The sequence below is a fragment of the Sparassis crispa genome (genome assembly GCF_003851025.1).
Source record: "Sparassis crispa DNA, contig_000005F, whole genome shotgun sequence".
Lineage (NCBI taxonomy): Eukaryota > Fungi > Basidiomycota > Agaricomycetes > Polyporales > Sparassidaceae > Sparassis > Sparassis crispa.
In genome coordinates this window covers 763,977-1,735,650 of record NW_020939752.1, presented here as the reverse complement: position 1 = coordinate 1,735,650, position 971,674 = coordinate 763,977, and the positions used below count along the sequence as shown (strand labels likewise).

At 49.9% G+C, this 971,674-nt stretch overlaps 294 protein-coding genes and 1 non-coding gene across 295 annotated transcripts; 136 read left to right on the top strand and 159 right to left on the bottom strand.

The window, feature by feature from the left end:
• Nucleotides 1–4,299: 4,299 nt before the first annotated feature.
• Nucleotides 4,300–5,906, top strand: SCP_0605760 (Aspyridones efflux protein; the record flags this gene model as incomplete). Its single annotated transcript, XM_027759709.1, has 6 exons — nucleotides 4,300–4,605; nucleotides 4,661–4,824; nucleotides 4,890–4,978; nucleotides 5,034–5,258; nucleotides 5,318–5,663; nucleotides 5,747–5,906. 6 exons carry the CDS (start codon nucleotides 4,300–4,302, stop codon nucleotides 5,904–5,906), a joined length of 1,290 nt encoding a protein of 429 aa, XP_027615510.1.
• Nucleotides 5,907–8,094: 2,188 nt separating this feature from the next.
• Nucleotides 8,095–12,633, bottom strand: SCP_0605750 (Retrovirus-related Pol polyprotein from transposon TNT 1-94; the record flags this gene model as incomplete). Its single annotated transcript, XM_027759708.1, has 1 exon — nucleotides 8,095–12,633. The coding sequence occupies one exon, from the start codon at nucleotides 12,631–12,633 to the stop codon at nucleotides 8,095–8,097; it is 4,539 nt and encodes a 1,512-aa protein (XP_027615509.1).
• Nucleotides 12,634–15,083: 2,450 nt separating this feature from the next.
• Nucleotides 15,084–15,545, top strand: SCP_0605740 (hypothetical protein; the record flags this gene model as incomplete). Its single annotated transcript, XM_027759707.1, has 2 exons — nucleotides 15,084–15,099; nucleotides 15,157–15,545. The coding sequence occupies 2 exons, from the start codon at nucleotides 15,084–15,086 to the stop codon at nucleotides 15,543–15,545; spliced, it is 405 nt and encodes a 134-aa protein (XP_027615508.1).
• A 1,522-nt stretch (nucleotides 15,546–17,067) lies between these two features.
• On the top strand, nucleotides 17,068–20,010 carry SCP_0605730 (predicted protein; the record flags this gene model as incomplete). The annotated part of the gene is made up of 6 exons (XM_027759706.1): nucleotides 17,068–17,412; nucleotides 17,468–18,527; nucleotides 18,577–18,759; nucleotides 18,815–19,002; nucleotides 19,053–19,752; nucleotides 19,814–20,010. 6 exons carry the CDS (start codon nucleotides 17,068–17,070, stop codon nucleotides 20,008–20,010), a joined length of 2,673 nt encoding a protein of 890 aa, XP_027615507.1.
• A 602-nt stretch (nucleotides 20,011–20,612) lies between these two features.
• SCP_0605720 (Delta(12) fatty acid desaturase) lies at nucleotides 20,613–23,883 on the bottom strand (the record flags this gene model as incomplete). Its single annotated transcript, XM_027759705.1, has 10 exons — nucleotides 20,613–20,701; nucleotides 22,290–22,415; nucleotides 22,472–22,662; nucleotides 22,718–22,877; nucleotides 22,934–22,987; nucleotides 23,042–23,279; nucleotides 23,328–23,381; nucleotides 23,435–23,486; nucleotides 23,536–23,748; nucleotides 23,795–23,883. 10 exons carry the CDS (start codon nucleotides 23,881–23,883, stop codon nucleotides 20,613–20,615), a joined length of 1,266 nt encoding a protein of 421 aa, XP_027615506.1.
• Nucleotides 23,884–25,456: 1,573 nt separating this feature from the next.
• Nucleotides 25,457–27,213, top strand: SCP_0605710 (Delta(12) fatty acid desaturase; the record flags this gene model as incomplete). The annotated part of the gene is made up of 10 exons (XM_027759704.1): nucleotides 25,457–25,578; nucleotides 25,626–25,838; nucleotides 25,887–25,938; nucleotides 25,990–26,043; nucleotides 26,098–26,338; nucleotides 26,395–26,448; nucleotides 26,505–26,664; nucleotides 26,721–26,911; nucleotides 26,962–27,087; nucleotides 27,137–27,213. The coding sequence occupies 10 exons, from the start codon at nucleotides 25,457–25,459 to the stop codon at nucleotides 27,211–27,213; spliced, it is 1,290 nt and encodes a 429-aa protein (XP_027615505.1).
• Nucleotides 27,214–30,275: 3,062 nt separating this feature from the next.
• Nucleotides 30,276–34,233, bottom strand: SCP_0605700 (acetyl-CoA synthetase-like protein; the record flags this gene model as incomplete). Its single annotated transcript, XM_027759703.1, has 13 exons — nucleotides 30,276–30,479; nucleotides 30,550–30,786; nucleotides 30,839–30,997; nucleotides 31,052–31,315; nucleotides 31,367–31,895; nucleotides 31,953–32,114; nucleotides 32,178–32,339; nucleotides 32,397–32,571; nucleotides 32,631–32,668; nucleotides 32,734–32,843; nucleotides 32,917–33,174; nucleotides 33,229–33,282; nucleotides 33,343–34,233. The coding sequence occupies 13 exons, from the start codon at nucleotides 34,231–34,233 to the stop codon at nucleotides 30,276–30,278; spliced, it is 3,243 nt and encodes a 1,080-aa protein (XP_027615504.1).
• Nucleotides 34,234–35,844: 1,611 nt separating this feature from the next.
• SCP_0605690 (hypothetical protein) lies at nucleotides 35,845–37,912 on the top strand (the record flags this gene model as incomplete). The annotated part of the gene is made up of 19 exons (XM_027759702.1): nucleotides 35,845–35,960; nucleotides 36,012–36,104; nucleotides 36,165–36,263; nucleotides 36,325–36,334; nucleotides 36,386–36,403; nucleotides 36,460–36,485; nucleotides 36,536–36,561; nucleotides 36,619–36,653; nucleotides 36,704–36,728; nucleotides 36,781–36,792; nucleotides 36,849–36,864; nucleotides 36,926–36,974; nucleotides 37,047–37,147; nucleotides 37,198–37,257; nucleotides 37,322–37,349; nucleotides 37,400–37,457; nucleotides 37,511–37,535; nucleotides 37,588–37,705; nucleotides 37,763–37,912. 19 exons carry the CDS (start codon nucleotides 35,845–35,847, stop codon nucleotides 37,910–37,912), a joined length of 1,065 nt encoding a protein of 354 aa, XP_027615503.1.
• A 380-nt stretch (nucleotides 37,913–38,292) lies between these two features.
• SCP_0605680 (Aspyridones efflux protein) lies at nucleotides 38,293–39,807 on the top strand (the record flags this gene model as incomplete). The annotated part of the gene is made up of 9 exons (XM_027759701.1): nucleotides 38,293–38,300; nucleotides 38,359–38,722; nucleotides 38,780–38,880; nucleotides 38,931–39,088; nucleotides 39,151–39,374; nucleotides 39,432–39,471; nucleotides 39,520–39,581; nucleotides 39,644–39,718; nucleotides 39,772–39,807. 9 exons carry the CDS (start codon nucleotides 38,293–38,295, stop codon nucleotides 39,805–39,807), a joined length of 1,068 nt encoding a protein of 355 aa, XP_027615502.1.
• A 2,885-nt stretch (nucleotides 39,808–42,692) lies between these two features.
• Nucleotides 42,693–45,398, bottom strand: SCP_0605670 (hypothetical protein; the record flags this gene model as incomplete). Its single annotated transcript, XM_027759700.1, has 5 exons — nucleotides 42,693–43,529; nucleotides 43,581–43,762; nucleotides 43,822–44,004; nucleotides 44,058–45,087; nucleotides 45,141–45,398. The coding sequence occupies 5 exons, from the start codon at nucleotides 45,396–45,398 to the stop codon at nucleotides 42,693–42,695; spliced, it is 2,490 nt and encodes an 829-aa protein (XP_027615501.1).
• Nucleotides 45,399–46,197: 799 nt separating this feature from the next.
• On the bottom strand, nucleotides 46,198–46,564 carry SCP_0605660 (hypothetical protein; the record flags this gene model as incomplete). Its single annotated transcript, XM_027759699.1, has 3 exons — nucleotides 46,198–46,201; nucleotides 46,264–46,400; nucleotides 46,502–46,564. 3 exons carry the CDS (start codon nucleotides 46,562–46,564, stop codon nucleotides 46,198–46,200), a joined length of 204 nt encoding a protein of 67 aa, XP_027615500.1.
• A 681-nt stretch (nucleotides 46,565–47,245) lies between these two features.
• SCP_0605650 (predicted protein) lies at nucleotides 47,246–50,005 on the bottom strand (the record flags this gene model as incomplete). The annotated part of the gene is made up of 5 exons (XM_027759698.1): nucleotides 47,246–48,046; nucleotides 48,103–48,284; nucleotides 48,345–48,527; nucleotides 48,579–49,629; nucleotides 49,679–50,005. The coding sequence occupies 5 exons, from the start codon at nucleotides 50,003–50,005 to the stop codon at nucleotides 47,246–47,248; spliced, it is 2,544 nt and encodes an 847-aa protein (XP_027615499.1).
• A 2,277-nt stretch (nucleotides 50,006–52,282) lies between these two features.
• SCP_0605640 (hypothetical protein) lies at nucleotides 52,283–52,498 on the bottom strand (the record flags this gene model as incomplete). Its single annotated transcript, XM_027759697.1, has 1 exon — nucleotides 52,283–52,498. The coding sequence occupies one exon, from the start codon at nucleotides 52,496–52,498 to the stop codon at nucleotides 52,283–52,285; it is 216 nt and encodes a 71-aa protein (XP_027615498.1).
• Nucleotides 52,499–54,228: 1,730 nt separating this feature from the next.
• Nucleotides 54,229–56,934, top strand: SCP_0605630 (predicted protein; the record flags this gene model as incomplete). The annotated part of the gene is made up of 5 exons (XM_027759696.1): nucleotides 54,229–54,486; nucleotides 54,540–55,569; nucleotides 55,623–55,805; nucleotides 55,865–56,046; nucleotides 56,098–56,934. 5 exons carry the CDS (start codon nucleotides 54,229–54,231, stop codon nucleotides 56,932–56,934), a joined length of 2,490 nt encoding a protein of 829 aa, XP_027615497.1.
• A 2,133-nt stretch (nucleotides 56,935–59,067) lies between these two features.
• Nucleotides 59,068–63,507, top strand: SCP_0605620 (hypothetical protein; the record flags this gene model as incomplete). The annotated part of the gene is made up of 1 exon (XM_027759695.1): nucleotides 59,068–63,507. One exon carries the CDS (start codon nucleotides 59,068–59,070, stop codon nucleotides 63,505–63,507), a length of 4,440 nt encoding a protein of 1,479 aa, XP_027615496.1.
• Nucleotides 63,508–64,808: 1,301 nt separating this feature from the next.
• On the top strand, nucleotides 64,809–67,523 carry SCP_0605610 (predicted protein; the record flags this gene model as incomplete). Its single annotated transcript, XM_027759694.1, has 5 exons — nucleotides 64,809–65,072; nucleotides 65,126–66,155; nucleotides 66,209–66,391; nucleotides 66,451–66,635; nucleotides 66,687–67,523. 5 exons carry the CDS (start codon nucleotides 64,809–64,811, stop codon nucleotides 67,521–67,523), a joined length of 2,499 nt encoding a protein of 832 aa, XP_027615495.1.
• A 2,682-nt stretch (nucleotides 67,524–70,205) lies between these two features.
• Nucleotides 70,206–71,351, top strand: SCP_0605600 (hypothetical protein; the record flags this gene model as incomplete). The annotated part of the gene is made up of 6 exons (XM_027759693.1): nucleotides 70,206–70,263; nucleotides 70,334–70,461; nucleotides 70,521–70,546; nucleotides 70,628–70,640; nucleotides 70,695–70,771; nucleotides 70,829–71,351. The coding sequence occupies 6 exons, from the start codon at nucleotides 70,206–70,208 to the stop codon at nucleotides 71,349–71,351; spliced, it is 825 nt and encodes a 274-aa protein (XP_027615494.1).
• Nucleotides 71,352–74,020: 2,669 nt separating this feature from the next.
• Nucleotides 74,021–76,878, top strand: SCP_0605590 (Cytochrome P450 52A3-B; the record flags this gene model as incomplete). The annotated part of the gene is made up of 14 exons (XM_027759692.1): nucleotides 74,021–74,453; nucleotides 74,507–74,579; nucleotides 74,640–74,716; nucleotides 74,788–74,846; nucleotides 74,974–75,370; nucleotides 75,426–75,481; nucleotides 75,538–75,694; nucleotides 75,754–75,778; nucleotides 75,833–75,847; nucleotides 75,900–75,974; nucleotides 76,038–76,093; nucleotides 76,162–76,277; nucleotides 76,482–76,661; nucleotides 76,804–76,878. The coding sequence occupies 14 exons, from the start codon at nucleotides 74,021–74,023 to the stop codon at nucleotides 76,876–76,878; spliced, it is 1,794 nt and encodes a 597-aa protein (XP_027615493.1).
• A 456-nt stretch (nucleotides 76,879–77,334) lies between these two features.
• SCP_0605580 (Probable inactive dehydrogenase) lies at nucleotides 77,335–78,475 on the bottom strand (the record flags this gene model as incomplete). The annotated part of the gene is made up of 4 exons (XM_027759691.1): nucleotides 77,335–77,612; nucleotides 77,670–77,933; nucleotides 77,984–78,124; nucleotides 78,187–78,475. 4 exons carry the CDS (start codon nucleotides 78,473–78,475, stop codon nucleotides 77,335–77,337), a joined length of 972 nt encoding a protein of 323 aa, XP_027615492.1.
• Nucleotides 78,476–79,351: 876 nt separating this feature from the next.
• SCP_0605570 (predicted protein) lies at nucleotides 79,352–81,921 on the bottom strand (the record flags this gene model as incomplete). The annotated part of the gene is made up of 5 exons (XM_027759690.1): nucleotides 79,352–79,987; nucleotides 80,041–80,228; nucleotides 80,283–80,465; nucleotides 80,519–81,599; nucleotides 81,649–81,921. 5 exons carry the CDS (start codon nucleotides 81,919–81,921, stop codon nucleotides 79,352–79,354), a joined length of 2,361 nt encoding a protein of 786 aa, XP_027615491.1.
• Nucleotides 81,922–82,863: 942 nt separating this feature from the next.
• Nucleotides 82,864–85,548, bottom strand: SCP_0605560 (Cytochrome P450 52E2; the record flags this gene model as incomplete). The annotated part of the gene is made up of 17 exons (XM_027759689.1): nucleotides 82,864–82,908; nucleotides 82,974–83,153; nucleotides 83,208–83,323; nucleotides 83,377–83,432; nucleotides 83,502–83,576; nucleotides 83,628–83,642; nucleotides 83,697–83,721; nucleotides 83,782–83,938; nucleotides 83,989–84,044; nucleotides 84,098–84,488; nucleotides 84,545–84,603; nucleotides 84,658–84,734; nucleotides 84,792–84,804; nucleotides 84,865–84,924; nucleotides 84,981–85,017; nucleotides 85,066–85,166; nucleotides 85,230–85,548. The coding sequence occupies 17 exons, from the start codon at nucleotides 85,546–85,548 to the stop codon at nucleotides 82,864–82,866; spliced, it is 1,782 nt and encodes a 593-aa protein (XP_027615490.1).
• Nucleotides 85,549–95,762: 10,214 nt separating this feature from the next.
• On the top strand, nucleotides 95,763–96,746 carry SCP_0605550 (hypothetical protein; the record flags this gene model as incomplete). The annotated part of the gene is made up of 1 exon (XM_027759688.1): nucleotides 95,763–96,746. The coding sequence occupies one exon, from the start codon at nucleotides 95,763–95,765 to the stop codon at nucleotides 96,744–96,746; it is 984 nt and encodes a 327-aa protein (XP_027615489.1).
• A 227-nt stretch (nucleotides 96,747–96,973) lies between these two features.
• On the top strand, nucleotides 96,974–100,609 carry SCP_0605540 (Transposon Tf2-6 polyprotein; the record flags this gene model as incomplete). The annotated part of the gene is made up of 1 exon (XM_027759687.1): nucleotides 96,974–100,609. The coding sequence occupies one exon, from the start codon at nucleotides 96,974–96,976 to the stop codon at nucleotides 100,607–100,609; it is 3,636 nt and encodes a 1,211-aa protein (XP_027615488.1).
• Nucleotides 100,610–100,965: 356 nt separating this feature from the next.
• On the top strand, nucleotides 100,966–101,709 carry SCP_0605530 (hypothetical protein; the record flags this gene model as incomplete). Its single annotated transcript, XM_027759686.1, has 1 exon — nucleotides 100,966–101,709. One exon carries the CDS (start codon nucleotides 100,966–100,968, stop codon nucleotides 101,707–101,709), a length of 744 nt encoding a protein of 247 aa, XP_027615487.1.
• A 5,700-nt stretch (nucleotides 101,710–107,409) lies between these two features.
• Nucleotides 107,410–109,490, top strand: SCP_0605520 (hypothetical protein; the record flags this gene model as incomplete). The annotated part of the gene is made up of 19 exons (XM_027759685.1): nucleotides 107,410–107,471; nucleotides 107,522–107,600; nucleotides 107,671–107,684; nucleotides 107,738–107,836; nucleotides 107,888–107,897; nucleotides 107,957–107,974; nucleotides 108,028–108,053; nucleotides 108,104–108,129; nucleotides 108,185–108,219; nucleotides 108,273–108,297; nucleotides 108,359–108,370; nucleotides 108,424–108,482; nucleotides 108,542–108,645; nucleotides 108,700–108,709; nucleotides 108,766–108,843; nucleotides 108,910–108,967; nucleotides 109,028–109,052; nucleotides 109,105–109,300; nucleotides 109,416–109,490. 19 exons carry the CDS (start codon nucleotides 107,410–107,412, stop codon nucleotides 109,488–109,490), a joined length of 1,011 nt encoding a protein of 336 aa, XP_027615486.1.
• Nucleotides 109,491–111,833: 2,343 nt separating this feature from the next.
• Nucleotides 111,834–113,695, bottom strand: SCP_0605510 (Uncharacterized transporter; the record flags this gene model as incomplete). The annotated part of the gene is made up of 8 exons (XM_027759684.1): nucleotides 111,834–111,846; nucleotides 111,904–112,515; nucleotides 112,566–112,726; nucleotides 112,775–112,837; nucleotides 112,895–112,925; nucleotides 112,981–113,300; nucleotides 113,363–113,442; nucleotides 113,494–113,695. The coding sequence occupies 8 exons, from the start codon at nucleotides 113,693–113,695 to the stop codon at nucleotides 111,834–111,836; spliced, it is 1,482 nt and encodes a 493-aa protein (XP_027615485.1).
• A 4,183-nt stretch (nucleotides 113,696–117,878) lies between these two features.
• On the bottom strand, nucleotides 117,879–118,337 carry SCP_0605500 (hypothetical protein; the record flags this gene model as incomplete). Its single annotated transcript, XM_027759683.1, has 2 exons — nucleotides 117,879–118,264; nucleotides 118,322–118,337. The coding sequence occupies 2 exons, from the start codon at nucleotides 118,335–118,337 to the stop codon at nucleotides 117,879–117,881; spliced, it is 402 nt and encodes a 133-aa protein (XP_027615484.1).
• Nucleotides 118,338–123,456: 5,119 nt separating this feature from the next.
• Nucleotides 123,457–123,827, bottom strand: SCP_0605490 (hypothetical protein; the record flags this gene model as incomplete). The annotated part of the gene is made up of 2 exons (XM_027759682.1): nucleotides 123,457–123,678; nucleotides 123,738–123,827. The coding sequence occupies 2 exons, from the start codon at nucleotides 123,825–123,827 to the stop codon at nucleotides 123,457–123,459; spliced, it is 312 nt and encodes a 103-aa protein (XP_027615483.1).
• Nucleotides 123,828–126,576: 2,749 nt separating this feature from the next.
• On the bottom strand, nucleotides 126,577–127,035 carry SCP_0605480 (hypothetical protein; the record flags this gene model as incomplete). The annotated part of the gene is made up of 2 exons (XM_027759681.1): nucleotides 126,577–126,959; nucleotides 127,020–127,035. The coding sequence occupies 2 exons, from the start codon at nucleotides 127,033–127,035 to the stop codon at nucleotides 126,577–126,579; spliced, it is 399 nt and encodes a 132-aa protein (XP_027615482.1).
• Nucleotides 127,036–128,732: 1,697 nt separating this feature from the next.
• On the bottom strand, nucleotides 128,733–129,196 carry SCP_0605470 (hypothetical protein; the record flags this gene model as incomplete). The annotated part of the gene is made up of 2 exons (XM_027759680.1): nucleotides 128,733–129,112; nucleotides 129,184–129,196. 2 exons carry the CDS (start codon nucleotides 129,194–129,196, stop codon nucleotides 128,733–128,735), a joined length of 393 nt encoding a protein of 130 aa, XP_027615481.1.
• Nucleotides 129,197–132,234: 3,038 nt separating this feature from the next.
• On the bottom strand, nucleotides 132,235–132,699 carry SCP_0605460 (hypothetical protein; the record flags this gene model as incomplete). The annotated part of the gene is made up of 2 exons (XM_027759679.1): nucleotides 132,235–132,620; nucleotides 132,684–132,699. The coding sequence occupies 2 exons, from the start codon at nucleotides 132,697–132,699 to the stop codon at nucleotides 132,235–132,237; spliced, it is 402 nt and encodes a 133-aa protein (XP_027615480.1).
• A 284-nt stretch (nucleotides 132,700–132,983) lies between these two features.
• SCP_0605450 (hypothetical protein) lies at nucleotides 132,984–133,196 on the top strand (the record flags this gene model as incomplete). Its single annotated transcript, XM_027759678.1, has 1 exon — nucleotides 132,984–133,196. One exon carries the CDS (start codon nucleotides 132,984–132,986, stop codon nucleotides 133,194–133,196), a length of 213 nt encoding a protein of 70 aa, XP_027615479.1.
• Nucleotides 133,197–135,460: 2,264 nt separating this feature from the next.
• Nucleotides 135,461–135,924, bottom strand: SCP_0605440 (hypothetical protein; the record flags this gene model as incomplete). Its single annotated transcript, XM_027759677.1, has 2 exons — nucleotides 135,461–135,840; nucleotides 135,912–135,924. The coding sequence occupies 2 exons, from the start codon at nucleotides 135,922–135,924 to the stop codon at nucleotides 135,461–135,463; spliced, it is 393 nt and encodes a 130-aa protein (XP_027615478.1).
• A 3,024-nt stretch (nucleotides 135,925–138,948) lies between these two features.
• SCP_0605430 (LOG family protein) lies at nucleotides 138,949–139,922 on the bottom strand (the record flags this gene model as incomplete). The annotated part of the gene is made up of 5 exons (XM_027759676.1): nucleotides 138,949–139,223; nucleotides 139,277–139,322; nucleotides 139,372–139,476; nucleotides 139,557–139,774; nucleotides 139,844–139,922. 5 exons carry the CDS (start codon nucleotides 139,920–139,922, stop codon nucleotides 138,949–138,951), a joined length of 723 nt encoding a protein of 240 aa, XP_027615477.1.
• Nucleotides 139,923–142,349: 2,427 nt separating this feature from the next.
• Nucleotides 142,350–143,578, top strand: SCP_0605420 (hypothetical protein; the record flags this gene model as incomplete). Its single annotated transcript, XM_027759675.1, has 6 exons — nucleotides 142,350–142,398; nucleotides 142,481–142,585; nucleotides 142,643–142,834; nucleotides 142,885–142,970; nucleotides 143,026–143,233; nucleotides 143,292–143,578. 6 exons carry the CDS (start codon nucleotides 142,350–142,352, stop codon nucleotides 143,576–143,578), a joined length of 927 nt encoding a protein of 308 aa, XP_027615476.1.
• Nucleotides 143,579–144,616: 1,038 nt separating this feature from the next.
• SCP_0605410 (hypothetical protein) lies at nucleotides 144,617–144,799 on the top strand (the record flags this gene model as incomplete). The annotated part of the gene is made up of 1 exon (XM_027759674.1): nucleotides 144,617–144,799. One exon carries the CDS (start codon nucleotides 144,617–144,619, stop codon nucleotides 144,797–144,799), a length of 183 nt encoding a protein of 60 aa, XP_027615475.1.
• A 50-nt stretch (nucleotides 144,800–144,849) lies between these two features.
• SCP_0605400 (predicted protein) lies at nucleotides 144,850–146,596 on the bottom strand (the record flags this gene model as incomplete). Its single annotated transcript, XM_027759673.1, has 9 exons — nucleotides 144,850–145,303; nucleotides 145,362–145,450; nucleotides 145,514–145,615; nucleotides 145,673–145,774; nucleotides 145,824–145,862; nucleotides 145,919–145,990; nucleotides 146,042–146,097; nucleotides 146,152–146,266; nucleotides 146,321–146,596. 9 exons carry the CDS (start codon nucleotides 146,594–146,596, stop codon nucleotides 144,850–144,852), a joined length of 1,305 nt encoding a protein of 434 aa, XP_027615474.1.
• Nucleotides 146,597–150,562: 3,966 nt separating this feature from the next.
• Nucleotides 150,563–151,777, bottom strand: SCP_0605390 (hypothetical protein; the record flags this gene model as incomplete). Its single annotated transcript, XM_027759672.1, has 5 exons — nucleotides 150,563–150,634; nucleotides 150,718–151,330; nucleotides 151,376–151,575; nucleotides 151,630–151,663; nucleotides 151,719–151,777. 5 exons carry the CDS (start codon nucleotides 151,775–151,777, stop codon nucleotides 150,563–150,565), a joined length of 978 nt encoding a protein of 325 aa, XP_027615473.1.
• Nucleotides 151,778–153,381: 1,604 nt separating this feature from the next.
• SCP_0605380 (DNA replication ATP-dependent helicase/nuclease dna2) lies at nucleotides 153,382–157,625 on the bottom strand (the record flags this gene model as incomplete). The annotated part of the gene is made up of 11 exons (XM_027759671.1): nucleotides 153,382–153,750; nucleotides 153,803–154,100; nucleotides 154,152–154,444; nucleotides 154,500–154,638; nucleotides 154,689–154,810; nucleotides 154,873–155,811; nucleotides 155,861–156,469; nucleotides 156,517–156,953; nucleotides 157,015–157,099; nucleotides 157,193–157,291; nucleotides 157,341–157,625. 11 exons carry the CDS (start codon nucleotides 157,623–157,625, stop codon nucleotides 153,382–153,384), a joined length of 3,675 nt encoding a protein of 1,224 aa, XP_027615472.1.
• Nucleotides 157,626–158,747: 1,122 nt separating this feature from the next.
• On the top strand, nucleotides 158,748–159,876 carry SCP_0605370 (hypothetical protein; the record flags this gene model as incomplete). Its single annotated transcript, XM_027759670.1, has 5 exons — nucleotides 158,748–158,809; nucleotides 158,865–158,898; nucleotides 158,951–159,150; nucleotides 159,208–159,808; nucleotides 159,859–159,876. The coding sequence occupies 5 exons, from the start codon at nucleotides 158,748–158,750 to the stop codon at nucleotides 159,874–159,876; spliced, it is 915 nt and encodes a 304-aa protein (XP_027615471.1).
• A 1,457-nt stretch (nucleotides 159,877–161,333) lies between these two features.
• SCP_0605360 (hypothetical protein) lies at nucleotides 161,334–162,521 on the top strand (the record flags this gene model as incomplete). Its single annotated transcript, XM_027759669.1, has 5 exons — nucleotides 161,334–161,473; nucleotides 161,530–161,563; nucleotides 161,616–161,815; nucleotides 161,877–162,462; nucleotides 162,513–162,521. 5 exons carry the CDS (start codon nucleotides 161,334–161,336, stop codon nucleotides 162,519–162,521), a joined length of 969 nt encoding a protein of 322 aa, XP_027615470.1.
• A 798-nt stretch (nucleotides 162,522–163,319) lies between these two features.
• SCP_0605350 (hypothetical protein) lies at nucleotides 163,320–163,520 on the top strand (the record flags this gene model as incomplete). Its single annotated transcript, XM_027759668.1, has 1 exon — nucleotides 163,320–163,520. The coding sequence occupies one exon, from the start codon at nucleotides 163,320–163,322 to the stop codon at nucleotides 163,518–163,520; it is 201 nt and encodes a 66-aa protein (XP_027615469.1).
• A 2,295-nt stretch (nucleotides 163,521–165,815) lies between these two features.
• On the top strand, nucleotides 165,816–167,115 carry SCP_0605340 (hypothetical protein; the record flags this gene model as incomplete). The annotated part of the gene is made up of 2 exons (XM_027759667.1): nucleotides 165,816–166,570; nucleotides 166,626–167,115. The coding sequence occupies 2 exons, from the start codon at nucleotides 165,816–165,818 to the stop codon at nucleotides 167,113–167,115; spliced, it is 1,245 nt and encodes a 414-aa protein (XP_027615468.1).
• Nucleotides 167,116–167,956: 841 nt separating this feature from the next.
• Nucleotides 167,957–170,359, top strand: SCP_0605330 (RNA-directed DNA polymerase from mobile element jockey; the record flags this gene model as incomplete). Its single annotated transcript, XM_027759666.1, has 4 exons — nucleotides 167,957–168,557; nucleotides 168,612–168,755; nucleotides 168,864–169,885; nucleotides 169,949–170,359. 4 exons carry the CDS (start codon nucleotides 167,957–167,959, stop codon nucleotides 170,357–170,359), a joined length of 2,178 nt encoding a protein of 725 aa, XP_027615467.1.
• A 65-nt stretch (nucleotides 170,360–170,424) lies between these two features.
• SCP_0605320 (hypothetical protein) lies at nucleotides 170,425–170,775 on the top strand (the record flags this gene model as incomplete). The annotated part of the gene is made up of 1 exon (XM_027759665.1): nucleotides 170,425–170,775. One exon carries the CDS (start codon nucleotides 170,425–170,427, stop codon nucleotides 170,773–170,775), a length of 351 nt encoding a protein of 116 aa, XP_027615466.1.
• Nucleotides 170,776–172,935: 2,160 nt separating this feature from the next.
• On the top strand, nucleotides 172,936–173,980 carry SCP_0605310 (hypothetical protein; the record flags this gene model as incomplete). The annotated part of the gene is made up of 4 exons (XM_027759664.1): nucleotides 172,936–173,000; nucleotides 173,053–173,086; nucleotides 173,134–173,333; nucleotides 173,392–173,980. 4 exons carry the CDS (start codon nucleotides 172,936–172,938, stop codon nucleotides 173,978–173,980), a joined length of 888 nt encoding a protein of 295 aa, XP_027615465.1.
• Nucleotides 173,981–176,612: 2,632 nt separating this feature from the next.
• Nucleotides 176,613–177,402, bottom strand: SCP_0605300 (hypothetical protein; the record flags this gene model as incomplete). Its single annotated transcript, XM_027759663.1, has 4 exons — nucleotides 176,613–176,922; nucleotides 176,970–177,175; nucleotides 177,225–177,258; nucleotides 177,320–177,402. The coding sequence occupies 4 exons, from the start codon at nucleotides 177,400–177,402 to the stop codon at nucleotides 176,613–176,615; spliced, it is 633 nt and encodes a 210-aa protein (XP_027615464.1).
• Nucleotides 177,403–177,910: 508 nt separating this feature from the next.
• Nucleotides 177,911–180,350, bottom strand: SCP_0605290 (Pumilio homology domain family member 6; the record flags this gene model as incomplete). Its single annotated transcript, XM_027759662.1, has 9 exons — nucleotides 177,911–178,323; nucleotides 178,389–178,581; nucleotides 178,646–178,784; nucleotides 178,837–178,937; nucleotides 178,995–179,079; nucleotides 179,132–179,263; nucleotides 179,314–179,639; nucleotides 179,690–180,009; nucleotides 180,068–180,350. 9 exons carry the CDS (start codon nucleotides 180,348–180,350, stop codon nucleotides 177,911–177,913), a joined length of 1,992 nt encoding a protein of 663 aa, XP_027615463.1.
• A 1,124-nt stretch (nucleotides 180,351–181,474) lies between these two features.
• SCP_0605280 (hypothetical protein) lies at nucleotides 181,475–182,215 on the bottom strand (the record flags this gene model as incomplete). The annotated part of the gene is made up of 1 exon (XM_027759661.1): nucleotides 181,475–182,215. One exon carries the CDS (start codon nucleotides 182,213–182,215, stop codon nucleotides 181,475–181,477), a length of 741 nt encoding a protein of 246 aa, XP_027615462.1.
• Nucleotides 182,216–182,257: 42 nt separating this feature from the next.
• Nucleotides 182,258–182,938, bottom strand: SCP_0605270 (hypothetical protein; the record flags this gene model as incomplete). The annotated part of the gene is made up of 1 exon (XM_027759660.1): nucleotides 182,258–182,938. One exon carries the CDS (start codon nucleotides 182,936–182,938, stop codon nucleotides 182,258–182,260), a length of 681 nt encoding a protein of 226 aa, XP_027615461.1.
• An 8,492-nt stretch (nucleotides 182,939–191,430) lies between these two features.
• SCP_0605260 (hypothetical protein) lies at nucleotides 191,431–192,351 on the bottom strand (the record flags this gene model as incomplete). Its single annotated transcript, XM_027759659.1, has 1 exon — nucleotides 191,431–192,351. One exon carries the CDS (start codon nucleotides 192,349–192,351, stop codon nucleotides 191,431–191,433), a length of 921 nt encoding a protein of 306 aa, XP_027615460.1.
• A 2,557-nt stretch (nucleotides 192,352–194,908) lies between these two features.
• On the bottom strand, nucleotides 194,909–197,431 carry SCP_0605250 (hypothetical protein; the record flags this gene model as incomplete). Its single annotated transcript, XM_027759658.1, has 10 exons — nucleotides 194,909–195,120; nucleotides 195,192–195,407; nucleotides 195,467–195,529; nucleotides 195,593–195,734; nucleotides 195,787–196,031; nucleotides 196,082–196,250; nucleotides 196,323–196,410; nucleotides 196,516–196,632; nucleotides 196,698–196,885; nucleotides 196,946–197,431. 10 exons carry the CDS (start codon nucleotides 197,429–197,431, stop codon nucleotides 194,909–194,911), a joined length of 1,926 nt encoding a protein of 641 aa, XP_027615459.1.
• A 1,170-nt stretch (nucleotides 197,432–198,601) lies between these two features.
• On the bottom strand, nucleotides 198,602–200,379 carry SCP_0605240 (hypothetical protein; the record flags this gene model as incomplete). The annotated part of the gene is made up of 7 exons (XM_027759657.1): nucleotides 198,602–198,727; nucleotides 198,784–199,118; nucleotides 199,172–199,346; nucleotides 199,449–199,536; nucleotides 199,631–199,741; nucleotides 199,808–200,013; nucleotides 200,077–200,379. The coding sequence occupies 7 exons, from the start codon at nucleotides 200,377–200,379 to the stop codon at nucleotides 198,602–198,604; spliced, it is 1,344 nt and encodes a 447-aa protein (XP_027615458.1).
• A 1,029-nt stretch (nucleotides 200,380–201,408) lies between these two features.
• On the top strand, nucleotides 201,409–202,121 carry SCP_0605230 (hypothetical protein; the record flags this gene model as incomplete). Its single annotated transcript, XM_027759656.1, has 3 exons — nucleotides 201,409–201,454; nucleotides 201,554–201,972; nucleotides 202,032–202,121. The coding sequence occupies 3 exons, from the start codon at nucleotides 201,409–201,411 to the stop codon at nucleotides 202,119–202,121; spliced, it is 555 nt and encodes a 184-aa protein (XP_027615457.1).
• Nucleotides 202,122–203,318: 1,197 nt separating this feature from the next.
• SCP_0605220 (hypothetical protein) lies at nucleotides 203,319–205,630 on the bottom strand (the record flags this gene model as incomplete). Its single annotated transcript, XM_027759655.1, has 11 exons — nucleotides 203,319–203,383; nucleotides 203,440–203,469; nucleotides 203,521–203,685; nucleotides 203,744–204,008; nucleotides 204,067–204,407; nucleotides 204,461–204,514; nucleotides 204,574–204,628; nucleotides 204,731–204,818; nucleotides 204,915–205,016; nucleotides 205,083–205,276; nucleotides 205,340–205,630. The coding sequence occupies 11 exons, from the start codon at nucleotides 205,628–205,630 to the stop codon at nucleotides 203,319–203,321; spliced, it is 1,650 nt and encodes a 549-aa protein (XP_027615456.1).
• A 261-nt stretch (nucleotides 205,631–205,891) lies between these two features.
• SCP_0605210 (hypothetical protein) lies at nucleotides 205,892–207,973 on the top strand (the record flags this gene model as incomplete). The annotated part of the gene is made up of 8 exons (XM_027759654.1): nucleotides 205,892–205,962; nucleotides 206,010–206,054; nucleotides 206,106–206,751; nucleotides 206,811–207,179; nucleotides 207,229–207,379; nucleotides 207,450–207,533; nucleotides 207,661–207,763; nucleotides 207,811–207,973. 8 exons carry the CDS (start codon nucleotides 205,892–205,894, stop codon nucleotides 207,971–207,973), a joined length of 1,632 nt encoding a protein of 543 aa, XP_027615455.1.
• Nucleotides 207,974–208,323: 350 nt separating this feature from the next.
• Nucleotides 208,324–209,589, bottom strand: SCP_0605200 (hypothetical protein; the record flags this gene model as incomplete). The annotated part of the gene is made up of 5 exons (XM_027759653.1): nucleotides 208,324–208,985; nucleotides 209,036–209,195; nucleotides 209,298–209,341; nucleotides 209,407–209,487; nucleotides 209,544–209,589. The coding sequence occupies 5 exons, from the start codon at nucleotides 209,587–209,589 to the stop codon at nucleotides 208,324–208,326; spliced, it is 993 nt and encodes a 330-aa protein (XP_027615454.1).
• Nucleotides 209,590–209,987: 398 nt separating this feature from the next.
• On the top strand, nucleotides 209,988–211,294 carry SCP_0605190 (kinase-like protein; the record flags this gene model as incomplete). Its single annotated transcript, XM_027759652.1, has 6 exons — nucleotides 209,988–210,047; nucleotides 210,104–210,299; nucleotides 210,348–210,587; nucleotides 210,645–210,723; nucleotides 210,779–210,947; nucleotides 211,001–211,294. 6 exons carry the CDS (start codon nucleotides 209,988–209,990, stop codon nucleotides 211,292–211,294), a joined length of 1,038 nt encoding a protein of 345 aa, XP_027615453.1.
• Nucleotides 211,295–212,925: 1,631 nt separating this feature from the next.
• Nucleotides 212,926–217,032, bottom strand: SCP_0605180 (Heat shock protein; the record flags this gene model as incomplete). The annotated part of the gene is made up of 22 exons (XM_027759651.1): nucleotides 212,926–213,294; nucleotides 213,351–213,510; nucleotides 213,574–213,669; nucleotides 213,725–213,819; nucleotides 213,891–213,977; nucleotides 214,036–214,179; nucleotides 214,236–214,518; nucleotides 214,568–214,749; nucleotides 214,803–214,938; nucleotides 215,001–215,149; nucleotides 215,203–215,329; nucleotides 215,385–215,487; nucleotides 215,557–215,578; nucleotides 215,638–215,786; nucleotides 215,845–215,870; nucleotides 215,929–215,969; nucleotides 216,023–216,083; nucleotides 216,142–216,317; nucleotides 216,375–216,530; nucleotides 216,585–216,689; nucleotides 216,739–216,869; nucleotides 216,921–217,032. 22 exons carry the CDS (start codon nucleotides 217,030–217,032, stop codon nucleotides 212,926–212,928), a joined length of 2,910 nt encoding a protein of 969 aa, XP_027615452.1.
• A 1,129-nt stretch (nucleotides 217,033–218,161) lies between these two features.
• Nucleotides 218,162–218,924, top strand: SCP_0605170 (Polyubiquitin; the record flags this gene model as incomplete). Its single annotated transcript, XM_027759650.1, has 3 exons — nucleotides 218,162–218,477; nucleotides 218,534–218,827; nucleotides 218,884–218,924. 3 exons carry the CDS (start codon nucleotides 218,162–218,164, stop codon nucleotides 218,922–218,924), a joined length of 651 nt encoding a protein of 216 aa, XP_027615451.1.
• Nucleotides 218,925–219,224: 300 nt separating this feature from the next.
• On the bottom strand, nucleotides 219,225–221,549 carry SCP_0605160 (Probable U3 small nucleolar RNA-associated protein; the record flags this gene model as incomplete). Its single annotated transcript, XM_027759649.1, has 8 exons — nucleotides 219,225–219,347; nucleotides 219,403–219,445; nucleotides 219,516–219,781; nucleotides 219,840–220,103; nucleotides 220,159–220,557; nucleotides 220,626–220,776; nucleotides 220,840–220,944; nucleotides 221,080–221,549. 8 exons carry the CDS (start codon nucleotides 221,547–221,549, stop codon nucleotides 219,225–219,227), a joined length of 1,821 nt encoding a protein of 606 aa, XP_027615450.1.
• A 253-nt stretch (nucleotides 221,550–221,802) lies between these two features.
• SCP_0605150 (Chromatin-remodeling complex subunit ies6) lies at nucleotides 221,803–222,642 on the top strand (the record flags this gene model as incomplete). Its single annotated transcript, XM_027759648.1, has 6 exons — nucleotides 221,803–221,894; nucleotides 221,945–222,014; nucleotides 222,063–222,285; nucleotides 222,335–222,402; nucleotides 222,456–222,527; nucleotides 222,583–222,642. The coding sequence occupies 6 exons, from the start codon at nucleotides 221,803–221,805 to the stop codon at nucleotides 222,640–222,642; spliced, it is 585 nt and encodes a 194-aa protein (XP_027615449.1).
• A 660-nt stretch (nucleotides 222,643–223,302) lies between these two features.
• SCP_0605140 (hypothetical protein) lies at nucleotides 223,303–225,514 on the top strand (the record flags this gene model as incomplete). The annotated part of the gene is made up of 12 exons (XM_027759647.1): nucleotides 223,303–223,599; nucleotides 223,661–223,848; nucleotides 223,898–223,932; nucleotides 223,985–224,042; nucleotides 224,157–224,244; nucleotides 224,362–224,524; nucleotides 224,579–224,657; nucleotides 224,729–224,912; nucleotides 224,963–225,092; nucleotides 225,156–225,227; nucleotides 225,298–225,412; nucleotides 225,481–225,514. The coding sequence occupies 12 exons, from the start codon at nucleotides 223,303–223,305 to the stop codon at nucleotides 225,512–225,514; spliced, it is 1,443 nt and encodes a 480-aa protein (XP_027615448.1).
• A 605-nt stretch (nucleotides 225,515–226,119) lies between these two features.
• SCP_0605130 (hypothetical protein) lies at nucleotides 226,120–226,634 on the top strand (the record flags this gene model as incomplete). The annotated part of the gene is made up of 2 exons (XM_027759646.1): nucleotides 226,120–226,377; nucleotides 226,434–226,634. 2 exons carry the CDS (start codon nucleotides 226,120–226,122, stop codon nucleotides 226,632–226,634), a joined length of 459 nt encoding a protein of 152 aa, XP_027615447.1.
• Nucleotides 226,635–227,126: 492 nt separating this feature from the next.
• SCP_0605120 (hypothetical protein) lies at nucleotides 227,127–235,175 on the top strand (the record flags this gene model as incomplete). The annotated part of the gene is made up of 23 exons (XM_027759645.1): nucleotides 227,127–227,298; nucleotides 227,358–227,722; nucleotides 227,773–227,905; nucleotides 227,960–228,031; nucleotides 228,087–228,266; nucleotides 228,321–228,350; nucleotides 228,405–228,615; nucleotides 228,672–228,733; nucleotides 229,216–229,502; nucleotides 230,226–230,388; nucleotides 230,442–230,670; nucleotides 230,734–230,800; nucleotides 230,848–230,983; nucleotides 233,056–233,270; nucleotides 233,325–233,512; nucleotides 233,584–233,697; nucleotides 233,750–233,837; nucleotides 233,896–234,064; nucleotides 234,125–234,507; nucleotides 234,563–234,698; nucleotides 234,752–234,823; nucleotides 234,885–235,038; nucleotides 235,100–235,175. 23 exons carry the CDS (start codon nucleotides 227,127–227,129, stop codon nucleotides 235,173–235,175), a joined length of 3,702 nt encoding a protein of 1,233 aa, XP_027615446.1.
• Nucleotides 235,176–239,921: 4,746 nt separating this feature from the next.
• Nucleotides 239,922–241,180, bottom strand: SCP_0605110 (hypothetical protein; the record flags this gene model as incomplete). The annotated part of the gene is made up of 5 exons (XM_027759644.1): nucleotides 239,922–240,105; nucleotides 240,175–240,295; nucleotides 240,352–240,459; nucleotides 240,511–240,675; nucleotides 240,751–241,180. The coding sequence occupies 5 exons, from the start codon at nucleotides 241,178–241,180 to the stop codon at nucleotides 239,922–239,924; spliced, it is 1,008 nt and encodes a 335-aa protein (XP_027615445.1).
• Nucleotides 241,181–241,729: 549 nt separating this feature from the next.
• On the bottom strand, nucleotides 241,730–242,483 carry SCP_0605100 (hypothetical protein; the record flags this gene model as incomplete). Its single annotated transcript, XM_027759643.1, has 4 exons — nucleotides 241,730–241,954; nucleotides 242,007–242,235; nucleotides 242,282–242,369; nucleotides 242,429–242,483. 4 exons carry the CDS (start codon nucleotides 242,481–242,483, stop codon nucleotides 241,730–241,732), a joined length of 597 nt encoding a protein of 198 aa, XP_027615444.1.
• A 2,043-nt stretch (nucleotides 242,484–244,526) lies between these two features.
• Nucleotides 244,527–244,831, top strand: SCP_0605090 (hypothetical protein; the record flags this gene model as incomplete). Its single annotated transcript, XM_027759642.1, has 2 exons — nucleotides 244,527–244,677; nucleotides 244,734–244,831. The coding sequence occupies 2 exons, from the start codon at nucleotides 244,527–244,529 to the stop codon at nucleotides 244,829–244,831; spliced, it is 249 nt and encodes an 82-aa protein (XP_027615443.1).
• Nucleotides 244,832–245,292: 461 nt separating this feature from the next.
• Nucleotides 245,293–248,438, top strand: SCP_0605080 (hypothetical protein; the record flags this gene model as incomplete). The annotated part of the gene is made up of 7 exons (XM_027759641.1): nucleotides 245,293–245,645; nucleotides 245,702–245,778; nucleotides 245,834–245,839; nucleotides 245,894–246,112; nucleotides 246,165–246,460; nucleotides 246,514–246,989; nucleotides 247,043–248,438. 7 exons carry the CDS (start codon nucleotides 245,293–245,295, stop codon nucleotides 248,436–248,438), a joined length of 2,823 nt encoding a protein of 940 aa, XP_027615442.1.
• Nucleotides 248,439–249,044: 606 nt separating this feature from the next.
• On the top strand, nucleotides 249,045–250,344 carry SCP_0605070 (Iron-sulfur protein; the record flags this gene model as incomplete). Its single annotated transcript, XM_027759640.1, has 6 exons — nucleotides 249,045–249,116; nucleotides 249,182–249,317; nucleotides 249,364–249,510; nucleotides 249,562–249,828; nucleotides 249,894–249,979; nucleotides 250,066–250,344. The coding sequence occupies 6 exons, from the start codon at nucleotides 249,045–249,047 to the stop codon at nucleotides 250,342–250,344; spliced, it is 987 nt and encodes a 328-aa protein (XP_027615441.1).
• Nucleotides 250,345–250,880: 536 nt separating this feature from the next.
• On the bottom strand, nucleotides 250,881–251,054 carry SCP_0605060 (hypothetical protein; the record flags this gene model as incomplete). The annotated part of the gene is made up of 1 exon (XM_027759639.1): nucleotides 250,881–251,054. The coding sequence occupies one exon, from the start codon at nucleotides 251,052–251,054 to the stop codon at nucleotides 250,881–250,883; it is 174 nt and encodes a 57-aa protein (XP_027615440.1).
• A 917-nt stretch (nucleotides 251,055–251,971) lies between these two features.
• On the bottom strand, nucleotides 251,972–254,603 carry SCP_0605050 (hypothetical protein; the record flags this gene model as incomplete). The annotated part of the gene is made up of 5 exons (XM_027759638.1): nucleotides 251,972–252,444; nucleotides 252,709–253,213; nucleotides 253,278–253,517; nucleotides 253,577–254,428; nucleotides 254,481–254,603. The coding sequence occupies 5 exons, from the start codon at nucleotides 254,601–254,603 to the stop codon at nucleotides 251,972–251,974; spliced, it is 2,193 nt and encodes a 730-aa protein (XP_027615439.1).
• A 5,840-nt stretch (nucleotides 254,604–260,443) lies between these two features.
• Nucleotides 260,444–264,784, bottom strand: SCP_0605040 (Nrap protein; the record flags this gene model as incomplete). Its single annotated transcript, XM_027759637.1, has 12 exons — nucleotides 260,444–260,563; nucleotides 260,624–260,761; nucleotides 260,819–261,022; nucleotides 261,080–262,721; nucleotides 262,772–262,896; nucleotides 262,962–263,060; nucleotides 263,117–263,172; nucleotides 263,224–263,700; nucleotides 263,753–263,930; nucleotides 263,979–264,299; nucleotides 264,382–264,681; nucleotides 264,731–264,784. 12 exons carry the CDS (start codon nucleotides 264,782–264,784, stop codon nucleotides 260,444–260,446), a joined length of 3,714 nt encoding a protein of 1,237 aa, XP_027615438.1.
• A 1,500-nt stretch (nucleotides 264,785–266,284) lies between these two features.
• SCP_0605030 (Sphingoid long-chain base transporter RSB1) lies at nucleotides 266,285–267,758 on the top strand (the record flags this gene model as incomplete). Its single annotated transcript, XM_027759636.1, has 11 exons — nucleotides 266,285–266,297; nucleotides 266,353–266,448; nucleotides 266,506–266,650; nucleotides 266,703–266,815; nucleotides 266,875–266,897; nucleotides 266,952–267,032; nucleotides 267,085–267,124; nucleotides 267,184–267,346; nucleotides 267,406–267,424; nucleotides 267,479–267,530; nucleotides 267,592–267,758. 11 exons carry the CDS (start codon nucleotides 266,285–266,287, stop codon nucleotides 267,756–267,758), a joined length of 912 nt encoding a protein of 303 aa, XP_027615437.1.
• Nucleotides 267,759–268,045: 287 nt separating this feature from the next.
• SCP_0605020 (Ubiquitin-conjugating enzyme E2-16 kDa) lies at nucleotides 268,046–269,152 on the bottom strand (the record flags this gene model as incomplete). The annotated part of the gene is made up of 6 exons (XM_027759635.1): nucleotides 268,046–268,500; nucleotides 268,553–268,564; nucleotides 268,623–268,753; nucleotides 268,808–268,840; nucleotides 268,897–269,078; nucleotides 269,132–269,152. The coding sequence occupies 6 exons, from the start codon at nucleotides 269,150–269,152 to the stop codon at nucleotides 268,046–268,048; spliced, it is 834 nt and encodes a 277-aa protein (XP_027615436.1).
• A 255-nt stretch (nucleotides 269,153–269,407) lies between these two features.
• Nucleotides 269,408–270,936, top strand: SCP_0605010 (hypothetical protein; the record flags this gene model as incomplete). Its single annotated transcript, XM_027759634.1, has 2 exons — nucleotides 269,408–269,551; nucleotides 269,599–270,936. 2 exons carry the CDS (start codon nucleotides 269,408–269,410, stop codon nucleotides 270,934–270,936), a joined length of 1,482 nt encoding a protein of 493 aa, XP_027615435.1.
• Nucleotides 270,937–271,524: 588 nt separating this feature from the next.
• On the top strand, nucleotides 271,525–276,104 carry SCP_0605000 (Glutathione transporter 1; the record flags this gene model as incomplete). Its single annotated transcript, XM_027759633.1, has 43 exons — nucleotides 271,525–271,612; nucleotides 271,664–271,768; nucleotides 271,823–271,992; nucleotides 272,056–272,169; nucleotides 272,222–272,269; nucleotides 272,326–272,380; nucleotides 272,444–272,472; nucleotides 272,530–272,568; nucleotides 272,623–272,644; nucleotides 272,693–272,827; nucleotides 272,882–272,915; nucleotides 272,968–272,980; nucleotides 273,033–273,059; nucleotides 273,114–273,133; nucleotides 273,185–273,267; nucleotides 273,324–273,368; nucleotides 273,421–273,443; nucleotides 273,497–273,528; nucleotides 273,577–273,608; nucleotides 273,664–273,751; nucleotides 273,805–273,965; nucleotides 274,026–274,038; nucleotides 274,090–274,106; nucleotides 274,162–274,253; nucleotides 274,300–274,318; nucleotides 274,377–274,416; nucleotides 274,469–274,528; nucleotides 274,582–274,588; nucleotides 274,645–274,672; nucleotides 274,725–274,798; nucleotides 274,851–274,900; nucleotides 274,950–274,967; nucleotides 275,019–275,048; nucleotides 275,097–275,124; nucleotides 275,174–275,197; nucleotides 275,247–275,296; nucleotides 275,351–275,352; nucleotides 275,402–275,495; nucleotides 275,551–275,556; nucleotides 275,607–275,737; nucleotides 275,792–275,852; nucleotides 275,905–276,036; nucleotides 276,089–276,104. 43 exons carry the CDS (start codon nucleotides 271,525–271,527, stop codon nucleotides 276,102–276,104), a joined length of 2,355 nt encoding a protein of 784 aa, XP_027615434.1.
• Nucleotides 276,105–276,941: 837 nt separating this feature from the next.
• SCP_0604990 (Protein transport protein) lies at nucleotides 276,942–278,103 on the bottom strand (the record flags this gene model as incomplete). The annotated part of the gene is made up of 5 exons (XM_027759632.1): nucleotides 276,942–277,059; nucleotides 277,121–277,179; nucleotides 277,239–277,399; nucleotides 277,455–277,653; nucleotides 277,711–278,103. The coding sequence occupies 5 exons, from the start codon at nucleotides 278,101–278,103 to the stop codon at nucleotides 276,942–276,944; spliced, it is 930 nt and encodes a 309-aa protein (XP_027615433.1).
• Nucleotides 278,104–278,288: 185 nt separating this feature from the next.
• On the top strand, nucleotides 278,289–280,286 carry SCP_0604980 (Sphingolipid C9-methyltransferase 2; the record flags this gene model as incomplete). The annotated part of the gene is made up of 11 exons (XM_027759631.1): nucleotides 278,289–278,694; nucleotides 278,746–278,901; nucleotides 278,952–278,973; nucleotides 279,028–279,136; nucleotides 279,189–279,341; nucleotides 279,393–279,494; nucleotides 279,558–279,682; nucleotides 279,744–279,944; nucleotides 280,001–280,051; nucleotides 280,110–280,226; nucleotides 280,274–280,286. The coding sequence occupies 11 exons, from the start codon at nucleotides 278,289–278,291 to the stop codon at nucleotides 280,284–280,286; spliced, it is 1,455 nt and encodes a 484-aa protein (XP_027615432.1).
• Nucleotides 280,287–281,199: 913 nt separating this feature from the next.
• On the top strand, nucleotides 281,200–282,775 carry SCP_0604970 (Putative peptide chain release factor 1; the record flags this gene model as incomplete). The annotated part of the gene is made up of 7 exons (XM_027759630.1): nucleotides 281,200–281,397; nucleotides 281,465–281,569; nucleotides 281,628–282,068; nucleotides 282,113–282,220; nucleotides 282,277–282,366; nucleotides 282,424–282,570; nucleotides 282,632–282,775. 7 exons carry the CDS (start codon nucleotides 281,200–281,202, stop codon nucleotides 282,773–282,775), a joined length of 1,233 nt encoding a protein of 410 aa, XP_027615431.1.
• Nucleotides 282,776–283,413: 638 nt separating this feature from the next.
• Nucleotides 283,414–287,152, top strand: SCP_0604960 (Calcium permeable stress-gated cation channel 1; the record flags this gene model as incomplete). Its single annotated transcript, XM_027759629.1, has 15 exons — nucleotides 283,414–283,513; nucleotides 283,571–283,702; nucleotides 283,760–283,872; nucleotides 283,924–284,010; nucleotides 284,061–284,780; nucleotides 284,835–285,177; nucleotides 285,234–285,294; nucleotides 285,345–285,485; nucleotides 285,541–285,572; nucleotides 285,621–285,710; nucleotides 285,764–285,937; nucleotides 285,992–286,298; nucleotides 286,349–286,424; nucleotides 286,479–286,519; nucleotides 286,567–287,152. The coding sequence occupies 15 exons, from the start codon at nucleotides 283,414–283,416 to the stop codon at nucleotides 287,150–287,152; spliced, it is 3,003 nt and encodes a 1,000-aa protein (XP_027615430.1).
• A 685-nt stretch (nucleotides 287,153–287,837) lies between these two features.
• On the top strand, nucleotides 287,838–291,595 carry SCP_0604950 (hypothetical protein; the record flags this gene model as incomplete). The annotated part of the gene is made up of 13 exons (XM_027759628.1): nucleotides 287,838–287,868; nucleotides 287,917–287,996; nucleotides 288,048–288,359; nucleotides 288,422–288,760; nucleotides 288,827–289,195; nucleotides 289,244–289,625; nucleotides 289,694–289,797; nucleotides 289,846–289,995; nucleotides 290,052–290,267; nucleotides 290,320–290,491; nucleotides 290,559–290,903; nucleotides 290,956–291,360; nucleotides 291,423–291,595. 13 exons carry the CDS (start codon nucleotides 287,838–287,840, stop codon nucleotides 291,593–291,595), a joined length of 3,078 nt encoding a protein of 1,025 aa, XP_027615429.1.
• Nucleotides 291,596–292,882: 1,287 nt separating this feature from the next.
• SCP_0604940 (hypothetical protein) lies at nucleotides 292,883–293,834 on the top strand (the record flags this gene model as incomplete). The annotated part of the gene is made up of 4 exons (XM_027759627.1): nucleotides 292,883–293,073; nucleotides 293,120–293,312; nucleotides 293,362–293,658; nucleotides 293,706–293,834. The coding sequence occupies 4 exons, from the start codon at nucleotides 292,883–292,885 to the stop codon at nucleotides 293,832–293,834; spliced, it is 810 nt and encodes a 269-aa protein (XP_027615428.1).
• Nucleotides 293,835–304,789: 10,955 nt separating this feature from the next.
• Nucleotides 304,790–309,304, top strand: SCP_0604930 (Manganese-transporting ATPase 4; the record flags this gene model as incomplete). Its single annotated transcript, XM_027759626.1, has 18 exons — nucleotides 304,790–305,059; nucleotides 305,110–305,562; nucleotides 305,619–305,745; nucleotides 305,800–306,009; nucleotides 306,059–306,247; nucleotides 306,309–306,443; nucleotides 306,500–306,620; nucleotides 306,671–306,834; nucleotides 306,887–307,167; nucleotides 307,226–307,351; nucleotides 307,402–307,519; nucleotides 307,577–308,100; nucleotides 308,151–308,277; nucleotides 308,327–308,523; nucleotides 308,577–308,713; nucleotides 308,768–308,876; nucleotides 308,932–309,075; nucleotides 309,128–309,304. The coding sequence occupies 18 exons, from the start codon at nucleotides 304,790–304,792 to the stop codon at nucleotides 309,302–309,304; spliced, it is 3,609 nt and encodes a 1,202-aa protein (XP_027615427.1).
• Nucleotides 309,305–334,874: 25,570 nt separating this feature from the next.
• On the bottom strand, nucleotides 334,875–338,155 carry SCP_0604920 (hypothetical protein; the record flags this gene model as incomplete). Its single annotated transcript, XM_027759625.1, has 11 exons — nucleotides 334,875–335,113; nucleotides 335,503–335,528; nucleotides 335,582–336,680; nucleotides 336,733–336,792; nucleotides 336,843–337,025; nucleotides 337,084–337,338; nucleotides 337,388–337,474; nucleotides 337,531–337,539; nucleotides 337,593–337,736; nucleotides 337,845–338,050; nucleotides 338,106–338,155. The coding sequence occupies 11 exons, from the start codon at nucleotides 338,153–338,155 to the stop codon at nucleotides 334,875–334,877; spliced, it is 2,358 nt and encodes a 785-aa protein (XP_027615426.1).
• An 880-nt stretch (nucleotides 338,156–339,035) lies between these two features.
• SCP_0604910 (hypothetical protein) lies at nucleotides 339,036–339,490 on the bottom strand (the record flags this gene model as incomplete). The annotated part of the gene is made up of 4 exons (XM_027759624.1): nucleotides 339,036–339,111; nucleotides 339,180–339,267; nucleotides 339,319–339,331; nucleotides 339,395–339,490. The coding sequence occupies 4 exons, from the start codon at nucleotides 339,488–339,490 to the stop codon at nucleotides 339,036–339,038; spliced, it is 273 nt and encodes a 90-aa protein (XP_027615425.1).
• A 768-nt stretch (nucleotides 339,491–340,258) lies between these two features.
• On the top strand, nucleotides 340,259–340,873 carry SCP_0604900 (hypothetical protein; the record flags this gene model as incomplete). Its single annotated transcript, XM_027759623.1, has 1 exon — nucleotides 340,259–340,873. The coding sequence occupies one exon, from the start codon at nucleotides 340,259–340,261 to the stop codon at nucleotides 340,871–340,873; it is 615 nt and encodes a 204-aa protein (XP_027615424.1).
• A 2,092-nt stretch (nucleotides 340,874–342,965) lies between these two features.
• Nucleotides 342,966–343,499, top strand: SCP_0604890 (hypothetical protein; the record flags this gene model as incomplete). The annotated part of the gene is made up of 2 exons (XM_027759622.1): nucleotides 342,966–343,085; nucleotides 343,134–343,499. The coding sequence occupies 2 exons, from the start codon at nucleotides 342,966–342,968 to the stop codon at nucleotides 343,497–343,499; spliced, it is 486 nt and encodes a 161-aa protein (XP_027615423.1).
• A 2,041-nt stretch (nucleotides 343,500–345,540) lies between these two features.
• SCP_0604880 (hypothetical protein) lies at nucleotides 345,541–348,651 on the top strand (the record flags this gene model as incomplete). The annotated part of the gene is made up of 21 exons (XM_027759621.1): nucleotides 345,541–345,572; nucleotides 345,627–345,689; nucleotides 345,740–345,790; nucleotides 345,838–345,924; nucleotides 345,976–346,056; nucleotides 346,107–346,172; nucleotides 346,229–346,270; nucleotides 346,320–346,379; nucleotides 346,431–346,535; nucleotides 346,591–346,665; nucleotides 346,719–346,820; nucleotides 346,876–346,965; nucleotides 347,015–347,074; nucleotides 347,133–347,177; nucleotides 347,233–347,269; nucleotides 347,332–347,336; nucleotides 347,383–347,493; nucleotides 347,548–347,637; nucleotides 347,693–348,051; nucleotides 348,109–348,270; nucleotides 348,326–348,651. The coding sequence occupies 21 exons, from the start codon at nucleotides 345,541–345,543 to the stop codon at nucleotides 348,649–348,651; spliced, it is 2,049 nt and encodes a 682-aa protein (XP_027615422.1).
• Nucleotides 348,652–356,319: 7,668 nt separating this feature from the next.
• Nucleotides 356,320–359,255, bottom strand: SCP_0604870 (hypothetical protein; the record flags this gene model as incomplete). The annotated part of the gene is made up of 22 exons (XM_027759620.1): nucleotides 356,320–356,325; nucleotides 356,394–356,470; nucleotides 356,526–356,687; nucleotides 356,745–357,103; nucleotides 357,159–357,248; nucleotides 357,303–357,413; nucleotides 357,460–357,464; nucleotides 357,527–357,563; nucleotides 357,619–357,663; nucleotides 357,722–357,781; nucleotides 357,831–357,920; nucleotides 357,976–358,077; nucleotides 358,131–358,205; nucleotides 358,261–358,365; nucleotides 358,417–358,476; nucleotides 358,526–358,567; nucleotides 358,624–358,689; nucleotides 358,740–358,820; nucleotides 358,872–358,958; nucleotides 359,006–359,056; nucleotides 359,107–359,169; nucleotides 359,224–359,255. 22 exons carry the CDS (start codon nucleotides 359,253–359,255, stop codon nucleotides 356,320–356,322), a joined length of 1,806 nt encoding a protein of 601 aa, XP_027615421.1.
• A 2,419-nt stretch (nucleotides 359,256–361,674) lies between these two features.
• SCP_0604860 (hypothetical protein) lies at nucleotides 361,675–361,830 on the bottom strand (the record flags this gene model as incomplete). Its single annotated transcript, XM_027759619.1, has 1 exon — nucleotides 361,675–361,830. The coding sequence occupies one exon, from the start codon at nucleotides 361,828–361,830 to the stop codon at nucleotides 361,675–361,677; it is 156 nt and encodes a 51-aa protein (XP_027615420.1).
• A 536-nt stretch (nucleotides 361,831–362,366) lies between these two features.
• SCP_0604850 (hypothetical protein) lies at nucleotides 362,367–362,711 on the top strand (the record flags this gene model as incomplete). Its single annotated transcript, XM_027759618.1, has 1 exon — nucleotides 362,367–362,711. The coding sequence occupies one exon, from the start codon at nucleotides 362,367–362,369 to the stop codon at nucleotides 362,709–362,711; it is 345 nt and encodes a 114-aa protein (XP_027615419.1).
• A 12,949-nt stretch (nucleotides 362,712–375,660) lies between these two features.
• SCP_0604840 (hypothetical protein) lies at nucleotides 375,661–375,888 on the bottom strand (the record flags this gene model as incomplete). Its single annotated transcript, XM_027759617.1, has 1 exon — nucleotides 375,661–375,888. One exon carries the CDS (start codon nucleotides 375,886–375,888, stop codon nucleotides 375,661–375,663), a length of 228 nt encoding a protein of 75 aa, XP_027615418.1.
• A 1,079-nt stretch (nucleotides 375,889–376,967) lies between these two features.
• SCP_0604830 (hypothetical protein) lies at nucleotides 376,968–377,422 on the top strand (the record flags this gene model as incomplete). The annotated part of the gene is made up of 4 exons (XM_027759616.1): nucleotides 376,968–377,063; nucleotides 377,127–377,139; nucleotides 377,191–377,278; nucleotides 377,347–377,422. The coding sequence occupies 4 exons, from the start codon at nucleotides 376,968–376,970 to the stop codon at nucleotides 377,420–377,422; spliced, it is 273 nt and encodes a 90-aa protein (XP_027615417.1).
• An 880-nt stretch (nucleotides 377,423–378,302) lies between these two features.
• SCP_0604820 (hypothetical protein) lies at nucleotides 378,303–392,483 on the top strand (the record flags this gene model as incomplete). Its single annotated transcript, XM_027759615.1, has 13 exons — nucleotides 378,303–378,352; nucleotides 378,408–378,613; nucleotides 378,722–378,865; nucleotides 378,919–378,927; nucleotides 378,984–379,070; nucleotides 379,120–379,374; nucleotides 379,433–379,615; nucleotides 379,666–379,725; nucleotides 379,778–380,955; nucleotides 387,262–387,921; nucleotides 388,045–388,612; nucleotides 388,858–390,009; nucleotides 390,289–392,483. The coding sequence occupies 13 exons, from the start codon at nucleotides 378,303–378,305 to the stop codon at nucleotides 392,481–392,483; spliced, it is 6,747 nt and encodes a 2,248-aa protein (XP_027615416.1).
• Nucleotides 392,484–392,902: 419 nt separating this feature from the next.
• SCP_0604810 (hypothetical protein) lies at nucleotides 392,903–393,505 on the top strand (the record flags this gene model as incomplete). The annotated part of the gene is made up of 1 exon (XM_027759614.1): nucleotides 392,903–393,505. The coding sequence occupies one exon, from the start codon at nucleotides 392,903–392,905 to the stop codon at nucleotides 393,503–393,505; it is 603 nt and encodes a 200-aa protein (XP_027615415.1).
• A 1,812-nt stretch (nucleotides 393,506–395,317) lies between these two features.
• Nucleotides 395,318–395,674, bottom strand: SCP_0604800 (hypothetical protein; the record flags this gene model as incomplete). Its single annotated transcript, XM_027759613.1, has 1 exon — nucleotides 395,318–395,674. One exon carries the CDS (start codon nucleotides 395,672–395,674, stop codon nucleotides 395,318–395,320), a length of 357 nt encoding a protein of 118 aa, XP_027615414.1.
• A 78-nt stretch (nucleotides 395,675–395,752) lies between these two features.
• SCP_0604790 (Pogo transposable element with KRAB domain) lies at nucleotides 395,753–397,365 on the bottom strand (the record flags this gene model as incomplete). The annotated part of the gene is made up of 2 exons (XM_027759612.1): nucleotides 395,753–396,491; nucleotides 396,545–397,365. 2 exons carry the CDS (start codon nucleotides 397,363–397,365, stop codon nucleotides 395,753–395,755), a joined length of 1,560 nt encoding a protein of 519 aa, XP_027615413.1.
• A 3,048-nt stretch (nucleotides 397,366–400,413) lies between these two features.
• On the bottom strand, nucleotides 400,414–404,814 carry SCP_0604780 (Linoleate 10R-lipoxygenase; the record flags this gene model as incomplete). Its single annotated transcript, XM_027759611.1, has 26 exons — nucleotides 400,414–400,522; nucleotides 400,580–400,659; nucleotides 400,711–400,738; nucleotides 400,790–400,803; nucleotides 400,858–400,965; nucleotides 401,020–401,033; nucleotides 401,087–401,381; nucleotides 401,432–401,552; nucleotides 401,604–401,689; nucleotides 401,753–401,938; nucleotides 401,993–402,348; nucleotides 402,398–402,536; nucleotides 402,593–402,640; nucleotides 402,691–402,734; nucleotides 402,795–402,828; nucleotides 402,885–403,018; nucleotides 403,072–403,106; nucleotides 403,174–403,256; nucleotides 403,309–403,473; nucleotides 403,538–403,756; nucleotides 403,813–403,922; nucleotides 403,974–404,129; nucleotides 404,180–404,455; nucleotides 404,521–404,605; nucleotides 404,657–404,719; nucleotides 404,776–404,814. 26 exons carry the CDS (start codon nucleotides 404,812–404,814, stop codon nucleotides 400,414–400,416), a joined length of 3,027 nt encoding a protein of 1,008 aa, XP_027615412.1.
• Nucleotides 404,815–405,595: 781 nt separating this feature from the next.
• On the bottom strand, nucleotides 405,596–406,415 carry SCP_0604770 (Synaptobrevin homolog ykt6; the record flags this gene model as incomplete). The annotated part of the gene is made up of 4 exons (XM_027759610.1): nucleotides 405,596–405,622; nucleotides 405,678–405,788; nucleotides 405,897–406,120; nucleotides 406,178–406,415. 4 exons carry the CDS (start codon nucleotides 406,413–406,415, stop codon nucleotides 405,596–405,598), a joined length of 600 nt encoding a protein of 199 aa, XP_027615411.1.
• Nucleotides 406,416–406,546: 131 nt separating this feature from the next.
• Nucleotides 406,547–408,782, top strand: SCP_0604760 (predicted protein; the record flags this gene model as incomplete). The annotated part of the gene is made up of 7 exons (XM_027759609.1): nucleotides 406,547–407,056; nucleotides 407,233–407,336; nucleotides 407,403–407,658; nucleotides 407,713–407,896; nucleotides 407,956–408,279; nucleotides 408,340–408,415; nucleotides 408,473–408,782. The coding sequence occupies 7 exons, from the start codon at nucleotides 406,547–406,549 to the stop codon at nucleotides 408,780–408,782; spliced, it is 1,764 nt and encodes a 587-aa protein (XP_027615410.1).
• Nucleotides 408,783–409,027: 245 nt separating this feature from the next.
• On the bottom strand, nucleotides 409,028–409,483 carry SCP_0604750 (60S ribosomal protein L38-1; the record flags this gene model as incomplete). The annotated part of the gene is made up of 4 exons (XM_027759608.1): nucleotides 409,028–409,071; nucleotides 409,127–409,270; nucleotides 409,366–409,426; nucleotides 409,481–409,483. The coding sequence occupies 4 exons, from the start codon at nucleotides 409,481–409,483 to the stop codon at nucleotides 409,028–409,030; spliced, it is 252 nt and encodes an 83-aa protein (XP_027615409.1).
• Nucleotides 409,484–409,817: 334 nt separating this feature from the next.
• Nucleotides 409,818–417,835, bottom strand: SCP_0604740 (nonmuscle myosin heavy chain b; the record flags this gene model as incomplete). Its single annotated transcript, XM_027759607.1, has 18 exons — nucleotides 409,818–409,908; nucleotides 409,962–410,041; nucleotides 410,098–410,400; nucleotides 410,453–410,997; nucleotides 411,055–411,078; nucleotides 411,140–411,400; nucleotides 411,454–411,561; nucleotides 411,620–411,694; nucleotides 411,748–411,898; nucleotides 411,946–413,385; nucleotides 413,438–414,125; nucleotides 414,176–414,795; nucleotides 414,847–416,391; nucleotides 416,441–416,544; nucleotides 416,591–417,093; nucleotides 417,146–417,330; nucleotides 417,462–417,605; nucleotides 417,659–417,835. 18 exons carry the CDS (start codon nucleotides 417,833–417,835, stop codon nucleotides 409,818–409,820), a joined length of 7,044 nt encoding a protein of 2,347 aa, XP_027615408.1.
• A 458-nt stretch (nucleotides 417,836–418,293) lies between these two features.
• On the top strand, nucleotides 418,294–419,751 carry SCP_0604730 (hypothetical protein; the record flags this gene model as incomplete). Its single annotated transcript, XM_027759606.1, has 2 exons — nucleotides 418,294–418,468; nucleotides 418,517–419,751. 2 exons carry the CDS (start codon nucleotides 418,294–418,296, stop codon nucleotides 419,749–419,751), a joined length of 1,410 nt encoding a protein of 469 aa, XP_027615407.1.
• Nucleotides 419,752–419,990: 239 nt separating this feature from the next.
• On the bottom strand, nucleotides 419,991–423,015 carry SCP_0604720 (Protein ARG5,6, mitochondrial; the record flags this gene model as incomplete). Its single annotated transcript, XM_027759605.1, has 7 exons — nucleotides 419,991–420,044; nucleotides 420,108–420,155; nucleotides 420,210–420,778; nucleotides 420,850–422,008; nucleotides 422,077–422,468; nucleotides 422,524–422,809; nucleotides 422,863–423,015. 7 exons carry the CDS (start codon nucleotides 423,013–423,015, stop codon nucleotides 419,991–419,993), a joined length of 2,661 nt encoding a protein of 886 aa, XP_027615406.1.
• A 255-nt stretch (nucleotides 423,016–423,270) lies between these two features.
• On the top strand, nucleotides 423,271–428,068 carry SCP_0604710 (hypothetical protein; the record flags this gene model as incomplete). The annotated part of the gene is made up of 11 exons (XM_027759604.1): nucleotides 423,271–423,591; nucleotides 423,656–424,478; nucleotides 424,529–424,603; nucleotides 424,663–424,761; nucleotides 424,815–425,066; nucleotides 425,117–425,203; nucleotides 425,256–426,565; nucleotides 426,614–427,402; nucleotides 427,464–427,640; nucleotides 427,692–427,760; nucleotides 427,817–428,068. The coding sequence occupies 11 exons, from the start codon at nucleotides 423,271–423,273 to the stop codon at nucleotides 428,066–428,068; spliced, it is 4,254 nt and encodes a 1,417-aa protein (XP_027615405.1).
• Nucleotides 428,069–428,519: 451 nt separating this feature from the next.
• Nucleotides 428,520–429,127, bottom strand: SCP_0604700 (Elongin-C; the record flags this gene model as incomplete). The annotated part of the gene is made up of 6 exons (XM_027759603.1): nucleotides 428,520–428,524; nucleotides 428,574–428,599; nucleotides 428,655–428,774; nucleotides 428,841–428,886; nucleotides 428,949–429,069; nucleotides 429,119–429,127. 6 exons carry the CDS (start codon nucleotides 429,125–429,127, stop codon nucleotides 428,520–428,522), a joined length of 327 nt encoding a protein of 108 aa, XP_027615404.1.
• Nucleotides 429,128–429,280: 153 nt separating this feature from the next.
• Nucleotides 429,281–430,072, top strand: SCP_0604690 (Ubiquitin-conjugating enzyme E2 13; the record flags this gene model as incomplete). Its single annotated transcript, XM_027759602.1, has 5 exons — nucleotides 429,281–429,295; nucleotides 429,358–429,369; nucleotides 429,437–429,551; nucleotides 429,628–429,794; nucleotides 429,851–430,072. 5 exons carry the CDS (start codon nucleotides 429,281–429,283, stop codon nucleotides 430,070–430,072), a joined length of 531 nt encoding a protein of 176 aa, XP_027615403.1.
• Nucleotides 430,073–430,461: 389 nt separating this feature from the next.
• Nucleotides 430,462–433,166, bottom strand: SCP_0604680 (Serine/threonine-protein phosphatase 2B catalytic subunit A1; the record flags this gene model as incomplete). The annotated part of the gene is made up of 12 exons (XM_027759601.1): nucleotides 430,462–430,870; nucleotides 430,926–431,270; nucleotides 431,324–431,458; nucleotides 431,539–431,616; nucleotides 431,672–431,760; nucleotides 431,962–432,045; nucleotides 432,095–432,240; nucleotides 432,314–432,425; nucleotides 432,518–432,616; nucleotides 432,669–432,694; nucleotides 432,762–432,975; nucleotides 433,041–433,166. The coding sequence occupies 12 exons, from the start codon at nucleotides 433,164–433,166 to the stop codon at nucleotides 430,462–430,464; spliced, it is 1,863 nt and encodes a 620-aa protein (XP_027615402.1).
• Nucleotides 433,167–433,702: 536 nt separating this feature from the next.
• SCP_0604670 (hypothetical protein) lies at nucleotides 433,703–434,526 on the bottom strand (the record flags this gene model as incomplete). Its single annotated transcript, XM_027759600.1, has 4 exons — nucleotides 433,703–433,862; nucleotides 433,922–434,007; nucleotides 434,059–434,255; nucleotides 434,313–434,526. 4 exons carry the CDS (start codon nucleotides 434,524–434,526, stop codon nucleotides 433,703–433,705), a joined length of 657 nt encoding a protein of 218 aa, XP_027615401.1.
• Nucleotides 434,527–436,007: 1,481 nt separating this feature from the next.
• On the top strand, nucleotides 436,008–437,650 carry SCP_0604660 (Protein bem46; the record flags this gene model as incomplete). Its single annotated transcript, XM_027759599.1, has 10 exons — nucleotides 436,008–436,073; nucleotides 436,136–436,172; nucleotides 436,220–436,291; nucleotides 436,351–436,514; nucleotides 436,636–436,763; nucleotides 436,821–436,855; nucleotides 436,921–436,991; nucleotides 437,051–437,116; nucleotides 437,171–437,513; nucleotides 437,565–437,650. 10 exons carry the CDS (start codon nucleotides 436,008–436,010, stop codon nucleotides 437,648–437,650), a joined length of 1,068 nt encoding a protein of 355 aa, XP_027615400.1.
• A 2,527-nt stretch (nucleotides 437,651–440,177) lies between these two features.
• SCP_0604650 (Ostreolysin A6) lies at nucleotides 440,178–440,618 on the top strand (the record flags this gene model as incomplete). Its single annotated transcript, XM_027759598.1, has 2 exons — nucleotides 440,178–440,277; nucleotides 440,335–440,618. The coding sequence occupies 2 exons, from the start codon at nucleotides 440,178–440,180 to the stop codon at nucleotides 440,616–440,618; spliced, it is 384 nt and encodes a 127-aa protein (XP_027615399.1).
• A 501-nt stretch (nucleotides 440,619–441,119) lies between these two features.
• On the top strand, nucleotides 441,120–442,730 carry SCP_0604640 (hypothetical protein; the record flags this gene model as incomplete). Its single annotated transcript, XM_027759597.1, has 5 exons — nucleotides 441,120–441,706; nucleotides 441,755–441,838; nucleotides 441,945–442,121; nucleotides 442,342–442,426; nucleotides 442,587–442,730. 5 exons carry the CDS (start codon nucleotides 441,120–441,122, stop codon nucleotides 442,728–442,730), a joined length of 1,077 nt encoding a protein of 358 aa, XP_027615398.1.
• Nucleotides 442,731–443,310: 580 nt separating this feature from the next.
• SCP_0604630 (hypothetical protein) lies at nucleotides 443,311–446,461 on the bottom strand (the record flags this gene model as incomplete). Its single annotated transcript, XM_027759596.1, has 7 exons — nucleotides 443,311–444,706; nucleotides 444,760–445,235; nucleotides 445,289–445,584; nucleotides 445,637–445,855; nucleotides 445,910–445,915; nucleotides 445,976–446,044; nucleotides 446,098–446,461. 7 exons carry the CDS (start codon nucleotides 446,459–446,461, stop codon nucleotides 443,311–443,313), a joined length of 2,826 nt encoding a protein of 941 aa, XP_027615397.1.
• Nucleotides 446,462–446,737: 276 nt separating this feature from the next.
• SCP_0604620 (hypothetical protein) lies at nucleotides 446,738–447,091 on the bottom strand (the record flags this gene model as incomplete). The annotated part of the gene is made up of 3 exons (XM_027759595.1): nucleotides 446,738–446,788; nucleotides 446,859–447,028; nucleotides 447,085–447,091. 3 exons carry the CDS (start codon nucleotides 447,089–447,091, stop codon nucleotides 446,738–446,740), a joined length of 228 nt encoding a protein of 75 aa, XP_027615396.1.
• A 1,942-nt stretch (nucleotides 447,092–449,033) lies between these two features.
• Nucleotides 449,034–449,507, top strand: SCP_0604610 (Aegerolysin Aa-Pri1; the record flags this gene model as incomplete). Its single annotated transcript, XM_027759594.1, has 2 exons — nucleotides 449,034–449,133; nucleotides 449,206–449,507. The coding sequence occupies 2 exons, from the start codon at nucleotides 449,034–449,036 to the stop codon at nucleotides 449,505–449,507; spliced, it is 402 nt and encodes a 133-aa protein (XP_027615395.1).
• A 1,138-nt stretch (nucleotides 449,508–450,645) lies between these two features.
• SCP_0604600 (hypothetical protein) lies at nucleotides 450,646–451,169 on the top strand (the record flags this gene model as incomplete). Its single annotated transcript, XM_027759593.1, has 2 exons — nucleotides 450,646–450,686; nucleotides 450,734–451,169. The coding sequence occupies 2 exons, from the start codon at nucleotides 450,646–450,648 to the stop codon at nucleotides 451,167–451,169; spliced, it is 477 nt and encodes a 158-aa protein (XP_027615394.1).
• Nucleotides 451,170–457,685: 6,516 nt separating this feature from the next.
• Nucleotides 457,686–458,369, top strand: SCP_0604590 (hypothetical protein; the record flags this gene model as incomplete). Its single annotated transcript, XM_027759592.1, has 1 exon — nucleotides 457,686–458,369. One exon carries the CDS (start codon nucleotides 457,686–457,688, stop codon nucleotides 458,367–458,369), a length of 684 nt encoding a protein of 227 aa, XP_027615393.1.
• A 2,402-nt stretch (nucleotides 458,370–460,771) lies between these two features.
• Nucleotides 460,772–461,072, bottom strand: SCP_0604580 (hypothetical protein; the record flags this gene model as incomplete). The annotated part of the gene is made up of 2 exons (XM_027759591.1): nucleotides 460,772–460,986; nucleotides 461,045–461,072. 2 exons carry the CDS (start codon nucleotides 461,070–461,072, stop codon nucleotides 460,772–460,774), a joined length of 243 nt encoding a protein of 80 aa, XP_027615392.1.
• A 1,896-nt stretch (nucleotides 461,073–462,968) lies between these two features.
• SCP_0604570 (Uncharacterized protein) lies at nucleotides 462,969–464,447 on the bottom strand (the record flags this gene model as incomplete). Its single annotated transcript, XM_027759590.1, has 11 exons — nucleotides 462,969–463,165; nucleotides 463,217–463,268; nucleotides 463,327–463,345; nucleotides 463,400–463,565; nucleotides 463,619–463,658; nucleotides 463,708–463,788; nucleotides 463,841–463,863; nucleotides 463,918–464,030; nucleotides 464,084–464,228; nucleotides 464,283–464,378; nucleotides 464,435–464,447. 11 exons carry the CDS (start codon nucleotides 464,445–464,447, stop codon nucleotides 462,969–462,971), a joined length of 945 nt encoding a protein of 314 aa, XP_027615391.1.
• Nucleotides 464,448–466,849: 2,402 nt separating this feature from the next.
• On the bottom strand, nucleotides 466,850–468,330 carry SCP_0604560 (Sphingoid long-chain base transporter RSB1; the record flags this gene model as incomplete). Its single annotated transcript, XM_027759589.1, has 11 exons — nucleotides 466,850–467,040; nucleotides 467,099–467,150; nucleotides 467,204–467,222; nucleotides 467,275–467,440; nucleotides 467,493–467,532; nucleotides 467,592–467,672; nucleotides 467,727–467,749; nucleotides 467,805–467,917; nucleotides 467,972–468,116; nucleotides 468,168–468,266; nucleotides 468,324–468,330. 11 exons carry the CDS (start codon nucleotides 468,328–468,330, stop codon nucleotides 466,850–466,852), a joined length of 936 nt encoding a protein of 311 aa, XP_027615390.1.
• Nucleotides 468,331–472,688: 4,358 nt separating this feature from the next.
• On the bottom strand, nucleotides 472,689–473,570 carry SCP_0604550 (hypothetical protein; the record flags this gene model as incomplete). The annotated part of the gene is made up of 2 exons (XM_027759588.1): nucleotides 472,689–473,285; nucleotides 473,394–473,570. 2 exons carry the CDS (start codon nucleotides 473,568–473,570, stop codon nucleotides 472,689–472,691), a joined length of 774 nt encoding a protein of 257 aa, XP_027615389.1.
• Nucleotides 473,571–476,308: 2,738 nt separating this feature from the next.
• On the bottom strand, nucleotides 476,309–478,056 carry SCP_0604540 (Alcohol dehydrogenase 1; the record flags this gene model as incomplete). The annotated part of the gene is made up of 11 exons (XM_027759587.1): nucleotides 476,309–476,366; nucleotides 476,420–476,512; nucleotides 476,642–476,670; nucleotides 476,726–476,839; nucleotides 476,908–477,053; nucleotides 477,112–477,156; nucleotides 477,217–477,310; nucleotides 477,360–477,434; nucleotides 477,486–477,544; nucleotides 477,636–477,847; nucleotides 477,911–478,056. The coding sequence occupies 11 exons, from the start codon at nucleotides 478,054–478,056 to the stop codon at nucleotides 476,309–476,311; spliced, it is 1,071 nt and encodes a 356-aa protein (XP_027615388.1).
• A 353-nt stretch (nucleotides 478,057–478,409) lies between these two features.
• On the bottom strand, nucleotides 478,410–480,637 carry SCP_0604530 (Rho1 guanine nucleotide exchange factor 1; the record flags this gene model as incomplete). The annotated part of the gene is made up of 11 exons (XM_027759586.1): nucleotides 478,410–478,768; nucleotides 478,818–478,945; nucleotides 479,009–479,106; nucleotides 479,160–479,264; nucleotides 479,322–479,486; nucleotides 479,542–479,627; nucleotides 479,682–479,759; nucleotides 479,808–480,228; nucleotides 480,286–480,344; nucleotides 480,394–480,517; nucleotides 480,566–480,637. 11 exons carry the CDS (start codon nucleotides 480,635–480,637, stop codon nucleotides 478,410–478,412), a joined length of 1,695 nt encoding a protein of 564 aa, XP_027615387.1.
• An 862-nt stretch (nucleotides 480,638–481,499) lies between these two features.
• On the bottom strand, nucleotides 481,500–484,249 carry SCP_0604520 (Probable phosphoketolase; the record flags this gene model as incomplete). The annotated part of the gene is made up of 7 exons (XM_027759585.1): nucleotides 481,500–481,796; nucleotides 481,857–482,153; nucleotides 482,210–482,762; nucleotides 482,812–483,471; nucleotides 483,521–483,673; nucleotides 483,721–484,030; nucleotides 484,084–484,249. 7 exons carry the CDS (start codon nucleotides 484,247–484,249, stop codon nucleotides 481,500–481,502), a joined length of 2,436 nt encoding a protein of 811 aa, XP_027615386.1.
• Nucleotides 484,250–485,145: 896 nt separating this feature from the next.
• On the bottom strand, nucleotides 485,146–485,851 carry SCP_0604510 (3-hydroxyanthranilate 3,4-dioxygenase 2; the record flags this gene model as incomplete). Its single annotated transcript, XM_027759584.1, has 4 exons — nucleotides 485,146–485,321; nucleotides 485,375–485,455; nucleotides 485,520–485,622; nucleotides 485,687–485,851. 4 exons carry the CDS (start codon nucleotides 485,849–485,851, stop codon nucleotides 485,146–485,148), a joined length of 525 nt encoding a protein of 174 aa, XP_027615385.1.
• A 1,615-nt stretch (nucleotides 485,852–487,466) lies between these two features.
• On the bottom strand, nucleotides 487,467–490,053 carry SCP_0604500 (P-loop containing nucleoside triphosphate hydrolase protein; the record flags this gene model as incomplete). The annotated part of the gene is made up of 11 exons (XM_027759583.1): nucleotides 487,467–487,675; nucleotides 487,746–487,830; nucleotides 487,888–488,064; nucleotides 488,142–488,285; nucleotides 488,340–488,482; nucleotides 488,534–488,853; nucleotides 488,911–489,449; nucleotides 489,509–489,607; nucleotides 489,659–489,699; nucleotides 489,754–489,874; nucleotides 489,931–490,053. The coding sequence occupies 11 exons, from the start codon at nucleotides 490,051–490,053 to the stop codon at nucleotides 487,467–487,469; spliced, it is 2,001 nt and encodes a 666-aa protein (XP_027615384.1).
• Nucleotides 490,054–490,295: 242 nt separating this feature from the next.
• On the top strand, nucleotides 490,296–490,764 carry SCP_0604490 (hypothetical protein; the record flags this gene model as incomplete). The annotated part of the gene is made up of 4 exons (XM_027759582.1): nucleotides 490,296–490,334; nucleotides 490,386–490,577; nucleotides 490,633–490,696; nucleotides 490,742–490,764. 4 exons carry the CDS (start codon nucleotides 490,296–490,298, stop codon nucleotides 490,762–490,764), a joined length of 318 nt encoding a protein of 105 aa, XP_027615383.1.
• Nucleotides 490,765–491,204: 440 nt separating this feature from the next.
• SCP_0604480 (hypothetical protein) lies at nucleotides 491,205–492,171 on the top strand (the record flags this gene model as incomplete). The annotated part of the gene is made up of 5 exons (XM_027759581.1): nucleotides 491,205–491,365; nucleotides 491,418–491,423; nucleotides 491,480–491,613; nucleotides 491,668–492,065; nucleotides 492,136–492,171. 5 exons carry the CDS (start codon nucleotides 491,205–491,207, stop codon nucleotides 492,169–492,171), a joined length of 735 nt encoding a protein of 244 aa, XP_027615382.1.
• A 472-nt stretch (nucleotides 492,172–492,643) lies between these two features.
• Nucleotides 492,644–493,167, top strand: SCP_0604470 (hypothetical protein; the record flags this gene model as incomplete). The annotated part of the gene is made up of 2 exons (XM_027759580.1): nucleotides 492,644–493,027; nucleotides 493,078–493,167. 2 exons carry the CDS (start codon nucleotides 492,644–492,646, stop codon nucleotides 493,165–493,167), a joined length of 474 nt encoding a protein of 157 aa, XP_027615381.1.
• Nucleotides 493,168–493,812: 645 nt separating this feature from the next.
• On the top strand, nucleotides 493,813–494,307 carry SCP_0604460 (hypothetical protein; the record flags this gene model as incomplete). The annotated part of the gene is made up of 1 exon (XM_027759579.1): nucleotides 493,813–494,307. The coding sequence occupies one exon, from the start codon at nucleotides 493,813–493,815 to the stop codon at nucleotides 494,305–494,307; it is 495 nt and encodes a 164-aa protein (XP_027615380.1).
• Nucleotides 494,308–495,805: 1,498 nt separating this feature from the next.
• SCP_0604450 (Alcohol dehydrogenase patD) lies at nucleotides 495,806–497,076 on the top strand (the record flags this gene model as incomplete). The annotated part of the gene is made up of 5 exons (XM_027759578.1): nucleotides 495,806–496,217; nucleotides 496,264–496,389; nucleotides 496,440–496,497; nucleotides 496,548–496,834; nucleotides 496,886–497,076. 5 exons carry the CDS (start codon nucleotides 495,806–495,808, stop codon nucleotides 497,074–497,076), a joined length of 1,074 nt encoding a protein of 357 aa, XP_027615379.1.
• A 932-nt stretch (nucleotides 497,077–498,008) lies between these two features.
• On the top strand, nucleotides 498,009–499,289 carry SCP_0604440 (Alcohol dehydrogenase patD; the record flags this gene model as incomplete). The annotated part of the gene is made up of 6 exons (XM_027759577.1): nucleotides 498,009–498,154; nucleotides 498,216–498,427; nucleotides 498,474–498,599; nucleotides 498,654–498,711; nucleotides 498,762–499,048; nucleotides 499,099–499,289. 6 exons carry the CDS (start codon nucleotides 498,009–498,011, stop codon nucleotides 499,287–499,289), a joined length of 1,020 nt encoding a protein of 339 aa, XP_027615378.1.
• Nucleotides 499,290–499,729: 440 nt separating this feature from the next.
• On the bottom strand, nucleotides 499,730–500,899 carry SCP_0604430 (hypothetical protein; the record flags this gene model as incomplete). The annotated part of the gene is made up of 3 exons (XM_027759576.1): nucleotides 499,730–499,771; nucleotides 499,824–500,691; nucleotides 500,745–500,899. 3 exons carry the CDS (start codon nucleotides 500,897–500,899, stop codon nucleotides 499,730–499,732), a joined length of 1,065 nt encoding a protein of 354 aa, XP_027615377.1.
• Nucleotides 500,900–501,449: 550 nt separating this feature from the next.
• Nucleotides 501,450–504,520, top strand: SCP_0604420 (hypothetical protein; the record flags this gene model as incomplete). Its single annotated transcript, XM_027759575.1, has 6 exons — nucleotides 501,450–501,556; nucleotides 501,605–501,686; nucleotides 501,752–502,132; nucleotides 502,185–502,217; nucleotides 502,268–503,414; nucleotides 503,466–504,520. The coding sequence occupies 6 exons, from the start codon at nucleotides 501,450–501,452 to the stop codon at nucleotides 504,518–504,520; spliced, it is 2,805 nt and encodes a 934-aa protein (XP_027615376.1).
• A 502-nt stretch (nucleotides 504,521–505,022) lies between these two features.
• Nucleotides 505,023–505,538, bottom strand: SCP_0604410 (hypothetical protein; the record flags this gene model as incomplete). Its single annotated transcript, XM_027759574.1, has 2 exons — nucleotides 505,023–505,121; nucleotides 505,194–505,538. 2 exons carry the CDS (start codon nucleotides 505,536–505,538, stop codon nucleotides 505,023–505,025), a joined length of 444 nt encoding a protein of 147 aa, XP_027615375.1.
• An 899-nt stretch (nucleotides 505,539–506,437) lies between these two features.
• SCP_0604400 (hypothetical protein) lies at nucleotides 506,438–508,037 on the bottom strand (the record flags this gene model as incomplete). The annotated part of the gene is made up of 9 exons (XM_027759573.1): nucleotides 506,438–506,507; nucleotides 506,569–506,795; nucleotides 506,853–506,886; nucleotides 506,948–507,037; nucleotides 507,086–507,251; nucleotides 507,315–507,497; nucleotides 507,550–507,568; nucleotides 507,624–507,747; nucleotides 507,802–508,037. The coding sequence occupies 9 exons, from the start codon at nucleotides 508,035–508,037 to the stop codon at nucleotides 506,438–506,440; spliced, it is 1,149 nt and encodes a 382-aa protein (XP_027615374.1).
• A 377-nt stretch (nucleotides 508,038–508,414) lies between these two features.
• On the bottom strand, nucleotides 508,415–508,797 carry SCP_0604390 (hypothetical protein; the record flags this gene model as incomplete). Its single annotated transcript, XM_027759572.1, has 3 exons — nucleotides 508,415–508,489; nucleotides 508,565–508,596; nucleotides 508,653–508,797. 3 exons carry the CDS (start codon nucleotides 508,795–508,797, stop codon nucleotides 508,415–508,417), a joined length of 252 nt encoding a protein of 83 aa, XP_027615373.1.
• A 3,919-nt stretch (nucleotides 508,798–512,716) lies between these two features.
• On the bottom strand, nucleotides 512,717–513,086 carry SCP_0604380 (hypothetical protein; the record flags this gene model as incomplete). Its single annotated transcript, XM_027759571.1, has 4 exons — nucleotides 512,717–512,749; nucleotides 512,802–512,875; nucleotides 512,927–512,986; nucleotides 513,035–513,086. 4 exons carry the CDS (start codon nucleotides 513,084–513,086, stop codon nucleotides 512,717–512,719), a joined length of 219 nt encoding a protein of 72 aa, XP_027615372.1.
• A 240-nt stretch (nucleotides 513,087–513,326) lies between these two features.
• SCP_0604370 (hypothetical protein) lies at nucleotides 513,327–514,120 on the top strand (the record flags this gene model as incomplete). The annotated part of the gene is made up of 4 exons (XM_027759570.1): nucleotides 513,327–513,380; nucleotides 513,436–513,852; nucleotides 513,910–514,015; nucleotides 514,101–514,120. 4 exons carry the CDS (start codon nucleotides 513,327–513,329, stop codon nucleotides 514,118–514,120), a joined length of 597 nt encoding a protein of 198 aa, XP_027615371.1.
• Nucleotides 514,121–521,096: 6,976 nt separating this feature from the next.
• SCP_0604360 (hypothetical protein) lies at nucleotides 521,097–523,449 on the top strand (the record flags this gene model as incomplete). The annotated part of the gene is made up of 8 exons (XM_027759569.1): nucleotides 521,097–522,172; nucleotides 522,232–522,318; nucleotides 522,374–522,528; nucleotides 522,580–522,735; nucleotides 522,785–522,970; nucleotides 523,020–523,129; nucleotides 523,181–523,294; nucleotides 523,360–523,449. 8 exons carry the CDS (start codon nucleotides 521,097–521,099, stop codon nucleotides 523,447–523,449), a joined length of 1,974 nt encoding a protein of 657 aa, XP_027615370.1.
• Nucleotides 523,450–523,644: 195 nt separating this feature from the next.
• On the top strand, nucleotides 523,645–524,015 carry SCP_0604350 (hypothetical protein; the record flags this gene model as incomplete). Its single annotated transcript, XM_027759568.1, has 2 exons — nucleotides 523,645–523,851; nucleotides 523,905–524,015. The coding sequence occupies 2 exons, from the start codon at nucleotides 523,645–523,647 to the stop codon at nucleotides 524,013–524,015; spliced, it is 318 nt and encodes a 105-aa protein (XP_027615369.1).
• Nucleotides 524,016–524,078: 63 nt separating this feature from the next.
• On the top strand, nucleotides 524,079–524,777 carry SCP_0604340 (hypothetical protein; the record flags this gene model as incomplete). Its single annotated transcript, XM_027759567.1, has 3 exons — nucleotides 524,079–524,120; nucleotides 524,169–524,310; nucleotides 524,365–524,777. The coding sequence occupies 3 exons, from the start codon at nucleotides 524,079–524,081 to the stop codon at nucleotides 524,775–524,777; spliced, it is 597 nt and encodes a 198-aa protein (XP_027615368.1).
• Nucleotides 524,778–525,392: 615 nt separating this feature from the next.
• SCP_0604330 (hypothetical protein) lies at nucleotides 525,393–526,917 on the bottom strand (the record flags this gene model as incomplete). The annotated part of the gene is made up of 6 exons (XM_027759566.1): nucleotides 525,393–525,503; nucleotides 525,557–525,826; nucleotides 525,886–526,010; nucleotides 526,237–526,369; nucleotides 526,430–526,636; nucleotides 526,687–526,917. 6 exons carry the CDS (start codon nucleotides 526,915–526,917, stop codon nucleotides 525,393–525,395), a joined length of 1,077 nt encoding a protein of 358 aa, XP_027615367.1.
• A 2,817-nt stretch (nucleotides 526,918–529,734) lies between these two features.
• On the bottom strand, nucleotides 529,735–531,296 carry SCP_0604320 (hypothetical protein; the record flags this gene model as incomplete). Its single annotated transcript, XM_027759565.1, has 5 exons — nucleotides 529,735–530,030; nucleotides 530,084–530,326; nucleotides 530,380–530,796; nucleotides 530,856–531,067; nucleotides 531,130–531,296. 5 exons carry the CDS (start codon nucleotides 531,294–531,296, stop codon nucleotides 529,735–529,737), a joined length of 1,335 nt encoding a protein of 444 aa, XP_027615366.1.
• Nucleotides 531,297–534,455: 3,159 nt separating this feature from the next.
• Nucleotides 534,456–534,740, top strand: SCP_0604310 (hypothetical protein; the record flags this gene model as incomplete). The annotated part of the gene is made up of 1 exon (XM_027759564.1): nucleotides 534,456–534,740. The coding sequence occupies one exon, from the start codon at nucleotides 534,456–534,458 to the stop codon at nucleotides 534,738–534,740; it is 285 nt and encodes a 94-aa protein (XP_027615365.1).
• Nucleotides 534,741–535,802: 1,062 nt separating this feature from the next.
• Nucleotides 535,803–536,412, bottom strand: SCP_0604300 (hypothetical protein; the record flags this gene model as incomplete). Its single annotated transcript, XM_027759563.1, has 4 exons — nucleotides 535,803–535,964; nucleotides 536,046–536,072; nucleotides 536,121–536,205; nucleotides 536,270–536,412. 4 exons carry the CDS (start codon nucleotides 536,410–536,412, stop codon nucleotides 535,803–535,805), a joined length of 417 nt encoding a protein of 138 aa, XP_027615364.1.
• Nucleotides 536,413–536,828: 416 nt separating this feature from the next.
• SCP_0604290 (40S ribosomal protein) lies at nucleotides 536,829–537,508 on the top strand (the record flags this gene model as incomplete). Its single annotated transcript, XM_027759562.1, has 4 exons — nucleotides 536,829–536,831; nucleotides 536,938–537,106; nucleotides 537,170–537,426; nucleotides 537,482–537,508. 4 exons carry the CDS (start codon nucleotides 536,829–536,831, stop codon nucleotides 537,506–537,508), a joined length of 456 nt encoding a protein of 151 aa, XP_027615363.1.
• Nucleotides 537,509–538,275: 767 nt separating this feature from the next.
• On the top strand, nucleotides 538,276–540,146 carry SCP_0604280 (glycerol-3-phosphate-1-acyltransferase; the record flags this gene model as incomplete). The annotated part of the gene is made up of 7 exons (XM_027759561.1): nucleotides 538,276–538,740; nucleotides 538,790–538,800; nucleotides 538,854–538,997; nucleotides 539,054–539,146; nucleotides 539,205–539,686; nucleotides 539,750–539,762; nucleotides 539,813–540,146. The coding sequence occupies 7 exons, from the start codon at nucleotides 538,276–538,278 to the stop codon at nucleotides 540,144–540,146; spliced, it is 1,542 nt and encodes a 513-aa protein (XP_027615362.1).
• Nucleotides 540,147–541,236: 1,090 nt separating this feature from the next.
• Nucleotides 541,237–541,888, top strand: SCP_0604270 (hypothetical protein; the record flags this gene model as incomplete). Its single annotated transcript, XM_027759560.1, has 3 exons — nucleotides 541,237–541,305; nucleotides 541,360–541,718; nucleotides 541,768–541,888. 3 exons carry the CDS (start codon nucleotides 541,237–541,239, stop codon nucleotides 541,886–541,888), a joined length of 549 nt encoding a protein of 182 aa, XP_027615361.1.
• A 753-nt stretch (nucleotides 541,889–542,641) lies between these two features.
• Nucleotides 542,642–543,535, bottom strand: SCP_0604260 (hypothetical protein; the record flags this gene model as incomplete). The annotated part of the gene is made up of 1 exon (XM_027759559.1): nucleotides 542,642–543,535. The coding sequence occupies one exon, from the start codon at nucleotides 543,533–543,535 to the stop codon at nucleotides 542,642–542,644; it is 894 nt and encodes a 297-aa protein (XP_027615360.1).
• A 133-nt stretch (nucleotides 543,536–543,668) lies between these two features.
• On the bottom strand, nucleotides 543,669–544,423 carry SCP_0604250 (hypothetical protein; the record flags this gene model as incomplete). Its single annotated transcript, XM_027759558.1, has 2 exons — nucleotides 543,669–543,767; nucleotides 543,818–544,423. The coding sequence occupies 2 exons, from the start codon at nucleotides 544,421–544,423 to the stop codon at nucleotides 543,669–543,671; spliced, it is 705 nt and encodes a 234-aa protein (XP_027615359.1).
• A 589-nt stretch (nucleotides 544,424–545,012) lies between these two features.
• SCP_0604240 (hypothetical protein) lies at nucleotides 545,013–545,930 on the bottom strand (the record flags this gene model as incomplete). The annotated part of the gene is made up of 1 exon (XM_027759557.1): nucleotides 545,013–545,930. One exon carries the CDS (start codon nucleotides 545,928–545,930, stop codon nucleotides 545,013–545,015), a length of 918 nt encoding a protein of 305 aa, XP_027615358.1.
• A 333-nt stretch (nucleotides 545,931–546,263) lies between these two features.
• Nucleotides 546,264–546,814, bottom strand: SCP_0604230 (hypothetical protein; the record flags this gene model as incomplete). Its single annotated transcript, XM_027759556.1, has 2 exons — nucleotides 546,264–546,293; nucleotides 546,593–546,814. The coding sequence occupies 2 exons, from the start codon at nucleotides 546,812–546,814 to the stop codon at nucleotides 546,264–546,266; spliced, it is 252 nt and encodes an 83-aa protein (XP_027615357.1).
• Nucleotides 546,815–547,053: 239 nt separating this feature from the next.
• On the bottom strand, nucleotides 547,054–547,812 carry SCP_0604220 (predicted protein; the record flags this gene model as incomplete). The annotated part of the gene is made up of 1 exon (XM_027759555.1): nucleotides 547,054–547,812. The coding sequence occupies one exon, from the start codon at nucleotides 547,810–547,812 to the stop codon at nucleotides 547,054–547,056; it is 759 nt and encodes a 252-aa protein (XP_027615356.1).
• A 1,879-nt stretch (nucleotides 547,813–549,691) lies between these two features.
• SCP_0604210 (hypothetical protein) lies at nucleotides 549,692–553,969 on the top strand (the record flags this gene model as incomplete). The annotated part of the gene is made up of 18 exons (XM_027759554.1): nucleotides 549,692–549,815; nucleotides 549,875–549,923; nucleotides 549,987–550,142; nucleotides 550,204–550,394; nucleotides 550,461–550,498; nucleotides 550,590–550,631; nucleotides 550,681–550,830; nucleotides 550,900–551,054; nucleotides 551,156–551,208; nucleotides 551,265–551,479; nucleotides 551,540–551,698; nucleotides 551,775–551,929; nucleotides 551,986–552,070; nucleotides 552,133–552,336; nucleotides 552,406–552,778; nucleotides 552,827–553,126; nucleotides 553,181–553,518; nucleotides 553,610–553,969. The coding sequence occupies 18 exons, from the start codon at nucleotides 549,692–549,694 to the stop codon at nucleotides 553,967–553,969; spliced, it is 3,147 nt and encodes a 1,048-aa protein (XP_027615355.1).
• Nucleotides 553,970–559,077: 5,108 nt separating this feature from the next.
• On the top strand, nucleotides 559,078–559,920 carry SCP_0604200 (hypothetical protein; the record flags this gene model as incomplete). The annotated part of the gene is made up of 4 exons (XM_027759553.1): nucleotides 559,078–559,464; nucleotides 559,527–559,586; nucleotides 559,649–559,786; nucleotides 559,843–559,920. 4 exons carry the CDS (start codon nucleotides 559,078–559,080, stop codon nucleotides 559,918–559,920), a joined length of 663 nt encoding a protein of 220 aa, XP_027615354.1.
• A 695-nt stretch (nucleotides 559,921–560,615) lies between these two features.
• On the top strand, nucleotides 560,616–561,716 carry SCP_0604190 (hypothetical protein; the record flags this gene model as incomplete). The annotated part of the gene is made up of 2 exons (XM_027759552.1): nucleotides 560,616–561,488; nucleotides 561,549–561,716. 2 exons carry the CDS (start codon nucleotides 560,616–560,618, stop codon nucleotides 561,714–561,716), a joined length of 1,041 nt encoding a protein of 346 aa, XP_027615353.1.
• Nucleotides 561,717–564,227: 2,511 nt separating this feature from the next.
• On the bottom strand, nucleotides 564,228–567,298 carry SCP_0604180 (hypothetical protein; the record flags this gene model as incomplete). The annotated part of the gene is made up of 5 exons (XM_027759551.1): nucleotides 564,228–565,418; nucleotides 565,476–566,459; nucleotides 566,564–566,761; nucleotides 566,849–567,134; nucleotides 567,192–567,298. The coding sequence occupies 5 exons, from the start codon at nucleotides 567,296–567,298 to the stop codon at nucleotides 564,228–564,230; spliced, it is 2,766 nt and encodes a 921-aa protein (XP_027615352.1).
• A 4,470-nt stretch (nucleotides 567,299–571,768) lies between these two features.
• Nucleotides 571,769–572,515, top strand: SCP_0604170 (hypothetical protein; the record flags this gene model as incomplete). The annotated part of the gene is made up of 3 exons (XM_027759550.1): nucleotides 571,769–571,872; nucleotides 571,934–572,198; nucleotides 572,252–572,515. 3 exons carry the CDS (start codon nucleotides 571,769–571,771, stop codon nucleotides 572,513–572,515), a joined length of 633 nt encoding a protein of 210 aa, XP_027615351.1.
• A 133-nt stretch (nucleotides 572,516–572,648) lies between these two features.
• On the top strand, nucleotides 572,649–573,821 carry SCP_0604160 (predicted protein; the record flags this gene model as incomplete). The annotated part of the gene is made up of 1 exon (XM_027759549.1): nucleotides 572,649–573,821. The coding sequence occupies one exon, from the start codon at nucleotides 572,649–572,651 to the stop codon at nucleotides 573,819–573,821; it is 1,173 nt and encodes a 390-aa protein (XP_027615350.1).
• A 3,235-nt stretch (nucleotides 573,822–577,056) lies between these two features.
• On the bottom strand, nucleotides 577,057–577,610 carry SCP_0604150 (Protein transport protein Sec61 subunit beta; the record flags this gene model as incomplete). Its single annotated transcript, XM_027759548.1, has 4 exons — nucleotides 577,057–577,153; nucleotides 577,236–577,352; nucleotides 577,454–577,536; nucleotides 577,608–577,610. 4 exons carry the CDS (start codon nucleotides 577,608–577,610, stop codon nucleotides 577,057–577,059), a joined length of 300 nt encoding a protein of 99 aa, XP_027615349.1.
• A 166-nt stretch (nucleotides 577,611–577,776) lies between these two features.
• SCP_0604140 (hypothetical protein) lies at nucleotides 577,777–578,676 on the top strand (the record flags this gene model as incomplete). The annotated part of the gene is made up of 5 exons (XM_027759547.1): nucleotides 577,777–577,785; nucleotides 577,839–577,911; nucleotides 577,974–578,106; nucleotides 578,158–578,545; nucleotides 578,608–578,676. The coding sequence occupies 5 exons, from the start codon at nucleotides 577,777–577,779 to the stop codon at nucleotides 578,674–578,676; spliced, it is 672 nt and encodes a 223-aa protein (XP_027615348.1).
• A 602-nt stretch (nucleotides 578,677–579,278) lies between these two features.
• Nucleotides 579,279–579,844, top strand: SCP_0604130 (hypothetical protein; the record flags this gene model as incomplete). The annotated part of the gene is made up of 2 exons (XM_027759546.1): nucleotides 579,279–579,290; nucleotides 579,341–579,844. The coding sequence occupies 2 exons, from the start codon at nucleotides 579,279–579,281 to the stop codon at nucleotides 579,842–579,844; spliced, it is 516 nt and encodes a 171-aa protein (XP_027615347.1).
• Nucleotides 579,845–580,531: 687 nt separating this feature from the next.
• Nucleotides 580,532–581,012, top strand: SCP_0604120 (hypothetical protein; the record flags this gene model as incomplete). Its single annotated transcript, XM_027759545.1, has 2 exons — nucleotides 580,532–580,578; nucleotides 580,637–581,012. The coding sequence occupies 2 exons, from the start codon at nucleotides 580,532–580,534 to the stop codon at nucleotides 581,010–581,012; spliced, it is 423 nt and encodes a 140-aa protein (XP_027615346.1).
• A 919-nt stretch (nucleotides 581,013–581,931) lies between these two features.
• Nucleotides 581,932–584,793, top strand: SCP_0604110 (hypothetical protein; the record flags this gene model as incomplete). The annotated part of the gene is made up of 10 exons (XM_027759544.1): nucleotides 581,932–582,097; nucleotides 582,147–582,202; nucleotides 582,646–582,768; nucleotides 582,871–582,939; nucleotides 583,000–583,131; nucleotides 583,184–583,251; nucleotides 583,325–583,333; nucleotides 583,534–584,110; nucleotides 584,171–584,383; nucleotides 584,443–584,793. 10 exons carry the CDS (start codon nucleotides 581,932–581,934, stop codon nucleotides 584,791–584,793), a joined length of 1,764 nt encoding a protein of 587 aa, XP_027615345.1.
• Nucleotides 584,794–585,973: 1,180 nt separating this feature from the next.
• SCP_0604100 (Mo25-like protein) lies at nucleotides 585,974–587,412 on the bottom strand (the record flags this gene model as incomplete). The annotated part of the gene is made up of 8 exons (XM_027759543.1): nucleotides 585,974–586,015; nucleotides 586,071–586,084; nucleotides 586,161–586,266; nucleotides 586,330–586,539; nucleotides 586,618–586,750; nucleotides 586,809–587,121; nucleotides 587,180–587,240; nucleotides 587,302–587,412. The coding sequence occupies 8 exons, from the start codon at nucleotides 587,410–587,412 to the stop codon at nucleotides 585,974–585,976; spliced, it is 990 nt and encodes a 329-aa protein (XP_027615344.1).
• A 1,622-nt stretch (nucleotides 587,413–589,034) lies between these two features.
• On the bottom strand, nucleotides 589,035–589,432 carry SCP_0604090 (hypothetical protein; the record flags this gene model as incomplete). Its single annotated transcript, XM_027759542.1, has 4 exons — nucleotides 589,035–589,064; nucleotides 589,116–589,244; nucleotides 589,298–589,354; nucleotides 589,430–589,432. The coding sequence occupies 4 exons, from the start codon at nucleotides 589,430–589,432 to the stop codon at nucleotides 589,035–589,037; spliced, it is 219 nt and encodes a 72-aa protein (XP_027615343.1).
• A 5,165-nt stretch (nucleotides 589,433–594,597) lies between these two features.
• SCP_0604080 (hypothetical protein) lies at nucleotides 594,598–595,889 on the bottom strand (the record flags this gene model as incomplete). Its single annotated transcript, XM_027759541.1, has 3 exons — nucleotides 594,598–594,906; nucleotides 594,971–595,105; nucleotides 595,269–595,889. The coding sequence occupies 3 exons, from the start codon at nucleotides 595,887–595,889 to the stop codon at nucleotides 594,598–594,600; spliced, it is 1,065 nt and encodes a 354-aa protein (XP_027615342.1).
• A 2,774-nt stretch (nucleotides 595,890–598,663) lies between these two features.
• Nucleotides 598,664–604,374, bottom strand: SCP_0604070 (Brefeldin A resistance protein; the record flags this gene model as incomplete). Its single annotated transcript, XM_027759540.1, has 22 exons — nucleotides 598,664–598,780; nucleotides 598,836–599,092; nucleotides 599,147–599,244; nucleotides 599,305–599,381; nucleotides 599,441–599,728; nucleotides 599,786–600,137; nucleotides 600,189–600,322; nucleotides 600,385–600,415; nucleotides 600,475–600,587; nucleotides 600,642–600,756; nucleotides 600,811–600,927; nucleotides 600,984–601,087; nucleotides 601,143–601,544; nucleotides 601,631–601,846; nucleotides 601,912–602,107; nucleotides 602,168–602,485; nucleotides 602,550–602,868; nucleotides 602,926–603,167; nucleotides 603,221–603,238; nucleotides 603,291–603,720; nucleotides 603,776–603,990; nucleotides 604,043–604,374. The coding sequence occupies 22 exons, from the start codon at nucleotides 604,372–604,374 to the stop codon at nucleotides 598,664–598,666; spliced, it is 4,491 nt and encodes a 1,496-aa protein (XP_027615341.1).
• Nucleotides 604,375–610,985: 6,611 nt separating this feature from the next.
• Nucleotides 610,986–611,617, top strand: SCP_0604060 (60S ribosomal protein; the record flags this gene model as incomplete). Its single annotated transcript, XM_027759539.1, has 4 exons — nucleotides 610,986–610,988; nucleotides 611,049–611,126; nucleotides 611,182–611,478; nucleotides 611,540–611,617. The coding sequence occupies 4 exons, from the start codon at nucleotides 610,986–610,988 to the stop codon at nucleotides 611,615–611,617; spliced, it is 456 nt and encodes a 151-aa protein (XP_027615340.1).
• A 1,061-nt stretch (nucleotides 611,618–612,678) lies between these two features.
• On the top strand, nucleotides 612,679–614,385 carry SCP_0604050 (predicted protein; the record flags this gene model as incomplete). Its single annotated transcript, XM_027759538.1, has 1 exon — nucleotides 612,679–614,385. One exon carries the CDS (start codon nucleotides 612,679–612,681, stop codon nucleotides 614,383–614,385), a length of 1,707 nt encoding a protein of 568 aa, XP_027615339.1.
• A 3,136-nt stretch (nucleotides 614,386–617,521) lies between these two features.
• Nucleotides 617,522–618,230, bottom strand: SCP_0604040 (hypothetical protein; the record flags this gene model as incomplete). The annotated part of the gene is made up of 3 exons (XM_027759537.1): nucleotides 617,522–617,721; nucleotides 617,784–618,048; nucleotides 618,105–618,230. 3 exons carry the CDS (start codon nucleotides 618,228–618,230, stop codon nucleotides 617,522–617,524), a joined length of 591 nt encoding a protein of 196 aa, XP_027615338.1.
• Nucleotides 618,231–620,365: 2,135 nt separating this feature from the next.
• On the bottom strand, nucleotides 620,366–621,386 carry SCP_0604030 (hypothetical protein; the record flags this gene model as incomplete). The annotated part of the gene is made up of 6 exons (XM_027759536.1): nucleotides 620,366–620,432; nucleotides 620,493–620,571; nucleotides 620,627–620,816; nucleotides 620,874–620,968; nucleotides 621,091–621,304; nucleotides 621,357–621,386. 6 exons carry the CDS (start codon nucleotides 621,384–621,386, stop codon nucleotides 620,366–620,368), a joined length of 675 nt encoding a protein of 224 aa, XP_027615337.1.
• Nucleotides 621,387–621,555: 169 nt separating this feature from the next.
• SCP_0604020 (hypothetical protein) lies at nucleotides 621,556–622,146 on the bottom strand (the record flags this gene model as incomplete). Its single annotated transcript, XM_027759535.1, has 3 exons — nucleotides 621,556–621,636; nucleotides 621,678–622,046; nucleotides 622,105–622,146. The coding sequence occupies 3 exons, from the start codon at nucleotides 622,144–622,146 to the stop codon at nucleotides 621,556–621,558; spliced, it is 492 nt and encodes a 163-aa protein (XP_027615336.1).
• A 19,481-nt stretch (nucleotides 622,147–641,627) lies between these two features.
• SCP_0604010 (hypothetical protein) lies at nucleotides 641,628–642,402 on the bottom strand (the record flags this gene model as incomplete). Its single annotated transcript, XM_027759534.1, has 2 exons — nucleotides 641,628–641,884; nucleotides 641,940–642,402. The coding sequence occupies 2 exons, from the start codon at nucleotides 642,400–642,402 to the stop codon at nucleotides 641,628–641,630; spliced, it is 720 nt and encodes a 239-aa protein (XP_027615335.1).
• A 222-nt stretch (nucleotides 642,403–642,624) lies between these two features.
• Nucleotides 642,625–642,981, bottom strand: SCP_0604000 (hypothetical protein; the record flags this gene model as incomplete). The annotated part of the gene is made up of 1 exon (XM_027759533.1): nucleotides 642,625–642,981. The coding sequence occupies one exon, from the start codon at nucleotides 642,979–642,981 to the stop codon at nucleotides 642,625–642,627; it is 357 nt and encodes a 118-aa protein (XP_027615334.1).
• A 3,863-nt stretch (nucleotides 642,982–646,844) lies between these two features.
• SCP_0603990 (Vacuolar protein sorting-associated protein) lies at nucleotides 646,845–649,266 on the bottom strand (the record flags this gene model as incomplete). The annotated part of the gene is made up of 11 exons (XM_027759532.1): nucleotides 646,845–647,106; nucleotides 647,163–647,321; nucleotides 647,377–647,615; nucleotides 647,672–647,830; nucleotides 647,889–648,205; nucleotides 648,255–648,413; nucleotides 648,459–648,462; nucleotides 648,519–648,746; nucleotides 648,798–648,877; nucleotides 648,926–649,121; nucleotides 649,177–649,266. 11 exons carry the CDS (start codon nucleotides 649,264–649,266, stop codon nucleotides 646,845–646,847), a joined length of 1,893 nt encoding a protein of 630 aa, XP_027615333.1.
• Nucleotides 649,267–649,744: 478 nt separating this feature from the next.
• Nucleotides 649,745–650,115, top strand: SCP_0603980 (hypothetical protein; the record flags this gene model as incomplete). Its single annotated transcript, XM_027759531.1, has 2 exons — nucleotides 649,745–649,939; nucleotides 649,996–650,115. The coding sequence occupies 2 exons, from the start codon at nucleotides 649,745–649,747 to the stop codon at nucleotides 650,113–650,115; spliced, it is 315 nt and encodes a 104-aa protein (XP_027615332.1).
• Nucleotides 650,116–650,426: 311 nt separating this feature from the next.
• SCP_0603970 (Opioid growth factor receptor-like protein) lies at nucleotides 650,427–651,224 on the bottom strand (the record flags this gene model as incomplete). The annotated part of the gene is made up of 2 exons (XM_027759530.1): nucleotides 650,427–650,782; nucleotides 651,032–651,224. The coding sequence occupies 2 exons, from the start codon at nucleotides 651,222–651,224 to the stop codon at nucleotides 650,427–650,429; spliced, it is 549 nt and encodes a 182-aa protein (XP_027615331.1).
• A 263-nt stretch (nucleotides 651,225–651,487) lies between these two features.
• On the bottom strand, nucleotides 651,488–651,750 carry SCP_0603960 (hypothetical protein; the record flags this gene model as incomplete). The annotated part of the gene is made up of 2 exons (XM_027759529.1): nucleotides 651,488–651,545; nucleotides 651,605–651,750. The coding sequence occupies 2 exons, from the start codon at nucleotides 651,748–651,750 to the stop codon at nucleotides 651,488–651,490; spliced, it is 204 nt and encodes a 67-aa protein (XP_027615330.1).
• Nucleotides 651,751–652,629: 879 nt separating this feature from the next.
• SCP_0603950 (hypothetical protein) lies at nucleotides 652,630–654,168 on the top strand (the record flags this gene model as incomplete). The annotated part of the gene is made up of 6 exons (XM_027759528.1): nucleotides 652,630–652,698; nucleotides 652,750–652,908; nucleotides 652,959–652,979; nucleotides 653,038–653,226; nucleotides 653,279–653,941; nucleotides 653,995–654,168. The coding sequence occupies 6 exons, from the start codon at nucleotides 652,630–652,632 to the stop codon at nucleotides 654,166–654,168; spliced, it is 1,275 nt and encodes a 424-aa protein (XP_027615329.1).
• Nucleotides 654,169–655,182: 1,014 nt separating this feature from the next.
• SCP_0603940 (hypothetical protein) lies at nucleotides 655,183–658,025 on the top strand (the record flags this gene model as incomplete). Its single annotated transcript, XM_027759527.1, has 5 exons — nucleotides 655,183–655,548; nucleotides 655,837–656,049; nucleotides 656,105–656,858; nucleotides 656,908–657,152; nucleotides 657,213–658,025. The coding sequence occupies 5 exons, from the start codon at nucleotides 655,183–655,185 to the stop codon at nucleotides 658,023–658,025; spliced, it is 2,391 nt and encodes a 796-aa protein (XP_027615328.1).
• Nucleotides 658,026–659,002: 977 nt separating this feature from the next.
• On the top strand, nucleotides 659,003–659,719 carry SCP_0603930 (Glucosamine 6-phosphate N-acetyltransferase; the record flags this gene model as incomplete). Its single annotated transcript, XM_027759526.1, has 4 exons — nucleotides 659,003–659,095; nucleotides 659,148–659,517; nucleotides 659,578–659,621; nucleotides 659,675–659,719. 4 exons carry the CDS (start codon nucleotides 659,003–659,005, stop codon nucleotides 659,717–659,719), a joined length of 552 nt encoding a protein of 183 aa, XP_027615327.1.
• Nucleotides 659,720–660,153: 434 nt separating this feature from the next.
• On the bottom strand, nucleotides 660,154–667,283 carry SCP_0603920 (DNA polymerase epsilon catalytic subunit A; the record flags this gene model as incomplete). Its single annotated transcript, XM_027759525.1, has 9 exons — nucleotides 660,154–660,186; nucleotides 660,244–662,634; nucleotides 662,684–665,134; nucleotides 665,192–665,377; nucleotides 665,432–665,612; nucleotides 665,668–665,984; nucleotides 666,043–666,771; nucleotides 666,821–666,946; nucleotides 666,999–667,283. 9 exons carry the CDS (start codon nucleotides 667,281–667,283, stop codon nucleotides 660,154–660,156), a joined length of 6,699 nt encoding a protein of 2,232 aa, XP_027615326.1.
• Nucleotides 667,284–668,380: 1,097 nt separating this feature from the next.
• Nucleotides 668,381–669,980, bottom strand: SCP_0603910 (hypothetical protein; the record flags this gene model as incomplete). The annotated part of the gene is made up of 8 exons (XM_027759524.1): nucleotides 668,381–668,488; nucleotides 668,535–668,714; nucleotides 668,769–668,948; nucleotides 669,000–669,314; nucleotides 669,368–669,439; nucleotides 669,491–669,571; nucleotides 669,617–669,715; nucleotides 669,786–669,980. The coding sequence occupies 8 exons, from the start codon at nucleotides 669,978–669,980 to the stop codon at nucleotides 668,381–668,383; spliced, it is 1,230 nt and encodes a 409-aa protein (XP_027615325.1).
• Nucleotides 669,981–670,119: 139 nt separating this feature from the next.
• SCP_0603900 (hypothetical protein) lies at nucleotides 670,120–670,287 on the bottom strand (the record flags this gene model as incomplete). Its single annotated transcript, XM_027759523.1, has 1 exon — nucleotides 670,120–670,287. The coding sequence occupies one exon, from the start codon at nucleotides 670,285–670,287 to the stop codon at nucleotides 670,120–670,122; it is 168 nt and encodes a 55-aa protein (XP_027615324.1).
• Nucleotides 670,288–670,924: 637 nt separating this feature from the next.
• On the bottom strand, nucleotides 670,925–671,662 carry SCP_0603890 (predicted protein; the record flags this gene model as incomplete). Its single annotated transcript, XM_027759522.1, has 3 exons — nucleotides 670,925–671,053; nucleotides 671,110–671,328; nucleotides 671,387–671,662. The coding sequence occupies 3 exons, from the start codon at nucleotides 671,660–671,662 to the stop codon at nucleotides 670,925–670,927; spliced, it is 624 nt and encodes a 207-aa protein (XP_027615323.1).
• A 971-nt stretch (nucleotides 671,663–672,633) lies between these two features.
• Nucleotides 672,634–674,148, bottom strand: SCP_0603880 (hypothetical protein; the record flags this gene model as incomplete). The annotated part of the gene is made up of 5 exons (XM_027759521.1): nucleotides 672,634–672,739; nucleotides 672,847–672,937; nucleotides 672,985–673,063; nucleotides 673,116–673,694; nucleotides 673,744–674,148. The coding sequence occupies 5 exons, from the start codon at nucleotides 674,146–674,148 to the stop codon at nucleotides 672,634–672,636; spliced, it is 1,260 nt and encodes a 419-aa protein (XP_027615322.1).
• A 458-nt stretch (nucleotides 674,149–674,606) lies between these two features.
• Nucleotides 674,607–675,528, top strand: SCP_0603870 (predicted protein; the record flags this gene model as incomplete). The annotated part of the gene is made up of 2 exons (XM_027759520.1): nucleotides 674,607–674,757; nucleotides 674,816–675,528. The coding sequence occupies 2 exons, from the start codon at nucleotides 674,607–674,609 to the stop codon at nucleotides 675,526–675,528; spliced, it is 864 nt and encodes a 287-aa protein (XP_027615321.1).
• Nucleotides 675,529–676,825: 1,297 nt separating this feature from the next.
• SCP_0603860 (hypothetical protein) lies at nucleotides 676,826–679,088 on the top strand (the record flags this gene model as incomplete). Its single annotated transcript, XM_027759519.1, has 10 exons — nucleotides 676,826–677,052; nucleotides 677,102–677,188; nucleotides 677,236–677,533; nucleotides 677,591–677,633; nucleotides 677,688–677,842; nucleotides 677,907–678,096; nucleotides 678,156–678,294; nucleotides 678,347–678,416; nucleotides 678,468–678,704; nucleotides 678,762–679,088. The coding sequence occupies 10 exons, from the start codon at nucleotides 676,826–676,828 to the stop codon at nucleotides 679,086–679,088; spliced, it is 1,773 nt and encodes a 590-aa protein (XP_027615320.1).
• Nucleotides 679,089–684,149: 5,061 nt separating this feature from the next.
• SCP_0603850 (hypothetical protein) lies at nucleotides 684,150–684,504 on the bottom strand (the record flags this gene model as incomplete). Its single annotated transcript, XM_027759518.1, has 3 exons — nucleotides 684,150–684,230; nucleotides 684,295–684,407; nucleotides 684,486–684,504. 3 exons carry the CDS (start codon nucleotides 684,502–684,504, stop codon nucleotides 684,150–684,152), a joined length of 213 nt encoding a protein of 70 aa, XP_027615319.1.
• A 1,611-nt stretch (nucleotides 684,505–686,115) lies between these two features.
• SCP_0603840 (hypothetical protein) lies at nucleotides 686,116–687,617 on the top strand (the record flags this gene model as incomplete). Its single annotated transcript, XM_027759517.1, has 5 exons — nucleotides 686,116–686,622; nucleotides 686,684–686,860; nucleotides 686,975–687,103; nucleotides 687,159–687,228; nucleotides 687,283–687,617. 5 exons carry the CDS (start codon nucleotides 686,116–686,118, stop codon nucleotides 687,615–687,617), a joined length of 1,218 nt encoding a protein of 405 aa, XP_027615318.1.
• A 2,682-nt stretch (nucleotides 687,618–690,299) lies between these two features.
• SCP_0603830 (hypothetical protein) lies at nucleotides 690,300–690,867 on the bottom strand (the record flags this gene model as incomplete). The annotated part of the gene is made up of 2 exons (XM_027759516.1): nucleotides 690,300–690,643; nucleotides 690,753–690,867. 2 exons carry the CDS (start codon nucleotides 690,865–690,867, stop codon nucleotides 690,300–690,302), a joined length of 459 nt encoding a protein of 152 aa, XP_027615317.1.
• Nucleotides 690,868–691,557: 690 nt separating this feature from the next.
• Nucleotides 691,558–692,365, top strand: SCP_0603820 (hypothetical protein; the record flags this gene model as incomplete). The annotated part of the gene is made up of 4 exons (XM_027759515.1): nucleotides 691,558–691,672; nucleotides 691,727–691,829; nucleotides 691,887–692,146; nucleotides 692,205–692,365. The coding sequence occupies 4 exons, from the start codon at nucleotides 691,558–691,560 to the stop codon at nucleotides 692,363–692,365; spliced, it is 639 nt and encodes a 212-aa protein (XP_027615316.1).
• Nucleotides 692,366–693,829: 1,464 nt separating this feature from the next.
• Nucleotides 693,830–694,612, top strand: SCP_0603810 (predicted protein; the record flags this gene model as incomplete). The annotated part of the gene is made up of 4 exons (XM_027759514.1): nucleotides 693,830–693,944; nucleotides 694,001–694,118; nucleotides 694,181–694,389; nucleotides 694,449–694,612. The coding sequence occupies 4 exons, from the start codon at nucleotides 693,830–693,832 to the stop codon at nucleotides 694,610–694,612; spliced, it is 606 nt and encodes a 201-aa protein (XP_027615315.1).
• A 431-nt stretch (nucleotides 694,613–695,043) lies between these two features.
• On the top strand, nucleotides 695,044–696,322 carry SCP_0603800 (Abhydrolase domain-containing protein; the record flags this gene model as incomplete). The annotated part of the gene is made up of 8 exons (XM_027759513.1): nucleotides 695,044–695,222; nucleotides 695,277–695,349; nucleotides 695,406–695,530; nucleotides 695,587–695,791; nucleotides 695,845–696,023; nucleotides 696,077–696,159; nucleotides 696,208–696,220; nucleotides 696,271–696,322. The coding sequence occupies 8 exons, from the start codon at nucleotides 695,044–695,046 to the stop codon at nucleotides 696,320–696,322; spliced, it is 909 nt and encodes a 302-aa protein (XP_027615314.1).
• A 640-nt stretch (nucleotides 696,323–696,962) lies between these two features.
• SCP_0603790 (hypothetical protein) lies at nucleotides 696,963–698,535 on the top strand (the record flags this gene model as incomplete). Its single annotated transcript, XM_027759512.1, has 6 exons — nucleotides 696,963–697,180; nucleotides 697,234–697,405; nucleotides 697,454–697,812; nucleotides 697,863–698,190; nucleotides 698,250–698,363; nucleotides 698,434–698,535. The coding sequence occupies 6 exons, from the start codon at nucleotides 696,963–696,965 to the stop codon at nucleotides 698,533–698,535; spliced, it is 1,293 nt and encodes a 430-aa protein (XP_027615313.1).
• Nucleotides 698,536–700,367: 1,832 nt separating this feature from the next.
• SCP_0603780 (predicted protein) lies at nucleotides 700,368–700,885 on the bottom strand (the record flags this gene model as incomplete). Its single annotated transcript, XM_027759511.1, has 3 exons — nucleotides 700,368–700,472; nucleotides 700,535–700,669; nucleotides 700,739–700,885. 3 exons carry the CDS (start codon nucleotides 700,883–700,885, stop codon nucleotides 700,368–700,370), a joined length of 387 nt encoding a protein of 128 aa, XP_027615312.1.
• A 419-nt stretch (nucleotides 700,886–701,304) lies between these two features.
• Nucleotides 701,305–705,461, bottom strand: SCP_0603770 (Benzoate 4-monooxygenase; the record flags this gene model as incomplete). The annotated part of the gene is made up of 12 exons (XM_027759510.1): nucleotides 701,305–701,376; nucleotides 701,444–701,540; nucleotides 701,596–701,991; nucleotides 702,055–702,529; nucleotides 702,586–702,615; nucleotides 702,672–703,046; nucleotides 703,115–703,321; nucleotides 704,596–704,643; nucleotides 704,700–704,722; nucleotides 704,792–705,181; nucleotides 705,234–705,298; nucleotides 705,348–705,461. The coding sequence occupies 12 exons, from the start codon at nucleotides 705,459–705,461 to the stop codon at nucleotides 701,305–701,307; spliced, it is 2,292 nt and encodes a 763-aa protein (XP_027615311.1).
• A 355-nt stretch (nucleotides 705,462–705,816) lies between these two features.
• On the bottom strand, nucleotides 705,817–706,251 carry SCP_0603760 (hypothetical protein; the record flags this gene model as incomplete). Its single annotated transcript, XM_027759509.1, has 3 exons — nucleotides 705,817–705,891; nucleotides 705,951–706,085; nucleotides 706,141–706,251. The coding sequence occupies 3 exons, from the start codon at nucleotides 706,249–706,251 to the stop codon at nucleotides 705,817–705,819; spliced, it is 321 nt and encodes a 106-aa protein (XP_027615310.1).
• A 456-nt stretch (nucleotides 706,252–706,707) lies between these two features.
• SCP_0603750 (hypothetical protein) lies at nucleotides 706,708–708,362 on the top strand (the record flags this gene model as incomplete). The annotated part of the gene is made up of 4 exons (XM_027759508.1): nucleotides 706,708–706,778; nucleotides 706,834–706,984; nucleotides 707,044–707,396; nucleotides 707,444–708,362. The coding sequence occupies 4 exons, from the start codon at nucleotides 706,708–706,710 to the stop codon at nucleotides 708,360–708,362; spliced, it is 1,494 nt and encodes a 497-aa protein (XP_027615309.1).
• A 2,830-nt stretch (nucleotides 708,363–711,192) lies between these two features.
• On the bottom strand, nucleotides 711,193–714,415 carry SCP_0603740 (hypothetical protein; the record flags this gene model as incomplete). Its single annotated transcript, XM_027759507.1, has 9 exons — nucleotides 711,193–711,827; nucleotides 711,880–711,954; nucleotides 712,004–712,208; nucleotides 712,259–712,461; nucleotides 712,516–712,814; nucleotides 712,988–713,597; nucleotides 713,707–714,033; nucleotides 714,082–714,292; nucleotides 714,341–714,415. 9 exons carry the CDS (start codon nucleotides 714,413–714,415, stop codon nucleotides 711,193–711,195), a joined length of 2,640 nt encoding a protein of 879 aa, XP_027615308.1.
• Nucleotides 714,416–714,862: 447 nt separating this feature from the next.
• Nucleotides 714,863–717,124, bottom strand: SCP_0603730 (hypothetical protein; the record flags this gene model as incomplete). The annotated part of the gene is made up of 8 exons (XM_027759506.1): nucleotides 714,863–715,130; nucleotides 715,335–715,545; nucleotides 715,594–715,913; nucleotides 715,962–716,181; nucleotides 716,234–716,607; nucleotides 716,655–716,663; nucleotides 716,732–716,928; nucleotides 716,978–717,124. The coding sequence occupies 8 exons, from the start codon at nucleotides 717,122–717,124 to the stop codon at nucleotides 714,863–714,865; spliced, it is 1,746 nt and encodes a 581-aa protein (XP_027615307.1).
• Nucleotides 717,125–719,510: 2,386 nt separating this feature from the next.
• SCP_0603720 (hypothetical protein) lies at nucleotides 719,511–720,977 on the bottom strand (the record flags this gene model as incomplete). Its single annotated transcript, XM_027759505.1, has 4 exons — nucleotides 719,511–719,894; nucleotides 720,156–720,421; nucleotides 720,475–720,849; nucleotides 720,902–720,977. The coding sequence occupies 4 exons, from the start codon at nucleotides 720,975–720,977 to the stop codon at nucleotides 719,511–719,513; spliced, it is 1,101 nt and encodes a 366-aa protein (XP_027615306.1).
• A 60-nt stretch (nucleotides 720,978–721,037) lies between these two features.
• SCP_0603710 (hypothetical protein) lies at nucleotides 721,038–722,418 on the bottom strand (the record flags this gene model as incomplete). Its single annotated transcript, XM_027759504.1, has 6 exons — nucleotides 721,038–721,115; nucleotides 721,171–721,711; nucleotides 721,784–721,870; nucleotides 721,928–722,111; nucleotides 722,169–722,319; nucleotides 722,371–722,418. 6 exons carry the CDS (start codon nucleotides 722,416–722,418, stop codon nucleotides 721,038–721,040), a joined length of 1,089 nt encoding a protein of 362 aa, XP_027615305.1.
• Nucleotides 722,419–723,442: 1,024 nt separating this feature from the next.
• On the bottom strand, nucleotides 723,443–724,114 carry SCP_0603700 (hypothetical protein; the record flags this gene model as incomplete). Its single annotated transcript, XM_027759503.1, has 1 exon — nucleotides 723,443–724,114. The coding sequence occupies one exon, from the start codon at nucleotides 724,112–724,114 to the stop codon at nucleotides 723,443–723,445; it is 672 nt and encodes a 223-aa protein (XP_027615304.1).
• A 2,674-nt stretch (nucleotides 724,115–726,788) lies between these two features.
• Nucleotides 726,789–729,111, top strand: SCP_0603690 (hypothetical protein; the record flags this gene model as incomplete). Its single annotated transcript, XM_027759502.1, has 9 exons — nucleotides 726,789–726,974; nucleotides 727,026–727,175; nucleotides 727,236–727,340; nucleotides 727,410–727,764; nucleotides 727,813–728,307; nucleotides 728,360–728,574; nucleotides 728,626–728,807; nucleotides 728,858–728,994; nucleotides 729,050–729,111. 9 exons carry the CDS (start codon nucleotides 726,789–726,791, stop codon nucleotides 729,109–729,111), a joined length of 1,887 nt encoding a protein of 628 aa, XP_027615303.1.
• Nucleotides 729,112–729,201: 90 nt separating this feature from the next.
• Nucleotides 729,202–730,506, top strand: SCP_0603680 (hypothetical protein; the record flags this gene model as incomplete). Its single annotated transcript, XM_027759501.1, has 3 exons — nucleotides 729,202–729,283; nucleotides 729,335–729,911; nucleotides 729,954–730,506. The coding sequence occupies 3 exons, from the start codon at nucleotides 729,202–729,204 to the stop codon at nucleotides 730,504–730,506; spliced, it is 1,212 nt and encodes a 403-aa protein (XP_027615302.1).
• A 1,520-nt stretch (nucleotides 730,507–732,026) lies between these two features.
• On the bottom strand, nucleotides 732,027–732,547 carry SCP_0603670 (hypothetical protein; the record flags this gene model as incomplete). The annotated part of the gene is made up of 3 exons (XM_027759500.1): nucleotides 732,027–732,161; nucleotides 732,212–732,417; nucleotides 732,466–732,547. 3 exons carry the CDS (start codon nucleotides 732,545–732,547, stop codon nucleotides 732,027–732,029), a joined length of 423 nt encoding a protein of 140 aa, XP_027615301.1.
• A 63-nt stretch (nucleotides 732,548–732,610) lies between these two features.
• Nucleotides 732,611–732,995, bottom strand: SCP_0603660 (hypothetical protein; the record flags this gene model as incomplete). Its single annotated transcript, XM_027759499.1, has 3 exons — nucleotides 732,611–732,638; nucleotides 732,689–732,884; nucleotides 732,935–732,995. The coding sequence occupies 3 exons, from the start codon at nucleotides 732,993–732,995 to the stop codon at nucleotides 732,611–732,613; spliced, it is 285 nt and encodes a 94-aa protein (XP_027615300.1).
• A 1,663-nt stretch (nucleotides 732,996–734,658) lies between these two features.
• SCP_0603650 (hypothetical protein) lies at nucleotides 734,659–734,913 on the bottom strand (the record flags this gene model as incomplete). The annotated part of the gene is made up of 1 exon (XM_027759498.1): nucleotides 734,659–734,913. The coding sequence occupies one exon, from the start codon at nucleotides 734,911–734,913 to the stop codon at nucleotides 734,659–734,661; it is 255 nt and encodes an 84-aa protein (XP_027615299.1).
• Nucleotides 734,914–737,556: 2,643 nt separating this feature from the next.
• On the bottom strand, nucleotides 737,557–738,228 carry SCP_0603640 (hypothetical protein; the record flags this gene model as incomplete). Its single annotated transcript, XM_027759497.1, has 1 exon — nucleotides 737,557–738,228. One exon carries the CDS (start codon nucleotides 738,226–738,228, stop codon nucleotides 737,557–737,559), a length of 672 nt encoding a protein of 223 aa, XP_027615298.1.
• Nucleotides 738,229–738,647: 419 nt separating this feature from the next.
• Nucleotides 738,648–739,133, bottom strand: SCP_0603630 (hypothetical protein; the record flags this gene model as incomplete). Its single annotated transcript, XM_027759496.1, has 1 exon — nucleotides 738,648–739,133. The coding sequence occupies one exon, from the start codon at nucleotides 739,131–739,133 to the stop codon at nucleotides 738,648–738,650; it is 486 nt and encodes a 161-aa protein (XP_027615297.1).
• A 975-nt stretch (nucleotides 739,134–740,108) lies between these two features.
• SCP_0603620 (hypothetical protein) lies at nucleotides 740,109–742,148 on the bottom strand (the record flags this gene model as incomplete). Its single annotated transcript, XM_027759495.1, has 1 exon — nucleotides 740,109–742,148. One exon carries the CDS (start codon nucleotides 742,146–742,148, stop codon nucleotides 740,109–740,111), a length of 2,040 nt encoding a protein of 679 aa, XP_027615296.1.
• Nucleotides 742,149–742,510: 362 nt separating this feature from the next.
• SCP_0603610 (hypothetical protein) lies at nucleotides 742,511–743,848 on the bottom strand (the record flags this gene model as incomplete). Its single annotated transcript, XM_027759494.1, has 1 exon — nucleotides 742,511–743,848. The coding sequence occupies one exon, from the start codon at nucleotides 743,846–743,848 to the stop codon at nucleotides 742,511–742,513; it is 1,338 nt and encodes a 445-aa protein (XP_027615295.1).
• A 3,177-nt stretch (nucleotides 743,849–747,025) lies between these two features.
• Nucleotides 747,026–747,241, bottom strand: SCP_0603600 (hypothetical protein; the record flags this gene model as incomplete). Its single annotated transcript, XM_027759493.1, has 1 exon — nucleotides 747,026–747,241. One exon carries the CDS (start codon nucleotides 747,239–747,241, stop codon nucleotides 747,026–747,028), a length of 216 nt encoding a protein of 71 aa, XP_027615294.1.
• A 39-nt stretch (nucleotides 747,242–747,280) lies between these two features.
• On the bottom strand, nucleotides 747,281–747,932 carry SCP_0603590 (hypothetical protein; the record flags this gene model as incomplete). The annotated part of the gene is made up of 4 exons (XM_027759492.1): nucleotides 747,281–747,377; nucleotides 747,426–747,567; nucleotides 747,614–747,796; nucleotides 747,848–747,932. 4 exons carry the CDS (start codon nucleotides 747,930–747,932, stop codon nucleotides 747,281–747,283), a joined length of 507 nt encoding a protein of 168 aa, XP_027615293.1.
• A 2,696-nt stretch (nucleotides 747,933–750,628) lies between these two features.
• On the bottom strand, nucleotides 750,629–751,287 carry SCP_0603580 (hypothetical protein; the record flags this gene model as incomplete). Its single annotated transcript, XM_027759491.1, has 4 exons — nucleotides 750,629–750,657; nucleotides 750,719–750,872; nucleotides 750,931–750,945; nucleotides 751,000–751,287. 4 exons carry the CDS (start codon nucleotides 751,285–751,287, stop codon nucleotides 750,629–750,631), a joined length of 486 nt encoding a protein of 161 aa, XP_027615292.1.
• A 4,553-nt stretch (nucleotides 751,288–755,840) lies between these two features.
• SCP_0603570 (hypothetical protein) lies at nucleotides 755,841–756,116 on the top strand (the record flags this gene model as incomplete). The annotated part of the gene is made up of 1 exon (XM_027759490.1): nucleotides 755,841–756,116. One exon carries the CDS (start codon nucleotides 755,841–755,843, stop codon nucleotides 756,114–756,116), a length of 276 nt encoding a protein of 91 aa, XP_027615291.1.
• A 412-nt stretch (nucleotides 756,117–756,528) lies between these two features.
• Nucleotides 756,529–758,274, top strand: SCP_0603560 (hypothetical protein; the record flags this gene model as incomplete). The annotated part of the gene is made up of 1 exon (XM_027759489.1): nucleotides 756,529–758,274. The coding sequence occupies one exon, from the start codon at nucleotides 756,529–756,531 to the stop codon at nucleotides 758,272–758,274; it is 1,746 nt and encodes a 581-aa protein (XP_027615290.1).
• Nucleotides 758,275–758,721: 447 nt separating this feature from the next.
• On the top strand, nucleotides 758,722–759,403 carry SCP_0603550 (hypothetical protein; the record flags this gene model as incomplete). Its single annotated transcript, XM_027759488.1, has 3 exons — nucleotides 758,722–758,898; nucleotides 758,950–759,243; nucleotides 759,293–759,403. 3 exons carry the CDS (start codon nucleotides 758,722–758,724, stop codon nucleotides 759,401–759,403), a joined length of 582 nt encoding a protein of 193 aa, XP_027615289.1.
• Nucleotides 759,404–759,599: 196 nt separating this feature from the next.
• SCP_0603540 (hypothetical protein) lies at nucleotides 759,600–759,932 on the top strand (the record flags this gene model as incomplete). Its single annotated transcript, XM_027759487.1, has 1 exon — nucleotides 759,600–759,932. One exon carries the CDS (start codon nucleotides 759,600–759,602, stop codon nucleotides 759,930–759,932), a length of 333 nt encoding a protein of 110 aa, XP_027615288.1.
• A 347-nt stretch (nucleotides 759,933–760,279) lies between these two features.
• On the top strand, nucleotides 760,280–760,989 carry SCP_0603530 (hypothetical protein; the record flags this gene model as incomplete). Its single annotated transcript, XM_027759486.1, has 4 exons — nucleotides 760,280–760,480; nucleotides 760,537–760,683; nucleotides 760,768–760,877; nucleotides 760,929–760,989. 4 exons carry the CDS (start codon nucleotides 760,280–760,282, stop codon nucleotides 760,987–760,989), a joined length of 519 nt encoding a protein of 172 aa, XP_027615287.1.
• Nucleotides 760,990–761,728: 739 nt separating this feature from the next.
• Nucleotides 761,729–762,346, bottom strand: SCP_0603520 (hypothetical protein; the record flags this gene model as incomplete). Its single annotated transcript, XM_027759485.1, has 1 exon — nucleotides 761,729–762,346. The coding sequence occupies one exon, from the start codon at nucleotides 762,344–762,346 to the stop codon at nucleotides 761,729–761,731; it is 618 nt and encodes a 205-aa protein (XP_027615286.1).
• Nucleotides 762,347–764,812: 2,466 nt separating this feature from the next.
• Nucleotides 764,813–765,508, bottom strand: SCP_0603510 (hypothetical protein; the record flags this gene model as incomplete). The annotated part of the gene is made up of 2 exons (XM_027759484.1): nucleotides 764,813–765,180; nucleotides 765,238–765,508. 2 exons carry the CDS (start codon nucleotides 765,506–765,508, stop codon nucleotides 764,813–764,815), a joined length of 639 nt encoding a protein of 212 aa, XP_027615285.1.
• A 306-nt stretch (nucleotides 765,509–765,814) lies between these two features.
• SCP_0603500 (hypothetical protein) lies at nucleotides 765,815–767,365 on the bottom strand (the record flags this gene model as incomplete). The annotated part of the gene is made up of 6 exons (XM_027759483.1): nucleotides 765,815–765,893; nucleotides 765,945–766,086; nucleotides 766,141–766,317; nucleotides 766,370–766,761; nucleotides 766,812–767,132; nucleotides 767,190–767,365. The coding sequence occupies 6 exons, from the start codon at nucleotides 767,363–767,365 to the stop codon at nucleotides 765,815–765,817; spliced, it is 1,287 nt and encodes a 428-aa protein (XP_027615284.1).
• A 4,365-nt stretch (nucleotides 767,366–771,730) lies between these two features.
• On the bottom strand, nucleotides 771,731–772,448 carry SCP_0603490 (hypothetical protein; the record flags this gene model as incomplete). Its single annotated transcript, XM_027759482.1, has 2 exons — nucleotides 771,731–771,854; nucleotides 771,904–772,448. 2 exons carry the CDS (start codon nucleotides 772,446–772,448, stop codon nucleotides 771,731–771,733), a joined length of 669 nt encoding a protein of 222 aa, XP_027615283.1.
• Nucleotides 772,449–773,083: 635 nt separating this feature from the next.
• Nucleotides 773,084–774,972, top strand: SCP_0603480 (hypothetical protein; the record flags this gene model as incomplete). Its single annotated transcript, XM_027759481.1, has 5 exons — nucleotides 773,084–773,323; nucleotides 773,372–773,757; nucleotides 773,811–773,939; nucleotides 773,990–774,096; nucleotides 774,149–774,972. 5 exons carry the CDS (start codon nucleotides 773,084–773,086, stop codon nucleotides 774,970–774,972), a joined length of 1,686 nt encoding a protein of 561 aa, XP_027615282.1.
• A 1,561-nt stretch (nucleotides 774,973–776,533) lies between these two features.
• SCP_0603470 (hypothetical protein) lies at nucleotides 776,534–777,231 on the top strand (the record flags this gene model as incomplete). The annotated part of the gene is made up of 3 exons (XM_027759480.1): nucleotides 776,534–776,587; nucleotides 776,646–776,896; nucleotides 776,952–777,231. The coding sequence occupies 3 exons, from the start codon at nucleotides 776,534–776,536 to the stop codon at nucleotides 777,229–777,231; spliced, it is 585 nt and encodes a 194-aa protein (XP_027615281.1).
• A 1,040-nt stretch (nucleotides 777,232–778,271) lies between these two features.
• On the top strand, nucleotides 778,272–781,565 carry SCP_0603460 (hypothetical protein; the record flags this gene model as incomplete). The annotated part of the gene is made up of 10 exons (XM_027759479.1): nucleotides 778,272–778,633; nucleotides 778,684–779,017; nucleotides 779,080–779,337; nucleotides 779,638–779,734; nucleotides 779,816–779,841; nucleotides 779,895–780,148; nucleotides 780,203–780,380; nucleotides 780,430–780,785; nucleotides 780,836–781,169; nucleotides 781,233–781,565. The coding sequence occupies 10 exons, from the start codon at nucleotides 778,272–778,274 to the stop codon at nucleotides 781,563–781,565; spliced, it is 2,532 nt and encodes an 843-aa protein (XP_027615280.1).
• A 550-nt stretch (nucleotides 781,566–782,115) lies between these two features.
• SCP_0603450 (hypothetical protein) lies at nucleotides 782,116–783,748 on the top strand (the record flags this gene model as incomplete). The annotated part of the gene is made up of 5 exons (XM_027759478.1): nucleotides 782,116–782,339; nucleotides 782,394–782,571; nucleotides 782,620–782,975; nucleotides 783,026–783,359; nucleotides 783,422–783,748. 5 exons carry the CDS (start codon nucleotides 782,116–782,118, stop codon nucleotides 783,746–783,748), a joined length of 1,419 nt encoding a protein of 472 aa, XP_027615279.1.
• A 657-nt stretch (nucleotides 783,749–784,405) lies between these two features.
• Nucleotides 784,406–785,426, bottom strand: SCP_0603440 (Calmodulin; the record flags this gene model as incomplete). Its single annotated transcript, XM_027759477.1, has 8 exons — nucleotides 784,406–784,423; nucleotides 784,482–784,492; nucleotides 784,550–784,630; nucleotides 784,822–785,094; nucleotides 785,190–785,222; nucleotides 785,275–785,286; nucleotides 785,346–785,352; nucleotides 785,412–785,426. 8 exons carry the CDS (start codon nucleotides 785,424–785,426, stop codon nucleotides 784,406–784,408), a joined length of 450 nt encoding a protein of 149 aa, XP_027615278.1.
• A 297-nt stretch (nucleotides 785,427–785,723) lies between these two features.
• SCP_0603430 (hypothetical protein) lies at nucleotides 785,724–787,478 on the bottom strand (the record flags this gene model as incomplete). The annotated part of the gene is made up of 3 exons (XM_027759476.1): nucleotides 785,724–786,982; nucleotides 787,037–787,121; nucleotides 787,173–787,478. 3 exons carry the CDS (start codon nucleotides 787,476–787,478, stop codon nucleotides 785,724–785,726), a joined length of 1,650 nt encoding a protein of 549 aa, XP_027615277.1.
• Nucleotides 787,479–788,943: 1,465 nt separating this feature from the next.
• SCP_0603420 (Peroxiredoxin) lies at nucleotides 788,944–790,165 on the bottom strand (the record flags this gene model as incomplete). Its single annotated transcript, XM_027759475.1, has 7 exons — nucleotides 788,944–788,989; nucleotides 789,041–789,195; nucleotides 789,256–789,377; nucleotides 789,439–789,573; nucleotides 789,633–789,687; nucleotides 789,789–789,941; nucleotides 790,001–790,165. The coding sequence occupies 7 exons, from the start codon at nucleotides 790,163–790,165 to the stop codon at nucleotides 788,944–788,946; spliced, it is 831 nt and encodes a 276-aa protein (XP_027615276.1).
• A 433-nt stretch (nucleotides 790,166–790,598) lies between these two features.
• Nucleotides 790,599–794,298, bottom strand: SCP_0603410 (hypothetical protein; the record flags this gene model as incomplete). The annotated part of the gene is made up of 12 exons (XM_027759474.1): nucleotides 790,599–790,910; nucleotides 790,970–791,078; nucleotides 791,133–791,277; nucleotides 791,332–791,939; nucleotides 791,995–792,251; nucleotides 792,308–792,376; nucleotides 792,428–792,541; nucleotides 792,594–793,213; nucleotides 793,273–793,429; nucleotides 793,483–793,602; nucleotides 793,656–793,802; nucleotides 793,855–794,298. 12 exons carry the CDS (start codon nucleotides 794,296–794,298, stop codon nucleotides 790,599–790,601), a joined length of 3,102 nt encoding a protein of 1,033 aa, XP_027615275.1.
• A 446-nt stretch (nucleotides 794,299–794,744) lies between these two features.
• Nucleotides 794,745–795,604, bottom strand: SCP_0603400 (hypothetical protein; the record flags this gene model as incomplete). The annotated part of the gene is made up of 3 exons (XM_027759473.1): nucleotides 794,745–794,859; nucleotides 794,916–795,482; nucleotides 795,537–795,604. The coding sequence occupies 3 exons, from the start codon at nucleotides 795,602–795,604 to the stop codon at nucleotides 794,745–794,747; spliced, it is 750 nt and encodes a 249-aa protein (XP_027615274.1).
• A 4,347-nt stretch (nucleotides 795,605–799,951) lies between these two features.
• On the top strand, nucleotides 799,952–801,210 carry SCP_0603390 (Transaldolase; the record flags this gene model as incomplete). The annotated part of the gene is made up of 6 exons (XM_027759472.1): nucleotides 799,952–800,021; nucleotides 800,079–800,242; nucleotides 800,294–800,608; nucleotides 800,660–800,803; nucleotides 800,860–800,974; nucleotides 801,038–801,210. The coding sequence occupies 6 exons, from the start codon at nucleotides 799,952–799,954 to the stop codon at nucleotides 801,208–801,210; spliced, it is 981 nt and encodes a 326-aa protein (XP_027615273.1).
• Nucleotides 801,211–801,364: 154 nt separating this feature from the next.
• On the bottom strand, nucleotides 801,365–801,883 carry SCP_0603380 (hypothetical protein; the record flags this gene model as incomplete). Its single annotated transcript, XM_027759471.1, has 1 exon — nucleotides 801,365–801,883. One exon carries the CDS (start codon nucleotides 801,881–801,883, stop codon nucleotides 801,365–801,367), a length of 519 nt encoding a protein of 172 aa, XP_027615272.1.
• Nucleotides 801,884–803,224: 1,341 nt separating this feature from the next.
• On the top strand, nucleotides 803,225–807,319 carry SCP_0603370 (hypothetical protein; the record flags this gene model as incomplete). Its single annotated transcript, XM_027759470.1, has 19 exons — nucleotides 803,225–803,478; nucleotides 803,534–803,600; nucleotides 803,654–803,778; nucleotides 803,829–803,900; nucleotides 803,953–804,076; nucleotides 804,138–804,426; nucleotides 804,484–804,591; nucleotides 804,646–805,365; nucleotides 805,421–805,518; nucleotides 805,579–805,645; nucleotides 805,705–805,732; nucleotides 805,785–805,841; nucleotides 805,904–805,968; nucleotides 806,030–806,154; nucleotides 806,202–806,316; nucleotides 806,370–806,728; nucleotides 806,782–806,862; nucleotides 806,925–807,158; nucleotides 807,212–807,319. The coding sequence occupies 19 exons, from the start codon at nucleotides 803,225–803,227 to the stop codon at nucleotides 807,317–807,319; spliced, it is 3,096 nt and encodes a 1,031-aa protein (XP_027615271.1).
• A 3,091-nt stretch (nucleotides 807,320–810,410) lies between these two features.
• SCP_0603360 (hypothetical protein) lies at nucleotides 810,411–812,797 on the bottom strand (the record flags this gene model as incomplete). The annotated part of the gene is made up of 5 exons (XM_027759469.1): nucleotides 810,411–810,977; nucleotides 811,042–811,494; nucleotides 811,555–812,120; nucleotides 812,170–812,629; nucleotides 812,681–812,797. The coding sequence occupies 5 exons, from the start codon at nucleotides 812,795–812,797 to the stop codon at nucleotides 810,411–810,413; spliced, it is 2,163 nt and encodes a 720-aa protein (XP_027615270.1).
• Nucleotides 812,798–813,908: 1,111 nt separating this feature from the next.
• Nucleotides 813,909–814,998, bottom strand: SCP_0603350 (hypothetical protein; the record flags this gene model as incomplete). The annotated part of the gene is made up of 3 exons (XM_027759468.1): nucleotides 813,909–814,328; nucleotides 814,381–814,491; nucleotides 814,546–814,998. The coding sequence occupies 3 exons, from the start codon at nucleotides 814,996–814,998 to the stop codon at nucleotides 813,909–813,911; spliced, it is 984 nt and encodes a 327-aa protein (XP_027615269.1).
• Nucleotides 814,999–817,010: 2,012 nt separating this feature from the next.
• Nucleotides 817,011–817,093, top strand: SCP_t0603340. Its single transcript is given in 2 exon segments — nucleotides 817,011–817,047; nucleotides 817,058–817,093. It is a non-coding gene; the product is annotated as a tRNA-Tyr (tRNA).
• A 138-nt stretch (nucleotides 817,094–817,231) lies between these two features.
• Nucleotides 817,232–818,353, top strand: SCP_0603330 (predicted protein; the record flags this gene model as incomplete). Its single annotated transcript, XM_027759467.1, has 5 exons — nucleotides 817,232–817,392; nucleotides 817,451–817,456; nucleotides 817,512–817,645; nucleotides 817,700–818,102; nucleotides 818,170–818,353. The coding sequence occupies 5 exons, from the start codon at nucleotides 817,232–817,234 to the stop codon at nucleotides 818,351–818,353; spliced, it is 888 nt and encodes a 295-aa protein (XP_027615268.1).
• A 2,630-nt stretch (nucleotides 818,354–820,983) lies between these two features.
• Nucleotides 820,984–822,046, bottom strand: SCP_0603320 (Superoxide dismutase [Mn], mitochondrial; the record flags this gene model as incomplete). Its single annotated transcript, XM_027759466.1, has 7 exons — nucleotides 820,984–821,055; nucleotides 821,115–821,150; nucleotides 821,218–821,255; nucleotides 821,311–821,436; nucleotides 821,501–821,617; nucleotides 821,689–821,851; nucleotides 821,924–822,046. The coding sequence occupies 7 exons, from the start codon at nucleotides 822,044–822,046 to the stop codon at nucleotides 820,984–820,986; spliced, it is 675 nt and encodes a 224-aa protein (XP_027615267.1).
• A 1,045-nt stretch (nucleotides 822,047–823,091) lies between these two features.
• Nucleotides 823,092–824,061, top strand: SCP_0603310 (hypothetical protein; the record flags this gene model as incomplete). The annotated part of the gene is made up of 3 exons (XM_027759465.1): nucleotides 823,092–823,832; nucleotides 823,889–823,949; nucleotides 824,048–824,061. The coding sequence occupies 3 exons, from the start codon at nucleotides 823,092–823,094 to the stop codon at nucleotides 824,059–824,061; spliced, it is 816 nt and encodes a 271-aa protein (XP_027615266.1).
• A 3,235-nt stretch (nucleotides 824,062–827,296) lies between these two features.
• Nucleotides 827,297–829,283, bottom strand: SCP_0603300 (hypothetical protein; the record flags this gene model as incomplete). The annotated part of the gene is made up of 4 exons (XM_027759464.1): nucleotides 827,297–827,656; nucleotides 827,708–827,754; nucleotides 827,815–827,988; nucleotides 829,130–829,283. The coding sequence occupies 4 exons, from the start codon at nucleotides 829,281–829,283 to the stop codon at nucleotides 827,297–827,299; spliced, it is 735 nt and encodes a 244-aa protein (XP_027615265.1).
• Nucleotides 829,284–830,647: 1,364 nt separating this feature from the next.
• SCP_0603290 (hypothetical protein) lies at nucleotides 830,648–831,737 on the top strand (the record flags this gene model as incomplete). The annotated part of the gene is made up of 2 exons (XM_027759463.1): nucleotides 830,648–830,752; nucleotides 830,808–831,737. The coding sequence occupies 2 exons, from the start codon at nucleotides 830,648–830,650 to the stop codon at nucleotides 831,735–831,737; spliced, it is 1,035 nt and encodes a 344-aa protein (XP_027615264.1).
• A 4,506-nt stretch (nucleotides 831,738–836,243) lies between these two features.
• On the bottom strand, nucleotides 836,244–836,588 carry SCP_0603280 (hypothetical protein; the record flags this gene model as incomplete). Its single annotated transcript, XM_027759462.1, has 2 exons — nucleotides 836,244–836,309; nucleotides 836,367–836,588. 2 exons carry the CDS (start codon nucleotides 836,586–836,588, stop codon nucleotides 836,244–836,246), a joined length of 288 nt encoding a protein of 95 aa, XP_027615263.1.
• Nucleotides 836,589–839,619: 3,031 nt separating this feature from the next.
• SCP_0603270 (hypothetical protein) lies at nucleotides 839,620–840,277 on the bottom strand (the record flags this gene model as incomplete). The annotated part of the gene is made up of 2 exons (XM_027759461.1): nucleotides 839,620–839,723; nucleotides 839,773–840,277. 2 exons carry the CDS (start codon nucleotides 840,275–840,277, stop codon nucleotides 839,620–839,622), a joined length of 609 nt encoding a protein of 202 aa, XP_027615262.1.
• Nucleotides 840,278–841,688: 1,411 nt separating this feature from the next.
• On the top strand, nucleotides 841,689–844,301 carry SCP_0603260 (hypothetical protein; the record flags this gene model as incomplete). The annotated part of the gene is made up of 5 exons (XM_027759460.1): nucleotides 841,689–842,371; nucleotides 842,426–843,029; nucleotides 843,087–843,319; nucleotides 843,389–843,932; nucleotides 843,987–844,301. The coding sequence occupies 5 exons, from the start codon at nucleotides 841,689–841,691 to the stop codon at nucleotides 844,299–844,301; spliced, it is 2,379 nt and encodes a 792-aa protein (XP_027615261.1).
• A 256-nt stretch (nucleotides 844,302–844,557) lies between these two features.
• Nucleotides 844,558–847,291, bottom strand: SCP_0603250 (Ubiquitin-activating enzyme E1-like; the record flags this gene model as incomplete). The annotated part of the gene is made up of 11 exons (XM_027759459.1): nucleotides 844,558–844,822; nucleotides 844,892–845,351; nucleotides 845,414–845,565; nucleotides 845,624–845,964; nucleotides 846,063–846,178; nucleotides 846,239–846,303; nucleotides 846,360–846,484; nucleotides 846,536–846,636; nucleotides 846,737–846,872; nucleotides 846,924–847,048; nucleotides 847,159–847,291. The coding sequence occupies 11 exons, from the start codon at nucleotides 847,289–847,291 to the stop codon at nucleotides 844,558–844,560; spliced, it is 2,019 nt and encodes a 672-aa protein (XP_027615260.1).
• A 523-nt stretch (nucleotides 847,292–847,814) lies between these two features.
• Nucleotides 847,815–848,500, top strand: SCP_0603240 (hypothetical protein; the record flags this gene model as incomplete). Its single annotated transcript, XM_027759458.1, has 5 exons — nucleotides 847,815–848,078; nucleotides 848,137–848,190; nucleotides 848,245–848,261; nucleotides 848,313–848,347; nucleotides 848,400–848,500. 5 exons carry the CDS (start codon nucleotides 847,815–847,817, stop codon nucleotides 848,498–848,500), a joined length of 471 nt encoding a protein of 156 aa, XP_027615259.1.
• Nucleotides 848,501–849,787: 1,287 nt separating this feature from the next.
• On the bottom strand, nucleotides 849,788–850,265 carry SCP_0603230 (hypothetical protein; the record flags this gene model as incomplete). Its single annotated transcript, XM_027759457.1, has 3 exons — nucleotides 849,788–849,849; nucleotides 849,911–849,922; nucleotides 850,001–850,265. 3 exons carry the CDS (start codon nucleotides 850,263–850,265, stop codon nucleotides 849,788–849,790), a joined length of 339 nt encoding a protein of 112 aa, XP_027615258.1.
• Nucleotides 850,266–852,340: 2,075 nt separating this feature from the next.
• Nucleotides 852,341–854,055, top strand: SCP_0603220 (hypothetical protein; the record flags this gene model as incomplete). The annotated part of the gene is made up of 5 exons (XM_027759456.1): nucleotides 852,341–852,829; nucleotides 852,876–853,073; nucleotides 853,134–853,325; nucleotides 853,386–853,643; nucleotides 853,693–854,055. The coding sequence occupies 5 exons, from the start codon at nucleotides 852,341–852,343 to the stop codon at nucleotides 854,053–854,055; spliced, it is 1,500 nt and encodes a 499-aa protein (XP_027615257.1).
• Nucleotides 854,056–854,862: 807 nt separating this feature from the next.
• SCP_0603210 (hypothetical protein) lies at nucleotides 854,863–857,135 on the bottom strand (the record flags this gene model as incomplete). The annotated part of the gene is made up of 12 exons (XM_027759455.1): nucleotides 854,863–854,919; nucleotides 854,980–855,102; nucleotides 855,151–855,366; nucleotides 855,428–855,519; nucleotides 855,565–856,000; nucleotides 856,059–856,103; nucleotides 856,150–856,157; nucleotides 856,222–856,407; nucleotides 856,464–856,619; nucleotides 856,706–856,827; nucleotides 856,879–856,965; nucleotides 857,023–857,135. The coding sequence occupies 12 exons, from the start codon at nucleotides 857,133–857,135 to the stop codon at nucleotides 854,863–854,865; spliced, it is 1,641 nt and encodes a 546-aa protein (XP_027615256.1).
• A 909-nt stretch (nucleotides 857,136–858,044) lies between these two features.
• On the bottom strand, nucleotides 858,045–858,407 carry SCP_0603200 (hypothetical protein; the record flags this gene model as incomplete). The annotated part of the gene is made up of 1 exon (XM_027759454.1): nucleotides 858,045–858,407. One exon carries the CDS (start codon nucleotides 858,405–858,407, stop codon nucleotides 858,045–858,047), a length of 363 nt encoding a protein of 120 aa, XP_027615255.1.
• A 2,072-nt stretch (nucleotides 858,408–860,479) lies between these two features.
• Nucleotides 860,480–861,100, bottom strand: SCP_0603190 (hypothetical protein; the record flags this gene model as incomplete). Its single annotated transcript, XM_027759453.1, has 3 exons — nucleotides 860,480–860,530; nucleotides 860,601–861,012; nucleotides 861,063–861,100. 3 exons carry the CDS (start codon nucleotides 861,098–861,100, stop codon nucleotides 860,480–860,482), a joined length of 501 nt encoding a protein of 166 aa, XP_027615254.1.
• Nucleotides 861,101–862,245: 1,145 nt separating this feature from the next.
• On the top strand, nucleotides 862,246–863,233 carry SCP_0603180 (V-type proton ATPase subunit E; the record flags this gene model as incomplete). The annotated part of the gene is made up of 5 exons (XM_027759452.1): nucleotides 862,246–862,299; nucleotides 862,356–862,573; nucleotides 862,628–862,942; nucleotides 863,025–863,112; nucleotides 863,171–863,233. The coding sequence occupies 5 exons, from the start codon at nucleotides 862,246–862,248 to the stop codon at nucleotides 863,231–863,233; spliced, it is 738 nt and encodes a 245-aa protein (XP_027615253.1).
• Nucleotides 863,234–863,503: 270 nt separating this feature from the next.
• Nucleotides 863,504–865,534, bottom strand: SCP_0603170 (Probable ADP-ribosylation factor-binding protein; the record flags this gene model as incomplete). The annotated part of the gene is made up of 5 exons (XM_027759451.1): nucleotides 863,504–864,291; nucleotides 864,354–864,438; nucleotides 864,498–864,776; nucleotides 864,972–865,335; nucleotides 865,389–865,534. The coding sequence occupies 5 exons, from the start codon at nucleotides 865,532–865,534 to the stop codon at nucleotides 863,504–863,506; spliced, it is 1,662 nt and encodes a 553-aa protein (XP_027615252.1).
• A 1,214-nt stretch (nucleotides 865,535–866,748) lies between these two features.
• SCP_0603160 (hypothetical protein) lies at nucleotides 866,749–868,109 on the top strand (the record flags this gene model as incomplete). The annotated part of the gene is made up of 4 exons (XM_027759450.1): nucleotides 866,749–866,777; nucleotides 866,828–867,739; nucleotides 867,794–867,802; nucleotides 868,103–868,109. 4 exons carry the CDS (start codon nucleotides 866,749–866,751, stop codon nucleotides 868,107–868,109), a joined length of 957 nt encoding a protein of 318 aa, XP_027615251.1.
• Nucleotides 868,110–873,413: 5,304 nt separating this feature from the next.
• SCP_0603150 (hypothetical protein) lies at nucleotides 873,414–873,863 on the bottom strand (the record flags this gene model as incomplete). Its single annotated transcript, XM_027759449.1, has 1 exon — nucleotides 873,414–873,863. The coding sequence occupies one exon, from the start codon at nucleotides 873,861–873,863 to the stop codon at nucleotides 873,414–873,416; it is 450 nt and encodes a 149-aa protein (XP_027615250.1).
• Nucleotides 873,864–873,959: 96 nt separating this feature from the next.
• SCP_0603140 (hypothetical protein) lies at nucleotides 873,960–874,457 on the bottom strand (the record flags this gene model as incomplete). Its single annotated transcript, XM_027759448.1, has 1 exon — nucleotides 873,960–874,457. One exon carries the CDS (start codon nucleotides 874,455–874,457, stop codon nucleotides 873,960–873,962), a length of 498 nt encoding a protein of 165 aa, XP_027615249.1.
• A 472-nt stretch (nucleotides 874,458–874,929) lies between these two features.
• SCP_0603130 (hypothetical protein) lies at nucleotides 874,930–876,054 on the bottom strand (the record flags this gene model as incomplete). Its single annotated transcript, XM_027759447.1, has 1 exon — nucleotides 874,930–876,054. The coding sequence occupies one exon, from the start codon at nucleotides 876,052–876,054 to the stop codon at nucleotides 874,930–874,932; it is 1,125 nt and encodes a 374-aa protein (XP_027615248.1).
• A 1,177-nt stretch (nucleotides 876,055–877,231) lies between these two features.
• SCP_0603120 (hypothetical protein) lies at nucleotides 877,232–878,054 on the bottom strand (the record flags this gene model as incomplete). The annotated part of the gene is made up of 3 exons (XM_027759446.1): nucleotides 877,232–877,348; nucleotides 877,397–877,425; nucleotides 877,475–878,054. The coding sequence occupies 3 exons, from the start codon at nucleotides 878,052–878,054 to the stop codon at nucleotides 877,232–877,234; spliced, it is 726 nt and encodes a 241-aa protein (XP_027615247.1).
• A 2,810-nt stretch (nucleotides 878,055–880,864) lies between these two features.
• SCP_0603110 (hypothetical protein) lies at nucleotides 880,865–881,508 on the bottom strand (the record flags this gene model as incomplete). Its single annotated transcript, XM_027759445.1, has 3 exons — nucleotides 880,865–880,889; nucleotides 880,934–881,390; nucleotides 881,496–881,508. 3 exons carry the CDS (start codon nucleotides 881,506–881,508, stop codon nucleotides 880,865–880,867), a joined length of 495 nt encoding a protein of 164 aa, XP_027615246.1.
• A 210-nt stretch (nucleotides 881,509–881,718) lies between these two features.
• On the top strand, nucleotides 881,719–883,257 carry SCP_0603100 (hypothetical protein; the record flags this gene model as incomplete). Its single annotated transcript, XM_027759444.1, has 4 exons — nucleotides 881,719–881,844; nucleotides 881,896–882,115; nucleotides 882,165–882,964; nucleotides 883,006–883,257. The coding sequence occupies 4 exons, from the start codon at nucleotides 881,719–881,721 to the stop codon at nucleotides 883,255–883,257; spliced, it is 1,398 nt and encodes a 465-aa protein (XP_027615245.1).
• Nucleotides 883,258–883,272: 15 nt separating this feature from the next.
• On the top strand, nucleotides 883,273–883,503 carry SCP_0603090 (hypothetical protein; the record flags this gene model as incomplete). Its single annotated transcript, XM_027759443.1, has 1 exon — nucleotides 883,273–883,503. One exon carries the CDS (start codon nucleotides 883,273–883,275, stop codon nucleotides 883,501–883,503), a length of 231 nt encoding a protein of 76 aa, XP_027615244.1.
• A 376-nt stretch (nucleotides 883,504–883,879) lies between these two features.
• SCP_0603080 (hypothetical protein) lies at nucleotides 883,880–893,602 on the top strand (the record flags this gene model as incomplete). Its single annotated transcript, XM_027759442.1, has 6 exons — nucleotides 883,880–884,713; nucleotides 884,763–885,054; nucleotides 885,108–885,575; nucleotides 885,638–885,825; nucleotides 888,726–889,723; nucleotides 889,849–893,602. The coding sequence occupies 6 exons, from the start codon at nucleotides 883,880–883,882 to the stop codon at nucleotides 893,600–893,602; spliced, it is 6,534 nt and encodes a 2,177-aa protein (XP_027615243.1).
• A 459-nt stretch (nucleotides 893,603–894,061) lies between these two features.
• On the top strand, nucleotides 894,062–894,866 carry SCP_0603070 (hypothetical protein; the record flags this gene model as incomplete). Its single annotated transcript, XM_027759441.1, has 2 exons — nucleotides 894,062–894,512; nucleotides 894,571–894,866. 2 exons carry the CDS (start codon nucleotides 894,062–894,064, stop codon nucleotides 894,864–894,866), a joined length of 747 nt encoding a protein of 248 aa, XP_027615242.1.
• A 2,441-nt stretch (nucleotides 894,867–897,307) lies between these two features.
• SCP_0603060 (hypothetical protein) lies at nucleotides 897,308–900,391 on the bottom strand (the record flags this gene model as incomplete). The annotated part of the gene is made up of 9 exons (XM_027759440.1): nucleotides 897,308–897,631; nucleotides 897,727–898,308; nucleotides 898,361–899,322; nucleotides 899,369–899,548; nucleotides 899,600–899,715; nucleotides 899,765–899,893; nucleotides 899,943–900,061; nucleotides 900,116–900,196; nucleotides 900,287–900,391. The coding sequence occupies 9 exons, from the start codon at nucleotides 900,389–900,391 to the stop codon at nucleotides 897,308–897,310; spliced, it is 2,598 nt and encodes an 865-aa protein (XP_027615241.1).
• An 875-nt stretch (nucleotides 900,392–901,266) lies between these two features.
• On the top strand, nucleotides 901,267–903,542 carry SCP_0603050 (hypothetical protein; the record flags this gene model as incomplete). The annotated part of the gene is made up of 8 exons (XM_027759439.1): nucleotides 901,267–901,336; nucleotides 901,391–901,602; nucleotides 901,650–901,817; nucleotides 901,868–902,416; nucleotides 902,476–902,584; nucleotides 902,671–902,761; nucleotides 903,113–903,368; nucleotides 903,417–903,542. 8 exons carry the CDS (start codon nucleotides 901,267–901,269, stop codon nucleotides 903,540–903,542), a joined length of 1,581 nt encoding a protein of 526 aa, XP_027615240.1.
• A 15-nt stretch (nucleotides 903,543–903,557) lies between these two features.
• Nucleotides 903,558–906,463, top strand: SCP_0603040 (hypothetical protein; the record flags this gene model as incomplete). The annotated part of the gene is made up of 8 exons (XM_027759438.1): nucleotides 903,558–904,235; nucleotides 904,291–904,469; nucleotides 904,515–904,635; nucleotides 904,689–904,834; nucleotides 904,887–905,278; nucleotides 905,331–905,522; nucleotides 905,572–905,683; nucleotides 905,731–906,463. The coding sequence occupies 8 exons, from the start codon at nucleotides 903,558–903,560 to the stop codon at nucleotides 906,461–906,463; spliced, it is 2,553 nt and encodes an 850-aa protein (XP_027615239.1).
• Nucleotides 906,464–907,030: 567 nt separating this feature from the next.
• On the bottom strand, nucleotides 907,031–907,399 carry SCP_0603030 (hypothetical protein; the record flags this gene model as incomplete). Its single annotated transcript, XM_027759437.1, has 1 exon — nucleotides 907,031–907,399. One exon carries the CDS (start codon nucleotides 907,397–907,399, stop codon nucleotides 907,031–907,033), a length of 369 nt encoding a protein of 122 aa, XP_027615238.1.
• Nucleotides 907,400–907,474: 75 nt separating this feature from the next.
• Nucleotides 907,475–911,169, top strand: SCP_0603020 (hypothetical protein; the record flags this gene model as incomplete). Its single annotated transcript, XM_027759436.1, has 4 exons — nucleotides 907,475–907,510; nucleotides 907,563–907,713; nucleotides 909,818–910,192; nucleotides 910,229–911,169. The coding sequence occupies 4 exons, from the start codon at nucleotides 907,475–907,477 to the stop codon at nucleotides 911,167–911,169; spliced, it is 1,503 nt and encodes a 500-aa protein (XP_027615237.1).
• A 2,836-nt stretch (nucleotides 911,170–914,005) lies between these two features.
• SCP_0603010 (hypothetical protein) lies at nucleotides 914,006–914,515 on the top strand (the record flags this gene model as incomplete). Its single annotated transcript, XM_027759435.1, has 1 exon — nucleotides 914,006–914,515. The coding sequence occupies one exon, from the start codon at nucleotides 914,006–914,008 to the stop codon at nucleotides 914,513–914,515; it is 510 nt and encodes a 169-aa protein (XP_027615236.1).
• Nucleotides 914,516–917,362: 2,847 nt separating this feature from the next.
• SCP_0603000 (hypothetical protein) lies at nucleotides 917,363–917,751 on the top strand (the record flags this gene model as incomplete). Its single annotated transcript, XM_027759434.1, has 2 exons — nucleotides 917,363–917,644; nucleotides 917,698–917,751. The coding sequence occupies 2 exons, from the start codon at nucleotides 917,363–917,365 to the stop codon at nucleotides 917,749–917,751; spliced, it is 336 nt and encodes a 111-aa protein (XP_027615235.1).
• Nucleotides 917,752–917,840: 89 nt separating this feature from the next.
• On the bottom strand, nucleotides 917,841–918,550 carry SCP_0602990 (hypothetical protein; the record flags this gene model as incomplete). Its single annotated transcript, XM_027759433.1, has 3 exons — nucleotides 917,841–918,040; nucleotides 918,104–918,368; nucleotides 918,425–918,550. The coding sequence occupies 3 exons, from the start codon at nucleotides 918,548–918,550 to the stop codon at nucleotides 917,841–917,843; spliced, it is 591 nt and encodes a 196-aa protein (XP_027615234.1).
• Nucleotides 918,551–919,595: 1,045 nt separating this feature from the next.
• Nucleotides 919,596–922,945, top strand: SCP_0602980 (hypothetical protein; the record flags this gene model as incomplete). The annotated part of the gene is made up of 4 exons (XM_027759432.1): nucleotides 919,596–920,287; nucleotides 920,354–921,295; nucleotides 921,460–922,444; nucleotides 922,505–922,945. 4 exons carry the CDS (start codon nucleotides 919,596–919,598, stop codon nucleotides 922,943–922,945), a joined length of 3,060 nt encoding a protein of 1,019 aa, XP_027615233.1.
• Nucleotides 922,946–923,102: 157 nt separating this feature from the next.
• On the top strand, nucleotides 923,103–925,175 carry SCP_0602970 (hypothetical protein; the record flags this gene model as incomplete). Its single annotated transcript, XM_027759431.1, has 2 exons — nucleotides 923,103–924,287; nucleotides 924,342–925,175. 2 exons carry the CDS (start codon nucleotides 923,103–923,105, stop codon nucleotides 925,173–925,175), a joined length of 2,019 nt encoding a protein of 672 aa, XP_027615232.1.
• A 227-nt stretch (nucleotides 925,176–925,402) lies between these two features.
• Nucleotides 925,403–926,419, bottom strand: SCP_0602960 (hypothetical protein; the record flags this gene model as incomplete). The annotated part of the gene is made up of 1 exon (XM_027759430.1): nucleotides 925,403–926,419. One exon carries the CDS (start codon nucleotides 926,417–926,419, stop codon nucleotides 925,403–925,405), a length of 1,017 nt encoding a protein of 338 aa, XP_027615231.1.
• Nucleotides 926,420–926,467: 48 nt separating this feature from the next.
• On the bottom strand, nucleotides 926,468–926,825 carry SCP_0602950 (hypothetical protein; the record flags this gene model as incomplete). Its single annotated transcript, XM_027759429.1, has 2 exons — nucleotides 926,468–926,641; nucleotides 926,703–926,825. 2 exons carry the CDS (start codon nucleotides 926,823–926,825, stop codon nucleotides 926,468–926,470), a joined length of 297 nt encoding a protein of 98 aa, XP_027615230.1.
• Nucleotides 926,826–927,080: 255 nt separating this feature from the next.
• On the bottom strand, nucleotides 927,081–927,572 carry SCP_0602940 (hypothetical protein; the record flags this gene model as incomplete). Its single annotated transcript, XM_027759428.1, has 1 exon — nucleotides 927,081–927,572. One exon carries the CDS (start codon nucleotides 927,570–927,572, stop codon nucleotides 927,081–927,083), a length of 492 nt encoding a protein of 163 aa, XP_027615229.1.
• A 12-nt stretch (nucleotides 927,573–927,584) lies between these two features.
• On the bottom strand, nucleotides 927,585–929,436 carry SCP_0602930 (hypothetical protein; the record flags this gene model as incomplete). Its single annotated transcript, XM_027759427.1, has 6 exons — nucleotides 927,585–927,796; nucleotides 927,847–928,069; nucleotides 928,123–928,235; nucleotides 928,831–928,926; nucleotides 928,990–929,254; nucleotides 929,311–929,436. 6 exons carry the CDS (start codon nucleotides 929,434–929,436, stop codon nucleotides 927,585–927,587), a joined length of 1,035 nt encoding a protein of 344 aa, XP_027615228.1.
• An 889-nt stretch (nucleotides 929,437–930,325) lies between these two features.
• Nucleotides 930,326–930,778, top strand: SCP_0602920 (hypothetical protein; the record flags this gene model as incomplete). Its single annotated transcript, XM_027759426.1, has 4 exons — nucleotides 930,326–930,387; nucleotides 930,446–930,502; nucleotides 930,556–930,622; nucleotides 930,677–930,778. 4 exons carry the CDS (start codon nucleotides 930,326–930,328, stop codon nucleotides 930,776–930,778), a joined length of 288 nt encoding a protein of 95 aa, XP_027615227.1.
• Nucleotides 930,779–932,878: 2,100 nt separating this feature from the next.
• SCP_0602910 (hypothetical protein) lies at nucleotides 932,879–934,526 on the bottom strand (the record flags this gene model as incomplete). The annotated part of the gene is made up of 10 exons (XM_027759425.1): nucleotides 932,879–932,898; nucleotides 932,953–932,980; nucleotides 933,038–933,061; nucleotides 933,307–933,346; nucleotides 933,403–933,418; nucleotides 933,478–933,489; nucleotides 933,546–933,570; nucleotides 934,093–934,209; nucleotides 934,261–934,454; nucleotides 934,514–934,526. 10 exons carry the CDS (start codon nucleotides 934,524–934,526, stop codon nucleotides 932,879–932,881), a joined length of 489 nt encoding a protein of 162 aa, XP_027615226.1.
• A 2,794-nt stretch (nucleotides 934,527–937,320) lies between these two features.
• Nucleotides 937,321–942,573, bottom strand: SCP_0602900 (Pkinase-domain-containing protein; the record flags this gene model as incomplete). The annotated part of the gene is made up of 10 exons (XM_027759424.1): nucleotides 937,321–937,401; nucleotides 937,456–937,471; nucleotides 937,532–937,539; nucleotides 937,597–937,652; nucleotides 937,785–937,972; nucleotides 938,053–938,071; nucleotides 938,639–941,632; nucleotides 941,684–941,821; nucleotides 941,881–942,369; nucleotides 942,423–942,573. 10 exons carry the CDS (start codon nucleotides 942,571–942,573, stop codon nucleotides 937,321–937,323), a joined length of 4,140 nt encoding a protein of 1,379 aa, XP_027615225.1.
• A 2,965-nt stretch (nucleotides 942,574–945,538) lies between these two features.
• On the bottom strand, nucleotides 945,539–946,114 carry SCP_0602890 (hypothetical protein; the record flags this gene model as incomplete). The annotated part of the gene is made up of 1 exon (XM_027759423.1): nucleotides 945,539–946,114. The coding sequence occupies one exon, from the start codon at nucleotides 946,112–946,114 to the stop codon at nucleotides 945,539–945,541; it is 576 nt and encodes a 191-aa protein (XP_027615224.1).
• Nucleotides 946,115–946,160: 46 nt separating this feature from the next.
• On the bottom strand, nucleotides 946,161–947,084 carry SCP_0602880 (hypothetical protein; the record flags this gene model as incomplete). The annotated part of the gene is made up of 4 exons (XM_027759422.1): nucleotides 946,161–946,275; nucleotides 946,329–946,492; nucleotides 946,554–946,924; nucleotides 947,000–947,084. 4 exons carry the CDS (start codon nucleotides 947,082–947,084, stop codon nucleotides 946,161–946,163), a joined length of 735 nt encoding a protein of 244 aa, XP_027615223.1.
• A 7,612-nt stretch (nucleotides 947,085–954,696) lies between these two features.
• On the top strand, nucleotides 954,697–955,266 carry SCP_0602870 (hypothetical protein; the record flags this gene model as incomplete). The annotated part of the gene is made up of 4 exons (XM_027759421.1): nucleotides 954,697–954,810; nucleotides 954,869–954,931; nucleotides 954,988–955,125; nucleotides 955,180–955,266. The coding sequence occupies 4 exons, from the start codon at nucleotides 954,697–954,699 to the stop codon at nucleotides 955,264–955,266; spliced, it is 402 nt and encodes a 133-aa protein (XP_027615222.1).
• Nucleotides 955,267–956,732: 1,466 nt separating this feature from the next.
• Nucleotides 956,733–958,364, bottom strand: SCP_0602860 (hypothetical protein; the record flags this gene model as incomplete). The annotated part of the gene is made up of 3 exons (XM_027759420.1): nucleotides 956,733–956,747; nucleotides 956,809–958,303; nucleotides 958,360–958,364. The coding sequence occupies 3 exons, from the start codon at nucleotides 958,362–958,364 to the stop codon at nucleotides 956,733–956,735; spliced, it is 1,515 nt and encodes a 504-aa protein (XP_027615221.1).
• A 1,620-nt stretch (nucleotides 958,365–959,984) lies between these two features.
• On the top strand, nucleotides 959,985–961,997 carry SCP_0602850 (hypothetical protein; the record flags this gene model as incomplete). Its single annotated transcript, XM_027759419.1, has 7 exons — nucleotides 959,985–960,031; nucleotides 960,082–960,222; nucleotides 960,277–960,409; nucleotides 960,471–961,016; nucleotides 961,068–961,199; nucleotides 961,248–961,755; nucleotides 961,807–961,997. The coding sequence occupies 7 exons, from the start codon at nucleotides 959,985–959,987 to the stop codon at nucleotides 961,995–961,997; spliced, it is 1,698 nt and encodes a 565-aa protein (XP_027615220.1).
• Nucleotides 961,998–963,551: 1,554 nt separating this feature from the next.
• On the bottom strand, nucleotides 963,552–964,118 carry SCP_0602840 (hypothetical protein; the record flags this gene model as incomplete). Its single annotated transcript, XM_027759418.1, has 4 exons — nucleotides 963,552–963,626; nucleotides 963,683–963,820; nucleotides 963,889–963,951; nucleotides 964,014–964,118. The coding sequence occupies 4 exons, from the start codon at nucleotides 964,116–964,118 to the stop codon at nucleotides 963,552–963,554; spliced, it is 381 nt and encodes a 126-aa protein (XP_027615219.1).
• A 2,470-nt stretch (nucleotides 964,119–966,588) lies between these two features.
• Nucleotides 966,589–968,701, bottom strand: SCP_0602830 (hypothetical protein; the record flags this gene model as incomplete). Its single annotated transcript, XM_027759417.1, has 21 exons — nucleotides 966,589–966,648; nucleotides 966,711–966,752; nucleotides 966,821–966,981; nucleotides 967,034–967,094; nucleotides 967,146–967,173; nucleotides 967,224–967,283; nucleotides 967,344–967,444; nucleotides 967,499–967,538; nucleotides 967,595–967,610; nucleotides 967,671–967,682; nucleotides 967,745–967,769; nucleotides 967,828–967,862; nucleotides 967,917–967,942; nucleotides 967,997–968,022; nucleotides 968,074–968,091; nucleotides 968,147–968,156; nucleotides 968,217–968,315; nucleotides 968,367–968,380; nucleotides 968,437–968,515; nucleotides 968,570–968,588; nucleotides 968,641–968,701. The coding sequence occupies 21 exons, from the start codon at nucleotides 968,699–968,701 to the stop codon at nucleotides 966,589–966,591; spliced, it is 993 nt and encodes a 330-aa protein (XP_027615218.1).
• Nucleotides 968,702–969,718: 1,017 nt separating this feature from the next.
• Nucleotides 969,719–970,729, bottom strand: SCP_0602820 (hypothetical protein; the record flags this gene model as incomplete). The annotated part of the gene is made up of 1 exon (XM_027759416.1): nucleotides 969,719–970,729. The coding sequence occupies one exon, from the start codon at nucleotides 970,727–970,729 to the stop codon at nucleotides 969,719–969,721; it is 1,011 nt and encodes a 336-aa protein (XP_027615217.1).
• Nucleotides 970,730–971,674: the final 945 nt, after the last annotated feature.

The following is a 971,674-nucleotide window of genomic DNA, read 5'->3' as shown; positions in this document are numbered from 1 at the left end:
AAGAACGCGGTGCATCCCCCATGAAGACCACCTCTGGGATTCAACATATCTGCAATAAGTAAAGGGAGGGCTCAGTCAGGAACACGGGCGAAGGTAGCACAAACGTCAAAATGCACCATGTTCCATTTTAAGTCTCAAGACGACGCGCGTGTAGTCCTTTCCGTCCTCGGGGCGTTGGTGGACCGATATATCCATGAATTTCGTCCTTTTCAGTATCTCGTGGCCAAAGGCTCCTTGGGTAGAGACATACGGAACCAACTCTGTGAGTCGCTCTACCATCTCTGGGAACAGATTGGTGCGCATCTCCTTAAAGTCTACCTTCCAGGTGGATGTAGGTCCACTTCTGGACAACAACGACATGGTGAACAGAAATTGATTGGGCATGAGAAGCAGAAAACTGGCACTTATACCCTCGCCCAGTTCAGCGCCTAATAACCCGTAGGGAATTCGGCCTGCACATGAATCGAACATAACTACCATTTGCAGTTTCTTTCAAGATCGCGCAGTTTCACGCCACGTATATTTGAGATGGACAAGCAGAGCTGCTAGTCCTCCAAAGGCAGTTGTCGAGAAGAGAATGCTGACCGCAGCCGCGAATTAGCATCTGGCATGCACTCAACACTAGGCAAGATCAAGAGAGGCGCAACTGAAAGTTTTTTGACCGCACCCTAAAAGTTTCGGGGACCCTGAGAACTGTGATTGCTATATATATATAGCCTTTCAGATTGGGAACATGCTGAACGGCCGCTGAGGAATTTCCAATGAACTCGGCATCTCTCAGCTTCCCGTACCACCAAAAGAATGGAAGATATGCTCCCAGATGTTATCTTCCCCTACGCTACATATTACCATTTCATGTCAGTGCGAGTAGAGCTATACAAGATGCAGTGTACTTGCATACGCCACAACTTCGGGTTCGTCGGATGCTGTTCCCACAAGTCACTTGTCGCATATCCCTTCTCGCCGTTGGGGCAAGTTCTCCACGCTTGGCTGGTGTATTGCACCCCTATGTTAGGTGTCGTGAGGGCAGACATTGAAGAGGAGAGAGATGGCTTGATACTATCTCCGACTGGGAAGTAACTGGTGCTGCCCATTGCCCAGTGCCCACCGCTTCGATCAGTAGCTTCGTATCAAGCGAGAGTCTTGACGCACAGAGCCAAAGAGATGGTACACACCAACATTTGAGCGGCAGACTGTTGCTCGTTGTCCTATATGGGAAAGCATCATGCCTGTTCAGGAATGTTTGAGACGTCAATGCAAGAAGAACCGCTGTGCCAACCTCCAAATAGCAGTGCAGCATAAAAAAGGCACAGCAGTTCCATGCCGGAGTGCGATGACCTGTCGGTGGTGCTCCAACGTAGAACGAGGATGAGAACAGGAACTAAACAAACTGCTTCGGATCTGGGCTGTAACATCATAAGAAGCATCGAAAAGACATGGCTTCTATTTCGTACCATATACTCCAGTTGCCGACTCGCACCTTCCAATCAGACTCAATTTGACCACGACGCAGTCCGTCCAATGCAACGTCGCATGGTGAACAATGTTAGTCTCAATTCCAGACGAGTCATCGCGCGGAGGCTGCCGAAAACTGAGATGTAGATCTAAAAAACCACAGCCTCCTTGCTAGAACATCTTCTGGTTTGACAGTTGGTGCATGGTAGGGATAAATATAGAAGAGGACTGTCTACACGAGATGATTCAATTAGCGCCCTACCAGCGCCCCTTGTCACGTCACACCCTGATTTCAAAATATCTCCGGGCGTCAACTGGAGGCGAGTAAGTGTAATTTTTGTTACACTGTAAGAGACTACTCGAAAGTGTAATATCAATGTAGACTTCGGCGCTAACAGCCTACGGGATCCGCCGTCGGTCGTTCTCTCCCCTCTGAACAAGCATGGACAGTCGAAAGCGGTGGTGCCCCACTTGAGTGCTCTGGCAGTCATTGTTAGACTGTCAGCACATCGTCCGCATCAGCAAACTCGCACAAGTATAGTTTGGTATGGTGCTTATGGTGACCATGGTTCGCGTGGCATCACACCAACCATACTTCACCAGACTTTCTGATCCTTCACCACGGTAGGATGCAAATGTAACAGATAGAGTTTCACATATTGCACAATACCCACTCCAACTACTGTAAGCTAAATGAATATGCTACTTGTGCAACACCCTTTGTATCATGCAAGCCTTGTTCAAGTTGAGAGTAGGACCCACATTAAGTCCACTCGCACGTGACTCTGTTGAGCGGACCAAATAAGTCGCAACACTCTGATCGATCTTATTGTTCGTACGATGCTGCGCTCGGCGGATACGCTTCATTCAAATTGTCGACAATGTGCATGTCATATGCGCCACCGTGCACTCGCTCACTTTCAACTATGTACAGTCCTGTGCCTGCAAGGCAAAGGGGAAGGAAAGGCTCGTGCCTATCAGCATTGTGTGCATGTACGTGTCGCCTTCTCCCTTTCGTTGCACGCTGACTCCCCTTCTGCATTACCGCAGTTTCCAATGGGCTCTGTGATTCTCCAGATATGCACTGACTCTAACACCCCAGAACAGGGTCCCCACTGAAGTGCTGCACCTGCATGTCCATGGATGCTGCAAGCAGTGGACATAACGAACGAGCACAGCGCCCGCAGTGCACAACCTGTCACCTTTTCCCCAGAATTCGGAAGGTGCAAGAACGCACACTCAACCCGAGGCAAGTGCCATGAGTCTCATCCGTCTCACTCAGCTGTCTCAGAATATTTAGTATTCACAGTCCTCGAGGATGGATGGGCTTGACATCACAAGGATGTGCAACAAGCACATGCATGAGTGAGGAGCACAAAGGTATGCTATCCGACTTCTCCCAAGCATCTTTCTCACACTCTGCCCCCCAGCACCTCTCGCCAAATGGAGACTGCCAAGACGGAAGCCGGGATCCGCAAGCTCATGCGCTGGGGCGGCGATGACAGCAACGATGGAGTGGGGACCACAGTGATGACAGGGTGGGCCGACATGGCGACGAGCCGGCACCAAAGAAGGTAAAAGGGTCGCGGTATGCACGAGAAGGGCAAGCGGTCCGACGAAGACGAAGACGTCGCTCAACAGCTTCCGGACCAAGCTGCAGAGCACCGCGCGATATCAAGGCCGAGGTCGCTGCTGATATTGAGGCGGCCGCGCTGGTGGGCAAGCCCACAGAGGAGGGTGCCTGAGGAAGGCATGGAGGTCAGTGATGATACAGGATTCCTGTCGCCTGGAGCAGGTGCTGTAGATTTGTTCTGTAGCTAGCAATACAATATATTTAGTGGATTCAGTTAGCAGAATTTGACCGTTAGTAAAGCAGTATGGCACCAGAATGCTTGGTCTGGTAAGTCTATGGCAATCGTATGGTGCCACGATAAGTATCGTGGAAATTCGTAGGTCAAATGTAGTGCCACGCGTGTTTGTGGTGGCGTGGCAGCCCATGGTGAGTCTGGCACCAGACGCACCAGACAAGTGCGAGTTTGCTGATGCGCGCCAAGCGGCGCCTGTGGATATGCGCTCCCAGTGAACTACTAACTCTCTAACATGCCTTTTATTGCAAATACAGCTGGTAAAACCTGTACTACGATGATTCTGACTATCTGACTCATTGCTTGCGGCGCTGGCTCTGGTTGCAGGAAGCCCTCAGCCGTGACGTGATGAGGGGCGCCAGTAGGGCGCCAATCGAATCAGACCCATCGATCATGCCCTCCTGTCTACATGGCTCGGACTACGGGGTAACCATCCATTTAATGCGGCTTTCCGCGAACTTCTACCTCAGATGTGATGGATCTCGGGCCAGGCCAATTTCAAATCCGGCGTAAGAATTTTCTCATGCAGAACTTCTGTATTGCAACTGCTCTAAATTAACTTCTTTCTCCAGGCCGGATAATCTAGTCTATTCACAAACCCAGTTTACGCATCCCACTAAGATGGCCGGAGCCCAACTGTCCTGGCCAGCAGGGAATGCTCCCCCCTACTTATGGAGTCCCATCCATTCAATCTATGAAAAAGAGTGCTCCGCCCTGGAACATCCTGTCGCAACGGCAGAACTGATCAGGGGATCACCTTGATCCTATCTTGAACGAATGCGAGTATTGACCAGGATTGGAAGGAGGAAGCCTGGCTAAGGACAAGGACCGAACAGCTCGTGGCCCAACACGCCATCTCCATGCCACTGCACTCAGCTCACTCTTGTTCGTCAGTCCCATCCCACGTCACGAAGTCCTTTACCTGTCGGCAGCACTACAAGCTCACCCTTAATGCTCGCTCATCTCCCTCTCGTCCGCCATGCCTGAAGCTGAAAAACTGGAGACAGCATCCACTCCGATGGTCAAGTCGGTCTCTGACTCTACTCTCGAAGCTCAGCTTGAGCCTCCACTCGCACCCACACCCGCACCACCGTCATTCAAAGAGGGTGGCATCCGTGGCTATCTGATAGTTCTTGGTGCATTTTCCGCTCTTTTCGCGACATTCGGCCAGATAAATTCCTTTGGCAGCTTCCAGCTGTGGTACTTAGAACATCAGCTCTCAAATTACTCCCCGTCTGATATATCATGGATCGGCTCGCTTCAACTCTGGGTGTTCTTCTTCTCTGTAGGTCGTTAACCTTCCTTCATTGTGTTAGCATCCCACCTCGTGGTACGAGCAGGGAGGAATAATTGGAAGGCTTTTCGATGCCTATGGACCGACAATTCTGCTCGCGCTCAGAACTGTGGTATACACGTTCAGTATCATGATGACCTCCCTTGCCTCGCGCTATTACCAGTTCATTCTTGCGCAAGGAATCACCTTCGGTATAGGAAGTGGTCTCATGTGCGTCAGTTACTTTTTGAAGTGTTCTGTTGTCCTTGATTGTAAACATTCATTTTACATGGTAGTTTCTATCCTGCTGTCAGTGCTGTTTCGACTCATTTCGTAAAATGGAGGGCTACCGCGGTCGGCATCGTAGTGTCGGGATCTAGCGTTGGTGAGCATCGATATGTATTCCACTGCACATCCATCTCATTAATATACAATTTCAGGCGGTATTGTTTTCCCCGCGATACTACAGCGTCTCTTCAACGAAACCAGTTTTGGCTGGTCCGTGCGTATATCTGGATTCGTCTGCCTCGCTTGTGGCATCTTCACCACCCTCACGGTGTCAAGCCGTTTGCCACGTCGAAAACCAGGACCGTGGATCGACCTCTCGTCCCTACGCGACTTCAAATTCATGCTCTTCTGTGCAAGTGCTGGAATGACGTGTTTTGGTGCATCTCGCACGCTCCAGTTATTCCATATCTGATGTCCCCGATAATGACATTGACAGATCTATTTGTCCCTTATTTCTACATCGTGCAGTATGCAGGGGCCCACGGTATTAGCCAGGCACACGGCTTCAACCTTCTCTCTATCATGAATGCAGGCAGCGCAGTAGGGCGCGTGTTCCCGGGCCTAGCTGCAGATACAGCAGGGAGATACAACCTGCTCCTCCTCTTATCATTCTCCTCGGGTTTATTTACGCTCTGGCTCTGGCTCACCCAGACGCACTTCCAGGGCCTCATCGCTTATGCAGTGATATACGGCTTCTTTTCTGGATCTAACAACTCCCTAAACATGCCATGCATCGCCCAGATCTCGCGGATTGAGAAGATTGGAACGAGGATTGGGATGGCGTAAAGTATCATGTCATTTCCGTGCGTACTGGTCCCACCTTCAAGCTGGTCCAAGATGTACTGATATCGTACCGTCCGCGCAGTGCTCTCATCGGCGCCCTGATCGCTGGTGCGCTTCTGACACGCGCGCACGGGGACTACAACACAATGATCATATGGACAGGCGTGACCCTGCTCGTGGGGAGTGCCCTGCTGTTGGTGGAGAAGCTTGTCCTCAACAGAAATCCCCTTGCCAAGGTCTAGGGCAACATGCTCCCCCATTCTCACTGCTACGAGTACGCCCCATGGTGTTATGCTGTGTCTCGCACGGTGAGGTCTTGGGAGGAGGAAACGGTGAAACCAGAAAATGTAAGAAGCGGAAAATTTTGTTCACATCTGTAGGTTAAACTCTCAGCTGTAGTTTGGTGTGTCGTCTAGACTGCGACGCAGATATGTATGGGCTCCACTTCTGCAGGAAACGGACTCAACACTTGAGCCGAATGATCACTGCGAATACCCGTCATCGCGCGAAGAATCGTGGGCCCTCACCATGCCGCCGTAGTGAGGAAGAAATTTGTTGAAAGGCAAGAAAGGTTCCGACGTGCCTCCGCTGTAATTTCGTTAGTGTTTGATAATACTGACATTTTTTTATCGTTGATGCGTACGATCATCCGCTGAAGACGCTCGCAATGATTCCGCCTTCACCATATTGTCCCTCACGCAGCCGAGGTCGAATATTTATTCTGAAGTCTTGATGGCATTCAAGGAGACAATGCGGTCACAGTGTGGGCATCCGCTTACCGAGCCTCTCGGAGCGCTTTGAAATAAGTATGTACACGAACTCTCGGAAGCCGGAAGGACCACGCGGAGGCATGCACACTTGAGATGCCTTGTCGACACTCGACGACACTTGGACCCCGAGGATGCTGGTGACTGTCTCGATGGCAGAACATGGTGACAGCTGGCGAGCGTTGCTGGACGTCTGACATGAGTTCTGAGATCTGAATGCTCAGCCAAGCAGGTTGAAACACGACAGCAGCGGTGAGCTCTGGTCGGCTTTGAGTAATTCCTATAATCTTGAATTTCGTTCTGTGCAATATCAGATGCACGGCGGGGCGCGGCTCGATAAGCACACTTGGGGGCGCGGGGCCCGACCGAACATGACCACGCCCGCAGCCCGCTACCAGCGGGTGGGCGCCAATGTGGCTCTCTTGTGGGACTGGTATCAAAACGAGTCCTAGCGTGAGGAATAAGTGCGTGGATAACCAGATACAACAAAAGAGGCTGACCGGTGCCCAGCACGATGACCTCATCGCACGGCCGACACTGCGGTTGGGATGTCAGTGTGAGTAGAGCTATACAAGATGCAGTGAACTTGCAACCCCACGCACGCTGCACTGCTTGTTAAACTGCATCCACTGCCAGTCAGAGTGGGTGGTACCCGTTGCCTTCAAGTTAGTCTCAGAAGGGATGTCATCGTCGACATCAAAGGTGGCAGTGACTGCACCTACTTCGGTGGCGCCGTAAACAGCATAGAGATGGACGCCTGAGACAAAGGGTGATGGGGGGGCAGGACTCGTGTTTGCAGGGGTGGAAGAGTGTGGAAGGCCGCCCGGAGATGAGGGGTGCATAGAGCAGCACGATTATACCTATCGTGTGAAATGGAGAGGGAGCCATAGCAGCCCAACGGAGACCGTGCTGGCACGATTCGACGAGTACGGATGTGGAGCACCACTGAAGGATGGTGGTCCGGGTGTGTGGTATGGGCATCGGGAAACCTGTGAACCCGGAAGAGTGGAGATCGAAGACAACGTCGAAGGGTGCTGGCTGCTGGCACGGGGCCGGGTAGGAGGTAAGTGCGGGGAGCGAGTGGTCCAGGGAAGCGAACGGAGCAAAGGTGTCCGAGAGCGCAGGAAGAGTGGTAAACTCAAGAGGGTTATGAGAATCGAGGAGGTCGAGATCGCGAAATGCAAGACAGCACCAGAGGGTATCGACTTTCCTGGGAATAAGTCAGCATCATTCTATATTCTTCACAACTGCAAGTCATATCCTGACGAGTTTAATTTAAAGCGACCTACCTTTGGCGCACAAAGTATGCTCTTGTGATGCTCTTTGGATCGAGGTAAATGCTGACGATATTGGCCAATAAATGTCCCCGCTGTTGAAGACTAGACACGGACTGAGTCAGTCCCTCAATCTGATGTCAATAGCAAAAGGACTCAGTTATCTACCTAGACACGGACTGAGTCAGTCCTACAGATAGATCAGCATGAGTAACTAATGTATAGTAAAGGAATGTAGCTTACCCTCAATCCGATGTCAATAGCAAAAGGACTGAGGGAAACGAAACGTGTAGCGAGCGTGTATACTACGCGAGCATCTGTGCCCGATTAGGAAACTAACTATGAAGGAGTGAGAGGACTACACGAAATTGTATCTACAACACACCCCCTCAATGGAGTGAGAGTCCTAAATCAGAAACCATTTTGGAAAATGGCTCCTTGTCCAGGGGCTTGGTGAGTCCATCAGCAATGTTTGCTGCAGTGGGACAGTGAATGACATTGAAGTTTCCATCTTGTATGCGCTCGCGGACGAAGTGGTGCTGTACGTCGATGTGTTTGGTACGTCCATGGTGACGGGTATCCTTCGCAATGTCCTTGGCAGCCATATTGTCTGTTAGGAGTGTGGTAGGGGTTCCTCCGAGAGTGAGTCCAATTTCCGTGAGGAAATGCCGGTACCACAGTGCCTGTTTCGCGCCATAAGACAAGGCCATATATTCGCTCTCAGTCGACGATGAGGCAATGGTCGTCTGGCGTTTGCTGCTCCAGGCTATTGATGAGTTGCCGAGCTGGAAAACGTATGCCGAGACGGAGCGTAGAGTGTCAACGTCGCGCACCCAGTCCGCGTCCGTATAGCCGACCAATTCGTTCGTGTCGCCTTCCTCGTCCGCAGTTCCCAATTCGAGGCGAAGGTCGCGAGTGCCCGCGAGATATCGAAGCACTCGCTTCGCGGCTTCCCAATGCCTCTTGCCGGGATTGGCATTGAACTGCGCGAGGTGCGCGCTGACAAACGCTACATCAGGCCGCGAGATGACCGAGATCCAAGTCAGGGCGCCAACAAGTTCGCGATACGGCCGATTCTTCATCTCTGCGATCTCCTCCGGTGTCGACGGTGCATCGTGAACTGAGAGGTGCAGACTGGACTCCATGGGGGTTGGTACAGGAATGCAATTCTCCATTTTGAAGCGTCTGAGAATGGTGGAGATGTACTGGCGGTGTGAGATGGAGACAGTACGTTCCTGGGGATTGTCAATGAGTTCAAAATCCATCAACCAGTTGGGATCCTCCTCCTTCATCTCAAAGATACTGTGAAGCTGCTTTCGGACAGAAGCAAGCTCCTCTGCTGAGTCTGAGAAGCTGAGGGTATTGTCAACATGGATTGCCAGGATGGAATTCGCACCGGTTTCTGTACGACGAACATAGATGGCACTATCGCAGATCAGTTGATGGAATGAGATTGTTGACAGTTGGCCATCCATGTACTCGTTCCAGAGGTGGGATGACTGCCTAAGACCATACAAGCTGAGCAGTAAGCAACAAACACGTCCAGTACCGTCGTCAAATCCGACAGGCTGCTGCATATAAATGATAACGTCAACCTTGCTGTGCAAGAACGCGCCAGTCACGTCGTCCTGTCCACGATGCCATCCATGTGCGGCGGTGAGATGTAAGATCGCCCGAAGAGATTCAAGTCGAACAGTGGGGGAAAATGTGTCATTGAAGTCTATGCCGGGAATCTGTGAAAATCCCTGTGCAACAAGTCGGGCTTTGTATCGTAGGATCTCGCCTTGTGGGCCACGCTTGATAACATATGTCCAGCGGTTGCCGATGGCTTTCCGGCCGGGTGGCAAGTCCTCGAGTACCCATGTACCACGCCTCTGCAGCATGTCGATCTCTTCGTGCATTGCTGTCCACCAGTTATCAGCCTCCGAGCACTTCGTCGCCTCACGGAAATTCATCGGCATGTCCGTGCCAAATGCTGCCATATAGGCGACTTGCGCGACGTCACCTTCGGGTGTCATTGGGACTGCGGCGTCCTCTGGTATGGGTTCTGGAGCTGTCCTCGCCTGTACCTTCATTTGTCTCCGCAGTGTGCGTGCTTCCTTGATCGCCTTGTTGTGTGTCTTCATCGCCTGTTCTTGTGCCTGCTGTTTCTCGGCAGCTTGCTTGATCCAAGATGGGCGCGTGACACGTTCTGAACGTCGGAGAGGTGCGGGAGCTGGTGGGGGCATTGGTGCTGGTGCGGGAGTGCTGGTGGGAGTGGGTGCTGATGCAGTGGATGGCTGATTTTCGGGCGGTGTAGGGATTGGCGCTGGAGCTGGTGATGCCGAAGCCTGAGGAGTTGGAGGATGTGGTGGTGATGTCGTGGAAGGTTCTCTGCCAACAGCCGTGTCAGGACTATTGCTTTGAGTGGACTTACTCGCGGTCATCCCCTCGCTCAAAGCAGGGTTTTGGTCATTGTCCTCGGGCATTGTTGGGACATTCTCGTAGACAATAACATCTCGAGATACCATAAACTTGTGCCTCAAAGGGATCCAGATCTTGTACGCCTTCTGATTAGGTGCAAAACCGCAGAAAATGCCATCAAGCGAGTGTGCATCGAGCTTCTTTCGGGATTCAGGGGGAACGCGAACATGGCAGCATGCTCCGAAAATGCGAAGGGTTGAGACATCTGGTTTCTTGCCATAGAATTTCTCGTTGGGCGTGGATTCAACCAGGGCTCTTGTAGGACTCCGATTGCAGACGAGTGATGCGTATGCATGGGCTTCAGGCCAAAAACCCCAGCTCATGTTCGCTTCTTGCAACATGCAGAGGGCGTGCTCATGTGTCGTCTGGTTATAGCACTCGGCTACGCCGTTCTGTGGTGGAGTGTGTGGAGCAGAAGTCTCGTGTTTGATCCCCTTCGATTTGAAATATGTCTGGAGGTCGTTGCCTATAAATTCGCCACCACCATCGGATCGAACGATCTTGACTTTCTTGTCAGAGAATGTCTCGAGGCGTGTGATCAAATCCTTGATCTCCGAAGTCGCATCGCTTTTGGCCTTCAGGAAAGCCTTCCATCCCTTGCGGCTGTAGTCGTCAACGACAGCGAGTGTGTAGCGATAGCCGGTGATGGATAGGTCAAATGGTCCTTGAAGATCCATGTGGAGGCGATGGAGAATGCTTGTAGCACGATTGGTGGCTTGCTTCGGAAAGGGTGCTTGGTGATGCTTCCCCTTCGCGCAGCCGTCGCATGGGCCAAGTGTCTCTACGGATTTCAGATCGAGTCCTGTGACAAGGGCGTGCTTTACCATGTATTGGAGACTGCCCTGTCCAATATGAGCAAGCCGGCGGTGCCAAAGCTCGCTATCAGATGGAGAGAGTTGGGCGGCGAATGAGATCTCAGAGGGATGGGAGGATGGAGGGGCGATTGCGCAGTCGAGTTCATATAAGTCACGTCGTCGCGCACCTTCCATGATAACCTTCCCATTCGAGTTCTGGACAGCTACCAGGCCATTCTGCTTGTGGATCGATAGTCCCTTCTGATCCATACGGCTCTCCGAGATAATATTGTCACGTGCGTCCGGGCAGTAGCATACATTTCGTAGCATGACGATGTGCTGGTCTCCGCTATGAACGTGGCATAGGATGAGGATATCACCTCTCCCGTGCACCTCAAGTTGAGGTCCTGTCTTCCGAATGCCGCCGATTGTCTTGCTCGAAGGTGTGAATGTAATGAAGGCCGATTTCGTTCTGCAGATGTGAGTGGTAGATCCGCCGTCGAGAATCCAGGTGAATCGGGAGGATGAGCCGGGTGCCGCCATGCACGAGAGATGGTCGGAGTCTTCTTTCGCCTCGTTCACTCGCTCCTTCCCCTTCGCATCCTGTTTCTCCAAATCCTTCTTCTCCTTCTTCTTACTACGTGTTCCCTTCCCCTCAGCTCCACCCCCTTTCGACCAGCAGTCCTTGATGTAGTGACCGGGCCGTTCACAATTCTTGCAGAAGGGGTCGCCTGGTTTGTATTCCTTCTTCGATCGCTTGCCGGACTGCTGCTTGGCATTGTATGCTCGCGCTGTCGATTGCTGGTTCTGTCGTATGGCATATTCTTCCTTCAGACGTCGTTCGATCTCAGAAGATGTGTAGTACTGAGAAAGGCCAGAAAATACATAGTTCCAGGATTGTGGCATAGAGATTCGGATGAAACAAGCATAGAGGTCGTCAGGGATATTTCGGGACATGAGGATGAGATCTCGCCGGTACGCTTTCATCTTCGCAATATGAAGGGTCAGATCTTCGCCATCGGCATACTTCGTCGTGATGAGACTGGTGATAAGAAGTGTCCAGTCGGTAAGGGTTTCGCCTGCGAATAGTCGTCGCACTTCTTGCCAGACCTGTGCCGCGACCGTGAGGTGGCTGATCTGCGACACGACTTCCTCGGTCATATTCGACGCGAGTATGAGTCGGACGCAGGCATTTGCGCGCTTCCAGCGTCGCGCACGCGCCTCGTCGACATCCGGATCGGGCTCGGGAACTTCTCCGGTAGCGTACTCGAAGAGTTCGATAGTGTCGAGCGTTGATTCCATCGTCGTCATCCACGATACGTAGTTCGTCGGCGTGAGCTTGTGGGGGAGCTTCGTAAGGTTCATGTGCGAAGAGTGGTCGGTATCCTTGTGCAGGGTCCAGTGCTCTGCTCCGCCTTCTCCCAAAGGCCTGTACCTCCTTCCGCCTGCGTTCGGGCTCGGCGTGGGCCGTCTCGAAGGTGCCGCGGATCCGCGTGGTGAAGACTGCGCGTACAGATTTTCTCCGCTGCGCTGCGGTCTCGCGCGCGGCCTGTGACCGCCGGTAGGCGTGCCGGGTTCATCCCAGTAGGCTCTGCGCAAAGGTGGAGGAGTCGGAGAGCGCCCGCGTGGCGACGAGCGTCCGCTCCAGGGGTTGCGTCGTTCGCCGCTCATTGCGGTCTCGCACGGGAGGTTCGGCTGGCGAGTCGAGTGCGCGTTTTAGCTGCCTCTCGGGGCTCGTAACCTGTTGAAGACTAGACACGGACTGAGTCAGTCCCTCAATCTGATGTCAATAGCAAAAGGACTCAGTTATCTACCTAGACACGGACTGAGTCAGTCCTACAGATAGATCAGCATGAGTAACTAATGTATAGTAAAGGAATGTAGCTTACCCTCAATCCGATGTCAATAGCAAAAGGACTGAGGGAAACGAAACGTGTAGTGAGCGTGTATACTACGCGAGCGTCCGTGCCCGATTAGGAAACTAACTATGAAGGAGTGAGAGGACTACACGAAATTGTATCTACAACACCCGCCGTGTGGATTAGTTACGGGATAATCTACCATTTGAGTGTCTGAGCAGGAGGAGCGCCAGTTCATCCATAATCCCGAGACGTTGATGGCGTGCAATGTGTTCATCTTGTCTGATGCAGTAGTGCCTTGTTCCAGGTTAGAAAGAACACAGAGATTAGTGGCAAAAGGATGGCGACTCGAGTCGGGCCAAGATTCGCTATTGAGAGAATAGTTCACGCACACCGAGATTGTCCTTACCGTAGGAAGACGCCACTGCGGGGGAAAGTTGCGAGTACGCGAGAGACGCAGACGTTGGGGAAGTGCGAGCGTCACCTGAGCACGAGGTGATATGGGGGAGTTATTTAGGAAGGTAGTGCAGCGGGGAAGCTGAACTGTCCAGCGCTCAGCTAGGAAAGCCGCCGAACGGGGTAGCAGACGTAAGGCAAATGGAAGACAGAAGTTCATTTCCACAGGGTTTGGGCCCAATGTACCATTTGCGTTCGATCCCTCACAAAAATCACACTCATCCTGTGGCGAGAAACGCGTTCACAACAAGTTCAGGGAACCTGAGAATCCTAGATCAGTTTGGGCCAGTACTTCTAATAATCTAATAACGAATTGGTGACCGTTTAGAAACAATTGGGATCTCCGTTCACGTGACCTGACGCGATCGGCGTTCGATCGGCGTAGACTTCAATACCTTCCGCCTTCGTGCAAGGTGCTTCGTGTGGTTTTGCTCACATATATATGCTGGTCTTAAGTGTGCCGATATATACTTTCCACGACTGTCTGTTGCATTTTCAGCACATTGGGCGAGCACTCGAGCACTGAAGCGATTGCTCTATGGCAAAGCTCTCATACTACGACTCGCACTCTGGAATACTAAGGCGCCGGTCAGGCATCATAGTGAATCATGTTCATGGGAATATTACTCCAATGATACCGTGACTGATACGATCTAGTCTCGGAGCTGCGAGCATCGTAACTGAGGTACGTGAGACATCCTCACTTTGTATTCTCTAATGGCATAAGCCGATTACCAGATACGCGCACCAATGAAGGAGCGGACCTTGCTTGACGAACCCCGTCTCATTGCGCAGACTTGCAGGGCCACGTCATCTGACTATCTTCACCGCCTGAGCCTCAGCACGTCGTATAGTCTTCGGCGAAGACGTTGCGTTTCACAAGGCGCTATGTCGACATCGCAACTATATACGGAAGGCTAGCGCCAGTCATAAATCAACATCCCATAAACCTTGTCATCTTGTGCTGTGTACAAGACCTTTCTGGTATGTCAGTTATTGTTGAATAAGCGCAGAGTGGGATAATTGTGCCTGGACATGCATGCGCTGATATGGCGCAAGACATCGTTGACTGAGGCGCTTAGAGGAATTAACGGTGGCCAACTATAGGGCCACTGCGTGGTAGAATCATAGAGGTTCGTTTAGGCGGTTCAGCCTTTCGTTCACCCTCAGTCGCACCAGCGATACCCCTTCGAGGACTGAACTGTTAATTATTCCGCTCGTGTCACGATAGCTAATCACTCGTTAGGGGTGCAGACATTGGCCGAACTGAATACTCATCAACGAGGGTCTGCACGATGCGAACCCAGACCAGCAGCAGGCGTCTCATACGACCGTGAGCGCCATATTCTGACTGTGAGTATTGAGTAGCATGTTCCATGCCTCTCTCAGCGCTCCTTTGTGAAGCCATGGAAGCCACACTTTGGCTCTGGAAAACGCCAGCATGAACCACCAATTCACATACGGCCGGAATAAGGACGAACGTGTGCTTGATTTGGTCTAACATTGGACCGGTACTAGTTATGTGTCGTGTCAGCTGGTTGTTGGTTACTAACTCATGGTAACTAAGCTAGACGGACGAAGGATATAAAAGAGGCACCGTTGAGCTCACCCCTCCAGCAATTCCCATTCGCTCTGCGTTACTTGTGAGCACATTCATCCACCGGTCATACATCTGGAAACATATTCATTGTGCGCCTTGCAGACCACCGCATCGTTCTCAAACCTTTATTTCACTCGCGAGTGTTTCTTCTTTTGACAATTCTTGTTCGGACAATGATCAATGACTTGCATAGGTAACACACTACAATGTCTGAGGCTGAAGGTAGCTTTTGCAGATTTCGTCATCATTCCAGCACATGTCCTGATAGATTCGCCGCAGTGCAGGTTCCCGCTGACGTCTTCGCTGAGGCGGCCGGCGACGCCGAGTTGGCAGCCTTCGTCAAGGAGGTGCAGACCGCTGCCGTAGATTCCAACAAGCCCTACGCATTGCGGGTAATGAGCAATGGCAAATTCCTGCAGTGGACTGTGGGGCCCTACAGGGGCGTTGCCAACGCCGCCTTCAAGAGGGGCGCTGGAAACTTCCGCGGCCACGGGACGAATGGCGAGTCCGCGGCCAAGACTGGTCGATTCACTTTGGTCCTTGCGCCCCGCACTGTGCACCTTGTTTTGACGGACGATAAAGGCGAGCTTGTGTTTGACTTCACTGCCGGGGGGTTGGAGAAGGGATTGGATGGCAGTTACGAGGGAAGGTGGTCTTACTTCGGGTGAGCTGCGTTGCCTCTCGCCGGTCCAGAAGTGCGAAGAGTTGTCCGGAATCCCTATGCCTGAGTAGCTTGTTCGATGTACTGTTATTGACTTGATGCGAATTTGTACGAATACATATGAGCGCGTTGTTGATGTTACAGCTCACGAGAATGGAAAACAGGAAGAGTCAAATTCGCAAATCTTGTTATTGGTAACTGAAACAATTGCTATGTACTTACACTGTTGTGCGACAACATAACATTCCAGAGAATCACACAATCATTCACTCCTATGATTTTGACGGTCAACGGGAGCCTATTATAGTATCTCAGAAGTGCTTGGAACCGTTTCGGGTCTTAGTTTGGGCTCTCCAGGACGACAAGGAGTCTATCCTCGGGTTCGTACTATACCGCAGCTTGCGATGGTTAGCTCACAATTTACCCCTGGAAGGCTTGGCCAACACGATGGTCAACAGTTTTGACCGATGTGCTGTCATAGACAATGGTCGTGTCATTTCTAGCGATGCCTTGAAGGTCCCCAATCAATTTGACAGGGAGTACACGAGTGACATCCACTTTTCAAATCCGGCGATTCAACAATAGGCTAGGTAGACGAAGTCGTGGAATTTGACCCGTCTAACGTGTTTCCTCACCTTTGGGACGAAGCGTGTGGGAAGTTGGAAGGATCCTACGAAGTTTAACGCGTTCTGGCGGGACTTCCTCACGACTCATGAGATTTCCGACTACGATAGAGTCTCGCGAGAGTTAGTACGGCTGACAACCACCCTACGAACTACCGTTATCAGCATCTACCTCCCAGGCCATGGATCTTGCTCCTGCAATACCGTCTTCGCGGAAGAGAAAGGCGGTTGGCACGGACCCGGAGAGAACGCCCAATTCCGCATTGCCGGACAGAAATTACATAGTGCCTACTACACGCTCTGAGGCGAAGCGGAGAGCGATCGAATACCGTGGACAGGATGTGGTAGCAGGTCTCTCAGGTCTGGCGAGACAATTTCTACGAAGCCCTCGGCGTTTGAGTAAATCAACAAATACTGGAAAGGCGAACCTCGCTCGACAGGGTCTCAATCTTAAGGTGGGCAGGTCTAGGAAGTAAACATTGCATAGGTCGGTCGTCGTTCCGTTCTTTTCTTTTTCGTGCATGTGCTATTATCCATCCCGTCTTGTGCCCTCTCCACACCGCGTTATCTGACTGCGCTGTGCTTCTCCGACAATTTGTATTCTATGTATCTTCGTTAACTTAAGTCCTGCGGACCTGCTCTTGCCACTGGCATTAAGGCTTCAGTACCTCGCCCACCTGGATATTCGAATGACTATCACTGCCTCGAAATTGCCTCACTGACTAGCTCGGATAGCTTATCTGGTCTCCATGACTCCAGGCCACGGAGAAAACTCTCATTTTCGTCTGTGCCGCGTTGACTTGCCAAGGCGCGCCACAGCGGGCGTTAATTCACGTGACCGCGTCCGTTGTTTTCCTACGGAGAGCGCGCCACACCTTCTCAGTAGCTCCCTTTTGTCCGTATACCATGCCTCACACTCGAAGATACCCTAAGGCGAGTACGACTCCCTCCACCTCCTTTGATACCCGCGACAATTCCGTCAAGAGATTTGTAGTGGCTACACCGTTGGCTCAGAACGACTTGGAGAAGATGAACGGTGGACAAGAGTGGTATCTTAATCGTGATACCGCTAAGGCACGGTACACAAAGCTTGCCGAAGATTCTAGGAAGACATTCCTGGGACCCATGCCTGTTGAGGACTTCCTTGACTTCTTACCACGGACGGATATGTCGAAGATGCCGCGTGCGGCCAAGGCATTCAAAGCCGTTCCGCTCGAAGCTAGCCAGGAGTTCCACATATACATCCCGCTAGTACGCTTCAGCTATTTGATTTTGAACGGAAGAATGCTGACAATGTGACTCACAGATAGCTGCGCTGAGCGAAAGGGGGAGGAAGAGGTCTCGGTGTCCTGGATTTGTCTTCAGGGCCACATCCACGCAGGGCACACATCATGGGAAGACCGGATCTATGAATCCAGATCTTTGCTGTTATGCCGAGGACGTCGTGGACACCGTTGCTGCCAACTCAGCCACCGCAGGATATTTAGGCTACGCCGACTTATACATTGAAGTGAAGCGGAGTCCCGCACTAGACTATTTCACAGATCCTGCCCCAGACGCAGAGCGTGCCTCGCACCATTTCGCGCTCAACATTGACGACGAGTGTAACCGTGAGCGGGGCGAACAAGCATTGGGGAAGAACGTCGCCTGTGCAGCAGAGGCATGTGCCCGCCAGCACCGCATTTTCTACTTCTCCGTCTCGCTGTCTGGATCTCATGCCCGACTGATTCGCTGGGACCGCGCCGGCGCGATTGCTTCAGAATCTTTTGACCTGCTTGACAAGCCGGAGCATCTTTGCGAATTCCTGTGGCGATATGCGCACGCATCGGATCCGGAACGCGGCTACGACCCTACGGTGAGGCCGGCAACCCGTGCGGAGGAGAATCTGTTCAAAACGGCCATCGAGCGCCATGTGAGACAGCAGCTCGATCTCGAGGACGAAGCACTAGTGGCCGCTGCGATGGAAGAACACTACCAACCAAGCACTGTGGCAGCTATCAGCGTGGTTGATGAATTTTCGCCAACGTATGCGGTGGCGAGTCGGCTGCTGGTATCTCGACCGCTGGTGTCCGCTGCTTCAATAACGGGGCGGGGAACGCGTGGATTCTGGGCTGTTCCCGCCGACGGCTCGTGCAGGGTGGTGTTCTTGAAGGATACATGGCGATTCGAAGGGGCATCTCTGACAGAAGGCGAAATTCTGGCCGACTTGCAAGACGCTGGCGTACCGAATATTCCACAACTGGTTCGCCACGGCGATGTATTGGAGCAGGTCTCCATGAGCAGTCCTGTGCATGAGGATGAAGACGGGGACAGGGACTCGATGCAGAATGAAGAGTGTGGTGATGACGAGGGCAGTGTAATCATAGGTCAGTGGATTGGCTTACAGTTGGACAACGGACTGAGTATCACCTCTAGGCGTGCTTCAATACACACAGACCGATCTATACCAAGACGAGCACTGGGTCTGCAAAGGCGGGCGCAGTGGACCGATTTATGCCCATGTACATAACAGGCTCATATCGGGCACCGCTGGATACGGGCTGCAGCGATTCGAGGGAACCCAGGAGCTGCTTCACGCCATGTTTGATGTGTATCAAGGTACGGATGGATCATTCCGTTGTCTGGATTTCGCTCATGCTCTTCTGTACCACAGCTATGCTCGGTGCCTTCACTGTAGACGAACCCGAGAGGCGTAGGTTCCATTGCGACGTCAGTCTCGGCAACGTCATTCTCTTCATGGATCCTGATTCTGGGTCCAAGATCAGGCGCGGCTACCTCATAGATTGGGAGCTCTCGTGTCTGGTGGCGGAAACGGGGGAAGCGCGTGACGATAATAGGACGGTGAGAACTATATGCATATACATCCGTAATCCGCTGACGCAGTTCAGCAGGGTACGTTACCGTTCATGTCGCGGCGCCTGCTCAAGCAGGACAATGCCACGCACACCTTCCAGGACGACATGGAGTCGATTCTGTGGGTCGTCCTGTACTGCAGCCTGGTGTGGCTGGAGCATGATCAGCCGCCACATATTGTGCTCGAGACCGTGCGCAGGCTGTTCGAGGATCACATGCTGGACAAGAACGGGAAAGTCACTGGGGGCTTCGGCAAGCTCTGCAACCAGATCGAACAGTCCTTCACAGCGAATGTCCGTTTCGCGTCCCGGGACATCCAGGAATGGCTGGACAACGTGATGCGGTTCAATGCGTGCTACTTTTTCTATCGTGCGTACGACCCTGAGTCTGCAGAGACCTGGGAAGAACCCGCGAGGTTCAAGGAGTTCTGGGGGGAGTACCTCCGTACTCACCATTTGCCGCAAGGTGACAGGATTCCGAGCCAGTTGCCTCGTACGCGCGCAGGTCACGGTGCTCTGCCATCTTCGTCCGCCGCTCGGGCATTAGCTCCACTGCCCGCTTCTGGTGTGGCCCTGCATACTCCCGTATACCAGACTGCTGCTGGAAGAAAGCGAAAGGCCGAGGGCCATCCTGTCGGTGCAGACGTACGGGAGACGAAGCGCAGGACTGTGCTGCCGCCCACGCCTAGCGCACGCTTGACGCGTGCGAGAACACGAGAGATGGCCAGAGAAGGGATAAGTGCGGTACTAGCAAGTGGCGGAGACCAGAGATCACCGAAGTCGCTTTCTCGTCATTCTAGGAGAACAAGCTACGCGTTGTAGGACAGGCGGCTCAGTATTGACTGCGCGATGGTTCCTGCGCAAGGTCTTCTTGCGCAGTCGTGCTCTGAGCACCGACGACCGGCTCTCCGCGCCCTCTACACTAGCACGCCTCGCGATGCGGTCGTCTTGGCCTGGGGACAAAGTCCTGTTTGTTGCTCTCATGAATGTATCGTAGAGATTCACATAGATGTACTTACAATTAAATAAGCTGTATCAATGCGATTCCTCGGGAGGCTTCCCGGCCGAGGTTGAAGCCTCTGTTCTCAGTGCTGAATCCGGCGGTGATGCCGAAAATGGCAGTGACCGCACTAAATTCGGCGGCGCTGCAAACATCATAGAGATAGACGCCTGCGGCGGTGAACTTGCCGTCGTTGACGGCCGGACGTGGGCTTCTCGCAGAGCTTGTTGGACGAACGGACGACCTTGAGCTGTGTGGCGGAGCCCGTGTCGGCAACAACCCTCCTACACTGTCACTAATTTTCATAGCGTGCTGGAATATTTCGACAGGCTTCTATGTGTATCGCGTGAGCGTCCAAGACCAAATCCGAGGTGAAAAGCGGTATCACCATTTTACGATCTTTCTTCGTGCCGTGGAGACTCGAAGCCCCGAACTCGATGGAATCAGAGTTATACTCTTGGGCAGAAGGCCGTGGGCGATTCTCATGATCCTCCGCGCATTCAATCTAAAAACAGCGCACGAGCGCCCGTGCGCATAGCACGATACCCGATCTGTGAGGAGAGAGTGGCATGAATGAGTTGGGGTTCACTTGGTGCACGTCAGCGATCGACGACGGAAGTATACATGCCCGCTCGCTCTGGACGTCCACCAGTCCCGCGAATACAAGACTGTCCTTGAGCAGAACGCGCTGGGAACTGCGTCAGCACGCTTGCGAACGATCCGACCTGGATTCTCACGATGAGCACAATAGAGACGGGATGCTAGAAGCGAAAGAAAGATGAGAAGTTGTATGCCACTAACACACTTGTGAAACTAGCACTCACATAGTGAGCGCGTCCTTATTGACGACGATTGTTATCAATGATCGAATGACATGGTCCGTTCTAGTGATCATTGAGCAAATCTCGTTGACGATCGGATGAAGGGAACACACCACTCGAAACCTGTTCTACCGCACCGCAAGTAGTGTATTGATGCCACTGCTACACTGAGACCGACAAGGACAGCCAAGCAGAGGCCACAGGTGACATTGAACTAAAGTAGAGAGAGATCAAAGGCTGAAATACACACAAGGGGCCCGTACTCCAGCGAAATTCACTTCAAGTTGGAAGACGATACCTTGAGAGCAAACGATACTCCTCAAGCGGGAAAAGGGCTGCAGGAAAGAGCAGCAGTAGCTTAGGTCGTTAAACCAAGAAGAATCAATACGCCATAGAGAAGGGTCAAAATCACTAAGTCCGAACGCTACAAACATCAGTAGGGGCAATCCTGGCTGAACGAGACATGATGCATCACGGGACATTCAGTCCCGTCTCCTCATTATCGAACACGTACCAGTTGTGTCCGCGGCCAATCGTGCACGGCAGAAACAACGTGTTCATCTGTTCTCTCCCTGTTACACTCGAGTCCAGTGGCATTGTATCTAGTGAGAAGCTCATTATTGTGGGCGCTGCGTACGCATATCGTCCGAGGCTATGCCCTCCTGAGATTGTAGCGAGCACAAAGGCACTCGCTCAGGCTTACTATAGCGTACCATCATCAATGTCAGCCTAGAAGGGAGAACTCGCTCTCAACATGCCTTATTTCAATAGGTCGGTGAACTCCACAGGAGCCTCACAATTGGGTCAAGCAGCAAAAGGCAGAACAATCCTTTTTGCTGTTCAAGGGAATGAATTAGATGATACGTGAAGAGGTGAGACCGCCGGAGTTGTAAATGGGCGTCAAAGCTATCGCCCTCTGAATCTAACAACACCAAACAGCCATCCCGGTCGTTCTGAGCCGCGTTTGGTTCATTCAAGTGCGACATAGCTTCCCCGGACTCACATGTGGAACTTCTTCAATAAATCCAGTACCAAATAGCTAATAGTAAGCGGCCAAACTGACCGATCGACGAGATCCCAGTAGTACGTTGCGTCATTTACAGCATTGATTTGTTTAAGGCTCTTTCTTCCATGATTGACACAAAATTTCCATGAGATCCTACCATGTTTGTAATCTCCGCTGCTGTTTCTATCATATGGACAGCATACCAGCCAAAGTATAAGTCTGTATCTACTGAGAGATGCCAGAACGAATAACGCGAAAGAAGATGAGGCATAGAATTTAGGTCAGCTAGAGAGTTCGTTGCAAGACATCATTATATGAAGCGCTTCGCGCTATTCTCGGAGAACATGCACGGATCGAAGAGCTGCCTGGCCTTTCTTGTTACGGTAGAAGAGAATGTCTCCTATACTCATTTTCAGTGCAAGTCATGCAGCGCACACAGAACTGCCCACCTTCGTCTTCGATGAACTTGCATTCATTCACATTGTGCCAGAAGGCTTCGAAAACTGGCTTGTCGGAATAGCGGTAGTGTTCTCCGATGAATGCTTGCAAATATCTTGTCGCCTCTTCTGCATGATCTGTTTCATATCCTGTTAGCCAAGCTATGCACAGCAGTGGAATGGTAAATACAGACAGAAGGGAATCTTCGGGAAGAAATGATGTACAACGTGGAAGTGAGCCACGTCGTGGAAGAAGAAACGGCCTATGTAGCCGAGAAAATTACGGTCCATAGTCGCAGCGGCACCTCGCTGAAAGTTCCATTGGGCGCGCCGGTAATGGGGCAGCTCGGGATCAGTATGATGCAGATAAGTTATCATAGCCAACCTAAAAATATTGCCTATAAGCACAGATCATACTTCACAAATGTGGTGGAACAAACCAGTGAGAAACACAAAACCAAGGGACTCCGTAGACTTTGAATGTAGTGGTGGCACCCCATGCTTCGTACGTCCGTTTGAGGATGTACATCATGAACAATATACCGAGATCAGAAATAATAATCAGGCTGCGTTGATTCTTCATGAAGAGGACACAGTTTGCTGAGGGGGCAGTCAGAATATAGCCTACCGCCATCTGCACTATCTGCCGCACTCACGGTTGAAGTGATTAGTCCACCTTGGGTAATTCTTCTGCCCAGAGATATTGCAAGCTAATACACAACGTCTGAGTGAGGAGAGTGAGAGTAATGCAGGTTCAAACATACCAAGACAAACGGGGAATGCGAGGAGTTGCTGAACAATTAGCACAGTAAGGGCGTACAACGGGGTATCTCCGAAGTAGTCTTCGTAGTCGAGCTGTTGTCCTTTCGAAGGAATACCAAGGTCGCTCCTGGTCCTCGGAACAAATAGCTGATCCCGTTCCATAGATGCATGGGCAATGTGGTGTCGATGGTGTGTAATTTTCCAGCTGAAATATGGTGTCAAAAGAATGGTATGTGCAATCTCGAGGTATGTGAGGAAACTGTCAGGAAAAAAGGAATACTGACTGACATATCCTACGATATTGCAGATATGTTTATTCCCAGACAACGCCGTATGGCCACACTTGAGACGGCGAATAAGCAGATGCAATAGTACCTTCCACAGGAACTACTCACTTCATGTCCGATGACCCAGATACCAGTGAATATGAGCCCTTGAAGCAACCAGCTATGGTAGCTTCACTACAGGGACATAAACCACAGGTCAACACACTTACTAGAGTAGCCAAGTCATGAGGCGGGCAATTTGAGCGCCCACCACAGTGAGATGCTCGACTACGTGTTCGCCTCCATAGAATGAATCGATGCGTAGTGCACTTCGCAGAAAAAACCCCGCCATAATCAGATCTCTCGCTACATAGAGGAGAACTCTCCAGGTCTGACGTGTAAAAAGATGTTGCGGTATTGCTGCCCGGATCTCGTTCAATGACCTATACACAATGCAGTACCATTGCGGGGTCGAAGTTAAACACGTACCATGGAATGGGAGTAAATGTGGGCAGAGCACCTTCAGCATAGGACTGTCGGGCTCCGGCCACCTCAGTGGAGTGTGTGGAGGATGTCATAGGTGAGTTCTGGCTTGCGTGAGTCATTTGACAGGCCACCTGTAAAGAGAGCGACATTCAAGCGCATTTAGTATACTGCCAAATCATCCCGAAGTTCTGCGTGAGAAAGGACTTACGTCTGGATGTGCTTACTCGTCCGTCTTCCATTCTGGCTCTCGATGGCACGGATGTGATTATAATCATGATGAGGGACTGTGAACTCGTGTCAGCGCTTACTTCGCGAGCCCACGCACACGCAAACCATACTGTTCTACCACCGGCCTTCGACGGCGATAAGAGAACGACGCAAGCAAGGACCCCAATAGCTATGGTAAATGCTTATCTGTTCACGTTGATTGGTTATATTGGTATCTTGTAGGTCTTTGCCGACTCATGTTGAGATTTTGCAGCGAGTGTGGAGGTAATGCCGATTCAGAAATGATTGATCCGGAGAATCATCACCCACGACATAGATGTTCGCAGTGGGAAGCCGCATTACCTGCAAGAATACTCCGAACCATACCACCTCAGGCACTTCTAAGTTCTTTCTCAGCATCTGACAAAGACATCTACAGGTGGTTTAAGACTGTCGTATCTCACCTCATAACAGAGCGAAGTCAAATTCTCTGCAACGAGGTCGATGTATACGTGACGCGACGGCGCAGTACAGCTCCGCCGTCTGGGAACAGTCGAATGTCAGCATAGGGTTCTATATGCACATCTCTAGCCCAGCATCAGCGCGGATCGAAGGGCAGCACATATCACAATTCCCCATGCCGGGTGCCCGTCTTCTGGCATGGTTTGGTCCCGGTTGGGCACTCTGTTGCGCAGTGAAACCTCCACCTTCTGGAATACATGATGCAGGGACTACTGCGCCGTTGACTCGCATTCTTTTCCAGGTGGTGCCAAGTTTACTGCTCAACATGAACATGGGCTTTCCCAGATTCTCATCAATCACGCTGTAAGATCCGGAGAGTTCAGGACGGCGAACAACTAACCTTCGACGGTAACACCGATCAGTGATCGGGGTTGTGGCTAGTCTCCCGTGGGCAGATATTCTGCTTCAACCTTCGTACCTCAGGATATCCGCCTAGGTGTGGCAATACCCGAGATATCCACCAGCTGGCTATCCCCCGATCCACCACCTAACATATCCTGGTTGGCTGTACATACCATATCTTCCTCAAGCGGGACATCCGTGTAGGAATGATCTGTGATTTTCCTTTGGCCTCCGTGAGTACCATTCATGGTTGAACTACAACTCGCAGTTTGATTGAACCTTTGTTGGCATCGGTAGGAGGTGTGTGTGCGTGATGTTATCCGCACTGCCGTGAGCGAAAGCTTGTGCCATTCTTGCTGTGACGAAATACCCGATAAGCAATCTTGCGGCTTCCTTCGCGATATTTTCACAGCAGCTCGACGACGTGATTGGGAATTCACCAGCAAAGTCAGTTCCAAGGAATCCGGAAGTTGATAGTGGTTGCAATCACCAATCAAATATATGCATCTCTCACGCATCTAAGTGGACTACCTCCGAGCCTGAATACAGATAAATCAAGCTGCAGGCTCTGTCCTCGCAAGCGGTTTACTCTTTATGCCTCTATGTGCCATCATTACCGAGGTGGTACCAATTCCACCTATGGTGCAGATACAACGCGTTGAAGCAGCCCAGTCCAATTCTGAAGATGGACTTCCGGAGTTTACACCGATGCCCTGGTGAGTAGCCTAACTCATGAACAATGCTCGTGCTCATGGACGCTCAGGTCGTTAAGCGAAATTCGTACAGCAGTGCCACAGCGTCTCTTTGTGCGCCATACGTGGAAAGGTCTCCTCTATCTATCGAGGGATCTGTTTCTGTCTGCCCTATGTTGGAATCTTGCCCTTTATAGCGACCCTTTCTTCAGGAGCCCATACGTCACTCAGTATCTGACCGTCATTGGTGCTGAGATGATGCGCTGGATTGCATGGGTGATTTAGTGAGTTGTTCGACTGTTTGTTCTGCCCACTCACTCAAAATCTGGTAGCTGGTGGTTCCAGGGCCTCATATTCACCGGCATCTGGGTTATAGGACATGAAGTGCATATCATTCCAAACACTCGGCGCGCTCTCAATGTTTCATTCTCATAGTGTGGACATGGTGCGCTTTCCGACAACAGACACGTTTGCAACCTCGTAGGATATGTAGGTTGGCACTCGGCGCTTTCTCGATTGATCACTTAGATCCCACATACATAGATCGTACATACCATCCTCTGGACACCGTACTTCAGCTGGAGGATCTCGCACCATCGGCACCATAGCAATCATGCGTCCATGGAGCGAGACGAAGTATATGTTCCCAAGACTCGAAGCGATCTAGGTATTCCCAAGGAGGGTGACCATCCTTTCGACTATGAGGACTATTTCGGTGACACCCCATTATACACGCTTTTCATGCTGATACGCCAGCAACTTCTTGCGTTCCCTGCTTATTTGAGTACGTGTGACTGATGCCTGTGGCTTCAATCCCGAGTCTGAAATGCCGAGGATTAGTCTGCAATGTATCGGGCCAAAAGCACTATCCGAGATGGACCAATCATTTTGATCGTGAGTGCTGTTACGTCGGACACCTGCAAGGACCTCATTCTGTCCTATTTTTCCAGCACAATCCATACTCTTCACCAAGAGTCAACGCAACGTCGTTCTCATCTCCAACTTCGGCATCTTGTCCATGATCTATCTCACCAAAAAGGCGTGCGATGTATGGGGAGCTTCATTTGTATTCAAATCCTATGGGATTCCTTGGCTATGCGTCACTCATTGGTATTTTTTTTTATCTTCTGGCGACGTCAAAGAGCTTTGACGAGTGCATCCTTCAGGTTTATTATGATAACCTATCTGCATCATACCGATCCAGAGCTGCCCCACTATCGGAACGCCCAATGGAATTTCCAGCGTGGGGCTGCAGCAACGGTTGATCGTGACTTCCTTGGCTGGATGGGTCGTTTCTTCCTGCACGATGTGGCCCACTTCCATGTCATTCACCACTTTTTCCCTACGATGCCCTTTTGTCAGTGCCCTCGTGTCATTTGTGCTTTTCTGAGCTCACATAAGCGATAGACCATGGATCAGAGGCTACAAAGTATTTGCGAGCATTTATCGGTGAACATTATCGCTACTCCGACAAACCAGTCTTCAAGGCCCTGTGGCACAGTTACAATGAATGCCAGTTCGTGGAAGATGAAGGTGGGTAGTTTGCTTCATACTGCCAAACATTCATCGAGCATGGATACAGGGGACGTCCTCTTCTACCGTAACAAAAAGGGGAAAGCGATTCTTCGGCCTGCCGATGTTCTACGCGATCAAGAGTAGCCTGCACCCGGAATCGTTTATTCTACTCTGTTCTATGGTTCACAATTTGGTCGATTATGCATCATGGTTCAGTTGTTTGTGTATAGTATTCTCCACATCCCAAATCACTAGACAGTTAGATTTCGTTCGTACTTGTACGCGCATGGACAAAAATGTGCCATGCCCCGTGCTATCCTACACAGAAATCGTTATAGACTGCACTTGCACTTGCACCACAATTTTGAGTGCAGGTCGTGCGGTCGAAATCTCAGGTGGTGCAGTCACCAGTCTATCTCTCTACCTTCTGCATCACTGCTCTAGGGATCTGAGTATCAGATTATCAAAATTCCGATGGAGCCGCAGATTTACTGACGAAAGCTCATAGATCACAGCCGCGAACGGCCTCACAGAACTTCTGAGATATCGGCGGTGATCTAACGATAGGTGCAGACGCCAGCGCCAGTGGCGAGCCTGAGCCGGCGCCACATTAGACTCCAAACTGTATTCTGGCATGGCAGCTGCAAAAGATGAAAGTATTTAGTAACTGACAAGGAACCGTCGGAAGCGCTTCCGCGAGGAGTCTTCCAAGGAAGCTGAGTAGCATACCCGGGTTCCGTGTCGAGCTCAGACTGAACTGGAGGCATCTGCTTCGAATTCGTAGGCTTCTGATATTCGCCCAGGAGGCCACGCCTCGATTGTTTTCTGGCCGGCTCCCGGTCAGACTTGTCAGAATCCGCGGCTGGATAGCTGTCTGCAGTTATGTGATCAACCGAGATGCTGTCGCCTTACGGCCCTTCCTTTAGACTTGAGCCTGAGACTCCAGAACAGAGAAGCGATTTCTCCTGCCAGCCGCGATGTAGGATGCGGATCATTCGGATGTCCGTGTTTGTAACGAATGTTGCTGTGAAAACGAAGCTTGCAAACATCTAGAATATCTACTACCGATAGCAGGAGTCCCCCGGGCAGAGCTGGACACAATTCCTGCAAACCTTTTTACACCAATGGTACCGCCGGTATGCGGCGAAGTACTATGCACATTTCGCTTTCTGAGTTGACTTCAGCCACCACCGAAACTCCAACTACCCCAACTCACTTCGAAATTACTGCCCACAAGGCCTGGACCACCTCGTGTCCAGGAATAAAATCGGAGAGTGGGTCAATCCGGACATTTGATCATTGGCTGAGAACGACGAAGACAAGTTAAACGCGGCCACCGCGGAATGTGGTAGCCTCCGATATTAATATCTGATTCTGGGCGATGGTGATCAACATGATTCCACCATGATGCGCCCGACGGAAGGTCGTCGTTGAGTCGACGACTGCGCTGCGCTAACCTGCGTCTAAGGCTTCGCTCTCTACGCTTTTTGCTCTTTTCTGTTATCCTAGGGAATTTCTACCTGCCAACTGTCAAGCTTTCAATTGAGTCGCTGTCACCCTATGCAATCTCACTGAGTCATCTCCGCTGTTTCCTTTGTCTCTGTCAGACTGTCTACGTATGTAACTCTTTCCGTTCACTACTCTCTCTGATCGCTGCCAGCGCGCGAGCAGCGAGCTTCTTTTCAAAGCTTGCGCTCAACGTGAGTTGTTTCGCCGCTTGGGTTTCAAATCTGCTAACGGCTGTCCAAGTCACCTCCGCTTCCTGCTCCTCCTCTGACACCACAGGTCAATGCCAAGGCAGGTCATATGGCTTGTGAGCTAGAGGCCAGTCCGAGGAGACGGCGTCTTCCTGGACCCGCCGCGGTGAGCGCTTTCTGCAGAGACTCTGACGCTTTCTGATGTTCGTGCGCAGCCGCCTGTTATCCTCAATGTACGCCATGAGAGTCTTACGTCCTCTTACTTACACACATCCGGCACAGTCAGGCGCTCAGGCATTGACGAGTATCTGTTCTACGCCGGCCCATCACAGCACTGGCACGCCCACGACCGGTGCGTCGTCCTCCACTAAACACGAACGTGCAAGCAGAACCCTTAGCGTCAAACCACCAGCCTACGATAATGCTCACTGCACCTCTTCTCGCACCTGCCGAGTTGCTGCCACGTCGTTCTGCAGCCTGACCCATCATGGGGCCTCTCCAACTCGAACTTCAGCACGAACAGAGACTTGCTGGCAGGTCACGTCTCCCGCTCCCTCCTCCCCTCCCGCCATATATCTCTTACCAATGCCGCCTTCAACTGCTTTGGCTGCACAGTCAATTGACGGTCCGTGCAGAGTTCTCGCTGGTACGCCGTTTTACAACAATCTCGCGAAGGACACCGACGCTCCGCTCGAGTGGTCCCGTATGACACGCCGCGCACGCTCCTCAATGTAAAGACCGTGGAAGGGCTCTATACCCGCCAGATCAGACAGCATCGGCAAAGATCGCAGGAGAAGCTCACACGTGCGGATACCTGCTGCTCTACCCCACAACGGTGAACCGGTGCGAAGCTCGGCGGTGCCGTCTGCATGTGAACAACCTGTCGCGGGTGCCATCGAATCCGTACCCGCCTCCGCGCACTCGTCCCGCGGTGGTGCGGGTGAATCTGACAAAGATCTTAGGTAGAGAAGGTGCAGACATCTCTTTTTGACATTCCGGAGCAGATGCATGTGGCGAAGCATCTACGAGCGTGTTCATTGAACACTAACACGCAAAATAGAGACCCACGGACTCAATGCACGTTTGGGGCCAGTTAATAAAACAAATGGAATGAATTCGAGCGAGCGACTCACTTTGCAGCTCCAAACATAGATGTCTAAATGATGATTAATAAATGTTAACCGGGCACGGCGAGGGGAAACGCGCTCAGCGGGGGAGGGACATGCCAGATTGCCAGTGCGCAACTAATGGAATTGATTGAGCGATACTTAGTCGGTCACGGTGGAGCAATAATTGGGTGTACTGGAAAGTGCCACTATGTCAGGCGGGCTTGTTACGGTGAACTAAGCGCAAACGACAACACATGTATATTGTACATAAGACCACAAAACCCATTCATTGTACGTAGCTGCCAGTGGTACATGTGAGCACATCGTCAAATTCGTATCCACAGTACAAACGCATTAACACGCAACGCGAGCATCCAGGAAGACAGTCAGTAATGCTTGATCAAGTGAGGAAGTTCTGGCCCTTCCAGAACTTCACCCATGCATGGACCTCAGCCTTTCCCAGCGCACCAAGCCTAGCCATTGTTGCACTCGCGCTCTGCGCCTTCGAGGTATCGAAGACAGGGTCATCGGCGCCCAGGCTGCTAGCCTTGGATGCCTGCCCCGCCGCCAGACTACGGAAGAACTCGAGCAGTTTGATAGCGGGCTGCACGACATAGGAAATGCGCGGTTCCAGTCAGGCTAAGATGTCGCGTGCTTCGAAGCGGAGTGCTCACCATTATCTCCAGATCCTTCGCCGATGCGTTCTGGGCGGCGTTCTCTAGTTTCTGCACCCAGTCCGAGAGAGGGACGAAGGGCAATTGCAGCCCGAGCTCTTCGTTGAGGTTATCAAACACCGAGGATGCCTCCACCGGACGAGGGTGCACGAGGTTCACAACTGCCGGCGCAGAGACGCTAAGTACTACATCCACTGTAGCTTGAGCAACTGAATCCATGGGAATCCAGTCCACCACCTGAAACCATGGTCGAGATCGTGATAGGGGACGTGAGAATAATAAAACATACCCCCGGCATCCGAGGAAGGCACCCGAGCGAAATGCTCGACTTGACAAGACTCGGCACCCACTCAGATGTGTTCCACGCGCCAGTGTCCGCGGACCCGCAGATCTGGCCAATCCGGAGGGAGGTTGTTGGAAACCCGACCTTGCGCGCATTCTCCAGGACCTGGGTATGCAGGATCATTAATCTGAAAGAATGTGCGCATTTAGATCTGCAAACCTCTTCGACCACAAACTTGGAACTTCCGTAGCCTATACCTACCGCCACCGCAGGATCACCTAGAGGTTCCTCTGGGACACGGCTGCTTTTCAATGCTTTCCACGACTGCGCGACAGTGATCGAGGATGTGAAGAAGAAACGGGCGCCGGGCACAAAAGTCGCGAGGCGCACAGACGCGGCGATATGACCCTGGAAGGACGAGAGCGATAGATTGAAGTCGACTCGCCACGCATTGTGCACGATGTCCGTCACGGACGAGCGAACCTGCAGAAACGAGGCGTGAATTAATGTCGCATTTCGGTCTAACATACGCACCTCGTCGAGCATAGCTGACTCAAGTCCAAGATCTTCCCGCATAATGTTCCCTTCCAGGAGCGTAAGCTTACTATCTGAAAGAAGCTTGACGGGTAGTAGAGCCGCCTCGAAAGCTGCACGCTGTCGCTCAGCGACTCCAATACCACGATTGAGTGCATAGACATGCTGCAGAGCAGGGTTTGCTAGGACTAACGCAAGGATGTGTGCACCAAGAGCACCAGTCGTCCCTGTTATCAGTACGACCTTACCTCTCTCTCGCTTGGCTCCAGCGGGGGTGGGTTCAGGCAGGACAGCTGTGTATTTCGCTATCAATGCCTCGATATCCGCTGCGGACTCGTCGGCAGTGGAGGTGGACGCGTTGTCATGAGAGGGGTGCACAAGAGCGACAACGGCGGCGGAAAGCTCGACAAGCGATGGGTGATTGAAGACGAAGTTGGAGTGCACGTGCAGAGCAGCCGCATTGGCTGCAGGCTCGTGAGATGAGCGTAGAGCACCAATGATGCGATTTCTCAGGAACGTAGCGCTCAGACTAGTGGATCAAATTATATGTTCGGTACGATAGGCACAAGGATATTGCGAGACATACCTGTCAAAGCCGTGTTCGAAGAGGTCGGTAGTAGGCGTAGGTGCAATCCCTCCGCTGAGCTGACTGACGTGCTCAACCATCCACGCCTGCACAACAGGTACAGTCCAGTGAGATGGAGGGACAATACCGTGAGCATCTGAGCTATCCTCGATAGTTTTGTACCTGGAGGACACACGGTTCAGAGACCTTCACGATATGGGACACTAATTGAGCGCCTTCACGCACAGTTGTTCAATCTCCGCCTCATAGAGTGTCAGGGCCTGCTTGCGCTGAACAGTGCCCTTTGCAGCACGAGGGAAGGGACGATCTGGATCCGTGAATATGATAGTCTCCTTGAAGATCTTTGCGAAAGGGGGAGCGGCGTGGTTAGCTTCTTCAACCTGCGACCTGCGACCAAAGAACACTTGATCAGTGTGCCGAGACGCCCCATGCATCGCAACTCACCAAACCACATTTCTGAACTTCGACAAAGCGTCCTCATCTCCAGGAGATACGGCAAAGCCACGTGGTTCGACAATGATGCCGGCCTGCGTGCGTCCACGACCAAATATCATTGCGCCCATAACCTTAGGGTGCGCCATGATGTGGCCCTCTTGTGCAACGGGTACAAACTTCTCGCCTACACACGAAGGATTATGAAAAGCGCCAACTAAGAACAGCTACCGGAAGGACACTAACCATTGCCGAGGACGATCAAATCATCGGCCCGTCCAGTACTGAAGCAGAAAGTACACATCAGTACACAGACGGGAGGATCAGTAAAGTAAGCACAGATACGAACATGCGCCATAGTCCAGGCTTCGTCGGATGCGGCTCCCAAATATCACCCGTAGCATAACCCCGCTCTCCACCAGACATGTTCTCGATGCTGGGCTGATGAGTAGCGCATGTCTGAAACGGTAAAAGTACCAGAAAGAATTAGCAATCGCGGTCAAATTGTCCGGCAGAAAAGTAAGGAACACACCATAAAAATTAACTCGTAGCTTCCGTCACCTTGCGGTACCCAGCGGAGATTGTACTCACTTGGAAAGGCCATCCAGGACCATTCGTTTCGAGTCTTTCCGGTCTTGACGGTGTCGGGGTGATTAGGTGAATCTTCAATGGTGTCCAAAAATCGAGTGGTGGGACCAAACTCCGTACCACCATAGGCAGCGAAAAGTTTCACACCAGCGGCAATGAGCTTGTCGCCGTTATGATTGGAGAGGGGACCTCCTGCGAAGCACTTGAAATGACAACTAAATGATCTTGCGATTAGTTGCGGGATGAACGGACGTACCACGACCTCTAGGGATGCAAGCAACTTTACATCTTCCTCATTCTGTGCCCATTCCTGTAGTATTAATCCGATCAGTGGAAGACATTGTGTGAAGTGGTGCGGTACCGTACTCGCCTCGAGAAAAGAAGGAACGGGAACGATACTGGACGACTTTGTGCGCCGGACAACGTCCAGTACGTTCTGTGTAGTAGGAACTGGAGGTGGCAAATTCAGATGGGAGCGTGGGGTGTAAAGTGCGACAGGCTGGCCCGACGCAAGTGGTGCATAGAGCTGCATGCAGACGCCCATGGTATGGAAAGGGGGAAGGGCGGGTGATGCCCAACGCAGGCCACGTGCACGCGTCTCAACCGAGTAAGGTGCAGAAGCCCAATGAAGAACGGAAAGCTGCGACTGCGGGATGGGCTTCGGGAAGCCAGTCGATCCGGAGGAATGGAGGTAGAGAACAGGCTCATGCGGCCTGGAGATAGGAGTATCTGTGCACGTGGAGTAGGGCTCAGGAGAGGAGAAGAGTCCAGCCGAGGGAGACGCGAACGAGGGGAAGATGTCCGATAGATTAGGAAGAACGTCGAATTGTAGATTATACGTTTCCGGGAGAGCCGCACGCACAGCATCAGTGAGGGAAATGAAGGGCGCATGGTGCACGATGCGATGACAATCTGTCCCTTTCAGCATCTTAACAATCGCTGCAGCGGAGTTACGGGGCGACATGGGGAACGGGACGAGGCTCGCGCGGATGAGACCGACCATCACAGCTTCGTACAGAAGTGTGTCACAGTGTATGATCAGTGCGACGACTGCGCGGTCGGGACCAGCGTGATTCGGGCGAAGAATATGTGCAACACGGTGTGTGGCATGGGCGAAGTCCTTGAAGGAGACAGAGGCACATTCAGGATCTGGAAAGATGAAGCACGGATGATCCGGGTTATGCTCGACTTGGAAGTCGAGGCAGCCTGGCACGACGGAGATGCTGCCGTCGAGTGGGGGGAGAAAGCTTGACTGAGACATGGCGGACGAGGACTGCTCTTGCATTGCGCATGCTTATTATAAGTAGCTCTATGTGTCAGTGACTTGATAGACTCACGGAGTCATCCCCGAAGGTTCTTTCTATCGTCCGCCCAGGTCGTCTGGCGTTTACGGACGAATGGACCATATTATTGTGTGCGCCCTTTGCGGCAAGCGGGAGGCTTAGAAAGTTCGTGCACGTGGCGCCATTCTACTGATCATTCATTAATGTTCAACGGCAACGCATCCGGGTCTGTGCACAAAAGATAGTTGTTCTCACTCATCCGTTCTTGCCGTAGTCGACGGACATTACTCAAGGCCGAATTCCACCACGCCGTCGTATTTCAATGACCATCACAGACCGCTTTCATCCGACGTGCGATGGGATCGTTCACGTCGACCTGTTTCCGAATTAATGTACGTTGGTGACCAGCTGCTCAGCATATGACTCAGAAGAAGGCAGCGGGAGACCGCAGCGCTTTCAGAACCTCGATATAAGGTTTGGAACCACCATGCTGGTATCCTATAAATGGAAGAGCAGGTAGTTACCACGAATGTATCAAACCTCCTTTGACATGTTATTTGCGATGGCCGAACCCCGGTCAGAACCCTTCTTGCTCTGATTCGTAGTTAGAACTGGTGAGTCTAGTAGCCCACGCTGCTCTTCCGTTTTGCTCATATCTGGATCATCTTAGAATCCCGAAGCCACTCTTGGCTTCGCGAGAGTATTCTAACTCAGGATATTTAGAGTCCTTGTGAAACGTGCAGGTTCGATTTATTGGACCGATTCCATGATAATTTTAAGGATAGATGCGATACCACCCAGTGCCGAGATACTCCAGCCAGTGCCGAGCGTCCCTTTCCCAATGGTCATTATCTTGGATTTCGGATAATGTGCAGACCCTTAAAAGATTGGTGTCAGTCTAAAGCTCTGATTCTGAGCGGCAAGCAGTGAGCGTGACAGTGCGTTGGTAAGCAACAGCTTGGTGACTCCCACGCCGTTGATGGGCCTTCTTAGGATCATCAAGAAAAAACCATGAAGGATCGTCACGATTGTCATATCTCGAACATCTGATGCTAAGGTTCGTGCCCGTTCAATTAATATCCTGTGTTAAAAACATCTAAAAAGAATGGATCATGGTCTGGGAACGCTCTCAGGGTACGAGTTCAGGTACACAACTTTGTCTCTGTTATGCTTCTTCTTCGTCCACATGTTTGCAATACCAGTATTGCAATGTGCCAGACCGGCGTCAAACAGGCTTCGCGATAGGGGCCTAGAACAGCACCTCCGCTTCTGACTCTTGCGAATCACAAGGGTAGAACCTACTGTATAGTTGCTGATTGTCTCACCGTCACTTCTTGCGATACCGCAGTTCTGCAGTCTGAAGGTGCCTGGTAACCGCGAAATCAATACGTCTCTGTATCCTCAGTAGTACGATTTCTCCTGCTTTAAGTTGTTCGGTAGGTGGTACTTGACAATAGTTGTTGTGCGAGATCACCATACTTGTTTGGGTAAGAGCAGCGCCACGATGATTCACACAGCTTAACTTTTGGACAGGTCTATCATGATGGACAGATCAGCAGTTCTGGCCTTAAATTCGACAAGCCCGAATTATGGTCATCGCAACCAACTCCACCATTACTGCCCTCATCGTTCCAGCATCCGGCATGGCCACGATTATAGAAGAGTTGCTAGAAGGCCTTCTAGTGGAGGTGTTTGTCGCTATCTTGTAAGTAACGGCTTTCCGGCTGGTGCGAACTAACGCTGAGATTCCCCTCAGTCTATATGGGATCGCAACTGCACAAGTGTACTTCTATTGGATGAACTTCGCAAATGACTCTGTGTGGATTCGTAGTACAGTTTTACTTGTTTGGTGAGATAGGTTTTCTGCTGATTAGAGTGGTGTTGGCATGATGAATTTCAATTATGCCAGGGTGCTGGAAACTGTCCACACTTGTATGTGTGTGAAGATGATTACTCAGTACACGATTGTCGACTTTGGAGACGTGCCCGCTGTCGCGCATATTATATGGTAAGTCCTAATAATTTTAAATGCATCCCTCTATCACTCACTTGTAGCCGCGACACTCTAGGAGTGCTGGAGTAAGTGTGGTGGATCCTCTGTCGATCCACGTCTGATTCACACATGTACAGGTTACAGTCATGTTAGCGGTATGTTTGTCATCGTTCTCGACACTAGGTTCTAAATTGAGACCTCATTGGTGCAGGTACTTATAGCGGCTATGGTACAGACGTGCGTTGCCTTCTCCCGCTGAAATACTCCTACTGATCTGACTCGACCAGGTTCTTCATTCACCGTATCTGGATCTGTAAGAGCCGCATTTCATGAGACCGTCGTCTCCCTTTCATTGACACTAAGATGACAGTGAGCCGACGATCTAAGTTGATTACTGCTATCCCGGTGCGCTTCTATATCTGTGCGCCGAATTATTTCTTAACTATTATTCACAGGCTGTCCTGCTGTTTGTTCGTGTTGGTGCGTCATGCGTCATTTAGCCAGGATCAAGCTATTGAGCCAATGTTTGTAGCATTCGGACTTGGTAAATTTGACCCGTTTCCGTGGAGTATTCTGATTCTTACCAATTAACGATACAAGCTACTGCTTCTCTCTTGTCCGTCCCCTCCTTTCCATTGCCGTCATTGTCACCTAGAGGAGTAATATTTGATCTTAAGGTACCGTCTTCCAACCTGGAGCGAATTTCGGAGCAATGTCGGGCCTCTTGTGCGTAGTTCAACCCGAATCTGATCGTTTGATGCTTACGGTGGTTGGTATAACCTTGTATTTCTTCCGTAGTTCACTCTCACGTGTGGCATCAGCCTTGCTGCCTTTGTTGATCTCATTATAGCAGTGGGATCGATATACTACCTATGGCACAGTAGGACAGGCTTTGAACGGTATGTTCCCCTTATTAGATTGTCGGAGAGAATTGCTCAATGGCTCCCAGAACGGACCACATTATTCGATCCTTGATTACATACCTCGTCAGCACGGGTGCACTCACCGTGTGACTGCCTATTTCCTGCACGTGTTGGGGCCTTCAAAAATTCTGACCTTTCTTTCGCTTCTAGGGCAGTATCTTTCTCCATTGTGCTTACTGTGAGAATCCAGGTTGTATCATCCACGGAACGTGCTCACACAGTATCTAGTTCGTCTTTCTCAAGAACAGTCTCCTATTCGCTGGTCTGGTGGAGGTCCAGAGCAAGCGTGCGTCTGCCCTTGCATGATAAATCGCTTTCATGAATTAATGGCATTCGCAGTGTATGCCAATTCCTTCATGGCAACGTGTGTGACTCCCTACCTTGTCTGAGCAGGCAAACTCATTCGCTATTTTCAGATTGAACGCAAGGAAGCTTAGGAGCCGTGGAGAGCACTCTGCCCAGGAATATAACTCCAATTCTATCGAGCTAGGGCCTTCGAGACGCCAAGGCACGCAGACGGACCATAAAACGATGGTACCATTCTTCACTTCGGATTCGGGAGTGTAGTGTATGGTGCTCACGCCCTCATAGAAGCCCATCGAAATCTTCCAGCATACCACGAATATCAGTGACAACACCGGAGGTGTCGTCGACGAGAGGAACTCTGTCGCGCAACTCAAGGTCGTCCGATCCTCCATCGAGCTAGGCGAGACGTATCAGAAGCCGCAGTCCCTCGTCTGACGAGTCGAACCGGGTACGCACGGATATGTATACGGGTGGTTGTAATGTGGTGGAGTATCAGTTGTCTGGCAGTTTACCTGTATATTATTGGCCTTCAAATTTCAGGAACACCGAGTTGTTGCACCTAGCTGGAGCATCTCAAAATTGGGAATGATTAGTGAAATTCCGAGAATACGACACAAAATGTATATGTGGCACGGTGGCACCGGTCCGGCAAGGATCGATCGGTGCTAGCCAATCGCGATGAGCGTTAACGCGAATGTTGAGTGCCCGACGCTGAATTGGCGGATAGTCTCCCGTAGGCAGACTACAAAATGATCCCTATGAGTGAGGGAGGGGACTCATAATTCGCGGATGCAGTCAACACTCTCTTCTGGATCATGGCAAGGTAAGTGAATTCCATCATTGCTCGGACCTCCGGTTTGACAAATTCCACCTTTCTCTAGAAGGCAGGGGCCATCCTGGCCTGGTGGCGCCCACCGGGCCTTGAGCCTCTGCTTTTCACCGCCTGGCGCCAGCTGGCATGATGACCCCCAGCCGCGCGGCTGCGTTCGACACCTCTCAGGCTTAATATCTCCTTCGGCGCACTGCCGTCATTCCCGACGACACGGATTCCGCAATCCAAGAGTTCAAACCCTCCCAGCAAATTGTTCAGTCTATAGACCCTCCACCCCACAGCACGGATTCATCTCCATATCCGACGGCGGTTTTCGAGCATGGCTCTCTGTCCTCGGAGGGCGCGTCCTCTATATGGCATATTATGCCGTTCGTTTCTACTTCACATTCGCCGGCGCCCCAACTTCGTCCAACGTCAGTTGGATTGGTTCCCTGCATGTGCCACTCACCTCTCAGTATCTTCTCTGTCAGCTTTTCCTGCTGTTCTCGGTCGGCCTTCCGGCGGGCAAGCTCTTTGATTCGGGGTACTTTCATGCCACCACCGTCTTCGGCACTGTATTCTATGTCTTCTCGTTAGCACCCACCATCTTCCTCGCTCACTTCAAACACTGATCTCCTACAGCATCTTCATGCTCTCCTTGGCCGATTTTCTCAAATGTTACTCATCCTCGCTCAGGGTGTCGGCATGGGCCTCGGCAGTGGGCTACTCCTCTGCTTTCTCTATACAGGCTCACCGCTGGAAGAGACGGCATTCGCTCGCTATGGGAATCGTGGCGACGGGTGCGCATGATGTCTCTTCGTTTCATATTCTGTAGCTATCGAAGCCCACTTGTCATCCTCAGGTTCTGGATTTGGTGGCATTATCTACCCAATCATGCTGAACCAGCTCTTTCATATTGCTGTGGGATTCGCATGGGGCGTGCGTGCTGCTGCGTTTCCTACACCCGGTCTCTTGATCATTGCTAACTGCGTTATGACCACCTGTCTCCCAACCGCCAAAGCTAGCGGACTTTCCCCCAAACCGGAGTTTCTGATGATATTCACTGACGTCGCACATGTGCTACCTGTGTTCGGGTGAGCGATTCTACTTCGGGCGCCTTCTCGTCGTTGGCTCGGCGACCAGCACCGTAATTTCCTGGTCCTATGGGGCGTGTTCTTCCCCTGTGAGTCTCCTTTAACACAGTGTGGTGCACTGCCCATTCTCCGACCAGATTTATATATACAGCTATGGATCAACGAGCAGGGGCTCTCAAGCACGTTAGGCTTCTATTCTGTACGTGCCACCTTTGAAAAATCACTGCGTTAGGATCTCAGAGCCGTTGGTCGTCCACTCAGATCTCTATCCTGAATGGGTCAATTTTTGGACGGATCATTCCGAACGTGGCTGCAGACTACGTCGGCCAGTTCAACGTACTCGTTCCAATCACCTTCTTCAGCAGCGCACTCATGTTCGTCATGTTCAGCGCGACGTCCGTCGGTACCGTCATCGTGTTCGCTGAGCCATCCTTCACGGGTTCTTCTCTGCAGCTTGTGAGTGGTGATTTTTTTATCACTTCACGCCGGTACTCGAGTGAGTCTGGTGACTATTCCTGCAGGTGGCGCTCTGTTTGCGCCCACCATCGCCACTCTGACAAGGGACATGAGTGAAATGGTGTGCGTGTCCTTTTTGTGCACGTCTCATCGTGGAACGGCGAGACCGGCGGTAAATTTGTTGCTGCAGCGTCCGACTCGGTATGGCATATTTTATCACTGTGTTTGCCATGTTGACCGGGACGCCGATCGATGGCGCGTTAGTGGGAGCCGGTACCTCTTGGTACAAGTTTATCATATTCAGCGGGGTAAATACGGCGATTTCGTGTGCGTGCCCTGAGGACATTCCGGTCTGATTTCGCGTAGGTCATCGTCCTGGCAGGCTCTGCGGTGATCTTCCTGGCTAGGTTCTTGTTGACGAAGAGGAAGGGCACGCAGTGCACGTGAGGTGCACGCATGTCGGTAGTCCGTCTTGCTACTTCAGTCTTCGGTTTTGCATCTACGTCTGCTCTGTACCATCGTCGAACTCGAACCTGGTTTTGTGATGCTGTTCAGGCCCTGATTTTCGTCTGTGCACTTGTACACATAGCACAGATGACTTCATTGGACACTTTTCTATGGGTAAATTCGCTGAGATGTGGATCCCAGATCTCAGTCGAAGGACATCCGACCGGTAAGCCCATCCTACCCCGAACCACGGCCATGTAAACGAGCGGCAGCAGCACAGTCCTGCACTTCTTCTCCAGCATGCTCGCACCGACCGGATGGCGTACGGCCTTTCGCTTTCTTCCAGCAGCGGTCACGAGGGCGGCAGTCAGAAGGGCAAACCCACGTAGCCGATGCTCAAGCGGTGGACGAGGACGGCAGGGCTTCTTTGCCTGTGGGCGTTCGAGGCAACTGGCTCGGAATTCTGTAGCTCACAGTCAATATCATCGCGGGTGACCCTGTAGACAATCTTCAGTTCCATGTAAGTGACATCTCAGATGCATCGCGACACTCGAGCGATCTTCTCATTGCTGGTCGACCAGAGGTCTCGCAGTGTAGTACCTATGAAGCACGCCAGAGTCGAAATAAATACTTTTTCCCTGAATTTCAGAGTGGGAGCAGGTAAGTCGGCGTTAGTAGATTTCAGTTTCTTGGCATTGAAAAGTAGGCTACCATCATCCTCAGCCCTGTCATCATCTCCAGGCTCCTGGCTCGACGATGCTTTGTAATTGTTGCTCAGTGCTGATCTCCATATGGTGAAGACACACGTTGCTCGTCGCTCAAATTGATCATTCTCACCAATCGGGATTCCACCAGGTTCAACCACAATGAAGTCAACCTCGTCAGTCTTTGCAGATACCTGCTTGACGGCTCCATATATCTTGATCAAAGCGGACATCTCTGTTTCTGCAATGAGTCGAAAGCCTGCTGCGAGGAAGCCGCGAGACGAGGATGTTAGTACACAGTGCATCTTCATCTTAGTTTTCTATGTTGAGGTTCTCAGCAACAAAGTACGGGCCTCATTGTGTTTCTCCCAAGACTACTTCAAGTATCGATCCATGTGGCAGATTCTTACCGGTCTTTCTGTACCTGCAGGCGACTGAGACTTTGTCAGTTGCACAGGTAAGATCTTTGGCCCTATGTAGGCATACTGCATTGTTTGCACGCATTCCAGCAGAATGCAGATCGATGGATGGTCTGAAAAACTTGCGGACAGACTGCCAGCGAAGGCGATAAGTTGACCAACCGCTCAACTTGGCAACCTAATGACTCACCTTTGTCTATCGTTTGATATCGAACGACGCACCCGGCAGATCCGATACTCGCATCCATGGTCAGTATCCTTCCTTCTGCCCTACGGCACGCCAACCAATCACACGATAATGCTGCGAGCCCGATAGAAAATCGAGTCGACCAGCAGGTTGTACAAGTTGGAGGCAGAATACAATGCGAATGGGAGGGAGGTCACCAGTAAGTAGTTAGAGCGTTGAACTCGGAGGAAGATCGTGGAGTAAACATTGGCAAGGCATTGTCGAGGACGGCGCAGGGGATGCACACGATGACGATGGGACACCCGAAGTGGGATCTGCGAAGGTCCAGTTGGAACCGATCAAAGAGGAGAACGAGTGCCCATCAATGACCATAGAAATATTATGGCTAATATATAGGAATGCAATATGTACTCACCCGTATTCTAGCACGCAGGGTGGGTTGGTCTTCCGAAATGCAACGGCTACCCAGCCGCATCAGCGTGACTCATCTCGCGTTAATCACGAGCACGTGCCAACGTGACGCTACCACTATTAATAGACTTGACCCGGCACATGTTGAAAGCATTGGCGGAGGGTCACTCTTAACGAGGGGTGTAGCTACCATTTTCTATCCGGAATGGGAAGTGGTGAAACCGAGATCTGAAAATCAAGAGGGAATACTTGAAGGTTGCTGAAGTCGGTTCCATGGGGAAGTTGAAGCGCTCATTCAAGTCACAGATGACGGGCGCCGACCACAAACAAAGCTGGGCCTCAGAATCCAGCCAAGGCAAACAACATTGATAAGTACGTTATGCAGTAATCAAAAAAATACATTTTATGCAGAACTAACTATGTAAGGATAGGATACAATACTGGAGTAGAATCAATTCAGGATGATGAGTACCAACCACGGCCACACTCCCGCGTCGAAACGGAAAGGAACAGAAGACGAGGCAATGAATGATCGGGAATGAGAATTTAAGTTACTGAATATATATCATCTACAGATTGCCAGGGACTCGTAGATAGAAGAGCACAGTCCTCTGATGCAACATAGAGAGCACGAGAAAGTACCGCGACCCAGAGGCGCGGAAAACAACCTTGTCGTACGCAAATATTCATTTCTTCGACTGGCCAACTTTGCGACCCTGTCGCGCAAGGCTCGTATTATCGACCTTCGCTGGACGAGGCCTCAAACGTCGAGGGCTCCATTGAGGCTGTATCGGCAGATCCGAGCCACCCGCTACAACGCCCTGTCCTTGGCCTTCGACCTGTCTCCGCTTCGCCATCGAGCGTGTGATAGGTCCTGTGTAATTTCCACGAGGCACTGCAGGCACTCGGGAGTTGGTCGTCCTGTCCAAATCTGCAACGATGGCGTCGGCCGCCTTTCTCTTTCGTGAAGGCAATACCACAGGTACAGGATGCGCGGTCCCGGAGGTCGATGAGGTCGACGAGAGCGTGGAGGACGACGACCGGCGCCAGGTGGTGCCGCGGGGATATAGCTTGCGTGGAAACCGATCATCGTTGGATAGCTCGTGAGTACTAAGGAAATCCTTCCAGAATTTCCCAAACATTTCAGGATTTTCCCATACCATGGCTGATTCCATGTCCTGCGGACGTTGCAAAACATGCGATGAATTGAATTTGATGACGGCATCCAGCCATTCCCGAAACACCGGGTTCGAAAAGTGAATCCTGCGAGTGAACTCCTGACTAAATTGATTGCTGAATTTGGCATCGCCACCGTTGAGAATACCATCCGAATCGATCCAGGTGCGATCAAAGAGTTGGAAGAGGATGGCAACAAGAGCGTCTCGTGATTTATCGTGCCCTAACCATAGAAGGCTGGAATATAGTACCACCCAAAGCATGGATTCCATATCGTCTTGGAACGTATGAGAGACGGACTCGGAACTTGAACTTAGAAGGCGCTGCGACATGAATTGAACGGTGCCCTATCATGAATGAGTCTCCGCATGATTGAAACATGTCGAAATAAATCTCACCGTCTTTAAACCGTCGCAAGCCTCTCCTTCCGTTATCAAACAGGAAGATTCCCAATCGATCAGATAACCGCGCCGGATGTTCTCGCCCGAGTGGGGATCCTTAGAAAGGATAATGTTACCTACACTTATGTCACGGTGTAGCCTTCTTTTTCCCGGCTCTGCGTGAAAGGCGGCCACCATGGCTTTCAACGTGTGCAAGAGAATGAGCAAAATTCTGCACTGAAGACATAGCGTTGCGCACCTTCATACGCATCGTATGTAGCATGCAGGAGCTCTTTCGTCCCTCTGAATCGCTGCAATGGATATCCAACCGTCCCCAAGACAAGTCGATAGTGTACGAGGGGAGGCGGCAATTTGTGATTTTCTCCACCTGTACACACCCAAGTAGCGTGTCTAAATCGGTCCGTCTGTGTATTCTGCAAAACTATGCCATACTTGTCAGTCGATCCAGTCGAGATAATAAGCCTGAAAGCAAACCTGTCGTTTCGTCGCGCGTGTATGTGAGATCGCTCTCACCGTCGCCCCTTCCGCTTGAAACCGGCAGCTGGTCCCAGACATCACCATGATGAACTAATCGGGGTATATTCGGCACACCAGCAGAATGGAGGTCCGCCAGGATGTTGCCCTCCTTCATATGTTCGACATTATGTCGCCATGTGTCCTTCAGGAACACTACTTCCCCTCTCGGACTACCGGCGGTGACAGCCCAGAATCCCCTTGTTCCCTTACCCGTCCACGACACAGGCGAAACCACCGGACGGGATACAAGTAATCGATGTGCCACACAGTCGGGGGAACCCTCGTCAACGACATTGATCGCCACTACGGCACCTGGCTGGTAGTGCTCCTCCATGGCGACGACCAACTCTTCATCGTCGGGATCCAGCTGGAATTTGACGTGACGTTCGATGCAATCTCTGAAGAGTTCTTCCTCCTCTCGGGTCGCAGCCTCGACGGAAACGTCATACCCGCGCTGCGAACTCGAAGCGTGGGCGTACCGCCAGAGAAACTCGCAGAGATGCTCCGGTTGGACGCGGATGTCGAAAGATTCGGAGGCGATGACCCCGCATCGATCCCACCTTAGGAATCGAGCACGAGATCCAGCCAGTGAAATCGAGAAATAGAAAGCGCGGTGTTGACGGGAACACGCTTCGGTGGCGCATGCAACATTCCTGCCGAATGCTTCTTCGGCCTCCTTACGAGCACGGTGGTCACCGGGGGTCTGAAAAAAGGCGTGTTCGGAACGGTCATCCTCAGGACCTGGATCTGTAAATGGGTCCAAGCCGGGGTGTCGCTGTACGTCGATGTACAAGTCAGCGCAGCCAAGAGGGCCAGCCGAGGTCAAGTGAGAGTCGTTAATGTCCTGTGAATAACAAGAGACGTGGGCATTCATCGAGCCTATATCCCCAAGCTCTGCACCAGACGTGGCCGTGTCTTTGAACGTGAATCCAGGACAGCGACGCTGAGATTTTCGGCTCCTCGTTCTGGTGCCATTAATTGCCGCAATCTGTGACTTCATCAGCATTTGAAACTCCAGTACACAAAACGAAACCGACCCACCAACGGTTTATAGATCTGCTGTTCCGTTCTCGCCTCTGCCGGCACCTTGTTGAAAGCATTGACGGGACGCGGCATGTTCGACATATCCGTCTCTGGTAGAAACTCTAGGAACTCGTCGACAGGCATCGGTCCAAGAATGAATCCTTGGGCTGAGTTTGCGTATTGGCGGTAGTGTCTTCGGATGTCGTGGTGGTCGAAATCCTTCTGCTGCCACACATTGTACTTCGGGTCGTTTTTTGATAGGGGTGTGGCCACCATGATGTTCTCCGCAAGGTAAAAGGTAGAAATGGGGGACGCGTAGAAGCTGGTGACGTTGTTGGAGGTCGCTGAAGTGGTGTATGTTGTAACAGTACGTGATTGTTTGGAAGTGGCGACTGCTAAACCGCGCCACGATCACGTGGACAGCCGTTGCCACAGTAGAGCGCTCGGGCATTCAATATTCAGCCCCAGTGAAAACGTCGAATTTTGAGGTCGATTCCTAGCGAATGATGGCGGAGTATTCGCTGTCCATCGATGGCATTCGATCTCAGCAGAAAAAATGAGACTGAAACGTTTGAGATTGAATGTGATCGAATGTGGTCAACCAAGCTGCGAACATTCTATAGCAATCGATGTTGTTAGACGGCCTTTCCCAGCCCTTGCTGCGAGCCGTCGAATCTCATCGAGTCTCATCGAATATGGTCTTAATGGGTGCACTACACTGTTGTACGGCGGGATCAAATACAATTTATTTATTCATTACTATAATACGAGCTGCACGAGAAATACCGGTTGAAGACCAGTACACATCCTGGAATGCCGTACTGAATCTGGTGGGGTCCACAACGCATCGCAAAAACCCTCGGAGTGCCGCCCGACATGTTCCCTTTGCTGCGAGAAAATTAGATGCTCCAACAAGCGCGGATGCAAAACCTTCATATCACAAATGTCCACCTGCTGGAGTTGACCTGATCAGCACAAGGTATCATGCAAACATCCATGTGACATACTTCAGAAATAATCAGGTCGTGAGACTGCACATGAGCCGAAGTAGGTGTGTCGCCGTCCAAGCTACACTTCAACTGCAAGTGGGATCGTGCATCAGCGCTAGTGGTAGGTGTGAAATCAAGAAGGTGGGGCGCACTGTTTAACTGCCGGAATTTCGACGCGGACTTCGTAGCATTGCCGCAGCGCTTCCCGCCCGCACTCCTCGACATCGCATTCACTCATCAGACCTGCAGCACTCGCAGCACCGGCAAGTGGGGGCCGGGCTTTCACAGTCTGCCACCTGCACTTCACCACTGGTAAACGGCGAGCTAGCTTCTATCCCCGCCAAACTCACCTATGGACGTACGTCTTACGTGGCAGGTAGAGGCACTCACCTCAAACCCAGCATAGTTATCGCGCCAGTTGTCGAGGTCTTGTTGACGTAGGAGGGTGTGCATCAAAACAGACTAGGAGGGCATAAGAAGCCAGGTCGCAGGATCCCTCGGTGGAGGCACATGCAAGACGCAAGAAGGAAGACTTAAGAGAAATGAACTTGATGGCATACTGTTCACGTGGGAAGACTTGTGGGCGCCAACTTGAAGGGAGCGGCAGAACTGGCATGGGCCCAGGAGCTACTAGGGAAAGACAGAAGGCAATGGGCTGTAGCCCAATACGACGGGATACGACAGGACGCGATGCACTGGCATATGCATGTGCCGGACAATCGTGTTCAACACGCTCATCAAAACTAGTTAGACATAGCCGCCACTCATTCGATCTAATTCGACCTCACTCGTGGGATTCGCAGGCTCATTTGATGCCACTCGACCTTAAAATTCAACGTTTTCACTGGGATTCAGCGCGTACTAGCAACCTAAGCAATCCACTCTGAAGTGCTTGATATGCCAGATTGCCAGGAAATCCAAATAGATTGGTTACTTATAACAACACCAGTACTACGAGGGAACAGAAATGGAGTAACAACATAGATAAGTTACAAAAATTGCAGTAGAAGGCGGCGTCTAGAGGTTACTTCGTCGTTTTCTCACATTCCTGCGGCGAAGGAACGGTTTTCCCGACGTAGTACACTTTGAGCACGATCAGTGGTAACCTCCTCTGTTTCTTGCACCGATTTGACTCTACTTGTCTGCACGTCGCTGTCGTGAATTGCCAGCCTTTTTGCTTGCTCTAGCTTGTGCCACAGGTCCACGGAATGCAGGAAAAGAACTGCCCTTCACAACTTGCAATTCGGTACGCATGGATTGCGCTTCTGCCCTTCCTTTTGCTCGCGTCATAGGTCCACTTGGTCCTGAGACACAGCCGCGTTTCGAACCTTGCCGCTCAGCGCCGACGGGGTCACCTTCCGCCTTTCGCTTCATTCCAGGAGTGATTAGGCTTTTAAGTGTGACATCCCTGAAAAGCGCAGTCATTGTTCTAGTGGCAGGGAGTGGCGGGGGGTTAGGTTGACCATTACGAGGCACTTGATTAGGAGGTAGCGGCCGATCAACCCTATCGTCTTCAGCCAAGTCGTTGTTAGCTATGAAATCCTTCCAGAACTTGTCGAACGCTTTAGGATCCTCCCAAACCATGGCTGACTCCACATTGTGCTGCTGGGCATTGAGGTAGGATGAATTGAACTTCATGACCGTATCCAGCCATCTCTGGATTGTCGGGTTCGAAAAGCGAATTCTGTCGGTGTACCGTTGATCATGTTGATTGACCAGCTTGCCAGCGCCACCGCTGATGCTGCCATCTTCGTCAGACAAATGCTGGTCGAAAAGGCTTTCCAAGGTGAGGAGAACACTACGTGGCGACCGATTGTGCCCCAGCCATAGGATGCTGCAATAGAGTACGACCCAGAGCATCGACTCCATGTCATCTTGAATCGTATGTGCCACACCAGGTGTCAGCGTGCGTTGTGAGATAAATTGAAAGGCGCCCTGAGGACGCTATTGAGTAGGTGCTCAGATAATCAACATGCATCACGTTAACGCACCGTTCTTCTGTAATCGCGAGGCCGGCCTTTATTGTTCACCAGACAGGACAGTTCCCAATGTATGAGGTACCCCTGCCGAATCTGACCCGTCGAATCCTTGGCGAGGATAATACTGCCCATACTTACGTCACGATGAAGCCTGCGCTTTGTTTCGTCATCCATATAGTAGGCACCTATCACAGCTTGATTCACGCAGAAGCAAATAAGGGATACTGGACGACGGAAGAGACGAGGCGACACACCTTGATATGCATCGTAGGTCCCACTAAGGAGCTCCTTTGTCCCCCGAAATTTATGCAGTCCGTAGCCCACGGTGCCTAATACTAGCCGATAATGTACCTGAGGATATGTGCGAAGCTTAGCTTGCCCATTCTTGCACGCCCAGTTTGCTGTTTCGAATCTGGGAGTCAGAGTGCGCTGAAAACCTGCAAGGACTGAGTCAGACTACGATTTGAGATGAAAGTTTGAGAACAAACCTGTCTGTTCACCTCGTTCGTCATCCACGTCCATGTCATTCGAGTCGGGGCACTGCGGAACGTCTCCGTGATGGACCAATTGTGGAATGTGTGGTACTCCACCGCCTAGCAGGTCTGCCAAGACATCTCCCTCTTTCAGCAGGCCATCCCCAGTATACCGCCACGTATCTTTCAAGTACACAACTTTGCCACAGTCTCCATCCGCGGCCACCGCCCAGTACTCGCGAGTAGCACGACTGGCCAGGGAGAGAGGCCAAACTATAGGCCGAGATACGAGCACTCGATGCTTGTTTGAATTCTCGTCGAACGTGGTGACTGCAGCCACGGTGCCGGGCTGAAAATGCTCCTCCACTCCGGCGGCCAGTTTCTTTTCCGCAGCTTTTTTCTCCTTGCCAACCAGTTGGCCTATATCCTCGAGGTCCAGCTGTAATTGAACATGGCCCGTGATGCACTTCTCAAACAATGCTTCCTCCTCTTCGGTCGCATGTTCGACGGTACAGTCGTATCCGCGTTCCGCTCCTGACGCATGCGCATATCGCCACAAGAACTCACAGAGTGCCTGTGGTTTCTTGTGCAAATCAAACGATTCCGATACCATTATGCCCCCACGGTCCCACCGGATGAGACGAGCTAATGTCCCGGATAATGACACCGAAAAGTACGACGTGCGGAACTGGCGCGCAAACGCGTCAACTGCGTATGCGATGTTCTGTCCGAGATCGTGCTTGGCCCGATCGAGCTTTCTTTCACTAGCAATGTTCAGCACGAACTTGTGTGCAGCGGGATCGCTGTTGGGTGGTGGATCTGTAAAATAATCCTGTTCCGGCCGTCCCTTCACCTCGATATACAAATCCGCGAAACTAAGATCGCCGATGGGCTCGTGAGTCGTCTTGTTAGTCTCAACCGAGTCGACGATCTCCGTGGAATAACAAACCACATCAGGCTTCACCGACCCAGGTTTTCCATGATTGGTGCCTCGTGACGAGGTATCCAGGAAAACAAACCCAGGACAGCGTTTCCGGCCATTCCGTTCGGCATTCAGCGCCGCAATCTAGAGCTTCACTCAGTAGTGCCATTCTATCGGAATGAAGTCAACATACCAGAGGTGTATAGATGTCCTTTTCCTTGTCTGCGCATTCTGGAACATCACTGAATGCGTTCCTAGCACTCGGCCGTTTTGTGGGTGCCTCTGGCAGGAAATTCAGAAAGTCCTCTATAGGCATGGGGCCTACAGTAAATTCCTCTGCTTCCTGGGAATATCGTTCGTATCTGTCATTGGCAAGCTTCGACTCGAAACCCCATTGCTGAGCGCCAGTTTCGTCCCGAGTGGTCGGTGTGGCCGCTACGACTACGTTCCGCGATGAACGATGAGGCGTAACGGGTTCGGGGAGAAATTCCTGGGAACTGGGTGGGGAGGGAGTCGCCATCTCTTAATTAGGTGGTGTTGTTCGACCCGCGAGATGGTGGACGTAAAGGAATGAATAGTGAACCAGTTGTGGCAAAGTGAGTGGCGATGAACGAGCTCGGTCACATGCCAGTAACTTAGCCGAGCTACCCGCCACAACTGCATTGTCTCTTTGCGTAATCACGCAACTGAAAAGAATGCTCATATCAGCACAGTGAGATAATAAGACGAAATACCGGCGCATGCAATCCATAAGATTCCTCATCTGAACAATGTACGGTATAGTGGCCTGAAAGTAGAGATGCGCAGAGGAAACTTACTCGTGATGCACATCTCCGGGACCTCTTCAAACTTTGTCTTAGTCAGATGATAGATACACACAGCAGAGTTACGCTCCCCACCCATTCGAAGGAAGGAGCTGGATAGAATGCCAGAGGGCGAGCTGTAAATCGCATGCATCGCTTCGCCTGTAGAAATGACGAACAGATAACCGTCGTCGTTGAAAATGTGGCACCAAGGACAGCATTGGGTATATCTAGTTTGCGATGATACAAGACCGTGCTATCTCTTCATGTATCTGGCTTGTGGAGTCTGCAACTTTTCTGCCGACTCAGCGGGCACTTCTGCTGGCAGCATCAGTGCTAAGGCCACAGTGCTAGTCGTACGATAGTGGTTAACTGTATACGTATAGTAGAAGATAACCACTCACGCAGATCGGACGGCCAGCCTTCGTCTGTTGAAGCAAAATAGGAAGACTATGGTCAACTTGCACACGTTTGCGACCGATCCAGATCAGAAAGGAGAGAAGAATGGGCGTCAAAGCTGTTGCCTTCTGAATCAAACAACTGCAAACAAATCTCGGAAACGAAACTTCCAAGCTGATACTCTGAACGTTGAAACGGCAGAATATTTTCACAGACCTGTCGACACTGAGTACTGAGTATGCATCAGCATGATAGATCTGTTCTTAGTGAGCGGTCGGAGGTGAGCCTGGAAACTGTTGGCATCGTAGGCGCTCCTTGGTAGTGCGCGGGGAAATAGGTAGGTGTAAATTACATACGCTAATTAGCAGGTGTAAATTACGGTCAATTTACTGTAAATTTCAAACAGGCCTGTGACACAGGGTAAAATAGGGTAAAATAGACTGACACTGTATGGGCTGCCATGAGTGTATGAACGGGCTATACATACAGTCAGAAAGCAGACAGAACCGAGGTGTACAAGAGAGAATTGATGACAATAAATAAGGCGACAAATCTCACCTGTCCAAATTGGGGAAGTGCATGAAGGCATGCCTCGAAGACATCACAGTTTACAGCAATAGATAGAAGAAGCCATGGATACATCAAGGATACATCAACCCCCGCTAGAAAGTGCAAAGCAATGTTTAGGTGGCCTCAGTGAACATCCTTTTGCTATTTTACACCGTAATTTATGCTACTTTAACGGCTAATTAGCGTCAAGTAGCCCAGGTGTAGGTAGGTAGGTAGGTAGGTAGATTACCGGCATTGGTCCCATTCAGGAACGCCGGGTTGTCGCACCTAGATCTCTGCTATGTACCCGTGCACAGTACACTACAGAAATCTAGGATACAACACATCCAGGACAGAAATCGCTCCGATCAATGCGTACTCATCTACACAGCTCCCAGTGCATCAAAGTTGATTTGAGGGCAAGGGAAAACCCAGTGGGAAAAACCCCGAACTCAGGGAGCTGCTTCAACAAGCGCACTGTCCCACGAAATCCATCAAGGATGCATGAGACTAAGTAGGCTCTCCAGCTGTTGTTATATGTGGAAGAAGTGTATGCTTCCTTGTGTGAAACACTTAGGATGTTGTACGCAGATGTGCCAGATGTTCTGCACCATACACAAAAAAGCAAGCGGGACATAGCTGCATGTTCACACATCAAGTGTGACACTTCCACAGGTAGCAAAGAGCGAGAGCTGCACGTCATGATTTGATGGTGTAATTTACAGTAATTTACGTAGGTAAAATAGAGGTGTTGCACTGAGCCTGGGTAATTTACCGGTCAAATAGACTGTCAGACCTATTTCCCCGCGCACTACTCCTTGGGCCAGTGCTCCTGGTCGCACGCCAGATACCGCCGGAACTTCGAATGGGCCGGTCCACTCAAGACATAATCTTTCTGCGTTTCGCAGCGGCAGAGAAGAAGCTGTCATTTACCGGGTTCACCAGAGACAGCAACGAAACAACGATTCGTTCAAATTATTGCATCAGACCACCTGTCTGATGTTTGAATGGTGGTGTGCAAAGTGCGTGTACTTATTTCCTTCCATTTACGGCTCACATGCGGTCCTGTTTGACCGTTCTGTGCAAATAAGTCTACAGCTATCCTCGATTACTCGCAAAGGAATGATGAGCGGAAGCTGGTCCGAAACTTTCGCCTCCTTCAAGAAGTTCTTGTCCTCCTCCAGGTTGTAGTAGTTGCCCTTACGACAGATACGCTCGACCTCACGAATCTGACTAGTACGAGTTGCGGTGGGGATGTACATGAAGCGGCGTCTGGATCTTGCTCAAGCCGGCGATGGAGGTAGTAACAAAGGTCTGTCGAGGTTAGCGTCCGCAAGATTTGTTCAAAAAACATACCTTCGAATAACTTAAATTTGTCGAGCGTCTTATTAAGTTTGATCGGGCCAAGGATGTCAGAGTACTTCGTAGCTATCTGAAAGACAATTTTGTCAAGTTAATATGAAGCATTTCCTCCGTGCACGTTCAATAGTCGGGCGACTGATGAGTAAAGTACCTCAGCAACACAGTTCCAAGAGACACAGCGTACACTTAAGTCCATGTGGAACATGCTGACATGCACAATCACCCGCTTGATGTCTGCCAAATCTTCGTGACGCTTGAGAATCTGCAGGGAATTACATGACCAAAGACCACCAACGACAATGAAAGCCACGCACGCGTTGCAGTAGACCGGTCCTTTCGCAAATGTTGGTATTTCTGGGACTGTCGTAGCGGGCGAATATCTCGTTCCCGAGGATCGCATCGGCGAGTTCAGGAGCGTGGCTGAGGTCATATCCAACAAACAAGTCTGGAGATGACCTTGCCCCTGCTAGTTCTCCTTAAGCGTATCATGTTCTAGGACATAAGAATATCCACCATCTAGAGACGTGCAAAGTCCAGTGATGTAATATCGGTTGGAGACACCGGGCTTACCCGCTCGACATCCACGAAAGGACCAGATTCATCATTAACAAGCTGCGCGGCGAACTCAGCACCCATCTTGGTGTTAGTTTAGACAAAAGACAAATTCCGGCTTCGTGCTCGAGGGTCTGTTGAAAGTTCAGATGGGAAAGTGGAGGAAGGGCACGAACACTGATGGGAGATCGCGCAAAAGACGATGCGGCCCAGCGATAGTCTGGATGAGGACAGCGCTGTGTGTGTGCTCGCCCTGGAAGGGACACGAGCACGCAGGCAACCTTTCCGCGCCCATATGTCGAAATCTCAAAATTCCGATGTGAGCGTCAACCAGGTCCGCCTCATGTGTGCAAGCACCCTGGAAGCTAGAGACAGCGGGAGAGGGAGGAACCGAGATGGGTGACACGAGGAAAGGCGAGGATGGGTTATATGGTCAATGTGAGAGAGGCTGAGTGTCTACAATGTCCAAGAAGCCGAAAAGCAAACGAAAAGCGAATGGTGTCGGGTGCGACTCGAAAATAGTGTCATCGGAGGCGTCGAGATTGCGTCGTGCTGGTGAACGGCCGTGCATGACCTGGTGATATCGAGGGTGACAGGTGGAACACGTATTTTTGGGCGTGCAGGTAACTTATCACAATCCTAGTCTCGATACGGCACAGCATATACGTCTGGCTTGCGAGACTATCACAATCCGACGTTGACACATTGGTGCGCACAGACCAGCGTGACTCGGAGCTTGGTGACTTCGAGGTGCAGGTGATCGTGACCGACGCGAGATGTCACGCGTCTTCTGCACCCGTGCCGAGCCACCGGCTTCTGCGCGTTCCTCGCTTCATCCTCCTCCTCCTCCTCCTCCTCCTCCTCCTCTTTAGCTGTAGAACAATACACCTTCCTTCGTGCAAAAAGGAGTGAGCAGTTACCGGGCGTCCCCTATTGTGGCAACGCTCTTGCCGTGCACGTGATCGTGGCGCAGTTGAATGGCGCCACAGCGTGTCCTGATACAGTCAAGCTTGAAGGACGTTACAACCCACCCCGCTCACCAAGTCCTACGATTCTCCCTCTCACATCAGGAAGAAGCATGGTGGCCACACCCCTATCAAAAAACGACCCGAAGTACAATGTGTGGCAGCAGAAGGATTTCGACCACCACGACATCCGAAGACACTACCGCCAATACGCAAACTCAGCCCAAGGATTCATTCTTGGACCGATGCCTGTCGACGAGTTCCTAGAGTTTCTACCAGAGACGGATATGTCGAACATGCCGCGTCCCGTCAATGCTTTCAACAAGGTGCCGGCAGAGGCGAGAACGGAACAGCAGATCTATAAACCGTTGGTGGGTCGGTTTCGTTTTGTGTACTGGAGTTTCAAATGCTGATGAAGTCACAGATTGCGGCAATTAATGGCACCAGAACGAGGAGCCGAAAATCTCAGCGTCGCTGTCCTGGATTCACGTTCAAAGACACGGCCACGTCTGGTGCAGAGCTTGGGGATATAGGCTCGATGAATGCCCACGTCTCTTGTTATTCACAGGACATTAACGACTCTCACTTGACCTCGGCTGGCCCTCTTGGCTGCGCTGACTTGTACATCGACGTACAGCGACACCCCGGCTTGGACCCATTTACAGATCCAGGTCCTGAGGATGACCGTTCCGAACACGCCTTTTTTCAGACCCCCGGTGACCACCGTGCTCGTAAGGAGGCCGAAGAAGCATTCGGCAGGAATGTTGCATGCGCCACCGAAGCGTGTTCCCGTCAACACCGCGCTTTCTATTTCTCGATTTCACTGGCTGGATCTCGTGCTCGATTCCTAAGGTGGGATCGATGCGGGGTCATCGCCTCCGAATCTTTCGACATCCGCGTCCAACCGGAGCATCTCTGCGAGTTTCTCTGGCGGTACGCCCACGCTTCGAGTTCGCAGCGCGGGTATGACGTTTCCGTCGAGGCTGCGACCCGAGAGGAGGAAGAACTCTTCAGAGATTGCATCGAACGTCACGTCAAATTCCAGCTGGATCCCGACGATGAAGAGTTGGTCGTCGCCATGGAGGAGCACTACCAGCCAGGTGCCGTAGTGGCGATCAATGTCGTTGACGAGGGTTCCCCCGACTGTGTGGCACATCGATTACTTGTATCCCGTCCGGTGGTTTCGCCTGTGTCGTGGACGGGTAAGGGAACAAGGGGATTCTGGGCTGTCACCGCCGGCAGTCCGAGAGGGGAAGTAGTGTTCCTGAAGGACACATGGCGACATAATGTCGAACATATGAAGGAGGGCAACATCCTGGCGGACCTCCATTCTGCTGGTGTGCCGAATATACCCCGATTAGTCCATCATGGTGATGTCTGGGACCAGCTGCCGGTTTCAAGCGGAAGGGGCGACGGTGAGAGCGATCTCACATACACGCGCGACGAAACGACAGGTTTGCTTTCAGGCTTATTATCTCGACTGGATCGACTGACAAGTATGGCATAGTTTTGCAGAATACACAGACGGACCGATTTAGACACGCTACTTGGGTGTGTACAGGTGGAGAAAATCACAAATTGCCGCCTCCCCTCGTACACTATCGACTTGTCTTGGGGACGGCCGGATATCCATTGCAGCGATTCAGAGGGACGAAAGAGCTCCTGCATGCTACATATGATGCATATGAAGGTGCGCAATGCTACGTCTTCTCTGTCGAATGTCGCTCATTCTCTTGCACACGCTAAAAGCCATGGTGGCCGCCTTTCATGCAGAGCCGGGAAAAAGAAGGCTACACCGTGACATAAGTGTAGGTAACATTATCCTCTCCAAGGATCCCCACTCGGGCGAGAACATCCGGCGCGGTTATCTGATCGATTGGGAATCTTCCTGTTTGGTAACAGAAGGAGAGGCTTGCGACCATTCAAGGACGGTGAGTTTGATTTTGACGTGCGTCGATTATGCGAAGGCTCATTTATGATAGGGCACCATCCAATTCATGTCGATGCGCCTTCTAAGTTCGCCCTCCGAGTCCATCTCTCATATGTTCCAAGACGATATGGAATCCATGCTTTGGGTGGTACTATATTGCTGCCTTTTATGGTTAGGGCACGACAAACCGCCAGGCACACTGGTTACCATCCTCTACCACCTCTTTGATGACACCTGGATCAATCCGGTTGGCATTATGAATGGTGGCGATGGCAAACTCACCAATCAATATCGTCAGGATTACACTGGCAAGATTCACTTCTCGAACCCGGCGTTTCGGGAATGGCTGGATGCCGTCATCAAATTCAATTCATCACATGTTTTTCAACGTCCGCAGGACCTGGAATCAGCCATGGTATGGGAAAATCCTGAAATGTTTGGGAAATTCTGGAAGGATTTCCTCAGCACTCACGAGCTATCCAACGACGATCGGTTTCCACGCAAGCTATATCCCCGCGGCACCACCTGGCGCCGGTCGTCGTCCTCCATGCTTTCATCGACCTCATCGACCTCCGGGACCGCGCATCCTGCACCTGTGGTATTGCCTTCACGAAAGAGAAAGTTGGCCGATGCCATTGCTGCAGATTTGGAAAGGACGACCAACTCCCGAGTGCCTGCAGTGCCTCGTGGAAATTACACAGGACCTATCACACGCTCGATGGCGAAGCGGAGACAGGTCGAAGGCCAAGGACAGGGTATCGCAGCGGGTGGCTCGGATCTACCGATACAGCCTCAATGGAGCCCTCGACGTGTGAGGCCTCGTCCAGCGAAGGTCTATAATACGGGCCTCGCGCGACAGGATCGCAAGGTTCGCCGGTCGAAGAAATGAATATTTGCGTCCGAGCATTCGTTCCGTTGTTTTCCGCGCGTCTGGATGACGGTACTTTCTCGTGCTCTCTATGCTGCATCAGAGGACTGTGCTCTTCTATCTACGAATTACTGGCAATCCGTACGTCATATATATTCAATAACTTAAGTTCTCATTCCTGATCACCCATCACGTCGTCCTCTGTTCCTTTCTGTTTCGTCGCGGGAGTGTTGGTACTCATCATCCTGAATTCGTTCTCCATCCGGTTGTATCCTATGCTTATATAGTCAATTCTACATAAAATGTATATTTTTTGACTACTACACAACATACATGTCAGCCTCACAATTTACGGTTACTTCTACCGTAGTTAGCGTCTCTACTCGTGACCGCGCGCCAATTGAACCAGCGCTTCAACTTACCCACTGAACCGACTTCCTTCAAGTATTGCCTCTTGGTTTTGATATCTTCGGTTTCTCGACTTCCCATTCCGCGTAGAAAACCACGGTAGCCACATCCCTCGTTAAGGATGACCCGCCGCCAATGCCTTCGACATGCGCCGGCAGAGACCTTCGTCTGCAGCGTGTGTACGCACTCAATCGTGGTACTCGAGTCGCTGGTCGCCAATAGAATATGTCCTGGAAACGATCCTGTGCGACAGTGCGTTTAAAGCGCCATCGCTCGAGTAGAAGAGCGTATTGATGTTGTACGATGATGTGAGGAATCCCTGCATGTATGTGGAAATGAATGGTACAAGTTACTGCTGCTCTCTCGTACGTCAACTATATAGAGGAACAACTCTTTCTTCCTATATACTAGAGGCTGGTGAACGAGCCTAACCTTCTCCCTATTACCATCTCTGTTACCCAGACGGATGAAGTTTGACGTCAAGGTAATGTCAAGGTACTGTTTTCCAGCCTAGAGCGAATTTCGTTTGAGTACAGGGTCTCTTGTGTGTAGTACATCCCATGTCTGACCGTTTCATGCTTACGGCAATTGGCATATTTCATCTTTAGTTTGTTCTCACGTGTAGCCTTAGCCTTGCTGCCATAGCCGATCTCATTATAGCAGCGGCATCAATATACTACCTATGGCACAGTAAGTAGGACAGGCCTTGTACGGTGTGTTCCTCTTATCGTATCATCTGAGAGAGTCGCTCAATGGTTCCCAGAGCGGACCAAATTATCCGATCATTGGTTACATACGTCGTCAACACGGGTGCGCTCACCGTGTGACTGCGTATTTCGTGCGCGTCTTGATGAGTTCAAAATTCTGACCTTTCTTCCGCTCCTAGTACAGTCTCTTCCTCCATCGTGCTCACTGAGAATCTAGGTTGGATCCCCGCGAAATGTACTCACACAGTATCTAATTCGTTCTGCTCAAGGACAGTCCCATATTCGCGGGACTGGTGGAGGTCCAGAGCAAGCTTGCGTCTGCCCTTGCATCGTCGATCACTTTCATGGACTAACAGCTTTCGCAGCGTACGCCAACTCCTTCACTACAACATGTGTGGCTCTCGAGTCTCCCTATGGTCCGGTATCATGCCACGAGCACCCAAAACTATTCGCTATTCCCAGATTACACGTGAGGAAGGTCAGCAGCTGCGGAGAGCCCTCTGCGGAGTATAACTCGAATTCTTTCGAGCTGGGGCCTTCGAGACACTAAGGCATGCAGGCGGACCATAAAACGATGGCACCATGTTGGTGTTTGTCATGTTCCATGGAGGCTGAGGAAGCCGCGCCAGGGCGCATCAGGAACGTGGAGGATAGTTGGGAAGAGTACGGGAGAGGAAATGGACTTACCATTTAAGTATACACACGTTCGTTGTCGCGTTCACGTTCGAAACAGACCCGCCCTTGTTACTTTACCGGTTACCGACCCAGTAGCTACTATATAACCGTAGGACGAGTACGCCGCCCCTCAGTGTCCGCTGCTAGACGACGGAGCACTGAGGGTGAGTCTCTTTACTTACTGCATACCCGAGTAGTACGCTGATGCCTTTGTAGTCACTCGTTTATTTATCTCTGCTTAGGTATGCACAATACACATAGTGTCCGCTGCTAGACGACGGAGCACTGAGGTCACTCGTTTATTTATCTCTGCTTAGCTCCGCTGTCGCTCGTGACCTCGTAACAGGTTATGAGCCCCGACACAATGTCGCCTGCCTCGGAATCCCTGCAATCTCACCTCAATGTCATCCCAAAGTTGGCAGCCGACGGCTCCAACTGGATCACCTACAAGGAGCGCATGTTCACCGTCATGGGCTCCCGAGGACTGTTGCGACATCTTCAAGGAACTGCTCGCCGGCCACCGGATCCACCCCCGCTCCCGATGCCATCACCTGCGCAGGCCGCGACGACCGCTTCCACAACGCCAGCCGCTACAGCGTCGACAGCCGCGACATCACGCACTGCCACGACAACAGCCCCTGTGACTACCACAGCACCTGCCGGTCAGACCCAACCTTCGATGACACCAGAGGAGTATCTGAAGATCGTTGAGGCCGCCGAGCAAAAGCTGGATGAGTATACGCAGAAGGAGTTTGCCGCGCGGCAGCAGATCTATGGTACGATTAACGACCGGCTCCTCTTGCGCGTCAAGAAGCTTGTGACTGCGGCAGAAGTCTGGATTGCGGTACAGAACGAGTACGAGAGCAAGTCCGAGATGTACTCGGGCGCTCTGCGGACTCGTCTGCAGAACACGAAGTGCGAGGAAGGTGCCGATGCACGGGCCCACCTCGACACTCTCGCGAAAATGCGCGAGGAACTGGCGTCCATGGGAGCACCAATTTCTGATGCCGACTTCACCGCACACGTTTTTGCATCACTTCCCGAGTCCTACAGTGCCCTCTTGCAGGCACTCTCTACCGCTGCACGCATCGCGAAGACTACGATCTCCGCAGATGACATCATCACCAGCATTGTCGAGGAGTATGACCGGCGGAAGGCACACCTGAAGCCTGAGTCTGCACTCTCAGCAAAGGCAGACACGCGCTCGCGCTCGCATTCCAAGAGTCGTGGACACAGTGCGAAGTCCAAGGACGCGGAGTGCTACAACTGCGGCCGAAAGGGACACTTCTCACGTGACTGCTGGCGTGAAGGCGGAGGGAAGGAAGGCCAAGGCCCAAAGGACCAGGCTTCTAAGAAGGGCGGCAGCAGCAGCTCGAATTCGAAGGGCAGGTCATCAGCAAACACGGCCGTGAGTGATGACAATCAGACTCACGCATTCACGGCTACATTCGACAGTGCCGCACTTGTCCACCATCCCGCAACGTTGCCCGATGTCGAGATCGAAGTCTATGACAGCGGTGCGACACGCCATATGACTCCCTATCGTGACTCTTTTGTTTCTTTTGAGCCGATGCCTGTGAAGCCAATCACCGCTGCGGATGGCCGTAACTTCAGTGCAATTGGCAGGGGCGCAGTTCAACTGCAAATCCCGAATGGTGAGCAGATGACGACAGTGCTTCTCGAGGACGTACTATATGCACCCGAGATTGCATTTGCGCTCATATCCATTGCGCGTGCCGACGCTGCCGGATACTCTGCCATGTTCGAGAAGGGGGAGTGCCGCATATACTCCCGCAGGCAGTCTCGGATCATAGGGCGTGTCCCGTCATTGAATGGGCTGTACAAGGTCGAGCACTCACGTCGTGCAGCACCTGTGAATGAGTCTGCATCAGTTGCTGTCGAGCCGGAGGTTGAGCGCGCCCTTATTTCATTGTCCGTGATGGACTTTCACCGTCGGATGGGACACATCTCGCCAATCATCGCTGAGCGTCTTGTGCGCGAAGGACGAGTTGAGGGTGTGCGACTCACAGACAAGGCAAACAAGGAGAAGACGTGCAACTCCTGCATCCAGGCAAAAATCACCCGCGCGACTGTCCCTAAAGAGCGTGAGAGTGACCGCACGAAGGAGCTGGGCGATCGAGTCCGCTCCGATGTCTGGGGGCCGGCTCAGACCGAAACACTTGGTGGGAAAAAGTACTTCACCTCGTTCACAGATGATGCCACTCGCTGGACGGACCTCTACTTGCTTCGTGCAAAGTCCGGCACATTCTCGGCCTACAAGTCCTATGAGGCAAAGCTGAAGAACCAAGATGGGAAGACCATCAAGGCTCTGCAGTCTGATCGAGGGGGCGAGTATCTCAGCAGAGAGTTCACCGACCACCTCACCACACACGGCACAGTCTCGCGCCTCACGGTTCATGACACACCGCAGCACAATGGCCTTGCTGAACGCATAAACAGGACCCTCCCGGAGCATGCTCGTGCAATGCTCATCGCTGCCGAACTGCCCAAGAACCTGTGGGGCGAAGCCATGATGCATGCGACGTGGCTAAAGAACCGCACATCAACTCGTGCCTTGGATGGCAAGACACCCTTTGAGGTGCGATATGGACATCTACCGGACTTAGGCGACCTTCACGAGTTTGGCGCGAAGGTCTGGGTCCGCATCGAGAATGCTGGCAAGCTTGACTCGAAAGCACGCGAAGGACGTTTTGTCGGGTACAGCACTGAGAGCAAGGGCTATCGAGTGTACTGGCCTGACAAGCGTGCTGTGTCCGTGGAGCGGAATGTGAGATTTATTGATGAAACGGTCATTGCCGATGAGGCTCAGCCCGAGGGGGTGATAGAGGCTGTCGTTCCGAGCTCGCCGTCAACACTGCATCAGCCGCAGCAGAAGCCGAAGTCACACACTGAGCCGCCAGCACCATCTTCTGTGAATCCACCTTCGATGCCGACATCTGATGCTCCCGCGCAAGAACACAAGGATGAAAATCATGCACCTGAAGCTCCCGCAGAGCGAAGCCACCGCCCCCGCAAGGCATCCGCCTACGTGAAGCGGCTAAATGATGGCTCGGGCGTCGCAGATGGACGCAAGAGCAGGCCGAAGTACCCCCAGGGCCTCCAGCCAGGTGACCTGATGGGTGCAGCTGCGGTAGAAGCTGAGGAGAGCGAGAGTGAACAAGAGGGTGATGAGCCGATCTTCGCAATGCCAGCCGCATTTGCAGTACGCGAAGGTCAAGAGCCACGATCGCTCGAAGAGGCCATGCAGAGTCCGGACTGGCCGCAATGGCAGAAGGCCATCGAGAAGGAGATGCGGAATCTTCGTGACCATCACACATATGATCTTGTTGAACCACCTGAGAATACTAATGTCGTCGGGTCGAAATTTGTCTTCAGGATCAAGCGAAATGCAAACGGCAAGATTGAGTCATACAAGGCCCGTCTTGTCGCGCAAGGCTTCTCGCAGATTCCCGGCATTGATTTCAATGACACTTTTGCACCTGTCGCCAAGCTCGCGTCGATCCGAATTATCCTTGCACTCGCCGCACGCCATGACTGGGATGTGCACCAGATGGATGTCAAGGGTGCATATCTCAATGCTGACCTCGAGGAGGAGATCTTCATGAAGCAGCCACCTGGGCAGGCCAAACGTGGGAAGGAGCACTGGGTGTGCCTCCTGCGACATGCGATCTATGGACTCAAGCAGTCTGGCCGCCAATGGTTCAAGAAGATGTGTGCTGCACTCGACGAGATGGGGCTCTCGCGCAGCCTCGTTGATCACTGCGTCTTCTACCTGGACGAAGACGACGACTCGGTTACCCTCATCATCGCACTCTCGGTTGACGACACTACGATCGCAGGCACGAACAACGCAGTACTCTGGTTCAAGACGGAAATCAGCAAGCGATTCGAGATGACCGATCTCGGCGAGATGCACTGGATACTAGGCATCGAGGTACGCCGTGATCGAGCCGCTCGAACCCTCTCACTCTCGCAGCGCGCATACATCGATGGACTTATGGCACGGTTCAATCTCGAAGATGCCAAGCCGCTGTCCACTCCCCTTGAACCTGGGGCAATCCTCAGCATCCGACAGTGCCCCTCGACACCGCGCGAGTTCGAGGACATGCGGAACGTACCGTACCGTGAGGCGATTGGCTCACTCATGTACGCGGCACTCGGGACGCGGCCAGACATCGCATTCGCGGTGACAGCGCTCTCACAGTTCATGCAGAATCCGGGACGCGCGCACTGGGAGGCCGCAAAGCGTGTCTTGCGCTACCTGAAGAGTACACGCGAAAAATGGCTGACTTACGGCTTGACACGCAATGGAGTGGAAGGATTCTCCGATGCGGATTGGGGTTCGTCAGAGCACAGGCATTCAATCTGCGGGTACGTCTTCCTCATCGACGGCGGCGCAGTCTCGTGGTCCGCGAAGAAGCAGCCGGTTGTCGCGCTCTCAAGCACAGAGGCTGAGTACATCGCACTCACGCACGCCGCGAAGGAAGCAATCTGGGTGCGCTATCTTCTCGCCGATATTCTCGACCCGGATGTCAGTAAATTCGCACTACGACTACACACGGACAACCGCTCGGCTATTGCACTCGCGAAAGACAATGCGTACCATGCCCGCACGAAACATATCGACATCCGCTACCACTTCATACGCGAGGCCGTTGACTCTGCCGCCATCTCCCTGCTCTACCGTCGCACCGAGGACATGCCCGCCGACATCTTCACGAAGAGCTTGCCGCGCGTGAAAGTCGAATATCTTACGTCACTCATGGGCCTCCATGGCACTTGAGGGGGCGTGTTGGTGTTTGTCATGTTCCATGGAGGCTGAGGAAGCCGCGCCAGGGCGCATCAGGAACGTGGAGGATAGTTGGGAAGAGTACGGGAGAGGAAATGGACTTACCATTTAAGTATACACACGTTCGTTGTCGCGTTCACGTTCGAAACAGACTCGCCCTTGTTACTTTACCGGTTACCGACCCAGTAGCTACTATATAACCGTAGGACGAGTACGCCGCCCCTCAGTGTCCGCTGCTAGACGACGGAGCACTGAGGGTGAGTCTCTTTACTTACTGCATACCCGAGTAGTACGCTGATGCCTTTGTAGTCACTCGTTTATTTATCTCTGCTTAGGTATGCACAATACACATAGTGTCCGCTGCTAGACGACGGAGCACTGAGGTCACTCGTTTATTTATCTCTGCTTAGCTCCGCTGTCGCTCGTGACCTCGTAACACACCATTCTTCGCTTCGGATTCGGTCGTGTGGTGTATGGTGCTCACGCCCTCACAGAAGCCCATCGAAATCTTCCAGCATACTACGAATATCAGTGACAACATCGGAGGTGTCGTCCATGAGACAAACTCTATTTCAGGGTCGTCCGATCCTCCATAAAGCTAGGCGAGACGTATCAGAAGCCGCAGTGCGCAACGTGTAGGCGGGCGGCACTTTGTCCCCGCTGCTCACCATCTTGCCCGTTCGCCTTCGACATTGACAAAATGGCTTTTACAGCATGTAAAGTACTACTGGTAATTGAACAGATTTTTTTAAAGACTCTGGATAGATGCTGAGATGTGCCACTTGCCAACTGCATGGTCTGTACTCAGGATTTTTGTCGGAAGGAAGCTGGCCACCTTGGCCTTCCAGAATTTTAAAACATTGAGGTTATGTGTACAACATTATATATCTACAAATTTAAAGCAATCGGACTAGAGGAACGGACTGCAGAAAATACAATGGCACTTCTGGGCACAAAGCGTCACGATGGCGCGTGTTCGTGACAAACGCGAGGTGAGTCACGCTGATTTGACGCTGATACGTCTTCCTTACTTGGCGGCTTCTGCGCGTTCCTCGCTTCATCCTCCTCCTCCTCCTCTTTAGCTGTAGAAATATACATTCGTTCGTACAAAAAGGAGTGAGCAGTTCCCGGGCGTCCCCTATTGTAGCAACGCTCTTGCCGTGCACGTGATCGTGGCGCAGTTGAACGGCGCCACAGCGTGTCTTGATACAGTCAAGCTTGAAGGACGTTACAACCCACCCCGCTCACCAGTTCCTACGATTCTAGCTCTTCTACCTCTCACATCACGAAGAAGCATGGTGGCCACACCGCTGGCAAAAAAAGACCCGAAGTACAATGTGTGGCAGCAGCCTGAGGACGATGTAGACCGCAAGGACATCAGAAGACGCTACCGCCAATACGCAGACTCAGCCCAAGGATTCATTCTTGGACCGATGCCTGTCGACGAGTTCCTAGAGTTTCTACCAGAGACGGATATGTCGAACATGCCGCGTCCCGTCAATGCTTTCAACAAGGTGCCGGCAGAGGCGAGAACGGAACAGCAGATCTATAAACCGTTGGTGGGTCGGTTTCGTTTTGTGTACTGGAGTTTCAAATGCTGATGAAGTCACAGATTGCGGCAATTAATGGCACCAGAACGAGGAGCCGAAAATCTCAGCGTCGCTGTCCTGGATTCACGTTCAAAGACACGGCCACGTCTGGTGCAGAGCTTGGGGATATAGGCTCGATGAATGCCCACGTCTCTTGTTATTCACAGGACATTAACGACTCTCACTTGACCTCGGCTGGCCCTCTTGGCTGCGCTGACTTGTACATCGACGTACAGCGACACCCCGGCTTGGACCCATTTACAGATCCAGGTCCTGAGGATGACCGTTCCGAACACGCCTTTTTTCAGACCCCCGGTGACCACCGTGCTCGTAAGGAGGCCGAAGAAGCATTCGGCAGGAATGTTGCATGCGCCACCGAAGCGTGTTCCCGTCAACACCGCGCTTTCTATTTCTCGATTTCACTGGCTGGATCTCGTGCTCGATTCCTAAGGTGGGATCGATGCGGGGTCATCGCCTCCGAATCTTTCGACATCCGCGTCCAACCGGAGCATCTCTGCGAGTTTCTCTGGCGGTACGCTCACGCTTCGAGTTCGCAGCGCGGGTATGACGTTTCCGTCGAGGCTGCGACCCGAGAGGAGGAGGAACTCTTCAGAGATTGCATCGAACGTCACGTCAAATTCCAGCTGGATCCCGACGATGAAGAGTTGGTCGTCGCCATGGAGGAGCACTACCAGCCAGGTGCCGTAGTGGCGATCAATGTCGTTGACGAGGGTTCTCCCGACTGTGTGGCACATCGATTACTTGTATCCCGTCCGGTGGTTTCGCCTGTGTCGTGGACGGGTAAGGGAACAAGGGGATTCTGGGCTGTCACCGCCGGTAGTCCGAGAGGGGAAGTAGTGTTCCTAAAGGACACATGGCGACATAATGTCGAACATATGAAGGAGGGCAACATCCTGGCGGACCTCCATTCTGCTGGTGTGCCGAATATACCCCGATTAGTCCATCATGGTGATGTCTGGGACCAGCTGCCGGTTTCAAGCGGAAGGGTTGACAGTGAGAGCGATCTCACATACACGCGCGACGAAACGACAGGTTTGCTTTCAGGGTTGTTTTCTCAACTCGATCGACTGACAAGCCCCACGTAGTCTTGCAGTATACGCAGACGGACCGGTTTAGACGCGCTGCTTGGGTGTGTACAGGTGGGGAAAATCACAAATTGCCGCCTCCCCTCGTACACTATCGACTTGTCTTGGGGACGGTTGGATATCCATTGCAGCGATTCAGAGGGACGAAAGAGCTCCTGCATGCTACATACGATGCGTATGAAGGTGCGCAACGCTACGTCTTCAGTGCAGAATTTTGCTCATTCTCTTGCACACGTTGAAAGCCATGGTGGCCGCCTTTCACGCAGAGCCGGGGAAGAGAAGGCTACACCGTGACATAAGTGTAGGTAATCTTATCCTCTCCAAGGATCCCCACTCCGGCGAGAACATCAGGCGCGGCTATCTGATCGATTGGGAATCTTCCTGCTTGGTAACGGAAGAAGGAAGTGCTTGCGACCATTCAAGGACAGTGAGTTTGATTTCGACGTGCGTCAACCATGCGGAGGCTCATTCATCATAGGGCACCATCCAATTCATGTCGATGCGCCTTCTGACGTCAGGCGAGTCTGTCTCTCATACGTTTCAGGACGACATGGAATCCATGCTTTGGGTGGTACTATATTCCAGCCTTCTATGGTTAGGGCATGATCACCCGCCAAACATGGTAGTCACTTACCTGTTCGAACTCTTTGACCACACTTGGATTAATCCGGAAGGCGTTCTCAAGGGTGGTTCCGGCAAACTTAGCAATCAAGTTGGGCAGGATTTCACTGACAGGATCCAATTTTCGAACCCGGCATTTCGGGAATGGCTGGACGCCGTCATCAAATTCAATTCGTCGCATATTGTTCCACATCTGCATGACATGGAGTCAGCGATGGTCTGGAAAAGTCCTGAACTGTTGGGGAAATTCTGGAAGGATTTCCTTAGCACTCACGACCTGTCCAACGACGATCGGTTTCCACGCAAGCTATATCCCCGCGGCACCACCTGGCGCCGGTCGTCGTCCTCCACGCTCTCATCCACCTCATCGAACTCTGGGACCACGCATCCTGCACCTGTGGCATTGCCTTCACGAAAGAGGAAGGCGGCCGACGATACTGTTGCTGCAGACTCGGAAAGGACGACCAACTCCCGAGTGCCTGCAGTGCCGCGCGGAAGTTGCACAGGACCTACCACGCGCTCGATGGCGAAGCGGAGACAGGTTGAATGCCAAGGACGGGGCGTCGCAGCGGGTGACTTTGATTCGCCGATACAGCCTCAGTGGAGCCCTCGACGTTTGAAGCCTCGTCCAGCGAAGATCGACAATACGAGCCTTGCGCGACGGGATCGCAAGGTTCGCCGGTCGCAGAAATAAACATATGCGTCCATGCAGGTCGTTGCATTGTTTTCCGCTTTTATGCGTCGCGGTACATTCTCGTGCTCTTTGTGCTGTATCACAAGGCTGTTCTTCTATCTACGAGTTCCCGCCAATCTGTATATCATATAAGTTCAATGGTTCAAATTCTGATTCCCGATAATTCGTCGCCTCATCCTCTGTTCTTTTCCATTTCAACGCTGAAGTGTGCCAAACTCCAGCTGGACTGGGCTAGCCACAAGCCCAGGCTGTGCACTGGCACACTGAGGACTACCATCGAAATACTCATGTTCCAAAAAAATAACATTGTACACTCAAGCAATAATTCAGGAATGCTACACGGCCACACGATAGTATCCCATATGCCTACATATAAAAATTACGAGGACAACTGACGTTCCAGCAAACTCCAATCACTGACATACGTGGCTCTGCGTACTCGTTTCGATTAAACGAGGGAGTGGGGCTTCTGATACGTTTCATCCAGCTCGCTGGAGGAACGGACCATCTCGAGCTTTGATCGCACCTCCTACAGTGTCGCTGATATTCATAGTGTGCTGGAAGATTTTGAGGTGCTTACCGCAGGACCGTATTCGAAGCAAAGAGTGTTACCATCAAATTATCGCCCATCTGTGCGCATGGGCGTCTTGCCTGAGCTCGACGGAATCGGAGTTATACTCCTGGGCAGAGGACCGACCGAGGCTCAAGATCTTCCTTGTATTCAATCTGGAAATATGGCATGCGCATTCGTTCTCCTGACACGATACTGCATCGCAGGGAGATCCACAGACCCAGTCTGAGCCTTCCAGGCCTTAAAACGATTAATATTTCTGCTCGAGTTGCGACATCCCCCGCCGCTTTCACAGTAAAATCGATTATCCGATTCGTAATTTACACTCCGGAAGTAAAACCTATCGCCGACTGAAACTTTGCCGGCATAACGCAGAGGGTTGTTTGGTGTTGTTAGATTTAGAGGGCGACGGCTTTGACGCCCTCTCCGGCAACTTCGGCAACTTGCCGAATCCCGAAATTGCCACCTCACCGTCACTTTTTCGCGCATCCTGATTCCTCTAGAGACATGCCACGGTGCTCTGGTCAACAGACGGCTCGGCATTTGATATCTTGGAATCGCGAGAGGACTTGTCGACGTGAAATAGCTGATGAGGCACGACGAGTCCATCTCTGTTTGCTTCATTGGTCGCACTACTGATATATAGGTTTGTTTACCAATAAAGGTGAGGAGGAGACTTGACTTCTTGCGTGTTGGTATGCTAATTCTTCTCCTCTTCAATTCAGACTGTTTGAGATTATTTGACTAGACTCATTCCAGCATTCTTTCCTGTTCGGCGCGCACTGTGGCAGCGGCTAAATTTGCTTACGGCGGTGACTTCGCTCTTGTCAAACCACACTGAGTCCTTTACGTCAACCTTGCGAAGACGGCAGTCATTTTGATCCACCACACAGGTGCTCACTGTGCTGTTGTGCAGCTACAATAGGGTGAGATTCTTCTGTTTTGCTGAGAACAAGTAGCTGCATCTCAATTTATGCATCTCTGCGAAGGGACCGCCGTTGAAGTTTGTTATACTTACAACGCGGAGACATATGGGCCACCATCACGGCTCCCGCTTACCTCACTAACATGATTGCATTCAAAGTAAATGCTCGTGCTTCTATTGGTACCGGTCCCTCTACCTATTGGCGCTCGATGGATTTGCGGTGGTAGTCCAAATGTGGCATGGCATAGTATCTGTTGCCGCAGCTCTGCGCGACATCTTCTCGGTCGCCTGCCAACGGTCTTCCTGAATGGTCTCTTTTTCATGTCGAGGGCCGAATTCTCCCTTCTAGCCTGAGATTGTTGAAACTAGGCTATGACAAATCAGAGCCCAGGCCTTCAAGCCTGCTCCAATCCTAGGAGACTGTAGATGGGAACGACAGGCATAGGTGGCACCCACACTGATGAGCTTCGCACTAGATATGACGTGCGATTGGACTCGGGTATGGCAGGGTGAGAAAAGACCAATACCTCGTTTCTACCATGCGCCACTGGCCTCGGACGCGAACTAATGCATATCTGACGATGATAAGATGCTACTGCGCATCGAGGAAAGAGCCGATATCGTTTGGGATATATGTGTTTCTCCCGACAGTACACTCAAGAATCTACGTGCGCCTTACTCCTTTGCTCCACCCGAAGTTCCCACTCTGACAATATTCCCACGCATAGGATTACTCGACATTGTCTCTTGAACTCTCCGAGTTTTCGAGCTCCTTCAGATCTACCATTGTTCGGTAGTCCATCGTGCAGGACTGGCATGATAACCTGTACCTCCAGTAGAGAGCACTGTTCGATCAGTTTCGTTTCTAAAACAGTTCATATGAATGGGTGGACTCAATGTGCTACACTCGACGTCATCCAGGCGCGCATACCCTCCTGAGTCAGGTGCGTTCGTTTGCGAACGTGCTTTGCCTTCATTGCCTTGCTATCACAGCATGCTTTACAGCTGGGAATGGGACGTTTAGCACTCCCCAGACTAGCTGCATCAAGGTGTGTTTTGTGTGTTAGAGCTGCGGCATGCCAATTGCGCAACGCCTTGCGGCTTCTGGCGACGGCAGTGGGAAAAAGGATCCATGCACGAGCCGAAGCGGACTGTGTTGTTACCACAATGGACCTCGTCCTGTCGCATGCTTGTGCTGGCGCTCATGGTTCCTCGTCTTCTCCATTATCCTGAGAAATTTCGAGGCGCGTCTTTTCATTGGTTGCTGCCACATAATCGGTGCTGCACACCGGTTGATTGAGACTGTTCCAATAGATCTTCGATGGGAGAACAGGGAGCGTTCTCACCAGGCGAAGGTGGCACGATCTACTAGTCCAAAGCGCTACTGCGGCTCTGACTTTCCTATCGGAACTTTCGTCGCCAGTTTCCTTGGCGTGGCGCCTGTGCTAGCCCCCAACGCTACCCTGCGGACAAACATATGCCAACAGTTCAAGGATAAAAGGCTGTCCTTGTCGGCATTTCTAATCGGTAAGAACTCTCGCAGTCTCTTATCTTCCAGTACTCGCTTTTGACTATGCCTTCAACTATCGACTCGTACAACGCGGCTAGCACTAGCGTTCAGGTTTGTGCCTTCAACGGCACCCTTCCAGGAACGACCTGATGGAAGTGTTCGCAGTTTGCGTGGCCACCGAATATTACTGGTGTCGAACGTATCGTTCTGTCTGCTCATGGAGACCTCCAAAGACTCCTCAGGTAAGCAGCAGTCGGGACATGTCATTACCGTTTGTGCTTGAACTGGTCCGGTTGCAGCGCATTTTTCTCCCGGTCGATCAATGTCGCACTTATATACTCGCACACTACTGTCGAGGACCCGTCTGGCGTTTCTACGTCATATCCACCGTCGCTTTCTGCACTTCCCCATCCCTCTCCCACCGCCCCTCTTGTCCAACAGCGGCAGGTGCATCTCCTGTGCGGAAGCAGCGTTGTGTGCGTCGCTACGTCTACGGTGCGTGTCACTGCTGCGGCACCTGCACAACTATTCTTCGGCCAGAAGTACGCTATCGGACAAGTCTTCCGGAAGATGGGATGCATCCCAGAATTCGAGCTCGTCGAAGCTGGCGTCGATGGCCTCGGTGGACCAGGATCCCTCTGGCGGAAGTACAAGCTGTATACCGAGGGCTTCGCGTGCGAGATTTTGGAAGTTTTTCCGAACAGAGATATGTTCGTGCGCGGAGAAGCATGGCTGAACGATAAACTTACTGCGTCTGCTTCGCCAAGATTCGAGTTTGCGAGGGAGGACATAACGTCGGAGGAAGTTATGGTCAGGAACTGAACCGTGTTGCCTGTATCCCCACATAGAGTATCCAGCTGTACATTAGAGCTTATTCCGCGCTGTCTATTCTCGTTAGATTGTGGTCTTCACTGCAGCGCTCAAGGATCCTCCGTGGATCGAACTCGCCCGGTCTCTGCTGGTCTCTGCCTCTGTTTCACCTCACCGCCCAATCCATATCTATATTGACGGTGTTGGCGCAACATCATATAATCGCCCGCGTCCTGTCAAGCCAAGAGCGCACAGATCAGACCCCTGAGGCGGAGCGCACCCACCCTAACAACACCTCGCAGTGTGTCTCAGCCCTATCTGTCGTCTTTCATCTAACCTTACTTCCCTCTGATGACGCAGCTAGAAGATAGTGAATATTTGGTGCGGCGCACTCACGCGCGACTGATATGGTGCCCGTCGTTAAATCGCCGGCGCCTTTCCCATCGCCCACCCTTCGACAGAGATTGTCTGACAGTACTCGACCACACCCCCTTACATTCGCAGGGATTCCTCGCACTATCGCATCACATTGACACGCAGGCTCCGATGCTCCTCCACTCGCGCGATGGCGCCTCAAGCTCGCTGTCGCACAGGATCGCTTCCACGACATGGTCTACGCCTTGGACGGCCATACCGTGCACCCAACGGCCTGGGCTTCGCTCTACAACTCTCCGTGCCGTCTGTGACCTGGCGGATGGTGTCAATGTTTGAGGGTGCCAAAAGGGAAGCCGCGATATTCAGCAATGCCCAAAGGACTTGGCACTAGCAATGCCGTTGCCAAACGCACGCTCAGGCGGATTTTCGCACCAGCAATATCAGTGCCAACACAGACTGATTTTTGGCTCCTCTACACAAAAAGGCTAGGCGAGAGTAATTACTTACAGTGCACAACATCAAAGACTTGCTATGCAAGCAGAGATAGTCAAAATTCTAATCTGCTGTGACTGGGTAACCCCTCCTCCAAACTACAGAGCCTATACATCCATTTCTCCACGATGGACATCCTTCGTGAAGGAGTGGATATATAGACTCTGCACTCCCGCGATTGCAATATCTCACGATGACCGAGAAGCTGCTAACTGTTGAGTATCGAGCATCTAGGGTGTCTGCTGACCGTGACGGTAGACCCCATTTCATCGATGTCTACGGGGATCGCGATACGTACTGCGCTCTCGTTCTGACCAATATCCATTACCAACGCAGCACTCAAGTGAATCCCAGGGTGGCTGACGGCGGATATCTGTTAGGTGACCTTTTGGTACATCTTTCCCCACGTCCCTCGATGAACGATTCCGAGGGATTTACGTGAGCCGTTCTACCTTCTCTGAAAGTGCTTGCATGCCAGATCTAACACTGCCACCAGCAGTTGTTTGGCGATTTCTGTTGTCGGCGGTATGTGGAATCGAACGTCGATTTCTACTCTATTTGCTTTGCGGGTACAGTATAGCCAGTTAATCGGTGTTCACAGGTTGATGCTAATGTCTCAGACTAAAGGCCAGTCCCACATGGTCCGGAACAACCGCAACTTCCATATCCTACAATATTTGGCGTAGGCCCTGTCCGTTTCCCATGACGCACCAATTGCCTCGATGTCGACGATCTGATGAAGTCCGTGCTTCATCTGCGTACCGTTCTAAACCGGCCTGCTATCGTGCTCCGCATGAATGAACATCCGTGAGTGACGCATTTTCCCTCGGGTGGCAGACAAACGTTTGACCTCTGAATGACAATGTCTGAGGGTGTATAGGTTCCTGTCGGTCCGCTTATTTTGGTCGACTTTGTCACATCTTTCAGAGTTGGCCTTGGCTCTTCTTCGTTGCCGGGTTTGACTCGTACACGATGATGTACGGGCCGCCACTGGCCCATGATACTAGTGCTGTGAGTCAAGCCTTCGACGACGGTACAGCTTCCAAACATCTCCGAGCTACGGAATTTCAGGTGTGCACTTCGATTTGGTGAGATCTACACTCAGCTCGGGCGATACTGACACGACCTTAAGCCCGTTACAGTAGGAACTGTCCGGAGTCGTTCGAAGCTGGATTGTCTGAGTCGTTTGTCAAGTACGTAGGCCATGTGCCACAATGCCTCCGCTAGTATTCCCCTCGGACTCGGGGATTGCATCATTTGATGGCTGGATACCATGGTTCTCACCACCGCTGAGCTTTATCAGTGGGCTCGATTTGCTGGATATCGCGGATCCGGACTTGTGCAGGCCGTATGCGCTTTACCTTCCACCGTCTTCGAGGGCTCATGATGGTGCTCATGGCGACAAGATGGGGAGAACACCAGGTACTTCGAGTCCGCAGCACTGTCTTCTCGACAACTCCTGGATCCCGAGATGACCGTTCCCCGGTTGGGCTGTTGAAGCTTGAAAGCTTGTTTGCAAGCAGTGAGCACATGGGTTCATGTGGTTAAGTACGTCCTGATTGCTCTTACAGCGCTCACAAATAAGTCTGTGATGGAAATTAAAATATGATCTGTGTGGTGGTGTTGCTAGATGTACTACTGTAGACGGGAGGTCGAACGGTCATGCTAGCTCCTCTAGATACGCAGTAGTACGCGGTGCTCCAAGTGAAAGGTGTGGGAGAAAGACGCTCCGGATCGAGACATCCGATGACCCCTGGACAGCTTGAGCCTTGACGCGTCTACGCCGTCTGGTTGCAGCCATCTTCCGCACCACGATGGCCCTGCCCCCAGGCATCCCCTTTCTCGTCCGTCTCCTCGTCGCCACCTTCATCCCTCTCCTCCTCGTCCTCGCATGCGCCCGCCACTTCGCTCTCCCCACCTGGCTCACTGTGCTCGCTGTGCTCCTCGGCATCCCTGCACTACCTGTGCTCTCGCACCTCCTCAGCAGGTGGCGGGTCGCCCGCGCAGCTGTACGGCACGGCGCGACGTTCCCCCCACTCTGGCATGGCTCTATCGGAGGACTCGACATCATTCGCGCGATGCTCGACTCGTTCCTCCACGGTTACCTCGGTGACTGCTTCTGGGACAAGGCCGTCGAGCTGGGGCCGACGTACGAGTTCTGGCCGCTCTGGGTGCGTGGCTACTTCACCGCGGATCCGAACGCCATCAAGTGCATACTTTCGACGGACTTCACGAGCTATGTCAAGGGTGCGTGGGTCTACGGTCGCTGTGGGCTCTATGGGCTTAGGGGTATGTCGTAGGCCCGAATTTTCACCGGCTGATGCAGTCTGTCCTCGGCGATGGCGTCTTCAACTCCGATGGGGACTTGTGGAAGTGCGCTACGCTCGTTTCGAGTGCTGACTCGATAGATTTTGACGTGGTTGTGTCTGACAGATTCCACCGCTCGATGACGCGGCCGTTCTTCAGCAAGGACAGGATCGGCCACTTCGAATTATTCGACAAGCACGCTGGTATATATGCGTTGTTTCCTCTGCTGTATGCAGGCTCATTCCTTACCCCCTTTTCCCGTTACCCCTCGCAGAAATAGCGATCTCGAAAATGAAGGAGCGTGTCCTTGCAGGTTATGCCGTCGATTTTCAGGTAATTATTACTTTTTCTAGCAGCCTGGTCTACCAGAAATATTGTTCGCGGAGAGCATATAGTAGCGGTGACTTCATGACGTCATCCATAATGAATGAACTCCCCTCCGACGCTAACATGTCCGCAGGACGTCATCAGCTGCTTCACGCTAGATGCCGGGACCGAGTTCCTCTTCGGCGCCTCCGTCGATAGCCTCCGCCCGCCGCTTCCCTATGCCCACAATGCCCGTCCACTCACGCCGGTCTCCCCGGTAGCGTCGGCCGCGACGGCGGAGTCGTTCGCTAGCGCTTTCGCGGGCGCGCAGCACGTGATCGCGTCGCGCACGCGCATTGGGTGGGTCTGGCCCCTCCTCGAGATTACCGGGGAGCGCACGGTGCCGCACATGCGCGTCGTCGACGCCTTTCTGGGTCCCATCCTCGCGGAGGCGCTCAGGAAGAAGGAGCAGCGCGCTCGGGAGGGCAAGCAACTTGACACCGACGAGGGGGAGGGGACGCTGCTGGACCATCTCGTGCAGTTCACCGACGGTGAGTGGGAGTTGCTTCTTGAGTATTTGGGACTGCGCCGAATATGCTTGGGAAGATCCTGTTGTGCTTCATGACGAGGTGCTCAATATCCTGATTGCCGGACGAGATACGGTTAGTCTCGCTGCTTATACCCAACTTGGGGCGTCTGACATTTGCGGCGCATGCAGACCGCATCCACCCTGACGACTCTTGTATACTTCCTCAGTATGCACCCCGCCGTGTTACAGCGGCTGCGTGCGGAGATCCTTCAGCATGTTGGGCCCCGCCGTCGTCCGACTTATGACGACATCCGCGAGATGAAATATCTTCGCGCTGTTCTGAATGGTCAGCTAGTTCCCTTCCCTTTTGCTATTGTGTTAGCATATTCACTGCTGGCATCTCAGAGACGATGAGGCTGTATCCCGCTGTGTAAGCGACCACCACGTCTTTCGAACAACTAACTTATGACAGCGACATGCGTAGGCCGTTGAACCTCCGGTGCGTGCGTTCATGTCGCGACAGCGGCCGCGTTAATGTCTTTGTTATACAGCAATTCTGTACGCGACACCACGATCCCAAACCCCGATCCCAATGGCAAGCCGATTTTCGTACCGGCCGGCACACCGTGAGTTCCACTATATAGTCATCTAAAATCTGAGTGTCCCCGATGACTTACGGAACGATTCAGGGTCACGTACTCGGTCTTGGTGATGCACCGCATGCCGGAGTACTGGGGACCCGACTGTGAGTAATGGCAATTTTACAACACTTTGCGATCGACCGTGGCATTGCTCATGGTTTTTTTTTGCTAGCGATGGAGTTCGATCCTGATCGCTTTCTGGACGAGCGCGTCGCGCGCTACCTCACCCCGAATCCGTTCATTTTCCTCCCGTTCAACGCTGGTCCGCGAATTTGTCTTGGGCAGCAGGTACGTCCCCCTCTGTCATTCTATACTCCCGCTTCGAACTACCGTTCTTCTCCGCCTTCTACCCTCAGTACTGTCCCCATTTCCTCTGTCTCCTCCTTCTCCTCCTTCATTGTCTTGATTCTTCTCTTATATCCCTTCGTGTCTTCTTTCCTCTCCTCTTTCCTACCTTCTTCGACCCCAGCTAACCTGTGCCCGCTCTCCAAGTATGCGTACAATGAGATGTCGTTCTTCGTGATCCGACTGCTCCAGCGCTTCTCAGCGCTCGCGTTTGCGCCCGACGCGCATCCGCCCGGGTCGCTGCCCCCGAAGGAGTGGGCGGGCTTCCCGGGGCGCAAGGGCGTAGAGCGGTTCTGGCCGAAGGTGCACTTGACGACGTATTCGCATGTGAGTGTCCCGCTGCGCTGTGCTGTCAGGCTTTCTTTGTGCCCCTCTGCATCGCCAAGCTCAGAGTGTACGCGTCACGGTCGTGTTTTCTGCATCCTGTTCGCGCTGCTGTCTGGATTGCTGCTGATGGCGGTGTGTGTAGGGCGGACTGTGGGTCCGGATGACGCCGGCGGAGTATGATGATGGCGCGCACAAGGTTGATGTCGTTAGCGTCTGACGGCGAGTTGTGACGAGTGCTTCCGCTGGTGAGTGTACGATTGTATGATTCTCTGTAACCTATGCTACGAGGTGGGTACTGTCCGAGGATGGAACTGTATTGTATGTAAGGCGAGTGCTTTTCAACATGCGGCGCTTTCCACGCGCTCACGGGTCACAGATGCGTATGTGCTATAGAGGCAGATTGTGTAGCCCATCGGTCCGTTAAGAACCCTCACCCGCTCTGGAAAATACATGCCGGATCAACGTCAGGCTCTCCTGGTTCCGCAAACGGATAGTCGATGTAGCCGCGCGCACTCGCCGGCGCGTGGAACGTGGTGCGATCGGGCTGCGCGAGCGGAATATTTCTCTGCAGGCGCAGTGGGAGGTCCGGCTGGTGCAGAGATATATAAGCGAGAAGGCGTAGATGTGGAGGAGAGAGGCCACACGTTGGCAATGAAGAGGCTACCGAACGCGATCAGCTCCCCAGTCCGCTCCGCTGTGGCGAGTGCTGTCTCGCGGTATAGCCGCCCGCGCTGATGAGGGGGCGAGGGGCCCACAACGAGCGGAGGAAGTCGTTTGACTGAGGTGGTGAGCTTCGCTCTACGCACGAGAGGGAGTTGTTTTGCGCACCTCGGCTATCGGTTGGCCGGCGGCGCGGCTCGACGACGTGCAGATACGCCAGGTCTGGATGCGCATCCGCAAGACGCTGTACGAGGTGCGTGAACGTGGGCACGGGGTCTTCCATGCCCATGTCTGTCATATCACTCATTAGTCCTGGAAATCAGTTTGGAGTGCTGTGCCAGGACAGACCTAAGAATTTGTTCCAGGGACTGACACGGAGGGCGGTTTTGCGTGCGCCGACGGCGTGCACGATTGCGCCGATGGTCTCCAGCGCGAACCTGCAGCGGTTCTCGACGGAGCCCCCGTAAGCATCCGTTCGATCGTTGCTCACGTCCTGCAGGAACTGGTCGACGAGGTAGCCGTTCGCGCCCTGCAACTCGACGCCGTCGAACCCCGCGCGATGCACCGCGTTCGAGGCCGCAGTGGCGTACATCTCGATGTATTCCTGAATCTCTGTGCGCGTCGTTGGCCTTCATCTCAGGAAACGTGAGGAGTGCGCTCACCGGAAAGCGTCAATGGCCGGGGCGCCCTCGGTTGCCCTGAGAGCGCGATGGCCGACGGGGCGACGTATGGGAGGCCATCCGCCCCATCGCGGAGATCTGGAGAAATATGTAGCAGCGACGCTCGTGCACGGCGTCCGTAACCTTGCAGCCACAATGAGCATAGGCATCTCTGTAATGCACGGGCTTCCAGCCTCCGTGCCCACCAGATGTACGAATACGCACTCGCTTCCACGCCGCGATCTGCGCATCGTTCCATATGCCTGGCACATGCGGGTAGCCGCCGGCCCTCGGCGAGATGTACGTTCCCTCGGTGATGAGGAGCGTGCCGGGTACGTGGGCGCGCTGGGCATAGTAGGCCACTGCGAGCTCGCCGTGTACGTGCTCGGCGTCCGCGCGCATCCGAGTGAGCGGCGCGAGCACGACGCGGTGTGCGAGCGTGTTGTACCCCACTTTGGTGGGCCGAAAGAGCGCGGGGTTGGAGGGAGAAGGCATGGCGCGGGATCACCTGTCCGATGGGAGCTCACTCGGTCAGAAGCGTGAGATGTGGTTGCGCAGTCGTGCGTGTGCGCTCCTGGGTGGAGAGACACCATCTGTACTGTGCTTTCTTGCTCTATGCTGGATTGGTGGTGGGCCAAGGGGTAGCAGGATAAAGCTCGGGCTGAGAAACCACGGTTCATGGGATACTGCCGAGTACGGTCAATGACAGATCGATTTCACCCTCACACGATTCCCGTACGGGGACCGAATGGGCGAATGTCCAGCGACAAGGGAGTAATAAATCGCAAGAACTTGCACGACGTGTTGCCACGGCGGAGCCACGTCGGCGCGCTGGCGGAGTGTCCAATCATTAATTACGCCAGATAGGCCTATGATAGCGCAGAAGACGTGAGAAACGGGGCTGAGAGCCTTGCAATAATTCCAGAATTCCGAAGTTATCCCCTTCAGCGAAGGAGCACACTGAAGCATATCGAGGAGCTACAGTTAAGTGGCGACTTCGCGAGAAGAACCGCAGTGTCTTACGAAGTAACCCACGTTCACATTGTCCTCCAGCAGCAAAGCCCCCAACTTGTGCGGCTGGTTGCGAGTACCGCATCGGTGGCCGACGGGAGGCGGCCCGCCGCTGCCGCTCGGAGACACTGGAAACTTATCGACCAGTCCAACAAGAGAAAGTTGATGTGACCACAACAATGCTATAATCTGGGAAATTTGCGTACGTAGTACAGTGCAACGATAGGTAGTCCAGACTGATTGGCACTCATGTCCATGTGTCTATAGCACCAATAGTAACCCCTTCATAGACACAAGATTGTTGAGCACTTACCCACAATTGACTGGAGCAACTGTATATCACAACCACGAGCTCTCTCGTCATGCTTGGTGCATTGCGGGTATGCAGCGCTTCAGCGCTCGAGTATCAGCGGGATCGTCTTCAGCCTTGCGCTTCATTGCGGGAGAAGTTTCAAACCCATACCAGGATGTCCCAGAACTGGATCTATGCGATACAGACGACTGCGAGGTCGAGAGGTAAGACATCATGCCACGAGGGAGAGGTGGCGGAGGCAACCAGTGTTCGAACCGGTCGTCACGAAGGAGCTGGTGGGCGTCGAGAAACTCACGCCACCATACGGCAAATCTTGCAGGATCCGCCCAGATCTTCGCGGACTGCGTGTCCCGTTTCAAGGCATAGTCTGCATTGAAATTCATCACTTCTTCAAGCCATGACTGGATTGCAGGGCTCGCAAAATTTACATCGCCGGTATAGCACCGCGTGACCATGTTGGAGATCTTCCCGTCGCCCCCCATTCGGATGCCATCGTTGTTAATAAAACCAGCATCGAAAAGTCTTTCCAGGATGGCAGCCAAGTATTCTGGTTTTCGATCGTGTGGCAGATACCGCAGGCTGCAGTAGAGGACGGCGTAGAACAAGGATTCCATGTCATCCTGGACTGTATGGTGGGTATTCTTCGATTGTAGCAGACGGTGCGACATGTACTGGAAGGTGCCCTACATGTCGATTAGCTACGTTTCCGAAAACAAGCGCAGGTTGGGGCTCGCACTGTTTTGTGCTGATTGGAAGAGCGTTCCGCTTCAGTCACAAGACACGAAAGCTCCCAGTCGATGAGATATCCACGCCTAACGTTGCTGTTTACATTTGGATCGTTGTACAAAATGACGTTGGAGAGGCTAAGGTCGCAGTGAAGCCTCCGCCTGTCAGGATCCTCTATATTGAAGGCGGACATCATAGCTTGCAAGGCAGAGCATCAACGCATTTCCGGAGTAAAATGTCACTCCCACCCACCTTGATACGTATCATAAGTTGCATGAAGCAGCTCTTCGGTCCCTCGGAATCGTTGCAGTCCATAGCCTGCTGTGCCCACCACTAGCCGGTAGTGCACGTAAGATGGAAGATAAAATTTCTGACGACCACCTTTGCACACCCAGTCAACGTTCTGGTATCGATTTGTTTGCGTGTACTGCAACCCTTGGCACAATCCTCGTCACATGAGGAATTCTATGACGAGTGTGAGGACTGACCTAGGTATGTAACTCGTGTACTTTGTCCTCCGTTCTTGCTGTCACTGGCATCCAGACTTATTTCCGCGTCGTCATTCTTGTCCTTGTACGCGGGGGCATCCTTATCTATCATGGTTGCCACCGACAGCTGCTCCAGCACGTCTCTGTGATGGACTAACCGTGTGATGTTCGGCACCCCAGCGTCCAACAGGTCTGCGAGAATATCACCCTCCTTCATCCCTAGCACATTGCACCGCCACGTATCCTTCAAAAACACAACCTCGTTGACCGGACCGTCGGCGGTTACCGCCCAGTATCCACGTGTCCCACGACCCGTCATGTAGAGAGGAGACACAACGGGTCGAGATACAAGTAAGCGACGTACCACATCATCCTCGCCAATCATGTTGATGACTGCTACGGTGTTCGGCTGATAGTGCTCCTCCAAGGCAATCGCTACTGCTTTTCCGTCGCTGAGACCCAATTGAAGCTTGACGTGGCGCTCTATGGCCCTCTTAAACAGATCTTCCTCATTTGAGTTGGCAGGTTCGACTGTGGGGTCATACCCGCGGAGTGGAATTGACGCATGGGCGTATCGCCATAGGAATTCGCAGAGGGGTTCAGGTTCTTCATGCAAATCGAATGATTGCGAGGCAATCGCACCAGCACGATCCCAGCGAATAAGTCGAGCGCTAGATCCAGACAGGGAGATCGAGAAGTAGAAGCTGCGGTGCTGGCGTGCAAAGGCTTCGACCGCACATGCTAGGTTCCTCCCCAAAGCAAGTTGAGAGTGTTTACGAGTACGTTCATCGTCGATGTCGCGAATGAAATTGTGAGAGGAACGATCAACGCCCGGGGCAGGATCCGTGAAAAATTCCAGATTCGAGTTCAGTGCCACGTTAATATATAAGTCTGCATAGCCCAGCGATCCTGCCGTCTTCTTTTCTATGTTGACCAAGTCGACGACTTCATTTGCATAGCAACAAATATCAGGATTCAAGAATCCTGATTTTGCCTGATCTAAGCCACTTGCGGTTGTGTCCTTGAAGACGAACCCCGGACAACGGGACTTCCGCGTCCCTCCTTCGTTCAAAGCAGCAATCTACATTCCTTTCAGTAATCTTCAATGGGCCCAGATCAATCAAACATACGAGAGGTATAGAGATATCGCGCATTGCCTGGGCATCCTTAGGAATGTCGTTGAACGCGTCCACAGCAGTCGGCATTCGTGATGTATCCGTCTCGGGCAAAAAGCCTAGGAAGTCTCGAATAGGCATGGGTCCCAAGAATATGGTCTTAGCATTGTGGGCATGTCTGAAGTAGAGTAGAGCAGTGTTCGTATGATTATGATTGCTTTCTTTTTTGGCTGCCAGCGGAGTGGTCGCCAGGAACGTATCGGGGAAACCGTTAGAAACAGCAGGCATAGTCAAAGTATGCCCAGACACTGAACGTTGAGCATTGAACATTGTCATATGAGATAATGACAAAGGGGTGGAGCACAGCGTGGATGCAAACAGTGTTCGAGTAATACCACATGTGGCGCACGTAGGTGATGCACGTGATCGCGTCAAAGTCACTACCGCTTTCCTCCCCCCTCCTCCTCTCCACCCACGGTACATGTCGAGCTATTCGAAAGCCTCAGGTCGCCGCCTCACAGCGTCTCTGCAGCGTCCAGGACGTTGACTCGACTTCATTTTACTGAAAGACGAAGCACTCATGATCACTGATAACTTGCAACGTCACGGTTCAAGCTTCAAGTACTGGTTGGACCTGAATAGCTTGAATACTCATCGCGCCCGAACTACTAGGGAACGTCCTATATTGGCGTCTTTTCATGAAAAATGTCACCTACATTCACGTTAAAACTCACTGGCCGTCTGAGATAGCTTTTCCCTCGACTGCTTGAGAGTCGGGATATGGCGCGATCAACTGTCTTGCTATGGCCGGACAAGAGCGAAATGCCTTGACGACGCAAGGCAAAACAAGATCTTGTTGCGTACCAGAATGAAACTCAGAACATCGAATAGAGTAGGGAATAGAGGAACGTTCCTTGAGGACAGCGGCATGGAATCTTTAGTATCGACGGGTCACACATTAATGTTTCTCCTTTTCGCCATCGAATGACGCTCATGGGTTGTATGGGAAGTCCGATTGCTGCAATATATCTTCCACGTTCAACATCTTAACTGCAAGGCATCTATGTAATCAGAAATTGCAGACGTCGCACCCAGGAACACGCGTAGAGACACAAAATCGTTGTGATTCGCACCAACACCATGACAATTATTTCTACAGAGACAATCGTACATACACCGCTCGGAGAATAGGTAAGTTAAGAGTTTCCTTTTCGCAATTTAATGATTTCGTCAGACTTCGTTATTCGCTTCGGTCATCTTCACCCACAACCCGCCCTGCGACAACCCGACCATCAGTATGCCACACAGATCTGCAGAGAGAACGGAAAATAGAAACGCACGTATGAGTACATGGTGAGATGCACTTTCGGCCAGAATCGCTCGATGCCCTTGCGGCCTCGCGCGCCGGCCCACTCCTTCGGCGGCAGGGTACCAGGCTCATGCGAGTCAGGGTCGAGCGTGATGCTGGAGAAGTTCTGCAGGAGACGGATCAGGAAGAACGACATCTCATTATAAGCGAACTATAGACGCTATCGTGTTAGCATTGGCTCAGACACGGGACGATGAAGATATACCTGTTGGCCGAGGCAGATACGCGGACCGGCGTTGAACGGGAGGAAGATGAAGGGGTTCGGTGTCAGGTATTTCGCAACACGATCGTCCAAGAAGCGGTCGGGATCGAATTGCAGTGCTATGAGCGCATGAGTCAATACATTGATAGTGTGAAGGAGGAATGCTGCATACCATCCGGACCCCAATACTCAGTTCGGCGATGCATCTGGAGGACGGAATACGAGATCCTATAGCAATGAAGGTAATGTTAGTGCCATGACACAACACGGGAATGGATGCGAAGCTGGAAGACGCACCCCGTATTCGGCGGAATATAGAAGGGCTTTCCAGTAGGGTCACGATTAGGTAACGTCGATTCCTTCAAAGAAGATCTTCAAACCGCGAGGTTAAACACTCCGACTGTTGTACTGGTAAACACGCACCGGACGTTGAACGGCCTATACCATCAAGGTCAACAAACGTCAATTGGAGCAAGTGATAGAAAAACGCACACAACAGGGTACAGCCTCAGCGTTTCTGTTGAAGGACTAAGATCAGCTGCTGAAGCTCGGTCCTTGAATAAATAAGGATACGCACCATTTATCACGGCTCTAAGATATTTCATCTCCCTGATGTCTTGGTATGTGGGACGACTGATTGGACCGACTTTCTCCAAAATTTCCGAACGGAGTCTCTCGAGAACACGAGGGTACATGCCCAGGAAGTAAACAACGAAGGTAAGCGATGCCGCAGTCTGAAGTTCATACGTCAGAATGTGTTTAATACTCCTGAGTTTGGACCAACCGTGTCCCTACCAGCCAGAAGAATGTTGAGCACCTCGTCGTGGAGAATGACTGGGTCTGCGTGTGGGAGTGAGTACAGATGGCGGCATAAGTGCACGCCATCAACGTACCGGATGTGAACCTCGTCATATGGTCCAGCATCGTCTCATTGTCTTCATCCAGCTTTTCTTCCTGCTTACTTGCCTCTTTCATGCGCATCTCCTTCTTCGACAACGCGTCCTTCAAGATCGGGTCGAGGAATAAGTCCACAACTTTCATGAACTTGTCCGTCTTGTTCTGGAAGACTTCGAACAAACCCCAGGTCCACCCACTACGCGCACGGATACTAAGCACTTGCAGAGCCTCTCCAAAGGCGACCGCGAACTCAGAACTCTGAGACTTAGCAACAGTATGAGATGTGATGACGTTGTGCGGGTAGGGAAGTGGCGACTCCATGCTGTGGACGCAGTGACCGAAGAGGAACTCCGTCGCCGAATCGAGCGTGAAGCGGGCAATGAGATCCTAAGTTGACGCCTCGTTCAGTTCCACCGCCCGTAGTAAATTAAATTGGCACTGACTTGGAAGTCGATACCGCGCCCTTCATGCAGCCGTTCCTTCATCTTCATAATAGCCTCCTCTGCAATTGGATGGTCACACTCGCGGCGCATTTAATATAGGTATTCTAACATACCGGTATGTCTGTCGAATAATTCGAAATGGCTGATCCTGTCCTTGCTAAAGAATGGACGTGTCATAGAACGATGGAACCTACGATGTCCAGCATCAGCAAGCGCTTCAGTTACCACTTGCTCGCCGTTAACGTACTTCCATCTCTCGCCTATTACGAAAAAGTGGTGTTAATCCGTCGGGTGGGAGCAGATGGGGAAGGATTGCGTACCATCAGAGTTGAAGACGCCTGTTCCGAGGACAGAATGCATCATATTATAGAAAAATTCGCCTACCGAAAATGCGTTCGAGCATCAACGAAACGGTCATATCAGAAACCTGGCGTACCTTTAACGTAATTGTTGAAGTCGGTGGCAAGCACGAGCTAGCATTGACATGAGTAGCAAATAAATACAAAGCACAGTTGTCCTACCTTGATGACGTCAGGATCACACGTACTATATTCTGTTGCTCCTAGAATATTGATCTGGAAAGTAGGACCCAATTCGTCAATCTTATCAACGAAGTTATCACCTGCAGAATACCGCCGCTCAGAACTTGACCAATCCTATTCGTGAGTAGCTCATGTTCACTCACCAGGGTACCCATTAAGGAAGGCATCCATGGACTTCCTGAGAAGATCAATATTTCCGATCCATTTCCCATCCCATCGCGGTGGAAGAACTGCTCCAAGACGTACTGCAGCTCGGCGTATTCGCCAGCTTCGTAGCCAATTATTGAGCACAATGATGATAGGGGTGCTCAGTACAGCTGCAAGAACGGCAATCCATGTAGGTAAAGTATGCTGGAAGTGACGTGAAAGGAAGTTGTTCAGATAGATGACGAAGGCTGGTGGAGCTGCAATGAGAACAGCTCCTCGGACCAGGAACGAAACACCTGGAGGTAGTCGAATCATCGTGCTTGGAGGGACTGGAAAGGCATGAACTTCCAACTTATAGGTGAAGGTTATTATAGGTGACGCACGGCAATCGAGCGTGAGACTACGAATTTTCCGGGTCCAATACCGGGCCTGTGGCCGCAGCAGTCAAAGGGTGACTACTGTCCAGGATATCAGATGGCCGAGCTCAGTCCGTAAGAAGCAGAGGCAATCGACCACATGACCTCCTTCGGATACTTCGAAATGACTTCGAAATTTACATTCCAAGTCGTTCCTTAGCAGAGCCGCCGTCACCGATGCCTTTGGAATACGTGGACTCTGCCGCCTTTATCATGATGAGACTGGACGGCGGAAGTTCTGGCCAGTGGTACGCCGCAGACTGTCAGTGCAGTAATTGTTCCGAGGGAAACAGATCTGACCACGGTGTTAGGATATGATTCAAGCCGCAGAGTGCGATAGGCCAGAACATTGACTAGACGTTTTCCGAGCACTTCGGAAGAGCTCACTCCGTTATGCCCGGAGACTTCCATTGCTTACGTGAGCGTATACCAAATTCCTACTGGCCCCATGCCAGATCGTTAAAGTACAGAGTAACACCCCCCAATTTCTATTTGATCTTCACGGCGAGTGGAGGTCCTGTCTGTTGTATCCCGTCAAATCACGCTCACCTATGCGAACTTTCAGCTGTGCATATCAGCAGCACATCAGCAGTGCCTCGGCAGCGAGGCTGTTCAAACTCTGGATATCTCCGTAGCCTCCATAAGGTAGTGGACGGAGCGATGGAGATCCACCCTATAATATGGAGAGGCTGTCTTCGTGCCGTGCCGGATGGAGATCACGTCTCCGCATGGAGACAGCGTGGCTTGTGAAACATACCGGATGGGCTCAAGCTGTTGGTTATTCTTGGCAAGTACTCATAGACTCGGAGCATGTAGGAAGAGATACCAATGCTGTCTGGATACATCTGCTTGCCTGATGCATTCACCTCTCTCGGTCTGTAGCTGGCATCTTCAAGCAGAGGTACAATCTCCATCGAGCTCCGGATGGAGCCCATCTCCATCCGCAGAACTCCCGACTTCCTGATAAAAGTTTGGTCTATTTTCTGTAACTTAGCGAAATGTGACCTTTCGATGTCCTCGAGTTTCCAAACTTCCGAGCTCTGTATTATCCTCCATGGGTGGTTTATGCCGCTTACAGAAGAGTGGATCATGCCATGCCAGGTCATTATTGAAACATGTCAGCAAAATGAACTCCAAGCCCACCGGTGAAGTGTGACCAAACTCACCCCACGGTGGATGACTGCGAGGGAGCCCCACCTGCAAGCCGAGCTATTGTACTTACCTAGGCATGTGTTTTAGAGGCTCATCAGCAAGTGGAGAATGCTCTATCATGGATCAAACAGCCATTCGGCACACTTGAAGGTGAGCCTGCATAAATATTGGACGGGTACCCTCTCATGTTACAGATTAACCCAGCCTTCTATGCTCTGAGTGAACCATGTTGCGGTGCAAACTTAGGTATATAACCTACAAATTGCAGAAGACTCGGAACAGGGCAATCGAAGACAGCGCAGTGGGAAAAGCATGAGATATATATAGCAGGAAGGACTGAGATTCCCACACACAAAGAACAAGATAATAATAGCGACCACCCTGAGTAACCGCTGGGAGCTCAATTCTTTGGTCTGCACACCTTGGTACCCTTCTGTGCAAAGCTAGGCCTGTTGGTCATCGTTGGATGAGGCCTTACATGCCGAGGACTGGCTGTCACGACAGATCTGAATGACCTGCTGCTACATCTGATCCTTGGACTTGCTCATCATGCTCCTCTTATCCTTTTTCTGGTGACTTCAACTGGCTCTGGTCTCAGTGCACTTGTGTTGTGTGTCTCTCAACTGACTGTGTCAAGAGGTCGAAGTTGGAGTTCAACATATATCCTGTGCCGCCGCTGCCGCCTGCTGTGGCCAACTCCATTGTCGAGCCTTACAGTTCCATCTTGACTGCCCTCACGACCCATGAACATTCTGACTGCTTGTTCGTGGTATGTATTGTCTTTCACATCCTATAATACAAGCGGGACCTCACACATCAGGAAAACCAAACTTTTCCTTAAGAGGGCACTTAAATGACTTAAATAGACTTATGGTTCTTATTTAAGGATATAAGGACAAAAAGGACCTAAGCCATATTCTCTGAGTGTCTGAAATTTGACTTATTGAGACTTATTTGACCTGAAATAAGGGTTGCCAGACCCAAAAGTCTAAATAAGTCCCTAAGGAAAAGTTGGGTTTTCCTGATGATCCTGGTGTGGACAACTAGTAAAGTGGTAAAATTTCTTGTCTAAAACAGATAGCCAATGAGACCCATGCCATGACAATTTCTGCAAATGTTGGAGGTTTCATGATGAAGTGCACTAGAATTTCTCTATACCTCAGCCAGCCACTCCATTACTCACAATGAGGAGAAGCAGCTCCTATGAGGAGCCATTGTGATTCTGAACCTGATATAAGGGTGGCGAGTCTTTTCACAGTATCATTCAAGTTAAACAAGGCCCAAACCTTATCTGATCCCCATTCAATGAGATTTGATGCTTGACTGACTGAGATACTGTAAACACCAGATTCATGAAAGTAAAAGACAACATCTTCAGTCTTCTGGTAGAAGGTGGTAAATAATGCTGGAGCCAATGAGTCAAGACGTAATACAAGAATACTGTCTTGCCTGTGGGCAATGCTGCGAGTCCGCTTTCAATTAGGATTTGTGTGGAAGACACACACACTTATGCTAGGATGACCAACTATCATTATGCTATCACACCTTTGCATCTGACCACACTTCTCACAATCTTTCATTGCCTCGAGATAATTGTCCCATACCACCACATTGTGCAAACCCTGATCAAGGAAAGGATAACCTTGGATCAACTGGCATCTTGTAGGAACCTCTTCATCCAAGTCATGAGCAGACAAAGAACCATCCCACTTGATGGCACTCTCAAAAGGGGCAAATGTTTCCTTACCCCATGCCTTCATCCAGAAATCCCTAGCTGATGATTTGTCTTTTAAAAAATGATGAAACAGAGCACATCCTGAAAATAATATGAGTTCCAGTGACATTAATGTTAACTTTGGAAGCTTACCAGGACATTATTAGGATGGGGATGGAGAAGCGAGGTTCAAGATCTCCTAAAAGGTTTCAAACTCTGTGGTCAGGTCCCTGTCATGGTAAACTCTATTACTTCACCATGTGTTCATTGCTGCCCCAGTCAGTCTCTTGAATATGAATGTGAATATCATCGACCTTCACCTTAGTTGGACAGATGACTACTCCAGCAGTTTGATGTCAGGCCCATCCCAGCGTGCTGGGATGATCAAAGAGCTTGCCTGCTGAAAGGCCGACTGAGAACAGCAGGAAAAACTGACAGAGAAGAAGATACTGAGAGGTGAGTGGTGGCAGAACAACGATGAGTGCACCTGCAGGGAACCAATCCAACTAACATTAGACAAATTTGGGGCATCAGCGAGGGGCCTAGAAAGATTGAAGCATGCATCACACATTTAATGTCGACACCAATGTATTTGATGCTGCTGCTGCTGCCGAAAAGTGATGCAGGCCGCCAAAGCTCTGATCATTATGTACCGTTTTGACAACCACATTGTAGCCAGAAAGGAGCAGAATATTTACATATTCATTGAAGATATTTCAGGCCAGAATTCATGGCTGTAGCAGGTGTGAAGTTCTGTAACAAGTATGAAGTCACTAGAGGTGGGGGTCTTTCACCATTCAATATTCATGCTGCTTCCACAGCTGGTGGTTCTTCAAGAATTATTTTAAGCAGTTGATTGGGATGCAGTACACCTCCATCAAAGTTCATAAAATAGTAGCAATGCATGGTCATGGCTTACAATTGTGCCAGTTCTTTTCAGTAAGACTCTTTGCCCTATTGTAAGGCAGCCTGTGCATGCTAGCCTGATAAACTTCTTGGTAAGTTCCTTTGGACACAGGCAGGCTTTGGAGCTTTTCCAAGATAAAAGCTAAAGACAGTTTGCAGACCAACCATGTCTTGGCACAGTGATGTCAGTTATTAAGGATAATCTTTAGTGCTAATAAGCACGAAAAAAGGATTAACTTCCCCCTAACTAAGCAGTCCATCTCAAACTGAAGATGATCTTTTTGGATTATCTTTGAAGAATTTTTAAGATAATCCTAAGAATAATCCAAAGGATTATCTGAGTGTAAAAAACATTTTTAAACTTGCCACCAGCCAGGATTGAACTCTCAACCTTGAGAAATAGTGATATAACTATGTGACACCAGACACTTTAAACAGTACCTATAAGGTGAACAGTGGTTTAGAACATATGCAAAATTAATATATAGGTATTGTAATATAAACAATAGTATAAACTGTATGAAATGCCACTATAATATTCTTTGTCTTGAGTTTTACTCTTATGCTCATGTAAACAGAATTTACCTAAGTCCCTTTAGCAAAATCTCTTATATATATCACATATAAGTGTAGCTTGCAAGAACATATGGTGTAGTGGCTAAAGTGTCTGGTGTCATATAGTTATATGACTATCTCTCAAGGTTGAGGGTTCAATCCTGACTGGTGGCAAGTTTAAAAATGTCTTTTACACTCAGATAATCCAAAAAGATCATCTTCAGTTTGAGATGGACTGCTTAGTTAGGGGGAAGTTAATATTTTTTTCGTGCTTATTAGCACTAAAGATTATCCTTAATAACTGACAATGATGCTTGGCAGCACCCTTTATAGTCAACAAAAGCAGGGGTGGATGGTCAGTTGCATTGAAGATTACCCTGTCTAAACAAATGGAAGGTTCCCTAGGCTTCTACTTCAGCTGCACTGTAAGGAATGTCTTCAACTTGTTCATGAATGCAAGATGTCGCTGATGCCATGCGTCACTTTGTGGAATGACGCAGATGCCATGCGCCACTGACACCGACATAGTGCGTCACTTCCAAAAGGAATGCCGATGCAATGCATCACTTCCAAAGTGATGCCAAGACCTAGTCTCAGAATCAGTCAGTTCGAGTTTTGACTCTTTTTAGGGATTGGGTGAGGAGGGTCATCAGACCATCTGGTGAATTTTATATAGGTGGGGGTGGGTATGTAACACTCTTCACACCGTAGCTCCTGCACCACTTACGTCATGCTCATCGTCCCACATGTACCTGCACATCTCCTGTCTTCTGCTGAAAATTCTTTTTTATGCATGCGACCATACATGTACCTTGGACCATATTCGAGGCATCAACGACCAGTAAATGTGCCATACTCAGGTTCAGATGTTTCGAGTTTTGGCTGAGGTCATGGCCATGTGACATACCCCCCCCTCTATACAAAATTTATCAGACGTTCTCGTGAGCAACCCAACATCTCAAAATGCCCAATTTGGTAACCACCAGGTTGCTCACTGAACATCTGGTTATGAGACTAGCCAAGACCATGTGTCACTTGGCACAGAAACTGCAGTTGCTGAACACATCTTAGCTCGTTCCAGCTATGAGTGAATCATGTATGTGACTGACGAGGTGTGCATTTCTTCCATATTTTTGAGGTGCTGCTGATAAATATGTCCATAGTACGGTCGTGCATTCATTATTCTTCACGAGCAAGCCAAGAAGACTCGCAGTCATGGCATTGAGGCAATTAAGGCATATCACTCTTAGTACCTGTATTCCCATGTCTCACAGGAGAAAACATCCATAGTCACACATCCTTGCTGCAAGAACAGTAGCAAACATCATTCGGACATTGCTCAGACCTCGAGGTCCACACAAATACCCTCCTTTATTACTCCTGGCTGATCAGATTCACAGTCTTCGTAATCTTCAGGTCTTGATAAAATCCTCATTTCACCAGATGGTGACATCACTGTGACAAATGATGGTGCAGCAATCCTCAGCCAGATGAAGGTGGAGCACCAGATCGCAAAGCTGCTCATGCAACTATCGAAGAGTCAGGATAACGAGATTGGTGATGGCATGACAGGTGTTGTCAGTGGGTGTTTAGTTACACCAGATCTTGTTGTATACCTCATTCCGTTCCCAGCCCTTGCTGGTGCATTATTGGAGCAAAGCAAAGCTTTGCTCGACTGTGAAATTCACCCAATCTGAATCACAGTCTACAGATGGCTTTGACTGGGCATGTGTCATTGTGGTCGAGCATCTGGATCGTATTTCTGACCATGTTGAGTTCTCACTCTCTGACATGTCCAACCTCTACAAAACTGTCATGACGGTGATATGCTCCCAGACCTCCTGGCCTCTGAAAATGCATTTTCCGGTGATCGCTCATACCTCACTACTCTATCCCTTAGCCTCCAAGATGCATCTGACACTTTCGTGACCTTTTGCAAACTTTCCAATTTTGCGCGACTTCGTTCGACTTCGCTCGATCCCTCGTGACTTCGCACCAAGATTGGACATTCTTTCATCACTCATACGCCACTCTTGCATCTCCTCGCGGTCGGATACCACTTACTCGTTGTCCTTTGGTCTAGTTCGATGCACCATGGTCGATTTCTGTCTAAGTCCGTACTTCCCCGATGTCGCACCACCTTTCTGAACATCGCGCCAACTCGCTGGTTTGCTGCGCCGACTTATTAGTGTCGCACGATGGTCGCGACCTCTTCCTTTGCAAATCCCATTCCCTTTATTGTTCAACCTTCCCCTTCAAGACTCCTACCTTCGTGCTGGACTGGAGATGCCGTTAGAGTGTTCCATGTGGTTCAGGACAAGTAGCATATGTTTTCTTTCGATTTTCCTCTACTTTACCGTTCTTCTCTATCGCTAATGTATGACATTCACCTCTCCACACCCTTTACCTATTTTTCCATTGGTCCTAGACCATTGCGACTCTCTCTGATGTCAGGATCCATCTTCTAACATTTCGCGACTTTTGCATTTCACTTTCCCCATTTTCCCCTCTATAAATACCTGCTGTATCTACATCAATTATCATCGAAGACCAGTAGGAGACTTCCCCCTTCACTTCAGATCACCGAGAAACTGCATTTACTGCGATAGCGACTTCGAACTGTGATATACCCCACTGTGACATAGTGACACTGTGACACTGTGACATAGTGACACTGCTATACTGCGACTGCAATAGCAAACTGCGACACTGCGATAGCGACATAGCGAAATAGCGATAGCGACCTGCGTTAGTCTTAATCCGGCTTTTGCATTAGACTGACTGCGACTTCATCGAGACAGTGAATACTGCGTTCCCCCATAGTGTTCTACCCCCACAGATACTTTCCTTCCCCATTGCGATTTAGTTCGCCTTCACCTATGAGCTTGGCAATCGCATTGCGACCTTAGCTTCCTACCTTCGACTTTTGCGACTTTGTCGTAGATTGTCACCCAACTTCGCATTTACATCGCGAGCCCTCGTTCTCTTACAGGTCGCATCCCCCTTTGGCTTAGGTCGAGGTTCTGGAACCTACTTGCATTATTTTACAGTTGCGATGCCCTTCCCTTATACACAGAGCGACCCTGCTTCTCATTTTGTTTTAGTTGAGTTTAGGTGTTTGTGTCGGGTGTGCACTCATCAACGGCACTTGGCAGCAAAGTGTGAGTGCCTTATGGATGCTCTCAACATGCCCTAAAACATCGTTCAGTATCTTGAAGGAGCACCAGAAGTTCACCGAAATCGCTGTCAAAGCTGTAATTGGCTCTGTCTGGAGGATTCCCAGTTTCCTGATGTATAATCAACGCTCTGTGTCTTGAACATAGACACAGCACCACAATGTTTGATTTTTGTCATACAGACTTATATAAGAACCACTATTGGAGTACTACTATACAACCTTACATTGTCATTATCCCTACTAGTAACTTCCATGCTAATTGAAACTCCGAAAACCTCTTTGGATGACCGAGTAAGTAGCACATTTTTGTCGTAATAATAGTGGTAGTGTTTCTGACACTAGTTTGAGTAGGTGTGGGCTAACGGACTTTGTACGACCTCAAGAAACATGCAAAATCATTATAAATTGTGAATGGTGTGTCACTTTCCCTGCCTGCATCACTTTCCCCAGTGTCTGTGTCTGCATTAAGTTGGCATCAATATGTTGGCACCTGCATCAAATGTGTCAATATCTCCAGGCCTGCTGGCAAGTGTGTAGTAGCCGCGAAAAACACCGAAAGAGCTGACGTGGCCAAAGATGAAAAAGATGATGGGTCATCTGGGGTAAGTAGAAACAAACTGCATAATATGCCACATAGATGATGTGCCCTCCAAGGACAGCTAAAGCCATGCTCGAAGACCACTGTCAGATATGGGGATGATTGAGGAATCTGTACTGTGGGGTGGAGGATCTATAGTCTGAACAATTTGCTGGGAGGGCTTGAACTCTTGGATTGCAGAAGCTGTGTCATCGGGAATGACAGCAATGCACCGAGGGAGATACTAAGCCTGAGAGATGTTGAACACAGTGGCTGGGGGGTCATCATGTCAGCTGGTGCCAGGTGGTCTTGCATTATAGTAAAAGTGAATGGAACATTCTCTTTGGAGTGCTGCTCAGCTGCAAAAAGTGAAGTGGTGAACCACGGTCAGCATCTCCACAAGTATGTACCAGAATAACAAATATACTCCAGTGAACAATGCCGGTCCACTGGCAGCCACCACCATATCCAGGTATGATGATCCTGATCCTTGGCATCAGCAAAACTAGATGAAACTTATAAGGCATGATAAGCCCTTATAAGGTACATAAGACTCGTATCCTGCCGAGTTTTTCATCGGGCTTTATAATATAACCATGAGAGTTCAAAAGGGCCATAAACCTGGCAAAAGCAGGCATCCTTATGAGCCTTCCAAAGCTTCCAAAGCCTTATAATGTTACAACGCTCCCCACTTGTGGCGCGTCTTTTCTTTTTCTTTTCCTTGTTCCCTTTACGTTACCAGACCACGTGATCCAACACGTGACTCATTGGAGCGCAACTCCGATTCTTTACCCAGATGTCCAGAACCCCTAGTCTAGGGTTACACCGGATCCAACTCCGGACCTTTTTCTTATCGCGCATGCAAGACGTGCATGAACGCCTCATCTTTACCTCGTTCTGATACACGACTCGTTATCCCCATTAGTACTGATTATCTCTCACAACCTTACTCAGCTTTCTCATACATATTACTTCCTCGCTGTTACCTTGCCCAGATATCGTTTCACCTTATCTAGCCAATGAACGATCTCGCATTACTGCGTAGTACTGCGGATACCTTTTGTATAAGTAGACGACCTTGTCGAGCTGGATCCCCATCTCGACCTGGTTACCATTAAACCAGCTTTTCACTTGCCTTTGACTGAGATCGACCGTCAGTAGCAGACAGCTACTACGAGTCACAAGAACGAACTCTGATCGACCTTCAGTGCGAAGACATCGCCAGAAGTGTCACTTGAACGGACTTGTGTCTTAGACTAAAGACCTTGTCTCGCGACGACTCGACTAGACGCTCGTGTTTCGCTGCCGCGTAACATTAGGTCGAGATCTTATTACTCTCTGTGACTTCCTAGAGTCTAACAACGAACTACCGACCGGACCGAACCTTGAAGACTGAACGATACACCCGATTCGATTGCTAAAGCACCGTTTGAGATTACTCTGTAATCGAGGTAGCTGAAGGGATAGACTGATCACTCATCTTCGGAGAGGGGTCTGTCCGAGAGACCAATAGGCCGAGGAGGCTGAGGTAATCACTCGAGCAATCAGCAAATAGGTGTATCAGTTTGAAGACAGAAGACACTCTACGGGCTTGTTAGCCGACGACGAACGAACCCACTTAGTTAAGGACGGTGTGCAGTCTACGTGTAGACATAGGCCACACAGAAGAATTTATCCACGCTGGATTTTAACTACATCAACCCGACCGCTCTTCCAGAGCAGTACCGCGAGCACCTCCCATCCCAAGCGGAGTGGAGCACAGAACGAAACGCACATTTCATAGGAGGAAGGCCTGTATTCATCAGGCCAGACAATCACAACTTCGACTACTCCCCAGAGGAATTTGAAAGGACACTTCCCCATAATCTTGGTGGAATAGTGCTCCAGCACATCGCAGACAGCGGTATAACGACCTCCTATCCAGGAGAAAGACCAGACGCCCCTTGGAACCCCGCTGCCCAGAATCCTGTACCCCAACCGACTCTTGCACCAATCGTACCCGATTACATACCACCGATGGCTACAGTCACCATGGATGAAGGACATCACCATGCTAGCCAGAAGGAACTTGGTTTTAGAAAACCCGAGATCTTCAACGGTTCAGACCGTTCGAAGCTTAGGGAATTTATAAACCAATGCAAGAACTACATGGCCGGAAATAGCCATGTCTACCAGGAGGACAATCAGAAGATCGCATTCGTGCTATCGCACATGCAAGGAGGAACAGCAGGATCATGGGCACAGAGCTTCATAGAAACGGAACTCACCAATGATGACTTCCTTTCTTATGGGGGTTGGAGAGACTTCATTGCAAGTGTGAACAAAGCATTTGGCGATGAAAATATTGAAGAAACCGCTCGTACCTTGCTGCGTAACATCAAGCAAGGAACTCGTACTGCGGACGACTACATTGCTGAATTCCGATCGCTTGAATCCAAGGCGAAACTAGAAGATGCCGGAAATATCGAGTATTTCAAGTGGGGACTTAACGACCCACTCCGACAAAGGATATATGGGATGGAAAGCATGCCCAAGACACTTGACAAGTGGTACGAATACGCCTCGCGGTTTGATAACCAATGGAGATCTGCTCAGATCTTCAAGCGAGGAGCCACTACAACGACGCGAGGAAAGGGCCGATCTGTCCATCGTCCCTACTACTCGGCTTCTGCAAAGGATCCAAACGCGATGGATGTTGATCGTGTCAATATCTCGCGCTTATCCCCAGATGAGCGACAAAAGAGAATGAAAGAAGGGTTATGTTTCCTATGCGGAAAGAAGGGCCATATAGCCAACGACAGACAATTTCACCCCCAGTCTGGAAGTTTCACCCGTGCTAGAACGATACAGCCCGGGTTAGACACAGACACGATCACATGGATCAAGAAGATGCGAGAAGACCTCGCACAGAAGAAGGAGATGTCGAAGGAAGAAACTAGAGAGGAACAGATCGCCTATGTGCGAAACGTCTTCAACGACATGACTGACGAAGAACGAACCCAATTGGGTTTTTGAGACGACGGCCACTAGTAATGCATGGACCGTCGCATCTTACCGTATCTCCCCTCGTTATTTGTAACACTAGCGGAAATTCAATCACTGTGAATATTTCGTTGGGAGAGAAGGAAGACGTTACAACAGAAGCCTTGATCGATTCCGGTGCAGCCGAAACGTTCATGAACATTCATTTTGCGGAAGAAAACGATTTCATCAGATGGGAATTACCAAAACCGATTACAGTCATGAATGCAGATGGCACACCAAATCAAATGGGCACCATTACTCATTGTACCTGGAAGATGATGAAAATCGGAGGAAGGAAGACACTTACTCGCTTCCTCTTGACCGGCATTGGCAAAGAAAACATACTTCTCGGCATGCCGTGGCTTAAACGCCTCAATCCAATGATCAACTGGGAAACCGGTGACTTTTGGTTTGGTAAAGACGCCAAATGGCCACCGAAACCCACCGTCGAAGATGCACCAGATGAAGAAGTTTCAATTTTCAAGGAAGATGGACTCCCAGAGTTAATCACCACCGAAACTTCCCCTACCTCGTTTAGACATTCGGAGTCTATTAGAGAAATTACAGCCGATAACACTGAGCGTGGCGAGTTACCCGCAGTGCGGAATGATACTGAACCAGATGACCCACCATCAGAAACCCCTAGGGATCAGCTCGATGACGACGATCTAGTTATATCCTATATCGCAGGAGAGCCAGTTATTGGGATATTTGAACCCATCAGGAAGGAGTCACCTTTGACGAATGAAGAGACTGAAACCGCAGTCTTCACCATACGAAGAGGTCCCGCCATTGGAAGAATGACACACAGTACTCGATCCCCATTATTCTGTAATGCACAGAATACGGTCTTTTACAAACCATCCGGTAAATCACAAGAATTGGCACAACAGGCACACAAGGAAGCATCAGCTGTAGACAAACCCAAAACCGTCGAGGAGTTGGTCCCCAACTACCTCCACGATTTGAAGTCCGTCTTTGAAAAGAAAGCAGCTGAACGTTTTCCAGAAACTAGACCTTGGGACCATGCCATTGACTTGAAACCCGATTTTATTCCACACGACTGTAAAGTCTATCCGTTATCGCTCAAAGAACAAGGAGCGATGGATGACTTCCTGGAAGAAAATCTGCGAAAAGGATACATCCGACTGTCGAAATCTCCCATGGCTTCACCATTTTTCTTCGTAGGAAAGAAAGACGGAGCACTACGTCCCTGTCAGGATTACCGATACCTGAATGAAGGGACGGTGAAGAACGCCTATCCTCTTCCGCTCATTTCTGACCTTATGGATCAATTCAAAGGCGCATCGATCTTTACGAAAATGGACTTACGCTCCGGATATAACAATGTCAGAATCAAAGATGGTGACCAATGGAAGGGTGCATTTAAGACAAATCGCGGACTTTTCGAACCTATGGTCATGTTCTTTGGACTCTGCAACTCCCCGGCGACTTTCCAAATGATGATGAACGCACTCTTCAAGGACATGATCGATGAGGGATGGATAGTCATTTACATGGATGATATCCTCATCTTCTCAAACGATTTGGAAGAACATCACGTTCGAACCCGACACGTACTCCAACGACTTAAAGACAACGACTTATTCCTTAAACCGGAAAAGTGTTTCTTTGACGTTAAAGAAGTCGAATTCCTAGGCATGATCATTCGAGAAAACTACATTGGCATGGATCCTATCAAACTTAAAGGAATTGCAGAATGGCCTGAACCAACCACGGTAAAAGGTGTTCGCTCTTTCCTAGGGTTTGGAAACTTCTATCGGAAGTTTATTGCCAACTTCTCGGATATTGCCAAACCATTGACGAATCTTACGCGCACTGCCGCTGGATCTCCACCTTTTGAATGGACAACAGAATGTCAGACAGCTTTCGACACATTGAAGCAACGATTCAGTACCGCCCCAGTACTGTTACTGCCTGACAAGGCAAAACCCTTTATTGTTGAATCCGACGCTTCCAAGTTTGCTACGGGTGCAGTTTTACGCCAAGCCGATATCAATGGAGACCTCCATCCTTGTGCCTACATTTCACAGACACTCAATCCAGCTGAACGGAACTACGAAATCTACGACCGCGAACTCCTCGGAATCATTCGAGCCCTCACTGAATGGCGCCATTATCTTGAAGGCTCTCCCCATCCCGTCGAAGTTCGCAGTGATCACAAGAACCTCACGTACTTCCGTACAGCTCGGAAGTTAAACCGCCGACAAGCACGATGGAGTCTCAAATTATCACAATTTGATCTTCACCTCATCCATGTCCCTGGAACTCAGATGATCCAATCTGATGCGCTCTCTCGTCGTAATGGACTCGATGACAGTGAAAGTGACAACGAAGATCGCATTCTTTTACCCAACGCACTATTCGTGCGATCCATTTCCCCGACACTATTCGACGAAATCAGGAATCACGCAGCAAAAGACCTCATTGTTCACGAAGCCCTCGAAGCGATTGCGCACAAAGGGCCATTCCCCATGAAATCATCGCTTTCCGACTGGGAAGTTCGCGATGGTGTCATCCTCTACAAGGGAAAGATTTACGTTCCACCATCCGAAACTCTTCGTCGTAACCTAGTTCGACTACATCACGACTCCCCTGCCATGGGTCACCCTGGAAAGTTCAATACTCTTGAACTGTTACGTCGTGAATTCTGGTGGCCCGGCATGTATACATTTGTCTACAATTATGTTGAAGGCTGTGCCGCCTGTCAACAAATGAAACCGAATACTCATCCAACTCGTATTCCTTTGGAACCAATTCCCGCCGACCCACACGCATTACCATTTTCCTGTTGCACCACCGATTTTATTACCGACCTCCCCGTTTCCAACGGTTTTGATTCAATTATGGTCGTAGTAGACCATGACCTTACGAAGGGGGTGATTCTTACGCCCTGCCTCAAAACGATCACAGCTGAAGGAACGGCCAAGATTTTTCATGACAAAGTATACTCGCGATTTGGATTACCCGACCGAATCATCTCGGATAGAGGACCTCAATACGCATCCAAGGTCTTCCAAGAGTTAAATCGACTACTCCAGATCAGATCATCAATGAGCACAGCTTATCATCCTCAGACGGACGGAGAAACAGAGCGAGTCAACCAGGAGCTGGAAATCTATCTTCGACTCTATTGCGGAAACAACCCTGAAACATGGGCCGACCGCCTGCCAGACCTCGAGTTTTGTCATAACACAAGGGAACACTCGGCACGGAAGATGAGCCCATTCCGCATCATGATGGGATATGAACCACGGGGACTCCCTTCCGTATTTCCGACCACGAACATTCCATCAGTTGAATCCAGGCTTGACATGTTGCAGAAGATAAGACTAGAAGCACTAGCCATGCACGAGTTAGCACGACAACAGATGGCGGACCGAGTCAGACAAGGATCACCGAAGTTTACACTAGGACAGAAGGTCTGGCTAGACTCGAGGAACCTGAAGGTCAATTACGCCTCGCGCAAGATAGCACCAAAGCGTGAGGGGCCATTCGAAATTGTCGAAGTCATCGGACCAGCCAACTATCGTCTCAAACTCCCGAAGACCTGGCGAGTTCATTCCGTATTCCACGCTGCCCTTCTATCTCCTTATCGCGAAAACGACATACATGGTCCGAATTATGTGAACCCACCACCTGATGTCGTTGATAACGAAGAAGAGTACGAAGTCGAAGCCATCCTGAATCACAAGACGTACCGAGGTCATCTGAGGTACTTAGTCAAGTGGAAGGGATATTCTTCAGCAGAAAACTCGTGGGAACCTACCCACAATTTACAGAATGCCAAGCGAATCCTCGATGCATATAAAAGGACCAGGGGAATCCAGTAGAGGAGAAGAAACCCGGAATGACTACCACAACGGTTTTCCTCATCATCTTCCTAATCGTCCTCCACTGCACAACCCTCACCTTTCTTTGGATCATCCACCGAATCCTTATCAGACGACTTGTCGAACACACACTCTTCACGCGAGACAGCCCACACGCTAACGGCTGGGGTGATCAGAACGATGCCTGGAACTGATCAGGCAGCTCTTATCTCTGTGGGAATACTCTTTATCGTCCAATGGATTTTCATCTATTTGATTATTACCCGGATCCACGACATTCTATTTCACATCACAGATAACCGCGATCCCCTTAACGACCGAAAGGTATAAAAGGGGGAGAAAATGACATATCATCAATGCCCACTTCCGCTATAGACGACCTTGTTCACAACATACTCGCTGAAGTCGCCTCCACAATTATGAGCATACCCGCATCGCCCACGCTTGTCAATGGAGTACCCTCTCGAGCACAGACACCCTTTATCCGCACCTCATCGCCCTCACCTTCTATCGAACTCAGTCACGCATCGGACGAACAAGAATTTGCCACACGTCTGGTCTCGGCTATCCGTGTTCCTGTCGACTTCACAGATATCCTCGTCGCCTTACGAAATCGCCCGCAAGATCGACAAGCGGTGGTTTCCATGCAACGAGCATTAGAAATGGTCGAGTGGATGCAGACGGCCAGACAAGAGCTCATCGCAGCAGAAGAAAGGACGAGTAGAGCCCGAACCAGAGTCGACCAAGTCTGGTCGTTGATGCGCAGTACGGTCACTCGTACAGCACAGGAGATTTGGAGGGAGCATGGGGACGAAGACATCGGACACATCCTCGGATACACCACTAATGGAATACCCGCATCCACCCCTCGCTCGTCGCCAGAACCAATTCCCGTTCGACCTCGCCCTCCTCGTTCGCACGTACCCAGTGGACGATCTCCGTTATCCCAACCATCTTTCTCGACTGCATCCACTTCTTCGCGTCGCAGTCATCCCTACAGGAATGGACGTATCCCCGAACAAGGATCACGAACCAGCCGGCGGACATGCTACCGATGTGGAGGAGATCATTATGTCCGCGACTGCCCCCGACGACGATGAAGATCACAATATTTCTTGTGGGACAAGAAACGTTAGACGGGAGCTGATGTTACAACGCTCCCCACTTGTGGCGCGTCTTTTCTTTTTCTTTTCCTTGTTCCCTTTACGTTACCAGACCACGTGATCCAACACGTGACTCATTGGAGCGCAACTCCGATTCTTTACCCAGATGTCCAGAACCCCTAGTCTAGGGTTACACCGGATCCAACTCCGGACCTTTTTCTTATCGCGCATGCAAGACGTGCATGAACGCCTCATCTTTACCTCGTTCTGATACACGACTCGTTATCCCCATTAGTACTGATTATCTCTCACGACCTTACTCAGCTTTCTCATACATATTACTTCCTCGCTGTTACCTTGCCCAGATATCGTTTCACCTTATCTAGCCAATGAACGATCTCGCATTACTGCGTAGTACTGCGGATACCTTTTGTATAAGTAGACGACCTTGTCGAGCTGGATCCCCATCTCGACCTGGTTACCATTAAACCAGCTTTTCACTTGCCTTTGACTGAGATCGACCGTCAGTAGCAGACAGCTACTACGAGTCACAAGAACGAACTCTGATCGACCTTCAGTGCGAAGACATCGCCAGAAGTGTCACTTGAACGGACTTGTGTCTTAGACTAAAGACCTTGTCTCGCGACGACTCGACTAGACGCTCGTGTTTCGCTGCCGCGTAACATATAAGGCCAGATGTGTCAAGGGTTCATTTTCTGGATATAATAGAAAATTTTCATGCATCAAGCAGAGTCCTGTTAAGGGAACTACAAAGAATATATTCCAATATTATAACTACATAAAAATTATAACAAGACTGTAGAATAGATATTAACACAACCCGCACACTAAATACACTGAAAACACAGAAATAATGACCCCAGGAGCATAAATTGTAGCGACAGGACCTGTCAGGAGCAAGTTGATGCCGATCGCACCCCGACACATCAGGAAAACCCAACTTTTACTTATGGGACTTATTCGGACTTTTTGTCCTTTTTTGCCTTATTTAAGGCCCATAAGTTCCCAAAAGTTGACTTTTAAGTCTTTAAGGAAATATGACTTATGGACTTTTTGTCCTTTTTTATCTTATTTAAGGTCCATAAGTGCATTTAAGTCATATAAGGACACCTTTAAGTAAAAGTTGGGTTTTCCTGATGCAGTGCCACCGCCCATGCACCTATGCACTGCGCATTGAGCTGGAGTGCAACACAATAGGCCAGAGCAGCATCAAGTCTTCCTGCAAATGTGCAGTGCCAGGAAAATATAAGGGAAATGATCAGATAATACTCCAAACATATCTGGCTAGCATAGCCTCCATTCAACCTCCAAATTCCCATTGGCATTGTGCCAGTGTATCTAGAGCAAAGATTGTCAGACAGCATCCATGAGGGACAGGATATATCTGCCAATCCGAAGCTCAGGCAGAGTACATGGAGACTGCGAGACACATCTGTGGGTACAAAGATGGCCTCGCATGAGAGTGTGATATGCAGTAGCTAGTTGAAGGGAACAGTGAAGGCAGGAAGAGAGAGAAGAGGATGCCGACGTGAGGTGACCAAGCAATTTTGATAAAGTTCAACATTTGCAGTTATTTGTGAGCTGTTATACGCCAGGGGTAGTCAGACTGGCAGAGAGTTGCGCAGTTATGGGAGGCAGTACGGAGGGTATATATGGGGGTCAGCAGTGAGATAAACGTTCACACGGCCTTGCAAGGCCTTCTGATAGGACCCCCGCGAATCAACTAGGAGCTCCGATCCCGGCAACGACATTTCTCGGGGGTGGCTGACCGCCCATTTTCGGGGGTTTGGACGCAACCTGACAGCGGGTCGGTCATTTTCAGGGTTATGTGGGATCGAACATTCGGCCACCTAGAATTACATTTGACGGCCTGCGGAATAAAAAATTCGCTTCCTGTGCAAAACCCAAGCTTTTGTGAGCCAAATTACTAAACATTTCCTCCCAAACTACCACATATGGCTAAATTTTAGGCCCATCCTCCGAAACCTCAGAGATCCGCCAGCCAATCTCAGTTTTCGGGGGTTCTGGACCTAACCTCAGGTTGGAGGGTCACATTTCGGGGGTGTTTCGCACCCAACTTTCAATGTCTTTTTCGCCATTTTTGGGGGTCGGAGATCTAACATTTTGCCTCCGGCGGCCCATTTTTCGGGGATGGGTGCATCGGAGCTCTCAGTGGATTCGCGGGGGTCCTCTTCTGATACGCCATCAGTCTTATCACGTGTTCCAAACGCCACCAGGGCATAGCAGATTTCTCCACTTTTGCTGAAGCTCTCTGTGACGCACTACTTACATGTCTAATATTGAAGCCAAGATCATTCATGCACAATGTATTACCGGTATTGCATCTCGCAGAAACCCTTTGCTCACTTTGGGCCATGTGAGCTCCGACTGACTCCTGGCCTACCTTGTCTTCCGATCTATCACGTCAAGAGAACTATGACCTCTCAGAAAACTGCATTCGAGTTTGCGTCTACGCGTCTACATAGTGGATGTGATTCTTCGGCTGAGCAACTTTTTCCTCGCAAAGGACACTTTGTTGTGTCAGACATCCGGGAAAGGTTGTTCGCGCACTTTCAGCAAGACAGTTTCTGGATCTGCTCGAAGGTAGTCCAACTTCGCATGCTGTCTCCGTCGTCGTTCTCGACGTTTTGCGGCGAGAGGCCTTAGGCGTGAGGGTCCTGGACTCCTGGGACAATCACCGCTTCCAAGCCCACTCTGTACTGCACAGCTCAGCTGTTTCTGTGCGTCTCCGATGCAGACGGTCAGTTTTAAGTCGAGTTTGGTTGATATCATGCTGAAATCTTTTGTTGTGTACGAAGTGTCTCAGGCTGCACACTCTATCTCTGTTTGTCGATGCAGGTGCGGAACTCCCAGTTTCACCTATGTTATGATTGTGGTGCACATCTTCTCGAATCCGCACTCACACCCATCAGCCCCGCCGCCACCGCCATGATACCTCGAGTACGGAAAACGGCTGCTTCGCATACACAATCCACTTTAGCGTTAGTAATCTACTCTGATTATGAAGCGCACGAATTATCAAGGTGGACAGCTACCACATCGTGCATTGCGAACTTGGAGTGAATGCGGCGTAAGCCGGGCGTGAGCACATGACCTAGTTGTCGGTGTCCACGTCATAAAGTCACCGAGGGTTTGACGCTGGCAGTCGTGGTGGCCATCTGGACTGGATTACTGCGATGTTCCGAAGGCTTCGTGATAATCACTGCGCTGGCGACGCACTTCAACTTCGTGTGGCGAGCATCATCAAGGTAAGAACGCGATGGTCTTCTAATGTTCTGAGCGTGCGTTTGGGGAGATTCTTGAACATGGCGGCGACGGAGCCTGTGTCTCCCGAAGCAACCCTGTCTCACAGGACGTCGATGTCCCTGCTGCACGCCGCCACGACGAATGGACGCTGGCAGATGGGAGGCGTCGACTCCGGCGTATTCCAAACCTATGCAACTGCATGCACTGGTTCCTGTACCCATGACCTTACTGTGCCTGGACCTGGACGATCAGCGTATGATCAGCGTCGTTCTTCCCATGAAGGAACTACAAGCTCGCAATGCAAGTGGGTCATCCATCGAACGAACTCAAAGTTCAGTAACAGTTGGACTGGGCATCAGCATCATGATGCGGCTGTCACGCCATGGCCGCCCTCTGCTATTCGGTACCAGTATCTGTTACCTATCCGCTGCTCGACGAGGTGCGTCCGCCGTCCATGTTACACTAAATACTATAGGTCAATTCAATGCTTTGTGAGTGGGGGGGACTGATTGATTTACTTGTAGGACACCCAGTTGGTCGACGTGCTGAAATCTTTGCAAATGTCTCTCTCGATCTTTGGCATGCTGTGCTACTTGCTTCGAAGCTGCCAGTGTTATGGAGGGATAGTAATGAATGCCTTCCCAGAGCTATGCAGAACAGAACTTTGTGCGACGGCCCCTGGCAACTTGGCGAGCCCCACCCTCTCCCCTCGAAGTTTGAGTGGGAGGCGATCCTAACTTACCCACCAAAGCGATCACTTCCGCACTACAGAGGCCGGCTTCTGGCAACCGCGTCGCGATCGCTGCTCTCGTTTGTGCTAGCACCACGAAGGTCTGTGGCGCACGAGATTGATGCAGAATTTGTGTCCGTTGATATCATCAGACTTTCTAATGGCTTCGTGGCGTAGCGCTATTTTTCATCATGCTCAGACCCCGAGTACGCGACGCTACCTGACGCCGACGGAGCCAATCGTACGTAGTAACTCTTGTGTCTGTGTGGGCCAATCTCTTACTGCTTTGAATGACGCTGTGCTTGCATCACGTCTACTAGGATGTGCGCGGGTAAGGTGGTTGCGGTGGTGTGAAACTTCGTGGGCTTCGACCTGGGTATATCAATCCTAAGCCCCCCTGGACGTCGGAACCGCGTCTATTCGAGTAAACGGTGCTATGAATAGTTCCTTCTTCAATTGATATACTCATCAATCTCCTTACGCCTTCTATCGTAACCTGCTTGCGGTCTTTTGAACCGTATTGTGGCACGGTTGCTGTGGCTTCTGATACGACGATTCCTCGAGCTTGGTCAGCCGGAACAACCTGCAGCTTTTCAGCGGATTTAGGATTTCCGCCGGTACAATTGGATTGCGACGCCCTTAGCTGCAAGCTCACCGGTAGACCTGAATGGCTATTGACGGGCCATACTCGTGCATGTCTGGTAGACTGCTGCTTATGGGCTTGACAGGTGGTATCATTGCAGCTCGTAAAGCCCAGACAAGGATTTAAATCGACTTCTGCGCTGTGGCATACGACATGCGAATTCGAAGCATGGGAACGCGTTCCAGGGACGGGGAGTCGATAAAGTATTAATGCATCTATATCACTCCACCGCCGGCTTTCAACTTCCCAAATTTTTGCGAGACATCAGAATAGGAACGGCAAGGTGGGAAGCATCGTAGCTCGCAGCTGTGTCACCATGGCCAGCTCAGGTGCACGCGCTACCAGACTGGTAGGCGGACGAGGGCGGTATTATGATATGTATTTCGGGCTACAGATTCACCAGCAGATCCAGATCGCCCTCGGATGGAAACAAAAAATATGGGGTTAGGGTTGGCTCAGCCGATATTTCCGGGAAGGGATGGTTACCCGAACAGTTTCCTGCGGGGAGTGCCGAGGGGGGAGCTGTACTGAGCCTCGTGATCGTCCACAAGGCCAGCATTGCCCAGCCCACATTCATCATCTGCAAACCCCACCTCCGGCCGGACGGAGGACGCGGAAATCGATTGGAATGGACGCCCTCTGTCGCACCGTCCCAGTAAAATCCAGCAGTGCGCGAGGGTGGTTTGCTATAAATGTTATGTTGCGGAAGAAGAGTCGGTTATTGATCAGAATCATCGGAAGACAGCGTGGACCAAAAGTGAATAGCCGAACGCGAAAGAGGTCAAGGTTTTCTCAGGCGTCGAAGACATGTGAGGCGCTGGCGTTGTGGATGATTCTCTCCCGCGCCTGGGAGCTCAGCGCTGCTGCTTCTTGGCTGATTCCTATATCATCAGAAGCTGTCCACTCCCTCCTGCTTCGCTGTCTGGCAGGAGCATGATATATACCCGCCCTCATCGGTCGTTCTCTATCTCTACTCTCATCTGAGAACGTATTCGTCGGACACCCCTTCCCTCCTACCACAGTCGACCTTTCAGCCATGGGTCAGAACCTCAACGAGACTGTTGGAGCGCTGCTCCTAGGGTCGCTCTTCACCGCAGTGTATGCTCTTGCGCTTGCTGCATGATGCCAGGCTGATCGTCCGTCCGCAGAGGGTACGGGATCACCACTATGCAGACGTACATGTACATGACCCGATTCCCGAAAGACCCCAAGATCATGCGATATACTGTCAGTATACCCCCCCTTTCCCCCCTTCACCTTCTGCGGCTCTTCTTGCTGATGATGTTTGTGTCCCAAGGTCTGGTCGCTCCTGTGAGCATTGCCCGCGTCTCGGGGAATATTAACTCACTCTAGTGTTGCACCAGCATCCTCGATACAACCCATATAACGCTAAGCTGGCACATGGTCTATTACTACCTCATCTTGAACTACGACAACCCGCCTGCGTTAGAGCGCTCTGTTTGGTGCGCATCCTCTCCCACATTTACTGTGCACTGATACTGACCGTTTTGCAGGAGCTTTGATGTACGTTTATTTCCATCACAACGTGCGGCCGACTCTGAATAATTATTCGTCTCGTCCAGATCACAGTCGTCGTCACCGTGAGTGGGACATCCACCTCGTATGAGCGTTAGGAATGACTTTCTTTCTCTAGGCGGTCATCACAGTGGTTGCGCATTGGTAGGTCTTATCACAAATCGGATCTTGTCATACCATTAATAATCTGCTAGTTTCTACGCACGACGAGTGTTCATCCGTAAATCATACTTTGCCTCTTGTCTTGCATGCATTGGACTGATCGCGGTGAACAGTGGGTGGTCGTCAATGGTTCCTCACAATAATCATTGTACGTCTCTTCTTGCAGTCCACCTTCCAGCCCAAGGCTGATCGCTGCCATAGCTCTGCTTATCCGCTATGCGCCTTAGTTCGTAAAAAAAATTTGTGTCCGTAATTTCCCCTTACTGAACCATATTTTCTCCATACAGTCTTCGGCACAAGTGGGTAATTGCAATTAATTATGCACCCCTTCTTGCTGATGTTGTTTTCTCAGTCGTCACCGTGAGGCTATTCCAAATACGTGAACTCGCGCTTGTGCCCCATAAGATCGGGGTCAGTCTTCGAATCCACTCTCTTAAATTTGTACTCACTCTCTGCGGTGTCTTCTGCAGGTGGAGGTCGGAGTTGGTATGGGCGCAGGCACCCTCGCCGATTTCATCATCACCGTCTCGCTAGTGTGGTTCCTGCGCGGGCACAGGTCTGGGTTCAACAGCCAGTAAGCCCTCCTTACCACCCCTTTTTTCATTCTATTTCTCATCTTTCATCCTAGAACCGACAACGTATGTTTCCCTCTACATCCTCGGAAGAGAGAGCTCACCGTGTTTGCACCGTATAGTTGCTTGACAGGATTATATTCTGGACGATCAACAACGGTCTATTGACAAGCATTGTCGGTCTCGTCGTCATCCTCACCGTAAGTCTCTCTAGTATATTCCCTGAGCGCGAGCAACCTTGGCTGAGGCGCGCCCTCGCCTTGCAGTGCATTATCATGCCTTACAACATGATTTACCTCGCCGTGCACCTCCTCTTGAGCAAACGTACGTCTTGCTGCATTATGCTGACAATTATCCGAACTAAACGATGTTTGCATATACTAGTGTACGCAAACGCGCTTCTGGCAACGTATGCCTTCTCTCCCCATCCCTTCCCTGTGCATCACTAATGTCAAACACAGGCTGAACTTCAGAAAATCGCATCGCGGACGCGGTCTGGACGACGAGGACACCACGATCCAACTCTCGGGGATGAGCCGGGGGCGGCGCACGGAGAGTGGGCTGCAGTTCAGCGGGAAGGACAGCACGACTGCGCCCGTCGTGCACGTCGTGACGACCACTACGACCGACATGCAGTTCGAGGGTATGAGCAAGGTGGTGCGTGCATTATCCGTCGGTTCCATATCCCCCTTCCCGCATATCCCGTGTCCCACATCCTGACCCTCGTTACCTGTCTTCTGCTTATTCAAGGTTCACTCACACTGTCATCCAGGGTTCTCATTCGGACATCGACTTCGATCGCGAAGAGAGCATCCACCCCCTCGGCGGGCTCAAGGAAGATGCATGAGCCCGCTCCTCTTCTTGGTTTCCCTCACTCGCGGGTCCCTAGATTAGTGATGCCATTGCCAGTGCTGCGGCGGCGTGACCTTGGACACGCGTACCGGTGCTAGAGCCAGTGCCCTATATATTCTCCGCTTCCCACGTCACACCACGCTCCTTACCGCCCATATTGTACGAGTCCCTGTCCAAAATGTTGTTGTGCAGTCCGTTTTTGCGTGCTTGTATGAGGATGCGGTGTATGCGTCGGTGCCCCGTGTGTCTGCTAGTGTACTCTGATAGATATGATTGACGCATCTAGGTCGGCCTTGGCATACTGTCTCGCTCGCTCTTTGGTGCTATCGTTGGGTCCGGTGATCGCGTCAGCTAGCAATATTGCCTTAGTGCTGATAATGGAGGTGGGTTCGGTGCATTTGTCCGAGGAGAAGTTAAGTTAAGCTCGGGACTGCCTTACGCTGATACGAGAAGGTCGGGGATGACAGTATGAGAGCCCACATGCATGCAAACGCATATGTAGATACTGGCCCGATGGAGGAGGACGCGCGCCTAATTCTTTGTAAGCGCTGAGCCACTTGTATCTCCGTGGTTGGGCACGTGCTCTTGCGGCGTTTGCGACTGCGATGGCGAAGGTGCGAATGTTCGGTCCTGTCTTCTGCCCGTGTTCGTGAAATCTTTGTGGTGTTTTTTTTTGATCACGATCAGATGTGTGAGGGGGTGATCTCGTGCTCGTGGAGGCGTTTTATCATCATTTGCGGTGTCCTTGTGGCGCGAATGGCAGCTGTCTGATATCCACGTTGAGTCTGCTCAAATTGTGGCCCCAGTCGCTCCATCTGGAGAGGAAGCCGGGGGCTGTACAGGCTCGCAGAGGACTCGGACAGCACTTATACTGGCAGATGGAGACACCGACAGGCCTGACATGCACCCCGCGTGCATATCGAAAGCGAGCATAAAGTTCCCCCTGTAGACATGTCATGTCGAAGCCAAAGTTGAAGTCCTAGACCTAGGGTTCAGTGCAGAGATACAAGCCGAGAACGATCTCCGCCTTCCAGTCAAATCAGGTGGTCTGATGAAAACGTGATACCCGCACTCAGCCTAACCCGTCTGCCATCTATTTTCCAATCGATGTAGTATTGCGGCCGACGCTGGCCCAGCACCTAGCCAACGCGTGCATATCAGCTAGAATCCACCCAATACGGCGAGTCCTGCCCGCTCAAGCGTCGTAGCATTTACGCCACGTCCCTATATTCACCCATTCCGAAGTTTCAGCAAGTTGCCCCTGGCCAGTGTTCGAAAGATCCTCCCTGAGGAAACCAGTTGGTGGTCAATTTCCGTTACGGAATCGGCGATCGTGCCGTTCATGACGTGATCGACCGACTTGACCGCCACAACGCCTGCGGCATGGAGGCTTTTTTTATTTTATTTTCTGCGATCGATCTGGCGTTGATCAATGAGATACGGTGCGCAATCTGCGTCCGCCGGGCAGGCCCCTGTCTTTTCGCGTGCTACAGGATACGATTCGAGGGCGACGGGCGGGCCATCTTTTAGTCGGTGCACGTTGGCTGGCAGGCCGACGGAGATATTACTGGTTGCGCGTGTTTGACAATCAGTTTGTCATTTCGATGCTTCGATATTGCGTCCCTGGTACAAGTCAGACATTGCAAACCATATGCATACTCGGCGGAATTGTGGCGGGATCCACAGGAAGTCCGGGGTTGGAGGCCAGGTGTAGCACGGTTGGACATGTATCCCGAGGAGCGGCGCAGGTCCAGGTCAAGCAGTACTATCGCGTCAACGTAGTCCCAGCCACACGCGTCGCACGATTTGCAACGTCGAGATGAACGATGGTCGATTGCTAAATCTCCCGGTGGGAGTTTCGCGGCGCCACAGGTACGCAGAAACAAGCGGACATGAACACCCTGTGACGACGAATTTGAAGCATGTTACGTGAAGGCGACGTAGCCCCCTCCAGATCTCTCGCGGGAGGACACGACACGCTCTGTGAATCGCACAGATGCACGACATTGACAGTTACGTATCCGACGTACGTACAAAATGTCGTCTCCGCCCACCTGTCTACCAATCGCCATGCCGCCCCTCAGTCGTCCCGTAGGCTGCGTAGAAAGCAATAGTACATCGCGTACCAAATCAAGTACACTTTCGCGTAACTACATTTTCGCCGCGTCGCCGCCACTCCACCACGGCGGTAGTATCGTATATCACGAGAAAACTATGTGCTGTCGTGAGCATCCGGCATCAAGACATGAGCAGCGACATGAGCGCGCGTATTGACAAACAACGTCTATTAACAGTTAGCAAATAGAATAAGGGACACAATCGTGCACTTCAGGCGCGCTCATAATGTGTACCTGTGGCGCGCCATAGTCAGCCAGGGCAACGCGCGGAGTAGGACACAGGAGGCTCACCGATACAACGGGCTCTTATCGCCCATGTCCTTGAACTCCTCCGCGTCCGCGTCGGGCTTGATCCCGTCCCTCTCGCACATCGCGTCCTTCTGCCTATTGAGCCGGTGGAATTCCGCCATCCCGATGATACTGAGTACCGCGCAGGCACACAGGCACCCGATGTTCGTGGCGTGCCCGGGGTGGTACCGCGGGCTGTCCTGCGTACGGTAGATGAACGAGCTCGCGATCCCGCCGAGGTTGCCCACGCCGATCGTCATCGCGATGACAACTCCGCGCTTGACTTCCCCTCCCGTGTTCCCGCCCGCCCACGATAGCACACAGGCGACAGCGGGGAAGAGCCCGCAGCCCGCGATGATCGTGCCTGCGTACCCTGCACCAGGGGTCGACGTCGCGAATAGCACCACGTAGCCCACGAGCGCTGTCAAGGCGCCCAGCAGAATGAAGGGCCCGCGCTTGCGCCATCGGTCGGAAAGCATGCCGGTCGCGATGGTGAAGACACAGCCCGCTGCGTACGGCGGCACCGAGAGCAGTTGGGCATGCGAGGCACTGTAGCCTAGTGCTGCGATAATGGTAGGAAGGAAAAGCGCGAACGCGTATGTCGGGATCAGGAGGCTGCCGTACTGGATCAGGGATTGGCAGAAACGCAGAGCAGAGGTACGCACAAGAGGTAAACACCGATGAAGAGGTACGAGTGTGGGTCCTTCAACGCCTGGAACAGGAAGTCCCATTTGAAACCCTTCGCAAGCCCCGTGTTGTCCGCCTTCAGGGTGTCGATCAACCAGGTACGCTCTGCGGGCGTCAAGAACGTCGCGGTTTCGGGGAACTGCAGAACGTAAGCAACAGCCCCGATAAATGGGAGACAGACACCTACGTCATACATGCAGAAGTACGAAATGAGAGCAACGAGGACAGTGACGATTCCCTCGAGCAGGAACTGCCAAAAAATATTGCATCAGTTCTCTACTCAGAGTTCGGAAACGAGAATACGCACGATCCAAGACCATCCCGCGAGCCCACGCAGACTGCACACGATGTGTAAGTGGACGATCGATCAAAAGTGATCCCATCCTAACCCACCCGTTCATCTTCTCAATCCCGAAGGCAAGGATACCTCCAAACGCGCCAGCTACGGTGGCCGCGGACAAGAAGATCGAGACGCGCTGAGCCTGTGTTGCACGCGGGTACCACAGGCATAGGTAAAATGTCACCCCCGGGAAAAGACCAGACTCGGTTATGCCCAAAAAGACACGGGCAGTAATCAGACCACCAAAGTTCTTCACGAAGGCCATGCTGAGCATGACGAGACCCCAGGCAACCATGATCCCGGGAATCCACCGCGAGGGTCGAAGGCGCTTCATGGCCAGGTTAGACGGGATCTCAAAGAAGCAGTACGGAATCTTAGAGAAGGGGGGGAGGGTTAAGCATTGGGTTAGCGAGTGTACATGGTAAAGGAACGCACAAAGAAGACGGCAGAACACAAGTTGTACTGCACCCCGGTAAGGTTAAGAGACTTCGTGAGCCCAGCAACCTTCGCATTGCCTGTACCGATCACATCAGCACACGAACCCATATTAAAAGCTGTGAGCTTACCGATGTTGGAGCGGTCAAGGAAGGAAAGCAGATACAGAGCAGATACGAAGGGGAGCAGGTGCCAGTCGAGTTTGCGCAGGACGCGGGCGGGGACAACTCCCTCCGGGATGGGTACAGTGACTGCCGAGTTCGATCCATGCGGGGCCGTGACGCTCTCGTCAGGGACGAATTTCTCGTCCTCGATGGAGGAAGACTTGGACATCGTGGGCGCGGAGTACTAAAACCCGTCTGTAGCCTACTAGGTCTAAGGAATCGCCAACGTCGGCGACGAGACGAGGGGCCAAGGGATGGGGGGAAAGAACCGGATAGTCAGAAGATGGGGAAGGAGTCTGCATCTTATAAGGGGCCATCAAGTTTGCATGTGTAGACTGAAGTTGGTGCGCTTCGGTTAGCGTAGGAGAATTCGAAGCGCTTCCTCCGGGAGAGCTGGTGCCGCGGCCATTAGAGAAAGAATGGGTTGCGGTGCCTGTGTCTCGAAACGCTCAGGAGATATCTCTTCCTCGCTGGAATAGATGCGCCTACGACGTATGCCGGCAAATCATTCATCAGAGGACTACTCCACGTCGTGAAGCGCCCGGCAAATCCAGAGATGGAAACGAGTGCGCCGGATACACAGCGCGATGTCATGCGCGCCGAAAAGCCTGTGCACGCTCGGCCGATAGCATCGAGGCTCCAAGTGAACCACAGTGTGGGCCATGGCAGCCATTGACAACGACGGAGAGTTCAAGCAATGATAGATCAGCGCCACGTGTTGCCCATATTTAGCACACACCACTGATCTCCGATAGACGCCGCAATTCCACGGCCCAAAAGTGCTGCCCCTTCCACGGCTGTCTGCTTTTTCTGATGCTGATGCTGCGACTTATCGCTGCGTCCAGAGCCTCTTAACGCTCCTTCCCCATTCTCTCTCACCTGGACGACCGCACGCGTACCTGGCGGCCAAACTTGCTTGCTTTCCTCCTTCTCGTCGCGCAGTACAATTTGCGGGAGGCCTCAACGCGAGTCGAGGCCGTCGGGCCTGTCGTCAAGACCTCCACAACCAGGCTAACTCGGGAGACGTCCTCGCCTTATCGAACGTATGCCTGTCTTCGACCCTTCGCATGGCATGACGGCGGTGAGATCTACTGCTATTCATGGTCAATCCGTCAAGTTCACTCGCATCCCGTGGCAAGGATCACTCTCACCCCATTCAATGGCCTGTGCATTAATAACGACGACAGCTGACTATGCTGTCGCTCTGCTGGCTAGTGTGCAGAAGTCTCAGTCATACTTATTTCACTGATAGGCACCCACTAGGCACCCACCTCATCGTAGCAGGCCGGGTCCACACGCATGATTGCCGTATGTGCGCGCCAACGGTGTCGACCCCTGCGCAACCTCTTCCGCGTAACCACTAACACTGACGAGCGCAACGCTGTTCAGGATATCATGCGTTCTCATGTCAATGATTACCGAGTAACTCTGCCGTGCGTCGCGCCGCGTCGTCTTCGGTACTCGCCTTCGGTTCACCTCCGCTTGATGCACGGTTTCGCGTTCTCCTCTACCATCACGGAACTTCGGAGATAGCATCCAGCTGGTCTCACCTCGGATCCCAAGGGAACCCAGAACGTTGAACTACTTACGTGCCGCTGGAAGTAAAGGTGTCACTACCGCAACGTATGTCTGAGGTGTCGTTGGAGCTAATATTGCAAGAGGGTGCTGGTGACGCTTAACTGAGCCGTCGCGAACCATAACGAATAACCGCAGCATCAACCGAGCTTTATCCGAACCAAGGCGTTTGTGCGGGCTGACAGACGGAGAGAATCTGGAAGAGAGGAGAGGGAAGTGGCCAGTCTGTCGATGGTGAGTTCACTCTAAGTCTTCAGCTTTTATATGCGTCCACCTGTGTTACTCGATCGATGACGTCATTACGAATGGACGAGTTACACTCTTTCCGAGACAGGAAGGTGAGGTCCCAAATAGGAAGGTGAGTGAGAAAGATATGTCCTTTCGTCGAAAATCTGGTTCCGAATACCGCATCTGTATATTCTTGTCCAATATCTTATTGGGAATGACGATGAGAATATATATATATATATCTTAGAAAAATTGTGTTGTGGTAAGATATAGACAGAATACTGTCGCAGATATTGCCTGGCTACTCGAAGTGACTCTGGAGATACAGCATGCCTCACATACAGTGAGTCCCGCGGATGTCGTTCTCTTGTCCTTCGTTGTAACCATCTTGCGAGACCAGGTGTGCAGCGATGGGAGTGAAGCTCAAAGTGAGCGTGCAGCTCTCGGCCGTAGAATGTTCTTAGCGGGCATGCAGAGCTGTCCCTCAGCGGCCGTCTCAGTGCTGGTGCCATGCAGTAAAGCTAGTGTAATTCACAAGGCGCCACGCTAGGAACTGGCCGTCGGAATCAACCGCTGAGAGGGGAATGCCTCAGCTTGCTCTTGCTGGCATCCGCCAAATCTGAGTTGGTGGCGGCCGTGAGCTGCGGCTGTCAATGCTGCCGCGTCTGTAGTCACGGGAGCTTGAACATTCCTGCGGCGGAATGATTAGAATGTACGCAAGAGAGGCGCGCAAAAAGGCGAGACAATATCTCTAACCTGAGACATCGTGAATGCCATCTGCATGAGGGGTTCATCAGAAAGGGGAATGCGCATAACTGAAATGGTGCTTAAGCGCCATGGGGGCTCGTGAATGCCTTAAGCCAACCGGTTGTGTTCGTCTTCGCTCCGTCCGTTCGTACATGTGGGGCACACTGATAATTATTTGCAGCTCGGCACAATCGGAACACGGCACTCACCAGTATATTTGTATGAGATGATATGTTATGGGCGAGGCGCCAGACACCTGTTTGAGTCCTCAGGCATCATTACATACCCTCATTGATGAGCGTTGACTCCGAAAATTACCGAGGCGCTCGATGATGGACAACTTGAATGGACACACCAATGGATCGGCACCGTAGTTCAGTGACGCTTGAGTTACGAACGATTTCGACCGCGGAAAATACAGGTAGTTTCCTGGCGATTATCTCAGGTGAGCTGAAGGTCGAGCAACGTTAACATTACTGCGTCGTCTCCCGATCCAAGTGCTGCTGCGAAGTCTTCCGACCAAGTATGAATGGCTCGATACTGACGGAGAAACATGACACCGTCACTGGAACATAACTTACAGATGCAAACACTGGGGGTGGACTTCCTTTTCGCTTCCATGGCCCAGCAGCGCAGCAAAGAGGCAATTCCATTCGTCCATCTATAACGCAAGAAAGCGCGAAGAACGTCAGGACGGAGGTGGCAACCAGTACAAAATACCTTCAGGGACGGGCTCCATATTAACTACGAAGGAGAGTAGTTCTTCTAGACACGTTCGTAGTAAAATCCTGGGTGGCCAATTGGCGATAGTAGCCGAAGACGTCGAGGAGTAGTGACTATACTTGCGAGCTCATAAAAAGCGAATCCGACTTGCACGAGATTGAATCCAGGCATTGCACTGTGGAGGCGGCGTGAGTGTCCTGAAACCAAGATATTCATATACCTAAAATGTATCGTATGTCGGACTGGCTCCGGCAAAGAAAACGTACTGACGAGGCTTTGAATGCACGAGATAGAATCCAGGCATTGCACTGTGGAGGCGGCGTGAGTGTCCTGAAACCAAGATATTTCTATGCCTAAAATGTACCGTATGTCAGACTATCTTCGACAAACAAAACTTGTGAAAGTGTACTGACGAACGTTTTGAATGCACCAAAATCCCCCGAAGAAGAGGTATTCCAGAGATAGGCGACAAGCACAAATAACTTCCACCTCAACACAGAGTTAGTATGTACAAGCACGGGAAAAACAGCACGTTATCACGCAGAAAACCAACGATGAACATGGGCGAGGGACAGACCACACTACCAGCAAGGTCGACATTCGACTCGGATAATGACTTCTCTTGAATGAATTTAAGAGCAGGGCAAGTCCAGCCTGCCAGAGCCTTCGTGACAGGCACATTTTCCAACCTAGGGCCTGAAACGGCTCCGAGCAATTCTGAGATAATATAATAGGCTCCCGTTGACCGTCAAAGTCAGAGGAGAGAAGGATTACGTGATCCTCTGGAATGCTATGTTGTCGCACAACAGCTCTTTCCATTACTTTTGACAGCCGCCCCGTGGCTGTTACATACTTACATTGTGTAAGTTACACAGCAGTTGTTTTAGTTACCAATAACGAAATTTGCGAACTTGACTCTTTCCTGTTTTCCAATCTCACGAGCTGTAACATCAACAACGCGCTCATATGTATTCGTACAAATTCTCATCAAGTCAATCACGGTACATCGAACAAGCTACTCAGGCATAGGGATTCCGGACAACTCTTCGCACCTCTGGGCCGATAAGACGCAACGCAGCTCACCCGTAGTAAGACCACCTTCCATGATAATTGCCATCCAATCCCCTCTCGAACCCATGGCCAGTGTAGTCCAACACAAGCACGGCATTGTTGTCCATCAAAACAAGGTGCGCCCTGTGGGGTGCAAGGTCCAAAGTGAATCGACCAGTCTTGGCTGTGGACGTGCCAGTCTGCCCGTCGCCGCTGAAGTCTCCAGCACCCATGTTGGAGGCGCTGGCAGAGCCTCTGTAGGGCCCCAGAGTCCAGCGCAGGAACGCGCCGTCGCCCGTTGCGTTCAAGCGATAGGGCTTATTGGGATCTACAGCAGCTGCCTGCACTTCCTTGACGAAGGCTACCAACTTGGCGTCGCCGGCCGCCTCGGCGAAGAGGTCAGCGGGAACCTGCACTGCGGCAAATCTGTCAGGACATGCGCTGTAATGATGGCGAAATCTGCAAAAGCTACCTTCAGCCTCAGACATTTAGTGTGTTACCTATGCAAGTCATTGATCATTGTCGGAACAAGAATTCTCAAAAGAAGAAACACTCACGAGTGAAATAAAGGTTTGAGAACGATGGGGTGGTCTGCAAGGCACACAGTGAATATGTTTCCAGATGTATGACCGGTGGATGAGTGTGCTCACAAGTAACGCAGAGCGAATGGGAATTGCTGGAGGGGTGAGCTCAACGGTGCCTCTTTTATATCCTTCGTCCGTCCGGCTTAGTTACCATGAGTTAGTCACCAACAACCAGCTGACACGACACATAACCAGTACCGGTCCAATGTTAGACCAATTCAAGCACACGTTCGTCCTTATTCCGGCCGCATGTGAATTGGTGGTTCATGCTGGCATTTTCCAGATTCAAAGTGTGGCTTCCATGACTTCACAAAAGAGCGCTGAGAGAGGCATGGAACATGCTACTCAATACTCACAGTCGGAATACGGCGCTCACGGTCGCATTTGAATGTAACAGGAGAGACGCCTGCTGCCGGTCTGGGTTCGCATCATGCAGACCCTCGTTGATGAGTATTCAGTTCGGCCAACGTTTGCGCACTTAACGAGCGATTAGCCATCATGACACGAGCGGAATCATCAATATTTCAGTCCTCGAAGGGGTATCGCTCGTGAGACTGCTGGTGAACGAAAGGCTGAACGGCTTGAACGAACCTCCATACTTTTATCATGCAGTGACCCTATAGTCGAGCCACCGTTAATTCCTCTAAGCGTTGCAGTCAGCGACGTCTTGCGCCATATCAACGCATGCACTGCCAGGCACAATTATCCCATTCTGCGCTGTAAATCTAGTGAATTGGACCACCAAACCGCGGGAAGATATTGCGCAATAACTGACATACCAAAAAGGTCTCATGCGCAGCACAAAATGACAAGGATGCAAATGGGATGTTAGTTTATGACTGGCGCTAGCCTTCCGCACATGTCAACATAGCGCATTGCGAAACACAGCGTCTTCAAGGCGGAAGACTATACGAGATAGGCTGACGCTCAGGCGGTGAAGACAGTCAGACGACGTGGCCATGTGAGTCTGCGCCATGAGATGGGGCTCATCAAACAAGGTCCACTCTTTCGTTGGTGGGCGCATCTGACGATCGGCTTTATGCCATTAGAGAGTACAAGTAAGGAGATGTCTCACGTACCTCAGTTACGATGTTCACAGCTCCGAGACATGCTTGCATCAGTCACGGTATCATATGTGGAGTGATATTCCCATGAACATGATTCACTGTGATACCTGACCGGCGCCTTAGTATTCCAGAGTGCGAGACCGCCTCGTATGAGCTTTGCCATTGAGCGATCGCTTCACAAAGAGTGCTCGCCCAATGTGCTGAAAATGCAACAGACAGTCGTGGAATATATATATCTGCACACTTAAGACCAGTAAGACCAGCATAGAGATGTCTTATATGTAAATGAGCAAAACCACACGAAGTGGCACCGAGGCGGAATGTATTGAAGTCTACTACGCCGATCGAACGCCGATCGCGTCAGGAGGTCACGTGAAGGGAGATTCCCATCGTTTCTAGTTGGTCTTCTACTCTTGCGAACTCGTACACCAGGTGCATCGATGGGTGTCACCTCTCAATTCATGATTAGAAGTACTGGCCCAAACTGATCTAGGATGCTCAGGTTCTCTGTCCTTGCTGTGAACGCGTTTCTCGCCACTGGACGAGCACACGGTTTGTGATTTTTGTCTGGGATCGAACGCAAACGGTAACGGTACAGTGGGCCCAAACTCTGGTGGAAATGGACTTCTTCCGCGGCATGTCTTCCATTGCGCAGTTGTATACTTATTCATATTTCCTTGTGTCTGCTACACCCTTCGGCGGCTTTCCTAGCTGAGGCGCTGGACACTTCAGCTTCCCCGCTACTAGACAACTTCCCCATATCACCTCGTGCTCAGGTGACGCTCGTAGTTGCCCAACCCCGGTTAGTGTCTCCCGCGTATTCGCAACTTTCACCCGCAGTGGCGTCTTCCTACGGCAAGGACTGTCTCAGCTTGCGTGAACTGTTACCTCAGTAGCAAATTTGGCCCGACTCGAGTCGCCGTCCTTTTGCGATTAATATCTGTGTTCTTTCTATCCTGGAATGAGGCACCGCTATATCAGGCAAGATGAACGCGTTGCATACTATCAATGCCTCACAACATTATGGACGTACTGGCTCTTCTCCTGCTCACACGCTCGGAGGGTAGGTTATCCGGTAACTAATCCAGACGGCGCAGACATTTATTGGCCAATGTCATCAGTATTGACCTCTATCCGGACAGCATTACAAGAGCATACTTTGTGCGCAGAGGTAGGTCGCTGTAAATTAAACTCGTCAAGATATGACCTGCGCTTGTGAAGATATAGAATCATGCTGACTTATTCTCAGGAACATCGATAAACTCGGGGGCCGTCTCACATTATTGCTCTCAGTGGCTCCACGGTAATTGTATTCGGATCTTAGGTTGTCTCTAATTCACCAGTCAACGTTTGGACGACAGTATATTCAACGGACCAGCGAATCTCCGGAACAAGCTTAGATCTACTGTCGCTTAGCCATCCTGGCAGCTGTAGACCCCCAGAGCAAGGCACTACTATCAGATCCCACTTCTGCTCATTTCTGGCTATCATCCGTCCTCCCAGCACCATTTTCACCCAAACTCCCCCATGTAAGTGCCTTGACTGTATCACGAACGTTCGCGGTATTCCTTTCGATATGATTAGCCCACCTCTCGTCAGCTCTTTCAATGGAATATCACACCAGTGTTCCGGTTACCCCACTTGTGTACAACTCGGCGGCACCAGTACCCGCGAGGTTCTAACGAGAATGCCCATCGTAAGGCCGGCATCCGTGCACAGTCGAGTCCCCGCTCTCTTTACATGAGCACAAGTGGCAGCTCTTGCACACACCCGACTGGTTGTCTGCACCGTTCACTGGGCGCGCTGCTGTCTCAGAACATCCCCCAAAGCTCAACCCAGTCACCCCCCTTTCCTCGTTGCTCGACAGGCTGACATGGTGCGCGAAATCGGCGAAATCGGACGTTGCTGCAAGGATCTCCCCTCACCGCATATACATGGAGCAATGAGAATGTCGCGTTGGTGCAATTCAAGGTCTTCGACGTCGATGCCGGAAAGGCCTTCTGTCTCTCTTTACCCGTCTCTGTCGTGCCGTCTCGCGCGATCGCCAGCAGGGCGGAGGAATTGGCGAACTCGGAGGACTGGCTGACTATTGCCGACTAGTTCTACATTCACAACTGCGTTCTGCACTTCGACGTTTGTGTCGAAGCTGATAACGAATCCTACACTCCACCGCGAGAGTCACGCGTAGCGCATTCTGCTGCGGCGCCGATTCATCTAACGTGTCTGCCCAAGTATCTCTTCTGATTGCTAGTAGACGGGCGATTGTGATCTTGCATACCTTACGACCTTTGTTTTTACAAATTGAATGTCGCAGTGTTCCTTGAGATATTCCTCTTATCTCTTCGAGATGAGGGCTCGATGGTGAAATTCAGACAGACCTTCATCTGAGCACGTCTCAATTGCTTGCCCGACATACACTCAAAACACTATACTGCCTACATCTCAAGAAATGGTCGATATTCCACTCAGCGAGCCCCGACCCAACCCTTTAACTGACCCAACCCTCTTATTCGTTTACAGACCGGCCGCTGTTCTCAGTTTCGCATAGTCTGGCATTCCTAGGCCAGTGACCTGTGGCAAGCAAACCTCAGCGAATGCGCCACAGTCCGACATGGACAACACACCGAATTCCAGCCAGCCGCAGGCCCCGGCTGAGCAGAAAATCCGTTCGTACCACAGCCGGAATTGGAGCCCGTAGTGATAGCGTTCAGCGCAGACGCAGCAGATCCATACAGCCAGGATTCAAGAGGCGGAGCGGGAGATGACCCGCAAGTTCAAGTTCATTGTTCAGCAGGGCGATAACACTAGCGAATGTGGGGTTGGCCGCGCTTGTCTTCCTCGTCGTCGATTTCTCCATTCTGCACGATTTGAAAGTTTGTACCCTGAGCGGACACATCTGGAAACCCGCGCCCCGGTGGATTCTACAGACCCGAGTAAGTACTGCCAAGGCCCTGCACATAACCAGCCGTTGCTGTGGTTCGATACGACGGAATAGGGAAGGTGTTGGAGAAGCCACCACTCGAGTATTGTGCCGCGGTCTCAGAACCAACTCCTTGGGTAGCACCCACAGAGGTAACACTAGCGTAATGCATAGTCAGATTTCCGCACTAAGGACAGCCGGAAGGGAATGTGGGTAAGAAGTCACAGCAGTCTTCACCCCCGAATTTGACGCCGGCAACACCGCCGTCTCCAGACGAGAAGAGAAGAGATACACCACGGGCGCCGAGCTGCGCTCACGTGGCCAGACTTGAATTAAAACCACCTTCATCCATACCATGTGGTCACTACTTGTGGAAGAGTATCAGCGGAAAGGAAGTAGTTGACAACATCTAGGAAACCGGCAAGACCGTCATTGTTTTGCAAGCCAACGGAGAGGAAGGCAATGGAGACATCTGTCGCCAAGCCTACAGTATACTGAATATCTAAATCCTGTTATTGAGGAAGTATGAGTTAATGTGATTCAGGTCGCGGTGTGAGCACTGTGATGTACAGCTTCGCCACCCGCACTCCCAGGGGTTTGTTCGTTTGCACCACCGTCAAGAGTTTGCAGCGAAAAAGCCGTAGTGCTGGACATATCTGGCCTGTATTGTTCCAAAAAGCTCTGATATACGTCAAAATGAATTCAGTATATTCCTGGTAACGCATCGCGAGGTCATCCAAATTTGCGTATTGATTATTAAAGCCAGTGACAGCCAATTGGTTGAACTGTGCGGTATCAAGGGTTTCTTCACATACAGAGCCTGCAGGCAAGCAGGAGTGACAGTGTCTGCACAGGAAGGGTCCTGCCTTTCGTGCACTGTAGCGCGAGTCGACTTGATAGACACAGAGTAGGGAGATGAGCTCGCCAGGTAGATGGGGAAGCTAAAAAAAGTTGTCATAGACAAGCTACTGCCTTAGTGTAGCGACGACAAACGTGATTGTGGGGTGAACAAAGTCCAGATGACCATATAATTCCCCTAGGATAGAACACGCGAGCGTCCGAATGCTCCGTACGCCTTAGGCCGAACGTACGAATGTAGAGAACTCGGAATCGAACAGATCGTCTCCTGACTGACGGGAACACTAAAGCTGATCCAGTCGCCCGCCGGAGTGAGCACAGCGGCATCGATATTGTTGGCTTGTAACCAATTATTCACGGCGGCGAGGCTTTCTGCAGCAGGAGAGACGAATTCCGCAGCCTTTCGAACAGATATCAATTAAGATTAGTCTGTCGAGCTCTCGAGGCGAATTGCACGACCTCCTTGGTCAGGTACTTGCGGTAGTTGGCGCACGGCAGCGTGCTGACGTCATACAGGGCTTGCTCGAGGCCGGTGGGAATGCTCTGCATGAGCGCGAGGCGCAAATCGAGGACCGTGTCAAGCGGAGCTGGAAAGGAACACCGTCGCGCTTCTCATGCGCTTTCATATTGCGAGACATTGGGTTGCCCGCAGCAAGAACAGCGAGGGATACGAAGAGGAGAGCGGAAGCCACACGATGTAGCGCGGCAGAAGTTGTGCCCCGGCACACACGACGGATTGCGCGGTCGAGCCACAGTTAACCTCTGATGGAAAGGGCCGAGGTTGGACGATATCGAGTGCTTGAATCGCAACGGTGCCACGAGATGGTACGAACAGAGCAACATCGCCATTACTTCGAAGAAGGCTGTCAGCAAGGCGGACACTCACCAACGCTGAGTCGATGTGATCAACGTCGTGCTGCCGCTTTTTGCGATATATTCATGCACTGTAAGCATGGAGGAATTTTAGAGGTCTGAGACAATATTAGAAGGAGGCAGAGATGCTGCTCACTGACTAAACCGCCGTATCAGCGAATTCACATGTCTAGCCGTCTTGCTCTTCTATATACCACACGGTGGTACCACAGTGATGATGTCGACGACACAAGGCCGTGATTAGAAAAGAAAGTCCAGTTGCAACTGTGCTAGTGCACGTTGACGAATGGTTGTTTGTCTTGTTACAACATGTCCTTCAGGCGCCCATCTCGCTCGGGGCGAACCAACAGAGAATGCCAGTGTCGCGGGTCGGTTACCGCACCGCCGAACGTCTTCAGAATAGTCAACCAGGAGAACCACCCGTAGTGGGAGAGTCAAGATTTGTGCCACTATAATGCGATACTGACAGAGCAAACTGAGCGGCGAGCAATTATAGGCGTGCATATGACGGAGGGCTCAGTGGATGGAGATAACACGCAGCCCAGCGGCAATTGATAACATGCAGATGTCACGAAGACGCAAAGTCCAAGACGTCTATCATGAGGCTATATGATATCTTGAGACCGCATTCCAAAACATACGGCCCGATATGCTGAAGACTAAACGTCTCTCTATCTAGGAAGAGGGACAACCACTGTGAGAACACAATATCAACCGCCACGCGATCACTCGTAGCGATATTCTCACCAGATTGGCACGATTTCATAGTAGCCGTCACTTGTTGTCGCGTGCTGAAGGCGGGCTACCCTATCCCAATCATCCGCACCGTTGATCTGAAGCTTCCCACTCCTTTCATCGCATGCAAGCGTCCCTGAGATCCAACGAAAACCGATGCCGAACGAGACTGAACAGTGCAAACAAGTGAGTGCAAACAAGTGACCGTTAGATTGCACTACGATGACGATCATGGCATGCGTGGCTACAACGACCGTCATTGTGATGGTGTAGGGCTGGGAAACATCTGAAAGAGGGCCGGTGACGGTAAAGTGAAATAAGGTACGGAAGGTGGACAACCAACTCTTGGAAAAATCCAGCGGGTAAAACACCTTGTCAAGCGGGAGTAATCAACACGGGAGTGTCGCTCGAGCAGACTTGCCTTGATATAAAGAGGATCGCTACGGGTAACGCGAGATTAAGGGAAGAGTATCAGAGCCATGAACAGTCCAAGACGTGCTGGGCCTCGTCGGTGTAATCGTCAATAGGTGCCGGTACGTACGGCATGAGGTGCTCCGGAAGGTTGGGAACATGCATTGTTATGGTAGTGAAGGCTTGGAGAATAGCTAGGTGGAGGACAGGTGGAGGATCTCGAAATTAAGGCCCTGCTCTCCTTGAGCCAACCTTGAGCCGCAGACACAAAGCGCACGTGACCTCAATGTGGCGCCACAACCGCGTCCGCGCCCGAGCGTCTTTGGACTCGCTGTATTGAACGGTATTGCAGTTTAAACATGGAATGCTTCAGGAGATGGGCATTCTAGTTGTACGGTATGTGCATCCGGTTCTCAGTTCACTAGTAAGTCATTCTAATTAATAAATGCTGCCAACGTTTTGGACCGCCGTATGTTCAACGGACGACCCGCTGCCGGTCTCCGAAGTAGATACCTTGATCTCATCATGCCTTGTCGCGGATGGCTGCTTCAACATCGTGTGCAATGATCTCGTAGCAAAAGGATGGAATATATCTCATAACTACAGTCATCCAGCAATGTCCCCTCTCGATGATACGCTTTCCCCCACCGCCAGCCCTCCATGATATTGAATCTGCATCGTCTCACCGAGCTTCGCTTTCCACTTCACTGCAAAGTACTCTGTAGTGACAGGAGCCAAACTCCTCTAGAGAGCGAGATCAACTCGACAGTACTACTTTTTCCCTAGCGCTGACGTACTCTGTCTTTAGAAGCCCTTTGCGTTGCTAGTCGTCTTTATTGCTTTGACCCGAATGCGCGGCGCCGTCTACTACAGTCTTGTCTTCGTGTTTTCCAGTCACCGCTGCTTCTCGCTTTCATTGAATTTTCTCTTCTATGCCTGAACGATATCCGTTGTACGATGGCCGATCGTCTCTTCTTTTCCCTTCGGTGCCCTTTCTGTAGTCGTGGATCGCTCAGAGGAGGCTTCTGTAGGACCACCGACGGCGAGGAGGCGCCACGGAAGTTCGACAGCACAAAAACGAGCGAATAATTTCAGGTACGTTGCGCGGCCCACAATTCACGAATCCACGTTTGTTCTATGTTTACACTTGGCTCCAGACAATCGTCCGCAAGCATTTTTGCATTCACTGTTAATCGTACAAGCTCTCATTGGATCAAACGGTATGCTCTATTCCGGCATAGGTGTCTCGAAGACTGTGCATGGATAACGGCAGGGTATTTCATGGAAACCAAACCCACCTTCCTTTGTAGGTATTATTCAGATCTTTCGAGACACCCTCCCCCTTGTATGTAGCCTCCCTCCCTTCAACATCATCCTTCAGGACGAGGGTCGCGGTGACCGGCGTGAGGGTCAATTCAAATGTGCCCTTGGTGGGCGGATACTCGACACTGTAGCCGGTACCGATGTAGCGGGCGGCGCCTGTGTCAGATGTTTTGGCAGTGCCCGCGAAGTTGGTCGATGTCCACTTCAAGACCCCGTCTATGGCGACCACGTGCAACTCGTCTCCGGCGCCTGCCTCGATTGCCTCACTTAACTGCTCGATGGCTGCCGCCAATCTGGGATCCGAGGCTGCCTCGGCAAAGACATCAGCGGGAACTTGCACTGCCAATTCGTCAGAGCATGTACTGTAAGGATTATAATTGTGAAATCTGTGACTGTTACCTTCAGCTTCGGACATCGTAGTCGGTTGATCACCTACACAAGGTATCAATTGTGGACGAATATAGATCTCAAGGGGAACGAGAATGAGACGCGTACAAGTGAAATAAGGCAAGAGGAAATCTGTATGGTACATAGTGAATACGTTTCTGAATGGATGACCAGCGGACGACCTTGCTTACCACTAACACAACGTGAAAAGGGATGGGCAGGAGGTGTGCGTTTTACAGTGGCCGATTTTTGTATGTCTTTAACCATTTAGTTTCTCTCCCGTGGTTTGCCGCAAGGCACGGTCGATAAGGTGCAGAAATAACTGCACAAAACTGGCCAAGACTGGTACGCCGTTTCGGAGCCTTTTGTGATCACTTCTGCTCAATACACTCAGCAGACCACCAGAGCAGTGGTTTGGGCGTCTATCATGTCAACGGCTGAGGCCTGAGGCGCTGCAGTCGACTTCCCCGCTATCGCATCTTTCTATGTAGGCACGTCCCCATATCACCTCGCGCTCAAGTGATGTCCATTATGCCCCTGCCAATCAGAGACCCTTTCTTGTGTTTCTCTGTTGCACGTTCCAACCAATGACCTGCGGCGGAGGCTGCGTTACTTCGGAGGTATTATTGCGCCGTATGTTGGATTCGGAAATCCCATCCGATGCTGATCACCGTGCACTGCCGTGGCAAAGGGACTTCGAGAGGAAAGTTCGCACTATCTGTATTCATTGTCTGTTCGAATTCTAATCCCGTCGACAATGTTTAGACCACCGCATGCTGAACGAATGAGCCAATCTTCGGGGTAAAGCTTCTATCCAGATCCGGCGATTTCACTCATCCTGTTTGCCACATGGCCTTGGTTCCAGGATGGATTACACTCTTCGGCAACCGCTTTATTGGAGCAACATGTGCCCACTAAGACCTGCTTTGCCGTCTCCCTCCAGCATCCCGCTACTAGGCTATGCTGAACCTCCGAGCATCGTCTTCATCTACTTCCCTTGCACGCTTTCTGTTCACGCCACCTTGTCAGTAAGAGCACATCGGCTAGGGCATTCGCTTGTCTGCGCATAGTGATGATCGTGATTTGGAGGTTCAATTCGCTCTAGGCAATCACTTCTTAACCAGGACATAAGTTATTAGAGTTATACCATTTCGGACATTATCTCTAAGCTGAGCGCACCGCTTCGACCGTTCGCATCCCGCCCCGCCTTGAAGACAGATGAAGCTGCAAACGCGCTTTGCCATAAACAACCTCTAGTCTTGCATAGAGCTCACCAATATAAATAGTGTCGTAGAAGTGAGATGTTTCACTCTGTCCTTGCGTCATCGTGAGTGTTCCTGTAGAGCCATACTACACAGCGCTAACATCTCCAACAAACCTTCCCGTGGCAGAGACGGGCCTCCGTTATAGGTTCACACTGATAGGGAATGTCCTGATATTTGGAAAGTGTAATTCTCGTCACTGACGCTGGATGGGATAACTTTGTCACGGAACTATTGCCACAAGGTGAAGGTGAATTACCCGGAAGGGGAAGAAGCCGCCACTATCGCGAGCGCCCACCACATGAACGAGTCAAAATGCCGACTTACTGAACTCTATTCTTGCGACCAAGTGCATGCAATGATATTTGTACAAACTCTCATCGGGTCAAACGGTACACGCTACTGAGCCATTGCTAATTCCGACAACATCACGAGCCTCTCCAGTGGCTAGTAGCAGAACGCTTCAACCAAAGTAGGCCCACCTCCCTTTGTAAGTGTTGGACAGGTCCACCGAGACACCCTCGCCCTTGTACACCGTCTCCTTCTTATCGTCACCCGTCAGGGTGAGCGTCGCCTCAGTTGCGGTGAGGACCAACGTGAAACTGCCAGTCGTGGGTGCAAACTCGGCGGTAGAGCCAATGCCAGAGTAGTTGGCGGCGCCCACGTCGGAGGTTTTGGCGGAGCCTCGGTAGTTCGTCTTAAGTGTCCACTGCAGGACACCGTCTTTGGCAACCACCTTCAAGGGGTCATCTTTCCCAATGGGCTCGGCCAACACTCGCTTGACGGCATCGACCACTTTGGGATTGATACCCACGTTGGCAAACACGTCGGCGGGAACGTTCGCTGTAACGAACTCATCAGATCATGCGCTGCAATGATGGGCTAAAGCCAGGACAACTGGCGACATTGGTTACCTGGGTCAGCCATTGGGGCTTCTTACCTATGTAAAGAGTCAATAACAGAATAACGACTTCAAGGTCAAATAATACGCTTACGAATGAAATAACGGTTTGGAAACGACGAAGAGGTCTGCAGGGGCAGGATGAATATGTGCGCCGATGGTCAACCCGTGGATGAACGTGCTCACCAGTAACACAGAGCGAGCACGGATGTCCTTGAGGCACGAGCTTGACGGAGGCCTCTTTTATATCTTCGTCCATAGAGTCACTCTCATTGGTCAGTCGCAAGCAAGCAATCGACAGGACGTAGAGCCAGTTCCAAGGGAACAAAAAACCGTTTGTGAACACATTCGTGCTCACTCTGTTCGTAATTGATCGGCGGAGCACGCAGGTAATCCTCATGACCACAGCATTGCTTCCAGGACGTTGCGTGGACATCAGAGTTCATCTTTATTCCGGCCGTATGCGAATCGGTGGTTCATCCTGGCATATTCCAGAGCCAAGGTGTAGCTTCCATGGCTTCAGAAAAGAGCGCTGAGAGGCATGAGATCTGAAAGTGCTAGGGGTCTACGGCTGCCTGGATGGCTAAGCCGCAGTAGATCTAGGCTTGTTGCGGAGATTCCCTTGTCCGTTGAACATATTGTCGTCTGGTCAAGTTTGGAGACAACTTAAGATCCGAATACATTTACCGTGGAGCCACTGAAAGCAACAATATGAGACGGCCCCCTAGTTTATCGATGTTCCTGAGAATAAGTCAGCATGATTCTATATTCTTCGCAACCGCAGGTCATAGCCTGACGAGTTTACTTTACAGCGATCTACCGCTGGCGCATGCTGTCGTGATGCTGTCCGGATCGAAGTAAATGCTGATGAGATTGAACAATAAATGTCTGCGCCGTCCGGATTAGTTGCCGGATAACTTTCCGTCCGAGTGTCTGAGAAGGAGAAGAGCAAGTACATCCATAATCCTGAGAGACATTCGCAACTTTCGCCTGCAGTGGCGTCTTTCTACGGCAAGGACAATCTCAGTTTGCATAAGCTATTCTCTCAATGGCGAATCTTGGCCCGACTCGAGTCGCCATTCTTTTGCGATTAATCATCGTGTTCGTTCTAACCTGGAACATGGCACTGGTGAGTCAGACAAGACGAACACATTGGACACTATCAATACGCGAGAGACGCTGACCGAAGGGTTTGGCAGATGCGAGCATCATCTGAGCACGAGGTGATATGGGGAAGTTGTCCAGGAAGGTAAGTGTAGCGGGGAAGCTGAAGTGTCCAGCGTTTATCTAAAACAGCCGCCGAAGAGTGTAGCAGACGCCAGGCAATATGAATAAGTGTGCAACTGCGCAGTGGAAGACACGTCACGGAAGAAGTACTTATTTGCGTCCACGTTCGCGTCTGTCACACGTCACGTGTGAGTTAGTAACGCCAAGAAGCTTTAGGACATTTTCTGGTCGTTACCTTCAAGGCTCAAACGCTGGATTGCCAATCCGATATCATCATGCAAATTGGAACGGTATGTCGCGCAGCCTAGCAACTCCAGAGACTAGGAAGCGTGAGAGGAGGGCTTCCAATCGTTGGCGAGTGCCAGGCGCTACGCGTACTTGTCCTTACCCGCCAGGCTTGATATGCGGCATAACCTATGAGAGTGGTGGTGATGGAGAGCAACAGCGAAAACCCGGGTAGCCCAATGAGGCGCTCGACGCTAGGAGGAGGGCAGGAGATCGCTGCCCATCGCAGAGCAATGAAAAATTGCGTGCAGTCGAGCACGCGAATGCTCAGTGTCTTTGTTTGACAGTGACCGAACCTCGACACGTCATGAACAACAGCAAAAAAGAGAGAGACTGACGTTGCACACGACCCCTCATTATTCTCCAGGATAAGATTCGCTTTGATTGCTGTGAGGGTCAACGTGAATATGCCACGGGTGGGGGTGTAAGTGACGGGGGAAGTCGTGCTGGTGTAGCGGTCGAGGCCAGTGTTGGGAGGCGGAGCTCCTGCAGGCCTTCAGTGTCCACTTCATGGGCCCCATCTCTGGCGGCCACTTGCAAGGTGTTTCCGGGCGAAATGACGTCGGCTTGCATTGCTTGACGGCTGCTGCGAACCTGGGATCCGTGGCCGCCTCAGCCAACACGCGCGAACGTCTACTGCGGCGAACTCATCAGGACAGGCGTTGGAACAACGGGCTACAGCCAAGATATCTGGAGATATTGAGAATCGGTCCTGGACGTTGGGGCTTGTTACCTAGGTATAACATCCATCAGTGACGGGATATAGTCCTCAAGGCGAAAATGTGCTTACGAGTGAGGTAAGATTTTGAGAATGACGAAAACATCTGTAGGGAGCATGGAAAATGTGTCTGCCAGTCGACATCCTGTACGGGACGCAATGCGAATGAAGATGTGCTGGGGCTATGATCTCGATGGTGGCCTCCTTTATACCGTTTGTCCACCTAGCTTCGCTCCCGTGAGTGCCAGAAATGCCGCACCACCAATTCCAGTAAATAGGCTTTCTGAATACATTCTTGTACGTTCATGCATGACCCGACGGAGCACGCAGGCATTCCGAGTGGCCACAGTCTCGCTTTTACGACGTCGGAAGACAGCACCGAAGAATGCAGAGGAGACGTCACTGAATACCTGCAGTCAGAATGTGCCGAGGGCTGACAGATTTGCATGAAAGAAGACGCACAGGATAAGGCGATGGCTGCTTGTTTGAGTTCTCATTATGTCGGCCATCACAACAGGATGTTGACACTGAACATCCCTGACACGCTCAACAAGAATTAACAGACTCACTTCCAACGAAGAACCCGCGACGGTGACCAGGAGCCACGGACGTTCAGCAGCCCAATAGCCAGCAGAGGGTTTCTGATAGACGTTGAGCAGCGCATTTGATGAGTCTACGGTTCTTCTGGATCTCTGGTTGGCTCCAAATAATCGTGAGCATGCATTCTTGTTTTCACCCATACAAAATTTCATGAGGTGGAACGGTATGCGCTCCTCGGGCATGAGTATCTCGGGAGACTCGTTGCACTTCTCCAACGACTAGCAGCCGGATATTTCAGGGAAACCAGACCCATCTTCCACTGTAGGTATTATTCAGGCCCATCGAGACACCCTCGCCCCTGTACGTAACCTCCCTCCCTTCGGCATCATCCTTGAGGACGAGGGTCGCGGTGATCGGCGTGAGGGTCAATGTAAATGTGCCCACGGTGGGCGGATACTCGACACTGTAGCTGGTACCGATGTAGCGGGCGGCGCCTGTGTCGGATGTTTTGGCAGTGCCCGCGAAGTTGGCCACTGTCCACTTCAAGACCCCGTCTTTGGCGACCGCTTCCAAGTTGTCTCCGGCGGGCGACTTGTTGACTCTCGCCCTCAACTGCTCGACGGCTGCTGCCAATCTGGGATCCGAGACCGCCTCGACGAACACGTCAGAGGAAACTTGGACTGCAGCGAATTCGTCAGAACGTGTACTTGAGTGGTTATGATTAAGGAATTTGTGCATGTTACCTTCAGCTCCGGACATCGTAATCGGTCACCTACACAAGGCATCAATTATTGACGAGTGTGAATCACAAAGATGACGAGAATAAACACGTACAAGTGTAATCTAGACTTAAGGACCACGAAAGGTTCTGCAGGATACACGGTGAATATGTTCCCGGACGGATGGCCAGCGTATGAGCATGCTTACCACTTACAAAACGCGAAAGGGGATGGGCAGGAGGTATGGGCTCAGTGGAGGTCAATCTCAGTATGTCCTTGAAAGCATAGCTTCGCTCTCGTGGGTTTATCGCAAGGGGGGTCGATATGGCGCAGAAGCGAATCCAGGAACCTGGTACGCAGCAGCTCCCACGTATCTTTCCTGAGGCGCCGGATGCACTTCCCCGCATCCTCGTGGTTATGTCCATCAGCTCCACCATCCGTGCTAAACCAGCGACTCTTTCTTCTGTTCCTGATGAGTCTCTATTATGGTCGGTCGTATCCGTCGATGGCGGCTTCCTACGGCGGCGACTGTATTAACAATTATTGCTCATGAGGGATTTCCATTCGGTGCTAATCGCCATCCGTGAGGCACTGCTGTAGCAAACGAAACATCGGCTGCATATCGATATCCATTGTCCCCGTAGACGTGTTAGGGCACCACATGTTCATACTCCGCAGTAGAGGCTTCGAGTCCCGAGGTCCGCTTCTCTGGCCCATGCGAGCACCATCATTTGCATCTCTCCGGCGATTCCACTCGTCCGTTTTGCCCACAGTCCGATGGAGATCTTACTCGGGGATTGTCGCACGTGACATTCCCTAGGATAGATTGCCCTCTGAGCCACTGTGACGTAGTCTCCTGTAGGCAGACTACAATATAATCCTCATTGAGTGTGGAGGACGGGTTATAAAGGTCTGCTTGAATACGCGCCCCCTGAGCCGTAGTACACGATTTCGTCCGGAAGATGCCGAGCCCGGAAAGCATTTTGCTCGTTCATCGCCCACGTTCACTTTAACTACCATGCAAAATTTGCAAGATGCACATAGAAAGTGCTCTGAGCAAGTTCAAGAGGATATTCACTACGGAAGACCCACCCCAGCTCAATAACGAGCGCGCCACAGCTGAGTGTCGGAGTTGTGACCAGCCAATGGGACGCGTCAGGACGCGTCGAAGCGAACGGCAATTCCCGAAAGCGTGGTGTGACCCCCGCTAATTCAAGCAGAACTGTGACGTACTCCATCAGGAAAACCCAACTTTTACTTAAAGGTGTCCTTATATGACTTAAATGCACTTATGGACCTTAAATAAGGTTAAAAAGGACAAAAAGTCCATAAGTCATATTTCCTTAGAGACTTAAAAGTCGACTTTTGGGAACTTATGGGCCTTAAATAAGGCAAAAAAGGACAAAAAGTCGGAATAAGTCCCATAAGTAAAAGTTGGGTTTTCCTGATGCTCTCCGGTATGACTTGCTTTAACTTCTGCCTCCAGCATGCCTCTACGCTGAAACTCCATCGCCTTGGTCTACCTTCCTTGTCCGCTTAATTTCCTCGATGCTGAGGTGCATTCTGTGGTGGAGATTGTATCGTCCTTCTCCTTCGTCACCGGTCGGACAAGTCTGATCAAGTTAACTTCGTGTTCAAAACGAGGAGTGTGAACGTTTGCACGGGCGCCGCCTTTGAGGAGGACCTTAACGTATCCAGGAGAACAGCGGAGACAGCAGGATTACTTCACCTGGACTGAACGAAGCCCTCTTTTCTTCCAGGTGCTCATACCTTTCGGCCCGGGGTTGGATTCAGACCGCAGGCATTTACTGTCTTGATAAACAGAGGCGATGTCAACGTAGCTACGGTCGCACATTACTGCGTGTTATTTCAATGTTATATGGAAGAAATCCACGTTCAAAAACACAAACTAGCAGACGGTTCCAGATAGCTAATGCATGACTTGTGGTCAACGAACTCGTGGTTGAAAACCGGCACTGGAGGTCAGTGAGAGCGTATCGGCTTGGTCGTTCATTCGTCTTCAACTTGCACATACCGATGACCATATTTCTGGAGGTCAAATCCGCTCCACGCGATCACCTTTTGACCCCGACGTGACCTGTCCATACCATCTAGGACGTTATCTCTGCGCTGTGTCAACCTCGCTAGGAAGATTGAAGATCGACAATCACGCAGCCGCTCTTCGCCATAAGCAAGCTTCGGTCGCATATGAAGCTCACCAAGGCAACTCCTGTCTGTTATGTCTTCGCGTAAGAGTGAGATTTTTTGCTCTACCCTTGCGTTATCGCTAGGGGTCTTGTAGAAGCATATGCGCCCGCTGTCGGTTTCATTGAGACGATTCAGAAGGACTCTTTCGAGCTTCTCTTCGGACAACTTGAATGCCAATGAAGCTAAATGCACGCCGGATGTAGACAGCGCTGAAATCTCCACCGAACCTGCTGTAGCAGAACCGGGATTCCGGTACAGGTTCACCTGCAACAACTAATAGGGAATCTGCTGACCTTTGGAAAGTGCAGTTCTTCGCGCTGACGCTGAATAGGATAACTTCATCGTGGGACCCTTACCATAAGGGGAAGGTGAGATGCCTGGAAAGGAAAAAAGGAGCAGCGAACGTCCGCCACATGAACGAGTCACAATCCCGACTTGTTGAACTCTGTGATCTATCTTACGACGAAGTGCTTAGCGCCAACGATACACTGATATTTGTACAAACTCTCGTCAGGTCAAACGGTACACGCTACTGAGCCATAGCTAATTCCGACAACATCATGCGCCTCTCCAGTGGCTAGCGGCGGAACACTTCAACCAAGGTAGGCCCACCTCCCATAGTAAGTGTTGGACAGGTCCACCGAGACACCCTCGCCCTTGTACACCGTCTGCTTTCCATCGTCACCCTTTAGGGTGAGCTCCGCCTCAGTTGTGGTGAGGACCAACGTGAAACTGCCAGTCGTGGGTGCAAACTCGGCGGTGGACCCCGTGCCGGAGTAGTTGGCGGCGCCCACGTCGGAGGTCTGGGCAGAGCCTCGGTAGTTCGTCTTAAGTGTCCACTGCAGGACACCGTCTTTGGCAACCACCTTCAAGGGATCACCTTTCCCAATGGGTTCGGCCTTCACCTTGTTGACGGCGGCTACCACTTTGGGATTGGTACCCACGTTGGCAAACACGTCGGCGGGAACGTTTGCTGTAACAAACTCATTAGATCATGCGCTGGAACAATGGGCTAAAGCCAGGACAACTGGCGACACTGGTTACCTGGCTCAGACATTGGGGCTTCTTACCTATGTAAAGAGTCAACAACAGAATAACGACCTCAAGGTCAAACAATACGCTTACGAATGAATAACGGTTTGGAAACGACGAAGAGGTCTGCAGGGACAGGGTGAATATGTGTGCCGATGGTCGACCCGTGGATGAACGTGCTCACCAGTGGCACAGAGCGAGCACGGATGTCAAGTTGAGGCCTGAGCTTGACGGAGACCTCTTTTATATCTTCGTCCATAGTCACTCTCATTGGTCAATCGCAAGCGAGCAATCGACAAGACGTAGAGCCAGCTCCAAGGGAACAAAAGACCGTTTGTGAACACATTCGTGCTCACTCCGCTCGTACTTGATCGGCGGAGCACGCAGGTAATCCTCATGACCACGGCATCGCTCCTAGGACGTTGCGCGGACATCGATGGATGCAGGGAACATGTCACCGAATACATGCGGTCGGAATGCGCATGTACCGACCCAACACTCTCACGTTCTTAGATGTGTGCCGCCATTGATGATATTAGAACATATACGGCTGAAGAGGTGAAACCAGACCAACGATCAATTTCGTGTTCTGCGAATATTCGAGCGCTTGACTTTTTTTCTCGTTATTCGATCAAATAGCGAACCGAGGGGTGAAGAAGCAGGCTGCCTCCGTCGTCCTAAGCGCTGCCGCGAACGAGATCCTGCGCCATGTTGACGTTTGAAACCTTGACCTCGACGCCATCGTCACGTTCTCGCCTGCAAGTTCAATCATCAGTCCGCCAGTTAAGACGCTGGTAGATAATACGGGGCATCGAACATACTAAAAACTCTGACGGTTCCCAGAAAAGATGTACGATGCACGGAATTTGCGACTAGCACTTATTGGTCCTCTCGATACAATTGTCGAGAACGAGAACAATAGTGAACCATTCACTCAGCTCCATAGACCAATATCCACGTTGCTTCATTGGGTGAGGCGGTACCGATATGGTGACCTGTGTTCAATCACTCAAACTGAGATCCGTAGATTCCTATGTAGCGAGCGGCACGAGTGGAGCGTGTTCTGAGATAGTCCAGATCATCGATTCATTTTCTATTGCCGTTATATGTCTGCGCCATTGTGGTTCCTTAATGAATCAGGAGATGCGCACCTCAGTAATGGTGCTCACATCTGTGAACCTTCTTGCATTATTGACAACTTGAGTATCGATGTATGTAGCCTCGTGAACAGGGGTTGCCGCGATGTCAAACGGATGCGTAAGTATTCGGGAGCGTGAGAATGCCTAGTCATCATCACGAATTATGTTCTTCTACGAACAACATTCACGAACAGCATTGAGGTACTAGGGCGGCGTTCACTTGCACCCAGGCTTGTTGAAAATGGTGGAGGAGACATCCAGTGATCCGGCGGAACGTAAAAATTTGCCACACCTTAAAGGAAAGATCAGCTTGCTAACGACATACTTGAAGCGCAACATGGGCCTACCCACGAGCCGCACAAAGTCACGGTATAAGCTGTGGAATCTATGCCGATCTGCCGATCACAAAATACGCCTCGATGAGTCACGTGCAGTGCCGTTCCTTCGAGTGCTTTCTCTTAATCTTTCTGTTTACGGTCAAACTCCGACATTTTGGTAGGTGCAAAAAGGATTGTACTGGCCATTACAGCTGATAGATATGCCTCAGGAGTCGATGTTCTCGTAAGTGCAAAACTCGCTGACAATGGGTACGGAACTGATGATTTTCTAGGCTTCTGCCGGCGCGAAATCACTCGGAGTCCATTGCATGATTGCGCTGTATGTCTCAGCTTCCCCGCTATGTTGCCTTCTGGACATCTGCCTAGGTGCCTCGTGTTCATGTGATGCGCGTACCTGTCCAAGCCTATGGTCAGCGCCTCTTTCTAGGTGAGATGATTCATCTCTCACGATGGCGTCTTCTTGCGGCAGCAATTGTATTAGCATTGCACTCTATACACTTCCTGCGCCTGATGTAACTAATCAATTATCCATAGCTAATCGTTGCGTTTTATGCTGCAAAAACGAGGCACGCGACCGAGCAGCAAAATCTCAGTACAGAGCCTCTTTTATTTCCTGTTCTTCCGTGCAGGTCTAATTTTGCGACCGAATATTACGATGAACGGGACACTGACCCCCTAGACATTGCTGGTTTCTGACCGATTTAGACAATATCACAGAAACATCAGATGTGCGCCAGAGGTAGTGTGGGCCCCTGATATTCACTGGGTTCAACCCCCGATTTCTCATGCACTATCTGATCCCGTCGACATTTCGAACCGCCCCATGTTCAACGGAATGAGCCAATCTCCGGACTGGGTGGTTCAATGACAAGCTGCCAAGCTAAGAGCCCCATCTCTGACCCCCAGCGTCGTCCTGATTTCAAGTGCTGTACTGCTCTCAGCCCTGCATCCTCATTCACACATCTCTCGGCGATTTCACCCACCCGGCCTACCCGCAATCAGAGAATGAGCTCTAGGGACATTGTGCGCATGTTTCCTCAGCCTCACGTTGGGATGCGTTCACCGCGACCATGGTCGCACGGCCATTTACCCTCGTGGTGGCCTGCTTTGTCTTCTGTCGCCGGCATCCCGAAATGCCGGACCACCATCGCCTCATTCGAGCTTGCTCTCTCACTCTTACTTCCTAACCATTCCGTCACGGACTGCTCACGACTGGGATCATGTTAAGGAGGATGCCATCATGTCTCGGTGCTGAACTACGTCACCTATCTAGGTTTATTCACCTCATATGCAGAGAGGGTAATATTGCGTGTTTAAAGTAACAGCATCGAATTCACTCCTTGAGTCAGGATAACAGGAAGAACGCTAAGACACCCTCCGCTGGAACACCATTCTGCAAATGTTCTCTTGGAAGCTCACTTCTCCATGGGTATTGTCGATGAGGAGCCGCAAGCGTTCAGTATCGCAGTACAAACCAAAGGCGATGCCGATCTGACTACGATTACTCGTCACGTTCCGTAAGATGAGTGTTATTCAGGGGGATCTATATCGCGTGTATGGAACTCTAAGCGGCTAGATCGCCTGCATAGGATCATCTCCCTTTTTCCCTTCGACGCCCCTTGTCCAGTCGAAGCCCAAGCCCTTCCACTCAGGTCGCGTCCATTGATGGAGCGCCTCCACGGCGGCGGAACCCCAGTCATACGAATCGTGCTCGGAAAAGTCTTCGGGACCATCAACAAAGATCGCAAGACCCTGGTTCTGGGCTGCAATGAACTTCTCCTCAACCCCGTTCGAGATAAGATCCCGTAACGGCGAGAAGAAACCACGGACGTTCAGTAATACAACAGCTAGAGGAAGGTCTCAGCCAGAATGTCGTATGTTGTGTAATCCAAGAACTTACGCTTGTTCTGGATGCCCAGTTGACTCCATGTTATCGCTTCGAGTACCTGAGACAACTAATGAGTACCACATCGCTCGAGCTTGAGTTCATATCACCTCTTCAAATGTCCCAAATCCACCTGGAAGACCAACGAAGCCACCAGCGCGCTTCGCCATAAGCATTTTCCGGTCGTGCATAGAGCTCACCAGGATAACTTCTGTCTTTTATATGTTTGGATTAGCATAATGTTCCACTAGATGACATTACATTGTCATTAACACCCCGAACTTAAGCGGCCTACCTGCTCACGTCCCGCTTCATTGAGAATGACTTTTGATCCATGGTCCGCTTCCTCGACTTTGCCTCCCTCTCCTCCTGCGGCAACCATTGCATATGGCACAACACCAGTGACTCTGCCCCCTTTCTCTAGCACTGCCCCGGAGACTATGCCCATAATTCCCTTATATCCTCCGCCATAAACTAGCGAATGGCCCGAAGTCGCCAGAGCATGTCCGAGCGCTGCGGAGAACGAACTCGCCTCTCAGTTTTGTCTGCAGTTTCAGCGTTTCACCGAACTCAAAGACTCACAAGACGCCGCATGGCGAAACGCAGGCTGTTTACCCAGCGAAGAACCGCAGTATACTGCTACTGCTGCGGTAGGATCCATGGTTTGGGACTCAGGCTTTCTTGATCCTTCACGCTATGTGTATAAGAGTGTGTGGAAGATATCGATTTCCCGCACCGTGCTCGGCGTGTGTTATGCGTGCACCTTGCGTGCCCGTGCTCAGGCGAGTGACTCATGCCGCATCTGCGATCACGATACGGCCATCATGATAATGCGAGACAACAGTAGTATGAGAGGAGAACTTCAAGCAGGGAGATCGGGCAATCCGAGTGATGACGCGGTCAATTTGAGAGTACTTCAAAGCTGAAGCGCTGAAGGACGATGCGCAAGTTAAACAGTGTAGAGTCACGGTTATGGACGTTGGACTTCGGTCCCGTACTGAAATTCGTAACTAATTCGAGGAATACATACTTACTCTACGTATCAGCTTGAGGAAACAATTGACGTCGATAACATTGGTCCTTCGCCTACATTGGTAAATCGCCCTATCGGTGCCTACTGCGCAGGCATGAGATCCCAACATAATGATTACATGACTGCCGCATGTATGCTTCAAGGGCTGATGCATACGTTCACACAGGAAGACTTACTCACTTGGACGTCCAATATTAAATGGGTCGGATACCGAGTTCCCAGAGATGATATCTCATAACCCATTCCCAGTCTGCACATCCGAAATCTTCGACAGTTGCAAACATAACCTTCCGCAGAGACCATGGAGGGGAGAGCTCTACCTCATCATCCACTCGCTCAACGCGCATAAAGTTGTCGTTCTTGCTAATTAATTCCAGGTCTCCAAGGGCATAACAGAAGTCATGCGGAGTAAGCCACGTTACCCCGTGTCCGGAGAAATGCAAGAATCGCAGCTTTGCGCATCGGGTGAACTGTAAATTGTCACCTCAATGTAGGAGTTGTTTGTAAGGTAAAATAAAGACATACCAATTGGATCCAGTGTGTATCATCTAAAGTCTTCAATATGTGCGTTCCCAACCGTAACGCTGTGAGGTTGGGTGGGAGGTATTCTCGAAAGCATGAGAGATCGTCGGGCCAGGCATCCTCCACTGACGACTCCAACTGGAATCCCAGAACTTTCAAATGCTCCAGTTTTCCAACCGCCGATAAGACAGGAATGAGCCGTTTCCAATCACATGTCACAAGGAGATCTAGTCGTCGAAGTTTCCATTTCTTTTGGACGAAGACGGTGAAAGCATCTATTTGCTCGTCTGTCAATGTTCTCCCAGGATTGATTATTTTGAGAGAAGTCAGATGCGGGAGCGCCTTTGGATCTGACTTAAATATCTGAAAGACTGTCTCACCCGCGAGAGGAGGTGGCATAATAGTAAGCGACTCCAGCTGTACGCTATGGTGGAAGAGGAGTGATATGTTGTCGAGATGCGTCGCGTGCACAAGCTCAAGGTGTGTCAGGTCTCGCAACACTCGAATCGGAGACATCCAGAGCAAATCACCATAGACGCAAAGCTCACGCAATGTCTCTGCATTCGCTTCCACCAAGTGCTCGCATGGAAGCAAGGATCTGACCTTGTCTGGTGGAGTTGAATGGCCAAAGTCCCAGTAAAATGAGATAGAACGCAGGCGTTGCAACTCATCGAGAGGTGGAAGGGTCGACGGTGGAATACTGCGACACTGATGATTAAGTATGGGCTAACGATTCCAGGAAGTACTCACGAGACATCAAACATCTCTAGTGATGGACAGGATTCAACTAGGGTCATCACAATATCTGCCGGCAGCTTGGGATACATCCCGCGCCACACGAAGCCGCGAAGGTGACGAAGCGCTCTAAGGGCTTCCATGAGACAACCTACATGCAGACGGGAGGAAATCAGAACTCCGGAGAGAGTATAAAAATTAACTAACGTCGCTCGAAGATAGCTGGTCCTGCGCTCGTGTACGAATGCACTACCAATTTTTTGACGACTCGAGCAAAAGAAGGGTCGGTGCTGATTCGATGGAGAATATCCCACGACATAGATGACAGAAGGCTCGTTAACAATCTATCCTGGAGAGAAATCCGCTCAGATGGAACTGGAAAGCCGGGAACCCATGCGCCAAAGTAGATCTTCGTTGTGCGGAAAAGACGAGACAGAGCAAGGTCATGCATTTGTTTCGAGACAAATAGACATATGCGATGGTCACTGGTCGATAGTAAGTCAATGATTAGCTGCCATATTTCGACTGGTATTCCACTGTGGTCAAGCATGATGTAGTGCAGAGACTTGGAGACTTCTGTTCGAGTGCAACTATTCATAAGTCACTCGGCGAGGTTCAGATTTGGGAGTGAATCACGTATACGTAAGCATCCTCGCCCCTCGGAGTCCCCTCGGTCTTGCATGTCCGAAGACTTCCTTGTAGCGACGACATATAACCGCCACAGAATAGCAGTATGATGGAACTGTCATATTCGTTCTTTGCTTTCGCATCACATCATCCTCCTAAGCAGTATTCGTCATGACGACGTTTAGAAAGGCGACTTTCGATGCAGCGATCTACGCGTCAGGTAAGTTTCGAATGAGAATAAAACGTATTCAGACATTGTGGAATGGTCGGGATATCGATCAGACGCTGATGATACACCACAGCAAGGCCGACGTATCCTCGTCAACTGTACGACTTTGTCTTCCAGTATCACGAGCGTGGTGCCACCGCAAGATGGGACCTTGCCCTGGACCTTGGGTGCGGAACGGGTGCGTGTACTCGCGATTAGCGCGACATTCTAGTGTTTGTGGAATGCGTTGCCGTAGGACAAGCGACGCACGAGCTTACGCCGTTCAAGCGCGTTATTGGAGTTGACCCTAGTGCGCGCATGATTGAGCGAGCGAACCAGGATATCAAAGAAAGCGGTCTTTTTGACCAGGGTCGCCTTCAATTCATCCAATCACCTGCAGAGAGTCTAAGCTTCGTAGGAGATGGAAGCGTGGACTTGATGGTGTCTGGTATACTTTCTTGTACCAGAGTGAGACGTTATATTGATTGTGTTGTATAGCTCAAGCTGCCCACTGGTTTGACTGGAAGATGCTCTGGACTGAGTCTGCGCGGGTCTTGCGAAAGGATGGAACTCTCGCTGCTTGGGTAAATATACTGGTATTATCGTTTGTGCAGACTGTGACGCCAATCCATTCTGCAGGGCTATTCCGAGTTCCGTGTTACGGACTGCCCGGATGCAACTCCACTCATCCACCAGTATGCTCAAGGAACTGACCCTGAGAACTCGCTAGGTCCGCACTGGGAGCGACCCGGGCGCACCATCGTGGATAATCATTACCTCGATATCCCCCATCCATCAGAAGTGGTTCCCGGAAAGTTCAGCGATTTTGAGCGCGTCTTCTTCTCAGGTGTGCAATACCACTGTCTCTCTCCGCAACTAACCGAACTAACGCGAGGACTGCACAGGCGATCACCACCCCAGCTTGCCGTCTCCCCGTCCAGTCATTCTGCGGAAGACGACAACGTGGGCCGGGCTGATGGCGTACCTTCGCTCGTCCAGCTCCTTGCACAACTTCCACGAGCGCTACCCTACTGATCTCGAGCGGCCCGACGGCGATATCGCCGTGCGCTTCCTGCGCAGGCTGAAGGAGGCAGTTGCGAAGAAACAGGGAAAGGAAGGACAAGAGCTTCGGGACGAGGAGGAGGTTGTCATTGAGTGGCCGCTCGCACTCATCTTGGCAAGGAAGGCGTGAGGTGTAGATGCTACGTGGCCATGGTTGTGATACTTGTACGAGTATGCGGTTAGGACAGGAATGGCGAGTCTCTCTCTGGCGGTGAAACGAATTGCGACTGATTTTAGTTGTCGCTGAGTGACTGTGCGTAGATGATGTTCTGGATCTTCCTTGTAAGCATTCGTGTCCAAGCGATATCTCCTCAACATGCATATGAGGCTGTTGTTGCATAGATTTCCCGTTGGAGGCTCGCAACGAAGGCCTTGCTCATGTTCACTTGGTTATCGATTGCCGGGTCGTATCCGCAACTCCAAAAATGGCCCGCCCCTCGTGATGGCAAATGGCTGACCATGTTGATAGCTAGTTGTGATCCAAGCAGGGTTCTTCATAGTGTTCTCAGACCGCATGGTTCCTCAGAGTGAAAGCAAGACTATTGTTCCGACGTGGATTCTTCAACGTTTCGTCCTCTGTTCCAACGTTTTATTCGCTCTGTCAAGTACCCCTCATGGATTCTATGGTATCCATTCTTTATCGTTATTTTTCATTGAGCGGCAGCTGCTCTCCTGCAGCGGGTGCGTCGCACGGTTTCTGTTTCCTTTAAGAAATTCGCCAGAATCGTCCGTGGGTCCCCCGATCATAATGGCTGTGCGTGCTCTGTACTTGTGCATAAGCTGTCCATCTTCCTGACAAAATTTGCCATACACGAAGATCCCTTCATTGCGTCTTGGCAGAGCAGCCTTCAGTGAGTTTTGCGGACGTTGCGATCACGCTGACTCTAACATCTCCTAGTACGGCCAACCCTACCCTTTTATCCCTACCCTTTTATTTTACCTGTCGTCGATGATCAACATGCATGTTGTCCTCAGGATATCGTTCAGTGCTCCCTTCGCGTTTTCCCTCCCTGTGGATACACGAAAAAGGCCCTGACGGGCGACCTCCCGCCGGACGCCGCTGCGACGAGCATCTGGATATCTCCCGGCTCGCTGGAGCCCTAAGACGTGCATCGTCTCGGGAGGGGCGGAGCTGACCCTGGATCTGATGCGGACGATGCGCAACAGGATGCGGGCGGACATGGGCGAGAAGCAGGTGACGTACATCGAGATGGAGGACGCATCAGACGACTTCTTCATGCTGTCCTTTTTTGAGCCTGAGCGCACGAACATGCTCACGGCGTCTGGTCACCGATTGGATTGGGAAGTTGTGGATGCGGACAACGGCAGATCGCACCCGGAGATGATATAGTATAGACTGCTAAATCCCTATATACAGACCAAGCCACACTGGCAGTAGCGTTACTCTGGTACATACTCACGGAAACGCTGGCTACGCGCCTCCTCGTTCTGGCGTCCAAGCAGCGCACCAAAGAGGTTGTGCCACCCGTTCACCGAGTAATGCAGGAAGAAAGCGAAGATCGTCAGTACACAGGTGATGGCCGTGCACATAAGGGCGAAGGCTCCAGCGGGGACAGGCTGGACATTGAACTGCGGCGTCGAATCGGCCGTCCACGAATAATGCAGAACGATGATGGACACGTTCAGGAGACAGAGCGCAGCTGCGACCGCGATGACGGACAGGTAGATGAAGATACTGAGGAGTAGCGACCAGACTTGCGGGCTCGCGAACAGCGTTTCGCGGCTCCTGGTGGACGCCCATTTCAGTAGAGAAAGTCCGGAGAGCGGAATTATGAAGCCGCAGTTGAAAAGTCCCCAGGAGTAGCACATGAGGCCCAGATTTCCCCGTGTTGCACTGGTAATATATCGTAAGTGGTCCTCTTAGACTCGAAGACTCCACGGAAGGTCTTTACCTGAAGATAGTCGTATACGTCAGGCCGGCTCCGACGAAGGAGATCTGACAAAGTGCATTCATGAGATGTCTGTGAATATCCAGGGATTTCTGCAGAAGTCGCAGTGTAGAGGTAAGCAATGAGTACGAACGAACTGGTGTCCGATGACTTGCCCTTGCCCACTCCGTCAGGCCATGATATCCCGTGCAATCGGCAGCTGCTTGGGTCCTGGCCAGGAACGTCAATTCGTCGTAATCTCTTTGCAGTGCCTCTAGCTTCAGATGTGATGTAAGGGTAATGTGCCAATGGTGCAAGCACTACAAAGTACTCACATGTTCCCTGAGACGCTCCGAGTCTTGAATACTGCGGCGATACTCTTGAACTTGAACTGCTTCAGATGGTGACGTCGTGGAGCTAGGAGCTGTGCGCCATGTCTGTACATCCTCAGCTATGGGAAACGCGAGGAAAGCGGGTAAGATATACCTTGAGGTTCTGACGCCGTAGGTCGCGAGCTATTTTGATCTGACAATGATATGAGAATGACACAATACCGGCTCTGCAAAAACCGAGCGTCTGACCAGCTCCCTGCAATGCACAATTTCCTCTTTAATTTCCTGCACCATTCGCTGGCCCTCCTCCACGTATTCTTGCTGTGGGGAAGTCAATAAAGACGGTGCATGGCATGATGAGCAAAGACAAACATGTTGCGGAGATCTCTTGATACGTAAGGATGGCAACAGCACCTCTTCCAAGCATTCTACACGATGAGGGTGAATCCGCGCGAATACATGGATACTAAAGAAGTATTTACCTGAGACGGACGCAGGAGTCACGTAGTTGACAACCCCCATCGTGGATCTTTGGCAATGCATCGCCAGTCGCACGAACACTAGTCTATCTAGGACATTGCGATCGGACGACAATCCCTGAAGCGCAACACTGTTGATCTAAGACTGCAAATGGACGGCGTGGACGCTCACCCGTCTGATGAGTATTTCGATAAGTGTCAGGAGCGCAAGCATCGTGCTCACGAGAATGTACGGGACTAGCAGGATTGCGTAGATGGATACCACTAACACGCAAGCTAGAAATCGCAGGCTGGGAAACATGGACCGAGATGGCCTTGCACCCACGACTTTGACATCAGCGTCGACTGAAGCCTTCTCAGCGCCGGATTCGGTGATTGTGGTGGATTGTGCCCCATTGCTCAGCGTCGGACGATGAGATGCGTAGTCGATGGGGGAGTGAGTGGCCATGGAGGAACATGATGGAAGGACGGGCAAGCATGCCGGCTTTTGAGTGACATTAGCAGGAATCGGCAACAGGGATGCACGAGGCAGAAAGCGCGCGACAACGATTTGCGGGCATTTGTTCTCGGATCTTTGCGAATCAATGAGGAACGTCGGAATGCCAAGAACGACGTGAATTAGCGCAAGTACTGGCTGGAGAGGCGGAGAGTGGAGTACCGCGTGAAGTGCGCAGGGATCCGATAGAGCTCAAGGCTATGAATTCTAACTGCCGTTCACCGCCACTTTATTGCGACGCCAGACAGACAGACAGACAATTAAAATTCTGACTCCACCGCCGTTGTTTCTCGAATAGCCATCAAGCTTCCCTGGTAGTACAGAGGTAATTGGGGTCACGAGGAGCGGGCATCTGGAGAATGTCCAACATTGGGAAGGAGCTGGGCGAAGGACAAGCCTGAGACCATCAACAGTTACACTTGCTGTAAAGCTGTAACCCAAATTACTGTGCGGTATGCAGTGGCACTTAACTTGCCAATTGAGAACTTCGTTGTTGTTCGGACAGCCCTTGAGCCGCACAGCTTTACTAGACGCGTAGCACGTGCTTCGCGACCCTCTCTCGATCACGTCACTCGGTAAGTAATATGTCCTGCGTACAACTCAAATAGTAGAAAGTGTGCAAGAGCGCCGAGGCAAACCGTTCAACTGGCATCGCGCAAAGCCGTATTTCAGAGAAAGTTCATCTAAATCCGCTTAGATTACTTTGTCAGAGCAATGGTTACGTACCTCTACACATCGTAAAGATCAGTTTGCGACAAACGGCGTACGAACAGATTCTTGCAGCAAGTGCGGCTGGATAGTTTGTGTTTGATGTGTTCGATGCCGACTCATTGCTCTCAACAACGGTCCGTTTTGCGGCCGATGATTGGCATAAGCACGCGGCCAGCACAATACCGCACAAAGACGTCTGGGAAGATAACCGCTCATGAATGCTCCACTCGGTGGTAAATCGGCGGATCGGGTGTCCGTATTTAGCGACCAAAGAATGCCTCGTGTCATGCATCGATCTCAGTGAACCTTGCTAAAAGCAGAATAGCAGGGAACCCCGGACACCTCATGCTGGCGGATTGTCGTAATTGCGGCGCGGAGAACGCGGGATAGACACTGGGCGCCAGACGGCGGTATTGGCCTCCTGCAAATAGTCCAAGATGAGTAGTAGAACCGGCTCCGTTTCTTTCTGCACCGCCAAGGGAAAACGAGGACCACCGCACGCGGCGAACCAGGGGCCAATGTACTCCGTTCGAATGTCGGAGGTATTGACACGATGAACCCGGGTCAACGCTAGAAAGACGGTTCACCGCTGTAAACACGCCGATGAGTCTTAGCTTTGGGCAGGTTCGTAACACGTACACGGGTATCATCTTCCTGCTAGAAACCACGAGGCCGCTGCTATCATGTTTAGCAAGACCTCCCAGTGAAGAAACGCACACCCGAGCGCTCAAAGTAATGTGAAGTGCTGCGGGGCGGCCGCCGATAATGCATGACTGAGGCTTCGCGAGCGTCCAGTACCACGGTGACATTCTTCCCTGCATCGCAAATCCATCGATATCATCAGGCACATAGAATGATTGGATACGAGTAAGAGGTGAAGGCGCTAGAAAGACACACGTATACATTCATAACGGAGAGCATCAGGCATCAGGCGTTCAGCAACACCAGTCAGCTAACAAGGCGCAGCAGCTCCTAAGGGCAAATTCCCTGTCACGCGCGTTGTTGAAAGTAGGGATGAGTCATGCTGAGGAGGGCGGCGTAGAAGTCTAGCACTTGTAGCTAGAGAAGCAACATCGGTGAACAAGGACTCACACACGGGCGGCGTTCAGCCAGCAGCTTGAAATACTCTCTCCGGACACGTATACTTGGATATCTTGCGGTTCGCTTGATGCAGAAAAATGCTTGGGTAACCTGTCAAGAAACATCGCTTGGGGCATATGGAAGACCGGCATCCCGCAGTATAAAAGAGACAGGATTACTGTGGGGGTCATGAACTACGAGGCCGACATAGTACAATGATGCATCTGGCTGTGCCAGTGTAGAAGAGCAGGAGTACAAGAGAAGCACGAATCGGGAAGGTGTTGGTTCGGATTAGCGTTGTCATGAGATGAAATCTTCTCACGCTATCACAGATTCAACCTTTTCGGAGTGCGCTCTCTGAGTCTCTGTCGAATACCTACATACATCATGCAGTTACTCCAGGACGAACGTAGTGCAGGTGAGAATATGCTTGGATGATGCGCATTTTTCCAACTGCCATATAGTATGGGTATGTTGGGCGTCCATAACACCACCTTGATGCCAAAGCAGGATATGTTGTTCCCCGTCACTCGCAAACAGATTTTTGAGCATGAGTCAAGCAAAGCCTGCCTAACAGCACATGCACGAAGCTCGCATTTCGCCTTGTGCGGGCAGATCTTACCCTTGTCCACAGCTAGTGGTCCGGCAGTGTAGCTCTCAGGCTGAGTCTCGTGTTCATTAATTCTCGAAGCTCTCTCTAAGAAGACACGCCGTTCGTGTCTATCTGGACTGAGTTTCTCTGGGTTGGCCCGCGGTTATCGACTTCTCCGGGCATGCATCGATCGTGTGTTACAAGACACGAGGTCATCACACCTTGTCCCTTTGGAGGTCGGCACCTCTGCGGGATTCTTGCGAAATCCTGCTTTATACTTTTGTAATGGATTCGGCACTCAGTGCCAGCAAGCGGCCACTACTTCGTGAACTACTAGATATCGTTGCCGTTCCACTATATCCCAGCGGAGGAATCATTACCGTAGGCCCATTGAAATATTGGGACATGATATTGATATTGGACTGTCATACTTTGCGGATAACATATTGGACGTCATCCCTGCACGAATATTTACCGGGCGGAGGTATGTTCGAGGCTATAGTACGTGCACGAGCTTGACGTTCCGCTGATATGCATTCCTGTGGGTGCCTCGTCAAGTTACTACTTCGCATGACCGGCGATGGTTAGCGTCGTGTGACCACTATAAAGCAAAATTGTATATGTGGGACGTACAAACAGGAGCGATGTAGTTTGTCGTACGAAACCTGGTCAATCCGGGTGAATAAAATCCAAGCTTTAATTCCGTAGCAGTATCACTGAAATACTTGTCCGGTCAGTGCTTAGTGTTTGCTTTGGCCAGGGGAGCAACAGTCTCGCCACAGGCAGCTACGAAGGCACTGTCCAAATGTGTACGCAACCATAATTCTCTGCGTCGTGACTTGTCCTCACAAGGAGTATGCATGTCAAGGAAGTTCACCACTCAGGTTGCTGATGAGCAGCATCTTACTGTGCCGCCGCGTTTGAGGTGACTGCGCCATAACCTCCTGAATCAGATATGCAATCTCTTCTGGATTTTGCCTCAGCCGTTGACCGAAATGATCCTCCCGCGGAGACAGAAGTATAGCAATTGCGACCGCTCCGATATCTCAACTTCATCCGGGTGAGTTTCACACCATACCGTCTGTGCAATGCCTTCGCTGATTCGTATAGTTCCTGCAAGTAACGGCTCCTCGACCTAGATGAGCCGCCTTCCTTTCCGTAGCTTACTGTTCGCTGTTGACCCTTGTGAAGTTGAAGCGCCATTGATATAATCAAAGACAGGACTGAAACTGACAGATACACAGTGTTGTCCGTACATGTACCGCCATTTCTCTTCGGAGCAGGAGTCGTTCAGGAGTACATTCACATCATGTCTCTTGGAATCGTCATTTTGTCACTCAGGCCTTCAGGGCTTACGCTATTAAGCGCTGAGCGTCGTTGGCTATCAATATCTTTCGCGCGGCTCGTACTTTGACAAGTAAGCGACATCAAGTAGAGCAACATAGGAACGAGAAATGCAAAAAGAGAATGCAGGACCAGCTCCGCAGGTGCGTAGTAAGATTTCGCGGCAGTTCGTGATGTTTGGCGGGTACAAGTTAAGTGATGTACGCATGGAGACACTGGAGAGTGATCGCTTCGTATGCAGTGCGGATACATGTTTCCTTCTCCTAAACACAATCTGTGAGTTAGGTGCAACGCTGCATAGAACACGATTAGAATATTACAGCAACTAAAAGGGCCAAGGACGTACTGCACGATGGTTTCTGTAGGTGAAGAACATCAGGATCCGTGTCCTTAACGATATCCTCATCTCTCGTATATCGTCGCAGGTTTTGCGGATATTCTCCTCTAACTCGTTATACCGAACGACGAGCACGCAAAGTATCCCCGAATCGTCCTGCATCTTTTCGTTCTCTCGAATAGTGCGAAGATCTTCCTTCTGTTTTGCAAGTAGCTTCTGTAGGGTGTCGTATAACGTTTTCCCCGCCTCAGTTTGATTCAGGCGCAGTCTGAGATCCACCATCTCTTCCTGAAGCAGAAGAGGGCTTGGCATAGAGCCCCTCACGAGAACGCTGTCGATGACGCTCCAGGCCGACTCAAACGTGTCGAGGAACCTCGCGGTTGCTGACCCAAGCTCCAGCATCGGCTTCCACCATTTTTCTTGCAACTCTCTTTCCCGGCGCCGGCCAAGATCAGAGGGCACACGGCCCCACATGGTGGTAGCTATGATGACGTTCTGCGCAGCACGAGGCCCACACAACTTCGTGAACATACTAAAGTTCTTGAGCGGGGTTCCTGCAATACGGTTGTCGGAGATCCGGTGCATGTAGATGATACCCGCAAGTGTGATGTGTCTCTTGTACCTGAAATCGATCAGAATGAGCAGCGTCATGTACACCTGAACTTACGTCTTGGAGAGCCAACTTGCGATCATTTTGAGTATCTCGGTATCTGACCTGGTGGTATCGTCGAATCCAGGGGTATCGACTAAGACGACGTTACGAGAGTCGGTAGGACGGGATACGCGAATAGCTCGAATTTCGCCGGTACATGATTGAAGATTGTGCCCCACGTTGTCGAAGCCTTGTTGAGTTGCGGCACTGATGAACTAAACGCTCGAAGTCAGCATCGCTGACGTCAAAGAGCGAGGAAACGGCCTCACCTTACTCTTCCCTACACCTGTAGGGCCCATCAGACTGTGTCATTTGTGGTCAGTAACAGTATGCTGAACACATAACACGTTTCGCGCACGCTATGATGGCGTCTTCAGGGGAGATGTCATCAGCTCTCAGGCTGCGTACTTTACTCATTGGAAGATGCAAGGAAGACAAGGACTTAGAGGAAAAAGTGCTCCTCGCTGTCGTAGTGCGGAATGGTCTACTGGCCCTCAGCCACTTATACGTCCGCGGTATGATGGAAGCAGCCAGGAGGCCTCATGTTGCGACCGAAAAGTCATCCAATTGGTGGTATTACTGATCGTGCTTGGAGAAGGATCGACGGCTCGGGAAAACGCTGGTGTCAATCTATAACAGGTCACGGAGTAGCGAGGGACCACACCCAAAGTCTAGTGCCGGCTGGTGTATTAAGATAGAGATGGGCTACAAGGACAAGGAACTGAGTAAAACGAAGGAGGATTTGCATCGCGCTTGTCGTGCAAATCTGCAGAGACAATCCCTGTTACACCCATATGAACGTCTGCCAACCACGCAGTATCAGTCTGCGAAAATAGTTAATGCCGGTGTGAGCGTGGTCACCTTGCACTGGTGTAGCAGCCTAAGAACTTTGGTCATGCAGTTGTAGCAAGTAGGGCCTGCGGCAGCTGCGGAGCTAAGCTCGGCGTTGTCAGAGGGATGTACGAGTATGGATTTCTTGGGGACTACATGGTATGGCCATGCTCGTGCAAAGACCATGATACTTGTCTATATACTGCCTATGTTCGGACGCAACAAGCCCCCAGAAAGTCTGAACGAGCTGCATGGATATCACGGATGGCCATAGCAACGTTTCCTTCGTGGTCAGTCAACTGATGCCGGTAACTGAATAGCTGAAAGCGCACCGCAAGCTCACAGGAGCTGTTCAGTTCATTGAAGGGTTCCCCGCTGGCAGATTTAGTGCATATTGACAGAGGCATTGTACGTGTCCCCGCCTGCTGTCTGACTTTGGAAATGTCGTCGCTGGGTAGTTTAATACCAGATCAATATCTGAGTGTACGTTCAGCCATAAATATCCTGTTCCACGCTCGGGCATCGTGGACGAAGTAGAACAGGCACCGTGACATCAAAACGCGTTGCGTCACTGATCACGAGCCCTCAAGCCTCCCGTGATGCGTGGCCTCCGCTGGTCACGGTTTTCTCCGCACCACCTCGAGCTCTGGGCATGTCGCTCTTTATGACTCTCCCGCAATTCAACGCCTAAGTTGTTTGGAATCTGCACTTTCCGGTCACTGTGCTTCCCTGCTACTGTGGTCCGAGACACAAGGCTAGATCGTGCCCGTGGTGGTGGTGGCCCGGGCTCGACGATAAGTGCTGCCCTTCACGCAGAACCCGAAGAATGTGTTCACCGTGCGGAATACACATGCCAAAGATCTTGCATTCAGTCATTTCCCTGACCAATGGGAGCTGAGACACTCAGCATTGCACAGCAAAGATGGTCTTGTAACTACTAGTCGTGGGTTCAGGGTTCGCCTAGTCTCCCGAAGGCAAACCAATAGTGACCTTGCTGAGGTGGGGAGGACGGTCACAATATAGGGGCTCGCCGTGCCGCAAATGGCCTGAGTGTCTCTAAGTCGACCTCCAATCCGAAGGTAGAACCAGGTGTCGTCGTTGACACCTTTGCGCGGTATATATAATGCTTATAATATATCTACATCAATAAGTTATGCCCAAAAGTTTTTGAAGATAAAATATCCATATGTCTACTTGCTTTCATTGATGAGATCTCTCAGGATCGGCCGACCTTTCAGCATGCCCTCTTCCCACGACTTCCTTCCCTTCTTCATCGGTCTTACCGCATTTTCCTTCAGCTCCGGCGAGAAGAGGTCTGCAGAAGCGTCCATGTCGTCCGCCGAACGCTTCTTGGAGAGGGACCGGCAAGGTATCGCATGCAGCTCTTGTGCGTTCTCAGGAAGGCGCAGGATCCAGCCTTGGCTGTCCATCAGCTGGAAGAACTCGGCGAGGAGAGGGGCGTCCTGGAGGGTCTTCCGCGAGCCGAAGATGATCAGTTTGGAGCGAGCGCGGGTGAAGGTGACGTTCATCCTCCGCCAGTCCTTCAAAAGGTTACCAATCTGTGTGGAATAGAACTGAGTGCAGGATTTCGGAGCCACGAATGGTACGAACCTGCCCGTGGTCGTTAGAGCGCACCATGGAGATGATGATGCAGTCCTTGTCGCGGCCCTGACTCCGGTCCGCTGTCAGAATCTCAATCTCTTTCCGGTCTTGAAGCAGGTACGAGAGGAGCTTGATCTGTTGGCGATATAGCGAGAGCACGCCAATTTGATCCTGTCGGATTCCGCTCCGCAGAAGACTCTCGGTCACTTGGTAGACCAACCGAGCTTCCACCTGGTTCTCGACCAGATCACCCACCGGAGAATCTCTCGCAGGGACAGCATCGGTGTCGACGAAAACCGCATTGCATCTAGGAGGAACCGTAAGTACGTGTCGCGGTATCGCTTCGCCAGTTACGTACCTCTCATCGAGCAGGTGATTCAGCCAACACCGATCATCTCGACAAGCGGATTTGGAACCACTGTGCAAACTGTTGAGGAATGTCTTGTCAGGAAGAAGCAGACTGCGTTTGGCCACCGCTTCCGAGCCACAACGGAGGCGGTCGTGATAGATGAGCTTATTAGATAGCAGCATGATATCTGCGTTCATCCTGTATTGTTCAGTCAAGTCCACCACGGCATGGTGATGGGCATCCGAGAGCTGACGGAAGAGAGATACATCCAGCCCTCCTTTGCGCGCATCGCGATTGCGGACCTGCGTGATGATTGCTCGGTCAAGGCAAGCGCATGGAGAGGGCGGCGATACATACCAGTGGTGGCAGCTGGAAATGATCACCGACTAGGACAAACTTGTCTGCAAATCGCAGAGGACCGAGACATGTCGGCAAAGTAATCTGAGAGGCCTCGTCCACGATGCAATAATCGAACATCCGTCTCGAGAAGACTGGACTATGTGCGAATAAAGTAGCGGTCAAATACGTTGTGATGCAGAGACTTACTGGTCGATGGAGAGACACGTCGTAGCGACAACGGGAGGCGCCATCAGCTGGTGCTCCAATTGTTCCAGCGTAGTTGGCTGTCGACAACCGGCGAGCGTAAATTGCTGTATATCGGGATGAACCTACAGAAGCCACAAGAAGGTGAGCAAGTCATAAAGGGCACACAGCACGACCTGAGATGTACCTTGTCAGTATTTCCCAACCTGAGGATTCCGAAGTCCACGCGGTCCTTCAGTTTCAGCAGTATCGTGTCCACAGCGGAGTGGGTATACGACGCGAGAAGTACAGTCTTGCCCCTGCGTACCAGTTCTCTGATTAGAGCCGAGATGACAGTCGTCTTCCCCGTTCCGGGCATGCCGAGGATCAGTGCATAGTCTTGTGCACTCAGCACTTTCTTCATTGCAGCCCTCTGGTTTTCGTTTAGCTGCAGAATCTCTTGCGAAGCCAAATCAGCGATTTCGGTATCGTCTATGAAACGAGGACGCTTCAAGTCCACGACAAGCTGGAGGCGCCTCGCATCTCCGTCTGCGTAGAACATTTGCGCAAGGTTATCACGGACGCGTCCCATGCCACCGAAGAGCTCGTCCTTGTCAATACGGAAGTTGATCTCCAAAACCGGTGCGTTGGTTCTACCCCTCACGCTTGTAGCGATCGTCTCGATGCTCAGCTCATGGTCCACTCCCACTACGACTTCACCTGGGGTGAGGTCGACGATGAAGCCCTTGGCCAATGCCAACAAATCCGGGACGACAGAGACAGTGATGGCGTCTCCAACGCTCATGTGACCGTTGAGTAACGATGTGTGGCTGGCGGAGCGTTTCCTGAACTTGTACGTGAACCGATGGATTTTCATATCTTTCTCAGAGGCTGCCTGTTGCTTACTGAAGCGCACGCGGGAAGCGGTGTCCAGGACCATGTTGCTGAAGCACCTGCCGTGGCCCTCGCGCTCTTCCGCACCCATGGTCCACAGCTCTTTCTTCAGCCGCACGATATCCTGTTCCTCCAGAGAGATAAGCGCCTCCCATTTTTTAAAAAACGCCGCCTGAGTCGGTGTCAAGTGTGACGTCTTCAGTGCGTAGATATCAGCGATGGGCGATGTCTCGTCGACAACGTTCTCGACGGCCTGGTAGAGCGGATGAGCAAGGAGCAGAACACGTGGAGAATAAGCTTACTTTGCGATACAGCATGCACGTGTCGAGGGCGTAGCACTTGCCGCATTGCCACACGTCGTCGATAGTAGGAGGCAAGAACGACTCTGACTGAGGTAATTCTTCAAGGTCCTCAACGGTGCTGCCTTGTTTCTTGTCTGCCGAGTTTCGTCGTGAGCTGGAGCCCCGAATTCGCCGCATCATGTAACCAGCCATGTCGTTCCGAGCTACGAGCAACGCCCGCACCTCATTCCGTGCGGCGGGTACACGTACGACCTCCTCGCTCTGTGTGTAGTACAGCAGGCCACTCGGCACCTCGGTCCCGTAGCGCTCCGCCATCAAGAGAGTGTAGAGCATCGTCTGCGCGCGGTGCTCCATCCCGGCCACGGCACGGCCTGTCTTAATCTCCAGCGGCATCGTCCAGTTCTGCGTAGTGCACATTGGTGCGGCTCTCGTGAACGGACTTGAATCCCCATCGATCTCGGAGATGACAGCTTGCACCGACGCGTCGACCTTGCCTTTCAGGCCGTACGTGGGTGACCAGATATCTTCTTCGACGTCATGCAGCTGAGAAATGGCAAGCAGGGACGTATGCGATTGTGATGATCGCGTATTCGTCAAGACGGCACTAGGCTGCAGAGAGTTAGGACCAAGATAATGACTAGAGGGATGGCACCTACCTTCGGCTCCTGGCTAATGTATTTCTCAGCAAACGCTTTCAGCCCCTTCGCCCGGGCCTTCATCTCGGCCTTCGCTTGATCGACGCCCATGTCGATCCTGATGAGCTCACCGAGTCCCCGCCCTACCACATCCGTGATCTGAGCGTCCACCCACCGCTCATCCCAGCGCCCCTCTGCAAGACACGTCTGCATCACCTCGTGCAGCATATTGCCCCACACGAGCGCGGGCGTCACATCCAGCGAGCGCCGCGTCAGGTTCGACACGAGCGCCTTCCGCCGGCACTGGGGCGCGCCCGATAGTGATGTCGCAGTGATGAGCAAATCTGGGTGTAGGATGAATAGGTTGACTTTCGCAGAGACAGTGATTGAAAGCATGGATCCGCTTGACGACGATAACGGAGATGGCTCGAAGGCGCCGATGACATTGACAATGTCGCCTGCAGATGCGGGCCTTGGCGTGAGATGGGGACATTACTGGGAGTAGGCAACGACACTCACCGACACGGACGTCTGCGTCTGCCCAGTCATCTCTGAGGATGACGCACCTCCGCTCTCGGCCAGGAACTACTTCAACAGCGAGTGTCTGAGATACATCAGATCAGAGAAGCATTAAACGAGGTGAAAGGGGGAAAAGACGCGATGCCAGATTATGCATAATGTATCAGGCGACACTCACCTTCTGATAAGGGTGTGTCGTGAGTACTTCGTCGACTCTTATCACGTTGCAGCGGGTACAGGTTTGTGGAGTGTACTTAGATGTTGATGCTATTTTCAACTGCAGCAGAAGTGAGCGAAGCGAAGGTGAGTATAGAGGAAGACCTTACTGTTTTCTTTGGCGACTTGGGCTTCTTCGGACTCATAAAGTCGGAGTTCATGTCGTCCCAGTCCCAATCTTCGGCACCCGCGACAAGTTCGTCCAAGTCAACATTTCGAGGTGTCAGCACTTTAGTTGGGGTTTTGGGTATCACATTGGGACACTTTTTGTGAGGAGAAGGTATCTCAGGTGGATCGGAGGATGATGCGGCGTTGAAAAAGGAACTGTCGAGGCCAGATAGTAGATCGTTCAGGAAATCGGCTTCTTCGCGCTCTGTATGTGTGACGGGTGGCATCGCAGCAGTTCTTTACAGAATTTATTCAATCTGGATAAGAAAGAAAGCGCAGTAGAAAAGCTGTGAAGATTGTTCGTGAAACGGTGAAAAGACAGGATGGCATGCTCTGTACCTGAAATATAGGCTCCACGTAAATCGACCAGATATCTTGCGCACTAAAGGCTGTTGTAATAATTGTCGTAACCCTCTTAATAGAGCTGTCGCGGCAAGAATTTCGCCGCCCCTAGCGCCTGTGGTCAGTGCGTACTTCCATATCGTCCGGAAGTCAGTTTTCACAGTAACAGAAGTATAATCAGACTGCAAGACGCACCGTCTGAAAGATCTGTAATCTATAGTAACTTAAATATTTTCTTGCTACGACAGTCGTGAGGAAGTGTCGGCGTGGCCACTGGTTGACTATGCCAAACGCGTTGTTGATGTTTGTTGACGCGTCGCGACATATCAGGAGCTCCCGATATGGTAAGTAAATTTCCGTTTCCGAGCAACGTGGCACTTTACTTATCTGCCATGTGTGGGTGCTGCTCGGTGTGTTCCTCCATGCCGGTCAATCGTGTAACCCCGACGGTACCTTCCTTGGCGCGCGTCAATCATTCTACTCAATTGCTCCGTTTGCCGTCGGAGCTGTGGTCCTCTTCGCTCACTGCCTCTGGTGCATTGCCTTCGCTGTGTTACGAGGCATGGATGGACTACGCGCTAAGTCTACCAGCAGTTCTCCCTACTCGTGGAATCGCGCGAAATGTATAGTTGCTCAGACTCGGGGGATGGCTAATCCCGAGAGAGCGCATCGCCTGACAGACTGCTTCGCGTCACCAAACTATAGTCGTATTGAAGTGCGACCACAGTACGTACAGTTATCTCTCCACATTTTAGCCACTTCTCCATCTTCCGCGTTCCAGGATCTCTGCCTAACATCGGCTGGAACCACAACTGCGATAGTTTCCACCTTAGCCGGATTTTCCAACATTCATCTGTCAAGGTGGCTCGAATAGCGTGTACGGGACCACAGACTGATCGCAAGGATGAGATATAAAGCTGTTGTCCCGTCTACTGGCTGTCCAACAGCTCCCCGCATTCTCTAGCATTTTATCACATCCTCTATCCTTTGCATTCTCTGTTACAGCTATGTCTCCTAGAGCCCAGAAGGTCACTGTCTCCAACATCTCTCCAGATGATAGAATCATAGCGTACGCACTGTAGTTCGTTCATTACTTGCGGCTGATTGACGTACCTTGTCCGCAGTATTATGGGCCAGACCGGCACAGGCAAGAGCACGGTGAGTCGAAGACATTTAAATCATTCTTCGGCCATCTTATACATGTTGCCAGTTCATCAACAAGGCCACGAATTCTGACCTGGCTACGGTGGGCGACTCGCTCAGAGCTTGCACTTCAAGGGTCAATGCAATCCGCTATCCTCACCCTTTTGATGGTCGCCCCATCGTCTTCGTGGATACCCCCGGCTTCGATGATACCAATAAATCAGACCTGGACATCTTGAAGATGGTCGCCGACTGGCTGACCAAGACGTGAGCTCTCTCTTTAGTACGCCTCGCCTAATGCGCTTATGTCGTTGTATCTGTCAGCTACAAGAAAGGTTTCAAGCTCACAGCTATCATCTACCTCCATCGCATCTCCGACAAGCGCATGACAGGTGCAGCCCACAACAACCTGGTTATGTTCAAGCAGTTGTGCGGTGAAAAGGCTTTCCAGAACGTGATCGTCGCGACTACAATGTGGGGTCGAGTGACTCCAGAGGTCGGAGAGCAGCGCGAGAAGGAGCTGCAGGACAAATTCTGGAAGCGGATGCTCGATCTCGGATCGGCAACTGCGCGATTCCACGACAACTTCGAGTCCGCGTGGAGCGTAGTCGATAGCATATTGTCGGACCACCCGACCCCTCGCGCTCTCCTATTGCAGGAGGAAATGGTCGATCTGCAGAAGCCGCTCAACGAAACGAGCGCAGGTAAGGAGCTCTACGAGAGGCTGCGAGGTCTTCATGGACGACAGGAGCAAGTCTTGCGCGAGCTTCGACAGCAAGCAAGGGGTCAGGCCGCGGCGCAGTTTGCGACAGAACTGGAGGATGTCGAACAGCAGATTCGCCTCCTTCTAGTCCAGATCCAAGAGATGAGGGTTCCATTGGGGAGACGCATCCTTATGTTCTTCACCTTCAGATCGTGCTTCAAGGTGGGTACTTCACCTGTTAGGGTCCTCGGTCTACTGATTGCTATCCCTAGAACTCTCACATGATGTAGTCAGACGTGCATTAGATCGGAAGAGAAGGATCGTAGGATGAGTAGTGGATTAATCTGCAGGAGGAAGACATTTGGTAGTTCGCATAGCATGAGTACTGTATATTTTGCATATCGACTTGTCAGGATAAGTACACGTAGACAATTTGAATTTTGTTTAGCCTCAACCTGCGTACCTGACTTTGCGCGTTAGTAACCACGAAGCTTGAGATTCCGACATTAGCCGGATGACCCAGTGCATAGAGTCATAGCAAACTGAGCCAGAACTTTCGAGACATATATAGCTAGCAAAGTGTATGGTCAGAAACGCGGTGTCAAATGCCTCGCAACGCGTTCCAGCATCATGTGACCGTTTCAGGTCGAAGTGTAACAAGAATCAAGATCTCTCTCCCTTGCTGATCTCCGACACACGTTAAGAGGCACACCTTGGACATGTTTTTTCAGATTTCCAGGACAGCTTTTACGCCAACGACGTCGTGATTAGCGCACGGCGCTGTTGTTCAAGTTGGCGACGGTCGCCGATTCTTCTGATACATTGTACAATTCACACTCGCGAGTCGCGATATCGCGAGGATTCTTCTGATATCTACTCTCATATTCCTGTGCAATTCGAAAAGCTCGATCATGACGTTGACTTCTGCTTCAGCATCTCCTCAATTCTCAGAGGGTCAAATCCGCGCTAAGCTTCAATTATAGGTGTGATTGATTGCACGATCAACCTACTGCTGGGCTTGTCCATACTAGCATATCTCGGCGTCACGTTGAGGACCACGCATCTCCGAAAGAGTACCCACAACAAGGTTCGCTCTATCAGTCTCGGCTCATTATACAATACCAAAAGGAGTGTATCTCCGAACCGGAGGTTCTCACCACAAGAAGTCAACTTTCGACCGAATTTGTAGAACCTTCTTGCATCGTTGAGCCACTCTACGACTTGTCCAACGCCGTCAAGATATTCATCTTGGGATTGTCTACACTACAGAGACTATCTTATCATCAAATAGGACTTTGACTCTTCTTCGACTTGTTCTCGTACTATCAATCTGAGAAAACTGCGATGCTTCTTCTTGCCGCTCGTCGATCTTCCTATTCGATTGCCCTAGCCGAGGTTCTCGGAGTCATCGCTCACTCTCTCGGTCTTTACCCAACCCATAAATATGTGATTCACAGCGCATGCCTCCCGCATCCAAAATGCTTCATCTGATGCTCAACTTTTCCCAGGATGAACAGAAGTGTCCATCCTTTGCATTTGGAGCCGGACGGCACCACTCCGGAACAGCGCGTCGCCCACAAGGAGTCGCAACACGACAATACTACCACATTCACCTGAAACCACAGCACGTATGGTCCCCTGCACCTTCCAGTATATCCGTCATACCTCTGCTTGAACCACAATCCAGAAGTTTTTATCTGGCACGGATAAACCACACTGATCTATTTTGGTGGCTCCTAGGTCGCGAATGGAGAGAGACGCCCCCCATAAAAGCCGTTCTCGCTCGCTCAGAGCTGCACCACTCCTCTCACCCTCTAACAACGACATGTTCTCAAAAATTCAGAAGATCACAGTGTCTAACATATCCCCGGGCGATTCCGTCGTAGCGTGCGGATTGTGTTTCATCGGTAGTGGACTTAACTGATTGAGGTCTTTGTCTCAAGTGTGATGGGTGTAACCGGCACTGGAAAGAGTACCGTGGGTCTAGCGTCCTCTATTCTGCATCGAGTGATCTCAAACATATGTCCAGTTCGTCAATACGGCAACCGCAGGCGACGTAGTCCAGGTGGGCCATATGCTCAAAGCTTGCACGTCCAAGATTGTGGCGTACCGTTGTCTGCATCCTCAAGATGGTCATCCAGTCGTCTTCATCGATACCCCTTCTTTCGATGATACCACAAAATCAGAAACAGATATCCTGAATATGCTCGCTGAATGGCTGTCGAAGATGTGAGCGCTTCTTCTTATATATATCCCTCATCTGAGTTATTCAAGCTGCATATCTTGTCAGTCAGAAGAAAGGGATGAAACTTGCAGGTATAATCTATCTCCACCGCATATCCGACAACCGCGGCCCGCTGGGCACTCCCCACAGGAATGTGCACGCCTTCCGCCAGTTGTGTGGCGACAAATCGATGCAGAAGGTCATCCTCGCGACAACGATGTGGGAGACCCAGAAGGCGGAGGTCGCTGAGGATCGCGAGAAACATTTGCAAGCGACATATTGGAAGCAGATGCTTGATGGTGGATCTGCGACTTCGCGATTCTACAATTCATTCAACTCAGCGTGGAGCGTCGTCGATGCACTTCTGTCGGAACACTGGATCCCCGATCCTCGTCTCCTTCAAGAGGAATTGGCCGACCTCGAAGCGCGACTGAGCACAACTAGCGATGGCGTCGCTCTTTATAATTCGTTGCAGGAAGTATATGAAGACGCGACAAGGCTTTGCCAGAATACCTTAGAGGCAGCAGAGTTGAATACTGATCTCGCGGCGATCGCAAAACGCATGCGCGGAATGCTAGGGAGTCTTGGACAGCTGCATGTGCCGCTGGGTAGACACAGCCTCATGTTTTTCACGTACAGATCGTACAATCAGGTGGGTATCCTTTCCGCTTGGATGGTCCTTCTACTGAGTAGTATATCTAGCCGTGCTGAGACGACTTCGGCGTTCTTGTACGAGTCTGCGAGTGGGGTTATGACGATATATAAATATTCGACTGCACCAAAGACGTGTCGTCTACCTTATTATTGATATAGTCGCTTCTCCGGAGGGTGCAAGCCAGTAGCTACTATGAGAAATGTCTCACGACAAGGAAAGGCTAAAGAAAGGCCGAATAACGCACGACGTACTATACCATCAGGAAATTCGGGAGACCCAGGCATGACCAGGCGGAGTTGATAACCACACGGCTGCCCGCCACCTCTCTCTGAGCATTTATCTAGACATTCAATAAATTGTAGGGAACTATCGTTCATATGTGACAGTGTCAGGTAACATCATTAAGACGAGGACATGACCAGATATTAAAATCCAGCAAAATTATTGTAAAGCGATGACAAAATCCACAAAATCCGCAAGGCTTGCCAGTGAAGCTTCATAACCATAGCGTCTAAAATAAATACATGAGTGGGGTTCGAACTCAAGGTCTCTAGATTAAATCACATCACATATCAGCCTCACAGCATTTATTTGTGACGGAATTATAACATGGTCCGTGGGACCAGGGCGAGTCACAGAGCGGAGTTGGTGCGGAGTACAATTGCCTTTGCTTGCTGCGGTTCGAAGCCTCTCTCCTCTCCGCTGCTGCTCTGCTTCCATCTCCCTGCCTTCGAGACTGGCGCACTGCTCGGGCTCCCCACTGTTGGCCGAAGACAACGGACGTGAAGATCGCTCTGGAAGGCCATCCCCGTTGGTGAGGAGGCTGACCTCGGACCAGAACCGTGGAGGGCGCGATGTTTGGCCAGGACCGTGGAGGGCCGACGTTTGACCAGGACCGTGGAGGGCCGACGTTTGGCCAGGACCGTGGAGGGCCGAAGTTTGACCGAGACCGTGGAGGGCCGAAGTTTGACCAGGACCGCGGCTCGCGGGCGCGCAGGGTTTGGCTCGCCGATGACTCGCGACGACTTGCGAGGACTGTGGATGGCCGACGATGAGGACTATTTGGACGGCCGACCTGGACCATCAAGATGCCGGGACACTTACGGAATGGCCGCTGGGGTCGAGCTATAAGGTGCTGGTGTTGCGGCGGTACACTCTGCGGATTCGGGGGGTTGTGCTCCCCATGCCTGCCTGCTAAGTGGAACCTGGGGTGTAGCCGTATGGGCACGGTTTTTGTAGATAATGCAGATAGATTTACATTACAGCAAAAAATGGATATGTTTTCTTTTTGAGCACTATGCGGGATCAATTATAATGCCTGATCCATGTGGAAATGCATATGATCTTACAACTGCAAGCTGTGCTGACTTCGATAACCCCATGGCATGGCGATGCTTCAGTTAGATGTTCACCAACTCAACTGTCCTATAAAAGGCCTGACCAGAATGAATGCAAGACTGATGCATATTGCGGAAATTATTTACATTACAATCATAGCTAATGCCTTGTCGCACCGTCAGGGATTTTCTGATGACACAGGAAGCATTACCACTTTTATCCATTGGAAATAACCTGGAAAAAAGCATGGAAATCGATAATATATTTTCAGAGGAAAAACCTCAAGGTGGTGGTGGTGGTGTATTACCGGCATGGGTCCCAGTTAGGAATGCCGGGTTGTCGCTGTAATAAGTACAAGCAAAGCCAGTAGTACTGATATGCTACGCAATGCTTAATTCGCTATTACAGCAACACATCGATAACCGATACCGGTCCGATAGCCTCATACCCATCCGCCTACACTCCCGGCCATAGTAGTAAAAAACACAGGCAGACCAGGGGATAAAACCTGGCAGGAAAAATTTGCAAAAAACCTGTCCAGGAATCAGATGTGGTTCCCCACATATCTGATGACACTCACCCCTGACCAGAGTGGGCAATGAGATGAGGACCATGTTCATGGCATCAAGTTATGATGCTAATCAAGTAAGGAAAGGTATTCGGCTTCGTCGGAAATGACAAAGAGTGGATAATAGGGGTGGACATCACATGTCCACTTAGTAAGGGAGGTAGATAGAAAGGCAAGCGCAAATGTAACAATGGTGCATGTTAGGTCAAGTGGCGCAAAGAGTGAATGCTATGAGAGGGAATGCCACACAATAGAGGGGGAGGATAAATGAGAGCACACCCGAAATAGTACATGAACTGAAAGATGGGAAATGGAGGGAAGCAAAAAGACGGATTGTGCACGGTTATAAGTATGTACAGACAGAAGCCGGGGCGGGATGTATAAGTGGGAGAGAAGAGGTCAGAGGAGGTCATTGAGGAAAGCACAGCACAGATGTGCAAGATAGAAGAGAACAAGTTGAAAAGGAGTCTAGCATTCATTAGCAGAGATCAAGAGAGGAGGAGGGCTTCTTGCTTCGTACTTCCATCTCAGGCAACTTTCCCACGGCCCTGGTCCAATAGGAACAGGCCACCATGCGGCATCTTTCTGGAGCTCCAGAATTTACATATGAAACTCACAGCAAGGGTAGCCTCTTGCACTTCCCTGAGGCAATAAATTCAGACATGAGCCACCGGCCCTCTGAAAAGACTCCAACATTGAGCACTAACGCGAGCGCCCGCTGCCTGGCCACGCGCTCTAAGTCGGACCCCTTTACAAATAAGAACTCCACATCAGGAAAACCCCACTTTTCCTTAAAAGGACACTTAAATAACTTAAATGGACTTATTGTCCTTATTTAAGAACATAAGGCCAAAAAGGGCCTAAGGCATATTCCCTGAGCGTCTGAAATTCGACTTATTTGAACACTTATGGCCTTAAATAAGGGTTCTCAGACTCAAAAGTCTAAATAAGTCCATAAGAGAAAGTTGAGTTTTCCTGATGCACTATAACAGACTGGCTGAGTACCTTCAACCACAGCATCAATACATCTGATAAAGCCTTAATATTCCTATGTAATAATGAACTCGCCACTACGGGTAAGGCCACAGAAATGAAGACACTAACATGGGCTCTTGTCCGCCTCGCCAAGACCCACACCTCTGACACCAAGCTAATGCAGACCTTAGTCTCACTCGCATGGTACACGGAGCTAATAGTACAGGAAGACAGCACTGTTAAGGCGATGATAAACATATGTGCCCGCCTTGAACAGTACCAGACAAAGATCGAGGATGCCGCTAAAACAGCCACAGAAGCCTGTGAACAGTTCAAGCACCGCACGGATGACCTAACTACTCTGACGCAGGAATTCAGGGAGATCAAATTTGAGGTTGCAGGGTATACTGACTCTCTGGGCAATATCTCCCGCAGGTTTGATGACTTGGTAGCTGACTCGGCATAAGCCATGAGAGATGCTGCCGAAACCTTCATTGACGAACATAAACCCAATCTCACCCCCCAGGTAAGTAGTGACTCATATTCTGCCCCACTGACCTATGCTGCGGCAGCCAGCCAAGCCCTCCCAACAACGCATGCACAGACCCTAGCCAGGGAGAAAGCCCGATCGTCCCAGGTCATTGTCGATGGAGCCACATGCAAGCATGCCGATGGTTCAGTTCTAAACGAGGATGAACTACTTGCCAAAGTGAACATGGCGTATGACCTGATGGGAGTAACACGGGCAGATGCTCCCTTGGAATTTGCGTTTAAATCGGTCAGCCGCATGCACAACAGAGGAATTGTTTACAATTTGGACAGCATGGAATTAGCTAAGTGGCTCCGCAGTCCTGATGTCATGAAAAGCTTCTTAGAACACTTCAGTGACCAGGCTTCATGCGTGAAGGTACACACATACTCTACCCTTGCTGAGTTCGTCCCTGTTGCATGCAAACCAGACAACAGCAGCTACCTCCGCATCACTGAGGGAACTAACAACCTTGACCCAAATGTCATCGAAGAAGCCCACTGGATAAAACCTCTGGAATGCAGAGTGAAAGGACAAAAAGTCACTCACCTCATTCTGCGGTTCAATGACCCATGGGCAGCCAACCGAGCCATCTGCAATGGTCATAGCCAGCAAACTAGTCATGGTAAGGAAACTGATCTGGGAACCACACCGATGCCTGAAATGCCAGAAGATCAGAGTTCCTCACCTTGCCAGTGAGTGCAAGCAGATTCACGATACCTGTGGAAGCTGCACCTCTATCTCCCACAGGACATCTGCATGCGAGGCAGACCCCACAGATCTCAGATGCAGCAACTGCATCCTGGCAGGACGCACTGATGCAGACCATGTAGCATGGGACCATGACTGCCCCATCTTCCTTGAACACTGCCGCCGCATGGAGGACTGTCAGCCAGAAGCAAAGTACCGTTTCTTTCCCACAGATGACCCATCCTCCTGGGAACTCGTTGGCCAGCCGATAGTACCTGCAGCACCCTCGCACCCTCACCAACATGCCCCTGCACCCCCACGTAATGCACTGTTCTCACAGGACTGGGCAAATGAGGTCGACAACCTCTACCCACAGCCAGACCTGTACCCTCACCCCTCGCAGGCACGTCAGGCCTATGAGGTGAAGCACCCCCACGAGGCATCACAGACACAGCCGCACCTTGAACAGGCACGCATACACCACTTGGTTTCTCGTTCATCCTCCAGACTCTCATACGCCAGAGCTTCACCTATCAGTTTTCATGCCTAATACACCAGCAAATGACACCTCTATGCTATGTCTGCTGCAGCTGAACCTTAATAAATCCCTTACAGCACAATCTGCACTCATTAATTCTTTTTCCACCTCTTACTTCGACATTGTCCTCCTTCAGGAATCATACCTGGATCCTCGGACATCCCTTACTCGTGCGACCTCACATTGGATAGTAGTCTACCTGCACACTCATTACTCAGATGCGGGGGCCCGAACGCACTCAGTTATTCTTGTCAGCAAGAAAATTGCAGGCGAATCGTGGTCACAAATTAAGGTTGACTCACCAGACATTACAGCTGTCTCACTATGCACCCCATCTGGCACATTGCACATCTTCAACATCTACAATGATCAGCGACACCAGGACTCAATCAACCTTCTTGCCCGAGCTATGAGACAGCTTGCAGGTCCAGGCACTGGAGATGCAAATGTTATCTGGGCAGGGGACTTTAACCGCCATCACCCCATGTGGGACGAGGAACAGAATCATCACCTGTTCACTCTGGACGCACTGAACATGGCCCAGCCACTTCTAGATAATATTGCGGCCTTTGATCTCTCAATGCTCCTTCCACAAGGCACTCCAACACTCGAAGCTACACTGACAAAGAATTATACATGGCCAGACAATATCTTTGCATCCCCTGATATTGCAGACCGCCTCCTCACGTGTGACATGATCCCTGCCCTTCACCCACCCTGCACTGACCACCTTCCAATCTCACTTTCCCTCAACATTGCTCTGCACCCAACTTGCAAAGCCCCATGGTGAAACTTCTGAGAGGTAGACTGGGATGAATTCCGTGCATGTCTGGAAACAAACCTTGACTCGTGCATGCTCAGAGAGGGTGAACTGACCACAGTAGAACAGTTCAACACAGTGCTCAAACACCTTACCGATGCAATTTCCGAGACCATCAAAACAGCTGTCCCACTGTCCAAGCCAACTCCCTTCACCAAGCGATGGTGGTCGAAAGATCTCGGCAAGTCTCGCCGAGCACTACAGCACCTAGCAAGAGCATCATACAGACACCACCACATCTGTGACCACCCCTCCCACTCCAAGTACCGCAAGGCTCGAAACCGGTATGGTGACGAGATCAAGTCAGCCAAGCAGGACCATTGGGAAGCATGGCTCAAATCTGCAGACCCAGACTCAATCTGGATGATCAACCATTTCACAGCAGCAGGACCAACAGATGGTAGCCGACCCCACGTGCCTCCTCTCAAGGATGGGGATGCACCCTTAGCCAAAGATAATATGGCGAAGAGCTCTGTCCTCTATAAGGCCTTCTTCCCTCTGCCAGGTCCACCCCCCTCACTTCCGAGCAACCACAGATATCGCAAGCCCGCCTTCCATTTCTCCCCAATCACAGATGCACAGGTAGAAGCTGTCATTAAGAAACTGAAGGAACTCAAAGCTCCAGGGCCCGACGGTACTCCAAACGAGGTATATAAACACTGCGTTGACCTACTTCTCCCATTTCTAGGCCGCCTCTTCCATGCCACATTCAACCTCAATGTTTACCCCGCTGATTGGAAGATGTCAAACACAGCAGCACTTCGCAAACTGGGCCGCCCGGACTACTCTGTGGCCAAGGCCTACAGGCCGATAGCCCTCCTCAACTGTATTGGTAAGATCCTCTCGGCCTGCGTTGCTGACGTCCTCATCTATGAATCAGAGAAACATGACCTCCTCGCATGGAACCACTTCGGAGGCCGACCGGGATGACGCATGACAGACTCGCTCCACCTTCTTGTCAAGACGGTAAAGGATGCATGGCGTCAAAAGAAAGTAGCCTCAATTCTTTTCCTGGACATTAAAGCTGCTTTCCCGAGTGCAAACCTAGAATGCCTGTTTCACAACATGCATACCCGTGGCGTCCCGAAGGAGATCATTAACTGGTTGCAGCGACGGCTGGAAGGACGGCACACTAGAATACTGTTTGATGACTTCAAATCAGCACTCTTCGAGATTATCAGCAGTATTGATCAAGGCTGCCCCCTCTCTGTCATCCTCTATGAATTTTACAACTCTGACCTCTTCGAGATTGCTTACAGAGTTCCTGACTCACTTGCCCTTGGCTACATCGATGACGCTGCCATTACCGCCATAGGTAAGAATTACACGGAGACCCACGAAATCCTTCGCGGGTATATGGATGGCGAAGGCGGCGCCACGTTCTGGTCAAATGACCACCAGTCGGAATTCTCCCTTGACAAGTTCGGTTTGCTCAACATGTCCGCCATGTCCCCGGACGTTGGCCCAGCCCTCCAACTCCAGTCTGCAAACATTAAGCCCCTCAAAGCGCACAAGTTCCTTGGCATCACCATTGACCGCCATCTCCACTTCCAACAGCAGACTGCAGGAGCACTCTCGAAGGGCTTTGCATGGGTACAGCAATTCCGACATTTAGCAAGAGCCTCGGGTGGTATCCCCTTTTCTCATATGCACCACCTTTACCTTAGTATTGCTGTCCCCCGGATATTATATGCTGCTGACATCTTCCTCACTCCCCTCAGGAACCTACCGGGCCGCAAGTCAATGTATGGCTCTGTGGGAGCGATCAAGAAACTGGCGCAGGTCCAACGTCAAGCAACACTTTTTATCACTGGTGCAATGAGGACGACGGCGAGTGACGTCCTTGACACGCATGCTAACCTCCTTCCCTTTGCATTGCTCATTGACAAAAACTGCCACAGAGCTGCTGTACACCTTTGTACCCTCCCTCCATCCCACCCACTACACATGCATGTCAAGAGAGTGAGCACGCAATATGTCAAGCACCACTGATCCCTGCTACATGAACTTCTCCAAGCTTACAAGCTTGACCCTGACCAAATTGAGACAATCTCACCAGTTTGTTTCTCTCCGACCTGGTCTCCACCCTTCCAGGTGTCAGTTGCAGACAACAAAGAGCTTGCTCTGAAGGATGAAGCAGAATGGGCAGCAAAACATGGCTTCCGTGTTTACTCTGACAGTTCAGACATTGACGAAGGTGTAGGGGCAGCAGCAGTACTGTACAAGCAAGGATGTGCAAACCCCAAAGTCCTCCAGTTTCACCTCGGCAAATCATTGGAGCACACTGTCTACGAAGCTGAAGATGTAGGTCTTATCCTCGCCGTGAAACTGATCCACAACGAATTTGTTGTCTACACAGGGTCCTGTGCTGGCGATAACAGGGCCTCCATACAGGCGACCCGTCTCAGTCACCCTGCCCCCAGCCATACCTCCTAGACAGACTTCATGCGGACATTGACCGGCTCATTCAGAAGCACAAAATTGGAAGATGTGACCTCACCATGCGATGGGTCCCTGGCCACAAAGACATTGTAGGTAATGAACATGCTGACGTAGAAGCCAAGAAGGCAGCACGTGGCAATGCGAGCCCCCGCCCTTCGCTCCCAAGGAGCCTACAAGAACCCCTCCCACTCAGCTCGTCCAAGCTCCGGCAATGCCATCTCAAATCCCTCAAGATCAAAGCATCCTCACTGTGGAAGGACTCGGAACGGGGTCATGCCTTTAGCCGTATCGACCCCTCTCTCCCTTCGTCTAAGTTCGAGAAGCTCGTTACTGACCTCCCGCGATGCCATGCCAGCCTCCTTATCCAGCTCAGATCAGGCCACGCCCCGCTCAATGGGCACCTCCACTGAATCAAGCGCTCCCCAACCAAGACTTGCCCTGCCTGCAATGGTCACCCGGAATCAGTACAGCACTTCCTCCTCTCCTGCCCCGCATACCGTCGACAATGAGAACTCTTGATGCAAGAGCTTGGCCGTTCAGCCCACTCGCTGGCCAAGCTACTTACCACCCCCCGCGCCATCAGACCACTCTTCCAGTACATCCATGCCACGGGATGTTTCTCCGTCACGTTCGGACAGTTGCGTACCTTCGACAAGCGCCGCCACACCAAGTCTTGACTCTTAAGTACCGTCTGTCCTATCTTGCAACTCTACTAACAACCCTTCATGTACACACAGCACACCTCCCCAATTGCCTTGCATGAGCTCGAACAGTCTTCATCCTTCCCCTTTCCCCTTACACACACCTTCACCCCTTTTTTACTGTACACACTGGCAGCTTGGCAGCACATTCATGCCCTAGAGACCAGGTGAGTTTCGACGGCTGGTGGAGGACCACCAGATGGATCCCTGACTGCGGCAAGAGGCTTAAGCCCGAGGGTAGTGCCTACCACTCATACGGGCAGCAGGTTTAGACCCTGGTTTCTAGTGTTCACTCGCCGAGGACATTGAATGTGTGTTCGCAGGCATGCCTTACATTACAGACTCCTTACACACTCCCCCCCGAGCACTAATACTCACTGCTTATCCCACAGGCCCCCATCACCCCCATTCTGAAAGCCCTGTGTTCACACAGGCACCATGTTTTATCCGACACCCCATTCGTATATACTACGCATAGCTACAGTAGGTTTTTGTCTACCATAGGGCTTCGCCCTCAAGGACAATAAACAGGAACAAAAAAAAACAAAAAAGAGAGAGTTGAAAAAGAGGAACAGAGGAGGAGAGGATAGGAGGAAGATGAGATAATTTTTCTGCTGTGGGAGAGAGCCAGCGCCTTCTGTGGGGGAGAAGGACCACAGGCAACTGCTTCGAACGGAAGCAGGCATCCGTCAAAGACGGGGAGAGAAGAACAGTAGGAAGAAAATGGAGGAGAGGATAGGAGGAAGATGAGATAATTTTTCTGCTGCGGGAGAGAGCCACAGCCTTCTGTGAGGGAGAAGGACCACAGGCAACTGCCTCGAACGGAAGCAGGCATCTGTCAAAGACAGGGAGAGAGTGCTTCGGGAGAGACAAGACAACCATCGACCGAAATATCGGGATTCCGCATTTCTTCAACGTGGTGGTTGATGGATACACGCAGCGCCAAGGAAAAAGTGAGAAAAGAACAAAACATTCTCATGGTGTTTTCCCTTGGAAATAAGTTGCCTACCATATCGGGCAACTGGACATGACAGGAGACATGCCAAAACCCGGACAAAATTACCATATTTGGCGACCAACTTATTTCCAGTGGAAAAACTGCGGAAATGCTTTGTTCTTTTACACGTTTTTTCCTCGTGTTTTTCTCGCCATATAACTTTGTTGATTTCCACCCATTTTTCCAAGTTATTTTCTCGGGAAAAAAGGGGATATGCGTCCTGCGCTACTGCACTCACGTTGTCTCCGATGCACCAAAACCACGAATAGTGAGCTTGACGCAGTCTTCGTGATGGTAGCAGCAGTGTAAGCCTTACGGTCTTCGTGTCTGTAAGAAGCATGTATCACAGGATTCATCGATCGGGAGGATCGATGTTGACGCGGACGTTGAACGTTGAACGAATCGTGACACAAGGTGCGAAAATTCCGAATGTCAGACTCTGGAACGAGCACGGCCGTGGATGTGCCGAAGACTGCCGCTGCCCACTGCGTATCAGATATTGCAACGGAATCTCATACATTCGACCACTATGGCAGCATTTCTCAACGACGCCATGACTTAGAGCGGTCTATCTGGCTCTGAGAAGGTCTATATACGTCACTATCGCGTTTGCTTAGCTGTCGGCAGTAGCACGGTTACTCGTTCGTGGGCAGCCACTGCCAACCGGCCAGCTCAATTTTGCATGCAATTAGTCTGCAGTGAAGCTTAGATATCGCGCTGGCGCTAAGGCTCTGCCAATCCTTCCATAGTATATACGGCATCATGCAACGTGTCACCGTGTTTCACAGCTATGTTCGACCACAGAGGACTTGTATATAATTGAGGTTATCTTGCTGGTTTCTCCAGTGGTCAGTCTCCCAGTTCTGTCTACAATGCCAGATGGAAGAACAAGGAAGGTGCGCTTGGACCAGATTTCGGAAAACGATGTCGTCGTAGCGTGAGTACCCGAGCTGGAGATTGTGGACGTTATCGTTGACTACTGCTATCAGTGTTATGGGTCCCACCGGGGCAGGAAAGACTACGGCGAGTACATACCTTTGTGGCTATAAGCGGTGCTTATATTTCCGTAGTTCATTAATGCTGCTACGGGGCAAGGCGACTACCTCGTGGGTCGCAAGCTCCGATCTCGTACTGCAAAGATTCGGACAACACGATATGTTCATCCTGCTTATGCACGCCCTATCATCTTCGTCGACACTCCTGGGTTCGATGACACTAGCAAGCCTGATACAGACATTTTGAGAATGGTTGCGGACTGGCTGGTGATGGTGTAAGGAAATCCTCTACATACACGTCCGGTAGACCTGATCCACATGGTGACTTGTCAGGTACAGCAGGAACATCAAACTCGCAGGTGTCATTTATCTGCATCGTATCTCCGACAATCGCATGTCAGGTGCTTCTCAGAAGAATCTCCGTCTGTTCACCCAGATATGTGGTGATAGCGCGATGCAGAATGTTACCATCGTCACGACGATGTGGAATTCTGTCAGGGAGGAAGTGGGAACGAGCCGTGAGGCCGAACTACGGAATAAGTTCTGGCGAACAATGCTGGAGCATGGTGCAGAGACTGCGAGGTATCAGAATACATTCAATTCCGCCTGGGAGGTCCTCGACCGCTTCACACGAAACGAGCTAAGTGTCCTGCAACTGCAGATGGAGATGGTGGATTCGAACCAGCTGCTGAGAGACACCCAGGCTGGGATCGCGCTCTACTTGCAGCAGTCACTCGCGGAAAGGGAGAACTCGATTCGCAGACATCGGGAAACCGCGACTATCGAGAACGACAGTGGACAGCTGCAACAGCTGGATGCGCAACTCGCAGCGATCGAGGAGACTCGTAGGTCCTTCTACGAGAGCCTAGAGACGAGATCCTCTCTAGGAAGACGTATCCTCAAGTTCTTGACTTGTTTCTAATCGTACGCGATTCGCACCTTACTTATGAAGGTAACCCACCGATACGAATCTCGCCTGATGTGTGCTGACAACGTTATAGTGCAATCTACTGTCTGAGGGGCCTTGTCTGCACACATGCTCAATTCCGCCACTGTGGAATCGGCATACGTTCCGTACAATGTACATATCGTGTAACCGCCAGGACTTTGCGACGTTATCTATCGAGCGCTCATTGTCCCTCTGGTAGATGTGAGGCATACAATTTGCACCTGAACGTACACATTTTAATGAAGATATCGGTAAAGGAGAGATTAAGGGAAGTTCAAGGAATGAATAGATGGATATACTTGTCGTCCGGTGAAGCTATGTGTCGGAAGTGAATGCACGAAGTGAATGTCATATTGACGAGGTAAGGGTCAAGTGGGAGCCACATATGATCTGTTATGGTATAGGAACGCGCAGATTTTATATATCCTGCAAAACATGGCGGTCATTGTTAGATATCTTTTAATAAGGATGAAACTACCACACACTAGCTCTGCCTCCATCGTAGAGATACAAAGTGAAGCAAACGCTTCCCCAGAGAGATTCTCAAGGCACCTACATCGGCTATGGTCTGTAACAGTTCCTTTTGGGAGTCGTCGAAGTTCTTCTTGAGTTCAGAGAGTAAGTCTTCGTCCACCTCTTCGTCCACCATCCCCCGCTGAATCTGACGAAGCAGATTTTGCTGCTTCTTGACCAGATCAGCGAGCCTATGATACAGCTGCTGACCGGCTCTGGTCTCTGGAAGTTGCTTCCCCATGTCGACTAGCTCTCGCTGCAACAACATTGCATATCTTTCGTTCGCGTTCTCCAGGAAGTCGTCAAGTATGCACCAGGCAGACTCCCGTGAATTCTTGAACCTCACAACCCTAGACCCAGCATTCATCATGCCTTTCCAATACCTCTTCTTCAGCTCGTTCTCGCGTGCCAACCCAGTGGTCTCGTCGACTTCGTCCCACATTGTCGTCGCGAGGATGATATTCTGTAACGCGGACTTTCCACAGAGTTCTTCGAACATGCGAAGATTCTTAAGAGGCGTTCCTGCCATCCTGTTGTCCGAGATACGGTGGAGATAAACTATCCCTGAGAGCTTGATGTTCTTCTCGTAACTGCAAAGCGGATGTCAACTCGATATGAGTCATGAAAACTTAATGGTATGACGCACGTCTTCTTCAACCAGTCCGCAATCATTTGCAGTATCTCCAAGTCCGATTTATATGTGTCGTCAAAGCCGGGAGTATCAACAAAGACAACATCGAGACTGCTTCTTTCGGGAATGTGGTACTTTACCATTCCGATCTCGGTAGTAAATGACTCTAGCGCATGCCCGACGCCATCCTTTCTTCCGGTGACCATATTGATGAACTAAAACACTCGAGTTACGATGAACTGGCTTAACGCGTCGGTAGGTGGGTGCTCACTGAACTCTTGCCTGAACCAGTCGGGCCCATGACGCTGGAAACAGGTGTGAGCATTACTTTCTGCGGGTCGAAGTCTGAACCCACGCAATGATCACGTCCTCTTCTGATAGATCCTCCATCTTCATCGATACAGCACAGTTGTGAGCCTTCGCTCTGCCTGAAGGCTTGTGTAGTTTGCGTGATGTCTTTGTTCGAGAGAAATGCGGACGGAACCGTGGAAAATTGAGGCTTCTAAAGATATCGTGAAATCTTCCGGTCCTTGAACGCCTCGTTTCAAGACGACGTCAGGAATCGTACATCAGCGCCGCCTAATGCCCGAATGGACGCACACCTTTCAGAATCTATTCCCGAGGACTCCTCCGATTGATCATCCGCACCACTGGATTGTTCCATCTCGCTTCTGCCACCATGGGCCATTGAGCTAACTATCGAGTCTCAGCGGAGAAATACCAACAGCTCAAGGTTATCAATAGTCTCTCCAGATTCGTGATAGGGAGACACAGAGACATGATTCTGAAAATCATTGGCATCACTGAACACGATTTAGAGAACAAATAAATAAATTGGTGAAGAAACTGCCAAGCTACAGAGTACGTACCGTTCCGGATTCTCCAGAGAGGGCATCGCAGAATAGTGTTTTATTAGGTCCTTCGGCGGAACACTGTTGTTACTATCAGCACTACGAAAGCATGTTGCTCAGTACGATCACTTACTGGGCAAGGTCGAATAGCAGAGAGTATGTCTGACTCTCTTCGGCCCTGATATGTTCAATATGAGATGACCAATGGGATAGGACGAGTTCCACGGAATGAACGTACGGGTTTACCATAACCATTGGGACTTGGGAAAATGTTGAATATGGGGAGAATACCGTTCGTTCACAAAGACGCTGCTTCCCCTTCTCCAGAAGTATGGCCACAGATAGCATGTGGTAGTCACAACCATGCGCGAATACATGAGTCCTCGTGCTCAACTCGAGGTGCGGGTTGCATTGCGAGCGGACGACACCTTCCAACACGCAGATGAGCCAATTGCATATAACTAAGGACATCGATCTTACAGATTCTTGCAGGGGTAAGAGAGACGCAAGCTCTTCTATAACTGGTGTAATATTAAACCTAAATAGTGTCAGCCGTTTCCAACGTGTGCTCCGGGTCCAATCTTCCACAAAACGTCGAGGATCAACCGTGTTAGTGGTCTGACCCCTCCAACAGCCTCTCAACCACTATCCAAGCAGCTTCGGGGGTCTGTTCTTCGTAATGAATCGCATCATCCCTCCCCGTGCCGTTCCAATACTTCTCCAGTATCTCCCCTTCTCGCCGTTCGGCAGTCGTTCTATCGCCGCTGGGCCACATTGTAGTCACAAGAAGGATCCTCTTTGGATCGTCGCCAGCGAGTCTCATCAGCCTCGCAAGATGCGCGGCAGGCCTCTCTGTCATTCTCGGCTGTGAAATTGGGTGGAGGTAGAGTATTCCAGCAATCGTATTATTTTGTACTTTGCTACAAACATTTGTCAGTGCGCTTCGTGAGTAGCCAGAAGTGTGTACTTTTGTTTGAGCCATCTCTCTAGGACATTCTCTACCTCTGCTATAGTTTTCTCGCTATTATTGAAGGCAGGAGTATCCACGAAGATGACACTGCGACCGTCGCCATCGTTTGGAATCAAACACTTCACTGTCTTTACTGTCGATGTCCGCGACGCTAATCCGTGCCCGACGGATACAAGATGCTTCTTAGCCGCAGTGTTGATGAACTAAAGCACTAGTCCAAGTACAGATAACGAACGAGGTGTTAGAACTCACTGAACTCTTTCCAGACCCGGTCGGGCCAACCACGCTGTTGCGAGAAACACTAAAGTCAGCATAACGAGTCTCATCACCGGGTGAACTATGCCCACAGAATGATGATATCGTCTTGTTTGATTTCATCGAGTTCTACTCGACGTGCAAACAGTTTGCCGAGGAAATTCTTGATACCCATTGCAGGACGCCCTGGCAAGCGAAAAAATCTTGGAAGAAGCATATGGATGACTTCAGTATGCACCGGTGGTCAAGCGTTGACCGCAGTACTAATGCGTACCTACACGCGTAAAACACGAGCGCACAGTACGCAGTCTATATGTTTCTTCACAACGCGCCACAGGAATAGGCAACTTGAGGCAGGCAGTGAGTCTCAGCGCCCTCTCGGAGGGCTTCACCGCCTGGGCATCGTACGAGCATGGTTGCAGCTCCAGATTCACGTACGCCGCCGTATAAAATCAAGTCGAGCTACTGTTAGGCTCCAGTGGAGAGCGCAGGATAATCCATGTATGCCATGAGGTTGCGAAGTACGTCTCAAGCGCTGGTCACGCCCTGACGTGATCGAACTTAACACTCGCGGGCAAACGTCTCTTTTTGTGACATGCAAAAACGATCTATGTCGACAGCACCAGATAGGTGTATACACTATTGTCTCACCTATGGTTACTTTCCGTGGAGCTCATCGGAAATTAAAGCATGCCGATTTTCTCCAACAATAGGCCCATCCCCTTGCCCTCTGCCGCAGAAATGTCCTGAGTAACGCCCCTCCCAAACCAGCTTTTGAGTAACGTCCTCTCATCGCTGTCACCTGTAGCTAACTGTTCGCATACCGCAGCGACTACGAATGCACCTTCTCCAAGTGCCATCGCTACCGTCGCCTCCTGACCCACTAGTTGTACGAAGCGTGCGGCGAAAGCCGGGGCGGAGAACAGAGGTTCGCGCTCCACAGATCGTGTTGCGTGAGAGTAGTGTCCGCCCTGCAAAAGGGTCTTGTACATCCGTGCCGTGTGTGGAAGCGAAACAGGATGAGGGGTTGCAGGATCGTCTGAAGGGTATGGTGCAGCCAAAGCTTTTAGCAACGTGTCCGAAGCAGCAGATTTGTCTGTCAAGAAGATCCGTTCAGCCTCACCGGAGACGCACCATCTCCGCGAACGGAGAGACACTCACCACCCTCAGCAGCAAGCATGATTTCGCACACCACCAGGCTCCCGCCCTTGTCTCGAGCGACCTCCGCTCCACTCTCCGCCATCCATGTCAGTAAACTGTCGCTTGCGGCCCGTTTTATCTCCAACGCCCGGAGTGCATTGTCCTTTTTACTGGTCCGCGCGCGTATAACATCCGTTTCCTCCAGCAAGGCGATCTACGAAGGTGGAGTGAAGTGTGTGAAAACCGTCGCTGCAAAGCATGGCTGAAGAGATGCATACCTGAGGAGGTGTGAAATGCCGCCGTGACCGCGGTGCAATGAGGTAAAGAAGAGAACGGCGGCCTTGCACAGATGAATATAGCGAGGACGCAGACGCGGTGATTTCTGAGACGATTGACTTCGCAGTGAGTTTTGTATCGCTGTAGAGAGTTTGTCAGATTGTAGTGCCTCGAATACACGCTCAGCGCTTACTCGAGGTCATCCAAAGCGGTGAAGAGTACGAGTTGAGCGTCGTCGTTTGTACATATATGATCTATATGTGGCTTGAGAGCTTTGAGTATGTGCTTCCGGTCCTAAGTGGAGCATCAAAGACTGATCTTCTGACACTAATCAGTGGGGTGTTGGCGTACCTTTGCTGTGCCCTGCGCAATAAACTCTCTCACAATGCGACTGCCATCTTTTGTATGCACCATCTCGGCCAAAACATCCTGACAACTAACAAATGACATGTTAACAGTGAACAAAGGACGGAAAATCGAGCAAATACATCTCAAACATCTCTCTCCTGAGTTTCTCTTGTTCTGTACCATCATCGAGTCCGTTGATCGCGGTGAGATACTCCCAAAGAGCACGGTGGACGACGGAATGAGCAACGGCGCCCTTGTCAGGGTTGTTGAAGCTAAGGAACAGTCAGCCACAAGGACGTGAGGACATTGATATGGCACGAACATTGTCACAAGGTTATCCTTCAAAGCGGATAGTACTCGCTTCTTTCTCTCGCCCTCTACGCCCTCTAGAATTCCTCTCAGACCTTTCTTAAAGAGCTCCTTCTCCATGTCAGTACCGGCAGTGACAGTGAACAAACTTGCTTCCTTGCCATAAAAGTCGCGTAGAAGCAGAGCGCGCTCGTATGCGTTCGCATAGAGTTCGAATGTGTCTGCAAGGACTCTCGATGCATCGCGATGAAGGACTAGTCGCAGTATATGCCCTTGGAATTCACGCAAAATCCCGGCTCGATGTGAAGAGCAAAAGCGGATCAGTTTTGCGACAAGGAACTACGCACTGCCCTCAGTATTTCGCCGCGAACATAGGACAGAATACGTACTTTGGAGTACTTGCTCTGCACGAGCTCCTTGTACTGTCCCTGTAGCTCGGTCGCAATTTCATTCCGTTCCTTCTCTCCACCGTGCTTCACGACCGTCTGCACGATACGGCTCGCATCATGCTTGAACACGATATCCTTGACATTTCCGCGGATGATGGTCATCAGCGCCTGGATATGCTCGGCCCGTTCCTCTTTGCTGATGTTCTTCTGTCGTGCTAGTGTCCACGTAGACTTAGCTTTGGTGATAAGAGCAGAGTGGGGTTTTGCGGCACGACGCTGGTCGAGCAGTGCTTTCTGTACTTTATGCGACTCGCGCGCCGCTGGAATGCAGACGCCTAGTCAGAGAACCGTGACGAGAAGAAGTAACTGCGAATGCACCATTGGGATCCTTTACAGGCGCAGTGGCTTCGTCCACTATCTCCATCTCGTCCTCGTTCTCAGCGTCGAAGACCTCATCATCCTCGAAGTCAGCTTCTCCTTCCGACTCCTCCGAGCTTGTATCGGCTTCCTGCAGAGGTAGTGTCACAGGGCGACTACGCTTCTTCCCTTTGTCTGTAGCAGCAGGCGGCTTCTGTGCATTTTCGATATGTGCCTTCTTAAGCTTGGGTCCTGTCTGAGAGGGAGCAGGTCGCTTTCGTGAAGTTTTCTCTATAGAAACCATGATAGATCCCGACGAGCTACTAGCACCAGAGGTCTGGACACTCTAAAGGTCTGTCAAATAAGTCAGATATACGCTATTAATGATAGTGTGATACGCACCTGCCTCGTCGTGCCGAGCGGGAGTCCAGCAGAAGAATGAGCGGAAAGCTGAAGTGGGCGCTTGATCAACTAGGATCGCAAAATTTGGATCTGAGATCTATGTTGCTATCAGGCGCCCGTCGCAGTTTCTAGACTTATAGCACTTCATGTTCACATTGGTGCTCCATTCATAATCGTTGCACTACATATAAGTTTGGCTTCATTATTGGCATAGAGCCACAGTTGGTACAGGCCAGCCGGTCCGTCACCGGCCGGCCCGGCGGCTTCACAAAGTTGGGCCTGGTTGTTCGCATGTGCATTAATTAAGCATAAGTACTACCAACCTGAAGTTGTCACGATAGAAGTAGTTTGAGTATCTACTTGCACCAGAGGAGAGCAAAGAGAATTATATATTCAGTAATATCCTCTAGGCTCCGACACGCAGGACAATTGTCATTCACAACTCCCGATTTTGCACGTCGTAGAAACTTTTGTGAGCTAATGCATCAGGGAAACGTCAGCGTCTGATAATGACTTAATTCCACTGGATGTGTCTGAGATGTCTGAATTTCACTTAAATGTCTGAAGCATCTTCACGGCAAGTGTCTCTACTACAAGACCTTCTCTAAAGGACGACTACTGTACTGATATGACCTTAGGTTCACGCCTTGTGACGTGTGACATGTCCTCTTCTCTCAGTTCACGTTCACAGACCTCATGTGACGCGGGCGCTGGATGAGCATTTGCTATATATGGGATTTTAGCGCCCATGGACACATTTTCCCTAGTCTATGTGAGTCATGTCAGTGTGTCTGAGGATGTCATTATGAGATGCGGCATGTGCTAAGCTACTACGACTGCACGCGCACGTGGGGCACAGAGAGTGGGAAAAAACCCGCAGGGTTTTTCGACCGGAAACAACTGCCCGGACCTAGACAGAGGAAGTCCGAGATGAGCTGTGATACCCAATAGCTAGGAGCCCCGCGACGCGTCTAGCGACAGCTTGGACTCCCCTATGCAAGGAGACGAGCGAGTTACATACCGTATTTACCGCGGAGGCGGTGTTGTGTAGTGTGTGAACGGCTCCAGGACGGGGCTGCTCTGCATATACGGTGCCATGATCACTGCGTGTTGACGCAGATAGACTCGGAAAGTCTCACTGCTCCATCTCCCTATGGACTTTACCACTTCGAAGGATATGCCCCGGAGCAGGTACTCGAGCACTGCGCCGATGCGGATGCCGTGGCCTTTCAGCGAGTTGGTTGCGCCGAGAGCTGCCGCCGCAGTGTTGAGCCGTTTCAGGAATTCACTTCTCGTCAATGGTCGCAGTCCTTGCGGGTGATGCCACGAGAACAGTGGCGTGTCCTGTGCGGCGCCGTTAACGGCCAGATGTTGCGCCAATGCCCCTTTCGGATCTGCCAGGCCTTGCTGTTCTGCCCAGTACACATCCTCGCCCTCGGGTGAGGTCTTAGTGCGTGGTAGGTGGAATACCGTAACACGATATCCGTGGCGGTCCTCCCCCTCTCGCACATCGGAATGTTTGATGTGGACAGTCCGCTCGAAAGCTTTTAGGTTAGGTAGCGTGAACTCACCTAGCCGTGCTGCACAGAAGAAGGTGGTGGTAAGGCATGCATACACTGCGGCATCCAATGGAAGGGAGAGATCCAGCTCGCCGCATAGCTGGACGATAAAGTTGACTGTAAATGGCACCCTCTTCTCACGCTTGGATGATGGTGGGGCCGAGTTTGCTGCGCCGTCCAGTGCTGCCTTCATCTCCGACTGGGGCATCTCCCATGGCTGTCTGTGAAGAGTATGCCATGCACGAATTGCTTAAAAGTAATTTGCTAGGGTCTTGCCAGAGTAGGATCCTGCGCAGCATGATAGGAATGTGAGCACAAGAATTGAACTGGCTGGGCACCGCTGGTGCTCAGTGATGCCCCGGTCATCACAGAAGACATGGTAAATGAGCAGTCCAGCGCCGTATGACTCCCGTGTGGACTGCACCCACGAAACTGTGATCACCGCCAGTACGCGGTCTAGGTCATCATCTGTAACGGGCACCTCAAACCCGTTCCTATCCCTGATGGAGCGGCGGTTCAGTGGTAGCCACAACCGAAGTCGGTCGCATGCTAGGCAGTGTGGGCGCTGTGCTGATGCAAGGGGTGCCAGGCCCTCTTTGTACGGTCTTGGCTTCGATTTCGCAGGGGTGCCGGCTGGTAGAGCGGCCGCGAAATGGGAGTCTGACATATTAATTGTCCCAGATGGCTCGGTTTTGAAATAGTTCATTGTAGAGCTCATCCGTTTCTCGCTGCTGCTGGGCATTAGCGTCTGCAACAGCACCGTTGATCCGCTTTGCGATCGCGCTGGGGTATCGTCCTTCTCGACACATACGAAGCTCTGTGGCGGTATACGGGAGGGTGCAGTCCACGAGAAACCTGTCGAGATCTGCAGAGAGCTCAATGGGGGGTAGGAGAAGGCTTCGTGAGGGGTAGATTCCCCTGGATGGTGCATCTGCGGGATTTGACTTGCTCGTGACATAGGCGGCGTGAATGGTGCCGGTGCTGCCGGAGATCTCGAGTGTGTCGTGTACTCATCTGAAAACCTGGTTAATGGCTTTGTTTCGACTTCTGCCGTTCCACCATCCACCGATGACTCCCTTGTTGTCCCCGTATACCCTAATATTCTGGCAAGAACCTTCAGCCCTGGTGATTGCACAGACCAGGAGCTCGAACCCGACTGCCTCGGCCCAGCCGATGTCTCGGATGCCATCAAGGGTCTGCCACCCGGGTATGAGCCTCCATGCTCGCCAATGTCCTTGAATGACGATTGCAATCCCGATGCCAGAGCTTGCATCTGAGAATGCCCCGATATCGACCAGTTGGACCGGTCGTGGGATTGGCCGTGTGAGTGTCAGTTTGCAGAGTATTTGGGTCCACCAGCAGAGGTCTTCCGCAATTCCTTTGATGGGGGAATATTGCATGAAAATGCAATCGTGGCAGAGTCTTAGCATGGCCTCCAGCCCGGTGAGGTATGCTCGCCCTCTTGGAATGACCAGGCATGTGTGGAGGAGCTTACTGTAGAGCTTCTGCACATCCTTGAGATTGTGCGTCGCCCGGCACTGCCACTCCTGTATCGTGCTGAGATACTTCTGCCTCTTCTGACTCCCCAGTCCAACTGTGAGCTCCCGTAGGTCCCATGACAGTCCGATGTACACTGTGCTCGCCGCGAATTGTGTGTCTTTGCTGCGTTCCCAAGGGTAACCCAGTTTCTTCGAGAGCCTGTCAATGTCTGCAAAGCAGTAGGTGTAAGCTCTGTCAGTCTCTGACCGTGGGGAGTCCATGGACAAGTCTTGGATGGGAAACTGACAGTCATCGTTGAACTCCTCGATGGTGCTGTCATCGAAGATTTGACCGCCATACCATATGCGTCCGAGCCCATTCAGCCAATATATACCCAAATGTCCATATAACCGAGGTGGAATATTTTGTGTAAATTTCCATAAAACCGAGTGTTGGCCAAGAATATAATATAGGATGGAGATGTAGGGTTGGCCAAGATAAGTAGGCTATATAGGCTGAGTCGCATATTTGGGAGTTAGCCAAGGGAGGTGCAGTTTAAAGTCTATATAGGTTGTCGGGCATTTTGGGGTCGGCCGCCATTTCTCTATATAGATTGTAGCTGAAATAGTGCCATTGGCCAAGAGTCATAAAATTCCAATCCTATATAGAGTTTGCAGACAGTTGGGCTTGGCCAAGTGGACCTATATAGAATCTTTGTGTAAATGTTCCACTTGGCCAAGGCACATAAAATTTTGATCCTATATAGCATTTCCTGACATTTGGCTGTGGCCAAGAGTACCCTATATAGATTTTTGTGGAAATAGTGCCTGCGGCCAAGGGTCAAGCAATTTGCATTCTATATAGGATTGTCTGAAATTTGGCCTCAGCTACAGATACCCTATATAGTTCTTGTAGAAATGGTGGCCTCGGCCAGGAGTCATCAAATTTTAACCTATATAGAGAGATCTGAATTTTGGCCTTGGCTGAATATACACTATATAGTTCTTGCAGAAATGTTGGCCTTGGCCGAAGGTAGTAGAATTTCTATTCTATATAGGGTCTTCTGAAATATGGCATTGGCCAAGGATGCACTATATAGGGTTTTTGAAAATAATGGTCTCGGCCGAGACTCTTGAAATTTGTATCCTATATAGGATTCTCCACACTTTGGCTTCAGCCAAGTAGCATCTTCTATTTGTTTTGATCAGAAAGGGCAAAATTCTCTTCACACATAGGAGTTTTAAAGCTGGGGCCTTCACCAAGTGTATATATACAGGTTTTATCACATGTGATGCCATCAGCTATAATGAGCCAGGTCAGACCACCTTCAGGGTTTGTGTAGTAGTAGTTGGGCCGTCCTTTGCTATCACATTCTGAGACCAATATCCTTCATATCAAATGATTCAGAGCCACTGAATTTAATCTAAATACATATGATCAAATTTTTGACACTATGTTGAGCATATGAAGATGATGACCTTCTGTTGCCTCTGAACCTTCCAAGTCAAAGATAACATCCAGCCAATTTAGGAACTCGCTGCGATCAACGTAATAGGCTCGAAGGTACTCCTCCACAAGATTGGCGATGGTATTATGCACAGGCAGCAAGTGCAGGTGCAGATGAACCAAAACCAAAGAGGTGGTATCCAACCTTGTGGTCAGTGCTATCTCCCTCTTGCCGACAATCCAAAGACCCTTCATCAATGGTACCCAAGATTTTTCAGTGGATGGGACACTATACAGGCCCTGATATCCCTCAAATATCAGCTTTTGTGCGAGTAAAGAATTCATATTAAACCTACATGGTATACCTGCATTGCACCTCTGTCACGGTTTATGGTGCAGGCCAGACATTCAAACTGCATCTGCTCAGTCATATTCCACTGTCGGAGATCTGGAATGCAATGCAAGCAAACAGCTCTGCTGCAGTTTGGACGGTCACAGTCGACCAAGTTTCTGCCTTATTGCCAGAGAAAGCAATACTAGGTGCATGGTGTTAGCAAGATGCATATGTTGAAGAGAGAAACAACACCATATCACAGACTTCTATGCCATCTGGAAGATCTTGTGACGTTGATGCTTAGGAGCATGAGCAGAAGGAGGTATAGTTGGATTGGAGGTGAGTAAGCTATTCTCATGTTCATGAACAGCAGCAGTGATAGACACTGCAGAATCACGTATGGGTTGACTGCTTCAGCATCGAGGGACATCCATTTTAGCAGCAGATGCACATCCTTTCGGCCTGCATATGACTTCGACAAATGGGTGGCTCTGAAAACACATGAGGGCAGAGCAGGAACACTTGCCTCATCCTCATCCTCATCCTTGGCCTCGGCCTCGCTCTTCTCCTCAACATCCTCCTTGATATCCTCCTCGACATTTGACACAGGCACATAGCTTAGTGGCTGGTGGATTGTCTCCTTATGTTCCTCCTTGGTATTGTCCAATTTATCACTCTCCTTTGATTCATCATTGGACAGAGGTGGGCTACCAGTGTGATTGTGATTTACTAGAAATGTCTCACCTCTGTCCGAGTCATCATCCAGAAACTCCCCCTTCAACTGACCATCTCCATTGACATCTTCATACAAACCTCTATACACAATGCTCCCCCTGTCATCTCTGCTTTCTCTCAACTGGAACTGCTTCTAATTATCCATGTCCTTCATCTCATCCACACTCAGAGTCAATTGCGACATAGTATCTGCTTGGGGGGTCATGTGAGGTGTCAGCGAATGCAGGGTAGAGTCTGTCATTATAATATCAAATGAAATGTTGCTTATTTGACAAACGTATTCACTATTAGAAACATGAAAACGTACCTGGTCTGTCCTTTTGCAAAGGTCGGCCATGGTAGTAAGCTGGTGGCACAGATCTACAGTACGAGATGCCTCCTCTAATTGGCTGATCAGCCTGATCGAGATTGAAACCTTGATGCTGGTCCTGACTTGTACCCACAGATGCAGGATTCTCTGGGATTGAGTGCAGATTGAAGGTAGATTGCCTAACACCAGACTGCGGGGTATAGGCAGGGACACAGGTCTACCTTTATAGTACAAAGGCCTGACCCTGACTATACATACAGGTACATAGACCTGCATATAGTACAGGTCTATGAGAGTCACAGGTTTATAAAAGATAAACCTGTACTATGACCTGTACTATTACTATGTATGTACCTATGTGTAGTTTACTACACATTCTGGACATGTCTTCAAGTAAAGTAGTACTTAAGAGCAAAGTTTAACATGCAAAGTTTAAGTTTAAGTAGCTCTCTTACAGAATATATGTGTTAGCATTTGTGCTTTAATTAATTTAGTTTAATTTGAGTCTCACTCATATATTTATAAAAACTCCGCAGGTTTATATAGTCAGACCTCATATACCTATACTATGTGTACAGGTTTCACAGGTCCAACAAACTCATACCTGGACTATAACATTTACTATAACTATACTTGGACCTTTGCATAGTTTATTACACTACTATGTCCCTGCCTAGTGAGGTAGAGGTCTGACTGGCCGGCTGAGCAGACTGTGCGTGCTTCTCAGACTGGCTGTGCATGGTAGAATATACAAAAGTAGCCAAATAGATGTGTGAGAATAAGCAGCAGAGGCACAGCAACAGAAATATAGCAGAGCAGAGACAGCAAGGATAGAGCAAGAGAGAGAGAGAGAGAGAGACAGATCAGATTATAGTGATTGCAATCAAAAGGACTTGTGCGCGCGAGCCCATGGAGATCACGTGATATGCTTGGAGGGCCGGACTTCCCGAAATCTAGTGGACAGTGGCTGAAATTTGATCGGAGTCCGAAAATCGTCCAAATATAGCAATATTCCAGCCACCAGTGTACACCTTCTGCATATGGAAGGTGCTTGACGCATCTGGTGTCTGGGGCACATGACCGAACAAACATGGCCAAATAGTTGGTTTTATGAGCTGGCGCAACTTCCTCTCTCTCTTCCTTCTCTACCACCACCATCCCCTTCCAGCAAGCCGGCCACAAGTGGCTGAGCTTTGTTGCTGCATGTTGCCATGAGCATGCAGTGTCAAAGCTTAGTTATTTGTGCATGCCTTTGTAAGGTAACTGTTTCTTTTCCTGTAGATAGTATTATGTAATATGCACTTTACTGACATCATCCCATGGCTGGTCTTTGGCCAGTCATGGGGTACATGTGGGTTTTGGGGGATCGCGGTGGCGAGCTGCAGAGGGCTCCGCGTTGTGGGGGTGACCCACTCGCATCCCTCACCTGGTACTTGAGATTTGGGGGATCACTGGGCATGCAGCGGCGAGCTGCAGAGGGCTCCGCATTGTGGGGGCGACTCACTCGCGTCCCTTACCTGGTACTTGAGATTTGGGGGATCACTGGGCATGCAGCGGCGAGCTGCAGAGGGCTCCGCATTGCGGGGGCAACCCACTCGCGCCTCTCACCCAGTATATATGGGAATTGGGGGATTTTGCACTTCGGTGCCAATGCGCTTCGGCGTACTTGCGTCTAGGCGCATATGTGCTCTGCACATTACATTGTCGCCGGCCATCAGCCTTGTGCTGTGCGAGTCGTGCGTGGAGCTGCCATTGGCCTGCTCCACAAGGTCAGTCTTTTTTACTTGTTTGTTTCTTTTTGCATGGTATGGTGCGAGTACAGGAAGTGTAAGAAAGATGTGGTAAGTACTCCACAGCACATCATACAGATACTGACAAGGGTTCTTCAGCATATGGTGGGTTTTATGGCAGTGGTGAAGACCAGGCCAAATTCTATAGTGGATTGAAAGAACCGGTGAGTTTTTTTTCCTTGCATTTTGAAGAATACTGACCTCTTGATGTTTCCACAGCCTCTTACACATGTACTGAAAATTGACGACGGTCACTGCAGCGCGAGCAATGCAGCGCGCAAGGTGAGCATTTTCTAATGTTTTCTGACTGTTTTCTGACTTCCTTTTGGTGTTTTGCAGATTGTATTTGTACTTTCCTTGTAGTCTATTTTCTTTCATTTTTCCCCTCTTCCTGGTGCTTGTGACAAATGAGGGAGGGCCCGCCCTCAGTCATCACAAGTCACCTTTTATTTTCCATCTTTGTAGTTAGAAAAAATTGTAATACTTGAGTTTGTATCCATGAAGCATGAATAAGGCGAAGCCATGCCGGTATGCCGGACGATGCACGAGCGCTTAAGTCACGTGATCACATCACGTGCCACCGTGTGCACTTTTTGAACCCTTGGCCCTGCCCAAATTTCCATCTTGCCTCTTCCCACCATCTGCTACAACAGCAATTCCAGTACTTTCATCCTTTCAAAAGCCCTACTATCAACCATGGCTGGCAAAGCTCAAGAGTATGTGCTTTCTCCAAGCCAGATTTCATCTGATTGAGCAAACTGAACCATAGCTCTGAACTTCCAGACCCTTGTACCCCTGGAGGGTATCACTGCATATAGTATATATAATGTAAGCAGTAACTGTATGATGAATAAAGCCTAAGTACAGCCTAGATACAGCCTTAAACTATGTATTCAGAAGCTCCAAAGGGAAAAGAAGACTGTTACAAGCCTTAAACGTAATGTGTATAATGTCATTCCCTCAAATAAGGCAGATATTGAGGGGTATACCCTCAGGGTTTGGTACCCTTACCCATACTCTTACCCCTGGTGAAGGGTATGTACCCTTGGAGGGTAAGAGTAGAGGTACAGCTCAAAGTACCCAGGGGTATACCCCTGCTCTGCACTAGCCTGACACCATGCTTCTTTAAGGTCCTGGAGGATACACTCATTCAAATTTAAATAGCCAGTCACACACATTTATTGACTACTTTGCATACCTACCTTTGCAACTCGCAAACTATCTAACAATCATTTGACCATTGAATGCCTGTTGTGATTGAAGTGCAAAGTCCTTGAACATTGCACCTTGCTTTGCTGCATAGGATGCATGATCACATAGACCTGCACTCACCGCCTCCATCTCCCTGGTCTGCCACTCATGCTGCTTGCGTTCAAACCACAGGACAGTCTATAACATCTCATATTACACCTTTGGTACCTCCTCCTTGTATCTTGTACCTTGTGCCTTTGCTCTCAGCCAGTTAACTCGATTAACTGACATGCTAATTACAATCTGTGAATAAGTTTAACCAGGCATGAACAGATAGTCACTCACCCTCCTTCATCACTTAAGGCCCTAGTGCAGAGCAGGGGTATGCATAACCCTCAAGGGTAAGAGGTAAGGGTATTGGAGAGTAAGGGTAGGGGTATGAACTTTCAGACCCTTGTACCCCTGGAGGGTATCACTGCATTTAGTATATATAATGTAAGCAGTAATTGTATGGTGACTAAAGCCTAAGTACAGCCTAGATACAGCCTTAAACTATGTTTACAGAAGCTTTAAAGGGAAAAGAAGAATATTACAAGCCTTAAACTTAATGTCTATGATGTTATTTCCTCAAGTAAGGCAGATATTGAGGGGTATACCCTCAGGGTTTGGTACCCTTACCCATACTCTTACCCCTGGTGAAGGGTATGTACCCTTGGAGGGTAAGGGTAGGGGTACAGCTCAAAGTTCCCAGGGGTATACCCCTGCTTTGCACTAGTGTCAGCAAGACCATTAAGTTTGGATGCCTTAGCCTGAAGCCCCATTTGTGTAAAAAGCTATATGGCCAAGGCCAAAGTGTGAAAAACTCTTTATAGAATGAAAATTTCTAGATCCTCGGCCAAGGCCACCATTTTCACAAAAACTATATAGGGCATTCTTGGCTAATGCCAAAGTTTAGAAGACCCTATATAGAATATAAATTTCAGAACACTCAGCCAAGACCACCATTTCCATAAAAACTATATAGGATATTTTCAGCCACAACCAAATTTCAGACAATCCTATATAGGATTTCAATTTCTTGACCCTTGGCCGCAGGCATTATTTTCACAAAAATCTATATAGGGTACCCTTGGCCACAGCCAAATGTTAGGAAATGCTATATAGGATCAAAATTTCATGTGCCTTGGCCGGGTGGAACATTTACACAAAGATTCTATACAGGTCCACTTGGCCAAGCCCAACTGTCTGCAAACTCTATATAGGATTGGAATTTTATGACTCTTGGCCAATGGCACTATTTCAGCTACAATCTATATAGAGAAATGGTGTCCGACCCCAAAATGCCCGACAACCTATATAGACTTTAAACTGCACCTCCCTTGGCTAACTCCCAAATATGCGACTCAGCCTATATAGCCTACTTATCTTGGCCAACCCTATATCTCCATCCTATATTATATTCTTGGCCAACACTTGGTTTTATGGAAATTTACACAAAATATTCCACCTCGGTTATATGGACTTTTAGGTATATATTGGCTGATAGGTGTGTGCATCCGCCATCATGATGCTGACCGCGGATGGTGATGTCATCATGCCAGCATGTTCGACTCTGATTGTATGTGTGCAGATATATCCACAGAATGCGAAAAAAGAAGTGGTCATCGACCCATTTCGAAAGTGGGCCAATTCCATTGGCTCGGAATATGTCTGCACCTGCATCTGCGACATAGCCAAATGGCGCCACTCCGAAAATCCTCCTGCTTTGCTGGGTACCCATTGTCCCTCGATCTCTGTCCAAGTCGTGAGGTGCTGGAAGATCCTGCTCGTGCTGAAGATCTTGATCGGTTGTGCGACTCTGAGCTGTGACGAGACTGCATGGATTGCATGGGCTGCCCACCTCTGCATGGTGGCGTGGGTGCTAGCGAGAGATTGTGGCGCTGGTCCAACTGTTGTGGAGCGCAGTCACAAATGTGAGCGTAATGTGGATTTGCGTGCCCGCACCATTTGCCAGTGCCAATGCCATTGCCCGTGCCAATGCCAGTGCCAGTGCCAGTGCCAATGCCAATGCCCGTGCAATTACATAGATGGGAGCGCCGAGATATCGTGTGGATATGGTGATTTGAAAATTCAAATTGTCAGCATGTCATCTGCCACCAAATGGTCGAAGTACGCACGCTAAAATCCCGCTCGTTGTCTCTGCGGCCGCGTTCTGCCCAGTATATGCGTTCTTTGGTCTTCCGTATGAGCTCCTTGTTGATCTGTGCAAGGTTGTACGCCGTTGCTGAAGAAGTAATCGCCCTGTGCCAGAGCTTGTGTTGCTCTCCCTGGTATACCAGAAGAGTCTTCTGGTCGAGCGGATCAATGCTCGAGCGAAGCTCATGTATCTGCAGGTTGCCCCAGAACCTTGCGAGCATGGTGATCCACTCTTCCGGCCAACGTGCTTGTTCCATTGCGAGGACCATGCGCAGTACAGCTTGACAGAAGTCTTCCCAGTGAATGTCCTTGTCATCTGTGACTCCTCGGGCTTCTCTCACGGATGCTGCAGGGACCCAGGAGGTGGAACCATCCGCTGTTCGAGTGATCACCATTGCCTCATCATCAACGGAGCTGGTAATGCGCAGTGCCTCTTCAAGCCCCTCGTTTGTGTAGTACCATAGTTCTACAAAATTGCCTTTCTCCATTCTTTTGACTGCGTAGTTAGCGGCAATAACTGGAGCAACGGTTGGTACGTCTCTGTCCGGGATCGGTGCAAACTTTGCTCTATTCTTTTTTGTTTCTTCCTTCTGTGCATTCGCCTGCTCTACGAGCTGTGCTTCCTGTGTGTCCTTATCTGCCTCTGCTGCCAACCTAATCTGCTCCGCTATCTCAGCTTCATGTTCCTCTATCTGGAGCTGCCATGCTACCTTGTCAGCCTCATTTCCAGCCTTCCAGATATTGACTAGTAACTGAATAGCCTGCTCGTTGGAGGTGTTGTCATTGACCAGCGGCGCGCGGGTCACTGCATACATGTCCGAAGCATAGTCGGGGCATTCCAGCGATGTGGGGTCGAGCTGCATTTCGAGTATTACTTATACTAGATTCTGTAGAGAGTCTTATTAAACTAGATGGTCTAAGGAACGTCCGAAACGTGAAAGTCTAGATGAAAATGAAAGCTTAAACTGCTTTGATATCGAGCAGCGAGAACGCCAGTCATGGCGGAAGGCAAGAAAAGATGCCACGCCACAACTGCCTAATCCGAACATAGACGAAATTCTGTGTTCGCGCTCGTTCCTCGTGCTCACTCAGAAAACAATCCATGGATGCCTTGTGACATGTGACAAGCGCCCAAAACGGTTCAGTTCACTGGTCCTGTGACGCGTGACTGAACCTAAGGTCATATCAGTACAGTAATGTTCATATAGTCACTGAGTACCTAGCACTGAGCTATTTTTCTAGCATCTACATATGCCCATTGGCTGTTCTGCCACCATGCTCACTTTTGTACATATACATATTTTCTCCTTCCATCCTATTCCTGGGCGTATCGAGTTAGCCATATACAGTACATGCAACACAGGTAGCTGGAGCCGGGATCTTCAAGGCAGGTATATGTAACAATTTCACAGTGCCTCACATTCTAGTGGGCATTCTTGAGATGGTTCCGATTGCAGGCAGGAGTTCGAACGTGCGCGTGAACATTTAACTGAAACAAGAATGTTCATCGAGTTCAACAATCCCATGTGTGAAATTGTAAGAGGGAACCACGACTTTGTTGAACTTGGCCAAAGACGACCAAACAAAGCACCTAGGCCCGCGTTCCTTCTGGCTCTGCAAGTTTGTTCTTGAGCCTGCTTCAGGATCCCCGGACTCATGAAACGGAGCATGAGTTTTTGATCGAATGTAAGCAGTCGCGCTATTCCGTATTATCTCTGAAGTTTCCTCTTTGGATTTCACTAGTTCGGAGATTTCGTGAGTAGTGAGTGGTACAGTGGCCGTGAACAGGATGATTCGAGCATGCAGAGAGCATACTAGTAGCTGCCGATGCTCGAGGAGGCCTTGAGTTTTCTTTTTTCACTGCAGTAGGACTTGACAAACAATGTGATGAAGGCAAGCAACAAAACTCTGTTTCATTTTGATGATCAGGATGGTATCACATTCGGCGAGTTTTTGGCTGTCATTGTTGCTAGTTTACTTCTGTGTTCCCAGCTCATGTTTACTTTCCATGGGGCTACGGTGGTCCTTCACTCACGCAGCAAGACGAGGGAAGTTTACTCGATCGTGGTGTACGTCTCGCCGTTCAGCCTGAAATTCATCCCGGAGGTCTTCACGAAGCCTGTTATGGGAATTACGGCCGAGGGATGTGCTCATCCCTCGGCCGCACTGTTCTCCCAATCAATGATAAATGTCACTCATCAGAAATATCGCAGAGGCACTTGTTCTGCAGGATGTACTGACCTGACCTTTATACCTGCTAGAGGCCCGACATCATCTCTCGCCCATGCGATTTCCTGCCCTGCACAGCCGGCAGATGCTCGCACTTTGCACAAACATTTATTCAAGGGTACACAAGAGGTGAGGCTACGAAAATAGACTTCTCCCTCGCTTCTCCTCAAGCCGGTTGAATGGCAATTAAAAGAAGCAGCACCGGCGCAGTGGTACGTGAGGACCGTGTTTGTTCCTCCGCGAGCACTCGCCATCCTGATACGAATAATTTGCGTACAGAATTGTTGCCTTCACCGGTGAGTTCTAGCCTGCTCTCATCCTATTGACCACTGATACACACTGTCCCTTCGACGTTGACTTTCAGTACTAGCAGCTGGGCAGTATTCAACTGTCTGGATCAGTGTAGTATCCGCATGCTGCTTCGTCGAACACCTGCTGACGGCAGTACGCATTCCGACCAGCGTTCTGCACGGCGCTTACATGCGGTGGTTGGTACCAACTCGAGCAGGCACACAACTTGGAGGGCGGATGCACCGTGAAGTAGAATGAGTCCTGTGGGATGACGAATGCCGTGGCCGCGGGTGTTGCTTCTACCAGACAAAATCAGCACAGAACAACCAGTACGTGCCACCCACACTTTCTCACCCATCCTCCAAGTACCCGTCGCCTGCAGCCAAGGAGTACACTGAGAAGTGGGTCGGCAGTCGTACGATGATGATGCCGCTTTCACCCCGTGCCCCTGTTTGTGGACTCTTGCGTAAGTTTCCGACTGTACTATGTACTTTGTAGACGTAGTATCTGTCCTTACTGTAGTTCTGAATATATCTATTCTAGCTTATTTGTGTCTTAAAGTGTCTGGAAGATCCTCTGAGTTTGTCTGGAAGACTTTCTGACTTGTCTGGAATTGTCTGAATTGCCACTTACATGTCTGGTTTCAGAAGCTAACCTCATGGATTCAGACGCACTCGTCTGAAGCACTTAGCGGTCTGAGAGGTCTGGTAGGTCTGATTTCAGCTCGCTAAGACCGATAAAGTGAATGTGACGTTTTGCTGATGACTGCCGAATAGACCGTCACGCCCACATAAGAACTGCATCTTCTGATACCCTAGTCAGAGCACTCTACTCGTGCGGAAATATATTCCTGACAGCATGTCGGATCCCCGAGATAAATCGTGGGCTAATCAGAGTACATTAGCTAGTAGCCATCGACGGGAAAGCTGCTAACCTCACCCGCGAATGAGCAACTGATCGAACTGAATTATGTGCGAGTTGCGTGTTAATTTGTGTCGTTTTCCTGTTATTTGACTGCATCGCAGAATATGACGGGACTAAGAAATATTTTATGTAACCGAATGGATTTAGAACTCTTTGAAGATGAAACACAGTACGCGAGGATGTGTTCACTGATGCAGATCATATCAAGCACGTAATTGAATTTATCTAAACGTATAAAACGGGTAGGTATGTTACCTACCTACCGGGGGATCAGCGATCTTGGTTGCGGCAGCTCTTCCCGCCGGCCTGTTAGAATCTGGGGAGTCGAATAACATCGGAGACAGTCCGCTAGATTGGCCCGACTCGTCCGTCGACGTGTCAAATGGTAGCTCAGAGAGAAGAATTGTCGAAGAGCCTGGGGTAGATGGTGGAGAGCGTGACGTGAGTACTGCCTGGTTAAGAGCGCCCAATTTCCCTAGACGATGCAATATTCGTGAGTTTATGAACAGAAAATTAAAACATTGTAGACCATACATATTAGGATTCTTCCATCAGAACCACATGTTCCAAATATGTCTCCCTTAGAACTGGGGTTTGCTAACGGCACGAATCCCAATTACCAACTCGCAGGCAGTCGCTCGCGTAATGATATAGACGTACGCAAATCTTCGCCGTGATCCTCTAATGAGAGTACACAGTGGACTTCTGCCGTCTCAAACTCCCAGATATGGACTTCTCCACCGTCATCACTGGACGCCACCAGTCTTCCATCGCGTGAGAGTGCCATTAACCGTATGTCATACTGAGAGAGTCAGTATGACGCAGTGCCTCGACAAAATAACAGACACTCATACCGAATGTCGAGTGTAACCGCGTGTAGTATCCAACAATCTGATTTTCCCAGAATCATCCCCTACCAAGATACCCGTACTGTCTGGCATAAATTCGATGCTTTTGACTTCATCTTTCGCCTTGAAACGTCTCAACAGTCTGCCGGTTTCCGTATCCCAAAGCTTGACCACTTCATTGTCGAACCCTGCGGCAACAGACCGCCCATCTGGCGCCATACGAATCAAGGCCGGAATATCTTGAATTTGGACTGGCGAACAATTAGATCGTAACTAACGGAATGTATACAACTGGACCTACTAGTTTGGACAGGACTCCCCGTCACTATATTCCAGGTCCGCAGGGTTTTGTCAAAGGACAAGGAGACGAGTGATCGACCATCTTGTGATATATCAACACCTCTCACTTTTGCGGTGTGTCCAACGAGAGTATTTTTGATGCGATGACCTGTGGCAGTAACAGTCCAGATCTGGGTCGTACGAATTCAACATCAAGAAGGTGGTCAGCACTGCTGTTAGGTTATGCCATCATTGAAACTTACATTGAGACGTCCACGTCTGCCTCCTGTTACAAGTAACCGACCATCTGGACCTAAGCAGAACGCATCAAAACCGCCGTGATCCAACATACTATGTAATTTGGAACATCCCCCAGATTGTGCCGGACGAAAGTCATGATACCATTACAAATCAAATCAGTTGACGAGGTAAAGACAAATCAGAAGGTGACAGTACCATATTTCGGACCCCGTCTGTACTTCAACTACACGTATCCAGCGGCGTCCACATCTCACAGCGAAATACTTGCCATCTTGTGAGAAACAAAGGTGTGCTACAGCTTTCCCCATATTCCTGTTACATATACACAATAAATAAGCTATTGTCTGTGACTCCTTCAACGCAAATGTGGTACACACCAATCATACTGATACGAGTGTATCAGTTCCACATCAATCATTCTTCTCAACACCCCGTCCTGGCTGGGAAAGAGGGCGAATCGCGCCGACCAGCCCTTTCCCTGCTCTACACCTTCGGACGGATATAGGTCCTTCTTGCAGAGAAAACATGTTGCATTTTCACTCATCCAACGGTCTCCGCAGAATCGCTGTAGTACGGAATACACCTCTAAGTGAGTTACTCGGTAGTAACAAGGGAGCGAACGCACATGAAATACATGGCCGCACGGGTACTGTCTGAGAGGTTCCTGTTCTGTCTCTTCCACTGGTCCAGGCTCGGACTTCTGCGTAGATTTCGCTTTTGGAGGTAAGAAATCCTCCAAACATAAGTAACATCTAGAGTTCTGGTCCTCCAAAGTGACGTCTACGAGATCTGAGTCCTCCCATTCAGGAAAGTTGTGAGCGCTCGCATGAGACGTAACCTCTGGCACCGGGATGTAGCGGACGAGGGGAAGAAAGTCAATCGCCTTGGCGCGGAAGACACGTCCAATGGAGTGGTCGCTGGAGTGACTGCTGGCCCGGGACTCATCGCCGGAGTGATTGCTGGTGTTATCGCCAGGGGGTTCGTCTGAAGGTTCGTTGGACTGTTCGCTGGCGTCTGCGCTGGAATGGTGGTCTGATACTTCAGTAGGGGATCCGTTGGATCCCGAATGTTCGCTGGTGCTAGGCTCATCTCGAGGAACTGGCACAACCATGCTTCGACCAGTTCGTGCATCACGGAGTCGGCGCATGACTGTGCAGGTGAGTACAATATAAGGATGAAATCACCAAAAGATCGACAGAGTGATCGGTACTTACTTCGCCAAATGCTTACACGACACCTTGTATGTGTGCTTTTAACACGATGTCTCAGACGACGCGCATGTTGGGCAGCCTAGGGGGGCCCGCTGAATCCACGCTATGTCCACGGATAATTTAAAGCCCTTCCCGGCACGCCGCATCTTCTCCGATTGGACGAGGTGTTAACAGCATGAGCGGGCAATCCGGATCTCTGGGCGACCACGAGTACATTATCAAGAACTGTCCTATTGCATGCGCGGTGATCTCTGAGCAAGCGCTGATCAAATTGAGTGCATCAGTCAATGGAGCTTGATATGTTCCATGCAAGTGCAATCATGTGCCGTTGGCGCCATAAGGTAGGACGTATTCCTACCCTGAACAGTGCTTGGAGCCAATCACCACTCACTTGTGATTCGACGTGATGCCATGATGCGCAAAACCATTCTCACTACAGGTATGGTCGCCGTATTCGAGATCGTACAAAGGAACTGCACACCTACAAAGTAACAGCCACAATATATTACAAGAGTATAAAGCACTGAGTCCAAATCTGCGCAAGGCTCACATACAGACTTGAACCTTGAGGTCCCCGTAAGGCCTGACTTGAAGTTAAGAGTGGCGTAATCATGGAAAGGCAGGAAGACTGCTGAAGCATTCACGATTCACGATATCTGTTGCCAGAGCAGGAGACAGTCACCGTGTGGAGCTCGCTCCGTTGAAAAACGGGGTACGCACAGGGGCATAGTCTAGCGCTATGAGATATCGAGTGTTGTGAAGGGGGGACGCTGCACCTTCTATCCATGCATCACATAGCTAGTGCCCATCGTCTCAACAATTTGGGTCACCCGGGGTTGACAGAAGAGGTGCTGGTGAAGATGTCTAATTTCCCTGAGACAGGTAACCTTCGTCAGTGTATAAGCCACGAAATAGAGAATTAGGGATGCGAACATGTTCGAACGATGCCAGACGCACTACATGTGACGAAGCGATTCTCCTTTTGAATGAAAGCAACACTGCGAACTGATCCGGATGGACATGTCAGCAGCGCTCTTGAATATGACCATACGATGCGGAGGTGACCCACTTCAATCTGACCCAACCCGCAGGACGAATTGCATTTCTCCCGTCTGGGCATCCCACAAAAATACTTCTTCCCAGTCACAGGATGCTAACCAGTGTCCTTCGCGCGAGATAGTGACCGAGCGAGGATACTTCAGATGAATTTATCAACGGCATACCACGCCCACGCAGAACACACTCAACGTACCTCGGTTCCGGTAAATGTTCTTGTGGTAAACACACTCGATATATCTTCTTCGGTTCCTCGATGATTGTCGAAAATCGCGGGTGAGGCCATGTACCTCTCTAGTATTGCCGTCATGTCCCAACATTTAAGTGGGTCCGTAGACCATGCTGATGACACAAGTCCAGTACCATCGGGTGTGAAGACCAGGTTCGTAATTGGATCATTGTGGCCTCTCCAGCGATTTAAAAGTGAGCCTGTGTCAACATCCCACAAGTCTATCATCCCGTCAGATGAGCCAACTACGATACGGCCGCTGTGACATGCAAGACGGAGGCTCCTCATGCCTTGTAGTTGTACTGTAAACATATAAATCAACATCTCCATATGTTGAAAATGCCAATGAACCCACTTGTCTGAATCATGTGACCGCTTCTGACGTCCCAAATGTGTAGAGTCTCGTCAGCTGCGAGGGACGCGAGCGAACTACTGCCATCCAAGAACTGCATCGATCTTACAGTGGCGCTGTGCCCAACGAGCGTAGTTGTCTTCTCCGCATGCCCGTCTGCAACTTGGATGTTCCAGATCTGTAATGCGTATATTTTCGTTCATTTATGAGCGGCGACGCGTGAGCGGACATGGCTACTTATAGCTTGAATTGCGAAATTTGATACAAATGCATGACCCACCTTGATACCTCCACGGCTATTTCCTGTCACGAGGGTTGTCTCATCGGGACTGAAGCAGCAGGCTGAGAGGTAATCGTCGGTGAAGGTGCTGCGCAAGATGGAAGATGACAACGCAGGATTATAGAATACGAAAAAAAAATAATCAGTCTATCATGGGAGGACGTGGACAGACGGCAATGTACCAGATTTTAGATGCTGTCATTGTTCGGATGACACGTCCGTGTCCACCAGCATACCGCCCTCCCACTGCCAGATATTGACCGTCCGCCGAGAAATATGCAAAATCGCAAGGTCTGCATTGCGCATAAGTCCGTTGAGCTTAGAGCATGCCGACCTTGTTCTAGAAATTACACACTCACTCGGCAGGCATTGTATAGAGAAGATCAACCTCAACTACCCTTCTGGCGATCCCATGCTGACTGCGAATAAGGTTGGACACCGCAGACCAGTCACTATTCTCTTTCAAACAATCAGTTGGATATGGCAGATCAGTTGGACCGAGTATGTCGGCTTTGCACAAGAAACATTCGGAGTGCTCTCGCATCCAAGCTGCAGCACAGTCTTGCTATGGAGTGCGAAAAATCCTATCAACTTGGGGATGAGCACTGCAACAACTAAATGAACATACATGTAGAACGTGACCGCATGGAAACTGCGTGAGTGGTTCTGGCGCTGCTGTCTCTGGCACTTGTGCGATTTGGACGGAATTCTTGCGGGGTGGTTCGTAATCGTCCAAGCAGTAGTAGCATCTTGAATTATGATCCTCCAGAGGCACATCCGGGAGATCTGAACTTTCCCATATTACAGACTGAAATTTATCGCCAGATGCCTCTGCTGGGATATAGCGGACAAGCGGAAATGCGAAGAGTCTCGTTAACTGGCCCAACTCTCCCAGCAGCCGTCGCTGGCCTGGACCAAGCGCAGATTCCATTCTTCGAAACGGGAGGCGTGAAACTTTCAAATAATACACGAGAGCGCCGACGTGATAGTGAGGACCAGCGGGAGGACGGGGTCTTGTTGCGCGCGATCAAGGTACATCCAGAGAAGTCGATGAGGAATGAAGACAGGTGGCAAAATCTTACTCACCTAGCTGCAAAGCAGCGCGAATCATTCTTGTCACATGCAACCGAGTCGTGTCCGGAAAGAAGTAGAGTCGATGAATGGACCACTGATAAGTATGGCCGCAGTATCGCAGCCACGGCCCCATTGAGGTGGCAGTATTGAATTTATCGCCGCCGTCCTGGAACCTGGACATCATCCACAACTAATATAAAGACATTAGATGACGAGACCATGGAAAGATCCGGCACTTGCCAGAGGCATGACAGGCAATGGCCTCGGACAATCTATCAATGGAGGTGGATTGTAGAGATGGAATCGTCTTATTAATGGGAATCAACTGTTCCTTGCACTGTACGGATGGACGAAGGTTTAACGTCTAACTGCAATGATTTGTCATTCGGAGGACAGTTTTACTATCCTCCGATCACCCTCCATGTAAGACAACCAGCCTATTACGCTGGGATCTCAGGCCGAACATGTCCACAGTCTTGTCAGAAAAACTCTTTGTCGAGTGCGCAGAATCCAGAAGCTCAGAAAGAGGCTTTTAAGACACTCTCCTTTCTGCTATCTGCCTGATGCGGCTGCTGGTAAGTCACCATCGCCTGTCGTAAGGGTACAGTCTCACTTGCCATCATGGCAAAGACTCAACTTGCCCGTCCGTGGGGCGCGAGCTGCAGTCCCAAACGCGCGCCAACGCGTCCGCCACATGTGACTAGTTGACTCTTCGTTGAGAGCCACGCCGCCGTTTGTATCATGATCCAGTACGTTGACTGTGTACCCTCTCCGTCCATCGCCGACTCTTGAGCAGGGGTTAGCCAGATAGTAAGACCCGCTATGATCGACAGCTAAGGTGCGTCGACGAGCAGTTCTCCCAAAGTGCTTATTTGTCTCACTGATAATGTACGTTGTGGGCGCTGGGCAGCCTTTGGTCGATCTGCATTGCAGTCATCTCGTATTTTGATCACTTCCGCCTCTCCTACTTCCGCCGCCATCCTCAAACACCTCGTCCTTCCTGGCATCTCACTTTACTCCCCTCGATCCAGCACTAGTACCCCCCGCAGACGCAGGAGACAATTTCTTCTTGAATGGACCTACTAGCGTCGGCAGCTCGCGCGCAGAGGCAGTCCCACTTCTCCGGGAATTGAATGACAGCGTCTCCGGTGAGGCGACTACGAAGGATATCAACACGCCGCTGGCGATAGATGATGGCCGCGATTGGGTCCGGAACCTTTCGCTCGTTATCACACACAATCTCCCAAATGACACTCTGGACACCCTCTCGCGTCTGCTCTGGGACGCTCTCACTGGCCCGCAGCTGATCGCAGTGCGCTCTGCTGGCTTCCTCGCAGATTTCTACGTCCGGTTCCACGAGCACTGCGTTTCGCAGCCGCACACTGATGAGACTGCTCCGTCGGTCAGATTACGCGATCTTTCCCTAGGCTCTTGCGGTGGGCGCGGGACTGTGACTTGTCCGCGCTTGACCCTACCGCCCACGCTCATATTCTTTTCCCCGTGCCGCAGCACGGCGGGGCGCTCACTGCGACTGATACGGAGAAGAACCACTTTGCGGTGTTTCAAGCACAAAAATGGAAGCTGAGCGAAGAGAACTGAACGAATCCTAAACCAAGCCGTGACCGTAAGGCATCTGGGCCGAGTCCGCATGTAATTCGCCCTGCTCCTAGCCGCCTCAGCGTCTTCTAGCTGAGGTACATCACTGCTGAACACCGACTTCCTTGCTTTGTTGGGCACACTTGACAGATGACGGATCCGTAGCAGCTAGCATGATTTCCACCATGCTCCAGATAATGCTCCGGATATGAAAACGCATGCAAACGGGCCCGATAGCATTGTGCGCATAGGACACTGTCCTGCTTAACAGCGTCTCTGCCGATTGCCTGAGTATTGCAAGTGGTGTTGCCTAATATAGAGACATTCCTGCTACTGTGGACTCCGCGGTCTTTCCCCTGCGTTTCTCAATTGAACGCGTCCTCCATGTGCCGGACGGCAAGAATCCACATATATTTCTTGTGTCTTCCTGGCAGATATATGATTGATATATGAGCCTGCTCTTCATCACAGTCCGCCCATGCCGTAGGTGTACTGTCTGTTGTCGACGTGAAGGGAAAGCGATTCACGCGAAAAAATCAAGCTCGATGTCTCGCAGCTCAATGTAAGCTCAATGCAGTTACCGCTCAGTCTCAGTCCTACTCCACGAAGGCAGAGCCAGCTCCGCAATGCTCGACGGATCGTTTCTCTTTCGACGTCACCTGCTTCTAACCGCTATTCACACTGCCCGAGTCCACCGCTAGCCAAAACATTTTCATCTGGACACGGCTGTTCAGGCGCAAGGACAGATTCAGGATCTTCGACTACAACTAGGAGAAGAAGTTGTCGAGATCGTAGGACTGCGCTGAGTAGTAGTCTATCGTGTCGTGGGGCTCTGCATGAAGGTAATCCGATGGACTCATTCACTACGCAGCACGTTACACTGTATATATGTATTGAGTTTATTCCGACATGTGTCACTGTTTTCTTGCACGATACTACTGGGCTGATTTTGCGGACCACACGTATCCGCCACTTTGTGTGTACAGAGCGCATCAACAACGAAGACCATCCTCCGTGTATATAGCTGTCTAGATCGAGAGAAAGAAGTAATTGTTGACGAGCTGCAAGAAAGCGGTATGAAGTACTATGCGCGGACCAGTCGACAAAACCAAAAGAGTAACTCCACTCGACGTTGAGCCCCGAGGGAATTTACAGCGTTCGAAATATAACCTGTATCCGGGAACTGGCTTCGTGTACATCTCATACTGAGTGCTCCTCGTCCTGACCAGTGTTATCTCGTTTACCGGACATGGTGGTGTCATTATCTACGTCTGTGCCATTAGACACCAGGAACGTGAGCCAGGGCCAAGAGACGACTTACCAGTATCGCGATCGGACATCACGGTCGCGGCTGTGTAAATCAGTCAAAGGTGCTCGACGCCCGTTACGGTGTTGAACCTACCAGATGTTGCGGGGGTCGCGGTCATAGGATCTGCCTGTTCGTGCGGGTATGCTGGATCATCTGTTGAAGAAGAGGCCGGAATAGACTGTTCATGGTCAACGAGGGATTGTGTTGACGCCTCGGGTTGTGAATCTGCCCGCTTTTCATTGAAGGTGGTAATTTTCCCTGAGATATGTATACTTCGTCGGTTTAAGCAGCAACACGGATAATTGTGGAAACGCACATGTCTGAATAGTGCATTCTTTATTAAATGTCACAACACAGCTCCTCTCCTGGTTGAAGTCAATACCAATCACTGTCCCAGATGGACATTTCAGCAACACTCCCACATGTGGCACTATAACACAGAGGATACCCACGTAGAGGTTCAACTCGTAGGACGAATTGCAGCGCTCCTGTCTGGACATCCCACAAAACACTGCTTCTCCCCGGAAGTCGCAGCATGCTAACCAACACCCATCGTGCGAGACAGTGGGTGAGAAAGGGTCCTTCGGATGTGTCTCTAAGCAGCGCATGATGCCCACACAGAGATTACAGTAAACATACCTTAGCCCCGGTGAACATTCTTGTAGGAGACAGGTTCAATAGACCTTCAGTAACCTGGGATACCTGATGGTCCCGTGAAAAGGCGGGGGAGGTCAATCCTCTGTCCAATATTGTTGTCATGTCCCAATACTTGAGTGGGTCCTCCTGTGCCGCAGCTGATACAAGTCCAGTACCATCGGGCATGAATACCAGTCCTCTTGTCCGAGAGTCATGCCCTCTCCAGTAATTCATGAGTGAGCCATTCCCGACATCCCACAACTCTATCGTTCCGTTAGATTTGGCTACTGCAACAAAGCCACCGTGACATGCAAGACAAGAACTGGACTCGTTTTGCAACTGCACTGTAGGCACAAGTGTGAATGTCAGCATATGTTGAAATCACCAATAGACTTGCTAATTTGCATCGGCTGACCGCTCGCGACGTCCCACACGTGCATAGTCATGCCCTCTGAGAGAGACACAAACGATTGATGCCTTCGAAGAACTGGAGATCCCATATGTCCTTACTGCGTCCGATGAGTGTACGGATCTTCTCATTATGTCCAGGCTGGATTTTCCAGATCTGCAGCACATACACATCCAATCATTCATGAGCCATCATGCATGAGCAAAAACAGTCAGACTTATATCCCCATTTACGAAAGCCAAATTGAGCATGACTTACAGTAATATCACCATGATCATTTTCCGTCACTAGAACTGTTCCATCTGGACTGAAGTGGTGGGTACTAAGGCCGTCTTCCATGAAGGAGCTGCCCGAAATTGGAACATGGTAATAAAGGAGAGTTTTGAAGTGCCATAGAGATCATCAGTCCGACGTGAAGGTGCAAGAATAGATGGTACAGCACCAGATTTCAGAACCTGTAGTTGTGTGGATGACGTACATGCCCGAGCCCCGTTGCACTCTCATATACTGACCGTCCTCCGAAAAAGATCCAGATATGACAAGGCTGCATCACATACAAATCAGGTGAGACAGTAGTATGCCAACCTTGTTCTAGAAATCACAAACTCACTCTTTATCAACTGTGTGAACTGTATGAAGAAGTTCCACATCAACTACCCTTCTGAAAATCCCATCCTCAACGCGGAAAATATTGGACACTGAAGACCAGCTGATGCCCTCTTGCACACATTCACTCGGATATAAGTCACTCTTGCACAGGACGCACTTAGAGTGCTCTCCTATCCATGCTCTAGCACAGTCTTGCTACGAAGTGTGAGAAGGTTGATATAACCATTATGAAGGAGTACAACAAATCAATGAACATACATGCAAAACATGACCGCATGGGAACCGCGTCAGCGGTTCTCGTGCTGTCTCCGATAGTTGCACATGCTGGGCGGACTTTCGGCGCGGCGGCTGGTAATCATCCAAGCAGTAGTAGCACCTCGAATTGTGGTCCTCCAAAGGCAAATCGGGAAGATCTGAATCCTCCCAATCAACAGGTTGAAGTTCGCCTCCACCAGACAAGAATTCTTCCGCGGGGATATAACGAACGAGGGGAAACGGGAGAAGTTCTCTCAGGTTCTCTAGCATCGATCGTGCAGGCTCGGAATCCATGTTCGAAGCATATAGCAGGATCTATCAAGAAACGCACGATAGTCTTATACTGAGGAACGAGTTGGGGTGCAGTGTCTTGCTACATACGACCGAGGCATGCCGAGAGAAGTTGATACCGACAGAACACTGTAACGGAGGCCCAAAGCGCTTGACCCACTCAGTTCCAATTGCCGAGCGACACCCCGATCGCGTTTACAATCATGTGATCGACCGGCGCTTGAAGACGCGTCTCCGATGTCACGGTCGAGGACGACCACGACGATGAGCACAAAGGAATCGCAGACCATCGAGCAGGCTACCTCTACTGTTGGCCACACCGCACTTCCTGTCGAGTACGTCGCTCCTTTCTCATCTTTGTCCACCGCTGACAGTTGAGCAGAGGTCAACCAAACAGTAAGACCCGCCGCTATGATCGACAACTAAGGTGCGTCGACGAGCAGATCTCTCTCTCCTGTTTGTCTCACAGATAATGTAGGTTGTGGGCGGCTTCTGGTCAGTCTGCACTGGAGTCATCTCGTATTTTGGTCATCTCTGCCTCCGCCACTTCCACCGCGATTCTCAAAAACCTCGTCCTTCCTGGCGTCGGTCACTTTGCTCTCCTCGATCCAGCCGTAGTATCCCGCGCAGATGCGGGTAACAATTTCTTTTTGAACGGACCTGCTAGCATCGGTCGTTCGCGCGCAGAGGAGGCCGTCACCCTTCTCCGGGAATTGAATGACAGCGTCTCCGCTGAGGCGATTACAAAGGATATCAACATGCTGCTGGCAACAGATGATGGCCGCGATTGGGTCCGGAACTTTTCCCTCGTTATCACACACAATCTTCCAAATGACACTTTGGACACCCTCTCGCGTCTGCTCTGGGACGATCCCACTGGCCCACAGCTTATCGCAGTGCGCTCTGCTGGCTTCCTTGCAGAATTCTATATCCAGTTCCGCGAGCACTGCGTTTCTCAGCCGCATACAGACGAGACCGCTCCATCGCTACGCATTACACGGCCATTCCCTGCGCTCTTGCAATGGGCGCGCGACCTTGACCTGTCTGCGCTTGACCCTACCACCCACGCGCATATTCCATTTGTCGTTATTCTTGTACACGCGGTGGACGCTTGGCGCGCAGAGGTAAGTGTTGGCCAGCGACGATGACATGCACGTGTATGCCGCACTCACCAATATTATAGCACGGCGGTGTGCTCCCCTCGACTTACGCGGAAAAGGAACACTTCAAGGAGACACTCCACGCGCGGAAGATGAAGCTCGATGAAGAGAACTTCGACGAGGCAGAAGCACAGGCGTACCGCGTTTGGGGTGAGCCCGCCGTACCGCCTGCAGTCGCCTCGCTCCTTGCTTCGGTGTCGACTACTTCTGCTGCGACGTCACCTTTGAACGTTGGCTTCCATGCGCTCTTGGGAACACTCGATGCGTTTGTAAAAGACCCGCGGGGGCCAGGATGTCTTCCTCTGAGTTCGGCCCTCCCGGATATGAAGACAGACACAACGAGCTACGTGCGCCTGCAAAGCCTCTACCGCGACTGGGCGCGCATAGAAAAGGCATATCTCTTCCGTTCAATGGTATGCATGATGCCTCACACCTTCCCAGGCACGATTCACGGAGATCCTCAAGGAGAAGTTTCCCGAGATCGCACCAGATGTGGATTCAGAGGAGCTTGATACATTCGTGAAAAACGCTCATCATATACGAGTCCTCCGCGGACGTCGGTGGGGTACCTGGGACGAGGAGCGCAAGTTCAGTGAGTCTTTACCTTCCGCTCCTGTAAGCGCCTGCTGCCTAAATATCCTAATAATTGTACTTCCGCGCAGCCTCTTCGCTTGAAAGTAGTCCTCGCGAGACTGCGACGCATCTCTCGCTCGCTGCCCTATCCACCCTTCTTTCCCAAGATCCTGGTGCGTTTTATTCCTTACTTTTTACTTTATCTGTCCGCCTCTTGGTCCCTCCTCGCTCGATCCTTGAATTATTCCTCCACTTCAAAGCAGCTTAAGATATAGTCTAATTTCTTTCCCTCCCCACAAGATCCATTGTCTGTCACAGCCGAGGGGCTGACCAAGGAGGTTCAGGCGCTCGTCGGCGCCGGCGTGGATCTCCCAAAGGAGGTGGAGGATGCAGTGGGCGAACTGTACGTTGTTTGTCAACCTCTGACATACCTTTACCGACGTCATACAGGGCCCGGGCACCGACTGCAGACCTGCCCAACACAGCGGCTTTCGTCGGTGGGCTAGTCGCACAGGAGGCCATCAAGCTCATCACGCGGCAATACGTCCCGACCAACGGTTATTGCGTCGTTGATCTCGTCGACTCATGGACCGGCGTCGTCGGGGCACCGTAGATGACAGACAGCGAAGTGGAGAAGATTGTCGTGATTGTACTTATAATGAGGTAGACCTCCAATGCAACTGTACGTGTTACTGAACTGTGGTCTCATTGCTTTCCGCCCGAGCGATTCGACTGTGATTGAATGGTCGTGACATACTAGATATCTACTGTGTCCCAGCAGCCATAACATGAGACTAGTCCCAAAGAGCCGAAAAACTAACATGAACCCATCTGTGTCTATGTATTCCTACTTCATGCTGCATAACCTAAAATGAACGTTCATCATGCAAACACAGTGAGTCACTTTATCCTCCAACGCTGTCATTGTCATTGTCTTGTTCCTGGTTTCCAAAGTCACCGACGTCACGGCGACGCCCTCCCAATTGGCGAAGGCTGCAATAATCTGTTGACCATATCTCTGTCCCCTACGTTCTTCTGTTTCTGCTGAGTCACAAGCTCAGCGAGGCTCCTGTCCAACTTAGCCTTGCCTGCTGCCTTCGCCTTCGTCTCCTCGTCAACTCCATGCTGGATGTACGCATCGGTATCCTCCTTCGCGCGGTTGTCCCTCAGGATTCTGAGTTTGAATAACTTGATGAGGTTGCCGAGCCATCCGCCCGGATTGCCTCGCAGCATCCAGTACTCAGCCTTAATCCTCCGCAGGTTATAGTCAGTTTCGACGCCGTGCAAAAATGTGCTGCAAAACCAGTAGCACTGGTTCTTTAATAGCGAATAGTTCGGCGCTCCCTCGTAGAGCGTCGGGAAAATCCGGCAGACGTCAGGCAGAGAGATAATAGTCGTCGGAGGACAGCGAAGGTAGGCGATGCGGAAGTACTTCGAGGGTTGGAAAAGTGGATCTCGAGAGATTTTATCGTTCGTCAGGCGCACGTATGCGAGCGTGTTCTTTGAGCTCGCAGAGAAGCCTTCACCAGGCTTCACCGTGGTCGCCCCCCGCTCAATGCGCAAGTGTATTACGCCTTCGCTCACTTCCTCCGAATTGTATATGTCGAGGACCAGAAATTCGTGTGCTACGGCACATCAGTTGAGGGCGCTGCTAGACATAGGCACAAGCACTGACCTATTACGGTAACGTCCTTGTAGTGGGTCACCTTGACGAGTCTGTACTTGTCGTACGCGCCAGGCTCCTGGCACTCCCGAATGTCCTTGTCGAAAGACCTCAGAGGCATCATGTAGCCGTCTTGGGCCTTGGGGTTCAAAAGCAAGTTTGTCATCGCGACCTGAGATGTTGTCAAGTGAGCGTACAGGCAACCAGGGGAGCGGTCTGGCGGAAACTCCAGTGCAATCTTCCGTCATAAGACTGGTAAAGGTTGGCGGCTCACCAAGATTGCCTCGTGGAATCTAACAGTGGCACCTCGCGTGAGTACTGCATGCACCGCCTTAGCTTCGACAGAACCAAACTCAGGCTTGTCAATGACAATTGTTGCTTACCGGTCGTAGTACAGCCGAGAGCCACAGTACAGGTATTGAATATTGACCCACTTTGAATAACTTCGCCAATGGAGTGCCAACCTAAGAACACAGCATTAAAGCGTACATGTCATCTCAGCGCTTGGCAGATAGTAGACCTTTCAGTCTCGTAGTAAGATCAGATGGATCCTGCAATTCGTTCATGAAAATATAAATCCCTCACTGCTGGCACAATAGTACCTACACCTTCGAAGAATATTTGCGACGAACAAGAGATTTGGCTCGACGTACGTCTTACTGTAAGGCAGAAGTTTGGCAGAAATCTGAAATGCAGTTTGCACGTGATGAATCAACAAGTCTTGAGTACACTTGGAGGACACAGCTCCCGAAGCATACCGTCCATGCGGGCAACGCCAGTACGTTCGCGACGCTGAAATCGTTCGGTAGGCACCGGTTGAATTTCAGCGGTGAGGAACTCACTCAGCTAAGACGTATAGTAGTACCTACCTCCCGGGCGTCCACCTACATGGTTCTCGCAACCAATGGGGAATAGTTTGCAGGTGTCTCATGGAGGCGCCGAATAATCCTCCGCCCTTCGTAGTATGTCTTCTCCAGACGATTTTCAGTTCGGCGAAGTGCTTGGCGAAGGTTCCTGGTCAATGGTTCGTACCACTATGTTAGATAATTGTCGAATTTCCGGTACTCAAATACACTCCAGGTTGTAAAAGCCGTCCATGCAAGGAGTGGCAAGGTCTTCGCCGTGAAGATAGTGAGCAAAGCTTTTCTCAAGAAAGAAGACATGGTTTCGCATGCGATGGCGGAAAGGGATGCCCTTCTCAAGCTTTTTCGAGGTAGAGGTGGCCCTCCGGGATTTGTTCGCCTATATTCCACATTTCAAGACCTCACATCGCTATGTCTGTGGCCTATCTATACATCAGTGAGGTTACTGATAGCGGGACTAGACTACGTGATGTCCTTAGCTCCGAATGGAGATTTTAAGGACCTCGTGAAGAAATGTGGATCTCTTTCGTTGGATTGTGCTCGATATTACACCGCTCAAATCCTTGATGCCGTACAATGGATGCATGCTCAAGGAGTAATTCACAGGGACCTTAAGCCCGAAAATATTCTTCTTGACGAATACTTACGTATCAAACTCGCTGATTTCGGTTCTGCGTATGTAATGGATCCGGGAAATCTAGGTGCAAATCGCAACGTTATTAGAATTGAACTGCTGACTCAATCGTGTGTAATTTCAGGGCTGCGGAAGAGTACCTTCGTTGGAACAGCAGCATACATCTCACCGGAAATGCTCTTACACAATACTTCAGGTAAAAGGTAAAGCAAGTGCATGCTTTGATCCTAGAAGCTGATTCAAACGTTGAATTCGCAGCACCGACATATGGGCGATCGGGTCGATCTTGTATTACCTATTACTAGGCCGACCTCCGTTTCTAGCTCCCACCGAGTACTTGACGTTCATGAAAGTCAAATCACTCGATTTTGTATTCCCGGAGTCAGGATTTGATGCAGATGCTAAGGATGTAATCTATCATATTCTCGTAAGTCTTCCTTACACCTAGATTTGTCGTCCCGTCCTAAGCTCCCACCTCAGGTGCTTGAGCCATCCGACCGTCTTGGAGTGGATCCAAAGTCATCCCCCACGGCGCTTCGTAAACATCCTTTTTTTGTTGGCCATAATTCAGGCTTGCCTCACTCCCAGGCTTACTTTGTTGATTGGAGCACTCTTTGGACTATTGATCCAATCGAGATCAAATCTGGACTTGTTCCGCCCCCTTCACCGCAGCCGGAAGAAATAACTCAAGAATTTTGGGACACTTTTGTTCATGAATTCAGCTTGGTTGCTGTCGATGATGGTAGTGGGGAGAATTCCGACTCGGAAGCCTGATCGACTTGTTGTGCTTTCGTTCCGGTATGTATCTTCCACTGATATGCCTTGGGACTCGGACTCGCAAGTAAGCACCCTTTATGGATGCGTTCGTACTTAATTGAACATCTATTAGTTTTTTTATGTGTCTGAGGCGTTTCCTTGATCGTTGTCTTACTGGGGCTGCTTCTTGCCGTCGAAACTGGTGCTATATTCTGCATGTACGACCTACCGCTTTGCAGTGTACTAGAAGTCAAATGTTGCTCATCGAGAATAACTTACACGTACGTACGTGGAACTCCTTTTAAGCGCCCACGAACGCTCTCCGCACATACATTCACTGGGGGCAAAAGTGGATGTTCTGCCTTGGAACAGTGTCTGAACATCCAAGGAACAGATTACATTTTTGGACATGTCACATGTTCTGAACATGATAAGGAACATCTAATATGTCTCGCACAATGTTCTATTGGAGAGCATGCTGGAGACATGTTGCATGTACCATTCTGGAACATATAATATGTCTCACACAATGTCTCATTGGAGAATGTCCTGCAGACTTGCTGCATGTTTCATTCTGGAACATTTATCATTTTGCTACTATATTCTGGGCTTATCTCTTGATGCAATATGCTCTGTATAATAAGGATTTCCCATGGCCAAACACATTACATTTCTGGCTGCCGTTAATCTTCAGAACATTGTGAGAAGATGTTAAGTGCTCCTACTCCAAACATACAAGATGTCCTGACCACCAAGAACATCTGCAGTACATGTATGATACATACTAAAATTATACTAAAATTATACATGTGCTGCAAATGTTCTTGGTGCCCAGGACATCTTGTATGTTTGGAGTAGGAGCACTTAACATCTTCTCACAATGTTCTGAAGATTAACGGCAGCCAGAAATGTAATGTGTTTGGCCATGGGAAATCCTTATTATACAGAGCATATTGCATCAAGAGATAAGCCCAGAATATAGTAGCAAAATGATAAATGTTCCAGAATGAAACATGCAGCAAGTCTGCAGGACATTCTCCAATGAGACATTGTGTGAGACATATTATATGTTCCAGAATGGTACATGCAACATGTTTCCAGCATGCTCTCCAATGGAACATTGTGCGAGACATATTAGATGTTCCTTACCATGTTCAGAACATGTGACATGTCCAAAAACGTAATCTGTTTCTTGGATGTTCAGACACTGTTCCAAGGCAGAACATCCACTTTTGCCCCCAGTGATTAATATTCTGAGCACGAGTGACGAGAGCGAATCTGCCTTCGTCTGTCCCATCGCTGCTGGCATAATCACCGTGTTCAAGCACCTCATTAATGTCTAGACCTAGTATGAAGAAACTCGCAGCGAGTCAGAGGACTTGCAGCTGGCTAGACGTACCTCCCGTAACATTATAGAGAGCTTGGAACACCGAGTGCAATGTACAATGACTACCTGCCCCTGTGACTTCAAGTTTCTTGAAAAAGAAGATCGTAGTTGAACATTTCGACATCTACTTCCGTCCAGGTTCGCCTCTAGTACGAAGTAATACTGAGGATCACACGAACAGAAATGGGCGTTTCAGAAGGTAAGGTGGTGGGTAGAGGCCATACAAAATCAGAACACAACCAGCCACATTCTCCGTCGTCCACTAGAGCATTCTACGCTTCCCCGCGCGAGTACTAGACTCCGCAACAGGTTCAAGTTCACTTGGTGGTGGTGCGTCGTGGTTGGGCATCACATACAGCCCGTCTTGACTCTCGTTCAGGATGATGCGGACAGTGTCGCCCTCGTGGATAGTCTCCTCAAGCAGACGTTGGGAGAGAGGATTGAGGAGCTCTCTCTGGATTACACGAGCTAATGGCCGTGCTCCGTATTCGCGCGAGATGCCAATCTTGATGAGCCAGGTTTTCGCCTTCCTGTCGATATTCAAGCGCAGCCTCTTAATACCCTCACGTTGCTGGAGGTCTGAAAGGTGCTTCTCCAGGATTTGCTCCATCACTGACTGCGTCATCGTACGCTACCAGTTAAACATCAGTCAGGCAGTCTCGCATCTGACATATCTGTGCCACTCACAAACATGATAATCTCTTCGATACGGTTGAGGAACTCAACAGGGAATCGGATCTCCTTAAAGCGGTCCATGACTTTCTTGCGCGTGGCATCGGATATCTCCCCCTTCTCAGCACTCAGGAGGTCGGCACCTACGTTGGATGTCATGATGATCACAGTGTTACTGGAGCGGTTACGAGAATTTAGATATGGGTGCAAGACAGACGTTCCTATCACTGCCACCCACCGGAAGTCTACCAATCTGCCCTGTCCATCGGTAAGTCGTCCTTCGTCCAGGACTTGGAGGAACAAGGTCAAAAACTCCGGGCACGTCTTCTCAATTCTGCAAAGAAATTATTCAGTAGTGGTAAATAGAGTGAGAAGGGGTTGAAACTAACTCGTCAAGAAGTACGATGCAGTATGGCGTCCTTCTGACGAATTCCGTGAGCTGACCACCCTGGTCATAGCCTACGTATCCAGGTGGCGACCCGATCTGCATAAGAGCATGTACACTGATCAGTCATTCGTAGATCAACCTCGAGGTGTTCTGAGGAGATCACTGACCAAGCGGGAAGTTGAATGACTTTGCGAGTATTCACTGCCGTCTATCCTTACCATCGAGGACGATTGGCCGAACAACTCTTGAGCAAGCTGTGACACGCACTGTTAACGCCGATCTACTGCTATCACCTATGATGCGGAGACGTACCACTTTTGAAAGCAGCGTCTTCCCCGTCCCCGACGGGCCTGTGAAGAGTAACGAAGCTATAGGGCGATTTGTGTTGCCAAGCCCAGTCCGAGAGACCTGTATCGCATGTGTTACGGCTTTTACCGCCTCTGGTTGACCGACAACCTGTTGCATCGGCAATGAGACACGCTCCTTCAGTCCGCACAAGACAAAACACGAACCTGCTGACTTAAGGCGGACTCGAGGTTTAACAGGCGGCTCTTGTCCGTCGCAAGCAGCCGCGAGACTGGGATCTTGGTCGCCTTCTCTACGATCGCCGCGATGCTCTCGGGCGTGATAATGTCTGGAGACGTGCGTGATATAATGTGACGGCTGCTACCAACGAGGTCAGGCGTGTCGTCGACTACGTTTGGTCCCTGGTGTTCTAAGCGGACCAGCCCATCGCGCAGCTTCTGCAGAGTCGACTCGAGCTTCAGGATCTTCGACGTGTCCTGTCGCTGCTCGCTGGAAGCACGGGTCAAAGGTGGGTAGTGGGTGATCATAGTAAGCGCACCTTCGCGCGAAAAGCACTTCGCGCTTTTTGTCCTGGATCGCACTCCGTTGGATGCTGATCTTCTTCCACCATGCTCGGACGGCCTCCTGCTGCTGGAGGAGCCGGCCCATCTTGAGATCCAGCTTCTTCTTGGTTTCGAGCGCGTTAGCTAAAGCGACGTCATCGTCCGGATGGTTATCTCGCTATCAATCATTATGAGTGGGAGCGAGCCTGCTGGGGGACGTAGAGAAATCACCTCGAGCGCTTTGATGTGAGCGGCGACGTGGAGCATATCTTGTTGTAAGGTATCGATGGCTTCCGGCTTCATGTCCTGCGCGATTCGTGCGGAGGCGCACGCTTCATCCATCAGGTCGACCGCAGAGTCTGGCAATCTATAGAGGCAAACAGTCAGTCGATCTGCTGCTCGGCACCGTTTCAGAGCTCAAAAGTGTACCGTCTGGCAGTGAGGAATCGGTGGGCAAGGTTAACAGCCGTGACAATCGCTTGGTCCATAATCCAGACCCGATGGTGCTGCTCGTACCGCTCGCGGATCCCACGGAGGATAGTAACGGCCTCCTCGGTCGTTGGCTCGCTCACGATGACCTGAAGTCTCAGCATTAGCCACGAGCTACCAAAATATTTAACGGATATCCTACGGGGGCAAATCGGCGCTCAAGCGCGCCGTCCTTCTCGATATGCTCCCGGTATTCGGCCAGCGTGGTCGCGCCGATGCACCGGAACTGCCCCCGCGCCAGCGCGGGTTTGAGCAGGTTCGCAGCATCCCTGTACGAGAGACGAGATGAAAAAGCTAGGCTATGGCTGCAGAGAACGGGCTCACATTCCGGAGCTTTGTCCGCCTGGGTTCTTCCCGACGGTGATGAGGTGGAGCTCGTCGATAAACAGGATGGCGGGTGTTTGGCTCTCCTGCGAACGAGTGACATCTGTGGCAGGTACGGACGGACATCAATGAGCATAAGGAATCCATCGTATAGTCTTAGTCGGCAGCGCACCTTCGATAATACCTTTGACACGCTTCCAAGAAAAGCGTGAGTACGACCCAGATAGGGATAGAGGAAGGGAACAGTCATTACCTGTTCGTACTCTCCTTTCCCTGCACCCGCGAACACTGCACCAAGGTCAAGACTATAGATAGTTCCCTTCAGGTTCTGTGGTACTTGACCGAACGCAGTTCTGTAGGCTAGCCCCTCCGCGACCGCTGTCTTTCCCACACCAGGTTCGCCTATATTGTCGTTGGCCGATTAGATCTGGTGCAGAATGTAAAGGGGATATGCACTTACCAATGAGGACCGCAGAGTTCTTAGTGCTGTTGCAGAGAACTGATCGTACAGCAGCACTATGCAAGCAGAAGACGACTGACTTACCGACGGCATAAAATCTGAATAACTCTACGAATTTCTTCATCCTATGACGAATGATAAGGGGGAAGAATTTGCGAGTGGAATTGACATCTCTTACACGTCCAACAATTTCGTTCAGTTTGCCATCGCGTGCCAAGGCGGTCATGTCTGTGGAGTATCTGCATCGCACATTCCCATGGTCGGCTCGATCTTGGTTAAAAAAATGACAATACGTACTTCGCCAGGTACGGAAACTGGTCGTCCTCCCTCTCTGTGACTTTTGTGGTGCGGCGGTTGCGGAGCTCTTTCTGGAACTCGGATTGAGTGATATGCTGCGTCTCTAGCAGCCTCAGCACGTCAGAGTCATCGGATAGACCAAGTAGCAGGTGATACGGGGACACGAAGTCGTCGCCCTAACGCGAGAGAGGGATGTCAGATCCAACACGTGGAGAAATCTTCTGAAGCCTGACCAGGTTCTTCTTGTGGTTTCGTGCACGAGTTATTACGTCGACTAGGGCGTCGCTTGCAACTGTTGTGGGCGGCGGGGCGGGAGCTTGGAGGTTGGTTACGCTTGGCGAGGGCGAGTGGCGACCGCGGCTTCGATCTCCGCGGAATAATCGACCAATCTAAGTACAGAATAGTCAGACACGAAAGCTTCTTCGGACACGAAGGCAACTCACTCTTGATGGTTCCTTCGCGCCGGGTGGCGGAGTAGGCGGTGCGAGTAAGGGAGTGTTACGAGGGGCGCTGACGATGAACTTCTTGACATCTTGCGCGAGTTGAAGCTATTACGGGCGTGAGGTCAGGTAGTCCGGGATTAGACGATCGACTCACAGGATTACCGTCAAGCTCGCTGACTACAGCCCATAGCAATGGCGGAGGTTCGGGCACAGAGAGCATGTTGATATTATCCAGGTCCGGAGCCTTGCCGCATAGCAGAACGAGCATCATGTGTACCGGCTTTACTGTAGAAGAACTTCAGCGCAGGTCGGCAGAACTGGCGTACTAACTCTAACCTTCGCTGCTATGGACTTTCACTGCGACGTCCGTGGACTTGGGCAGGACGTCGAGTGCGTTGGCGGTGAAGTCATTCTGACCAAGACCATCTGAGTGAGTATCCGAAGGCATGTATGCTCAAAGCGCGTCGAGACGGGTTGAGGACCACAGGTGTTGGAGATAGGTACTTAACCAATAGCCGACGTTCCGACGCCTGTGCTGAGAGTTCGCGAACCGATACAACAATGTGTATTCCAGGAGTTGGCGTGTCTGAGGTCCTGGACAACATGAACGGCGTCTCTGAGCGCCCAAACTGCGCAGCATTTACTCAGTCTTAACACCCCCCCCCCGAGGAAACTGGTAGGCTGTCCGCCCGAGCATCGCTGACGCCCTTTCAAGCTGCCTGGTTTCCGAAAAGCGGGTTTCCAAGAGCGATATCTATCAAGCTTTCTGAGCAGTCTGAGAGTATGCGACCCTGCGCAGCGCCTACACGCCCTGGTAACACAACGGAAAGTCAGCAGATAAGGTACGCTTGCCTTTTACAGCTTGGCGGGGAATCGGAGTTTCGCGCCACAGACGCGTTCTGCTTTCCTCTTTGCGCTCGTTGCTTGTCTTGATAATGGAAAACACTATTCACTCGTGGAGACTGCTCGAGGCTAAGTATCACTGGAAGCTCTGCCCCGTCTGGTTATCGGATAGCTACTTCCTTTCTCTCTGTGAGCAGGTACAGCAGCACCAGTTCAACCTCGGAAAAATTAACGTTAGCCCAGCACCACAATATGCCTCGTTCTGAGTCCGACCCTGTACAAAGTACACGAGAGAAGCGTCCCAGCGCTGTGCATAACACAGCATCGCGGGACTTTGTACACCGCAAAAAGACCAACGCAAAGGTTCCGGGGTCTCAGGTTCTGGCGTAAGCTGCATGTCCTTAGCGCTGCCAGCAAGGTGTGCTATCGATTGTGATAGATTCCCGAAACTGTATTGCATTCCAGCGCTCTAGGACGTACATCGCCGTGACAGGGGAGATTGCAAGGCGATGCGGCCTGCCTGCGTTCGACCACCAACACGCGTCGCGAACCACGTGTTACGCGTTAAGGCAATACACGCACTGGCCGAACGCATTGCCGGCGCCTTCAGGCCATCTCCATTTCCTCCATCAACCATATAACCGCTTGTGTGCACACTACCGTACTGTAATTCTCTCTCGGCTCGCCCGGACCCTCCAAGTTGCTTGAACCACCCTCATCCCATCTTCGACACAATGATTCCCCAATCATGCCCGCTACCGTCTGCTACCTCTGAGGGTTCCTTACCCCCTCAGAAGGAGAACGACAAGCTCAAGGCCTTCAACCTGATGTACCCAGGGCAAATCCAGATTTTTGTCAAAACCATGAACGACATGTCCATATCCATTATCCTGCACCCCACTGTCAAAGTCGTCTCCATGAAGGGAAAGATCGAGGAGACGCTGCACATCCCAGCCGCCGACCAGCGTCTGCTGTACAGCGGGCAGGAGCTCGAGGACGACCGCACCCTCGAAGACTACACGCTCGAGAGCAAGAGCACTATCGTGATAGGTAAAGTGCTCAGATGTTCCCTTGAAAAAGAATACAACGCTGATGGCGTGTTGTAGCTACCCACAGTGGAAAGCTGTACGCGCAGCCACTGCAGAGCACGGAGACGGAGACGAAGACGAGCACTGCATCGTCTACGGCGGAAGTGCAGATTTTCGTGCGCAACCTGAACGGGAAAAGCATGGCTATCATGATCTCCCCCTCAGACACGGCGAAGACTCTCATGGATAAGGTCCAGGAGAAGACCGGCATTCCTCCCGAGGAGCAGCGCCTGCTCTACGGCGGGAAGCAGCTCGTACCGGAGCGCATCCTCTCCGATTACAATATTCAGAAGGAGAGCACGCTGCATCTTGGTACGTCTCCATTCGCTCGATACCGCGTATGGGCGCTGAATCCGGTCTCGTATCAGTTCTGCGTTTGCGTGGAGGTACTTCCCACGAGAGGTGGTAGACTGGCCACCAGACATCGCTTGATAACAGCATTCGAGTTCCACTATACTCCATTCATGCCATGGCAGGTTCCGCTCAGTTCCACGCCATTCGCACACGTATACATACCCTCACCATCTCGGAAATTACTCGCTATACTGTACTGTAGCAACACGTCGCATTGCATATCGATCTGGCATCTCTCCCGGTTGACGCTGAATGCTCGTCATGACCTTCTTAAAAATCGAAGAAACGTTGCTTACGCCTTGCCACAGCACGTACGCAAGAAATAGATTGCACAGTACCGAACAATGAGAGCAAATCAGGGCGGGCGCTTGAATCGGTCCAGGGCAGATGGTTTCTCGCTCTCTGCCGAGCCGTGAGCGGCCGCCTTGGCCCGGCGTATCTCCTCGCGCTGCTTCTCGAGCTTCGCGCGAACTGCGATCTGTCATGATGGAATGGATGAGCAGACCGGACACAGTAAGGACCGGAGCACGTACTGCACGAGGATCGATGACATTTTTCCGCTGCTTGCGCAGGTACCTGTGCGGGGAGGGACACCGAATCAGCACACAATGTGCGGAAGACACAGGGAGAAGGGGAAAGGCAGTACCTCTTCAAGCTCTTGTTCTTACCGCGCATCTTTTTCTTCTCCTTCTCCTCGCGCTTGGGCTTTGGCGCACCTTCAGCTTCTGCATCATCTGAATCGTGGTCATTGGCCTCTGTCTCGTCGGCCTTACCCTGCACACGCAAGCGCTCCAGTCTGGGCAGCCGCGCGAACGGGATGTCGACCTTCCCGTCGACCGCGGTGACCAATTTCGGGGGCGGGGCCAGGCTGCCAATAAACTCGGGATTAAGAGCGATCATGTCTGGTTGGATCTGCGAACAACGATTTACTTAGATTGGCACTCTGATGTTGATAGCAAAAAAAATAAACCTTGTCTAACAAGCCTTTCACTTCCCTCTCCCGACGGGCCCGCTTGTTCTCGAACGGATCTGCCTCGGCGCTGTCGAAATTCGGCTCTCCAGCGCCAGGAACCAAGATGCTTGACAGGCCCGCGGAGTGCCCAACCGTGAGCACATCGTGGAACGGGCAGAATCGAACAGAGATAAGAGGGCGGTGAGGGATGGGATGCGTAAGGTACAGCGGGGGTGACACAGTTGCAGCAAACGGCGACTGAATTGATGGTTTCGTGTAGACCTGAACAGCACAAGAGTTAGTACACCACAATATGGCTCGTGCCACGATGGCTTACATTAACGCTACCTCCAGTGGCTACCGCTAGTGCGCCCTTCTGGCTCCACTCTACTGCAGCAGTCCCGCCTCGCGCAGTCCACTGGCGTACCGCACCCTTCCAGTTCCGGCAGTCCCACACCTTCACCATCCCGTCCTGACCTGCAGTCGCCATGTATCTGCCGCCCGTGCTCGGATCCACGCTGACGCTGACAACGGGGCCGAGGTGAGCGAGTAAGCGGACAGCGGGATGTGGCAGGTTGGGCGTCCACAGGGTGACTGTACCGTTTTGGTGCCCGAGGTGGATCAAAGCGTTGTGGATGTTCTGCGTCATGGCCGTGCACGCGCCAAGTTTGGTGCGATGCTCGACTACGAGTTGGCCGGTCGACGTGTCTTGGTACTTCAGGTACCCTGCATTGCCCTGGACATCAAGATTTTTAGAAACCCTGGCAATGAAATGTCACGCGACACGTAGGAGCGTATACGCACAACACTCGCGAGTAGCCAGTGAAAGGGAAGGAATTCCAATCTTGTCGGCTCGATATGTGACTTCAGTCGATGGAGTTCTACCCCATCTCGATCGTAAATGAATACATACTTTTGCTGGGCTACGGCAAAATGTGAATGGTCATGTAAAAAACTAAAAAGATGCTCTTCGAATAAATATCCGCAATTTTTCACTATGAGATGAGACGATACTGACGTGATGTCTCGACAGGTCTCTTGCAACTGAAGTTCGGAATGCAGAGTTCCTGTTTTCCAGTCGAAGGTGGCTACGTGACCCTTGGAACCGACGACAGCAAGGTGTCTGTGGAACAAGACATTATGGCCGAGTTCAAGAGCTGGTTCTGAAGCTAACATGCATAACATCAAATAGCACGACGCCGCAAATGCACGGAATATGGAGGATAATTGAGGAGACAAACTCAAATCAGAAACGTACCTTCCGTTACGGGTATATCTTGAGCGATATGGACCACCATCGAGCGTCCACTCTTTTCGTCCCTGGGCTGCTTCCTGCCCTGCAGCGCTGACCACCTCGTCTTGTCCCACTCTCCACGTCTTCTCCATCTCCCCCTCCACCTCCATCAACCCTGCTTCCTCTGTTAATAGTAGCTCCGCATCCTTCAGCAACACCTTCGCACGTGCGGCGTGCGCGGACTGCCGCGTTAGCTGAGTGCGAAGCTTCTGATTTTGTATGTGAGAATATTTTGGTACGTGATCTGGGGTTGGTGACGTCGGACGTAGCGATTTTGGCAGAGAGGTATGTTGGTTGACCGAATTCAACGTGAAATCGCTTGAGGGGCCTGCCTTAGATGCGGTACTGGCCTTCTTTCGTAAAGCCTCTGTGTGGATCTTTCTCCGTTTCGCCACCGGTTGAATAGCGTCCGCCTTCGCGATTAACGAGTCCATCGTAAGTGAGATCAAGGTAGCCGAGCCCGAGCTGCCAGGTAGTATATCGTTCGCCGAAACTATCGACAGAGCAGTAACCGGGCAACGGATGTCCCACTAAGCCACAGTCCCCTGAGCTTGAATCTGTCTAGCGGCTCTAATAAGTGATAAGCAAGAACTAGATAGAATCTAGTGCTTCATCGAGGAGGGGTCCTATGTACAGTACTTCACGAATTTTCTTTAGGCAGTCACGTGAGATAGACACCGATCGAGCATGATCGAGATAACCTCTTCAAGAGTTGCAGCCACAACGTTAAGTTTGCTTCGACTCCTCGGATCGCTCCTCCTCGATCCTTCTACAACCATGTGAGTATGAGGAAAATAAACTATCAACTGTTTTGATTGACTGTATCAAGGCCTCCCAAAGGTTTTAGGAGGAAAGGTACCGCCCACAACAGCGATGATTCTCCCACTCCTCCGGTACCTGTAAGTGGATATGTTCATTCTGCAAAGCAGCAACTGACCATCTACAAGTCATTAGCAGAGCAGTTCTCATATATGAATGAACCACGCCCATTCAAGAATCCCGACTATGTGAAGACCCCCAATCGGAGAGCCAAGACCTTGAAAATTCTGCTGGCTCAAGAGCGCGAGCGAGATCGTTTAGATAGAGAGAGGAGACGGCAAGAGAAAGAAGATAATATGGATGTGGACGGAGAACCGAGCAATGCCACTCTGGAAGAGGATATACCCACATGTGTGTTCTCCGTTTTACTTCTTTGGTTTTCCTGAACACATGCTCTTAGATGCTTCTATTGAGGCACCACCTTCTGTTCTACCACAGAGGCGCTATTGCGATATCACAGGGTTGGAGGTGAGTCACGAGTACTGCTGTGCTTACCATTGTCTTGAACCGAGGATGTTCAGGGACCGTACACGGACCCGGCAACTGGTCTGCGATACCACGACAAGAGTATCTATGAGCTAATCAAGGGACTGGTGAGTACTGCCGAGAATTACTAGATGGGCATCAAGCTCATACCTACGTGTATAGAGTGCCACCGCTGCAAACGAATACCTTTCTGCGCGTGGGGTGAACCCAGTTGTGAAGTAGTACAGGATGTTTAATATGTTTTCGTGTGATGGGTGACTCCGCTCGCTTCCGTGTTTTATCAAAAAGTCTGTAAGGCATGTATAATCCGGTGACTCTCTTCCGAACCAGGTTGAAAGAGATCGCGTAAATCTCACAACGTGTACCAGGATTCAGGCTGCCGTATACTTCACCTTCCATAGCAAGAATGCCTTGTTCCGAAATACTCTCATGCTTGATGGCTGCTCTGGGATCTTGCGCCTCTATCGTCTCACAACGATCTTTCCTCCTTTCCACTGGAGTCCTGTCACCCTGTGTGGTCTTCCCGTCCTCCTTTTGCATCTACTTCTACAGTCAGACGTACGTCATTGACGGCGATTCATACGGGCTTGGTATTCACACTAGGTCGAACACGTGGGAGTCGATTGCCGCCCAGATAACTCCCTTCCACGCTGGGAACACGTCCTGGGCCAACACTTGCTGGTCCCCAATGGAGGAATCGGTGCCTTGCATACCGCGATCACCCAACCAGTCAAGCGACGATGACAACTTAATCCGGTCACAGGTGTGGTTACTCTGTCTTCTGCGGACATGCTCATATCACTTGGTCATCGCCTCCACTTTGTTTGTCCTGTGTTTGCAGATTTGTTCCACTCGCGCATATCTTTCTGCTGATCGCTTGACATGTCACTGGATGATCACAGCAGCGGACGCTTTCTCTGGGACAAGTTCATAGACTTGCTCCCTCTCGTCCGTTATATCCCAGCTGAGGCGGCTGTTTCTGAGGCTAGCGTGGCTGGCGTTGATGGTTGGGTGAAATCCGATCTCAAAGGCGTTCTTCTGGAGGATCACAACTCTAGATGTTACCTCTGTTTGGACGATTTCCAGCAGCCAAGGAGGAGGTCATCGTTGAAGTTGGAACTGTTGGACGATGGTGAGCCCGAACCGCTGAAGCAGTGCCTATGTGGCCATGTGTTCCATGTACGTTTAGTTCTTTGGCTATGTATAATTACGGACTGAGCAAAATCATTCTACCTTGTAGAGATATTGTATAGATCATTGGATGCATGAGAACGACTCGTGCTTCTTGTGCAGGAAAATCTTATATCCTCCTGAAGGTTATGAGGAGGATGGTGACTGGGCTATTTTGTTCAATGTCGTTCGTGACGAAGCCGGAACCATCAAAAGGGCTGTTAATGTGGACCTTTTGCACATATTCCAGTTTAAATGGTGCCCGTCGAATTTCTTGGAGGCTACAGTCCATTTCTAATCTTCTAAGCTCACAAATGTGGTGTGAGCAGGGAATTGTTTTCTGTACGTGGCCCAGATTACGTACGATTTTCACCGACGGGGGACTACCTTGCAGTTGCTTGCTGGCAGCACGGGGCGGTGGTTATCGACACTGCAACTGGGTCTCAGATCTGGTAAAGCCATAATAAATTATTTCTCTGTGAAGACTGATTTCGTGTCTGCATGTCGGTTTCCTGATCTAATTTTGTGCTGCATTATCTTCGGTATCATGGCGTGCCACATCGTAGTGTACTAGGTGATCGTGGTTTATCTTCTATGTGCCTCAACGGAGATAGACTGGCACTGATCACAGGAGATGGTCGTGGTCGCATCAATGTGAGTGACGAGATATGATCTTGACGATATACTTACTGGTCATCTTATTGGGGACTTACTGGTCATCTTATTGGGGGCTTACTGGTCTGTGCTATCGGATTCGTGGTCGCTTCATAGATCTGGAACCTTGCGGACCGACGGATTATGAATACCCTCTTAGGGCACAGCGACACATTGCAAGGACTCGAAGTGTCACAAGATGGGAACACTCTTTTCTCTGTGGCAGACGATGAGTCTTTACGTATTTGGGAGCTGCCTGATGGGAACATGGTCAAGATCAGTAGTACAGTCGTAGTAGCCATGACACTACGAGTACTGACTTACTTGCAGTTAGGATCGGCGGCAAACCAACCTCACTCGCTCTTGTGCCAGACGAACACCTTATCGCAGTATCCTTTGCGTCAAGTGGGGCAGTACAACTATGGGACAGTGAAATTGGCATACTGCTAAAATACCTCGACGCCCACGGGTCGTGTGTAAACAGTGTTGCCTTTACACCTGACGGCAAGGGGTTCCTCACAGGAAGTGATGACCACTTGCTCAAACTTTGGGACTTGGCCACTATACTTGATCAACAAGAGCCCCCTGTCAGGTCGATTGATGATGCAGAATGGCCCGTCGGGGCCGAAAGTGTCGTCGATTCAACGAAGACCTTCACTGGACACACTGTATGATGATTAGTCATTAACGATGGATCACTATCCGAACCCACCAGCAGGATAACATCTCTGCGGTTGCAGTATCTTATGATGGACGTTGGGTATTGACGGGATCCACCGACCACGAGGTGCATTTGTGGGACATCGAGACAACAGCGGTGCAATGTCTGCTGGTTGGCGAGGCTAGTGGTAGGTTCTTCAGAAGTTCTCATATTCGCTCTGAGGCTGGCTCTGACTGTTGCATCCCACAAGTAACATCTGTCAGCTTCTGCGTCAAAGGCGATGTTTTCAGTACGTGCTGTTCTGATGGGAGTGTCCAAATCTGTACGTCTGCGCAATGTTCACATTCCACAATATTCCTCACTTCCTTCGGCCGGCTGTTATCACAAGCCAGCCCGAGACCCTCCCAGCCTTGCACGACTCAATAATTGTCTGATGTTTTCCCGATTGGTCCCAGGTGGTCCCACTACCTCCGTGGACCAAAGTGCATCTCATCCCTCGTCCAGAAGGTCAGCTGTACGGGTCGCACAGCTAGTCAGAAACTCCTTTGACATACTATCCTCGTGGCAACTTACAGATTTTTATTTCCCGGTGTCCCTAGAGACGGTTAGAGCAGCCGATCCTTTGCAGAAACTCAGCATCGTGTTGAATAGATAGGACACATCCATTTTTCTCGTACCTGAAATCAACATATGGGCCTTGCAAATACACTCTAGCAATAAGTAGAGAACATCCCATCCACTGGGGACCGTTCGTTCTCATTAATCTCAACGCGCTACCACGCGGCCACGTGATATCGAGCGCTGAAAAACGCGCCGCTAACTTGCGTTCAAATATCTTCTGCTCCTGCCCTTGCGCTTAGTAGTTACATAGCGTGGAAAGCTCTATCGGTCGGCATGATGATATCCTGGATAACGACAATCGTCGAGCGTATGCAACTTGTGTCCCCGGTCCACGCGTTCTTACGTTAGTTCTGTGTCAAGGAGCGCTACGGCATAGTCGCGTCCCTAGGGAATTTGTCATCTGGATTCTATGCGACACAAGCGCCTTCACTGCGAACTAGCTTCTCTGTGATACGAAATCCCGTTTCTCATATTGTCGGACTCTCCGAGGCTGACCTACAATTCACAGACCACGCACGTACCCGTCCTACTGAACCTCATCATTTGGCGACATGGATGACGAGCATAGCAGTGAAAAATTACTGCTCAACACCATGATAGACCTTCTTCCTCTTGTTCGTTATGTTCCAGCTGCGGAGGCTGATTCCAATGGTTTCGCACTGGGCGACGGGGATTGGGTAGACTCTGATCTCAAGGATGTTCGTCTAGAGGAACACAACTCTAGATGCTATTTCTGTTTAGAAGATTTTGAACCGCCGGAGACAAAGTCGTCGCAAACATTGGTACAGTCACGGTCGGATGGTGCAGATCATGAACCACTCAGACAGTATCTCTGTGGTCACGTCTTTCACGTATGTTCACTTTCTTCTTTAAGTGTTCTCACTGATCACACAACGTGTTATTGTAGAAATACTGCGCGGATAGGTGGATGCACGATAACCTGAAATGTTTCTTGTGCAAAGCGGACTTGTATCTTCCTGAAGCTACCGAAGAGCGCCCAGATTGGTCTGCACTGTTCAAACTTGTCCGTGGACAGGATCGTATTATCCGTAGGACCGTCAATGTGGACCTTCTACAAACGTTCCAATATTCATGGTACATGCAGTGATTGCTCTGACTGTGACGTCCACTCATTGAAGTTTCTACGGTCGGAAATATTGCAATCGACAGGCAACCTGGTATCATTGGTCCCGATTGTGTACGGTTCTCTCCAAGAGGTCGTTATCTTGCTGTGGGCTGTTGGTTCCATTCAATCAGGGTGATTGAAACTACGTGGACATCACGACCTTGGTACGTTCTATCTTACTTCTAACCAGACTGCATATTCACACGATGGTGATGGTCTCGGCGTCCGACTTCTTGCTGTGGTATCACGGAAAATGCGCTATGGCATTGCAGGGTTCTGCATGATAGCACATTGACTGCGTTGTGCCTGGGCCCGGATGAGCGGATGTTGATAACGGGAGATAATCGTGGACACATACACGTGAGTCACAATTTTGCGGTAGGTGTGATCAGACATTAATCCCAATATTTTCCCCTTCCACGGCACCTCGTCGATGATGTTTGTTGCTTTTGTATGATTATACACATGGTCGCAATGCGGAAGATCTGGGACCTTCCAAAACGACGCATGGTGAACAATCTGCGGGAACATCTGGCAAGAGTATGGGGACTAGAGATATCTGTGGATGGACATCTACTGGTATCTGTTTCTGATGACATGACCCTACGAGTGTGGGGATTGCATGACGGTACTATGGTCCGGAACAGTATGTCGAGCCTTCACCGATGTGATTTGGTTTGTTCACGGTTCTTTATCTGCTTACAGTTCAGACGAACACAGCGCCAGCTTCACTTGGACTCGCGCCAGATGGGCGCCTTGCCGCAGTATCATCCGCAGAAAGTGGGATGGTTGATGTGTGGGACATTGATGCTGGCTCACGCTTAACACGTCTGGAGGGTCACAACTCATGTGTGCGCAGTATCGCCTTCACGCCCGATGGTGTTGGGATTGTGACCGCAAGTGATGATGAAACACTCAAGTATTGGGATTTAACATCGTTTCTCAGCCATCGAGCAGCCGCCGTTAGTATGACTGAAACCGTGGAGTCGAATTCTGGAGCTTCCAAGCCACTCGAGCAGTCCCTCGATGCAAAGACTCTTCATTGTATTAGAACATATACTGGACACAGGGTATGTTGTTCACTTACACTATGCTAGTTGCTTGTCAACCCATTCATCAGAGTGATGTTTTGGCCACCGCCCTTTCTCGTGATGGTCGCTGGATGGCATCCGGGTCTTCTGGTGGAAAGGTGAACTTGTGGGACGCCAAGACAGCAGCGGTGCAATTTGTCTTGAACGGTCATCGCTCTAAAGGTGAATACTCGCATATTTTTTTTATTCATCCACGATTATTACGCTCATGCGTAGTGAAGTCGGTCACCTTCAGTCCCAAGGGCGCCATTTTCGCTACGTGTGGTTGGGATGGTCGCGTTCGTCTGTGTAAGTCTTCCGCATCAGTATAACCTACTTATCCCTCTAACGCTACCATTGGTAGGGAAATACATCATCCCGGAAGACGCACAATCTGCTGCGGGCATGCGGCCTTCCACATCTGGCGAATGGTCGTCTCCCCCAAGTTCGCAGCCCGTATCCGCGACTTCCCTACCGATAGACTTGGTGCATCCTGACGAACCGGAAGAGGTAGTCGCCCCAGTGGTGGTTCGGCACCTTCCTAGTTAGCTTTTCTGGTACTCGGTATGGTACAATTTTGGCTGATGAATGTCTGCAGCACCTCTGAGAATGCCAGATATATCCGACGGTATGACATACGACCTTTCAATCTCTTTTTGGCTGACACGGTTGTCTGACTCAGATGGAGACCACAGCTCTCTCAACGAAGGGCAACTAAGTCCGCTAACCGGCACTGGTGACCATTCTGGTGTAGAACAGGACTTGCAGGCTCCTTCCACATCCCTACGGCGGTCTTCTATAGGTCTAGAGGCCATGTCAGCTAATGCTGCTCATTATCCAGCCGGTGTATCTACCGCTTCCACACACCGTGTAACCTCGTTTTTTCAGTCAAGGTTAGTCTATTTTATCAACAGTGAAAGCGCTGAGTTGCATTTATGGTACCTGATAGGAGTCGGACGTTTCTGGTGACGCTGCAGCGGTTAATTCCTTGTGGGTCAGGATCCCAGCATGGTGAGTGGTGACGAACTTGATGGAAGCTTGAAAATGACTGTGCATAGATATATTGTAAACGTAGTCGACCGATACAGTTTTAAGGTGGCCGTTACTTCGGAGTATGATACACTTTGCCGTTGTAATTTGGTCAAATTGCTACGCGGTCACATAATGTGGAGCTGACGCGCTCCCACCTTAAGTGCTGAGCGCTGAAGGTTAGAAGATGCATAATAAGATTGAATGCCGGTCTGTACTTCCGTCGAGAAATCTGGTATCTGGCATTCTGGTAATTGCCACAATATTTCCTTCGTTCCCAAAGTGAATATAGAAGTCTGTAGCCCTTCTGCGTATGTCAACTTCAATGAGGACGCGAGTACGACGCCTGGTCAAGCGGGCGCTCTTCAAGCACTAATCACAGCAGGGCGCTTGTAGCTCTACGTACAATGCTTCCGCCTGAAGTTCGAGCGCTAGTTCAGTTTGAATAATCTTTTCTCGTTCAGCTTTCAACATGGATTCCGGGCAGTATGGCGAGCAAATCCTATGCATCAAATTGATGGATTTTATTCCACTTGTTCGTTATGTCCCAATTAATTCACCGACTGGCACGGACGACGAAGATTGGGAGGAATCAGATCTTGCGGATGTTCGTCTTGAGGAGCACAACTCAAGATGCTACTTTTGTCTAGAAGATTTTAAGCCTCCGAGAAGGAAGTCTGTCCAGGGTTCTCCACCATCGGACAATGCTACTGAGCCGCTCAGACAGTACCCATGCGGTCATGTATCACATGTACGTACGTTCTACTCTCGTTCAATATATTGTCTTTGACTGTGTTGCAACTGCATTCTGCAGCAATATTGCGCCGATCATTGGATGCGCGAGAATACTGCATGTTTTTTATGCAAGAAGAAGCTGTACCCAGCTGAGGCTCTCAGAGATTACGACCACTGGTCAGGACTATTCAATCTCACGCGCGGTGGGGATGGAGTAGTCAGAAAAGTTGTTGACGTGGAACTTGTGCAATCACACGAACTCACCGGGTGTGTACTATTCACGTCCTACTGCTCAACATGCGGCTAAATCCACTCTTTTGTTCTTGTCTCTGCACTCCCTGTAGGGATAATGTCTACTATACATGGTTCTCCGCCGATGGCAGATTTATCGCTTTGGGTTGTAATGAAACCACTTTTCGAATATGGAAGGATCCAACAGCGTCCGAGGTTGTCACTCAGTGAAGTACCATTCGATCTCTGTGTTGTGGTTTGGTGAACTGAACGTGCATCCTCGTCCATTTTCCACCCTTATTATTTTCCTTTCTACAACACCTTTCTCCAACTCTACAGTGATCTAGGCATCGTATGTTCTTCTTGCTGCGTAGATAAGGATGCTTCAGTTATATTCACGGGTCATCAAGACGGCAGTCTCCGAGTAAGTGACCACTTTGCTCGCCGTGACTAATTATCCGCATGTTTGCAATGGTGGTATGCGTAACTTATTTTTGTGTGTGTGCAGATGTGGAATATCGATGATCAACATGACGAGGACACAGCCATCAGACATCGAGACAATGTGCGTGACCTTGTTATGTCTGGAGACGGACGTCTAGTGGCGTCTGTTTCCGATGACAAGATGATGCGGATTTGGGAGAAGACCGACGATTCCCTCGTCCGGACTAGTTCGTCTGTTGTCCATGGCGTCCCATTCTTACTGATAGATTTTCTGTTGCAGTAAAACTCCATGCCAAACCACTGGCACTAGTTTGTCTGTCTATGGATGGAAACTTTGGTGCTGTTGCGCTGGTCAACGGAGAGGTGCTGGTATGTGCCACGAAGACTGGCGTGACATTGAGGTGCCTAGATGCACACAGTGGCAGTTCGTGTGGCATCATCTTCACGCCCGATGGAGCGGGAATGCTTACAGGTGATGAGAATGGGACACTCAAGTATTGGGACACTGGGTCCGTGTTCGCACAAAAGGAACATATGGGTGGATCTGTGCGCAGTATTTCTCGCATTTTCAGGTCTCACATTCGGCTGAGGAAACCAGACAAAATACGCGCACCAGTTCGATCATTCTCGAGACATACTGTAGGTTGACCATAATTAGTCTCAGATTTCGCTGACAAGTCTACCAGTCTGGTATTACTGTGATAGACGTGTCACCCGATGGGCGTTGGGTAGCCTCCTGCAGTACAGACGGCGAGCTGTACATATGGGATATCCGGACAGCGGAACTAGAATGCACACTGCAAGCCCATGGAACCCGTCATAGTGCGTTCCATGATTACTTCGCTTCGACTACTGTTTATATAACAAATATTGCCGAAATTGTCAGTAACATCAGTTGAGTTCAGTAGAAAGGAGCCCCTGCTGGGTACATGCGATACTGATGGGAATTTTCGCATCTGTGCGTTCTTAGGGTGGTAAACTGCATTGTCGACTAACTAAAATTTTCCATTTGAGGGCGATACACCACGTATGAAGATGCACAGCAGACATCGCTCCTTCGTATATCTGCGTCACGGGGCAACTCACGACCTCCAACAGATTTACAATCTGTACTCACCGGCTCTTCCGGGGGAACCTCAGATCAGTTTCACGGCGAAGCAGAGCCAGCCGATGCAGCACCTGTTAGGCCTTCGGTCGAAACCAAAGACAACCCACAACTTCTACATTTGGATGCTGTAGACTCGTCTACGATGCAGTCGCCGTCCTCGACCGATGAAATCGCTCTGTTGTCGACTTCAAGTCAGCCAATTTCGAATTCGAGCAGGCTCCAGCCGACAGCTGAAGAGGCTCGCGTCAGGTCGATCCTATCTCGGTTTATTACTGACACAACACTCTGCTGACCATGTCTCAATTACACCCGCAGAACACGCTCGAGAGCGAGGATACAGCGGCTCATTTCTTCGACCTTCGCCGGGTAGCCGCCGTGGAAGCAGCCTTTGTTTGTTCTAGCGTCGAAGTCACTCGGTTCTTGAATAAATGTAGGAAGCCAAAATATTGGCCCATGGTTGTATAGATATGCGGAACCTGTATTATTCTGCTTATTGGACTACCGCTCTCATGTCGTGCAGATGACGGCGGTTGTTGTCGCTTGTGTAAATCCGGGTAGAGGAGGCAGGCGCAAGGGAGGAGATAGAAAGGTATGTCTTCATTTATACACGATATTGTGCGTGTGGGGCCCAGTGGCGTCTTCGTTGTTGCCAAATGCAAGGTGAACGCGTGTGCAGTCTGGACGCGACACGGTCACGTGCAAACAAAACGTTTTGAGTGAAGACTCCACATGACGGTGGCGAGAAAACCAACCCCCACTGAGCCGGTTGGAATTTCTGACTCTTACCGGAGTTCTCTTCCATATTCATGTACAGTCAAGGTGCTCCTCGTCTGAGGTGATTGGATCAAGGTGACCGCTTTGCACGCCACGAAGACAGCACAGTCAGTTGGTCCTGCACTTTTCTTCTCTGCATTTTGCTACAGTTCATAGAAAAGACCTTCGACTTCATTGCTTTTTTTTCTGCACTTCTGTGACGTGCACTGATGTCGAAATAACGACAAAGAAGTCTATACACGCACGCGACGCGACATTCAATGGTGATTTGCAGTGATGCTGCGGTATGGCTACCGGGAGCTCATAACCATGATTACAGCCCGCTCACTGGAAACATGACCCATACAATGACTGTAAAAGAAATCACGTTCTTTTGTCATCACACGGAAAAATCCTCAAGGTTCGTATCGACGTCCCATTCCGCTGATATTGTGAAGTTAACCTCAATACGAAATTGCAACGATAGCATTTTAGCCCATTCATTGAGTCGCTGCACCGTGATAAACATGTTACCGAAAAGTCAACGCTGGCCCGGAAGACTTGGTCAGTGTAGTCGAACATTTGCACTATGAAGCTTGTCCCGTTACTGGAGTCGACGGACGTCAACATGATTATCTTCGCCCCCACGTATATCATCGCGTCTTTGCTGCCCGCAGAAGACAGCGCACGATGCCGCATTACGGATCACTGCTATTATTCGCCAGTTTGTTGACATCAGACGTATTCGCTTCATATTAGCCCAAACATGCAGCGCAGTGCATGAAGCTAAACGCTCATACATCGTTGTGCGGCAGCCATGCGGTGTCCTGTGAACCGCGCAAAATGATGCCACCTCTCGTATGGTCCGTCACCTCTCTCCTCTGCCTTTCGGATACGCCTCCTCTGCGAAAAGTCAAACAAGCGAGACCATAGGTATTATTGGTATCAATGACGATGGACTGGAACCGTTCTGGCGAGTATTTCCTCCGTGGAAAGATGGCAGACCTCCTCCCTCGTGTTCGTTATGTTCCAGCTCAGGAAGCAAATGCCAACGCACACCCGCCCAAAACTGTGGAATGGGAGAAATCAGATCTCGTAGACGTTTCGCTGGAAGACCAGGACTCGAGGTGCTCCTTATGTTTAGAAGACTTTCGGCCGCCCAGGCGAAGGTCCTCACGAAACCCAGAAGTGTCGGAGAGCGCATCCGCGGAAGTGCTCACGCAGTTCCCGTGCGGACACGTTTTCCACGTACGTTCGTTGGAATTTTGCTTTTGAGCGCCTGAACTTGACGTATTCGTGCAGTGCAGTTGTGCGGACAAGTGGATGCGCGAGAACTCGACATGTTCTTTGTGCAGTAAGGACATCTATCCCCCTGAAGGTATCCAAGAGGGTAGCGACTGGTCTGCGCTGTTCAGCCTCTTTCGGGAGCAGGACGGCCATCTGCGAAGGGTCGTGGATGTCGATCTCTTGCATGCTGCTCAGCTTCCATGGTGCGAGTGGCCGTCCTCTTTCGCTCTTTTTTTCTGGTTCTTGCGTACTGATTAACTTACATCTTGTGCAGGAGTGTAGGCATCTGGGCCTACCTCTGTTTCTCTGCGGATGACAAGTATCTCGCGGTGGGATGCTACTCGCACTCAATTCGTGTCCTGGATACAGAGACAGTGTCAGAGATACGGTACGACCGATGTTTCTTGATATCTACGACTGATGGACATTCAAATGTGCAGTCTTCTCGAAGATGTTGGGTTTTCCGCCTTCTGCTTCAGCACAGATGGCCAGCTTCTCGTTACAGGAGATATTCACGGGATTATAAATGTGAGTGAGCGTGTCTGGCGCTTCAGTGTTATCAGCCCGAACTCAACTCCACTTCTAGATTTGGGATGCACAAGCTGCGGACCAACCGTCGAAACGTTCTCTACTCGGACATCAGGACAAGGTGACGGAACTCGACATATCGGAGGACGGCCGACTGCTCGTGTCCGTGTCCAAGGACCAGACCCTGCGCGTCTGGGAGACGCACACCGGGAACGTCGTGCAAATCGGTATGTTTAGCCGTATATCGTGCCGTTGCTACTGAACGCGATCGTCCGCGCGCGCGCAAGTGCAACCCGGCTCCCGCCCGATCGCCGTCCGTTTTACGCCGGACGGCGCCTCGATCAAGACGGGGCTGAACGACGGGTCGGTCAAGTTCTGGCATGTCGGAACGGGCGCATTGTTGGAGCGCCTGGGGGGGATCGGCGCATTTGTGGACATCTTACTCGTGCTCGGCGGCAACAGCGTGCTTGTCGGCCAAGATGGCACACTGAGCTTCTGGGACGTGGGTCCGACAACGAGCCCCACGAGTCCGATGAGCCCCACAAGTCTGATGCACCCACGAGAAGCCGGCATCGGCGAAAGCGCACAGGGAAATCCGAGCCCTGCCTCGTCTCAGACCGAGGACGACGACGAGGAGTTGCAACAGATGAGCAGCTACACCAACCACACGGTGGGTACACCCGCAGGGAAGTTGGCGGAGGACCGCTGATGGATCGCATGTGCAGGGTGTGGTGTGGTCCACCGCTATGTGGAAGGTCGGGCCGTGGGTCGCTTCCGGCGACGAGAACGGCGAGCTGCACGTCTGGAACGTCCACACGGCGGAGCTGCAGTGTCTCATACGGGACCGCAACGAGCACAAAGGTACGTGACCGCGCACCTGTTCCGGATGAGAGGGTGACGATGGGCACGTCTAGTGAGAGCGCTCGGCTTCAGTCCGAAAGGGACGCTGCTCGGTGCGTGCGATGCAGACGGGTGCGTCCGCATATGTGCGTGCCTCGTGAAACTGAGAGTCGGTGCCACTCGTCGCTCAGTTGTTGTGCGATTTAGGGAAATTCGCCGTAGCGGAACAGCAGCCTGCGGTACCGCAACCTCCTGCGAACACCTCAGCCGCGACACCGCCCGCACCGCGGACGCCGATGGCGCGGCCTACAGAGGGCACCCGACCGTTCTTGCCAGTGCAGGATTCGCCTTCGCAGGCAAAGTGGGTCTTGCCTCTACGCAGTCCGGCTGTGTAAGCTGATGCGCATGTTTTGTGCATGTAGGCACGTGGGCTTCATCGGGAGGCTGCGACATCTGTTCCTCTGTCATTCGCTGTCGGCGTATATGGATGAGAAGTGAGCGCTCACTTCTCGGGCCAGGCTGATAAAGGTTCACTAGGGCCTTTGTCGGCTGGACCGTTCAGGGCGCGCGTCGCATTTGTTCGTCTTGTACATATTTCGTGTCGCAACACTTCATTATGGGACGATGTAAGCTGGAGTGGTGGTAATATGAGCATAATTGCGAGACCAAGTACAATAACCCATGGCTCGCCTGCGCTGCTGACTCCCGAGTGCGGGTCCCGCAATTGTATCGCCCGGTGCCCGAGAACGTGCAGCTGCGTTGAAAATGGTGGCTCAATCGAGCAGATACAGCTCTTGGAATTGAAGGTAGCACAGAAGAGTATGCATATGCCCTCCATTTTTTCTGGGCACAAAGACACACGTAGCTGCTGAGGCCTTGAGGCCTGCCGTATTGTATACGTTTGTGTCCAGATGCTCGAAACACCTTCGTCTGCCACTGGCATGATCCTCATTCAAAGCCACTCAGAAATCAGCTCGTAGCAATTTCATGGATGGCAGGATGAGTCTCAGAGTGTATCCGAGTGTGTCAAAAGCTGTGTGCATCGGACGACTCAGTGGTAGCGCACGTTGACTGCCACAATCTTGCAGCGTATTCGTGACATGAGTCGGAGGAATATCCTGCGCAAAGAGGTGGTCTACATACTGTGTCATGATCATCACCGAGGTTCAGACTTCTTTGGAGGTAATCGAGCTGTGTGATGTATTCAACTTCGCAACTTCGGTATCAAAGAATTAGGCTCATGCGAGGCCAGCACATTGCTATTACGAGTGAACCCTCTCTCTTCGGGAGAGTGTGGCAGCACTGTATTTGCTAGAGACTGATGCACAATTTGAGGCTGCTGCAGACAGTGTCATATAACATAATTCCAAGAAGGGATTATGGACACCAAAACATAGTATTAATGGCACCAAATCAAGTGGTCAGATGATGGGTCAAATTTGTGGTGGCTTGACAGCAGTGCACCAGAGATGGTAACATTGAGGTTCTCCATCCCCACAGGGCAACATCTTGCAGTGGGTGATCACTTCTGAGGGAATTGTGCATATGGCCCCGAGGCAGACAGCATTGGAGGAGTGAAAGTACTGTGTCTGGCACATGTTGTGTCGGAACTGAATCACATTGTAATGTCATGCTTTTTTCTTAAGTCACGTTAAATTCACATTGTGATGCCTTACAAGGAAATTTTAGTCTGAATTCCGGTCAGAAAGACGCTATGATGGGAAAAAATAAGTTTAAATGCCTCAATGCATTTGTGACAAAAACGTGACTGTCACAAAATGTCACAAATGCATTAAGGCATTTTAACGTGACTTAAGAAAAAAGCGTGACATTTACAATGTGATTCGGAAATTCCAACATGAAGGCTTGATTTCTATGAAAGGAAGGGGATCACAGTGCGTGGGGTATTCACCGGGAGATTCTGCACCATATGTGCTTGGTTTTTCAGGATGGCATAACCTGTCTTGTGTGTGAGGGTTGAATAATGCAACATTTGCTTCATACTCTTTCCATTTCTACCCAGACCTCAGGCACTTCAAGGCAAGAGGCATGCAAAAATCAAATTCCACACACGAGGTCAGAAAATCCAATTAAGGACTTTTAAGGGTCCCCCCTGTGGAAATTTCCCATGCCCTATATATGCAAGGTGGCTGCCATAAAGAGAAGTTACAAAAAAGGCTTATATAAGTATGTCACCTGTTTGTTACCTCTGTGACCCAACATTACACCTACTAAGTGCCCGACTGCAACCCCACCCCTCATCGCTGGCCAAACAGCATTCTCTGATACATGTTGCAAGCTCTCCTCTGTGATAGGTTTCAACTGTAAGCATGAAACTCATGAGAATAAGCCTTCACTCACATCCTACTAGCAGTTTCTTAGATGGAAATAATTTCTGATTAAGGGCCTTGGATGCCCCCCCTCCCCCTACCCTGTGTCTTAGGTTTTGCTGGTGCATGCCTCTTGCTTTGATGGAGTTACATGCAACGTCCGTTGGACATTCTTCACTTCCTTCAATCTGCCTCTGATGACAAGTGTTAAAGGAGAGGCTGCATGACCAACATGGCTCCTCTGTCTTCACTGCCCAGGTCTTGTGTCCATTTTTACTATTGCCTTAAATGTCTCATGACTGCACCATATACCAAAGCTATTCACGACTGAAACAATTTATTCCATAGAGAAGGTGTTAATCAATTTAGCATACCCACTGGCCTGCACTTTAGGTTTGTACATTCCAGTGCTGATGTCCACCTGAAGATTAGGACACTTGACTTTTACAAATCTGAACATGGCTTCGAACATGAATTCCTGATTGCAACTGTTGAGGATGCCACTGCATCAGATAGCAGTCATCCTATTGGCTTCATATTAGTGGAACGGCGTGGAGGTGGCATTCCCCGAGTTCTGAGTCTCATATCCCCTCATCCCCCATTGTTGAATATGGTTCACAAGCCTTGACTTCTAACTCATCTGCCTCTCCATTCGCTGCTGTCCAGATTCTCTCCAAATCAGGCACACCTGCCATTGACATCTTTTATATGACCAAGGACCTCAACACGCTATTACAATTTACCAGTCATGCTGGCTCCACAGTAATCTGTATCTTTAAAAGTTCAGAGAATAACCATGATTCTCTCGCCAGCCTTGTTGCAGCATGTATAAAAACACACGCTTGCTATCCCTACTATCGTCTCCCTCAGACGAGTTGCTACTGGTTCGCAGGAGTTGTCTATAAGCTGTTGACAAACACAATGATTGAATTCAGTCCAGGCCAGGATCCTGAAGTTGTTCCTGTGCCTGGCGACATGAAACTTCAAGTGGTTGCAGATGCTGTTCCGCAAGCTAAGGACCAGAATGGCTATGATGGTATCATGAACTGTCAGGTCATCTCCCCCACTTGCATCTTCTTAGATAATAGTAAGAGAGATGACCTTACAGTTTATAATACTACCATGTCCATTTCAGCCCTTGGCCCATGAAACAGTGTCAGCAATAACCTGGAGTTCAATGTTGCCAGGCACAGAAACAACTTTGAGATCCTCACCTGAACTGAATTCAATCACAGTGTTTGTCAATAGCTTGTAGACAACACCTGTGAACCAGTAGCAGCTAAATTGAGGGAGGCAATAGTGAAGACAGTGAGCGTGTGTTTCTATGTATGCTTCAACAAGGGTGGCAAGCAAATTACAGTCATTCTCTGGACTTCCAGAGACACAGATTACCACAGGGCCAGCATGACTGGTAAATTGAAACAACGTATTGAGGTTCTTGGCCATAGAGAAGATGTCAATGGCAGCTGTGCCCAGTCTAGAGAGAATTTGAATGGCAGCAAATGGAGAGGAGGATGAGTCAGTAGTCAACACTTGTGAACCACATTCAACAATGGGGGATGAGGGGATACGAGACCCAGAACTCAGGAAATGGTCACCACCATGCTGTTTCACTAAAATAAACCCAATGAAAAGACTGCCATCTTGTGTAGTGGCATTCACAACAGTCACAACCAGGAATTCATGTTCAAAGTCATGTTCAAATTTGCAAAAGTCAAGTGTCCTAATCTTCAAGTGGACATCAGCACTGGAATATACAAACCTGAAGCACAGGCCTGTGGGTATGCTAAATTGATTGACACCTTCTCCATGGAATGAATTGTTCCAGTTGTGAATGGCTTTGGTAGATGGTGCAGTCATGAGACATTTAAGGTGATAGTAGGCATGGACACGAACCTGGGCAGTGAAGATGGAGGAGCCATGTTGGGTGTGCTGCCTCTCCTTGAACACTTGTCATCTGAGGCAGATTGAAGGAAATGAACCTAACGGACATTGCATGACTCCGAGCAGACCTTGAAGCACCCGAGGTCTGGGTAGAAATGAAAAAAGTGTGAAGCAAATGTTGGGTTATTGAACACTCACACATGAGAAAGGCTATGCTAACCCATGGTCATCCCGAGGAACCAAGCACACACGGTGGAGCATCACCCGCTGAATACCCCGCGCGCTGTGATCCTCTTCCTTAGAGATCGTTCAACATCTGCCAGCGAGCCACAGTTACAGGAATGAGCAAAAGGCACAGCCAGGAAGGAGAACGGTACATCTGCGAACTTGAAGAGCGGCGAGGGCCGCGAGTAGGGGGCACGAAGGTTGAAGCAGAGTGGCTACCAACTGCCTTTGGGAGACTAGGTCCGTCTGCTGCGCCGGCTGCTGCACTCAGTCGCTCCAGCACGGGCAAGCGAGCGGTGTGCGTCCTTCCTCCAACTTTTGATCGTATCGATGTTTACTGATGTCGCCTTGGTTCTCAAATACCAGGTAGTTGCCTCGTTCTGGCATCACCTTCGTGCGGACAGCTCACCATTCGACCACCATCTTCGAGTCTACGCAGTTGTGACGCCACGCTCATCTGCTCTTCGTAACTGCGTATTCATCCGATGGTCTTTTCTTGTCTCCTATGCTACTTTTGCCGATATCGTCTGATTTACTTTTGCCCGCGTCGCAGTAGCTACGTGCTTTTTTGCTCTCGTATTTATGTACTCGACTCCTGTACTGCGTGCTGTGCCCTCCCGTTCAAATGTAACGTTGTCGTCCGAACCCGCCGCTGCGATACCGGTCATGCATTCGGTTCATTTCGGGGAGCGTGGATAAAATTTTCGTATCTGTGAGCGTGAGCGGGGGTGATAAACAAATGCGAGCACAACACTCGGGACAAGGTACAATGAGCCGCGTATAACGTCCTTCCAATGCCTTTCCCTCATCGACCGCATCGACTGCCTCCGCCCGAGCGCGCGACGGGCCCCGCACCGGCGCCGGGCCCGAACCCGAAGCCGAGTGCGCGCAGGGCGTCGAACACGGCCTGGTGGGGCGCGGGCTCGATCGAGTCGACCGTGTGGGTCTGCACGAGGCCGCTGAGGGGCGAGAACGCGTACGTCGAGTTCCTGCACCGGAGAGGAGTCAGCTGGGGACGACGGAAAGGGAGAGGGGGACGGGGATGAGAGGACACGCACACTTGCCACCCGCCGGGCGCGCCGCTCACGCGCACGGCGCCGGTGACGCACAGCCCGATGATGAGGCTCTTCTCGCGGATCTTGCGCGGTGCGCTCTGCGGATCGTCCGGCGCGGGCGGTGCTGTGTGCGAGAACGCGAATGTCAGCATCCGCACCCGAGAAAGGGCAAGGGCGTACCAGGGGGGCCGTGCACGCGCACGCCGCGGAGCTCGACGTGGAGGTCGGTGTAGAGCGCGTTGAGGGTGTGCCGGACGAAGACGGAGGAGGCGAGGTACAGCGGGAGGCCTGCGAGGCGTGCGCGTTAGCGGTAAGAGAGACAGCGCGCGGGCGACGCACCCTCGATGTGGAGCGTCCGGGGGAAGGGCGCGGGGAGGGGGACGACGGGGGTGTACGCGAGGCGGATGCGCGGGCTGTAGATCCCTACCTCGTCTGCGGGGGAGGTGACGAGCCCCGTGCGGAAGAAGTCGGGCAGCGTGCGGTGCAGGACGTCGATCGCCCGGCCTGAGGGGCTGGCGTAGCATCAGAAGCCTCGCCGGCACTGAGGGACAATGCGCGCAGCGGCGGGGCACCACGTACCTGTGCGCAGCTCCCACTCTGCGTCCGAGACCGCGTCCGGCTCCGGCGGCGGTGGAGGTTCCTCTTTCTCGGGCGGCGGCGGGTGCTGGTCGTGTGCGGAGGCTGAGTGCGCGGACGGGGAATCGGGCTGCTTTGGCTGCTCCTGCTCTGCATCCTCTTTCACGCGCGGGGCAGCGGCCGCAAAGCGCACTGGGCGCAACAGCTGGGCGAGGAGCGCAGTGCGTACGTCGGGTGTGAGGAGCTGGTGCGGGGCGAGCAGCGAGTCCAGGAGCGGGTCCAGGAGGTGCGGGCTTCGGTGGGGGGGTAGGGGCGGGCGGTGGGCGGTGGAGGGCGGGAGCGCGATGAGGCCGCGGTGGGACACAGATGCGAACCTGTGCGGTCTTTGCGCTCGCGGGCGTGCGTGTACGCGGGGACTGCGGAGGGCGTGCATTACGCGGAGCGATGAGTTGGCTGAGAGGGTGTGCTTTAGGGATGGACGCGTGGACGGCTCGGCGCGCCCAGTGACGTCACACCACAAGGTCTCATTCTCGGTCCTCGCACAGAACAAATTTAAGATGCAAAGGATCCTCAGGATCCATGCCATGCGTGAATTCGTGCATGCACAGTAACGAAGGGACAATACGCAGTACGAAGCGGCTATGTACGCAGGACTAACCGACCGGCCAATAAACAACTAACGGTCAACGGCAGCAGCAAGAAAAAACTTCCAATTCCGCGGAGGGGGACCACGCGAGCGGGGTATACAGGGCAAGAAGGGATGTAAGGTGAAAGAACGCGAACGTAACAAGGGAAAAAAAGTAGTGGCAGCGGAAAGGGGGGACGGCACGCAGAGCAGACGGTATGAGCGCTAATGCGCTGGGTACTACGAAAGGGCGCGGAGCCAGAGAGACCTGCACCCCGGCTGCGCGGCGCATGAGCGGCATCCAAACACCAAACAAACAAAGTCTGCTCCTCCAGGCGTGCGTCGCGCGGGCAGCGCTCAGAGCTCGTCGCAGTATGGCAAGTTCGAGTCGTCGCCGTCGCCGTCGTCCGTGCCATCGTCACTGCCGTCGTCGCTCGGGCTTGGCGACGGCGCCGGAGTAGTGGCGGCGGGCGCCGCGGTCGGCGTAGCAGAGGCAGGAGTCGCCGTGGCCGGGATGGTCGTGGGCACCACCGACCCCGAGGGCGGGGGAACGACCGTCTCCGTGCCGGCGACACAGAGCACCTGCGCGGAGAATCAACACCGTGGGACAGTGGGAAAAGAGCGGGGCGCGCACCTCGCCGACGTAGAGGTTGTCGCACGCGGCGTCGATCTGCGGGTTGTTCTCGTACAACACCGTGGTGTTGATCGAGTACGCGGTGGAGATCGCAGCGCAGTCGTCGCCGAGCTTGACGACGTACGTCGTGTTGCAGTCCTCGCCTTGGTACCCGAGGCAGAGCACCTCGCCGGCGTACAGGTTGTCGCACGTCGCGTCGATGGACGGGTTGCACGCCGCCAGCTGGTACCTGCGGCAGAGTCAGCGGTGACCGCAGAGATGGGGACGGGACACACGTGGAGACGTTGTTGGCGGCAGAGATGCTGTCGCAGATGTCGCCCGCCTGGACGGTGTACGAGCGGTCGCAGGTCTGCGCGAACGCGGCTGCGAGAGTCACAACATGAGCAGGGCCGGTAATAACACTACTACAGCTGCAGACTCACAGCTGGCGAGGAAGGGGAGCGCGGCGAGGGCGAGGAAGGCTGCGGTAGAGAACATGGTTACGGCGTGGAGGGGGGCGGTATGTAATTAACAATCGGGCTTGCGCGTGCAGGAACGGTAAGGAGTGTGTGTGTGCAGAAGGAGAGACGTGCAAGGCGCAAGGTCGTCGAGGTGGACGTGGACGTCGATGAGGAGAAAAAATAACGGCGCCTGCGAGCGGGCTGTACCCCCTTTGACTCTCACGCTCACGTTCCCTTGACGATGTCATCGGCACGTGCGTCGTCGTCCGTTCACCTTTGTCAGAAAGACTCGCACTTCTTGACGAGTTTGTAGACCCCGTTACCGCCACCAGCGGTTCTCTGCGCAGAATTGGGAAGAGTAGAGGCGAGCTCAGACGGAAGAAGACAAATGCTCCATTTTTAGAAACCGTACTTGGGGATTAGTCTATTCAGAAACCCGGTTTACACAGAAACCCGGTTTACACAGAAACCCCCCCTGCTTTTGGTAATTTCGTGATGGCTCTGAAAAAATTCGAAGACGCTCACCTGTCAATGTTTACCAGCGGTCTCCCGGGTCCGCTGTCGAACTCAGCGAGGGCGCACACATTCGCCGCGCGCTGGCGTGCGTCGGTGTCTCCGATGTCATTCATCGGGTGCCGCTTATCGCCTATTGCGTCGAGTAGTGGTGTCCCATTGTTGTTAAGGTGAGATGAAAAGGCTTTGTATCAAGTGGGCATCTTGACACACAGAACCAAAGAGATAGCACACACCAAAATTCGGCGGCTGGTCATTGCTCATCGTCTCCAATGACGATGCGGACGCGGTCCGCCCTGTCAAGGACGCGCGGTACTCGGTGTCAATGGTTGGCGCCGTCGTTGGCGTCAATTGATCTTTTTTTGATGGTATTTCCATCTTCGCATTTTTCTCTTCAGCGGTTCCGGGGGAAGGTGGGTTTATTTTCCCCCGGGGGGTTTCTAAATAGACTAATCCCGTACTTGGTCACATATGGTATTCCAAGCAGTCTCTGTACGAGAGCTGAGAAAAAAGAGTATATATCACTTGAACCCTCCCTGGGCACAGTACGTACCGCCAGATCCTCCGTTCTCCGTAGCCTAATTGTCCGAGAGCTTCGCAGGAGAAACTTCCCTCTCTTCACTCGTCGTCTCGCAGTGTCCGGAGAGGCAGCCGGTGTGGGCACGAGCGTGGGGGATCCTTCTGTCTGGTCGGAAAACAACAGAGGCAGTCCTTGAATACACTGCTCGGGGGCGGTCTGGGACCACCACCTGTATTCAATAGCCAACCCGGACTCCCTCCGTCCTCAGGAAGCTCTGCCTCGAGGATGAACCCGTTGCAGGCCTTATGTCGAGCGTGGCCCTGACGCAATTCAGCGATGCAAATAGTTCCTCGCCTATAGACTCACGATGTAGCGCGTATTTTCCCAGAAACTCCCCCGATGCGAAGCTAAAGACATTTCTGCGGAAAAATTTGCCGCTTGAACACGTACTATAAGCTGCATGGTCCTATTGGCGTATTTCGTCTTCTGGAAGGAGCCCGAGCACTACAAACTACGAACTCACGGTGCCGTACTCTCGGACAGTCGTTGGACACGCTGCGCAGGACTTGCTTGGAAATTTCCGGAGGAACGTTTGGGTGTGCAAGCTGTGGTAAGCGTCGTCTCGAGCTATCTTCTAGCGCTATGCGACATCCGACCGACCTTCTTTTGGACTTTCACGATGTCTATCCTTGGTCTACGCTCTTAGCGTGTTTTTTCAGTCCTCGATGAATTGGCAGCATTGCCTGTAGGGCGCGGGATCCTCGTGTATGACGGGATGGCCTGCGACCTGGGGTATGTATCACTCATGTTCATGAATATTCCATTGCTTTTGTGCTGCCACGAAAGTTGTGTACAGTCAATTTGTCAAAGAAGGATGAGACCGATGGTATAAAAGCCGACAAGCCACGGTAAGAGAGCAGGTGTTCCAGTCTTCCTACCTGGAAGAAAGAATGGATCTCATGCGGAAACCTTGGGTGCTTGAGCACTGGAGGGTCTACAACACGCGGACCGGTGTTGAACGTCGATGACTCAGATCACAGGGCGAAGATGAGGGCGATCAAGGAGAGGTTATGCGGGCATGGGCGTGGTACAGCCGCTGCGGCAGGGGCGGAGACGGGGGGTAGAATACTGCAGAACGGTTCTATCGCTGTTTTCATAGGTGCTCCGGTTCCACCACACTACGTGGCAGCAAAGACAGGTGAGTCGTGCTGGCGAGAGGAGTAAATGTACATTGACGGTCGGAAATCTACGCAGCTATCGACTCCGAGGGCTTCACCAAGTCGCTCGTTGCAAGACTGGATCCGGAGTGGGATATCAAGGTGGAGTCGCTCTGCAACGTCCTTATAATATAGTCAGACCTGATCGCCGCACACAAGGTCACGGTCATCGATCCTGGCGATTTCAATATCGGCTCACTGGGCGTAGCACGGTGCGCCTGCCAGCACATGCGTATACCAGGCCAGGTGGGGCACCAGCACTCACATTCCTGATGCAGCCGAACTTGAAGCTTGAAGCTGCCCCGGCCGGGGATGCGACAATGTGGCAAGGGACTTCGTGAATGGCCCCAACGAGACGATAGACAAGTATGAGTCTTCGTCAGAGGGGCTTTGTAAAAATGCAGTACATAGTAGAGTTAACAGATGTTTTTCTAAGCCATGAAGATATGTAGCCGCTGTGCGCGAGATCTCACTGGCCCACAGAGAGTTCAGTTCGGGCCAGCCTGTTGGTGTCACGTGGAGCGTGCACGCTCGCGGTTGTGGCGCGCATCATAACTTGAACTTACCTACGTTCAACCTCACCTCCTTCCAGCATTATGTCTCTGAATCGTGCAGAATCTCTGTCTTTCACCTCTTCATCCTCTCGAAGTGATAAGTCTACCGCCTCAGACACACTGGAGCTAGTCGATGACCCATACACGCGACAACAACACAAGGACTTCGACGCTGAGGTGCTGAAGGTGTCCAAGCGCCGTGGCATCGAAACAGAATTGGTAGAAAACAATGCTTTCTCTGCTGCAGCTCTTTTACACACGATCATGAACCCGTGCAAACAAGAAATAATTCGAGAAGCTGCCGACATCAACTTTTTGGAGGACTTGTGCCAGAACGGCAAGCTACGCATTGAACTGAGCAAGGCATTGAAAGATATGGACTTCTCCAAGATTCGGTGCTTAAGTACGTCTTGACATGTATGCTATTTTCCAATTGACCATTCATTTTAAGACTGAACAACCAGGAATCCTTCGTCGAACCACCGGTGGAGCAAATCAGCGTTTTTATTCTATCACGATGCAAAGTCAGTGAATCCTTCCTGTAATTACCTACATTCCCTAAAATTAATGTGCTTTCGTTCAGAGCAAGGTGACCCACGTACCACTGTCTATGCTTTGGAGGCCTGCTGATGTCCATGGCTAGCAACAATGGCCGCGTGGTATAGTCCTTACATTGGCAACGCGCATGTAGCGCTTTTGGATGCCATCAAAGAAATGAATCGCACTCGCGGGGACCAGGGGTATGCCAACTACGTCCCCATTATTCAGAGCTCGGGAACTGGGAAATCACGAGTTGTAGATCAGCTGGCTAGTCTTGTTTTCACCGTTCCATTCAACGTCCGAGAGGAGAATGTCGAAAGTGGTGAGGATCATTGCTATTGTACATGTCCAAATCACAGACGATAACGCAACAGGGCACCCCTTCCCACACCCCGATGATGCTATCCGCGCTCATCTCCTCGATGTCTGCAGCAACTCGCCAAAAGAATCGGAGTGGTTCAAATTGGATGTGGTTGCTGCATATGTCAAGTTTTTTGAGCAGCTATTCATCGTGGTACGTGAACATCTTGACCAAAGGATGCCACACTACCGCAAGAAGTACAAGTCATCTCGGGAGCTCGCGGCAGCCTGGCGAGAATATCTCAACCCACAGCAAGACTCTGTAGAAGTCAATGGCCAGCGAGAAGTTCTTTACAGCGATGTTGTTTCGGTAAGTTCATGCTTCTGTAACGTTCCTGAATAATCACTTATGCGGCGATGTAGCGGCTCGAAAAACGTGAGCCTGCGGGAATTGGGAAAAATCTCAAAGACCACGCTCAAAATGCCATCCAACAAGGCCAAGCATTGGTAGAGACGGTTAACCGGCTCACGAATCGACAACCGGAACGACATGATCTACGAATCGTGTTGTATTTCGACGAGGCGCACTCACTATCAGATGCTTACATCGGAGAGACGAATCGCTACGACGCATTATGCAGTGCGTTGAATCAGCTGAGAACATTGCCCATCTTTTGCATCACACTTTCGACGAACTCCAACCTCACCAAGTTTTCCCCTCCGCAGAAGAGACACCATTCGGCTCGCGTAGTCGAAGGGTTGAGCGACCCTCTTCAGCCTCCATATACAGAGCTACCTTTTGATTGCTTGCCAGAGGGCAAACCTATCCTTGGCACCAAGGAGAAGACTCTTGCTGAAGTTGCCGATATTGGATTTATGGCCATGTTTGGCCGACCTCTGTGAGCGCTATTCATTCATGCGGATTTTAAGCCGATCTGAGCTCTGTTTGCAGCTGGAGTGCGCAACTTCGAGGCGGTGTTGAGAAGAAATGGCTGTTGGAGCTCGCACGGATGAAGCTGATGGGCATGGAAAAATACACCGAGGACATTGACCAGAGCAAGCGTGGTCTTCTGGCTGCCCTCAGCACACGCTTACTTCTAGATTTTGAGCCAACGCGAGAAGTCTCTCGAAGCATGGAGGCACAATTGGTTGAAGCGAATATGCGCATAGCATACAGTGTTCCCAAACACCGTGAATACGTTCGATCAGGATGCCCATCGGAGCCAATTCTAGCCGAAGCTGCTGCCCAAGCAATGAACGAACTGAAACGAACGGTGCCCGAACAGCTCGCGGACTTCGTCGTTGATGGTCTTATCGGGAAAGGAGAGAAAGGAGAACTCGTAATGCGACTTCTTCTCGTGCAAGCCTACGACAAAGCGGCGAAGAAGACTTGCGAGCGCGACCAAGTTGATCTATCCTTCAGCCGGTCTGTGCATCTCTTCGATTTCCTGGAGGCCTTGTTCGGCCCGAAGAATTTGAAAATTTTGAAACAGAGCTGTCCCGACAACGACTCTCGCGGAAAGAAGTTTGAAGACGCGTTCAAGCACGCGCAGGTGCGCTTCACCCACTTCGCGAGGAACGGTGACGAGAGCTCGTCGACCTCTTATGGAGCGTACGCCGCGGTCGTGCGTGGAATGGCTATCCAGTGCTCGACGAACCAGGACGTGATCGATTGTATCGTGCCCGTAGTTCTTCAAGACGATAAGCTGTGCGAGGAAATTATGTCGGGAATTCTGATTCAAGTACGCAACAAGGAGAGGAGGGAGGTCATCGTTGTCGACGAGGCGACCATTCGACATGGCAAAGGATTTTTCCCCAAGGGTCGCAGGGTGGACGATAGGCCATACATAACAATCTCTATGCAATTGGGAGTGCAGACCAAGGCTTCGAAGACGGCACTATCCCAAACTCCAAACGCTTCTGCAGACAAGGGCAGGAAGGGCGTACTTTCCACACCTTCCCGCTTCACCGTTCAGGGCCGATCGCCTCACCACAAAAGAGGCGTACATCCCCGCTACCCTATCAGCGTCATCGGATATTCAAAGAAAGTGTTCGATATGGTCGACAACAAGCATCATTATGCGGTCCTTCTGGGTGGCAGAGATCTCCTAGACGAACATCCGCGACAAGCTGATGTTTATCTCACCTTTGTTCGCCGCCTCAAGCCATACTGGAAAGTTGGGTCACATTGTTATGATTGGATTGACGAGAAGGAGCTTAACCCGGCGAGAGTCCAAGAGGAAGAGGTTCCCGATGAGGAAACGTTCCTGGTCGGAGAAGATGCCGTCGAGGAACAAACGGGCATGATTGGGGAAGACGCCCTTGAGGAGAATGATCCATTTGCTTGATAAACTGAGTACGATCTTTGGGCCTCTCCAAGTATTTTTTTCGCCTTCTGGCTTGTTGTGTTCACTGTTCCTGTTTAGCTACACTGTGGATGTATTTGTATCAATGTAGACCAGATTCCGAGACGAGCGATCTCACTGAGGTTGATATAAGTCTTCGCAGGCTTCGCTCGTTTACAAGTTGGAATGTGTGGATCAAGTGTGAAGATTACCAATCCTCTGTTACTGCAGTGATTACTTGCTTAGCATTGAAGATGGCGATGCCCGACGTCAAAGGTCACATTTGGGTTGAGTGAAAGGGAACTGCAGTAAAATCTGCAAAATCATCCGCCAGGCGGCCAGCCCATCAAAGTGCCTGGCAACCTTTGAGAACAAGGGCGCTCCGAAGCACAGTATACGAAATCCCATCAAGAACCTCCAACCCAACGTGAACTTCATCAGCAAGCCAATTATGTGGCATAGATATACGATACAGCGCACAGCATGCTTCCAAGTCCCGACCACCAGACCCAAGGGACAGTATCAACGTTCAGGCTTGCTTCATTGGGCAGATCTAGATGACGGATCGAAGTTGTGCGTCGGGCAGCGGCTAGTTGTAGGGCGGCGACCATGTCGTCTCCGTCCGCCATCCTCCGGCGCTACTTTGCAACCTCTGCACGCGTGAGGCACAATAACCCGCTGGTGAGCAAATGTGAAGACTATTATGCTTTTCTGTTGCCATACCTTGACACAAGGCTTGAGTACAGGGTCTGCCCAACCGAGGACTGCCGCCGCAAATCCCGAGGAGAGGAGGGCCTATACAGAAGCGGTCGCTTCCTCATGTGAAGAAAGTTATTGCGGTAGCCAGTGGAAAGGGTGGAGTGGGAAAGAGCACGGTTGCAGGTATGCCAGCAACCCAAACAAATACCACCTGCTGATGCATGCCCAGTCAATCTTGCGTTCTCGCTCGCAATGTCCAAGAACTCGGGGCTTAGTGGGCGACCTAGAGTGGGCATTCTTGACTTGGACATCTTTGGACCTTCCGTACCAAAACTCATGGGTCTCGAGAGTGCGAATGATCCTCTTCTTACTGCCGGTACGTTCATTACATCCATTTGTCGAATCAAACCTTGACAAGCACATATAGCGGGCGCGATTATTCCTCTCCGGAACCATGGGCTCCCTTGCATGTCGATGGGCTTTCTTCTTCCCCGCCCAGCTGGTGCAGAGTCAAGCGCGGATACCCCGGTCGTATGGCGCGGCCTGATGGTGCAAAAAGCGGTGCAGCAGCTACTCTTCGACGTGGATTGGAGAGACAATGAAGGTGGACCTGGGCTTGATGTGCTTGTCATTGATATGCCTCCTGGCACAGGCGACGTCCCGCTAACACTAGGGCAGTTGGTAAATGTCGATGGTGACTAGCGTCGTCCACTAATGCGGCGTTGTCCTGATAATGCTGATATTTATTGCCGGATACAGGCGCCGTGATTGTATCGACACCTCAAGATGTTGCACTGACAGATGTGCGCAAGGGTGTTTCCATGTTCCAGAAAATTTCCGTACCTGTGCGTTTTCATATTCCATATCCTTAATCCCGCTTTATCTCTACCCCCATGTAGCTCTTCTTGAAGTACTGAATTTTCCGAACTAGATCATCGGCCTACTCCTGAACCAGTCACACTTTATATGCCCCTCGTGTGCCACCTCGCACTACCTCTTCGGCCCTCCCAAATCCTTCCGCGCAACTGCTACTCGCCTTGGCGTCGATGTACTCGGAGAGCTCCCTCTAGTCCCGGGAGTGAGCAGTGGCGGCGATAAAGGCATCCCGTATGCCCTGGCGAGCGCAGACGCTGTACCGGACGGAGGAAGAGAGCAGTGGCTGGCGACGATGGATGATATTGCTTCGCGCGTTTGGCAGTCTTTAAAGTAGAGGCTGTGCCGGATAGGCGTGCTTACATCATTTATGCCTGTTACGTACAAGTGACATCTCTTTGCAACAGAGTATCCATATTATCTGAGCGAGGTCCGAAGCAGGCTCCTAAAACCATCCGTCGTCACAGCGTTCTCGCTCCTACATCCCATGTTTATGTTTTAGAAGATCATGTGATATATGTTTTATGAGACTTACCCTTTTTATCGAAAATGACTGGATTAGGACGAGGACTAAGAGGAGGAGAACGCTGTGAGACGGCTGGCCCAACTCGTCACCCGATTTCTTCCGAGCTTATGGAAGCGTAGTCTCGGAACCAGACGTTTGGTGGTAGCAGGGCATCACGTGAAACTGACAGCGGAGAGCGAAAAAGAGATGCACAGCTACCACCTAGAACGTCTGGTGAAATTCGTATAGGCGGGGGGGGGATTGTCACACTTCGTGACCAGCGCATCAGGGCGACGTGTCCTACGGGCGATGTGTAGTAGTACGCGTCTTCTGTGTAGTGTCTGTAGCAATCACGATACATCTTCCCCTCATACATATTCTGCTTCTATGTCCTTGAAGTTGCATGTGCGAATCTTGTGCGGTGGATCACTCGGCTCTTGTTGGTGCCCAGGTGTATTGTCAGTGTCTTCGTCTTCATCATCAGATGAGTCCGCACTATGCTCATCCCAGTCCGGGTCGTCAAGTTCTTCATCATCCTGCATGGGATCTTCAGCATTAAGCTCTGATAATAGGGTATAGAGGTTTTCAGAACTCATAGGACTCTGGTGTAGCAAGTCCGGGTATCATGCAGAAGGTCCGGGTATATTGTGTACTACGACATGGTACCTGCTACCTACATCTCTAGACGCGACGCGTGACACGCCTGACGTGCAGAAAGACGCGTCAAGATCACGTGAATGTGACAATCCCCCCCCCCGCCTATATGAATTTCACCAGACGTTCTGTCTGCGGGCTGTGCAGGTGTTTTTCGCTCTCCGATTGGGGGCCCGCACTGACAGAACGGCTGGTTCCGAGACTAATGGAAGCGAGCTTTTCTCGAGCGTAATTGCGTGTAAACCCTAGCGCGGGTGTTATTTTCTGGAGCGCGAAGCAGGCCAAATCGGGTGCTTACTATGTGCACTCATGGCCTGACTGCACTGTGCTACTATAGGGAAGATGCTCGCTAGGGCAGAACATGATGATAGATAAATATTCCATGAGTTCCAGTCCATTTGCAGGGCAAATCAGCATCCTCAGCCTCATCTAAAGACTTGGGATTTGTTGCACACTATCAGGAAAAAATCACATGACTATGTGATGCTGTGTAGGGCTACACCGCGATACCAAGGAGCGACCAATATTGGTCCAGGATTGGTCCAAGACCAATCTCACTAATTTGAACCCTAACCCTAAATGACCCGACTAATCCGAGCTGAAAAGGTCGCGCGTGGTCACGTGCTTGCCTCCATTTTTTCAGCAGAAGGTGGTATCGCGCTCGACGAGGGCTTACCAGGAGAACATATGGACAAATGGCATTAGATTGAGTATTTAAGAGTACAAAAACATTTAAGAGGGATTTTAGAGTATGAAGAGGTCATGGGAAACTGCAGAAAATTGCGAACACTTCTCGGAACACATATCAGAGGTCCTCCCTGCCCGCCGACGCTACTACCAAGCTCCCGGCGGCCTCTGCATTATCGCGAAGATAGTCGACGCGCAGATATTTGATGCCATTGCGCTCTATGATTGAATTGACCCAGCGCGAAGCGGAAGCCGTCTCCAGTGAGCCGTACAGCTCGAAAAGAGCCATGCCGTCTTCGTGCACCTTCAGCCGCTTCGACAGCAGCCCCGCAAACGCGATATATTCCATGGAAAGGTCGCCGCCGGATCCCTTCTGCACAATCAGTTGCTGGTACATGTGCTTGATTGTCTTCAAGAATATGTCCAGATGGAAGTGCATCCCAGTAGTGAAGATGTCGCGTGGTTGCGGAAACTCGGGAGGATCTTCCATAAACATCTCCGGAGCCTGACCGTTGACATGCCGTTCGACTTTCTTCGGCTTCTGCATGACACCGTCGGCGCAGTATGACTTGTTGTGGTTCTCGTGCGAACCTTTCAGACCCGGCCACATGATCGTTTTGCAGCGCGTGCAAGTGTGCGTCTTGCGCTAAATATTCAACGTCGGAATGTCAGACATCTGTTGGTTGAAAGGTGTGTGAGGTGGACTCACCATCTTGCCCTCTCCATTACCGGGCTTCAACAGCGTCACCGCCAGGCAATGCTTCATCCAGAATGCATCGGAGTTCATTCATTTTGCTATCAAGTCACGACATGAGCAGGAATTTACAGTGGTGGAATAACAAGAGTTGCACTTACAGGTGTAGTTCTTTGAGTTGATGCGAGAGAGGACCTTCAGTTTCAGTTCACCGAGCTTGTCCATGAGGGCGCGAGGAGTCTTCCTGATCATCGGAAGTCCACGTGGCCCATTGAGAACTTCGCGACACGCATTGAATGCTTCGGCTGCTGCAACCCACTTGGAAGGGGACATATTGAACGATGCCCACTTATGCTCTGCCCACATGTCCATAAAGAGGTAGAATTCAGCATCAGTTGAGATGCTCAGCGAGGCCGCATTGATTTCCGTCGAAATAGAGAAGATCCTCTGTGAGCGTGTGAGGCCGTCAATCTGCAAGGGCGGGAGAACCTGAGCCAGAATGAGTGCGGACTCAGACGTTCCGGCAGACATCGACTCAGCACAGCGGCGTGCAGGCTTGTTGTTGCCGGCAGACCGCTGTGCCACGAAAAAAGGGTGGACTGTTGCCGATGCTTTCTTCTTCTTCTCGGTTGTCGACTTTGACTTATTCATGTGTGTGGTGGACTCCTAAGGACTCAGAACACTTCCATGAATAATTTTCGACAGATGTATGTGCCATTTGTGCACTTACCGCAATGCTTACTGCAACTCCGGGCACTGCCTGCATGGACTCTAACACTCTCACCTTCTTGCTTCCGTGACCTGCTGTGTCTGCCTGCTGAGGCATCATATCGCTGGTAGCCTTCCTCTTCAAAGCGACACCAGGAAGAAATTTTCCGCATTCGACATCCTGGATATCGTCGACTTTCTTGAGTTGCATGCTTCGAGAAGTCGGCGGCACTGGTGCAGTAGACGGTGGCCCTTCCACATCCTGGAACAGCAATTTTAGTGTCACTTCTGTGTTGAACTTCATTAGTGCCGCACTCTTACCTTCGCTTTGCCCTTCCACCTTTCTGATACACCCTCTCTCACATCCTGGTCCTGCAATTCCTGCACAGCTGACTCCATCTTTGAGCTGTGTCGAATGGTGGCTGTGTCCGATTCATCTGAGCTCAGATCGATCACAAGCGGCATCGAGCTCAGACTGCTGATGGGAGCCAACTGCTTTGAAACGGATGCAACAGGTCCTGTGGCGAGGGCAGGGCTAAGTGGTGAACTCTGAGTTAGCAGCGGATTGTCAGTGTGTGATTCAGAGGTGAACGGTGGGGCTGCCGCATCAACTGGTGAGTCATTAGCTAGCTGTGGGTACAACACCGGATCGATACTGAGATCCTCCAGTATCGAACATGCCTGCACTTCATCCTGTAATGACAGATCGAGCAATTCTTCGTCCGGCTCAGCCTTGATGCTACTGCAGGTGAGGTTGTGGTATGTTGTCGCATACTGTGCCTGAATAAGCCCGAACACCTCACCGCTGTCAATGGCTTGCATCTCTGGTAGGCATCGAAGACCTCGTAACTTTTTGACTGCTTCATCCTCGAGTAACGTGTTCCACAGCTTAGCGACACTGTCTACCAATCGGATGTGGTGTGACCTGTGTGTAGAGCTTAAGAACGGATCTAGTGGGTCTCTCTGACAATCTGAGACTATGTGTATGTTCCACCGCAGGACGTGATCGTGGCCGAGTGCAGTAAGAAGAACTTCAAGGCCACTGGCATGCAATCGCTGCAGGTTGTTCCAGCCTTTGTGGGAGCCTTCAATTTGGCTGCCGTCTGATGCAACATTTTGATGAGCGCGTGCAAGGCATCCTTTCTGGACATGCCCTAGCTGCTCCTCGTGCGTCTACTCACTGTTCAGCTAAGGTACACAAGCGCACAATGGGACTTGGATTCACCTTCGCCGCTGCTGCATTCCAGACTCCTCCATGCTTGTCCCACCTCTCGTACGCGTCAATGAGCCGTCTCTGCTGGTGCTCTCGACTCCAATAAATGGCGCGGTTGTGCTTATCAGCTGTCATCTTGAGGATCGCATCAATGAGATCCTGGGCTACTGCGCTGCGCAGTGGATTCTTAGTGCCCCCAATTACACACGCAAGATATCTATACCCAACTGTGAGTTTGAGCAACACCACTCATGCTTGATCAATGCCCTCACCTTCCCGTGAAGTGCCATACATCAAGCACCACATCAGTATTTGGTAGAGGCTTACTGATTGCACTGCGGACGTGACAGCAATTATCAACGACTGCCAAGAGTGGATGCGGGACCTTGAGGATCTCCAAATGTTGAGTTACACCTGTTAGGAGCTCCGTGATCTCTGATGTTGACTGTGACTGACAGAAACGCTGTGCAAAGGGTGAGTAATTTTTTTTATAGCTGATGGTAATAGATGTATGCATACCCAACTGATTATCTCGTTGAGCTCATTAAGCACGCTCAGGATGCCTCCCTTCATGAGTTTCACCCGGTTTGCTTTTTTCTCTACCACTGCAACTACACTGGCCTTTCCAGCTGCGCAGAATGTGTTATCGAGAGAGATCGTTGTAGCTAGATATGATAGTATAGTGGATATCACGAATGAACATAAGCAGGTGCTTACCACTTAGCGTGCGAAGGTAAGCTTCAGATTCGTCCTTGCGCGTCTTCTCGCTAAATTTGTTGTAGATATCGGTGATCAAATCGTCTGTGATTGAACAGTCGCTGTAACCAGCAATGACTTCATCTGGCCTTGAAAAATTCTGAAGAGGTCGAGGTGATACCAAGCTCATGTTCTTGGTGGTTTGTCAGAGCTGAAAGTACTGCAGGTAAGTACGTCTCTGCCAGTGATATTCAAGAAGATGGAGCTCTGGCGGACATAGATACAGCTGATATTTAGCTCTGGAAGCAATAATCTGTCTTCACACTCACATTTCACGTTCTCAGCAAGCCCTGCTGCCATTGTCGAGGGGCGCAGTTCAACGATCAGGTCAAGTAACTTGTGCGTGACTGCACAACACTTGAGGAAGAATGGGATGCTCGCTGATTCCGGGATCAGTTTTGTCGCTGAGTTTTTTGCTTGAAGCATGCTGAACACACCTGGAATCTGCCAGTGCTCTTGATGCTGCCAGAAGAGGTGACTCATCGTAGTGAAGCAGTAAGTTCCATCGTCATCTGCATTGTCGGGTGCTCCCGCCTTCGTCTTACATTCTGTGCAACGCAACTGATATCCCAGTGCCGTCTCCTCTCGAAAGAGGCCGTGAACTTCACAGTGTCCAGTTCCAGCCCACTGGATCCACTTGACATCCTTCGAGTTGCACCGTGGGCACTGCGTGAGCTCCGGGAAGTAGAATGGGTGCACAACAGTAACAGGCTTCAGGTACGCTGTGTCTGGTGTTACTTCTGGCGTTGCGCTGCGCTTCTGCAGTACAAGGTATGTCAGTGGCACAAAACGAGGCCCAAAGAGTGGAACATCTGTTCTCAGGCTGTGTTCAGCTTGCCTCTTCGCATTCCCATGGGATTTTGCCTGGTCGTATAAGAAGTTGATGTACTTGAAAATGTGAGCCTCCCATTCTAATTGTGCTGCATATTGAGACTGAGAGTCTCGGGCATTCCTCCAGGCTCTCACTCGTTTGCTGACCTGTTATTTTTATCAGTGAGATTTGTTGGGAGCTATGCTATGAATATCATCATACACTGCTGACCTTCTCATTCCATTTAGCCTCGAAGTTGCGTCGCTTCGAATCGCAGGGCGGTAGGGTATTTTTCAGCTGTGCAATCACAGTCCGCAGCTCAAAGGTCGACATTGAGGTACCGGTTCAAGAGTGGAGGCTGCTGCTTCAGGGGTTCGCCAGTCAGCCTAGGGTTCGGCTATGTTTGTTGAATTTCTCTGAAACGGGCAGGATGCCGCCTATTTCGGTCTTCAATATTATCCGGTATATCTTGGTTTACTCTTAGTATACAACAGGCCACTATTTATTTCATCCATAGCAATACATCAGTGGTACGTCGACGGTAGCTGTGAGATATGGCAAGGGAGAATGAAGTGGATTTAAAGTTCTGCAAGGCTAATCAGTTGTGGACACAAACACTCCTCTCCATGGTCATTGGCTGCCTCAAGTGTGAACAAAGCTTGAACCCGCCTTCCAAATGGTACCTCTGCAACTGACGCTGGAATGATCCAGTTTCCAGCAAAACTGTATAGCGGAAAGTCCTCCGTGATGGACTTTCAAGAATGTCTGTCAGACATTGCCACAGCAGAGGCTGTAATTTACACACCTGGCCGATCAATAGATGCCATCCAACCTGAAGCTGCTGAAAGCTGAGCTCTGAACTTGAGCGAACATGACGCATGGTGTGAATAAGCGAGCGTGGGGCCGGCATGCTGATCGCTGCAATAATTTTGATTGCTCGCATGGCATTTCTCCAGTGCACATATGACAGGACATTGGGAAGCAGCTCGATCCAGCACGAGAAGACAGGAGGGTTACATCCATCCTCGCTAAACTGGTGCTCATCTCCGTGAGCAGTAAGAAAGCAATCTTGAACTGCAATTTGTCCTTCAACCTCAAACAATGCACCGGCCAGTAAGTGTTCAAATTTTTGCATACTTGGGTATTGGAGATCGACACAGCAGAGTGAGTGGCCACCTCGCAGAGGAGTGAAGAACAGATTCTCGAGGCGCTGCCATTCGAAGTGCCGGTCAGTCAGTGAGAACATTACTTGCTCCTCAAGCACATTAAAAAGAGGATGGGTCATGCTGAGTATAGGGTGAAAGATGTCGATAGCAACAGTGGTGGTGGTTAAGATCACAGCGCGTGGAACGGGTGCATCTCATATCTCCCAGTAGACAGGAGTTCTTAGCATACAGTGTCTTGAAGCTTGCCGTGCTGCATGCAATGAGACAGCTTGCAGCCTAGAATTCCAAAAGTGTGTGCATCTTGCGATCTGTAGCTCACCTCGTGAACTTGTTGAAGATCGTTCCTACTCGCAAGCGAGGCTTCGCGAAGTACCCACATATGGTAATTGAAGTTCGTACTAGGTTCGTAAAATTTCAACTTCTTGAGGCTCAGTTGACCTCCCAGTAATTAGCACGATGCATACATGTAGAGAGCAAACATATTCTATACAGATTATGACGGAGGATGACGCCGCACATGATGGCATTGAGTAGACGTGCGGATATTCCTTGGTAACTTTTCAGAGCTTCTGCAGGAAAGTCCTTGGCATTTCTCGGCCCGCCTTCAGCGGGCAAAATCCTTGGAATGACTAATTTGCCCTGTGTAGCCTATGTAGGTCTCGTAGCCCAGTAGACAAGTCCCCAAAAATATAGCCGGCTGTAGCCACCACCAAGTGTATGTAGGCCACTGTAGCAATCACTCAAGCGTATGTAGCTCTACCGGGTCCAGTTGTAATCACCAGTAGCATTGCATTATTCCTATCATTCCATATTCACTATTCAGATTTTTACCCATTTCACGATAGCAGACTGTATGAAATAAATATATTTGCACCATATCACTGCACAAACCCACAGGCTAATCATACGGAGCTAGGGAAGCTGTAGCAGACAAGGATGAGAACTGGGATAGTTGCAGACGGTGGCGAGAGTGGAGTATCATGTGCGATCTTCGTATTCATGGTGATCCTAATCCTGGTGTCATCGTCATCATCGTCATCGTCGTCATCATTGGTATGTGATCATCTTGCATCCGGAGTGTAGAATGACTGGGACAGCAGTGGACAGCGACGCACCCGAGAGGAGGGAAGTGGTAAGGCGCACCGTGCGGACATGCATGACATGCGAGTCATCATGCGATCTTCAGCAATTGCTAGTGGAGTTGCGACAGAGAATCTACATGGTACCGGTGAGCCTATTGAAGGAGGCATGGAGCCCGGGAGTATACAGAGACTATGTAATACATCAATGTGCTTCCGGTACATTTGGGCTGAGGGCTTACCATTGTCGTCCGAGTCACTCGAAGCACCGCCGGACACTGACTAAGAAAGCGGTGACACAGATGGCTGCATCATCTATATGCTGCACAAGAACAGGCCTGCATACGGTGATAAGCAAGGAAGAGGAAGCATGCCCACTGACATTATTGGCTAGCAGTAACTGGTCTGTGAAGGAAAATAAGCCCCCTCAGGTTTAACACTAGCCATGTAAGTGGGTACTTATAGGGAGAGTTGGCTGTAGAAACTGTATGAGCAACGGGCTCGTCAAGTCAGTGCACGTGGAGGCTGTCGACAAGGCGCCATGCATGATGCCTCTCACACCGTGTCGCGATGATGCACCTGGTTGTCGTGCCGCTCTCGAGGAGTGTTGTCCTCATTTAGATTTCATCCTGCATGCACATGATGACAATGGCAACAGCGGGAACAAGGTCAGTTCTGGCCAGCGCAGCGCACAAGTACCAGAGCTGCATGAGGTGTCATGTACTGGTGTGCAGGATCCCAGACTCAGGCTGCTCTTACCGTTCATGACTGCAGGAGTCATCGATGCTGTTATCTTGCATCCTTGGAGAGCAGAAGGGGGCAGCTGCGACACGCAAATGTGAGGAACAGAATTGTGAGAGACACCGCACACCAACGTGCACAACGCCCACATAGATGCACTACTGGTGACACCAGAAGGTTCGAATCTTGTCATCCCGACTTCCCGTTTGCAAACGGGCTGGATAGCAAGGACTCCGGATGCGAGTTGATGGCACGCAGGGTGCAAGTCTGTGCCGGTCGATTGCAGACGTGATGACTGGTTACTGGAGGATGAAAAAGCCAAGAGCACCAGATGAGAGAAACGCACAAAGTTTCAAAGTATGTATGAGAGCAACGTTCAGCAAGTTGAACTTCGAAGAATTTTCACAACTGAACATACCACGTGACCAATGGCGCAATCCGCGATGGTCTGCAGCCAATAACCGACGGCCGCAGAACGTGCCGGAGAGGCCGACTGTCATCGGCGACAGTGGACGCGACCGTCACGACATAGCAACGAGACAGCGCCTCAGCGCGCTTCTCCAAATTTCCAGCCTGTTTGTTGATATAGTCGGGATTGTCATCACTGTTTTGCTGCGAGGAGGGCTACAGCAGAAATATGTTAGAGTTGGGATGGCCAATCTATCCAGTGTGTGGTGACGGAAACCATGTTGACATTCACATGAGTAGCACAGACTAAATAATCATTGAGGTAATATAGAGAACACTACAAATTACATGGTCAACACAGGTCTCTGTATTGACAAGGGGGTACTACTGGAACCTATGTCAGCTACATATCACTGTGTGGAACCTACAGAGCCTACAGAGCCGTATGTAGACTGGCTGGGTGCTACCTGGGTCAGGGCTTTTTCCTGATGCAGGCAGTAGATGGTTTGGATGTGTGTGCAGATTCTAGACATTCTCTTGCAATCATCAGACTGGTTTCCAACAGCTGAATTTAGAGACAACTGCAGTGCTACAGTGACTTTTCTCTGCTGCAATGCAGTGAGCTACTAGCAGGTGCACATAGCAAGCACCCACTTTGGATTGCAAGAAAATAAGCCCCAGGCTAGGTTTGCTGCAGCGAGAAACGATGTTGCTCGGGATCGGCATAACCTCGGATGACGAGTTGGGCCAGCCGTCTCACAGCGTTCTCCTCCTCTTAGTCCTCGTCCTAATCCAGTCATTTTCGATAAAAAGGGTAAGTCTCATAAAACATATATCACATGATCTTCTAAAACATAAACATGGGATGTAGGAGCGAGAACGCTGTGACGACGGATGGTTTTAGGAGCCTCGGTCCGAAGATAAATTCAGCCCGGGTAGCCGCACGACGCCGGGGAGGAGTCAGAAGCCCATTTTAGTAGGCGCTGAATCTCGACAAGAATACATAGGAATACGTTAAACTTGAACAATGATTCCCTTAATCAAGCCGTATCCCAGCCGCTTGATCTCACTCAAGACAGCATTCTCGTTGAGGACAACGAGAGACTTATCTTTGTCTTTCGACTTTTCAGGGTCCTATCGCCCGATATCAGTCATATCAGCCGAGGATGCTCGAGAGGATTCGCGCGAACTCGCCTTTCGGACTGAGATACTGGAGTACCCTCCCAAAGCCTTGAAGGGCCTAGGATTTTTCAATGCGGGCATCAACACCGCGCCAAATCGATTGCCTCCCAAAGGGTCGTGGAACAACATGAGTGTGTCCTTATAGATGCGCTGCAAGCCAAGTTGAGTCTGAGTGAGCGGGCTTTCGTAGACGATAGAATGATATACCTTGAGGTCATCATATAGCAACTGCGCAGGATCGAATCCGGGAAGAACGGTTCTTGCATCATCCGTTGCTTGGACATTGGCGTATTTACCCTTCCGCACCCACGCGTTTGCATCTGCGGCGATGTTTTGGGCATATCTGGGCAGGATCGAGGGCTCGAGATCGACAATGAAGTCGTAGTGCTCTAGCGGGTGGGTAAATAGTGTCTGCCCGTGAACGTACGTCAGTAACGGAAAGGAAGTGAAAAACAAACGAGCGCGAACCTTCACGTCGAACTGGTTGCCCTCGATTCCTTGCAGACACTCCCAAGTAGCCCTGGCAATGGCATTTATGCGTCTTGCGACGATAGCGTCCGGTCCAGACGATGTCCAGATATGACCCTCAGGATCCAGCTCAGTTGTGACAGTCCAGACACCCGCACGCGCCCCTGCGGCGACGGTGATAGAAGGCTCCTCGACATCGCCACCCTCTGCAGTGCTGCCATAGAGTGGCACGAACGACCCGTTCGCCCATTGCCAGTCCTTTAACATCTCAATTACTTGCGCGAAACCGCGCTCCTTCGTCCCGGGAACGGTCCTATGGTTCGCTGTGGACTCTTCGAGTACGTTCTTGCCGTTTCGGAGAAAGATAGATGCGCACAGTAGCTCTACCACTTCCTCGCTGACGTGGCCGTGCAAGAGCCAATGTGATGCAAACCATCGCTTGACCAGCCTCACTGTTCCGGCGAAGGCGGAGAAGCGATGGGATAAAGCAGCGATTGCCCGATGGTGGCGAGGGGAGTGGATAAATCGACGACGATATATCTCCTGAGCTTCTTGAGCCGCTCGCCGTTCCGTTCCATCCAAGCCAGTCTCGCGCTTCAAGTGCTTCGGAACGTGGGGTTTGTCATCAATGAGTTTCTCCAACAGTGTCGCTTCGCGATCATGCCATATCCGCGCAGTAAAGGCCCATCCTTCCGGAGTGAGAACCTCAAGTTGCGCCTGATCCTGGATTTCCGAAGAGATGACGCCATCTCCAGTAACAACTGCTGCCTTCATTCCCTTGTTCGCAGTCATGAGGGCAGTAGCGAGCCGTTCCAAGAACGCCAGCTTGATTTTTTGGATCCCGCGCAAATCATCAGGCCAGCGACCAGACTTCTCGAACTCGAGGATCAGTTCCATAGGTGCTACATAGTGTGCACATTGAGGGAATACAGAGAGTGAAGATGCGGGAACAGCGGCGGGACTGAACACGCTGGTATATCGCAGCAACTCTGTGATGGGGCTCACAGTGAGGATTCCCAGCGGCAATTCTTTGTCCAGTGTTTTGACCGTTTTAACGAAGTTATCAAAGGCCGTCATGGCAGCCTTGTAACCGACTGATGCATTCGCTGCTCTGTACAACGATGCGACCGACTCCGGAAGCCTTAGTACATCGTCGAATTGCGCCTGCCATGTGTGCACAGTGTCGTCTGGAATACCACAGTGGCGTTGCAGAAGGTGACGAATAATGAACGAGGGTATGTGCGTCCGCTCGTCTGCGCTGCCAACTGCCCACACGACACTTTCAACGATGCTACCATCCTTGAAGCGTCTTAATTCTGCCTTTTCGCCCCAGAAGTCCCGGAACTCTTGAGCTGCGGCACTGTCTCGCTCTGCCGCTGTAGGCCCGTGGTCAACTAGACGGAAAGCGTGTTCGGTATCGAGAATGATACCGATGTAGATGGTCGCGGAGTTGGCAGGTTGAGCCTGTGATGCTGGTCTGAGCTGAGAGGATGGATGGAGGAGGGCAATGGCTTTTGCTCGGTTCCCAAGGCCTCGCCGAACCACTGAGATCAGAGTCGCGAGCAAGGCATTGTATGCTGAACCATTCTCCAGATGGTCTTGTGGATGGGGACGATGAAGCTTTGCGGAAGAGACGTCCACCCTGTGAAAAGGTCAAAAGGAGATCGTCACTGAACGTCAGCTTATACGGACCTAGTGATGACATCAAAGCGCGTGGACAGCGCACGTTGCTCCTTCAAGAAGACGGACTGGAACGCATCGTCGGACATGGTAGAAGACTCGAGTATTTCCAGAGTCAGCTGGGCATCGTATTTGAGCTAGAACAAAATTGTGCTCGCATCAATCATGACAAGAACTGACTCAGTGCAATGAGATAACAGACCATATCTAGTGAGCACAGGGGAACACCAGCTAACAAGTTGACCATAGAACTGGAATCTACGAACACTGCCTCGTGTGACTCATAGTCGTGCGTCGGATACTGATTGGTAAGAAATGAGAACTGGTACATATCAAGATACGCAAAGTGAGACCAACCCGATGGCCATTCTTGGTCTTCAAGAAAATGTGTTCTTCGCTGAAGTCATGTCTCGCTGAAATACAATGAATAGTCTTTCCCGAGAAATTAGAATCAGGATACAGACACAAGAAGTCCAATGCAGCCTTGAACATCTGATACGAGCTGAGGTTCTTTCCCAGCGGCTTTCTCTTCGTTAAAGACTTCCCGAAGCCAGTGGTTGATGGTTCTTCGCCACTGACCAATAACTCCAGGAGCGACGCCCACCATATTCCCTTCCCCTCAAAACCTCTGATACAAAACCGATTTCCGACACCATAACCTCGCTGATTCGCCCACACGCGGAGCAGAGTGAGCGCATCGGTGAAGGCCGGCACAGACTCTTGGAGCGAATGCATCGAAAGAAAATGCACTTTCGGGGTCATGGACAGCAGTATGGCTGTGTTGTATAAGGGCGTCGGAATATCCTTCGAGGCATCATCGGACGTGCGTATGTTTGACCTAGAGGGCGCAAGCCGTTGGAGAGGAATTGGACTTGAGTTGGGGAGCATTGGGACTATGCGTATCTGAGCATTGAGTTTGGAAAGACCTTCCGAAGACTCGTCTGCAGTGCTTCGATTTAACGACAGTCGAACAGTGGAAACAACCGATTTTACCTAACTTTGGTCGCATGACCAGTGTGGTAAGCCGAGGATCGGCCCCGACAGATTCATACGACACGTTGACAGTAAAGCCGCTGTTCTTGTCTGCTATTGATGCAGCGATGACAGCCAAGTAATAGGCACGCTTGTGGAAGTAACGACTGTGGAGATAATCCTTTTCCTGGAAGAGGGTCTAGGACATGATGAATAGCGTGCCGGAAATAGGGTCCTTCAGAGTTACCTCAGGCATAGCTACAGCTATGTCAACGTTGTATGGATTGCCATCCTTTGCCTTCACGCTGGTCTTCAGTGCCCAGCTCCCTACCAACAAGATTTCGCTTGGTTTTTCAAAAGATACCTTCCAATTCGTATCTTCAGTAGGGAGGGGAAGAGGGTAAGGTACAGCTATACCCTTCTTGAGCAAATCGCGAGATGCAACAATCGGATGTTGTGGTGGAATGGACGGAAGTGCGTTGAAGAAAGTGTGCAGGGACAAGAGGAAGCGATCGAGCGGTGTCGAGCGTTTATACCTCGGACGAATGCTAGGAAGAATGGCATCGATCTGGTATTCGAAGTATTCACGGCATACCGCAACGGCAGCTGCTTAGCAAGTTCAGTAGAGTAGAGGGCCATATGAAGCTTACCTGTAGTTTGAATGAAGTCGACCTGTACAGGTCCGTCGCATCCTTGATGTCCCGCAGCTCCGCTCCCTTCGGAGGTTTCTGCGGGTGGGTCCCGGTATGCAACCCAGAGTGTTCAGTGCCCTGGCCTTCCCCGGCCTTCGTGCCATTGAGGCCAGCCCATTCCTGGTCAGTTTGTTCAGATTCGCTACCCTCTTCCTCGCCAGAGTCTACAGAAAGACTTCCGGCACCGTCAACATCGTCCGTCGGTTCGTCACGGCTTTCTGTCTCGTTAAGACCTTCTCCTGGACTAGTATGTGGACGCTATCAATCATTCAGCGCGGAATCAAACAACTCCTTGGAAGCCCCGCACCTTTTCTGGGTGTCGACCAGCATCATTCCTCTTCCTTTTGCGGTCCACAGACATGGTTGCCAGAACCTATGAGCGTTTGTCTGCAGCCAGGCCTGCCAGACGAAAAATGTATTCCGGATTTGGACAAGTTCCCACCGTGACCCCGGGCCGCCACCGGCATTAGGAAAACAGATCTCTACCAGCTTTAAATCTCAGATCGATGACTGCTTCAAGGTTCTTTGATAACTTGAACTTGCGACCCGACAACATTAGGCTCGTTCCAGCCTCTACTGTGGTACTACGGAAAACAGTCGTTCCTTCGTATAAAGGCTGGGACGTAACCGGTGGGTCCACTGAGAGGTCCCGCGTGGGAAAGCTAATATTGAATGCGAGAATTGAGCTGAAGTCTTCCACTCGTTTGCGCTGCATGTTCGCTTATTCAAAGGTGCCCTGAAAGGAGTATGTACATGCTACCTGAAGTATTTTGGACACGAACGCTTCTGGCGAGCCAAGCCGCGGCCGTTCATGGGCATATCCTGGTGAGCAGATCATGATGCCGACCTCCTCCTGCTCCTCCTGAGTCCGTAGATCAAAGTTCCCACGCGAGAGATCTCAGTGGGGGATACGTCTTACTAGCCTTCGACAACATGTGGAACTCGCACTGCATTCTACAGATGCTGTAAACTGGTTCGGTGAAGCAGCCACAGCCTCTGAAGCAGACTACTGGCGTACCTGTGCCACGCTTCATTCCTGTGGCCGAAGCAGTCTGTCGCTTCAAGATTATGCACATCCTTATATCGTCGTTCGGACTCGGACACGATGTCGGCAACGGCGTAGGGGGCATCGAACTGTTCGAAATAATCAGCTTGACCCTCCATGTGGTGTGCAATGCTTCTATAGCGTCGTTATTCTGAACGTGATGCGAACATATGGATGATTTAGCCCACCGTCCGTGGAGGACAACGAGCCGTGGGGTTTCTATCGGTGAGAGATATGAGTCGAGCCATAATACCAGCACGACCTGCCTCGCTCCGCCACCTGGTAGTGCAGCTGCGCGCGCAATTGACCGGGAATTTGCCTCAAGGACGCTCATAACCCTCGGCGTTTTGCTTGAAACGTCGGGCATGCATGCTACGTAGCTGTGGCGGACACCGCTGAGACCCAGGAAGACAAAAGATACTCTATGCAGATGTGGTTGAGCATTTTATCCATTCTCAGAGAGCGCCTTCCCCGTGAGTACCCTTGGCGGTCGTTGATTTATAATCGCTAATACTAGGGGGTCTATCGCAGAATACAGCCGGTGATATCGAGTTGCGGATGCTGCGCTGCACAGTATCACCGAAGGTCTGATAACGCGCGCATCAATGTACGGTCAACGTACGGCCATCGTACGGCCTGACCGAATTCAGAGAGTTAGTCGTAATGGGAAGCTTAAACCTCCCTTACGTTAAGGTGCTCGAAGTATTCGCTCGTATAAAGCGTATAGCTCGAAACCGCCATGCTTAGGAGCTTCTTCCGAGTGTCTCTCCCCGCCTTCGTCTGAAATACTATCTTCCCATTTTCGTCTCCCTTACAATGAGCTCCACAGGTATAGCCTCATCGCCTCCGATGATTTGTTCATTTACTCAGGCTTATCGTTGCAGCTAACATTGGCCGATCTTCCCAGAGCAATCCATACGGATATGTTCCAACGGAATGGATATGCATCGTGTTCATTGCACTCTTTGCCGTCTCTACTTGTGTGTACCACTCCCTGTCCAATTCATCTAGCCAATAAAATTGACCATTGGCCACAGTTATACATGTGCTACAAGCCTTACACTATCGTTTGTGGTGGCTATTCGCTACGCCCTGTCTATGCGGAGCATTGGAAATTCTTGGTTGGGTCGGCAGGTTGTGGTCTTCTCAGGACCACCTTTCGCTAACGCCGTACATTATCCAGTAAGCGTTCTATCTGGACTGTGTGATCCGACGACATCTCACTTAAGCTCAGGATGTCTTCAACAATTATCGCGCCAACGCCTTTGATAGCGGCTAATTTCGTTATACTCGGAGAGATTATTCGTCGACTTGGGTCATGTTACAGTCGCTTGAGTGCCCGGTGGTGTAAGTACATTTTTGTGAAATCTGCTATCGAACATAACACTGATTTTATATGACTGTAGATTCACGTGTTTTCGTTAGCTGCGTATGTTGTGCACCCTCTTGTCATACTTAAATCGTGCTCATATTCTTTATCTAGGACGTCGTTGCTCTAATCGCACAGGCCGCGGGCGGCGCTACTGCTGCGATGGCTGTGGAAGACAATAGTAACCCTGCGGATGTGAGGCCTCAAACATCCTGACTACCGATTTGCAGTATTGAATATCTTGCAGGGTGGTCATGTCATGCTGGGAGGCATTGTCTTCCAGATGGGTTCGTCTCAAACCTTGAATAAATTCTATCTGCATGGCTGATGATGCGCTTTGCTCTAGCTGCTATCACACTGTACATGATACTGGCGACAGAGTTCATCCTGCGCTTTCACTACAAGAAGCCCTTGCGGAAGGACGACTCCGCCGGAGAGCACAGCTTCGACTCTAAAACGAAGTTCATGCTTCTCGGGCTCGCGATCACGAATGTGTTCATCTATATTCGGCACGTCCACGTCTTGTCTTCACTGTCGCTTCATTCTCACGACGGTTCCCGCTTTCTAGGTCTGTGTACAGAACAATTGTAAATATTTATCCCGCTCGATCGATAGACATGTCCTGACGAATATTTTGATAGGAATTGGTAGACGGCTGGGATGGAACGATCATACAGACGCAGGTTTACTTCAGTGCGTTCTACCTTGCCACTCATCCTTGACTCGCAACTCAAATATTGTCATGTTTCAACAGACGTCTTTGACGCCGCCATGATCACTGTTGCCATGTATGTGCTCAATGCCATGCATCCGGGACGCCTCCTGGGTCCCGCGGAGACGTGGAAGGCCGCCATTGCGCCGACGAAGGAGATCAAGATTCCCCGGCCAGAGTCGACGGATTCCCAACTCCTGCTAGTGTAAGAGTACATTCACTATCCGGTTGTAATTGTCATGGGGTCCAGACGTGTCCACCGTTTTGTTGCCGGCACGTAGCCTCAGACTAGATGATAACTCGGAGACGGGTCACTTGGACACTGCGCCGCCGTCGTATTATACCCTCGGTAGTACAAACGTATTGAATTTGATGATCCATCACACTACGGTTTCCCATAAGTTAGGCTGCGACGACGATGGAGCTAAATTCGGTATAAGCGAGCCTCGATCACCGGACTGGGCACGCCCAAGTATCAGGATAAGCTGGAGAGGAGCTAGTCCTCGATGACGATAACGTCGCCTTCCACAGCTCTGGTGGACCCGCCCGCCCGGGACGTCCGCGCTCGTCTCTTCCGCGCAGGCCGACTGCCCTCTGCGTCATCGTCCACGAACACAATCTCGTCGTTGTCTGCACTGCGCTTGCGCTTGTTCGCGGAGCGCGTGCTCCGCATGCGAGATGCAGACGTGGGATGCGTGTCGTCGTCCGAGTCGTCGATGGTGATCGTTTCCTCCATGGTGCCCCCCAGCGTGGCGGACACATTAGCTCTGCGTGGCACTGAGGATGAGCCTATGGCGGCAGAGGGATCAGCTCTGCCTTTGCCTTTAACGCGAGTTATGGGAGAGACTGCAGGCAGTGGAGTTGGCGGACACGCGTAGAGCTCTGTCCATTGTCGGGCGGTACTGTCGTGCTGTTTGCGATTGCGCATATACTCGTTTGCTATAGAGGGTACTGCGCGAAATCCGTCAGATTACTGAAAGCTCGCCCGACTGAGTGTCCGCACCTAGTGGGTCCTCTGGAAAAGGCATCGTAGATTAGAAGGGGAAAATCATAGATAATTGGAAATGACGAACTGGGGTTCGGATCCGTAAGGAGTGAGGAAAGAGATAAAATGACCTTGAACAGTGAGAGGGCCGGAGACCAGTTATGCTTGAGGATATCGATGCAGATGTTGCCTCGATCATTGATGTTCATGTGATAAATCCTGAATCACGATGAGCTGCCACACAGTAGAACCAGCGACATGTATGCGACCTACCGGGTACGGAAGGTGACCTTGGGCGCGGAGAACCTGCAAGGGATACGGTCAACGGGCGCCATAGGCGCGGGGGAGACACGTGTGCGCACGGATAGTCTGTGGCGAGGACGATGTCAACATGGAAAAGGCCGCCCTCGTACACGCTCCCTTCTGGCCCGGGGATGGTCGCGGACCAGTTGAAGAGACTATCGCTGGAGGGCGTGAGGGAGATTGCGCCGAGATCTTCACGCTTGAGGTCCGCGATTTCGCGGTGAATACGCTTGAGCGTCGTCTAGCAGAAGAATTCAGATTAAAAACGCGTGGCGAATATAATCGAATGCCTACGGCGCTGGTGAGGGGAGCCATGGGGTGCGGCGACTGAAGCTGGCAGGTCGGCGGATGCAGCGGACTGTGGCGAAGGATTGGTATAAGGCATGTCCACGTTTGGCCAGATGGTGTTAAGAGACTGCTTACGTAACACGCATCTGGGCTGACTCGGCCATAAGACTCGAATGATCTCCTTCTCTTCGTCTCTCCCTAAGTCTCTCCAGAACACTCTGCGACACTGCGACTTCAAACCCTACAATGATCCCCCGAATATCGCAGAAGGACTAATTCTCAATGTTCGGAGAGCCAGTATCTGACAGTCTCCGCGCACGCAGCCCGTGGGATCCCTTTCTCCCTACCCCGCCCACCGACTCGCCCCCCGAAGCGATCAAATGCCTCCGGAATGGTATCCCCAAGTTGGTTCCAGAGGTGGAGGAGGTACGTATATACATATCTGAGGCACCTATTATTCTCACCCTTCGCAGGGAAATATCGAGTACAAGCTCAAGCTGACCAACATATCTGCCGCCCGCTTCGCCCGCCTGGTCACCCAGCTCAAGTGGCGTCTACTCGAGGGTGGAGGCCAAGCCTATTACGAACTCGGTGTCGCCGATTCTGGCGCGCTCATCGGCCTCTCGCGCGCCGACCTGGAAGAGTCCCTCGAAACACTCGAGATGATGGCGGGCGAAATCGGAGCCTCCGTCATCGTCGTGAAAGAGATTGAGGTCCCACCGATAATGGTTGCGCTAGCCGACGAAAGCACAGGGTATCTCGACCCCGCTACGGGCGACTGGACTGGGAAGATGCGCAAGAAAGTCGCTGTCCTTACAGACGAGGGCACCACGGAGGCCGACACGGAGCTCTCCACCACGGACGTGACTGACTCGGATGAGCCTCCTTCCCTCTCGAATCCCAGCACCCCGGCGGACCCTGCGTACGCTGCGCCCGTTCCATGCTATACCAGCATATATTCCCAGTGCCGGTCTGTGTCTAATCCTGACCGCCCGACGGCGCAGTCCTCCCCTTCTATCGCACCCATAGACGACGATCTGGCATTGTTTTCTATGGAGCCGGAGCCCGCGTTCAGCGTTGACGCTGACGACGATGTCTCGGACTCGGACGTGGGTCCTTCCCCGTTCTTGGTGGACCTAGAGATTGCGTCGGTCTACAAGCCGCGACCCGTGCGTGTGCGCACGCATACTTCTGTGGTTAGTGTGTCATCGCCGCTTCACGCTTCTGCGTACAGCAGCCACGGGAAGCGTCACAAATTCAAGGAGAAGGAGAAGAAGCACCAACCCTGGCGTTCACAACCTCCTCAAAGCGACGGCGCTCTTTGTGGGAATGTCGTGAGGGAGGAGATACCGAATACACCGGAGTCGAAAGCGGCGAAGCGGCGTCTAATGCGTGACCGTAGAAGAGAGGAGAGGAAAGTGCTCGTCGGGGAATCGGAGGTGGACAATGAGTTTATGCAGGTCGTCGCCATCAAGGAGACGGTATCTGTCGCTTTGCAGAGCGAGGTTCTCGAGGACGGAGACCTGACCATAGCAGCAACAGAAGCCGTTATATCTGTAGCGGCTATTGGGAAAGAGGACGACAAGGATACCGCAGAGCTGGTCTCGGGGTTGGATGCGCTTCACGTCGCAGTCCAGACTTCCACCGCTATTGTGGACCATGTTGCGAAAGCTGGAGATGGTGAGGAGGTGCCCGAAGAGAAAGAGCTGGAGCCGCGGTTGATCGTCGAGGCACTGGTCGTGCGTAAGTCGTCGATCGAGGAGGCATTTCTTGACTTTGGCGGATTTTCTCTCGTGGCAAATACCCTGTAGTGAAACTGTAGTACTAGTGCTCATAGTGCTCGCGAAATTATTGTACCCTGTAGGTGAAGCTGTAGTATAGTGCTCGTGAAATTATTATTCGTATTTGCTTGCAATTATGTGCGATCAAATATCGAGGTACTACTACTAGCTATCACGGGAGATTAATATTGCGTACGAGAAGTCGGTGAGACTTCCTTCAGGCACCGGCGAGAGTCACGTGTTAATATTCGATCGCTGTGAGGCACAGCAACTCTCACCCACTCGTCCTCCTCCCTCTCTCCGTTCCACCTCGTCGTCTCCCGCGCCCGTCAGTGCTCTCCACATCGTCCTGCTGCTAACCTTCTTCCTGTAAACAAGCTTTCCCCTGCTCGATACCGCTGCTTGCCTCTGACCTGTACACTTATCTCCCACTGGCGCCCTGGGGACCTAGCGGGCTGACGGCAAGACTTCTGGATTCTTACCTATCGTCTGAACTATAATCGTGCTTTCCATTGCTTTCGTCAGCAATTTCTTGCTCCTTGTATTCCATATCTTTCCCCGTCCTGCTGCGCTTTCCTACACCCTACGACGTCCCGACGAACACCCTTGTATTATGAAATGTCCGCGGAGGTCGACGACGTAGAAGAGGAACTGCGTTACTGCACGTCCTCCATCCAGATCGATTTTGACGGCGAGAAATCCATCCGTGAGCTTTCCTCCCATCACCCAGCGTGCGATCCTCCTCACCCTCCATCAGGAAGCGTCATCACGTATGATTCCGAGCACTCCATTCCATCTCGCCCATCCTCAGTGATCCACGAGTATTTTGATCCCAACTATGATACTACCGCTACGTGGATAGGCTCGTATTCGCATTTTTTTACTCTGCGGCGATCCTGAAACTCGTTCCCCTCAGAGGACGATTCCCCCTACCCCGAGGTCCGCTCAGCAGTCGCTAACTTCGATGACCCGAACATGCCTGTTGCGACGCTCCGATCATGGTTGTTCGGGATAATGTGGGCGATTCTCCTCCCAGGTATCAACCAGTTCTACTACTTTCGATATCCCTCCTTGACCGTCACCGGGGTGAGCCCAATTCGCTACATCTTTCCCCCACTTCACGGATCGTCCTCAAGTAGTTTCGCTTAGATTGTCGCGCAACTGTTGACGTTTCCCCTCGGCCGGTTGTGGGCGCGTTTTGTACCACGGATAAAGGTGTTTGGGTTATCCCTCAATCCCGGGCCGTTCAATATCAAGGAGCATGTGAGTATTGTTGCTCCATTGCAGCTATATAGCTGGATGTCGACTTGTCCAGGTTTTGGTCACTATCATGGCAGGTGTTGCGGCCCAAACCGCGTATGCTGTGCGTACATTCGGCGGAATTTATTTCTGGCCTCTGAATGACGCATTCGGTTGTAGACCGACGTCGTTGCTGTTCAGAGAGTCTGGTATCACCAACGTCCGAACTTCATCTGTAAGTCTATGCATTTTTTTGGTCGAGTGCTAAAGATAGATGTTGAACTCGTTGGGAACTGAGATCAATGGATGTTGGTAATATCAACGCAGGTGATTTTTCCACCTTGCTAAGGTCCGGGCCAACCTTCTTATCTCGTTTGTTGTCAGCTTATTGGTTTCTCTGTCGGAGGCCTAGCACGCCGAATGGTACGTTTTAGAGTGTACTACCAGCGACTGCTAATTCTCACCGCGTAATGGTAGCTCGTCGAACCGCCATCAATGAGTGTGTCCTATATCGTTCAGCGTACGCTCTCCAACTAAGATGAGCTAGTCTGGCCAAATACTCTGGTCTCTTGCGCGCTATTCAACACTCTGCATTCCCAATCTTACGCCGGTATTGGTGGACGTGATGGGATCAGTCGGGAGCGCTTCTTCGCGTACGCGTTCATCACCGCCATGCTGTGGTGTAAGTGGCCGCTTCGTTGACTGGTGTCTGGTGCTTATATCGGCGGGTTTTCAGACCTCTTTCCTGGATATTTGTTCCAAGCATTGAGGTGATTATTCTAACGTACCCACGGTTACTCGTTTCTCACTACAATTTCGAAGTACATTTACCTGGGTAAGTCGAATAAAATATCAGATGAGACCTAAGCGTCATAACAAGGCTGCAGGGATGCTGGATTGCCCCCAACAACCGCGTGAGTACTTGCTCCGGGTTGTGCACGGAACTTTACTGAGTAGAGTGCTCCCAGACTGTCAACACGCTATTTGGGTAAGGAAGACCGAGAATGTTGTATGTTGTAGGCAATTGACTTCGTGACAGATATCACAGCGGCCTTGGATTCTCTCTCCTTACATTCGACTGGAATCAAATTTCTTTCATCGGTAGCCCACTTGCGACACCTTGTAGGTTTCCCATGGCTTTGTCCGTTTAATCTTGATCCAACGCATATCCTGCAAAGGGTGGGCAGAGGCGAATATTATTGCTGGATTTCTATTTTTCTACTGTACGTGTGGTCTTTCACTTGATTGTTCCTTCGATCTGAATTGCGACTAAAGGGTTTTTGGCACCCATCCTATATGTGCGTGTCTGCCTTTCTGCATACTATTAGGGAATGTCCTCATCCCAAGGCAGTTTTGCAATGTTTGGTACAGCCAGTATATGCCGTGCGTTAATTACCATGCGACCTGAACATCTCCTGACCATGCGGACAGAATATCGTCTCTATCGCCATACGACAATCAAGGTAGGATATTTTTTTCTTTACTATCTCGTCCATACTGTCACGTCACCGCTATTAGGCAACACGTACAATCTCACTCGAGTACTCAACGCCGACTCCACGTTCAACGTGACCAGCTATGGATCGTACAGCCCGCTGTACCTCCCGTGAGTACATCCTGTTCATTCGATTGCGATATTTGATGCTAGTGAGTTCACAGGATGAACTACGCGATCGCTTACGGGTTGTCGTTCGCGTCTATCACTGCGCTGATTGTGCATTCCGTCCTGTATTTCGGACGGCCCATCGCAGCCCAGCTACGACGTCGGGCGTCAGATCAGACGGATATCCATCAACGGTTGATGTCTGTATACAGCAAAGGTGCGCTTAGCCATGGGTCTGCCTGGTGTGCTGACTGATGCCTGGCCTGCACTTTCGTAGTGCCGGAGTGGTGGTGCGTGTTCTCGTCCTTCTGGTTGTTGTTCTCACCCTTGAGCGTGACTAGGTATGCATGTATACTGTGTAAGTGATGGACGGTCAGTTCATACGAGGAGGATACCTGATGTATATTCTCCAGTGGTCACATTTCTGTTCGGCTGCCTGTGCATCAAACTTTGGCCAACTGAGATGACTATCTGGGCGTTTGTCATCGCACTGCTGATCGCTCTGGTATGCCTACCAAATTCTAAATGAGTTGTTGTTCATCTGGATCCAGGTGTACATTGTTCCAATAGGTAAGTATTTGCAGAATTTTTTACTCGGATTGACTGATTCGCTTGCTTAATACAACAGGGATGATTCAAGCCGTGACGAACCAGCAGCTAGGAATAAAGTAAGTTGACTGTCGGGATGCATACCAGTAGCAGTAACATTTTACCCCTCAGTGTCATTTCGGAGCTTATCATCGGCTACATGCTTCCTGGACGACCTATCGCACTTATGATGTGCGTCGCCGGATTTTATCTCTGGTATTTCGTAGTAATTGACTGGACGATAGGTTCAAGGTTAATTCCTTTTCAAGCCAATCTTGAGCACAGCTAATATTTGAGTTGTGTTCAAGACATGGGCCTATATCACGATGGCGCAGGGTGGGCGGAAAACAAGTGAATCTCAGCGTCGATTTGTTAACATTTTCTACAGCAATGATCTTCACCGCTGATATGAAACTTGGCCACTACATGAAGATACCCCCACGATCCATGTTCTGGGCTCAGGTCTTCAATTTCTCCCGCCACTAAGGCTGCATCTTTCTGACCAGTCACGTAGGTCGTCGCCACGATTGTCGCGGGAACTGTGCAACTGGGAGTCCAATCATGGTAGGCTTCTACTTCTCGCATTTGGCTCCGCTTATCATTTTTGTGTCAGGATGTTTACGAATATACCGTGACCGAATTTACATACCTCATGAAGTACGAAGTACTGACTCCGCTTTAGGGATTTATGTTTACAAGCGCAGCACGAGATGTGAGCCGTCCTTTGTGCTCCCTGTCAACACCTCGCTGACTTGTCCAGGACGGGATTTACATGTCCAAACACCGAGGTTCGCCGCGTCCTCCTCTGCACATACTGTTCTGACAAGCACTCTGCAGGTTTTCGGTACCGCTTCTGTAGTTGTAAGCATTCTCCAGTTAGGACGTGCCTTATGATAGTGACGCAGCACAGTGGGGAGTGATCGGCCCGTCTCGACAATTTTCTCGAGGTCGATTATATCAGTGAGTACCATGCATCGCTCCATGTCCAATCCGTATTGACGATGCACTGTACAGTCGTGCGTATATTGTTCGTTAATGCTTGCCTCAGCTTACGGGAATGTGCAGCATTATTGTATTTCTTCATCGTTGGCGCTGCTTGTCCCCTCATTGTGTGGGGATTCAGTTTCAAATACCCCAATTCCTTCCTAAATTATGTCAAGTAAGTGATGAATACCTGTATGTTTCTGACGCAGTATCCTGATTGTACTTGGTAGCTTCCCGTGAGTTTCTGCGGAGGAAGGGACTTCCGGGTGATTGACCGACTTCGCAGCCTTATTTTTGCAGGTCTCGGTGTGGCACCCCCGGCGACTGCTGTCAATTACGTTCCGTGGGCCATCATTGGGTTCATCTTCCAGTACGTTGTTAGAAGAAGATACTTTCCCTTTTGGGCAAAGTACAACTGTGAGTGTCGCGCGTCTTGCCGTGCCGTCAATATCCTCACGTTCTGTGCATCAGATGTACTGTCTGCAGCACTCGATGCAGGAACAACCGTGTCGACGGTTCTTGTGTTCTTCTGGCGCGCACATACTATCTCCGAGCAGCGGAAACACACTAATGCGCTGTCACAGCTTACAATATCCTGATAACGGGAATATCGGACTGACCACCATCCAGCAGTGGTGGGGAAACACCGTTTTCAAGAACACTGCAGACTGGAACAGTTCAGCGCTCAGACCGCTGCTGGGCGACGAAAGGTTCGGGTGCGTGCTCTGTACCGCCCACCTTGGGGCGCAGCTGATGTGCATTTTACAGACTTGAGGAGTGGTAGATCGATCTGTTGTATCGTTACAATGTTGTATGTATAAGTTAGAGTAGACCGGTGTTGATCTAAGCTTTTGGGTTGAAGCACGCGATCAGATATTGGAGTCTCTCAAATGGGAATGGGAGAGGGAGTGGAGGGGGCCGCCCCTGTCGGTCATTGTGCTCGACGCCCTCCACTAAGGGGTGCAGCTCATTGGCCGTCGGCCTGGTGCCGTGCCGATCCATCAGCTCCGCGCAGACGTAATTGCCTGCCAGTCATCTGCTACTCTGTAGCGCGGCAGCATGGAACCTCGCCCTTAACTGCGCTGAAGAGGTGTTGTCGGGGGTCCTCGCGATAGCCACCACAAGCCCTCTCTCACTTGACGGTGTTGAATACGATGGAGAGCGTGAGGCATTGTTGAAGGATGGTGCCGCTGACGAAGGGGGGTTGGCAACATCCGATTTTGGAAGGTCCTATGCGTCTTGTTCTCCAGGCTCCTGAGTCTCCCAAGTCTCCGGTAGACTTGCGAGATCGTCCATTTCACGTACGTCCTCCACGAATTGAAGGTGTATAAACACGGACGGGTCATTTTCAGCGGTAGGTTCACCTCAGGCAGCACAGTAATATTGCGGTCAGCTCCGAACTGTATACGGCATCACACCCGTACTAGTATTGCCATGTATAGGACCTGCGAGACGGCGACGAGAAAGAGGAATGTGATGCGCCTTGATCGCTGTGACGGGTTATTGACCGGCGCAGCAGTTGCAGATGCATCTGGAAGTACCATTGACCGAAGTGAACGCAGCTGGAAGCGTCAGTGCGATGATGGTAAGGCGAGAGGTGAAGTGGTGAGTTTGCGTAAGGTTATTGGCAGACATTACTCACAAGGAAGAATGCCGTCGCGAGGAAGGTGTAAATGAATACCGCGGTATATAGAGTCAATCCGAAGTTTAAGAGACTTGCGATCAAGGTGACAATGACGCTGGAGAGGAAAGCCCACCGTCAGAGGGGTCTCTGAGTTATATCCTGACAAATACTCGCACCCTACAAACTTATAGCCGCCGTAGGACATGAGATCAAGCAACTGATCGGATAGACCACCCTGCAGACGAAGAAGTCTGTTCAGAATCGATGTAACATTTAGCACATCATTGGGCTAACCTGTATATTTAAAAAGTAGCAGCCTAGCTTCATGAATATGAAGTCAAGAAGTACGACCGCTATAGCTTTCGACGCAGTGATACCAAGAATCTCTGGATGAAAGCGCGAGTTCAAGCCCGAATGCAGCGCAGCGAGGAGGATGTAAGTCACAAGGGCCATGACTGACGGCCGGTGAGTTTCAGCGCGTGCGAGCGTGAGCAAGACACCTGAACATACGAGGGATGTATAGGTCGGGCGAATTGATATCATCTCGGGGAGGTTGCCAATCTGACTGGCCGTTTTCTGTTCGACGCACGCGACGCGACCACGGCTTGTGCCTCCAGGGAAAGAGCAGAAGCTGCAATTTCTTTATGACGTACGAATTAGAGACATTGAAATGGTGCTTTAGCACGGTGATTGGAATGAGTCCTCCCAGCTGTCAAAAGTAGAGGTAAGCACGTTGGAGTATGCGGGAACGGTGAGACCTGGTCACATTTCTCTGAACGTAGTCCTGACCAGCAGCGACAGCGTTCTGACCTAGTTGCATTCCAAATTGAGCTGTAGCATCATTCAAACCCCATGCTGAGAAATCGACTGGGACACTCATGTGAGGGTGTGGTTGGCCGTGAACAGACTGGTGCCGAGGGGGTGAGCTCATGGGCCGGTAGTGAGGCGTGGAGGCAACATAGCCTGACGGGGAGCGACCGCTAGGACCCGACGGCGGCATCGGCTGAGCATACTGCTGTTGTACCGGAGGCGAGCTGGTGTAGCGTTGGTAGCCCTGGGGCGAGGCAGGTGTAGATGGCGGCTCGGGAATGTAGGCGGGGTGCGTTGGAACTGGATGCTGCAACGGGGGAGGGCTTCTACTGTTAGAGTAGTAAGACATGTGGGTGGGGCAGAAATGTGGGCAACGACGAGGAGGTGATGGAGGCCGACGAGGAGGATGTGGAGGACGTGTCGGACGGCGTGCACGACGTGTCGGACACGTGACACAACAGGGCCAAACAGCGAGAGAGTGGCTAAACTATGCGCTGGCGGGGAGCTGGCATGTCCTTAGTGTCGAGCGTGGTCATGTCCTCCTACTCCGTAAAAGTCACAGAAACTCCCGCAATAAAAAATGCGCCCCTCATCGGCCTCGCTGAGGGTTGCGGGTATTTTAACAACCTCCATCTCGCAGGTCTCCTCCTCGTCGTTCCCTGGGTCGTTAAACGGCTCTTACCTGTCGTAAACCGCGGCGGCTTCAAGACGTACCTCTTCCTCGTCTTGGTACTAGGTGTCCCCATCACGATTGCATATTGGACCATCGTGAGCTTGTACGGGCCTCGCAAGAACCAGAAAATTCAGCTGCCTGGCAAGAACTTGGAGGAATACATCATCATTCACGACGAGGAGTTGAAGACCAAGTACCATGGCAAGGAGAAGATCCCCATGCAGATATTCCACGACGCGTATTTTGACAAGAAGATTGATTTTAACGGCAAGTCGCGTATTTGGCATGACATAACGCGTCGCTCACTGTGCCATCAAGGTGCTGATGTTCTCGATATCATGGAACAACGACATGACTGGGCCAAGATGAACTTCACTCCTGAGCTTTTCAAATATGTATTTACGCAGATGCTTCCGGAAGTCATCATGCACTCCAGGAGCCAGGATGAGGAGCAAGTCCGTGACCATTATGACCGTGCGTTCGTCTAGTTACAATCCATGATTCGCATCTCTCACGTCGTGCAGGTGGTGATGACTTTTATGAATGGTTCGCTAATCTATGTCGCTGCCGTTGACGCGCTCACTGCTGACGTCGAGGCAGGTTCCTTGGTCCTCGTATGGTGTATACATCTGGGATCGTCAACGACCTAACGAATGAGGAGTCGCTCGAACAACTACAGGACAACAAGCTGACGGTGGTTTGCGAGAAGGTGGTTCCTTTTACATTCTCGTGGTCTGACAAGCTTACTAATGTGATAATAGCTCAACCTCCAACCGAGCGATCGTCTGCTTGACGTTGGCTGCGGTTGGGGTACCCTCTGTGCGTTCGCGGCCAAAAACTATGGATGTGAGGCCATTGGTATCACGCTCGGGAAGAATCAGACCAAGTTTGGCAATGAACGCATCAAGTCGAATGTGAGGAAGAACTGACTGTTTGTACTCGACGATTGACTCCCCTTTCCTCAGGGTTGTGACCCTTCGAAAGCCAAGATTCTTTGTATGGACTACAGAGACATTCCTGGCGGCAAAAGCGGCTACACAAAAATCGTCAGTCTAGAGATGGCCGAGGTATAGCGCTCGTTGTGTTCCAGTGTAGCGCTCCCGCTGATTGTTACTGGTTTCGCTTGATAGCACGTAGGCATTCGACGTTATGGCGCATTCCTAAGACAGATGTACGACCTCCTCGATGATGATGGTATCTTCGTCCTCCAGGTTGCTGGTCTCCGCCCACACTGGCAGTATGAAGATCTCATTTGGTATGCACTCCGTTTCACTATTACCAGCGTCCGTGTTTGCCTCATGCAATGTATCGTGCAGGGGTCTCTTCATGAACAAGTATATCTTCCCTGGAGCAGATGCATCTTGCTCGCTTGGCTGGGTCATTAGCCAAGTTGAAGCGGCTGGTTTCGAGGTAAAGAATATCGATGTTCTGGGCGTGCACTACAGTGCGACGCTCTGGCGGTGGTATAAGAACTGGGTCACCAACAAGGAGAGTATTGTCGCGACGTATGGAGAGCGGTAAGTCACCATATCCGCTAGTCAATCCGTCAAGGCCGATTGAAATCATGTTGTAGATGGTACCGTATCTGGGTGTTCTTCTTGGCTTACTCAACCATCATTAGCCGGTGAGTAGATGCCCTGTGTGTGGAGCGCAGTGCATGATTCTAATAATCTAATACCTAGCAACGGAGGATCATCTGTTTTCCAGCTGACGCTGCACAAAAACCTGAATGCCTACCCGAGGATTCTGGGGGTCACTAACCACACTTCTATCCATGTGGACTCCCAGCGGGAGATTACGTGCGTGTCTCGTTGGAGTTCCTGATTGTTTGCTGACCATGTTGTAGACCTATCGTCTAAGTTTCGGGTCATTCTGAGTGCCTTCGGAATCTACAGTGCTGGAGATGCTTTCGGCAATACTAAGTTAGCGTGATACCCAGAATTAGATGCTGTTGTTGTCTCCTATGTAGGAGGGTGCGCCGACTGAACGGTCAGGCATAGTAGTCTGAAACGCAAAATCTATAGAAGTCGTATGTAAACCGCGTTACGGAAAGTCACCCAAATATACAGTCGTGGAGACGCGACCGTTGTCCAGCAGTCCAGCGCTTATTGAGTGCTCTGCAGATAGTGTTGTTGGCGAAACCTCGCCACCTCGCCTCGCCGGCACGGCAAATGGCGATCGCCAGGCCGGCGAGCTCCCTCCTGCTGGCGAAACTTGGCGAAACTCACGCCATGTGACGGTTAGGTGATGCAGCCGCCCCTCTTTTTGAGCCTCCAATTCCTACATATGGAATTTCAGCACTCATACTTCCAAATCAGTCCAGTTCACCTATGCCCTGTGACTGTGACATGGTCTGATGTTCCTCAAATTTATACAGCTGGATTATATCTGGAGCCGGAAGGTACATCTGAGCGAGGACTAGGAGGCTTCTATATACATAGCTGAGGCAGGGACTGCAAAAATGTAGGAACATCAGTTTCTTATGTTGTCTCTAGGCCTGTAGATACCCCAGACATAGGTATAGTGAAAATTTCAGTGTTTCTGCAGTTTTGCCACTCTCGCCAGCCCTCGCCATGCCTGGCTGCTTGAGTTTCGCCTCGCCGGCGCTTGGCGAGGCCTTCCGGGAGTTTTGCCCACGACACTATCTGCAGATTCAATCACCCGCGAACATTTTAGGTTTCTCCGTTCAGCATTTCCGCTTGGACGATGATCATGGTGCTATCATAGAATGATAGTACTGTCTCCATCGCATTGTCCAGCTTTCCGATAGCGATGCTTCGATGGGTGCCGCGTGTAACATCGCGGGTGCTGCCTCAGGTGGGGTCTTCGCCGAGCTGTCACCGTGTGCAGTGGTTCCGCGAACAGCACACAAACGCAGCTCAAGCAAATGCGCTGAAGCGCTTTGACTCTCAACCAATTCTTCAGCACGTCAAGCGGAAGGTGCAGGAGCGGAATAAGCTGCAGTCAGAGGTACGCTCCAGTTGAACGATATGCAGTCGTTAGAGATGTTGGCTAAACTGGGCTCTGTGCTATATAGGTGTCCGATGATTTCTCCAGTGCTGGTGACGTGCAACGGGCGAGGCAGGTCAAAGAACTGGAGTCCTTTGTAGCTGCATGGGATAACTGGGAGCAGACAAGGCAGGTGGGTGTATGTGCCGCGTTCATCGACAATGTTCTGACACGCAATCCTCGTGTATCAGTCATTGGAGGAGACTTTGACTTTGCTCAATGACCCTGACCCTGCGATGCGTGCCCTGGCCGTGGAGGAGCACGGCGTGCTAACGGACGAGCTATCTACACTCCTCGAGACAACATTCCCCGCCCTTCTCGTGCCTGCCTCACACACCGCACACATGTCTGCGCTAATTGAGCTCAAGGCGGGCGTAGGTGGCTCAGAAGCTATGCTCTTCCTTGCGGAGGTGGTGCAGATGTATATCGGGTTGGCGAGCGTCATGAGCTGGAAGGCAGCAGTCCTGAGCAGTAATGTCACCGAGGGCGGTGGCATCAGAGATGCCATCATGGAGGTGAAGGGCGAGAAGGCCTATGATTTTCTGCGGTGGGAGAGCGGCGTGCATCGCGTGCAGCGCGTGCCTGCTACGGAGGCGAGCGGGCGGGTGCATACGAGCACGGTTGCTGTCGTGGTACGTCTGTGGGTGTCTGTACTGTTTGTTACTCACGTTCGTAGGTTCTACCTCTGTCTGAAGAGACAGACCAGCATTCAGGCGGGAACGACCTCTTCTCGATGGATGATATCAAGATTGAAGTGATGCGTGCAAGAGGCGCTGGCGGTCAGGTTCGATAAACATTGCTGCTCATAGCGTTTCGCGTAGTGATTGATCTGGCTTTCAGCACGTAAACAAAACCGAATCGGCGGTTCGTTTGACACATATTCCTACTGGAATCACGGTGTCCATGCAGGATGAGCGTAGTCAACACCAGGTGCGTTGGACCCACGATACTCTAGTTTTCTCCAACTGGTCTGTGCACGTCGTCCAGAACAAGCGTCGGGCGTTTCAAGTATTGCGAGCGCGTTTGATGGACCGTCGAATGAGCCAGGAGGTCATCGATCGGCGAGACACCCGTCGGAATCTAGTTCGCAGCGCGGACAGGAGCGAGAAGATCAGGACGTACAACTACGCTCAGGTAGGTACTTGGTTTGGGCTTGACTGTGATCGTATGGCTGGTAACGGATTGCATGCTCTAGGATCGGGTCACAGACCATCGGTTGGGCCTTTCTGTGATGAACCTCGGATCAGTCATGGAGGGGCGTGGATTAGAGGGTATTCTGCTGGCTCTGCAGAAGAAACGTGCGGAAGAAATGTTGCAGGATGTTCTGGCAGAGTCGTAAGTTGGGTGAGAGCAGTCCGACTGTATTACTGTACTCTTAATTAGTTACTGTAAGTAGGTGACCCTGATATGCAAACTTTTGCGAACTGCATCACCGTTACTCACCACCTCATCGCTTTGCCTTGCGCTTTTACACCTGCATTCTGTAGCATCTGTAATACTTAAATCCAAGAGCATGTATTTTTTCTGTCTTCGAGCATCCTTTAAAAATCTGGGGAGGCTGTCTGCAACACGGAGCCACAATGTCACATTTTGTCACACTGCCGAATCAATCTCCGAACGGCATGCGATCATCGGCACACGTTATTGACAATCCAAACTGAGCTTGAAAATGTCACGCCTGCGCAGGACCGAAACTGCTGTCAGAATTGTTTGGAGGCAGCCATCTTGCCAGTTCTCTCGAAACCTTTACTGTAGTATTGTAGCGGTTATGAAATAGTTCTCCTGATTTTCTGAGGAAAGACGAGGGACAGAACGAGCCGCGGAAGAAAAGTTCGCACTACTGGGTTAGTTCGCATATCAGGGTCACCGATAGTACTGCTGGATCGGGTGCATTTCCACGCGACTTGAAACCATCTTGGCGCCGGCTGCTCCTTGCCATCGACGAGTTACAGAGTACCGTCTGCATGCGTTCATGTCATGTCCTGGAACACTATCCCCCAGTTCCTGTCCTTTGTAGCTAACCTCGACCCGGACGACGATGAGCCTACCGGTCCCCCCCCAGGATCCCCACCAACATGTACGCTGACCACTCGCAAAACGTCCGCTCTGCTCTGATTCAATCTCATACCTCAAGTGAAGTATGAAGGTCCCTGGTTCATCACCCAGATCATCTTCTCCACTACCATTGGTTTGCTGTCCTTTCTTATCTTCTCATACTCTCGCACAAGGTGGCCCTTGGTCTTTGCTCCTCGGACAAAACTGACAGGTATGTCTGTCGCATACCTTTGCGCTCGCCGTTCGGGCCACTGAATGACCACATTAGGGTTCTCTCCTCATGAGGCGCATGCGCACCAGGCTTTTTTTGGGTGGATTCTCCCTACCATTCGAACATCTGAGTTTACTGTGCTTCAGATAGTCGGTCTCGATGCTGCCGTGGTGCGTTTTGACACGAAGTTCATGTCGCGTTGATCACTAATTCCATTGTAGCTCCTCAATTTCTTTAAGATGTCCTTCTACTTCTTCTCTGTATGCTCTGTCTTTGCTGTACTTGTCCTCATGCCTATCAACTTGAAGGTTTGCTTGTTTCTCTGAGCAACAATGAAGGCACACTAACTCTGGAACAGAACAACATCGACATTGGTGATGGCCACGATGACGAAGACGGTTGGAACTCTGCCTCACCTTTAGATCCACAGCCTCCACACGACTGGCTCGACCTCATCAGCGACGCCAACTCTTACCTGTCCGTTCACCTGCTGTTCACATATCTCTTCACCATCTTTGCTCTGTATTTCGTCTACCAGAACTACAAACGCTTCATTCGCGCTCGCCAGCTGTTCTCGCTTGAGCTCGTGCACTCGATACCCGCTCGTACAGTCATGGTCACACATATTCCTCCGCATCTCCGTGGCGAGCGAACCTTAGCTGAATATTTCGAGAACATGGGTCTGACCGTTGAGGGTGTCACCATCTGCAGAGAGGTGGGGTCGCTGAAGAAGTTATTGGACCTGAGGACAGCAGCTCTTTTCCGCTTGGAAGCTGCTTGGGTTAAGTACGTTGGAAACCCGTGCGTTGCAGAGCTTGGTCGTCCTGCGGAAGAGGATACAGGACGATTAGTCGACGTAGATGATGCGTCGGTGGAAGCTCAACCGGAGCAACTTGTGGTACCTAGCCGCAAACGGCCCACACTTCGCGTTGGCTGGTTTAAACGGAGGGTCGACGCCATCGATCACTTGGAGACCCAGTTCAAAGCCGCGGATGATATGGTTCAGAAGCGCAGGAGGACTGGTAAATTCAAAGCTACGCATGTGGCGTTTGTGACGTTTGAGAAGATGTCCAGTGCTGTGCGTCGTGTTCACTTTCACCGTATAACTTGATAACTGATGCGGGATTATTAGCAAATAGCGGCGCAGACTGCCCATGCTCCAAATCGCTCCGAGTGCATAACACATTTTGCGCCTGAACCACGTGACATTGTGTGGTCGAATATCAGCCATTCGCCTACCTCACTGCGAGTAAGGGATTGGATCGTGCGGGGCTCTATGGGACTTCTCCTCTTTTTCTGGGTCATTCCCATCACCGGTCTCGCAAGTTTGATGAGTTACAAGGAAATTAAGAAAGCCATGCCCTGGTTGGGGCAATTGATTGATGCCAATCAACAAATACGGGCCATCGTGCAGAATTCGCTACCTTCCGTCGCCATGATTATGCTCAACGCTCTGCTACCCTTTTTGCTGGAAGGTATGCCCTTGCAGACACTACCCACATACTGACGGATGCTGATGCGCGATGGGCAGCACTTACCTATGTCCAAGGATTTCCTGCTCGCAGTCTCGTTGAATACTCTCTACTCAAGAAGTATATTCTAACGTTGTTTTCCATCCACTAACTGACATTTGCATGCGCAGATATTTCCTCTTTCTATTGATCAATGTTGTCTTCATATTCCTTTTGGCCAGCACTTATTGGCAACTTGTCAGGGATCTGGCGAGCTCTCCGGCCAAAGGTATTGAGAAGTTAGCTGATGCGTTAGCAGCCGGTCAAGCCAGGTGGGTTCTCTTTTATCAGTAGCATGCTAGGGACCCAGGGCTGATTGTTTTGTAGGCACTTCTTCTTGTCATATGTCATTCTGCAAGGTGACAGATGCAATTTTGGCGGTGGGTTACCTCGCTGATCCATTACAGGTCTCGGCATCATGCCTTTGCAACTGCTCAATCTAGGAGTACTCGTTCCACGGGTGCTCTATCGTTTGCTGATCACTCGGACGCCTCGAGGCAGGGCATTCAGCTATCTGTTGCCATGAAGCGCATTGACGTTCTTTGAGTAGACTTCGCTGAGCTGAACGCCCCTCCAACGATCAACTATGGTGTCGTTTATCCTCAAGCGATCCTGATCTTCGTTATCACATTGCTCTACAGTGTCATTCAACCTCTCATTCTCGTATTTGGCGCCTTCTACTTCGGTGTCGCCTATGTGGTATACAAGTATAAGTTGCTCTTCGGTGCGTGTGTCGTACTCAGGTTATAGACTTCGCATTCATCTTGCATGTGGGCAGTATTCTACAAGCCTTACGAATCGCAAGGACAAGCGTGGCCTATCACATTTGCTCGGCTGATATGGGGCGTAGTCATCTTTATAGTCTTCATGACAGGCATCTTCATCCTGAAGAAGTCATTCGTGCTGGCTACTCTCCTGGCTCCCCTCCTTGCTGGGACCCTGCTCTGGTCTTGGAATACCTATAAGATTTTTCGCCCACTTAGCAAGTACGTGAGCTTGAGCTCCGTCTTCGAGGTCCAAAGAGGAGAAGATTCAGCCGAGGTCGTACGGCTGCGGGCAGGACATCCTGTCAGTTGGTCTCAGAGGTACCTGGTTGTTGATGTTCAACCCAAGATCGTGAGCTCACTCTGTGCAGTAATCTGAATCGCAGACGCTACGCTCAGAACGAAGAAATACTGTATGTCGCGCCTGAGGACGATCGAACCGACTACGTACGTTCCTATGAGATCTCGAGTATCATGACTGGTCCTGACGTGCTCTTTCAGTCTCAACCCCCAATGGCAAACTGGTACAGCGGTGTATTAAAGTACGTAGAAATTTCATTGTTACATTAGTGTGCTGACGCTCTTCCAGCACAGGGAAAAGGAGGTACGGGCATCCAGCGGTCAACGGCGTGCTTCCTTTTCCTTGGCTTCCCATGAGACATGGACAAAAAGTCGCGGACGGCAGTCGCACAGCTTCAGACAATCCAAGTGTAGCCGTTGTGCTTACCTTGCGGAGGAAGTTCAGTGTGCTGCGCAAGGATGACCCCCAAACCGATCGTAGGAATGACCCAATCAACCGGAGTGCGGGCGATGCTGGGGAAGGCGTGCTTCAGTACGGACAGCAGACATCCGTGGATGAGATGACCCAGAATCCGTGGCTAGAAAGGGAGCAGCGACGATATCCAGTGCGCACGCCTGCGATGACGCGTAGGCTGAGCTTTGATCAAGGCTCCGGCGTCATCGTTCTGCCTGAAGGCGAAGACTGGTTGGAAGAAGATGCTACTGATTCGGATGAAGATCATGGTCTTCCGGCCGTGCTCGCAGATTCGCAACAATCACATCCATCGCGTCAAGCGAGCGACGACCAACAATCTGCTACGTTACCGGCAAGGCGGTATAGCACATATTATCACCACCCGGAACGACGTCGACAAACATATGCACGAGTGGGATAGCAACAATGCAGAGTAGGGCTTCTCAATTCTTGTGCTCGTATACTTAGGGCTCCGAATCGTACCGTACAGTACGAATACGACCAGTACGTAAACAGATACGAGCCGTATAGTATACGGCCGGCAATACCCGATTACGATACGCATACGATACGGGATGACCAGTATCGTTTCAGTATACGTACGCGATGCGCTCGTATATACGGGCCACGTTCAAGCCGATGCAGCAGCTCAGAGCTCAACATTCACTCAACAACTGTGCATGGTGCGTAGCCTTCGAATGAGGAGTTCATTTGTTGTGTATCCATTTATCGTACAACGTGGCAATTTCACGATTTTAATCCTCACGGAGCCGGCACGCGCTGACACTGTATGTCCGCTCTCTGATGTGCAAATTTGCTGAAGATCCAATGCATGCTGCAGTGAGTAGAGTGGCTAATGAGAGTGCCCAACTTTACAGCTGAGTAGGAGGACTCCGAAATGTTTGACAGTATGATTGCACCACTTTCCAACCGGTGGATTTCTTGACTATTTGTGGCATGTTCGCCACCCATTGGATTGCATGACGGAGTTCGCGGGAGTGTTGCCAGGTCCTCCGACCGTGTCTCAGGTACCAATTCGTACGAGTGCTGAAACATATAATGGTCAATGAGTCTCTTCCCCGACTTGCGCTCACCCTTTCTTAACCATGAGTGGCTCCTCTCACCCCGGTGCAAATGGTGGGCCATATTCTCATTGACTGCATGTCTGTGCTGAAGCCTTTACAGATGGCAGGAGTTACAACCTGAGGACGGCTTTGTTCACTGGCTTTCCTCCATATCCAGTGACTAATCCTCAAGCCCCTGCAGTGAGATTCCTCGATGATGCCACTTCATTCGAGGCTGATCGACCTCCACAGTGTAGCTCAGCTCCAGCATCTCATGCTGCCGATGCACTGCTAACGCTTTCCGGAGGCCAACCATATGCACCCGACCATGGATCTTGGACGACTATTCCCCGCCATGCAAGGTCACCATTGAACAGGGCAACAGCCACCGGTGGAGCTTCCAGCAGTGTTGCACACTCAGTGCCATCGGCAGATTCTAATCGTTACAGTGAACTCCTCCGTCATCACGATACCGACTCTGACCTTGAGGGCTCTGAGTTCACGGGATCCGACGAAGAGGAGAGTGATGATGAGGATGTTTCCGGGATAATCAGTAATGATGAAGTTTGTCCGTTTACCATCCTCGTTGGATGTCTCTGACCAGCATGCATGATTACATTTGTCAGGTTGCTTTCAACCTGCCCCGCATGACGACTTCGAAGAAACACGAACGCCGCGCTGCACAGCAAGCACAAGACGTCATCAATCAACACTTACCTGCCCGGAAACGAAAGAGGAAGATGAAGGATTCCACTAGTCGGAAGAGCTCTTCAAAGTCGAAACGGGCACGCACGGACACAGCTCCTGTCGTGGATGGACCACTCGCATCGGTGTCGCACACACCTGCACAAACCTCATCGTCCATCCATGTGTCATCTGCACATGATAACCCAAATGTTGCATCGTCATCCACAGTGAATGAAGACCAAGTACGCAACTGTAATGGAAAGCAAAGGAAGACCAAGGTGTGCACATTGTGAAGGAGCCTTTGTGATCATTAACTGATTGCTGTTGGCTCATTCCATGTTCAGAAACCTCCGTCACCGATTTACATGTTCTACCGAGAGATCAAAGAGAACCATAAGCTTCACTTTCCGAATTGGAAGCCAGCTGACAAGCTATATATGTGTCTGCACGGTCACAACAAAGTGCTGAGGATTTCGGAGGGTATGAACGGCTCAACGACTGGACTGAAGAATCACCTGAAGGCTGCTGATGAAAGCATGTACAAGCTATACCAGATTCTTGAGAAGAAGCGTGCACTTGGGCAGAAGCCAACAGCACAAGAGATCTTGGTCGCGCGTGCTGAAATGCCATTGCAGAGTCTTGGCTATAATGTTGACCAGCCGGACGAGGTATCACAGGCCGCGACTGCTACCGGTGACTCCAATCGACTCGCGGTATGTGACAGGTTGCATCGTATGGACCTAATTCTCAACCCAGATTAGGAGCCATTTGACCAAGCAACGTGGGAGCGTCTTGTCTCAGAGTGGGTCGCAGCATGTGACCAACCGTTTGATGCTGTTGAAGCGCCCGAATATGTTCGTATGGTGCAGTACGCAAGCCGCGTTGGTGATCACCTCAAGGTGCCGTGTGGAGACACAATCAAGAAGCGTATCATGGAGATGGGGGATAACGTTATCTCAGACATTAAAGCAATGCTCTCGGTACGTGATCCAGATCATCTTCTAGTCCTCTGCCTGACATTGAAGTACTCTGGCAAGGCTGTGGAGGGGAAATTTACCTTGGCCCTTGACTGCTGGACTTCCAGCAATCAATGGGCTTTCATGTGTATTATCCTCACTTTTGTGACGGAATCTTGGGACATAGGTAATGTCATATTCAGTAATTTGTTGTTGTTTGATGCTCTCAACTAATGGCATGCACGCTTAACTCAGAGGAGGTCATGATAGACTTTCGAGAGATCATTGGGGAACACTCCGGTGAAAATCTCGCCGAGGCCGTCTGGCAAACCATAGAGCTCTACGGACTTAAAGGTCGGGTAAGTGGACTGGCTACACTCTCAGTCAGTTCCTGATGATCAACTCAGATTCAAGCCGTGGTTGCTGACAATGCATCAAATAACGATACAATGGTGGAAGCACTTGAACGTTGCTTCAAGGCTGAGAACATCCCCTTCCACGCTTCCCACGCACGAATGAGATGTGTACCACACACGATCCATTTAGCTGCCCTAGAAGTAAGTACTATAGCACATTGTAGCTTACCTCCACACTCACAAATGACATTGTGTAGCTTCTACAAGCAATTGGCGGCTTCTCGTCAACTAACAACCATGAACAATCTCGCGGCAAATATCAGGCAACTCCTGATAACTACCAGGAAGCGCTTCAAGAGCCTCTGACAACCGAGGCGGATAATCTTTTGTCACAGGCAAATGACTCCGTGAACTGCAACAATGCGCACGCTGACGATGATGTACCCGGTCGTATCCTCTCGGCACTCGATAAGGTCAGTTGTGGGTCGTTCAATTCATCCTCTGCTAACAAGGTTTTTGCATCAGCTTCGCAAAGTTGTTCGTGTAGTGCGATCAAGTCCACAACGGAAGCGGCAGTGGCTTGATGAAGTCAATTTATCATTGCGAAGATTGGAAGATGCTTTTGACAAGGCTGAAGAGGCGCTGATGCTCATCTTAGACGTCAGGACACGTTGGTCCTCAACACACCAAATGCTCCGTACGTCTGTCTCGTATAGATCTGGGCTAGTTCATGACTCATACTGATCGGTGAATCTCACTCGCAGGTCGTGCGCTCGAGTACAAGGAAGAAATCCGGTTGTTCATAGCCAAGCGAGTCGATCTGCGTCATCTCGAGCTAGATGAGCTGAAGTGGGGAGCGATCAAGCTTGTTTGTCAATGGCTGTTGATGTTCCGGCAGGCGACAGAACAGATGTCATCATCAAAGGAGGTTACCTTGTCATCGGTGCACACAATCTTCCACGGGCTTCAGGAACACCTCAAGAATGCCCTCCGCAAGTTGCCGCCTGATTCCCCACCTCAGCTACGAGATGGGCTTCTCAGAGCTTACAAGAAGCTCTCGGATTATCACAGTCACTTTGACGAGAGCCCATATTACATCTGGGCATGCCGTAAGTCCAGTTTACTTGTGTGTAAAGGTCGGTTGCTGAATTATTATGCTAGCAGTTCTCGATCCAAGAATTAACTATGAGGGTCTCAAAGCCGAAGCAGCTATGGATGCAAACCCTCAGAGTCGCGACGAGTACCTCAAACACATCAAAGACGCGAAGGCGGAGCTCAAGACGTACTATCTCAACCACTATCATTCATCCTCATGTGAAAATGGTGCAGCCGCAGCGTTGTCCAGCTCCATTGGCGGCAAGGACCAGACACCAGCAAACTTCAATTTTTTTGCTCCTTATGCTCCTCCAGTGGATAGGGCACCCTCGGAAGAACTTGACGAGTACTTGAAGTTGAAGAATCTCGGCTTTGGTAACCGTGTCTCTCACCCTTTGCGCTGGTGGAAAGAGCACCAGGATCTCTACCCCAGTCTCTCGCGATTGGCGCGTGATATTCTGACAATCCCAGGTGAATATTTAGCACTTTCTTTTCGCGAGTCGAATGTTTGCTTAAACTCGCTGAAAATGTAGGTTCTGCTGTCGCAGTGGAGTGTGCGTTTTCATCTGGCCGCGACACTGTCTCCTTACGGCGTGCAAGCCTCAAACCAGCGACGATCCGGAAGCTCATGCTTGTCAAGCACAAGTTAATGCTTGCGAGACGACAGCTCAAGCGGGCCTTGGAAGAACAACTACTATTCCTATAGTTAGCACTGTTGTCCTGTTCCTAGTACTAAGCTGGAGACCGTACATACGCTCGTAAACCGTATACGTGCAGATACGCTAGTTTCGTATACGGTTGATCCCGTAATTTTTCCGTATTCGTACGGTTCGTACAGTATTTCTCACGTAATTTACGACCGTAACCGTATACTGTACGATCGGAGCCCTACGTATACTGTCGATAGGTCGGATTCAATTGGCGCCCTACAGGCGCTTGGTCACATCACACCCATCTCCGTCTCCGTCGGCCTGGACATACTATCATGGAGGGGGAGTTACCGATCTTTGAGCGCTCGGGCTTCTTTTGTATTCCGGGATGCTTTGTCTTCATTTCTACATGGGCAGATGTATGCACTTCCACATTACATTTTGCAAATTTTTTACATGTTCTCGTGGTGAGGAGGGAGAGACGGCAAGATGCCGGTGGTGGGTGTTGACGGGGGGTGGTGTTGCTAATTTTGTCACACAGATGTCACGCTCATCTCGCGGACGGAGCGCTCACGAGGCTGCCATATCGGGCTATACGTCATCACGCTATCGGGAGTGTTACAAAATGCAGGCTGAAGCATGTCTGATTGCCCAAAACACTTATCGGGATGGTGGAACACAGTGCTGTAGCACATATTGCTATCACCCAAACATCACTTGGGTCAGTCATTCTCAGTATCAAGAGAGATCTTTGATATTAGTACACCTACCATAGTTGCAAACATGGTATTTGACGTCTCATTCAGCAATCCTGGAATGCCTGAACCCCTGGCTTGGTAGAACACATCTACTGGTGTATAGTATCGTCCTACAATTTTATCTGATTTATTTATTGAGTGTGGAAGCAGCGACAGCAGTGTTGCCGATTTTTTGGATTTCGCAACTCCCCCCACGTAATAGTATGGGAGCCCCCGGAGCAGTCTTGTGAGTAAGTATTACTGCTTTTGACTTGTAGGTAACGGTGATGCTTCCGCATGCCCAGTCCGATTCCCTGCTTAAGTTGAGGTGGAATGTATTTCGAATGAAAGCAACGCACTTCAGGGGCATATGGTGTACAAAGCGAATAATATATGAAAAAATATGAAATACAATGATGTGATGAAAATAAACTACATATTAAATAAATGAGGAATAGGTCGATAACCCTAAATATTTACAGTAACAGTACTAAATATACTCTTCGATATCTTTACGTGACATTGTGGGTAAGTCGTCCTCCGGACCTACAAAGAGCAACGCGATACTTTGCATCCGTTTCAGATGAAGATCTGTTGCTGTGGCAGATGGTTCCTTCGTGCTTTGATGGAATCTGTGCGTGGGCGGAGCTGGAAGTGGAACAACATCAAAATGGAAGCATGCGGCATGTGCTCATCTACTCCCCGACACTGTTATACGACTTGAAGAAACACGTGACCATCCGATTGCAAGGATTCCTAGGCAAGACAAATATCACAACGTTCGGGAATTGGAATGGGTGAGTATTATCATATAATGGGGAAATAATGCTCACACAGGTGCAGGAAAGAGGGCGGTGCAGTACACGCTGTGCAGTACCTTACACTCACTTCCCAAGGTTGCAACGATGCCTTCACTGCTCAAGTCAAAGCTCTGGAAGGCATTCGCAAGTTCGTTGCTCGGTCGTTGAATCGAGAAATGGACTCGCTCGATGTCGAGCCAGATTCTATATGCCTGCAACGGAGAGTGTTCACAAAGGTTAGATTGTATCCGTTGTAAGCAGCATGTAGTGCTGACTTTCATGTAGGTTGACAACGAAGGCGAATTCCATGCAGCTTCAGATTATCGCAATCAGGATAGCCGAGTGGGAGCTGCTCAGAAGATGCAGAGATGCTGGGTGGTTTCTCATACCATTAAGACCGGTCTTCGGCTGGAGAACGGTTCTGTCACACGTACAAGCCACATCGTATTTCGTCCTGGAGATTTTGTGGATGTCTCGATGTTTGCTGATGTTATTGAGCTGCGCCGTCGAAAGGAACGTCGTCTGGAGGTTCAATTTGCCATGGAGCATGTCGTGCGATTGATGTCTGTTGTGGATGTGAAGGTACAGTTTTTTCCTTCAAATTTAGCAAAGCTAACAGGAATACAAAGAAGGTCCATGACTTGCCCGGATCCACTCGACCGACACCTGTAGTTGACGCAATAGAGTCGGGTTTCAATTTCATCGAAGACGAGAATGTGGAGATGAATGAGAATGGGGAGAATGAGTTGGTTGAGTAGAAGTTGCGACCTGAGTGCATTGATCCCTTTCTTTTTTCGTCGTGTGATGTTGTTACTATTGTTGATTGTACATATATTTGCTATGATGGTGTAAACGTGCTGATGGCACATTTAATGGTCAGCACTGCATTGATATAATGATGTCTGCGAGCAATGCGACTAGCGTACGACATGACTGGTATCCGGGACTTGCGAGCGAACGTGAAGCTCGATTGAGTCGGCCTATCGTGTTGGGCGTTATCACGAGAGGATGCTGTTTATTCTGTTATCCGAAGCTGCAGACAAAGATAACACGCGTGAAAACACCCTCGAGACTGCAACAGGATCAATAGTTTGAGATATATTGAAATCTTGAAGAAAAGATAGCGCGCGCAGGTTTTCACAAGCTCGCAGCCCATCAGGGGTCTTCGTGGGCATGATTATGATGCAGAGGGCGATTATGATTACAATGTGAGCTACAAGTCGAGCATAATTGATACATCGAATCAGCACGACATTTAAATGAAATCGATACACATACTGGCTGGTCGTGTACATCTGCAGGTTTAACGTACTACAAATGAGTACCTTAATATTCTTCCCGGATGAACTAACACACTGAAAAAGACGCCCGCAGTAATGGAATCGGCTTTTTGACAGTGCAAAGTGTTGCTGGAACTATGCGAAACTTGTGCAAAGACGTTATTAGAGTTAACGAACGCTGTACCTGTCCCAGCTAGCTTTACCATACTCGTTCTCGTCTGACACCCCGAGTTCATTCTGCAAAAATATGTGCATCGTAGCGAAGGAGTGATAGGATTTGTTAGTGTGATAGCAGAATGGCGTGACGTGGCATTAAGGGAACATGCAGGCTTAAGGAATAGTGCAAGGAACAGTGTTTAAATGGAGTGGACCAATGAAAAGAAAATACGAAGGGAAAGGCGTCGGCTATGCCTGATTACATAGGCGCTGTGACAATACCAGTGAAAAACGTCAAATCGTTTAATGCGTAAAGGACACTTGTTGGAATAAGGATGATAATGAACAAGGATGATATAAGCACGTCAAAGCCTTAATCATGCAGACAAAGTAATAGGATAATACTGTGGCTAATGATTATAATGTAGGGGGCAAGACGGGCGTGGTATGTAATATTTACAAAGTGGCAGGATAGATGGCAACAGTATACAGCGGTAATTCTGCGAAGATGATGGCTTCACAATGTCCACTGCAAGGAAGCCCACCTTTGTGCCATGTAACGGTAAGGTCCAGTGGCAACCCATGAGAAAGGCCTTGGGTGCATTCAAAAACTTGTCTGTCGCAGCCTGCATGTTCTATATAGGTCGAGAAGGAACCGACAAGGCAGACACTATCACCAAAATAGCACACCATGTTCGAACAACCGGGTGCACTATAGCATTCAGCATAAATATCGGTCTCTCCTGCCCATGCAAGTGCAGCGACTCGAAAATCGTAGCCGTGCGCAATGTACTTGAACATTGCGGAAAGGACAGAGGAAGATGGGTACTGGCAATCGACAAGCCGACGTGGGTTAAGAAGACCCCGATGTTGCAGCATCGAATCGGGATATGCACAGCAAAACGAGTCAGCTGACAGATAATTCATGACGTGGGTTGACCAAAATAATGGAAGGGGGCATAGAGGAGATTCTGTGAAACTCCGGATGACATCAATGTGATACCTGCCACGTCGGAGCCTTGCTACTTGGGAGATGATGCTGGCGGAATAACTGTAGGGTGGTTCCACATTTGTATCCAATGTATAGCCCTCAACTTGGACGAGATATTGAACTATGCGGAAGAAATGACCATACAGGACGTAGAAGTCGGCATTGTTGGGGGACCAGCTGCAAGTAACATCGAAGAACACCAAGAAAAGCGAGCCAGATATAACCGTGTTTGTTATTCACATCAGAGCCCAGAATTGCGAAGGGTCACAGATAAATGCGTGTAGCAGCATGACAACTGGTGATTGATGTGCGTGGTGACGTAGTAATCAGTGACATGGCAAACAGCTCACCATGCAAGAAGGGAGGGCATGTCAAGTGAAGCTGTGATGTCAAGGATACAGTCATCGTTAAGCCTGCAGACAAATTAAGTCATTGCAAATAGGTGATTCTCTATGACTGACTTACATTTTGAAACAAGAATTCAACAACGACACCACCATTGTGAGATAGTGCATAATTCAAACACAGGACGGGTTTTAACAGCATTTGTGGGTAATCGGGTTTGAACCCGGAAAGTTCTCTATCAGCTCAACAATAGCGGATCGCAGCTCGGAAGCAGCTCACAATGGCAGAATACGATGAACCGACAGACACAGTTACATCCGCCGGCCCTGCAATGCATGTGTGTATCATAAAGCCGAGCGGAAGCAAATGTGGAAGGCGGGTAGCAGGACAGGGACGGGTATGTGACACGTCAGATCTTCGAGGCATACTGTGTACAGGAACGGAATAAAAAATCTCTGTATAATTTAAACGGGATTGCAGATTCGGAGGTCAAGTACGAAGGGCACGGAAGTTGGATGACGGAAGCAGAACGCGTAATTCCATATATTATCGGGGTGCATGCCCAAGGTTTGAAGTCTGCTATAATATATAAAAGGCTAAGCAGATTAGAGGAGAGCAGGTCATATTTCGGAAACAATCATCGACATGGTGTTTAAGGCAAGTGGCTAAATTTGTGCTATGTAGTTGAAACTTATTAAACCACAGGTCAGAACCATTCGCGGGAGGCTCTTCCGCGTTGCAGAATCGGCACAATTTTTTTCAATCCCTGTCCACCAGTACGATCTAAACGGTGGGCTGGACATTGCAATGACAACCTCTATATTCCCGAACAAGAGCAGTGTTCGAACAGCTGAAATTAGAGTCAGCGACCCGCATGCAACTTATCGAAGTACAACATTTGTTGTCTATTACTACGAGGATGATGCTCTTGAAGTCTACAACGAAGGCACATTCGATATCGGTGCTCCTGGGTGGAAGGGAGAAATTTTTGTTATTAGGACTGATGTGCTGTCCAAGCGGTATGTCAATATGCGGAAGCATGACGAAGACCTAATGGCGAAAGTAGTCAGAAAGTAAGTGTAATGGTAGCTCGATCCTGAGGGTAACTCACAAATCCATTCAGATTCATCCATCGCCAGCTAATGTAATTATTTATAACCTGTAAAGCACGTCATTCACGCACGTAGAGCATATATATAGTGAGAAGCAGCCCGGCCCATTGCATAGTTAATATCTACGTTGTCAGTAGCCAAACCTTCGCGCAAGCAAACATGTCGAGTATCAATTCCGTCATGATACCAGACAACATTATCTGGACTGATATATCTGCACGTGAAGTGCTGCTCACTAAGGTAGATGATGCCTATGAGTTGCCAAGTACGATTCGTCCCATTAACTTGCATAATCAATGTAGGATCCACCTGTAATGATATCGGCGCTCGTGCACCTTGTTGCGACTCAATAACAATTAAGAGTGGAGCACAGTGTAAGCGAATTGACTGCATAATGCAGTCACCACATTCAGTGCATCTATTAGTCACAGGTCGAGACAACACACCGTGGAACCATTCAGCCAGCGATTGAACAGGGTGTAAGCCACGTAATTGTTCGTGCAGTGTGATGTATATGAACATGTCATGTATAGGCCTAGCAATAAATGTATTAGAACAAGATTCACAATGGTGTTGAACTGCACCTATCGGTCTGTTGTACTGGCAAAGCGATTGAAATATGTCGGACACTGCTGTCATAGTTTGGCCATAATGAGGGAACATGGAGCTCGATTGTGCAAATAACACATCCTGCACACGATCGCGCACTGTCTCCAGTGTACAATAATGTGTTTGTACTTCTCCAAAGCCTTGATGCATCATGGTAAATGTGGGTGAATTGGGGGATTGCGCAAAACTGGACACAGAGGAACAATCGACGAAGAGGTTCCACATGATAGTTAGTATGGGATCATATGCACAACTCCAATTGGCAGCATCCCAATTCAAACACGACCTGGAAACTGTATGTGACGTATCTTGCATGGCAGAGTGAAGCGACGTAATAGGGATGAAATCGGAGGTCATTACCTTACATTTTTGCGATGTCCTAATAGTGTTAATAGCTGGCGAAACAACAGCATCAGTTTTGCCAGGTTTATCAACTAATTTCCATGCATCAGGTGGTTTGGGTGGTTCGAGCATAGGTAGGGGAGTGGCAGACCAGTCTAATGCAGCATGAATGGCTGGCGGAACATACCTATTTCCTTTCCACTGTTGGAAAGAACAGATCACGGAATTACGAGTCGCATTTACAACAGGAAAAGGAAGCTCACCCTTGAACCGGGCTGCAGTAATAAAGTCTAATATCTCTAGTTCTCGAAATGCTCTCCGGAGAGCATCTGAAGCACCGTCGTGCAATTTAGTCTTCTCATAACCTTGCAAAATCAAGATACCTTCCAGGCTGGAACTTCGGGAGAGGCATGTATATAATGACTGGTGATTCCGGTTGTACTTCAAGTGACATGGGTTGTTTGCTCTCGTGCGACCTTGACAACCGAAATCTGTCATAGCAAAATTCGGCAAAACCATTACCTGCTCACGGTCAATACTCATAATAGAATCATTAGATAACATACATTTGATCTTTCACCATGTACAGACAAGAGGGATTACATTTTTAGGCAGATCTGCTATCTGAATGTTGTGTGGCGGACTTGATAGTTTGACAAACAACGTATCGAGTACCTCATGTCCGTCGTCCATGCAATGCGCGCACCAGCTATAAACGACAGCCTCCGCACCATTAGTCGCACATAACTCCATAGCCTCATTGTACTTTAGCAACACCGGCATCCCAATGCAGATAGATAAAATACCGGGTATATTTCCGTGGATGCTGGTGGAAGCCTCCATAACAAACTCTGTATTCCAGGAAGAACGTCACATGTATGACAAATGGGGTTGAAAGATCTTACTGCTTGTTTCTGAGCTTGTCGCAGTAAAGAAGGTTCTGTGTATGATGTATTCCATCTATCAGTTGAATGAAAATGATGTAATGGCTGATTGTGTTCACGGGCGAAGCGGACAGCACCTGCGTCATTAAAGGTGTCCTGGTGGGAGTTCCAAGTGGTAATGATAGAGATATCTCGAAACTGGTCATCGCGAAGGGACGGTGCACAAGTGGAAGAGCCGACGATGCGAGAATCCAGCAATGTAAAATCGGCAGATGTGCAAGCCTTGTACCGCATGTTTTCCAATGCGACACGAAATTTATGGTCTTCGTCTGAAACACCTGTTTGATGCATGTTTCACTGAAGGATGACAACTGTGGTAAAATGATGCCAAAGAGCTTTACCTATTGCATTCTGTTGAGTATGCACGGTCTGAGTTTGTTCCCAGCAGCCAACAGAATCGCTGTATAGAGCGGCTTGGCCCAATCCTGGAGGAGGCAGTTGGGCAAAGTCCCCGGCCAGAATGACACTTCTATCGCCAAAAGCAACATCCAGTTTGCCAAAAGCCTTGGTTAAATGTGCACTAATACGATATAAGTCAGCGCAAGACAACATAGAGACTTTGTCAAGAAATATCAGGTCGATGTGCTGTAAGTTGGAGCATAATTTCGACAGACTGTCAATGCTCACGTTCTCTTTGGTGCGCTGTAGCGCTGAATGATAAGTTGCACCATCAACAAGAGAGGCTGCAGAGCCAGTAGGCACAAGGACGAGGAACCTGTATGCTTCTTCACGACTTGTAAGAAAGTACATCAGAGAGTTTAGTACACGGGATTTGCCGGTTCCACCCATTCCTCCAAGATACAGCAATAATGGCGATGTTTCCCGATGGTGCAGTGACCTTGCGGCGATAACAAAGGCTTGTATTTGTTCATCGTTCAAAGTAAATGCATCTAAAGTGCCATGCAACAGTGCAATAGATGAGTCTTGTAAACTGTGCCCAGGATGTTGAATAGTATTTTGAGTTGACCCGTCAGTACAAGACATGATTTTCACTAAGGATTCATTTGAAACAAAAGATGTGAGCCCAGCAGTCGCGACAGTTGTGGGTTTGGGTGAGGTTTGCGATGTGTGAAGGTGGGCCTGCACAACTAATGCTTTCACTTGAGCTATGGCTTGTCGCCATTTTGCGGGACGTCTATGTGGCACCATTGGGGTCTCAATTGGGGCAAGGTTACTGTCAACTGAGTGGGAAGTAGCATCTCTACTGAATGCTTGCATGATTAAGGTACGCATGGCATCCATCTGCATTCTTTTCTGAGCGCTTTTAGCACTGACCATGTCTGAAGAGTCGTTGAAAAGATCCAACATTGCTTGATCTGCAAAAGATTGAACTTTGTCAACTCCGACTTCTCCGTCTAAGTCAGCAGAACAACCGTCGCCGACAGCTAACAAATCACCGGAATGTCCAGCTTGCACACGACGCAATGCAGAGTAATCATCTCGGGCGTCCAAGCATTCATATAGGACATTCATATGGCCCATAACTTTCGAATGTTTCGAACACCATTGAACATTATCGAATGCCTCGCTCCAGGAAAGAAACGATTGTAGCAGATCAGAGCCTTTGCGCCAAGGCTTAAAGAAGGTGAGCATTGTTTTCACATAGACCACCCGATCACCCTGATCCTTTCTGGGCAAAGCGGTACCCACAAAATTCAGTACAAGTCGGTCATCTGCCCACAACAAAAACACCACATGGGTATCTCTCTGAGGATGACCAGCGATGAACGAATAATTCGAGTGCTCGACCGGTGCAGCCCTGCAGAGAGAATCGTCACCATCAATATCGACAGTAATGTCAATGCATTCAGATGGTTCGCCATCTATAACATCAGTCCGAGTTGGTGTCGGGAGCGACCCGTGCTTTTTCTTAACTATAGTTCTGCGCAGGTAGTCATAAAGTGACCATTGTTCAAAATATGTAGGTCTGTACACATAGTCATTCACCCGCGAGAGTGGAACAATCTTGTCACCACTAAATTCAACAACCACCCTATCCTCAACACACGGCAAGCCTGCTACGACATCATGAGCTGCTCTGTCCAAACTCCTATCCACATATTGCACATACGAATACCAATGAAATACTTTAAACATCTTGTCAGTGTACTGCTCGGGACTGCCCAGTAGGGACGCGCACAAATAAGGTCCGCCCGTCTCTTGCAACACACATAGTGCATTCACGATTTTCGTAATTAATGACCATGCTGCATCTGTCGGTTGCCGAGTATCGTCATCCAAAAGGCCTTGATTGCGATCAAGAACTGATTTCACAGTCTCAAATATAGTGTGTGTTGTCAAAGAATATTTCATGACATAATCGGTCACGTATGCAATGACAGTGCGAACCTGGGTGCCAGACAATAAGCAGGTTACGTCTGTATTACAATGCATCACGTACGAGAGCACTTGATTATACGTATTAATCCAAGGTTCCGTCTTTTTGAATTGCAGTGCACCCATCTCCGGATCGACCACTGTTTCAGAGAACGTGTCCCGAGGGAATCGTGCATGACAGTAACTGTCGCGACCATGGCGGCAACCCTTGTTATGACTGGGGTTGTGGCGGTTGGATGAGTACACGATGTTGTCTGTCTCTGTACAAAAAAAGGAGTACCATTCCGATGCAGCTGACTCATTCGAAAACACGGGAGGAAGGATCGGCAAGCATGTCGTTGGATCACAGGCAGGGAGAGTGTATTCAGGAGGTATGACATGTGGCTCATTATCTTCACGTGAAGTGTCGGAATGCACAACTTCACCACAGTCGATTCGATCCGCTATATCATCCATTGAACCGATAGAGAAATCACCTGTATGACAAGACTCCAACCATTGGATAAGCTGCATGCAAAAAACATCATCAGCTAAGAGCCGATCTCTAATTTCTTGCAGACTTAAACAAGATGCGATCCACAACAACAGATGAAGGTGCAAAGTAAGATGTCCTTGTGACTCAATGGTCTCATAATAAGCCGTGGTCCGACCAAACAGTCCGTCTGCCCCAGAACTTGCACGCAAAATATTCTTAATGAATGAGCGCACCATCAGATCAAAGAATCACGCACACACCACTGGATTTTTAGCAATAGCGCGCAGACGTGCTTGAGCATTCAGCATGTCAGGAGAATTGTTAAATAAATTGATCGCTTCACTGCAGTAATACAAACAAATCGGATGTTTGAAATCCACAGGTGCGAATGTTATAAAAAACATTGGAATGCCCTCCGCCAAAATTAAAGTACCAGCGCTTCATTTTCGCCTTCTCTGCGTCACTCTCAGGATGCAGGTACACACCGGCATGACCGCGATCGATTAACTGCTGAAGAACTTCCCGATCGATATTAAGGATTTTCTCCACCACTGCAGGAAAATGACGTCTTTCTGTGAGTAAATAGCCTCCGCGCATGCTGCCTCTGATCTGCTCCTGGTTAAAAATAATAAACGGGAAAAACTCATCAGTCTGAAACCGTCGATCCGCGTACATCAGCAAATGTCGTATGTGTCGCGCGCGTTCCAGTCGAGTCTGGATCAAAAAGTTCTCAAATCCACAGAGTCCGTACGGAAATAATCATGGGAACATACCGGGATACAACTGAGGATTATGGTACATAGAAGCGGGATCGCGTTCATGTCCATATGCAAGGACTTTACCTCCACCCTCGAAATAGCTCAATGCAGTGGCAATTTTCTCCTCATAGGACATACTGACCAAGTCTGTACCAGTCATGGCATGCATGGGAAATGGGCATTCACCATCTTCGACGCCTCGTTCCAACTCGTTGTCATTTGAAGCGACAGACTCAGCAGGGGTAGAACCCGAACTGGGACGGTGCACAATGTAGACCAGTGGCTCCTCTTCGGAGTAAGAAGCAAGATTAGAGTGTGATATTTGAATATCTTCGTAATTGCAATGATTCAACCGCAACCAACGCAGTGCATTCAAAATGACAGTGTGACGCACAAGCAAAGGCGTACATTTGTAGTCCGCGGGAGAGGGTTTGCATGGACCAGTGAATAAAACTGCAAGGCACTTATCCGGATCCTCGCGAGGAGGAGGCAAAACATTATGTAGCCTTTCCACCGGTTGTGGAAACACGACAGCATTAGCCGAGAGTTTGCACTGACCCATGTTTACCTGGATGACAAAGTAGTTATGCCGGTACCGGGCGACGACGAGTTTTTCGACGAAATTCAACCGCTGAAGCTCATCAGGCACATCACCCAGTCATAAGCTGTTGGCGAGAGACTGCCGAGGCAGATCACCACGGGCAATGGTCTTCATGCATGGTGCACAAGTGCAAAGCGCAGGAGAATCTATTCCCATGAGTATTGGGCCTTCCAACTCGATAACCGGATCTTCGGAATTATGACATTCATGTCGTGTGACCCCTTCGCCGAAGCACGACAACACGGATAGATTCAAACTGTGTGATGGCACGGTGGACAAATCACTGATTAGCACTAATTCACCACAGATCACAGCCGGCCCCATAAATTCGCACCAAGCGCGAACGAAATCTGCGAGGTCGGAGCGAGAAAGTGGTTGTGGAGGGAAAGGGCTCGATTCTGCAGAATTATCCGACAATGCAGCAGGTGTCGTGAAAGATGCAGGTGACGACTCCACAACATCAGAAGGCGAGGAAGCCAATACAAACACAGATACCAGTTGTGAACAGATTTCATCACAGCAATGACCACGGACAACGACGATCAGTCCATCTAAGCTACGTGTGCTGCGTCCAAGGCGAATTCGATGCTGACGAGCAACAGCAAACATAGAGCGATAAGGCAGCGTACTCACAAGAAAACTGAATGTCATGCGTACAGCTACAGCGTATGCATTTGTGGTGCACACTGATGAAACCAAACTGGAAGGTGTCTGACACAGAAAGGGCAAAGGGGTCATCACTGACAAGTACTGCACACAGCCGCCTTCTGCAGTGAATGCGCGTAGTTGGGATGAATCAACTGCACATGTACGCTGCTGAGCCCTGCCGACACAACGCAACGAGCTTGTATAACGACGACGACAATAATACCCTATGCAACGACACACGGTTAAAAAAGTCACACCGACGATGGTGACAAGCATAAGATAATAAAAATCGCAAAAAACAGCTGTCAAAATTGAGTAATATGCCAAACAAAATGAATGAAAAAATAACTCACCGAAAGACAACGACAACACCAAAATGAGGACGACAGAAGCACGCAAAAACGACATCGGTGAAGATTTCACGGAGTGATGAGCGGAGAGTGCAGAGAGGAATGGGCGTCGAGTGGCATATAGACATAAATCGAATTGAACCAGCGGCGGGCAAGACAAAAACAAAAAAAATCCGCGGCGGGTGGGACCAAAACAAGAAAATCCGCAGCGGGTAAGACAAATAAACAAAAATTTCCAAATAGGGCGCGGGTACAGCTCTCCAGTTTACGTAAGCACCAGGCCACCGAGCACGGAAATCAAACCCGATTCGGAATGTTTTGTTACATCATAAGAAACTCAGTGGAATTGAGAGCAGGCTCGTAGCCTTTAGGATTTGTCGTCAATTGTTCTCTCTCATTTGAACAAGTATTCAATAATAAACACCAATAGTTGAAAGCAGTGGTGTGCCATTCAGATGCTCTCGAACTGGCGGCTCGAAGGTGTGGCTGTTGCCAACATTGCACTACGTTAGAACTATCTGTAAATATCGCAACATTTGTACCCGGGCAAATGTTCAGCATAGTGCAGCGATAACGTTGAAAAATGTACCATTTTCCTCGCATTATTCCGGCGGAAAATTTTGCGGTGTTGTGCTGTGCTTGCTGTAGTATTTGAAGAAAGATGGTGGAGCCGACGGTTTCAGGGATTTGGCAGGGAACAAACAAGTACAAAGTGCCCGTTTCCTCAACAGTGGCCTCTGGATAGCGACCGACTCTACCAAAGATATGCTTGGGGTGCCTGTTGAAGTTGCCTCCTCTGAGATTGCTGCTGCTACGCTGCACGTTGCGTTACCATGGTACTTGCACTTATACGCGGTGCCTTTTCTCTCACTGTACCCTCTCCTCGCCTATGCATACTACGCCAGATATGATGACTGGCTACGAAGCGAAGAATGGACCTTCTTGGCATGCGTCACTCTTGGTGTCTCTCATGCTCTGAGTTTTTTGATCACAAGATGGAATACTGGTGCAAAAGCTTGGATTACTGCTCGTGTGGTGAGGTTGGGTTGTGTCGTGTATTGTCATTATGTTAATTCTGGTGGCAGGCGCGTTCTCTAGAGGAAGCTGATTGTATACGCCTCATTCCTGCTCCCCACCGTGGTCACGGCGAAATCGTGCCTCTTTTGAAGAGGAATTCATCTGATCACAGCACTTACTCCTTCAGCTATCAGCGTGACACGTATATTCTCAGCTCTACGTCACCAGTGACCTTTACACCTCTACCCTACCCGTCGTCTAGTCACCATCCTTTGGCAAGTTATCGTTCACTCAAAAGTATTGCTTCTGGGGAAGTTCCCCGTCTAGTTTCTCTGTATGGCAAGAACGAATTCAACATCCCCATCCCGTCCTTCACCGCCTTGTTCAGCGAACACGCAACAGCTCCATTTTTCGTATTCCAGGTGTTTTGCGTTTCGCTTTGGTGTCTCGACGAATATTGGTACTACAGTCTCTTCACTCTGTTCATGCTGGTTGTGTTTGAATGCACAGTAGTGTGGCAAGTGCGTAGCAGGCATCTCATTCCCCTTGTTATCGTCTTTGACGCCAGCCATCCCAGCGCGTAAGGACTTTGACCGAGTTTAGAACGATGTCCGTGGCACCTTTCGCGATCCAGTGTATGCGAGACGAGAAGTGGATGACCATTCAGTCCGACGAACTACTCCCGGGCGATATAGTGTCAATAGGTGGGTTCTAGATATCGTGTCCTCGTATCTTCTGACCTTGCTTGATTCGCACAGTTAGGCGCGATTCTACAATCATTCCTGCGGACATTCTACTAGTCCGGGGTACATGCATCGTCAATGAGGCTATGCTGTCGGGAGAATCCACACCCCTACTAAAGGAATCAATTCAACTGCTAGATGCTACCGAGAAGCTGGACGTTGATGGTTTGCATAAGAACGCTGTACTTTTTAGTGGGACAAAGCTCTTGCAAGCAGTTGACGGAGGTATGTCGTCGATGATTCTTCGTACACAAGTCTAAGTTCGTCTACTCAGGGCAGACACCGGACGGGGGTAGTTTAGGTGTTGTCCTGCGTACAGGTTTTGGCACAGCGCAAGGTCAGTTGGTTCGCACTATGATCTTCTCGACAGAACGTGTGTCAGCGAACAATTTCGAGTCGTTCCTCTTCATCGGGTTTCTCTTGATTTTTGCAATTGCCGCAAGTTGGTATGTATGGGTAAAAGGTGACGGTTGAAGCACTTCTTTCTGTTATTGAGTGTCTGATATGTCTGCAATGGGTTTCAGGCATTGAACGTGACCTGAAGAAATCCAAGCTGCTACTCGATTGCATCCTCATCGTTACTAGCGTGGTCCCTCCGGAGCTGCCCATGGAGCTATCATTAGCCGTGAACGCTTCTCTTGTTGCGCTATCTAAGTACGGTGCGCATTCTACATGTTATGACACATATGGGTCTAGCCTAACTTCGCGGGTGCAGCCATTTTCTGCACAGAACCCTTCCGCATACCGTACGCCGGTCGTGTCGACGTGTGCTGTTTTGACAAGACTGGGACCATCACAGCGGAGAATCTTGTGGTAAGAGGTGTAGTGGGTACAGAGTAGGTCGATATGTCGTATTCACTAATTCACTTCTAATTGCCGTCCCCAGTCCTATTGATCCTCTGAAACTAGTCGAAGTCAAAGACACTGGCAGGGAGACGACGTTCACTCTTGCTGCAGCGCATGCCCTAGTCAGACTTGATGATGGCACAATCGTTGGTGACCCAATGGAGAGAACTACCTTAGAAGCATTGGATTGGGCACTGGGTAAAGGTGCACACCTCCTAATCACGTTCAGGAAACGTGTTGACGTCTAGATTCGTAGGTGACATTGTATCACCTAGGAATATCGAGTCTGCTCATCGCGTCTCACTCACTATATGCCGCCGCTTCCAATTTTCCTCGGCGTTGAAGCGAATGTCGACGGTGTGTAGCCACTCTTCAGGCAAGATAATGGTTGCTGTGAAGGGTGCTCCTGAAACGATCAAGATGATGTTGCTGCACGTGCCGGACTTCTATGACGAGACGTATAAGTGGTATACAAGGCATGGAAGTAGGGTGTTGGCGCTTGCATATAAGGAATTAGACCACATGTCTCAAGACAAGGTTTATTGTTTTATTTGCCCCCGATGTGAGCGTCCCTCTGATTCCTGGTAATCAATAGGTCAACAAGATGCCGCGGGGTCGAGTTGAAAGTGACCTCATCTTCGCCGGATTTCTCATTTTCCATTGCCCTCTGAAGGCCGATGCAGTAGAAACCCTCAAAATGCTTGCAGATTCTTCCCATCGCGTGAGCCCGTTTACTCCGCGGTTACAACTATTACTGATGTCCATTTAAAGTGCGTTATGATAACCGGTGACAATCCCCTAACTGCCATTCATGTGGCTCAAGAAGTCGAGATAGTTGATCGACAGATTCTCATCCTCGATCTAAAAGAAAAACCTCGCCATCAAGGAGGTAAGTTCGACCCATTTGGTTTCGCGAATATTTTCGCACCTTAACGATAACACTCAGATCTTGTGTGGCACAACATGGATGAGACTCTGGTCATCGAAGTCGACCCGCTGGCTCCCTTGGACCAAACGCTCTTCGACCAATATGACATTTGTATCACCGGGGCTGCGGTGAGACAGTATGCCTCGCATCCCAGTTGGAACGACTTGGTACAAAATACTTGGGTTTACGCTAGAGTGTCGCCTTCGCAGAAGGAGTTCATACTGACTAGCCTCAAGACGCTCGGCTATGTGACTCTCATGGCTGGTGATGGTACGAATGACGTAGGTGCACTGAAGCAAGCGCACATTGGTGTCGCTTTACTTGACGGCACTCCGGAGGATCTTCAGAAGATAGCTGAACACCAGAAGATGGATCGCGTCAAGAAAGTGTATGAGAGTCAATTAAAAATATCTGCTCGGTTTGGTCAACCTCCTCCACCTGTGCCCCCGATTATTGCCCACCTGTATCCGGATGTTGTCGAAGCTCAAAAGAAAGCCGCCAGTGATTTGCATACCGCTAGGAAGCGGAATCCTATGGAAAAAGTGCGATGTTCACATTAGCTGTTGGGACTTTCCTGACATAGTTTTCCCAGTTTGACTTGGCGTCCATCACGGATAAGCTTGCGGCAATGGAAGAAGACGATGAAGTCCCAAAGATCAAGCTCGGTGATGCGTCTTGCGCTGCTCCGTTCACTTCGAAACTGTCCAACGTCTCCGCCAGTGAGTGTGAAATCTTCATAAGTTATCTCATCGCTCACGAAGTCTTCAGTCACGCATATCATCCGTCAAGGACGATGCACTCTGGTCGCCACAATTCAAATGTACAAAATTCTAGCATTGAATTGTCTCATTACTGCGTACAGTCTAAGCGTTCAGTATCTCGATGGTATCAAGTTTGGTGACTATCAGGTCACTATCACTGGCATGTTGATGTCTGTCTGTTTCCTGTGTATATCTCGTGCGAAGGTGCGCTTGTCCTGTTCGCCGGTATGTCCTCTTCGACTAAGTGTCTGGCGTAGCCTGTCGAGAAATTGTCGAAAGAACGTCCACTGGGAAATATCTTTAATGTCTATGTCTTGTTGTCTGTTCTCATACAGTTCGCCCTTCACATCGCATCCTTAATCTATATCACTGAATTGTCCCGTTTCTTCGAAGAGTAGGTCGATTTATGTGCTCTGTTGCCTACATCACGTTGATCATACTGTTACAGCAGAGGGGAGATCGATCTTGAGGCGAAATTCGAACCGAACCTTCTCAACACAGCCATATATCTGCTTAGTCTTTCCCAACAGGTCTCTACGTTCGCCATAAATTTCCAGGTTCGTTCCTAGCACTTTCTTTGGTTGGAAACATTTGTAATAGCCGCACAAACAGGGTCGCCCCTTCAGAGAAGGGATCCGCGAGAATTCTGCTTTGTATTGGGGTTTAGTTGGTGCCAGCGCCGTTGCCTTCTCGGGTGCAACCGATTTTGTGCCTGAGTTGAACCGATGGTTACAGATCGTAGAAATGGACGCTACGGTGAGCTATCCCGTGCATCTCTTTCCGCCTGATGTTAACTCAGGAAGTACAGTTCAAGTTCAAGTTGACCACGACTATGATTGTTGATTTTGCCGGTTGCTGGTTGATTGAGATCGTTTGCAAACATTTGTTCGCAGACCTTGAGCCGAAGCTTATGGTCACACGTGGAAGAGAACGAAGGGAATCTAGGAGAGTAAATCAGGAGCAGCAGAGGGAAAAGAAAGAGTAATGACGGACTGCGTACCCAACTCTATAGATTTTTAAAGCATGTTTTGACCTGGTTGACTACGTAGACACATCTCTGGCGGCCACCGGCCGGTGATATCACGCAAGCGGGTCACCTCGCGTAAGCCGCGCCTCTTCGGGAAAAGCCGCCGGCCGCGGCCAATCCGGGTGCTCCGATCGCTGGGCTCCTACATCGTGTAAGATATATCCACTTCATCCGGCTACTCCGCCACACCAAGTAGGGCTTGCAACTCTAGTGTAATTATGAAAATATCCCAGTTCGTATCAGATGCAGACCGTATCATTTACACGTGACAAGATCCGAAAATGTTACTAATACGATATACTGTGACCTGTACATTTACAACTGCATACGTGTTTACTGTCACACTTCGGAGCCTCCCCAGACCTTGGTCCAGTGCTTCAGCTGAGATGAAGTGCCCAGGGTCAGAGCCAACAGCGGCAGCATCCGATTGGTCCCAACCCACATCACATGTATTTTCCCCAATATGCGCGCCAGTACAGACATGCCAGTATCACATAAGGGAATTCCCATAAGCAGCATCACACATATGAGCCGTACAGTATTTCCTACATACTTTTACAATTATAACTGTATACAGTACATTGCGAGCCCTAGTACCAAGGGGGGTCAAGTTTTGGTCTAGCTTTGCCAAGGACCAAACTGACCAAACCACCAATCCAACCCTAACCCCAAATCACCAGACCAAATCAATTGCACCCATCATGTGCAATGCACGACCAGCCTAACAGCCTTATGGAGAACTCATTATTGGGGGCACTAGGAAGCTCATATGTGTGTCCAGAAACACTGGTCAATTATTGAAGCAACTAAGTACTTCTAGTGACACAATTTTTGTAAGTAGAAGCACTGTGAATAGAGAGGAAAACTGGGGAGAGCTCCACCAAGGAAGATGGAAAATTGAAGAAAATGAAATCAACTGTGCTTTTACAAAATGGTAGTGGTGGCTAATTTGCTGAAGCCCTCACTGTTGTTGCTGCCAGTGACAGGTGCACTGTGGAGGCAGTTGATGTGCAGGTACTTGATTCTATTGCGCTGGACAATGATAGTGTAGAGCAGGGGTATACCCCTGGGTACTTGAGCTGTACCCCTACCCTTACCCTCCAAGGGTACATACCCTTCACCAGTGGTAAGGGTATGGGTATGGGTACCAAACCCTGAGGGTATACCCCTCAATATCTGTCCTTACTTAAGGAAATAACATCATAGATATTAAGTTTAAGGCTTGTAACAGCCTTCTTTTCTTTTTGAAGCTTGTGTAGACATAGTTTAAGACTTGGTTGGAGTGGGCCGATGCTAATGCACGGCAAGGATGATTCCTGATTTTAATATCTATCAGCATAATCCCAAAATGGGTCATGTCAACAGGAGTTTTTGAATTTAGCACTCTGGGTTAGGTCTAACTAGAGTCAAACTAACGTGACTTGCATAAATAGGGCTCAACAAAAGTGGTACAGCAGCCACAAGAGGCTGTGGTGTCATAGTGAGTGAAATGAGGGAAGCAAATAGTAATTATAAGATGTAGTATTAAAATCTATACATAAAATAGTGCACAATCCTCTCTTAAACCTAGTAAATCTGAATAAAACTGGCTGATATATCTTAGTTTTGGATTAGAATGCTCAGCCTAAAGTGTGGAAAAATCGTAAAAATGCCAGTAAAAATTTTAAATGACCCTATAATGCACATAAACACGTTAGATTGGGCGCCTTTTTATTACAAGCAGTGCACATTGGTTTTTTCTTGAAGAAACAAGCAGAAGTGAGAGAAAACTATAAAAATGGATTGTAGCACCCAAGGAAGTGATCCTGGTGTTTTGAGAGTAACACCTTCGGATTCGTCTTGAAAATAGCGTCAGAATGCCTACCTGGTTCATCAAAATCCGAGCAGAATTGAGTGAGCTACAAGCCCTGCAAGTTTGGCTGAATGTGTGGGAACCCAGTTGCCACAGACTTGCCTAAATTGGTTAAGGTTTGAGCGGACAACGAAAAAAGCGTCAATGTGATCCAAAAAATCGAGCGCATCGACACTTTTTTCGTTCTCAGCACTCTGGTGGCTGAAGAATTACTAAATGCACCAAATTGTTTAAAGTCAGCACTTCTGTTTCTGGACTAAAGAGCTGTACCTGGAACCACTATAGAGCTTGGCTTCAAGGTTATTAGCTTCATTAGTAACTGTTGCAAGGCAGCTTTTAAGCACTACAAACTCGGACTTTTGGTATAAGTACAGGTTATGACAACGATTGTAACAGGTCTTGCAAGTCTGAGCTATTGTAAGGTTTCTACAAACCCATACTAGGTGGCATTTCAGACTATTGTAAGGCATTTACAAATACAAACTAGATAACATATCTGAATATGGTGAGGCCCTTACAAACTGATACTAGAGGGTGTACTAGAATTCAATAAATAGTATAATAAGGCATTGTAGGAGGCTTACTAAACATTACGAGACAACATGCTAGGAGTCAATATATCACTTTGTAGGCTACTGTAAGGCCCTTACCAACTGGTACTAGGTGGTATACTAGACTATTGTAAGCATATTATAAACTGACACTAGATGACATATCTAACTATTGTAAGGCCCTTATAAACTCGCATACTAGGGCATTTACTAGACATTACTAGACACTATTGTAGGTTACTAGTGATCTTGCAAAGTGACATCAGCTGACATATTCAGACTGTTGTAAGCTCATTACAAACTGATACTAAAGAGTATATTAGGACCCAGTGTAATAGGTTATTGTTGACTTGCTGAACATTACTAGACAATATACTGAGAGTCAGTAGGTAACTTTATAAACTATTCAATAGTACGGCCCTTATCAACCCACACAACTTATCAATGTATAGTGGGACATTGTAGGACACTTACTACACATTATTAAATAGCATACTAGGAGTTAGTAGAGGATGTAATAATAATTTCTTGTATACATTTTAATATATTGTTATAGGCATATGTGTAACAGTTTCTGGTGTTATTTTTTGTAGTGGTTCTTATAGGCATGTTTGTAACAGTTTCTAGTGTCATTTTTTGTAGTGATTATTATAGACACATTTGTAACAGTTTCTAGTGTCATTTTTTGTAGTGATTATTATAGACACATTTGTGGCAGTTTCTAGTGTCATTTCTTGTAGTGATTCTTATAGACACGTTGGTAACAGTTTTTAGTGTCATTTTTTGTAGTGATTCTTATAGGCACGTTGGTAACAGTTTCTAGTGTCATTTATTTTTACTCTCAGACAGGCACCTACTAAGAGAAACACTCAAAATAAGTCTGAAAAAAATAAAAATATCAGCAAAGTTGTAGTATGACTGTCAGATTTAAGACTATAAGAAACTTATATGAGATGGTTACCTAGAAGTAAGTGCATGGCCTAGTCGGCTATTATAACTGATACTACATCATCTAGTAGAGGTAATCAGATATATCATCTGGCATTGTAATGTTTTTAGAAGCTTATACTAAGTGCAGTTTCATAATATTATATGGACATTACACACTTATACTATGTAACCTTTTTAGCCTTCAAAGTCCCATTACTCCTAAGAATGATTCTCTTCATTTCTTAGGAATCGTAACTGTAAAGGCTCCTGACTTTCCCAATTTGGGCAAGTGTATTTTGAGGTCAGAAATCTTTAAAAAAGGCAGAAAAAAGCGGAAAAATTAGAGACATGGCCCAGATAACCATGGGTACCTTAGGTAAGTCAGTTCCCAAATTAGGAAACTGACTAAGCAGGCCTTCTTGTCGTTCACCTCAGTATTGCAAAAGTGGTTTATCACTCAAATATTAATGAAATTGAATGTTCTAAAGTGCTAACTAGGTCTATTTTTTGGTTTCAATTCAATAGTAATGGTGATAATGCATTGAACTCAGTCCAACACTCCATCGAAGGTAATTTCAATGTTTCCTGACATATAGCTGTTATCTGTTATCTAATCTAAGCGCTACAGCCATGCATCTGTTGATGGTTATTTATACAAGTCGCGCTGGTTTTCAATACAACTGTTTTGAATGTCTACCTATAGTCAACTTGTAGTTGGGCAAGAAGAGCCAATAGAATGTTTGTAGCTAAGTTCTACCTCTAGGATTTTCTCACGGTTTGAGGAAAAGTGCGTCACGGTTCAGATCAGCCTCCAAAGGCCCACTGCTTATAAGAACAATTCTCTTCGTACCTCAGGAATCATAACTGTATTTAGACTGTACTTAGGCTTTAGTCATCATACAATTACTGCTTACATTATATTACGATTCCTGAGGTACGAAGAAATCGTTCTTATACAGGATGAGCCCTAGAGGGCACTTAGACCGTAACACGATTTTCCCCAAACTGTGGGAACAGTTTTTGACTACAAATTTTGTATGTGTGACCTAAGGTTAGGGCTGAGTTTGTAGGAATGACACAAGGATTAGGGTTATGTTTAATCTACAAATGTTCTAACAGCTACTTACTTAATTACAATGTGACTACAGGCGGACATTCAAAAAAAGTTGTATTGAAAACTGACACAACTTGTGCAAAGCGCTGTCAACAGATGAGTGGCTGAAGCACTTAGATTAGATAACAGATAGTGCTCAAGTGTTCTGGTTCCTTAATAGTTGCAGTTTCAAACATGTATTTTTTTGGCAGTTTTGGTTGTATGACTCACAATTCTTATACTAAATAACTCGAAAACATGGTACAGAGGTTCTCTTAAACAAATTCTACAATATTTGATGGTAAAACTTGCTTTAGTTTCACAGATGCCACTTCAGGGTACCCTTTATCCCTAGCTTTTAGCAACAAGATCTTCTATAGTATGTCATAGCTAAAAGCTTCTTAAGTGTCTGACTGACCATGGTACCTATTATGTCCCAGGGCATTCTGTGGGATTGCCCAGGGCATAGATAGGGTATAGGCTGGGCATATGGGATGATTATTATGTGGGATATCCTACTAGGCTAGGACATTAATTGTTTATCCCAGTATTACTGGTTGTCCCATGGTGTCAGGGGTACATAAGGATGTCCCACTGTTAGCAGAAGATGTATTTTAAGGCTGTTATATATTTGTTGTGTCATCTTTTCATCTACTGTCATACTATATAAACTGTAATTACATAGTACAGTAAATCAGTGCTTTATTAACACTTTATATAAAAATGAGACCTTCCATTTTAAGGATATCCCATTTTAAGGACATCCCATTTTAAGGTCCTAAAATGTGATTTATTTGTATGCTGACAGCTATTCAGGCTATTATTTGTCTGAATATATCTGTTAGACTACTATAATTACCTAAAGATCTATACTAGTCATTATATTATTAAGATTGGAGAGTAACAGGTCCTTAGATGGGATATCCCATTCTATAGCATAATGTCCCAGAGTATAAGAAGTCATTGGGTAAATGTGTTTGTGAATGCAACTTTACTGCAATCTTAGGTCAAATGTCTTTCTTGCTTTGTTCAGGTATATTCTATAGTAGCAGACTTGACTAAAGTGTCTCTTATTGGCTAGTGTATGAGTAGACTGAGTTACTGTGTTTCTTCTGGTTATTAATGAAAGTTATAGAATATTCATGTTAGATGCAATATACGAAAGGTGATATCACATCAATTTGAATATTGCATCAGAAAAGGTATAATTACTTTTGAAACACGAGAATAAGAACTGTTGTTTGGCCTGTTATAGTTGTTATTTGATCTAATAAACATGTTATACATACCACTAACAGTAATTAGTATTTTAACACTGCAGGTGAATATAAAACTTAGCATGGGATATCCCATTATTTGTGGATCTCTCATCTCATTTGAAGTATCAGTAAAGCACTTTACTTTACTGTACTATGTAATTAAGGTTTATACAGTATGGTAGTAGATGAAAATATGAAACAACAAATATACAACAGCCTAAAAATACATCTTCTGCTAACAGTGGGACATCCTTATGTACCCCTGACACCATGGGACAATTAGTAATACTGGGATAAACAATTAGTGTCCTAGCCTAGTAGGATATCCCACATAATAATCATCCCATATGCTCAGCCTATACCCTATCTATGCCCTGGGCAATCCCACAGAATGCCCTGGGACATAATAGGTACCATGGTCAGTCAGACACTTAAGAAGCTTTTAGCTATGACATACTATAGAAGATCTTGTTGCTAAGAGCTAGGGATAAAGGGTACCCTGAAGTGCAGATGCATATACTGTACATTTTTGACCAACCTGCCAGGTCACAGGCGACAAGGCCAACGGCCTGCCGGATTTTGGACATGTGTCACAGGTCACAACAAGTCTCATTACCAATCCCAAATGAATGGAAAGGTATTTTTCCTGACCTGTGATGTCAAAATCGTGCAGTCCTTGCACACCTTTCAGTCATGTTACCTGAACTGAACTCCCATTTACCCTGACATTGTCATGAACTGGACAGCCAGCGGACGTCGGCCCATCGTCACCATGTTGACCTCTACCAGCAGTGGGCCCATATCTTTCATGTGTGGGATACCAGCAGTGGGCCCACTGCTAGTGTTCTTCTCCTAGTGCTCAGCCCACTAGCAGGGCATATTACAGTGTTGTAACCGTTAAGCAATGGGCCCACCGCCACAGGTCAGAAGGTGGGCCGATGCCAGAGCATGTTATCGCCATCAATGGGCCCACTGCTAGAGCATGTTACCGCCATCAATGGGCCCACCGCCAAAGTGTGATCAATGAGCAGTGGGCCCACTGCCAAAGGTCGGAGTGTTGGCCAACGCCAGAGCATGTTTCTCTGAGCAATGGGCCCACCGCCAGAGTATGATGAATGAGCAGTGGGCCCATCGCCAAGAGTGTAAGATGACCGATGGGCCCACCGCCAAAGGTTAGAGGGTTGACGATTGCCAGAGCATGTTATCGCCAGCAATCGGCCCATCGCCAAAGCACCCTCAGTGAGGGTCTTACTGCAAGCACTCATGGGATAGGTCATCACCACAACATGTTTCTGCCAGCAATTGGCCCACCGCCAAAGGTCAGAGGGTTGGCCAACGTCAGAGCATGTTTGTCTGAGCAATGGGCCCACTGCCAGAGTAGTCAAAGGTCAAAGTGTTGGCCATCACCAGAGCATGTTATCGCCATCAATGGGCCCACTGCGAAAGTATGATTAATGAGCAGTGAGCCCATCACCACAAGTGTAAGATGAAGGATGGGCTCACTGCCAAAGGTCAGAGGGTTGGCCATCACCAGAGCATGTTATCTCCACCAATAGGCCAATAGCCAGAGTACAATAGCTGAGCAGTGGGCCCATCTCCAAGAGTATTAAATAAAAGATGGGCCTACTACCACAGGCCAGGGGGTAGATAATCACCAGGACATGTTTCTCTCAGCAATGGGCTCACTACCAATGTACAATGAATGAGCAGCGGGCCCACCACCATAGGGGTATGTCTGAGCAGTGGGCCCATCATCATGATGCTATTATTTACCGATGGGCTCACCACCATAGGGGTACCTCTGAGCAGTGGGCCCACCAACATGATGTTATTAGTTAGTGATTGGTTTACCATCATAATGCTGGCAGTGCCTGCACTCAGCAATTCACCTAATCGCTAACCTGACACTACATCTCTGGTGGAGTTTTTACAACATGGAGTCCTGTCTGAAACTTATTGAAGCTATCGTATAGAGTGCAGTGCCACCATTTTATGAGTTCCTGATATATGGCAAACCATGGCTTTACATTCTGGTGATGACGAGACTCAATTTGCCAAAAAGTCGCCAACCTGGCTCTTCTTCTCTGGCGAAGTTATTAAACTTCAAGGTCAGTCTGAAACTTGCAGAAGAGGACTTATAAAGTGCAGTGCCACCATTCTATAAGTTCCTAGTATATGGCGAGCCATGGCTTGACATTCTGGTGATGGCGAGACTCAATTTGCCAAAAAGTCGCCAACCTGGCTCTTCTTCTCTGGTGAAGTTATTAAACTTGAAGGTCAGTCTGAAACTTGCAGAAGAGGACTTATAAAGTGCAGTGCCACCATTCTATAAGTTCCTAGTATATGGCGAGCCATGGCTTAACATTCTGGTGATGGCGAGACTCAATTTGCCAGAAAGTCGCCAACCTGGCTCTCCTTCTCTGGCAAAGTTTGTTAAACTTGGAGGTTTGTCTGAAACTTGTAGAAGAGGACTTATAAAGTGCAGTGCCACCATTCTATAAGTTCCTAGTATATGGCGAGCCATGGCTTAACATTCTGGTGATGGCGAGACTCAATTTGCCAAAAAGTCGCCAACCTGACTCTCCTTTTCTGGCGAAGTTTGTTAAACTTGAACGACACTCTGAAACTTGTAGCAGAGGATTTATAAAGTTAAGTTCCATCATTTTATAAGTTCCTAGTATATGGCGAGCCATGGCTTTACATCCTGGTAATGGTGTGATTCAACTAGTAAAAAACGCACCATCCTGGCTCTCCTTCTTTGGCAAAGTTTGTTAAACTTAGGGCACTGTCTGAAACTTGGAGAAGAGAATTTATAAAGTACAGCGCCACCATTCCATGAGTTCCTAGTATATGGCGAGCCATGGCTTTACATTCTGGTGATGACGAGACTCAATTTGCCAAAAAGTCGCCAACCTGGCTCTCCTTCTCTGGCAAAGTTTGTTAAACTTGGAGGTCTGTCTGAAACTTGTAGAAGAGGACTTATAAAGTGCAGTGCCACCATTCTATAAGTTCCTAGTATATGGCAAGCCATGACTTTACCTTCTGGTGATCGCAAGACTCAATTTGCCAAAAAGTCGCCAACCTGGCTCTCCTTCTCTGGTGAAGTTTGGTAAACTTGGAGGACTGTCTGAAACTTGTAGCAGAGGAGTTATAAAGTCAAATTTCATTATTTTATGAGTTTCTAGTATATGGCGAGCCATGGCTTTACATCCTGGTAATGGTGTGACTCAACTAGTAAAAAACTCGCCATCCTGGCTCTCCTTCTTTGGTGAAGTTTGTTAAACTTGGAGCACTGTCTGAAACTTGTAGTAAGGGATTTATATAGTGAAGTGCCACCATTCTATGAGCTCCTGGTATATGGCGAGCCATGGCCTCACATTCTGGTGAAGGTGAGACTCGACCAGTAAAAAACTCAGCAATCTGACTCTCCTTCTCTAGTAAAGTTTGTCAAACTTGGAGGACTGTCTGGGATTGATAGTAGCTGCGGTATCAAGTGAAGCACCATCATTGTTTGAGTTTCTTGTAGTTGGGAGCTATGGCTTAATATCCTGATAATGGCTAGACTCAACCAATAAACACATCGTTAACCTGGCTCTTCTTCTCTGGTGAAGTTAGTCAGACTTGAAGCACTGTCTGGAATTTATAGTAGACATTTCATAATGTGAAGTGCCATCACTTTCTGAGTTCCTGATCAATGGTGAGCCACAGCTTCTTATCCTGATAATAGCTAGACCCAACCAGGAACAAAATGATCAATCTGGCACTTATTCTCTGGTAAAGGTTGTATAACCTGAAGCACAGTTTAAAAATTGCAGTAAATGTTATATCAAGTGGTGCCAGCATTTCGTGTGTTCCTTATAGATGGTGAGCTACAGTGAAAATGTAACTGGCAACCTGATGCTTCTTTTTTCACATATACTGATAAATTTCATATGATATGAAGTACTGACTATAAGTTGTAGCAGTGGCTATATACTGTGATGTCCTTTTATATGGACTTCTGGCTGATGTCAGGCTATGTTTGTACAAAGTGTGGATGCACTGAGATTCAATGCTGACAATCTGCTATTTATTATAAAGTGAAGTATCTAAGCCTTTCAAAACTTAGAGCAGCAGTTGCATTACTGTTCAATGTCAGTGTTGTATGACTTCGTAGTTGGTTGTGAGCCACATCTAATCATCCTAAATACACTCACAAGTTAGCATGCTAACTGGCTGTGATAATCTTATATATATATAACATGGAAAAGTGACTAAATCTTATAACAGCAGTTGTATGCTCTAAATTAGAAGCCTTGCATTACTTCTTGAAGTTTAGCAAGATACACACAGCCATTCTAATGATCTGTGAACACTTTGAGAAGTTCAGCATACAACTTACCATTTCTCTGCATGATACTATGTGTAATAAAGTACAACACTTTATATGCGAGATATGAAGTTGTGGTTAGTTTTGATCGTAATCACTTAGTGTTATGTGAAGAATTCAATATTGTCTACCTTTAATGAACTTCACGTGACTTGCTGAACTGGTCAAGGAATCACACTTTCCTTTTTAGTCTCTGAGTGCACATACATCTACATGAACGTAATGGCTCCTATATGTGTTTTCTTCTATACATTTGAGATTCTTCTTTAATACATTTTTCTATCTACATTAAATGATGATGATTATATAGACCTTATATCACAGCTAGATAGATTCTTGACAAGCTTATAAGAAGTCTATAGAGCTTGGAGTGAAATATTGCTAACTCTTCTGAAGTGAACTTTGCTGTTTTTTAAGAAGTAAAGCTTGCCAATCACTTAATGTTACAGTTGACTACATGTTGTCTTGAAAAAGATAGATCTGTCATTTTCTAACAAATGTCTAGCATTTAGTTATCTGAGAAGCAAAACACACTTCATGAACATAAGTGTAGCTCTTTCCAAAGAGTTACACTTAATTGTTATTGAGAATTAATATCTGTTAAGTCACGATATGATATTGGTACTCCAAGTTGCAGTTCATACTCCACAGTATATAACTTTGGCCATAAGTTTCAGATGATACTCCATTGCATACAGACTTCATTACAGAAGCAGTGTCGGCTGGTCGTTTAGCATTTTTATGTGTGAAACTATGGCTGGCTATCAATCAGGAACTCATAACATGGTGGCCCTTCACTTTATACAACAGCTGTTATCAATTTCAGACAGTGCTTCAAGTTGAATTAACTTTACCAGAGAAGGACCACCAGGTTAGTGAAGAATCACCAGATTAAGTTTAGCCATTGTCAGGATGTGAAGCCATGGCTCAACGTCTATCAGGAACTCATGAAATGGTGGTGCTTTACTTTATATACCAACTACTATGAATTCCAGATATGCTCCAAGTTTTATGAACTTTGCCAAAAAAGGAGAGTCAAATTGCTGAGTTTTTTACTGGTTGAGTCTCACATTCACCAGAATGTGAGGCCATGGCTCTCCATATACCAGGAACTTATAGAATGGTGGCACTTCACTTTATAAATCTCCTACTACAAGTTTCAGACCGTGCTTTATGTTTAATGAACTTTGCCAGAGACAGAGAGGCAGGTTGGCGAGTGTTTACTGGTTGAGCCTCACCTTCACCAGAATGTGAAGCCATGGCTCTCCATATACCAGGAACTCATATAAATCCTCTTCTACAAGTTTCAGACAGACCTCCAAGTTTACCAAACTTCACCAGAGAAGGAGAGCCAGGTTGGCGACTTTTTGGCAAATTGAGTCTTGCCATCACCAGAATGTAAAGCCATGGCTCGCCATATACTAGGAACTTATAGAATGGTGGCACTGCACTTTATAAGTCCTCTTCTACAAGTTTCAGACAGACCTCCAAGTTTAACAAACTTTGCCAGAGAAGGAGAGCCAGGTTGGCGACTTTTGGGCAAATTGAGTCTCGTCATCACCAGAATGTAAAGCCATGGCTCGCCATATACCCAGGAAGTCTAAAATGGTGGCGCTGTACTTTATAAATTCTCTTCTCCAAGTTTTAGACAGTGCCCTAAGTTTAACAAACTTTGCCAAAGAAGAAGAGCCAGGATGGTGCGTTTTTTACTAGTTGAGTCACACCATTACCAGGATGTAAAGCCATGGCTCGCCATATACTAGGAACTTATAGAATGGTGGCACTGCACTTTATAAGTCCTCTTCTACAAGTTTCAGAGTCCTCCAAGTTTAATAAACTTCACCAAAGAAGGAAAGCCAGGATGGCGAGTTTTTTACTAGTTGAGTCACACTATTACCAGGATGTAAAGTCACAGCTCGCCATATACTAGGAACTTATAAAATGATGGAATTTAACTTCATGAATCCTCTGCTACAAGTTTCAGACAGACCTCCAAGTTTAACAAACTTTGCCAGAGAAGGAGAGCCAGGTTGGCGACTTTTTGGCAAATTGAGTCTCGCCATCACTAGAATGTAAAGCCATGGCTCACCATATACTAGGAACTTATAGAATGGTGACACTGCACTTTATAAGTCCTCTTCTGCAAGTTTCAGACCAACCTCCCAGTTTAATAACTTCGCCAGAGAAGGAGAGCCAGGTTGGCGACTTTTTGGCAAATTGAGTCTCGCCATCACCAGAATGTAAAGCCATGGCTCGCCATATACTAGGAACTTATAGAATGGTGGCACTGCACTTTATAAGTCCTCTTCTACAAGTTTCAGAGTCCTCCAAGTTTAATAAACTTCACCAAAGAAGGAAAGCCAGGATGGCGAGTTTTTTTACTAGTTGAGTCACACCATTACCAGGATGTAAAGTCACAGCTCGCCATATACTAGGAACTTATAAAATGATGGAATTTAACTTCATGAATCCTCTGCTACAAGTTTCAGACAGACCTCTAAGTTTAACAAACTTCGCCAGAGAAGGAGAGCCAGGTTGGCGACTTTTTGGCAAATTGAGTCTCGCCATCACCAGCATGTAAAGCCATGGCTCACCATATACCTAGGAAGTCTAAACTAGTGGCACTGGGCCCATCACTCAGTACTACCACGGTGACAGTGGGTCGATGGCTGTATAATAGCAGCGTGGCAGTCTGCCGATGGCTCAGAAATACACCTATGGTTGTGGGCCCATCGCTCAGAACACTACCTACGGTGGTGGGCCAATGGCTGTATAATAGCAGTGTTCGTGGTCAGTCGATGGCTCAGAAATACACCTATGGTGGTGGGCCCATCGCTCAGAACGGCTCCTATGGCGGTGGGCCGATGGCTGTATAATAGCCCCGTGGCAGTGGGCCGATGGCTCAGAACACTACCTATGGCAGTGGGACCATCGCTCAGAATACTACCTATGGCAGTGGGCCGATGGCTGTATAATAGCCCCGTGGCAGTGGGCCGATCACTCAGAAATATACCTATGGCGGTGGGCCAATGGCTCAGAACACTACCTATGGCAGTGGGCCCATCGCTCAGAACACTGCCTATGACAGTGGGCCCATCACTCAGAACACTACCTATGGCGGTGGGCCGATGGCTGTATAATAGCCCCCTGGCAGTGGGCCGATCGCTCAGAAATAGACCTCTGGCGGTGGGCCGATGGCTGTATAATAGCCCCGTGGTGGTCGGCCCATCGCTCAGTACTACCACGGTGGGTGGCGGTGGGCCGATCACTCAGAAATATACCTATGGCGGTGGGCCGATCGCTCAGAACACTACCTATGATGGAGGGCCGATCGCTCAGAACACTACCTATGGCGGTGGGCTGATGGCTGTATAATAGCCCCATGGTGGTGGGCCGATCGCTCAGAAATATACCTATGGCGGTGGGCCGATGGCTGTATAATAGCCCCGTGGCGGTCAGCCGATCGCTCAGAAATACACCTATGGCGGTGGGCCCATCGCTCAGAACTATCACCGTGGTGGTGGGCCCATGCCTGTATAATAGTAGCACCATGGCGGTGGGCCGATCGCTCAGAAATACTCCTATGGCGGTGGGCCCATCGCTCCAGCCTTCCCTTCGTCGCCATGAGCCGATCGCTGACAGCTCCTTACACAGACCAATGGGCCGACATCTGCTGGCAGTCCAGTTCATGACAATGTCAGGGTAAATGGGAGTCCAGTTCACAAACATGACTGAATGGGCTGGTCCTTGTTCATTGCACACATCTGCTTTTCAGTCACTTGCTTGAAGTGGGCCGATGCTAATGCACGGCAAGAACAATTCCTGATCTTAATATCTATCAGGTCTACACTTCTAATATATGTGTTTAGTCTTTTTTTAGCACTCATTATTCAAAAGTATTATAGTTGTACATTTTTATAATTAAATATACATTTTGCTATGTTACAATCTAATACAGTCATGCTTTAACATATACAACAACAGAACTAATTTTTGATCTACACTTTGTCAGTGCTGTTGAATTCATACTCGCTAGTTGTCCCTCTAATATACAAGTCTGCCCAGTTGTAACCTCATCATTAAACCAGACACTTCCAGTCTTTGTAATGATAAGTGCAGTAAAGTGAAATCCACCATAATAAACTATACCACAAAGTCTATACTTCTGATCCTGCAATTCTAACTTAGATTCCCAGTTAATCTGCAAACTATTAATGATGAAACACTGAAAATTTGGCAAAGACTCATATTCTAAATTATAAAACAATGCACTATTGCACTTAGGACAAACATGCTCAGAGTGACGTACAACTTGGGTGATTTAATAAAAATGTCAGGTGTCAAGTGAGACTTCAAATCTCCACAAATCCTGAGATAATCGGACTGGTCTTAAGTCGGATTGTATCCCAGTTGTTACTGAAGTAAATTAGGTGTTAGGAATAAGAATGATGTAGTAAATACCCTTCTTGGATAAAATACTGACTTCAGTAGAGTTGACTGGTATGAGTACACGGACTCCGATATCAGACCTTAAGACTTATAGACTTAGAGACTTGGGCGATAGACTTTGTAATCCAATAAGTACAACATTATGTACTTATAAACTACTAGTGACTTAGACAGAGACTTTACTACTTTACTTAGTAGTATTTGATTGCTTGGCACATGGTTGTATGTGAATATCAGTATATTGATTTTTCTGTCTTAGGCAGGGGCCTTTAGATACTAAAACTTGTGGGAAAATTAGGACAATAAGATCTAAAGCATAATAGGCAGAAACAATGGAAAAGAATAATAGAAGGATGAACAATTGCCTATGTAACAATAGGTTGTTCATAAAATACACTAAAAAGGGTGTTCAATAGCCAGAAGGTTCAATAGAAATAATAGCGAAGATAAACAATAGCTAAGTAAATCAATAAGAATAATAGTCACTTAAATCAATAGGAACAATAGTTCTTAGTGTTATAAATAGTAGGCTATTGTCTTAGGATAATAAATAAATGGAAACAATAGCTAGGCTATTGTTGTACTTATTTATACCGCAAATAACAAATAGAATCAATGGAACATTTCGACAAGTTACAAAGCATAACAGACTGCCTACTGAGCACTTGTAACTAAAAGTATGACCGGCGATAATAGTGAAAGGATACAAACACAATTCCCTATGCTTCAATCAAACTCAGCATCTTCATCTCATATTCCTCTTCTCCGCAATCTACTTCTCGACAAGCGAAGTCCATTAATTGTCTGCTCGGCGAATGAACGACAATTCTGGGAATAGGGGGAAGGGGACCAAGCAAGATCTTGTGCTGATGCGAATGAAAGGATTGCCTACATCGAGCTACCATAAAGAGAGGCAAAGGTGATGTATGTGCCGATGGATGGAATCGTGGTGAATCGTGTGATGTACTCATTCTCGAGGGCAGTTGGCATATAGGTGCGATATATCTTGAGGAAAGGTTGGTGTTGTCCTTTCCCATTTGCTGCTCTTGCAAGTCGCGCATGGAGATCTTCCTGTGTAGGGTAGAATCTTTATGTGAGACACAAATTGTGTGTGTCAACCACCCCACACTTAAAATATAACGTCCTCGTTGTGGAGAAAAGACACGTACTTTTGCATCGAAGGTAAAACAAGGTTTGCAAGGGAAACAGATAGTCGCAAAGCCCATTTGACAAGCGGTGGAAGCCATTCTTAGCAGGCGAGTTCTCTGTAATCCATCCAGAGACAAGAAGATGACTGTCGTGAGTCGTTCACAGAATATTGGTAAAAAACATTGTGCGTGATGTGACAGCATCAGCGCACATTGCACCAAGCGAATACTGAACTGTTAACATCGGAGTAGGACAAGGGTAGAGATGAAAGCCTTGTGCTTCAGCATTAAAGTCATAGGTGATGTGCAGCAGGTTAAGGTACGAGGAAAGAAGTTGATGATCTGTGAGTGGGTGTCGATCAAATGGGAATTGGTGAACTTCAGTGGTAATGAACCTGCATAATGTGGCTGGAAGGATGACGATACTGAGTATAGCACATTTGGAGTTGAAATTGGTCATCATAATGAGGAGGAAGATTGAATGGAAAGGAGAGCAACTTAGTATAGTGCAAGGAAATGAGCAAGTAGCGGGCATGCGTGGGCTGAAAATTGATCGCTTGCAAAAGTGCTGGGGTTGCATGGAGTTTCCTAATGGAGAAGGAGTGGGACACGTGGAATCATCTAATCAGACAGCCAATTATCGGAACACTCTGATGTCACATTTGAATCTTGCAAGATCAGATTCAGGATCGTCGATCTCAATTTGATCTAGATTAATTGCAGCACATGGATTGTATGGCAAAATTCTGAATGTGGCATATGCTCTCCGAATAGATGTACCATTGAGTTCTCTTACAATGTAAGCACCACTCTGCTTCCATCATATATATTCATAGGGGCCAAGATATCGAGGACAGTATTTATCAGTGAGTCCCATGTCTCGTCGTGAATTTCGTACAAGAAAAGGTGTACGCTGAAAATCAGATGGTGTTGGCTTGGCTGGCCATATGCAGTGCATATTCCAATACACTTTGAATCAATAATCGGCCCTTTAAGTTCTTCTATAGGATCATTCTTCTTTTTATGCTCACAACGAGTAACATCAAATGCTTCAAGGAGGTCTAAGTCAATATTCACTTCACTTACAGGAGTTAAATGTGTTATAGGAGTAAGCATCGCACAAACTGCACATCCAGCCTCTAGAAATTTGTCTCTTGCTATGTCATTACAAAAGCCCTGTATTGTTTCAGTTAATAACTGCTGAGATGGAGGCAATGGTGGAAACATATGTTGCTTTTTGTAATTTGTCTCTGCAAGTCTATGAACCTTCTGATAGGCCAAATTTGTGGCACGAGATTGTTGTCGCTTCTGCTCTCTAAGTTGATAATCACTATTCTGGTCTCTATATTTTTTTATGGTGCTCACTATCCTGTTAAGACAATGAAGTTGCATTCAAAATACATTTAAAGTCTGCACATTGCATGCAAGAATGATTGAGCAACACAGATTGCACTACTGCAGCTGAAGTATGCTTGCGAGGTACAAGAATTTCATGTTGCTGACACATTTCAACTGAAACTTTTACAGGAGTCTGATTTACTATAGTTGCAAGTGGCACATTTGCAATTATATACTGTGATTCATTCTTGTAATCTGAGATATCAGAAGTATAAGCAATGAGCAATGAGCATCAGAAGGACTATGACATTCAGATACAATATATGACTGAATTTCTTCAAAGTGCCATGTACGTGTCTTCCTTAACTTGGGTTTAACCCCACCACCAATCTGTGTAGATGCGACTTTAGATGTTTGCAATGTTAGAATATGTTTAGTTAAATTTACAATAATTTGCCTCCTATAATGAAGACATAAAGTGATGTCAAATAGTCAACCTTTGAGCACTGCAATACAATATAGTCATATTTGCGAAGACAGTTTTTCATGAGTCTAAGTCTCAATAATTGAAAGGTAGTCTGTGGTGTGCAATATGCTTGCACACAAAGGCCAAGTAATGCCTTTAGTTTTATAAGTGTTCGACTTATACCACAAAATCTCTTCAATTTGTGATCAGTGTCCGAGCTGTTGCCATGCAATCTGTCTCTGATTTCTGTGAGGGATGATACTAATATCTTGCCATTCCATGGCACATCTCTTTCTGTGAGGGTGGATGCTAGTACCCTGCCATTACATGGCGCATCTCTTTTTGCGAGGGTGAACACCAGTATCCTATCACTACATGGCACATCTCTTTTTGCGAGGGTGAATGCCAGTACCCTACTGCTACGTGGCACATCTCTTTTTGTGAGGATGGACACCAGTACCCTGCCATTACATACCATGTCACTTTCAATAGTGGGTGCCAGTACCCAGGTGGTAGTAGATAGTATAAAACTATCTGCAGAAGTAAGTGCTAATGACGAGTCAACAATACTACATTACCTGGTGTCTCAACCAATGCATGCTGTAAATAGCAAGCTGGACATATGTAGATAGCAATGGCAATTAGCCAAAGAAGAAACAACATATCAGAGTGTGCTTGATGCAAAGGCCAAAGTTGATGGTAGTGGTTTTGTAGCAAGAAGCTGAGGCTGCAGAACGAGCAGAATTTTTGAGTTCAGCACTTTGAGTTAGGTCTAGCTAGGGTCAGACTACAAATTTTGTACTCCCTGGTGTTAATGAACTACATCGTGACTAGAGTTGGGGTTTCAAAGTGGCTGTAGTGAAAACCAACGTGACTTGCACAAATAGAGCTCAACAAAAGTGATACAGCAGTCACAATAGGCTGGTGCATCACAATTAGTGATGTGAGGGAAGCACATAGTAATTCTAAGATGTAAACCTCAGTATTATTAAAATCTATACATAAGATAGAGCAGAATACTCTCTTAAACCAAGTAAATCTGAGGAAAACTGGCTGAGATACCTCAGGTTTGGATTAGAATGCTCAGCCTAAAGTGTAGAAAAATCGTAAAAATGCCAGTTAAATTGTGAAATGACCCTATAATGCACATAAACATGCTATATAGGGCGCCTTATTTATTGAAAGCAGTGCACATTGATTTTCTCTTAAAGAAACAAGCAGTAGTGAGAGAAAACTAAGAAAATGGATTGTAGCACTTCAGAAAGTAATCCTGATGCTTCAAAAGTTACACCGTCAGATTCAGCTCAGAAAAACGGTCAGAATGCCTACTTGGTTTATTAAAGTCCGAGTAGAATTGAGTGAGCTACAAGCCATGCAAGTTCGAGATCATGAGCTGAGTCCGAAATGTTGTCCAAATGCGGTAGGCTGACTTTCAACACACAGCTGAGTTTAGAGATCTTGTTGATGGACATCGCGCATCGACAAGATTTCTAAACTCACCATGTGTTAAGACTCGGACAGTGGCTGTTGCCGTTCCTTGCCGCGCGATGCCTATACTTGACGTTGGCCTCAGGGCTCCGGGTACAACTCTTGGTGCTTGTCATCTACTTGCTAGTCTAAGGAGTCAATATATAACTTTGTGGGCTACTGTAAGGCCCTTATCAATTAGGTAGTGTACTGGACTGTTGTAAGCATCTTATAAACTCCTAGACTACGATGTTTAGTAGAGATTACTTGTAAGCACATTTGTAACAGTTTCTAGAGTCATTTTTTGTAGTGATTCTTATAGGCACACTTGTGTGAAGTGGGCCATTGCTCCGCATGGCAGTAACGATTCCTGACAATGTTTGTATCATGTCTGTGATCAGTGTCTCTAAATATTGAGAACATCATGAGAGAATGAAGCACTTGGATCTGTGCTTCTTCTGGCTTCGAGACACTGTGAAGGCTGGTCGAATTGCACCGGTGTATATTCCTACTGGAGAGATGGTAGTGAACATTTTAACAAAGTCCTTGCCAGCGGCAAAGATTATCTACTGCTGCGATATGATAGACTTGAAGATCTAATCTCCAAACCCTCGGATCTTTCCGAATATGCTGAATGACTCGGACATTCTCAGATCCGTGTTTCCTCGGACTTCCTCGGATCATATGTCTGCCACGTCATATACCATTCTCACTGCTGCAGTTCAAATCATCTCTTTGCACCATTTATCACTATGAAAACATTCGCTCTCGCCCTTCTTATTACTGCAGGGGCACTTTTCCCTGCAATCATCCTCCTTTCATTTTACTATGTCATCACACGTATCTGGCCAGCACCACCCCCACTCGACATTGAATTTAAATGCATCACCATTCCGGCATCGAATCAACCATCCTATCGCATGCTAGTTCACCCAGCTGTGCCACCTTGTGCATACATCCGGCGACACTCTCTGCACTTCACCACTCAGCAGTTTGACGAACTGGATGACCTTGCATCTATGATGCTGCATGAGAGTGAGATGGAAGCCGATCATCCATCCAAGTCTAAATCGCACGACGAGGAACATTGGGATGTAGTGAAATAAGTGGGTTCAGGGAGAGGTATATGGTGGTTCTTGTTGAAGAGGGAAGACTGGTTGAATTAAGGGGAAGTGTTAGATTAGATAATTCATCAGTCTCCCAAAGGTCTAGACTCAAAGCAACGCAAGGTGCTGTGCACCTAGATACCTGTTGATTAGTCAGGGTAGGCTGTGCTATGCACTGCCATGTAGAGGCTCTGCATAGCTATACCTACCTGTGTTCATAGCCACAATCCTGTGTTAGTGCACACTCTAGGTAGACTTGTGTGGACTGGGCCATTGGTCCTTTGTATCACTGTTCTTAGCATACACTTCAGGTCTGGCATACGTTGTACAAATTTAGGTTATATATCTCATTATTCTTAAGTGGCTACCTCATCTAAGTGCCTAACTCATCTACCTCATATTTAATTTATAGCTAGCCTTTACAACTTATAATAAATAGCTATGCTACATCTTCGCCCCCTGGTATATGCCAACATCTCAATGTTCATAGTTTCAAGCTTACCTTCTAGCTTACACAGGCGACCAGTGGTCATTCCATCATTGTACCAGACCTGTCCATCTTTTGTAACTACTCGTGCTGTAAAGTGAAAGCTACCATAGTATATCATTCCACATAATCTGTACTCCGTATTTTCAGTACCTATGGTTATAGTCTTATCAAGGCGAACTTTAACACCGCTTATTTGAAACACCACAAAATCGAGCATGGACTCAAAGGCAATACTCAGCCTTAGCCTATGATTACATCGTACACATGCAATAGATGTCTTTTTCAGAAGCAGTGGCTCAAGCCAGTCTGCAATGGGTCGATTCTTATATGATCCCATTTTTTTGTGGACTCTTTCCATGCTGCCCTTGTACAATCCCATAATACAGCATCATCTCCTTCTGATTCTTGATCCCTCTTACAATGCTGACAGGTAAGTGTCCTTGAGAGGTATTTCTCTTCATATTTCAGTACAATGCTACATAAATTAAAAAGTTCTGTTCCATTAGGTCCCTCTACTGAAAATGCAATTGTCTATATAAGGCTACTGCCTTCTCTAATACACATATTAGAATCCTTTGTAATAACTACTATATCCTGTTGTTACTGTTGCTTCTAGCAGTGATTGATGTCTCTGTTAATAAGTTTTTGAGTGCCTAATATTAAGCATTTCCTTTTTAGTTGAGTAAATATTCAAATAAGATTAAAACTGTAATATCAAAATTTATAGATGTAATAAAGCTATTAGAGAGGTGAAATAAATAGAAAAATGTAGGCAAATATCTATTAGAAGCAACAGTAACAACAGGATATAGTAGTTATTACAAAAGATTCTAATATGTATATTAGAGAAGGCAGTAGCCTTATATAGAATTGAGGCTGAGCAAAATGCATGGCCCAATGGAGCAGTTGGTAGATTGTGTGTGCGGCATGTGCTTATGTAATCATGTGTTCGTAAGACCAGGGTTTAACCCTGGCTGAGTGTAAGTTGTTTTGTACAAGTTGTTATTGTATTACAATCCTCTCAGACTGTTGTTAACAATAACTTTGACAATTGACAATAACTGGTGAGTAGTGAACAATTCTTCCCCCAGGTAACTGGGGTATTGTTATACAACAATGGCCACCACTGGTGCCTTGCTCGGTGTCTCAACCCCGCTCAGGTGTCGAACATGCACATTGCTGGACATGTGGACGAGCCAAACAGCACAAATGTGACCAAATGGGGGCTGATCTCGTAGATATACAGCACCTTAGATTACATTGGCCCAGTTTCCATATGGTCCATGTTAATTAATATATATTAGTCTGTTGTTTGCTTTGGTATTTTTGCACAGTTTACTTTTTTTCTTCATGTTTACCTGTCTTCTTGAATATATATATTGTGAAGGGCAACAAACCTTAAAAGTCAACTTGATTGAGTGGCTTATAATCAATGATTGACTAATTTTCACAACCGTCACGATGACTTTGACCTCAGAGATTCTCTGTATGGTGCTTGAGGAGGTGGTGCTTCCTTGGTCTGATCTAGACCATGATACAAAATCTTGGCAGCTCTCCCTTCGAACTGTGGATCCCTTTTTCTACCGTGAGGTGACACCTCCGCCTGCAGCCATTCACATCACCAGTGCAGACTCTCTTCAGGAGCTCTTTCATGATATCATTACTTTTGAAGCGACTTGCTGTCACTGTTCCCTCATGTCCGGCGACACCATGAGCAATCCACGAACACACCGAAACTTCCTTGACATCTATCTGCTTCAGATCGAGTGTGATCTCACCGTCATTGGTCAGGGCTTGGCACAGATGGCACTTAGACTTATGGGTCGCCTTTCAGAGCTGAACTACATCATTGGAAACAGCCATGTCCTGTCGCACGGGGATGTCATTATAGATCACTTGATATCTTGGTGGCCAGAGAACCAATGTCCTCTCGAACGCTTTCGTTTGTACGACTACTGACAATTTGGTGATTTTGTGAGTAGCATTATAAATACTACGACATGAACATTGCTAATACTTATTATAGAATGATATCACCCAGCTTACAGCACCAACTCCATGGACAAATCCTCTTTTTATCGTTTGTCTTGCAAAATGTCGTCGTCTTCGAATGGTGGCCATCAACTCACGACTTTTTGCGTATCCCATTCCACTTCTGTCAGCCACCATTTCCGAACTCCCTGCCTTCTTTGCGACAGGTACTTTCGACCACGAAGGTCGAGAGCGCAATCTAGCATATACATGATATGATGCTATACCTTCATTGCGACGAATTTTCCTATCCTATGCTGGCTGGGATCCGCTCGATGTGTGGAGTTCAGATGGAGAGTCTCATGGGAGAGAAGTGTTGGTGCAGTGTACAATTGGTGAGAGGTTTGAAGTTATAGAGGCTTTGGACTCTAGCCTCTATGAGGGGCATCAATATGATCCTCATCCCTTTGATGGACAAGATCACACAGAGGTGTATCCCGATCCTTACGATTTGGATTCACAGATGGAATGGTCTAAGGTAACTGTGCTTATGATCAAAAGATAATGTAGACTTGGACGGTAGACATCGAACATGAGTTTTTTCTTCTATCCTTCCTTCCCCCTTTATTTTTCTCATATACACAGAGATAAAGAGATAAATTACTACTCAAACATACTGTAGAATTGCAGTTGAATGTACAATATCATTGTTAATGCACATCATGTGTTTAAGGAATTCAGCCGATCAGTGCTTATGTTTGTTTATCGTCTCTTTTGTCATTTACCATGGGCAACTTTGCAACAATGCCACCAGAAATCTTGAAGCACATCGCTTCAAGTTCCGATTGTATCAAAGACTGGTCGCAGATTGAACACAGTTCAGCTGAACACCACTGGCATCTAGAACTCTGTCGTGTCTGCCGTTCATTCTTTCAAGGCTTCCTTAACCCTTTACCTTTGTCTGCAATCGATGTTCTGAATCTTACACGTCTCCTCCATCTTTTTCAGGCTATTGAGGATTACGAACGACAGCTTTGCAAATGCGCACTCAGCGGAGGACAATCTCAAACTCACTGCAACTTTCTTTGCATTTATCAGTTACGATTCCTGAGGTACGAAGGAATCGTTCTTATACAGGATGAGCCCTAGAGGGCGCTTATACTGTCACGACGTTTTTCCCAAACCGTGGGAATGGTTTTTGACTACAAATTTTGTATGCGTCACCTAGGGTTAGTGCTGAGTTTGTAGGAATGCCACAAGGGTTAGGGTTAAGCTCCATCTACAAATGTTCTAACAGCTACTTACTCGACTACAATGTAACTATAGGCGGACATTCAAAAAAAGTTGTATTGAAAACCAACGCGACTTGTACAAAGCACTGTCAACAGATGAGTGGCTGAAGCACTTAGATTAGATAAACGATAGTGCTCAGGTGTCCCAGTGCTTTCCCTGTTGCAGTTGACCTTAAACATGTATTTTTTTGGGCAGTTTTAGTTGTATTACTCACAATTTTTATACTAAATAACATGGTGCAGAGGTTCTCTTAAACAAATCCTACAATTCCTGATCGGAAAACTTGCTTTAGTTTCACAGATGCATATCATGTACATTTTTGACCAACCTCACAGGTCATATGTGACAAGGCCAGTGGCCTGCCGGATTTTGAACATGTGTTATAAGCAGCAGCCACCGGCTACAGAACAGCTACATCCCACAGCTACATGATTGTTGCACTCGCTATATGCCAGCACCTCCGATGCCACTACCTCACCACCTTGCCACTATGTTACATCCTGTCCTTGGTTACACCTGGCCCTGCCAGTTGGCCGGTTTGGATCCTTGAGGTCACAGGTCACACCCTCCACTGTGTTGATCAAAAATGTATAGTAAGATGTTCCGGTGTGCGGACCATCATATTAGTACTCACGGAAATCTCTCTACCATTCATCTCATTGTTGATGTGATTTGACACTTGGGTCACATTATGCAGTGGTACGACTGTGGTCAGTTAACATACTGTAATATAAAATAAATTAAACTGGGTCAGTCTGAGAAAAGAAGTAAGAACAATGAATACAGAGACACACTGGACAATCCATAGGTCTACATTGACCTACATTATATCATAAACATGAGAAGATGGTCAAACCTACAATCCATGCTCAGATAAATGCAGTAAAGAGAGTTTGGGGTCAGGAAGAGGAGGAGAGCTAGGAGGATGAAGAACTCACCTAAATGGACAACCTGGGGCTTGATCTGCTGCTATTCCAATGTATAATGATGGGCAAGGAAGCCGTTCTAAAGTACAGCCCTTGGTTGGAAGCCTAGAATATAATTTTGATTTAATTGGCTGGCTCACAGAAAATAAGTGAGACCAGTGAATACAGGGACACACCGGACAATCCAGAGGTCTATATTTATCTACATTATCCCTAAAACATGGGAAGAAGGTCAAATCTACAATCCATGCTCAGATAAATGCAGTAAAGAGAGTTTGGGGTCAGGAAGAGGAGGAGAGCTAGGAGGATGAAGAACTCACCTAAATGGACAAATGAGGGCTTGATCTGGTACTATTCCAATGTACAATAATGGGTTAATCATCCATTCCAAAGTACAGCCCTTGGTTGGAAGCCTAGAATATAGTTTTGATTTAATTGTCTGGCTCACAGAAAATAAGTGAGAACAGTGAATACAGGGACACACCGGACAATCCAGAGGTCTATATTCACCTACATTATCCCCAAAACACGGGAAGAAGGTCAAATCTACAATCCATGCTCAGATAAATGCAGTAAAGAGAGTTTGGGGTCAGGAGGAGAAGGAAAGCTAGGAGGATGAAGAACTCACCTAAATGAACAACCTGGGGCTTGATCTGCTGCTATTCCAATGTAAAATGATGGGTAAAGAAGCTGTTCTAAAGTGCAGCTGCCAGTGGAGACCTCAGAATATTATCTGTGACTATTACATTCTGTATATATTGACTTGACCACTACAAAGTATCTACAACGGTCAAGATTTTCTACTTGCTACCCTATCTACTCACTGGAACTTACAGAGCAAATGTTCTGTCATAATTGGATCAAATCCAATAGGTTTCTTCTGTTCAACAGTGAGATGAGCGTCCACAAATGAGTATGTCATCTTAAATGCCTCTTCAACTTCTTCCACACTAGATCCTGCAGATGTCAATGAACAAAGAGATAGACCAACAATAGCACCCTTCTCCACATGAGCAACCACCTTGGCCATCTCATCGACATCTGGCATTCTGACCTTGCCTGCATAGCAAAGATCAGCTGCCAAGAGCAGACAGATTAAACCGCTCATCTGGGGTAGAATCTTCTTGCGATCAGTTCACATAGACCTAGTCACCCAGGTGTAAAATTGTGTGAAGCCAATCTGGCCATCTTTACCCTCCGTCTCCAAAAAATCTGTGAAAGTATTCCTTTGTGATGAAGTAGTCGTGGGCGCGCTTTGGATCACGACCACTAATACAGGAACTGTATGCAGTCTTGTCGCAGAGATAGCCTTTGCGAATATTGCCAGATGAATCACGAGGACAAGAGAGAAGCATCTCCTCCCACGCTGCTTCTGTGGAAAAATAGGTTGGCTTCTCTTGAACAACGGGACAACCAAAGGTGATTCCATAGAATATACAAGCACTTACAAATGCACCAGGCTTGTCGATATTGTCTGGGTGAAGCGGTCCATCAAGTCCACTGACACGTGACTTGCTTGGTGCGCACTTGCAGAAGGGAAGACGCTTGTCAAGCTGTTGGAGTACAAGCGATTGGATTCTAGTGGAAGGAAATGCTGTTGTAGAATCCACCAGAGGAATCAGCTCCAACACAAAGTCAAGAAGGCTTTGGAGTCCCTGGTGGGTTGGAATCTGAGAGGTGGATGCAGTTCCAGAAGGAATGGAAGTCGCTACTGGTGTAGGGGCAGTGGGTTTACCACCAGGGTATGAAATGAGCTCCAGGGCCTTCTTCACCAAATCTCCTATGTCTTCCAACAAAGAATGTTCCTTGGACTCCAGGCTAGCAAGTGGCAGGCTGGAGAGCTTGTCAAAGATTGTATCCAGCATATTAGGGCATAGGGAGTGTGGACGCAATCCTTTGAAAGAAGGACCCAAGACCTTCGCCTTGATTTCAGAATATATGCACCATACGCCTTGAAGGAGTAAAACATTCTCAGAATGAAATGTCTGTATGATCTGAGTCACGAAGACACCTCGCATCATCGAGGTATCATTTGGATAACCAAGCCAACTGCATAGGACTGAGCGCAGTGTGCTGAGAACACGAGTCTCCAGCTCATCACCATTAAGAGCATTAACAGGCAACTTCCAAGGTTGAATTGACTTTGAAAGACCAGGAAGATAAGTCGAGGGATTTAGTGTGTCACTGGAGCGGCGAGAAATCTCGAAGTGCTGGTAGATCTTGATAGTAAGAGAGGTAAACCAATCGGATGAGGTTACAAGTTTCCTTGCATGAAGAGGTTCAAAGAGTTTCTGACAACGCCGGAGACAGATGATGTTCAGCCAATTCCAGGCAACACCATTAGACAGCATAATCTGCTTCTGCGCAAGAATGTTCTCCAATGAGATGGCTTTGCCTTTGATAGAGAGAACCTCCATTGACTCCCATATTTGAGAGATGGAAACTGCAAACTGAGCATTGGGACGCTGCTGACCATTGAACTTGTTAAGGAAACGAGTGAGCTTTTGCTGAGCAGTGACGTATTTTTGATGAGACTGCTGTTGAATGCCTTGGAGAATATTACTGAATTCTGAATGAGATGCCTTGATGTTCCACTTTTTGAAGAGTGAGAGCACCGCCGCATGAACTATAAACAAATAAGCAAAATAACATTATATTAATCCAGTCAAAAAACGCACCAGTGTCATCAGTGTCTGAATCATTTTCACTTTCTGTCACTTGGTCACTGTTTATTTGGTCTACTGCAGGCATAAGTTGAATGAAGAATAAACAAATACATTAAACATACCTTGCTCTCCCTCTTCTACAGATTCATCAGAAACATAGAAAGATGCCAAGACTTTGTGTGAAGGTTGTTTCTTCTTTCGAGTCTGAGGTGTCTGTTCAGTGTTCCTGGGCTCTTGATCATAGTTGTCTTCATCATCGTCATCCTCGTCAGGCTCATAGCCATCAGAAACATGCTGCTCGATGTCTGAGTGGAATATAAATTTAGTATTGTATACAAGGTGTTCAGATATATAAACACTAACGAGACGATACACCCGACTTTCCACCAAGGCGACTGCTACACCTTACACCCTTCTGTGCACCAGACAAATCTACATCCATTCCATCATCACCATTATCATGGCCACCACCAACGAGGCCCAAGTATTCTTGCTCATTGTCTGTGTCCGAGGATTCATGTCTAGTGGCCAAACGCTTGCTGCGACGCTTAGTCTTGGTCGATAAATCGATTGTCTGAGTACGCCCGATAGTTTTCAGCATATCTTGTAACCCAACCTCTGAAAACCAGTATTAGATATAAGCAGAAACAATAAAAGTAAAGCATACCAGTTGCATAATCCTTGCACATCTTCTTTGGTTGAGAAGCATCCAAATTGGGCTGTAAGTTAGTTCGAGGACGCTTCTTGGAATTTTCTATAATCACAAACAAATTAGAACGTAATGCAGAAATGAGTGATATCAATACAGACTCTTAGGTACTACAGAACAGCAATCAGTCACTAATACTTGAGTTCAAACAAAAAAAACGTACAAGGTCGACCACTTGGCTTAGCAGGCACGATGACTGCTTCAATATCACCAGTTGCTGCGGGCTCCTCATCAGAGTCAGAGTCACTACCAGCCCCTCCCTTCTTCTTTCCAGCAAGATAAGGAATAAATGCAGCTCGAGTCTTTGCTAGATGGTCCCAAGACTTCACCGCATCAGCGCGAGTAGTTTCAAAAGTCTCCGAGTATGCAGTAGAACCAGGACCAAGCTCTCAAGGGCCAGGTGTAACATGTTCACCATCAACCTCCATTGAAAATGTGTCCAGGAACTTGTTAACGTCCATCTTCGCCTTAAGCGTGGAAGGCACCTGACGAAGAAGGAAATGCGCGTACTGGGTGATGCCTCTTGTATAAAAGCGAAAAAAGGCTTTGGGATCACTCAATGCCAAGCTGTCGGTCGCCCAGTTGGCCTCATTTATATAGACGATGTCCGTATTGTCATAACTATACGTCACTTAGCAAAACATAAAAAAAGCGGAAAATATATATATGTACTCACCGCGGGTCAATCATTTCGGGCCGTAAAGTCAGCAGCTTGTGATCAGGCATGGCTGCAAGTCCAAGAAGAGCATGACCCTCCATCTGACTCTTTGGAGGATAGTTGATAAATGCCACTCAGTAAGAATCACCGGAAGGGTCAGAAGAAGTAGGAGGAGTGCCACCATGATGGCGTACACCTCCAAAGCAAAGCAAAGGAATATTGCCCATTTCCACAAAAATTCCAATGTCAAATAAGCAGAAGATGCCAGGATAGTCATCAGGGCCAAGATCAGAAGCCCCAATCATAACCGTGTAAGCACCAGGCCAGTCACCTTTATCGATGTGATTGCCTGCAAATTTTCCAAGATCTTCTTGGAAGTTGCTCTCTATGATTCTTATTAATATGCATGAGCATTAAAGAAGAAAATATAATACGCCTGCATACTCGTCCTCATTTTTTGTGGACAAAATATTCAACTGCACAGTCGGATAAGCGTAGTTATAAATATCTGACTGTCATTGGCCCCCAATGGTGGCAAATTCTTTACATCGGCATTGCGTTTCAACACCTCTGATACCTCTGGAGGTCCAGTCTCAAGACACTGTATGGCAACTTTAGTAGATGCCTTCACTACGATTAATATGCTGCATGCTTTAGTATGATTAAGAACGCACCTGTACAGCCCTTTTACGCATCTGCTGATGTGGTGTCAACACGTCACCGTATACTTTAGCACCAGGAGAGGGAGATGCAAGGTTACGAGGCCCCTGGAAGGATTGGCCCAAGGTATAGCAACACTTGGAAGTTGACACGTGAATGGCATTTGGATCACGTTCCCATTAGATACCTCCAGTATAGCTATCACCAAGCTTGACAATATATATGATCAGCTATTCTACTCGATCTACTTTACATTGTCACTTAAAATCACTGACCTTGACAGCCTTATCAGCTGTATGCAATTCTTTTGGGCTCATCGCGAGAGTCGATAATCGCATCGATAAGTTCCTTCCGTATCTTGTAACTGCAGATAAAATCAATCACGTGAGCGTATTATCAGAAAATTAAAGGCTTACAAACCTGGGCACGTACCACGCCTGAATCACATCATCCACTGGTTGTCCAGATCCCCACATATCTCTAGCAAACACAGAATCTCCAGGCTTCATCTCAACATAGCCTGATATAACAGAATCAGAAGAGCAAAGGAACAACGGAAACATTTACGCACCAGCCAATCGAGCCTGCTCAGCTGTCAACCCCGGCAACTGCTACTTCCCAGCCCAATCGAATAACTTTTCCATCACCTCTACATGTGTATCCTGGACATATACATACACCGTCCCAACTCCAGGAAAGGGGTTCTTGGGATGGTCGTTCACCACAAAGAGGTGAGGATGCATCTTGTGTCAGTTAGGAATGTTCACAAGTTCACCGTGGTGCACAAGTGGACCAGTAATAGGGTCTATAATCCTCGGCTGGGTCAAAGACTGCAGCAATAAAGGGAAACAATGGCAACACACCGAGAGAAGACATTGTTGATGCTAGCATTCTACAGTCATGGAATTTAAGGTCAGTATTCAATGGAATCAGAAGCATTACGACAAGATTCACTCACCAGATGTAAAGAAGCACTCTACAGGACAGATAGAAGGCCGATATCAAAGGAGGTTCAGGAGGGAAAGACTTTGTGTCGAGTTTGCGAGTGTGGGCGCCACATTCGAGAGGTAGCGGAGACTGCGGATGAGCAGACAACGAAAAAAGTGTTGATGCGATCCAGAAAATCGAGCGCATCGACACTTTTTTCGTTCTCAGCGCTCTGGTGGCTGAGGAAATTACCGAATTGGGATAAATATTGGAGCGGAGCTATAATTTAAGGTGACTGGGAAAGCGCCTGTCAACCGCGCAGAATCCTCTAAGTCCCTACACCGGCCTCCTCCTCCTGCTGTCCCTCGGTCCTCCTCCACCCCACGCCACCATCCGGAGGATGTCCCAAGCAAGAGGGCATGCCAGAGGTCTTGGATGACACCCCCGCGTGAATGGAGTTTTGGTGCGTAGTTCGCACCATCCCATGCAGATCCCTACTGACCAACCTCCCTCGTCCTTCCACCACCCGGCGCGATGGAACGCAAGGTGTGCCCTGCAAGAGGGCATGCAGGGCGATACGAACGATGCCCCCGCATCAAGAGCGGGGGCCGTTTTCGTCATCGTCATCGTGCGATGCATGGCCCGGACCCACCACCACCCCTCCCCCTCCCTCGCACTTCCACTGCCCTGCGCGGTGGAATGCGCGCCATGCCCTGCAAGAGGGCATGCAGGGCGATATGAATGATGCCCCCGCATCAAGAGTGGGGGCCGTTTTCATCGTTGTCGTCATGCGATGCACGGCCTGGACCCACCACCACCTCTCCCCCTCCCTCGCGCTTCCACTGCCCTGCGCAGTGGAATGCGCACCATACCCCGCAAGAGGGCATGGAGGAGGACACCGACGACACCCCTGCGGGGGGCCATTTTCGTTGTTGTTATCGTGCGACCCGTGGCATGACCCACCACCACCTCTCTGCCTCCCTTGCCCTTCCACCGCCCTGCACGGTGGAATGCGCGCCATGCCCCGCAAGAGGGCATGGAGGAGGACACCGACGATGCCCCCGCTTCAATCGCGGGGGCTTTGTTCATCATCCAGGACCCTCAACGTCGGCCCGCCCGATAACATCCCCCACTCCTCACCACCACCCTCCGGCGACGAATGCAAGCAGCCTGGCACGAGGACGTGCTGGGTGACATAAATGAGGCCCTCGCTTCAATTGCAGGAGCCTCGTTCCACATTGTTGACCTTCGATGCATGATCACCGGACTCCTCGACCTCTTGACCTGCCTCAGGCGTTGCACACAAGCCAAGTCAGGCCTAATGGTGTGCTAGGCAATGAGAATGAGGCCCCCACTTCAGTCTCTTAGATATACATGTAGCACCCTATATTAGATTACACCAGTATCTGTACAGTACACATTAATTAATATATATCAGTCTTGCTTTGGTATTTTAGCTGCATTGATTTTTTTTGTTGTGATTTCCCTGTCTTGAATATATATTTTGTGAACAATAACAAACCATCAAAGTCTACCTGTTGACACTTATAATCAATAATCGACTGCTTTCTGCAACCACCACCATGACTTTGTCTTCAGAGATTCTGTGTATGGTGCTGGAGGAGGTGGTGATCCCTTGGTCTGATGTGGACCATGATACAAAATCTTGGCAGCTCTCCCTTCGAACCGTGGATCCCTTTTTCTACCGCGAGGTGACACCTCTGCCTGCAGCCATTCACATCACGAGTGCCGACTCTCTTCAGGAGCTCTTTCATGACATCATTACTTTTGAAATGACATGCTGTCACTGTTCCCTTGTGTATGGTGATACCATGAGCAATCAATGAACCCACCGAAACTTCCTTGACATCTATCTGCTCCAGATCGAGTGTGATCTCACTGTTGTTGGTTGGGGCTTGGCACAGATGGCAGTTAGACTTATGGGTCGCCTTTCTGAGCTGAACTACATCATTGGGGACAGCCATGTCCTGTCGCAGGGGGATGTCATTGTAGATCACTTGATATCCTGGTGGCCAGAGAACCAATGTTCTCTCGAACGCTTTCGTTTGTATGACGATTCAGTGATTTTGTGAGTAGCATTATAAATACTATGACATTGACATTGCTAATACTTATTATAGAATGATATCACCCAGCTTACAGCACCAACTCCTTGGACAAATTCTCTTTTTCTCGTCTGTCTTGCAAAATGTCATCGTCTTCGAATGGTGGCCATCAACTCACGACTTTTTGTGTATCTCATTCCACTTCTGCCAGCCACCATTTCTGAACTCCCTGCCTTCTTTGCGACAGGTACTTTCGACTATGAAGGTCGAGAGCACGATCTAGCATATACATGGTATGATGCTATACCTTCATTGCGACGAATCTTCCTATCCTATGCTGGCTGGGATCCACTTGATGTGTGAAGTTCAGATGGAGAGTCTCATGGGAGAGAAGTGTTGGTGCAGCGTACGATTGGTGATAGGTTTGAAATTATAGAGGCTTTGGACTCTAGCCTGTACGAGGGGCATCGATATGATCCTCATTCCTTTGATGGACAAGATCACACAGAGGTGTATCCCGATCCTTACGATTTGGATTCACAGATGGAATGGTCTAAGGTAGGTGTGCTTATGATCAGAAGATAATGTATGCTTGGGTAGACATTGAACATGACTTTTTTCTTCTATCCTTCCTTCCCCTCTATTTTTCTCATGTACACAGAGATAAAAAGATAAATTACTACTTGAACATACAGTAGAATTGTAGTTGAATGTACAATATCATTGTTAATGCACATCATGTGTTTAAGGAATTCAGCCGATCAGTGCTTATGTTTGTTTATCGTCTCTTTTGTCATTTACCATGGGCAACTTTGCAACAATGCCGCCAGAAATCTTGAAGCACATTGCTTCAAGTTCTGACTGTATCAAAGACTGATCACAGATTGAACACGGTTCAGCTGAACACCACTGGCATCTAGAACTCCGTCGTGTCTGCCGTTCATTCTTTCAAGGCTTCCTTAACCCTTTACCTTTGTCTGCAATTGATGTTCCAGATCTTGAACATCTCCTCGATCTTTTCCAGGCTATTGAGGACTACGAACAACAGCTTTGCAAATGCGCACTCAGCGGAGGACAATCTCAAACTCACTGCAACTTTCTTCGCATTTATCAGTTGGGTGTTCATATGGACGAGTTAGACAACAGTCTGGCTGTTCAACGTAGAGCTCGAGAGATCACTCCCTTTATAAGATACTTCAAAGAGCTCAACATTGCCATCTCCGATATGGCCTGCTCTGCGGTGATCACACATTTTGCTCAGTGGTGGAATGTAGAAGGATCTGAGATTGAGAAGATCAGACTGATAGATCAGCAGAACAGGGAGTTGGATGAGGAAGAGGCGATGGTGCGTGGTATTCTCGTCTTTGTGGATCTTAGCTGATAAATTCAATAGAATATTAACATTCTGGATACTCACCGACCATGGCATGATATTGAACAATTCACATTCGAGCTATCGCTCTTTTCTCAGCTACGTGTTCTTATTATCGACACTCCATTCACCATTCAGCCACTATCGCTCACTCTTCCAAAGTCGGTTCGAGGTATCCAACGCGCTATTAATCCAGATCGACCTGCCGTTGCACAGGAAGAAAGAATAATCACCGACTATTTATTCCAGGAACTTCCACAGCTTCGATGTTTACACGTTGCTCATTCTGAGCTCAGTATGTTTCATAACATGCCAGATCATGAGAGCTTCAATGGCTCTCAATTCACTGGACATCGTACGATCAATGGAATTGTCGAATATGGATGATGCGCAGTTGATGAAGACATTCGAGGTCATCGGACAGATCCAGATGAGCTGACGACTTGGGGTATGCCAGAGTATGAGTGTGACCCAGACAATGATTATTCTCCTGCTGCTTGGCCCTTTATGCAAAGTTTGGATGGATACTTCTATTGACTTACCGAGTTTCTTCCATTTTACAATGTTATCTCTGCCTCTTTTGTAGAGTCATGTTGCTTACAATTTGTCATGATTTGTATCTGTTTGCAGCATGATTAAATAGGATATACATTACTGAATGATGGTGAGTGAGCTATTCATGACTACAATAACTAAGCTAACAAATGTGAATTCTACTCAGAATTTGTGTCCATATTCTTCTCGCAATTCTCAGTGTCAAGACGTAAACGTTTGATGCCTCCAATCGTGGAGTCGTCTTCATCATAGCCTATCTTATGCTTGACCCTTCGAATTGGCAATATAGGTGTGACCAGCGAGTTCATAATAACATGGTTGCGATCCTGGAATAGAGGTACGTCAGCATTTGATCTATCCGATCCATTTGATTACCTTCTTACTGACAGCACTTGACGATCCAGAATGCAGATCGATTGTAACTTGCTCAACATGAGCATGCGTCTCTTCGATATTGGCACAGTGCAAAAGGTGACCTGAAGCTCTACGAGTTGACCTTCCTGGATAACTGATGGCTTTACGACAACAATGCTATATATGATAGTCAGCATTTGTGTTCTGCATCATTTTAAACATTCACTCACCTTGTTTCTCCTGAAGGCCTGGTGATACGTTCAAAGTATTGAACAACATTGTTTGTAAGATACTTCTCATCTCGAATACCGCTTCTTAGGATGCCAAACGGATCAATGTCGTTTCCAATCAGGATCTCATTGTCGTCCTCCATGTCTCGCGTAAAAGAAAGGTACCGATTGGAGAACTCTAACACAAGTTCATCATGTTCTCGTATTGGACTCTATGGGATGAGCATGCCTTTATCGAGATGTTGAGCAAACAGCTGATGAATGGCAATAACACCCTTGACTGCTTCTGCAAAGGTCGGAGAACCGAGTCCCGATAATTTCACAGACTGCATTGCTCTGAAGAGCTTTGAAGGGAGCCTGATATCTTTGCTCTGAAGAGCTTTGAAGGGAGCCTGATATCTTGTGAGTCGTATTTTTGTACATGTAGACAATGACGCTTACTGATCATTTCGCACAATTGGTGGCAAGTCCTTTTTGCAAAGAAATCCTTGCACGTGAAGAACTGCATCCTCTGGCTCGCTGTCCTCAATGCTATTGTATGGCCATATCAGATTCAGCTGAGTCTTGCTGTCTTCTTGACTAAAGACTTGTGTTGTTACTCGAGCGTAGTCAGGCTGTGCCCTTTGTGAGTGACTTATTCATCATTAACTGTATAAACTCTTACCTTGGCCATGTTGATTAATTGATGCATAGCATTACCACCTTGACTTTGTCCCTCAATAACTTTGGTTAACAACTGCTCTACAAATATGTTGTGAGTTTTATGCAGCAAGTGGAAGCCGTCTAACTTACTATACTTTTCCGCATTGTTTCTCATAAATTCCACGGCCATCTTGAATATACTGTAATGACGGTGTGATGCCAATATTGTTGGATAGATGAAGAGTAAACTAAGAGGTGAATGTTTTCTTTGATATGATAAATCCAATGCTGCTGTTCAACTTGATATCGTATGATGTAGCTAAGGAGACAATAATAGTCTGGATGCCCTAAAACGTCCAAGGTGCAATATATTCCCTATCATGTGATAATTCATTCACCCTCCAGATGTTCTTTATATAGTACATGGGCTTCTGTCGCTTTCCTACTGGCCAGTATAATACTTGAAAATACTTGAAAATAGTGGGACAATCATCCCCAACAAAATTTCCTCCTCAAAGATCTAATATTCAAGATCATCATACACTATATTCTATTTACATCAGCTGTATTTAAATTGTATAAAGACTAATGACCTTATGCTCTCATCGACGTTCAACCTATCCTTTGTATCCTCTTGTCTTTTAACAATGCCTCCTCGCACCAATTCAACTCCTACTAAGTGTGTTCCACTATACTGCTGGTGTTTGTAGCCTCTTGATAGGTTTCATTCTAGGAACTGTGGTCGTACTGCTGGCCGAAAGTCAATCAAGTCTGATAAGATGGTCGCTGACTCTGAGTGAGTGTTTTACTTCATGCCATGATAGCAATATGATTTTATATAAACAGTGTTGAGATGGATGAGACCTCACCTTCAAAGCAGAAGATAACTGCAGTAAAGTACATGTTTGATTTCAATGTTGTGACATCTCTCTAATACGACTCAGGTCAACTCCCAAAGCTGTAGTGCCTATGCCTCGTAATGTGAAGGCCAAAAACATGATGGACTATAGTGATGAGGATACAGTAACAAGGTACGTGCAGCTTACATTGTTTTTGATTATATGTTCAGCCGATGATCACAGGGAGAAGGCAATCACTATCCCTCACAAAGGTGGTAAGAACAACCAGACCATAGACAACAGCGATGAGGATATGGCAGTAAAGTGTGTGACTCATACAACATGTCTATTCAAAAGCTGACTATCTGCGTTAGTTCTTCTCATAAAGCTGGTAAGTATCAGAAGGTCGTCGAGAGCAGCAACGATGATAAAACCAATCTGTATGTCTTTCTGATACTGCTGATAGAAACTAGTTTAATCCTCTGATTTATCCAAGTGCTTCATGCATGTCCGGTCGTACCGCTGCCAAGATCGCTAGGTAAGTATTTTGTTACTGAGTCTTGAGTCGCTGTTTATAATGTGTGTAGTGCTAAGCTGAAGGATGTATTCATGGACAATGACTCCGATGTCGAGCAGTCTTTGGAGAGGTACGCTGTAGTCTTTTGTCTTTCTATTCTTCAAGTTTGAGTATCTTGTAGTGATGCGGCCCTACCAATCAATGAACCCGAAATTACCGAGACTCCGAAGAAGAAGGCGAATAAGGCATTCGTTCTTTTGCCGACTCCCATTAGTCCTTCGCCCAAGTTTGTAGTTCAATTTATACTGTTTTCAGACTCACTCATACATATGTTACTACAGCAAAGGAAAGGCGACTCATACACCCACCAAGCGAGTTTATGTCAGTGATTCTGACAAGGATGCACAGCCGGAACAGTATGTAACTTCAGTTTGACTATCGTCTTATATTTTTATACTATTTTATTCAGATCTTCTCCTATTAAGAAAGGTCGTAACAGGCAAAGTAGGCCTGACTCTGAAGCAGAAGCATCGACAAAGCAATCCAAGCTTAATCCTTATGATGTTATGACGTATGTTATTTTCTTATCTCACTTCCCTATACTTTAAACTCACTTTCTTACATAGCCTACTGCGCCTTGCCATGACAAAGATGTCAGAGCAGGAGAGACAAGATTTTTGCTTGCAAGTAAGGCAATACGATCCTAGAGACTGCGAGTATGTTAATAGCACAAGTATCTAACTGTCTATTGATTTCATTGAATAGCATCCGCTTGTCTCCAACCAAATCTGCCAGTGGATCTAAAGGCAAAACCGAGGATGTTCTGTAAATATGTTTAATTATATTGTTATATGATACATTCTAAAACCTATTTGTACCACAGCATTCACCAGCCTTCACGCTCAGATGTTCAGAAACTGTTGCCCTCGTAAGCAAACATGAATATTTTCTGGTATATTCATTGATTCTAATATCCACCTTAGTAAAGCAATCGTAAAGGATGGAAAGATGGAGATCAATGTAAGTGTCGTTGTTTGTTCCGATGCATTTCTAAGAATAACCATATTTGTTTTAACTTTTAGAATGAGTACATACATTCCACGCCTCTGTGCTTTAACTTATACTGTTTTCAGAGATACTGACGAAGGAGAGGAAAATTTTGAGTGCCAGGTCACATCCATAACCTTGATGGATCCGATTCTTCTCAAGGCTGGTGCCTACGAGACTTTGCCTCCCTTTCGACGGTTTGTAAGTTATATTTTACTCTTGTTTTACATTTTCTCACTCATAATATGCAGCGCCTACTATGTGATCACGTATCAGCCTATCAATACACTGACATCTACTGGTGTGCTGGACGGCTTTATGGGATATCAGGTGAACAAGCCGTAAGTCACTACTTCACTTTGCAGCAGATGCAATTTGTCTAATATTACATCGTAGCGCATTGATCAAGGCTCTCACCTTCGCTTTCAGCGATGGTCTGTTTGTCAATCCTGCACGCGCAAATATAAAAAACTATCAGATGACAGGTTCTTTGGAAAGCCGGCTGGGGGCTCGTCAGCTGGCCATTACCTTTGGTGCTGTAACATTCAGCGCTGTCGCTGCCTCTTGTATGATACATTCTATGTCAAAGTGGACAAAAGATATCAACATTGTGCCGATGAGCCTAGAATGGGAGTGGACTGTTGCATTCTTTGGCTCATTCATTGGTGACAACTATGGTCTTTACACCTATCAGAACAGTGTCACCATGTCCACCAGACCATCTACATTGGAGCATCCTGACTATGCGGGCAATTGTACGTCCGATATTCTGTTTTATGTCTTCTTTCACTTTGCTTATTCTTTTTTTTTAGCTGGCAGTACATCACTTAACAAGATGCTCAGCAAGGCTTCTCCAAGCAAGGCTGTCGCGGGCAGGCATGGTGGCCCTTCTACCAGTGCTGATGGAAAGCATGCAGCTGGCTTTATCTTACCGCAGGGGAAAGTTCCTAGCACACTTGATCATTGGGATGATGGTATGTCTGTTCTACAATATTCTCTGATCTTAACACTGATACGTCTGAGTCTTAGTTGTTGTATATGACTGCACTGTATTCTTCCAGGGCATTGAGAGTCGCAAGCGAGATAATGAGTTCTCTTTCAATTCAGTGCGCGACACCTGCCCGCGTTGGAATAATGAGGTTCCTCTTGGTTCTTTTGTTGCTGTCCTGTACAGCCCTAGCCAGTACAAAACCAAGCTGGGGACAGACTCAGTGTCGCTCAATCTGATGGCGGTCTGTATTTTGTTGAAGGAGAATAAATTGCACGGTGCTGTCTTCTCAAATACCTGGTCGTTACAATTGTCTGATGCTTGCATCTTGAATATTATGAGCGTACTTTGCATCATAGTTTGTTGATATGCATAAGAAATATTGAGACCTCTGACTTGAAAGTTTGTTACGTGAATGCTGTAGTCTGATCACGTGCTCTGTTGTGTTCATTATGTCATTTTTTTGGCCACATCACAACATCTCTTGTATCAACCACCACCATGCTTGCCTATCAAATTTGTCTGAGGTTGCTAATAGCAGCCTTTTTGTGCTTTCAGCTCATGCTAGCTGGCCTTCTTGTGTCACAGTTAACTATAAACTGTAATTCTAATGTAAGCAAACTATATTGTTGGCAATCAAGAACTGTGATACCTGAGAAAATTATGTTGATTGAAGAAGATACCTCTTTTGAGCATGTTGCTAGGGTGCTGGCAGACACACTCTCAGAAATTTCTGTGCGGCCAGACCGCAGGGTACAGGCAGACACCCTCCTGAAAAGATCTGTGCAGCTAGACCGCAGGGTACAGGCAGACACCCTCCTGAAAAGATCTGTGCAGCTAGACCGCAGGGTACAGGCAGACACCCTCTCGAAAAGATCTATGCAATTTAATTACAATGTACTCGCAAACACCCTCTTAGAAAATTCAGTGTGGCTACACCACAGAGTATTGGCAGACGGCCTTTCAAAAACACTAACACAATTTGATTTCAAGACTTATTATGTGTATGTCCTGTTAAAGAAATCTCATTATATAACCGATTCGGTGACCTCTCTATCATATGTAGTTGCTCATATTCTGTTCTATAAACCAATTCCATATTTGCTACTTACTCATCAGATATTGCTTCGTCCATTTTTTCACAGACATGACTTTCGCATTTTTCTTCAAAAAACTGGTAACTCTATACAGTCAGAGGCTCAGACTCAACCTAAATCTTTCCACCTTATATTTCATACATCACTGGGAAATATGCGTGGCGGAGGCATCACTGCTAAAAAACCTCATATATGGACTGCTGCTGACCTTGAAGGATACTTGTGGGGAGTGGGCCATTGCTTTGCATGGCAGGAACGATTCCTGAGGTCCTGTGTTCCTGCCTTTCTCTCATCATCTAATTGTTTCCACATGCATTAATCATTTTGTATTACTCCTTAGTAGTTGATTACTTGTGAAGAGTGGTCCATTGCATTGCATTGCATGTTGTATTTTTATTCAGTATCTACTTAAAGGTTTCACCATTTGCATTCACTTAAAACAGTTACTTTAGGCAAAAATCGACTAACATTTGATGCTATACTAATAAGTGTAAAGAACTCAAGTCTTTCTTCTAGTGTATAATTTTTTGAAGCTCTGAAACTCTGTTTTTATTTCAACTACATTTATGTAAAAATTCATTTTATACAGATACTAAAAAGAAATAAAGTATTAGAATGACTTATAATATTATTTAGATACTCCAGGTATCATCAGCAACTGCATTACAATGTTTTAGTATGCTATTCATCTAATAGTTCACTTAGAAATATTTAGTAACAGTTCTGCAATAGTCCAACATGTCATCTATTTGTCTATATAAAACATTTACCCCAAAATGCTAGTTCTTTTTAAATAAAAGCATTATAACAGTCTATAATGTTATTCAACAACTGGTATATTGCTTAATAATATATAGCAAGCTTCTGATAATAATATACTCTTGAATCACTTATAAGATGTCATATGATCATAGTTTATAAAAATCTTATAATAGTATATAAGAGTGTGCAACACACTTTATAACAATAATATAGCATGTTATCACATGAGTCTTATATGTCTGCTATGTCGCCTACCAATCTTGTGCCTACCATTTACTTGTGCCTACCATTTAATATTAGTTGATAATCTAGTACAATGTAGAGAATAATTTATTTGTTGCTGTCTAATAATAGTCTAACATCTTGCTAAGTATCTCAGAGTAGGATCATCTAAAATATGACTTTATAATGATATCACTCTGTCCTTTTATCAAAATTATATAAGAATGTTACTAAAAATTATTAGTACACCTCTCATAAAAATCATCTTCAAAATTGCTTTAAAATGATACTACTATGTTGTTCCGCAAAAAGTATGCCAAAACATTACTTGAAAGTGACTAGTATGCATTCTAAAAGGCTGAGTTAAAAAATGACTTCAAAATGACGCTACTATGTCAATTTATAAAATCTATATAAAAACATTACTAAAAAGTTATGAGTATGCATTCTAAAAGACTGAGCTGAAAAATGGCTTCAAAATGATATTACTATGTCATTTTGAAAAATGTATATAAAAGCATAACTAAAAAGTGATTAGTATGCATTTTAAAAGACTCGGCGTCAAAATGGCTTCAGAATGATATTACTATGTTGTTTTCCAAAAAAATATAAAAACATTACTAAAAAGTAGCTAGGACTTCAAAATGATATTACTATGTCATTTTATAAAATCTATATAAAAACATGACTAAAAAGTTATTAATATTCATTTTACAAGGATTAAAGAGCCTTACAGTGGTTTACAAATTCATCTACTGACTCTTAATACATAAGAATCACTACAAAAAATGACCCTAGAAACTGTTACAAATATGCCTATAAGAATCATTACAAAAAATGACACTAGAAACTGTTACAAATGTGCCTATAAGAATCACTACAAAAAATGATACTAGAAACTGTTACAAATGTGTGTATAAGAATCACTACAAAAAATGACACTAGAAACTGTTACAAACGTGTTTATAAGAATCACTACAAAAAATGACACTAGAAAGTGTTACAAACGTGTTTATAAGAATCACTACAGAAAATGACCTTAGAAACTGTTACAAATGTGCCTATTAGAATCACTACAAAAAATGACACTAGAGGCTGTTACAAATGTGCCTATAAGAATCACTACAAAAAATGATGCTAGAAACTGTTACTAATGTGCCTACAAGAATCACTACAAAAAATGTATACAAGAGATTGTTATCAACAGCTACTAATGAAGCTAATAACCTGGAAGCCAAGCTTTATAGTGGTCCCGGGTATACCTGGTGAACGGCTCCTTAGTCCAGAAACAGAAGTGCTGACTTTGAACATTTTGCTGCATTTAGTAGTTCTTCAGCCACCAGAGCGCTGAGAACGAAAAAAGTGTCGATGCGCTCGATTTTTTGGATCGCATCGACACTTTTTTCGTTGTCCGCTCAAACCTTAACCAATTTAGGCAAGTCTCTAGCAACTGGTTCCCACACTTCTAGCCAAACTTGCATGGTTTGTAGCTCACTCAATTCTACTCGGATTTTGATACACCCGGTAGGCATTCTGACCGGATTTTTATGCTGAATCTGATGGTGTTACTTTCAAAACATCAGCATTACTTCCTGCAGTGCTACAATCCATTTTCTCAGTTTTCTCTCACTTCTGCTTGTTTCTTCCAGGAAAAACAAATGTACACTGTATGTAATAAATAAGGCGCCCTATATAGCATGTTTATGTGCTTTATAGGGTGATTCTACAATTTAACTGGCATTTTTACGATTTTTCTACACTTTAGGCTGAGCATTCTAATCCAAAACTGAGGTATCTCAGCCAGTTTTACTCAGACTTCCTTGGTTTAAGAGAGTATTCTGCACTATTTTATGCATAGATTTTAATGATACTCATTTCTACATCTTAGAATTACTATGTGTTTCCCTCACTTCCCTAACTATAATGCATCAGCCTCCTGTGGCTGCTGTACCACTTCTATTGAGCTTTATTTGTGTGAGTCGCATTGGTTTTCACTACAACCACTTTGAAACCCCCATTCTAGTCACGATGTAGTTCATTAACACCAGAGAGTACAAAATTTGTAGTCTGACTCTAGCTAGACCTAACTCAGAGTGCCGAATTCAAAAATTCTGCCCGTTCTGCAGCCTCAGCTTCTTGCTACAAAACCACCATCGTTGACTCAACTCTGACCATTGCATTAAGCACACTCCAATATGTTGTCTCTTCTTTGGCTGATTGCCATTGCTGTCTACATATGTCCAGCTTGCTATCTGTAGTATTGTCTAATGACTCGTCATCAGTGCTTACTTCTGCAGATGGTTTTATACTATCTTCTACCACCTCAGTACTAATGTCCACTATTGAAAGTGATGTGCTATGTAATGATACAGTACTGGCATCCACCATTGCAAAAAGAGATGTGTCACGTAGTGGTAGGGTACTGGTGTTCACCCTCACGAAAAGAGACGTGCCATGTAATGGCAGGGTACAGGCATCCACCCTCACGAAAAGAGATGTGCCATTTAACGGCAGGGTACTGGTGTCCACCCTCATGGAAAGAGACACACCATATAATGGCAGGGTACTAGCATCCACCCTCACAGAAAGAGACGTGTCATAGAATGGCAAGATATTAGCATCATCACTCACAGAAATCAGAGACAGATTGCATGTTATCACGAGCCCTCCTGAATTGCAATCACACCGACCACTATAATACAGGTCCCCACAGGCAATACGCACATTTTCACATGCCTGTGGTCACAACTGCAACCAAGGGACACAACTCCAGGTGTGTGCCACATGAAACATTTCCAACTGTTTAGACATTGCACTCCAGATAGGTATCCGCACTGCAAGGACACCTTCTTTCACGCGCCTCTGTGATCATGCCCACAACTAACAGTCATGACCATAGGAATGTACCACATTTGACATACCCGCATTGCACTCGATATAAACATCTGTGTGCCCCTATGGTTTTTTTGCCTGCAGCTAACGGTCATGACCACAGGAGCATTCCACATTTAGCATACCCGCATCGCACTTAATATATACATCACGTGCCTCTGTGGTTGCGCTGTATATTGAAGTACAGCTGATATCTGTTATCTAATCTAAGTGCCACAGCCACCCATCTGTTGATAGCTATTTGTACAAGTCGCGTCGGTTTTCAATACAACTTTTTTTGAATGTCCGCTTGTAGTTACAGTCGGTAGCTGTTAGAACATTTGTAGATGAAGCCTGACCCTAACCCTTGTGGCATTCCTACAAACTCAGCCCTAACCCTAGATCACGCATACAAAAGTTGTAGTCAAAAGTCGTTCCCACAGTTTGGGGAAAACATCATGACAGGATAAGCACCCTCTAGAGCTCATCCTGTATAAGAACGATTCCTTCGTACCTCAGGAATCGTAACAATGCTACACCTTCTGTTCTCAACTTCTGCCAATACATTTGCTGCCATGTCATTCAAGGAGCACTCAGATTTGGAGTAAGTACCGGTGCTAATACCATCATTATACCATATTTGCTTGTCTGCCATTACAATCGGAGATGTAAAGTGAAATCCACCAAAGTATATCATTCCATAAAGTCGATATTCATGATCACCTTCACCAATGTACAGCTTGGGATTGCACTCGCACCTTGCCTTCTTTAAAGTGTTGTATAGCTCGTGCATGAATCTCTAGTGGCTTCATAGTCATTATATTTACCATAGAAGTACCTGTCAAGCCATGCACAGTGAATGGACACTGGCCTTCTGTTGTGCCATCATCTTCTGCAGTATCATGCACTGCGGTAGCCTCTGCAACTTTGGTACCATCATAAGATTGGTGATAGTCGACGATTACTGGAGGAACATCTTCTGGATAGGTCTGTAGATTTGAATAAGAAATCTCAAGGTCAGCGTAATCAATATGGTTGAGTTTAAGCCATTCTAGTGCTTGTGCAACTTTATTGCGATGAACAAGAAAAGGGGTACGAGCATACTCCTTGGGTGTAGGCTTTGATGGTCCAATATAGAGAAATGCAAGGACTTCATCCAGTTCTTCACGACTGGGTGGTAATGCTGCATAGATTTTTGGCATAGGAACAGAATGACATACCGCATTGGCCTTCATCTTATGCATTCGAGATGATGCTACCCATACAATACAGTGATTATATTTTACACGTGCAATGAGCATTTTCTCTGTCCAAGTGAGATCCAGTAATTGTAATGGAATCTCACCAATCCAAAGTCCATTTGCAAGGGCATCTGTAGGTACTTTGCCTTGCTGCAAATCTGACAGACAGTGAGCGCATATGTTGTCACAATTTGGTAATGTAACTGGCCCAGAGAGTTCTTGCATAGGATCATATTCTGCAAAATGTTCTTTTCGAGTCTGGATAAAGTCAGAGGTGCATAATAATGAGAGGTCAACTTGTACTTTAGTCAGATGTGTGAGCTCTGTGACAGGTTTTAGCTGTGCACAAATCATACAGGCTGTTTCTACAAATTGAGACAAACCAGTGTCTGTACAAAATCCCTGAATAGTCTGATGAATTAAGGTGGTAGTTGGAGGTGGTGGTGGAAATGTAGTCTTGGAACTAATCTCACTATCTATCCTTGGATGCTTTTTAGATGCTGTTTTCTTACCTGATACACGGTAAGTCTGACAGTATTGAGCATTATTCTGACATGGTTGAGCCTTTTGGAGCCTTGTAACAATCTTTGTGCTAATATATAGAGAGGTATATCTGCATAAATAATGTGTGACTGAAGTTCAGAGGTGGTTATTATATTCTTTGGTACATAATCCCAGAATTTAAAGTGATCATTAATATTATGGGATTTTTCACTGTATCCTTCAAGGTCAGCAGCAGTCCATATATGAGGTTTTTTTAGCAGTGATGCCTCCGCCATGCATATTTCCCAGTGATGTATGAAATATAAGGTGGAAAGATTTAGGTTGAGTCTGAGCCTCTGACTGTATAGAGTTACCAGTTTTTTGAAGAAAAATGCGAAAGTCATGTCTGTGAAAAAATGGACGAAGCAATATCTGATGAGTAAGTAGCAAATATGGAATTGGTTTATAGAACAGAATATGAGCAACTACATATGATAGAGAGGTCACCGAATCGGTTATATAATGAGATTTCTTTAACAGGACATACACATAATAAGTCTTGAAATCAAATTGTGTTAGTGTTTTTGAAAGGCCGTCTGCCAATACTCTGTGGTGTAGCCACACTGAATTTTCTAAGAGGGTGTTTGCGAGTACATTGTAATTAAATTGCATAGATCTTTTCGAGAGGGTGTCTGCCTGTACCCTGCGGTCTAGCTGCACAGATCTTTTCAGGAGGGTGTCTGCCTGTACCCTGCGGTCTAGCTGCACAGATCTTTTCAGGAGGGTGTCTGCCTGTACCCTGCGGTCTGGCCGCACAGAAATTTCTGAGAGTGTGTCTGCCAGCACCCTAGCAACATGCTCAAAAGAGGTATCTTCTTCAATCAACATAATTTTCTCAGGTATCACAGTTCTTGATTGCCAACAATATAGTTTGCTTACATTAGAATTACAGTTTATAGTTAACTGTGACACAAGAAGGCCAGCTAGCATGAGCTGAAAGCACAAAAAGGCTGCTATTAGCAACCTCAGACAAATTTGATAGGCAAGCATGGTGGTGGTTGATACAAGAGATGTTGTGATGTGGCCAAAAAAATGACATAATGAACACAACAGAGCACGTGATCAGACTACAGCATTCACGTAACAAACTTTCAAGTCAGAGGTCTCAATATTTCTTATGCATATCAACAAACTATGATGCAAAGTACGCTCATAATATTCAAGATGCAAGCATCAGACAATTGTAACGACCAGGTATTTGAGAAGACAGCACCGTGCAATTTATTCTCCTTCAACAAAATACAGACCGCCATCAGATTGAGCGACACTGAGTCTGTCCCCAGCTTGGTTTTGTACTGGCTAGGGCTGTACAGGACAGCAACAAAAGAACCAAGAGGAACCTCATTATTCCAACGCGGGCAGGTGTCGCGCACTGAATTGAAAGAGAACTCATTATCTCGCTTGCGACTCTCAATGCCCTGGAAGAATACAGTGCAGTCATATACAACAACTAAGACTCAGACGTATCAGTGTTAAGATCAGAGAATATTGTAGAACAGACATACCATCATCCCAATGATCAAGTGTGCTAGGAACTTTCCCCTGCGGTAAGATAAAGCCAGCTGCATGCTTTCCATCAGCACTGGTAGAAGGGCCACCATGCCTGCCCGCGACAGCCTTGCTTGGAGAAGCCTTGCTGAGCATCTTGTTAAGTGATGTACTGCCAGCTAAAAAAAAAGAATAAGCAAAGTGAAAGAAGACATAAAACAGAATATCGGACGTACAATTGCCCGCATAGTCAGGATGCTCCAATGTAGATGGTCTGGTGGACATGGTGACACTGTTCTGATAGGTGTAAAGACCATAGTTGTCACCAATGAATGAGCCAAAGAATGCAACAGTCCACTCCCATTCTAGGCTCATCGGCACAATGTTGATATCTTTTGTCCACTTTGACATAGAATGTATCATACAAGAGGCAGCGACAGCGCTGAATGTTACAGCACCAAAGGTAATGGCCAGCTGACGAGCCCCCAGCCGGCTTTCCAAAGAACCTGTCATCTGATAGTTTTTTATATTTGCGCGTGCAGGATTGACAAACAGACCATCGCTGAAAGCGAAGGTGAGAGCCTTGATCAATGCGCTACGATGTAATATTAGACAAATTGCATCTGCTGCAAAGTGAAGTAGTGACTTACGGCTTGTTCACCTGATATCCCATAAAGCCGTCCAGCACACCAGTAGATGTCAGTGTATTGATAGGCTGATACGTGATCACATAGTAGGCGCTGCATATTATGAGTGAGAAAATGTAAAACAAGAGTAAAATATAACTTACAAACCGTCGAAAGGGAGGCAAAGTCTCGTAGGCACCAGCCTTGAGAAGAATCGGATCCATCAAGGTTATGGATGTGACCTGGCACTCAAAATTTTCCTCTCCTTCGTCAGTATCTCTGAAAACAGTATAAGTTAAAGCACAGAGGCGTGGAATGTATGTACTCATTCTAAAAGTTAAAACAAATATGGTTATTCTTAGAAATGCATCGGAACAAACAACGACACTTACATTGATCTCCATCTTTCCATCCTTTACGATTGCTTTACTAAGGTGGATATTAGAATCAATGAATATACCAGAAAATATTCATGTTTGCTTACGAGGGCAACAGTTTCTGAACATCTGAGCGTGAAGGCTGGTGAATGCTGTGGTACAAATAGGTTTTAGAATGTATCATATAACAATATAATTAAACATATTTACAGAACATCCTCGGTTTTGCCTTTAGATCCACTGGCAGATTTGGTTGGAGACAAGCGGATGCTATTCAATGAAATCAATAGACAGTTAGATACTTGTGCTATTAACATACTCGCAGTCTCTAGGATCGTATTGCCTTACTTGCAAGCAAAAATCTTGTCTCTCCTGCTCTGACATCTTTGTCATGGCAAGGCGCAGTAGGCTATGTAAGAAAGTGAGTTTAAAGTATAGGGAAGTGAGATAAGAAAATAACATACGTCATAACATCATAAGGATTAAGCTTGGATTGCTTTGTCGATGCTTCTGCTTCAGAGTCAGGCCTACTTTGCCTGTTACGACCTTTCTTAATAGGAGAAGATCTGAATAAAATAGTATAAAAATATAAGACGATAGTCAAACTGAAGTTACATACTGTTCCGGCTGTGCATCCTTGTCAGAATCACTGACATAAACTCGCTTGGTGGGTGTATGAGTCGCCTTTCCTTTGCTGTAGTAACATATGTATGAGTGAGTCTGAAAACAGTATAAATTGAACTACAAACTTGGGCGAAGGACTAATGGGAGTCGGCAAAAGAACGAATGCCTTATTCGCCTTCTTCTTCGGAGTCTCGGTAATTTCGGGTTCATTGATTGGTAGGGCCGCATCACTACAAGATACTCAAACTTGAAGAATAGAAAGACAAAAGACTACAGCGTACCTCTCCAAAGACTGCTCGACATCGGAGTCATTGTCCATGAATACATCCTTCAGCTTAGCACTACACACATTATAAACAGCGACTCAAGACTCAGTAACAAAATACTTACCTAGCGATCTTGGCAGCGGTACGACCGGACATGCATGAAGCACTTGGATAAATCAGAGGATTAAACTAGTTTCTATCAGCAGTATCAGAAAGACATACAGATTGGTTTTATCATCGTTGCTGCTCTCGACGACCTTCTGATACTTACCAGCTTTATGAGAAGAACTAACGCAGATAGTCAGCTTTTGAATAGACATGTTGTATGAGTCACACACTTTACTGCCATATCCTCATCGCTGTTGTCTATGGTCTGGTTGTTCTTACCACCTTTGTGAGGGATAGTGATTGCCTTCTCCCTGTGATCATCGGCTGAACATATAATCAAAAACAATGTAAGCTGCACGTACCTTGTTACTGTATCCTCATCACTATAGTCCATCATGTTTTTGGCCTTCACATTACGAGGCATAGGCACTACAGCTTTGGGAGTTGACCTGAGTCGTATTAGAGAGATGTCACAACATTGAAATCAAACATGTACTTTACTGCAGTTATCTTCTGCTTTGAAGGTGAGGTCTCATCCATCTCAACACTGTTTATATAAAATCATATTGCTATCATGGCATGAAGTAAAACACTCACTCAGAGTCAGCGACCATCTTATCAGACTTGATTGACTTTCGGCCAGCAGTACGACCACAGTTCCTAGAATGAAACCTATCAAGAGGCTACAAACACCAGCAGTATAGTGGAACACACTTAGTAGGAGTTGAATTGGTGCGAGGAGGCATTGTTAAAAGACAAGAGGATACAAAGGATAGGTTGAACGTCGATGAGAGCATAAGGTCATTAGTCTTTATACAATTTAAATACAGCTGATGTAAATAGAATATAGTGTATGATGATCTTGAATATTAGATCTTTGAGGAGGAAATTTTGTTGGGGATGATTGTCCCACTATTTTCAAGTATTTTCAAGTATTATACTGGCCAGTAGGAAAGCGACAGAAGCCCATGTACTATATAAAGAACATCTGGAGGGTGAATGAATTATCACATGATAGGGAATATATTGCACCTTGGACGTTTTAGGGCATCCAGACTATTATTGTCTCCTTAGCTACATCATACGATATCAAGTTGAACAGCAGCATTGGATTTATCATATCAAAGAAAACATTCACCTCTTAGTTTACTCTTCATCTATCCAACAATATTGGCATCACACCGTCATTACAGTATATTCAAGATGGCCGTGGAATTTATGAGAAACAATGCGGAAAAGTATAGTAAGTTAGACGGCTTCCACTTGCTGCATAAAACTCACAACATATTTGTAGAGCAGTTGTTAACCAAAGTTATTGAGGGACAAAGTCAAGGTGGTAATGCTATGCATCAATTAATCAACATGGCCAAGGTAAGAGTTTATACAGTTAATGATGAATAAGTCACTCACAAAGGGCACAGCCTGACTACGCTCGAGTAACAACACAAGTCTTTAGTCAAGAAGACAGCAAGACTCAGCTGAATCTGATATGGCCATACAATAGCATTGAGGACAGCGAGCCAGAGGATGCAGTTCTTCACGTGCAAGGATTTCTTTGCAAAAAGGACTTGCCACCAATTGTGCGAAATGATCAGTAAGCGTCATTGTCTACATGTACAAAAATACGACTCACAAGATATCAGGCTCCCTTCAAAGCTCTTCAGAGCAAAGATATCAGGCTCCCTTCAAAGCTCTTCAGAGCAATGCAGTCTGTGAAATTATCGGGACTCGGTTCTCCGACCTTTGCAGAAGCAGTCAAGGGTGTTATTGCCATTCATCAGCTGTTTGCTCAACATCTCGATAAAGGCATGCTCATCCCATAGAGTCCAATACGAGAACATGATGAACTTGTGTTAGAGTTCTCCAATCGGTACCTTTCTTTTACGCGAGACATGGAGGACGACAATGAGATCCTGATTGGAAACGACATTGATCCGTTTGGCATCCTAAGAAGCGGTATTCGAGATGAGAAGTATCTTACAAACAATGTTGTTCAATACTTTGAACGTATCACCAGGCCTTCAGGAGAAACAAGGTGAGTGAATGTTTAAAATGATGCAGAACACAAATGCTGACTATCATATATAGCATTGTTGTCGTAAAGCCATCAGTTATCCAGGAAGGTCAACTCGTAGAGCTTCAGGTCACCTTTTGCACTGTGCCAATATCGAAGAGACGCATGCTCATGTTGAGCAAGTTACAATCGATCTGCATTCTGGATCGTCAAGTGCTGTCAGTAAGAAGGTAATCAAATGGATCGGATAGATCAAATGCTGACGTACCTCTATTCCAGGATCGCAACCATGTTATTATGAACTCGCTGGTCACACCTATATTGCCAATTCGAAGGGTCAAGCATAAGATAGGCTATGATGAAGACGACTCCACGATTGGAGGCATCAAACGTTTACGTCTTGACACTGAGAATTGCGAGAAGAATATGGACACAAATTCTGAGTAGAATTCACATTTGTTAGCTTAGTTATTGTAGTCATGAATAGCTCACTCACCATCATTCAGTAATGTATATCCTATTTAATCATGCTGCAAACAGATACAAATCATGACAAATTGTAAGCAACATGACTCTACAAAAGAGGCAGAGATAACATTGTAAAATGGAAGAAACTCGGTAAGTCAATAGAAGTATCCATCCAAACTTTGCATAAAGGGCCAAGCAGCAGGAGAATAATCATTGTCTGGGTCACACTCATACTCTGGCATACCCCAAGTCGTCAGCTCATCTGGATCTGTCCGATGACCTCGAATGTCTTCATCAACTGCGCATCATCCATATTCGACAATTCCATTGATCGTACGATGTCCAGTGAATTGAGAGCCATTGAAGCTCTCATGATCTGGCATGTTATGAAACATACTGAGCTCAGAATGAGCAACGTGTAAACATCGAAGCTGTGGAAGTTCCTGGAATAAATAGTCGGTGATTATTCTTTCTTCCTGTGCAACGGCAGGTCGATCTGGATTAATAGCGCGTTGGATACCTCGAACCGACTTTGGAAGAGTGAGCGATAGTGGCTGAATGGTGAATGGAGTGTCGATAATAAGAACACGTAGCTGAGAAAAGAGCGATAGCTCGAATGTGAATTGTTCAATATCATGCCATGGTCGGTGAGTATCCAGAATGTTAATATTCTATTGAATTTATCAGCTAAGATCCACAAAGACGAGAATACCACGCACCATCGCCTCTTCCTCATCCAACTCCCTGTTCTGCTGATCTATCAGTCTGATCTTCTCAATCTCAGATCCTTCTACATTCCACCACTGAGCAAAATGTGTGATCACCGCAGAGCAGGCCATATCGGAGATGGCAATGTTGAGCTCTTTGAAGTATCTTATAAAGGGAGTGATCTCTCGAGCTCTACGTTGAACAGCCAGACTGTTGTCTAACTCGTCCATATGAACACCCAACTTGTGTGGAGTGGGCCATTGCTCCGCGTGGCAGTAACGATTCCTGACAATGTTTATATCACATTTGTGATCAGTGTCTCTAAATATTGAGAACATCATGAGAGAATAAAGCACTTGGATCTGTGCTTCTTCTGGCTTCAAGACACTGTGGAGGCTGGTCGAATTGCACTGGTGTATATTCCTACTGCAGTGATGGTAGTGAACATTTTAACAAAGTCCTTGCCAGCGGCAAAGATTATCTACTGCTGCGAGATGACGGACTTGAAGATCTAATATCCAAACCCTCGGATATTTCTGAATGTGCTGAATGACTCGGACATTCTCGGGTCTGTATTTCCTTGGACTTCCTCGGATCATGTGTCTGCCACGTCATATACCATTCTCACTGCTGTGGTTCAAATCATCTCTTTGCACCATTTATCACTATGAAAACATTCGCTCTCGCTCTTCTTATTACTGCAGGGGCACTCTTCCCTGCAATCATCCTCCTTTCATTTTACTATGTCATCATGCGTATCTGGCCAGCACCACCCATTGAATTGGAACGCATCACCATTCCGGCATCAAATCAACTGTCCCATCGCATGCTAGTTCACCCAGCTGTGTCACCTCGTGCACACATCCGGCGACACTCTCTGCACTTCACCACTCAGCAGTTTGATGAACTGGATGACCTTGCATCTATGATGCTGCATGAGAGTGAGATGGAAGCCGATCATCCATCCAAGCCTAAATCGCGCGATGAGGAACATTGGAATGTTGTGAAATGAGTGGGTTCAGGGAGAGGTATATGAGACGGTTCTTGCATTGTGTTGAAGAGGGAAGACTGGTTGAATTAAGGGAAAGTGTTAGATTAGATAATTCATCAGTCTCCCAAAGGTCTAGACTCAAAGCAACGCAAGGTGCTGTGCACCTAGATACCTGTTGATTAGTCAGGGTAGGCTGTGCTATGCACTGCCATGTAGAGGCTATGCATAGCTATGCCTACCTGTGTTCATAGCCACAATCCTGTGTTAGTGCATAGGTTTGTATAACCACACTCTAGGTAGACTTGTGTGGTGGAGTGGACCATTGCTCCTTTGTATCACTGTTCTTAGCATACACTCCGGGTCTGGCATAAGTTGTATAAATTTAGGTTATATATATCATTATTCTTAAGTGGCTACCTCAGTAAGTGTCCTTGAGAGGTATTCCTCTTCATATTTGAGTACAATGCTGCATAAATTAAAAAGTTCTGTTCCATTAGGTCCCTCTACTGGGAATGCGATAGGATCCTCTTTGTGAAGCACTTGTCGCAGCATATCTCTAGCCTCTTCCATGGTCAATGTGCCCTCAGTCACTTGCGTAAATGCATCTGTAAAGGTTTTCAAGTAAGCATTTTGCACTGAGACAGTAGCAATCCATTGCCGAGTCTGAGTGTAGTAGATGTCATATAGGATGGTAAACAGACTATCATAAGCACAACTGTATGATTCTGCATCCCGTTCAAATCCTACAGGTGCACAGGAAGTCACATTGTTCAGCTGTATGTCTGTTCTTTGCTTTTTGGCAGGATTTTCCTCCTTCACTTCATCAATATCTCGCTTGTGTTTAGTCCCACGTCTTTCTCCAGGATCATTGCTTAGAGTATTTAAAACCTTGGTTCCCTTTGCAGTGACATATTTGACAACATTCTTTAAGGTATGTGGTGCATCACTAAGCTCACCCTCTGGTTCATTTTCTGCTTCAACTTCAGTCTGATTGCCCTTCTTCTTATTCTTCTTCTTGGGAACAGGAATAATCTTCCATGGACTTTTCTCTTCTGGTGGATCTAGAGAAAATGGTTTGTCGGAGGACCATTTAAGTTTAAAGTGTATACCTTTAGGAATGTGGGCATGCCCTTTTTGTGTGTGAAAGGAGTGAATCAGAGCATTGCGTGTAACCCCTTCAACCTTATCTGAAAGTTTCTGCTCGTATCGTAATTTGGTAATCTCATCTAACAACTCCAGTTCACGGAATTCCTGTCTCATGTATCCATTCAATCCACCGGTCATTTTATGAGAGTCAAATCCTTGAACAATGATCGTCCCCTCATAGGTAGATCCCCGTGAGAGACAAGTATAAATGGACTGATGATTCTTACAGTTCTGCAGGTCACACACATTATCAGGTCTCATACGCCCTTGGGATGCAAAGTCTGTCATGGCAAAGTTGGACAGCACAGCCACCTGATGTCTCATGATCATTATTAACTTGTCATTCTGCATCATACATTTCGTCTTTAGTCCCTGTTGACTTATAGGTACCACGTTCTCGGGAAGTCCTTCAAGTTGTATTGGTGTTGGTGGTGCTGTCAACTTGACAAACAGTGTTTCTAATGTGTTCTTGTTATCAGCAATAGGTCGTGATTTCCATCCAACTACAACCCCCTCTGCACCATTGGTGACACTACATTCCGTCACTTCATTGGATTTAATCATTACAGGTAATCCCAAACATAGAGTTAATTTTCCAGCACGATGTTCAGAGTTGGCCGGTGGAAGATCCCATAGTTTCTGTTGAAGGAAAGGATCAATGACATTAGAAGTACATTGGGGATTCAGTGCCCTTTGATTTCTCTTTGATTTTTTACCTTCATCACCTGTATCCCAACAGAATAAAAGGTATGTAATGGCTGACCGGTCTCTTGTGCAAATCGTTCACAGCCAAGTTCATTAATCTTATCATGGTAGGAGTTCCATGAAGTTATCATTGACACATTTCTGAATCTAGGCTGATTTAACGTTGGCTTATTGTTTGGAGATGCTTTATGTCAGCCATCGTACATGACTTAAAGCGCAAGTTCTCTAGAGCTTTGCGTAGCTTAGCATCATTAGGATTTTGTTGGCGCTGTCTCATATTTTCACGCAGAAGAACTACAGTCTCACGCAGAAGAACTACAGTTGTAACTTGATGCCACAGTGCTTTGCCTATAATTTCCTGCTCAATATATGAGTTCGTTGTGTGAATAGATGTTGCTACCTCATGTGAATATAGTGGAGAACCTGTGCCTGCAGGTGGTAACTGAGCAAAATCACCAGCAAATATCATATTCACTCCGCCATAAGGCTGTCCTTCATTTTTTAGTGCCTGACACATCTTAGAACTGATACGATAAAGACTGTGACAATCAACCATTGACACTTCATCTACAAATATATAGTCAACATTCTGAAGGCGTGCTCGAACCTGCATTAAAGATGCCTGTGAATCACCATATTTACTAAAGCCAAGCATAGAGTGATATGTAGACCCAGCAATAAGGGCAGCTGCAGAACCTGTGGATGCCATGCATATGAAGCGATAACCTTCACGTCATTGCTCAAAGAAATGTATCAAGGCCTTGATAACTTGAGACTTTCCTGTACCAGCCATTCCACCTAAATACATTTTAAGTTGTTCTCCACTTGGATCAGTAGCATGATTGGCAATGATTCGGAAGGCTCGTTCCTGTTCGGCATTCAGTTCATATTTAGTTACACTGTCATCGATCAGCTCTTGATTACTTTGTAGCTTAGCTTTGAATGTCTTATCAAGATAAGACTGGTCAATAATTTTGACTACATTGACATCCCTGATCACACTTTTATTAAACTTTGAAGCTTCTGGTAAATGGTCTGCTGCTTGCTCTTCCTGACCACGTAAAATCTCTTGACGCTTTTCAGCCAGCAAATTACGCCACACAATGGCCGTTCGACTATCTCCATGAATGTGCGCTGTGATAGAGTTTGTTGCTTCTGCAATGCTATCTAAACCATCTAACCAGCCAGAAGTTTGCAATATATGTTCAATTTGCATCATATGACTCATTTTGGCAAGCATCTTGTCTCCAATTTGGTCCCATTCTGCTGAATCTGGCATTAGGTCTGTGTCGTTGAGAAGACCGTTGAAGGTATCATCATAGTTCTGCTCGTCTAAGTCATCCAACGCATTTGAACCCAGGCCAAAGGGTAGATTACCATTAAATTTACCTGCTTTGCGCTGTGCAAAAAAATCATCTCGAGCATCAGTACATTCATATCGAATGTGGAAGTACATAATCTCTATCTGATGAGGTGTAAATGAATGCTTCTCAAAGGTGTCATGCCAAGACACATCTTTGTCGGACTTGAGGTCTTTACCACTGCGCCAAGGTTTGAACAGAGTTAGCATGGTAACACAGTATTCTTCTCAGTCTCCAGCATCATGACGTGGCAAAGAACCACCTACAAAGTTAGGTACCTTACTTTGTTCTTCTGCCAGCAGTCTTATTCAATGTGTTTCCTGCTGTGGGTGCTCGCTTATAAATTGTCCCGGTTTCATCAACTCTAATTCCAGTTCTTTTGCCTGCTGTTGTGCAGCCTTTTCTGAACTCTCTGTGGTAAGTAGTAACTCATCTTCCTCTTCTTCTTCTTCTTCTTCTTCTTCTTCTTCTTTAACCACTTCTGATACCTCTTTGATGGATGCCAGTGGATGACCTGCAGTTTTATGTGTTGACTCAAATGACTCATTGCCAGATTCTTCTTCCTGTCGCAGACCTATAAAAGTCTCAAATGCGGTTTCATCAACATGATAGTCATTCTCAAAGCTATTATCTGCATCCGATGTTAGTTGTTCAATACTAGTATCCACTTGATCCTCACTCTGAAGATTTAATGGCTTGTCAAAGCTTTCATCATCATGAAGTAGCTCTTGTTGTTATGTTGTCATACTTTCTGGGCCGATAAATATAATCAAACACCTCATGCACACATCCGGCGACACTCTCTGCACTTCACCACTCAGCAGTTTGACAAGCTGGATAACCTTGCATCTATGATGCTGCATGAGAGTGAGATAGAAGCTGATCATCCATCCAAGTCTAAATCACGCGATGAGGAACATTGGGATGTAGTAAAATGAGTGGGTTCAGGGAGGGAGTTCCATGAAGTTATCATTGACACATCTCTGAATCTAGGCTGATTTAACTTTGGCTTATTGGCACCACGACCTGCAATGCGTGTTTGGAGATGCTTTATGTCCGCTATCGTACAAGACTTAAAGTGCAAGTTCTCTAGAGCTTTGCATAGCTTAGCATCATTGGGATTTTGTTGGCGCTGTCTCATATTTTCACGCAGAAGAACTACAGTCGTAACTTGATGCCACAGTGCTTTGCCTATAATAATTTCCTGCTCAATATATGAGTTCGTTGTGTGAATAGATGTAGCTACCTTATGTGAATATAATGGAGAACTCGTGCCTGCAGGTGGTAACTGAGCAAAATCACCAGCAAATATCATATTCACTCCACCATAAGGCTGTCCTTCATTTTTTAGTGCCTGACACATCTTAGAACTGATACGATAAAGACTGTGACAATCAACCATTGACACTTCATCTACAAATATATAGTCAACATTCTGAAGGCGTGCTCGAACCTGCATTAAAGATGCCTGTGAATCACCATATTTACTAAAGCCAAGCATAGAGTGATATGTAGACCCAGCAATAAGGGCAGCTGCAGAACCTGTGGATGCCATGCATATGAAGCGATAACCTTCACGTCATTGCTCAAAGAAATGTATCAAGGCCTTGATAACTTGAGACTTTCCTGTACCAGCCATTCCACCTAAATACATTTTAAGTTGTTCTCCACTTGGATCAGTAGCATGATTGGCAATGATTCGGAAGGCTCGTTCCTGTTCGGCATTCAGTTCATATTTAGTTACACTGTCATCGATCAGCTCTTGATTACTTTGTAGCTTAGCTTTGAATGTCTTATCAAGATAAGACTGGTCAATAATTTTGACTACATTGACATCCCTGATCGCACCTTCATTAAACTTTGAGGCTTCTGGTAAACAGTCTGCTGCTTGCTCTTCTCGACCACGTAAAATCTGTTGATGCCATGCGATGGCTGTTCGACTATCTCCATGAATATGCTCTGTGGTAGATTTTGTTGTTTCTGTAATGCCATCTAAACCATCTAACCAGCCAGAAGTTTGCAATATACGTTCGATTTGCATCATACGTACGACTCATTTTGGCAAGCATCTTGTCTCCAATTTGGTCCCATTCTGCTGAATCTGGCATTAGGTCTGTGTCATTGAGAAGACCGTTGAAGGTATCATCATAGTTCTTCTGCTCATCTAGGTCATCCAACTCATTTGAACCCAGACCAAAGGGTAGATTACCATTAAATTTACCTAATTTGTGCTGTGCAAAGAAATCATCTTGAGCGTCATTACATTCATATCGAATGTGAAAGTATTTCATGATCTCTATCTAATGAGGTGTGAACGGATGCTTCTCAAAGGTGTCATGCCAGGATGTATCTTTGTTGGACTTGAGGTCTTTACCACTGCGCCAAGGTTTGAACAGAGTTAGCGTGGTAACACAGTATTCTTCTCGGTCTCCAGACGTGGCAATGAACCACCTACAAAGTTAGGTACCTTACTTTGTTCTTCCGCCAGTAGTCTTATTCAATATGTTTCCTTTTGTGGGTGTTTACCTATGAATTCTCCCAGTTTCATTAACTCTGACTCCATTTGTTTTACCTGCTGCTGCACAGTTTTCTTCACGCCCTCTGTGGTGAGTAGCAACTCGTCGTCATCATCATCTTCTTCTTTAACTGCTTCTGACGCCTCTTCGATTGATGCCAGTGGACGACCTGCCATTTTATGTGTTGACTCAAATGACTCATTGCCAGATTCTTCTTCCTGTCGCAGACCTATAAAAGCATCAAATGCAGTTTCATCAACATGATAGTCATTCTCAAAGCTATTATCTGTGTCTGTTCAATACTAGTAACCACTTTATCCTCACTCCGAAGATTTAATGGCTTTTCAAAGCTTTCATCACTATGAAGTAGCCCTTGGTCAAGGTTAGAGCTCACATTATCTTTTGTAGAAACTGCAGAGGGCTTTGTGTTACATGATTTTTTCTTGCCTTTGGGTAGGATATCCTTGTGACTACGCTGAATCCAATCATATAATGTTATGTCGTCATACTTTCTGGGCCGATAAATATAATCCAATACCAGTGAGAGGGCCACATATTGGCCTTTAACATTACCCAATACAACCTTGTCCTTTGACTGCCCTTCAGATAATACTGGGTTGGAGGGTAGCAACAAACCTGCAACATCAGATGTAAAGTGATCCCAAGCAGATAGAACCTCTCGTATGTAGCTCCTCCAATAACAGATATTGAAATCATGACTTGTGTAATGGTCTTCATGATCAAGCAAATACAATGCTGCCATAGGTCCACCAATTTCAGAAGAGGCAGTCAGACTATTCACAATTTTTGTTATAAGGACACGCGCATTTTGTCGTCAGTTCTGCGTACCTCCAAGCAACTCCGGATGCCGTTCAAATCTTCCGAATGGCTGAGAACATCACATGTGTTTTGAGAGGAGTCTTAGTTATGTAGTCGATCACATATGCAATTACGGACTTAATCGCCGTACCCGAGAGAAGACTGGTAACATCTGAATTGCAATGCAATAGATATGTTAGAATTGGTGTTGCAGTATTAATCCAAGCTTCACCTTTCTTCATATTCAAAGCACCCGTATTTGGGTCGACAGAAGTTTCTTTGAATGTTTCTCGTGGAAAGCGAGCTTTGCAAGTACCGTACTTTGGATTGGTACATCCCTTGTGACATATATGTCGATTGGAACGATATAGGAGCTCATCAATGGTATGTTTAAACTTTACCCACCATGTGTTCACCGCCTGACATGCAGAACAGTTATTAGGGTCTTTGCATGTACAGGGATTAGGTGGTCTCTCCGGTAAGGTTTGTGTAGGTGGTATCCTATTGGGGTTGTCCTCCTTTAGTTTGTCGAATCGCTGTCTAACATCTTCCATTGTTCCATTGAAGAACTCGCCAATATGCACACTTTCCAAATACTCGACTATTGCACACTGAAAGTTAGAGTTAGGATCCATTATACGATCACGAATCTCCTGCGGTGTTAATGCATTCATAATTCATAGTAACATGTGCATATGCAAGGTCAATCTACCTTGTTGTTCAACGGTACCATAGTATCCTGACGTCTTACCATATAGACCGAGTCGATCTAGGCCAACACTGAGCACATGTTTTATGAATAACTCCACCGTCATTTAAAAAAATCGTGCACCTGCCACAGGATTATCAGCTATAAGCTTATAGCGCTCTTCATAAGAGCAAAACTCTGGAAAATAAGTCTGCTGAGTGTCTGCAAAATATAATGCAATAGGATGATTTAGATCGGCAGGTGCAAAGGTAATAAACCATGAAGGGGCACCGAGATAAGAAGTTAAAGCCCAAATTTCATTTCGCATACACTTTCAGTTTGTCATTAAACCATGAACTTTATATCCAACATGGTCTAAGTCATTGATGATTTGAAAACAGGCCTTTTCTTCTTCTGTTTCGGCCTTGACATGACCTTTGGACAAACGTTTGATTAGATCTTCAAGGGTTCTGTCACTTAGGTTCATAAGCCTTTCCGCAATACCATCAAACTTATGTTTGTCTGTCAAAAGATATCCAGCCGTCGTGCAATTCTTAATCTGCTCATGATTGAAGGCAATAAGTGGAAACAGAGGCTCCAGTTGGAATCGTTTATCGTGGTACATTAATAACTGCTGCTTACATCGGTGTTCCGATGTATGAGTCTTGCCATTAATATTGTCAAGGCCACCAAGACCATAGGGGAAAAGCCAAGGGAACATCATCAGATAAAGTTGTGGATTATGATAAAGGCTTTGAGGTGTTGCATCTTGTCCTATACCAAGTACCTTTCCTTTTTTGAAGTGTTCAATTGCTTGTGCTCGCATCTCCAAAGGTTTCATGGTCATAAGATTGATCATGGTCTCACCAGTGAGACCATGCACAACAAAAGGACACGGACCTTCGATAGTGCCATCATCTTCCTCAGTATCATTAACAGCAGAGGCCTCTGGTAATTTTGTGCCATCATATGACTGGTGATAATCTACAACGACTGGTGGAACATCCTCTGGATACTCTGCAAGATTTTTCTTAGATATAACCAGGTCAGCATAGTCAACGTGATTTAACTTCAGCCAATCAAGTGCCTTGGCTACCTTATTTTGACACACAAGAAAAGGAGTTCTTGCATACTCTATGGGTGTAGGCTTTGAAGGACCTATATACAGGAAGGCAAGAACCTCATCGAGCTCTTCTCGACTTGGTGGTAGCACACTATATACCTGAGGCATTGGCACAGAATGACATACTGCATTAGCCTTCATTTTATGCATATGCGATGAAGCAACACGTGCAACACAATAGTTGTGTTTTACTCTAGATATTAACATCTTCTCAGTCCACGACAAACCTTGAAGCTCCAGAGGAATATCACCGATCCAAAGGCCATTAGCAAGTGCGTCATCGGGTAGCTTTCCCTTTTGTAATGATTTATAACAATTAAGGCACACTTGATTGTGATTGTCTAATATTATGGGTCCCGATCGAGCCTGGATATCATCCTTAACTCTTTTACGCTCTCATCTGGTAATAAGACCATCTGCATCCATAAGTAGTGATAGATTTGACCTAACATTATGAAGTGGCTGCATCTCAGCCACTATGTGAAGTTGAGCACATACCGCACAAGCCTCTTCAATTAGTTTGGTTTTGGTGATATCATCACAATATCCTTGCATAAGTTGTATAAGAGCCGTCGAAGAGAGTGGACGTGGTGGAAAATCAAATGCATTTGTTAATTGATTTGAGAGAGGGGGATGCATTTTAGGCTTTTGTGCCCCTTCTGTAGTTTGCCTATGCCTTTGTTGACGTGCTACATCTGTCTGCGCTGGGGTAACACATTTAAATTGTGCTACAAAGTCTGGACAATGTTCACATGAATGGTTAGACAATAAAACGCACAAATCATTTGCCCTGAGACGATTACCAGAAGGGACATGGATCACATGAAGCTTACAAATGGTCCGTAAAGCAGAGATTGGTAAGCGTCCAGTCAACTCGGTTAGTGGTATCTTTACAGTCAGTATATCATCACCTGATGTTTGTATAAGAGAAACTAGAGTATAATTCCAGTATATATATCGTACCGGTTCTTCCGTATAGTTCCTGGCAACTGAAGTGTAAGGCTGAAGCTCTTCCACAGACCAGAATTTTGATTTTTTAGAACGTGCACCACCTCCAATAAGATTTAGACAAGAATTATCAAACCTGCACTTCACTGTTAAGTGCATAGACTCGCCAGTATTTAGCATCAAACCTCTCATACAAGATGGACTTTGATGAGAAGAGGTCAGCTTACGAGTAGATGCAATAAAGTCATGACATCGATATAGATGCCGTGCAAGCCTCATAGCCACATCACGGATGATGTATACAGAGTTTTTGTAGGTATATAACCCAAATATTGCAGCATAAAACTTTCAGGGAGACACAGGCATGCCCTGACCTTTGGAATGATCCAACAATTCCATCAGCATGTGATGACAGTGTCCCTTACCAATCAACTCCACTGTCCACATGCTTGGATAAAGGGTCCAATTACTTAAAAATCAAACAATAAGCTATGAGCAAATTGCTTATGCTATCCTTCTACTCATGCCTTGTCAAGGTTTTTATCAATAATTAAGCTCAACAATGTAACCACAAGTAATGAAGGTTGTAAGATGAGTAACCATAATCTACTCACCTTTATTATCGTGAACAGATTATAAAGCAACGAGGACAGCATGGACATGTTCCATCGGAAACGATCGAGAGAAAGGAAGTCACATCAGGTCATAAGATAGAATGTGTCATGTCAAGTCATCAGATCCAATCTAGTTGATAATGTTATCTGACGTTAGCCATATGGCCAATGCTCGTCAGAATATATGCATACAGCTGAACGCACCATCTAGTTTAAACTTTAATGTCAACTTATCAGAGATGGCAGTTACAATATGATGTAAGGATGTTTAGAACCTTACTAAGTTGAACCTTACCGATCTGCTCAGCTGTGCGACAGTTCCGGTTAACTATGATGGAAATCAGGATCCAAAAAAAAGAATTTCACAGTTGTGAGGCACAAACAATAGGGTGAATCTGATGTGAACTGTGTCTAGAACACACTTCTGCAGATGTCCTAATGCCTAGATGGTTATGAGGTAAATCTTCATATACTAAAGACGCAAATCGAATATCAACCTTGAACCATCTCAAACGACACTGTCACAGGATGGCTATCCAACTTATGCTGGAAAAGCGAGAACAATATTGTCAGTTAATTGCTTGTCTTCCAAAAAGTACCACTGACGTGTCTTATAGGTGAGTTTTTGATTGCAATGATGACAAGTCAGTCGAAGGGAGGCAGAGAAAGCCAGCAGTTAGTGTTTATGGCAGACGTAAGTAATGAGCATCAGCAAAGCTATGAAGTAACTTAGAACTGATGTTACTTACAACCTTTAGCGCGAACGCCCTAGGATATGCACTGAAACATTCAGTCCTCGTGTGGGTGAATGTGTCGATTTTACGTGGCCCTATGATCCGGTGACTGCAAATATACGTGATGAGATGGTAGGGGTATGTATGGGAGAGGATGCTACCACCTGTAACTCAACACAATCAGTGAGCCTAATTAGAATTTCACAAGTTCTTTCTCACCAACAAAAATGACTAGACTGCCAACACATATTATTTCTGCCAAACAATCTATATCACTTGCGGGGCTTGGTGCAAAGTCTTTTGATGATGGTATTAAAGCTATAATCAACCTTCATCAGCTCATGTCGGAGAGGGTGAACGGAGTGACACTTACACCCTGGACACCGTGACGCATTCAGAATGAAGTACTCCTCGACTTCTCCAACCGATACTTCTCTTCGCCCAAGGATGCTGTGGGAGAGGAGACAATAGAATTTGACATTGAGATTGACCCATTTGGAATCTTGAAAAACCAGATGGAAGGTTACATTCATACGACTGACAACAAGGTGCTTTATTATGAAAGGAGCACTCTAGATGAGCACGGCAAAAGGTGAGGGATGAAATGGCCTCAACATATAAGGCTAATGACCTATCTAGTCATACACTCCCAATACAACCCGCTGCGATTCAGATAGGTCATATGGTTGAACTGCAGGTGTCCTTCTGTGCGATGCCTATATCTAAAGGGAAGTATCGATTCTTGCACAAGTTGAGATCAATTTGTATACTGGATCGAAGGGTACAATCGGTGAGTGGTATGCTATTTCAAGATACAGATCACTATAACTGAAGTCAACATACCGTAGGATTTCAACCAGATTTTAGTGGAGCGTATTGTCCATCCACAGTTGTTACCGACTCGTACAGTCAAACGTAAGATCGGCTATGATTCTGATTCTGATGCAGATATGGAGGAGGAGGATGACCATGGAAAGCGACGCCGTGTAGAATCTTCGATAGAGGCCATAGGATCATCTACATCCAGACTAGACATATCGGACCCTGTGACTCCACAGATTTAGAGTATCACAATCTTAGTACAAATAGCATGAGATGCTACTGAATGAATATCGTTGGGGAAAATCCGCCGAGTCATGTGTTGCACGACACTCATCTCTGAAAGAGAGACAGTCGTGTGGAGCCAAATTAACCAAGTCATCGCATGAATCTTGTCCCTGAAAGAGGGATGGTCTTGTGGAGTACAATTAGTGAAGTCACCTCATGATTATTGGCAGTGTGTGATAATGAGAAGGACATACCAGATCCCTGGTCTTAATGGGGGGGGGGAACATCCATGTTGTCCATTGCACTGTGGAGCATTAAAATTGAGGAGTGAACATAGAAGCTCCAATGAACAAGAACAATTAGCCTTGGTGAGAGCTTCATGGCAAATATGTAAGGAGTACAGGTGTGCTATGCATGTCCTATGATATGCTTAGATAAGCTGTGATACCATACAAAACAGGTTGAATCACAAGAAGGGCCATGGATGCACAAGGGAGGTTGGGAAGATGATGGTACTAATCTGGAAAAATCACATTAGCTACATTAACAATCCACAAATAGGTGCATGGTGCTACGGAGTGCTACAGCTACTCGTCCCACAATGACGATGATGATGACGATGAACGTGGCCCCCACTCTTGAAGCGAGGGCATCCTGGGTGTCGTTCTCCATGCCCTCTTGCAGGGCATGGCCTCCGTTCGGAGGTTGTGGGCGGCGATCGTGCGAGGGAGGTCAGAGAGGAGGGAGGAGGTGGGGCCGTGCGTCGCGCGACAACGAAGACGAAAGACACCCCCGCTCTTGAGTCGGGGGTGTCGTTGGTGTCATCCTCCATGCCCTCTTGCAGGGCATGGCCTTCATTCCAAAGTCAAGGGCGGCGGTCGCGTGAGAGAGATCAAAGAGAAGGAAAGAGGCGGGGCCACGTTCATGTCGTCCAGCATGCCCTCTTGCAGGGCACGGCCTCCGTTTGCAAAAGACACCCCCGCACTTGAAGCAGGGGCATCATCGGTGTCCTCCTCTGTGCCCTCTTGCAGGGTATGGTGCGCGTTCCATCACGCAGGGCGGTGGAAGCACAAGGGAGGAGGAGAGGTGGTGGTGGGTCGGGCCGCAAGTCGCACGATGATGATGACGAAAACGACCCCCGCTCTTGATGCGAGGGCATCGTCAGAGTCGTCCTCCATGCCCTATTGTGGGGTATGGTGCACGTTTCACCGCGCAGGGCAGTGGAAGCGCGAGGGAGAGGGAGAGGTGGTGGTGGGTCTGGGTCGTGCATCACACGATGACGACGACGAAGGACGCCCCTGCACTTGAAGCGGGGGTGTCGTCGGTGTCCACCTCCATGCCCTCTTGCAGGGTATGGCACGCGTTCCACCGTGCAGGGTGGTGGAAGTGCGAGGGAGGAGGAGAGGTGGTGGTGGGTCGGGCCGCGAGTCGCATGATGACGACGATGAAAATGGCCCCCGCTCTTGATGCGAGGGTGTCGTCCGAGTTGTCCTGCATGCCCTCTTGAAGGGCATGGCACGCGTTCCACCGCGCAAGGTGGTGGAAGTGCGAGAGAGAGGAGAGGGAGAGCTGGTGGTGGGTCTAGGCCGTGCGTCGCACGATGACGATGAATGCGAGCCCCGCTCATGAAGCAGGGGCGTCGTCAAAGTCGTCCTGCATGCCCTCTTGAAGGGCATGGTGCGCGTTCCACCGTGGAGAGCAGTGGAAGTGCGAGGGAGGGGAGAGGGAGAGCTGGTGGTGGGTCCGGGCTGCACGTCACACGACGATGACGACGAAAATGGCCCCCACTCTTGATGCGGGGGCATCGTCCAAGTCATCCTGCATGCCCTCTTGCAGGGCACACCTCGCGTTCCATCGCGCTGGGTGGTGGAAGCACGAGGGAGGTTAGTCAGTTGGGATCTGCATGAGATGGTGTGAACTACACACCAAAACCCCGCGGTTCACGTGGGGGTGTCGTCCAATATCTCTGGCATGCCCTCTTGCTTGGGACATCCTCCGGATGGTGGCGTGGGGTGGAGGAGGACCGAGGGACAGCAGGAGGAGGAGGCCGGTGTAGGGACTTAGAGGATTCTGCGCGGTTGACAGGCGCTTTCCCAGTCACCTTAAATTATAGCTCCGCTCCAATATTTATCCCAATTCGGTAATTTCCTCAGCCACCAGAGCGCTGAGAACGAAAAAAGTGTCGATGCGCTTGATTTTCTGGATCGCATCAACACTTTTTTCGTTGTCTGCTCATCCGCAGTCTCCGCTACCTCTCGAATGTGGTGCCCACACTCGCAAACTCGACACAAAGTCTTTCCCTCCTGAACCTCCTTTGATATCGGCCTTCTATCTGTCCTGTAGAGTGCTTCTTTACATCTGGTGAGTGAATCTTGTCGTAATGCTTCTGATTCCATTGAATACTGACCTTAAATTCCATGACTGTAGAATGCTAGCATCAACAATGTCTTCTCTCGGTGTGTTGCCATTGTTTCCCTTTATTGCTGCAGTCTTTGACCCAGCCGAGGATTATAGACCCTATTACTGGTCCACTTGTGCACCACGGTGAACTTGTGAACATTCCTAACTGACACAAGATGCATCCTCACCTCTTTGTGGTGAACGACCATCCCAAGAACCCCTTTCCTGGAGTTGGGACGGTGTATGTATATGTCCAGGATACACATGTAGAGGTGATGGAAAAGTTATTCGATTGGGCTGGGAAGTAGCAGTTGCCGGGGTTGACAGCTGAGCAGGCTCGATTGGCTGGTGCGTAAATGTTTCCGTTGTTCCTTTGCTCTTCTGATTCTGTTATATCAGGCTATGTTGAGATGAAGCCTGGAGATTCTGTGTTTGCTAGAGATATGTGGGGATCTGGACAACCAGTGGATGATGTGATTCAGGCGTGGTACGTGCCCAGGTTTGTAAGCCTTTAATTTTCTGATAATACGCTCACGTGATTGATTTTATCTGCAGTTACAAGATACGGAAGGAACTTATCGATGCGATTATCGACTCTCGCGATGAGCCCAAAAGAATTGCATACAGCTGATAAGGCTGTCAAGGTCAGTGATTTTAAGTGACAATGTAAAGTAGATCGAGTAGAATAGCTGATCATATATATTGTCAAGCTTGGTGATAGCTATACTGGAGGTATCTAATGGGAACGTGATCCAAATGCCATTCACGTGTCAACTTCCAAGTGTTGCTATACCTTGGGCCAATCCTTCCAGGGGCCTCGTAACCTTGCATCTCCCTCTCCTGGTGCTAAAGTATACGGTGACGTGTTGACACCACATCAGCAGATGCGTAAAAGGGCTGTACAGGTGCGTTCTTAATCATACTAAAGCATGCAGCATATTAATCGTAGTGAAGGCATCTACTAAAGTTGCCATACAGTGTCTTGAGACTGGACCTCCAGAGGTATCAGAGGTGTTGAAACGCAATGCCGATGTAAAGAATTTGCCACCATTGGGGGCCAATGACAGTCAGATATTTATAACTACGCTTATCCGACTGTGCAGTTGAATATTTTGTCCACAAAAAATGAGGACGAGTATGCAGGCGTATTATATTTTCTTCTTTAATGCTCATGCATATTAATAAGAATCATAGAGAGCAACTTCCAAGAAGATCTTGGAAAATTTGCAGGCAATCACATCGATAAAGGTGACTGGCCTGGTGCTTACACGGTTATGATTGGGGCTTCTGATCTTGGCCCTGATGACTATCCTGGCATCTTCTGCTTATTTGACATTGGAATTTTTGTGGAAATGGGCAATATTCCTTTGCTTTGCTTTGGAGGTGTACGCCATCATGGTGGCACTCCTCCTACTTCTTCTGACCCTTCCGGTGATTCTTACTGAGTGGCATTTATCAACTATCCTCCAAAGAGTCAGATGGAGGGTCATGCTCTTCTTGGACTTGCAGCCATGCCTGATCACAAGCTGCTGACTTTACGGCCCGAAATGATTGACCCGCGGTGAGTACATATATATATTTTCCGCTTTTTTTATGTTTTGCTAAGTGACGTATAGTTATGACAATACGGACATCGTCTATATAAATGAGGCCAACTGGGCGACCGACAGCTTGGCATTGAGTGATCCCAAAGCCTTTTTTCGCTTTTATACAAGAGGCATCACCCAGTACGCGCATTTCCTTCTTCGTCAGGTGCCTTCCACGCTTAAGGCGAAGATGGACGTTAACAAGTTCCTGGACACATTTTCAATGGAGGTTGATGGTGAACATGTTACACCTGGCCCTTGAGAGCTTGGTCCTGGTTCTACTGCATACTCGGAGACTTTTGAAACTACTCGCGCTGATGCGGTGAAGTCTTGGGACCATCTAGCAAAGACTCGAGCTGCATTTATTCCTTATCTTGCTGGAAAGAAGAAGGGAGGGGCTGGTAGTGACTCTGACTCTGATGAGGAGCCCGCAGCAACTGGTGATATTGAAGCAGTCATCGTGCCTGCTAAGCCAAGTGGTCGACCTTGTACGTTTTTTTTGTTTGAACTCAAGTATTAGTGACTGATTGCTGTTCTGTAGTACCTAAGAGTCTGTATTGATATCACTCATTTCTGCATTACGTTCTAATTTGTTTGTGATTATAGAAAATTCCAAGAAGCGTCCTCGAACTAACTTACAGCCCAATTTGGATGCTTCTCAACCAAAGAAGATGTGCAAGGATTATGCAACTGGTATGCTTTACTTTTATTGTTTCTGCTTATATCTAATACTGGTTTTCAGAGGTTGGGTTACAAGATATGCTGAAAACTATCGGGCGTACTCAGACAATCGATTTATCGACCAAGACTAAGCGTCGCAGCAAGCGTTTGGCCACTAGACATGAATCCTCGGACACAGACAATGAGCAAGAATACTTGGGCCTCGTTGGTGGTGGCCATGATAATGGTGATGATGGAATGGATGTAGATTTGTCTGGTGCACAGAAGGGCGTAAGGTGTAGCAGTCGCCTTGGTGGAAAGTCGGGTGTATCGTCTCGTTAGTGTTTATATATCTGAACACCTTGTATACAATACTAAATTTATATTCCACTCAGACATCGAGCAGCATGTTTCTGATGGCTATGAGCCTGACGAGGATGACGATGATGAAGACAACTATGATCAAGAGCCCAGGAACACTGAACAGACACCTCAGACTCGAAAGAAGAAACAACCTTCACACAAAGTCTTGGCATCTTTCTATGTTTCTGATGAATCTGTAGAAGAGGGAGAGCAAGGTATGTTTAATGTATTTGTTTATTCTTCATTCAACTTATGCCTGCAGTAGACCAAATAAACAGTGACCAAGTGACAGAAAGTGAAAATGATTCAGACACTGATGACACTGGTGCGTTTTTTGACTGGATTAATATAATGTTATTTTGCTTATTTGTTTATAGTTCATGCGGCGGTGCTCTCACTCTTCAAAAAGTGGAACATCAAGGCATCTCATTCAGAATTCAGTAATATTCTCCAAGGCATTCAACAGCAGTCTCATCAAAAATACGTCACTGCTCAGCAAAAGCTCACTTGTTTCCTTAACAAGTTCAATGGTCAGCAGCGTCCCAATGCTCAGTTTGCAGTTTCCATCTCTCAAATATGGGAGTCAATGGAGGTTCTCTCTATCAAAGGCAAAGCCATCTCATTGGAGAACATTCTTGCGCAGAAGCAGATTATGCTGTCTAATGGTGTTGCCTGGAATTGGCTGAACATCATCTGTCTCCGGCGTTGTCAGAAACTCTTTGAACCTCTTCATGCAAGGAAACTTGTAACCTCATCCGATTGGTTTACCTCTCTTACTATCAAGATCTACCAGCACTTCGAGATTTCTCGCCGCTCCAGTGACACACTAAATCCCTCGACTTATCTTCCTGGTCTTTCAAAGTCAATTCAACCTTGGAAGTTGCCTGTTAATGCTCTTAATGGTGATGAGCTGGAGACTCGTGTTCTCAGCACACTGCGCTCAGTCCTATGCAGTTGGCTTGGTTATCCAAATGATACCTCGATGATGCGAGGTGTCTTCGTGACTCAGATCATACAGACATTTCATTCTGAGAATGTTTTACTCCTTCAAGGCGTATGGTGCATATATTCTGAAATCAAGGCGAAGGTCTTGGGTCCTTCTTTCAAAGGATTGCGTCCACACTCCCTATGCCCTAATATGCTGGATACAATCTTTGACAAGCTCTCCAGCCTGCCACTTGCTAGCCTGGAGTCCAAGGAACATTCTTTGTTGGAAGACATAGGAGATTTGGTGAAGAAGGCCCTGGAGCTCATTTCATACCCTGGTGGTAAACCCACTGCCCCTACACCAGTAGCGACTTCCATTCCTTCTGGAACTGCATCCACCTCTCAGATTCCAACCCACCAGGGACTCCAAAGCCTTCTTGACTTTGTGTTGGAGCTGATTCCTCTGGTGGATTCTACAACAGCATTTCCTTCCACTAGAATCCAATCGCTTGTACTCCAACAGCTTGACAAGCGTCTTCCCTTCTGCAAGTGCGCACCAAGCAAGTCACGTGTCAGTGGACTTGATGGACCGCTTCACCCAGACAATATCGACAAGCCTGGTGCATTTGTAAGTGCTTGTATATTCTATGGAATCACCTTTGGTTGTCCCGTTGTTCAAGAGAAGCCAACCTATTTTTCCACAGAAGCAGCGTGGGAGGAGATGCTTCTCTCTTGTCCTCGTGATTCATCTGGCAATATTCGCAAAGGCTATCTCTGCGACAAGACTGCATACAGTTCCTGTATTAGTGGTCGTGATCCAAAGCGCGCCCACGACTACTTCATCACAAAGGAATACTTTCACAGATTTTTTAGAGACGGAGGGTAAAGATGGCCAGATTGGCTTCACACAATTTTACACCTGGGTGACTAGGTCTATGTGAACTGATCGCAAGAAGATTCTACTCCAGATGGGCGGTTTAATCTGTCTGCTCTTGGCAGCTGATCTTTGCTATGCAGGCAAGGTCAGAATGCCAGATGTCGATGAGATGGCCAAGGTGGTTGCTCATGTGGAGAAGGGTGCTATTGTTGGTCTATCTCTTTGTTCATTGACATCTGCAGGATCTAGTGTGGAAGAAGTTGAAGAGGCATTTAAGATGACATACTCATTTTTGGACGCTCATCTCACTGTTGAACAGAAGAGACCTATTGGATTTGATCCAATTATGACAGAACATTTGCTCTGTAAGTTCCAGTGAGTAGATAGGGTAGCAAGTAGAAAATCTTGACCGTTGTAGATACTTTGTAGTGGTCAAGTCAATATATACAGAATGTAATAGTCACAGATAATATTCTGGGGTCTCAACTGGCAGCTGCACTTGAGAACAGCTTCTTTACCCATCATTGTACATTGGAATAGCAGCAGATCAAGCCTGAGTTTGTCCATTTAGGTGAGTTCTTCATCCTCCTAGCTGTCCTTCTCTTCCTGACCCCAAACTCTCTTTACAGCATTTATCTGAGCATGAATTGTAGATTTGACCTTCTTCCCATGTTTTGGGGATAATGTAGGTGAATACAGCCCTCTGGATTGTCCGGTGTGTCCCTGTATTCACTGTTCTCACTTATTTTCTGTGAGCCAGACAATTAAATCAAAATTATATTCTAGGCTTCCAACCAAGGGCTGTACTTTGGAACGGCTGCCTTGCCCATTATTGTACATTGGAATAGTACCAGATCAAGCCCTCGTTTGTCCATTTAGGTGAGTTCTTCATCCTCCTAGCTTTCCTTCTCTTCCTGACCCCAAACTCTCTTTACAGCATTTATCTGAGCATGGATTGTAGATTTGACCTTCTTCTCATGTTTTGAGGATAATGTAGGTGAATATAGACCTCTGGATTGTCCGGTGTGTCCCTGTATTCACTGTTCTCACTTACTTGTGGGGAGTAGGCCACTGCTTTGCATAGCAGGAACGATTCCTAAGGTTCAATGTTTCTACTTTTATCTTATTATCTAATTATTTTCACATGCTTTAATTATTCTATATTACTCCTTAGTAGTTGATTACTTGTGAAGAGTGGTCCATTGTATTGCATTGCATAGCATCTTGTATTTTTATTAGACACCTATTTAAAGGTTTCACCAGTTGTATTCACTCAAAACAGTCACCTTAGATGAAAATCTACTAAAATTTCATGTGATACTAATAAGTATAAAGAACTTATGTCTTTCTTGTCAGTATATTATTTTTTGAAGCTCTAATACTCTGTTTTTATTTCAACTAAATTTATGTGACAATTCATTTTATACAGATACTAAAGAAATAAAGTATTAGAATAACTTACAATATTATTTGGATACTCCAGGTATCATGAACAACTGCATTACAATATTTAGTATGCTATTTATCTAATATTTTACTTACAGATATTTGGTAACAGTACTGCAATAGTCCAGCATGCCATTTATATGTCTATACAAAGTAGTTACAAGAAAATGCTAGTGCTTTCTAAATAAAAGCATTATAATAGTGTACAATCTTATTCAATAACTGGTAGATTGCTTAGTAATATATAGTATGCTTGTAACAATATTATACTCGTGACTGACTTATAACATGCCGCCTAATTATAGTTTATAAGAGCCTTATAATATGTTATGTTATCACATGAGTCTTATATGTCTACTATATCATCTACCAACTTTTTCCATACCATTTAATATCAGTTAATAAGCAGTATAATATAGATAATAATTTATTTATAGCTGCCTAATAATAGTCTAACATATTGCTAAGTATCTCAGAGTGAGATTATTTAAAAGATGACTTTAAAATGATATTACTCGGTCCTTTTATCAAAACTGTATAAGAATGTTACTAAAAATTGTTAGTACGCCTCTCCTGAAAATGCTCTTCAAAATTGCGTTAAAATGATATCATGTTGTTCTGTAAAATGTATATAAAAACATTACTAAAAAGGTCCTAGTATGCATTTTAATAGACTCAGCTGAAAAATGGCTTTAAAATGAGATCACTATGTTGTTTTGCAAAAAGTATATAAAAATGTTACTAAAAAATGACTAATATGCATTATAAAAGACTCAGGCAAAAAATGGCTTCAAAATGATATTACTATGTTGTTTTGCAAAAAGTATATGAAAGCATCACTAAAAATGACTAGTATGCATTTTAAAAGACTCAGCCAAAAAATGGCTTTAAAATGATGCTACTTTGTCATTTTATAAAATTGATATAAAAACCTTACTAAAAAGTAACTAGTATGCATTCTAAAAGACTTGACTGAAAAATGGCTTCAAAATGATATTACTATATTGTTTTGCAAAAAGTGTATAAAAATGTTACTAAAAAGTGATTACTATGCATTCCAAAAGAATTGGCTGAAAAATGGCTTCAAAATGATATTACTATGTCATTTTATAAAATCTATATAAAAACCTGACTAAAAAGTCGTTAATATTCATTCTATAAGGATCACCTTCATAGCCTACTATGTCATGTACCTACTCCAAGGTAACTATCTGATAGAAGCTTTTTAGAATCTTAGATTCTATAGTCATGCTACAATTTTTGTGATATTTTTATAATTTTTCGGGATTTCATAATGTCTAGTAAGCTCCTACAATATCTTACTATATACTTTACTAACCTTTAGCAAGTTGCTTAGTATTGTAATAACCTCATAATAGCCTGGTATGCCACCTAGTATTTATTTGTAAGGCCTTATAATAGTCTGAAAGGCCACCTAGTATCAGTTTGTAGGGGTCTTACAACAATCTACAATGTTATCTACTGAATTTATACCACCTAGAAACCATTAATAAGCTCCTTATAGTCTAATATATTCTCTACTGACTGCTAGTATGCCATATAATAATGTCTAGTAAGCATCCTAGAACCACTACAAAAAATGATGCAAGAAACTGTTACAAATGTGCTTGTCTACAAGGATCACTACAGACAATGACCCTAGAAACTGTTACAAATGTTTCTACAAGAATCACAACAAAAAATGTTACCAACGGTCTATAAAAACCACTCCAAAAAAAGGTTACCAACATGCTTATAAGAATCACTACAAACAATGACACTAGAAAGTGTTACATATGTGCCTATATGAACCACTACAAAAAATGACACTAGAAACTGTTGCAAATGTGCCTACAAGAATCACTACAAAAAATGTTACTAATATGTCTATAAGAATCACTACAAAAAATGACCCTAGAAACTGTTACCAATGTGCCTATACGAACCACTACAAAAAATGACACCAGAAACTGTTACAAATGTGCCTATAGCAAGGTATCTGTATACTCTATAGTGTCAGTTTGTATTGAGCTTACAATAGTCTGTATATGTTACCTGATGTCACTTGTAAAAATCTCCAGTAACCTGCAATAGTGTCTAGTAATCTCTAGTAAATATCCTAGTATGTGAGTTTATAAGGGCCTTACAATAGTTAGATATATCATCTAGTATCAGTTTATAAGATGCTTACAATAGTCTAGTATACCACTTAGTATCCATTGGTAGGGGCCTTACAGTAGCCTACAAAGGGATATATTGACTTCTAGCATGTTGTATAGTAACACTTCGTAAGCCTCCTACAATGCCTTATTATACTGTTTATTGAATTCTAGTACACCCTCTAGAATCAGTTTGTAATGGCCTCATAATATTCTGATCATCTAGTTTGTGTTGTAAAGGCCTTATAATAGTTTAAAATGTTACCTAGTATGGGTTTGTAAAGACCTTACAATTGTTGTCATAACCTGTACTTATACCAAAACTCCGAGCCTATAGTGTTTAAAAGCTGCCTTACAACAGTTACTAATGAAGCTAATAACCTGGAAGTCAAGCTCTATAGTGGTTCCGGGTATACCGGCTCTTTAGTCCAGAAACAGAAGCTGACTTTGAACATGTTTCTGCATTTAGTAATTCTTCAGCCACCAGAGCGCTGAGAACGAAAAAAGTGTCGATGCGCTCGATTTTTTGGATCACATCGACGCTTTTTTCGTTGTCCGCTCAAACCTTAACCAATTTAGGCAAGTCTCTTGCAACTGGTTCCCACACTTTCAGCCAAACTTGCAAGGCCTGTAGCTCACTCAATTCTACTCGGATTTTGATGAACCAAGTGGGCATTCCGACCAGTTCTTTGAGCTGAATCTGATGGTACCACTTTCAGAACACAGGAATCACTTTCTGTGGTGCTACAATCCATTTTGACTGGAAGCATTTGTTTCTACACATCCAGCCAAACTTGCCAGGCTTGTAGTTCAGTCAATTCTGCTGGAATTTGGATGAACCCTGTAGTCATTCTGACAGGATTTTAAAGCTAAATCTGACAGTGTCACTTTTAGAACAGCAGAATCACTTTCTGCAGTGCTACAATCCATTTTCTCTATTCTCTCCCACTTTTGCTTGTTTCTTCAAGGAAAACAAAATGTGCACTACATGTAAAAAACAAGGTGCCCTGTATAACATGTTTATGTGCATTTTAGAGTCATTCGAAAAATTTTCTGGCATTTGTCCAATTTTCCTGCACTTCATGCTGAGCATTCTAATCTAAAACTGAGATATTTCAACCAGTTTTACTCAGATTTACTTGGTTTAAGAGAGCATTATACTCCATTTCCTTCACAGATTACAATGATACTGCTTTTCATGTGTTGGAATTAGTATGTGCTTCTATAATTTCACTGACTATGATGCATTAGTTCTCTATGGCTGCTGTGGCACTTCTGTTGATCACTATTTGTGCAAGTCACGCTGGTTTTCACTACAATCACTTTGAGAGACTGACTGTATGCAAGCTGTAGTACAGTAACAACAGGCACTACAAAGTTTGTAGTTAAACCCTAGACCTAACCCAGGACTAGGTGCAGCCCATGCATACAAATTTGTATTGAAAAGTTGTTCTCACGCATAGGGGCCGTGTTACAACGCTCCTCACTTGTGGCGCGTCTTTTCTTTTTCTTTTCTTTTGTTCCCTTTACGTTACCAGACCACGTGATCCAACACGTGACTCATCGGAGCGCAACCTCCGATTCTTTATTCAGATGTCCAGAACCCCTAGTCTAGGGTTACACCGGATCCAACTCCGAACCTTCTTCTTATCGCACATGCAAGACGTGCATGTATGCCTCATCTTTACCTCGTTCTGATACACGACTCGTTATCCCCATTAGTACTGATTATCTCTCACGACCTTACTCAGCTTTCCCATACATATTACTTCCTCGCTGTTACCCTGCTTAGACATCGTTTCACCTTATCTAGCCAATGAACGATCCTGCATTACTGCGTAGTACTGCGGATACCTTTTGTATAAGTAGACGACCTTGTCGAGCTGGATCCCCATCTCGACCTGGTTACCATTAAACCAGCTTTTCACTTGCCTTTGACTGAGATCGACCGTCAGTAGCAGACAGCTACTACGAGTCATAAGAACGAACTCTGATCGACCTTCAGTGCGAGGACATCGCCAGAAGTGTCACTTGAACGGACTTGTGTCTTAGACTAAGACCTTGTCTCGTGACGACTCGACTAGACGCTCGTGTTTCGCTGCCGCGTAACATTAGGTCGAGATCTTATTACTCTCTGTGACTTCCTAGAGTCTAACAACGAACTACCGACCGGACCGAACCTTGAAGACTGAACGATACACCCGATTCGATTGCTAAAGCACCGTTTGAGATTACTCTGTAATCGAGGTAGCTGAAGGGATAGACTGATCACTCATCTTCGGAGAGGGGTCTGTCCGAGAGACCAATAGGCCGAGGAGGCTGAGGTAATCACTCGAGCAATCAGCAAATAGGTGTATCAGTTTGAAGACAGAAGACACTCTACGGGCTTGTTAGCCGACGACGAACGAACCCACTTAGTTAAGGACGGTGTGCAGTCTACGTGTAGACATAGGCCACACAGAAGAATTTATCCACGCTGGATTTTAACTACATCAACCCGACCGCTCTTCCAGAGCAGTACCGCGAGCACCTCCCATCTCAAGCGGAGTGGAGCACAGAACGAAACGCACATTTCATAGGAGGAAGGCCTGTATTCATCAGGCCAGACAATCACAACTTCGACTACTCCCCAGAGGAATTTGAAAGGACACTTCCCCATAATCTTGGTGGAATAGTGCTCCAGCACATCGCAGACAGCGGTATAACGACCTCCTATCCAGGAGAAAGACCAGACGCCCCTTGGAACCCCCCTGCCCAGAATCCTGTACCCCAACCGACTCTTGCACCAATCGTACCTGATTACATACCACCGATGGCTACAGTTACCATGGATGAAGGACGTCACCATGTTAGCCAGAAGGAACTTGGTTTTAGAAAACCCGAGATCTTCAACGGTTCAGACCGTTCGAAGCTTAGGGAATTTATAAACCAATGCAAGAACTACATGGCCGGAAATAGCCATGTCTACCAGGAGGACAATCAGAAGATCGCATTCGTGCTATCGCACATGCAAGGAGGAACAGCAGGATCATGGGCACAGAGCTTCATAGAAACGGAACTCACCAATGACGACTTCCTTTCTTATGGGAGTTGGAGAGACTTCATTGCAAGTGTGAACAAAGCATTTGGCGATGAAAATATTGAAGAAACCGCTCGTACCTTGCTGCGTAACATCAAGCAAGGAACTCGTACTGCGGACGACTACATTGCCGAATTCTGATCGCTTGAATCCAAGGCGAAACTAGAAGATGCCGGAAATATCGAGTATTTCAAGTGGGGGCTTAACGACCCACTCCGACAAAGGATATATGGGATGGAAAGCATGCCCAAGACACTTGACAAGTGGTACGAATACGCCTCGCGGTTTGATAACCAATGGAGATCTGCTCAGATCTTCAAGCGAGGAGCCACTACGACGACGCGAGGAAAGGGCCGATCTGTCCATCGTCCCTACTACTCGGCTTCTGCAAAGGATCCAAACGCGATGGATGTTGATCGTGTCAATATCTCGCGCTTATCCCCGGACGAGCGACAAAAGAGAATGAAAGAAGGATTATGTTTCCTATGCGGAAAGAAGGGCCATATAGCCAACGACAGACAATTCCACCCCCAGTCTGGAAGTTTCACCCGTGCTAGAACGATACAGCCCGGATTAGACACAGACACGATCACATGGATCAAGAAGATGCGAGAAGACCTCGCACAGAAGAAGGAGACGTCGAAGGAAGAAACCAGAGAGGAACAGATCGCCTATGTGCGAAACGTCTTCAACGACATGACTGATGAAGAACGAACCCAATTGGGTTTTTGAGACGACGGCCACTAGTAATGCATGGACCGTCGCATCTTACCGTATCTCCCCTCGTTATTTGTAACACTAGCGGAAATTCAATCACTGTGAATATTTCGTTGGGAGAGAAGGAAGACGTTACAACAGAAGCCTTGATCGATTCCGGTGCAGCCGAAACGTTTATGAACATTCGTTTTGCGGAAGAAAACGATTTCATCAGATGAGAATTACCGAAACCGATTACAGTCATAAATGCAGATGGCACACCAAATCAAATGGGTACCATTACTCATTGTACCTGGAAGATGATGAAAATCGGAGGAAGGAAGACGCTTACTTGCTTCCTCTTGACCGGCATTGGCAAAGAAAACATACTTCTCGGCATGCCGTGGCTTAAACGTCTCAATCCAATGATCAACTGGGAAACCAGTGACTTTTGGTTTGGTAAAGACGCCAAATGGCCACCGAAACCCACCGTCGAAGATGCACCAGATGAAGAAGTTTCGATTTTCAAGAAAGATGGACTCCCAGAGTTAATCACCACCGAAACTTCCCCTACCTCGTTTGGGCATTCGGAATCTATCAGAGAAATCATGGCCGATAACACTGAGCGTGGCGAGTTACCCACAGTGCGGAATGATACCGAACCAGATGACCCACTATCAGAACCCCCTATGGATCAGCTCGATGACGACGATCTAGTTATATCCTATATCGCAGGAGAGCCAGTTATTGGGATATTTGAACCCATCAGGAAGGAGTCACCTTTGACGAATGAAGAGACTGAAACTGCAGTCTTCACCATACGAAGAGGCCCCGCCATTGGAAGAATGACGCACAGTACCCGATCCCCATTATTCTATAATGCACAGAATACAGTCTTTTACAAACCATCTGGTAAATCACAAGAATTGGCACAACAGGCACATAAGGAAGCATCAGCTGTAGACAAACCCAAAACTGTCGAGGAGTTGGTCCCCAACTACCTCCACGATTTGAAATCCGTTTTTGAAAAGAAAGCAGCTGAACGCTTTCCAGAAACCTGGCCTTGGGACCACGCCATTGACTTGAAACCTGATTTCATTCCACGTGACTGTAAAGTCTATCCGTTATCGCTCAAAGAACAAGGAGCGATGGATGACTTCCTGGAAGAAAATCTGCGAAAAGGATACATCCGACCGTCGAAATCTCCCATGGCTTCACCATTTTTCTTCGTAGGAAAGAAAGATGGAGCACTACGTCCCTGTCAGGATTACCGATACCTGAATGAAGGGACGGTGAAGAACGCCTATCCTCTTCCGCTCATTTCTGACCTTATGGATCAATTCAAAGACGCATCGATCTTTACAAAAATGGATTTACGCTCCGGATATAACAATGTCAGAATCAAAGATGGTGACCAATGGAAGGGTGCATTTAAGACAAATCGCGGACTTTTCGAACCTATGGTCATGTTCTTTGGACTCTGCAACTCCCCGGCGACTTTCCAAATGATGATGAACGCACTCTTCAAGGACATGATCGATGAGGGATGAATAGTCATTTACATGGATGATATCCTCATCTTCTCAAACGATTTGGAAGAACATCACGTTCGAACCCAATGCGTACTCCAACGACTTAAAGACAACGACTTATTCCTTAAACCGGAAAAGTGTTTCTTTGACGTTAAAGAAGTCGAATTCCTAGGCATGATCGTTCGAGAAAACTACATTGGCATGGATCCTATCAAACTTAAAGGAATTGCAGAATGGCCTGAACCAAGCACGGTAAAAGGTGTTCGCTCTTTCCTAGGGTTTGGAAACTTCTATCGGAAGTTTATTGCCAACTTCTCAGATATTGCCAAACCATTGATGAATCTTACGTGCACTGCCGCTGGATCTCCACCTTTTGAATGGACAACAGAATGTCAGACAGCTTTCGACACATTGAAGCAACGATTCAGTACCGCCCCGGTACTGTTACTGCCTGACAAGGCAAAACCCTTTATTGTTGAATCCGACGCTTCCAAGTTTGCTACGGGTGCAGTTTTACGCCAAGCCGATATCAATGGAGACCTCCATCCTTGTGCCTACATTTCACAGATGCTCAATCCAGCTGAATGGAATTACGAAATCTATGACCGTGAACTCCTCGGAATCATTCGAGCCCTCACTGAATGGCGCCATTATCTTGAAGGCTCTCCCCATCCCGTCGAAGTTCGCAGTGATCACAAGAACCTCACGTACTTCCGTACAGCTCAGAAGTTAAACCGCCGACAAGCACGATGGAGTCTCAAATTATCACAATTTGATCTTCACCTCATCCATGTCCCTGGCACTCAGATGATCCAATCTGATGCGCTCTCTCATCGTAATGGACTCGATGACAGTGAAAGTGACAATGAAGATCGCATTCTTTTACCCAACGCACTATTCGTGCGATCCATTTCCCCGACACTATTCGACGAAATCAGGAATCACGCAGCAAAAGACCTCATTGTTCACGAAGCTCTCGAAGTGATTGCGCACAAAGGGCCATTCCCCATGAAATCATCGCTTTCCGACTGGGAAGTTCGCGATGGTGTCATCCTCTACAAGGGAAAGATTTACGTTCCACCATCCGAAACTCTTCGTCATGACCTCGTTCGACTACATCACGACTCCCCTGCCATGGGTCACCCTGGAAAGTTCAATACTCTTGAACTGTTACGTCGTGAATTCTGGTGGCACGGCATGTATACATTTGTCTACAATTATGTTGAAGGCTGTGCCGCCTGTCAACAAATGAAACCGAATACTCATCCAACTCGTATTCCTTTGGAACCAATTCCCGCCGACCCACACGCATTACCATTTTCCTGTTGCACCACCGATTTTATTACCGACCTCCCCGTTTCCAACGGTTTTGATTCAATTATGGTCGTAGTAGACCATGACCTTACGAAGGGGGTGATTCTTACGCCCTGCCTCAAAACGATCACAGCCGAAGGAACGGCCAAGATTTTTCATGACAAAGTATACTCGCGATTTGGATTACCCAACCGAATCATCTCGGATAGAGGACCTCAATATGCATCCAAGGTCTTCCAAGAGTTAAATCGACTACTCCAGATCAGATCATCAATGAGCACAGCTTATCACCCTCAGACGGATGGAGAAACAGAGCGAGTCAACCAGGAGCTGGAAATCTATCTTCGACTCTATTGCGGAAACAACCCTGGAACATGGGCCGACCGCCTGCCAGACCTCGAGTTTTGTCATAACACAAGGGAACACTCGGCATGGAAGATGAGCCCATTCCGCATCATGATGGGATACGAATCACGTGGACTCCCTTCCGTATTTCCGACCACGAACATTCCATCGGTTGAATCCAGGCTTGACATGTTGCAGAAGATAAGGCTAGAAGCACTAGCCATGCACGAGTTAGCCCGACAACAGATGGCGGACCGAGTCAGACAAGGATCGCCGAAGTTTACACTAGGACAGAAGGTCTGGCTAGACTCGAGGAACCTGAAGGTCAATTACGCCTCACGCAAGATAGCACCAAAGCGTGAGGGGCCATTCGAAATTGTCGAAGTCATCGGACCAGCCAACTATCGTCTCAAACTCCCGAAGACCTGGCGAGTTCATTCCGTATTCCACGCCGCCCTTCTATCTCCTTATCGCGAAAACGACATACATGGTCCGAATTACGTGAACCCACCACCTGATGTCGTTGATAACGAAGAAGAGTACGAAGTCGAAGCCATCCTGAATCACAAGATGTACCGAGGTCATCTGAGGTACTTAGTCAAGTGGAAGGGATATTCTTCAGCAGAAAACTCGTGGGAACCTGCCCACAATTTACAAAATGCCAAGCGAATCCTCGATGCATATAAAAAGACCAGGAGAATCCAGTAGAGGAGAAGAAACCCGGAATGACTACCACGACGGTTTTCCTCATCATCTTCCTAATCGTCCTCCACTGCACAACCCTCGCTTTTCTTTGGATCATCCACCGAATCCTTATCAGACGACTCATCGAACACACACTCTTCACGCGAGACAGCCCGCACGCTAACGGCTGGGGTGATCAGAACGATGCCTGGAACTGATCAGGCAGCTCTTATCTCTGTGGGAATACTCTTTATCGTCCAATGGATTTTCATCTATTTGATTATTACCCAGATCCACGACATTCTATTTCACATCACAGATAACCGCGATCCCCTTAACGACCGAAAGGTATAAAAGGAGGAGAAGACGATATATCATCAATGCCCACTTCCGCTATAGACGACCTTGTTCACAATATACTCGCTGAAGTCGCCTCCACAATTATGAGCATACCCGCATCGCCTACACTTGTCAATGGAGTACCCTCTCGAGCACAGACACCCTTTATCCGCGCCTCATCGCCCTCACCTTCTATCGAACTCAGTCACGCATCGGACGAACAAGAATTTGCCACACGTCTGGTCTCGGCTATCCGTGTTCCTGTCGACTTCACAGATATCCTCGTCGCCTTACGAAATCGCCCGCAAGATCGACAAGCGGTGGTTTCCATGCAACGAGCATTAGAAATGGTCGAGTGGATGCAGACGGCCAGACAAGAGCTCATCGCAGCAGAGGAAAGGACGAGTAGAGCCCGAACCAGAGTCGACCAAGTCTGGTCATTAATGCGCAGTACGGTCACTCGTACAGCACAGGAGATTTGGAGGGAGCATGGGGACGAAGACATTGGACACATCCTCGGATACACCACTAATGGAATACCCGCATCCACTCCTCGCTCGTCGCCAGAACCAATTCCCGTTCGACCTCGCCCTCCTCGTTCGCACATACCCAGTGGACAATCTCCGTTATCCCAACCATCTTTCTCGACCGCATCCACTTCTTCGCATCGCAGTCACCCCTACAGGGATGGACGTATCCCTGAATGAGGATCACGAACCAGCCGGCGGACATGCTACAGATGTGGAGGAGATCATTATGTCCGCGACTGCCCCCGACGACGATGAAGATCGCAATATTTCTTGTGGGACAAGAAACGTTAGACGGGAGCTGATGTTACAACGCTCCTCACTTGTGGCGCGTCTTTTCTTTTTCTTTTCTTTTGTTCCCTTTACGTTACCAGACCACGTGATCCAACACGTGACTCATCGGAGCGCAACCTCCGATTCTTTATTCAGATGTCCAGAACCCCTAGTCTAGGGTTACACCGGATCCAACTCCGAACCTTCTTCTTATCGCACATGCAAGACGTGCATGTATGCCTCATCTTTACCTCGTTCTGATACACGACTCGTTATCCCCATTAGTACTGATTATCTCTCACGACCTTACTCAGCTTTCCCATACATATTACTTCCTCGCTGTTACCCTGCTTAGACATCGTTTCACCTTATTTAGCCAATGAACGATCCTGCATTACTGCGTAGTACTGCGGATACCTTTTGTATAAGTAGACGACCTTGTCGAGCTGGATCCCCATCTCGACCTGGTTACCATTAAACCAGCTTTTCACTTGCCTTTGACTGAGATCGACCGTCAGTAGCAGACAGCTACTACGAGTCATAAGAACGAACTCTGATCGACCTTCAGTGCGAGGACATCGCCAGAAGTGTCACTTGAACGGACTTGTGTCTTAGACTAAGACCTTGTCTCGTGACGACTCGACTAGACGCTCGTGTTTCGCTGCCGCGTAACAGGCCGTTTCATCTGTCCCTCAGAATTTGGCGGAAGCCCTATCCCATAAAGAACGATTCCTTCGTACCTCAGGAATCGTAATTTCCTCTGAGCCAGACAATTAAATCGAAATTATATTCCAGGCTTCCATCCAAGGGCTGTACTTAGGAATGGCTGCCTTGCCCATCATTATACATTGGAACAGCAGCAGATCAAGCCCTCATTTGTCCATTTAGGTGAGTTCTTCATTCTTTGAACTTTGCTTCTCTTCCTCACTATAAATTCCTGTTACTACAAGGATCTCTGGATGAATGGTAGATGTGACCACAATATAGCATTATTCCGATTTACATGATCCAATATTGCAGTATGTCCATAACATTCTATATATGCCAGTAGAAGCAAAGCATGCTAAGGTGAAGAAAAGAACATTAGACCAAGTAATGAGTCTGTTTTGTGGTCAGATATTCTATAATATATTTGGAAAAGCTCCCGTACTACAACATTGAGTTTTTAGTATAAGGATTAAGTATAATAATACATAGGAATGTCGATCAAAAGTTTAAAAGATGTAGGTCTGAGGTCAACTGTGATACTCTATCTTCAAGTATGAAATCAATAAGCCAACCTAAACGCATCTTAATGAGTACTATCTACTATGACTTTGAGTTATTTAGAATAAGGATTGTGAAACATAGAATTAAAATCACAGAGAAACAGAGGTCCAAGGTTAACCATAATATGGAATCTTACAATGCCAGCGATTAAATAAAAACATGAGTGCTATCTGTTATCTAATCTGAGTGCCCTAGCCACCTATCTGTTGATGGTGCTTTGTACAAGTCGTGTCAGTTTTCAATACAACTTTTTTTGAATGTCCACCTGTAGTTACAGTGTAGTGAAGTAAGTAGAGCTACTACAACGTTTGTAGATGGAGCTGAACCCTAACCTTAAGTCACCCATACAAATTTGTAGCCAAAATTCGTTCCCACAGTTTGGGGAAAACATCGTGACAGGACAAGCGCCCATTTAAAGCTCATCCTGCATAAGAACGATTCCTTCGTACCTCAGGAATCGTAATTGTCCGCCTTCCTCTGTTCTTTCTCTCTCTGCTCACACTTCTGCCAAGCTTCAAACTCCACGATGTGCTCGTAGAACCAGTCTCCTGACAAGAGGACTGGTAGCCCGTCACCCACAAGTTTCCCCTTCCCTTTCAGCTGTTTCTTCTTCTCCTCTGCAAATGCTAGTTGCTCCCGTAGAGTCTTGCAATACACTTCATTCAACACATTTGTTGCCTGCAGCTCCAGTGTACGTTGGCGGAAATATGCCACTTGTGCTTCTGCCTCTCGCAGTGCTGCCAACAGTGTGATCTCGTTCTTTGTTTTGGGAGTGATATAGAGATTAAGAGCGGTAGGAGGGATCATTTGCCGAGTGTTATGTGGGTCTGGAGTGGAATCTGTGGGAACCTGAATAAGACGAGCAAGTGATGACTCCGGAAGGTGTCAAACTGCTTCCTTAATGACATCTGCAGAGTTAGCCACTGTGGACGTTAATGTTGACACTTCGGCAGGATCAGTGTGGGAAGATGGTGGATAACTGATTGCAACACATGGCTGCCCCTCTCCGACATCTCCCTCATCACTGTCACTGCCACTTTCCATGTCCAACACACCCTCTATCTCCTCATCGCTATCGGGCAGATCATCTTTGATGCAGAGGTCATGTAGCATCTTTGCGATGACACGCACTGACATTGCCAGAACAAGTGGAAGCTGGCCTTCGCAGGATGTCTCCTTGCTCAGTGCCATCATCTCCTCTGTGACAACGAGTGGGTTAAATGGCCAAACCTCAGTTTTGCGGAATGCAGCTTTAACAGTTTCCGGTGTTATTGCGCGCATGTGAGCTCGTCTGTAGATGGTGAGAAAGTTTTCCTTCTTCAGCTTCTGCCCTGTCGACCTTTCCCACTTATCTCGTTCCTCTCGGATATAGCGTTTGAGAGTCGCAAAGACAACAATGTCAAGTCCTTGGTAGACATGGGTCCCATGTGAAGGATAGCAGAGGATGAGAATTTGGTGCATGCGTGCATACTGGAGGAAGCTGCGAGTGTAGTGCGAATTATGACCATCAACCAGAAGAAGCCAATAGCAGCCTGCTGCCTTTGTTTTGGTGCGCTCATCGAAATCTTTGATCCATTCCACTCCGATTTCTCCATTTGTCCAGCCCTTTTTCGAATACCCTATCCTGTGCATTGTAAGCCTATTGCCAAGCTTCAGACAGAACAGAGTAACACTCACGATGCATTGGCAGGATTATCCTGCTTCCAGCTCACTTGGTAGCCTTTCCCCTTAAAGATCACAGCTGAAGGTGTAGCTGAGCCATCGGCACAGATTGTAACGATCACAGTGATGTTTTCGCGATCGCCACCGATCTGCTGATATTGCGGGCCCTTTTTGTTTGCTCCAAGAACATGCTCCGATGGCCCTGTGCTGCCGCTGCAGCCTATTTCATCTGTACCATAAGTCATTTTGGGCACAATGTCATAGTCCCTGATGGTATCCTCGAGCAGCTTGAACCATGCCTCATTCGTGTGTGGGTTCACAGCACGCCCCCTCTTCTCTTCCAGTGGCGAGGCCCATGATGCTTTTATCTGATCTGAATGCCTCTGAATGAAGCGGTGAGTCCAGTTCTTTCCCACACCCTTCGCCAGAAAAGTGTCACCTAGGTGTGCTTGTAGGATCTCATCAACATGCTCCTTCAGTCTCCTGTGGCTTAATGGAAAGCCACGATTTCCTAGCTCGATGATGTACTGCAGAACAAGCTCTACCTCCGTGAGTGTGAGCCAGCCATTCTCTGCGTCGTGCTCAGTTCGAGGGCGATGAAGCCCTCGTGCGTGGTTAATGATTGTAGCATGATTGAACTTAATTTCGGTACCAGTTTTCTGCTTGTGCTCTGCTGTGACATAATCACATATTGCTCGAGCACCACGCGCTGGAAGCCCAAGTGCCCGCTTCGCCAATTCCTCCTGATATGCGGCCACAGCCTGTCTTTGGAGTGATGCCTTGATTTTCACCTGTATCTGACGCTTCTTGCTCTCGGATTTGGGCCGTCCAACCATCAGAAATATCAGGAGTGCATAGCAGCAGTAGGAGAAATGATGAAGTGTTGTCAAACAATGAGGCTAAAATCTGTAGAATTGCAGACTCATAGGCTACGGCGGCGCCGTCCCATTCTGAACACAGGCACTGATGGGCAGCAAAATTGTATGGCTTGCTACACAATATCTGGTATGTACAATGTGTGCAGGTGAGTTACTACACTGTATACATGATCTGGTTTGCCATTGCGAGTGGTTCCGGGCAATATGTGTGTGTGGATCAATGTACATCGTGAAGGCAAGATTTAACATATGCCAATTTAGGCAATCACCCGACAATATTCCGTCGTTCTCCGATTTGTTTTAAGATTAAATATAATCCCTATGTTCTCTACAGTAGCTCTAAGTATCATAGATCAACCTCTGATAGTTTTTGAAGCAAGTGCGACCAGTGTTTGCCCTGGCAGAAGCAAATGTATAACTCAGTAATGATGTATAAGCAGATGGGTGATGACTGTATATGGCCCGGCAGACAATGAAGGGCATGACATGGACGTGCTCATCGGATATACAGATGCGGATTTTGTGAATAATGTTCGCGACCACAAATCTATTTCAGGATACATCTACAAAGTAGAAAGGGGCGCGATAACATGGAGTTCGAAGAAGTAAGCAACGGTTGCTTCTTCATCCACAGAGGCAGAATATATGGCATCCGCTCTCAGAGCAAGGGAAGTCATACGGCTACAAAATCTATTTAAGGAAATAGGTTTCGACCAGGAACAGCCGACAATTGTTTACGGGGACAACATGGCTGTGATCTCAATCGCCCATGATTTACAGTATCATGCACGCTCAAAACATTTTGATATAAAGTATCATTATGTACAAGAAAAGATAAACGACAGGAAAATGGAAATAATCTACTGCCCTACAGAAGATATGGTAGCCGATATTTTTACCAAACCCCTCGCGAAGCCAAGGCACCAAAAGCTTATGGAAATGCTTGGGATGCTCATTGGCCCAAGGAGGAGTGTTGAGAATGCCCGGAGGAAGCGATCTGAGGGCACCCATGGAGCCCGCCACAGCAGGGAATGATTATGTAAGGGAACTTTATATAGAATGTATATAAAAAAATCTATTTCGGGAATCCGGCTGAGTAATCGGGTCTTCCCTTTATCTGAGACATCATCGTGATATTCTCTGGGAATTTACCTATTATTCTCAACACAATCCATTTTGTCTCAAAGCACTTGTTTTCACACATCTGGCCAAACTTGTCAGGCTTGTAGTTCACTCAATTCTGCTCGGATTTGGATGAACCAAGTGGCCATTCTGACCGAATTTTAAATCTTAATCTGACAGTATTACTCTTAGAATATCAGAATCACCTGCTGAAGCACTAAAATCTGTTTTCTCAATTTTCTCTCACTTCTGCTTGTTTCTTCAAGGAAAAACAATGTGTACTGCTTGCAAAAAAATAAGGCGCCCTATCTAACATGTTCAGGTGCATTTTACAGTCATTCCCAAATTTTTTGGACATTTATACAATTTTTCTGCACTTCACACTGAGCATTCTAATCCAAAACTGATATCTTAGCCAGTTTTAATCAGATTTACTTGGTTTATGAGAACATTATGCTCTATTTCCTTCACAGATTTCAATGGTACTGCTTTTTATGTGTTGAAATTAGTATGTGCTTCTATAATTTCACTGACTATGATGTATTGGCATTCTGTGACTACTGTGGCACACTTTTGTTGATCACTATTTGTGCAAGTCGTGTTGGTTTTCACTACAATCACTTTGAAAGACCAACTGTATGCAAGATGTAGTACAGTAAGAACAGGCACTACAAAGTTTGTAGTTAAACCCTAGACCTAACCCAGGACTAGGTGCAGCCCATGCATACAAATTTGTATTGAAAAGTCGTTCCCACACCTTGGAGAAAAGTGCGTCCCCCAAAAGTTGGCGGAAGCCCTATCCCATACAGAACGATTCCTTCGTACCTCAGGAATCGTAATGTGATATAAATATTTGTGTGCCTCTGTGGTCACACTTGCAGTGTCAAGGCCAATCTTAATGTGTATTGAAGTACAGCTGATATCTGTTATCTAATCTAAGTGCCACTGCCACCCATCTGTTGATAGCTATTTGTATAAGTTGCATTGATTTTCAATGCAACTGTTTTGAATGTCTGCCTGTAGTTAAGTTGTAGTTAAGTAAGCAGAGCAGTTAGCTCGAGGGTAACCCTAACCTCAGGTCACCCATACAAATTTGTAGCTCGAGCATAACCCTAACCTCAAGTCACTCATACAAATTTGTAGTCAAAATTTATTCCCGCGGCTTGGTCAGAAGTTTGTCACAGGATAGGCGCCCATTAAGGGCTCATCCTGCATAAGAACGATTTCTTCGTACCTCAGAAATCATAACACAAGTGAGACACATACTCCTTCCCGCAATACCCCTTCCCCCCTTAATGTCACATGGGAACATGAGCTACACAGCCACCGCCACAATCAGTGTGGTGATCACCATCATTGTGTGGCATCGCGCAAAACCTTAATTACCCCAACAGACTTTGTGCACTCCTTTGGACAAGACCTGGACTACTTCATGTCCAGGAATACTGTACCATTTCAATCTATTCAATATGTCACAGGTCACATGCCCTTCTGTTGTGTCGAAATTTGGCGGCTGTCACAGGTCGCAGGTAGTACAGTCGGAAGGTCTTTGCATGTCACTGCCTCAAAGGGCACCCAAAATGGGGGGAAAAGGTCCAAAATGTCGAAAATTTCGGCCGGTCACGGGTGTCCAGCCGAGTTGTCTACCTGTCCAATCAGTACCATGCTGTCACACATCACACCAGGTGTTGAATAGATCGAAATGGTACAGTAAGTTTGTCCAGTTCTAACATCCATTCATATTTCCCCATGGTGGTTCATAAAATACAACCCACAAGACTGAAAGCCATTTTTGGCACAGAATGTGCAGTCACCCCAACTCTTATGCAAATGGCAATAAGCTAAGTAGGCAATACAAAATGAATTTGTCAAATCTCAGTCACTTTACACTTTCTCCTTGTACTGCACTACCAAAGACACAGGCCATGGTGTCACCTCCCCATTTGCATTGATATATGTAAACTGTGAAATTTCCTTTGATCCAAGAACAAGTCTGTATAAAAATTACAATTGTTGTGAATGCCATAAGTATTCAATGAGGAACACATACTGATTCATTTGACCTGACTGGCCTGACACTCTCTTTATATCAGCCAGTAGAAATATCACCTTGAGAATCTGGTATGCTGTCTGTATAATAATATGTTCAGTATACACATTATGCATGAAACATTGCAGTACCTTTTCGAAGAAACAAGAACTGAACAAGCTAGATACCATGAATAATGTTTCCACTCTGGCAGCCGCAGTTAAAACATACCCATTCATTTCCAGCTATATCACACGAAGTTTGTTAGCAGTTTGTTCAGCAATGAACAATGCACGCACAGCTCGAGAAACATCCGATGATTCGACAAAAAGATTATCACCCGACCGCACTTCACCGATATTTTTCAGTGAGGCAGGCACTCTGACCACTCGATACACCCCAGTTAACTTGTACAAAGGTTAATCATGGACATGGGTCAGCTTCAGGAAATGGAATCATACCGATGGATGACACCCTAACCAATTGATGTGTGAGCACCAACAGAGAGCGAAAGATTTTTACACTCACGGAGTGCTTCTCGAACAGCCTTCACTGTCTCATCTTCAGATTGTTTGTCATTGCTGGAGATCACTTGCACGAACTTGTCTCGCCTCTGGTCATCGAGGTAGTAGTCGACGACATGAGCCAGAGCATTAGAGTAGAGCGCGGTGGTCGCAACAACCTCAGCAAATATTCCGGCAGCTATCTCTTCCGGAGAGCTGCCATTGGCAGCAGCCAGAACGCCTGCCAGAAAATGATTACTGTGGTCGTTTGCGCCAGCGATCCAGTGCTTGACAGTGTCGGCGATGCCGCCCGACGATAGCTAGATTCTGCAAGTTACCACAGGAGGAAGGATCACGTGTTGATACTCACTGTTCCCTCACTGAGCTTCGTGAGATGACCCCGAATATACTGGCAGACTTGATTCGCAGTGTTCGTGGCTCGAACGCGCAGTGAAAAGTCGTGTACCGGTGACAAATCAAGATAAAGATAACTATGAGCACGATTGAGTAAGATACCGGACATAAGAGGCATTAAGACAGACTTCGCTGCATCGGCAAACATTCCGAATAATGCTTGTTCCCTGAACTCTCCCCTTGGATTCTCCAGAGTCTTCATTGGTAGACCGGCCTAAAGTCACGAGTTGTGTGGATGAGAACTGCGACCAGCACAAAGAGAGCAGCAGAGAATTACAATCTGATCAGCAACCCAGTACACAGGAACCAGGTTGATGACATCCCTGACGATGTCAACATATTTGTCTGAGGTGCCCACATGATCTAGTTCAATAGACTTGCTACGGATTAGCTGCTGCGTAAGCTGCTTGAACGAGTCACTCCATCTCAGTACTTCGGACTCGTTGAACATGACTCGTCGAACCTGTAAGGAGTACCGTCACGAAACAAGGACCTGCCAGAAAATAAAGTCGCTTACTGATGCACGGTCCGGGATGACCGAGTGGAACAAGTCCGCCAACCGGACATCACTGAGAGGGGAGAACTTCTCCGTTTCGCTCAAGACCTGCGTAACTGTCGGTTCCACTCGAACGACAGTGACTGAAGATTTCACAGGTCGACTCCAAACATAGCTGTCGACGGGGCTGTCAGGAAGGCGAGACATATACTCCTTCATGCGCGCCGGTACCATGAAGGGGAAGTGGGCATAAGCGCAACCGGCAGGATAATGTTGCGGCAAAGCACGGAATAGAAGCTTAGTGAGCATACCGCCATATGAACCATCATGCCTGTCAAACAAGCAGTCTTGATAGCCCCACGAGGTCAGATTGAACGCTGGGAACGAATGAGAGATTCGCTCAAAGAAGCGGCGATTGTTACTCACGCGTGAAGTCGACGGTCAAAAAACGGTCACCCCGCGTTAGACACACTGCATCTGCCAGAATCGCTCTGGAGATGGTGTATCCGGGACACAACCCTGCGCCCGGCATGGGTATCTTCGCCTCTTCGGCCTGCAATCCAACCTGTGCAAATCCTGGTCAACTTCGCGCTGTCCTGCAGTTAGATGTTAAGTACTTGCGTGAAGCTCGAGATTGTCGATATCGTGATATAGTGCTTCAGCAGCGATCTGTAGAACGTCAATGCTCAGCACCGGTCATAGGAAGTAACGGATCTTACGTAGACTTTGGGATCGGGATTCCACTCTTTAAAGTCGGCATACGCTATTCAAGTCGTCAAGAGACGCTCTGCAATCAAATCCTACCAGAATCAAGCGCGCTTACGTCTCAAACCTATGAACTTCCGGAACTCGTTCAACTGTGGCAGATGAACGGTGAGTAGGGCATAGGGATAAGACGAGAACGAACGCATACAGAGCACGTTCCCCAGCTTCTCGCTTGCTCGATGCCCAGAATTTCTATGACGCGCAGCGCCTCAGGAATACCGCGAGCTTTGAACGCACTGGCTGAGGATTCGGTCGCGTCCTGCAGGAGTTTTGCCAAATCATCTGCGGAAGAACATGTGACTACAGACACCATCCTCTCGCGCGGGATGCCGTACCATCGCGGAATGACCCGTCTTCATCACGTTTCAAGCTAAGAAATGGACACAATGTCAGAAACAGGACATCAGGGTAGACAGACGGAGAAAAAGGTCACATACTCGCCGAAGGTCCATGACTTTATGTCGGAAGACGGTTTGATCAAATACTTGTAAACGGCTCCTTTGAAGTCTTTGATACCGATCTAGTACCCCTGGCTAAACTGAAAACATACAAAGAACTAACGAAGATTTTACCTTGCTGAAATCCTTACCATCAAACAACTTATTGAACAAATTGGAGATGAATTGCTCGTCTGGAATCGATGAAGTGGCGTGCCACCGGTAGAGCAGATTAAATTCAACTGATACAGCATTCCCTTCGCCTTGGGGGGCAAACTCGTGACTAAGCTCACGCATGGTCTTGATGAAGAAATATAATGGTGTTCAGATGGCCCGGAGTACGATCCCAGAGAGACATGCCTACCTCGAGCGGATTGAGACGCCAAGCCGATCCATCTCGGACGAGACCCAAGATGGCGGCGACGTAGTCGCCCAAGATGACTTGCATGAAAAGACACGTGTTGACCAAACGTGAACGTTGGAAGATCTCTTCATCTTGAACATGTCTGGCAGCATCGTCCAATTTTGCTGGATTGGAATATGTTCTGTTCTCGTTGATCTTGAGAATCATGTCGGCGACATACTGACGGAAGGAAGGCAATAAGAAACTGATGAACGCCGCACTACATGATGACTTACGTTGTGGTTGCGACAGAACAGGACTAATAGAGCGCATGCAGACGGTGGCATAAAGAGCAACCTGTTATCGGCAAATACATCGTTCCAGAGTCTTCCAGTGCCATCCTTCCCTGTCCGCTAGTTAGTGCGATGCACGAGAGTATGCTATCCGCGGTACTCACTTCTGACGCTATCTACTTCGCGATCGGAGCTTCCATACAGAGGGCTGAGGTCGAGATAGCTGCTTGCGTCGTTGATAGTCCAGTCCATGGCATTCGTGTTGAAAATGCTGTGAATAACTAAATCTGCAAAGGCGAAGAACAGGCTAGAAATACCACCTGAGTCGGAGGGTTAATCGGAGGTCGATGCCTAGTTGAGAATGTCTTACCGGGATGCGGAACGAATTCATCACGTTTGAGAAGGGTGTCGAAGACGAGTCCAGGGTCTGGCAAGAAAGACGGCGGCAAAGGGTGGGTTGAAGGAACAGAGCGAGCGTACGGCGAGCCGGCCTTTCCCAGCGATGGTAACAACGGATTGTAGTTTGAGCCATCGGCACTGCGGAAAGCGTACTTGACCGCTTGGGAGGATGCGTTGGCCGCCGACTTGACAGTATCGCGAGGTAAAGCCAGATAACCACTTGGGGGATGAGGGAGATCCTTATATACTGTTGAGAATGGTAGACGACATTGTCAGTCAACGCTCGTCGTACGTGACCTCAGTGCGACTCACAGACATCGACAAAGACGGATTGCAATCTGTTGGCAAAAGTAGAATCATCGGGCAAACGTGACATAAGGGTGACCAATTTCTCCAACTGTGAACTGGCTGAGCGACGCATTAATCAGGTCATTTTGAGGAGATTTACCAGAAATTTGCGATCATCTATGCCGGGACCATTCAGGTTCTTGGCCGCATCGATATAAGCGGGCTGTTGAGGAAGACGGAGGTTACTAGACAGGCTAAACGATTCTAAGATGGACCTACCAAGTCTTTCGCGGTGAAGGCCGGTCCTCGACGGACCATTTGTTCGATATCTCGTATATCCTGTGAAAGCTCTGGAGGCAACGAGTGGGCGCCATCTTCGTCGACGGGAGCCGCGCTGAGCGCGAGGAAGTCAGAGACGTGTTTAATCGATCTTAGGGTGTTCATTTTACAGCGCTAGTATGACGCGAGGTTGGGTTGGAGAGCGGAAGATGGGCAAGGTGAATTTCGAAGTCTGTTGTCTTATTATACGGATGGGATCGCGTGGATAACGGAAGCACTAGTCGCCCCGGGCGCTGAGAAGAGCGGCGCATTGCGGTGTGGAGAAAGAGTTCCAGACATCAGGGAAGCGCAGAGTGGACAGATGGTCCTGACCTTACCATCCAAGTTCGCGCGGACAGTGCACGAGGGGTGAGTGCCGGAGATGAACAGCCCTGAGTTCCAAATGTCGGAGATATGCTTCAGGCACGTCTCAACACGCGTCCACTCTCTGCCGCGTCGAGTGCCTCCAAATTGTCCGAGGTGTACCTGCAGAGTGTAATGTACAGTACAGTAACGCTCGAATCAAGGGCTCAAATCGAACCAGTAGTCCTCCGCGCCCGCATAAGTTATCCTCCACCAACCTCAACACCATCGGCACAACGTCAAATGAGCGATGACTAGTGCTGTCAGCCCACGCGGTAACGTGAACATCACAGGCAGGGAAGCCCTCCAAAATGAGAACGCAATGCGTCCAGAACGTACTGCGCGCTTCGTCGTCGCCGAATTGTCGTCCGCTATCACGCAGGTCGCCGCGTGCGCCTAAGGTGAAGGGATGCCATCTCTACATGACCACACAACACGAATTTTGCTGTTCCGGCACCAAAGTTAGCCTTGCACGCACTTACAAACGCGTGCAAACATACCTTCTTCGCTGTCTTGTAAAAGGCTTTGCTTTGCATCGAGAGAGCGTTGGACCGATCAACGAGATCGTTTATCTTCTCCCCTCGCTGGAGCACGGATTCAATTGTCTTATGCTGAAGTGCCCCGTGTTAGCTATCTCCACCGGGAGCGCACAATCCCAACAAGCGCGTCTCGATTCTGGTCCGCGCTCTGGCAGCGCCCGAATGATGTGGACCGCTCACCAAAATGATCTTGGTCTCATCCAGTTCCTGTTGAACCTTCATGATCGCGTCAGCCTGCCTGGGATCCTGGTATTTCTGCAGATAGTTGTTGACTTCAGGAAATGATATGGAGGCTGGAGTCGAGTAAGCAGACATGGGGACTTTGGCGATGAAGTCGTCAATCAGCTTCGTCAACAGTGAGAACGCTGATCGGACAGGGTATTCCTGGTCTGTGACGATTACGGCTGTGCAGAGGTGGTCGCTCTGTCAACAGAGCAACAATTGCATGAAGGACAACCCACCCGCCAGCTGTTCAGCCCCCCCTCGGTTGTAGACATGCGCGGTATAATTGTTCTCCTGCACGCTCTGACGTTGGCCTTGCGGTGTTCTATCGACGATTGTCTTTGTGAAGAAGGCCATGAATTCGCCAACGGATCCTCGCTGGTAAAAGGAAAACGTCGAGAGATCGGATGCGCTGCTGAGGACGGTGCATGGCTTGCTGGGTGGGGCGAGGACGACGGCGAGAGAGAAAACCTTCATGTTGGTTCGTCGAGAGGGTATCTATCTGCCAGCTTGCCGCTGCCCGCGTTGGTGACAAGTTGGCGCAGCAGTGCACTGTAACGTGACACTGTAGCTGTGACATGCTCGCCGAGTCACGTCTTGTTTGCTCCATGCCCTCACACCATGTAGAACAACTTCAGGCCTTGTTCCTCTCCCTCTGTGTGTTCTGGGCCGTCGTACATCTGCTCTATCGCATTGTATCTCGCGCTGTCCGTCCGAGGTCGATTTTGCCAACAACGTCTGGGGCTCCCCGGCACGTGGGCGATTTCTTCAAGCAGTCCCTCACGCAAGTATCCTTGTGGAAACTTCACCTTCGAATACAGACCACCGCGTTCAATTCCCTACACGATGGAATCATTTCCTCTTTCAATCAAGCTCGAGGGTCTGTTACCAGAGGCGCACTAGTGGCTCTGTACGACTTCGGAGCTGTCTCAGGTGTGGTCGGCCTTCTAGGCTCGATGCTCCTTCTTCTATGGACGGCCATGAAGTCCGCATCTTCATTACGTTACTTCTCCTCAGCTGTCAGCCTGAACTCTATATCCGCCCTAAAGAGGAGAGATTCATTGTCGTCTCAGTCGACCAGGTTCGGCGAACCTTCACGATTGCCCATCCAATTGATTGTGAGTCACCTGTGGTGGTCGTCTCGGGTTTCCTCTTTCCCCCTTCCAGCACTTGGAGTTGCTGTATCAAAATTACAGACTCCGTGCCTTATGACACTCGGTCTTTAATCCACGAATTCATCTTTATTCATAACCTGGTTCTCGCTCGAACATGGTCGACTGATTATTCATTGCAGATACCAGGACTTACAGTCCCCCTCGTGCATCTTCCATTGATGCTCTTTGCTCTAGTCGTAAGCCAGGTGGTCCACGAAGCCGGTCACACAGTGACAGCTGCACTGTACGTCTCGTCACATTAGTGTGGATATCGCCGTCCGTCGCAGCCCGTTCTGAGACGGCAGCCTAGGGAGTCCGTGCCTGTCACCTCTATCGGGGCCACCTTGACTGTGCTGTTTCCTTCGGCCTTCGTCACACTCTCCGCACATACTTCCGGCGCGCTTCCACCTGCTGCAAGACTACGTGTCAGTTCCTCTGGCGCGTTCCACAATATCTTATTATGGCTCCTTACTGCCGTTGTCTCAGCCAGTCTTTCGCCATTGTTTTTGTCCATCGGGTACATCGACATCGGTCCATGGGGACGGGTTGTTACTGATATTGTTGAGGTTGTCTTTGTAATGCGAGTGAAATTCTTACCCGCTGAGATTTCTTCATTCTAGGATTCTCCATTGCGAGACCACCTTCCCATCGGGGCGATAGTAACTAGACTGGATGATGTACAACTAACGCGCGCAAACGCTTCCGTGGATATATGGTCTTCATACCTATCGGGATCTTATAAACTGCTCCACGAAGGCAGCGAGACTAACCCGGGCTGGTGTGTAGAGCGGGCTTGGTTTGCAGGTAAGATTATACATCACCGTCGCCGCCGAGCATCATCTGATAATGTTTATTGGTAATAGATCAAGCGGATTCCTGCTGCAGGTCGTTTCCGAACGATGGGTCGCATGGACAGCCGGTGTCATGTTTCGTCTCTTACGAGCCCGCTGCTCTGGAAAGATGTGTGGACCCTGTCCCTTTCCTCGACGAATCCACATCGTCTTCAAACGCGAAACGCTGCCTTTCCTCGATCGACTGCGGAGGGAACTTCCTGTGTGTCTGGCCGCGAAGCGACCAAGAACTTTTGCGACTGACGTTACAGTCTCCTCCATCGCTGCGCCAACCCGAACCCCAGCGAGAGCACGTCGTCGTATGGAGCGGGTCACGTCTGGATATCTTGGAAGAAGGTTTGTTTCAATGCTTGAAGGGCTCACATCTCGCAGCGCGCTGATAACATTACTTCACAGTCGAGGTCAGCAAGTGGATGCCTCGCATCAGGTATCTACCACTTCGTCTACCTCGTGTCGCCAGTATATTTGTGGAGTAAGTCAAATAATCACCCACTGTTAATTCGAACCATGTTCGTCTGATGAATAGCAGGTATTTGAAGCTACTCAATCTTTCGTTGTACTTCATCAACCTTCTCCCCATGTCTCCCCTCGACGGGGCCCAATTTCTGGATGCTCTCGCCGACTACGTTACTTCGTGGCATACATCTGCCTCCTCTGCAATGGAAGCTCAAGAGGCTTTCATTCACCTTGAAAGTGGCCCTCAGTCCTTGGTCGCTGCTGGGGCTGTTCCATACTACGGTCGGTGGAAGCATCGGGTCCAGCGGATATTTCACATTTGCGTGATAGTACTGCTGGCGTTGTGTATTTCCTCGGAAGTTTGTAATGCTCTCACCTCTTGAACTCTTGTGTTTGGCCAAGGTTTCCATGTCAACTTAACGTTGAGGGCTGACGGCGTACAAGTAAGGTTTGTGTCAATCCTTCACTCATGAATGAGCACAATTGGAGGATCCAAGACTAAGAGCAATCAGGAAGGCATACAAGTTACGAAAAAAGGCAATATATGCATAGATATCTTAAGCTGCTGAGACCACGGAGAAGAGCAATACTAAAGAACTACATAGCAACGGGCGACAGCAGATGTGCTCTACTTCTTTTTAGGTGTCTTCTTGATTTCGCTGACACTGAGACCTGCCATAGTCGATATAAGCAAGCATCTAGACAGACGACAACAGACTAGACGTACCTGGAGGTAGGCTCTGCTGCAGCTTGTCCGCTTTCTCGGGATCATCAAGCGCGAGTGTGTAGAGGTATCGCGAACACCGAATCTTGAACTTTGTCTTGGTTTTGCCGCCTGGTACCGGCGAAGCAATCTTCTTTATGCGTGCCTCTGTGATTGGCACAACACGACGAAGACCACAAAGGAGCGATACGAGATGAATCATCAGTTCAGCGCTGGACTAAAGTCATACGAGATAGTCACACCCTTAGCATCCTTCCTCCTGGCAATGTCGAGGAATTGCTTGATGTCGCGGACTTCCTTAGGCTATGAGAACAAAAATCAGCATTCCGATAGAGAACAAAAGGTCGGGGTACTTGCCATGATGAGTCCAATGTCTTGTAGAGCCCTGGTGGTCTCGATTGCCACTGTAATTATTCTCGGGTGGCTGAAACTCAGCTGTACAGTACGATCGGCAATTGCCGTCATTGACCGCTTTACGTCAGCAACACCAACAGAGAAAGTAGTACTGCAGTGATGGGTTTACGGAGATGAAAGCAATAGCATAGCGGTAACAACACAGTGCCATATAGATATAGGGTCAAGCGTCCATCATAATGATACACATAGCTGTTAGTTGCGATGAATACTGGAACAAAATGCGAGGAAAACATTGCACGATCGTCAAGTTCGTAAGATGCGTGGCATTAATTTCGTTTCACTTTCGTGGAGAGCTCACAGGTGAGCCGAGCATCGCGCTGGAAGGACGCTCCAGGCGACTGCGCAGTCGCTCGACTTCCCGTTCCAAACTGATATACTTATATCACTCAATGTTTCCAATAGAAGTCAGGAACGGGCTTACTTCAATGATTTCTGCTTGTAATCCGCAGCCTCACGTTCCGTTCTCCTTTTCTCGAGCTGCAAGTTATTCTCCGACGTTTGCTGGGGTTGAGATACATGTAAGATGTGGGTAAGGAAACAGCTGCTGAGGCACTCACCAGTTCGTCCATGGCCTGTCGCATGCCAACGAGCTTGGTTTCATATGACTTGACCTGCTCCTCCAGTCGAACCCGTTGGCGATCTGCTTCAGCCAGTTGGAATTTCGCGTCGCGGGCATTCTTGTCAGCTGTGCGATAGAACCTAGAACTATCCTTCGAATTTTGGTTGAGTTGGTTGGTAAGCTCCTCGACCCTACTGTCGTGCCGTCTGGATGTGGAAGCAGGCCTTGGAGAGTTAAGTGATCTTGTTTCCAAGTCTACAATCCGAACATTCAAATCCTTGATTTGCTTTTCCAGGCTAGCCTGTGAAGTTTAACATTCAGCTACCTACCGAAATCAACATCGTTAAACGCACGTTGAATTTGTCAAGTTCTGAATTCTCCACTCGCAATTTCCCTAGTTCGACCTGACATTCATTAGTGTGACCTTCCGCCTTCTTCATGCGCTCAGATGCCATGGCGACGCGATCTTCTTGCTCTTCCAAAGAACGTTGAAGATCTTGCTTCTCTAGCCGAAGCCTCTGCAGCTCCGTATCTGATGATATCTTGCTGGTATCCACGCTGTCCAATTTAATTGCCTCGAGTTCAGCTTGCAAAGCTCGGCGGGCCTTCTGCAGCAATGCCCTGTCTGCTTCTGCGTCATTCAACACTCCACGCAGTTCGCGGACCTGAGAATGTAGTGAGACAATTTGTGACTGCTGCTCAGTTTGCGCAGCCGAAGATGCGTCGTAGGCTTTAGTCAGGTCTTGTATCTTGGTCTCCAAGCGTTCCTTGTCTTTCTTCCAAGAGCCGCCATTGTACACCTCGTCGTCGTACCTGAGTTGAAGCTCATCATGATCAGACCGAAGTTTCCTGTTCTCTTCCCGCAGTCTGCTCATAGTGTCACGCTGGGATTGCAACTCTGGAAGGGAAATATGTCACTCAGCACACTCACTGATACTTCGAGATGAAGACCTACCTTCAGAAAGCTGGGCTAACTCGGCTGAAAAACAGACAAAAGATGAGGACATACTACCGTCAAGAGGTTGAGAAGTGAGTTATACCTTGGTATTTCTTGCGGGTCTGGTCCGCTGTAAAGTCACGTTCAGCCAGATCCTGTTGGTGTTGCTTGCGCTCGTCCTCCATCTCCTCGGCGAGACGTTGACGCAGTAGCTCGAGGTCAGAAGATTCTAGTCCTTCGGCATCGAGTTTCGCCTCCAGGTCGCGCGCATGATCTTCGGTGGCCTGTAATCGCTCGGTCACAGCTCGTGCTTCAGCCACTGCCTCTGACATGCCCTTTTCAGCGTCGTCCAATGCGCGGCGGGCTGAACAATGATATCAGGGACGAAGCTCCCACGCGTCAAAAGTACAAACAAACCAAGAGACTCAGCTCGAGCCGCCTTGGCTTTAGCAATCTCAGCCTCATCCAATTTCTTAAGGTACGAGTCGGCCAACTGCTTGTATGTCTCCATAGCTTGTTGTAATTCTGTATAAAATATCGGTGAGAGCGAGTTGATGGTAAACAGATATTAGTTAAAATTCACCGTTATGGATAGTGGACGATGCAGACGACGTGAGTTCCAGCTCTTGCAAACGGAGTTGTAGCTGCCTTTTCGAAGCTGGAAGTACTTAAACACATCCGAGATACTAGACGAGGCCATGAATCACCCACCTAACTCGTCATTCTTAGTGACAAGTTCCGCGTCCAGCCGTTCTGTCAGATCAGCAATCTGAGACTGAAGCTGCTTCTTGGAGAGGGAAAGCTCTTGGACTTGGTGGCGATGATCTTCCAGTTCAACCTGAGTGGCCCGTTGCTGAACCATCTGGAACAGGATGAGTAGACTCTCGGAAGTTGACACGAACGACTTACGAGAGCTTTTCGCGACTCTTCCAGACGGAAGTTGCTGTCCCTCTCTTCTTGAATGGTAGCTTGGAACTTGTCCCACATTGCCTGCACTCCGTTAAGCTGTGCAGCTTCGGCTGCACGACGTGCTTCTGCCTCGTCCTCGAGCAGCTTTGCAAGGCGGGAATTTTCCCTTGCGAGACGTATTCTGCACTGGTCGAGGGATTGTTTGGAACCATCGCTACTCTCCAGCTCCGCTGTTACATCTCTCAGTGACACCTCTAGGTATTGGCGAACCCGATTCGAGGCTGCTATTTGTAGCTCGAGAACTTGAACTTGATTCCGCAGAGCGTTGATTTGGGCGAATTTATCTGGGGTGCGGGAGCTATCAGGAAGCGATTCACGGCGCATTCGTGCAGTTCCATTGGTCGGACGATTGGATGACGCGATATTAGCCATGGTGCGAGTGGTCGAACCTGTATTGCTGCGAATCTGTTGAGAGCGGTTGGACAAATCCCTCCCCATCTCTTCATCTGTTCGTCGCAATTCCTCCAGTAAACGTGATTTGAATGATTCATCGATAGGACTGCTGCTCATAATAAGACGACGAATCTTCGTATGCTGGCGATCGACATGTTCTTTGATCGTCGCAGCCATCGTCTTTGCGAATGTTTCCTCCTCCAGTTGCCCTTCGAGCTGACCGATTCGAACTTCGTACTGGCGCTGCAGTTTCTGCACAGAATGAGAAGACACTGTCTCGTCCGCCAGGCGGGTTAGTTCGACATCTAGGCTGTCCCTGGCCTTTTGGACAGTGGATAACTGAGTCGTGACATCAGAGAGTTGACCTTCAGCCATGTGTAGAGCGCTCTGTAGCCGCTTCAGTTGCAATTCGGCTGCCTCCCTGGCCCGTCGCTCCTTTTCCAGATCAGCGATGGCACGAGCGGCTCTCTCTTCTTCCGCCTTGATTTTTTTGCTCTTGGCTCTCAATTCGACCTGCTCCTGCTCTTTCTCGCGAGCCAAGTCTTCGGCTTCCGTCATGAATCTGCTCTTCGCCTTCTCCAGAGATCGGATGTAGACCGCGTTCTTCGTGAGTTCTTCTTGAGCGTCGGCCAGCTGGCGATCAGTGACGCGTTTCGCTTCCTCAAGCACGTGTACATGTTCGACGATTGTCTTGTCCTGTTTAGATTCCAGTTGCTTGACCTCCCATTCGCGTGCCTTAAGGTCCGACAGCGCTTTATTGAGATCTCTATCCAGTTTGACATTGTGGTCTTTCAACCTAACGAGCTCGGCCTTCTGATTTGAACTCTGACGCTCCAGTTGAGTACGCTTCGCAGATTCTTGCTCTAGTTGCTTCTTGACGACGTCTAGCTGTCGATCATGCGCTCCCTTATCGCGTTCCAGCTGTAGTACAGCGTCTTCAAAATCTGCATATCTGGAGTGCGCTGTGACAAGTTGGCGTTCCAAAGCCTGTAATCATATATCAGCTTATGAGCCGCTACGGCGGGGCGGAAGTTCACACCTCTTTAGCCTTCTGTAAATCAGCTAGCTGGCTATCAGTATCGATCTGGCGGGAACGGATGGACTGCAGCTCGGATTCCGACGCCCGTCTCGACTTGTCAGTCTCAGAAAGGGAAGCTTCAGCATTTCTTAACTGTGCTTGGACCGACCGCTCGCGCTCGGATAAGGACTTGTGGCTCGCAAGTAATGAGTCGTATTCTCGTCTGATGGTATCCAGGTCCACCTTCAACTTATTCTGGTCTTCGGCTGTAGTCCTACGATTTTCCTCAAGCTCTTCGGACAATTTGCTGACTTGGCTGCGTAAGTCAAGAAGCTCCTGGTCCTTCCGCTTCTCCACCTCCCCACGACGAGTCTCCTCGGTGGTCTTGGCTTCGAGGAGTGAGCGCAGTTCATCAAGTTCTTCCTGCAACTTCGTTTGAGCAGCAGCGCGGCGTGTACGGTCATTCTGCTGAGCCGACAATTCGGATGTAAGGGTGTCAACTTTGACTTGAAGCTCGTTGATTTCCTTCAATGAACGATTGCGCTCTACTTTGGATGATTCCAGCTCCGAAGTCAGCCGCACGATATCGTCCTCCTTCCGCTTAATCATGTTCGAATACTCTGTAGCAGTGCGCGACATTTCGGAGAGTTGCTCTTTGACCTGGCGAGCCTCTTGCTCTACTGAGTCCGCTTTTCCGCGGAGTGCGTCCCTATATCACATTCATGAGTACCTTCCTGCACCAAATCGCTACTCATTTACCTGTTCCTCAGCTCTGCGCTGAGTTTGCCATCCAATTCGGACAGCGCCACATCCATCCGGTCCTTCGTGCGAGACAGGTCCTCTTCGCGCTGCGCGAGTAAACTCTTGAGGTCGTCATCCTGCTTCTGCAACCCGTCTTTTGCAACGTTTAGTGCGTCAATCTGCTGCCGCGCTCGGTCCAGGTACTCAGCAAGTTCGGCTTCCCTGGCAGACCACTCCTGTTGTTCAGTCTCCAACCGAACTAGATGCTCGGCGGCTTGGTCAAAGGCTAGCCGGAGCGCCTCGTGCTTCTCCTCACTCTCCTTCTGCAGCTTGAGGGCTCGGTCGAGTTGTGAGTCGAGCATATCGAGGTCCGCCTGCAGCGCAGCAACTTCATCTTCCAGTTCTGCTTCGCGCTTCTTGCCGCGATCAAGGAGTGAATCCTTGTCAAGGTTAAGGGCGCGTTCGGCTTCTAACTCATCCTCCACCTTGCCCTTTTCGGCTTCAAGGCGCATCTTGAGGCTCTCAAGAGCCTCCTTCTCCTTCTGGTCACGTTCCGCTCGCTCTTTCGCGAGAGCAAGTTCTGCCTCCTTCTTGTGGAGCTCGTCGTCGTTACGAGTGGCTGTCAAAAGTGGGCGAACCTATATAACCATCGGCATCGTATATCGACCTTGAAAAAACATCAGTCATACCTTGGTATAAAGCTGCCACCACGGCCAATCTCGCAGTTCTCCATAGACACGAGCATTACGTTGAATGGTGCGAATTGCGACCGCCCGGTTGAGCACCTTCTTCATCTGCCGCCTCGCCGTAAACATCCTGGCCACAGCTTGCAGCCTGGAGAACACATCGAAGAGCAGCGCATCCCGCCGTTCTTCCAGCTCCGCCAGTACACCTGCCTTGAAGAAGATCTTGGAGGTGCCGATTCTGAACATCGACTTGTCCAAGTCGAGCGCATCTACCATCCGGAGGCACGCCTTCCGGCCATCCATGTAGCCGCGTGGGATGACGCCAGGCGTGAGGACCTCGTAGCGCTGCCGGAAATCAACAAAAGGAAGACGGTTGGGGTATCCGAGGCGCGCGATACGGATGCCTTCAAGGACGCCGTTGCACCGCAGCTGGTCAAGGACAAGCGGGACGTCGACGCGTCCGGGCTTCTTCAATGCATTCGGGACGATACAGCGCACGAAATGCGGCTGCGTAGCTTGGAGTTGGGTCATCAAGCCAGCCAGCTGTTCCTTATGGCGCTGGCCGACCGTCCTGAATGCCCCCTTCTTCGTAACGCGCTTCTTACCCACCGTGAGCGCGTGGACGTAGCCAGAGACTATGGATGGTGCGTCGCCGTACTCGGAGAACAAAGAGGATACGTATCGCTCCGAGGACGACGCCAGCACACGTGTCAGGTTGTCGTTCAGCGGATCCTTATTCTTCTCCAGCCATCCGTCCGTCCTGTACTCGACTCTGCCGGCGTAATGGCGAACTATGAAACCCTGGTCGAATCGCGCAGACTCGTACTTCGAGCATCCCGGATGAGGCTCCTCTCCCGGGAGCGGCTCGCTGGCCCACAACCCGTGTAGCTTATTCGTGAACGTAAGGTCAGTCGCCTTCGGCATAATGCACTCCTCGTCAAGAAGGCTCAGCACACCAATTGTCGCACCGCTGGTCTCAATGAGATCAATGGTGGGCTGGAGATCCAGTCCAAAGTTGACATAATCCCACTCGATCCCTTCGCGCGTGTACTCCTCCTGCTCAAGCACGAACATATGGTGGTTGAAGAACTGCTGCAGCCTCTCGTTAGTGTAATTGATAAGCAGCTGCTCGTACCCGTTGATATCGAAGATCTCGAACCCGGCAATGTCAAGGACGCCGATGAACGTCGACTTGGACGACGGCCGGTCGAGCGCGCGGTTGATGCGGTCGACGAGCTGCCCGAACGACTTCTCGTAGAGGGTCTTGCACAGCGCAGACAGCTCGTCCAGGGCCTGCTGCTGCGTCCGCGCCTGTGTGACCCACTCTCTACCGGCGAGCACGCGAGGGCGAAGGACGGCCCTGGTGAACTCCGCAACCGGAACGCCCAGAAGGTGGCAGACACGTTCCGCCTGCGACGGATCTGGCATGACCGCGTCGTCGGAGCGCGTCGATGTGATAGTGATGTTGCCAATGTGTAGGATTGCTGCAACGATGCGGAACAGCTCGAATTGTTCCGCGGCTGAAAACCCGACGACATCCAGCGCGTTCTGCAAAAGAGCGTTAGCTACTCCGTCGAACAGCTCCTCACGTCTTTACCTTGAGTGCCTTCCACTCTTCGCTATCATCGATGCCGTCTACTTCCCTCCTACTCTTGTTCAGGTATTCGTAGTCTTCAACGCCGCCGTCCAGCAGCAGCGTTTCTAGAACACCATCAGCATGTTTCTCACCGAGTAGATTTCGACTAACCTTTCAGATTACCTCCGCCCTCCATTAGCTGATAGAAAACGTGGAAACTCCGCTCGGCCTCGGTACGAACGACAACACGACTCTTCTCCAGCAAATACCAATCAATGTTTGCTCCAGCAATGCTGCCGTCCGGGGAGAAGCTTATCCGTATGAACTTGCCGAACCTACTGGAGTTATTGTTCCTCTGTGTCTGTGCATTGCCAAACGCTTCGAGTATAGGATTTGCCTGCAAAATCTGCCGTTCGAGCAGTCCAAGACGGCCTTTAGCGGTGAGCCCGGAACTCGACGCAGACATAGACGTCTGCTTTCCGTGCTTCTTGATAAGGGAGCTGTTCCTCGGGAGACCTGTAGAAGATACTATTGCGCCAAACGACGAGGAGGATGTGAGTGATGGTGAGGCAGAATGTAAGGACGTAGAGGGTGGGTGGGTATCGGTCGCGATCGCTGCGAGATATTGGATGACCTTCTTGGTGCTTTCCGTCTTACCTGCACCGGATTCACCGCTAAGGAGTGAAATCAAAATGGACTCTACGCGTGAAGACTGGGTGGACCTACGTGATGAGGATGCTCTGGTTCTCGCGCTCGTCGCCCATGTTGATCCAGGCGCGTTCTGCTATTTCGAATATATGCGGTGGGTTCTCGTCTCTCCGTTTACCACGATATTGGTGGACAATAGCGTCGGAATAAAGTGGTAGTGCCTGGTATGGGTTGATGGCGACCAGGAATAATCCTGAATATGTCTGGAACACAAATATATTGAGATGGGATGCATCAGAGAGGGAACGCGTCGTCGTGCGGAAATTCATCGTTATGCACAGGCAGAACCGTACGGCGCGTATACCACTGGCTTAGAAGAGCATCAAGCACTCACGTATATTGCTCCGGAACCATATCTGAGACGAAGATTATGTACAACACTAGCTTCGTTGAGAAATGTGAGGTCTGCGATATCATCTACGCGGTCGAATTTGGGCGGATTCATCTTGGAGAGTGCGTAGAGTGGGAGTCTGCGGATCTGCGTCGAGATTGAACGTATGACTCTCGGGCAAATACAAGGCCGAACCGCACCTCTCCTCCAGAGGCAATCACAACCTCGCCGATATCCTCCTCCTCCTTGATTACCCAGCCTGCGAGATAGCCATCTTTGTCGTCGGGAACCCAAACCCACTTTTTCTCGTTGAACTCAGCTTGAAGAGCAGCTGCGCGAGCGGCCTCTGCGCTCTGGGATGGCCTCGGTGCGGGCATGCCAGGGAAAATGGCTTGTCCGCGACGGGAGGAGGTTAAGAACTGGTGGAATGGAGGAGACGAACGAACGCGAACCGTGACCGCCTGAGGCGCGCGGGGGAACGCGTCCCGGAATGCCATATTTGGGTGCTCAGTTCGTCCCGCCACTCTGCCCAACATTGTACGATCGTAACTGTAGCTATTACGCGTAACATATATATGATAATTCGCTGTTTGTAGATAACTCTCAGAACATTTGCAGTAGTTGAACGCGCCTCTGGACTCGTCGTAGACGTCCACTGGGGAGGGTGAACCGGCGGAGACGTCGGCGCTGGGCAGAGACCATCACTGCTTTGTCTCCCGCAAATCGACTCAGAACGCGATCTTCGTGCTCTGTTTGTTCTTTCTTTCCTCCACTCTCCTCTCCGCGTCGCCTCAAGTCTTTACGTCCTTCCCGTTTGCAGTAACTCGTACTTGACATGAAGGAGGACCAGATGGATGTCGACTTCCCATACGTCTCGTCCTCTTGGCTTACAGCCCAAGACTTCGAAGAAAATGAGGTACCCGTCCAGGTCGATTCTGTCAAATGGCAAGGCTCTCAGTCCCTGTGCGAACCATTGAATCTCCTATTAACTGAAGCGTACGTTCAGAAAGGTACGTCGCCATGCATTCCTCCGATGTTACCATTTACATGTCTTTCAGCATCTCGTGCTGGCTTCACGAGCACATCTCCTACCCAAGATGCACTCACATCGTCGCAAACCTTAGTGTCGTCCTCCACCTCCCATTCTCGTCATCCTGCACATGTCCGTACGCGTTCACGACCAGCCCGTACGCGATCCTTGACTTCGGTGGCAAACCCCCTGCCCGGATCCTCTATGTCCGGTCTACAACCCGACACTTCCCAGCTGCTCACCCTACTGAAAGACGTGTCGCAGAAGGTCGATGAGAATGCGCGAAATAAGAAGCGCTACATGGAACGTCAGAAGAATACGCAGATCTGTGTGCCTCCGAAAATGGCAGAGGCACGGAGGGCATCGCGCACTACGCTCGGCGACCTGCGGGATGGATGTTTTGACAAAACCAATGTCATGCGCGGAGCTGGCAAAGGCAAGGGCCAGAACTCGTCATTGCAGCAGACAGAAGATTTGAACCCAGACTTGAGCATGGCAGATACAAATGCAGATGATATCTCGTATGTACCTGCTCGTCTGACAGCAACTCTTACTGCAGGACCATCGAGAAGAACAATGATAGACCCCCACCGAGATCGCATTCCGGTGAACAGCACCTCATCCATGCTCCCTCCTGCAACCCCGCAAGCAGCGCATCCACCCACGAGCACCTGTCCTGCACCCTCCCCTTTAGTACGCTCACGACCTGTTGTTCAGCCGGCACCGAAACTCCCCATCACTCCTCCAGCTGAGCTTTTTCGTTCAACTCGGTCCAAGACCTCCGCCCCATCATCCGCTGTCCCACCCTCTGCATCTTCCTCTACTCCACATACTACACAATACCCCCCGCCGCTCGGCATGCGCCGCGGGCGTTACTCCGTTCCCTCCAGCACGTCCTTCCTCCCCTCGCAGAGTCTCCCCACAAAGCGGAAGGTGTTCAAGTCCCCGCTGGCACGCCCCATACCACTGAAACACCCAGCACTACCCCCAGCCCCGGCTCCCGTGTCTGCGCGATATGCCCCCCCATCTACGTCTCGGAAAGACCCCAGTGGCTCTGCGCCGCTGACACCTGATCCCTCCCCCCCGGGCGCGCATGGGCAGAGCACCCGCCTGTCCGTCACTTCTGCAAAGGCACCACCCATGGATGAGCGCTCCTCATCCCCTCTTGCGCAGGAGGCAGATTCGAGCTTCGGTGATCTGCCATTCCTGTTAGAGCCCGACGATTTGCACGCGTTCATGCGCCAATATGATCATACGGGCTGATCGGTATCTCGCCTGTCAGTTTTGCATGCCTCCCGTTTGCACAAGATGTTCTTCTCACTCTAATTTTGCTTTTGCCCTCGAAATGCCAATTTCCATTGCTCACGACGACCACAACCACTACCAGTCCACTACGGTCTACATTAGATATGATTTGTTTGAGATACTTTCATCTAAGCCCACAGACTTTCTAGGCATAGCAATGTGCGTCCACGCATCGATTACGAGCTTGAGTTCGCCAATCACACGACCGGAATTCCAGCGTACTCGTCATACCCCAGTGCCAGATTCAAGTTCTGCAACAATCCCAGTAACATACTGAGTATACTAAATACACAGATGAATCCACAGGAACGTACCTGCAGACATTGTGTAGCTGCACCCTTCAGTAAGTTATCCAGGCCACCCTGGCGGCAATCTCAGGCCCGAGTAGTTTCGGCGATAAACGAAAGCGCACTCACCACCACGACAGCACGGTCACCCTCGCTATGCACCTGGAACCCACCGACAGCCCACCCGTGCTGGTTCTCTACATCCTGCAGGACCGGCACCTCACTCTTGATCCTCACAAGCTTCTCTCCACTGTACTTCTGCTCATACAGCGCCCGCACGTCGCGCGCAGACACCCTCTCGCTGAGCGGCATCGACAGTACGGAGAGGATCCCGCTGAACCACGGCGCGATGGACGGGATGAACGCGACCTTCACTGGGATCGCTGGGCTCGCAAGCAGGCGAGTGAGATGCCGCCCGGCCTCGCGCTCATGGATGTGGTCCGTCAGCGCGTACGCGCGCATACCACCCATTAGGCTCTCCGGTGTCACCTTCGCGATGGTAGTGGGGCGGCCGTCCGCGTCATTTGGGCCCGCCACGGTGCCCGCGCCGCTGTAGCCCGACACGCCGAACACGGTCGGCCACGCATCCACCTTGAGGTACGGCAGCAAGGGCGCGACGAGCATCTGGGACGACGTCGCATAGCATCCTGGGTTCGAAATGCGCTTCGCGCTCCGAATTGCACTGCGCGAGTACAGCTCTGATACACAAGAAAATCGATAGAGTAGATTAACATGTAGCTTTACGGCGACGGCTACGAAGAACCCTCACCCGGGAGCCCGTATGTCCACCCACCCTCGAACCTGTGGTCTGCACTCAAATCCACCACCACACTCCGCATGCCGTTCGTGCGCATCTGCGAACCGCGGTCGACGGCATCCACGAAGGGCTTGCACACGCCGTTCGGCAGCGCCATAACCCAAGCGTCCACTTCGCCGTCCTTCTCCATCAGCTCCACGTCCGCCAGTGACAGGTCTGAGTACGTGACGGGCGCCTTGGTGTAGCTGGTGAGTGGAAACCCCGCGAGCTGCCGCGACGACACGTGGGTCAGGTCCAGGTAGGGGTGGTTGGACAGCAGTGTGGTCAACGCCTGCCCGGTAAAGCCGCGTGCGCCGACAAGCGCGAGGCGCTTCGGTTCGGTCGATACAGGAGTAGCAGCGGTGGCATAGCCTCTCTGGGCACCGGGAGTGTGCCGCCGCCTCGCCATTGTAGAGAATGATCGAACACCACTTGGAGCATCGCCGGCGCGGTGTGGAGGGGCGGAGGGCCCGACGGGGAGGTAGGTCCTGCCGATCCTGCCCCTCTCCTCGAAGCCCTTCACGATACGTTCCACCTCCGCAATGTCGTGCACGCCATACCAGAAAAGACTTTTGCCCGCACGCGTGAAGCTCCCGTCGGCGCGCTCGAAATGCCACGACCGATTCTCGTCGTCGGCGCGGGCGGTCCAGAAGAGTCGCCGGTGGTCCTTCTTGATTGCGTGAAAGACGTTGTCGACGATGCCGTTCATGACGCCACTGCGTGATGCGAGCAGCTTGGTCATGACGGGCGTCTCGCCGGCTGGACGAGATACGATCGCGACGACGTCGAGCGGCTCGTCTCCGTAGATGGTGTATGGCGTCTTCTTCAGGTCGCTCAGAATACCAGCGACACTGTCGTCGCCGGACAGCACGCCGGGATCGCGATCGTTGATCACTTGGCGGAGACGGTCGGCGCCAACAGAGTCAACGGCGTCATGACTGAAGAGCTTGTACCCGCGGCGAATTAGGGTACCAGCTCCACTGTCAGTGAACAGCTCGCGCTGCAGAGAGTCTGCAGAGATGATGGCGACAGAAGACGAGCGAGGGAGGTGGTCCAGCAGCTGCTTAAACTCCCGGAGTTTGAGCTTGGTGCCAAACTTCACCCACGGTTCCTTCATGAGCTCATCGTACTCCTGCAAACAAACGGATGAGGGTAGGAGTAGTCAATATAGGAGCCAACAAGTGCTATCAATATAAATACCTCGTCTAGGTTGATCACATCCAACTTCTCTCCCGTAACGCCATGGAACAACCCACCCTTATCGTTCAGGAAGACGATCTTGAGAGGCTCGAGCTCCTTTGCGAGCTCACCCGCCGCGACGTCCGCGTTCACGTTAAGGATCTGGCCCGCATCAGACTCGGCTAAGCTAGTGAGGATAGGCAGAGCGCCTGCTCTGATGGAGGCTTCAAGTGGACGCTTGTCGACGCGTGTGATCTTTCCGACCAGACCGTACTTCTCCTTGTCTAGGTAGTCGGCGGTGAAAACGCCAGAAGTGATAGGGCGGGCGCGAGTGCCGAGCTTTTCCAGGGCACCTACCAGCTTTAGGTTCTCCTCCAGGAATACTTTACGGGCGATCTGCAAAGTCTTCGCGTCTATCGAAGCGGATATGAACGAGAAGGTACGCGTTTCCTGTGGGGAATGACATACCTGTGACCCTGATACCATCGATGTAGTCTGGTACAATCCCTGCGCTTTCAATAATTTCATTGAGTTGGGGTCCAGCACCATGCAGGATGACGGGATAGAGGCCGACGCGGTAGAGGAAGCTGAGACTGAGTGCGAGCTCGTCGAGCTGATCGAGAACGGCGCCCCCAATTTTGATGACCGCAAATTTAGCGGGGTGGGATGCATCGGAAGAGGAGGAGAATATCCTGAGGTACCGTTCGACCTCGCGCTTTGTACCGATTGAATAGAGGAGACGGGTGATGGTGTCCTGCAAGAGGGTGAACAGGCGATCGAAAGGATATCGGCGGGAAGCGGATTTACTCTGTCCGTCTGAGCGACCGACTGAAGTCCCCTGACAGGAGCCCAGCATCTGACGGCCTGGACGGCTGCCTGATGGGAGCCTGGAACGAGAAGAGCGCGGTGCGGTGGGCGTGCACGCAGGCCGAGTTTACTTGCACGACTGATTGCATGCATTGCGCCGGCAGAAAAGAAAACAAGCGGGAGGTTCCCGGCCAGAGAGAGGAAGGAGAGAGAGGGAAGGTGGAAGGGGTAGAGAAGGTGGAGGACGGTGCAGCCGCTCAAGTAGATACAGCCTCGCACCCACTGACTCCGTTCTTCGCGCTAATTGTGCTAACGCGCGCAAATGTATCTGATATTACGTAATGGCTATGCTGCCTTAATTACAGTGTGCAATTTAGCGCTTTGTGCCTCCTCCTTCCGCCATCCAGCATGGCGTCTCCCTGTACTCGCGACCCGCGCAGACCCTCCCGCCTACCATCTTTCAAGAGATCTTTCGACGAGGTGGGCAGCGACTCTGACAATTCTGACAATCTTCTATCCAGTGGCAGCGTTGCCGTTCGCCAGGCCGTCCACGCCGTTGAAGACCACGCCGACCGCAACAAGAGAGCGAGAAGCGACACTCCCTTATCTGACCCAGGAGATATCGACGAAGCCCTTTTCTCGTCCGACACGTCCTCCTCTACTTTCAACGGCTCGCCGAACAGTATTGGAAGCAACGCCGCTTCCGAAGCTCTTCCTTCTGGCAGCGCGGTCCGTCTATTGTCCATACTTGTTTTTAGACAAAACAGCCGTTTAATTTTATTTAATCTTCTAGACCGAGCAGTTACCATCTCCCACTCAGTTTGAAGCGCGCACGGGTTTCACTCCGGATTCGCCACCCGCTCCCAACCCGAGCGAACAGTACAGGATTTCTATGGAGCGCTTTGATGCATTCGAGTCCAATATCTCTGTCCTGCGACATTCCCACTCCCCTGAACATCGCTCGCTTCCTGTCTCACATTTAACTCAGGTACCTTCATGGTCTGCGTCGTCAGGCACTTCGGTGCCACCACCGCATCCGTTTACCCATGCTACTATAGGATTGCATGCGATTCCAGTCACGGAAGAGCTAATGTTATTGGGGGAGGACTCAATATCACCTACATCTTCCGCACGCAGCGTCCACCAGGTCTCCCGTGACCGTAGATCCCCCCTTGTAGCCACGTCTTCTCGGGCCGCATACTCTCCTTCAGCATCCATCTCGGCTAGTTCGAGCGAAGACATGCGCAACTGGCTGGATGAGAACGAGGATCATCTCCCCCCTCAGATTGACGTGATGTTGGCAACGCCCACGATGCCAACATTTGGTGAACCCGTCAACTCTGCGAGTGATTCTCTCCTGGCAGAAGGAAGCAGGTCCCTGCGTTTTACTGATTTGGGGGAGCGCATGGATCTGTCTCCTGTTCTTCCGAGAGCCAGTCGGGGAAGAACGCCTTCGGTTGCATCCCAACCTGCCGTACGACGAACTTTCATGAGAGAAACTTCCTCGAGCGGTAGTTCCTCTCGAGAGTCAGATATACGTACTTCGAGGCCAGATACGAGAGAGGCACGAGACTCCGATGATGGAATGTGGGATGTGCGGCTCCATTGGACCTCTGGTAATGGCTTTGAAAAGGCAGTACGATTTGTGGCTGACTCTTATCGACAGATGGAAATGCAGCACCTTACTCTTCTGACGGTAGTCGTTCCGTTGCAACACATACCCGCCCCTACCGCACGTCTGGTAAAATCCACATTGTCTATTGTATTCCCCTCATACCAAGTCACTCACTCTTCGGCCAGGTACTTCCAATCATCAATTGCACTCCAGACGAGAAGTACCATTCCGCGATCGCCGTACTACTTTGCCTCGCGATTTCACTGGTGAGGCTTCTCCCACAGGTAGGATTTTCATTCATTGATGTGACATGTCGATAACATACGTCCTCCTTCAGAAGCTGTATTCTCTCGAGGTTTTTCCGGCTGGGATCGGCTCGTATCCGAAGACCCCTATCGTGAATTTTATGAAGACATTGATGAAACTCGAGCGGTAGCTCCTACACCTCGCTCTTCTCTTCTCGCCCGTGCTTACTCGAACTCTGGATCCGAGTCTGATGATGTCGAGCTCTTGCGACGACATATCCGTGGATCCGAAGACTCTGACGGTTCGCTGACGGGAGGTCTTGTATACCCACCTTTACGAACAGGTGTGTCTTATATGGTGCCGTGTTGCGCACATTCGTAACGTCATCGTTAGAGGTATCAAACGTCACGTCGAATTCACCTGAGGCGTTCCCCCCGCGGAGAACGAGCAGGGGAGATGACAGCGTTAGGACAAGCAACGGTAATACACATTCCCTACTTCCTGTCATCGGCATGCTGAAGGTCATCGTTAGAAACGACGCGCCATTGGTTTCACCCTACCCATGAAAATCAGTCACATACAGCGGACACGTCGTCTAACCCGTTCGCCGCCCATCTTCAAGGGCGCAGGCCATCCTCTCGCCTCTACAGTACGAGGCCCACGCCTTCCAACACTCTCATGTCTGAGAACGCATTTGAACACCGCCGGGCCTTAGCTCGCGAGGCAGTTTTCTCACATCGCCCCGGTTACGCGTCGCCCACTACCACAGGTGCAGCTGACCGTCAGCGCGTTCCATCTGTTATAACATCCGCCGGGGACGTGGTTCAGTTCGACGAATGGTCGGATTCACCTCATCCCCATCGAGCGCATGGCACCAGTGACCGCAGTGGTGCCCACAGCCGGTCTCGGAGCACCTCTTCGCCTAGCCGTCCTTGGGGATCGGAGTTATATCCGCCTTCCTCCCCTCACTCCCCGATGGTGATCGATGACAATACGTTTCTAGAAACCGGGGGCCCACCAGTGGAATCACCTGACTTGCCGCCAGAGCCCGCAAACGATACCCAACCCAGAACGTTGAATTCACGCACATACGCGTTTCCGTCACTCGTTGATTGGGCGGTAGACGATACGGATACTACTCCTGTGACTGGTAGGCCTCGCCCTTTATGGTATGATGCGTCGACTGGATTTTTCTATCCGACATTCACCGATCAACTCCCCGTATCGAGTACGAGTTTTTCATCTTCCAACGCAGAGGCGTCACACTCCTCCAGCCGTCCGACTTCACGGACACCGGTCCCCTCTGAAGTATCTTCTCTAGAAATCGGAGGGCAACGCAGGGCGAACGCAATTGCAGATCTGCCCAGTGCGCGGGTAGAACTTGATCGTGTGATACTGACAAGAACAACACCCGTCAGTCCCCCCACGCTAGCGAATATTCGACCAACGTTTGCGTCAGACTCCCACAGCCACAGCGCCCGCGAACCCGGCGTTGGTCTACGCCCGCACACTCCTCCGTTTCGTACCAATTCCAGATTTCCCTCGCATGTGGTGCTCCCCATAAACCTGAGCCCTTCCTCCTTAGCCTCCAGTCACACAGAGCGGGGTCTTACGTCCATTGCATTCGGCAGACCGTACAACGACATCGATATCAATGCCTACCACGATGGCCCGTTCCGCGACACGGTGGCAAGATCCATGGAGATTGGTAGGAGGAGGAGCACTGCGATGCGTCGGGCGGAGGGTACAGCCTCGCGCAGGCCTAACCACCCTTCCCTGCCGCCGTTGCGTATCGGACAAAGCCCACTGAACCCGTCTTCAGCACCGTCTCGACTGCGTCTGGTGCGTATCTCCATGAACTTTTGTGTTGCGAAACTGATTTTTTTCTAGCCGCCGATCTCGCATGTGTCGGAATCGACGAGCTTCGAGGAACGTGCGGAGACTTCGCGTGATACGCATGTCCAGGCGGTAGATACGCCCATTAATCCTGCCTACTCGGATCCCTCTGTATACCCCGGCAGCTTGGGTTTTACTGCGAACTTCGATAGCCGTGCGAATTCCACGGAGGATTTCTTGCAAATGCCGCAGTACAGGGCACCAGACGAGGAAGACGCTCAGGCTCCTTACAATGACCTGCGCCGCATCATTGCACGCAGTACGCGTACGGCGGCTTCCCGCGTCGCTGATGGAAGTTCCAACACGCCTGGTGGCGAGCAGGTCCCAGCGTTGCGTGCTGATGGTTCTAATATTGCGCGCCAGCACCAGCTGATTGACCAATACCGTCAGGATAGAAGCACCCAGCGGCAGCGGACAAGTGGACTCTGGGGAGACATAGATGGCGTAGACGGCCCACGCGGGCCTACGTTCGGCTCGTCCGAGGCCCTGGAGGCATGGAGACATCACTCGGGTAATCGCAGCGGATATCTGCAGCCACGCGCCCATAATCCTTCGGGCGACCCGGACGCATCTCGTACGAGATCCTTGCAGCACAGTCGTGCGTCATCTACAGGTGGGACTGAATTAGCTGAACGTGCTGTGCGTACGTCGAGGATGCGCGTGGCGCGCCAGCGCAACGCTGAAATGTTTGAGCACCACCAGCATGGGTTTGCCACGCATTTCGGCCTTCTCCCGCGGCTGCCTGCAATGGGCTTTCGAGGACGAAACTTTGGTGACTTCGTGGTAGGTGTCTTGTCCGAATCATAAGTTGGATCCAGCTTAATGTTTTTGCTTCTTCTTGCAGCGAGATGACGAGCTCGATGCCTCGTACGAAGGCCTGCTCAGCTTGGCAGAGTTCCTGGGCGAAGCTAAGCCGCGGGGAACTCCGGCTGATGTTGTTGCGTCTCTTCCCTCCGGCGTATACCGAGATTGGGCTTCACCAGGCAATACCGAAGAACGGTGTCCTATTTGCCTCGACGACGTACGTATCTGTAGCAATCATGAGCCCGAATTTTCACTCATTCTATCACAGTACCAGCCGACAGATCCTGTCCTCAAGCTCTCTGCCTGCTCACACTGGTTCCACAAGGGTTGCATTGAGGTGTGTTGCAAATGGCTTTCTCTCCCTCGGACACTATTCTGACTGTGCTATCCCAGCAATGGCTCAAGGGCGCAGGGACATGTCCTGTGTGCCGCGGTCGCGTTGAGAATTCGCGCCCACGCCCGGAATGGTACAGTGCTAGTGCTCAACCTAACCCACCATCCACCAGTCGACCTTCTCCCAGCGGCAGCGGTCAAGTAGGCCGTGCGGACGGAAACGGAGCACTTGAAGACTGGGACATAGAGCTCCACGACCCGGACATGATTATTCGCGATCATTTACGTCGTCGTTGGCGGCGGCGCCATTGAGCGATTGCTGGCATCTTGGATTACCATACTGATCTCTTGGCGTAGATTGGTGGATTGGCTTGTTCGGTTTATGTACACTTGTACAGTTGTCGAAGTTGTGTTGTAGTTGCATATGTATGTCTTTACCAGTGTGCTGTAGTTCTAGTATTGTATAAAATTTAGGGTACAGTACCGTCACAGGAGGGCTAGCGAAACTCAGAAAATAATGTCAGAACTTTCATTTGAAGTGAAAGCGAAAATAGGAATGGAGCGTTAGCTGGGGTGTTGTTCTGCGGTTGACTTCACTCGACGGGATATGTGAACCTCTCCTGATCTCCAAAACCCGAATAAATTGCGGTGCTCTTTCCAAGAGATCTCTGCTGCTCCCTGCACTTGTTATCGCCGACTCGATGCCATTATGGGGTACTTGTTCGACTGTTCTGTGCGGAGACTTGCAACATCAGGCATGTTGTCATGCTTGTAGTCGTGCTCAGTACCTTGTCATCCAATGTGCGCAGAAACAAACCTTCATAGTAATCAGCCGTCATAAGCCTGCAAAAGTACGTGTCAATCGAGCATTTAGCAGAGCAGACACAGAGACAATTACAATTCCAGTGCAATTTCAGGCATCACACGCTCCGTAAATCCCGGAAGTTCTCGCGAAGGCACCCCCTCATAAACGGATTTATATGAGAGATATTCGCACAGTTTCTCTACCACTATTGGCCTGATCAAAAGAGAGACGCGGGAAGGTGACACATCGTTCTCGGCTGCTGAGACACAGCTCACATACCGCTCAAGGATACGGCATGTTTTGGAGACAGCCTCAGCGAAGTTGCCTGAGAAAAAAGTCGCAGTAGGATTGGAACTTGAGGTAATAGTCAGTGTTCGAACGACTCACTTTCAGAGCTGAGCATCTGCCTGAGGGTGCCGCTTCGCACCGCGACCTTGCGGCGGATGAGGAAGCTGTGTCCGTCATTACTGACGAGCTTCACCCACTCCATGTCATTGTTCTGTTGACCCTACAAATACGATCACGGACGTGAGAGCTAAGGGCAATGATTTTCGTACCTCCACCATGCCGAATGCTTGCAAAGATCTACCCACAATGATTTGTGATATAATTTGACAGACAACTTGCACCTCATTAAATTAGCTCCCAATTTGGTGATATAGACGCCGGACAGTGGGTGCAGCCCTCACTCACCCAGTACTCTTCCAGATTCTCTACAAATGGCTCTTCCGAAGGTACATACGCTGAGAGAACCTTAGCAATGTTCTGACTTACGATTTTCTCATTTGGATTTCAGCGGATCATCAAGGTTCGTACCATCCAAGTCTCCACACGACCAATACCGTCTTAGCGACGGGGCCATTCACCATTGGTAGGAAACGGAGCGACTCGTTGCAGATCCTGCGCCAGGCATTTCCGCTGCCCCTCATGAGGACAACCTTCGCTATTTCGATGTTACCATCCAAGGTCCAGACGGAAGTCCCTTCCAGAGTGCGTCCCCATCGACATGTCTCGATGCGTTGCAGACTTACATCTTCGTATGTATTCTGGTGATTGTGCCTATTAGATGGAGTGTTCCGGCTAGAATTGTTCCTCCCAGAAGAATACCCAATGAGTCCTCCGAAAGTGCGCTTTCTGACCAAGATCTATCACCCAAATATCGGTAAGTCATTCACTCGTGGCGAAACGCTCGGAGCGAAGACCCATTCCTCCCATTCGCAGACAAACTTGGCCGTATTTGCTTAGACATCCTGAAAGGCGAGTGTATCGTCGATATGCGGTAGTGGCAGCTGACCGAAGCCGTCGATGTTGTTCGCGTGGATTCCTCCACTACAGACAAGTGGTCACCCGCACTTCAGATCCGGACCGTGCTTCTCTCCATCCAAGCTCTCCTGAGCGCCCCCAACCCGGATGATCCTCTGGCCACCGACGTTGCGAAGCACTACAAGGAGAACGAGAAGGATGCGCAGCGCGTCAGCCGCGAGTGGACTGAGAAGTACGCTTCAGCTTGATTTTCCTACGAAGGAAGCACGTTTTTGAGGAGTGTGTATGTGTGCCGGCTGGCCAGCATGATGGGCGTAGACAATAGACACATGCGCTAGTGGAGGAAAGAGAGGTGTGATTTGTATGTAGCTTTACTGGTCGTGTACTCTACTGGCGAGGGGGATTATAGTAATCCCTAGGCGACGCTTTTTGACATATACCGTGCGTGTAGCATGTGCAGGACGCTATGACTTCAAGGCCTGTTCAATCACTATGACGGAATGACATGGTATACAACAGCTATTCGTTCACGGAATGAGTACAGTACATACGACAACAGCTGGGTATTGATACAAGGCCAAGTTATCTGGATAGAAATGCGACGCAGCACCATTAACAACACCATACCATGATCTGTTTAAGCAGTCTCATATCTCTTCAAGGCTCGAGGCCGGCCTGCACTTCGTCTGCCCCTTGCGATCCGATCTGCCAGTCTTTCAACCACCCCGCCATCCCCTAAGCCCTCCTCTTCGAGGGCCCCCCGGATGAGAGCCTCTAAGTTTCCTCTGTCGCCATCCTCAGGAAGCCCCGGCAAGCGCATGCTGGGGACAGGGACGAACGGCAGCGTAGACGATGACCTGTAATCGAATTTCGGGAGTCGCTCGTTGGCGATATCCGACTGACGGGCGTCGTCGAAGGATCGGATGTATCGACGCGCTTGTATCGTTCGCACACCGAGTGTTTCGGGCGCGGCAAACCCGCCAGGCCAAGCTGTCGGAGCGCCTTGTTCGGACGGATGCAATTCGGTAGCATTCTCTGCCTCTTCGCTAAAACGGCCCGTTAAGAGAAAAAAGGTAAGACGGATGTCTGAACATCACCCACCGTAAAAGTCGGAACACCCGCTGCATTCTGCCCACCGCCATGATCTTGCTCTTGATCTGCTGCCTTCTCTCTGAGATTTCATCCGGAGTTAGGGCCAGATCTGCGATGGTTCTCGTCTCGTCCTCCTCATCTTCTTCTTCTGTTATGTCAGTAAGTGCGCGTGCCCGCTCAGCATCCTCTTCCTCGGAAGATAGCGAGGACGATTCTTCGAGCTCCCTGTCCGAGCACACCGACAGGATCGCAAGCAACATCTCTGTGATCTTCGAACCAACAAAAGGAAGACTCCACGTGAATGCGTCCATGAAGTTGGGGAGCCAGTAAGGGTGGGAGTTTGCGTAGTATTGCCTACAAGACCTCCGTATCAGAACTATCACTAAAGCTGATGCCACAAAAATTACCGGATAACCATGTTCTTGTTGTTGTACTTGATAATCGCTCCCTTGTTATGATATAAGTCGAGATAATTAGGTGCGCTGAACACAGTGATCACTGAAGGAAACTTCCTCGACGCCGTCTTGCGATGCATGGTGTACCTGACACCAAGTATGAAGTAGACGCCACGGCAATCTGAGCGAATTGGCCACGAAATCCAAACAATATCGCTATCACTTACCCCGCATCTTGCGCCTCATGTCCACGAAACATGCCCAGCAACTGGTTCCGCTCTAAAAATGAGCACACCGCCTCGTATCTGTTACACTGACATCACTTTCGGATTGCAGGGAAGGAATAGCAGGACGACGGACGTGTAATAATAACTGCATCCGCGAGTGTGATTTGGATAAAACATTTTTTCCAACGGTGTACCTTGTCGCCACTCGTACGCTGGGTCGTGCTGCGAGAGAGGGAGTACATCAATCGTGATACAACTCGGGAAACGATGGAAGACATATAAAAGAACGTTCGTTGAATGCCACGCGAAAATGATTGCATGATAACGCCGAAGTCCAAGGCCGGGATACCCTGTGATACGTGCAGGAGAATGCCCCAAAGAAAACAAGACGAGAATCAGGGAAGAAAAGAACAACTAGAATACCTCGGTTCCGAAATTCGGCACTGGATCTGCCCACAGCAAATCACACAGAAGACCTTGAGAGTCAGGTTCGGCGAAACGATTCAGCTGACCGGACGTCAGAAATTTGAGGTCATCTCCAGAATTGATTTCGTGCCTTATCTACGTCTTCCAGCAGCTGTAGCTCCGGCGATATTCCTCCGTGCACGCAAAAAAACTTGCCATCAATTAGCGCCGCCACTGGGAGACTCTGGAACGATTGGATGCACGCGTCGTAGATCGTGGCAGAGTACTTGTGCATGCCTAATTCGGGGGAACCATGGTATTAGCCAGGACATCGATTCGCGAGGACGAATGAAATAAAGATAGGCCTCACATTCACGTTTAAAAGTGAAATATTCAGTGAGGTGCCTACACTCATGATTTCCCCGTAAAAGGAGGAGTTGCGTTGGATACCACAGCTTCAATGCATAGAGGTATAAAAGGCACTAAATTTCACGCATAAGTATCTGACTTAATCGCAGCGAAATGGCCGAGGTACTATGCCCACGCTTCGCATACACCCAAAAGGAGCACTGACCTCGATACTAAAGTAACCTCGATCCACATAGTCACCCAGAAACAGATAGTTATTCTCTGCGAACGAACCGCCCAATTCGAGAATTTTGAGCAGGTCATACTGTGGTATCTCCTTCAAGACACAAATCACAACGGACGTAATCAATACGCACAAATTGGCCATGTATATCACCGCAAACTGGTGCGATGTATTCCAGGATAAGTCAACGTGTCCATAAAGCGGTCAGAAGATCACAAGCACGCACCTACGACTGGACTCCTCGCATGAAGCATGTTGGGTTCCTGACTCAACAATTGAGTTGTCTGATCGAGAATAAAAAGGGCCTGCTCCTCCGTTAGTCTTCCTTCATTCAAGAATTGGTGTTTAAGTAAGTCAAGGTTGGGTCGGTGAATACTGGCGTGGACATCTGCAATAAAGAACTCCTCGTCTGTAGGACATTGTACAATCGGGGGTGGCACCTAGAAATCGAGAAACGTAAAGTCAATACAAGACGTCAGCACAGCGCAATTGAGCAAAGGCGTACATGCTCGACTTGTCGTCTCTTTGTATCGGGGGATTTCGAGTATCCATACTGCCCCGGTGAGCCTTGGGTAACAATAGGTGGCCCGTACAGAGGCCCCGCCCCGTGGGGGGAAAGGTATACAGACATTACAAAGGAGCAAGATATGAGGCGAATCTAATGGCGGTAGGAGTCAATGAAGTTCGCTCTCGCGTCCTTGTAACATCCACGTGAACTCTCCACAAATTACGTAAGAACTTTTCACGTAGAAACGAAGTCGCCCCCTCTCAGACGCCGATGTGTGAAATTTGTCCCGACCCTGCGCTCAGCCCCACACAATAGCCCTCAATCAGAAAACCTCTGTAAAGAACCGAGTCACCTTCACTCACCGGTCCGACGCCCATCTTACAGACCTGCCATATCCGGACAACTACACAGTCTAAGATCGCCATCTTCCATAAACTTACCACTGGCACGATGATACCCCTCAGGGAAACCCGATTTTCATGTCCAATCAGACGAATGAAGACAACCACGCAGGAAATGAGCAAGACTCATTTATTAAGGAGTGAACTATATTATAGCATCATGGCAATTAACCAACACAAAGCACGGAAACGACAACTGCAATAAATGGCAGTAGCATCAGCCATAAGTGGCATGTAACATCAACCAGTACCAACCTTTCAGATAGAAAGGCCGAGGACCGCAACAATGATGGTGATGTTGAGTGAACCAATGATGGACAGAATGGAGGAAATCAGAGGCACGAGAGCGCCAACCAGTCCCACCAAGATATTGTCAACAAGCATGATGACCGCGCATAGCAGGCAGCCAACGACCTCGCTAAATTTTTTTTAAAGGTCGATTAGCTCCCAATTCGACATGTAACAAACACCACATACGCAAGGGAGGCAAGCAGGTAGGTGACGGAGGGCAGGATGTCGGCAGAGACGATTGTCAAAACAAAGCCAAGCGCCTCGAAGACGAGCTGCGCATGCGTCAGTACAATTTCGCTCTCACTGCCTTGAGGTACACTCACAATCAGCAGCTCCGAAACGACCTCAGCGAGCTCAGCGACGGTGATCAAGACGGTTCCCTCAATGGGAGCGAGAATGACGTCGGTCGACTCGCACATAAGACCCTGAACGTCGACGAGGGCTGTACCCAGAACAGTCCTAATGCCAACAACGATGTTACTGATGTTGTCAACCGTCGCATTTTGCGCAGTAAGGAACGCTGAAAACACGGCAGTCAATAACTCTGTACAAAAATAATCGACAACGATGAACGTACTGAGCTCAGCGACCTGAGGACGAATTGTCTCGGTCACAGTGGTTATGACCTCATATACACCCGCAGTTGCACGAGGAACCAACGAAGGAACATCGGGGACGGCAACGAGGTCTTCTACGGAGCTGACAACGCCGGTAGAAGCGAAGGGTGCCGCGGACGTGAAGGCGCTGAGAGCGAGGGTCGCGAGGATGGAGAGCGTGCTGAAGGCAAACATGTTGTAAGGAGTGTGAGGAGTAGAGAACGACTGGGTGAGGAAGTGCTGAGATGAGCGTACAGGCTGACTGGAAGTCAATAAATAAAAAGCCGTCTGAGCTGCGACTTTTATATGTTGGATGATGTGACTTAATCACTACCGTGACAACTTGGCGCAGCGGCACCGCTAAATTTTTGAAACACATCCCTGCAGGCCAACGACAAATCAGTTCAGCGGCACGATGAGGAATTCTGGTCCGATGCTTCTGGAGATCTGGAGATCTCGCTAGATTGTAGGGTGGCCACTTACGATCACGAAGCTCCAGCCTCGTGCAGGCTGAAGGTGGGAACGGTGTCTTCCGCTGACCGTGTAAAATATGCAGTGGTAATCAGTGGACCTTCAGCATCTTCTCCAAGAAAAAAAAACAATCCTGCATGCGCAACGGATGGGTGTATCACCTTGCAGTGTCTAGTTCTCGCCACGGTGTTCCAAGTAAATCTAGAAGAAGGCGAGACTCTACATTCCCGATGGTCGAAGAAAGCTTGGAGGTTTAATTGCTTCAAAATGGCGCCGGAGCGCGAACGAAACTGGCGTCGATCCATCTCTGTGGGCCAATCACGTACGGGAAGAAGACCGGTTTGTCACTCGTGACCGTCGGTTGTCATACGCACGCGAGAGAAGCACCGGCTTCCCTGCCAGATAACTTTTTCCCCGGGATGTGCACATAATATCGTAGCACCCACGTTCCCCTCGCCTGCACCAGAAAACATTGGGACTTACAAGAGCTTGGGCGTCGACTCAGACTACAAAATCGTGGCAGATGTTTGTCCGAAGTCAGCGGGGGCCATCGCAGCGCAATTATTGATTACGTCAGCGCCGCTGGTCGAACGATTCCTCTGAAACATCCCGGGTCTCTTGGGGTTTCTGGGCGCCGTTTCCTGATCAATAGAATTATATCCACGACGTGTTTAAATTTCAAACTTTGGGATCTTCCGCTGCAGTTCGTTACGGGAGCACCGCGGCAGGCTCTTATGGGCTCTCCGCCTCTTTTACTCACTGGAGACACCAGTACTTGCGACATTCAAAGGGAAATTTGCTTAGGGCCATTATATCGATGCTGAAGTCATTTTTTCCGTGTGCGGTGAGGGAGTCGGAGAACAGAGCGGTGGGCGGCAGCGCTCCCGTCGCGTTTCCCACCGGCTATTATAATAAGTAGAGGATCGCCGTTGGATCTTAGCTGGAATCCATTACGTTTTGAACTGAAAATCCAGTCCTGCGAAAACAATCTTGTGGCATCGTGACGGAGGCATGGACACTAAGGTATGTAGGTAGCAAGTAGGTTACCAGGCAGGTGCAAAGATTCAAGAAGCAAAGAAGTAGAGGCCACAGCCTAACAAGGACAAACAACAGCCACCGTGGAGCATTGTGGCACTTATACTGTCTTACAGAGGTCTATCTATCCAAGGCGCTGCGCGTAGTGAAGAAGTGCATTGCTATCTATCATGTCCGACAACGCGTCGAACACCTTCGTATCAAACCTTCTCCCTACCATCGAAAGTTTCGCAAAAGTGAGCTCACTGTTGTCCTTGTTGGCTTGCAACATGGCTCAGATACGCCTGCGAACTTCAAGGGAACCATCGCCACTGCTGCCGGACTGTCTACAGTTGGTATGGTTGCTGCTTATTCCTTCGTTCTGCTTGCTGAAAGCCCGCAGGATTCGGTCTGCTGTTCTTCGGGCAAAACTACCTCATCTACCCTTCCGCATTTCCCCCTGGATCGAGAGTCGGTGCGCCACACCATTTCCGTCTCGTCCGCGTTTGTTGTATTCACAGCGAAACTGCGCAGAGGTTCCCACTCCTACCGACTTTGGTTTACCATATCAAGGCCTAGAATTACTGACGCCAGACGACGTGAAGCTGCGATGCTATCTGCTAGTCCAGAGGAAAGAACTGTCCCACCTTGGCGGAGCAGCCGAGGTCAGCGGTAACGGCCAAGAGACAGACGAAGAGGTGTGTGTCTCGTACTTGTTATGTGGTTATCATTTTGCGTTATCGTCTTTGCACGTCCCTGAATTCTTTCTGCGGCGTGTTGTCCTTGTGGGGGCTAATCATGTCTCTTTGCGAGTGATAGTTCGCTGCTTCCCGTCCAACTGTCATGATGTTTCACGGTAATGGCGGCAATGTTGGACACCGAATACCCCTCGCCAAGGTGTTTTATGCAAAGATGCGATGTAACGTTCTAATGTTGTCTTACCGAGGGTGCGTTTCCCTATTTTAAACTCCTATTTCATTTGTATAATACGCCGTGCGAAACAGGTATGGCCATTCGGAAGGATCTCCGTCCGAAAAAGGTCTCGCCCGAGATTCTTCGTCGTCCATTCAAAAGGCTGAGCGAATTCGTCTTTATGTCATACAGGCATCCGGACGGACGCCCAATGTGCCCTTGACTATGTAACGTCTCACTCTGTACTCTCACGCACACCAGTCGTACGTACAAGCCGTCGATCACCTTCCCCACCTGCTTACTTACGTTTCCTGCCATACAGATTCTCTACGGCCAATCAATAGGCGGCGCAGTCTCTATTGATCTTGCGAGCCGCAACCCGCATGTCGTCCGTCTTGTCCTCGTGTCGTGCGCACGAACCATCACTGACGCTGATCCGTAGATCCGTGCGCTCATCCTGGAGAATACGTTCCTCTCCCTCCCGCGCCTCGTACCCAATACGTTCCCAATCCTCGGCCCGTTGTCGTTCCTGTGCCACCAGAAGTGGGACTCCGCCTCCATGGCGCCCCTCATCCCTGCCGAGACACCTATGCTCATGCTCAGCGGGACGCACGACGAGGTCGTGCCCCCCGAACATATGCGCCTACTGTGGGAGATCGTGCAACAGAGGATTCCCGGCGGGCGCAGGGCAGACGGCACTCCAGTACAGGATGCAGAGGAGGCGAAGAAGGTGGACCCAAGTCCAGGGTATTCCAGATTCGTGGAGTTCGACGGAGGGACGCATAGTAAGTGATCCAGTTCCCCGGCTGCCATGTGTAGTTGACGAGAATTTTCAGATGATACGTGTGTACAGCCGGGATATTGGACCACCGTGGCCGAGTTCGTCGCCGGCCTCGGGGAATCATCTCGCATCGTGTGGTGAGAGGTTGGAGCGTTCACGTATTTTTAGTTACTTATTCTGTTCGTGCCGGTTCCTTCTCTTGTACACGTCATGTTGTGGTAGATGGTATAGCGGATATACACCTAGCATGGATTTCGGACTTTAAGATGTGATCCATACATCGTACTAGCCCTGTTCCCGGCGAGTTCCTCTTGCGCGTCAAAACTACACGTTCTACTCCTCACTGGGACCACTCCGACGCACCTTCTGACGTTGATTACTGCAGCAAGGTGGTTCCTCTTCCACGCTGGAACCACAACCACAGGTGGATACGTCTGATACAGTGCAACGTTGCACTACCGAAGAATTTCTAATCGATTCTGCCAATCTATGACATCGCGACTAGTAACAAACCGACACAGTTTGATGGATTACCCACCTGATCCCCTCCCAGAGCAGCCAAGACGGTAGGCGGCGGGGCAGACTGAACAAGATGACTGGGCGTTCTGCAACCTCAAGCATCTCAACGCACCTCACTTCCTACTTAGCCATTGTGTGAAAGAGCAAGCACTCATCAGCTTCAGCGACAAAATGGCTGCGTGAGCTCCACCGCTGATCCGCAGCATTGGCAGACGCTGACAGGCATCTGGTGGTTGCAATGAGCCGCAGAGTGGTTTGGAGTTAGCACTAGCCGCGACTCGACGTGTCGATGTTATAGGAGTGCATGCTCGCAAAGAAGTTCGAAGTGCCCACACAACCCACCGTAGGACAAGCGTCTACGATACCGAAGTTTCACCGCAGAGTCCAATGGGCATCTGCGAAAGGAATACGTTCAGTGCTGTGCGCAGGTGGATTACTCACAGAGTGTCCAGCTGACATGAGGCCGTCCCAGGATCTCAGAAACCTGTAGCAACCCTTCACAACTGGCAGGATAGATAACACCCTCAATTGGCACCACACTCGTGGATGCAATCAGCCTCCTAGAGTGAGAAGAATTAGGGAGTCAGAGAAGTGTCCATGAACAAAAGAGTTACTCCCTCCAATAACAAGCAAGCATGGTAGGCTATCAGGTCAGCAATCCTTAAACGCAGAGAACTTGCCCACCAACGGCGCGAGGTCGATAACTTGATCCGCGGCACCTGTAAACGATGACTGCAGCAAGCAATATGCAATCCAGCGGCGCGTAACGTGTAGTACCTAATTCCCTCCCAGTCATCCAACAGGGCAAGAGTAATCAACGAATGGAGAACATCCTACGGTCTGCGATACGCGCATATGCACCAGAACCTGCGGATAGTTTTCGGCGGACGATGTCGGCTAAATTTCGAGGACAAGGACGCAGGAAAACATTCGGGAGGTGACAGTGAGACGTAGTCCAAGTTGGCCAGCCCTCGGTTACGATCCGTGCTCACCTCCTCCAAATTCCTCTCTCGTTTCCCATGTTGTCGGACATAGGTGTGAGCCATTCGTTGTAGGTATATTCTTGCGTTCCACTCGAGAATCGGCATCGTGACCGCGCTCGCGTTGATCATGAGTTCAAACCACCATGACAAGCGGAAGCACGTCCAAATTTGGCAAGTCAGGTAGTTGATCGAGCCACCGACGACCTCATGGTCATCATCCTCGTCCTTGCCACCACCATCTCCGTTAATCTTTGGAGTTAATCATACTGTTTCACTGTTTCCGTTCATGCTTGCTACCAGCCGGTCGAGTCCGAACATATGTGGACCACACACTACCACCAATCTACAAGGATCCGTGCGCCTTCCTTCTCCGATGGACGTGCCGCTTGCACCACACTTACTAATTGACAAGAATAACTATCCACCGCTATTTCTGTACATCAGAATGATTCAGCGTCTTAACCTGATGGGTTTCGAGATATTTGCCACTAAGGGTCAAGGTTGACCTGACACGTTTTCCACCATCTGCACGCCTGCGATGCCCACCTGCTGTATCGTGACGACGGTACCTGCTCTCCTCATGTGAATGGCAGCCAGTAAAATGCAGAGGTGAGACTCGCTGAGAGCCCTTTTTTCCTTGCGCAAGTGCTAGAATCGCTTTTGCGCGCTCGATGACTTAGGTTGCCTCACCTATTACTGAAGGGGCATGTCCATTGGCTCAGGGTTTATCTGGAGTGACTGAGCGGAAGCGAACTTTGTGGCTCACCCTTGTGTTCCAGGACGAAGTTTAGGGTCCACGTCGATTTCCGCAGACTAAGATGTGGTCCTCATCTGTATCATATCAACTTGTGGTTCCTTGACAAACGCCACGTCCCCTTATACCGACAGGTCCCTCTAGGCCCTTGTATAATTCAGTACGACAGAGAGATGCGATTAGGATAAGCCGATGTGCCCGACTGTTATTCAGGTAAGGTTGAACCAAGCTGGTGAAACACTTCGGGAGTTCTGCTGATACTGTGGTCTACAAGGAATTGCGCGCTCCACCAAAGATTCGTCTTGACAGGCCATAAGAGGGCTCGGCAGGAAATAGAGTGCCTGCTGTCTCTCTCCTCACGGTTTCTGCTCATTGCCACCCTCTTCCTAACATTTAGCTGATCTCAGCCAAGATGGGCCACGGAGACTGGGCCGTGATTAACCTGCAGAACCACAGCGACCTGGAGCTAAAGATAAAGAACGTCAGTCTGTCGTGGGGCAAGTTGTACACGGGTGATGCCGATCTCCGCTGTGTCTCGCTCTGTGACTGACATGCCCGATCATGCGCAGAGGGAGACAAGCATCACGAGATATCCATAGCAAGCATAGAGGACCACGTCGTTCCTGCGAGGGACGGGATTGTGGTCAGCTCGTGTGGACGGGAGGAATCGCCAAGTGGCACGGAAGGGTCGTTCGATGTCGTCGACACGAGCACGGACGCATTAGTCCGCACGGTCTTTTGGGACTGCCTGTATGTCAGGCACAACAGGTTCGAGACAAGGGGGGGGAACAAAGCATGGATCGTTGATCACTCCGATGTCTCGAAGGAGGGGCACTCGGAGAGATCAAGGTGACGTTCTTGAAGCTGTGATGGGCGTACGCCAGGTCTGTGTTAGTGTGCTATCGGGCTGAGACTTGCACTGACATGTAGTTTGCACGTACCCGGATAGAATTGACATAGAGGTCACCCAGAATCTTGAGAGATCCGCTGATTGTTGGACTGGCTAGTTGTCTTGATTGTATTTTAGTATGCCCTTTCCACCGTCGATATATCTATGCATCATTCCAAGTCACCTTTTCGAATGCATGGTCGATGTCTCGTTACTGAGTCTGCTAGAAGGTTGCAGAGCCCCAACCATTCAGTGTGGCTTGAAGTTGACGATCCGGCTGCTCCAATCCGTGTGATCCGCACGACGCGACTGTGTTTCGGATATGCAGATAGATGCTTTAGTTACGAGCAGTTCACACATGTCGTTGAGCACCTGCCGTGTCACGGTTGACGCAGTCGAGCATATAGGTCCTAACCCTAGAGTGGGGCTTGTGAGTCGTGCGCCACTCGCGCTCACTCTGCGGACATGAGTTCGCTGAACAGTCCGCCGACGTCGTCCTCCGAGTCCAGCCCAGCGGCGGATACGTTCTCCACGCACCAGGCGACGCGCCCGCTGCCGTTCGTGCACCCGACCCGCGCCGTCTTCGCCGCCCATCCCCGGCCGCCCTCCGAGTCCTCCGTCGTCGGAGCGCACTGGTCTGCCCGCTCGTCCCGCAAGAACCGGTATCTGTCCCGGCCTCTCGCCGTCAAGCCACATCTGTCCGTCGTCCTCGAGCAGCGGCTGCACCACGCCCACGCCCGCTTCAAGCTCCACCTCGCCTGGGACCTCTCCTTCTGGGTCGCCCAAGTCTTCGTCCTCGGCTCCGCCCTCTGGGTCATCAACGCCTTCCTCCTGTATCTCCCCCTCCTCGATGTTGGCCCAGCCCACCCCGATGCCGCCGCATGGTGCGCCTTTGCTGGCGGGACGTTCTTCGAGGTCGGCAGCTACCTCATGGTCGTCGAGGCTCTCAACACTGGACACGAGCAAATGTTCGGCCCTGCTCTATGGGGGCTCGTCAGCGGCGAGAATTTCGATTCCGAGATGCCAGCCAAGCCCGTGCAGTTTCGCTGGTAGTGAGTATTCGCCCGTTCTTGGACGATTCGTTGCTCAAGAACTCTCAGCGGCGTGGGCTCATGGCGCGAGCTCGGCTTCCTCGCCTGCTTCATCCAGATGATCGCCGCCACCGTCTTCTGGATATCCACCATGTAAGTATCTCGTTCTTATCGGTCCCGTTGGACTTGCAGCTGGAATTAACGAGATCTGGTCCGTATTCATGCACACATTCCTCAAATCCACTCACCCATCCTCCAGCACCGGTATTCCAGACGTGATTCACAACCTCAACACCGACCCTCCTACCGCCATCACCGATGTCTTCTTCTGGACCCCGCAGGTCGTCGGCGGGACAGGATTCTTCATCTCGTCCCTCTTCCTCATGCTCGAGGTCCAGCGTACGTGGTGGATTCCCAACATCGGGAGCCTTGGGTGGTGAGTATTTACTGCTTCTCCACATGTGCCCTACACAGGGCATACCACCACGTCCCACCTTACGCATACCCCTTCGCGTCCCTCTAAATGTCTCTGCCCACGCCCTTCCCACATTCCTTCTTTCACCCCTCCCCGTGTCCTCTTTCCTTGTTCCCTCTTCCTACTCGGCCCCGCTTCGAAGCTTGCTGCTGGTACAAATTTGACTAACTACCTTGCCTAGGCATATCGGGCTGTGGAACCTGATCGGTGCCGTCGGCTTCACGCTCTGCGGTGCGCTTGGGTACGCTGCCGCCACCTCTACCAAGGTATGCTCTACTCTTCTGTTCAGCCTTCCCATCCCCTTAGTACATTCGCTCTTTCCTCGCTCGCTCGTCCATTCACTTATGTTCGCCGTTTTCAATTCGCCCATTCCCCCTTCCTTTTTACGCACACTTCGCGTGTCCACTCATGCTAACGTCCGCCCAGGCAAACTACCAGTCCGTACTCTCGACTTTCTGGGGCTCGTGGGCGTTCCTCATCGGGAGCACCATCCAGCTCTGGGAGACCCTCTGGCGCGAGGACCCCACAGCGCCCGCGCCTTCTTCCCCGGGAAGGGAGAAGGGGAGCTAAGGGAAGGTGTGAGACCAGTGGACAGAAAGATTCATAGTGCGATGTGTGGACATTAATTACTGGTAACACACGAGTGCGTGCTAGACCTCTATACCAGGTTGTATTGTATACCTATGCCACATAATTGGCTTGCTGATGTCCGCGTTGAGTTGGAGGTTCGGAAGAGAGTTCGTATGCTGTGCTTCGGAGCTTAGGTTATAGACATTTGCGCATGCGCTCTTTTTCTCAAAGGTTGAGGCACTTCATGACCTGACGGATGATTTTGCCGGAGTGACTTTACTGCAGTTCACTCAATCGAAATGTGACCTTCGACGTCGAGCGTCGCCATGATCTTCAATGCTAAGCAAGCAATCACTAGAGTAACAGAAGATTGGTAACCTTCACACTTGATCCACACATTCCAACTTGAAACGAGCGAAGCCTGCGAAGACTTACATCAACCTCAGTGAGATCGGTTGTCTCGGAATCTGGTCTATTTTAACAAATACATCCACAGTGCAGCCAAAGAGTAACAGTGAACGTAACAAACCGAAAGGCCAAAAAAATACTTGGAGAGGCCCCAAAGATCGTTCCCAGGTCATCAAGCAAATGGATCATTATCATCAAGGGCGTCTTCCCCAATCATGCCCGTTTGTTCCTCGACGGCGTCTTCCCCGACCAGGAACGTTTCCTCATCGGGAACCTCTTCCTCTTGGACTCTCGCCGGGTTAAGCTCCTTTTCGTCAATCCAATCATAACAATGTGACCCAACTTTCCAGTATGGCTTGAGGCGGCGAACAAACGTGAGATAAACATCAGCTTGTCGCGGATGTTCGTCTAGGAGATCTCTGCCGCCCAGAAGGACCGCATAATGATGCTTGTTGTCGACCATATCGAACACTTTCTTTGAATATCCGATGACGCTGATAGGGTAGCGGGGATGTACGCCTCTTTTGTGGTGAGGCGATCGGCCCTGAACGGTGAAGCGGGAAGGTGTGGAAAGTACGCCCTTCCTGCCCTTGTCTGCAGAAGCGTTTGGAGTTTGGGATAGTGCCGTCTTCGAAGCCTTGGTCTGCACTCCCAATTGCATAGAGATTGTTATGTATGGCCTATCGTCCACCCTGCGACCCTTGGGGAAAAATCCTTTGCCATGTCGAATGGTCGCCTCGTCGACAACGATGACCTCCCTCCTCTCCTTGTTGCGTACTTGAATCAGAATTCCCGACATAATTTTCTCGCTCAGCTTATCGTCTTGAAGAACTACGGGCACGATACAATCGATCACGTCCTGGTTCGTCGAGCACTGGATAGCCATTCCACGCACGACCGCGGCGTACGCTCCATAAGAGGTCGACGAGCTCTCGTCACCGTTCCTCGCGAAGTGGGTGAAGCGCACCTGCGCGTGCTTGAACGCGTCTTCAAACTTCTTTCCGCGAGAGTCGTTGTCGGGACAGCTCTGTTTCAAAATTTTCAAATTCTTCGGGCCGAACAAGGCCTCCAGGAAATCGAAGAGATGCACAGACCGGCTGAAGGATAGATCAACTTGGTCGCGCTCGCAAGTCTTCTTCGCCGCTTTGTCGTAGGCTTGCACGAGAAGAAGTCGCATTACGAGTTCTCCTTTCTCTCCTTTCCCGATAAGACCATCAACGACGAAGTCCGCGAGCTGTTCGGGCACCGTTCGTTTCAGTTCGTTCATTGCTTGGGCAGCAGCTTCGGCTAGAATTGGCTCCGATGGGCATCCTGATCGAACGTATTCGCGGTGTTTAGGAACACTGTATGCTATGCGCATATTCGCTTCAACCAATTGTGCCTCCATGCTTCGAGAGACTTCTCGCGTTGGCTCAAAATCTAGAAGTAAGCGTGTGCTGAGGGCAGCCAGAAGACCACGCTTGCTCTGGTCAATGTCCTCGGTGTATTTTTCCATGCCCATCAGCTTCATCCGTGCGAGCTCCAACAGCCACTTCTTCTCAACACCGCCTCGAAGTTGCGCACTCCAGCTGCAAACAGAGCTCAGATCGGCTTAAAATCCGCATGAATGAATAGCGCTCACAGAGGTCGGCCAAACATGGCCATAAATCCAATATCGGCAACTTCAGCAAGAGTCTTCTCCTTGGTGCCAAGGATAGGTTTGCCCTCTGGCAAGCAATCAAAAGGTAGCTCTGTATATGGAGGCTGAAGAGGATCGCTCAACCCTTCGACCACGCGAGCCGAATGATGTCTCTTCTGCGGAGGGGAAAACTTGGTGAGGTTGGAGTTCGTCGAAAGTGTGATGCAAAAGATGGGCAATGTTCTCAGCTGATTCAACGCACTGCATAATGCGTCGTAGCGATTCGTCTCTCCGATGTAAGCATCTGATAGTGAGTGCGCCTCGTCGAAATACAACACGATTCGTAGATCATGTCGTTCCGGTTGTCGATTCGTGAGCCGATTAACCGTCTCTACCAATGCTTGGCCTTGTTGGATGGCATTTTGAGCGTGGTCTTTGAGATTTTTCCCAATTCCCGCAGGCTCACGTTTTTCGAGCCGCTACATCGCCGCATAAGTGATTATTCAGGAACGTTACAGAAGCATGAACTTACCGAAACAACATCGCTGTAAAGAACTTCTCGCTGGCCATTGACTTCTACAGAGTCTTGCTGTGGGTTGAGATATTCTCGCCAGGCTGCCGCGAGCTCCCGAGATGACTTGTACTTCTTGCGGTAGTGTGGCATCCTTTGGTCAAGATGTTCACGTACCACGATGAATAGCTGCTCAAAAAACTTGACATATGCAGCAACCACATCCAATTTGAACCACTCCGATTCTTTTGGCGAGTTGCTGCAGACATCGAGGAGATGAGCGCGGATAGCATCATCGGGGTGTGGGAAGGGGTGCCCTGTTGCGTTATCGTCTGTGATTTGGACATGTACAATAGCAATGATCCTCACCACTTTCGACATTCTCCTCTCGGACGTTGAATGGAACGGTGAAAACAAGACTAGCCAGCTGATCTACAACTCGTGATTTCCCAGTTCCCGAGCTCTGAATAATGGGGACGTAGTTGGCATACCCCTGGTCCCCGCGAGTGCGATTCATCTCTTTGATGGCATCCAAAAGCGCTACATGAGCGTTGCCAATGTAAGGACTATACCAAGCAGCCATTGTTGCTAGCCATGCACGTCAGCAGACCTTCAAAGTGTAGACAGTGGTATGAGGGTCACCTTGCTCTGAACGAAAATACAGTAGGTATTAGGAAGTGCAGGAAACGACGGGAATGATTCACTTACTTTGCATCGTGATAGAATAGAAACGCTGATTTGCTCCACCGGTGGTTGGCTTTGTTCGACGCAGGATCTCTGCACGTTGAGTCTTAAGGTGCGTGCTCAACAGGAAGCATATCAAGACGTACTTATGCACAAAATCCTGCAGAAGTCTTCATCCTTCAATGCCTTGCTGAGTTCAATGCGCAACTGATCGTTTTGCTGCAGCAACTTGCCAAGGAACTCGATATCGATAGCTTCTGGAATCATGTCCTCTTTGCATTGCAACAGGATTTTGTTTAAAAGAGCTGCAGCAGATATACGACTGTTTTTCACCAATTCCGACGTGAGGCCAAAACTCTTGCACATCTCCAGCACTTCCGCGCCGAACACCTTGTGCTGTTCTCGCGTGTACGGGTCATCGACTAGCTCCAATGTGTCTGAGAGGGTAGACTTATCACTCCGAGAGGAATCAGAGGTGAAAGACAGCGATTCTGCACGATTCAAAGGCATAGTGCTCGAGGGAGGGGAGGTTGAACGTAGGTAAGTTCAAGTTATGATGCACGCCACAGTGAAGCCACAACCGCGCACGTTCCACGTGACAACAGCAGGCTGGCCCCGCGCACGAGGCTACATAGAAGTATCTTCATGGTTCAGAAAAACATCTGTTAACTCCACTATGTACTAGATTGTTACATACAAAGCTCTGACCAAGACTCGTTGAGGCCATTCACGAAGTCCCTTGCCACAGCTATGCAATCTTTGCCCGGTGCGGCGACTCGGGATCCCTTAGATCACTCCCGCCGCTTTTGTCTCATCCCCGGGCAGCTTCAAGTTCGGCTACCTCAGAAATGCGCGCGTGAGTGCCGGTGCCCCACCTGGCTTGATACGCATGTGCTGGCAGGCGTACCATACTACGCTCAGTGCAGTCGGTATAGAAACTGCCAGGATCGATGACCATGACCTTGTGTGCGGCGATCAGGACTGACTGTACTATAAGGATGTTGCAGAACGACTCCACCTTGATGGTCCACTCCGGATCCAGTTTTGCTACGAGTGACTTGGTGAAGCCGTCGATAGCTGCATAGATTTCCAACTGTAAATGTTCATTTACTCCTCTCGCGAGTACTACTTACCTGTCATGGTTGCCACATAGTATGGTAGAATTGGAGCACTTCTGAAAACTGCGATAGAACCGCTTGGCAGTATTCTCCCCCAGGAGGACTGCTAACCTCGTGAAAGACACACACGGCCTCCCTGCTGACATTCGCAGCGCCCCAGAAATTGAGGTCAAACTGGGCCCGCGCGCGTTTCTTCCGGCGCTCCCTCAGCCTCGTTCTGGGTGCTGTACCCAGCATTGTTGAATAAGACGTTAACGCACCCGAATGCTTCCACGACCTTTGCAAAGGCGGCAGCAATTGCCAGCGCGTTCGAGATGTCGACCTGGACGACGAGCAACTTGCTTGTGGAGCATACTGCCGATAGGGAGGAGAGCGCGGATGGGTTCCTGAGATTCGTGACAGCAATGTCGCCGTCCTTGAGGACGTGCTCTGTTACAGCGCACCTGAAGTGGACGAAGAGCTAGTGACTTAATTTTCCTCGGTGAGTTATATGTGTCATAGTTTAAGCTTACTCACTAAATCAAATTTTAGGCGACGACATCGATCTCTGTGAAGGCTGCCAGACCTTGAGAAAGGATCCTTAGTAGCCGATGCATCTCTGCAGCATGGTGGCCATCTTTATACTGCGCTGGTCGTTCCCGAGCGAGGTCAAAGTACTTCACCGCTGCTCTTGTCATTGTGCGAGCGGCCAACATTGTGGGTTTGAGTACCTGGCTTATCAGTGACTCTGATTTTTGGCTCGGTTACTGTCAGTAATCCGTGCGATCTGGAGGGAAAACTTGCCGGAACCTCGGCCTGAGCATGACACCGCCTAAGCATGAACCTGGACGATTGTTCCCAGATGAATGCAAGTCGTTAATGCTGTGACACCAGTGAAACAACATGCAATCAGGGAAAGTTTCATATGCAAGCGGTACACCGAGTGACATTGACTCAAGAACTGTAGGCTGCATCTGCGGCGCCAGGCCGATGACGTGCTTGTGTGACGATCTGACACGCGGTGCGGGCGCCTTGTGACGTACGCGTCTTGTTGTCACGTTCCTGTCTCAGAGGTACTCCCTACGGTCTTCTTCGTCTCCTGTCCCTTCTGGAACTGTCGTACGCGCTCAGGATCTTATAACTTATATTATCAATGTTATAGCATGTAGCAGCTGATGAGCCGACATGGAACGGTGTCGTGGTTATCGTTGTTGAACAGTGGTTTTCCACAATCTTTTAGACAACGTGGCCTCCCTACTAGCTGTGACAGTACTTGGACAAGACATCTGGTAGTTCCTTACCGAGCTTCCGTTTATTGTAACATCGTTGACCCTGTCGAATTCTTCTTGTAGAAGCTATCTATACACCGGAGCTCGTGACTACTCCGCATCATCCAAACCGACACGCGTTAAAATGCCCAAAAAGCTCTCGTTGTTTGATTGATTTTTTTGCCACCTGCTCAGATGCTTCAGAAACTGCCAGTTTATAGATTGAAGAGCGCACTATTCACTGGCTCAATTCCAAATACAGTATGGCGTACGCTCAGGTCGAAACTCTACTGCGCTTCCGCGCTTCCATAAAACTTTCTATGGAGCTACACTGCGCCGACGAATGTTCCAGCCATAGAAGGTACGCACGACACCACCTTCATAGTAAAATTGTATGTATCTCATCACTAAACTTGGTGATCCGCGGCATACTTATAGCTCTTGCAGCCTTCCTGATATCCGTGCTCCACAAACGTGAACATGCATGCATGCACAATGCTATTCTTGGCGAAGGCAAGGCCAAAGGATTCTAGCGAAGAAGTGGCGGTCACCGGTGGCAGTACCATGGCACAGCACGAGCTTGCAGGTGAAGTCGGAACAGTTCAGCCCGAAGTTCAGTCGTCTCTCACTTACATAAAGGGGGTCTCATCTCGGTGAAGGACTCATACTAGCGGCGCACTCTTCCCCACGCCGTCTCTGCAACTTTGATATTTCACCATGGGCTACTCTCAATGGGTTTCTATCACGCTGCAGAACTCCAGCGGCCAAGATATCCAGACCGCGAACGTCAACCTGCCCTGGGGAAAGTTTTACGCAGGTGGGATCTACCTTCTCGCCACGACACCTGTCTTGTACTGTAGCTGATGCTGTCATTGATGTGTGGGCACAGATGACAACAAGGGCCGTGATATCCCGGCGTCAAGCGTCGTCGATCAGGACGTCCCCGCCGGCGATAGCTTTACCGTCTACTCGTGCGGGCGCGAGGACTCCCCGACAGGTACAGAAGGCTCGTTTGATGTCGTCGACGCGAGCTCGGGTGCCGTTATCCGCACGATCTCGTGGCACTGCCCCTACGTAGGGGATAACACTTTCAAGTTGTTGGACTCGAATGATGCATGGGCCGTGGACACCTCGGGATTCTCGCAGCATGGTGCCCTTGGTCAGATCACGGTGGCGTTCAGCCAATTTTAGAAGCGAGGGAAAGGTACGTGCTCGCGTTTGGGTGTTTGGGCATTTCTTTGAACTCACCGCTATGTTTTGTATTCCACGTAGAGATGTGAATTCTTTCAGTCGTGGCGCAGATGTGAGCTAAATGTACGATACTATTTCTTGGTCGAATTCAATATGTGTATTCATGCTGGATCGCGCATTCTGATAAACATACAAATGACATATGTGCATTCTTCTGTTATGTACGTGTCTCCGCTCATGTCTCGACACGCCGTCGTATTGCTACTTTATCGGCTGTAGTTGAGTGTGACAAGTAGAGTGACGACCCTGCACGCGGTGTGCACGCCTTGTGACATACGCGCCTTTTCTGTCACGATTCAGTACCGGTCGGCTGCACTAGTACTCTCCATCTGTCTTCTATCTCCACATCTGTTACCGCTTCCGAAAGCTGTTGCACACTCTCATATTCTCTTACTGCTCACCAGTATTATTATGCCAGAGCATGCAGTGTCTGACCGTGGCATAAAATATCATCAAAGTGAACAATCCTGACGATGGGAGCTTTTGGCCCACTGGCAGTCAGATCCGCGGTGTATCATCAGAGCATTGACTGTGCGGCCCCAGAATAGGGCTTCCTTATCAAATGCAAAGTTGTTGGTGAGTTTATTGTTTTCTCTTATTCATTTTTCCCATCATAAGTCCGATCCTGCAGGACTTCTACAATGCTCTAGTAGCCGTGGACAAGCTTGCCTTGGAGAATGAGCCAACATGGAACAGTCTCGTGGACATTGGCATCGTAGAAATTGTTAGCCAGAATCTCCTGGATGACATCACCTCTCTACTTTCACCATCCCAGAGGGCAAAGCATCTGGTGAATTCCCAGTTCCCGCTGACTTTCATATTACATATTGTTGACCCCACATTCATCAAGATATAAGTGCTTCCTCTTGAGGTACTATACAATGCAACTATCCACTTCTTGATTCATCCCACGCCGATGTACGTGAAGGTACTCAAGATGTTCAAGAAGAGAAGGGCCGAAATCACGACTTTTGTCAGACTCCCTATGTGCCATCTCGACTGAAGAACTGACCGATGTTCATGGTGTACACTCATTTGCCAAGAAGTCTATGAACCAGAGCACACGGTGGTTGCCCAGATGATGAGCTACATGATCACCACTGATCCAACTTTCCTGGCGTAAGCTCAACTTCACAAAATTTACGCTGACGCTCATGTGCTCACAGTGTCATGGATAATGAGAAGGACATGACAATCCAGGTCTTAACATGGCACTTCCTGCATGGCACCGGATGCATAGATGCTATTCAGCCCTCGCTGACAATGGTGGAGCTAATTCGCCCCAAGGACCCACACCTAATCGTATACAGATCTACCAATCCCACTCCCCCTTCGTTCATGTCCAATATGATCCAAGGTGCATCATCTCCAGAGAAACTGCTGAGCGGCATGACATCTCTCCTGGTGCATTTCGATGGGGGCGACACCCCGATGCTGGTAGACATCCTCAGCCAAGTTCATGACCTCGCATGCATGCAGAATTTGGACATCGTTCGCGCGTTCTGTAAGCACCAGGCAATCTGGGATGCCCTCTTCGCGCTCCTGCACCGTGCGGCCAATGGGAAAGATTCACCTGGGAACTTGTTCACTGGCGCAAGATGAAGGTGAAGCATATCCATTCCGTAGGTACATATCCATAACTTAGGAGAATGCTTCGCTGTAGTCAGGCCACATACTAAAAGGATGTAACACTGCATGAGCATGGTGGTTAAACAGAAGTGGAGGATGCTTTACAGAAGCATGGTGAAACAGTGACCGTCCAATGAAAGATCGGAGGAAAAGTGACTGCAAGTGAATTCATAAAGTTGTTCATCATATCTCGGCAGGTAATTGGAAGACATAACTGCATCCAACCATCTTGTGTAGTATTGTAACTAAGCTTATATTAAGTGCATACTCTCGGAGTGACTCAAGACTCTAGCTCGGGGGATAGAACTCTGGTTGTTCCGCATGACCCGAGAGCTAAAGTACGAAGCCAAACAAGTGAAGGTGAGGTAAAAACTGCTCACTTCGGGACTATTACTGCTGAATATACTGAGCGCTTTTTTGTTTCACATGCTGAATCTGCGCAAAGGCACCAAGTAAGCACCTACTTTGCAGGGATACAAAGCGAGACTCGAGAGTCACTGACAATCTTGTCAGAAAAGCGAAGCATCAGTAAGGAACACACATAGGATAATGGAGGAGCCAGTATCACTGGGGCATGTACATCAGGAAAACCCAACTTTCTCTTATGGACTTATTTAGACTTTTGGGTCTGAGAACCCTTATTTAAGGCCATAAGTGTTCAAATAAGTCGAATTTCAGACACTCAGGGAATATGCCTTAGGCCCTTTTTGTCCTTATGTTCTTAAATAAGGACCATAAGTCCACTTAAGTTATTTAAGTGTCCTTTTAAGGAAAAGTGGGGTTTTCCTGATGTATTTGACAAGTCTAAACATTATATCTTGTACATCCGAATAAAGTCTCAATTGTCCTGGACCAATATCTCTGTGACAGCAACATCGGTAGTCATGCTCCTGAGAGTTATAAGTGCTCCATTCACCATTACAGTAAAGGGATCGTACTCACATAAAAGATACTTCCACCTCCATCTTCAATCACATTCATTGTCTCGCTGAGCGAAACATGAGCACTGGAGAAGGCTCTCATCGTGATAAGGAGAAACATGTGGCATCATACCAAGATCCCCTATCACAGGTCTCATTGCAGCGATTAGTCTGGTCAGAAAGAAACTGACATCTTTCGGAACAGACAACTTGGTGAGCGTTGTCTGCAGAGGGGTGTGTCTATTGTCATGACACAGCAAACTATATCAATCCAAACGAAGTATGGAGGTGGAACATCCACACCTATCAGCCAATATATACCTAAAAGTCCATATAACCAAGGTGGAATATTTTGTGTAAATTTCCATAAAACTGAGTGTTGGCCAAGAATATGATATAGAATGGAGATATAGGGTTGGCCAAGAGAAGTAAGCTATATAGGCTAAGTCGTGTATTTAGGAGTTAGCCAAGGGAGCCGAGGTTTAAAGTCTATATAGGTTGTCGGACATTTTGGGGTTGGCCGCCATTTCTCTATATAGATTTTAGCCAAAATAGAGCTATTAGCCAAGAGTCATAAAATTTTAATACTATATAGAGTTTGCAGACAGTTGGCCTTGGCTGAGTGGAGCTATATAGAATTGTTGTGAGAATGATCCCCTTGGCCAAGGCACATGAAATTTCGATCCTATATAGCATTTTCTGAAATCTGACCATGGCCAAGGGTGCCCTATATAGATTTTTGTGAAAATAATGCCTGCAGCCAAGAGTCAAGAAATTGAAATCCTATATAGAATTGTCTGAAATTTGGTCGTGGCTAAAAATATCCTATATAGTTTTTATGGAAATGGTGGTCTCGGCTGAGCGTTCTGGAATTTCTATTCTATATAGAGTCTTCTGAACTTTGGCATTAGCCGAAAATGCCCTATATAGTTTTTGTGAAAATGGTGGCCTTGGCCGAGGATCTAGAAATTTTCATTCTATAAAGAGTTTTCCACACTTTGGCCTTGGCTGTATAGATTTCTACACAAATGGGGCTTTAGGCTAAGGCAAATGGTCTTGCTGGCACCATGCTTCTTTAAGGTCCTGGAGGATACACTCGTTCAAATTTAAATAGCCAGTCACACACATTTATTGACTACTTTGCATACCTACCTTTGCAACTTGCAGACTATCTGACAATTATTTGACCATTAAATGCCTGCTGTGATTGAAGTGCAAAGTCCTTCCACATTGCACCTTGCTTTGCTGCATAGGATGCATGATCACATAGACCTGCACTCACTGCCTTCATCTCCCTGGTCTGCTACTCATGCTGCTTGCGTTCAAACCACAGGACAGTCCATAACATCTCATATCACACCTTCAGTACCTCCTCCTTGTATCTTTTGTCTTGTGCCTTTGCTCTCAGCCAGTTAACTCGATCAACTGACATGGTAATTACAATCTGTGAATAAGTTTGACCAGGCATGAACAGATAGTCACTCACCCTCCTTCATCACTTAGGTAGTGCAGAGCAGGGGTATACCCCTGGGTACTTTGAGCTGTACCTCTACTCTTACCCTCCAAAGGTACATACCCTTCACCAGGGGTAAGGATATGGGTAAGGGTACCAAACCCTGAGGGTATACCTCTCAATATCTGCCTTATTTGAGGGAATGACATTATACACATTACGTTTAAGGCTTGTAACAGTCTTCTTTTCCCTTTGGAGCTTCTGAATACATAGTTTAAGGCTGTATCTAGGCTGTACTTAGGCTTTATTCATCATACAGTTACTGCTTACATTATATATACTATATGCAGTGATACTCTTCAGGGGTACAAGGGTCTGGAAGTTCATACCCCTACCCTTACCCTCCAATACCCTTATTCCTGACCCTTGAGGGTTATCCATACCCCTGCTCTGCACTACCTTTATGGCATTTCGACCGACATCTTCTGTATTATTGTCCACACTTTCCACTCATGCATTTTGAGCATTCTCACCTCCAAGTTTCCAAAATCATGCCAATCTATCATTCCTCTGCCCAACTCTATTCTCCTCCACAATGTCTCCAGGCATCTTTGTGTCTTCTTTTTGAATGTCAAGATATCGTGTCAACAACTGTTCACTTGCTTCTAAACAGATCAGGGCTTTCTGAGCATGCTTGTATCATCTAATGATTTTGCACTCTTACTGACCAATCTTCCTGAGCTTAGCTGCATTTCAAGTTTTGTGCCATTGAGACTTATTATGTCTGAATTTGGTCTGGAAAAGCAAAGACTTGTGACTCAAGGGTCGTAAGTCTTCAAGACAGTTATTGGCTTGGCCAACCTGTAGATGTAACTCCTGCTGTGCAATGCTCTTTCATCCCACTGTCTTGCATTGATCAATGCCAAGTGAGGAAGGAAGCAGGAGAGTGATGTTTTCTGGCAACACTTTCTCTTCAATATCTTTCGAGTTCTCCTCCACATCCTTCACGGTCCAACCCTCTTCATCTGCCACCTCATTAGAAGAGATTTCTAAGTGCTCAATGTCTTCATCGTCTAATAGCGCTGTTGCACAATTGTGAAATCCATCAATTCTTTTCTGTGGTGAAGCTTTGCTTGGTGAGGTGTTTTGCCATTACTTGTATGTCATCTCTGAAGCACAGACTGAGCGAAAAGACAAAAGTAAATGTCAACTGGCTCACTGTGTCTTTTCAATATTTATTCCAGTGCTCAATCAGGTTACTGTTCCACTTTTTAGGACTCTACCCTCCTCATTAAGTGACTGCCTTTTTTTGTGGTGAGCAGAAGGTGAATATCACCCATTGATGGAGCTATGGTTCAGTTTGCTCAATCAGATGAAATCTGGCTTAGAGAAAGCACATACTCTTGAGCTTTACCAGCTATAGTTGATAGTAGAGCTTTTGAAATGATGAAAGTACTGAGAATGCTGTTGTAGCAGATGGGCCAAGGGTTCAAAAAGTACACATAGTGGTGCGTGATATGATCATGTGACTGAAGTGCCCGTGCATCGCCCGGCGTACCGGCATGGCTTCGCCTTATTCATGCTTCATTGTTACAAACTCAAGTGTTACAAATTTTTCTAACTACAAAAATTAAAAAACACAAAAGGTGACTTGTGATGACTGAGGGCGGGCCCTCCCTCATTCGCCATAAGCACCAGAAAGAAGGGAAAAGAAAAAGAAGATAGACTACAAGAAAAGTACAAATACAATCTGAAAAACGCCAAAAGGAGGTCAGAAGACCATCACAAAATATTAGGAAATGCTCACCTTGTGCGCTGCATTGCTTGCACTGTAGTGACCATCATGCATTTTGAGTACATGTGTAACAAGCTGTAGAAACATCAAGAGGTCAATATTCTTCAAAGTGCAAGGGCAAAAAAACTCACCAGTTTTCTCAATCCACTATAGGATTAGGCCTAGTCTTCACTACTACCATAAAACCCACTATATGCTAAAGAGCAGTTGTCAGTACCTGTATAAAATGCTGTGGAGTACTTACCACATTGTTCTTGCACTTCCTGTACTGGCACCATACCATACAAAAGGAAACAAACAAGTAAAAAACACTGACCTTGTGGAGCAGGCCAATGGCGGCTCCACGCACGACTCACACAGCACAAGGCTGATGGCCAGCGATAATATAATGTGCAGAGCACATATGCACCTAGACGCAGGCACGCCGAAGTACATTGGCACCAAAGTGCAAAATCCCCCAATTCCCATATAGCAGGTGAGAGACACAAGTGGGTCGCCCCCACAATGTGGAGCCCTCTGCAGCTCATCACCGCATGCCCAGTGTAATTCCCCAAAACTCAAATACCAGGTGAGAGGTGCGAGTGGGTCGCCCCCACAACACGGAGCCCTCTGCAGCTCATCGCCGCATGCCCAGTGTGATCCCCCAAAACTCAAATATCAGATAAGGGACATGAGTGGATCACCTCCAGAACATGGAGCCCTCTGCAGCTCATCACCGCATGCCCAGTGTGATCCCCCAAAACACAAATACCAGGTAAGGGACATGAGTGGGTCGCCTTTAGAACATGGAGCCCTCTGCAACTTGTCGTTGCATGCCCAGTGTAATCCCCCAAAACTCACATGTACCCCATGACTGGCCAAAGACCAGCCATGGGATGAAGTCAGTTTAAGTTTAAGTAGCTCTCTTACAGAATACATGTGTTAGCATTTGTGCTTCAATTTATTTAGTTTAATTTGAGTCTCACTCATATATTTATAAAAACTCCGCAGGTTTATATAGTCGGACCTTATATACCTATACTATGTGTACAGGTTTCACAGGTCCAACAAACTCATACCTGAACTATAACATTTACTATAACTATACTTGGACCTTTGCATAGTTTATTACACTACTATGTCCCTGCCTAGACTGAGGTAAAGGTCTGACTGGCAGGCTGAGCAGGCTGTGCATGCTTCTCAGACTGGCTGTGCATGGTAGAATATACAAAAGTAGCCAAATAGATGTGTGAGAATAAGCAGCAGAAGCACAGCAACAGAAATATAGCAGAGCAGAGACAGCAAGGATAGAGCAAGAGAGAGAGAGAGAGAGGGATAGATCAAATTACAGTGATTGCAATCAAAAGGACTTGTGCGTGCAAACCCATTGAGATCACATGATATGCTTGGAGGGCTGGACTTTCTGAAATCTAGTGGACAGTGGCTGAAATTCGATCTGAGTCCGAAAAAATTCCAAATGTAGTAATATTTCAGCCACCAGTGTGCACCTTTTGCATATGGAAGGTGCTTGACGCATCTGATGTCTGGGGCACATGACCAAACAAACATGGCCAAATAGTTGGTTTTATGAGCTGGCACAACTTGCTCTCTCTCTTCCTTCTCTACCACCACCATCCCCTTCTAGCAAGCCGGCCTCAAGTGGCTGAGCTTTGTTGCTGCATGCTGCCATGGGCATGCAGTGTCAAAGCTCAGTTATTTGTAAGTGCCTTTGTATGGTAAGTGTTTCTTTTCCTGTAGACAGTATTATGTAATATGTGTGCTGGCGCGCACTTTACTTTGCATGTTAAACTTTGCTCTTAAGTACTACTTTACTTGAAGACATGTCCAGGATGTGTAGTAAACTACACATAGGTACATACATAGTAATAGTACAGGTCATAGTACAGGTTTATCTTTTATAAACCTGTGACCCTCATAGACCTGTACTATATGCAGGTCTATGTACCTGTATGTATAGTCAGGGTCAGGCCTTTGTACTACAAAGGTAGACCTGTGTCCCTGCCTATACCCCGCAGTCTGGTGTTAGGCAATCTATCTCCAATCTGCACTCAATCCTGGAGAATCCTGCATTTGTGGGTACAAGTCAGGACCAGCATCAAGGTTTCAATCTCAATCAGGCCAATCAGTCAATTGGAGGAGGCATCTTATACTGTAGATCTGTGCCACCAGCTTACTACCATGGCCGACCTTTGCAAAAGGACAGACCAGGTATGTTTCTATATTTCTAATAGTGAATATGTTTGTCAAGTAAGCAACATTTCATTTGATATTGTGATGACAGACTCTACCCTGCATTCGCCGACACCTCACAAGCAGATACTATGTCACAATTGACTCTGAGTGTGGATGAGATGATGGACATGGATAATTGGAAGCAGTTCCAGTTGAGAGGAAGCAGAGATGACAGGGGGAGCATTGTGTATAGAGGTTTGTATGAAGATGTCAATGAAGATGGTCAGTTGAAGGGGGAGTTTCTGAATGATGACTCGGACAGAGGTGAGACATTTCTAGTAAATCGAGATCACACCAGTAGCCCACCTCTGTCCAATGATGAATCAAAGAAGAGTGATAAATTGGACAATACCAAGGAGGAACATAAGGAGACAATCCACCAGCCACTGAGCTATGCACCTGTGTCAGATGTCAAGGAGGATATCAAGGAGGATGTCGAGGAGGATGTCGAGGAGGAGGGCAAGGCCGAGGCCAAGGATGAGGATGAGGATGAGGCAAGTGTTCCTGCTCTGCCCTTACATGTTTTCAGAGCCACCAATTTGTCGGAGTCATACACAGGCCGAAAGGATGTGCAGCTGCTGCTAAAATGGATGTCCCTCGATGCTGAAGCAGTCGACTCATACGTGATCCTGCAGTGTCTATCACTGCTGCTGTTCATGAACATGAGAACAGCTTACTCACCTCTAATCCAACTATACCTCCTTCTGCTCGTGCTCCTAAGCATCAATGTCACAAGGTCTTCCAGATGGCATAGAAGTCTGTGGGGTTGCTGACAGGTGAACATGACTCACTCGACAATGGTGTGTTGTTGAATTTTTGGCAGTGCATTTTCATTCTTATGACATTAGCTCCTGAAATGTTACAAGCCTCCGGTGACCTGCATGTGGGCTCTCAGCTGTTAAGCCCAGTGCCTGTTGTCTCAAATGTCATCTCCAATTCTGATGTGATGTGTTTTCTCTCTTTAACATATGCATCTTGCTAACACCATGCACCTAGTATTGCTTTCTCTGCCAACAAGGCAGAGTCTTGGTCGACTGTGACCATCCAAACTGCAGCAGAGCTTTTTGCTTGCATTGCATTCCAAATCTCCGACAGTGGAATATGACTGAGCAGATGCAGTTTGAATGTCTGGCCTGCACCATAAAGCGTGACAGAGGTGCAATGCAGGTATACCATGTAGGTTTAATATGAATTCTTTACTCACGCAAAAGCTGATATTTGAGGGATATTAGGGCCTGTATAGTGTCCCATCCACTAAAAAATCTTGGGTACCAATGATAAAGGGTCTTTGGATTGTCAGCAAGCCTGAGATAGCACTGACCGCAAGGTTGAATACCTCCTCTTTGGTTTTGGTTCATCTGCACCTGTGCTCGCTGCCTGTGCATGGTACAATCGCCAATCTTGTGGAGGAGTACCTTCGAGCCTATTACGTTGACCACAGCGAGTTCCTAAATCGGCTGGATGTTGTCTTTGACTTGGAAGGTTCAGAGGCAACAGAAGGTCATCATCTTCATATGCTCAACATAGTGTCAAAAATTTGATCAGATGTATTTAGATTAAATTCAGTGGCTCTGAATCATTTGATATGAAGGTCTCAGAATGTGACAGCAAAGGACTGCCCAACTACTACTACACAAACCCTGAAGGTGGTCTGACCTGGCTCATTATAGCTGATGGCATCACATGTGATGAAACCTGTACATATACACTTGGTAAAGGCCCCAGCTTTAAAACTCCTATGTGTGAAGAGAATTTTGCCCTTTCTGATCAAAACAAATAGAAGATGCTACTTGGCCGAAGCCAAAGTGTGGAGAATCCTATATAGGATACAAATTTCAAGAGTCTCAGCTGAGACCATTATTTTCAAAAACCCTATATAGGGCATCCTCGGCCAATGCCATAGTTCAGAAGACCCTATATAGAATAAAAATTCTACTACCTTCGGCCAAGGCCAACATTTCTGCAAGAACTATATAGTGTATATTCAGCCAAGGCCAAAATTCAGATCTCTCTATATAGGTTGAAATTTGATGACTCCTGGCTGAGGCCACCATTTTCACAAGAACTATATAGGATATCTGTAGCCGAGGCCAAATTTCAGACAATCCTATATAGAATGCAAATTTCTTAACTCTTGGCTGCAGGCATTATTTCCACAAAAATCTATATAGGGTACCCTTGGCCACAGCCAAATTTCAGAAAATGCTATATAAGATCAAAAATTCATGTGCCTTGGCCAAGTGGAACATTTACACAAAGATTCTATATAGGTCCACTTGGCCAAGCCCAACTGTCTGCAAACTCTATATAGGATTGGAATTTTATGACTCTTGGCCAATGGCACTATTTCAGCTACAATCTAGATAGAGAAATGGCGGCTGACCCCAAAATGCCCAACAACCTATATAGACTTTAAACTGCACCTCCCTTGGCTAACTCCCAAATATGTGACTCAGCCTATATAGCCTACTTAACTTGGCCAACCATATATCTCCATCCTATATCATATTCTTGGCCAACACTCAGTTTTATGGAAATTTACACAAAATATTCCACCTTGGTTATATGGACATTTGGGTATATATTGGCTGAATGGACTCCACATCTGTATTGGAGGCATCGTACAGTTGTGAATGTAGAGCCAGAATTTCAACAAGTCTTGGCCTATCCGCTGCACTTCCTGGCAGGTGAGCTGTATCCCATGCATGTGGCTGAAAGCGGTCAGGGCAATGGGTCCTGCAAGCTGGAGATCTGCATGTGGTGTCCATCAAAGACAGAAAGCTCACAGTGAGCAAGATGATGACAGTAGTCGAAAACAGTAAATTCACCGATAGACTGCAATTCCTGTTTCATGCACTGTATATCATGTCGTGCAGATCCACATTAGGTATTTTTTGCTGAGATCTGCCCCATCAGCTTCAGGATCTAGTGTAGGTACACAGCTTGTCTCAGGGACAGCAACAGATCCAAGTTAAGAGACTTTGCATCATCTAGCTATGACTATGTCTTGGTAAGAGCAGATTGCTGAGATGTATTGGCGGGCAAGGTCTCTGGTGAGTCTGCAACATCATCGGTAATGCAATGTTGCAGGATAGGATGAGATCGTTCGATTGCATAGGTAGCCCCCGATGCCAGTAGTGTCTAGTGCAAGGAATTAGTGGTGTTCTTGGTTAGGTCACTCAACCTCTTCATGCAGCAGCGAATGAGGTGGTGAGTCTCGAGTAGGATGTGTCTCTTGATCACCTATGCCTTCAATGGGAAGGACAGACACCGAAGATGACACTTCATCCGAGACTTCGTTCTTCTCTTGCTCGCACAGCGTAAGCTTCTCTGCAACTGCTTTCTCCAAGTCCGGAGTGTATGTGCAAGTATCAGGACCTTTGGTTGGTGCTGCAATCAGCACGTCAAAAATATGTAATCAACCGAAGACTAGTGCAGGGAAACTCACATGCAGAAGACGCCTTAGGATGGAGCATGACAACATATGAAGGTTGATGAAAGTGCCGAGAACATAGGGAATGGTGATGATAAAGGGAGAAGATAACCTGTTGGTCTTGACATCCCCTCTGCAGATCTGGATCGAGCTGTATATCAGCTGGATTATAGTCACTAGGTTATTGAAACCGGACGACAATAAAGCGACTGCTACATCACTGTTCGCCATGATTCCTACGGGTATGGACCGGTATTCCGCATTTACATCGACTGGCAAGCCATCCACGAAATGAGCAATCCTCTCACCCACGTTGACCATTCTGTCTGAACCAATGGGTTCGGCTTGCACCCTCAGCTGCTCCTGAATCTCTATTGCCACGGCCCCACAATGATGGCCGACTGCAACGGCCATCTGTTCTTCTTATTTCCAAGCATCGCGTGTCTTCCAGAATTCTCGCTCACGAGCCTGCCTCACTGTTTGCGACAAGCATGCATAATGTCGAGCATCGTGTTACTGCAAGTCATGCAGCCGATGATATGGGAGAAAATCATGAGAATGGATATGACAATTGCCTTCATTGTCTTCTGAACTGGGCGTGTTTGGTGATTGGTCAGAGCGTGGGCAATGATGTTGATTGCGAGAAAGGTTGTAATGTTGCATGTAACATCAAGGGCCGACACTGAGCAGGCAGAAATTTTTTCTGGTCACTCAAGAAGTATACTGAGGGACAAAACCGGTATTTCACCAGGTAGGTAATATTCAAGTAGCGGTAGTGCGAAGGCTGCAGAGAGTGGTCTTCTTGAACAGTCAGGCTAACGATCATATTAATTGACCAGTAAAATTAATCAGTGAAAACATTGTACTCACTAAATACTGCTACTTGAGCTGTCGGGCCAGTATATTACTGCAAGCATGACGGTGAAGGAGCCAGTGCAACCCGAACAGTGGACAAGCGCGCATCACTAAGACAGCCCACGGACCCAGCAATAACAAACATGCTGTCAGACTAAGCAGGGGGTTCATCCCGCATGGCTATGCCTGTATCAGTACTGTGGTCCATCAGGATACGATCGGTAAGCTTGCAACACAGCGCTGCGTATCGCGCATGCATGAAAATTGCATTTTGTTGAGACTTGGGGTCAGGTACAATCTTCATATTGGAGGAGGACATGGCATTCACAGTCGAAGTTGTCTATGCGCTTTGTGACTAGTGGATTGCAGGGGTGATGAAGGTTGACATTACAGCGCTTTTCATGTATATGCGGAATCGTCATCGAAGAGTTTTGCGTCCGAAGCGCCACAAATCCAGGACCCCAAATACTTGAGCGAGTTCGCAGATGAGGCGGAGGACATCGGGAGGTTCATTCGTGATGTAATTTCCCAAAAGCAGTTGTCCGAGGCATGCCCGATGCTTTTCTAAGCTACTGCATTAGGATGTCACCCAAATGGCGCATGACTCCATTGGTTCATGGGAGGTTCTGGACAAGGTCTCTCCCACTTTGGCTAGACTCGGACATTCGGACCTGATCAATTGGGTAATTTAGCGGTGGCTGCAGTGGCTGAAGGTTTGGGGTCCTGGGTTTGAGGCACCTCAGGCCCAAAACTCTTCGAAGACGATTCCGCATATACATGAAAGGCGCTGTAATGGTCGACAGCGGCTGTGCCGCAGGGCCGCTGAGAGAACAGTAAGAGCAACGCGTCAAAGAATGTCACGTGCGCGCTTTGAACATCCAAGTCTCCAGCGACGAGAAGTGCTCCCACAACAATTCCATACACTCAAGTGCTATATACTCTATAACTACCAAATTCACCGCAACTGAGAAACAGTAAATAAATCTCCGTCCACTATTGGGTTACCCCAACCCCACCTGCGAATCACAAAGAGCCGATGTCACTGTCACTCTCCATACGAATGGAACTTCTCACACACAACAGGTTACTGGGCGGTACCATCCTCCTTCGACGACGGATTGATCTCCTTGTTGACCGAGGAGTGTTCAGAGTCGCCCAACTCAGCCTCCTTGCGTGGCGATGTGTACCGCATCCACGTATTCCCGGGGCCCAGCAGGCGTCCAGGGTGCAGGACATTGATCGTGTACATCGCGAGGGTGATCATCGCACCGTCGAAAACGTCTATCGACCGCAGATTAGTATCGCGTGACACGTGCATGGGGAGAAACGCACTGAATAAAGCCTGCGTGTGAATGATCACGCCGGTCCATCCGTTCGCCAGTTCCTGTGTATTTAAACAGTGTGAGCGGCGGCGTCAGAATAGCTATCGCATTGTAACTGACGATTGTTCTGTAAATAGACCTGCAGGGAACGCTGTCAGCTTACGTACAAGGATCGCGCCGCTCGTAGCATTACCGGATGTAAATGAACACGCTGCTGGCAGCCAGCCCGAGGAGCATCAGCTTCATGTTCTTGTCCATATCTGAAGTCCTTGCACCGGTACTCCTGGCGCGCACTGGCCAGTCCTTGAGACTCCGGGTGATGAATTCCGCTGCTAGTCCCATGTAACAAGTGATGGCAGCTGCAAGGCGAAAATTAGTGAATGCAATTTGTATGCATCGAAAGCAGACTGACCAAGCTGGAAGGCAATACCCGCCAGCATGACGCGTCCTCCCTAGTGCATTGTCAAGGCTGGTTCGTGGGGAACCTGGAGGCACACTCACGGATTGAGGACTGGTGCCTTTCGAGACTGCAATTGCAGCCTCCGCTCCGCCGGCTGCTTGGACTATGAGTGCGATAATGTCCTGGCTCGGAAAATTAGCGAGAGAAATAGCACACATACGTTGTTTTACTTACACAGCTCACGAAAACGGCGGTGTCTGTCCGCTCATGTCAACAGTAATTTAATTGAAGGCGAGAACGAAAGGACATACACCATTTGGCACTCAGGCGACTATAGCATTCACCCAGGCGAGTGATTATCTGGCCCAAAATCACAAAGTTAGCAGCGACGAGTGGTGTAGGGGCTATAATAGTCGTCGTAATCCTATTTCATGACACAGTGAGTGATCCCACGCGACTCGTCTACCCAGCACTCACTGCATGACATAAGGAGAGAACAATAAGTCGTTAAAGCTGGACCATAGTCTCCCTCCCCATCCGAGGATCTCCAAAATTCCGCAGACCACCGCTGTGACGATGAGCCACCACAGACGATAACGAAGTGCTTGGGCGAAGTGGAGAACTACACAATGCATTCAGTGCTTCCCGTCACATACGGTGGAGAGGAGACATTTACGAGTAGTTATCGAAAAAAGGACGATGTACAGAATGCACACCCACTCCGTTGGGGTGTATCCATAGCGCGACCTCTTGGGTGCAATCGGAGCACGGACTACAGGTGTCGTGGTAAAAGGAACAGCAGGTATGGAAAGGCGCACCAATACGCACCTGCCAGATCCATTGAGAGACGAGAGGAAAGAACAGAAAGAGAGGAACGTTGGGGGAAGTTATAAGCGCTTCGGCCACGAGCGGCCAAGAACCGCAGTATTAGCTTGTGAATTGTAAGTAATAATTTCGACAGAGACAACCCGGAACTTCCGGTCATCTTTTTTATACTGGCATCCGTCGTTCCTGCGCTGAATCCTCACGATCAGAAGAATGTTTCCGCGCCTGAGGCGCAAGGCGATGCCATCCGCGCTCAGCAGGGTTGGCCGCATCAAAGCTGAAGACGTCGAGCAACATATAAGAGCAACTGGTCAATGTTGCAATCGATAGAGCCTGCCGTGTTTGACAGTGGCTGCGAACGTCTTGGCAATTTGATTGCTCTGCGTGGGGATTGCAGCAGCGCCACACTGCGCTCCGATCGATATTAGCTGAGGGAGCCCGAGGAACGAGCGGTTGTGCAAGCTTCCGCAGCACCTGAGCTTGGAGAAAATAACCTTGGCACCCACCTGCCAGCCCTAGGGAAGCTGCGACTCAAGAAGTATTCGGTTAATCTATTAACATACCGTGCTCCCGGCGCGGTAGGAAAGCTTTCAATTAGTAGGTCCTACCTACCTGTGCGATTGTTTGCGCTCGCGAAAACAATTGCAGTTCGGCACTGCGCAGCTGTAGCTAAGAGGATCATATGCTGTCGCGCTCGACGAGATCCCAAGTTACCCGTGAAGGGGCGGACTTACAGGATATATAGCCTGAGATTTACTTCCGAGATATCGATCTCTCCGAGGGACCTGAGGCCCGAGCGCTAATTTATCCGGGGTTCTCGGGCATGCGTCCGAAGTACTCCTTCTCACGTCCTTATTTGACTAAGTATTTACCTCCTCGACATTGCACCACACCAGAAACCTCAACGGCCCGTCTCATGTACTGTGATTGTTCACCATGATACAACTCGGAATCGACCCCTATAAGGGCCAACCTCGGGAACGTCATCCGCAGCCGGCGTCGGTCAATATCCAGGACGGATCCGGACACTCAATATTTGCCGAAGTAAGAGATCTTCCCCGGCCCGTAGGTACATATTGGCTCCCACCTTGATCCGTCACGCGTCACGGACCTCAGTGAACATTGTCTCTGGACGAGACGGTCGCCACAGGAAGCCTTGAATTTAAATGCAGGGACACGACACAAGTGGTAGGATTTGTGCCTCCCCACCAGCTTCAATCGGGTTTTAACTGGGGATCTTTGGTCTGGCACCACACTCGCCTGATTCTGCCAATTTCTAGAGTGCTCCTCCCATACCACCGTCCTAGTACTGCGCACCAGATAGAACAGGTTTGCGCAATCCTTTCAAAAATAACATCACTGAGTAACTGCAAAGAGAGGTTCGGTTGGGCGACACGCTACACCTATGTGTGGCGGCAGGACGCATTCATTGTTGCAAAGCCAATGGCTGATCTGCACAGAGATGCAGCATGAGTGAACACGCTGCACGAGATAATTCACATACCACCGAACGTGACCTGCCATGGAGTGAGCACGTCTGCGTAACGGAGCGGAGGGATCAAGGTCAGTAACATTCGCCAAAGGCCCGCTATCTGGGGTCTGAGTCTATTGGACTGAGGCTCAGCAAGCAGCTACCTGGGATCACCAGAGACTGGCAGAGAACAAATTATTCATGACTCAAACGTAAGACAGTATCTTGCGGAAGGAGGTGAACCGTGACTGAGAATCAAGTCGTGACTAGGAAATAACTGGGGAAGTCGTCTGAGAGTGCCTCGCCCTAGGGGAAACCAAATATTGGCGTGCTCCTCACCGTTGTGGCTTCCTGCGGAGACAGTTAAGTTTTCCTGATATGCGCAAGCACCACCGCATAGTTGTGTTAGCGCGCGGATTCATATTCTCTGGCTTTAGGACCCCTGGTCCTCGCGCTATCCCGGACCCACCGATTCGCTGCAAGATGGTCAGCAGCTAAATTACCCTCAGATTGACATGCGGAGGGGCCAGGTGCCATAGTGTCCTGCAGCTGCTCATCGAAGTTGTTTCGCCTACGCAAGTCATCAAGAGACACATGAGAAAAGCCAGACTAAAATTTCGAAACTACAAGTACATCACCGAGCTTGAAATTCTGTGAGCGTGGTCTCCCCAGGCGGAATAAATACTCTGCTTCAACCTGCACGCCTCGGGATATCCTAGCTTGCGGTCACGCGAGCGTCAAACCGATAGACGCTCAAGTCCTCTCCGCGAGCATTGCGAACAAATTAGATCTATCAACATCCCTCGAAGAGCATGACCTGAGTGTGATAGGGAAATTGTCTCCCTTAAGTGAATATGAACAAACTGGTTGGCCCAAAATATTAGAGTACATCATGAACTCAGCTATATCGTGAGCAGCAACACTTTGCAACCGACAACGAACAATGTCTATGCCGCACACACAGAGGAACGTTCTGATAATCTATACTCCTCCTTGATCTTATCTTCCCCTTCGTCATCCTCTTTCCTAGGCGGAGAGATAGCTTCTCTCCATGTTTGTGCGGGCCCGAGCAGGAAAGCAGGATGAAGGAAGTTGAGGGTGAACATCGCTAGAGTAATCATGGTTCCATCGAAGACATCTATGGAGGGTACGAGCCGTAAGCCGAATCAGGGGCACCGACGGTCGCAGAGACTTACTGAAATAGACCTGTGTGTGTATGATTGTGCCACTCCATCCATTCGACAATTCCTGAAGCACGTAGCGTGAGCTACTCGAGAATAGAGGGGGGACAAGACGCATACTATTGTCCTATAAATTGATCTTATAGAAGACATAAGATACTGCGTCACTGTGTCGCAAGTGGATGGCTTACCGGAAGTAGATGAATATACTGCTAGTGGCCAAGCTGAGAAGCATCAGTTTCGTCTTCTTGTCCATTCTATAGTCTCCTAGAGGCATGCCAGTCGCGCGAAGCGGCTTGCTGTACGCGCATCGTATGACGAACTCAGAAGCCAGGACCATATAGAACGTAATTGCCGCTGGGAGCAGGAGCTTAGATCGGATGGAAGGTTCACAGCGGGCACTACGTACCAAACTGGAATGCAATACCGGCCAGCATAATATACCCACCCTGCATCAGGCAGGGAATGAGTGATGCGAGTTATGGCTGAGGAAATCTGGATGGCTCACAGTCTTGGGGTTGTTGGCGTTCTGGACGGCTGTAGCCGCTGTTGCACCACCGACTGCTTGTATGACAAGGGCGACGATGTCCTATAAACAACAGTTAGCATAACATGGACTTGCACATGCATATGCAGCACATACACAGCTGATAAATACGGTTGTGTCTATAACCAGCTGTTAGCGACCGTCAAAATAAACGGCTTACCAAAAGTTACTTACACCACATGGGACTCAGGCGACTGTAGCATGGTCCTAATCTGCGAATGATTTGTCCTAGGATCACAAAATTGGCTGCAATTAAGGGTGTCGGGGCTATGATGGTTGTCGTCATTCTGAACCCCCACCGATCAGGATTATAGCATGAAATGCCGGAAATATGCACTCACTGCATGATATATGGAGCCAGCAGATCCACGTTAATACTCGACCACAGCCTCCCACACCAGCCAAGGATCTCTAATATTCCACACATAGATGCGGTAACGATGAGCCACCATAAACGAGAATATATTGCTTGAACGGTGTGGATCACTGGCAGTACTGTCAGTGTTCTGCAAATACCGGGTGATCAGAGGGACATACAAGAAGTCACACCGAATAGAACAATGAAAAGGATGCATAGCCACTCTGTGGGGGTGTATCCATATGGCGAATTCTTGAAGGAAGTGACCGTGTAGAGGACTACGAAAGAAAATTGTTAAGCTCGAGGTCAAAGTCGACAAGTGAGAATGGCCATACCAGACATATTGGCGCTCGGGACGAAAAGTGTGTGCGGATAGTCAACAGAAAAAGAGTAAAGGGGGGATACAGTTGAACTGTGGAGAGCTTTTCGCCCTCATGTACTGATGTGGACAAAGATGTCATGCTTGTCCGGTGGAGCCAGTGGGAATAGGGAGCTTCAAGCCTGATAGTTATATTGCCCACGCAGTCATATCCAAGGGACGTCCGGGCTGGGTCCTGACTGCATAGAGAACGACAGCACCTTCCTCATGCAACCGCATGTGTAAGGAGGCGCTACCCAATAACAGAGGATGCCGGGTGCGGCGTTTGCGGTTCGCCCAATAGCGAGCGCTTTTGTGAGGAGAAGCTGCGGGTAAAACGGGCAAGAAGACGCACTATTTGTCCGACGGTGATAGAGGAACTATCGAGAATCCAGCATGTTTTCTCCATGGAACTATAATCTCACGCGGTACCGAGTCAAGAATCAATTTCCGTACCGCGCCTCTGCCGGTCTGGATTGAGCATCACTTCCACGAGCATCGTAGAACCGGGAGAGGGTCGGAATGACTGAGGTCATCGCAAAGTCATTCTGCAGATGTCAGCGAGGTCGCCACCATTCAACCATTGCTATGCCCGACACCAAGGTCCTCCAAAATTTACTCGTTCAGATCTCGGCGCGGTTCGAAGCCTGGCATGATGGTCTCGGCAGAAGGCAGAGCACATGATCAGCATCGAACTTGAGTCGACGTCTGCTCCAAGTGGTAGTGACCAACGTTACCTAGGCACTCATGTGAACATCGATGACCACGAAATAGCGACAAAAGAATTGTGAAGCCCCACCTCCAAGACACCTGAGATCCAGTGCCTCAAACATGACAGCTGTGTCTTGGAACTTGTTCCGAAGAGCTCCAAAGCTCCCGAATGGAGAAGGCTGGAACGGAGCTGTGAATCCCAGACACGTTCCGCGGCCGAATTGGATAGTGTTTCATTTCCGGACACCGTGCGGAGGGCCTAACACCTCTATGCTGCCGTAGAGCGGTCGAACCGTCCTTCTATCTCACGATATCGACCACGCCGCTTGGGCCCGCATCACCTCACCAAATCTGTGCTTGCAAGACGTAAAGCGCATGGTGCATGTGCCAAGGAGTTCGCGCAAGCTCCCATAACACGACACATAGCCTTTCGAGGGTCGGTTGATTAAGTACTGCCGAGTCGACTCGGAGATGTGACGGAAGATGCGTCGATTGTCAAAGACGATGGCATCTAGTCTCGATTCCAGACGTTCACCGCACGGAGGCTGATATGTCGGAAATCGAAAAAACCAATATGCATATGGCAGCCTCCTTGTTAGAACTGTGCTGGCTGTTTTTTCGATATTGGGGTCCGGCAGCCTCCCAGGCGGAGCCGAGGAGCGGCACAGTACGATCGTCTTGCGAGACTAGATGGCGTCACGAAAAGGCCATATTCGCTCCGACGATCCCGTCATGCGCCGCGCGATCATGATGCATGACATTGACATGGTAATTAGGATTGTTCTGCAGCCTCTCTAACTGCGGCGACGGTGATTTTCCGGCGAGCGTTGATCACAGTGAGCGCTCACAAAGTCAAGTCAAGATGCTGGCAGGATGCACTCCACCGCAGTAGCTAGCAGACGGGCCCGGATCTCGAGGAAAATGACTAGAAGAGGAGGTATGTCGTCGTCATGATGATCCGGGCAGTTTCTCAGAACAATACTTAGGCTGCCCCGTAGCCACGTGGACCTAGTCAGTCAAATGTCAAACAGCAATGTTTAACGAACGCCGACAGATACTTTACTCCGGTTACGAGACCATCCGAGGGTGGAGGCTCTACCACTTGCTATGTATTGCAAGTCAGATCTACCAGAATGTGAACATGTTGTAGACCATGCGGTAGCCCATGGGGCAAGGAAAACTATTCTCGTCCTATATATATGGGGTGATTATGCTACTGTAAGCCACAAGCCACTCCGCAAAATTAATTTATTCTGACGACCTCAGAAACTTCCCCTTGTCGTAACCTATCGAAAGGGCCTCAAAATACCTACATGTGTAGAACTACTGAGTGCCTAACCCAGTAGTAGTTCTTTGGTATCTGATTCACCCCTTCGACTGACCCTGCTCGTAAGCACGATTCGGTTATGCCATCCTTCTCGGACGGGTTCGAAGTAGACCGGCGCATCACAGACGCTACACGCTATCGTGATACGCTCAAATTCAGCAAAGGGAAGAATAGCAGAGGGTAAAGATCACAATCATCCTCACGACCGTGGAAGTTTACATTGGCCTGATGTGCGGCATTTCTCTTCGAATGATCAGTAACGTCCGTCGTCAAGAAACTGACGTCAGTTTTAGGCTCTAAAAGTACCATGTCGAAGAGGCGATTTCGGAAGCAGATCTGGACGACATGCATCCACTTGCAGTGGCAAAGCAATTCCGTCTCGTTTATCAACATTGTCTAGAAAACTCATCCCTGAGCCGATAGCACCCCTCAGATCGATCTCGGGACGCCCAAAGCTCTAAGACGGCCGCGGATGTGCCTGGACGTACTATACTGAGAAGACGGATCACCTCTCGGTAGGTAGAGGCGGTCATGGGAGGCCATGAATTGACCCCGCATTCTTCTTGGCTCGTTCCGATGAGCTACGCGCCCTCAAGTTCAAGTCAAACTCACAAATCCTTGCTACACATGCAGCCAATGGTCATGAAGACCCGCTCACTTGAATTACAATAATTTGTGACGTGCAATTTTCCTGAGGAGACGCACCAGCTCCCAGATTCCCATAGGGTATGTTGTATGCACCTTAGGGACTCGTGGCCGTTAGTTTCCAGAAGTCCTTTAAAGCCAGTCTCTCAATCCTCGGAGGCAAACTATAGTGCAGTCGAGCGCTCAGCTCGACCTCCGCCATACCTTCGCAACTTTGTTCCTCGGGTACTTATGCGCACAGTGCCTGGAAGGCTTCCATCCAGCATGATTACTCCGTCGACATTTGGTCCATCGTCTCAAGCCGCTGAACTGTCAAGAACTTTGGCCGTTCGGGCCGAACATGATTATTTTAAATTTCACTTGGCTTGACGCGATGTTCTAGATTGTACAGGCGCTGTGGAGATGGCTGCAGACGTTCACGGCCTACAGCAGAACGAATCGGCAAGCGCGCCGTGATATTATCTATGCTCAAGTGAGCGCGCATTGCCGTAACCATCCCGGACTTACGTTGACACGTCCATCGCCACCATCACGTTGTGACTGTTCGAATTTAAAACTCGACCTTTCTAACGTCGCAGCTACCAATCCCTTAGAAAGCTTCTCCATACCACGGCCGCCGAGAAGCTTCTAAGCATCAGTTCACGCGACCTGCCAATAGCTCGCGCGATTTTCCGGCAGTCCTTTCAATTGGCGTGTGCACGTACCAGTGAGTGGGTGCGCTTCCCTTCCGCAGGTTCGAAACTTTGAAGACTATACCATCGACGTTGGCCTCGATTTCCTGGGTGATCCTGGCTTTCCTCTTTCCAGTCCAATACTTGTCTCTGAGCGCTGAGCTATCCGGTGAATTGGTAGAAGGACTTCGAGGGACGACATCCCAATTTGACCAGCTGTACTGTTCAGTCGTAAGTGTTCCTTCGTCCTCGTTGCCACGGGTCCGTCGCGACTCAGTGGGTCAACAGTATTCTGATATGAAGGATTTCCAGACAAGCTCTCTGCGGCGATAGCACGGTTGCGCGACTCGTGCCTGCCTAAAGATGGACATAAGTGCGACTGCTTGTGCAATGGACCCTCCATAACCGCCACTTTCCCCGACTCTGCGAGCGTCATGATGCATGCCTGCGCTCGATCAGACCTTCATGCGAAGATATATGATGCAGTAGTACTTCCCCTGAGGCCGATGGTGTTTCGTCCCCGCGCTTGGCATCCCGGATGTTGCGGATGTCAGGTATGTGCGTGCTTCTACAATTTTCTTTCTCCCCCAGCTCAAGGCGAAAGCGCAGTTTGTTTCTTCCGACGTACCCCATTGAAGCCAAGCCGCATCAGGAGGGAAAAGGTAAGTCGGGAGCCTTGTCAAATGAGCCATGCACCGTCCGATCCGTCGTGGAGCATTGATCAATATTAATCTCCCCCGATCTCAGTATGGTATACGTTGTACATTCACAGTAGTGTACGCAAAGGACCTATCAGAGAGTTGTCTCTCCGGATTTAGCGGAAAATTGGTCTGACCACTCATGGGTATGTATATACGTGAAGGCGTGCAAGATCTGTCGCATGCAAATATATCGCAGAGTCTATATTCATGCGCCACACTCCCCAGCCCATGGCCGCACCATGACACCAGCCAAAGTCCATGCCACTCTTTGGTGTCCGCGAACAAGCCTAATATACTCCAGGGACTAGCCTCCATCGCACACGCTCTGCATACACCTCCCACGTCTTCCCGAACGCGCGATGCAGCTCCTCGTCCTCTCTCGCCAGTCTCACCAGCGTACACCACATTGCATACGACACCTTCACCACCCAGAACGTGAGCGCAGCCCACGCGACGGTGGCCCCGACGCGCGGCACGCACAGTACACCCACGTAGGGCACGCACGGGCGGAGCCAACACTCTCGTAGCCACGCACCAGGAGCGAGCCCGACGGCGGACGCGCCAACGAGCGTGAGGAAGACGCCTGTGTAGCTCGGATGTCGCACAATCGCGTAGGGCCCGCCGGAAACGAGCCGATGCGAGGGCGTGATAGTAAGCTCGAAGGTGAATAGAGGGCCGAGTGCGCGGAAACACGCTAGACGGATGACGGCGCCCGAAAGGACGGAGAGGGTGCCCAGCAAGAGCAACGGGTGCGACTTGGTGAGTGCTAAGGGTGGGGTAAAAGGGCAAAGGAGGCGAGAGAGGATAGGTGAGAGTGGGTATGCGGGGTAGACGTGTGCGAAGGTCGCGAGGATGTCACAAATTGTCTCCGCCCAGATCATCATCTGGGGGGCACAATGCGAGGTCGTGTCAGTCAGCGCAACTTTGGATATGATGATATTCGAACTCCCCGGTCGTCTCACAAGTGAGTGGGAGTGAGCTCAGGTACGCACTTTGCTGCAGAATGTAACGTGCCGCACACATCTCTCGAAGAACGTCCTGCGCTCGAGACACTGCGTCTTAGGAACAGGTGGATTGGGCGGTGAAAGAGAGAGATGGCCGGAGACACCCGTCACGAGCAGGAGGGCGATTTTGACAAGTCCGTAGGATGTATTGTGATCAGAGAGCATCGCAGCAGACGTTCTGCTGAGCAGCACGCTTGCTTGTTCTCAACGATGGACGTTGTCGCTAGAACGAAGTAAAGTGATCTTATAGCAGAACGGTTCGTGGTGACGGTGTAAGGGGCCGTTGGTGACGGCGAACCGTAGAAGCGTAGAGAAGAGAAAACAACAGGTACTTGCTGGGGCCAGTACTTATACCACGTACAGCAGAAAAGTAAAACCAAAGCGCAACGGGAATTCAACGAAACATGCCGGATTCTAAAAGCAAATTATACATCGGATAGGCCGAGTCGAAGACCAATAAATCCGGAAGCAGCTTCGGACTTGAAGTCGACGTCCGACGTGCTGATAAGTGCTCAACGAGAGCAGCTGCAGCCGATCCATGAGAGCAAGACCACTGCATCCGTCCTCACAGTGTCAAGCAATAGGCATAAGACTGCAAACTTGTGGGTGTATTCATCATGTTGTCGCGGGTAGGTGCCTGGAAAATCCAAAGAGCTATCAAATTGTGTTGGATCCATCCGATATGCGGAAGCCAGGCAGTCGGTGGCAAGGATCCGAAACCAGACACGGACCTCACCATGTTATCTTGTCTAAGTTCCGTCGAACAAACATACCGACATCGGCTTCTGACGAGGGAAAATCAAGGTCTTGCCCGACGGCTCTCGTCACATCACCCAATCTCCCGTTGTGGCGCAGGATTTGCTACCGTTTAGCGTGTTGGCGCCGGCAAGCACCTCACCGCTTGTGGTTTCGAGGCCCATCCTTGCATAGCCTTGCATGCGGTCTCACCATGCCTTGCGGCAAATAGCGAGCGTGCGATAGAACTGGCGAAGAATATCAACGGTGAGAAACGTGGGAGTGATCCTGCCTTGCGGTTAAGGTCCACACCATACCGTCAGTAAATCGCTAGACCTCATAGCATTTTACGCATTACAGCAGAGCTCGTCTGATAGCTGTAGAAGCAGAGGAAGATAATCCGCGAAGATGTTTCAACGCCTCTCGTTTGTCTGAACACTGGCCGGGTGCTAAATCGGGTACCTTTGGATGTCACGTGATAAGCCGTACGGTTGAATGTTGACTCTAAGTCCTTCTGTCTCTCCGTCTCTCCGTAACCGGACGGCCGTCGCCGCTCGCGGTGTGTCCACGACGAAATATTGTCCACCCTATTCTCGCTCTATTCTGTGATCAAGGGCTGGACGGGAGAAATGCACACTGTCTTTGGCTGAAACCGTCTTGGCAAAAATAACTGTCTTGTCGCACGCGTACGTTCTCACGACCACCGAAGGATGAATGGATGAATCCTCTCTTAGTAAATTCTGTGTCTTGCTGCGCATGGTTGCCAATCTTCGCTCTCGCCTATGCATATGCCATCATGCGGGGCCACCACGCATATGAACTCAGACACGCCTGCATACCGCACATCTCTAGACGCCCAGAAGACCTTTCGGCGGTGACCCAGGCTTGATCGAAGTCTCTCCTTCCATTCTTTCAGACGTTGGTTTGTGTTGCGAAGTCTGAAAAATTGGAGGTCTCGTGCTTTGACATGATTTCCACTTGGAAGGCATCTGGCGCCAATATGCTATCCGCTGGCGAGTATCCGCCACAGCTGGTGGACACTTGAACGTGATGTGCTCCCAGCCTGCGCTTGTTTCCTTGCGTGGGAATGGCGCAAAATTAACTCAAGACATGCCCCGGCTCTACATGCAGCAGATTTGAAAACATTCGTGACATGAGAACAGCAAGATGCCGAGCTGATTGTCGCGGAGTGCAAGCGATAGTCGGCGGCGCTATCTCAAATTCGTGAAAACCATGGGATCTATGATTGACGACATTTGTATTCCGTGAGGAGCCGCAGGGTTATGAAACTTCAGTCGAAGACTTCATCCACCTCTGCGGTCGATTCTACTTCAGTGAAACACATCCGAATCCGACTTCCTGCAATATCCATCCATGGAATTGGTTTATTCACGGTACATGAATACATGATACTGCGACGACGAGCGGAGGGTGCAATTTCATCAATTCAACTTCTCCATCAACATATTCAAGGATCGCATTGGTTCAGTGAGTATTACTCAGCTATAGCTCTGCTCGAGATTCCTGTGCCTTACCATGTGTCTCGACAGGGGGCCCACACGGAAGTCACCGCGATCGCTCTTTTCTGGCATAATTATCCAACCCTCTGAGCTGGAGTTCTCACGAAGTCGAGCGGTTCACCCTGCACATCCAAGCGGTCGTGTTGAATGGTAACTGCTCTTCCGTACTATCCTCCTTGTACCCCTTCTGCTCTGACAGGCCATATAGGAGCGAATGAACTGCTGAAAGCTGAGGTCGATGCCGGTAAGATTTGTAACTAGATGGCGTACAATTGATTTACTTTTAGAGTGCACACATCAGGGATATTGTACTCAATACTGGCTCTATCCATTGTCGTTTATGCCTTTGAGCTGCAAGGCCATTAGCATTATGACAGAGCCTGGATATCCGCCCAAATATTTCAGGTTATGTTGTGTCGGTTCGCCCTCGTGGATCTTATTATCCACCAGGGGTCATAATGTAACAAAATTGTGTCTCGATGCAGTCACCCTTGCTTACTTGCAGTTTTACTGTAACTCACTCTAATCGGCAAGGTGTCGTACTGACTGCTAGCAGAGTTGTTATGCATTTGCAGTAGCGCCTTCATGATAACCTACAGTACGACCGACCTCTACGACAACGTGGCCCCCTGGTCCGCGTTCTAGCTCTTAATATGTGAGCACCACCCTTCCTACTAAAGTCCCCTTCTTCATTTGCTCAAGTACGCTGTGCGACGGTCAGCCATACATAAAGCCGATGACTCTGAGATGATCACCTACCTGTTGAGCTCTGCGAACGGTCTCTCTTCATATTGGCAGGTGACTTTGCCACGGGAAACCAGTTGAAGCGCCTCGATGGTTTCTTGGCGATTGCTGTTTGGCATGATTATCGAGGTTCGGTAGTTGATTGCGGAGGATGCCAATGTGTCGGCGCGTGAAGGAACGGGTGTATGCCACTGAAGTGAGTCACATATTCTGACTCTGGGTTTGTAGCGCACATACCCCGTTTTGGACCCAACCAATTTGAGGCCCTTCCCAGATGAATCATTAGTATTTGTACACGTAAGAGTGTGCCAACACACGCACCTTCCCGATAAACATTGTCAATGACAAACCTGACAGTGGTTCCGGAGGGAGGCCAACGCAAAGTATCGTTCCCTGCGGTCGAGTATAGTAGGCAGCCTGGATGTACGCTCTATTCTGTCAATTCACGAATTATCATCACAGATGTCATCGTGCATGTATGGCTGTTGCCCCAGGAAACATACGGAATCCGTGAGGACAATGGCCGCATGAGGCCCCGCTCCGTCCGCTGCAGCAATAACGTCTTTAACGACGTTAGCGCTCTGGACAAAATCAACGAACTTCTCAGCGCCCAAGGATAGAGACAGCGTGCGCTTTTCATCCCCCGCATCTGTTCACATCAATTTTCAACATGAGCATCGCTGCCAGCTCAGTGCAGCGCGGCTCACCAATAGCAATCACCCGGAGACCCATAGCAACCGCATATTGGATCGCTTGCATAGTACGTCAGTTGGCTTCACTTGTGACGCTTGGGCTCAGACTGACACACGCACCAAGGTGACCAAGTCCTCCTCCGGAACCAGGGATAGCAATCCAGTTACCTACAGAAGTATTACCCAGTTTCAACGCCTTGTACACTGTGACACCCTGTTTCTTCCTGTGAGGAAATTCGACTCCTTGGTATAACGAGACATACGGCGCAGAGGATGGGCGCAGCTCCTTGACTTGGGATGTTCTCAGGAATCGGTACGACATGATCCACGAATGCAACCTACTTCTGAGGTGAACAATGCAACCTAGAATGGCGGACTTTCAGACTCACAGTGTATTGCGTGAATGTGCCATCATCTTGATGTCCAGTCACCTTTTCTTCGGGGCAGTCTGACATCCCTGATATCAGCATTTCTCGCGGCTTCAGGTGCAGATGGCATGAAGCCCTTCATCTCGGCACCTCGTCGTTCTGTCTACGTACGCTGTGGAAAGCCCGTCCGACACATCTCGCACTTCAGGCACGAGCTGCTAACGTACTGGATGCCGACTCTGTCACCGATCTTCACTTCGCCCGGAGGCGTCTGTGCGCCGATGGCCAGCACGCGGCCGATACCTTCATGCCCTCCGGCACTGGGGAACCGTGGCTTAAAGGGCCAGTCTCCAGACATGAAGTGAAGGTCTGAATGACAGACTCTGGGCTTTTAGTTCAGTGATACACTGGCAAGCACGGTTGGGTTCACCAGGAAAGATACTGACCCTGTACATTCGAGTTTGACCAGGCATTCACCCGGCGCGAGTTTGGAAGGCTGCTTCACTGGGTACTCAGTTGTGAGTTGGGTTCGGATCCCAAGCTCATGAGTGAGAGCAGCAACGCCCTTGGTGGGAATTCCCTCAGTATTCATAGTGGACATGTCGACAGCGTGAATGTCCAGACGAGCGGCCTTATATATGAGGATAAACTCGGAACATCATCATCACATGCATTATCCGAAGAGGGCCACTGTTCCTCCCGCCTGTGTACTGTGAGATCCTTCATTTGCCCCTGAGAACTTGGAATACTCGCCGCGTACTCGATCAACAGAATTCAGGCTGGCCGTGGTGACTACAAGTACTAATACTGCTTGTCGTCAGATCAAGTGACGTCTCGTAAACCATGTGGTTTTCTCATCCATACCTAGATCCACTGCTATTCAAGCCGTCTTCTCACTATGTAGACGATGATCTTTGTCCTCACCATGAAATGAGGTTGCTGATGCTATACTGATACGATGGGAATCAAATCAAACACACGCAATGCAGTGGGCCGTTCTTCCACCCCAGAGCGCACAATGATATCAGGTTCGGAGTTCATTACTCCATGGACGCACGGTGGCGGAGGCATCCCACCGCGATAACTCGCGATACGGTCTCGTCCATCGCATAGGCATCGGAGGCCATCACCGGGAAGTATCTGCGCAAGACAGCCAGTTTGGAGATGCCGAACCTCGATGAAGTTGGTATTGAAAAGTAGGATGTACGGTGGAAGATGGGCGGCGCACTCTGCTGTCCCTTCCCATTCGATCATGATTGATGGTCTGCTCGGGTCTCCGTGTTCATCCACGTAAAGTCCAAAATCTTGACAAGGATGAGAGGGGTGTCAAGGTGGAAAGTGCCATGATCGTACTGTCATAGCATAACAGAAACTCCTCCGAGCTCACGCGGAACATCCCTCGAGGCCTAGAGGATCTGCATCTCTCTAACAAAGGTTTATAAGTGCGATCATCCGAGTGTGGTAACATCACGCTGTAGGGGCTGTTGCGAGAGTAACGACAATAAGGGTGTGAAGGACACGCACTCCGGAGGATTTGCACCTACTCAGATATCATCATGATTACAAACCCCTCAACACAAGGTATGGCAATCTTCCTCCGGAGGAAGATCACATCGAAGCATTCACACGGAATGTAGAAATTCTGGGTGAGTGTGTGAAAGAATGAGAGGTTATGAAGTTAGGCTGACAGCGTACTGTGTGAATCTTGAACCATTCTTTGAGCCCGAGCTCAGCCAGTGTAGGTGTTTTCTCAGTCCTTTTACTTATATCCGGTTCGAGGGCACGAAATGTGGTCTCGTTCTTCATAAATTTCAGGAAACGAATGTCTGGGCTGATCAGGAACAACATCCGACGTACCCGTTTCCATTTGGCGTAAATAACCAAGGTAGTACCATTGACATTACCCACCCTGAAGAAGGCGACATCACCTTTGCCACTCAATCTCTGAGGTGTCTTGCGCGCCGCTGGTGCAGATCTCCTTGATGATGGCACCAATGCCTCCAGATCATACGCGTACAAGGACTGTAAGACATGAAGTAAAGACTCGTCTGAGTTGGAGCGAGATCGATGCGCGAACCTTATCCGCGAGCACTAGGAAAATACCATACTCTTCAAGTATCGCACATTGACTGACCATCTTCAAGTTCAGCATGCGGTGAAATGCTGAACAGACAGTTCAGGTTGCATGAGACTGCGAATGGCTACAAAGGAACTCACGCTGTGGATCGTGTCGGAGACCAAACCACACACCTGCCTCACACCCAATCGCAACAAGGTCTCGACCATCTGCCGTAGCTGCACATCCGTCAGAAAGACGCCTAAATTTTGAGTGATAGGACTTACTGAACGGGATAGAACAAGTCATCCTTGCGTTGAACGTAGTATTACGCTCACTATGTGCAGGCGCACTGATGCTTGATAGATGAGACACATCTATGGCAAAGACACTGACGTCAAGAATCTTTCTCAATACCTGCGCTGATTTCCGTGAACGTGAGGCCTCTTCCAGTTTCAATCTCCACTCGTTGCGTATGTGGGGTGTTTCAGCGCACAACGTCACGAATCCGCCGTGCTTGCCTGAATGGCGAATAGTGAAGGCATAGACAGGGGAAGGCTCCGTAGACGTGCTCATGATTGGAAACCCGGCACGCAGTGTGAACGTGCGATTGCCACGCTGAGCAGAGGCGCGCCGAAAAACGCTGTTGCGGCGCTGGACGGGAGAATCAGCAGAGCCCATTACTGAGACCAGCTCTAGAGCAATAGGCTAGATGAACAAAGACTTTGAACAGGTAATTCGGCGGATCACTGTGATATGACTTGCTTGTCTGAGGACACGATATCGCCCAACTCCGTTGTTCTCTTCGCGTTGTGCGACGATGACTGTCAAAGAGCAATGAGCCTCGACACTGATGCGTACTGCTTGACTTACGGTAATTGTCAAGGACCAGAACAAAGACTTCTGTCCATAGACCCGATCCAAGGCCCGCGTCGGAACGCTCCAATAGTCTCCCAGTATGTATCACAGAGCGATCTTCGTTCAATAAGTCGAGGTCCTAGACGCGAGTGAGTTCCGTCTCTGATGCGAACATGACACTGCATACTAAACCCTCGCCCATTCGGAATGTGAGACTCGTATTTGTGCGCCAGAAGCTAATATCGTTTTCCTGCGACATGAGTACAGTAATAGAGGGCGAAAGCTTATTCCCGAGTGCAGCGATGTCGTCTAAAGCCGTTGGTCTTGCGAAGAGTGAGTGTCAGAGCTGTGTTGAGACGCAGTAACCCAGTCGACTTCGTTTCGAGAGAATCGGAGGCTGGCGAACATGAAACAAGACAACGACACAACGTTCCCAAGAATGGATCAATGTCGAAATTCAGTCAATGATAGAGAAACTCTAAGCATCGGTCTCGACACTCAACTTGTTCACTACTGTATACAAAATCGGACGACAGGCGGAGTCCCCCTTTAACCATCCGAGGGCACAACTTCCAACTTTATATTGTTGACGGGTGGGTTGTTCCCGAAGAGCAACTTGTGTAGCAGGAAGCTGACAGCTCGGAGGGCATCAAGAAGGGAAACCGTTGTCGTGAGGAGTGGACGGAAATGCCCTGAGGCGTGAGGTTCGCCTGTTGGTAAGTGCAACGGTTCCCAACTGCACAGCATCCACGGGATGTGTATCTTGGGTGCTACGGTTGCACATTATTAATTTGAGGCGCGCGGCCTCCTCCGACTACCGTCGCCATATTGCTGTTAAATAGCTTTTAGATGTAATCCCCACCAGTGTGCGGCCAGTGGAGGCGATCGTTGAGCAGGACTGACACATGCTGTCACATTGAGGTCGATAACGTGACCGACGCGTCTTTTCCGCCGCATCAAATGCAAACCTCTGATCAACTGAATCTCACACAATGCACCAACTTTTGTACTCGATTCGCGCAGCTCGAAAGCTTGAAAGCTTGACGTATCACGCACTTTTGGAGGTACAGACACAGCTAGCTAGAAATACAACAATGACAACAACCACCGCAACCACTTTACTACTCTCGCAATGCGTAGAACTTCGGCACATCATACGTCCCCTCCGGATCCTGGCCATGCTTATAGGCGTACTCCTTATCCTTCTCCGCCTGATGCATGACCTGGCTCACGAGCGCGTGCGCGTCAACCTCGACGTGGGGGTTCGTCGTCGCAGCCCCACGCACCGCCGCGGCCGCGACGTGGTACCGCGACGTGTGGTTCAGGAGCATCATCGAGAAGGGCGACGTCGTCGTGCCCTCCTCGCGGTACCCCTCCATCGTCACCCGGTCCAAGTCCGGCCGCCCAAACAGCAGGCCCTGCGTACACAAAACAGAATCAGCCAGCACCGGCGGACGGACCGCGAGGGGTGCACGCACCTTGAGCTCGCCGGGGTACCCGTGGTAATTAAAGTGTACCGGCTTATCCCTCGTAAACAGCGTCTCAAAGTCTAAATCGCTGAGCGCATGCGGGTGCGAGCCAAACGGGCCCAGGATCATCAAGTCCGTCACGTTCACGACGCGCACACGAAGCGCAGGGCTCATCTTCCGCAGGAGCGCCGCGGCGGCGATCACCTCGAACGTCATCTCGACCCCGATGCACACCAGCACCACGTCCGGGCGCACGCCCCCCTCCACGCTCGCGAACTTCCAGACCGATGCGCCCGCGATGCAATGCTGCAATGAGTGTGTAATCAGCGAGGGGTCGCAAAATGTAGCAAAGGCGAGCGCACCCTGTGGGCCTCTTCGGGGCTCAGCCACACCGGCGTCGGATGCTTGCTGCCGACCATCAAGTTGATATAGTCCTTGCTGCGCAGACAATGCGCGATCGTCGTCAGGAAACAATTCGCGTCGGGCGGGAAGTACACCCGCGCGAGCGCCGGCTTCAGATCCAGCACCGCGCCGATGAACGACGGGTTCTGGTGCGAGAACCCATTGTGCTCCTGGCGGGTCCAGGTGGACGTCTCGAGGTAATTGAAGCTGCCTACCGGCTGCCGCCACGTCGTCTCGTGCGCTATCTTCACGAACTTGCTGTACTGCACCATCATCGTGTGCACGATGCCCAGGAACGCCTCGTAGCTCGGGAACAGGCCCGTGCGCCCTGTCAGCGTGTAACCCTGCAGCATCCCCTGGCACGTGTGCTCCGACAGGATTTCGATCACCCGCCCGCCGCGCGCGCGCGACGCCTCGTCCCACTGGAAATTGCGCGAGCTATCCCGCAGGACCGCGTCGAGCTTGTTGGACACGAGCTCGTCGGGCGAGAAGATGCGGAACGTGTGCGGGTTCCTTCAACAACTCGTCAGCGCGTATAAGGGTAGCTCTAAGAATCACGCACTCCTTGATGACCTCGTGGAGGAACTCGCCAACGAGCTGCATGCAGCTGTGCTCCGATCCCTTCTCGACGGCCAATGGCATCCAGTCCGGCACTGAGAGCGGGGTGTACGCGGCATATACTTCCTTGCGCTGTCCGAGCTTCTTCGAGTCTTCGGTAGGGATTACAGAGAGAATTCTCACATTCGGCACGCCGTGCTCTCCAAAGAGCTCGCCGGGGTTGTACGACGCGAGCCAGTCCTGGAGCTGCTTAAGCTCGCCGGGATCCGTCTTCGCCTCGGGGAGGGGGACCTGGTGCGCGTGGAACGAGCCCTCGATGTACTCGCCATGCACGCTCTTGGGGCCGGTCCAGCCCTTGGGGGTGCGGAGGATGAGCACGGGCCAGCGCGGCTTGACGATGGGGTGGCCGGTGCGGGCCGCCTGCTGAATGCGCCTGATCTCGCTCAGTGCCCAGTCCATCGAGGCGGCCATGTCCTCGTCGATATGCTCGAGGTCCTCGACGAAGCGCACCTGGTAGCCGTAGCCGGTGAACAGCGCGGTGAGCTCCTTGTCGTCCATTGTGCCGTAGATCGTGCGCTCCGAGATCTTGAAGCCGTTGACGTGCACGATGGGCAGCACAGCGCCGGACTCGGCCGGGTCGATGTATTTGTAGCCGTGCCATGCGCTGTGGGTAGCGTCAGATGGGGAGAAACTTGGATGATGGAGAGACTCACGTTGCGGTGGGACCCGTCTCTGCTTCGCCGTCACCAACGACGCATACAGAGACGAGGTCGGGTTTGTCCATGATGGCGCCGAAGGAGACGCTGAGGGCGTATCCGAGCTCGCCACCTTCGTGGATGGAGCCCGGAGTTTCTGCATTGATATGGCTGCACAACGTCAGCGGGAGCACAAGACGGCGAGACAGACAAGTCACCTGGGGAAACCTCCGGGGGCACTGAAGCCCGAGATCAAGTGATGCAAGCCATGTTTGTCGCGGGTGTTACTGGGTAAGAAGGCACGGAGAGAGTTCTCGAGCCATAGGCAAGCGAGGATGGCCGGGGCGCCATGGCCGGGGCCGACGACATAGAGGGCGTTGATGCCGGTCTTGCAGATGAGGCGGTTTGTGTGGGCGTATACGAGGGAGAGGCCGGGGCAGGTCCCCCAATGGCCAAGAAGGCGGGGCTTGATGTCGTCCGGGGTGAGGTTGCGGGTAAGAAGGGTGTTGTGCTTGAGGAAGATCATCGCTGGGCAGTACGTTGAGCACTAGTGTTGTGCGTAAGAAGAGCGGGGTACATACCTCCGGCAATGTAATTGGCAGCGCGGCGGAACTCGGAGATGGCCTCGCGCTCATCGGGAGTAAGGACGCCACGAATGTTGAGCTGGACACGATAGTCGAGGATGGAGTCGGGGAGCTGCGAGGGCGCGGGCGGGGGGTTGGGCCGAGCGAGCTCCTGGCCTGGCATTGTGTGTATGGGATGATGGGGGGAGAATGAGAGGATGCGTTGGAGCGGGGAACGGGCGGGATGGTTGTTATATAGGTAGGATAGGGGACAGCTCGCGTCATCTCCTCCTAGCTGGTATCGCTGCAAGCGCCGGCTGGCCGGACCCACCTCTGGTAAACACGACTGGACGCAACATGCCGGCTCACGCGTACCAAGCGTTCGTGCCACGTTGCCCACCGCTGCTGCCTGCAGTGCTCTGCTGGAAGCCACCACTGAAGCCGAACTTGAGTCGATGACGTCGGTGATGTCGCGTCCAGTCACGCCCTGTGACACTACGTTCCCAGCCAATCGCATAGCCGCGATCCATCTAATCAGCAGGGCCGGCCATCTCCGAGGTATGTCCGAGTCCTGCAGGCCTCGTAGCTCGCGCTCGCTCTCGTCGTCCGCTGCTATATTCTATACGCCTGCCGTCAGTTCATGCTCAAGCATTTCAGCTCACCACGCTCCCGAAGGCTCCCCATCGGGTAGCTAGGCATGCAACAAGTCGTTCCACCGTCCGCAGTTCCTCTAGGCCATCCGTGCGGACGACATACGAAAACTGCATCACGACATGTTCCACACACCGAGACAGTCCCACCGTAGCTGAAGAGGTAGGTGCCTTTCTGTACCCGAGCCATGTAGTTGGCGTAGTCAGTTAATCTCATCCGTTTCACCGTTCCACCGCAGCTGCCACAGCATTATCGCGCGAGTCGCAAGACCAGCATCAGAGCCTTCAACAGAGTGACCATCAGTACAACATAAATTGTCACCAACCGCAACGCGAACATAATGATGATATGCATAAGGATATCCAACATACCAACAGATATCATACACCCGTCCAATTCTGACATTTGACCTTCAACCCTTTCACTCCCTTACTTGGCCTCCGCCACCGCCCCACACTCTGCACACTTTCTGGCCGCCGGGTCGCTCATCCAGTGTTGGATGATCGGCTTCAGCTGCGTTCCGAGATCCGTGACGTGCAGCTTCTCCTCGCGGATGATGGTAGGCTTCGCGTGCACCGGCGCCTTGCAGTACCACCGCAGGCGGTCTGTGCGCGCGAGTCAGCGCGGAATCACAGAAAGACAAAGGAGGGTAGCGCACCGGTGGCGTCGTCCGGGCGGACGCGCTCGACGACGAGCCCGATCGTGTCCGCGAAGCGCACAGGGTTGTGCGGCGTGTTCGCTGCCCACCAGCGTCAGCCCGCGCATACAACCTACGAGTAAGACTACAGAGAAATCACGCGCACCCGGCAGGAGGAACATCTCGCCCTCCCCGATCCTGATATCCCGGAACTCGTCCCCATCGACGACGCGCAGGAGCATCCCGCCCTTGTGCTGGTAGAACCACTCCTGCACCGGTGTTCTCGCTTTTACTTCCCCGATTTATTTAAATAATGCGTCGAACGGCGCGCACCTCGGTCTCGTTGACGTGGTAATCGTTCCGCTCATTGGGACCCCCGACGGCCATGACGATGAAGTCGTGCCCGGAATACAGGCAGAAGTTGTTCACCGGCGGCTGGAGGCGCTCCCCATTGTCCTTGAGCCACTTGGGGAAGTTGAGCGGCGGCGCGATCGGCATCCTGAGCACACAAATTGGGATCGGCAGTGGCTGGTGGCTGGTAGCTGGCGCGCTGGTGGTTGCGGTGAGAGTAGGTGAGAGCGCCGGCGCTGACTATGATAGGACTCCGGACTCAGATAATCGCAGATTCGACTTGCGTCATGTGATGATGTAGCTGCGATCGACGAAAGTGCATCTGGTCGTAAATTAATTCATTCTGTGCATGCAATTGGGACGCATACGGACATATGCTGTTCAAAGTTATTTTTTAAAACATGCGGTGTACATCTCGGATGTGTGCAAACGCAAGGTCACGTGCATGCCTCATCCCCGATGTCGATCTGCGTGAATCGGAATCTGCGTTAATCAGGATCTGCATGAACAGAATCAACATGAATCGGAATCTGCATGAACAGAATCTGCATGAATGCCCGTGAATATAAGAGCGACACCCTCTGTGCACTGGCATTGACTTGACCCACCCACGCATACCACAGTCCACTGCAAATGACATCTTTACCCTCCTCAGAATCATGTTGCACAAGTGCTGCCGCTGAGTGCAAGGTATGGATTATCTAAATACTCGCATAGAGGACGCGCACGATTGAATATAAACATTAGGTGCGATGGCTGCCTTCGGAGAAGGACCATCTCGATCCCACTTTGATACGTGAACTCATTCACACCTCCTTAAACGAGTAGCGGGCCCTAAAGATGGCGATGAGTGTTCGGGCGAACCCTTGTGGTGCGCAGTTGCGGTTATACAGAGACGCCTTGAAGAAGTGTGTGGATGGGTTTCAGAATGCCGACGATGCGGTGGCTGCTTTGGTGCTCGAATCTGCGCTGGAGCTGGATTTTCGGAGAAGCGGGATGCATTGGACGCGGCCCTTCCAGCTCGAAACGAGTGGCACACGCAGAAGCTTGCGGCGGAATACCGGGTAGAGTATTGCGCTCTGCAACTTCAGAGGTTTAGGAGAGCTATGTCGTCCTGCCAGGAGCAAATCGAGTATTGTGCGGATTTACTTTCCATTTTTTCCCATCTCTACAGCACATAGGTGGGGGTAGGCACATATTTGTTTTTCCTGGAGTTGTCTCTTTCATCTCCACCAGTACCAGCATGTAACTTCACTGGCATATGCTTTCTGAAGATGTTATAAGATGTAGGATCCGGAATGTACTAGATATTTTTTGAGCCAAATTGACAGGTACCGGACCTGGTTGGACTGGCGCACTGCAGATACGATTTTCAGTCCTAAAATTGTTTCTTGCGTTCTATCGTCAGTTAACGGGATGACCATGGTATGTTTTGCACATTCCTGTGATTGAATCCCAACTGATTTCCTGTCTCTCGGCGGATGAAAACGTGAATATAATCGCAGATACTACTTGTGTCATACCACGTGATCGTGTTCGATGCGTAACAGACGCGTCGCGTCTGTTCGCTGATTCCTCTGCCTGGGTCTCTGGGGCAGGCGCGCTGCCATCCAGAATCAAAATACAGAACATCCCCGAAAATTTCTGAGATCATCATTATATTATACCGAACACAACACAAGCACCAGCACCAGCACCAGCGCAAGCACAAGCACCCATAAAATATAGCACAATTGTAACGACCCGCCACCAGAGCAACAGATCAGAACTCCTCGATATCATCCCCTTCCAACCACCCACCACCGTGAGCCTCTCCCTCCCCGGCCCCCTCCGTAAATCCAATGTTCTCATCTCCCAGCATGTCCTGCGGCACGTCACCCTCCTCGTCGACCTGCACAAGCGGCCCCGCCTCCCGCGCAAACTCCATCTTCGAAAATAGCCTGTGCGATCCCGGCGGTGGCGCAGCCCCTCCTGTAAACGCGCGTCCCCTCAAGGGTGAACAACGACGCACACACATCCCCGCCATCAACGATGCACTCACCCGCATGCTCGCGTGCCCCCAGCACCCCGCCCAGCTCCAGCGCGACGTTCAGGCGGCTCCACCCGCCCGCGCGCCATTCCTCGTGCTACACGCGCCCACGCATCAGCACACACACTTGACCATGCCCGCGAAGGGGACTCACCCGCCGGAGCCACGCCTGCACGTCCCGTACACTGTCCTCCGCCGCGCGCTCGCGGTGAAGCACCTCGAAGAATGCGGGCTTGTACGCCTTCTGCCCGCGCCGGGCGACCGGCGACGGCAGCGCGTGCAGCGTCCCCAACGCCAGCAGGTGGAAGTGGTGCGGGTTCGCTTGGTACCACTGTCCCGCCGTGCCACAGACAAGTCGTTGGGGGCCGTTAGAGAGGACAGGGGAGGAGAGAAGGGGAAATTTCTTACCGCCTCACCGCCGCTCGCGTCGAGCCAGCTCAGCCAGTCCGCCTCGGCGTCGCACTGGTCGAGCTCGTTGCAGTATTGCGTGTAGTTCTGATGGACGTAGAGCGAGAGGAGGGACGCATCGATCGGCGTGTCGGCGTACAGCATCTGACAAGGGACAGTCAACTCAGGCTATGCGAGAAGAGGAGAAGTGCCACCGACCTCGATATCAACGCGGCTCGCCCGCCGCTCATGCTCCTTCAGGTGCGAAGGGAGGGATGGCGGATCCTTGAGCCTCGCGTCGATCTCTTTGTCGCGCTGTATATCCCTCGCAGCAGCAGACGCGTTTGGTGGGTCGCCCTTTCCTACGTGCCCCGTTAGATTCTTCGACTACATAATCCAAATGAAATACGCACGTTTGTTGTACAGCAACTTCCCAAGCAGATGGAACAGCGCCAAGCTTTGCTCGCGCCGCGTGACCGCTTCGAGGAGCACCCGCGCAGACGGGCCACCCGCCTTCCTGCTGCGCTTCCCGCCGCGCCCGGGTGCTGCCGCTTCTGCAACGCACGCGAACTGCAGCGCCATGATCGCGCTGCGGATGTCGCCGTTTGCAGACTCGACGACGGCATTCAACAAGTTCTTCGCAGGTGGCGCACCCACGGCCGCCGCGGCAAAGTGCGTGTCCAGCAGGTGCTGCAGTGCACGTTTGAGGAGCGTCGGCGCTATTGGGTTAAACCTGCAATGCGCGATACCATCAGCAATGAGCCAGTGACGACGCTGGCACCACACGCACCCGATCTGTGTGACGCACGACGAGTTCAGCAGTGCAGGAGGGAGCACGCTCCGGATATCGAGCGCCTCCCGGCCGCGCGCCCGCCACGCGCCGCCCACGTCCTCACCGTCTTCACCCCGCAAGCCCGCGTCGCTGACGATCAACACCAGCGGCGCGACGCCTGGCTCCGGCACACCCGCGAACGCCTCCAGTGCCGCGTGGAAAGCTGCCTGCGTGCTCGCGTGCGCGATGTTAGGCAGGTCCTCCAGCAGGATGATCTGCCGCCGGGGGCCGGTCGCCGCTTGAGATGGGCGAGAGGAGGATGGTTTGGTGGTAGTAGACGGAAAGATGGAGTTGCAACTCGATGCGCGCTCTAGGAAGGTGCGGAACTTGTCCGAGAGCCCCTCGTACTCCATGTCCTCTGCGAAGTCATCGTCGCGGGAGAACCGCTCGTCCATGGTGTTCCGCCATTCGAGAATCTCGAAGCCGAGCTCGCGCGACAGGACGCGTATCGTCGTCGTCTTGGCCGTGCCCGCCGGGCCCGTGAGGGCGAGTATGCGCTGGGTGAGAGGGTACGTCATTGTGTGTGCGAGGGTGACGTAGAAAAAGAGCGATGTACGCGATATTTCTTCAATTTCCCCGAAGGCCCGCCATCGAATGCATCTAGCAGCCATTGACGGATTTCCTGGACCTTCCGCTTGTGCACAGCCAGATCTGCCTACCCCAGTAAGTTGAGACCTTGTCGTCATATATGACAGGCAGCATCTACCTCGGTAGTAGGCTCATACTTGTCCACCCACATGAGATCGTCTGCATGCACAATCTCTCAGCAAAAGCGCACAGAGGACGAACAAGGTTACGCACCGAGCTTCTCATGCTCGCTCAATCTTGGCGTCTCCCTCTCCTTCCCCTTCTTCTTTGGATCACTCTGCGACGACAGTCCTGGTTGGCTCCCAGTGAGGCCGAACACTGGCGGCTTCGCAAGCTGACAATACAGTAGTTCAACTATGACAATGCGTGAAATATTTCAATGCGACTCACGGATGAGAGAGGCTTGACCTTCTGTCTCTTTGTCGGAGGTGGGCCTATCAGTGGAGGAGAATCGAGACGGATATTGCTAACGCGAGAGGGCTGTTTCTTGGGCCTTTGTGCCTTCTTCGGCATTACGAGCTCAAATGTTCCTGATAAAGATCCTCTCCGACAGCGCGAGCCTCGAGGTTGTCTGGCAATTTCGCGGTCATCTGACATGTGACTTGGCAGTGACATGTAACTGGTAACTCGTCACCCCGACGCGTCACGGCAAATCCACAGTGATGTCATGGCGATCGTTGCTTCCGTCATATTTAAATCATGCAAGTCCATTCTCAAATTCCACGTACGCTCTCAAACTTTACCAGCCTCATTTGATGCAGAACATGGACGACAGCAACTGGCAGAATTCCAAGGCGAGCAGCCACGAGTGAGGCCTTAGCAGTAGCGCTCAGGCGTTCGACCAGGGACAGGGGGTGGGTGGCGTGTACGACCAGACCAGGCAGGCAGGCCAGGAGACTATGGGCGGCGGACATGGGTCTGGCGTCGCTGGCGGCCCCAAAGGCTCCGAACAAAAGCAGTCCACTCAGAGCTCGGGCCAGAAGAATTGGCCGGAGCATGGAACTGAGGCCGTTGGCCAGAAGGCCGGCATGAACATGGTGAGTGGTGAGCCGCGATGGTTTGTCCGCTTTTCTAACGAGGGTTATAACCCAGAGTGACCAAAATGCAGCGAGTGCTTCTACTTTTATCGACGAGGAGACACCGGAGTATTGTGAAGGTGCGTGTGTTCTCCAGTCGGTCAGGTTTTTTGCTCATCTCACAGGCCATGGCCTTCCTGGCGTGTGAGCTCTTCGAAAATTCGGGCGCCATGGAGCTGTTCGGTGGATCTCAACGTGTATTTCCAGCAGTCAGTGTAGCGAAGTATAACATTAATATTGTAATTCTACTAGCTTTGGAATTGGTTCATGTGTGTTTGTGTTGATATTCAATTTGTGGTAGGCCAGTGGTGAGTCCCCATATTATTTCGTCGAGCATCACTGCACCTTCCGCTCGTCGAATTGCGTATGAACCCATATTGTACAGTACGCTGACGACCGTCCGTGCAAGTTGATCGATTGGCCAATCAGGGAATTCCAGATCTTATGTCAAGGATCCAATCCTAGACTGGGCGCTGGAGTAGACGCAGGCATCGTTCATACGTCTACTATCAATGCAATCAATCCAGCGCAGAAGGTCCTGCCTTTCAGACAAATACCATCACAGCTCCCTTCCGTTCGACTTCCATCATGTCCGAAATCACACCAGAGGGTCGAGTTCCTGCAGAAATGATTCCCCCATTGGATCCGTCGCTGTTGAAGTTGTCCGATGTGGAGACGGAGTTTCTTCATGCGACCATTACTCAGGACGACGAGGAATTGCAACGGAGAATCCTCGGAGTGCAGAAAGAGTGAGCCCTAGATCTCCTCCAACACTATGCCAACTAATCATTGTGTCGATAGAGCATAGTGGGATTATCTCTGTCACGTTCATGCGCTCGTGGTATATTGACGAATTTTTCTAGTGACATGTATCCATACCCGTGCATCCGCGCGTTCCACTATGTCAGCCTCATGATGTGCGGCAATTCCATCTATCCGATGGTACTGGCTGCTGGGAAGTCCGGAAATACAAGGTTCCTCGACTTGGGGTGCTGCAGTACGTGGGTTCTTTATTGCGAGCGCATATAATAACGCATACTCCTCTGTCAAGTGGGGAGCGACGTTCGGAAGCTGGCCTACGACAGCTACCCCGTCGCGAACATTCTTGGATGTGACCTCAGGCAGGAATACATCGATACGAGTCACAAACTTTACCAAGATGTGTTGACGTCCCCCATCCACTTCTTCACCTCCAACATCTTCGACGTCCCCGTGTTTTTCACTGCAACCAGTAACGCCGTACCTGTCGCAGGTCACCAATCTCTCCCAGCTGCGAGGTACGGTAACGCACATCTATACAGGAGCGTTGTTCCATCTGTTCTACGAGGCGACGCAGAACGCGATCGCCCTCGGTCTGGCTGTACTCCTGAAGAGGGAACGCGGGGCCATCATCTTCGGGAGACATTGCGGGTTGGTGAAGGAGGGTATGATCGACGATCACTTGGGCCGGTGAGGATCGCCTCCCTTTTCATCTAGGCATGTACGGCTTGACCTGTGACTCATGTTATTCGTGCGTCAGGACGCGCTACGGCCACTCCCCGTCATCCTGGCATAAAATGTGGAAGAACGTGTTCACTGAAGCTGAAGGTGCCGAGTTTGCGGAAGAGAAAGTGGTGATCAATGCAAATATGGTCGACGGCGATTCCTCCATTGTGGCGCATCGCGGAGATTCCATGTTGATTTGGAGCGTTCAGTTGATGTAACTCATTTAATTGAACTGGGGACACGAAAAGTGTTTGTCATACAGACCATTTGTTTATGAGATAAATGCACCTAGCCCTCTCTCAGACACGTTTCTAATGACGCGTCGCGACGCGTCAGTCATGTGCTCAGCGTTGTGGCCTAATTTCATCATTGACTTCTTCGTTCGAGTCGCATATATATATACGCATCTGTCGCTTTGCCAACTTGTAACCTTTCTCTCAGCTCGGATTGAATTTGTACGCATCCGAAGAACGTTAGATCGCAAGTCAAGGTGAGTTCCATAAATCACGCGAAAAACCTCATCAGAAAACTTTCTCTGTAGGATGGCCGAAGAGGCACCCCGTATATATACCTACAAGGAGCTCCGCCCAGAGCTCGACGTTCTATCCTTCAGTAACAGTCTGCCTTTAGAATGGCAGTGGGAGGCCATGACAGACAGCGGTTCCCCGTGCCTCCGCAGCCTATGGATCAACAGACAGGCTGACGAGCTTCTAAAAAAGGGCAAGTATAAACATGCAAAAGATAAATACATCCTTGCCATGAGAGCGATCATTCCGCGCGACTTTGCACTTCCCGCGAAGGAGTATATCAATCCGAGGTACATGACACTCCTGGCGAGCGAAGGCCACTGGAAGGAACAACTGGACTTAGTGGAGCGCTGCGAAGGAGTCGCGCGATGCTGCCTGGAGATGGAAGAGCTAAATGGAGTACGTGTGTAGTGTATTTACGCAGAGAGATGCTGATGTGCCACGGGCAGGCGATGGACTGGCTGCAGGAAATACAAATTCTCTTCATATGCCAGACGACGGCCACTCACCCGGATAAATTGCGCAAGTGCAGTCTTTGATCTAGTGCTATAATACCTGATGGTTACCGCTGCAGCATTCATGCACGTCCAGGTATATTGAAAACCACTATGCAGTAGGCTCTCAATCTTCGCAGAGTGTGCCGTTTCATCACGCTAACCAATCCTCAGTACCGGATGCAAGCCGAAAACATGTACTCACGCATTATGTGTAGACTCGGCAACACGGCGACGCACGTTCTTCACGCACCGCGGCATGTGCATCGGCTGCATGGTCAGACAAGGCCTGCCACGTACCGTAGAGCTGAAGCGCGAGTCCGATGCCGTACACAAAGTGCAACTCCGCCATCCCGAGCCCACGTACGTCGATAAGTGGTCAATCACGGGAACCAGCCTCGCAAGTTCGCGGTGCGTGGACGAAGCTCGACTTCACAGGCGGGGCCGTGCCTCGAAGCCAATTCGGGTTCTCTACCTGGATATGGAAGAGCAAGCTTTATGTGACTGGCAGACAGCCCTAGACACTGTCGGACCACGTCGATCTTTGGTGAGGATGGCCACTACTTGATGGCAACGTAAGCTGACCCACCCAAGGTGTCTCGATCTTGCATCACCCACAAAGAAATGGCGCCGCCTTGCGGACCCTCGGGCGCCACATCTCAATCAAGTAATGTAGGTATGGAACAAAGCATGGATGTTCTCCGGAACCACAAAACAGATCTTCGCCTTCGACTGGTTACGGAGAAGTGGGCGAACGTTCTAACGGAGTTCGCTGGCAAGTCGTGGCCTTATCTCAATAAAGTGACGGAATACTGCATGGAGATCTTCGAGGATGTCATGTACGTCTTCGGCGGAACAGACCGCTTCGCAGAGCTAGGCAACAACGTCCTCATGGCACTCAACCTGCGTACGCTGATATGGACACACCTAGGCGGGACTACCAATACTAAGGCGACGAACACCATGCCGATGTTGCGGCGATTCGCGAGCAGCCGGGTCATACCCGCCCAGAAACGTCTGTACATTCTCTACGGTAACATCGGGCGCCAGTCCGCGTACATCGCACACAGGCCGTACGGAAATCTGGAGGACTACAACTACGAGGACATGTGGTCGTACGACATCCCTGGAAAATCGTGGCGAAGGGGGCGCATCCGCGGGAACTTCCCGGCCCCCCCGCTGTGAGATGGCATGCACATACAACTCGGTGCTCGACCGGGTCTGCGTTTATATCGGGTATAATTCTCGTGGTCTTCCATCATCGGGGAGCTGCATTATACTTACGCATACTTTGGCGACACCTTCATGCTCGACCCCTCAACTGGAATCTGGAAACATGTACTCACCCGCGGATTCCCCTCGTACCGTGTACAGGCCCAATCAATCATCGACGAGGATACAGGTCGCATGTACCTATATGGGGGCAAGTCAATCACAACATTGTAAACTCTCCTTGCTGATAAGCGTGTATGCTACACCAACTCAGAATTCGTGCCCTCCAAGCACGTCCAGAGTCGCACATTTGGAGATGTCTGGCAACTGTCAATAGACATGCCTGGCGGGTATTTCTCTGAGGCTGACTTGGAGCGGAACGTGCGCTCGCCAAAGATGGGTCCGTGGGCCCGCCGCTTCACCTGCGGTTCTGTGAGCAACACCTGGCGCAAATGCGGCTCCTGCGGGGGAAAGTACGTCTTTTGCTCGACCGAATGTCTGAAGGAGGGGTGGAAGGAGCACAAGCAGAAACATGGGTGTCGAAAGGTTTGAAGACGATTTAGAAGCTGCCCTGCTTCAAGTGGCTTTGCCTCTGAATCACCTAGATCTTGTCACGCAATAAATGCCGGCTTCAAGCTCGTCCGGGCACGCTCGGACGTTCCAAGCACACGTAACATGTAATGTGTATCAGCAAGGTACAAAGTTCTGTCGTGTGCGTCTGCTTGATGCAAAATAAGCGCTGCTGTTATCTCCTCCTCTCGGCCAACCGTCGGTCTTGCCTCGGCCCAAGCTTCAAGAATCTGTATGTGAGCCTTGGGTTATACGTCATGTACGCCGTTGATCGATGCGGGTTTGAGCTACGCTTGCGTCGTGTTGCTCCTGCAGGAACCTCCGGCGATGCTGAGATCATGCCGATGCAGATGCAGATCGCACTGCATCTACATAATCATTCTATCGTTCACCCTGATACCTTGAGTGTTTTCCCAGGGCTCGTTATGGGGAGTCCTTGAATAATATGTCTTACCAGCGCAGAGATTGAACGCGACACCAATGCTTTGCGGGTGCAGTGCAACGGCGAGGAGAAGTTTGTAGATGATGCTGAAGCTTGGAGTTCCGCATCCATAGATCTATTGTCCGATCAGATTCATGTCCGAGCTTCCACTGCTATCTCTCCCGCAGGGCACGCAACTGGAAGCAGAAGATGTCCGGGGTTCTCGCTCGCCGATACTGGCTGCCCAGCCTTCGTCAAATCGTTGTCTCGTAACCGTCCGTTCACGCGTACGATCCATCCGGCACTGAGACCATGATGCTCATACGGGTGCCGAACAGCATCGCAGGGTGTTCGGTGGTGAGCGAAGTTACTAATATTGCTCATGCCTAGAAGCCGACAGACTCGGACAGAGGATGTATATAAGGTCGTCCAGGAAGCGGAATGAGTAGCAGCAATTCATAACCACAACCACAACGAAACATGTCCTTGCCCAAGTCATACAAGGCATACGCATTCACGGAGAAGTCGGGCCAGTTGAAGCCCGTCACCGTCGACTGGCACGACCCAGTGGACGGTGAAATCGTCGTCAAAGTCCTCGCATGTGGCGTTTGTGCTAGGTATAGCCCCTTGTTTACTGCTGGACGAGTAAAAGCGCTGAACACAATGTTCCTCCTGGGCAGCGATGACATTGTCAAGGAGCAATTTTTGCCCACGGGCTTACCCCGCATTCCCGGACACGAAATCGTCGGCGACGTCGTAGCAGTGCCGCCCACCGAGAAGGTGTGGAAGGTCGGGCAGCGTGTCGGCTCAGGGTGGCATGGCGGTCACTGCAGCACCTGCTCCCGCTGCCGCTCTGGCGACTACGTCACCTGCGAGAAGCAACAGGTCAATGGTACGACGGCTCGCGCTAGTTAGTTGACAGGCTTACCTGGCTCCAGGTGTCTTCACAGACGGAGGATTCGCTGAGTACGTGACCCTCAGGACAGAGGCCGTTGCCAGTGTTCCAGAGGAGCTTGACCCCGCTGAGGCCGCCCCACTCTTCTGTGCGGGTGTCACCACGTTCAGTGAGTTATCTCCTGCCATCGCTTGAATTCCACTCATACATACGTCGCAGACTCTTTGCGGCATATGAGCGCCCTTCCACCCGACGTCGTCGCTGTTCAAGGAATCGGGTGAGATGAGCTGTCAAGCAACAGAACTGGCGCATCTAACATTCTTGCAGAGGATTGGGGCATCTCGCCATCCAGATGGCTCATGCCATGGGCTACCGCGTCATCGCCCTCTCTTCCTCCGACTCGAAGCGCCAGCTCGCGCTCGAATTGGGCGCACACGAGTACATCGACGGGTCAAAGGTCAACCAGACCGAGGCGCTTCTGCAGCGCGGAGGGGCTAAGCTCATCATATGCACGGCTCCGAACCCGCCTGTCATCGAGAGCCTTGTGCCCGCTCTCGCTGTCAATGGTGAACTCTTGAGCTTGGCGATTGTACCTAGTGCCAACGTTCCTCTGGGTGCGTTCTTTGCCTGGTTTATCAGCGATTGTCACTGAGCTTGCTCGCTAGCCCTCATGGTCAGCAAGCGTCTCTCGATTCGCGGATGGCCCAGTGGGACGGCGAAGGACAGCCAGGACTGCTTGGAGTTTGCTGTGACCAACGGCATCAAATGCATGGTGGAGAAGTTCCCGCTTGATAAGGCTCAGGAAGCGTACGACCGTCGTGGATCAGCAAGGTTCAGGGCTGTCATTGTTCCTTGAGCTGCTGGGATTGCACGGCGTAAATATGAACATGGAGCCACCCCGTATTGACATAGATGTTTATATTCCAGCGTATATGGGTCTGCGCGTGGGGCACCGATAATACAACTTAGCTTCGACTGCGACTTTCGGAAACACTGTACCTTCGGCTTCAATCGGGATCGTTACAAATTCTGCACGTTGCACCATGTTATGCATGCTATTGTCAGGATGTGAGTGCACAGAAGACGTACTGATTGACGATAGACCGTGACGCTGGGATACAAGTTATGACCCCGCAATTGCCGCGGTCCAGACTTGGCTCTACGGCATCCGCTTGCATCGTATTTTATAATTTCCGTGTGACTGAAGTTTCCTCAGCGAGGAAAATGAGGGAAAACCCGGAGGGAAACGCTGGACGGTCAGACCCGGATATCCTGAGAGCCAGTCGGGGTCAAGATACATATGTCTTCGTGAATGGTGGCTGTCGCCTGCGACGCAACTTCCCCGATCGCGGACCTCGACTGGTGCTCGGCTTACTGCTAGTCTCGGAACCAGCCGGTCGAGCCACCTAATATCCTCAACACGCCCAATTTGGTAACCACTAGGTTGCTCACTGAGTGACGTCTGGACTAACTTACTGCCACCGACAGCAAGAATGAGAGTGCGTATTCCACTTCTAATGACATCACTTTGATCTTTTCTTCATTGTTACAGTTCTCTACGAGATATCATTGATTTGTAACCTCACCGAGGACCGGGCGGCGATTATAAAGATCAGCTATGCGTCATTGTACGACGGCGCAACTTGGAAGGCAAAGACCAGTTCGGCCTGGGTTGCTAATCCCAACCTCCCAGGGTCACGGATAGAGTCGGGCGCTGGCGCAGATATATAAACCCGCACAACCAGCGTAATGTATTCATCAGGTCTCGAGCATCGTTCCTGAACAGCCATGTCCCACAACGACCATCCGAAGACATACAAAGCGTACGCATTCACGGAGAAGGGCGGCCAGCTGAAGGCCATCACCGTTGACTGGACGTATCCTCAGGAGGGGGAGATTGTGGTGAAGGTCCTCGCATGTGGGGTCTGCGCTAGGTATGTGTATTTCTTCGACTGTGGTATGTGAGGAACATTTCTTGATCGCTACGACCGGCAGCGATGAGATGGTGAAGGAACAAATATTCCCGACGGGCTTCCCGCGGATACCCGGTCATGAGATCGTCGGTGACGTTGTCGCTGTGCATCCAACAGAGAAGCTATGGAAAGTCGGTCAGCGTGTCGGTTCAGGATGGCACGGTGGTCACTGCAGCATATGTTCACGTTGCCGCACTGGTGACTATATGACTTGTGAAAATGAAGCTATCAACGGTGAGTGAGGTTCCATCAGATTTCCGCAGTCACCGATGTTTCCTAGGTATTTTCAGAGATGGAGGATATGCCGAATATGTGACTCTCAGGTCTGAGGCCGTTGCCAGTGTTCCGGAAGAACTTGACCCAGCTGAAGCAGCGCCCCTGTTTTGTGCGGGCGTCACCACTTTCAGTGAGCACTGCTTCCTCTCCATCGGTGTAGGACACTGCTCAGAGCAGCTGCTAGACTCCCTCCGGCACATGAACGCTATTCCCCCTGATTTTGTCGCCGTTCAGGGGATCGGGTATGTCGAATCTTTACATTCATCCGGTGACAGCTCTGACAATCCCGCAGAGGGTTGGGTCATCTTGCCATCCAGATGGCGCGCGCCATGGGATACCGAGTCGTGGCGCTTTCGTCCTCGGGCGCCAAGCGCCACCTTGCGCTAGAGTTGGGCGCGTACGAATATCTCGACGGATCGAAGGTGAACCAGGCGGAAGCATTACAGCAGCTCGGCGGTGCGAAGGTCATTATGTGCACTGCTCCCAACTCGAGCGTCATCCAAGAGCTCGTGCAAGCTCTTGCCGTTGATGGAGAGCTCTTACTCCTGGCGCTCACGGAAAACGTCTCTGTTCCTGTCGGTGCGTATGTCTGTCTCCGGCTGGTAGCAGTAGCTGAGCGTTCTTGTTAGGCCCACTTATTACCAAGCGTCTCTCCATTCGTGGATGGCCCAGTGGGACGGCGAAGGACACCGAGGATTGCTTGGAGTTCGCTCTGGCCTCTGGAATCAAGTGCCACGTCGAAAGATTCCCTCTGGACAAGGCGCAGGACGCGTACAATCACCGTGCATCTGCGCGGTTCAGAGCTGTTATTATTCCTTGAGTATTAACAATTGGTGCAAAGTGAACAAGGCGAATGCCAATCAAGTGTAGTTATGGGTAGCAATAAATGATATCTGTTAGGTGTGATGAAAACCGTACATGTCCTCCTTATCACAATGCGTCCATTGCCAGACATCGAAATCTCAGTCCGAAGCTAATCAGTGTTGTTACTTTGTTCCGTTGTAAGTATGGTCGAGGATCAGTCCTCGACAACGACGATATCGGTGTGCAACATTCATTGTATCATGATGACCAGTCTTGCACGTGGACATTACTAGGAAACAAGAGCGGATTTACTATATAACCCCAAAACAAGAGCGTAGAGGGCATTTGGTGTTGGTGTTTTGAATCATAAGATCTTGATCGAAGTGATTCAGATTCCCTGTCGCCTGCGACGGCACAGTGTTACCAGCTGGAACGGCTGCCGACTCGTATTCTGTACTATGGACACCAAAAGCTCCACGGATACTCCCACTTCGGATACTGTCACGAGAAATTAGTCCGCGGACAACGCGAAGCCTGGAAAATTACTCACTGCATCCACACGATGTGTGGTCATCAAATGCCTCCTGTATGTACAAGGGTGCGCGGTGGTCGTCCATCCGCAGTTCTTCAAGACACAGCGCGTTTGCACCGCCTGCATGTGCGCGTGGAAGACATGGTCTGTCCGACTGGTCGCACACAGCAACTTGCCGCACATCTCCCCAGGTTTCGCAGGCCAGCAGCAGAGCCATTTCTGATCATCTGGTGGATGAACCACGTCGAGATGCATTGCGAGATCGTACCAGGAAGGCTGGTTGGTGAAGATATGGCGGCAACCCTCTATGTAGCAATGGTGTATTGATGGGCGGTTGGGATTCCAGCGACAAGGGTTAGTAGATGTCCCAGGCAATGTTTCTAGCGGGAACTCGATATCTTCATCACTCTCCTCGTCGCTATCTTCGTCGCTCTCGTGTACGTGAATAACCACAGACTTCCGAAGACTGGTGGAAGTTGACGAGGCTAATGTTGTGCAGCGACCGGGGGCGACACGTTCCGTAACTGCGGGAGCGTCTGATCCGGCAGGACGCTTCTGCGCAGGCCGAGATGAGGAACCGGGAATTGGGCCTCTTTGTTCAACTTGAAAATTTGTATGAACGGATGCCTGAGGCGGAGGCAGATTCGGCCAGCATGGCTTTATGGATCGCGAAGGATTCCTCGTGCAAGACAAGGATGATCCAGGTAAGAGGAGCGAGAGTGGATCAACAGTGACCACTCTGCTGTTCGCATTTAAAGCCGCGCTGTTCACTTTGTAGACTCCATAGAAAAGCATCTTAATGCACTCTACCGATATTCCGATCAGAGGAGGATCCTCGGGTTTGGGTGGGATGTCTTTGGCACTGTTGTTCATGACGCCACTCGGTCTGAGAAAAGCGTGTGAGAAAGGTAGACACAGGACGATGAGCGGAGAACTTGCTGTATAATCTCAAGTGTGCGGAAGAGGTGTTGGTATGCGGATGATAGGTCTTCGCTGGGTGCTGTCTTGATTGAACGAAGAGAAGAACGGTTGCTGGTTATATAGACTGAGGTGCACAACAACTCCTTGTACGACTCTGTACGGCTGTGTGCCATACATTGACCACATTATCCATGCAGAATACGCGCGCCGGTGGTTGCGATGTGAAGTGGGTTAAAGCCGTGTTATTCTCTCAAAGGCACAATCAGCTACATTGTCAAGAAACAATCGGGCTTGCCTTCAGTGGCTGATGACATCATGCGGCGAAAACAAATGCGGTGAAAGTCTCAACAAATTGATTGACCCGTTCTACAATATCTGCACCGAAATAAAAGGAATGACAAAGTTGCCTTTAGGTGTCGAGCGCGAGGAGGCAGCAATAGCAACATGCAAGGAGATGCAGCAATATTGTGGCGAACACTCGGCCCTCGGGTAGCCCCGATTTGGGGTTGGCGCACAGCAGTGCGGACAGGGTCGAGTCTTGCCCCACTCAGTCTTTTTAACCTGTAACCGCCACCACACTGCACATGCGCAGTCGATGCACACCTTCCTACCAACCACTACAGAGTGACGGCTGGCATTTATCGGGATCAGCTTCTCCACCGTCCGCACAGCCTTTTCAACCCAGAAAACCGAACACGTCGGAGACGATAAGCTGAGGCCAATATGTTCAAGAAGATTGCACATAACACCACCGTACCTGCTTTGGGAGGCAACAGAGACCTCCGGACACTACAGGACCTTATCACAGCAGAGAAGGGTGTGCTCAACTCGTATGCTCAGTGCATTCCGATCTCCGCAGCACCTCATACATCTAACAGATTACACAAACTAAGTTCTGACCTTACGAAAGCATCGGAAGCTTTGAAAGTATGGGGACTTGGAGAGGGTGATGATCTAGGCGTGAGTGAAGCAGTCGTGTGTCGTCTTTGGTGGATTGCCCTTATATCCGCATGCGCACTCCACAGGATATCCTGAGCGCGTCGACCGTACTATTCAATCATTTCACTGCCTCTCTGACGACATTTGCCAGCCATGAAGTTTCTGTACGAGAGCACATGAAGGCCCTCCGTACACGCGAGGAGAGCCTTGACGAACTGCGTCGCCGCCGCAAGGCACACGCCGCGAAGGCAGATTCCGCCGACAAGAAACTAGCCAAGATGAATCCAGATAATAAGAATTTGCAGGGCCAGAGAGAGTTGGTCTACAGACTTCAGGAGGAGATCCGTATCATGGACACGGATATCATGGCGGAGGAAGCGAGCCTGAGCGATTTCAAGCGGTCAACCACCAAGATGTGGATGGGACTCAAATTTGGAGGGCTTCTTGAATGCTCCAATAAAGGCGTCGTGAGTGTTGTCTGCTCACGAGTATGTCAGAGTAATCACTGACGTTATGCAGATTGTCGGAGAGATAGGATTGTTGGTAATTGAAGTAGGCATGCTATAGTCGCCAGTCCAATCCTGCTCACCTTCTCTCTGCAGGAAATCCCATTGGAAACGACAGAGCCCGGTCTCCCGCGTGCCTACTACCAAGGGCGTTCGAGGACAGGCTCCTTAATTGCAGAAGCTCAAACTGCTGTTAGCAGCGTTCAATTTCCCTCCGATCCCTACCAACAAACTCTAACAGAATACCGCACTAGCGGAAATTCTTTGAGCGAACAGTCTCCAATACTGCCGCCTCCTCAGCGCAGACAACCTGCTATGATGGATAACCCTCCAGTGGGCGGCATTGGCAGCCCGCCACTTCACCCAATGTCTATGCCCTTACCGACTGACAGACCGCGGTCGACAACATCGTCGCGACTCAGCCAGGGCCCTATCTCACCGACCAACACTGGTTTTTCGGGCTACCCGCCGGGCCCGCAGGGGAACTTCTCAGCGGACTCTCCCGTGAGTCCAAGCCCTCACATGCCGCAACCTGATATATACCCAAGCGTCACGAATGAGTTCGGCGCGATCGCTCCCGGACAGTTTTCCGCGCGGTCCAGCTCGGTGCGCAACCCAGACGAGCGCGAGCGCGCGGGGGGACCACGTGGCGCGCGGTTCGCCACATTTCCGACGAAAGTGGGTGGGCCCCGCTCTCCGCATGCGCCGCCGCAGGAAGGGGACAGACCGCCCTCGCTCGACGTCAACGCACCGGAGGACGACTTCTCCTCGAGCGTCGCGGCAGCGCTCTCGCAGCAGTGGCAGCTGGATGGCGAGGCGCGGCGTGCATCCATGTCTACGAGGAAGCCGCCGCCCCACGTGAAGAGCGATGACTATTCGCATTCGACATATACTTCCCCGCCCCCGCTGTACTCCCCGCACGATTTACCGCCGGGGGCTGCGCCGCCGCAGTCGCAATACGGTGGAACGTGGAATAGTCCTGTCATAGCTCCACATGAAGCAGACCCAAGTTTGCCCCCGCCACGGGAGGGTGCTGAGGAGGAGTCCTACGTTGGACTGGCGTACATGTCTGGGCAGCATATTGGGTCTGAACCTTCTCTCGCAGGCGTTGACCGTGGGGACAAGCGAGTTAAGTTTGAGAGCGGAAGAGAGGAGACGGGGAAGCTGGATACGGATATGGGCGCCCAGATAGCAGAGGCAGCCCCGAAGTTGGAGGTCGCAACCCACCTACAACCCGCTGAAGGTAAGGTATTCACCTCCAGCACTCTAGCTTCAGCTAACCATCTGCATCCAGGGGCGCAAATCGAATCCCCAATTGCGGAGTCGCATCAAGAGGCGGATCCGCACCATTCGCCTATCTCTGACCACCCACCCTCCCCTCGAGTGCCTTTGCCCGAACATGACAACCAATCATTGCATGCTGCCGCTGCACGCGAAGTGTCGAGGGAATTGGATGCACTGATGCTCAATGGCGCTACTCCGCGCGCACCGTCCCCTCTGTTACCACCGCAAGCGCCATTCTCCAGACGCGCGGTGTCGCCCAGGCCTGAGATGGAAAACTCCTCGTCGCAACCAACTAGTCCAAGGCTGGAATACATCCGGGAGCGCAGCAGAGCGATGAGCTCTTCAGCCTCTAGCGGTGATCCAACTGGTCACATCTCCGAGCCTCGGTTCACCGGAGAGCGAGATGCACCCCTGCCAGCGCCCGGGATCAAAGTCTCCAACATACCTTCGCCAACCTCCTCTAGCATATCTACCAACCCCTATCGCGCGTCCCCAGAGCACTCGCCCGCAGTCGGTACATCTCAGCCGACGTCCTCCTTCTACAACTTGTCCGCGGTGAGCGGCTCGAATCCCGTGCTCGGCACCGGCGCGCGCACAATACCTGCGTCCGCCTTCAGGCGGCCCCGTGCACCGACGAGCCCTGCGACCGACAGCGGTGGGTCTTCTGGGGCGGCAACAGATATCAGTCCGTTGGTGGTGAAAAAACGGCCGCTGCCGCCGTCGCCACATCCCGCCGCGCCGGGCGTGCGCATCCCGTCTGCGCCTTTCACTAGCCAGTACACCCAGAGCGCGGTAGACCCACGATTCCGTTCTGTATCTGCAGAGCCAGGACCTGGCGGTGGCTTGGCCAGCCACCAGACAGTGCCTGCACAGCCTCCGTCGTATGGAGAGGTGCAGGGTGCAGAGGAAGAAGACGAATATGATTTCGTTGGCGCGTATGCGCAGTCCTCTCATCCGCCACCTGCCCATCGGACGGAGGCCGAGGATCCGCGACAGTCGGGCTTGGGACATGTCAGGTCTGCTGCGAACATGGACCGAGATGGGCACGAGGAGGGACTGCGGTGAAGATGATGTGCGAGCCTGTGCGTTCTGTGCTTTGTAGTCGTCAAGGGGCCGTCTTGCTTTGTGTTTTCTTCGTCGTTCACGATATTTATGACTGGTTGTGTTGCAACTTCAACATTACCATGACTGAGTCGCACATGTTCAAACTGTCGCGGAAATTCCACCGTGTCCTTGTACCCTTGTGGAATGTTGTGCGTCACATTTGTATTCATTAGCTTTACTATTGCTTCCTCCCACTAGAACGTGTCGAGTCACTACACCTTATGGCTGATCCCTTCCAACTGCGGGTGTCCCAACACCAACACTTGAATTCATTATCCGGTACGTGGAGGAAGGTATCTGTATAGCTGGATATATAGTTATCCTAATCATATTGGTTGATCACCAGCATCTCCGAAACTGGCATTGCACAATATGTTGAGCAGATGAAATTTTTAGGGTAGTGTGAGTGACCAGCAAAACTGCGCTCTGGTGCCGACGTGCCTGAAGGCCTGAGATCCTACGATCAGTCTGATGACTCCAGCTTCGCTGCCAACTGGTTCAGCAGGTCCTGATGGGATTGTTCCAAATTCCCCGCAACGAATGGCATCACCAGGAAAAACGCCTGCATGACAGACGTATCGAACTCAGCTGGCACTGAACGCAAGTTATACCAGTGGGCAAAACAACCACAGACCTTTATCGTAACGACCTCCGTCACTTCTGTACCACCCTCTACTGCTCTGGCTCGCCAACAGTCATTCAATGAAGTTTTGAGTCCAGCTTCCGTACGACTGTCGAATCCATCCTCCACCAATTGAAACTTTGTAGTGTATTTGGTCGGGATGCGGAGCCCAAGCACAGACAGTATGTCGGTGACATGGTATAGATTTGGGTCCGCCGCATCCGGCGCAACATCGACCACCAGCGGATTGAGCTCGATTATGGCTTGTGAGTCGTGTAATGTGCGCAGCACGTCATCAACAGGAACGCTAATGCGCTTGTTCAATGAGACGGTGCGAGTTAGGAAGAAGAGCGACATAATCAGGAGTGATATAGTTGGAATGAAGTTTCTGAGCGTTACCAACAGGTTATATACCTCAGGCAAGCACCGAGGCTACGTGGAGTCTCTCAAGATCTCATTACTGTAATATTTGTTGAAACGGCGTGTGAGACGCGTTTCATGAACGCCTTCCAAAAAGAGGTTCGCACTGGCTCCGGGCCGCATTTTCTAGCAGATACACTATTGGACAACGTGGCCTCAGCCGTAGAAGTGTGCGGACGTATTGTCAACGTGGTGGGATTCCAGCTAGCGGAGATGCTGATTCGGTCGCGTCTCTGTACCCGAATTCGACGTGCGGGCGCGGAGCATAACCCGGCTGTGATGCAACTCGTTGACGATGAGTCTGCTTCCGTGGCCAGACACGGATATCCTGAGGCACGAAGGTTGAAGCAGAGTGTCAGTCTGCCTTTGGGAGACTACTTCCGTGGTGACGCCTTCATTTTCGCAAGCAATTGGTCGTTCTGCTTTACCAGAGATGTTCGGCCTGCAACGTCAACAGCAGCTGATCCACGATGCCCTCGTTGCGTCTGTTCTGTCAAGGCGAAGGACATCATCTCGTTTCTGGCCCATTCCTCTGTCGGTTCTACGGTTGTCCAGTGCCGTACTGCTTAGCGGTGCTGATAGTTGTTAACCCGAGTGAATTTAGATGAGTGCGACTTCTATGTACGAATGGAATTATTTGCAATTGAAGCTCTAAACAATATGTATACGTATCGTCGCAGACCTTGGCTGCTGCCGATGTTACTCCTGCGGTCAAGCCAGGGCGACAGGCATCAAGCCCTCAGTCAGGTATCATATGCAGTGGATTGTATATGTACAGTATACGCATCCCGCGCAACAAGCCGTGGCGGAAGAGGATTGCAGGCTCTAAAGAGGGATCAGATCCGGAGGAAAATTTTGTTGCCTTCGCGCTTGGGGTTGCTGCCGAAGTATCTGGCGTTCTGGTAACTGGATGGATAGCAGCTGCGTCAGCGCCGTGGCGTCGCAATGTCTGTGTCCAGACACGTACCTCCAGTGCAGGTTCCCGGCAGCGACGTCCTTGCAGCCCTGCACGTATCGCAAGAGTTGCTTGTCGAGCTCCTCGTTACCGGTCGGCAGGGGCAAGCGCTTTTCTGCATCCTCGAGAGTCTGGCGCGCCGTGCACACAAGTTCGCAAGCGCGTTCAATGGCTGCCTGCAATGGGATCCTGTGCTCGATCGCGAGCACCGGCACAATATTGTCAAGCTGGTCATCACGCTGCAACACCAAAAGGATAAGCGAGGGCAAACGCAACGGCCGTAGAAGTAGACGCACGAGTTCTTTCACGAAGGACACGATGTCGTTGATTCTAATACCAAGGACGAAGGCATTAACGCACGAATGAGCATTCCGTACATGAAAACACTCACAAGTGGACAATTAGGCATGCTTGGGTGAATATCGTTTGCAGAGATTCGTGATCCAGGATCGACGATGGGATATTGAGATGATAAATATAACTGCGAAGGTATGAACGTGTGCCCAACGAGCAGACCAGGGTGACTCACAGTGGTAGGATTAGACTTGGACCAGCCCCGCCACTCCGCGCACGCTGCGCCAAGAAGTTCTCGCGACTGAAGAGCTCCCGGTCTCCCTCGATGCTCCGTCTGTACGGCAGAGCGCATGCGCTGTCTACATATCCTATCAACTCGTGCAGCATATGGGAACGTGCATCTATGCATCAAGACCAACAATTGGTGAGTTCGACTTCGTCATACTGGAACACCGAAGTCGTACCCGGGGTGCTTCCTGCTGCCACCTTCTCAGCAACGTCGCAGAACGCCTTCATCATCGGGGTCATCGACTGACGACTCCCATTGAAGGGTTCGGAACCGAGTGTGGAGTTGAGGCACTCGTCCGTCTCCTTCTTGAACATCGCCACCTTCTCGAGATCCTTCGTGAGGGGACCGCAGTCGAGTTCTAGACCAACCTGTGAGCGACGAAAGCAATTTACACGAGGTGACGTGCATACCATCGTCCCATACGAAGACCTACGGATCGGGGTTTGGTGAGTATCGATCAAGTGAAACAGCTAAAGTTACTTACCCAGAGGTGATAATAGGCGGCCATGAGGTATTCTTCCTCCTCGGCGTCCGGATAAAAGCATCCAGCGAGCATGGCGAAGTCAGCCAACTTCATCCGCCGGCAGTTCTCCTGGTCGTCCACCCAGCTTGAAAGAAAACGATTCAGTCCATCGGAGTAGAACACGAGCAAGCGAGCGTACCTGAGCATCCACTCATCCAGCTTCGTCCTGACCGTTTCATAGTGCTTGTTTACTGCGAACCGCCAACCAGGGAGCAAGGCATAGAGGTCTGGAATCATGACTTGAGATCCCTTGAACTCGCCTAGCCAGTCTTCCTTCGATCGCGGGGTTGCGAGGGAGGGATCGACGCCCTTATGGAAGGGGTGCAACAGCAGGGAGATCTTCGACAAGATCTTCCTGAGCTTCGTGGACCTCATTTTGAACGGCATGATGTCTGGAGAGCTGTGGGAGTAGGGAAGGACGGCTGCACCGGACGAACGCCGTGGGGGATGCAGAATCTTTATACACGGCGCATGGCCCAGCCTGTAAGCTAAGTCTACGCACCCTATTAGCCTGCATTTGGAGAGGGTTAGTTGGATCTTCGGAAAAAGATTGCTCAGCCTAGTCCCAGGGCTTGTTGCTTATTCGGCATAGATTGTGTTTAGGCACCGGTTCCGAAACTTGACATTATTAGAATACATCCGGGGTTCCTTCTGCGAGATCGCACTAGACATGCCCTACTTCCCGAGCCCATCGAATGTGCGCAGGTCCGTGATGCGTTCAGGTGGAGGTATAACCTTGATGTCAAGCAATGTCATATCGCCGGAGACAGAGTGAAGCGCTTGCTGGTTATCAGCACTGGAGGACGATGTCGCCTTGCCCTCTGGGCCTTAGCCAACGGGTCAGTCGAGGCCGAAGTTATTTCGCGGAGTGGAATCGATAATGAACTGATGTATGTGCTCACCTTGCCGATGGCACACTCGATCGTCAATGTGACTAATATTAATATGAGTAGCATTCTGTATAGAAAAGCGACGTGATAGTCGACGTGCTCATAGTGCAGCCTCCAACCACCGCCGCCGGTATTCGACTGCCTACATCGCCAGTGGCGAGAGGCTGGTCAACTCTGACGGACAAACGATAAGGATGATATCCTTGCTGGCGTATCGTCATTTCAGCGTGACCAGGAGAAACCATGACAACTGGATCTCATCAGGCGATCGACCCACGTGTACTGCCCCAACAAGTCGGACTAGGAACAAGGCAATAGAACTGAATTTGAAACTCGACGGAGGAATTGGATTTGCGCCGTCCACATTGCAACATGTACAGATTTCGGACTCCACGTGGATCAAAAGTTGTTACAGTGCGATAGCAAATCCGGCTTCGTCTCAGGTGTATCGAGCATGAGGCCTCGAGGCCGCGTACGATATGGCCATCCATGCCCCCACCTCGACGATCTGCTCAGGGAAGCAAGCAACGCATGGCAGTAAGATGCCCCGAAAACGACCAACGCACACGCAGTCATCTGCGCTTCGCTCACTCGCAGTTCCGGGAAGCGCAGATTCTGAGTTGAAGCATCCAGGAGATCGAATATCCTCCTTTGCTACACACGAGGTTCCGAAGCACCCGAAGTCGCGCATCGATGGGCACACCAAGCGAGACACTTGCCGCGCCGCTATGCTGCAGAGGCAATTCTGGACGTCCGACGATCTGTCCATTTAAATAACCCACTTTAGCTTCGTGTCGCGTCCGGAACAGCACAGTCGAGGTTGGGACGCACAGGTGGGTGCGCTAGTCCCCTCCCTCCCCAGTCCTGGGGAACCGGCGGGAATCAGATAGTGTATCACCGATTCGCAAGTCGGAGCGGATATACCCTCGATGGCTGGCTGGACCCGCCGGGTTCTGACGTGGGTTTGAGCATAAAGGACATCACCGCCGAGCGACTCCTGACGAAGACCGGTTGTCGACTCCGTCTGCACCGCAGCCAAAGGGACGGAACGCGTACAGATGTGGACATGGGGATACAGATTGAAGGCGCGCGATGCGCATGCAGGTGGATCACGAATGTCGACAACAGCCAACATACGGTCGACGCTGGTGCGGGCTCCCGCAAATTCGCCGAGAGCTGCGGCCTGCGCCGCGTCGAGGGCATGACTGATGCATTCTGGAGATACTGAAACTGTCCTAAATATGTGACCCGGGATACATGCAAGACTTCGACCACTCACACTGTAGCACTTCGTGAGCACACACGAAATTGGTCAACCAACTTCGCATTTGCATTGGGAACTTCGGAGTTGGGAGGCGATTGGGGAATTGGATGTGCGGCGTCTACAAATTCACCCTTCATGCGCACGAGACATTGCGTGACATTGTGATCGTGCGACATCCAGCATTCAGCAAATCCGAGTTCGCCTCAGGGGTGAGCACCGCGTCGAGACACGACTGATGTTGTCGTGAGAGCCTATCCGCATCCTCGAGATCCTGGCGCCTGCAAAGGAAACCTGCGCGACGACGTGATACGCACCAGGTATGCAGACAGGTCTAAGAGGAGAGGGCGTAAGATGTTCGTCCTGCGTAGCTCGACCTGACAGGTACGGGGCAAGCAGAACATGCCGCATATTGTACCTCCACCTACCTACTCGCGTAGGCATCGCCGCATCTCTGGGCAGGGCGAGCAGGGCCCGAGGACGAGCGCCATCGCATTGCCGTATTGTGTACACTGTATCGCCGCCCTGCATAGATACCAAGCTCGAAGCTGCTGAGTATAGCTCAGGAGTGTCGACCATGATACTGTGCAGGTGGGGTATCCTGGTAGGACTATCCTATCAACAGTTATTTGCTGTTTCAAAAGAGAACTCAGAGCACATCGAGGACTGCGCTGAGCTTCATGCTTTGCGCGAAGTTGACAAGACGTTCTGTGCGCTTGTCACGCCACGGGCGTTCCGCACCATCTATGTCACAATAGACTCAAGACTGCTCGAGGTCTGTAGAAACTGTCAGAACACGTCCGAATGTCAGCTAGGTGCTGACGCAAGTCTTGAGTGAGCTTGCAAGCCGAAGAGGTTGGATCACCCTGAGGGTCAATGCACGGTGTGCTTGAGGTGTGCCGAAAAGCGCTAGCCAGAGTAGTAGTTACTAAGCTAGAGCATCCCAGGTAGTTATACGAGCCTCTCCAAGACGGGCTCCTTGGGAGTAAACTTAGGTCCGCATGAGTTTCTGGGATGGATATTCTGAGAAATATTGGCTGGTGACTGTAAATCGTGAGGTTCCGATATGGATAACGTGGCAGTCCCGTAACACTACTCGGGGAGTTTGCCCTCTGGCCAGCTAACATTCGGCGGAGTGTTCACCTCTCACTTGATCGAGGGTGTTGTGTTGTAGATGCAATCTCGTGGATCACTTTCTACGATACTTTCCTTTTTTGTTTGCCCGCTCCCCTAAACTACATTACACACGCGCTACACGTGCTCTTACCGGTCCTTTCTCTACACTGGAGTCTAGTAGACTCTACACGATGGAATTCGGAGAGTAAGCACATCCCACTCGTGTATCGCAGCCTCTCATACTGACTCTCTACCTGTAATACTAGTCATTGCCTTCGTCCGGTGTTTCTGAATAGACTAATCCCCTGAAGTAGACATAACTTTACAATAAATTTTCTGTAGCTACCATAACTTTAAAATAAGTCTCGAGCCACTTATGAACTTTTTTACTCTATCTTTCACATAAGTTTTGTGTAATTCTCGCCAGTTTATTGGAAATTGCATCCAGTGTGACGTTGACAACGATCGCGAGAGGGCGCTAGGGAGCGCTGGCTGTCCCCTTTTGGCTAGCGCTTATGGCCGCCCAACTTGAAGGTGTGACCAGCGTTATTCAGTCATTAGAATCCAAAGCCTGGTTTTCTGCTCATGGAGTCAGTCTACTGAACTTCTGGTTCGAAGCGACGGCGATGTAAGACAAGGCCTCATTGCAGGCGTCGTATAACTTCATGTTGAGTGAACCATGGATTCGACGCGTTGCAGCATCTGCCAGGTATGCGTGCCTCTAACTCGCTGATACGCCGTTGACACCTCCTTCAGCTCTGGCACATCTGCAGGCTGTTTCGCAACCCATCCACGATACTACTAGCCCACTGTTCTTTAAACTTTACTTAGGGCGTTCCCCATCCAGTCGCTGTAGACGATTTGAGATCCCGCCTGTAGCGGACTACAGCGCTTTCGGTGGGTCGTATTGTTCGCTGACATGTGAAACCAAGGCTGGGCGTTCTTGACATTTCCGCAGAGCTTTCTGGTAAGTAGATGCCGCGGTGCTCGCCTGGCCATTTTCACGAGCTCTGCTTACCATCAACTCACGCGAGAACATGATCTTGCTTTTTTTGGCTCGACTTTGGCTTGGATCTTCACTCTTCCTCTGATTTCTCTCTGCTAATATGCTATACGCAACGACTCTTTCGGCGTCAACGCTGATAAGCTGGTTCTCCGCCGAGCTCTGGATTCACCTAACGAGTGTTCGCTTGCCGCATGCTTGCTATCAAGGGGAGTAGAGGTATCGTGTAATTAGCCATGACGTCCACGGCGATTGAGCGTCGTTCTGCAGGCGACTGCCTCCGACTTTGTCTACAAGTACGTACTGGTTTCTTGTCATCACCGTTGTCGTCGTCATGTTCTGATATCTGGATCCACCCAGATGGGGCAGCTTGCCTGCCTTTTTAGGTTAGCCAATGTGGAACATGTCGGGGCTCATTTTTTTCCTGCTAATAACTCGCCCGCCTTATACACACCGACCCGCGGATGGTTCTTGAATGATTGAACGTTAAGCTGCTTCAAGCTTCTAGTGGTGCTCGACGGCGTATCACGTACTCAGGAGTACTTGTTTTCATCGTGTCCCCGAACGATCCCGAGGATCTTCAAGGCTCTAGCCCGGTAAGCCACAGACCGCAAAAGCCAGATTTATGACCGATTTGGGGCGCTCACGAACTATTACGGTGATCCGTCGAAATCCTGGGTTTATCTCGGGGCGGATATCCGGTAGTACGGTTTCGGGTGATACAAGCAATACAACACGATGCGCGAGTACATTGTTCTAGAAATCCACTGCAACTACACCTTGCTCAAACACGGACGTGCGCGCCGTCCGAGGGAGGCTGTGGCGTGGTGAGACAGGCGAGCGTGGGCAGGCAGCGAAACGGGACGTACTGGAGCGGTGATACCGAGGACGCGGGCGAGGGCGTCGAACTCGGTGGTGGTGGGGTGCTTCGACCCCGTGCAGACTGCGCGCGCTTGTCAAAATCAAGATCAGATGGCGGAAAGAGGAGGCGCACTATCGACGACGTGCTGCTCGGAAGTGCCGAGTTGAGAGGCGATCTGCTCATAGGACAGGCCTGTATAGGGTTGTCAGCGTAGAATAGCAGGGTGGCGAGGGAGCAGACCTTTCCTGTCCTTGGCGGCGGCGAGGGCGGTGCACTGAGGATTGGGGGCCATGGTCGTGGACGGGTGTGGTCGTGGTGCAGACGGAGCAATTAGATGGCGAGACTTTATAGCAACGGACTGGCCCAAGACTGATCTTATCCGAGCGTCTATCTCCGAGCCCGGTATGGGCAAGGGCCTTCTCCTTTTGGACGATGATCGGCGCGTGAGATCGACTGGGACGAAGGTGGGAGTCTGCTTCAAGTCCTCACGGGTGTTCTCTCTCATCGCCCACCGCTCCCAGTCTAGCACACGATGGCTGCCCCAGCAGAGATGACCACCCTCGACATGAGCGGGCACTTCACCATGGTCCGTCTTCCCCTCTCCCGCGCGCATTTCTCACAGCCCCGACCCGCGCCCGCAGAACACCTCGCTCAGCGACGACTTCGACACCATCCTCCGGCTCCAGGGCGTCGGCTGGTTCACACGCAAGGCAATCGGCCTCTCCACCCTCCACCTCCACTACAGCCACTACACCGAGCCCGCCCCCGACGCCCCCGCCCTAGAGTACCTCGACGTCGCCCAGTCCCTCAGCGGCGGCATCGGCGGCACCTGCGAGCCCCGCGTGCTCGACTGGGCCCTCCACCCGTACGAGGACGACGTCTTTGGCCCAGTCGTCTTCCGCTCCCGCCGCCTCCACCTGCGCGCCCCCCCGGACGGGTTCGACCTCGGCGCGTTCCTCCTCGATGGCTGGGCGGAGGACGTGCACGTGCACGGCGCCGTGTACACCATCGCGGAGAGCGCCGCCGCCCGCGGCGGACGCGCGTGGCGCGCAGTGCAGGTGCGTTGGCGTGTACCCGTGTCATATGTCTCCGTCGCTGATGCAGGCCGGTGGCAGGTGTGGGGGTTCAAGGACGTCAACGGCGAGCGGCGGCACGCCCGCCACATCGACTTCACCGGGCCCCAGGGCGAGAGGGTGCTGACGAAGCTCGTGTATGACTACCGTGCGTTCTCTCCTCCCTGCTCCTGCGTTTCCCCCCAGCAGTTTCCCGCCTCTCTCCTGCGACCGTGGACTTACGAACCTCGCAGACGGCCCCGTCCGCGCATGAAGGCCCCTTGCTTCAACAACGGAGACACACGCGTCCCCGTTCACGTCTCTAAATGCAGTATAGACGACAGCGGAGGTGACTTGGCGTGCATCAGATAGATACCAAACGCGTGCGCTACGGACACCAGACTGCAGATGAGCGCATGTATGTACACCTAGAGCGACAGACATTTTGTACAAATAGAATCATCGATGCACCCCCCGCAGCGGAGCGTCCTTCCGCGGGTACGACGTGCCACGCCGTCCCGCCCGCCAAAGCACACGGCGGTGCGATACCGCGCAGCGCACTCCCCCACCCGCGCGACGGGGTTATACAAGCGGCGAGCACGGCAGCTTCAGCCTGAGAGCGATAGACGGCGGAGCCGGAACGAACGGCAAAAGTAGACTGAACAGAACGCGGTGGCGCGACGGGCGGAGAACGCGGACGACTCATTGCTGGGAGGAAGGCCGACGTTCGCGCCGCCGCGCACGCGGGAGGGGTGGAAACCTCAAGAGTGACTCATTGCAGGTCCCACGTCGGTGAATGACACCTCGAGCACCGTACATCGCCACCAACGGCACACTGCTGGACCGCGAAGCTCACACCGCCCGCGCACAGCCAGTTCAGCGTAACCCGCACATCGAGCGTCCACTTGGAGTTCTGAGTGCCATCGCACATCCTCTCGCAGGCCGGGAGCTCGAGAGCCACGGACCGCGAAGCCAGCGTGTATAGCAAAATTGACTGAACACGACCAGAATACGAACGTGCGGGCGGAGGGGAGCCGCGTGCAGACGTCTCCGGGCGAGTCGTTCAGCGCGAGAAAAATCTTCCCGCAAATTCGCCGGGGAGGGAGGAGGGAAGAAGGGGACGGGGAGGCAGAGTCGCGTGGAGGTAAGACTGACGCTGCCGCGAGCACTGCCAGCGCGCAGCATCCTCGGCACCTCGGACTCTGCAAATGGAGACAAAGGCCAGACAATCTGCGAGACCCTAAGAGTGGGGTCTAACTCACTTTGTCAGGGCGTACGTGGTCCGCCCCCAGGAGCGGTGGCGTGACGAACACTGGGGACAGGGTGTAAGATGTGGGTAGCCTTACAGTGGGGCGTAGCGTATACACTACTACAGGGCTGAACGCAAAAGATGGAATGCTGGCCATTCGGTAGGCGGGCGCTTAGTCACCAGTATGGCCGCCTGTCGATGACGGAATTCGCACTCACCTCTAAGCATTTTGACGGTTTTCGTAATAAAGTGGACCACCGCAACATCTGCGCAGGACCGTGCACACCATGTCTGGACAATGAGACCTTACCCAGAGCTCGACACTACGAAGCTGGAGGGCTCAAGTCTAAGTGTGTGAGCAAAGGCACCCAGATCCTACCGCAGTACCTGATGCAAAGCAAAAACGCCATGAGAGATTGATTCGCTTGTTCAAGCGTGGTCTGTGAGTATTATGCCTGCGCGTTCTGCACCTACTGCGGAACTTTCCCGTCGATTGACCGAGTGCGACCCGGACTCTGCCTTGCCGCCGTTCTCGCACCGCGATACACCTAGTCTGCCTTCGTTCGAAGGGTCCGAACCGTAGTACACGATTTCGGAGTTACATAAGCAAAATGATCTCCGAAACGCGTCCCGTAGATCTGGTGTAACGCGACGCGTCGCCGCCCTGTGGTCTGGCGCGACCGTCGGGCAAAACTTACTGTAGTACCACTTCATTGTATGCTCGCTCTAATGTCAGCATGGACACAACTTTCATCGGACCGCAATCTTTTCAGTTCAGTTCACCTGAAGGATATATTTTATGTCGTCATATCCTCTCAAATTTCCTACTTTCTTTCTTTTCACACCTGGCTGTGGTAACGTACTTGCACTGCCAGGATCCACATTCTCATCATTCTTTCATTTTTGTGGTCTAGTTGGGGTCGCAGGGGTCTGCGGGATCGGCCTACGATGTGGATGCGGACTCTGCGAGATGGACATGGGGAGTAGGGAAGCAGGGGATGGGAAGGCGTGGCGAAAGATGCAGCACCAAAACCAACTGTCGGGCCATAGAAGGTAGGACTTTCCGAGTGCAAATATCGGCTAAGGGTTGGACTAGAGAAATGGTAGGGAGTACTGGATGCAGACACAGACTGAGGTACTAACAAAGTAGGAGGCGCGGTATACATTGAGTCTGTGGAAGACGAGAGAATGGAAATAGCTTGCAGTGTATCATAAGAAGGCGCATCCTCAACAGATTTATCTTGAAATTGACTGGGAAACATGCCGCAAGTGCACGGTTTGCGTGGACTCGTCGACGCGAAGAGCAGCGTCGGTACTGTACATCTCACGTTGGATCTCTTTCGATCAGGAACTCGCGGCCGGCACTGCGGCCAGGGCTTCGGCATCGGCTCGGCATGTTGAATTGCTGTACTACGGTTCGAGGGGCGCGTTCGAAAGCAGACCTTTATTCTGACCGTCCTCCCCACCTCAACAAGGTCGATATTGGTTTGCCTTCGGGAGACTACGATACACCACCTATCGTAGCGGCGCGAGCGCTATTCCCCGACTCCATTGGAGGCTGACGCGCGGTCACACTTTCACATGAGGGGTTGTGATTAATACGCAGTAAGTAGAAGTACATAAAGTAGTAGCTACGAAAATGTGTGTGTTTCAAGGGAATGCTGTTCGTAGCTACACCAATAAAGCATCGTCATCACTAGGTAATGAAGTTAGTGGAATAGGTATAGTGTCTATAGTGGCAAGCATCTATTTGAACAAGTGAACAACCATAGATGCACCTATTTTCCAGCTACACTGGTCAGAAACAGTTGCAAAAAATGAGAAAACTATGTCTTCAAGAGAGCAGGTCCACGTAGATTCTACATGGTTTAGTGGTGGATCATTAGATTAGTAATAATACGAGAAGAGGAATACACGCACATGCAAAACAGAATGATGTGCAAAGGCCCCGTAACGTTCGCGAGCGCGATCTTACGTAAATAGACCTGTGCTCGAAACAAGTCCAGTGCAACAGCGACGTTCGCGACCAGTACTTAGTCGATTGTTACCACTCGCTTGACATCTGTCACGACAGAGAACATCATTCTTCTTTGAAGCTGTCACAAGCTGTCACACCGGAGTTCTTTGGAAGAAGGATGTCATTTACCACGTGATCTTGGCAAAACGAGACAGGCCAAATTGGTCGGCCGACTTTCCTTTTCTCTGTCGCTGTACTACACACCGTCGGTACCGCCAACGTTCTCGGTACCGTCGCTCGGCACCGCCTTCAGCATGCTCCTGCTGCTCACTGTGGTGAGAACGGTATACTGTGCCATGATATCGTCTCTTGCAATGCCTCCTGCCCCTCCATGGTTTACTCTTCGTCTCAGCTTGCTGCGATAGCTGCAGCCGAGCAAGCACTCCTCTCTGCTGAACTTACTGCCAATGATCTGCATGGACATTTGAATGGTCATGACTATACCCCCCACTCTAGCTCAGTGTCACCACCTTCCGTGTACTCCGACCTTACTCCGCCTCTCCCAGCTCCTGCATGTCTTTTTACTGCTCAAGAGATCTCTAGCCACCTCAACCGGCTTAACCGGGAGTCTGTCCTCCATGCAATTGCTGATCATGCAATTGGCACATTGGTGGAGTATCCGGAGACTGGAGCTCTTCACGGCGAGGCCCTCCTTCACCGCTTTCATATTGATTCTGACAATTTCCTGCATCCAAAAGACAACTTTCAGTACTCTCTGGGCTCTAACGGTGGCCATCCCTCACTCCTGTGTTTTTTCCTGACTGACCCACAGGATGGCACGCCAGTGCCATGCTCCCATGTTCATTCCAAATGTGAGTAGACCTCGCAGTGTGTCTTATTTGGACCATCTTACAATGTGAATAGGTCAGGGATTGAAGACGTGTGATTTTCATGAGCACACTATGGCGACGGCGGGTTTGCAGCTAACCATACATCATTCCCACTCCTCTGATGCACCATCCACTGCTCTCGATGCACGATGAGAACTTTTTGAGAAGACTTTTGGCTTCTACTGTGCGATCCGGGATGCTGGATGTGCCTTTGCAGTTGAACACAACGCAGGTGAGAGTATGGCTGAGGTTGAGGAGGATGGGAGTGATGATGGTCTGAGTGGCGATGAGGTTATGGAGATGGAGCGTGATTGTAGGGCACCTGAATCTAGGACATGCCGCGGATGCGTTGTTATGTGCATAGATAATTATAATCATGCATTTCTACAGTGAGATTTCAGTTGCATCTAAGCTCTATGATCTTTTTGAACATATGCATAAACCAGATGTGAACATCGCAAGAAAGGCCAGCGTGCACATCTCATTATCCGTGACCTGACGGCCTACAATATGAATTATCTGATGGCCCTTTTTCACAATGATCGGGCCAAGTTCGGCGAAATTGAGCTTAATGCTCTCACGTATGGTTATGGCCCACTCGTTCCTTGCAACTTTGCGGACTCCCCTCGCAATCAGAAACAACGTTGCCGTGAGTTGGCTTCACTTTCAGCGGAGCCCAATATTAACCTAAAAGTTGAATGTCTTCTAGCACAATGGCATCGCTACGCCGATGGCTCTCTCCGACGTGGAACATTACAGCGGCATATCAAATGTCACTCAACCTTTGATATCTACGTGCCTCACGACATTAAATCTTGTGCCTACATCGTTATAGTGTGTCGCCATCCACACTCACATCCAGATCCGCTGTGCACCAAGACTCCCCCTCTCTACCTGCATATCTTCAGATCTCTCCTGTGTGATCTACAGTGGCGGCTTGCAGATGCAACCCCTCGTAAAATATCTACGGATGTCAGCTTTGTGGCTGGGTTGCGACGTGTACTCAACTGGACCACAACTCACGACCCTGTCCTCTCTGACCTGCATCCATCTTTTGGGAACCAGGACCATGTGACGCGCCTCATTGATACCTTGCGCCAGGAATATTATCCAATGGGAACAGATTTTGAAGGTACAGCAGACAAAACCTATCTACCCTAACATATTAACGTCGTCTAGGGGTCCGGCGCCTGGCCGAGGAACATTCCAGACTCCCCCTAGCTGACCAGTACATTCGCACTGTGCGGGAGGTCACATTAGTTGGGGACTTGCGGCCCTTACAGATTGTGGTCTGCATGTTTCCTGAGATGAGCAGTCTACTAATGGACTCCAAACGTCCATCGATAGACACTTCATTCCGGCGGGTTTCTGGGTGGGAGGAGTTTGAGATTCAAACATGGAATGATGAAACTGCCAAGTGTAAGGACACTTTTTTTTCTTCTCATGGAGGTCTAATTCATGGTCATTGCAGCCGTGGTGTGTGCTCGAGCGTTCATCACATCTCAGTCAGCAGCGGCACATCTTACTCTTTTTAAACTCATCTTCGACATTGCAGAGTCTGACACAGGCCGCTCTGTTCACTTCTTTCACATCCATGGTGTCGGTATAGATACTGTATCTGCAGATGCACACAAAGGACAAGCCTTAGGTATGTCTCCCTGACCCTTTTTCATCAAATGACTCAGCAACTCTGTAGGCTTTGGTCAATTCCTTCAATACCTCTGTCAATCTCTGGTTGGCATGTGCCCCATCGAGCCAGAATGACCACTCAAGTCCCTTGGACCATATGAACACCTGAAGCGGTGCTTCCGTGTTTGTAATATACATTACAAATGCGGGGTGTGGGTCAAGCGTACTCAGTTGACTCCGACTGTTCGTCAGGCCATGCTATCCCTTCTGTCTAGTGATGACATTCCGGACTGGGATGGAATATTGGCTATTATCCGCAATGGAGGCAAAGTCACGCAGGGTGCGTTCTTGCATAATCTTCTAATGGTCTGACACCAGACAATAACGGCGGATGATCCAGCATGGCTAACTGATAAGGAAAAGACACCGTTCGCATGGGCGACAATCTATAGGCCTAAAAGTCTGATCTCTCGTGAACGCTGGCTTGCGGCACCTCCGGATACCAACAGTAATGAGCAAGGGCACCGTGACATCAACCGTGATGGTGTTCAGCTATCACTACTCGCTGGGGTAGAGATCGGCTCCCACTATGATGGCCGAGCAATCACCGCGTTCAGGCCCTTGCTAGCTGGGTAATGAATAGATCGGCCTAGGCGATATGGTTGGTCGATCCAAGGGCGTGCTCTCCTTCAGATAGCAAATAGGTGTGAGCACGCGGGAAAGCCCGATACAGTTGCGCGTCTGCCACATCAGGCATTCTCGATACCAGCTACATCCCGACTAGCTCAGTAGTTCATCATATGTTCGGCACCTCTAAATACATCAAATTTTTACCTGTCAAAAAGTTACTGATTCATGCGCGAAGTTGCTCGACTTCTGAGGTGGGGACTTACGTGGCTTCAATCTCGAGTGAGTACTAGTACTTTGACCTTTCCCGTCAATCAACCACCTCCTCGCTGCGCATTTGGGACCCCACACAACACTCACATTGGAACTGCAATACACCCACATACGAAGTAGCCGTGCATATACGTACGCTGTGTAGTGACGCGAAGGAACAGGTCGCGCATTACACTTAAGGCTATGTCGCACGCGAGACCGGTATGTCACTAGCCTGCACAGCGACATTTAGCTCACATGATTATAGAACACAGGCCGGTACAGGCTTGTCATGTGCGATTGCATCCGTTGTGGTGGATTGGAGGTACCGTACTACCTGTGGCAACAGCACAAGGAGCAAGATGCATTTGCGACCACAGCCTTTGCTGCGCGTGGACGTGCAAACGTAGCTTCCGCATCATCGCATGTCGTAACAGGTGTAACCATGGCCTCTCGTGGTCGAGGACAAAGGTACGGACCCACTGCAGCACTACGCGGATGAGGGGTATCACTTCGAAGTCAAGGTGTGGGCCGAGGCAGCACCCTCCCGAGCATTCCACGCAAGTGATCGAGTTCACCTTCATTTCATTCGGGTCCGCTTCCACACCCTACAGCTCGTGCAGCACAAGCAGCATCTTTCCCACTCATGGGTGATGTTCCTATGGAGCCTCTTGGACCAGATATTCCCGATGATTCCAACCCTTTATTCGACATGCGCACCCCTTCACCAGTCACATTCGCGGCATCAGTTGACCCAGATGCAGTTGGAATATCCCCCGCTTTGCATTCCCACACTCCTGTTCACATGTCGCGAAGTCCTAGTCCCCTCCTTCAGGAACGCGAACTGGGATATTATGAGGACCCCGATGACGAAGAAGTCCAGCGTGTCCTTAGGATGTCTGGTCTGGACCCGGAGAGTGTCCCTGTCATGGGCAATGCTGACATGTCAACTCCAGAACGACAAGAGAGCGTCACAGCAGCCGGTGCAGAAATACGTGCGACCTGTGTCGCACAGCCTCCAGAGCATGAGCTCGACGATCCGGATTCATTCATAGATACAAGGAAGTTACCGCCGCTCGGAACGCGGCTATCTGATGAACGCGCATATCTCGAATCCCATCCGAAATGGTTCGTACGTGCAATATTGATGGTTGTGGGTATCCTACACACAAAGTACCATGTTACCTTTCGAGCGTCGTCGTTGATTCTTTACGCAATCCGCGCGATTTTCATCGCACTCCGCCTGTTAAACAAGGACGACTCGATGCCTGCAACGCTCACCACTCTCCTGAAACGCCTCGATTTGAAAGATCGCTTCCATGTTCTACCTGTTTGCAAGGCATGCAAATCTCTCTTCGAGCCGACGATCAACCGCAAGTCAGCATGCCCTAAATGCGGGGAGAAGTTGTTTCCTCCTAGCGAACATGCAGCGGTTCGCGAGCTTCGACGTCTTCTTGGCAGAGATCCACCCAAACCTCCCCCCATTCTCGCGGCTCCGTATGCACCACTCTCAGCTGAGATCGCCGACTTCTTAAGTCACCCTGGTATGGACAAGGAGGTGGTGGCATGGGAGACAGAACCTTCACTTCCAGGCAGGTACTCACGCATCATGGATGGTGATGTTTGGAAGACGCTTCCGGGTCCTGACAAGAAGCCATTCTTCAGTAAGGACGAAAGTAGGCTTCCGGAGATTCGGATTGGTGTGTCTATGAGTCTGGATTGGTACGTTGTTCTCTGCGACATGTGTACATAATAATGGGGCTCATGGTAATCATTATCAGGTTCTCCTGCTCACGTACATCTTTTGCGCCATCGCATTCTTCAGGCCCGATGGCCTTTTGCGTACAGAACCTACGCGAAAGTGTCAAGTTAGTCCCGTTTATTTGGTGTAACTTGCATTTGTACTTGCTGATTTCTCGCCAGATATCGACCACAAAATATCCTCGTTTGTGCGATGACGCCGGGTCCTACAGAACCAACAGCGGAGCAAGTACAAAATTATCTCAAGCTTGTTGTTGATGACTTGTTGAATCTGTACGAGAACAGTGTTATCATGAAGACGCCTTCACATCCAGATGGTGAGTCCACTCTATTTGTACGAAAATATTACCAACTAACATGGACTCAAGGTATCTGTGTTCGTGTTGCCCTCGTAGCTGTTGTCTGCGATCATCCTGCGATGTGCAAGGTCAGTGGGTTCGCCGACAAGAATCATGCTGAGGTACCGTGCACGAAGTGTCATGTGAAGCAGAACCAGATGTTCTCGGACGAAGGGTTATCCAATGGTACTTAGTCATTTCCAACTTGGCATGCTTGGCTGACACACCTCAATAGGTTTTCCACTGCGCAATGGTGAGGATCACAAGCGGTTAGCACGAGAGTGGAAAATGCTGTCATCAGAGGCAGAGCGTGCTGAGTTCTTCAAGGCTCACGGTGTTCGCTGGACGGAGCTTGCTCGCCTACCGTATTTCGACCCAGTTCGCATGACCGTGATAGACCCCATGCACAACTTTCTACTTGGTGAGCAGGGAACAAGCCTGCGTGATTATATGCTTATCAGACTTCACAGGTGTTGTTAAAAATCAGTGGTACGGGCGATGGATAAAGTATAATGCTCTCCGTGCAAACACTCCAAAGATGAAGCGTGAACTCGCTATCATGCATGAGTTTCTCGAGACGGTGAGTGCAAAACGATGTATACAAATCAACCCTTCTGATATAAATTATCAGTTTGAGTCACCTCCATGGGTGGGACGGCTTCCGCTCCATGTCGGCGAACCTGCCGGTGGATCGCTTTCTGCAGATGAATACAAGGCTCTAGCTATTACCGTTGGCCCCCTGATTGTAAGTCTCTTTTACTAGTGCTTCGTGAATAAAGAAGCATTATTTATTATTCTGTAACAATGTAGCTACCGGTGATATGGGAAGAGTTCTGTCCAGAAGCAAAGGAGGACCATCAGAAAGCACTGAAAAAATGGAGAAAGGCAAAGAAGAAATGAGAGAAGGATACACAGGAATGGGAACGCATCCAGCATGCACAGGAGACATCGGCCAAGACGACAAGGGGTGATGTCACTGCATCATCATCGACAGCAGAACAAGTACCCCAAAGCAAAATCGGCCAGGAACAGACATCAGGAAGAGTTCCGGAGGTGCCTAGTTCTACGGCAACTCGAGAGGGAGCTTCTTCAAGTATGGTTGCATCCACGAAAAAGGGCAAGAAGGTCAAGGACCCTGGTCCGGCGCTCGAAGAGCCTCGTCCACGCCTGCAGCCTGAGGAGATGCAAGCTTACATGAAGCTTGCAACGGCTTTAAAGATCCTTCTCAGCGGTTCAATCTTCACGACACAGATTGACCGCGGTGAAAGTCTTCTCTTCAATTACTTGCGCGATTTTAAAAGGGTACGCACGCACATCACATATGAATGTCTGTGTGACTGAACTCAAATTTCTAGCTGTATGGTGGTGACGGGCTGATGCCAAACCATCATTTCGCGGTTCATATAGCCGCACAGATACGAGATTATGGACCAGTCTACAGTTTCTGGTCCTTCCTACCTGAATGACTCAACAAACTTCTGAAAGGTTTTCATTTGAACAATTGGGGTGGCGGGCAACTGGAGATCAGCATGTTGCGTGCCTTCAAACGAGATGCACAGATTCACTCTATGGTAATTTACTTGTTTTAATCTGTCCTTTTGATATGAACCTCGCTGCAGGTTCATTACGTATCGCAATCTAAAGGTACATCAGATGGTGATATATCTGCTCACATTGCACAGCATCTCCTGCACGAAAATCGTGAGGCCCGTGGAACGGTTGAGTCCATTGCGCAGGAATTGGCATATGTCGCAGATGATGGTAAGATTCACCATTATGTAGTCAGCGACACTCACTAGCGTTCTTCATTAACAGTGCTATCTCTCTTGCCAATATCGCTTGACCCTCCTTCAAATCAAGGTGTCAAGCTGTCAGACTGCACTAGAGCTTCCCTCTATAAGCTCTATAACCATGATCACAAGCAAGTCTACTATCCGACAGAGGCAAATGTGCCTCGCAGCGCACACTTTCTGCAACAGTATGGTCAGGTGCATGACTATGCACTGGTTGATGGTCGACGAATTATGCCTGTGACACACTCTAGCAAATTGTCTGCTGCGTCTGCCATCGTCAAAGTAGACCTCAATGGGAATATCCTGGCTGGTGAAGTGATGTCTGTCTTCGAGCACTTTCAAGGTGGCGTTACTGGCGATATGGTCTTCGCTGAGATGCAATGGATGAAGCAACTTGATCGGGTTCCCATTTCGGATGACATCTGGAGTGATTAGTGCGTTATTATCCCTGCATTTCAGTGGCTAACTAATTTAATAATCCCGAGTCCCGAGCTTGAGACTGAATTCTGGGAGTATCAAAAATACCATGCAGATGCTGATGGCCCACCTGCGGTCATACCACTCAGGATGATTCGTTGCCAGCTTGCACGTGGAAAATTTCATTCGCCCAAAATGTGGATGACAATGTCCCTGGAGCGCGTAGGTCGTGTTTGTTATTTAATTGCACTTGTATTAATCATGTTCTATAGCATGCTGTCTCATTCACGACAGAGGATTAAGCAGAGACTTAGAACCCTTCATCAGCATCGGCATCAACAGCGAGGATATACACAAGCCGCCCTCCTCTTGGCTAGAACAGAACGGTGTCAAAACAGCGCCCTCACTGCTCATTGGCCCAAGTATTTCAGTACGTGTTCTGTATACTTCAGCCTATGCACCGTTCAAATTTGGTAACATTTGATTTCCCTACAGTACTTATTACATCGATGTAGGAGACATGAACAATGCGAAAACACGATCAGGAGTGCTACTAGAATCTCGAATGGATGCAGAAGTGGCAAAGCAGGAGAAAAGCGGCAAAGCAGGAGAAACTAAGTGCTCATCTCGGAGTCATTGCGAGATGACGATGATCTGGATCGAGATAGAGAGTGCGACGAAGAATGACGTGGAGAGCAAGTCTGAGAGTTGCGTGGAGAGTGGGTTTGAGAATGGCATGAAGAGCTTGAATGTACATCCGACCCAGGGATCAGCTCTTCCTCAGCATCAGGACTGACGTCTACTCCCTGCCGAGTTTCATTTGCACGTGTTCCGAAGCCGATGGGGTCGCCGAACGAGAACCAGTCATGCAGCATGATTGAATGCGGGTACTTATCCTTGTGTTGCTCGTACCAGTCGCGATTGATCCCAAAGTCAAATGGAGCAATAGAAGGAGGATCATCACTAGACCTATTCTCCGAGTGCACCCGTTGCTTGAACTCCTGCCGGTCCTTGGGAGGCAGGTCCTCCCAGAAGTAATCCCACAGCTTGTGTAGAATATCAGAGTACTGACGTGGTGTGTACGTCATTCAAGTTTATCACTAAATTCTTGATGCTATTGATGCACCTCCACAGAACGCCAGTTTGGCCTGATTATCTCGAAGAAGCCAAGTTTGTCAAGAACGGTATCAGGCAAGTCTCTCATCCCGGCTTCTGCTGCCAGTCGCCTCTTCCAATCCTCTTTCAGCTCGCCTGCATCTGTATCAGGTCCAGATGCCTCGTCAGACATCATCTCATGGGTAATCAATTCCGTAGGATCAACGCCATGGCGTTAGATGTAACTGGTAATGCCAAGTGCAAGCTTCTTCGACTTCTACTCATGATCATCAATAAATGTTTGCATGAGGTAAAATGTTCATTACCTGCTTGCAGCACTGCATTCTCCTCGTCTTTTGCTGATTGTGTCGCAGTAACACACGCTTCCCATCCTCGACCTGTCCACGGTAGGCCTCCTTGTACCCATTCCATGATACCTTCGCAAGCTCATACACGGTGTCAGCCGTAATTCGCATCGTTGTGTTGTTCATAAAGTCCGGGCGTGTCTTCTCATCCTGCGTACAGCGGTAAGTCAATTCCTTGATCAATGTTCTCTGGCGTTGATAAATTCTTACTGAGAGTTCAGTGTAGATGATGTCGCACACTCGTACCAGCAATCTCCAATTATCTGTATGTTTAACATCTCTGTGGAATGCGGGATTAATGTATGTTTCGCCTGTTTGCTCATTTTGTCTCTCGGGCAGGATACCGTCAACTGGAATGGGCCACTTGTCCTTGACTCCAACCTCAGTGACATTGCGGATGCATGACGAGGTAAGTTTCTGCAAGATCAGTGAGCATTACTCATCGCTATGAAGTGCATATAGCCTACCAGAATAAATGTTCTAGCTTTGCGTTGCTCTCCAGTCAGGTCGGATACCTTTCCCTTCATTATGTCTACGCATGGCTCATTCACAATGTTTGCAGTGTGGTCTTCAATGTTCTCATCCGTAGGATTAGGATGGCGACGAAGGAAGCTGCGTTTAGCCACGGCAGAGGTGCCTCGTGAGGCAGAGTGAGAACCACGTGCAAAGGATGTAGCAGCAGGATCAGTGATACTCATGGTATGTCCCTGGTGTATGCTCTGCCCTAGCTGAGCCTGACTGACACCTGGCACTGCTGGTGGGATGAACCCCGCAGCATTTTGCTGAAGCAGGGTGGTTATATGCGCAATGTTAATTCCTGGAAGAAGCTGTAGAAGTGCGGGATTGATAGCATCTCCAGGCGGGGGGGCAAATGCCGGTGGAATAGCCCCCTGGTTAGCTGGATTCGAAGGTATGTCTGTCTCGTCCTGAGTTCGTCTGCAAGATGGAGATCTAGAGCGCGAGAGCCGTTGGCGTCGACTCCTGCCACAGCTAGTGTGAGTGCAGTCACATCAATTGAACTATTTACTCACCTTTCTTTGCTTTTCTTTTTCTTCCTATTGCGTGGCTGTGTCTGGTCTTCCACATGTCGCTGCCTGTCTTGCCTCCCGCGGGTAGGTCCACTGTCTCCTCTCTAGTTGTGTGATGTGGCTGATGACTCTACAGTGGAAGTGTGTTCGAAGGGCATCCCCTGTGGTTCTCCGGCAGGTTGATTTCTTTGCCATTCTGCTGTGCATTGCTGACGGATCTGCATCAGGTACTTCTCTTGAATCGCAGCTGACATGGTTGGCCAAAGTGCTTGCATTACGGGATCTAGGATATTGGCTGGAATTGAGCTCATGGTGAGTGATATGCAGTTCCGTGTCTGTTTGTCTGTGCGCTAAGCATCCGGCGAGTGTAGGGTGAATATTAATTGTGAGGCCTGGGGGACGCGACGCTGTACGGTCACATGATCGTATATTATCTTATCTTATCTGTACCTATATACAGAAATGGATGACGTTCTCACAATTGGTCTAGACATGAATCCGTAGTTACTTCGAGAGGTAGTACACAAACTGTATATACATGCTGATGATTCAAACAGGTGAGGGAAGATTGGCTGGGGACATCTATTTGGATGCTAAATGCTCAGGCTGCCGGGAGTGCAACAAGTTGAATAATCTGGACCTAACGGCAGGTAGACAGACACATTTACGCCACGAATAGATGGGCTTATCGTGCACTAATTAAACGGAAAATTTGCGTGTGTTCAGACCTGTACATGGCGCAAGCACACGGGTCTTGAACGCGGTGAATGTCAGCCTACCGTCTCCATCAACATGAACAAGTCTCCTTTCATGATACAAGGTCAACGCATGCACATCGCTCACGCCGAGCAATTCTGCGAGCAGGTTTGTCATGTACCTCTGTATCATTCACAATAACATACTGAACTTCATTCATCCGCAGTAAACATTCAAAGGCGCCAGGTAGATCAGGCGAATGCTCACGCACTGGAGCTCAAAAGTGCACCGCAGAATCTTCATCCTCAGATCGCTCGCCAAGCTACACTTGTGGCATCGAAGCGAGTTGGTGATGGTGATACACAAGCGATTGAGCGAGCAGTCAAGAGGTTGAAGTCACTGGAAGATCAGCAAGTCAGTCTTCGTGCAGATCTCCACGATGCTCTCAACCGTGGTTCGGGGCGGATCAGTCACCTGCCTGCCCCCCACAATTCTGTGGCGCATCGTTCAGCCAGTGGCACTAGCACAGCATCGTCTTCCTTACAGTATATCACGTCCGTACTACCATCTCCTCCTACGTCTTTGCAGTCATTTCACTGGCCCGGGGTCCCACCTTTTCACGCTGGCGACCTAACGCCTGTCAGGCCTAGTCTGAGTCCTCACACTAGCCTCTATACCCCTTGGGCTCATCAGGCTGTGTGCGGACTCACTGGGTCCTTCCAATACTCACCGCTAGCATTCTATCCCGTGAGTGAGGATTCATCCCGCAGCTCCTCAATACTTCACGGCCGACTCTGAGACGTATGTAGAGTACTACAAACTTCTTGTTACATTGTACCAGAATGGGTGTCATATTGTGTAGTATACGTAGTTTAATCACCCGAACTTATTGCGGGGGCTCACGTAGCACAACGTGAGGTGACTTTGTGACTGAACGCGATGTGGTCTCTGGACTTTGATTATATTATATACCATATCTTCCTCCTGTGCATGACTACCACCATCTCGGCCACCTCTAGCTAGCAGTACTATGGCATGAGCATTGTCGAAGAGAATGCTACAATGACTCAGGCATGGGACTTCAGGCTTACTCTAGGCTTGCATTCACCTGACGTTCAGTCCTCTAAGGTGCCCAGTGCTCTGCCGTCTGCTGAAGAACTGATCGCGTTGTATTTTCTCTGTCTCACAGAAGCAGGATTGCGGTACATTTGGGAGGATACCGGTAATCGACCTTACTGCACCGACACATCTCCAACTCTCCACTTCCACATTGTAATCTAATGTATGACATAATGACCCTGCCCACAAATGCCTCTCTCTGCTGCCTACGTTCTCTCTAGGGATACCCCACCATATCGGGTCCTACCCATGTGCACTGCATGGAACGTCATCACATTGCAGGTGGGTGCATCTGCTTGCGGCATATTGATACGTACACTTTGAAGATTGAGACACACATGTGATGCTCTTTCACCGGAAAAACATGAGAATATATTGACCAAGCGTCATGGAAACATGCCACAGGACTGTATTATGGTGGACGTAGGCTACATTACTACAAGAATACAAGATATTGAGTCGATCAGCACACGAGAGTGACATAAGCTGCTTGTTCAAGAGCGCAGCACAACATAAATAGCAGGCACAAGAAAGAGCACAATACCAAGAATGTCGATGATATGTTTGTTTTATGTATCGGTGCTGTGAAGTGCATCTAAGCATGTTATACACAGTCTGCAATGATGGGGACATACCCGACACGATACTGCTCGTACGTCCAATACGAATTACCTAGTTGCACTGACCCGATGCAACGTGCAGTGCATAGGCTCGCTTCGAGAACCAGCGAGAGCAGCGGTTGCATGCAGCTGCAATCTCTGGCATCTCTGCCCATGTCAGCCCTTTATCAGAGTCAAAACGGCGCAAAAGTTCATCCTGTGCAGAATGCTGAGGCCCTAGCAGCGGCGGTACATTGTTAAACATAGCCTGCAGAGCGTCATGCACGTCAGGCAGTGAGAACTCGCGATTGGTGTCAGCGCGATGCTCAATTTCGTCAACAAAATTGAGCGTGGCGAAGATATCGTCAACTGGGTGTTCAGTCAGATCGTTGTGTACATTGATATGAGTGTGCATGACTTACCCACGGGACTCCCAGATTGAGAGTTTATCGGTGCAGAAACCGGTGAAGGTGGGGGTGGGGGCAGCATGGCTACTGAAGCCAGAGATGATGGCAAAGCAGGAGGGGATGATCCCAAAGGACTAGAGGACGGTGGAGAGGGAGGTAAGGAGCTTCCAGATGAAACCACGGAGATCACAGTGATGTCTGGGGAAATGTCTGGCAAACTGACTTGTCGCTCTGGCCTGTCACTAGACATGGGCCTTGCTAGGGGGGAGTCAATCACTACGTACCTCTGCGGGATGAGAGTGGAGACCAACGGTACCTATCGCACTCTTCAAGAGAAGAAGAGCCTGCTCTGAGGCTACATGTGCGCTCCAGTGCCTTACCCTTCCCGATGCCTCTGGTAGGGCGTGATGCTAAGGTAGGCAGTGGGGGTAAGCTCAAAGGTAAACGGTGGGGATTCTCCGGGCTCGGAGGTGACAGCGGTGGAAAGTTCTCCCTCAAGAAATCGTCAAAGGCCTGAGAGTCGGACGGGGGTGACTGAACAGATGCAAGTGTCAGAGCCTGTGCAGGGGGGGTCTGAGGCATTGAGGATGTTGACGCGATGTAAGGAGGGGGAGGTGGCATATAGAGAGCCGGAGAAGGAGGGACGGGAGTCTCGGGCCACAAAGGGGCCGATGGAGCAGCAATGCTCGCCCGATAGAAAACGGTGTCATATGCTTTCTTCGGTATGACTATGTGTACCATTAGTCCTGTGCTTCCTGTTCGAAAACCCACGTAATTGTGTACTTACCGAAGTAACCACACCGGTTAGGCTGATATCCACAAGTGAGAATATATTGGCCACAGAGATCGCTGTCTGGCTTGCGAACTTCCACACATCGAGCACGAATGGCAGCGCCTTCTACAAGCGTGCAGAAACAATAGACGGGAAAGTGCGTACGACGGTCCTGGTACCACATTTTGAAATGTTGAGGCAGGACGGGATGTCCATTCTCACAGGGACTAGCATGGCTCCATTAGTCAGAGCAGGCTAATGAATCAGAGGATCGGTCAAAAGAACTCACTATGCAACACGAACTGTCGCTTGATCTTGTAAGTCAAAACTGATGAGGTCAGTGGGATGACAGCTCTGGAATAAAATGCAAGGGGCTACAATGTCGCAGTAGTTGATAGACTCGGAGCATTCGTCGGAAGTCCCAGCATGATTGGATGTATGGGAGTCACCAAACATGGTAAAGTTGGCGGAAGCCTCCTGAGAGCGTGCCAGCGGAGAGGAGAGCTTGGACGGAGACATGAGAATCAAGGCTAACGGGTGCTGTTGTACACGAAAATTCTCCACAGTCTACCTTTATATATGGATCAAGAGTAGTCATTGTCTGATAAACCTAACAAGTAAGTAAATTGTTATCGACGACATGTCTGACGAAATTGACACACCATTGGCCCCTCTCGAGCTCATTGTTGTCAATGTCCCGCCCTCGATGCGGCTATGGTCAACCTCCAAATGGAAACGATGCTCACCGGGGAGAAGACAATTGTCAGGGCCGACAATAGGACGGGACCGACCCGTAACTACTGGCATCTCGGTGCATCGCACAAAGAAGACTGCTCTATATGGTAACATGCAGGAGCACGCGCCACGCCCCCGACAATCCTACTTTGTCCGAAACCCGACACCTGCCAGATCAGTGGTAACAATCGACCCACTACTCGTTCGCGACCGGAACCCTAGACGGAGTCAAGACTCAAAATCGTAAGTGTTATTACTCAACTTATTTACTCATGTTGTTTTCGGGCAACCTCACTCGCAGAGGCGTCTGCCGTTTCCCCTTGCCAAAGCCCTCCTCCAGTTCCTGGAGTCGGGGACGACGTAGCTGACCTTTGAAGACGTGGGTGACATGCACGCGGGATGCAGAGTCTACGACACGACGTGGATGCAGCGGGCGGAGGGCACAACAGAAAGCAGACACTGCATGGTCGCGCGCCAGATACGAAGGGAGAGAAACGGAAACGAGGAGAGTTGGCCGCGCGAGATGAACGAACACCGGCAGGAGACGCGGACAAATGCAGACATACCAGACACGCAAGTGCAGATGTGCAGGCGAGTACTCTTGTCACTCTGCGGCATGTTTCGACTTACGGCTGAACATGCAACTGCTCAGCAGCTCAAGTTTGTGCATGTCACCATTCAACCAGCTATATGCTTATGTCTGCACTCCGCAGTAGTGGAGAAGGGGGCTTATGCTTGTGAGATGATGGATCAGAGCAGATTCATGTGCTGACACTGGTGGTGCTCCTGATGCTAACTGAGGATATATGAATGTCTAGAGCCACACAACTAACGGATGCCTTCCTGCAGGATCTGGAGACTCTCCAAATCATATGTTGGAGGTTGAAAAGAACCACTGTGTTGGAACAGCAAGATTTGCAAAACCACAGCAGTGTGACATCAGTATTTCTAACTCAAGTTTTAGAGTCAGACAATAAAAGCGGAATGATATGAAGGGTGGTAGCCAAGGAGGTCAGGTGTCGACATGGTGAGAGTCAAGATTTGCATTTCAGAAAGATGTTTTGAGTCTGCAGAGAGGGTACACCCTCTGCAGGCAGCAGGTCTGACATTTAGAAATGGGTCACTACATTCTCATGCCATGCAGAGATCAATCTACTGACATGCTGCAGTGATTTAAAGACAAGTTTTACTTTCAACCATTTCTATATAGCTGCAGAAGAGCATCCAATAAGTAAGTGCATCATCTAAGTGCAAATAAACACTGCTGGTACAAAATGTGATGAAATGTGACAAAAATATGTGATGTGACACATGACACATAATCTATAGATTTTTGACCAATCTAGACAGGTTTTCCTTTTTTGGATGGTTCAAAAAATCTCAGAAATTCCCATAAATTGAGAAAAAAATTGCAAGTAAGGTGACTAAAAACCATTGTGACATGTGACTGTCTGGATTGGCCATAAACCTATAGGGGCTTTGAGCATGCCATGACATGACTAGAGGAGTTACTCTAGCTCTCATATAATGCAACAAGATGGACAAGAACACAAAGAGATATGTAGAGGCATGCTACAATGTAGTCAAGTAGACCAACTCTGCATTTACTGTACCAGCCTGTACGATAGCAACTGTCACATGTCACAAAGCCTCCAAAAGTTGCTTATTTGAACCTCAGTCACACATCACGGTGGAACCTCAGTGACATGTCACAGCCCTTCAGTTACTATTTTAGATGTCAATTTTGAGTGTCACAGTCATCCACCCATTGCTACCATACAGACTGGCACAGTATTGCTGAAATATATGGCTGACAAATACAAATATTTGTAGTCATGTGATATGTCACAACATGTCAACTTGATGTTGATTGTTCTCCTCTGCTCTCATCCTGCCCATCACCATAGTCATACCATCTCCCTAATGAAGTGTGCATCTTGATTTTCAATTCATTAGTTTCGAGCACACCTAACATGGCATCAATTTCTAGCATTTTTATTCTACGTCAAAATTAATGCGACTTGTCAGTTCAAGCAGGACACCTCCAGTGACGGTAGTTCTCTCATTAGAAAGTACCATTGACATCGCAAAAGATGTGATACAACCAGTTCTCATTGGTTGTGAATAGGAGATGTGCAGGGCAAAGTTGAACAGTTGGACGATGCTCTATCAGGTGCGAGTTTTTTCTTCGTTGTTTGAAGTACATTATGATGCACTGGCAATGGTCAAGTTGTCTACATTGGACGCCATACTAGTATGCATGCAGTGCATCTCTATGTGCCACTTATGTATGCTGTTAGCCCATTCCGTTGACAAATTTTGTGTTTGACAGCACACACAACTCCATCTGCAGGCAGCCAGAAACAAAGTAGCATCCAACAACACTTGCTTCAACCATCAAAATGTTGCTTACCAGTCGTCATGGGGAGAACGGCTTTGAATGTCGCTTCCAGAAGTGTGCTGGTCGCATTCAAGAAACATACCTTGATCTGGAATCACATGTGGAGCTTAGCCACTTGGTCAGAGTGCATTTGCCATGTCCTGTGCAAGGTGAGATTTGCACCTTGAATAACTCTGCCATGAAAATGAAGATTGAATGTAGTACACTTACTAGGATGTTCGCAAATGTTTGTTCGTCATGGACAGGTTCCAATACATTTCCAAGAGAATCACCCTCACCTTATTGACAGGATTGTTCCATTTAAATCGCATGTGCTGAAGCCAATGTGCCAACCATCATGTATCCACATTGGCCAGCTTGCTCCAATTCCGTCAGAAACAACCACCTTATACCCTCTTCTTTCCTATCCTGTCGCACGAGCTTGCAAGCGTGCTCAGCTGCTCTCCCAAGAATCACGGATCTCCCGGAAATGGAGCCACATGATGGCATCACAGGACACCGAGGATAGTGCAGATGCCCACCCATTTGACAATCTCAGGAAGTTCGACACCGCAGATATCCCTGAACCCATCGATTCTGTTGTCCAGCAAAAGCTGCCAGAACCCTCGATGCAGCTCTCCCGTCCACAGTATATCTCTGACCTGCCCATCCCCGAGGTTCCTCCGCCACTCAGCATGAGCTACAAAGTGTTCTACGTAAAGTTCCAGGAGCTGGAGAAAGCGGGAATGGTTGATGGGACGGGGGAATGGCAGGACCCTGGATAATCCCCACAAAGGTCGTCACCAAATCCGGACAGATTTTTGCGAAAATCGACCTCACGCCGTCGTCATGTCCGGACAAATGGACCCCCTAAGGACCATGTAGCCGTTGTACTATCCGGACATGGAACTGTTCTGGGGCAAAAATCGCTGGAAAATCGCCGGAAAAAGCCGAAAAAGGCTAAAAATTGCCACAAATTGCCTAAAATGGACGTCCCCAGAGCGAGGATGTCGCTATTTCCGGACAAAAAACTCCCTAAACCGGCCAAAAATGGGCCGGACAGATTTTTGTAAATTGGGGGGGTTTTGGCGACGACCTTTGGGGGGATTATCCAGGGTCCTGGAATGGCCCGAAAGTGATGAGGACGAAGATCTCTTGTTGCCGAGGCCCGGCGAACCACCACCGCCAGAGTCGAGCCCTTAGCTGCCTCATTGCCGGTACATACTCAGTCTGATCTCGTGCAGAGAGTCACCGTGCATGCACGTAGCTTTGTCTTGTCCTCCCTGCTTTTGCGTGATACCCCAACTGCTGTTTTGTGTTCGTACAGGTTAATCGTTGCATCACAATTGTAGTCACTTTTTTTGCACGCCATATTCATACGAGGGAAGTGCTGCCTCACTGTGGCAGAGGCCTTGCTTGCAAAATTTGCCACCACACAGATTTGAACTTGAGCTTGAGAAGCTGCAAGTTGAGTCGGGATAGGATTCAGACACACGGAAGGAACCAGGAAGTCGAAGAGTGCAACAATTGAGAGGGTGGAGAGACTTTGTAGGCAATGTAACACTTGGTATTGAAGCAGAGTACCAATATCTGCAATAACAGTATGATACATGCTGGGAGAGATTCAGAAATACGAAGAAAACAATCCTGCCCCGACGACCTTCGTATGGTTTCCGAGAGTACGTCGACACGTGGACTACGACCATACTCACGGAGTATGGGCCCGCGGCATTTCACGGCCCTGTCAGGGTATCCGGGCAGCTGGTCAAAACAAAGCTGGTAAGAACTCCCTTATTAGGGACGGCATACTTGACGACGAGGAAGGGCTTTAAAGTTCGCAGGCATACCTACGTCTCGCGGACGTCTGTAGTCCTGAAGATCTCATTGAGCAGAAAGAAATCCTGGCGAAACACCGCATCCGGCGCGAGCTCATGGGCCGTGTACAGGTCGGCTCTGAAGTAGAGCTCATAGGCGCCGAATACGTCACCACTGTCGACGGCGTACGCAACCTGGTCCCAAATATCAGTACGACTGGCGCGAAAGGAAGCGCGCTGAGGGTACAGTAACTTCAATAAGTTTTATTTGCGCACCCAAGCTATAGCCGGGCAAGCTTTGGGCTACGAACAAACTCGCCGGTCATCCAATCATCCAGCTTGGAAGCGCACCGACCGAGCAGCACCTTCATCGCCTCCGCTCTCCTGGAATGCGCTGAAAGACATCAAGCGGGTCTTCCGAGTGGAATCAAACACCCTGCGGAGCCTTCAATTTGCAGAAGGACAAACACTAGTGCTTGAATCCTGCCAAACTGCCCAACCTGTAGCAAATATCTATTGATAATAGGGCAGCACTTGGGCTACGGCCTTCGATGGGGTCCTTGTTGTTGCCGACAATCCCTGTCAGCACTTCGTCCCCAGGTGACATTGGATCGGCAAATAGTTTGATCAGAGAACAGCGCATCTGGGGGCTGGAGAAGATGGGAGCTTCCTTGGCTACGACCGGGTTACCCTGCACAGCATAGAACGGGCATTTGTGGGCCCGAAATGGGATCCTTCCACGTAGTATGCAACCGAGTCCAAACATTAACCAAACCAGAGGTGTAGACCAAACGCGTGTTGCCAGCTAACCCGAGGCGAAGTTGATATCAGGGCACTTAACGTATCGACTGGATGCTCACCAGCAAAGTGTAAACTTCCCGCACATTCTCACTGCACGATATAGACCGTAGTAGACGTAGTAGACGCGACTTGAACGCTTGGACGCGACATCCACTAGGTCACAGTGTGACACCAGTCGTATGTGACATCTTCACGACAACTTTTGTTGTCCATACCGCTCGTCTACACCAAGCTCTTCAAGACACCCCAACCCCTACCATGGTATGTCCGTCTCCACTTTCTCCATACTCCTGAAAACCGAAACAGACCAATTTCGTCTTGCAACTCGATGGATTGACTCGCTGACTTCTGGATGCACTTATTGTAGCCCCCCAAGAAGACCAAGGCGCCAAGAGAGGAGGCCGCTGTGTCCCTCGGTCCCCAGGTCGCAGAGGGCGAACTCGTATTTGGTGTTGCGCACATCTATGCATCGTTCAACGACACGTTCGTTCATGTTACGGATCTGTCCGGCAAGGAGACTATCTCGCGTGTCACTGGTGCGTCCTATTCTATGCCTATACTTCTCTCTCAGTCTAAATTCCTTACCCTTGATTCCGCAGGCGGCATGAAGGTCAAGGCCGACCGTGACGAGTCCTCTCCCTACGCTGCCATGCTTGCCGCCCAGGACGTGGCTACGCGCTGCCGTGAAGTGGGCATCACTGCGCTGCACGTCAAGCTCCGTGCGACTGGCGGCACTGGAACCAAGACTCCCGGCCCTGGTGCGCAGAGTGCACTGCGCGCTCTTGCCCGCTCGGGTATGCGCATCGGCCGTATTGAGGACGTGACTCCGATCCCGACTGACTCGACAAGACGCAAGGTCAGTTCTATATGACGTTTGTATATGGCTCCGATGCTGATAGTATCACGCGTAGGGTGGTCGCCGTGGTCGCCGTCTCTGATCTACCTACCTGCTCCGATTCGGGTCGTGGACTGGGGTGGTCGGAGTGTACAAAACTGTCGTCATTGTCGTGTGTTCTGCGTATGGCAATGATAAATGTCGCCGCGTGACGCGCAGCATGTTCTTTGGCGTCGTAATGACCAGAGACGTGCCCCGTGGTCGCTGCTTTTGTTCCACTCTGCGTGTGCATCTCTGTATGATCGTGGTTGATGTGGCTACTTCGATCGAGTGACTCCGCATTCAAGTCTTGAGTACCAAAAACCGCTGGCTTCGCGTTGGGAATTCCCATCTTGTCGGACCTACGATGAGCGCTTACGGCCGACAAATTGCCTTGTCTCCCGCCTTGACAGACGCCAACAGTAGATGGAACTTATGCTCGTCTATCGTGGCCTGCGCCAGCTTTCCCGCTGGGCTCTTGCGTTTTACTCTGAGGTACACGTCGACGGCAAGGAGAATGTCCCTCCCGACGGCCCACTCATTATGTATGTTTTTCTTCAATTTATTCTGCCGAGTGACGTGTCATGGTGTGGCGGGAGGACTGTCTGGGTCAACGAGCGCGAATAGATACAAGAAAGGCGAGAACAGGATGCAAAGACTGATTCCATACTTTTCTGGACGTGCAGAGTCGCGTCTCACCACAATGAAATCCTCGATATTGCGACCCTCGGTAAGCCTTATCGTTATCCTTCAAGTTTCATCATTACTGATACATCACAATTCGACATTTCACCGATTTGAACTGTAGCGGTCACGGTCCCGCGTGATCGCATGGTCAGTTTCTGGGCCAAAGCTTCGCTCTTCGCGCACCCGCTCGTGCGCGCAATTCTGCGCTCGTCCGGGAGCATACCGGTGTATCGCAACCCCAATAGCATGTACGTGGCAGATACTACTGCCTTCAACGGCAGCACCGGCGTTGACGCCGTACTCAATAGAGACAGCCGCGAATCACAAGGCGATGGGACAGCGAAGAACTCAGTGAAGAGCGAGGCGCTTTTCCATGCCACGTTCCGCACCCTTGACGCGGGTGGCACAGTGGGCGTTTTCCCCGAAGGCACGAGCTACACCGAGCCGGGAATTGTACAAGTAAAGGATGGCGCGGCCCGTGTAGCACTGGAGTACTCGAAATGGCTTAAAGACGAGAAGAATGTTGTTGCTGAGGGGCGCAGAAGAGAGTGTTTGAAGGTCGTGCCTGTGGGCATTGTGTACACGGACAAGACGCGGTATCAGAGCCGGGTGAGTGCCAACACCGTTTGCGCTAGACGCGTCATTCACACTTGGTTAGGTTTGCGTACGGTGCGTTTTACTCTCTCTTGCTATGCTGGCTACTCATGAATTTGCCCTGATAGATACGGGAAGGCGATTGACCTCGCGCATTTCACGGAACTGTACCTCTCGTCTGAGAATGAGAATGACCAGAGGACCGCGATTCGGGCACTCACGGGTGAAATTGAAAGACACCTCGTCGAAGTTACAATCAATTCGCCGGACTGGTAAGTTCCGAATACACTAGTTGTTCATATTCCCAGTACGCAAATGCTCTATGTAGGGACACTCTACATACTGCAGCAATCGTGAGGAATATCTTATGGGGGGACTCGGACAGAATCCCTGCGCAATATTTTGTGGCAGTTTCTCAGACGTACGTCCTTTGTATTCTTGTCCCGTTTTGATACTCAAGTGATCAACCGCCTTTTTAGCCTGATCGACCTGTTCTCAATACCGAATTCCTCTGTCTCCTTCGTCCAGGCGAAGCGCGCCCTGCTTGCATATCATGCCCTTCTGACGCATACCCGCATATCGCACGCTTCTCTTCCTCCTATTTCCGCTTCTCGATCTCGCGCTTTACCTTACCTCAGTATTTTTACCCAATTGGCCAAGGTCGTCGTGCATTTATGTATTTCTTTGCCCGCGTTCCTTCCGCACCTTCCTGCTTACACGCTCGGCCGCATTTTTGCACGTTTCTTTGCCACACCTGACGCCCAAGAGACGCGTGCACAGTATCTTGCGGTCGGGGGAATTGTAGGTGCTGGGCTTGGATATGCTGGGATAGGCTTGGCTATTGCAAAGATACATGCGCGAATAATGAGCGAACGAAGTGGAGTGGGACTTGGAAGATGGCTCGCCTTTTTCTGGACCGTTAAGGTCATTTTAGGGATTTGGCACCATGCGGTGGTCAAGGGTGAGTTGTAGCCTACGTTCCGTTTCACTATCATCGGTCTAATTTCGATCTTGTGCCTCGCAGATAATTACAAGCAGTGCGTTGTCTTTATAAAGAGAATTCCCACCGTTAACGTATACTCTCCAGGCTACAGAAACTGCATACTTCCTTCATCGTTTTACTTGGTGCCTTCTCGTCAAGCGTACCAAAGAATGACCTCGTGCAATACGCCACACCACCGCCTCCACCGATCAACCCTCTCATTCGTCACACCGTTGAGCCAACGGAACAGACGCCGCCGCCGCCGCCGGTGCCCGCACGCAAATTGGTGCGACACGTCCTGGACGCCCGTGCAGAGGCAGTCGATGCGCTTATGGCGTTTCTGAAGGAATCTGAACACGAAGTCGAGATGGGAATGGCGTGGGTACGGTCACGCTGTCCGATTCTGGCGCGGCAAATGACCGATTTTTGGAGAGGATGACCGCGCGATTCACTGAACTGGATTGTCCTGTGTCCTGTTGACCGACTCAACTGTATTATCTGCATTCAGGTGCAAGTGTAGCAATTTTTGATACGATTCACGATCCACGTGTCCATCTTGACTGAGTCTGCCGTCCTTGAGTTTTCATATTTGATATTGTGCTGCAGTCTCTTCCCTACGTACTTGGCTCCGGTTCAGCATACAATCCAAATTCCAGAGAGACTACCAATACATGAGGCTGTGGCATTGACTGGAAGACATTATCAGCGGGTTTTCGAGGTATTCACGCGAGACATATTACTTCGACTTCCGGGACATTGGTAGGGGAGTTGAGGGCACGGTCTAATGCCAGCGTGGCTCGCATGAGTTCGTAGGAGCCTCGGACGAGTGTCAACAGCTAAAATTAACACGCAGCCTGTCGGGCTGTCGACTTCTTGCACACCTTGGTATGCAAGGTAGGCCCAGCTTTCTCGAAAGGAACCGGTCCAACCCACGGAACATCTTCAATGGTACGTTTGGAGAGGGAAACACAAACGAGAGCTGGTGCATGAGATGGGACAACCAGCCAGTGCACAGTGTCGGTACGTGCCACCAAAAGAACCGGTAGTTTGGACAACATGAAGCGTGCGGAGTTGTTGCACAGGGTTTTCCATGTAGTGCAGAAATATTAATGACCAATTTTCTCCTGCAGTACATCCTACACGGCCAAAACGGGCAGGCACTATAAAGGCATTAGACGAAAATCTTTGTCATAGCATAAATGTCCCCTAAATACACCCATAATATTGTGCCATTTCAGTATTTTTTACCAGCCTTCAGAGAGGGTTGGATGTGAGTCGTCCGAATCGCCCGTGATTTGAAAGGCCATTTCTGGCCGGTGAGCGGGCGAAATCCTGGATGTGAGAGGGCGGTTTTGATCTGTGCCTCCGGTCTGGTTTCGGTGCTTCAGCAGTGGCCCTGGTTCAGCCATAGTCGTGAGGCATTGATCCAGTGCCAATGCGACCCCTGTTTGGCGTTGCAGCGGCCTCTCGGGATCATCGTTACGAAATAGATCAATAAGGCAATCGGAAGGGAAGACAATGTCGGCAACATGGCACGAAAGCTGGCACTGTTGACTATGGAAATCTCACTTGCGCTCTGGGCGCGCATGGCTTTCCTCGTAAGGACGAATACAATTCATTTTGTCGTTGTTATTGACTATATTTTTCTACAGCGTTCGGCGGCAATCAGCTTCGACTGCATGCCGAAGAAAGTGCTGCGTCTTAAGAAGCAGACTGCGATGCAGAGCCCTGGCGACTCGGAGCCAGCCGTACCAGCTACCAATGCCGATATCGACTCCTGCAATGGTTCAGAAGAGCCTCGGGCTGCAGACGGCGGACACGATGCAGACGCTGGGCTCAGCAGTGGCACGTCTGAAGTGCCTGGTCCATCTTCTCAGCCCGGACCTATCGAGGAACCTCTATATCTAGCCAGTGGTTTTTGGAACTATGTTGACGACCTGCTCGTGGCCATTTGCAATGATGCGGGTGCCCATGGTGGGACCCGGGAAGAGCAGGAAGATGCGCTCAAAAGGTGAGACTATGTCGAGTCTCTCTTTTGCGAACTAACATGATCTACTTAGTTTCTTTACTGCGACATTCCAAAACGATCTGAGGGCATTTCGTGGCTTGGGTGCATCGGAGAAAGGGGAGGTTGTGACTGTTGACTGGCAGGTCGCAATCCAGGACAATCTCATGTGGTGAAATCATCACTTCCTCGCACGTTTATTGTTGTCGGTGGCATCGCCATAATAACTTTTTCATCTCCACATGGACTATTTACTATGCATATTCCTGTCCTGCTTTGTTTACACTATGTGCTGTTAATTTCACGGATATGAGGATATTATGAAGCCTGCAGTACCCGGGTTCAGAAAATATAAAAAAATGAACAGCCAGCTCGAGGCTCACAGAAGCCATAGAACAGGCCAAAACCAGCAGCAGAATCGCACCGAAGTGAACAGCTGGATGGGTAGTCTCGTGACCAGACGTTCACGTGCGACTTACCGAAAACGGACAGAAAGAGAGGGTCGCACAGCAGAACGTCTGGTGATCTATGAAAGTCGCTCGCTCAGCGCACTGAAAGAAAGCCAAGAACAGAAGTGCATTGCATCAGTAAATACGACGAGTATGATATGAGAGGACTGGGTAAGGAAAAAATGGAGCTACGCATAATCCAGAGCTACGACTAGGGCGAACCAGAGCTGAGAGAAAAGCGACGGAATGAAACAGCGCGATAAGAAAGGTACTGCGAATAGACGACGAAGAAAAGGATGCAATGAAAACGGGTGTGCGAATATAATGGGCGAAGCCCACTAGGGGCCTTCCGATGCAAAGAACAAAACTCCGGGCATCAGGAGATCCGAGAAACAAGCGGCGATCCCCTTTACCAGGTAGGAGATCAACGACGCGTCAGCGCGAGCTCGGATACCCCCAAGACTAGGAGTTGATGCTTACCTAGCGCACGGGAGGCATGGAGTAGCGCACCAAGGCTTCATGGATCGCGGGGACGGCCTGCATGTAGGGCGCCATTACTTGCATGTGTTTGCACAGGTATAGGGTGAAAGCATTGCTCTGCCAATGCCCTTTTGACTTCACCACCTCGAATGCAATACCCCACAGTAAGTACTCGAGGGTACTGCCTATGCGAATGCTGTGGCCATGAAGGTTGAGCGAGAGGTCCTTGCTTGCTCTGCTGATGTGTTGGAGGAAAATCTGGCATGTGAGTGGGTGAGAGGACAGTCCGTGCCAGTAAGCGAAGAGGGGAGCATCGGCTGGAAGGCGATTGATGGTGAAATGATTCTCGAGTGCCTGCGCGGGGTCTGTCAGACCGTTCTGCCTGGCCCAGAATATGTCTTCACCATGTGGGGCCGCCTTAGTCACAGGGAGGTGGAAGATGGTTTCTTCAAGCCCATTTCGATCTCTGGCCACGTGGATGTCGGAGCGTTTGACGTGTAAAGTGGGATCGAACGCGGTGAGATTCCGAACTATCACCTCACCCACCCTGGCAACTGCATAGAAGGCAGTTGTAAGGCAGGCCCACACCGCAGCATCGAGAGGCTCGGAGAGTGAGAGTTTACCGTGAATGTGAGCAAGGATTTCAATGGTGAAAGGCTCACGTGGAGTGCACTTTGACGAACTGGGAGTGAGGACATCAGCGGATTTGAGAAGAACATCCATTTCGTTCTTTTTCATGACCCAAGGAAGACCATGAAGGAGATGCCATGCACGAATGCCTGTGATGTAATTTCCGATGGTCTTGCCCGAGTACGCCTCTGCAAGTGTTGCAATAAAAGATGCCATGAGGATGGAACTGGCAGGGGTGCGCTCACCCTTGGGAATGTCTTTCATGTCGCAGAAGATGTGGAAGACTAACAGACCTGAACCATAGCTCTCAGCCGTGTTTTCTGACCAGGCGAAGGCTGCGATGGCTTCAATGTGAGTGATGTCTTCAGCGCTGAGGGAGACGGGGGCGCCGTGTGCGTCAAGCGGCCGCCACGAGGATGGGGGTCACCATGAGCAGAGACGCTCTCGCGCCAGGCAATGAGGACGCAGCGGGGAAGATAAAGGAGTAAGACTTGCACTGTATGGTTGAGGTCAGCGATGAGTGGAACTATGTGTGGGTAGCGGCACATTGAGACACCAATTATTCGCCCCAGTATGAATCGTGCCAGAGGAGCTCGTCGCTCTGGCGGTCGCGTTCGAAGTTGAGTGAGGCACGCTCTGCGGTTGGCCTGTCGACATATGTCTTGGTGAGAGGAGCGACGCAATGACCTTGCTGGAGGAGGTGACGCTCAGCCGAGGTTGGGGGGGCATTGAAGTCGACGAGGAAGGGGCGTAGCTCGGGAGGAATCTCGATGGCGGGAAGAAGGGCAAGGGACTTGGGATAGATGCCGCGGGATGGTGCATCTGCTGGGTTGTTTTGGCTGGGGACATACCTGGTGTGGATGGAGGAGCCGGCAACACCAAGAAGGGAGTGTAAACACTGGAAGACAAGATTGACCTGATGATTGCGGCTGCGTCCATTCCACCATCCGTCGACGACACCCTTGTTGTCTCCTTAGACCTTGAGGTGATGGGGGGAGGAGGGGAGTGAGAGGAGAAAGCGTACGAGGAGCTTGAAGCCGACAGCTTCAGCCCAGCTGATGTCCCGAAGATCTCGCTTCCAATCTGGTAGGAGGCACCATGTGCGCCATCGCTCGCCGATGACGACACCAATGCCAACGCCCGAACTTGCATCGGAGTAAGCATGGACATCAGCCAGTTCGCAGGGGCCTGGGATTGGTCTGGATATGGTTGGTTGCCTGAGTGCTCTGGTCCACCACTCAAGGTTTGCGGTGGTGCCAGAAGGTGGGTGGAGAAGCTTGAAAGGACGATCACTGAAGAGACCGAGCATGGCCTCCAGGTTGGTGAGGTAAGCACGTCCCACGGTAACGACCAAGGATGCATGGAGCAATTTGCCGTATAGCTTCTGGAGATCGAGCAGGGGGTGCGTGTGCGAGCACGACCAGTCCTTGATCACTGCACAGTATTTTGCTGCCTTGGCCGGAGGAATGGCCACGGTGCATGATTCGAGGTCTCAGGAGAAGCCTGTGAAAGGAAAGCATGAGCTGAAGGGGATGTCCTTCTCCAGTTTCCAGGGGATGCCCAGACGCGAGGAGACTGAATCGATGTCATCGAGGTTATAGGTGAAACGAGCATCGTGCTCTGAGCGGGGGGATTGCTGCGAAAGGTCTCGCAGTGGTGAGACCATGTCCTCGTCAAACTCGTCAGTTCTCCCGTCCGGCAATAGATCTCCACCGAACCAGAGATGTCCTCCCGTGTGATGTCAGCCACCGTGAGCATCAATGTGAGTGCGCCATTCCTTGCGCCTGTGATTGTAATCAGTGAGGTGAGAGCGGAGCAATCTAATGAAAACGTGGTCATCCACCCACTTGGAAAGTGGGCCAATGCCTTGGGAATGCATGATGTCTGCTCCTGCATCTGCGACGCTGCCATATACGCCCGCATTGGAGCAGACGCCGAAGGCGGCACTGGTGTCCAGAGCGAATTCGTCGCGCTCGGATAGGCGAACGACGGTGCCAGGCCACTGCGATGAGGCAAGAGGGATGATGCGATAGGCTTCGGAAATGTTGCGAACTGCCCCTTCAGAGCCCGGAGGAATGCGCCAACATAGTAGGGAAAAGGCTGTGAAAGTTCCCCAGGTGCAAGGGTAATTATTTGAATCAATATGATAGTTAATAGATGTATGAACTGCGGAAGGAGTGCGCGGAAAGGAGAAGTCTTGAACGAGCCAGAAAACACCTGGTTTGTGAGGTTTTGGCACAAGAGATAGTGGAGAAGATTGGAAGGGGCTGATAAGCGATTCGACGGTGGCGCGAGACATGGGACCGAGGTAACGGCCTTGCTGCAACTCGTGGTGCACAATGTTGTGAAAGGCGGCATCATGTTCCAAGAGGGTGCGACTGTTGGAAGGCGTGTTGGTAAATGAAATGGGTTTGATTCTCACGTCGAAGCCGTGTCTGATAGAATGTACAATGAAAGAGTAGCGCGCGAGAAGGCCTGCATTAGATAACAGCTCGTGCCATCCCTCAGCTCGAAGAGGGGTGAGGGGATAGGAGCGTCTGTGTGAAACGGCATTGATGAGCATCGTGAGATGAGTCCCCGCATCCCGAGCACTCGTGGCGGTGGCTCTTTGATGTACAGGATTGGGGGTGTTGCCAGTCGGTACAGATGGTGATGCCATCGGGATTGATGATTTTTCCCTTTGAGCTGCGTGTGCACTGCGAGGGGCCACCATTGTTCCATCGCATCATCGCGTTGCAACGAGTGATCTGCTCTGAGGTGTGGCGACCAAGACAGATGGCGCAGATATGAGTGGCCGACGAACCTGTGCCCTGTCGAAAAGACTGATTACTGTCACGTTGGGAGTCTTTTGAGACGTGGCTATTAGAGAACTCGCGATGATGCTTATTTTTATCTCCGTATCCCAACTGAGCACATTGGCTTCGCATTTGAGGTGATGCCGATTGACGACTACGAGACATAGAACTACAGGCTGCAGCTCCTCGTCTTCCCCTTAACTCTTCCTGGATGCAGGATTGCAACACTGTCATCTGGTTGGACACGGTTAGGGAGGGGAAAGGTAGGCGGATGCGGAGGACGTAAGGTGCATGACACCGAGAGCGCATGATGCATGACGCAAAGATGCAGGACGCAAAGATGCAGGACGCAAAGATGCAGGACGCAATGATGTGAGATGCAATGATGTGGGATGCAATGACGCAAGATGCGGTGATGCAGGACGCAATGACGCAAGACACAATAATGCAGGATGCGATGACGCGAGATGCAATAATGCAGGATGTCAGACGCATGACGCAAGACGCAAGATGCAAGATGCAAGACGCAGGACGCGTGATGCAGGACACGGGATGCGGGATGCAGGATGCAGGATGCAGGATGCGGGATGCCGGGCGGAAGATGTGAGGATGTGGAGTTGGAGTGAGCAGTGAACGGGGCGCGGGGGCGCGAGATGCGAGAATGCGAGGAGAGTGGGTGCGTGGGCGAACGGAGCCCGACGACGGAGAGTAAGTGCGTGAAAGGTGGCGTGGCCGAAAGGGAGGACATGGAGAGATGAAGATAGGTGAGCTCAAACTAGGGAGTAAGAGAAAGGGAGGATGACGGACCTGTCTCACGGCTTCGGAACAAGCATTTTCACCTCGTTCGTTGAGGTAGTTAGTGAGGAGAGCTGAGTTGATTTTGACGATGTTGAAGGTACGTTCGTCTCCCCGTGCGAGGGAGTCATGCCATTCTCTCCGGATGCGCGCTTGATAAATCAGGAGTGCGGCTTCACCGTGTTCTCTCCTTCAAAATTCGTGGTTGGTGATGGCATAGAAAAAGGCGAGGAGGGAGTCTCGGTGCTTTTGCGGCCACCCGGCTTTCTGGATCTCGATGAGGAAAACTGCCTTGCCCATTGTCATTTGGCGCCACGAGAGGTCGTGGTCTTGGAGGGCGTTGCGCGATGCGTGGCAGGATGCCATCGGTTTGAGGGCCATCATGTTGTCCAGATGGGCGATGCTGAACGCCTCGTCGATGGTGAAGGATTGGCTGTCGTGTGCATCCTGGCAGCCCTCTTCAGTGAAGTACCATAGGCCGATGTACTCACATTTTCGGAGTTTTTCCAGAGCATAGACGGACAGTCTGGCGAGGAGGACGTCCGGGGGGGCGACGTCCTCATCGAAGTCACCGATTTTCGGCTTTTTCTTCTCCACTTCTCGGCATTCTGCCTCTGCTAACTCTTCATCCGCTCGTTTTGCTGCATCCTCGGCGGCAAGATGCTGGGCTTCAGCAGCGTCTTCAGCATCCTGATCTGCCTGACATTGTGTGGCCCATGCCAGTTTGCGCGAGTCGTTTTCAGCAGTCCAGACGTCAGTGAGCTGCTGGGTTGCGACATTGGGCACGATTCCTTGGCTCAGCGCGAAGGCTTGGACGATGGCATTGTATAGCGGTGAGGAGAAGTTCGGGCAGACTTCTAGACTCGGGTCGGACTGGAGTCTGGGTGGGGGAACCCCGGGTGCTTGTGCTAGTGCCGGTGGGGCCAGAGGGGCATTGCCTGGAGGGTCCATGATCGGGGATCGAGTAGAACAGTGGATTCAGAGAAAAGACAGAGAGCAGCAGGTCAGGAGCACTGCGAACAACTGAGCACTAGCGGACGTGGTGGAGGATACGATGTTAGGCGCCCGCTGATGCTGGTACATAGACCTAACTCTAGGGTTAGACTTGTGCCTTGCCTCTTCCTAGAGCGTCAAAAGTCGTATAGAGGGGGGGGGGTATGTAACGCTCTCCTGGCTGTAGCTCCTGTGCCGCGCGTGTCACGCTGGTCATCCTGCATGTACCTGCACATCTCCTGCCTCCTGCTGATAAATATTGTTCATGTATGCAACCATATATGCACCCCGAACCCTATTCTAGCCATCAATGGCCCGTGAATGTGCCATGTTCGAGTTCGCATGTCTCGAGTTTTGGCTGAGGTCACGCCCATGTGACATACCCCCCCCTTCTATACGAAAGTCACCAGATGTTATGACGACCCTCCACACAGATCCTAAAAAGGGTCGAATCTCAGAACGGCTGGTTACGAGACTACTGGATGGGGGGTCTGACTGCTAGCCCTGGAATGGTGCCGCATTCGAGCTCTTATGGTCTATTTGCGCCGGTGTATCGATCACGATTATCGAGGGTTTAGGCATTTGTTTAAATTACTATCACAGCATTAGACAAAAATCTTTGTAACGTGGCCGAACACGGGCACATGTTGTGAGGACTCCACTCTCAGGCCCCGTTTCGGTGCCATAGAGTTTTGGCCATGTACACCGCCAAACAGCATATTCCTTTTTTTAACATCTTGCCGGGCAGTTTCCCAGGGAGCTCCGATCGAATGTCCAACAGACTACTACTCAGCCAACATCCGTCAGACATCCCTTCACAGAATCTCCACAGCATGTACCATGTAACATCCAACGGAGATCCCTCACCGCCTGTGGAGGCTACAGCTCGGCTCTTCCGTATTGCATGCACACTATATACAGCTCTGGCTCTTTCAGCTAATTACACAGAATAATTCTGGTGTAAATAGATCACATTTCTGGAGCTACTACAGAGGTCATGTCACAAACTGCCTACAAGACAAAATAATGTACATAGGCAGAAAATTTGGGCCGCCAAAGGGAGCCAACTGCATATAGAATATCTTTAAAGAAGGCCTACTTTGTCTGATAATAGAACATGTGGCATGTTGGGAATGAAGGATGGCTGATGACACTCTGAGAGAGACCATCATGGGGGGCGGGAGAACAGGACGGTGAGACAATTGGAAGGCAGGGAGACGTGACAGCGAGGCGAGGCGAGGCGAGTTTAGGGCAGGCCAAATTTGACTTCTGACTTTTTGCGACCTTGCCCTTGCCGAGCATGCCAGTGTTTGTGTTGTGGCTGGACAGGGATCTCCAGTGGAGAACCTCAGCAAAACGTCCTGGAAACCTCGCGCCGGATCTCCGAGTGTCATCCAATATAACTTCAGCAGAAATCAGCCGTGCGGAGCTTCCATAAGGGACCGGTATTACATCTCTCGGAAATCAAGGCATTTGTTCTTCTGAGGTCATCAATCTGAGGTCCCAGAAAAAACTATTTGGAGGTCCGATCAACATTGGCTAAGTGGTGGTCTAATAAACATTATGTTCCAGTTGGGCATGTAGTCCATATGGACTGCACCGTAAGATCTGCAAATCCTAAGAAAAGTGTTTGAGTGTAAATCACGTAAATATATGTGTGATATTGCAGGCGAATCACAACCAAATTGTGACTTGGCTTATTCTCTGGGGAAAACAGGATATCTCCTTTTATGAAAGGTGCGCTGTCGCTTTCAGACAGTGGCAGATGCACCCCTGCCTCATCGACTGCTTCATTGTCCATCCTCGGTCTCCCCGATAGCTTAGTATTTTTGCCATAATGAACCATGCACCCCGCATTGAAGATACAGATTTAATTGACCCAGTACTGCTCCTGAATGGGAATGCAGTGCAAGTTCCCAGCCAAGCCGGCCCTGTTCGCACAGTGCAATCACGTCGGAGTGGTACGTTCTCGCAGTGGGCTGCTCGTTCTGACCAAGGAATTTCATGTACCAACTATCAGGTGGCTCCCGAGGTGGTGCACAAGAGCACTTAGCCAAATCCAGTGTCTAGTGAGTAGTATTCAGACTGCCACTCGTAAAGCTCCTTACATGGACATTTTTTGTGATTTTTAGCTGGCCACTCAAAGTTCTTCGACTGAAGGAGAAGCTCCGAGAATGGTCTCTGCCTGTATCGGGCAACAAATCTATTTTAGTAGCGCGGCTCGACGAGGATGACCGCCAACGTGCTCCCTACTCGGACACCCCTGATGCAGAAGTTTTGGGCATGGGGTATGTATTAGCAACGTAAGAATATCATTATATCATTTTACTGATTACATGGCCTCTCCAGAGGACACACAGGAACAGGAATTGACGACGACCGTGTCACCCGCGACTTGGGGGCGCTATGCGACTCCTTTGGATGTGGACTCGTTGGAGAGGAAGAATCTGAGGATGAAGATCAAGGAGAGTGCGAAGAAGACAAAGACGAGGAGGTCGCACCCACAGGCATGCAAGATCAGATGGACGTTGACCACCCCGGTAAGTTTTTGATGTGACTCCATCAACTGATGCCGGTGCGATAGCTGATTATAAAATAAGAATCAGTGCACTGCGCTGGTTCTGCCGCAGATTCCAAAGCATGGGTACATATTTCCTTTAAGTATCTGTAATACACCTCCCCTGATTGGTGTCTGCAACAAGGTCGATGCATTCATACTCAGTACTCGGTGAAAGAGTGGGCATCAAACTGAGAGTAGCGTGCTCGGCCTGTGGAAAGTGAGCCAAAGTTAATTACATGAACTGTGTGCTCTAATCTCTCGAACAGTGTTGGGTAGACCAGGCGCTTGCTGCAGGAACGATATCCGATGTGGTGATCGACTCCCACCACTTGATTGAATACCTGAAGTATGCAGCAATGCGGAAGTTGCTGACAACTCGAGGTCTCGAGCGACTGGGAGATCAACGGCTTTCTGCTGTAAGTATCCTCTAACTTCTCATCATTGTAAGTTATGGCCAGACTCACCGCCGTCATTTCCATCTATAGTCATCACTCAAAAAGATCATGATGATGCTGGGCTGCGTGCAGAGACAACAGGTCGACAACGACCCACAGCTCGACCAGACGCGCCCCGCCATGACTTCTCGCACAATCGATTACTATCGAGCATTGATGGTCACTGCGCAACGTTTGCGACTGGAGTAAGTGTACTCATCCTGTGCTTTTCAGGCTGACTTAATTGTCGCAATGAGACAGGGCTGAAGACTTCGATGTTACCTCAAACACCATTCTCGACTCGCAGATGCTCCCCCTTTGAGGAGATCAAGAAGTCGATTCTGACTGGCCTTGATCAGTGTGAGTGCGGCAGTGAGATCTCGCCCATCCAGATCGAAACTGATGGTTTCCGGCAGTGCCATCTGTCATCAAGGCGCACTTCTCGTGGACGTGGCAATGCACCACACTCAATCGCGGTGACGAGCTGCTCAACCTCCTCCTCTGCTGCATCCAGCCGCACCAGATCTTCATCTCGAACTACACTACTGTCGATGGAAGGCGAAGCGGCCATGGACGGTACGTCTTTGGTGTCCTGTCTCTCTACCATGAGACCAAAGTAGCAAAACCCGGGGTACGTCATCCAATCGACTTCCGCTGAGATCAAGTCTCACATGATTGTCTCTGAGTGCAGCAGCAGGAACCTGACTACAACTTCGTCCTCCCACATCGAGACCCACTTCGTTGCTCGGTCGGTGCGCTCTCGCTACTCCTACACTTCATATTCAACAGGGAGAAGCTGGTGGACAGCATAGAAGGATGGGACTGGTCCCTTGCTGCGTCATGGCGGAAGGTACATTTCTCCGGTTTGCTCTCCCACTCAACATTCACATCACTCAAGTTTCTCCTCACTTACATCTTATGAACAGGTAAAGCTTGTGTATGGATGGAAGGTGCACAAGCCATGCAGCCAAGATGCGATGCAGAAGATGTACAAGACATTCCTCGAGCCAACGAGCATCAAATCCTCGAAGAAACTTCATCTCGCTCGGCGTACCCTTCCCGGGGTTATGGAGGATATGGGGTAAGTGATTGTATCCTCTTGTGATCGAGTCTTTGGCATGACGGCATCTGTTCTAGTGTGAATATGGATGAGATTGATGGTGTCGGCCACTGGACGGGCAATACGAGATGCGAGGTGTACGCCTCGAAGATACCGAAATTGGTACAGTTCTCACCCTATGTTTAGTTCAACTGCGGCTAACCTTAGGCTTGTGATTACACAAGGCCATGACTGCACTTGCCGGCTTCTATGTCAGTGAGCAATATGATGTTCCATGGGCATCTGTGAAAGTTCTGCAGGGCTTGCAGATGCAGCTCTTTCCATTCGTTGAGGAGGCTCTCATCCATCTCAAGGCCCGTGAGAAAATCAACCATGGTACTGTCAACTTCCTCGAGCTCTTGCAGCAGCTTCGACCTTTCCTTTGGCGGGTAAGTATTCTAGTGACATCAGGCTGTCTACTGGTGGTACTAGCTAATGTACACTAACAAATGAAACAGATCATGGGAGCCATCCATGAAGCATTTCCCGAGTCAGCATTGTTCAAGCGGCTGGAGGTTTTGCAAAGCGATGAAGCACGGCTCTTTCTCACTCACTGGCCGGCAGCCCATCAGGTGAAGGATGTCGAGGCACAATGTGCCACACAAGCCGCTGCGGTGTTCGCAGAGAGCGTGACACAAAGCACATTCATGGCACTTTCCATGGGCTCACAGAACGTCGAAGCCTCGCTGCGCGAACAGTCACAGCAGCTCAGCGTCATCTCTCGGTGCACCGAGCAGTTCTCTCCATCGAAGCAGGCACCTGCGCGGTGCACCCGGAACCATGAACTGACGCCAACACCCTCAGTGCATGTTGCGAACACTCCACAAGGGGGTCGATGTGCACTTTGTCACTGTGGACACTTCTGTTCACCGACGACAGCAACGTCCGAGTTGCTGCTGAGTATGCCTGCTCAGGGTGTTGCCATGATGAGAGCCGAGATTGGAGGTGCTGGCGATGATCCTTTCAGTGATGCAAATTCCATGCGAGTTCCCATTGCTGCGACACATCCTGGGACCACTGCTGGAGTGCCCATGGACATTGATCACACTGTCAACATCCCGATGTCAGCTTCAGCTGCTGTTCGTTGTGATGGCAGGCAACCAAACACGCTGTTGCATGGCGGCACTCGGGTGCCAGATGGACCAGCCAGTCTCATCCCTTATAGTGTCCCCCACAATGGTATGAGCTGCAACATTCTCCCACTGTCGCCCGGACCCTCTCCCCCATGAACAGTGTTCGATCCGATCTTGCCAGAAGCTGCTGCATTCCATGGCGAGAATAAGCCACCTCCCCACACGTACCCTCTTTTCACAAGTTCATCCTGCTCATGGACTGCTATACTGCCTCTCATCCAGCGCCCGGACCTCATCTGGAAATGCTGGAAGCCGGGAACCCTCAGTGACTACCGCACAATCAGAGATCTGTGGGAAGTATGGATGGAAGGTGAGCGGATTGACGGTGTCGGACGGAAGCCACCCCTGCGGGAGGTCGACAAGCTGTGGGGCATGCAAAAGAACAAGGTGACAAACAAGGGGCGCCAGCAAAGCTGGCGGCCTCGCAACGACGCCGCAGTAAGTCTTCAACATTCTCATTCATATCGCGGCAAATCTTAATGCTGCACGTCTCTCTCGCTGCTCGCGTCGCGCATGGTGGGTCCCTCAGGCACGTCAGCACTGGACCCAATTCATGTACTTTGTCTCTCGCGTCGAAGGCCTGATGGACCAGGGAAAGACATTGTCAGAAGCAGTGCACCAACTCGAGCAACAGCGCGGTACCCTGTCACTCCACCAGCTCCGCAAACAGACACAGAGCAAGCGCAAAAGTGTCCAGACCGGGCCCTCGCTCGTGGATCCCCCGCCTGTTGGTGGCACACAGCCCGCTCCGGCCACCACTGCTAACGTGGCCACCACTGCTAACGTGGCCATCAGCGCGAACGCGGCCATCGTTGGCAGCGGTGGGAACAGCGCAGTCACGCCGTCGTCGGGGTCTGCCGCGCACTCAGCGGACTCGGGCCAGTCTTGAGTCCAACGAGGCTCACAGTCAGCAGGCAGCCTGCATGGCACCCTGTGTTTTGTTCACGTCTACATCCCGTCCAGTACATAGTATGTTTCCGTGCCTGGGAGGAGCTCCTCGGGGACCATAGTCTTAGTGTAAATGTTGTGCTCCATATTTGCACCTAATCTCTACTGTATATCTGACTACTTCTACTATACTTTATGATAATTGTACATCCGAGCCCGAGCCCTGCATGCGAAGACCGCGAGAGCTTTCCCGGTGAGACAGGGCAGTAGGAGGACGGGAGGAGGCACTGCCCAGCAAAGTCGGGGGCAAGCGAGCAAAGTGTTTGGCGCCCCCGCAAAAACCGTGATTTATTCTGTGAAACGGGGGCCCCGAACCGTGAAACGCGCTCGACTTTGCTGGCGAAAGCGTGAAATGCCCGCCAGAAAGCGTGAAACACTGTGAAAACGGCCCCTAGGCACGCAAAGTCTTTGGGCACTCGCTGGCGCGCCCTTGCCCAATCGGGCCATGATTCGAACTCCGACCGTGATCCGGCTCACGACACTTTGCCTGAGACCTCCAGTATCGCTTTCCAGATTCTGCAAATACTTTTCATAGGCTCTCCGTAAATTTGAGTGAGATCACACAGAATTTTGAGAAGAATACTAGGTGGCAGATTTGGGAGTGGCCCAGCCAAACGTCTGCAAGCTCCTGACTCCTGACTCAATGGCCGCCGCTACGACGTTTCCGACCACCTCACTTGCTTTCCAGAGAGCGATAGGTAGGTAGGTAGGTAGGTAGGTAGGTAACCAGCATTGGTCCCATTCAGGAACACCGGGTTGTTGTAGTTAGACTACAGCGGTCCACTCGTGCACAGCAGATTACCGTAACCTAAGGTACAACACATCCAGGACACACTCCGCTCCGATCAATGCATACTACTCTACGCTACACATTACGCCAGTGATGGGTAAGACCCCCAAGGAAAACCCAGTGGGAAAAACCCTGGTAGGCATTAGAAGTGGCTGCGCACTTGACTGATAAGACTCACCACAAGCCAACGTGAGGTGGAGAAGCGCACTGTCCCACGAAGTCCATCAAGGATGCATGAGACTGGTAGGGAAGCGCTCAAGCTCTTCTCTAGAGCTGACAACAATAAGATTTTCGTGGGCGAAAATCTGAAGTACATCGTGTGCAAATTTCGCAAGTAAGGCGATGGAGTGTTCCTGCGCTATGAGCTCCCGTGTGAAAGCCAGTCTGGATAGGGTGTTGTATGCAGTATGGAGATGGGTCCGCTCTGCGAACACTGTATTGAGGAAGGTATCGCAGAGACTGACGAGGTCGGGATGAGAGGTACATTCAAAAAGCGCATGTACAGGGTCCTCGATGATATCGCGGTGTCGGCATAGCCTGACGAGCCACGTACCAAGCCAAACCACATTGCGTGGAATCCAACCTTGAGCCAACGGTGCGGCTTGTGAGCACTAAGTAGCGGAAAATTGGAGTGGACAGTGGCAGGTACCTCTGTGGTGGTGTTCGGGGGCCTGGGGTGTGCCAAGGGTGAGCGCGAGGATCGCCCGCGGCACGCACGAAGCTACTATGTAAGAGAATGTGTGAGGTAGTGGGTGGGTGGGCAAAAAGAATCGTTATTGATGTTTTTGAAGAGGGATGATGGCGGTAGAGGGTCAAGAGTGAACTGTCACACTGTCACACTTGCCCGTCTGTCAAGACTGTCACGAGTCGCAGGACTCGAAGGGACCTTGTCACGTTCGAGTCCTCTCAACTCGTGCCTGAGTCTTCCGGACTAACTGAGGATGTACGGGCTCTGCTAGTAGCTAAGTGCTAGTGGTGGGTGAGGCCAGGCAGTATGCCCGCTCCCGTGCACCTCTGTGGTGGTGTTCGGGGGCCTGGGGTGTGCCGAGGGTGAGCGCGAGGATCGCCCAATGCGAGACGAAGGCTCTGACAAGCGGAGAACTTGGCAAACCCCCAGGAGACGAAGCCGAGCATGCAGCAGATATGTAGCAGTAGAAGGGTGTAATATAATACAAAATGTAGTTTCGTTGTCAAACCACTTTGAAAGTTACATGTTTGCGGGATCGTGACTTTGAAGTCGAAGGTAGGAAGGGCTGTACACGCGGTGCAAGAAGTTGCGCGTGGAGGGGAACGATGATCTCGAGATTACGCCAGTAGCGCAGAAAAGCGTCGGAGGACCAGCGGCCCATCATCTTTACTACGGCTGGGTCCACTCCCTTCATTAGAAGTTCAGTTGTCCCACCAATGCGGAAGGAGTGTCCTGTGGTGTGCGCAATGCCGCGTTGCTTCCAGATAGTGTTGCATACCCGGAGGAGAAGTTTTCGAGTGAGACATACGAATGAACCCGAACGGTTGTGGTAGGTGAAAAGGGGGAGATGGACCGGGGCGTCATTAACAAGCAGGTGGTGTTGTAGTGAGGCGATTGGATCGGAGGAACCTAGTTGGCGCGTGACCGTCGAGTTGTCACCGGCATACTTCTTCGTTTTCGTCCAGGGGTAGTGCAGAGTGCATGCACCATGCTCAGTGGACGGAGAGGATAGGTGCTGGCGTGATGGGATTTTCCGCGGATCGTAAGAGTGCATAGCGGGTGAGAGTATTTCTCCGAGTCGCGATTGAGTCCAGAAAGCGGTGTTTGCAGCAGCGACGATGCAAGCATTGAGAGGAATCGAGGTGTCGAGATTTTCGTGGAGGAGCTCAAGCATCACACGAGTAACTGGGGGACATGGGGGTTTACGATCGGGTGCTAGATTCTCAACCCCACGGAGCACGTAGGAGAGGCGTAGGCCACCATTCCAGTTGACACCTTGGATGATGTGCCAAGCACGGACGGCGGAGATATAGTTTTGAACAGTGTTACGGGGGCGCAAACCAGCCTTAGAAGCCGCAAAACAACACAGCAAGTGTTCGCTGGCGGGTAGGCGGAACAGAGGCGGGACACGTTCTGCGTCACAGAATCGGAAGAAGGAATTAAGAGAGGAGCGATAGTTCTTTGTGGTGGAGCTAAGTGGAGCAAACGTCGAATTGTATGTACGCTCAGCGAGCGACGGAAGAAATCCGAGACATGATGATCCTCAGGCCTCAGGCCTGCTGGTGAGGAGATTTCCGGGATGTTGAGGACCGGAAGACTTGTGCACTGGCTGCGTGGCCCTCAGGGGCGAAATGTGGCATTTCCTAGGCCGCAAACAAGGGAGGCCTTCGACGCGGTTGGACGCAAATTTGTGAGGGTGAGGAGGAAATCGACGCAACACAGCATGTGAGACAAGCCAGTTTGCGTGGCGGGTACCTAGCAGTTGCAGCCGACGCAGACAGCGTTTTACGTGAGACATACCTCGGAGAATTTCATATCATCATAACGCATCACTCGTCGTCCTCCACCGAGTCCCATCGTGACCAACCAATTATTCCAAGGATCCCTTAGCTCAACCAGATGGCCGCAGCAGTTTGACCCCTTCAGAATGAACTCAAATATCGTCCATTGGATACACATTGAATGGAAGATTCCAGCAGTCATGAACGACGTCCCAGTATGCCGGAGGGCTGAACATTCGATGAACACGCGCCGATATTCTTGAAATGAGTCCGCACAGTTCCTAAGAGTAAACCTCAATTGACCGTGGCCTTCCAATCTATCGCAAAAGAGGTGTAGAAATTTTATAATCAGAAGGGAGCAAGGCGGTCAAGAATTTTATGAATTCCACAGACAGAGGTAGCGGTGTGCAGGAACTTGGAGCAAAACGGTGACCAAGCCAAGTGGCCGCGATGACTTCTGGTAGCCGCCGGCGTCCACCGAAATTGTTTAATGGCGAGCACCGCACCTCCGCAACCAACACATTTCTCTCTGGTCGTTGACACCGTAGCCTCAAACGCAGATGATCTGTTCGCCTATTTCGAGGGCACAGGCGACATGGAGCTTGCTTACAATCCTGGAGGACAATCCCAGCGGGTTTCGAATTCTTCCTGTCATTCTTGCGGTGCAGAAATTCTGTGCACATTCTGGCTGCTGTTTGCACATCCTAGTGAATGCTCGCCTTGGTGCTGTCGACATATTCCTGACCTCGCCGCTGGGGGAGTTGCAGCCAGAGCGCTATACAATGGCAAGGGCTTAAGGTGGCCCCTCATTTCCATCGGGAAGAACCTCGAATCCTACAGGTGGCCACAGTGTAACCGGAAAACTGATACGACATTTCAGCAGCCATCAATTCCTTGCGATGGTTTGCGATTCTGGTGCGGAGGAAGCCGACTTGTGGATAAAAATATGTGAGTCTACGCATTCCCCTTGTTTTGCGATCTGGATTATCCTCGCCTGCACACGTTTGAAGTTCTGAAAGATGTGGATGGAGGTCGTCGCCTGTCTGCGACCTTGTGGACAGCGGTTTGTTGGCTGGATCACTCATTTGGGTGCCTCCTTCGTGCTTGTTGGTTTTCTCCTACTTGCGCTTCTGTCATGAGAAAGGCCTGCGGTGTCACACATCACACGCTGTTTCAGAAGTGGTTGTTCGTGAAGGACAAGTTTCATTGACTTGCCTTCGCGCCCATCCGAAGGCGGGTCACGCGTAACGTGACGTCGGGTCACGCGTTGGTGCAAGGCTCTGCATGTTAGAGAGTGAAGCGTGGGCGAACCCGGAGAACAGCTCATCCCAATTTAATTTATGGAAGGAAGACGCAGGCAGTCACTTCCTTGGGAACTGCTAGTTGTGGTCCGCTGTGGACAGGATCCTGTGAGCGTGGAAATTTGCCGTAATGTGCAGTTTCGCCGGTATATCCGTGTCGAGCAGGGTTCGAGAGCAGACACGAAGCAAGTGGTTTTGCATTGCTTGGGAGATATAAAGGCATTCCGGTCGAGGACAACTGAAAGTTAGACATTATGTGCAGGAATTTGTACAGAGCAACAAACAATCGCTCGCGGGCAGTGGAGAACCTGTCAATCCATGCATTCTCGAATGTACTTGGCTATACGGCCGTGTCTGTCACCCAGATTCGCCTCGATGAGTTGTTCAACATGTTCGCGGAGGCCGATCGACGAGCACGGAGGCAGATGCTCGGGCGCGGAGTCAGAATTTGGAGTATGGCGGTTGTATCTGGGAAGGACGCATCGCAACATGATGTCCGCTAACCCAAATCAGCTTCGAATGCCGTCTTTTTTACGAGATGATTGTTTCTCCCATGGCCTCTCCGCACTATTTGCTGAACACTGCCAGGATCGCACTCTCTTTTCAACCACCATCTTCAGTCACAGTTTGACTGTCGTTCTCTCTTTGTCGTCTACCCGTGGCGTCGTTGCTTTTGCTCTTGAGCCTCGCGGTCTCGGGCTCGGTAATTGGATACTGCATTTGATATTCTTGGATACTCTTTCGCTTGCCCGCTCGTCTTTTATGCCTTCCACGGACCACTACCCTAGGCTTCCCCCGTACAACTCTCGTGCTTGTTTCCGATATCATCCCTACCCGAGAGTTGGGCGACGCTATGATCTAGTGGAACGTCTTGTGGTGTGTTGTGTATTCTTCACCAATTTACTTCAGACAGATACACGGTCGTACATGTTATTCAGAGTGCCGACTATGAAGACGACATCGGGGAAATAATGAACTCGTCTCCACCAATTTCTCTGGTACGAAGGGATGATATTATGTCTGCAGTGACTAAGAGTGACACTTTTCAATCGGCCTATAGCTTCCTTCCAGCATGATTAGCGCTACTTCAAATGATGACGTGTCAACTCTCGAGTTGGACGGTTGTGCTTTTCGGCACGAGGGATCTGATGTCGGACGAAAGCAGGAAAAACTGCGTGCTGCGAGGAAGTGGTTCACCGTAAGTGCTGACGTCCTATTATTCTGCTATATCGCTTTACGAACCCCTGGAATTAGAATGTCGTACTCGTTGTATGGCGCAGGTGCAGGACGCTTCCCACGGTGCAGTCGTGCCTCCCTGCCAAAGCGGAGTAGCTCGTACAAGCCAATGTTACTCGCTTGATTCCTCTAAAATCGAACGCAAGAGGCCGTTGTTCTTCTTGAATATTGGCATGTGTCTGTATCCATAGTTCAATCTTCGTGTATATCGTGCATTTCGCGAGACTGATGAGAGTCTGTGAAGCTCAGGTATGCAGGAATCATTGTTTTCTTTCGGCTGAGCGCACCATGCAGAACTAAAGCGAAACATCAACGAGTCCTTTCAAATACCTTTGTGTGTTGTTCAACTTCACCCCCCTCTATTCTCATGTCTTGTTGCTATGGTCAACAATAAGTGGTGGATGCCAGTGCGTGCCACTTATGTGGCCTCCAATCAAAACTTTACACCAAAGAAGAACTCTGCGAAACTCGCACGACTTGCAATTGTCCTGTGACAATACCGTCCGCTTCTCATGAATTGCTTGACCAGGTCTGCATAGCAATACCGCTGATTCGCTTTGTATTAGAATAGGTCATGTCGCCATTGTTCCGTTTTGTTTACGCCACACATCTCGAGGTGGCCACACATGTATAAAAGCGGCACTGGGTGTCAGTTGCCGCGCCACACCACTGACTTCCACTCAACATCGAATATCACAGACCCCACACTCATCTACAAGTATGTCTGCCGTTACGAGCATCATCAATGACTATGTCTAACGTATTGCGGGACTTGGTACACTATAATAGGGATGAATGAATTCCACTGGCGCTCTCGGTGCTACAAGTATATCGTGGCCGAACCCTGTACTGTGGCATCCATCGCTGAGCGTCTCAATGCTCTCTTGAACGGCATGGAGGGCTACGTCCCCCCTCATATCAAACAGGAGTCAAACTCGGACGGGGGGCGCGCCGATTTTGTCAAGAGGACTCTCGAGGATCTCGTGGGCCACATTGACTTGTCTTTCGCGCTTTCTGCGGTTCCCTCCGTGTGGCAAGCCGTCTTTGATGTCGCTGGACAGTGCGGGTTCAATACCCACGAGTGTCGTGCACCCGAGAATATCTGTGATATCTGTGCAATGGCAGACCAGTCATTCAACCTTGTCCTAGCCAATGTACAGGTAATCGATAGGCAATATGATCTCACTCCGCGGGATAGGTTCGACAAGAACGGCAACTGGAATCCGGATCCTCGTTGGATGGCGGCCTCTTTGGGGGCTGCAAGCCTTCTCTGTCTGGGTCATTCCTACTCACCGACCGTCTACTGGGCGGTGCTGAACGACACGCTCTGCCGGAAAACACTTAAGGCTCATCAGTTTCTCCAAACCTCTCCGATGGGTGGTGAAATGTACGGAAAAGAAGGTGGCGGGAGAGAAAGTGTCTGGGATGGAAATGGGTTTGACACTGAGCGCATAGGCGCATGTATCCAACTTCTTGCTGCAGGCAAGCAGATCCAGAAGTACTTCAAGAACGGCGGTGACATTGAAGAGGTTCCGGCTCTCGGTGAAAAGACTGTCTCTGATGCCAGAGAGAAGAGCCTAGCGGACGTCGAGCTGAAAACGATCTTGTATGGCTTGGAATGGCAGCAGCTCGGTGCTCGTCTTGAAGTGGCAAACTTGCTCGAGGTGAGTTGCTGCAATGTCTGCCACTTGCTTCCGCAAATAAATCTTTCATATCTACTTCAGCGTACGCGCCAGCACTTGTCAGTCAGGGATTCCAATTTGACTGGGCCTGAGATCGCACAATTGATTGCTCGCGTCAACTGGGGGGAAGTTCCTGATGAAATTTCTGCAGACAGACTCTCTTATCTGGTACGACGATTTCGAGCGCTCATCCCAGATGACGCTCAGTAAAAACCGGAAGTCAATTTAAGTCAGGTATTGTTAGGCTGAAGTCAATCAGATTCAAAATTTTGGCACCATTGTCAGGTAAAGTCCAGAGAAGTCTGTTTACAGTCACCAAACTCATCATGCCAAGAAATTATGTGATCAACTGCCATCAAATTATAGTCTGTAAAAGTCAGACACCACAGTTGATCATCTCAGAATACATGGCATTCTGAAGTTCATATGTTGCTTTTTTCTGCACTGAGGGGTTGGAAAATAACTGTACAGACATGGTCTAAACAATATGAGGTCATGCACTACAGAAAACCGTAAGAATAGTCACAAGTAGTCATGTAATAGTCAAATTTGCCAAAATTTTGAAATTGGCCGACTACACTTTGACTTCCCGTTTTTACTGAGGATGACGCGTGACATGTACACAAGTAACACTTGCATATTGTCTGTGATCACCTTCTTGCTTTCCATTGATCGAGGATGTTGTGTGGTTTGATGCGCGCGCGTTGATGTATATATCCTGTTCTCATAACTGTGTTAGTGGGGTTGTCACTTCAGTGCTGGGGTGAAGTAGTTCTCTATTGGTTCTCTAAGTACGCGTCGCATCACGGTCACGTGGACACGAAGTCACAAGCTGTTGCTTTTAAGTACTCCTCCTGGACGAGAGGCTGAGGGTCTGGGCAGATCACGATAAACACACTTTCACTTCACGTGGATCGCCTGGCGACCTTCTGTACAATCAACTGGGATATTTTCTTTTGCCTGGCGCCGATCCAGTAAGTATACGTGGACTTCTGCCGTCCGACCGAAGTTGAACTATCCGAGAAGTACAGTGGGTCTGTTCAGCTTTCGCTATTAGTAGTGGTTCCGAGTTGGCGATTGAACTTACTTTACGCAGAGTTGACTCAGCGCTGTCGTTCGACTTTGTGAACTTTGCGATGAGGACTGAGTATACTGCCCAACGAAGGCTTTCTGGTCCCACAATCTCATCTCTACTGTTCTCGTCCAGCTTCCTCATGTATGGCCTATTTTCATATCTAGCTTGATTGATATTAGTACTAACCCATCTCTACATATGCTGGCGTTTTGGAAAATATTTCGTCAAATTCACAAAAGTGCTCGCCGGCTATTAGGTAGAGGGTGTGAGCTCAACGTCACTGGCAGGCTTCTAGCTTGCGGTCATTTTACCCATACCCCAGGCGATTGGGCAAGTTCCGGGAAGACTGCTGCTATCATGATGGTTCTGCCTCGACATCATGATGCCACCTCGCGCAGAGTAGGAATGTCTTGCACCTCGTGCCACGTATTAAGACGCAGTGTTTCGCCGATTCGCGGGTAGTCTGACCTCTCCTTGAAGCTTTCTGCGGTTTCCTCTGCCTGCGAGGTAGCCCGTTCACCCCAAGCTTCTCTCAGTGACCTTGTGTTCCTGGGAGCCACCAGTGGTAATTGCAAGATGCCTCACGAGTCGTTCCTCCTCACTCTGATCAGACTGAAGGAAAGCAGCAGGTTGGATGGCTGCTGACCTTGGCACCGTCAGCCTGTTGTTTTGGAGGGGATTCTTTGTCCAGGAACGAGGGTAGCCGTCTATAACACGAAATTGGTGTTAAAACTGAGGTCACCGCGGCAGCAGCCAGGACGACGACGAACCGCTAAACTCCTCGTGTCGTGCATCCTAATCCTTACTGCGGGAAAGCAACCAGTCATACTTCGTGAGGCTAGATCTGAAGGCAACATCGGAAATAAAATTTTCGGAAGCAGACAGACGCCTGACCCTACGCGGTCCTAGATCCTGTCGTTTGGAATCACTTTTCGAGTCACATCTTTGCCCGTGGTAAGTCGTCTCTGTGACTCGTGATTGTCAGAATTTGGTCCTGATTTTTCTCAACATACACGCAACCATCTGCTCAAGAGAAAATTCAAGAATATGACAGGAACCGAGAGATTGCCAAAAAATTGATCTGGGGTTGGACAGCTCCTTCATCTCGTTAACCTTCGGCTTCCCTTACCAAGTTGAGTAAATCGGCGTTGTAGTTGCTGTTAGCTTCCAATGTATGACGAATGCTGTTTGCATTCGCAGGTTTGATTGAATGTTTTTCTTTTTCTTGTGCCAGTTCTGCACTCTGATGAGTCCACGGGATTCCGTTCGTTAGTACTAGTACTTGCTGCAGCGTGCCAGATCAATTGCTCCTTCAATATTCGTCAGCGCGAAGCTTGCCACCTGAGAGTGATCGGAATCCCCAAGCGTGGAGAGGGCTGCCTTCCTCCGTCCTGCCACGAATATGTGTACTACAATACCATTCGTAGTGGTAGTATCCACGGGTACAATACATAGAGATACCAAATCATCAGTGGGTAACTCGTGCTACTGTGAGCTTGAAATACAAAATAACACATCTTCACGTCTTCGCATCTATCATAAGTTAATAATGAAAATACCAAACCACGGAAGTAGAGCAGAAGAACAATGCCGAATAATACACCAACCATCAATATTTCAACCATTCGCCTAGTTTGTGTCAGGCATTACGACCATTGCCGTCCGCTATTCCACGAATTCCGCAGCCCGCCGAACAAACTACCCGCGCGGCTAGGCACGGGGCGCGGCGCGCGGATCGCAGTCTCCTCGCCCATATTGGCTACAGCATCCATCGGAGGGTATGGATAAGCAGGCGCATACTGGAACAAGAGTGATCCCTGCCCAACCGGCGCACCGTAGCCGGCAACAACTGGGACAGGAGCAGCGGAATACGCCTGAGGAGTAGGGTAGACAGGTCCATGGCTTCTACGGCCCTCACTGGGAGGGCGAGAAGAGGAGGACGGCCCTTCGTGGTGGCTGCGGTCGGAGATCACAGATGGCTGGCTCGAGCGCGGAATATGGCTCCCGGATGAGCCTCCTGCGCTCGTCGCGGACACGAAGTTCGACGACTGGCGGCTAACTGGGAGCGAGCGACGGCTGTCGCTCGCACAGTGCGTGTAAGCCAACTCCGAATCCGTGACGCTGCCGCTGTAGGTCCGATTCCGTGAGGTGCTGCCCGAGGCAGCACTGCCGGACACAGACCTTCCTGTGTGCGCGTGGTGGTTCTGTGTATTGTACGGCTGGTGATAAGGGTAAGGCCCTGAGGAACCGTAGATCGCAGGAACTGCGCGCGGTCCTGAGGTCACTTCTCGGGCGCTCCCAATGATTTCCTGCTCTCGCAAATTCGTATGCGACTCGGAGGAGCGTCGCGAAGAGTGGGAGCTATATATTGCAGGCACCGCGCGGTGTCCTGAAGTCACCTCACGAGCGCTACCACCAGTATCCCGCTCCTGCACATTCGTACGCGACTCGGAGGAGTGTCGTGAATCGTGGGAGCTACGAGGATGGGGAGTACTTGCGGAGACGGCCCTCGTTGGGTTGGCATATTGCGTCGACGACTGACTGGCCGTGGGCAGATCCTCGTTTCCGTTAATGACATCCATGTGCTGCGCAGAAAAACCTAGGGACAAGCCCAGTCCCGCCTCTGATGGAGGCGGTTCGGACGTCGCTGACAACATGGATGGACCCGAACTGTTCCTGTCCCGCGGTGTCCTACGGCCATAACGGTTACTCTGCTCTGCATCCTCTATGGCTGAGATATAATCGCGTCGATGGCCACCATCTTGTGTGGAGCTGGGAGCTTCTGTCCGACCAGAAAGGTTGTTCCTGGTAACCCTATCCCTTCCGACGAAACGCTCCTGCCACGTGTAAGCGGGAGCATCGTCGGAGCTGTCGCGTTGATTACGAACACTGACCTGGTCGCGATTAGTGTTCTCGCTCCGTGAAGGAACTCTCTGCCAGGGTTGTTGGGGAGGATCGACGATCTGACGCCTCTGAGGACCTGCAATACGTTCCTGGGATGTAGCAGGACCGTGATCCCGCACAGGAAGACGTTCTCTAGTAGACATAAGTTCACGCCTGTCTGCATCTGTACGAGAGCGCCGACCCGGGTAGGCCTGCTCACGCCATGGAATGCTGGATGGCTGATAAGGTGGCGGCACCTGGATGGGGGAGTCATGGATCGACGCCTGACCATCAGTTAGTATCTGCTGTGACATATATGCAGCTTCATCACGCGGGAACACCCTCAGGGCCCCCGGTAGTGCTGCCACGTTCAGATTCATGCTGGACTGTGTCGAGGGCGCGTCTGACAATTGTAAGGACGAACGCGATGTCACAGTGCCCCACGTCGAAGCGGGAGACACGTCCACAGGCCTTGGAGTAAGTCCGATTTCGAAGGTAGCATCCTGGACGCCCTCTGATGCCGCACGCCACCGGGACTCACTTGGAGGATTTTGTAACAAGGGCATGCTCCCGATACCGACACTAGACGAGCTTCTGGTCGTCGTCATCGGTCGAGTTCGCCACACTGGCCTCTCCTCGTCGTCCACAGACAATGTGTCGGCTGGAGGATTGTCTCGCGAGTAAGAATCAATTGAAGGACCTGCGTATGTCTCCGTGGACCCCTTGTCACCATAACGCGAAGACCCGGGATAGGAGACAGATGGTCCAGCGCCTGTGTTCGGTAACATGGGCTGGACAGTTTCTGGCGTAGGAGGGTCTTCGACCCAGACAGATCTTGAGCTGTAAGCTGAAGAGAACGCACCGTTGAACGGTGCTAGCTGGGAGTTGGATGGTTTCCTGTTCTTAGTCAGCTCCCGTTTGAAAGTCTCATTCGCATCCCGCTCTTTTTGCAGCTGCAGACGGAAGCCTTCTATTGAAGAATCTTTTTGAGAAATCTGCGCGACGATCGTCAGCAGGATATGCTGACGCAGCATGATACCGTTACCTTCCTGGGAAGTCAAAATATGAGCCTCCAAAGCTGTAGACGAAACCAAAGTACTCGCGTCTGCATAATCTGCATCTCCTTGACCATACTAGTTTCGACCACGCGCGCCGTCCTCAAATCCTGTTGAGTGACAGCCAGAGACCGCTCAAACTGATGTTGCATCTGTTCAATGGCTTCCTTGCTATCCGCAGTCTCTTGTTGCAGGTTCTTGTACCTTTGCAATCCCGCGACTGCAAATCGTAAGGCCCGATGCTAAGTCGTAGTATCATATCAAGCGCAATGATGAACATCACGGGCTGTACGCAAAGTCAAAGGTGCACCAAATTTGGATGGACTTACCGAGGACTGATTCGTCGAGGGCAAGTTTCTCGTCCGCGAAGTTGGAGGGTGTTGGGAAAGCCATTCATGCACTTCTGCCTTGACAGCATTGACCTCCTCTTCCGGTGTGTATTCTCCGAACACGAAGGCCACGCGCTGGAGGAGCTCATTCTCTTGTGCTTCTAGAACTGGGTCCTGACCGTCACTGGGCACAAATCGGTCGACTCGAAGCTTTTTTGGGACGTCGAACCTAGTGCGGCAAAGGGGACACCTTTTACGATTCTCCGGCTCGAGTTTGTCCAAGCATCTACGACCGCTAATGAGCACTCAAGGTATCGTTGGCTGACCGACGAGTCGGACGCACGACAGACAGAATATATGACCACATGGGACCGCGTACGGTGAACACGAAGCCAGATCGTATGGTTCCAAGCAGATGTCGCAAGTCGAGGCGGGGTGAATGAGCAACATAGACACCCTGACACCCGACTCGACACCGGGAATGCGTCGTACTTAGTATGAACAGAGTCACAATTACGATGGAAGGCTGAGTGGTAGAGCAGGATCGTCCACATATGGCAAGTCTTGTATCCAGATGCCTCCGCTACTTTGCCTCCGTCTTACGCCAAATTACCAAGAAGGTCGTTAGAGCAGCACTAGTACTGATAGATGACTACTGAGACACATTTTACGAGAACGGCGCACCCAGACATATAAAAGGAAAATCAAAAATCTGGCACGGCATGCGATCAGCGCGCCAAAGGGAAATCGTTGGTATTAATGGGGTAGTATTATGGCAGGAGTGGTTGTAAATGGGATCCATGAATCAAAAGGCTTGAATAACTAATGCATCATGTATCGTCAACGTTGAATAAGCAGCCTTTTACAATGGGCTTGAGCACCACACTCAAGAGGCCAAGAGGTTTCCACCCCGCTCACGAGGGAGAAAACACCGGTCAGCAAATACGATTCGGTTCATGGGAAGACGATAGTTACAGAATGCCGTGCTTTGATGACGTCATAACCGAGTAGAAATGCCCACAAGATAGATGCCATGTAAACTTCCTTCTCCGGATGCTGGGTAATAGTAAGCACCATGATTGTTTGGAGGCATCCCTACCCTTAAAGCTCCGCCGTGTGTTCGGAACGAGGGGCGGGTAATCTGTGTGCAATCTATTGACCATGCAAAGGAGCAACAGCATTCTCGGGGGAGGCATTAGCACGCAGTTGATTCGTCATGAGGTATGGTGGTCTAAAGAGTATGCCTGGGGCAGTCATACAGAGAAACGGGCTGAATACTCATGCCGTCAAAAGCCTGTGTGAAACTGTCTGTCTGTTTTGCCATGTTGTCAGGGAAGTCGTGATATAATAGTGAAAGACACGAAAAATCTGAACCAAAACTATGGACATTGGAGCATGAAAACGTCGCACGTGGCCAGTAAATGTTACGGCCTTACACAGTGCAAGTAAGTCGGGGGCGAATCAAAGGAGCTGAGTTCTCTTGATTAAGATGCTCACGAGGACATTTCACTCGTGCGCGCAAGATACGACAACATATCATATAACACCCGTAAGAGAGGTGACCGGCAACAGGGACCACCGGGTGAACACACTCTTCAGACCGCGGAGAATCGATCGCGACGAGACCTCTCCATCTGAGGCGTCCAACGTCACTAGCACTCACCAGGTAATTTATAATTTATTGAAGATCGGTCCGTGGGCCGCCGCGCCTCGCTCTATCGATGGCCGTTCAAACACAAGCGATTGAGATCAGATAGGTCTGACCAATGGCCTGTGTCATATGGGAGGTTTCCAGGATCACAATGCCATGTCTGCCATGCGGTGTGGTCGAGAACTTGCGGGGAAACTGTAGGTTCCGGGAAACGCGCCTACTGTGGTGATTCGTCAGCTGGAGCTGGACTGGGGGATACCCGCTGAAGATATGGTGGAACATGAGGCCAGCAGGCACGCATCCTACATGTGTAGAAACGCTGCAAGATCGAGATCAATGGTTGAAAGGATATTTCATCTTTTGCGAAGGAGCAGCCTCCAGGAGCGAATGTTTAAGAGCCAAAATTCAACACAACCGTACATGAATGTTCACCATTCGACTCCCGCACCTTGATCGTGGGCTTGTTATCTGGCGACGGGAAATGTTTGCGGAACCTGTAACTGGCTCCAAACCTACCCACCCGTGCCAGATTCTGTGAAAGCGACGGCAGTAACATAGGTCGCATAAAGCAGCTTGCGAGTGGCCGGTGGTCAATGAAATATCGGGATTGGAACATCAACGGACAAGGGGACAGAATATAAAGTATGAACTGATTGACCTCGCATTATCCGAGTGGATACATCCTGTCACTGAATCCAAGGTATTGGACTGTTCCAGGACGAAGGCATGTTGTCGTCCGTGCGAAGATTCCAGTTAGATTGCTCAACAAGGAATTCTTGCAGCCCAGTCAACGGATACGGCGAGGGGCCAGAGCCCTCATGCAACTGAGCGACGTTGGAACTTCAGCCACTTGAGATCGTGAATCTCAGACATCAATCCGAGTCAGACTGAGGCAGGCCGCCGGCGCATAAGTATGCGGTAACTGTTTGAAAGAAAAAGCGTGCAAAAAAATTGGTCAGGACACACAACCAAGAAGATCAAAAGGATATCACAGAATCCTCTTTTCGTTTCCTGTTGTTGCTGGAATTATAGCCCTGGCAGTCCGCAAATTGGAGAGTAGTCATTTCCTGTCACACTCAGTAAAAACGGGAAGTCAAAGTGTAGTCGGCCAATTTCAAAATTTTGGCAAATTTGACTATTACATGACTACTTGTGACTATTCTTACGGTTTTCTGTAGTGCATGACCTCATATTGTTTAGACCATGTCTGTACAGTTATTTTCCAACCCCTCAGTGCAGAAAAAAGCAACATATGAACTTCAGAATGCCATGTATTCTGAGATGATCAACTGTGGTGTCTGACTTTTACAGACTATAATTTGATGGCAGTTGATCACATAATTTCTTGGCATGATGAGTTTGGTGACTGTAAACAGACTTTTCTGGACTTTACCTGACCATGGTGCCAAAATTTTGAATCTGATTGACTTCAGCCTAACAATACCTGACTTAAATTGACTTCCGGTTTTTACTGAGTGTCACACGTAACAGCATGTCACACTTTCGAGTCATTCCCTTCTACTTATTTTGTTTCTTTCCGTCTCACTCCATCCCTTGCCTGGCCGCAGACTTTCTTCTGACTGCTTGGAACGCTTGAATCTCCCTTGGAATTTCAGTATGGTTGCACTGCTGTTTCGGTCCTTACAGGCTCACGAAGTCGGGATTGGCGGAGTTGGCCCGGGTTACCCAGTTTTCAGGCCAAATAACAGCCTCCTCTATGTACGAGTCGGGATAGTCTCACTTCCTACGCTTAATCTGGCAGACAGCTAGTTCTTTGGCTGTTCGAGAATACAATTCTCGGCCGATGTTATCAAGGAAGGAGCCATTCCACGACCCCCCAAGCACACCTGCCGTGCGTAGAATTATCTTTCTTTCTCTCGCTCCAGTTACTTCACTGTCATACGCAACGCCGCATGCGCAGTTTTCAATTTATCAATATTTAATAACTTTTACTGGTTGGTACAGAGGCTAGAGCTAAGTACCCCGCAGCATCGAAGCTGCAAGAAGATCGCTGTTATTGCCAATTTCCTATTACAGAATATGCCTTTGACGCTCGCACAAGAGAAGAGCGAAATATGCCACTCAAGCTCCTCGGCTCTTGACCTCGTGTGTGCGCTGTTGAAGTGCCACTTGGATCCCGAGCGCAAGATGAGGAATTCCCTTCACGTGCAATGAGAGGTCTCTTCTCATGTTCTAATCTTCTCATGTTCTAATCCAGCCCTCTGCGGCGAAGGGAGCCATCTTCGCCGTAGAGAACCTTGTCACGCACCGCATCTGTTGTGCGCTTCGCACTAGCAAATACAATGATCTAGTTCATTCGGTTCGGTTCGCCTGTACCGACGTCTGTGGGTTCTCTCTATCTCCTGTCTCAAGAACTCTAATGACTTTGGATGTTTCTCTTATTGAGGACATTCGCATCGCTTAGTCTTCCCGCTACCCTATTAAGTTATCTCGACAGAGCGTTTTAAACGTGGGTCGGCTAGAGTATATGATGAGCGAAGACTCGCTAGATTTGACCTTGGGAAATTCGGCTCTTCCTTATCCCTACCACATCCACTGCGGACTTCTGGCTGCCAGTGCCTGATTCTCTATCCATGAACGAATTTTAGAAGTATTAATCTGGAGCGCAAATATTCCAGGTATGCACTCTTCTCCGCCAGCACGCTGACTGAATGCGTTATATTGCCGTCAAACACCTGTTCTGCCACATTCATCACCTGCCCTGGGAACATCGTCATTTATTGTCACGCACTTGGTCGCACCTCCGCGAACACGCTGAAAACACGAGGGCTTGCCGATCCGATTGCCGATTAGCAACCTCCGCTATTCCTTACTTGATCTGTCTTGGTTTCTTGCTCCGAAGCTCCCCACAGGCTATGAAGCCTCCTACGACTGATTGTTTCCACAACGTAACGCCCCTTTAGCAATATCCTGAGGTCCGACCCTTATCGCTGGGGTCATGCAGCATCCTTCTCTGGCAGGCTCCGATGCTGCGCCGATAGTATGGTAGCGTTTCCCCAGCATTGGTCCGCCGTCTGTGATTTCGAAGACCGCAAGGACGCATGCGCACTTGTCCAGATAGAGTCCCGATTCCGCCGCCTCGTGTATCTTATGCTCATTTCGAGTGAATGCTCACCGAATTCTGTCGTCTGTGGTCTAGCCGGCACGCGATACACACTAGGCGATCAGAGTCTGCGAGCTTATTATACCGTGGCTCCCCTCCAGTTCATCACCTGCCGCTTTCGCGCTCGTCTTGAACTTCGCTGATCATGCTCGTCCTGCACCCCAGCTCGACGTGCGACGTCTGCCTCGAAGGCTACGGTGGTCGCAGCTTTCCCAATGTCATTTCCTGCGGCCATTCGTTCTGTCTGAGGTGCTGACTTTTGTCATCGTCGTTATCTGTCCACGTTAACCTTGGTCGATCCAACCTACAGGTGTCTGCAGTCGTTGACTCGACAGTGCTGCCCTCTATGCCGCAAGGCCTTCGCGGTTTCGGATGTTCGGAGATTGCACGTTGACAGAGCAAACTCGTCTTCGCCACTATCGCCCGACTCTTTGGATGTGACAGAAGAATCTTCTCAATGTCGCCGATTTCAGGATCGGATTACGCGCATCGTATTTGAGGGCGCAGACAATACCGATATCGATCTCTTCAGCAAGGAAGCGGACAGATGGCTCAGGACGCAACCGAGCGATGAGGTATATATATACTCTGATATCCAGCATCGACAAAATTAATTCTTGTCATTTAGCATGCACACCTACGCGCCGTGATCGTCTTACTTCGGAAGCACATCAACGTAGTTCCTCTCTACAAGGCGGCACAGCAGGATCTTGCTCAGCTTCAAAAGGTCTGTGACGATCTGAAGGAGAAATTCCAGACGGAGAAGGAGGCTGGGCGGGCCAGATACGAAGAGCTGGAACAGTCCAGCGCGCTGGAATTGGAGAATGCAAAGGCAGTGGAGAACAGCTTAAGGGAGCAGCTGGACTTCTTGCAGAACGATTGGACTTCGTGAGTATTCTCTTGTCTTTCTCGTGATTAAACTGACTTTGAGGTTCAGGAAAGTAAGCAGGTATCCCTTGGTCTTCCAGTTATGCTCATGCCCACTGTATCTTACTCAGTATGAAGTTTGCCTCGAGGAGTGTCGCATGCTCATAGAGCAGGTAAACGAGCTCAAACGGAAACGTCACAATGCACGAGCGCTATCTCGAACGGTGGATGCTCGTTATCTCTTCGAGGATAGGGATCATCCTAACAAGGAGTTTATGACCATTGCGACGGACGATGTGCCCGATGCGACAAGTATTCTGAAGAGTCATCAAGTCGCAGGCGATGACGGCTTCCGTCTTTCGCCTATACCCCCAGACCTGCCTCTACCGTCTCTCCCATCTGGTATTTTCCCTGCGCTCACTGAAGAGAGCGATGATGATGATGGCGCTAGCAAGGCGCTGCTCCAAAGATCTGGTAATCCACATTCTCGTCGGTCTATCCCGGTTATCCCAATCGCGTCGAACATCCATCGAATGCACAGTAACTCTTCCTTACTGAGCTCCCACGACATGGATCCAGTCTCTCGTTCGCTGCCTAGAGCTCTTATGGATGTTCATATGGTGAACTTCTCGTCGTCGCCGAATGTACAGGGATACCCTTATACTTCTCGAGAGCGATTTGGAGATATGATCTCTAGTTCTCTGGGCGCACACGAAGGAGGACTTGGGTTACGCATCGCTGGGATGGGCCGTCCATCTGACGGTCCAGAGCCTGATGATCAGGACAAGCAACGTGAGCGATTGCGCGCGGAGCTCCGGCGAGTACTCGAAGATCCTCCGCCAACGACCATCGTACGTCGGAACACTGTCTCGGAACCCGAGCACGTCCGAAGGACATCTGCTACTGCGTCGTCTGTTTTCACGCGAAACCCCTCCCCTGATTCGACTAGTCCTCCCTCTAGTTGTGCCTCTGCAGTAGCAGTTCCTTCCTCCTCCGGTGCCCCACTACCGGTGAGTACAGCCCAGCATCAGCCGGTCTCGCGTGCTAGTACAGCGGCGATGGCCGCCGAAAGGGCGCGGGCATCAGCGGCGAGCAGTACGAGTACATCACCAACGTCGGCGATGGCAAGCAGGGAACGTGACGTTACTCAGCCTCAGCCCCAGTCTTATTCACAGACAAGGCCTTCCAATCCTCGCCGGGTGTCTACAGACGGCACGAAGGCTAAAACCCTGACTACCACAACTGCTACGGCATCGAACCTTACAAGGACCATATGGGCGATGCAGGAGGCGCAGCGGATAACCCAACAGGAGGTTCAGCGGGTGTCGTGAAATTCATTATGCCAATCGCTTGCCTTTGCGACACTCGTCGCGACATAGATCAAGTGTATGACGGGCAAGCGGGTCCGCATGGATGTCGTCATTTAACTATTGCAGTCTGCCTATCTAACTCGTTCACAGCTATTTATGGACCTCCATAGCTATGCCTATGTACTTGTGCGTGTAATAAGATTAATGCGCTAGCCCCTCTATGAACCAGAACCCGCCGCTCTTGTCTTCTGTGATTGGAACGTTGTAACATTCTTGCCGGTACTTGCCTTGCATAGCGCATCAGAATCCTGTCTGCCACTTCATTGCAATGAGGGAGGAATAGGGTCATAGCAAGATTGACCATCATCTCCGCCCCGTCCCTTCCGCGCTTTCTGGCATCAGTCCTCCGAAGGCCACGACGCGGGAAACAACGCCCTTCAGGCGTCGCTCGAGTAGGTGGTCGACGCATGTGGATCATAGCTATCCACCAATCGCATTGGACAGAAGTCGGACACTGTAGCGGAGAAACATTGGCCAGACCATAGTAGCGTAAAACCGAGCCTATATACATACTGCCACTCGTTCGGACAAATTTGACATATCGCGTCTATGTTGACTGAAGCACCGCCCTGCCAAGTAGTCTTTTAGTATATGTATGAGGCAATTCAATCCTCCGTGAAATAGGTGGCCACGAGGCAAAGGTGTGGCAGATAAAGCGACGACGGATGGCCCTCCTTCCGCATCAAATCATATGATATATTACGGGAGGATGGAGGTGTGGATCAGATACGATCATGTTCCCAAGAGACCCTATGCAAGACGTCTTGTGTACATAATTTAAGGATATAGCCATGCTTCAGATCGGTCTGTACACCAGATGGGATGGGATAGAACGTAAGAAGACTCATAACCGACAGGTTTAAGGTTGAACCACATACCAGGGTCAAAGGGAAGGTGCTGAGACTGATATCAACACAAAAACCACCGCATCCTCGAGGATAGTAAAGTTTTGTGTCGACACCTTCGAGAAACTCCAGCCTTGCGGAGTGTGTATTCAACAAGTGACAACGCGCGAGAAGCCTCTGGACATAACCAATCGCGGCCAAAGGCACGATCAGGAGAAGTGTGACACCGTGCAATGCTCACAAAGTTTTCCCCCAGTGGCACAGAAGTCTCGCGGAAATGACTGACCCGAGTGTTCCTGGTACGTGGCGTTGAATAGTCCATGTGAGCCGTGCCTCGGACCCGGAGCGGAAATGACGATCACAAATAGACTAAATGTGGTAAAAGCGACGACACAAGGCCAGGTGAACAAGAATTCGAGGAAGGTAATTGCGTGCTAGAAGTCAACTATTTCCTTGGTTGCACGGACTGCGTTTGGGGTTCATCGACCGTATTCAGCGTCACAAACATTCACTCGCTTCGACAACGTCTGAGGGCGATAACGGGAGAAGAAGGTCATTCCTGCTGGTTTGCGGGCTCTTTCGTGAACACACGGGGTATAAGACATACGCTGCGTTCGACCGAGTAGTACTGAAGAGTCCGAGGTGCTAACCAAGCTTTGCTATAACAAGTTTTGACTACTGATGGATGATGCATGGTGAGGACTCGTCACTAATATTGACATTTTTGGCGTGAGGTCGCCCCGAAATGTCGCCAGAAATAGATAAGTTAACACCGTAAGGAAACGGGAGGTAAGTTGCACCGCAGGCAAACATGGACACACGCACCTGCTCAAGGGCGGGAGAAGAAGGTAACCGTTATCTGTGTGCCCCCCCGGAACGTGGAGAGAAGGGCCTTGATGTCATCTTGCGCAGGAACAACCTGACGCGTAGGTGAAGAGGGTAGGGGAAAGTTTGCCTGTGTAGCTGACCCTAAAGGCTTGGCCCGCCTCGTTACCTCCACACGACTGCTTTCGTACAGCCACACTGTCCAGTGGAATCTGTGGCTACTGGTGCATGGACGTCTAGAGTCTGAGATAACAGGAAAAGTGCCACTTACCGGCACTCTGTTGCTACGTTTCGAGCCGCTTGAATAAGCAAATTGATGTGAGCGAAGTAAACGTCTTTTCCGCGGCATTGAAATACTTGAGCATGAGCTTCGGGAGAGATCGCATAGAGTGCTGCCATCAAGATTGGTGATCCCAATTCCGCGAGCATCGTCTGAGTTGAACGTTGAGGATTAATGTTGCTGGGGTGCTCTTCCTAGATACTTCGTGTCCACAGCCTTGCTTCCTGACGAAGTCTTTCGTACGTCACAGGATGAGTAGTGTAAAGCTTTTGATTCGGTCGTTCCAGTCCGGTGAAGGTCGTCTGAATTGACACCTGGCGCCACCTAATCCCAATAATGTGATTTCCTGCCGATTTGGTGAGCCACGACCGTCTTGCTTCGTGATAAGGAATACATTATCGAGGGGCACCAAGGCTTTTCACTGAGCTCGAAGCGTGGACCATCGGAGGACATGATGTCTGTGATAAGCTCATACTGGGTACAATAATCTCAGTGAAAAAGTCCGCATCGAATTAGATGATACAACCTAGTACTACGATAACTTCGACAGATTGTCAGATTGCAACCCAGATACTCGATGTGAGCGAAGGGGTCCGCTGAAGTACGAACAATGAAGCAATGTCTCAGTTGTCTCTGCCAGCGGGGGACCATAATGATGGGACTTGCGATTGAGAAGTCTGAGAGATGGCAATCATCAGGCCTCAAAACTCATAAAGACTAACTCCCCAGGAGCAGGTAAAATTGGCAGTTCAGCAGCCAAAACTGAGTGATTCAGTAACAAAAAGACTGGTGTCCGCAGCTTAGGTTTTAAATATAATAACACAAAATAAGGAATGAAGCAAGCCTGGGTCGAACGGCGGTTGAGTACACCGCATTGACTATTTCTGGTTACCCACCCCCCAATGCAGTGTACTCCCCTTACCACTTCGGCCACAGACCGCTGAACACATGTAATCAATAATGATATCCATCACATTCGCCCACATATTATTCAAAACTCCAAGCATGACAGCAGGAAGAACATCCGTGTCCTCACATGTATTCATAAGTTATAGCTAAGTTCTGGGAGAGTGTATTTTGATAGCTATAGACAAAATGTCCCCAGCTTCATGTAAAGTAAATGCGCCACCATCCCTCCCATCATGCCAAAATTAAATACATCCTGTCAGAGTCAACTTCATCGCAGGCTACAACAGCTGACCAGTGCCGATGGACACCGTGTCAGACCCGACTAATGGGAGCTCGCCTATTTTGTGAACGCACGAATGATCTTCGCAGAGATGTGAAGGAAGAAAATGGAGGCAATGAAGGAGAGTGATAGAACGAGCACGATGAACGGGTCTCTGGAGGAGAAGCGAGTCGTCAGATGTTAAAGAACTGTCTCGTGCGCGTATGTAGGGGGGGATGTACTGAATAGAGACTTACACCCGGAGTCCTGGTGAATCATCCGTGTAGAGCTTCAGCATCGTGTTTGATGACCCGCCTGCGCCCGCGGCGCGCGTGGAGTTAGGTTTCGCGACCGGCGTGCTCGTCGCTCTCCGCCTGATGGCAGCAAACATCCAGAGCACACCCAAGAGATGTCATATAAGCGTCGAAATACAGGTTAGAACTGTGTTCCGAGCAAAGACAGATAGCATACGCACCGAATTTGCGCCCCTGGGGGCTTCGCAACACCAGAACCAGCGGAACGACCGGTTGCAGCGGGTCGGGAGACGTCTGAGTCTGACTGCTCGAGTAAATTACAGATGCAGTATTGCTCTATTAGTCAATTGAGATAGCGCAGAGGGAGAGACCCACCATGGTGTTGTGGCAAGTGTGCTGGCAAGCGCTGAGCGTTCTGTATGCTCCACGTGGTCCGACGAGCGTCATTTTGTCACACTACTCATGCTGGTAACGGTCAGGCGTGACAGGGAGGTACCGCAGCAATTGTCCGCCGGTACAGTCTAATCTCCACCATCACGTCGCAATGTCTCTTGTAAGTGCCCTGCCTAAGTCATTTGTTGCGAAAAATGTCATCCTTTATATTAGATTCATGCGCTAGTAGCTCAAGGGTCCACCATCCTTGCAGAGCACCAAGGCGGACAACGTGACTTCTCGCAAGGTGAGTGTACATTCGAAACCCATGTAGTAGTTGATCTCTGGCTTAATGAGCGACCCAATTAGCGACTCAAACTATCTTGTCGAAGATTCCACCAAATAACAGCAAGCTGACGTATGTGTGGGAACAATACCTCTTCCATTATGTTTCCGAAGGAGGGTACACATACCTGGTCATGGCGGACGACTCCGCAGGACGGTGAGCATTCGCCTACCAGCGCACCATCGCCTTCTGACATATATATCGTAGGCGGATGCCTTTCACCTTCCTGGCTGAGCTCCAGCAGAAATTCATTTCCTTCTCCGCTGCATCTTCCTCCTCACTCTCCACTTCGCCTGCCTATGCACTCCAGGGAACTTTCGGACCAGTCATCGCGCAACTCATGAATACATATAACACCACACCTCCTGCCGACGAGCTCACGCGCGCGCAGTCGGAGCTGGCGCAAGTGAAGGACATCATGGTGCAGAATGTAGAGCAGATCCTCTCGCGTGGGGAGCGCATCGAGCTGCTGGTGGACAAGACAGATAACATGGCGAGTCAGGCGACTGCATTCCGCCGAGGTGCACGTACGGTGCGTCGGGGTATGTGGTGGAAGAACACGCGCATTATGGGCTTGAGCGGTGTCGTGGCCTTGGTTCGTACATTGTCGCATTCTTGCATTCTGATTCACTCAAAATCTCGCCCTTTGTTACTCAGGTTTTTATTTGGATAATCACTGCTCAGTTCTGTGGTGCTGGCTTGAACCAGTGTGGGGCGAAGTCATAGAATTCCGCTTTGATGCGTTATCCCATCCACTTCGAAGATATCTTATGATTCATGCCGTACGTTGCTTAGTATTCCTTCTTGTCTTTGTTCTTTCGACCGTTATATATGAATCACTACAATTACGGGAAAGTATATCAGTAACGAGTGAAAGCATAGATATCGGTATGAATTCCAACTGAATGGATACAGTCATCCTGTTTATTGTCAGCTCATGCCTGTAGTGACAGATTGGTGAACACGGGAAATCCAGTACAGGGCTGAATATACGTCCGATTCGACCTTGGACCTATATCCCTTCGACATCACGTGCTGACCGCGTCGCGTGTGTGGCGAGCTCATTCGCGGGAATGAACGCGACCGCGCGAGTTCTTCGCCCACTCTGCCAAACATGATATCGGTGGGGGGTTAACGAGTGTGCTGCTAGTGCTACATTGGTAATGTGGGTGTACACGTGCACCGTGATCTCTTTGTTTGCTTTCTTCATTGTGCACCAAAAGTGGCCACGTCGCTCCTTATGCTGCACCCATTACAACTTGGTTCAACATTACAACATTGTTCATCATTGTTCAAGCTACAACATCATTTTTCGCGAAGAAATCGCCATGTCTCCTCCGGTGAGCACTCTCCTACGGGATGCCATTTGTGCCTCACCATTACGGGACAGATCCCACCAAAGCACTGCGTTCGTTGCCACATGATGTACACCACCAACGGGGAAGGGGGCTGCGTAATTCCGCACATCTTCGACTACCGTGATCAGCACGAATGGGAGATGGACGGGATCAAGGGCCGTGTATACGCATCCAAGTGTTGCGGCGACGAAGTCCGGGTGTTCGAGCGCGGAGCCGGGAGCGATTTCGTGCTGGAGGATGAGGGGCCATGTTTTCGCGGGTGCCATACGACCTCGGCCATCGTGGTGGAGTACAATTTGGTCAACGTCTTTCCGTGCCAGTTGGATAGGGAAGAGGAGTGTTTGAAGGAAGTGCTGGATATGACCTACCCTCCTGAGTTTTGCGAGGATTCTGATTACGACTGGGTGCCTGACGGTGAGACCACTCGCTCCAACAATCTGACCGATTGGCGTCGCCTTCGGCGATGCTGGTCTCGGTTGGCGACCCTGATCAGGGCCTTTGTTCGTTGTCTATATCGCTCTTCCAGATTATTTTAATTCAGCGTGTATCCGGTTTTGATGATGAGAGCTGTAGGTTCGGTTTGCTGCTCGGTGCCACCCTTCTGGTCGGGAGCCCAGAATGGAAGGCGCGCGGAAAAGCGTCGTATTTTCTAAGCGCTCTGTTCTGTTCTTTCATCTTTCGACTCTGAGGCTCCCTGTGCTCACGGCAGCCCACCGTCATCCCCGATTTGAACGATATCGAGACTGTATTTTTTTGAGTTCTTGCAGACTCGGCGACTAACAAGACTTGCCCTATGCACGAGAAAATTTTCAAGAAGGCTTCTTCGTATTTTGTCTGTCAGAGACGGTCTAAACACGCTATGGCGCTGGCTGCAAGGAGGTAAACGCTATATGAAGTCCCGTCGGTCCATTGGGCTCTAATTACCCAAGTTTCTGGGTATGCATCGGTAGGTGTAACTTTGTATTCCAAGCCCTGTCGCGACATGTGCCTTTATAGAGAGGAACGACTCTTTTTTCCTATCTACTAGAGGCTGGTTCACGAGCATAATATGTGCCCACTAACCGATTCTCCTTTAGCCGGCTGGACACCGGCCGACTTATCAACATACAACATCGGATTCTCGGACGAACACCATATGGCGTTCTCCGGTATACCTATTGTACCCGTGCGGAGAGCAGATCCTGCTATTCTCGAGAATACCGACCTGTCAGGCGTCGACTAAGATGCATTTCGTGCACTCCCAGCCTAAACGCAAGACCTTTTACGGGAAGTGAATTCCCTCGGTGCCCTCACAGATTTGCGTATACCTTGACGCAGCTGCTCACAAGATGGCGGCCTCCGTACTATCAGGCGAAGACGTGTGATGAGCAGATGTTCTTCGCGCGTGGAAAATCTGTCGGTACTATGACGAAGCGATCCATGGCGGATAAGTCTCGTTACGTCCAATTTTCGGGCCAAACTACAGTGCGTATACTCTCCCCCCCTTCGTCAAGTCTGGTTACCCCTCATGTCAAGCTTTCGGCATCCGATGAGAATCCGGAAACCAAACTGGATGCACTTGCAGCATACGGGCAAAACAAGCCGAGACGGGAGAAAGTCAAGCTACCGTCCGTCTTGTCGGAAGAGTTCGCAGGCGTACCCTTCCGTGGATTTGCACCAACATTTCACAGCCTCCCCATGACCTTTCGCGCGCTGCCGCCGTAGGGGACGGGACTGTAGTCCGTGCTCCAAGGGAAACAGGTGTGTGTGGATGTGTTCCACCTGTGCTAGATTTGCACCAGTATCGGGCGAAAGGCGTACAAACTTTGGATAACCGTCGTGTACTCTAGAGCTTCAATGTGTTCGTCGATTACCTCTATGTGAGTGATGGGTAAGACCACTGAGATCATTTTCCTCTGCACCTCGCATGACCCTTTTCTACGTGTTCAGATACTGTTTTAAATATCTTGACATGATATTGGTGTGAACTTATCCGGATTTGACCCTCGATGGTCGTTCCTTTTGCCAAGATTACTTCAGTCTCGGGGCCGGCAAGGTAGATGGTAGTATGACGTCGACTATACATACGGCCATGGCTTTTGCTCATTTGGAAAGGAGTCTCAACGGCGGAGGACAAGGAACAGCAGTTAAATATAAAATATATTCCTCCTCGTACCGGCGGGCGAGGGCATTGATCGATCTGGAAGTGTCCGCATCTTGTCTATCATCTGAGATCGCGAATCTCCTGTACTTCTTCAGCTGCGACGACAACAGTTGAAATTTTCATCCCTTGCTCACGTTGTAAGGACAAAGCATGAGGTTACAGATACCTCCCGACTCTGCACCGTAGCCATCAATCACAGCTCTGGGGCCGAGATGCACCTCATGCAGCTTCTCGAATGAGATCAAAAAAAAGGGGCCGATATACATATATAGCTCTTTTCTCCAAGCGAGAGGAAAAAAATCATGATCTCAATTACGGGGATCTTGAAAAAGTCCAGACCGCACTGTACCTCAGTAGCGGGAATCATCATCTATCTTACCAATTGGAGAAGGTGTGTTTCCATATTGGGAACTATGGGAATTTTGCGATCCACGAGCGAGTCACACTGACCTTATGTGGTAATAAGGCCATCACGTTGTCATGTCCACTCTCAGCGAGCCTGAATGCTGCGGCCGCTCTCCGGTTGAAATCGCACTTGTACGTGTGCACGGTTACGATTTTTGTTCGCCTGGCGACTTGGACCCCGTTTTTCAAGAGATGTTGATCATCGTACTTCGTAATCTCTATCTTCAGGGCACATATCACTGTGAGTAGAAGGAAATTGGAAATTTTCAGGACATTGAAGGCTATACAAGACGATGACGACGGCTTTTCGCATCACCATGGCACTACACGCCCATTCATTCCACTGGTGCGTAATCGACGACATACTACTTTGCCGCACACGCCACGTACAGTAGTTTATTCTGTCCTGGCGCTAAGTTGCATTGTCTCCGAGGCAAGTTCCGATGAAGGGTGCGTTATGAAATGCGCGGATCTTTGTGTCGGCGCCGGAGACAAATTTGCCTTTGCTTCGTGTTTCGCCTGTCGCGGCGCTGCAGGAAGACTGCGGGGAATCAGTGCTAACCCAATGGAGACATGATCTTAGGCTTTGCTGGTCGGTGACCTTACGGCATTGCTGATCAATGCATGTCCGAACATCCTCCTCTCCTTGACTTTTTTTGGGGATGGTGAGCGCGGCAATGCACGCGGCACAGTTTTTTCTATGCGTCTTTATATTCGTTCCTGCTGGCATCTGCGATTTCCTGGCCGACCTGACCGTCGTCCCCCAACCCCTCGCTCCTTACAACTCAGCACACGATCATCGTTATATTCTTGTTCACGCAAGCTATGCCTCGACTGCCTTCATATCGTCTCAGCCACGGTGTGCGTTATCATCCTTTCTCTAGATGCAACCGCCCTAAGGACTCCAAGATGGTGTGTGGACTGAGTCTCTTGTTAGCGTTATCTTGTAAATGTCCTGATCCTTTTCTCTTGGTTCGTGATGCTGGCGTCCTTCTGGATCCCGTGTGCACTTAGAAGAGACACATGGACACGCGCGTCCTCGAGGATAGTTTTGACTTCAACTCGTTGCCCCGGGTATTTCTGGTACGTGTATCTGTCGGCCTTGTCGTCACTGTTTTCCCACTCACCGATGGGCATTTATAGCGTCCTGCACGTTACGGTGAAGATTCTGACAGCGACGTCTCGGTGCTGCATCTCGACATCTGTACCACAAGTCAAGCGGATGAGAGAATTACGAATGAGATAAACAGGCGACCCGGCACAGCGCTGGCAATGGTCAAGTCAATACTTTTGTTGATTTTGCACCCACCAATCGTTTTGTCCCAAGGCCCCTTCTCAGAGGACATCGTCCCAAGGCCCCTTCTCAGAGGACATCGTAAGGCTCGCCCTTGTTAGGTGCGTTTGTCGTATGACTATGCCCATAGCTCCCAGCCTTGTCTTGAAATCCGCTCACCTTCATTAATGACAGTTGCTTTCGGTCTGTTTTTGCCCTTGCATTTGTTTTGTTTCGTCAGATGCCTTCTTTTTGTGCGTACTACACTTTTCTCATAATAGCGAATCATATTTCAGATTTATATGTCTAGCGTAGAGCCTGTCTTCTTACGAGTGTTATATTGTAAATACTTCTGTGATGCTTTCTCAGAATTTATCGGTCGAATGATCGCGTTTTGAGGGCAGTGCGATCGAAGATGTTGAAGATCTAGATCTGACTGAACCACGTAGCCACTTGCATTTTCCCCGGGCCTTCACTCTGCATAACAAACGACTGTATCTTGTCTTCACCGCTCACCCATCGCGCCAGAAATTCCGCGTAACATTCCTTGCTTTTCTTTTGCAACAGCTTGAACCTTGCCTGGACCCAAAGAGTCCCAAACTTTCCACGAGCTTCAAATCAAGACCAACACCCGCGCACACGCCGTCACCGACATCAGCATTCGCCATGTCGAACAGCGTACAATACTCAGTAATCGTGCCCGCTTACAAGGAAGCAAGTAACCTGCGCCCGCTTGTGACTCGCGTCTTCGCCGCGCTGCAGCGCGACAGCTCGTCCGTGCCCGCTGAGCTCACCGAGATCATCATCGTCGACGACAACTCGCGCGACGGTTCCGTCGAGGAGGTGTTCGCGCTCCAGCGAGAGGGCTACAACGTACGCATCATCGTGCGCACCACCGAGCGCGGTCTCAGCAGCGCGGTCGTGCGCGGATTCCAGGAAGCGGCGGGGGACAATTTGCTGTGCATGGATGCGGACTTGCAGGTGCGTGGTCGTACTATGGGCGTCGTTGTGCTAGACTTGACTGATGTAAGGGATACGCAGCATCCGCCAGAATATGTCCCACAGATGCTCGCAGCACTCTCGCCTTCCAAACAGTTCGTGCTGGGCACGCGGTATGGCGGCGGCGTGGGCGCGGTCGACGACGGCTGGCCGCTCTACCGGCGCGTCATCTCTGGCGGTGCGCGTCTGCTAGCACTCCCGCTCACCCCCGCTAGCGACCCTATGTCTGGGTTCTTCGGGATCCGCAAGGAAGCAGTACGTCTCGCGTTCCCCCGCCCGTCTCCATTCTGACTGTAACGCATGCACGGCCGCAGTTCCTGAAGGCGCGCAACCTGGACGCGGGCGGCTTCAAGATCGCGCTTGACCTGCTCGTGAAGGCGCCGCTCCCGGCGACGAGCATCGCGGAAGTGCCGTTCGCGTTCGGCCTACGCTCCGCGGGGGAGTCCAAGCTCTCAGGCAAGGTCATGCTGCGCTACCTCCGGCAGCTCGCGGAGCTGTACTGGTTCAAGTACAGTGCGCTCGTCTTCCTGTTCTGCGTCTGCTTCCTCCTCATGCTTGTGCTACTTGCACGGTGGATCATACTCGGCGGCCCGTGGGTAGAGAGCGCGCCCGTCATGCCGGGGCATATTGCGGGGAGTAGGGGCAAAGCGCGTGGGCGGTGGTAGGCACAAGTGGGCGCAAATCGGGTGACGTTTACGCATGGTGTACTCGGGCTTGCGAGTTGAATGCAGCTCGGTGAGCTCGGAGTGGATTCCCGTTCTACTTATATTGTACAACATACAGATCCGGAACATTATATACATAATGAAAGCAGGCAATTCATTGGTGCGCCTGTTGCGGAAGGAGGCGTCCGTGTACGAGAGCATGAAGAAGGGTGCCATATCAAAAGAGAGGAGATCAAGAGGAAGATGGGTCATCGGGGTGACAAACCAGAACATGACAAGCGGTAAGTAGTTCGAGAGAGCGACGGAACGAAGCAAGCGGCAGTAACCGGGGAGAGCAGATCGAGTCCTGGAACTGTAGGTAGTACAAGGTGGACTGGAAGTATACGTATCTTAACGACGAGGAAGCGGAGGATGCGACGGACTAGATGGACGATGGCTACGTCCTACCGGGGTCGTGCGCAACATTCCCCAGCTGCAAATCGCATCTGAACCGCGAAACTTCAGAGATCGGAGATAAAGGACAGGTACAATCCGACCCTGCTGAACTCCTGCATCCCCTCGAAACGAAGAGCCACACGGTCGGCTGTTCATGCTGCCCGGGAACTACTGCAGACACTCCGGCGACGATGAGACGATCGCAAACCCGAGCGAACCTCCGCGAAGAGGGCCCTGCGAGCACGAAACGTGCTGTCATGCGCCGATCAGGGGAAGTCCTCCATTCCCGTCCACGGGACCCACCCTCCACACTTGGAAATCGGATCTGCAAAAGCACCACCGCGCTCGGCTCCGACTCGCTCCACAGACGAACGAACGCGCTGCCAGACCGAGACTCGGGACTTGAGACCAGGAATGAGACGAAATATCATACATGTAGCGAGTCCAACAGTAGAGGTAGATGACAGAACCGATGCAGCAGAGATGGGGCGGATACGAGGATATGACAAGAGACACGACATACGACACGACGACACGGAATACAAGAATAGACGTGAGACTTCTGGACGAACGAGAGGAGACTGTGGGATGGGGCGAGGTGGGTAGGATGCTGGTGATACAAGTGGGAGGAAGGTCAGAGAGCGAAGTGGAGGGACCTGACGAAGGTCGTGGCCCTGCGGGGTAGTAAAGCGTGGCGAGAGTTGGCGTTAAGAGAGGGATAATCGAGGGAGGGGGTTACGTCGAACTATAAGTTCTGTATCTGAACAATCAGGAATTGCTTCTCGTCCTACGAAAGGGAAATTAGCAACGAAGGGGTGAACAGTGAACACATATAGGCGTACCGTGAATTGTTCATCTGTGAAGTGAAGGAAGGTTGTTGAGTGTACGAAGGAGGATGATATGACGGCAGAGTAAGAGGGAAAGACACGCACCCTCCTTATCGTTATGAAAGCCCTTGAGGAATTGTAGGAGTTTCTCCTTGTTCCGTCGCAGAATACTTTCAATCTGTGGTGGTTTCTTCGGGTTCGCGACAAATACCTACATTGCACCAAATACATCAGCAAGCAATTTGAGTAGAATAAAGGATAAAGCGAACGGCACCTTGAAGACGTGGAACGCCTCAAATTGGATGTTCCGGCTCTTGTTCCGCAAGAGGTTCATCATGAGCTTGAGATTCGTCTCGCTCGCGATGTAGCGCGTCATGACGCTGAAGTTCGCACGATCGAGCAGGATCTCGCCAAGGAGCTTCAATGATTGTCGTTTAGTCACATAGTTCTCCGAGTTGATCAGCGTGGTGAAGGAGGCGAAAAACTGCTCAACCAAATATCAGCAACAGATGCTCACCGCCTAAGATCTCGCGGGCTAGAAGGGGACGAATAGATGACCCACTCTATCGTAATTCTTGTCGAGATACTCAGCCACCATGGTCTTGTGCCGCGTGAGCGTCTCTTTGAGGTTTGTATACGCATCACACGAAACCCCGAACGTCGTTGCCTCAATGTAATGTGGGAATGTGTAGAATCTACGGCAGAACACCGTGTCAATCATCTAACCTTTACGCCGCGACATGGAAGACGCACTGATCCGAATAGAGTAGGATCTTCGCCAGTGACTCGTGGCGGAGCATCTCGCGGAGAATCATGCCCGTATTAAGCGCAACTTCTTCTTTGCTATACCCGTTGAACGCAGCGAAAAGCACCTCCGGGCGCCCACAGAGGTATTCGACCGTCGGGAAGCGCGCACCGATCTGGCGCCGAAGGAGGTTGTTGAAGATCTGCACGACGTCCTTGCGCATCTCGAACTCGAGCTTGTCGATGTTCAGCAGGAGGCTGTGCAGCAGATCCGTCGAGTACGTCTCCTGTGCGAGCTGGGCGACGAGCTCCGGGAGTGGGTCTGAGGGAGTATACTGAGTGGGCGCAGCGGTGCAAAGTGAAGATAAGGGTGCGCGTACCACCGTCTCCATACAAGATCGCTTTGATCTGCTGCAGATTCTTGACCACGTCCTCGTTCGCCTGTGCCCCCGCCGCCGCTCTCGTCAGTTACAAGCTCTCCCTCGGGCACGGCGCCACACACCTTTCGCCTTGTCTCCGTGCTGGGAGGGCCCGCCTCCAGCTTGGACAGAGAGTCACGCAGACCGCGGACGAGATCTGGGGGAGTGCGCTGCTTAGTCTTGAAGAAATTCATTGTGAGAGCGATATGGGGAGTGCCAAGTGAGGAGGAATGAAGGCGTTGGACCTCAGACCAAGTGTCTGTGGTGTTGGTATGTCACGAAAGGCGTATTACGAGTTCAGGCCGGGAACTTTGTCAGCAAGCAAGAGGAGAACAGATGGGGCATGCGACGACGATATGCCGCCGGGAGAACACCAGAGCAGACGATAGCTGGAAATGAACGATCCAGTGGCAGAGGCTCTCCGAACCTCGACCGATTCAACCTGCCACGTGATCTGGTGTATGTCCATATGCAGTAACTTGGAACACCAGGAAAGAAACCTATGTAGAGAACTTAATATTTCATCCCGGACGACACCAGGTTCACACCCGATAACCCCTTGGTCTTACTGTCGAGTCCGGAACAAAATTTTGCGTAAGTTGCCGCAGCTGTGAGTTCGTCCAGTCAAAGAATGAAGGATCTCAATGCAGGCTTGGTGAAAAACTTATGGGGTCGGACGGCTGAAGTGACCACGGCCTGATACTGTCCGGACCACTGGTCCGGAGAATGATTACAAAGAAGATATGCTGGAAAACCGCGCGGCACTACTGGTTCCCAAACGGGTCGGGGGACTGAATACAGGACCCGAGACGAGTCGCTCGATACCGACATTTCAGGGACTGTAGGTCTGATTTCATCCGGATATTTGACGGCCGTACTAGGGGGCTCCGGAGTTGATATTCTGTCAACCAGACACCCTTTCTCCCCCCGCTTTGGAAGTGCTACCTCATCCGAGCGAACGGGCAATATTCTGCCTCAGCCATTCGGAAGGGGAGTATTCTACCCAGGTACTCGGACGGACAGTGGGGCAGAAATTTGGCAGACGGGTTCACCTCATTAATTCCGATGTTCGAGGGTCAGAATGCCCAAATTTTACCCGAATGTCTAGGCCCGAGTCCGAAGAATCGGATCGGCTGCTTGCATCTCTTGTCGCGGGTTCTTTGAAGAAGAGTCCAAGTGCCCGAGAAACACACCAAGATTAGAAGACACCGCTGGCTGGTACAATATCTGGAACTCATTATTGCTGTCTTGTCTACATTGGTTAAGCCGTGTGCGAAATAAAGTATCAAAGGCTGACACCTCCACTCGAATCTAGCCTTTGCAGGAACCTACAACAACGCTCGAAGGTCTCAGAAAAGGTACGCGCCGCACAGCTCTATGTGACCAGCCAACATCGAGGCAATGTTCGGATCATCCACAAGCGAACAGACCAGTGTCACTGCATTACCGAGACTCTACAAAGAGGACGCGACGGACAAAGAGGCGTAAGTGCTAAGTTAATGCAATCCATGCCAAGGTAAAGGAGTTACCGTGGGGTATGGTAGGAGGCATAGTAACCCGTCATAAGTGGAGACCGTGAGCTCCGAAGTAAAACCAAAGCCTAGTATTGTAGCGAAAATCAAGATAACAATGGATGCAGCCATAGAGCTGTACACAAAACCATTGATCCAGTTTTGGCACGGCTCAATTTTTGGCGAGATCTTGGTGCAGCGGGACGCGTCGACCGTTGCGGACCGCCGAGAGCACCCACCATGCTCACTCAGTACGGCCCGCCGCCTCGCCGGAGACCGAGTCTGTCCAGTGCAAAGAGGAACGGTCAGTTGCGCCACATGGTCGCCATAATGTCCTATCAGAGACCCTATGAGCAAGTGGAGCGGTACAAGTCGCACAGACGTACCAGGACCATGAACAATAACCTACGCCGGCGGTCTCTCAAATCATCTCCACGCCGCTCGTGTCTCGCAGCAGTAAGATCGAGCATAGGAACATCGCCGTTGGGATCCTCACCACCGCCACTCACGGCACGCTGCAATCTCCATCGGTGAGCGTCAAGTATCCCGATATGGAGGAACGACGTACCAGAAATACGGGAGGCGGAAGGTCCTCCCGTGTATCCTCTTCATCGTCGATATCCTTCTGGAATATCAATTCAACCACGGCGATGAGGACAACCCAGGCCGAAGGAACGTTTATAGGTTGTCGATTACTGACCATGTCTGAGTCGCGATACAGTCGGCGAAAATACGATGCATACGGATGGTACCGTATTTCGTGATTGCCGCGATAATTCGGCAATCGAGGCATTGTTGAGCGCGACGAGCGCGTGCCCGAAGAAGTGATGCAGCGAAACGACACCTACAGGACGCGTCAGAGCAAACAAAGAAAATGCTCAGCGAAAGGGAGACGTGTAGAAAACGAGGCGACGAGAGGACCAGCACGCGGTTCGCAGGGGCAAAGACGGTGCTGGTGGTCGTAGCTGGTCAAGGTGCAGACGAAGCAGAATCCCGTGTTCCACAAATTTATAGAATCACGGACGAATGTGGCAAAAAGTGGGTTTTAGCCCGGCCGCGCCCTTTTCAGGCTAGCGAGAGGATGCTCTCAGTCGACACGTTCCAACCCACATCGACCACAGAACGACCGCTGCAACAACGACGAAAGTCGCTTTCACACGGCTGGTGCATTGTCTCCCTGTCGGTTCCGCTCTGGACCTGGCGCCTCACAGACGGGGAGGATCAGGTCGAGAGAGTTGATCGGCACCGGAGAGCATCAAAGAGGACCCAATTGCAGATAGGTAATCTGGCCAGGGCGGCCGTTCGAAGTGATACGGAGGTCTGTCAAACTCAGCCTATTAACAATTTCAGCCAAAACGGGCACCCTCCAAAAGCAGTGAGCCGTCGTCACGTCCAGAATTGTGAAAACGGATATGTTCCTGCGTTTCAGAAACAGCCATTGTCCGACTGCCCAGCGCTCCGAAAGTTCAGATTCCCACATCTCATGAGCCACGGCCACGGTTCTCTCTTTTCTGATTGGCCTCTGTCTCCCTGCTGCACGATTGCAACAGGGACAAGAAGCCAATCACATCGCCTTCAGTCGGAAAGCGGCAATTTCCGACGGAAACAATGGCTTTCTCAAGTGGATGCCTTTCCAACTGAGCACCCAACCAGCATCGGCGGTATTCCGCAGAGAAAAGATATGAACAAAAACTTTTGTTGATGTCCACAAAGACGACGGTACTCCGTGATGTCCCCGTGTATAAGCCTACAGGCGGCGGACTCGAAGGTCACAGAGTGTGTGACGTACGCGTCGGGGTGACGTCACGTTACGCAGCCCACCAGGCAAGTCGCATATTATCCTCTGCATGAGCTGACTGATTAGCGACGAGCCCTTGCCTCCCAAGATCGGATAAAACAAAAATTCGTCGAAAAGACGATTGTCCTCCAGCGCATCCCATACATTTTGGAAAGCGCCCGCGATTTAATCCACGTGACCACCTCGCTCACCACTCGCCGAAAATATGTCGAATGCACCTAGGGAGGAAAAAGGTAGTATGAGAGTACTCACCTACCTCCCGTCTGAATGACGGTTTGTGTGCCCGGCAAGGGTTGCTCATTGCAGCCTATGATGGATGTGCACGACGGGGTTCGTCGGGACCTGCTTTGTGACTGCACATTCCGGCCAAAAATCTGCGGACACACAATCTGCAGACACTGGAGACACAATCTGCGGACACAATCCACGGATACAGATACGTGTCAACCCGGCTAAGGGGTAGCACCAGAAACATCAAGTAGAGTCAAGAGATATCCTAGAAACAGCACCACAGAGGTAATTCTTGCAATCTTGTAGCATATAGCAGCCATGATAAACTGGAGCCCGGAGCAGTCCTATGTTCTTGCCGTGATAGCCAACCGGCGGATGGATGATCATCGGACAAGAGGACAAACAGGCCGCGATTGCGCGGCGGATTTCTGCTTGTAGCGTCGTGGTTGTGGTCGTCCGTCTGGCCCGTCACATCGATGAACATATATGGGATGGACGCGGCGCTGTCGATGTGTCTGCAACAATTCCCGCGCACCATCCGAGTCTTGGGCAATCTCCCGAGCGGCTGAAAGCGGGTCGTTCAGGGATAATGCTCCTCGTGTACTTAGCGAGCTTGGGCACCAGTCCAATTCGGACTGAGTCGCTCCTTCACCGTTGAGGTATCCGACACACATCAAACACTAGATGCCTGTCCCTGCATCATCTCCCATCTGGTATACTTGGCCACAGTAACTCAGGTGGCTGGTGCAATCCACATTCTTCACTGCATGGCAACAACTACTGGTGCAGATCAACTGAGATACCTTGGACACTCGGATATTGGTGTATAATCCACAATGCAGTATACAGGATAAACTACACCTCATGTTGATCGTCCCACATTGTCCCAAAGATGCAATAGCTGCAGCTATTATTTCAATAACATTGCTGCCCAGAGAACATGATTATCGCACAGTGCCTAACTTCAACCTTTAACAAGTGCTTTGACATGTTTTCTTTCAGAGGATTCCACCTATCATTCCATTCTGTGGACAGCAGCATGTGAATGAGCACAATCTTAGTGCTACATATACACCTGCATCACATCATCACTCACACCATCTAGCATTGCTTACAGTATTTTTCTGTTGTGAACAATGGTTCAGGACAATGAAATATTTGATTTTGACTGCTATCATCCTAACTGTGAGCTTTTCATTGCCTCAGAATACCAGAAAACTGTTCTTTATCCAGGCAGATCAACTAATTGGTGCATCCAGAAATATTATGACATTTTTAAGGACATTTTCACCGTGCATATTGGTGAATTATCAATGAGCTGTTAAGCATGCAGGAATTTGAAGTGATCATCAACTCCATTAACACAAAAGGAATGGGGACACAAAACCCATTGCAAGTGCTCAAAAAGACACAGATTACATTTTCTCAGTGTCTTCACCGCTAAAAATTTACAGCAGGTGTCTCAAAATTTGATGGTGGATGGCAGTGGACAAAGAGTTTGGAGGACATGCAAAGCATAGATGCACATGACTACTAAGCACCAGCAGAGTTTTGGGGGTGTTGATGTTGGTGTATTACAGTGGAAAGTTCAACTTCTCTGCCAGCATCCACCAATGTCTGTCAACATTCCTCAGCCAAGACCGGCAACTGGTGCTGCATCATGTTGAGTGCAACTGGCATCTGATGACTAGGCCCGGGTGTCATAAAGATACTCTGGCATCTACTTGAATCCTGTGCCTCCTCTGCACTTAAAAAAATTGCAAAAATGCTCCTTTGTTCGCTATAACACCTCTGTATACATGCTTATAGGAATTCCCTCTCAAAAATGCATTGGCGATGCTGCTGCAATACAAACTCTGCTGCAAAAAATGTGCATGGGTGCCTATCTTCAAGCAATGTCCGTCCGGTATCATTCAGTACTGGTTGGATCTAAATGTTGCTTATTTGTGATGAAAATATTGGAAGGGAACATATCATTTATCTACGACATCCGGAAGGCATTGCCCATTAGCAGACTATACTGGATACTGATGGCGAGGGCTGATTGGTTGAAACCCAGTGGCAGACGGCAAAATGTAGTGGTAGTCAGTGAGGTACATGGCGAATGACAACAACAGTCACCAGCGACTGACGGACTACAGTGTACTTCGCTGGCGGTTGCTGGACGTCAGTGGCCAATGACTGGCATGCAGTGGATGTAAACTGACTGCCGGTGAACACAGCCGGAATTCGCCGGCGGCCAGTAGCTTTGCATATTACTGAGTTTTGGCGATCGGCAACCTCTCCTAGCGACTTTCTTGCACACGCAGAACACGGTTTTGAGACTTAGGCACTGTATTCTGAGCTTTAATACTACTGGGCGGGGCAATCGGCGACCTCACAATTGCTGTGCGCTGTAAAGCAGGCTGAAGGAATGATGTCTGTTGGCGGAGTTTCTGTTGGCGAAGGTCCCTTTGAGCATCTCTCAGTGAACCTCTGCTAGGGAATGTCTATCGGCGCATGTCTCTATGGGCCGGTTCAACGTCTTCTAGCGGTTGAGTCACCTGGCGGATGAGCCTGGCGTAGGCATCCTGGCGGCGAACCTATCCTGGCGACCTTATCCTGGCAAACATGTCCTGACAAACATATCCTGGCGAACATATCCTGACAAACATATCCTGGCGAACATCCCGTGCCGAGCACTGATCCTGGCAAACATCTCATGCCGAACACTGATCCGGCCCAACAGATCCTGGGCCAGTGGCGAACAGATCTCCAGTGGCGAACATCCCGTGGCGAACCTGACTTCTCCCAGCCGGCGAACGTATCTGGCACCGAACGTATCTGGCGAACAGATCCTGGCGAACGTCTCTGGGAGACAGCCATCGTCTCACTGCCAGCACCACCTGAATTGACTGTGACATGCCACGTCTCCGTTATTGTCTCTCGCTCGTCTTGGCGATGTGCAGCGTCCATTCCGATAGCATTATGTACGGCGGCGTCTTCCCCCGACGTGTGCATGGACTCGCAGCCCCGTTGGAAGCAGTATAAAAACCCTGACTCCCTCTCAAATTGCCCTCTCGGACGTTGTACGTCGCGACATGCTACCAGTGGCTTAAAGATAAGTATTACGATGCGTGTCTCCTGGACGTTAACCCAGTTCTTCCGCCTCCCGCGCTTCGGTCTGACTCACGGTCGTCCCCGCCAACTACACGTATCGCCGCACATCTGCCACGTACATACATCCGCGCGAGCTTCGCAGACAGATCCGCCAGTAACTAACTCCACAATGTACCGCGTATCACATCTGTCAGACAGACTCGCGTCTTGGGCGGGCCTGGCCACGTTGTCTGACACACGCACCGCTCAATTCAGTTACTACGGCCGCTGGCGTGCTCTGCACAATTCATTTCGATTTCATTGTTCGATTGCTGTGGCATAATGGCAACGCCGCCGTCAACCTGAGGCCCGATGTGGCGCGGCAGCTGTACCCCTCTGCACCTGGACGTTAACGTTGACGGTAAGCCTGATCCTGATTGCAAGCAGCGACCTCGAAGGATAAGTAGATTAAGCAGACTATGTACTTTTTCACTGCGAATTATATACTGCATGTCCTTGCCCGTATCTGTGTGCCGTCCAGCGCCGGAGCGCGTCCAGGCTGGGCAGGGACGTAATAGAAAGTCCAAAATACGATACAAGAACTTGGAAGCGTCCGATAGGATACAAGACGGGAATCAAAGCGTCCGGGTATGCGGGGAAATAACAAAGCCCAATATCGAGAATACGTGAGAGCGTGAGCGTGCCCCAGGATACGCTATGCACATCGGGCACATGAGCACCTGAGGGCGGGGACGGGTGGACTAGACCGCGCTCATCCGCCGCACACCTGGCGCAGTCCGCACGAGCAACGCATTGTCCGTCACAGATGCTGTGCCCGCGTCGGGCTTCTCCGCCTGCGCTGTCTGCACGTCGACGGACGGTGCCGGACCTGCAGCCGGAGCGCGGGGAGCGGTCATGGTGTGCGCGCGGGGGCGTACGAGGGGCGTCCCGGTGCGGATGAGGTCAAACAGCCTCGTGTGCTTGCGCGCCTCATTCAGGTATAGGTGCGTGTCAGTGATCTTGATGTCCGAGCTCAGCTCGATGCGCTCGAGACCTGGGTTTAGGCAAATCTACCGGAGCACACACCGGGAGTTAGTGGGGGCGCGCTCGTCACGTACGTGGATATACACTGACCTCCAGAAGTGCACTGTTCCAAACTGAGGGCAGCACGGTGCAGACGGTGCGCAGCGCGGGTGCTGCGATCAATGCGGCGGTGAACTGAGTAAGGGAGGCTGGTGGCGAGAAGCGGAAGGCAATGTCCACAGTTTTCTGTGGCACAAGTCTCATTAGCACGCACAATCAAGGCAGCGTAGGGGGTGATAATTGCATAACCCGGAAACTCAATCAATAAGCAAGAGCAGAGATATCCGAAATATTCCGACAGGGGAGAAGAGTATGACTCGACGAAAGCGCACGAAATGACGAAACATACCAGATGTTTCCACTCGGCGATCGCCTCGCTGAGCTTCTCGAAGAGTAGGGTGGTCCGAGGGAGGGTCAGGTACGCATATGCGGTCTTACGTATGGTGAGATGCTTCAAGCTGGTCATCTTCTTGAAGCTAGCACAAAAGTGGAGTAGCTTCTCGTTCATGACCTTTACGTCTGGTCCCGGCGCTCCACCCGGAATAGTCGCAGTGGACACCGCACCATCGTCGATAGTCATATCGAACTCCTCAAGACATGGGCACATGGCGACAACATCCTCCAGACCATCGAAGACACCCTCGACACAGATGGAGCGTACCCAGTGACCGAAGTCAGGGTTCGCACGCAGTGTGCTGGCCAGGAGGGAGGTATGACGTGCGGAGCGGAGTACGACGTGACGGTAATGCAGCGGCGTCGCGATGCGTATCCAGGTGTGGGACACGAGTAGCGCGGCGATGTGGGTATGACGGGAAGCGTCGGGAGACGGTACGTCCGCAGATAGGGTAGGAGCAGGACGAGTCATGTGCCATGGAGGGCGAGTGGTGGAGCAGTGCACGGAGGGGGTGACGACGTGTTCGAGGATATGCTCGAGGAGTTCCTCGGGTATGGACGAGATGGCACCGTGCATGTTGCTGGTAGCGTGCGGGGTGCGTGCTGGTCTCGCGGGAATGTAGAGTTTCGGAATCGAGATGATGCACGCTTTAAATGCTAGATAGACGCGAAGAATCAGCTACAGATGATTAGATGCTTACACAGAACAGGATATGCACGTACCGAGGTACGGAACGGCACAAACTGGGAGGCTATCCCGCGAAGGCCCAGAGTGGAACCGGCGGAGCAGTATCACCAGGCACCGAGGGTTGTCAAAGGAACGATGTACTGCCGCCAGCGACTCTCGCTTGAAATTAGGGTATGAAGATGCCAATGATGAACTCCAGCACCTGAGCTTCTACAACGAGGAAAGAAATTTTTGAAAGAAAAAGGAGAGACTGGGGTATTCAGATGGGTATCGATGGGTGGGTCACTCAGCAAGTTGGCGCATCTATTGCCAGCTCGCAGGTGGGAAGAAGACAGCAGCAGAGGTCGGAAGAGTCTTCGGTAAGGTTGCTAAGTAGCATGTGCGATGTCCCGTCGGTCAATTTCTTGAGCAAAAACTTTCCGCGAAAATATATAATTTCAGTCTCCGCGACACGCCCCACCTAGGAAGACGTGCAAAAGCGGAAGTCCCATCGGGTTCCGGACACTCGCATTTAGGGAGGAGAGAAGGAAAAACATCTGTTTCGAGGGCAGGCGCCCAGGCCGCCACTCTCTCCCGGTCAGACTTCCTTCAAGAAATTGCAGAAGCCCGTTTCCGATGATTTCCAGAACCTGATCAGGTCAAGGAACTGTGACGGAATACCGAAATTCTCAGGGATTCAAAAGCTCAAATATTCACATCGTCTCAAACCTTGTTGGACATTTGACAAGACATAAAACTCGACGAACAAGGCCATGCAATGCGCAGCGCCTCCTCCTTTTGTCGCATTTGTTTCAGATAAACAATTGCGCTGATCTTCGACCGACTCATCTCAAAATCGACAGATATAGGCAAGGTGTGGGCGAACCTGCGGCTGTCACGTCTGCTATCCCCTCACTGGCACTGCCCGACTTGATGATGCGCAGTTGACATCTCTCTTCTGATCTCGACTGATGATTCACCCGAGGAGCCTTCGACACAGGATCCAGATCACGTTAGGCTCGAGCTCGGCAAATTTCTCCACCGTTCATCTCGAGGGCCCTGGTACCAGCTGGTAGCGTGTCCCGTGGAATATTTAGAACAGAACCCTCATTTTGCGTCCTCTTACGATGATACTAATGATGCTAACGCTTATCCGCGTCAGCTGCCTCTGCGCTGTCCTTGCTCGAAGCGAAGTGGAAGTGTTCTCGCGCTTCGACGAGATATATGCATGATACGGTCTCCTTGCGGTCTCCCCATAAGCTTCGCGATAGGCTGGCTGGCTCTCCACGAGACGGTGAGAACGCCCGAGACAGGCCAGCGTCTTCCTCGAGTTCTTGTCTTGGTCACGGTGAAATTCACGACCGCTGGCAGTCCCGCCCATACTCTCCCTAACGGCGTGCGCAGTGAATATCTCAGTCGCTGCGCCGTGATTCGTCCCTTCGGGTCCCTTCTTCTTCTCGGCGTACACGCCTGTCCATGTGCGGGAACTTCTGCTAATTCCAAGGCTTCTGCAATCATAGCAGGGTGAGGGCACTATGCGTTGCGCAAGCTTCCATGCCGGCGTGCGCTATATTTACGCATATGCACTAAGCCTAGAAGGCCGAAATCCGAGCCAGTGATATTGGTGAGCTTTACTTCGATTTTGTTACTGTTGTTTCCTGACTTCCAATGTGGCGCGATGGTTGCATGTTTTCTGCTTGCCTGAAGATCCTGGCGAACGTGCATGCAGCTGTTGAGCTACTGAGATTCTTCTATGACCCAGCGGATACTCGGGTTCGCATATAGCAACATTGCTGGTCGCGAAGACCTGCATGCAGCCGATAACTGGTGCGAATTGTGCGATCTCCGCTAATTCCCACTGTTGCTTGACGCATAACAGCCGTTTTCGCCAGCGAATGGCATGCATGTGGCTGCAGTTTTATTTGTCCTAGAGATCTCCCACCTTCTAATTTGGCTTGTTAAAGACTTTGCATGAGCTAGTCGTCTGCATTTCGTCATCTTGCCAATGCAGTCGCGCACTGCACCCCGAAGACCATCCCGATCGGGCGACAGCCATTCTTCGGGAACATGCGATGTTAGCGTCCCAACTCGAAGAGTCGCAGCTAAAATCAGGCACACGTCTTGTTCCACCGACATTCATGGTTCGCCACGGTAGTTGCGCTACAGCGTCAGAATCGCGTCGCAGATGCGCCCACTTCGATTCTTGTGCCAGTCAATTCAATTCAAACTTTGTATCGCGTGGACTTAGTACCATCTGGATGGTGCGCTGCGGGGGCTATGCGCTATGTCGTCGACGTCGTAGATGTGACTAGATGACGTCTGCGTGCCCGGGGAGCAAGCATCATTCGGAGCCACCTCGATACCGCCTCGATATGTGCCTGATAGCACTTCAATACTATACCTCTGGTGACATCAGGAATGCCAACGTAGGTACAGATCAACTTTGTCATGACTGCATTCAGCTTCGGTTCAAGCTTCAACTGACGACGACGACACTGAGTGGTCGAAGTGATTACACCGTGCTATGGCGTTTTACAACATTACAGTAAGGAGTCGGTACATATGCTACAGATAATAATGTAAATGCATCCGGGCAGCAACGTCAACGTTTTACAACATGACAGTGAGGTGTCAGTGCATACGCGACACGTAGTGTAAATTTGTCCGCGAAGCAAAACGACAGTCTAGTCTTTGCGTCTCAGAGTCCGGATCCGATTGAGAGGAAGATGCTTCTTCAACCACCCGATGATCGCTTGTCCACGAATACGGAACACGTAGGTGCACGCATACGTGGCGACAATCTATAGAATACTGTCGTCAGCCAAACTGCAGCGCATTGCCGAAGGGAAGACGCACATTGAATATGATATACACGAAGAAGAGGCCGAAGTCCCGCCAATGGTACTTATAGTACATGTTGAAGGATTGTTCCAGGAACGCATCAGCGGTGGCGTATGCACAATAGCGGCAACTGCTGGTGGCGTTCCCATTCGTCACGTATCCGCCTTTGGCTGCAATAAACCGACCCAGGTATTCTGTACACGTCAGTCCGGTAGGTGGGTCGACGGTAACTAGTTCTGCGGCACTGCACACGATCGGTTTCTTGCCAAGTGCTACAAGTAAGCGGATTAGTAGGCTTTTTGATAGGTATGTCAAAAGGGACACACCCTGCGTAAGCAGTGCTTCAATCAGATACGTAAAGGGAGTCACGTGATACATCCATCGCCACCAGCCCATTACACGATATGGCTGCAACACACCATTACTAGAGATTAGATGACGTGAGCCAAAGATCGGTGCAATAAAATAATCAGGCAAAACTGACAATGCAAGCACGAAGGTGAACAGGAAGCTGAAGACGATACCGGCAATCTCAGCAGTGGGAGACATCGCGGCTACAGTCTGTGGATGACGGATTAGCGGTTGCGATCGGTGGAACACAGAAGACGCAGAAACGGTACCTCTCCGATGGTGACGTAGTAGAACGGATACACAACGCCAAAGAGCAGATATGTGAAGCCGGCGCGCTCTCCAGGAAGGGCCACGGTCCAGTACCAGCACAAGAAGAATATAAGGGAGCCCAAGAAGTTGAAGGGTATCTCGACCAACATCTGGGCAGTCACCAACGCGGACCAGCTGTACATGTTACTGTGCTGCTCGCGGATCTCGTAGATATCCCTCATCTCGATGAAAATCACTTGCACCTGGTGCGTAAGACTGACACTCAAAACCGTGGACATGAAGATTGACTGCAACAGAATGAATTGGCACAACTGACACGTTCGATGAGTGAATGTAACACATACGAAGAGTTTGTCCTGAGTCCCTTGTACGGTGTTTTTGGACTTGAAGAACGTGAAACCAATGAAAAGACCGCCGATGACATTCAACGCGAGCTTCGCCATTATATACATAGGGTTGCGCCACTGGCTCTGCATGCACCGTTGGAACACCATGGCAAACTGGTGGAACCATGAGGTCGGGAACGTTGTGCCCACGGTCAGTCCAATCGGCGGGCCCTTACGGCCTTCAGCGTGGAGCTGCTCGAGTTCTTCTTGTAACTTCTGGATCTCCTTCGAGTTCTTCCAGATAGCGAACCAGTCTCTGTCTGCAGTGGCTGTAGCACCTGCACCGATGACATCTAGGATGTATTCCGCACTGAGAGCAAGCGTGAATATTTCGCGAATGGATGTCATGCTGCAGACTCACGGGTTCTCGGCTTCGCCACAAGGCCGTCCACCGTTCCTCTCAAAATAGTCGAGAAGAGTGGTGGCTCTCTTTCCAACGTCTCCAAAATAGACGGTTTCTCCACCTTTACACAACAAGAGTAGCCTGTCGAATACCTACGCAAGGGAGCAAGCGTAATGAGTATCATAATTTCGTCCTCCAAAGGAAGGGTTCTGACCTGGAAAAGTTCGGCAGAAGGCTGATGAATGCTGACGATCGGGAAATCGTTTGTCAATTCATGCGCAAGAAATCAAGCATTGCAACTCACGTGCATACAATAGCTTGGCCGCTATCAGCCAGATCGCGCAAGAAGGTCATGATAGCCCACGCGCTCTGTGAATCAAGCCCAGATGTCGGTTCATCAAGAAAAATCAACGAAGGCTAGAGCAGAGTGCGTCAGTATGCACCGCAAGACAATGTAAAGATGTTACACACTTTCGCGACGAGCTCGACGCCGATAGTCGTCCGCTTCCGATGCTCCACTCCCAGAGAGCCTACAATAGCATCGGCGTACGGCATCAAGCCACACATCTCCAAACATTTTTCAACGCTATACACACGACAAAGTCAAACCAGCACAGCCGGACGAGATGCCCATACTCACTAGGCGCATTTCTCTGCATACGGTGTCGACTGCGGCTGACGTAAAATCGCAGAAAACATCAACGCCTCACGCACACTCGCCGTCTCCAAATGCGTATCTGTCTGTTGGCAGTAACCACTGGATACAACAATGTCAGTTACCCAGTGCCGAATTAAAAATGAATCATAGCATACGTCCTAGCCTTGAAGTCCGCCGGCAGCACATGGCCATTCATAAAGCGGTCGCCAGTGACGACGCCGCCAATTGTCCGCTCTGCCAGTACATTAAGCAGAGTAGTCTGCGAACGTCACAATAAGTGTAGATTCATCAACAAACAGAGTACACGTCCATACCTTCCCCGCACCCGTCTCACCCATCAATGCGGTCAATTTCCCGGGAGGTACATATCCAGAAACGCTATCAAGCAACAACCGGTCGCCGTCGGACGTGTGAACTGTATAGCACAGGTCCTGGAACGAAAATGTCTCGGACGGAGGAGGAGCCGCACGGGTCGCATTCTGTATCTCAGCCTTATTCTCATCCTCGACCGAGCCCTGGATTGATGGTTCACTGGCGGGCTGCTTCTCAATGTCCTCACCGCGCGCGGCGGCCTTGGCTTGCTTGAGCGCCTCCGGGTGGGATCCGCGCTTGTACAGCAGCACGTCAGTGTTGCCCTTCGCACCGGTGTTGATCTCGGTCAGTATGAGGAGTATCACGAGGAACCCAATGAAGAACACGATCGTGATACCAACGTTCTGCAACACATCAACTGACGTCAGCTCAGCTCGAAGGCGTGAAAGCAGAAGGGGGTGAGTGAGAATGGAAGGAAGGTAAGACGTACCCGCCAGAGATGTGAATGAACATATCCATACGACATCTGCACATACCGGCTACCCGACACCTCCGCCTGCCCGGGAAGCGAGCCGAGTGTAGTGCAAACCTGGTTCGCAAGCGTGACATTCTCATATCCATCGCCCTGGGGAATCAGCGTCGAACAGCTGCCGTAGAGATTGTGGAATTCGTTGACAACCATTGCCTCAAAGCCGTACCGAACAGGCTAGGCAAAGGTGAAGACGATGTGAGTCATTTAAGATCCAGCAACAGAGACTGAAAGATACGCACGTTGAGGTAGGTTAGCCACCGTAGAGCGCCAATCATGGCTGGCTGGGGTATGGTGAATCCGGTGTACAGAGTCAGAACAAGGACGGAGAAACCGGCCGCCGTCAGCGCAGGCGGTGCGACGCTGAACGACGCGGCAAGGGCCCGGAACCATCCTTTCATCGTAATCGTGACTAAGAAGATGACTAGCAGGAAGATACTAAATACCACAATTCAAATCAGCGGGTAGAGATATCGGGGAACAGTACGCAATACGCACAAGAACTGTCCTGCGGTCCGCTGCAGCCCCGCAAGGAAATATAGCACCACACAAAACAAGACGATGGTAAAGAATGTGATGGGAAGGTCAACGAGGGACAGTGCAAGCGAGTCGACAAACGGGTGGTACATCGCGGCCTTGGAGTGCCTGAGCACGATCGGGCGCTGGGCGAAAAGCGCAGGGATCTCGGCAGCCGACGACAAACACGTGAAAAGGATGGCAAAGAACAGCACACTGTCTCGCGAGAAGTACGCAGCTGTCGTCTTAGGCATTTTCAGGAAGATCGTGCCAACGATGATTGCCTGCAGGACGAAGGAGCTACAAACACGCGTGTCAATCACACATACTCTAGCCATAGAGGAAAGGGGAAGGCGAGACATACATAGTCCGGATAACCTGCGTGCCCGCCGCACCCTTTACGATCTGGGTCCTACGCACCACGAGCGCGCGCACTTGCATCGGGATGGAGGTGATGAACGAGCTTCTGGACCCCAGGCTCTTGGAATGCTCCGCGAGCGCACTCGCCTTGTACTCGGAAACCCTCTGGGGCTTCCCGACGAACTCATCACAATACGACTCGATGTCTGCACGGTTGAGCTGCCCGAGCTCGGACTGCGAAAAGTATGCGGCAAACTCCGACGCGGTGCGCGGCACTCGCTGCTCATAACCCGGCCGCACATTACGGCCATTCGGATCAGTGACTACACAGCAGAAAACGTCAATAGGTCAATGGAGCTTTCTAAGAGATGACCACGTACTAGCAACGAGGAAATCCGCGGTAGTCTGCCGGTGCGCGGGCTCATACCCCATGTCGATGAAGTACTCCCGCGCGTGGTCGGCGGGACCGAAGTACGCCATCCTGCCCTCATACAGGAGACATACCTTGTCGCAGAGCCGGTAGAGCGACTCGCCGGCTTGATACGCCGAGATAACGGTCGAGCTGTGCATTATGTCCGTCGCCAGACGGAGAGCTTGGATGAACTCAAGGGCTGTTGAGGCACTACAAGAAAGGTGATGAATATATATGCTGCAGGGAAATAGGTAAGTGCGCACTCCAGGCCTCGAGTAGAGCTGAAATCATTGAGTGAGTATGTTAGTCGGGTACAGAAATGGATGGACGTACTTATCCCAACACGTCAACCGACTCCTGGTAGCCAGCGTCTCACAGATGGACACCCGCTTCTTCTCCCCTCCGGAGACACCTCTGATCGAGGCATCTCCAACACGGGTCTTCTTCGCCAGTCGCAAGCCGAACATGGTCAGCAAGATGTCCGTTATAATCTCGATATACCGATCACGCGACATGCCGCCGATGCGCTGCTGAGGGGCACGCGTACGCGCAGCAAACTTAAGGGTCTGCTCAACGGTGAGACTCGGGAAATGATCATCCGTCTCGGGAGAGTACTGCACGTCGCCACGGTAGTGCCGGTGGATGTCAGCTGGGCTAAAAGAGTCGTAGAAGACATCGCCATAAACGCCGTGATACTCCTCGCGCTGATTCGCAAGAACACGCAGGAACGTACTGCAGCCAGCGCCAGGACGGCCCAGGACGACTGAAAAACGCAGAGATGAAAATCTGATCGATTAGATAAGGAAAACGGTGCGTACGAAGCATCTCTCCGGACCGGACTACGCCTTCAAAGTCACTGAGGATATCGCGAAGGGGTGGATGCCGGAGTCTGAGTAGGGACTTCAAAAAATTCCAAGGGTTCAACACCGACCCGACGGTGGGTTGGTGCAATGCCGTGGCTCCCAGTCCTACCACGCGCAGGTTTCTGAATGCGACGCCAAGTTCTCTCGTCTTGATATCGGACTCGTCTAGCCTGCACACCAGTTATTCACCAAACAAACTCGGAGATAAGTGAATGGACGCACATGCTGATGGCACGCCTAAGAGCCTTCTCGAGGTCAAAACGGCCTGCTGAGGACAAAGTGGGTTCGGCAGCCGCAGAGAAGCTCTGTCTTCTATTGTGCGAACGGAGCAGAAGGTTACGTCGAAATAATGTCTTGCGGAGATGGCGCACGCCTTCGGGATCGAACATGCCGATGTCTACGCTGTGTGCGCCCATGGAGTTGCGGCGGGATAGCGCGTCATCGTCTTCGGGTTGGAAAGTGCTCCCGTCCATGACGGGAATGGAGTCTACAGAATGACCTTCTTCCAGATCGCTGGCCTGATCGTCAGGCTCAGCATGCTGGTCGTCGTTCATAAGGGTAGAAGGAAAAGGTTATGAAATAAGATAGAACGGGGAGTTGTGGAGAGTTGTAGAGAGCATCGTCGCAGACGCGCGCCGCTGAAAAAGAGAAAAAGACGGTGCATGCGGGGCGTTGACGAAGCTTAGATGTGTAAGTGGAGTGCTGGTCGGCGTGGTGCGCAGTGCACGGAGGCCTGCATGAACGCATACCTAGTACTGGTGGAGAGCAGCCCAGTGCAGTCCCAGCCCGACGAATGACCGAGCTTGCAGTCCCTCGCGGTCATGTGCCCCCCAGGCCACTCCAGCCCTGTCACACTGTGACCGCTGACTCCCCGGGCCGCGGTCACGGTGGCTGCGATCCGTGCAGGGCCGCCCGCCATCCGCACACATCCGAATCCTGCAGTCAGAGCCCAGACAGAGAGCATCGACGTGGCAGTGCCTCGCGCGGGACATCGTCGTCGAACGAGGTCCAGGCCTGGGGTAATGTGCGTCATGTCCCAGAGATGTGCTGGAGGCCGAAGGGACACGCAAGGATTTCACGTTTACTTGTAAAACAGCTTTACTCACCAGGCCATGTCGACTCAATCACTGTACGCGCTAACTTTACACGAATGCGAACTCATATTACACCGCAGGCGCCAGTCGAGGCTCGCAACTTGCTCAGACAAAACGGTGAAACGGTGAAAGGAACGTGACGTAAGGGGAGGTGAGTTGCTCGATATGGTAAGTTTGAAACACACAGAAGAATATTGGCCATGGGATCCATTTTCGTAGTCTCATACCAAGTTCCGCTCTGACATAGTCGAACCTAGTGAGTTTCGCTGAAAGCGCTCAACTCAGCTCTCCCTCCTGTGCTCGGGCGTTTTAGATCTCATAATCAAGCCCCTCGGTGCAAGACAGTGGCATGGGCTCGAACTTCAACTTTTGGAAAGCGGTAAATTATAGCCTCCCAACCCATTATGGAACGGCACACCTAGCCGTGCCTTCGAGCAGTGTCCCGATTTCACCGGAATCCTGCGCCGTCGTTTCGGTACATCCTCATTTCGTACAAGACCGTAAATTTGTATGTGAGGGGGCAGAACATGTATTATTCGCGTGTTCTCTTCTTCATTGACACGAATCGTGGACAGGACAAAAAATGCGTAGCAAACTGCACGTAATGCATCTGTATTTTCCGTCCCTTTCGGTACGAGGCAAAATTTGACATATATATCTTTCAAGGTAAGAGCGAACATCAATGCTTAAACATACAAGTCCGGACGAACGTCCAATTACAAGCTAGGTCAACAAACTCACGGTAATCCCTGGAACGGCTCTGGGATATCTGCGGGTACAAACCCTCAGCAACTTCGCCAAGCACCCGGGTGGAGGCAATCGAAGTGTGCTTCGAAACACTGGAAGACGGTACGCCGGTTATTCAGTGAGTGCAGGCCTTCCGTCCAGTACTGCTGCACGTCTGGCACTGGCGGGATGCATCTCCGCACAACAATTTCTGGCAGAGCAGCCCGGGCTACCCCATCGTCATCCGCAGCGAGCGAAAGATCGTCCGTGGAACGTTGGTGCGACTCCACGGAAGGTGACGCCAGCGAACTCTTCCGACGAAACAGGGATTTTCTTGAGCTGCTCGCGTATCAGCTTGTTATTCGTACATGCCGATCGTATCCAGTATAAGCCCGCGCCCGAACGCTGTCGTCGAATTCGGACTCAAGGCTGTCATGCAGGGCCAGTCAGTAATGAAATCAACGAGGCGAGAGTAAACGCACCGTGGCGGTTTCCCGTACAAAATAAATTTAGCCATCATCCTCGAACGTGGATAATATTTGCCGACAAAGCGCTGACAACTTTCCGTGCATGAGGAATGGGAGAGCGTTGTACGTGCGCGCAATACCGTGCGGACGCCGACCCTGTCTGAGGTACTGCGTCAAATTCGACGCGGAGTCCGCTACATAGGGACTCTGTCGTTGTGCTGCAGACGGCAAAGTCCCGAGTAAGAGCCATCTCGAAGTGGTGATCGCGAGCCCGCATTTCGGACAAACTGTGAGAGCATTACTGTACTACCTCCGCATGATGATCGAGTTACTGGAATATGCACGGTTCCGTCTGAAGTTCCCTCCACATACACAGATCCGCCATGACTATCGCGAGCATCTCAATCCCACCACTGAAGAGAGCACATCCACATACCCCACAGCGAGGCGCTCTAGCCTCCCACGTTAAGCGAGCAAACCCTCAAGCTTGGGATGCTTGTGTGTACGCAAGAGTGTCCGGACGTCGTGAGTGAAATGGGACTTTAAAGTGAGGTGCGATGACAGAAGAAGTGTAATCGAGGTGGATGCATCATCAAGAATACGCACTTCGAGAGGGGAACATAAGACAGACTATCGTGAACACCACTCTGTGTCTGTCCCTATGCGTGCATCTGCGTAAGGACAGACATAGAGCGCTATTTGGGATGATGTCCTGGATGATATCGCCGGAGGGGAGTTCATGACGTGACTGCGCAGCTGGAAGGCTGGAAGGCCGGAAAAGAGTGGGTAGAGCAGTTGCCGAGAGAAGAGACGGTGCTGATTGGGATTGGTGAACGTTCTTGTTCATAGCTGGAACGCGGTTAGGTCGTGCATTCATGCGTTATGGCGGCCAGTCGTCGTCTGCGTGGAGTGATAGTCCTCGAACTTTAATGGCAACTTTGGTCACTACACACATTCCCGTACAGCAGCACTGGTCTCGTACCCCGACGTGAGCGAGTAACGCACCCCACCACCGCCCTCGCTCTGACGTCTGGGGCATTTCAACCGTGACACCCCCCTTGCATCAGGAAAACCCCACTTTCCCTTAAAAGGACACTTAAATAACTTAAATGGACTTATGGTCCTTATTTAAGGACCTAAGGACAAAAAGGGCCTAAGGCATATTCCCTGAGTGTCTGAAATTCGACTTATTTGAACACTTATGGCCTTAAATAAGGGTTCTCAGACCCAAAAGTCTAAATAAGTCCATAAGAGAAAGTTGGGTTTTCCTGATGTTACCGAGCGCAGAGAGGTTTCTCCACCCCTGAAATTCCGCAGCAGCATGCAACAGTAACCCCCGTACCTCTGCATTGGAGAATAATGATTGGTCAGTAATGCTTTGCGCATGTTTAGCTTGACATCACTGCACGAGCTCGGATCCTCAACTAATAAATATGACTCATGCGACCTAAGTGTTGCCAGCATTTCTGCAGTCTCTGAGCAGCCACTGTTCTCTGTAAATTGCCCAAAAGGAAGGAAAATATTAAATGATGAGCTCACACTCATCGCGTAACCATATATTTATATGTCCCACATTCACTCACACGAGGTCAGTGTGTGCTGCCATGCATGCGCTTCGAGTGCTCTTATCAGCCCTAAGCGAGATTATCTGAGCCCGTGTCATCAATTGTCCTGCCTAAATCGGCAATTCCTCTATGCTTCCTCTGACTTTCAAGCCATGATATCACCGCGTACACCCACTGTTGTAGCAGTCATTCTCTGTAACTAGCATAGAAATACTATCTTGACAATGTACATGTAGTTTAATGAATTATATGAGTGATTGCGGCCACAGAAAACATGAACTAACTGTAGACTCTACTTACTTTCCTTGGTTTCTCACAGAGGTGTCTCAATCTTACTCATTCCTCTTGTGAGGAAGCTCATATTGCATCACTTTTATATTTCTGCATGATTACATGGCCTCCTCGCCGGCAATGCCCTCAAAAGTTGCGTATGAATCTCGACATCGAGTCCCTGTGCCTTCCCGAAAAGGCAGGATGATTGATGGCAAAGGCTGAGATAATCTCACTTAGGGCTGATAAGAGCAAGGGGGGGTGTCACGGTTGAAATGCCCCAGACGTCAGAGCAAGGGTGGTGGTGGGGTGCGTTACTCGCTCACGTCGGGGTACGAGACCAAGCAGCACTAACAGTAGTAATCAATCCAAGGATACAACACCACATCCAGTAATCACGCATATGATCGAGATCGTGAGCTGCGACAGACATGTGGAAAATATCCGTACCAACTTCATGCTTCCGGAAGTATCTGCACCAGCTAGATCCAAAACTAATGAGGCAGCTCGCTCGCATCCACAGCACTCAGAAGTGACATGCAGCGATGCCCAACAGAGCCTTTTTAGATGGGCAAAAAAAAATCCTCTGCTTGCGTGGAGAGTTCGCTCAACGGTTTTTGTCCGAGTGCGTGTAATCGAGGGGCTTGAGAACGGCGGGATCTACCCTCTCCCGGTAGAGTAGAAGAGTCGAAGAACGTCATGTAGTCTTCGTCCACAAATTTAATATTATACGTTGCCAGGTCTGCCTGCGATAAGTAGGCCAAAGGGTAACCAGTGGGTGGTGCCATATCGAGAGTTAGCAATAAAATGTGATACCTACCAGCTGCCGCAACTTCCTTGTATGAGGTTCAGTACACGCCTGTTTTGTGAAGGGCTGATAATCGGCTGAAATGTGTCACGTCGCCAGAGCGCCCCGCCGAGGTCGTGGGAGTCACCCAGCCAGGTGATTGCGAGAGTGAAATCGTATATGGACAGACCCTTGGCCAAGAGCTATCTGGCCAGCAGCTGAGCGGGCAAGGTGTGACCCAGCAGACCACCCACGCAAGCCTCAGATGGCTTGCTGGGCTCAAAATTACGCGAGATTTCGTCGAAGTACATCTTCTTTCTCGGCAGCCCGTGTTTCAGATGTATCATTGGCGCAGCAATCTACCGTTGTGAACCGGGTTAATCCATTGGTTCAAAAATACAGGTGTTCGAAAATTTAGAAATATATTGCATGACAATGCCTACATAGGTACAGAATATCTCTACAAAACAAATCTGCAGATGAAATTTCGCAATCCGGACTGTCCATTCTGTCAAAAACGCGTGACATTTTTCGCAGAGCATCAGTTGGCAGAGATGGAGCGATGGAGCAAGGGAGTGATGCATACTCACTGGTGATGATCGGAACAACCCTCCAGAGTATTCTGTGAATGGCTGAGTGCTGCACACAAATGAGACGTAGGGAAAGTAACAAACCCCATAATGTGCGATGGATACCAGAAAAAAAAACATGCACCTTGCAGCTGCGTCGAGAGAAAGGATCAAGTACAAGAACAAAGTACTCACCGTCGGGCCATGGATGATAGCTGGCTGTTAGGCCAGCTCACCTTGAAACCACTTTTGAGGGGAGGCCTTGATGTTGATATGACAGTGCTGGAAGGAAACGCATCGGTAAGGTAAGCGCACACGAGCCGTCAGGAAAATGGGCCATCACGGCACATTTGAGATTCCGCAACGGCGCGTTCGGCTTGGGCATTGGCTCGAGAACACTTAAGTCCATTCTCTCCTTGTGTAGAGCACTCAAATTTGGGTGTGAAGACGATTAAAAAACATGAGAGGATAGCTGTAAGGTGCATCTAAGCTTCTGGCTACTAGGATTGATGCCCAAACACAAAGAATATGGCCCGATGGTGAGTAGATTCCAGCCCGATCTCGGGGCAAGGCCGGAAGCTGGCTGGACATATCCTGCGGAGCTAACTGCGGGATGTCCTGTCCAGGCGATGACCAATCAGCTGGTCGCCAGATCTTGTACAGCCCAGCCGCCAGAGCTTTCATAAGCCGAAATCTCCCTGAATTGCTCAGAGTCGGCCCATCCCATCGAGGGTTGGGCGTGTACCATGGGGACCGACATGTGGTTTCCGCGCAGATGTCAGCCGGAAACCATTGAAGTCCCGGTGTCCACTAATGATGGCCTTCCATTCACTAGAAACAAATGTATCGGCAGCACGGTGCGCTCACATCTATCCAATAACACAGACTGGAAGGGCAACATCATTGTTGATCCACAAATTTGCCGCCTCTGTACTAGGTGCCACAAGATGATTAGCTAGGGACGCGTCCAGATTCAGGGTTAGAAGTGAAGGGTCTTATCGATGTTTGTTTACGTGCAGAATTTCGCAGCACGACAGTAGGCTCATAGATACAGCCTCTAGTTACCTGCAGGAAGACAGTCATTTCTTTGTGATAGAGCACGACAGCAGCTGGCAAACCGACGGTAGTGAATCTCCTTCCGGTGCCGCTGTGTCTGCGAATCTTGGACCGTCTGAGGCAAAATGCGAACAGGTTCTATCAAAGATTATTTAAGGTAAGCTTTTCAAGGATTGAGAGGAGAAATCTGCAAGAATTGAGGAGATTACTTATCGTCTCCGTCGGGCATGTTGTTGAGGTGTCAGGACAAAGGAAGTGAGTCCTGAGCGCCGTACCTCGAGCGCCCTTTCCTTTTCTGGCCAACGCTCGTCTCTTCCCGCTGTTGACGAGTATTTGGCTCCGAATACAAGCCGGCACAGCGCAATAGGTCGGCGTCACAGTAACATCCCAGACAAATCCTCAAGGTGAGTGCGAATCCACGCTTGTATGCTTTCACATTGTGCCACCGATGGATGGGGGACATCATTGGCTATCGAAAGAGGGGCAGAAGTCGTAATGGGAGACGCAGGTTGGGGATGGATGGATGGCGGGAATGGCTGATGTCAATTTGACCTCTATCCGCTTTCAACGGTTACAGCTCGGTATTGTATTCTGACTGACGTGCCTTCCGTTATTCCTGTGCTCGGTACAGATGGTGCGTGTTCCTATGCTCCGACAGTGAAAGACAGTGCTAACCAGCTGTTTCCGAGTACAGAAGGTTGAGATCGACATATTCTCCGGCTACCGTATCTACCCCAGCAAGGGCAAGCTCTTTGTCCGGGGGGACAACAAGGTCCGCACCGCATCCTGGCCTTTACCTGCTCCACGACTCAAACACACCTCTGTAGATCTTCCGGTTCTCAACCGGCAAGACCGAGTCTCTCTTCCTGCAGCGCAAGAACCCGCGTAAGATCGCGTGGACACAGGTGTTCCGTCGCATGCACAAGAAGGGCATCACAGAGGAGGTCGCCAAGAAACGCTCCCGCAAGACCGTGAAGCACCAGCGCGGCATCGTTGGCGCCGACCTCGCCGCCATTGCCGCACGCCGCAACCAGACCGCCCAGGTTCGCGCGCTGCAACGCACCACCGCGATCCAGAAGGCGAAGGCCGAGAAGAAGGCAAAGGAGGACAAGAAGGAGAAGAAGGTGCGTCTGCGTTTGCCATTGGAGCAAAACACATGTGTGAACCTATTTCTACGCTATGTAGCCCGCAACACGCGGACCCGCAGTGACTGGCCCGCGGATCTCGAAGCAGCAGATGAAGGGGGGTAAGGGGGGCCGCTGAGCTTGGGATTCTGTCTGCTTCGTTCACTTTGTCACGATCACATATGCTTTCGACGTCATGCTCATGCACAAAATGATCTATGGGTCCAGCATGTCCCTTCCGCACCGCAACTATGCACCTGTTGTACTGGTACTGGTCATACTAGTGTCATACTCGCCTCGCGCGAGCTGGCGTCGTTGAAATTGAGCTCGGTATCATCGAGCTCGGCATTACCACCTCCTGATTTTGCTCTTCCGTTGTGAATCTATAAATGTGAGGTCCTCCTCTTCTATCTTAAGAAGTTGGGTGTATGTGAGGTACAACCACTACCTCCTGAACAACAGTTTTGGCCTAACTCAACTGCACACATGATAAAGATGCATGAAGTAAGAGCCAGCAAGCCAATACTACCGACAAAGAAGCAGAAATGACGCCACGGCGGCGGCGCGGCACGGTGAGTAGACATGGGAAATAGCCGGCTTGGCAGGCGATCGTCGATCAGACAGGCGCCCGCCTCCTTCTCATCCACCGCACAACATGCATGGCGCTGCGTCGTATATCTACCCCGGCCACTCGCCTTTCCTCATTCCACCATATCCTTCCCTCCTCCCGCGTGCACGCCATGGTCGCCAACTCTCCCGTCCATCCCGCCAGCCTTCTCGACCCCGGCGAACTCAGACCATCCGCGCCCACAGTGTTCCCCAAAACCGGAAACCGGAAACAGCGAGACCTGCTCCCCGCGCGGAACAGCGAGACTCAGCACCGAGATAGGAGGGTGCACCTAGTAGGTGGCAAGAAGACAGGGGCTCCCTCAAGCCTCTTCTCTTCTGACTCTCATCGCTGCCTACTAGGTAAGTGCATCCCAGCGAGTCGCAGTCCGTCCTCTTCTCGTATTGACGAAAGTCATGTTTTGTTACTAGTATAACTAGCCGGCCACGAGGCAGTCAATTAAATATATATTTTTCCCATCAAACTATTGATCCGCAGCCACGGATTTGTGTCGAGAACCTGGGGAATAGACCTGTCCTCCAACCGTACCAGTGATCTCCACTGCTTTCGTCTCTACCTCCATCGCGATCGCCATGGCTGACAGGCACGAGACTTTCCGCTCCCCTCCTACCACCACTTTCTCGGGCGTTGGCCTCAGTGCTTCCCCCGCCACGGGAGATATGCCGCTGCCGCAGAGCTCTTCCCTTACGCTCCCGTCCCCTCCGTCCGAGATGGAGGCGAAATTCTACTACGCCGGCCTGCCCTCTGCCCCGGTCTTGGTCGCTCGCACTAGCACGACTCGGTGGGAGGCGCCCACAGGCCCGGAGGCGTACCGGAAGCTCAAGGAGCTGCGCGCCGTCGGCAACCACGCGCTCAAGGAGGCCTGGGAAGGCAACCTGGCTCTCAAGCTGCACGCCCTTCTGGACTCGATGAAGGTAAAGTGGACTAGCACCGACATCGTCCGCATCGGGAACAGCGGAGAGTCTTCCGCGCCCATCATCCTCTGGATCGGCGTGATGCCCGCATCTCTCTCTGGCGATGACGGCGTCGTCGTGGCCTCCAAGTGCCGGGAGCTTCTTGTAGAATACGATATCGTCGACGTCGACGTCGAGATCCGCGAGTCGGTTGTTACCCGTTGGGCCGGTCCCGAGCTCTTCACGTCCACCTATTCATCCGACCCCACCGTAGATGTCCGCGCACGTCTTACCACTACGCTCGGTCTCCCCATCTGTGCCCAGTCTACGCCTTGGTCTGAGGGTACCAGCGGCTTCTTCATTACCGAGGGCGGGAATACCGAGAGGCTCCTCCTCGTCACCGCTCGCCACGTCATCTTCACGCCGGACAAGAACGAGAACAAGCACTTCGAGCGTAAGAACGACAGCCAGCGCCGTTATAACGTCACGCTCTTCGGCGATGCGGCGTTCAACAAGTACGTCGAATCTATCAAGGCCGAGAGCGGAGGTAAGGCACTTATCGCCCAGTATCAGGAGCGACGTATTAGGGCGATTGAGGGCAAGAATGACCCAGCAGCGAACAAGGAGCGCCAGAAGGCCCAGGCCGAGTTGGACGAGGTGAGAGAGGCGATGGAAGAGCTCAACACCTTCTACCAGGACGTTTCGACTCGCTGGGCCACCCCGGAGAGCCGCGTTCTAGGCCATGTCATCCTCTCTCCTCCCATCAACGTCGGCGTCGGCAGCAGCAGCGACGAGGGTTATACCGAGGACTGGGCCGTGATTGAGATCGATGCCTCCAAGGTCGACGCGAGCAATTTCAACGGCAATGCCATCGACCTCGGTACCCGCATCCCAGCCGACGAGTTCACTCATATGATGTACCTCAATCCCCGGAGTGCCCATTCCTTCACGTATCCAGGCGACCATCTTCTGAGGCTCAAGGGCACCATTCCGGACGAGGAGATGCGTCACCCGACTGCACTCGACGAGAACGACGACCCGTGCCTTATGGTGATCAAGCGCGGTAACACCACTGGCCTGACCGTCGGCTGTGCCAACGACATTTGCTCCTACGCCCGTAAGTACTACGACGATGACAAAGCCAAGACCTCCAAAGAATGGGTCATCCTCCCGTTCGACTCCAAGTCCGGCGCCTTCTCGGCCAAGGGTGACTCGGGTTCTATTATCGTCGACGGCCTCGGACGCATCAGCGGCCTCCTCACCGGCGGTGCTGGCGCCACGCCTTCCTCGGACGTCACCTACGCCACGCCCATCAGCTTCCTCCTCAAGCGCATGCAAGACAACGGACTCCGCAAGCCCAACGTCAACACGGTCCTCACCGCCTAGACGCATTCACCAGATTGACTCCCAACGAAATTCAGCAATTTATCCCGAAGACACTGGCGAAGTGGTGAGAGGCGAAGCCGTCTCGTTTCTTTTTCCTTTCCTTCTGCAACTACTACTTCTTCCTTCTTCTTCCACCACTCGTACTTGACCTTTGTGACGTACTTGACCTTTTGCGAGAAATGATATTGTGACTTTGTGTGTTTTAACTTACGTGCAATGGACTGAAGAAAGGCTGATGACCGCCAAATTGACACTGGTCCACCAGCGCCTAAACCCACGAGCCTCACGCGCGAGCCTCACGAGCCGAGCAGTGCCGAGAACATCAGCATTTGTCATCTTTTTCTTACCTCACTTTTGCATCTTGATCAGCCTTCATCAAGGAAATTTAAGATGATTGTGCCTCTTATTTCTCCTTGGCGACCTTGATCAAGGAAAAAAGGTAATTTAAGAGTAGAGATCGTCTTAATCAAGACACTAAGTAAAAGGTGACAACTGCTGATGAAGGACCCTGTGAACCAGAGGCCCGCAACACAAAGGGCGGGGCACAAGAGGCGTGCAAGAGGGAGCAGCACGGGAGGAGCAGGCAGAAACTGCGGGGGGAGGATGCGCGGTGGGCACATCGAATATATCTGCCCTTTTTCTGAGCCAGGGAGGGCCAGGAAGGAGGGGCGCATTCAGTAGGGAGGGTTGGGGAGCCAAGACAGGCGCCCTGGCATTGCTCAAAGGGGGAGGCCCCATAAGCACCCCGCTGGACTGTAAACACGCCCGTCAGGACTGTAAATCTGGCGACCCGAAGCAAGGTGGAGTGGAGGCTGAATCTTGCAGAGAACTGCACCACGGCCTCTCACGAACGCACGGCTGACTGACAGATTTACAGTCCTCAAATTTATGTCCCCTCAGTGAGCTCCCCGGCATCAAGCATCAGCAAAACTCCCCTCTACTTTTTGTCTTACTGTCTTAATTGTCTTTTTTGCAATTTTTCTTACATTTCTGAAGGACATGTTTTCTGGAATTCTGGAGGTGTTAGGTCTGGAATACACATAAGCAAAGGTATTCTAAAACATACACTACATAGATTTTTATTATGTCTTGTTTTGGAAAAGTACAAGACAGGCCAGTCTTAAAATAATGAGGTCCACCTCCCAATTCAAGACAAGTAAGATGAAAAAGGCCCAAAAAAGGCAGGTAAGACATGTAATGAGGTCAAATGGAGTTTTGCTGATGCAAGGCCCAGTGCTACTTCCTGCCAGAGGTACTGCCCAAATGTTTAGCTTATGATCTCATTAATTTATTATATACCTAGTTTACTATGTATATATTTTTCTACTTGTAGTACTCACACCACCCTGCCGAGGCCTTATCTACTGCATCGTGGCTCACCAATGTTCACGTGCAGCATGTGCATGTCCTCTCACATTTTTCTTTCATTTACCAAGGCTGGCTGGGGACTCACGCTCGCACGACATGCATGGATGGATTAGGCAGGAGGGACCGTAAATGGACTGTAATTGGCCGTGTGACCTGTGTCACAGGACTGTCAATCTGGCAGAGGAAGTTGGGTTGCGCACGAAACTATTTACAGTCCCAAGTGTGACAGCGTGATGTCATGTGATCATTTGCCTGAAATGGAGGCGCACTCAAGAAGGGCGCGAGTTTGAATACTGTCATGTCAGGACAGAAGCAGGCATCCTGAAAAAAATATTTCACAGAGATGCACTGTTCAAACCTGCGGGTGAGAAGAAAGAGGGAGAAAGAGCCCTGCAGGGAGCTCAAGAGGCCCAGAGGGAGAAAAACTAGGCTATGAGGGCCTGAAAATTAGCTGAGAGGACTGTAAATTTCTCATGGGGGACTGTAAATGGGGCGAGAGGAAGCTATCTTCAGCATGGCAGCCTTCACACCAAAATTTGGTTGAGGATGATCATAAAAATGATGTGCAACACCATATTTCATCAGGAAAACCAAACTTTTCCTTAAGATGACACTTAAATGACTTAAATAGACTTATGGTCCTTATTTAAGGACATAAGGATATAAAGGTCGTAAGCCATATTCTCTGAGTGTCTGAAATTTGACTTATTGAAACTTATTTGACCTGAAATAAGGGTTGCCAGACCCAAAAGTCTAAATAAGTCTCTAAGAAAAAGTAGGATTTTCCTGAGGTCCACATTTACAGTCTCATCGACAGTCCCAGTGGCCTCGAGGCGAATTTTCCATCACATGCACTTCTGAGCAGTTGTTATACTGTTATTTTCATCATATAATTAGCCGAGGGCGATAATCTACCCACCCGTTATGGATTTCTCATGCATCACACCTGCTCATGCACCCACTGTTGAGTAACACCACCCACTCGTGCCCTCTGACACATGCTTGGGAGTGCACTCAATCATGTGCTTTGGGACCATAGCATGAGAATAAAGGACTGTCGATAGACTGTAAATGGGGCAGATGAAGCATGATGTCTAGGTAAGGTCGACTTGGACACTTAGTACTCTAAAGCTGCGGAGCCTTGTCTCTCATAATTAACAGTTTCAGATATGACTTCTTTCTTGATGATTTTGCCGCCATGTATGAAGGGCCCCAGCAGACAAAATTATCAGTTCTTGCAGTAGCGTCGGTCTCTCACACTCCATTTTCGCTCGTCTGTTACATTTTTGCTGCAACATAATAAATGTTGGAAAACTCTTAGTGCTCATATGATGTCACATTTTTGTCACACTTTCTTTGAGCATCCTTGACTTACAAATTTCTTGCCTTTTAGGGCCATTATAAAGTTTTGTCCCAAAGAAAAATGGTTAAAATGGTACTCAATGTAAATGTGACCAAAAAATGACAGTCACAAAACATCACATTTTCATTGAGTATCATTTTAACCATTTTTCTTCAGGAAAAAACCTTATAGTAGCCCTAAAAGGCAACAAAATTTGTAACTCAAGGGTATGCAATGAAATTGTGACAAAACTGTGACATTATATGGGCGCTAAGGTTTTTCTGACAATTATTTATCTCATTTTTGGTTAGATCTGAATGTGACAGATGTCACCGCTGAAGGGACGCATAGCGTGCTGAGGTGGGAATCATATCCGCGAAGCAGTCTTGTATTTTGGAGATACTACATGGTGCTACACAACAGACCTTAGTCCGACACCAATTGGAAGCTGGTTATCGGAGGAGGGAATGCTACAAGCCCGAAGGCTACTTCCAACTCCTCGACTATGATCTGCAACCGTCTCAACATGCCATCCGCTAACTCACGTCTACAGGTGATTCCGCGCATGACATCGTACAGTCCACGGGCTGCATCGTGCAACGTCTCAACCCGAAGGCGTAACGTTCCTGAGGGCAATAAAAGATAAGGAATGTGATTCCAGGAAAATAGGGATAGGACGATCATGCACCAATGTCAGGGAGACCATCCAGCGGGTGCCTCAAATCAAAGTCCTCGTGGACAGTGGGGTCATCATACAGAACACGGGCAGTCAAATCATAAGAAATGACAGCAGGAAGGTGGTCAGCAATCTGAGGTATCATCCGATGATCGACCTCTATAGTGCGAGCCATCGCAAGGTGTATTTCCACTTGGGAAAGGATGGGGATATCACGCGAAAGGGGTAGGATGATCCCCACGCTGGTCACCTCAGACTGAGCTTGGACCATGAAGACCTGAGGGACATGTGAGGGTCAGACAGCGAAGGAACATATGGTCGCAGGACTCTCACCAGCAGGACGTGCATCCGGACTGCCCATGCTTTCCACAGAATCGGGTCGAAGAGCTCGGTAAAGATCTCAATGCAAAGAAGAGCTTTCGCGAGGGTGTATTTGCGAAGGATGATGCTGACATCCATGAATGGGAGATTGAGTTCAGGATGGGAGATATGCCTCCGAGGCAGGCGGGTGCTTATTAGGCGCTTAGGCGGGCCTGGTGATGGACGACCCCTCAGACTGAGTAGGAGTGCGAGCGGACAGGATTGCGAGATATGGCGTGATGGGCAGTGATTCAGCAGAATGATTATTAAGCAGATGTGGGCAGTATCGGGAGGGCAGGAAAAGGTCAGGATTAGTTTAAGTATGATAGAAGGGGAAGAGGTCAAAAAGAACCTGATCATCCTGGAAGGTACACTTGTGAAAGCCTCATTCACACTCCCATCCCATCCAGTTTGTGCATCTTTGGGCATTCTTTGTGTTTGTGCATTTTCTGAGCAGTTTAGCATTTTTGCATTTCAGCGTTCTCCTTAGAGCAGTGCGATTTTACTCTGATGCGTTTCCAGCGATTATAGTGACTACAAAGATTTTCCTAGCTACACTTTTGGGCTACCCACCTCATACCTCTGGAATAGACTTTTCTCCTTTATTGCATGTCAGGTCCCACGTGGACTTGATTCTGCTCATACTCCACCTTTCCGGCTTGCGACGGAACTACAATCTTGTCAGCGGGGATGGGGGCATGAGTGGAGCAGGTTGAAGTAGCTCGCGCGATGTCGCAGGAGCTCGCACGATGGCGAGGGTGCTCACACAACGTTGAGCATAATCACGCTGTATTAAATCATGACAATACAATTATTATACAGTGGCTTAAAATTCGACTAGATGTGAAATGCCTCGATTCTCTCGCTTGGCACTGTGCTAGCCTGTGACCGCGTTTGATTGGGCTCGCTCAAGATCGCATATAGTCCAAATTCTTGCAGCTGGTCGCAGCTGGTCACAGCCATGACCTTATGCAACTTGCTGCGATCTCACAAGATGTGTTTTCCACTGGGGGTCACATTTTGCGCCGTATGAAACGTGACTTGAGTTGCACATGACACTTTTGGCTTGTTCCCACACTTTTAGCCAAACTTGCATGGTTTGTAGCTCACTCAATTCTACTCGGATTTTTAACCAGGATCTGATGGTGTCACTTTCAGAACATCAGAATCACTTTCTGCAGTGCTACAATCTATTTTCTCAGTTTTCTCTCACTTCTGCTTGTTTCTTCAAGGAAAAACAAAAGTGCACTGCCTGTAATACATAAGGCGCCCTATCCAGCATGTTTATGTGCATTATGGGGTGATTTCAGAATTTAACTGGCATTTTTACGATTTTTCTACACTTTAGACTGAGCATTCTAATTCAAAACTGAGGTATCTCAGCCAGTTTCTCTCAGATTTACTTGGTTTAAGAGAGTATTCTGCACTATTTTATGCATAGATTTCAATAATACTCAGGTATACATCTTGGAATTACTATGTGCTTCTCTCACTTCCCTAACTATAATGCATCAGCCTCCTGTGGCTGCTGTACCACTTTTATTGAGCTTTATTTGTGCAGGTCGCGTTGGTTTTCACTACAACTACTTTGAAACACCGACTCTAGTCACGATGTAGTTCATTAACACCAGGGAGTACAAAATTTGTAGTCTGACCCTAGCTAGACCTAACCCAGAGTGCTGAATTCAAAAATTCTGTCCATTTCACTGCCTCACTGCTTCTTGCTATAAAACCACCATCATCAACTTTGGCCTTTGCATCAAGCACACTCCAGTATATTGTCTCTTCTTTGGCTGATTGCCATTGCTATCTACATATGTCCAGCTTGCTATTTACAGCATGCATTGGTTGATACACCAGGTAATGTAGTATTGTCTAATGACTTGTCATCAGCACTTACTTCTGCAGATGGTTTTATACTATTTACTACCATCTGGGTACTGGCATCCACTATTGAAAGTGACGTGCTATGTAATGGCAGGGTACTAGTGTCCACCCTCGCAAAAAGAGACATGCTATGTAATGATATGGTACTGGCTAGTGCAGAGCAGGGGTTAACCCCCGGGTGTCCGAACATGTACCCATACCCATACCTGTGAGAGTATGACACTCACATTCAAGGGTACAGGTGTCTCATGAGTTTGCACGAGTTTTGTACCCTTGGCAGGTATACTCATGGGTCATGCTATTCGTAGGCAGTATATAACTATCTACTTGGGCATAATAATGCTGTTCTATCCCTCTGCAAGCCCTTCATCTTGCCCCTCACCCTCAGGACCAGACACAACAGCTAAGATATCACTATGATGTATGAGCCCAAGCCAACTCCACTCTGCAAGACATAAGAGAGCATGCACAGACTGCACCAATGGCCCGTTGTGAATGTGTGGCAGCAGAAGGTGGCCCATGCTGAAAAGCCACTTGACATCTACAGATGTCGCTGTCGAGGATGTAGTTAGTGTCAGAGAAGTAATGCTGTGAATAAAAAGACTCACCCGGAATTGTCAGATAGCTCATGGCCATCCATAAGAGGTGCAAAAACTCCGTGCAGTGCACGTACCACCAAGCAAGTGCATCGTGAACATGTTCAGTCTGCGTAGCTAGATAACGTGTTAGCTCACTGCGTTCATTTGGGGCCTGCGAGATGTTCTTATTGAGGAGGTTGTCGAACATGTTGGCTGAGGGCTGTTGCATATACCATTGTGAGTGAGACAGCAGACTAGTCTATGGCTATGCACTCACCTTGTGAGGAGCAGGGGCTGCCTCAGCACCATTAGTGTTCAAGGCTAGATGGGCAGCCACACGGTGTTCGTACTCATTGTGCACTAGCTTCTTGGCTGTTGTGATCCACTCGGGCTCTCATCCTGCTTGTCAGAAATATGTGAGATTGTGTGCGGGATGCAAGACTGTACATTACATTATTTGTTAGTATGAATGGGATATATAAAAGCTGACTTACCCATTGCGATCCAGTACACATTCGAGTGATTGGTCTTGTTGTAGTACCAGTTGAGTGTCTTCTTTGCAAGGCCGATTGCAGCGTAGATACAGGGCTTGTAGCAGCCTTCAAGGGATTTGTCAGTGAGATTCTCATTGATAATGTCCATGGCCGGTATGACCATGGGCAGGTTGGGAGTGTCACGAGAGAAGTACAGAGTAGCATCGTTGAAAATCTGGTGACGCGTGGCATGAGTAAGTGACAGGGACCATTGATGTGTCACTCACCCACAGAATGTCACGCAGCTGACCAGTCATCTTTCACTCCTCCTGGCTCATCTCATACCTGCACATTCCCATCGACTGATCCTCCATCAACATAATGATTGCTCTCTGGTATTCCAAAGCAAACTTAAGCATCCAGAATGTTGAGTTCCAGCGTGTGGCAACATCCCTCAGCATCATTTTCTCGGCAAGCTGCAAGCTCTCAAGCACTCTTCACCAAGCCGGTAGGAGCTTGGTGGAGGAGCAGACAATGGAGCTTGCAATTTTTCGCAGCTACTCCAGGCTGCATAGTAAGTTCTTTATTGATGGCAGAGAAATACTCACCTTCACGAGGATGAGCTTAACAGGCTGAATGCTCATGTCGAGCACCTTGCACTCCTCAGAAGTCAGTCCCAGGCATTCATCTTTCCATCCATTAATGTTATTGGGGGCATTCTCTTCATGTCCATCTTCCTCACCCATGTTCAAGCCCTTTGCCAGCTCGATCAGTGCACGTTCTGCATCATCAAGTGCATCCTTGGTCTTCCCTTTCGGTACATCAAATTGACAGAGAAAAGTCTTCGCCATGAGGTTCATGATGTGGTTGAAGCAGCGTGCATGATTGGCCTGGCCCTGGAATGACTCAATGAGCTTTGCCAGCTCGTCGATCATCAGGTTATTTGACATTGCATTGTCTGCAGTGACACCAAGCATCTGGCTCACCATTGGTGAGTCTCTTGCTGTCATAGATTCTTTGTTGCTGAAAACTCACCTTTATAGAAATATTGAACTCCTCGATTATATTCACGAACATGGTGGCAAGGTTCACGCCGCTGTGGGTATTCGCGACTTCGACCACGTCCAGTACCATCCGCAGTGGTACACCCTTGTGCTGTAAGTGCATGGTGAATGTGACAATAGCCTTATTATTGGGTGATGTCCATGCGTCTATAGCAAAATTCAACTCACCATCGTAATCCTGCTGGTAAGTCAGTTTTGTGATCAATGGGTGATACAACACTCACCTGCAACATTTTTTGCCACCCTTGCATGACAGCATGCAAACACCTTATGCACATTGCACATCACAGTTCAGCGCGATGGGATCCAGTACTCCAGGCGCCCTAGCATTGGAACCCACGGTCCTCAATGATTGCAAATGGCCGCAAGCTCTCTGCCATCCAGCGTATGATCTTCGCCCTCGGGCAAGTCTGTTAGCAACTTATATTATATTCAACGACATCACGCACCTTGATTCTGTGTGTGAATGCTGCCGATTCGAGTAGGTGACCTTTCCTTCACCCTTGTGCTTGAATGGCAACATGATAAAACCCGAACGTGCAAACTTCTCCACTGCAGGGCATGCATCATCAGCATTTGACATTTCATCTGCAGTGGCCAATGCCTCTTCTGTTACAACAGTATGCTGCATACCTGTCTTTTTTCTTTTTTTCATTATGCTGTACTATTACACGTTGACCCGAAACTTCGAGTCTCGACACTTCTCGACTTGATCCGGACCCTCCCTAAACCATGATGTCATAGTTTAGGACTTGTACTTACTCATCCTCCACCGCGGAGGTATTCGTTGACTCATCCCTCACTGCGAGGGTACTCATTTACTCAGCCATTACTGGCATGTCTTACTCAGCATGTACTACTAGTATATAAGACTGGGATCGTCAACTGGAACCCCAGTCTCAATCTGGTTACTTTACCTCTCAATACATGGGATTATCACTCAGTCCTTGTGTGACGATCTTGACCCTCAATTCTTGACTCACATTTACTTTGTCATCGAACGACTTAGTACTTGCTCAACGAACCTTAGATAAGTGGTACACCCCAGCGTAACATCTTCACTCCAGCAAGATTTGATATATTTTCTCATGTTACCTGTGGAGCCCTTATCACCTTTGTCGAGCCACTATGCAATCTTCATTCTGCATCTGCAGTTCACATGGTGGAAAATGTGTGCACACTTCCCTGATGGATCGCTCTCAATGGAGACCTTGGGCATAAAAAATATGTATGCCATGGACTTCCAGTCCTGGTGCAGATGCTCTGCAATCTCGGTAAGTGATGATACGAAACTGATCACACTTTTTAACTTACCTAGCTCTTCCTCCGGAGTCTCCAACTTCCTCTCAGCAGCCTTTGCCCTACTCGACTTGGTACTACTCGACTTTGCACTGCTTAGGCGAGTTCACACCCTTTGGATTCTCGACAACAACAACATCATCCGAGTCATCGCCTTCGCCCATCGCTATGTCATCTTCATCCAAAACATCTTCAATATGTGCACGATGATCGCGTGGCACATTTGATGGATTAGGCTCCTCTGGCACAATGTGTGCCTTCTTTGCCTTTGAACTCTTTTTGGATGATGTCGCACAATGTTTTGGCATTAGTATACTGTAGCTTAGGCTGTGCTAAAGTACTCTGAGGTACTCTAAGCTGCTCTGAGCTACTTTAGGAAAGTTCATACTTCCTAGAGTAACCTAGAGCAAAAGTGGTTTTTTTGATGAATACGAGAGCTGTCACTAGAATTACACAAACACATGCAGTCCTTCTAGTCGACTCTCTATAATATTTCACTCTCATTTCCTATGATTGTCTCGCCTGATCTGAGATTTCCTGAATGCATCTCTGATATTATTAATGTACACCTCCATTGGCAATTCTTCTGCAATACTCCCAGCAGCTGCCACACTATTCCTCAATCTTCCAAGTTTCCACCTATTCCTTGAAGCGTCACTGTAGCAGCAAATACATAAGCTACTACACACTCTCAGTAAGTGTTCACAGCCTCAGCAGCATGAGATCATTTCTATAACCAGAGAGTAAACCTCTATCACCACCTAGTCTGAATCATAGCATGCAGAGATGTGCAAACAGGTCAGAAGTGACAGAGACTTGGCCAACCCTATATCTCTATCCTATATTATATTCCTGGCCAATGCTCAGTTTCATGGAAATTTACACTATTTTACCTGAGTTATACAAACTTTTAGGTATATATTGGCTGATAGGTGTGCTCTCAAGTATAGATATTAGAAAAATAAATATATTGTCAGTACACTATCTGAATTAGCAATAAATATCAAAGATTATCTGAGTTTGAAAGATAATTCTTCAACTTGTCACCTGTCAGGATTGAACCCTTAATCTGAAAGATAAGGCACATGATCAAATAACACTAAATACTTTAGCCACTACACTATATCTGCTTATGAGCTTACACTCATATATAATATATATATAAGATTTTGCTAAAGGGACTTAGGCAAATTTTGCCTATCACAAGAGGGTAGCTAAGTTAAACACAATGCAAAGCATGCTTATAATAACATCTTCAGTACATACTTTACAATTCAACCATATTATGATCTCATCTTTCACAAAAAGACACAAGTGCAATTGACCTCACTTATAAACTTAGAGGGTCAAAAATAATATAATAGCTAAATAGCAGAAGCAAAATATGTTATAATGCAAACTATCATATAAAGTAAAGATTGAAATTTTATAACAGCCTTATAAATGCAACAGATTCTTTCTCAGAACATCTCATAGATACTGTAAATTCTATGAGTATTTCAAAGTGGTTTATAGTGCTGCTAAGATACTCTAAAAAAGTACATAAAATCTAGAGCAATAGTGTTTTTCTAAATGAATGATTTGTAAAATATGCAGAACTTAGTAAGATGCTCCTAAAAAAGCCCAATTTCTGAGGGTAGCTTAGGCTGTGCTAAAGTACTCTGAAATACTCTAATCTGCTTTAAGCTACTTTGGAAAAGTTCATACTTCCTAGAGTAATCTAGAGCAAAAGTGTTTTTTCTGATGCTGCCCAAGCTGACCTTGCTCTGTGAAAGAGCTGAAGGAATTGAATGTTGATTTTCTTCAAATTCTTTAAATTCAAAGGCCAGTAAGAAGTACTGAGTAAAAATAAGTGCTGCAGCAGATGTGGCTGCAAGGGTTAGCATAAGTAGCAGAAATGTGGCTCACCAATGTTGCTTTATAGTTTAACAGATTGAATGTCCTCTGGAATGCATGAAAGCTTTGTTTGAGTAATCAAGCATCAGTTTAACTTCCAGTTGTGCTAGGTACTTGTGAGGAGTAGGCCACTACTTTGTATGGCAGAAACGATTCCTGAGGTCCTGTGTTCTTGCCTTTCTCTCCTCATCTAATTGTTTCCACATACATTACTTATTTCGTATTACTCCTTAGTAGTTAATTACTTGTGAAGAGTGGTCCATTGTATTGCATAGCATCTTATAGTTTTATTCAGTATTTATTTAAAGATTTCATCATTCATATTCACTTAAAACAGTCACCACACTTTATAACAATAATATGTTATGTAATTACATAAGTCTTATATGTCTGCTATGTCGTCTACCAACTTTTTGCATATCAGTTGATAATCTACTATAATGTAGATAATAATTTATTTGTAGCTGCCCAATAATAGTCTAACATATTGCTAAGTATCTCAGAGTATGATTATTTGAAACATGGCTTTAAAATGATATTACTCTGTCCTTTTATCAAAACGATATAAGAATGTTACTAAAAATTGTTAGTACGCCTCTTCTACAAATTACCTTCAAAATTGCTTTGAAATGATACTATTATGTTGTTTTGCAAAAAGTCTACAAAAACATAACCAAAAAGTGACTAATATGCATTTTAAAAGACTCAGCTGAAGAATGGCTTTAAAATGATATTACTATGTCATTTTATAAAATTTATACAAAAACATAACTATAAAGTAATTAGCATGCATTCTAAAAGACTCAGCTGAAAAATGACTTCAAAATAATATTACTATATTGTTTTGCAAAAAGTATAGAAAAAGTGACTAGTATGCATTCTAAAAGACTGAGCTGAAAAATGGCTTCAAAATAATGCTACTATGTATATTATTTTATAAAATCTATATAAAAACATGACTAAAAAGTTATTAATATTCATTTTACAAGGATTACCTTAATAGCCTACTATGTCATGTACCTACTCCAAGGTAACTATTTGATAGAAGTTTCTTAGAACTTTAGATTCTACAGTCATGCCATAATTTTTCTGACTTTAAATAATATTTTCTGATTTTTTTCTAAGTGTTTACTTTAATAGGCACGTATGTGACAGCAAAAATGAGTAAGGTTTCACTTGACTTAAATCATTTTCATCCTACAAAAAAATGTCTGAAAGTGTTACCTATATAAGAGTCCACTATGTCATCTAATATCCATTTATAAGTGCCTTACAGTAGTCTGACATACTACCTATTATTTTTAATAGAGGCCTTACAATGTCGGATAATGTGATCTGGTAATGTCTAGTACACTCCTACAATATCTTACCACATAGTTTACTAACTTTTAGCAAGTTGCTCAGTACTCTAATGACCTTATAATAGCCTGGTATGCCACCTAGTATGTATTTGTAAGGCCTCATAATAGTTTGAAAGGCTACCTAGTATCAGTTTCCAGGAGTCTTACAACAATCTACAATGTTATCTACTAAATCCTAATATACCACCTAGAAACTATGAATAGTCTATTATATTCTCTACTGACTCCTAGTATGTCATATAATAAGATCTAGTAAGCATTCTACAATATTCGACTACACTGAGTAGTCTGAATTTATAAGAGCCTTACAGTAGTTTACAAATTCATCCACTTACTCTAATACATAAAAATCACTACAGAACATGACACTAGAAATGGTTACAAATGTGCCTATAAGAATCACTACAAAAAATGATGCTAGAAATTATTACAAATATGCTTATAAAAGTCAGTACAAAAAATGTTACCAACCTGCCTATATGAACCACTACAAGAAATTACACTAGAAACTGTTACAAATGTGCTTATAAGGATCACTACAAAAAATGGCATCAGAAACTGTTACAAATGTGCCTACAAGAATCACTACAAAAGTTGTTACCAACATGCCTATAAGAATCACTACAAAAAAGGATACCAGAAACTGTTACTAACATGCCTATATGAACCACTACAAAAAATGACCCTAGAAACTGTTACAAATATGCTTATAAGAATCACTACAAAAAATGACCTTAGAAACTGTTACAAATGTACCTACAAGAATCACTACAAAAGTTGTTACGAACATGCCTATATGAACCATTACAGAAAATGACACCAGAAACTGTTACAAATGTGTTTATAAGAACCACTACAAAAAATGATGGTAGAAACTGTTACAAATGTGCTTATAACAATCACTAAACAAAATGACACTAGAAACTGTTACAAATGTGCTTATAACAATCATTAAACAAAATGACACTAGAAACTGTTATAAATATGCCTACAGCAATGTATTAAAATGTATATAAGAAATTATATTCTCTACTAACTCCTAGTATGCCATCTAATAATACGCAGTAACTGTCCTACAATGTCCCAGTATACTAAGTTGTGTGAGTTGATAAGAGCCTTACAATAGTTTATAAAGTTGCCTACTGACTCTTAGTATACTGTCTAGTAATATCTAGCAATTAAATAATAGCCAATTATATTGCTCCTGATCTCTTTATTATCAAGTTTGTAATGAGCTTACAATAGTCTGAATACTGATGTCATTTTGTAAAAATATCCAGTAACCTATAATAGTGCCTAGTAATCTACTGAATGTCCTAGTATATGAGTTTATAAGGGTCTTACAGTAGTTAGATATGTCATCTAGTGTCAGTTAACAAGATGCTTACAAGGGTCTAGTATATCATCTAGTACCAGTTGATAAGGGCCTTACAATAGCCTACAAAGTAATGTATTGACTCATCTAGTAACATTCAGTAAGCCTCTTATAATGCCTTATTATACTGTCTATTAAATTTCAGTATACCCTCTAGTATCAGTCATCTGGTATGCATTTGTAAAGACATTATAATAGTTTAAAATGCCACCTAGTATGAGTTTGTAGAGACCTTACAATAGCTCAGACTTGCAAGACCTGTTACCATTGTTGTCATAACCTGTACTTATACCAAAAGTCCGAGCTTGTAGTGCTTTAAAGCTGCCCTACAACAGTTACTAATGAAGCTAATAACCTTGAAGCCAAGCTCTATAGTGGTCCCAGATATACCTGGTGAACGGCTCTTTAGAAGTGACTTTGAACAATTTGCTGCATTTAGTAATTCTTCAGCGCGAAAAAAGCGCTTGATTTTTTGGATCACATCGACGCTTTTTTCGTTGTCCGCTCAAACCTTAACTAATTTAGGCAAGTCTAACTGGTTCCCACACTTTCAGCCAAACTTGCAAGGCTTGTAGCTCACTCAATTCTACTCAGATTTTGATGAACCAAGCATGCATTCTGACTGGCTTTTTGAGCTCAATCTGATGGTATCATGTTCAGAACACCAAAATGACTTCCTGCAGTGCTACAATCCATTTTGGCTCAAAGCACTTGTTTTCACACATCTAGCCAAACTTGTCAGGCTTGTAGTTCTCTCAATTCTGCTCATATTTGGATAAACCCAGTAGCCATTCTGACCATATTTTTAAGCTGAATCTGATGGTGTTACTCTCAGAAAATCAGAATCACTTTCTGCAGTGCTACAATCTATTTTCTCTGTTTTCTCTCACTTCTCCTTGTTTCTCCAAGAAAAAAACAATGTGCACTGCCTGTTAAAAATAAGTCGCCCTATCTAGCATGTCCATGTGCATTTCAAAGTCATTCTCAAATTTTTCTGGCATTTATACAATTTTTCTGCACTTCACACTAAGCATTCTAACCCAAAACTGAGATATCTCAGCCAGATTTACTCAGATTTACTTGGTTTAAGAGAGCATCATGCTCCATTTCCTTCACATATTTCAATGGTACTACTTTGTATATGTTGTGATTAGTATGTGCTTCTATAATTTCACTGACTATGATGCATTGATCCTCTGCGGCTGCTGTGGCACTTCTATTGATCACTATTTGTGCAAGTCGCATTAGTTTTGACTACAATCACTTTGAAAGACCAACTGTATGCAATATGTAGTACAGTAACAACAGGCACTACAAAGTTTGTAGTTAAACCCTAGACCTAACCCAGGACTAGGTGCAGCTCATGCATACAAATTTGTATTGAAAAGTCGTTCTCATGCATAGGGGCACTTGAACATGTTCCTCAGAATTTGGTGGAAGGCTCATCCCAAGAACAATTTCTTAGTACCTCAGAAATCGTAACTAGTGATTTTTTGAAATTTATGTATCCAACTAAGTAACAACAGCCTCATGTGGAATATAACTGCAATAAAGTAATATTTCTTATCTTCCTTATTCTCCTTTCTCTTTCTTTTGCTGACACTTTTTTGGAGTTTGAAATTTTTTCCCACTTATGTTCCAGATTCTCTTCTGACTTCTTACCACCTCCAACATTTTGATTACAAAATTTCAGAGTATTCACAACATCTTATCTACTATTTTCTAGCATCTTTAACACTTACTACAGTCAATATTTCTGACTCATTTGTGAACTGTCAAACATGCTGTAAGGAGACCATATAAGATATTCTGCATTCATTTTACTGCTTTGACTATATAACTTTCTAGATATCCTTACCATGATTTTCAGCGTGACTTCACACTCAAAAGTGAGGCTTGCCTTATAGCACATAAGGAGAACTTTTATAGTAGATAATTCTTAGTGCTTTGGATTAATAGTGCTTTATCTATCACACATTTAATGCAGATATATAATCTGTCATCCATACAGAATAAAGCATGTCAATTTGACATACATTGTATTTTATAGCAAAGCCAAATACAGTTTTATCAACTGTTTCAGCCACTTCATCCATTACTTTTGCAGCTTCTTTAGCTATGTTTTTTGCATTATCAACTATTCATTCCACTCCACTGATCATTGCTAATAATTCATCTATTACTTCTTTTACTCCACTAATTGCTCCTTTAATTGCTTCATCCATTTCACCTCTTACTTCTACCACTCTGCATGCAGCTTCAGTTAGACTTCCTGCTATTATTGAGGATGTTGAGATGATAAATATTGCCCCTTTCGCATCACATTTAGGTTTTTGAAATTTCAGATTAACATCTGCTTTTACTAACTAATATTTTAAAAACTTCACATTATCTTGATCTGGTGGAATGCTACTTTGAGGCTCATGACTTCTTATAGTTAATCAATTTTGCATACCACACTTATTTCAAAATACTTCACTGTCTCAGCTGTAAGACAGCGTAGACTAAAGATAAAGTTCTAGGTCATGCCAAGTTGCATAACATTCCTGTTAAAGATGGACTGATGCAAGCAGTGCTGAAGCAGTACACTCTTGTTACAGCAGAAAATGTGCTTATGTCATCTCCATATAGTCTCCCAGTTGAAGGACTTGCAATTTATGATGTTTATGTTTGCAGCTACTGTTCATATGCTGGTATCACCTCACACACTCTTAGTAATCATTTTTATATAGCTCACATAGGGTATCATCAGTACCACAGTTACAGAATGTACTCAAACATGCTGTGTTCAAACTTTTTTTGATCTACAGCCAAGACATTATTTCATAAGCAACCCAGTCCTTTTAGGCATCTCTTTGGAAGATGCATACAGTGTCATTTTTAGGAAGGTATTTTCAGGCATTGAAGTTCCATTTCATATTCTTTATAAAAAGGAATGTCAGAGTGAAAGATTTATCTGGAGAAATATATGCAAATAAAGAAGGAGGTTACTGAGCTTGTCGCCTTAGCTTCAATGTTAGCAAAGACTGACAAGGTTCTTGATGGCCTTCATGGGCATGTGCTTGCTTATTTATGCGCAGGTCATCAATAGTCCAATGATGCTTCTTATCTTGTCTATCACATGCTGCATCAGTATCCAATGTAAGATTTTCTTATATATATACATTTAACTGTCAGTTAATATATTCTTTTATTAGTAACCAGCCTTCTGGAACAGTCTAAAAGGCATCTCACAATGATGAAACACTTTGCAAGTATGCCAGTCCTATAACATACTTTATTGCATACATCCTTCAAACACTAAATACATATATGCATGGCTATCAATTGACAGACGTGTAACATGTTTCAATATAAAACTCGCATAACTAATGCAATACTCTAGATATCGAGCTTGGCAAGCGGAGCGATCCAAGGCCAAGGTCAACAAAAAGGCGATAAAAGCCAAGGCCAAAGCTGCTAAGGCTGCGCGTGCCAGAGCTCGTCTTTATGGCGAAGATTATGAGTTGGACTTCACATGCGCTAGAGACCAGAAAGAAGTCGATGCTGAGGGATTCAGTGGGAAGGGAACATCGTGAGTCTAGAATTGACGAGGAAATTTCTTTGTACTTGCTAGCACACTTGCTCAACCCCTCCACTCATGCACGTTTATGCATTATGCTTAAGTATTCACCACTGCTTGCTTACACTATTACTCTGTCTGTTTTTAGTCACTGAAGTGCTTGGTCATTTTTGCTGACTAATTTCTGACACTTAAAGGGACAATAACAAGGTAGGTTTCTATTGTCTTATTATTTTTATTATCCCCCACTCTCTTTTGTTTTATTCAAAGTCATTTCCTATTATTATGACTCCTATTATCACATTTTCTATTGTTATTTCTATTGAAGGTGCTTTTCTATTATTTAGATTTTCCCACCTTCTTTAGTATATAAACTCTGGCCCACTTGGACTTCCAGAGGAAACCTGTTGTCCTAAAGGTATAGGACATTCATCTCACCCCAGTAGTCACTAGTTGGTATATACTCAAGTCCTTACTTATCTGAATACAGTGTTATTCAGACATAGCATTTCAGGCATTAAGCAAGTTATAACTCGGTCATCTGTCAGTTGGTCATCTGTTCACTCAGTCACTTATTACTCGGTCATACTCTCTGTCTTATCACAAGACAGTATTTCCCTCTTACTCACACACACTCTCTCACACTTAATTACTACCAGGTAACCAAGCGATTAACTACATCGAATACACTGAGGAATATTTCCCGACTTTATTCAAGTCTGGTGACCTCAGGAGGATTTTGTTTTGAGTTGTGTTTTATCTAAGACACTATTCTCGTCTGTCACAATTTTCACTGTCTACCGAGCAACACCAAATTGCATCATCACTATGGCTGAAGTTGAAGACTCAAGCTAATGATCTTGGCCTTCTTCTTCACAGCTTCCTTTATTCATTGATTGGTCCTCCCACATCTGATACCTAGTTGAACAAGTGGCTGTGTCCATTAATGTGCTAGCTCGCAGTGTCTTTCCTTCATTCAGATAGTCATTTCATCACAGCTAATCACTATACACCAGTTTTCACTAAATGAGAGTATTTGTTGAGAAATATGCATTTATACAAGGCTGCTCACCACTACGAAGTATATTTGACTGGACTTCAAGGGTACATATTCAGGTTTTACCCTTTCAGGTTATCAGGTTTTCAATTATCTTTTAGTGCCATACAATTTCAGTGTACGAACTATTTTACAGAGGGTAGCATCTGTCCTTGGAACTCAGTGCACAAGCATCAGCACTAAGCCTCTGCTTTGATCAAATAACAAGCTGTACAGACACAAATCATGTAGTCTAAAGACATGATGATTATAAACTGTTGAGGTCACATTTTAGAAATGACATGTTTACGATCTGGTCTCAATGCTATTGATGCCAGTATTACAAAATGTATTAGCTGACTCATCAATAATACACCTCTCACTCTGAATATGCCTAAGGACTTAACAGAAGATATGACCAATGATACAGTAGATATGTCTTGGCTGAAGATGGGAAAATTTACAAATAAATCTCTTTCTCTGCTCGAATCTCTTTTGGCCAATCTAAACTATAACATCAGTAAAGTCGATTGTCATAGTAAATTTCAATAGGATTGTGTGAGCCTTTGTACTCTTTGCTGTGACCTTGGTGCTTTATCCTGTGATTCAACTGTTTCTGCCTTTATGATGCCCAGATCCTTCATACGTGGAACGAAGTTTGCTAATGGGCTTCTAAGCAATGCTCAAATTATATGGAACATGTTTGAGGACTTTGGCACATAGTTCATATATAATCATCTCAAAACCTCTGGTCTCACAGAGTCTCTTTCTTGAGTTCCCAATTTGTGTCTAAAAAAGTTAGGTAACCATTTAGACTGGTATTTTGTCTTTGCACATCCATTGAAAGTTCTTATTTCACAGATCCTCAATGGACCACAGAGTCCTGCCTTACATGAGGAATTCTTATGGATGCAAGATAGAAAACATATGGACTCAAAGAATTTCTCACATCTCCTGAAGCATTATATGGAGAAGTGCATGGGCTATCTCATTTCCATTCATTGTTAGTGACACATTTCTATTGCAATCAGATGAGAATTTATTCCTGCTGAGATTTGTGGCAATTATATGGAAGACTTGCTTTTAGCTCATAAGACTAATGAAGCCAGATGTACATATACTGGGAAATATGATTAGCTTCCTTTTCTTATCACAGATGCCATGCTTGATAGTCGAAAAATGTGTGAAAATTGGCATGATATTCTTGGCCAGGGTATAAAGATTCTCCATCTTTAGCACTCAGCTTATATAACTATTGTCATCTTTTTATAGGTTTCTTGCCAAGTAATCCAATAAAAGGCAACAGTTTTCCAGGATTAGACACCATATAGCTGACTAATATTGTCTCTGCTGCTGTGAATACAAGCATGCAAGCTATAAAAATAGAGCTTGCACAGATAATATGCTGATATGCTATCTGAGCCTCCTGGCCTCTGAAAATGCATTTTCTAGCAATTTCTCAGACCTCCCCACTCAATACCTTAGTCTCTAAGTAACAGACTTTTGCTACTTCACGTGACTTCTCGCAAACTCTCTCAAGCAGTCGACATTCTATTGTTACTTACACAACATCCTTGCATCTCTCGCTCCATCGCATCATATTTACCCATTGCCCTTTAGTCTTGACAGACTATTTCTCTTTATCATATAATGCTCCCTGACCTATTCCTTTCCAATTCTGTACTCTCCCCACATTGCACCCCCTGTCTGGACATCGTGCTGATTTCCTAGATGTTGCGCCAATCTACTGGTTTCTTTTGATGGTCGTGCCCATCAGGAAAAACACCTAGAGCATACTAAAGCATTTAAAGCACTCAAAACACTCAGAGCACTCAGAGTACTCTTAAAGAAAGATCTTTTAGGCAAATTTTCTCAGGCATTCCCAGAGTGCTCTCAGAGTGCACCTAAGATACTCCTAGAAAGCTCTCAGAATGTACTTTGCTACTTTATCAAAGACGACCGCCGCAGTCAAACTGCCAATTAGTCAACTCTCCCTCTATTTATAAAATATAAGGTAAACCTTGACCCAACCATTTATATATTATAATTCATATATCAGGTAGTTTAGCAATTTTAACTGCTGCTATATTTTTATTCCTTCTCTTAGATTATCCTTAGATTATTTTAGATTATTCTTAAGGAACTCTTAAGTATAGACATTAGAAAAATAAATATACTGCCATTATACTAGATTAGCAGTAAGAACCAAGGATTATCTGAGTTTAAAGGGTAATTTTTTACCTTGTCACCAGCCAGGATTAAATCCTCAACCTTAAAGATAAGTCACATAATCAAATAACACTGGACACTTTAGCCACTACACTACATGTACTTAAAAGTTTACACTCATATATATATGAGATTTTGCTGAAGAGACTTGGGCAAATTATGCCTATTACAAGAGGGTAGCTCAGTTAAACACAATGCAAAGCATGCTTATACTATGCTTACCTTCAAGATTAAGAGTTCAATCCTGGCTGGTGATAAGTTGAAGAATTACCTTTTAAACTCAGATGATCCTTGCTACCCACTGCTAATCTAGGCAGTGTAATGGCAATTTATCTAGTTTTCTAATATCTATACTTGAGAGTTCCTTAAGGATGATCTAAAAGAATATAAGGACAACCTAAGAGAATTCTAAATGCTTTCTAGAAGTATTCTAGTTACACTCTGAGAGCACTCTGAGAATGCCTGAGAAAATTTGCCTAAAAGACCTTTCTTTGAGAGCACTCTGAGTGCTCTGAGTGCTTTAAGTGCTTTAAGTACTTTGGGATGCTCTTAAAGTAACCTATCATCAAAGGTGTTTTTTCTAATGTAATTACATCTTCAGTACATACTTTACAATTCAACTACATTATGATCTCATCTTTCACAAAAAGACACAAGTGCAAATAGCCTCACATATAAACTCAAAGAGTCAAAAATAATATAATAGCTAAATAGCAAAAGCAAAATATGTTATGATGCAAACTATCATATAAAGTAAAGATTGAAATTTTCTAACAGCCTTATAAATGCAACAGATTCTTTCTCAGAACATCTCATAGATACTGTAAATTCTATGAGTATTTCAAAGTGATTCATAGTGCTGCTAAGATACTCTGAGAAAGTCTAAATTTTCTAGAATTGCCCAAACTGCTTTCAGATACTCTAAGATGCACTGAGACACTCTAAAAAGTTACATAGAATCTAGAGCAATAGTGTTTTTTCAAATGAATAATCTGTGAGATGTGCAGAACTCAGTAAGATGCTCTAGAAAAAGCCCAAATTCTGAGGGTAGCTTAGACTATGCTAGAGTACTCCAAGATACTCTGAGCTGCTCTGAGCTACTTTAGGAAAGTTCATACTTCCTAGAGTAACCTAGAGCAAAAGTAGTTTTCCTGATAGAGGTAGAAAACCCTGATGTTTGCACTCTCGTGTGCATGACTGGTGATACAGTTAGCTTTGTGGAGAGATTAAGTGATCAAGCTTACCTATTTTTGTGCAGCATCCTGAAGAAGAGGCATTATGTTACTCGATGCATGATGCTGGGTGGCTGCATTCTTCTTGGTGAAAGTTTGAACAATAAGACTCACAATTGTTTGCAAAGTGGGTGCAGAACCACCCTTCTTATGATCACTGCTGTCCGCTGGCTCATCGGGCCCTATAATAGGGAACAACTGAGACTGTTCATTGTCTAGAGGCTGATTTGTAAGCATTGGGCCTTCAATCTGCAAAGCCAGGCCCTAAGCTGTCTGATCCAAGCCGGGCTTTATGAGACGGCCTTAATTAGAAGGCTACCGTGTTTATGAAAACTGAGCTGTAGGCTGCTAGCATATATGATAGTACCTATTTGTACCCTCCAGGCAGTTAGATTGTAAGCACAATATTGTAGACAGCTGAAGGTATGTGAGGTAGTTGATGCAAATATATTCTTGAGAGTTGTAGGGTGTCTTGGGGTGAGATGATGCCCAAAAGAGAATGAATTAAGTCTGTATAGTCAGTATCCTACATATACTGTTCAGAAAGTCTTAGGCTGTAGTCTAGCTGCAGTTGACGTGCAGATGATCATGAGGTCCTAGCTCAGGAGCTCAACTCATTGTATCCGAAGTTTAATACATTAGAAATTTAGAATGATTTCTCAGATGACTTAGACAGTTAAGGCTACCTCCCAGAGAATTTCCTGATACACTGCTGCATCTTGCCAAATCTAAATTAGGGCTGATGAAAAGCATCTTTGTCAATATATAAATGAATGTGACTGAGAAAATCTGTGTTGGAGACCTGACACTTCAGGATACCCAAAGTCTCTAGCAATAAGCGACAACAGTTTCATAGTTTTCTTATAGCTAGAAGCTGGTCAGGGGTAGGTTAGTCCATGGTCTAATAATAAGGATCATGTCCCTATGTGGAAAGTCTGTAATATCTGAACAGTCCTGTACAGGAAATTAGTAAGCTGAGAGTACAGGAAGGTCTTCTTCTGCCCTAAAGCCCTTACTTATTCTTATCATTGTCCTGATATCCCTATAGACCGTCACCTGTCACGTGGTGCATGGGGTCATTCTTGAGCTATCCTTGTGTGGACTATCCCAAAGCTAGGCCATTTAATTCTAGCTTGCATTCAGGTGCACTTTTCAAGTAAGCTAATTATGAAAATATAGACTATAATAGCTGTTTTTATTTAGATAAAATCAAAGAAGAAGTTTCTAAAGAAGAAGGAATATTTACAGAATGTGGGATATACCAAATGAAGTTTTTAAATTTACTTATGAGCTTAGAAACACTATAGCACTATACACAGTGACTTGAATAGATAATATAAGCAGTGAAACAGGCCAAATAATAGTGCTTAGTCTCGTGTTTTAAAAGATATTTGATACTTTCTTTATAATATTTAATATAGCATGGTATAATATCTATTGTACAGCATCTGACATGGACATTTTATAACTTTTATTATAGATATTAAGTAATAGACAGACTGAGTGTACTTATATACCAGTAGAAAAGATAGTATTCTGCATATAAAAACACACTTTAACAGAAAAGCAAGGTACTTAATTCAGCATTTTAGAGAAGTTCACATACACTGTTCACTGAACATATGTCTAACCTGAATGTACAGTTCTCTATCTAATGGGATGTATAGACTGATGTCCCATTAGCCCAATATAAAGGGATATCTCATTGTCCCATCATATATAGGACAGTTCTTTAGTATAAGTGTATGTTCATTGAACACACCTGTATGTAAAACTTCTGTAGAATGCTGAACTAAGTACCTTGCTCTTATGTTAAAGTATATTTTTGTAGATAGAATACTATCTCTTCTACTGGTATATAAGTACACTCAGTCTGTCTATTGCTTAATATCTATAATAAAAGTTATAAAATGTCCATGTCAGATGCTGTACAATAGATATTATACCATGCTATATTAAACATTATAAAGAAAGTATCAAATATCTTTTAAAACACGAGACTAAGCACTATTATTTGGCCTGTTTCACTGCTTATATTATCTATTCAAGTCACTGTGTATAGTGCTATAGTGTTTCTAAGCTCATAAGTAAATTTAAAAACTTCATTTGGTATATCCCACATTCTGTAAATATTCCTTCTTCTTTAGAAACTTCTTCTTTGATTTTATCTAAATAAAAACAGCTATTATAGTCTATATTTTCATAATTAGCTTACTTGAACAGTGCACCTGAATGCAAGCTAGAATTAAATGGCCTAGCTTTGGGATAGTCCACACAGGGATAGCTCAAGAATGACCCCATGCACCACGTGACAGGTGATGGTCTATAGGGATATCAGGACAATGATAAGAATAAGTAAGGGCTTTAGGGCAGAAGAAGACCTTCCTGTACTCTCAGCTTACTAATTCCCTGTACAGGACTGTTCAGATATTATAGACTTTCCACATAGGGACATGATCCTTATTATTAGACCATGGACTAACCTACCCCTGACCAGCTTCTAGCTATAAGAAAACCATGAAACTGTTGTCGCTTATTGCTAGAGACTTTGGGTATCCTGAAGTGAAACTTGACTCAGTTTACAGAGCTCTTGCTCCTCCTCTGACTTGATATTCTAGTATTTAGCATGCTGTCACCTCCTAAAAACATTTGGAGAGTGAGAAAGTAACTCAACTTGCCAAGAATGCTGACTCACAGATGATCAAGGAGGCCAGACCTGATGAATTTGCCCTTGCAGTGTGATGTGAACAGACATGAGAAGTACATATAGCCTGGCTTAAGTGAACGCTCCCTGTAGGCCTTCTTCGTTTTTGTGCTCTATGTTTCTTCTTATTTTTGGCCATGTGATGCAAGACTTGAGTGGAAACTGAAGCTGGGGCAGCAACATCTTGGCCTGTTGTTGAGGTGCTAGTAGAAGCAGTGTCAAGGATGAGTGGTTGAGATGATTTTTCATCTATTGCATCAGCCACCTCATGTTCATCAAATGTGAGTGGAGGATGGGAGCTGTCATCCTCTTCCATGATAATTGGGCATCCAGAATGATTAGAGGACAGCGAGGACCACACATACCAAAGGGTGGTGTAAAATTGTAGTACGTCATCGCCACTTGTACTCCATATATGCTGATAATAAAACTGGGCAATGAGATCCTGTATTTGCAGCAGAGAGAAAGTTGCATGCTATCTTAATCACATTCATCTCATTGCTGACCTGAACTCATGAAATTACTTTTACAATCTTAGAAGGGAGCCTGAAAAATCAGACCTGATGTGGGCAGCCAGCTGGGATGAATACCACTTCTCTCAGATGTTGATACACTATAGGTTTTTGACCAATCCAGATGAGGGTGTGATCACAGACAGCTTTGCCATAATCCAGACAGGCAGACAGGCTGGACATTCTCTACATGTTTTGAATGTCCTCGCACTGCAAGCTTCAGGAAATTTGCCCAAAATGGCTAATGGTCACATCTGGACACCACCTATGTGACACCAGACAGAGTGTTGGATTCTGAAGGACCACCACAAATGCTATAAGAGGTTCAATCCTTGAGCTGGCACTTTTGAGGGTCCTGGAAATGGGCATTTTTGGGGATTTTCATATAACATTTTTCCAAAAGGGTCATTTTGGGAAAAATTTTAGATCAGACCTCACCTAGAGGCCAATTCAGGGGGAAATTCAGGATCGAACATTTAAACACAGTCCTAGTGTACCCATAATGTCTGTACACTTCAATGCTGCAGCTCTAGTTAATGTATAAAGACAGTTTTACCTTTTTAACACCCTTCTTCACCGACACTGTGCCTTCCTCTTGTTTACATTTAGGATGTGCTTCAGCAGCCTTCAGAAGTGCTTTCACACAGGTCTTGAGCTGCAGCTCAAGTGTTTTGAGTTGATTCAACCTCTCCTCCCTGGCTACTCTGAAGATTTCTTTGTACTTATTAACTAAGCATAATTTCACTTGTAAGTTGTGACTACTACTGTTGAAGCCCAGAATTATCTTAGAAGTCGGTACAACAAATGGTGTTCAAAAACCTCGTGCAGTTCGGTAACTGTCGGTATGACTCATCACCAAAATGTACTACTTTCGGGGGTTTTGTCCTCCAGCGTTAAATTTTTCGGTCCGTATTTGGGGGGTTGTGAGATCTAAGAGTTGTGTCCAAGAGGGTCCCAATTCGGGAATTTGGATTGAACATTTCGGCCTCCGAGGTCAATTTTCGGGAATTCCGAGATCGGGGCTCAAAGTGCATTTGCAGTGGTCCTGATTTCAGACAGGCCAAGGTCCTTGTGACCTGTGACCGTCCGGATTGCCAGTCGAAAACCTACAGTATGACTAGTGTCTAGCATGGGTATTCTATGGGTGTGGGTCAGCTATGGGTCTGTATGGGTCAGGACCCATCATGGGTATCCCATGGATTGCAGTGTGGGAGTCATAGTACAATAGTAGTATGCATGTCTTTGTGTCATCACCTGCCATGCTTTCAGAGTGATGAGATGGGTCTTCTGAGCTATGTGTGATACCAGGTTGAATTACCTCATAGAGGTACTATACAGTTATGCCACCACCATACTGCTGGAACCCTATGTTTACAACAAACCCATAAGATGGCCCATGGGTTTCCATGGGTTACTCACTGCTGACCCACACCCATACCCATGGATACCCATATTTACAACCCATGTGGGTTAGTGATACCCATGCCATACACTAAGTATGACATATGGTAGAACATCATATTTGGCTGCAAGAGAATCGAGCATCTCCGGAGTCAAATACACATTCTGTGAATGTATCGGGTCCCCGACTCCTGAAATCCCTGAGTCGAGTAGAAACTTGCGAATTAATGGTGTCCATTCTGCTTTGAATAGGTGCCAACAAGGGGCTTTCACGCCGACAGTTTTTGATAGCAGGTTTCAAAAGTTAGACGCCGGACCCCGAATACCAGTATGAGGACCACCTTGAAGATAAGATCCGTTGATAAGATTATATGTGCGGCAAGCCTACTACGACACCGTATAGTATCGAGCACTTTTCTTAGGACCCGTGCTGACTGTCGATGCCGCCCTTCCACACTTAAGACCTTCCTGTAACTCCTCAATTTCGTCGCTGTTTGGAATCGCGTTATCTTCCCGCCAATCCCGAGTCAAATCTTCATCAATTCCCATCCAATTCTCCTCACGCGTGGTAATGAAAGCATCGACGATGAGCTGCGCAGGTATACTGGGCATATCACCATCATCGGATGTGTGCTCAGAGATGAGGTGATATAGCACATTATATTTCCATATAGTGCGTGGCTGCCCTAAAGCTGTGGTTGGACATAACGGGCAGTGGATGGGGACATTCGTGCATGGCGAGGTCTTGGTCAGGTTGCACGCAGCGTGGTATAACATCTCTTTGTAGTGGTATCGACAACTTGAAGAGATGGTCGCAGATTTCTTCTTGTTGAACGTGAGCTGAATAACACAGCTATCTTGTCCACAAAAGCCACATGGGTTGGGACCTATCTGTGTGTGAGGAAGGGCAAGTTCCCCACTGAGAGTGAGATCAACCTATTGATGGCATTGCGACACACCTCCTTGAGGATGTCCTCCTCATCAATATCCCTCTGAGAGTATAAAATATGGATCCTGACATGGTTCCGCATCCCCTTCAGTGGCAGTGATACGGGGCAAAAGTGACACTTCACGATGGTGTCGCCCGTCTTCAATTCCATGCTCAAATACTCTGGAACATCAAGTACGACCAGCTGCAGCTGTTCTGCATCACATTATTTAGTATCCTGATATCTCGATAACTGGCAGGAACACTATACCTTGCGAATTTTTGTATCGCAAGCTGGGGGTGAATAGCGATGGCACAAGTGCAAAATTCCTGATGATTTCTTCAGTTTCTGGCTTCAGGGAATCCCACGAATAGTCAAGGACTTCTTCAAGCTGAGAGTGCTCTAATAACCATGTCGGCTGAGAGGTAGGCAGCAATTGAGGTTCGTCACTTCGTATAACTCCCGCCATCCCACCAGGCACCGTCGAAGTTCTCACCGCGGAGCGAATAACAGAAGGTGCTAGGGGATGAACAAGAAGGGCTGGAATCGATATCATAAACTGGTGCTGCGTGGCCTGCTTGCACTCTGGCTGTGCTTGTCTGCTATTGTGGCAGACGTATTTGCGCTGCCATACCCACCCTCGTTGCTCTGAGTCTTCAGAACGCTGCTCCTGCAAATCAAGAATCTGTGCAACTACCACAAGCGTGGTGCCATCCTTCTCGAGGTCTTTCATATCGACTGAAGTGAAGTGACAGCTCTTGTCTGCAGAATCTTCGAAGCCGATAACCTCCAGCACTGCGAGGCAAGCTATCTTGTCGACTTTCACCAGTGATGCCGCGAGATCTCCGCTCTTGAACAGGTCACCCCCCACGAGATTGGTTGTGTTCCAATCTTCACTTTTACGAAGGTCCTCAATTGTGACTCCTCGTGCCCGCAGAGTACGGAGAGTCACCTTTCATGACCAGTTAGAGGTGAGTAGGGAGCTTATGATTGATGACTTCAGGTACTTCTTCTCATCCATGAGCAGGTAATTTGACTCCCTTGTATCGGCTGACCTTTCTCCCTTCTCGATGTCATCTACAGTGTCGGGAAAGAAGTCATCAATGTCAAGCCCTTCTGGTAAGTCCTCAGCCTCATCTCCAAAATCTTCCGGACAGTCTCGTATCATTTCACTTGAACTTGCAGGCGCATCACCATCGTCGGAATCCTTCTCCATGCGTGCATCATCGGGCATGCTCTTGACACCAACATAGGACCCTGAAGGTCGGAGAAGATCGTGGTCTACTTGCTGAAAGTGCCGCACAAAATCCATTCTTGCGGCAGGTGAAAGAAATTGCTCCAGTATGCTGTTTGCTTCTTCTCGTGCGCGTATTGACTCCTGCACAATGTTCACTTGTCCGACCCAGACATCACTCTTCCAGGATCTTGGATTAACATGATCGACACCCATTGCATCTTTCAGATTCAACTGCCGGTTTCCCCGGTCAAGATCGATTTGGCGTTCAAATGCAAGGTTTATAAGCGCACTGATTGCTAACTTCTCCGTAAGTTGCAGGATGTCAAAATTGCGGCTGCTATCCTGTGTACAGCAATCTGCAAAGAGCCCTTCAAGGCAATCCGTCCCCTCCAGTATGATGTAAAAAGGTATGTCGCCACATATCTCTTAGAGTCGAAGGAGACAGAAGATGATACTTTTGACGATGGCCTGGGTATCTGCATATAGTGCTCCTGTCATGAAACCCATGCCGTGCCTATCATAGAGTGCCGCTGCGAGGTATGCATATGTCAGAAGTGACTGCACTTGCTCTGACAAGGTCATTTCGATATTAATGAACAGAAATAGAAAGTGAGTGAACACAGTGGTCAGGAATAATATCATCTGACGGCGGTGAGCTTCAGATGGTAGTGGATGCAGAGGTGCCTTGTGAAGATGATCCATGTGCTGTAAGAGACTGACAGCTTTTGGGACGTTCTGCTTGTCGGCAGGATCGAGTAACCCTTGAACTTTCTCCACCGTCAACCCGGGAAGTTCTTGGAGGTGTCTGGAAATATCTTGTCTCGTTATGACTGTGTCACCGAGCATGATTCCCGCAGGACTACGGATAAGTGTAGCAAAGCCTACAATACTTTATTAGCAAACCACTTAAGCTGCCTATTGAGCATCTCTACTCACGCTTAATGACATGCTTAGGATCACATGTCCCGACAACTCCGTAAGGGCCTGTCATTCTGTTCATTCCATCTATCTGGCGTAGTGTGCGTCCAAGAGCCGAATCCTGGCTGACCTCCTCTGACATACAGAGCAGAAACTGGGCAAGCAGAAATGATGCCTCGCCATCACTACCCAATGACCAAATAGGGCCATGAAGCTGTTCACCGTAAGGATGATTCCGATAGACATCCAGAGTCATCTTGAGCCAAGATGAGAGACCTTTACCGGTCTCTGTCTTGCAAGACGGTGACACTAGTATCGGGATTGGACTGTAAAAGTCATGCCGTGCGTATGGTGCAATTGCCACGACGGTCCCGTCTTTGCCATAACAGCAAGTCTTCTCCTTGTGCAGTGCCCCTTCAACTGCTTGAACTGCTGCAACATCTGTGACTTGAGTTTGGACATTGTGGGCATGTTCACGGCACAATCCAACAATACAGTTTGTCTCTGCAAAGTATCGGCATTTCTCTTCAAGCGCCACCCCGTCAATCATAAGTATGTGCCCCGGAAGCTTGCCATTAGCATATTGAGCTGGTGCAGATTTTCGATCAGGATGGAGAAATGCAGTGATATTTGCTTCGACTTCATGAGGTGCAGGGACTGCAACGGAAGGAACCAGACGTGGAATCTTGTGTGCACAATGCACAACAGAAAGTGATGCAAGGCCATGTGATTTGTGGAGCGCAAAAAGGAGATGAGGTCCGCCAAGAGATTTCACAAGAAATGCGATATCAAGATCACGCTGTGAAAATCCACTACAAGGTGAATACTGGCGCGAGATGGCACGTTCCAACTGTGAAATGACAGTCTGAGTGCTCGCACCACGCCGCAAGGCCACTGAGAGAAGTTGCCAAAGACGAGGCAGATCATCTTTTGTCAGAAGCATGGTCATGTGTTGTAGATCATTCAATCTTCTATGAACTGTGCCGAGTTTGCATTTCATATTGTGGTTCTGTTATAATTGTGAGTACACTACAGCTATCCATGGCATCTAGCGATAGATGTACCTTTAGCATGGCATGTCGATACTTCGCACTACTTTGTCTCGCAATAGCCAAGACCTGCTTTGCTGAGAGAAATGCCCAAGGTGTATTCTCGTGGCTCTCCAATGCATTGTCAACAAATTTCTTGAACTGTGATGATGTCAGTATATCCTGACATGTTTCACATGTCTGTCCTGCCTTGGGAATCTCGCCCAAACAGTCCTTCGAGCGAAGACGCAGCCATGAACCGTTCTCGAACCCAACAGGCTCCCACAGAAGCTTTTCACTCTTGTGATGCTGAAATGGATAGCTGTCCCACACGGAACCTGGCCTCCACTTGACAAGCACGCCAGCACAACCTGCATCAGTTGATACTTCCTACTCTGACAGGCTGTTTTCGGGAAGCAAGCTCAGAGATGGCAATAACAATGAGTCTGCACTGCGACCAGCTGGACAAGGAGAATGCGACATAGGAGGAACATTATGTGGGGAAGGGTATACACTTGTTGACGGTAGCTGTGAAGGTAGCTCAGATACGGGAGAGCAAGAGCCAGGGGGGGTTGTTGCGGGAGTAGGTGAATGTGAATGTATAGGAGAAAGATGTGAATGAAACACTACAGGTGCAGAATTACTGAGGGACCCTCCCGCAATCCTCGCATCAGTGTGCCCACCGGTAACAGTGTGTGACACAGGATGTAAAGGGGTGTGCGCAGCTGGTACTATGGATGCTAATGCATCCCTAGCATTGCGAAGTTCATTCCGCTGTTGCTCTTTGCGACACTGTGCTGATCCTCGGTGGGCCAGGAGCGATCTAGGATGACTGTGTACAGTGAGAGTGACAGTCTTGCCGCACAAGTCGCATGCAACTGCACGTGTCTCTGTCTGAGGATCGATGAATGCCGGTAAATTGAGTAAAGTTCCATCATGGAGTTGCACCTCCAGTGTTGTCGCGGTCAGTGGGGCATTGGTCGACTGGGTAGATGAAGCGGAGGACGAGGATGACATGATGGAGCATACAAAGATCGACGAGGGGTAGCAGGTTGTGACCTGCCAGTGCTCCTTGCATAATATATCACTGCTGATTCAATGCACTAAGGAAAACACGAGGCAATTAGTGTTCTCCTCAGATAGTAAAAAAACTCACGGAGATCATAGCGGGTAACGAATCCTAGGACATCCAAGATCCCTGAGAGACAGCATTTCGAACACAGTGAGATGTAGTACCTCGCAGAGAAACTGCGACAAGATGTTATCCTGTTAGTAAAACACCGAGACGTGACCACAGAGGGACAAACATAAATGCGTTTGAGACACGTTGTATGTAGGACGCGGTGTCCACATGCCTCACTGATAAGATCACAGAGCCAGGGAGAGCATCTCTTCCTCAGTGACTGCTTCCACTACACTAACTCAGAAAATAACTATAGAGGAAGATGCAGTATATGTTATTCAGCTCAGATCCTGCACCGATTGGCAAAACATGTAGAGATACACTCGTAACCAGAGAGTTGAGCCAAACTGCGTCTAAGAGTGCTGATCAAGGACCCCGGCTACCAGTTTGGGGTGAACAACCTTATAGCTGCTTCGCCGGTTGCTCGGCTGGGAGCCCCTTGGGTGCCAAACAGCGTGACCGGGGCGACCGGAGATTCCATCCGCCGCCCACGACATGATGTTAACCGCATCGGTGATATCTATGTGTAACTTCGTCGAGCTATGGTGGTGGCTATCTTGAGGAGAACCGTACGCATTATACATCGGGGAGACGGTGGCGTTTACATCACTTATGATATCGGCAGCCAACAAAACCTTCCTTATGAGGCGGCATGTGCACCACATTTGAAATTCACCAAGGCTTGACGGTTTGTTGGCGGAACATATCGTATGCGTATTAAACTGTATTTATTAGAAAGAGTCGTCCGCATCCAATTAAATGGTATGAAGTGCAAATATTAGAATAAATGGAAAAGAGACGGGCAAGTGCTATGTTGTCGACGCTATCCGATCTACCCCTTGCCGTACCTTCCCAAACAGATTCTTCACCCCATCTCTGATGCCCTCTGTCTGCACGCTGACGCCCTCAGAGCTTGTCCTATAGACGCCAGAACCACTCGGTCCGCCCAAGCTGACGTTCACACCACCGAGGTTGAGGTTGAGAGACGGCATTGTGCTCGATGACCCCGGTGGCGGTTCGTACACAGAGGCAAGGAATGAGGCAGCTGCAGAGCGCACCATCTCCACAAAACTGGAAAGAGTCGGACTGTGAGCACCCATAGAGCACAACAAGAAGGCACATCTCACCTGGACGAATTGTGCACGCATGTGCCTCCGAGGAGCAGGTGCATACCATAGGCGCTGCTCTGTCCACCCACTGAAGCCGACTCCTGATTGAGCAGCGCAACGGTGCGAGCCTCTTCGTAGGTTGTCTCGCCTACCATGAATATTATCACATCCTGTGGTCTGTCAAGAAGTGCATCAGCCCCATAAAGCATCAAACTACCCAGCAAATACTTGCCGTTGCAAGCTAGCATTCGGGCCGGCTCCATCCAGGAATGGATGTGTTGTATCTCTGAGGCGACCCTTCGTGAGATTTTCAATTGTTTGCGCAAGCTGTGGCGTGTGCTGCATGTACACGTTTTCGACGCCCTTCAGGCCCTTGAGTGCCGAACGACCCTTCGCTATCAACGATTCCGCAGAGAACAGATCGTCTTGACGTTGGTCGGAGCCTGCAATATTCAGAAAGACATAGACTAGCTGCGGAGTGAATCAACACATTGCCACAGAATATGCGGCAAGAAAGGGAGACGAACTCTTGCATCTTCCCGCTGGACACCGTTTTCCAACATGAGGTTGATCAACGACGCAACGTTATTGGCATGCGTTTTCTGGTACCGTAGCGCATACAAGATTACGAGACGCAGCTTGTTCCACGGCTGAACAGCCGGGTTCGTGATCAGTGCTTGCACACTCTGCGGTGTCTTAAGTGTCAACGAACGTAACCACAGCATCAGTGTGCGCCCTGCGTACCCTGAAATCCGCCCCAGACCCCGTGGCGAGACCCTGCTCGACCTCACCGATATCCAACAACTTATCGCGCTCAACGAGCCTGCTCAGCTCGCCGACGATCGCAACGTGCTTGCTGACATTACCGCCGAGCTTGCGGAACTCGGGGTATTCCTCGATGAAGCGCTTCATGTCGCTAATCGAGTTGATCGACTCGGGGTTGTGCGTGAGCGAGTGCGACTGGTACGATTGCACGTACGCCTTCAGGGCGGTGCCCAGGTCGCCGAACGTCGCGAGGTGATGCGCCTGGAAGAATGGATCTGTCGACGTTGTTAGTGTGACTTCCTGCAGACCAGGTCAGCTGCAGAGAGTGGCTAGAAGGTGAATGACGTGCCTTCAGCTCTGGTCGGATGTCGGGCACAAGGCTGAGATCGACGCGGCCGTTTTGGATACCGAGGAGCTCGTGTACGAGCGCCTGGTATGTCCATTGCGAGAGTAGCGGGGTGACAGGGTCGTTGCGCCGGTCCAGGATGAGTAGCAATGGCGGTACTTGCGTTAGCCTGAAATCAAACAGGGAGGCTTCCAATTAAATACGATGCTAGCATATCCATAGAAGCTCAGTAAAGATTCCATTAATAGGTAAACCTCACCCACTTGGATCTCCACACCGAGCTTCTTCGCCATCGAGCTCGACTTCTCGTATCTGATCACCGGCTTCTTTTGCAAGCTCAGCAGTACGGCCGTCACACCCTGCACGGCGCGCTCGAGCGCTCGCGGGTCCCACGCGTTCGGCGAGGACCCATACAGCGGGTGCGCGGCTGTGGGCGTGTGGTTGAGCGAGAAGAGGCACGGTAGTATCGGCGCGTAGTCTGCAAAGTATTCCTTGAGTATATATCAGGCGATACGCAGAACAGCGAGGAGGGCCACAATCACCTGCGCCTCCCGCACGACCTCGTGCTCGTCCACGTCCGCAAGCCGCTCTATCGCAGTCTTGGTCAAGATGTTGCTGAAATCTGCCTGCGCGTCAGCGGGCTGTGTAAATGCCGGAGAGGAGTACTGACAGAGGTAGTAGTCGCCGTACTTGGGCTCGCGAAGTTCAGCTTCGAGGGCCTCAAGACTTTCCTCGCTTGCCTGGAGGAAACAGACGCATTTCATGTGCGGCATGCGGTCCCGCTTCGTGTTGTCGATCTTGTCAGTGAGGTAGACCTGGTGCGCAAGCAGTATAGACTGTGTGGAGGCGAGGGAGACAATGGGTGTCTGGAAGACAGTTGTGAGGTTGCAAGGTGCACCTAAGCATGGCTACATGGCTTACTGTATGTGCATCCAGGAGTAATACCTTCATGGACGAAGGCTCGGAGACGAGCTTCGTGATATAGGTTTCGACCGCTTTGACGACATCCATGAGGGCTAGGTATAGCGGTCACCAAAGGCACAGAAACAGTAGATGACCTGAAGGCTGGATTGTGATGTGTAGCCCGGCGCCCCCGACGACAAAACGACGTTTCCTGCACTTGAAACATCAAGGACCGGTCAGTGAAGACTAGATGGAATTATGACATACCTCAGCGACCGAGATACCGTGCCCTCTCTATACGAAGGAACAACTGTCCCGTAGTACTATAGGCTGGAAACAAGCCTATGCCCTCTCAAGGTATGTATCGCTCCCAGAGATTCGCTGTTGTAATAGCCCGCTCTTGCCGAGACTGCAATGACCTAGAACAATTAATAGACGTGGTCTGCGGTAAGGATCTGAGAGACTTGTCGATGGGCTGCCGGCGGCTGTAGACGAGCGCGCTCTCCAAGCTCGGCCGCCACCCGCCATCATCCCTGCAGCTGCAGCTGCCCTGCTCTCGTCTCTGGCGGCGGGGGGCTCCACTTTCATGGCATCGGACCCGCCTGATGGAGAGTCTTTACCGTTCGTTTATTCGGAGCTCACGAACGCCCTGCGGGAGCAGGAGGCGTTTGGAATCAAGAACGCGGCGATCACCCACTTTTCGTCTTTCGAGGCTGTAGCTCACGTTGTCTTACTCGAAGGGAGGACGGTGGTCGTCTCGCTTACTTCAGGAGGATACACCGTGAGTCTCGTGATGATGCGCGTTCACGTCTGTTGATGCTGATTTTTTGCGCGTAGCTTGGCGTTGAGCCAAATACGACGTTTGAGACCATAGAAGCATTGTTGCAATGCGTTAGTCCCATGTACCTTGCCGCAAGGCAGGCTGCGCTCTCGAGCAAATTGGATCTGCTGTCTTAGGGAGATGGCATGATTTCGACTACGGTGCTACAAAGTGCGTGTTTCTATGGTCTTAGAGCCTACTGAGTTGTGTCGGTGCCAGCGTCCCTTCATGGACATTGGTATGTCCACACCTCTGTAGTGGACCGTGGGTCGGAGTCATGCGGTTCAAGGTTTAAGCAGATACTCTCTCCGCAGCCCTCTTTCTTGAGTGGAATGAACTTCTTGACGCTTATTCCCTAATTTGATGTCCTGAACCGAGCATGGCATCATACATCTGAAGGTCGTTCTACCTCTACGTCTACAACCGCGGATACTTATCTATCACGGCATCAAGCTCCATCGGTCGTCGTTGAAGTCGCCTCTGCGGCTTGGCATTTAGCTCCCAGATATCCGGTATCCCTCCTCCTCTCCAATGCCTGTTCGTACATTTCCCGCGTGAACACGTACCCATCCTTCGACCTCACCTTCTGAATGGTGTCCCGGACCCACTTCCGCTCCTCCTCATTCCGAATGCAGTTCGCCCACCATCTGTCCATGCTGCTGCGGATTCCGGCAGTGTTGAGCTGATTGTGCTCGCTCTGCTCGTTCAAAACGTGCAGGAGGAATCCTCCGTTGAGATGTTCGAGGCCCAGCTCGGAGAGGCATTTCAAGACGCGAGAGATGCGCAGGTAGTTGTGCGATGATCCTGGTCCAATGCTCGTCACCATTGTTCGACGGAGCCGAGCCTCAGAAGATTGACAGCACGACCTCTGACCTCCGCGTACAAGAAGTCTGCTCGCACGGAGAAAGGATACTCCTTACAGGCTGAGGTGGGGTTCTCGAAACAGATACCACTGGGAAGTTGTCTAATCAATTCCCACAACAAGTCGACTTCTGCAGTGAAGCACAGAGGCGATGCTGTATCTCTGACACGCCGAAATTTATTCTCACTCACTGACAAGGTTTCTGTAACGCTCGGCGTGGTTGCGCGAAGAGCGTGCCGTCAGACCTGTTTCGCGGGTCTGGAGGCGCATGCCGTAGAAATCGAGCATCAGCTCGTACGACCGGAACACACGGTCAACTATTTCAGGATCTGCCTTCATGGATGCGATTTCGTGGGCTTGGAGGGGCTGTGACTCGTAGTTCATTCCGTACTCTTGGATAGGAAAGCTGATGTGAAATGGATAGCACTCGATGAGTGAATGAGACCATCAAGTGAATTGAACTACAATCTTCATCTCTCCACCATTGTAGCCATACCGCTGTCACCATGCAAATGCGTCTGCTAGCTGCAAGCACTACAATTCCGAAATGGTGCTGCCGACGCTTAGCGTGCGCATCCGGACGCGTCACAACGAGAAACTTCATCGTTTGGAGGGCCTACAGAGATTGGTGGAAGTGACAGTAGGACTTACAGCCATTGGATGAAACCATGTTTGTGTTCTAGTTTCGAGTAATCGCCGTGCCATCTAGCGGTAGCAATCGTTGGACCACAAATCCACAGTACAGTTTCGCGAGAATGCCTTACCGGTCATGTATCTCGTCAATGAAGAGGTTATCAGGGCGGCAGCGCAGCTTGTTGGAGTAGAAGCGCAAATTCGCGGACATGGAGGCGTCGTCGTCGTTCTCTGGGTAGCCCTCCAGGAATTCGCGTACGTCGCGGGGTATAGACATTTTACCAGACTGAGCTGAGATGCTCGTAGAAAGAAGGCGTTGCGATGCAAGACGAGAAACAGAGAGAAGGTAGGTGCCACGACCCTTCGGAAAGACGGAAAGGCTCGCAGAACTATTTCTCGTTAGGTGCGGAGTTTCATCCCCGACTCCAGGAACTGGAGGAGGGCTTTGGCAAGGGGAAACGGCAGACGCCTCTGCGAGTGAAGTTGCCCGAAAACAACATGAGTAAATAAGTTGAGTAATAACACTTACAATTTTGAGTCTTGACTCCGTCTAGGGTTCCGGTCGCGAACGTCGCTGTTGCACTGGACCTGTCGACACTGTTCGAGCGCAGGTCTATTTACGCTTGCGAACATTATGCCCTTGCACATCATTCTGTTTTGCATGTGCGTGTATTCCTCTTCTCGTATTATTGCTAATCTAATGATCCACCACTAAACCATGTGGAATCTATGTGGACCTGCTCTCTTGAAGACTTAGTTTTCTCGTTTTTTGCGACTGTTTCTGACCAGTGTAGCTGGAAAATAGGTGCATCTATGGATGTTCACTTGTTCAAATAGATGCTTGCCACTACGACACTATACCTATTCCACTAACTTCATTACCTAGTGATGATGATGCTTTATTGGTGTAGCTATGAATGGCATTCCCTTGAAACACACACATTTCCGTAGCTACTACTTTATGTACTTCTACTTACTGCGTATTAATCACAACCCCTCATGTGAAAGTGTGACTGCACGTCAGCCTCCAATGGAGTCGGGGAATGGCGCTCGCGCCGCTACGATATTTGTAGTCTTCTAAGGTTTTTTGCTTACGTCTCTTCAACGCGTATTTTACACGCGGTCCATCGCTTGGCGAACGCGGTCTGCAACCAGCATGCCGCCGTCGCCGTCTACCATCCTCACCGATGCATTGAGCTCCCTATCGAAGGCAACCAGTCTCGCGGTATGTCTGTACTACGTTTATTTGCTAAACACAGCTGGAACTACGCTTTAGTTGGCTACTGCTGAAGAACAGGCGCGTGGGGAACTGGAACGCGCTGATGCCGAAGTGGCTGAAGCCTGTGAGGAACGGGACAACGCACTGAAGACGCTGCGCACACTCGAGCTTGGGGAGAAGGATTGGCAGCGACGCGCTGAGGGATGGAAAGCTGCGGTGAGGAAACTCCTCTTTCTCACAATTATAATATTCAATGCGCTGCTCAGGTAGACAAGTCAGAACTTACGGTGAGCATCTGGGTCACACATGGTTCTGGTAGCATAGTACATATACGCCGGCGCACAGATCAAACACCAAGCCGAAACGATTACACATCTACGTGCAGAAGTGCAACAATGGAAGACGCAGCTTACGCGCCTCGAGGAGGCATCACGCCAGGAGCTTCTCGACTGGAAGGAACAATATCTCCTTGTAGAAGAAGAGCGATGCAGGTTGTCTTCAAGAATCGATGAACTCGTTGCGGAACAACTTGCGGTATGTTGTGGTTTTTCAATTCTTATAGCGTCTCGGATTGATTCACCTTCAGTGGAACACCCAGGCCAACGCTACGCTTACTCCCAAGACACACCCTGTAGATCTCGCAGAGCCATCTGCAGTATCGACCACGACGAAACGATCGTCGACATCGTCGAATACTGCCACCGGTCCGTACTTGACACGTAAGGGCACTACCCCTCGAATACCTCCAGACACTGCTCCGCGCAAGTCAAGGACAGCCGTTACACCATCCAAGCCACCTAATCACGATCCTATGTCCACACAGCCGTCCAAGCGTAAACTTCCTGCTGATAGCGCCTCCACTGCTTCGAAGGCAACTCCTCGGGCAATCACAAGAGACTCGGGAGTAGCGTTCGTCCCGAGGCAGCAAATTTTACGACGACACGTTCGTGCCGTCATAGAAGTTCCTGTGAAAGAGGAAGAGGACTCAGAGGAACAGGGGTTTGCATCCGACGGGTCATACGCTTCAGGATCAGCGTATGAGCCCGAGGAATCTACGACGCCAATTACCAGTAGGACGACGAGGCCACAGAGGATGTCCGTGAGGAAGGGGGTTCCACGATCGTGGGGAGAGGACGAGGGTGAAGAAAGCGACTATGGCAGCAATCAGGTACGAGGGCGTCTAAACCACCGTCCACGTAGGCGTATGCCCGAGGATGACGATATAGACGAGCTCGCGATGAGTGCTGAAGTCCGTCTCGTACCATTTTTAACTCGGATGCTCAGCGCTGATCCGATTTGCAGGATGATGCTACTGGATGTTACGTAGCCCAGCCTGTTGCGAGTTCGACGACTAAAGCAAGAGGAAACCAGCGTAACACTGCACCAGCTCAGTCATCTGCCAAGAAACGGAAGCTCGATAATGGTGTTGGAACCGCCGCGCGGAGTGCCACGGCGAAAGTGTCACGGAAGAGATGATTGCCGGTGTTGTACGACCTATGTTTTCGATGGACATACTACCGCCAATTGGAGGATATGTACGTTGCAGAGGTATGTCTGATTTATTGATTAATTTCATCCTCCGCCATGTGTACTGTTCCGGTTCCTAACTTAAAACTACGGTGCTTGAGGAAACCGTGACGTCACTTGCGCGTCCTCTGTGTACGCGTTGTTTGTCTCCTTTGCCTCTTTGGAATATTCTGCCGTATTAGATTTCGACTCCCGCCGCTGCAGCGACTCACTAAGGAACCAACTCTCATTCGTCTTCACCGTAACTACTAGTGGATCTGGAATTGATTTCTCATCGCCCTCCTTCGGTATTGTGGGCACGCCATGTGTATACGGTCTTATACCGGCCACTGAGACAGTACCACTCAGTGAGACACTTGATTTTTCTTGCTTGCATGCTCACATTCAGCCTCAGACTTTATATTACTATATTCTACTGCCATGTAAGCTTCTATGACGAGAATATAAGGAGTAGTCACTGAGAGGAAGTATTCTGATTTCACAAAAGAAGCAGTTCTGTGCCTTGGAGTAATATCTTGCCGGAAGATCTAAGACATACATACAAGCTTCTCTGGCCATCTCCAAGCTGTACATCCCAGTAGCACCTCATACCCTCAAGATCAGCTCTTCTCCATGAAGATTGGCACACGGAAAAGCACAGAACACACAATATGCACGTAGGATGAGGAGAATGAGACAGCCAGGCTGGCGGACGTTTGTATGATGCACCTCAGTCACTCATTTGCTATCACATCGGGACTGAGGTGAATGTCCTTTCATTACTTAGTTTTATGCCTTTACTGACCTACAGTAGCTACAAGTACTCTGTCTCATTCCATTTCAACTTACATTTTGTGCGTTCAACATGGTCACATGATCTCGACGCGAACCGAGAACCACGCGATTGTTCCCTTTCCGAAAACGACCATCACAGCGTCGGGGGCCCTCCCGACAACGACGACGAAATCAGCTACGACGACGATCATGGCCACAACAACGACTATCACATCCTTACTCAACTCCCTTCATACCCACCTCCAGTCGCAGACCCAGCTCCTCCCGACGTTGCACGCGCAGCTCGGGCTCCCACCCACCGCGCTCACGGACGAGCTCGCTGTGCTACAGCAGCAACTCGCGCAGTGCGTTGAACGCCAGATCGACATCCGTCGCCGGCAGGTGGACGAGTGGACAGAGCGTTGTGAGGCCGTCGAGGAGGGATGTCGACGCTATGGACGCGCTCTCGGTGGCCATGGGAAGGCCACTGGCGGAAGTGTCTCGGAGATTGCGAAGGAGCAGGTCTTACCGAGGCGGTTTGAGGTCGGCTCGGAGTTTCATGAGAGGCTACGGCAGGTGAGTGGCAGCTGGGGATTGGTGCTGGTGCTGGGTTAGTTCGAGTTTGAGATTTGGCAGTGGGTGAAAGCAAGATCGAGGTGGCTGCATTTTTCCGATGTTCCGTGCTAAATGTTGATTGCGAGTTGGGTGTGAACGTGCTGGTTTGCAGTGACGGAGCTTGCTGGTGCATAGACAGATCGCCACGCAGGCAGCTCTCGAGACCGTTCTCAGTACATCAGCCGTTTCCGATATTTTACTCAAACATGCCTTTGCCATAGCGTTAGTGGGCTGACGATAGCTTTACAGCTATATCACACCAAACTTGAACAACTATTAACAATCACAGGCAGGCTCGAGGCTCTGTCGCATACACTTGGTCCCAACTTCTATGCTGAAGATATAATTGAGCCACCGCCTGCATCAGGCGAGAACGAAGAAGATCCCTCTGCGCATCGAGATGTCACACCCGAACGATTCTCCAAGCTGGAGAAGGAGCTCGTCCGAGGCAAGGGCGAAGTAGTACGTTCGACCCGTCCGCCTGCGCAATGTGCGCAACTGACAATGCTCGCGACAGACGAAGCGCCTCACACAGCTCTCCGCGACGATGGTGCAGATCGACTGGCTGTACACCGAGCTCGGCATGGCACCACCGATGCTCGACGATCTCCCCTCCTCGTCCTCTTCGATGCTCGGTGTCCCCGCGATGCCGCGATCGACGTCGTCTTGCAGCTCTCGCGCATCCCACACCACCTCTAGCTCCGGCTCCTCGGATCCCTTCCTTTCCTCCGTCTCCATCCCGTGCTCCACGCCCACGCCTGCGACGCGCTCTAAGCCCCTGCCACCGCTCCTGCTGCTAACCGTGCCCGACGCACCTGCAGAGCCCGACGACACCGCCTACCAGCGGATCTTCTCTCGTTTCGTCGCGCGCATGGAAGAGGCGTCGGACGAGGACCTCGCGAGCAGCGTTCGAATCGAGGGCATCGAGCCAACGCCTGGGCTGCTCGCGTGGGCGGAGACGACGCGTGCCGCACTCGAGGACGTGAAGCGCCGGCGCGAGGCACACATACAGACGATGTACGACCAACTAGAGGCGCTCTGGCGCCGTCTCGGCGTGCCCGAGGCGGACATGGACGCGTTCGTCGAGATGCAGCGCGGGAGCACCGAGATCACCGTGCGCGCGTATGAGGAGGAGCTCGAGCGCATGCTCGAGTTGAAGCGCGAGCGTATGGGCACATTTGTGGAGAATGCACGGGTGGAGATCACGAGGCTCTGGGACGAGCTCATGGTTGGAGAAGAGGAGAAGGCAGACTTTGCGCCGTTCTTTGATGGTGAGTCTTTAGCGCGTATCTTGAGTCTGCGTTCTGAGCTGGTCCACAGACGAACATACGGAAGAACTGTTGGCCATTCACGAGGAAGAAATTAGGCGGCTCAAGGAGGAGCGGCGGGCTAAGGGTCCGCTGCTTGCGGCCATTAGGAAGTACTTCGAGATATGCGAAGACGAGAAGGAGCTCGCTGCTGCCGCCACCGACCAGAGTCGGTTGCTGGGTAGAGGCTCGCGTGATCCAGGACGCTTGCTCAGAGAGGAGAAGATGCGCAAGCGCGTTACGAAGGAGAAGCCTAGGGTAAGCAGTGACGTCGACTGAACATTACGTGCAAAAGCTAATATCATGTTCTCTTCTCAGCTTGAGCAAGATCTCTTGGTGTCGGTCCCCGCATGGGAAGCGGAAACGGGATGCATCTTTCTGGTGCACGGCCAGAGCATCTTGCAGATCCTTATGGAAACTGTGGGTGCAGCGGACAAGGAGAACAGCGACAAGCGGGGGAAGTCTCAGGGACGCGGTGGTTCGGCCCCTCCACGCGCGAAAACCCCTTCCAATGGCACCCGCCCGCCCTCCAGCACTCACTACATGCCAATGCCCGGCTCCAGCCATATCGGTAAGAGCAGTTCGGTCACGCCCGCCGTCCGCCCCGGGTCCAGCATGAGCAACTCGTCCAACAAACGAGCCCGCCTCGGCGAGTCCACATCGACATATAACAATGGTGCGGCGCACCTCAACAGCAGCCGCGGGCCCGATGGGCACCGCGCGCCGTCGCCGACGAAGATCCGGAGCAAGACGCCGACGATGGCAGGATCTTCGCTTCCACGCCCCATTCCGGTCGCGATGCCCGTCCCGCGCCCTGGGACGGTGCACCATGCTCTGGGACACGGCCGTGTCCCGTCCGTACAGCCGCATCCGCACAGCTACCACCCGTACTCGGCGGCAGCGCGGACCGTGTCCAGCGCGACAACGCTGGCCCATCATGCGTATGGCGCCCCACCGCTAAACAGCCATGCGGCGGCGAGGAAGGCGTCGCGTGCGCGGCGGGAGAGCTTCAAGCCGCGGCCGAGCGTGGACGAGAATTGGACGGGACTCACAGTGTCTGTGGCAGACGGCGGGCGGAGATGGGCGGGCTTCTCAGGGAGTGTGGTGAAGGAAGAAGAGGAGGATTATTAGAGCACTGGAAGAATCGATATTTCCGGGTACTATCTACTTATGCCTAGTATTATCTTTTTTCCTTTATTCTTGTATGCATGTGTCTTTCATGTATGTCTCACCAACATGGCTTGGGCGTTGTACAATATGGTGATTACATTCCAGTGGAGTGGTCTACGCAGGACGCGTAGCCCCTTTTTTCCCGAGGAAACTTGGAGAAATGCGTGGAAATCAACTAGGTTATTCTGTGGGAAAAACACATAGGGAAAAACGTGTAAAAGAACAATAATTTTGTCCGGTTTTGGCATGTCCTGTGTGCTACGTTGCTCATCCGCAAGCCAACTGTCGATAGGCCCAAACAACTTGAAGATGAGTCGGCCCGAGAGAGACTTTGATCATGGGGTGAAGAGGGAATGCATGTAGCTTATAAAATCTGCGAGTTCGTCGTCTTCGCTAAGATTTCACACGCATCCAAACTCATCCATGCTTCATGGATTAATGCTTGCGGGGGGCAACTGAGCTGACCTCCCGAAGAAATAAAGGTAGGTACCGGGGCCATGATGTATTCCTGCGGGGATCACCTCTTTCTTCACCATCTGATCATACTGGGTGTGCTCTTCACTTGTGAGGCAATCCGGAGCAGCTTGCAGACGATGAGCGTCGCTCCTCTCGGTGTCGACAGTCCCCAGACTCGACGAAGGCGATATTTCCTGGCTTTCCCTACGAAGCAATGACGATCCCTGAGAAGAAGCAGATGCGATGTATTTGATAGGATCAGACATGGTTTCAATGCCTTAGTGGGGAGGCACAAAGAGCTCCGCCGTCCATGAACGTGAACACCTTCCCTATCGGGAAGGTCCCTCTCAAAAGGGATATAACTCCTCCGCGCCTCTCCACGTGTCCTCTCACTGCCCGCTCTTCTCTTCCTCCTGCTGCCCTTACAACTTTTTGTCTCACTCGCGCTTTCATTCCACTCTTTCATATCGTAAACCACCATAATGTCATTCACATCCGACTCTGAGCTTGAGCTGTTGTTCCCCGCCGAACACATTACGGACGACATCAAGGCGCTGCTGCACCCTGACCTTCACGTACGTCCCGTTGCGCCATCCGGTTACGCACCAATCACTCATGCTGACGCAGCTCCGCCCACTCGCCTCGACTGACTACCACCGCGGCCATCTCTCCGTGCTCTCCGTCCTGACCGTCGTGACCGACCCAGGCGAGGACGCCTGGCTCGCGCAGTTCAACGCGCTGCGCGCGTGTCCGCGCACTTACTACACCATCGTCATTGTCGACAAGCCGACAGACCGTATCGTCGCCGTCGGTACTGTGTTTATCGAGCACAAGTTTCTCCGCGGGCTCGGCAGCGTCGGGCACATCGAGGACATCGCCGTCGACAAGTCCCAGCAGGGTCGCAAACTCGGCCTGCGTATCATCCAGGCCCTCACCGGCATCAGCGAGAACAGCGGGTGCTACAAGACGATTTTGAACTGCAGCGACAGCAATATACGTGCGTGCTCTATCGACACTTTCCGGTGGCTCGCACGCTGACTTGCGTTGGTGTGTATAGCATTTTATGAGAAGTGCGGGTATGTGAAGAAGGAGAAGGAGATGGTACGTGTTCTTGTTCCTCGGATCTTGTTACCTTCTGCTCACAGCGCGTGTAGGCCAAGTACGCACCCGAAGATCGCGTCCGCCCACCAAGGCTGTGATCTACCAGGCAACGCATCGCATAGAGATAATAGAGATCTGACGGCCTCATTGGACTGGATACCTGCACTGGATACCTGCATATATATTCTGTATCGTACGGACTGACTATTCATTTACATCTCTATTATTTATATACAACATGTTCGCGAGAAACCGTCTGCCAGGGCTTCTTAAGTGTCGTATGCGCCCTGCTTAAGATGGGAGTGCAACGTTGGAAACGCTGACGCACGTTCAACCGCAGATCCCTGGTCCTTTTCACCGCATTCCATAAGACGACGGAATGATTGTGATCTTCCTTACAATACAATACGATACAATACATTGAGATACGTGAAGCTGCATCTGGAAAACTTGGATATGCGTAAACGACTTGAATGGTAAAGCAATGCGAAGAACCGAGGAATCCGCAAGAGAAAAATCATTAGGGTAATGGTCACCAGTACGTGAGCATAGTTTGCGCACATTCCTGCCAAACACCACCACCATCAGTTGTCAGCTGCACAGAAAAGCAAGAACAACGTACCCTGAGGCGGGGCAAATTGTGCGCCAACGACACATTCACGATCGTCCGCAGCTTCCGGCGCACGTCCGCTTTGCTCATGCTGAGCTGGTAGCTGCCCGAGCACGCACAGTGCCGTGATACGTTGTCCGACTGTATCTTCTTGCACTTCCCGCACCGCAGGTCCTGCTGCGCAAAGCGGCGTTCGAGGTCGAACACCATATCCATCAGGGCGAACTCAATCATCGTCCGGTCGTACTCGCCGCCACACACCACGCACAGCCAGCGCGCGTTGACCTCGAGCGTGCGCGGGAGCAGCTCCGGGTCTCGGCAGAAGTCGAAGTCGCGCAGGCCGTCGCAGTGCCGGCAGGGCACGTTCGCGAGCCGCAGCGGCTCGCACGGGTTGTGGAACGCCGCCTCGCCCGCAAACTCGCGCACGCCGACGACCTCGAGCAGGTTCCGCTTCAGCAGCCCCACCTCGATCTGGTACTCCTTAGCCAGCCCGAACACCGCACACGCGAACTTGACGAACTCCAGCAGCGGGTTCGTCAGGTGCAGGTGCGAGCCCGGCAGGAGCGGGAACTCCCACTCCGCCAGCGCGTCCTCGTCCATCTGCGCGTCGCGGTGCCGCTCCTGGATGCTCCCTACGGTCCGAAGGAGTTTGCGCGTGAGGCGGCGCGCGATAAAGTCGCGGCTGGCCTCCAGCTCCTGCGTCTTGGATGCGTTATGCTGCGTCGCGTCCGGGGCGCCGTTCGCAAGCACGCGTAGCGGAACGCGGTTCGCCTCCTTGGTCTTCTGGTTCGTCCTGAAGAGCTCGACAAGGAAGAAGCGGACGACGTTGCGGAAGTCTCGCTGAATGGCGGGAGGCAGGAATGTCTCGATGTTCCACCGCATCTCGATTGACAGCTCTTGCGGAGGCTCTATCGCCAGAGGATCCTCGCAAACCACGCCGGCCAAGTTCGCCTGGTCCATGAACAGCAGGAAGTCATAGAATCGCTCGGTGTGCAAGAAGACGTGCTGGAAGAGCTCGTGCGATGTCACAGCTGTCGTGATGTAGGTCGCGTAGGCGTGCGCTGTACCAGGAGGCTTGGACGTGACGAGGACGATCCGACTGAGATCTGCGTAGACCACATGTGAGCCGAGACGCTTGAACTCGGCCAGCATCTGAATGAAGGTCTTGCGCATCAGGCCGTGAACAAATCGGTGTATGCTTGGATCATACATGCACGAGGCATTCGAGCTGATCCAGCGCCAGAAATGGTCGATCGCGATTGTCGCTGGGCTTTCGAAGTTACCTTGGATCTTGTCAAGCAGCCACGTCTTGACCATGTTCTTTAGGACGCTGAAGGTCTGTGGGGACACGTTGGCATCGCCGAGGGTGAGGTCGCGCTGAGAATCTCCACCAGCATATTCAACCAAGGTGTGAGACGAGTCAAAGGCGGTTGCTCCGCCACTTCCTTCCAGTTCGTTGACGAGCACCGAATGAAGGACGGAGTTGACCGCGAGATTGCGCACCGTCACCTCAAGACAGACATTGGAATAACATCCCGGCGACATGAATTCCGTCTTGGGCAAGTCCTCCGACGGCCTTCTATCATCTTCGATGCCGCCCCAATCAGGACGATCTCCCGGAGACCACCAGAGCACCATGTCATGGTCGGTGAGTCGACGAGCAAAGTCGACGTCTGCCAGCAGCAGAGGTTGATCACCATCAATGTGGCCAATCGGCACGTCGTAGTAGTCCGCTAGAGCAATAGTTCGGTCCAGCCAGGTTCCCAAAGTAAGATAGCGGTTGACCAGCTTTTGCGCAACGTTTGTCTGCCAAGGGAACGCGTCCAGTGTATGAGGCCCCTTCGCTTTTGACATTGACACGACCGGGAACTTCGACAGTTTGGGGACTTGGGAGTCAAAGTACACTTGCTCTCTGCTCGAGGAGATCACGACTGTATACGATTGCGAGTCAACAAGTCCGAGTTCTCTCGAAATCGCCTTTAGTGCAGTGGAGTCGGTACCATGGTAGGTTGACAGGAACTCGCAAGTTGACGGATATGCATAGGAAATACTGGGGCCGTAATTTTGATGTCGTTTGCCCAGAGTGTCCGCGTAAAGCTCCGAGAGACGGGGAATTGACTGGCGACGTTGTGCAGGATCAACGATGTGTAGGCGCACAGCATTTCCAGGAATAAACAGTGCGAAGACATGTACTGCAGCGTTGCCGGAGCACGCGTGGTAGAGCAGGATGTATTTCCCTGCTCTGCCTTCGTCCAGATATTTGCGCTTGGAGAGCGAAGGGCCTGCACGGCTGAGCTGTTCCAGATCGATACCGCTGTTCTCAGCCCTGTTCAATGTCAGACCGGGGACTTCACTCGCACACGTCTTCCCAAGTTTCAGCAATGCGCGCATGACCAATGGAAGCTGTGACAGCGTGAGTAGTTGTATGCTGCAACAAGCACGGAAAACGAACCTGTAGCTCAAAGACGCCATCCACGTTTGGATCGTTGGTGAGATCAATGAAATGTTCACGGCCCTCTTGATAGATATCTTCGCGCACGGTTAACTTATACAGATTGACGCAAGGCAGCTCTCGAGGAAGACTTCGAACCACTTTTTCAGCCGAGTAGACATCAGTCTTGAACCTGTCGGCTTGAGGTGGCGTACGAAGATGCAGATAAAACTGGCGCGGGATACGGAGTGGGATGGGCACTAGACCAGAGTCAGCAGATATCCACAAAGTGAACCGACCGCGAATTCTGTTAGGCCTAATCTGCACGATATCCCAACGGCCACTGGCCTTCGTTTTGACACCCTTAAACAATGGCAATTCAATATTGGATGCACCCTCCGGCCGGTAGCGACGCGTCCATTGACGCCTCCTGACTGCCAGATAATCAGAATAATGTGTGACGGATTCTGGCATTTTCTCTGGGACAGCTTCCTCAAAGTTATCCTCCCGACCACGAGCCTTGCGATTCACTACAGCTATACGGGGACGGATTCCCTTTGAAGGCTCGCGCTCGCTTCCGAAGTCCTCGATGTCTTGGTTGGACTGCTCTCTCGGCCCAGTCTTGAAGAAATCAGTCACCTTCTGTTGATGGAACTTATCATCCAACGCGACTACCCGTCGGTGCAGCCAGTCAGGGTGGCGTATGCGGGGTACAGGATTGGCGACCTTCTGCATAGCCGCAGGGATGGTGATGAGCTTCTGGATCACAGATCCCAGACGTTCGATATAGTACCCCCAATCTAGGATCGACCGTATGTCGAAGTTGGTTAGACTGTTGTCCTTCAGCCACTTTCGCAAGTACGACCGCTTAACAGAATCCTCGGCGGAGAAAATGGCCACCGGCACAGCTCGTTCTGTGACAGGAGCACCCATGGGCCGAGCGGAGATGATGAACTTGCACGCCAGACCTTTATCCTTCACCATTTGGTCGCCAAGGAACTCCGCCAGACGTTTCGCTGTGCTGATAGAAGTGGACTTCTGTCCGCCATATTCGGCGAGAGTCCTTGACATGCTTCGGTTCTCGGCGATGAGATCCACCAGCTCATCATCCCCAAGAGTCTCGGCCTTGCTGAACAGTACGTCAAGCCAGCGATCCGCGACTTGTGCGACGGCCGCGTAGCATTCTTCCGTCGTCGTCCCAAGTAGGAACTTCTCGAAGATCTGCGACTGGAAAATCTTGATGAGCTGCAATTCACCACGCCGCTTCACTTCGAAACCTTTAAGTTCGGCGAGGGAGCCGTCGTCATTGAAGACCGCATAGCGCTTCTTGAGCAACTTGTCCTCTTCCTTCGATGACGGCAGGATCATGGCCTTGTACGGACCATCCAACTCAAAGAAGATGGAGTTCTCGCTGTGCACGGCGTATTCTCCGGTCTCTGTATTGAGATCATGGTACTGGTGGTTCGTGAATTGAGCGTGGACGAGATGGTTGAGCATGGTGCATGGGTACGAGAACGAGATGGCTTTCCCGTTCGCCAGCTTAAATTTGAAGTTCTCCGGGAAGATACCTGGCAACATGCACCAGATTCCATCCGTATCCAACTCCAGGGGACGTCCGATCTGTTCGACTAATTGTCTTGCCATCTGGATGATTGTTGCGCCAGTCAGGCAGGTGATGCCAGCCATCTCCATAGAATGCCACCGAGCGCCCTTGCGCATGACGTATCCATAGAAGGAGTTAAGGATACATTTGTGCGCCAGCTGGAGAGAATCGTACAGCACGATCATCTTCTTAGCCTCGTCCACCTCCGCGATGGAACGGTGTTCCGAAAGCACAGCGTCGAGATTTTTTTTCCATGTCTTGTGCAGACCCTTGTACTCATACCGGCGATCTCTGAAGCGGCGCACCGTGTCGATGTAGAATGGGTTCTCCCTCTGGCAGATGATGGCCTCGCGATTCTCCACCTTGGTGTCCTTGATCTTCTTGTACACCTTGCGCGAGTAGTCTCCGAGGCGCTTGTGCAACAACGCGGTTTGCTCTGCATCAGACAGATCGCCGAACTTGCGCTGCGACCCCCCTGCACGTTTTGGAGGGAATGTCTCCTGGTTCAGTGCATGCTTGATCATGTTAAACTCGTCTCTCCGCGCAGGGAAGAACTCGCCGCGCCATGCCCATGTCATGCGACGGTCACAACTCTTGCCCGGTCGATTGTAGTCGCATACCGCACATACCGCCTCATCCACCACCGAGTCTGGCTGTAGCCGATTCGACAACATGATGTTCGGGTACATCGCCGCCACATCCAAGTGGTAGATGAGCGGCTTGTCCATGCGTAGAGGGTTGTCACGCATCTCTTCGAGCCCAGCCTGGACTTGGCTTTTAACCTCGTCGTAATTCGTCACAGATTCCAAAGGCGTTTTGGATTCCTCTACGATGCAGAATGTCAGTGCTGCGTCCAATTCGTCGATGAGCTGATGGAGCGCAAATTAGCATCGTAACATCTATTCATTATGAGCACGTGAAAATACCTTCTGAACAGCCGACGGCTCTATCTTGAAGTTCGTCGGGATGTCGCTGCGGAAAACTCCAGCGTCCAGTGCTTCTACATGTCCTCCGACGTACGTCTCGGAAGCGAGCAAGTGGCCATCGTACATGTTGCCATGTGCCTCTTCGTGCCTGTTAGGCATGATGATCCCTCCGCGGTATGCCTCAACCTATTTCGCGCGGCGTCAGCACACCACAGAGAAGGAAGTGCAGATTGTGCTTACCATGAGCAGCGTCTCGCAGAGGGTACCGCTTCCTTTCCTGAGGACTTCGTCTGGACAGAGGGGAATAATGTTGCACAGCGAGAAGATGAACGGATGGACGTATTTCATGTACAGATAGTACGTCGCGACGGCGTCAGATACGGAGTACTGCGCCAGCGTCTGAGGCTGCTCCATCGCATATCTTAAGATGAAACAATCAGAGAGACCCATACAGAATGCTATCTGGTGGAACGTACGGGGTCATCAACTCCGGATCAAGCTCCAGAGGATTATATCCAAGCTTCGCGGTCGTCACGGCTTTTAAGCCCTGACTTCCTTGGGGTAAATACGAATCACGCTTGACCCAGCGGAAGCAGTCCATATGCACGCATCCGCGGCTCTTGAACTCGTCTTCTGAGTCTTTGCTAAAGCCGGTCTCCAGGAACATGTCGATCCCATGGACCTTGGCCCGAGCGCATAAGAAAGGAAAATCGAAGAAATCACCGTTGAACGATGCTATTACAGTGGGCTTGACGTCTTGGATGTGAGAGAAGAAGCGTTGTATAGTGGCAGCCTGAAAGAACAACGGAAAATCAGCACCAATAAAATCGAGATAACGCAGTGAGAATCACCTCGTCGGCTTCGTTGAACACAGTGAAAGGACCTTCATATCCCTCCTTCGGAGTGTACTCGAAGTCTTCGATATCCTCGCTTACGATGTCTCGGTTTGTGATAAGGAAACCCTGGCCGTCGACCATGTACGAAATCATCATGACCTGGTCAATAGCCTGGTCAGGAAATTTCAGCGGCGCCTTCGTCGTCTCGATATCGTACGCCATCACAACCGGGTCTGCTCGCTTGACACGCTCGACAATCTGGGTGAACGCAGGCTGACCAGCAGTGAACGTGACCGCGTACCACAGCCCAACTCGGAGGTCGTTGTCGATGGCGACCCGCAGGTAATAAGGGACGTCGAACTCCCGGATATCGATGACACCCTCTCGAGGATCTTTCTCCCGTCCCCCGGCATTGCGTGAGTCTCGGGCATCCATGTTCACATCAGCTCCCCACTCGACATCCATGTCGATTGAGATACCCACGCCTGCGGTGGAGTTAACCACTTCGGCGTATGCATCGACTGCATCTAGCTTCGCACTGTTAGCCAGTGCGAGAGGCATGATGTCACGTCGAACGGTGAGAAGGTCAGAAACATTCCTGAAATGTAGCTGCAGATAGAGGCGGCGGTGGCCAAGAAGATGGTTGGGCAGGCTGAGGTCCTCCTTCCGCTCTCGCGTGATCCGATATATGTTCGCTTCGTATTTCTTCATTAGCCACTCTTCAATAATTGTTTCCATTCCGCTCTAAATGACAGGTAAGACTGGTAACACTAATAGATGAAGACGTTCGCACCTTGCATGCAATATAGAAGTAAGGCTCGTACTGGTACGTGCACTTAAACATTCCTCCATCATCTTGTATAAAGTAAAAGTCTACCGCGGCTTTACCAGATGGCCAGTCTGCATCTTTCACGAGAGTCTACACGACGATTGTGAGCCCGACTCCCAATAACATAGACTGCCCGACTCACCGGATGCATATTTACCAACCACCCTTCCCTCCTTCCGCCTTCCTCAATTCTCTCAAAACCAAGCTTCTCATCAATTTCGTCATTCAGTTGGACCTGCTCAAACCTTTCTGCGAGCTGCGTCCCATCATCGTCACGCCGAGGCTGTGGGTCTGTTGGTGCCCCTCCTCGGCCTCGACCTCGACCTCTGCCTCGACCACCACGGAAGGAGCTATTGCCTCTGTAGTTATTTCTTGAGTTTCCTCGCCCCCGGCTGCGGAACGAGCCCGAATATGACCCTCGGGCCATGGTTCTGGTTGGTGTAAGGACGACCGTGAGCGCGTCGCGGTGTCACGGACGCCATGTGTCACATCCATTGTCACACCATAACACCCCGGCGCACAACGTGACAACCTCCAAGACCGTGACGTTCGGGCGACGAAACTAATGGCATAAGGCATATCCCCGACTACAGCAAAATCTCTACGTGCTATAGGCATGACACTTTAGTCAGGAATTTGGATTAAAACCAGTGGTTGCAAACTTCGATGAAGCAGACGCAATAATACTACTACTGTTAGATGCGCCGGTTGGCCGAGCCATGTCTCTGAGGAAGTGCACCGTGACATGGAAAGAGCTAAGCTTAAGATAGCTCCTTTGTGGCCGGCCGTCGGGGCACCCGCAATCGACGCTTGCTGTCGACACCTTCCTGAGAGCCTCTAAATCACAGCGGCGAAATCACATCCTGGCGATATGATCGATCCCCATGGCATAGCGAAACAGGCAGCGACGAGCTCGCCACTTGGTGGTCCAACAATCCTAGTAGGGAGTTGTACTCACAGATGACAGCCTAGCCAGAGGAATTTCTCGCTCGCAGTGAATGCCTTGCCAGAAAGCTGCACGCGAAGGATCATTCTAACAAAATACTGAGCAAATTTTAACACGGGGAGTACACCAAGCTTATCATTGTCCTGCAACATCCGTTTGTTGGTCATCTAGGTCATCCTATGCGTCTCGATGTGCATTGAACTTCATAAGACGTGTAAGGCTATCAGTCGAAAAAGAAGCACAAATGCAAAGCAAGCACAGTGAAAGCAACAGGAAAAAAATGGAACAACAAGCAACGAGACCGGAGACAAGATGAATAAAAAATGTCCGGCCACGCAGCACAAAATTCACGACATTCTCCGCTTAATCGGAGCTCCAGTGGTCGACGAGATAGTCCCCATTGTCATTGTCTGACGAGACGACAATGAGCTCGCGAGGTCCGCGTGTCGACAGGAGTGTCGGAACCAAGCTTGACCACCTTCAGCAGCTTCGCGCGCGACAGCTTAGTCGCGGATTTGGCGAAACACTTCGTCTCAGCACTCCAACCACAGGCCTTGAATACCGTTGGCTTCGAGGCGTCAGCGTCCGATTCCGCCCTCGAATTTCCGCACACGTGCCGGTTGGGTACTGGCCGACCCTTTGTAAGTGACAGCGAGATACTTCCAAAGAATGAGACCGCACTCGACCTGTAAAGACATAAATGATAATGACAAGAAACCCACCGGCACTCACAGCAGCACCCGCGAGGCCCAATGCCCCAATGGGTCGGTCCGGACTTAGGATCTTGTGCCCATCATCGCTGGGGGAAGGCTCTGGGTATAGTCCTTCGACATCAATAGCTCCCTCGATTGCGGAAAGATGAGTGGCGAATATCCGCAAGATAAGGAGAGATCGGAATAAGCCTTTGAATTCCTGGTATGACAGATCAATTCAGACCTTCGCGGAAAGCACAAGTTTGATGCTTACCTCCGGATCGCTGCCCTTAGCATCTTCGTAGGCGAAGCGACGTAGCTCGAGCAAGCACCGTGAAAACTTCACGCGGTATTCAGGCTTCTGATATTTGCTGTCTGACTTGAAGAACAGCTCAAGCGCGGCGATGGCGGTGGACCCAAAGCTGGAGCGCCATTCGTCAAGTCGCTGGATGGTCTGTGAAGTATTTGCTTAAAGGTCAAACCAAAATATCTGAAGGTAGCTTACCAATGCACGGACAATGACATGAAGCCCATCTGTATACTCGATGCCCGTTGTCTTGTAGACAACATCCCAGATACGCTCGAGCGCATCCCTGAAGACATCTTCGTCCACGTTCCATGGATTATCCACAGCGCCGATGAATCGCACAATCGTAGGCATGAAGCGACGTCGCCAGCGGTCATGCTTCTGCGCAGCGGGAGGGAGGGCCTTCACGGTGATCTTGTTGCGCCTGCCCGACTCCTCGCCATTGAGGTCCTCATCATCATCCCGCTCTACCTTTACCTTGAGTTTCGGTTCATCATCCGAGTTATCATCCATCTGACCCGCAAGAGTGTCAACGTTCATAGCAATATGGAAAGACTTGACCATACCTTTTCAACCCGTTTGCGTTTCCGGGTCTTAGCAGCGAGCTCTTCCGTTCGATCGAAAATCTCGACATCCATCTAAAATCCCTGCAGATCAGTTGAGATCATTATGACATAGTGATAACTTACATTGCTTGTCGTGCGAGCTGTCTTGAGAGCTGGTGTTGCATTGAACAAAATGTCAGGGTTTTCATCCAGACGGGGTTGAGCCTTGAAATGGTCTCAGTGAGAGATAAGTCAGAGTTTGATAATTACCTTCAACGCAGGCTTGGGACGGACTTGGAAAACTGAGCCACCAGCTTTACCCTCATCGCCGTCAGAACCGGTGTTGTGATCTTCAATGTGTACGGCATTCTTCGGATGTCAGGCAGGAACATAAACAGTAAATTTTGAATGAATATTGCAATGGTGAAGAAGTACTTACCAAGTTCGTTATCCGGGATGGCGCTGGCTTGATGGGACTAGAGAGGGCATGAAGTTTCTCAACATCCTCATCATCACCGAGTACACTCTTCTCAGCCACGACAATGTCAGAGCCTTGCCAAGGACCTGCAGCACCCTTGCTTTTCTGGGGCTTGGAGGTAGCAGGCTTGATCAATGTGCCAGTTTTGCTGGACATGGCTGGTTTTTGCGAGGAAGCCGTGTTCGAGGTCAAGCGCACTGCCATACTTGAGGGTGCAGTCCTGGTCGAGGTATTGGTCCTACTTGAGGTCGTAGTCTTGCTCGAGGTTGCTGTCATGCCCGAGGTCATAGTCTTGTTAGTGATCGAAAACACCGGCAGTTTCCCCGGGCAGCTCATCCCAGTCATATGGTATTTTCTTAGACCAGTTCTTGATCTTGTTCAATAAGTCATCATCATCACCATCAGAGCTGCGTGCCAGAGTGAAGTAGAAGAGGGTCGTTTCCGAGAGGATAAGGGGGATCATGCTGGGAGAGATTGGGAGATGCAATGAGTGCTCAATATGCTGAAGCGCTCGCTGATCATGAGTGGATGATGTGTCGCTCACTATACTGTGATCTGGGGAACGATCATTCTGCGTAACGAAAGTAGACCACATGAAGTTCGGTAATCCGCCATGCTCAGCCACTCAAACAAGTAGCGCACCACCGGCGAGGACCTACAGCAGCAACTTTGAAAGAGCAGTGTGGCGCGGAGTAGAAAAACAGATTTATTCAACGACGTACACACCAGTACCACATACCCGCGAGATGGAACAGTACAACGGAAATGAAATGAACACAACTAAGCGAACATCGACGACGACTAGTATCACACTACAAGTACTGAGTGACAGTGACTTAAGACATAGCAGAGACAGTGACAGATGCGATGATATCGTCAGAAGGAATAATTATAAGACGGAGGCAGACTGGACCAGAGGAAGAAAGGGATCCATCCAGTGTGCGTCGTTGGAGAAGAAAGGTGATAAAAACGAGATAAAGGTGGATAGCTGAGATGATAGAAGAGATCGCATAGAAACGGAACTGAATAGGCCTGACTGAGAAAACAGTGAGTTTATCTGCATGAAATGAACGAGGGGCGTGGGATGTAACTCACATGTCTCAAGCTTCCACCGGCACTGGGACCTCTGCCTCAAGAGCATCTTCCGCAGCGGCTTCCTCCTCCGGCTCCTCTGCAATAGTCTCCGGGGCATGAGCGGGTGCATCGGCCTCCGTGTCTGTCTTCCCCGCCTGGATACGGACAGAGTGAGATCGGACGAACAATCACATTATCATCAGCGATCTACCTTAGAGGCGGGCTTCCTGGACCCCGCTCTGGAAGCAGGCTTCTTTGCACCAGCGGATGAGGCTGGCTTCGCTGATGCTCGGGACGCAGGTTTGGCAGAACCTGCGCGGGAAGCCTTGGAAGCTGGCTTCGATGAAGGCGCGGCGGCCTTTGATGCCGGCTTAGTGGCTGCGGCGGCCTTTGAAGGTGGCTTGGACGCCGCCTTGGATGCGGGTTTGGCCTACAGGATCAGGAATGATAGTCAGAACACATCACAATGACAATCGAGCCACTCGCACCTTCTTGGCCGGGGGTTGTTCGTCTTCGGAGGCCGCAGCTCCGTTGGGGGCATCGGCATCGTCCGCCTCCTTCTCTGCAACCTTGCGCTTTCTGCTCTTAGGCGCAGGCTTCTCTTCGCCCTCCACCACAGAGGCCTTGTCGGCCTTGGGCTTTCTTGCCCTCGGTTTGGCGGCAGCCTTTGCGATAGGCTCAGTTTTGGGCTGAGCTTTAATCCGTGTAGACCGGCGAGGAGCCGGAGCATCAGCAGCAGCGGTGGTCGTAGCTTTGCGGGGCATCGCGGAAGTTATGACGGCGGGGGTGGATGTGGGTTGAAAGAGAGGAGTGAGGGCGGATGAAGGAGGGTCCGTGTTGAATTGGCGAACCCTATTCACGATCAACAACTCCTTCACGTGCCGCGTGGACACCCCGTGACACGCGTCGCACGGGTCCTTCCGCGCCACACACGCGAGTCCCAAATGGGTTCATAGTCTTCAGTAAACACAGCTGTACCAAGCAACATCTACTGAATTAATGACCTGTTTACACCACAAAAGCTCTGTATTTCCCAAGGTGAACTAATAAGATGGCCCAGCGCAATTTTCCTGCGGCGTCTCTGAAATCTTTCCAGTTTGAGAATAACACGACAGTCCGCGCGATCGAGACATAACTAACATCCTTCAAACTCGTTGGTTGACGATAATTTGGCAACACGCTATCGCCTCCGTGGACGTTTCCCTTGGACCCTGCAGAGGCAACGCACCCCAACGTTCAGCGCAACAAACCTGTAGCAGGCTCCTGCAGCTTTGTTGCACCGATGTTAACGTTGGCGTCAGCAGTGACAGATCAATTCTGCCCAAGCTCTCCTGAGCACAAACGTTTAGCCGGCCATGACGCACAGAGAATTGTGCCAATTGGCCAATCCACTTTACAGCCAGCAGCTCCGGTGGGGGTGGCAAAAGCCAGTATATCTAGGAAGAAAGGAGACATAAAGGGGGACAAAATGGCAGACATCGAGATTCAGAAAGCCACTGACATTTTGCCAAATTCATCTCCCGTTGTGTTCAGGTCAACATGTCCGCAATAACCTGCTGCGGAGATGACATATCCTGATGGCCACGGAGCTATCTCACGCAGATGAGAGGCGATAAGCAGTATGTATTACAGATACAGATGGTGGACGAATGGAACACACAACTGGACAGATACCGGATAGCAGAGACTGCACAAATCGGCCTACCAGGCGCAAGGACAACAGCGTATCACGTCCTCACTTCGACGGCTCTGTGCGGGAGTCGAAGAATGCCCGTATATCCCGTTCTGTGACTACCTTGCCTTCTTGCGCGAAAGGTCGGAGGTGGTTCATGAGGTCATCACTGCGCAAGCGCCACAGATAATTTGAGAACGGAGCGACCACAAAATTTACGGCACAAGCAGGACACATGTCAGCAGTCTCCACGAAACGTAAATGCCCCAGACGCACCGCATCTCATTGAAAGCGCGTATGCCGTCTATTGCCCGATCACGAGGAAGACGCTGCAAAGCACGCAATCCAAGTTCTTCCAGCGATAATCCTGACCGACAGATTAATGGCAGAAAAAAAGAAGTGATGGCAGCAAACCTGAGTCAGGATCTTCTGGTGGCTCGTATGTTTCCTCTTCTTCCAGTAAATATTGATGTGCGCGAAGCGAAGGAAGACACTAGAACAAGATGAGATCGTGGGCTCGAGAATTCGGAGGGAAAAGACTTCACAGCATCACATCGACACCACCGTTCGCGCCAACCCTCAGTCAGAAAAACGTCTCCGCACCCAAGGGGACTGAACGCTTGGAGACCTTCATCGTCTCTTGATTCTTGAGATGAGAGCAGTTCCTGTGCACGCGGATTCATTGCCGGAGCAAGACACGGTTGAGAGGACAAGGGGACAGGGGACAGTCGTGCTCGCTTCGCGTCGGGGGCGTCTGGTTTTGTGGGCGAGTGTGCTCGCTTCTCACCTGCACTTGATCCAGGCTCAGCAATGTCAACTTCCACCGTACTGGATCCTGCGTCCTCGTCGCCTATAATTCTCCATTTGTCGCTGGGGCTGTCCCGGACAACCATAAGTACCTTGCTCGTGCCCGCGTAGCGCTTGAGGGTGTCAATTTTGTGAACACAAGCACCGCACACAAAAGAGTCATAGTCTGAAGCACTGATAAGTGGCGGCGGAAGCCCAGAGGATGATGCCTCGGAAGCTGCATCGTCCTCATCAGGTGACTCTTGCGTTGGTTCAGGGGAAGGATCGCGAGATGGAGGACGTTCACGGAGGTTCAGACATGACTCGTGGAACCAATCCTGATGGGCACAGGTGAGCCACGGCGGCGCAGAGCCGTAAGGGACATACCTCACAGGCAAGACACTGTATCATCGTCTCCCGTTCTTGCTGTGCGTCATACTCCCTGCCACACCTGCAAAACTTTCCAAGAAAATTCTGGCCATACACGTTCTTGCCGTTCTCCGGCTCGAGCGTCCTGTGCAGTGTACACTGCAATGCGAACGCGCTCGTGGGGCAGTCGCAGCGGAAGTTGCGCTTCGGAAAAAGCTCGACCTGCTCGTGATCAGTATGGCAAGCGATAGAGCATGCTGAACATATGCCACGCGTCTCCCCGCAGGTCTTGCATAGGTAGACTGCTTGGCGGCGGGGTCCCAGGGAGTACGTGCACTGCGAGAACTGGTGCGGGAGCGCTTCGGACGCTTCTTGGACGAGCGATATTTGAGAGTTTAAGATGGAGCCCAGGGTGAATGACATGTCGGCAGAAATCTACAGACTGGCGGTATGTATCAAAGGTTGGGTCGGTTCGCATGAAATGATGAAAATGAAGGAGCGCGGAGTGGAGGAATGTGTTTTGAATATTTTTCCCATGCAAAACCAGCCAAAAAGGATAACCTTCAATATCTGAATTTTGTCGATGGATGTCATTCTGTGGTCAATCTTCTCCCTCCTGACTCGTCCTTATTGTTATCTCTTGCCAGTGATGGGCAACCTGAAGGCGGAACTCGTGAACAAGGTACTTCCCTGGCGACGGGCAATTCGTGCTTTTTGTTTCTCCTCCGACGTCTGATCTAGGCTTTTTGTGTTGCGGCGTATGTATACCTGCGATGAGTGGCTTCATTCCCGAAACCCAGAGGTTCAGGATCAGGTCTCCCCAGGGCTTGTATTTCTGAGAGTTCCGTCACTTTGTCTTCTGGAGTTTCTACTTCGTCAGCATGTCTCATCCCGTCATCACATTCCCGCCGCGACCGCCTACTGGTAACACTTTAACATCCGAGCAGCGCACTCAGTTAATGCGCAGTAGCAACAAACTTGAACAGGTGCTGGGGAGCACTCCGCATGTCCTTGATTTCATATATACACATGGTGAGCGACTGTGTGATCTGTGTGCTACTTGCGGACCCTGACACTGATTCAGTTGCAGCGTGCACCTGTAGCCCCGAGAACAAACCTCGACGTAGATTCTTCCATTTGCGATCTAAGTCTTTACCCAAGTCCGCGAAAGACGACGACTGTACAGACGGCCTGCGGTCTATCGCGTCGGCGCCATCGCTGTCTGCTAGGTGTCATGCAGACTCCGTCCACAGCGGTCAACAGTCGTGGCGCTCCCCGTACCATTCGCAGCAGCCGCCTTTGGTCCTGCCCCGCTCCATTTCAGAGTCCATGTCGCGACCTACCGTTATGTCACCGCATCGCGAGCACAACGATGCGATTTCTGACTCCTCGGACTCTCCTCTCTTCACCATAGTCTCCGAAGCCGCCGTGCGTCGCGAAAAGATGCGCCGCCTAACCAGGAAGCTGGGAGAGGGCGTACCCTCGCACCTCGTCTTTCCGCCAGAAGACGAGATGGACTCGGATGAGGAGACGGTTGCGACCTCGTCGCCGACATCCACCTTGTCTGGTCGAACCTGCACCTTGCCAACGATTCTAGAGGTGGAGCCTGTGCGGCTACCTATGCGCCACGAGGCGGCGGAGCAGCCCCCACGCATCTCGCGTTTCGCGAATTCTGCGACGAAGGAGTTGTCGCATCGTGATGCTATCTATGTCATCGAGAGCCCAGACGAGCTCAGTGAGGAGGGGTTGTTCAAGGGTGTTCGCTTGAGTGCGCGCTGCTATTCGTCTAGAGAACAGTGGTGATTCGAATTCGTTGCATACTGCTATACTTCATGTACGTTGTACGTGTACGTGCATTGTATTCTCTACTCTATCTGCGTTGTCTTGATAGCCTGCTTGGTATTTATTGATGCCAAATAGATATGCGCCCGATTTTCCGTATGCGCCGAACGTATGCTCATGTCATAATCAAGTCATAATCGTTTTTCTCGCTCGTTCCGACTCAACCTTACTCCGTTCCTCAACGATAGGTTAGCAGTGGCGTGTCTGGGCCAGCGCCACGACATAGATTCAGTTCCCCCTCTTGACTAGTCTACCGTTTCTTGCTTTCGAAACCGGAAGCTGCGAAATGACCGCATGCAAGCCACCTAGAAAATATATTTCTGAGACTCTTGAGTGCAGGACGAGTGTCGTCGACTGTTGCACGATCTACGTCCGTATAAACAGGTCCACCGTGAGCTCATTGAACCAGTGGATACCTTCGATCTTCACAGACCCGTAAACACCTGTCGCTGATTCGCTTAGTGCAAATTCTTCCTGCCGTTCCTGTTGACGACAAGCTTTAGCACCTCCTACGTTCGATTTAGTGAAGTTCGGTGTGCACCACGCTGGGGGTTCTTGAGCATCAAGCAGGATCACTCCTGCGAGATCCCGACCTTTCCACATTTTGCAAGCCTTCTCTGCGACCGCCGCTCAATCTTGTGTGCAGGCAACCTCCATAACGACTAACTCCCTCGTCAGTGTCTTCTCGACCACTCCATCTCCAGTTCTTTCCAGCTTAGTCTTTATTAGCTTGAGGAGGAGGTCCGGCTGAAACTGCATGCCATCATAATTTATTACATCTGAACCCCCATGGACCTGCAGGTCTTCACCGGGGCTGTCAATGTATGGGGTTAGAGATGACCGGAAGAAGGTTTGAACTTGAAACGTGCTGGAGCACAGAACACGACAAGGCTCGAATAGATAAGGTGGATCTGTGTTGGCACTTGGATCTGGTAAGTGCGCCGATCACCTTGAGATAAGATAAGAGAAGTCGGAGCCGCGGCTGTCCTTCGTTCCTGCTAGCTCCCTCCATCGGCATTAGTTAGTGACCTGACAGCATTGGTGACAACCGGAAAGCCGACAGAAAAGTTGCCGCTACCCTTTTCAGAACAGATATCTTCACACTTCTGGAGTGGCGGATAGCCCTGACAGCATTGTTTCTATACGGGTATGTGTAGGAACCTCTCTTGAGTGGATGGCCTCTGACACAGTACTTGAAAGCATAGATAGATTGGACCAGTGATTATCGGATTACTTTGCGGTGAATTGGACCTCAGAGATGTCGGTCCCTCAAGCAAACTATGGTGCACCCGACCCCATTCTATTGACGCTCTTCGCCAATCGGTTCATGAGCGTTGCGGAGGCGATGGGGCGCTCTCTGCAGCAGACTGCGATCAGCACGAACATCAAAGAGCGCCTTGACTTCTCGTGTGCATTGTTTGCGCCTGACGGAGACTTGGTCGCCAATGCGCCCTTCATCCCTATTCACCTTGGATCGATGAGTTTGTAAGTAAGCTATCTTGGTGAATTGCATTATTCACAACGTTCGGCGTAGTGCCGTGAAGTTTCAGATGAATCTGCACAAGACGACCATCAAGCGCGGTGATGTCTTTATGACCAACTCACCGCACGCGGGCGGCTCGTGCGTTAGTCCATCCAGCTATTACCATCTTCTTACACTAGTCGCAGCCATCTACCAGATATCACCATTATCAGCCCTGTATTTGACCCCAACTCGGACGAAATCATCTTCTTCACGGCCTCGCGCGGCCACCACGCTGATATTGGCGGCATCCTTCCTGGATCGATGCCCCCCACCTCGACCAATATCTTCGAAGAGGGTGCCGAGATTGTCAGCTTCAAGATCGTTAGCGGGGGCATGTTCGATCGCAAGAGCTTAGTCGACTACATGATCGACAGGCCCAGCAAGTATCCTGGAAGCTCTGGATGCAGAAACCTCAAGGACGTGGAGAGCGATCTCAAAGCGGTCAGCTCAGTGTGGTGCAGTTAGTGTTCGGAGAGGCTGATGTGACGACACACCTAGCAAATTGCTGCCAATCACAAGGGAATACAGCTCATCCAAGCCAGTGCGTTTTCTCTCCGTGTCATCATCCCCTGCTCAAAGTTTTTATTCGAGTCAGTTGTTGATGACTACGGTCTACCTACCGTGCAAGAGTACATGTTCCATATTCGTTCCAATGCCGAATCCTCCGTGCGCAACCTCCTCCGAGACGTCGTCAAGCGAATGGGGACCAATGTGCTCAGCGCCGTCGATTACCTCGATGATGGTTCTCCCGTTCGTGATCAATCTCATCCGCGATTTCTATGTGATCTCATACATGTGTGTGTCCGTCTCGTAGATCCAGCTTAAGGTTGAGATCAATGAAGATGACGGCTCAGCGGCGCTGGATTTTGAAGGTACCGGATGCGAGATACGTGGTAACTTGAATGCGCCGATCTCGGTCGTTCATTCTGCGGTCATCTACTGCATGCGCGCTATGTTGGATTTGGACATCCCACTAAATGCTGGTTGCCTGGTCCCACTCAACAGTGAGTGAATCCTCCGATATTTTGACAGGAACCGGCTGATTGATGCGGTGAACCTGCAGTAAAGATCCCGGAGGGTTCATTATTATCGCCATCTCGCACCGCTGCAGTGTGCGGTGGTAACGTGCTCACCTCGCAGCGCATCGTCGACGTTGTTCTTAAGGCCTTCCATGCATGTGCTGCCAGTCAGGGCTGCACAAAGTGAGTTATTTCTCCCGACTGTCTCGCGGCCGCTAACCTGGCATACTTACAGCAATCTGACGTTCGGTGCCGGAGGGAAGGACAAGGATGGAAACAATGTCGTTGGCTGGGGATACTACGAGGTCAGTGATTCCGCAATTTATAGAATTGGTCAACGCTTAATGCGCGCGTAGACCATTGCAGGCGGTTCAGGTGCGGGCCCCGGCTGGCACGGCACCTCCGGTGTGCATACCCACATCACCAACACTCGCATTGGCGACGTCGAGATCCTCGAGAGGCGCTATCCTGTCATCGTCCACCAGTTCGGGTTGAGAGAAGGCTCGGGGGGCAAAGGGCTGTGGAAGGGCGGCGATGGCGTCGTCCGGGAGCTAGAGTTCTTGCAGGGCCTGCAGGTTTCCATCCTGTCGGAGGCGAGTGCCCGTCCGAGCTTCGCTGTTTCGGAGGCTGACATTTGTCACACGGTACAGAGGCGGACAAGGCAGCCGTATGGGCTCGAGGGTGGCGGCCCCGGCGCACTAGGCCGCAACACTTGGGTCAAACAATCACGCAAGGAGGACGGTGATCTGCCGGAAGATGCGCGCCAGCCGCTGAAGCCGCGGAAGATCAACATCGGCGGGAAGGCGTCGGTATGGATGGGCAAGGGCGACCACTTGCTGATCGCGACCCCCGGTGCGGGCGCGTGGGGTGCTGAAGATCCCGACGTCGACAACGGGCATGTGGACCGTTCGCATGTAAAGGCGTGGGTTGCCAGAGGCAGCTTAGCAGAGAGAGAGGCTGCACAGGCTGGATTCTGAAGCACGGAGGCGCACATACATCGCAGACGATTCCAAAGGGACGTTGTAATAGCTTCTGATTCGGTCCAACCTCCGGAGATCTAGCAAGCAGTCGTTCGATAGTGACAACTTGCATAAGTATGTGTGACTTGATTATAGCGGTGCTCAAAATCGATAGCAGGATGAACAAACGTAGTTAAGCTATTGCGGACGCGGTACTACCAGACTAATAGTCTCCCAAGGCAGATACTCTTTGGCCGCACTCTTTCCTCAGGATATCCGTATATGATAGGATTAAGCCGCGTTTGTTTGTACACTTGACATGAAGATGACGCCTCTTCCACCTCGTCGTCGACCGTCATCACTGACGTAGACTCAGTGGACTCTGCGGTTCGAATAATCTCATCTCGAGTTTGTAGATCGAATGCCCAGGAAGGCGTACAAGAAGATTGCGGCGTGGTTGTCTTTTGCTGGCAAGCACTGACAGGCAACCGAAGTCCAACGTGCTTGCCACTGCATTTTTGCTTATTCTGTCCCTGCTAAGAAGTTGAAACGATGATTACGAGTACAGAAACCGGCAAACGAATACACCCCCCGTCTTCTCGTATCATCACGTCTGTGTCTCCAAGAAGACGGCACAAAACTTTAGCACTGGTAGTTGGGGCAACCACAAGAGCCAATTATAGAACTCACGATGACAATTTCTACGCTGCGGGACCAGGTATCCACATTATGTCGTCTTTCCCACTTCGATACCACAGAAGGTCAGACCTTGTGACTTCGACGCCGCAGTCGTTGAGCTTCAGAAAATTCCATTGCAGGTCCGCCACGAAGACAAGACAGTAGCTCTCGTCCTTGCACAACTTATCTTCGGTGTCAACTTCCCTCAAAGTTATAGGCTGAGGGAAGACGAGACACCCCACAGCTTTCTCAATGCCTTCCAGCCCGTCCAATAGGGATCGAGCTTGACACCACCTGCCGTGACAACGGGGATCGACTTGACGTCACAGTAGTGGAAGAAGAATTTGTGCCAAGTTGGGAGAAGGAACCTGGAGTATTGTCGCCTGTTGTCTTTGGGTCTGCGCTCCGGGAGACCTTAAGGCAATTTCAGATGTTGTGAAGCAGCGTGAAGCATTCACAGAAAGCCTACCAGGCATCATTGGGTTCGATGACGAGCCAGTGTGTCTGATCAAAGTTTGTGCAGACAGTAGATCTGAGATCTCAGCCTCGCCACCGCCGCCCTTCACCAGTACCGTCAAGTCGGTTGTGCACGTCGGGGCCGCATGCATGTGTCGGTGAAAACTATTCGATGGCTGTACCTCGGGCCGTAGTTACTGAGGAACACACCATCTGATCCGAAGTTCATGTAGTCACCCTGTCGCACTTGATGCAGTTGCATAAAGCTACCTCTAGTCTCGATCGCGCAACAGGAAACGGAACGGGGGAGCACGCACTGACAAGAAGTCATTCAGCGCAGCAGCAAATCCCTGCCCTTTCCCAAGAGACGGACTCGTCACCAACGTTCTCCGTGTTCCCATCGCCCTTGTCCGCAGTGCCCGCCCGCCGTGGAGTTCGTCGCCCGCTACCAGGTTACTGGACCACTGTTACATATCATGTCGGTGAGTCTATGGGGCTAAGGTATTACTTTTGGTCCTGTGAGATCTCGATGCGCGGTGCTTGCCTCCCGCTTGAGACGGGTTGACTCCGGCGCATGCAATGCCTCTGACGTGTACTACGTTCAAGTTAGTGCCCCATCTCATGATATCGCGCGTCTGCTCATCCATACACGCTGTGATTGTCGTTTCGGTAGGCGGTATTCCAGTACCGTTCTCAAACCAGGAGGTCGAGGGACCATGTAGCTGTATCATACACAGGTTCGAGATATGAGAGAATAGTATGCGACGCACGAACGAGAAAATGCACTTATCACGAACAGCGGGATGTTCTGCAGCACGAGTTATACGTGCAGTTCCCTACAACGAGAATAGCAGTTGATCGTGATACTTGAGACTTGATGCTGGCAATCATAAATCGACGCGCAGTGGAGGTCAGAGGTACGGTCTTCAGATGGCGAGTCCCAAACAAGCGAGGCCAACACCAGCACCATCCGACAGTGTTATACTGGGGATTTCCAATGGAGACTTGCTCTGCCTTGGTGGGGAAGCGACGACAACACAGATATGAAAATTGCAGGGCTGATTCGGACATTCAAGTCCTAATGACTTCACTCCACGTCTGCCAGTGTAGACGGAAAGGTAGTCACCACGGTGTGGGGTAGAGCGCTTTTGCTCGGATTCCTGCTGGCAGCACGCAAGCAGCCACATAGTTGGCTCATGGTACTGAGTTCGATGATACATATCTGAGGTCTTCTTAGCTGTATGCAGAAGATTCAACGACAATGACAAGTAGTGAAAACGGGAACTGAACAGAACATCGAACCAAACATTTTCCCGCTCTCGTTGCATCTCAAGGAGGAATTGTACTGGAGAAATGAGCATTAGTAGTCACAGAAGCCACAAATCAGACTCACAAGAAAAAGTTCTATGCTGAGGGATCATTATGTCCTCGAACATCCCACCTCGATACCACAGAAGGTCCGACTTGGTGACTGCGACGCTACAATCGTTCAGCTCTTTGATGATAGCACGAATATGTTCCTCCGTCGGATTGGACTTCTTCAGGTAATTGATCCGATGCGAGGGCAAGACAGTAAGCTTCTCCATCGAATTATGTGCCTTTGGTGTCGTCTTCTCTCCCAAAATTACATTCTGAGGAAGGGTTAGACACCCTACAGCCTCCTCGAGCGCTTTCCAGTTCCAGCCCATCCAAAAAGGATCGAGCTTGACACCATCTTCCCTGGTAAGGGAAATCGACTTAATTTTACAATAGTTGAAGAAGAATTTGTCCGCAGTTGGCAGAACCCGTAGTATTGTCGTCTGTTATCATTGAGTCTGCGCTCTGGAAGACCTGAAATCGATTCTATATGCTGTAAAGCAGAATGAACTTCCAGAGAAAGCGTATTGTGTCGAAATTGCGTCCGGTGAAGTTCTCCGATCAAAGTTTGCGCAGACAGTAGATTTGAGATCTCAGTGCAGATTCAGATTTACTCAAAGCTTTAGTCCAGAAACACCTTATACAAATCGCAATTATCACATCCATGAACACACCCCGTTTAAGGCCTCCCAGCGCCTTTACAAATTCACATATCCGATGTACTGCCAGTGGTCATGCAAAGGTAGCCTTGCTTGCGAGCGTAAAGTTGATGACGTGGCGTGAGGATGGTTAGTTTTCACCCGTGCACCCTATGGTACTTGGTCCTATGGCCAGTAGAGAAACCAGCGCAACTTTGCTGGCGAAATGCGCAGTATCAGCGTCCTCGTAGCCGTGGACTTGATCATACGTGACATTTGCGTATGTCTCGACAGCAATAATTCGATGGTGGTTCTTCGAGCTACAATGGCTGAGGCGCGTAGCATCTGGCCTGAAGTTGGTGCGCAGGTGTACCTGATGCTAGTTCTGGTTTCCGTCTCGACTGCGACGTGGAAAACGGAAGGGTACGGACAGCAAGAACATGTAGCCGTTCGACGACGCGATGCTTTCCAAAAAAGACGCACTCGTAACCAGCGTTCTCCTATGTGTTTACTTTCTCCTGTTGGCCTGGTTTCGCCTGTAGGTGAAAGTGTTGGATTTGTGGCGTAGCGGGAGAACGACTGTAGCGTAACGTTATTGAGTGGTGAAACAATATTCCGTCGGTGAGTCCACACAAATGAGGCACTTCTTAGCAAGCGATGTATCTTTCTCTGCCGAGGGCACAGGTACGACCTCCGAGCGGCCCGGAACTGTGCTACATTTGCATGCGATGCCAGCCTCTTGCGCGAGACGGTCAAATTGTTACTGCATGCAGCGTCTCTGCCCTGTGATACACCCACGATATTGCGCGCCCCCTCATACACAATCACGCGAGTGAGTGACAATTTTCTGATCGGCTGTAGTCACTTACTCTATTGCTCTTGCTCCGCCTTCAACTACGAGGTTGAGGGGCTATTCTAAGAGCTGTATCCTGCGTAACTTGGGTAAATGTGTTAGTGATGGTCGAGCAAATGCATGCGGCATATTAGTGGATGACCTCGCGCCGACCAGAACAGAGCATTCTGGGCAAACTGCACGTGCAGTCCCCTTGAACGAGACCAATAATTGTTGGCGGTGTTTGAGATGACGATTATGAATGGAAGCACAGTGGAGCAGATGACAACTCACCCACCAGACGATCCTCGCCCAAAGTTCGGCGGCAGCTTTGAAAGCAGAGAGGCATCCCCAGGGTTACACTGGGAATTTCTCAGGAAGTCCGTGGAAAAGCGACAAGTTAAACGTACATACCTCTGGCGTAGTAGCTCGAAGTAAGTGGTGAATCACTTGATTAAATGAGGAGAAATCACGACTTGCAGGACAGGCCGGTGACCGCCGTGTTTGAGGTCTCAATCAAGACGTCCCGCCTTGCGAGCTTCCCTGCGTCAAATTATTCAATATTATTCACCCGAGCGCCTCAGGGTCACGCAGGCGCCGGTGGAGCGAAGACGGCGAGCGCATTCCCATTTCATCCACTCACCTTCGCCCGCTCACTGTCCCGCAGGGTGCCGTCGGCACCTGGCGATGAATTGTGAACGCGTCTTGGGGGACAGCGGATCTGGCTGGGCTTGCTCTAGTATTTTCTGTGGCTTCTTTTCTCTGCAGGAACGGTGCGGGAGCGGGCCCAGAACGGTCCCTGGTCGTCGGAGCATATGAACGTGCAATAACGTCGTCGACGTTAGTACGGGCTGTACGTATTCCTCCATTCAACCGTCACGGCGTACGTAGACAGTGTCGTGGTTTGTAGCCGAAAATTGATTGCACGATGTTCCAAGTGGTCTGGGCGGGTGTGGGCTGCATTTTTTCGGGCTACAGTAAGTGACGGATGACTCATCGATATCCACACTTTCAAAACAGAAGTTAGGGGCGCAGCAGTATTTGTAGGCGTCGCGACGTCCACAGCTCCCAAGGAAAACACCGCTGCCATAGCTGGAAGGAAGCCACATATAATGAACGTCAACGGGTGCGGAAATTGCGGCGTGTATTTGAAATGTGTGTCCTTTCCAAGGCGGGTGGAGTGCCGCGACGCGACCGCGTCTGAAACAAGGGGAACGTGAGCCAACCGATATTCCTATCATACGACGGAGACCCAGGGACACACCGCGCGAAAATTGGGGTTGGCGAATGGCTCCGCCTGGGCTCGCGTAGCGTCAGTCATGCTGCTCATGCAGGCTTGTCGCAGCACAGACAACGTATAAAAGGCGGGGGAAGGACCTACAGACCCCAGCCCAACGCACTCGTCGTTCAGCACTTCCACCGAACTCCCATCCACCGTTTGAAAAAACCACTTACTCGCAATGTTCTCCCGCATCGCCACCTTCACCGCGGTCCTCGCGCTCCCCTTCCTTGCTGTCGCAAGCCCCACCGGCCAGACCGACCAGTGCAACGTCGGATCGCTCCAGTGTTGCAATAGCGTTATCTCGGTGAGCCTACTGCCGAACTGCGTCCGCCACTGAACCTTGACGACGTGCTCCACAGCCCAACTCAACAGAGGGCTTGGGGCTCTTGGGTCTCATCGGTGTCGCCGTCGGGTCCGTCACGGGCAGCTTGGGTGTTACTTGCTCGCCCATCACCGTCATCGGAGTTTTGGGCGGCAGCAGCTGCGAGGCCAACCCTGTCTGCTGCACAGATAACAGCTACGTGAGTGTCGGCGTGTGTGCAGTGGTGTTCTGATCTTCTGATGAGGTGGGGTGTCACAGGGCAACTTGGTTTCCCTCGGCTGCATCCCAGTTTCTCTTTGAGCGTTGGAGAGGTGGGTTTCGTGGAGGTACATAACCTGAGTACTTGGAAAGGATGCTGAGCAAGATCTGATTGCAGTGGAGGATTGGTAGCATACACATTATCAATACACCTAGTCCTCGAGAAAATAGTAGTGCGTCCGTTAACGTTAAAGGCGAGGTCCCAAAGTCTGAGTAAGCGAGTACGTTAATTTCCACACGTCAAGAAGTGACGCGCGAATGGACGCGTGACGTCTTTCTCACGTGCAGGTCGCGTCAGCGTGACACTCAGTAAAGTTCGAATCGCACATGTCATCTTGAAAAGGTTTCCCTCAAGCCCGGACGCCACGTAAGGAGAAAATCAGGCCTGGGTGAGTACGGTGAGTAGTCGCATTTTGAATATGCTATCTTGAAACTCGTCATAACTCCCTGTGCACTGTATCCTTTGGAAAAGCTCGTTGTCGACACCCTGGAAGAACCGCAGTCACGCAGTTCACGTTGGTTCCAGGAAGCCCTCAGCATTACGAATTCGCTTGTAGTCATCGTTCACCACAACTGAATATGTAGCAGAATGCGGCGTCAGTTCGGGCTAGTTGGCTGTGCCCGAAGCGAATTGGGATGGCAATTTATGAGGAACAGTGTCTGGCTGTCAGAGCAGTGTCAGAGCGCGCTAACCGTACTCCCACTCGCTGACAGAATTTGGACGCTCCTTCCCTCTCTCCTGTTCTTTTGGCTGGCGTTATTTGATTCCTCAGGCTCAAGTCATAATTACAGGTAGGTTATTTTCGTGTCTCGAATGCCGTGAGGTTATGGCAGCTGGGTAGGTAGAGGGCTGTTCCTCCATATGATTTTTCACTAATCTCAGGTTCGATGCAAATCTGTCGATCGCGATCATCCATGGCCAATTTTGGCATGCAGACTGCCCAGTTCGGCAGGAAGCTTGGAAGAATGTCACCTGCAAAGTTTCTTACTTTCAAACCGTTAAGATCCCGAGCTGGATCTAGATTTTCCCAGCTTTCGGCGACGTGACCTCCGACACAGAACGGCGTATGTTGAGTTTGAATATTTCTTACTCAGGACACGGCACAGTCTGTGGTATATAACAGCGTCCCTTGAAGAAAATCCTTCGTTCTGTCTCTTCCTCCCACCCACCACCTAGCTCTTCGCTCTCGCAAGGTCACCCGCATCCCGTCCTTCTCGCCACCATGCGTTTCACCGCCGACAGCTCTTCCCTTGCGGTCTACGCCCTCACGCTCCTTTCCCTCCCCGCAGTCCTCGCTCTTCCCCCTCACGGCATTGCGACGCGTACACGGCACGGCCAGACTTCCCGCGACATTCTTGACCTCGATACGTCCTTGTCTCTGGATACTCTCGGCGTCGATGTCGCGCTGCCTGATGTGGATGTTGTCGCGCGCCGCCACCTTGTTGACACTGATACCTCATTGTCTCTTGACACCCTCGGCATCGACGTCTCGATACCTCCCTCAAATGCTATCGCCCTTCGCCAATATCACGCGCGCCGTGGTCTCTCAGATACTTGCGCATATGTCGACCTCAGCGTCCTCAGTCTCGGCATCCTTCCCGTGGACCTCAATCTCGACCTATGCTTGTGCATCGGCTTGCTCCCGTCGTTGGTCACCCTCGACGCGACGTTGGAGGCACTCGTCGACCTTTTCGGTCTTGATGAGATCATCGCGAAACTTACCGTCGTGGTACGTCTGCCTCCATACGTTTCGTTCGTGTCGCTCACCGAAAGCGTATTGGCATTGATAGATCAATGGCTGTCCCAATGCTCAGCAGTGCCACTACCCGGACCATTCTCAGGCCATCTGTACAGAAGGCAATCCTTGTGGATTCCAGTGCGAAGCGCCTTACGTCGTAGAGGGCGACGAATGTGTCTGCCCTGCGCCGCTGACGTCCTGCAACGGAGTCTGCGGTTCGTTCCCGCACGTAAGCATTCTTCCCTCATACATTTGGCCTTCTCCTGATCATTCTGCTCATAACTTGGATCTCTGACGACTGACGTACCATCGTATGTTGTTTGCTCACGACTCTATTTTTCAGGGTTGCGGGTCGGCTGTTCCTCGCGCTCTCAATGCTAGATCTGACTCCCGCATGCAAAAACGTGTCGTCAACGCTGACAAGGTTCTTACTCTGGCCAAGGCGCAGCTGACATGCAAGCAAAACGAAACGGTAAATTTTATCAATTATCTCCCAATTGGGTCACCCATATATTACTGTACGCTAGGTCTGCGGTGTGTACGGCGGTTCTTCCAGGGCATTTGAGTGCCTGGACGTGAACACTCATGTCGAGAGTTGTACGTGTCCAATATTTTCACTGCAAGCTCATGTGTCTTAGTTTGTCGTAACAGGCGGCGGGTGCGCTGTGCCTCCCCCCTTCCTTCCTTACGACGCTTCCACGGGAAGCGACTGTACTGCGATCGCCGGTGCCGAAAGCGTCTCGTGCGTCGCCGGACAATGTGCGGTTATTAACTGCAGGGAGGGTTGGGAGCCCAGCATGGCTGGCGAGGAGTGTATCAAGATTCCGAGGGGGCGTGCCAGTCCCTTGCCTCAGGCTACGGGTGTAATCGCTGAGGTCCTCCGCCCGCAAGGCTACATATCGGTCATGGACACGCTGCGTGCTGCGTTGGATCTCGGCCGTCTGGCTGGCGCTGCCTGGGACTTCGTCTTCGTCCGTATTCCGTAGATTGGTGCGCGCGCTGAGGGCGATTTTGAACACTTCAACCGAAACCTTACCCTCCTTCGGGCCCTCCACTCCTTTCGCAGGCGTTCTCGTTTTCTCGGGCTGTACTTCGCTGTCGTTCTTTAGTCTGTTGTCTGTCCGTGGACTTCCCTTCTTTATGACCGTGCATGTGTTTTCGATCCTCACCATTGGACTTGTTCAGTGTAGTACCATACACTATCGTACCACGTGGGGCAATGTCAGTAGAGTAAAGCTTGTAGATAAACGTAGCTAGCTGTATTTGTTGTAATTCTGTCCAGTTTAGAGTTTTGAAGTTTGGCTCACGTTTGCCCAAGAAGTACTAGTGTTTGATTTCGCCAATGGGTTGCGGCCCGGTATCTCCGGTGTGACAGACTCTAAGAGACTCTAAGGCGCTCTCAGGCATCCACGTACGTAGTCTCCCAAAGGCAGTGTAGCTACTCTGCTTCAACCTTCGTACCTCAGGATATCCGTATCTGATCCATGGTCTCTTTCACCTCCACGTTGTATCCTAGTCTAGGACCATGCACTACGTATCCTCTGAGTACGCCCCAAGGGAACATCGAAGTGGCGTTGCCGTTGACAGGCTGTCACGGCATCCCTTGCATTTGTAGCATGTCGAAGTTCGATATTGTCGTCTGAGAGGACGAGGTTGAACTGACATGTTGCGCCTACACGCTCAATTCTCGCCGTATGTGCGATATATTGTCCTCGCTATCCCGTGTGTTCATTGGAACTCTTGCCCACCACGAAATCTGACCCACGAGGTAGTCCCCAGAGGGCAGTTGCTCATAATTTCAGCCTCTATTAGAAAGGAATGACTGTCTTCCGCTAACTCGAGGCTGTATCTATCTAAATACTGGTCTCTGATAACTCAGTCGCGAGAATATTATGGTGTAATAACTGGCGGACGATGGTGGCGAGATGTCTCCCTTTTTCTGACAATCTTCTGATGATGTTGTATAACTCAGGTGAATGTCATGCATAGTGCATTTGCTGCTCTCAGCGGCATGACCTCAAACTCGCACACCATGGTAACAGAACCGCTGGCGTTGTTCCCATACTAATGTCCCTCTGGGTGGAACGGAAAAGCGAGCAACAGATCGACTCCCACCATGGAGATCACGTTCCCGAAAGTTACCACTTCCGCCGTGGGGCGATTTCTACGAAGGCTTGAGCGGAGGGGCACACAGCGGCTCTTATTTTTCCTCAAGCCACTGTTTCTCTACTTCTGGTATCTAGTCTTCCGTCGAGCGGTGTAGCTGTACCGCTTCTTTCCGTGTTGATTGACCCAGTCATGCAGTTGCTTCAGGGCCTCATCCCTGTGCTATTCCTCCGGCGCGTCCCGCTCTTGCTGCAGCCCGCGAGTCGGCTATTTTTGTTGCGAACATTCTTCATCGCGTGTATCTCACCGTGTTGCTCGCGTTCTCAAGCCCCGTATAGTTGTTGGCTCGTACTCTTAATATCATCTGCCGTTTGTTTGAAGTGATGTCGGCGCACTCGCATGCATACTATACCTGCCGGTACGTGTATTCTCTGTCAGAAGTTACCGGTTACTTCCACGCGTTCTCCAGAAATTGGCGCACCAATCTATCGGTGCAATTTGGTGCACCAGTCAATGTCGTCCTCTCTGGCATGATTTCGAGTTGCCAGGAACCCTGTCAAATGAACAGTTGCTCCTGCTGAGGTCCTCCAGGATGCGCTATGCGAACCGGCGCATTGAACTCGCTCGGCTGCCGTTGTGATCACGGGCGAAGAGAAGCGCTTGAAGGCAGTTTTCATTGTGAGGCTAGCTTCGCGGAGACCATTGATAACAAATTACTTCGGGGTTCTCTGTCCAGCGTTGCGGAACAGCTCGTCCCGCTCCAGGAACGTCCAACTCCTTCCTTGGCTGATACAGCGGGTAGCCCCTTACCCATGCGGGTGGGGTTACAACGCTCTCAGAGACGTATTCTTCGAGGTTCACCATTACAGTCTAGCAGTCCCGGGCGTGCATTCCTTTCCGTTTGTACTGGCAGTCGTTGGATTGGATTTAGAATCTCTGCAAACTGGCCGTTGGTAAGTCAGAGGCTGCATCTTCTGCGCTGACTTACTGAGTACTGGAAATCGAACAAACAGTCCCTTCTAGATATTCGTAAAGACGACGCAGATAGGCATGTCAGTGGGTACGGGTCGATTGGTGCACCTACTGGAGATCCTGCCTAAAAACGAATCCTGTTGCCAGCGGAAGGGTGAACGATGTGTGGATCGTTGTTAACGTCCGCACCCAAGACTATTGCTTACTGCTTTACGCCCTACGCGGCTTCCAAAAAAAATTAAAATTCTGAGTTCGAGTGTAACTTCTTTTAATATCCGTATTCGCTGGTCAAAGATGAAAAATTGAAAAACTCAAACGATCGTCTGTGATGTTCTTCCGGCTCATTTGCACCCGTTCTCTGAGTTAGAAACAGCGTTTCCGTCTTTGCTATGTCATGGGAGTAACACTTCAGTCTCACGGCACAAGAACCAAGTCATGAAAGCTTCTACTTATGTCCAAAACACAACGAACAGGGAGTGAGGTATCCGCAACTTCGAGGCGTTCCTAGCTCGACCTATCACTGATGGGCTAGCGCGCAGGCCGTAATGTCAGAAAACATTGCGCTCGTAACCCCGCGAATAAACTCACTATCAAGAGAGGCGAAGGGACTTGTTCTCGTACCCTTCCCACTTTCCGAGATCGTCATCCACGTCAAGCACTCGGGTGACGTAGAATATGTGCGCGGTGGGTTTCACCACGCCCCAATCTTTGATCTTCCCATCCTCACCCCGCTCTAGGTGCGGACCCCATATGCTCCAATTGTCCGTCTGTGCGTTGTGCCCCGCAACACATACGCCGCATTGCTTGCAGCGCCAGCGCGTCTTCCAGGGCTTGTTCTCGATCGTGTAGGACTCTAACTGAGCACCGTGGGGCGGGGGGTGGGTCCAGCTGAACGCGTCAAATTCGACGTGCACGGTGTGTATGAACGGGCATCCTAACTGACACGTCAGTAAGTCCCGTTCAAGAGAACAATCCGTGCCGAAATCCTTCTGGCGCGGTACCACACCCTTGCCACACCCAGTGAGATGTGTATTGTAACTTACCGGACAAACGTTGACAGTTGATGCAATGGCAATATGCGCTGAGAACTGGACCACCAGCCACAGAATACGACACCGAGCCACAATAGCAAGATCCCTTCAATAACGTTTCAGGCATCGAGAATAACGAGAATACAATAGCCCGCGCTATGCACTGGTAGTGTTGCCGCTGAGTTGAGTTCAACTCGGTAACATCATGGAATCACCGAGTTGAACCAGTCCTGGATCCTGATTGGCCCGCACTCAACACGAGGATCACTAGCGCTCAGCGCTCAACCCCGGGCGGTGCCGCCATCGGGCCGCTTGCTGGGGCTTACCTACATCCGGATCCTGTAAGAATACATCCTCAGCGAATGCGACAAAGGCGAAATCGGTATTGACAAATGGTCAAGGTGAACTCAGTACACCTCACCGCATTCATCATATTTCTGAGCGTGGTGGTGGGGGTTCATTCACCTCGACCCAAACACGCGGCAAACCCATGATATCGATCGGGTGAGGAAAGTCATATATATGGGGATATACCTGATGCGAATGGCACAGGGGATACACATCTTGGCACAACCCGTTGCTAGACGAGGCCGAACGCACTGTCACGTCTCGTCCGGGGGCAGTGCAAGTTTTCGCAAGGCGCTGCTCTTGGCCGGCGGCAAATGAGGGTATCTGGTTTCCCTGCCTCACTGCTTTCAGGAAGCACTGTTCCCCCTTGACCAGCATTTTGATGCGCATGGCTATATAACGCTTGCTGTCGCACGGGCTGCGCATCTCTTCGACTTTCACCATCCGCACCCCCTTGTTCTCTTCCAGCATGTCAAGACACTTCTGTTTCTGCATCCCCGTGAGGGCTGGCGTGTTCATCTTCTCCTTCTTCTCTTTCCTCCTCACGGCGGCTGTAGCTGCGTTAGCGTGGTACGCCACGTACAGTGCGTCTTCTATCTCTCAAGTTGCTTGAAGTCTGACCACCACTCGCGACGCAGAGGTGCACCATAACCCTGGAACGAACGTGACCGAAGCTGGGAAGATCATCGTAATCGTAGTCGGGAGTGTCTTCACATTGATGGCTCTCATCTCGCTATTTGGGTGCGTCCTGGTGCCGTGTCTCACCAGGCCGAACGCCCTCTAACCCAGTGCATGCAGCTTTATGGGCTCCGTCACACGAAATCGCCGCTTCGTGAAAGCGTATTCGGCGATGTCGTGGATTCTCTTCATCCTATCACTCGTCTCCGCGGGCTTCTTCCTCTACATCGTATACGCCGGCAAGGCGCTCGTCCACAACTGCGTCTCCATCGACTCGCAGGGGAATGTTAACACGAACGTCAACTGCGACTTCCACTTCTCCACCGCGGTGAAGATCGCCGTCACGGTGATCGTCTTCCTGGAGGTGCTCATCCATCTCTGTGCGTGCATCCGTAATCCGCGTGTAGGGACCGTGCTGATGATGTTCTTCGCCTGCAGACATCGTCGTGGTGATCCGGCGCTATGTGGAGCAGCTCGATGACTCTGCCTGGAAGGGCCAGTACTCCCTGACCACCACCGACGTCCGGCAGGGGCTGCTTAACCCTGTCTCGGGCCCATATCCGTACTCGGATGCGCACAATGCATACGGCCATGCATAATTTCCTACCGAGGCGCGCTGATGATGGCTTGTGATCCTTGGTATGATGATTCCCTAGGAAAACGAACACGCGTTCGCGGGTCGGATAGACCATCCATTGTGGTGAATATACATATAATTTATATCATGGACTACTGCTTTGTGTAATTTCTTGTGCAACCGTAATCTTACCCAGTACAGCTCGTGCAGTTGGTAAGCGTCCTCTGCCATGGTCGTCTTTCAGAGTGTTCGACATCATGTCACCAAGATCCTGACAAAATGAACGATCAACAAGCGGTGGACGCGAGACTGCAGAGGTTAACGGATCTCAGACGGTTGGTCCACTGGTCTGATTTTCACTACACACTATGGCAGGGACGTGCTTTTGAGCCGGGCGAAATATCTGTCGCTGGCTGTGGGCTCCGAGTCTGGCTAAACATCTGAGGGTGACTCATGTTTCGCCATGCTTGTCAGTGGGCAGAAACTCTGGCTGACAAGGAGGTCTGTTCTCCGTCGTTTTCAAGAGATAGGTGATCAAGGAGCCCGACCAGACACATCCCAGAAGCGTCTCCTCAGCGCCCACGAAGCTCCAAGAGCATGAAATAACCAGAGAACATCATGATCCGGGATGTTTCTGACCGGTGCCGGCGCCTGATGAACAAATCTCGTCGAATGCATACGACATATAATAGAAGCACACCTTCCACAGCATTCTGGCGAAACAATATCGCGGAGTGCTAGATAAACAAGACCGCCTGCGCCTCGCTGCATACTACACCCGGATCCTGGTAGGTTGAATGGACCGAAAATGGAGCTCGAAGGGCAACAGTCGAAGTGCATGTGAAGCACTGGTATCGGTCTCTGCCAATAATTAAATAGGGTGCTTCCTCGACCCACCTAATCAGATCTGTCAAGCCAAAGGACAAAATCCGAGCGTCCTTAGCACAGGCCCCGGCCCATTCTATTCTTGAAATGCACCATTACGACGACGACGAGATGGCATTGAAGGTTGCTGTTGCGCTGAGATGAGCGCTGAACCTCTGTCCGGCTCTAAACATAGGAAGCTAGCAATCCACACAAGCTTTAGTTAGGAGCCGCCAAATTCAGGAGAGCGCAGTGAGCGCCGCAGCCACGCAGACGCAAAGGCGGTGCTTGCGCAGTGGAAGAAAACAGGACAGATGGCGTATTGTGTGCACCCGGCACAGCAGAGGGAGAACTGGCGATGTCGAGGCCTCGAATGTGGTTGAATGATGCAGTGCAGCCAGCCGAGGGCGTGTATAAATCGATATCATACCTGAAACCGCGAAGACGCTACTTGATCTGCCGCGCCCCTGCCTTCGGGCTCATCGTATCTTCTGCTCGCCCCCACTTGTTGGCGCCCGAGTCCCGAACGTTTGCCCGACCCCCCACGTTATAACCTCTCCCGACATCCTCGCTGGCCGTGCACGACCTATTTTTCACGACTTGAGCTTGATCGCGACCAGGAATGTCGAAGCACTTCTGTTTCTGTATCCCTGTACGAGCTGCGGTCTTCGTCTTCTCCTTCCTCTCCTTCCTAGCCACCGCTATCGTTGCAGCGTTGGCATGGTACGTCACATATGGTGCGTCGCCTCTCTTGCTGTATCGACTTTGGTTCAGTGGTACAATGACTCTGCAGAGGTCGACCACGGTAAGCACCCCAATGGCGACTTCGAGAACGTCACGAATTCCGCGAAGATTATCATCATCGTGGTCGGGTCCTTATTCACTCTCATGTCGCTCATGTCGCTGTTCGGGTGCGTATGCTTTAGTCCAGTTCTCCTGCTCCTTCTCACAGTTTGCATGCTGTGGTGCGTAGGTTCATCGGCTCCATAACGCGCAACCGGCGATTCGTGGAGTCGTACTCGAGCCTGCTCTGGGTGATATTTTTCCTGTCGCTCGGCTCATCGGTGCTCTTCCTTTACTTCGTCTACTCGGGCAAGAACCTCAGTGGCTCCATCGAGCACTCGACGTGGATCAAGATTGTCGTCACCGTGATGGTGATCGTTGAGCTGGTGCTCCACCTATGTCAGTATCTCCCCCATATGAGTTGTGAATCGATCACTGACCTCGTGTGTGCGTCGCAGACATCGTGATCGTCGTCAGACGCTACGTCGAGCAGCTACGGGATGAGGACGCGTGGCAGGGCCCGTACAAGCTCACCACGACGGATGTGAACCAGGGCCTCATGAACCCACAGGGCCCGTCGTACCCCTACTCAGATCCCTCCCACTCGTATGGCAACGTGTGAGCTGCCTGCGTGTCCCCGGTTGGATATATGCGTCTTTTACGAAAACGCGAGACTCGGTGCGGGGACCGCGTGGAGGGTGGAGGGGTTACAGATGAGACAGCGGAGGATGATGAGTTGGTTGGTGGGTGGTGGAAGTGGGTTGTCTCTGCACCTCGTCGTTGCATGCTGCTTATATATTGCTGCTATTTGTCTTTATATATCCCTTCACATCTATTCGGATAACTAATTTGTGGAACGTCTACTTGATCGCGACATGTACGAGAGCGAAGGTATTATGGGCGTCAGTTATCGATGATGATCTCATATGCTCACGTGCACGCGTCGGTGAGCGCGTCCGAACGCGATGCGATGGTCTGACTCAGTCCACTGTCTATCGCCTTCCCTTTAGCTATTTAACAGGCCAGCGACACTTAGGCTAGGCCCAGAGATATATGCGTGTGCTGCTACCGTCATCTGGTGCCCGGACGGCGAATATTCGCACAAGTCGAGCGTTACAGAGGGCCTTCCTCACTCGGCAGGCAGGTCAGCCCGTCCATCTCCGTTATGCCAAGCTTGTTCCAAAGAACGGCGACGATGAAAGTTACCCATTAGTAATTCTCCATGGCCTGTTGTACGTGCGAGACCACTCCCGTCGGATAGATGTCTAAACGGCACGATTGCTCAGCGGCACGAAGCAGCACTGGCTGTCTCTGTCCAAGGCGTTCTTGAGAGACTTGCGCAGGCCTATTTATTCGTTAGTGAGTAGTCGGCAGCGTTAAGTATCCCGGAACGGATGTCTTGAATTTTACTGAAGGATCTGCGAAATCATGGATCGTCACCGCATGCTGCACCGATGACCTATGCGCATATGGCGGACGACGTTGTGCAATTCTGCAAAGAACATTCACTCGCGAGGATCTCTCTCCTCGGCCATTCGATGTGGGTGTGTTTGCCGTATACTCTCCGTCCGATACTGTGATTCTGAGCTCCATCAGGGGAGGAAAAATAGCGATGACCGTCGCACTCAGCCCTGAGACTCCGCCAGACCTACTTAGACACCTGATCGTCGCCGACATCGCGCCTTCCAGAGGAGCCCTGTCCCCTGAGTTCAGCGACTACGTCATAGCCATGCAGACAATCGAAGAGCGCAAGGTGACCTCTCGCAAAGAGGCGCAAGACATCCTCTCAGAGTATGAAAAGGTCCTGCTAATGCGTATTTCTCAAAAGTTCGATCCTGACGGTGTAACAACCAGGACCCAATGATACGTGCCTTCCTCTTGATGAACTTGATCGAGTCACACGGAGTGATGAAGTTCCGGATACCTCTGGACATCATCAGCCAAAGTATATCGGAACTTGGCTCCTTCCCGTATGAGCCGGGCGAGCGACAATGGAATGGTCCCACATTGTTCATCAGAGGCAACCAGAGCAAGTTAGTCTGCAACCGTGCATCCGCTCGTCCGGGTTCTCACTGTTAACACACAGCTATATTAACGAGAAAAATATCCCCATTGCTAAAGGGTTCTTCCCTCGCATGGTGCTCAAGGCCCTAGATGCCGGCCATTGGGGTAGGTTGACATGTCTCTTCCCCCTTCGTCACTCACTGCTCTCTGTAGTTCAAGCAGAGAAGTAAGCTGGATGTTGTACGCGCCGTGCATCCGTACTGAATTCCACGATAGGCCGAACGAGTTCAAGGAATTCGTTACCGACTTCATTAAGAACGAGGGATGATAGAGATCTGGACGCGACGTAAATGCAAGGTACAGGGTACCCACTGCTGCGTCCAAGAATATAGTGACTACAAGCGAGCGCCAGCTTTTCGAGCATTGCTCTTGTTATTTCTCGTGACTCGGTGATGAAGTGGGTGAATAACGTTCTGGCGATATTTCTTCCTCCGACAGTAGCTGCTCTGGACAGGGAGTGGGAGTCCACAGGCGGTTGATGACTGGTTTGGATACTCGTCCTTCCTTCTGCGCGCATGTCGTGATCATTTGTGTAATGGTAGTTACGAGTACCACGACAGCGGCCTGAAGTTTCCTGAGCGCGAACACGGCATAGGATGGTCACCAGCCTATAGAGGTGTTCGCCATCGGCTATCGCAGCCGATGGTGAACACCTCGGCTACCGTCGCTTACTACCAACCTACCACCTCGTCTAAGTCTCCAATTTACAGTAAGTCTCGTATCGGGTTCACACTTGACCGTCCTAGCAGACCCTCTGAGTAATACCTTCATGTGCGAACAGTTCTGAAGAACGACCTAAGAGTGGTAGCTTTCTGGTGAGCCCGAGTTACTTACATTACTTAGTTTGCTCGACTGAACAGTATCAATACCGCGTCTGTGTAGTGCTCAGACTCGCTCTGGTGGAGGACATGCTGGATCTCTCAGAACGGGTCATTGTAGATCAGTCGAAGCTCGGATATAAGGAAGCTTGCGAATCGAAAGTAACTTTGTCACGGCAGGCGCAATTTGAACGGAGAAATGCGCTGTTCGAGGAAGTTGGAATCCAGAAATGGTTCGAAGATAATAGCATTCCATATGATACTCAACCCAAGATGAAGTGTTCGGGGAAGGATTACCTTACAGCCAGGTGAGTCTAACGCTTCTAAAGTTCCGTGATTTACTGGCTAATGTATCCGGAAGTAATGTATCTCAGAACCAACTAGAGCAAGTGTACAACTGGACGTTCTCCAAGGGACGCGTTGGTGAATCAGTGCCCTTGAGACACGTTACGCGCCATGCTGTGAAAATTCTAATAGGGGAAACGAGTGCTGCTAACAGCAGCACCATCAAGATACCGGACGCCTGGCTCGCAGTAAGACATATTATTATTTCGTCTGCATTTATTGAAACTACGCACCAGAATAGACAGGTCCAAATTAATGAGGCAAGCCCCTTCCGAATGCTCCGTAAAACCCTGCTCCTCTACCTGGAGTACGCCAACGAGGAACATATCAAGTATAGGGAAGGTTTAGACGAAGCCCCGACTCCTCTCTTTGATCTCTCGGGCGACCGGAAGACCGGCGCGGAGTCAATTCTAGATCTGTCCCTTTATGATTCGGAAAACGTGCATTCTTCTGGAGCCCTAAGCATAGAGTGTGCGATGTTGAAGCTTTTTGGATACCCCGGCACTCTGAAGACAATCTCAGAGATGGATGTAGAGCGTCACATTGGTCCTATTCTCTCAGGAATATTCAACATTCCAGGATGTGCTGGGCTTTCGTGAGTCGCCTACTTTACAGACTGCTCCAGCTCCTTCAAACACACCACAGATCGACTATTCTGAAATATCCTACGATATTGAGTTGTTTTGATTCCTACCCGCGGCCCGACCATGCCTGTCAGATTTCAGCTGAACGACTACCAGGGATCAAGTTTTGTCGTCCCCTTGTACTCGCAGGGGAGGCCAGAAGGCCGCAAAGCCGAGTACCGCAAGTTGAAGATACTCCCTCAGGCAGTGCCAGCAATTCGCGGGTAAAGTTTCCGCGGCCAGCATCACAGCTTGCTTGGGCATTCCAGCCCACGCTGGAGCTGTTCATCATGGATCTAGTGACCAAATACCGAAATCCGGGTGGAAAGACTTGGAAGAAAGAATGGGATGTGCGTCTACTATGTCTCACGATGCTGCTATCTTTGTCTAACATTTGTGCCATCCACAGCCACTGGCAAATGCAGCGATCCCCAGTCACATGGTTGTGTTTGGCATCGTATACGACACGGACGGCATCATCTTCTATTTCTATTCGCCCACCTACAAGGTTTCGGACGGTAAGGTGAAGTGGGGGTTTGAATGCGGGCAGGTTTCAACTGAATATGACGATTGCTTCCATGGTGACTATGCAGTATACAAGCGAGCGCTACTGTTTCGAGCATTGCTCGCTGCCGTTACTTGGAGTGACCAGTTGGCGACGACGTGGGCTAACAATCTGTCACTTCCTCCGATAGTAGCTGCTCTGGACAGGGAGTGGGAGTCCGTAGACTTTTGATGAATGGTTTGAATACTCTGCAGGTCACGATCATTCATGTAATAGTAGTTATGAGTACCACGACAACAGCCTAAGCAGTCATAGTGACTGCGCTACCGGCTGGTAGCCGATGGTGAGTACTTCGGCTATCGTCACTTACTCGCCATCTACCACCTCCCCAATTTACTGATCAGTGGCAGTAAGTCTCAGACTCGGTTCTCCCTTTACCGTTCTATGTTTCTGTGTGCCAAAATTTCTGAAGAACGACCTCAGCGTTACGGTGAGTTACTTACATTAATTAACCTCGCTCGACTGAACAACGCGAACAGCGCTCCCCTGCACGTTGAGACTCACTCAAGTGAGGACATGCCCGCTTTCCCGGAGCGGGTCATTGTAGATCAGTCGAAGCTCGGATACAAGGAACCTTCTGAATCGAAAGCAACTTTGTCACGGGAGGCCCAATTTGAACGGAGAAATGCACTTTTCATGGAAATCCAGAAATGGTTCGAAGACGGTGGTATCCCATATAATACGAAACCGAGGAGGAAGGCTCCTCGGAATTCGAATACTTACTCCTCAGCCAGGTTAGTCGAATGTTTTTCACATTCGTGATGGAATCACGAGCAAATACATCCGAAAGCAATGTATCTCAAGGTGTATTGGAGGTGTCCCGTTGGAGATTCTACGACAGTCACTTGGGTGCCCCCAGTGGAGGGGCCAGGCGACGCGTCACGCAGTATACTGACAAAGTCTCACAAACTCAAATAGCGTTGCCCGCAGCGGCACAATCAAGATACCGAAAACGTGGCTGCCGGTAAGTTATATTGCTATGCTGTCTGCGTTAATTGACACCTATGCGTCCAGGATTCAAACGTTGAAACGAGCCCGTTCCAACTTCTCCGTCAATCCTTACTTCTCTACCTAGAGTGCGCCAACGAGGAACATGCCAAGCTCGAGCCATCCGAACCTGCACTCGTTGATCTCACATCCGACTCGAACCCAAGCCCAAATCCAGTGCTGAACCTGAGTCTTGATGATCCGGACAACCAGCATTCCGCTGGAGCTCTAAAAATGGAGTGGACCGTGTTAAAGCTTCTCGCATTCCCTGGCACTCAGGACATAATATCGGAGATAGACATAGAACGTCACATTGGCTCAATTCTTTCAGGAATATTCAATATTCGAGGATGCACTTCGCTTTCGTGAGTCGTATACTTTAGTTTTTACCAACGGCATCGGTCTCCTGATAGGGTACGCACCAAAGGTCCGCCGCTCTCAAATACCCAACTATATTAGGTTGATTTGGCTCCTACCCACCACTTGACTCTGCCTTTCGTGACAAACATGTGGTTTACGAGTGAGCGCTCCTTCGAGCATTGCTCGCTGTCGTTGATTCGAGCGACCAGTTGGCAAGGGAGAGGGCAAACAATCTGTCGCTTCCTCCTATAGTAGTCGCTCTAGACAAATGATGGTCTGTAGCCTTTTGACAACTGGTTTGAATGCTCATCCAGCTTCTCCCTCTTCTGTTGCTCTACGGTTTCAGGTATTCTTTCTCGGACTATACAGTCTTTCAACGCAGTGACTGGCTTCAGAGAACATCTAGCTCCGCTCCTGCGTGATATTGCTCGAACAAAGAGACCGCTTTCACCCGATATACTTCACTGCATAGTCGCTCTGCCTTTACTGCTCCACCTCTTCTCATCCGATATGTTTCACTGTGTAGTTGCTTTACGTTTCCTGCTCCGCCTCATCTGTATCCTCCGGCGCCGTGATCGCCGCCTGCTCCCCTGGACCCTTGTCGGCAGGGCGCGCCTAATCTTCCACCGACGGTGGCTGCGCCATGCGCTCGTCCGTGTCGTCCTTGGGTACCTGGTGCGCAGCATCGTCCCCCTGATCCACCTTCTTGAAGGGGTCCTCCTGCAAGACCAGGAAACACTGAGCATCGTTTCCCGGGTATATGCGTGCAAATGCAGACTCACAGCGTTGTCCTGCTCCTTCTCACGCTGCTTCAGCATGCCGGTACGCAAGTCGCGGCCGTGCTGCGCGACGTCCGGCTTCCGAAGGACCTTCCCCTTCGCCTCCTCGAAGAGGCCTTGGAACTTGTCGCCAGGTCCCTGGTCCGAGTGCGCATCAGCATACTGCAGAGAACGAGGAAGCCAGAAAAGGTAGAGGTCAATGCGTACCGCGCCCTTGCCATACTCAGGCCCGTACCCGACCGCACCTGCATGTCTCTGCTCGGGATACCCGTTATCCGGCGCAGGTGGTGCGTTCGAAGCGGGCGCGGGTGACGCCTGCGTCCCGTTCATATCCTGTACTTCTGTCGCAGACATTGAATATCGAGATTATTATAATCGTGGTAAGCAGTGGGAAGGTCGTTATGGCTTGTGGTAACCAGCTTTCAACCGCTGTAGCCATTTATACCTGGCGATTCGGGACGTGACCGTCGGTTGGATGCCGCACTTGCGCAACGAATTAGTGACGTCACGGTCTGATAATGTCAACGGGTGACGTCATGGCCATCACTGCACTTTCCAAACCGGGAATATGGATAACTACATAATAATTTGTAGTTTGATATCTCAGCCGCGACGTTCCCAAATCCTGTAGGAAACGAGTTCAGGTTTAGTCGATAGGACCCTGAACTAGGTGTACTCGATTCAAATCTCGCATGTCTCGGTAAGTTGTAGCCGCTCGTTGGAGAGCATTTGCCGCTGCCAACATTGGGGTTCGTAGGCCCACACTCCAATGCTCAGAGACATCTGCGTTTGATCCCAGCTACACACTCACGCGGCCTGCGAACGATGTTGTCCTCCACTTCGAGCTACACAGAGTCCGCCATCAGAAAGGGCGCGCAATCACAGTCAGTTGTGGAATAATTCCAGACTCACCATCTGGCCTGGCTCGATTACAGTGTTGTAGCGGCGGAAGATGTTAGCGACGCACAGAGTCATTTCCACCATAGCAATGTTGCGCCCGATGCACGCACTATCACGCGGAAATCAGATGCATAGCGCTGAGAAGGGACCAGCACCGAACATACCGCGGCCCAACAGAGAACGGGGTGAACGCCTTCATCATCTCACTCCTCCGCTCGGCGTCCAACCAGCGCTCAGGGTAGAATTCATCGACGTTGGGGCCCCACACCTCGTTGGAGTGGTGCAGACTATAAGTAGGCACGCTGATCTCCGTGCCCCCCGGGAAGGTGTGCCCTAACACCGTGAGGCCCCCTTTGGGAACGACACGAGGAAGACCAAAGCCGAGGGTAGTGAACAAACGGAGACCCTCGTTGATGACGGCCTCGAGGTACGGCAGCGACTTGATGTCCTCGAAGGGCAGGATGCTTGAGTCGTTATTAGCGACGGCGTCGAGCTCCGCCTGCAGTTTCTTCTGCGCCTCTTGGTCGCGAGCAAGGTAGTATATGATGGCAGACAAGGAGCTATATGGATCACCGATGAGTACGGCGCTACTGTACATGACCGATGACAATAAATGGACGCACTTGGAAGTTGTATCCGATCCAGCGACGAGGAGAGTGATAGCTTCAGCAGTGAGCTCCTCCGGACCCATCGGATCCCCGTTCTCATCCCGGCCATTCAACAGCCTGTCAAACATATCGTCGAAACTCTTCTCGTCCGCCCCCTCCTGGCGCGCAGCGGCGAGCCGCCGGGAGACGACGTCCGCGCCCATGCCAGTCAGCTCACTTAATGCCTTGGCGCCTCGGTTATACTTCGGCAGACGCTGCATGAGCGCACGCATGTATTGTGGCAGGACGCCCACGGTCCCCGCCATCTGACCGCGCAGGCCAAGAATCTCAATGGCGGAGACCTCTTTGACTTCGTACTCGGTGCGGTCCTTCGCTACCGTGGCCTCGGGGAGCGCATACGAGGCCATCCCCGCTTTCGCGGACTTGGCTATTCGCACGGTGTCCTCGCCGCGCACGAGCATGCCGAAGGAAGAGCCGAAGGCAAGTTCGCCTAGGGATCGTCACGTCAGAGAACTTGATTTCCGTGGTGCAGCGGAAAGTACATACCGATGACATCAAACGTGAATAGATTGCACCCTGTTGAACTGAGTCAGACTCAAGTCGTCTCGTAATCAAGTGTGTCCCTGGCTCACAGAATCGCACATCAAACCAGACGTAGTCGCCACGCACCTCCCAGGCGCTGTACCCCAGTGTGCCCTTCGCATTATTCGCGGACCCCGCTTTGACACACAGAGAATCCCATTGCTTCAGCAACGTGCTCAGATAACCGCGAACCTGTTCCTCGAACGCGAGCACGCTCTGGGGCGCAAACATGTGCGCCATGACGCGGCGCTTACGTGCATGTTCGGGGCGGGACCGTGTGTTAAATATGCCGCGTGTGCGGCGGAAAGCCTTGAAGATGTCGTAGAAGGATGCCTTGGTCGTGCCTGACGAATGGCCGTAGACGGCAGACACCGCCGCGGGGGATGCAACGGAGATGTGGTTTGGCGCAATGCGTACGAAAGGTCCTAATTTTGATGTTGTGGCGGTTAAGTCCGGTCGCGACCGTAGTCATATGCAAGAACTAATATCTCACCGTATTTCTGGTGCAGCTCATCGACAGCGTAGCTCCTTGTGGAATTGTGGGATACCCAGAAGAGCCAACCATCGGTGAATTTCGCGAGGAAAGGACCAGGGTACTGGCGCAGACCATGGGCGTCGATGAAGTAGGGAACGATGTGGACCAACAGGCCAATGACAGGCAGCAGACAAAGGGCGAATGTGAAGAATCTAACCGAGGAGTCTAAAGGCACATCGAGCATAGTCATCTTGAAGTGGACGAGAATTACAATTAACTTTGAAGGACAGAGAGAGGGGCGCGGGAATAGCCAAGATGCACTGACCAGACTGTACTGGAAGAGTGTAGTTTTTATACTGCTAATCATGATAGTACCTGGATCCGGATGTCATGCAGAATTATTGACCCTGGCAGTGCCTTGCAGGGATATTTGCGAGAGTTAGTCATCGTGTAATTTTCAGAGAAGGTCAACGTAAAGCAACCATATTTCCCACCGCGATATAGTTTGAGATGCTCCACTGAAGTCGGGAAGTGCATACAGAATACAAACGCGGATATTCAACAGCAGTGCTTCGACCTGTTATCCAAATGTCAGACACCGACGGATGTGGTGTGGACACATTGAAAACCTTCCAGCATCGGCGTAACATGAGAGGAATGAAAAGACATTATTGACGTAATCCTGTTCTGACTTGCCTTCCATGAGCATGCCGAGCGCTGTAGACGTATACGGCACCGCGAGGAACGGTTCCGTAGGTTCATCGCCAAGCATAGACCCTGTGGTACTGTCGAAAAAAAGAAGCAGAGATCGGACTCCCAGGACGAGGTAATCACAGCAACACTTGTGTTGGTATCAAGACACTGGGTCGAACTTCCTGCACACGATTAAGTCGGAGCCATGTCAGCCGCACCTACTATGTCAGTCATCAGTGCCGGGGAGGCAGCTGATAGTCAAACACGGCGCTCACCATGTTTGCTTTGCAGATACACAAACGTGCAGCACATGGCTGTTCGGTAGTCGCGGGTAACACTGAAAAATCAGCGAAAAGAGTACATCCAGAACAACGGCGAACATGGCACTTATATTCAGCCCCATAATGGGATAAATGCAGCCATTGTTACTGCATCCACATAAGTCGAGTATTCATGCTCGAGGAAGAAGCACACACCGAATGAATTTCAAAGCAATTCTTTTGAATGAAATCCAGAGCATGACTGGTAGTTATTGAATGGTCATGGTATTTCCATCCCTGTATCACCATTTGACCACGGTATGCACCAACTTGTGAGGCATTGAGCGACAGAGATACGGTCCCGCGGTGTGTCCTGACTGGGCAAAATGCAAAGGAGTAAAACGAACGCAGATCCCTATCTCCCCAAAGAACGGTCACCGAGTCCTCCTGGCTGTCGAACGTGTCACCTCCGCCGAATGCTTGGTTAGCAGAAGGGCGGAGAAAGCTACACATCTCCATGGACTGAAGGAGGGGGAAAGAGCTTACACATCATCGGTTTGGCAGCTTGCAGAACACCGGGTGGTCCAGAGAAAACTGCTATGAATACCAGGCTACATACACAATCTAGTCCATTCTGCCCTTGAGCGTACGCTTGATCACCTTATCTTTCGTTCTAATTCGCGACAAAAAATCAGCATTTCCGTTTCGTATGCGCCCATATAAAACCCAAAGAAGCACTCACATAACATGCACGACCGCCCCCCAGCCTGAGTACGCATCGCGGTCGACTGCATTCAGCAGCGTCTGCGCACACGTCTCGAAGAGATCCTCGGGCTCCAGATCGGGCTCCCACAGCCCCTCCGCCATACCGAACAGCTTGCTGCTCGCGGTGCCGGACACGACGAAGTCCTTGGCGAAGTTGATGCAACCTATGAGGTCTGTGGCGGCGATGAACGGCTTATAACCACCTGCCGCAGTCTTCTGTAGCCCTGCGATGACGGGCTCGATAAAGTACGGTCCGAACCGCCGCTCATAGAGCGTCGAGGAAACGAGGTGCGCGAAGGTCTCCGGTTCGATCTCGCGCTCTTCTTTGATTGTGTACATGTTCAGGCGGTATCGGAATTGTTCTCGCCTGTGCAAAATAGATGACGCGTATGCGTGGATTTACGAAGAACGGTACTCACAGTGTTAGAACGTCTGTCGCGAGACCCGGAAGACCAAGGTATACTCTGTCTGTCATCGGGAACACCTGCGGGAGTTATAGTTAACAATATGCCTAAAAACGACTTGAAACTGACCTTCTCAAATTTTGACGAGATACCCATCGACTGGTTCCCTAGTCGCAGGTCGCAAGCAATGGCAACACACTCCTTCCCCACCATGGCTATGACGGAGCCACCGTTATATTCCATGATAGACTGGGAGCCGCATAGGATTAGTATATTCGTCGAGCTCAATACGGCTCAGAATCACCATGATGAGCAGAAGTTCGTTGGAGGAGCGCGGGAGGTAAGCAAGCTGGTCAGAGTCGCAGTGGTACTGTACGCGTAACGCCTATGAATTTGCGCGCCTCTTGCTCGATAAGATAAGATAAGATCCAACCTTCCACCGTGGAAAAGCGTATATCACCAACCCATGCTCATGATTGTATGTAGTCCACCAACAGTTACATTGCTACAATCTATCACCCCGGACCGAAACGACGTAAAAGCTACAAATATTGTAGGGCCGTTCAATCAGCAACCCCAACTATGGACACCTTCCACCTCATCCCCTGTTCTCGGTATGCTTTTGGCTCTTCTGATTTAATTCTGCTGCCCTCGCTCTCAGTTCCTCGCGGGTCTGAAGATGTAACGCACCAACGTCAGTTGATGTTTCTCCAGACTGAGACGCCCACGCACCTTAGGCTGCTCCACATTCTGCATGAGCGCGGGGCTGGGAACGTACGGCTCACGCGCATGGAACGCCCCGATCTCAGGGTTACTGTTCAGCCCACCGCCAAGCTGTGGGCCTTCGAGATCTCTAGGATCATTGGTCTTCTACGTGTCAATGAAGGTTAGTCGTTAAGCGTTCATCTCAAGGTCGACGTACTGCAGGATGGGGAAGGATATGGAACGAAGCCTCCTCCCTCTTTCCGCCCGACGGCGACTTCTGAGTAGAACTCTGCTTGCCAGAGGACTCTGACTCGGTGGATGGGGACATGATTCACTAAACGGTGTCGATGAGATGTGGATACGAGTTGTACGTAGTGGGTCAAAGTTCTTGATGCAAGCGCCGCGAGATCCAATGCTACTTATACGCGGCTGCGCTGCGGGGCCGCAGCCAAGAGTAAGTTCATCGGGAGCCTAGAAGGTGAAAGCCGCAGCAGACAGTATGACGTATGACAAATGTGACTTTCCTTTCCTGGATATTATATCGGAATCTTGCCGTCGTGCTGCTTCCTTCGCAATTGTTCCGTGTGATGATTGTTATGTCAATTGAAAGTCTGTTGACGCTAAGTACCAGCTGCTAGTGGATGAAGATATAATCGAGTTTTGCCGGTTGCCTGATGTGGTGAGAACAATACCGTCCGGTTGCGCGCTCTGATGACCGTAGGGACATGTCCATATAGTAAACGGACTGGAATCGCCCTCTTACACACCTACCACTTTCCATCTAATGGCGTACGTCGAATCCGAAGCACATAACAGTTCTACATGCCTGGCAGGGCTAATGGCGAAGGCTGGCATGTATGTACAATGCTGAATCGTTTCCGACTTGTCTGTTAATTCGTTCTGCCACCAGCTATCCCGTCCACCTATCCAAGTGGCATATTGCGGACAGCCTCTCTTCTATCGAATCACGCGTTAAAGCGGCCTGTGGTCCTCAGCTAGCGCACGTACAACGATTGCGGGACACATGGCATAAGCCGTTCCACATTCCTGACGAGTGGAAGGTGAGTTGTTGGCACTGTGATGTTGATATCTACGGAGTACTGAATTTCTAGGCCCATAGCCTCAACCTCTCGTTCATGATGTACAAGATATCCCGGATCCTATCGACAACCTCGCTGCGTGGGAATTAGCACCGTGGCTCGAAATCATCTCCAGCGATGTGATGTACATGTCTCATGACGATGTTGTTCGCCGGCACATGGATCCAACGTCCTTTCAGCCAGACTTTCTCTTGTCTGGCCTTCGTCGTCATGGCCGTTGGGAGAAAGTTGACACCAAAGATTCTTTCTATTGTGATCCCAAGGTGTCCATTGTGGCGTTCAAGAATGCGGTAACCTACGTTGGAGATGAAGAAAGTGCTGCATCAATCGTACCTGATATGTTTACGACTACGCCTGGTTGTTGGCTGAGATGGTTCGTTCTCACCCTTCATGGCGTGTGAGAGGCTGACGTAGGTGCAGTAATCCAGGCTCCGACTTTCCATCGGTTTTGGCTGGAGAATACTCTTGCATGCCAATCGATTTCGTGCTTCTTCTACATCCCATAGGCCCGTCAACATATCTCGGCGTAGAAAGGGATCATTTTCTGCGCATCAGTGTCCTCCATCCCGCACTGGTAGTGGGCATCAAAGGTCCTGCCCAATGGCTGACCTCAAAAACTCCGTCTGACCGGTCGCCGCGATTGGAGGATGTGCAATACGAACTTGGACGCTCGATCCATCCCAGTTTGAGCTCCCATCTCCTCAACTGGTACCTTCGCTGCGAGCAGACTGAAGATGATTCTGAATCGCTGGAATCAGCTTTTCGCCACCCACCCGATTACCTGATACTATTCGGCATCAGCTATGATGCTGAGTGCATCCGCCTTATAGCGCACATCCCCTTCGTGGACAGCGCTAGTGAAGGCTCGCCTCAGTGGTCCTATCTCTCCTGCATCGTCGATGAGCTGCCCTTCGGCCCGATGCCGCAAACCACGCCAGATCTCAAAGCTTGGTGCGTGGAGAGATTCCAGGTAGCTTTCGCACTGCTCGCGATGAGAAAGCATGCCTTCCGCCTTGCCTGTCTATGGGATGACATCCTCTGGCCTACTTCGATCAGACAATCGGAACATATTCACGAAACTGAGTATTTGGGACCTACGCCTACGCCTTCCGAGATAGATGGCTCTGAGTGGTTCACTGTCTATATTCCAGAGGAAGATGATGAGGAAGATGACGAGGAGCCAGCACCAAGCGAAGATGCCGAAGAGCTCAGGTTGGAGATGGAGGAAATAGAGGAGATGGCCAAAGCATCACGTCCAATTGTAGAGAGGTGGGTTACTGACGTCCAAGTTGACGAAGCTATTGGCGATGAGGTGGACACACCTGAGGCCTCTGGTTAAGGCTGTGTATTACCAATAGTTATCTGTTGGCTCATCAGTGTCTTGTAAGGGACATCCTGGAGCTCGAGGAGCGCCGAGCAGAACTCTGACTCAACGTCTAACTTGGGACTGGACCTAAGGGTCGAACACATTAATGGTCGCCAGATGCTCGAGGTTCTTGAGAATGGAAGTGATGCAGGTTCTGGTGTGACCTCATTCTCAAAATTGGTAGGTACTCGAAGGACCGCCGGGTGGCGGCAGATCTTGCTCGGAGATGCTCGACGGTAATGACCAGGTGACGACGTGGTTAAATGGACTTTGTATAGGTTGGCAATACCGTAGCAATACAAACAGATAGAATAGTGGGTGCACCAAAAAAAAACCCACACCGCAGGGGAAAAAGCTACCACATTTTGTCCGTCTCTATATGTTGGCGCAGTAGACGGTAGGGAAGTAACAGGGACAGATAGAATAGTGAATGTATTAAAAAAAGGACGCGCAGGGGAAGACCATATTTTGTCGGTCTCGCATACCTATCATCCATCTTTGATGATGCGTGTAAGTTATGTCTTCTAGAGCATCACATTCCATGTAGCCGCAGCGCTTCCTGCTGCTCTACCTGCGGCTCTTCGCGGGCGGTGCAGACTTCTGGGCGAACTCGCAGCGGCACTTTGACCTGCGCATGGACGTGGTGACGGGCTGCCCAGATGAGGCCGTGCTGGTCATCGCGGAGATCTTGGCACTCGTGCACTGGAAGGTGGCGGAGTGCGTGAATCGTGCACTGCGAGGACCTGAGCTGAGCTGCATGATTGAACAGAGTGGTTGCCGGATACAATTCATGCAAAAGTTGTCAGTGCTGGGTAAGTTTTTACATTGGAAGATATATCTACACATATAGAGAATCCATCCTCAGGGGTCTGATATGTTATGGAAACCTCCTGTCTGTTGCAAGTTGCAGGTTTTGGAGTGCCCAAAAGGTCCAATTTTCGTTAATGTGGGTCAGCTGTGCACGTGATTGAAGAGAGTGGTCAGCTACAATTCCTGTGGGCACATTGGGTATGATTTTTTGGGTGGTCTGGCAACTCGAACCATCACTGAATGTGCTGGAATGTACCATGGTCTTTCAAAAACCAGCCCGAGCATGCAAAACCCAAGTGCAATCAACGAGCATTCAACTGGGAGGCACCTAATCATCCCACGATCAGCTACTAATTAGTGGCATCACACGGGTGCACGTGTGCCGCCTAATTAGTGTAGATCCCTCTTATCCTCTTACCTGTGGAGAAAGTGCTGAAGAGTGTGGGTACTTTGAGCAATCCTGCGTGTCGGATGCCGGCTATCTCCCACCGGCATCGTTGGCGGTGCCGACGAGCCGGTTCCCGCCACCTCCCGACGAGGGCCTTGGCCGCTCCCCGCCATCAAGCACATGCCTCCTCCCATCGGGCACTCTGGAAGCCACCCTCTGCCCTCCCGCCGCGCGCTTCTTTCCAAATTCAACTTCCCACGCGTCCGCGTCGCTGCCGCCACCCGCTCACAGCGTAGGACGTTGGCCTCGACATTCAACTCACATTATACTGGTTTAGTAGCTTATGTACACCACTTACTTCCCTTACACTGAGGGCAAAAGTGGATGTTCTGCCTTGGAACAGTGTCTGAACATCCAAGGAACAGATTACGTTTTTGGACATGTCACATGTTCTGAACATGGTAAGGAACATCTAATATGTCTCGCACAATGTTCTATTGGAGAGCATGCTGGAGACATGTTGCATGTACCATTCTGGAACATATAATATGTCTCACACAATGTCTCATTGGAGAATGTCCTGCAGACTTGCTGCATGTTTCATTCTGGAACATTTATCATTTTGCTACTATATTCTGGGCTTGTCTCTTGATGCAATATGCTCTGTATAATAAGGATTTTCCATGGCCAAACATATTACATTTCTGGCTGCTGTTAATCTTCAGAACATTGTGAGAAGATGTTAAGTGCTCCTACTCCAAACATACAAGATGTCCTGGGCACCAAGAACATCTGCAGTACATGTATGATACATACTAAAATTTTACTAAAATTTTACATGTACTGCAGATGTTCTTGGTGCCCAGGACATCTTGTATGTTTGGAGTAGGAGCACTTAACATCTTCTCACAATGTTCTGAAGATTAACAGCAGCCAGAAATGTAATGTGTTTGGCCATGGAAAATCCTTATTATACAGAGCATATTGCACCAAGAGACAAGCCCAGAATATGGTAGCAAAATGATAAATGTTCCAGAATGAAACATGCAGCAAGTCTGCAGGACATTCTCCAATGAGACATTGTGTGAGACATATTATATGTTCCAGAATGGTACATGCAACATGTCTCCAGCATGCTCTCCAATAGAACATTGTGCGAGACATATTAGATGTTCCTTACCATGTTCAGAACATGTGACATGTCCAAAAACGTAATCTGTTCCTTGGATGTTCAGACACTGTTCCAAGGCAGAACATCCACTTTTGCCTCCAGTGTTATATCATCAATAAACTATCTGAGTCATTGAATCAATTGGAAAATCTACGGAAAATCTCGTTAAAAACAAGGTAAGTACATTAACAGGTATCAGACGGGGGAAATGCAGCAAGTGTTCACTAGAGGAGAGCTAGAATGAGACATAACTGAAGTAATGTCCAGCAGAGCCAGGAGATCGAAGGCGGAAACGGTATATGGTGCCATCCACGAGGTGCGATAGCGAAGAGTGGAAGTTGAGGAATAGAGGATGATGGAAGTAACAGGGCGGGAGCAGACGAGAGATGGTCGCAAGGAAATTGGCCTCCGCATTGACACTTGAGTGCATACGATCAGTCGTCCGCATCACTCGGGATGGTCTCCGTGCTCTTTGGGGTGCGTGAACTTGTCTTGCGTCGACGTTTCAAAGGCCACCTCTTGCTGCTGCCGGCGTTTGCATCATCGGAGGGCCTCTTCTTGCCGGTGTTCATGTCATTGGAGGGCCTCTGCTCACCGGTGTTTGCGTCATTGGAGGGCCTCTGCTCACTGGTGTTTGCATCATTGGAGGGCCTCTTCTCACCGGTGCGGGCACTCAGCACCTCCTCCTCATTTACCTCGTCATCGTCGTCATCCTCCATATCTGCATCTGCATCTTCAGCCTCCACGCGATGCTTCCGCCTCATCCCAGCATGCTTCCCGCCTGTATCCTTCCTCTTCTTTCGAGCGACGGCCTCTCCTGCAGCTACTTTCTGATCATATTCCTCTGTCCTCTTCTTCAGCTCCTCCGATGTCAGTTGTTCAAACTTGCAGGTGCCACTCTCCAGTGCTGCCAGGAGAGTACGAAGAGGAAGAAGGCTGGTGCTGAGGTCAGAGGGGTTCGCCCACTTCTCGTGAGTCCATCCTTGCAACGTGATGCCGTATTTGAGTACGATATCCCTCTCATAGTTGACGTAGTTCATAACCGCTTTGCTGTTCCCGGTGATCTCCACTATGTTCCTCAAATATTAGTACATCTCATTAACCAGTACATACTAACTCACCGAGCATGGTATTGATCTTGTCGCGAATTTCTCCCTTCAACCAGTCGGCCTTTGATTTCGAAGTTCTCAGGAAAGCTAGGTAACTCGTTAGCCAAAGGGGAGATAAGAATCAGGATAAACTCACACATAAAATCGCAGCTGGCCACTGCAAGGGCCTCTGCCAATGCACCGATATTGGCAGGGTCCCAACCCTTCTTGATTGCACCACGCAGGTACTTATCGAGTTCCTGCGAGCTGAAGTACCAGCGCGGGGGCATGTGGAAGTCGGTCGTGTTGCGCACAAGGCAGAAGAAGCCCTCCACACCGACACGGCACTTCAAACCATGGAGCTATGTCAATTGTCAGAAGAAAGAATGTAACAAGAATGAATATAACATACAAGGGCTTTGATCTTCTTGCAGACATTGTTAACATCCTGAGTACGGCCACACTGATTAAGGCGCAGCCCGACCATGCATGATGTTTTCTCTTTTTCGAGTTCTTGAACTAGCTCTGCCTTCTGAGCTGTGGTGAGACTGTGATAATCATCAATATTTTCCTGTTGCAACTCGAGTATATTTGAGCCCTCCCCTGCCAGAACACCTGAGGCTCTGGATGAGTTACATTTCCAGTGCAAGGCTGGCCTAAGTCACCGACCTTCATTGGCAGTCTTTGCCAAATGGTGAGACCACGAGTTGAATGCAGTTGTCTTCCTGCGGTTCTGCAGGCTTGCACCTCCTGTAAACATCATGTGGAGGTAGTACTCGCTCTTCTTGCCATACTTGTCGGAGAGTGTCTTTGAGTATGTCACTGCGTCATCATACCACTTTGTGAGGTCAGCTTCAAGTGCCGCTGTCTTCTCTTGAGACTTGTTCACCATGTCTTTGAGAACGGATGAAGCAACACGTGGTGGGATGCGGCATTTGGCAGGAGCGATGGGTCTCGTGGCCACACCGCTGTTGGCCCATACGTGATATTCGACATCACAGAAGACAGCCTGAGAATGAAGAAGCTTGATACTGACCTTCGAAGACATAGCACGCTCTCACCCATTCAACAAGACGTGGTCACGTTTTATATTCTACACATGACATACATGTTTTAAATACAATCAGAAAGAAAGAGCTACGGAGAGGTTTGGAATGCAGAACCAGTGGTCTGAGAAGCATATAAATCCTCTATCATTGCACGAGCCAACTCTGCTGCAACATCCGGTGCGATCTGGAGGTGATGTTCAATATCCAATTGCCAAGCCAAGGTCGCAGACGTCCTCTCGACGTGCCATAGCATGTTGTGCATGATGGCCGGGATGTCATGCGAACACATGACAGCATCGGTCGCAGGCCCAAATGCCTCAATAGGCCGATGTTCGGTAGTTGCCATGTACTCACGTGAAGCCGAGCGCGACGAATGGGTGATTGAGGAAGGAGATGACAGCGATGGCGACATAGTGTTCATGAGGGGTGGAAGTGAATATGTGCGTACCAGAGGAGAGTCTACACTCAATCGTGGTGGGGTGGATGGATTGGTGATAGCAGTCTGATGGTGCTGCCGAGGAGTTGACGGAGTAGCACTACGAATGCGAGATGGACGTGATGGCGACGAAACAGATGGCCGGGTCAGGGACATGGCAGATGGGGAAGGCGAAGATGGATCAGCTACATGCCAAAGTGGTGAAAGGGCTCCCGGTAGTGTATGTACTGCCCAAACTTTAGACAGGGTGGCTTGCTGTCGCTGAGCTGCAAGAAGTGAATGAGATCATTGTGCGATCTGATAAACGACACTTACCAGTATGCATTTGCTTCATCTCATGCTTCAGGCTTGTGATCTCACGTTGTTGTTACTCACATAGTTTCTCCAGCTCCGAAACATGCACTTTGAGTAACCCATTTGTCTCTGCCAACTCCAGGACACCGCTAGCTTGTGCACGCTCATACCAGGCATTGTCGTCATACTGGCTGGACTCATCCGCAGCTTCATCCTCTGGCTGTACCTCTACCTGCTCTGTGATGACTGACCCACCAGCAACTGGAAGAGCCGACACTCCTCCACCTTGCAAGTCCAGTATGAGGGTCTCGAGCACACCAGATGGATGACCGTAGAAGGTGTAGAGTGAGCCGCGAGTTGGGGAAGGAATGAGTGTGCGTGCACGATAAGGTTCACAATCGTGTGAACCTTTTGGAGAGAGCTTGAATCCTTCTAATCATGCTGCGCAATCCCAACGTTCAATTGCAGGTATCGCCATCCCCTCTATAAATAGTTGAATGATGCGTGCGATAGTGTACGATGTCTCGGGCAACTCGGATTGAAGGCCCGGCGAAAAGTAGGATATGACCTTGACCTGCTCTGGAGCTACAGCCGCGCCAGGCCGCTGAGTACTGTTGGTGTGAACCATAATGGTAGAACTGCCCGTAAAGCGGTCCCATGCAGTGAGCTGTACATGAGAGTGAGCTTGAGATTAGGTCACAAGAATAGCACTCACGAAGTCGAACACAACCCCTGTAAATAACTCACGGAATGACTGCCTCTCGTCTGTTGACTTTGGACCCGGCGGCATTCCTTCTGGATGAGTGCGAAATAAATCGTGAAATCAGTCGTGGTTCAAGTGGTGACGGTCGTCATTGTGGCTGCCAGAGACCAGAAATGCGAGATCTGCAGCATTGAACTTTTTTTGGTGCTGTCTATAGAGATTGTTCACACCCAGATGATGCCGTAGTGATTGCAATCCTAGCGGATTCAAGCAGCATTGATCGATGGGAACCACAGAGAAGGCAGTGACATTGGACATGGAAGCAGTGATTTGTTGAAGTGAATGTTGAGCTTAAGACTTGCCTTTTCCGTCAGCTGAGCGTAGTTCTTACTGCACGCGTTAGATCCTCGCTCATCTTTGAACGATTCTCGAGTGTCTTTCTACTCTTTGCACGACAGGTAATGTTACTTCGTATATAAGAGAATATATTTTATAGCAACTGTATCAAAAACAAGCGACGTAAGACCAATCTATCTACTGTCTGCCTAGATCATCAAAAAAGTCAACAAGATGTATCGCCTCCAGCTCGGAACTCAACCCTGGAATGCCATGAGAGCCATCGTCTTCTTCTTCATCTTCAGCCAGATACACGTCGCCATTACTATAGCACGCCCAGGACGGTAGGGGTATACCAAGGGTCGGACCAGTTTCACGCCCAATGTGGCGACTGCACACCACCTTCTCTGAGAATCCTGCGAGTTGTGAGGTCTGGTAGAGGTGGTGTGCAATCTTCTCATGAATCCTGTCATGATACTTCCATTGCATTGAAAGTATATGGGCCAGGGCAGGCTTCATGATGATACAGTGGGAGATGGCAATGTAGTAGTCAATGTGCTCATCGACTAGTGAGGTGAAGAGGCATGAGATCTCAACATTCAATCGTTCGATCTCCTCGCGTGCACATTGGATATTGAAGTACATATTCATCGCCTGGCAATTGGCTCACTGCGCCCATGGTAGGGTATGGATATCTTGACGTGCATCACGTAGCAGGTCAAAGTCCGCCAGGGACACCATGTCCATTACCTCCGACCACGTCAGAGTTGGGCGTGCAGGTGACAGTTCCAGGGCACAGCGATTGTACTCAGCAAGAGCCTTCTTGATGGCTTCTGCTCGTGTTTTCAAGGCTTTCCCAATCTTCTCACAAAGTTTGTATCCTGAAAATTGATCAGAACGTGCACTTGAGATGCTTGAAGTGAACGCACCGACACCGCTCATGCCAAGCTTCATCAGCTCAAACAGCCGCTGCACAACCAATCGCTCCAGGTTGTCCAAGGCACGCCGATACTTATGCCTTCCCAATTCTGCAGTCATCTCTATGTACTCCTGGGTCCCAGGCAACCATCGCTCGATGATACTTAGCTCCTCTTCTATCAGCCGCACTTCTTCGGCAACTCCTTCATACCAGCTGTAAGTCGTTCGATACAGCATCTGCACCTTCGCAATTTCCTTTTTCTGGTACCCCTTGTAGATGATGTTGTAGTCGAGGTTGTTGAATTCCACGCATGCCTGCTCACATTTCTGCCTTGAAAGAGGTGAATAGCTACCAAAAATGACAATTCAAACCACTCACCCAGCTTCTTCGAGATGCTTCAATGCCTCCATGTAATCCACCTTGCGTGCCACTTCGGGCGGTTCTACCTTAAGCCCGCTCAGGTATTCTCGCTCTTCCTCCAGGTATCGTTCATATTCAGCCGGCCCAATATTCAATTCCTCGGACAGAACATCGAGCACCTCCGAGTCCTGCATGATGATGTCGAGGGCTTGCTTGTAATTATTGTAGATGAAATTGCCTGCATTAGTTCTTAGTCACCATGATCCATGTAAAATTGATGCAGGACTTACCTGATTCAATGTGCTTCTGTTCATCCCAAAATCCGAAAAACTGTTCGATTGCCTGATGACGATGGAACGATGTGGCGAGTCGCGTGCCAGGGGCAAGCGCGTTCGACTCAGAGAAGCACCGCTCACATCCCTCAAAATCCTCCTTGCCAACGTCATCCATATATAGTGGATGCCAGTGTACCTGACATCCCCAGTTATGACCATGCCCGTGAAATGCCGGCACCACCCCAGACATGCGCGCTTTTGTGGCATGTGGTCCAAGAGAGCTACGGGCGAGCGTCTTCAAAAATGCACATGCGATGTCGTACCCCACCTTAACATTAGTGCCGTAAACCTCAATGAGCTTGTCAATGATGGCGAGGGGCTGTTTCATCCTTGGAAACTGTAAGTATGACATTCATATCAAATATGACAAACTTACAACTCTCCGCTGCGAATCATATCACAAAGAATTAGAAGGTGACCATGTTGACAAAGGCATACGAAGATGCCCATCACTGCGAACAATGCAAACATTTTTTGTGCACCTTTGGACCGGCATTGCGCCAGCGCTCCACGCATACTGTGATCGGCTTGAGCACGCCTTCTGTGTTGCCATGCTCTGCTGCAACATCGTCGTCAATGTCATCCAACTCTGCATGTGCATCGTCTGGGAGTCCAGGTGCACTGCCGCTGGATGTAGACGGTTGAGGTTGCTATGACATTCGTCAGATCTACTGCCAGATATTTTGATCAGGTACATACCTGATTTAATCGAGCAACCTCATCTTTGAATTGATCGACTGCTTCGGGAGTCAGCCAGATATCAGTGCGGTCCATGCGACCATCACTGCGAGTGACACCGGATCGAAAGAGGTCATCGACGAGCTTAAGAGACTGGTTACCATCCATAGTGGCAAGGAGAGAGAACTCGAGAGCTGGCTCATCCTGAAGTTGATACAAACATGGTGCACAGACATTGAGCATGCACCAGTTCGGGGTATTGCGGCCCAACTCACTTCAGGGTACCTCCTATCCCTAGCTCTTAGCCTCAATATAATCTACTGTTTGTTGTGGCTAAGAGCCTCCCAGGGGGTGGTCTGCCCATGGGATTAGTGCATGGCCCACTGGTCCTGTGGGACATCTCACAGCTGAGGAGGTCCTGAAGTGGGAGCTACTTGAGGGTACTATCTGAAAGGGCCCATGGGCTCTATATCTTTCCTGTTGTCTAGGTTCTCCCATGGACCTCCCTTGCATTATTACTGGTTAAAGGGTATCAGGGGGGATTCTGGACCTCCTATAGTCTGGTATTTTTCACTTTCTAGCTTATATCTTATTGTACTGTAGGTCTTATGCTACTTGCCCTCTTCTTACTGTGCATTCTAGAACTATATGTGTGCAGCTGTGAATGCAAATTCAGAATTTCACAGATATATATTTGCATCTAATCATGGTATATAGGTCTCTTCTCACATCTGCATGACTTGTTGGAGTAGGTGTCATTGCAGGCCTCCTTGAATGACTTGTTAGAGTAGGTGTCATCGCAGGTCTGCTAGAACGACTTGTTGGAGTAGGTGTCATCGCAGGCCTACATGAACGACTTGTTGGAGTAGGTGTCATCACAGGCCTCTTTGAACGACTTGTTGGAGTAGGTGTCATCGCAGGCCTCATTGAACGACTTGTTGGAGTAGGTGTCATCGCAGGCCTCATTGAATGACTTGTTGGAGTAGGTGTCATGAATGACTTGTTGGAGTAGGTGTCATTGCAGGTCTGCTAAAATGATTTGTTGGAGTACATGTTGTCACACGTCTGCTTGAACACATTGTTTGTCAATGCAGGAACAAAGCATTAATATCTGTATTTTTGCTTATCTTATGATTAACTAGGTTTCAGTGCAAAAGTAAATCATGCAACACCATTTTACGCTATATCATACAGAAGCTGCCCTCATTGCCTACTATTAATTTTACATTATACTACATTGAAATCTATTTGTATGTATAGTGCTCACCATTTACTAATTATCACTGACACATCTCTTATTAATGTGGTGCATCTCCTGTGTTACCCGCAATGAAGCTATGGTCATATATCAGATCAACCTTCTACATCATATATATTGGACTTCCTGTCTGACAGTGAATAGTCTTCCCAAGGTCTCTATTTAGTATGGTGGACCTCCTGTCTGACAGAGCATGGACTTCCCAAGGTCTGTAGTGGGTGAGATGGACCTTCTGCCTCATATAGAATGGACATCCCAAGGTCCCTACTAGGTGAGACGGACCTCCCGCCTCATATCAAATGGACATCCCAAGGTCTGTACTTGGTAAGATGGACCTAGTTACACTGGAGGCAAAAGTGGATGTTCTGCCTTGGAACAGTGTCTGAACATCCAAGGAACAGATTACGTTTTTGGACATGTCACATGTTCTGAACATGGTAAGGAACATCTGATATGTCTCGCACAATGTTCTATTGGAGAGCATGCTGGAGACATGTTGCATGTACCATTCTGGAACATATAATATGTCTCACACAATGTCTCATTGGAGAATGTCCTGCAGACTTGCTGCATGTTTCATTCTGGAACATTTATCATTTTGCTACTATATTCTGGGCTTGTCTCTTGGTGCAATATGCTCTGTATAATAAGGATTTTCCATGGCCAAACACATTACATTTCTGGCTGCTGTTAATCTTCAGAACATTGTGAGAAGATGTTAAGTGCTCCTACTCCAAACATACAAGATGTCCTGGGCACCAAGAACATTTGCAGTACATGTAAAATTTTAGTATAATTTTAGTATGTATCATACATGTACTGCAAATGTTCTTGGTGCCCAGGACATCTTGTATGTTTGGAGTAGGAGCACTTAACATCTTCTCACAATGTTCTGAAGATTAACAGCAGCCAGAAATGTAATGTGTTTGGCCATGGAAAATCCTTATTATACAGAGCATATTGCACCAAGAGACAAGCCCAGAATATAGTAGCAAAATGATAAATGTTCCAGAATGAAACATGCAGCAAGTCTGCAGGACATTCTCCAATGAGACATTGTGTGAGACATATTATATGTTCCAGAATGGTACATGCAACATGTCTCCAGCATGCTCTCCAATGGAACATTGTGCGAGACATATCAGATGTTCCTTACCATGTTCAGAACATGTGACATGTCCAAAAACGTAATCTGTTCCTTGGATGTTCAGACACTGTTCCAAGGCAGAACATCCACTTTTGCCCCCAGTGTTAGTAGCAACATATCTAGAAAAGTACAAGTGTGATGTATTTGGACTAAACTATCAAAAGAGCTCGCTTGCGAGGAGTGTACCTACTAGGAGAGACTGGTAAGAGTTCAGTATCATCCACAATACTACTGTCCAGCAGAAGTGTATCAAGATCAGGGTTAGCTAAGAGCTCATGATATGCATCATTAAAGGCCACCACCTCTGCTGCATCCACCAACTCTCCATCATCTTCAGAATCAGTAGGTGGATCAAAGCTTACCCGTTCCTCATCATCATCCTGATTCTCACCTGAATTATATTGTGCCATCAAGCTCTCATCCTTATCCCACTTGCCTGTCACCTGATATACAGCAGCATCTCTCAGCTCCTGCTCCGAAGGACCCCATGATGAACTCATAGGGGTCAAACAGAGAATCGCACGGACTTGAGACTGCCAAGTCACACATAAGCGAGATAAACGATCACGATGGTGATGAAGAAGATAGAGAAGGTCAATGTCATTATCTATTCAGACATCAGAACTGTAGAAGCATAAGAATAACAACAACATACCTGCATCGACACAGGCCTTCTGCAGGGTCAACCACTCCTCTTGAAACCATTCTTGCAATGCACAACGCTCTCATTGCAATCGGCTCTCCTCCTCAATACAACGATCTAAGAGCAAACACATCTTGATACCCTCACGCACCGTTTCATCTCCGAGCCATTGAGAAACTGCATCAGTGTCTGCATCATCATCCAGCCCAACATCCTGCCAAATGTCGTCATCAATGTCAAGCTTGAAGAGGCCGTTGCTCTGAATGGGAGGTGATACAATAGCAAACCGCGGAGCCTTGCGCTGTCGAATTAACGTTGACATCTGCATACATAAATTATTGTACATCTTCGCGAGCTTCAGAATACCGGGTTCACGACGCTTGATGGACGACTCAGCATGTGTGCTAAGCTTGTTGTCTACAAGCTCAAAGGCATCAACAATGAAGCCTAAAAGAAAGAAAGAGACATACTGTTGATTGTCTGGCGATACGAACGCTCGAGATGTTTGAGTTCGAACTTGCACTGATGAAGGCGATCACGGATCCGATGCTTGATGGCATGCGCATTCATTCGGATCCTCAGGAAAACATTGCATGCGAGTCGCACGAGCTGCGCACATTCACCTATGCCAAGCGCTGCTTTCTTGCATTCCAGAGCGGAAGCGATCCGTGCACTCTTTGACCTGGCATCAACGAGCTGCAAGTCTATTTCTTGGGTGTCGAGGACATCATTGTCAGCCAGAAGTTTGAGTTTGAGATCACGGATGTTCTCCTGGTAGGCAACAAGTGTCTTTTGCAGTGCAAGCACCGTTTCAATAGCGCGCTTGCCCTTGTCGCGCGAACGACCTGTTGCATGTAGTTAGCCACTCAGAACAACCGCAGAGAAGTCATAATGCACGCGGTGCCGGTTTCATCTGTTCTTCAACCTGTGCTACCCACTCAGCCCGTAAGACATCTTCCTCGATGCCAAGCATTTGAAGTGCATCGATGGCAGCACGCTTCTTCGACTGGCATACACTCCACTTCCTGGAAAGTCAATGCCCAAGCCCGGACATTGACTCTTCATCAAGATGTTTGACCTGCGTGTCGAGAATGAAAAGATGCTGATGGTACTGACAACGTCCATCAGAAGACAAAATTCATCAAAGTAGAAAAATGAGGACTCACTCTGGACACTCGTAACGATGGGATGAGCTTCCGAATCGCACTCCAGAACCTCTCGCAGCCCTCGCCATCTGTCAACCCAAACCCGATTCCCTTCCGTGGATGATATATCAGCTGGCATGGCCACTGGTGCCCATATGCATGGAATATCAATATCGCGAACGTGATGCAGTCGATGACATCGTGGAGAAAGCCAAATTTGATGCAGCTTCGGTGGAGTTGACAGCCGATATCGTACAGTATGCTGACAGTCATAGAAGCAGGGAGATTGTCGAAGAGTCGGCGGATAAGCGTAAGGGCGTAGTACTGCTTCTCGCCCGCAGAGGTCATGTTGACCAACCAAAGCACACGGTCATGACGGCACAGCAGCGTCATGAGACCCGTGTCAGCGAAGAGTTGCGTACTTGCCTTCTGACGTTTCTCGTCTGCTGCTAGGAAAGACTCGTGGCAGCCATTGAGAACTGATCTTGGCAGCTTGAGACCAGGCTCATACTCGTCCTCCTCCTCCACTGTGGGTTGTGTACGATGCGGCCTGTTGTCTGAACTGGGTCGAAGGCTCTCGACGTATGACTCCATGTCCTTGACATCCGACTCAGGCACAAAAACAGACTCTCACGCATGACGAGGATCATCGCGCCCACCTCCCTGGCCCTTCCTCCGCTTCTGCGTAAAGCATGCATCAATGCAGACGATGATATCAGGTCTGATGTTGACGAATGTTAGTTTGATAGACATGGAAGCATTAACAAATAATACTCACATGCCATCCTCACTACTGCATGTCGTTCCGCCGAAGCACAGAGGACAACGAGCACGTAGATACTCGCTCGGTCTCTCGCCGTGAGATGCACCGCTGAAAGGAGTCCCTTCCGGTTGCTGCACATTTTCGGGATCAGGTTCGATCCCCTCTTCTGCATCATTAGACGCTTGGAAAGTGGGGAGCCCTGCTGGGTTTCAAGTCAGTTTTACCTCACAGATGGGGAGGTCTAGCAGATACTCACGTTCGGCCCGCTCGGCGGCAGGGGGAGTTGAAGCGTCACGCAGCGGGGGAGGCCGTGCTCGTTCCAGAATGCTTTGAATGTGCCGATCAGTGGCGTTGACGAGATTCGAATACCAGAGGAGGGCATTGCCGAAGCGCCGATGTAACGAGTCCTAAAATGTCTGAATGAGTGCATGAATGTTCACGTAGGGCAAAATACATACCCGTGTAGTCAGTTTGTATCCACGTTCACCAAGGAAGTACTCCAGCATGGTGCAGAAGGATGTTGTGTTAGGCGGCAGCTGCACGAAAAGTTCTTGAACAAACTTGAGCAGGGAGAGGTCGACCACCAAAGTCAGAGCTTGAGGGGCACATGGGAAAAGGCCGCGAGATAGAAGTTGAAGGGCAGCGGGCGAGCACTGGCAAACGTGGATGGTGATATGTCGTAGACCTAAAATGAGGCCGTGTGAGTGCCTGAGGGTTGCGACGAAACAGAAGAAAAAAAATTGCTACTTACGTTCAAAGTATACACAGATGACTTGAAGAGTTCGCACGTGCTCGCCACCGCAAGTGCATGTCTTCTCCTGGTTAACGGATTCACGCAAATAGTCCGATCGTCGAAGGAGCTCCATATGGGGGTGCAGTAATGACGGGATGACCTCTGTTGCCCACCTCTTCCACTGCTGCACCTTCTTCTGCCGATCTCGCCCGGATTGAACACCTGGATCCTCTTCGACGTAAGAGGTATACAGCCCGTCAAAAGTGGCAGCCTCGGGAGGGTCAGGGATGGATGCAAAGTCGGTGGGGAGCACAAATGGGTCGTCAGAGCGGGGTGCTCATTGTAGAGGGCGTGAAGATCGAATTTCAGGACCTTCTGCGCGACCCCGGGATGGATCTGACTGTGTGAAGTTGAGGCGTCCAGGAAGCGTCACCAATCGCTCCGGCCCAGGCAGATGGAGATGTTTTGTGCTGCGAGGTCGCCGCTTGCGGGGAACGTCGGAAGGTTGAATCAGGTGGACGTGCGAGGGGGGTGTTTTCTGAGGGGATATCGAACAAGAGGAAGGCCGATCTGCCGACAAGCTCAACCGTCGATAGTGAGCAGTTGGCCGGCGAAAAGACATAGGGACGGATTGGGCAATGAGCTGTGAACGCGAACAATTCAGCGAGTGTCTGTGGGCTCAAAAACAGGGGGGATTACCTTGCTGAGTCTTCGCGCTCGGAATAGCCAATCACGGCGAGTGACTACACTAGTCGAAGCCGTTCGGTGCCTGTAAGTGCGGGCTAGCGTTCGCCGAGTTAGAACGGCGTGCGCCCTGGAAACGAGATGGATTGTACGAGGTGTTTCAGTGCGGTCAGAACAGGAATGTCAGAACTACGTATTGCAACATACCGGAAGATTTCGCGGGCAGCATACGCGATCTGTATGATGCCCTCAAGCAGGACATCCTGAGTTCGCACCAAAGGAGCAACGTCTGCCTCATCTGCAGTGTCGCCGTTCTTATGGCCGTTGCCATTAGCGCTAAGGCTCGGGCTGCCATCGCCGCTGGCCTGTTTCATTCCCTTGCTCTTCTTCGAGCTGGCCTTGGGCGGGTTTTTGAGAATGAACATCGTCGGCTTGTAGCGTATGTCGATGCCAGTGCGCTCGCCACATGCCTTGCAGTCACGGATGATCTCATCGTTCTTGGTGATGATGAGATCCGTCTGGGGGGTCTTGCACGACTTGCACAGCACGAACTTGTCGATAAACCCATCCAGAAGCTCATGCAGCTTGGTTACGTCATGCGCGCCATTAACAATGTAGCCATCGTTCTTCTCGTCGAACGATGTCTGCGCGCCAACTTCGCAGGTGAAGAACTTGGTAGGGTACATGGGCGGTCGGCTTAGCACGCGGGCGACGTCAGACATGTTGGGTATGACAGTCTTGATGCCGTTGCCAGTGCCTTCTATCTTGGTCAACAGAAGAGACATGCTGTGGAAGGAGAAAGGTCAGGCAAAGTAACACGAGGCAGAAAGGTGTCTGCGCACTGGGCCATGCACCGGCGAAATGAGACTGAGCGCAGCTATTTGACGGAGACTGCATCGTGGATAACCGGTGGACAGTGGAGTGCTAGCAAACGGAGGAGTACTCGTACATATGAACTTGAAGCTTTGAAGGCTGTATGATGTTTGAGAGCCTGCCAACAGGACTTCCCATTTTCGGACTTAGGACTTCCCACTACAAATTTCTTTCCACAATACCCCATCGATCTACTATCCTCCTGCTGCAGTGCGTATCGTCTCGTCCATCTCGTTCAGGCTGCAATCATTTCTATACCTCTCTGTGTTGTGTTCATCGCTCCATCGCGTCACGACGTATGTACTTATCTTCATTTCCCATATCTTGTGTGCGCCTCACGGTTCTGTTTGCTCCTCTACCAGCCGCATCGTCCGATTCGCATGCAACGATGTGGGCCAGAGCACATCGAGGACGTCCTCCTGCAGACACGGGCCCAGCAACGTGCCGGACACAAAGCCTTGCGGGGTCAACCTCTCGAAACTCATCATTCACCCATCCAGCCACACTGCCAAACTGCTGAGAAAGCGAACGACGTGATGCATAGTTGCGGTCAGTACTGCACGTTATTTAGTATACATGGAGGGATCCAGAGGAGACGGTACGAGATGAGACAAAAGTGCGAGTCTGCCGGGGATGTAGAATAGTAGCTGAAACCGTGCAAGATACCGTACGTACATGTCGTACTCATCATACTCGAGCATCCGTCCATGTACACACACTCAATCAACAAAAACTATCACTCCGTAAATCTACACTGCCAGAACCAGGCACCGCGGCTAGCACACCACGCGGCAGCCGTGCTCGTGGTGGGCGGCGGGGACGTGCACAGGGACGCCCTCGCGCATGAGCATGCTCGCGCACGTTACGGTGTCGAACACGTCGTCGACACCCTCGACTCGACCTGCAGCACACTGCATTCTTTGTAGGTGGGCGCGCGGATATCCGGGGCGACGCACTCGGCATCGGCGCACCAGATGAAGGTGGGGGAGGAAGCTTGGGGGAAGTCTGGGTGGGTTCAGCATTAGTAGGGTGGGAGGTAATGAGTGGCAAGTGGAGGGTAGACGGGCGGGGATGAGAGGGAGTGTGAGAGTGAGGTTGATGAAGAGAAGATGGACGTACTTTCTGGTTGGCGGAAGTCAGATTTGCAGCCGATGAGGATGACGGGGATGGATGGAGCGCACTTCTTCTATCCACTGCGCGAGTCAACCAACCAGGGCAGGATAGTCAGAAAGCAAGGAGAAGGCCGAGTCACACCTTGATGGAGACGTTGTCAAGGGAATCGGTATGTGATAGAGATTGCGTAGTGGATGACAGGTAGCCAGACAATAGAGTGCGCGCAAACGGAGGACTCATACATACTACGAACTTGAAGGCTGCACGATGTTTGAGAGCCTGCCACCAGGACTTCCCATTTTCGGACATAGGACTTCCCACTTCAAGTTTCTCTCATCGATCTACTGTCTTCCTGCTGTGCATATCGTTTTTTCCATCTCGTTCAGTCTGCAATCATCTTTATCCAAGTGTCTATCCCTCTCCGTGTTCTCCTTGTCGCTCCACTGTCACTACGTACATATTTCTCTTTATATCCCATATCGTGCATGCGTCTTACGGTTCTCCTTGCTCGTCTACCAGCCGATTCGTCCGATCTACAATTATTTCTATCCAGGTTTCTATCCCTGTCCGTGCTCTCCTTGACACTCCACTGTCACTACGTATGTACTTATATTTATTTCCCATATCTTGCGTGCACCTCACGGTTCTCTTTGCTCGTTTAACAGCTGCATCGTCCGATTCGCATGCATCGATGTGGGCCAGAACACGACGAGGACGTCCTCCTGCAGACACTGACCCAGCGACGTGCTGAATGCAGAGCCTTGTGCCGCTAAACCTTTGCAGCCTTTCGAAATGTGTCATTCACCTGGGTGACGTGTGCTGGCTCACACATGCAGCAAGCTCGGCGACGCTATTCCACGTCCCGGTGAGTGGTCATGATGCTGAGTTTATTCGTGTGTGCCTGGATCGCGCCTCGTGCACCATATCCAACCCAACCCGCTTGCAGTGGATGTGACCATCCATCAGTTTCTGCGCTACGAGCGGATAGTCTACGCACTTTTACAGCACCCGCATTGCTAACGTCGCTCCGCAGATGTGCACCCCCGATCCCGATGAGTCTCGGCCATTGCAGACAGTTTTCCTCTGCGAAGGCATGGCCTGTGCTCGGGATGCCTGTGCGTTTCTCTGCATGAGGTGCATGGTCAGGCCCCGGGCTTGGTCCACTTTGCTGAGTAGTAGAATATGTGATACACTTGTTGGCAGCCAACCACAGCCCGTGAATATCAAGGGGACAACAAAGCACCACGGCGATTCGTGAGTACTACTTCCGCACTTTGTTTTCTGATGAGTCTGATCTTTTTTCAGTAATCTGAACAGACAGATCTCTCAGCAACTGTATTGTCGTCGTCCGACGTCCTCAAAATGCGAGCATTGTCTGGTAAGTTACCTTCGCTCGCATCCTCTGTACCATCCCGTCCTCGGCGTGTTCGCGCATGTCTGTCTAATCACCTTCCCTCGCAGACAACCTGCAATATGGCTCGGAGGAAAGACACCGGTCCTCCAGATGTCATTGAACCTCGCACTCTGAGGTCTCGGTCAAAGCCCGACAAGGTCGCTTCAGAAGCTCTCCCTCCTCTACCTCGCAGGGCGAGCGCAAAGAAGCGTGCTTCCCTGGCAGTCGGTGATATCCATGTATCTCATGATGAGGATGAGAGTCAGGTTAGTCATGCCTATCCTCGATAGGATCGGTTTCTAACATTTAATTTGCAGGTTCCACCCAAACCGAGGCCTAAGCCAAAACTGCAGGGGAAGGGGAAGAAGCGCGCCCGGTGCAAGGCACCAGCTGGCAACGTTGATGCTGACGAGCATGACGCTGCTGATGAGCATGACGCTGCTGACGAGCATGACGCCGCTGACGAGGTACTTCAAAATGTTTTTTTTGGTACTTCAACTAACACTCCACTCTCCGCTATCCTGCAGGATGTTCCCACGGATGTGTCGAATAATCGGAAGCAACCTCTGAGGAAGAGCACCATCCAAATGACACATTCAACAGTAGAAGAGGTCAACAGTGACGATCTGGAGGTACGTCGATCCAGCGTATATTTCATTCTATTGTACTGACAGCTATTGAATGGTCTGTTAATTTTTCAGGATGTTGCACTGCCTCGGTCGAAGAGGACTCGACGTGATCCGGTGACAGATATGGCGCCGCCACTCGTGCCGCTGCCATCTGAGGGAATGGAGGAGCATGCCGACAGCGATGTACCCGTTGGTAGCGTGAACCCAGGCGTTGACATGCCAGCCATCCTCAGCGACGATAATGAGGAAGATGCACCCGGTGACGACGAGCTAGGCGTAGAGTTCGATGTCATCATGCACGAAGACACGGCTGCCGTTACTGATGTCATGGGAATCGACACTTCCACTGATGGCGATGTTCGCCAGGTGCTCGATCGGGAGGGCAACAACGTCGGACAGGAGCGACGTTCAGAAAGTTGTAACGAGGGTAAGTTCATTTTGATATGCTGGTGATGTTCGCTGACTCAGATTGCAGAGCACGACGAGTTGGACCCTTCAGGGAGTGACTACGCTAAGACTAGGGATCAGGAGATGCTTCGGCGCAGCAAGAGCCTCAGACGTTGTGCTGACAATGTCGATACGGAGACAGAAGACGACGAGGATGATGCAGAATTGCAAGATGAGGTGACCTCTGACCCGGCCGTGTCCATGCATCGACCAAAGATGAGCAGTAACATCCAGAAGAGGGGAAAGGACCGTGCCACATCACCTCAGGCTGACGACAGTGAAGTGCGTGCAGCAGACAATTGGCTAAAGACTCCGGGACCGTTGTCGAAGGAGGCCAGAGAGCAAGCCGCTGAGCTTGGGGAGAACATCTTGAAGATGGCGGCGAATATTGGTCGCAAGTATGGGAAGAGTACTCGCGATATTCTTGTGCATGCCGGTCTCAGTTTCAAACCCTCTCGCGCCGCGAACCCCACCAACATATACCGTCATTGGTACTCTCGGAAGCATCCAAAGATGAAGGACGGTATGTATTGCATTCATATTACATGAGCATGGTTGTACTGACAAACTCGAAGTCAGCTCCGCAGATTACTTGAAGATGATCAACGTAGCTTACAAGAAGCTGTTCAAGAATGTTGACCCTGACGACGAGGATGGACGGAAGGCGGTCATTAAGTCGATCCATGTCATGTGCGATGATCGCGAGTTCGACGATGCAAATGTCGGGCCGACCTCTATGAAGTCTATCACAGCACGGATGATGAGTGCGAAGGACCAGTTCACGGATTTGGTATGTGAATTCTGACGTTATTTTGTTCTGCATCTGATGGTCAAGTAACAGGCAGCTTCATATCGGAATCTTGCTGACATGGAAGTCGTCGGGGCCATCCTCTATGTCGGAACTGATACCGCAGGACGTCAAACGTCTGCGATCTTCGGTGGTTCGCCGGCCGTGAAGAAGCTCGTCGAAGATAATGGACTTGATGTTCACACGTTCCTCGACTTCCTCACTACGAGCTTGAAGTAAGTTTTTGTTTAGTGTCATTGTCATTCATCGCTCACGATCAACCCAGGTCATCTCACTTTAGCTTGGAGGGCTTCAACTTGCCAACGAAGTTTGGCCATAGCATCGTTGTCGAGGCGAAGGTTAAGGAGAATCCTCATGATCGCTATCAGCATATCTTCACTGGCATGATGCAAGAGACTCTGCGTATGTATTCTTTTCACTCGTGTACCTGCCTCATGCTGACATTACATGCTCGCAGAACAATATGATCCCACCGTTGTACGCGTCCACTGGATGAATTGGTTGAAAATCGCATCATGACATAGTCTCTGCATCGTAGACTGGCCTGCACGCATACTGGTGCCGGGACCCGATTTCAACTATAAGAACTTGAAGACTAATGAACTGAAAATGCTTACGGAGGGCTATATTGAGGAGCGTCTGCATGGGCACACAAATCTCAAGATTCCGCGGATCGTTAAATGGCACGAGGGTGAGTTGATGCTCGCCATGTTGCGATGTTAGTCTAACAGGTCTCTTCTAGATGACATGGAGTTGTCGGTGCTCGATCCATGCCACGCACTCATCCCACTTGTCATCAATGCTGAGGGCACCAGGCTCCGGCTCGTGCGCGACGCAAAGGATTCGCTGAAGGTGCCTGGATGTTTAGCGACCAAGCCTGAGCTTGATTCGAACTCCGAGAGTGAGGAGGAGGAGGAGGACCAGGAGGCACTGCCGCCACCGCCGCCGCCGCCGCCGCTGCGGAGCAAGCGTTCCAAGTCCAAGTCAGCTGGTACCAAGGCTCCTTCTGCAACAAAGGTCGGCGGTACAAATCAAGTTCGCAAGCATCGCCGGGAACTAGACATCAACGAAGATGTTCAATCAGATGAGGTCCAAGAAGTTATTCCTGTCATCAGGGACATCCGCGGGGCCACAACACGCCTCCCTTTACAGCATGCTGCATCTCCCCATGGTCACGTTGCCCCTCGCAGTAGAAGGCAGTACGAGGATGAGCTCGAAGGATACAGCAGTGCTGACAGCGTGCATGCTGGCATCGACAATAGAGCTGCCACTCGTTATCAAGGCCAGTTGCCCAAGCGCCATGCCGCGCCCTTGCCAAAGTGAGAGGCACACCGATCTGACTCTCATACTCGAGGTATCAGGCCGCCCTCTGTTATCCCTCCTTCGTGGCTTCCATCGGGCAACGCGCCGAGCACTGGATATTCGCACGGCTACTCCCCGACCATTGCATATGTCCCACGGGCGAGCAATTCTGTTGGCGGGCATGCACGCGGCTACTCCCCTGCTGCTGGATTTCCTCCTCATCTGGCGTCTCATGCGCATCGGTCACAGTTGCAATGCGCAGGTCATCCTCAACCTTTAGCGGTGCCCTCCCATCAAGACCTTAGCATCCAAGAGGACGAGAACCACCGTTATCACTACCAAGCCCACACCCGAGGGGCGGGACGGCAAGACTTCGTGCGACGGGCAGATAATGTCATTGAGGAGGAGGATGAGTTTGTTGACAAAGGTAGGATGCCTCAGCAGTTGATGCATGCAGGTCGAGCGATGCCGGGCAGAACTTTCACTAATGCTGTTGCTGGGCCAAGTGGCAAGTACTCTCATCGTCATGCGGAGGCGGGGCCAAGCTATATTGACTATGCACCTGATGACGTCGGTGCGCTTTTCGACGATCCGGTGTACTATGACGAATAAGAATTAGGTAGTTAAATTTGGATTATCTCCGATACTATGACCCAGTTTGGGACTTGTCAATATATCATGAGATTTATCTGCGAGATTGTGTGTCTACAATATATGTGGGCACTTTGTGGGACATGGGAGGTCCACAGTACAAAATAAAGGCCTTGGGATGTCCGATCACCATAGGATGGGAGGTGCATGAAAAATCCCGAGCTTGAAAAGGCCATTTAATATGAGGCAGGAGGTCCGTCTCACCCAGTAGGGACCTTGGGATGTCCATTTGATATGAGGCGGGAGGTCCGTCTCACCCAGTAGGGACCTTGGGATGTCCATTCTATATGAGGCAGAAGGTCCATCTCACCCACTACAGACCTTGGGAAGTCCATGCTCTGTCAGACAGGAGGTCCACCATACTAAATAGAGACCTTGGGAAGACTATTCACTGTCAGACAGGAAGTCCAATATATATGATGTAGAAGGTTGATCTGATATATGATCATAGCTTCATTGCGGGTAACACAGGAGATGCACCACATTAATAAGAGATGTGTCAGTGATAATTAGTAAATGGTGAGCACTATACATACAAATAGATTTCAATGTAGTATAATGTAAAATTAATAGTAGGCAATGAGGGCAGCTTCTGTATGATATAGCGTAAAATGGTGTTGCATGATTTACTTTTGCACTGAAACCTAGTTAATCATAAGATAAGCAAAAATACAGATATTAATGCTTTGTTCCTGCATTGACAAACAATGTGTTCAAGCAGACGTGTGACAACATGTACTCCAACAAATCATTTTAGCAGACCTGCAATGACACCTACTCCAACAAGTCATTCATGACACCTACTCCAACAAGTCATTCAATGAGGCCTGCGATGACACCTACTCCAACAAGTCGTTCAATGAGGCCTGCGATGACACCTACTCCAACAAGTCGTTCAAAGAGGCCTGTGATGACACCTACTCCAACAAGTCGTTCATGTAGGCCTGCGATGACACCTACTCCAACAAGTCGTTCTAGCAGACCTGCGATGACACCTACTCTAACAAGTCATTCAAGGAGGCCTGCAATGACACCTACTCCAACAAGTCATGCAGATGTGAGAAGAGACCTATATACCATGATTAGATGCAAATATATATCTGTGAAATTCTGAATTTGCATTCACAGCTGCACACATATAGTTCTAGAATGCACAGTAAGAAGAGGGCAAGTAGCATAAGACCTACAGTACAATAAGATATAAGCTAGAAAGTGAAAAATACCAGACTATAGGAGGTTCAGAATCCCCCCTGATACCCTTTAACCAGTAATAATGCAAGGGAGGTCCATGGGAGAACCTAGACAACAGGAAAGATATAGAGCCCATGGGCCCTTTCAGATAGTACCCTCAAGTAGCTCCCACTTCAGGACCTCCTCAGCTGTGAGATGTCCCACAGGACCAGTGGGCCATGCACTAATCCCATGGGCAGACCACCCCCTGGGAGGCTCTTAGCCACAACAAACAGTAGATTATATTGAGGCTAAGAGCTAGGGATAGGAGGTACCCTGAAGTGGCCCAACTCAATGCTGATGAGAGTGCCGACATCATGGAGAATGTCAAGGTACACATCATAGGCTATACTGAACTGGTCGACGAATGCGCGTCGAAATGGAACCTATATTGGTAAGAGTTAATGCGAGTACGTGATAGAAAATGAAGACTCACTGAGTGCAGAAAGCACAATGCTCGCACCTGGCCTTGAATACTGAGGTGGGGGCAGACACGGTGTAATTGGCGATATGCTTCGAGGGCTCTGAATGAAACTGCTACTGTTGGCCTCACAGGAGCCATGCCAAAGTAGCCATTGCGCGCGAGGGAGACATTTGCTTGAGTCGCAGGGGTAAGGGAAATGAACGTTTGATCGCGCACATCTAGAGAAACTATTAGTTCATGGAGAACTGCAGCGACACTGAACATACCAAAAAAGTCCACCGTGTACATGCCCCATGGCTCTGCATCTGGATCTGCTGCTGCAATCGGTGTACCGGCCTTCCATGCCATGTAGGCCTCAATGAGCTCGGTGCGCTGTTCTTGCCATTCTCGTATACATATGCTAGTCCGATCTCAGCGAGTGTGCACATCTTTCCGTTTCCTATGATGCATCATCAGTGTTGATAAGTGGGCGGATGGGTAGATGCGCACCTTTTGCCTGTCTCCACGAAGATTTCCCTGCATAACTCCTGCTCACCACCTGCATTACTGAAAAACATCGCTTCTTCTCCCGGCGGAATTGAATCCAGCATCTCCTGATCTTTGCGGCTTGAGTCTTCAAGATGGCTAGTACTCAACAGACTGTCTTCAAGGTCCTTGAGAGTTTGGCGGTCCTCGAACGTTATTCCTGTGTTGAGGTAGCATAAGCTACGATGAAAGAACATAGGATGATCACACCTACCTGCAATCTGCTCTCGGCGGTATCGAAGGGCTTGTGCTCATCACTGTGGACCTTCATTGACATGATCGACCATAGCGGTGCTCTTCTTCCCAAAACTGCGGCCTACACAGATATTGACTGTGGCCGACAAGGCGCTCCTCATCTTTCTGTTGCGGGCCATAGCATTGCCGATGTGCGCAGAGAGAAGGACAAGAGGGTATGGGAAGCGCACAAGAGGCACTGCTGCTCAAACAACACGGGGCAGCAGGAAGTTTTCGAGTTACAAGGGATACAGCAGTGGACAGCGTGGTGGATTATGGCAGCTGTGCGGAAAGCAGCAGCGATGGTCAGGGGAACAGTGACGACGGAAGGCAGAGGCATGGGAAGTTGAATTTGGAAAGGAAGCGCACATCGGACATGCAGAGGGCGGCTTCCAGAGCGCATGGCAGGTGGACTAAACCAGTATAATGTGAGTTGAATCTCGAGGCCAACGTCTTACACTGTGAGCGGGTGGCAGCAGTGACATGAACATGTGGGAAGTTGAATTTGGAAAGAAGCGCGCAGTGAGAGGGCGGATGGCAGCTTCCAGAGTGCCCGACGGGAGGACTAGACCAATATAGTGTGTGTTAAGTGTCGTGGCCAACGTCCTGCACTGTGAGGTGGGTGGCGGCAGCGACGCGGACACGTGGGAAGTTAAATTTGGAAAGAAGCGTGCGGCAGGAGGGTGAAGGGCAGCTTCCAGAGTGCCCGATGGGAGGAGGCACGTGCTTGATGGTGGGGAGCGGCCAAGGCCCTCATCAGGAGGTGGCGGGAACTGGCTCGTCGGCACCGCCAATGATGCCGGTGGGAGATAGCCGGCATCCGATGCGCAGGATTGCTCAAAGTACCCACACTCTCCAGCACTTTCTCCATGGGTAAGAGGATAAGAGGGATCTACACTAATTAGGTGGCACACGTGCACCTGTGTGATGCCACTAATTAGTAGCTGATCATGGGATGATTAGGTGCTGGGAGGGAGAGATAACAGTTACCAGGAACAAACAACTATAAATATCTGTGCAGGATGGACTGCAGAAGATGCCGCGTCAATTATGGGTTGGGATTAGGGCTCGCAACGTACTGTATATGTTTACGGCCATAAAAGTACGTGGGAAATACTGTACAGCTCGTATTTGTGGTGCTGCTTATGGGGATTCCCTTATACGATACTGGCGTGTCTGTACTTGCGCGCGTATTGGGGAAAATACACGTGATGTGGGTTGGAACCAATCAGACACTGCTGCTATTGGCTCCGGCCCTGGGTGCTTCATCTTGGCTGAAGCGCCAGACCACAGTCTGGGGAGGCTCTGAAATGTGACGGTAAACACGTATGCAGTCGTAAACGTATGAGTCACAGCATATCGTATCAGTAACATTTTCGGATCTTGCCGGGCATAAACGATGTGGTCCCCGACTCCAGGAACTGGAGGAGGGCCTTGTCGAGGGATTTCGTATCGCGTCTCTACTAGCTCCGTACGATGCACATAAATATGTGTAAATAGATGACAGACTCTTTTTTATGCAAGGAGTTTTGATAACTAAGACTAACTCATTCTGGTAAGATAGGGCTCGTTCAGGGGGCAACCAGCCGGGAAATTATCGACCTCAACCTGAAAAAATGAAGAGGAGGACCCCGTACACTGGATCTCCTACCCCCCGAGCCCGATATGGAAATAGATGAGATAACACCATAGATCTACTACTAAGTACCATACCTTGCCACCTTCCTGCGAGGCTGTTTAACTACTATCGATGGTGCTCTATTCCTCTTCTGCACGAGCTCTTCGCGCATCTCTTCTATCACATCGGTATTCAGAATTCCATTTTCCAACCTCCACTCTTCAGTAACCTGCTCGTCAATCTCCATGAATGCTTCTTTGGCTCGTGAGATATGCAAGTCCATGAGAAGTTGCGGGGCAATTGGTGGTAGTGTTCCATCCTCTTTCGAGTGCTCCATAGTGATGTGGAACAGTGTGTTGTACTTCCATATGGTCCAAGGTTGACCCGATGCTGTGGGAGGACAGAGAGAGCAATGGATAGGGACATTGGTCTTCATACTTCCCAGATGATGAATTGTAATGTGCCCATGCTTATTCACCGGTTCTGAGTGTGAGTAGTACGGGTGGATATCCAGGATTGAGGACGGAAATGTCTGACATGTGCATTGGAAGATATGAAGGAAAGGGATGCACGGCGTCATGTTCTTTATCTTATCTCATCAGGTCCAAAGCCTGAATGCTACTGCCCTCGACAATGGCTGTGAACTCAAATAATGGAGGAATATCTTAAAGTTTTGCTGGAGGTACTGTATACACATGTGAAGAACACATCCCGAGATTCTGAGCGCACAAAGTGGCCCAGGTTATGTGTAATCAGAAAGTTGAGTGAAAGTGCTTGAAAAAAATAGAAATAGACCCTGTACACCAGTGGAGGGACAACAACCACATCGGTTGGAGTCATGGAAAGTCCTGGTGGGTGCCCCCTGAGCTCGTTCATACACGACTGTAGTGTTGCTGCAAGGTGAGGTCAAGGTACCTCGAGGTGCCGGATTGGGTTACCCGGTTACCTCGAGGTGACCTTACCTCGAGGTAGCTTCACCGCTTTTGGATCCCTTACACATTACTAGTGTATTAGAAAGGTTGCTAGGTGACATACTGTAGATTGTTGATGGACTAACAATCATTACAATTTCTGTATTCTACGGCTATAGTACTAATAATAGGAAAAGCCACATCAATTCGTCAACACTATTTGCCATCAAGAGCCAATGACTCTCAACAGGAGTAGCATCAGGGAGAACATCCTTTATTGTCAACCAGTCATCATAGTACACTCCTGTCGAAGCAAGAACTTGAGCAGCCAGCAACTAGCAGGAATTCTTGCATGCCTGGACAGGTAGAGCATCCAGCACAGTGCACTACGGACTGTCAGAAAGACCTGCCTGTGAGTCTGGCAGCAATGCACAAGCACACCGATCAGCAGGAGTAAGCCTCATTACAGAACCAACTACTTAAAGAAGCCTGGATCATGCTCGAGCTGGCACAGCACTGGCAGTTGCTTGTAACAAATATTTTAGTCTACGTATTCCTTTGCAATGCATCTCCTGGCATCTCAAAGCATTGCGACACTGCAGTCTCAGACCGGCGATGCATTGTGAATGTGACCAGCCTGCACCTTCCTTATCTGGACATTGTTACCTCCAAGGTAGTTCGAGGTCAGCTCGAGGTAACTCGAGGTGACGTGCTGAAATGCCGGCAAAGGTGAGGTGCACCTTACCTCCGAGGTGCCTTACCTTGCAGCAACACTACACGACTGGTTTGAGCGTCCATGACATTAAGTGATATATCACGTGAAATTCCTAAAAAGGACGTAAGTGGCACATTTGAAGCTTCAGAATAAGCCTAATCCCGACATGGTTTTGGTATCTCCTCGGTCCCCAGGTCAAAAAAAATAAATATGCTTCCTCACATTGACCGCAGTGAGTTTCTCTACATTCTGGGGAAGCAGATATGGCCTAAATGCAGTGTAGCATGAGTAGTTGCATTTTTAAAGGAAATCTCCCCCAAGTGTGACATCTTGGATCACGTGAGGCTAGTCGTGTATGAATGAGCCCTATCTTCCTCCGCCAGATTGACAGTCCTGTCACGCTGGTCACGCGCAGAATTACAGTCCATTTACAGTTCCTCCTGCCTAATCTGTCCACACGCGTCGCGTGAGCACAAGTCCTCGACCAGCCTGAGTGGATGAAAAAATGTGAGAGAACATGTGCATGCTGCACGTGAAGGTTGGTGAACCGCGATGCAGTAGATAAGGCTCCGGCAGGGCAGTGTGAGTGTAGAGAAATATATATGCAGTAAACTAGGTACAGAATAAATTAATGGGATCATGAACTAAACATATGGGTGTTACGCGGCAGTGAAACACGAGCGTCAAGTCGAGTTGTCACGAGACAAGGTCTTAGTCTAAGACACAAGTCCGTTCAAGTGACACTTCTGGCGATGTCCTCGCACTGAAGGTCGATCAGAGTTCGTTCTTATGACTCGTAGTAGCTGTCTGCTACTAACGGTCGATTTCAGTCAAAGGCAAGTGAAAAGCTGGTTTAATGGTAACCAGGTCGAGATGGAGATCCAGCTCGACAAGGTCGTCTACTTATACAAAAGGTATCCGCAGTACTACGCAGTAATGCGAGATCGTTCATTGGCTAGATAAGGTGAAACAATACCTGGGCAAGGTAACAGCGAGGAAGTAATATGTATGAGAAAGCTGAGTAAGGTCGTGAGAGATAATCAGTACTAATGGGGATAACGAGTCGTGTATCAGAACGAGGTAAAGATGAGGCGTACATGCACGTCTTGCATGCGCGATAAGAAGAAGGTCCGGAGTTGGATCCGGTGTAACCCTAGACTAGGGGTTCTGGACATCTGGGTAAAGAATTGGAGGTTGCGCTCCAATGAGTCACGTGTTGGATCACGTGGTCTGGTAACGTAAAGGGAACAAGGAAAAGAAAAAGAAAAGACGCGCCACAAGTGGGGAGCGTTGTAACATCAGCTCCCGTCTAACGTTTCTTGTCCCACAAGAAATATTGTGATCTTCATCGTCGTCAGGGGCAGTCGCGGACATAATGATCTCCTCCACATCTGTAGCATGTCCGCCGGCTGGTTCGTGATCCTTGTTCGGGGATACGTCCATTCCGGTAGGGATGACTGCGACGCGAAGAAGTGGATGCAGTCGAGAAAGATGGTTGGGATAACGGAGATCGTCCACTGGGTACGTGCGAACGAGGAGGGCGAGGTCGAACGGGAATTGGTTCTGGCGACGAGCGAGGAGTGGATGCGGGTATTCCATTAGTGGTGTATCCGAGGATGTGTCCGATGTCTTCGTCCCCATGCTCCCTCCAAATCTCCTGTGCTGTACGAGTGACCGCACTGCGCATCAGCGACCAGACTTGGTCGACTCTGGTCCGGGCTCTACTCGTCCTTTCTTCTGCTGCGATGAGCTCTTGTCTGGCCGTCTGCATCCACTCGACCATTTCTAATGCTCGTTGCATGGAAACCACCGCTTGTCGATCTTGCGGGCGATTTCGTAAGGCGACGAGGATATCTGTGAAGTCGACAGGAACACGGATAGCCGAGACCAGACGTGTGGCAAATTCTTGTTCGTTCGATGCGTGACTGAGTTCGATAGAAGGTGAGGGCGATGAGGTGCGGATAAAGGGTGTCTGTGCTCGAGAGGGTACTCCATTGACAAGCGTAGGCGATGCGGGTATGCTCATAATTGTGGAGGCGACTTCAGCGAGTATATTGTGAACAAGGTCGTCTATAGCGGAAGTGGGCATTGATGATATGTCGTTTTCTCCCCCTTTTATACCTTTCAGTCGTTGAGGGGGTCGCGGTTATCTGTGATGTGAAATAGAATGTCGTGGATCCGGGTAATAATCAAATAGATGAAAATCCATTGGACGATAAAGAGTATTCCCACAGAGATAAGAGCCGCCTGATCAGTTCCAGGCATCGTTCTGATCACCCCAGCTGTTAGCGTGCGGGCTGTCTCGCGTGAAGAGTGTGTGTTCAACAAGTCGTCTGATAAGGATTCGGTGGATGATCCAAAGAAAGGCGAGGGTTGTGCAGTGGAGGACGATTAGGAAGATGATGAGGAAAACCGTCGTGGTAGTCATTCCGGGTTTCTTCTCCTCTACTGGATTCTCCTGGTCCTTTTATATGCATCGAGGATTCGCTTGGCATTCTGTAAATTGTGGGTAGGTTCCCACGAGTTTTCTGCTGAAGAATATCCCTTCCACTTGACCAAGTACCTCAGATGACCTCGGTACGTCTTGTGATTCAGGATGGCTTCGACTTCGTACTCTTCTTCGTTATCAACGACATCAGGTGGTGGGTTCACGTAATTCGGACCATGTATGTCGTTTTCGCGATAAGGAGATAGAAGGGCGGCGTGGAATACGGAATGAACTCGCCAGGTCTTCGGGAGTTTGAGACGATAGTTGGCTGGTCCGATGACTTCGACAATTTCGAATGGCCCCTCACGCTTTGGTGCTATCTTGCGCGAGGCGTAATTGACCTTTAGGTTCCTCGAGTCTAGCCAGACCTTCTGTCCTAGTGTAAACTTCGGCGATCCTTGTCTGACTCGGTCCGCCATCTGTTGTCGGGCTAACTCGTGCATGGCTAGTGCTTCTAGTCTTATCTTCTGCAACATGTCAAGCCTGGATTCAACCGATGGAATGTTCGTGGTCGGAAATACGGAAGGGAGTCCACGTGGTTCGTATCCCATCATGATGCGGAATGGGCTCATCTTCCGTGCCGAGTGTTCCCTTGTGTTATGACAAAACTCGAGGTCTGGCAGGCGGTCGGCCCATGTTTCAGGGTTGTTTCCGCAATAGAGTCGAAGATAGATTTCCAGCTCCTGGTTGACTCGCTCTGTTTCTCCGTCCGTCTGAGGGTGATAAGCTGTGCTCATTGATGATCTGATCTGGAGTAGTCGATTTAACTCTTGGAAGACCTTGGATGCGTATTGAGGTCCTCTATCTGAGATGATTCGGTCGGGTAATCCAAATCGTGAGTATACTTTGTCATGAAAAATCTTGGCCGTTCCTTCGGCTGTGATCGTTTTGAGGCAGGGCGTAAGAATCACCCCCTTCGTAAGGTCATGGTCTACTACGACCATAATTGAATCAAAACCATTGGAAATGGGAAGGTCGGTAATAAAATCGGTGGTGCAACAGGAAAATGGTAATGCATGTGGGTCGGCGGGAATTGGTTCCAAAGGAATACGCGTTGGATGAGTGTTCGGTTTCATTTGTTGACAGGCGGCACAGCCTTCAACATAATTGTAGACAAATGTATACATGCCTGGCCACCAGAATTCACGACGTAACAGTTCAAGAGTATTGAACTTTCCAGGGTGACCCATGGCAGGGGAGTCGTGATGTAGTCGAACGAGGTCACGATGAAGAGTTTCAGATGGTGGAACGTAAATCTTTCCCTTGTAAAGGATGACACCATCGCGAACTTCCCAGTCGGAAAGCGATGATTTCATGGGGAATGGCCCTTTGTGCGCAATCGCTTCGAGGGCTTCGTGAACAATGAGGTCTTTTGCTGCGTGATTCCTGATTTCATCGAATAGTGTCGGGGAAATGGATCACACGAATAGTGCGTTGGGTAAAAGAACGCGATCTTCGTTGTCACTTTCACTGTCATCGAGTCCGTTACGACAAGATAGCGCATCAGATTGGATCATCTGAGTGCCAGGAACATGGATGAGGTGAAGATCAAATTGTGATAATTTGAGACTCCATCGTGCTTGTCGGCGGTTTAACTTCTGAGCTGTACGGAAGTACGTGAGGTTCTTGTGATCACTGCGAACTTCGACGGGATGGGGAGAGCCTTCAAGATAATGGCGCCATTCAGTGAGGGCTCGAATGATTCCGAGGAGTTCGCGGTCGTAGATTTCGTAGTTTCGTTCAGCTGGATTGAGCGTCTGTGAAATGTAGGCACAAGGATGGAGGTCTCCATTGATGTCGGCTTGGCGTAAAACTGCACCCGTAGCAAACTTGGAAGCGTCGGATTCAACAATAAAGGGTTTTGCCTTGTCAGGCAGTAACAGTACTGGGGCGGTACTGAATCGTTGTTTTAACGTGTCGAAAGCTGTCTGACATTCTGTCGTCCATTCAAAAGGTGGAGATCCAGCGGCAGTGCGCGTAAGATTCGTCAATGGTTTGGCAATATCCGAGAAGTTGGCAATAAACTTCCGATAGAAGTTTCCAAACCCTAGGAAAGAGCGAACACCTTTTACCGTGCTTGGTTCAGGCCATTCTGCAATTCCTTTAAGTTTGATAGGGTCCATGCCAATGTAGTTTTCTCGAATGATCATGCCTAGAAATTCGACTTCTTTAACGTCAAAGAAACACTTTTCCGGTTTAAGGAATAAGTCGTTGTCTTTGAGTCGTTGGAGTACGCTTCGGGTTCGAACGTGATGTTCTTCCAAATCGTTTGAGAAGATGAGGATATCATCCATGTAAATGACTATCCATCCCTCATCGATCATGTCCTTGAAGAGTGCGTTCATCATCATTTGGAAAGTCGCCGGAGAGTTGCAGAGTCCAAAGAACATGACCATAGGTTCAAAAAGTCCGCGATTTGTCTTAAATGCGCCCTTCCATTGGTCACCATCTTTGATTCTGACATTGTTATATCCGGAGCGTAAATCCATTTTCGTAAAGATCGATGCGCCTTTGAATTGATCCATAAGGTCAGAGATGAGCGGAAGAGGATAGGCGTTTTTCACCGTCCCTTCATTCAGGTATCGGTAATCCTGACAAGGACGTAGTGCTCCGTCTTTCTTTCCTACAAAGAAAAATGGTGAAGCCATGGGAGATTTTGATGGTCGGATGTATCCTTTTCGCAGATTTTCTTCCAGGAAGTCATCCATCGCTCCTTGTTCTTTGAGCGATAACGGATAGACTTTACAGTCGCGTGGAATAAAATCGGGTTTCAAGTCAATGGCGTGGTCCCAAGGCCTGGTTTCTGGAAAGCGTTCAGCTGCTTTCTTTTCAAAGACGGACTTCAAATTGTGGAGGTAGTTGGGGACCAACTCCTCGACGGTTTTGGGTTTGTCTACAGCTGATGCTTCTTTGTGTGCCTGTTGTGCCAATTCTTGTGATTTACCGGATGGTTTGTAAAAGACCGTATTCTGTGCGTTACAGAATAATGGGGATCGAGTACTGTGTGTCATTCTTCCAATGGCGGGGCCCCTTCGTATGGTGAAGACTGCGGTTTCAGTCTCTTCATTCGTCAAAGGTGACTCCTTCCTGATGGGTTCAAATATCCCAATGACTGGCTCTCCTGCGATATAGGATATAACTAGATCGTCGTCATCGAGCTGATCCATAGGGGATTCTGATGGTAGGTCATCTAGTTCGGTATCACTCCGTACTGCGGGTAACTCGCCACACTCAGTGTTATCGGTCATGATTTCTCTGATAGATTCTGAATACCCAAATGAGGTAGGGGAAGTTTCGGTGGTGATTAGCTCTGGGAGTCCATCTTCCTTGAAAATCGAAACTTCTTTATCTGGTGCATCTTCGATGGTGGGTTTCGGTGGCCATTTGGCATTTTTACCAAACCAAAAGTCACCGGTTTCCCAGTTGATCATCGGATTGAGGCGTTTAAGCCACGGCATGCCGAGAAGTATGTTTTCTTTGCCAATGCCGGTCAAGAGGAAGCGAGTAAGTGTCTTCCTTCCTCCGATTTTCATCATCTTCCAGGTGCAATGAGTAATGGTACCCATTTGATTTGGTGTGCCATCTGCATTCATGACTGTAATCGGTTTCGGTAATTCCCATCTGATGAAATCGTTTTCTTCCGCAAAACAAATGTTCATGAACGTTTCGGCTGCACCGGAATTGATCAAGGCTTCTGTTGTAACGTCTTCCTTCTCTCCCAACGAAATATTCACAGTGATTGAATTTCCACTAGTGTTACAAATAACGAGGGGAGATACGGTAAGATGCGACGGTCCATGCATTACTAATGGCCGTCGTCTCAAAAACCCAATTGGGTTCGTTCTTCGTCAGTCATGTCGTTGAAGACGTTTCGCACATAGGCGATCTGTTCCTCTCTGGTTTCTTCCTTCGACGTCTCCTTCTTCTGTGCGAGGTCTTCTCGCATCTTCTTGATCCATGTGATCGTGTCTGTGTCTAACCCGGGCTGTATCATTCTAGCACGGGTGAAACTTCCAGACTGGGGGTGAAATTGTCTGTCATTGGCTATATGGCCCTTCTTTCTGCATAGGAAACATAATCCTTCTTTCATTCTCTTCTGTCGCTCGTCTGGGGATAAGCGCGAGATATTGACACGATCAACATCCATCGCGTTTGGATCCTTTGCAGAAGCCGAGTAGTAGGGACGATGGACAGACCGGCCCTTTCCTCGTGTCGTCGTAGTGGCTCCTCGCTTGAAGATCTGAGCAGATCTCCATTGGTTATCAAACCGCGAGGCGTATTCATACCACTTGTCAAGTGTCTTGGGCATGCTTTCCATCCCATATATCCTTTGTCGGAGTGGGTCGTTAAGTCCCCACTTGAAATACTCGATATTTCCGGCATCTTCTAGTTTCGCCTTGGATTCAAGCGATCGGAATTCGGCAATGTAGTCGTCCGCAGTACGAGTTCCTTGCTTGATGTTACGCAGCAAGGTACGAGCGGTTTCTTCAATATTTTCATCGCCAAATGCTTTGTTCACACTTGCAATGAAGTCTCTCCAACTCCCATAAGAAAGGAAGTCATCATTGGTGAGTTCCGTTTCTATGAAGCTCTGTGCCCATGATCCTGCTGTTCCTCCTTGCATGTGCGATAGCACGAATGCGATCTTCTGATTGTCCTCCTGGTAGACATGGCTATTTCCGGCCATGTAGTTCTTGCATTGGTTTATAAATTCCCTAAGCTTCGAACGGTCTGAACCGTTGAAGATCTCGGGTTTTCTAAAACCAAGTTCCTTCTGGCTAACATGGTGACGTCCTTCATCTATGGTAACTGTAGCCATCGGTGGTATGTAATCAGGTACAATTGGTGCAAGAGTCGGTTGGGGTACAGGATTCTGGGCAGGGAGGTTCCAAGGGGCGTCTGGTCTTTCTCCTGGATAGGAGGTCGTTATACCGCTGTCTGCGATGTGCTGGAGCACTATTCCACCAAGATTATGGGGAAGTGTCCTTTCAAATTCCTCTGGGGAGTAGTCGAAGTTGTGATTGTCTGGCCTGATGAATACAGGCCTTCCTCCTATAAAATGTGCGTTTCGTTCTGTGCTCCACTCCGCTTGGGATGGGAGGTGCTCGCGGTACTGCTCTGGAAGAGCGGTCGGGTTGATGTAGTTAAAATCCAGCATGGATAAATTCTTCTGTGTGGCCTATGTCTACACGTAGACTGCACACTGTCCTTAACTAAGTGGGTTCGTTCGTCGTCGGCTAACAAGCCCGTAGAGTGTCTTCTGTCTTCAAACTGATACACCTATTTGCTGATTGCTCGAGTGATTACCTCAGCCTCCTCGGCCTATTGGTCTCTCGGACAGACCCCTCTCCGAAGATGAGTGATCAGTCTATCCCTTCAGCTACCTCGATTACAGAGTAATCTCAAACGGTGCTTTAGCAATCGAATCGGGTGTATCGTTCAGTCTTCAAGGTTCGGTCCGGTCGGTAGTTCGTTGTTAGACTCTAGGAAGTCACAGAGAGTAATAAGATCTCGGCCTAATGTTACGCGGCAGCGAAACACGAGCGTCAAGTCGAGTTGTCACGAGACAAGGTCTTAGTCTAAGACACAAGTCCGTTCAAGTGACACTTCTGGCGATGTCCTCGCACTGAAGGTCGATCAGAGTTCGTTCTTATGACTCGTAGTAGCTGTCTGCTACTAACGGTCGATTTCAGTCAAAGGCAAGTGAAAAGCTGGTTTAATGGTAACCAGGTCGAGATGGAGATCCAGCTCGACAAGGTCGTCTACTTATACAAAAGGTATCCGCAGTACTACGCAGTAATGCGAGATCGTTCATTGGCTAGATAAGGTGAAACAATACCTGGGCAAGGTAACAGCGAGGAAGTAATATGTATGAGAAAGCTGAGTAAGGTCGTGAGAGATAATCAGTACTAATGGGGATAACGAGTCGTGTATCAGAACGAGGTAAAGATGAGGCGTACATGCACGTCTTGCATGCGCGATAAGAAGAAGGTCCGGAGTTGGATCCGGTGTAACCCTAGACTAGGGGTTCTGGACATCTGGGTAAAGAATTGGAGGTTGCGCTCCAATGAGTCACGTGTTGGATCACGTGGTCTGGTAACGTAAAGGGAACAAGGAAAAGAAAAAGAAAAGACGCGCCACAAGTGGGGAGCGTTGTAACAATGGGTGGCACCGCTGGCAGAAGGTAGTGCTGGAGCTTGATGGGGACTCGGAGCTCACTGAGGGGATGTAAATTTGAGGACTGTAAATCTGTCGGTCAGCCCATCAGCAAAACCCAACTTTTACTTAAAAGGGTACTTAAATGACTTAAATGGACTTATGGTCCTTATTTAAGGATATAAGGTCAAAAAGGGCATGCATATTACATGAGTGTCTGAAATCAGACTTATTGATACTTATTTGAAGACTTATCGCCTTAGATAAGGGTTGTAAGACCAAAAAGTCAAAATAGCTCTGCAAGAAAAGTTGGGTTTTGCTGATGCCACGCATTCGTGGGGGGCTGCGGCATGGTTCCCTGCGAGATTCAGCCCCCACTCCAGCTTGCTTCGGGCCGCCAGATTTACAGTCCTGATGGGCGCATTTATAGTCCAGCAGGGCGCTTGTGGGGCCTCCCCCTTTGGGTGACGCCAGGGTGCCTGTCTGTTCTCCCTGACCCTCCCTACTGAACGTGCCCCTCCTTCCTGGCCCTCCCTAGCCTTGGAAAAGGGCGGATATATTTGACGTGCGCACCGCGCACCCTCCCACCACGGTTTTTGCCTGCTTCTCCCGCGCTGCTCCCTCTCACGCCCCCCTTGCGCCCTGCCCTTCATGTCGTGGCCTTCAGTTCACAGGGTCCTTCTCGGCACTGTTTTGCAGGTTCAGCAGGTTTGGCTCGCGCATGACGTTTCCAGGCTTAGGCGCTGGTGGACTGTCAATTTGGCAGTAATCAGCCTTTCTTAGTGTTTTTGGTGCTACTACATAGTCATAAGTTGACACTCTTGGTACTCTCTTGAAGTGTTGCTCTAGTGTACAGTACTGTACAAGTACTGTATGTCCTTTTCTTGTTCTACATACTGCTTGGACAATGTTGACATTTTCTGTGTGTTTAATGTTGCAGTACAAACAGTGATGTCAGTTATAAGGGATTATCTTTAGTGCATATAAGTTACAAATAAGGATTAAATCTGGGTTTAATAAGCAGGTCATGTACAAGGATAATCTACCAAGATTATCCCTAGCAGGCTAAGCCGAAGATAATCCAAACCACTGAGATTATCTTTAACAGGCTGAGCCGAAGATAATCCAAACCACCGAGATTATCTTTAGCAGGCTGAGCTGAAGATAATCCTGTCTATCAAGTGGGATCATCTCAGGTTGGATTATAGCAAACAGGATTATTCAGTACAAGATTATCTCAACTAAGATCATCTCCATTACAGATTATCTCAGAATAATCTATTGCTTACCCGCTCACATTGACTCGTGGCAAACTACCCATGCTCCGATTATCTCAGAATAATCCATCACTTACCTGCTCACATTGACTCATCCCAAACTACCCGTGCTCCAATCAAGCTCATGCCGCTGCTTCATCCGTGCTTGCTCTTGCTACCCACGGCAGTAGTAACCCCCTTGAGCTTTGTCAGGCAGAGTAAGCACTCATTGCACATCCTGACATCAGCCAACGATGCACCTGACTGTAGTCGAGCTTTTCCCCATCCACATCCTTTCTTGCTTTGCTGAAAGTCACCTCACACTCTGCAGCCTTCCTTCCGTACATCCTTGCCTTTTTCATCGCATATGCCCGAGCCCCCCTCTCCATGCCTTCCTTCTCCCCTACATTCCACCATGCCCCATCCATGCGCCGCCAAGCACGTATCATCTGTCGAAACTCTTCATGTAATTTGTTGACCTCTTTGTCGTGGCAGTGTTTGTTGGCACGTGCGCGGAACCACTCCACTCATTCCGCTGCAGGTGAAGCAAATGATTAATATATTTGTTTGCTTAACCACCTCAATAAAATTGACTCACCTTCACTGCTCCAAGCAGTGACATCCTGCGCCATCATTCCCGGTGGAGCGACATTCCAAAACCATGTGCACACCTCCTTGCTATCTCCAAGGGAGTGAGCTACCTGTAGATTTTTAATGGTCAAGTCTTTCTTGAGATCGATCGCACGGAGGGTGTTGTCATCATTGTCGATCCTGAGCTTGATTAACTGTTGTCAGTTGTGGTTATATCGTCGCGCGAGACTCCGGCTATGTTCAGCCGCATTCTGAATCATCTTCTATGCTCGCGTGTTGTCCTTCTGCCCCCGCGCATGCTTAGTCTTGTCACTGAGGAATGCACCTTGATGTCATAGTGATTCCTTGATGGCGCTGAGGAGATCATGTGCCAGCCCAATCCGAATGCGTTTCTCGAAACTCGCCAGAATCTCCAACACGAATGCCTTGCGCTCACCGCTGCTGAAGTCAGAAGGAAGGGCCAGGGCTTCCGATTCTGGCCGGCCATGCATTTCATCGTCCTCATCATCCTCAACCTCCTCTGCATCCGGCAGTTCAACTTTCGGCATGAAGGTCACTTGCTGTCAACACCACTTGTCCAAGTCATGTCACAAGCCACAGCATTCAGATTTCAGGCTCGTGGACTCGGTGGCAGATATATCGTCACCATCATTGTGCCTTCCCAACTGTGCCTGCAACACCAGCCTGTGCAGATGTAAGATCATTGGAATGGAGAAATGGAGAGACATGTACTGCCTCTGTTCCAGCTGCAGAGCAGTTTTCAGGAACTGCGCAGCACCCAATGGGGCCTTGCTCACCGTGAGATCCATCTGGTGTTCCTCAGGCTGCACCTCAATCTTAGCTAACTCTTGATATGCGCGACCGGCACTCGGAACTGAAATGGTGAGAGTTTAGCACAAAATATGGATGTGTGCACATACTTTTTGCATCGTTCAATGTGTAGATGCTCTCTACTTGTTTTCCTTTCTGCTTGGGGTTCACATCCATGGCCTCCCACCTCGCAACTTTCTCTGAGCCAGCAACTTCGGTCAAAGCATCGTACAGCTGAGCCTTGCATTCCTGCCCCTTGAAACCCTCACCGAGTTTGCGTGTGAGAAAAGTCCCTGTTACACAGCGTTAGCATGATTCTGTGAGCTACAACTGGGAGAACGCACCAACGTTCTCCACTTTCTGCCAGTTCCAATAGTTGTGGATGTCGTTCAGAACGTCGTGATGATGGCCCGCTCCCATCTCATGCATACTGAGTCTGGCCTGGTTGTGCTCAGCCCACGGATGCTTGACACTCTCTCCATGTGTGAGTCTGATGCCCCACGTGTAACACAGTGCATACAAGACTTGGCAAACTTCCTTGTGGGTGAGCATGTGCAATTTGGATAATAGCATCTGGATCTGATTGACCAGGGGTATGAGATGCAGGAACCGTGCCCCAAACTGCTTGAATATGTTGACCTTGTAGATGCAGGCGATGTCATAAGTAAATATAATATGCAGCAGTTCGTCCAGGCCAGTCAGAGCACCGGTGAGGGCAAAGTCCATGTGGCCAAACCTAAAGTTGTGGGTGAGTGCGATGACATGCTGCGCGGTGTTGAAAGTACCTCTCTCCCTTCTGTAGGTCTACCATCGCCCCTGGGCAGAAGCAGCCATGCCGTATGCATATGACAGCGACCACGCCACTGACTTCGAGGTTGCGAAATTTCCCCGGGCACTGTGCCCGCGCCACTTTGAACCCACTACATGTTTCTGGCTGTCTTCCCAGTGAGGGATCGCACCATTGAACACACAGGCTGACACACTGCAGGCTCTGCCTCGATAGACTCCATATACCATGTCATTTTGTCTGGATGTACGAAGTACCCCTGTCCTAATCCCAGGCTGACATCGTTCGGGTCATCGTGCTTTCGCTTTTTTTGCAAGCCGTGATTCCCATCACCGCCGAGCTCACATGCGTGTATATATCTAGAGACAGCTGAATGCTAGGAAAGAGAGTATAGAATGAGTAAACACTTACGCGAGTGAAGCGAGAGTGTCCTTCCAATCTCGGGGCATATTCATGCACGGGCAGGTAAAACAAGGTACCATGAGGGATTGAGGATCGTGATTTGGAAGTACCAAACCATGGAAGTTGCCCGCATGCTTCATCATTGTGAGATGATGCCAAATTTGACTGATAATATTAAACTCCCTGTATCGATTCTGATGAGTGTCAGTGATCCTCGTCGCAGCACCGGCGACAAAAATGCTTACCTTTACCGTCTGTGGTGCTGAATTGTTCGACAGTCTTCTAAGGGCGTAGATGTAATTGTACGCCCCCTTCTTCGACGTCAACATGTGCATGTGCCACTCTTTCAGGAGCGGCACAGTGAATGCACTTTCCGGGTGATCCAACGTCGCTGGGAACAACCCAGCATGCAACATTTGAAAAATGCGACCTGGTGCACCGAGGCAATGGCACCAGTGCGTCCTGACTTTGTGAACCCCGTTCATGCGAGTAACGACCAATTTGGACGGGGAGACATAGTCCACCACATAGGGGCAGCATGCTCCGTAATGCCCTAGGCACAGCCTGTATCCCAGTGTCGACAAATCGACTTTATCGAAGAACTCGCCGTTCCAAACATCGATCCAGTGGAAAGGATCGTGGCGATGATCGTTCACAATACACTTCAGGGTACCCTTTATCCCTAGCTCTTAGCAACAAGATCTTCTATAGTATGTCATAGCTAAGAGCTTCTTAAGTGTCAGACTGACCATGGTACCTATTATGTCCCAGGGCATTCTGTGGCATTGCCCAGGGCATAGATAGGGTAGTGGCTGGGCATATGGGATGATTATTATGTGGGATATCCTACTAGGCTAGGACATTAATTGTTTATCCCAGTATTACTGGTTGTCCCATGGTGTCAGGGGTACATAAGGATGTCCCACTGTTAGCAGAAGATGTATTTTAGGCTGTATATTTGTTGTTTCATCTTTTCATCTACTGCCATATTATATAAAATATAATTACATAGTGCGGTAAATCAGTGCTTTATTAACACTTTATATAAAAATGGGACATTCCATTTTAAGGATATCCCATTTTAAGGACATCCTAAAATGTGATTTATTTGTATGCTGACAGCTATTCAGGCTATTATTTGTCTGAATATATCTGTTAGACTACTATAATTACCTAAAGACCTATACTAGTCATTGTATTATTAAGATTGGAGAGTAACAGGTTCTTAAATGAGATATCCCATCCTATAGCATAATGTCCCAGAGTATAAGAAGTCATTGGGTATGTGTTTGTGAATGCAACTTTACTGCAATCTTAGGTCAAATGTCTTCCTTGCTTTATTCAGGTACATTCTATAGTAGCAGACTTAACTAAGGTGTCTCTTATTTGCTAGTGTATAAGTAGACTAAGTTACTGTGTTTCTTCTGGTTATTAATGAAAGTTATAGAATATTCAGGTTGGATGCAATATACTAAAGGTGACATCACGTCAATTTGAACATTGCATCAGAAAAGATACAATTACTTTTGAAACAGGAAAATAAGAACTGTTGTTTGGCCTGTTATAGTTGTTATTTGATCTAATGAACATGTTATACATACCACTAATAGTAATTAGTATTATAACACTGCAGGTGAATATAAAACTTAGTATGGGATATCCCACTATTTGTGGATCTCCCATCTCATTTGAAGTATCAGTAAAGCACTGGTTTATTGTACTATGTAATTAAGGTTTATACAGTATGGCAGTAGATGAAAATATGAAACAACAAATATACAACAGCTTAAAAATACATCTTCTGCTAACAGTGGGACATCCTTATGTACCCCTGACACCATGGGACAACCAGTAATACTGGGATAAACAATTAATGTCCTAGCCTAGTAGGATATCCCACATAATAATCATCCCATATGCCCAGCCACTACCCTATCTATGCCCTGGGCAATGCCACAGAATGCCCTGGGACATAATAGGTACCATGGTCAGTCTGACACTTAAGAAGCTCTTAGCTATGACATACTATAGAAGATCTTGTTGCTAAGAGCTAGGGATAAAGGGTACCCTGAAGTGCACGATACACTCCGCACAGAGTGCAGCGGACTGGAAGCAGTCTCGGCATCGTGTCGCTGAGGGTGCCCCATACACACAGAGGCTGGGGATGTTCGCATGAGCTTCTGTGGCCAAAAGGACCATGAGCAGATCACGAAAATGGGGCTTTCATCCCATGAACACCCTGGAGACACCATTCTGCAGTAGTACACATAAGAAATCAAAGGAGTAGCATGCACATATACGACTTACCTTGACACGATCCTCCATAGCTTCCGCCTCAGCAGAAGCAATGTCATTCATCGCGACATCGGGACCATCAGTCAGTGCCGATGAGGGCCCCGCCTCGGGGAGCGACTCATCATCAATCGATAAAAGCTTGCGCTTTTTGGGTGGAGTCCCAGAGTCAAATACAATGCCAGTGCTGGACAGGAAATGGCGGCCATCACTGTCGAGTCCCATCTTCTTGGAGACAAGGGCTACCTTGCACCGAGGTGATTGGAAAGTAATTCCTTTTGCTTTAGCCATCGGTCGATGCATCGTTGAACGACTATTAACCATGCAGGTTAGACGCGTTTCTCGAGAAGACACAACAACTTACCTGACAGTGCAAAGAGACTGAGGCTCATTGTGTCCGGTCCAGTCGTGAGGCCCCAAAATATTCGACTTGGTTCGCAATGCCTCGCCCGGATCTCTCAGCTTGTGGATTGCCTGCCACAGAAGTCCCAAGTTGGGGTGATCAAGTAGCTACGGAAAAGTACATACTACGGGCCTAAGATCTATCGGAACCAATCTAACAATTTGCCCTGCAGCCTGACACATCCCGGAGGGATATCCGGTACATCCCAAGATGAGCCACTGCAGGACAACTTGGGATGAGAAATGTAATCTGCGAAGGGAACAGCAAACCACTCACCAAAGTGAATTTGGGCACAACAACGGCCTCACAAACTTTTGAACACATAGTGTAAGTGAACGGGATGATATTGAAGGTTGAGACAACGAGGAAGAAGAAAAAAACTCACCTGCCAGAGTCAGTGATACCCTACGTTGTCGATATCTCTACGTCCACTCAACCGCTGGTAATACCAGCAGAAGCAGACACATACCGAGGTCTCACAATGGCTGTATGACCATCAGAGCACCACGGTGCTTGAGGAGGGAGGGCAGAAAGTCGGGGAGATGAGGCTTGATGCTTGAGGTGCAAGCTTGGGGAGAGAAGGGCTTGAGGCTGGAGGAGACTTGAGATTTGGCTAAGTCTCGCGCTGATAATCGTATTCGTGTGGAGCTCAAACCCATCAACCAAAATGGTAGGCCATATACAGCGCTCGACAAACTCTGATAAGTGGAGTGTAAACTACAAGAGATCAGCCGCGGATAATCCCTTGTCTTATCCATCATCCATCGTCATCCTCATAGCCTACCACTTCCTCTCTGTGAGTTCAGTCTCACAAGTTCTTGTTTTCTTCGTTTCTCCTCAAGTCCAGGGTGTGAACGGGAGGCATACGCCTTTTGAATGCCTCTGAGAATGACAGCTGCGCGTGAAGAGACGTTGTTCTCTTTGCCTGGCTGGTGGTCAGCAAGATCTCAAGACCTCAAGACCTTGGGCAGGCGACCGACTGAACGCTGTGTTTGCGACGCAGCTATCCCATTTTCTCATAAGTTCCTGAACTATTGGTGTGCTCGATTGCAGCTGCATCCCCGTGGCAGTAAGTGTCTCAGACTTTGAGCTACATCTTGTAGTTCAAAGTACTCGAGTGATTCTCTCACTAATTTTTTTGCGCGTTCGTATGTAGGCTATTACTTGTATACCGGTCTTGCTGTGTTGGTGTGTGAGCAACCTCAGGTCTCGCTTTTTTTTCGCTGAGGTTTCCTGAGGTACGCCGACCAGAGCTCAGAGTTTGTTTTACTCTGACTATGTGTTCTCACTGAAACAGAGGATGTCTATGAGACATGGATGCAGACATGGGTGTGAGGCGAACGCAGGACCAGGACAATGGGCAAGGGGTCGATCAGGTGAAACTTTTCCTCAACCTTCTGCCTGTCATGGGCACTGAGCGATCTCATACCTTACACCAGCACGCAGTGGAAATCGTTCCAGGCCATCAGCCTCCCAAACCAGCAATGACCCAATGTCGTGAGCATTGACACTGCCGACTGCGTCGTCATCTCAGCAGGCAATCGATGACAGAAATCGTTCCAGGCCATCAGCCTCCCAGACCAGCAATGATCTAACGTCGCAAGCATTGGCGCTGCCGACCGCGTCATCATCTCACTTCAGGGTACCTCCTATCCCTGGCTCTTAGCCTCAATATAATCTACTGTTTGTTGTGGCTAAGAGCCCCTCAGGGGGTGGTCTGACCATGGGATTTGTGGATGGCCTACTGGCCTTGTGGGATATCCCACAGTTGAGAAGGTCCTGATATGGGAGCTACTTATTAGTACTATCTGAAGTGACTCATGGGCTTTAGATCTTCCCTGTTATATAGGTTCTCTCATGGACCTCCCTTGTATTATTACTAGTCAAAGGGTGCCAGGGGGTATTTTGGACCTCCTGTAGTTTGGTATTTTTCACTTTCTGGCTTATAGCTTATTATATGATAGATACTTTGCTCCTGGATTTCTTCTTACTATGCATGCTAAACCTATATTTCTAAGGCTGTAAATGTATATTGAGCATTTCACAAATGTAGACTGGCATTTGATTATGATATATAAGTGTCTTTCTAAGTATGTTGAGACATCTTGCTAGAGTATATCTTTCAAGTATGTAGAGTTACAGTTCTTCTAAATGTCATTCCAGACCTTCTTGAATAACTGACTTGTCAATGCAGGAATAAATTATATATTTTGTACTATATCATATAATAGAAGCTGCTATCATAGACTACCAGATCTTCTGCCTGATAGAGAATGAACTTTCCAAGATCTCTACTAGTATGATGGACCTCCTGTCTGACAGAGAATGGACTTTTCAAGATCTTTCTTTAGTATGATGGACCTCCCATCGCATACAGAATGGGCCTCCCAAGATTCTGATTTTACTTAATGTATCTCCCATTTTACAGAAAATGGACCTCCTAAGGCCTCTATTTTCAACTGTGGACCTCCTGTACCATATAAAATGGACCTTCCAAGGTCCTAATTTTGTGCAATAAACCTCCCAAAATATACTTCAGGATGTTTAAGGTCTCTAGCAATCACCCTAAATTTCTAAATTCACCCATATTTTTAGAAATACTATATTGCTGTTACTAGTATGTACAGCAAGTTTATTAGGTTATACATTAACTGAAACAGGCCAAATAATAGTGCTTGTTATCGCATCTTAAAAGATATTTGACACTTTCTGTTATAATGCCTAAGCTAACCTCATATAACATTTATTATATAGCATCTGATGTGAACATTCTATAACTTTCATTAACTGAGTTAAGAGACAATGTAACCCAGTGTGTCTATATACTAGTAGAGAAGATAAGATTCTGCCTATAAGAATGTAGTAAAGAGAGAAGCAAGGTATTTAGTCCAACAGTCTGAAAAAGTTGTACTTACAGCAGATGCATTCACTGCACAACATTCTCTTCCAAAGAGGATAATAGGACAGATCTATAGTTCTCCCAATATCCTAATCTAACAGGATGTCCCATTAATATACAGGGATGTCCCATTAATATACAGAAATGTCTCATTATTGCATCATGTAAAGAAATGTTCTTTGGTACAGATAGTTGTATAGACTGTTGGACTAAATGCCTTGCTTCTCTCTTTACTAGAGACCTTAAACATCCTGAAGTATATTTTGGGAGGTCCATTGCACAAAATTAGGATCTTAGGAGGTCCATTTTATATGATACAGGAGGTCCACAGTTTAAAATAGAGGTTTTAGGAGGTCCATTCTCTGTAGGATAGGCGAATTTAAAAACTTAATATGACTGCTGCTAGAGACCTTAGACATTCTGAAGTAGTATTTTGGGAGGTTTATTGCACAAAATTAGGACCTTGGAAGGTCCATTTTATATGGTACAGGAGGTCCACAGTTGAAAATAGAGGCCTTAGGAGGTCCATTTTCTGTAAAATGGGAGATACATTAAGTAAAATCAGAATCTTGGGAGGCCCATTCTGTATGCGATGGGAGGTCCATCATACTAAAGAAAGATCTTGAAAAGTCCATTCTCTGTCAGACAGGAGGTCCATCATACTAGTAGAGATCTTGGAAAGTTCATTCTCTATCAGGCAGAAGATCTGGTAGTCTATGATAGCAGCTTCTATTATATGATATAGTACAAAATATATAATTTATTCCTGCATTGACAAGTCAGTTATTCAAGAAGGTCTGGAATGACATTTAGAAGAACTGTAACTCTACATACTTGAAAGATATACTCTAGCAAGATGTCTCAACATACTTAGAAAGACACTTATATATCATAATCAAATGCCAGTCTACATTTGTGAAATGCTCAATATACATTTACAGCCTTAGAAATATAGGTTTAGCATGCATAGTAAGAAGAAATCCAGGAGCAAAGTATCTATCATATAATAAGCTATAAGCCAGAAAGTGAAAAATACCAAACTACAGGAGGTCCAAAATACCCCCTGGCACCCTTTGACTAGTAATAATACAAGGGAGGTCCATGAGAGAACCTATATAACAGGGAAGATCTAAAGCCCATGAGTCACTTCAGATAGTACTAATAAGTAGCTCCCATATCAGGACCTTCTCAACTGTGGGATATCCCACAAGGCCAGTAGGCCATCCACAAATCCCATGGTCAGACCACCCCCTGAGGGGCTCTTAGCCACAACAAACAGTAGATTATATTGAGGCTAAGAGCCAGGGATAGGAGGTACCCTGAAGTGCATCATCTCAGCAGGTGATCGTTGACGGAGAGGGCGAGCTAGCTGATAGGCAGAACTTACAATGCGCTAGCAGCTGTTTCTGATCATCCGAAACAGTAACGAATGAATTGAAGGCGTTCAACGGCATTTTGGCCGCAGACTTTCCACTGCGTGAGGAGGGTGTGATTACCACTCCGAACGCGACTTACATACCTGAGTTCCTGGTCATACGTGATGGGCAAATTGTCATGAGGCAGGATGGCCAATGGGGGCCTCAAGAATACTCGAGGTGGCTGCAGATGTATGACTGCAAGGTCATCCACCACATGTGCATCCCGACTTTGCAGAGCATGGTGGAGGCGGATGTGATGGTGCTGTGGGATAAGATATGGGTATGGGAATGGGAGGTGGACACCACATGCGGCGTGCCCGAGCTGGGCTTCCTGGTGGAGGACAAGCTGAAAGAACTCACCGAGACGGCCCTGCATGTGACACACAGATTCAAACACAAGCTTGGCGAATAGTGCAGAGCAGGGGTATACCCCTGGGTACTTTGAGCTGTACCCCTACCCTTACCCTCCAAGGGTACATACCCTTCACCAGGGGTAAGAGTATGGGTAAGGGTACCAAACCCTGAGGGTATACCCCTCAATATCTGCCTTACTTAAGAAAACAACATCATAGACATTAAGTTTAAGGCTTGTTATAGCCTTCTTTTTTCTTTGAAGCTTCTGTAGACATATTTTAAGGCTGTATCTAGACTATACTTAGGCTTTAGTCACCATACAATTACTGCTTACATTATATATACTATATGCAGTGATACCCTCCAGGGGTACAAGAGTCTGAAAGTTCATACCCCTACCCTTACCCTCCAATACCCTTACCCCTTACCCTTGAGGGTTATCCATACCCCTGCTCTGCACTATTGGCGATATGGTCTCAGAGAAGAACAAAGCCGGCATGCAGCTCCTGCTGATGCTCACGCAATGCCTTGACCGTCTTCATCTCTTACCGACCTCTTGCAATCACACGATCGTGCTGGGTGCACATGTGCAATGCCTCACCCTCAAGTTGTGGGGGTACGTGAACTACTACTCAGTCATTGTCAGTCGCCTTGAGACCCCAACTCTGCACGGGAGTGCAGATTGGGACATATTACCGGTCCGTGGTGCATTCACGAATGACGTGAGTGTCACGCAGTCATTGTTCTGCATCGGCGTGCTGTTTCGGTTCATCCAGATGAAGACCGACAAGATGAGGATTAAGAAGTGGGCATTCCCTGTGCCTATCAGCAATGAGCTAAGCCTCGAAATGTCATGGTCGTGCCTTCTCAGGAACGAGACCAATCTCGCGGGGATCTTGAACTGCCCAGGAGATTGGCCCTCGAGGATGCTGCACGAGGCTACCAATGCTGTCTGTGATGTGCAGCTGCCACCTTTGAAAGGCGCGTCCGAAAGCTCAAGTGCTGAGCAGCCCCCACAGAAGAAGCAAAAGAATGACAAACAGCTGTCCGTTCAGCAAGGTGATGGCAATGTCAAGTCGCAGGCCTCGCACTCTGTGGCAGAGTCCTCCAAGAAGTCCAAGCAGTCGCATTGTGGCATGCGAGGAAAAAAGAATCACCACGTCGAAGGTTCTAGCATGGAGACATCACAGCCTGCCCATCTATCTTTGGTGCATGAGTGCAGCACATTAATCGGTGCTGCATGGAACACCGCACTCTCAGCTGTGCCGCCTTTAGCAGCTCCTGCACGGGTGGCAACGTACTTCTTCCCTCCACCTTTCATGCTTGGGTGCTCCAGTGACAAGCTTAGGTGGTATCTGCACAATTTCGTGCGGATCCACAGATTTTGTCATCAACGTATTCTAGATCCAACAATCGGCGGCCTCCCACTGAAGATAGTGAAATGGTGTGATGCGTTGTGGGGGGATTACAGCCTGGACGAGGCAGTGGATGGTGGCAGTGCAATCACAGTGAGCAGAAGTGTCGATGCCTCTGTAGAGGGTGAGATGGGGGTGACTGAGGGCCCAATCCGCACGAGTGATGCCACGGGCCCCATGTCACAAGTGAATTCTGCGAGTAAGACTGGCTCTGCGAAAAAGGTGAAGGATAGGCATGAGCGACAGCAGAATATTCACCATCTCTTCACTGCGACCGGCCGCATGAGCTCCTACATCGAGACTGCGCAACCGCATTTCGGCATGGACTTAATTTCAGTGGATGACGTAGATGAGCTGTGCGAGAAGCTGTTGTGGGAGGTTCACGAGACCAACTGGCATTGTGAGCTGCATGCATTGGATGCTCATCTATTGGACATGAGCAAGTGGAGCTCCATGCACCACTGGGAACGTGAGGCGCAACTCGCGAAAGTGTGGGACAAGCGGGACTCTGGCTCAGGTCTAACGTTCACACCATGTTGGAACTCACACGATGTTGTCTTCTGCTGGGTGCGTGCTCCTGCGCAGGGATGGCTGCCGTGCAAAAAATTCTTGGCCGCTTTTATTGCTGTTATGCAGCGATGGCCAGAACTTCCGGAAGGCTTACGACTGGATGCGCGCAAGGTCCTCGCCTATGAGGCGGACAAATACAATCTCTTGCAAGAGAACATCGTCCGATTCTATGTGACTACATTTGTGCATCACTTCCACCATCTGCCCATCACACCCATCCAATATGCTTAGTCCGCCATTCGTGTTTGCTCGCAGATTGTTGTTTTGTATATCGTTGTATGAATGACATGTTCGCATTTTTGCATGTTCAATACTTCTCGAGTGATTTTTCTTTCCCAATGATCTTACTGTGTTGAGTTGTGCTCGGAATCACGGTAAGTAGTTATGTTGCATGCTATACTCTCTCGTGCTCATTGCTCTCTCCCGTAGGCTTTCAGTTTGCACGCAATGCCCCTCCCCGATAGATCTGCAATAGCGAAACAGGTCAAGTAGTTATGTTGTGTGCTAGATCTTTGTTACTCATTGCTGTCTCCCATAGGCTTTCAGCTCACGTGCAACGCCCCTCCCCGATAGATCTGCAGTAGTGGATGGCTCGACACTGTTTGTGTACGTATATTTGCTCAAAAACTTACAGTATAAAATGCCAGCCATGAATGCACTGACCTTCAGCTCCAGAATATGGCTCCCATTTTCACTGATCCTCACGTCAAAACCATCATCGACAGCTTCCTGCCTCGGCGTGATGTCCTGGTCTCGTCCTTGATAACGTGTGCCATCCAGCCCGATGAACGCCACGCCGTCATGGTGAGCTATGGCGTTAACAATGTGGACAACCTCGGCATGCTCTTCGAGACTGTAAGCATGGTTCAAAATCTTGCTACTGAATAGTTTCTTACCTTTGCCCAGTGTCGTGTGACTCCGAAATGTGCCCGCCATCTCAAGCGGCTCCGAGCGCAAATGACGACGGCCAATATGGTGCAATGCCATGAGGATGTCGCTGCACTTCGCCCGCGCCCCATACTCGGTGGTGCGGCCTATTTGCACTCTGACAGCCCCAAGTCTGAGGCGACGATGCTGCTGACAAGCCCCATGGTTGACACCAGCTTGCCGCCAAGTTCTCCCATCATGTCGCCAGCCTTGCATCACCGTGGGCATCCTCCATTGGACTCTGGCAATGTCTCAGTGCTTGTGGTGTGCAAGGTAAGTCTTATCTAGTGTTTGATGCCAAGCATGCTAATGCTCTATTCAGAGATCAGACATTCCTCTCATTATTCCAGCACGGGGAATACTTTGCCACGATTACCTCGAATTCACCTTCAAGCAGAGTTTTATCGAGACCATGCTCGTCGATGACGCATGAGGCTTATCACCCTACCAGTGCTACTGCCCTCACCTGCGTAAGTTTACAGATTATCCGAAGCACGCCGACAAGCAGTACTTGCTACCCAGGGATCCCCATCTACCACGAGAAGGGGAGCACGTGGCATCCGACTGAAGCTCAGATCTCTAACATACAGGCTGCAGTGAGCACGCATCTCTCTGCGCTCCTGGCTACCATGGACACGTTCGTGAAGAGCGATCCCAACACTTCATCATCCTCTTTGTCCGGCTCTCGGTATATCCCCTCAACTCCTTCGACTAGCGGGAACTCCAAGGCCGGGGGTAGCCTGAGCTCCAGCACACGTGTGGGCAAGCACGCATTATCACCGAACATGGAGATGGAGAGGAGGAGATCGAAATGGATGGACAACAGCAAGGTGCATGAGGTGACAGACTACGATATAGAGCTGACGGACGATGAGGTGGAGGCAGAGATTGTGCCTAATGATGACATTCCGGGTGAGGTCATCGAGATTGTCGAAGGCAAAGAGATCTACTACATAATGTAGACTGACCTAATTTGGAATAGCTCACCCAACCGGAGTCTCAACAGGAAGATAGATATTACTTTTTGAATGGGGAAGTGTCCGTGTAGTTCAACCTGGTGAGATCAAATCTGCGTGCATTCAATCTGAAGATCCTCCACTTAGCATCAGCACATTCTTAGTGGTAACGCAGCCAATAACACTATATTTTGCATATCGCGAGGCTAAACTAACAAGTCCGATCAGGGTTACCATGTCTCAGGTGCAGTGTTATCGGAAGAGCCGGTATATCCACTAGGAATGTTTAAAGATCACAACCGTGGAATGCTGGTGAGTTAATCTCACCTCGTTGTATCAGAAGTGCGCTGACGATGCCAGCAACCTCGCTCGACGATAGTAAATGCATTAGTTGGAAGCCGGGCGAGCTCAGCATACTCGATGAAAAACATGCGGAGTATCAGGTGTTCAAACTCGGCAGCGTGCAAAGAAAGGAACTCCTCGATGTTATGGCAGAGGCATTACAGAAGGCCTCTCCTCGCCTTCAGAACATGCAACTATTGACAGTTCGTAAGGTGAGTGTCACTCTCATCAGTATTTCATTCAAATATGCTAAGGAATTGACATACAGAAGGTTCTGCACTTCTTCAAGAATGATAGGGTTCGGAAGATTCAAGGTGACGGACGTGTTCCTCCCAACACACGCATGCTATTTTCTATGTGCATCCGTCACGATGGTGCCAGCGCATTGTGGGTGAATTCTGAGGAGAGGTGGAAGGTATGAAACGCGTCGCTGGAACGCGAGAAGGCGAGCGGCACAGTGAATGATGGCAACTGCCTGGGACTTATCTCCTCACTCAAGGCCTCACTTTTCAAGAAGCTGCCAGCGGAGGAGCAGAAGGAGTGGGCCGAGAAAGCGGATGTGCTGCGCAAGGAGGAGGAAAATATGAGCCTCGATGAGGCCATCGCCGTGTAAGTCCAGAGCACATTTTTGGTATTGTCGAAGCTCATCAGTGACGGCAGCAACCAGGAGACCCTCTTCGTCACAGTGGCCATGGGTCTGAAGGCCTTGATTGGAAGGTGAACGCGGGCAAGCCAGTGAGAATGTCGGCTTCCATGTGAAGATGGTCTATAAACCCCGAGATGGAGCTACTCATTTCACTTGGTAAGTTCACACCCTTGTTTGTATTATCTCATTCTCATGTCATTCTCAGCATGAACGTTATGCTGAATCAAGAATCGGGACACTTTTCAACATTCGAAGGGGGTAGCGAAGCTGAACGCTTGCGGTGGATGCACTTTGCGGAGCAAGTGTTTTGTAAGTTTTAGGCTGTGCATTCACCTGGGTCTCTAAACCTTACAGTAGTACCCGCAGCTGTCAACCGAAAGGCTGACAACGTGACTGGCAAGCCCGTTCTTCTACAAATGGAGGATGACTGGACCCCCGTGCGCGTGAGAAAGACTCTCAAGGAATACTTGAAAGGTTTATGGGGTATGTACTTCTCATTTTGAAATATGTTTTATCGTACTAACTATGTGAAATAGACTTTTCTCACCATCCAGTCATGGATCCTCCCGATCTCCCGTGGAATGAGCTCAATGATCTCATGTGCGACGTGATGCCCGAGATGTGGTGTGGATCTCTCGGGGATCCAGAGAAGATGAAGGCCGCAGAAGTCATGGCCCTTTACCTTCAGATGCACGACTGTCAGGATACCGCTGTGGCCTTGCACTTCATGGTACACCCTGAAGACATCAAAGGTCGCAAGAATGTCAATATTCTAGGCGAATCGTCCCATGGCGGCCACATCATAGTTCTTGAGTCAGAAGAGGATGATGATGACGATGATAGTGTAGTCGTCCTCTCCCCATCGCACAGGAAACTTAACCTTATGAAGTCGAAGGGCGCTCGTGTGTCGAAGGAGAACAAACGCTGAAGTGACCATGAGCACAGTGAGAGAGAGCACGAGGGCGAGCGTGAACATGGCGTTGATGGACAGCACCACGATGACGATGGAGGACAGCATGACAGTGTCGATGGTGGACATGATGACAATGACGATGGAGGACAGCGCGATGACATCAATGGAGGACAGATGAGGAGGGGACGGAGGTGCAACCAACCTCCACGGTGCATGCTCCATTGTGTAACCACTATCTGTCACTAATAGAATACCAACAGTGAGCCGCCTGAGTCTGCATTGACCACTAAGGGTGCACACAATGATGACGATGACGGAGGACATCACAACAGCGATGATGGAGGACAGCGCGATGATGACGATGTCAGTGCCGGTCAGCTCAACAGTGATACAAATGCGGAAGGCAAGGATGATCCGGACGTGCACCCCAAGGACAGGTGGGATGACAAGAAGGTAGCAAAGGCAGCGAAGATGAGGAGGGGATGGAGGCGCAAACAACCTCCACAATGCATGCTCCATTGTGTAACTGCTTTATTTGTCACTAATAGAATACCTACAGTGAGCCTTAGTCTGCATCAAACGTGAAGGGTGGCGGTCGGGCTCCAGCAAAGAAACCTCGGTACGTTATCATTACTTATTTTACACACTTTCTCATTGTATCTACAGTGTCGCAGGCAGTGTTGCCGGTGAGAAGTGACTAACACGGGCTGCGACTCTGCCGTGCAAGTCTACCCGTATCGCTATCCCTACTGAACGCAAGAGATTCTCGAAGTAAGGCCGATGTAAGGTTCAGTCGCATTTTCTCCACGCATGCCTTTACTATTATTCTTCGGTGTCGTTCTGTTGTTTCATGATTGAGATAATCCTTAGATAATCCCTTACAAACCCCCACTCATCCTTTGTTGATCCTTATGCTATTTATACAGGATAATCCTTAGATAATCCCTTACAACACCTGCTCATCTTCCTTCAATTCTTATGATGTTTAACAGTGGATAATCTGCTGGTATGAGTTGTGTTAGTTACATTAGTGGAGATTATACAAGAGGATGATCTCTTGGATTATCATTCTCTTTTACAAGTTGAGGGATCATATATAGCAGATAATCATAGGATTATCCATGTCTAATCCTACTATGTACAGCATGTTAGGAGGGTTAAAGCACCCTAAGTGATTTGAGATAATCCAAGGATAATCTCAGTAGATTATTCTTGTACATGACCTGCTTATTAAACCTGGATTTTATCCTTAATTGTAACTTATAAGCACTAAAGATTATCCTTTATAACTGACAATGATGGTATAAAAGGAACAACTGTCTTTCCTGCAGGTAACTAAAGGCTGTATCTATGAGCCTAGGACAATGAAGGCTTGCTCATGTAGTTTTTGATTACTGTAACTACCACACCACCTGTACTTGTACTATATGTATTGATCATACACCCTTGCTCAAAAACTGTGAGCACCCAGTCAGAGTTGGGGACTGGTGCGAGCGCCGCTACGATCCGTATCTGATACGAACTGGGATGTTTCCGTAATTACGATACGGTTGCGAGCCCTAGTTGGGATAGCTTGCTCTTCAAGCAAGAATGTAGGTACGTAGGGTGCTTGTCCTAATCAAGGAGTACTTACCGTCACTTCTCACCAACCTTTCATATTGTGGTTCCAGGTGCTTCTCCCCGCTGGGGCAGTGGAAGATCAACCATTGTTCTTGGCAAAGAATAAGTGTGTTACTGAAATTTTGAAAAAACACACGGGACATAACACCACTTCAATAAACACTCGCATGATACGGCAGTGCCTCTTCACTGTCAACAGGTTCACTTCTAGAGTCTGACACATACGCAACATCACTTCTCCCACGTTGGAGTTCTGACTTCCGTGAACTTCATCAGGAAAACCCAACTTTCTCTTATGGACTTATTTAGACTTTTGGGTCTGACAACCCTTATTTAAGGCCATAAGTGTTCAAATAAGTCGAATTTCAGACACTCAGGGAATATGCCTTAGGCCCTTTATGTCCTTATGTCCTTAAATAAGGATCATAAGTCCATTTAAGTTATTTAAGTGTCCTTTTAAGGAAAAGTGGGGTTTTCCTGATGTTTCGGAGACAACTAGAGTTGAACTAGAGTGTCATATCCACGAGGCACAATTGGCTACAAACTCCGAGTCTGAATCGCCTGGGTCCTTGAGTACTGTTGCAATTTGTGGCATGTTCTCACCTCATCTGAAGTATATATAACCATCCTTGAACTACAGTAGAGAGTCTTTCAGTCTTTCAACTACTGCCACTGCCTTTTACATCAGGAAAACCCAACTTTCTCTTAGGGACTTATTTAGACTTTTGGATCTGACAACCCTTATTTAAGGCCATAAGTGTTCAAATAAGTTGAATTTCAGACACTCACACCTGTCCCTGGCATACTGATATATCAAGTATGGTCACAAGAATAAGGGACTGATACATTGACGGTGATAACTACTACAGGCTCTGATACATCATTCTGTGGTCCTCAACAGTCCCTTCTATGCCATGTTTGTTCTCCCTTAGGTGGCTGACATCCTCCCGGTCCTCCCTGCTTGTCCGCTGTTTTGGTAGATCTGGTAGGATGTCGGGATCTCATAGATCTCTAAGATTCGGTCTGGATCGTGCGAGAAAATCTCACCTTCCTGTCGCGCCCTGTCGCACCGCCCGCCTTCATTCTGTCATAGATTTGTTATTCAGTTCTATATGTCGCAACAGGTTTCCATTTAGAGAATGTCACACAAAAATCAACATATTTGTACAAAAATATCAACAGAGCACAATGCTACATGTTATACCATTCAGCCACCAAGGAACATCTTCTGAGTGTCTGGGGAGACCTGCAAAAAGGGGTACAACTGCTGGAAGCTATGGGCAGAAATCCGCGGACCTGTCTGATATTAACCTGCTAAAGGGCAGATGCCGGAATGGTACCCACGAGAGAAGCGGACATGCTAGCTTATGTGTGCGGTGGAAGAATGTCCATAGGTCCAATCACCAGACCCATTTCCGGAAGGGTAACCTCGGCAGAATCCACAGCTACGGTAACGTCGCCTCCCGCCTGCAGCCAGGCAGGCACACAGTGCCATACAGACTTGCAGTGATCTCTCATAGACTCCCAGATTTTTGCTTGATGGTATGCATATGCAGTGGCACCTTCTAAATGTTCAGGCGATCGTGCTGGAATCGTGTCAATTTGCTCCATCCACCACCACCACATCCAATCATGAAAACTGATGACTCTCCACATCTCCTCAGGTAACTGGTAGCATTCCTCAATCCAGCGATAAGCCTGAGCACGGGCATTGCACCACTTGATATGGAGCTCTGAAGAAATCTGAAAGCTTTCAGATCATTCATCAACAGAGAAATGGAACGACGAACCTTCATTGACACCGGCGTCCGTCGTGCTGGTGTCCCCCACACCATGTGTCCACCATATCCAAGGCAGCTTCTTGCAGCTCTGGGTCTCACCCAATCCAGCCTCCGTCATTCCCCACATGTCTTCCTCTTGCAGCAGGGCCAAGCTGTGGGGTCTTGAAGGTTCGTTGAGCAAGACGGACAGTGAATTGATTGCATTGAAGGCACCACAATAGCGGGCTGCGTCTGCATTGACTTTCTCCTGAATATGCGCGATGGATGTCTTTGCTCGCATGAGGTATCGTTGTCCATGAACAAAATGGTCCTTGAATTTGTACATATGCATATGCAGCCATAGATGCCATCGCAGATCTTCTAAGGCGTCATGTGCTTGGGCAATCTGCAGATGCAATTCATATGTCTGAAGGTGAGAGTCACAAGGTGTCACTGCGGGCAGTTCCAATGGCAAATAGAGTGTCATATCCTGCGTGAAAACCTCCTTAGCGGCAGCAGCCACAGCTCGCGTGCGCAGAGCCACGGTAGCAGGGATATAGAGCTGCTGGATGTATGTCCAAGCCTCTATCTTGCGACGTAGTGCATTTCACCGCTCAATCATCTTGGCACATTGGAGATCTGTGGAATGTGCCCCGAGGGTCACTATGTCGTGCCGAAGGTGATATCTAAGATGAATGTATGAGAACAGGAGCTGAATTACAATAACTGGTGCTTACTGCTGTTCCTGGAGCTCGATTCCGGCCATTATCATCACGCTTGGGGATACCAGGTCATGCACCATCCCACTTTGCACACCATTCTCTAACTCCACAGCCTCCTCATTGGCTAACTGCAGGTGCACAGCCACTTGAGTCACCGCTGAATGTGTATGAATGTCAGACAGACATTGCACACCGCAATTGAACTACTTACTAGGACAGGTCGCAACAACAGGGTTCAGTTTGGATGAGTCCTTCTCCCATGTTTTGACAGTGTTTCTCCATAAGTTCCAATCCTCCAGCACCATCGCATCGTTAAGTTCTGCAAATGCCAAGACTTGTTTATTGTGCTCAGGTAATGCAGCTTTAATCTTCACCAAAAAAAGTGTGGCTTCACATTTATTAGCCTGGAGATATTCAAAGGATCTTGATACAGCACTCACGCATTCCGCAAACTTTTCTCCAATTATAATCTGTGAACGCATCATCCAGGAAATTGCATCGTGAACCGGGGCCTATCTCCTTTGTACTTGAGGAATATAGGTTCGAGTCTGAATATGGTCGCTCGACACCCTCACCGTCCATCTCACCAACATGCAAGGTGTGGTGAAATGAGTAATTATCTTGGCATGACTTCTGATGGGCATTGATATGGAATTTCGGGATTAGGAAGACAAAGTCGTGATCATCTTTCTTGAATGGGCAAGATTTGTAGAGCTGGTACCATTTCCACAAGTTTTTATGCCACTGACAAGCGATGTCATAGGAGATGACAACATCCTTTGATGGGACATTGGCCAAGGTCGAGAAGAACATGTAATCCATGTTGACATACCTGCACAATGATCAGCACCAGAATATAGACCACCATGAACATTAGCTTACCATTCTCCCTTCTGGAGATCACTGACACTGCAAGGCAGCCTCATATCATGCCGTGTACACGTCACGGCACCGACACCACTTGCAGCTGTACCTGTGACCGAGCCCCTCATATTGGCTAACTTGACAGCATCATGGTTGTTGCACATACTCTGCTCTTCCGTCACAAGAGAGTCGTATATGCTGAGGTATTCCTTGTATGCCCTTTCCTCTACGAAGTAGGCGTAGCCGTGATTCAGCCCGGGATCAACACTGTCTGAGGAAACCTTCTTGCATTTGAGGCGGAAATTTGCGTTGAGCCCAATAAACAGCTGGTACAACCATCTACCATTAGGTAAATTATCAGGCTGTGATAGGCAAGATGAATGATTGAGAACTCACTTCTCATTCTCTGGAGCTTCCTCCCAGTCTGGACGCAAATTCTTTCCAGGGTGGGGACAGGCCGGGCAAAGAACCACGCAAGACCCAGGAGTGGTCGCTCGCACACCACCTGGATCATGGCCCCGACCAGCTCGCTTCAGCATCTTCAGGTGCCACCACATATGCATAATACGCATGAAGGCAGGGTAGCGATCCTACACCTCATTAGCAATGTAGAGAATTGTAGATTGGCATGCAATGTACCTTGGGCGTTCGTACGCCAGTCAGTATTATTAGTGAGCCGGGCAAGACTCTGGTAGAACTCGTAGCCAGATGTCTTCGACTGAGTAGTCAGCAGGTGCGCATATCAGCATAGATGGAAAGTAGCAGCAGTCTTGGGGTTTGTTGACGTGGCTGGAAATAGCTGTGCACGAAGGAGTTGCACAGCGTGCACTTTAGCTGTCTCGCAGCTGCAAAAATCCAGGCCGATTTCATGTATCCCATTAGTATTTAGCACCAGGAAATCATCCCCTGTGGCTCGCACAGGCAGATGACATCGGTGCTCGAATCTATAAGTGAGTCCATGACCCAGTTGGACTCGTAATCTAAGATTTTTCAATGAGTTTGGTTGGAAGTGGGATCCAGTCCAAGTCTGTATTTCGCAAGCAAGCGATCAGCTACACCTCATTAAAAGAATGGTAAAGCCGATGCACCTGCACACAATGAAAAGGTGTGCGCTTGTGGAAATTGACTTCACATGTACAGCAGTAAATGGCGAGGTCGAAGCAGTCCTGGCTGCGAACCATGGCTGAGCCTTCCTCGCAAAATTGGCACCACCCAGAGTCATAGCCGCAGCGCCCCTCCAAGCACAGCATTTCGGACAGATAATTGTCAATCTCTGGGATCTATTCCCGGAGAGGATTATCCTAATGACCCAATATCAAAAAGCCGCCAGAGAGGAAATAGCAGAGACTTACTCCTGCACCATGCCGACAAGGCTTACATGCAAGCAAATTCTTAATGTCTTCTAGATATTGAGGGTCCAGGTCAAAAATATCGATGTCCTCATCATCGTCTATGATAGCAGTGTTTGTCGTTCCACAGAGCTCGGAAAAATCAAATGATGGGGTGCTCTGGGCACCCGTATTCATAGTGGAAGCGGTGTAGAAAGACATTCTGGTGAAAACTTTGTTGCCTCCAGACACGTACTCTGTGTGATGTACAATGTCCTGCAAATAGTGGATGTTGTTGTTGGTGCCATCAGCATCGCCATCCAAGACAATGTACTCCTCGCAATTTAGGGCTCATTTCTTCTTCAGCATTATGGAGACAGCTGCATGGCAGAAAGACTTCAAGTGCGTCCAATATTTCATTTTGTTGATAAGTCTGGCAGAACATAGAGGGGCACGCAGAAAAAATGAGCGTCGAGAAAAGAAATGGTGCCGGCTGTTGCTAAAAAAAAGTCTATCGGATGGGTATTCTTGCTGTGTGACAGTGCATGGTGTCAGAGACCCCTACTGATGTTACAAATAATGTACAGCAAATCCGGAAGATGCGCTAGTGACCAGGGCTTGATATATCATACTCCCGTTGCGAACTTCAGCTGTGCACTAAACCTTGGCATTTGGGTAACATCCAAAAGTCGTCAACAAGAATCTATAGTCAGTCAGCCAGATGCCCGACCTCATTGTATACACACTTGGATGATGGAGTGACTTGAATAAGGGCCAAAGATTTCAGGTGCAGCATGCAGCTGTCAGGATAGGCTTGAGCTAAATGCACAGTTGAGCATCTATTGAGTTCCAACAAGACTAGCCAATCGCAGGACACCGCTAAGTATCACCCTAAAACTCCATATGACATTTACATTATCAGATACCTTTACATATCTGCCTCGGACGACTGCGCACATATGACGTTCAGCCTGCAAAGCCACTACATTCTTGACTATACATTACTCTACTGACCTTATTCACTGTTGCACCCTAAACCCGATGCATGCTTCCAGCCTGGCCAATGTCATGTTCTCGACCTCATGCAATGCCAACCTCCCCGCCTGATGCAGTCGCTCCCACCACCCATACTCCCGACCTAGAGTGACGTCGTGCTCCCAACCTTACGGTCGCATCGCCCACTCTCAACATCGCACACCTTCGCACTACCTCGGGAAAATATCACTCCGCCTCAGCCTGGCATAACATCGCTCTCTCGTCGTGATGCAACATCACTCTCTACACGTACCACACCTTCGCACTACCCTGGTGAAATGTCACTCCACTATCAACCTGGGGCAACATCTATCCTCATCGACAAATCTCAGCCTAGTGTAACATCGCTCTCTCGACGTGGCACAGTGTCACCCTCGACATGGACCATGACATCGCTGTCTCCATCTGAAGTGACATTGTGTCACTCTCTCCGAATTGCACACCCTCGCAGCCTAAATGAGTCTCAATCAGTAAACTGGCATACAGGACAACACATCCTTTTCAGATTGGATGTGCAGTATATATCTTCTCAGTCCCCAAGTACTTACATCACGAAGCCGGCACACAACTGACACGTTGCTACTACCATATGTCAGATCTGAGACGCCGCGACAGAACCACCATCAGGCAAGTAGACATTACTTACCTCATAGTCATCCACAATCTGCAAGATGTCAATGACACCACGAGAGCCTTCCCTGAATGACGAAACCCTGAGTAACATCAGTCCGCATAACATGGAGCCAAAAAAAAAATTAACATACGTGCATCATATCTCAGCTACAACCAGCGAGCTGCCATGGCCACCGACAACAACACCTGTCGCCATTCTGTTAGAACACAGTAGGACAAACCAACCGATGACCACTTACCTCGATCAGAGCTCAGAGCAAGAGACCAACCGACGTGCATCATATCTCAGCTGCAACGAGCTGCCGCGGCCACCGACAACAACACCTGTCACCATTCTATTAGAACATGCAAGAACAAACCAACCAACGAATACTCACCTCGATCAGAGCCTGAAGCAAGAGACCAACCAATGAAGACATACCTTGAGGGACAAGAGGGCCCTCCCAGTGAAAAGTGGGCAATGATAACCACCGGTCATGATGGTCATGAAGAGAGAAGGGATACAAAGGAGGACAGTCTGATATAGTACCTGGATGAAGGTTCAAACTCTGCCAAATCATGTGAAGACCTTTTCACGTGCCCCAATCAAATGACCAATCAGCAAGTGGATAAGTGTCCTACTGAAATTCTGTCCAAACCAATCTAGGTGGCTCGAACGGATGAGAAGTCACAAGCTGTTAGAATTTATTGTGGATGAGTTGGTAGGTTACTAGTGTATGTAACACTAGCAACTATAAGTACTTGACTGATAATAGTGGTGCAGAACAGAGATTGTGAGTAAGGCCAATCGTGACGCTCAAGTACGAAGTCCCAATCCATCTAGATCTGTGGCGTGAGGTTTCTGTGCTCTTCGCTGCCGTCCCTCATGATTGCCTTCTGCTGTCCAGGTTTCTGGAGTAGAACTCATCGATCATATATTCTGTGTCTACACTACCGCATATTCATACACTGGAATGGTAATCCTCCATCACGGTGCGCCTCGTTATACGCAAAGATCCCTCTGCACCTGATGTCTAATTCCTTGCTGAGGCAACAGATTATCTTCGCCCCCCATTCCAAATACAGCTCCCCCAACTCATCTTCTCATGTGCTGTCACTGGCGCTCCTCCATGCTGCGATCCGCGTGCAGAGCTCCTGTCGTGCACACTCAGCTCTGGCGTCCCACCCCTCTTCCTCCTGCCAGCTCTCGTAGTGGCGCTCCTGTCCCCGTGCGACCATCTGGTCCCACTGGAACAGATGGATCTGTTTCACTATGCCTCGCAAAAGCTTCAAGGTCCAGGTGTGGCTCGGAGGGTCAAAGGTGTATGGATGCGTCCATAAACTGAGGTGGGGGCTTTCCGCAATGACTGATCAAAACTTCAGTGGGAAGTCATGACGCGCATATTGCATGAAGATCGGCAGCATGTCAGGGAGTGACTCAGTGAATGGTGTGGTGTAGAGTTCCTCGCATGCAATGTATTGCCATCAGTTTTGTTGACTCCTTGTGCTGTGGCCTCTATACATGGTGTGAGATTCTGTGTAGTATAGCAATGATCCTTGCGTACTTAGCTGACTTATTGTATACTTGTTTTTGCTTATGGATGGCGCTTTTTTTAGCATTCTGTGTGAAGTACTTAGCACGCCATCCCATCAAAAGAGGTTCAGAGTGAGGCCTGGACTGCCAAAACCCCGGAATTTGAAGTATATTTCAATGCTCTTACACGTGTTTCGCAAAAAAGTATGCATTTTATAAAATCACATCGCGATTGTCCATAAACGACGCAGGAGTGAGGGATATAGAATGATGATGGAGAACGTAAGTACAGCGGCTGTAGTATGCAAGAGTATTTACTTGCATATTGGCACTACCAAGAAGTCAGTCAGGTGAATATTCAAGACAAAAAGACAACATCAACTGGAGCCCGACCCTGCCACACATTGACACGATGTCAACAGCACCCATCAAACCACCTGCACAGTGCCATGGGTGAGGGCGGTGTTGAAGGTGCTGATGGCCGCAGTGTACGTAGGGTGCCTCTTGCAGAATGCACCCGAAACACCATGCATGTATGCAGCAACAAGGCTCCTGGATGAGACATGAGTAAATATTAACACAATGTGACAAAGGAACTTACCAGTCGGTGTAAACTCTGATGATGCATCCACGGGTGATGCAATAGAACGGTGCAATGTTATTCAGCTGAGCCGGATATGGGAGATCAACTCCCGATGCGGCTGCAAAGCCAGGGGGTATATCAAATCCAGGAGCCACTAGAGGAACACCAGGAACTGCCAGACCAATGACACCCACTGGAGCAATGACCACAGGAGCGGCAGGGCTGACAGGGATGGCAGGGCCAGGAGCGGTGACTGTGGGAGTGGCAGGGGCATGGGGAGCGATGACTACAGGAGCGGCAGGGGCAGGGGGAGCAACGACTGTGGGAGCGGCAGGGCCAGCAGGAGCAATGGCAGTGGGAACAGCTGGAAGGACACCTGTGTTTGCAGGTGCAGTGAACACCGGCGCAGCAGCAGCAGGAGTGGCAACGATGGGAGCAGCGACGGTGGCAGTGGGAGCAGCGACAGCCACGGGGTGCAAGTCGATGTCCTCTTCATCGGAGTCCATGATGAACTCGCTGTTATTGTCAACAGGGTGGGTCATTCCCCTGTCTCCAAGGGCCATGACAAGCTCAGTGACGAGCTCAGCATTGTCTGTTAGAAGGTTAGTACTTACACATGCTTAAGGATGAACTTATGACTTACTGTGCCTGGGTTGTCGACATTAACAGAAGTTATCTGTTGACAAATCAGCATCATCTTGTGAGCAATGTTCGAGGTACGTACTGCTTTCATATGCAATGACCCATGCCAGAGTGTATTCCAAAGCGAGTCGGATCGCCGTCCAATCGTATCCGGAAGTCGTATCGCAGGTTTGGGCTTCTGGAGGTGATTGGGGAACCTTCATCAGTGCAGAGATGAGACTAGTGAGAGAGACAAGAGACAAGAGAGGTGAGTGCAGAACTACCGACATCGACGAGTTGGCCACTATTATATAACGTTCAGGACAGGGACATTCGGTTAGCCCAATCAAGGCATTGTTGAACAGCTCCGTCCAGCATCAACTCATCAGGGCACTTCATGCGGTGTCATGCACGCCACTTAACCTACAACTGCCACCCACCACGCATCAAGTACATGCTCGCAAAGTCACTTAACCTCAATGTATTCAGCCCCAGCTCATGGACGCACATCAAATACTTGTCCAGTATGTCTTTTCCCACCTCTTGTCTTCATGAGCTCACCATCTGATGGCACTTCATGATGGCTCCACCGACATGGGCCAACACTACAGAGTTAGAGTGGCTGCAAGAACAGTTGCCACGCTTCCTTGACCATCAGAAGTGCAAGAAACTACAGACCTTCTACAGAACGTTGTTCACCGAATGGGACACACAGTTCCAGGAGTGTGCCCATCTGTTTCCGGCCATCAATCCGATGGTGCAGCTGACACCAGAACAAGATGCAGAGCTGACACAGGCCATCGCGAAGCAGCAGAAGGTGTGTTCATACTAACACCCAATTAGAATGAATCTGACATGGATATAGCAACTGTATAACTGGTATAACAATCGCAAATCAAAGGGATGCTCTGCTGACAAGACCGCGGCCTCCATCCTCAAAAACTTCATTCCGAAGGGTGCTGTCCTGGTCAAGCATCTTCCACAAGTTGTCGAAGCATACTCACACAAGTATTACAAGGAGAAGATCAAGAAGGACATCGACTCGGAGATCAAGGAGAAGAACCTCAAAAAGGGTGAGGCACTGCCCATCGTCCGGTGTTTGACACAGGCAGCATATGATGCAGAGACGCCCGAAGTTAAGGCAGAGATCATTGCAGATGTGGAGCGAAAGAAGGCAGAGCGTGAGGCTGAGGAGGTGCAGACTGAGGAGGCGCATTTGCAGGGTGAGTATTCTCCCGCAGAATACCAAAAGTACGTTTTACATTCAACTCTCTCCATGCTGCTCACCTCACGTAAATTCACAGAATGCTGGACTGTATGCCGGCTGCATTCGATCAATTTCTTGGTGCAATGTCGAAGTCGACCGGTTGGCGATTCTCAGTATTCGGGGGAGGACCTAGTCCCGAAGATGGAGGGAACCTCCGGTCGATGGTGTAAGTCATTATCTCTTCGTGCTTACAAGGCTATACTAATGACACATTAGGTTCCACTCCGGGGACAGTTCAAGTGCACTTAAGTTTAGTGACACCATACCTGACTTTGAAATGCAGTTCATGGAGCCGTTCGGACAGTTTATGGCGATGTCATATCGTGAGTTTTGCGTGTCCTCTTTATGTTCAGCATCGACTAACTTGGATATCAGCTCTGGCTGACCATCAAAGGCATGCACTCTCTTCATCGCTCACTCCAGGCTCATCAGAGCCACCTCCGGAGGTGATCACGCTCAATCTTGAGGACCTCCGCTACACGATGGAAGACAGTCCCGATGCTGAGGACCCTATTACTCGTGGTCAGGCATCCTCAGGCCCATCGCCCAGCCAGGATCAGGGCACACCAGTGTCCGACACTGCATCGGCAGATGTCAGCAATGCTCACATGCCTGTCACAACAGTGGGACCACCACCGTCATCTGAGGATGGGCGTCCTCCCACAACTGTTAACGATGCTCTCCAGTCTTCATTGGCTCCTTCACCTTCCATCCCTGGTCCTGCTTCACCCGTTCCTGCATCTTCCCATTCCCAAAACCATCTATCCGCATCTGCAGATGCCGCACTGCCATGGGCACCAAACCTGGCAGCCTGGCAGTTCGACATCCCGGCACCTGCATTCGACCTGGACACAGACCTCCAGCCAATCTCTCTTGACAATGCCATGCTTGGCATCGAACTGGATTGGATGGTTCCCATCAGTCCTGTGACAGGTGCACTCAATTTCCAGCCTCTCATGCACGTTGATGCACCATCAGGTCCCGGTAGCAGTCAGCTGAACGTTGCTGACCCTGGCGTATCATCATCGAATACTGATCCAACCTGCTCTCCTATGTCTGCATTGCGCTCTCCCTCATACCCCCAGTTACTGCCGGAAGCCCCATCTTCCCCTCTAGTTCAATCCACACCCTCGTCGACATTGCCATCTGGCTGCCTCATCTCCAGGAGCTGGATCTGTTCCATCCTTGTCGCTGCATGAATCATCTTCGATATCACCATCTCTGGCTGATCTGACTGCATCTTTGTTGTCTCTGGCTGCCAACTTGCCCTCTTTTTCAGATGAATCTGCACCTACACCATTGACTGTCCTCCCTGTACTGACAACCGCTGCTCCATCGGCACGCATAGAGGTGGCCAGCTCGGCTGCAGATGAAGATGCGACTCCAGTACCAGTGCACAAGCGCTGTCCAGCTACTCGGAAGCACCTTAACTCTGTCCTTCCAGCACTAACAGAAGCAGCAAATGCGGAAATGGAGTCTGGTACTCCGTCTTCTAAATCAGGCCATCCTGCTCGAATGCGCGTTGCACCCAAGCAGGCCAATGCCAATTGGTCCCGCAGTGGGAAGCAGCAACCCATCGTTGCTGCAGGATGAGAGAATAGAGAATCTGAGCCCGCAACATTGCGCAGAGGGAAACGGGTTGCAGATGGGCAGCACAGGTATGTACAGTTGGTTATTCATAGTGTTGATGGTACTGACGTGTATGTCTCAGTGGGCCGGTGATGAAGAGAAAAAGGTAAATGCATGACACAAGTGAGATAGCGAGCGCAAGTAACATAGCTTTGGCGATGGTAACAGTCCTTCTTGGTGATTTCACTACTGTTCGTAGTTTAGTACGTCTTCAAGTAGATACTTTCAAGAAAGAATATATACATTTGCCGACCGTGCTCATTGTAAAAAGGCATGCAACTTTGAGTAATTCACGCAAGGCAGATGTGCCTACAGTCATACTTAGTAAAATTCTCAGGAGGCTGATGTATCAATCTTCGGTAGATACAACAGGCACAGGACACTTAGCACGGCAGGCCATGCGTGATACATTAAAATACAATGACTACCACTAGCTGATACATCATCCTTTGTACCATAACTTGTTTACAAACTTCAAACCGTGAAGACATTACATAGCCGGCATTGAGCAGACTGCCTACGGTCCGGCAGGAACAAACACAGTGAACACACCTAAGAATGAATGACAGGCGCACAGCATACACGAGAGAGACAGTTAGGGTACAGTTTAGGAGCAGGATAGCGGAGCCAACGAGCAGGAGCAAAAAGCGGCAGCCAATTATGAGAAGAGGCGACGGCCAATTAAGAGAAGAGGCGGCGGCCAATTATGGTAAGAGGCGGCGGCGAAGGAACCGGCGGGACCAGATCCATATCTAAGATTACAGAAGCCTCATTGTGAGATCAGATCATCGATAGATCCAGGGGACCGGGCCACGCAGCCGAAGCTATCCAGAAGAGGAAGAGCAGATTGATTTGTCATACGCGCAGGCTGATATATCAGAACCTGTAAGCTCGAGCCCATTGTGGCTACTACTGCTGTTGTATCAGGTATGAGTTAAACTTATCATTCTTTGATATATCAATATGACATATAGGCCTGACACTCAGGGAATATGCCTTATGCCCTTTTTGTCCTTATGTCCTTAAATAAGGACCATAAGTCCATTTAAGTTATTTAAGTGTCCTCTTAAGGAAAAGTGGGGTTTTCCTGATGTACAATCCTAGTACACCCTCCGAACGACTGCCCGAAATATGCCACCACGCGCAAAGGGTTCTGAAGGACGGTCTAATGCTCCTGTACTTCCGGTGAGTTCCTTAATCATTTCCACAACAGAATAACATCAATAGCGCATCAGTGCTATAGACCATTACGGCGACTCGCCCCAGTTTGGAGACACAACGGGAACCCCCGGAGAGGGTCACCGTAGATCCGTCGAAGCTCGGACACAATGCAGCTGTGAAAGCGAAGGGAGCTCCCAAACGCGAACAGAAAGCCACGCTGAGAAATGAGCTCTTTAAAGAAATTGGAATCGAGGCGTGGTTTAAAGAAAATGCTATCCCGTACGATTTTACACCCACGAAGAAGAGTTCTAGGAATAATTTCCTCACAGCTAGGTCAGTCTAACACTTCTAGAAAGGTTCATGAATCACGAGCTAATCCATCCGGAAGTAATGTGTCTCAGAGCCAATTGGAGAAGGTGTACCGTTGGACATTCTTCAAGGGACGTGCTGGAGAATCAGCACCCTTGAGACTCGTCATGGACAATATCGAGGCAATTCTCTTGGATAGAAAGAGTCACTGCGTTTTTGCCCTTATGTCTGGGTGCAAGATACCCCCATGGATACGTGGTATAACTAGGACCTGGGCTACGCCGCATAGTTCTGCATATCAACCCCCAAGCTGGGTTACCAAGCTTCAAGTGTATCTTTCACTGTGCGATCCCCTGTAGTGAACAAGGTGATACGTTGGCTATGCCGCGCAGCACGTAGTCACTAGCAGTCTAGAAGCTACAGCATACACTTCCTAGGCTACAAGAAATATCAAACTTCAGCTATATTGGCGATGCTCCATGGCTACCATCAACAACACCCGTCTATTCCATTATATACTAATAGTAGATACTCCTGATGCGCTCACATCCCCTACTGCATACCTAATCACACCTGCAACAGAATAGACTTTGCATGTCGATCTTCCGATGGGGTTTGCGACGCAGTCTGTTTCTCACATACCTGTCACGAGAGGTGTCAATGGAGCATCCCAACTTTGGACAAACACAAGAATTGTAGAGCACATCGCATGTTCAGCCATGACCCGAGAGACCAAGAGCATGCAGAGACCATGTCATGGAGATAGAAGGCAACGCAGCACTCCTCGCTCTTAAGGTGACGGCGACGGCACGCCAGAAATATGTTTAGACAGCGGTCAACGGGCCAGTGAATCTGTGGATGGAAGGGCGCGGAACCAGCACGTAGTGTACGCCAGGTGAACTTGACCTTGGACACGATGATGCGCTTGGGCCGATGGAGGCCTGAACTTAGCACTAGTTATATGTACGTCAAGCTTGAAATCGCTACGTGGAATAGCCAATGTAGCTGGTGCAAGGTACACCAGAAAGCCTGTATAGAAAGGAGCACAGTGATGTAGTATAGCTCACGTAGCAGATGGTCGTAGATAAGTGAGATCGTGCACCAAATGCGATGCATAAGCTATGTGGGCTAGCACACATCTTTCACATCAAGATTTATGACATAGCAGTGGGGGTCACAGCTATGTTCGCTATCTGCCCTACTCCGCCTATCTTCACATTGCGACTTCGGCTACCCATCAAACTATGTATTCTATCTGGCGTAGCCTATTCGTAGCAGACCCCCTACTAGAACGGCGAAAACACAGTGAGTGTCGCCCGCAGCGGCATCATCAAGATACCGGACGTGTGGCTCGCAGTAAGACATATTATTATATTGTCTGCATTTATTGAAACCATACATGCAGGATACAAACATCGGGATTGATAACCCGAGCCCATTTCAAATGCTCCGTAAAGCCCTGCTTTTCTACCTAGAGTATGCCAACAAGGAACATATCAAGTATCAAGGTTCACATAAAACCACGCCTCCTCCCTTTGACCTCAAAGGCAACCAGGGTACCAGTGATAAGTCAACACTAGATCTGTCCCTCTATGATTCAGACAATGTGCATGCTTCTGGAGCTCTAAGCATAGAGTGGACCATGTTGAAGCTTCTCGCATTCCCCGGTGCTCCAAACACAATCTCGGAGATGGACGTAGAACGCCACATTGGCTCTATTCTTACAGGAATATTCAATGTTCGAGGATGCACCAGATATTCGTGAGTCTTCCGCTTTATTAACGGTGTCAGTTTCTTCATACACACCGCAGGTCCACTACCTTAAAATATCCGACTATACTGGGTTGCTTTGGCTCCTACCCGCGGCCTCACACTGCCTGTCAGATCTCGGCTGAACAACTACCAGGGATCAAGTTCTGTCGTCCCCTTGTACTTGCAGGAGAGGCGAAAAAGCAGCAAAATTATGTGCCTCAAGAAGATGCTCCATCAGGCAGTGCCAATCCGCATGGTAAGCCGCAGGTAAGGTTACCGCGGCCAGCGTCACAACTTGCGTGGGCGTTCCAGCCTGCACTAGAGCTGTTCATCGTGGAACTGATCACCAAATACAAAAATCCCGGTGGAAAGACTTGTAAGGAAGAATGGGATGTGCGTCTTTGTTCCCCAATATTGCCATCGTTGTCTGGTTTGACATTTACGTGATTCCACAGCCACTGGCATACGCACCAATCCCTAGTCATATGGTTGTATTTGGCATCGTATACGACAAGGACGGCCTCGTCATCTATTCCTATTCGCCCACCTACAAAGTTTTGGATGGCAAGGTGGAGTGGATGTTTGAATGTCGGCAGGTTTCAACTGAATATGAAGATTGCTTCAATGGCGACTATACAGTCTACAAGCGAGCGCAACTGTTTCGAGCATTGCTCGCTGTCGTCACTTGGAGTGACCAGTTGACAACGCAGTGGGTGAATGATCTGTCACTTCCCCCGATAATAGCTGCTCTGGACAAGAAATGGGAGTCCGTAGCCTTTTGATAATTGCTTACCCATTCCTGTGTCTGTTATGATTGTATTCGTGTACGGGTAAACTTGCAATACATTGTGGCGTTGTTGTGACGGCCCATCCTAGGTTAGTACTTGAACGAGCTTCACCATCATGCCTCAGGAAAGACTTGATGTTCGCTCTGCATGTTCTCCTCACTTGCGAAGGTCCTTCGTCGAAGCCCCGACTCTGAAGACACTCTACATTACGGGAGTAGACTGTAGTATGCACATTACTGGCTGGTAGTTGATACCTCGAGCTCGGTTACCGTCTCTTACTCCTCACTTATCACCGGCTCTCCGTTTTACTGCTGCTGTGACAGTGAGTCTTATGACCGGTTCGCCTTTTCACTATCCTGGCAGACCTTCTGAACATTGCTTCTGTGTGCCATGGGCTCCGAAGGACTATCTAAGGCTGCTAGCCTATCGGTGAGTCACCAGTGACTTGCAGTAATTAACTTGCTCGACTGAATAGCATCAAGACCTTATCGCGCAGTGTGATCACTGGCCCCAGCGAGGACATGCTGGCTCTCCCGGAGCGGGTCATCGTAGATCAGTCGAAGCTTGGATATAAAGAAGCTTCCGAAACGAAAGGAGTTTTCCCGTGGCAGGTGGTGCAGTCGGAGCGGAGGAATGCACTTTCCGAAGAAGTTGGGATGAAGATGTGGTTTGAAGATAACGGTATCCCATACAACACTCAACCTACGATGAAGGGTTCGGGGTATCTTACAGCCAGGTTAGTCCAACACTTTTGATATATCCATGAATCGCGAGCCAATCTGTCCGGAAGTAATGTGTCTCAGAGCCAATTGGAACAGGTGTACAATTGGAAGTTCTACAGCAATTACATTGGGGACTCCAGTCAACGGATCGGCCAACTCGTTACAGACCATATTGAAAGACTTCTCATCGTACGAGCAAGTTCTGCGCGCAGCGGCATCATCAAGATACCAAAAGAGTGGTGTACGGTAAGACATATGACAATGTTGTCTGCTTTTATTGAATCCATGCATCCAGGATACAAATGTCGAAGTTAATGAAGCAAGCCCATCCCAAATACTTCGTAAGGCCCTGCGTCTCTACACAGAGTATGCCAATGAGGAACATATCAACAATGAGATGCCCTTGCCCCCTCCCTTTGATCTCACAGGTGACCAGAGCTCAAGCGCGGAGCCAGTGCTGGTAACGCTAGATCTGAGCTTGTATGATTCGCACAATGCACACTCGTCTCGAGCTCTAAGCATGGAGTGGACCATACTGAAGCTTCTCGCATTCCCTGGCACTCAGGACTCAATCTCGGAGATGGACGTAGAACGCCACATTGGCTCTATTCTTACGGGATTATTCAATATTCGAGGATGCACCAGATATTCGTGAGTTGTCCGCTTTATTGACAATGTCAGTTTCTTCATACACACTGCAGGTCGACTGCTTTGAAATATCCTACTGCATTCGCCTGCTTTGGCTCCTACCCACGGCCTGATGCCGCCTGTCAGATCTCAGGTAAAGAACTGCCGACCATCAAGTTCTGTCGCCCCCTCGTACTTGCAGGGGAGGCAAAAAGGCGGCCAAGTCCAGTACTTCAAGAAGTTGCTCCGTCAGGCAGTGCCATTCCGTCCGACGAGTCACCGGTAAGGTTACCGCGGCCAGCATCACAGCTCGCCTGGGCGTTTCAGCCCACGCTGGAGTTGTTCATCGTTGATTTGGTGACTAAATACAGAAACCCCGATGGAAAGACTTGGAAGAAAGAATGGAATGTGCGTCTTTGTTCCACAATATTGCTATCCTCATCTCATTTAACATTTCATGCCATTCCACAGCCACTGGCAAAGGCAAAGGCGGCGATTCCCGGTCAGATGGTTGTATTTGGCATCATATACGACAAGAACGGCATCGTCATCTATTCCTACGCTCCCACCTACAAGGTTTCAAATGGCAAGGTGAACTGGGGTTTTGAGTGTCGGCAAGTTTCAACTGAACACGAGCACTGCTTTAATGGCGAGTACTCGGTTTACAAGCGAGCGCTGCTTCTTCGAGCATTACTTGCCATTGTCAGTTGGAGCGATCAGTTGGCGGCAAAGTGGGCTCATGATCTGACCCTTCCTCCGATAATAGCTGAACTGGACGAGAAATGGGGGTCTGTTGCCTTTTGATGATTGCTTATCCATTTCTGTGTCTGTTATGATTGTATTCGTGTACGATACAGTAGTATGACGAGTAAAGCAATACTTTGTGGCGTTGTTGTGACATCCAAGGTTGACACTAGTACTTGGACGAGCTTGAGTCACTCACCATCATGCCGCAAGATCCGCTGGAGTACCAACAGTGGATTCAGGAAAGACTTGATGTTCGCTCTGTTTTTCTGGCATGTTCTCCTTACTCGCGAAGGTCCTTCATCGGAGCCCCGACTCTGAAAATGCTGTATGTACATAACCGGGGGAACTGGCTGGTAGCTGATACCTCGAGCTCGGCTACCGTCGCTCACTCACTTATTACCTCTCCGATTTGTGACGGTGAGTCTCACGACCGGTTCGCCTTTTCACTGTCCTAGCAGACCTTTTGAATAATGCTTCCATGTTCTAAAGCACGGTCTAAGGCTGCTAACCTATCGGTGAGTCACTAGTCGCTTACAGTAATTGACTCGCTCGACTGAATAATATCAACACCCCATCGTGCAGTGTGAAGACCTGCCCGATTGAGGACATGCTAGCTCTCCCGGAGCGGGTCATTGTAGATCACTGGCAGTCTAAACACAGATATAAGGAAGTTCCGGAATCGAAAGGTACTTTGTCATGGCCAGCACAATTTGAGCAGAGAAATGCGCTCTTTGGGGAGGTTCGGATCCAGAATTGGTTGGAGGACATTGGCATCCCATATGATATGAAACGGAGGGTGAAAAGTTCGAGAAAGAGCTATCTTACAGCCAGGTTGGTCTAACACTTTGGATAGATTCTTGAATCACGAGCTGATGTATCCGGAAGTAATGTATCCCAGAGCCAATTGGAGAAGGTGTACAGGTGGTCGTTCTATAACTCTCACGTTGGGGACTCGAGTCGAGGGACCGGGTCTCTTGTTACACGCCATATTAACAAGCTTCTAATGGGAGAAACAAGTATTGCATGCAGCAGTAGCATCAAGATATCGGAAGAGTGGCTTGGAGTAAGACATATCACGAAGTTGTCTGCATGTATTGAAACCTGCATCCAGGATACAAACCTCGGAGTTAATGAAGTGGGCCCATCTCAAATGCTCAGTAAAGCCCTACTCCTCTACCTAGAGTACGCCAATGAGGAACATATCACGCGTCAGAGCCCACAGAATCCCCAGCCTCCTCTCTTTGATCTCAGCGCTGACCAGACCGCAAGCGCAGGGCCAGCGCTAGATCTACGCTTGTATGATTCGCACAACGCGCATTCTTCTAGAGTTCTAAGCATGGAGACGACCGTGTTGAAGCTTCTCGCATTCCCCGGCATTCAAAACACAATCTCGGAGATGGACGTAGAACGCCAAATTGGCTCTATTCTTACAGGAATATTCAACATTCGAGGATGCACGACATATTCGTGAGTTGTCCACTTTATTGACAGTGTCAGTTTCTTTATACACATTGCAGGTCTACTGCTTTGAAGTATCCTACGATACTGGGTTGCTTTGGCTCCTACTCACGGCCCGACGTTGCTTGTCAGATCTCGGTTGAACGACTACCAGGGATCAAGTTTTGTCGTCCTCTTGTACTTGCAGGGGAGGCTAGAAGGCCACAAAATCGTGTGCCTCAAAAAGATGCTCCGTCAGGCAGTGCCACTCCGTCCGACGAGTCACCAGTAAGGTTACCGCGGCCAGCATTAAAGCTTGCTTGGGCATTTCAGCCCACACTGGAGTTGTTCATCATGGATTTAATAACCAGATACGGAAATCCGAGCGAAAATACTTGGAAGAAAGAATGGGATGTGCGTCCTTGTTCCACAATATTACTAGCCTTGTCTTGTTTAACATTTCATGCATTCCGCAGCCACTGGCGAATGCAGCGATTCCCAGTCACATGGTTGTGTTTGGCATCGTATACGACAAGAACGGTATCGTCGTCTATTCCTATGCTCCCACCTACAGCGTTTCAAACGGCAAGGTGAAGTGGGGTTTCGAATGTCGGCAAGTTTCCCCTGAACACGAGTATTGCTTTAATGGCGAGTACTCGGTTTACAAGCGAGCGCTACTTCTTCGAGCGTTACTTGCTATCGTTGGTTGGAGTGAGCAGTTGGCAACAAAGTGGGCCCATGATCTATCGCTCCCTGCGATAGTAGCTGCTCTGGACGAGAAATGGGAGTCGGTAGCCATCTAATGATTGCTTATACATTCTTCTGCCTCTCATGATCAAGTTATTCCAGTAGTGATGACTGGTTCGATAGTAGTGTTGGCAAATCGGTAGCGTTGTTATGAGATGCACTTAAACGAGCCTGACACGGCTGAAGCAAGATGAGGGCAGCATCACTATACGAGACCTGCTGGATTAATGGGCACAGAACGCACCGGTGGTAGTCTGATATAGCCTGAGATCGAGGAGGTACCCAGCACAAACCTCAAAAAGAGACGCATGCGTGCTGTCTACGTCGCGAAGAAGGAATGAAATCTGCGTCCAGGCTGTACACGGCCCAGCGAGAAGGTTAGAGGGACGGGAAAAAGCCGAGCGATTAAAAATGGTCTGCGCGGGTAGGAGAAGGCGGCAAGCGCGCATTGGCATAAAACCACGAGAGGTTGCGAGTAAAGCATGGCAGGCATCCGGCAAAGATCAGGGATAAATACGGAGACAAGTGTCGAAGAGAAATCGGGTGGAGAGCGAGAACAGTGGCGGGAGAAAACAACAGAATGTTGAAGTGAGAAGCTTAGCAGTGAATATGAGCAAGGGTACACAGCTTCAGGGCAGTACACAGTTCCAATGGAATTTTATGATACTTCGCTAATCGTACCGGCACCCGCTAGACAAATGGAGAAAGGAACATCACTTCGAGAGCATCATCTGGGGGTACAGGTCCGCCTGAGCAATTTCGACAAGCTGAGGGTACGGCAGAAATTACCTTCACGAATTCTGACACAGCACTGTCAGTTCATGCAAGAATATATAGCAAGCGCAACATAGACGTACCGTCATAGTTGATCTGACCGTCGCCATCAACATCAGCCTCACGGATCATCTCATCAACCTCGTTGTCAGACAGTTTCTCCCCTGGACAGAAATTCGGTCAGTCGGACGTTCACCATACGATAGATCAGGACTAGGAATTATCCCCATAGACGTCGTCGCCAATATCCCAGAATTTTGGAGTTTTTGGGCCCACGTTTCGCAAAAACTTGCCCCGGCAACGACGTTCAAGGAAATAATTGAAGGTTCTGATGGAAATTACTCAGGGTACACACCGAGGTTGGTCATGACATGTCGCAGCTCGGCTGCGCTGATGTAGCCATTACCGTCCTTGTCGAACACCTTGAACGCCTCCTTGATCTCTTCCTCGCTGTCCGTGTCGCGCATCTTGCGGGCCATCATGGTGAGGAATTCGGGGAAATCGATGGTGCCGTTCCCGTCGGCGTCGACCTCGTTGATCATGTCCTGCAGCTCCGCCTCGGTAGGGTTTTGCCCGAGTGAGCGCATCACGGTGCCGAGCTCCTTGGTAGTGATTGTGCCGTCACCATCTGCGGTGGGCATAGGGAGGGGGTCAGTCTTTCCGTCGAGAAAGACACGCAATCGCACGCGTGATTTGACGAGACGGTCAAGGGTATAGACGCACCCTTGTCGAACAGCGAGAAAGCCTCCTTAAACTCTGAGGACGTGTCACTACACAAAAACACGGTAGACAGCACCTGAACGCGTACCAGAAATCTGCTCTGCAAAGAAAGGATCGTTCAGCATCTCCTCCCTCAACCTACGTCGTACGATAACATACCTTCGGACTGATAGACAGAGCAGGTCGTCAGCAACGGATAGGGCAAGGGGCAATCGCACGACGCACCAACTGATCGGCCATCGCGCAGGTGGTGGTAAAAGGAGAGTCTTAGGGTGTTGCTGCTGAAGATGGTGGTATAAGAAGGGGAAAGAGGGCGTTGCGATTGCAGGAGCTGTACGATGCGGTGAAGGACCACTTCAGTGGCTATATTGATGCTACATCTCGGCAATCGCCATGCTAATTCATAGATCTTCCTCCTATCGTCCCTAAGTAACGACTTCTCGCATTCCAGAAAGATGAAGGAAAATTTCATCATACATAGGATTAGATTTTCGAGCTCTCAGGAGGTATGTATAGAGTAAGGGAGTCGCGAGTCCGTCAATCCCACTCATCGTCATCTTCTTCTTCCTCGTCGCTATCTCCCAACTTCTTATTTCGCTCCAGTAGCGCGGCAGCAAGAGCAGCGGTCAAGTCCCCTCCGCCTCCGCCTCCGCTTCCGCCAGATGGGGCGGGTTCTTCAGAGGCAGGCGGGGACGTAGATCTCGCTGCCCCAGCTGAGTCACTCCGATGACGGAGTATATGGACGCCTGCGCCCTGGATCGACGCCAAGAGGGCATCTCGTCCCTGCTGAGGTGCAGGAAGGGGAGCAGAACCTCCACCGCCAGGCGGAGGTGGAGGTGGAGGGGGCGGAGGGGCACCTCCAGGGGGAGGGGGAGGGGGAGGCGGTGGAGGGCCGCCTGCGACTGGAGGTGGAGGAGGTGGAGGCGGTGGAGGCGGTGGCGGTGCTCCGTGTCCAGCGGGAGGTGGAGGAGGTGGGGGTGGGGGAGGCGCGCCGTGTCCAGCGGGAGGTGGAGGCGGAGGCGGTGGTGGTGGCGCCCCTCCAGTGGGTGGAGCCGGGCGAGCAGGAGGAGGGGCGGGAGGTGCAGCTGAAGGCCGAGAAGGCGGAGGAAGTGGTGCCGGTGGTACTGGGGCCGGACGAGGGGGCGGAGGAGTAGGAGCAGAGGGAACAGAAGGAGCAGAGAAAACAGGGGGAGCAGGGGGAACAGCGGCCACAGGGGGAGCAGGGGCCGCAGGGACAGGGGGAGTAGGTGGCCGACTTCGAGGGGGTGGAGGGCGCGGAGCCGCGAATGACGGCCGAGCCGGTGGAGGTACCGTAGGAGGCGCGGGTGGGGGCACTGTAGGAGCCGCCGGAGGTTGAGGAGAAGGCGGCGGAACACTACGAGGAAATGGCGGCGCACGCGACGGCGGTGCAGGAGGAGGTGCGGACGGAGCCGGGGGTGGTGTGAACGTAATACTCTCCTGCTTCTCGTGCAACGTGCGTCGCGGCGCCGGTGGTGGCGGAGGTTTCTTCTTGGCTTGAGGAACTGGAGGCGCTACATTTTTCTGCGCGTCGCGGACGAAGTCCTTAATAAAGTCCATGTTCTGCTCCAGCACATCGCGCGACACGCCTTGACCCTCAAGCTGACTGAGAAAATCCTGCCACGACGGGTCGACATTTGTTGAGGTGAAGCCCTTCTGAGCATCATACCCCATGTGTGCAACATGTTTAAAAGAGCCTGCGGTGGGGCCGGAAATCATGGACTTGTCGATCTTTCCGCCCTTCACTGTTTTCTTTTTACTTGAAGACTTGGACTTCTCTGTAGAACGAGAGAATTCAGTGCATACAAATGAGAGGTTAACATGGGTCACACCTCCGCCCATCTTCCGGCCCGTGAGCTTCTTGAAGAACGTCTTCGCTTCATTTTCGTCAGAAAACGCAACCCCAATCATGCATTCCTACATGGCCACAAGGTCAGTACGCATAGTGCCTATCAGTGAGCCACTCACATCACCAGCGAATGTGTGGAAGAATGGCCTGTCCTGGAAGTAGTCGAAACCCTCGTAGAGTTCATGCTCCCACATCACTCCTCGCGTTCCTATCAGATCCACCATTCGAAGGTAGAATGCATTGCGACTGTTATCCTTGACTATCACCAGTCCACCCTGCAATCCTGCATAGGACCATGAGTCGGGCTGGGGATATGCATAGTATATCCGTGCGAGAGCCGCATAGGATATCTTGTTGAAGGAGTTAGGTACGGCAGCCTTGATCTTTGACTTGTCGTCGCTGGATAAGGTCGTTTGAGCGGGCATTCCTGTCAACCAGATTCCTGTACACAGCGCAAGGGACATGCACCGGCAGATTCCGAGACACAGGGTAGGGGGAGGGGGGGGGCCTCCGAGGCCCTTAACCGGAAATTATATATATATATTTAAAACCTGCATAAAATATCCTAAGCACCATGTCGGTCGGAAGGGGCCAGCAGTCTCACGAATATAAGTTGTGGTGAGCACAGTCCTTTAAGCTTTAATTGTTTTCATTACTCTAACACCAACATCTCAAATCTTTAGCTGTTACCCTCGAGTCCCACGGGCGAGCCATCTACCTATCAGCTGGACGGTCCTGATCTAGCGTTGCGGGCTCAACCTGTGACCAACCGGTTGGATATTCCTATTGATCCTAAGCTTCTACCTGAGAGCGAAAAGGATTTGGACATCGACATAGCAACCCAGCACTCGACGGAGCCAGTAAACTCGGACTCCCACGAGGAGACGTTCTGCTGGTGTCAAGGTCCTGAATCGGGAGAGGCAGTACATCTGGCTGTAAGCAATGGGTGTGTTGACTTATCATTATTTTTCGTCATTGCATCTCACGTCCGCGTTATCCTGCTGTCAGTACCACTTTGAATGTGTTGACCTCCTGGAGCCACCGAAAGGCCCATGGTTTTGCATGGATGAATGCCATGCAAAATATCAGAAATCTCATGCGCACAAGAAAAGGAGAACAATGTATTGATCCGCGTGTAGTTACAGAGCTATATTGATAGTATATGCATCGAAAAACCTTTGTCTCTACTCTCCACGCGAAAACATACAGAAACCTTCCATATATGGACCGTGGGAAATTCCCACGGGGGGAGGGGGGGGGGGTCTCAAGGGTGCTTAACCGGATTTTCTGACCCTGTGTCTTAAATCCGATTTATGCATGCCCCTTGACACAGCGCGAAGAAAACAACCCAGCTTGACAGTCACCTGAGCTGCGCAAGTTGGAGGACTTGGGATACCCGTTATGGTGGTCGATAACCCCTTATTGGAGATATTTCCAAATTAATCATTAGTACTTCCACTTCAAGTTATTGAGGCGCCTCCCAGGAGCATCACACTTGTGGATCGCGACAGTAATAGGTATCAGATGCTAGACATTAAAAAACGAGCAGGATGGTGATTCAGCTGCGGAGTATCCCAGGGATTAGCCGCAACGAAAGTAAGTTATTTGAATCATCGATCGGAACATTGCAAGTTGAGAAGTGCAAGCTTCAAGCCCAAGACCGAGAAGGAAAGTACTCATCGGAGGAATTTCTGCTGGATGGCTGTACAATCCCTGACATGGACTTCCGAGCGTGACCACTGGCTCCACACAAATAGGCGGAACGAAGAATTGGCAGTAGCATGGCTGGTACGATTGACAATTCGAGGATTACGCGAAAACAAAAGAAAGCGTTCAGTGCAAAAAAACAGTATTCGACCGTTGTATCACCTCATCGTCGTCGCAATATGATCATTCTGCATTCAAGCCCTTCACGAACTCAAGAGCGAGCCTAGGACTGCGAAGGGACATGTCAGCTCGAATGAAAAATATTAGTTCCCACCCTTACCTGTCAGCCGGCTTCACGGGCATCTTCTTGTCCACGAGCTTCCCACCTTTCTCGAAGATAAAATGGCTACGCTTCGTCTTGCCACCCTCCCCTGCTCCCAAAGCGCTAATTAAGACTCGCTTTGAGTCCGAAAGGAGATCATAAGGCAATTCTTTCTGTGGATGCAGAACATCGGCAAGGTAATCAATGAAAAATCAGGGTATTTCACGGCGCACCTTAGTCTGCCACTTTGTCTGCGCAGTAGGACTGTCGGCACTTAAGCAGTAAACGTCAAAGTTGTGCGACGTAAAATCGGGGTAGATATCTCGGAATCCACATGCTTGGGTGGTGCAACCCGCTAGAACCAGATACAAGCTCCATCATCGTCGGTGTGAAGGGTGTGTGCGGCCACAACTCACGGGTATCAGCCTTGGGTACAAGGAACAAGATAACACCCTTCTCCGAGGCCATGGTTGACACTTCTACATCTTCGCCTTTCTCATTCTTTAGAACGAGAGACGGCAAAGAGTCTCCGATATCAATATGCGCTAGGGCTGGAGATTTGAAGAGACAAATGAGTAAAGCACGTCTTCAACATTCGTGCTGTCCGCACCTTGAGCAGCCTCTGGTGCGTCAGATGCTTCAGTAGCAGCCTCTTCAGCCTTGTTCTATAATGACACCGTTAGTTTGAGCATGAACGGGCGAGTGTAGGAAATTATGGAAGCATTCGTAACGTAGAAAGCCAACAATTCCTCCGAATCATGTATACCTTTTTCAACACTGGGCTGTCATCGTCGTGCTGCTCAGCAGTCCTCTTGTTCGATTTCTCCCCAACCTTCTTGGCAGGCTCATTGACCTCGGCCTTAGGCTGCGAGGAAATTCTGGTTGACCGTCTCGTCGGTTCAGAGGATCCTGCAGAAGACTTGGAAGCCCGAGGTGGCATTCTAGCGAAGTGTGGATGGATGAAGAGAGTGCGTGTACCTGGTGCGCTACAGCGGACTGTAAGTGGGTGCCAGTGACCACGCGCAAGCTAACACCGCGTCTGACTCCTCTCCCACTTCCTCTCAGCAGAGAGTAGTATACAGAGCCCGGATGACGTGCGCAGGACGGCTTCACGCCACGCCGAATCATGTCCGCCAAAATCATCGGATTGTGTTTGTGGACGCTCGAGACAAACCGAAACCGTTCGAACGACCTCAATATCGAGTTCTTCGAGATGGAAGGTCGCCAACTAATCATCACCAGTACTAAACTATGCACTATTAGCGAATCTACACTTTACTGGATGGCAAACGTGATCAGTAAGCGTAGATGTGTCTACGGTGATAGGTCCTGCGTCCTGCACACGGAATAGAAGTATAAGCAATAGCACGGAATGGGTATGCTGAGCTAAGAATGTGTCAATGAGGGTAATAATAAGATGCGGGGATATCCATGGGGTCAGGACAGAGCGTACATGTGCAGAGATGGGTCTGGAGAATTCAAGTGAACCGGCGATACTATGCAGATTATTGTTATCAGTAGTAACGAAAAGCTAACTGCTCGAGGACATACTGAGGAGACAAAAATGTTTGGCGCTTCAGTCAGAATCTTTTGGGCTAGACGACAACGTTCTGCCCAACAACGACCTCTTCTGAGCGCTCGCAACAGCCGGACTGGTGCCTCCAGGGCTGATTGGGGAATTCTCAGCAGTCGGCGAAGCATCACCTGAGTTTGTCGTCGACGAGGAAGATCGTGAGCGGCGTATGTATGGGCGCGGAGGAAGCTTGAGGTCAAAGCTCTTTCCGTCTTGAGGCGACGCAGGCAATGGGGTTGGTTCAGGTGGAATTTCTGTACCGAAATCGTCGACAACAGCTCTTGGAGGCGGCCGTTCGACCATGGCTTCCAACAGCTACGACAAAAGACATCATGAATTCTCACACGCACAGGAAGACCTAGATGGTTACTTACCTCTCTGCGCAGTTCCTCTCCGTCGTATTCGCCCTCCATTTCCTCGGGTCCGAGTAGGACCGTTCCCTTTCGGAAGACTTCGCCCTCTTCTTCTACCCAGCTTCTCGATCTGTTTCTGAGCGTGATCAGCAACAAACGGTCGCATACGTATACATGCACGCACAAGTCCGTAGGGGAGAGCGCGTCCTCGGTGTCTGCTCGCAGTATATGGTGTCCTTCACCTTCCTCGTCGTCAGACTCCGAGATCAAGAATGTTGGCGTAAGGACTTTTTCAGGTTCCTCTGGTTCAGGCTGAGCGCGACCCTTGCCTTTATCCACCCGCGGTGTCAATGGAACGTCATCGTTATCATCCTCCAACGCACCATCCTCCGGACCACCTGTTGCATGGCCGCTACCATTCAAACCTGCTCCAACACCATTCCGCGCGGTAGTATCGATGTGGATACCGAGTCCGCGCAATGAAAGGGTGGACGGTTGAGTTAGACACCGTTTCAATAAGCCCGATAGCTCATCATTGAGCACCAACAGCTCCTCCAGCCGAGTAGCCTCGGTAGTCACTTCAATCGTAGCCACGAGAAGCCTCTGCACCTCCCTCGCCCGGTCAGTGAGATACGGTAAATCGTCTGGAATGGAAGCAACGGATGTTGACGAAGACGAAGGCGAACGAGCAAGAACCTCTTCCAATTGGCTCTTACAAGAGCGCGCTCGAGCAACGAGGTCAGACTGGGTCTGTTCCGTGGAAGTCAAGTCAGTTGGGTCCCGTGCAGACACAGGCGAAGCTTCAACATGCTCATCGACCTTTTTCTTGTCGTCCTGCCGGATAAGTTTCGCCAACTCGCTTTCTTCGATCATGCCCCATAAGCCCTTGGCTTGCCCACGCCCACTCGAACCATCCGTATTCGCAGCTTGATGGATCTTTTCCGCCTCTTCTGTATTTCGGACACAAGAGTTCAGGATATCACGACACATCCTACGGCAGAGGATATTCAACCATCAAGTACAGCGAGAACGGCGGGGAAACTGACCGAGCCATTTCCTCGTCTGCTGGAGGGATGTTCAAGTCTAAACATCGCATTGTATGATTCGCTTTGAGACCCGAACTGAGTGCCATGACACCTGCGAGGTCCAAGTTGTTCAAAGTCAGATCAAGATGAAGAAGGGACGTTGATTCTGGCAGAAACTCGGCAAGAGCGATTGCCCCCGCGGAGGTCATATTCGTAGACGAAAGGAATAACCGCTTCAGGGCATCATTCAGCGTGAACGCAGTCCGAAGAGACTGTATCTGAAAAAACATCACAACTCAACATCAAAGGAAGGCGCATAGAAAGTATAACAAACCCCTTCCAACCCAGGACCGCAGCATGGATTTTTGCTTAGGTCCAGCGTCTCGAGACACGAGTTATATTTCTGACAAACGGATATGGTCAGTGAAGAACAATCACGTAGGATTATTTCTACCAATGCTTCGGCGATCGAGATCAAGCCTTGTATATCTAGCTTGTTCTCGCTCAGATTCAGTACCTTGAGCGTCCGATTGCGCTTCAGAACTTGCGCGATATAGGCGATACCATTCTAATCTCGTATGTGACAAACTATCAAAATCGAGTATGCAGAAGCTACTCACTCTGATATCATTGCCCCTCAAATCCAACGTCCTCAACGCCCCTAGCCGTGGGAGAGTATCTAATGCTCGCACTTTATCCAACAGTGCAGCACTGGGGCCATGATCATAATGTTGCGGCATCGCTGACCCGTTGACAATAGAAATTGTTGACGAGTTAGGAGAGATAGGATATCTTGCTGTTACACCCCCTTGCGCAGATGTTGCAATGATTGGAACCTGCTGACCATTGGGTGAAAGCGGATTAGGGTAACTCAGATGCGAAGGTGCTGTAGGAGCCCGTCGTGCACGAGGCACATAGGGTGTATATGTAGTCTGCGGAGCTGTAGAAGGATGACGTGGTGGAGGAAGGACTGGACCTGTGCGCAGAGGCGGTGTGACCGTTCTATCGGGATTTGGGAGAGACACTTGCGGAGATGACGGTGTTTGGGGTGGTGATAGAAATATGGAGGAAGAATTTGGGCTAATTGTTATCGGAGACGAAGGGCCAGAATTTCCATTCGTCGTAGGTATCCGATCGGGGTAATCCCTAATCATGAGGGCAAGGGCTACTGCACCCGTGGCGTTAATACGGTTGTGTCGCAGAGAGATATTCCGTAGTGACGACTTCCGCACTACATTAGCTACGAATAACGCATTGATTCTCACTGTTACAAACACAGAGGAACTCGATAAAGCTTACCGAGCGCGTCCAGTGCCGCAGGCTTCAGTGAACAGTCGTCCAACCGAAGAGAGACAAGGCCAGGATTGGGAGCTACCGGCAATGCAGCCGCGATGTATTCAACAGATCTCTTGTCCAGTGTATTCTGTGACAGATCTAAGAATTGCAAGCACCTCGTCTTCTCGACAGCATATAAGCGTGATAACATATAACAGACACAATGAAACACACCTTCAGAACATATGCACCAATCAAGCGGAATGCCGAAGCCTTCAGTCGCCTATTAGAGGCGACAGAGAGGAATGTCAGGCTGTCTGGAATGAGAAGAGCATGCAGCATGGGTTTTAAAACCTAAAGACCGCCCATCAACGCAGTGTATGCTTGGCAGTAAGGAATACACTGACATGCTCATCCAAATCGCATTCCTTGAACACAAGTTTCCGAAGTCCCCATTCGATGGTGAAGACGTCGGACAAAACTGAAGCTGATCCCACAGTAAGCTGTACTCCCGAAAGATCAACAGTACGCGGATGACTGCCTGCGGCATGCTGCTTCATGCTGGAAGTCAATCTCGCCCAATATCAGAGTGATGTGCGAACTCACTTTAAACGCAGCGGAGATGCCTGCATCGGGTTTTTCCTCTCTGCCTGCACAGCACTCCCTATAGAATGATTCCACCTTGTCGAGGCTCCACCAATCTTCAGAGCTGTTGGCGTCTGGACCCGAAGGACTTCCTCGAACGATCCGACGTCTCCGCTCCGCTTCGCGCTCCTCAATCGACCTCTTCTCTTCCTTGAGGGTCGGGGTTGAAGGAGGATTTGCAGCAGATATTGGATATACCGTCGTCATCTCAGGGAGTATAAAATGAGCTCGTTTGAGCGCTGTTGCCTCATCGTTACTCGTGCTAGTTTGTTGCTGTGTAGGAAGTAGCTTCGAGAGTCGCGCGAGCGAGAAGAACGGCTGCTGAGGTGGAGGAGGACGCTTCAGGATAGACTTCCCAGGCGTTGGGATGGTTACTGCAGACGATGAGGGCGACGGGGAGAGCATGTCTGCAGCATCTCAGTGTTCCAGTCTTGAGTTGCAGATGAGTTGCAGAAGCTCACGAAAAGCAATCACAAGTGATCGTGCGCCAATAATACCGGCTTCTATTCATTTTGTAATAACAGTAAGATTGTTCTAACTGGTCAATAATCAGGGGCTAATCCCACATTGATCGGGGAATTTCTCACGCTTACAATCGTCGATCTTGGCAGCTTCCACTCAACTTTCTTCATGCTTGTACGGTACCTGAGCTCAGACACGGTATAAGTGCTTCTTGGTGTCAGGAAGGGCAAAGGGTAAATGGCACTCTCGTTCCCTTAATCGAGTAAGGTGCAAGCCTGCATTGCAGGACATAACGTAGGCATTTATGATAACGAGTGACCGACTGGGGAGATATAATGTAACGAGACTAGATGATTTTATGGCTACACTGAGTAGGAGATGGCCTCACTTCAGAACACGTCCATATACTGTGAGCAGGTGGCATACAGCCTGACCCACCTATCGCCGTTCCACTGGCGAATTCTAGCCCACCCGTCGTGAGGAGACACACGTTCAATCCAAATTCTGCAATGATTTTGTTATGACGGTGGGCCATTGAAAACGAAGCTGACGATACTCACAGTACAGAACATAAGGCAAAATCTGCGTAGCTAATATCGTGCCCCATGACTACGATGCCATTACCGTCCGGCGGTGAATTTCTCTCGAGAATGCTGGCAAGGAAGTCAAACTGCTCCTTGACCGCTCTCCACGCTTGTTCCTTCTGTGAGGGAGACAATTGCACAGGCAGGGGCGGCGCGGGACCCGCATTGCCGCGAAAATGCGCCTGACTGCGCTCAGGCAATGTCTGGTGTGTCAGAGGCACGAATATAGGGAGCAAGGGCTTCACAAAAATTTCTTGAAGATGGTGAACGAAAAGGCTCTGCACAGCGCGTGAACCCTCGGGGAAAATGGGACGCGCAGGATAGGTCGTTTCGAGATATTCTGCGATGGTGGTGGCATTGGACAAAACGACAGGGGATGTCACAGATCGCAGAGGGTCTACGATGACAGGAAGAATGTATACTGGTCTGCCGTCACGTCGCAGCGACGTTGGGGGTGCGCCTATAGAGCGCAATGTGGCTTCGACATCGGAAAAATCGATCCAAGTCGTGCGATAGTGCAGCCGTTTATAATTCAAAATGAAGCTGAAGAGGAAGGGTGAGCACCGGGAAGCATTGGACTGTAAAGATTATACTCACCGAATCCGCCAAATATTTGGAGCCCATGGCTGTGGAATAGTAGAAGGAACATCGTACAAGGTAATCATAGGCTGGGACATCTCACGGTTCGAGGAAAGCCAGTCGTGGCCCTAAATAAATCTGGGGATCGCGGTGACGGTACATAAACCGAATAAGACACTTATAACGACCGCATGTGCCCAAGCAGGCGGTCGAAATGATGGGATTGTTACGGAATCACCTAGCTCTCTGCCGCACAGTCAGAAACCACCGGAGATGTTGACGAGATAGGCAGATCCCTAGGACAGCCCGGTGCGAGACGTCAGAGCAGGGATCCGGCGATTTCTGAACAGATAATTGGTCTGCAAGCGCGTTGAATCTAGAATCCGAATACCTCCTTGAGTCATTGGGAGTATTGAACAGCAGAACAGCCACCCCCATACAGCCTCAACGCGGCTGGATAATTGACGGTGCAGAGTTTCGGTCGAACCGTCACGGTGTTTCCATGGCTTTACTAAAATTCTGTGGCCATTCAATAACGACACATCCTGTAACCAATGGAGCGACTAGGCTTTAGCAGGATGTAGTTCACAAATTCGAGCGTCAATGCGTTCTATTGAGCTCCGCACGGCCTTCAACTTCTTACGTCCGTGACACGTGTTTCCAAATATGGATATGTGAAGTAGTTCAACATGGCCGCATCGCCACCTCTGGCACTCAACCGCAAAAGTGATAAGCTCGGGCTGTCTTCCGTTGGTCTTCCGAATCGTAAGACGCTCTGCGTACAATGATGCGCACGAATGAAAGCCCTCTCTTTGCTATCTGAATACGATGGAGACCGTTAGATGCGTGAGTCAGGGTGTCAGGGTCACCAATTCTGACATGTGAAGACGGGTACGCATGTCAGAATCTGTGATACTACATTCTCACCTTATTAGCTTACCGGAGGCAGTGTAATTGGACTGGATCGTTGATTATTCTCAAACAAAGAATTCAAATTAGACGAAAACACCGGGCCAGCAAAGACTGTACTGGGGCCAGATCCAGTACCAGTACTGTACCACATCCATGTCCAATATCTGCAAAGACCATATCAGGTGTCCTACCATGTCTTGCCGAAGCATATGCTTCTGCGGGGCCGTTATGCCTCAAGGACAGTCATCGAGGAGCTATTGCAGTGACGTTGGTTGCAGTCTATGTGAGTCACAGAGGCGAGGCTTAATCCTTCTTGAATACGATTCCCATTCCTCCCTGCACATCACTTCGCAGATCCGAGGAATTCTATGTAGGAATTCGAATCAGGTGCCCCCACTCGTCATTTGATGGACACCGGCAGTATGTCGCATCGTCGAGCGGTCAGTTCTATCCAGAATTCAGCCATTACAAATTAAAAAGATACAAATTTCGGGCTCTGGTGATGTCAGTGCTAGTGAGCCCCAAATTTTTGATGTGGCGCACTATGCCATGCGACCTCCCAATTGCAATTCCGTCGGTTCGCACTACTCTCGTCAACAGCCACTATGGAGCTCCATGAACTCCCAAGATAAAGATCGAAATGGGCAATTTTCCCGCAATGGTGCCCCTGTGCATGCATGATATTTTTACCTCATCGGCGCTGTTCTGGGGGAGTATGGCTGGCCAGTATCCTGGTAGGCGCGCAGCGCCCACCTGCTCTTCTTTTTTTATTGATTGGAACGTCGAGGATGACTATATCCAGCGCCTGTGTTGATTTCCATCTCATGCGCTAGCGGTGAGATCCGACTGTAGCCCAAACTCCCCGGGAGCTGGACGCGATGCGGAACCGCTGGCTGCACACCTTGTCTCTTACCTACGAATTATGCCTTTAACAGCCTATGCACCGTCTGCTACTGCATACTCCGTCCAAACTTTGACCCAACAGATGTATCGCCTCTTGATAGCAGTCTCAGCGTCTCATCCCGCAACAGCGGGATGCTAACGGAGGACACGGGAACGTGTCAAAAAAATTAGCCGGGGTGCATAGGGGGCCGGCCCATCGCCTACGACGCAGCCTCAATCGAGCGAGGAGCATAGTTGAATTGCCTTTGTCCTCCAGTGTCCCACTTGCGACCGCCATCCACTTTGCTTGAAATCGTCTTTCTTTGAAATGACTACCTGTTCCCCCACGGCACAACTTCTGGTCGCGACCTGGGCGGATACCGCAAATGTCCTAGGCCAGCTTGTTGGAAGCCCCGCTTGCGACTGCGAGCAAGGTAAATAGCACTTTCTTCCCGTGCTCTATTGTACATTGACAGCATCGGCCGCGTGCAGGAGCTCAAGATGCTGTAATTTATGCCGCCGCCATGTCACTCGTCGGAATAATAGTCGCGCTTGAGATAGGTGCTGGAAGTCGGGCAACTCACCCAACAACATTATGCCTGAGAAGGGGGGAAATGTTACGCAGGAATGTGTGTTGCTATAGTCAATGCAGAGGCACCGCTACGCTCAACCCCTCCACTTCCCGGCCGCGCTCCTTTGACGGTGGCCACACACTCGCCTCTACGCACGTCCTCAGCCTCACATCACGTCGTTTTGAGGTCGTGTGCACCCCGGCGATGATATCCAGAAATGCCGCGTAGTGGAGAGAGCCTCGCTGCCCACGCACTCTGGTGGCCTGAGATGCTTTCAGCGTCGTGGGCGGCGTATCGGACGTCGTGCGCTTCACGTCAAGGTTCCGGTGGGCGGTTGCAAAGGCGTTTCACGAGCGGCCAGTGTCTAGTTTGTTGACGTCCCGCAACACCTTAATGTGGGCGCATCAGTTCTGCCCAGAATTGCTCCGCTGTCGTAGCGCAGGGCCGCTGAAGCCTCAACCCCTCGAGCGGCTATCTGGACCTGCGCTCAAGTGAAACAAGAGGATCGGGAGGCGGGGCCCCAGGCGTTTATCCAAATCCCCTTGAAGACTCCGCAGGATGCGTGGCTGAGAGAGCATGTGGTCGTCGCGTACGGAGGTGTGCCTATATGTGTGAGCTATAAATTTCCACTGTGCGGTAGAATAAGCTGCTGATACCGAAGAATATGCAGACGCATTACTGCAATTTCCACAGGGTCTGCTGTCTATTAAAGACTTGCTTACGGTGAATCAACTCTGAGTATTGTGGACGATAAGGCTGATTGAAAGCGGGAGGTCCGGAATATTCACCGTTAGAATTCGGCTGATTATTATTGGGCTACGATGAAATCATTCCCCACACGCTACTTTCCCTGACACTCATTACAAGCATTCTGTGATAGTAGTTGGTGAACGCCGTGGCAAATTCGATCTGGTCCTGGAGGCCCGCTCGATCTCGGATACACGCATCCCTTGGCTTGAACGGGTTACAAAGTTCGAATAGCCGCTCGTCACAATGAATTTCTGGATTTCCGAGGTCAAGCACGCAACGACATTATCTCGTTGGATAATTTGAACGTGTGCCATTGCGGGTGCATGATCATTGCAGCGAGGTTCGTACATCGGTGTTTATTCTTGGGTAACTCAGACAACATACATGCATTCATTTCAGCCAGCACCCACGATCCTAAACTATCTACCCAACGAACACAGGATGAACCTTGCTATTGGTAGGATGCATTCTCCTGGTTTCACGACTTTCTCAACTCATGATCGTTTAGTATCTGCTGGCCAATGGGAGTCACTTGCCGAGTCCTTCGTGCGCGAATTTCAACCACAAAAATGATAGCTTGGAGAGAAGCATGCATACAGATCTAGAGGTACGGTCGAGGCTTTGGAATTCTTCTGTAGATATCGAAGCAATTGGTGTGAGCCCCGTAACGGGCATCTACACAGTCCAGAGTGCCTGTCACTATGTTTGGGAGTCCACCCGGAGTAAAATCTTTTACGCACGTTCTTTGCAAGTTCTGGTCTCGCTCTGCTGCGCGGTAGACACCACATATAAGCCCTTACCTACTTATAATCAGCTGCTGATACTTAATTTGACGAGTAGAGAAAGTTCCTCCCGACTCATCGGCCGACCAACGATTATCTGTCGAAAGCGTTGTATACACTCGATAAAGTTCCGCATGCATCCGGTTCACGTCCAACGATCCATCATCCCGACCACCAAAGCCCAAGCTTGGAAGTTCTGGCAATTTCATGGGAATCTCGGCGCGTTTTCCAGACTCACCTCCTCAGCCAATGCACGTGCACGGATATCAACGGGGTCGGAACATGAGAAAGCAACGGTGAAAGAGTGAGTAAGAAAGTGATTGCGACCACGGGCGAGGAGGATGTGTGAGATGAATTGACAGAGGACATGCACGGTCCATCGATGGTGGGAGCGAGGTGGGAGCGAGTTCCCCAAGAGCGCAAGGACATTAGCCCAAAGGTCGCACGGGCCGATGACGACGATATCACTCAGCAGCCCCTCTTCTTCAGCGTACAGGTCTCTTCTTCCTAAACCACCACCATCTTCTCCGAAAAAATGACCACGTCCCTCGACTACCTCAAACAAACCGGCACCGTCGTCGTCTCCGACTCCGGTGACTTCGAGAGTGGGCACATCGCGTGCTGATCATCGGAGATATTCATCTAAAGATCGGTATTCGTAGGCATTGACGTCTACAAGCCGCAGGATGCCACGACGAACCCATCGCTCATCCTCGCGGCTACAAGCAAGCCCGGATACGCTCGTCTAATTGACAACGCCGTCAAGTACGGCAAGAGCAAGGGCGGTAATGTCGAGCGGCAGGCCGCCGTGGCAATGGACAGACTCGTGAGTTGATCGAAATTGATCCTTACAGCGCATTCAACGTGCTCGTTATAGCTGGTTGAATTCGGCAAGGAGATCCTGGCCATTATTCCCGGCCGTGTTTCAACCGAGGTCGATGCGCGCCTCTCCTTCGACAAGGAGGGCACCAAGGCCAAGGCCAAGGAACTTATCGCACTCTATAAGTCCGTCGGCATCTCAAAGGAGCGCGTCTTGATCAAGATCGCCTCCACCTGGGAAGGCATCCAGGCTGCCCGCGAGCTCGAGCGCGACGACGGCATTCACTGCAACCTGACGCTACTCTTCGGTTTCGGTCAGGCTGTTGCCTGTGCGGAGGCTGGTGTCACTCTCATCTCACCGTTTGTCGGCCGTGTAAGTGCTAGTTGTGTCATATCAGGTCTGGCAAACTCATTTTTTCCCCAGATCCTTGACTGGCACAAGAAGAACAAGCCCGGCCCTTCCTACGAGGGCGCTCAGGATCCTGGTGTCCAGTCGGTGCGGAAGATTTTCAACTATTACAAGCAGCACGGCTACAAGACGATTGTTATGGGTGCTTCCTTCCGTAACGTGCGTTTTGATCGTAGTGCGGTATTGCATCGATACCAACTATGATGTCACTCCAGATTGGCGAGATCAAAGAGCTGGCTGGTGTTGACTTCTTGACTATCGCGCCCGCCCTGCTCGAGCAGCTCAAGAATGAGACCACCCCCGTCCCCAAGAAGCTTGATGCCCACGCTGGTGCGTAATCTCATCTTTTCGTTGATAGAGTGCCTGCCGACAGTGATTCTTCTCGTACCTCAGCCGCGAAAGCTCAGGCCTTGCCCAAGGTCTCGTACGTCGACAACGAGCCCGAGTTCCGCTGGGTACTTCTCCAGGACTCAATGGCTTTCGACAAGCTGCACGAGGGCATCAAGAAGTTCGCCGAGGATGGTGAGACGCTCAAGGAGCTCCTGCGCAAGAAGATTGCCGCTTAAGCGGCTTGACTTGCTGGAAGGAGCGATGAGAAAGAATCATTTGGTACGTACGAATCCTGCTTTAAATATCAGAGTACACTGCAATACCAAGTATTAGATGTGCAAATGTATCTCCCCGTAGTCTCGATGTTTTTTAATGCACAAATGTACAGTTTTATCGCGTATCTGTTGTGCCATCAGCGGAGGCGGCGTCAACATTCACAACCCACCGTTCCACCACTGGACGACATTTCTCCGTCTTCTTCTCTAGCTCTTCCATCTCCAGCTTTTGGAATTCCTGGTCCCCAGACGTTGTCGGAGACTCATTAGAGTCATTAGAGTCTTCGTAATCGAAAAGATGATCTGAAAAATCCACGGATAAGCGGTCAGAAGGCGGAGCAGTGGGCTCCAAGTATTCGGACTCGTGCATTGCTTCGGACAGCGCAATGGCGGCGGGCCAGGTGATACCGTCCCAGAGGGAGAGAAGTGCCAAAGCCACCTTGAACCTCCCTGCGCACCAGGCCTGGAGATCTGGCGGGGTCAAATCCAGCGGCAGAGGGTTGAAGGGCAATGTGTCGACAACGCAGGAGAGGTAGGACCACTGATCAGAGCCGTCGCTAGCGCTGTCTACGAAGGGCATATGGGCGACGAGACGGATGCTGCCGGCGTCGTACATCACGCCGAATAGTATCATCTAGTCGGGCACGCGGCGGAACGCGTCCTCCAGGGGCTCCGAGCCGTTGTCTCTCGGGTGTTCTTGTTCGCAGCGGAGGTACCAGTTCTAGAGGTGAGCGCTCAAGCTGGGGTGTACCGAGAGTGCTAGATCATTCAGCAGTTCTTGCAAGTTGGCCGGTCTGTCTGACCGAGGGTCAGTGCTGCTTTGCCATCGTGCTGGGCCCTTGATGCCAATTACAACTGCAGGATGGACTAGGCTGATACGAAGCAAGGAGTCTCTTTGTACGCTCGACCATCCCGATGGTCTAATAGGATGCAGGAGCAATGCAAAATCTGGCTCGGAAACATTCCCTCCAGCGATTTCGGGGGGAAATTCGGATTTCGGGTTACTGCATCTACCTTAGCATTCTCAGATAGGATCAGGGTAGACAATACTGACCACGTCCTTGGACGGTACGATCGATACCTACCCTGGGGTCACAAACGAAGGAATCCGCAACATCGACCTCTTTATACCTGCCGTGACGTCGCAGAACCGACAGCAGGAAGTCAGGTTCAGAGGAGGTCGGATCGAAGTGCCGACGAACAATCTCCTCGTGAAATAAGAATGTCACTTTCTCAGAGATGAGTTGCAGCCACAGCATAAGCCCCCACGTTGCGAGATTTTCCGTACTATTCGTTGCGCTAATAGGTTCGGGCTGTAAAGACAATGCGTTGAAAATTATGTACAAGAACGTAGGCGAAGACTCGTCAGGAATTTGGATCGTGTGCACACCAATTACCTGTTCCAGAAGTGCAAGTTGCGGCGCACAAGCTGAGGATATACATGGCTCAACCAAGGTCAATGAGTGGATGCCTTCCCGTAGGATTTGGAGCACTTCTAAATCACAAAGCGGACTGCGAAACACCCCACTGTGTCGGAACAGCAGGATTTGTGAAACCGTAGCGTCGCAACATGATGATGATCAAACCAAGTTCTAGAGGGTCGGAGGACGAGCGGCAGCATGATGTAAGCAATATGCAGCACCAAATATAGGCAAAGATGGGCATTGCGAGTGGGCGGAGATCGAAATCATCGTTTAGAGAGACGTTTAGAATCTGGAAGGGGGGGTCGACCCCCCCTTCCAGATATAAGGTTTACAAAGAGCTCACCTTGCTCTCACGGTATGCGGAGATCAATTTGCCGACGTGCCGGCCAGATTTAGAGACGAAATTTAGTTTAGAACGTTTCTAAACGGCTACGGGAAGGCATCCAGTCACCGGCGCGCTGAAGGGGCATGACGTCTGAGCCACGTGATGTGGTCGTGTCTTGGAGAGTAAGTACTTGACGCGGACGGCTTCCATTTTGTTTGCTTGGAACATGTCTTTATCACTCCCGTCTGATAGTTCTGGGCGACACACGGCGCCCGTGGATGAGAAGGAAGCTGCAGCCGGCGCGTTTGCTCGTTCGAATCCCCCCAGCTCATCTTCGCGTTGGGACATGCTGCCGCCTTGGATTTCGTCGAATCTGCGGTCGCGGAGATCTTTGAAGACATTGGCGCGATGCTGGCTTGCATCTTGGGTCTGTTTTGTAATATTACTTCCCGATAAATCGCTCAGAACCCTGGGCAACACGTAGGCCTAGGTGCTACTTGAGCTCACCGCGCGACCCTCTGACTCTCGAGTGCAGCGCATTTTTTGCCCTGCTAGGTAGCGTATTCATACCTGCGAACATGCCGATCCAGATATTTGTCTTTGTGAGTGCCCCCGTCGATCTCGGAAAGTGATCCGTCTGTTGAGTGGGACCAAGTCGTTATCCACGTTGGTAATCGGCGTACTGCTCGGATGGGGTTTTGGTGCTGCAGCCATGCGCGCCGCTCTTGCTTCGCGTAATCAGCTTTTGCTCAAGCAGACACTGCAGACGGAGGAGCAAAGGTTTGTGTTCAACCATAGATGCCTATACTCGCACCTGACACAGTTGACAGTGTCGCCGGATTGGCTAATCCAGACGCTATGTTCCAAGCCAGCATTTTCGAAGGTATTTTCCTCGATACACGGTGGGTTTCTGGGCGACTGCCGTCGATTTTAGCTTACAATTGGTTCTCCCAGCTCATCCATCGTGTTCGGGTGCTTCCTCGGTTTCTCCTCCTTCCTGTTTGCCCTCCTCCGCGTCTACGTACCCAAATTGATCCTCATGAGCATTTTCGCGTCGATCGCCATGGACATTTACTGCGTGAGTGCTCGGATCAGAAACTATTTACCGAAGTGTGCGTCTTACGCCGGGTGCGCTGCAGAGCTTCGGACCGCTCTTCCCGTTCGCGCAGTACACGATCTTGAATTCGATGCTGACCTCTCTAGCGTGCTACGTTGCGACGGGCTTGGTCGTGATCGTGTTGCTGTTCCCAGAGACATTGAATCACGCGCACCTCTCGTCTACTTCGGTGCTGCTGGGCAAAATGAAGAGCATCATCCAGATGCAAGACGAGGTGTTGAATGGCGTGCCTGCGAACCCTGCCGCCGCGTCTGCTTTATCATCGAAGAACATCACTGCGAGGGACGGCATGATTGCCATGTTCCAGCAGTGTGCGTGTTTTCGTGTGCTTTTCGCAAATTTTCTGTACTGACAATGCAGTGTCCCAGTGTCAGCGCAGCTGAAGTTCATCAACTCCGAGATCAGTTGGGGTAAGTGGAATGGAGACGACATTAAGGCGCTGGACAAGCCCATGATGATGATGGTCAGCAGATTATGTGCGTTGTTCGTTTTGTTTTGATCTCCTGTTACTGAGGCGTTCGCGGACATAGCGGCCCTGAGCTCCTTCGCGAAGATGGTGGGCCATCCAATGGCGTCACCTTCAGAGAAAGTCTCGCTGGACGGGTCGGTGTCAGAGTCTTCTGGTGGTGCAGGCGGCTCGGGCGGCGTGGGCGACACCCCGCTCCTCCGACAGATGCAGGAGCGCTTTCGTTCCGCAGAGGCAGAACACGGCGTCGGGCTCTCGGATGTACTTCCTGTACTGAAAAACGCCACAGCGGAACTCCGAGAAGGGTGCGCAGACAGCCTCACAGCACTTCAGTCCCTCGTCGAGTGCGTGAACACGAAACGGTACGCACGAGACAATGTCGCAGACGCGGCCGATAAGTTGCGCGAGCTCGAAGAGTCGTGCGAGCACCTGAGATACGCGATCGGCGAATTTAAAGAGACGAAGCGTTCACTTCTAGTCGAGCCGTTCCAGCCCATGCTGCAGAAGACCAGTCCGCGGGAGGATGTGCCCCTACGATCGTTGTACATCATGTACGTCTTTGCCGCGAACCTCATGGTGGTGGCCAACGCGATCCTTTCTTTGGTGGAGGCTGTCGCGGCAACGGCACGCAAACGGCAGAGAAACCATCTATGGATGCCCAAGGGTCTTCGTGCTATCGCCAAGATCCTCACCTCAAAGCGCGATGCCGTTGACCAGGCTATGGGTATGGAAGAGAACCCACCGGAGGAGGAAGATTCGCGTCAGAAAGAGGATTGGTCTTATAGTAAGTTTTGAGTGGACCGTACCGCTTAGGAATTAGTGTCGATGGTTTCTTGCAGAACTCGATCCTGACAGTCTTCCCCCAAAGAACATCGTCCAGCGATTTGCGAATTTCATTCATACAGCCTACCAGTGGGCCAAGACTGCTGAGGCCAGGGTACATCACACACCTCTTTAAAGTGCATAATTGCCGTTTCTCACATTAGCACTTTACCAGTTCGTTTTCAAGTACGTCGTTGTGACTATCGCGCTGTGGCTTCCAGCTGTGTTCAAATCGAGTGCACGTGCGTCCACTTGTACAATGACCTTCCGGACCCTTGTTTCTCAATATTCTTCGCATCAGATTTCTACTACGTTCAGAAGGGCATATGGTATGTCTATCGTGCGTTTGTTAGTCGGTTGCCTAAGCTAACGTCCATTCAGGGCATTGATCATGGCACAAACGACTTTGAGCATCTATGCTTCGGATCAGATGTTCAAGTCAGTATTGCATCCTGGCATGGTTCTATCGCAGTGCTGAAACGAACGATGGATCGCTCCAGCTACGCGATGCGTCTCCTTGGAACTTTCATAGGAGCAGTTTACGGCTTGTTGAACTGGTACATCGGTATCGTATACTTCTCGCGGCTGCAATCAGAGCTTTCCATTGAACGGCGTATTCTCTGAAGGATCCGCTGATGGAAACGGAAGCCCGTACGGCATGGCTGCGAGTGTCGCCGTCTTCCTCGTGCCTCTTGTATTCTTCAGAATCTTTGCCCCTCCTCACTATCTTCCTGCGGTCATGTTAGCCGGAGTGAGTGATCTCACTGGTTTACGGGCATGATATCTCACAAGCTGCAGGCAACATGGGTTCTGGTCGTCGGATACTCTTGGATCGATGGGCACTTGCTCGTCTTTGGCAACGCCGGTATTGGATGGTCTATTGCCTGGCGGAGATGGGTATTAGTCATGATTGGTGCGCAATCTCGCTCCTTGTGCTACCGGTATTGACCAGAAGGTCACGCATAGGTTGTGTTGCGTCGTTCATCGTGATGATGTTCCCGCCGACCTCAGGTCGCGTTGCGGTCCGGTTGCGCAATGCTTCCACCATTTCGGGGCTCTCCTACATTTACGGTCATCTCATGTCGGCGTGGATCCGTGACGCGGAGATGAGCGAAGGCGAGGAGAATGGTCTCGCAGGCACGAGTAAATCAGATTGGTTACCCGTGTTTCGCGAGAAATTCCTCAGTGCGGCCGACCAAGTCAGAGCGTTGAGGGCACAGACTGCTATAGCCAAATGGGAGGGAACCACACGTGGCAAGTGGCCTTTCGACGACTATATGAATTTGGCCGATGTGCAGTCAGACATGGTCGCCAATCTCGCTTTGGTGAGCAATCAGTGCAGCTCTCATGGCCTTATTCGTCGCTGATGATTCTCCAGCTTGGCGGCGCGCTCTATGAGCTAGATGACAAGACCAGAATAGCATTCTTGCACACGACGAAGGTCGTCAACCCATATTTTGTGTGTATTCGTATCACTCGCGCATGGCAAACTAGTAATGACATGTCTCTTCATACCTTTAGATCAGTGACGTGCTGTCCACTTTCATGCTGGTGTCACAGTCGCTTCGCACTGGAGAGCCACTGCATCAAGCTCAGTACCAAAATCTCCTCGATCGAGTACACTACCATGGAGACATGTCGCACCCGACTTTCGACAACGAAGATGTGAAAGCCGCAGAACGTCTACAGTCTATCACAAGCTACGAGTATATATATTACGCGACCGCGATAGTCTCTGTCTTCCAACTGCTTGGGGTAAGTCGGCAGTTGTGCATGCGCCCTCATCGTTCTCACTTAGTCATTGGTAGAACCTTCACGAACTGCGCAGGATCACGACGAGATTGTGCGGCGAGGTCCAGTTTGAAGGGTTTGAGCAGTGGAGACGGAAGCATGAGAGTGCAGTTAACGCCGTCTAAATTATTCCCGATCTTCATTTCTTGAGTTTTTCACTTCACTCTTCCTGTATTATCCGTGGTCCCTGAAGGTCGATCATCCTTCGATTTTTGTGGATGGAAGCCTCAGACCTAATCAGACGGAGAGTTGAGAAGATATTGCCAGGATGACAGCGTTAGTATCCCCGATTCAGATCTTTTGATCGTCTCGCCGACGGCTTGATTTGTCAGCAAAGTATGTTCTCCCCAAGCTCACAAACGTTTATCGAAGTTGACGCCGGGATCACCGCTGAAATCATCTGTCTCAGGATGCTCTGGTTGTGGCTCTTTACATTCCTTTTACTGTTCGCCATCCATGTCCGTGCACTCTATCTGGTTTCTGAAGGTCAAACGGTACTCGATGCCGAACCGCTTGCGGAGGAAGGCGTCTTGAGTTCTTTCGTTGCTCAACCTGCGCGAGGCTGGACTGTGGAAGACATACTTGATGCGGCAGAGGTCGGCGTTGGCACTCCTCTGAATAGTGGATACTGATCATGGTTTATCGCGCATTCAGACAGCAAATGCGGATGTATGGCATGTTAGCCCGTCCCACGTTGATGTCTACTTCTCCACTATCAGGAATTACCATGAGTCGCAGCTCAAAGCTGCTAATCTTTCAGAGTCCACACGAATAATCGACAGGTCTCTCTTGTCTGCAACGCCTTATCCAACCTCTGCTCCGTCGTGGAACCTCTCTTCTCTCTCTAATACAACCTTTCATGCGTCGTATCATCCTTTGTATGAAGTGGAGAACTTTATGGAAGAGCTAGCAACGCTGAACCCGCATCTTGTGCAACTAGCCAACTTGGGACATTCGGCAGAGGGTCGAGAGATGTTTGCTATCAAGATTTCTCGGGACACGCTCAGTCAAAAAAGCGGATCGTCGGCCCAGGGTAAGGCCAAGACTGGGATCGTGGTCACAGGTGCGCAACACGCACGGGAGGTTCGTGTTCTCTAGATTTTCCCACTGAGAAGATGTACTAAGCTAGATCGCCCAATGCACGACTTCGGTTCGCAGTGGGTCGCCACGTCCACAGCGCTGTACCTTGCCCATGCACTCGTTGCCAGTGCTGCCGAACCATACGCCATGTCTTCTCTTCTTGATGACCATGTGAGAATTCAAACCTCGTGCTGATTTGAACCAGAGCGCCGTACGGCCGCCCTCTCGTGTGTCTTCTACATTCATCCATGTACCCTGGATGTCGTTGTGTTTTTGTGCTCTGAACCGATGCAATGCCAATAGGAGTTCTATATCATTCCTCTTCCCAACCCCGATGGGTACGCGTACACATGGGAGCACGATCGTCTTTGGTGAGTCCGGTCATTCCGAATATTATATTACTTATCTCTCCTAAATCTTATACATCTAACGTGTACATCCTTGACCAGGTACAAGAATCGCCAGATACTGGGGCCTAACGAGAAATGTGTAGGGTTGGACATGAACAGGCAAGGCATTCCGCTCGACGTATTACTATCTGCACTCACTAGGTGATTTCTTAGAAACTGGGTATGTGCTCCACCACGCCTCTCTGATCACGCGAAATCCTTGTTTTCGTCGTATTGACTTTTGCGCTTCTTTTATATGTCGCTCCTCTATAGGGTCACAAGTGGAAGCCGACGGCACGGTTTCCGCGACTGAAGGCGGCGGACCCTTCCACCTCCAACTCTCGCGGCGGCATCGACCCGTGCACACAGTGGTATCCCGGTCACAGACCCTTCCAGTCACCAGAGGTTAACAACATCGCGAACTACATTACGACCCTCCCTGCACTGCAAGTGTATATCGATCTCAGGAGCTATGGACAGATGTGTACGTCGTCCAGTGTTGACGGAACTCCCCTGGTGCGGCTCTCGCTGATGCAGGATGGGGTTATGGCCAGTGTCCGCGCCGTTCTCATACTCATGCAAAAAGATGCCGAAGGATGCGGAGAACCTGAGCGAGGCGGCTCTTGGCGCCACAAGGGCGATTAAGCTGGTGCATGGCACCACGTTCACCGTATGTCCACTCCATAGAGATAGGGCATCGTTGCGCTGAAGACATATACCTACCTAGACCGGCGGCCTTTGCTCTATGCTGTACAAGTGCGCCCTGTTCATCCACCCTTCCAGGGATCAGTCTTTAATGTTTTGGCCACAGGGCACCTGGGAACGTCGTCGATTGGACGTACGCAAAAGCAGGCGTCCCGTACTCCTACGCCGTGCATCTCAGGGACACAGGGACTGTGGGTTCTCCACTGCTTCCATGTTTGCAATGCAATATGCTCACCGCGAGCACACAGTACGGCTTCTCGCTCCCCGCCGAATGGATCCGCCCCGTCGGCGAAGAGACGGCCAGCATGATCCAATTCCTCGCGGAGTTCACTCCCGGCGGAAGAAAATGTGCGCTGCCACTTCACCCACAACCTGAGTGCTCTGCTGACGATCTCTTGTCTGCCGCAGAGCTGCCTGTTTAGCAGCATTATGTTGTCGCTTGCTTTCGTGGATAGCTCTCTGATCCGGTCTGATACCTATACTGTTCTCTTCTGTGTACGATAACGTTGTATGTGGTTTATCAGGCTGCTGCCTTGATTGTATTCACGTCGAATGAATGACCGAAGAGCATCTGTTGACACATTTACTTGGCCTGCTAATTCCTCAGGCTGACCCCCGCTCCGTCTGGTGACCGAATGCATATCATCAATATCTCGGCACGATACACCGTGCAACTGGACACCTTACGAGGCTATATCTACTACTATAGGGGGTATGCAAAACATATGTGAGCTAGTAACTGAACACCGAGCCGACCGTCCGTAAATAAGTTGCTACATAGGAGATGTGGAAAATAAGTGAGATTGAACACTAGCGAGAGCACATCCCGGTACATGTAAGTACAAGTCCGCAGAATCAAGATCCAGGAAAATGCTGAGCGACACTCACAAGCAGCGACCGCAGGATAAGGAGTTGGCGATGCACACATCGAATGGCGAGTAAGGTACAGCGGTCTGACGCGTCGGTCGTCTGCTACAGGTGAGAAGATAATCTGGGCAGCACTCCGCAGAGATGCTACCAGGCCGCACTCTGGTACGAGCGGTCATCTCCCCGGGTCGCTCTGTGCATCATCCTCGACCTCCGGATCCATCCGTCCTAACACCTCCCCCGATGCGACGCTCATGCCCGAGCGCGCGCTTCCCGTCGACGCAAACCGGGGCCGCACATACGCCGGGGGCACCCTCGCCGCATCCACATTGATGCCCACCCGCTCGGGGCCACCCTCGCTACCGACGTCCACAGGGTTCACCGGCGATCGTGTGTGTGTACTGCCGCCGCGAGCGCGAATGCTGTCCCCGCGCTCTCGCCGTCGCCCGCCGAGCCCCTGCAAGCTCGCCATGAATGTCTCGTTCATCTGCCGCAGGCGCTCGTCCACCGCGGACTCCGTCGTCAGCATCGGCTCGTTCAAGGAGAGAGAGCGCGTGCGCTGGACGACACTGGGCAGGGTCTCGTGCGGGCCCTCCGGGATGTCGGGGCTGTGTGGGGAGCGTGCAGGCGAAGAAGACGCGCTCTGCTCCCGCAGACCGCCGAGCGGCTTCCGCGCGTCGATGTCCTGCACGAACGCGGAGATATCGTCGTCGTCCGTGTTTGTGCTCAAAAATGAGGGGCTCTGGGTGCGCATGATAAATGATCAGCACACGCGGGGAAAACGTGGTGGGTGTGCAGATACTTACCGCCACTCGCTCGCCTTCCTTGGCACCGCTCCCCGCGCTCCCCTCGCTGCCTACGCCGCCCGTTGCGGCATACCGATGTCCAAAACTGCTCGAGTACCTCTTCCCCGTCAGCCTCGGTGACCCCTCCAAAATAACTCCCTCTACAGACGTTAGTGAGCGCCCACCCAGACTCGATGGCGCATAAGGCGGAGACGACCGGGGCAGTGGGACAGGCGATGGTGGTGCCTTACTCCCCGAACGCTGCGGGACGTGAGCACGGGATGAAGTTGGTGATGTATGTGCGGGCCTAGAGGGCAAGGATGGCCCGCCGGAAGACAAGGGCGAGTGTTGTCGCAGCGATGGTGATGGGGAGTGTAGAGAGGGAGAGCCAGATGACAGCGTCGAAGACTTGAACGGGTTCACAGGGTTGATAGGACGCCGAATCGGAACTGGCCCCGGAGAGGGTATGAAATCCTGAATAGGGATGAGAGTCAGACGCGTGGCACACGCCAGAACGAGTCAGAAAACACGTACGCTGCCTCTTCCGGTGCCGAGGCTTTCCTTCCTGAGTCGCGCAGCGAGTGCAGACACGGGGGGGATGTCGTCCCTTGAGCCCGTAGACGCCGCACCTTGACGCGATGACGACGCGTCTGACACCGCAGAAGTCGACCCTGCAGCGCCCGTATTTGACAGCCGCCGCATTGGCAGAAGGCCAACATTCTGCGAGCGCGGACTACTCCCACCGAGTCCAGATAGTCCGGACAAGGACGTGGTGCGCGAATGCATCGAAGGCGGGACGACGAAACGGTCCGCCACAGATGAAGGCGGGGAGCGAGGGAGAGACATACGGACGGGTAAACTGCCCGGGGAACCCGACAGGGAGTCACGCTGCTGGTTCTTGACAAGGGTCGGCGTAAAATCTGGTCCTTCATCCAGCGAGAGGAACCGCGAAGACAAGAGCGACTCCAGTTCGTCCAGCTGGAAGTTGGGCGAAGTGAGGTACGTGACAGACAGTGACAGAGTGCCCACTGGGTGGGTAACTGGCGTGAAATCATGCGAGTCTTTCGATAGTCGCGGAGATGTCTGTGCAAGAGGCGTGTCTGGAGTATGGTCAGGTATACTGATCCGAATCTGAGCAACGTGGCTTACCAAACCCCAAAATGCCCTCCGCGCCTCTGTCTTCGTCGATGCCCTGGACGCGCAATTGGATGCTGAAATTGCCATTCCGGTTGCCTCCAACACGGGTACGTAAACGTCTGGACAACTTCCACGCAGGCAGGATACGAAGCAAAGTAAACACACTCCGAAACAGCGGAATGGCTTGCTTGTACATGGTAGGGAGCGCGACATCGGCACCATACCGATGCTGAGAGTCATTCTGCGTGAAGATGATATCCCATGACTCTAGGAGGATATACCTGGGGGTCGGGTCGATGCGAACGCGAGATGAGTCAGGCGCGAGATAGACTAGTACTTGGTTGTTTGTCAACTCGGGGACAACCAAAAGAACTTGTAGACGGAACGGCGGTAATGAGTGCGCGGAAGAAACGGAGCGATAGATGCGAGTATGTTCCTTGAAGAGTTCTGTGTCCGGAGTCTCGAGATTGAACTGCGAGGAATTCAGTGGTGTTAAACGCGACTGAGCATCAATCAAACGCACCCAGATATCCCCCCGAGCCTGCGCTGTCGGCTGAACCGTTGCCCTGGCATGATTGACGACGAGAATAAGCTTAGTGTAGAACCTGTAAGCCACCTTGTCGGACTTGTCACTGGACATGGCAGGGCACGGAATAGTCGTTCAGAAAGTAGAGCAGCACTGCTGAACAGACATCAGGACTGACTTGGCGGAAGATATACCGAGCGCAAGCTGTGGTGGTGGTCGTGTGTATCGCACGAGCGCACTGGATATGGCCCTTATGGCCAGACAACTCGATCTGGCACTCACTCAACCGATGCAGTACTTCTCTAGCGCCCTTTCTTATCTTCCTTTTTCGGAGTTTTAACATTTGTTATGTGAACTACATGGCGTTGTGATGCACTACTAGCCGATGGGCCTACTTTGACGCGTCGGTCAATTAGCTGGCTGTCCATGTCAATCCTTGCAGCGCTATATGCACAGACGACGGTCCCTTGTTCCCTCGATGGCCCGCGTAGTGTTCAAGATGCGGCACTTGCCGGTATGAAAACGGCACAGGCGTGCATTGGACAGTCGAGTCACTCCAATCACCTCGAGTTGTGGTCTCGAGGTGCAGCATAAATGTGAGTGTTGGAATTCGAGTCATTCCTGCTAAATTCGGTCTCTAGAAATGCCTGCACGGATAGGCCCATCGGCGCTGTGACTTCGCCTCGGATGAAACCTAGTGATGAAGCTGCTGACCGCTGTTAGGCGGAATACTTATCAAGCTTCTGCTGGAACCACGGTTCGCCCCTGCAGATAACATGCAGCTTCGACATGCGGAGAGAGTACTGGCACGTCTTGCAAGCAGCGCCTCTATTTTTCGTAATGGTATTGCATGGTATTGCAAGGTCTGCTTCTATCTGGTGTCTCACGTTCATACCTCAGGCCCAGTGGCAGATGGAGCATCCGAAGGTAAATGCTTATCTTGCCCTGACGTCTGCCTATAATCTCTCACCCGAAAGGGCGTGATCGTCGATCTGCGTCCATTGGTCAATACCGCCATATGACGGTCTAGATTTTGCTGGCGAAAAGGAGCTCTCAGATTGGCCATCCCCACAATACCTACTGGACAACACAACTACGCGATATACGTACACGCCGTGCCGCATTAACCTTCTCTGGACATAGAGTTGGTGGATATCGGCTACATCATGGTCACCAAAACCTTGGTGTAGATGAAGCGGGCCTGAAGCACGAACCGCTAGGTGGTTCACGGCTGGCGCAGCAAGAACCACCACCCAATCCCTGCGGTCCACCCGGCAGACGCCGACGAAGGGCCCCTTCCAGGTAGTAAAACGTTCTCCACGCGGTGCCACCACCCCCGCGGAATGAACAACGTCTCGCCTTCTCGAAGCACGCAGCTTAACGCCGTTAGGGAGAGCGCATCAACCAAGCGCGTAGGACACGAGTCGGTGAGGATGTCAAATTGCAGGTTTGAGCCACCGCTGCGAGGTCGCAGCTGCAGATCTATGGCCGAGGTGTTGCGCAGAGACGCATGTCCGTCTGCACGCCTCACGAATTCGGAGACTGATGGGGGCAAAAGCGTGAGGTGCTTCGCGTGTGTGAGAGGATCGGACGATGCGTGCAGGTGGTAGAGATTCATGTAGGGGTCGTAATGTAGCGGAGTGATCTGTTGCATATTGTAAGCTGTGCTTGGAATTGAATTTTTGGAGACTTTTTACCGCGCCAGTAGGCCCGACGAAGAAACTTGTCTGATATAAATCTGCGTGGTTACCTGAGAGCAGGGGCTCTAGGATAGGCGGTGGTCTCACAAGCTGCTTGACCGCAGGAATCTTTGTCGTGCACTCATGAAGATCATTCCTTCCAAGCTGAAGTTACTACGTTACCTCGTCAGTCCCTCGCCACTGCGCGAGATACACCTGCTGGCCGCCAACTTTACCTCCGCTCCCACCATTGCTTTCCAGCCAGTCCAGGTACTGGCCCAGCCGCATGGGCATGCGGTCGAATGCGCCGGGCGCAGTGTCGTCGTAGCGCCCCAGCTCGACGTCGACTAGTCTGTCGTCTCCATTACGTAGAGCACGAAGGAGACCAGCGCTGCGGCTAGAATTACTTTCGGAGGGCCCCGAAGGGCGTGCCAAGATAAGAGGAGTTGACTCTGAGGACGAGGCGAAAGACAGGAAATGCTCGGGACTTCCAGCTAATGATGCGGCTGCGAGAGGCACTGGGCGCGTCGATATGGTGCTGATACTTCGGGGGCTACATAATTTACAGGGACTTGATAGCAGCACTCTGTGCACTGAGGGCAAAAGCAATCCAGCTGAGGGAGTGTTATGAAACATGTGCGGCAGCTGCACGCATAGCATCGTGACATCGATCGCAGCCTTGCACATCCACACTCACAGGCAAGACCGAGTCCACACGCTTTTTTGTTGTTGCTATCACCATTGTGCTTATGCTGGTGTCTGAGCTTAGCAGTCAATATTACCTCCATTAGGCTTTTCTAAACTGGAGACGTTGTATTATCCATGGCTGTATCATGTAGTTCCGTCGATTCTCGCCGAGGCAAGTGACGGTGCGCGAGGAATAGTGCAATACATCGGACTGATGGCATATCATTTTCTTTTCCGAGAGGTTGCTTATCGGTGATTAACGCGTAAGACGCGATCAGCATGCTCTGTTTTTTTTACACAACCTGTCAGGTCGTGGAAGTTCGCATGCCACAGAGCAAGAGAAATCTGGCAAGTTGAAGTTACAGCCACACGTCGGGATGACACGAGAAGATGATGAACGATTCCTTGTACGTTGTTCCTGGATAGATTTTTTCTCTGCTGAAGATGTGGCCCGTTCAAAATTCGCGGAAGACGCGTATACGCCACTATTTTGTTGCAGTCTCAGCTCGATCTCCTGGTGATAACTGGTACAAGATAGTGGTGTACTACTTCTCACCGTGCCAATGGCCCTGGACGCCCCTCCCCCATCGTCACTTCTAATAATGATTCACTCTATTTACAAGAAGGTGACGAACCAAAGATGCGACCACATGACAAAGGAATGTAAGTACAGGAGGATACTCTTATTATGACTGCACCTGATGCTCGACATGTTAGGTCCATCCCTGCCTGTGCTCCAAAGGAAATCACTTCCGCCCATTGTTGCCATGATCTTCTGCACTCGAAACTCGAGGTCTAATCTATCTAATTTTGCAGTGGAAAACTACTCGACTGACGGTGAATTCAATGCGTTCTCGGATGCACGGGACGTATATCTTAATTCAACGAACCCGAGGCTCGTTGGTTTTGTTCTCGTCGACATCCCCACCTCCACGCACACACGCCCAACCCACCAGCCTATCAAATATCACAGTGGGATACTTCATGGTTGACTATGAATTTGACGCACTCTTGGATGCGATGAGCAAGCCTCCTTGTTTGTAGTGTGTTTCTTCGCCAGAACCGCGGGACTCATCGTCTTTGTTCAGCCTGCTGGTCGTAGCTCCATCCTCGATCGCCAGCCCTAGCTATTGCAACAGCCCCGTCGAGCCGGAAGCTTTCTGCCCGTGGGAGTGGTCCATACCTACCTCACACTTCCTCACAAGCAAGGGACAGCATGGTCGGATACTGCATGTTGCCCTCTTCCTTCTCCAGACCTGGAAACTACTTACAGGGCCTTCCTACCAAGATGCCGCTCCCCGTGTCTTTTTGGGCAGGGACTTCACTATGATCCTGTTCAGAATATGTTCCTCCAGAGTGAGTGCTTGGGCAATTATATGATAATTATTACGAACAGTTTCCCACATTCGTTATTATAAGCAACGGAATACTTCGAACGGGCCTACATTGAGTAAGCAGTTTATGTTTCCATTTCGACTCCCCACGCTGACTTCAACTCCCTCACAGGTTTCATAAGGCACTTGACGCTCGCACAGACGAGCCGTGTCATCGTCGTCGCTGGCCACCATCGAGCTTGACAGGCAGCAACCCAGGCGCGTTCAGCCCGCTCGGCGGCGTGCGTCGAGGCGAGAGATGGAATCTCAGTGCAACAAATGTAGAGGGCCGCCAGTACCGGTGATGTCACTTGCCCAGGTGCACAGGCATCAAGATGAGCATCGAGGATTACCTCAACACCGCAAATGCAGTGAACACACTGGCAAAATGCCCGTGGCACGGGTGCGGCAGTACGACATTTTCCACAGTACTCACTTTTCGCAGAGGAGTGCACGTCCGCGTCCTCCCCCATTACAGTGCATCGGTCAAACGGTGGTCTAGCGGCATGGATAAAAATCGCCTTCCCGCCCGTGTATTGGCGTATCGCTTTCGTCTGTGAAACTGTTTGCTCCTGAGAACGTTGGAGGCCCTCGATAGCTCAGTTGGAAGAGCGCGAGACTGTAATTGGATATTTATCTTGAGGTCGCTGGTTCGATCCCGGCTCGAGGGAAGTTTTTGGTACTCCTTTGCTTTTGCAAAGGAATCTTAGCCTACAACTCATGTAGTTCGGCCCCTACCTCAAGTTCGTACAGTGGTTCAGTGACGTTCAAAATTCCGCACTCTCTGTGAGGTTTCCTGCAGTGTAAGAATGTTTCAAATCACTCGTGAAGCGCAAGTCCCGAGGGAATTGGTACCTGCATTAGATTCATCGTTATTGGTATTGTCCGAGACGCAGTTGACTTTCCTGCATGCACTCGTCTCACCAGACGACCAAGAGCTACGGCGGAAGATCCTCGCGGTGCAGAAAGGGTGCGTTGCATACCCATTATGTGCAGGATAGATGATCTGATCAGTGGTCTGCGTGAAGAGCATAGTACGCTCCGTCTCTGCTGATGTTTGGAGTATAACTGATATCAACCCGTCGTCAGCGAGAGATACCCATACCCTTGTATACGTAGCTTTCATCATGTGAGCCTCATGGCGTCGGCAAATCCTGTGTACTCAGCGGTGCTCAACGCAGGAAGATCCGGCAACACGATCTTCCTTGATATCGGGTGCTGCAGTGAGTACACACGTCCCCTACTCTCAGAGCACAGGTCTGATTTTCATCTCGCAGTGGGCACCGACGTGCGCAAGCTCGCATTCGACGGTTACCCCGCCCCACAGATTCTCGGGTGCGACCTCCGACAGGAGTATATCGACGATGGCTACAAGCTCTACCAGGACGCCGCGACCTGCCCCATCCACTTCTTTACCTCCGACATATTCAGCGTGCCCGTATCCTTCGACGCGCGCACTCCAGGATCTGCAGACATCTCAACCGTTACGGAGCTTGTTCAACTACAGGGCACAGTGATGCACATCTACACGGGCGCGCTATTCCACTTGTTCGATGAGACAACGCAGTACGCAATTGCTCTCCGTGTGGCCGCGTTGCTCAAGCATGAGCCCGGTGCCATCGTGTTTGGGCGGCACTCTGGTCTCGAGCACGAGGGCATGATCGACGACCACCTTGGCAGGTGCGCAGCGTGCTTGCTGCTCTGCTTAACATGTACCGGTTGCTCATGATGCATAATGCATGTATAGAACTCGCTACGGGCACTCCACGACATCCTGGCCATTATTGTGGAAGAAGGTTTTCGCAGAGGCGGAAGGGGCGGAATTTGCGGAGACACGCGTCGTCACGGAGGTCAAGCGTGAAGAGCACCCGTACAGCTTAAGCAGACAACGTGGACAGCACATGCTCATCTGGAGCGTCAGGATTCTATGACGCTTCCTGAGATGCATTCAGGCAGACGACAAACTCGGGGTCGCATATAGCTGCCGCGATAGCAGAGCTTGCACTGATGGTCTCCGGTCTCGGACGTAACGATGGTGTCAAAAGCATTGGCGAGACAGGAGGGGCGTTCTTGATCCACGTTTTCGCTCATACACAATTGTTTCTGATCGCGGAGGTGGCACGGCCCAAACTAGAATGGTTAACTCGGACTGCATCATATGTACACGTTTGATAGAGGCCAGCTATCATATACGCATAGACGAGATATCGATACATACATACATGCATGGATATTATACATGAGGACCTGTGTAGTTAAATATCAGCAGCTGTCAATCAACCGACCACAACCCGAGGCCACATCCGAGTCAACGCATATGGCGTCCACAGGAAGCCGGCACACTTGATGGCCCACCATTATGCGCCGTCGGAAATACATTACTCGGGCCTCCAACATGCACAGCCCTGGCGAATGCACGCGAGACATCAGAAGGGGAAACATCAAAGACATCTGCGCACCCATCAGCAGCGGCAACCCATCACAAGTCTTGCCCTTCATCCACAGGGCCGCGAAACATCCACTCCAAACTCGGGGTCATCTCGCTGGCCGCAAATAGACCCTCGAAGAACCCATTAAAATCTTGCACGTACACACGATCCCATAATTCTGCCCCCAGTACTAGCTTGTGTTTCATCATTTCGCGAGGACACTTAAGTTTGGGTATCCAGCTGCAGTCTCCCCCTACCAGTTCTATGCGATGCCAGCGGATGAGCATGCCAAAGGACATGCACGTCGCAGTAGGCGCCACGTCTGCAAGGTGGCTCCTAATCAATTTATGTTGCTTCCGAAGATTGAAGTCCAGTGGGGAGTGCCCATAAACGGGGTTGGAGAAGAAAATTAGATGAAGCGATCTGAGGGGTGGAATACCTGCCCATTGGTGACATAGAATCTGGAAAGACTTGATCACCGCGGGGGTACAGTAGAATATAAGACTTGACATACCGGAATCTGTTGCATAGTGAGATCGGGACCAAAATGTAAGCTAAGTATCCTGAGACGAGGCACATATTCCTTGAAGGTTTGTTGAGCTTGGGCGAAGGTGTAGTAGGAGATAGATAATGTCGTGATATCAGCAGTGGATTGTTTCAGTGAATTCAAGACGCTGTGCGCGGTCTGCACGTCGCGGGAGAACCCGAGCTGAAGGTGCAATATTTCGACCGGTCTCCCGGGTACCAGTTTGAGGAGCAGCTCCGGAGGGCCATCGATAGACCGCAAATGTTTCAAAGCCGTTGCTGGTAGTGTGAATACCTGCGCATTACAGGTATTTTCGAGTACAAGTCGGGTCAGATGTGGAGTACGTTTTAGCAAGCGACATAGTTCTGCAGTGGGGCACGCCCATTCAGTGACGCCAAGAAGGTACAACTCCTGAACGGCGTAATCCAGATGTTCAGCAAGGAAGTCGCGAACGAGATGCCATTCGTCCGTACGTAGCGCCTGCAGAATCGTGGGACCCGTACAGGCACGAATAATGGGGAAGTACGGCGAAGCGTCGTAGTTACCACGTAACGCGAAGTGTGTCAATCGTGGATGGACGGGAGGGAAGATATGCTCCTGCGGTAAGAGGTCAAAGAAGCTGTCGCGTATGCTGACCTAAGCTCGTCAGCCCGACGATGGTATCAATGATACTTAGCGAGATCCTCGAGTTCGACAATTCGAGCGATGTGAGACGGGTAAGCAGCGTTATCGTCTGCGGCATCTTCGCCCAAAAGGCTGGGATAGGCTCTCTTGAAGCGTGGTTCCATTCGTGGAACCTACAACTTCTGACATAGCTTCCAATCTCGGTGCTCCTAAGGTCCCCTTTTCGGAGGTCGTTAAACCATGTCCAGCGAGAAGGAGTCTCCATCGATATATTGAGCTGCTTGAATAGACGCGGCAAACACACGGAGTGAAAGAAGCGACAAACGAGACAGAGATTTGACAGGATGGTTTTATATTCCGGCTCTGTGACATCCAGCGGAATCTGGAAATGGTCAAACACTTCGAGGTATATCTCGTTGGGTATTATCGATAGGTTTCTATTGCCGTCACGGCGCTCTGGAGCTGCAAGGCGAGTGAGCTAGCCTAAGGGCGTGAGGCTTGAGCAAATCTCACTCACTGGACCATTTCATCAACTCCATTCTAGCGTACAGGAAATGTTTGCTTTAGACAGCCTGAGCTTGATCTCTGCACAAGAGCTGGTAGTGATTTCACGGCACGGGAGTAGGCGTGGGCACTAAGCTCCGAAGCCTTGACGGCGTCGAGACTCACAACCTCCGAAATATTGGTTCAGGATGATGGCAGAACCGGAAAATTTTTCGCTGCTCACTGTTCTCGACGGCGAAGCCAATGATAAAGACGGTGAACGGCAAGTTGAAGTACCTGATTGAACGTAAGATTATCAAAACCTAACCCTATTCCGGCTTGGTACGGCAACATGTGGCGAAAGGTTAACTTTCAGATCATGTTCAAATGTTACAGATAGATGCTTTTGCTAAACAGTTCGTGGCCACTCTCGCTCCACAAATGCTTTCCAGTACAACCTTCCGTGCATGCATTCCATGCGGCATCGAGAGACAAATATCTACTTCGTGGCCTCGACGTAGCGGCGCTCAGCCTCCTTGAAGTTGATGACGTTCCAAATCGCGTTCAGATACTAGAAGAGTATGGTCGGAGTCAATACACGATCCATTGATTATAACAAAGTAAACTTACGTCAGGCTTCACGTTGAGGTACTGCAAGTAGAAGGCCTGGAAGAAGGGAGTGCATAAGCAATCCGCGGTTCAAACCATTTTACACCTGAACGAGTGGACGCACATGCTCCCAGATGTCAATGCCAATGATAGGGAGGTGAGCTGGAATCATGAGAATCAGACACGATCAGTACACAGCAGAAGCACGATCACTGACAGAGGAGAGGATCTTGGTTGGCAGTGGTGACAATCTCAAGCTTCTTCGTGTTCGGGTTGTAGCCGAGCCAACCCCAGCCGGAGCCCTGGATAGCAGCAGTGGTAGTGTTCAATTTCTTCTTCAGCGCTGTGAGGTATCGGGGTCAGAGTACACGCTGCTCAGGGGTTCCGTATCGCGGAAGTGTACTGACCGTCCAACCCGCCGAAGTCAGCACCAATGGCATCTTTAAGCGGACCAGCAGAAAGCTGTCCACCACCCTGGGAGGCGGGTACAAGGTTCTTCCAGAACAGAGAGTGGTTAATGTGTCCTGCAAGCGCGTCGCCGCATTAGCGACGCGCTAGCACTTCAGATAGGAGAATTGGCAGAGATGTTACGCACCACCGCCATTGAACTTGAGCGCAGGTTGGAGCTTGATTTGCTCCTTGGGCGAGTGCGCCTTGGCGTAGCTCTCCTCGGCTGCATTCAGACCGTTAACGTATGCCTGATGGTGCTTCGTGTGGTGCAGCTTCATGATCTGGCCAGAAATATGCGGCTCGAGTGCCTGCAAATGGGAACCGCAATCGCGCATGAGGAAAATACAAACTATAAAACACCTCTAGTGTGAGATACGAACATCGTACGCATAGTCGAGCTCGGGGAGCGTGTGGATAGACCTCGCGGAGAGCGAGAGCGTGGCAGCCAGACGGGGGGCGACACGACCACGCGTCGCAGTGCGTACAACGGTGAGAACGGACATGGCGACGAGGAGAGGTAATGTACGACGAGGAAAGGCTATTCGTCGACGTTGAGCTCGCTAAATAACACTCAATCTCGGCGCGGAGTACGTCGGATTTCGAGGCCTTACCAACTTCTGATGTCATCCCAGCCAGGCTCAGCTATTGGCGATCACGTGCTGGTGAACGGTGGCAGAAGTGACTGGCTAGCGCATCCTCCACCGTGCATCAGTTCCCGTCCGAACCACCGACTGAATATTTGTTCGAGGGAACATGCAAGTAAGTACTGTCAGGAAATTATGCAGTCGGAAATTCCTGCTGAGTGAATGACATTCGACCTCCTTCAAGTTGGCGGCCGATGTCGTTCTCCCGTTGCGCCCGATTATTCAACATCTCGCAGTACAGCACGGAGGCAAGTAGCTTTGGTAGTCTTTATCGGTGGATTGCATCCGGTTGGCACTGAAGGTATTCACGGTAGCAGGTGGATGCACAAGGGGTGCGCATTACGGCACCTCAGATATAACCAGACCTAAACCAGACAATCGGTCTTCTTTCTCAAAAATGGCGTGACTATGTGAGTCATTCCTTGCAATTGACCATTCGTATCAAATAATTATCCGTGACCTACATAACACTCGGCGACTCGTTTTCCTATAAGTCTGTGCACTCTTGAAGCGACCTGGAAGATCGCACCGCACCGTCGTGTCGGAATAGGCAATACTGTCGTCGGCTGACCTGCGTGCATTCCAGCGTACAGCAGTTGCAGTGTTGGCCCTGGTTCAAATTGGCAGATCGTCCCAGGAACTCTTGGTCTCGGACGGTGCAGTACCCCGTGGACGTGTTGGGACCTGACTCTATTCCCGTTCCATAACGTTTAACCATTTGTCCTCGCTGACATCATCGTTCTATCGATCATATCGACCGAACGATTTCCCCAGCTCAATGCCGTTTAGTGCCGGACTCCGAGTACTTCCATGCATGTTTGCACAGGCCGCGGTAGGACCTATAAGAATGCACTCGTAGAGGCGGTCCCTCAAGCCTATCTTACGCGACTACCTTCTACTTACAATGTCCAACTACGACGACGACAACGGCGGTGACTTTGGCGGACGCGGTGGAGGCCGAGGTGGGGGACGCGGGTATAACGACAACCAGAGCGGGGGTTTCGACAGTGGAAACCAGAACCAAGGGAGCTTCGGTGGAGGGCAGGGTGGAAGCTTCGGTGGGGGGCATGGCGGAAGCTTCGGTGGGGGGCAGGGTGAAAGCTTCGGTGGGGGGCAGGGTGGAACCCTCGGTGGAGGGCAGGGCGGAAACCTCGGTGGAGGGCAGGGCGGAAGCTTCGGTGGGGGAAATGACAACAGCAGCTTCGGCGGCAGGAACCAAGGTAGTGACTTCGGTGGAAATGACAGCAACAACTTCGGCGGGAACGACAGCGGCAACTTTGGCGGCAACAACAGCTTGGGTGGCAGCGACGATAACCAGTACAGCGGAGGAAACCGCGGTGGAAACCAGAAGAGTAGTTTCGGCGGGAACAACGATGACAGCAACTACAGCAGCGGGAACCAGGGCAGCAACTACGGCAGCGGGAACCAGGGCAGCAACTACGACAGCGGGAACCAAGGCGGCAGCTTGGGTGGAAACTACTCTGGCTCGCAAAACAGCGGTTTCGGCGGAGCCAACTCCAGCTCGCAGACTGGCGGCTCTACCGGTTCGAAGTACGGCGCTGGCTCGTCCGGCGGCGGAGACTTCCTCGAGGAAGGCATCCAGAGCGCCGTTGGCAGCGTTGCAAACCGCTTCGGATCGAACCTCGTGAGTCTATTCTTACCTTTTACGCGTAAGTTACTAATGTTGGCACTGGCACGTAGGATGACTCTACCAAGAGCAACATCAGTAATGCGGTCTCCAGCGAATTCAGTAACCTGACTGGTAAGTACTCTTCTGCTTGTCCGCTCCGCTTGCGGCGCACGTTTTGCGCTTGCGTGTGCTTGCACAATTCTGACGCTGACACCCTTCCTTCTATTCAGGCGGTCGTTTTTGAGATGCGAAGGCCCTCACTGTGACCGTGCGACCAGCTCCACATCGTGAGGTTTGGTTGATGCCTTGTTTGTCGACAGGTGTACGTGTGCGAGTGAAAGTCGAATGTTGAGTGTAATCTAAAGCATATATCATCTTGATTTGCATGTCTCCAACAATATCCACACCCAATCCTCCATGCCTGGTCTATCATTACATTCTTCGCCAACACAATGTTCTATCTGACACTGACAAGTCGGGCATGGATGAAGTAGTCATAGACTCCGTAGAATACGATTAGACGCCGACAGCGCCTCCGACGAGCGCCTTTCTCGTTTGCCGTCAACGCCTGCAGCTGGAGGTACGCATGCATGCATGCACAGAAGGTTAGCCAAAACTTACCGTGTCAATGCTCCATGCGAAAGCAGTCCGAGTCAGGCCTTCTCAGGCACGCGCTATGTCAATACCTGGGCAACTGTGTTCCATACACAGTGGCGTGTGGCGTCCTTCTCTCGGTTGCGAACTTGCGAGTGACCGATCACGCCGCTTCATTACCTTGGTACGCAGTACATCTTCGTCTTAGAATTTGTGGCAACTCACGGCATGTAAATGTCATAGTACACGCGAACTCAGGACCCAAGTACAGTGCTTGATCACGGTGTAGTCTGTTTCACGTCGAACGACAGATGGACGCCGTGAATGCTGCCATCAGGCATCAGTCACGGTGGCGAGCCCGGGTCTCATTTTAAGCGTTGGTGGTGCACTGGCAGGAAAACTAGACTCAACTTTACAACGAAGCAGTCTATCTTCGGGACATGCAAGAAGTCGAGGATATTGGACGTCTCTTGATGACGTCATCCAATAACAATGGGCCGCTATTGAGCGCGCTATTGACGAATGAAGAAGTAACTGGCGCCGTTTATGTGTGGAGAATCTGTTATTACTGAAAGAAATATTTGTTAGTGAGTGTGACTCCTTATGTCGATGCTAACCCGACTATGGCCACAATAAGTGTGGTCACGGCTAACTCGACAATAGACACGCAAGAATGGACCCGATACACAATAGATGGGATGCTCCTGTCCTCGGCTGAGCATCCTGCACAGTCGGCGCAGATTGAAGACCGATGGCCGTTAGAAATGATTGGTAAGTATTCAGCAGTACGTTTCTCGTGCGGACATGGATATTCGCTCCGCCTCCGTGAACAGACTTGTGCTTCGCGCACTTAAACTGACTAGCAGATCATTGTGCTGGAATAGACTGTTCACTTGGTTGGCAATTCTATCCATTTTCAGACCACAATCGCATTGCATCCCGCATGAATAAACTACCACCACATTTGGGATTGTCCAGTTCGTAACTCTTCGCTCGTAACTGTCCATTGCAATCTCGGTTGTAACATGAGATTTGGCAGCCACGCTAAAGTGAACGATCTGGTGTCTGAGCCCGAACCGTATAGAGCTTAACCGTGGCGTCCTTCAAGTCGCGGCCCGCGCATCATTCTTCCGGACAAGCGGCTGGCAGTAGTATGTGCGTCGTGATCTCCACATTATCTTATCTTCATATTCTCTATTGTCTCTACACCTCGATACGCCCCTCTCTCTCCTCACGCTTCTGCATTTCCCCTAATTTCGAGGCGCAATTCTGTCACAATTTGACCGATATACCTAGTCGTGGCCAATTTTAATGCAGTGACAGACTACCGTCCTGCTAGACCGTCGGTACATACACCACTGCCTTTTTGGTGATTATGGATCTGGCGATGCTTTCGCTAACAAATGACTGCGTGAGATAATTGGGAGCATCGTATTTGGATGTACTTGGTGTCACTCGAAGGTGAGGTTAATTTGCCAGATAAAGATGCGGGTATGGTCGCTAACGGAGTACATCGTACCTAAGGTGATTGAACCATGCTGTCAGGTCTGCACATGTACCTATTCTGCCTTTTGATACAAGATGCGGCAGAATCACGGGGTGCATTGTGCGTGTACTTCGTCTTTGTCTTTACTCGTGATGTTTAATGTCCGCGAACGAACGTATTATTACAGACTGTCTAGGAAGTGAACCCGGACGACGACAACACTTCGTATAAGTTGCAATGAGATCGACCTCATCTCCAAACCCGTGGTCAGATGTGACAATGCATCTCGCGTACCACACCCGCTAGTTTCAGCATAGATTCGGAAGGGAAGTATCACCGCCGACTGGATGGTGAGAAGCCTGTCTCTGAAGATACCACCCGGGGACCACATACATAACCAGTTGGCGCACTAGTTGCACGACGGTGCACTCGATGACTCCGCTCGGTATGCGAACCAAGGTCTATGGCAAGCCGCTCATCATCAATGGCCATGGCTAAGTCTGGCTTGCGTTCTTCTCGTTACCATATGATGCAGCTAAGCTAATTATTCTGTTACTCGGTGTCGCTTAATTTTAATCTTAGGATATCAAAAGAATATTTCTGTCGAAGAAAGTGCATCCCTTCAAGGCGACGTTTGAGCAGGAAATGTATCAAGAACTTGCAAAGGAATCGGTCTTTCAAGTTCCATGTGGCCCCATGCTGGTCAGACGAACTCTATAGCTCAGTCGCTGGTTCGTCCTACGGATGCTTCTCCTGCGGGTGACCTTTGCCTCGTCGCACTTTATATTTGAATTGCGCATCGAGTACGCCGTCACGTTATTGTTCTCTTCCAGCACGTGTTGCGGCTCCAGAGGCGTAATACAACGCGTACGCACAAGGAATCAATCAGAAATGCCAACAGAGTTTACACGCACTTCCAGCACAGATAGTGAATACCATAGAGGCAACTTCGCTGCGCATCTCTGGAATTTTTATTCTGTTCTCCGCACACATGCGCATACACATGCAAAACGAGAAGATGAGTTTCTGCGTAAATCGCCGTAAAATCTCGGAGTGGCCTGCGGTCGAACCCGACGTATTTCCAGAGGAACGGATAAAGATACACTATCTGTTATCTGGACGGCCTCGACGATCCCGCGATCGTGATAACGCTCTCTCACTTACCATTGGCGCACAGACCCTCGTGCCACATCCAGATACAGTTGCATTTGAAGCTTGAAATCTGATCGACCAAGGCAAGAGCAAGGCACTCCAAATTTGCTCCGACTGCACTGAAGGATCAGAACGCCTGACAGCTCATCTATTCTCGAGCGTGCTATTTGTTGTCTGTTTTGCGCCGCAGGACTATGCGTTTGACGTAGCGAGGCGCACTCACCGGGTTGTGACGTCGGACGATGCCCTATCTGCCAGCAGCCAAACGCGCCATCACAAGGCGGCGCACTGCCACTGGCAAGGTGAATATATGGATGAATTTGGGAGCTTCACCCCGCTCTAAGATCACATCATGGGAGCAACGCCACACCCGATATGGGTCTAGTGCTAGGAAGTGCTCACTATATAATCTGAGTGGCTTTGACACGATTCGCGACTTCGCGGGTACGCGAATAAAACGCCTGCTTTCGCGCAGTGTCGTCCATGAGACATGGCACGTGAGGTTGGCTGTGACAAAGATGAGACTCGAGCTACGTCTCCGCTGCGAATTGGCTGCCGGTCGGTGAGGCGAACCGTCCGTGGCCGGACCTATCAATCTGCATGAGGACTGTTGAAGACACTTCAACAGGGGATTTCACTATGAATACGATAAACGTGCCTTGCGCCGACGATTGCGCTGTGCCGCATGAGTGAGGGTCCGACCGACTGCAACGCAACCGTGCAGGTTGAAATTTAGAATACAACGTTTTGGCCATGAGTACCTACCTCCACGGACCGAAAATGAGAACTCAGCGGTAGCCGTATCGATGTTTTCTCGTGAGAAGTGTGGTTGGACTAGCGGCTGCAGTGTGGAGATGGGCGTCAGCCTTGAACGCAAGCTCGAGCATTTCCCTGGCGCCCTTGTCGTATCTTTGTTACTTTTGTGCGAAGGGATAAGGGCTAAATTTGTCAGACGCGGAGCGATGCAAATTTAATGACAACTAGTCTGCTTTCTAACGCGCCTCCTTGTCGAGAGGTCAATTTAGGCGGAGCCTAAAGTTTGGTAGTTCTTTCTAATGCGGAATCTTAAACCTTTGTGATACCACGTGATGCAGGTGGCGCTGTAAGTCCGCCGAAATTCACGAAAGTCTTCCTGAAGATCCTCTCCACCCTGGTTTGGGCACATCGCAGGTGAGATGAGGTGCTACAATGGATGGGTGATGGAATGGTGAATTTTGCTTGGGCGCGGGGCACAGAGAATAGAGGGATTCCTACGAGATTCAAACGTGTAATGCCCTCTTGGACCAGTGCAAAGCAGATAAGACAGCAAAGTCTCCAAAATCAATCTCAATTAATATACCCATTGGAAAGTATTGTATACACATGCAGCACAGGACAACGGGTGCTTCTTGCGCTCGAAACGCGACGCGTTCAGCGCGATTTACAGACGCGTTGTGCCAGCACGTGATGTGCCGGGTCGATCAAGACCTCCTAGTAAGAGCCCGTAATAGAAAGCAGACGTCAGACACGGATATCCGAGGTACGAGGTTGAAGCAGAGTGTCTACCATCTGCCCTCGGGAGACTAATGACAACCCGCGTCCGACCACTTCTTCGCCCAACTGATCTTCTTTCGCCATTTTTGGAAAGACTATCCTTGTTAGAGCTTGGAGCAAGGGCCACGACACTAAGGCCCCAACTGCTGCCATACAAAAGCCGGGCCACAAGCAAGACAAAGCGAATACGGGATCAGGCCACAAACCACCTGCCAGATAAGGACAAGGATAAACATCGCGAACGGCGGTTTTGCTGGGAATGTTGAAGAAGCATGCTGAGTCAGACAAAGAACTGGTTGCAAGGAGGCCGCCGTGCATGAGTGCACACACTTGTGTATACTGTGGTCAGAGAGACGCATGTCGTCAAAGCGGTCGCATGAGTGTATGTGCCACAACGAAGACCACAAGCACTCCTGCCGTATCTGCTGAATCAAACCACTGAAACCACTTGTCAAATAAGGATATTAATGATGGATATCCGGAAAGTGGCAAAGTTGAAAGAAGCGATGTGGATTTAGAGGCCTCATAAATTTTGCTCGTCTCGTACGAAAACGGTTCGCTGCCGTGCTAGGCGCCACACTCTTCTGCATTGGGGCGCCCAGCCCCTGGTTCTTGAACTGACCTCCGACCGGTGCCAGGTCGCGCAGCAGGTGAAACGGGCGGTAGACGGGCGGAGCAAGCAGCTGCAGACATCGGAGCATAGGCGTCAGACACGGTGTCGCTCGGCCAGTCTGGCGGTGCAATGTCCCATGAACGGTACACCTCCCAAAAAGGGAATAATCATGTTGACTCTGTGCTCACGACTGTTGTAAAATAGGTCCGTTCTCCAGGCGATGTTGTAAGAAGTCGAATTTCCAAGTCGCAAGGATCTTACAGCAGCGCTTGTCGCGAATGTGCACCCCATGATTTTGTGGAGCAAGATCAGGTCATCACGAATTTCGGTGCTGCTGTGGTGCCTTTCGTGCACAACTCATTATCATAAACTTGAAATCGGCCTCGCGGGACGGCGAGATTGAAGTGCATCACCTGATAACGCGAGGGCCCTCCGAGGAAGCGGGCGCGGAGGGGTAATTGTGTCCCAAAAAGAAGCGCGTTTGCAGTGAATTGTACGGGAGTTCCGAGTCAGCCGTTGTGCTTCATTCAGCTGATGAAACGGCGCTTTGAAGAGACAGAAATGGAAGCTATACGGAGCGATGCACACAAGTGCACACAACGGGTGCGCAAGCTGTGGCGAAACACGGGTACAGCAACTCCGAAGACGAGTCGTAGCAGGCTGGAAGCTCAGAGAAGGATCAGGCTGGGATGGCGAGAGAAGGCGAGTATCTTCGGATTCAGTAGGCGGTGATGGATAGGTGCAACAGTCGGGAACAGTATACTATCAAAAGGTGTCTGCAAGGCTGTGACAGCGAGGGTGCCAGCTTCCCAGAAAGGGTGGTCGAAAGGGTGTTGTGTTTGGCAGATATGCCACTTGTCGGAAGCAGATGGTGCTTTTGAGCGCCATCCTTCAACGCTTGAAGCCCGAAGTAATTCGGAATCATTCCCTCGTCAGCGCATATATAACCCCTCATCATAAAGTTCTCCCCAACTCACCCCGAGCTTGCCCCTCGTCCACCCGCCTTCCCGCCTTCCCGCCATACCGAGCCCGTCGATTGTAGCTAGTGACCTCTACCTCGAGAACACGCCCCAACCTCGTTCCAGTTACCGGAGGTCACGGGATTCGCACGGTGAGTTTCTGTTGGAAAATGATATCGGAATCAAAAAATGAGGCTGGCTTGGGAACCGTGCGGAGCTGATATTTAACGCGGCAAGCACGTGTTCTAAATGGCCGGTTCCAGCCGCGGGAATTTTTTGCGGTGCGGAGTTACATGGTGACGGATATGAAAATATTTTTTTGGTGGCCGTGTCTGCACCTACCATGCGCCGCGAATTCCTGCACCCTTTTTGGCCCTAACCTTCAGCTTCAGCCCGCGGTACTTATACGACCCGTGCCACCTTAGATCCCCAAGGCACTTGGTGTCCACAGACGCTCTTCCAATCTCCATCACCATCCTCTGCAATTTTCGCCATGGCTGCTCCTGGCCCTGGCACTGCTCGTCAACACGGGAGTCCTCCTCGCAGGCCGCACAAGGGCTCCCGAGCACCACCTCCACCGGGTACGCTTTCTCAGATGGTGAGTATTCGATGCCACATCGCTCATTGCTCCCCGTCCTGACGCTTAGAACAAGCCGGACCCGTTCTACGGCCACGAAGAAGCGGCTCGGTTATGCGCGAAGTTCGTTACCAATCTCTTCGCATGTCCAGACACCCCCCCAGTATCGACAACGCATCCTCCGGTGCCGTCGCCCCCGCTTGGCCTCTTCATCGCGTATGCGCTGCATAGAACGCGGCTGAATGCGTCTGTTACCTTCGCCGCCCTCTACCTCCTCCAGCGACTAAAAGCTCGGTTCCCTGCAGCGCGCGGGTCGTCGGGCCACCGCTTATTTATTTCCGCCTTCATGATTGCGTCGAAAGTGATCTGCGACGACACATATTCCAACAAGTCGTGGTCGATCGTCGGGCAGGGAATGTTTGCATTGCGGGAGATCAACCAAATGGAGCGGGAGATGTGCAGCTACCTGGAGTGGCAGCTGAACATTGAGCCCAAGGCACTTCAGGAGTTCGAGATGAAGGTGCGGCGTGACTTCAAGGGACAAGGTCCATTCCCGAACTACATCCTGCCTTCGCCAGCACCCTCACCGGTCCCGTCAACGACGCCGTATGCGCAGGTCGGCTCGGCACCAACCTTCGCGCGGCCACAACAACAGCCGACGTCACCACCGAAACCCATACCCCCTGCTGTTCCGGTCGCAGCAAGCCACGCGACGGCTTACCTATCTCCCCCTTCCTCGCCGCGCACTCCCGCCACACCCGGATCCTCGCGTTCGACGTTCACGTCTCCCGCATCATCGGCGTCTCCACCAACACCCCCAGGTTACGAAGACTTTTCCGCGAAGATCGTTACCTCAGGCATGGTCGGGACTCCCCTCACTCTGCAATCGGACTCCGCGGCGATTCCAATATCACGCAAGTCGTATGTTCCTGCACCAGTTCCACGCGCGAAGCCTCCAAAGACAAAAACGGAGTACTTCGCGCACGCTTCGCCGTGTATCTGGTAGACTCGGCGGTCTTCTTTATTTTTTTACCTGCTCTCGATTTCAGCGAAGCTGTTATTCTATCATCGCTCGTTTTCATTCTGTACCTCTACGCCGACCTCTAATTTCACTATCGCCATATATTCATTGTTTCTCTGGCGTTGACCATGGACCTTTATCTATACCCCCGCCATCGTTCGCTTGCTTGTTGGACGCCGCGCCGGTGGAGACCAGGGCTTGCATGGTTCGCTTTTGCATTGACCACGTTTGCATTACATGTTGTATCATCAGTATCATCGCAAGGCTGTTTGGTGTGTAGGCATACAGGTATCACTAGGGTACAAGAGAAATTAAATCACTCAAAACGTTCCTTCTCGAAATGGTGAATCTTTTGGTGCGCGGTTGAGTGTATAGCCTCAACGATAACGATGCACCGGAGTCGGAAGAAACTTGAGTTGGTGACACCCGAACGCGATCCGAAGGTTATGCCGCCAAGATCGCGCCATCGGTACGGTTTTGGCCCCGCTGTGTGCTAACGCTCAATCGAGCGAGCTCGGGTGAGAGCCTGCAGGCAGCCGGAAGACGTCTGTCGCTGCGACCGCCATGTAAGAGCAGCCCAAATGCTGCCAGCCTGATCGCGTACCTTCCAAGCAAGTTGAGTAAATTGTGCATCTGATCTCCTTGCTGTTCGCATCGATGCACCCCAGCGGGGCAGATGCACCTGCAATGAGCCGTCTCCGTGCTTCGCTGGCAGTGGCAACACCAGCTGCCCTACGTGGAGCGGATCACGTTTTCCAGCTCTCCACACTCGAACGTTCTTGCCATGCCCGGTACCCATCTCTTCCTTGGCCATACAGAAGCAGCTGGGGCAGTGCATACCCATGATGCCGTGGAGCCGTAGATCCTTGAATGCACAACTCGCACACCATTCGTCCCCCTCCTGCCCCGGATCCACGAGATACTTACTGCACACGAGATACGGGGCAATCAAAGTTCAGGTGCGCCTTCCTGGGCAAGGCGAACCCCCGGAACGACTTTCCAGCGCAAGTCCATGGCGAGGTCCGCCGGAGTGCACTCAGGCCATGCTTCATAGACTCTGCCGCTACTTCTCGCCGTTTCTCGAAGCCCTACACTCCGCAGTACGTACACGATCCTACGCGATGTCATGTTATACGAGTGGGAACTGGCGATACCCAGACGAGGACCACACGCCCAGCGGTACATGTGCCTGCACGTCACGCTAGGCTTTGGTAGGCCTGGGTATATGCGCACGAGCTGTCGTCGAGAGGCAGCGATGTGTCAGCAAGTGGGCGCAGATGTACGCAGGACGACACGTGTGAGAGACAGACAGCGGCCCATGGCCAGCCAACGACCGCTGCAGCAATATGATACTATATTACCTTTGCACTACAGTCGAGATTCGTCGAGAAATCTCCGGTAGGGTCCGCTGCAACCTATCGCACTTGTGCGAGCGGAAGACCCACCCACCTTACCGTCACTCCGGGTCCAATATTACAGGACAGGCGGCCCTCAATGCATCAATGCAGAATATCACCATCGCAGACAACGCAAATCAGGTCCCAAAGCCCACGGCGACGATAAATGTTCTCGGAGCCTCAGTCATCCTTCTCACAGCGCGAGGAAGGCAAAGGGTCGGACCTTCCTAGCACGTATCCCACACCCTAGGGCAGAGGAAGCCAGCGTCCTGCGAAGAGATAAGCAGACGCACGCACACCTGTCTCGTCCTTGCCATTTTTTGGCGCGGAGGAGCACCTGAGCTGCGGAGCTTACTCTCGAGCAGTTCGCCGCACGGACGTTGATCCAGCCTGAACGCCATGACTGGCACAGTCTGGACCCTCGACGGCTCACCCTCCTAATGGAACTCGAGCCTTAGAGGTCAATGAAAAGGTCAAATGAAAATAGCAGTGTTCATTTACTGGTCTGCCGTACGTCTTTATCATTTCCGTCAATTTCGAAGTCGATAATTTTTACTGATCAGGTCATTGCAGGGATTAGAACTCAACAGCGAAGCATTCATACTTCACTCAGAGTTTGTTTTGCCTCAGTAGCAGTTTGTATATTTTCGTTCGGTCACTGACCAAGGTGAGGCCTGTCTTCGTATCAAGATAAGTGCTTAGGCGCTTATTAGATGGTCACGATCTAATCTCGCCTGATAAACGCCCGATTATCACGCTCAGATCTTACTCAGATCCGCTGAAAAAATGTTGCAGGCGCCGGGCGGTGCCTGTCCTTTCGCCAGCTCATATGCTCAGCCATTCGGTTATGGTACATTATCAACATCTGGTTCAACCCAACGCAAATCAATTATGCTCGAGTGAACGTTTGTCCAGCGAGAAAATAGATCCGTGCAGAGAAGACCAATTTCAATCCGCAGCATGATAGTCAAAAATTTTCATACCTCCTTGAAGATTCTGCATGCGTGTCGGCACGCCAGAGGCCGGCTTTTGAAAAATCATATTTGACCTGCGGCTTTTACATTGAGGAACAGGGGAGGACTAATCCGTCGGCTCGCATGGTAAGGAAAATGTGGACTTGGAGCACGACCAGTTTGCTAAAGAGCATGGCGGCCTTCTGTGACGACGGTAAGAGTTAGATCTTGAGGTGCGCGAGAACGTAAGGAATTGACAACTACAAGCGGTCACCTACAGGGAGATGCATGTAGCTCGCCGGAATTAGCAAGAATGGTGCGTCCTGTTTACCAGAGAACAAGCCCATATATGACGCACCGTGCCAGGGTGACTGCATCTATGAGGATGCAGTGCGCGGCTCGAGTGTTCGTTGCACTTCTATGGATAATTCTATTGGGAAACCCTCAGAAACCCGGAAACCCCAAGAAACCCCGGGTTTCTGAGGCTGCTCGGAGAAACCCCTCAATTTGGAAACTTGTGGGGTTTCCCTCTCTGGAGGAAGTTTCGGACTCCGGCCAGACGCCCTCCTGGGGCAGCCATGTTGGCATCATCGTTTGTGCGGGAAGGCAGGGCAGACTCACTCCTCAGCTTCTCATGGCAGTGGACAAGAGATCGAGAGACATTGCCTGCATGCACTCTCCATATTCTTAAAGTAAATTTTCGCAAGAATGGGAGAGGAAGAGGGAAAATTGGCACCCGCCGTAAGCCTTGTGAGTCCCGCCCGACGCATCCTGTTCACGTACATAGAGTGTACCGAGCTCCTGTGTGATCGGTAAGCCCCGAATCAACTTACAATTTCGCAGCGAGGCCTCTGCTACGGGGAGGCCGCACTTTACTCACTTTCAGAAAGAGACTGCAAGCGCGGCTCCCCATCAAAACCGGCCGGCTGTCAACGGTCTCCCTTGCACAGAAACCAGGTTGCTGAGCAACTTAAGGGGGTTTCTGGGGTTTCCGGGTTTCTGGGGGTTTCTCAATAGAATTATCCCACTTCTATTGCCCGTGCGGGCTGAGTTAGACTTGATTCAGGTAGGTCTCTCAGCAAGTCCAGAGAGGGATTATACTCACACACTTTCCTGTTTCAGACAATATTGCGGCTGATAACCCAGCGGCTTTGTCCATATGTTCGTGGCACAGGGCGAGCAGAGGACAAGCCCTCATTCAAGGAGCGCTAAATCAGACGCTCCAGTGACTGCGGAAACATTCATATGATACAAGTAATCCTGGAGTCGGACAATAATTGTCGCTCTGTAGCTCCGAGCCAATTAACCCGTCGTCAACTTCAACTTCTCGGTGTACATGTACTGCAAAAACGTTGTCTGAGGCAGGAAATTTACATGAGGCGTTAACGTTGCATTATCGCCAGTGTGGGCACGTCGTTCACTCTCACATCGGCGTGGCGTATACTCGTGAATGATGACATCAGACGGTGGGTACGACACGTTTCAGATACGCAGGTCTACGTGACATGTACACATGAATTGACAGTCCGAGCAGGATCAGGGTGAGTAATCAGCGAAAACGCGCCTCGGCCGGAGAGGAGTACACAAGTTATGATATGGGAAAGATGCAGACCGTGCCGACACACGAAGGACGCTATCAGCTGATGGAGAATGATGGGACGGACGTGGACATTACGCGGGTCTTCTCCCTATGTGCGGCGTTGTTCTCACCATCATAAAGCCTGTCAGTCAGCTTCGGAAAGACTGACGTTTCGCACGTACGTGCAAGATGATAGTATGACTGCGGATCACACGCCCCTACACAAGGCAACAGACGGGCACGCTTGTCTCGACGAAGGAGAAGGAGTGATCACAGGTGCCTAACAAGGATGAAGAGACGGAAGGGCGATCGATAGGGATTCGAGTCGTCTCAATTGTCCTGAAAGAGGTGAGGGTAACAACTAGCCTAGCCTGCCAAAGAGCATGATGCACGCCATGGCATGTAATTGAAAGTCTGCCTCGAATGACACGCACCGATCAGCAAAGAACGGTAATGAATTTGCATGATGGACGAAACCGATGGGGGTGGCGGTCGAGCGAAAACGCGGTAGGAAGACTGGAACTGACTAGTCCTCATAAAATGTGATGCCGCAACGAACACCCTAGAGGTAAATCTGCTTTTCTGTATCGGAAGCTGAGAGCTCTGAACAGGTCGCCGATCGCACAACCTGAAGCATATCGAAGACACAATAAGTTAGAGTGACAACGCTGCACTGCGAACGTACGATGATGGGTACCAGATCCTTCACAAAGTAATCCTGCGATACATGGATAAATCGTCCGAGGTAACGAAATGAAAGTCGTCTAGATTTCGGGGATGATGCATATCTGTTGGCAACTCGAAGTGCGCCCTGTGAGTCTCTGCGGCGAAGACGTAGGCTACTCGCCACGAATCGGAGCGACCTTTGGGGAACACGATGAGACGAGCCAAGGGGTTCGTTTATCATAGTCCTGTCACGCAGGGGCCCGTCATCGCGTGCTTAATAAAGTGGTAAAATTACCGGAGCAGAGCATCAGAATTTGAACGCGCTCTTTGTCATAGGGAGAAGGGACCGACGCGCGATAACACCAGTTTCTGCATCTTATTGCTACAGGCGATCTTCCTTTCAGCGGACAAGGTCGAATGGATCACCGTGAGCGCAATGACACTGTAGAGAAGGATGAATGCCGTTCGCAAATATAAAGGACCCATTGAGCTGACGAAACCACTTCAGTCGAAGAGCTACTGGAATCATCTTATTGAGACATTGAAAACCGGAATAACTCAAGTGCGTACCGGCCAGTGAATTCGCAGTCCACATCACCCCACTCATTCGTTGCCTTTCAGACAAACTATCAGATACATCCACGCGGATTCCAGAGATTGAATGTCGATGCTGGACAAAGACATTCACGGATCTCGGCTGGATTCGACTGTGGTGATTGTGCTGTCTTCATGACCATGCCATGGGAATGAACACAGCACAACGCCATTATGAAGGCAGATCGACAGAAGACGGCGGCGACGGCTGTTGATCATCATCACGATGCACTCCAAGTTAGTAGGCTCAGCGCTGCACTCAAAGAGCGCAGACACGTGTGGTGCCCGGTCCGGGATTTGACCCGCTGGTCTGCCTGGTGCCTCCCTTTGTCGAAGTATGAGAGAGTCGCTTCGCGAAGAATGTTGGCAGTTCGAAAACAAAGGACGGACCTCAGACGGACAACGATCTTCCTTCCGAAATCTGGGAGACTTGTCTTATGTCGCTAGCATGCAAAACCGGCTGGCACTTACTCAAGTATGTACTACCTGTTGGGTCGTTGCAGCCTTTGTCACTCACTACTCTCTGTTCACCCGCCGGTCAAGCACCGGACTTAGTAAACGAAGGGCTGATGCTCACCATGTTTACATTGACCCCCCTTTGGTTACTCTCGATCCTATGTACACTAGTACTATGTCTACCATAGGGCTACGCCCTCGCGGACAATAAACACATGAGGAAAAAAAACAAAAACAAAAAAGGACTGATGCTCGGGAGCATGACGACTCTCTCATTGTACTCGTCAGTGCTGATGGTGCACCCAAGCACTGCAGCCGGTCTTCATGAACCAGGAGTGTGGTGCAGCTTTCTCATACTCTCAGAAAACGAAGGGCAGAAGAACAGGATGTCACATCAGAAGGTATAACACGCAGCACTCCTCGTCCGCAAAGAACGTTCATGCGTGTGTGAGTCGAAGATCAGGAGCGGGGTGCTGGTGCAGAAGCAGTCTAAACGCAGTGTGTGAAAGGTACCTGGGTCACGTAGGGGAGACAGGGATGACAATACAAACATTGGCACAGTAGCACTTGACATCCATGGTGTTGCCTTAGGCTGTCTCCACTGCTCGCATCGACGTTCCGGATTCGAAGTTCGAATTATTTCCTTGTACTTAGACTCGCAGACTTCACTGTCGGCGGGAGGTATTGGTCGAGTACTGCAACTGCCAGGCTGAGGAATGCGGCAAAAACTTGAAGAGTACGTACGAGTATGCCCTGGAGCACCTTGAAGAATCGCATGGCCTGCTGAGCAAAGGGAGGAGTTCATACTAGGCATTGGGCTACCCGAACATTGCTCTATCTTGCATGCGTCAGATGGACAAGTATCAGTTCGGAAGACACATCGTCCTGCCCCCACAACCTACTGGCTGGCGATGCGGTGCGTATTCGCATTCTCCTAGCAACCCGAATGTCTTCGTTCCGGCTAATCACAAGTTAGAGTTACAGCCGACAAAATAGTGAGTCTTCCTGCTCTTGGTGCCATGTTGTTGCGCTGGAAACATCAGTGATCTTGAGTAAGAGGAATGCTGGAGTTTTCAAATATCGCGGATGCCATGCCGAATAACCATTTCTCGTCGACCACGCAGCCATATCCGTACACATCCAATGGATAAGCACATCCTGTAAAACATGCACTCACGATTAATTTTATGCACATCTTCCTTCGTGGACAAATGCCAAACATTCTGGGAACCAGTATGTGCAACCGCAAGGCCTTGGCAGGCTATACATGCCGCGTGGTCGAAGTCCTTGTTCCCACAGAAGGCATCCCTGTTATGAACGTGAGCGACTTCGCGACAATCCGCAGGCTCTCCGCATGACGCAGAATACATTAGGGGAGCTCAAAGTTGACGCAGTGGACACTGCAAGTTTTCACAAGAGGGGTCGCAGACAGCGTGATGCCAGTGTTGCTAATCTTGCGTCGAGTAGTGTGACGTTTGAGAGAACAGCCTGGATACCCACAGCCGTGTACCGCATCCACAGGAACTTCCTCCCTCTGGGAAGTAATCTCAAGTTCGTACATGTCGAGGGAAATGAAAGACACAGGAACGTCAACTAAGTACTTGAAATTATTAAAATGTCATACACGCGTTACGCGTTCCACACTAATGTCACGTTATGTCACAAACACCTCCAGGCGCTTTTCCTGATCACTCTGAAGCGTTCCGTCTGTATCCTCTGTATTATTTTCTGCCATGTAAGGAATGCGTTATTCTCGACTTCTACCTCGACTGCGGAGACCGCTGGACTGCTTCTCTGGACTGGATTTCTAGCACTGCATTTGAGGTGCTTTACAGGTCGTTGTTATCCGGCATGCCCTGGAGACGCCTGCGTTCGCACAATCTCCGCGTCATACCACTATGGCAAATCTATTGTGTATGGCGCGAGCGGTGGCCAACTGACGCCTTCCTGCACGAAAATAACTAAAATTTATTGGAATCGCATTGGAAAAAGAACTACGAAAATGACAAATTTTCACACACTTTCTGAAGGTATCTCAGGTCAGTGTTGAGAATTCTCTCACCAGCTGAGTGGCCCCGCCTCGCGATGCAGCAAGGTGAGGTAGCTCGTGGTCACTGGTTTACCATTGTGCGTTCGTTGTTGCCTTATTGATCGGGCCTTCAGGATCCACCTATAACGAGAAAACCGCTGCAAATTGCTTGTGAGCAGGCTGACGATCGATCTCAGAGTTCTCCGAATTTGTCCTCAAATGTTTCGAGCTTCCAGTCTGTGTCAGTCGGGAATCTCTCTACGAGGTCTAGCATGGGCTTGACATAAGCGATTGTTTCTGTGCAGTCTCTCAGCTTGAGGATCAGAACATTAACGCGAGCACATACCTGAGGAATCCAGCCCCATTGGTTGCATTCGCCAATTTCGCAAGAGCATATCAGACGACCTGTTGTCCTTGCTGAAGGATCCTGCTTCTTCAGCGCGCTGCCATTCATCCACCTCCATCTTCTTCCGCTGTAGTATCTTGAGCAACTGTTTTTTAAAATGACGATCCTCTTCACCACTGAACGTCTGGCGAATACTCTCCGTGTCTGCGAGGAGCCTCTGTCTGGCGTTGGGCTCCATCGCGGCGAGATCCCACGCGAACGTGGAGGGTTGATGAAGTGTGCGTCGAGTGGTGCGATCGTGGCGACCCGACGTTGTGGCCCCAGCCGACCAGCCAACGACGGCGGATTTCAGGTTCGGAGAGTGTATAGGGCCTTTTCTTCTGAGGCGTGGATTCTTCTTTGCGGGTGAAGCAGTTACTGGGCGACGGGTGGCCTGCTGTAGCTTGCCACTCTTGGCCATCTTCTGCGCACTGGTCTTGCTGCGAGTCTGATATGGGTATGGCATCCTTGAGTAAGAGGTGAGTGAGCTGTCAAGGCGGGCACTATGGGGAATCGTTTGAGAAGGAAGTGCGGATGAAAGAAGTAGGAGGCTTCCTCCATCGTGCTTTATACTGACGCTTTACCTGACGGAATGATCAGGTTCTATTGATGCACGCGGTTACAACGCCGGGCCCATTGTGTTGCCATAGCACGCTTTGCATAGTGCACAACTGTCTCACGCGATGCATCTAGGGAGAGGTAGTACTATCGGTGGCCCTGATATACGAACATCATCGCCGTTGCTCACCACTTCATCGCCTTGCCTCGCGCTTTTTTCAATGTATTCTATAGCATCTGTAGTATTGAAATACAAGAGTTTATAATTTTCTCCCCAGCTGAGCGCACTCTGGAAAGCTGGGGAGGCTGCCTGCAGGATGGAGCGACAGTGTCACACATTGTCACGCTGCCGAATTAACGTCCGCACGGCATGCCCTCACTGGAACAAAGGATGTGTTACGGAAGATTTAAACGGAGCTTGAAAACGTCACGTCTGCCCAAAACCGAAACCGCTTTCAGAATTGCTTTGAGGCAGCCGTTGCACTCTCGAAACTTTTACAGTCGGATTGTGCAGGACATACAATACTGAGCCGAGGGAACAAGAAGGACGAAACAAGCCGTTGAAAAAAAGTTCGCATTACTGGTTCAGTTCGCATATGGTCATTGATAGTATATCCATCTGCGATTATGTGTATCTGACTGTACTTTCCCGTACGATTTGACTAATTTTATCGAGCGACCATTCTAATTTCTTGGCACGCAAAAACTGGCCAAGCTTTCTATCACATGACTGACGCGTGTGCGCGAGAACCAAACAACGCGTACACATAGCACGCGCAACTCCAACTGTTCCAGCAATTTACTCTTCCTCCGCAATCTTCTCTCGGACATTGTCGTCAGACTATTGTGCCTATACCGCATTTCTTGCGGAAAAATCTAGGTTAATTATAGTTATCATTTCTCCAGCACGATTTAAGTGGCGTAGAACTCAGAAATTGTCGGCTCACAGAAACAGTAAAGATCGTACTTGTAGGTAGGTTGAGCTTGCTTATGTGCGGTTCTTTGTATGCTCATTTTTGGTCTTTGATTGTTTCACATTTTCTCCAATTGCGCCACTAGCTGCCCACTCAGCGACTAGAGAGGCGGACATCGGGTGAGTTATCTCTCCACTTGTGAACGATGACGTTAACGTTGAACTGTGCGTGCGTGGCAGCTGAGAATTACCGTAGAGTGCAGTTCTGCGAAAGAAATCATACTGCTATCCTTATTTGAGAAAGTTGCGATTGTGCCCCAATCGTACTTCGAGGTCTTCACTTTTATAACTCCTTCACGACGAAGTTTGATTGACGTTAAATTAATCAGATACAATCCTCAGGAACATGGAATCATCCTCACACAAGGAAGTGCTCGAAGCGGCTTGCCAAGCAGAGATCCGGAAGCAGATCGCTTTACTTCAGGCCCAACTCGTCGAACCTGTGGACTCGGACACCACTTCACCACTTTTATCATCATCTCCAAAAAGGAAACGGCTTTCGGGACTACTGGCTCCCTCTACACCTTCTCCAAGTGAGTTCAGAATTCGAAATCTCATACGACGTCAGGGTGCTTACCTGACCGCACAAGAGAAGCGAAAGGTCGCGGAACAGTCAAGACACGGCGCGGATCGCAGGACTGTACTTCGCAAGCCGCAGGTTGCAGCCTCCAGTGGTCAAGCGAAGGCCTTGCAGCTAGCATCGGTGCATAGCACTGCGAAGGCTACGCAGCCCTTGAAGTTGACGGCTTCGACGGTATTGCAGAAACTCGCCAATGCTCATTCGCACAACAATCATCTCCCGGTTGGCCCGGTAGTCGTTCGATCGTCTGCCTTCTCAGACAAGGCCGCTACTCCCAACGTCGACACCGTTGTTGTGGATGGCAGAAGCGAAGATTGCACCAGTGCTCATGCTCGTGACGACCGCCTTGCTCTCGTTGAGGAACTAGTGTTAGGCCCGGCTGAACACAAACCACCATTCGATGACCCACACTTCGAGAAGTTGGAACCAAACTCGATGATCCGCCTATCGTGAGTACGTCTTCACATCTTTGAACCAAATTCTGACGAAGTAACCCCGGGCAGATCCCGCTCTATCCCTTATGAGGATTTCCAGGACTACCTCCGCGGTCGATACTACCTTTCACCCTCAAAGTTGTACTCTGTGATACGTCTCCTACCAAGCAAGCAGGGTTACGATGTTCCCGTCGAGGGCGACTGGTTGACCATCGCCGTCGTCGCTGAGCGAGGAAAGCTGAAATACAGCCAGGCCCCGGTGGGTACTGGTCGAGACGACAAGGTCCAGGGGGAGGAGGATGAGGAACTGGACTTGCCCTTAACCTTGGACGGCACCGGGAAGCCTCCCCAGCGGCAAAAGGGCCCGCCAAGGAAGAAGCCCAAGGAGGAGCCGAAGCCACACGGAAAGAAGTATGTCAACCTCAAGCTTATCGATTTCGGCTGCCGCTCGAGGGGGTCATCCGACAATGGCGGGCAGTCTATGATCAGAGGCGATGCATTCTTGTCCTTGCTGCTATTCGAGGCGGACGGGTTCGACTTGGTCACGAAGGAGAACGGGAAGAAGGAGAAAATTTACAAGGGAGGAAGTCGGGGCGCATTTGAAAAATTGTCGATGTTGAGGGAAGGCGCCGTGGTTGCGCTACTCAATCCGAGGATTCTCAAGCCCTTCCAGGTATGAATGGAGAGGTCTAACTTTACACTTCATATCAACTTATTAATTACCTCTCAGCGGTCGGGAGATGCACCCCATCCCACCGACAACATTCTTGCAATTACTCCAGAATCAGTAGCATCCATTGCAGTGATCGGCTACTCTCAGGACCTGGGCATGTGCAAAGTTGTCAAGCGCGATGGCTCCGTATGCGGCGGATGGTGCGACAAGAGGGTCGCAGAAGTCTGCGACTGGCATATCCAACATGCTGTCGAGCGTAAGAGGGCCGGCAGGGCAGAGTTCTCTATGGGGTGAGTTCTCTGCAAAAACTGCGCGAGATCTTCGCACGATAACTGATAAACTGAATTTATGTCTTTTAGAACCTCGGGCATGTCCACAGGCGTGAAGAAGAAGCTTGCCTACGACCCTTCACATCGATGGGGCTTGAAGCCGGAGAACGAGAGCAGCGGTACCGGTGCGACGTACGTCGTGTCGGGCCACATTGTCTCTGGCTCCAAAGACTTGTACCTCACGGAGTCCATGGGGCGCAATGCTCAAGCAAAGGCTTCTCGTAAGTCGGCGAAGGATGCGGATTGCGCGTTGCGGCAACTTCTGAAGAAGGACAAGAAGGGTTCCAAGGCACTTTTCACCGCCCGGGAGTATAGCAAACAGATGCAAAGCGCAGATAAAGCGAAGGGGAAGGAGAGGGAAAGCGAGAAGCCGAGCAAGAAGCCCAAGGCGAAACACCTAGACGACGTAGATTCCTCTGAGTTCGAGTCTGATATTGGTGACGAATCTACGAAGCCGGATGCCGCGAAGAAGCCGCGTAAGAATGCATATTCCGCCCAGCTCATCAGGAACTTGGGATTTGACCCAACGGTCAAGGACGGAAGGAAATCTGTGGACTCAAACGTACAGAGCAAAGTGAGTTCAATATGCTGATCAGTTGATGTTCAAGCCGTCCTTACTTCCTTGTAGCTCGACGCCCTAACGGTGTTGCAAACCAAGAGAGGCTTCGCCCTCGGTCCAAGGCCGGGCAAGAGAACCACCTGTGTTCATCGTCCTGAAGCGGCAGCAAAAGCTGCGCCAACACCTGAGACTGAAGCCCCGAACGCAAAGTCGGTACACTTACCGGATGGCGATGATCCGCTGCACATACCCGACAGCAGCGATGACGAGGACGAGATGGAGAAGGCGGAGATTGCAGCGTTCGGGAAGCCTCTCGCCTCGATCCAATCGAAGGTGGTGGATCTAGACAGCAGTGACGGGGAGCTGGAGGTGATGCCTCCCTAGTTCGTGGATCAACCTGCATGTCGAATGTTGGCTACATCGGAATCAGACTCTTGTCAGCGAGAGCCGTCAGCCAAAGCTCCAGCAAGCATCCTTGAATATGAGTTATAACGTCATTGGGTGTAATACATACTAGTAATAAGTTCACTGTACTGTATCTACGGATGAGAGCAACAGCGAGAGCGACAGATGATATAGATGGCCCCAGAGAAGAATGAGATGAAATGAAAGCAATGTTAGTGCTCGTGCGCAGAATGTACTAGTCGATCTCGATGACATCATCGTCGTCCAGTTGTTGATTGGCGTCGTCAACGAGGATAAGTCCGTCCTCCTCTAGCCTCTTCTTCTTGCTGGGAGAGAAAGTGGGTGCACTACCGTTCGTCTTGACGCGCTTCGCCGATGGTTCAACGTTATCGTCGTCGGAAGCTGGCCTCTTCAAAGAGGACGGTGACTTGGCCTTCTTTGGAGGTATTGGCAACGGTACAGGGAAAATGATAGCCGAGCCATCGATTGGATGATTGGGACTGCAAGAACAGACACAAGTAGAGTGAGTCGCTGAACAATAGCCTAACAAAGGGACTACGAGGACTCACGGCAAAACGCCCACCGCAACCTGGATCGTCCCATAAATACCATCTTCGTCGACAATGGAGAGGAACTTCCCTCTCGTAACATTCAGGCTCTCGAGCGTCCGCCCGTTATTATCATCCCAATCCGGGTCGCTCAGCACACGCTTCTCCTCATACACGCTGACGTCCCGCTTCCCGGTGCCGTCGCCGTGCCCTCCTCCGAGGATGCCGTCGACGACATCCCCAAGCGTCGCCAGCGCGGGTTCGCACAGAATCTCCGTGTAGGCATCCCTGCAGACACCGCAGTCCGGGTTCGGCGGACACATGGTGATAGCGCTGAGGGGCATGCTCGGCTTGAACTGGACGTGCACGTTGCGCAACGAGTTATATGCCTTTCGGAGTAGATGTAGGGCCTGCAAGACAATGAGACCGGCGATGATCGCATTCGTGGTCGCGATTGCAGGAATAATGTTTCCAGCCATTTCTATCATGGATAAGGAGTATGAGATAGACATCGAGAGAAACACGACTTCCGCACAGACCGACCTTTCACTTCCCATCGACTTTGACCAGCGATGCCATATGCCACCGAACGGAGGTTAGCCGCGGCAGTCACGAAGTCCAAAGTGTCATCATCGTCCTTATCGAAGGATATCGTGTCCTCGCTCGCTCGCAAACGCGACGCCAGACGGTTCGTACTGGTGCAAATAACGATAAGGGAACGATACCAAAACATATCACGCAACGATAAATCACCTGGACACGAAGAGCTCGAGATTATCTTGCAGCGATAGCGCACGCTGATCCTTCAACCCGCCATTCGTGGTGGACCCCGAAGCAGCAGGTGTCATACCGTTGATGCCACTTAGTGTTTTCTCACCACTGGCACCGCCATTGGCACCGTTTATCTTTGCATCCTTGGTAGATGAAGAACCTGTTGTTGTACAAGCTCCGCCGACCGAATTTGAGTTTGAACTTGTCTTGTTCAGGACAAAGGTACCGGTCTTGACATCCTCAAAATCGAGCGGAGTAGGTGGAGCGCGGGAGCGCCACATATCTGCCATGGAGAGAAGGTTGAGAATATCCGAGTGAAAAATCTGTCGAAAATGTGAGCACCATGGTCCGTCGATCAAAGCACCTCGCACGAGTTGGGATGCGCATTGGTGCAATGACTACAAAAGAACCCTTATATTACCTTCTGGAACACCATTTTGGCGGCATTCGAGCCAGCAGTGTCGGACGGTGCACGCAATGCTGCCCGAACGACTTTGAACGCTTGGGCTTCCTTCCGTAATGTTGCAATCTCTTGTGCTGCGTAAACATAGTTGATCAGACGTTACCGAGAGAAATACGTGCACGCTTGACACTTACCGTTCTCTCCTTGTTTCTCCGCTTCGTCCAACTCTCCGCCGTCCTCGTCTTCCCCAAACAATTGGCTATGCGAGATAGAAGTTACATCAAGGGCAAATGCACGAAAAACAAAGTGGCGCACGGTATGAGATAACTTTTCGCCCATACGATGCAATGTATTGGCTGTGAAGGCGTGGAACGGATGGTACAAACAGGGAAAGTTTTCGCAGTTGGTTTGGGAACACAGTCGAAGCACTCTGCTCGATCCTGACACTTACATGAGCTTCTGACGCTACTTAATGGGATATTAGCGAGTACCTTGAGAATGGGCTGCACTTGGCCCAAGTATCCAGCGGTCCCAGATTCCACTAATGGAACGTTTGCGGCCATGCACATTTTGTTCACATGTCGACGGGCGTCTGATTAATTTGAGAAATTATAGCGTTAGAATACGAGTATCATATGACAATTCGTGGATTTGCTGGACGGATTGAATCAGGAGCGGCAAGTAAGACATACCTAAATTATCGAGAGCATTCAATATGATGTCGTATTGTCTGAACCATGCGACGTCGAATTGCGCTTCCTTGATGTTGGCATGGATAGGTGTGATGCGTACGTTAGGATTGAATGCGGACGCCGTCTTCGCGGCCACCTAGAACAAAGATAGGAATAGGATGATTTACGGGGATATGACCAAACTGACTAGCGCCTTGCTCTGTTTCACATCCTTTTTCTTGAATAGAAATTGACGATTGAGGTTCGAAAGATCAATTGTGTCCAGGTCCAGTAGCGTAATGTCCCCGAAACCAGTCAGAACGATATTCTTGACTATGGTTAGTCAAATAAGCAGGGCGTAACCGCAAACCAATTACAGAATTTAAAAAATCGCATCCGGATCAGTGAGTATAATACGACAAATAAAAAGCCACTCGACGTACGCAACTCACAGCCAATCCCTCCGGCGCCAACGAGAAGGACCTTCGTCGTGGAAAGACGAGCATATAACTCAGGTCCAAGAATTGCCTTTACATGAAGACTTCTCCTTTCAGTTGCTTTTGTGGCAGTCGACATTGTGCAGGCAGTAGCGACGAAGAGAGGAAGGACCACTGAGCAAGCCCGGAAATAGAGGGTGGCCGCGGCGAGTGACAACCTGGCGCGGCGTGAGTGTGACATAACGCGTCTACTCCGACGTGTCACATTCATCACACAGAGTCCAGTCACGCTCTCTCAAAGGCTTTCAATTCCGAAGAAGAACAAATTGGATTCGAGGGGCCATAACAGCAGACATACTCGCAAGTGCGGTGCGACTCTCAGGCAGGCTTTCTACACTCAATACCAATGAATTTCGGTGGGAATCTAGGCGTAACACCTGACTTCAAGTTATCTACTGCTTTAACTCTTTCGGTACGAATCCCAATTCTCTGCATAGTGTCTCTTCGTCGGACCCCGGCTGAGGCATAGGTGCACCCTCAATGAAGACATTCTGACCAGGTTGCAGACGCATCAGTGGTGAGGATGTTTGTACTAGGACAGGGCGTACCTCCGCAGGCCGCTCTAACAGTTGTATGCCAATCTTGAACTGCGTGGCCCATGCATGAAGTGCAATATTCTCATGCAAAGCCTTAGCAAGCTTCATTCTGCGCCAAGCATCGCGTCCAGTGCGGATGTAGCCGACCACCTGGAGTATGCTCTGGTCGAGAACGCCCCCACTAAACATATCGCCCTGATCGCAGCTCCGAAATATGACCTTTACGAAGAATCGGGGAGCATTCGTGGAGGATACGTGTGCATCTACGATCGCCGTCGCGATGCTCTGCTTCTGTTCGAATTTGAGGGCGCCCGCGTCATGGTAGACAAAGTAGGTCGGCATGGCTGATTCGCTGGTGAAAGGTTGCAGGGACTCATCAGTTATATAGGTGGAAGATCTGTTCGTGCACGTGAATCCTAGCATCGATGCAGGTCTTTGCGAGGTGCATCTTAGTCCGAAGAATCCATCTAATTGTATGAGTAACACCTCCGGTCAGATGCTCGAATGGCCGAGGTATCTATTGCTCTCGTTTATGCTGAGTACATTTACACTGGGTGATCGTAGAGCGCAGCCTGAGGCTGCCGAGTCTTCCAATTCAGGTGAGCACTTCGCGTTATTATTGCTATTTTCCCCACTGGCAGTGGACCACAGCAATGGACCACAGCAATTGGCGGCTGCTATTAAGGGTTGATCCAATATTCAACCTACAGCTTGAAAAAAATTACGTGCAACACTACGCAGCTCCAGAATGAAATCGAACTAGCAGCTCATAAATAGATTTGCACGCTACAGAACAATAAGTTACTATTGGGATATGGAGGTGAGTAGGCAACTTGGAGGCGCCGACTTTGCAGTATTTTCGCAAGATTAATTCATTGGTCCGCCGCGCCCGCGCGCGGACCGGTGAGTGGACTCCTCAACTCAACCCAAGACTATGGTGAGATCCAGCCTGGGGTAATATATAGTTTCTTGTCTCTTGTATTCGAAAAGTGATACGACAACAAGACAAGCAAACAATATTGCAGTTACGAGGAGCGCTACAGAGACGACTGAACAGCGGACAGATACAGAATGGGCACGAGAAGAATGCGGCAGATTAAACGGCAAATTACAGCGAGCTAAAGAGGTTGAGGGACGGCATTGAGGACAATTGATAAATTTCTCCCGGACGGCTCTTGTACGTTGGGAGTACGTGCTGTCGAACACCCTTAGTATGCGGGTCACGAATGAAGAGGAAACTACTCACTGCATGCAGCTAGTGGTTCGCGGTGTGCTTGCGGAAAAGATGGTTGTCCGAGGACCTGATTTTCCGTTGGCCGTCGAGTCCCAATTACACTGGTCGACGTTGCACACAACACGTGCATAACGTCCTGTAAGTGATTGAATTTGATGTGTCCCACGAGATGTTCCCGTCGCTCTGTACTATACTCACACCCAAGGTGACCGCATAGGACCTTCTGCCCGTCATTCCTCCGCTTGGAGAAGTGCTGCTTGAGGTGAGTATTCACGTCTTCGTCGTCATCAAATACCTTACGGCATTCCGCGTCGAACCAACATGGGCACCTTATCTTCCGCCTTCTGCACACCACTGTCGCAGGGGTGTTTTCTCCAACCTTATACGGAGGATGTGCGTGAACTTGTGCCCATTCTCCTGTCTCGCACTTGTGCTCAAAGGGATATACAAGCAGGCTCGCCATGGCGTTTCCTTGTCGCGACTGAACGTTCTCATATGCCGTCTTTCGCTTTCTACGAGCCGAGCCGGATGGACGTGAATGAACCCGATGGACTCCGAGAGACGAATCATTGTGACTCCAAACTTCCGCCTTTCGCTTGTCGAGAGCGGTGTGCGATGCCAGCGTCATGTCCTTGCCAAACATCGGGAGGTGATGCACAAGCGAAGACCGGACTGCCCTGGATTTCCGGATGGGCTGCTCTTTGCATGAAAGATTGGGCTGGTATAAACCTTGCTCATTGGGGATGAATCATCGTTCGTCACAGTTTCTACCTTTAGTTTGCGTGGGACGATAACTTCTCTCTTGCTAGTATTTGATTGTTGATTTGGGCCGAGGTTTAGCAGTGCAGGAAGTTGTCTCGGCGACGGCTGAATAGGCGCCTTGTCCTGGATAAGTGATAATTTGTTGGCCGAACTTTTCACTACTCACACAAGCTTCCATCTTTTGTTTCCCGAGGGTTCGCAGTTGATAGGTGGATCTGTAAGTGATGATTCATCAACCGAAGTTTGCGTTACTCACTCGAGCTTCCATCTTTGTTTCCCAGGGAGTGGCTCAGGTGCGAGGCACCGATAGGAGTAGGATGCAACGTCCGGCCCAATTCGGCACTCGATGGTACGGTAGGCCAGGAAACCGTCTTGGGGTTGTCCAGGTACATCGTCCCCTTCGCGAAGGGAAAGCTGATGTCGGTGGACTGGATAATCAAACTTTCGAAATTGGCTTTTATAATTTTCTCTACCTCGAGAGAGGTATCCTCCAGGCTTTCGTCAAATTCGGCCATAACCATTTGGTCCTGCTCGGCGCTTTGGAAGGAGTAGCTGCCGAGGCGAGAGTTGTGGAATTGAACTCACTCGACATAATGAAAAACTTCAAAGAGTGGGGAAGACAGTGCAGATGTAGGAGATGGTAATGGACTCTAGCAATAGCACCGTGGCGGTATGCTGTCAAGGCGGAGTGAGGTTATTATTCGTTGAAAAGCAAGGGGTATGCACCGGCAGATTCCGAGACACAGGGTAGGGGGGAGGGGGGGGCTCCGAGGTCCTTAACTGAGAATTATTTTTACTTATGAAATGGGCGGCAGGAGGTAAGTAAGGGTCTCCTGTAGTAAAACCATACACTCAGTAGCTGAAAGGCACCTTGATGATGGCCTACGGAGTACTTGCGCAACTTGCAGGGGTGGGCTGCTCGGAGGTGGCGGCGGGCACGGGCGCTGCCAGATGTGATGTCGGGTCACAACGATGACTAACAAGGTGACCTGCATCACGTAAGCCTAGGATTACCATCTCTATATGGCAGGTGCCTTCTATATATGGACCGTGAAAAGTTCCCACGGGGGGGGGGGGGGAGGGGGTCCTGGGGGGGCTTAACCGGATTTTGTGACCCTGTGTCTAGAATCCGAATTATGCATACCCCTTATTGAAAAGCGACGCCACACAGTGAGTCCCATGATCGCGACGCGACTTGTGGGTGCCAGGAATCTGCTCCCGCTGGAGTATTAGATGTAGAACGCACCAAGTTGAGGACCGACCATGCAACGTCAATACCAAATCTCCCCGATGCAATTGGCGGGCGACAACTAAGGCCTTAATAGTCGTGGAACGCTTGATCATGGTTCGTGCAGGGTCAGAAGAGCGTTGAATAATGCTCGAGTATTATGCCAGGTAATGTTGCTGTTTCGATGACACTTCTCTCGAGTTCTGGGTCTAATCATTAGTGTGGGATCAGACCTAGAGAACATGGCCCAAAAGTCATGAACGTCTCGTACCAAGAAATGGACGACATGATACCAACGGCGCAGTATAAGGCTTTTGCGGCCTTTGGTGGTCCTTAAGTCGCGGGAAATGCACTGAACCGAGTATATTCGGACGGCAGGTTTTCAGCGAGTAAAGTAAAGACGAAAAACCTATCTACGCGGTTGAGCACGTATTCAACGCCTGGGCTAACCCCGACGCCTCGACTACTCTATTCCTCTAATATCCCTACATGTGTCTCCTATGTACTGTCTTGGAACTCAAGCTCATAATTCACTCCGTTGAACGACCATGTAGTCTTAGTAGGAATATGTGGAACGAGACAATATACTCACCATTAGCAGCATCTTAAATATGTTGCATAATCTAGCCTCAAATAATTCGCGCTATGTCTGAGTACATCTTAATAGACTGGGCATTCGCGCCCTCTTCTGGAGCTGTAGTTGAGCTTTGTATACCTTCAGTTGTTAGTCTAGTTGAAATACAAATAATTGCAAGTTTATGATCTCCTACATGTTTGACTAGGATGGTAGATGTCTCATAATTGCACCTAGAATGAGATGACATTTGACAGGTATTCTAATCCACGTGACCTCGTCGCATCCCCTAGTACCCACTCGCGTTCCCCTTCCCCCTCTCGTCCCCGCTGCTCCTGCACCCCGTCGCTGTCATGGATGACCCTCGAAGACCAGAATTCATACCTCATGATGCTTGGAAGAACATGAGTGAGGCACAGAGAGCAGTTTTTCCTCCTCGTGCACCGCCACTTGATCCCCGGCTGCTAAATGGGTCCTGGAGCAACGGGCCCCGAGGCGAGCCATACCCACTGGTGTAGAGGTTTGTGGATCCTGGAGGTATGCATGGTACTTCAGAGCACATCCACATGCAGAAGAAGAAGAAGAAATATAACAAGAAGTTAACATTTCTGCACTATATGCGCATATAACCCACTTACTAGATGTTCTTGCTACAACGGCAGCCCACATGATCGAAATGCAGCCGCTACGGGTCATGAGAGTGTCTCTGTACCACCACAAAAGTAGGTATTTTCAATAATAATCAGGACCCTTAAGATACTAGAAACCCACCATGTCACCGCGGCTCGCCCACAATGTATCCGCACCCTAATGAGCCGCGTCTGCAGACGCACCCACCAGACACGCTGCATCGCTCCCATGACATGTCTCCAGAATACTCATGCGCCATTGCTAATACCCTCGCACATATGCCCTCCTCCAGCCCTGCTCCCGATGATGCTGTGACCTTGATCTCGATCACGTCATCAATTCAGGCCTTACACGAGAAGCAAGATACTTTTAGTCAACGCTTAGAAAGGGTTGAACAAAGTGAAGATGGCGTACCCTGGAGTAACAAGTCCAGTACAGCCCAACGGGGTGCTATGGCTATCCGTGGAAAGGGTGTAGCAGCGAAGCGAAAAGCCTTGAAACAGGGTGGACGTGGTAAGAAGTGGCCAGAGCTTGAAGACGAGATGTCCGAGATGACAGAAGAAGATGCGAGTGATGACGAGGATGCCGAGGACCTGCTGGGCACAAAACATAGTCTGTCCACCACAGCACAGAAGGCCCGGAATGACCTTCAGGTGAGTTTTCCCCATTAGCATAAGGACTCTACTCACCATGCACTAGAACCGAGTGACGGTGAAGTTTCGTGGCATATGTGGCATTCAGACGGGCCAGAATTGGCCAGGACCAACCGACACTGAACGATTCAACTCCACAACAAATGAGCGTTACTGGACTCCAAATTTCACAAAAGACGTACGATATCCCGAGAATAAAGAATTTCTCGAGCATGTTGCAACGCTGGTCAAGAATGATGTTACTGTGAGTGGTATAAGTGTTGGCATCTACAACACGCAAAACTTACCTTTGATATGCTTGCAGAACTCCGACAATGCTCTCAAAGTCTTGAAACAATGCCGCAAGTACAAGTGGAATCATGATACGCTAGTCGAGCTTGCTAAGACCAGTTTCCGCAGCTTCAAGACAATCTATCAAACTCAAGTAGATGCCAATAAGAAGAAGACACATGAGAGGAATCAGAGGACAAACCGTCATAAGCATCGCCGTGAAGAGGTCAGGTCCCATAGCTTTAAACGTCAATCTGAACACTGAAAGTCAGTCAAACTCCCACAGAAGGCAAAGAGCCGCCTTACCGCTGTGCACACATACAAAGAGAAGTATGGCATAGATCCGACTGACCTGTGTCATGAGGCCCACATGTCCGATGAGGCATCGGGTCCAGACTCAGATGATGAGTCCACACTGTCAAAGATCGAGTGGAAGAGGGAGATGGCGAAGAAGCAGAATATGGATGGTGACCGGATGGGCGTGTCTGAGCTTGAGAAGCTTAAGTTCTGCAAAGTCGTTCGCCCTGGGTGGCGATCTGATGAGGTATGTATCATTCAAACAGAGTCTTGAGAATATAGTTAATTGTTACCAGCTGTCTAACGTCCTCAAGGAGCTTGATGTCATGGCATGGCAGGATAAGCCTGCTAAACTGAAGGAACGTGTCATCATCATATCAGTGCGAAACATGGGGCGCACTTCTGACGTACCACCGCTGGTAGCCCCATTCGATTTTGGCATCAATCACACGTGGTGGGAGAGGAACAAGAACAACGAGAAGTTTGCAGATGTCCTCACAGACTGGTACACACATGGTGATCTACATGGCTTTGGGAGCGCTGTCGGTGATTGTGCAACCAACAATGAGATAGACGACAGTGATGGCAATGGCAGAGATAAAGGTGTTGATGATGGTGAACTGGTCGATGAGGAAAATGAAGAGGTGGAGACGGTTTGATGGACAGCATGTACAGGTGTGACGGGAATGTGAAACATGAACTCTGGCTGATGACACCCTTTTCTTGATACCCTGACGGTTGATGACACCCTGGATTTCTTGATACCCCGATGGTCCCCAATATGTTGTAGACATATAGCACAGCTCTCGTGTAGTACTTATGATGCAAACCCACTTGCATGCTGCAGAAGTAATCATAAATGCAACAATAGTTTCGAAAAGGAGAAATGACTTGCACGATCCATTGTGGTTGTGATCCACATCTTCGGAACGGTCGTGGAGACAATCCCACGAGCCAACTGACATTGGATTGAACGGAAGGGCAAGATGGGTGGAGGGAAACTGTCATTTCTTGGCAGTGCATATTCTCCAAGTACCCACGTCTCGACCTCAAGCTCCGGGCTGTAGACTTAAGTTAGCATGGTACAGCGTCATTCCTGAGAATCATATACAAGTCACTCCAGGGATCATCCTCAACAGGACTCAGATCCAGTGGCTTCATCCAGCGAAACTCTGCAAAGAGTCGCTCTTCGGCGATGCCTCGCTGTGTGTGATGAAATATGCACACAACTTCACCGGCATAAGACTTGCCGTCATGAAGTACCTTGACAATTGAAGAGCGTGCCACAGCCTGTTGAGTCCGCGATGTTGCAGTGATTCGATGACCATCGAGAAGAGCCCAGTCATAGTACTGGGCAGTCTCCTGCAATACATAGGTACCTGAAACTGCATCACGGTCAGTCGAGTAATGAACCCGAAGTTCATTCGTATTGTAGTATTTGAACAAGCCGAGTCGAGCGCTGTCACTCAACCAAGGCGATCCTGATGCGATTGGGCCAGGTTGAATTTGCAAGCGGCATAGTTCTGGGTTAGTCGACCCACTAGATAAGCATACTCCAACAGAGACACTACTAAACAACACACACCATCGTCCTGTAGAGACTCCTCGGGCTCTGTAAGAAGGTGTTCTTTATCTCCGCGCATGCACATTAGCATGTCCTTTACTATTTCTCCTGCATCCGATGCAGGAGAGACAACCTCATTTATCTACAGGTCGCATTTCAGCATTTGAACAAACATGTAGTGCAACCTCACCATGGCATCGAGATGGGTCCCGCGTTCGAACTCGCGTAACATTGATATCTCAAGTTGTCCTCCGACCCATGTGTTGCTCTTGAAACTCTTCAGTATCTTGTTCAGACGCTCAGAGAGAAAGGCCCAAAAGTTATACACTGGCCCGTAATCATGGACCTGATCTGGCAAGTGTACAACCCAGTGGAAGTTTGGTTTTAGGGCATCTTCGCCATACAGCTGCAGACAATTCAGGTGAGTATTAAGATCATCGTGGTGATAGGAGTATGTCGGGACACACCTTTCGATACTCAAGCAGATACTCTTGTAGAAGCTCTAAAGCACGAACAACCATATCGTCAGTGATAGATCGTCCAAGAAAAATCTTGACTGCTATAGCAAGACGAAGAAAATTAACAGGTTCCTCTTTTTGCATACATCTAGCTGGCTTCTTTGGCGGGTTTGGCTTGTCGTCTTTGTGCTTCGCTGTCTTCTTGCTAACCTTGTTTGAGCTCAAAGGTCCACCAGTCTTTGCATCACCGGATTTCATGTCAGGAGTCTCAGCAATTTTACCTGGCCTATTTCTCCATGCAACCAATTCTTTCTCGTACTTTGCAAAAGCAGTTGTATATCGTTTCTCAGCTCGGGTATACTGGTCTTGCGAGTCTTCCATACATGTCTCCCAAACAATAGGGATCTGTGCAGATGCCATGTAAGCAATGCGCCATGCTGTGTGAAACGTGAAGAGAGTGACACTCATGATGATAGCGAGAGGAGCAGTAACTGCAGATTTGTACTCGTCAGCTGTCAAGCTCCCACCCGCGGGCTCGCCAACACGAGCCGGGAGTTGAGCAGCCCAAGAGGGGGATTCAAACTATTGGCATTGTCTTCATTAGTACAGCGAATCACAATTGAACTGGGGACTTTCATACCATTTCGAGAAAGCGGTGGATTACATCAAGCTCTCGTGGTGTTTTCTGAGTTGAGCTTCAGATTGCAGCACCTTGAATCCATACTGCGTACCACTGTGTCTTAAGAATACCTAAGAAGAACATTAGTTATACCTTAGCAGCATAACGAATGGAATGTACACACCGAGACAGATATTATGCATCGGATCAATGACACAGTACCGCACAAGGTCAAAATATGGTAGACATGCAAATTCCGTCCACCATGCCCCAACGGTGTTGAAGAATTCCTGACGCTCTTCGTCGGTCTTGAGATCCTGCCAGTGAAAACAATTCTTTCGGTGTTCATCACCAGTTCGAGCTTCAAATTCTGCAAAAGCATTAGAATCAGATCATACTCGTGATCCACATGACTGATCTATGCACCATTCTTCAGCGACTTTTCTGAAAACAGTTCACTTAGGGGCACCTTGCACTTCGGGCATGGTGCAACCTTATGGTTCTTCTCTGCGAAACTGCCCATCTTGCACATAGCTGGGTGGTCGCAAATGATTGCGAGCAAGAAAACACGAACACGGCGACCTGTCAGCATTTAATCAGCAAGACTTGAACCAGCTTAAACGAGTTGCACTTGCCTTGTGGGAACTTCGGGGAATAGTAGACCATACCGTTGTCATAGAGATTGATCAGATCGTTCACAACAAGCATGTTATAATGCTGAATCTCTTCAGCGGTAGGCTCAGTCGGGCCAGGTGCCAGGTATGACACAATTATGTTGTTTGTACGGTATCTGTATCAGATGTGTTAGTGTACAACTCGCTGAGAGTGTCATGGATCTCACCGCAGTGCCTCCGGTAAGTTTGCAATAGCTGCAGATGCGACCGTAGATGAATGTGATGGCCCATATACACTAGTCTTGCGACTGAAGCTGCGACTCAACATATTAGCTTGATCATCATGTTAAATGAGAATGAGAAGATCATACCCATCCATTTGTATCATGAGACCGATTCGTAGTTCATCCGATGTGTTGGCGGCATCAAAAAACAGTTTACCGTCATGTCCCTTGACGCTGCGCCAAACATTGCCATCAGACATTGTCCTGTATGTGCCCGGCTCATGCTCATGAGTCTTCCACTCATCACATGCTTCTTCAATATCTGGTTACCGAGAGAGCATATCTGCGAGTGCATCAGATGGAAGATGGATTGGTGCTGAAGCCTTTGGACGTTGTGGGGCTTTGCTCTCACCAGAGATATGCTCCCATACAGAGTGTATCGCAGGCTCGAAAACAGATGAATTGCATGATGGGCACGTTATGTCCGTCTTGACATCAGTCTCAAAGATTCGATGACAGGAGGGACATATGGGATGGACGATGAACCGATCGCGGAGGTCGAGTCGATGGAGTATAGTGTGCAGTGTTATCGGCATAGGAGCATCGGCGGGGATGACCCCTAGAACAAGAAAAATAGCATTAAGAATTGTCAGTATCAGTGCGCATGCACGGAACAAGATGTGATGCTTTGTATGTAGCAGCATGACAAGCGTGATCACGATGCGAACAAACCAGATTGGGTGGCTGTCATTGTAAATGTCGGTCAACGGAGGTGGGAGGTCTGCAGGTGGATCGATCGTAGCGGTTTCATCTGAAGAGGGTTCACCAGAATGAATAGGAGATGCTCGCTGGTGTGGAGCTGGATTTCGTATCCCACTGTGCTCGTTGTCTTCGAGAAAGGTTCCATACTCTTCGAGGTCCATCTCTGCTGCATGTTGAGTACGAGAAGATTCATCTCCTGTGTCAGGATTATCGTGGGTGGGGACAATATCCTCCAGGTTGGCGGCACGTTCCTTCACTCGCTGACACTTCTTGCACCTCGATGGCTCTCGGGTCTTCCTCGAAACATCTGTCATTGCTGCCATAGAGGGTCTCACGGGAATGGACTCAGTGGCTATGACATGTGGAAGGGGAGGCAACGGGAATGAGGTGTCTGGGAATGTAGGCCCTCATTGAGCCTGTGATGAGTCGAATGATGCCGCAGGGGGGATGTGTGAGGCCATTAAATTAGCAGGTGGTAGAGCTGTGTGTTGTAGGGAAGACCGGAGGGCGGAAGTATCAATGGCACGCCCTGATGGAGGGGAGTTAAGATGATTGGCGAATGGGGGAGAAATCACATCATGCACCCGTGGTGCTGGGTCTGCATACATGTCATCGTCAGTGTCGGCATCATTCAAAATCTCCATTGGTGTCTGTGCACGCGCCGGTCCAACTGATGAATCGTCAACTGTGATACTGGCGCTGCTTGGCGGTACCCAGTCAATATCCATCAGATCACTTGGCGGTACTGCTGGCTCGTCTTCGATGGACATTACTGCCTATGATAGGTGATGTATGCATGGCCAGCACGTCGACACGGTTGGAACTTGTGGCAGCTTGAAGTCCTCTCGGTACACTGTGCATGTTCTGAATGAGTTTTGAATCTCACGACGCACGGTATGCTTACCATGATGCTCCAACTGACACTCGTCCGCCTCGCGCAGAGATCGCTGCACCTCCACGCAGAGGCCCTGCTGGTGCTGCATGTCCTCGACCCCGAAGGGTGCCTAAAACTGCTACTCGGGGATGATTGGCACCCCGAAGAATGGCCTTCTGCATGCCTCGACCACGGTGGGTGAGTGCAGAGCGTGACAGCTGCTGTCTGCTTAGATGGATCCTTCTCTCAGCTATTGTCATCTCAATCCCTTCTCCGCGTGTGTCAGTTGCTTTGCATTTATCGCAGATGCATAGAACCAGGCGACTGCCCTGCCCAACGGCAAAATTCTGCTGAGACATTTCAGCAAAGTGGGTCATACTTTATATTAAAAAGACATACCTGGCTCATGGTTTCCCTCCAAGTATCTGTTGTCTGCATTTGTGTGACAATATGGACGCACACTGAAGCCCCGAGCGGCCTCTTGAAGATTAATCGTGGTGTGAATCAGGGCCGCGTCAGCGTTCGTTAGACGCGCATGTGAATCGTAGGTACAGCGGGACTCAGAAAACTTAGAGTAAGTCTAAGTGTCAAAGATGACACTCGGTGCGAGAATTTGGTGGAACCGTGATGATTGAACTAGGTCTATTTCTTTGGGATAACAACAGTTGAACTACCTGCATAGACTTCTGGAGGCCGTAGATAGCCAGATGTTGGAGAACATGGGGAAATTTAACTTGGGCTACATGAGGATATGGAGATAGACGTAGACAGACAGATCGATGTAGATACACACTATTTAGACAATGCGGCTACTTCCGATGATGCGTGGCTAGGGCGCTTTCTCTCACCTCATCAGACTTCAACTCTAAAGCCCTTAAACGTAGTGATTGGGCCGTTCACAGGCTCCTAAAACCAGCCGTCGCTATAGTGTTCTCGCTCCTTTATCATATGTTTTGAGAGATCATGTGATATATATATTTTATGAGACTTACCCGATTGAGCGAGAAAATAGCCGAACAAGAGGAGGAGAACACCGGGGGGGTGGGCGCTTATCCGGCGCTTCTCACTGTACGGCGAAACCTCGGTTGACATTATAGGCTAGCCGTCCTATAGTGTTCTCCTCCTCTTGTTCGGCTATTTTCTCGCTCAAGCGGGTAAGTCTCATAAAATATATATATCACATGATCTCTTAAAACATATGATAAAGGAGCGAGAACGCTATAGCGACGGCTGGTTTTAGGAGCCTGGGCTTCAATGAGTACTTGTAAAGGTCGCTCAAATCTCCTGCCCTCCTGCTGCGACGGCGCCTTGTAAGTCATGACTATCGATATCGACGCGGCGAGCGAGGTCTGCTGCCGTGTGCTCTGAACTCTCCGTTTAGTTACTTGTTCTTCCACCGATCCTCGCCGCTACACCTAATTGTATGTTGAATATTCAAGTGAAAGACCAGCCCGACAAAATATATATCGTCTACAACAGCACAGCAGTACAGTAGACGGCATGGGACAATAGGATTAAAGCAGAAGCAATTGCAGAACGACACTGTATGGTCAGTGACGGGGCCGATTTGAGAGTTCAGAATTCTGGGAGATGCGGACAGGAAAAGGGGCGCATAAAATCCATATGGCATCGTGGGCGCGATTGGAGGAGCACGTCAGAGGGCATCCAGTCATCTTGCTTCATATTTTGCGCTACAGGCGTCTTCAGCCTTCAGATCATAAATACGAAGATCAGAACTCACCTCCATCTGAATACGTGGATTATAGCGTTCGCTCTGAACGCGTGTCGCTCCGTGCATTCTCCGAAGATGCATTTCAGATTCATGACACCTCTCCTGCGACTTGAATGGGCACAAATCCACCAAACACGTGTGCTGGATTGATTGTAGATGCTCATACGCGATGTGGAGGCTGAAGGCATTCACTCTGTTCGAGTTAGCGTTGGTGCTCTTCCCGCATGTGCATGAGACTACAGCTCCATGATGTGGTGCGTGACATAGGCGAATGTGGTCACGTATACCTTCCACCGTACCCTGAAATAGTTGGGTGCATGGTTGGCCAAAGCAACACCTGTATAATCTGTTCGTAACCAGGCTCTGAATGACCAGAGGGTTGTTGTCATCGTCCTTCAACATCATGTGTTTATGATATGGTATCCAGTTCACCTCGTCGTATGCAGGCCCATTTGTAGACGGAGGCGAGAGAGCTGCGACATCACGGGCAGACGAGCTAGACTCTACCTCAGGAGGAGGACCATCGTTCCAGCAGTGAACCGTGGGGGTAGGCGGTGTAGCGGGCTGTGCTTCTGCATCAAGCTGGATTGGCTGTAATGGCTTTTTATCATCCTGCGTGGCCAGTTCAGAAAACCGGATGTCATCTTGCATCGCAGAATAGATGTGGAAGTCTGTTTCAACGATTCTTTCCGATTCACGCCAAGCGTCCGTCAGATCCTGGTCGAATTCGGCCATCAGACGGTCCTGTTCAGCGCTCTGGAAATAGTAGCTGTAAAGGCATGAGCACGTCGATACCCGATAAATGGAAGAGGCACGCACTTCATGTCTTCACTATGCTTATCTGGATCGGGGGACATTGTGTCTTGGAGAATTATGCTAGGCGCATGTAATAGCCAGGGAAGATGATGGTATGTTGGTAAGGTGTGGAGGCAAATGTTCAAATGAACGCAAATGAATGAGGCTATGGCCAGCCAGTCTCGTGATCCAGACGTTCAACCGATGGCCACGATGCGATGACAAAGGAGATGCCTCGTTAGCATGCCAACTGGAAACTCACCAGAGCGCATTGATGCTACACTCGTGTAGGTGAAGGGTGGTTATGACTTAGAAGGGAAGAGGGAGGTTGAATGGCATCCCCACATTGCCCTTCAATCATTGTTGGATGTCGTCGCTGGATCTTAATAGGTCAACATCAGACAACCGCACTAGGCAGACTGCGAGGTCCATTCATTACAACCTGCATGGCATTCACGTTGAGAAATCTCTCCAAAGTGTAGGACGAAAATTTAAACGTGTCCGTTTGCAACAACAAGCACATCCCTTAAGACGGTCAGTTCAATACAGGTTCTCCAAAATGCTGGACCAGACTGTAGACCCACACGTTACACCGGTTTTCGTCTGAACTTGACAGAGATTGACCACATGTATTCGTCTTCTTCGCTTTGTGATGAAGCAACAACTAAGCATAGGATAATCACGGGTAAGTTTCATCGTTCGCAGCATAATTAATATCAAGTGTTGGCAATCGACTCAGCCTTCGCGTCAAGCTAACGATGGCGCGGATGATGTCCATCGACCACTAGAATATCGGAAGTAAATTCGGCCAAATTATTACGGTACAAAGAACAGACAACGTACCTCGACTCTGCTATTAGGAAGGCACCAAATTCAGTTTGTGTTCAGCATTACTTAGTACCTCTTAGTACCCCAGCTTCCCGTCGTAGCTGTGTAAACGTTGTGACGCTGTTCGCGTCGTATGGCTTCAACGGGAGTACGCAAAATTCTTAGCCCAGGATAATGCTTGCCAACAGGCGTAATAGAGTTTTGTCGACCTTGAGTGAGAACAACTTGAAAGACTCAGAAGTCTCAGAACGCAGACCTAGTCATGCAGAGTCGACATGACACGTGATCGCATCCCTTTGAGCGCTTGTCTTCAGAGTTGTGCTCATTATCTATCCTACGAGGCCATTAGACTTGCAATCACTCCCCCAGAACCATCGTTATGTCTGCTAGAGCTTTGAATGACGATGAGGTTATTAGCGAGATGAACAAGATGGTGAGCATCCTCCTGAATACGCTCCCGCTCCCGATGGCCAAGAGCAGTCTTCGTAGGTTGCATTCATCAAGCAGGAGGCGATGGAGAAGGCGCGAGAGATTCGAGTGAAGGCGGACGAAGAGTTTGCTATCGAGAAGGCAAGCACCCCTATGGGCATGCTCTTACGGGGAACTGACGGTGTGTTTCAAGGCCAAGCTCGTGAAGCAAGAGCAGCAAGCCATAGATACCCAGTACGACAAGAAGCGGAAGGGGGCCGAGGTCGCACAGAAGATGTGTGTGTCCTCCATTTGTAATGATTACGTTCAACTGACTCAGACATGTCTTGTAGCACCCAGTCAACACTGACGAACAAGTCCCGGCTGCGGCTCCTCCAGCAGCGCGAAGAGCACCTGCAAGACCTCTTCTCCACGACCCGCGAGTTGATCGTTGACCTCTCGCGGGACCAGGCGCGTTATGTGCAGTTCCTCGAGGGCGTCATCACGCAAGGCTTCCTCCAGCTCCTCGAGCCTGACGTCACCGTGCACGCGCGTGGGTTGGATGTTGAGGTCGTGCGACGTGCAGCGGACGGTGCCGCGAAGCAGTACACGGAGGTCAGCGGGAGGACGGTCAATGTTACCGTAGTCGGGTTGCTCAGTGATGACATGTACGTGTGGATATTGCATGGGGTGCTGCGAGGCCTCGCGCAATTTTTGAATAAAATGCTAACGAAATACATCGACTTGCAGCGCTGGCGGTGTCAAGCTGGTCAGCGGCTCGCAGCGCATCACGCTCGACAATACACTAGATGAGCGTCTGCGACTACTGGAAGACAGGGTGCGCGATCCGGCTTTCTGACTATAATTTTCGTTGCGTTGACGCTGCCACTGCCCAGATGCTGCCAGAGATTAGGAATAACTTGTTTGGTCCTAACGACAACCGTAAATTCTACACATAATGTGCTGATACTATGTTTCCACCTCCGATCGCCGTCAGAACCTCGACACAAGTCGCACGATGTATGATATCAACTGGATTCCTTCAGCCTGTCATTCACGTAGGCATGTCGTGACGCTCGAAGCTCATGATAGAGCACGATTCATCCTAGATGTTGGCAATTCGACTACACGCCCTTACAGCTAATAGACAACACTGATAGATATAGACGTTCATCCAACCCAAACTACAAGAACCCCCACAGCGCATTCTCCCATCCCGGCACACAAACTCAGAAGAGGCCCACAAGGTCGGCGAATGGATCCTTCCCTTGCGTCTGCGGTGCCGCGGGTGTACCCGCCAAGTGCTGCTGCGATGGTGGCTGTGAACGACGCTGTTGTTGTTGTTGCTGCGGCGGCGCGGTTTGCTGCTGGATTTGTGGGTGCATCGGCTGCATCGTCCGCTGCTGCCCGCCAATACTCGCGCCCACGCCGATGCCGGAACCGGGCGCCGTACCGGTAAAGTAGTTTGGCGCGGCGGGCACAGCCTGTGCGTGCATCTGCGGCGTGCCGGGTAGCCTGATAGAGCCGTATGGTGGGTTATGTGGTGGGGACACCGTTCCTGAGCGTGCGGCCTGGTTAGGTGCGGACGAGCCCATGATCATGCTCATGCCGTAGCCATTCGATGTCGAAGGAGTCGGGGCATGCATGGCCACCCCTGTCCCGTTGCCCATGTTCATGCCCATCATGCCACCCATGTTCGTGCCTGCGGAGGGAGCCATGCCCATGCCTATTCCCGCACCTGTCCCCGTGCCCAGCTGTACTGGTGGTGTGGCAGTTTGAAGTATGGGATTCGTGGTACTTGGGCCGAAGAGACTCGCGAGTTCGTCAATTGGTGCTACCTGGGCGTCCGAGCTTGACGGCGTTGAGTCGTCGAAGTCGATCAGCGACTCTGACACGCCGTTTCCAGACGCGTATTCGGTGGGAATGGGGTTTGCCGCGGCGGTGAAGTCACCTTTCTTGTATGACTCGTAGCGGTTCAAGACGGTGTTGATCTGGTCGTTGATCTGCAGGAAGGTATCTGCGAGACGTCATTTAACGGTCAGAATGAATTATGACGTGGAGAAATTGAACAGCACTTACTGAGTGATTCTGGATCGTCGGTCTCTGCATTTGATATCCAGCCTTGAATTTTTGGCCGTGCGCTGGAGAGTATCGAGGCCACTTGCTGTTACGATGGGCACAACACCTTGAGTTTCTCGTCAGTGTTAGTGTATTACAACTCACCTCATACACGTCGCCGGTGACAAACCTCTCGCCCCGCGAAGTATCCACATTGTCAAGAATTTCATTGAGCAATATCACCTTGCTCTCCAGTTTGTTAAGTTCTGTCAGAGCTTGCGTACGATAATCTGGCTTTGCCTCTGGGTCTACGCCTGCAAGCGATTTCATAAGCTCCTGTGCTGCGGCCAGGTCTCTAGGCGTCCCCCGCCGTATGAGCTCCTGGAGCTTGGCAGACTGTGCTTCGCGATCTTCGCTCTCGAGTTCATGCGCCGATTTGATATTCTAAAAAGCAGGTTTGTGTAAGTTCAGACATCAACCGACTGCAACAGTTAGACTGTCAGAAGCAACGGGGGTAGCATGAGGGATAGATTGCCCCAGCTTGTGAATGGGTTGACAATGGACCCATATCAAGGTGCACAATAAAGATGTGAAATGAAAGACACGTTCCGCAGGACATGCAACGAAGAATACACGCACAGAAGCTGAGGCGATCGGGGGTTGCCTGGGATGTGGACGGAAGCGATATCCTTTGAACGTGAGCAGCCGATGCATGTCTCTGATATTTCCTAAGTCTTCTTTCCATCTCGACTCCGTGCATATACCCTCCTTCCAGTCGTTGATAAGATCGAGGATCCTAGACATGACCGGACCCGGGAAGGGCGGAGGGCGCTCAGGAAACCGGCGAACAAGTTCATTGAGAAATTCTTTCGTGGAAATCTGGAGATGGAAGGGGTATCCGCAGGACTGTACGAGCGTTTCTAGGAGTGCAAGTGACAGCATGGCGATATGGGGATTCCGGTGGTTCACCAGCCGCGCGATCAACATCGCTGCATCTCGCGGCCTGGTCACGACCATGAATTCGGACATCGGAGATGAACAGCATGGAAAACGTACGTGTTGGCCTTCTTTTCGTGGATGTAGTTCGCGACCTCGAGGTGTAAGGCATAGTTGGGCTCGGGTAGAGAAGGGTTGGTAGCCTGAGTAATGAGGATGTCTAGGGGGGTGACATTTGATGTCCACGTCGACGGCGAGTGGAACATGGTCACTGAGGTAGAGATAAAGTTAAGGGAATCAGCAGAGAACGAGACAGACGGAGCAGAGGCCCGCGGACCTGACGTGGTGGGCGGTAAAGGCGAAGCGCGCACTCGCTGGGCGCTCGCGGCTGAGCGGCGATCGGGCTGTTTGCCGACAGCACAAGATGTCACTTTTCCATGCATGATTGGTCGTGCTGGTGTGCTGCTTGCAACAAGTTGGCTCACCGTGGTACAAGTCATTGTGCGCATGTTTCACCATCCACACCCACCTGAAGGTGAGTCTTTCAGCGGTCCTTCCGTCCCAAGCTACAACTATCTTTGTAGGAACTGTTGCTTGCAATCATGCTACTTTGCTCAGCCCTCGCTGGCAACTTGCTGACCGCAATTTTGAAAAGCATCCTCATGCAGCTCATTCGCAGGCGGTATTGACAACGGATGTTCAATGTCTTCATTCAGCTTCCAGCCTCCCCGGCAGTCCTTCTCGGATGTTTTGAGCTCAAGAGGGCAGGCGTCGATTTTCCGAGTACGAATATTTACGTTTATGAATCTTTTGTGTGTGCATTGTGGATGCTGCAACCATTGATATGTCAGATCGAGATCAAGAGACGCAAGGGATGTCCTTCGATGAAACAAGTGAGTGGCTGTTCACTTTGCTTCTGATAGGCTATGTGCAGTAACATATGGCTATAGACGACACAGCCAAATTCGATGCCATAACAACCAGATTGAGTCATTTTGCCCATTGTTGAGCCCCAGCCATTCGTGGAGACTCCATTGTTCTGTGGCTCAGAGTATTCAATTCCCTTCACGGTTTCAGAGTGCCTCAAACATCACCACGTGGGTACCATTCGGAAAGACATCTCGCCCACTAGGATAGCGTCGGACGTGGAGAAAGGAGGTTTCGACACTGGGGAAATGTCTATGTGGTTTGTTGGACACGTCAAAAAATTGGTACGGATTCAGTTCCCTCTCAAGTGTGCTCACAGAGATTTATTGCTTGCAGATCGCGGTATCACACTGATGAGCCGTGCAACTCATCGCTCGCATGCTTCGAAAACATGGCATGCAAGGCCTGCCCAATAGGAAGCGGTGCTAAAGTGTTATGTCAGAGTAGCAGAAGGGGTCTCCTTTTCTTTAAAAGCCGGCTCTGTGCACAGTTCTTGCTCACTTCATCTAGGTCACTCACCACTTTTCTACGGTTCAATTACGGTTCAATATCGATGTCTCGTACTCCATCTGCAAACCCGCAGTGCGTGTCATTTTTCAGCCATAGGCGAACGGTTGCTCACGCATGGACAGATACGCTTTCAACAGCGTCGAGCAGGATTGGTTGGTCTGCCAACCCGACGAGAATGTTGCTAACGCCTGGTTCGAGGCAGAGCGAATCATCCGTTCGGACACTAACGCCTGGAATGAAGTGCAGTCCAACGTCGATTATTCTCTCCGGACGTACAGTGCGCGTCTGAATCCCGCCGCAGGCTCCTCGCGCTTATCGCCACGCGACAACATTCAAACCGGGGCCTCGCATCTCACCGAACCATTGCGCCCTCGTTCTGGAGAGCAAAGGAAAATCTATAATTCGTTCGACGAAGTCAACAGGTTCCATACAGGTCTCTCCGCTGATTTTACTGTTCCCCGGTTGTCTCGCTCGGAACCTGCTCGTGGTGCACCACTGGTCTTCCAACGGTTGCAGTCAGAACTTCCCGCTCCTGGAGCTTCCTGGCATCAGTTGGGCGCGCACGTGAACGGCGCTGCAGTAGCCCAATATCTCCCAAACATATCTGGTATCCCAATCGATTCCGTTGGTGAGCTGTGGCAGTTGTACCTTTCTACCCCGAGCTCGCAGCGATATCACCCTCACTCTGCACCTCGATGCCGCCGCGAGGTCCTGAAGGATTACTGCACATGCCATGTTCAAGGGTGCAACAAATTCTTCAAGGGCACGTATGAGGACGTAGAGAATCACCTCGTCGAACATGGCTTGCGGCCCGGCAAGAAAATGTCGTGCGGCGCGGTAGGGTATCCGGCCGTACTCCCTTCTTGCCAAAGTGAGATGGACTCGCGTGCACTGAAGAGACACATCGTCCACACCCACCACAACTCTGTGCGGTTCGTGTGCGAGAAGCCTGGGTGTAATTATATCGTTTACTCTCATTCCGCCGGCTCTCATCCATGCCCCCTTGAAAAGAAGGTCATGAGCCGCAAACCTGAGTGAGTCGCATCCCTCTCTTATTCTTATGCATTTCACGTTGATACCTCAGATAGCCAACGCCAGTGCGTCCATCAATCATTCTCTTTTCTTCAGTGAGCCATCACTGGGTCGTCTCGCCAAACGCTATTGGCTGTCAAAATGCTGTGGCTTGTTTCTGCACGGACCAACTTTGATTTAGTCGCTCTGTGTTTCTCGGTTGTTGTGATCTCTCTTATCAGCTTTGTGCTATTTGTTGTCTTGTTTTGTAGATGTTGTAGAATGTGGTGCTGTCCGCCGTTCTGCGTTGTCGAAAATGTGCTGTCTGTGGTCCGTAGAGCTCATGTTTGTCGCGCTACTTGTTGTCCAATGCTGTTCACCAATAGATTGTAGATGATTGTTTGACTACGGCCAGTGGAAAATCAGATCACGCCTCACGCACTTAGATGGATTTGTATAATCCTTGCGGCGGCCCGCAGAGTCATGTGGCATCATTCTATTTGGGCAGCTTGGAATGCGCAACAACTTCGAGACTTATAGTAAGGGACGTACAAATTCTCCAAAATACTTCTATCCTGATCAATTCAAACAAACACTGAATGTGCGGCACGCAGCATTGCCTTGGTAAGATGGTACGTAACGAGCTACGCATCGGGCGTACGCGTTGCGTCCAAATTGTATTGTACGTTCTTGCGATACTTTGTCACCAAGTCAGCGGCCGTCGTAACGTGCACGTTCGCGTGAACGATCTCCTACTTACTCTGCGTCAGCCTGTTCAGGAAGCAGAGGGTAATCGTCCGCATACCTCAAGACAATGATTAAGCTCGATGATAGTCTCTGTGCATTTGTCCTGCTAAATGTCAGCGACTCTGCGGCGTAGGCAGCCTGAGGAATAAGTAGACCTACGGCGTTCTTTATGATGCGCTGAAGAAGGACGTTCTGTCTCTCTGCGTGAGGATTCTCCATAGCTGTTGGAGGCGCGACTACCGTAAATCAAAGAGACGACTCGGAGGACGGACGTACCGGCTGCCGCATTCAGATGTGCGGATCCAATTTCGGACGGATGTTCCGATTCCCTAGTCTCGTGACCAGACGTTCACGTGCGACTTACCGAAAACGGACAGAAAGAGAGAGTCGCACAGCAGAACGTCTGGTGAAAGTCGTATAGAGGGGGGGGGGTATATAACGCTCTCCTGGCTGTAGCTCCCGCGCAGCGCGTGTCACGCTGGTCATCCCACGTGTACCTGCACATCTCCTGCCTCCTGCTGATAAATATTCATGTACATCAGAGAATCGGGATTCCTCCGGATGGAGGATAGATCTCCTCGGCTCCATCCGGAGCTGGATGGAGATTGTACCTCTGCATGGAGATGCCAGCTACAGACAGAGAGAGCTAAAGGCCCCAAGCAAGCAGATGTATCTAGACAGCATTGATATCTCTTCCTACATGCTCTATGAGTATTTTCTGAGAATATCCAACAACTCGAGCCTGTCCCTGGTGCTCGCGAGTATGTCCCATGAGCCACATGCTGTCTCCATCCAGCTCCATGCAGAGATGTGATCTCCATCCAGCACGGCACGGAGACGGCCTGCTCCGTATGATGGGGGGGATTTCCATCACTCCGGGGCTCCGTCCGCTACCATATGGAGCCTATGGAGCTATCCCAAGTTCCTGATGTAGTATGCAACCATATATGCACCCCGAACTGTATTCTAGCCATCAATGGCCCGTGAATGTGCCGCGTTCGAGTTCGCATGTTTCGAGTTTTGGCTGAGGTCACACCCATGTGACATAACCCCCCCCCCCCCCCCCCCCCCCCCCTTTCTATACAAAAGTCACCAGACATTATGATGATGCGTGCCGAGATAGGAGGCAGACCTCCTATCCTTATATAAGCAAAAGGCTCACCATCCCCACCTCATACCCGATTTAGTGAAATCGGAAAGTCACCAGACGTTATGATGACCCTCCACACAGATCCTAAAAAGGGTTGAATCTCAGAATGGCTGGTTATGAGACTACCGATTCCCTAAGGAATCAGTTATTCCGATTCACTTATGAATCAGGTTAGAGTTCGTGAGTTGGAGCGCATGCTTACATAATGTTGTACCCCCACCTGTTTTGGAATGTAATCTCTTCCGAGCTTATCTGTGTTCCGCTTAAGTTATCCACTCCCCACTTGAGTTATTCCATTTACACTGAGTTATTCCACTTCCTGCTTGAGTTATCCCGCCCCCTGTTCACTCGTGTTCTTACATTTGGCATTGTTTTCGCATTATTGATCTGCACCTGTTTGGTTTTATCCATTTCACGTGATTGCGGATGCTATTTGAAGTACATATATATACTGAATTTAATGAGTTTTCCGGTGTATCAGTATACTACATCACTGTTTATTCCCGTCCCCATGCACAACATCCTCATTCAACTCGGGTGGCTGTTGGCCCATTTTGCAGCTTTTTTAGGTGTGTAACTTTGTTCGCCATGTTTCAACCTTAGCATATGCTAATACTTATTTTACAGCTAGCAAATTGTTTCTGAAGGGTTTGTACACCTTTACAATATGTCATCATTGACATCGGTCTGCTGCTGTTGCGTGCCATAGGCACTCAGTATACCATTATTCGTCATAACAAGGCTACATATCATTTGCGTGGTGGCACAGCTGAGCGCGCAGTCTTGTTTAATGCCAATTTGCTTTGCTCCTACCCCATTGTGGCTGGAGTGCATGATGTTCTTTGCACAATGTTGCGGCTTCTTCATATTGGGCCAATTCGGACCTTGTCACCATATGTGTTCCATTCCATGTTTTTTTCTTTTTTTCTTTTGGCCTCATGTGTTTATTGTCCGCGAGGGCGAAGCCCTATGGTAGACATAGTACTAGTGTATGTAGGGACGAGAATACCTAAAGGGAATTCAGTGTAAACATAGTGCTCTGCAAAGCTTGAGAGGCGCTATAAGATGGTATAGAGTGGGTGAGTATAGTTAGAAGTAAGAGAGGAGGAAGATAAAGGCCGATAGGCCACCCTTGGCGATTGAATGCTAGAGACCGGGATCTAAACCTGTCGCACTTTTGGGTGACGGCTTACTGTCCTGGACAGTGTCTCTTGCTGCGTACAGGGATCCGTCCAGTGGTCCCCCACTGGCCGTCGAAACTCCTCCGATCTCTGGGGCATGAAGGGGAAAAATGATGTAGGTAGTAAGTAATGCATGTACAGCGTGAGTCGTTCATCTGGTGGGTCTGTCAAAGAGGCTTGTCAGGAGTAGATGGCAGAGGAACAGGGTCACTTCTCTGGTAGGTCATTGGACCGTTTGTCTGAACTGTCGAGAGGGCCAAATATGCCCAGGAATCTACCGGTGGTGTGGATGTAGCAAAAAAGCGGTTTCATAGCCTTCGGATTGGTGAGTAGTCGTGACAAGGATCCTGCAGCGCTGAGCTCCAGTTGGAGCGCATGTCATTGGCCGGTGTATGCTGTGCAAGTGAGAAGGAAGTGCTGAACGGTCTCGAGGGTGAGATGACAGGCTGGGCATATCGGACTCGGAGTCTTGCGGATGCGGTGTAGGTGTTGGTTCAGGCCAACGTGACCTGTTCGGAGTTGCATGAGGAGGCTGGCGTGTCATCGGGGGAGATTCACTATGAGCTTCCCATAGTTCTTGGATGGGAGAGAGGCATTGATGCATGCAAACTTCTGTCCCCATTCGGATTCCCTCCAGTGCGTCTGTGCAGTCTCTTTCAGCCGTGTCATGTGGTATTGGTGTACTTTTGAAACACTGGTTGGGAGATGGCTGTGCAGGGACTGCAGGAGGCAATTTCGTGGACTGGAGTTGCCTCGCGCGGCCGCTTTGGCTTCCTTGTCTGCTTGTTCGTTTCCTTCGACGTCCTTGTGACCTGGTACCCAATGGAAGGTTAGGTTGTGGCGATCGATGGCATGTGTGCAGTAGAGTGTGTCAACATCGTGATGGAGCATGTCAATCAGATAGTGGCCTGGTGCTGGTTTTCGCAGCTTGGTAGCGAGGATGGATGCTTTGTTGTCGGCAGCACAGGAGGCCGACCGTACACTGATTTCCCATTTCAATAAGTGGATGGCCAGGACAAGGCCGACTACTTCAGCCTCATAGACCAAGTGCTCTGATGATGGGCCCAGATGGTATCTAAGTACCTTGACAGTGCTGGACCCAGGACAGTATAGGACCGCGGAGGCTCCAACTCCCCCATCAATGTCTGATCCATTGGTGTATACTTGGATCCCTCCTGCGTCAGCCCATTTCAACTCGCTGTCTAATGCCTCTGCTTTGCTGGGAGCAACCTCGACTTGAAATCTCGGTGTCCAAGTAGGGTGTAAGCGTACTGGCTGTATCTTCTCCATGTTCCCCGGGAAGATCTGGTATGCATGGAGGAGCTCGTGTAGGGGGGAGCGGTGGCTCTTGACGTAGCGGGTGCTAGCTCATGCGACTTGGTCGTGTAGGGGGTGTGACAGGGGAAGAGTGCAGAGTCAGGCAGCCACTCTGTGGCAGACCTTGTCAATGAGAAGGCGGAATGGGAGAAGGGAGGCATGTGCATCGAGAGTGTCTGTGGCTGTGGATGAAAGTGCTCCTGTGATGAGCAGGGCTGCTTGTCACTGAACGCGAGCGAGAGACTTGATCGCTGATACAGATCTGTGTGTCTTCGACTGTCCGGGAAGGGTGTGCATGGGTGTTAGGAAGACATCCACTGCGTACAGCATGCGGGGTACAGCGACACTGATGTACAGGTGTCGCATGTATGGGTAGGGGATGCCTGACTTTGCCTTGGCGAGGCGGCAGAACTGCTGTACCCACGTTGTGCCTTTGGCGAGCGCGTATGCTGTGTGTTCGCGGAAGCGAAGGTGGTGATCGAGAAGAACACCGAGGAACTTGTATGTTGACGTGGGCTGTACTGTGCAGGAATGTAACTGGAGAGCTGGGCCTAGTGATGGAAGCCTCGCTGAGAGGTTCAGCAGGCCGAATTTGTCTAGCAAGAATTCAGATTGGTGGTCTGCTGACCACATCATGGCCCTGTCCGAGCGATCCATACAATGCCATAGGTTGTCATGCGTTTCTTCGAAATTCGAACCTGTCACTATGAGGGCCACATCATCGATGTGTCCCAGTGCGAGTGCGAGCTTGGCTGAGTCTAGTAGGTCCGAATTGTAGAACTGGTACAGGATGATAGAGAGGGGGCAGCCTTGATCTATGCCACTGAGAATCTCGAAGATAGCTGAGGTGAAGTCGTCAAAAATTAAGCGGGTGCGGCGTCCTTCTAGGCGATGCCGGATCCAGTCTACAATCTCCACTGGGACCCCTCACATGTGCATATTGTGGAGAAGACATTCTGGGAGAGCACTCAGAAAAGCTGCTTTAATGTCCAGGAAAAGGATAGATGCGACTTTATGACGGCGCCACACATCTTTCACCATCTGTACCAGAAGGTGTAGGGAATCCGTAGTGGTACGGCCTGGTCTGCCTCCAATGTGTCCGTTTGCTAGTAAGTCATTCAACTCTGCTTCATGTACCAGTGTCTATGTGACGCAGGCGGAAAGAATCTTGCCAACACAGTTTAGGAGAGCGATGGGTCTGTACGCTTTTGCTGCTGTGTAGTCAGGCCGACCTGGCTTGCGGAGCACGACTGTGTCAGAGATCTTCCAACTGCTGGGGTATATCTTCAAAGAGAAGGTCACTCAGAATAGTGGTCCTAAGTAAGGGAGTAAGATGTCGATGCACCGCTTGTATACCTCATTCGGGGTCTTGTCCGGACCCGGTGCCCTGAAGTCTTTGAGCCGTTTAACTACAGCTTCTATTTGGGCATCTGTTGGCGGAGTGAAGAGGAATGCAGGAGGTGGGTAGGTGACATTGGTTGGTGGAGTCGCGGTTATGCCTGGAGGGGGAAAGAAAGTGTCGTAAAGAATTTCGCTCTTACCTTGGTTGTCTGATATCAGCTCTCCGACACCATTCGTCGGCATGAGTGGTGGGATCCAGGTCCTGCCCCCATCTGTAGGGCCAGCTTGGGTGAACTTGTTGATTGTCCAGACTGAGTCGCTATCAGCCGACTCCAGCCAGGCCTCCCAGTGGTCGCGCTTTGCAGTCCTGATCCGGTCCACGTAATGGTTTCGAGCTGAATGGTACTCCATGTGTATCGGGTGACAAGGGTTGGACCTGGCTTTGTAAGAACATTTAGTGAGGTGTCTTACTTGTTTCCACATTGAGCTGAGCTCTCTGGACCACCATCATTTCGTGTAGGGAGTAGGAGTAGACATGGGGACATGAATGTCAATGGTGTATTCCACTGCTTGCATTACCGAAGTCAGGATGGAGTTGAAGTCCTCCACAGACTGGATTTCCCTGGTCGGTGCATGGGCACTGGCAAGCTGTTCTTGCAAAGTGTGATGAAATTCCGGCCAGTCGACATTACGAAAGTTGCGACGTCTCTCGGACTCCTCATGATGTACGGAGACATCGATGGATGTGGAAATGGGAAAGTGGTCCATTTTGGCAGGACAGAGCTCTGGAGTTACATCGCAGGAAGTCAGCCTGCACTCAAGTGAATCTGATCCAAAGACATTATCTGGGCAGGTAAAATTCTTCGTTCTTGAAGCTTGAAGTGTGGGGGTGGCTGCAGGAAGCAGCACCTCCAGGCCAAATGACGCTATTGCATCTAGAAGCGGCTGTGCGAGGGTTAGTGCTTGGTCTGTGAAAAGATGGTGGTTGCGCTCCTCGTCCCACATAGGATGGTGTCAGTTGAAGTCTCCCGCCCAGATGATATGTCCCTGCTGATTGTTGTTAGTGTGGTCTAAGCTAAGACTGCAAGTGCTTCGACTTAGCAGGTGTAGAGTCTGTTGATGCCCTTGGTCATTGTAAACGTTAAATATGTGCAGAGGGCCTATATCCGAGTTGACTGTAATAGCAGTGATGTCAGGGGAGTCAACCTGTAGGTCCCGCCACATGCTAGTCGGGAGTCGGGAGCTGATGAGGATGATAGAGTGAGTGCATGTGTCTGGACATGGGTGTCGTGGGGGGTATACAACTCGCCAGTGAGGAGTGGCACGACTCATATTAGCATGATCTAGGTAGGGTTCTTGGAGGAGGAGAATGTCAAAGTTGCGGACTGATACCGTGTTTAAAAACACGGATTGCACATCTTAAGACTTATTAAGATTCAGTTGGCAAATATGTAAGTTAGATGGGTTAGTATGGGACTCAGGCATAGTCTAGAGATTGTTGGGAGCGGCCGTCATGTGCTGCTTCGGAGGAGCCAGCTTGGTTGAGATGGTCATAGATTAGTGTTTGGTTAGTATCGTGACGACCCTGGGATGCTTGGTATGCTTGCTTCCGCTGAGCTTGCGAGGGTCGTTTGTTGCCATTCTGAAAGTGAAAGGTAACTGGGGGCTCATCGTCTGCCCAGCTTTGTGGATACTTCTGCTTAGCTCGGGACTGCAAAGGTTGGGTGCTAGTCATTGTATGAGCTGGGAATGCAGTTGTGTGGGCCATTGGATGAGCTGGCGTAACCTCGTGTATCTGTTCCCATGAAGTGGGGTCAGCAGTTGGGAAGAAACGGTACTTGCTCTCTGGGAGGTGGTCCATCATCTTCTTCCACTCTTTTAGGAAGATGGGACATAAACGGTCCCAAGTGGCATGCCCCTTCCAGTCTGGGCGATGCGTGGCTTGGCAGTTAGCATAGTCGTAGTTGGTTGGGTCAAGTTCCTGGCAGTCAGCTGTTCTGTGCCCGACAGAGGCACACTTACCGCACGTGTCATGGATGGATTTGCAGTCTGCACTAAAGTCTGGGACTCCTATCTTTTGACATTTGAGGCATCTGCGGGGCTCTGGAATGAGTTTCTGTGCTGAAATGTCAGTTTCTGCGATAATCAGGCCCTTTCTGAGTGCAGAGTTTGCTGATTTTGGGTTAGTGAAACGGATAATGAGGTAGGCTTTACGTTGGCCTTCAGATCGGCGTTCCGGAGGCTTAATCCATTGCGCACTTTTGATGTCACCTGGGTCATAGTTGTTGCGTGATTCAATAATTTGAAGGTAGTGGGGTTCATCGGGGCGACAGGCTATCGGGACAAATTCAGCAATAACGGCATACATACGTGTCTTCAGTTGGCAGTTACCACCACCGAAGTGGTCAAGAAAGGTCTTCATGACGTCGGTAGAACGTAGCCACTTGGCCGACGTCGGGCTGTTCATGTTATATACTACCCCACCATTTCGGAGTTTCTTGCACGAGCAGAAAGCGAAGGAGGGGGAAGCGTCTGATGCCTTGATACCCATCAAGCTGTATGCCATTTCTGCTTTCGTTAGGAGCTCCTCTTCTGTGAGCATAGCTCCGGAGGCATTCTTGGCTGGGGCTCCATCAACGAGGACCTGGCTAGCTAGGATGTCTTCGTGGGCGAGGGTGGATGCATGGCACACCTTTCAGTCATGTTACCTGAACTGAACTCCCATTTACCCTGACATTGTCATGAACTGGACAGCCAGCGGACATCGGCCCATTGTCACCATGTTGACCTTTACCAGCAGTGGGCCCATATTTTTCATGTGTGGGATACTAGCAGTGGGCCCACCCCTAGTGTTCTTCTCCCAGTGCTCGGCCCACTAGTAGGGCATATTACAGTGTTGTAACCATTAAGCAATGGGCCCATCGCCACAGGTAAGAGGGTGGGCCGACGCCAGAGCATGTTACCGCCATCAATGGGTCCACCGCCAAAGTGTGATCAATGAGCAGTGGGCCCATCGCCACGAGTGTAAGGTGAAGTGTTGGCCAACGCCAGAGCATGTTTCTCTGAGCAATGGGCCCACTGCCAGAGTATGATGAAATGAGCAGTGGGCCCATCGCCAAGAGTGTAAGATGACCGATGGGCCCACCGCCAAAGGTCAGAGGGTTGGCCAATGCCGAAGCATGTTATCACCAGCAATCGGCCCATCGCCAAAGCACCCTCAGTGAGGGCCTTACTGCAAGCACCCATGGGATAGATCATCGCCAGGACATGTTTCCGCCAGCAATCGGCCCACCGCCAAAAGCCAGTGGGTTGACGATCACCAGGATATGTCATCGCCACCAATGGGCCCATTGTCACATACAGCCCTGCAGTTTTCAGGTGCATTGGTGGTGATGACGTGCTCTGGTGATTGCCAACCCTCTGACCTTTGGCGGTGGGCCCATCACTTACCAGCACTCATGGCGGAGGGCCAATTTGTGGCGAAAACACGGCTTGGCGATGGCCAACCCTCTGACCCTTGGTGGTGGGCCCTTTGCTGGCGGAGCGATATTCCCATGCAGTGAAGCTCTCACTCAGGTCCTTTGGCGATGGGCCAATTGCTGGCAACAACATGTCTTGGTGATGGCAAGCGCAGTCCGCCCATCTCAAGAGTACACTGGAGGAGTGATGGGCTTTAGAGCTTAGTGATGCAGAAGTGAATGTATCCATTTTGTACTGGTATACGAGCTGTTACATAGCAGTCATATATTGCTAACACCAGAACACTCGAAGAAACTAGTTCAGTTGCTGCGATACGCCTCGCCATGAATGTCCCTCAGAATGTACCCCATTTGGAGCACGGTCGAGCTGGCATTGAGGTTCGCAACATGCATATCCTCAGTGAGGTTAAGCTCACGCTGAAGACGTACAATGCGCTCCCGCAACATGGTGCGACGACGACTAACCGCAAAGCTATCACCTTCATCATCGTCCACTATGAATAAGGTCAACATCAGACTGAATGTTGCCAGGGATGTACTCACTGGAACTGTCTGCCTCTGCTGCGATCTGCGCAAATGATCTACTGAGGCAGGCCACTTGTGAGCCAGAAGCGGCATTCGTCTCTCCAGGGACTGCCATTGGCAGCAGCTGTGTGGTATCTGGGAATAAGCCTGGAACCTGTTCCCAATGGGTGGGATGATGGATCGGCAGCTCATCTAGAAGTGCTGCCAGACTTGGCATCCTGGAAGTAACAGTGACTGGCTCGATGCTGCCTTTCATATAGTGAATGACAGGTGCATCATGGCGGAAATTGCTGTCATTGAAAGTGCGAGCTGGAGAGTGAGAGGGCGCCGATGGCAGAGGCGGTGAACTTAAAACATCGTCCAACAAAGGCCGCCTCTTTGGAGGCAAAGCACTGGGACTATTTAGCCACCGGACCTGGCTATGCACAGGCGTCGCGCCAGGGCTGTCTATCACCAGAGCTCGCTGTCGTCCTGGCATGGCGGGAGGACTATTGTCAAAGTCCAACAGTTTCGGCACTGGTTCCACGTCAAGTGTCTCATCCACCAGCATGCACCTCGCCATCGGCGTACTTGCTTCACTATCGAAGTGGATGGACATACGTGGCGTAGCGTCAAGGGGCTCAGCGACGAGCGATCATCGAGGGAGTGGTGAGGTATCAGGAGTGCGAAAGTCGAAAGTGTGAGCCACTTCAGGGTACCTCCTATCCCTGGCTCTTAGCCTCAATATAATCTACTGTTTGTTGTGGCTAAGAGCCCCTCAGGGGGTGGTCTGACCATGAGATTTGTGGATGGCCCACTGGCCTTGTGGAATATTCCACAGTTGAGGAGGTCCTGATATGGAAGCTACTTATTAGTACTATCTGAAGTGACTCATGGGCTTTAGATCTTCCCTGTTATATAGGTTCTCCCATGGACCTCCCTTGTATTATTACTAGTCAAAGGGTGCCAGGGGGTATTTTGGACCTCCTGTAGTCTGGTATTTTTCACTTTCTGGCTTATAGCTTATTATATGATAGATACTTTGCTCCTTGATTTCTTCTTACTATGCATGCTAAACCTATATTTCTAAGGCTGTAAATGTATATTGAGCATTTCACAAATGTAAACTGGCATTTGATTATGATATATAAGTGTCTTTCTAAGTATGTTGAGACATCTTGCTAGAGTATATCTTTCAAGTATGTAGAGTTACAGTTCTTCTAAATGTCATTCCAGACCTTCTTGAACAACTGACTTGTCAATGCAGGAATAAATTATATATTTTGTACTATATCATATAATAGAAGCTGCTATCATAGACTACCAGATCTTCTGCCTGATAGAGAATGAACTTTTCAAGATCTCTACTAGTGTGATGGACCTCCTGTCTGACAGAGAATGGACTTTTCAAGATCTTTCTTTAGTATGATGGACCTCCCATCGCATACAGAATGGGCCTCCCAAGATTCTGATTTTACTTAATGTATCTCCCATTTTACAGAAAATGGACCTCCTAAGGCCTCTATTTTCAACTGTGGACCTCCTGTACCATATAAAATGGACCTTCCAAGGTTCTAATTTTGTGCAATGAACCTCCCAAAATACTACTTCAGGATGTCTAAGGTCTCTAGCAGTCATATTATATTTTTAAATTCGCCTATCCTACAGAGAATGGACCTCCTAAAACCTCTATTTTAAACTGTGGACCTCCTGTATCATATAAAATGGACCTCCTAAGATCCTAATTTTGTGCAATGGACCTCCCAAAATATACTTCAGGATGTTTAAGGTCTCTAGTAAAGAGAGAAGCAAGGCATTTAGTCCAACAGTCTATACAACTATCTGTACCAAAGAACATTTCTTTACATGATGCAATAATGAGACATTTCTGTATATTAATGGGACATCCCTGTATATTAATGGAACATCCTGTTAGATTCGAATATTGGGAGAACTATAGATCTGTCCTATTATCCTCTTTGGAAGAGAATGTTGTGCAGTGAATGCATCTGCTGTAAGTACAACTTTTTCAGACTGTTGGACTAAATACCTTGCTTCTCTCTTTACTACATTCTTATAGGCAGAATCTTATCTTTTCTACTAGTATATAGACACACTGGGTTACATTGTCTCTTAACTCAGTTAATGAAAGTTATAGAATGTTCACATCAGATGCTATATAATAAATGTTATATGAGGTTAGCTTAGGCATTATAGCAGAAAGTGTCAAATATCTTTTAAGATGCGATAACAAGCACTATTATTTGGCCTGTTTCAGTTAATGTATAACCTAATAAACTTGCTGTACATACTAGTAACAGCAATATAGTATTTCTAAAAATATGGGTGAATTTAGAAATTTAGGGTGATTGCTAGAGACCTTAAACATCCTGAAGTATATTTTGGGACGTCCATTGTACAAAATTAGGATCTTAGGAGGTCCATTTTATATGATACAGGAGGTCCACAGTTTAAAATAGAGGTTTTAGGAGGTCCATTCTCTGTAGGATAGGCGAATTTAAAAATATAATATGACTGCTAGAGACCTTAGACATCCTGAAGTAGTATTTTGGGAGGTTCATTGCACAAAATTAGAACCTTGGAAGGTCCATTTTATATGGTACAGGAGGTCCACAGTTGAAAATAGAGGCCTTAGGAGGTCCATTTTCTGTAAAATGGGAGATACATTAAGTAAAATCAGAATCTTGGGAGGCCCATTCTGTATGCGATGGGAGGTCCATCATACTAAAGAAAGATCTTGAAAAGTCCATTCTCTGTCAGACAGGAGGTCCATCACACTAGTAGAGATCTTGAAAAGTTCATTCTCTATCAGGCAGAAGATCTGGTAGTCTATGATAGCAGCTTCTATTATATGATATAGTACAAAATATATAATTTATTCCTGCATTGACAAGTCAGTTGTTCAAGAAGGTCTGGAATGACATTTAGAAGAACTGTAACTCTACATACTTGAAAGATATACTCTAGCAAGATGTCTCAACATACTTAGAAAGACACTTATATATCATAATCAAATGCCAGTTTACATTTGTGAAATGCTCAATATACATTTACAGCCTTAGAAATATAGGTTTAGCATGCATAGTAAGAAGAAATCAAGGAGCAAAGTATCTATCATATAATAAGCTATAAGCCAGAAAGTGAAAAATACCAGACTACAGGAGGTCCAAAATACCCCCTGGCACCCTTTGACTAGTAATAATACAAGGGAGGTCCATGGGAGAACCTATGTAACAGGGAAGATCTAAAGCCCATGAGTCACTTCAGATAGTACTAATAAGTAGCTTCCATATCAGGACCTCCTCAACTGTGGAATATTCCACAAGGCCAGTGGGCCATCCACAAATCCCATGGTCAGACCACCCCTGAGGGGCTCTTAGCCACAACAAACAGTAGATTATATTGAGGCTAAGAGCCAGGGATAGGAGGTACCCTGAAGTGGTGTGAGCTGGTGGAGGAAGGGGAGTAGCTTCCAACAGGGCACGTCGAGGGATTGGCGAGATGCCAGGAGTGTCGAAGTTGAACATTCCACCGGGTGCAGTGGGGGTGGAATCTGAGATGAGTGCACGCCTATGGATTGGCGAAGTGCCGCAACTTCCCTCCACAGGCGCCACAGATCCAGATGACACCTGTACCTTTGGTGAGGCGTGGCGGTGGAGATGCTCATATGGCGAGTTGGATGGCGCAAATGGAGCCGCCACGGATGGGGTAGTGTGGCGGGGCACGAAGGGTGTCTGAGAAGCAGAGTGAAGAGGCAAGGAGATCTGGGCAGATCCAGGAGAGTCAAGGAGATCCGAAATGAGTGGACGACGGGGCTCAACGATACTATCCTCCTCATCCAACTTGCCCATCGTAATGTCCAGCGTGTCAGGAGGTTCCGCGTCACTGGCCATGGCAGGTAGATTGTGGCGAGCAGACAAGTCTTCGATCAGTCCTGGATCGCGGGAGATCAGTTATAGAAAAAGGATTGATATGACATAGAAAGGTCAGATAACGTCACAAAGGAGTCAGATTCCACAAGGAGAGCAATAGAACTTACTGTTGGGAGCCATGAGAACTTGCAGCAGGTCACACTGACCTTGAGAGACTTGAGAAATCGCACAAGTTCAGCAATCACGTGCAAAGCACGTGGTCGCGTGGCGTGTGAAGTTGAACTTGGTGCAGATCACGTCTGCCAGCTCATAGTGTTGTCTGCTCTGCCTCCGCTGTACTGCAACCTCTGCTTTTGAAACACCCTCACGCTTTCTTCTGCCAAGCTCACCATGCCTCTGGATATCGACCCCAACTATGTTCTGCAGGCCGCGCGACTGATGGCCATTGTTGCAGCGGCACCTCGCCAGGACGATCCTTGCTATCCGGACTGGGAGACGAGGATTTACCTCGAAGTGGTAAGTCATCGGTCGAAGGTCTGGCATGCACTCACCGAATATGCCACACAGAGTTGGCTTGAAAAGACTTTCCCGGAGCCCTTGAAGTCGTTGAGGATGCCTGGGATCGTCATCAGCGCGTTGCTGGAATTCACCTGGGCATACCAGCAGAAGGCTCTGGTGTGGCTGGACCACATATCAAACAATGACGAGAGGATATACAAGAGGTACCCTCTGGCTGTGCGCGAGTATGGGGAGTGTGAGGACCTGGGAAGGCAGTGGTGGACTGAAGGTGAGTAACAAGCGTTGTGAGGTGTCGAGTGACAAACTGACTGCACCAGATCCATATTGCAAGCTGCCACCGATGAAGAGTATGCCAGCGGCTGGCTCGGGCAATGTGCCAGCCGATGACGACACCCAGGGACGTGGTGCGGAGGACCTGGGGACCGGGGACCTCGTCACCAAGGGCAAAGGCAAGGAGAGAGCTGACAAGGATGCCGGGACAGGCATGGTGGGTGAGCGTATGGTCCACGTGGAGGCAGTGGAGGACAAGGAAAAGGGAAAGAGCAAGGAGAAGGCACAGGGTAAGGTGGTGCATGCGATGAGCGAGGAAGGGGAGAGGGAGAGGGAGAGGGAGAGGGAGAGGGAGAGGGAGAGGGAGAGGGAGAGGGAGGGAGGGAGAGGGAGAGGGGAGAGGGAGAGGGAGAGGGAGAGGGAGAGGGAGAGGGAGAGGGAGAGGGAGAGGGAGAGGGAGAGGGAGAGGGAGAGGGAGAGGGAGAGGGAGAGGGAGAGGGAGAGGGAGAGGGAGAGGGAGAGGGAGAGGGAGAGGGAGAGGGAGAGGGAGAGGGAGAGGGAGAGGGAGAGGGAGAGGGAGAGGGAGAGGGAGAGGGAGAGGGAGAGGGAGAGGGAGAGGGAGAGGGAGAGGGAGAGGGAGAGGGAGAGGGAGAGGGAGAGGGAGAGGGAGAGGGAGAGGGAGAGGGAGAGGGAGAGGGAGAGGGAGAGGGAGAGGGAGAGGGAGAGGGAGAGGGAGAGGGAGAGGGAGAGGGAGAGGGAGAGGGAGAGGGAGAGGAAGAGGGAGAGGGAGAGGGAGAGGGAGAGGAGCCGGAGGATGATGATGACGATGATACCGACAATGATGATGGTGATGAGGACAACGATGCCACCAAAGATGACAACGATGAGATGGCGGAAGACGTGCTGGGTGCAGGCCAGCCTGAACCCATCGAGGTCGATGCGGTGTCGCCCCCTCCACCAATGGCCAGACCAATATTGATCTCGCCAGCTGCCCCACCACTCCGAAAGCGCAAGGCGGTCATCACGGAGTTGAGTGAGGAGAGTGAGAATGAGGAGGCGGCTCTAAAGGTGAAGCGGATAAAGCTGATCAAGGTCGCAAAGGAGAAAGGCGAGGCCCCGACTACCTCTGCTCGAGTGTAGCGTGCCCAGAACAGGATGGTGCAGACCGAGGTTAAGGGCTCAAAGGTGAGCACGAAGAGCGGGAAGAGGAAGGCGAAGGAGTCGAGCGATGAAGAGGAAGTACTGACCATCAAGCCGCCAAAGAAGAAGCGCGTGACGAAGGAATACAAGAGCAAGGAGTTCATCGAAAGCGAAGATGAGACTCCGGCGCCGCCTTCCAATCTACCCGCCAAGCAGGGGACTCTAATGCCGGTGTTGCAAAGATGAACGCCCCTGCCAAACCTGTCAAACAGACAACGAGGATGACGACATCACCTCATGTCGCACGAAGGCGAAGGCGACGGCGTCACAGAAGGACATGTGGAAAAAGACGTCCACCCGTGTGACTGACTTTATGTGGGCACATGCAATGGATTCGGTGAGTAACAATCTTGTGAGAAATTGACCTGTGCTAATGTTCCTGCAGCTCGTCCCTTGCACCAGCTGCAAGGAGAAAGAGTGGCCATGCAAGCTCAACACCGCCAACTTCGGTCGGTGCCTCGAATGTGCAGCATGAGGCATCAGTTGCAGCATTGCACTGAGGAACAGGGATGGCGTGCCCCTGCGAGGAAACTCACACACCGCACAGCGTGAGTTCCAAGAGATGTGCGCAGCCCTGGTGTTAGAGCGCAAGCCGCTGCCGACGTCGCCACCTCCATACGACATCCACGTCGACTCCGATGAGCCTGATGGTGCAGAACCACTGGTCATGGGAGCGTCGAAGCGCAAGCCGCTGAAGAAGACCAAGACGCGCAATGCTGTGGCATCCAGCTCCAAGGTCAAGGGTGGCGAGGAGGTCGAGGCGACGAAGCAGAAGGTGACCGTCACACCTGATGAAGCCAATGCTGAAGGTGAGGCCTCGGTGGAGAAATTGTCGAAGTCCAAGCGCGCCACCAAGTCCGCCACTGCCACTGGAGCCGTGGCTCCCTCAAACTCTGGTGAGGTCGCCAACTCTGGTGAGGTCTCCAAGTCTGGCGCGCCTGCCAAGTCTGGTGCGGTCACCAAACCTGGCGAAGGTAAGAAGTCAGGACCCAAGCCAAAGCCGGTGAGGAGCCAAAACTCAGGTGCACAAGATGGTGGCGAGGTCACCAGGACCTCAGTACGTGAGGCGGATGAGGTCCCGCCTGCCAAGTCTGTTGCGAAGGAGGGCGGGCAGATGACAAGGGTGGCGATGGGAGGTCGCTCGGGCCCAATGGTGCCCGTGATCACCAGGAAGGCGAAGGCGAGTGCTCCGAAGGCAGCAGCCAAGATGCCTCTGGCGGAAGGCGATGACATAAAGGAAGTCGCCAGGCTGGCAATGGAGGCGGTGCAGGCTATGGCCTTCCAAACAGGGCCAGCTGCTCCGCTGCAAGCTAGCAGCAGCAAGCGCATGCTGACACCAGTCGCCAATGAACCAGAGGATGCGCCAGAGTATCAGGCAGAGGTGGTGGAGGATGAGGTAAGCAGGACATCTTGTCGCAGCTGGAGTCGATGTAACCATGAAACAGCGCGTGTCCTTGGAGCGGCCACATGACGATTGGCGGCATTCACTGCTGATGCCCCACGAGACGAGCGCAGGAGCTGCCGAGGTGGCACAGGAGGTGACGCCCTCCCTGGAGATATCCAAGGTGTCGAAGGGAGCGAAGTCCTCCGCATTGGCGAAGGCGGGACACGTCGATGAAGGGCGAAGGCCAGCAAAGAAGGGCACCACACTGGACCGTAAGGCAGCAAAGAAGGAGGCGGAGGCGAAAAGGAATGCGAAGGCGAATCACCTCAGAGCAGTGCCTCCAACCAGCAAGGGTGAGTGCACCCGCCACAGAGTCGAATCCATGCAGCGCTGACCTGGGATACAGCACCCCACTTGCGTAATGTCCAGCGAGTGTCTACAGGAAGTCTCGCTCCGTTGAACGAAGGCGACACCCCCAGTGGGGAAGAAACCTCACAGTCATCCAACGATGACTGCGCAAATTGTGCCGAGTTGCGACAGGAGTTCCTGGCACACAAGGACGGGATGGAAGTCCAATTCCAGGAGAGGATGGCGGACCTCAACACCGTCAAGGTGGAGATCACAGCGGTGCTCCAGCAAATCAACCCACCATCCACGCTTCAAGAAAATGCCCAGAGCATTTGCGAAGAGGTCAAGTTGGCCATGGAGGAGTTTTGCAGGCCAGTCACCATCGAGCTACAGGAGAGCGTGAAGTTGGCAGTGGCGGACCTCATCACCAAGCGACATTGCCTGCCAGAGCTCAAGGAGAAGGTCAACAGGTTGGAGCAAGGCGCGAACCAGACAGTGAGCCAGGCGGACGTCGAGAAGCTGCAGGGTGAATTGGCCGACCTCCGTCATTCGACAGCATGGAGAAGGAGCTCAGGTCTTCGGCGGCAGAGGCGATCGCTCAAGCGAGCAAGCTGGAGATGGAATTGGTGCTCGCCAAAGAGGATTCGATGGCGGTGGCGACGTCCACTTTGGATGAAGTGAAGAAGGTGGGGAAGGAGGTGGTGATGGCGAGAGAGGAAACCTCGCTGGTGGCGAAGTCTTTGGATGCATTCCAAGAGAAGGTCGACTCTGCCATGGTCTTTACTGCCTTTCGCCCAGATAGCCACAATGTGTAGTCATTAGAGTATTGATATACATGCTTTTTAACCTAGCATGGAATCTCCATGCACTCGATTCACTACCGCCACTCCAAGTCAACTGAATGCCTGCTGAAGTTCTTGCCCACTCCCCTCGCCATCGCCACCATCTCCATGGCTTTACCTATGTAGATCTATGGGTCACATTATAGAAGGCGAAACAATGTGGAAGCCTACGAGTCTACTTTGAACTGGAGTTATATTGTCAAGGTCTGGTGCCGCCACTGCAGGTCTTGCGACCTGCGCCAACTTGGCCACTCTTTTTCACTTTGGCGGCTGCTTTCCCCAGATGCACCGGCTTCAGCTTGGTTTCTCCCTTGTCCTTGACCTCCAGGGTCTGAGGCAGAGCTCGTCTTCGCTTTGTGGGAGGCTTGTCACCATCATCCGAGTCCTCGGCCCTCGCATTCTTCTTCCTCAGTGAGGCCACTACCAACTCGTCCCAAGTACCATGTCCACGCTTCCGAGGTTACGATTCCTGAGGTACGAAGAGAATCGTTCTTATAAGCAGTGGGCCTTTGGAGGCTGAGGTGAACCGTGATGCACTTTTCCCCAAACTGTGGGAAAATCTCAGAGATAGAACTTAGCTACAAACATTCTAATGGCTCTTCTTGCCCAACTACAAGTTGAGTATAGATGAACATTCAAAACTGTTGTATTGAAAACCGGTGCGACTTGTACAAATAACCATCAACAGATGCATGGCTGCAGCACTTTAGATTAGATAATAGATAACAGCTCTGTCTCAGGGAACATGAAAATTATATTTTATGCAGTGTTGTACTGTGTTTAATGCATTGTAACCATCATTATTGAATTAAAACCGAAAAAGAGACCTAAGTAGCACTAGAAGACCTGCTTAGTCAGTTTCCTAATTTGGAAACTGACTTACTAAAGGTACCCATGATTATCTGGACCATGCCTCTAATTTTTCCGCTTTTTTCTGTCTTTTTTTTGAGATTTCTAACCTTAAAATACACTTGCCCAAATCCGGAAAGTCAGAAGCCTTTGAAGTTACAATTCTTGAGAAACAAAGAGAATCATTCTTACAAGTGATGGGACATTGAGGGCTAAAAAGGTTGGCTAGTATATGTGTGTAATGACTATATAATATTATAAAAGTGTAATTAGTATAAGTTTTAAGAACCTTACCATGCCTGATGATATATCTAATTATCTTTACTAGATGATGTAGTATCCTATATAACAGCCTACTTCAAAAAATGACACTGAAAAATGTTACCAACATGCCTATACGAATCACTACACAAAAGGTTACCAACATGCCTATAAAAATCACTACAAAAAATGACACTAGAAACTGTTATAAATATGTTTGTAAGAATCACTACAAAAAATGTTACCAATGTGCCTATAAGAACCACTACAAAAAATGACCCTAGAAAGTGTTACAAATGTGCCTATAAGAACCACTACAAAAAATGACACTAGAAGCTATTACAAATGTGTTTATAAGAATCACTACAAAAAATGACCCTAGAAACTGTTACAAATGTATTTATAAGAATCATTACAAAAAATGACGCTGAAAACTGTTACAGATGTGTTTATGTTACAACGCTCCTCACTTGTGGCGCATCTTTTCTTTTCCTTTTCCTTGTTCCCTTTACGTTACCAGACCACGTGACTCATCGGAGTGCAACCTCCGATTCTTTACCCAGATGTCCAGAACCCCTAGTCTAGGGTTACACCAGATCCAACTCCGGACCTTCTTCTTATCGCGCATGCAAGACGTGCATGTACGCCTCATCTTTACCTCGTTCTGATACATGACTCGTTATCCCCATTAGTACTGATTATCTCTCATGATCTTACTCAGCTTTCTCATACATATTACTTCCTCGCTGTTACCTTGCCCAGATATCGTTTCACCTTATCTAGCCAATGAACGATCTCGCATTACTGCGTAGTACTGCGGATACCTTTTGTATAAGTAGACGACCTTGTCGAGCTGGATCCCCATCTCGACCTGGTTACCATTAAACCAGCTTTTCACTTGCCTTTGACTGAGATCGACCGTTGGTAGCAGACAGCTACTGCGAGTCATAAGAACGAACTCTGATCGACCTTCAGTGCGAGGACATCGCCAGAAGTGTCTCTTGAACGGACTTGTGTCTTAGACTAAGACCTTGTCTCGTGACGACTCGACTTGACGCTCGTGTTTCGCTGTCGCGTAACATTAGGTCGAGATCTTATTACTCTCTGTGACTTCCTAAAGTCTAACAACGAACTACCGACCGGACCGAACCTTGAAGACTGAATGATACACCCGATTCGATTGCTAAAGCACCGTTTGCAATTACTCTGTAATCGAGGTAGCTGAAGGGATAGACTGATCACTCATCTTCGGAGAGGGGTCTGTCCGAGAGACCAATAGGCCGAGGAGGCTGAGATAATCACTCAAGCAATCAGCAAATAGGTGTATCAGTTTGAAGGCAGAAGACACTCTACGGGCTTGTTAGCCGACGACGAACGAACCCACTTAGTTAAGGACGGTGTGCAGTCTACGTGTAGACGTAGGTCACACAGGAGAATTTATCCATGCTGGATTTGAACTTTATCAACCCGACTGCTCTTCCCAAGCAATACATCGATCTCCTCCCATCTCATGCAGAGTGGGATGCACAGAGGAACGTACATGTTTTAAACCGACAACCTTTACTCATCAGACCAGATCAACACATTGATCACCCAAGTGGTGACTACGAAGCAGGCCTACCCCATAACGTTGGAGGGCTCGTACTATCACACATCGCAGAAGCGGCATACCTATCTCTTATCCAGGAGAAAGACCAGACGCCCCTTGGAACCTCCCTGTCCAGGATCCCGTACCTCAACCGACTCTTGCACCAATCGTACCCGATTACATACCACCGATGGCTACAGTTACCATGGATGAAGGACGTCACCATGTTAGCCAGAAGGAACTTGGTTTTAGAAAACCCGAGATCTTCAACGGTTCAGACCGTTCGAAGCTTAGGGAATTTATAAACCAATGCAAGAATTACATGGCCGGAAATAGCCATGTCTACCAGGAGGACAATCAGAAGATCGCATTCATGCTATCGCACATGCAAGGAGGAACAGCAGGATCATGGGCACAGAGCTTCATAGAAACGGAACTCACCAATGACAACTTCCTTTCTTATGGGAGTTGGAGAGACTTCATTGTGAGTGTGAACAAAGCATTTGGCGATGAAAATATTGAAGAAACCGCTCGTACCTTGCTGCGTAACATCAAGCAAGGAACTCGTACTGCGGACGACTACATTGCCGAATTCCGATCGCTTGAATCCAAGGCGAAACTAGAAGATGCCGGAAATATCGAGTATTTCAAGTGGGGGCTTAACGACCCACTCCGACAAAGGATATATGGGATGGAAAGCATGCCCAAGACACTTGACAAGTGGTATGAATACACCTCGCGGTTTGACAACCAATGGAGATCTGCTCAGATCTTCAAGCGAGGAGCCACTACGATAACACAAGGAAAAGGCCGACCTGTCCATCATCCCTACTACTCGGCTTCTGCAAAGGATCCAAACGCGATGAATGTTGACTGTGTCAATATCTCGCGCTTATCCCCGGACGAGCGACAGAAGAGAATGAAAGAAGGATTATGTTTCCTATGCGGAAAGAAGGGCCATATAGCCAACGACAGACAATTCCACCCCCAGTCTGGAAGTTTCACCCATGCTAGAATGATACAGCCTGGGTTGGACACAGACACGATCACATGGATCAAGAAGATGCGAGAAGACCTCGCACAGAAGAAGGAGACGTCGAAGGAAGAAACCAGAGAGAAACAGATCGCCTATGTGTGAAACGTCTTCAACGACATGACTGATGAAGAACGAACCCAATTGGGTTTTTGAGACGACGGCCACTAGTAATGCATGGACCGTCGCATCTTACCGTATCTCCCCTCATTATTTGTAACACTAGCGGAAATTCAATCACTGTGAATATTTCGTTGGGAGAAAAGGAAGACGTTACAACAGAAGCCTTGATCGATTCCGGTGCAGCCGAAACGTTCATGAACATTCATTTTGCGGAAGAAAACGATTTCATCAAATGGGAATTACCGAAACCGATTAAAGTCATGAATGCAGATGGCACACCAAATCAAATGGGTACCATTACTCATTGTACCTGGAAGATGATGAAAATTGGAGGAAGGAAGACACTTACTCGCTTCCTCTTGACCGGCATTGGCAAAGAAAACATACTTCTCGGCATGCCGTGGCTTAAACACCTCAATCTGATGATCAACTGGGAAACCGGTGACTTTTGGTTTGGTAAAGACGCCAAATGGCCACCAAAACCCACCGTCGAAGATGCACCAGATGAAGAAGTTTCGATTTTCAAGGAAGATGAACTCCCAGAGTTAATCAACACCAGAACTTCCCCTACCTCGTTTGGGCGTTCGGAATCTATCAGAGAAATCATGGCCGATAACACTGAGCGTGGCGAGTTACCCGCAGTGCGGAATGATATCGAACCAGACGACCCACCATTAGAATCCTCTATGGATCAATTTGATGACGACGATTTAGTTATCTCCTATATTGCAGAAGAACCAGTTATTGAAATATTTGAACCCATCAGGAAGGAGTCACCTTTGACGAATGAAGAGACTGAAACTGCAGTCTTCACCATACGAAGAGGCCCCGCCATTGGAAGAATCACACACAGTACTCAATCCCCATTATTCTGTAATGCACAGAATACGGTCTTTTACAAACCATCTGGTAAATCACAAGAATTGGCACAACAGGCACACAAGGAAGCATCAGCTGTAGACAAACCCAAAACCGTCAAGGAGTTGGTCCCCAACTACCTCCATGATTTGAAGTCCGTCTTTGAAAAGAAAGCGGCTGAACGCTTTCCAGAAACCAGGCCTTGGGACCACGCCATTGACTTGAAACCCGATTTTATTCCACGCGACTGTAAAGTCTATCCATTATCGCTCAAAGAACAAGGAGTGATGGATGACTTCCTGGAAGAAAATCTGCAAAAAGGATACATCCGACCATCGAAATCTCCCATGGCTTCACCATTTTTCTTCGTAGGAAAGAAAGACAGAGCACTACATCCCTGTCAGGATTACCGATACCTGAATGAAGGGACGGTGAAGAACGCCTACCCTCTTCCGCTCATCTCTGACCTTATGGATCAATTCAAAGGCGCATCGATCTTTACGAAAATGGATTTATGCTCCGGATATAACAATGTCAGAATCAAAGATGGTGACCAATGGAAGGGCGCATTTAAGACAAATCGCGGACTTTTCGAACCTATGGTCATGTTCTTTGGACTCTGCAACTCCCCGGCGACTTTCCAAATGATGATGAATGCACTCTTCAAGGACATGATCGATGAGGGATGGATAGTCATTTACATGGATGATATCCTCATCTTCTCAAATGATTTGGAAGAACATCACGTTCGAACCCGATGCGTACTCCAACGACTCAAAGACAACGACTTATTCCTTAAACCGGAAAAGTGTTTCTTTGACGTTAAAGAAGTCGAATTCCTAGGCATGATCATTCGAGAAAATTACATTGGCATGGACCCTATCAAACTTAAAGGAATTGCAGAATGGCCTGAACCAAGCACGGTAAAAGGTGTTCGCTCTTTCCTAGGGTTTGGAAACTTCTATCGGAAGTTTATTGCCAACTTCTCGGATATTGCCAAACCATTGACGAATCTTACGTGCACTGCCGCTGGATCTTCACCTTTTGAATGGACGACAGAATGTCAGACAGCTTTCGACACATTGAAGCAACGATTCAGTACCGCCCCAGTACTGTTACTGCCTGACAAGGCAAAACCCTTTATTGTTGAATCCAACGCTTCAAAGTTTGCTATGGGTGCAGTTTTACGCCAAGCCGACATCAATGGAGACCTCCATCCTTGTGCCTACATTTCACAGACGCTCAATCCAGCTGAACGGAACTACGAAATCTACGACTGCGAACTCCTCAGAATTATTCGAGCCCTCACTGAATGGCACCATTATCTTGAAGGCTCTCCCCATCCCGTCGAAGTTCGCAGTGATCACAAGAACCTCACGTACTTCTGTACAGCTCAGAAGTTAAACCGCCGACAAGCACGATGGAGTCTCAAATTATCACAATTTGATCTTCACCTCATCCATGTCCCTGGCACTCAGATGATCCAATCTGATGCGCTATCTCGTCGTAACGGACTCGATGACAGTGAAAGTGACAACGAAGATCGCATTCTTTTACCCAACGCACTATTCATGCGATCCATTTCCCCAACACTATTCGATGAAATCAGGAATCACGCAGCAAAAGACCTCATTGTTCACGAAGCCCTCGAAGCGATTGCGCACAAAGGGCCATTCCCCATGAAATCATCGCTTTCCGACTGGGAAGTCCGCGATGGTGTCATCCTCTACAAGGGAAAGATCTACGTTCCACCATCCGAAACTCTTCGTCGTGACCTCGTTCGACTACATCACGACTCCCCTGCCATGGGTCACCCTGGAAAGTTCAATACTCTTGAACTGTTACGTCGTGAATTCTGGTGGCCCGGCATGTATACATTTGTCTACAATTATGTTGAAGGCTGTGCCGCCTGTCAAAAAATGAAACCGAATACTCATCCAACTCGTATTCCTTTGGAACCAATTCCCGCCGACCCACACGCATTACCATTTTCCTGTTGCACCACCGATTTTATTACCGACCTCCCCGTTTCCAACGGTTTTGATTCAATTATGGTCATAGTAGACCATGACCTTACGAAGGGGGTGATTCTTACGCCCTGCCTCAAAACGATCACAGCCGAAGGAACAGCCAAGATTTTTCATGACAAAGTATACTCGCGATTTGGATTACCCGACCGAATCATCTCGGATAGACGACCTCAATATGCATCCAAGGTCTTCCAAGAGTTAAATCGACTACTCCAGATCAGATCATCAATGAGCACAGCTTATCACCCTCAGACAGATGGAGAAACAGAGCGAGTCAACCAGGAGCTGGAAATCTATCTTCGACTCTATTGCGGAAACAACCCTGAAACATGGGCCGACCGCCTGCCAGACCTCGAGTTTTGTCATAACACAAGGGAACACTCAGCACGGAAGATGAGCCCATTCCGCATCATGATGGGATACGAACCACGTGGACTCCCTTCCATATTCCCGACCACGAACATTCCATCGGTTGAATCCAGGCTTGACATGTTGCAGAAGATAAGACTAGAAGCACTAGCCATGCACGAGTTAGCCCGACAACAGATGGCGGACCGAGTCAGACAAGGATCGCCGAAGTTTGCATTAGGACAGAAGGTCTGGCTAGACTCGAGGAACCTAAAGGTCAATTACGCCTCGTGCAAGATAGCACCAAAGCGTGAGGGGCCATTCGAAATTGTCGAAGTCATCGGACCAGCCAACTATCGTCTCAAACTCCCGAAGACCTGGCGAGTTCATTCCGTATTCCACGCCGCCCTTCTATCTCCTTATCGCGAAAACGACATACATGGTCCGAATTACGTGAACCCACCACCTGATGTCATTGATAACGAAGAAGAGTATGAAGTCGAAGCCATCCTGAATCACAAGATGTACCGAGGTCATCTGAGGTACTTAGTCAAGTGGAAAGGATACTCTTCAGCACAAAACTCGTGGGAACCTACCCACAATTTACAGAATGCCAAGTGAATCCTCAATGCATATAAAAGGACCAGGGGAATCCAGTAGAGGAGAAGAAACCCGGAATGACTACCACGACGGTTTTCCTCATCATCTTCCTAATCGTCCTCCACTGCACAACCCTCACTTTTCTTTGGATCGTCCACCGAATCCTTATCAGACAACTTGTCGAACACACACTCTTCACACGAGACAGCCCACACGCTAACGGCTGGGGTGATCAGAACGATGCCTGGAACTGATCAGGCAGCTCTTATCTCTGTGGGAATACTCTTTATCGTCCAATGGATTTTCATCTATTTGATTATTACCTGGATCCACGACATTCTATTTCACATCACAGATAACCGCGATCCCCTTAACGACCGAAAGGTATAAAAAGGAGGAGAAGACGACATATCATCAATGCTCACTTCCGCTATAGACGACCTCGTTCACAATATACTCGCTGAAGTCGCCTCCACAATCATGAGCGTACCCGCATCGCCTACGCTTGTCAATGGAGTACCCTCTCGAGCACAGACACCCTTTATCCGCGCCTCATCGCCCTCACCATCTATCAAACTCAGTCACGCATCGGACGAACAAGAATTTGCCACACGTCTGATCTCGGCTATCCGTGTCCCTGTCGACTTCACAGATATCCTTGTCGCCTTACAAAATCGCCCGCAAGATCGACAAGCGGTGGTTTCCATGCAACGAGCGTTAGAAATGGTTGAGTGGATGCAGACAGCCAGACAAGAGCTCATCGCAGCAGAGGAAAGGATGAGTAGAGCCCGAACCAGAGTTGACCAAGTCTGGTCGTTGATGCGCAGTACGGTCACTCGTACAGCACAGGAGATTTGGAGGGAGCATGGGGACGAAGACATCGGACACATCCTCGGATACACCACTAATGGAATACCCGCATCCACTCCTCGTTCGTCGCCAGAACCAATTCCTGTTCGACCTCACCCTCCTCGTTCGCATGTACCCAGTGGACGATCTCCATTATCGCAACCATCTTTCTCGACCGCATCCACTTCTTCACATCGCAGTCATCCCTACAGGGATGGACATATCCCCGAACAAGGATCACGAACCAACCGGCGGACATGCTACAGATGCGGAGGAGATCATTATGTCCGCGACTGCCCCCGACGACGATGAAAATCACAATATTTCTTGTGGGACAAGAAACGTTAGACGGGAGCTGATGTTACAACGCTCCTCACTTGTGGCGCATCTTTTCTTTTCCTTTTCCTTGTTCCCTTTACGTTACCAGACCACGTGATCCAACACGTGACTCATCGGAGTGCAACCTCCGATTCTTTACCCAGATGTCCAGAACCCCTAGTCTAGGGTTACACCAGATCCAACTCCGGACCTTCTTCTTATCGCGCATGCAAGACGTGCATGTACACCTCATCTTTACCTCGTTCTGATACATGACTCGTTATCCCCATTAGTACTGATTATCTCTCATGATCTTACTCAGCTTTCTCATACATATTACTTCCTCGCTGTTACCTTGCCCAGATATCGTTTCACCTTATCTAGCCAATGAACGATCTCGCATTACTGCGTAGTACTGCGGATACCTTTTGTATAAGTAGACGACCTTGTCGAGCTGGATCCCCATCTCGACCTGGTTACCATTAAACCAGCTTTTCACTTGCCTTTGACTGAGATCGACCGTTGGTAGCAGACAGCTACTGCGAGTCATAAGAACGAACTCTGATCGACCTTCAGTGCGAGGACATCGCCAGAAGTGTCTCTTGAACGGACTTGTGTCTTAGACTAAGACCTTGTCTCGTGACGACTCGACTTGACGCTCGTGTTTCGCTGCCGCGTAACAGTTTATAAGAATCACTATATAAGATGTTACCAACGTGCGTACAAGAACCACTACAAAAAATGACACTAGAAAATGTTATAAACGTGTTTATAAGAATCACTACAAAAAATGACCCTAGAAACTGTTACAAATGTATTTATAAGAATCACTACAAAAAATGTTACCAACGTGCCTATAAGAATCACTACAAAAAATGACACTAGAGGCTGTTACAAATGTACCTATAAGAATCACTACAAAAAATGATGCTAGAAACTGTTACTAATGTGCCTACAAGGATTACTGCAAAAAATGTATACAATAAATTGTTATTATATTATCTACTAACTCCTAGTATGCCATCTGATAATGTGTAGTAAGTGTCCTACAATGTCCCACTATACATTGATAACAGTCTACAAAGTCACCTACTGACTCTTAGTATATTGTCTAGTAGCATTCAGCAAGTCAACAATAGTCTATTACACTGGGGCCTAATATACTCTTTAGTATCGGTTTGTAATGAGCTTACAATAGTCTGAACATGTCATCTGATGTCACTTTGTAACTAGTAACCTACAATAGTTAGATATGTCACCTAGTGTCAGTTTATATGATGCTTACAATAGTCTAGTATACCACCTAGTATCAGTTGGTAAGGGCCTTACAGTAGCCTACAAAGTCATATATTGGCTCCTAGCATGTTGTATAGTAATGTTTAGTAAGCCTCCTACAATGCCTTATTATACTGTTTATTGAATTCTAGTACACCCTCTAGTATCAGTTTGTAAGAGCCTCATAATGTTCAGATATGTCATCTAGGCCTTACAATAGTCTGAAATGCCACCTAGTATGGGTTTGTAGAGACCTTACAATAGCTCAGACTTGCAAGACCTGTTACCATTGTTGTCATAACCTGTACTTATACCAAAAGTCCGAGCTTGTAGTGCTTAAAAGCTGCCCTACAACAGTTACTAATAAAGCTAATAACCTTGAAGCCAAGCTCTATAGTGGTCCCAGGTATACCTGGTGAATGGCTCTTTAAACAGAAGTGCTGACTTTGAACAATTTGCTGCATGTAGTAATTATTCAGCCACCAGAGCGCTGAGAACGAAAAAAGTGTCGATGCGCTCGATTTTTTGGATCACATCGACACTTTTTTCGTTGTCCACTCAAAACCTTAACCAATTTAGGCAAGTCTCTAGCAGCTGGTTCCCACACTTTCAGCCAAACTTGCAGGGCTTGTAGCTCACTCAATTCTACTCGGATTTTGATAAACCCGGTAGGCATTCTGACCGGATTTTTGAGCCAAATCTGATGGTGTTACTGTCAGAACATCAGCATTACTTCCTGCAGTGCTATAATCCATTTTCTCTGTTTTCTCTCACTTCTGCTTGTTTCTTCCGGGAAAAACAAATGTAGGATGTTTAGGTGCATTATAGGGTGATTCTACAATTTAACTGGCATTTTTACAATTTTTCTACACTTTAGGCTGAGCATTCTAATCTAAAACTGAGATATCTCAGCCAGTTTTACTCAGGCTTCCTTAATTTAAAAGAGTATCTGCACTATTTTATGCATAGATTTTAATAATACTCAGGTCTACATCTTAGATATCATTACAAAAACTGGAAGTGTCTGGTTTAATGATGGGGTTACAACTGGGCAGACTTGTATACTAGAGGGACAAATAGAAAGTATGGATTCAACAGCGCTGACAAAGTGTAGATCAAAGATTAGTTCTGTTGTAGTATATGTTAAAGCATGACTGTATTAGATTATAATGTAGCAAAATGAATGTTTAATTATAAAAATATACAACTGTAATACTTTTGAATGATGAGTGTAAAAAAGACTAAACACATGTATCAGAAGTGTAGGCCTAATAGATATTAAAATCAGGAATCGTCCTTGCCATGCGTTAGCATTGGCCCACTCCAAGCAAGTGGCGAATTGTCTTCGCCAGAGCTGTCTTCGCCATCGGGCTCAGGATGTGCTGGTTGACGTTTCCGCTTTGGATCAGGAAGCTTCTTCAAATCTTTAACAGCTCCTAGTGGATGCTGACTGCAGGTATTCTTGGCGGGCGACTCATCCATCGCTTGACGCTGACTGCGAGTGATCCTGCCAGGGATATTACTCTGAAGGGCATCGGTGATCGACCTTCCCTGGAGCGCTTTGGCTTGACCTGACGGATGGCCTTCCGTGGCTGCCGCCTTCTTCGTCTTGGGTATAAACGGAGGCAGTGGCGGTCGTTCAGCACCACTGCTAGGTACGGATGCGTGCACATTGTCCTCTTCGCCATCATCAGAGGCCCCACCACCGGTCTCCTGGCGCGGCCCTTCATCTCCTCCACTTGGAATGATTGGGTTGTCAGCCATGGGGCAGGCTGGTGAGCCTTGTGAACTTTGGCAGTGGTAGCAGCGCCATTGTGAGTTCTTGCAGAGGCATCATCTTCCTGCTCCTCCTGGCCCCCAAGGCCATCGCCACCTTGTGGGGCACCAGGTATGGCAGGCTTGCTCACTGGCTTCACCATGGCATGGATGATGTTCCCTTCCACCATGTCCAAGGTAATGATCTCGCAACAGCGAAGCAGCTGCTCTACTGCATCAAATAAGATCGCCGAGTTCACCACATAGTCGGGAAGGTTCGTCAGTTCGCCCTCCTCAATAAACTGAGATCGTGTGAGGTCCCTCAGTGCCATACCAATCACGAGTGCAGATTGTTGTACGCCCTGTGGATGTAAGAACCGATATTTTGTGAGCCATGGTTTGTTGCCCAACCAGTTCTCGATGATGTCAAAGTTGTCCACCGCATGGAATGAAGGCGGGAGGTAGCGCTGGCTATATGACCATTCGCTCCAGGGAATTGGATCATACCTGGCGAAACGATACACCTGGGGCTATATGACGGATGATCAATGGTGGCTATGAATCCCCACGAGAGGAGCTCACCACAGTCGTAATCTTGACTTGCTTCAGCATATCCTGGTATCGCGGTTCGACAGAAAGGGTGGCGAGAAACACGTCTCTCCTTTTGATGAGGTGGGGCACAGTACTCCCCACAGTACTCCTGCCAGTGAGACGTGGGGCTCGGCCTTGAAGCTCAAGCCTCAGCTCCTTTGTACTGGGCTTCAGTTCACTCGATGCTTCATCAGTCTCCTCCATGTCAAATCTGTGCAGTGCACCCAGAGGAAGGTCTTGGCAATCTCGCTTCTCCTTCACCTTGGCACCACTACCGCTGGCTTGAGGTGCACCACCATTGTTAGCCTTACGTCCATTGGTGGTGGCGACCGCCTTGCCCTTCGCTTTATTCGCAATCACGCTCTCGCCATCCTCTGAATCTTCATCGCTGGCCGTATCTTCTTCAGAAGCCATGCTGAGTATATCTGGCGAACTCCGATCAGAGTCTTGGCTGCTTCTGGCATCATCTTCCGAGTCATATGCATCTTTCATCTTGCATTTACGCCCACCGCCTTTGGCTCCGCCAGGGGCAGCTTTGCCCTTTGTCGCCTTCGATGCCGCCTTTCCCGTGACCTTGCGCACAGGTTTACCCTTCTTCTTCACCTTCCCCGCCTTCTTCGGTGTGAGTGCTTCTTGGACCTTGTGTTCGGATCCTTCTTCTAATGCCTGTGCTGATCCGTCAAGTGGTGGAAGAGGATCATACTTGGCGAGAGCAGCTTCGCCATCCTTGTCGAAGTAGTGGGTGAATCGCATAGTCTGCTCAGGTCCATGTTCCTCTTGGCATGCCCACCAGTGGTCGAGGAGGGCACGAACGAGAACACTTGTCAACTTAGAGGGATCGATCCACTGGAAGTTCTCAGGTAGCATCTCCGCTGGAATAAACTCATTGATGTCGTCTATGCTGTTCAGCTTCGTCCATGGCGACTTGCAGTTCCGAACACCCTTCACCAATGCTGTAAACTGGTCAGCGTCTCTCAACACTCAGTGGGAGTGTCATACTATAGTGATGATTCATGAAGTCTCGAACTTGTACCTTCATCACCTTGAGAGACACTTCTGCCATACCTTCGGGCACTGATGGGAGCAGAGGAAAACTGTTGGCCATCAACCGAATCTTGTCCATGGCCCACATGCAATCAGCAGGTGTCTTCTTCACCGTCACCATAGTCTCAGTCACACCTAAGGAATCAGGTCAGTGTGCCAGCGACAATGCAACTGAGGTCTTTTTACTGTATTTGCCTTTGGCCCACTCAGAGAACACCTTTGCTAGAGGCTGGTAAGCACGCAGCCACCCAGGATAGGCCCCGAATGGAGTTCCATTGGTGATGGCATGGTTGACCTCCACCCTTCACTCGGGGGTTAGCAGATGGTGACAGTCGGACGGTCTACGCTCACATCTCTACCTTCAGACTCCCCCCCGCTTCCTTCGGATATGCTAGCATGAATGCCATGTGAATGCCCATGGTGTCCCACATAGTCTTGGCAAACTTCTTCAGATATTGCATCATTCGCTGCTCCCTCAGCCTGTCTTAGGTCAGGATTTGCCTTATGCTACATGACAGGAGGTACGCACTTCATTTTCGTCTTATCATCCAGAGTGCCATTGTGCCAACTCTCCACCTTTTCCTCATACACCTTCTGCTCCTCCTCGGACAGTTTTGCCCATTCAGCACTCCGTGCGACTCTCCACACCTTGGAGACATTGCAACCCTTTTCTGCTGCGAGTGCTCACGTGGCCTCAGTCACCTTGTCCCTCTCCAGTGCATCCCACACCTTGAAGGCATTGGGCTTGCCAGAAACATGCATACACTTTTTCATCGCTTTCTCCTGCACATGGCGGGCATGGTTATTGAGCCACTCTCAGATTTTCTGCGGTGAGAGTTAGTGGGGACCTCATAGACATGAAATACTGCTCACAGTTTCCACAATGATGTCGTCATAATTTGACGCGTCGACAAACTGTGTCTTCAGCTTCTGGTGCAAGCTCTGAACCAGAGTCTTGCGACCCTTGGCATCTGCCATGTCATAAGACCGCAGCTTCTCAGAGAGTATGGGCTGATGCTCCGTCAAAATTACAAATCTCGCTGGCATGCTTTCTCGATGTCGAGGATGAGATTTTTGTGTTGGGGCAGTGAAGGGGGTCGATAGCTCAACGGGCAGCACTCTGTCCATTTCCTCGTCGGCCGCCCACAACTCAACATGCACGTGCTGATGGCCCATTTGGGCTTACACCAATTACCCTCATCGCCATGGTGTGTGGTGACTGCTGAAGCATTGTATGTGTATTTTTCACAGTGGCGGGAGGTGGTAGTAGGTATGCACTAGCATTCATGCCTGGTGAAAGGCAATGTTGAATGCCGCTTCTATGGCAGAGCACACCATGCCAACTCTATCTCGTGAATGCTGAGTGGAGGCAATCTGGCGATCATCTGCATGCCAATCTGTGGGATAAAGGGCTTCCTCGGAGTTAGGCTCGGCCAATAAGATGACAGTGACGAAGGGCCCAGACATGGCGGACCATCCGGCCCATGATCTGGCATGGCGGCATAAAGTCTGGCTCGGCAGCATGATGAACATGTGAGATGTGCAAGGGACGTGCTTGCAAGCAACATGCAGGCAGATGAATGCATACTGTGCTTTGCCATTGTGGCCCCTCCTACATTCTCCCCTGCATCTGCAAGCCAACCGCCTGCGCCCGCCATACACCTGTGCGTTCCTTCAACCGATGCATGCTGTAATCGTCCCATTGATTGGCAGACAGCATCAAGATGAGCGATCTGTCACCCATGCCACTGACTGATCAGATAGCAGGAGTCTTGAAGCTCATGTTCCGCTGAAAGCTCCATCTGGCCACTCATGCAGCCCATTCTGCACCATCCATAGAAGTGCCTCCATCCATGCCATCCGCCCTCCTAATAGAGTGCAATGGCATTGCAGATGCTCTTGTGAAGGCCATCCGTAATCCTGGTAGTCATTAGTCTTGCCACAGGTCTGATCACACTGATCACGCCATTGTAATAGTAAGGCTGCAGTGGGACATTGATAGATATTGCGACAGCCTTTCAATTCAGCCCACGGGGCAGAATGAAGTCCTTGAGGCAGAACTGGAACGGAAGTGGCCTCCTCCATTTGGTGAGAGTGAAATACGCATAGACCAGCCCGCCACCCTCGTGGACATGCACGGACGTATCTTGGCTTGGATACTTCCAAGAGTGTTGATACCAGACCGTCAGGTGAGTGGCTTGCCCAGCCTTGCACTGTGATCTGACAAATTTGTCAGACAAAGATGCTCCAAGCGACCAGGGCCCTACACCCAGCAATAGCAGCCAGTAAGCCTTTCAGCACCACCGCCAGTTGGCGACACAACCCGTTGTACTTCTTGCCTCCTGAGGAGTGTGCCCAATTCCCAGCGGGCTCCTTGTGTCTCTCACCAGGTTGGTTCCAACAAGTAAGAGAGGTGGGTCTCCTCGCCACGCCATTTGTCTTGCGTCTGGACAGCCTTTGCAGCATATGGAGTCTGGGAGGCTGGAGACCTCCGCCAGCCTGAAGCTTGAGGGCGGAAGAAGTTGGCTGCATGATATTCATGACTCCTCCGCATTGTTGGGCGCCATCCTGGTCATTGTTCACCCAACGCTATATGCCGCAGGACGCCAGTGCTTGGGTTCGATCCAGCAAGACCCAGAATTGCGAGAGATGGCGCTGAACTGGTCGTCACCATTCAATGCGCTCCAGGTGATCGCCAACCGGGAAACTCCTTTCCACCGAGATAGCAAGACAAGATACACGTTCTACGACCTGTTGGCGACGTTGGGCAACTACACTTGCGCGTGGTTGAACTTCCCCGCCATGCGTGTCGCCATCGATTATAGTCCTGGAACCGTCATAGCCTTCTGTGGAAAGGCAATTCGTCATGGCGTCACTCAAGCAGATGGCGAAAGGCTCATCTATGCATACTTCATGCGAGAGGGTGTCCAGAACAGGCTAGGCATTCCAGCGCCCCACTGGATGCAAGCTTCATATTACGCCTCACACATTGGCATGTGCACAGTTCATCACTGAGTCTGCATTCCTAACTCAGAACAGGTCCTAACTGGCTCGCTTATTAGAGGGACATCATGCCAAAGACTGATGGAGATGAGAACACTATGCAGGGGATGGAGACTGTCGATGGCAGCTTCGTTGGTGGGACAAAGTTGGCGGAGGTGATGGCGAAATGTATGGAGTCACGAATTTCCGAATCCTAGCTGAAGGTTGGCGAGCGCGTGGTACGAGTGCGCGTTTCACATCTTGACAGTGTTCAGCTCAAGGTGTAGTTATCACTGATGGCAGCGTATGGTTGGCGGACCTCGAAGTTGGCAGAGGTGGTGGCAAAATGTATTCAGTCGAGAAGTTGTGAGTGCTAGTGGGGCAGATGGCGGCAGTGTTGGCGAGCGCACGGTGCAAGTGCACATTTCCCTTTTGAACATTATGCTACTCCGAGTCAAGGCAAAGTTAGCACTGAGGGCGACATACAATTGGCGGACCTCTCGCCAACATGGCATCCTTATCTGCATAACACTGATATGGTGCCTAAAGAGACCACGAGGTGATAAGGCCCAGGCATTGCAGCCATTCTTAACCACCTTGATGAGTAGTCTGGTGGGCAGCAAGGCCGTGTGTGATTTGCACGTGTTGTGCGATAGGGACACAATGCTCATCGATTGGCTTGGAATACGACTCCCCACTGACCTGAACCATGAGCAGACGCAACAAAAGCAGGCTCGTTGTAGACCTGGATGACGAGGTTGAGTTTGTGACCAAGGTAGCTAAGCAGACCACTAGGGGAGTACGCTATGTGGACGTACCTTTGCCCATGCCTACGGGTTCAAACGTGCCATCGCCTTCCAAAAGTCCATCGAAGGCTCCAGCTTCAGGCTCCTTGTTTAACTTGGATGATGGCGACGTCCTGGGCAACATAGGTGTGCCGATTCCACTGGATCCGGCGGCTCGGAAGACAAAAGTGGGCACTCCTGCCATGACCATCTGACGGTCTGACCATGCGCGATAGACCCAGAATGACTTCATGAGGGACTGGATACCCCACCGTGATGACTATCTTCATGCCATTGTCGAGATGGAAGCCCCGCCTGAGCCCAGAAACTGTGCGGAATGCAAGATTGGCGAGGGACGGTGACGATGCCTGGACTGTATGGGCAGACCGCTCACCTGTACCGACCGCTGTCGTAACGGCCATCAGCGTGCTCCTTTCCATCGGATAGAGCATTGGCAGGGTCAGTATTTTGAGCCGGCATCACTGTATTGGGTTGGCGTCTGCATCCATTTGGGGCATGGCGGAGATCCCTGCCCTCTGGGCACCTTCACAGCACATAACAACCCTGCGCCGGTGGTGGCCCCGGGGTCCGATTTCTGGAATGTCTCCAATGAAGACGTAAATGCACATGATGGCGAGGTCTCAGATGATGGTGAGGTCCCATTCAACTTTGCACCTCTGGCAGGCACCCTTGACAGTGAAGCAAGGCAAACCGACGATGCTCCCGATCCCACTTGGGAGGAAGATGTGCCACCGGTGCTCTCCCGGCCACCTCGCCGTGATAGTTACGGGAATCGGATCATAGTCATTGTCGACATCTCTGGTGTTCACCATATCGGCGTTGACTGGTGCCAGTGTGAGATGGCAGTGGAGCGTGACATGCAGCTTCTTCAAATGGGACTTTACCCTGGTACCGTCAAGGATCCCCATACCGCCTTCACATTCGCCGTCCTCAACGATTTCCTTCTAGAGAACAAAGAGTGCAAGACGGCGGCATTGAACTACTACAGCAAGCTCAAATGGGTCACGAGCAATGCCTTCCCTGGCACCGTTCCCGTAAGTGTTCACATGCATTCCCATGGCCCAACCGTTCATGCCAGTTCCTCGCCAGGACCGTTATCGTAAGCTGATGCGAGTGTCCCACCAATGGTGCCAATTCAAATATCGCAAGTGGCACGGCTTCTCACATGATGCCCTCCGTCCTGTGGAGAAGGGTGGCCTCGCCATCTTTTGTCCCGCCTGTCCCCAGCCTGGGCTCAACCTGCCTTTCGATTGGCAAGCGGATCCAGTGTAGTGGAAGTTCAAACGCAGCTTCGTCATGGATGGCAATTTCAGTGCAGAGCACATGAAGATGAAGCACCCCGAGGAGAACGTCGCCCTCAGTGATGGCCAGGCATTCATGGTCGGCCAAGAGGATTACAAGGCTCATCTGGCGGTGACCATGGAGTCGCATCAGGTGCGTGTCTGGCTGCATGTTCTTCTTCTGCCCTTGACTCCTAAGCCCACCAGCGCTCCACTTGTCACGAGCACCGTGCTGTCAATCAGGCCAATGTGGATCGTGCCAACCTTGACGCCACAGGAATCGGGGCCACTGCTTGCGCCAGACATGGTTTCTTCATCCCTCATACTGTCGTCGATTTCCAGAAGGGAGAAAGGTTCGCATATGTCTCTTGTCATGATTCATTCTCACCGACGCACCCTCTGCAGACAAATGAATATGGATTACTCTCTCAGCAATGCACTCCTGACCCTCACTGGTATCACCCTCGTCCTCGTCATGTACGACATCATGTGCCAGTATGGCGTGCATGTCCGCAAACGTTTCCGCCACAGCGCCTATCTGAGGATGCCCTTCGAGCTCAAGGTAGACCAAGGCATTGGCTTGTTTCATGTGCATGGACACCAAGATTGCTGCTTCCAACGGTTCTCGCCCAACTTTATAGTTGGCACTGGTATGGTTGATGGCGAGGTCATCGAGACCCTGTGGGTGCCAACAAATGAGGTCTCAGGCAGTACCAGAGGCATGACCCGAGCGCACCGCCAAGAAGTCCTTGACGATCACATGAATGACTCCAACTGGAAGAAGACGACTCACATGGGTGAGCCTGGTTCCTCCTTCCCTATTTGCCACCTGGCTTATGCTGCCTATAGTGCCAACCTTGATGACAAAGTGGAAACGCGTGCTCCTGGGCTTCCCACGAAGCAAGGAGTCCTTTGAAGCTTTATCTGCACCCACAAATGAGGATGTCCTTGAGGCATGGCAGAAGGAGTACGATGACGCTATGGAGGCTCGCCAAAATGATCCGAAGATCATGGACACCTTCGATGTCCAGCTCATGAAGGGTGAGTATCCTTCCATCGTCGTGTGGCATGTAGTTGACGTGAATGCAAGCCCCGGGTAAAGACCTCACCCAACTCAGACTGGCGGGCGAGGAGTCCGCCAAGGGCTTAGAGAAGGGCACCGCTGGATGGTTGTCGACTGGCCTCAAAATTCAAGAAGCACAGTGAGTTTGCCTCATCTTAACAAAAATACAGCTCTGACGGCCTTCAGGCTTATGCTTGTGAATGATATCCGCAAGGCAGGTGAAAATATGAGCGTGGCGGAGGACCTCAAGACTCTCGAGCGCCGTCAGCGCCTCGAAGTCAGCATTCTCACATTCCAACGTCGCTCTGAGAAGTTCATGGGAAGGTTGGAGGACACTCCCGCCATGGAAGATTGTGACGATGGTGCGCTCTGGGATTCCTTGGATGAGAATCCTTTTCAAATACACCCGGAGGACGCTGAGTATGGCGAGGATGCGATTCCTCCCGAGCGAGCTTCCTTGAATTTGCCTTCGCAGATCGGATTCGTGGCCGCCGTCGCCAACGGGCTCCAGACCCTGGCGGCCCAAGAGTTGGAGTTGCGCAAAGGCCTGATGAATGACATCCTCCACGAGCTTCGCATGGCGTTTGGACTGAAGTCTTACCTCTACTGCAAGAGGGTTCGTCCCGCCAACAGCGTCGGAACAATGACCCGTGCACAGGCGGAGGTTCATACTGCCGATCAGACCATCTTGGCCTGCGCCAGGCTCTATTCCGCCAACCGACGCGCCATTATGCGCTTGGGCACCACCGATGAAGACTTGGCCCTTTATCGCCCTTTGGATAAGAAGGACCTGCATGTGAAGACTGCTGTCATCGAGGCTAGCACCTCCGGGCTCAGGAATGTCAACCTGGCTTGGTTCTGGACCGTGGATGTCGCTGGAGATCGAGGTTCATCAGAATGGATGGATGAGTGTGCGTAATTGTCCGATCGATCTCTAGGCCTCCTGCTAATTTACCCTCCAGTCTATAGAGTGAATTGGCTGCGTGCCAGAGCTCGATATGAGAGATGGAGGGAGGAGCGTGTCTTGGTCCACTCTGAAATGGCCTGGACCATAGCTACCTTCAAGCGGAATGTGGAACGATGGGCTCACTGGCTCGAGATGACGGATCCTTCCTGGCGGGGTCATGTTTGCTATGCCACCAGGCAAGTGAGTATGTGGCGAACCTTCGCCAGCCACGCCACTGACGCCTTCAGCCACATCCTCGCCCTGGACATTGAGGATGAAAGGGCGGGCGATGAAAATGTGCCTTGAGTCAGGGTTCACTGGGGTGTACACATATTCATGTTTGCTATATCGATGTAGTGATTGTCATGTATGTAATTCCTACTCACCAATATCACATTTGGCGAAGTGACCTCCATCCTCACCTGAGGGCTTCATCTTGGCATGTGCTCTCCAATCGCATGACATCAGACATCAGATAAGGTCGATCAGATATCAACCTCGGATCATCCACTCACCATCATGTCTGCCCAGTCTTCAACATCAGATGCGCGCCCCTGCCTGTTCTCCAGAGGGAGGTTGCAGTTGGAAGTCTACACTTAGAGGATCCAAGAAGCTGTTCTGGCACTGGAGCCTGACCCAGATCACTTCACCAAGGTCCGTTGAGAGGAAGGCTTGCGCCGGGAGATGGTACACCTTTCTTGCTGATATCGCCTGACCCTGCTGAGTCCTGTGCAGTTCGCTGTCAGGGGTATCTGTGGTGACCTCGCGTTGGCGGGTCATGCTGACCATATTGATCATGGTGGAGTTATCGCCAGTCTCCTCACTGTCTGCACTTTCAATCGCGAAGTTCTGCGCCCCATCAGCATTGACGTCAAGGCGATTCCACGCCCCACCACCCTCATTCCTCATCCTAAGAACCTACTCGAGGATTCACCCGACTACTGGTGGAAATGGGATCATCAGGTTGGGCCGGCGGGGAGCCCTATGGAGGCCTGGTGGTACAAACTTGGTGATCCCTGGGTGAGTGGTATGTTCCAGCACCTTACAGTCTTGCTGAACCTCAAGAACGTAGGAGAAGGTGTACACCGTCTCTGAGTCTACACTGGTGCAGCTTGAACAGCTGCATGTTCGCATCACAAACCTCACTAGTTGGTTGCACGAGAGGACAGATCAGAACCTGGATGTGGTGCTGGAAGAGCTGCAGGAGGTGACGCGGCAGCTGCGTGAGTTAGGAATGTAATCGCCCAATGCCAGGTGTCCGTTCGTGCTGTAGTGTGTCGAATATAAGGTTATCATGTCTTTGAACCTGGGCAATGTACCTGGTGTGGTAAGGTGAAACATAGTAGCCACATACTCTCCTCAGGAGGGCACATCCCCAATGGTATCTGATGCATGGCTCGAAAGCCAATGCCATATGAGAGAGTTTGGCGAAGTCATTCTGGACTGCATGTTCAGATGGCGAGTGATATCCACCACAGTTCGCCAACCCTACTCACGGTGGAAAGGACCGCCATTCGTCTCCACATACTCTACCCAGAAGGGCACATCCCAAATTGTATCTGATGCATGTCTCGAAATGCCGATGCCAATTGGGAGAGTTTGGCGAAGTCATTCTGAACTCCATGTTCAGATGGCGAAGGATATTCGCCACAGTTCGCCAACCCTTCCCACAGTGGGAGAGAGTGTGATACTGCAAGGAAAGCTGATAGCGAGCTAACCAGAATGGGAGGGAATAATGGGTAGATTACGTGGAAATTATTAGCCGGCGGTAGCTCCATCATTGCCCTGTTAGGCGGTGGATCAATCACTGAAAAATATGCCCATGGCGGTGGACTGATCACTGAGAACTACATCTATGGCAGTGGGCCGATAGGTCTGAGCAAGAGGTGCCGCATGAGCAACGACTTGGCATCGGAGCCCCCTTCTTCTGTGGTGTCCTTCGGCTCGTACGCTGATTCGCACACGTCCGCATCCTCGTCTACTTCGTGCTCTTCAGTTGACTTCGGGTACAATCTGTTCACTTTGTATGGTCTACTTCTTGGCTCAGGCAACCAGGCATGGCATCCGCCCATGCTTCCCCCCGACCAATCTCCACGTTTCATACATCCGCCCATGCTTCCCCCCGACCAATCTCCATGTTTCATACATCCACCTATGCTACTCCCTGACAAATCATCCGGTATGTTCCTTCACCCACCCATGCTTCACCAAGACGACATGGACACGATACGAGCCCAGTTGACAACCTAGGGCAAGGCAAATAACTCAGCTATGCCTGGGCTAGTCAGATATTTCAGGTGACCCATGCCTATGGGCTCAGAAATATACCTATGGCGGTGGGCCGATGGCTGTATAATAGCCCTGTGGTGGTGGGCCGATCGCTCAGAACACTACCTATGGTGGTCGGCCCATCGCTCAGAACCCTACCTATGGGGTTGGGCTGATGGCTGTATAATAGCACCGTGGCGGTGGGCTGATCGCTCAGAAATATACCTATGGCGGTGGGCCCATCGCTCAGAACACTACCTATGGAGGTCGGCCCATCGCTCAGAACACTACCTATGGCGGTGGGCCGATGGCTGTATAATAGCCCCAGTGGTGGTGGGCCAATCGCTCAGAACACTACCTATGGCGGTGGGCCGATCGCTCAGAACACTGCCTATGGCGGTCGGCCCACCGCTCAGAACACTACCTATGGTGATGGGCCAATGGCTGTATAATAGCACCGTGGCGGTGGGCCGATCGCTCAGAACACTGCCTATGGCGGTCGGCCCACTGCTCAGAACACTACCTATGGTGGTGGGCCGATCGCTCAGAACACTACCTATGGCGGTATAATAGCCCCATGGCGGTGGGCTGATTGCTCAAAAATACACCTATGGCGATGGGCCGATCACTCAGAACACTACCTATGGCAGTGGGCCAATGGCTGTATAATAGCCCCGTGGCGGTGGGCCAATCGCTCAGAAATATACCTATGGTGGTGGGCCGATGGCTGTATAATAGCCCCGTGGCAGTGGGCCGATCGCTCAAAAATACACCTATGGCGGTTGGCCCATCGCTCAGAACTATCACCACGGCGGTGGGCCCATGCCTGTATAATAGTAGCATCATGGTGGTGGGCCGATCGCTCAGAAATACTCCTATGGCGGTGGGCCCATCGCTCCAGCATTCCCTTCATCGCCATGAGCCGATTGCTGACAGCTCCTTACACAGACCGATGGGCCGACGTCCACTGGCTGTCCAGTTCATGACAATGTCAGGGTAAATGGGAGTCCAGTTCACAAACATGACTGAATGGGCTGCCTTCTCTGTCTGGTCTCGAAGAATCTGAGCTTGGCAGTACCCTACAGAACGACAACAACAACACTAACGGCTCCCTCGGAACTTCTCGAGCGTCCACGGGTATCCTGGCTCATTGCGCCACTCTTTTCAATAATCCGGCACTTATGGTGAACTCCAATGGCTTCCAGGACATGAATGCACATGGCTTCGAGTGCGCAGACTACGCACAGCGTCCCGGGCCCGTCTATTCGTACAACGCGTTCCCATCTGAACCTAACGCCCTCGGTGTTGCCACGGAGAATGCGAATGCACATGGCTTCGAGTGCGCAGATATGGTGCAGCATCCGTGGCCCGCGTCTTTGTATGACACGCTTCTTTGCGAGTCGAACGTCCCCACCAATGCCATGGAGACTCACGGTCGAGACAACGGCGGACAGGTCAAGTAAGATACAGGCCATGTCAATGCAGCTGCGATCGTCGAGGGCTACGAAATCCTGCCGCTCATAGAGCGTGCGGCCCTAGAGAATATAAGCACACTCACAGACTTCGTCGATGCATACGCACTTACGATCGCTCCTGATACGCACGCGCAGGAGAATTACGCACTCGAGAGTGTGCGAGGCACACAGCAGGAGCAGGAGGATGCGATTGTCGCTGGTGCTGAGCACGCAACGATTGCGCAGCATGCACCCCCTGTGCTGCATCTGGAGACAGTGCTAAATGACGTACTCACAGGTACCCCTTTTCATTTCATCGATGATTCAGTCTACAACACGTGCGTCGACCGCGCGAACGCCCCCTCTTCGTTGATCGACACGCGCCCAACGGCGTTCATTTTTCTCTCACATCTGGACCTTGCAGATATCCCGGCGACCCCACCCCTATCACGTTCCCCATCCCCTGAGTACACGCCATCATCACCCGTATACATTCCCTCATCACCGGTCCTCTCGTCACCCCTGTCGCCTCCGTCATCTGCGTGCACATGCACGCGCGAGGCCGACTGCCATGCGGTGCGAGCATGCAATCGCCCACTTCCGCTTCCTCATTCCACTCTCTCTGTCATCCATGACCCCGACACTCATCTGTGCAGGCCAATGCACCCGCCTGGCTCCCATGCGCGCCGCGCATCTCCAGACTCGTACGATGGCGACGACGACTTACTGGGTTTGGTAAGTGTCTCACACGGTAATGACAGTAGCGACAGCGAATTGGACATGGACCTCGAGGATGACACGGACGATGACGATAACCATTTACAGTCAGAATGCGAGCGTGAGGACTTGATGCGTGAGCGCGTCGAGGAAATTCTTGTCGAGGTCATGCGCAACATCACTGAAGAAGTCGTTGAATATGTAAGTCCGGCTTTGTCAGCACATTCCTTTTGCGACTAATTCTAGCAGATTTGGAACACCACGTTTTAGGGAGCAGAACCCCCCATCAAGCGCTATGCACCATTTTCCTTTACCTGTAGCTACCCGCGGCCCTTTGTCGCTAAGCATACCCAGCCCTATGTCTGATCTGTTATCAACCCCCACTCATTCTCTGTGTATGGCACCTCTAAATTCTTTCAACAGGAATTCTATACCTATGGTCTCTTATGTAACCATGTCATGTACCACTATCTTGGAAACACCCAATATACCTTCTGCTGGTCAGCCCTATTTAAATAGTGTCCCATTGGAATTCGGAGCATACAAACCAGTTGATAGAAAGGTAAAGCCAGTACAAGGAGTATTTCCAGAGGATGCACGCATACTACGGCGCTTCCCTGAGAAGCCAGAGACATTACCAGAAAACCCAGGAATTAGGCGATTTATATGGGAACATGCAATTGACGTACATAGGATTATGCATCGTATAGAACATGCAGGTGCTACATTCTCCGCTTTTAAGACTCAATTATGTAAACCCCATGCAGTTATAGTTGGACAGACATGCACCTCAGAAGGATGACTTCCAGAAAATTCAAAAGTAAATAAAATTCTTACCTGGCCAGTTTTGAAGACTGCAAAGGATGTGCGGAGATTTTTAGGATTATGTGGTACAGTGCGCATTTGGATAAAGAACTACTCCAAAATTGCACGACCACTAACTGAACTAACACGGAAGGATGCTGAATTTGTATGGGATGATAGGCAACAAGAAGCATTTGATTGCTTGAAGGATCTTATTACATCTGCACCTGCCTTACGCCCTATTGATTATTCATCGGACTGACCTGTCTACATATCCATAGACTCTAGTGTCATCACAGTCAGTTTTATCTTGTCGCAAGATGATGAACAAGGCAGACAGAGACCAGCCCGCTATGGTTCTCTACCTTTTAATGAGCGTGAGTCCAGGTATAGTCAGCCCAAGTTGGAGCTATACGGATGCTATAGAGCCATGCAACACTGGAGACTTTATTTAGCAGGCATCAAGAACTTGATTCTGGAACTTGATGCCAAGTATATCAAAGATATGCTGAATAATCTGGATCTTCAGCTGAATGCCGCAATCAATTGGTGGATCCAGGGCATTTTGCTATTTACCTTTGAATTGCGACATGTTCCTGCTGATAAGCATCGTGGACCTGATGCTCTCTCACGGCGTGAACTAACAGAAGAAGAATTGGCAGAAGTTCCTGAGTCAGATGATTGGTTGGATGAGATAGCACTTCTATCACTGTATCTTAATCACGTGCCCAAGCTGGATCAAACCCTGGTTCACCAGTTACCCTCATCACTAGCAGTGAATTCCAAGCAAAAGGAGACATTGCGAAATATCAGTCATTTCCTTCAGACTCTACAGACACCAGACTTCTCTAACACTCAAGCCAAGCGAAGATTTATTAGATGTGCAGGACAGTTCTTTATGAAAGGTGGATCTATGTTCAAGCGAGATCACACTCCTTTATTGGTTATATTAGACAAGGATCATAGGATCTCTATATTAACACATGCACATGAAGAACTAGGTCATAGGGGAGTTTATGGAGTATTCTATCATATTCGCGACTGTTTCTTCTGGCCCCATTTATTTCAAGATATAAAACACCATATCAGTACATGCCACCAATGCCAATTATGGAGTACAAAAAGGGTAGAGGAATCTCCCACTATATGCACACCAGCAACTATATTTTCCAAGATTTACCTTGATGTTATGTTTATGCCACCAGCTCGAGGATATCGCTACATTGTTGCTGCGAGAGATGATTTGACACATGCAGCAGAAGGACGGGCCTTAAAGAAAGCCAATTCCAAGGAGTTAGTGAGGTTCTTCTGGGAGGAAATCATATGCCGCTATGGACATATCACAGAGGTTGTAACGGATAATAATGGTTCAGAAGTGGCTGGAGCCTTTGAGAAGCTTTTGCAAAGATATGGCATTCCACAAATCAGAATTCTCTCTATAACAAGCATGCAAATGGACTAGTCGAGCAAGGTCATTTTGTAATACATGAGGGAATACTCAAAGATGCGAAGAAGGATCTCAAGTCCTGGCCAAACAAAGTACACCATGCATTCTTTGCGGACAGAGTTACCACTAGGCGGTCAACAGGATTTAGCCCCTTTTATTTGCTGCATGGCATAGACCCGGTGTTGCCATTCGATCTCACAGAGGCGACCTTTATGATAAGCGGATACACATCTGGACTTTCATCATCTGACCTTCTTGCGCTGCGCATCAGACAATTAGAAAAGTGGCCAGAGGATATTGCACGGGCAGCAGCTGTGATCAAGCAGTCTAGATTGCACTCAAAGCATCAGTTTGAAAAGCAGTTCAAACATAGACTCTGGCGGAAAGTATTGAAGCCAGGAGACTTAGTATTGATGTGTAACACAAGGCGAGATGCCGGTCTAACAGACAAGTATAGTCAAAGGTATTTTGGGCCATACCAGATTCACAGAAAGTGACGTGGAGGATCATATGTGTTGCAGGAATTAGACGGAACAGTTCTTAGATGCGCAGTTGCAGCATTCCGATTACTCCCATATCTGCCACGTGTACCATCCAATCTGGATCTGGAAGATCTAGATTCAGATGGATCCAGCGATCCTGATCACTCAGATATATCCTCAGATTCAGATTCCTCTGATGACTGGTTGCCAATGTAAACATGGTCACGTGCTTGCACATCATTTTTGGTCTTTGCCGCGTATCCCCTCAGTCGAAAAGCAACCTCTACACGTCTCATTCCTCACCTTGCCATTGTGCTTCTAACTGCCTGCTATCTTTGTCATCATGTCGCGCTACTCTCAGCCCGCTCTCTTGTTCCCCCCTTATGAACCTCCTACCTATCTCACCACCATCCCTTCTGATCCGCACATCATTGCTGGAGACTTCAATTGCCCACGTCCCCAGATTAAGCTCCAGAATCTCTTTGTTACACTCATCTCTGATGAAAAACCCTTTTATCTCGAGTATAGCAAGGCAACTCACTACCTACTTTCTCCGGAGCCTGCTCTCTCCAATGATGCGTACTTTGACTTGAACAACTGGGCAGTCGTACACCCGGTCATTGGACCGTTCTTTTTGGGAACAATCGACAAGATTTTGGGTGAAGGAAAGGTTCGTATTGAAGGGTGGATGATGTCGAAGACAGTCAGAAAGGAGGAGTATAGAATGATGGTCTTTGAGCCCGTCACGGTGACTATTGATGTTACCTACCTCAACATCCCCTTTCTTGAACGCTTTGCCTGTCGTCACTCACCACGCGTCGGTCACTACTTGATGGCAAAACTCCAAGTGTGAGTTCCTTTCTTACTCTCTAGTTTCTCCTCGATAGCCAGCAACGGGGACATTGCATTCTAAAGTGTGGGGCAGGTGACAGATGTGTAACATGTTTCAATATAAAACTCACATAACTAATGCAATACTCTAGATATCGAGCTTGGCAAGCGGAGCAATCCAAGGCCAAGGCCAACAATAAGGCGATGAAAGCCAAGGCCAAAGCTGCCAAGGCTGCACATGCCAGAGCTCGTCTTTAAGGCAAAGCTTATGAGCTAGACTTCACATGCACTGGAGACCAGGAAGAAGTTGATGCTGAAGGACTCAGAGGGAAGGGAACATGGCGGGTTTAGGATTGACGAGGAATTTTTCTTTGTACTCACTGTCACACTTGCTCAACCTCTCCACTCACACACGTCCAAGTATTATACTCAAATATCGATCACTGCTTGTTTGCGCTATTACTCTGTCTGTTTTTAGTCACTGAAGTGCTTGGTCATCTTTGCTGACTAATGTCTGAGACTTAGAAGGACAATAGCGAGGTAGGTTTCTATTGTCTTTATTTTTTTTTATCCCCCACTCTCTTTTGTTTTATCCAGAGTCATTTCTTATTGTTATGACTCAGACTTCTATTATCACATTTTCTATTGTTATTTCTATTGAAGGCGCTTTTCTATTATTTAGATTTTCCCACCTTCTTTAGTATATAAACCCTGAAAGTCCACTTGGACTTCCAGAGGAAACCTGTTGTCCTAAAAGTATAGGACATTCTTCTCACCCCAGTAGTCACTAGTCGGTATATACTCAAGTTCATACTTACCTGAATACAGTGTTATTCAGGCATAGCATTATAAGACATCAAGCAAGTCATAACTCAGTCATCTGTCAATCGGTCATCTGTCAACTCGGTCACTTATTACTCGGTCATTCTCTCTGTCTTATTATAAGACAGTCTTTCCCTCTTACTCACACACACACTCTTACACTTGATTACTACCAGGTAACCAAGTGATTACTACAACGAATACACTGAGGAATATTTCCCGACTTTGTTCAAGTCCGGTGACCTCAGGAGGATTCTGTTTTGGTTTGTGTTTTATCCAAGACACCATTCTTGTCTGTCACGGGTATCGACGGGTATGGGTACAGGTCACAATCTTGTGACCCGTGTGACCTGTGGTATACCCGCGGCCAGCCACCTTGATTTGTGGGTCGTCGCGCGTCGCCATCCAGCACGACCGAGGAGCGACACAACACAGGGCACAAGGCCCTGCAGGTATGTTTTCTTTATCTCCTACATTTACTAATTCTTTCTACAAGGGCAACCTGGCAGGAGAGCCAGCACAGGGCCGGCTGCATCACACTCGGCCCTCATATGCCACTGTCGCTCACACACGCCCTCCGCGCACGTCGCCCTCATCCTCGCACACCACCCGCTGTCACGCACCAAAAGTGTTTGGCTTGTGAACATGTAACCACCAGTGAAGCGCTCAACGAAGAAGTCACATGACTAAGACGGAACCCGAGAACGTTTGGCCGAGCGTGTCACCTGACGCTCACATTATGCTATTGGACGGGAAAAACTCGGAAAGTGCTTTCTCCCTACTTCTCCCTGCTCGCTTTATGCTATTGGACATAGAGGTCCCAAGAGTTTTGTCTTCTCTGTTTCTCCCTGCTCACTTTATGCTATTGGACACGAAGGTCCTAAGACATTTTTCCTTCCTACTTTCCCCTTTGATCATGTGATGCTCTTATTTTGCTATTGGCCAATCTGCCATGTAACACTACTATGTAACGGTCACAACGGGTGACACCTGAGGGGTATAAAAGGACCCCCGAGGTGCCCCGACCCTCAGTTCTTCTCTCCCCACTTGTAGCCCCCTATAAGTGAAGAGTTCTCCCTTCGCTTGTAGCTTACCCTACAAAGTGATAAACCAAAAGAATAGGAGTTTGTTCCACTCCTCCCAGTAACATTGTTACTCGTAATCAAAAGGATCCCGATGAAGTCAGTTCAGAGCAGGCAGTGAGTTGTTACGAAACACAACTACTGCACTCTCGTATTGTTTCTGTTGAGTAGTCTAGCACACGGTTGCTAGATACTCAACCCGTTCTCGGAAAGTTCTCGGACAACACATAGGAAAGTTATCGGCCAGGCACATCGTATTCGGACACACGTACTCAGTAAAAGCCCTGCACACAGTTGTAGGCACTCGGATAGGAACACAGAAGACTCGGTAAGCCCTGCACACGGTTGTAGGCACACTGTTAAGAAGACAACAAAGACTCGGTAAGCCCTGCACACGGTTGAAGGCACACGGATAAAAGAGAACACAGAAGACTCAGCATCGTATAAGAAGACAGAACACAAGCCCTTGCACACGGTTGCTAGGCATCCCCCTCTACATTCCCCCATCTGTATTGTGCAGACTCCCATCCCGACTTCAGACAACAAATAGCTCAGGCGTCCCTAACCCATTATCATAAATTTGATATCACCGAATAACTGTAATAGCCCGATGTACTTTCCCTTTTGCCATGCCCGGTGAACCACAGCAAAGTACCACGTACTTGACCTTGGAGTCAAAGCTCCTCCGGCCAAGGCCCGTGCATACCCCGAGTCGACACTGCACACACTGTCATCGTGCACCACCCACGCACACTGCCCTTGCGCACCATCCGCACACGTCACCCGGCCCTCATATGCCATGTCGGCTGTGTGCTCTCTGCTGCAGGCCACACACCCTCACCTCGCTGTATCCCCCAGAACTTTATCTGTTTTTTGCCCCTGCCCATGCTCGCATGCCCCTGTGCTGAACAGCGACCACGTCCTATCACCTGGCTATGGACAGCCCTTCCCACTACTCTCACACAATGCCCACTGATTCTCAGTATTCTCATCAGCAGCAGCACCAGCCACCATGGTCCCAGCAATCCTCTCACCTGCTCTATCCCGTTCACACCCAGCAGTCCTCTTTTCCTTCGCCATCATCACCTACGATGTCCCTCAGCGACCATCACTACCCGCCTTTCTACTCTCAGCAGCAGTCCCATTCTGGCGAGGGTCTCGGCGATCGTGTCATCGACAGGTCACATATGGCTCTATTGCTTAACCTCTCCTCACTCACAGTAGCCTCGCCCACCAATTTGTCCCCCGTGGGCCTGCATTCCTTGACCCATGCCCACGTCTCACCCATTATGCCCATTAGCCCCACCAGCGCCATGAGGCATATGCACCAGCAGCTATCTGCGCAGCACGCTGAAGGGATGCAGAGCGCGCTGAGGTGGGAATCACATCCGGGAAGCGGTCTCACATTTTGGAGATACTACAGGGTGCTACACAAACCGACCCCTAGTCCGACATCAGTTGGAAGCTGGTTATCGGAGGAGGGCACGCTACGAGCCCGAACGCTACTTCCAATTCCTCAACTGTGATCCGCAACCGTCTCAAAGTACCATCTGCCAGCTCGCGTCTACCAGTGATTCCACACATGACATCATACAGTTCGCGGGCCGCGTTGCGCAATGTCTTAACCCGAAGGTGCAAGGTTCCTGATGGCGATAAAAAGCTGAGGAACACGACTCCAGGAAAATAGGGACAGGACGACCGCGCACCAATGTCAGGGAGACCATCCAGTGGGTGGCCTAAACCAAAGTCCTCGCGGACAGCAGGGTCGTCATACAGAACACGAGCAGTCAAACCATGAGGAATGACCGCAGGAAGGTGATCCGCAATTTGGGGTATCATCCGACGACCACATTCTACAGTGCGAGCTGTTGCCAGGTGTATTTCCACCTGGGCCAGGACAGGGATATCGTGCGGAAGGGGTAGGATGATCCCCACGCTGGCCGCTTCAGACTGGGCTTGGACCATAAGGACCTCAGGGTCATGTGAGGGTCAGACAGCAAAGGATCATATGCTCATGGGGGCCTCACCAGCAGGACATGCATCCGGACTGCCCATGCTTTCCACAGGATCGAATCGAAGGGCTCAGTAAAGATCTCAATGCGAAGAAGAGCTTCTGCGAGGGTGTATTTGTGAAGGATGACGCTGGCATTCATGGATGGGAGATTGAGTTTAGGATGGGAGATGCCTCCAAGATGGACGGGTCCTTATTAGGCGCTCGGGTGGGTTCGGTGATGGAAGGTCCCTCGGAATGAGTAGGAGCGTGAGGGGACGGGATTGCGAGATATGGCATGATGGGCAGTGATTCAGCAGAGCGATTGTTAAGCAGATGCGGGCAGTATCAGGAGGGCAGGAAAGGTCAGGACTAGTTAAGTATGATGGCAGGGAAAAAGGGGAGGAGGAGAACCCACCGTCCTGGAAGGTACGCTTGCGAAAAGACTCGTTTCCCATTCCCATCCCATCCAGTTAGTGCGTCTTTGGGCAGTCTTGCGTTTTGTGCGTTTTCTGGGCAGTCTTGCGTTTCTGCATTTTAGCGTTCTCCTTAGGGCAGTGCGATTTTAGTCCGACGCATTGTCCAGCGATCATTGCGACTACAGAGATTTTCCTAGCTACGCTTTTGGGCCACCCACCTCATACCTCTGGAATAGACTCTTCTCCCTTGTTGCATCTCAGACCCCACGTGGACTTGATTCTGCTCGTACTCCACCTTTCCGGCTTGCGACGGAACATCAAACACGTCAACTGGAGCCCACTGTGAGGGGTCTTCATGCGACACAGCGGAGCAGTCACCTTGCTTCCAGATCACTCCAAGAGGAGCTTACCTTGGCAGCTTCCCAGCCGCTGACTCCAGGGTCCCCAGCATTCGCGGGTCCACTTCTCGACAATTTTGCATACCGACCACCTATCGACTTCGACAATCTGGAGAACCCATTTGTTGACCCCCATCTTCCGATTCCCTCTTCCTCGAGATCTCACGAATCGTCTCCCCTTTCGTCACTCCCAGAGGACGTCTCACTCATTCCGTCTCATCCCCCATCCCCAACTGTATCACCACAACGCCAAGAAGCAACAGCCATGGCGGACCAGGAACCTGCCCCCAGACCAGTCTCAATGCCGGCACGTGGTCACTCGATGGCACCCACCTTTGATGGATCCCTGTGAGCCTTGATGCGATATTTCGCTGATCTTGAAGACTTGGCAATGCGAGCACAGTTGGATGACGACGCAAAAATCCGAGCGGCCTGCAAGTATGTCTCGTTAGACGAGGCAGATTTTTGGATGGGTGTGATGGAGCGAGAGACCTATAAGCAGTTCAAGACTGCGGTCATTGCATTGTACCCGGGGGCGGAGGATGACCATCGCTACATGCAGTCCGACTTAACTCAGATTGTACGGGCAGCACGGATGAGAGGAGTGTCCAGTCGCGTGGAGGAGGGACAGTACTATCGGGACTTTACTCGCGTCGCGTTGTTCTTATTGTCCAGGGGTCGACTATCAACCTATGAGCGGGACCGGCTGTACCTTGAGGGATTCGAAGCGTCCCCCTTACATGCTATCAAGAATCGACTGGTGATTAAGGTTCCCGATCAGAACCCGGACAATCCGTACACAATATCGGAAGTCCATTCCGCAGCACAGCACATTCTCAGTGGGAGCGGGAGTGCATCGAGCACTGTGGCTGTGTCGAAGCTGAGCACAGGGACGGTGAAGTTGGAGGGGAATGAGACAGATGCGATGCGGTTTCTAGCGAACGTGTTGCAGCAAGCGATGCAAACATCGGGAGGGGGACAGGCACCGGTAATGCAGGCCAACATTCAGGCGGCGGTCACACAAAACCCTCTTCCACAAGCTCTGCGTGCCTGTAACTTCTGTCTAGCCATCGACCATTTCATGTGAAACTGTCTGCGCATCGAGGACTACATCAGGGCGCGGAAGATTAATCGTGATGCGCTTAGTAGGATCATTCTCCCGAACGGGCAGTTCGTTCCTCGTGACCTACCGGGATGTAGCATGGCAGAACGCGTTGATGCATGGCATGATATGTATCCGGGGAACCTTTTCGGCGATGGTCTGGGGCCGTCTGCAGCGCCTCCGCCCAACGTTTCCAGGGATGGGCGTGACCAGCCTCCGCATATGGTCAGCCTATGGGAGATCGCGAAAGAGGCACTTAACCCCAAGGAACCATCATCGGCGTACATTGAGGAATGTCGTGACGACTCCGCGATGTCAGTGTTAGAAGCCAATGTGGCTCCAAAGAAAAAGACAGTTCGGTTCGATGACAGCGCCGCGGGGAAGTCTGCAAAGCGTCCTCCTGGTGTTCCGGCCTCCCAGGTCCCCGCGTCAATTCTCAAGCCAGCGTTGGATCCATCTGCAGCGCCCAGAGGAGGCGCAAAGGCATCTCTACCATCTGCGAGAAACTGCACTATGCAATACAGCTATAAGACGCCCATGGAAGACAAGGTGAATGTGCGGGATATATTCGAGCGCGTCCAAAATGAAGTCCACATCTCACTTACACATCGGGAACTGATGGCATTGTGCCCGGAGATCCGCAAGCTTGAGAAGGAGGAGATTACTGTGAAGCGAGTAGCGACGATGGGAAGCTTTGAGGCTGCGGATGGCGAGGAGGTTGCGGAGGCTCTCTTAGTGGACGTGAGCGACGGCGGCGGACCACTCGTGGTGGCTGACAATTCTCTTCCATTGCGAGCAATTGACGCCCTGGTTGAAGGCAAGGAATCAGCGGAATGTATCCTTGACCAAGGCTCACAGATCATCACAATGCGACGGGACATCTGGGAACACATCGGGTCCACACTGCAGTCCGAGAAAACACTCAACATGGAAGCAGCTAACATGGGTATCAACCAGATGCTCGGTCGCCTCGCTAACATTCGATTTGGGTGCGGCGAGATGGAGCTGTATCTTCAGGCCCATGTTCTAAATGATGCCCCATTCGAGGTACTCTTGGGCCAGCCGTTCTTTACCTTGACAGCATGCAAAACATTCGACTTTACCAATGGCGAGCAACACATTACTTTGCGCGACCCTAACACGCATCAAGTAGTCATGCTTCCCACTCACGAGCGTTGCCCAAGGCCACGGCCGACGCCACTTCCAGGAATGGGTTTTCAAGACTCGAGGAGTCGGGCTTGATCCGAGGAGGGTCCACAATGAACAGGCACCAGCATGCTAGCGATACCCTTAAAATGACAGGACACGTCGGGGAGCGGTCCCTCATGGATGGTAGAGTTCCCCATATTCCAGAATCAGCGTCTTCGGTTTCCTCTCTCTCTTCCTCTATGGCTGCGTTCTCCTCTCTCTCTTCCTCTATGAATTCGTTTCCCTCTCTCTCGTCCTTTGCGGCTTCGGTTTCCTCCCTCTCTTCCTCTGAAGAATTATTTCCTCAGATCGTTTCATTGCAAATCGAAGAGCCCCGCGTTCTTTATACCCTTTCCTCATCTTTTTGCAGTATCGGAGCGGCCAGCGGTGTCACCACACCTGCGGTGGCCCCTGGCGCATTCCAGATAGAGCACAAGGCCGTAGTCCATGGTTATGGATATAAAAAGGTTGACAAGCGTGTCAAGCCTGTTCCAGGAATACTGGCGGATGAGTTCCGGATCATGCGGCACGTTCCCCACGACCCCATGAAGAATCTCCCATCACTCCCCTTTTACCCACCAGACTTCATCGGCGGATCACATTATACAGAGGAACGACGGCGGGACCTTAATATCAACAGTGACGGGTTTCTCTGGGAGGAGGAGGTGAAGCTGTTCAATCACATCCTCTATCTCCATGAGCAAGTGTTTGCCTGGGATGAGTCCGAAAAAGGGAAATTTAGCGACGAATATTTCGAACTGATCCGAATTCCCTATCAGCAGCATGTCCCTTGGGCATTGCACAACATTCCTATTCCGCCGGAAATCCGCGAGCAAGTTATTCAAGTTATTCGTGATAAAATTGCATCAGGTGTATACGAGCCATCGAACTCATCCTACCGATCACGCTGGTTCTGCGTCCTGAAGAAGGATGGGAAGTCACTACATTTGGTACATGATCTCCAGCCACTAAATGCCGTTGTGATTTGAGATTCGACAGCATCGCCGCAGATTGAGGATATAGCGGAGGTGTTCGGTGGATGCTCTTGCTATGCGAGCTTCGACCTGTTCATCACGTTCGACCAAAGGACTCTTCACCCGGACTCCCGTGACCTGATGACCTTCCAGAGCCCGCTCGGAGCACTCCGCCTGACCACCATTCCGATGGGGTATACCAACTCAGTCCAGATCATGCATGGCGATGTGACCTTCATTTTACAAGATGAGATACCACATGTCACGATTCCCTACATCGACGATGTCCCTGTAAAGAATGGGACAACGCGATACGAGACGTCTGACGGAGGATACGAAGTCATCCCCCAGAACTCCGGAATACGTCGCTTCATCTGGGAGCATGCAGAGAACGTCAAACCGCGTGATTCATTGTCTGGAGATGGCCAGTGCGACGCTGTCGGGAAAAAAATGCAACATCTGTGGACCGGAACTTGAATACCTTGGCGGGTTGTACAACTATGAAGGTGGGTGGCCCTTGCCATCTCGTATACAGAAGATTGTCGATTGGCCAGCATGCACGACTGTCACAGAAGTCCGTGGATTTCTTGGGACCTGCGGTCTCGTTCGGGTCTTTATCAAAGATTATGCAAAGATGGCGTGGCCTCTGACTACCCTGACGCGTAACGAGACAGAGTTCAGTTGGGGCGATGAGGAGGACGCAGCCATGGTGCAGATAAAACAGGCTGTACAGTCCTGTGGGGCATTGGTTCCCATTGATTATGCATCGTTGCGCATCGTTATCCTCGCGATCAACTCATCAAACATTGCTGTCGGTTTTGTCCTGTTCCAACTTGGCGAAGATGGGAAGCGACGCCCAAACCGTTTCGGATCCATCACTTGGAACGAGCGCGAGTCGCGATACTCACAAGCGAAGGTCGAATTGTATGGTCTCTTTCGCGCTCTCCGCACGGTTCGGATCTACGTCATTGGGGTCACAAACCTGGTCATAGAAGTCGACGTGAAATACATCAAAGGAATGCTAAATAACCCTGACATCCAACCCAATGCTACAATCAACCGTTGGATCGCTGGTATCCTACTATTTGACTTCCGCCTCGTACACGTACCAGGTTCACGCCACACTGGGGCTGACAGTTTATCACGTCGCCCCCGCACAAACGAAGACCCCGAGGAGGACGATGACTTCGAGCAGTGGTTAGACGAAGCTAACGCCTTCACTATTGATGCCGCAAATTCTGGGATAATGTGTGAAGGATGGCGCGCCTGTGCTCCGGGGACTGTCTTGACTGGCTTGAGTGCTAGGACACCAGATGTCGCAGTCTACACCTCGGCCCCAGAAGACGTTGAGATTCCGCGAACAACAAAGGCCATGGCTACGAATGCACGCGTTCTCAAAGTCCGCGATTTCCTACGTGATCCCGAGGTTGCTATGAGTGTGCCAATAAAAGAACACCGTCAATTCCTCAGATATGCATCGGACTTCTTCCTCAGGGATGGGAACCTCTGGCAAAAGGACCCGAGCAGCAGGCACAAACTATTTGTCGATGAGGAAAGACGCTACATGCTTATCCGACAGGCGCATGATGACCTCGGCCATAAGGGAATTTTCACGGTGCGGACACGCTTGCTGGAACGCTTTTGGTGGCCACTCTTAGACCAGGATGTACGATGGTACATGGGCACATGCCACGAATGCCAGGTCTGCCAGATGACGAAGGTGCACATTCCACCAACGGTTGTGCTTCCTTCCACACTCTTTCACAAGGCGCACATGGACACGATGCTCATGCCGCGGGCAGGAGAGTACCGATATATCGTACAAGCGCGCTGCTCACTTACATCATATCCCGAATGGTGAATGCTCCAACAGGAGAATGGGTGGACCCTTGGCGCATTCATCTTTGAAGAAATCCTTTGTCGCTGGGGGGCAGTCGCGGAAATTGTCACCGATAACAGCTCTGCTTTTGTCCAGGCACTAGACTATTTGGCTCAGCAATACAAGATTCATCATATCCGAATTTCCCCATACAACTCCCAGGCAAATGGGCTTGTGGAACACCGACATCTGGATGTGTGCGAGGCTGCAATGAAAACGTGTCTGGGAGACGAGCGGAAGTGGCCTACAGTCATGCCCGCAGTTTTCTGGGCAGAGCGCATCACAATTCAGCGATCTACAGGATACTCCCCATATTACATGGCACATGGGACCGAACCATTGTTCCCCTTTGACATCGCAGAAGCGACGTACCTGGTTCCATATGAGGGTGTACAGATGACCCAGATTGAACTTTTGGCACACCGGGCTCGTCGGTTACAAAAGCGGGAAGAGGACTTGGAGGAAGTATGTGAGCGTGTCATCCGAGCAAGGTACAAGTTGATGGAGCAGTTTGCACAAGAGTTTCATGTGACGATCAAGTCTTACGACTTCAAGCCGGGCGATATAGTCCTGGTTCGAAATTCTCGAATTAATATGGAGCTCAACCGCAAGATGAAGCCGCGTTACTTGGGACCCATGGTAGTTGTTCGACGAACCGAGGGGGGATCGTACATCCTTGCGGAACCGGACGGTGCGGTATCTCAGCTATGTTTTGCAGCTTTCCGCATTGTTCCTTACAAGTACCGATCTCGTGTCGATCTCCACTTCACCCCGTTGTCCAACGCCGATGAGACGGACAGCGCTGCTGGATCGGATGACGAGGTTTGATGTCAACATGTACCCGTTCCAGCTGTTTGGACAAAAATTTTAATCTTTGTTTAATTGATCATGACATTCCTATTGAGAATACTGCATTCCGACACCATGAATATTGTACAAGTCATAATAACAGAACAGAGTTGCGCGGGACCCCACAATGCTATCGTACACTACCGCAAACACCCGGACCAACGATCCCCTTCGCTTCGCATCTCCCATCCTTCGCGTCGCATCTCCTAATCTTCCCCATCAAAATCAATATGTTCATCCCCTTCCCCATCAAAATCGATATGTTCATCCCCTTCCGCGCCTGTCGATATGCTATGAACGACCTCATCTTCCTCCTCAGAGGGAAACTCGTCATCCAACCCCTCCAAATCCCTGACGCATTTCTCCAACTCGAGCAATCCCTGCATCACCTCATGGTGATGGGCAGGAACCATGTCGACATGAGTGGCGAGGACACCGAAGCGAGTGCCGAAGAGAGTGGGGTCGCCGCCGAGTGCACCCATGATGGCATCGAGCTGCGAGCACATCGTATGTTGGCTATCCTCAAGTGCCCATGTGCGTTGCCAGTTACGCCTAAGCGCGGACTCGAGTGTCACGATCTGCTCGGTCGGCTGCAGCGAACGGAACTTGGCCAGGAGAACGTCCGCGAAATACGAATGGAAAGTCACGTGGTGTGGTGGGTCGTCAAGAGATATGGCAGGGACACTTGGACTACCGTGACTTCCCTGCAATCTGGTGTGCTCGATGGGAGATGGCGCGATGCGCAAGGACCGCGCAGACATCTGGCAACTGATGGAGCGGTCAGACAGGCATCTGGGAAGCATGGCGGTAACATGCAGCACGGGATGGGAGTACCTGTCGTCCATCGTGTCGGCCGCAATGGATTGCGAGCACGAGGGTGCACTCATCTGAAGTTGAGGGGGAGGCATGGATGACGCTGCGCGGATCGGCGCCGGGTCATCAATCATCATCGGATCGGTTGGTGGAGAGGTGGCGCGATGCTTCACTGGACGCTCCTCACGATCGATCGATCCAATCGGCAGTGGAGATGGGTGGTGACTCTGCGCGGATGGTGCAACAGGAGCTGTACCGACGATGACGGCAGACGAAATGACGGATCCACGATCGATCGAACCTGCACTCCCCGTCTTGCAGTTCAAAGCGAGATGCATCGGTTGGGAAGCGGACATGGTCAACGCAGGCCGTGGGAGGGGCGATGTGATCGCAGGCTTGGTACTTTGCATGCTGCGAGTACCCGAAGTTGCGATCTTTGGAGCAGGCGGAGCGACAGGTCACGGGTGGATTACCTTCTTCCCCTCTTTCTTGGACATAGATGACGCAGGCAGGGGCGCCATGAGGGACTTGTACGCAGCCAATGCATCTTCAATTTCGGTGCAGCTTTCGAGTGTAAGGGGGACCTTGAACCCCTCTGCGGTTAAATGCGCGTGCATGGCCCGCGCGCGCTCCTGCATATCCGGAATCCACCATAGCTTAACCCTTGAATACTGGAGAGGGATGGCGACGTACAATGTGATCCCTCAGACCCTCAGCCCATCCGTGATCCCGCGTGCATGGGACCTTCATCGCTGCGACGAGCTCCATGATGAACATTGCATAGTCTTTCATTTGCAGGCCAGCGAATTCCGACATGGTGTGGGTGGAGGAGTTTTGGGAGATAAGGTTGAAGGGCTGAAAAGGAACACATGTGGCCGACATTCCCAGGAGGCCCGGAATCTGTATAGGCACAAGAACGTGGGTAGAAGCGCCCCGTCGTGCTGATCGCGCACCCCCCCCCCCCCAGAAATATTCGCAATTCTATCGAGTGTGGGGCGGGGACAATATCTGGGCAGCTCAGAGGCCAGGAATAATAGTAATACAAGCGGTGACGTTATGCGAATGCAGTATCTACACCTCTTCATCATCGTCGTTCTCTTCCGACCCAGCCGGAACCTCGTTGTCTGCATCTGAGTCAGGCTGTTCTGCATACAAAGTGGGGACGGTCACCCCGGCTCCGCGGAGTGCGTTCGCCATAGTCACGAAGTCGGCAGCCATCCGATCCTGCTTCTGGCGGATGTAGTACAATGCAGTGTCGAAGCCGTTGACGTGGGTGGCGAGGTCGTCAGCATCGGCGGCAGATGTGGGAGCACCACGAAGTTTGTTCAGAAGGGCGGTCACCTTGTTGTTGTCCTGCTTCAGGTGCTCTTGTTCCTCCTCCAAACTCGTAATGCAAGCCTCGAGGTCTTGCAGTAGGTCCTTCTGCAACTCGCGAATGAGCGCATCGCAGTGAGTGCGAGGCATGGGTGGTACGTCGACATACGGGACGCGGCCTCTGACAGGACCTGCGTCCTCCACAGATGACGATTCTGCCGCATGACAGGCTCCTGAGGCGGTAGCCATCTTGCCACGGGATCACTTCGTCTGCGGTCCTGGTGATCCCGCAGTGTGGGTGGACATTGCTAGTGGGGGAGGAATTAGTGAAAGCGTGATCCAGGAGATATCGGCTTGGATGCACCTTGGGATTTCACCCTCTGCTTCGCATACGTGCACCTGCACCTCCATGCCTGACATCTGGTGCAGGATCCTCGCACGGAGGTGCCAAACTCGCAATCCACCTCGGCGATCTGACAGGCATCACAAGCGGGAATGTGGATCAATGGAGGTGGCACAGCACGATGCTCAACCTCGGTGAAATAATCACGGCCCAGCACGAGCCGCTCCATGGCGGCATTGATCTCATCTTGCGAAGGCTCCAGAAGGAGGGCACTGGGAAATGACTGCACGCGGGCGTGAACGATCACATCCACGAACGCTGTGCGAATTGCGTCGATCTTCCGGGGATCGAAATCCAACTCCCCGAAGTCGGTGAGGGTCTTGAAGCGAGCCTCCAGGACACCCTGATGGGAAAAAGGGGGTCAAAGGCGGACAGCGAAGAAGATGGAATACGAACCACCAACTCGGACAGCGCATGAGTCCACACCTGCTGCACCTGGTTTTGCGCGGACCTATCTCCCTTAGTGAGATGACCTTGGACTTGCGCCATGGCATCGCGGAGGTCGTACTCTGTGATAATACAAGCAGTGGAGACTTCAGCCATTTCAGCGGGAAATCGTGAAAAAGGGGGGGGGCTATACTACAGGCAACTGACCCGAGGGTGTGCGGAACCCACACATGAGATCGCGGGCGCTACGCGCAAACATCTACTCGCGCCGGAAGACCGGGCGCCAGAGTCAGTACTGCGGAATGGCGGATGAAGTGCCAGTGCCGCGGAGCGCCGACCAAGAAGTCTCGCAGAGTGCTGGATCAAGTGGCGGAGCGCCGACCGAGAGGATCTCGTATAGTGGCGGACTTAGACAATGTCACGCACCCAGTCTGGCGTCGCGTAGTATCCGCGGATCGTTCTTGTGTATGGGGCCCAAGTACCCTGACCGAGGATGGTCAGTATTTGAAGTGTTGAGGAGATGAAGGGACACAGAGCGCGCTGAGGTGGGAATCACATCCAGGAAGCGGTCTCACATTTTGGAGATACTACAGAGTGCTACACAAACTGACCCCTAGTCCGACATCAGTTGGAAGCTGGTTATCGGAGGAGGGCACACTACGAGCCCGAACACTACTTCCAATTCCTCAACTGTGATCCGCAACCGTCTCAAAGTACCATCTGCCAGCTCGCGTCTACCAGTGATTCCACACATGACATCATACAGTTCGCGGGCCGCGTTGCGCAATGTCTCAACCCGAAGGCGCAAGATTCCTGATGGCGATAAAAAGCTGAGGAACACGACTCCAGGAAAATAGGGACAGGACGACCGCGCACCAATGTCAGGGAGACCATCCGGTGGGTGGCCTAAACCAAAGTCCTCGCGGACAGCAGGGTCGTCATACAGAACACGAGCAGTCAAACCATGAGGAATGACCGCAGGAAGGTGATCCGCAATTTGGGGTATCATCTGACGACCACCTTCTACAGTGTGAGCTGTTGCCAGGTGTATTTCCACCTGGGCCAGAACAGGGATATCGTGCGGAAGGGGTAGGATGATCCCCACGCTGGCCGCTTCAGACTGGGCTTGGACCATAAGGACCTCAGGGTCATGTGAGGGTCAGACAGCAAAGGATCATATGCTCATGGGGGCCTCACCAGCAGGACATGCATCCGGACTGCCCATGCTTTCCACAGGATCGAATCGAAGGGCTCGGTAAAGATCTCAATGCGAAGAAGAGCTTCTGCGAGGGTGTATTTGTGAAGGATGATGCTGGCATTCATGGATGGGAGATTGAGTTTAGGATGGGAGATGCCTCCAAGATGGACGGGTCCTTATTAGGCGCTCGGGTGGGTTCGGTGATGGAAGGTCCCTCGGAATGAGTAGGAGCGTGAGGGGACGGGATTGTGAGATATGGCGTGATGGGCAGTGATTCAGCAGAGCAATTGTTAAGCAGATGCAGGCAGTATCGGGAGGGCAGGAAAGGTCAGGACTAGTTAAGTATGATGGCAGGGAAAAAGGGGAGGAGGAGAACCCACTGTCCCGGAAGGTACGCTTGCGAAAAGACTCGTTTCCCATTCCCATCCCATCCAGTTAGTGCGTCTTTGGGCAGTCTTGCGTTTTGTGCGTTTTCTGGGCAGTCTTCCATTTCTGCGTTTTAGCGTTCTCCTTAGGGCAGTGCGATTTTAGTCCAACGCGTTGTCCAGCAATCATTGCGACTACAGAGATTTTCCTAGCTACGCTTTTGGGCCACCCACCTCATACCTCTGGAATAGACTCTTCTCCCTTGTTGCATCTCAGACCCCACGCGGACTTGATTCCGCTCGTACTCCACCTTTCCGGCTTGCGACGGAACATCAAACACGTCAACGCACACCTCCAGCCCTTCCCGTTCTCGCTAGATCATGACCGTGCGTATGACTACGGTGCGCCCCGCTACCTGACCAGCAGCCGCTCTTCTTCATCCTCAGACCGCTCTGTGCCCCACAAATGCAGCTTCACCACCCTGCTCATGACGAGCGTGGAGGAGTGATACGAGCACGTGGCATACAAGGATGTCGACATGGGCTACGCGCTCGATCCAGAGGGCAGCCCCGTGGACAGCAGCACCAGTGGCGGTGAGAGGACGACCAGCTCAAGCCGCTCAGCTCTACGTCAGCGTCAGGATCCACAATGTCTCTCATGCTGCTCGGCAAGCCGCTTGGTACGAACAATTTCGTCACCATGCTGTACCAGTACGTGTGATGCATCGCAGCCATCTCTGTCCCTACTGACTCGCGAACACGCGTACAGGATGATCAACGACCCCAAGTCAGCACAATTCATTATGTGGATGGAGCTAGGTACTAGGTGGCTATTATTGTCCGGTCCTCCCATGTCCGTCGCATTAACTTTGCCTGCAGGTTTGTGGTGTCCAACGTGGGCGAGTTCAGCCGCTCAATCCTGGGCTCACACTTCAAGCACAATAATGTGAGCACCTCGAGCCCGTGTCTTGCTCCCCACGCAGCGCTAATCAGTCAACAGTTCTCAAGTTTTGTGCATCAACTCAATATGTATGGCTTTCACAAAATCAACTGCATGAGTGGCCCAACACATGTGTACTACTGCTCACCAACGGCCTCGTAGACACCCCGGGCACAGCGCACGTCCACCGATGTGCAGACGTGGGAGTTTTCACATCATAAGTTCCTGCATGGGTGGTCAGATTTACTGAAAGAGATCAATCGCAGCACCCCGAGTCCCTTGTCCCGCTGGACAGCCCGACGATGAGTGACGCGCTAATGCCTCCATCGAGCTGCGCACCCCCACCATCCCCGAGTTCCCCCCATCTCTCGTGCATCTGCCCTCATTGTATCAAGCACACCAACCCATAGAATAGATTCCAAAATGAGTGGAGACCTGTAAAGGGTATTAAAACCTGTCAGGACCTGTGAGTACCCGCGCAAAACCCGTACCCAGAAGCACGGATACCCTCACGGGTACAGGTACAGGTATGCCCTGGGATACCCGAGGGTATACCTGTGCTCTGCACTATTACTTGAGCACGATCAATGTTCAATACCGAGTATTCAGAAGAACCATTACTTGAGCACAATCAATGTTCAATACCGAGTCATCAGGCAACATACATTTTACTTTGATAATCTCATAAAGCATCTCTACTGTGTAGAAACGGACAGATGCTGAAATGATGTCATCTATTGTGGAGGCGCATCTCGAGGAGGTCAGGAAACTCCTGCTGGGCATCAAGCTCCATCTCGAAGCGGACGATAAAGTGTGACTATATCTCGAGATGCACGGGTGGTCACCCATTTCAGGTGCGAAACAGCTCGAGAAAATCATTAATTGGACAGTGCGCCAGTGATAGTAAGGTAGCTCATCGCCATACAAGACAAGTGTGGAAACTCATGGCAATGTGTGACCACCACACCTTTTTGACTGCTCCCATCTTGTGCTAAAAGATTTTTGCAGCAATATTAGTGGATGTTGAGCATCTCTTCAGCAAAGAACAGCTTCTCCTCTCTCACATCTGTAACGGTCTGTCAGCACAGTCAGTGCACACTCTCCTATGCCTTGCAGAGTCAAGTCGTCTTGGTCTCATTTTTGACAAAGATGTGTTGGCCATTACTTTGAGTCCAGAGGGCGAAGGGGAAGATGAAGGCCTTGTGGAGGGATGAGATGCCATAGTTCTTTCAGAGTAAATAGTTGTGTACTACCTGTTATTAGACATGACCCATGTGCATACTTGCAAGGGTACAGAACCTGCAGCAACCTGTGGCAAACCTATACCCATGCATGCGGGTACTATACCCTTACGAGTATGGGTAGGGGTACCGGTTAGGACACCTGCAGGTTTACCTATGCTCTGCACTAACGTACTCCAGTGCAGTAAGGGCTCAGCTTCAGAATATGAAATGCAATGAAGGAGCAAACCTAGATCAGACGCTCAAGTTCCATGAAGAGCTGTCATCAATGGGCACAGCAATGGTAAATGCATTACATATTCAATTTTTACATACACATTGTCAGATTGTAGGTGAATACTATAAATGACCAGGATATGAATAAAGAAATGTCAAACTAACACCAGTACTTGAACACAATTGAAAACTACAATGGTTCAACATCTCTGACAATACAGTAAGGCTGAGTATATGTGTTGGTGAATGTTAAAAACTCAAACTCACAAGACAGATCGTTCAAGATAACTTTCTAACTGATGTGCTTGCCCTTTAGTGCAGCAGCCCCATTCAGACATTTGGGAGGATTTCGACTGTTGTGGGTAAAAATGCAGTTTTCTTGTTCTACACATACTCAGTCAAGAAGATATGAAAAATTGACAGTGATTGTTTACCACAGGTGTTGGAGGCCCAACATCTACTTTAACATCTCTGGTGGTTTGAATTGAGATTTCTAGACACTGCATCGCTTCAGCTTCATTGAGTGATATCAACAGTAAGAGCAACTGACTGTCTCATCGCATAATCCACCAAGATGGTTTTGTACAGGGATAGAGCTCACGACTCCACAGGAGGTGCTCATTGGAGATAAAGACACAGAGGTGGTAATAGGCCAAGTACTGTTATTTAACAGATGTTGCCTTGCATTCAGAGAAGTCAAGAGAGAGTTTAACAACACTTAAGTGAAGGTTGAGCTCATAGGTTAATGGAAGTGAGTGAACGCTCACATTTTGGTAATACAAAATAAATTACCAAGCATATGAAACTATAAGGCATAACTGCATGCTGCAAACAGATTTAGCATAGGTCATAGAATGATATATGCAGATAAGAACTCACTGTCACCAGGCAAGTGATCACACATAAGCTACAATGATTCCAAAAATTAAGGCATACATCATGTGATGGGCCACTGCAGCCTCACCTTGTTAAAACACAGGTATTGACACTGTACAACATGATGGTCATAAGCATCAAGTGAGTCCTTCTATAGATTGCTCATATCAGAGTGTTTAATGACTCTATGAGTTTCAGGACACACCTTGAGAAGCCAGTGCATTGTGGTTTCAACAGCACACAAAGGGATGTGGCAATAAGGACATCTGCAATGACACCACCCACTAAATCTACATATACAACCCACTGTTGGGAATTGTAGCATTGCTGAAGAATATCTCATTAGTTTTGGCTTACTGCCATCTCTTCTAGCTTCACCCAGTCCTGTACAACAAAACTGTGCGAGTTTGCCATCACTTCAGACACCAAACAACTAATGCAAAGGACCTGTACCCTTTGACAGTGATTACTATACATGGAACATCAGACAAACACAAGATGACCATAAGCAGGCAGGACAGCACATACCTGTGTTGCAGACTGTAAAAATAGTATCAGTGATCCTACGATATTGGATGCTGTTTCTGAATGCTTACCCATGGCCATCATGAAGGCAGTGACCTACAAAACAAAAAAATCACTTACATCCACTCAAAGCACAAATTAGTGGAGCCCTACTGCAGGAAAAGTGAGAGATATCCTTCTGTTGCTCACTGACATATATAACTTGTGGGTGAGCGGCGCTGCATTCGCACGCCATGTCCGATTCCCTAGTCCCCCTACGTATATTCACAGCATCGATTTCTGCAAGAGCGACATGTGATAAGGCGGTAGTCATAGTAATAGTATACAAGAAAATCCCGTAGTCAAGCCATGTAAATTTACAGTGGCAATCACTGCAAGCGAATAGTGGGGAAGAAAATAAATGTAGGTAGCGCAGATTACAAGCAGTAGCACAGGCTCATATAAGATAGAGGCTATTTAGATGAATGATGAAACTTCCGCGCGTGGGACAACAGCTCTAATCTCCTGGGGCCCATCATACAGACGTGCTATAGTGATGAGTTCGAAACCTGTCCGCCACTTGGTCCAGCCCTTCTCGTATGAAGCCTTACCTTTAGCATTGACACTCCAACGACTGACGTTACATTCGACCAGGACGAGATCATTTTTGTGGATGTCCGTGACATGCATCTGTCTCATAGTGTTCCTGGGGCCGAACTTGGTGTCGGCATCAAATATGTCTTGGAAGGCTTCCACCTTAAAGCAATGAATAACAAATATTTGTTGAAAAGAAGAAATTCAACATACAGAAGCATACTCTCCACTCCCGGTGCTCTGGAAGCGTGACGCTTTCAAAACATCTGAAGTGTTTGAACCGATCTTGATGCTCACAACGGCCAAGGGTTCACCACGAAGTTTGAACCAAGATGAGTCGACTTCTCCGATGAGCCACACAGTAGCTGGTTTATTGTCTACGATGAGGAGAGGATATAAATCCAAAGCTGCAAGTGTCGACATCAGCAAGAGAGAGAAGGAGGGAGGAAGTATCAGGCACACTCACATCTATGCAGCATACAGAATCTACATGAAGAGTGAATGCAGCTGCGAGAAGATAGAGGATGGGTGCAGAGATGCAGACAATCACCCCCAGCCATCAGTCCTCCTCCAGTCTTTCATCGGAAATAAACTTTCAAGGAATGCCGGCCGACTTTGTGTTGCGGAAATCTTGAACAGGAAGCAGGAAACCCGAAGTGAATCGGGTGGCCTAAAGATGGAAAGTAAAAAAAGCGGATAACCATTCTAAGAGAAAATTACTATATGCAGTGCGGGTACAACTTTATGTCAGCAACCACCATACGTGCACAGACTGATAACCGATTCTTTAGGGAATCAGAATAAGCTCTCCACATAGAGCCTCACAATGGGAAGGCATGCTCACACCTCCATATTCGCTGGCAGAAAAGACTGATAGGGCTAATCAATTCACCAGAACAGTCATAGAATGAGGTAATTATGCACCATCTCACAGTCAGATCACTTGTACCCTTTCCCAGCAATGAGTAGGATGCAGCATATGCAGAATAACATGCAGCTCACAGTCACCAACACATTGGCCTAATCAAGTTGTGGACAACATAAGGCATCATTTATATAGTAACTGCTGCAGGAATACTCACCATGACACTCCTACAAACCATACTATGTTCAGCCATTGACACCAGAACAATTGTGGCTCAAAAACACACCATGTTGGTAAGTTGAGGAGCGACACATCAGCAAAATCTGTGATCGTATATATATACATGCCATGAGTGACAAATGCCAGCTGTGAACTGTCCAGTATCCTGCTGTCCAGTCACTACAGCTGTGTGTGATTTGTCTGCTGGAATCTCACCAGAGAAAGAACATCTAGTAACAAACATCATTAGTCTTTCATTTCACTGTATCTATCACAAACGTACTGTGCTCTTCAGCAAAATGGAATCTGCGTGGTTGCGTTGGTAGTAGATGAATGTCTGAATGACGGTAATTCCATAGAAGCTAAATGGAAGTTGTGTCAGTTCAATAATAGCACTCATACACAGACTAGGTAGAGACATTGCTGCTACCACATTTCCTGCAACATCATTCAGTGAAGTAGATAGTAGTTATGTAGATGTGACAGACCTAGATAACCAGCTCCCAAGATTCTGCCAAGATCAAAGGCAGAATTAGACGGCATGAAAATGGGCATTTATACTAATACTGCAGACTGAGTTGTGTATTAAGTGAATGACAAGTCGTCGATGAGGGCACATTGCTGTAACCATTCTTATATGCACTGAACAAGGTCATATCAGCATGCAGCATAGCTTCTGGCACCTTTCACAGCTGTTTCTGATGCTTCATAATATTGTGTGACCGAGAAGACTTCGTCATCAGATGTGCCGCTAAAGATAGTGAACATGAACTGGATCCAGCCAATAAGTACAGAATGTCTCACCTAGCTCCTTGATATGGTGCATCCGGCTACATTGCATAGAAGAGGCAGCAAATACTGAGCCCATTTATACGGACAGATCATTGACGCATGTCGAGTCAATGGCCAAGCAATCATCCTTGGTCTCTTGAAAGGGCCTCGAATTTGAGGGGACAAAAGCTTGGGTTGATCCTTCTGCTTGTAGGTATTAATATTAAGTGCATTGTTGTTGTGGAACGCTGAAGGAAGTAATGAGGGATGTATCAATATTGAAGACTCTGAAATCTTACAATGTCGAGCGGCAGCCTTGTTTCCACCCGAGACCTACGCAATCAGATGACCAGAAAGATGGATCACAGGTTAAACTTTCTTGAACTAGAAGACAACCAGAAACAACTACTCAACACAGCGCATGCAAATACACAATCCAATGAGTAAATCAAATGTATCCCGCGGTGGACGATGTGATTACTTACCATGCCTCACGTTCAGCACTGGATCCAGTCAATGGCCATCAAACATAATCACAGTGAAAAGATGTGAACTCACAGGAAGGAAACAACCGGTACGTTGGGATTCACTTATGCGATGAAGCCCACAACTTAATAACAATATGTATGCCCTTGTTCCAAACTCAATCAGGCGAGAGCATGACAAGAGAAAGATTGAAAATTAGTCCAACCCAAGAGCGCCTAAGTTATGCTAGATACCACTGGAGTGAAGTGGACGCAAAGCTCTTCTGATTCTGGCCCTCAGGGTCCGTCTAGCACAACGCGGAAAGGTAACAACCTACCAATGACCGATATCCAAACGCAAATGTGGAAGAAGAGCATCGGTCTGTATGTTAACTTGAAGAACCGACTCTACCCATGTTTTCTGCGGTCGTCTAGCAGCTTTGACTTACGAGAAACTGGCACAACAAGCTTTGAAGATCGTTTCCTGTGTACGGCATGCGCGAAGGAAGTGTACTTTAAACACAGGATTCATGTTCAGCGCCGGAGACCTTATCGAGAAGCACACAGTCTTGCTGAGACCTTGCATTAGATGCATAGGTCTGAGTCTCGGAATCTCGGAATCAAATCAACAACCATCAAACATAATCACAGTAGAAAGATCTGTACTCAACGAAGCGGAGACAACCGACAAGTCGTAGTCCACGAGACGTCGAAGTCCCCGACAGGCGCGCGTACAGCAACGACCCAAACTCAATCGCTCGAACACATGATAAGGGAAGGACAGTGTGAGAATTAGTCCGACTCGAGAGACACAGCCTCGTCAACAGATGTAACCACAAAGGAGGAAGATATCGAACATTAGACTACGTGCATAGATAACACAACAGCGGCCTTGCGGACCTGCAGAAGAATATACGCGGGTGGACAGGAGATGCGAGAACGGGCACGAGGCGCTCAGTGGTGCGTCGCCTTTACGACGGACACGACAATGATGATGATGATAATAGCGATAGCCACTCCTATAATGATGCGCATCTGACCCTACAGTGTCAGCTTTTGGACTTAAAGTTTGGGTTGCAGGTGACGTACCTTCATGTCCTTCCACCTGAATCCACGAGGCAGTTCAGCGTCCCAACAAGTAGCCGAACAATGTATGCAGACTTACCACATATTCTATAGGACAGATAATGATCAATGTCAATAGGAGGGGGTCAGGCATTTCCGACATACCTTGCGTACACGATTCGCACCTCTGCGGAATCCTTGCGCAGATACAGCGAGGGTGTCTGCATACCAAGTTTGTTCAGCAATCCATCAAGACTGGTGGGTACGACTGCTCGGGCAATACAGCCGCCGCCATCAACACCGTCGCCGCAGTAGCCGCACACGAGGTACCCGCATCACGACAGATAACTCACCCGTCTTATTTTGCAGCGTGTCAAGCCTCTCTCCTCGCTCCGCCACTTTCGTGATGTTCTCCCTCATAATCCCAACAGTGTCATCGATTTGTTGTTGGATGGCTGCGGTTTTTGGGTTGCCCTGCGGAGGTCCGGGAGGGTTCGACGAGGAGCCGCCGCGGGGGAGATATGGATCGTATGGTTCAGACCTACATGAACAGCAACGAAGGGGCAAGACAAATGTTCAGTACACTGTAATCAGGCATTGCACAGCGGAAGAGATACGAACATGGCTTTAGGCTGAGGATCTTGGTTTCCAGGCAGTTCAAAAACGACGATGAGCTTCACGGGACGAAGAAGAGAGCCAGCGCCAGAGCAGTCTGCTCACCGTATCAAACGATGTAGAACAGGGAGGGGCGTGAAATCTGATCGTTGGTGGTCGTCGTCGAGAGTGACGAAGGGAGATGCCGCTGGCGGCAGTCAAGACCGAGCCGGAACCAAACACAGCCAATCGCGTGCACAGTTGCCACCACCGCTGCGCGTAAGCGATACGCCAAATCACGCCGTGTCAGACTGCAACTTACACCCCTGCTTGCACACTCGTCTCTTCGGATGCGTCGTATGGATTGGCATGGCATGATAGGCATATGTAAGCGACTTGTACAATAGACAGTACAAGGGTATCTAGGGGAGAGGGTGATATAGCACCGTGGGTCAAGAAACCATCCGGCCGGTGCGATAATATGTACTAACAGTCCGTACAATGTTCAAGTTCCATATAACGATAGAAAATGAGTGGGAGAATAGGAGAAATGTTCTACACGTGCCTTTAGACTGAGACCTACAATACAACCCGAGAAATTATTCCTCTTCACCTTCATCCTCCTCTTGTATCGGATGCCGGAATGCAGGCCCAGATCGTCCTGCAGGGAGCTGCCGCCTTCCAGCCCGAGTGTCCGCTGGCTCAAACGAAGGCTCCGTAGGTAGGGGCGAGCTTCTCCCGACAGGCGAACGGCCAGCCTTCCCTCGAGTCCCCCTCCCTGCAGCACTTCCTGAACCAGAGCTAGTATTCGTCATTGTTCGTTTTCCGGTAGCACGACTGAATCCCCCTCTTGGTGGTGGCGACAATAATGGCGTATCCACTATTTGCGGATACGGTGACGTCGAACTCGACGCGATAGCGGGCATCTGACCCAGCCCTCCGGCATACCCGGCATATCCAGGCCCGTCGTCATCTTCGTCCACCCAGTCTGACTCGTCACCCATACTGAGCGACTGACGCCCAGAAAAGACATCACGTATTCCGAGTGGGGCATCTGGGGCAGGAGAAATCGCAAGGACCTCGATAGCAGGGTGTGCCGACCGCGTCTGCCAACCGGGAGGCTCGAGACCCCATGATTTCTTCCAGCTTGATCTCCCGAAGGAGTTCAGATATCCGCTCCCGCTCGGGTTGCTAAATGGTGTTTGTCGCTTGTGCGCGACAAACGTGGTCGGTAAATGTGCCCGCCGGGGGGTCTCCTCCAACGAACGCCTTGGAGTGGGCTTCACTGGCGAGCTATTCCTACGGCCATCGCTCTCCGAGAGCTCATATGACGAGCCTTGACGCGACGAAGCCAAAGAATGGACGGAAGACGCAGAGTTCGACCGGAGATGAGATTGTGGTGCTGCTTGCATCTGTCGGATAACGCGCGTCGAAGAGCCCGATCCACCTCTTCTGTGATACTTCGGGAGCGGCGACGCAGTACGCGCAGGGTACATTGAGCCCGTGGAGCTCACAGAGGGAGATTTCCTATGCCGTTGCTGGTTCGTGAAACTGCGAACCGAAGACGGCCTCGAGACAAACTCCTCTCGCTCCGAATTTGGCGTATGGCTGCCAAAAGACCGGCGGGCCGGATCGTTCCTTTGGCGGGACATGCTCGCAACCTGGTCGGCCGAGAACGGCGGAGACTCCAGCATTGCAAACTGGGCAGAGTGCACAGACGAACGTCGCGAGTTGACGCTGCTGGACCGACGCGATGACACCGACGCTCGCTTTGCGCGCTGTGCCTTCCGTCCAGTAGCGAACCTGCTTCGAGAGCCGCTACCGCGCCGCTTCGGGGCACCGCGGGTCCGCCCCTGCGCAGGACTTGTGGTCGGGCTATTTAATGTCTGCGGGAATGACTGGCTTGCTGTCGGGATCACGATCTCCTCCTTCCGCTTCCCCTTCGGATCCTCCTTGAACCACATGCGGAAGGTGGAAAGCAAACTGGCTCGGTTCCGGTTACCGATTTTACTCCCAGATATATTCGGGAGGGCAGAAAGCGTGTCGGCGGGAGATCCGGTAGGCGGTGGGGAGCCCTTGGCTCCCGCCATGATCCACGGGGACCCCATGGCCGGAAGTTGCGCGTCCATACTAGAAGGGGGGGTGGCAGGAACCCCTGCGTCCTTCATGGCACGCAATGGTGGCGTCTTCGCAGTCCTGCTGGAGCCACTCCCATGCGAGGGGCGGGATTCCTCGCCGCTCGTTACTCGCTTCTCGGAGTTTCGCTCCTTCTCGCGCACAACCTCAGTGGACTTCTTCCGTACCAACCCTGCTGCTTCGAGGGCAGTGGTTGCCCGCTGCATGATACTAACGCTTCCCGACCGATTCTTGCGTCCTTTCGAGCCGGAGTTGGAGCTATTTGTGCTGCCTCCAGGTGTCGAAGGGTGCGAGCGAGTAGCTGTTTCTGCTATGGAATGGGATGGTGATAGAAGTGGGTTGTTGGGAGACTTCGTGCGTGGGGGGGTGGACGGGGTTACGGTGGACGCGACCGTAGGGGTCGGGGGAATGAACTGCAATTCTGGTGCTGAATACGCTGAGACTAATGTAGCGGAAATGGATGGGATGGATTCGCCAGGTGTGTTTGCGCGTGATGATACAGTCCCTTTGTCCTCGATTGGTGATTTACTATTTTCCATTTTCAATGCGTCATACCGCTTCAAGTCTTCTTGCACTTCCACTGTGTCTGGTGTTGACTTGGAAGTTCCTTCCTCAAGAGCCTTCCTCTCTGCCTTGCGTTTTAACAGCCACCACAAAGCACCTGTAGCATCACATGCATCCGTGAGTACTGAATGCACAATCTGGCCAGTGTCCAAGCCGAGGTTGCTCAATGAATTCAGGAGATCTCGCTCGAGCGGCGTGGAGAAGATGATTGGAGCAGGCGTAATCAACAAAGAGGAGAAGTCTTGTTGAGGCGCAGGCAGGATTGACTTGTCGAATGTTGGCGTTGAGGGGTCAGAGAGAGTGGAGGAGACGGATCGTCGCTTAGTGCGGGCCGGTGTCCGGGGAGGATAGGCGGGAGGGACCTTGGAGGACGCATTTGAACCGGAAATGGGACGCGAGAGCGACAGTCGAGGAGGTATCTGGTCGGGACTTGACGGCACTTCGCGGGGAGACGCTTCCTCCAGTTCGGGAAGCGTCTCAAGATCATCCTCAAGCAGAACGTTCGGTTGCGCGGCTCTGACCTGGTCGAGGAAAGACAGCTCGGCTTTGAGGATGCCCTCGCTTATTTCGGCATCTGGGTGGCTCTGCGTGCTAAAAGACTTATTTGTAGCGCGGTCGTCAGGCGTGACTGGTCCGGAAGTGGGGAATTCGGAGGAAGCGGAGTGATATGTAGAATGCGAATTTCCTGATGATGCTGAGGGTGGTTGCGACTTTCCTGCGGGCGACGCAGGACGAAGAGTGGGCGGGGAAGGTGGGCGCGAGCCAATAGGCGAACTGGTTTGAGACGCGACTGCGTGTATGGGCACAAGGGAACGAGGCGTGAACCAAGGGTGTGCCAAGATCTGCGAGATTTGTGGTCTGACAGACGGGTCTACCTGCAGTATACTCTTAATCAAATCACGTGCCTCTGAAAAATCCAATGTGAGCAACGTCACGACGAGGAAGTCGTTCTGCATACCATCAGAAAGCCATTCTGGGTCTTCGAACACCCCCTTCACGACTTTCTCCTTCATCACGCTGTCGTCGTCGTCATCAAACGGCAGCGTGCCCGTCAGAAGAGTGTAGAGAATGATCCCCAGTGACCAAATGTCCACCTCTACAGTCATACGCTTCAATGAGAATCGACCTCACAGACTGATCGAACGCGCGGCTTGCCTGGACCGAGATACTTCTTGGCCAACAGCATCTCGGGAGAAGCGTACCCTGTGGTACCGCAGAACGTCTCCAGGAGCGTGCCCCGCTCGAACTCGCGCGTGAACCCAAAGTCGCCCAGTTTCACGCGACAGCGCTCGTCCAGAAGCACGTTCTCCAGCTTCAAATCACGGTGCACGATGCCCTTTTCATGGACGTAGGCAACCGCAAGACACAGTTGTCCAAATAACACGCGCGTCTCGGCCTCATCAAGGCGGCCCTTCTCCGCGAGGTAGTCGAAGAGCTCACCGCCGGAACAGAGCTCCGTAACGAGCCAGATATTGGACTCCGTGGCGATAACTTCGTAAAGCTGTGTTACATGTGGATGATGCAGCTGTCGATGATGGTGTATCTCCCTCGTTAATGAGGCAGACATAGCCTTCGGGATCTGCTTGATTGCGACACGAGTGCCGGTTAGGCGGTGTACACCGAGACGTACTTTCCCGTACGTTCCTGCAGAACGGCATAAGTTCATCACTTCCGCGGCATGACTCGTGGTCGCGTACCTTCTCCTATAACCTTCCCTAACGTATAATTGCCGACTACTCTGATTCTCTGCGATGAAAGTTCCTTGCCCAGTTCATTATATGCGTTAGCGAGTTGTGCTTTGTGGTTCTGTGACAGAGACGTGGAATGCCGGTGGCCATCGGAAGTCATATCGACATATACAAGATTTCAGAAAGGAACGACACGGGCAATGCAGCCTCGGAGAATTTACAGTTCGGAACGGGTGGAGGGCGTGTGTGTCATGGTTACATTGAGTCACGCCTGTAAGTGACAGTTTGTCACGCTCCAAGTTCGCTCAAGACTTTTGAGTCTTGACTGAGTTCGTCAACTCATACGCAGCTGAACAGTGGTCTTATGTGTACCAAAGGCTGGAATTGCGCTTAATGCAGAGTGGACGTTTCGCGTTATTTGAAGACAACTAACCGACGTACCTCCTACAGCGTCTCGCGTTACTCCGAGACGGCTCTGCCCCCGTCTTATTTGAAGGCGCGTATTGCGTCCAATCGAACATCTGACCCCGTGAGTTATTGAACCTAGACACAACCATTTACTCTATCACATTATGGCGTGAAATGAACGTGAATGTTGACATGGTCGACTTGAATGATTCCGGTGAGTATCCCTTGTCGTTGGTCATTAAGTATCAGTGAAATGCGTCAATCGAACCAAATATATCTACATTTCGAGCTAGGTATGCAGGCAGGTAAGTCTAATGCTAGCACTTGGATAACACTACTGCCATTCTACCCCACGATCAGAATTTTCGCTCGCGTTGGGTCCCTCGTGAGCCAAGTATTTTTAACGGATTGCCTCGGTATCATGTACCGGTCGCCTGGCCACAGTATGAGGAACGTAGAAAACAACACGCAATTGCTAGAACAGTATTTGTTGACTATGCATTGCAGCCCGTGCCACTGGTCTAGCACCGCCAACAGGGCACATGAAGAATAATCGCAGTGACCGTTCAAACACTTACCTGCAGTCGTAACTGTTGACGTTATTTTTTCAAAGTCAAACGGTAAGCATGCGGTCAACATTACTGAGCACGCTGACGAGCATAACGGGCATCTTAGCAGTGACAGTTTGGACCGCATACAGGCTCTTTCCGAACACATATTCCCTGCTGAGTAGCATCGGAGAAGATCGATGCGGCGTTTTCAGGAGTTCCAGCGCAGGACTTTGAAGTGAAACAGTGGAGTGAAGGCCCCGGGTCGACATCATATGCATGGACTTTTACTTTTCCTGGCATGCATTTCCTTCACAGAATTGAGCAGGATCTCAGTGGCAGTTAATAACGCGCAAGGCATTAGGGCACAGCTTATGGCCCATCTGATCGTGTGTAGCCTCTTCCACGCGACGTGCCCGATCGCTGTTTTAAGTTCAGGGATGCGGAGAAGCGTTGGTCTGCGCCCTGGAGGCTTTCATTGCACACTTCCCTCATTCGAACGGTCCGCTCCATCAGCACCCTCCATGCTCCACTCTTCGACTTGCTTTGGCAGCGAAGGCACCATATTCGCATACTCTCGATCGATCCAACAATACAGGATTCTTTTCTGATGCGCGCGTCCTCGGGGCCATCTAGGTGTGCCGCCCGATGACCCTAGGCGGAGAGCACAGCCACAGAATGATTTTTGTCTCAGTGATTTGCGGCGCATTTTCCTCTATATGGCCGGAGGTGTTTCCCATAGGACTTCTCTGCACTGATGCATGTCTATCACATTTTTGAACAGCGTTGGTGAGCAACTTTTACCCTCTCCCTGATCTATGCACGGTTCAGATAAGCGGCTAAGCCCTACATGCCTGGTCACCCTCCAGCCATGGACTTTACCCCCCCACGACCGTCCATGTGGGTCACCTATCGCCAGCGAGGGGTAGCCCTACACCCTATGTCTACCTGCTGACGCCAGGCATGTAAGACAGCATGCTCCGCCTCCTTACCAAGTGTGCAGTGAGTTCCAGTATCCCCCTCACACTATGTCCGTCCGCTGACACAGACGCAGAGCCCAGGCTACTTGCACTTGGTGCTTGGAGTTCCTGCCTTCTTCGTGGAGCGCGACAGATGCTGCTGCACGGCGCGATTATCTGTGCCCTCCCCACCTGCAAGGTCCGTCCGCCCATTCAAACACACAGCGCAGCATACTGGGCTGTGTTTTTGAATTTTCTGCCCACAAGACAGACGCTGCTGCCTGGCGCATGACACTGTCCATCTGTGCGGCACGTACACCTGGCAGACCCCCCCCACCGCATGTGACTGCACGTCATACCCCAACGGGCCAGTCACATCGAGCGAAGCTCTCCAGCGGCACCGTCTCTTGTATGCAGCTGCACGACCCTTGCGAAACAACCTGGGCCTGAGACATGGATCCGAGTCTCATGCAATTTGCTGTGTGTTCTTCCCAGTGCTTATTTCTGCGGGGCTTCGGATCGGTATAACCTCGCGCGGATGTCCACTTCGCCTTCGTCTTCGCGCGGGCGTGATAGAGTTGTGCCTGCACCACGGCGCTTTGAGTCTTCCACAGTGAAAAGTTCTCACCACCGCCGTTGTGGTAACAGAACGGTGGGAAACCCTGCGCCAGCGTACTCACTGACTGACATCCAATTGCAAATCGCACACAGTGTGTTCTGTCTTGCCCAGGGCAGAGGGCAACGATAACGCGTGTAAAAGTCATCGAATTCGTGATATTCGTATTCAGTATCGTAAACTCGTTCTAAGTGCGAGGTAAGGAAGACGATAAAAAAGACAATTTTTGCTACACGAGTGGTTAGTTCGAGAAGTTCGACAGAGAAGTATTCCAGGCAGAGAAATTACAGGATAAGAATTATAAGTAGAACTCCGTAAAGATATGCACAAAGAAGCTGAAGTTGATAAACACAGAAAAAAGGGGAATCGGCCACAGAGGTGGAGAAATCTGAACGGGAAGGTAATAACCAAGGATCCCAAGAAAAAATATAAGCGGCTAAATATGTGCACAGAACGGGGCAAAGGGGAGCTAAGTTCCAGTGTCAATCCATGACGTAGAGAAACAAATAAGAGGAGCAACTCAGCAATAGACGTCTAGTATCATACTGAGACCACAGGTATAACGTGTAATAGATAGCGCTCATGAGGCAGCCGCTAAGGCGAGTGCGCGGAAAACGGAGTCTTGTATCGTGGTGGAGGTGTGGGGACGGCGGACGACGTGTGGCCTGATGACAAAGTGGAATGAAACCTATCCGATCTTCCTGTCGGCAGGTGCGCAGCGTCAATAGAGGGAATCCAGCGCTGGATCAGCTGGACCCTCCGCGCGTCCCTCTGCTTCTCCTTTTCTTTCTCGTCCGAGCTGGAGCTGCTGGTACGAGTCATTTTTAGAGGCGGCGGAGGGCTCGAGAGCCGGCGCGCCTTGCTGGGCATAGAGTGAGGAGCCTCTGCTCCTATCGATGAAGAGTGTGTGATAGCAGGTGTCGCGGTGCGTACGGAAGGCGTCATGGATCGTAAGTGAGGCGCAGTGGACTGGGACCGGGCGTGAAGGGAGCTAGTGTTCCCGCGCGCAAGGGGGGACTGAATGGAAGGCGCGTAGGAAGCGCGTGTAGGAGAAGTCGGAGAAGTAGCGCCTGAACGTGCAGAAGGAAGAATAGAAGAAGTAGACTGAGGACGAGGAGGCGAAATAAGGCCGCCGTTTTGGAGAGAAGAAATGGTGCCTGGGGGTGGCATCGCGGGTACCCCGAGGCTCGGTGCCACAGTCTTGATCTTGTGACGACTAAACTCTGCGCGAAGGGACTGACATTCCTGCGCCTTCGCCGAATATTGCGCTCGCTAGACAAAATAATGTCAATGACCATGCTAAATCGTGATAATGAAGGTACCGTACCACTCTGTGAATACCTAATCAGTACCTATATGCAAGAATGACAAGCTATGTACTCACTTGCGCAGTTCCGCCTCTAGCTGAGTCTTATCCGACTCAGCTTCCTCCAACTTCTGCCTGAGGTTCGCTTCGACACTCTTAGCATGCTTGGTGGCCTCAGAATGTGCGAGATGGTTCACGAGAATGGCACGTAGCAGGGCGGCGCTGAGCTGAAGAGAAGAGACCTGTACGTCCATGTCATGTATCAGCCAAGATCCCCTTGTTGAAGAGAACATCGACACGAACCTGATCATCGGGCTTGGAGTCAGACGTCAACCACACCTGAAGCTCCTTGTGGAGTGTCGTGACCTCCTCGACAGAACACTTCTTCGCTGCGACTTTGGCGACTTTGTACTCGAGCCGCCGCGCCTCTGCGCGTGTTTTGAGAAGGCCGGGGTTCAACAGCAAGATATCATCATCGCTCCCATCGGCAGGCTGGTGGTTGGCCTCGATGGTACCTGTGCGGGGAGTCGCATAGCCGCTGGAGCCGAAGTCAAGACGAATCAAACGAATGTCGTCGCTGGTGAACTGCACGCGACAGAAAGGACAGGAGGGAGTAAGACGTGGCGACGTTTTCTGGAGTATGTTGTTGCAGCAGTCGAGACATAGTACATGTCCTACGAGTGGACGAACCAAAAAAAATTTGCTAAGACTTCGGCCGGAATAAAATTTCCATCTGATGCAAGACTCACCACAAGGAATGGAATGAGGGTAGTTGTGCGGGCCATACTCCTCTGCGCAGACGTCGCAGAGCGAGCCGGGATTAAGGGAAATCATAGGGAAGACCCTCGGTAAGTGAACAGAACTGAAGGAGGCAAGGGTTGATCATTGAACAAGACGGAGTCAAATGAGTCATGGATTATAAGTAGCGCGAGAGCCATGGCTGCCCAAAACAGGCAGCATCACAAAGCATTCGGCTGCACCGCCCGCACGCGCTTCCTAGCCCATGCCCTCTGCCGCTGACCGACACGAGGTTTTCATTCACTCACCTTCAATAATGTTCTCTTCCCGGCCAGCCTCTGCCTCCTCCACACTTGTCAATATACTCTCCCCCACAGTGGTTGGCTCTCGCAGGGACCGGCGGCAGACTGCGGAACTAGAACTGGTCCTGCACGGGGCATGAGACTGGGTCCGAGGGATAATAGAGTTGCCATGTCTATACCTGTTCTTGACCTGAAAAGTTCTCGGCCAGTAAGAGAAGAGCCACGAAGTCCCTGGATGAAGCGGAGGAGCAACAGAGGTGAAATTTTCCGAGCAGCCGAAGTTTCTAGCTGCGCAAATTTAGGTCCTTCGCTAACAAATGTAACCAAAACTCGTCGCCGCCTTCCTTCATGAACATCATCCTCAGAATAATTGCTCGGTCACGACTTTCGGCTTTATGGTCTCACAATGGTTATGTTCTGTGTTTTCATCACCGGCGGATTCTGGCCCTGAAGGCCTGACCTTTCGACACGCATGACACATGATTTAACCGTGCCTCCAGGTGACAAATATTGTACGCGACAAACTCGACACCCTTTTGATCTCCTGATTCCCCCTCTTGTGTATACACCATCACTACTGGTAAAGATCAAGAAATCGATAGTACGCTGACGTACTAACGTCTCTCACAGTTGACGGCACCATATAAGGGCCTACCGCCCTCATGATTCCACTGGCGGGAGCAAGACAATGGTGTTTCCACAGTTGGCTCAGTGCATTTATTTGCGATCGCTTGGTCGGTTCAAGAACTCCTCCTTCAACTGTTCGCCTGTGGTACGGCCTGAATTTGGCTTGCAAGCTAGCGATCGATCGACAGGCCTTTTACGTGCTGAGCAGAGTCGACGTGTCGTGGGCTGCAGCCCTCTCCTTCGTTTGTCAAGATTGTGTCCAAATACAATAATCGACCCCCTCGCCGTCGGCTTCTTGCTACATCCAAGTTGGCCTTTTTCGCGGCTCCGGTATCTGTAGGATCTAAGTACATTTTGGCTATCCAGCATCCTTGTAATACGGTTATCTTCACACTGGATAACTTCGATCCACCCGGCCTCATCCTCGTCTCTCCCCGATTGACATCACTGCCAAAGTCCCCCCATCTCATCGATACGATGGCTCCCACATAGAAAGTTGTCGCAAAGGCTCGAAACATTCGAATTCGCCAACACCCAAACGTCACTGATCATCGCTCCTGGACTGCAATGACGCAATGCTACAAATATCCCGAAGTTGGTTGCAGGAAAGTTTCATTTCAGCTGCGGCCTTCGACTTCCGATTGCGCCATGGCTCGAATACGGGATCCGCTGGCCCGAGCAAATCCGTGGGCACGTTCGTATTAGGCATCGCCGGGCGAATCGGAATGTGAGACGCTGCGACCATTGATTATCGACGATCATCCGCAATGGAAAGTACCCTCGGTGTCTCCGATGTCTTCGTCTTCATCGGGTCTTCATGGCATCCCTCGTTCCAGGATCCAGCTTGCCGCGGGCTCCAACTTGGGCTCCCCAGCTCTCGCCTTCAATATTCTAGCTCTTGCTTCTGCGCGTTCATGCATGGAGTGTGCTCATAAATTCAGTCATCATCCCGCATGCGGATCTCGGAACGTATTTTCGGAACATCGCGCTTCGCTGGAGATTGGCACAGGAGATGGCCATGGGGTCTGATAGGCTCCACCATTCAGTCCCCCCTCTTCATCGGACGGTCTGTTCCTTACTGAACTCCCTTCTGAATCCTTACACTGTGGCGTCTCCCGTAATTTGGCGCTGTCCTCTTCTGGTTCCGTGCCTTCAGAGTGCTTCCCCGTTCAGCTTCTGCGGCACCCGACCACCCGACGGCGTCCATCCGCAGCTCGCCGGGCAGGTTCTTCGTCCGACACGCGTTCGACCGTGCGAGCCGCAGCGCGGTATGGGAATATGGGCACTCTCTCACGGAATGTTGACTTGCTTTGTTGCCGGGAGTTGTGGAGGCGTGCCTCGCATTTTGCGCGCGTTCGCGTTTTGCGTCCGCGGGACCCTCCGATAAGGCCACGTGTTGGTCTTCCATGTCGCTGCATGCAATTCGCGGGAGTGGTATCGCGCTCGAGGTTCGCGCGACGACAATATCAATTTGTTTTTTTATTTTCTACAAGAGCGATAGTGCAGGGTCGATTTCTACACGTGTCTCTCGCGGTCGACGGACATAAGTGATGTGTCGTCAAAATGGCACTCAATATGCAACGACGCAGACAAGCGATGACATCTCACATGCAACACACTCCATCCGTGGTGCGACGCCGATAACTATGGCCATCGCTCCGCCACGTTTCGCGGAGGTATTCGTCATGATTTGCGGGTCTGTGATGCCCAAAACGCACTGAGGCTTGACGGCGAAGAGTCATCGCAGATAAGGTGCTGCTGTAACCTGTCCCACGTATTTCTGAGGAAGACCGAAGATGAGGTGCGGCTGCGCCCTTCGCTAGATGCACTATCGATAAGAAATATATATGACGGTGAACATGCTGTCGAGGTGAAAGATAGCTTACACGTGAGGCTGTGCGGCTAGACGGGTCGTTCATTGACCGAGCGGAGTAGAGGTGAAGACCAGCATCAGAGAGCTCGCCGCGTATTGAGACAGATTCACGAGCGAAAACAATCGATAACAAGAAAAAAAGAGAAGACAAAGGACGACGACGGAGATCAAATGGCATCCCGCTGGGACCAAGAAGGGCGAAGGTGCTGCGCCTCCCTGTGCCTTCAAGCTTCAGGATCCACTGCAAGGGCGATGGCCGAAATGACAGCGGGTACTGCCGCCCATGACCACCTACGATACGCATCCAGTCCGGCTGCAGGGAGGAGACGAACCCGATCGTCTATGCACGCTGTCCGAACGTCTCTCCACTAAATATAGACATTGATGGTAGTAAGTGGGTGTCCAGAGCGCAAATTCGGTGAGGGCAAAAAAATCGCACCAAGTATGAGTAATGCTGCCCACAGTAGTACTGCTCGTGATGCGGCAAGTCATGTTTGGATTTATTCTTGAGTATGTTAATAGTGAGCGCACACTGGGCGCGATGCGGGTGCGACAGGGGTGCAGGCTTTGGACTAGAGCTCTGGCCGCATCTCGAAGTTCAGTAGATTGATAACCATCTTCATGTTAGTTAAAACCTTAGTTGTGACATGCCCGCAGAAGTAGACCCGGAAGACGGAAGGGAACGAGATAGTTCGCGCCATTGGGGTGAGTGGCATAGGGCAACACAGAGAAGGAATGATAGACCAAGACCACCAGTAAAACAAGAGATCGACATTTTTCAATACCTTCGTGAGGCGAAGAGCCAAACCCAGAAGAAATATTGCTAAACAACCAACAAACTACTCGTACAAGAGTTCCGGGCTAGAAGACGCGTATCCGATGGCCAGTAGTACCCGAGGAGTAACCAGAAGTGTCTTCATTCAGCCATACAGTAGAGGAAAGGCGGCACGAATGTCATTTGAGGGAATACAGGACCTGCAATATGAACCCAAGGGGTTCGTGGTCCATCGTCTGATCCGATCGATGTCCTCGCGGACCCAGCTCTGCCATTGCGCCTGGAATGACGCTCCTGTCCTAAAACTTATTGCGATGAGAAAAGGGATTGCAGCCTGGTAGGTGTGCTGTCAGAGGCCATTCGAGTGTACATACAGTTCAGTGGCCATCCTCCATACGATAATGACACTGTGGAGAAATACATCTTCTTGAGATTTTCACACGTCAATCGTATACAACAGAAGCAAGGAATCTGCACTCACAGCACCCAAGCGCTAACGCCCCAGAAACATCTCCGTTGACCCACGAGAAACCTCAAATAGAATAGGGCCAGAGTCGAAATCACTTCCCTATTGCAACAAGAAGCTGAATGGAACTTATCTCATAGAGCCCATTTGGCGAATACGAGAAGTACTTGCTCGGAGAGCAAGCTCTCCCGACCCAAAAGTGAAAGTGTCCTTTTTACACAGTTGTTGAGCGCTATTTGTTTTGTGGCAATTCTGCCCGCTCTCGTCTCCGAGCAAGTTCCGCCGCCGTCTGGCGGCCTTTCGAATTTGGGGCAATTTGAGCGACAGGCACCGAATTTGACGGCTCCATTGCGATCCGGTGGTCCTGTACCTTCCAACGATATTCTCGGCCAGTGTAGACGAAATAGGGGTTGGTGCTGAGATGTTAGTAAAGAGCTGAGGCCGATGAAATTGTTGTGCATGTGTATGCGCATTCGCATAGACAGAGAAACGCTAGGAACGAGAAAGTAATGTTCGCTTCAAGAACTGGGAGCCTGAGGTCCTCAGCTTCACAAAAATTTGTAAACACCAAGAATTTTATGGCGTCAGAGAGGCATTGTTCATGGTTGACGGCGACGCAGACGAGTGACCAGTTCTGCGTCGCTTGCTCGCTGAGTTCCGCTCCACCGGCTCCCGCCGGAAACACTTGTGTGGTGGTGGTGGTGGTGGTGGTGTATTACCGGCATGGGTCCCAGTTAGGAACGCCGGGTTGCCGCTGTAGTAAGTACATGATAAACTAGACAAGTAATAATGTACTACGCAATCCATATGTCTATTACTACAGCGACACATCAATAATCAATGCCGCTCCGATAGCCTCATATGCCCCAACCGCAGCTCATGGCCAATTCCACAAAAAGAAGGCAGACCAAGGGTTAAAACTTGGCAGGAAAAATTCGTGCAAAAAACCTGTCCAGGAATCAGATATGGTTCGCCACCAATCTGATAACACTCACCCCTGACCAGAGAGGGTGACGGTATGAGGACCATCTTCCTGGCATCAAATTATGATGCTATTCAGGTAGAGACAACACGGCCCGCCGCGGAGCGAGAGACCCCTATGTCGAGTCACAACCAGGACAGGTGTGCGTAAATGCTAGGGGGCTGCATTGGGAGGGGGGAGGAGGAAGGCAGTAAGTGTTACTGCATAGGGACAAGCGACAAAGGCAAGGTGAAGTAGGAGAGAGAAATAGTGAGGTAGGTAATGGAAATGGAAGCGACTGAAAGAGCGCGGCAAAGCCGCAGCAAACAGTCGAGAGTGAAGCAACGGCAACTGTCCGTAAATGGAGCAAAGCCGGTGAGGGTGAGAGGAAGACACAGGGAATGCAAGAGTACTTGAGCGACAGGCAGGTGTCGCCGTCGGCGTGGTTGGGCTTTTCACGCTGGCTGCTAATCCAACACCGAAGCTTGTTCTCGTGCAGCAGACCGTGTGGGCTCAAGTGAGTGCAGCCCCTCAGCACTATGTGTAAAGAAAGTGGGAGGAGGAGAGTAGAGAGAGAGAAACAGCGCAGGAAGACGAGATAGATGTTGCTGCTGCGGGAGAGAACCACAGCCTTCTGTGGGGGAGAAAGACCACAGGCAACTGCCTCGAATGGAAGCAGGCATCCGTCAAAGACGGGGAAAAAGACTGGACCAGGAAAAGCATAGCGTGGAGGTCGTGGACATGGAGATTATTACATGTCAGGGCATCCACCGTCATCAGTGGGCATCCGCGCAAAAAGGCGGGCAGCAGCGGACGCTGTGCGTCAACGCTGGACATGGAGCCAACATGTTTTATACGTTACGATAGTCATCGATGTCCTTTCAGCAGTAGAGGACAATATTCTTGAATATCGTGAATAGGGGTTAGGCGAGATGATGACGGACGGAAATCCAGCGTGCGACTGCCCCCGCATCGGGAACAACGTGGAAGGTTGTGGAGTTATCGTCTCCGTTCGCTGTTCGTCTAGTTCGTCTTTAGCTGCCTTGCTGGGGTCGGAAACAATCTGGCAGCAATCCTCTGCGCTGTTCCACTCACGAAGAATACGCCACAGGATCGCATTTTGCTGATGTCGATCTTCACACATTTCATCTTAACCTCGGTACCTGTCGAATTTACGGTGGTGAAATTACAGCTCTTTAGCATTAAACCCGTTTGGATGAGCCATCGGTTCTCGCCCTAACGCTGCTGGCAATTTCTTGGATCTTCTCGACCGGGATAACTTCTCCGTGGTGTGACCATGCTAATTGCGATGGGTGGTGGCCGGACTGTGAAAGAGGGCTGACGGCCAAGTTCAATGGCCACTGCTACAAATACTCCCGAGCTTCTGGCTGTATCGCTCTTGGTGGAGCTGTGATTACCCGCTGCTGGAGTCGAACGTCGAGATGTTATGTCCACTGCTCAGCCAAAGTCTGCCTTTTGCGCTGTGTGGGATAATCCAAAATGGTACGTGGCATTGGTTTCCGTCTCTGTACGACGGACTGGGGTTGATGCGCGAGCTCTGGCTCATGAGCGGCGAGTGGCGAGGTGGTAAAGCCAGTTAGATTTCCGTCGTGAAGTTGATCTTTCTTTTGCACATCAGTGCTCTGGTATACTGGCATGCGTCACATATTAGTTGGAAGGTTTACAACCAATCTGGTGACTCGCCTTGTACCCATCCCGCAAGGGCGGGATGTGCCACGTGACTTTCCGTGACGTCGGGTCACAATGTGGCGCCGCGGCGCGATCCTGTGCATAACAGCCTTCCGAGCGAGGAGCTTGGGGGAGTTATCGCGAAGAGAGCGAGGGGGAGACAAGAGAAAGTGTATCTGCAGAAAGTTACGAGAGCGATAACATGCAAGAAGCTCATTAGGCAGCAGACCGGGTGTGGTTTGTTGTGGACCCTAGATGATGGACTGCATCCCGGCGAATATCCTCTGGTCATTAAATGGTATATGTGGAGGGCGAGAGACATATCTGCCGTCGATACGACCAACTTATGATGGTTGAACGCAGACGAGCTTACGGACACAAGGCTAGATGCCGCTGCAGGTCGCACGCGCACGTTCTTACTCTCCCGTCTTTTCTTGCTTCCTTGACTCCTTCACCGTGTATAAGACAGGGATTCATGGTGAGAGTGCTACATGACATAAAACCAGCCCTATTTTCGACCGTTAGACTCCAGGTGAATTTACAGAAACGAGCCGAATTGCTACCCGTCGCGGATGATCAACTCACGGTCTCACCCCATGTCTTTGTCCTCTAGCAGCCGTCGACTGGCATCGGCCACATTCGCGGAGGTAGATTGCCTGAAGATCGAGCAGCGCGGAAGCAGACTCGAGAGACGCGGATGTATATTCTAGAGCGTGATGGTTGTGGTCAAGGGTAAGTCGCCGCGTTGTTGTAACAAAGTGCCTGCTCCCTCGCTAACCTAAAGCAGCTGCAATCCGCCGCCTTACGTGAATTAACCGTACCTTCATCCTAGTCGCCGAACTATTAAATGGATGGCGGCACGGCGATGTACTTTTCCTTCACCATCATCATCGTCCACCAGTCCTTACTCTTGCTATTATTCTCGCCGATTATCCGTTAATTGTCCCTCTGTTGTCTAACTGTCCAAGCAAGCGTCGAAATTATATTGCACCGCCTTACGTCTTCAGCGGCCTCCATGTCCCACGTCGGCGACTGCTTCAAACTGCCCCCATATTCTTCTCGAAGTTTATACCGATATCACCCGTACCCACGGGTTCAACGGCGACTAGACGAGATCAACTCTATCCCAGTAATTCTTTAATTCTGCTTTACTCCTGCACACGACTGCTCAGCGAAGAATTACGCAGACTACCCGCAATGACGACAATAATGAAAGCCCCGCCATTACGCTGTCACCGATATTGGGTTTGGTACGAAACAACGTCGTTGCGGTGGCCACGCGTATTCACTCCCTGCCCCTTCTTAGTATCCTGTAGACATTGTTGGAGCCGACGTCAATGACGACGTGTCGACTTTAATGCTTGACGATCACGGAGCCGGCGACGATGAGCCGCGAGATGAAGGGCGGAGAGAACGCCCTACATATATTACAACATGGGTCGCTGTGAGTGCTTGCCTTCCATCCTTCACACTCTATTCACTGAAGTCTGTTGACTAGAATGCCGTGGCGACCGTATGGCGCAAGTGCCAGGCTCTATGCACGCCCAGGCTATGGCCGCGTACGGCAGTACTGCGACGCGAATGAACCTACGTGATTCTCCGGTTTTTCACGTAAACTATCTGCAGAACATGCAGCTCACCAGTGTGTCCGACGCTTAATTTGTACTATAGGATCTTTTGGTCATACGCGTATACATCTCATCGTCCTACGTTTCGACTGATCTTGTGTATCGTTGCAGGTGGTGGGACAGAACAGTGTCAAGTTTGGATATATCTTCCTTGTGCCTGGCTGCTTCTGCGCGTTGGCTGTCGACGAATGCTGCATTCAATCCTCTGGAATATGCGCCACTGCTGTGCCGTGCTACAAGATTTTACACAATCCGATCTTCTGCATTTTCCTTCGGCGACCACAGTCATGCTTTGATGTTTCCTCCGCGCTGCTCTGAATGTTCGATGATGTCCATCTTCTCGGGGGTTGGCAGTACGAAACGCGAGACAGCCAAGATGTTGAAGCTCAATATCAAGTTCTACGAGAACTCTATACTACGCGCAAAGTGAAGCTGCCTGCAGCCGTCCCTGACGTTAGCTGCACGGCGGGCAATACGGCGTCTGGATTATTGTAGGTCATGGTTCGCACACTGCGTGCAGCATCGAACACTAGCCGTCGTAATGTAAATACTAAGCTCGCAAATATTCCTGAAACGCCAGGAAGCTGTACAGTCAACAGGACGGACGACTTCTTTCACATCTGCAATGCCTGTAAATACTAAATGCAACAGGGGCAGGACTGTACGTGGGTTGGTCTCTACTCACTGGATCTCGTTCGTCGCTGAGTTAGCGTACGCATGCTCAGCGTTTCGGACCCACAAGTCGCAATTCATTTTGTGATCACTGTTCAAACACGATCGCATGATCAAAGCCTTTCCTGCGTGCCGTCGTGGTGAATATGTCTATCTACAGTAATCGAAATTAAGTACCGTTGACTTTGTGAAGAGCTCGAGGATGTGATCTTCGGAAGGATTTCGTGCACTTCTGGGTGCAGCCGTGGCATGGTGCTTTGTGTGAACATCATATCAGGTTTGCTGGCACCAGGATTTGCGGCCTTACAGACAAGCTTGTCTCAACAGTCGTATCGAGACCGAAAAGGATCCGAACGACCGTTTGTATCCTCACTGACGACATGACGACGATGAATGACGCATCGAGATACTTGCTGACTTAAGTACGGGCCGAGTCGTCGTCCAACTCGGAAGTGCTCCAAATATTGGTATCATTGGTATCATTGGTATATCGTACAACAAGGGTATATAGCAGTTAAACAACAGGAACATCAAGAGGTCGCAGGAAGACAGTGGTCGTATGACAACAGCACAATAGGGATGCTATATAGATGCCGATGTTATACCACCGCTGCGGCGCTGCGACGACAGCATCATAGCAAGACGGCGAGTGACGAGAAAGCAGATGATTCCACATCCAATAAAGATGTCGACAAAAAGCATTATTTTAAAGAAAACAAGGGATAGAGCTCGAGGATTTTGCTGGTCTAGTCTATTTTTTGGTGTTCTGCAACCACGAAGGTTAGGTAATATTTTAATGGTCTACATAGATGGGCTAGAGTACTCACGCACAGCTTGGCATGATGGTTGTATGAATCTCTTGCTTGGACCGTTGCCCAACCGCATGATGGACATTTTAATTCAATCGGGCGCAGGTGCGAACGATAAAGATGGCGAGCTCTGCTGCTTTGTCCTACAGATGATGGGCAATGACTTTTGTCCCGAGCATTGCGCCACGTACACGACCACTTCAGATCAGACTTGGAGTGTTCGTGATACTCCCTGAGATGCCTGTTTACATCATTCATGGAAGGCAGTTCACCGAGGACCCTGTTGCAACCATCCAGCAAGCAACGGTGCACCAAAGGCGCATCGGGGTTACGCCCGACGATCGGAGACAGAGGCCCTTCGGGTTCCTCTTTGGCCTCGCCCGCATGCGCCGTCGGACGTACAGAACCCGACGCCACAGGAGCCGTTCCGTCGCCAATTAACATGTTGCGGCGGCGAGGGGTGCTGCGCCTGGTACCCTCCTCCGGCTCGTTCTCCGCCGCAGGACGTTTCCTGGAGGACAATGCGGTCCGCGACGAAGGTCCGGCTGTTGGGTTCTCCGCGAGCCTGGGAGTCGACGTCAAAGGACCAACCGTTTGACCCATCGATCGCGCACGGGGAACGCAGGTCTGCACTGGCTGCCTTGTTTGCCAGCCATAGCGAGCGCTCAAACGTTGCGCAACCGACTCTGAGAAGGCCGGCGGCAGTCCAGGCTGTACGGAGGGCGGGCACCGGCTCACCGTCGAAGAAGTCGGAGCATACATGGGATATGGCAGTGGCGATAGTCCAAATGACAGACCAGGTTGCGGGAGTGTAAGATACGGCACTGTTACGTAGGCGTTGGTCGGCACAGAGAGCGCTGGCGTAACATTGTAGGCTTGCTCGTACGGAGGTCGTTGAAGAGTCCCTGGCGTTGGATATTGCGCTTGGGGATATTCCGAGGAAGAGGGAGGGGGCGCAGGAGGTTGGGGAGGAGTATGTTGCTCACGCTGTGGAGACGATCCTGCAGGGAGGGTAGGCCCTTGGTTACTGTCCTGTGCACGCACAAGGTTTTCGAACCACTTAAGATCGTCAGCTGAAAGCTCCCGGGCAAACATATCCGACATCGAGGTTGTTGCAAGAGATACGCGTTCAGGGCAACCAGGCAAAGCAGAGGCCTCCTTCTCAAGTGTCGCTGCAGCTGCGGATGTACGCTCGATCTGAAGAGACATCACTTCCGCGTAATCAGGCGATGCGAGGTCATCGTCGGGACCTGGAGACTCTGATCTTGGAACGTCAGCCGTCAGCTGCTCCGGAGCGGGAAGGCTGGGGGAAGATTCTTGCTGGGCCACAGTCAACGGTTTGTGGCCTGCTGGGTTGCCGAGCCGTGTGGTCGACACGAGCGGTGAGCTAGGATCAACGGTGGCGAACGGTACCGTCGCGTCCTGAACCAGTATTTCGAGGATGCCGTAGAACAGCGTCTCGATGGTTTCTTCTGAGAAAACCGTCAGGAATTTCTGCAGGTAAGTGAAGGATCTGAAGAACAAAACGTGAGAGGTCTCAACACCGAAAGAAGACGACGAGCCACCTACAACATTGAATGAGATGCGCGCTTTGGAGAGAATTGTGTCCGAAGTGGTTGCAGGAGTGAGGCAAGTTGTGGTAATAGAGAAAGAAGAGTGTTGCATGGTTGACTTTATGCAGCGGTGGCCGCTTGAGTCTCGTGATCGGAGTTGAGCATTCACAGTGAAGTTCACAATGAGCCACAAACACTTAGAACCCCTACGAAGGCACAAATGACAGTTCACCTATCTTTTCACTTGTGCATTTCATGAGTATCCCCATTCCCTTGCTGTGCCCAGCGAATAAGCGAATATTGCAATGATAGATGTTCACCAGGCAAAACTCATCTTCAGGTGCACCTCTCGCAAGAACCTCACAAAGCGATGGTGGCGCACTGCCCTGGAGCATTCAGTCTTTCTTCCAAACATCGTCAAGTTTGCTTGAGCCGCACGGACTGCCCTCTGGTTACGACTAAATTCATGCCTTCGTATTAGAGTGTATCTGCAAAATTACAACGAGCAGCACTCATCAACGGTCAGTATAGGGGAAGGCGCACAAAGTTATCATAATACGTACGCTCATAGTAGCGCATTTTTCAGCTTCAGCAGTCTACTAGGTACCCTCTGCTAGGCTTGCGCGTCGCAGAAAAAACTAAACCATTCTCTGAGGAGTGCACCAATCATCACCCGTCCTCAGAGGCATGCGAGCCGATTCGTTCGCCATCTACGCCACCTAGAATCTGCGAGGGGTTTATGAGAGAGAGCAGTCGCTACTACACCAAAGTCATTGTCAAAGTGAGGATAATAATGTAGCCATCATACTACAGTCAAGACAGCACGTACGTCCATCTTGGAGCTTAGTATCATGGTTATAAGGAGGGAGAATCCTGAACGCTCCCTCGATTTGACAGACTCGTTTACTTCAATGTATGGAGGCAGTCATTCCACTCACTTCACATTTACTCTTCTCGTAGTGGCTTGAGAACTCAAAAATCGAGCTCTATAGTTCTCCTAGGGGACTGAGGTGGAACGAAGTTGACCATACGAGCCGGACACGTTCCACTGATACAAACTCAGTACAGCAGCGTGCAACTAATGGGCATCGCAGGTTCTTGTGTGTCTTGCGTCGTGAGGGGACTAGTAATAGTTAAAAGATTGGGGTACCGACACTACTCACTTCAGAGCTACAGTAAGTGTGCCGAGCTACCCGCAGGTCTGTGAGATGAAGCGCCAGCCAAAGGTCCAACTGAAAGCAAAGCATCATCAAAAACAGGCATACGAAATATCCCCTACCGAGCCATCTCTTTACGGCGGTGACAGTTGCTTCGACGCGGGCTTATTCTTTGAGCCGCTAGCACACTTGACGCCTACGAGCAAGTCTGCAATGTTCAATAGCATCTGGCTGTCACGGAGTAGCTAGAAGGACATGTTCGAGACACGTCCGTTAAGTTCGAGCTCCCCTAGGCCTTTTGACAGTAGACGTCCCGGAATGAGTCCAACTTGGCAGGCAAGGCCGTTCCAGCACGTGATTATTGTTACGCGCACAGGCGCTTTCAACAAGCGGCTTGAACTGCGCTGCCAGACAGTGGTTTAGACTCGACTGTCTTGTGGATCGTGGAACGTACAACCTCAACGCATTCCAGTGACTTCTAATTATGAGATTCAGCGTTCCACGTTCTACTTCACCATCGCCGGTTAGATCGTAAGTGGGCAACACGGGCTAACCCAGGCTACTTACATACAGTTCTGCAGATATTACAGGGGGCAGTCGACATTTGGTGTTCCGGACTCCTCGGACGATGAATTCGATTCATCTGACACGGAATCCGTCCATTCTTCGTCAACGGACTCTTTCTGCTATGCTTCCGAGTCGGAAGTACCTCCGCCACCACCGTGAGTAGTGCATGCATGGTCCAAATTTCCTTTGTAGCTCATATTCGTCAACAGAAGGCCAAAGCGCGAAGGACGTACACTCGCTGAGCAGCACTACATAGAAGATACCCTTGCCGCTATTCGCTTACGCGTAACTCATCACGACCCATACGAGGAATGGGAGAAGGAGACGAAGAGAGATGCTTTCGTACGTCGCGTGCTACTCATTCACGTCGCGAAACATTGACAACATGCATCCTTCGCAATAGCGCTCGGCTCGGCAAGAGCACGCGAAGAATCGTATCCAGCGTCATCAGGATCGAAACAAGGCTCACGCAGAGGAGGCCAAGCGCCGTGCTGTTCTTCACAAAAAGCAGATGGAGGAAGTTCAAGCTCAGTTGTCCGCTTTGAACATGCAGCGCGAGGCGCAGGAGAAGAATTTGAAAGCGCAATGGTCTGAGCGGAACCGTCAACTTTGGGTGAAGATCGAGGCTGTGATCAAGATTGAGGAGGACATGGTGAAGGCCAAGCTCGAGGCGGAGAAGCGGAAGAAGGAGGAGGCTGAGCGAAAACGAAAAGAAGAGGAAGACAGGAAACGGCGGGAGGCCGAGGCTGCGGCGGAAAAGGCAAGACTTCAGAAGGAGAAGGAAGAGCAAGAACGCAGACAGGCTGAGGAGGATCGGAAGCGAGAGGAAGAGGAATTCCTCAGGCGAGCGGAGGGCAGTGCACAGGAAGAGGCGGAGTTGGCGGAGAGGATACAGCTCGGCATCACGACCGCCAGAGACGACTGGGCTCGGGGACGGGAGTTGCTCAAGGTCGCTTTGTTTCATCTGTTGCACTGGAAAATTACTGACGGTGTCTTTCAGACTTTGAAGGCAGGAGCGATGAAGATTGTTAAAATGAACCCGAACTTGAAGGCTCAGTGGAACGCCGGGCGTCGAGAGCTCACAGCGAAATTCGGACAACTCACGACTGACTCGGATTCTATTAATGCAATTGTAGGTTTACTTCCTCTCTTTGTGATCGGATCCTCACAGCATACATAGGGGGACCAAATCATTGTGATCGTCATAGGCAATCCTCCACACGAAACGCCCGTGTATTATGCGCTTCTGTCATCGCTTTCCAAAGCTCTCCTGCAGCAGGCAGAGATGGAGGTCGCTGTCGAGAAGCGGAGCGCTAAACCTCTAGCTGAAATCGCAGTCAGGATGATGCTTTACTTCGATGGCTTCCCCGACGTCTTCTGGGCCAAGCTGTGCCAGTACGCCGGCAACTGGGTGGTGCCGTTCCCCTTGCCCTTCATAGATTACGATGGCATGCCGTTGGAAGGTGATGAGCGGGCTAAGGCGCAGGGGCGGCGGCCGGACGAGACCGTTGCCGAGTTCATTGCACGCGTGTCAGGCATCATGCGTGTATTCTTCCACATCCTGTGTACCACCCCCGAGAATGCACTCGATACCGTGTACCGGCTGCCACGCTACTGGGCATACTTTGCGCGAATGCTGCAGCAGCCCAAGCTGCTCGAGAGTCCAATCGCGCCGGAGCTGATGCTCGGTGCGTCTCCGCTGAATTTTCAGTCGTGTCGTTTAGCTGACCCTTTCGCAGTCGCTTTGGACGTCGGTGACACGATGCCGCGGGACATGTGGGGTCAACAATGGGTTAAGATGCTGGAGGTGCTGTACGAGGGCGTCACAGTTGGTCTGAATGGCGTGAAGATCGGTGGCCAGACGCCTGAGGGCATCGCTGGGCGCGTCAGAGTGCAAAATGAAGTTGAGAGACTCATGGCTGCGATGTAGTAGACTCCGGGATTTACCTTCCTGTCCTGATTTGTTGATACCAATTCGATACCAGTGCTCTGGTCAGCGCATGTGCCGGATTCACCGGTACTGTAGGCACAATCAAACAGGAAGGACAAAAATTGGAGGCTCAATGTGTGAGTCGAATATACCATCACCAGGTGTACAGTGGATAAGATATGCATGCCATCCACTCTTCAGAGCGAATCCCCCCCCCCAGGTGACTTCGCTACGCGGCATATCTGAGCCGGATTTACCCCGATGCTGGCAGGTACTAACGAGGAATTAGATATGTCCACTGTGGATGCAACAGGCAGAGTTCGCACCTTATCCCGAGCAATGCAGGGACTTTGGGACCATGACGATGTTTTGTTCCAATTTTGCCCCCATCAATCGCCTGCCTTTCTCCGAACCCACACGGGTCCAGTACATTTCGTCGATAACGGGTAGATAATATTGTTTAATAGTAGTTTGTTCTGCAGCTGTGCACATGAGGCCGTGTGGAGCGTACTCGCAATCTTTCTCTGGTCAACTCCCGGTATCAAGTCCGGATCTGACAGCAGAACGAGATAGCCATCGCGGCAATACAAGCATCCATTGATGCAGGGACGCGCCACCCCGATGGCGATTGTCACTGGGGATTGTTTCGAGAAGCCGGGGTAAAATATTTCTGGGAGGATGAATTTTCCTCGAAGGAAGCTTGGTCCTCTAGTATCATATTTGGCCATCCCAGCAAAGGTGGTTCGTGATGATCGTCTTCGCCGTCGAGCAGCGCCTTTAACCGTGAAACGATCGTAGCCCGCTCACATGCCATTCCGGAAACCATGTATTGCTGCCAAGGACGTTCCCTAGGCGTGAGCAGGTCAACATTCACACTAACGGCTGAACACGCGGACATGATCAGAGAGGTACACGCAGGTAGAAAAGTGCGCACTGACCGAGCCATTATAGTAGTGACAATCTCTTGAGAAAATATGTATACGTTCACGTTCAGCAGCAGCTTGACCTAATATAAACGATCCATATCGGGATGGGTTCACCTGGCAGAAAGCACAAAATCATGGCTGCAACGCACAAAAATCTAGACGAACAACGGGTCAACGTTACACAGGTTCGATGTGCTGCCCACCTGACTTTACCATTACATTTTATTTCGCGCTAGACAGATAGAGACCCACGGCTCAAAACTCTCCGGTTGTTTAGACCGCGTCCTCCCGCGGCCGTCACCTGCGTGTAAGGATATGTCGTCAAAGTCACCCCTCGCAAAGTCAGAACTGGAGGCGATGCACCGACACTCGCAATTGGTATGAACTGCAGTCCTTCAGGCCGTAACTACTGTGGAAGAGACACGCAACGCTGAGCGCAACCTTGTCCGGCACATACATAGGCGAGACTAAATTCGGTGACTTTCATAAATCAATATTAGTTTCCCAAGCCATAAGACAGTGCACAATGGAAGATCAACTATGGATACAAGTGAATGAGGTAACCCAAAAAACCCATCGTAACCTCTTGAAGGTCTTCTGATTAGCGAGTACTATGTGCTCATGCGAGCTACTCTGTTTTAACAGGTAACCAGGCCTGGACGGCGCGCAGCGTCCGGCACTTTCGCCATACAACGAGCACCTTCTAGTTCCGAGATTCATGAAGCAGACCAAGTAGCACAATAGGGTGTCAGCACTTACAGCGAGCCACTGCTTCGCAACCTGCAGTTTTTCCTGCTTTCGTCCAGCGTCAGATCCATCGTGTTGACGAACACGATCATCGAGCTGGAGTGTCGACACATCATCGTTTGAAGTAGCGCCAACCACGCTCGAAGGTAACTGTGGAGGGAGACAGAAAAAAGTAACACTCTCAGCCACTGTGTACATGTAATATCGTCCTCTCATACCAGAGAGACCGGCGGCGGCGAGTCCAGTATCATATCCTCGATGTCGTCCCCATATTCTGCACCCTGAACAACATGTACGAACGTGTGTCTGTCTTGAGGAAATCGTAAAGTCGTATACGACGCACCACGACACGTTCCAGTCGGTCATAGCTCCTCCCAGCTCTTGGGTATGGATGATACCGGAAGCAACTTCGAGAGCTATACGGGGGAAGCCTAGGGTAATGGTCCATGAAGACACAGAAAATGAGCGGGACCGCGTAAAAGTATCCAGGAGTATCCTATGCAGTATCCAATTACCGGACTCGAGATACCGTGATGCTCGACGGCGAGAGCAACGACACCAGACGACAAAGGCAGAGGAAAGGACCAGGGTAGACGTCTTAGGATTGAAGGTGGAAGTTTGAAAGAGAGAGCACAACCCTGGCGACGCTCGTTAAATAGCTCGGCGAGGCCATGGGAGAAGTAGCCATTTCGTAAAAAGGCGGCTTTCGAAGCTGATTTGGGTTAGCGGGCATGCTGTTGCAGCGACGCGACATTCCTTGACATAACCGCCGTGCTCCCGTTTCTGACTCCGCGCCTGTCCATATGCCTCCGTGCTCGTCGATCGGTCTCCGCGAACTTGTCGAGCAGCTCTTGGAGTGGAATATGGGTGATAGTGACGACCATACGGTCAAATTTATTCGAGAGTGCATGGATTGACAGGTTATCTGCCGCCTGCAGGCAAGTGAAGACGGATTCCTAGAGAACAGCTAACTTTCAGTGATCTTACTCGAGAGACTCTACGCATCCCGATGACTCAAATTTATTTCTTCCGTCTGCTTCCAAAGACGTATTCGTCGCGAGATGAGGCGCTGCTCGGTATGGCGAATTTCCACGCTGCAGTGGGTGCCACATCACCGAAGCCTGTCCACAGCGAACCACAACTAGCAATTTCGAGCTAAACACGGCTGAGTATCTTCTCGCAAACAATCAAAGTGAGCTACCCTCATGGCTGGTCCCCTTTTGCAGTCTCACTGCCTCTGGCACTCATCGGTTCGTTTCGCGCAGAACCTGCCGGACGCGATGCGTGACCCGACGTCACATCACGCGTCACCCCCGCCCTTCGGCGGGCGCGCAGGCGAGTCATGTCGTCCTCTCATGATGAACACCTTCTGAATATGTGTGATGTGTGACGCTGTAGGCCATTCCCAAGACAGAATTGCAAGAACGATAAGACCATCAAGAGAAAGATGTACTAAACAAGTTATCCAGCCGATATCCTCGCCGCACAGCAAGGCATCAAGCAGAGCAGTTCCCAATTCATACGCGGAAAGGAAATGTTCCAAGACCGCAATGCACAAGAAGTGACGGGATGTAAGGCAAGAGTGACTGTGCAGACTCACGGATTTCCCCAAATTGCGTCCGACAAGCATAATCCCAACCATGCATGCACGGGCAAAGGCCATCGAATGGTCGTCCCACTAGTCATAATGGTCGCCCTCAGTGTTCGCTTGATGGCTTGTGACGCTCCGCCGAATTGGGGGAAGCAAAGGAATCATCGTCAACCGTGGAGCAAAACTCCAGTCAGACCTCTAGCGAAAATTCCAAGAGTCAAAAATATGTCGGCAGCACAAAGGCAAAAAATGTAGAGATTTCTACGAGCCACCAGAATGCAAGCAGAAATTTGCACCGCAAAACCGGGAGGGAAAAGACCAGGCCTCGCTCAAAGTCAGTACCGCCAGAGTTGGTGTGGTTTGAATATTCGAAGACACCAATCTGTCATCCATATACAAAGACATGTTTACTGAGAAAAGTGGTCATTTCGGTTGTGGAGATGCCCGCCGTGGCCGCAAACAAACCGTGACAAGTCACCGGCCGCGGCCACTTGCTCAATTATTATCTCTTTCCGAGTCTCGCGGCTCCTTTCGTTCGTCGACTCAGCCTTTTCCGTCTTTGCGGACTGTTCTGATTTATTCGTTTCACTTTTACTGCATACCTTCTGCAGATGGAAGGCCGCGACCAGCTGCAGCTCTCCTTGTTCTGAGCTCCATCTGCTTACTTGACCAACCATATGCGGTTTGCGAACTTCGCTGATATCACTTTGCACCTTCTGTGATAGGTCCCCAGGTCGAGATATCACTCAAGACCTGTGGAGGTATTGCTGCACAGTCCGGACACGCGCAAGATCAGGGAAAATTCTCCGCTTAGGCATTCGATCCTCTGGAGCGGCTGATGACGGAGTTTATTGTGGCTGCTAAAGCAACTCAGAGCGGATTGATTTTCAGTGGATCTACTTCGAGGTGAGCGTTATGGAACAAATTATGTAGCTTGAGTTGATTGCGAGCGTCCTATATTCTCTCATAAATCACGTTCCCCAAATACCCTTTGCTTCGCCTATTGATTGCGCATGGATTCTCAGGATTGTGCCTCCTGTGTTTCCCTCAGATTCGCCAGCAGACCTCTTAAATAATGCTCGGTGTACTCCCGCTCGCACACCTATCGTATCACACCATGTCAAAGAGGTAAGAATAGTATGAATCGCTACATAAGTCGCATACAAATAGTATACATGTTCGTGTGTATTCTACGAATTTGATTCCATAACTTGGGCAATACAGGATGGGATCAGTGAAGTCACCGAGACCGGCTCGAGAACCGGAGAAAACTTGCAACATAGAGCGAACATGATGCATAGTATCGCGCAGCGCTCGTACCGACATTCTACACCATGGTAGATGAATCTCCCAGAGGTGAGGCAGGCTTCCACTCATGCACGCTATTCTATCGGACGACGACACAGGTAAATCGTTACATTCACAAAATGCTGTGCGAACGAGACTCACTGGAGAAACTTCGAGGAACGACGGTAGCATGTTCAGCGTATTCTGTGCGTTAAGGTACGAGGAACAAGAAGTCAATCACCACGTCTGAATGGATCAGAGTCAACCCCTACAGCGTTGGAACATGTCTGGCTCAGCTCGTCTCTCGATCTCGTCTCTGCAGGTGGCCGCAGCGAGCGTGCCTTGAACGACGGTATGGTTGTCACGGCGGCCGAGATGCTTTGTCGGAGCCCCTTCCGGGCGTTCAGCGTGGCGAGCAGGGAGTTCAAGAGGACTGCGAACAATGGCTGTCAAATGCGTCGACGAGAGAGGCGACATAAGCTTACGAGTTGGCAGGACGAAGTAGATCCCGGCATATGTGAAGTTGAGTGCTGGAGTGGCGGCGTACTAAAGCGAGCATCAGGGCTGTCACGGAGATGTATAAAAGACAACACTGACTACAATAAGGCATACAATCGTGCAAATACTATTCTGCTTGTCAAGGACAAGAAAAAATGTGAGCGAGCGACGACTAACCTCGTGAGTGCACAGGTATTGATGGTGTACAGCATGAGCACCCGGAGCACCGAGTCCGTCCTGCCAGAATTGCCAGAATTAAGATATCGAAGAGAGCGCATATGAAGCAACAAGACGCACTGTGTGAATCCCGTACGGTGCTTCTTCAGCAAGAAACAAAGCGAAGCGGCGATGAAAACGTCAGAAGCGACGCTCGACGCGAGGTTAGTGTAAACTATCCACTGAGAGCGTTCAACATCAGCAGCGCTAGGATAGAAAAGAAAGTGGATTCGAACCGAAAGCTTAGAGAAAGTGATCCAAGTGTTGATGGAGAGCCTAGAGACAACGAGGGGCTATGAGATATGGATATGTGATGAGATGTTTGAACACACCCTTTCGCAGCAAAGGCTGGTCACAAGAACAAGGCCTGTAAGTGGATTGGACGATGTACGAGCGGAAAACGCATACCGAGACTGGTAGCTTCACATTTCGGATGATTATACATCAGCAAGGGCCATAGCAGGCAGCCCGCATCGACTTACCAAGGGAAAGGAGTGAGGTGACAACCTGCATGATGACGACACGTGAGGAACGATGGGTTGTATACACTTCTAGTAATGCGCACGATGGCTGAGCTTAGGTACCAGTTCCTGTCGCTCACTGCGAAGAAATATGAGACGCCTGTGTCCTTCATGTTGTCGACATTGATCTTACATCGAAAAACTATCCTGCAGAAATATCTGGAACGAACACTTGAGATGGATTACACCCGACAACATCAAGGAACGACTCACCCTCTGACGATTAGGTCGCTGATTCCCTGTTACCGGATAGTTAGTGGATGGATGGATGATAGTACGTGGGGACTGACCGCGACGATGACCTGGGCCTGTAAACATCGAACCGCGTTAAGCATGCCGAGGTAACGAATCGACGTGACTGACCATCATGCTCCTGGAGAAACATAGAATGAGACGTGTGAAGCTTAAACTCAAGGTTCGCGCATTCACGCACCATGTAGGAATCAACAATGTAAGTGGACTCGCGAAGTCCTTAACGGCGTAGGTATATACGGCATGCGAAATGAATGCGATGTGTAGACTGTCTAGCATCCTATGCATCTAATGTGAAGCCTAGCGAGATCTCAAAGTGGCTGTCGCGCACCATAGAACCAAAACCTACGGATTCGTAAGCAGGTCAGTAGAATGCTCACTGAAGGAGACGACGAGCGCACCAAACATTTCAGCGTTGTTGAATCTCCGATGCGCCGTCTGAGGAAGATATATGTTTGTATGACCGTTATACCGTAGCACCTGTAGAGGACAGGTAAGTCCAAGAATCTCGAAGCCAATGCGCACGGGACTTGCATCGCCGCTATCACGTTTCCTTGCGTATCACTTGAGGGGGTCAAGTTCATCCAAGAGGTGGAAGCACTCACCGATGTAGAGCCTTCCCAGGGTATCGCAGACTTTGAAGTCGAGTGAGATAGGTATCGTCATTAGGGTAACTTGAGGTATGTACGGAGGGCAGGAGATCCTTGGGAACGGAAACACTACCACGTTGAGCACAGGCTTCGTCTCTTATGCGTTGACGGGTGGAGGAAGATCGCATACATTCCGCGCCGCGACCGCGATATGCTACCTCCATAGAGGAATGGGCGCATAGGAGACCACCCTGGAAGTCGACAATGGAAATTTAATATGAGCTACGATTATTCGAGGATTTTTAGTGGCTAGGAAGATACCTCCTGTGGCGGCTAGCTCGGCATCCAGTTCGCAGAATGAATGACGTTGGTTGTGCATTCAGGTAAGGTCCAGATGCACGATAGCGGTTCAACTCGTTGACTAAGGTACCTGACGCTTTCGGAGAATGCAGCGCCACCAATGCTGGAGTCGCAGCATCGCGCACATGCGTAGGTCATCCATCATCCATCTGTCGCCAGAGTCTTTAACGGTTAGCTACTCGTCGAGCGTATACTATTGCTATGCGAGACGGGCGACAGGAACAGCACAGACAACTTGCTGACACGACATATCAAAATGCTCCCGTTCCAATAAGCAAAAGTCTACGATCGATCGCGATTAGCCCGCACCTGGTTACTAAACAGGAAAGCACAGTAGTGGTGTAGAAGTCCGCATACTAGTGAAAGCTCAACAATACACTAACCATGGCTGGGGACATTCCAGGACCACCTAGCACTAGCTAGAGCGTGTCGACCTACTTTGACGCGTAGACTGCCCCCTCGATACCAGCCTCTGGTGTACAGTGACGGTCAAAAGTATCTGGACATGTGACCTGAACTCAAGTTCACCGCAAAGTGCAATGGTTATTGCATGACTTCTGTCGTGTATCAAGAGCTTATACATGACTGAACTAATATGCAAAATATTGAGAGAAGTGTAGCTCTAATAAAACATGTAGGTTGTGTGAAAGTAGAAAGTTCATTCTGCAGGTATCAAGATATTGTCAAGGTTGTGCCGAAAACACGAAAATGGAGACGAGAAAACAAATCTGTGTTAGTAACGGGTATTACCACCCTTCGCTTTCTTTAATTCTGCCACGCGATTAGGCATGCTCCCATACAATTTCTGCACCTGGGCCGAGCTGATCCGAGACCACTCCTCCTCCAATGCATCCCAGAGCTGGTCCACCGAGCTGGGTTGTGGGTTGCGGGCACGCACTCGTCTATCCAGGATATCCCATACATGCTCTATGAGGTTCATATCGGGGCTTTGAGCAGGCCAGGGCAGTGAATGCAGTCCGCTCTCGTCCACCCATGACCGCAGGTGGGAAGAATGTTTCGGATCGTTGTCTTGCTGGAAGAAGTAGTGGTGGGGATTCATGTGATAGTTGTGTAGGGTCCCAAGGAGGTCTTGTTCAAGAATTTGGACATAGTCCACTGCGCGCATGATGCCTGTGATACGATGAAGCCGCCCAACCCCTTCCGGTGTGATGCAACCCCACACCATCACACTTCCGCCACCAAATTTCTTGGTCTTCTGTGTGTATCTGTCCTGGTAACCATCCCCCACTCTCCTCCAACACCAGGCACGCCCGTCCGAGTGGATCAAATTGAATTTAGACTCATCGGAAAAAATGATCCTCTCCCACTCCCGCTCTGTCCAGCCCTGCAAAGCTCGCGCCCAAATCAACCGTGCACGTCGGTGCTTCTTCGTCAGAAAGGGCACCCTCCGACGAACTGCAGAGATAAGTCCGTTCGTGCGCATGGCACGTCGTAACGTCTTGGGCCCCACATTTGGAAAGTAGCTCCGCTGCAGGTCGGCCACATTCTCAGCACGTCCTCGATCGAGCTGCAGAACTGCAAAATCTGCATCTTGAGCTGTTAATTTGCATGGACGGCCAGGCTTGGGAAGTGGATAAATGTTTCCATTCTCCTTGAACTTCTTGGCGAGGCTGCAAACTGTTTGGGGGGAGACATGGAACTCCTTTGCGACAGCACGAGAACTGCGACCAGAACGGTATTGTTCAACAATGCGACCACTCTTTGTAGGAGTTGTATAGACCATGCTGTGTGAGAATGTCACATTTGTAGCAAAAACATGATAGTGGAACAAGATTTGAGTTGGGAAATTGCGAGTGAGATGTACGTGTTCTTGCCGTGTCACAGGTCCGATGGCTTATCACTCAGCCACTCGCTCCTCGACGCGTTTTTTCGTGTGATTTCTCACCCATTACTTGCTGGCTATCCTATCTACAGTACTCCACAATGTTGCTGACAAGAGACTGCGGGGAACGGCTGATACAAACCGGACAGTGTCACGAGTGTGACCTGTCCAGATACTTTTGACCGTCACTGTACCTCTAGTGCTATGAAAAGCGGTCGCTTCGCGTCATCTTCATGACGACCGCGTTCTGGACATCCGTTGAGATCTGTCTGCTCTGAATATACTTGCGGGATATCTTCTGACATTTTGACAATGTCTATTTCATGGGGTAGAGTGTCGCTCTCCCAGTCGCCATATCCTGACGCCCTAAGGGAGTCGTCCAATGCTCAGGTCCGGGTACAGTAGAACGAGGTTGCGTTAACTGGCACACGTCCAGGTACGACACCAAGAGGGGCCCTCCTTACAGTAACTTCTTGATCACACAATTGTTATGCGCATGGCTGGCGGCATTTCTTTTTTCGTCTCTGACTGGTGCACATGTTGGCCAGCGGGATAACGCCATCCTGCCAGGCGCTCCTGAATCTGTACGCCAGCCCTCCGCATCGAACACGACCTCACTGAAATCGTACGTGCGCCATTGCTCACTCAACTGGCGCGGGACCAAGTATCACCCACATCTCACACAAATCGGCACCAAAAACACCTCACACGACAGAATAAATTACTACTTACGACTCACGACTCCACGACGCAGCGGTCAGCTCGCGGGTACAAGGCCACACCCGTGTGCTGTATCACAGTATGATGCAAAGTACAGTGGTAAGGAGCAAGAAGCGGACAGGGAGA